The sequence below is a fragment of the Manis pentadactyla genome, chromosome 16, assembly GCF_030020395.1.
Source record: "Manis pentadactyla isolate mManPen7 chromosome 16, mManPen7.hap1, whole genome shotgun sequence".
Lineage (NCBI taxonomy): Eukaryota > Metazoa > Chordata > Mammalia > Pholidota > Manidae > Manis > Manis pentadactyla.
The window spans coordinates 15,254,808-16,408,240 of NC_080034.1; the positions used below are offsets into that span (position 1 = coordinate 15,254,808).

The following is a 1,153,433-nucleotide window of genomic DNA, read 5'->3' on the forward strand; positions in this document are numbered from 1 at the left end:
AATTTTTATACATTGTTGAATTCTATTTGCTGGTATTTTGTTGAGGATTTTTGCATCTATGTTTGTGAGAAATATTGGTCTGTAGTTTTGTTTTCCTAAAATGTCTTAGTCTTGTTTTTATGTTTGAGTAATGCTCTGCTGATAGAATGAATTAGAAAGTGTTTAATCTGGTTCTTTCTTTGGAAAGACATTGTACAGAACTGATATAATTTCTTCTGTAAATGTTTGGTGAAACTTACCAATAAACCCACCTGATCCTAGTATTTTCTGTTTTGGAAGGTTTTTGATTATTACTTAAGATTCTATTTCTTTAGCAGATACAGGTCTATTCAGAATGTCTGTTTCTTCTTGTGTGAGTTTTGGCACATTATGTCTTACAAGGAATCCGTCCATTTCATCTAGGATATCAAATTTGTGGACATAGAGTTGTTGATAATTGTTTATTATCATTTTAATGTCCATGGAATCTATAGTGATGTCCCTTCTTTCGCTTCTGATTTATGTAATTTGTGTCTTCTCTCTTTTTTTCTTCATAATTAGCATGGCTACAGGCTTAATGAATTTTTTGATCTTTTCAAAGAACCAGCTTTTGGTTTCATTGATTTTTTTTTTTCTATTTCTTGTCTTCAAATTCATTGGTTTCTGCTCTAATTCTTATTATTTCTTTTATTATGCTTACATTGGATTTAATGTGCCCTTCCTTTTCTAGTTTCCTAAATTGACACTTAAGTTACTGATTTTAGATCCTTCTTCGTTTCTAATAGGTATGCTCAATGCTAAAAATTTTTCTCTAAGCACTGTTTTTACTTTGTTCCCAAAATTTTGAGGTTGTCTGACTCTCTCTCCTCTCTTCCTTGTCTCTTTCTACAACCACCTTCTTAGAGACTAATTTCCGTTATTCTACACCCAAAATGTTTAAGTAAAATTCTATAGTTATTCCAAGAGTTTCTTTGCTAACTTGAATTTTTTGAAGGTAATAGTATTATTTCTTTAGTAGTGTCGTTCTTTAATCTCCACACAAGTAACACAATGTTAGATATCATCAGAGGCCAAATGTACATTAAATTCTTAAACCACAGAATATTTGCAATAAAAGGGACATTATCTTGGAAAATACTTTGCTTTATAACTACTGTAAAATATTCAGATTATACTTGTACAATGCCATGTTCAAATCATACAATGGCTGAGTACAAATGAGAAAACAGATAATTCTAACTCATGATTCAGAATACTGTACACTGTACCAAGCTGCTTCTCTTGATAAATGCACAGTTCTTTTTAACTCTCATGCTTTTAAGAGGTAAAAAGGTAAAAGGAATGCAGATTGGAGAGTCCCTAAGTAAGATCATACCCTCCGAAACACTTGCTACCATGTGGCATCCACTGTCTGTTCCTAACATTTTGCCCATGACTTTTCCATCCTAGGAAACAATGTCAAAGTTGGTTTTTTCCTCTCCAGTGAACAACCTCAGAATTTTATTTAGAGTGTTATAAGGAAAATAAGGGACTGCTCTGGGTCTCTCAAAAGCTATAATAGTTCAGTTAACATACAAACACCATATTTAAGAGGTTTAAAAATTTTTTACTACATGTATTATTTGTATCTTCTGTAATAGGCCTAAGAAAAAGGAAAGAAGATACAAATTCACTCCTTGGAGATTATGGCAACCAGTAGATAAGCTTGTTATGTGAAGCACATCTTACAAAATAAAGGTCTTTACAAGTTTTACAAGTACCTAAAAAATCTGGACAAATAAGATATACCCCAACTTTACATGGATTTCAGAGTCTTAAATTATCAGATAAGCATATATTACTATTTATATCTTTTCTCACTGCTGTTCATATCTTTTCACATTTGATAAATTATAATTATAGACAAAAGAAAATTTCAAGTATCTACATTTAAAAATTGGGTGTTAGAATATTTCCTTATATTTCTATGAATTATCTTCCTTTAAATATAATTATGATGAAGAATTCAGTGCATGCCAACGATTATGACAAGAATTATCAAAAGCTTGGAATATGGGTAAAAACTTGCTTATTGCAGTGCTCTTTTCTTAAAAAAATCTATTAAGTGTTGCCTTGATTTATCTGTGCCATAAATCTTGGAGAAGGTACTTTTGTATATATATTTTTCATAAGTAGTATACACAGACATGTCGGAAATTTGGCAGAATATCGCTTAATACCTCAGCTCAGATACATAACCCTTTTTCCAAAGTTACGGACTAGGAACTGGCTATTCTTAAACTCTGACAGCAGTTTCACTGCTTTGTGTGCTGAGGCTTTTGATGCAGTCAACACAGAATCTTGTACTGCCATTATTCTTGGAAGTGTTGATCCCCTCCATACAAGGCAAAACTGTTACAAACTATTGTGCTGATAACATATTTCTACATTTGGTTCCTTGAGAAATTCTACTGAAGTTCTTCCTGGGAGATTCTGGGAGGCAGAAGCTTGACTATGCTGAAAATTCCATGGGCAAAGGTAGCATTTTTACCCTTACATAAAATATTTCCCAATTCTGCCAAATGACCTATAAAAATGTATATGGGAAGATATTGCTTGGTTTCTACTTAATCACCGGCTATGGGGCTGGATTCCTTGGACTCACGCTACTGTCCTGGGTCATAAAGGCCACGATGTGTTTTGTGGTTGGGAACCGAAGGCCAAACGCTTTATGTACAGTTGTAGAATAATAGCAAACCCTTAAGGAGAGTTTTTTTGCTGATGCTGAAGATAGGAATTTTTGGAAAACAAAATAAACACTGAGAAAGAAACTAGTTAATTCATTTTATTGCCGATGGCCTGACATTTAAGATTATGACAAGATGTTGGTGTGTTTACCACAATGTAATTGCATATCATGGATTCTCTTTTGATTCTTGATTTTTCACAGAAAGCAAAAACAACATTACAGAATTTAATAACCAATTATTGTACCTACCAGGATATCCCAGAGGAATCATGGGTAATCTTGCCCTTATAACAGCTAGTCTATGTTACTTCTATGTATTAGAGGAAAAGGTAGATACTATAAATAGGAATTCATTATTCTATGTTCTAATATAATGATTACATTATTGTATATGATGTAATTACATTATTAAAATTACTATATGCTTAGTTCATCACAAAACAACATTTAGTATGAAGTATATTTCTGTATTGATGTTTCAGGAGCCTAGGATAAACAGTGGTGGTTTATTTCTGGTGTTTTGCAACTAATTACTACTGTGGATTTTTACCAAGGTGTGGTAGAAAATCACCACTTGTAACCTGTGAGAAGTATTTTTCAGGATATAGGAAAAAAATATACTTTGGTTAAAATTTTGAGAATCCTATATATAGGTACTGAAAACTATTTTAAAATAAAAGCCATTCAGAGAGTTCATAGGTGCATTTTTTAAATGTTTTATTGAGGTCAAATATACATAAGATGTATAAATCTTAAGTGTACAACTCAACGAAGTTTTAAATATACACTATATTACATCTAAAGTATACTTAATAAAACACTAAAACTTTAGCCCCATGTTATATAACAAAAGAATCTAGCTTTTCTTTGATAAGCAAGAAAAATGGGTGTGGCTAAGCAAATGTATTGCTTTCAGGGATGGCTGGAGGCCAGCTGTGATGGTCAGGTTTATGTGTCAACTTGACTAGGCAACAATGCCAGTTATCACTAAACACTTGTCTACATGTTGCTGTGCAGTTATTTGTAGATATGACTGGCATTTACAATCAGTGGATTTTTTAAAATTAAAGTATCATTGATATACTCTCTGATGAAGGTTTCACATGGACAACATTGTGGTTTCTAGATTCGCCCATATTATCAAGTCCCCACCTCCATCCCATTTCAGTCACTGTCTATCTGTGGAGTAAGATGCTATAGAGTCACTACTTGTCTTCTCTGTGCTGTACTGCCATCCCTGTGACCTACTTATATTGTGATTGCTAATTATGGTGCCCCTTAATCCCCTTCTCCCTCCCTCCCCATACACCCTTCTCAACCCCTTCCCTTTGGTAACCACTAATCCCTTCTTGGAATCTGTGAGTCTGCTGCTATTTTGTTCCTTCAGTTTTGCTTTGCTGTTATACTCCACAAATGAGTGAACTCATTTGGTACTTGTCTTTCTCCACCTGGCTTATTTCATTGAGCATAATACCCTCCAGCTCCACCCATGTTGTTGCAAATGGTAGGATGTGTTTTCCTTTAATGGCTAAGTAATATTCCATTGTGTGTATGTACCACTTCTTTATCCATTCAACTACTGATGGACACTTGGGTTACTTCCACATCTTGGCTACTGTAAATAGTGCTGCAATAAACACAGGGGAGCGTCTCTCTTTTGAATCAGTGATCATATTCTTTGGGTAAATTCCTAGCAATGGAACTCCTGGGTCAAATGGTATTTCTATTTTTAGTATTTTGAGCAACTTCCATATTGTGTTTTTCAATGGTTGAACTAATTTACATTCCTACCAACAGTGTAGGAGGGTTTTCCTTTCTTCGCATACTCACCAACATTTGTTGCTCCTTGTCTTTTCAATGTTGGCCATCCTAACTGGTGTGAGGTGATATCTCATTGTGGTTTTAATTTGCATTTCCCTGACAATTAGCAATGTGGAGCATGTTTTCATATACCTGTTGGCCATTCGAATTTCTTCTTTGGAGAAGTGTCTGTTCAGATCCTCTGCCCATTTTTTAATTGGGTTGTTTGCGTTTTGGGTGTTGAGGTATGTGGGTTCTTCATATATTTTGGATGTTAATCCCTTGTCACATATGTCATTTATAAATATATTCTCCCATACTGTAGGATGTCTTTTGTTCTGCTGATAGTGTCATTTTTTGTACAGAAGCTTTTTAGTTTGATGTAGACCCATTTGTTCATTTTTGCTTTTGTTTCCCTTGCCTGTGGAGATATGCTCATAAAGAAGTTGTTCATGTTTATATTCAAGAGATTTTTGCCTATGTTTTCTTCTAAGAGTTTTATGGTTTCATGACTTACATTCAGGTCTGATCCATTTCAAGTTTACTTTTGTTTATGGAGTTAGACAGTAATGTGGGCAAATCTGGAAACCACAATGTTGTTCATGTGAAACCTTCATAAGAGAGCATATCAATCCAGTTTCATTCTCTTACATGTAGCTGTCCAGTTTTGCCAATATCAGCTGTTGAAGAGGCTGTCATTTCCCCATTGTATGTCCATGGCTCCTTTATTGTATATTAATTGCATATGTGCTTGGGTTTATATCTGGACTCTGCATTTTGTTCCATTGGCTAAGGATCTGTTCTTGTGCCAGTACCAAATTGTCTTGATTACTGTGGCTTTGTAGTAGAGCTTGAATTCATAGAGCATAGTCCCCCCAGTTTTATTCTTCCTTCTCAGGATTGCTTTGGCTATTTGGGGTCTTTTGTAGTTACGTATGAATTTTAGAAGTATTTGTTCCAATTTGTTGAAGAATGCTGTTGGTATTTTGATAGGAATTATATTGAATCTGTAGATTGCTTTGGGCAGGATGACCATTTTGGCAATATTAATTCTTCCCATCCTAATTCGTCCCATTCAGGGGATAGATTTCCACATACTGGTGTTTTCTTTAATTTCTCTCATGAGTGTCTTGTAGTTTTCAGGATATAGGTTTTCACCTCCTTGGTTAGGTTTATTCCTAGGTATTTTATTCTTTTTGATTCAATTTTAAATGGAGTTATCTTCCTGATTTCTCTTTCTGCTAGTACATTGTTAGTATATAGGAATGCCACAGATTTCTGTATATTAATTTTGTATCCTGCAACTTTGCTGAATTCATTTCTAGTTCTTGTGGTTTTCGCGTGGATTCTTTAGGGCTTTTTATGTACAATATCATGTTATCTGCAGACAGGGACAGTTTAATTTCTTCCTTACCAATCTGGATGCCTTTTATTTCTTTGTGTTGTCTGATTGCTGTGGCTAGGACCTCCAGTACTATGTTGAATAAAAGTAGGGAGAGTGGGCATCCTTGTCTTGTTCCTGATCTTAGAGGAAAAGCTTTCAGCTTTTCACTGTTAAGTATAATGTTGGCTGTGGGTTTGTCATATGGCTTTTATTATGTTGAGGTATGTATCCTCTATACTCATTTTGTTGAGTTTTTATCATGAATGGATGTTGAATTTTGTCAAACGCTTTTTCAGTGTCTATTGAAAAGCTTATGTGATTTTTGTCATTCCTTTTGTTGATGTGGTGTATGATGTTGATTTATTTTATGGATATTGTACCATCCTTGCATCCCCAGGATAAATCCCGCTTGGTCATGATGGATGATATTTTTTATGTATTTTTGAATTCAGTTTGCTAATATTTTGTTGAGTATTTTTGCAACTATGTTCATCAGGAATATTGGTCTGTAATTTTCTTTTTTTGTTGTGTCTTTGCCTGGTTTTGGTATTAGAGTGATGCTGGCCTCATAGAATGAGTTTGGAAGTATTCCCTCCTCTTCTATTTTTTGAAAAACTTTAGGAGGATGGGTATTAGTTCTTTTTTAAATGTTTGATAAAATTCAGCTGTGAAACTATCTGGTAAGAGGTTTTATTCTTAGGTAGTTTTTGATTACCAATTAAATTTCATTGCTGGTAATTGGTCTGTTCAGATTATCTGATTCTTCCTGGGTCAGCCTTGGGAGGGTTATATTTTTCTAGAAAGTTGTCCATTTCTTCTAGCTTATCCTATTTGTTAACATATAATTTTTCATACCATTCTCTAATAATTCTTTGTATTTCTGTGGTGTCCATAGTGATTTTTCATTTTCATTTCTGATTATGTTTATGTGTGTACATTCTCTTTTTTTCTTGATAAATCTGGCTGGGGTTTTATCTATTTTGTTTACTTTCTTCAAGAATCAGCTCCTGGTTTCATTGGTTCTTTCTATTGTTTTATTCTTCTTAATTTTATTTATTTCTTCTCTGATCTTTATTATGTCCCTCCTTCTACTGACTATGGGCCTCATTTGTTCTTTTTCTAGTTTCATTAATTGTGAGTTTTGACTGTTCATTTGGAATTGTTCTTTTTTGAGGTAAGTCTGTATTGCTGTATACTTTCTTAGAAATGGTTTTGCTATATCCCACAAGTTTTGGGCTGTTGAGTTAGTGTTGTCATTTGTCTCCATATTTTGCTTGCTCTCTGTTTTTATTTGGTCCTTGACCCATTATGTAGGAGCATGTTGTTAAGCCTCCATGTGTTTGTGGGCTTTTTTGTTTTCTTTACCTAATTTATTTCTAATTTCATACCTTTGTGGTCTGAGAAGCTGATTGGCACAATTTCAATCTTTCTTAATTTACTGAGACTTTTTTTGTAGCCTAGTATGTAATCTCCTTAGGAAAACATTCTGTGTACACTTAAGAAGAATGTATATCTGGCTGCTTTTGGGTGGAGTATTCTGTAGATTTCTGTTAGGTCCATCTGTTCTAATACATTGTTCAGTGCCTCTGTCTCCTTATTTATTTCTGTCTGGTTGATCTTGATCTGTCTTTTTGTGTGAGTGGTGTGTTGAAGTCTCCTAAAATGAATGCACTGCATTCTATTTTCCCCTTTTCATCTGTTAGTGTTTGTTGCACATATTTTGGTGCTCTTATATTGGGTACATATTTACAATGGTTATATCCTCTTGTTGGACTGACCCCTTTATCATTATGGAATGTCCTTTGTCTCTTGTTACTTTCTCTGTTGAAGTCTATTTTGTCTGATGTAAGTACTCCTATTCCTGCTTTTCTCACCCTATTATTTGCATGAAATATCTTTTTCCACCCATTCACTTTTAGTTTGTGTATGTCTTGGGTTTGAAGAGAGTCTCCTATAGGCATCATATAGATGGTTCTTGTTTTTTATCCATTCTCCAACTCTATGTCTTTTGATTGTTGCATACTATCCATTTATGTTTAGGGTGATTATTGATAAATGTGTACTTATTGCTATTATGGGCTTTGGATTCGTAGTTACCAAAGGTTCAAGGTCAACTTTCTTGCTATCTGACAGTCTGTCTTAACTCATTTATTATTCTATTTCAAACATACTCTAAAGGTTCTTTTTTTCCCCCTCCTTCTTCTTCTTCCTCCTCCACTCATTATATATTAGGTGTCATATTCTGCTCTCTTTGTGTATCCCTTTACTAACTTTGTGAGTAGTTGATTTAATTTTTTGTTTGTTTAGTAATTAATTGGTCTACTTCCTTTACTATGGTCTTATTTTCTCTGGTGACATCTATATAGCCTTAGGAGCACTTCCATCTAGGGCAGTCCCATTAAAATACATTGTAAAGATGGTTTGTGGGGGGTAAATTCCCACATCTTTTGCTTACCTGGAAATTGTGCAATCTCTGCTTCAAATTTAAATGACTTGCTGGGTAGAATATTCTTGGCTGAAAGCCTTTCTGTTTCATTGCATTAAATATATCTTGTCACTTCCTTCTGGTCTGTAAATTTTCTGCTGAGAAGTCTGCTGATAGCCTGATGGGGTTACCTTTATAAGTGATCTTTTTTCTTTCTTTCTCTTGCTGCTTTCAATACTCTCTCCTGTCCTTGATCTTTGCCATTTTAATTATTTTATGTCTTTGTGTTGTCTTCCTAGGTTCCCTTGTGTTGGGAGATCTCTGCACTTGCATAACCTGAGAGACTTCTTTCCCCAAATTGGGGAAGTTTTCAGCAATTATTTCCTCAAAGATACTTTCTATCCCCTTTTTCTCTCTTCTTCTTCGGGTACCCCTATAACATGAATATTGTTCCATTTGGACTGGTCACACAGTTCTCATCATTCTTTCATTCTTAGAGATCCTTTTTTTTCTCTCTGTGCCTCAACCTCTTTGTTTTCCTTTTCTCTAATTTCTATTTCATTTACCATCTCTCCTACCTGATGTAATCTACTTTTAAATCCCTCCATTTTATGTTTCATTTCAGAAACTGTATTTTTCAAAGTTTCTATCTCTTTCTTCAAGTCCTCCCTGAGATCTTGAATATTTTTCTATATCTTCATGAGCATGTTTATGATTTTTATGTTGAAATCTTTATCAGGAAGATTGCTGATTTTAGTTTCACTAAGCCCTCTTTCTGGAATATTTTCTTGAACTTTTGTTTAGACCATACTCCTCTGTCTCTTTTTTTTTTGTTTTAGTGTTTCTCATGTGATAATACATTTGTGTAGGAGGCACCCTCTGGTGTCCTGAAGCTGTATTCTCTGGAGCTGCTGAGCACCTGTAGCAGTGGCAGGTCTTGCAGGTGAGCAAAACTGGCTCCTGCTGAGAGGAAAGAGCTCTTTCGTGCCTCCTGGCTGTAGTGCCTGCCTCCATTGCTAGGTCTGGTGGGCCACACATGCAGGGAGGAGCCTCTGTGTTATGCCCCTGTAGCTGTCATATGTGGGGCCACCCTCTGGCTGGACTGGCACCATGACAGGGGCTGCAGGTGAGTGGGACTGATGCCTGCAGTAAGGATGGAGTGACAGGGTTCCCACTGCAATGGGGGGCCTTGGGGTTGCACTGCCAGCCGGGGGAATGGAGCATCTGAAGTTCCTGAGAGTTCCCAGCCTGCTGGGATGAGAGTGCCAGGATGATTTGGTTCACCTGCTGTGCAGTCTTTGCCTCTTTAGCACCCTCTCGCTGCTGGGACATCTTTCAAACTGCCTGCCTATCTTTTGTCCTAGGGGTGCCTGTTGTGCATACCTGTTCTCCACAAGTGGCTGGAATCTCAGTTTCTTTGAGTATTCCACTTGTCTTTGCTTTCCAATCCTACTAATATCCAGAGCACCATGTAATGTGGGTTTGTGCTCCTGGAGTAGATCTCCAGGGCTGGGTGTTCAGCTGTCCTGGGCTTCTACTCCTTCCCTGCTCTGTTTCTCTTCCTCCCACATGTGAGTTGAGGTTGGGGGAGGGCTTGGGTCCCACTGGATCGCAGCTTTGCTACTTTACCTTTTTCTGTGAAGTCTTCACTTTTTCCCAGATGCAGGCAGTCTGTTCTGCAGTCTTCTGGTCGTCTTTTAGGATTAGTTATATTTTCTGTATTTTCATGTTCTATGTAGTTTGGAGAGGAGGTTTCTGCCTCACTTCTCATGCTTCCGTCTTTCTCCTCCTACAATCAGTGGATTTTAAATAAAGGAGATTAATTTTAATAACGAGAATGGGCCTCATTCAATCAGTTGTGAGGTCATCGAGAACTGAGGTTTCCTTGAGTAGTAATTCACCCTGTGAACTGCAGCCTGAGGTAATGAAATCAGGATTTTTGCAGGAGATGGGTTTATGCCAAATTATAAAAGGTGATGCCTCTGCTCCCCAGTAACTTCAATTTCAGATGTCCTTAATGCAGCAGTGGGCTGCTTTCTAACCCTGAGTTCTCCTGGTTCCCCCTACATTTCTGGTTACCCTCTATGTGCAGATTCACTGCATGCCCATTCTCTATTTGCACCTAAGTGGTGTGTTTGAAAAGATCAAATCTTAAGACACCTTCTCACTGTACTCTCCTCTTGGGCAATTTACCCATTATTGTGATAGCAACTGTAACCACATGCTGATTTCCAAACTTAGCTCATCAGCCCAATTCCTTTCTGAAACACGGATACACATAAATAAATCTCTATCTGATAGCTTGGCTTTAATGTCCCCAAGTTGCCTGGGAATTAACATGTACAAATCCCATCTCTCAATGGTTTCCACCAATGGCTGCCACCAACAGCTGAGGGTCCTTCATTGTCCAGGAGCTTTCAAAAATCAGAGCAAATGCATTTGTGCCAGTAAAAACGGCATGTTGAAGAATAATATTTAGAAGAGTTAGCAATCACCACCTTTAACACTTATTCCTCAGCATGTCTGGGTTGAAAACTAATCCTTTCACTCTGTATACCAGCTTAATTAGCTTCATTATAAAAAATGCGACACTTTTATTTTTGAGTCCTTGAACATGCTCCCAAAAGTGTAAATAATTTTATATTGTATATATACATATATATATAAAATTTATAGTTATATATACATATAAAATTTAATATAATGTGTATAGTTATACACGGTACAGGAAGTAACAGATCAGAATAATGAACACTTTCATACATTATTTTACTTAATTCTCGTGGCAGTTCTCGAAAGAGGTAGTATTGCCCTTATTTTGTAGATATGGCATGTGGGCACAGGAAAATAAAGTATTTTCTCCAAGATCATACAAGATATCAGTGAAGATTTAAATATAAATGTGTCTGACTCAAAAGTCCCTGAGTTTTCAACTTCATGAATACAAGAATTGATGTTCCCTTTGCTAATCTACAATTTAAGGGTTATATATTCAAGAATGTCTTAGAAAAATAGCAATTTTTGAAAAATTATATCTAATGTTCACATATATTCCTGGAGATTGTAACTTTATATATCTTCCCATATAACATAAAATGACACAGATGTGGATTTATTGTAGCAAAAATATTTGTATTCTAACATAGCAACTCTTTTACACTGTCCTTTAAACTCAGAGTAACATACGGTGTCCACACACTAGTGTGTGTTTAATATGTCACTTCCCTTTTGACTATTTCTTGTTATTCTGTGTTTTCAGATTCTGTAACCAATTTGTACTTTTACCCATCCTATTTTAAATAAGGTTCTAAATTAGCTCAGGTGAAAATGTTGTTAACTGACTATTAACTTGTTCTTCCACATCATGACTCAATAAAATATCCTGTGGAGAAGAAATGAGAACAATACTTTTTATTTTTTTCTTACACACAATTGAAACTCATTCAGTAAGATTCCTTAATAAAAAGGAGACATTTTCCTCTCACAGTTTTAAAATTACAAACACCTCAATTCTTATTATGCAATAAAACTGTCATTATTTCTCTCAATATAGTGCCATTTGCAAAGAGAAAATTTAAATACTTAGATTTTAAAAAGATAAGGTTTCCTTTTTCCCTCAGGCCATATGCTTTAGGTGTTTCCTGATACCTATTACATCTTCTTTACAGAATTAGATTGTTTATTACCAACCACTTGATTGACTATGCTTTGCGTTGCCAATTGTCCCCAGCTGCTTCTCTCAATCTCCGAGAGCTTTATGTAGCAGCCCTTGCACACCTGTGCACCAGCCACATGTGTCCCCTACCACAGCCCCTAACACCAAGTACCTGCTCTCATTTCTTTTTTCTTAGTGTTCTAGTCTGACATTGTATCTGATTCTTCCAAAAGGTGTTCAATAAGAAGAAAAGAAAACACAAGTAAATGGACCATATATATCAGAAATAAAAAAAAATAAAATAAAATAAAATAAAATAAAATAAAAAGACCCCAGGCATATGTATCAGAGGATGAAAACATAATATAGCTTTTTGTATGTGACAGTAGTTTAAACAGGACATCATTTGTCTTTTCTTTCTTTTTCTAGATGTTAAAATTTCAACAAGAAATAGTAAAATGTAGGATTATATACTTTGATGGTTGGATTTGATTGTTGTATTAGATCAAATCAGGACATGAAAAAAAAATTTTTGTATTGGTTTTCACTTAATAATATAAGAATAGCCAATATTGGGAAGACTGTATGCAATTTTCTCAACTAAAGTGAAATTATACATACCTAAAGTTTATTTGTACTGCTTTTATTCTGTTAACTCTGCCATTGAAGATATATTTTACCCATCATATATATATATTTTTTTATTTTGCTATCATTAATGTATAATTACATGAGCATTATGGTTACTAGACTCCCCCTATTATTAAGTCCCCACCACACACACAATTACATTCACTGTCCATCAGCATAGTAAGATGCTATAGAATCACTACTTGTCTTCTCTGTGTTATACTGCCTTCCCTGTGTCCCCCCACCCCCACATTATACGTGCTAATCGTGAGGCTCCTTCCCCCCCCTTGTCCCTCCCTTCCCACACATTCTCCACAATCCCTTTCCCTTTGGTAACTGTTAGTCCATTCTTGGGTTCTGTGAGCCTGCTGCTGTTTTGTTCCTTCAGTTTTTGCTTTGCTCTTATACTCCACAGATGAGTGCAATCATTTGATAGTTGTCTTTCTCCACCTGGCTTATTTCACTGAGCATAATACCCTCTAGCTCCATCCATGTTGTTGCAAATGGTAGGATTTGTTTTCTTCTTATGGCTGAATAGTATTCCATTATGTGTATGTACCACATCTTCTTTATCCACTCACCTACTGATAGACACTTAGACTGTTTCCATTTCTTGGCTATTGTAAATAGTGCTGAGATAAACCTAGGGGTGCATATGCCTTTTTCAAACTGGGCTGCTGCATTCTTAGGGTAAATTCCTAGGAGTGGAATATTCCTGAGTCAAATGGTATTTCTATTTTGAGTTTTTTGAGGAACCTCCAAAATGCTTTCCACATGGTTGAATTAGTTTACATTCCCACCAGCAGTGTAGGAGGGTTCCCCTTTCTCCACATCCTTGCCAACATTTGTTGTTGTTTGTATTTTGGATGTTGGCCATCCTAGGTGGTGTAAGGTGATATCTCATTGTGGTTTTAATTTGCATTTCTCTGATAATTAGGGATGTGGGGCATCTTTTCATGGGCCTGTTGGCCATCTGATTTTCTTCTTTGGAGAAGTGTCTGTTCAGATTCTCTGCCCATTTTTTAATTGACTTATTTGCTTTTTGTTTGTTGAGGTGCATGAGCTCTTTATATAATTTGGATGTCAACCCCTATCAGATATGTCATTTAAGAATATGTTCTCCCATACTGTAGGATGCCTTTTTGTTCTACTGATGGTGTTCTTTGCTGTACAGAAGCTTTTTAGTTTGATATAGTCCCATTTGTTCATTTTTGCTTTTGTTTCTCTTGCCCAGGGAGATATGTTCATGAAGAAGTTGCTCATGTTTATGTCCAAGAGATTTTTGCTTATGTTTTTTTCTAAGAGTTTTATGGTTTCATAAATTCAGGTCTTTGATCCATTTTGACTTTACTTTTGTGTATGGGGTTAGACAATAATCCAGTTTCATTCTCTTACATGTAGCTGTCCAGTTTTGCCAACACCAGCTGTTGAAGAGGCTGTCATTTCCCCATTGTATATCCATGGCTCCTTTATTATATATTAATTGACCATATATGCTTGGGTTTATATCTGGGCTCTCTATTATATTCCACTGGTCTATGGGTCTGTTTTTGTGCCAGAATCAAATTGTCTTAATTACTGTGGCTTTGTAGTAGAGCTTGAAGTCAGGGAGCATAATTCCCCCCACTTTATTCTTCCTTCTCGGGATTGCTTTGGCTACTCATGGTCTTTTGTGGTTCCATATGAATTTTAGAACTAATTGCTCTAGTTCATTGAAGAATGCTGTTGGTATTTTGATAGGGATTGCATTGAATCTGTAGATTGCTTTAGGCAGGATGGCCATTTTGACAATATTAATTCTTCCTATCCATAAGCATGGGATATATTTCTATTTATTGGTAACTTCTTTAATTTCTCTCATGAGTGTCTTGTAGTTTTCAGAGAATAGGTATTTCACTTCCTTGCTTAGGTTTATTCCTTGGTATTTTATTCTTTTTGATGTAACTGTGAATGGAATTGTTCTCTTGATTTCTCTTTCTTCTAGTTCATTGTTAGTGTATAGGAATGCAACAGATTTCTGTGTATTAACTTTGCTGAATTCAGATATTAGATCTAATAGTTTTGGAGTGGATTCCTTATGTTTTTTTTATATACAATACCATGTCATCTGCAAACAGGGACAGTTTGACTTCTTCTTTACCAATCCAGATGCCTTTTATTTCTTTGTGTTGTCTGATTGCCATGGCTAGGACCTCCAGAACTATGTTGAATAAAAGTGGGGAGAGTGGGCATCCTTGTCTTGTTCCCGATCTTAAAGGAAAAGCTTTCAGCTTCTTGCTGTTCAGTATGATGTTGGCTTTACCATATATGGTTTTACCATATATGGCCTTTATTATGTTGAGGTACTTGCCCTCTATACCCATTCTGTTGAAAGTTTTTATCATGATGGATGTTGAATTTTGTCCAATGCTTTTTCAGCATCTATGGAGATGATCATGTGATTTTTTGTTCTTCTTCTTGTTGATGTGGTGGATGATGTTGATGGATTTTGGAATGTTGTACCATCCTTGCATCCCTGGGATGAATCCCACTTGGTCATGATGGATTATGGTATTTTTAAATTTAGTTTGCTAATATTTTGTTGAGTATTTTTGCATCTATGTTCATCAGGGATATTGGTCTGTAATTTTCTTTTTTTGTGGTGTCTTTACCTGGATTTGGTATTAGAGTGATATTGGCCTTGTAGAATGAGTTTGGAACTATTCCCTCCTCTTCTACTTTTTGGAAAACTTAAGGAGGACGGGTATTAGGTTTTCATTAAATGTTTGATAAAATTCAGCAGTGAAACCATCTGGTCCAGGAGTTTTGTTCTTAGGTTATTTTTGGATTACCAATTAAATTTTCTTGCTGGTAATTGGTCTGTTCAGATTTTCTGTTTCTTTCTGGGTCAGCCTGCCTTGGGAAGGTTATATTTTTCTAGAAAGTTGTACATTTCTTCTAGGTTATCCAGTTTGTTAGGATATAATTTTTTCATAGTATTCTCTCTTAATTCATTGTATTTCTGTGGTGTCCATAGTGATTTTTCCTTTCTCATTTCTGATTCTGTTTATGTGTGTACATTCTCTTTTTTCCTTGATAAGTCTGGTGAGGGGTTTATCTATTTTGTTTATTTTCTCAAAGAACCAGCTCTTGCTTTCATTGATTCTTTCTATTGTTTTATTCTTCTCAATTTTATTTATTTCTGCTCTAATCTTTATTATGTCCCTCCTTCAACTGCCTTTGGGCCTCATTTGTTCTTCCTTTTCTACTTTCATTAATTGTGAGTTTAGGCTGCTCATTTGGGATTGATTGTTCTTCTTTCCTGAGGTAGGCCTGTACTGCAATACACTTCCCTCTTAGCAAGGCCTTCACTGCATCCCACAGATTTTGTGTTGTTGAATTATTGTTGTCATCTGTTTCCATATATTGCTTGATCTCTGTTTTTATTTGGTCATTGAACCATTGATTATTTAGGAGCATGTTATTAAGCGTCCACGTATGTGGGATTTTTTGTTTTCTTTGGGTAATTTATTTCTAGCTTCATACCTTTGTGATCTAAGAAGCTGGTTGGTACAATTTCAATCTTTTTGAATTTACTGAGGCTGTTTTTGTGGCCTAGTATATGATCTATTCTTGAAAATGTTCCATGTGCACTTGAGAATAACGTGTATCCTGTTGCTTTTGGATGAAGTGTTCTGTAGATGTCTGTTAGGTCCATTTGTTCTAATACGTTATTCAGTGCCTCTGTGTCTTTACTTATTTTCTGTCTGGTTGATCTGTCCTTGGAGTGAGTGGTGTGTTGAAGTCTCCTAAAATGAATGCATTTCATTCTATTTTCTCCTTTAATTCTGTTAGTATTTGTTTCACATATGTAGGTGATCCTGTGTTGGGTGCATAGATATTTATAATAGTTATATCCTCTTGTTGGACTGACTCCTTTATCGTTATGTAATGTCCTTCTTTGTTTCTTGTTACTTTCTTTGTTTTGAAGTCTATTTTGTCTGATATAAGTACTGCAACTCCTGCTTTTTTCTCTCTATTAGTTGCATGAAATATCTTTTTCCATCCCTTAACTTTCAGTCTGTGTATGTCTTTGGGTTTGCAGTGAGTCTCTTGCAGGCAGCATAAAGATGGGTCCTGTTTTTTATCCATTCAGTGACTCTATGTCTTTTGATTGGTGCATTCAGACCATTTACATTTAGGGGGATTATCGGTACGTATGTGCTTACTGCCATTACAGGCTTTAGATTCGTGGTTACCAAAGTTTCAAGCATAACCCTTACTATGTAGCAGTTTAAATTAATGTACTTTGTATACTTTTACAAACACATCTAAAGGTTCTTTTTTTTTCCTCCTTTTTCTTCTAATTCCATTCTTTATGTGTTAGGTATCATATTCTGTACTCTTTGCCTTTCCCTTGATTGACTTTGTGGTTAGTTGATTTGATTTCGCATCTGCTTAGTATTTAATTGTTCTACTTGGCTGTGGTTTTATTTCCCCTGGTGACATCTATTTAGCCTTAGGAATACTTTATCTATAGGAGTCCCTCCAAAATGCGCTGTAGAGGTGGTGTGTGATCAAAAGAAGAAAATTTCTACATAAATCGCATTGCTATTGAAAGATGTTCTACATGTTACATATTCTAGTGTCTCCTTCTATATTTAAATGCACTCATTCAATCAGGGTCACAGTACTTTTCTACAACAGTCTATTCAAACATTGTTAAAATGAACCTCTAGAAAATGGCATTTTCAGGATGCTACATCATTGGTCTCTAGTAAAAATAATTTTCTGTGCATGATGTCAAGAATGAAAAGTGTTGAAAATAAATATAATATGTAATTGTTAGAGTGTTCCACATGTAGAAGGCCTTCTAGTCTCCTCAATTCAGGAAGAATTGATTCCACTTGAAATATTCAGATCCCATATCTCTTTGGCATAGATAATTTGGAAGGTTTTACCATTTTAATAATTGAGTGTCTGTCAATTCAATTAGCCTTGTGGGATTCTGGATCAACCATTTAGACCACACTCCAATTGAATCTGCTAAAATCCTTTTGTGTGTGTTCAATTCTTAAAGCTCTCTGAATCTTGTCTCTGTACTGTGCTTTATAGCCTGAATAATATCAACTCTGCTTACTTCCTTCAGGGAAGATGTTTTAATGGCTGTGAAATGCTGCCTTGTTTTTAAACGCGTAATTATAGGTTTTGCATTTGCCTGAAGATTTTAATAATTTAAAAGATGCTTTTCTAGTAATCAAAATGAAATAATTTTTCCTGATAATTACCTCAGTCACTTTTAAAGAGTCAGTGATGAACATATTCATGCTGTGAGATGTAAAAATGTGATTAAATAGAATTTAGCATTGAATATATTTTTCTCTGCCATCTATAGAAATCACTACTTAAATTCAGTACTTGCGAGAAATCAGTATTTTCTTAATGGAATATAATTAATAGAATCTTTTTTCATTTGAGGAAACAAATTGTATTTGAGTTTTTTATTTTCATCATTTATGATTACAAAGTGAGGGTGCTCAAGCAGACATATGCAGAGGTGTGAGGTGTGGAGAATGGATTCCCTTCAAGGCCTGACTTAAGGGCTGCTTCGTAGACTGGACATCATCTTCAAAAAGGCAGAACTCTCTCAGTCTTAATCTGAAGATAGCTCAAGATGCAGAAAGTTTAATATCATGAGCAGACCATACTAAGGAATCCCTACAAAAGTTAATACATAGAATTCATTAAGTAGAACTAGATCTTAACTCCTAGACTTCAGCCTTGAGTTAAGACACAGAACTAATAGATTTCACTACCTTAAATAAGATGATAAAATCAAGGCTTGGAAAATAAGATGATAAAATCTCAACCTACAGATTGCTATATGGATATATCTAGGTAAGAAGTGGGAAGAATATAAGTAGGAAGTAAAAAGTATTTAGTCCTTTGGTTCTTTAAACTAAGCTAGTGAGAGTGTCTGGAGACAGGCCAGATAAAGAGAATACTAGGGTATTGGTGGTGGATATGAAATAACACAAAGTCTAAGATTAATTCCTTAAGCAACTGGGTCCAGAGTCTTGTTGGCAGTAAAAATATGCAGGATATCACTCCAGAGCTTAGTGGTCATGATTGAACAGCCAGATAGCAAATATTTAAATTTGGGTTATTTAATCGTGAGTTTGATTTGGAAATGGAGAAGGCCTGGGCATCATTGAATGCTGTTATAGGAATATGAAAAAGAAAATATTGGGAGATGAGGCAAGGGATGAAAGAGTCTTCCCTACATTGCTATAAAAAGTCTAAAGATGCACAGGTTAACCCTGTCAATCAAATTTAGGACTAATAGCCTCACAAGATTTTTTTCTTCATATAATGAGGTTTCTCAAATATCTCCTTTTTCTGGGAGTAATTCTAGCTCACCTACAGAACTGCATAAGTCTGCTTTATAGAATCAAACATTAATGAATACTGATTTCCTCTTCAAATAGACAGGTTTGTAGAATCTAAGACTTCAACATCAACTAGTTGGCATTAGTTAGAAAGAACTGAGCACAGAAATCAAAAGAAATTATTACAACATTGGAAAAGATAATCTAAATGTAAACTACTTTCAGAGAAGACATTAGCAATGCTTATAACTCTTGTAATTTAGATGTGTGGGCATTTTTATAGGTGAAGAAATTTAAGTCAACATATGATTTCTCCATATTCTTGTTTAATCAATATTCATTTAAAAATATTTATGTAGAGCTAATTATGTGTCCAGTACTATACTAGAAATTAATGTACAATGATAATAAAAAATAGTCATACATTGTGGTTAGGTTAGTAATATTGTACCAATGTTAATTTCATACTTCTGACAATGGAGTCTGTTTATTTAAGATATTATTCTTGAGGAAAGCTTCATGAAGGGCACAGGAGAACTCCATACCATTTTTGCAACTGCTTGAGAGACAAACCATTTCAAAATAAAAAATGAATACAGACAGAAAGACATGGTGGCTGTCCTCACAGATGTTACAATTTACAAAATGGGGTAGGAGTTAAGTAAGCAGTTACAACATTCTCAATTTTAACAGTGCTACAAAGCAGGACAGGCAACTCTAAGAGCCTTACAGAGATTTACCCTAGTTAGATAACCAGGGAACACTGCCTTATGGAAGTCAAGGCACTGACTGAGAATTAGCTCAGTGATGAGGTGGGGGAGAGCATAGCAGGCAGGTGGGATAACACATCCCAAAACTGCGGTGTGAGAGATCTGGGAGAGTGGGGGGGCTTAAAGAACTCCCAGTCACCCAGAGTACGTGGCAGAGTGGGGAAGGATACTAGATGTAGCTGGGGCACCAGATAACGCAGGACTTGAGGATATGATACAGAGTGGAATCATCATGCATTCTTTTGTATCTGCTTTCTTTCACCCCATATTGTGTTTATGATTCACCACATTATTGCATGTAGCAATAGTTTGCTCATTTTCATTATTGCAGTTCCATTGTGTGGACACATATTGATTTATCAGTTCCACTCATGATGGAAATTTATGCTGTTTCAATCCACTTACTTTTAAGCACGGTATGACCATCTTTGGCATTATATTAGTGTATATTATGTTGGGCATGTATTAGTAAATGTGGTATTATATGAGGTTCATTTGTGAACTTTTTTGTTTTTACAGTTTTAGCCACAAATGAATTTAATTATTAAGAACAGAACTTGATATAAATGAAATGAATTTTAACAACATAATTTTACAACAGTTACAATATTCTAAGAACACCAGAGAAAAATAGAAAATTAAGGAATTTCTTAATGATGAAAGAGTTTGAAATACAAGTAGAAACAAAATTTATAGACTGTAGATAGACATTTAATTATAAATGTTCAAATCAAACATTTCATTTTACACTTTGGTGATTCATGTTTAGGTATAGAATCTCTTAATTATATTTCTTGCATAAAATGGAGAATAAATCCTTTATATGGTTTACAAATAATGCAAGATTTCAAAATTTTTTCTAATAGCTCTCTCATTTTTTTTCTGGAAACTGCTGTGTTTGCCTATTTGCTCTACTGTCCATTCACTGCTCTTCCCCACCTCTGCTCTATTGAAATGTATTGTGGGGAAGGAAATATTTCAGATTGTGTCCTTTGAGAGCAGGTGTGAAGGAAAGATTGGGTACACAAGAGGTTTGTTGGGGGAACAGCTGTGAAGGGCAAATGGAAAGGAACCAGAGAAAGTTGGGAGAGTGTTCAGACCAAATCGTGCATCTGACCTCTGGGATAAAAAGAGAGCAGGAGAGAGACCTGATCAGGTAGAGACTCACAAGATGAGACAGCGTCTGCCAGGACGAGGTGGAGTCTTTGAGCCAAAGTTGCCCATTCAACAGGTTCCAGGTTTGCAGAAATGGGTCTGCTTTAGTCTCCTGTCATTGACAGGGAGCAGCGCACATGAAAGGTGGTACAGAGGGGTGGGGTGGGGTCTAGAAGGGCAGCAGCTGGGGCTCTCAGTCACTTACACTCCCACAGCAGGAGATCTGGATGCAGCATTTTCCTGGCTGCCATAGGCCATCCCTAGAACTACACTCATCTACTTCCACAAATGGGGTTGTCAAGAGCAGCTCCCTGGTGTTTCCGGTGGGCTTCTCTTCCTGAAGAGACTTAGGAGAAGGGATTGCTGGGATTGCTCTCATCACTGGAGTTGGTCTCAGAGGACATATGACACGCGTCCTCTCACTCCACTACCCACTCTCAATCCCATTAAGCCTTGCTATCACTGGCAGGTCTTGATGGCTTATCCAGTAATGTGATCCAAATGTCATTCCTACACAGTGAGACCTCGGTAATAACAAATTTTGCAGGCTGAGGTTTCTGCATGTATCAGTTTGCAGTAACAATGTGACAAAGGTTTATCAGGAGGCTCTCTAGTGCGTCACCTGTGATCTATACCTACTCCTCGCTGACCCCATTGTATAACAGAAGCCCTAGCTTCTTTGCTGATCAGGGTCCACCACCCCTTCCAAGACAGTGATTCTTCTTTCATCTGCTAATCCTTGGACACAAGAAATCCAAACAACCCTGGAGGCCCTCTTACCTCTCTGCACAATTCCATGCCGTCCAGCATCTTGGATGCCCCTCCAGTCTTATAAGTTGCTACAGTACTTGCAGGGCCCTTGTATCCAGCGGGGAGGTTAATCTGTTCCTGGGAGTTGGGGGAGGGGAAAGAACGTCATTTCCTGGATATAATGAGCCCAGCTGTGTGATCATCTCTCCTACTGTCATCCCCATCTACCTGTCCCCGAACTACTTACTGACACCCTTGCTGTGCTCAATGGCACGTTTCTGATGGTCTGAGTGAAGTTATGCCCTCTGCCTTCCAGTGGAGCATAAGCCATTGTGGTCTTACCTAATATGTTTACTCTAGCATGCCCTTCTCCTTGGCCCCCCTCACTCCTTCCTTTCCTGTCTTCTAGAACAACTCAGGTATTTCCACCTCAGCACTGGCTCTTGATTCCTCGGGGCTCCTAAAGGCCACCTATCAGCCAGTTTGCCCCCATCCTCTGGGGCAAATACCCTGGGATGTTTTCCCAGTTATTAAGTCCTATGTCCTGAGAACGTGCCAAGTGAATGAATTCTCAGATACCCAGTCTGAGGAACCAGCCCCCGGATCAAGGCTCCTCAGCACTCCCCGGTTCTTGTCAGTGCATGCTGGGTAGTTCTAGCAGCTGCTTAGGCATATCCTCTTTCCTTTCTTATTGGGCACAGCAACGCCTCAGCAAGGTTATGTAGGGATTTTACAGTAGTTAAATATCTTTCTGCAAGGGGAAACGGTAGGGGCCATTCCTAAATGGGGCCTGCTGTGAGCTTGCAGGAAGCAGGCCTCTGCAGTCTTCCAGCGTGAACGAAGTGCTAACTCTTGGCAGGAAAGGGTGAGCTAATTCTGCAAGCTCAGATCTGCAGAGCCAACATGTCGAGGGGCATCCGCATCAATGCCTTTGTCCTTTGTTTTACATTTTCAGGTTTTCCCAGGCTATTTTTTAAGTTACCAAAGACACATAAAGGAGATTTATTAGAGGACGCACCTATAAAGGAGAAAAAGGAGGGAGCAAGAGATTATGGGGAGTGCATTCAGATGTTAATGCACGTTGACCTCTTTGAAGCGCAAGAATGTAAAACCGAGGTGCAGTAGTAAGAAAGTTTGCCTTGGCCAGTGGGGAGGTTCTTGAACTACAGTCGTGTTTTTAAAAAGTCCCACATCTTGCAGGGATGGGCCTGTTTTAGTACCTCTGCTGGGCTAATTGGCTGGGTACAGCCGTCCAGAAATATGGTGTGAAAGTGAGTACAGATTCAGAAGGGAGGCAGGTGAGGCCATCAGTCGTACTTTCCCCCTCAGCAGATTCAGTTGCACTTTAAAAAGAACGCCACAGACACATTTCCAGCCTCCCTCTTCAACTGGCTGCCTAGTTAGCCCATGGAAATCACTGGTCGGATATCAGGAGGAGACAGGGAGACGCTCGGGAATTCCTCGGCCTCCCTGTTACTTTTGACTGATGACCGACAGTAAGCACAGCTCTTCTGTGGCTTCATCTCTGATGAGATGCCCCTCTGTCTACTGTCCCAGCAGTTTCTGGGCAGCCTCTGCTACGGTTTCAGACAGTGCCTGGGTCCTCTGGCTTCTGTGCTCTCAATTGGCTTCTCTCATTGTCCCTGTCACTCTTGGGCTGGTGGCAGTTTCCCACTACATCTCTGGATTCAGTCACTGCTCTCCCTTTGGCTTCATAGTTTTTCCATCATCTGAATAATCCATTTCTTTTATTCAATTTTTTTGATTTATAGTTTAAGTGGTTTCTATTTGCCTTCTTGGCCCCTAACCTATAAAATCAGGATAAATAATGTAAAAGCCCATATCACTTTTATAAAATAATGTCTTTTTTCTTTAGATCCAGCTTTTTAGAAAAGGTAAAGATTACAGTTTTCTTAATATACCTTCCTAAATTAATATATGAAAACTATTATCAATTTTAGGGATAGTCTATTCTCTACAGCTTATATTTCTAATAACATGTTCATATAAACCACAGCAAAAATTAGTTAAGAAAGAACAAGAAATTACATTCCATAAAACATGTTTAATTGTTAAAAGATATACAGTATTTATACTTAGAGACATAATTCTAATTCTAATACTGCTGATTCTGACATTTTAAAAAATGTATTAATTAGTTTAAAACTAAATCAATACACATATACTGCAAAATAGAAATGTGTATTAATTTGGATATTTTTCTTCTCTACTTATTGAGTTTTCAAACTGATAGGTAAAGGTAATAAAATGCTCAACGATGCATTTAAAATTGTTAATGCCTTTTTTAATGGACTGTCCAAATACAGATTTATCTACCAGATAGATTCATGTTCACCATTTAGACTGAACTATAATGAACACATTTATCTGTATCTTGATCTCTCCTGATACGTTTGACTAGACAAGTAACCTTTCTCAGTGTTGCTGATCAGTCTGCATTTCAAGCATTATCAGTTAGCAGGACTCGTACAGTCTAACATCATCTCTGATAAAGAGTTCTTTCAATGCACACCAAAGAAAGGGGGAAGAGCTGAAAAGGAAAGTAGAGGTCAGTGGAAATGGAGGTTTTCTTTATAAACCTACTATTTTATATGCAAGGCGGGGGTGAATTATATAAATTTTGGCTTTGCTGTTTAGCTTAACTCTGTGGGCTTGTCTCCTGGACATTGGTATCCCACTCAGGGACTACCTCACTAGACATTTTTGGCCATGCCTGAACTCAAGACATAACCAGTCTCCCAGTGGAATTTACAGAGTATGTGGCCCAATGGCACTCTAACTAGGAATTTTTCCACTCATATCTTTAATAAATTCTCTACTATAAGTAAACCAGTGCCCAAATGCTTTCTATATTTGGTGCACTGATTGGCTGTCATCTGATGCTGAAATAAGAGGATAAGCATGAAAATGAAGAAGTCTTTGAAGATCTCAGAGAATTTCTAGCTCTAATACTGTGATGTCTTCCTAATCTATGAGGCATTTTAGAACCTCTCGAATTTTTCTTAGATCAAAAAAAAATCTAACGGGAATACCACCTCCTTTTTATTAGGTTGAACCATGTGAAATTGCTAATATGTCACTATTTTTGACCTAAAAAAAAGCAATTTAATGAAGTTCAACAAAATAAGTCCCTAAGAACTGGAACAAGTTCACCTAAGAACATCTTTTGAGCATGGGAGACTTCACATACATGTGTAATTACCCACGCTACTTATAAAATAAAGACAGTCAGCAAATAACTGTAATCTGCCTGCATTCACCTGGACTCTGCAAAATGTCAAACACATTTCCCGAAGCATCAACTTTTTCTCTCTGTTTACATGGCAATTTTGCAAGGTTTCAAGGTCAATGTGCCTGTAGAAGAGTTAGAGCAAATGCACTTAGGTTTAGAGTCTTTCTTGACTACTTTTTGTGATGTGCCCAATTATGCAGAAAAAAATCTGGGTACTTGTTCCAGTTTTGTACCAACTCATCTTGTAAATTTTAACAAATCACTGCAGAACTATCCTTTGGTTCACCTAGAAGGAAAGGGCATTGACCTGATGATGTCTAAAGTATTTTTCATACTAAAAAGTGATCTATTACATGATTTTGTTCTTGGAAACTGGCTTAAATTGGTAAATTGCAACCTGATGCTGCTTCTTGAAACATCCTTCTGAACTAAATTCTCAATTTAATTAGGGCACAGTAGTGCTTAATTTTTTTTTATCTTTGTCCCACAATCACAGAACCCCTTAATCTGACTTCGTGTTGTTTCTATCATTCATGAAAGGTTTCTTTTGTAAATTTATAATCCTGCAATGTTTGTTAAAATCATTTTGCTAGTTTTTTATGTGTTAAATAACATGTTAAAAATTGCACAATGATTTTAACAAACATTGCAGTTATAAATTTAAGTTAAAGCTGGCTGTTCTTGGTATGTTTTCATATCCCTCTTATTTTCACAGTTCTCTAAGGGGCATGTTCCCACACACAGCCTACATAAACACCATTCATGTGCTCACACATGGCAGAAGACTGAAGATCTGACATTGCCCCCAGTGGGCACTGTCCCAGCACACCAGAACCACAAAGCTGCTTTAGCAGTCCTGCCATGGCTATGAATATACCTGGAAATACAGATTTGCCTATTCCTGCTGTTGTTGCAGAGGCACCCCTGTTGTTGCAGGAGAAAATCAATTTCCCCTCAAACTTTTTATACTAGACTAGGATGTCCCATTAGCAGAATGTAGCCAGGAGTCAGTTGTGAAGGAATCTGGAATGTGTAGTTTGCTGGCTGCCCGCCCCATGTTTCGGCAGAAAGTCTGGAAGGATGAGAATGAATCTGAGAGCCACAAAGAAGTACCTGATGGTTTACCTCTAAGCCTCATGAGCATCTCTTCTTGCCATGGTACCACTATTTATCTCCCATGTACAATGTACAAAACCAGTTTATGCTTTAACCTAATAAGGAAAGCATTCTTTGTACAAGTTAAGTTGCTCTCATAAATAGGGGAAATATAAGGACCCAGAATTCTCCATGTCCATCTCTGTGAGTTGTTAATTTATTTTTTAGTTTAACCTCTGTATTCAGCAAACTAAAGACTATATTTTCTTTTCTTCAAATGGTTACCTAGCCATACTTGAAATTAATAACTATATAGAGGGTAGGTGCAGAGAGTGAGAGAGATCAAAATGGACATAGACACAAAGATGAAGACCAGAGAGCATAAATACTTAAACACTAAGAGGTATTTACTAATCTGTGGCTTGAGACTCATGAAAACTTTTTCCCCCACACACCAGTTTGAGAATCTGCAACAATATAGAACAACAACAAAAAAAATACACATGAGCAGATACATGCAGTATTTCTCACACTCTTTGAGAAGGTTCACTGACCTTCTGAAGTCCATCAATCCACTATATATTTTCTACAGTGATCATTTATTTTCTAACAACAAAACTAAGTAAAATGCTCTTAAGAGGAAAAGGAAACGCAGCTTACCTGGTAATAGGGAAATCTATGTCTCTAGGAAATGAAAACAAGGTCTTTCTAAGATTAAAATGACTACATAATATCAAAACAAGATTATTAAAACAAATTAGTAGATGGTCACTCATTTTGAGCCATTTCAGAGGACATTAGATTCTGTTCATGAATGCTACATCATCTTTGTAACATTGTAAATTTAACTTACTAGGTAATATAAAATGAAACAAATTTTTCAGTCAAAATAATTTATAATAACTCAAAAATCATCCATAAGACATTGTATTTTATTTAGTTTAGGAAATGGGCTCATTTAAGAAACTCATTTGCGTTAAGAATTAGCAAATACAGAGAATTTCTGTTGTGGGAAGAATGAAAGATCATTTTCTTGTATATGATTACATTTCAGTGATTAATATCTGATATATGTAGAGATATAGTTTTTGTTTTCTTTGAAAATGGAGATCAAGTATTTTTGCCGGAGGAGTTTTCTATCCAATATTTTCACCTTTTTCAGATTCTGTGGGTGGCTTTACAGCTACGTGCATTCCCAGTCCTTCTTCAACTATGCACCTTCCATCATCAATCATCAAATAGGGATTGAATTTCTTCAAACTCATAAATATTGTATGTAATTCAATTGACTGGTGATATTGATGCTATTTAAGAATAGTCTATGTTACCAAATTAACAGAAGAAAGTAACTATCTGTAAGTAAGTACCCGAAGAAAAGATAATTGTATATTACTCATTTGATTTAATATGCAAACTTGAATAAGTTAATTGCATTTTTTCCTCAGTACTGTTTCCAAGTTATTTTTGGAGGTAGAAAGGAAGATGGACTCAATAAAACTAAAATTTAGTTTTTATATTAGTTATTATAAATTTATGTACATCTATAATAGTTGTAACTTTAGTCAAATACCCAAAATTCAAATAAGAAAAATACCTAATTCAGACAATGAAATTAATTTATTCTGAACCCAGTTTGATGATTTTATCATTATTAATATTCAGCCTTTTTCCATGTTGGGTTCTATATCATATTTTGTTCCCTAGTATTTTCTTTTCAGGTACCTGCTTTTAACCTGCAACTAATGTTTTCTCAGGTATCAGCACAGGAGTTGATTGTGTTGATAATAACTTAGTACTTTTCTGGGTATCAGTCAGGTACCATACATAATTCAAGAAACAAATCAACTCACAAAACAACAGTATTTGAGAGCCCCCTAATTTCCTATTTTATTTACTACTTTTATCCCTGAGAATTCAGGTTATCTCCTTTAAATTGAGAACTATTGGTTCTATATTTTGATATTAGATACAGAACCAAAAATGACCCACTCCTCACTAAATGCCCAACAAATATTTACCAGTGTAAAAATTTGTGAAATCTCTAGTCTGATCGGTAACCTGTTTGAACTCTCCATGCAGGAATAATTTTATCACTTATCTGCACACATATTTATCACCATCTTTCTTTTCTTTGAATTATCTTAGTTGTTCTACTGAAGCTTTAAATCTATCCCATAAATCAGATCTTACACCATTATTAGTATCTTACATAAATTTCTTTTTGATATGTTGGCCTTTTTTCTCCAACATAATTATAGGCAGGAATATTAGCTGTGTTTTTCAGCAACTTCCTGAAGCACTTAAACTGTATGTTCTTGTTAAATGAAACATAAGGGGATAAATTGAGTAAGTAAGCCAAATGCATAATGGATTGTAGATACTTATTCAACCCATATTTATTGAGAACCTACTCTATGTGAGATACTATGCTTTTGATGTAGGTTCAAACCAGAGTAAACAAAAACATTGACCTCATAGAGCTTACTCTATTGATGTAGACAGGAAATCACACCACAAGTTAAGATTTGAGGCAATCAGTACTGTGGTAGAGGGAAACTCTACCACAGAAAAAAGGGGAGATGGTGTGAAGGGCAGAGTTAGTGAGAACTTGACAGATGGCATGGGACTAAGAGTCTGGACTTCAGTTACCTTTATTTGTATAAAATAATCTCTAGTTCACTGGTAATAAGTCTCATTCATATACATTGTTTTACCAATGTGAAAGAATAATTTATTTGTTGTTAAAGCCATATCTATACTGAATGTAACAACACAGTTAAGGACAATTAGGGAGCTTTTAGATGTTAGTTTTCTTATGAAAAGAAAAACGAATAGCTACAATAGGAGTACATTCTTATGTCAAGAGCAGATTTATTTATCAATTTGTTTTTAATCCTCTCCACAGAGCAGTACAACCTGTAGGCTCATACCTTCCATTGTAAACGTGATTCATTCAAGCAATAACAGTGAGATCAACCTCAGGACCTCTTTATCATCCATGTTCATTTACTCCAAGTGCTAAACTTAAAATGTAATCCAATGTTGCCTTATTTAAAAAGTGCATGTCACATGGTCTTGTGAGTTAGCAAAATTGTGCCATTTCATTTCAATACTGGCTTAATGTAATTTCTTTACATAAAAACACTACAAAAAATTCTTATAGGTACAGAAAACGTATATGATTTCCCTAATATTTGGAAACAAGTTTGAAAATACTTCTGACCCTCCATTTTGTAGCTCTGCTGGCCAGGGCTTTAAAGTTCTAGAATAGATTCTATGACAGTTGTATTTGGGAGATATTGAATTTGAGCTTAAAGTTTGCTTTTCAGATTTTGTCACGACTTAGGAAGTACACTCTGATCCATACAACCTTGGCCTCATCAACCTATAACAAAATCAAATTTTGTGATTCCTTCACAAAAACAAGTTATTAAAGCAAGCACCTTATGCTAGCTGAATGGAAGGGAGTTATCCAAGATAGGTTCCCAGCTCTGAGGGTCACTCCCTCTGTCCTTCGGCGCCCTAGCAGCTGCATCTTACCTGGGAGGAGAGCTGACTTTGCATAGAGTGAATGCTGATCGCCCCAGCTGAGGACAGCTCCCTTCCGTATAGTGTCCCCTCGCTGCCCTTACTGCTCAGCAGGACAGGAGCTCAGGAGCTCACAGTGGGGGATGAGGTGCATGGCAATCAGCAGTCATCTCAACCTCCTCCTCGCTGCCCTTCTTAACTGCAAGAGACTGGAAAGCTAAAATCTACTTTTCACCCTCCCTTGTAGCCAGAGTTACGGATGCAGATTAGTGTCTGCCAATTAAATGCATTCCCGGGAGATTAGGCGGCTGGCACAAGGCTGCAGACAGCTGCCGTTGCTGCGGGCACAAGGGTGGTGGAGATGTGGTGCATCCCTGCTGCCGTGTTCCAGCCACCACCTTAGGGGTGCTCAGAGGTAGGTGTGCTGGGTCCCTGCTGCATCAATGAGTATCTGAGCCCCACAGAGGAAGGGGCAGCTTCCAGAGGCCATCCGCCCTCACTGTGCCAGAGGTGGCCACTCTTATGGTAGGCCAGCTAAGCAGTGGGTTTGGGGGTTTACTCCTGAACACTCAACCTATAGTTCTCAGGACAACTTCCTGCTTTAAATCCCTTTCTCCTTAAAAAAACTCGAATGGCAGCGGTTTTCTACAGCTGAACTATGACAGATAACCACCAAATATTTTGACTCTCACTCATGGCTGCCCAAACTTGGCTGCTTCAGAGACTTTCTGCCTCATTTCACTGCATTTGCAGCTGTTGCCATCGTTGATGAATGATGCGCTCATTTAAACAACCTCATCCTCAAACTGCTTTCATGTGGTGAGGACGAATTGACTGTCACTCCTGAAATAGTTCTGGGACACTTATAACCAGGAACCTGATAGCTCCAAAATACAGAGAGAGAAGGAAGTCTCCTACTTTACCCTCCCACTATTCCAAAAACCTCCCTCATTAATTGTTCTAGAAATCACACCTCCTCTAATAGTTGTCAGTGTCAGCATCGATGTCCTTCAATTGCACCCCAGTGCCCCACTCATTAGCTGTCCTATATCCTCAAGATAATCATGATAGAAACTGACATGTCTATACTTCCTAAATCAAAATTATCCTTTCTATTTTGTCTCTGTTTGGTTTATAATGCTTATACGTATCATATCAGAACAAGCTGTAACTATAATATTACACCTGTTGGCAAAATTCTAAGCCAGAAAAAACTTAGTCCTTACTAACACAATAGTGGGTATTTCTTATACACACACTTATTCTTATGTTTTCCAGGATTTAAAAAGCTACCTATTTTCTTAAAGACCTAAACACATTAGCTAATGCTAAAATCAATTTTTGTTTCTATGAACATTTTCACTTCATGCTTTTAATGAGTTTATTTCAGATAAAATAATGTACTCTCTTTGTGTATGGAATTGGGACTGTGATTTTGACTCCCCAAGGCCCACAAATCATTTAGTTTGCCTAAATTAATATGGTATGTACTACACTTGAGTGCCTAATATTTTAACTTTATAATGGAATTGTTTTGAAATTTTGTTTTTAATTATTTGGATATATTCTCTACTCAGACCACAATGCTTTCCTTCAAATATACCTAGTCTACCTATTTATTTATTGTGATAGATTAAAGGTACTACTTCTCCCACTGGCAGATGGACTCTAATTCCCTTTCCCTTGAAACAGGCTTACCCTAGGACTTGTTTAATAGTATGCAGCAGAAGTAATACCCAGGGCATCTGGGTAACATCGTAACCAGCTTTGCAGATATTCCACCCAGACTTTGGGAGTGCTTCTTTTTGTGTACTTCCTCTTGGAAGCCAGCTGCCATGAGGAAGTGCAGTGACACTATTTTTTTTTCCACTATTTTATTGTTAGTAGTTGTTAGTTTTATCAATGATTCTCCTGGGTTTCCAAAGTTCACTATGATAACATCTACAAAAGAGAGCTGCTGCTTCCTTTTCACCAAATATTTTGCCTCTCATTGACTTATCTTGTTTAATTTCTTTGACAAATATATATAGTACAGTGTTGAATAGTAGTAGAGACTCTAATCACCCTTGCCTTGTTCCTTGTTTTAGTGTTTATGCATTCTATAAGAACTAAGATATTGTCTATTTTCTCGAGTTTTTAAAATTTTTAAATCAGGAAGAGGTATTGAATTTTGTTAAAGAGATTTCAGCATCAGTGGAAATACATGATTTTTCTTTGATACATTTTCATGGTTTGTGATATTAAATTATTTCCTAATATTCAACCAAATTTTCTTCATTGAATAAATCCCACCTGACCACTTGTATTATCTTCTTAGTGTGCTGTTGGATTCAGATTTGTAATATTTTATCTAGTATTTTTGTATTAACATTTACAAATATGTTTCTATACTTATCAAGTTTAGTTATACATAATTCATAGAAAGAATTAAGGAGTATAATTTATTATAATTCTCTGGAACCATTTACAGAACATTAGGTCTATGTGTTCTTTAAAGGTTTAGTAGAATTGTCTTTTAAAAATATCTGGGTCAGTTGCTCTTTAGGAGGAAGTGAGGCATTTACCAAATTATTTTCTCTATTTTGTCTATGAAAACCAGTCTGTTCAGACTTTATATAATGAAATCAATTTTGATAATCTGTATTTCTGTAGAAAATTGTCTACTTCAATTTATTTTCAAATATATTCATGTAGAAGTAAACATGAGTAATCTCTTATGAGCATTTAAATTTCTTCTGTTTCATTGATTATCCTTTAATCTTCCATTCTCTTAGGTGATTTTCAAACTTTCTCAGTAATCCTTACTAAATTGTCATTTTAGTTTAATCTTTCACTTGACTTTGTAATTTAATTTTTTTGGACATAACTTTTCTCTTTTACATTTCTTGACTTCTAACATTTTTATTACTTTTTTGTGTGCATTTCTGTCTCTAGGTTTTAAATTTCTCATTCAACATGGTTTGTCCTACTGACCGATGCTTATTGAGACCTATTTATTCAGTTTGGAGTATTGCCCTACAGTTTCTTCTGCATTGCAGTTGTGTTTCAGAAAAATAATTTTCAGAAGTCGAGTTTTGTTGGCTTTCATTTCTTGATATTTTTTGTGATAACTCAGTAAGATTTGATGATGAATTTAATTGGGCATGAGGGAAGTTGGAAAGCATACTTCTGGCTTGAGCAAATATGTCATTGGTAGCAGCTTTGATTATAGGGAGAAAGACTATAGGAGAAGCATATTTAGGATTGAAGAATTCGGCTTTAATTTTGACATGTTTAATATGCATCCATTTGGAGATGCCAGTTTGACTATTAGGTTTCTCATTCTGAAATTCTGGGACAAAATCAAACTCAGAATTATCTTTTTATGCTATTTTGTCATTGGTCTTTGAGCTCTTGTGTTGTTAAGTTTTCTAAAAAATAAAATATTCTGGGGAAATTTTAATCTTTGATTTTTTTCCCCTAGATCAATACTTCACTTTTTGTTTAAAAGTCGTATTTCTTTACTGTACTTCCTCCTTACAGTAGTAGGTTTTTACGGTGGCTGCTATGCCTCTTTTTTTACATCTTATTCATGTTGATATTAAGCAGTTTGGTCTAATACAGAGAGTTCAGCTGAAATTACATGTACTTCTGGGTTCTTTGCTGGGGTGACTATTTTAGCTCTCCTGTGCCCAGATATTCTTGTCCTGGTAGGGAATTCAGCCAGTTACTGTGAGGAGATCTCGTGAATTCTGATGGTGCCCATCATTTACCAGCAGACCCTACAGACTCTGTTTTTGTCAATGAAAGTCAGATACTGGTTTTCATTTCTACGTGTAGCCATGCCCTCTATGGCAGTTATTTCTATTTTCATGCCACCATCTTTGGCCTCCTGCCTTTTCTAGTCCTCATTCCTGAATCAGTCAGAGATGATGCCTAATTACTTACAAATTTGAATATCTACCTGAGAATTTGTTTACAGGGTACAGCTTCTGAAGTGGGGTTAGGGGCGTTTAAGAAATAGTGTTACTCCAGAATTTACCTGTTCTTTTCCTGGCTGTCACCTTTTGAGGTGTATGGCATACAGTTAAAATCTTTTTCTTGTTTGTATTTTCTTATTTGATAGTAGAGAATTTTTGGTTTAAAATATTTTTAATTTTGCATACTATTAGGTATTTAGGAAGAGAGATTTTGTAATCTGCTATCACTCTATCACCTGTGCATAGAAGTCCCAATGGCTTCCATAATGTAGTAGCCACAAGTCACCTACAAGGGTCTAAAGGACCCAACAGTAAAGACATGGAAGCACTAGGTTAGGCCACTTTTCTTTTTCATTTTTTTAATAATAATTCTGAAATATACAGCAGAAGTCATAATTGAAGCAAGGAAAGAAGCACTCTGCATGTGCTCCACCCCAAGGGATTTACCCTTGCCCTCGGTGTGGCTTGAGCATCACTATATTTTAGAATTTCCTGGGTCCACATTCTAATATGTGGGGTTCCTAGTAGGCACGGACTGTGTATTCAGCCTGGGCTCACCTTCATTCAGGGAGAACTGTAGTTCTTTTCCCAGTGCCACCGTGGCTGCCCCTGTAATGCAAAGGCTTTGCGCTCCCCACAAGATGAGGCTCCTGTCAGCAGCCATGGGCTGCCTCAGCTGATGGGAGGAAGCCCACCCACACCTGAGGGGTGCACTGGAGGTGGGTGACTGGAAGAAAACCTCCCTCCTGCTCAGCCTGTTTGCACATTGTTCCTAGAATTATGTTTTACATTAATCCATTTATATTAGTGCCTCTTTAAATACATACATATCCAACTCTTTATTTTAAAAAAGTTAAGATAGAGGTGCCACCTAGTCTGTTTCTTTCATCTTACAGAAAAAACATTTTGAAGATCAGAGCAATCGGTGATTTGTGAAAAGTAACAAAGCTTAGCTGAGAATTCAGTGCCCTTTTTCTAACTCCCAGGATAGTGGCTTTCTGGGTTAAATATTTCTGAAAACATTAGGTTTCATTGTTTGCTTCCAAATGGTAGAAATAAAAGCATAGGCCACTTTTTTTATGGTCTCAAATGACGTGCAGAAAAATAGTAATGAACAACATTTTGCTGATTTGACAAGAAGATCCTAAGTAATAAGTAATACTATTCAACAGGTTTTTTCTTCCCCTAAAATACTAACTGACTGGCAGTACTAATGAGATCAGCAAGGATTAATAGCACCCCACCTTACCAATTTCTGCTGTCTCATTTTTTTCTTCTGGACTCCTGACTTTACTGAGACTCAGTCCTCATTTCTAGTCCACATTGTCTCATATTATTAAATTATTTACCCCGGCAAGTAGTGATACTATAGCTAATAGTTGGCCAGATGAATTCAACAAAGACTAAAGATATGATAAATAAAAAAAATCATAAAACAAGAATAAACCCAAGCTTAAAGAACTAATAGATGGCACAACTTAATTTTGTATTTTACAGGTATGCAAATTAGAAATATATTTTTATGTAAAACCAAAAGCTTTTGAAATAAATACCATAAAATAATGAGTTGATTTTTCAAAAGCCATTGTTGGGAAAAAGTTATGAAAGTCAGATTTCCAGTATAACATAACTTACTACCATAATGAATTATATCATCAAGTTTAAATTATATTCATAGGTTAATATCAACAAGCAGGAAAAGTTTGACATCAAACAATCAGTGTATGAGGCATTAATGAATGCTAATCTTCTCAAAGATAATCATATTAAAATTGTCATTGTACTTGTAAGTTAGTATTCTGTAAATAAATATGCCTCCTGAGCAAGGTTAGAATTCTTGTTTAAAACTGTTTACCATCATTTGAAAACAGTAACTCTGAAATGCAATTCTTCATTATTCTTAAGATGTTTTAAGCCTAGGTTTATTTAGGCTTATTCAGTCACTATTCCAACAGGCAGACAAAATAAGATAGCATACGTAAAGGACTAGCAAATAATATATAATAATGATAATACATACAATGTCAAAGTACCTGCCTTGGATATTAATTTTTAATGAAGATTATAGATGAATAGGTAGAAAAGAAGAATAAAATGATTAAAATTAGATTACAAAAGAGTACGGATTACAATAAAATTTCTTGTTGAGAGGTAGTATGGTCTAATCCAAGAAAGATTCAGTCTTCTCATTAGCTAACTCTATAATCTTAAGCAAGTCTTAATATTTCAGAAATATGTGTGATTTAACAAAGATACAGCTTTCAAAATAAGCCTAATGTGTATGGATTTGCAGGTTAAATAGAAGGACTTCCTTTCCCAACTTTTAATATGTCAAGTTGTCCCAGTATCTGTTATTTCAAAATGGTGTTTTGGGGGAAGAAGAACTTTCCTCTACACCTTCAAGTTTCTTCTAGTTGGTCTAAGAATCAAATTGATGCAAGACTGACAGGGGGATAAAACAAAGTTTAATTTCTTATGTACGGGGCATCCATAGAAAAGAGATTCCAAAGACAATCAGGATCACTGAGATATATATATCATGCTGAATTAAGGACAAGCAGTAGGGGCCCTAGGCTTCAAAGGAAAAGGAAAGCAATTCACAGCAATACGATGAGTAAATATTTGGCAAACAATGTTTGATGGGTCACGCAGAAACAGTGGGACATAGAGAGGGATTTGAACAGATTTAGCCTTATTCCTCCCTGTCTGCCACCCCTAGGTTATATGATAATGTGTTTATTTATAACGATACCTCCCTTCCTGCAGTAGGTCCTCTAAACTCTTTTTATGCCCTTGTGGGTAGTGGAGAGATCAAGTTTGTTCTGAGCATTTGGGGCCTTAATTGTTTGTAGCTCACAATAATCTGGCCCCTGTAACATTTCCTCCTTTGCATTAAATTTTACCTTATTCTTGGAAGCCCTCCTTGAAAAAAGATCTCTGAATAAACAAGGAATTCCGGGGCTGCATTCTACCAAAGAGAAGCGGGTAGTGATTCCTGGATGAAAATTTCCTCAAAGAGGATAGAATGAGAATACCATGCCTCCAAAGACAGAAAGGTCTAACAAAGGAAAAAAAAAGTGTTATAAAGAAGATGGAGGACATATAAGACATTTATCATAAATTTTCCCAGGACCCCCTTATTTGTCAGAGATCAATTTTACTTGAGGTAGAGAAAGTCTTTTTCACTATCATTTAGTTTTGGGGTTGTTCTAGATTTGAGTTAAGCAGAAGCCAGATTGCATTCTGAACATATTATTGGAATATGTAATATTCAGATATGTTAATGACATTAAAATGAAAGAATTGCATTTCATCTCAAGGAAAGACATATTTAAGAAGGAAATAAAGCATATAAACATGTGGACAGATGAAAATAGCAAAAATAGAAAGAGAAAAAATGTCCACACTTTAAGCGTTTTTACTCACCATTTAAAAATCTTCTGCTATTAGTTTTTCTGAGACAATTTCTCACCAGAACAGGATTTCAAAGAGATAAAAGGTCATCCCCCTTGACTATAACAGTGCCAGGCTTATTGAAACACATCTCTTTATTTTAAGTGAACTTGTCCTTATGCTTTTTTTAATCTTAAAAGTTTTATAACAGCATGTCAAAGTAATGTAGTAACCTCTAAAAAGAATCTGGATCCTGTGCTAGCCAAGTTGTTAAAACAAGAATCTCACCACCGACAACAGAAGAATTTGAAGTAGAGATGTGGAATGCAGCACTTCTAAAATTCTGAGAAGCACCATAAATGATACATTATTCCAAAAAGAGGACCTAATGAATCAATAAGTTTAGGTTGTAATATCTGCTCTATAAGGTCATGTACTGTGAGGTCTACATAAGTAAATATAGCTGAATGACTTAGTTTTAGGACTAGATCATGGAGGTAATAAATACTAATTATATGTATGCACTTTTATATTAGTAAACTTGACCTGGAGAATCTTTTATTACTAGTCTTGGCAATCAATAAAGATGTGGCCAAAACATTACTTTAAATGTTTATTTTTAATGAAGTTTGGTAGATTAAAAGTAAGAGAAAGAGGATAAATTAGTGGTCATTTCAACAAAAGTTCACCTTTCAGAGATAGTATGGCCCAATTGAAAGAAAACATGTATCAGCTCTGTCGTTATTTAGCTATGCAGTGTTAAGCAAAGCTTCGACTCATGTTAACCACAACATAAACACTCAAAATGATTTAGCACCTCTTGTGACCTCTCACCCTGATAACCTGTTTCAAGATTGTTCCTTACCAATCGTATATTTACTTCATATATTTATTTTATACATATACTAATTGTATTTTATACAGATAGAAGATGAAATTAAAAGTCCCTGACATCCAAGTCCTCCTCCTTGTAAATACTATCACTGTTGGGTTTGTGTGGGGATTTTTGTATTTTTTTAGAAATTTTCTGTAGATAAGCATGTGTAGGTATACACACACCGCACATAAACAGACGCACATAAATTCATCTAAACAAATAAGGTTATAATATACATACCATTTTATATCATTTGTTAACAGCTAATGATTTCTTAACAAGAAGAATTATAATAAAATGCATTCTACCACGGTCAATTCAGATTTATCTCCTTACTCTTTAATGGCAACGTGGCATGAAGGTGCTACAGCTCTCTTCGCCTTGTTATCACGTGACTGGTGCCCTTCTCTTCTGGCCACACCTCCCATGCCACCTCCTCAGAGTCCTTCCTTGACCACCCACCTCCCATAGGCCATCCTTCTCCTCTCTCATGCTCATTAATTTTGTTTTCTTCATAGTATTACAAACTGAATATGCATATGAATACAACATGAATGTGTATATTTATTACTCAATCAGTCCCATGCCCCCCAGGAGAATGTAAGCTTTTATCTTGTTCACTTTGGATTAGAATGTTTGAAACCAAACCTGGCTTATATGGACAATAATTATTTATTGTGTAAATGACTGATGTAGTCACTTTTTGGTAAGTAGTTATCTCAGGATTACAAGTAATAATGGAAGTAACATCTTTTTATTGTCTTTACAATTCAAATGTATGTGTGAAAAAATCCCCAGGAGTTGATTGGCTGGATTAAAGAAAATGTGCATATTAAAATATTGATGAGGGTTGCTTTCTGAAATTCACAGCACTATGTCCTCTCACCAATAGGAAGTGAGAGGAGTGATTTCTCAGTACCGTGAATAAAACTCATTATCAAACAACTTAATCTCTGCCTATCTGATAAATTAAAAATGATATCTCACAGTTTTTTATATTCACATTGCATTTGTAATAATAAATTACACCTCTTGCCACATTTTTATTATTTTTTAATGACTTACCTTTTGAGATATTAGTCCTTTTTTCTTAGTAATTTGCAAGAGCTGTTTGTGTATTAAGAAACTTTTCCCTTAGTTAACTAAGTGAATTGATTTTTCTATATTTTCTTTGGCATCTGAAAATTTTCCTGTACAGGTGGTTTAAAATTTATGGAGGCAAACTTATCAGTAGTTTCTCAGCTTATTCATTTTCTGTCTTTCATTTTAAATTATTTCATTAGGACCAAAACCAGATCCTGAAATTATTAGGAAAGAATGATACACATAGATTATGAACAAATCCATAATCATATCCAGGAATAAAAGTCACAAATGTGAAGCCGCAAATTAGAAGGAAAATGAGACAGGAGTATTAAGCCCTTGGCAGAATGACTCATACTAACATTTAAAACAGTCTTGATTTTTTTTTTTCTGAGTGGTTTAGAAATAAGAGAATGAAATTTAGTACTGTCTAGCTTTATTCATTTTTTCATAAATGAAATTATATACAAATGTCTGAAGAAACATTACTATTTCTTGGAGAGACACATAAGAGAAAAAATAGAACTTTAAAATCTGGAAGAAAAACCTTTTTTTTTAGAATTCATGTGGCTTAGAAATGGTACAGGTAATACACTCAGAAAGGGTTTAAGTAAGTAGCTTATTTATATCCCAAGTTAATCCACAAAGGATTTAGGATGACTTGTAAAAACACAGCCAACAAAATAGTAAAACATAAATAAAATATCAGGACTAGGGAAAATATAAATTAGGATAGAAGAAAAAGATCAAGGGGAAAAGAGAACACAGATAGGAAGACATAAGGTCCAAAATGATTGCTATAATTGAGACATAAATTTGGGTCCGATATCCCAAAAAGTCAAAGCAAAAAAAGGAAATGTTGTTATATAGTTTTCATTATCTGTGAGGAGAAAACTTCCAGGCTTTAGGAGAAACAAAGCTATTCCCAGACCCCATTTTAAAACGCATGTCTTATGTGGGTAAGCAGCATGTGATTCTTAGTTGCAACTTAAATTGGGAATTGGGAATACAAGTTGCGCGTCACACATGCCTTTGCCTCCAATACTAGCTTAAAAAGTTAGCCGTGATGCGACACGCTGCCTCCCACACTGTTCAGTCGGTCATTGACCTGTGTTCACAGCTAGCTTGCTGGGGACCTGGCCGAGCCCAGAGTCTATAGTCAGGGACATGGGGTCCCCGGAGAGGAGCAAAGCAAGAGAGAAACATAAGGGAGCTTGGAGTTTAAACAAACTGGAAGGAGGGAAGGTTTTGCTTGCAAGGTGGGAATTTGAACTGAATCTGGAGGAATTCATACAAATCTTCAAGGTTAAAGAAAAGGGTAAGGTCATTATCACTAGGAAAGATGATAAATAAAGGTAATTTCAGTACACTTTAAAAGCATACCAATTCAAATAGGTTTATGTTTTGATCCAATAGGTAGAATTAATCTTTTCCATAAACTTTATTATATTCAATAAACTGACAACGTTTCCTAAAGCAAATCTTGGATGAATTGAATTAGGAACATTAAATAGAAAACTGCAACATACAAAATTCTACTTGTATAAAAGTATCTTCATTTTGGTTGACCTTCCCCATGAATAGATTTAGCTGCTGATAATGAAAAGCTTGATGCTGGAGACACAGAAGCCCCCCATATAAACTTTTCCCCCATTCTCTGTCAGAGCACCTGTTTTCATCATTACGGTTCTGACTCTTACCTTTATTTACTTGTTGTTTATCAAGTTCTCCTACATAGTGCACACTCCTGAAGGCAGAACATTGCAGTGGTGCTCAGCATTGCTCAACTAATATATGTTGACTAAATAGATGGATTCAGAGAGCCATGATGTAAATTTTTTTTTATTAAGGTATCATTGATATACAATCTTATGCTCAGGTTTCACATGAGCAACATTGTGGTTACTACTTTCCCTCCTATTATCAAGTACCCCCCACAAACCCCATTACAGTCACTGTCCATCAGCATAGTAAGATGCTGTAGAATCACTACTTGTCTTCCCTGTGCTGTACTGCCTTCCCCGTGCCCCCCACTACATTATGTGTGCTCATCATAATGCCCCTTAATCTCTTTCTCCCTCCCTTCCCACCCACCCTACCCAACACCTTTCCCTTTGGTAACTGTTAGTCTGTTCTTGGGTTCTGTGAGTCTGCTGCTGTTTTGTTCCTTCAGTTTTTGCTTTGTTATACTCTACAGCATGATGTAAATTTAAGTAGATCATTGTAAGGAGGGAAAAGAGGCAAGGTTGGAACTCAGTACAGAAAGGGAAGATGCCATATTCCCTGGCAAGGACTTACCACTGAAATGTTATTTTGATGGGTGCTTCCCATATGTGCAATATCATAGATTTCAAACATGTGCATTTCTTTGTTGCCTATTTAGATTCTCTGATATTGCCCACAACTTAATGTGTTCTTTTTTTAAATTTCAGTAAACATGTTATTGAGAATAACAGATGTACAAAAATGTGCACAGATCCTATGCAAGCAACTTGAGGATTTCCCAAAAGAGGACTCACCCACAGAAACAGCCTGGATCAAGAAACAGAGCGTGACCAGCAGCCCAGCAACCCCACCATACACCTCCAGAATGTGGGTGTATTTTCAATTTTCCAGGGGCAGTTGAATTAGATCTCTCATTCTGTCTCTTACCTCCATCTGCAGGCACTGTGTGTTTAAGCTGCATGCATGTTGCTGTTCAGATGACCTGTTCAGCCACGGAGGCCCAGGACATAATTTTAGAAATTCAGATCCCTGAATTATATTTGTATGTTGGAGGAAGCTGTTAACCCTGAAACACTCTTTTTTTCTGGTTCCCACATCTCTGGGAACGAATAACAAGAAAGTGAAGATGAGTATGTCCCAGTTTGTTGAGAAAAACCGAATAAACACATAGCATGTTAACCCAGTATTTTCCAGAAGGGGAAAAACAAAAAGAAAAAGAAAAACAAACTTTGCTACTAGAGATAAGTTGAAAGCTACAAGATAGGTCACAACTTCGGGGCAAAACATGCTTAATCATTGGAATTTTTTAACAGTGTAAGGAAGTCTGTGAAGTAAGTTATAGTTCACAGTTTCTAAGCGGAGATCAGATGTCTCGTATTTACACAGGGATGTTTACACAGTTTCAGGTGTTGTGTGTTCATGAGTTTGGGGGTAGGGGTGAGTGACAAAAAAAATCTTTAAATCTATTTGTCAACAAATTGTGACGTAGGTCCAACAGAGCCAGATTAATATGTGGCAGCTCTCAGAGCCTAAATTAATTTGATTCAAAACCATATGTTGACTTTTGCACATTCGTTATCTCCATTTGCTGCTTACTGGTATGACGAGACATACCAGTGTCATGATAAAAAATTCACTAGCTTGGTGCATGTGCACGTCTTTGACTTAAAAGAGGAAAAACATGAACAAGGCCCTTGTTGCTATTTGTAGTTTTACTTTCAGTGCCTGGCATCCCATGTGTCCTTCTATGTAGGGGAGCAGGTCCCCCGTGGTGTACTGGGAACTTTGCACGTGTCCACACAGACCACGTAGGCAAGGATTGGCTGCAGTCCAGCCCAAGTCTTTGCAGAATACTCTGAGGTGTCTCTGGAGCAGGGAAAGGTGGGAAGTTTGGTGAGGCGTTGCCAAAAAGCCATTTCTCACCCCCTTCCCTATCTTGGGGAAACTGTCACAAGACTGTTTCTATTCCATCTCCCTAGTTCCAGGTGAGCACAAGACTTTCTACCTTCTCCCCCTTTAGGGTATAACCGCAGGCTTTAAGACCCCATGGCTCAGAGTCGAGAGGTGACTCTCCAGCGTCTGGGTGACCGACCACTCATGCATTGTTTTCTGGCCCTTCCAGTTCAGTCTCTTCCTGTGGAATGTGGATACAGGGAGCTGACCCTGTGCTCATCTTGCTGTTGCTGTCTGGGTAAGTAGTCAACTGTCTGAATTCATTTGGGCATCGTCTCCTTACTAGCCAGAGCCACTGGAGTGTGGCAAAGCAAACTAGCAGCAGAGATAGTGGCCCCTGTGGCCTGGTCGCCACCGTGTTGCTGCCCAGAGGCTGCTTCTCCCTTAGTATTCTGTGTTCAGTAACAGTTACCCTGGCTCCAACCCTTTCTTCCGCCTGCTTAGACTTGTTAACCAGGCTGTAGACCTTCTGAATGTCATGGAATTTAGACTGGGTGCTCCAACACACAGTATCTGTCTCTGATACACTCCCTTTCCACTTGGACGTGACAAGATGGCCCTCTGACCTCGAGCTACAGCTTGGAGGACAGGTAGGACAGTGTGTTGTGGAAAACTTGATCTTTCTCTGATATCTTTGTTACCGCCTGAGGTACTCACGCGTACATGCATGGAGCAGAATTTACCTCCGTATTCCAATCTCAGCTCTACCTTGAATTAAATAAACTCTGCTATTGAGTTTTGTGTACATATAATCCATTGATTCTCTAGTGTCTCTTTGGCATCACACTGAAATGCGCTGTACATTTCAAAGATCTGCCTCTTCTAACAGCATAGTAGTTCTTATGTCTTTACAATTTTTGCAGTACGGGAAAATTATAAATAAAATACAGAGTTTAAATTCTCTGAAAATATATCATACATGCAACTATTCGAGCTTTCAGATCCTGCATTTTGATAAGATCCAAAGACTAGCAAGTCTTCTTAATGAATATTTCATTTTTCTTTTTGAAATCCACTGAATGTAAAAAAAAGTATTAAAGATGACCATTTTGCTTCAATCACTACATTTGTAGTTCATAGCAAAAGAGAAAGGGCAGCATATCATGCCAGACAGGCTGTCCTGGCAGCATCTCAACAGGTGTGAAGAAGAAATATAACGAGAACCTAATACTGTGTTTAGAACTAACAAAATCACCATAGCAACTCTTCTCCAAGAATTTTGTTAAAAATATATATCTCTTACTGATTAAAAGTTATATATGTATATACCTATTTACTGTATATATATATATATATATAGATAGATATGTATATACACACATAATATATAAAGATCATACTTAATCATTATATCATTAAGTATTTTTAAATGGCTAATTAAATTAAACGATAGATGGTCAATCATTACACAATGTGTATATAAAATACATAATTATATAGAAAATTATTGGTGATAAAGCAAGACACTAAATAAAGTAGGACCCAAATACGTATTCATCCAATCATAGAGACACACAAATAGAGAGTAAAAGCTGTAAAGGAATTTATCTAGCTGTTACCAGTTGTTAATGTGCCATCATCGGGGGGAGTACTAAGAAGTGAATGCTTTTTAAATTTCTTTTATAATTTTTTCCCAACATGCATATATTATGCATCTTGGTGACAATACTTTTTTAAATGCACACACAATAAAATCATTCTTTTCCTCCTTTCCCTCCTCTTTACCTCCTGGACTCCTCCTCCTCTTCCTCCTTTTATTTCTTCTTTGATATTCTGAGTTTTAACCCATGCGTCGATTCTGGTAACCACCATCCCCAGAGAACACACAGCAATTCCAACACCCCGCAGAATTCCCTTTTTCCTACACCTTTGCACTCAGCCTCCCCTTCCTTAACTGCAGTCCTTGGAAACCACTAATCTGTTCTCTGCTCCTATAGTTTTATCTTTTCCAGAATGTCAAACAAATGGGTAAACACCATTTTTATTTCTTCTTAAATGTTTTCTTATTGTTTCAAACTAATAAGGAGGTTTCAGCAGAATTATTTGTCTGCAAAATGATCATTTTCAAAGAAGTGATTCCTGGATTCAGAATTGCTTATCCAATGGTCATGGCCTTTTAATTGTTTCATACATATTTCAAATTGCTTGCCAGGAATTTAGCATCAACCTTTTTCTCTACCACCCATGTACAAGGCTGCCCATGCTTTGTTACCATGGATTGAAAATATAATAGGCAAAAGTTACATTTTATTCAATTGATTGTCTTTTTCATTACCAGTGTGTTGTATTTTATTCAAAGCACATTGTTAGCCACACACTTTTTTTTCCTTTGGTTCATGTCTTTTGCTCACATTTTCTAGGATGTTAGTGATATTTTGAACTATTAACTTGTAGAAATTCTTTAAAAATTAGAGTATTAATCTTTTGCCTGTTTTATTTATTTCAAAATGTTTCCCAGTTTGTCTATTTTGATTATTATTTTTTAAAATTTATTGAAGCTTTATACGTTTCTTTGTTAAACCTGTTGCTCTCGTACTTTGTAACTACTCCCATTGATTTTATTTTAAGGAAGATCTCTCCTACCTCAACAATAGTTAAAAATTCATCTCTATTTTTACTTTGCAAAAAAATGTATCTGTTTTCTTTCATCAAAAGCTAAGTTATTAGATTTCTTTCCTTTTGGTTTAGTCAGTGTCCACTTGGTTGCATGTAGATCTATATTTGGAAGCAGGTTAAAGTATCTGATACCCAGTCCTCTACAATTCACCCTCTGTGCTAATCCAGTTCTTAGGACTGACGAGGAATACAATCCAGCAGTCTTTGTCTGCTACTGTTAATTGCCTTCCCTTTCTCCCCTCTCTTTTTATGACAAAAAAAATTCTTTTTTTCCAGACAAGCAATATGTATAGACCTGAATGATAAACCATAACTGACTCAAGGTAGTCATGACTATATTAATATATCAATTGATTTCCCAACTTTCCTTGTACGAGGGTAGCTGTTTGACCCAGTTAGGCTTGTCAGATGAAGTGCAGGATGTCCAATCAACTTTGAATCTTAGATAAACAGTGACTACTTCTTATGTCCCAAATATTGCGTTGGACATACTTATAGTAAACATTTGTTAAAATTTAACTGAAATTCAAATTTAAGTAGTGCTTTATATTTTTATTTGCAAATTCTGATGCAAGCCTACACCCAGTTCTGGCTGATGAAATCTAATGGAAAGTTTGTTGTAAGGATTTCTGGGAAAGGTATTGCTTTCCTAATAAAGGGGTCACATATGATTAGTTCTACCTTTTGCCCACTCTTGAATGCATATGCCATATAAGGAGGTGTTAGTAGCCATTTTGCCATGAGTGTTACCCCACAAGCATTGGGAATGAAAACTACCCGCTGAGAGGCAGATTGAAAAAGTATGTGAAGCTGGGGCTCTAGCATCAGAGGCACTGAAGACTGGCCCCTGAAATTTTTCCTTTATAAGAAAAACAACTCCTACTTAATGAAACCACTGTAATTTGGATTTTCTTATATTTTAAGCTGAATGCAGTCCTAATGGTTACATACTGCTTGGAGACTGTTTCTTCTTCTTTATATACCAGAAATTCTTTACTTATAGTCATACTAGAATATTCATTCATTCAGCAATTACATTTTGAGCACTGACTTCATGTTGGAGAAGCACTGATTTCCTATACCACTCTCCCGGCTCTCTGCCAATTATTTTCCAGTATATGGTGCAAAGTATAGAAAGTTGATGGAGTTACTAACATACAGGTTCTTCGAAACCATTATCCACATACCAGATGCAATATTTGGCTCAGGGATCAGAGAACAGAAAATTTATAGTGTATCCTCCTAGTTTTTTTCTGACAGTTAGCCTACTGTTTTGACATGAAGTAAAAAATATGTGGTCTCTGATAATTTACTCAATCCAGTATCTTTGGTCTTATAAGCAGTGAAAATTCTTCCTAGATTCTAGAAAAAGGACATCAGTCTTGGGTTTGGTAGTGTGGCTTTTGTAACTCATCATTTTGAGAGTCATCTCACAATTTTAATGGGAATTCAAGATAGACTATCCCAGGGCTTCTTGGTAATGCTATTGAAAACCTGACATTCCTATTCCTGGAAAACTTGACACAGTTGTCTTCTGGTCATGACTTGGTTGCTGATAAAGTTTCCATCCATGTCGCTGTGAAAGGTAATTCCCTCTAGCAATTGGCACATTTTTCTAGTGCATAGGTTTTGCATCCTGTTGTGAACTGAGGGAAGCTACATAGGAAATCACAGGCCAAGCACAGCCAATTAACTTCAGTCCCAACCTGATAATTTCCAAAAAGAAATCTAAGCCTTATTTGTTTAATATTTTTAAATGCTATATTTTAAAGATATTTTATGTTTATCTTAAAAACATACTGGAATGCCAACTACTCTATAAGACAGTAAACTCTTTAGTAACTGAGAACATTAACAGCAAATTAATACAGTGATATTTCTATTACCTGAAAAACTGGTTTCTGAGGAAATCTAATAATTATATGTCATAGATTTGGTGATTGCAAAGGTGTATTTAGCTTTTCAGTGCCTACTCATTAAAAAATGAGTAGTTTTCCAAGTGAGGTTACTCAAGCTTTATTCTGTTACAGTAGTATACATGATTTAAGAGCATAAGTTATATGTAGTTTACGTGCTGAAGACAGCCCTCAAAAAATGTCCGTGTCCTAATTCCTAGGACCTGTGAACGCTATCTTACATGGCAACAGAGGCTTGGCAGGTGTGGCTAATACAGAGACCGTAAGTGGGGATATCACCCTGGATTATCCAGGTAGGCCTATGTAATCACAGGTATCTCTGTAAGTGGGAGGCCAGGGCTCAGAGGGATGGAAGGTGATATACAGGATGTGAGATGCTACCCTTCTGGCTTTGAAGATGGAGAAGGGGCCCTGGGCCACAGAATGCAGCTCTAAAAGCTTTGAAAAGGGGGCCAACATGGTAACATAGGTTGTTCCAGACTTTGCTCTCCCTTGCAAGAAGAACAGCTACTCACTATTCAAGAACAGGGCACCAGTGAGAGGATCCCAGAAGACAGATGAGGCTGAAGCAGCCCCCTGTGCCTCAGAGACCAGACAGAATGCATTAGAAGAATGAGAGAAGCCGCTACACGCTGACAGCATTGTCTCTCCCCCAGGACAGAACCCCGTGGAAAGGTCTCCCCAGAACCTGCAGCTCCACACCTCACCTCGGAAAAGAGAATCCAGGGGGCACAACCAGCCTCCAGCACTGTCGGTCATTTTGTGAGGGCCATTACTATGATCTCACCCCAGAGGGTTGCAGGGGAATCATCAGGGCTCAGACAGTAGGTACCTGAATGTGCAGACGAAGGGGTAGGGACTTGACACAACCGGGGTTCAGACCTTGGCGGAAGAAGTTCACACCCCCAGCGCCCCAGTTGTAATTCCAACCTGCAGCTTTGGGGATGCGCAGAGCCACGTCAGCGGTGCGCACTGACCAGGGAACTCGGTGCGCTGCAGAACTGCTTGATTCGGATCCTCAACTGAGTTTGCCAGCCCTAGAGCCTGGTGTGCAACACGCGCAGGGAGGAGCTGACCACAGCCCCACCTGCCGTGGGGAGAGTCCCCCAGCCCCATCCGGCCGGAGGAGCTGCTGGGGATGGATGAAAGCCCGGGGAGTCCAGCGGGGCTCCAGCTGCGAGGCGGGCAGGCAAAGCCAGCACCAGGCAGAGCGGCGTCCCGGGCCGCAAGCAAGGGGATTAATCCAGATCCACTTGGTCCCACCCGACCAGAAAGCCTATGTGGGGAATTGAGGGTTGACTGGAGCGCCCTGCCCTCCCCCCGCCACCCAGGCGAGGGAGCTGAGACGCAGATGCATGCGCCCTAGCGTCCACCATCACGGCTTTCCCGAACAAAAGCGGAGGGAGTCCATGACCCAACAAGAAATACTGAAGCAGTCATTCGAGTGAAAGGAACAGAATGCGAATTAACATCACAGAAACATAAAAACGTTGCATAAAGTTCACTAGTCATGGTAAATATATTGTCAAAGTTAGAGTCTGTGATTTGGTAAGGGTGGTGCGTAACTCACAACTCTAGTTTAAAAGTTAAAAAATAAGCATAGTAAAAACAACCATAATGAAAAGAATCAATTATAAGTTATATAATTTTTAAAAAATTTAACTGTAAAAACAATAACATAAAATGTGAAAGGAAGGAGAAGTAAAAGTATAAAGTTCTGCAATTTTGTATAAGTTATCAGCTTATAATAGTGGGTTATAATTTTAATAAAATTTATGTAAGCCCCCTGGTAACCACGAGGGAAAAACTTCTGGCAATTACATGATGGTCTATACAATGCAATATTATTCAGCTATAAAAGGCAAGAGGAAATCCTACCATTTGGGACAACATGGATGGACCTTGAGGGCATTATGCTCAGTGAATAAGCCAGAGAAAGACAAATATTGTATGATCTCACTTATACGTGAAATCTTTAAAAACTCTAAAAATAAACAAACAGACTCATAGAAAAAGAGATCAGACACGTGGTTACCAGAAATTGAAGGGTGGGAGGAGGGGAAATTAGAGGAATGTGGTGAAAAGGCATAAATGTCCAGTTCTGAGATAAATAAGTACCAGGGCTGTAATGTGCAATGTGATGACTGCAGTTAACACGATGTGTTGTGTCATCTGCTGTGTGATGTATAGGAAACTTAGGAGTGTAGATACCAGGAGTTCTCATCACAAGAAGAAAATTTTGTTTTCCATTTTTTTTGTCTTTCTCTCCTTAATATTGTATTTATATGAGATGATGGATGATAGCTGTACCTACTACCATTTCAAAATACATGGAACACAAACTATCATGCTGTATGCCTTAAACATACAGTGATGTATGCCAGTTATTTCTCAATAAAACTGGAAAAAGTAAAAGCTTAAAAAGGCAAAGAAGCTTATTCTGCCCTAGAACCACTGCAGAAGGGGGCCACCAGAGTTTGGCCCAGTGAAACCCCTTTCAGACTTCTTACCTCCAAAACTGTTCGGTAACAACTTTGTGTTGTTTTAGCCACTAAATTTGAAGAGAATTTGTTAGTGATTAGTGAAAAATTGCTTCTCTTGTATTTGAATATTTCAAGCAAAAAATGTGTGCTGCGTGGTAGAAAGCTGTGTGATAGAAATAAATCACTATGGTGGGTATAGAAAAGACACAAGAATGGGAATTAGGTCCACATATTCATTTAACAAATCCTATAGTACTAAGGAGAAAGAAGTAATAGCAGTAAGCAAACATGACATTATGAGTAATAAAACTGTCTGATATAATGTTAGTAACATAAACTTTTTAAAGAACTTTTTGACCAATAAACATCTCACCACCATTTTTCAGCCTCACTCTCTCATTTCTCAGAGTGCTTAGATAACTAATACAATTTAGGTATTCAGGCAACAATTAGCCTTTCACCCTAGTACAGATTCTGAAGATACTTTTTTTATAAGTAATATATTCTCAGTCTCAAAATAAAGATGTTTAAAACCATTTAACTAAGGTATCTTGGATATGTTGAATACAACTCAATTCACACCTTGCTCATTATATATATGAATAGTTTGCACTAGCTGTTATTTCAAAGAGAAATACTACAACTGAAATTAGTGTTGTCAGTGTACTTTATTTACCAGAAGTTTTCAAATTGTTTGTTTTTTCTCACTGAGTTTACCTCTGGTACAGAATTGTGGAGGGTACATGCCTGCAATCTTTACAACAATCACTTCTAAAAAATTACCTTGGAAGTTTTCCTATGTATGTTTAAAAATAACCTTCAAATCATACCTTTTTGTCACATAGTTCTATACCAAATTCTAGAGCAATGGCAAGTTTTGACTGCAAAAGTACTCCAGGCCATCATCAGTGAGATGGAAGAGCCTTAAATGCAAACATATTTAGTCTTGACCATCTCGTAAGCTTTCTGTAGTTCATGGGGTGCAACATTTTATAATGCAGCTTTAGAATATTTCATGACATTAAATTTTTTACATTTTTTTTCATAAAGGATGTTATGTCTTTATTAATAGACTTGCTCCTGCATTTTATGAATATATGAAAAATGATGGCATTGTTTATATTATCATTTTACCTTATTAAAACTTAAATATTTGTCTGAGTTTATTTTGGGCCATAAAAAAGATTGAAAAATCCTACTTCACTGAAGAAAATGGGAATATGAGATAGTTTCCAGGTGTTTCTATTACAACTCATATTTCTGAAGAAAGCAAGATTCTTTCTGTTATGATAGTTTCATAAAGCTAACCCAAATAACAGATTGTGAAATCAAAGCAATATTAAAAATGTGCTTAAATGAGAGGTTTTGGATTTTTAAGGATATTATTACAGAGGCATAATTTGTTGATGGAATCAGAGTGGCCATTGAGCCATACCATCAGGACATAAACTTGATGAAGGAATTCAACTATTTAAAAATCTTATTTTGACTTCTTTTTAGATTGTATTTCACCTCTATATTTAACTTTTAGTAACTTTTTTGACTTTGAAAAGATAAAGGTGTTGCAAGACATAATGTATAAGACAAGAATAACAAAACTGAATCATTTTCCAGTGACTCAAACTCATAATTTAGAGGTAAAATGAATCATATAAACATACATGTGTGGCCTCAATTTTCTACTATCCCAAAGTAATTCACATCAGTTATGATTTCTGTTCAACACTCCTCTTTCCCCAGTCCCTGGTCACTGGCCCCTTCCACCCTGTGTGTAAGGTTAGACCACCAGTACTAATTTCAGTCTCTGTCCTTCCTTTAGGCATGGTGATTAGACACATGGCTGTGGGTTTGGCCAATAGGCCAATCTATCCCAGAGATTTCTGTGTTAGAACTGGTGGGGCAGATCTCTATCTTTCTGTTGTTGCAAAACTGTTTGCAGTGATAGTTGCCTCTTTTCCCCCCAGGTTCATTGAGATACAACTGACATGCAACACTGTGTAAGTTTAAGATAGACAATGTAATGATTTGATATATGTATGTATCTCAACATGATTACTATGGTAAAATTAATACATTATCCCCTCACATAATACTATTTACTTTTTTGTAATGAGAATTTTAGAATTTACTCTCTTAACAGCTTTCAAATATACCATTCAATATTGTTACGCCGAGTTACCATGCTGTTATGTTACATCCCCAGATTTCTTATAACTGAAAGTTTGTGTTCTTGGAGTCCACTTTTTTCCCCCATTGCCTTGCCCCTCCTCCTGGAAACCATCTATCTGATCTCCATTTCTATGAGTTTGGTTTTTTATATTTCACATATACTTGAAATCATACAGTATTTGTTTTTCTACGTCTGACTTATTTCACTTAGCGTAGTGCCCTCAGGGCCCGTCTACATTGTAGCAAATGAGGTATGATTTCCTCATTCTTTATAATGGAATAATATTTCATTGTATATGTGTACATATATTATATATAATATGATATGTATGTATGCATATTTATATATATACACATATAAAATAAAATATATAACCTCACATTTTCTTTACTGTTCATTCATCAATGGACACTTAGGTTTTTATTTCTTTTTCTTCAGATAGATGTCAGTTTATAGAAATGAAACTAACTTTCTATGTTGGTTTTGTATCTTGCAAATGTACTGAACTCATTGGTTAGTTCTAACAGTTTTTTGGCAGAAAGTTTAGTATTTTCTATATATAAGATCATGTCTTCTGCAAACAGAGACAATTTTACTTCTTCCTTTTCAATTCATATGCCTTTTATATATTTTTCTTGCCTGATTGCTCTGGCTAGAACTTCCAGTAGCATGTGAATAGGAGTGGTGAGAGTGGGCAATCTTGTCTCATCTTAGAGGACAAGTTTTCAGACTTTCATCACTGAGCTTTATTAGATGTGGGTTTGCCACTTTTGCCCTTTTTTATGTTGAGGTGCATTCCTTCTATATCTAATTTGTTGAGAGTATTTTTTACCATGAATGGATGCTGAATTTTTCTCAAATATTTTCTCTTCAGCTATTGAGATGATCAGATGGGTTTTATCTTTCAGTGTATTAATGTGATGTGTCACAATTATTGATTTGTGTATGTGGAATCGTCCTTGCATCCCAGTGATAAATCCCATTCATCATGGTATATGATCCTTTTAATGAACTGTTGAATTTGGTTTGCTAATATTTTTGCATCTATGTTCTCGGGGATATTGGCCTTTTCCTATTATTGCAGTTTCCTTTTCTTGCTTTGGTATCAGGGTAATGCTGCCTTCATAAAATGAGTTTGGTAGAGTTCCTTCCTCTTCTATTTTTTGCAAGAGTTCAAAAGGGATTGGCATTAATTCTTCTTTAAATGTTTGGTAGACTTCACCCATGAAGCCATCTGATTCTATGATTTTCTTTGTTTGAAGAGTTTTGATTAGTGATTCAATCTCCTTACTTGTCAGTGGTCTGTTCAAATTTTTTATCTCTTCTTGATTCAGCCTTGGTAATACCTCTAGGGTTTATCCATTTCTTCTCGGTTGTCCAATTCACTGGTGTACAGTTGTCCATAATAGTTTCTTAGGATGCTTTGTATTTCTTAGGATGCTTAGGTATTGTTGTCATGTCTTCTTTATCATTTATGATTTTAGTTAATTGGGTCTGTCCAATTTTGGTTAGTCTAACTAAAGATATATGCTCTGATTTCTCTTCCAGTTATATAGGTGCTTCTGACCATTATCCCTGTTCCATCAAGAAGCTGAAGCTTGAGAATGGGATGAAAATGCAGATTGGTGTAGAGAGGAGAGACTGAGAAAATCCTAATTACATTTGAGTCCCTGGGCCAAACTGCCTCTAACTGAATGTCTTAGGCCATCTTTGAAGAATGTCTGGTCCATTAGGAAAGACATGATAAAGAGGGAAACAATACTTAGATCAGGATCTACAAATAGATCCAATTTTTCATTGCCTTCATTTAAAAAAGGGTGAATGTTTTGCTGTGAATAAATGAAAAATATTAACCAGGAGCATTATTTGTAATCTGTATTGGAAAAGAGTAGGTGTGTGTGTGCTTGGGGTGGGTGGGGGTTGGCTATCTACACTGGAATGGAATATAGTAGGCATCAATTGATTTTATCTGCGTTATGTCCTTCTCTCCTTCCTTTGATAACTGACCCTTACAAGCTAACCTCAGGGTGAGTTAGCTGAAACAAGGACAGAATTCCTGCCTAAGCAGCAGTCTTGCTGTTACTCCAAGGCCAGCACCATCTTGATCTTCCTGTGCTTTAGATACAAAAAAATAATACAGTCTCCTTTAAAACTAACCATGTTTAAACTGAATTTCTGTCATTGGCAGCCAAAGTGTCTGACAGTTAAACCTCCCTACAGGAGTCTTGTTATTCACCCATTTTTACTTTTTTTAAAGCCTTTGCACATTAATCACCTTATAGTTTCAATATTTCTGAGACTTAAACCATCTCATTCCCTTAGCCTGAAATTCACTTTCTTCAAATATGTATCATTTACCTTAAAACAGCTAAACATCTTAAGATATAATTTTAATATCAAAATAGCATGTCTTAAAAAGTTCATTCTGATTCTTGTAGTTACAGACTAACCTCCCTGTTCTTAAAGTGGTGATTTCCTTCAAACTTGGACTTGCAGAATGTGTTCTTCATTATGCGTTTTAATACTTCCCATTCCCCAGAATCCATATCCTAGTTACTTTTACTTAATTCCCTCTCAAAAATGCTTCTCACAATTTTTATTAATACGAAATTGTGAATAAATAATTGTCAGTGATAGTGTCATTAGTAACAGTGATTTTTTATATTAAAAATGATCCAAATAATAAGCAATAGGTGGTTAAGTTCTAGAAATAGGAACTCAGGTATTAAGAAACAATGAAGGTGATTTCATGGGCTTTTTATCTCTCATGCCATGCTTGGATTTCTTAACCCACTTCTGTGAAATATACAAATAAAATTGTGTATCATTAGGTAACTTATAACAGCACAGTCTTTAGAATAGCTCAGAGATATCTGAAATATTTGTACATGTTAAAAAATCACAACTGAATCATTATGGCAACTATTTTATATTTTTATGGTTATCTTTCTAAAATGCAATCATTGTATGATGATGCTCAACCTTAAGTCTTTAAATGGGCTTCTGGCTCTGAGATGGAATAAAGACACCTCCTGTCTTGCTGTCTGACTCTAACATGTAACAAGAGGAATGAGAAGAAGTGGAAATCTATCTTACTGACAAGAAAAAAAAAATATATATATATATATATACAGTCAGTATATAGATATATCTATATACATACACACAGGCTTCCTATGATAGTAAAAATAATGCGGGAATGAGGTTGAATGCCTAAAAATCATGCCAGCAGGTGCAGATTTCAGCCAAAGATGTTGGAACACTGGCTTCTTAAATGGTGAGGTAGAGCGGCCAGGTCAGTGATCCCTTACTTGGAAAAGCAGATTTGTTTGAATGATGAGAACTAATGCAGAAATTGCCCTTGCTAGAATTTCATACTATTTCATACTAGAATATATTGCAAGGGGAGCTGAGGTGACTAAAGAAATCCACCATCTTCGCAACTGTGTGGCAAAATGGAAGAAAACCTGTGGGTGGGAAGTGTTTCTTAGCTAAAGAAATTAGTTTATAAGGGAGAAAAGATGTATTATGTATGTCCTTAAAATCAAATGTGTGTTCTAACTATATGAGGGTAACCTCTAGAAAAATCAAGTAATACATAATCAACAACGTACTATGGAGCAATGGAGATCACAGAGGTGGAAGAAGACATTTCAACATCACTTGCAGTGGGAAATCAACAGACATTGGTAAAGAAATAGAGTAGTTATACTAAATAAATCACAATTATAAAGGGCCACAATAACTTTAAAAAGCAAAAACTTAAAATTATCAGAACTAAGCATACACAGTGAAGGAAACACAGACCTTATTGAGAATGAAAATAAATAATATAATACGAATGCTAAAGAAATAACATAAATTAAGATGGCAAAACTAAACCAAGCAGTAATCCCATCTCCATAAATATAAATGAGATTTGCTTACCTATTGCAAGAAAAAAATATGCTTGCATTGAATAATGAAACAAAACCCAACTATATGTTATATACAGGAGCTATAAAATAAAATAGCTCAGAAGGGTTAAAAGTAAAAGAGCAAACAAAACATTAGAAATTGGAAGCTAAAGATCAGAAATTTCTCAGTATATTAACATCAGATAATACATGATTTTAGTAAAAAAATCTGAAACAAATACTTTATAAAATATTTGATCATACTGAAAATTTTATAATCATGACCTTTATATAAAATAATTGCTTCAAAAATCATTGAGCCAAAATTCATTAATATGGACCACTCTCAGCCTATAATAGATTGAATTAGGAAAAGACCTACATATTCTTATTGCTTATATTCACATAATTGATATAGTTCAACTGAACATAGAAGTTACATTTCCCAAATACCTATAAGCAGTTACAGTATTTGACAAAAATTTCTCAGTAAATTCAAAACAGTAAAAATATTAGAAACATTATGCTTTGTTTATAATGTAGTAAAACAACAAATTAATCATAAAAATTAGTAAAATAAGCAAGAGCAAATAATTCATGCTTATATTACTTCTCAACTTCTATCATCTTTATTTCACAGCTTGTTTTAATATTTAGTTCTTAGGATAAATTCTTACATAAAAAAGCAATGGATAGTCTAGTATTTCATTTTACAAGTTTATAATATGCTACCATGTGTTCTATAAGGGAAGCATAATTATATACATATCCTTGTATATGCATAACCATTTCTGAAATTATGTATCAAATTATGTATGTAATTTTTGGACAGTGAACTTGGTGAAATGCAGAAATAGTAGGATGAGACTTACCTTTCTCTTGAATTTTTTATCATTTGTCTGTAAAATCTATTACATATTTAATAAGTTCTAAATGGGTTTGCAAAACTGTTTTGCAGCATACAGATACTTGTTTTAAGTGCAAACAAACATGAGAGGCATACAGCAAAGTGTTGGCTGCTGTTATATCTGTCTAGTGGGATTTTGAATAAAAGTCAATTCTTACTTACATTTTATGATGTTTTATTTTTTAGCCTAGTGTATATATCACAGTTACCTTCCAAAAAGCCAACTATAAACATTTTCCATTTTGGAAAAAAGTAACAGGAGTGTACTGAGATGGTGTCCCATAGTCTCTGGGAAAAATTTTAAATAACAAGTGCAGCATTCAAGGCCCTTCACAATGCCATCCCATTTTGTATTCCCAGCATTAGTACCTGCCTTATCTGGTTTGTATACCCTATCTTTAGGCATAAATTCATGACTCCAAATTTTCATAATTCATTGATTTTTTTTGCTGCCATTTTTATGCTGCATAGAATAAATGCCTTTTCCTTAACTGATTATCAATCCCCTCATTTTTAAAAGTTCGTTTAAATTTTACCTTAGTGATATTTACAGGTAAAATTAATCACCACCTCCTCTGTTTTTATTTGTAATACTGTAATTAAATCCATGCATCTTATATGATCCTGTGTAATGTGTGTGTGTGTAAGGGGGGTGGGAACGTGCATGTGCTCACATGGGCTTTGCAAAAATAGTGAATGGTGCAGAGAAGAGGATGTAGTATAGGAGCCATCAAGTATTCAGAGAGACTCAAGAGTGTTAAAGGGAGGGAAGGAGAGAGAGGGAGGGAGTGAGAATGAAGAAAAAGATAATAAAATTATAAATGATCATTCCGTTGAGGTCTTGTCCTCAACATAATTAAAGAGCTTGAGATGAGGCTGGAAATACTCAAATTTCAACTCTCCCAACTTGTAAATAACTCTGTTAGCTGCAATAGGTGAGATAGGTGATAACCTGAACTTCTGACAGCCTATCATTGAGTTTGTGACTGTGATTTTGACTAGATTGAAATTATCCTGTGATAAGAAGGTGTGGAAATCCAGAGATTGCTTTTAACCAGATCTTATACTTGCTAATACACAGGGATTCAGTCCAAAAGTCCAACTAACCCGTTTTTCAGTAAGTCACAATTAATTCTGAATACTTTGATGAGAATTAGCCTAACAATTGGTTAAGAATGAGTCACATCATTAATTTCTTCATTTTGGCACCAATGTTATAAGCATTAAAAAAGATGTCTTAAATTATGGGCTGCTTCAGACTGAATTTAGAAGAATAAAAAACTTTATCCTGAATTCAGAAGAATAACCTACTTTTAGTCATTCATTTTAGTGCCAAGGTATAGTCATATGGCTTCCATAGTGTTCTAACTTTTAAAAACTATATTGCTTTTTTAATTATTAGTCAATAATAACTTTTTTGCTTGGAATTTCTAAGGGTCTTCTGTTTTGAGATATAGTTACATTAAAATGAATAGAGCTGTATTTCTAACAGAACTTTTTTTTTAAAAATACAAGTTTCAGAATGTTTACATTATTTTTGAATTCTGAATTAGTTTTTGGCAAAATCTAGAAATCTTATGACCCTGTGCAAAATGTCTAACTCCCAAGTCTCAATTAAAATAATAGTATTCACCTCATATGGTTCTTGTTAATTATTTCAAAGTAGATAGTGCAATAATGATTCCTGTGTTGAGCTTCTATTCTATTTAACTACTTTTTGGGAGGCAAAATGATTGTTTTTATTGAAGTATAGTTGACATAAAATCTTATAATAGTTTCAAGTGTACAACAACACAGTGGTTCACCAGTTACCCACATTATTAAATCCTCACCCCAACTAGTGCAGTTCCTATCTGTCAACAGAGGAAGATGTTACAGAATCATTAGTTATATTCTCCATGCTGTACTACCACCCCCATGACCAACTTATATTATGATTGAGAATTTTTGTGCCTCTTTATCTCAGTCCTCTTCTCCACACTTCCCAGGATCTATGAGTCTACTGCTATTTTGTTCATTTTGTTTTGTTTTGTTTTGTTTTTAGATTCCATAAAAAGTGAAATCATATGGTGTTTGTCTTTCTCCACCTGGCTTATTTCACTTAACATATCCTGTAGGTCCCTCCATGTTGTCACAAATGGCAGGATTTCTTTCTTTATGGTGGCTGAATAATATTCCATTGTGCATGTGTACCACCTGTTCTTTATCCATTCATCTACTGATGGATGCTTTGGCTGCTTCATATCTTGGCTATTGTAAACAGTGTGACAATAAACAGGGGTGCATATATCTTTTCAAATCAGGCATTTTGTTCTCTTTGTGTAAATTCCTATGAGTGGAGTTGCTGGTTCATATGGTATTTCTATTTTTAGTTTCCTGAGGAATCTCCATACTGCTTTCCACAGTGACTGCACCAATTTACATTACCATCAACAGTGTAAAAGCATTCTCTTTCTCTATATCCTCACCAACACTTGTTATTTCTTGTCGTTTGGATAGTTGTTATTCTGGCTTGTGTGAGGTGATATTTCTTTGGGGTTTTGATTTGCATTTCCCTGATGATTAGCAATGTGGAGCATCTTTTCATGTGCCTGTGGGCCATATGTATTTCTTATTTGGAAAAATGTCTGCTCAGGTCCTTTGCTTATTTTTTAATTGGGTTATTCTGTCTTTTTTTTTTTTTGGTGTTGAAGTGTATGAGTTCTTTATATATTTTAGATGCTAACCCCTTATCAGATATATCATGTACAAATGTATTATCCCATTCTGTAGGCTGCCTTTTTGTCCTGTTGATGGTGTCCTTTGCTGTAGAGAAATTTTTTAGTTTGATGTAGTCCCAATTGTTCATTTTTTATTTTGTTTCCATTGCCCAGAGGGATGTATCCAGAAAACTGTCCAGTTTTCCCAACATCAGTTGTTGAAGAGACTACCTTTTTCCATTGTATATTCATGGCCCCTTTTTCATATATTAATTGACCATATATGCATGGGTTTATATCTGTGCTCTTTATTCTGTTCCATTGATCTATGGGTCAGTTCTTGTGCCAGAACCATGCTGTTTTGATGACTGTAGCTTTGTAGTATAGATTGAAGTCAGGGAGCATGATGCCCTCAGCTTTGTCTTTCTCAGCATTTCTTTGGCTATTCAGAGTCCTTTGTGGGTCCATATGAAGTTTAGGATTATTTTCTCTACTTCATTAAAAAGTGCTATTATTTTAATAGGGATTGCATTGAATCTATAAGTTGCTGTGGGCATGATGGCCATTTTGACAATATTAATTCTTCTTATCCATGATCATGGGATGGATTACCAATTATTTGTGTCTTCTTTAATTTCTCTCATCAGTGTCTTATACTTGTCGGAGTATAGTTATTTCACCTTCTTGGTTGCATTTATTACTAGCTATTTTATTCATTTTGATGCAATTGTAAATGGAAATGTTTTCCTGGTTTCTCTTTCTGCTAGTTAATTGTTAGTATATAGGAAAGCAACAGATTTCTGTGTATTAATTTTATATCCTGTGACTGCTGAATCCAGTTATTAGTTCTAATAGTTTTTTGGTGGAGTCTTTAGGGTTATCTGTATATAGTATCATGTTCTCTGCAAATAGTGACAGTTTTACTTCTTACTTACCAACTTGTATACATTTTGTCTCTTTATCTTGTCTGATAGCCATGGCTAGGAACTGGGAGACAAATGGATTTACAATTCAATTATTTATTATTTAAATCCAGAAATAAAATCTTGTGGAAAATATTTACAGAATCAGGAGTCAGTGTCTCAAACGGTGACACATGCACAACTGAAAGCAAATTTGATTAATTAATGAGAGAGCCCTAGTTGTACTTTTGACAATGGTCTAGTGGCTTGTATGAGACTCTTCCTGTTATAGGTAGCAATAAAAACTCTGGGGAAGAAATCTGATAAAGTAATTATTGACAGCACTGGAAAGCAACCTAAATAAGACTGAACTGGAGGATTGATGGATGGTCCTTGAGAGAATTTCACTTTATTTGAATTTATGTGGCTTTTCTCTCCATACAATGTGGGGTGCCTTAGTAGCAACAGAAAGTCAGAGTCCAACTAACTTGAAAAGGTAAGAGCAGAGTTCAGGGGTACCAGAAGAATTAAAATATCAAAGGGATATTGGCAGTAGGAGTATCCACAAAGAAGATAGCCCCCAAACCTATGTACAAGCTTTGCTGCTTTCTTGGTTCTGCTATAAACTATGCATACATAGAGAAGCATCAGAGGTGCCCTGTAGAGAGCAGTAGATGGAAAGTCAAAGCACTGAGCAGAGATTGTAACTGTTCCCTCACTACAGATGAGACAGAGTTTAGAGTTAAGTTCTACCAAATTAACTACTTGATTGATCTAAACTCGATTCTTTAAATGGAATCCACCTGAGCTCAGAGTGTCTGTGATGCAATGTTCACAATGCCCAGTATATCAAAACAAAGCACTAATCATGTGAATAAGAAGACAAACATGACCATTAGGTCAGAGAAAAAGTGATCAGTAGTAACCAAACCTGAAATTACTGAAATGTTGAAGCTGAAATTAGGAAATACGACTTTCAAAGCTATGATTATAAAAACGTTCAGACTTAAAGGGAAATATTGTCATAAAAAAAAACCAAACAGATGGAGAATCTTAGTAGAGGAATATAAACCATTAAAGACCACAAATAGAAATTCTTAAACTAAAAAGTAAAATGTATGAAATGAAATGAGGTGTCCTTCGATGGCCTTAACAGCATAGTGGAAATGCAATGAAAACAAAAAGATGGTGAGCTTGGAGATAGAGCAATATAAATTATCCTACCTGACAAATAGACAGGGAAATGACAGATGCTTAAGCAGTGGGTAGAGCTTCAGTGACCCATCAGGCAATACCAAGTCATCAAACATACCTGCAATTATAGTTCCAAAACACAAGAAAGAGAAAGAGGAGAAGGAAGAGAAGGAGAGAAGGACAAGGGATGAAGAAAAGGATGTCAAATAACAAAATATAAACAATGGGCCAACTGGAGTATGTTATTTGAGAGATTTTCTTCTGTTCTTGTAATTTTTCCATAAGTTTGAAATTACATTAAAAGCAAAAATAAAGGTTTTTAATGCTGCTTTTATTTCCTTCTTTTCAACCAGCAGATGGTTAAACATTTGATTCACCTCTATAATAAGTCAACAACTTTGAGCTCTTTAATGACACTTTAGAACAAATTAAATTAGAGTATTTACAGTAATGCTTAAAAATTCAATTAAGGAGAAGTCTAACATGTATATAATGTATGATGGCAAAGCTAATTATTCACATTCATAATAATCTTAGGGAGAGACTAATCTTTCCATAACTTTATTTCCAAAGACAGGCTAATATTGAAAACAAAGACGAAGACTTAATGAAGTCTTAAAAATAGATTCTGAAAAATTAGCTGCATTTGTTAATTAATTTGTGATGCAGAAAGCTGTTCTGCTGAGTAACATTAAATAAGTACAGTGTGTCAATGGTCTAAAACCTTTATGTTCTCCAGAGTTAGGCCAATCTGATTCTGAGAGTTTGGCTAATTTTAAAGAGAATTGAGAGTCTGGGCTTGGGTCAGATTGCTCAAAGACATTGCAAAGCCGAAACTTTATTTTCTTGAATTTTACATTTTATACACAAACAATCATACCATCGCACACATACATGCACACACACATAACTGAAGAGCAACTGAATAGAGGTTAAAGTGTTCTGACACAGAAAAATGATTTTCTTGAAATTAGCATATTTACTCTGAAAGCACATTAAGGAAAGTGAAGACCTTTAAAAGTGTAAAAATAGTACTTTCCTCTAATTTAGACAGCCGTGTTCTCAAGAGAATGGTTTCATATCAATATATAAAATATGCTTAAAATGGAAGTAGTTTGTAAATTTAAGATAGAATAAAGCCATAGTAGTAATTTTGTACAGTATTAATGTTAAAAAATTTATTATTTTAAATTTATTTTTATGTAAATCTAAGCAACAGTCTAAAAAGAGTAACTACAAACAATGCAGAAAATAATTTATAATTTAATAAAATGAGGTTTATCTAGTTTTTCTACTTTTTAATGTGTTTTGAATTATACAAATTATGGCTAAATATGTGCTTGTTAAAAATGTCAAATAGTACAGAAAATATAGAACAGAATGTCTGCCTCCACTGTAGCCCTGCATCTATATTATTTCCTTCTCCAGATATAAACATTGTTAATATGTTGTTTGTATTTTTCCAGACCTTCAAAATATTATATACTTTTATTCATGAATATATATGTGTATATATTATATACTTCCCCTAATGAAAACTACTAAATATTATTGTGAAGCTTACCTTTTTACTTAATAATATACCAATGCCATCCTTATCATAATAATTCCATGTCTATTTGCTTTCCCTTAAACTATTGTTCAGTATCTTATTGTGCATATATAATACTTATGCTATCAGTCCCTACTGAGGGAAGTTTACGTTATATACAATTTTTTCTACTACAAACTTGGATTCACTCTATCTACTTGTTCATATACCATTGAGTACAGGTGAACTGCAGGGTCAGAGTCTTTCACAGATACTGAAAATCCGACTTCAATAAGATTGCCGATTTACAATTCTATCATTAGCATCAGAAGTACTGTTTGCCATTCACTTTGAAATACTGAATATTATAGAAATGTTCAGTATCCTAAAAGGCCAGAACAATAATATTTTGGGGCACTAATTTGCATTTTCCTTTGATGAGTACTTTCATTACCCATTTTTCTCTTTTCTAAATTTTTTTTTGTTTTTATTCTTAGGATATTTTTCTACAATGCTGTTAACTGTTCATATTGATTTTTTAAGAATTTTCCTTACTTAGAATTCATTTTTCCCAAACTATGGGTGGAATTCATGATAGTCAATGATAAATAAAACATAAAAGTTTAATATTTATTGATTCACAGACACTAATAATCATGATAATCTGGCAAATGTAGAGCAGGATTTACTTTCATATCCTTGAACCTAGACACTTGTCCAGGAACATGGTAGGCACTGGTCAGGGCCAATGGATGATCTGATCTCTGTAGCAGACAACAAACTTTCTCAATATGTATGATAATATTTGTGCTTCTTCATGTGCTTGTTTTTTCACTGGGAAGAGCACTGATAGATTTATTTATTTACTTACCAGATTATTGGCTTATTTAAAAGGATATAACTCAGCCAGATGGAAGAGACGCATAGGGCAAGGTATATGGAACATGGCATGGAGCTTCTATGACCTCTCTTACTTTCCAGTATTGCCACTGAGTGTTCACCAAACTGGAAGCTCTAGCTAGGTGGCATCAGACTCACAGAGGGGATCCAGAGCTCAGGAGCTCATCACTGTTTAGGGCCAAGCATGCACATATTCTCACAATTTATTGTAGCAAGTCATCTAACTTTGATTCTAAACAAGTAAAAAATGATACAAAATGAAAAATTACAGAAAAATATGACTCATGAACATAAATGCAAAAATCTTCAAATATTCATATATAGAACTCATCTATGTCTGAAAGAGATAATGTACTATGATAAAGTTCAATCAACCCAGGAATTCAATAATTTCATTATAGGAAATTAGCGAATGTCATCCTCATTCTAACAAGCAAATATGATTACTTAAATGTATTTAAAACCTTTGGAACTATTGGTGAAATAGCAAAAGCCAACTATCTCCATTTTTATTCAACCTGTAAAGTCTTAGCAATAAAACAAGGAGGAAAAAGAAAGATTAAAATCCAAAGCTGTAATTATTTGCAGATGTTTTGGTTATTTGCATATAAAACACAAACCTGTAAATAAACTAATAGAATTAAGAAGTCAGTAATTAATAGTTAAATTTACTGGAAATAAAAATGTACACAAAACTAGTTATGTTCTTATTTACCAGAATCAAACAGAAATGTAATATGATGTCATGTGTAATTGAGTATCTGAGAATAAGTGTAGATTCTACATAAGCATAATTACATTCCTGTGATACTTCAAGAATGTGAAAGAGACTGTCAAAGATATCATCAAGGAAAGTAGATATGATACCACTGATGTCAGTTATTTAAGTGCATATGATTATAGGTATATATGTATCTACATAAGACTGTGGTGATTCAGTAAGTTAATGGTTATCTCTGGCTTTTAAATTTCAAGTCATTTTTATTTTCCCATATTACTATGTATTCAATTTTCTCATAAATTTATTTTTGCTATTTATATGATTAAAATCTAGAAAATACAGAAAGTAGACATAATATCATTGTTAAAAGCAAAGCTCAAAAAGCCTACAAAGTACTATAAGAATATACTTAATCATCATGTTACAGTGATTTTTTTTTTAACTAACACAATTAATGTGGTTAAATGGTTGTGTATGATAAAGCACTGCAGTCCACATCATTCTGAAAATAAATTTCTTCCAAAAAAAATGAGCTAATGCTACACATCTTACTATAAAATTGATCTGGTTCAGAAATCACAGCAGAGAATGACATACATTAAGAGGAATATAGCAAAGTCCTTTGTAAGCTGAAAAACATGAGTTCACTGATGAGAGGAGAATGAGCATCAGAACTATCGTGGAAGAAGTGACATTTATGCTGGGACATTGACATAATCTGTGGAGTCATCTGTGAAGAATACATAATTGGTATTTTAGGATCCCACCGAAGAACAGTACAGAAAGAAGATAGCCAAGCATGGAAACCTAAGTAGTCTCAACGTAAAGAAGAGCTGAAGAGTTTTATATATAGTTAGAAAAATACTCCTATGGAAGGAAAACATGTTCATTTAACAGAGAGCGGTGTCAGTTGCAGACATAGCAAACTCTATGGGGCCAAGCCATACTCACTTCAGGATCTGCTGGAAAATTTCCAGTGCTATAGCCTTTCACCTAAGCCACTCTGCATGTGTTCATGACAGGCTGAAGTATTCAAGAATTAACACCTCTCCTGGTCCCCCCATTAGCCCTCAGTCAATAAGTGTTGGAAGACTGGTGTATAAATAACCCAGTTCTCTCACCCCATGGGTGAATACTTCCAGTGTATGTGTTCTGCACTACTTCCCAGTCTCCCCATGTTTCTGCGATCTTGTCACCACAGTGCTAGCTGGTTTAGTAATGGACACTGTTGCCTGCCGTCCCTTCCCCATCTCCGTTCCCTTTGCGCTGCCACCGTTTCCTTCCCTTGCGCTTGAATCCTCATCTCATGATTGACTTCTGGGTAAACCCAAACCAGAAGGGCAGAGAGTTTACAAATAAACTTTAGGAAAGGTGCAAAAGTTTACAATTCGCCAGTCATTACTGGCCCGAAGATAACTTTTTCAGATGTCAAATTTTAAGTCTAATGTTGACCTGAAAAAATAGTCAAGTGACTAAGTGGAGAGGAATAGGTAGGGAACACAAGAGGGGATTTTTGTGAAATATCTCTAAGAGAAAAGGGGAAAAAAACAATAGGAATCCTTACTTGCCATTTAATACTCTGTGGAATGTCATAGTCCTTGCTGACCTCCAGGGTCAGACCACCTGTCCCTCCTTTGTACTGTATGTAAATAAGAAAATGTATCCGGTTAGTGACTAAAGCAGACTTGTATTCAGATAGTAGTACCATAAGCCAGGGAAATGAGCGGGGTGAGGAGAGAGTGTGGACACGTAGTGCTGGAAGAAGTCATTCTCAAAGCCTCCACTTATGTTGGTATTAGATTTGGTGCGTCAGTATTAAAGTGTTATGTTAACGGAGACTTTTGTATCAGAAACTGTTTTCTAAGCAAGATGATTTTGGCAAGTCACACTTGAATCTGATTGAAATAGTAGCTATGGAAAACTTGAAGAGAAGCAGCTCATCTTTTAGACATAAACTATGTAGTACAGTAGCAGCCCTGTGGTAGGAAGGGGTTGCTACTCAAAATTTTAAAAGCTTATATTTTTTTAAAAAGACACAGCTATGTTTTAGACTCTTAGAGTAGCAAAGGGAACATTCATAGGAACTGGCTCATTGTATTCGTAAATAAATGAAGTAACTGGATTCTGTCTTATCTTCCTTTTTACTTTAATTATTTTAGAAAGTCACCTTTATAAATAATGCTATCTTATTTACAGACAAACTATTTTAAAAATCAGTTTAATAATTAAAATCCTTAAAGCTTTCTTAGCTTCTGGAAAAAAATGTTTGCTCTGATTCAGAAACCTCTGGTGTTTGGAGTGCAATATGCAGATGTTTGTCCCAAAAAAAGAATGTGTATTTAGGACCTAAAGCTGTTACTGAATAGTGAGACTAGTACTCAGAGTCACTTTCACTAAGTAATGGTCAGTACTTCTTTCTTAAGTCAATGATTTACAGACGTTGAGATGTACAATTTGCACTAAATTCTTAACAGACATGGCTGCATTATTAATTTAATTGTCATTATGGTGAAGTGTCAGGCTTATTTTGTTTTCAACTAAGCAAAAATTCTTAGCTTATTTTAATTTAAAGTTAATAATTGGGAATGGAATATTGCAATTGACTTTAGAATAGCTGGTAAATGACCATTTTTTCCTATGATTGGGTTTAGATCATGATGCCTTCAACTCCCTGTTACCGAAGCAGAGGCCAAGCTCCACTCCCTGCAGCTCCCCATCCTAATGGGTCTCCTGGTTCATATTCTAACTATGCTCTGTCAGTTTTGTGATACCCCTTAGGAAGTTTCCAACAGTCTGCCCTACCTCTGCAAGAGGGCGGATAGCAGTATTCATTAGGAGAGAATCAGACAAAATGGTAATCTGAGCCATTAAAATATATATATATATATATATATATATATATATATATATATATCCCTTCTTGGGAAATAATATAGTATGATATTGAAAACTACAGTGTCTTGAAGAGCAGCAAAGGTCTCTGTCTTACAGCTTCATACATGCTGCTTGAAAAGAAATTACCTGGAATAACATAATTCACAATCTGCATAATGCAACGCACTGAAGTCATGGCTGGCTCCTGACTCCTCTCCCGTATCGCTTCTGGAATTGTCGTTCTGGTGTCTGTATTACCTTTTCGACGACTGATATTTATCCTGGGCAGTCCACTGCTATGAAATCTGGTTGGCTTAACCTTATCCCATCGGCAGCAAATTGGACTGAATGTGTGGGAAATGAGGCCGCACTTAATAGGGGCCTTGGAGGTAAGGAGTCTGCTTTCAAGTATGGTGAAAATAATGTGAGAAGAAATAAGCAGTTTCAAGGTACACTTCAAGGAACTCTGTCCTCTGAAATCCACACGAGGGACTTGCACTCCTGAAAATTGCCTGTCTGGAACAGAGCAGTAGAGCCTCTTAACATTATCCTTTTGAGATAGGTAATTGCTGGTTATTGCCCTTGTTTAATCACCAGGATTCTCCAGGAGAAAATGAACATTCTACAATCACCCAGCAAGACTAAATGAGGCAGAATTTTTTACCTTCATGAAATGAATTTCTTCAAGTAAGTTTTCTCTAAATTCTGGAACTAGCCTAAGAGCAAAATAATATTTTCAATGGTTTCAAACATTACTTCAGAGATGACTAAGTGAGACTTACTTAGAATTGAGCAACATGGCTAAAAAAACAAATAGAAGGACACATTTAAAAGTGGTTTCAGTTCTGGCTCCTAGTTTGCTTTGATGTTGGGGCTGAATTTCAAATGCTTTTAAAGGAGGCTTTGGGGTGTGTCTTAAGGGTACAGGAAGGATGAAAATGAAAACAGCAAGAGAAAAGAAACAGATTCCAAAGAAAATGAAATATTCTTGTCACTCTTAAATGTCACTTGAGTTTGAAGATCCTCTTTGCTATCATTTAATGACATAGAAAAGAGTGTGCCTTATTAAAATATTACCAGCTTAAGCAGGAATCTTGAGAATCAACAAGAGATCACACTTAAACGCATAGCCTAGAGTACAGTGCATTTTATATACTAGGTGATGCCATCTCTTAGCAGTAACAGTCAATCCTAGATTGCTTTAGGAAGAACTATAAAGATGTAAATTACTGAGACCTGATTTGGTCTTATTGCCTTAGCTAAATTCTAGTACGTAAAATATATGGCTGCTGGAGCTAATTAATACTGGTTAATTTGCATATTCAAGAGTCTTCCCATAGTACTCCTTTTCTCTCTTAATATGTGATGACTCTTTCAAAGCTCATGAGGCCAGTTAAATAGTGAACTGGATTGAAATATGTGCCTCTTTTAAAAATGCTTCAAATTTTTCTTACGGACCATATCCCGGTTTGAATTCTATCATACATCCCTTGCTAGTTTTCTGCCCTAACAGACAGAAGACAAGGATTATTCAATATCAAATTACACAATTTAAATAGAAAGTAATATCTTAAATTAGCATAATAAAAAGTTTTAGAAGTCATTGTATACTCATAAAATGATTCAATCATGCATTTAAATACTGAAGAAGCAAGCTTAGTATTTATATTTACAAATAGGTCATACTAAAATATCTACCAGATTGATAACACAGCAGAAATAGGATTAAAATAGTTAGATAGTTGAAATAAAGAAAAGATGTTATATACTTGATATCAATATTAATTTGCCCATACTCTAACAATCTCTGATTTTGTGGTTATTTGGTTTTCCAAATAAATGAGATTTAAGAACAGTTAATGCTAAAAGAATGTAAGGCATATTACAAACTATGAAATGATAGTAGCAGCATATGCCATTATATATTACTCACATAATTCAAGGTATATGTAGACATATATATTCTCCATACAGATGGAGAACAACATGATGGCAACTAATGACAAATGCAAAATCTGATAACTCAGACTTAATCTTTCATAATAGTTATTTAACTTTTCTTCATAAAATCCATCAATAATAAGGTTCTTATTTTTTCTTTTGAAAACTTGAGAAATCATCTCAGAATTTGTTATTTTACAAAGTTAACATTAGCATTTACCAGAGGACATTGTACCCTTCCTACTAACACCACCAAAGTTTATGTGGACAATTTGAGGACAATAACATTGTCAAAGTGTATGGCCATACCGAGTGACTGCTTTGCAAGGAAGAATATGATACCCATAAGAGCATGTAGTCATACATGGCCTATAAATGGCTACATTAGAGATAGGTAGCTGAATTTACCTTGATACATAAGTCAAACTTCATTTTGATAAAGCAGTTGTGGTACATATACACAGTGGGATATTATTCAGCCATAAAACAAAAAGAAATCCTGTCATGTGCAGCAACATGGTAGGACCTAAAGGATATTATGTTAAATGAAACAAGCCAGGCAAAGAAAGACAAATACCATATGGTTTCACTTATATGTGGAATCTAAAACCAAAACAAAACAAAGTGAACAAAATAGAAGTAGACTCAAAGACACTGAAAAGTGTCTGGTGGTTACCATAGAAAAGGAGTTGTGATAAGTGGGTGGAGAGGGGAGGGGGAAAAAGGGGCACAAAAATTCTCAATCATAATATAAGTTGGTCAGAGGGACAGTAGTACAGCATACAGAGTATAGCCCATGATTCTGTATCATCTTACCATGTTGGCAGATAATAACTACACTGTTGGGGTCAGGATTTAATAATGTATCTGACTGTTGAATCACTGTGTTGTATACTTGAAACCAGCATAACATTGTATATCAACTATATTTTATTTAAAACAATTAATTAAAAAAGGAAACAAAATGTTAGGAGCTGCTACTTTTGAGCCTGCTCAGCCAAGCTCAGAGACAGCTATTCCCAAAAGCACTCACCCTGCCTGGAGACACGTGCACGGATAGGATATGAATCTTTCATGTCACAGTAATCTTGCACAGGCTCTTATTTTTTCTATTCCTTGACATTTTTGACATTTGCTCAATGGATAGTGAAAGTTCTCCAGTGTTCCAGTAATGCAGTATCATATCTTCTTTTTGCAGATTAAAAGGCTGAGGACCCTATCAATAAAATGAAAAGGCAAGCTACTGAATGGAAGAAAATATTTGCAAATCATATATCTGATTAAGGGTTAATATCCAAGATGGGTGAAGAACTAATAAAACTCAATAGCAAAAAAAACAAACAACCCAATTAAAAAATGGGCAGAGGATCTGAACAGACATTTTTTCAAAGAAGACATACAGCTAGCCAACAGGCTGTAGGGAAAATAGAAGTTACCCTGGCCAGGATCCTCACCTGATCCTAATTTACTCCTCCATTGTGTACGTGTGATGATGTGATAGTTAGCCTACTGTGCAGGGACATGCCTGAATACCCATTGGTGATAAGCCATTATTGCCTGTGTTGCTATAAAAAGAGCTCTGCCAGGTGTTAAGGACAGAGGGAAGCAGGAGAGGAGAGCAGAGGCTGGAGACAAGGGCAGACCCTGGAGCAAAGGCAACACCTGGGGCAGAGGCTGAGACAGAGCTGGGCAGGGTTCTAGTGTCTGACCTGCCACTGTGAAAATAAAGCTTGGTAAAATCCCCTTTTTACCCCCAAATGTTCTGTTGTCATTTTTTGGTCTTACAAAATCCAGACTGAACTTGCCCAGAGCTGAAACCCTCTTTGGCCTGGAGCTACAAGACCCATTGAAAGATGCTTAACATCACTTATCATCTAGGAAATGGAATTCAAAACCACAATGAGATACCACTTCATGCCAATCACAATAGCAAGTTTCAAAAAGACAAGAAATAACAAGTGCTGGTGAGGATGTGGAGAAAAGGGAATTCTTGTGAACTGTTGGTGGGGATATAAATATGTGCAGGCACTATGGAAAATAGTATGGAGATTCCTCAAAAAATTAAAGATAGAACTACCCATATGACCCAGCAATTCCACTTCTAAGTATTTACCTGAAGAAAAAGAAAATGTTAAGTTGTAAGGACAAATGTACCCCCATGTTCATTGCAGTGTTTTTACAATAGCCAAGATATATCCATCAATGGATAATTGCATAAAGAAAATGATATATATGTGTGTGCATGTATATATATTCCACTTCTATGGAATTTGATCCCTTAGATCCCTGAAAGGCAGCAATGAAAGTAAATCTCCTAAGTAGCCACTCACAGAGAATTTGATGGTTAAATAAAACATACCTTTGAGCACAAGCATCTAGGTCTTGCTTTGTAGTATGCGAGCTGATTAACTTAATCAATGGGCTCTGAAATATTTTACACCCCCAAGATAAATTTCCTTCCCCTCTTTCTTCATGTGTTCATTTTTCCATGTAGATGGCCTTAGTCTCCAAGACTATGCCCTTTCCTCCCACCTCATCCCTGAAAATCTGTCCAGGTCCATCCTTGTTCATTTTTTTCCAGTGCTAAAACAAAATCACTAGAAGCCAGATTAACAATAGTAAGACTCCCCTGCAGACGGTGGTGGTGGTGGTGGTGACAGGGGTTTGCACAAGAGAGGGAAGAAAGACTGTGGGCAGAGAATAGTCTAACCATGGGAGGAGGGAGAAAGAGGAGAAGCTAGAAATACTAGATTTTAGCAGCATGATGCAGAGGATATTTTTTAAAAAGCTGGGCATATCCAAATAAGGTTTGGAGTTTGGTTGATAGTAATGTTTTGGTGCTAGTTTCTTAGCTTTGATAACATTACCATAATTATGTAAGACATTAACATTAAGAGAGAGTGATGTCACTGAGATGGCAGAGTAAGAGACCCAGCCTCCAGCCTCCCACAGAGATCAGCAATCAGGCATCTATCCAAAAAGAAAAAAACAAAAACCTTGGCCTGATCTGTATGTAGCATTTGTCTGGGTAACCCCTCTTTCAAGTCCCTCATCCACTATTTTGAATGTCACATCCTTTGTGTTCTTTGGCATTGTGTTTACATTCTACCTTTTGCATATGTCTGTGTAGTGGGGGAACAGATAACCTCATTTACCCCAGATCACACTGAAATTAAATACGAAGAGTTTTCCCAAAATTAGTTTATTGATAAACATAAAATGATCCTATCTTTTTTGTTGTTGTTTTGGGTTTTTAGTTTTTTTAGACATCTCATATAAAATAATGTTAACATTATCTTAGTCTATGTCTTTAATATATCAGAAAAAATAAACTATATCAATTCTACAATTATAATATCACACTTAGTGTGCATGATTGGTGTATTTTAATAAGGAATAGGCATTTTGAGCAAAGTACCTACTACTAGCAATCCAATTTTGGGCATAAAGGACTGGATGGAATTGTCTATGACCTGCTGGTATGTGGCTGAGAGCCTATCTAAAGGATGGTTTGAAATTACATTTTGACATTTCATTATAGACACAGAAAAATCCTCATCATTTGTCTTATTCTTGTTCACTTATTTATTGATACATTTATTCATTCCTTCAATATATGTTTATTGAACATCCAATATGTGCTAGGCACTGTGTTAGTTGATGGTTATATGCTGGCTACATAAAATAGTAAAGGTTCTGGTTTTGTGACACTTATAGCCTTTAATTTTGCCATTCTGGTTACAAATGCACTGCCAACAATATATACCAGATGAAGAGAAAGTGAACATTTCTGCTCTAAAATACCATTTACAGGTATAAGATACAAAGACATACTAAGTTGTGTCAACACTTAATTGAAGCCAGAAATAAAATTTCCATTCGATTTCTCAAAACTTCCACTTAATCTTTATATGAATGGTTTGCCAATCAGACTCTTTATTAGAAAACATATATCTACCTTAAAGCAGAAAGAAACTTTCAGTTCTTAGTAGATATACTAGATCAGGGGAAGTGTAGCCATCTCCTACTTAAAAAGAAAGGAATAAAATAACTATTGTCAAACACTGAGTCAGTGTGCTACCCATTCACATATGCTATCCCATTTCACATAGCAGGCTTGCTATTTATATTCTTACACTTATTTTATAGGCAAGGTTCAAATATTCAGAAAAGATAATATTTTTTTCCAAAGGGCACATATCCAATAAATATCAGGCCAGTATTTTAATTCAGGACAATCCTCTTTCAATTACCTAGGCTGCTATATGATTAACAACTTGAAGGTTGAACATGTTTTCATGTGACCAAGGATGAAGAACCATAAAAAATTCCTCGCTGAAGTGTCTGTACAGTAGTAAACCAGGGCATCAAGGAATCAGGGTGAGAGGCTTCTTTGCTTTCAAGAAAACCATACTCCATAGTCAGCAAAAAATAAAAAGGGAACAAGAGTCGGTAAGAATGTCTCAGCCCTCAGTAGACAGGACAGTTGAGAAGAAATTCCACACTGAACAGAATGAATAACATCACTTAATGGAGATGTCAACAGGGAAGATCTAATAGATGAAGATATATGTTTATCTGATAGATTCTCAGGACAAGTCGTTGGGAGGATTATTTCAGGAAAATAATACTTTACTGAATGAATTAGTATCAAGATCTGGTCCTCATGCTTCCAGAATTTTTTTGTCAGAATTTAAATCCTCAAACCTGTCCACAAAGTTCCTTATTTCTGCTTTAGAGCACAGATAAACTAGCCCAAGATCAATTTACATCATTTTCTATGTTCCTGAAATGTTTTGTGAGAATCTTGAATGGCACCTCTTCCAAAAATAATAAATATCTTTTATTTGAACCTCTAGAATTGACTTGTGTATTTGTATATATCTTTCTTAAAATAATTTCAACATTAAACAATTTGTTTTTTAGCTGTCATAAAGGAAAGAGATTAGAAAGCTCTGTACATAATTAAAAATTTTTGAGTAATTCAGTAATTTTTAAGGGCCTGTTTTGCACCAGGCTCTGGCATGTACTAGGAGTTCAGAAATGCACAGACATGGTTCCTGCCTTCAGAGAGGAGCAAGCTAAGGGAAATAACACTTCACAACCAGTGTTTAAAAGAATACTTTACAGATGTGTGCCATCTTGCTATATAGTCCAAGACAATCCTTCCAAAACATATGCTGGCTAAATGAATCACATAAATAAATCAGGAAACCCCAAGGCCCTCCCTGTCTTTCTTGCTAGGTGGGATTTTTGGGATTTGTTGAGCATAAAGTTTAATTTAGCTTATATGGGTAGGTGAACATGAATTCAAAACGAAAGCTCCAAGAAAGCAGAGTGCTAACAGGTTGCATCGGCAGTTCTCATTCCTCCGGAGGAACCTGTTGCATAAGCAAAAATTTATTGTTCGGTAGAACACTAACATAATGAAAACTGAAATGACAATGAATCAAAAAACTATTGAACTTATGTGTAATGAATAAAAGGCATGCGACACTTCAGCATTGCATACTTAGAGCATAGGTATAGCTGAGAGATAACTGGAGATTATAGGATGGGAAAGCAGCTGCCTTTAGAATGGCAAAAGATACTGCTCTACATTTTTAGCTTTTTTATTTAAGCATTATGTTTCCATGGCAAGAAAGATAGGCATGTTAGTATTTCTTTACAGAAATAATTTTTCATGGCTTAAAAAAAACAAACTAATAAACCAGAAAGTCATTATCAAAAAAAGAAATTCTCTAGAAGATTGAAAATACGAATTTAAGTAAGAAAGGTGAAATTTCAGATTAAGTATTTATTCACTTAGATTAATCTTCCTTCCTAATATAATGTGCATATAACAATAAACAGCAACTGTTAGAGCTAATGCATAATTCTATAAATTCTTAAACTCCTTATTTGGTTAAAAATATGTATAGATGAACTAATTACCTCATCTGTGTCTTTATAATACTCATTAATCCTTAAAATGGAATTCTGGTATAATATTGTAAATATTAGCAATAACATTAGTTATTCGTCAACAGTAGTTAATCCAAATCTAAGGGGAAATTTCAGATAATGATTTGCAATATGAAAACAAGTGTCAGATCATATATATTTGCTTTCTGACTCCAGCTATATAGACACTATGCACTTGCAACTATATTTTTCATCATTATCTTTTTAATCCCTTTAAGGAGAACTTAATACATTTCAAGTCTTTAAGAAAGTCATGTTTACTAATTTAAAAATTTTCCCTGGTGGATCCATGAACATACATCTAGGGATTCCATCTAAAGCTTGTGGGTCACTCCTCAATGCAAAAACTATGGCGCCTGTGTTGTACCCTGCCTTGGTCATTAGACACACATTCTGAATATATCCACATTTCATTAAGTATTTTAATAAAACATGATTTTTAGTTGATGCAGAGACTTTCATTCATTTCTAAGGATATATCACAATTTATTTAACCAATATAAGATAATGGAACATTCCACATTTTTCTTTTTTTTTATGATAAATCTGCAGTAAATATTTTTGCAAGAATACTTTTGCATGTGAATCCGATTATTTTCTAAGGATCAATAATTAGAATTAAAGTTGTCAGGTTTGCATTTGTGTAATTTGGTATTCTAGAACTGATTTTTTTGTTTACTTTCCTTTCTTCATTGCATATTCCTTACTTTCAACCAGAATTAATTTCATCTGACATGTAACCACATTTCGACAACTGTTAAGAAAATGGTTATATTCCCCATCTTTTTAGAATACAAGTTTGTATTTCTGAAATTTTTTTTTACTCATCTTTCAATTGATTGCACTACATGGATACTACACACCCTAAACCCTTGTTTATGAAGACTGTCTCTCTTTTGGCATCATTACAAAGTAGTTAGGGAAGGATGAATTTGATTGCTTCCACACTAATATGTCTTTTATCTTCTGTTGTTTAATAAAACGAAAACTGAGATAAGGCAACATTTTCCTGTAATGAAAAGTTTTGTCTATGCTTATGCCATATGTTTTCTTTTAATTTATAATTGAATAATTTCACCAGGATTTACTTAGGAATTTATACTTTTCTGGACTATATAGTATTTGATTGATTTTGTAGAATTCTTTAAATGTATAAAATTAAGTCTTTAGCACAGAAAAATTGTTTCCTAGTTATCTGAAGTTTTTATTTCTATTTCATTTGTCCTCATCTCTTCCTTAAAAATACCTGTTAACAGTCTTAGATACTTTTTATCCCCTTCTTCATAACTATCAACTTTAACTATTTCCATCTATCATTTTCTTTCAATTCTTTGACCAATTTTATTTCCATATAAATATTTGATTTTTTACAGTGTCAATTTTGCCTTTATTAGTACAAAAGGGATTGTGTATTGTACAATTGTAAATTGTTGCTCCTTATAATTTTTCTTATCTCATTCAGCTGTCATCTTAAATGGCATTTTATCTCAGTAGATTTTATCATCCTTCAATTGCATTCTGTATAAAATTTGTGTTTTCTTGAATTTGGCAGAGATCACAAAGCTGATAATACTTAAGAAGCATTTCTTGTTTTATTCAATCTTATCCAAACTGCTTGTCTTCTATTCCAAATGTTATACTTTTTGTTGATATTTTCCCCCAGAGACCTCTCTTTCCTATTTCCCATGCCTCGATTGATGAAATGTCTATTCACCCTGAATCCTCCCTCAAGCCTCACCCCCGGCCTTGATACTGTAATTTCCTTGAATTCTAAGACTATCCCTCTGCATGTTTTTAGGATCCTCTTTTCATATCTTGAGAAATTTAGATGGTTAATGTAAAATAGCGTCATCAGTTCAAGAAATTCAATATTTTGAGATAAACAGGGCCTTAAGTCAGCAATTCTCTTAGTTTTCTTCCCATTATTAGCTAAACTATGGCTTTCAAATCCACTTGTTCTTTCTGTGTCCTGGAATAGAAGACTTGTGCTCTAGAAGGTGAAATGATTAACAGTACAATATGACTTCGTAAATACAACAAATGTTCAGATAACACCTTTGAGACCTGCTAGAGACTGGGGATTACAGCAGCCAGGACAGTCGACATGACATTAGCCCTCATGAAGATCATAAAACTTGGTGGACGAAAGTAGATATTAAACAAATCATAACCACAACACTGATAAATGATGTGAAGGGAAAGCATATGGTAACTTGTGATTGTATAGCAGAAAGAATTGGCCTAAGCTGAGTGATTTTTAAAGCTGAAGAAATAGTTAGGAGTAACTAGGCAAAGGCAATTTGAAAGAAACATCCAGAAAGAGGAAAGTATACATGTGAAGGCTCCAGAGGGATTTTTTTATAGGAATAGTGAGGTCAGAGTGCCTGCAGCATAGCAAGAAACAGAGACTAGCAGGAAATGAGGCTTAAAAGATATACAGGGAACAAACCATGCAGGAATCTGAGGGCACAAAAAAGGCCTGGCTAGTCATGCAAAGAGGTGAGGCACTACCTTGTAGGTACAACTGGGGAATCAATTTTGGTTTTTGTGAATAAACAGATTTATTCAGTAGAACCACGCAGACATACCTTTGGGTTCTAAAACTGCAATATTGATAATGGTGCTATCCTTTTAAACATTTTTTTTCCCCACATGGATTGGTTGATAAGTTTCTTTACCATTAAAAGAAAAAAGGTCAGCAAGATACAACCATTGTCATTCTGTAAGAAAAATATAGCCAAGTAAGTTAAGTGACTTACCTAAATTTTCATGAAGTAAGCTGACTTGTGCCAAGGAAAAAATTCTGAAATGTCTTTAATTACGTAAAATAAGGGCTAGAGAATGAGGGAACGAGACAAGGGAAGGTCATTAGTCAATGGCTGTGGGCCACGGCTAACCAGAAACTCCACATTCCCTGATTAAGTCACTTCAACAATCACCTAGAAGGTTTCCAGGACCACTGCATCCCCCTTGCTACTGACCAGTGTCTGACTGTCATCAACAACCAATACACCAGCCTTCTCTAGGGACTTACCCCCTATCCCCAGACTTCCCCAACTTCACATCAGCCCGCCTTCCTTATCTGCAGCCAGTGTGAATTTAGAGAACTTTCTTTCCTTGAGACCCTCATAATGGGCCCTGTTTCTTGAATCTGGCAGATGACAGTGGTTTCTGTTAAGTGGCCTTACTGCTGATGAAGCAGAAACTTCCTGTCCCAGGACTCAGTCCTTATATGGCTAGCATCTGCAATGTCTGAATAAAAACTTTTTATTTCAGAGATTGCTCGGTCTCTAGAGTTTTTTATTTGTCACATGATAGATGATTCTTAAATTAATTGTTTTCCATTAGATTACATTAAAGACTAACATGCAAAATCAAATCCAAAAGATCTCAATAATAAAATGTTTATAGATCTTTATTGCCTCTACCTTGTTTCTTATTTTATTGGTGATGCAATGTTCCTGTTCCTCATAGTTATTCTCTTACCAGTTCAGAAAGTGGTTTAACCACTCTGTGCCTATTTTCCTTATAAAATAAAGTGGGATAGTACTCAGCCCACAAAAGTGACATCAAGACTAGTTAGACGCTGTTTATTAAAAGCTCTGAAATTGGAAGCATTATATAGTAACTAAGAAAGACTTACTTTACACAGAGTTTGGGGAGCAATAACTAATCAATGATTACAAATTGCCCTGAAATTTGCAGCATAAGGCAAAATAGTAATTAAGTGTATTATACACAAGATAAATTCATCAACAGAGGATGTAATAGATGTAAATCTTTTAAATACAGTAATAAATGCCCAGGTGTGTTATTTATTTCCTATACCTAAAAAAAGTAAATATGGGAAAGGCATAGCTTACTACAGCCTTATGCTTTGAGTACTCAGAATGTATAATGAATGAGAGTGAGGAATTCTCCTTCAAAATGGTTTTGTGAATGACAAAGACTCTCTTTGACCAACCTTTAGACAGGCTCCTCTGAGCTTTTTTCTTGACTAGGCCTGGGCCCTGTCTTCAGCCTGCCTAGCCCAGTTGTAGCAAGAATTCTGCTTAGTCAGTTTAGCAAGAGTCCCCCACTCTGGATACCTGAACATTCTCCATCTCTGATCAAATTCCTCATCCCTCACCTGTGATATCTGACCCCTCAGGCCTGCTGTCAACAAGGACCTTGTGAAGTCTGTTTGTCAAGAATCCTCCTGCCTTTGCTGTCTCCGCCTGCCCATCTTCCTCTGCTCTTTGGTTATGAATCCCCAGCTCTCTTGGCTGTATTTGGAGGTGAGCCCAATCTCTCTCCCTTCCTGCAATAGTCTTGACACCAAGTCTTCCTTACTATTTCAATACAGAATAATTTTTTCCTAAAATAAGCAGTTGCCTTTTGGAAACTCTTTCACTCACTGCTTGTTTTCCACCCTCTCTCTTGAAAATGAAGAGTCCCTAATAATACAAGTCATAAGTTTTAAAATTATAATTTCCTCTGTTTTAAATAGCATGGTTTTTATTTACCCTGAAAATTAATTTAATTAGTTAAATACCTAATATAGATACCTTGAGATATATTATGAATGATTTGTGTGTACAATTCAATAATTTGTAGCACACAGAGCATGAACTACTGAATCTAACCAATGTCACATATATAAAAGTGCTGAAGCCAAATTGAGAAACTGCTTTTTAACGCATATCCTGACTAGTTTTCTATTACTAATCCTATATAGACAAGTTCTGTAAATGTCAAAAATAGTATTATTACTGAGCTGGAAAATAGTCACATTTATTTCAACCTTTTACTCACTTAACCATTTATTTATTTATTGACGACTATGTGGAAATATTTTAACATGTAGACACTAATGAAGGGAATTCTTAAGGTTAAAAATACTCCTTTTAAACTTAAAAAATAAAATTTAGTCCATGGATGGAAAACAGTTATTTAAAGTAAAATGGTATTAGATTTTCCCAGACTTCTATGAAGCTCTTTTTCAGCTTGAATCTTTTAAATATGTATTTCATTTATGAGGTAAAGACAACTGTATGCATATATTTCTGCTGAAGAACAGATAAGCATATCTAAACATTATTTCATTTACCCAACTGTCAACTTACATTTTATTACCAAGTTTTTATCAAATGGCAGGAGTGGCATTTTAACTCTCAGTTGATGAATTATTTAAAACATTTTTTTAAGAATTATAATCTTTGGGAATTTTAAAAGTCAATCATCAATAAGATGAAAGAAAATGATAAGATAATTGAAATCATCGTTTTGATAGATAAATATATGACCTGACAGATATGTGTCATTTTTCACCAGGAGTTTATTTTGTAGATAGACTCTAAATCTGAAGTCTTTCTATTTATTTTCATGTTCAGTATAAATTCTTTCTAATCGATTCTTTGCATAATTTCCAGTACTCCCCAAAATTGCTACTTCTCCTTCCCCATTCTTATAATGGTCACGTATATTGTCAAATAAAAAACTCTGGTAAACATTGAGGTGTCCCACAAATGTGGTTCCCTTAAATTCACTTTTTTTGTTACAAATTTGAGGACTTTACCTCAGCCAAACAAAATTATTCGTTACAGGCACAAAATCGATTACATTCTAGGAATATAATGTTATGAATCTACCTTGACTTGTAACTCGAATTAATAATGGCCTCAAATAACGTTGCAGACTAGCCCTCTGTGGTCTTTGACTTGAATGAGCTCCCTGGTCTGTATTTCCTCACCTCCTTAATCTTTTGCACCTTCGTATCCCCCAAGGATTGTCCTCCAGAACATGCAGCATTGTGACATGAGGACAACAAACAGAATATATATACTAATTTAAATTTAATTTTGTACATTGTAGGAATAATAGATACAATGTCCATGCTGGGTTATGAGTATAGCCTATCTTTTCAAAAATCTGTGTGTTATCATCCACTGTGATTTATTTTACTACAGTGTATTTGCATTTATAAAGAATGGCCACTAGAGTTCTGCAAGTGTCCACTGAAGTTTGTGTCCCTGTGCTGTGTGGCTGTTCTATTAGTGATAAAAACAATAAGGCTGATACACCTTTGGAACTTACGGACCACAGCCAGTACCGCAATTCTGAGAATCATTTAAACCATGCATAGTTTATCTGCTTGTACATGTTTGCTTATAACTTTCTCTACTCATGCGCTGTGCACTCAGAAGATACAGAAATAAGTGAAGTCAAGTCAGTGTGTCAGTTAATAAAAATTCGTTTCCATTTTGCCATCTTGCCATCAGGACTTTCATAACTTACTTTCTTTTAATATGTGGGCTTATTTGAGTATTTACACATATCCTTTACGTAACATTTCTTAATTTCTATGCATTAAGAATATAGGTCATACTAGAGATGAACTCTGATTATTTTTTCTTGCAAGATATGATTTTTAGTTCCTATATTCATTCATTATATCAATGAATGGATTTTTTTAAAAGTCCTTCTTGTTTGCATGTTTACTAGCTTGAATATTAATGTTCAACTTCCCACCTAATGCATTTTTTGTTCCTGGAAGTGAGTTCTTTGAGAATCAGGTATATATTGAACTTCATATCTATAATGCCTCCTATATATTAGTAAAAATAAATATGAATATTAATCATTGAAAAAAACAGAAGAATAAAATATATTTCTTAGCAAAATCAAGGAAAGCACTTGCCCTAGCATCTGTGTTTATTGTCTATATTGTTCACTGATATCTGATATTTACACTTGAATAACATTTTACATGAAATGCCTAGTAATATTTTTAATTATAATAAGAAATATATATTAGATCTTCATTCTGGCTTCTTAGGGAAAAGTTTCTTTTGGAGCACAAAGCTCCTAAAGCCCTTGGAATTGCATAGGTGATGGGAATGATAATGTGTCTTTTGTTATGCTAATGAGGCGGCTTTGGTATTGCCTTCAATAGAATAAGGATGGGGGCTGATGTCTAGAGGAACCAGCCAGGTGATTATAGAGGCTTGAACTCTGAGTCCTATCTCCCTCTTTCAGGGAGGGGAGAGGGACTGGCAGTTGCATCAATAGCCAGAGGTGAATGATTTCATCAATGAAGACTATGCAGTGAAGCATCAGTAAAATCTCAAAAGGGCAGGTTTCAGAGAACTTCTGGGCTGGTGAACTGGGTTGTAGATTAGGGAGAGTGGCCTGCGTGCAGAGGACCTAGAAGCTTTGCACCTGTCTCCTTGCCCTGATTTGTGCATCTCTTCTAGCTTGCTATTCCTGATATATCTTTTATAATAAACCAGTATTCTAGTGAGTAGACATGTCTCTTGAGTTCTGTGTGCTGCTCTAGCAAGTTAATCAAACCCAAAGAAGGGATCATGGGCGTCTCTGGTTTATAGCCGGTCACTCAGAAGCACAGGTAAAAACCTGGGCATCTGAAACTGGGGGTTGGGAGGCAGTCTGTTAGGATGTTATATCGGGGTAGACAGGGTCAGAATTGAGCTGAATTCTCAGACACCCTGTTGATGTCTGAGAACAACTGCGTGTTGTGTGAAGAGAGCCACCCCCTAATGTTGGAACGGATCCAAAACCACCACAAAGATATTTTATTCTCTTTGATAGGATTTGAAGTATAGGATAATGATATTTTAATTTTAAGAGTAAAGGAAATTAAGGAGCAGAATTTACTTCATATATTAAATTATTGATAAATACTATACCTGAATTCCTATCTCCCGACTGAGAACTATTCTGATGGTCTTCGTGCTTGTGGTATAGTCTTGAACTTGCTGAAATTTCTTTATTCAGTCAGTTCCTATCAGCAACATATGATATACTTTAATTGCAATATACCACTACACACTAATTAGAATCAGTTAGCTTCAAATCAATTAAACGTATTTTGAATAAGACCAGAAATTAGTATTTTCCTCAAAGACAAATGAATAAACAAGAAACCACAGTCCTTAAGATCCTACTTCTGTTTATTTGTCTCTGAGAGTAACAGCTTGCCCACTGTTGCCAGATGGGACTAGTTGGTGAGATAGGCATTCATCTCCTCCGTAAAACCCCCTGACTTCCCCCTGCTTGCACGTGTCCAGTCTGTAAACCTGTAATTCCAGTCTCGTTTTCCATAAGAATCCTTCATCAACAGTATCCCCTAATTCCTTTCTGCTGGCCTCTTTATTCATATGCCCTCTGATTCTGAAATACCCCTTTTCCAAGACTACTCAAATTTCAGCTCATTTGTGATATTCTCCATAAAACCCAAATTGGAAATAACTGTTTCTCACAGGGTTTTGTTTGGAGATTTAATTATATTATTATGGCATATATTTCTCCCTTGTTTTACCATTGGGCTTTTTTTTCCCCAAATGTATTTCCCTCAGACAATTAATTAGTGGAATTATTTATGTATCCATTCCATAAGTATTTGATGAATACCTACTGTGTGTGACCTCAGAAGTGTTCTAGGCGCTGAGAATAAAATAGTGAGCAAGACAAAATCCCTGCCTTCATTTATTGTACTAGAATGTAGTTTAAGCAGATCACAAATAGATACAAACATGAATATGTCATTGCAGAAGATACATGAGATGGGAAATGTAAGGGAAGCTAAAAGAAAATAAGAGTGATGAGAAGCTAAGTTAGTAGCTTCTACAGAGAAGACTCCCAGAGATCTGAGCACGCAGGTGAAAGAGGTAACCCATGACACCCAAGGAGGGAGCCATCCAGAGGAAATAGCTCCTGCAGGCCTAGGCGCACAGTGAACTCGGCAAGGTGAAGGACAGCAAGGGGCTAGCAGCAGGGCTTGATGGGAAAGTGGTATCTTAACATCAGGCCTTATCTTCTCTTGCTTTCCTTATCTCATATTGCATTTAAAACCAGAGTTTTACACAGGATAATGGTATATACTCAGTGGTCATGCAATATAGTGATTTAGGCATAAGCAAATCTGGGCTTTAATTGGATTTTATCTCTTTATATATTTGTTTAGTGACCTTGAGCAGATTGTATATCCTGAGGTTTTAGTGACTTCCATCAATGTTTTCACTGTCCAGTTGAAAACCTTCGATTAAGATAATTTATTAAGAAAGAAAGAGGCAAATTAAAAAGGTAAGTCCTCATAGAATAAAAATATATACATTTAGGATAATTAGTTGAGCAGAACTTTTCTACTAAGATAAACATTCCACAGCACATTAATACTCAAAAATCAAAGTTGTTGACTTATTTTAACTGGTGAAATTCCTTAGAGAACCTAGCATCTCTCTTAGCTGAAAATCAGCTCCAACAAAGACTTTCTTTGCTCCAAAGAACAAAGCTCTCCCCTTCCATCAAGAAAATACCAGCTGTGTTCATCTGGACTCAAATATTTTCCTTCCAACTTGGTCTGCATTATATTCTGAACTCCACTCTTTGCATTTTCGTTCTTAAGACAACTGAAAAGATTAATTCAAATGATATAAACTACCAGTCAACAAACATCATATTTTTCTGTTCAGTTTGCCTATGACCTAAAAATATTTTGAGACAACTAAACAGCTGTAGTCATACTCTTTTATTTTTAATGGGTGGTAAAAATCAGGATCCTTAGGGGAAATGGTTTTCCTAAAATCTGAAAGGTAAGACAATTGCTATCAATCTAGCCACATTTGGTCTATTGTTCTCTTTGACACAGAAGAATCTTCTGATAACATCTTATGTCCCACACATAACATGACCTCTCCCTACCTTCCTACATATATGAATGAAAAATATCGATCATCTTAAATATGAACTGAAGCAATGTGTTCATTTCTGATACAATCTCCAGAGCTAACTGTACACTTAGTACGCTTGAGAGACGGGGGATAGCTTTACCAGAATATAATAAAATGAATAAAATGATTTTGTCTTTTAATACATTTAATTACAGCATATGACCAGAAAAATTAATATTGCCTAATTAATTATGAGTTTGGGGATGAATTTCTAATTTCATTTCCTACTAACATCCTCTTTATTTCCCTCCCTTTGTATCTCATTACCCTGGAAAACATTTATTTATATCTCTGTGAATCCGATTGTCCTTTGGTACCCTTGTGTCCCTTTACCCCTTCTCATCTTTGAAAATTCCTAATGGCATTAATTTCAGAAAGAAAAAAACACATACTCTGTGAAGTCTTTCTTCACCTCTCCTCTCTCACATTAGAATGATTCAGATATCAGTACCTGCAATGTTCCTTATCATATTCTACTACTACAAAGAGTACTAGACATATTCTACTACTCTTTGTGCTGTGATATAGTTACTGGTTTACAGATTACAACCCTTCACTAGACTGCAAAACACTCGAAGCCAGAAACCATGTGTTATTAATTTGCGTAACCCTAGAACTGAACCCAGTGAGAGGCATAGAGTAGGTACAAAGTGTTTATTGGATTAGTTTCACCTTAAAAAAGCATAGTATTTCTTTTGGAACAAAAGAATTTCTCCTCTGTAAAAAGGATTAGTCCCAGCATCTCTATTCTGAAAGAGACAAAACTTACCTATCTACATGGTATTGGCTGATAATTCTGCCCTTCTTCATCTAGAATTTATCTCATCTTTTTACCTCTTTACCATCTGCTTGTAAATATACCTCCATCCACTGAGTCCTAGCACAAAGGCATTCTGCATCATGAAAGAATTTGCTGAGATGGCAGCAATCCTCTCCTGCTGGGAACTCCTGTACCACCTACGTACCTCTCAACTTTGGCAGATATCTTGTATTATAATTATTTGCATAGAGTAGATCACTCAAAATTTCTAATAGATTGTAAGTCTCTTGAAGTTAGAAACTGTGTCCTACCCTTTTCACATCATCCGTTGCATCCAGCGCGGACATACCCTGGCTTTATTGTGCCTCATTGATTGCGCTTTGCAGATACTGCATTTTTTTACAAATGGAAGGTTTATGATAACCCTGTGTCGAGCAAGTCTATCGGCCCCATTTTCCCAGCAGCACTTGCTCACTTTGAGTCTCTGCGTCATATTTTGGTAAGTCTCACGATATTTCAAGTTTCTTCATTATTATATTGCAGTAAAGTATTTTTTAATTAAGATATGGAAGGGGTACACAACAAGCCTTACCAAAATGTGCTGCTTTGTCACATGGACTGTTTTGAGCTGAAAAAGGCGATCAAGACTTGCGGACTCAAGAGAAGCTCTTTTTCCTCCTTTAACTACCTAGGAGAAACTAAATTGAGGGTCTTTCCCAGAAATGAGAGTTCATAAGGGAGATAAATTTTATCTGAGTGGCCCATCTGTGAGGCAGGGCAAATATCTAATTACCAACCCCCTGCTTTTCTTACTGCCCTGTGAATTGCCCTCCTCCCCTTTGAGGCTCAGGCTCTTGCCCCATTCCTTAGCTCAGGATGGCACATTTACCTTATTTTACCTTTCTGTCTTTGAACCTCTCAGTATGTGGAGTTCCTGTATGTACGAAATTAAATTTGATTTTTCTTCTGTTAATCTGTCTCAGGTCTGTTTGATTCTGAGACCGGTGAGAAGTACCTTGAAGGGTAGAGGAAAATTTTTCCTCCCCAACAGTATGTACAATTATTTTCTATTTTGGACATAATGTGATTGTATACCTAAGAGACTACGATATAGGGCGTAACTCTTATATGCACTGGGAAACCATTCATTGGACTCACCTTATTGTGATACCTGATAATTGTGGTGGTCTGGGACCGAACATGCAATATTTCTGAGGTGTGCCTATAAATGCTTTGCATATGGAAGATAATTAACAAACATATCTTGAATGAGTGAGTAAGTGTACTTACTCAAGGACATATTGTAAATAGATATTTACTGCTCTCTGTTTATACCTGTCTTATAAATTAGCGAGTATTTGTCATGGCCACCCCAAAGCTGTGGGAGATAGGTAAATTAGGATTAGGCAGGATATGGCAAAATATTCTCTGGAAGCGGCCTACTGCCTGATTTTGCATTGCCCATGAACCAAGAATGGTTTTTACATTTTTTAAAAAGGTTGAAGCATAATCAAAGGAGGAATATTTTATGTCACATGAAAACTACATGAAATTAAAACTTCAGTGTCCATAAATAAAGTTTTCTTGGATAACAGCCACACCCATTTGTTTAATATTTTGCCTATGGCTTTTTTCATGTTACGACAAATGAGTTTTTGCAACATGTTTGACCCATATAGTGAAAGCAACTTACCAACTGGCCCTCTACAGAAAGAGGTTCATACTCCTTGCATGAAAGACCAGCACTGATAAAGCAAAATTGAAAGTAACCATATTTGCACTCTTCATTCACAGCAGAGTTTTCTAGTTGTTTCTCTTACCTTTCAATAGCGCAATCCTGTATTTTACAGGATTAGAGTTTTTAAATTCCATGTACAGCAGTGACTTTTGTGTGTAGGTGTGTAGACTTTGCCTGCAAGGAGTTGAAATGTACATGTATATTAAAATACATTCAAACACACATATGTACAAAATCAATTCAGTGTAGGAACTGGTAGAATCATGGAGCAATTTTTATGCTCAAAACTACTGAGCTGGAATAGTGTACAAAACTAGCACAGATTTAATAATTTTGATTATCTGATAAAGATAAAGGTTAATATTTAAAATATTGAATCTTATTGGTTTCAATTAAAAGACTAAAAAGTACTAAATGCTAATGTGTTTATGCTCCCCCTGAATATCACACAGCATGTGATTAATTTTGAATGAGAACACGTCTAACTTAAGTTACATATGATCATTTTATTAAAGAAGTCACAAAGAATTTACTGTGCTTCCTAAAATCCAAAATACTCAATTTGTTTCAAATAACTCATTTTGATTTTTTCATTTCTTTGAGGACAGAGTCAGATAAAAAAAATTCTATTGGTATTTAACAGGAATCTTATAATGAGCTGAATGTGTCCTTTTAAAACAATATGAGGTTAAATAAATGCATTCATTTTAGCTACTTCTTTTCTTTTCCACCACAGGGGTATCTCCCAATAATTTCTTTGCTCAGCAGTCTAGCAGACTCTAAGCAGCTAAATTTATGAAATGAAAGAAAGCACTTAAGCCACAGAGTTGAGTGGGTAATCTTCCTCTTTTAGCAATTACATTGCTAATGCAGTCTCGACTTCCAGTGATGAACTGTTTAACTTTTGCCTAGTTAAAGATTGCATATGTCTTGGTTTGTGGCAGTGAGGGTCTACCACTACTCCATTTGTTGTGTGTATTGAATGAAAAGTTTCACCTACATACTCTCCTTAATTGAAATTTTCTGTTGCATTACAATAGGCATCGATTAATGGTAATTATTCCAAAGCTAGTGCACATGGTAATTATCAGTACCACCACTAAATACTTGGCAACATTCAGACCCTGAACATAATTTTAATTCTATGACACACTGTTAGCTTCCTTTTTGAATTTATGTACACTTCTGACATCCTCACAGTGGCTGTTATACTTGATGAAAACTTTTAGCTGTCAAAGGTCCCTTTGGTGTTCCTTGCCTCAGCTCATCCTGTGATAAAATGCCCTCACCAAGATTACTTTCCCTTTTATTATGTGAAAACATATGCATCCATTTCCTAAAAATTCCATGCCATTGTACGAATTCTGGCAGGAATTAGAATGATTTATAGGCTATACCTCCAATAGGTTAAAAAGCACACATACTCAAATAAAACATGAGTAATCAGAATAATTCTGTAATAATTGATTGGATAATGATGACATATGAAGAACTCCCTGACATTTCTGAGAATTCCCAGGAGCTACCATTAGAATTTTCTCCACATGACTGGTCATCCTTTGTGAAAGTGGTGCCCTTTATTAATTTAAAAAGTTTATTTTTTGAGGCACTGTGGTTTGGAATAAAGGAAAATGGGGCCCTAATCAGTCTTATTACCAATTGACTCACTTGGAAAAGCTCTCTCTACTCCTTTACCTTTGTTTGACTCTCTCATCTATTTAATGAAGTCAGAAAAAATATCTTTAAGATTTTATCTTATTCTCACTAGTCTCAACATTTGCAGTGATGGAATTTTGTATATTTTACAACTTAAAAAATACCTAAAATCAGAATCAGAAACTTAATGTCTTTCTTAAAACTATATTTATCCCATGTTACACTGATTAAATAGCATTATCAAAGAGATGTCTGGAATTATTACAGAAACCCATTCAAATTTTATTTTATCAGACTCATCTTAAGCATAACACATTGAACAAGCACATTCTTTTTACCAATAAATAAATAATGAAAACAAAAATTAACCAATCAAAAACAGCAGTCTCTGTAGGAAGAAAACTGAAGCAGAAGGAGAAAGAGAAGACATGGATAGCAACCGAAGAGATTGGTAAACATTTCTCTTCATATTCCCTCACAAATGTTTTAAGACTGTGGACAAAACAGACTGTTGCTTGACACAGAAGCATAAATTACCCAGCTGAGATAAGCAGGAGAACAGTCCAGCTGAGCTCATCCCAAATTAGGAACCTACAGAATGATGAGCTCAATAAATGGTTGGTGCTTCAAGCAAGTACATTTTGGGAGTGGTTTGTTGCACAGGAAAGGCACAACTGTGACACACTCAGGTCACTACCTATCCTCACTCCCAAGCAGAGCAGGGGCAATAAAGGACACAGGAATATTTAGCTCATTTACATGGACTTCAGGTAAATTGGGAGCAATACAATAGGTGTGCCTTAACCAATAAGTCTTAAAGTTTTTATGCTCACTTCAGGTCTGTTTGATTTTGTTTGTTTCTTTGTTTAGATCCCAATTGCATTTCTTCATCACCTAATTTACAGTTCTCTGAACAATATTTTTCCAAACAATATTCTCAACCCCAATTCTGCCTCCATCCCATTTCTTCCTCTAAGTGATTCTCAAGCCATTTTTTTTCATCATGTTATTAATCTCATGAGTACCAAAGCCTAATCAGCTGGACATTCTTGAGAAATATGTGTATAATTTGTGTTGAATATCATGACAGAGTTTTTTTTTTAACTTGCTTCACTTCAGTCTCTCATGCTGTAAAAAAATTAAATCATTCTTTAGTCTGCTATCAAAATATTATGTGTAGAATATCATTAGTAATCAGTGTGAAAAAGATTATTAAATATGTCTAAATCTTTAGTCAACTGATAAAATGCTAATGTTATGATGTAGTAAATTTCAAAATTGACTTAAGTTTTGTACTTTCCTACTTGGTTCCCTTGATTTATCTAGTCCTATAGTAAGAAATCTCTTCATTCTGCTTTTAAATCTATTTCAACACTTCCTAGAACTTCACTGTCCCATTCGATTATTCTTTTCATAAGTTAATTTCTTCAGATATATTTCTACTATTTGTCATGCTCCATGATTATATTCTAGGTGCTCTGATTGTTTTGAATTTTACAGAACTATAGGACTCAGTGGTACATTTAGGTTCATTACCCTATTCTATTTAATTTTCCATATGTTTGAAGTCCATTGTAAAAATATAGGCATTTTATTCACTTTTTACTCAGCCTTTCTTTGCTTACAAAGATGTTACTCTTCCCAGAAAATAATGTACAGTCACCACTCTGTCCCTCCTATATACCCTCAATGGCTTTCCTTGAGTTTTGTTTTCTTAACTTTCTGTACTGATTGCATATGTCAAGATGACAGGAAAGGAGGAAGGTTAAAAGAATGTATACTAATAGACTCTGACAAGTTCACAGATCAGAGGGGCTGGAAAAGGGTCATAAATAAACATCTGCACACATTTCTAGTTGGAACTGATACCGTGATTCAAGATTCCAAAGCTGATGGATCTTTTTTACCTTTTTCACTGTTAGTTTCTGCTCATAAATTGAACCCTGAGAACACCATGGTATGAAATCTGCAAGTAGAGACCCTTAAAATGTTTCCTTTGTATAACCCACTTCTGAGTAATTCTGTCTTTTACAGATCCCTTTAAACTGAGCCCAAGCCCCAATTTCATGGCTCATGAGAATATAAGGTTCTGCTCACACTTTTTTATCGATTCACACAAAGTTCTTGATTTTCCCCCTTTCTTTCTGTGTTTCTTCATCTACACGAAATTCTCTTGATTTACTAAATATCATTCCCTTTGGGACGTTAGCGCTTTTGTTAGCTTCCATGAAAATATGTTCTCAGTACACTGACTCTCTTAGTAATTTTCTGAAGGTTTTGAAATATGCAAGTCTAATTGCAAGGCAAAATAATCCTCCATCATATTACTGACCTGACACTCTCTCTTGCCCCACCTCTCATATCTTGTCCTCCCTCCAGAGATAAAAAAATTTTTTTCCTATTGGCAAATTATTTCTTCCCACATTCAGGCCCTGGGGACTTATCTTCTGTCTAAGAGGTCTTGCAAATAATTACTTAACCTGATTATTCTACCCTATTATATGTAGAAGAAACCTTCTTGGTCAGTTTGACCCAAAGCTACATCAAAATAAATTAGAACAAATTCTGCTGATGCAAAGTAGAAATGCAGAAACAAACTGGTCCTGACATGACCAATGTATGAATTTATCGCTAGTGGGATTGGAGAGAGCATTTAATTAATTCCTCATCATTATTATGAGGAACACAAGGGTTAAAGAAAAAATAGCCTTGCTTATGGCCACAGAATTGGTGACAAAGGCAGAGCCGGAATATACATCTCTGAAAGGTGGTCCTAAATGCATAGGTCTACTATGCTGCCTCTGATATCAAAGTCTATATCTTTCTCTCCTTGTGAAAATGCCAGAGTTTAAAAAGAAAAGCAAACTATTTTCTCACTCAAGTACAAAAATATAAACTTCCCTTGAAGTATGAATTGAATAGCTATTGAGAAACATGGTAAAGTCCAGTTTCAATGGCAGAGATTACAGCTCCTATTCTTTTCAGGCTAGATAGATAATTAGGTTGGTAAGGCCTTGGATAGTGAAATTTGACAGATGGCAGGAGGAAAGGTTTGAAAGATGTAATTGAAACTGCAGGTCTTTGGAGATGATGTGCAAAGATTTGTGTGTGTGTGACAGAGCAGAATGATTTCTTGATTCAAGGTTATTATCTATACATTAGGATTTATTCAAGATCATAAATGAAAGGAAAATTATGGTAAGGGTGACAGGCATTTTAACCATATTGTCACCGATTATACATGAGTATGTAATCAACAAGTTGAAAAGCCATGTTATTTTAAAACATAAATAACAATTAGAATGAAACAAATCACCTATTCTTCTATTTTTATTTCAAGGGGAACATAGGTATTTTTTGGCCAGCAAATATGTATAACATCCTTAACTCAGGTTTCTTAAATCGTGATACACATCAGAAGCACTTGGAGAGGTTTTTAAAGCACATATGGTTGGTTCCCACTCTAAATTCACTGCCTCAAAGTATCTGTAAGGTGAAGTCCAAGAATGTCTATTTGAGAATGTTCCCCAGGTGAACTTGATGCATGCATCCTTAAATGCAATGTTCATGATATACCTGGTTGCTCTACGGAATAGAGGAGAGATTTCAGGCACCATTCACTCTCTTGGTCGCTAGATGACTTTTGGTGTCTATACAGCCACCTCTCCGGGTGGTGAGTGATACAGGGTACATGACTACTCACAAAGTCAGAGGATTTCTGTGTTGAATTAATTTTTCCTTGTCTTAATATTCTGCAGTTCAGATAACCTGGTTACTCCTTTGTGTTCATTCAGAGTAATCTGATTACTCCAAAGAAGTTTAAATATAATTTATTGATTGGAGATGCTCAGAAAAATATTCACATAGTGAGGAAATTAATTGATCAAAAAAATGTAATATTAAATATTTAAATATTAAACAAAAGAAAACTTACAGAAACGAATTGAAAAGCAACAATGACTTAATTTCATAGTATTTCCTGTACTATTAGTACCTATCGAAATGTTGATTGCTGTATTTTAAATAGTAGAATGAGTAAATAAATTATAGTGCAATAAAGTATAATGGTCATTTGGGTCTCCCTAATCTAATTGGGAAAACCATGAAGAATGAGTTTTAAAAAATGGTTTTATTATGTAAAATTACAAAAACACAAAAAATAGAGTACCCATCCTTACTTCCATTACCCAGCTTCAACAATGATGAAGACTGCCATTCTTGCATTACCTGAAATTCTATTCACCCCTACCCTTCCACTGAATTTATTATTATATGTTAACATTGCACTTTTTTAGGTAAAAGGTAGATAATTGTACAAGTCTGGGGGTTCCCAAAACCACGCTCAGGCCCAATAATTTGCTAGAAGGAGTTCTAGATTTCAGAGTGATTATACTCAGAGTTATGGTTTATTACAGGGAAAATATATATTAAAAACCATCCAACGGAAGGGTCTGGGTGAATTCCAAATGCAAAACTTCCATTGTTCTCAGTATGGGACAATACAGAGTGCTGTCAGCTTGGGAGCCTTACCTGAGCTTCAGGGTCTAGAGATTTAATTTGGCTTTCATTATATAGTCAAGATTGACTGATTGATTGACTGTTCAAAGAGTTGTCCTCAAGTCTCCAGCCTCCACTCCCTACCCTAAAGGTCTGGCTACTATCATGTGTCTTGAGAGGCCAACCGTAGTTACCCTGTTGGCATAAACTATGAGTCTCCTTGTTTGCATAACTATCAGTTGTGGTCCAAGGGGCCCACTATGAAGAAGAAAACATTTGTTATCTGGAAAATCCCAAGGGTTTAAGGTGATCTCCCAGAAGCAAGAGACCAAATGTCAGACATCTCTGGGCAAGTCCGAATTTTTCACTATACAGACTGTAATATACCAACCCAAGCTTTCAATTTTGGAAAGTAATTACATACCTGTATAACCCACACAACTGTAACAATACATAAAGCTTACATTTCTCCAGGAAATTCCCTTGATTTCCTTCCCATTCAACCTCACCTCCATTTTGTCTTACAGAGTTTGTTTTTTTTCTGTTATATTAGCCTGTGGAACACATCAAAATGAAGTCAGGGTAATCTATTTCTAGGTAGGGAGGTCTGAGAGAAGTTGGGCAATTTCCTTTTGTAGAAGAAAAGCATAAAACTTGGTGATATCATCAAAACAACCATGTCTGGGAAATAAACAAGCCACAGGGCAATCAACAAACAGAAAGGAGTGTATTCATTTAAAACTGAGAAAGTATTAAGGAAGAGTGGCTGTGAGTTCCTGGCCTTCTGGCCTTCTATTCTGCTTTAACTCAGGATGCAAAACCCCAGCTTTATCAGTGTCTTAATATGTCAGAGTGGGGTTGAGGCCGTGTGTGGAAACCGGCAGCTTTATAACACTAGGTAGTTGATTTCATTCTGGGTAAGGGGTAAAATTTGCAATTTTCCTGACTAAACGTGGTAGATTCAAAACAGGCAGAGAAAAAAATCCTCCCGCCCTCACACAAAAATAATAGGAAAATCAGATTTATAGGCACAAGGTTTTAGTCTCCGTTTAGGCAAATGAAAGATCAGGGAGAAATTCAACAGAGTTCCTGCAATTTAAAGAGACATCATAGGGCTGACATAATAAACTCTCCACTAAATCCTGGCAGACTGCATACATGCAAAGAAGAGATCTGAAAGTGCCAGGACAGAAGTGAAAGCCACCTGAAACTTGGGAACTTGGAGCATTTTGATGCTGCACCACACAATGCTTTCTGGACCCCACACTCAGCAGGAGGTGGCAGAAAGTGGAAGTCTTACAGGCTCTGTATGTCTGATCTTAACCTCTTACCTTATATCCAAATCATTGGCTGATCAGTGAAGTAAATTGCACAGAGGAGATCCTCAGTGAATGTGTACAGAAATAAAGAGGATAAACACACATGAGCACAAACATAGATGGATGACTGTAGACTGTAAAGGAGGTAGTTCTGCGGTTAAGTCCAAGTAAGTTAATAAAAATAAAATCGCTTGGAAGAGTAGTATGAAATTCACTTCTAATTCATTGACAATGCATAGTTTTGAACCGAAAATTAGTAAACATAACAAATAAATAGGGAAGTAATTCAGGAAAATAAAAAGCATTCAATAAAAACTGACTCTGACTGGGCTCCAATGCTGATTTTAACTCACACAAACATGAAAGCAGCTATTATAAACATGTTCAAAGAATTAAACAAGATGCTAATAATAAGATAAAAATGAGAAATAGCCACAGAAAAATGGAAACTATAGTAAGAATGACTTGGAAGTCAGAAAGCTGAAAAGTACAATAACTTAAATGGAAAATTTATTAGCTGGCACCTATATAAAACAAGTAGTTTCACTTACGGCTCCAATGTCAGTGAGACACAGATGGATGGATGAAATATAAGCTTCTATTCTTTCTCTGAAGCAAATCTACCATTTCTCTGCCTGCGGCAGCATTCCCTGTGAGAAAACCCTGTTATACTTCCTTATGCTGACATTTGTAATCTCTGGACCATTTTCGTATGTCTTTGAAAAATAATGCAATAATAGCTCTAACTTATCTTGTAATTTATTTGGTAAGAATAATGAATTGATCTATACAAAACACTATTAGCATAGTGAAGCATATTCATGTTAAGTACTGTAATTAATACTTCTAATTTTGATGAGAATGTGTATAAAATAACTAGTAGAAATTTACAGCTCTATAGAAAAATCCTATAGACAAAACTCTCTAATAGCTCATAGTTCAGCAAAGAAAAAATGATTGCCATTTATAGCCATTATTTAACAGTATCTTTAGGTGGAGCCAAGATGGCAGCGTGAGTAGAGCAGTGGAAATCTCCTCCCAAAACCACATATATCTATGAAAATATAACAAAGACAACTCTTCCTAGAATAGAGACCAGAGGACACAGGAAAACATCCAGACCACATCCACACCTGCGAGAACCCAGTGTCTCATAAAGGGGGTAAGATACAAGCCCCAGTCCGGTGGGACCCAAGCATCCCTCCCCCAGCTCCCTGCGGGAGAAGAGCAGGCAGAGCGGGAGGGAGACGGAGCCCAGGGCTGCCGAACACCCAGCCCCAGCCATCCGGGCCAGAGCGCAGACACAGTGCGTGCCCAGGGGACCCTGGATACTAGGGAAACAGGGCAGCAAGAACAGTGAGCGGGTACTGGAGGCCTGGCACCGGAGGACATAAGAAAAGCGAGCGGCCATTTTTTTTTTTCTGTCTTGTTTTGGCGAGCGCTTTTTGGATGTCTTAAAGGGACAGGGACCCCAAAACTAGGGAAACAGGGCAGCAAGACTGGTGAGCAGATGCATGAGGCTGGTGCCAGAGAATAAAGAAAAATGAGCGGCCATTATTTATTTATTTATTTTTAAAATTTTTAAAATTTTATTTATTTATTTTTTTTGTGGTCGTTGTTTTGTTTTGGCGGGTGCTTTTTGGAAGTCTTAAAGGGGCAGGGCGGGACACTTAATCCAGAGGTAGGGAATCCGGGGATATCTGGGCACCCTAATCCCCTGGGCTGCAGGGAGCAGGGAGGCCCCTTAGAGATAAATAACCTCGCACAGGCTCCCCCTCCAACGCGACTAGACAACTTTGGAGCAGCATCCCGAGCCAGGCCACGCCCACAGCAACAGTAGAGATAAACTCCATAGCAGCCGGGCAGGAAGGAGAAACCCTATCTGCGCACAGCTGCCCAGCACAAGCCACTAGAGGTCGCTGTTCTCCCAGGAGAGGAGGGCCACAAACCAACAAGAAGGGAAGCTCTTCCAGCCGTCACTCGTCCCAGCGCTGCAAACTATTCCTATCACCATGAAAAGGCAAAGCTACAGGCCGACAAAGATCACAGAGACAACACCAGAGAAGGAGACAGACCTAACCAGTCTTCCTGAAAAAGAATTCAAAATAAGAATCATAAACATGCTGACAGAGATGCAGAGAAATATGCAAGAGAAACGGGATGAAGTGCGGAGGGAGATCACAGATGCCAGAAAGGAGATCGCAGAAATGAAACAAACTCTGGAAGGGTTTATAAGCAGAATGGATAGGATGCAAGAGGCCATTGATGGAATTGAAACCAGAGAAGAGGAACGCATAGAAGCTGACATAGAGAGAGATAAAAGGATCTACAGGAATGAAATAATGTTAAGACAACTGTGTGACCAATACAAAAGGAACAATATGCATATTATAGGGTTACCAGAAGAAGAAGAGAGAGGAAAAGTGATGGAAAGTATCTTGGAAGAAATAATTGCTGAAAACTTCCCCAAACTGGGGGACGAAATAATCGAACAGACCACGGAAATACACAGAACCCCCAACAGGAAGGATCCAAGGAGGATAACACCAAAACACATAATAATTAAAATGGCAAAATCAAGGACAAGGAAAGAGTTTTAAAGGCAGCTAGAGAGAAAAAGGTCACCTATAAAGGAAAACCCATCAGGCTAACATCAGACTTCTCGACAGAAACCCTACAGGCCAGAGAACGGCATGATATATTTAATTCAATGAAACACAAGGGCCTTGAACCAAGGATACTGTATCCAGCATGACTATCATTTAAATATGTTGGTTGGATTAAACAATTCCCAGAAAAACAAAAGCTGAGGGAATTTGCGTTCCCTAAAACCACCTCTACAGGACATCTTACAGGGACTGCACTAGATGGGAGGACTCCTAGAAAGAGCACAGAACAAAACACCCAACATATGAAGAATGGAGGAGGAGGAATAAGAAGGGAGAGAAGAAAAGAATCTCCAGACAGTGTATATAACAGCTCAATAAGCAAGCTAAGTTAGGCAGTAAGATACTAAAGAGGCTAACCTTGAACCTTTGGTAACCACAAATTTAAAGCCTGCAATGGCAATAAGTACTTATCTTTCAATAGTCACCCTAAATGTTAATGGGCTGAATGCACCAGTCAAAAGACACAGAGTAATAGAATGGATAAAAAAGCAAGACCCATCTATATGCTGCTTACAAGAAACTCACCTCAAACCCAAAGACATGTACAGACTAAAAGTCAAGGGATGGAAAAACATATTTCAGGCAAACAACAGCGAGAAGAAAGCAGGGGTTGCAGTACTAATATCAGACAAAGTAGGCTTCAAAACAAAGAAAGTAACAAGAGATAAAGAAGGACACTACATAATGATAAAGGGCTCAGTCAAACAAGAGGATATAACCATTCTAAACATATATGCACCCAACACAGGAGCACCAGCATATGTGAAACAAATACTAACAGAACTAAAGGGGGAAATACACTGCAATGCATTCATTCTAGGAGACTTCAACACACCACTCACCCCAAAGGATAGATCGACTGCGCAGAAAATAAGTAAGGACACGGAAGCACTGAACAACACAGTAGAGCAGATGGACTTAATAGACATCTATAGAACTCTACATCCAAAAGCAACAGGATACAAATTTTTCTCAAGTGCACATGGAACATTCTCCAGAATAGACCACATACCAGGCCACAAAAAGAGCCTCAGAAAATTCCAAAAGATTGAAATCCTACCAACCAACCTTTCAGACCACAAAGGCATAAAACTAGAAATAAACTGTACAAAGAAAGCAAAGAGGCTCACAAACACATGGAGGCTAAACAACACACTCCTAAATAATCAATGGATCAATGACCAAATCAAAATGGAGATCCAGCAATATATGGAAACAAATGACAACAACAACACTAAGCCCCAACTTCCGTGGGACACAGCAAAAGCAGTCTTAAGAGGAAAGTATATAGCAATCCAAGCATATTTAAAAAAGGAAGAGCAATCCCAAATGAATGGTCTAATGTCACAACTATCGAAATTGGAAAAAGAAGAACAAATGAGGCCTAAGGTCAGCAGAAGGAGGGACATAATAAAGATCAGAGAAGAAATAAATAAAATTGAGAAGAATAAAACAATAGCAAAAATCAATGAAACAAAGAGCTGGTTCTTCGAGAAAATAAACAAAATAGATAAGTCTCTAGCCAGACTTATTAAGAGGAAAAGAGAGTCAACGCAAATCAACAGTATCAGAAACGAGAAAGGAAAAATCATGACGGACCCCACAGAAATACAAAGAATTATTAGAGACTACTATGAAAACCTATATGCTAAAAAGCTGGGAAACCTAGGAAAAATGGACAACTTCCTAGAAAAATACAACCTTCCAAGACTGACTCAAAAAGAAACAGAAAATCTAAACAGACCAATTACCAGCAACGAAATTGAAGTGGTAATAAAAAAACTACCAAAGAAGAAAACCCCTGGGCCAGATGGATTTACCTCGGAATTTTATCAGACATACAGGGAAGACATAATACCCATTCTCCTTAAAGTTTTCCAAAAAATAGAAGAGGAGGGGATACTCCCAAACTCATTCTATGAAGCTGACATCACCCTAATACCAAAACCAGGCAAAGACCACACCAAAAAAGAAAACTACAGACCAATATCCCTGATGAACGTAGATGCAAAAATACTCAACAAAATATTAGCAAACCGAATTCAAAAATACATCAAAAGGATCATACACCACGACCAAGTGGGATTCATTCCAGGGATGCAAGGATGGTACAACATTCGAAAGTCCATCAACATCATCCACCACATCAACAAAAAGAAAGACAAAATCTCCATAGGTGATGATCATCTCCATAGATGCTGAAAAAGCATTTGACAAAGTTCAACAACCATTCATGATAAAAACTCTCAGCAAAATGGGAATAGAGGGCAAGTACCTCAACATAATAAAGGCCATCTATGGTAAACCCACAGCCAACATTATATTGAACAGCGAGAAGCTGAAAGCATTTCCTCTGAGATCGGGAACTAGACAGGGATGCCCACTCTCCCCACTGTTATTTAACATAGTACTGGAGGTCCTAGCCACACCAATCAGACAAAACAAAAAATACAAGGAATCCAGATTGGTAAAGAAGAAGTTAAACTGTCACTATTTGCAGATGACATGATACTGTACATAAAAATCACTAAAGACTCCACCCCAAAACTACTAGAACTGATATCGGAATACAGCAAAGTTGCAGGATACAAAATCAACACACAGAAATCTGTGGCTTTCCTATACACTAACAATGAACCAACAGAAAGAGAAATCAGGAAAACAACTCCATTCACAATTGCATCAGAAAAAATAAAATACCTAGGAATAAACGTAAGCAAAGAAGTGAAAGACTTATACTCTGAAAACTACTAGTCACTCTTAAGAGAAATTAAAGGGGACACTAACAGATGGAAACTCATCCCATGCTCGTGGCTAGGAAGAATTAATATAGTCAAAATGGCCATCCTGCCCAAAGCAATATACAGATTTGATGCAATCCCTATGAAACTACCAGCAACATTCTTCAATGAACTGGAACAAATAATTCAAAAATTCATATGGAAACTCCAAAGACCCCGGATAGCCAAAACAATCCTGAGAAAGAAGAATAAAGTAGGGGGAATCTCACTCCCCAACTTCAAGCTCTACTATAAAGCCATGGTAATCATGACAATTTGGTACTGGCACAAGAACAGGGCCACAGACCAATGGAACAGACTAGAGAATCCAGACATTAACCCAGACATATATGGCCAATTAATATTTGATAAAGGAGCCATGAACATACAATGGCAAAATGACAGTCTCTTCAACAGATGGTGCTGGCAAAACTGGACAGCTACATGTAGGAGAATGAAACTGGACCATTGTCTAACCCCATATACAAAAGTAAACTCAAAATGGATCAAAGACCTGAATGTAAGTCATGAAACCATTAAACTCTTGGAAGAAAAAATAGGCAAAAACCTCTTAGACATAAACATGAGTGACCTGTTCTCGAACATGTCTCCCCGGGCAAGGACAACAACAGCAAAAATGAACAAGTGGGACTATATTAAGCTGAAAAGCTTCTGTACAGCAAAAGACACCATCAATAGAACAAAAAAGGTACCCTACAGTATGGGAGAATATATTTGAAAATGACACATCCGATAAAGGCTTGACGTCCAGAATATACAAAGTGCTCACACGCCTCAACAAACAAAAATCAAATAATCCAGTTAAAAAATGGGCAGAGGAACTGAACAGACAGTTCTCCAAAAGAGAAATACAGATGGCGAACAGACACATGAAAAGATGCTCCACATTGCTAATTATCAGAGAAATGCAAATTAAAACTACAATGAGGTATCACCTCACACCAGTAAGGATGGCTACCATCCAAAAGACAAACAACAACAAATGTTGGCGAGGCTGTGGAGAAAGGGGAACCCTCCTACACTGCTGGTGGGAATGTAAGTTAGTTCAACCATTGTGGAAAGCAGTATGGAGGTACATCAAAATGCTCAAAACAGACTTACCATTTGACCCAGGAATTGCACTCCTAGGAATTTACCCCAAGAATGCAGCAATCAAGTATGAGAAAGATCAGTGCACCCCTATGTTTATCGCAGCACTATTTACAATAGCCAAGAATTGGAAGCAACCTAAATGTCCATTGATAGATGAATGGATAAAGAAGATGTGGTACATATACACAATGGAATACTACTCAGACATAAGAAAAGGGCAAATCCTACCATTTGCAGCAACATGGATGGAGCTGCAGGGTATTATGCTCAGTGAAACAAGCCAAGCTGAGAAAGAGAAATACCAAATGATTTCACTCATCTGTGGAGTATAAGAACAAAGGAAAAACTGAAGGAACAAAACAGCAGCAGAATCACAGAACTCAAGAATGGACTAACAGGTACCAAAGGGAAAGGGACTGCGGAGGATGGGTGGGTAGGGAGGGATGGGGGGGGGAAAGGAGGAGGGTATTAAGATTAGCATGCATGGGGGGGTGGGAGAAAGGGGAGGGCTGTACAACACAGAGAAGGCAAGTAGTGAGTCTACAACTTTTTGCTATGCTGATGGACAGTGACTCTAAAGGGGTTTATAGGGGGGACCTGGTATAGGGGAGAGCCTAGTAAACATAATTTTCTTCATGTAAGTGTAGATTAATGATACCAAAAAAAAAAAGGCAGTTCCTGTGTGGGAACCTCCAATGAGTTCTACACAAGGGTATAAAGGGCATATAAAAGTGTAGGCAAAGGGCCTGTTCGTGTTTATACAGAGGATCAAAGCCTAGTTTGGCTAACCCGAAAATGAACTAAGATACGATATGAAAAAGAATTTCCAACATCAGCACTCTCTGGAAGACTCATGCCAGAAGATGATCATCAAAACCCCCAACAAAGATCCACGCACTGCTACAGGTGTAGATGCACTCAGCCCACCAGTTCCTGGACTTGCCATGGGAATGATGAAGGAGATATCTAAGCTGGCCTGTGCATACAGTAAAACAACAAATTTGACTTGATCTATACTATTGGAACTCAACCAAGAATTAGGAGAAGTGTAAATTGTAGCGCTCCAAAATCTTAGAACTACAGACTATCTACTGTTAAAAGAACATATGGTATGTGAACAATCCCCAGGAATGGGTTGTTTTAATTTGTCTGATTTCTCTCAGACTGTTCAAGTTCAGTTGGACAATATCCACCATATCATAGATAAGTTTTCACTAATGCCTAAGGTGCCTAACTGGTTTTCTTGGTTTCACTGGAGATGGCTGGTAATTATAGGTCTGCTTTGGTTATGTAACTATACTCCTATTATGTTATTGTGAGTGCACAATTTAATTAGTAGTTTAAAACCTATACATGCTGAAGTTACTCTACAAGAAGATATGTCAAAGAAATAATCAATCTTCCCATGTTTTCTTCTGCCTGCTATTTCTATAGCTTTTCTTCTTCCTTCCTAATTACAACACTTAAATAGAATTCGTGCCTCATATCAAATATACTGAGTATCATAATTCTTCCAAGTGGTAAAGATACCTCAAGACAAATGCTGGGCATAGAAGCCACAGGGCATTAATATGCAAAGAAGTAAAAAGCTAATATTTTCAAACAATAAGGCTTCTCTCTCACTTACCAACTTTCATTTCACTGTATGGCTCCGGAAGATGACTGGTTAGCCAGAGATGGGTAAGATTCCTCAAGGGAAGAACAACCTAAGACAGGCACTGTCGCAGGGGGTCCATCAGGTGAGAAATTGGGGATCAACAGAGGTGAGGCTTAGAACCTCACCCCCCCTGTTCTGAGAGAAATCTGCATACGTGGATATTTTATTGCCGTTGTCAAGCTTGGATTAACACATAGTCTACAGGCACACACCTGATCATCTACATTTGCCCTCTTACAACACTAAACTATGTTTTCTACCTTTATCTTGTATCTACCTACCACTTCAGCATTTTATTAAAAATAATAATAAAGAGAAATGTGATATCCACATATAAATCAAGTATAAAAATCAAATGAGTATTCATAATTAAACTGACTGTTTATAGTTCATAATGCATGAGCAAAACCGAATGTTTCTGTGATGACTGCCCTTATACTGTTCACCATGTAATTTATTCACTATGTAAGAATTTGTTCTCCATGTAAGAACTTGTTCGTTATGGTTCAGAAGTTTGGAGACTGATGAAAATTAGGCTTGGGGTGGATTAATGATTGTGCATTGAGCATTGACTCCCCTATACAGAATTTTATTGTTGTTAACAACCATTTGATCAATAAATATGAGATATGCCCTCACAAAAAAAAAAAGTACACACTTCCAATTGTAAAATAAATAAGTAACCGGGATGTAATGTATAGCATAAGGAATATAGTCAAAATATTGTAACAACTTGGTATGGTGATAGCTGGTACCTAGAATTATCATGTATATAAATGTTGAATCACTGTGTTGTACACCTGAAACTAATGTAATATTGTGTGTCAACAACCATTCAATAAAAAATAATTATCTACAAAAAAACCAAAAAAACAACAAAGAAAAACAGTATCTTTTTAGTGTACAAAATTCAAGTGCTAGGATATTTTAATTTTCTGCTTTTCCTATTCCAAGGTTCCAGGTTCAAGGGTAGGTAGGATAATTTTTAGGCATGGACTAATTTCAAAAATATCACATTATTTGGTAAAAATCACCTTCCTGAATTTTCTAATGCCCCCAAATCTCCCCAAATCTTTCTAGTCATACATACCAAAGCACATATACAAAGGTATATACAAACAATGACTCCCATAGTGAGCTTTTGAAGATGTCTTTATTAATACAATGCTTTTGGTTCCATTCATTGTTTCTTACAGAACTCCTTTAGTTGAATAGTACTTACAAAATATCTTTTTCATAAAATGAGTTTTAAGGAAGAATAACAGATGCTATTTTAAAATGATAGCATTTCAATCTTAAATATTGGAAAGATGTGTTTCTTCTCCATAATGAGATTTGAATATAATGACAGGAAGATATAATTTTAAAAGGGATAAACTAATAACAAAAAGAATATGAGAAATATTATTGGGTGAGATTTCAATCAAATTTCTAGCAGAACAAAAGCTGAAGAAACAGTGTTGACCTGTAAGGCAGAAGGAAAGAAATCTCAGATAGAACAATATGCACAGCGTGATACATTTCAAGAAGGGACAACTTGTAGCAGTGGCTGCTAATTTTCCCCATTATCTATTCTGACTTCCTTCCTTTTTGTAATTAAAGAACACTGACATCCAGCCTCCCGTTCCTAACAGGGAATATGGCTCAGCTAGAGATTACATATTCTAATTGCCCTAGTAGCTGTATACAATTATGTGGCTAAATTCACGCCAGGGAAATGTGAGCAGAATTTGATATATGAAACTTCTGGATCAAAATCTTAAAAGGAAAGATGATTGTGTCCTTTTTCTTCTTTCCCTTTTTGATTGGCAGGACAAAGGCAACAAGCAAAGAGAGTTGCCTTGGCCATAGAGACAGATTCATTACACCAAACATGGTCAATCGGCTAGCTGGAGTCTACAGGTAATGTGGAATAGTCCCCCGTTTGCCCTGAATTACCCTCCCACTTCTGGTCTTTTATGTCACAAAGAAATTAACTTCTGTTTGATTTAAAGGATTGCATTTTGGAGTCTATTTGTTCAAGCAGTTTAACTTTTACCCTATCCAATAAGTATTATTTTTTAATTTTTAAATAGAGAAACTGTCCCCCCTTCCCTACCCCTACAACTCCCCCTTCCTCAATATCCTCATCTGCAGTCTGTTACCTGAAAGGAAAAATGACGTGATGCTCTCTTTGAAAATTAGAGCAACTCTTAGGGAAGAAATAAGACCGTTAAGTTTAGGTTTATCCAGGGCAAGATTAAGGACAAGTTGAGTGAGCGTGAAGGTGATCCAGTGAAGCAAGTAGTGGTTTGGAATCCTCTCTTTATTTAAAATACTGACAATTTCCACCATGGACTTATTTGCATTGATTTTGAGTTTTTAAAATATTGCATTAGAACTCTCTTGATGACTGAGTTTTTGTCACCATTCTAAACTGTGCAAAGGCCAGTGCCTCCCTCACCCCGCCGTAGCTCCAGCCAGAGTTTTAGCCACCCAGTGTTCCCTAGAGAACATTTAGATCTCTTCCATTGTTAGACACGGCTTACTGACAGCTGCCCTAAGCACATTCTGACAGTAGACAAGCTCTACACAAATGCACAAAGGTACTAATTTCCTCATTCTTTCGTTTTTAATTATTTGTCATTTGTATTTGAATTGAACAAAGATTTTCAAAACCAAATACTACTAAAAAGTTTGTGCCCAGTAATTTTGATAACAATGTTTATTTTTGATTTTAGTAGTATCTATTTATTTATTCAATAATTTATAGAACATTTAGCTCCCAGTACCCATTACCCTGTGTGCTCTACCCTACTTTCCAATACTTCCAATATAGTTATATTATGTCTGCCTTCAAATAGTATTTAATTTGCTTTTACTATGTGAATGTCTTTAATAGTACAACAGAATTGTGGGTCTTTTCTTTTTTCAGATAATTTTATTCTTTCCATATGTTTATCATTTACATAGTTTTCCTCCCCAATAAATGGTAGATGCAAACATATTTTTTGAGTCCTTGAATCTGCAAAATATCTTAATTCTACAGACATATTTGAATGATGTTCTGAATGGCTAGATTTCTGGACTGTAAATTTTCTTCCAGAAATTTGAAGGCATTGTCTCCTACTTTTTTACCCAGATATCTGTTGATAATGAAAATGCCATTCCTATTACTGTTTCTTTTCATATGACCCAAACTTTTTTCCTGTTGGAAGCTTTTAGGGGTCCCTATAATGCTGGTGCTATACAATTTCATGGTGATGTACCATTGATGTGGGTCATTTTTCATTATTACCCTGTGTATTTCATGGACGCACTTCCAGGTCTGAAAAAAATGTTCTTGAATAATTTCTTATTTTGGGGGGTTTTCCCCACCACATTCTTATTTGTATGTTCTATGACAAATATTATGATAGTAAACTTTTTATTTATCCTTTATTTTGTTTCTTTTAATTTTTACAATCGATATCTTTCTTTGGGGAGATTCCTTGGAATTAGTCTTCAAACTCTTCGATTGAGTATTTAATTTTTAATATCTCAAGAATAACTTTCAAGATTATATCCTCACTGTCTTATTGTTCTCATTTTAAAGTATGTTTTTTTTCTTAGAAAAGTAGTATTTTTTTGAGGATGTTCTTAGCAGTATCTTTGACATTTTCTTAGCTGTAGGCATTGGATTTATATTTTCTGAGTTTATTTTGTCTTAAAGTTTATTATTATTTCTTCTGTGTTAGAGGATTTTCTGAAATCCTCTGGTTATTCTTGACTCTCTGCTTTATCAGTTATATTTCAGCCCTGTATTTCATCTTTATGCTTCTCTATACTTGATGTCTCCAAGTACAGAATTCTTCTGGTTTGTTTTGCAAGAGAAAAAAACTTCCTGTAGGAACTGAAAATTTATTTAAAGCCATTTATCTAGATAAAACTAGATTTCTTATTGCTTATTCTTATGCATGAATAGACAAAAAAGAATTATTAAACACTGAATGGAAGTTAACAGTATATTCCATTGTGCCTGCTGCTTACTTTTAATATATTTATGCTTGTATATTTAAAGTGGGATTCATGTATACAGCACATTGTTGCATCTTGCTTATTAAATCTGACAACCCCTGTTTTTTTTAAAATTTTATTTTGGTATCATTAATCTACAATTACATGAAGGACATTATGTTTACTAGGCTCCCCCCTTCACCAAGTCCCCCCACATCCCCTTTCACAGACACTGTCCATCAGCGTAGTAAGATGCTATAGAATCACTACTTGTCTTCCCTGTGTTGCACAGCCCTCACCGTGCCCCCCACACACTATACATGTTAATCGTAATGCCCCCTTTCTTTTTCTCCCGCCCTTATCCCTCCCTTCCAACCCATCCTCCCCAGTCCCTTTCCCTTTGGTAACTATTAGTCCATTCTTGGGTTCTGTGCTTCTGCTACTGTTTTGTTCCTTCAGTTTTCTTTTGTTCTTATACTCCACAGATGAGTGAAATCATTTGGTACTTGTCTTTCTCTGCCTGACTTATTTCACTGAGCATAATACCCTCTAGCTCCATCCATGTTATTGTGAATGGTAGGATTTGTTTTTTTCTTATGGCTGAATAATATTCCATTGTGTATATGTACCACATCTTCTTTATCCATTTATCTACTGATGGACATTTAGGCTGCTTCCATATCTTGGCTATTGTAAACAGTGCAGCGATAAACATAGGGGGGCATCTGTCTTTTTCAAACTGGAGTGCTGCATTCTTGGGGTAAATTTCTAGAAGTAGAATTCCTGGGTCAAATGGTATTTCTATTTTGAGCATTTTGAGGAACCTCCATATTGCTTTCCACAATGGTTGAACTAATTTACATTCCCACCAGCAGTGTAGGAGGGTTCCCCTTTCTCCACAGCCTCGCCAACATTTGTTGTTGTTTGTCTTTTGGATGGCAGCCATCCTTACTGGTGTGAGATGATATCTCATTGTGGTTTTAATTTGCATTTCTCTGATGACAAGCGATGTGGAGCATCTTTTCATGGATCTGTGGCCATCTGAATTTCTTCTTTCGAGAACTGTCTATTCAGCTCCTCTGCCCATTTTTTAATTGGATTATTTGCTTTTTGTTTGTTGAGGTGGGTGAGCTCTTTATATATTTTGGATGTCAATCCTTTATCGGATGTGTCATTTACGAATATATTCTCCCATAGTGTAGGATACCTTTTTGTTCTATTGATGGTGTCCTTTGCTGTACAGAAGCTTTTCAGCTTGATATAGTCCCATTTGTTCATTTTTGCATTTGTTTCCCTTGCCTGGGGAGATATGTTCAAGAAGAGGTCACTCATGTTTATGTCTAAGAGATTTTTGCCTATGTTTTTTTCTAAGAGTTTTATGGTTTCATGACTTACATTCAAGTCTTTGATCCATTTCAAATTTACTTTTGTGTATGGGGTTAGACAGTGATTCAGTTTCATTCTCTTACATGTAGCTGTCCAGTTTTGCCAGCACCATCTGTTGAAGAGACTGTCATTTCCCCATTGTATGTCCATGGCCCCTTTATCGAATATTAGTTGACCATATATGTTTGGGTTATGTTTGGAGTCTCTGTTCTGTTCCATTGGTCTGTGGCTCTGTTCTTGTGCCAGTACCAAATTGTCTTGATTACTGTGGCTTTGTAGTAGAGCTTGAAGTTGGGGAATGAGATCCCCCCCACTTTATTCTTCCTTCTCAGGATTGCTTTAGCTATTCGGGGTCTTTGATGTTTCCATATGAATTTTTGAACTATTTGTTCCAGTTCATTGAAGAAAACTGTTGCTAGTTTGATAGGGATTGCATCGAATCTGTATATTGCTTTGGGCAGGATGGCCATTTTGACGATATTAATGCTTCCTAGACAGGAGCATGGGATGAGTTTCCATTTGTTAGTGACCTCTTTAATTTCTCTTAAGAGTGTCTTATAGTTTTCAGGGTATAGGTCTTTCACTTCCTTGGTTAGGTTTATTCCTAGGTATATTATTCTTTTTGATGCTATTGTGAATGGAACTGTCTTCCTGATTTCTCTTTCTATTAGTTTATTGTTAGTGTATAGGAAAGCTACAGATTTCTGTGTGTTAATTTTGTATCCTGCAACTTTGCTGAATTCTGATATTAGATCTAGTAGTTTCAGAGTGGAGTCTTTAGGGTTTTTTATGTACAATATCATGTCATCTGCAATAGTGACAATTTAACTTCTTCTTTACCAATCTGGATTCCTTGTATTTCTTTGTTTTGTCTGATTGCCGTGGCTAGGACCTCCAGTACTATGTTGAATAACAGTGGGGAGAGTGGGCATCCCTGTCTTGTTCCCAATCACAGAGGAAAAGCTTTCAGCTTCTCGCTGTTTGACAACTCCTGTTTTTAATTCCATGTTTTTAGAGTATTTATATTTAATGTAATTATCAAAATACTGTCTATTTTCCTTTTTATTTGTCCTGTTTCTTTCTTTCTACTTTTTTATTCTTTCCTTTTTAAATTAGCTGATTTTTTAAGACAAAGTTTTCTCAAATATTGGTTTACTGGTAATACTTTCCTGCAATTTTTAGTGGTTGATCTAGGGTTCACTACAGATGTCTATAACTTATTATAACCTAATTTTAAGAAAAATTTCATCACTTTATTATAGTGTAAGCTTTAGAATAAGACAGTTGCATTTCCTTTCTTCCATTTTTTTTTGGTTTATGTTGTCAAACATTTTATGCCTATATCTGTTGTAATCCCCATCATAAATTATTATTTTCATTTAAACAATTATCTTGTAATGCATTTAAAAATATTTTAAAAACTGAGGGTTTTGGTATTGCACACATGCTTACTATATCCTGTGGTTATTTTTTACTGTAGATTAAAATTTTCATTTGGAAGCATATTTCTTTTTTGCCTGGAGAAATTCCCTTAACATTTCTTTCAGTATAGCTCTTACGGAAATAACTTCTTATGGTTTTGGTTTTACCGAAAAGATTCTTAATTAAGCTTTCATTTTGAAAGATGATTTTGCTGAACGTACACTTCTGGATTGAAAAACCTCCTCACTATTATTTTAAGGATATCTATTTCCTTCAGTTTCTGGTGAGAAGTCCACTATCATAATTTTATTGTTGCTGTTTTCTCCTGCTAACTTCAAGATTTTCTTTGTCTTAAGTTTTCATCAGATTAATGATGATCTTCTTTGATATAATTTTTTTGTGTGGGGGGATATATCTTGCTTAGTTCTTTAAGTTTCTTGGAACTTTGGTTTGCTTTGTTTCAACAACTTCAGGAATTTTTGGCTTCATCTCTTCAAATATTTCTTCTGTTTATTCTCATCCACTTCTTCTGGAACTTTAGTTTCATATGTTAGACATTTTGATACAGTTCCAGTTTTGTTCTGTTCTGTTTTTCCCTCACTTATTAGCTCCTTTTTATTTCACTGTAGGTAATTTCCAAAATAACTAGAAATGTAAAACATATCAGAGATAAAGAATTACCTAGTATTTCCATGTGAATTTTTGTGTTAATTTGTTATCCACCTTTCCATTAGATATCTTAACAAATGAATCATACAGAATGCTACTTTCATGAAACTTATGCAAAAATATTTTGAAACTTACTTGAAGAAATACAGATATGTGATTAAAACATATCAAAAATATTTAAAGAGAACTTCATTTTAAATTTTAGGCTGATTACTGTAAATGCTACATGATTAAAAGTGTGTCCATCAATAATGATCTAGTCTAAACAATGAATATCATATAAAGTACTATATACTTGGTCTTCTGAACAAGTATATACAGATATATCAAAAAACAAGTGCCTAACTTCTCAGAGAGGAGCTGGAAGCGATTTCATGCAGCAGGAGCTAAAAGATTTAGTTTTGAAAAATGGTATATACATTTTCAGGGTAGAAAAAGCAAGATTATTAAAAAGCAAAAGGAACAATGTGGGTAAAAGAAAGGAATTTTAAAGTGTGGGATACATTTATCAGATAATGAAATTTTTAGTGGGTTAGGATATTATATGCCCAATTAATATATCTGAAACATTGAACTGCTCAAAGTTTATTGGGTAAATAAATGGATTAAGGAAAAAAGAGAAGGTGGTAACAAAGAAGAAAGAAAGGAAATGAGAAGGGAAACAAGGAAGGCCGGCTGGGCTATGCATCTTGAAGAGAGGAATGGAAGTAACAAACAAATACCATAATAGGTAAGCCTACCAGTGACAGGAAGGGAGTGGAGAGATGATAAGGCATTATTTTTTTAATGTGACATACTTGATGGTTAACAAAAAAATTAATAGGAAGTTTTTTTCAAGGTTACAGTAAGAATGTCATAAAAACTGTGATAAGTTTGAAGACTTGGGAAATAGCCTTAAAAGCCTTATTGATTCAAATCAGAGAACTCTCCCAAAATACTAGACTCATCAAGCAGTTGATTGGAAGAAAGTGGCATTTAGTATCTGGTTTCAATTTAATGGAAGCAAATGGAAATATGAATTAAAATTATTAGTCTCTTGATTCCTTCAGCTCTCTCAGAGTAAATGGGTGTGTCCACCCTCTGGAGTTCCTGAATTTTCTCTTTCTAATAAAGCTAAAGATATCTGTTATTTCAGTTACTTTCTAAGCTGGACCTGTCACAGTATGATGAGGATAAAGCTGAACAAAGAATATTTAATATATGCACTTGATAAAATTTCAGAACAAAATTCCTTCAACATTTTTATTTTTCACCAAGGATCAGAAATTATAACCAATTTGTAAACTCACACAAGCAATTAATAGCAGAATCTAGACCACAATCTAGAGCTCTTAACACCCATCTTCCTCCCTTCATCCTCTGAGTGAAAGGGATACGATTCACTTTCTAGTGAGGTGAAGCTTAATAGGACACAGCTCATGACGAGAAGCTGGGAGAAACTCTTCCAGCTGGAAGGGTATCATGAAGTGTATGAAGAAGAAAGCCATATACAACTGGCTACAGTGTGGGGTGGTAGTGGGGGTTGGGGGAAAGGGGTCATTGTGTACAGATAAATTGCATGCTCAATGCAAGGAAGTTGAGCAATTGAGACAAGACACCAGGTAGTCAAAAATTACACTTCCTATGTATAAGTAAAGAAGCCTCTCAGATATAAGCATGAGCACTCATAAACAAAGAAGGTTGATAAGCCCTTTTCCAGCTTCTGGAACGCAGAGATTTCAGACAGGGAGGGAATTACCTCAGGTGAGATAGAACCAGAAGACATAAAGCTTAACTGGGGACAGTGGTTTGTCATGAGCATGAAGGAACAAATCTCAGAGCAATAGGAATAAGGAACTTGGATCTGCCCCTAGGAAATACGCTAAATTCTGGAAGTACCAGGCTTCACTGTGAGCAGTAAGCAGGCATAGTTACTAAGGGAGTAAACCATTCCTACATGCTTGGAGTGCCAGTAGCAGAGACAGTAAGGAAGGGAGAGGAGTAGGGTAGAACTGCCCCAAGGGCAGGAGAAATAATGATACTGTAAAGCGTAGGCGTGTATTGGAAAGCAGTCTATGTTCTAAGTCACTAATCAGAGGGAGACGTAGCTTAGCGGTGAGTGGAAATACCATACTAATTGTTTCTAAATTAATGAGTCTTTGTTGTTGTATTTAGAGATTAGGGAATTTACACATGAAGAACATCTATACCAAATTTATTAAGTCACCAGTTTTTCCATGAGGTTTCAGTTTAATTACACATGTATGAAATTTTTGAAAGATAAGTAAATATCTCCACAGTTCAGAGATTTTCCGCTTTTTAAAATCTTTTTTGGTTTTACTCATAACAGGTCATTATGATGAATTAAAAGTTAATTTAACAATAAATAAATTTTTATTAAGAAGCAAATTTGGAGCATGTCCATGAAGGGGAGCAGAATATACCACACCAAAATATACCTCTGGTGTAAGGAATATCCTGAGCTGATTATTTTTAAGAAACTGCAGACACAAGAGCTCTGAAAACCAAGTAAAGATTACCCTTTTGTAAAAGATATTTTGCATTTATAAGAAAATCTCTATTTATAAGGTGTCTCCCTAGCTGTTACCAGAAGAGGAAGATGACAAAATAGATACTTTTATTAGTGGAGAAGGCAAAGGCTTAAGTCTGCAAAACAATCATACCTTTGTTATAATTCTGTAGTTTTCCCTAGTCACCTCCCATAACTGGCCTTTCTCCCCTCCCCACGCCGTCCAACATCATCCTTTTGTCTTTGGCTGAAAATGGTATTTATTTAAGGTGATGGCTTTGGCCAGTTTTTCTCTTGTTAATCCATCTTTTATTACAGGGGGTATATAGCCAATAACCTAGATGTTGAAAACAAAATCAAAAGAGTAAATATTAAAGATCTTGTTGGCTTGATTCAGTGATTCATGAAACGGGTAGCATTCAATCTAGCAGAAAGAAGCTCTGAGGCACCATACAAAAGGGAAGACTTACAGGCAGAAAGGAGCAAGAACAAGGAAGTTATTCTAGATAGAAAAGGGAGTTGGTTATTGCAAAGTTACTTTCCTTTAGGGGATGGCAGGGGTCTATCAGAAAGATGATCTAACTAGTACTGGTCAGGTGACTCTTGTTTGACTGGTTTAAGATTCCAACTTCTAGGAGAACCAAAACTGAGTTAAGTCTTGGTTTGGTAACAAGGGACTTAGCATAAGGGACTCTTTGGGGGGGGCTGTTTCCTTGTTTTTAACAAAGATCAAAAATGACCATTTAAACCACTTTGATTTATTTGAGCCATCTGTTTTTTTTTTCTTCTTTTTCTTTTTCTTCTGTGGAGGAATCTAAATTTTTATTTTGATCAATATTTTTCTGAATTAATTACTTAGCCCAAATGCTGTTTATTCTGCTTATATAAGATACAATCATATGTCATAGCAAATCAACATTATATATTCTGACATGTTCTGATTAATAATGGGCTCTGAGTATTTATAATGAGAAAGAGCTAAACAGAACTGCAGTTTACTATAAAAGCTTTATGGAAGCAACTACAGTATAGTTTTATCTTAACAAGATACTATCGGTAGGGGAATCTACTTATTCACCATTTTTCTAACCAATCCAATGATTGGAATTCTTCCATTGTATTAAGCCATAGTATATGACATGTTCCAAGAGATTTTGTGAAGGCAGGAAAAATCTGAAGAGCTAAGAGTGAATCATAAGTTAGTCCACTTTTGTCTCTGCAAAAAATTATAGACACATGGGTGCTTAAAATTCTCTTCCTTGCACCAGAACTTGTCCTATGCACTTCCACAATGGTCTGTCCATGATTTCTTTGCACTTCCCTGGACCTTTATTTATTCAAGACCTTTTAATTCACATGAGTCAACAATTTACTATATACTTTTTCATGAATAAGATATATGTATATATATATATATATATACGAATATATATTCATTCTAAAAATGAATTATGAATCATATCTTGCTATATTTTTACTTTGGAATAATCCCTAGTAACAGTGAGATTAATTTTCTTCTTAAGGGCTACAGGGTTGCAAAACTTTTTATGTATAGATTATTTCATATCTTATTTTAAGCAAACTTGAAGTTATGAAAGACCTGAACTTCAAATAAGTAATAGAGTTACTTAAATAGAAATTATGTTTATTTGAAGTTTTATTGGAAATTAATTAATCTGATCTTAAAACTTGACTATTCTTTTGTATTTTTAAGTTGACTTTGGCTAATGGTGATGATAAGGCAAAAAGTCTGGAATATTCTAAATGAAGCGACATAAAGTCCAGAGAATGAGGGAGAAAGACAAGGGAAGGTCATCAGCCAAAAGCCATGGGCCATGGCTAACCAGAAACTCCACATTTCCAGATTAAGTCATTTCAACAATCACCTAGAAGGTCCCCAGGACCACGGCAACCCCTTGCTCCTGACCAGTGCCTGCCCGTCATCAATATCCAATCCACCAGCCTTCTCTAGGGACTAACCTCCTATCCCCAGACTTCCCCACTTCACATCAGCCTACCTTCCTTACCTGAAGCCAGAGTGAATTTAGAAAACTTCTTTCTTTGAAACCCCTCATAAATGTGCCCTGTTTCTTGAGTCAGGTGGACAAGTCATTTCTGTTAACTGGTGTTGCTGCTGGTGAAGCAGAAATTTTCTGTTCCAGGACTCAGTCCTTATCTGGCTAGCATCTGGAATGGCTTAATAAACTGTTTTATTTCAGATATCTCTCTATTTCTAGTATTTTTGATTCATCAGGGATATCATCTAAAATTCTCTGACAAAGAAAAAAGGCATATGGTTAAACAAATATTTTTTGCCATCATTTACTTCTGGAGCTGTTTAATTTGAAAAGCAAGAGGACTGAATGATACATTTTTCCTTCATTTAATTTACTTTATATACTCTTGTAACCCATCCAGATATGCATGATCCAAAAATCATGATGTGTGTGTGTGCGTGTGAAGAAGTTAATCTGAAAAGAGTTTGCAAGAATCAGAATGAACACTTGGAAGAGATTTGGATGGTTTTAGGGACAAAAGTTTTTATCTTTTGCTTTGATTTGAATTTTTACAAATAAGAAAATATTACTGGATATAAACCACTGAGAAAATGATTTAAGAAGTATAGATTTTATATAATTTTATCTCCAAATTTAGCAGTTGAGAATTCACATGCAAAATATTGCTCTGCCTGTTTCACTTATGACCTACTTTTTTCCTACTTTTAAAGTAGCCTCCCCCCAATAATGTTTTGCATCTTAGAGTGGAATTTTTAAAACTCATGTATTTTCTTTCACCTTTTCCTCACCTTTACCCCATCCCATGCTTAATCCTTCACATCAATATTCTCTTCCAAAGTAGATATTTAGGAAAATAGTTTGCAATAATAATGTAAGATAATTGCTTAGCTTATGGATGTCCTTGTGGAAACATACCTTGCTTTTGCCAATACACAGTGTGAGAAAAATTATCCCCCTTGTTCTCACAATGCATTTCTCTGCTCTTAGCACTTTTTAACATTGTGTTAAAATAATTGATTTTCTCATCTGTTTTTCTCAACTAGTTTACAAGTTCATTGAAAGAAGTTATTGTTACTTATTCATCTTGGAAGAGTCAGCACAGAGCATTTTGTGTAGTATTGTTCTAAGAACTCAATCCATATTTGAAATAATGTATAAATGAAGGAATGAGTAAATAACATGTTTAAAGAGTTAAAATAATGGAAAGCTACATTTCTTCAGGAAATATGTAGGAAGAGAATTTTAAGCACCCATGTGTCTATAATTTTTTGCAGAGACAAAAGTGAACTAACTTATAATTCACTCTTAGCTCTTCAGATTTTTCCTGCCTTCACAAAATCTCTTGGAACATGTCACATATTACGGCTTAATACAATGGAAGAATTCCAATCATTGGATTGGTTAGAAAAATGGTGAATAAGTAGATTCCCCTACCAATAGTTCTTGTTAAGATAAATGCATTGCTATATTTTTTGTTCTTTCAGTTTTTTCAGGCTTCTTTTACATCATCATATATAATATAAGACCTGTTTAATCAATGACATGTTTTTAAGGTTCAAATCAATGGAGAAGCATAAGAAAATCAATTTGTCAATTTATATTTCATGACTCAGGCTGGAAAATGGTTCTCGTTTACAGCTATTTCTTTATGATGTTAACTAATTGCTACTATGAGAGAGCATGTAACAATTATTTTTGGTTTCTGTCTGTTGATTCCAATAAAATAGAAGTTGAGCACAGTGAAATTTCACCATTTGGTTGTCAAAACACAGCATAATGTTATTATATAAGCTAAGGTTAATTATGCATTATTTTGAATCAAACACTTAGAGTGGCTAGAATTTAGCTCACAGACATAGGAATGAATACGTTTGATATTAAAGCACTAAATCATCAGGTAAATTTCTAAAGCTTTGTTTGCTTGGGTACTTTTAGGGAGTACAGGAGAAATGAGAACAGATGTGAGATGTTCAAAATACAAACAACTTTTGAACTCACCTCATGTAGACATTTTCACATTCCTGTATGCATTAAGAAACCATAGTGGATGAATCATGTTAAAGTTATTCTTAACGATTCAGTCAATCTAAATCTTTGAGGGAATAACCAGCTTTGTCATTTACTGTTTTCACATTTACTGTACTAAAGAATAACACTTTGTAAAATGGTATATTTAATTTATCATTTTTATATACCTTCAATAATTTTTTCACAAGCTAAAGTCAATGATGTTGAGCAGGAAAATTTTTCCTCTACCCTTGAAAGTGTTGGAGCTGATTGGTTTATTTTCCTCCATTCTTGTCCCCACTGCAGCAAAGAATTGAAGGGCCGAGACACAGTAGTGAAGCAGAGTGAAAGTTTTATTTGAATGCACTCCTCGAGAGGAGCGGGTCTGAGTCAAGGTGGATAAAGGCAGGTTTGTTTGACTAAAGCAGAGGGAGGAAAAATGGGAGGAGGTGTGGGAAGCTCATTGAGCTGCTGTTCGGCATAGGACATAATCTCCTGCCAACTCCTGAAGCTAGTGTCACCTGGCGTCCAGTGTCCGCTTGGATCTGCACGGCATGGGAACTAAGTCCCCACCACCCCAGCATTTGGGGGAGCCGCAGAGCACTGGGTGGAGTGAGATGATGTTTTGAGAACTTCCCAAAGGCAAAGAAAAGAGATTACAGGCAGGCTGCTCAGGAGCATGATTGTCAGCTGCAGTCCTGTCCGGGTCACCAGGGAACCTGCAAGCCCCAGATCAGAGCTCTCAGCAGCCCCTCCACTTACCTGAAGTAGGACAGAGAGTATGTGGGCAACCTCAGAGAGGAGGCATGCTTAGAGGTTTGGGGTCTGGGGTTTTATAGGACTTTTTTTGTTTTTTTGGGTAAGGGTCAGCATAAGGTATGATGTATTCAAGAGATTCATAATTCCTTTAGAGTTTTAAGAATAGGGTTGCTGAGGTAACTAAGTTGGCTTGGGACATAATCACTCTTTGTCCACTTAGGTTTATTTACACTTCTGAGGTCTGTCTCCTGCCCTGGTTACAAAGTTACTCGATTAGAGGCTAGAAGAGGAAAAAACAGCATATAGGTTAAGTTAAAGAATAAACTGGGCCTATTAGCAGGCTAAAGTAAATCTTACAATGGCTTGATCTAATTGATACAATGAAGACATGGGCTGTGCTCAGATACTTTTCTTTATCTGGGGAATATCTAGACATTCCAAGTTACTCCTGGCCTTTGGAGCTTTAGCTGATTAACTCATTAACTCTGTCAGTCCTTTCTGGCTCTGGTTTTATCCGGTTAACTCTTTGAGACCCTTCTAGTGGACTTTACTAGACTTCTACCTCCACCCACTCATATCTATTTTTCTGTCTAATGAAAGGTTCTTCTGGCTGTTCTAAGAAGAAAATTGACATGAGACAGTTTATTAGGAGAAATACAAATTTAATTTTGTAGGTACAGGAACTCCACATACATAAGAAGTTCAAAGACAAAAATGTAAAAATAAGGTTCAGTATATATGCCATTCTGAGCTAAGGAATGCCTGGGGCATTAAAGGGGAGGAGGGCAACTAGCAGGACGATAAGAAGAGCAGATGTTTGGTAATTAGATATTTACTCTGCCATACAGGCGAGTCACTCAGATAAAATTTATCACTTGCAGTAACTCTTATTCTGGGAAAGACACTCCCCACCCTCCCCAGTTCAGATTCCTCCAGGAAGATAAGGAAGGAGAAAAATTTCCTCTTGAGCCCACTGGCTCTTGATTACCTTTAGCTCAAAATTGTCCATATGCCAAAGTGGCACATTTTGGGGATACCTGTTCTGAACCCCTTTAATCACATACTTAGTTTATGATCATGGGGTTGAAAAGATAGCTGAAAGTAGGGTTTCCAGATAAAATACAAGACACCCATTTAAATTTGATTTTCAGATGAACAATGAGTAATTTTTTTAGGATAAGTATATAATATTTGGGATATACTTAAAAGATTATTGGTCATTTATCTGAAATTCAAGTTTAAGTGGGAATCTTGTATTTTCAATTACTAAATCTGGTAACACTAGCTATAAGAGTTCTCAGGGTGGATTATAATAAAAATATTTTTTTCCAGATATTTTACTCCCTTTAGAGTGTTTACTATATTAAAACTATGAGCGTCAATCACCAGTATATTCTTAGTGCTGCGTAAGATTCCATATATGAGAAGCTGTTCATTGGCCTTCAGAGTATTTGGAAATTACTGAGTCTTATGATTAGGCAGGAGGTGAAGAGAAAGACATGAACTGACAGGGTTAGGTTGTGCAGATACGGCACAGTTTGTTTTCCTCTGAGGCAATAGTTTAATGGAATGTGCTGGAAAGATTTGCTGAAATGCTAAAGCTATTGGATTGAGTTTTACTTTACCCTAAAAGAGGTCTTGCTTTTGTCCTTGGCTTCTGGAAGATAATATCTAAACCCTCGGAATGCTGCACCTGATCAGAGGCTAGGAGGCCTTGGGCCTAACAGGTAACAAAATCACAGCAATATAACTTAGGGTGGCAGCTTTGAGCCACATCAAGAACGTGAAGTAGGGTGGCAGCTTTGAGTCATGGGGTGTCAGCTCAACCTTTAAGGGGCTAGAGACTGAGGCAAACCACTTGAATAGTCAGCCAGATTTAGGTGATGGAATCCCAATAAAAACTCCAGACATCACGACTGGGGTGAGCTTTCCTGGGTAGAAGTGCTCCACCTGTGTTTTCACACTTGCTTCCGAGAGGCATTGCAACTGCTTAGGACTCCGTGGGGGAAGGACATCTGGAAACTTTGGGTTTGGAACCCCCTGGGCTCTGTCCTCTGCCTTTCTTCCCTAGGGTGATTTTAATCTGCATCCTTTCTCTGTAATACACTGTAACTCTAAGTATGCCATCTTTCAGTGAGTCCTGTGACTCCTTCTAACAAATCATTAAAATAGAGGCTGGTTTGAGAACCCTCTCAAACCTTCGACTGAGAATGGTTTTGTGATTCTGCACCCTCAGACTTCATAGTTGGCTAATTCTCATACCCTTCAACCCTGTTTTACCAATAAAGTAATATCAATTAAATTGGTAAAAAAAAACAACAACTTACAAATGAAAAAGAGCAAAAAGGAGTGATCTAATTGTATAATAGCTATATATTGGTGCATGATAGTGTAGCTCAAAGTTTTGTGTCTTAAGACATTTTATTGTCAGTTTCGTGGGTTGATCAAACTCAGCTAGAAATCTCTGTGTCTCTCTGAAACAGGTTTAGGCTTACCAAGAGCATGGTGGGGTCAAGGTATTTAGACTTCTTACAATAATCAGACATCGCCCCCTGGACAATTGTTCTGAGACCTCAGGAAAGCAGCCAGACTTCTTATGACATAGCCTTGAGAGTCACACAGCATCAGTTCTTCTGCATTTTGGGTGTAAAAAGTTAGTTCATATTGCTAATTCTGGTTCAGAGGGAGGTGCCAATACAGGAATATAAATGCCAGAAATCATCATCTACTGGGTGACCATTTTTGAAACCATAACTAAATATTCAGTGTGGTATCAGGAAAATGACTATCTACCATAATTTACAAAATACCAAAATTATTTTAATACAGTTAAAATAAAGATGTTTTCACAAAACAAAAACTGAGAGTGTATGTAACAGATTCTCTAAAATAAATTTTAGTCAGTACATTGGCCAAAGGAAAATAAACCCAGATGGAAGTACTGTGATATAAGTTAGAAAGATGAGCAAGAAGATTGATGTTTGTTGCCAAATCAAATAAGCATTGGCTGAGTAAGACAATAATGTCTTATAGGTGAGATTCAAATAACCAAAAAACAAGATAGATATAAATACTGGAAAATATTGGTATGTAATTTGGTACAGGGTATTTAGAATAAAAATATTCTAAGGTGATTATACTTTTCTAGAGATGAGAGAGACATTAACTTGAGATATTGATATGTATGCTTATCTAGGGAATAATCGATCGAAGAGTCAGATTAACATGTCCAAATAAGCAGAGGAAGAGAAATAGAATTTGAAAATCTACTCAGTTGATCCCACACATGTCAAGGAAAGGAAGAGGCATCCAGTTAGGAAGCATAAGACAGAATAAGAGGATTGTATATAAGCCCAAGTGCACCAGCTAGAAGCAAAAATTTTCAGCCCAGCTATGTGCTGCTTAAAAAAGGTACTCATAAAGCATAAATATACTAAAATATTAATTAAAAGATTCAAAATTTAAAATCTTAAAAGGCAAATATAAACAATAAAAAAGTATATAACTGTAACAATCTCAAATATGATAGACTTTAAACAACAGTCATTACTAGGGACAAAGTGATCACCAAAATTTTTTTCAAAAATTTCAATTTAACAGAAAGTTATAACAATTCAAAACATGTATTGCTCATTAATGCAGCATCATATTATATAGAACAAGGAAAAATCTGATAGAATTATGAGGAGAAATAGCTAATTCACCAACATAGTGTGACACTTCAACATACATTCTTGGTAAGCTGCTGATTAAATGGAAAAAAAATTAGTAAGAATTTAGAAAAATTATACAACATAAAACAAGTTTGATCTAATGGACTTATGTAAAATTCCACTAAAAAAGTTAATAAAACAAGCCTTTTCAAGAATATACAAAACATTAAGAAAAGTGATTTTTAAAAATACAGATATGATTATTTCAAATTAAATTTAAAAAAGAATATTTAGCTAGAATTAGAATGTATAAGTATATACATTCTAGCATGTGTAGTACTATTATCTCATTTTTTATAACATTAAAAAATTAATGTCTCCCATTGATTGTCTCTGTAGCAAGAGAAGAAAAGTGTAACTTAAATTATATTCTGAGGATGTAAAGTTTACTAAGAATAAACCAAGTAGGAATTTGTAAAAATCTGGATAAATCAACAGCCATAGAAGACATTGAAAAAGTTATTAAGGAATCACCTCCTAAAATGGCTCTGGGACAGACATTTTTAAGCTTTAATTATTTTAAACTTTCTAGAAATAGAAAATTTACATGTTGTGATATGTGCGGTAAAACATAAAAAGTGGGAATGTTAGGCAACTTGGTGCTAAAACTGACAATGAGAGCATAAAAATGTAAGAGAAACATAGGTTAATGACAGAGAGCATAAAAATGTAAGAGAAACATAGGTTAATGACAACAAGTTTCAGGTCTCATTCCAATACTGATTCATTAGTAGTAGCTACTGACAGGTATTATGTAAATAATGAATCATTCGCCTCATTTGCTTTCACCAATTATGAACACATGTTCTACAGAGGAAGGCATTTTCCATTCCTTCTATAAATAACTATTTTGAAATAATGTAGATGTAAATTCCCACATAACATCATCAGAATTAATTTCAAGACTGTAATAGAAAATAATCAGCTTCTATGACTAAGAAGTGTTCATCCCAGGAATCAAAGAATCATATTATCTTGGGAAATCTATTAATCTAATTTATCACATCAGTAGATCCAAAAGGGAAAGCATATAAGTCTGTCAAATGATGGTATAAATTTAACAAATATTCCTGGTGAAGAATCTTAAAATAGAATTGGTGGGATCCTTCCTCAATATGATGAAAATTTTCTATCATAAACTAATAGCCAAAATCATATGTTATGGTGAAACTCTGCTGGTATTACCACTATCAGCATAACCTTTTATTTGTAAGTGTTTTGTTTCATTGTAGAAGTTCTATCCAGTGCAATAGAAAAGAAATGGAATAAAGTGGTTTAACTTTTGGGATTAAAGAAGGTACAAAATTATCATTCAATTAGAAGTTATAATGCAAAATAATTATTTTTGCAAGAGGAATTAAAACATGAAATAGCGAACAATAGCCCTAACTATGAATGCTTATAGACTTTTTCCAATTCGGATGTAGGAGGATATGAAAGACATTTGTGTCATGATAACAAGAAAATATGAGCAAGTAACTATACCATTTTACCTGGCTAGCAGAGAGTAGCAGACAAAAGAAAATTTGAGGAACTTAATTTCAGAGGAAAATAAGCCTTTCTGACATGAGTAACAGGGCCTATAACTTCCATATGCAGGGAGAGCCTAGGCGTTGGAATAGGTAAATTGAGGAATGGCCCTGCCATAGAGAATCTCTGCAGGGACAAAGAGAACTGAGCTGAGCCTGAGATGAGGCATGGGGAGGTAGAACAGAATAAAATCAGTAAGAACCCAAATGCCAAAGCAAATCAAATGGCCAGACAATTCTTCCTCTGCCCCACACACTCAGATTTTACCAAGAAAGTGCCCTGGAGGAAGGGTAGGTGGCAGGGACTAATTGCATAGTCCCACACATTCTCCTGGTGCTAGATGCCAAAGCGCAGACAGAACTGAAATGTATCTCAAGCTGCTGCCCCAGTAGTCCAGCTGATCAAGGAGTAAGACCAGTGCCACATACTGACAAGGTGGTAAAAGTCGGGGCTTGAGCACAGGGAAGCTCATTCCAAACTCAGCCCAGTCTGGACTGAGGAAGCAGCAGGATGACCAGCTGTCACCCCGACTACCTGACAGAGGACAGGGCTCGTGTTACTTGGGAAATAAAACTAACAAAAAATACCGTTCCAAAGTATTGCTGCATTGCAAACTACCTCATATGTTATGGCTTAAAACTACAACTTTTATTATATCTCACAATATGTTCATATGTTTTACATGGACTGGGCTCTTCAAAAGCATCTTGTAAACAGATAAATGTTTTTTATAAAACAGAATTTGCAAATAATTTTAGGTTCATGCACAACAATTCAGTGATGATTTTCCTTTTGTAAAATCTTTCAGAATTCCTAACTTCAATTTTAAAAATCCATTACCAGTGTAAATTAGGAATCTCAACTTGATGAAAAAAATTGTTTTATTTTCCTGCAAACTGCTACCACGGAGCTCTTTGTAACTGCCCTTTCTTGTGTTTGGCCTGTCCCTTAATGATATCTTAGCCCGAGTCTATAAAATTTTAGTTTCCTTTAGTTATGAAAAGAGTCTCCTTTCAGCAATTAAAACTTAGTCTTGTTCATTTAAATACTTAAATTTCACGTTTGATTCAAAGCCCACCAGAATTAATTACAAGTTAAAGGCATAGTGAATCTGAACACATCCCTGTGCTTTGCAGTGGGGGCAGGTCAGGACGGCTGTGAAAGGGCTCGGGCAGGCTCTGGAGGGAACATACCAGCTCTGGAGGGAACACACTAGCCCCAAACTAGAGCACCCGGAGTCTGGGAGAGCCTCTCACTAATCATCAGACTGTCACCGTGAGCATTGAAAACCAAGGTACTTTACAAATGTAACAAGTAAAAACAGAAATTTGAGGCAGATGCTATAAAGCTTAGGAAGGACCCAGCAGATAGGAACACACGGTGAGTTCCACCGACACAGAGCAAACTATTCCATCCCCTTGATGGGTTAGAACATGTCATCTGCCTATCGAGGAGATCTAATAAAGCTACCCAACCAACAAACAAGTTACAAATGTTCCTCTGTAAAGCCTTTTGGAATCATAAACTGTAAAAGAAAACTGAATTGCATTTTTTTACAAAATGTGTCAAAACACGCCTTCCCATTCCTGGGGCTGTTAGGCTGAGAGCTCCAGCCGCCGGGGCGGGAGAGGACAGCGTCCGCCCTTTCCTACCCTGGTCCTCCAGCTGTTCCGTCTTCTTACGGCCCAGGCATTTCTTCAGGTGTCTGTTCCTTCTAAACAGGACGAGGTGAGTAGCCCCACACCTCACCTGTCAGAATAGTGATAGTGCTGTGGGGACGTACTTGTCATCATTTCTCTGCTTAATACCGACAGGCTCTTTGATCTTCCTGTGTTTTGGGTGTCCTAATGCCATCTCCTGTGAGGCATCCGCTGGTTTGTCCAGGGACTGGATCCTGCTCCCACATTCTTGCCCGACGTGGGAGGGCCACTTGCCTTGCGACCTCCTGCTTCCCCCCACTCCAAGCCTTGCCACAGGCCGTCCACCTCAAGGTCTTGTGCAGTTGGAGTTCTCTCCCACGAGGTGACCCTTGCGGAGGTCCTGGCAAGAACGGCCCAGGGCTGCAGCCGTCCAAAGGGTCCCGTGGCTCACAGTGAGGCACTTAGCTTCGCCACATTAAATGGAGGGGACCTAGGCTCTAAATTCAGCTCTGCCTCCTGTCTTCTGCCCCCTCAGTGTCCTAGTAGCAGAAGAAACTGAGCTGTCCTAATGACTCAACAATTTCCTGATAAGAGGGCATCATTGATTGGAGCGCAGGAAAAGCATGTTTCAGGCACTTCCTAGTGCAGAAGTTTGAAGGAAAAAAGATGAGATGGTTGTTGCTACAGAATACACATTCTTATAAAAGACCACATTTTCTTACCCCTGGTCTACTTGTTACATCTCTTGATAGTTGACCCAAAGAATTAAAGCTTCCTTCTAATACCAGGGAGCATAACAATTTCATATGAAGATTCAGGTGTTCTTCTGACTCGAGTATTTAGCAACCTTTCTGTATCTCCACTTTAATCACCCATGTTTTGAGTTAGCCACCACCCTGTACCAAACAAAAATAGAAATTTCAATCAGTACCTCACAAGCACGTTTACAAGGGTAGCTATGTGTTGGAGATGTATGAAAAGAGAGATAGGTGATCTATAGGATGTTTGAACCTCTGCAATATATCTCTAAACATAAAGTGTATGCAAACCTGTATCTTAGAGCATTCTGTATTGTCAGGGATGATATGGGTACATTCTACCCAAAGAAATGGATGGCTAATATTCCTTTAAGGCCATTTTCTGTTGCATAGTTGACATTTCAGCATAAATAAAATATTCAAAGTAGCATGAAAGGTGCAAATTAGGATTGGTAATAGCTCTGGTATCAGATGTATTAATATCATTTTCTGAAGTTATTATCTCATACAAAATTCTCTTGAGAAAGACAAAGAATGAGCTATATAATTACACAAAATATAGGCATCTTACAATTGCTTCCTGTGATGGCTCTTAAAATGATTGCTCTCCGTGTGAATATTTTAGTAGTTGTAACTATCTAATTAGAAATACTTAGGTATAGTAAATTAAAAAGTTTATTCCATTTGCTGTAACTCCTGGATAAATCATGCCAGCAGTTAAGCCAAGGAAAAGTATTCAGAAGTTTAAATCAAACTGAAGGAAAACATACCATTTTCTGTTTTGCAGTACTTTCTCAACTTCTCCGATTGACATGACCACACCTATGCCTCCAAGGAACAGGGCTGGTTTTCTCACTGTCACAAAGCAGGAAAGTGGTTTTCTGGTAACAACACTAGCATTCCTGCTATCTCTTAACACCAAATTTGACACAAATGGAACACAATACCTTATAATTTTCCAAAAAGGGGCACCAGAGATGTGATACCATCTTAAATTACTGTCAACTCTATTCCCTGAACTGATGGATTTCTGTTGAGAGAGGCAAAGCTGGAGATGAAATTCCCTCATGATGCTGCATATGGGATCTTTGTCAACACTTGGAATTCTGGGAATTTTCAGTACCCTGATTATCACTATATACCACCCCCAACAAAAAAAGCAAAAACAAACAAAACATAAAGACGTTTGAGTATTAAGGAAGGTTTATATTTATTTTCTTAGAAAAGAAACTCTACAATCATAATATATATTATTATCAATCACACCTCTATGGTTACAAAGAATAGGTTGCTGAAACTCCATTGCAATGAGATTATTTGATTAATATGTTGAATTCTATATGGCAAATCCTATCTTTGTCTAGTATATCAATAACTGCAGAGCACATTGTGTCACACAATTCTGTCCACCACATAACCTCATAAGGCAAATGGTTTTCCCATTCTATAAAAAAAGGAATCAAGATACACAAATGTTATTACTTGATTTAAGCTCACATTGCTAGTACCTGTTGGGCATGGAACTTGAAATTAGGTCCACTTCAAGATTAATAGCTTTGTTTATATGTTACAGTTGTCTCTACAGCACGGAAGGGACAAAGGGTGAAGTGGTAAGAGGACATAACTTCTCAAGGTTTCAAGCAAATGCAGGTAGAGGACTTGGATGCTGGAAACATACAGGGCATTGGCTTTGAACATATGTTTTTGAAAACACTGAAATATCATGTTGATTTCATATGGAAGCACCTATAAGAATTACTTACCTTCAAAAACAAAGGCAGACAGGTAGGTGCTAGATACACTTTTATTATTAATTGTAGAGAGCAGGAACTGAGCCTGAAATACAATTTAAAGTCAGGTTTCAGACATGCACTCCTCTCTTTTAGGACAACTCTTTATTTCTGTTTTGACTTTGCTACTTATGGCCTAGAGTGTCTGAGCATAATCTCTCCCACCAAAAAAATCAAAAGAAAATACACTCTGCATGCAGAGACTTGAGGGTTCTTTTCCCCTTTAGTTTAATAAGTAATTCAAGTTATATATAGAACTCCAAAAACCAGGCTCTTAGAAGTAGCAAACAGTCTAAACTGGCAAATCGGAAAGGGACATTATCGTTTGATTTACTACCTCATTGGCACTCACAGCCCTGCACTGATTAATGAGGAGGCAAGAATAGGACTCCAGATGGCCAGACGGAGGAAGATGATCCTGGTCTTAAGTGCTGTTACCAAATATCAGACCAAGAGAGAATGGCTTCGGTGTTTTCAGTGGCCGTCTCCTATCTGACCAAGGTGAGTGAGTCCCAACTTTGTGATCTTGAGTCCCAAACCACCGCTGGATTTCCTCTCTCTCTTATTATACTGCAAGATCAGAATAGAAGACAGATTTTTTTTTAAAGTCAATAAAATATAAGCAATAGTGTCAGAGAGGAAATTGGCAAATACTCAGCCATTTTCTTTTGGCCCTGCAATTTTTTTTAAGGGCATCCTCCAATTACAGTATAAAGCCTTACTCTGACTATAAAGCCACATGGTCCTCCCGAAAACAATTCGCCAGGGGCTCCAGATACTGTAATCATCACCAAATGCTAAGGAAATTGTGTGGTAATGACACCCTGGGAGGTAGTCAATATTCTGACACTAAACAAATGCTCACATCCACTTAGCTTGGTTTTACTCAAGCCAATCACAAGCCCAGCAGGCAGAGACAAGGGCAAATGGTGAGAGGAAGTACATTTTCAGCAACAGATAACCAGGCAATGACAACAGTAGAGAGCAGCCGACTACACTAGACTGTAGATGAGAAACTCAATTCGATCTGAATTATATGGCCATTCATGAGGCATATTATGAGTCACCTTTGAAGTTCAATCTGCATTAGTCATTTCCATCATTGGCAGCCTCTCTGTGCACAGCTACACCATTGAGTAGACAAGGAGGAGGGTAAGGTTTATAAAATAGATGATGACAGTTCTTGAATTATTAAATTTGTGTTCCCATTGGTAAACAGCTATTCTGATGTGGTACCTTTGAAATTACAAATAGACTGTCATGATCATATTGCAACTTGAGGTCATGTTTAAGGCCTAGGCCTCTGTGTGAACACTGAATCGAAGGGAATGTAATAAGCAGTTAACACTTAATGGAAGGTTGGGACTAAGAGCCACATTATATACTATGATTATCGCATACACTGAATATGCTCATTTTTTGGTGAAACATTGCCTGACCCATGTGATAGCCACATTTTTAAAATAATGGTCCCCATTTTATTGATGCAATGTTTTCTTTGGATAATTATACGTTTAGTTCTCCTCACTGTAATTTGTGTGAAAATAGTTCTATCAAAGTATTCCAAACACTCTGGTAATAAGTGGTATGCAAATGAACAAAGTAAGAATCAAATAAATATTTTTAATTAACCTAGTAACAGGATGCGCCCACTGGTGGGTGTTCTGGAAATGTTCAATCAGTTTGATTGGCCAAAAATGTTCCTGTCAATTACTTGAAAAGTGAAACTGTAATGGATTTTAAAAATGTATACCATTTAGCCACCATGAAATCCATTATAAAGGAAATTATCATCGAATAATAAAGTTCCCTTGTGCCTATTTTCAAACAATCTCCAACACCTCCCCCTTTCAGAGGCTGCTAATGTTCTTACTTATATCACCAGACCTTAGTTTTCTTATTCTAGAACTTTATATAAATGCAATTACACAGCATATAATCATTTATGCCTGGCTTCTTTGGCTCAGCGTAATTTCTCATTATCGCCAGCAAAAGGTGGGAGGAGAGCTGACATACTCACTTCATGAAATTCTATAGAGTTACCAACTAGCCAGGTGACACCCTGGATTATGGTAGAATATCATTGCATTTGCTTTACATTTTGTAATTTTCTGACCTAAGGCAAAGCCAATCTATACAATGAATTGATCTTGAAATCAAGAGAAGTGTTTTTATCATTTAGCAGCTGAATGATGTTGGGCAATGATGTAAATCTGCTACAACTCAGTTTCCTTATGTATAAAATGGAGATAATAATATACAAGATACAGTGCTTTAGTAAAAAGTAAATAACAATGTATATCAAAATGCAGGATTTCTGGTTTCTGCTTACCATATAGAAAACAGATAATCTGCAAAAATCATAACTTTTCTTCAAACCATCAGAGATGTCAGATCATAGGGAAACTAACCAGTCTGTAATCTAAGGAAAGGCAGGCATTTTCAAGTAGAGGATGGGGTGTGAGCATTGCCTCATGTAGGGCAGACCACAGGAGGAAAATGAAGCTTTCATTCAAGTGGGAAAAATAATTCAGCTAAAACTGTTAATGAATGCTAAAGGCTCTGTATGGGCTAATGTAAGCATTTAGAAGCTCTGGGAATTGCAGACACATGGGAAGTTTGCACTAATTCAATGGCTCTTCTACATAGACCTTCCCTGAATGCTCATGAAAAAGTAAGAGCACAGTGATTGACCCAAGAAATCACCTTAAATTTGCAGATTTAGTGGAGAGTAGTGCTTACCACCTGGGGAAAGTCAGGAAACCCCACTTGGATCCTTATTTCCTACAAAATAAAAATCTTCATCTTTTGGGGAAAAGGCAGCAAACACTACTGACCCCAAAACACAAGTAAAGCCCCTTTGTGGCTGAAGAAGGGAAATAAGAAAAATCCCTCTATTCTTGAGAAAGAGACAAGAAATAGTCCTGAGTACAGATCATTAGAAATTTTCTGTATCAGGAGGATAAACAGTGTTATTTCCAAAGTCCCATCGTGAAGACATATGGACACAATGTGAAACTTAATGTCACTAAAGTCACACAGCTGATGGAGCAGAAGCAATTAATTAAGAATTCAGAGGTTACTAGGAACAATTACAAAGAGCCAATAGAAGATGTGAGAAGTAGTATTTTTATAATTTCGTGTGAAGTTATTTTGGGGTATCTAACTTAATTAACTTACTGCTATTTTTAAAGTCTTATTAATCATCTATAGTCAAGAGAACATTTCAACAGCCACTGAATCTTGGAATAAACAGAAGCCTTTTATTAATCAAAACACTGACATATTTAATACTTTGTTAGTTGATGTTTTGTGAGCAAACTACAGCTCATAGACAAAATCCAGTATATTGCTTGTTTTTGCAATGAGGTTTCACTGGACCACAGCCACACTCATTCATCTACATAGTGTTGGGGGTCTACTTTGCATTACAACAGTAAGAGTTGAATATTTGTGGTAGAGGTTATGTGATCCACAAAACCTGAAATAGAGGCCAACCCCTACCATCGAGGAATAATTCTATATGTAATTTCTCTATTGAAGAGCATATTTGGTGATATTTTATGATATATGGAATGATGATATAAGAGACAGTATTGTGTGATGGTTGAAAATCTAACTTCTAGAACCAGGTGTCCTAATTGTACTTCCTAGCTCTGTCCATATTAGCTATGTGAACTTCGGCAGATTACTTAGCCTCTGCATCTTTCAAGTTCCATCTCTATAGATGATGAATAGCGCCTAACTCTTAGAGATATTATGAGGATTTACTGAGTTAATATATATTAGCTAGTTAGGGCAGTGACTGTCACGTAATGTCCACTAACTGTTAGCTAATATTACCATCAACACCACCACTATCATCATCATTAGGCATGTGATATTGTCAAGAACATGTCAAATAAAATTGTTTAAATTAAAGGTCTATTCAGGTGTATTACAGAGATGATGATGGAGAGAAGCAGCATAAAATAAACATATTTTTCATTTTGCAAATAATTTAAAATTTACTGTATTTTCTTTTCATTTCATATGCATTTATCTTTTATTTCCTGTTAGCTTTATGGTCTTGCATTACTGGAAAGTTTTTTTTAGCTCACAAAATTTTGAGCAGTTCTATGCATGTAGTTGGTTATTCAATATTATTGCCTGACCAACAAACAAATGAATAAAGTAATTGTTACCATTTCTAGCACGTAACATTAGAAATGAAGCATCATTCATATTTAACAGAAAGTTAATTGGAATAACTAGCTGTTTTTGATTAAGCACTTTTCTCAGTTATTTAAATCCTTTGGAAACATTGGATTTGGCTGTGATATAAAGGGATTACTTCTATTGGGGACATGAATTAAGATACATTTGTTTGTGTTTAATTAGATGAGGATCTTTACCAATACTAATTTCACTGAATTCAAATTACAACCCTATTAAAAAGTGAAAGTTGAGTTCTCTTCTTGGAATGCCATTAAACAATGATCATCTCATTGCATCTCTGAAGGATATTTTCTTATCAGTGGAGTTCTTATTTCATTACTAATTAAATAAAACAAAGTAAATTCAATAAATTTCCAGAAAGTGCTTTAAAACACTTTGTTAAACATTTTCCTAAATGATAACAAATATCCATTTTATTTTCTTTCTGGTGAGATAAAATAGATGTCTTTACATCCTTCACTTGGTAATTCATGTTCAAAGTTCATGGAAGAGATACTTCTGTAACATATTCTGCAATAGTAGAAGATAGTAACTAGGTGATTCATATACTAATACAAAGACTGCTCATCAGATGAAAATATTCTCCCTCTGTGAAGATTCATCCTGGAATTGTCACCCGCATGGGAGCATCGTGTGCCTCTTCTCTATATTCCTGTTTGGATAATAAGAGTATATTCATATTGATTTACAACAGTCAACATCACAGAAACATATGTGCTCACTCTTTCATATAAAACAATTACTCTTTGAAATAATCTTTTGAGAAAACTGGAAGGCATGGAGGTTAATTTATCTTTGAGTGTAACATTCTGTGCTAATGAAAAAAGTAAGTGACCAATGCTTATAGTCTCAAAAATATTTTATGTTGTAAATCCAGAGACATCTTCAATGTTCTGGTACCATTTATGATGGAAAAAAAGATAGCGTATATTAAGCAGACTTTGCGAGTGTGTGGAAATGACTGCTATAAAGATAGAAAGGAGTATATTTTGACAGATGAGAATTCATTATTTGAAAGTACAAAGCAAATGTGTGCATATGAAAAAAAAACCTGACAAAGGTCTCTTCGAAAGTTCAAAACTATAAAAATGAAGTCTTCAATACATATGAATCAAATGAGCAGAAAATTAACAAACTAATTCGAAAATAAATTTGGGTTAGAGCCTATTAATTATGGACATTGAAATACTATGTATTTTTTATCTTATGATATGAAAATATTTCAGCAAAATGCTTTTAATAGAAAAATGATATTTTTTTTTGATCATTGCAATGCTTTATTAATTAGAATAAAGGACTGAAGGAGCAACCATTAGTAAAATTGTTAGTAGAATAAAAGTTAAAAATCTATCTCATTATCTTTCCAAACTTTAAGCTTCCTGATAATTTAGGATAATAAATATCCTTGTTGTATGTAGTGCATTTTACATATATACATATATACAGAACATATATGTGTGTATACTTAATGTTTCATTTAAATGTTTATTTTAAATTTTTAACAAAATTTAAAGATGCATATTCATTTATATGTGTATGTATGCATTACTCTGAGAATTGTGAGGCTCTGTATGATGTAAAGCATAATTTTGTTATTATTATATTAATTATCCATATGGGTATCAGGTCTAACTTCACCTATGCCTATGGACATTAGAATTGTCATACTTTTAGTATCTCCATTTCTACAATTCTCTGGAAACAGTCTCCATAGCTCCACTTCTTAACTAATTGCCGTAAAGTGGCCTTTACCTATCGCCATTGCTCTAATCCCTCAGCCTCTTCTAGACCTTGACTTCTGTCTCTAGAACCTGGATTTCCCCCATCAGCTTTTTTTCCTTTGATCTTGGGCTGTCAAACATGATCTCAAGATCATGAAATAATCTTTTCTGACTTAAGGAGAGCCTGCTATTTTCCTAACAATCTTTAAAATAAGGAGTCTACAACTTCTTATTCCATGTTCGCAATGTCTTGACGATCTTCTAAATAACAGAAATAATAATGGAAAGCAGTTCTTTCATGCCCACAATGTACCCGACATAGTTCTAAGGGCTTTACATATATTAAGTCATTTATCCTCACAGAAACTGAAAGGTGTTTGGATGGGAGGATTCTCAGGAAAAGGATTAGCTAGTACAAATGTGGGGGGGAAAGTAATTAAGGCTTTTAATGTGATTCCCTGACCCATTTTTACAATGAAATTCTTCTATAAAGTCAATTTCCTTCTCTCATTAACCCAATTCAGTACACGTTTTTAAGCATCTCATTCTTGACGATCCTGTAAAATGCAATATTTGACCCTACTTTCTTCTGACATTCTTTCCTTTCTTTGCTTCACTAATATTGCTTTGATTTAGTCTTTACCTTCACACTATTTAAGCTCTTATTTTGTCATTATTCTCCTCCTCTTGCACCCCAAATAAGGATATTCTAAAGTTTATGCTTTGATGCATGGATTGAGGCAGACATCTCTCATAAATGCGTCCCGTGCCCTCGGCCACCTCTGACTCATGTGTGTTTTGTAATATACAGTTCAGAGCCACCCTAGACTCATCGTGACTGTCAGTGTCCACTTAAAGTGCCTAATGTCTTTCAGCATTTTGCCTCAAAACATTCTAGCAACTGGACATTTAACTCAGGGAGCAGCCCAGAAATATAGCAAGAACTGACCTCCAGGAGCAATCCTCTACCAATGTGAACTGATGGCTAAATGCTCTGGCCTCTGGCTTTTAGGTGGACAGTTCTAGACGATAATTTTTATGCTTCCTTAAGTCCTGGTGGAACTGAGCCTTATCATTTACAGCAGCAGCTTTGATATGCATCTTTATATTGGCTTTTTTCCCTTCCCTCTCCCAACTTTTCCTCCTCTCTCTCTCTTGCTTCGTGGGGTCCTCTTCCAAATAAATGACCTGCATTAGTCTTTGTCTGTGGTTCTGCTTTCAGGAGAATGCAAACTAAGATAAGCAGATAAATGTTTTCTGACACCTGGCACTTAAGAGAATTGGGGGGGGGGGGCGCTATCTTCAAAGAAAACAATAAAAAATGTTAGTTTTACAAATTTTAAGAAAATACGTGAGCCTGTGAAGATACTCCTAGGGACCTCCTATGGCCCTGGAAGGAGCCCTTGCAAGTGATGGGCCCAGAAACTTAAGCAATACTGACTTCTTGGCATATGTGGGTACTCTTTGTCTACTACTTTTCTCTCTTGACACTCTCTTCCTTAGTAGTGTTAGCTATTATTTCTATGTGTATTTTATCCAATTCTTAGCTATAGATCTATATAAATAATGCCATGTTGGATACACCATTCTGGGTAATCTTGGGACTTAATGTAATGTGCCCAAATTGAGCACATTTTCTCTTAGCTTCTTTTGTCTGCAGTCTTAATATTTGGTCCCTCACTCCTTATATGCAATTATTTTTACAGTATTTTTAAATAACTCATGATTCCCATTTCCAGTCCCTTCCTTTCTAATCAAGAATAAGTTCCTGACATGTTTTGTCTTGATTTTTAAATATTCCTGAGCATAGAGTATATTCTAATTGAGGTCACCAGCTACAATGTCCAACCCTCTAATTCAGCCAACACATTGCTTACAAGTATGTTTCTTCTGTGTGATTCTGATCATAGTATGCATTTGCTTATGTATCTTTAGGTCTTCCCACTGCCTGAATTTAACTATCAATCTCCAATCCTTTCTATCTATCATCTAGCTATCTACTATGCAATGCTGAGCTGGCAGAGAAAGAAGGAAAACATTTCTGAGGCCAGAAACAACAGGGAGGGGTAGAAACAAGAAAAGGTTTTGCCCAAGATTGTATGATTGGTAAATAGAAGATGTAGGATTTAATTCAGTCACTCTGACATCAGACAAGTACTCTTCACCCTTATGCCAGTCTACTTTCGTAAACTCCAGTGAAAGGGAATTTATTTGGAAGTTATATCTGAAGAAATTATATGAACATAGGATACTGAGAAAAAGGGACAATTATATGAAAGAGATAATCAACAGTTTCACCATAAATTATGTATCTACATCTTTCTTTTTATTTTCACGGATTTATAACTGTTGGGTTTCCTAAATCTGTGAAGTGGCACCTTTCGTTAGTTCTGTACAGGAATTCAGTGGGTTTGGTGAAGTCAGTGGGGCCAAGGGTGACAGTGCTTGATTCCTGTGCATGGACTCACCATGAAGATAAGATGATTTGCTTTGCTACTTGAGAAAGAAGTAAAGGAGAATTACTACTATATTGCAACTGGCCTAACTTCTGGAAATTGCCCACACAAAATAACTAAAAATTTTCCATGGATCAAAGATGAGTAATGCAGGAAGATAACCTGAAATCAGTTTAAATCCTCAAAGAAGGTTGCCAGAGAAGGAATGGGAATCTAAGGAGCAGAGTGAAATTGTTAGAAAGAAGGATCCTGGGAAATTCATGTCCCATATTCCGTTAAGTGCAGTCAAATGTCACTGTTGGGAATTCCACGGATACTTTGGAAGTATGTATGAAAGAAAAAAAAATCATCTTTAAACACACAGGAGACCCTGAGAACACAAATCCATCTCAGAAATTTTTCAATCTGTGTAAGAACTTGCCTTCCCACTTAATTCAACTTCCCCGTCCTGATTGCACCTGCTTTGAAACCATCATCAGCAGGCTTAGAGAGAGAAACAGAGGTAGGATGACACCCTTCTATACCATATCAAGTGGCCAGATAGCAAAGGAGTATGGAGGGAAAGGAGAACATTTATCACTAAATCTAAATCAGAGTTTTGATTATTACTGAGACTATACATTTTCATAAGTGCTTCGAGATTGTGTTGGGTCTTAAATAACTATAGGTTTTTCCTAGTGCCTAGTATTGATTAGAAAAGTCATAGTATACAAATAAAGGGGTTCTACGAAATAAAACAAAGTTCCTTTTGCAAATCAATACTATGAGTTCTTATTCAACATACCAGTTACCTATAAGCAATTGATTCTCAATTTAATATATTTAACCTGGATATTAAAACAGACTCATTTATTCAACTGCCTAATCAACACATGCAAGATATGCACATCCTGTGGAAGATAAATTTCTTCCTCCATCTGGAAACAAGTCTTTTTTAAGTACGACTGGACTAATTTTGTCATGTGTTGACCTCTGGACTAATACCATTCTTCAGAAAATGTCAAGTACTGATTTGCTTAAAATTGGAATTCTGTACTTGGCAAAGGGGAAAATATTAACAAGATTGATTATGACTAATTAACAACAGTCCTGAAAGTGAAAAAGAAGCCAGCTTCCAGGGAGTCAGATTGGCTAGTTTGTGAAGAGATAAATATATAAATCAAAACAGCGTCATAACATCAGGAGGACAGTTAAGATGAATACGATGAACTATCAGCTCTCTTTTCCCCTGTGTTATGGGTCCATTAAAATTTCTACCCACTTCTCCTCCAACATCTATTTCTAATCTAAGTCCTTCTCACTCTAGCCACCATTCATATATTAGTGTAAGCCACCATCCAGTCTTGCCTTAACCACAATCCTTTGCCTTTTATCTCAAGCTGCTTTCCTCTATCTTGTTAAATTTACTTATTGTTTTTGCAGCTGTAGGGTCCATTCTTTATGGAAAATGTGTGGTGTTGTTACATAAACACTAGGGAGAACTACATTATGTAAATTATCTCTCTTACTCTTCATCTTTACTATGTTCTTTACCTGTAATTGTACTGGTTTTCCCACTCCATCCCTGACTTTTGGTCATATCCATACCTAAATACAATGGTGGCTGCTTTCTTTTTATTACCTGTGACTCAAGCCAGCCAGTAGCTGAATAATAGCAGGGGATTGTGTGGAGGGAAGGCATCTGGGAACAGTTCAGGATTGCTGTTTGGAGAGCTAAGTCTCTTGTGTTCACTATCCTTCAAAACATTCCCCCCCAGGTTGCTGCATTCAGTTGGTTAATATGATACATAATAATGCCTCTTAATTCATGGGGTCTTTATGTTATGGTAACTGTTTTTTTCCCTCCTTTCTTGCTATTCATTTCAGCAATCTCCTTTGGAAAAATGTGTCTCAGACTGAAAAATCTCATGGGTATTGTAGTCTTTTCAGTTCTGATTTCCCTGGCATTTATAATGTGCCACAATAGGCAACACCCATATTTCTTTTATGACCACCCACCTCTATATGTTAGGAAACCACTGGACACATCTTTTAGGAACCTAGTTTATACTTTTAAGGACAACTTAGTCTTCTTTGCCCCCTCATACCTAAAGAGGTACATGTAAGGTCTTCATGTCATTCTCTATTTCAGTTGAAAATCAGAGTCCTTGACAATTTTTTATATGATTTATGTATTGAAGTTATCTTTTAATGCTTCATTAAAAGAATATTTCCTTGACTGCATTTTGTTCCTGTTTTTTATAAGAGTCAATGGAAGTAAAGACAGTTAAAATATTCCCATGTTGTCCAGTTTAGACCTGCATTTAGAATTACTTACTAGTACCATTTACTAAGAATCATTTTTACAGTACTGATTTTTTTTAACTAATGTGATTATACCACAATCCTTAGGCTTTCACACAATGTATTGTGTTATAATAGGATTATACTATATCCCATTGGAAACAGCTGTGGACCTAACTGCTTTCAAAATCTCAATTCATAAAAATGCTCATCTTCAGTGTGATTTTCTGTCCTACCAGTAGCACAGTGAAGTGTCTCAAATAAAATACTATCTAGGGAGTTGTACTTAAAATTTGACTTCAAAATCCCATTTTTTTCTTTTTTAAAGGTCTCTCCTTAAAAATATATTTACTGGGCTAAAATATGACTTGAGATTTACAGCTAATTCATGCAGGGAAATGTGTAGTCCAGCTTTATAAATATTCAAGACAGTAATAATGGGAAGAAATATAGAGAATACCTTAGATCTTATTAGTGGTCAGTGGTTCTTTTTACATTATGCTGTAGATTAAATGCCTTATAGCAGACATGGAAAAGAAGAAAGCATTTTGCTTTGCAGAAATAAAAAATGAATCCTAGCGTTTCCATTTCTACATATTTATGCACTCCTTGTATTCTCAGGATTTATATTGAGAAAATAATAATCCATTTTTGACACACAGGATATATTTAAATGTTTTGAATATCCACGTTCCATCTGAAAAAACTATCACTCATAGCATTTTTTTGTCCATCCACAATTTCTAAATGTAGTCTCCCAAATAAAATTCTTTGCCATTAATTTAGATGGCATATATTAGGGCCTTGTTCTACTATGTTTTGTGATTGTTTTTGATATGAATATATTTTTCTCAGTTGGCATTCAAGAGGGATAATTACTCAATTAGCAAAATTACTTCATTATAAGGACGTCCTGCTACATGGATTCTAGAGGTTCAGAGACTCTAGTGTGACTCTTGTTTATTGTTGCTGACATCTATTAGGTTGTGGTAACTAAGAATACTGCATTCCTTTCCGTAAGAGAGAAGTATGCCTGTTTTATGTTTACAGGCTTCAGCCTGCACCTCGGCTTCCGCCCTTTACAAGAACCACCCTATCTCAGGTCACTAAAATGCCAGCTGGTTGGCTGGTTGCTATGGTTTCCCAGCAGCCATTGGCTATGCCCTGTTGCTGGAAATTACGTTTAGGCATGCCCTCATAGAAATTCATCTTTGTACCATGATTTGGGTTGTTCTCGGTTTTGCGTAGAGCAGTGCTCCATTTTTACACTGAGTTGATCTGACTGCAGCAGAATGTAATGTCTCAAAGATTTGGTTGGCTTAGGATTTATGGGGGCTTGTCTTGTTCATGGCAGACGCTAGACTGGTACCTCCCTGCTGCTCATGGAGGGTACAAATGGCATGAACCCTGAATAGGTTTTCATGCCCTCAAGAATCTGCAACGTACTGTTTACCTAAGATGAGTTTCAGTGGTGACACAGCTGTTCGTTTCATCTAAGGGTTGACCCTTTTGTTCGCTGTGACATGGTGGAAGAATGGCATCTGGGAAAATTTTGGCCTCACAGTCAAATTACAAATTGCCTGCTACCACCATTCTATGGGCTATTAGCTTGGGTAGGAGCATTTAGCTCTGTTGGCATCATATTTTGTCAGCTAGTGTTTCTGGGAACATGCTGGCTTTCTTTATTTTGTTCTCTATTTCCTGGATGGCATGCTGTTTAATGATATTTGGCCAAAATAGTAAAAGTCAATAATCAATTTTAATTTTTCTGTCTCCAATAAAGGTCTCATGCTCTGGTGCTATGATGTGATCTTCTCACTTCAATGGATTTCACACTCATTATCATTATTAACATTATTGAAAAATAATTACTAAACATTCATTAAAGTAAGATCCTTTGAAAGAGAAGAACAGAATCAAAAGGAAAGATGATAACCTAGATTTTTTTGGATTTTTTTTCCTACCCAAAGTTAATTTTTACTTGATACTTTCAGCAATAGTAAAAAATAGAAAAAAACAGCAAGAACACAGGGAAAATAAATTTAGGCTCAGCAATGGTGTGATTTGTCTAGATAGAACAATTAAATATTACGTGAAGTTACGAACTCATATACTTAGCACATAAACATTAATATTAACGTTTTAAAAATGATTTGATGACATCTCTCTTACTCTCAATGAATCTATCTACAATTCATGCTCAGCCACTCTCTAAGAGTGTCTTCAAATTAAATTTGCATGAGTAGTGTTTTAGATGTGAAGAGACAAAAGTACAGTCCCTATATTTAAGTTGGCCGTGTTTAGGGAGTATAACTTCACTTTTGATTAATAAAAAGCTTTAAAAGAATGATAGATTTTGACATAAGTAATTTGAGAGGCCAACCCATAAGCTAGACAATTCATTCTGTTAAAAAAAAAACACTTAAGAAAGAAGTTAGCAAATATTTACATATTACCTTAAAATTTAAGTTAAATTTAAATGCATTCTGTATCTTGGCATCACAAATGTGAGTTTCTATCTAGGTCCATTTGTTAATCAGGGCAAAGAGTTCTCCTGTAATGTTGAAAAAATTGATACTACTATGTTCAAAGATTACTGATTTGTAATCTCTAGATTTTAACCTCTAGAGGATGTTAGTTATAAGGAATAACATTTATTAGGATATTTGCTATGTATAACCATATTTACTCACTCATAGTTTTAAACTATGTTTCTATAAAGGGCTCATTTTCACCATGACCTTGGTGATAAATTAGCTCCATTTAGCTGTAACAAAACCAATCTGTAAAAAAAGACAGCACAGAATTTCTTTCTTGTAAGAACATAACTGAAGTTCTATTCCTCCTCCTAGAATATAATTACTAGTAAAGTTAAAAGATAAATAAAACAAAGACAGCCTTGAAAATGATACAGACATTCACTTTGTCTTCTCCTAGGATTTTGATAATATTTACTTGGGTAAGGGCAGTAAGAGAACCATCTCCTAGACTCAAAATCAGCCTTGATGTTATTACTGTCAATGAATTCCTGCCCATACGGCTGCTTTTACAATGTACAGCATTCTGTATTATTTTATATGCATTTCCCTGTGGTTGCTGTTTTGAGTCTATGTGGTATATCACACAAAATCTGGAGTCAGAAGTACTGGAGTACAGACACATTGTGCCGTTTGCTTCCTCTGTGGCCTCATATATGTCATTTCAGTTTTCTGATTCTCTGTTATCTGTAAATTGAAGAAACATTTTGTGAGAATCACATTGAGAGAAATTTTGACAAAAATTTTAAACCATAAAATAACAACACAAGTGTTAATTGTTAATTTAAGAGTTGTGGAGGCTTATCTCAGATTTCTGAAGATGGCATATATTCTAAACTTGTAACTGTTTAATGCAAGAACACAAGACCATATTTATTTTACTCTAGATATGAAGAATATTCTCTCAGTACAGAAACTAGAAATTGAGATGAATGAATATTACTATTTTCAGAGAAAAATACTTTCTTTTCCCTTCAAAAAATTGCCTTTGTCCATTTGCAAGCCATCTTCTGCTTTCACTTCTAGGCTATCAACATAACTCAATACTTTTGGAATATTTATTGTTTCAGCTTAAACACATTTCTCTTCATCAGAGTAATCCATACTCATTACAACAAATATAAATAAATGTGAAAAGCTGAAAAAACAACATATCATATTGGAAAGAGTATGGATTAGAGAGTCCAACAGATTTGGACTCATTTCCAGTACTTTTTCTTACTCGGAACTCTGGGAAAGCTGATCATATTACTTTGTGCTGCAATTTGCTAATTATATGATAAGAACAATATCTCTTTTTGCAAGATATTCTGTGTAAGAGATATGAGCTAATATATGTAAACTGTGTTCCAAGGTGCATGGCACATATGTGCTCAAGAAATGACAGTTTTTTCATTGCAAGACACCCATTCCCAGGGAGCTATTATTCTTATTTCTTTGTTTAGCATTTTAGAAGTGCTTTTGAGCTATAATAAAATCAGAAAATTTAACTTTTGGAGAAAAACTTAAAGTTTATCTATCCTCCAAACTTTGTTTTCATATTACATGCCTGCTTAGTCTTCTAATTTGCAATTTAATTTAACTTTTGCTTAAATAACAGTTTCCAAGCATTTTTACCTTCTAGATAAACTATTATTTCTTGATTTCATATTGAACATGTGAAGCCCAGAATTATACAAATTATACCATAAGTGGCTTGATTCATGAATATTGGAATGGAATTAATCTCTCTCTTTATCTGGACATTATGTTTCTACTAATAAAACTCCTTTTCAATTTCACTTTCATCCTCATAACCACATGAGGGTGACTTTTGGTTAAAAGTGAATTCCACTGAAGCACCCTGCCTGCTACCCCCCAAAGACCTGTCAGTCATCTCTCACCTGATGTCTATGTTTTTAAATTGCAGTGTAAATACAAAATATCATATTTATACTTAATAAGCTTTATCTGCCTTGTTTTCATTCGCTATTGTAGCCTGATTTCATATCCTTTTAATCTGATTTTATCATATATTTTAACAATCCTTTCTGCTTTGGAACATTGACAAATGCTTAATATATCTTTAGAAGTATTTGAATTTTAAAATGTTTAAATAGAATAAAGCCAATATATAATCCTATGACATCCCCCTAGAGCAATTTCTGCAGGTCAACATTAAATTAATAAATACTCATTTTTTGAGAGAGTTGTTCAAACAGCCATTAACCCACACTCTTATAGTATGATCTGGTGTCCATTTCTCTGCTTTATCCATAATGCAATGAAAATATTTTTTGAACATAAACTAAAATAAAAACATGCTATTATGAGCAGTCACTTCATCCATTGGTCTAAAGACCCAGTCAGGATGTATAGTAAGCCAATTTAATTTTTACATGATGTCTTTAGCAATATATATTACATTTGCATTCCTTAACAAATCATTTATATAATAATCTGTTGTGGAATTTTTATCTTGATTTCAAGCATATTGGTTTAATAGGATAAGTTCTAGGGTTCATTATTTTTCTACTGAAGAGTCCGTTTTAATTGCCCCAAGTAGCATATTGTTGTTTTTATTTCACAGAATAATAAACACCTACTATGTGCTGAGCCTAGGGATGATGCAATATTGAACTAGGTAGACTAATTTCCTTTCCTCATAAAATTTATATTACAAGGAGTTACACAATAAATGCATCACCTGTTACATAAATAAAGGACATCTAGAAGGAAGCAGAATGAGAAAAGAAAAGAAAAAAGTAGAGGACTGATAGAGAACAAAAGAGGCGGTTTTTTTCATAGATAAATGGGTTGACAATGATTAAAATAATACAGTAATATTTTAAATAAAAAAGGACCAGCTAAAGTGAAGAACCAGGAAAAGAATATTCTAGGGAGAGAGAATAATAAAAAGACCCTAGCCAGAAAATAGTTAGTCTTTTCTGGCATGGAATAGAGATCCAGGCAACCCAAGCGTGGTAAACAGGGAAAGAGCTGCCCAAGACAGAGTTGGACATAAAGGCAGGAGTCAGTCAAACCACCAAGGGGACTGAAGCCTTCTGACAAGGAGACTAGATTTTATCGTGCAGCTTGGAATGCCATTAGACTCTCCCTGGGCAATGATATGATCCTCATAGCATTTCAAGGCACCTGTTCTGGTTACTGTGAACAGAGAGGATTGGTAGAATGCAAAAGAGCAAAAGGAGAAGGGAGACTAGTTAGGAAGATTTCTAGTAATATAATGAAGACATAATTAAATATTTTAGTTCAATCTGTCCAAAAAAGTACATGCATCAGTTACAAAATAACTTAATCTTTAAAAATAATTTATAAATATGCTGAATGATCAATAGGCAGAAGGGTTGATTTGCCAAATTTACCAGTTTACTGGAAAACATTATTTATTCATTAAGCTTAGAGATATTTTGATTGAAATGAATGGTTTTAATAAACTTTGAAGAAGTCTGAGATATTTTAGTCAAGCAATTTAAGTTTTGTTATTTTTATATTTAGTTTATTTTTTATTTATATGAGCCATTTCACTCTGGCAAGCCAAAATCTAGTGTATTCCCAGTTGTTTTACTTATTCCCTGTTTTGGAAAAGAGAATTTTTCTGGTATTTTCAATGACAAGTCTTGAGTATATATTGAATACTGGGACTTTAAAATCTAAGAGTGTTTCTATCTTCCAATAAGTTTACAGTCACAAATTCATTAGTAAGCTCAAATTAATATTTGAGAATTTCTTAAGGACTGACATGTAAATCATTCTTAAAATAGACATTTAAATAAAATTCAACAAATTCACTGCAAAATAACTCAAGTAAGGCGTAATGGTATGAAAACTGTTATAAATTAATTCATCTTACAGACAATTAAAAACCTTCAAACTTTCTTGAAACCATCCAGGTACAACAGTATGCTAGAAATGGCACAAATATTTATTATAAATGTGTTTGAGTAAATTTTCACTTTTGATCATTGAATTTTTATGAACTGGCTCTCCCACAATTGGTTCTACACAAATTTGTTTCTTTAAAAAAAACACCCAAAGCTTGGGTACATTGATCATTTGGCTTGAACTGTGATAGTGGCAAGGTAAATAGAGGGGAGTGGATAGGATACTCTGGTTGGAAAGATGACAAGTTTTGATGCTGGGCTGGATTTGAAGGACAGGAAGAAAGGAGAGGTCAGTGGTGACTCCCACAGCTTGGGGCTTGAAGACAGGGTGAGTGCTAGCACTATCCACTAGCAGGGAGATTTGTGGTGCAACCATGTTTGCTGGCAAGCGGAAGGCATATGTCCAAATTGATCTTTTTTATCTACTTGGGATGCTAATATAATAACCATGTGAAGATGTCAAGTTGAGCAGGATAGACTAGCCTGGATCTAACAGGAGAGGACTAATATGGAGATAAAAATTTAAGGGTCTTCAGAGTAGGGAGGGCACTTAACACCAAGGATGGGAAATGAAGAAAGAGGCCCTAGGATTTAACCCTGAGTTTCTCCCACATTTAGATGGTGTGTAGGGGTAACATAACTGGAAAAGAGTTTGAAAGGAATATCCAGTGAGATGTGCTGCTGCTGAAAATAAGAAAATACAATTTTTCAAGAAGGGTACAGTTGTCAAGTGCATTCTATAAAAAAGCAGTTTTATCAGTGTCATCACATTTACTCCTCTGCTCTTTGTTTTACAAATTAATACATACATCAAGATCATACATACACACATACACCTATGCACACGTACATACACACAGCATCTATGAGTGTAAAAAATGTCTATCTTCTGCTTCATTTTAAACCATGAACTCTTTAAGGGCAGGCTCTGTCATTCATTTCTATATGCCCAGCCCAATATCTTTAAAATACAAACTGCTCAGAAATATTTGTTGAATTGCATCGTATCATGTCTGATTTCTAGAACTTCATCTCAGTCACCATCAAGATACAAACGGAACTACTGATGAAACATGTAAGTGCATCTTGCATATCCAAGCCAAAACCAAGAGTAGAGTTCAGTCCTTACCAGGCATTTTAATCTTCACAGCTGAAAGCCAGGGATAACTCTTTTGGTCAAACACACTTTGCTTTTTGTTTATTTGAGAAGTTCTTTCTTTGGCTTTTTATGAACATCTTTTAACATCACGCTGTTAAATCACAAAGGCTGAGCTCAGAGCAGAAAATTTGCGAAGAGCCACGTCTGCTTGTGAGCCCAGCTCCTGATCTGAAACTGCGCCCCACACCTGTGCGCCAAGATTGATTTTACTCATCTTTGCATATGACATCAAGATCAGCATGCATTTTGAACCATTACTTAAGATTTTGCTATGAAATGTTGGAAGTGGCTGTCTGTGAGAATAACTGGCTTTCTGAAAAGCTCCTCTGCTCATTTGCAAACAGGCAAAGGTCATGTGTAAGCTCCTCCACAACGCTGTAAGGTTGGCATTATGTCATTAGCTGAGTGAAAATCCTAAGAGATTTGTTTATTCCTGAGATTGAAATATTCACTGAAACAATGTAAATGGGAATGAGTTCCATTCTGTGAACTAGCAAAGTGAAATAATAGAAGAATGCAGCCTAGCGTACATGAGAATATTTTTTAAAAAATGAAATAGAGTGCAACTGAGCCTTCAAAATTGGCGAGCATAATCCAAAGGATAAATGTTTAAATTGGCCTTCAACATAAATCTACATATAGTAGATTTTCTAGCATTTCAACCTCATTTTTCAGGGTTAAGTCATCATAAAACCACAGAATATCAGCATTAAGGTGGATGCTCCCATCCTATACTCGAGGAACAATGGGAGAAATCTGCGTTCATACATCAGCTTACATTGTTTCTCCACCACACCGCGTGCTTCTCAAAGAAGAGATGAAAGCTTTTATCCCAAACTAGTTCAGTGCCTCGAATGTTCCCAATAAATAATAATATGACTGCTCGATGGTGCTCTGCTTTTAATTATGCTTGAAATCTAGGTAACAACAATAAAGCCTCCTTTTTTATGTGCTTTTGTCATGTATTATATGACAAATAATTGTGGCATATCAACCTAATATTAAAATTGGTCTCCTAACTACACCCTGGGAGAATTAAGAAATGTGTGTCAGGGGCATATTGTGGAGAATTCAACAATTAACATTTGAGATTGATCCACCATAAAGAGCACCCTTTCACATATAGTTATTTTTGAAAGATTTGAACTCTCAACGTTTATTCCTCATCTTTTCCTATGAATTTTGCAAAACAAAAGGAGAGATTCCTTCAAAGTGGACAAAATAGAAACCAACTTTTAGTTTATTATCTTTAAAGTATGAATCACCTATAATAACTGCCATTAGCACTAATGGAAATTTACATGTACTAAATCCTTTCGGTGCCTGGAGAATATACCACAGCTCTTTTAAACTGTCTACTGCTTTTACCCCTGGGTCTCTCAGAAGTGATGAGCCATTAGATACAGTGTTCCTGGAGAGGAACAGGAAGATAATTAGAGTATCTCCAATTTTCTGCCTTTGCATGCAACAGTCTTTTTTTTTTCCCCCACAGAGTACATGCACACATATCTTAATGTTGCCACAGAATTACACTTCAGTGCTGCTCGGGAAAAAATATACTGGATAAGATGAGAGTTCCTATGGTTATTATTTTGAGAAGCTATAAGAATTTTTTATAATTATAGTTGGTTATATAAATTACAGTTGGATTATAGAAGGTTATTTATATCTTTAAGTACATACTATCTGGTTAACTTTAAAATGACCATTTTAGAAAACTGAAAACTCTATACCCATTAAACAACAACTTCCAATTACTACCACCCCCCTAGCAGCCAACATTCTACTTTCACACTTTAAAAGAACTAGAACTGTGGGAAATTCATAAACTTCTTTAAGGTTAAGTTTACTCAAGTATAAATGGAGATTTGAAATAGAAACCATCGAACTCCTACTCTGAATAGATGTGTGGCACTGTGTTCATATTGCTTAAAAGTTAGACATATTTTTCAGTCCTTATATTAGTTTATTATGTTGCTGTCTGTTCAGGAATATTGATTTGGTTTAAATTTCCTAACATTTCAGAATGTGTATTTTCTCCTCAAGAGAGGATTTCAAATGTTCAAGAAATACAAAGATAATTTGCCAGTTTATGTATTCCAAGAGAATATAGCATCATATATTTTAATTTTATTGAAGTATCATTGATATACAATCTTATGATGGTTTCACATTCACATAGACAATACAGTGGTTTCAACATTCACCCATATTATCAAGACCTCACCTCTCCATTGCAGTCACTATCAATGTAGTAAGATTTTATAGAGTCCTTAATTGCATGCTGTATGCTGTACTGCCCAACACCTTCCTCTTTGGTAACGACTAGTCCCTTCTCAGTGTCTATGAGTCTACTGCTCTTTTGTTTGTTCTGCTTGGTTTTTATACTCCAAAAATGAATGAAATCATTTGGTATTGTCTTACTCCTGACTTATTTCACTGAGCATAATACCCTCTAGCTCCATCCATGTTGTTGCAAATGGTAGGATTTGTTTTCTTCTTATGGCTGAATAGTATTCCATTGTGTATATGTACCACATCTTCTTTATCCATTCATCTACTGATGGACTCTTTGGTTGCTCCCATTTCTTGGTTATTGTAAATAGTGCTGTGATAAACATAGGGGTGCATATGTCTTTTCGAATTAGGGATCTTGTTTTCTTCAGATAAGTTCCTAGGAGTGAAATGACTGGGTCAAATGGTATTTCTACTTTTAGATTTTTGAGGGACCCCATATTGCTTTTCACAGCAGTTAAACCAATTTACATTCCTACAACAGTGTAGGAGGGTTCCCTTTCTTCACATCCTCACCAGCATTTGTTGTTTCTTGTCCTTTGGAAAGTGGCCATCCTAACTGGTGGCAGGTGATATCTCGTAATGGTTTTGATTTTCATCTCCCTGATAATTAGCAATGTGGAGCACTTTTTCATGTGCCTGTTGGCCATCAGTATTTCTTCTTTGGAAGTGTGTCTGTATAGATCCTCTGTGCTTTTGTTAATTGGGTTATTTGTTTTTTGGGTGGTGAGACACATGAGTTCTTTATATATTTTGGCTATTAACCCCTTATTGAACAAGTCATTGGCAAATATATTCTCCCATACTGTAGGATGCCTTTTGGTCTGCTGATGGTGTCCTTTGCTGTACAGAAGCTTTTTAGTTTGATGTAGTCCCACTTCTTCATTTTTAATTTTGTTTCCCTTGCCCAAGGAGATGTGTTCAGGAAAAAGTTACTCATGTTTATATTCAAGAGATTTTTGCCTATGTTTCCTTCTAAGAGTTTTATGGTTTCATGACTTACATTCAGGTCTTTGATCCATTTTAAATGTACTTTTTTGTATGGAGTTGGACAGTAATCCAGTTTCATTCTCTTGAATGTAGCTATCCAGTTTTGCCAACACCAGTTGTTGAAGAGGCTGTCATTTTCCCATTGTATATTCCTGGCTCCTTTATCATATATTAATTGGCCATATATATGTGGGTTTATATTTGGGCTCTCTATTCTGTTCCATTGATCTATGGGTCTGTTCTTGTGCCAGCACCAAATTGTTTTCATTACTGTGGCTTTGTTATAGAGTTTGAAGTCAGAGAGCCTAATCTCCCTCACTTTGCTCTTCTTTCTCAGGATTTCTTTGACTATTCATGGTCTTTTGTGGTTCCATATGAGTTTTAGAACTATTTATTTTAATTTGTTGAAGAATGCTGTTGGTATTTTGATGGGAATTGCGTTGTATCTGTAGATTGCTTCAGGAAAGATGGCCATTTTAACAATATTAATTCTTCATATGTGAGTATGGAATGAATTTCCATTTATTGTTGTCTTCTTTAATTTCTTTCATGAGTGTCTTGTAGTTTTCAAAGTATAGGTCTTTTACCTCCTTGGTTAAGTTTATTCCTAGGTATCTTATTCTTTTTGATGCAATTGTAAATGGAGTTGTTTTCCTGATTTCTCTTTCTGCTAATTAATTGTTAGTATATAGGATGTAACAAATTTCTGTGTATTAATTTTGTACCTGCAAACTTGTTGAATTCAGTTATTAGTTCTTACAGGTTTTTGGTGGAGTCTTTAGGGTTTTCTATGTATAATATCATGTCATCTGTAAACAGTGAGAGTTTAACTTCTTCCTTACGAATTTAGATGGCTTTTATCTCTGTGTTGTCTGACTGCTGTGGCTAGGACTCCAGTACTATCCTGAATAAAAGTGGTGAGAGTGGGTATCCTTGTCTTCTTCCCAATCTTAGAGAAAAGCTTTCAGTTTTCCTAAAAACATCATATTTTTAATCAATAGTGTTATATATGGGAGTTGGATGATGAGAAGAAAATGGAAATGAGGATATTAGTTAAGGAGCTGTAACAATATTTCAAGTGAGCCTTAACAAGTCTTTAAAAAAGTGATATGGAGATATAGGAATATATCTGAAAATTAGAGGAGTAAATTCAACAGGGACTGTGGACAATTTTACTTGGGAAACAGGAAAGGAGAACTCACTTGGCATATTTGCTATTGTGTCTGATATTTTCTCACTTGGTGGTGCTTTTAAGACAGAGAAGAAAGAGTATTAACAGGTTTGGGAGGGATGGAAATGCACTTATTTGTACTCACTGAGTTTGAAGCACTGAAAAATACGTATGGGAAGAGAAGTACAAGACCTGAAACCTGAGGGAATTTAGGAGCCAGAAAACAGACAGATGTGGAAGGAAAAGCTATCAGTGTGCATGACAGACAGGAAAAATTAATACAAAAGGGGCAAAGACAAGCCAAGCAGAGATATGCCTAGGACAAAGTTAGGTGGTAACGAAGAAAAACTAGAAGCAAGAGTAACGACTGACAGAGAGGTCCAAGAAGCCTCAGGAGGACACATTGTCATGCACGACAAAAAATAAGAGTTTCAAGACATAAGAAAAAAAATACTATATATGAAATGAAATGAAGATTAACAAAAGATCTTTGAAAACAATAACCAAAACTTTATAAAGCAGTACAGTAGAGACAAAAGCCAGAATGCATGGAATTTAAAAGTGTCTCACTTATCATATACATTTCCACTTATAGCCACCTTTATTAGTATTTTGGGGACACTGAATAATCCATGCCTTAGAGAACATATTAGACACATTTCAAAATTAGGTTTCTTCAAGAAATTGAAATAATCTCTCAGCTTGCTAATATTTTGTTTGGCAATACATGGCCCTATGAATGTTCCACATGTGTATGATCTATTTGCCATGAGCAGCTAAAGTGTGGGTTAGCCACTCAGTTATTTTAGGTAAAACTGGTGTCCAAATTATTATGATTTAAGAAACTTTTCTGGGAATTTTTATATTTATTAAGGACCATAAGAATATTTAATAATGTGTGTCACATACACACAATTGCTACATACCTTCTGTATTTTGGACTCCTCTTTCTCCAAAACAACCAATTATAATAAAACTATGGAAAATAAGCTTGCCAAAATCTCAGATACTATCAGACATAGAGAGGAAGTGGTAGTACCTTGGGTATAAAGAAGAGGATGAGCTGTTTCTTTAAGGGTGAATAGCTGACCAAGTACTGGACTTGTAAGAACACATCGTGAGCAAGATTGTTCTGGGTCTTCATGCAGATTCAGTGCAACTGTGGGAATTTTAGGGAACAAATGTCACCTATTATATTATCAACACAGAGCAGCCTGGAACTCTCAGATCATCTGGGGTCCTTGCCACATTATCTGGGACTATAATGACCTGGAATGGACCATAATTCACGTTCTGTTTTAGGCCTGACCTGTGCTTATTTTGCGTCTTAAGAACAACTGATTACAGGGCTTTGGACCTTTCAGTTCTGAAGTAATGATTTACTAGTTTTTGAAAAATAAAGTAGCCTCAACTTCTTCACTAAAAACTTTCATTGAAAAAATCCTAAGATTAAAGATAAGTTTGTTAAAATTGTGCTTATATTTTAAGTAACAATATCCATGACTAATTAACTATAAAACAAAGATCTGTGGGCATTGTCTTAGTCTGTTAAGGCGGCCAGAACAAAATTATCACCTACTAGTAGTTAGCTTAAATAACAGACAATCCCGAGGATCTTGAATTCCAAACTGACGGTGCCAGTGGGGCTGTCTTCTGGTGACATGACTCTTCCTGGCTTCAGCTGCCTTCTCTCTCTGTCCTCATATGGCCTGTCCTCTGTGCATCTGGGGGTACAGAGATCTCTGGTGCCTCTCCCTTTTCTTGCAAATACACCAGCCCTATTGAGTTAGGGCCCCATTCTTTTGACCTTACTTAACCCTAACAACCTCGTTAAAGGCCCTGTCTCCAAACAGGCAGACCTCATTTTATTGTGCTTTGGAGATTCTGCAGTTTCTACAAAATGAAGTTTTGTGGCAACCCTGTGCCATACAAGTCTGTCGGCACCGTTTCTCCAACAGCATTTGCTTACTTTGTGTCTCCGTGTCAGATTTTGGTCATTCTCATACGATTTCAACCTTTTTCATTTTTATTGTATTTGTTGTGGTGATCTGTGATCAGTGACTATGACTTGCTGAAGGCTCAGAGGATGATTAGCATTTTTTAGCAAGAAAGTATTTTTTATGTCTGTATAGTTACATTCAGGGTTAGGGTTCCTACATGTGAATATTGGAAGACAGAGTTAAGTTCATAACAGATGGGATCCATCTGAGACAGAACTTCTTTCTGACAGGAATGGAAGGTTTCAAAGATAAGTAAGCTCTCTCCTAGATGACTTGTGAAGTAAAGCTCTGGATAAAAGACAGGCTAACTACCAATTAAAATATATTTATAAAAACATTCAATTGCCTTGGGCAGGCAGTCACCATACCCGAACTCATCTTTAGTCAAAACATACAAAATTACTGATTTGTATTGATCCTGATAATAGCAATGATATATTGTATACATTTAAATCATAATCATGTGTTAAATAGGGATAGTGGTAGTTAACTTTCAAGTATGATATTTGAGTCTCCAGCTAAACAATCAGTCAGATAAGAAAAGTCCACGAAGTGGAGTCATAATTCCCTTATATGAATAATGCATTCTCCCCTGATTAGGGATTAATGTTTACTGTATCCCCTTTAAAAGCATCATGGATAGGAAAATTCCTCTATATTTATGTATCAATGGAAATTAATGTGTGATTTTTAATAAGTATTTTAACATTTACTTTTTGATAATGCTATTTTATTTCCCAAACACCAGATAACTAAAGCCCTTAAAATTAACAAGCTAGAAAATATTTATTTTAAAAGGAATTCCATTTACACATGCACTTCTTTCAAATATGTTTAATGAAAATAAAATGACATTTAAATGCACTGGTAAAGTTTGCAATGAATCTTTTTGTAGAAAAGTCAGTATTTAAAGTGAAAATTCTACAGAGTATCTTGTTTTTAATTCCATTGACTCTAGCAGTTTTCTAATAGCAAAAATTATTTTAAAAATAATATTCAATACTATAAACATATGTTACACAGAGTCATAAAGAGAAACAACAAAATTATCCCTAAGCCCATCAACCAGGAAATCCATATTGATTTGCTAAAATGGAAGTAAAATCCATATAATTGGAAATTAACAAATAATAAATAAAAGCCCACCTATTCCAAACCTGCACCCATTTATTTGCTTTTCCAACCATAGCCACATTAAGGATTATTTGTGTTATCTTACATTTAAACATAGGAATATATTAATTTAAGTGATACAAAATTGCTGATTGTTGACCAGCAATTTTATGTGACTCAGACTAAATGTGTGATACTACATCTTGGTTATTTAATCTAATAATATATTTTAGAGATTTTCTATATTAGGAAATATAATACTGCATTTAGATTAAAAATTACTATACAGAGGTAATAAATTTAATTTGATGCTCCTGATGAAAATTTATTGTTTTCATACCATGACATTTATAGATGTATCTTTATATGTATATTTATAGTTAGACACTTACTGGTTAAACTGTTGTGTCAAAATGATGCACATTTAAAATTTTTATAGATAGACCTAAATTACCCCTCAAAATGTTTGTAGTAGTTTACAGTACCACAGACCTACAAAAATACTCCTCCCGTACCATACACCTTTGCCAGAACCAGGTATTGCTTATGATTGATAAAAATTGGTATGCTGTTTCTTTAATTGAGCATTCATATGTATTCATCTACCATTTGTGTTTCTGTCTCTTGCCTGTACATACACTTTGGTCCTTTCTATTTTCTTATTGGATTTGTGTATCGATTTTCATAACTCCTTGTAAACTCCTTGTAAGGCAATTGGTATGCTTTATTTATCATATAGCTTAAAATTGTTCTGATACTTGTTTTCCACCACTCTCACATCACAAATAAATTTATCCAATTTGCTTTGAGAGGTCCCGGGTTCATTTTTACATTCAAATCTTTGATCCATCTAGAATTTATTTTGATATAGTCCTAGGTTGACATTTAGTTTTATAGTTCTTTCCAAAAAGTCTGTTGTCCCTTCAGTTTTGGTTCATCAGAGGGAAGGGTTACCAAAGGGGAGGGGTGAGGGAGGGTGGGGGGCAAGGGAGAAGGGGAATGACAGGTATTATGATTAGTACACGTGGTTGGAAAGGATCATGGGGAAGACAGTGTAGCACAGAGAAGGCAAATAGTGACTCTGTGGCATCTTACTATGTACTGGTGGACACTTACTGCAATGGGGCATGGGGGTGGGGACACGATAACATGGGTGAATGTAGTAACCACATTGCTTTTTCATGTGAAACCTTCATAAGAGTGTGTATCAATAATACCTTAATTTTAAAAAGTGTGTTGTCACTATTGTGAATGGCCCATTATTCTTGTTAGTACGCACTCCCCCAAAGTCTCTCATGATTTTACATAGATTTTCTAATTTGATGATCCTAAGTGTTCCAAATAAAGTGGTGTCTCACAAATAATGGTAATTTTGGCAGATGAAACACCAACAGTACAGAAAAAGAGGATTGGGAGTAAAAAATAATAATAATTGTATTAATTTCCCTATAATCACTGAATTCTCTGGGAGACAAAACTTATAAAAGCATAGCTCTAAAGATGAACTTTTGGAGAATACCAAATGTCAGTTTACATTTGATACTGAAGAAGGTAAAAACAAAGAAGTTTCTTATAAGGCTGGAAGAGAACCATGGACGTCCGTCATCACCTAAGACAGAGAACTTAAGACAAAGAAAGACATTGAAACTGGTAAGAAAAGTAGTTTGGATTCAGTTACATGCACAAAATTAATGTTAGGGAAGATCAATGGTATAAGTAAAGGATGTCTGAGTTTGTACATTTTTCTTCTTAGAAGTTTGAGGAGAAAAGAAAAGAGATAAACAGTACAAATGCTCTTTGAGTCAAGCAATTGAAATTCTTCCCCCAATCAAGTTTTTTAAATACCAAATTATAAAGATTAAGGGCACTCATTTTGTTATCTGCTAGGTTTCTGCTGTTATATTTATAGGCTGAAAAATCTTAGATTTTGATAAAATTCCTTTTATCAGTAAATATTTTCAGGTATGTATGCCTGTCAGAACCTTTCAGGACATTTCTATATTCTTTGTGGGCACTAATGGGCTTTCCCTATTCCGTATGTATGCATACACACACACACACACACACACAACGTACGTATATATGTGTTTGTGTGTATTTATACATAAGCGAATAAACATCTATATAAATATGTTCCAAGAAGGTCTTCTGGAAAACGCATTTTCCAAGATAATGCAGCATTCGTCTTTTATCCAGAGGAAACTTCAACATTAGTGGTGGCTTTCAAGTAATCATGACAAAGAGTTAAATAAATGTTTCTCTCTTTTTTTGCCATCTTCTGTATTAGGTAGTATTTATTTTACTTTGATTGGCTTTAAACCTGATTTTATTGCTCTATTTCCTGAATATTTCAAAGTAATTTTCAGAGTCTAACTGAACAAACATATCTTATTAGTCTTTCCCTGAGCTGTAATAATTTAAACCATCTTATTTATCCTTAAATAAAAAGGGAAATTCAATCTAAAAGAAAACAGCAAGACAAAGGGCCACTGTAGTTTAAGAATCATTTCTCCCAAAATTTGACTGGCATTAATTTGATAAAGAAAAGCAGACAATGAGGAGCTTCGTAGCATTATCCCTTACATTTGATAAAACTTGCCATAAATATTAGCGGTTTCCTGAATTACACTTGCTGTTGCTTTTCAGTCTCCATGGGATATAAATTCTCCATTTTGGGAGCCTGCTTGGTCTGGTTACAGTTTGTGAATCATGAGAAAACAGGGAACATTGACATATCCAGCATATGAACCCTCTGCTTCTCTGCTAATTTCATATTAGAAAACAAAATATACTACATGCATTCTTGAGTATGTCTTTATATCAATTTTTTGAATGCAAAATAGCTCTACTTTTGGTCTTTTTTAATTTTCATGATATTGGAGTTTTCAAATGTAATAGGACGCTCACCCCCTCTCTCCTGAGGTTGCTGCTCCCACGAGGACAGGCAGCCATGTTACAGACCTACTAGGGTGAGCCTGAACTTTCCGAGTTCCCGAGAACATTCACTTGAGAAACTGTATTTCTCAAAATAATGCAGCATTCATCTTTTCTCCAAAGTAAACTTAAATATTCATGGTGGCTTTCAGAGAATGATGACAAAGCGAGTGGGCCTTATTTTTCAGGGGACTACTTCAGCTTAAAAGAGTTCTGCTTATTTTTTAAGAGATGCTGAAAACACATTGCTCTGTTAATAATCTTCATACACCTACTAGGAACTTAATATGCAAGGTCAGGTTTTCATTGATAAGGGATTTCCCACTTTTCATTTTTTCAAAAGTAATTATTTATTTCCATATATGTAATGTTAATATTATAACAGTCGTGTTCTCTACTGTAGAGGCAGTTCAGCGTTGGGCTTTTTCATATGTGCCTTTGATTTTGATCTGAAAGAGCTCCTTGCAGCAGAAGCTTAATAATTTAAAGGCACAACCTTGACAAAAATCAAGAAGAAAAATTAAATTAGGAGAGAAGATGAAAGGGTAAAAATAAATAAATGCAGAGTTACACACTTTTCTTAAGTAATCAGCTCTCAGGTGTTCTCGGTTGAAGAAATTATGGCAGGAGTATTAGGGGAACGGAAGATGACATTCCTGCAACTTATAAACTGCATGTAAAGCAGCGACAGCTGACGGCAGAAGTGGGCCGTAGATGCCGATGTGTGGATGTGGGAAGTACTGATAATGAGGACTAGCAAGAGGGGGAAATACTACCTTTCAGGAGTGCTGAACTGTTCAAATTCTTCCTGACAACTTCTATTCATCAATATCCAAACTAAAATCCCATGCTCTTACCTACAGTGGCCGAACGGGAAATATTGGCAGTAAGGACTCAAGCCAAGGAAATCATCCAAATCATGGAGTGAGGTCTGGAAGGCTGTGCCAAGGTAGCTTTTGGGATTCTAGAGAAGAATCTCTCAACTCAAATATCTGGCAATCAGGTTAACCCAGCCTTGAGAATGAGGCTCAAAATAAATACTTGGATTTTCCAGACTACAAAGTTGGTTTGTTTTTAAAATAATGGATAGAATAGGAAAAAATAGATAAAGTGGAAATAGAAAAAGAAATAAGATTTAGGATATACTCAGAAAAAAAATCCCCTGTAATCGATTATTCAGTCATATGATTCCCATATTTCTTTTTTTTTTGTTTTTTTGTTTTTGTTTTTTATTTTTTCATTTTTTTATTTTTTATTTTTATATTTCTATTTTTTTTGTAGATAATTATTTTTTATTGAAGGGTAGTTGACACACAGTATTACATTACATTAGTTTCAGGTGTACAACATAGTGATTCAACATTTATATACATGACAATTCTAGGTACCAGCTATCACCATACCAAGCTGTTACAATATCTTGACTATATTCATTACATCCCGGTTACTTATTATTTTACCATTGGAAGTGTGTACTTTTTTTTTTTGTGAGGGCATCTCTCATATTTATTGATCAAAAGGTTGTTAACAACAATAAAATTCTGTATAGGGGAGTCAATGCTCAATGCACAATCATTAATCCACCCCAAGCCTAATTTTCATCAGTCTCCAATTTTCTGAGGCATAACAAACAAGTTCTTACATGGAGAACAAATTCTTACATAGTGAATAAGTTACATAGTGAACAGTACAAGGGCAGCCATCACAGAAACCTTCGGTTTTGCTCATGCGTTATGAACTATAAGCAGTCAGTTCAAATATGAATACTCATTTGATTTTTATACTTGATTTATATGTGGATACCGCATTTCTCTCTTTATTATTATTATTTTTAACAAAATGCTAAAGTGGTAAGTAGATACAAGATAAAGGTAGAAAACATAGTTTAGTGTTGTAAGAGACCAAATGTAGATGATCAGGAGTGTGCCTGTAGACTATGTGTTAATCCAAGCTAGACAAGGGCAATAAAACATCCACGTATGCAGAAGATTTCTCTCAGAACGGGGGGGTGAGGTTCTAAGCCTCACCTCTGTTGATCCCCAATTTCTCACCTGATGACCCACCTGCGACTGTGCCTGTCTTAGGTTGTTCCTCCCTTGAGGAATCTTACCCATCTCTGACTAACCAGTCATCTTCCGGGGCCATACAGGGAAATGTAAAGTTGGTAAGTGAGAGAGAAGCCTTATTGTTTGAAAAGGTTAGCTTTTTATTTCTTTGCATATTTATGCCCTGTAGCTTCTATGCCCATTATTTGTCTTGAGGTATCTTTACGACTTGGAAGAATTATGATACTCGGTAAATTTGATATGAGGCACGAATTCTATTTAAGGGTTGTAATTAGAAAGGAAGAAGAAAAGCTATAGAAGTAGCAGGCAGAAGAAAACATGGGAAGATTGATTATTTCTTTGACATATCTTCTTGTAGAGTAACTTCAGCATGTATAGGTTTTAAGCAACTACTTAAGTTGTGTACACACATTAACATAATAGGAGTACAGTTACATAACCAAAGCATACCTGTAATTACCAGCCATCTCCAGTGAAACCGAGGAAACCAGTTAGGCACCTTAGGCATTTGTGAAAACTTATCTATGATATGGTGGATATTGTCCAACTGAACATGAACAGTCTGAAAGAAATCAGACAAATTAAAACAACCCATTCATGGGGACTGTTCACATCTCTTATGTTCTTTTAACAGTAAATAGTCTGTAGTTGTAAGATTTTGGAGCGCTACAATTTGCACTTCTCCTAATTCTTTATTGAGTTCCAACAGTATAGATCCAGTCAAATTTGTTGTTTTACTGTATGCACAGGCCAGCTTAGATATCTCCTTCCTCATTCCCATGGCAAGTCCAGGAGCTGGTGGGATGAGTGCATCTACAGCTGTAGCAGTGCGTGGATCTTTGTTGGGGTTTGTTGATGATCATCTTCTGTCATGAGTCTTCCAGAGAGTGCTGATGTTGGAAGTTCTCTTTCATATCGTATCTTAGTTCATTTTTGGGGTAGCCCAATTAGGCTTTGATCCTCTGTATAAACACAAACATACCCTTTACCTACACTTTGGTATGCCCTTTATACTCTTGTGTAGAACTCATTGGAGGTTACCACACAGGAACTACCCTTTTTTTTTTTTTTTTTTTTGGTATCACTAATCTACACTTACATAACGAATACTATGTTTACTAGGCTCTCCCCTATACCAGGTCCCCCCTATAAACCCCTTTACAGTCACTGTCAGCATAGCAAAATGTTGTAGAATCACTACTTGCCTTCTCTGTGTTGTACAGCCCTCCCTTTTCTCCTACCCCCCCATGCATGCTAATCTTAATACCCCCCTACTTCTCATCCCCCCCTTATCCCTCCCTACCCACCCATCCTCCCCAGTCCCTTTCCCTTTGGTACCTGTTAGTCCATTCTTGAGTTCTGTGATTCTGCTGCTGTTTTGTTCCTTCAGTTTTTCCTTTGTTCTTATATTCCACAGATAAGTGAAATCATTTGGTATTTCTCTTTCTCCGCTTGGCTTGTTTCACTGAGCATAATACCTTCCAGCTCAATCCATGTTGCTGCAAATGGTTGAATTTGCCCTTTTCTTATGACTGAGTAGTATTCCATTGTGTATATGTACCACCTCTTCTTTATCCACTCATCTATCGATCGACATTTAGGTTGCTTCCAATTCTTGGCTATTGTAAATAGTGCTGCAATAAACATAGGGGTGCACTGATCTTTCTCATACTTGATTGCTGCATTCTTAGGGTAAATTCCTAGGAATGCAATTACTGGGTCAAATGGTAGGTCAGTTTTGAGCATTTTGATGTACACCATACTGCTTTCCACAATGGTTGAACTAACTTACATTCCCATCAGCAGTGTAGGAGGGTTCCCCTTTCTCCACAGCCTTGCCAGCACTTGTTGTTCTCTGTCTTTTGGATGGCAGCCATCCTTACTGGTGTGAGGTGATACCTCATTGTAGTTTTAATTTGCATTTCTCTGATAATTAGTGATGTGGAGCATTTTTCATGCGTCTGTTGGCCATCTGTATTTCTTTTTTGGAGAACTGTCTGTTCAGTTCCTCTGCCCATTTTTTAATTGGGTTATTTGTTTTTTGTTTGTTGAGGCGTGTGAGCTCTTTATATATTCTGGACGTCAAACCTTTATCGGATGTGTCATTTTCAAATATATTCTCCCATACTGTAGGGTTCCTTTTTGTTCTATTGATGGTGTCTTTGCTGTACAGAAGCTTTTCAGCTTAATATAGTCCCACTTGTTCATTTTTGCTGTTGTTTTCCTTGCCCGGGGAGATATGTTCAAGAAGAGGTCACTCATGTTTATGTCTAAGAGGTTTTTGCCTATGTTTCCTTCCAAGAGTTTAATGGTTTCATGACTTACATTCAGGTCTTTAATCCATTTTGAGTTTACTTTGTATATGGGGTTAGACTATCATCCAGTTTCATTCTCCTACATGTAGCTGTCCAGTTTTGCCAGCACCACCTGTTGAAGAGACTGTCATTTCGCCATTGTATGTCCATGGCTCCTTTATCAAATATTAATTGACCATATATGTCTGGGTTAATGTCTGGATTCTCTAGACTGTTCCATTGGTCTGTGGCTCTGTTCTTGTGCCAGTACCAAATGGTCTTGATTACTATGATTTTATAGTAGAGCTTGAAGTTGGGGAGTGAGATCCCCCCTACTTTATTCTTCTTTCTCAGATTGCTTTGGCTATTCGGGGTCTTTGGTGGTTCCATATGAATTTTTGAATTATTTGTTCCAGTTCATTGAAGAATGTTGCTGGTAGTTTCATAGGGATTGCATCAAATCTCTTTATTGCTTTGGGCAGGATGGACATTTTGACTATATTAATTCTTCCTAGCTACGAGCATGGGATGAGTTTCCATCTGTTAGTGTCCCCTTTAATTTCTCTTAAGAGTGACTTGTAGTTTTCAGAGTATTAGTCTTTCACTTCCTCGGTTAGGTTTATTCCTAGGTATGTTATTTTTTTTTATGCAATTGTGAATGGAGTTGTTTTCCTGATTTCTCTTTCTGTTGGTTCATTGTTAGTGTATAGGAAAGCCAGAGATTTCTGTATTTTGTATCCTGCAACTTTGCTGTATTCCGATATCAGTTCTAGTAGTTTTGGGGTGGAGTCTTTAGGGTTTTTTTAAGTACAGTATCATGTCATCTGCAAATAGTGACAGTTTAACTTCTTCTTTACCAATCTGGATTCCTTGTATTTTTTTGTTTTGTCTGATTGCCATGACTAGGACCTCCAGTACTATGTTAAAGAACAGTGGAGACTGTGGGCATACCTGTCTAGTTCCCGATCTCAGAGGAAATGCTTTCAGCTTCTCACTGTTCAATATAATGTTGACTGTGGGTTTATCATAGACGGCCTTTATTTTGTTGAGGTACTTGCACTCTATTCCCATTTTGCTGAGAGTTTTTATCATGAATGGATGTTGAACTTTGTCAAATGCTTTTTCAGCATCTATGGAGATGATCATGTGGTTTTTGTCTTTCTTTTTGTTGATGTGGTGGATGATGTTGATGGACTTTCGAATGTTGTAACATCCTTGCATCCCTGGGATGAATCCCACTTGGTCATGGTGTATGATCCTTTTGATGTATTTTTGAATTCGGTTTGCTAATATTTTGTTGAGTATTTTTGCATCTATGTTCATCAGGGATATTGGTCTGTAGTTTTCTTTTTGGTGGGGTCTTTGCCTGGTTTTGGTATTAGGGTGATGTTAGCTTCATAGAATGAGTTTGGGAGTAGCCCTTCCTCCTCTATTTTTTGGAAAACTCTTAGGAGAATGGGTATTATGTCTTCCCTGTATGTCTGACAAAATTCCGAGGTAAATCCATCTGGCCCGGGGGTTTTGTTCTTTGGTAGTTTTTTGATTACCACTTCAATTTCATTGCTGATAATTGGTCTGTTTAGATTTTCTGTTTCTTTCTGGGTCAATCGTGGAAGGTTATATTTTTCTAGGAAGTTGTCCATGTCTCCTAGGTTTCCCAGCTTGTTAGCATATAGGTTTTCATAGTATTCTCTAATAATTCTTTGTATTTCTGTGGGGTCCGTCATGATTTTTCCTTTCTCGTGTCTGATACTGTTGGTTTGTGTTGACTCTCTTTTCTTCTTAATAAGTCTGGCTAGAGGATTATCTATTTTGTTTATTTTCTCGAAGAACCAGCTCTTGGTTTCATTGATTTTTGCTATTGTTTTATTCTTCTCAATTTTATTTATTTCTTCTCTGATCTTTATTATGTCCCTCCTTCTGCTGACCTTTGGCCTCATTTGTTCTTCTTTTTCCAATTTCCATAATTGTGACATTAGACCATTCATTTGGGATTGTTCTTCCTTTTTTAAATATGCTTGGATTGCTATATACTTTCCTCTTAAGACTGCTTTTGCTGTGTCCCACAGAAGTTGGGGCTTAGTGTTGTTGTTGTCATTTGTTTCCATATATTGCTGGATCTCCATTTTGATTTGGTCATTGATCCATTGATTATTTAGGAGCATGTTGTTAAGCCTCCATGTGTTTGTGAGCCTCTTTGCTTTCTTTGTACAGTTAATTTGTAGTTTTATGCCTTTGTGGTCTGAAAGGTTGGTTGGTAGGATTTCAATCTTTTGGAATTTTCTGAGGCTCTTTTTGTGACCTAGTATGTGGTCTGGAGAATGTTCCATGTGCACTTGAGAAGAATGTATATTCTGTTGCTTTTGGATGTAGAGTTCTATAGATGTCTATTAGGTCCATCTGCTCTACTGTGTTGTTCAGTGCTTCCGTGTCCTTACTTATTTTCTGCGCAGTCGATCTACCCTTTGGGGTGAGTGGTGTGTTGAAGTCTCCTAGAATGAAGGCATTGCAGTGTATTTCCCCCTTTAGTTCTTTTAGTATTTGTTTCACATATGCTTATGCTCCTGTGTTGGGTGCATATATGTTTAGAATGGTTATATCCTCTTGTTGGACTGAGCCCTTTATCATTATGTACTGTCCTTCTTTATCTCTTGTTACTTTCTTTGTTTTGAAGTCTATTTTGTCTGATATTAGTACTGCAACCCCTGCTTTCTTCTCGCTGTTGTTTGCTTGAAATATGTTTTTCCATCCCTTGACTTGTAGTCTGTATATGTCTTTGGGTTTGAGGTGAGTTTCTTGTAAGCAGCATATAGATGGGTCTTGCTTTGTTATCCATTCTGTTACTCTGTGTCTTTTGATTGGTGCATTCAGCCCATTAACATTTAGGGTGACTATTGAAAGATATGTCCTTATTGCCATTGCAGGCTTTAAATTTGTGGTTACCAAAGGTTCAAGGTTAGCCTCTTTAGTATCTTACTGCCTAACTTAGCTTGCTTATTGAGCTGTTATATACACTGTCTGGAGATTCTTTTCTTCTCTCCCTTCTTATTCCTCCTCCTCGATTCTTCATATGTTGGGTGTTTTGTGCTGTGCTCTTTCTAGGAGTGCTTCCATCTAGAGCAGTACCTGTAAGATGTCCTGTAGAGGTGGTTTGTGGGAAGCAAATTCCCTCATCTTTTGTTTGTCTGGGAATTGTTTAATCCCACCGTCATATTTGAATGATAGTCGTGCTGGATACAGTATCCTTGGTTCAAGGCCCTTCTGTTTCATTGTATTAAATATATCATGCCATTCTCTTCTGGCCGGTAGGGTTTCTGTCGAGAAGTCTGATGTTAGCCTGATGGGTTTTCCTTTATAGGTGACCTTTTTCTCTCTAGCTGCCTTTAACACTCTTTCCTTGTCCTTGATCTTTGCCATTTTAATTATTATGTGTCTTGGTGTTGCCCTTCTTGGATCCTTTCTGTTGGGGGTTCTGTGTATTTCCGTGGTCTGTTCGATTATTTCCTCCCCCAGTTTGGGGAAGTTTTCAGCAATTATTTCTTCTAAGATACTTTCCATCTCTTTTCCTCTCTCTTCTTCTTCTGGAACCCCTATCATATGGATATTGTTCCTTTTGGATTGGTCACAGAGTTCTCTTAACATTGTTTCATTCCTGGAGATCCGTTTGTCTCTCTCTATGTCAGCTTCTATGCGTTCCTGTTCTCTGATTTCAATTCCATCAATGGCCTCTTGCATCCTATCCATTCTGCTTATAAACCCTTCCAGAGTTTGTTTCATTTCTGCAATCTCCTTTCTGGCATCTGTGATCTCACTCTGGACTTCATCCCATTTCTCTTGCGTATTTCTCTGCATCTCTGTCAGCATGTTTATGATTCTTATTTTGAATTCTTTGTCAGGAAGACTGGTTAGGTCTGTCTCCTTCTCTGGTGTTGTCTCTGTGATCTTTGTCTGCCTGTAGCTTTGCCTTTTCATGGTGATAGGGATAGTTTGCAGAGCTGGGACGAGTGACGGCTGGAAGGACTTCCCTTCTTGTTGGTTTGTGGCCCTCCTCTCCTGGGAGAACAGCGGCCTCTAGTGGCTTGTGCTGCGCAGCTGCGCGCAGACAGGGTTTCTGCTTCCTGCCCGGCTGCTATGGAGTTAATCTCCGCTGTTGCTGTGGGCGTGGCCTGGCTCGGGCAGCTACTCCAATATGGTGGAGTCGCGTTGGAGGGGGAGCGGCCGGGAGGCTTTTTATCTCCGTAAGGGGCCTCCCTGCTCCCTGCAGCCCAGGGGTTAGGGTGCCCAGAGATTCCCGGATTCCCTACCTCTGGATTAAGTGTCCCGCCCTGCCCCTTTAAGACTTCCAGAAAGCACCCGCCCAAACAAAACAATGACCACAAAAAAAAAAAAAAAATTAAATTAAAAAAAAAAAAATTTTGATTTAAAAAAAAAAAAAAAAAGGTAGCCGCTCGTTTTTTTTTATTCTCCGGCGCCAGCCTCAGGCATCTGCTCACTGGTCTTGCTGCCCTGTTTCCCTAGTATTGGGGGCCCTATCCCTTTAAGACTTCCAAAAAACGCTCGCCAAAACAAAACAGCAAAAAAAAAAATTGGTCGTTCGCTTTTCTTATGTCCTCCGGCGCCAGGCCACCAGTGCCCGCTCACTGTTCTTGCTGCCCTGTTTTCCTAGTATCCAGGGCCCTGCACTCTGGCCCCTATGACTGGGGCTGGGTGTTCGGCAGTCCTGGGCTCCGTCTCCCTCCCGCTCTGCCTGCTCTTCTCCCGCCGGGAGCTGGGGGGAGGGGCGCTCGGCTCCCGCGGGGCCGGGGCTTGTATCTTACCCCCTTCGCGAGGCGCTGGGTTCTCTCAGGTGCGGATGTGGTCTGGATATTGTCCTGTGTCCTCTGGTCTTTATTCTAGGAAGGGTTGTCTTATATTTTCATAGATATATGTAGTTTTGGGAGGAGATTTCCACTGCTCTGCTCACGCCACCATCTTCCACCCCTCTCCCCATATTTCTTATATTTAGCAACAAATGAGGCTAAAATCATCATTTCTTGATATATTTTATATTATTAACAATATTCCTTTTGCTAGTTTGTCTTTCTAAAAATCTAGCAACTAGAGTAAGTTACATCTCTGTGATACTTTCAACTTTTTGAGTTAGCAATCTAAATTTTGTATTCAAGTTCATACTGGTAACCCTTTCTTTCAATAATGTATACAAGCTAACATATTCATATTTTCCAGAAATCAGTTCTTATCCTGGAAATATGAAGAGATTAAAAATTGATTCATGACATCATGACATAAGTCTTACACACTGAAAAGAGGATAAAAGAACTAGGACAGGATGAAACTGTATCCTTCTATTAACATTTTTTAAGCATGGATTTTATGCAAGGTAGTTTGCTAGGTTCTATAAAATATAAAAAACATGGCTCTCCTTAAAGAATATTGCCAATGACCTAGATCTGATTCCAATCAATTCTTACCTGGATTTCTGCAATAATTATACAGCTGTTCTTTCTTCATCCAGATCTTTCTCCTTTAAAGCCACCTGAATTCTCATGTCACACCCTGCTCAAAATATTTCTGTGTCTCTTTTGCTCTAACATGCTTACCATGGAGCCTAAGATTTTCCAGCATGTGATTCCAGTCTGGCTCTCTAGCTTTACCCTTACCAATATCCTTCCAAAGTGTACTACACACACACACCACCAAAATACTCATTCTACAAGAATTTTGTGACTTTGTAGCTATTCTCTTGACCTGCTATATCTCCCCTCTGGATTTTTACTTTTAAATGGTATACTGCAGGCCGCAGGCATGACAGGCAATGAGCAGGTGAAGAACCAATGGAAAAGTGTTCAAAAACCCCTGTGTTAGCTAACAGGCTTCTGAATGTATCACTGTGGCCCATAGAGAAGGCTGGAGAAGGTAGCAGGGAGATGCTGTATCATCTACTGCAGCCTTAAAACACAGTTTGTGTCTCTTTGGACTTTAAAATTGTTCCTATGCAGCTTATTTTATTTTTGTTTAATCAAATAAACAAGAGGATTGTTATTTATCAATTCTTTTTTCAGTATAAAGGTCTTTTACTGAGGAGTACTTCACATTTTTTTTAGGAATAAATATATTATAACAATGACTAAATGTCTTTCGCTCTAGGTTGGGCATTACATTAAGGCAGGACCACAATGTAGTTATCTTTGTCTTAATCATAAATATATACTAATTAGATTGAAGGTAATATAAATTGAATTGTTTTCAACACCAATTAGACGGAAAATGCTTCAGAAAGGCTTTTTTAAAAGAAGGAAACCTGAGGTTTGATACACAAATTAGTACAGAAAGCAATAACCCTTTGAGTAATAAATCACTTTGAAGTTTCATGTTTTGTTGGACACATTTTATAATTCTAATTATAAAGGGATTGAAAGAATAATTTCTGATATAATAAAACATTATCAAAGCAAATGTTGATTCTATAAAGAATGAAGGGGTTATATGATTCTAGTATTTTTGTTTGAATTTTACTGTTAGACCTAATGAGTGAGAAATGAGAAAGCACAGGAACACAGGTGTACACCAGACTTAAGAAATTATCAGAGTTAGAAAGACCTGTAGTTTATCTAATTAAATGTTCCAAATATATTTGATGGCAGGGACATTTGCCTGGAGGGCAGTGTTTTCCAGTAAATCAATATTTAAATATATCTGTTACTTTATTAATTTCTTATAAGTCATTCATCTATGTATTTTTGTATTTTTCAGATTCTCCTTGAACCTCTTTTCAACTTGTATCACAGCTCTAACAGATTCCACATACTGATTCAAATCCAAATAACATTTACCAAGTACCTATGATAAGCCAACCTCTATTCTGAGCAAAATATATAAAGACATAATAACAGCCTCTGTTTTAAAAAAGTTGGCTAAAGTATAAAAGAGCATCATGCTCAGTCAAATTAAGCCAGGCAGAGAAAGATAAATACCATATGATTTCACTTATTTGTGAAATATAAAAACAAAGCGAAACAGAATGAACAAAACAGCAGTAGACACAGAGACACAGAAGTGACTAGTGGTTACGAAGGGGGAGAAGTTGGGGTTCGTGGGTGAGGAGGGTAAGGGGGGCAAAGGGGCATAAAAATTCTGTCATAATATAAATTGGTCAGAGGAATGGTAGTACAGCACGGAGAATATAGCCAATGGTTCTGTAACATCTTCCTATGTTGGCAGGTAGCTGCATTAGGGGGACTAAGGATTTTATAACATAGGTAACTGTTGAACCACTGTGTTGTATACTTGAAAGCAATATAAGATTGCGTGTCAATGGTACTTCAATTAAAAAAATAAAATAAAGAGATGATGAAACAGTGATAATTTTACACAAAACGTGCTATAGGAGCCTTGAAGGGGAGCACTTACTGTAACTGTGCTGGTAGGGGTGGCAATGGCTTTGAGGCAGGACTCAACTGTAAGAAATCCTGAGGTAGAACCAGGCAGCTAGAGGAGAAGAGGGATGGAGGAGGAATTGGAAATGCCGAGCAGAGGAGAAGGAGTAATTAAACGCAGAAAGAAGCATGACTCAGTGGTGCTAGAATCCACTGACAGCTCAGGGCTGCTGAAATATAAGCCATTCCCAAACTGACATCAAAGGAATGACTCGTACTCCTTGTCTTAGAATTTGTAGAATAAAACTATGGTTGCTTTTTATTTTGATTTAGACATCTAAAAAAAAAATCTGACCTAAGAACAACAGTCATAATAAGTATAGTGATAATGACATATGTAATATTATTATATGATATATCTAATATGTATATATGTGAATATAGATGTATGCATTAATATATTGCATATAATTAATTATAATATATATATAGATATATAGATAACATTTGTTGAAGGCTTATGTGCCAGGCATTACACCAAGTATTTGCACACGTCATCCAACATTATCCTCAAAATCGTGTAGTGTTACTAACCCCATTTTATAGAATGAAGAAATAAAAATGAAGGTAAAATTACTTGTCCAAGTCCTTGTTGTTACCGATTATTGGAATCTAGGTAATTTTAGTGGTCTTTGCAGAACACTGTTTCTAAACAAGTTTCTGTATCTGAACTAGTTTTTCTGTATCATTTTGAGGTAGTAATTAACCTTTCACTAATTGCATTTTCAAGCAAAAAACTTTTTAAGTGATGAGTTTTCAGTTCTAAGGAATTGTTTGTCATTTGCTCTGTTCTTCAGAATGATGTGGAATTTTCAGTGGAAAAAATAGCAACCCCATTTGTCACTGATGTTCTTTAAGAATTGTTTTTGCTCCCCAAAGGTCTTTAACTCTCTGTCTCACTATTATCACTTTCTAAATAACCATTACCCATTCAGGATTAGATTACAGTTATTATATTTTAAAATCTGTTGTCTCTTCCTTCTTTGAACTGGCAGGCTTCTTCAAAAATAGATGCACTTTTTCTGCTTTTTGAAGGAGATGATGTACCTAGCACTAGGACAACACCAATACTGTGACTTCTTCACCTTGATTAAATTAACTTTCTATTCTGAAACTACTCCATATCATATCTCTCCCTTGAGCTCAGACAAAATTAGTATTAATTTGTTTTATCCTTACCTTGTTTGCTACCTTTAGAAAATTTGAAGTATATTTCTGACAAAGACAGAACTGTGTCAACAACTTAAGCAACCTCCCTTTGCTTTGTTACAATTAAATCCCATCCAGACACACCAGAGATTCCTTCATTATTTTTCTCAATCTTTCTCCATTAAATCATTTATTTTATTACATGTGAGGCTTTTACCCTGTGCTGTAAGTTTGTATTATTTCATAAGGTATCTTGCTTTTGACACTTGAAAGTAATTTATTTCTATTATGGATATATCTATGATTTTCTTCAGCTGTTTGACACAAATCATGGCATCATGCTTTAAAAATGAAATCCTAGCTGAGCAGATAATATCCAACTTTCCATTTGTCCCTAGCTCAAATCCTTAATATACTACATTGTTAACCTGAATTACCTTTCTCTTTTGACCAGGGGCTGACAAATGTTAGTGTGAAAAATAATCACTTGAAGAACTATTAAAATGAAAGTTATCTGATTCCAACCTAGGATGCTGGGGTGGGGTACAAGAACATCTGTAACAAACCACATTACGTAGTAGTCCTGGAGAGGGGTCTTCAGGCCGCCCTTAGAGTCACAGCCGAAGCCTGCTGTAAAACACTCATTTTCACAGAGCTAGACTCTTGCTAGGGAAGCTCCTTGACGCACGTTCCCTGGAAGCTCCCATAACTTATTTATGTTTAATTAGCCTTACTGAGGTAAAAGTCTACATACAGTAAAATGCATTCATTATAAGAATATAATTCAAGGGTTTTTAGTAAGTTTATTAAACTGTGTAACCATCATCACACTTCAACTTTGGGACATGTCCATTAGCTCAAAATACTTCCTTAATACTCTTTCACAGTTTACTTTCTTTTGCCATTTACTTCATGTCTCTATCATTTGCCTTTTCTGGGTATTTCATATAAATGGTATCATTCATGTGGCCTTTTTCATCTGGCTTTTTTCACTTAGGAGAGTGATTTGATTAAGGTCTATCCATGTCATAGTATGAATTAGTGATTCATTCCTTTCCATTAATCAATATTACTCCTTTGTGTGGATTTATCATATTTTAAAGACATCTCTTGACCAGTAGCCAGACATTTGAATTGTTGAAAGTGTTTGGCTATTATGAATAATGCTGTGATAATTTATGCATGAGTCTATATGACATTATGTTTTAATTTTTCTTGGGGACCTTTACAGAATCTGTTTTTAAAAGCAGCTGTCCAATGTTCAAATATTTTATTTCTATTATCAAAATGATATTAAAAATAATTTATTCTTCAAAGAGTTCATTTACATGTATTGCTTATGTCAAATTAACTATGTGAACCAAGTACCAGAAATCAATAGTTGTTTAATCCAAGCTTCATGCTTCCTTCTTTAAGTAGAAGAATTTTGATATTTGACTGGATACTTGTCACTGAAGCAAAAGACTTCCCAGATTCCATTGCAGTTAAAGGTGGCCACAGGATGACTTTCCAGCCAGAGTCCTAACTAGATACACAGTGTGGAATTTCCGGAAAGGCGACGGAGAGCAAGTTTACTTAAGCCTGCAGTGACCGCTATTTGTGGTTACACCTCTTATGTGTCTTTCAATCTTAGATGATGATATAATATCTGGGATTTCAGCAGTCATCTTGGGCTATAAAGTGACCTAGAAGTTAGAAGCCAGCTACTTAGATAGAACCAATAATAAATGCTGAGTCCTTTCCAAATTAGAGGGAAGAGCTCCCAAGAACACCGTCACTTCTGACATCAATTGCAAATTCAGGAATCTCCAAGACCACTCCTAGGTTCAATAATTTGCTAGAAAACTCACAGACCTCCTTGAAAGTTCTTGGTTATGGTATATTACTTCAGTTAAAGATTAGAATCAGCCAAGGGAAGAAGGAAGACAGAAGAGAGCAGAGGAGATTCCAACACAGAGCATCCAGCTTCCAGTTCCCGGGTTTTTCGTCCTCTTCTGATGGAGTTGCAGAGTTAACTTCCCAGCAGCGCTGTGTGACACTTAGCACTGACTACTGCCAACCAGGAAGCTTGCCCGAGCCTTGGTGTCCGGAGTCTTTATAGGCACTTGATCATGGAAAGCTTTTTGAGCCCTTCAGTGTTCAACTCCTCTGCAAGTCCACTGAGACCATGTGACCCAAAGCCCCATCGTAAATCACCCTGTACTACATAGTCTGGCTCAAGGTCCCCAGCCTAAATCATATTCTTGGTGTAGCGTGAAGCTCTCCAGCTAAATCCCATTTTCACCTATGATTGGCCCAAGGCCCCAACATCAACCAAGACATTTTTATCTGGCAGATATTCTACAGGCATATAAGTTACCTCCTAGAAGCCAAAGAGAAAGGCCACACTTCTTTTTGGGTAGGGTTAAATTCTTTAATACAGACTTTACTGTAGTCTCTGATGTCAACTTGAAGCCACAATAATGTACTTAGACTGCCTATCTCCAGCCTTTCTTAACATGACAGATTTTTATCTTATTTATGCCATTTTGTGGAACAGACATTTTTTTTTACTGTATTTAACCAAACATCATCCTAAACAACCAACACGATAATATGTAACATTGGGTAACACAGAGAATAGAGTATACTCTGTAACTTCTTCCTAACAATATATAAAATAAGAAATAAGAATGACTAGTATATAAAAAACTATGCTTCTCAGAAAATAGGCCACAGTTGTGAGTGCATGAAATTATATAATTATGGGGTAACTATCCAAATGGAAGGCTGTTATGTGAAGAAACAACCAAAGAATTGGATAATGACAACATTATAGAAGGGAAACATAAAATGCAGTCATATACACTGCAATAAATAAACACTGATATGATGTAGGTAATAATTTTGAAAGATTTATCCACGTGAGATGGAATCATCCTTTAACTAAGAGAGTACATTGAAATGGTCCTGTGGTGTGTGTGGATTTTAGAGGAGAACAGCCTCTATACTTCTTAAATTCCCAACTACAATGAAAGATAGTATAAAACTGTTCCCCAATTCTGTGATTAAGAGTTTCAATATCCAATGGATTATCATTTTAAACTAAGAACGAGCAAACTGATGTGTAATAAATATCTGGCTCAGAATATAATGTACAGGATGATAGCATTTACATGCCACATAAATTTAACAATAACATTTTGACAAAACAGCAATTTATATTTGTCAGTTATAAGAAATCTGCAAGCAGGCTCTCCAGAGCTGAGTAAATTGCTTACGTAAATAAGCAGGGATTCTGATTAGTCATTCTTCGGGTTCTACTTTCCTAGACATGTGTCTTTTGTTCCAGTGGTTTCGAGATGACTGATGTACCTCCGGGACTTGGTTTATGTCCCACACAGGATGAAAAGAGCAAAGAGCAAAGAGCAAAAGATACATGCTGGCTAAGACTTTCCTCTTTATTAGAGAAACTGTGTGTTCTTAGAAGCCCCTTCTCAGTAGACCCTGTTTACATCCTGCTGTGCATAGCAAGTCTCATATCCACTCTCAACTGCAAGGGATTCTAGAGATGTAAGCATTCTCATGATGCGTATTCCCCTAAACAAAACCAGCAGACAGAAGATATTAATTAGGAAACAAGTAAAGCCTGTCACAAGAAAGGACAGGGGGCAGATGTACAATCTGGTCTTTGTAAATTTAGAAGATAACCAATAGAAATTATTTTTCATCATGTCATTTTTTTCTATATATTCCCATACATTTTAATAATATCGTGAGTCAAATGTGAAATGAACTGAGCTAGGTAAATATTATTTAACCAAAATTTGTTATTTTTCTTACTGTCTTATAAAGATATAAAAAGAATGTTACAAAAACTATTTTTATTTTTCTTGTAGAACATGTTTTGTCAATGTATGTTGAAAATATCAGTGATGTAGACATAAAGACTCTTATTAAATTTGTTGGTTTCCTTACTTTATTTCAAATAACCTGCTTTTGCTACCAAGATATTTATTTCCAATACTTTGTAACCAAAATTTAGCACAAATATGTCAAAAATTTCAGGTTTGTTTATAGATAATTTTTGTGATATTTTGAATAATGTAACAGAATTTACATGAACATCCATAAAATTCCAATTAAGATCTTATTTTCCGGAATGACTTCAGATAAAATGAGAGGGAAAAAGCCATAACACGTTTGCATATTATTCTCCCTGATTTTAATGTCTTCAGGATTTTTCTCCTAAGAGTTGAGGAACCATGACTTAGCTAATGTCCAAATTGGTTTTTATATGCAAGCTTTTCTTTCCAGTATAAGGTAATATAACTTTCATGATTATTAAATTGTAGCATTTTTCTTATTTAATGAAGATATACTTTAACCAATGAAATTTTTTCAAAACATTGATGTCAAAAATGCTTCTCAAATCTTTTGCATGTTTCCTCATGACTTAGTAAATAGTGACTGTAAGTAAGTAGTTTCTCTTTTGAAAGCAAATTTTTATTTTCAGGCACTTTTAGACTCATAACCAAGTTGCAAAGACAGTAAAAATAGTTCCCAGATACCTCACATCCAGTATCACCCATTTTAAATGCCTTACATTTCTGTGGTACATTTGTGAGAGCCCAGAAACAATATTGGTACATTACTATTAAATCAATGCCAGACTTTTATTAGGAGTTCACCAGTATTTCCATAATGTCCTCTTTCTTTTTTAGGATTCAACTGAAGGCCCCACACTGCATTTAAGTGTTATGTCTCCAGACTCTCTTCGGGTCTATGACATTCTCTCAGGCTTAGCTTGTTTTTTAAGGCTTTGGCTGTTGTGTGGAGTCATCTGTGTGTCCTATACATTATCTCCCAATCTGGGTTTGTCTGTTGTTTTTCTTAGGCTTAGCCTGGAGTGATAGGGGGAAGAATAACAGAAGGCAAGTGCTTTTCTTGTCACATCACAATGAGGGTATGTGCTGTGCACATGGTATCACTAATGATGCAAAGCTTCATCACTTGATTAACAGAGTGATTGCTAGGTTTCCACATTGTAAAGCTACTAAAAACAATAGCTTTCCTTTCCCTACTCAACTCTTTTGAAAGTGAATCAGAATCAAAAAGGGAAGATGGCAGTGTGAGTAGAGCAGCGGAAATCTCCTCCCAAAACCACATATATCTATGAAAATATAACAAAGACAACTATTCCTAGAATAAAGACCAGAGGACACAGGACAATATCCAGACCACATCCGCACCTGAGAGAACCCAGCACCTTGCAAAGGGGGTAAGATACAAGCCCTGGCCCGGCGGGAGCCGAGCACCCATCCCCCCAACTCCCTGTGGGAGAAGAATAGGCAGAGTGGGAGGGAGATGGAGCCCAGGACTGCCGAACACCCAGCCCCAGCCATCCTGGCCAGAGTGCAGACACAGTGCGTGCACGGGGGGCCCTGGATACTAGGGAATCGGGGCAGCAAGAACAGTGAGCGGGCACCAGAGGCCGGGCGCCAGAGGACATAAGAAAAGCTAGCGACCAATTTTTTTTTTTTTGCTGTTTTGTTTTGGTGAGCGCTTTTTGGAAGTCTTAAAGGAATAGGGCCCCCAATACTAGGGAAACAGGGCAGCAAGAACAGTGAGCAGGCACCGGTGGCCTGGCGCCGGAGGACACCAGAAAAGCAAGTGACCATTTTTTTTTTTTTTTTTTTTTTGCTGTTTTGTTTTGGCAAGTGCTTTTTGGAAGTCTTAAAGGGATAGGGACCCCAATACTAGGGAAACAGAGCAGCAAGACCGGTGAGCAGATGCCGGAGGCTGGCGCCGGATAATAAAGAAAAACGAGCGGCCACCTTTTTTTTTTTTTTTTTGTGGTCGTTGTTTTGTTTAGGCGGGTGCTTTTTGGAAGTCTTAAAGGGGCAGGGCGGGACACTTAATCCAGAGGTAGGGAATACGGGGATCTCTGGGCACCCTAACCCCTGGGCTGCAGGGAGCAGGGAGGCCCCTTACGGAGATAAATAGCCTCCCAGCCACTCCCCCTCCAACGGGAATCCACCACATTGGAGCAGCTGCCTGAGCCAGGCCACGCCCACAGCAACAGCGGAGATTAACTCCATAGCAGCCGGGCAGGAAGCAGAAACCCTGTCTGCGTGCAGTTGCGCAGCACAAGCCACTAGAGGCCGCTGTTCTCCCAGGAGAGGAGGGCCACAAACCAACAAGAAGGGAAGTTCTTCCAGCCGTCACTCGTCCCAGCTCTGCAGACTATTCCTATCACCATGAAAAGGCAAAGCTACAGGCAGACAAAGATCACAGGGACAACACCAGAGAAGGAGACAGACCTAACCAGTCTTCCTGACAAAGAATTCAAAATAAGAATCATAAACATGCTGACAGAGATGCAGAGAAATACGCAAGAGAAATGGGATGAAGTCCGGAGGGAGATCACAGATGCCAGAAAGGAGATCACAGAAATGAAACAAACTCTGGAAGGGTTTATAAGCAGAATGGATAGGATGCAAGAGGCCATTGATGGAATTGAAACCAGAGAACAGGAACGCATAGAAGCTGACATAGAGAGAGAAAAAAGGATCTCCAGGAATGAAACAATATTAAGAGAACTGTGTGACCAATCCAAAAGGAACAATATCCGTATTATAGGGGTACCAGCAGAAGAAGAGAGAGGAAAAGAGATGGAAAGTATCTTAGAAGAAATAATTGCTGAAAACTTCCCCAAAATGGGGGAGGAAATAATCGAACAGACCACGGAAATACACAGAACCCCCAACAGAAAGGATCCAAGGAGGACAACACCAAGACACATAATAATTAAAATGGCAAAGATCAAGGACAAGGAAAGAGTTTTAAAGGCAGCTAGAGATAAAAAGGTCACCTATAAAGGAAAACCCATCAGGCTAACATCAGACTTCTCGACAGAAACCCTACCGGCCAGAAGAGAATGGCATGATATATTTAATACAATGAAACAGAAGGGCCTTGAACCAAGGATACTGTATCCAGCACGACTATCATTCAAATATGACGGTGGGATTAAACAATTCCCAGACAAACAAAAGATGAGGGAATTTGCTTCCCACAAACCACCTCTACAGGACATCTTACAGGGACTGCTCTAGATGGGAGCACTCCTAGAAAGAGCACAGCACAAAACACCCAACATATGAAGAATTGAGGAGGAGGAATAAGAGGGGAAAGAAGAAAAGAATCTCCACACAGTGTGTATATAACAGCTCAATAAGCGAGCTAAGTTAGGCAGTAAGATACTAAAGAGGCTAACCTTGAACCTTTGGTAACCACGAATTTAAAGCCTGCAATGGCAATAAGGACATATCTTTCAATAGTCACCCTAAATGTTAAAGGGGTGAATGCACCAATCAAAAGACACAGAGTAATAGAATGGATAACAAAGCAAGACCCATCTATATGCTGCTTACAAGAAACTCACCTCAAACCCAAAGACATATACAGACTACAAGTCAAGGGATGGAAAAACATATTTCAAGCAAACAACAGCGAGAAGAAAGCAGGGGTTGCAGTACTAATATCAGACAAAATAGACTTCAAAACAAAGAAAGTAACAAGAGATAAAGAAGGACAGTACATAATGATAAAGGGCTCAGTCCAAAAAGAGGATATAACCATTCTAAATATATACGCACCCAACACAAGAGCACCACCATATGTGAAACTAATACTAACAGAACTAAAGGGGGAAATACACTGCAATGCATTCATTCTAGGAGACTTCAACACACCACTCATCCCAAAGGATAGATCCACTGGGCAGAAAATAAGTAAGGACACCGAAGCACTGAACAACACAGTAGAGCAGATGGACCTATTAGACATCTATAGAACTCTACATCCAAAAGCAGCGGGATATACATTCTTCTCAAGTGCACATGGAACATTCTCCAGAATAGACCACATACTAGGCCACAAAAAGAGCCTCAGAAATTTCCAAAAGATTGAAATCCTACCAACCAACTTTTCAGACCACAAAGGCATAAAACTAGAAATTAACTGTACAAAGAAAGCAAAGTGGCTCACAAACACATGGAGGCTTAACAACACCCTCCTAAATAATCAATGGATCAATGATCAAATCTAAATGGAGATCCAGCAATATATGGAAACAAATGACAACAACAACACTAAGCCCCAACTTCTGTGGGACACAGCAAAAGCAGCCTTAAGAGGAAAGTATATAGCAATCCAAGCATATGTAAAAAAGGAAGAACAATCCCAAATGAATGGTCTAATGACACAATTATCGAAATTGGAAAAAGAAGAACAAATGAGGCCAAAGGTCAGCAAAAGGAGGGACATAATAAAGATCAGAGAAGAAATAAATAAAATTGAGAAAAATAAAACAAGAGCAAAAATCAATGAAACCAAGAGCTGGTTCTTTGGAAAATAAACAAAATAGATAAGCCTCTAGCCAGACTTATTAAGAGGAAAAGAGAGTCAACACAAATCAACAGTATCAGAAACGAAAAAGGAAAAATCACGACAGACCCCACAGAAATATAAAGAATTGTTAGAGAATACTATGAAAAAATATATGCTAACAATCTGGGAAACATAGGAGAAATGGACAACTTCCTAGAAAAATACAACCTTCCAAGACTGACCCAGAAAGAAACAGAAAATCTAAACAGATCAATTACCAGCAATGAAATTGAAGCGGTAATCAAAAAACTACCAAAGAACAAAACCCCCATGCCAGATTGATTTAACTCGGAATTTTATCAGACATACAGGGAACACATAACACCCATTCTCCTTAAAGTTTTCCAAAAAATAGAGGAGGGAGGGATACTCCCAAACTCATTCTATGAAGCTAACATCACCCTAATACAAAAACCAGGCAAAGACCCCACCAAAAAAGAAAACTACTGACCAATATCCCTGATGAACATAGATGCAAAAATACTCAACAAAATATTAGCAAACCGAATTCAAAAATACATCAAAAGGATCATACACCATGACCAAGTGGGATTCGTCCCAGGGATGCAAGGATGGTACAACATTCGAAAGTCCATCAACATCATCCACCACATCAACAAAAAGAAAGACAAAAACCACATGATCATCTCCATAGATGCTGAAAAAGCATTTGACAAAGTTCAACATCCATTCATGATAAAAACTCTCAGCAAAATGGGAATAGAGGGCAAGTACCTCAACATAATGAAGGCCATCTATGATAAACCCACAGCCAACATTATATTGAACAGCGAGAAGCTGTAAGCATTTCCTCTGAGATCGGGAACTAGACAGGGATGCCCACTCTCTCCACTGTTATTTAACATAGTACTGGAGGTCCTAGTCATGGCAATCAGACAAAACAAAAAAATACAAGGAATCCAGATTGGTAAAGAAGAAGTTAAACTGTCACTATTTGCAGATGACATGATACTGTACTTAAAAAACCCTAAAGACTCCACCCCAAAACTACTAGAACTGATATCGGAATACAGCAAAGTTGCAGGATACAAAATCAACACACAGAAATCTGTGGCTTTCCTATACACTAACAGTGAACCAACAGAAAGAGAAATCAGGAAAACAACTCCATTCACAATTGCATCAAAAAAAAAAAATACCTCGGAATAAACCTAACCAAGGAAGTGAAAGACTTATACTCTGAAAACTACAAGTCACTCTTAAGAGAAATTAAAGGGGACACTAACAGATGGAAACTCATCCCATGCTCGTGGCTAGGAAGAATTAATATCGTCAAAATGTCCATCCTGCCCAAAGCAATAAAGAGATTTGATGCAATCCCTATGAAACTACCAGCAACATTCTTCAATGAACTGGAACAAATAATTCAAAAATTCATATGGAAACACCAAAGACCCCGAATAGCCAAAGCAATCCTGAGAAAGAAGAATAAAGTAGGGGGGATCTCACTCCCCAACTTCAAGCTCTACTATAAAGCCATAGTAATCAAGACAATTTGGTACTGGCACAAGAACAGAGCCACAGACCAATGGAACAGACTAGAGAATCCAGACATTACCCAGACATATATGGTCAATTAATATTTGATAAAGGAGCCATGGACATACAATGGCGAAATGACAGTCTCTTCAACAGGTGGTGCTGGCAAAACTGGACAGCTACATGTAGGAGAATGAAACTGGACCATTGTCTAACCCCATATACAAAAGTAAACTCAAAATGGATCAAAGACCTGAATGTAAGTCATGAAACCTTTAACTCTTGGAAGAAAACATAGGCAAAAACCTCTTAGACATAAACATGAGTGACCTCTTCCTGAACATATCCCCCCGGGCAGGGAAAACAACAGCAAAAATGAACAAGTGGGACTATATTAAGCTGAAAAGCTTCTGTACAGCAAAAGACACCATCAATAGAACAAAAAGGATCCCTACAGTATGGGAGAATATATTTGAAAATGACACATCCGATAAAGGTTTGACGTCCAGAATATATAAAGAGCTCACACGCCTCAACAAACAAAATACAAATAACCGAATTAAAAAATGGGCAGAGGTACTGAACAGACAGTTCTCCAAAATAGAAATACAGATGGCCAACAGACACATGAAAAGATGCTCCACATCGCTAATTACCAGAGAAATGCAAATTAAAACTACAATGAGGTATCACCTCACACCAGTAAGGATGGCTGTCATCCAGAAGGCAAACAACAACAAATGTAGAGGCTGTGGAGAAAGGGGAAGCCTCCTACACTGCTTCTGGGAATGTAAGTTAATTCAACCATTGTGGAAAGCAGTATGGAGGTAAATCAAAATGCTCAAAACAGACTTACCATTTGAACCAGGAATTACACTCCTAGGAATTTACCCTAAGAATGCAGCAATCAAGCATGAGAAAGATCAGTGCACCCCTATGTTTATCACAGCACTATTTACAATAGCCAAGAATTGGAAGCAACCTAAATGTCCATCGATAGATGAATGGATAAAGAAGATGTGGTACATATACACAATGGAATACTACTCAGCCATAAGAAAAGGGCAAATCCTACCATTTGCAGCAACATGGATGGAGCTGGAGGATATTATCCTCAGTGAAACAAGCCAAGCTGAGAAAGAGAAATACCAAATGATTTCACTTATCTGTGGAATATAAGAACAAAGGAAAAACTGAAGGAATAAAACAGCAGCAGAATCACAGAACTCAAGAATGGACTAACAGGTACCAAAGGGAAAGGGACTGGGGAGGATGGGTGGGTAGGGAGGGATAAGTGGGGGGAGAAGTAGGGGGTATTAAGATTAGCATGCATTGGGGTGTGGGAGAAAAGGGAGGGCTGTACAACACAGAGAAGACAAGTAGTGATTCTACAACATTTTGCTATGCTGATGGACACTGACTGTAAAGGGGTTTATAGTTGGGACCTGGTATAGGGGAGAGCCTAGTAAACATAATATTCGTCATGTAAGTGTAGATTAGTGATACAAAAAAACAATAATAATAAAAGGGCAGTTCCTGTGTGGTAACCTCCAATGAGTTCTACACAAGGGTATAAAGGGCATATAAAAGTGTAGGCAAAGGGTATGTTTGTGTTTATACAGAGGATCAAAGCCTAATTGGGCTACCCCAAAAATGAACTAAGATACGATATGAAAAAGAACTTCCAACATCAGCACTCTCTGGAAGACTCATGCCAGAAGATGATCATCAAAAAAACCCCAACAAAGATCGACGCACTGCTACAGCTGTAGATGCACTCATCCCACCAGTTCCTGGACTTGCCATGGGAATGAAGAAGGAGATATCTAAGCTGGCCTGTGCATACAGTAAAACAACAAATTTGACTGGATCTATACTGTTGGAACTCAATCAAGAATTAGGAGAAGTGCAAAATTGTAGCGCTCCAAAATCTTAAAACTACAGACTATTTACTGTTAAAAGAACATAAGGTATGTGAACATTCCCCTGGAATGGGTTGTTTTAATTTGTCTGATTTCTCTCAGACTGTTCAAGTTCAGTTGGACAATATCCACCATATCATAGATAAGTTTTCACAAATGCCTAAGGTGCCTAACTGGTTTTCTTGGTTTCACTGGAGATGGCTGGTAATTATAGGTATGCTTTGGTTATGTAACTGTACTCCTATTATGTTTATGTGTGTGTGCAATTTAATTAATAGTTTAAAACCTATACATGCTGAAGTTACTCTACAAGAAGGTATGTCAAAGAAATAATTAATCTTCCCATGTTTTTTCTGCCTGCTACTTCTGTAGCTTTTCTTCTTCCTTTCTAATTATAGCCCTTAAATAGAATTAAGCCTCATATCGAATTTACCGAGTATCATAATTCTTCCAAGTGGTAAAGAGACCTCAAGACAAATGCTGGGCATAGAAGCCACAGGGCATAAATATGCAAAGAAGTAAAAAGCTAACCTTTTCAAACAATAAGGCTTCTCTCTCACTTACCAACTTTACATTTCCCTGTATGGCCCCGGAAGATGACTGGTTAGCCAGAGACGGGTAAGATTCCTCAAGGGAGGAACAACCTAAGACAGGCACAGTCGCAGGGGGGCCATCAGGTGAGAAATTGGGGATCAACAGAGGTGAGGCTTAGAACCTCACCCCCCCTGTTCTGAGAGAAATCTTCTGCATACGTGGATGTTTTATTGCCCGTGTCTAGCTCGGATTAACACATAGTCTACAGGCACACACCTGATCATCTACATTTGCTCTCTTACAACACTAAACTATGTTTTCTACCTTTATCTTGTATCTCCCTACCACTTCAGCATTTTATTAAAAATAATAATAATAAAGAGAGAAATGTGGTATCCACATATAAATCAAGTATAAAAATCAAATGAGTATTCATATTTGAACTGACTGTTTATAGTTCATAATGCATGAACAAAACCGAAGGTTTCTGTGATGACTGCCCTTGTACTGTTCACCATGTAACTTATTCACTATGTAAGAATTTGTTCTCCCTGTAAGAACTTGTTTGTTATGCCTCAGAAGATTGGAGACTGATGAAAATTAGGCTTGGGGTGGATTAATGATTGTGCATTGAGCATTGACTCCCCTATACAGAATTTTATTGTTAACAACCATTTGATCAATAAATATGAGAGATGCCCTCAGAAAAAAAATAAAATAGTACACACTTCCAATTGTAAAATAAATAAGTAACCGGGATGTAATATATAGCATAAGGAATATAGTCAAAATATTGTAACAACTTGGTATGGTGATAGCTGGTACCTAGAATTATCATGTATATAAATGTTGAATCACTATGTTGTACACCTGAAACTAATGTAATGTAATACTGTGTGTCAACTACCCTTCAATAAAAAATAATTATCTACAAAAAAAAAAAAAAAAAAAAAGTGAATCATTAAGTCCAGCCCACCCCTCCTGGTTATGGTGGAGGGGGCGGTATTTATACATATGACTTGGAATTCTTCTGTAAGAAGGATTCATATTTCCTTCCCCATTAATTATTAAATATAAATATTTTCTCAGAATATTTTTCTGCACATTCTGTATTATGATAACGTTAACAATATGTTAACTTTACAATACTGCATGAGGTATTAGAGTTCTCCAGGAAAACAGAAACAATAGGATATATATATGCACACATACATACACAAATCCACATGCATATACACATACACATACCCTCATAAATACACATACATGCATTTATTTATGTATACACACATATACATACATATACACATACAGATATATATATATATAAAATAAGAGAGCTTTACTTCAAGGAATTTGACCATATGATTATGGGGCTGGAAAGTCTGAAATAGGACAGAACAGCAGGCTGGTAGTTTTTGGACAGGAGTTGATGCTACAGTCTTGAGGCAGAATTTCATCTTTGGGAAATCTTAGTTGTTGCTTTTAAAGTCTTTCAACTGATTGGATGAGGCCCACCCACATTCTTGAGGTAACGTCCTTTACTTGAGGTCATCTGACTACAGATGTTAACCACATTTAAGGAAAACCTCCGTGGTGACACTTAGATCATTGTGTGTAACTGGGGACTATGTCAAGATGATACATAAATCCAACCATCACACGCGGACTATGGTTAAATTTGTGCTCCCTCGGAGGAAGGTACTGCTGCAAGTTTTGGGTTTCTTCCTCCAATAAGCTTAAATGAAATTAATTTTCTATCATTTCCTTTTTTAAACAAACAAATAAACCAGTTTAACAAAATGTAGAGCTATCTGACCACCTAGGCAAAGGGGCTTTGATTATTTTCTGAGAAAGGAAAAGAAGTAAAAAGAAAAATTAGTATATCGAAGTCAGAAACAACTGTTCTCTCTTAACCTAGCTTCCCCCAAAGCAGAGCTTGAGACAGCGGCTTGGGCAGCTTAGGTTATTGGGGCGTGTAATCTTAGGATGCAAGAGTGAGGGACAGGTGAGTAAAGAGGAAAGACGTAAAATTATAAGCATGTGTCTCTGAGGTGGCTTATGCTCTGAGTGATGGGTACTCAATCCCACAAGACTTTCTGAGGAATCTTATACAATGCAGCTCAGAATGGACATCGTTGCCTGCTGGTCTAGGGTAGCCACCCTGGCCAGCGTCCCTGTGAGTGTCGAGTGGGTTTCTGAGAGACTGAGGCAGGGAGTGAGAAGCCCAGTGCAAGCTCAGGGGAGAGGACCCATTAGACTGGGTCTGTAGGAAGCAAACAAGCCTCAGGGGTCTGGCAGCTGTGGAGCAATGGCTACCGGGAGATGTTGGGTGGACAGGTCATGAAGGGGCAGACAGAGGAGTCCAGACATGCTCCTAGGTTGTGAGGTCATGTTCAATAAAGTCAGCCTCACTGTCTATCTACTTGGCAATCAGTAGAAAGCCTGCATCATGAAAAAGATTATCTTTAATATCTCACAAGCAAACACCACAATTCATTCTAGTTTTGGTAGACTTTTAGGGCCAGAATAGACACTGAATGCTGGGAGAGATGTGTTTTTCAACTGTTAAAAAACTGAAGTCAGTTTCTCCAAGACATGAGTTCATTATTTCAGCCTAGAGTATGGCCTCCCTGTTGAGGCTCCTGACTCCAGGGTCTCTCTCTTCCAATTCCTACTGCATTCTTCTGGCAGACCCATCTGTTCATTCCATTGCTTTTGAACAAATTGATACATCCAGTGTAGTGCTTTTGGGAGCATTAGAGCTAATTTTGAGCATTAACACTGCTTTCAGTATTTGGATAATTCCCAGAACTTATTTGTCAACTTCTAGTGTTCCTTTCTTTGAGACATAAACTATTAATTTTATTTCCCTGATACCCTTATTGATAATCGATTCAGTTACAGTACCTCAATAAAGGAAGTTTCAAAACGATTTGCTTTAAAAATTAACTCCTCTTTCTTGGCTTGACATTTTGTCTGTGAGCCATTGGTCATGAATGCATTCTGCCTACTTTTCTTCTTTTTAATTCAAGACATTTAGAATTTCACCAAACATTTTCTTTGAATTTCAATGACTATTTTCTCTGACAAATAATACAATAGTGAAAGGATTGTACACATATAGTTGCCAGGAGATAGTAGTTAGAATAAAAAGCCTTGAGTCAGTTTTAAACATTACTGAAAAAGTATAAACTGAAACATATACCTTTCTTATTTGTCCATCTCTTGTCAAGTGGAAAACTTTTTCCTCACTCTATTTTTGTGTTTGTTGACCTCCTGAAGATCTTACCAAAATAAGTCTTCAAATGTTTCCAAGAATTGTCAGCATTTCAGGTAACTGTCAGATTAGTAATGACAGCACAATCCATTGTGTGCCTACCATGTACCAAATACTGTGCTAAATACTTCACATACAGTAGTTCCCTCAGTCCTTACAAAGACCCAATCAACAGATGAGGGCACTGTGGCTTGTACAGTGACCTAGCTTGTCTCAGGCCACAGAGTCAGTAATAAGAGTAAGATAGAGATTCACCTGTCTCCATAATCAACGTGATAGACCGGATTTCAGAGATGCTCCAGAAGCTTGTACTATCCTACCATTATTTTTTCATTCCAGCCTGATACACATTACTTCCTCCCTTACTAGTACTTTGTGCATTTCTCACATCAGAGCTTCTAAGCTTTACAACTTTGACAAGTAACCTTCCTGTAACCTTCACAATCTCACTGTCTCCCTTAACTTAAAGACACACACTGTCTTTCTTTTTACCACCATGGAAAATGTATCTTACCTCCCTAAGTATTAACCCACTGTTAAATACTGTTACCACTATCACCCTGCCACTTCTTTATTGCTTCTGTCTTCTCTAATACACTTTATTTTGAATCCTTCTCTTTCTCCCCTGTAAGCTTAATTGCTTTATTTTCTATTCCTTCTCTTCACATAGAGAAATGTTTAAGTGCCTTCTATTCTTTTCTTAATACTATATTTGAACCTGATGGCATTCCTTTAAAAACTTTTCTTTTTAGAATTGAGTTAATAGTGAGAAGGAGACTAACCTTTATTTCATTTTTCTATTGAATTATAATGGACATACAATATTTATTAGTTGCAGGGGTATAGCATAGTGATTCAGCATTTTTATACATTACAAAATGATCACTACAATAGGTCTAGAATCATCTGTCCCCATGTTATTATATTATTCATTATATTTCTTTGCTATATATTATATCCAGTGATGTATTTTATAATTGAAAGTTTATGCCTCTTAAGACCCCTCGCCTATTTTCCCCATCCCCCATATACCACCTTTCCTCTCACACCAGTTTGTTCTCTGTATCTCTGAGTCTATTTCTGTTTTGTTTTGCTTGTTCACTTGCCTCGTTTTTTAGATTCTACAGATAAGTGAAAGCAGATGTTATTTGTCTTTTCCTGTTTGACTTACTTCACTTGGCGTAACACCCTCTAGGTTCATCCATGTTGTTCAAAGTGTCAAGATTTCATTCTTTTTTATGGCTGAGTAATATTTCATTATGTATATGTGCCAAATCTTCTTTATCCATTCACCAATCAGTGGTTACCTAGGTTGCTTCCATATCTTGGCTATTATAAATAATGCTGCAATGAAGATAAGGGTACCCATATCTTTTAGGTGCTCAGAAGTGAAGGAAATAACCATTTGTTGAAAGCCATTAGTGCAAGACCCAATACTTAAAGTGCTCCATGTGATTTAACTCTCTGAACAATCCTATCCCATAAATATTATAGGTCCAATTTCATACCTGAGGAAACTGAGGCTCAAATGTATTGTTACTCAAAATGGCTACACAGATATATGTCGGGCTTCTTACCTTTGGGACAGAGCTGGAAAATGGAAGAACACAGGCTGAGGGGCACTGTACTTCCCATATTTCCACAGTAATTCCAAAATGTCCAAGAATTCTAAATTTGAACATGGACTTCCAGGATGTTATGAAAGTAGGAGGATAGGACACATTTATTTAACAATGTACATTTAATTTATAATACATATGTAGACACAGGGTATGTAGCCTCCTCTGTCCTCTTGTTCCAGACCCTTCAGTGTTGGGCTGGGCCCAGTGTGTGTGTGAGAGAGCAGGGGTTGCAGTGGAGACAAGGGTGGGGAGAGGTTGGGCAACTGAAATCATATTTACAAACACAGTATGTGAAGACCAGAGGTTAAAGTATTAGGCAGAGAGTCTGGGAGGAATTCCTCCACTCTACGGAGAATGCTTCTCCAAGTTCCTCTCTAAGAACAGACTTGCACCTGAAGCCAAAGATCAGAGACGTCGCAAGGCTGTGTCTAGCTGGGGGTCAGGGTACCTGTGAGGCTGTATGGAGCTGGGGATCTGGGTCCCTGTGAGGCTGTATGTAGCTGGGGGTCAGGGTCCCTGTGAGGCTGTATGTAGCTGGGGGTCAGGGTACCTGTGAGGCTGTATATAGCTGGGCATCAGGGTACCTGTGAGGCTGTATGTAGCTGAGGGTCAGGGTACCTGTGAGGTTGTATGTAGCTGGGGGCCAGGGTACCTGTGAGGCTGTATATAGCTGGGCATCAGGGTACCTGTGAGGCTGTATGTAGCTGAGGGTCAGGGTACCTGTGAGGTTGTATGTAGCTGGGGGCCAGGGTACCTGTGAGGCTGTATGTAGCTGGGGGCCAAGGTACCTGTGAGGCTGTGTGTAGCAGGGTGTCAGGGTACCTGTGAGGCTGTATGTAGCTGGGGGTCAGCATAGCAGGTGACACTGTGCCTCCTCCCACCCTGATGGCGACCCCACACTGTCATCTCAGTCCTCTTTCTTCTGGAACAGTTCTCAGCAGAGCAAGACATTGGTCGACTTCCTTTGGGTTTTTATAAGGAAATGGGGATTCCTGTGGGAAAAAGAAATGAACCCCACCCCATCCCAGACAACGTTTGAAGAGAGAATGGTCTCTGGTTGAGAACATAACAGAATGCTTTGTAAGCGCTCATTTCCATTCTATGGGTGTTGGGATGAGCCTTGTGCAGTAAGGGTTTTCACTGACTATTTCCACAGGCCAGGGGTATACTGAAGGCATCTAGGGGTGGTAAGGGAAGAGCAGGAACCCCGTTCTCCACTGTAAAGGAAGTTCAAAGCTACTGTGAATCAGTAGCCTTATCGATTTTGGGTTGTTAGGATATTTCTAATTTTTCAAATATGTTTAGACCAAGGGTCACAGAACAGCAATTCACAGACTGAATTCAGCTTGGTGACATTTTGCTTTCTGTGCACTATGCATTTGTACTTGATGTATTTAGATAAGCATGTATTCTCCAGTTCTCCATGTCCTAAAATTCTATGTATTATCTGTTTTATTCTATAGTTATATTACCTAGTTAACCCTGGAAGCATTTGAATTTGTAGCCCTTGGAAATATTTGTCTCTGGACTGAATTGTACCCTTCCAAATTCATACCGGCCCTCACCCCAATGTGATTGTGTTTGGAAATAGGGCTTTTAGGGGGTAATTAAGATTGAATGAGGTCATAAAGGTGGGGTCCTAATCTGATAGGATTAGTAGCCATTTAAGAAGAGAGAGACAGCTCTCTTTCTCCACAAGAGCACAGTGAGGAAAGGCCCTGTTTGGGCCCAGCAGGAAGGCAGCCTCTCCAAGCCAGGAGAAGAGTCGCCACCAGAACCCAACCGTCCTGGTACTTTGAGCCTCATATTTCCAGCCCCCAAGCTGTGAGAAAATACCCTTCTGTTTAAGCCCCCCAAACGATGATATTTGTTATGGAAGCTCAAACTGACTAATACACATACTAAAAACAAAGAGGGATGAATTGCACGGTGAGCTCACTCCTGCAATGGTAAACTTTCCTCCCACAGTGATCAGAAAAAGGACGTGTTGGAGAGTGCATGTTGAGAACAGGAAACAGAAAATATGGGTGGATCTAACTGTGGGTGCTCTTCTCCTGTGCTTTGGGGAAATAGGATTTAGGGCAGTGTTTGAAATCTCTCCACCCCCTTTTTATAATGAAATTACCTATAGTAACCTCATCTCTTAGGTAAACTCTGACTCTAATGTTGGTCGCTAATACAGAGAATAAACAGAACATATCCTATAGGCTTTTGTTCAGAGAGAGAAGTGGACTACCAGGAAAGAAAAGGAGAGAGAGACAGACAGATAGACAGATGGTGGGCAGAGAGACCCTGGCTCAGCTGGGGGTGGGAGGCAGAGCCTGCGTCGTTGAGGAGCAGCTACACCGCAGATGAAAAGCGTAAGGGAGCCCTTCTCTTTCCCAAGTTAAAAGGGAGAAAGTTCATCTCAATAGAATCCAAAGGGTTTGGAGAGACTGAAAATTAGGTAAAGTAATATAACATGAACTAACTAGACTCAGACAGAATTATCTTGCAATTTTAACTCCTCAGCTCCTAATTCTCAAACAGAGATGATGTAAAGGCATACCTGGAGTTGCATGTGCTTCTGTCATCTATTTGTGGACTGATACCTGGTCACACCAAGAAGACTGGAAGGGATCTGAAGGCAAACCATCGCAGTCATTCTGCAGTGGCTGGCCCTGGGGACTGCGTGTGGTGATGGCGATGATGGGGTTGGGGGTGGGGGGCTTGTTTAAAGGGCCATGTCTCACCTCCCTACCACAACACTGAAGATTCCAGCATACATCTTAGATGTAAAGGATGGCTCAGCATATAGATTAACTGCATTCTCAAGTTCCTATTATCGATACATACAATGCATAGTATTAGGAGTAGAAATAAATGGAAACTTTAGTTAGTAAAAGATCTGCATTAATTTGGGGGATGTATCTACTGACACTATGGATGATGTAATGTTAAATCAACATTAACTACAAAGCAGTGATGAGGTTTCCATGAAAAAATAAATAATACTAATGCTTTGCATTTGTATTATACTTGATAAGACTATCACAACAATCACATAGCTAAGACCCTTTAGTTTTCACAATAACCCTGTATTCTAAGCAAAAATAGTTATTACACTATTTTAGTATTTTTGTACATCAAAGTTTACTAGGCAAATAAGCAAGAACTTATTGAGTACACACCTGCTCTCCATCATATACCACAGCTGTTCCCTGTAGTATTTGGACCAGGAATGGAGGGAGATGTGCACTGGGCTAGCCAGAGCCCCCTACCTTCACTCCAACTGGCATTTTCTGTTTTTATAGTTTAAAATTCTGTTAAGGCAATAATCTAAGGAAGAGTGCCCTAGGTCAGCTCTCGGAGGTGCCAAATAAATAATCAGAATCTTCTCAGCAATGGAATTCCCTAATGCCTTGTCTAACTGTTTAAAGTCCACAGATACAGTCATCTTTAAGCCATGAGAACAGTTTGAAAGCCAAAATCCAGCATTGATATTAGGCTTTCTGTAACTTAACCAAGACTTACTGAGATTATGGAACTGTCAATGATATATTGAAGTTTAGGGACAGCTTCATGAGGCAGTGTTCATGTAATTAATTAATGTGTATGTGTTTTTTTTTAACCTTTGTTGCTCTTTCACAGTTGGATATAAATAGGTGAAAATTTCAGCACTCAGTTGTAAGCTTCATTAATAATTAGCTTATCAATAAGTAGATGACAAACTATAGGTGCTATAGTAATTTCTAAATCTGTTCTTGATATAAGTACACTAAATTTATTACATTTTCATAATTTGCCTCTTTTTTCTTTGCCTTCAGATCTGATTACAACAAACAATATGAATTTACTATTTTCACTTGGTCATTAGATACTATAAATTAAAATTTTATTTAGCATTTTATTTTAGGGTTGGCTAGTATTTATTATTGACACCACGAATTCCTAGGGACATTTAGGCCATGTACCTATTGTCAATTCCTTAAAAACGGAATGTTTATCTTTGATATATTTCTAGGCTCAGCACCGAGTGCATACCTGGCATGTGGGAAGTGTTGAGTAAGCGTTTAGTCAATCACACTGAAGACAGTGAATCATCACATTTAAGGTGTTAGAGGTATCACTTTAGATTATAAATATTACAATATTCCAATTAGAAACAAATCCAGAAACAAAATCAGAGAGTAAGTAATTACTAATGGTTAGTAACATGAAGCTATTGATATATATCTGCAAATCCTTTCCTTTCCTTTAAATTTGAAATTTCAAATCCTATGGAAAAGCTAGGTTTCATTCAACTTTTATTATGTATTGTGTTCCTCAGTGGATGGTGTGTTTCTTAACACTGAGAACTGAGACAGATCTGTGGATGCAGATCAGGTTTTTCAGAGCTCAAATCCGACAGCAAAATGTATGAAAGTGATCCACTGATCACTCTATAAAATAAATTCACATATGAATTGCACATTAAGTTACAAATCAAAGAAGCCAGGGAATGATATTTGCTTTGTTTCCCCCAGGCCTGGCTTATAATAGGTATTCGATAAATATTTGCAGAATATTAAAATTATAAGTATTAACACATAATTTTGCAGTTCACATTATCTCCTATAGCAGTATCAAACATAAATCCTAAATTATAACATTTATTGAGCCATCATCCTGTGTAGAAAATCGAACTGCACACTTGGAGACAAAAGAAATATTTTACAACGATGCCATAATAAAGCACATGAAATTACTTAAAAGTCTTACAGAATGTAAATAGATTATTTTTGTTTTACCCACTTGCAACAGAAGTGGCTAGGAAAAAAATTTTTAGAGACCCAAATTAATAATTTTTGGATTCCAGGGCTCTATCTGTGCTTATACCCAGTCGCATGCTGTGTGATTTACACTGTTACTTCTGAGGCATTCTTCAGTCAGGATCCAGAAGCCCTTCTCTCTTGTTCTTTTTATTCCTTTTTTCCTTCCTCTCAAATCTCAGGACAAGCAGATGGTATGCAGAAGGAAAAGCTGAATTGAGGGCAACGGGTTTCACTTTTTTAAAGTGAACTGAGCAAAATGGTGATTTAGGTCTCCCCTTTTGTGTTTCCTTCTGTGGTTGAAGCTAGACAGCAGCTTCAGACTCTCTAAACCTGTAAGGAGTCGCTGCCTAGGGGCTGCCACCTACGTCATGCATAGCAACGCAACAGCTGGCCCCATGCTACTCTTTGACCAAATACCTCACTTTAGGGCTAGGAAGAAAATGAATCGCACAGGGACTGAGGAATATAAAAACAAAGTTATAATTGTTGGTGTCCCAACATCTCCATATCACACAAATGCTGACTGCAATTGCACAGAACAAAAGTAACAAATTTATTAAATATAAGGAAAATTCTTAACCATGACTGTTTACTATCTCAAGCAAATACCCACTGGACTTGTCAATATCTCTGTTTTTGGTCAATTTGATTTAAAAATGGCTAAGTCAATCTCTTAGAAATACAAAGCCTCTGAATATTCATAGTTTTCTTGTGTCTTCTTTTTTTAATTTTAAGCTTTCCACCCTCCTGTTAGTGCTTTTGCTTCTCACCCAAGTTGCTAAGATAATTTGCAGCTGGTCTCCATGTTGCCAATTTCTCAAAGTGTCCCAAATATAGTTTACAGAATAGCTTTCTGGAGCATACAATTTAAGAAACTATGTACGCCTGTTCCAGAGGCTGCTTCCCAGGTGGTAGACAAGTTAGGCAGAGGCGGGACAAGATGCACACTTACGGAGCTGGAAGTCCTGAGTAAACACCTCTGGGAACAGAAAAGAACAACCTTTAGACCTGGACAGCTAAAATGCAAAAATACATCATTTTAAAGTGTGGAAGTGATCTGGGAGTTAATTCCTAGAAAGAAGAGTAAGAAATAGGAAACAGGAAAAAAAATGGGGTAATTCCACTGGGCCCAGGGGATCTATTTAGATGAATGATTACAAGTCATAGAATTCCCTAGGAAAATATTCAGTGTAAGATCAGAGCTTTGGATATATCACGGTGACAGTTGTGTGAATAGTTTTCCAGTCTAACTCAGGACTTGGTCTGAGTGTCAGGGTGAGGGGAAGCACATTGTGAGAGTCAGTTCACTGACAGAACATCCACAAGCACAAGGAGAAAAGGTGTCCTCAGTTACCTCCTTTGCTTTGTGCAAACACGATCCCACAGATTCACGAAGCTGGGCTTTCTCGACATTAAGAAAAAAATGAGCTATGCGTGAATAAACTGAAGCAGAAATGGCCGACAATGGTGGCATCGCTAAGAAGATCAAAAGGGTTAACTTAATGAAACCTAATGTGAGAAGCACAGTGCAGAAGGGAGCCTTGGGGGACGGCTGAGGGGTGTGGTGTTTCCTTCATTCCTGAAATGATCATTTATTCTGCCAGGAATTTTCTTCCATCTCCAGATTTCAGTCTGCCTATGCAATTCTAGGATTTATATTTCTCTCCCTCATCTGTAAAATGCATTTTCAACTGCATAATAACTGCTCTACCTGTATGACCTACATGTAACCTTGAAATCAGCATGAGCAAACCCAAATTTATTAATTCGGCTCCAAAAGCAGCAACTCCTGGTGATTTGCGTGTTCTGATTAATGGCACCACACCATCTCTGACTTACCCAGAATGAAACCTCTGAGGCATCTTTGACTCTTTCCTACATCCACCTAATAAGTGGAAAATATCTCAGTTACCTCCAAAACGTCTTTCATATTCTGCTTTCTGTTTTCACTTCTGCAACCACCTTTTAGTGAATACTCAATAACAATAGCTGTGACTATTTAGTGAGGGCTCACTTACTAGGTGTCAACAGTGCCCTATGGGACATTCATGACTTACCTTATGCAATCCTCAACGGATCTAAAAAGGAGTTATTACTGTAGTTTCTGTTTTCCAGATAAGGAAAATTATCCTCAAAGACATTTAATTATTTGCTTAAAGCCACCAAACTATTAAACAACGGGGTGGAGCACTGGCACAACAACTGAGCTCTGTAGCCCAAAATGTTAAACATGGTTATCTGCTTTCCATGACGCATGTTACTTTTTAAAAGAACAATTTAAGTAGACTCCTGCCTGTATCCTGTCTCCTAACAGCTGCTTGCAACCCTAATTTATCCTAAACATTGTTGCCAGAAAAATTTTGTGATAATGTGAAATTCCAATTATGTCAGCCCTGTATAAAACCTTCAGTGGCTGCCCATTGCCAACTCAATTAGATAAAATTCAACCTGTTTGTAATTCTAGAACTTTGTTTTAGCCATAATCTAGAGTTTTCACCTTATTACCTTCTATTTTTCCTGCATAACAATTCCTAAGCAATTTCTATAATTTTTCTGATATCATAGCTCAGTGCCTTGTAGTTACTTCTACCTTGATCGCCACCGTATTGATTTCCTACTCAATCTTTAAAGATATTTTGAAATAAAGTCTTAATGATTAATATATTCCTGAGAAAAGCTTTGTAGGAGGGCATTGTGTCTCTTGGGCCCTTAGGACCCATTATGTCTCTATGGGTCTCTAGTATTTGGTCTGTATATCACTAAAACCCTTAGCTATGTGCATGGTGATCACCTGTGCGTAGGTACTATTCCATTTATCAGAGAGTAAATTCCCCTAACATTGGAACTTGACCTCACTAGTAATTCCCATTTTTATTTTACACATTGATTAATTACTTAGCTAATTAATTGTATATTGAATTAAACTGAGCTGACCAAAGGGTAAAGGAAAGGTGTTTGGTGTGGGAAATAACTGAGCAGAGATGAAGAGAAGCAGTAACAAGGGAAATGGTCGCATTTGCAGGAGGAGGGAGTCATAAGTGGCACATGATCTCCAAGGCAGGAAGGGGCAGAGCGGGGACAGAGCCCTGTCCGGTCAGAGTCTTGGGCAATGTCAATTGTAGGCTGCAGGAAAAGTGGAATTAATGGAGGACACTACCAGGATGATTTGTGACAGTACAAAAGTAATTAGGAAAGTGATGTGTTGAGGAAAAAACAGAAATAGGGGAGACTCACACTGGATGGCCTCAATTTTATAAATAAATTGCCAACAAAGCCATCTTCTGGAGTTGAAGAAGAAAGAGTAAGTTGACTGAAAAAGAAGGGAACAATTTCACTGTATCTCCTATGGAAAAGGAGATAAGAATCCAAGAAAAGTGAAGTGAATGAAAATATTGATTGGCGGCAATGAGACCCAGCTGAAGGAAGATACCATATTCTAGTAAATCTAGTAATCGTGATTCCTTTACTTTTATGCACAATGATTAGATGTTTGGACAATTAAGAAGCTTTGTTATTAAATAACACTATAAAATTGCATAGAAACAGATAATGTTGAATATAGATTTTTAATAAATAGCGTGTTGTGTATGTGTGTACACACACAGTTAATTTGGCACTCTGTATTTGTTAATTCTATAAAATAATGTATTTTATATAAGTAAGATGTATAGATATGTGAATTAAATATATAATATAATTAAATTATGTATTATAAGCATAACATACATGTATATATATTAATTAAATGCCAAATTACAGATGAGAGGAGAAAGTAACTAACAAAATGACACTTCTAATAATGCATTATATTAATATTCAAATGCAGCTGCATGTAATAAAAATAAGTATATTTGACTAGGAAGATAATGATTCAAATTACTCAAAATGTTATAATTTTTCCAGAATAAAAAGCTATCTTCTTACTTAATGATGGCAGCTTCCAGCTGAATATGGATCCCTTGTTCATTTTCTATCGTCTAAAGTCTTCCCCGCTTTCAATTTAATGTATGATATTTATATGTGTTTTACTTTGGAAAAAACTATTTTTCTATGTTATATGGTTACATCTTTTTTCCTAAAGAATACTCATCCATACATATAACAAACACTGATTCGAAGGTGCCATTAAGCACTTCTCTTCATCATCAGATAAACAAGATCTTTATACTATAACATTTATAAAAGCCACTTATATTTGAAATGTGCTCCAGGCTGTCTCTCAGTCCCTGCTCTCCTCTTTCTCATACTCTCACCAGATAAAGTACTGACTTGCCCCGTCCTATTTTTTTTTGCAATAATATATTTTATTCAACACAATATATCCTATTATAATTTCAAGATGTAATCAATATAAACATTTTTTCTGTTTTAACATTTAAAACAATTTTTTTATGTTGGTATCATTAATATACAATCACATGAGCAACATTGTGGTTACTAGATGCCCCCCATTATCAAGTCCCCACCACATACCCCATTACAGTCACTGTCCATCAGTGTAGTAAGTTGCTATAGAATCACTACTTGTCTTCTCTGTGCTATACTGTCTTCCTCGTGACTCCCCTACATTATGTTTGCTGATCGTAATGCCCCTTATTCCCCTGCCCAATCCTATTTTTAAGTAGACAAATTAAGAGGTGTTCTAGTTTTGTAGCTCAGGATATCAAACTAAAATCAACAGTATGTTCATCCTACTCTGACTTTGGGTCCAAATTCTATTAACTAAGCAGCTGTCCAATTGCTTGTGACCAATTCATTGCCTTCTATTAATATTTCAACCCTGCACGTAACCTATAACAGCTGCTGAACTAAGCCCTCTGGAAACAATGATCTATGCTATCCCCTGCCCTGAGGAGCAAATAGGAGAGGCTATCTTTCAGATTTTTTTCAGGGCTCAATACCTGCCTTCATGTTACAAACTTTCTTGCTCCATATACTCATCAAATCTTAACAGATCTTGAGTTCCCAATTGAGGTTCCGCAATCCTGCCGTCACATAGCCCCTCTGCTGGTCTACCTCAGTGTGCTTCTGCAGTGTGCTTTGATAGCCCTCAATGGAATCCTCCTCCTAGATAGTCATCCTTGACCATCAAGTGATGTCAGTGTCTTGCCCTCTGTGTTCCCATGGGGTCGAAAGCTCAGCAGTTGTCCAGTAATATCCAATAATTCTAGCAATTTTTTTTTGGACCATCTTTCTAGATCTGATTAGCTGGCATATCCTTTTCAATCTTTTCACTTTTAGCTTATTTATTTCTTTGAATGTAAACTGTTCTACTTATAGAGAGCAGTTGAATTTTTCTTTAAGTTTTTATTCAATCTGACATTCTGTGCTTTTTAATCAGAATGCTTAATCTATTTATCTTTAATGTTATCAGTGGTGTGTTTGGATTTCCATCTGCTCTTTTATTTTATGTTTATTAATTCTCATGATTTTTGTTCCTCTGATTCTCCTTTTTTACCTTCTTTTCTACAAAGTAGCTTTTGTTAGTGGAACATTTTCATTCCTTTCAGTCTTTTTAGTTATATTTTTGAGTTACTGTTCTTAGTAGTTACTCTAGGACTTACAATATACATCTTAACTTATCAGAATGTTCATCAGAATTATTTTTAGTTATAGTAAGACATAGGAAACTTACTCCTACGTAACTCAATTTCTTCCTCCTAACTTAATTAACTTCCTATCTATCTACAATTCTCTACAATCTCTACCATCTTTACATCTGCTAGCGATAAAAATTTTAAACTTTTTTCTTTGCTTGTTTCGTTCTGAAAATATCTGAATTTTACCTTCATTTATTTCATTTTACCTTCCTTCAATTTTGCTAAATAATATAATACTGGATTGAAATTCTTTTTCTTCCATCACTTTAAAGATGTTAAAGGTGACTTTTGGCATCCATTATTTCTTTGGTTGCTTATTCAACATAACAAGCATTCTTCCTCTAACTGTTTCAAGAGTGTGCTCTCATCTTTGATTTTCAGCAATGTGAACATAATATACCCACGTGTGTGCGGGCAAGTGCCTTTTAACCTGATCAGGTTTGTGAAATGTCTTGAATCTGTGTGTTGATATCTTTCTCCCTTCAGATTTGATGCTCTTGTCATTATTTATTCAAGTATGGCTTCCATCCAATTCTTTTCCACTTTTCCCTTTGGGATTCCAATTACCTATATCCTAGATCCTATGAGTATGCCCAACATTTTCTCTTATGAGTATATCCCATGTGTCTTTTTTACTTTGTCTTTTTTTTTTCCATGCATTTTTTTCTCTGTGCTTCATTTTGGTGTTTTTCTATAGTTCCTATCTTCATGTTTATTAATTCTGACTTCTGCTACATCAAGGTTGTAGTGTATCTCACCCTATGATTTTTTAAATTTCTGACATTGTATTTTTGGTGCTAGAATTTCTATTTTATTTTTATTACTCAGCTCTGTTGAACTTTTTCCATCTCATATGTTTTGTCCATATTTTCCTCAATTGTTCTTTTATTTCCACTATTTATAACATATAAATTACTTTGAAAATGCCACTTGCTAAATCCAATATCTGGATTATCTTCAGGTCTATTTTGTCTCTTCATAATTGGACATATTTTTTCTGCTTCTTCAAATACCTAAGTGATTTTTATTTTTATGCTGGATAATTTGGGAAATACCTTAAAGAGTTTTGGGGTTATTTTAATATCCACTCAATAGTATTAAGTTTTCTTCATGGATGTAGTTACATTACCTTCAGATCATACCAATTCAGACAAATGGTTGATTTCAAGCTTTATTAAAGAGGGAGAGTTTGGATTTGCACACACTCCTAGAAGGTGAGCCTTACTCTTACGGGATAGTCCTCATTTGCGTGGTACGTCACTTCTTCAGTATCAGCTGAAAGCCTAGGGTATTTATCAAGGTCTGCCAATTCCAGAAGGGCCTAAACTCCAGTCTGTAGCTCTGCACCATTACGCGGACTCAGAATCTCTTCCTTGTTTCCTGGTCTTTGGTAGCTGTTCTTTTACTAGAGATCCACCTGCATATTCACAGCTTAGATGCCAGCCAAGAACAAAAGGGAGGAGGACATATTACAGAGATTTTTAAGGCTAGCTTTCAGAGGCTCCTGATACCTGCCCTCAAATCTCTTGGCATCGCTGAACACAATCTCCATCTTTTCCACCCAGAGAACATTGCTGATTTCTCAGGTTCTTTTTCCCTTAGCTACAGTTTGTAAGAAATCCTCACAAGGAAATCTAGGAGGTATGCACCATTAAACTTGTGTTATCCTTTACTATCAGGATGAGAACCTTTCAATGGCCACTAGATAACTCTAAAACAGTGTTATACATAGGTACAATATGTAGCTTGAATTTAGCATTGAATTTAGTTTCAATACTATCTAACATGTCACAGCTATAAATGGAAGTGGTTCTCATTTTTTTCTGGTGTTGGTTTTACTCACTTCTTATATTCCCCACAAGGATCTTGCCCCTATCAGGTAATGAGGTACTCCCTCTTCCAAAATACTAACTTTCTGAATCACTTTCTATTGCCTGTTGCCAGAACCACTGACGTTATATGTTACCTACATTTTTTCCCCCAGTAAATGCACAAATCTTGTCTTGATATTCACTTTCTCTACTGTTTGGTTCTTCTCACATTATCATTCCCCATCCTACTTAGGTGTCTAAAAATCAGATCCTATTTTCCCTGAATTCCCAAAATATATTATTGATTATTTTCTATGACTTCTGCCTTACAGTGAAAACTTCTCGATATTGTAGAACTTAACTTGCTAGAAAGGATGAACTTGCCTTACATGGAATTGAGCTAATAGCAAAATGCATAACCAGTGTTTCCATGGCATAAGTTGAATGCAACATATATTTTAACTTAATTGGTAAGAGCCATTTAAGTGAAATAAAGGAAATAGAGGTCAGCTTGCTGGGGAATGAGGAATTAGTGGAAAATAAAAAGAATTCAATATAGATAACTCTTTGTAGATGTTGGTCTGTGAAACATAGGAAAGAGATAAGTCAATAGCTAAAGGACTCAGGCCCTCAAATGATTCCTTTATGATTTTTCCATTCCTTAATTCAATTACTATTTATTGAGTGCCTAGTGCGCATCAGGCACTGAGACATTATGATGAAAAAGAAATGGACATGAGGACTTGTCCTCATGGAATTTATTTTGAGTGGGAAGAGAAAATAAACAAATAAGTAAGTGGAACAACAGATGCTCATAAATGCCATGGAGAAAAATAAAGCAGGAAATGGAAATGGCAAGTAGGGAGGGGTTGTGCAGTTTTCAATAGAGCAATCCAATCAGGGGAGCCCTACTGATGAAGTGACTTTAGCCAAGACCTAAAGTAAAGGAGGGCATGAGTCATATTGAGACCTGTTTACTGCTGAACAAATATTTGAAGGTGTTTAAATGCTGATAAGAAAGAGTCAGTGCCTAGAGAAAAATGAAAGATCCAGGAAAAGTCAGGTAATTGAGAGTGAGGTCCTCAACAAGGTGTCAAGTGATGCATAGTGCAAATCGGGTTAAACCACTGGCCTTAGAGAAGGAGGGGACAATTAAGCATTTATATTTGATTTCATAATATTAGTAACACTTGTAGGCTGCTTCCTATATTCTAAACACTGTCTAGGCTTTTCAACACATTAATTCAGTTACTCACAAAATTGCCCTAAAGTAGGAGTTATTATTCACATTTTATGGTTGAGGAAACTGAGATCCCAAAATGAGCTTGTCCAAGATCACAAGCTAGCAAGTGGTAAAATTAGGTGAAAACCTAGACATTCCAGAAATGATTAAGCTTTTGAGGAAATCTAATATAAAGATGACAGTAATGTTGTGAGGGGTAAAATTTTAGTGAAGAAGGAACTACAGTGGGAAGAGATAATGAAAGGCTAGGCCTTATAAGTGCACATCAAATTATCTGTTCCCCTCTAACACGGCAAACAACTTCTACAGCTGTAGACTGATGGAGAGAAATGAAGGGTGCGTTGAACACTATTTCTGTGTATTTACTTGAGATACAAAAAAAGCCTCAAATATATTCTATGCAACCAAGATTTTTAAATGTTAAGATACTATATAAAGAATACTATATTTCACTGTGTGTATAAAATAAAATGTGGATAAGAACCTGAATTAATCAATGGTTCACTAAGCAATAAAGTGAATTAAGTATTGATTCTGAATACTTTAAGAATGAGAGACTAATTCACATCTGAATTTGGCACAAGGTACACCCTACATAAAAAATATTCTTTTATTAAGAGAAATAATATAAAGATCAGTAGAAGGAATTCTTAGCTTAATGAGTGCTAAAGTGGCATCAATTGGTTGAGACAGGAAGTTAGTTCAGCACTGTGGAGAAAAGATTACCTAATAAAATAACAGTTGAAGGATTAGAAGCTGTCAGGAGAAACTTATGAAAACCAACCAGCTTTACATTTGTATTTTATTATGACTTTGTCTTACTTAAGAGTGGTGACAGTGGTAGAAATCAGAAATGGATCATCTTGAAATCCACATCAAAAAGCTTGAAATTAGAAAATATAAAGGTGTGAAATGGAATAATCAGATCTGAATTAGAAAGAAATTCCATTATCTCTAAAGAAGGGACTAAAACTGGGAGGCCAGGAAAGTATTTGAGAGGTTATAATAAAGGGCAAGGAAACATGGTGACAAAATGGATTAAAACAGTGACCACTGGGGAGTAAGCGAAAACTCTGTAACATGTGAAAAGTTGAATCTACAGAATCGGTGCCCAGTTGGAACAAGGATGTGAGGGACCTTGGTTTATATATACTACTATATAGGTGGAGGAATGCCTAAAAGTATCTTGTGCCAGGTAGCTTCTGTTTCCTTTGCAGATCCACTTTGCTCTGTGCTCTAAGAAGCTGACCTCTGCAAACTGTTCCATGCTCTTTGGCTTCTGGCTTACATTTAGCCTGTAGACAGAAGAAAAGAGGGATGGAAGAGAGTGAGGTCAGTATGTGTCCCTGATCACGCCCATCAGAGCCACCTCAGGTCATGCATCCTCTCAAGGAAGCCTTCTCACCTGGATACTCTACCTTCAGGGTTAAAGAAAACACTTTTTGTCCTAGGCTCAAAGGGACTAGAATTAGTAACAGCACTGCTGCTATCAGCCTAGGATTGCTATACTATTTTTTGTGGCCTCCCTACATACCACCAAATCTCTGCAAATAACCCCTTTGAATATAAACATTAAAAACATTTTTATAATTCATTTGCCATCCACTTCTGTTGGGACCCTGATGGAAATAGGAGTGTTCATTTTTTTTATTTTATAATTTTAATGGTAGAATTCTACATTCTACCAAGATGGAGAAACAAGAACTACATTTATCCTCCAATTGAAAAAATAGAAATAGTGGACACCAGATAATAATGGAAAGTGATTCCTGAGAGGTAGGAAACAACAAAGGTGAGCATTATGATTACTCCATCACTTTGATGGCTGTGAGGGGGCTTCTACACTGAAGTACAGGGAGAGCACCCAGCTGGAGGTGGAGGGGACAGTGCAGAGAGGTCAGGAAACTACAGCTCAAAAGACAGGGTACGAAAGAGGAGAGAGCTGCACACACAGGGTCTCCTTTAAATATTCAACACAAAACTGGTTAGTTCATAGGTGTGAGAAAACTACATGGGACCTGGGGAAAGAACCATCTGGAAGTATTAAAGGAAACAGTGCTCACTATTTAGGAGGGCCAGGAATAGTGCCTGCTTCACTCAGCCAAACCAAAAAACAACAACAACAACAACAAAAAAAACCTCATGATTTGAAGAATATTGAGTAGACCTCTCAGGGAATCCCACCCCAGTAATGGAGAATGAGTAGTCTTAGACTTAGTAATGTTCAACAACAGCCCCGGGAACATTAGCAGAGATAGACATTATAGTTAGAAATAAGAGATGTCTCAATAAATTTAATAGGACTTACATGATACTATGTTCCCTATCACAACGTAAGTAAATTAGAAATCAACATAAGAAAAATATCCCAGTGTCTTCAAATATTTGGAATATAAATACAATTTATGAGTAGAAGAATTTTGAAGTAAATTACAAATGATTGGGAGAAAATTAAAATGACAATTCAACAAACACAATTCACAAAAATAATATTCAGTAGGATATAGTTAAGGTATAGCTTAGTAAGATTTATGGCTTTTTCTGTCTATATTAGAAAAAATAAAGCTTTTAAATCAATAAAATGAACAAAAACTTTGAACATACACTTCAGAAATGAAGGTGCACACATAGCTGGTAAACATGAAAATGTTCAACCTCATTTTTCATCAAGAAATGTAAATTTAAGTACGTAAGATACACTGCTCTTTTATTAAATGGCTAAGATTGAAAAGAATGACAATATCAAGGGCTGATAAGGATTATATATACCTGGCAGGAATGTAATTTATAAAATTCTTTGCCATTTTACTACAGAATTAAATATTTACTTACCACGTTACTGAGAAATTCCACTCTTAGGAATATATCTTGTAGAAATGAAACTATATGTCCACACAAAGACTTGTACATGGATCTCATACCAGCTTTATACACAACAATAAAATATTGGAAATATTCCAAGCACCCAGCAACAGGTGAATGGGTAACAAATTTGTGGTATAATGAAATAAGAGCAAAATAAGGAATGAACTGCATATACCTCCAGCATATGAATGAACCTAAAAAATTCTATGTTGATCAGGAGAAACTAAATATATAAATTATATAATGTATAATTCAGTGTATATAAAATTTTAGAAAAGACAACAAATTCATTAAACTATGCATTCAAAATGAGTGGATTTTCTTATATGTAAATTTTATTTCAGTAACATTGATTTAAAACAACAAAAATATTAAAATTACATATTTGAAATGCTGAGGGGAAAAAAATCCCTGCCACTGTTGAGTACCATATTCACTGAAGTATCTTTTACAAATAAAGTTAAGTAATAAACACACACAACCAATTTGCATTATGAAATACTGAGACAGTTTTTTCAACTAGAAATAATATTGGTCTATCCAAAAATATTGAAATATGTGATTGATTATGTCAATCGATCAGGAAGATATAGATATAATAATCCTAAATTTATATTCTTGCAGTAAATTTAATAAGATATGATTCAAAACATTATTATAAAGGAAAAAATTGAACTAGAAATATAAATGTAGTTATCTACAATATTAGTGAAATTTTAACATAACTCTCAAGAGCTGAAATGATAAGAAAAATGTTAAGAATACAAATGATTGAAACAAATTTGACATAATATAATATTTATAATATATTATTTGCATAATTAGCATAACACTGAAGCCAACAATGGGAATTCACAAACTTTGTAAGTATACATGGAATCTTACCAAAAAATGTAAGTTAAGTGATAAGGAAAACAGAAATAAATGTCACAGGACTGGATTAACTCAGACTGTGTTTCAATTTTTGGTTTTTGATTTTTCCAGTTTTGTTGAGATATATAATATAACATTCGTGTGCTCACCCATTATTATTTTATTTTTCCCTTGGTGACACTGCATTTTTATTCTCCCCTATTGTTAGGTAAGACCATGTGGCTGAGTTCTGTGGGTCAAAGGAATGTGGGCAAAGGTGAAGTGCCCGATTCCTAAAGCCTCTCTCAAAACCCTCCACTCTTCTATCTATACTCACAGTGCCCTGTGTGCAGGGGAATTGGGTGAATGAATGGGTTGGAATAAAAAAAAATGACTGCACTATTATGCCAATAATGTTATATAAGTCATTAGTTTAAGCTTTATATTTTCTCTTGATATAAGTAAGTATACTTATCTTCCTGCTGTCTTTTAAGCTTGTAGTAATCAGTATTGTATTTTAATGCTTATTCCAGATTACATTTATATTTATTTTTTTCAACGATTTATTGTGTTGAATTGTTATTAGTCCTTTTCCTAATAAATATAATAACTACTACTAATAGCTAACAAATATTGAACTCTTACAATTTTCCAGATACTGTCGTAATCGTTTAACAATATATTAATTAACCTAATTTTTCACAACACTTATCTAAGATACATAATATTAGCCCTGCATTGTAGATTAGAAAAGTGAGGCATGTTAAATTTCATTAACTTGACAGAGTTAAACATCCAGTAACTAGCTGAGCTAGTCCTCAAGCCCTCCCTTAAACACAGGCTTATATTCTCCTATTAAATTACCTTTGCATTCCAATAATGCACTTGGTGATCAGAAACTATTTTAATATGCTTAGTGTATTTGCTTATATTTTTATATTTTATATTGTATATTATAAACCTATGATTTTTACATTTCTTCTAAAATTGGAATTGGGATGTTAAAAATAAAGTTTTGGGTCACTTACCTTAACTTCTCAAATGATAGCAATGCCTTATTTCTTTGCTGAAATACATGCTATGGGGAATGAATAAAGCTGCTCTCAGAAAGTTGGGCTGAACTCGCCTTCAGGACACTCAGACTGGCAATTTCAGGAGGCAATTCTTTCAATCCTTTTCATTCTCTTCCCTAATTATCATCTATTCAGATTGTGAAATTTTCTTGTGCCACGTTTGGTAAAATACATTTTCCCATAGAATTATTCTGATCCTATATTCTTATAACTAGAAAAAGTAGAATTTGCTGATATTCTAGAAGCTTTCTCTGTGAAATGAGAAAAAAAATACTTTTTTTTATCTGACCTGTAATTTGACCTTTACTTATTTGAAACAGTATCCAGTGTGAAAGTAGAATTTTCTGTGTTAAGAAAGCTTTCATCTGCCTTCATAGGGTAAAAATAGTTTATATACTTAAGCTTCCCAGAATAATTGTTCTTCATGTTCTATATTAACACATAAGGACATATTACTGTTTTTTCACTCTATTAAATTTTTAACTTTAAAACTGTATGTTACATGTAAAACAATATTTAATTTTAAACTTAAAAATACTTTTTATTGAGTTTTAAAAATGCATTTCTATATTGCAAGTTGGCATATTTTCCTTGGTATGAGAAAGAAAATATATCCAAATGTCAATTAGAAAATTTTCTTTTTAAAATTTCTAATTTTAAACTTAGAACTTAAGTGTCTGTCAAACTTAAATATCCATCATACTTAAAAGGAATGCTTATGTATATTAATTTCACTTTTATAGATGTCTCTCAAAGTTTGTTTCTTTTTCCAATGCATTAAAATATACTAAAAAATAGTTATGAACTCTAATTCTGATTACTTGAAAAAATACTGTAATTTGTTTTGATCAAAATAATCAATTCCAAAAATTGTACTTATTTTAAGAAAAAGTACCTCACCAGACATCAGACCTCCCCCCACACCTCCCCGATCTTAGATTTCCAGTCTCTTGAACTGTGAGTAGTAAATGTTGGCTGCTTAAAAACAGAAGTATTAATAAAATAAATTAATGGAAGAAAACCCAGAAACATGGAGAAAAGTTTTTATTAAGAAAAACATATTATGAGGGCTACACTTTTTTAAAGCAAAATTACCATCAAACAGTGATATAACTTCAAGTTAATCAAAGAAAAAATGTCTGTCTGGAAGTTTGGGGTCAAGACTGCATAAACCAGGGGTTAAATTTGGGAGAAGGTCAGGGTTACTAACCCTTGCTCAAGCTGGAAATGTAGCAACTCCCAGGTGACAAGCCATTAGCCTGCCTGCCTCAGGTATTTATTTCTTCAGCTCCTGACAGGGACCAAGCCAGGAACTTGTCCCTCAGGCAATAGGACACAGCAAGGTAGGCTACAGATGGAGAAAGTGTCTGTCCATCATTGAAAGTAGATAGCTTCCTGAGTCAAAAGAGAGGATAGAGTAGGATTAGGGAGGCCTGATGTAGCCCCAACGAAGTTAGGAAGCATCCCTGAGAAGAAAAAATACAGAAGGGGAGGGGGTTGTGTTACTCAAATTGTTCAGTCGTCAGCTGAAAAGTCTTCATTTAGATTTAAGAAGGATTGGATGATCGATATACAGTGTTCAAATATGCAAACTGAGTGCAAATTGAAGACCACTTAGGCTGACAAATAATTTATTTGTAGACGAAATTATTGTTTATTCTTCTCACACAACCATTAGCAGTGAACCATATACCAAGGAAGTTCATGAGCAGAGAAGCTTGTTTTTGTCGATTTAGAACTAGAGCCCACACATAATGACAGCCTGCACTTGAAACCAGTTATTTGTGTATGTGTCTGTGTGTTACTTTCACAGGGTATGGGACCTCCTTGAGGTAAGAAGCTGTAAATATCTCTTTTGTATCCACTTACCACTTAGTGCTTTCATATAATGAGCTCCCAATGATTGTAAGCACAACATAGTTTATGTTTTTATATAATCTCTTTACATTTGAATCCAATAACTAGGATGAGCAATACGCATGGTTTTGTACTATATAGATAGTGAACTAACTGAACTCCAGGATATCGAGCAATTGATTTACTAAAGAAAAGCAGGGCTTTTAAAAAAGAAGGAATCTGGGGGAAAGAACTCTTTATATCACTAAATTATTATTTTTTCTATAAGAAAGTATTCTAGCCTTCTCCCCAGTGGATGTATTGTAATTTCTCCTTGCTAGAATTGGCAATGTCCTTTTATTTACTCCTCTTCCTTCTCATTTAAATACCATGCACTAGACTATCATTCCTGATTTTACTACTTTTTACTGCCTGTGGGCTTTTTTTCAACTCATTTAAAAGGCATTATGGTTTGATAATGGGCTGTCTGAAGATGGAGCTAAATTATAATTTTTTTAAACTTCAATTTAATCAATGCCAGAGGCTACCCAGAGATACCGGACTTCTCATGAAGAGTTCTGCTCTAGTTGGACTCTCTCTGTATTCTTTATTGGAAGTTTTACAGAGCATATATACATGAATATGTGTGGATAAATATGTAAATATATTTGCAAAAGTAATTTTCATCATTTAACTAATTAGCATTAAGATAGTATCTTGGAATTTGTTTGGCTTTATTTATAGGATGAACAGACAAGAAAGAAGTGATTTTTAGCAGTAGGAACACAGGCCTCAGGGTTTGACAGATCTAGCTTGGAATTCTTGTTCTGCTTTTTTCTAACTGTGTAACCTTGTTGACATTACTTAACTTCTCTGAGTTACCCATCTGGAAAATGATGATGACAAATCCTGAGAGTAAGGACTGAATTAGATAACACTGTGAATCACTAGACTTCAAAAACATTAGTATTCCCCCTAGAGAAAAATGACAGAAGTTACTGGTCTAAGAATAGGTCCTGTTCAGGTTTTTTTCTCCCTCTCTAGAATACATAATGATCAAAAGAAAATGACATGTTTGTCCAGCAACTTAATCTGTTTATGAGTAACATAAAGAAAAAAAGACAACTTGGGTTTCAGTGAGAATTTCTAAACTGGCTATAGATCTTCTGGTAAAATTATAATTAACTCTGACTTTTATAGTGAATTTGCCAAATACATTCATTTCAGAAGATATATACGCATTGCTTGATGGATTTGACATAGATTTAAAACAAATATGATAGAAGAACTTAGCATTTCTGAAGTATATCCAAATGGAGTCTTTCTTTTCCCTCAAATCAGTGCCTCCTCTGCTTGTCCCCATTCAATAATGATGACACCATTGTAGAGAAAATGAAAGTTCCTGTGGCCAGGATTCTCTCCTGGCCCTGGGCGGCTTGCTCACTGAACACGTGTGGGCAATATTTACTAGTGACTCTATATAAAGAGCTCTGCCCCATGCTCTGGGCTGCACGGCTGCAGAAGAGCAGAGGCTGGAGTGGTGGCAGCGCTGAGGACAGAGGCTGAGAGGCTGCAGGGACAGAGAGGCCCAGAGGCAGAGACAGGCTTGCTGCAGGCAGACTTGCTCTCAGGGGAATGGGATTCTAGCTCTTAACCTGCCACCGTGGGAGTAAAGTTGGGTATGAACATTTTCACCCCAAGAACGTTCCATTGTCATTTTTTGGTTTCATGAAATCAAGAGTGAACTTGCCTGGGGCTGAAACCCTCAGGCAAGACAACCATCTACTAAATGGTTGCTCAAGCCACTTAACTTGGATTAATTTTTGACATTTCTATTTCCCTCACCCTCCTACATCCAATCTATTGTTATGTCCTTGATTCTCTACCCCCAAAACGTATCTTGAATATATCCTTTTCTCCCTAACCCACTGCCATTATATACAAGCTGCTGTCATTTTATAGCTGAACTGTTGCATCAGTCTCCTGTATCAGTCATTGGCTGCAATAACAGGAACACCTAAAGCCACCACTGCTTTAAAAGGTTACTCATTTCTTTCCTAAAATAAAAGAAATGTAGAGTTAAGTAATCCAGAGCTGGCAAGATGGTTCTAGGAAGCTGTTAGAGAACCATATTCCTTCTGCTCATCACGTAGGTATGATTCTCAAGCTCATGGTCTGTGATAACTAACTGCAAGAGCTCCAGCCATCACAGGCTGCAGTATGGAGGAAAAAGGGCGGAAGGGTGTGCTACTTCTCCCTAAAGGGGCTGCCTAAAAGTACACAATTTGTGTAACTTTGGCCAGGAATTAATGCCATGGCTCACCAGTTACAAGGGGCCCTGGAAAATACCTTTAATAAGTCAATGTGACAGCTATTAGTTGCCCTTCTGTTTTTTTCTGGTTCTTGACTACCTCTCTGCATAATGTTGCAGTATGCTCCCATTATGCCTCCAGTTACCTAAGTATATACTAAACTACCTCCCACTCCATAGTCTTAGCACACTGTTTATTCTCTGCTTAGAGGGATCTAATCCTTTCTCCTAAATAATCCTTATCTTTCAAGTTTTATCTTAATATCTCTTCTCTGGATAGATCTTCCAGTCAAAATTACCTTCACCCATCAACCCTCTGTTCCTCTCTTTCAGAAGACTCAAAGAAAGACTCCTTCATAGCACTAATTACCACTGACACTTATTTATCTGTTCGTTCTCCTTATTTGATTTCAATCTGTCTACCTTATATACTAGCCTAAAAGTTCTATGAGGGTGGGAACCATATTTCGGTTTTCTCAGCGTACAATGCCTGGTATGTAGTAGATGCTCAATAAATATTAGAAAAAAGAAGGAAAGGAGGGATAAAGGAGAGAAGATTTGGAAAGCCCAGTGATGCTAAACTAATATCTTTAGTGTTCAGCTGTCATCTTCCTATTAGGCATGTTTCCATTTTCCTTGTCTCAGTTATAGTTCAGAAAAAATACATTCAATTCAACAAATATTAATTGAGGAATTTTGTCTTAAATGTGGAAACAATCAGATTGATCTTAAAATGCTCTCTTCTGAAATAGTGTTTGGAAGTCCACATCCACTGGTTTCAGTTCTCAAAATGAGTATGGAATAGAGTGAATCCAGAAGTTTTCAATCAGGTTTAGACATTGCCTCCCAAGAAAATACTCTGAATAGCTTCTGAAATCCTGCTTATGGATAAAGATTAACAGACCTCTCTACAAGACCAGGCACAAAAATGCAGAGATTAAATTCATGGATGCCTTCTAAAGTGCCCTGTCTGTTGCTGTAATTGTTTGTAAGGAAGCAACAATACATTAAAAGGCCTTTTGCCTATACAGTAATGAGTATGACAGTGTTCTGCTGAATATACAATCACTTATTTTCCCTAGAAATCAATCCAATTGGATTGTGTCCCTGAATACCTTATGAAAGTTTGTCAATCCTAAACATCTCTTTAAAACTTGCTTTGTGTCCAGTTGCCAATAGTAATATCTTGTTTTGCCTTTCCCTGAATGACACTTTTACATTCAGTAATGAATGTAAAAAAGTAATTGAAACCAATGTTCATCTCGAATAACATCAGACTATTCTCAGTGCTCTTAGCTATGCCACTCTGTGCTTTGATTAGTTTTATTTAAAGACTTTTCTGTCATATGATGTACCATTTGGATTTTTCTCTATTTCTATTTTTTAATCATTGATCTGGTTTCACTTGTTCTCTTGGTTAGCTTTGTAGACAATTTAAATTTCCCCTCATTTTACTTTGTACAAGCCATCTTTGAGACTTAGTCCATTCTTCAAACCTTATGCCAAAGAATACTTCATAAACATTGGTGAAATAGTACACTGCCAATATACTTAGTGGAACTCTATTTTATTTTTAATGAAAGGATGTATTAGTATTCATGGGAGAATATTATATATTTTGAGTTCAGTCACATTTCCATTTGGCTGCTTTGTAGGAATGATTTTTCTTTTTATAAAGGATTTATCAGAGAATTTTAAGGAAGCAAAAAGCTTTTGAAAGCCATTGCCTTGACACCAGCAAGTGAGTACATTTTTTATGTAATGGCCATCATCATATATGAAAATTATTTTTACCTAAATAGAAGGTTATTCTTCAGTGACTCTAATCACAAGAATGCATACTTAGTAATTCATTTGCCTAAAAATATTGATGTGTATTAGGCAGGATAATACCTCCCAATAAATGTCTACATCCTAATCCCAGGGCCCTGTGAATATGTGAGGGTTGCATTGTGTTAGTGCCCTATGGAAGCTGTACCAATATACCACAAACTTAGATAAAAACAATACAATTTTATTATTTTATAGTTCTGTAGGTCAGAGGTGTAAAGTGGGTGCGCAGGGCTGCAATACTTCTGAAGGCTCTAGGGAAAAACCTGTTTCCTGTCTTTTTTAGCTTCTAGAGGCCACATTCATCTTCCTTCATCTTCAAAGGCAGCAGAATCACAGCTTCAGTCTCTCTTCTACCTTCCTCTTCATTCATTTCCTCCCTCTTTCCTTACTCTTTCTTGCTCTCTTTCTGTTTCTATGTCTGTCTGTCTGTCTGTCTCTCTGTATATGTGTGTGTAATTGTCTCTCACTGTCCTGCCTTAATTTTATAAGGACTCTTATTGGTCCTTTACCTGAGTAATCTAGGATAATCTTCCCTTTGCAAGGTCTACACTTAATCACTTCTGCAAGGTCTCTTTTGCCATGTAAGGTAATATGTTCACATGTTTTGGGGATGAGGATGTGGACATTTTGTAAGGGAGTTACTCAGCCTACCACAGTTGCAGATGGAATTAAGGTTGCTAATCAGCTGGCTTTAACACAAGGAGGTTGTTCTGGATTATATAAATCAGCCCAATGAAATTATAAGAGCCCTTGAAAGTAGATGGGGTCATAGAAGAACAGGTCAGTGTCATGCAATGTGATAAGGGCAGAGTATGTTGTTGCTCTTGTTAAGATGAAGAAGGGGGTCCATGAGACAAGGAATGCATGCATTCTCTGGAAGCTGGAAAAGGTAGATCTCCCATAAAGCAGTACAAAAATATCCCTGACCACGCATTGAGTTTAACTTAGAGCCATGTGCAACTTCTAACCTATAGAGCTGTAATATAACTTTTTACTGTATTAAACCACTGAAGGTGTGGTCGTCTATAACAGCAACAAGAGAAAACTAAAATAGATGTACATTTTTTTAAAACAGAAAACTGGTAAATGATCTCAAAACATTTTTCATGTACTTCATGATACATTTCAAATAATAAATCGGCTCATGGCAGGTATAAACTTACATGAGATCATAGTGAAAATATGTTAGTACTTTACTTATTCTTTGGACCACTTGGATAGCTCTGGTATCTGAAAAGAATTTTCCTGAGTTGATGGTTTTGTGTTATAATTATTGTCCTGTTTTAAATAACACAGGTAGAATACAGCAACTACTGTGAGATTCAATGTGTTTGATATTTTTCAGATATATTTAACTAGAAGTTCATAATCTTTGAATAGCTATCAACAATTACAGGCAATCAGAAAATTTCTACTTTTGTAATTCAATTAAATAGTTATTTTCTGAAATAGTTAAATTCAGTTCAAGCACTAGTCTGTAAGCCATGAAAGTACATATATTGACTTTACCTGCTATATTTTGTTACATGCTATATTTTGAATATTCTCCTTATAGTGTTTGGTTTATGTAGTATTTAGCTAATACTAGCACTTAACAAAAATTCCTGACATAGGTGGCATGTTTTATCTTGAAGACAGGTTATTCATGAAGAGATGGCTTTTAAAGTAGCATTGATTACAGGTAATATAAGAGCTGTTCACGTTTCCTACAAGTTTAGGAATTGTGTGTAACTGTAACATCATCTGGTTCTCAGGTGCACAGACTCTTGGGCCCAACTACCTGTGTTTGAATATTAATTCTGCTCTGTGTTAACTTTGAGACTCGGGGCAACTTAAATTTCTCATGCCTCAGTTTTTCTCATTGCAAAAAGGGGAGGCTGGCAATAGTACCCGCTTTAAAAAGAATTAAATGGATTCTGGTAGCCAGCCTCAAAGATGTCCCTGTAAGATCGATTCCTGACTCCTGGTATTGACACCCTTGTATAGTCTCAGACATCAGCTGCCATCCTGCAGACAGCTCTGAGGAGCTCTCAGTCATGACAGACGGAGGCCTCTGGTGAAGAGCGATGTTGATGAGTCCTGTATCTTGGTCAGGCCTTCAGGTGAGCATAGCATTAGCCTAAACCACTACTGCAACCTCATGAAAGATTGTAACCCAGCACCACCCAGCTAAGTTGATCCCAGATTCCTGAGCCTCAGAAATTGTATATTGTAGTAGGTATTTACTCTCTTTTTTGGGGGGGGGTTTCACATATTTTTACTTATTTATTTTATATTATTATTATTTTTTGAAAAACATTATGTTTACTAGGCTCTTCCCTATCCCAAGTCCCCCACACAAACCCCATTACAGTCACTGTCCATCAGCATAGTAAGATGTTGTAGAATCACTACTTGACTTCTCTGTGTTGCAAAGCCCTCCCCTTTCCCCCAACCCCCACATTATACATGCTAATCATAATACCCCCTTTCTTTTTCCCCAAATTTATCCCTCCCTACCCTCCCATTCTCCCCAGTCTCTTTCCCTTTGGTAACTATTAGTCCATTCTTGGGTTCTGTGATTCTGCTGCTGTTTTGTTCCTTCAGTTTTTCTTTTGTTCTTATATTCCACAGATGAGTGAAATCATTTGGTATTTGTCTTTCTCCACTTGTCTTATTTCACTGAGCATAATACCCTCTAGCTCCATCCATGTAGTTGCAAATAGTAGGATTTATTTTCTTCTTATGGCTGAATAATATTCCTTTGTGTATATGTACCAAATCTTCTTTATCCATTCATCTACTGATGGACACTTAGGTTGCTTCCATTTCTTGGCTATTGTAAATAGTGCAGCGATAAACATAGGGGTGCATTTGTCATTTTCAAACTGGAGTGCCGGATCCTTAAGGTAAATTCTTAGGAGCGGAATACCTGGGTCAAATGGTAAGTCTCTTTTGAGCATTTTGAGGAACCTCCATATTGCTTTCCACAATAGTTGAACTAATTTACATTCCCACCAGCAGTGTAGGAGGGTTACCCTTTCTCCACAACCTCGCCAACATTTGTTGTTGTTTGTCTTTTGGATGGTGGCCATCCTTACTGGTGAGAGGTGATATCTCATTGTGGTTTTAATTTGCATTTCTCTGATAACTAGCAATGTGGAGCATCTTTTCGTGTGTCTGTTGGCCATCTGAATTTCTTCTTTGGAGAACTGTGTGTTCAGCTCCTCTGCCCATTTTTTAATTGGATTATTTGCGTTTTGTTTGTTGAGCGTGAGCTCTATATATATTTTGGATGTCAAGCCTTTATTGGATCTGTCATTTATGAATATATTCTCCCATACTGTAGGGTACCTTTTTGTTCTATTGATGGTGTCCTTTGCTGTGCAGAAGCTTTTCAGCTTGATATAGTCCCACTTGTTCATTTTTGCTTTTGTTTTCCTTGCCCGGGGAGATATATTCATGAAGAAGTCACTAATGTTCACATCCAAGAGATTTTTGCCTATGTTTTTTTTCTAAGAGTTTTATGGTTTCATGACTTACATTCAGGTCTTTGATCCATTTTGAATTTACTTTTGTGTATGGGGTTAGACAGTGATCCAGTTTCATTCTATTACATTTAGCTGTCCAGTTCTGCCAGCACCATCTGTTGAAGAGACTGTCATTTCACCATTGTATGTCCATGGCTCCTTTATCGAATATTAATTGACCATATATGTTTGGGTTAATGTCTGCAGTCTCTAATCTGTTCCACTGGTCTGTGGCTCTGTTCTTGTGAAAGTACCAAATTGCCTTGATTACTATGGCTTTGTAGTAGAGCTTGAAGTTGGGGAGTGAGATCCCTGCCACTTTATTCTTCTTTCTCAGGATTGCTTTGGCTGTTCAGGGTCTTTGGTGTTTCCATATGAATTTTTGAACTATTTGTTCCAGTTTGTTGAAGAATGTTGTTGGTAATTTGATAAGGATTGCATCAAATCTGTATATTGCTTTGGACAAGATGGCCATTTTGACAATATTAATTCTTCCTAGCCAAGAGCATGGGATGAGTTTCCATTTGTTAGTGTCCTCTTTAATTTCTCTTAAGAGTGTCTTATAGTTTCCAGGGTATAGGTCTTTCACTTCTGTGGTTAGGTTTATTCCTAGGTATTTTATTCTTTTTGATGCCATTGGGAATGGAATTGTTTTCCTGATTTCTCTTTCTATTGGTTCATTGTTAGTATATAGGAAAGCCACAGATTTCTGTGTGTTGATTTTGTATCCTGCAACTTTGCTGTATTCCGATATCTGTTTTAGTAGTTTTGGAGTGGAGTCTTTAGAGTTTTTATGTACAATATCATGTCATCTGCAAATAGTGACAGTTTAACTTCTTCTTTACCAATCTGGATTCCTTGTATTTCTTTGTTTTGTCTAATTGCCATGGCTAGGACCTCCAGTACTATGTTAAATAACAGTGGGGAGAGTGGACATCCCTGTCTTGTTCCCAATCGCAGAGGAAAAGCTTTCAGCTTCTCGCTGTTCAGTATGATGTTGGCTGTGGGTTTATCATATATGGCCTTTATTATGTTGAGGTACTTGCCCTCTATACCCATTTTGTTGAGAGTTTTTATCATGAATGGATGTTGAATTTTATCGAATGCTTTTTGAGCATCTATGGAGATGATCATGTGGTTTTTGTCTTTCTTTTTGTTGATGTGGTGGTTGATGTTGATGGATTTTCGAATGTTGTACCATCCTTGCATCCCTGGGATGAATCCCACTTGGTCATGATGTATGATCCTTTTGATATACTGTTGAATTCGGTTTGCTAATATTTTATTGAGTATCTTTGCATCTACATTCTTCAGGGATATTGGTCTGTAATTTTCTTTTTTGGTGGGTTCTTTGCCTGGTTTTGGTAATAGGGTGATGTTGGCTTCATAGAATGAGTTTGGGAGTATTCCCTCCTCTTCTATTTTTTGAAAACTTTAAGGAGAATGGGTATTATGTCTTCTCTGTGTGTCAGATAAAATTCCAAGGTACATCCGTCCGGCCCGCGGGTTTCGTTCTTGGGTAGTTTTTTGATTACTGTGTCAATTTCTTTGCCCGTAATCAGTTTGTATAACTTTTGTGTTTCTTCCTTGGTCAGTCTTGGAAGGTTGCATTTTTCTAGGAAGTTGTCCATTTCTTCTAGGTTTTCCAGCTTCTTAGCATATAGATTTTCATAGTAGTCTCTAATAATTCTTTGTGTTTCTGTTGGGTCCATCATGATGTTTCCTTTCTCATTTCTGATTCTGTTGTTGTGTGTAGATCCTCTTTTTCTCTTAATAAGGCTGGCTAGAGTCTTGTCTATTTTATTTATTTTCTCAAAGAACCAGCTCTTGATTTCATTGATTTTTTCTATTGTTTTATTCTCAATTTTGTGTATTTCTTCTCTGATCTTTATTATCTCCCTCCTTCTGCTGACTTTAGGCCTCGTTTGTTCTTCTTTATCCAATTTTGATAACTGTGATGTTAGACTATTCATTTGAGTTTGTTCTTCCTTCTTTAAATATGCCTGGATTGCTATATACTTTCCTCTTAAGACTGCTTTCGCTGCGTCCCACAGAAGTTGAGTCTTTGTGTTGTTGTTGTCATTTATTTCCATATATTGCTGGATCTCCATTTTAATGTGGTCGTTGATCCATTGAGTATTTAGGAGCGTGTTGTTAAGCCTCCATGTGTTTGTGAGCCTTTTTGCTTTCTTGGTACAATTTATTCCTAGTTTTATACCTTTGTGGTCTGAAAAGTTGATTGGTAGGATTTCAATCTTTTGGAATTTACTGAGGCTCTTTTTGTGGCTTAGTATGTGGTCTATTCTGGAGAATGTTGCATGTGCACTTGAGAAAAATGTGTATCCTGTTGCTTTTGGATGTAGAGTTCTGTAGATGTCTATTAGGTCCATCTGTTCTAGTGTGTTGTTCAGTGCCTCTGTGTCCTTACTTATTTTCTGTCTGGTGAATCTGTCCTTTTGAGTGAATGGTGTGTTGAAGTCTCCTAAAATGAATGCATTGCAGTCTATTTCCTCCTTTAGTTCTGTTAGTATTTGTTTCACATATGCTGGTGCTCCTGTGTTGGGTGCATATATATTTATAATGGTTATATCCTCTTGTTGGACTTTGCCCTTTATCCTTATGTAATGTCCTCCTTTATCTCTTGTTACTTTCTTTGTTTTGAAGTCTATTTTGTCTGATACTAGTACTGCAACTCCTACTTTTTTCTCCCTATTGTTTGCATGAAATATCTTTTTCCATCCCTTGACTTTTAGTCTGTGCATGTCTTTGGGTTTGTGGTGAGTCTCTTGTAAGCAGCATATAGATGGGTCTTGCTTTTTTATCCATTCTATTACTCTGTGTCTTCTGATTGGTGCATTCAGTCCATTTACATTTAGGGTGATTATCGATAGGTATGTACTTATTGCCATTGCAGGCTTTAGATTCGTGGCTACCAAAGGTTCCAGGTTACTTTCCTAACTCTCTAAGAGTCTAACTTAACTCACTTAGTATGCTGTTACAAACACAATCTAAAGGTTCTTTTCTATTTCTCCTCCTTTTTCTTCGTCCTTCATTCTTTATATATTAGGTATCAGATTCTATACTTTTTCTCTATCCCTTGATTGGCTTTGGGGATAGTCAATTTAATTTTGCATTTGCCTCGCAATCAGCTGCTCCACCCTCCATACCATGATTTTTCTACCTCTGGTGACAGCTATACACCCCTAGGAACACTTCCATCTAGAGCAGTCCCTCCAAAATAGACTGCAGAGATGGTTTGTGGGAGGTAAACTCTCTCAGCTTTTGCTTATCTGGAACTTGTTTAATCCCCCCTTCAAATTTAAATGATAATCTTGCCGGATAAAGTAATCTTGGTTCCAGGCCCTTCTGCTTCATGGCATTAAGTACATCATGCCTCTCCCTTCTGGCCTGTAAGGTTTCTGCTGAGAAGTCTGTTGTTAGTCTGATGGGCTTTCCTTTGTATGTGATCTTATTTCTGCCTCTGGCTGCTTTTAACAGTCTGTCCTTATCCTTGATCTTTCCCATTTTAATTACTATGTGTCTTGGTGTTGTCTTCCTTGGGTCCCTTGTGTAGGGGGATCTGTGGATCTCCATGGCCTGAAAGACTATCTCCTTCCCCAGACTGTGGAAGTTTTCAGCAACTAACTCCTCAAAGATACTTCCTATCCTTTTTTCTCTCTCTTCTTCTTCTGATATCCCTATAATGCAAATATTGTTCCGCTTGGATTGGTCACACAGTTCTCTCAATATTCTTTCATTTTTAGAGATCTTTTTTTCTCTCTGTGCCTCAGCTTCTTTGTATTCCTCTTCTCTAGTTTCTACTTCATTTATTGTCTCCTGCACTGTATCCAACCTGCTTTTAATACCCTCTATCATGTTCTTTAACGATTGGATCTCTGACTTGAATTCATTCCTGATTTCTTGGATGTCTTTCTGTACCTCCATTAGGATGTTGATGATTTTTATTTTGAACTCTCTTTCAGGAAGAGTCACAAGGTCCACATCACTTAAATCTTTCTTGGGAGTTGTATTAACAATTTTACTCTGCACAAGGTTACTTTGGTGTTTCATGTTTGTATCTGGCGCCCTCTAGTGTCCAGAAGGTCTATCCTGGAGCTTCTGAGCCCCTGAAGCAATGGCGGGGGTCGCAGGGGAGCGGTACTTGTGCTTGGGGGAGGAAAGAGCTGTTCCCTGCCTCCTGGCTGCTGTGCATGTCTCCACTGCCTGAGCCAGTGGGCCGGGCTCACAGGTATAAGTTTTTGTCCCAGAGCAGCCAGATATGGATCCCTGCTTTTCACAAGCAGCCGGAATCCCAGTCTCCCCAGGAACTCTGCCTGTATTAACTTTCCAACCCAGTAGTCATGCGAGTCTCATGAAAGCACCATGAAGTGTAGGTTTGTGCTCCCAGCACAGATTTCGGGAGCTAGGTATTCAGCAGTCCCAGGCCTTCCACTACCTCCCTGCTCCATTTGTCTTCCTCCTGCCGGTGAGCTGGGGTGGGGGATGGGCTCAGGTCCCGCAGAGCCACAGCTCTGGTACGTTACCCCGTTCACTGAGGTCTGCTCTTTTCTCCAGGTGTGTGAAGTCTGACGCGTCCTCTTTCCTGTTGCTCTCTCAGGATTAGTTGCGCCGATTAAATTTTCTAATTGTATCCAGTTTTAGGAGGGAGCCTCTGTCTCTCCTCTCACGCTGCCTTCTTTAATCCTGACTCAGGTAATTATTCTTATAAGCTGCTAAATTCAGTGGTAATTTGTTGTACAATAGATAACTAATACAAAAATTTGTATGTCTGGCATATAGCAAGAATTATATAAATGGCTGATACATATATATATGTATTATATGTGCCTTCTTTCATCTACCCATACCTAAGGGAATTCCTAAAGTCAGAAAATAGATGAACCTGCTTAATCTGTATGGTGAGTCTCCATGTTCACACAGACTCATTAGTGTCTGGTATTTCCTTAGGGCTCTGCCCATGTCTGCTACTTAGAAGTGTTAGGATCACACTTCTAGTCCCTGACCTCTGCCTGCAGAATTAGATTACGATTGTTTAAGTTGAGCCCGCTGGAAAGCAGACAGATGAGGCGGACAGAAAGTTGCACTGAGAAACTGAAAATTAATAAGTAAAAAGGACAAAGTGTTTTTGTGTGTGTGCATGTGAATGTGGTGAGTGAGTGCATTAAGGATTCAACATTTTGTAAAGATTGCTTTACTTGACACTCAGAGCAAAATAATTGGAAAATCTATTAATTGAATAGGAAAAGAAGCTTAGGTCCAAACAAAACTAATAGTGTCTAATAGTGGTGAAATCCCTTTCAAATATTCTTGGTCGTTGATTTGCTGAATAAGTAACTTTTGTTTAGCTAGGTTTCTAAGGAACTAATATTTAGAAAATATTTTATTTTTCATTTAAATAATGCTGCTCTTAAAGTCTTAAGTTCGCTAGTACAGGATAAACATGACATTACTTTCATTCCTTTAAAATTTGCAACTCCCTGGTTAGATTGAGCAGCATATGCTTCTATCTTGCTTGTTTCTCTATTATACTTTTTAAGAAATGCATGAAATTTTACAAGCCCTCTCATGTAATTAGTAAGCATAACTTGATATTACATGTGGATGAAGGTAAGTTCTTTATTCCCCATGTGTGGGCTTGCAAATGTTTCCTCCCATTCTATAAGTTGTCTATTTTTTTTCTTTTTTGATAATTTCCTTTGACACAGGAGTTTTTAGTTTGGATGAAATCTAATTCATCCATTCTTCTCTTTTGTTGTCATAACTAAGAATCCATTGTCAATCCAAGGTTATGAAGAGTTACTACTATGTTTCCTTCTAAGAGTTTTATGGCTTTAGATCTTACACTGTTGATCCATTTGGAGATGATTTTTGTATACAATGTAAGACAGGCATCCAACTTCATTCTTTTGCATTTAGATATTCAGTGGTCCCAGCACCACTTGTTGAAAACACTCTTCTTTTCACTTTAAATAGTCTTGATGCTATTTTTTGAAAATCAATTGGCGATAGGTATATGTTTTTTTTTTCTGGACTCTCAATTTTATTCCACTATCTATATGTCTATGCTTATTGCAGTACCATACTTTTTTGATTACTGTAGCTTTGTAGTGAGCTTTGAAAGTAACAGTTTGAGTCTTCCAATTCTTTTCTTCTATTTCAATATTGTTTTAGATATTGGGGGTCCTTTGAAATTCTTGGCCTTCCCTTCTCACATCTGTGAGGGTTCAGAATTGCAGTGTTTCAAGCACAATAGTAGGTTGTCAACAAATATCAGTCACTTTCTCTCTGTCTCTTTCTGCTGCCTTTTAATTATACATTTATATTTATATCAGCTTAAATCCAATATGCTACTTTGAAACCTTTCCAATCAGAAGATACTTTTTTCCTGTGTGTGTGTGTGTGTCACATGATACACACACACACAGGAAAAAAGTATATGTATATATGCCAGCTTTGAGTGGTGAAGTGGTGAATTTTTATGCACTGTGGCATATCAGCATACAGCATACATTTTGGCTCTGAAAACATAACATATGGGGAATTTCTCACTGCACTGCTACTACTCTGGATCACCAGATCTGGTCACCAGAGCCAAGTCCCCATTCCCTTTCTCCTTTCTTGCAACCCTTAAATATACCATGGAAGTTATAAAAGAAACTGGAACTGACTTCACTTATCTAATTAGTGAAACTAAAATAAATAGAAATATTAAAACAGCACCTTCTGATAGGCTCTTCAGGAGATGAAAATGAGGCAGTCAATATATCAGTCCTGTATTACACTCTGTCCTGGGCACCAAGGCATTAGAAAGCTTAGTAAATATTAACACCTTAAGATTCTACCATCATGACATGAATGACTGGACTGCTATAGTTTTATCAATTCAGGGTTCTTAATATGAGTGGGTTCTACTGAGTTATTGGAGTAAGTAGTCAGGCTAGTAAGATATCCTTAAAGTTGATGAGAACTCTGAAATAGAAACTATGTTTTATTTAATAATACAGTTTGGGTACTTTTTATTAGTCTGCAAAGATAAGCCTGATTAAATGCCCTTTAGCTTGGCCTTTCTTATAAGAGTTTGTGAAAGTATTGAATATACAGTTTGTGCATTAACTACAGGACATTTTCTCTACTGCCTGCATTTTTCATCCTTTAAAACCACATTTGGCTAGTTCAAAATTTTCCACAATATCCCATTGTTGGAATAATAGTGCAGTAAATGGAATACGATTAAAAAAAACTTTCAGGGCTAAAACTCATATTTAAAATGAGATAATATTTATCTAAGATATAAAAATCAATTCAGTGGTGATTTTAGTTATTAATGCCATTAGAAGAAGAGTTAAAGCTTACCAGTTGTTATAATTTATTCATATATAGGCACATGATACTCTCCATTCAACAATCATCCATAGAAGGCTCTGTTTGCATCTATGTTTATAAAATGTTTTGCATTAATAAGATTACTCTGAGAATATCCACTAAATAATTGTGGTACCTATAAAATATTTATGTGTGAAATAAATGGAGAACACACAGTGACATGGAGTCATCTATTGAAAACACATGGGTTTGATGTTGGATACTTGGAGAGTTTACCTTTATTCAGCTATATGCTGTTTGGAAATAGACAATATTTTGTGAGTCAATTCCAAGCACATCAATTATTAAATGTCAGTGTAGCTTATATGTTTTTATTTTATTTTATAATGCCTGTTATGTGCTAAATATACAAACTATCCTAAAGGTTGGGTTATGATTCCTTTTCTTTTTATTTTTGAAAGCTACATAAATACATTTATTTTTCTGCTAGAGTGCCTTTTAAGCATTTGTTGAGAGTTTACCTGAGAAAATAAAATTATAAATCTTTTTTGTTAGTAACTAGGAAAAGTAATATTTAGCTAGCTTCCCATATTTATAATGACAGATATTCAGAGACATTGTAGAATACAGTCAGCCCTTAGATAGCTCTCCAAGATATCTTCTTAGTGCACCTTTAATCATGGAAAAGAGGACTGCGAATGGATAATGTAATTGCTGTTGCTGGACATAACAAGAGTTACTACATCTTTATGATTCATGAAACTGGGTTTGTGCATGTCCCTATCAATACCATATGCTTTTCATATCTTAGTATGCTACAGAGCAAAATGTGATTGCAATTACTGAGCAATAATTTTTCTAATTTATATTCATTTCAAAATGTTTACAATTTATTAGCTGTGGCTGGCATCTTATCTACCCTCCCCTGCTAGGAGGCCCTGGCCAACACTCCAAACACTGGCAGCATGTTTTTCCTTCCTGCCTCTCTCGCAACCCAGGTGCTGAATGCAAGGCCCTTCTACTACTTACTAAACATCCTGCCCTCACTCAACTAAAATAGCAAACACTCTCTGTATATATCCTCAATTCTAAACTGTAAACTTCTTCTTTGAAAGTCAGATAGGGGCCAGAAGAGATCTATCATTTGAGAAGCACATCCAGAGTGATGACAATTCCCTATGAGCTCCCTAAACTTGGAATGGAATACAAATTATTTTCCATCCACCAAATCTTAGTAGTTTGTCCCCATCCATCCCCTCTCCTTATTTGTCTCATCTCTCCCAGATCACTGCAGTCACATGAACTCGGGTCATTTCCAAGAACAGACCAAGCTCTTTCTGGTGGCTTTTGCAGGGGAAAATTCACCTGGCCGGAGTGCTTTTCTCTGTTCATTTTACACATATGTTCCTTCTTTCCCATTAGATTTTGCTTTAAATGTAAACTGCTTAGCAAGACTGTGTGGCAAAAAAAAAAAAAAAATGGCCCTTCCCTTATATTCTCTTTCTTCACGCCTTGCTTCATTCCCTTTTGGCCTTTATTGCAGCCAGCAATTACCAGTTCTCTCATGTATTTGGCTTGTCTCTCCCCGTTAGAAAATGTCTTTGTGATGATAGGGAATGAATGCCTGTTATCTCGTTCACCAGTGTTTCTCCAGTTTCTAGCACGGTCCCTAGGTTCTTTTCAATATTGAATAAACATTTATTGAATGCATACAAGCATAAATGAATTAAATATTTAATGTACAAAAAGATAGGCTAACAGTACAGTCTGGAGCTAAATGGTACTAAATAGACTTGAGTTTTAATCGCAGCTTTAGTGTAAACTAGCTATGAGCTTAAAAATTTGTTTTCGTGTGGTGAGAACTTTGTGTGTGTGTGTGATGAGAACTTTTGAGATTTATTCTATTAGTAACTTTTAAGTATATGATACATATAGTTAATGATAAGTCACCATGTAGTACATTACATCCCCAGAACTCATGTTTTCATAACTGGAAGTTTGTAAATTTTGACCACCTTCACACATTTTGCCCATATCCCTATTATGGGATATTTTTATAGGCCATGAGTGATAACATTACAGGGAGCAGACCATTTTAAAGTCTTAGATTTTTACATAGGAAAACTCTTGATTAAAAAAAGTCCTGAAGAAATGTGATTTTTCCCCTCTACTGTCAAATAACAAAATTATCAATGAGCGGTTGTCTCACAGCTTACTTCAGGAACTTTGAATGGTTCTACCACATTTGTCAGCTGCATATGCCCTCACCATTGGTACCACCATAGCGTAGACTCCGCTTGTGGGTGGGATGAACATGGCTAGTGCCACATGAGGTCAGATTTGTTCCTTCTGGGTCACTGGACTCCTCGGCCTCTGTCTTGGTTTCTGCACCTATGCCACAGAGAATGCAATACTTGCACCACCTTTTTCAGAGTGCTTATGTGAGGACAAATTGAGAAAATGGATGTGAAGGCACATGAAAATTTAAAAACATATAAGCAAAAGATAATCTCCCCATTTTGTCATGAAAAATAAAGATTTGAATACAGTCAGAGAACTTGGAAAAGTTTCAGCATGCTCTATTTGTAGGAAAGTTAGCGTTGCTTTGCTTCTTCCACACCGAAAATAGCAAAGGAGAGGTGAATTGGAAAATGGTTTTTTATGAAAAGATACGGTGGAAAGATTGTTTTGTAACATCTGAAGCATGCAAGCTGCATTTTCAGGCCCATTGGTGAGAGAAGGACGGGTACTGCCTTTCTGGCATTGCTGATACCAGGAGGGTTTAACTCTCCTTAAGTAGAGGCGGGAGAGATGCAAGTGGTTGAGCGACAGTACCGGTGAAAGAGACCCACATCTGCAATAAGGGGAAAGAGGGAAATTGGAGCTGCTGCGGTTCCCTATTTTCTAGTCTCTTCCTTTTTCACGTGTCTTCCCAATTCCTTCACAAACGTGGTCAATTGATTATGTTGATTTCCAGTTTCAAAATTCAGCTCCCTTCCTGAACCTTTCCCATAGATAGGGATTGGGGGAGGATGGATGGATGGGAGGGAAACCACTAAGTCAATACCGCAATGCTTGTACACTGGAAGCGTGTTGCTGTACAACATCGCCCAGAAGCTGCTTTATTTGTTTATCAATGAACATCCTACTGCGCCCCCGAGATGTAGGTCAGCCGCGGATCACAGGCAGTCTTCGCGGCGTACCCAGACCGGGAGCCCTGCTGATTTCTGCACCCTGGAGTGCGTCTGAGCTGCAAGAGCGAGAGGAGAGACACCTGTGCCTGAGGGACGCAGGTGAAGTCTCATCAACCTTCCTGAGACTTTTCCCCGGGGCTTTCCCATCCCTCAACCGCTTACGCCTCATCCTCATCTCTCCTGAAGTCTGGGACCCGAGCTTCTCTGTTTAACCGGTGCTTTAACCGCTCTCTCCCCTCAGCTGTCTCCGCACCTCAGCTGAAGACACAGTGCTCCGCACAACTGGGCATGCCTAATACGCTGGGAAGGCTCGGGCTGCAAGAAGCAAGCATTTGCACCTTCTGCGCTCCTCTCCCCGCGGCAGCTGCCTCCTGCCAGTCAGGCGACCCGACGTGCGGCGAGGCCCAATGAGGGCCCGCGGCCTTCCCGGAGGCCCCGCCTCCCGTGGCACCCTCACCAATGAGGGGATGGCGGAGGTGGGACGCACGCCGGTCCCGCCTCCCCAGTTAAGGCCGCTGGTGGGAGCTGGGGCCCCGCGCGAGCGAGGGACGACGGAAAGGACCGGCCACCTGGGTGCGGGGCCGCGCAGCCCGACGGCGGGAGTCGCAGACGCGCGTCGCATGGGCCAGTGAGGACGTGCGGAGGCCCCCTCGCCGCGGCGGAGGCGGAGCCGCGCGGGAGCCCGGCGCTGCCCGGCGAGCCTGCGTCCGAGCGAGCGGCACCTTGCGCTTCGCCCGGGGCCGGTGCGAAGTCCGCGCTATGGAAGAGGAGAAATACTTGCCTGAGCTGATGGCCGAGAAAGATAGCCTGGATCCATCCTTTGTGCACGCGTCGCGCCTTTTGGCGGAAGGTAGGACTTGCCCCCACGGACGGGCACACGCCGCCCGCCGCCCGTGTCCCCCGCGGCTCGGCCAGGGGAGTGAAGTTAGGCGGGGACGCCGGTCTCCCTTGCAGAGGAGCTGGGAGGACAGAGCCCGTCCCTGGGGCCGGCAGCAGGGGTCCCCCTCTACGTCTGAATTTGGGGAAGACCAAAGCTATGAGATCTAATGGCAGTGGTGATGTGACCTGTGAGGACCATTGGCAGAGAAACCGTAAAGTGTAACGCGGTCTGCAGGGATATTTTCACTTCGCGGAGGGAAGAGAAATCAATTTGGAAGTGAATGGTGATCAATGTAGTGTTCTAAGAGCTTAACTACAAATCAGCATTTTTTTTTTTTCGTCTGCATTTGGGAAGTGATTTTGATACCCTTTTGTTTCATTACAGTCTTTCCAATGCAAAGTGTAAGAATTAACCTAGATAAAACTATGCTTGTTCGTCTCTGTTTGTAAATGTGGCAGAGGCTGAAGTGCTTATCAATTTATTTGAAGTGTGATGATTGGGTACTCCGTGCGGGAACACTCCACAATTGATCAACTGTTTTACCAACTGTGCATTTTCTTTTGTGTACCTGAAATGTTAAAGGAGATTTCATTCCCAGAGGAACGTGTATGTCTAGGTTTTTGCGTTGCTTGGAAAGGTTGTTTAGAAACACACACACACACACACACACACACACACACCACAAACTTCTGTGTGAGAGAAACATTAACTAAATTTCTCCATTTGTCTTGAAATAATGCCGTGTAACATGCCTTTTTAAAAACAACTTCAGATTTTTTTTTTAATGAATGCTTCATTAGTAATGAATTGCTTCATCATCAAATTGACTACCGTGCAGTTTTGCAGCTGAGGTGGTTATGGACTGACTTGGAGCAAAACTAAAAGTGATAACTTCTCTTTTATAGCCCTTCAGCATCAAAAGAAATATTTTCTTTTTTTGAGACATAGTTGCACATGGAAGGAAAAAAATGTAATCTTTCATGTATGATTCAAATGGACCACTAAGTTTAAATATTTTATTGACCGGTTATTATCTGCAACCACAATAAAGTGTAAGGTGTTTTTCTGTTTTTGTATACTGAGGAATTAAGAAAAGATTTATTGTCAAAATACTGAATGTGTCAAACAACAACTGTTTTGCAAGGAAAAGTTGGTTCTGTAGATTTAGGAAGGTACAGTGCAATTATGCTTACTACTTTCTTGGTTCCTGAATAAAAAAACAAGTTAAAGTTGAAAAGTAAAGTCAATTAAAAAAATTAAACTCTCCCCCACTTTATTAAAAAAATAAAAGTAACTTCCTAACAATAACTTCATAACAGTATTGAAAATCAATGAGTTAATACATGCTTAAGCTTGCTCAAAATGATTAAAAATGCAATTAAGCCTTCTCAAATAATTTACTTAAATATTATTTTCCAGATAGGTCTTCATTTAACTGATACTGTCTTTAAAATGAAAACAAAGTTACAAATTGATCATATTCTCTGACTTGCTAATTGGACTACTTAGGACAGCAGTCTCAATGATTAATTCATCAATCATTAATGAAAGTTAGTATACTTTTGAAAACTGCCAAACTAAAGAAACTCTTAATAGAGTGGGTAAGTATTTATGTGAAGCAAAAAACAGTCAGACAAGGCTGTGCACCTGGTTCCCCAACATTTTACCTTTCCTAGGAACGTGGTTTCTTGATACTTAGGAACATGTTCTGATATACCTTGTAATTTAGTTTTTTCCCAGTAGGGGGAAGCATGCCCTACTTTTGTAAAGAAATGGAAGGAAAAAGCCCCTAAAAAGAGAGAAAAGCATCTCAGTAAGAAACAAAGAGATCTCCAAATTTCAGGGAAATCATAATGGGGAAAAGAGAATGGAAGAGGTGGTAATAATCTTGGAGTATACAAAGGGATATGCAAAAAAAGATGCATGAGGCTTAAATTCCCAGATTGTACCTGAGGCTCCTTACATGTGCTTATTTGAAGAGTATAAGGCGAGTATACTTTGGAATCTCTAATAAATCTTCTTGTGCATTTTACATTATATATCTTTCATAATCTTTTCAAAGGCCATTTGCCAAGATTTCCAGGCTTTGTTTCAGATCTCTATAGGAGAGTGTGTTGAGATGATTTTATTTCTCATACCTGGATGTTGGACTGATTGAAGTCAGTGGCTATAAATAAACCTGACATAGATATTCGTTTGGAAAGAAGGTGCACAGTGAAGTACATTTCAGTCAGTAATGTGCAGACAGTCTCAAGACTGAGTGAGTAATAAAAATGATCCAGAGGATTCAGTTCTTCAGAATGATTTTCCGGAAGCTAATATATATAAGGGCAGTGATGTAAACCAATGAACTTTCACGATGATTTATGTTGCTTTCTTGATTGGTGATAGATGCAAATCAGTGCTCAATTGTGACTGTTTCACTTAGAATTGAGGGCCATGGGTTTAGAGTACTAGTTTGTTGGCTATTTTGTTCTTTTTGTTATAGTTTGTTTTATTTCACTTGTTTTTGCTGTATTTTCAGTAGTGAAAGCTAATGGAGGAGCCCAAACATTTTATATATTTGATTGTAACTTAGAAGAGATCTTGAATAATATAGTTTGAAGAATGTTTATATGTTTGACTGATTAAAATAATATTTTTCCTGTGATTATGATATTGTTTAATTACCCATTTGTTAGGGAAGGTGATCCTGATATGATAAAACAGCAGACTCAGCACGATCCTCAAAGTCCCACTCGGCCTCTGTGTTGCTTGCCAGATGAAATTAGATGAGGTTATTTATATCTGTATTACTCTGGGAAGTGCATATATCTGTGAATCCAGATACCTGGAGTATAGCTCCACTTTTCACTAAACTGAATCTTGGTAAACTTACCTTCCCTGAGCCCCGTTTCCTTGTCCCTCAAAATTAAGGAGTTTGACCAGATGATCTGTATGTTTTTTTGTAGTCCCAGATGTCATTAGAAATACAGAATCCTTTGGTTGGCAAGATTTCCTCAACTGAATTCTTCACAAATATTGGTAGATTCATCATTGCTTTGGTTGGCCCATATATGATGAAGTCAAATAGTGCCAAATATTCCAATACTTCAAATGGTTTCTTAAAAGCTCTAGGTGCTGTTTTCGAATTTTGGTGAAAAGCTTGGCCATCCATCTAGGATTGGCCTTCGTGTTTGCACATACAGATTACTTTTAAAACCATGAGAGAAACAGGGTTTTGTATTGATCACAAATGCTGACTTGTAGTGATTTAACTGCATGAAGGTTCTCAGTAAGGGTCATTTTAAAATTTAGAATCACTTGAAAGTTTAGATTGTGTTCTTTAAAATAATTTTCTATAAAGCATGCTGAATTCTTAAGGATAGGTGTTGGTATACTCTAAAACCAGCTTCTGAGAAAAAATAGAACTTACGTGACTTTTTCTTTTATTAATATAATCTCTTTTTTACTCCCAATAAATTTGGGATAATCTTGTGTTTCTTAAATAAAAAACAAAAATTGGCAAAAGAACTAAATTATGTATCTTTGATCTGCTATTAGAACACAGTTATGACTTAATAGAAAAATTATGCTTTTGCAATTAATACACATGGGACAGAATGTTGACATTTCTGCTTCCTGTAACATATAGAATGTTATTTTTAAAAATACAAATGGAAGTTATACAAATGTAAAATTTTGCTTTTAAAATTTTCCTTAACACTTTAATGGCATTGTGAACTTGACCTCAACTTGGAGCTTGATTTTTCTAAGGAAAGTAGCACTGCCTTACTTTTTGAATCACTGCTGAGTGAAATTTGAATTCATAAATCAAATTATGAAATAAATTATCTTATGAAAAACTGTTTCAACAAGGGTTTTTAAAATACCATATTCCCTAGTCAGTGGTCACTTGTCAGTGTTTTACTTGAACTTCATTTGTCCTTGTCCTATTTCAAGGGTAATTCCAAACCTTGTTAAGCCTCCTCATTAACCCATGTGTCCTTCACTCGTGGCAGCTGATCTCATCCTCTTCTTTAGTGGGAACAATGGATATAATTCTGACATTCTTTAACTTTTTACCACCTAAAAACTCCCATACTCCTCCTTACTGTCTTGCATTCCAAAAGATGAAATGCTTCCTTTTGTTCAAGTCTGACTTGTTCATCCATATCCTTGACCTTAATGCTCATCCTGTCGTTACATGCTTTTATCTACAATGTCTTCCCGCTGGTCCACTCTTGTTTCGTGGCAGTCTATAAACGTGGTCCAGTGAATACTTGTTTCACTGTCAAAAGTAATAAAAGTAATCTCTCTCGACACTTATCTTCCCTTGTTTCCTTCAAGTTTGTGATTCTGTTGGTCATCCTGGCTGCCTCACTTTCTCAGTTTACCTCTTCAGAACTTCTCAGTATGGCTTCTTCCTCATCATGGTCCTAAAACCAGCAACCCTAGAGCTCAAATCATCTCATAATTGCCAAGTCCAGTAAAATTTTTCTGACCTCTCATCAGGTCTCTTGGCTGCACTTGATCTTTTTCCAATTTCTTGGTTTCTCCATTGGCTTCCAAGCACTACAAGCTATTGGTTTTACTCTTCTTTGTATCTTAGCCTCACCATCCTACAACCCTCTGCCCCCCCACCCCAACACACACTCTGCAGTCAGATTGACTCATTTAAAAATCAGAGGCAGACCATGTCACTCTTCAAACACTGTTCTCCTAGAGCAGGATCCTCTGACACCCTGGTGACAGAGGGAGGGGGTACCCCCTTGATCTTCCGGTTGGAGGTGAAAGTACAAGATTCCCGCTAGGCATCCATTGACACCACTCTTGCCAGGAGGGTGAAGAGCACCTTTTTACTCCTGCCTCCATGGCCTCCATGGCCTCCAGTGGCATGAGGAACCATAGGCAGGCCTCACTCCTGTCGGAGCATGGTGTAAGTTCCCGCAGGGGAGACCACGGACACCGCCCTGGCTTGGAGGGAGAAGGGCACCTACTCATTGCCACCACTATTCATGACGTATACACATTACTATGAAGTAATAGTAACTTATATATCGCTATTCATGAGGGTGGAAGTCCAGCATCTCCACGTGGCCTCCACTGCCACCGGGAAGGCTTCCTGCTGTGGGTGGAAATGAACTATTTCCCCTTCAGTCTTCTCTGTTTCCCCCCAGAGGGGAAAAGGATTCCTCCTTAGGGATGGATGAGATTGGAAGTCTAGCCTCCCTGTTTAGCCTTTCTTGGCGGAGGTGAGCATGAGACGCTGGTTTTATTTTGTTGTGTTTACTGTGTCGTTTGACCAGAGGAGGATGTTTGCTGTCTAGAAGTTTGCTGTCTTACTAGGTTCCCCTCTTTCTAGTCCTTTGGCTTTTCTGAAGGCTGTTTTGGGTCTGCTTGTGTTGATGTTTTTGGATTGCCAGCTTTTCCAGTACCCATTTTGGCACATGTGAGGCGCAAGGGAAACTAGGGCGATCACTGCCGTGTTGCTCCTGCATCTCGCGGTGCCCGGCCCGCCTGCCTTCTTCTTTTCACCTTCCATGAAGTCTTCCGTATTTCTTACACCTATACCAGTCCCCGTGCATTTATGTTTTAATGTATTTCCTTATCAAATTTTCTTGTGAATGAATGTTAGACCTTGTACATTCATATTTCATTAACTCATTTTATTAAAATGAGCATGACCAGGATAAATCCAACTGGATAAGGGGCAGCATATTTTTCTTTTTATTTATTGTAGAGAGACTTGGTGACACAGTACCTGAGAGTGGGAACACAATGAGGACTGATTATTGTCCTTAGTGTCTAAGTATACAATCTAGATTGAAGCTGTTTGTTCCCATAGCTATAGAAGGGAAGGAAGTTTTAGAGGAGGTTTTTAGAAATCCTTAGAAATAGCTTTATAGTATCACCAGTTTTTATTAAGTACTTATTTATTTGGATGCCTTATTTGATCTCCTTTTTTGGTCTGAATATATATTATAAGAAATGTATATTAATTGCCATTATGTTCTGACAATGGCTTGTTTTTTAAAGTTATAAGCAATTTAATATCTAACATACCCATTGATTGAAATATGATTTCTTTTCTCACAAAAAAATGGTGAATTTCCATTAAATATAAGCATGATATAGAAATAGATTTTTCAAAAAGAATGCTGGTTAATAGCAGACCTCCCAAATGAATGTTGGTGAATACCCTTGTTATATGACTGGTTCATTTCCTTAAGTGGCGAGCTCTGAAATGATTGAATGTTTTATTTGTTAAAAACTTGAGAAGTCATAGCCCAGCATCCTGCTGCTCAGTCATTATTAACTATTTTGGGAAACAAGTCATCTGTAGCATATCCTCCATTGCTTACATTTGTGTCGTGGACACTACTTCCAGAAAAACTTGCAGTAGAAAGAGATAATAAACACCTGAGTGACAAATTTTTAGGCCATGTGCTATAGCTAAAGCTGATAGTTTAGCTGCAGTTTGGGGGATGAATCTCACTGGGCTAGCACTCTCCTACATTTGACTCTATCATCATGCATGCCCTTGAATGTGTGTTGCTAACACCTCTCTGCAGTATGTGTTACGATATATGGAGAAGAGTCAGATGTTTAATTTATTAGGTTTTAAATATCTGTGAGGGATTCACCATATACATAAGGTACATAAAGAGCAGTGCAAAGGAAGATCTGCTGGGTTTTACAGGTGATGACATAGGGATTCAGAGGAGGTCATGCCTCCTGTGAGTCATGGTAACCATAGATTCAGCAGCAGCAGCAGCATTGTTATTGCTGTCAGCACTTATTGGAAGGTTACTCTTTGTCAGGCACTGTACTAGATGCTTTGCATGCATTATCACACTTAATCTACATGCATTCATCTTATGAGATAGCTATTAGCATTATCTTTGTTTTGGTACTCCCAAAAAGATTAGCAGTAGAGAGAATAAACTCCCAAGAACACCTGAGTGACAATCTTTTAGGACATCTATTATAGAAAAAAATACAGTTTAGCTACAGTTTAATGAAAAAAGGTGAAGAATTAGAGAAATTAATTTATCTCAGGTCATACAGTAAATAAATTGCAAAGCTGAAGCCCAGACTTTCTCGCCCAGAGGCCGTGTGTAACTATTAAATCACCATGATGCCTCCTGTGGAGGGGACAGGATTTCAGTCAGGCTTTGAAGGAAAGTCAAATATTAATACGCGAAGTATGTGTACAAGTTCATGATTGTTGCCATGAACTTCTGAAGTACGTTCCTCAACAAGTATTGGATGAATTATTCCAAATAAGTATAGTATACAAAAGGCAAGTAAATTTATAAATGGGAAATTTATGTAAGTCCAGAATTAGGTTGAGGATGATTAAAACAGCCTACATTTTCTCAGTGTCTTGTATTGACTATTGTTTCTGAGGGAGTTTGGTGATGAGGTCTGGCAGGGACAGGAGAACATTCCATGCCTTTGCTTTTTTTAATCCAAAAGGGATTGGAGGACTATGTTTGGCTTGCTGAGGCAATTTCTTTCTATGTTTTTTAGAGAACTGCTTACATTTCCTGAATTCTTCTAGGGAGGAAGAAACATTACAGGTCCTCTGTTGTATCTTAAGCAGGGTTAGTCTTATTTAAAATTTGGAAGTGAGCAGATTTCACATGTGGTCAGAAACAGATAACGTGGCTCGATTTAAATGTTATCTGTAGGTTCTAAGGTTTTAGGATGTAATAACTTTGAAACAGATTGGTTAGTAGTATTACACTGTTATCAATTGATTCCCATTTCCTTTAAAAAAGATTAGATTTTACTCTTCTCACAGAAAACAGAATGAATGTGTTTTCTCTAGAGCGTGGTTATTTTTAGCAGATTCATAGAATTGTATGTCAGAAAATGACGCACTTTGACTACAACTCAGGAGAGGGAACTTCCGTGACAGAAGCTCAGTTATGAGGCTGGAGGAGAAGAAATTTTTTAATTTTGAGGTGAAGGGATGACTAAAGTAGTGGCTGCTTTTGCTGAGCATACACTCTGGCTCAGGTCCTTATGTTATATCCACAGAGGCAGGTAATATCGTCCCTATGTTATGAGAAAAGATAGAGACAGACTGGAGGGTAGCAAAATTAATTTGGATTTTGTAAGCAATGAACCAGAAATTAAGTAAATGTCCAATTATACTGTGAAAGAGTGTCAGAAAGAAACCATTAAACCTTGAAACATTAAACACTATTGAAGAATATTGCTTAAGGAAATACTAAGATCTTTCTTTGAAAAACTTTGAGAAACATTAAATACCTGTTATGGTAGAATTTATTGTTTCTTTTAAAATACTTTTCTCCAGGAAACTTAAGGAATTTGATTTTTTGGAAATTTTCTTTACATGCAGCAATAACACTCATGTATAAGAGAAGACTATAAAATGCAAGCAGATGAATGAATACCTAATAGAATATACTTTTTATTAGACATTTAGGTAGGTAACTGTTATAAATGAGGAAATGTAAGTGGGTGTTAAATTGAATTAAGGATCATCCATGTCTTCTTAGTCTAAGTTTTTCTTTTTGGAGGCAAAAACTGGAAGCTGCCTTTTCATCCATCCAAGATCTGGTGGAAGAAGTGGTCTTTAAGGAATTGTGTGAAGGTGAAATAACGGTTGGTGGCTGAGGCAGATGGCATTTTATCATATGATATTGTTTTGGAATGGACTTTAGGATGGTTAGATGACTTATTTTTTTTAAATTTTTTATTAAGGTATGATTGATATACACTCTTATGAAGGTTTCACATGAAAAAACAATGTGGTTACTACATTTACCCATATTATGGAGTCCCCACCCATACCCCAATGCAGTCACTGTCCATCATTGCAGCAAGATGCCACAGATCCACTATGTGCCTTCTCTGTGCTACACTGTTCTCCCTGTGATTCCCCCACACCATGTGTACTAAACATAATACCCCTCAATCCCCTTCTCCCTTCCTCCCCACCCGCCCTCCCACACCCCTCCCCTTTGGTAACCACTAGTTCATTCTTGGAGTCTCTGAATCTGCTGCCATTTTGTCCTTCAGTTTTCCTTCATTGTTATACTCCACACATGAGGGAAATCATTTGGCATTTGTCTTTCTCCACCTGGCTTGTTCCACTGAGCATAATGTCCTCCAGCTCCATCCATGTTGTTGCAAATGGTAGGATTTGTTTTTTTCTTATGGCTGAATAGTATTCCATTGTATATGTGTACCACATCTTCTTTATCCAGTCATCTACTGATGGACACTTAGGTTGCTTCCATATCTTGGCTATTGTAAAAACTGCTGTGATACACATAGGGGATATGTCGTTTTGAATCTGACAAGTTGTATTCTTTGGGTAAATTCCAAGGAGTGGGATTCTGGGGTCAAATGGTATTTCTATTTTTAGTTTTTTGAGGAACCTCCATATTGCTTCCCACAATGGTTGAACTAGCTTACATTCCTACCAGCAGTGTAGGAGGGTTCCCCTTTCTCCACATCCTTGCCAGCATTTGTTGTTCTTAGTCTTTTCGATGCTGACCATCCTTACTGGTGTGAGGTGGTATCTCATTGTGGTTTTAATTTGCATTTCCCTGATGATTAGTGATGTGGAGCATCTTTTCATGTGTCTGTTGGTCATCTGAATTTCTTTTTTGGAGAACTGTCTCTTCATATCCTCTGCCCATTTGTTAATCGGGTTATTTGCTTTTTGGGTGTTTAGGTGTGTCAGTTCTTTATATATTTTGGATGTTAACCCCTTGTTGGATATGTCATTTACAAATATATTCTCCCATACTGTAGGATGCCTTTTTGTTTTGCTGATGTCCTTTGCCATACAAAACCTTTTTAGTTTGATGTAGTCCCATGAGTTCATTTTTGCTTTTGTTTCCCTTTCTTGAGGAGATAGATTCAGAAAGAAGTTGCTCATGCTTATATTCAGGAGATGTTTGCCTATGTTGTCTTCTAAGAGTTTTGTGGTTTCATGACTTAAATTCAAGTCTTTAATCTATTTTGAGTTTACTTTTGTGAATGGGGTTAAACAATAATCCAGTTTCATTCTCTTGCATATAGCTGTCCAGTTTTGCCAACACCAGCTGTTGAAAAGGCTGTTATTTCCCCATTGTATGTCCATGGCTCCTTTATCATATATTAATTGACTAGATGGCTTATTGCCTTAAATTAGAATTCTGAAATTAGTGAAAGATTGGAAATGATATCATATCCATATTAGGAAAATTTGGTGGAATAAAGCATTGTGGTAATTAAAAGCTATTAATGGCATTAGATGAAATGGTTAATATTAGGAATGAGTTACAATTAAACCAAAGTGTCTCTTTAAATAAAATGAGTAGAGTATATGTGTGTGTGTGTGTGTACATATTAAGTATATACTAGCCATGGGTACTCAATGAGAAACAGTACAGACTTGGTGCAGGTGGTTATCTGTGCTCAGTATTACTATCTGAGACCTATGTTTAGGTTGAGGGAGGGGACAAGAGTTAGAGGCAATTAAATGAGCAATTTCCATAGGATCTGCTAAATGCAATGGTAAGGAAAACTTGATAATTTAGGAGTCCCAAGCAGGGCACTTAAAGAAGTGTACAGAGATAATGGAAGGCTTCCATAGGAATCCCCTTGTAAGTTGATATCTAACAAACAAGTAGGATATGGACAGGATTCAGTGAAGAAAGGGTCGCATTCAGGGAGAATTATACACGAATACAGCAAGCAGCATCTCCAAAGCCTGCAAAGACAGAGAACACTAATTTGAATAGGTAGAAATTAAGTTTGATATTGTGATTTAGAATAATAAATATATATTTGTTCTTCTTCCCTATTTCTGACACAGAGCTCCTGAAACCTTTGGAGTTTCCTGAAGGATGAAAGTAGTAAAGGTTTTAATTAGGGGACTTTTGTATGGTGGGGGCCAGGAGACACACCCTTCTAATCACTACGTCCAGGAAGGGGAAAGGGGCTTGAGGCTGAATCAGTAGCCAATGGCCAATGATTGAATCAATCATGAGTATGTAATGAAGCCTCCATGAAAACCTATAAGGACTGGGTTCGAAGAGCTCCTGGGTTCGTGAACACATGGAGATTTGGGGAGAGTGGTGAGCTCAGAGGATGGAAGCTCTGTGCTTTTCCCTCGCCTTGTCCTGCACATCTCTTTTGTCTGGCTGTTCCTGGGTTATATCCTTGGCAATATGCCTAATAAGTAGATGTATATAATAAACTAATAAGTAAGATGTTTCTGGGAGTTCTGAGTGCCACTCTAGCAAATTAATCGAACCTCAGGAGGCAGTGGGAACCTCTGGTTTATAACCAGTTGGTTAGAAGTACAAGTAACAACCTGGGCTGGCAACTGGCATCTGAAGTTGGAGGAGCACAGTTTTGGAGGATCAAACCTCTTAATCTGTAAAATCTGATATGATTCTGGTTAGTGTTAGAATTGAGCTGAAATCTCAGACACCCTGCTGGTGTTCTTTGGGGAGACCGCACCCCTCCACCCCACAACATTGGATTTGGGTCCAGGAACCCAAAAGATTAAGTATGCTTGGAAAACGCAGTAAAAGAGAAAGCATCAAGAAAAGTGGGTCTAAGGAGAATGGTACAGGCTCATCACACATATCTTGTAAGCAATGCTACAATATACAGACTTTATACTAAAATTAACGGTAAAGCATTTAAAGGTTTTAAAAGCCAGCATGTGTGATATCAGAATTTCATTGAAAGCGTAATGTGGCTGCTCTATTAAAGAATGGGTTCAACAGAAGTAAGACATTAGACTAGAGCAGCCATCCAGGAGAAGTTGTGGTGACCTGAATTCAACTAAGGAGTGAAGAAGTGGACACAGCTAAAGTACATTTAACAAGTAAAATATAAAGAATCAGCTTGGATAGAGGCGATGAAAAATAAAGGTTGGTCAAGGCTGCTGTCTAGGTGGTTCCTTGGTAATTGGCTTAAGGGTGGTACCAGTTTTTGAGATAGGAATTAAAACGAGGTTAATACTGAGTTCAGTTGGAGTTGCATTGGAAGATGTGTGTGGTGTTAAAGTAAAAATGCAGGTGGAAAGTTGTGTCTGAAGAAAGATATGTGCTGCATCTAATGGTTTAGGTTTCATTAGCATGTACGTAGTGGTTGACCTCCAGAGTAGAAGAGTTTACACAGGAAGAGTGTATGGAGTGCAACAGGAAAGGGGTCTTAGGATAAAACCCCGAGGAACATCAGCATTTAATGAAAGACAGAAGAAAAGTAATCCACAAAGCTGACCAAGAGGAGCTTCCTAGAATGTAGGTAGGAAAAGTCAAGTAAGTTCAGTGTCAGGTAAATAGAGTATTTGAAAAATGAAATATTCAGTTAATGTTTTCAAGTGCTGCAGACAGGCCAAGACAGACAATTAAAATTTCAAATGGATTTGGCAACAAAGAACAAATTGAGGGAGGAGTTGGAGAAAATCCCAACTTTCTGCAGTTTGAGGAGGTAGTAGTGAGACTATGAAGAGAAGGAGGTTGTAAAACTCCTCCAAGAACTTGGAGTTCATAGAGGAGAGAACTAATTGATTGAAGTGTATGAAATGATTATATTATAAAAGCAATTACTTTCTTGAACCATAGGGAATGATATTTAATCACTTTGACCTACAAAAACAGCAGTCTTTTTGGCTTTACCTATGGAAGGGGACAGTAGAATGAAAAAGACATTTAAATGTAGTTGGTTAACAGCATAGATGCTGGAAATGGACTCTCTAGGTTTCAATTTTGTTCCTATTATTAAAGATCTGTATTATTTTGGGTGAGTTACTTTACCCTCTATGTTCCTCTTTTCCTCCTGTGTAAAATGAGGACACTGTTAGTTCTAAATTAACAAGATGAAGACAGCTGCATATTGTTTCTTTTGCTCACTTCAAATCACAGTGCAGTTCCTAGACTGCTATCATCTCTGCTCTCCATTCCCTCTGCCTCCACCATGGTAACTTAGTGGAACATGGAACAATCTTATACAAAAGTACATCTTATATCATAAAATTGTAACATTATCCCTGACTCCTAAGACTGTCTTTGAACTTCTGAGTCTTTCTTACCCCAATTCCACCTTTTATGCATCTATTTCTTTGCCAGGCCTTACTGACTTGATGGCGCATGTGGCTTTGTTGATCATGCCATCTTCTTGATGCATTTCCCCTGAAATCTGTGATTCTGCAGTTAGTATGGAAATTTAGTGCCTCCATGCTGATCCTCTTTGAAGCTATGATCCACAGTGAGCATGAGATGAGTGCCAGAAACTGCTGTACTCTTAGATCCTTACAACTGTAGTATAGCCATTTCTCTATACTGAATGACATTATAGTGTGAAAAGATATATGTATTATCTTTTATAGGTTTGTTTCAGGACTGGAGAAAATATGTACTATGTTGAACCTGAAAGCAGACGTGTACTTGTGCAAAATTTTAATTATATATTTTAAGATTAAACAATATTTCATGAAACATTCATTATTGTGTGTGTGTGGTATGGTATTTCTTACTCTGGAATGTGGTAAAAAACGTTCAAGAGCTACTGTTACAGTAGAAAGAACATGATAGGTGAAGTCAAACGCCAGTGTTTGAATTCCCGATCTGCTCCTTGGTTGCTTTGGGACTATGGGCAAATTTCTAAGTCCTCTTGAGCCTCTGTTTCCTCATCAATGAAATACATTTTTGGCAAGTATACCAGAGGTCAACCAATCATCTCGTGAATCCTATGCAAGTGTATGTGTGGTATTTATCCAATGGCAGAAATTAATAAAGATTCTTTTCTTCACTCCACTTTATCTGGTTTCTTACTTTAAAAAATTGAGGCAAATTTTAAGAAAAATGCAGTGCAGTTTTTAGGTCATACAAATTTATGAGTTTTGATAATTGCATAATGTTGTGTAAGCAGCACTCTTGGCAAGACAGAGAATGTTTCTGTTGGCCCAGAGACTCCTGATAAACCCTTCGCGTTAATCTGCATTTCCTTTGGCAACCACTATTCTGATTTCTAGCATCAGATTACTTCGACTGTTCTTCAACTTTATGTAAATGGAATAGTGGAGTACACACTCTGCCTTCTTAAGTTCAGTGTGTTTAGAAAGTTATCACGTTGTTGCATTTATCAATAGTTTTTTTTTTTTTCTTGCTGAGTTGCCGTGTTCCATTGTATAAATATGCCACTATTGGCTTAGCCAATCTCCTGAGGATGGACATTTGGGCTATTTTCAGTGTTAGTTTATTATGAATACTTGGCTATGATCATTCATTTACAATTTTCAGACATATTTTTCTCTTTCCTTGGAGTGGAACTCCTGGGTCTTGGAAAGTATATATGGGTAACCTTATATTATATGGGATTGCCAAATAGTTTTCTGAAGTCGTTGTACTATTTATTTTTTTCTCCTCCCAGTGATGCATGAAAATTCTGGTTGTTGCACTTCTTTGCCAACATTAGAAGTTCTGCCTTTTTAATAACAGTCTTCTCGTGGTTTCGAGTGGTAACTTACTTTGGTTTTAATTTGCATTTCCTTGATGATTAATGACACTGAGTGTGTTTTCATGTGCTTTTTGACCATTTGTACATACTTTCTTATTTGAAATACTTGGTTACAAAGTTGACAAATTTTTAATTGGATTGTTGGTTTTTTATTGTTCTAGCAGTTATTTGTATGATCTGAACTTGCATCCTTTGTTAAGTGTATGTATTGCAAATATTTTCTCCCAATATGTGGCCTAACTTTTAATTTTCTGAAGTGTCCTTTGAAGAACAGAGCTATTAATTTTTTCTGAATCTAATTTATCATTTGTCAGTTTTTTCTTTATACTTCGTGTTGTTTATGTCCTATTTGTGATATCTTTGCCTACCTCAAGGTCACCAAGTCCGTCTCAATATTTTCTTCTAGGAGCTCTATGATTTTAGCTTTTAGTACAGGCTTATGACCCATCTAGAAGTAATTTTTGTGTATGGTGTTAAGATAGGGTCACAGTTTTTTTCTTTTCTCTTTTTTTTGGGATTTGAATATGCAGTTGTTCCAGCATCATTTGCCGAAATGGTTTTCCTTTGCTGACTGTTATGTTTAAAGTGTTCAAGGGTACAGGCTATACATGATGAACGTATTGAGTTCAAACAGGTAAAATATAGGAATGGGAAGATTCGTGTTTAGGTGTATGTGAACTGTCTTAAAATGTTGACCCTCCATGGGCCTGTTCCCACACAAAATGAAACAATGACTGCATCAGAATTATCAAGCATGACGTGTTTATACTGTGCTTTAAAATTACCTAGGTCTGTATTAAATTTTTGCTCTTTTCTCAGATGTTAGAACGTAATCTTTGGAGAAAAAATGGGTATGCTATTCTTCTTGTAACCAAGGGACTAGCCATCCTAGAGGACCTGGTGTTTACTGAATCTGACAAGTAAAACATTCCATCAATAAAGAAGTAAGGTATTTGCTGCTAATGAGTAACAACGAAAGCTAGAAAAACCTGGGCAATTGCACTGTACTGAATAGCAAAGTAGGTTCTAGTATCACAAAATAGTAGGGAATAGTACACACATTAAATATTTCATTAAATAAGACCATATCATTTTAGATAGTCCTTTATATGATTTTCCTGTTTCTTCAAGAAAAAATATACAGAAACCAATATACTGTACCACATTAACAACCCTCTCCTGGGTAAAATAGATATGCCTGCAGATGAACAAAGACCTGCCTCTGCGCCCACAGTGATAGCTTACTTATGTCTACGATCTTCAGTGGCATGTTCACTGCCAGCATTGCTATCACCCGGAAAGGTGACATAAAGTTTTTGGAACTGCCCAAGGGCGTAAGAGACTGGTGAGTTTACACAGGGACCAAAGCGCCGTCACTTAGTAAGCATGTAGGTACTCATCATGTCAACACTAATAACCAGAAAGAAGATTTAACAATGATCCAGACTGACAGCATACATCAGTGCTGGCATCAGACAAGGAAATTCTTGGAGGAGTGTGTTTATACGAGCAGGAAGGCTACTCCCTGAAGGAAAAGTACTGTGTTGTGGGGTTTAGAAAGAGGGATGTGGTAGAGGATGTCTGTCTGCATTTGGACAGGAAGAAAAATGGCTTTCGATGCCGAGTGATACAGTGTTATGAAGTTCTGAAATGTGTTCCTGTGGGGGGGTATTTAGAACCTCCTATAGAAAGTTATGAGAAAAGAACAATAAACATTCTGTTTTCCTCAAAAGATATTTATTGATACTTTCTTGGAAATGGAAGTTTTGATTAAATAACCTATGATTATCCATTTTATCTTGTGTCTTTCTTTTTCCTTTTTCTTTTTACAAGCAAAGAGTAGTTTAGTAAAGCGAAGTATGCATTCAGGGAGGGAGAGTGGGCATGCTCCAGAGATGAGAGCCATTTTATCTCCAATTTTAAAAACTTCATACTATTGGTCAATAATTCTTTATGTTATTATGAAGGAAAACTGTTTTTGAAATTTATATGAACATGAACTGTTAGAATGTGTGCCTTATATTAGACAGTAGACCATAGAGATATATAAATCCCTGGAAGAAAATATCTTTTTACGTATGTTTCAAGCTTTTTAGTCACTTTGAGATTCACATTGGGTGAACAGGAGAGAATAAAGTTCTCCATTCATCCAATATTTACCATTAGTAGCTCATTTTGACCACTCCCTATTAGAAATGCAAACATAATTTTAACTTCTTTCCTTAGATGCAACTCACTTTCTAGTCCCTAATAACTGCTGTTGTATAATGGATGTTTTAGAGGATTCTCTTAAGTTTGTTCTGGCCCCTATTCTCTTGGGTCACCAATTCCTTTCTTGGAGCACTGCATTACCAACTCTTGTTCACCTGGCTATTGCCAGATGAACCAGAGCAGCCACCTGACTCTCTCTAGTGAGAAATTGGCATTAAAACTGAGAAGAAGCCAACCAGGTTGGGCTGGTTAATAAAAAATGTAAACTCTGGGGGGGCGGAGCCAAGATGGCGGCATGAGTAGGACAGTGGGAATCTCCTCCGAAAAACATATATATTTTTGAAAATACAACAAAGACAACTCTTCCTAAAAGAGAGACCAGAAGACACAAGACAACAGGCAGACTACATCCGCACCTGAGAGAACCCAGCGCCTCACGAAGGGGTGAGATACAAGCCCCGGCCCGGCAGGAGCCGAGCGCCCCTCCCCCCAGCTCCCGGCGGGAGAAGAGCAGGCAGAGCGGGAGGGAGACGGAGCCCAGGACTGCCGAGCACCCAGCCCCCGCCCTCCGGGCCAGAGCGCAGACACAGTGCATGCGTGGGGTCCTGGATTGTAGGGAAACAGGGCAGCAGGACCGGTGAGCGGGTCCCGAAGCCGGCGCCCCTGTGACAAAGAAAAGCGAGTGCTTTTTGAAAGTCTTAAAGGGACAAGGACCCCATAGCTGGATGGAAGCTTTCTGGGTCACAGTCCAGCAGCTGGAAATTCCAGGGAAACCCAGGTGCACTAACCCCCTGGACAACAGCTCTGAGACCCCTCACGGAGGTAAACAGCCAAACAGCCCCCCATCCATTACCCCTCCGGGGCCCCGCCATAGCAGAGCAGCAGCCTGAGGCTGGTCACGCCCACAGCAAGGGAGCTTCCTCCATACCAGCTGGGCAAGATACAGAGACCCAGTCTACACGCAACTGCCCAACACAAGCCACCAGGGGTCGCAGTTATCCCAGTAAAGAGACCAGGAGCAAGTGGAAAGCCTTGGCCCTCCCAGCTGACAGTCAATAGCACCTGTCAACATGAAAAGGCAAAAAAATATGATCCAGACAAGACTAACCCACACAGCTTCGGCATCTGCTACATCTACCCCTGAGAAGGAACCTGGGGAGATAGATTTAACCAGTCTTCCTCAAAAGAATTGAAAACAAAAGTCATAACCATGCTGATGGACTTGTAGAGAAATATGCAAGAACTAAGGAAGGAGAATACAGAAATAAAACAAGCTCTGGAAGGACTTCAAAACAGAATGGATGAGATGCAAGAGACCATTAATGGACTAGAAAACAGAGAACAGGAACGCAGAGAAGCTGATGCAGAGAGAGATAAAAGGATCTCCAGGAATGAAAGAATTCTAAGAGAGCTGAGTGACCAATAGAAACAGAACAATATCCGCATTATAGGGGTACGAGAAGAAGAAGAGAGAGAAAAAGGGATAGAAAGTGTCTTTGAAGAGATAATTACTGAAAACTTCCCCAAACTAAGGGAGGATATGGCCTCTCAGACCACAGAGGTACACAGAACTCCCATGACAAGGGATCCAAGGAGGGCAACACCAAGACACATAATAATTAAAATGGCAAATATCAAAGCCAAGGACAAAGTATTAAAGGCAGCCAGAGAGAAAAAAAAGGTCACCTACAAAGGAAAACCCATCAGGCTATCATCAGACTTCTCAACAGAAACCCTACAGGCCAGAAGAGAATGGCATGATATACTTAATGCAATGAAACAGAAGGGCCTCGAACCAAGACTACTGTATCCAGCACAATTATCATTTAAATATGAAGGAGGGATTAAACAATTTCCAGATAAGCAAAAGTTCAGGGAATTTGCCTCCCACAAACCACCTCTACAGGGCATCTTACAGGGACTGCTCTAGATGGTAGTACTCCTAAAAAGAGCACAGAACAAAACACAAAACATATGAAGAAGGGAGGAGGAGGAATAAAAAGGGAGAGAAATAAAGAATCATCAGACCATGTTTATAATAGCTCAACAAGTGAGTTAAGTTAGACAGTAAGATAGTAAAGAAGCTAACACTGAAACTTTGGTAACCACAAACTTAAAGCCTGAAATGGCAATAAGTACATACCTATTGATAATCACCCTAAATGTAAATGGACTGAATGCACCAATCAAAAGACACAGAGTAATAGAAAAGATAAAAAAGCAAGATCCATCCATATGCTGCTTATAAGAGACTCATCTCAAACCCAAAGACATGCACAGACTTAAAGTCAAGGGATGGAAAAAGATATTTCATGCAAACAACAGAGACAAGAAAGCAGGTGTTGCAATACTAGTATCAGACAAAACAGACTTCAAAATAAAGAAAGTAACAAAAGATAAAGAAGGACATTACATAATGATAAAGGGCTCAGTCCAACAAGAGGATATAACCATTATAAATATATATGCACCCAATACAGGAGCACTAACATATGTGAAACAAATACTAACAGAACTAAAGGAGGAAAGAGAATGCAATGCATTCTTTCTGGGAGACTTCAACACACCACTCACTCCAAAGGACAGATCCACCAGACAGAAAATAAGTAAGGACACAGAGGCACTGAACAACACACTAGAACAGATGGACCTAATAGACATCTGCAGAACTCTACATACAAAAGCAACAGGATACACATTCTTCTCAAGTGCACATGGAACATTCTCCAGAATAGACCACATACTAGGACACAAAAAGAGCCTCAGTAAATTCCAAAAGATTGAAATCCTACCAACCAACTTTTCAGACCACAAAGGCATAAAACTAGAAATAAACTGTACAAAGAAAGCAAAAAGGCTCACAAACTCATGGAGGCTTAACAACATGCTCCTAAATAATCAATGGTCAATGACCAAATCAAAATGGAGGTCCAGCAATGCATGGAAAGAAATGACAACAACAACACAAAGCCACAACTTCTGTGGGACACAGCAAAAGCAGTCTTAAGAGGAAAGTATATAGCAATCCAGGCATATTTAAAGAAGGAAGAACAATCTCAAATGAATGGTCTAATGTCACAATTATCGAAATTGGAAAAAGAAGAACAGATGAGGCCTAAGGTCAGCAGAAGGAGGGACATAACAAAGATCAGAGAAGAAATAAATAAAATTGAGAAGAATAAAACAGTAGCAAAAATCAATGAAACCAAGTGCTGGTTCTTCGAGAAAATAAACAAAATAGATAAGCCTCTAGCCAGACTTATTAAGAGGAAAAGAGAGTCAACACAAATCAACAGAATCAGAAACGAGAAAGGAAAAATCACGTTGGACCCCACAGAAATACAAAGAATTATTAGAGAGTACTGTGAAAACCTATATGCTAACAAGCTGGGAAACCTAGGAGAAATGGACAACTTCCTAGAAAAATACAACCTTCCAAGACTGACCCAGAAAGAAACAGAAAATCTAAACAGACCAATTATCAACAACGAAATTGAAGTGGTAATCAAAAAACTACCAAAGAACAAAACCCCCGGGCCAGATGGATTTACCTTGGAATTTTATCAGACATACAGGGAAGACATAATACCCATTCTCCTTAAAGTTTTCCAAAAAGTAGAAGAGGAGGGGATACACCCAAACTTATTCTATGAAGCTAACATCACCCTAATACCAAAACCAGGCAAAGACCCCACCAAAAAAGAAAACTACAGACCAATATCCCTGATGAATGTAGATGCAAAAATACTCAACAAAATATTAGCAAACCGAATTCAAAAATATATCAAAAGGATCGTACACCATGACCAAGTGGGATTCATCCCAGGGATGCAAGGATGGTACAACATTCGAAAATCCATCAACATCATCCACCACATCAACAAAAAGAAAGACAAAAACCACATGATCATCTCCATAGATGCTGAAAAAGTATTTGACAAAGTTCAACATCCATTCATGATAAAAACTCTCAACAAAATGGGTATAGAGGGCAAGTACCTCAACATAATAAAGACCGTATATGATAAACCCACAGCCAACATCATATTGAACAGCAAGAAGCTGAAAGCTTTTCCTCTGCGATCGGGAACAAGACAGGGATGCCCACTCTTCCCACTGTTATTCAACGTAGTACTGGAGGTCCTAGCCATGGCAATTAGACAAAACAAAGAAATACAAGGAATCCAGATTGTTAAAGAAGAAGTTAAAGTGTCACTATTTGCAGATGACATGTTATTGTACATAAAAAACTCTAAAGACTCCACTCTGAAACTACTAGAGCTAATATTGGAATTCAGCAAAGTTGCAGAATACAAAATTAATACACAGAAATCTGTGGCTTTCCTATACACTATCAATAAACTAATAGAGAAATCAGGAAGACAATTCCATTCACAATAGCATCAAAAAGAATAAAATACCTAGGAATAAACCTAACCAAGGAAGCAAAAGACCTATACCCTGAAAACAATAAGAAACTCTTAAGAGAAATTAAAGAAGTCACTAACAAATGGAAGCTCATCCCATGCTCGTGGCTAGGAAGAATTAATATCGTCAAAATGGCCATCCTGCCCAAAGCAATATACAGAGTCGATGCAATCCCTATCAAATTACCAACAGCTTTCTTCAATGAACTGGAACAAATAGTTCAAAAATTTATATGGAAACATCAAAGACCCCGAATAGCTAAAGCTGTCCTGAGAAGGAAGAATAAAGTGGGGGGGATCTCACTCCCCAACTTCAAGCTCTACTACAAAGCCACAGTAATCAAGACAATTTGCTACTGGCACAAGAACAGAGCCACAGACCAATGGAACAGAATAGAGACTCCAAACATTAACCCAAACATATATGGTCAACTAATATTCGATAAAGGGGCCATGGACATACAATGGGGAAATGACAGTCTCTTCAACAGATGGTGCTGGCAAAACTGGACAGCTACATGTAAAAGAATGAAACTGGATCACTGTTTAACCCCATACACAAAAGTAAACTCAAAATGGATCAAAGACTTGAATGTAAGTCATGAAACCATAAAACTCTTAGAAAAAAACATAGGCAAAAATATCTTAGACATAAACATGAGTGACCTCTTCTTGAACATATCTCCCCTGGCAAGGGAAACAAATGCAAAAATGAACAAATGGGACTATATCAAGCTGAAAAGCTTCTGTACAGCAAAGTCACCATCAATAGAACAAAAAGGTATCCTACAGTATGTGAGAATATATTCGAAAATGACAGATCCGATGAAGGGTTGACATCCAAAGTATATAAAGAGCTCACGCACCTCAACAAACAAAAAGCAAATAATCCAATTAAAAAATGGGCAGATAAGGTGAACAGACAGTTTTCCAAAGAAGGAATTCAGATGGCCAACAGGCACATGAAAAGATGCTCCACATCGCTTGTCATCAGAGAAATGCAAATTAAAACCACAATGAGATATCATCTCACACCAGTAAGGATGGCTACTATCCAACAGACAAACAACAACAAATGTTGGCGAGGTTGTGGAGAAAGGGGAACCCTCCTACTCTGCTGGGGGGAATGTAATTTAGTTCAACCATTGTGGAAAGCAGTATGGAGGTTCCTCAAAATGCTCAAAATAGAAATACCATTTGACCCAGGAATTCCACTCCTAGGAATTTACCCTAAGAATGCAGCACTCCAGTTTGAAAAAGACAGATGCACCCCTATGTTTATTGCAGCACTATTTACAACAGCCAAGAAATGGAAGCAACCTAAGTGTCCATCAGTAGATGAATGGATAAAGAAGATGTGGTACATATACACAATGGAATATTACTCAGCCATAAGAAGAAAACAGTTCCTACCATTTGCACCAACATGAATGGAGCTAGAGGGTATTATGTGCAGTGAAATAAGCCAGGTGGAGAAAGACAAGTACCAAATGATCTCACTCATCTGTGGAGTATAAGAACAAAGAAAAACTGAAGGAGCAAAACAGCAGCAGAATCACAGAACCCAAGAATGGACTAACAGTTACCAAAGGGAAAGGGACTGGGGAGGATCGGTGGGAAGGGAGGGATAAGGTGGGAGGGGAAGAAAGGGGGCCTTACGATTAGCATGTATAGTGTGGGGGGGGCACGGGGAGGGCTGTGCAACACAGAGAAGACAAGTAGTGATTCTATAGCGTCTTACTATTTTGATGGACAGTGACTGTGAACGGGGATGTGGGGGGACTTGGTGAAGGGGGGAGCCTAGTAAACATAATGTCCTTCATGTAATTGTAGATTAATGATACCAAAATTTTAAAAAATGTAGACTCTGGAGTGTAGGTCTAATCTTTAGACAGAGCAAAACATATGCACAGAGTGAGGCCAATTATGAGAGAACATTTCCTGAATTTCCTTCCTAAGGCAGTCTTTCAGGGGACCCAGCTGACTTTAGTTCCTTGAGACACCCCAGCGTTTTCAAAGATATGCGCCTGTCTGATAATTACTTAAGATGACTCCAATTGATTTATGCAGTTTGCAACCACAATATCGTTCACTAAGAGAAAACGTTAGATACGGTCCTAGAAAAATAGCAATCTCTTGTAGTGTTTCAATTTCGGTTCTTCTAAAAGCAGACCCAAGATGAGGATTTGAATGTAGAAATTTATTTGCACTAGCGATAATTGCTAGCACTGAAATGAACTAAAAATGCCTAAGCAACTGTATTAGTCTCTAAAGAGTTGGCATTTTTCTTTGTTTGAATGCTTGTAAGTATAACTATAATTATGTATGCATTAGAAATACTCATAGTATGCACTGTTATTTAAAATGTCTCCCTTTCAAAGTCTATTACTCCTCGGAGATAGAAGTAAGAAGGACAAAGAACGCAGCTCTTTGGCTGCCCTCTTCTGTGTCGGCATCCTCATTGCTTGTGGTGTGTTCAGATAAGCATGTATTTCAGGTTTGCCCTCTATTCATTCTGGATGAAGTTAAGTCCAGACTTACTTAGCAAGAGGCACATAATGTCTGGACAGTTTTCTAGAAGTAGACCCTGAAACAAATATTGGAGCCCAAGTAATTTATTTTGGAGGTGATCTCAATAAATGGGGAAGTTAGACATGAAGGAAAGGCAGCCAACAAAGTGGATTTTGGTTTTCTTTTTTCAAATGAATTACTAGCATAGGCAACTGATGCTGAAGCACCTTGAGTAGTTTTGGGAGCCAGTGTAAAGCATGTTCAGGCTGAGGGATGAGGGAGCTGGAGTATTTACACCAAATTCTATTTCCTATTGTTTGATAGTAGCAATTAGCGAGCATTATTTCCTCCACTCGTCATGCTTATTATTTGGGGGCAAAAAAGCTTGCTCTGACGGCTGGTGACAACCCTTAGGCGGCTGGGATTTGGGCCAGTGTGCCCTGAAGTGGAAAGGATGGGGAGAGAGAGGCAAGCACGGACCGCGTGATGCATAGGACACTGTGCTGTAGGATTGCTCCAATGCCTTGTTTGGCTGCCCAGGACAGACAGAACATGCAATAGTCCCTTGTGAGTTAGAAGAGAGTCAACTAGATAGGGATGGGGGTGTTTAGTTTACCCCACCCCTCCTGCCCCCTCAAACAACACGTGGGTAACAAGAACTTGTTTCAGAGTACCTCCCTGAAATGTTTCTATATGATTGAACTTCAGAATAATACTGCTCTTTATTGAACTGAGGCAAAATATTGTAGCTGCCTGATAACAGCCTGCCACATTACAAATCACCACTTGCAAGGTTACAGAAGGTGCCTTAGAAAAAGCTAAATGAATTACTTCAAATAGTGTGTTTGTATTCAGAAGGGAAATAGCTGGTAGTTTGGGAGTGACAGTCTTCGTTTGGTTTCAGAAGGCCTGTTGCCATGCGCTGCCTTTCCCTTGGCTGCTAGAAGCTGAAAGCCTGTGGCGAAGGGGTGAATAGAAGATATTCCTAAAGAGAAAAAAAAAATAAGAAAAGAATTTTTGTGAAACAGTCACAAGGTCTCTTGTTTTACTGTTGTGATATTTATAGACTTTCTGGTTGGTTAAAGTGAATTTAATTGAAAATACAACATTCAGCTAATTCATTTTCTTAATCCTTCCTCAGTTAACTGTGTTTTTAAAACTATACCCCATACTTTTAAATCCTTTTTTATGTGCTAACTTTGGAAATGTTTATTTAATTTAACTACTAATGATATGTCTCAAAAAAATACACACACATGTACATGCATACATGGCATATAGGAGAGGTAATACATGGTCACACACATGTACACACACAGGCTTACACACACGTGCACATTTTTTACAGTAATCCCATCATTTTTGCTTATCAAGATGGAAGCTAACTGGAAAAATTGAATTGGAGTTGAGAGGAATAGCCACTTGTTCAACAAGGGTGGCAGGAAGGAGACAGTTTTTTCAGTGGTATGGTTTATCTATTGCTTATCATTTGATGACATCCTATGGGCAAAATCAAAGAAGTTCATTTTCTGTCTAGATAATGTTTTAATATATATTACACCACAGATGCTTTCAGGGATCCCTGTTGTCTTTCTTAGTTTACTGCACAATGTTTTAAGTAAAACTTTGAGCTTGAAAGCTTACTAAAAAGGATCCTTCTCTTTATTGATACTGCCAAAGTACACATTTTATGTTATTCCTCTGGCTCTATTGTATTTTAGAATTTATTTTCATATTGTATAGTTGGAATGCTGGTCTGATGAGCCACAGTGTAGGAGTAGGGACCTGAAATACTTCCTATTTAATTGTTAGAAGTGAGATATCTAACATTTATGGGATTTCTGGGAAGACAGCACAACCTTGAATGACTATCTTTGAGCACCTTTTCAACTAGTAGAATCTATTATTCTAATACAGAATAAGAAAAAGGTAGATTCAGTAAATGGGATGATAAAGGAAATAATGAGCTAAAAAGTTAGATTTCAAAAAGAAAAGGGTTGAGGAAAAGGCAAGATGACTGATCAGTGAAGTTGGAATTATGTGGTTATAAAGATGTTCAGAGTTTTGTGGTACTGAGTGTGGTTCAGAAAAATATGTATATTTGCAGTGATTTGAGAGCTGAGCTGCAGTAATATTTTAAAATGGTAAAATGTGAAAAAAAAACTTGGTATTAATGAGTGTCATTGGAATTAAGATATCATCACTCTGCTAAACAAAAATAATGTGTCGTTTTCATTGCATTTGACCTTAATCATGTGCAAATAATATTTGGGTGAGACAACAGGCAGCGCATCTTAGTTTTAAAATAATTTCAGAAAATGTAGTTGATAATTTGTGTAATGGGAAAAAATGAGTTGATATTGCAGTAGCTTGCTAGATTCTAAAAAAATCTAGAAGAGGTGCTGGATGTTTAAGCATGAAAAATATTCCACATCTTGTGCCGAATTTTACTTTTATGAGAAATAATTTGTAAAATTACTCTAGAAAGAAAATGGGACTTTTTTTCCTATGGAAATTTCATAGCACTTGATGTGATTTTCAAAATTAGGTTGAACAAAATATACTACAAGTTGTGTAGAATATGAAAATATAAAATTATAAGTTACTAATGAGCTCTTTCTTTGAATGTTCTTAGCAAAACATTGTATGGCAGTGTGTGAACGCCAGGTTTATATCATATAATTTTTGTTTATACTCGTCTTCACACTTGATCTCATGCTTTTTTAGTTGGCAGCAAGTTTTAAATGTAGGTATGATGGTCTGTCAGTGTGACTTAGGGAAAGCTGATGAAGGCACCAGTGTTACGTATATTTGATTTTAGACAAAATGTTTTCTTTCTAGAGAAAATTTTAGAATGTTTTTCTATGTATTTGTAGTTTATTTTTCTACTAAGGTTAGTTCATTTTAACAGGGATGTGCATATGCTTATAGGTACTTTTGTATATTAAACATATTCTAAAATTCAACTTAGCAGATGTTCAGAGTATGACTATGATTCAAGCACTGTGTGAGATGTTAATAAACAAAGTGATAAAAGCAATGCTCACTAAAAATAATCTCTTAAACCCCCATGAATTCAGAATTTCAGAATTTCACTTAGTGCATTAGGTTAGATTCCAGTTTAAGTTTCATGAATTTTGATAGATCTGTGTCAAAGCCTGTATTTCAAATTCTTCAGATACTTTTTCAGTTTTTAACTGTATATCTACTTTTATTACTTAACTATGTAGATGAACATAAAATGCTTGATTTTGCTGAGTGATAGAAATGACTAACAGTGACATAACCTCAAATGGTATGGCCGACAGATGTGTTATAATGTAAGTTCACTTGAAATGAATTGCACCTGGTATATACAAAATTGGAATTCTTTTTATAATGTGGTCAGTGAGGATTATAATGTGATTGATTACTGGAAATGCATAGTAGGCCCTTGAGACTTCATTTCTGGAGTCTTGTACTAAAAGAGTACTCTATTTCCAGAGGTATTCAGATATTTGCATCTGAATACTGGGGTATGCCTCCTGCCACCTCTTGATAGAATAAACAAAAAAAAACTGTAGAGAGGTTGAAATGTGAAACAGTTGAGACTGGAGAAGTTATAAGGAAAAAGTCATGGAGAAATCTATGCTTTAATGATTTATTCTTTTGGTAAAAAGGAGCAATTATAAGTAAAATAATAGCTTAAATCTACTCAACCACTGCTACTTAAATAAACAACTTTAGCCCATTCATTTGGAATCTCTTCTATTTTTTGTATTAAAAACAAGAAATTGTGGATTAATAAAATGAGCATATCTGTTTAGTAGCCTAGAATTAGATATATTGCAAGTAACTAGATTTCAGGAGGAGAGAATTCTGGTTGTGAGAAAAGAAAATAAAGTCCTTAAAATAGAATATGGAAAACAGAGGCTACTCTAACTCTGTTGTGAATTGTTACTAAATTACTTTCTTCTCATAAAAACAGTATTTCTTAATTTTGCCTGGTACTTAAACATTTATTTAGCTATTTTGCTTGCCCATCCTAATTAAAGTAAAGGGGATAAAGCAGTAGAAATGGAAATGCCCAGACTGGAGTTTCCCATAATCAGTTTTGGTTAAATCCTCCACAGAAAGATTGAAACTGTTCGTCAAGTGATTTTCCCGTAGAATGTAGCTTCAAAACTTGATATGTTTATCCACAGTGTCATAAAAGAGGTCGTTAAGCATTTCAGGTAAAAAGGCTAGACTGATTTCTTTGGACCGGAGAAGAGAAGCAAAGATCAAGGACTGCTGGAGAAGTGTGTGGAATTTTTATTTTCTTCGAAGCACTGAGGAGTGGCCCACAATTGGTGTGGTTTAGGAAGGGTCAGAAGGCAGCTGCCACTGTGTTCCATTCGATGGAAATACATACAACTTAGCTCACACTTCTCCGATAATCAGGTTTCGGTAATGGGATCAAGGGTTGTATTTGATGAGAAAACCATTTTTACCTTGTATGTAGAAATACAATGTATATAAATCTGAGTTTTTATAAGATTAAGGTTCATGTCATTTCTTGAGCCTCAAACAGAGCTTTATATGATACATAGCAGTGTTTGCATCTTCCTGTTAGGCAGCCAAGGTCCATGAGGCTGGGGAGTGGCCAAGCTGGGCTTGAACCCCAGACCTTAATTACAGTGAAGCCTAGGGATTCCGTGTACAGCATAACAAGGCCTTTCTGACAGTGAGAGCAGGTAACAAAGTACACCCTGAATAATGCTGACTGCTTACAACTGCTTCGAGAATTAAACTTTATATGTAACATAATCCTGAAATAAATATTGGAATATATACACTGGAAGTTTTTTCTAAAGTCTGGAATTAGCCATTATTATTTGAATTATATTTTTAGTCATTCTCAAATTCTCTACAATCATCACTTATTTCCTTGAGAATCAGAAAACTATTCCTTAAAGAAAACTGTGCCCTGCTGTAAATTGGTAATCCAGGGTCTGTTGAAACCCATTTGCCCATTTGCCTTCGTCTGTTAGAGCGCAAAACTGGTTTCTCTCCTGGCTGTGCCCTGGGACCCTAAAGAAGGATGCACTTCCCCATTCCTCATCTTCTCCTATGTGAAGTGAAGGCATCTGCACCTGGTCATGTGAGATACATTCTGTACTAGCACTGGACACTCCAGAATGCAATCTTACCAGAGAAGTCACCCTAATGGGAACTTGGGCAGAGTGGAGCCACCTGCTAAGGGGCACGGGGTAGGTACACTACTCGATACAGTCAACTAGTTAGACCTGCTTCAGGTCTGAGGCCAAGCCAGTCTCCCCAGGGTTTTACAAGGTAAAACGTGTCTTGTAATTAGGTAAAAACTAGGGAATAGATGTGAGTTTATGCTTCCAAGTAAAAAACAAGGTGCTTCCTCCAGGGCTTTCGTGTTTTAGAAAAGCCCCCCAAAACTAACAACAACAACAACAACAACAACAAAAAGCATTTGAGTGAGAGGTTTGAAACTCTCAAGGTAGTTCAGGGCAAGAGAGAAATAAGTGGCTGAAGGTAGCTGTTCAACTCATTAGCATAAAAAGATGTGAACCTGCTCTTATTTAGTGGAGAAAGGCAGCCAAGGATTGAAGACTATAAACTGCCTAAAGATTTTCTGACACTAAGTATTCGAAGTGAGTTTTCAGAATAAGTATGAGTTATTAAGGGACAAATCAGATTTAGTAATACATGATTCAAATGTCTATTGTAGCAGGGTTAATTGCTTCATGTTTGTATAAAATTAATCTGCTTTCATATTTATTTCAAATATTCTCATCTTTGATAGTTTTAATAAATCCAAACAGATAATACACCACTTGTAGAACAGAAAAGGCAATTAGTGTGTGAAGCATCAGTTATGTGCTCGTCAATGCTCTAGTGCTTTACATTTCCTTGAACCCATCTAATAACCCAGTGACGGGGTTGATAAGTGACATAGCAATACTAACCATAATTGGGGTTTTATTGCTTACTGTGTGTCCAGAAGAATGCTAAGCTGGAGGGGTTAAGATTGGGATTGGGGATCCAGATAGACTGCTAGTGTTCAAATCCCAGTACTCACATTGTGTTACTTTGGAAAAAGTTTTAGCATTCTGCACATTTCATTTTCTCTTCTGCAAAATGGAAATGATATTTGACCTAAACTTTATGGTAGTTTTGAGAATAGATCCGTATGAATAGCTGATAAAGTGCATGGCATGTAGGAAGTGCTTAGTGCAATAGCTGCAGCCGCCTCTTCTCCCCCACTACCTTATAATTATTCATCTGCACTGCCACCTCAGGCGGAAGGTACTATGTCAGCCCCATTTGAGGTCACAGAGAATTAGAGAACATACATAACTAGCCCAAAGTCAGAGCTTATATGAACCCCAGGTTTTCTGTCCCCATATTTCATATTATTTCTCCTCCCATGTATTCTGAATGAACAGAAATGACTGTACTGGTCCCCTTCCCCTGACTTCTGGATTATCATTGTTGCCCATCTGGCAGTTTTGGGGGGAAAAAATAAATTCTTCAAAAGTAGATGCAGGCAAGAAACTGGGCCAAACAGTACTAGGTGACTAGGTTCCCTGAGATGACCCAGCCTGGAGTCAGGTACCTGGACTCCGGTACCCTGTAGGGCTGCTTAAAAGTCTAAAATTCTTCCTTAGCCCTGAGATGAAGGTTTTTGCTTCGGGTTGGTCTTTTAAATTTGTGTCAGTGCAGTATTTTACTAAAGAGTTAGTTTACCAACTTGTCATCTCATTTTTAAGTGCACAGGATGGTTTTACTTGGGATAGCAGAGAAGGATACCCTGTGTTCTCAGGGGGAGCACTATGATATAGGAATAAATTCCAAGAAGGGCTTCATAAAGATTCACAGGCAAACAATGACTATTTCTATAGGATTTTTTTAAAGCATGAGAAATAAGAATAAATGTGATACTGCATAGTTGTTAAGAGGGTTTAAAAGAGAGCAAGCTTGGCTGGAACAGCCAGGGCTTAACTCCTTACTCTGCAACTACTACTGGATGCATAGGCTGGTGAACCTGTGTTTCTTTGTGTCTTGTCTGTAAAATGGACATAACAACAATGTCTACTTCATGATATTGCAACAGGCTGATATTAATTAGAGCTTAAAATAATGTTGGTACTCATTTAAAATCAATTTAATTGATACGAAATATCATTGAATATCATTTAATTCAATGGGGGCAGTTGCATTTATTGTCCTCTTACATATCATATGGATCTCTGAATCAAACCAAAACTGCAGACTAGTATTATTAGCATGTTAATCGATTACAGAGAACTCTCTGGGCTACCCTGGGAAAATAGCTGACATTCATTGTGTCTGCGAAAGTGTGTGCTCTAGATTTCCAATTACAGAGGTATGAGAGAACTTTTGGAAGATGATCCATTTGTCAATTGAGAAATGCCTTTTTATTTTTCTCTATTTCTAAAGTGCCACCATGTACAGTGATTATGTTTGCATGGCCCTGAGTGGAGTTTACCTTTGCTTGAATCTCAGGATTAGGTCATGACTCACTACTCAGATATCAGAACTCGTGGGGACAATAATAACGATACATTTTCATCACTAACATATTTTTTATTCATTTTGTTATCATTAATCTACAATTACATGAAGAACATTGTTTACTAGGCTCCCCCCTTCAACAAGTCCCCCCCACAAACCCCATTACAGTCACTGTCCATCAGTGTAGTAAGATGCTGTAGAATCACTACTTGTCTTCTCTGTGTTGCACAGCCCTCCCTGTGCCCCCCCAAACATTATACATGCTCATCGTAAGGCCCCCTTTCTTTTTCCCCGCCTTTATCCCTCCCTTCCCACCCATCTTCCCCAGTCCCTTTCCCTTTGGTAACTGTTAGTCCATTCTTGGGTTCTGTGATTCTGCTGCTGTTTTGTTCTTTCGGTTTTTCTTTGTTCTTATACTCCACATATGAGTGAAATCATTTGGTACTTGTCTTTCTCCACCTGGCTTATTTCACTGCACATAATACCCTCTAGCTCCATCCATGTTGTTGCAAATGGTAGGATTTGTTTTCTTCTTACGGCTGAATAATATTCCATTGTGTATATGTACCACATCTTCTTTATCCATTCATGTACTGATGGACACTTAGGTTGCTTCCATTTCTTGGCTATTGTAAATAGTGCTGCAATAAACATAGGGGTGCATCTGTCTTTTTCAAACTGGGCTGCTGCATTCTTAGGGTAAATTCCTAGGAGTGGAATTCCTGGGTCAAATGGTATTTCTATTTTGAGCTTTTTGAGGAACCTCCATACTGCTTTCCACAATGGTTGAACTAAATTACATTCCCATCAGCAGTGTAGGAGGGTTCCCCTTTCTCCACAACCTCGCAAACATTTGTTGTTGTTTGTCTTGTGGATGGTGGCAATCCTTACTGGTGTGAGGTGATATCTCATTGTGGTTTTAATTTGCATTTCTTTGATGTCTATTGAGTGAGCATCTTTTCATGTGTCTATTGGCCATCTGAATTTCTTCTTTGGAGATCTGTCTGTTCAGTTCCTCTGCCCATTTTTTAATTGGATTATTTGCTTTTTGTTTGTTGAGGTGCATGAACTCTTTAAATATTTTGGATGTCAACCCTTTATCGGATCTGTCATTTATGAATATATTCTACCATACTGTAGGGTACCTTTTTGTTCTACTGATGGTGTCCTTCGCTGTACAGAAGCTTTTCAGCTTGATATAGTCCCACTTGTTCATTTTTGCTTTTGTTTCCCTTGCCCAGGGAGACATGTTCATGAAGAAGTCACTAATGTTTATGTTCAAGAGATTTTTGCCTGTTTTTTTCTAAGAATTTTATGGTTTCATAACTTACATTCAGGTCTTTGATCCATTTCGAATTTACTTTTGTGTATGGGGTTAGACAGTGATCCAGTTTCATTCTTTTACATGTAGCTGTCCAGTTTTGCAGTTCCAGCTATTGAAGAGACTGTCATTTCTCCATTGTATGTCCAAGACTCATTTATCATATATTAATTGACCATATATGTCTGGGTTAATATCTGGGGTCTCTATTCTTTTCCACTGGTCTGTGGCTCTGTTCTTGTTCCAGTACCAAACTGTCTTGATTACTATGGCTTTGTAGTGGAGCTTGAAGTGGGGGAGCGAGATTCCCCCTAACTTTATTCTTCCTTCTCAGGATTGCTTTGGCTATTCGGGGTCTTTAGTGTTTCCATATGAATTTTTGAACTATTTGTTCTAGTTCGTTGAAGAATGCTGTTGGTAATTTGATAGGGATTACATCAAATCTGTATATTGCTTTGGGCAGGATGGCCATTTTGACTATATTAGTTCTTCCTAGCCAAGAGCATGGGATGAGTTTCCATTTGTTAGTGTCCTCTTTAATTTCTCTTAAGAATGTCTTATAGTTTTCAGGGTATAGGTCTTTCACTCATCACCAACATTTTTTAGGCCTTACAATGTGCCATGCATTATCAGTTTAACAATAACCTTATGTTAGTATTTTTATCCTTTTATATCCCTCCATAATCCATTCCTTCAGCTGCACTCAGAGGTTTCAGAGCATATTGTTTACCTTCTCCAAACCCTAACCACCCATTGCAGTTAGAATGAAATGCAGCGTCTAAACCGTGGCCTACTCTGGTGCCCTTGTCTGGCCTTGTCTATCTTTCTGATCCAATTTCACACTACTTTCGTTCCACTTGCTCATTTTGTTCTGGCTTTCTTGTTGGCTCTTTCTTGTGTTAGGGCCTTTGTATTAAACTGTTTACTTTTCTGGGAAACCATCACCCCCAGAACTTTGAGTGGCTCATTCCCTCTCATCGTTCTTATCTCAGCTCTGAGCGGCCTTCCGTGGCCAGTTCATCAAGTGGTCATTGTCATCCCATTGTCATCTTTTCTTTTATTGAAAACATTTGTCACTGACTTAAATAACTTATGTACATCCTTATTGGCTGTGTCTCCTTTTGGACACTGTGAGGTCCCTGACCGCAGAATCCTTCATACCTTTGGTTCACTGTACCTAGAAAAGCACTTAGAATATGTTAAGCATTCAAATGATTGTTGAATGAACAATTGACCGCAGTTGAGAAAGGTTAAAGTGTGTCTGTCATGTTGGAGCTGGTGAAGTGGCAGAACTCAGTATATCTGACTGTAAGCTTCCTGCTCTCTCAGGTAGTTGGGCATGTAAAATGCATTAGGAGCAACCTGAAACTATAAAAGCTATATAACAGCTTTTTAACACTTGTTTTATTTTGTCAACCTTTTGTAAGGAAGAAATACCATGTTTTACTTCCTGTTACACCTTTTTACTTCCCATGCATCTGAGTTTTTGTTAACAGTGATGTTCTAGGTCAGTCATTTCAGTCTCTATTAAAAGTTGGAATTCTTGCCTATGCTATTCTGCACATCTGCTGACTAATGAGAGAATTCCCCAAATGCAAGAACTCTGGCTTCTGGTCCCCAAGTCTATGTGTGTGCAGGAACAAAAATCCCCACAGTTATACCAGAAATAGCGAAGTTTTATTATTTCAGAAAAATAATGCTAATTTTAGTAGTTTGTATGCCCAATGTCCCAGTCATTTAAAATCATTTAAAGATAGGTGGAAGAGCATTTGGGTGTCAGGGTCCCTTGAAAATATAGATTGCAGGGACACAAACTATTACGTATAATACACATTATACATATTCTGCACAAATTATTACAATAACCAATTATTGTAAAATACTTTTATTTATAAGAATTACTACAAATATATTACAGGATAACAGGATTATTTTTCTTCTTTCTCCTCTTCCTGTCCCTTCTTTTTCTGTGTGTCAACTTTATTTATTCATATAATAGATCTTTTTTTTTTAGAAAAGGACCCTGAATGCCAAACAGCTTTCAGATTGCATATCTTGCATTTTTATTTGGGAAAGAGAATGAAATGCAGAGAGAGGTAAAGGGAGAGAGGGGAGTGACAGGGAGAGAGAAGGGGGTTGCCTTAATGGTTTTTCTAATTCTCTAAACAAAAAAGTCCCAGAGAGGGGTCTTACTGACCCAGCTTCAGCTCAACCAGCTCTTTCCTGGGGATGGTCAAGAGGAGAAACAAGATAAATATCCCATGGATGTCTGTAATTTTGTGTCAGTGTGAGTAAATTAGTTATAATTCACACGTAAACACACACAAGGCAAGAAACCTCCCTTGATTAAAATGTGAAGATAACCTTGAAACCTGATAGCATTAGTGTGTGCCAAACACAATCCTAGAAATGGTGTCAGGAAAATAAAAGAAGATATTCATTGGCCTCAAAATTCTCGTAATGAAATTCGGGATACATAAAACAATTACAAAGCCAGAATGATTTTCTTAATAGAATATAATGTCATATATGATCTTATGTTAATGTGTGTGTGTATATATGTAGTATATATGTATATACAAACATTATACATATTATACACATTATGTATGTTACACACAAATTATTAAAAGAAAATAAAGCAAATAGCAAGAAGGCTCTTTTTGAACTGGATTTTAAAGAAATCGAGTATTTTAACTAGAGAGAAGAGGAAGGATATTCTTGCTATTTGTTTTATTTTCTTTTAAGTCATCAAAAGGACTGCCAAACAAGGTTTAAAGTCACTTTAACTTTCTTTATGAAACTTTGGGACAAATTAAAAATCAAATCATAATTAAATATTGAATTGATTCATCGAGAGACTGATAGACATTATGAGGAATGCAGAGATTTATGGTCCTTTGTCTCAAGGAGTTTATAGTCAATTTGATTGAAAAAGACAGAACTGGTAAAAAAGAAAAGCCAATTTCTACAATGAAATGTAAATAAGCTATTCAAAGGAATGAGAAGGCATATACTAGAAGTTGATATTTATTGCTTAATGAATGAAAACACTTGAGTCTGAAATAGGAAAAGTTTTATTCAAAGAGATGAGTTAAAATTATTATTAATGGATGCATAGAAAAGAACAGTGATGTTATTCTGGCTGGGTGAAAGCACAGAGACCCTGAGAGTACGAAGTATTGCTGCAAACTCACTGACCGTGAAATGTTCCTCCTAGAGTAAATCTAGCACTTATAATATTGAGTGGTATCATCAAGCAATGAATATTATCTTTATTGTTTGACAAAGCCTATTAAAAATATAAAAACCTGAGGGAAAGAACACATTTCTACGAAATTTATTACCCCTTTCCTCTTATAAATTCAGTCAATAAATACTATTATGTGAGGTGCTCTGCGAAGAATGTCCTCCTTGGTAATAGGTAAGCTATTCATTCATGTTCACAAATGTCCCCCTTTGATGTATTATAAATGACAATGGGATTGGATTTTAAATTACTTTGAGCATTTTAGTATTCTGTAGGATTCTTACTAATCTCAAAACTTTAAATATTGTTTATTCCCTTATCTTTAAAACTACATTTTACTGCTTTATTTCTTAACAGTTGTGAAATTGACGTAAAAAAGGTGCCACGCATGGGTTCAGGAATCATCGTCTGTTTTTTGTTATGAAAATGATTTCCATAATGTATGATAACATCAAATGTAAAGAGTTAGGTGTCTGTGTGGATAAGAGTTTAGTACCTTGGGTTACTGAGTAGGCTTCCTCTAACCCATTGGTAAGGATAATTGTACTACTTCATGGTCTTCTTCATTTATTAAGATGAAGCTTCCTTGGCTATTTTTACCAACATAATATTCTATTTATTTAATGAAACATAGAATTGTAAGAGTAGAAACTTTGTCCTCAGACTCTCTAGGTTTTAATCTTGTTTCTGTCCATTATAAGCTATATGATTTGAGGTGAGGTTTGCTTTAGTTTCCTTATTTGTAAAAACAGGGTATATATCTCAAGAATAGGTGTTAAGAATTCAATGAGCAAAGCGTTATAAAGTAACTCACATGCCACCTGGTAAATGCTTCTTTTGTTAAATTGAAAAAAAAATGCACAAATCTACCAAAAGTACCAGTCCACCTGACATGGCATTCTTTTTTTTTTTTTGTAGATAATTATTTTTTATTGAAGGGTAGTTGACACACAGTATTACATTACTTTCAGGTGTACAACACAGTGATTCAACATTTATATACATGATAATTCTAGCTACTAGCTATCACCATACAAAGTTGTTACAATATTTTGACTATATTCCTTATGCTATACATTACATCCCGGTTACTTATTTATTTTACAATTGGAAGTGTGTACTTTTTTTTTTTTTTGTGAGGGCATCTCTCATATTTATTGATCAAATGGTTGTTAACAACAATAAAATTCTGTATAGGGGAGTCAATGCTCAATGCACAATCATTAATCCACCCCAAGCCTAATTTTCATCAGTCTCCAATCTTCTGAAGCATAACGAACAAGTTTTTACATGGAGAACAAATTCTTACATAGTGAATAAGTTACATGGTGAACAGTACAAGGGCAGTCATCACAGAAACTTTCGGTTTTGCTCATGCATTATGAACTATAAACAGTCAGTTCAAATACGAATATTCGTTTGATTTTTATACTTGATTTATATGTGGATACCACATTTCTCTCTTTATTATTATTTTTAATAAAATGCTGAAGTGGTAGGTAGATACAAGATAAAGGTAGAAAACATAGTTTAGTGTTGTAAGAGAGCAAATGTAGATGATCAGGTGTGTGCCTGTAGACTATGTGTTAATCCAAGCTAGACAAGGGCAATAAAACATCCACGGATGCAGAAGATTTCTCTCAGAACAGAGGGGGTGCGGTTCTAAGCCTCACCTCTGTTGATCCCCAATTTCTCACCTGATGACCCCCCTGCGACTGTGCCTGTCTTAGGTTGTTCCTCCCTTGAGGAATCTTACCCGTCTCTGGCTAACCAGTCATCTTCCGGGGCCATACAGGGAAATGTTAAGTTGGTAAGTGAGAGAGAAGCCTTATTGTTTGAAAAGGTTAGCTTTTTACTTCTTTGCATATTTATGCCCTGTGGCTTCTATGCCCAGCATTTGTCTTGAGGTATCTTTACCACTGGGAAGAATTATGATACTCGGTAAATTCGATATGAGGCACGAATTCTATTTAAGGGTTGCAATTAGGAAGGAAGAAGAAAAGCTATAGAAGTAGCAGGCGGAAGAAAACATGGGAAGATTAATTATTTCTTTGACATATCTTCTTGTAGAGTAACTTCAGCATGTATAGGTTTTAAACTACTAATTAAATTACACACACACATTAACATAATAGGAGTACAGTTACATAACCAAAGCAGACCTATAATTACCAGTCATCTCCAGTGAAACCAAGAAAACCAGTTAGGCACCTTAGGCATTTGCGAAAACTTATCTATGATATGGTGGATATTGTCCAACTGAACTTGAACAGTCTGAGAGAAATCAGACAAATTAAAACAGCCCATTCCTGGGGAAAGTTCACATCCCATATGTTCTTTTAACAGTAGATAGTCTATAGTTGTAAGATTTTGGAGCGCTGCAATTTGCACTTCTCCTAATTCTTGATTGAGTTCCAACAGTATAGATCCAGTCAAATTTGTTGTTTTATTGTATGCACAGGCCAGCTTAGATATCTCCTTCATCATTCCCATGGCAAGTCCAGGAACTGGTGGGATGAGTGCATCTACAGCTGTAGCAGTGCGTGGATCTTTGTTGGGGTTCTTTGATGATCATCTTCTGACATGAGTCTTCCAGAGAGTGCTGATGTTGGAAGTTTTTTTCATATCGTATCTTAGTTCATTTTCGGGGTAGCCAAATTAGGCTTTGATCTTCTGTATAAACACAAACAGACCCTTTGCCTACACTTTTATATGCCTTTCATACCATTGTGTATAACTCATTGGAGGTCACCACACAGGAACTACTTTTTTTGTTTGTTTGTTATCATTAATCTACACTTACATGATGAATATTATGTTTACTAGGCTCTCCCCTATACCAGGTTCCCCCTATAAACCCCTTTATAGTCACTGTCGATCAGCATAGCAAAATGTTGTAGAATCACTACTTGTCTTCTCTGTGTTGTACAGCCCTCCCCTTCTCCCACCCCCCCATGCTTGCTAATCTTAATACCCCCCATCTTCTTCCCTCCCATTATCCCTCCCTACACACCCATCCTCCCCAGTCCCTTTCCCTTTGGTACCTGTTAGTCCATTCTTGAGTTCTGTGATTCTGCTGCTGTTTTGTTCCTTCAGTTTTTCCTTTGTTCTTATATTCCACAGATAAGTGAAATCATTTGGTATATCTCTTTCTCTGCTTGGCTTATTTCACTGAACATAATACCCTCCAGCTCCATCCATGTTGCTGCAAATGGTAGGATTTGCCCTTTTCTTTTGTTTGAGTAGTATTCCATTGTGTATATGTACCACATCTTCTTTATCCATTCATCTATTGATGGACATTTAGGTTGCTTCCAATTCTTGGCTACTGTAAATAGTGCTGCGATAAACATAGGGGTGCATGTGTCTTTCTCAAACTTGATTGGTGCGTTCTTAGGGTAAATTCCTACGAGTGGAATTCCTGGGTCAAGTGGTAAGTCTTTTTTGGGAATTTTGATGTACCTCCATACTGCTTTCTACAATTGTTGAACTAATTTACATTCCCACCAGCAGTGTAGGAGGGTTCCCCTTTCTCCACAGCCTCGCCAATATTTGTTGTTGTTTGTCTTTTGGATGGCAGCCATCCTTACTGTTGTGAGGTGATACCTCATTGTAGTTTTAATTTGCATTTCTCTGATAATTAGCGATGTGGAGCATCTATTCCTGTGTCTGTTGGCCATCTGTATTTCTTTTTTGGAGAACTGTCTGTTCAGTTCCCCTGCCATATTTTAATTGGGTTATTTGTTTTTTGTTTGTTGAGGCGTGTGAGCTCTTTATATATTCTGGACGTCAAGCCTTTATCGGATGTGTCATTTTCAAATATACTCTACCATACTGTAGGGTTCCTTTTTGTTCTATTGATGGTGTCTTTTGCTGTACAGAAGCTTTTCAGCTTAATATAGTCCCACTTGTTCATTTTTGCTGTTGTTTTCCTTGCCCGGGGAGATATGTTCAAGAAGAGGCCACTCATGTTTATGTCTAAGAGGTTTTTGCCTATGTTTTCTTCCATGAGTTTAATGGTTTCATGACTTACATTCAGGTCTTTGATCCATTTTGAGTTTACTTTTGTATATGGGGTTAGACAATGGTCCAGTTTCATTCTCCTACATATAGCGGTCCAGTTTTGCCAGCACCATCTGTTGAAGAGACTGTCATTTCGCCATTGTATGTCCATGGCTCCGTTATCAAATATTAATTGACCATATATGTCTGGGTTAATGTCTGGATTCTCTAGTCTGTTCCATTGGTCTGTGGCTCTGTTCTTCTGCCAGTACCAAATTGTCTTGATTACTATGGCTTTATAGTAGACCTTGAAGTTGGGGAGTGAGATCCCCCCTACTTTATTCTTCTTTCTCAGATTGCTTTGGCTATTCGGGGTCTTTGGTGGTTCCATATGAATTTTTGAATTATTTGTTCCAGTTCATTGAAGAATGTTGCTGGTAGTTTCATAGGGATTGCATCAAATCTGTATATTGCTTTGGGCAGGATGGCCATTTTGACGATATTAATTCTTCCTAACCATGAGCATAGGAGTGACTTGTAGTTTTCAGAGTATAAGTCTTTCACTTCTTTGGTTAGGTTTATTCCTAGGTTTTTTTTTTTTTGGATTCAATTGTGAATGGAGTTGTTTTCCTGATTTCTCTTTCTGTTGGTTCATTGTTAGTGTATACGAAAGCCACAGATTTTTGTGTGTTGATTTTGTATCCTGCAAATTTGCTGTATTCCGATATCAGTTCTAGTAGTTTTGGGGTGGAGTCTTTAGGGTTTTTTAAGTACAGTATCATGTCATCTGCAAATAGTGACAGTTTAACTTCTTCTTTACAAGTCTTGATTGCTTGTATTGATTTGTTTTCTGTGATTGCCATGGCTAGGACCTCCAGTACTATGTTAAATAACAGTGGAGAGAGTGGGCATCCCTGTCTAGTTCCCGATCTCAGAGGAAAAGCTTTCAGCTTCTCGCTTTTCAATATAATGTTGGCTGTGGGTTTATCATAAATGGCCTTTATATTGTTGAGGCCTTTATTATTATTATGAGATATTCCCATTTTGCTGAGAGTTTATAATGAATGGATGTTGAACTTTGTCAAATGCTTTTTCAGCATCTTTGGAGATGATCACGTGGTTTTTGTCTTTCTTTTTGTTGGTGTGGTGGATGATGTTAACGGACTTTCGAATGTTGTACCATTCTTGCATCCCTGGGATCAATCCCACTTGGTCATGGTGCACGATCCTTTTGATGTATTTTTGAATTCAGTTTGCTAAAATTTTGTTGAGTGTGTTTGCATCTACGTTCATCAGGTATATTGGTCTGTAGTTTTCTTTATTGGTGGGGTCTTTGCCTAGTTTTGGTATTAGGGTGATGTTAGCTTCATAGAATGAATTTGGGAGTATCCTCTCCTCTTCTATTATTTGGAAATCTTTAAGGAGAATGGGTATTATGTCTTCCCTGTATGTCTGATAAAATTCCGAGGTGCATCCATCTGTCCCGGGGGTTTTGTTCTTTGGTAGTTTTTTGATTTCCTCTTCAATTTCGTTGCTGGTAATTGGTCTGGTTCGATTTTCTGTTTCTTTCTGGGTCAGTCTTGGAAGGTTGTATTTTTCTAGGAAGTTGTCCATTTCTCCTAGGTTTCCCAGCTTGTTAGCATATAGGTTTTCATAGTATTCTCTAATAATTCTTTGTATTTCTGTGAGGTCCATCGGGATTTTTCCTTTCTCATTTCTGATACTGTTGATTTGTGTTGACTCTCTTTTCCTCTTAATAAGTCTGGCTAGAGGCTTATCTATTTTGTTTATTTTCTCGAAGAACCAGTTTTTGGTTTCATTAATTTTTGCTATTGTTTTATTCTTCTCAATTTTATTTATTTCTTCTCTGATCTTTATTATGTCCGTCCTTCTGCTGACCTTAGGTCTCATTTGTTCTTCTTTTACCAGTTTCGATAATTGTGAACTTAGACTATTCATTTGGTATTGTTGTTCCTTTTTTAAATATGCCTGGATTGCTATATGCTTTCCTCTTAAGACTGCTTTTGCTGTGTCCCACAGTAGTTGTGGCTTTGTGTTGTTGTTGTCGTTTGTTTCCATATATTGCTGGATCTCCATTTTGATTTGGTCATTGATCCATTGATTATTTATGAGTGTGTTGTTAAGCCTCCATGAGTTTGTGAGCCTTTTTGCTTTCTTTGTACAGTTTATTTCTAATTTTATGCCTTTGTGGTCTGAAAAGTTGGTTGGTAGGATTTCAATCTTTTGGAATTCACTGAGGCTCTTTTTGTGGTCTATTCTGGAGAATGTTCCATGTGCACTTGAGAAGAATGTGTATCCTGTTGCTTTTGGATGTAGAGTTCTGTAGATGTCTATTAGGTCCATCTGTTCTAGTGTGTCGTTCAGTGCCTCTGTGTCCTTACTTATTTTCTGTCTGGTGGATCTGTCCTTTGGAGGGGGTGGTGTGTTGAAGTCTCCTAGAATGAATGCATTGCATTCTGTTTCCTCCTTTAGTTCTGTTAGTATTTGTTTCAGATATGTTGGTGCTCCTGTATTGGGTGCATACATATTTATAATGGTTATATCCTCTTGTTAGACTGAGCCCTTTATCATTATGTAATATCCTCCTTTGTCTTTTGTTACTTTCTTTATTTTGAAGTCTGTTTTGTCTGATACCAGAATTACAACACCTGCTTTCTTCTCTCTGTTGTTTGCATGAAATATGTTTTTCCATCCCTTGACTTTAAGTCTGTGCATGTCTTTGGGTTTGAGGTGAGTCTCTTGTAGGCATCATATGGATGAATCATGCTTTTTTATCCATTCTATTACTCTGTGTCTTTTGATTGTTGCACCCCGTCCATTTACATTTAGGGTGATCATTAAAAGGTATGTACTTATTTCCATTTCAGGCTTTAAGTTTGTGGTTACCAAAGGTTCAGGGTTAGTTTGTTTACTCTCTTACTGTCTAACTTAACTCGCTTGTTGAGCTATTATACACACGGTCTGATGATTCTTTACTTCTCTCCCTTCTTATTCCTCCTCCTCCCTTCTTCATATGTTGGGTGTTTTTTTCTGTGCTCTTTTTAGGAGTGCTCCCATCTAGAGCAGTCCCTGTAGGATGCCCTGTAGAGGTGATTTGTGGGAGGCGAATTCCCTCAACTTTTGCTTGTCTGGGAATTGTTTAATCCCTCCTTTATATTTAAATGATATTCGTGCTGAATACAGTAGTCTTGTTTCAAGGCCCTTCTGTTTCATTACATTAAATATATCATGCCATTCTGTTCTGGCCTGTAGGGTTTCTGTTGAGAAGTCTGATGATAGCCTGATGGGTTTTCCTTTGTAGGTGACCTTTTTTTTCTCTCTGGCTGCCTTTAATACTTTGTCCTTGGCTTTGATCTTTGCCATTTTAATTATTATGTGTCTTGGTGTTGCCCTCCATGGATCTCTAGTCATGGGAGTTTTGTGTATCTCTGTGGTCTGACAGGCCATATCCTCCCCTAGTTTGGGGAAGTTTTCAGTAATTATCTCTTCAAAGACACTTTCTATCCCTTTTTCTCTCTCTTCTTCTTCTGGTAACCCTATAATGCGGATATTGTTCCGTTTCGATTGGTCACTCAGCTCTCTTAGAATTCTTTCATTCCTGGAGGTCCTTTTATCTGTCTCTGCATCAGCTGCTCTGCATTCCTTTTCTGTTTTCTAGTGAATTAATGGTCTCTTGCATCTCATCCATTCTGTTTTGAAGTCCTTCCAGAGCTTGTTTTATTTCTGAATTCTCCTTCCTTAGTTCTTGCATATTTCTCTGCAAGTCCATCAGCATGGTTATGACTTTTGTTTTGAATTCTTTTTCAGGAAGGCTGGCTAAGTCTATCTCCCCAGGTTTCTTCTCAGGGGAAGATGTAGCAGATGCCGAAGCTGTCTGGGTTAGTCTTGTCTGGATCATATTTTTTTGCCTTTTCATGTTGACAGGTGCTATTGACTGTCAGCTGGGAGGGCCAAACTTTTCACTTGCTCCTGGCCTTTCTTTACTGGGACAACTGCGACCCCTAGTGGCTTGTTTTGGGTAATTGTATGTAGGCTGGGTCTTTGTGTCTTGCCCGGCTGGTATGGAGGAATCTCCCTTTCTGTGGGCGTGGTCTGTCTTAGGCTGCTTCTCTGCTTTCGCAGCGCCCAGAGGGGTAATGGATGGGGGGTGCTGTTTGGCTGTTTATCTCCATGAGGGGTCTCAGAGCTGTTGACCAGGGGGTTAGTGGGCTTGGTTTTCCATGTAATTTCCAGCCACTGGGCTGTGACCTGTGTTGTTTCTGTCCAGCTGTTACGTCCCTGTCCCTTTAAGACTTTCAGAAAGCACTCGCTTTTCTTTGTCACAGGGGCATCAGCTTCGGATCCCACTCAGAGGTCTTGCTGCCCTGTTTCCCTAGTTTCCAGCCCTCCACGCATGCACTGTGTCTACGCTCTGGTGCAGGTGGCTGTGGTTGGGTGTTTAGCAGTCCTGGGCTCGCTCTCCCTCCCGCTCCGACTCCTTTTCTCCCGCCGGGAGCTGGGGGGAGGGGCGCTCGGGTCCCACCGGGCCGGGGCTTGTATCTTACCCCTTTCACCAGGCGCTGGGCTCTCGCACGTGTGGATGTAGTCTGGCTGTTGTCCTGTATCTTCTGGTCTCTCTTTTAGGATTAGTTGTATTTGTTGTATTTTCAAAAATGTATATGTTTTTGGGAGGAGATTCCCACTGTCCTACTCACTCCGCCATGTTCGCTCTGCCCCCCTCTTTTTAACATTTTATTGTAAAATAATTTAAAATTCACAGAGATGTTGTAAAAATGAAAATAGTGCAGAGAATACCAGGTATATCCTTTATCCAAATTCAAATGTTTTTAACATGCATCATGTCTCATTGTCCCTAAGCAGTATACTGGGTATTATCTAAGATTTGGGATATTCTATTCCATAGTTATACTTCAGTTGTCTGCCTTAATAATTTAACTTGGATGCAATACATTTATGTAACCTACCTTTCTTATAGCACTTGTATCAGATAACACAAAAATGTCCTTTATAGCATTTCTTTCTCCAATGCAGGATCAAACTTGGGATCCTGTACTGCATTGAAGAGTTACGTATCTTTAGCCTCTATTATCTAGAACATTTCCATAATCTGTCTTTGCTTTTGACTGACATTTTGAAGAATACAGTACCACTGTCTTCCCCATACACTGTTTTTTAAATGGAACCTTCCTATTTATGATAGGATTAATATTTTTTCTCTCTTGCATCCAGTAAAGCAGTCTGTGTGGGTAACTTCAGGGTCCCTCTAGATTTAGTATAAATGAATAATTCATTTCTAATAAACTCTTTACTATGATGATTAAAAAAATGATCATTTTCCAATTCTAGCACTTACCCCACGTTTATTAGCCAGGCTTCATTCTCCTGAGAGCCAGACTCTTCTTTCCCTCCTGCCTTCCCTCCCTCACTTCCTATGTTCCTTCCCTGTACATGGGCTCTACTTTTTTGTAATAAAAGTCTATATTTCCTATAGAATTTCTCATTGGAAGTTACCTATTTAAATAGAATTAAAGAGACTTGTCTAATTGCATGTAGATAAATCAAGGCTAGTTGTATTCTGAAATTTATATATTATATGATTTGCAGAGAAATGTCATCAACAGAGGATATTATGTACCTGTGCAAACAAGTCTAAACATGCCTTATAATTACAGTATTTCATCAACAATGGCTGACCTAGAGAAAGTACTTTGTCCTCTTTTAAAACTAAAAACCTTTATTCATCTGACAGGAGAGTCAGTGTTCATTTTACATTACCTGGGGGTGATTTCTGAAGTTTTTTCGGAGAGTAGACCATTGCCCCTGCAACTATTTTCATTTATTATCTCAAGCAATAACAAAAGCATTTAATTTAATTCTGGTCATCTGTACAAGAACAGAGCACCACAGTTAATGAAAGATAAAGAGACAACATGTGGATAAAATTGGTGCCTCAGTGGATCTTCTGAACATCTGAGGAAGCTGCCTCTTTAAATGTGTTCTTTAATTAAATAAATCTGTCATATTAGTTATCTGAAGCAAGGCTTTTTTATGGAAATGTGCAGCATGGAGTTAATCATCATTAAAGAGTAGAAGAACATTTCCTTTTCATAAATATGAAAGCCACTTCTCTTAATTATTCCACATTGAAAATAAACCCTTTAGAGAAAAATAAAACCTACATATGCAATGTATTGTTTTGCACATGGATAGCAAGATGGCGTTTATAGTTTGGGTTAAATGTTCACATGCATCCCATGAACTATAGGGTAGGTGAAGTGAAAATTAAACATTTTGGGGGGTTTTATTTTATTTTAATGTATACTTCTTACATTAGTAATTGTAGGAGTAATTAGTAATTGTTATCTATTTTTATTCTATATTTATTTTTATTTTCCCAGTATTGCATGTTTCCTTTTGAAAAAATAGAGTGGCTATTAACTATATAATTATCTAAAAATGATTTTGGTCCATTAATATGTGTGATTTATCACAAATATCTTGCAGTGTTCAATACATCTCCATATAAATAGATGTTTAAAAAGAAGTTTCCCATTAAGGTATGCCCTCAGTACTTTTTAAAATGTACATTACAAAATTTTCAGGGAGGCATACAGGTGGGAGACATTCCTTAGTGATATATGAATTTTCTGTAATTTTGATCGTTGGGAGCACAGATAAATATATAATGACAGATAGAGATATAAATAATCATAGCAGTTAAGTGATAGTGGAGAACACTTACACTGAGAAATTATACACGTTTAGCTTATCAATTACTTTAGAAAATTTTATGGGAATGGCTGAATGGATGTTTAAAGTATCTTTTAAAACAGATTTTTCAGCACTCAGTTACAAAAGATTGATGAGACTCATTATTTTTTTCTACAAACATTTGTGCTAAATTTACATGACCCAAATGTAAAAGATTATTTATTCAAAGAGACTACGTTTAAGAATGATAGCATTTTAGGTAGTTTTAGTCTGTCTTTCTCTGTCCCAGGTCCTGAAATGTAAGCATCCTCATTCTCCCGAATTGAGAGACTTTACTCATCTAAATTAGCATGACTTAGTTCTCTGATGGTGGTTTGCCCCTGTTTGCAGTTGAGTTGATACAGTATGCTTATTTTGTAATTATTTTGTAACATGCTTTTACCTTTGGGGATTTTCTTCCAAGGAAAATCAAGCAATTCAGTTGAGCTCTCTGCACCAGTCATGAAGCTGGAGACATATTGCCATTATAAAGATGAGGCTAGGTCAGACATCTTGCTGGATCCAAGTTTTAGAAAAAATTCCCTTTGTTGTATTAATAATTTCATCTAATTCTATTAATTTCCCATGCTCTTGTATTAGTAACTACCTTTCTTTTTTCTGTAGTCACGGAGATAATGGAAGTTAACATAGATACAACCACATTTTATGGTAATTTGATTAAATTTATCTTCTGACTATAAAGTGGAGCTAATGGCTCTAAGGTAGGCAATAACAGAATTGTTAATTTGTGCATAACTTCTTTCCTGGTTAGCAATTCTATCTGAAAATAATTTAGAGACTGAGATTTGAAATTGTGTATTTGTTTCAGGCTGGTATTCCATTAAATATAAATATGAAGGGTGACTCATTTTATAACAGTTTAGGAAAACTTCATCCCCACTGAAACTTTACTGCCATTTGAAAAATGGAGCTATTCTCTATAGCATCCATCGAATAGAAAATTAATACCAACTTACTGTCTCTTTATTAACAAGAGGAATGATGCTATTTATTGACTATATTTATTTAGTAGTATTAGCTGCAGTTTTTTAAATTCTAATTTTGTACCAGTTATTGTGCAAAGTGCTTATATATTTGTCTCTCTTCATTAGTGGTGATTATCCTGTAAAGCAGGAAATTGCTATTTGCTTTCTTTTACAAATGACGGGTCTGGGGCTTAGAAAACCTAAAGTAAAGAGGTAGTGAATGAACAGCAAGCTCTAGAATCCAGGTTTGCCACACCCCAAAAAGGCTACACTATAACAAATTTTTTTATGCATAATATAATATTCGTAAAATATTTAGCACAGTTGATTTCTCTAAGTAAGATATTTGATACAATTTTAGTGTAATTCTGCAAAATCTCTTTTTTGTATAAAGCTAGAAATATCTTGTTTGTGTTAAATGACTTCACTGTAAACATACATTCTTTTTTGGTGTAATCTATAATATCCATGGAAGTAGAGCCTAACCTTCCAAATACAATTGTAGCCATAGTGGATCGATTTAAAAATACACCAGAAATGCTCACCACAATCCTACTGTTTACCAGAGTCAGACCTGAAAGGGTTGCTATTTCCTTAAGCATTTTAGAGGAAATCTCTCCCCCTTCTCTCCCAGGAGACAGTTTGTGTGTATGAATGTGTTTGGAAATTGATCAGGTAGCCTTCATCTTTATGAGGAATTGTTGATAAAATTATTTCAGCTAAATCTTGGTGCCTAGGATTCAGTGGTCTACATATTTCCTCAGAAAAACTTAAAGTAATGCACTGCAAGTACATAGTCAGCATTGCCACTTTTCATGACTTGCCTGATAAATTCAGTTTCATTAAAAAAAAGCTTTATGTTTAATTAGTGTATTTGATTGAAACTGAAATCAGTTGAGGGAGGAATGACAGTATAATATTTTGCTTTACCAAGTGAGGGAAAATATTAAAGAAATCAGAAACCCCCAAGATATGCATAGATATATTTCCCTGAAAGCTTCATTAAAGATACATGGGGTTCATTTTTCTTTTCCTACTTTGTCAGCATTTGAAAATGGCTCTATATCTTTCTTTTGAAAGCTGACTTTGATTAAATGCCCTATGTACTATGCACTGAAAAGTTTCTTCCTTTATTTGGTAAAGCAGGATATTTAAAGTTGTATGCTGTAGATTGCAAGAACAAGAACAGAATTCCTGTTACATATCCTTCTGGCCCAGCTGATAAAAAAAAATCTGGAAACCACACTTGCAAAATGAACTATAAGCAGTAGAAAAGAGAAGGGAGTGGAGGTTTTTCTTATAAAGATACCTCAGGTTTGTTTTAGCTGAGAAAATATGTTTTCTAAGTTGCAAAATTATGTAACTCCATCTCAGTTATGTAACTTGCCGAATAATTAAGTAAGATCTTTTCCATATCATGGAACTCCTCAGCCTGGCTATGATTCTTTGTTCTGGTTCTCTGGCTGTTTTAGCCTCTCTTGTCCTTTTTTGGAGATAGTTCACTGTAACAGGATCTCCTCATTTTAATATATATTCCTCCATTTTGATGATTTTCTTTCACAGATCAAACGAGGTAAGTGTTAGGTTATGGGGGTTATTATAACACTGGTTTGTGTATATCAGTAAATTAATTACATTAAGATTTGTAGATTCTCCAGTTAGAGCATATTTCTAGAAATTCTCAAGATAGGTATTGGCACATGATGTCTCTCTATTTGGTATTTATAATATTGACAGACTTTTGAAAATGTAAATAGACATGGTCTGAGTTGATTCTTGCCAATAGCTCTTTCAACAATCACATATATTTAGGCCAGAACACTGCTTTCAACTGAAAATGCTTAAGTAGAAACAAATAAAATCATATGTCATTACTTGATGTTGAGTTTTCTAAAGATTTTAGCCACAGTTTTGTATTTAGAGAAACTACATTTAAAACAATATTCAATAAAGTCTCTTTTAGAGTAGTGAAACTAAAATTTTCCTTGTTTAACCTGCAGACAGTTACAACATTCAGTTAGAAAATTTTTAAGATCTCTGGGCTGCAGAGATGACAATTATGAGATTAAAATTCTAGAAATTCTAAAATTCTTCTGCTAGAAGCCAGAAAATATGTTTAAAAGTAACAGAGAATAGCAAAAACAGAGAATGCAGCATGCCTCCTGGTATGCACTCACATGATGAAGAACATTCCTGAATTGCCCTTTCCACCTTGTGTTCAGACATCTGGTCATCAGTCTTGAAAACTCCTTCCAGCTGCTTGGATATGTTGGCTGTGTTTTTAGTTCTCTAGTAGATGAGGATCTTGGGAATAAGCTGTAGAACTCATAAAATGCCGTAATTCCCATCTCCTCCAGAGCAGAACGTCACCTGTCCTTCCCTGGTTTGAGTTGAGCATCGGGCTTGCCTGGTCTGTTGCTCAGATGACCGAGCCCCTGCTGCCGTGGGGTGCAGATATTTATCTGGTTGTCTCTGCCCGTTATGCCCCTAGATAGTCACAGGCTGCTCCAGATGCACGTGCTGAAACACAGGAAAGCAAATGCAAACTGAGGTGTCTAACAGAGGTTATGCTCTTCAGACAGGAGATTTGGCTGCAAGGAGGCTTAGTCCAGAGAGCTGTACCCGAGAGCTTTAGAAACAGGTTAAATCTATTGTTTAATCTATTTGTATTTATGAGTGTGCAGTAAGATACTGGACTGATAGAAGGGCAACTTAATTCACCCACCGGCAAAGATAAAGTTGTTGGATATCAGGAAAAATGCATTTTCTTCTTTATACCTGAGCTATGCTTCCCCTGCGGTCCAGCCCATTGTCTTTACTTTATTCTCAAAATAGTTTTTTTTTTTAAATTCCCGCTTACCAAGGCCTCTGTGTTTCCTTTGTTACCCCATAATGCTGACACTTGTTACACTTCCCTTATTTCTTCCTCTACCCTCTTTGTTGTTTATGGCAGACTGACACCAGGAGGAGACGTTGTAGGCCATGAATTTCAACTTCCTTTGACATTCTTTTTAAAAACTATAGTTGCCTAACAATGGAAGGAGCCATTTAACAACAGGCAACCCCATCCAGCTTTCCTTGAACTTATTCCCTTGGTGACACATGAAGACTTCCCTAACAGAAAAATTTGGAAATATTTCGACTAGTATTTATACTCGCTGGCAAAACCCACCGCAAGAAACTGATAAAACAAACTGAGCAAAAAGAGAGTAATTTCACGTGTAAATTTAGATGGAAAAACCCTAAATAAACTATTAGCAAACTCAGCCATCTTTTTAAAAGAAGCAGATGACAGGAACAAGTAATGTTTTGTTTCTGTTTTGTTCCAGGAAGGGCAGCATGATTCAATAATTGGAAACATGATTCATATAATTTATCACACCAATTGATTAAAAGGGAAAAAGGAGGCATTGTAGCTCTTGAAAACTACAAAAAAAGCATTCAAAAATCTCTAATTCATCTTAGTACCCTGTGAGCAAGATGTTTCCTTTATCTGTTAAAGATTCACGTCTACCATTTAGTCTGTTGTGTCAAGCTCCTGGCTTCATACTTTACATACCCCCTAACCTATCCTCTCAAATGTTTGGTGAGGTCAGCAATGACATCCTTACTTATAACTAAGTCCCAAAGGATTATGAACAGAGAAGTGGGGTTAGAACCCACAGAGTCGGACTCCAAAGTGCATACTTTACCTTTAGCCCATTTTTACACTTCTGTTCTTTGTAGTTGAATTGTTTCCTATCCTATTAGAGTGCATCTTCTTTTAGTTTTATTTTTCAAGGAGTTATTATGTCTTGTTTCCAAGTCTATTGAACATTATGCTCTTTCTTTACACTTAAAAGTAAAGATTAGATATAAGCAAACCACCCTGGAAGGGTGTACATCTCAGCATAATCACTTCCCACATCTGCACTTGGTTACAGGCCTGACTAACACTGTGATGGTTTTCATTTTAGATTTCTATGTTGAGGTCACTGCATCTTAGTGTATCTACTATATTATAGGAGTAATATTTACATTATAAATTTGAAATTGACCCCCAGGCACATATAGCTTCATCATGTCAATCTTTATCACAAGTTTCTCTGACTGCTGTAGAAGCACATAGAAACTGCATGTTTCTGGCTTTATAAAATAGTAAATTTTCGTAACAAGTATCCTATTAAGGTGTGTGTGTGTGTGTGTTGATTAGTTCTGCCACAACAACTTGTACCTTGCCCATCATGTGTTGTATTTAGGCCACTATGTCACTACCCATCAATTTCAGACCCAAGGCTAAACTGATGCAAAGCTCACAGGATGGGAAGGCATTTCTGAAAAAATAATCTGAGCACATACACTGTTTCTTCCCTACCTTTTGTCATTCTGTGAGATTTATGGTTGTGGGACCTGACAAAGTATGTAAGAGCAAAGAGGCGTGTCCTGCAGTCGTAACATGCAGGCCAGCTTTGGATTGGATTTTAAATTGTACTGATGCCATAAGGGCAGATGTCTTGAAAGAAACAAGAAAAGCATTGGTTCTCAGAGGGCGCACAGTGTTCAGTTCTCTATTTGTGAAGATGTAATTTATAAAACAGATGTATTTTTCTTTTTTCTTCAGTGTTACTGAAGTTGACTCTGTTTTGGAATAAAATTTAGTCAGTTGGCTCCTAGAAAAAAGCTCTGTTTAATAAAACCTCTTCTTTGCTGTATTGTCAAAGGGTCTCTTATTTAAATTCAGAAAATAGCTTTCCTCCAAAGTGTTGGTCCTCAACCAGGTGCTATTTTCCCAGGGGACATTGGCAATCCTGGAGACTTTTTGCTTGTCGCAGAAGGGGGAAGCTACTGGCATCTAGTGGGGAGAGGCCGAGGATGCTGGTAATAAATCTCCTGCACAGCCAGCCACCATAACAAAGGGTTGCATGCTCCGAAATGTTAGTCATTGAGAAGCCTTTGCTCAAAAACGTATATCTTTAATTTTGCTTTTAGTAAGTGGAAAGAAAAGGGTTATCAAGTAAAATGAATATCTTATTTTAAGATTTTGTTAGGACATTTTTTTATGCAGCCATGGCTAAAATTTTTAGCAAGTTAACAGCTCATGCAGCTGAAGAATGGTTGATGTTTGAATGAACTTTGTTAGTTAACCTTGTCTCATTCTGTCTGTCTCATAATGGTCTTTCTCTTGAATTACCTGTTCCTGCCACAATATCTGTATGTAAAAAACCCCAAAATATGTTTTTGTTGGTTGAAGTAAAAAGGAAAAGCGCATAAACTCATTGAAGAAGGACTACAGAGTAGAAGTTTTCAGGTGTCCTATCAAAAATGTAACTTTGGGACAGACTAAATTCCCCAAGGTGGAAATGCTGCGAGCTGACATTTGGGAGATCCTTCTTGAAACTTCCCAGAATATAGCCCTGATCCTACAGAATAGAAGACCAGCAAAGCAAGCATTCTTTTCAGAGCCAGATCATATATACACCCATTCGTCCTTCTGCTATACTTAGCTCACAAATTTGAGATCCTGTATAATCATGAGATATACCTTCTTTGTTAACCTTTTTTTGAGCAATAACTGTGTGCCAGGCACCATAACAAGGGTTTTATTATCCCCATTTGCAAATAAAAATTAGGCATATGGTACTTCAGTAATTAATCTAAGTTACACTCACAGTTAATGGTGGAAGTGAGGTTTAAACCATCTGTTTCTACAACTTGTGTTCTTAACCATGGTGGCCTCCTGCCTCTCTGGTTTGTTGCAGATTCTCACCTTCAATGCTTTTATTAAGGATAACTGAGCACTGTTAGAAAAAAGATTACAAAAGTATGTGGACTAGTACAGGTGTAAATATATTTTCCAGCCCTTGCTGGTTTACTTAATAATCAATTTATTCTGTTTTTCCTCTTATTTTCAGGTACACTGGTTAGTGCTTTTAGCACTTCCCTAAAGTTTATTTGGAACTTCTTACTTGAAGTATATGACCTTTTATCTTTTGTCATAGAAAAAAAAAGACACTGTTTTGGGTTTTCTATTAATTCTGGATGAGCACCTCCTTCTGCATCCTTATGTGACGTCTAGTCTTATCACCACCTTTAGATTTTCCTCATAAGGTTGTTATGAAGATACTGAGAAGGTGATAACATTTATGCTTTAGGGCCCCTCTTTTATATGCTCCCTCCAAAGGCACTTGAAATACCTCTAGACACGCATTCCCATAGTTTTATGAATTTATAAGTTTGCCAAAATAAGATGATTTTACTTTATTACTTCAACAATTTTTATTTTGAAATACTTCAAACCTGCAGAAAGGACACAAGAAAAACACCTGTATAGGGAGAAAAAGGTGCTGATCTAAGTAACTTTGGAAATGAGTGCCGTTTATGAAATCAAAGGCAAAGGAACTGAATATAAGCACTGTGTTCTTCTGGTGAAGTCGTGTCTTACGGAGATAAGGGTTGATAATTCTGAAACCACTTGTACGTGTACAGTGGACCTGCACAGTGAGGTATATGGAGGCTGGTAGAGACTATGCTTCTCATCGTTGGAGTGAGAGGCTGTAGACAAGCAAGGTTAGAAGGCTTGAATGATCCCTGTGGTAATGGATTCAGGGTGAAATATGAACTCATGTTCAGCATAATTTATATTATATTATACTATATTATTATATTTTTATATATTTATAGATACAGTATATTGTGTATACATGATTAATGTACACATGTCTATTTCCTACAAGCAGTAACACCCCAGAAGCAATAAGCTTACCCAGCATCCAGATCTTGCTTTTGAATAAACTTCTATGATTATGAAAGAAACCAGGGTCCTTGGACAAATCACTGATTGCAGAACAGGGGCAGGATATCTACAAGGTAAGCCTGTGCATCTTGTAGTGCTAGAAAGTTAAGGAAGTTCTTTAAAAATATAAAAGAAAGTCCACACTGACAGGAATATGTCAGAAGGACATAGAAGCCCACTGAGAACTCACCATGACAAAACTGGAGCAATTTGAGTAAAAAAAATAAGTAAATAAAGCAGTAGTGGATTATAACCCAAATTATAAAATAAATATCCATGGGTCCACACTAATATAAATAATTCATAAATAAACGGAGAACATGCACAAATGACCTGTACAAGAGAAATCCAAATAATTTATATAGATATTTACCATCAAGGAGGAAGGAGATGAAGCATAACTGCTCTCTTATTGAGTGTGGGCTGGGCACAGTAACTTCCTTCCAGGGGCTATGGGAAGGGAGGCGAAGGGTAACTACACTGAAGAAACATGATAGGTGCTACCCCAGCTAGGGAATCATGACGCTTGTGATGTCATGTCGACAGTACGTATGCGTATTACAATGTGATGAGAGGGGCATTTTAACTCTGGTATTCCTCCTAAAAGCCCGAGACCCCAGTCTAATCATGAAAAAAGCATCAGTCAAATGCCAGTTGAGGGAGACAAAATACCCAGGCAGTCCTCCTGAAAACTGTCAAGGTTATCAGCAACAGAGAAAATCAGAGAAAATATCATAGCCAATAGAAGCCTAAGGAGATTGACAGGCTTAATGTAATGTGCCATCCTGGGTGGGATCCAGAAACAGAATGAGGACATTAGGCAAAAGGAGGGAAACCAGAATAAAGCATGGCTTTTAGTTAATAATAATGTGTCTGTTTTGGTTTATTAATTGTGATAAATGTACCATACTAATAAATGTAAGATGTTTATGATGGAGAATCTGGGTGTGAAATATATGGCAACTGCCCATGCTATTTCCACAACTTTTCTGCACTAAATCTATTCTAAAATAAAACACTTAGAATGTCTAAAAAAGTACAGCTGTCATCTGGATTGATGGCTTGCCATATAGGTGCTGTAAATGTGTGTGTTAGTGTGTATCGGTATACATGTTTTTGTGAACTACTTCAGAGTAAGTTACTGACCTCAAGACGCTTCACGCCTGCACTGAACACTTCAGCCTGTACCCCTGAGAACAAGGACATTCCACATAACAGGACCGCTGCCACACCTGAGAAATTATACATTGACTCAATAATATTTAATTTGTATAGTCTATTTAAAAAAAATCAGGATCGAATCAAAGTTCATATGTTGCATTTAGTTGAAATGTCTCTTTAGTCCCCTTATTCTGAGTTCCCTTACCTTCTTTGTTTTTCATACCATTGAATTTCTTTTACAGTCAGCCCACTTATCTTATTGTATGTTTAATTACTGATTAATTCAGGTTAAATATTTTGGACAAAATACTACATAGGAGGTGTAAATTTCCCATGGCAGCACAATAGAAGGCACTTGATTTCAGTTTGCCTCTTTACTGCTTCTGCAAAGTGTGTTCAGTTGATTTAAGGTGTTGCAGACATGACCAATTAAATTAATAACTTTTCCTATGAATTAATAAGTTATATATGGAGCTATAGTATATGTATGTATATATATTACACACACACATACTATTCCTAGGGATCTTTCGCTGAATGGTATTAACATTCATTGATGATCTTTGCCTAAATTATTTATTACTTTGGGTTTTTTTTATGGTGACTTTATAATTGTCTTTTTTTCCCTACATTTAGTAACTTGCATTCTTCTGTAACTAAGAATTTTTCCGTTCCTCCTAAACTATATACTTGAGTATTGCTATGATTTCCTGAATAACTTATTTCAATATTTTATACTCTATCACTTTCATTGTTCTTTTTCTATTCAAGTTTTCCCACATTTGGCCAGTAGGAGCCAAATGTACAAGAAGACGTTCGAGACTCACTTTGTACTTTTTTCCACTAGAACTCTGCAATCAAACATTCCTCTAAAAATTTTAGAATTTTCTCTGATTTATTTTAGAAATGAAATCCAGGGTGGTGGGTTTATTGTAACTGAGGTGGTTTTTCTCCTGGACTTCTTTTGGGATGCATGGCTATGAAACACACATATATACATACACTGGTGTATGTACACAAATAAGCATTTAAATAATCAGCAGATCGTTTTCATACTTCTAATTCAAATCCAATGATTCAGAGTTCTTCCCCATCTCTCCCCATTTCATATATACACCTGCTTCTCCTAAAGTGAAAATTCTGGTTCCCAAAACATCAGTGTATGTAGTCATTTGCTCTAAACTCAAGTATTTATAACTAGTTGCAGAATTTCTAGATGTCACTATCTACTAATTTAAAAAGGTCAAATAATTAAGTTTGATTGCTTGGCGGTTTTTTTTATTCCTAAACTATATCCAATGCAGATGTATGATCAGAGCACTGCATCAAAAGTAACTTCAGTTATTTTTGCATGTGTTGTTATGTTTATGTTATTAATTTGACATACAGTGAGGCACATTTTCTCTTTGTGTACAGTTTTAGGTTTTCATTTTTAGTTTATTTTGAGCCATGTAAAACATCTATTCCTGTAGTTCTTTGTGTTTTCAAATATCATCTAAATTGAATCAAAGAGCATACTGCTTTTGGGTTCTGGTTTCTTTCATTTAAGAAAATGTATTCATGTTTCATCCATGTTTTGCATAAATTAGTAGTTTGTTCCTTTTTATTGCCAAGTTGTATTCCATAATATGGATGTACCACCACTTGTTTATTCATTTACCTAGGTTGTTTCTGATTTTTGGCAATTATGAGTAAATCATACAAGGTATTTTCTTTAGATGTTATGTGAACAAAAGTTTTCATTTCATTTGGGTAAGTACCATGTAGTGTGATGACTATGCTGTATAGTGTGTTTTTAACTTTATAGGAAAATTCCAAACTCTATCCAGACAAGGGTTTTTTTGTAATTTAATCACCTTATTCATTTTCTTCCTTGAATAAATATCCTACAACTATGGCATTTAATGCAATGCTTTTCTTTTTATAAAATGAGACTGTATTTTCTGAAAAAAATATGTAAGAACTAAAAATATGGCAGAATAAATGACTTTTTTGGGAATCTTTTGAAAATAACTGTACTGACACATTAAGTTGGAACTTACAACCAAAAAAGTCCTGGTTCTCTTTTCTCTAAGGGCAAATCTATGACCTTTTTAAAAGTGAGAAATGCCAGGAAAAAAAAAAGATAAAACAAAATGAGAGAGAGATAGAAAGAGATGCCATTCTGACAATAGGAAATTCTACCATTTCTACATGAAATTGTTGCATTAGGTGCCACGTTAGAGAGTGGTGTGAGAACAGGGTTGCATGGAAACAGTTTGGTTTAGATGTGTGCTTTCCTGGGAAACACCAAAAAGCGTGTTTTGGGAAGACTTCCTGACCGTGTTAATCTCATACACAAATAGTTTCAGCCTGAATATATTTTAATATGCTGCACTCCGTTTTCTCATTTTTGTCTTATGTCTAAGGACAGACTTAGTTTTGGGATCATTGCATAAAACACAGTGGCAGTTCATCATTTAAATGTTCCTGCAGTGGGTAGGATAGGGGACAGCAATAGTCAGGGCAACACAAATTTAACAGTAAAATGGGATTTAATCCAGAGGAAACTGATAGATGAGAACTGCGTCAGTCTGTTTGCACAACTAAGGACTCTTAATGAATGAGTATCTAGTGGTATTGAGTGAGACCCTGGTATACAAAGATGCACATTTTCCATTCATAGGCAAAGCTGAACTAGTATGCCAAGTAACATATCACAGACTCTGTATGTGTGTAAATTAATGTATAGCAAATGAAACTTATATTTAAGAAATTTAGGTAATTTTTAAATGATATTTTTGTCTTATATATTGATATTTGTATCTAACTCATTTTATTGTGAGTCTGTTATTCTCTCAGGTTTAACTATTAATGGTTAATGTGCATAAAACCCATAATTATTAATGTTTTAGCAACCATTTTATGAGGGGTATACAGTATTTCCTAGATTTTGAGAGTAAATTTAGTGCTTTGGATGTGTTTTTTTCACTTTAATCAGAAAAAAATTTGATTAAGTTTTGAATGTATTGCTTTGCAAATTTGACCCTCTGATATAATATTGTCTTGAAACTATGTTAGAACAATAAATACTTTAGGGTCATGTAAGTTCTATTTAATACATTCAGTGGTTGACTGCACCAATAAGTTAATAGGATGGTAAAGTAGATGAATTTAACTGTATTTTCTTTTTAGTGAAGGAAGCATTTTTTTCCCATATGTAGTACAGCTTGCTTCTCATATCAGATTATATTTTATTTCAAAATATAAGCATTAACATATATAAACTCTATATATGTATGTATCCCTGGGAAATTTTATAGGGCTGGAATTTACATGTATTACAAAAATCACAAATATTTTAAGACCTCATAAACATTTGTGAGTACTGACTAGTGATTTTCCTTTTAGTATCTGTATGATGAACAATGGCTATTTGTTCATATATATTTTGGGAGTCAGCTTTGATTGAAGTTAAGATATGATTGTAACTCTCTTTTGTGTCTAAAATGTGTCATTCTAAAAAATATATCATTCTCTTTCAAAAGGATATATTATTGGAAATGCATGATGTTAAAGCTCTCTTTATTTATTTTCTGACAAGATCATTAGGTCATTTAATCATGCTCTTAACTTCTAATGATGAAACTGAGGGTCAGTTTTAATGATTTGTCCAAGGCCATGCAGTTGGGTATTGGTGGGACAAAGATAGAGCTCCATTCTCTTGACATCCATGCCTACTCATTACAATAGATTAGGCTGTGATTTAATTCTCTGTGATATTTTACAGACACAGACCCTCAAATATTTGCCAGCCTAAAGTCTCAGGAAGTGATTACAGTAAAGACTATCAATATTCTCTCTCTTCCTCCTTCCTTTCTCTTCCTTTCTTTCTTATTTTTCTCCTATCCATTGTTCCTTCCTTCCTTAGTTTTCTTGAGTATGAAGACACATTTGTTTCAGGAAAAAAAAAGGTGTTAAGCAACATACATAGTAGACTGGTATTGTAAAATTTAAGCCAGAATTTATATACATTCTTTGCCCTTGTTTCTCATTGTTTCCTACCATATTTGTAGGTCAGGTCCTTAGAAACTTAAAAGTTTCCATATTTTTACCATAGTAAACATTCTTATTTATGTTTCTGGTCTTGATGAAGTTCTGATTAGATCTCTTTGTTCTGACCAAGACACTCCACCAGCCCTCTTCTTGGTTTTAAAGCAGTGATGGAATGTTAAACTCACCAGATAAGGTGAAAAAAAATACCATATTTTTTCCCTTTCATCATCCTGTGCATATTATGAGTGAAATACTTGTGTGATCTTCTCCTTTATTATTGAGGTACAGAGAGTGCTATTGCAATAAGCAATTCATAAAGAACTCTGATGCATGTATTATGGGGTATTTTTATGGCATATCAAAAATAATCTGTAATCAATAACTCTTTTGAAAAATGAAGAAGAGTTAGTGGCCTGTGCCAGGACAGTAAATAGTTTTGACGATTACTTGCATTAAGCCAACTGTATAAACAGAGACTAAGGAAAGGCCTTAATAATCATCTAATATTAGCATAAAAAATGGTAGTCTAGGTACGTAATGTGACTTACCTAAGATAATGTTAGTTTAAAAAATGTTAGGAGAATCAAAATGTTTGATCTGACATTTCTGTAGGTTCCTTAATTATTTTCAAAGTAATTAACCTGGTTTTTGTGTTCTATAAATCTCAGGGACACCATGGAAGATTTGTGATACCTTGTTTGTTTTGGGAAAGTAGATGGTGGTGAGGGAGAGAAATAAAATACTTCACCAGTCTTGCCATTTACTCGGTTAAGTTTTAAATGGGTTCAGAATGTTTTTCTATTTTAATCTTTTAAATGAGTGTCACTGAAAACATTGTACTATTCCATCACATTCTCAGGGGAAATTTTGCATTTCTATTGCCTTCCTTGCGAAGTCATTGGGAATATATTCAGTGAGAAAACACAAGATAAGTGCACATTATATCTGATCCCAGAGGAAATAAATATAATTCTGGGGCCAGAAGATAAAATTAAAAAACAAACAAAATTCTCTGTAATAATTATCCTCAGAAAGATTTGAGAAGACAACGTGGCTTCCAGTTTCAAGACAGCTAAAATAGAGGCAGAATGTAGGCTGATAAATGGGTAGGTTAGTGGTACCAGTTGGAAAGTGGCAGGTTGTGGTACCAGTTGACTGAACTTGTAAGATCCAAACAATGTAAGAATATCAGGAAGCAATGGAGAGAGAAATATAAAACAGAAGGTGGGAGGTGTGAGTTGGAAGGCAGAAAAAGAGCAACATTTTGTAAACAATTTACCACCCAATGTATCGAGTTTGTGGTCTTCAAACTGTGAACTTAGAATAGAAACATATCATGTGAGCATTAGTTCAATGTTTTGTTATTTTGAGTTGGATAAAAAAAAAATGAAAATAAATGGAAACATCTTCAGTTTTTAACATAATAAGCATTCTGTAATTTCATAGAGCAATTTGTGTTAAATCTTTTATTAGGTGTTCATCATTACCAATCAAACTACTTAAAAATGAAGCATTCTAATATTTAGAAAATAATTATTTTTTTTTAGTTGAAATTCTTATTTGAGTTTTGGTGCAGAAGGAGAACCACAGGGGCTTTAACCTGACTCAGAAGCTCAGCTTCAATCTTTGTCAAATCTGTTTTAGCCATTAGAGATGGTAATGGATAATGATTTTGTGGTAGTGTTAGAAACTCTACTAGATGATTTATTTTCAAGCACTCCTGTGTACTGGTCACTTCTCACTGCCCAAGACAGGGAATGAGACAGTCAGCATCAGAGAAGCTTTTAGGATTTAATGGCATTAATGCCTATCCTTGCTATTGAATTTGTTTCCACTACTGCATGGCTATTGAGTTAGACTTTTCAAACTAACACTTCTAACTTTAACACAATATTTCTAAAATGGCATTTCAATTTTTTAAGTCTCAGATTGAGATATGAGGAACATTGGATATAATTCAATGATTTTTTTCAGTGTTCTCCATACCTGGCATATGAAAAGTGCTCAGTAAATATTTGTTGACTAAATTAATATATTATTTGATTCGTTTGTATTGAACTTTACACATGCAAGTTACTTAATCTTCACAGAAAATGGGTTGAAGTTAGTAATAAACCTACATTTCACATAGACAGAGGGCATATGGGAGATTAGATGACTTGCCCATGGTTACCCAACTGGCAGACTGGGGCTCCTTTTCCTCCAAACCATAGGTGCTAGCTTAAGAATGGTGGCCTGGAGTTCTAGTATTAATGTTGTTTTTTTATCAGTCAAACTATTTTGAGCCAGGCATTTAACTGTATTTTGTGCATTATTTCGTATTCATAAAATCGCAAATTTGGAATCCATACATAATTTCTAAAGAAAACTTATCTGCCTCCAAACTTACATGATTATAATAACAGATAAATCCATCTTTAATCATTCTACAATGTTTAGCTGTATGTAGAGTGAGTCAAGATAAAATCCCATTTAGTTCATTGATACATATTCTAAATCCATGGTGAGTTCCTCATATACAAGACACCTATCTCCAACTTACTTTTTAAACTGGTGGTCTTTGCATAACAAAATGTACCAACAGTAGAGAACAACCTTCTCCAATCGGGCAGTTTGCTTTTTGTCGTGGTGGTCACTTGGTATAACCCTGGACCTCTTGTGCATTCCATGGCTGGAGGTGGACTGATGTATCTGGTTCATGAATCTGTGAGTGCTCCGTTCTGCCCCACCTGGTTCAGCCTGGGAGGCAAGAGCATCCCCCGAGCACGCATCCAGATCTATTTCCCCAGGGGCAGACCATTGTAATGCTCTCTGTGGGTTAACCAACACATTTAGCTCACAGATTCAAACTACATTCTCCAACCTGGCCCCTATCAGTAATAAAGGTGATATTTTTACCTTCATTTATAGTCTTTTTGTTAGTTCTCATCTTGATCATAACTGAGAGTGGAATAAAGGTGCTATTTTTTGAGAATTTCATAGAGATCCTGATAGCACTTGATTTCCCGATGATTGTAGGCAATTATCAACCTGAAACCTAGTTTTCTGGCCCTATCTCATTTTTATTACTAGGTTTTTGAAAACTGTGCTATTCGTAAACCATTTATTAAATTTCTTTCAGGGTTAAAAGCTCAACAGCAGACTATATTGGTTGGATATGAAAAATTGAATCCAGTTTGTGTAACATTAGTACCTTTTGGAGAAAACTCTACTGAATTTCCATTTCATACTTTCAAGAGTCTGGAAACATTGAGACAGTAACGGGATGGAAGGACTGAGGAAGAGACTGCTGGCTGTAGATATTGCCTACTTATCCATCATGCCACTTTCTGTCCAACAGAAGCCAGATTTTGCTCTGGTATCTGAGCCGCCTTCACAAGCTTTGTGCTTCTGAGGAAGGTACCCTCACTAGCCACAAGGGTGGATTCCATTTAATCTCAATCAACCATATGGCTTTTTCCTAGCAACTCTGTGCAACCTGATATATAGTTAGTCCAGTAAAGCTGAAAGAAAGGACTGTGGTCATGGTTCCAAGAAGGGTTTCTTTATCTTCCTGTAAGACGTGACAAGGAGCCAGGACTATCACGTGTTTCTCTTTGGCTGGGTGGCAGGGCAGAGAGAATCACAATCTCTGCAACCAGTTCTAGTTTGTTGGTGGACTCGTTCCCTGGTGGCTTGCTTTAATTCTGGGCTTCTTAATATGTCAAATGATCAATTTCCTTATTAGAACCCGTTTGAGTTTGTTTTCTGTTACTGGCAGTTAAAATCAATCTAACATATTCTTGTATGACATTTTGAGAGAAAAAGTTTGAGAATAGAAAACAATGAACAAAAGAAGATAGGACTCTATTTACTTGGCTCAGTCTATGGAGGTGTGTTTAAATAAAGTATTAAAGCATAGTATAGTCATGTGGTTTCAGGTGTGTGCATGTTACAAATAAGTGTGTGCCAGTTTCACAGGTGTGTGTGTGTGTGTTGGTTTCAAGTGTGTGCTGTTTCTGTGAGAAAATGATGGGTACCTTTTTCTGTTTTGGATGTAACTTTGTTAGTGGCAGCTGAAATTAATCCAATGGATCCTTATAAGACATTTTGAGAGAAAAAGTTTCAGAAGAGAACCCAGTGAACAGAAGAAGATAGGAATCTATTCACCTGGCTCAGTAATCCCATAATTGGGTAATAGCCTGGTCAAAAGAATATAATCATTCCATTCTGCACATAATGGGCTTGGGTTAGATGAGAATCATTCTTAATTACATGCAGGGAGGACAGTTAGACTTATTTTTCAACAGCTGTTTATAAAGTGACAATATTTAGCAGACACTGTTTTGAACACTGCAAGTAGAGGTCTCAGCCAGTCACAGTTCTTTTCTTCATGAAGCTAAAAGTCTAGATATGCACAAATTATCTGATATTATAATGTTACAGTATCAGTGCTGTTCATGTCAGTTTGAAATTTGTTTAAGTAAAAAGCAAAATGTTCTCTCCCTTCAAAGAATATTCATTTGTCCCAATAATTTTTTTCCTAACTAAAAATGATGGTGTAACCCAGCTCTATAGCATAGCTGCCCTCATAGAATACAGCAAATGAACACATTAGAAAAGCAAATGATTTAAAAACATAAATCTAAGAAACCCTATGTCAGTTCATTACTATGAAATATGATAAATTAATGTTTATAAGAACTATTTAATTGGGCTTTGTAAGAATTCATCAGGAGGCAATCAAGACAGATTGGTGTCATGAGCAATCCATCATAACTAGGTAGACCATTTATTCTAACATCATAATAAGCACTGCAAGTAAACGCTTCCGGAGGAAGCATCTTCTTCAGAAAGCAAAAGCAAAAGGGAAAATGAAAGTTTTGAAGATACTCCTTGGAAATGAAAATGTACTGCAAACAATATTTTATAATTTTTGCCAATTATTTTTCAGCTGCACCTAGATTTGCATGATTTATTAGGCTTGATGCAAAGTACTTTTGGTGATTTTATTTTCCTTACTGTGGAATATTCTTGGTGTGTTTGATATTGCTGAGGAAGTTTTGTGCTTACATTGGGACCTTTCAAACAGTGATTGGACTATGAGGAATGACCGTGAGGCTTGGGCTGTTCTATGTCCCAAAGCATTTGCTTTGACACAACCTTGTCAGTTACAGTCACCACACAGTTACATGAGCTGCTGGTCACATGGTGAATTAAACCGATTCCGGCTGTTAACATGTACCTCTGTTAAACTGCTGAGAGTAACAGTATTGTCTGATTTAGTCAAGCTGAAGCATCATAGCTTAGATTTTTAATTGATCCATGAATTCTAAATTGATCTTTCCTCCCCCTTACTTTCCAGAAGTTTTGGATGGTAGTGAATTGGGTAGGTATATAATATTTAACATTAATTAAAATATAAGGATTGGGGGGGCGGAGCCAAGATGGCGATGTGAGTAGAGCAGCGGAAATCTCCTCCCAAAACCACATATATTTTTGAAAATACAACAAGGAAAACTCTTCCTAAAAGAGAGACCAGAAGACACAGGACAACAGCCAGACCACATCCACACCTGCGAGAACCCAGCGCCTCGTGAAGGGGGTAAGATACAAGCCTCGGCCCAGGGGGCCTCGAGCGCCCCTCCCCCCAGCTCCTGGCGGGAGGAGAGGAGTCGGAGGGAGAGGGAGCCCAGGACTGCTGAACACCCAGGCCCAGCCATCCGGACCAAAGCGCAGACACAGTGCATGCGTTAGGTGCTGGAAACTAGGGAAACAGGATAGTAAGACCTGTGAGCAGGTCCCTGCAGACGTTGCACCCGGGACAAAGAAAAGGGAGTGCTTTCTGGAAGTCTTAAAGGGACAGGGACCCAAAACCAGATGGAAGCATCCTGGGACACTTAGTCCAGCAGCAGGGAATCTGGGGATCTCTGGGCACTCTAACCCCCTAGGCAGCAGGGAGCACAGAGGCCCTTCACGGAGATAAAAAGCCTCCCGGCCGTTCCCCCTCCAACACGGCTCGACCATATCGGAGTAGCGGCCCGAGGCAGGACACACCCACAGCAAGAGTGGAGATAAACTCCATTTTTTTAGAATCAGAAGCCCTGTCTGCGCAGAGCTGCCCAGCACAAGCCACTAGAGGTCACTGTTCTCCCAGGAGAGGAGGGCCACAAACCAACAAGAAGGGAAGTTCTTCCAGCCGTCACTCGTCCCAGCTCTGCAAACTATCTCTATCACCATGAAAAGGCAAAATTACAGGCAAACCAAGATCACAGAGATAACACCAGAGAAGGAAACAGACCTAACCAGTCTTCCTGAAAAAGAATTCCAGATAAAAATCATAAACATGCTGACGGAGATGCAGAGAAATATGTAAGAGCTAAGGGATGAAGTCCGGAGGGAGACTACAGATGCCAGGAAGGAGATTACAGAAGTGAAACAAACTCTGGAAGGATTTATAAGCAGAATGGATAAGATGCAAGAGGCCATTGATGGAATTGAAACCAGAGAACAGGAATGCATAGAAGCTGACACAGAGAGAGATAAAAGGATCTCCAGGAATGAAACAATATTAAGAGAACTGTGTGACCAATCCAAAAGGAACAATATCCATATTATAGGGGCACCAGAAGAAGAGAGAGGAAAAGGGATAGAAAGTGTCTTTGAAAAAATAATTGCTGAAAACTTCCCCAAACTGGTAGAGGAAATAATCGAACAGACCACAGAAATACACAGAAATCCCAACAGAAAGGATCCAAGGAGGACAACACCAAGACACATAATAATTAAAATGGCAAAGACCAAGGACAAGGAAAGAGTTTTAAAGGCAGCTAGAGAGTAAAAGGTCACCTATAAAGGAAAACCCATCAGGCTATCATCAGACTTCTCAACAGAAACCTTACAGGCCAGAGAGAATGGCATGATATATTTAATGCAATGAAACAGAAGGGCCTTGAACCGAGGATACTGTATCCAGCACGATTATCATTCAAATATGAAGGAGGGGTTAAAAAATTCCCAGACAAGCAAAAGTTAAGGGAATTTGCTTCCCACAAACCACCTCTACAGGGTATTTTAGAGGGACTGTTCTAGACGGGAGCACTCCTAAGACTAAACAGATGTCACCAGAGAAAATAAAATCACAGCAAAGAAAGCAGACCAACCAAATACTAACTAAAGGCAAAAAATAAAATCAACTACCCACTAAAAGTAGTTAAAGGAAACATGAAAGAGCACAGAATAAAACAACCAAAATATAAAGAATTGAGGAGGAGGAATAAGAAGGGAGAGAAGAAAAGAATCTCCAGACAGTGTATATAACAGCTCAGTGAGTGAGCTAAGTTAGGCATTAAGTTACTAAAGAAGCTAACCTTGAACCTGTGGTAACCACGAATCTAAAGCCTGCAGTGGCAATAAGTACATATCTTTCAATAGTCACCCTAAATGTAAATGGACAGAAATGCACCAATCAAAAGACACAGAGTAACATAATGGATAAAAAAGCAAGACCCATCTTTATGCTGCTTACAAGAAACTAACTTCAAACCCAAAGACATGCACACACTAAAAGTCAAGGGATAGAAAAACATATTTCAGGCAAACAACACAGAGAAGAAAGCAGGGGTTGCAGTACTAGTATCAGACAAAATAGACTTCAAAACAAAGAAAGTAACGAGGTAAAGAAGGACATTACATAATGATAAAGGGCTCAGTCCAACAAGAGGATATAACCATTCTAAATATATATGCACCCAACACAGGAGCACCAGCATATGTGAAACAAATACTAACAGAACTAAATGAGGAAATAGACTGCAATGCATTCATTCTAGGAGACTTCAACACATCACTCACCCCAAAGGATAGATCCACTGGGCAGAAAATAAGTAACGACACAGAGGCCTGAACAACACACTAGAACAGATGGACCTAATAGATATCTACAGAACTCTACATCCAAAAGCAACAGGATACACATTCTTCTCAAGTGCACATGGAACATTCTCTCGAACAGACCACATACTAGGCCACAAAAAGAGCCTCAGTAAATTCCAAAAGATTGAAATCCTACCAACCAACTTTTCAGACCACAAAGGCATAAAACTAGAAATAAACTGTACAAAGAAAGCAAAAAGGGTCACAAACACATGGAAGCTTAACAACACACTCATAAATAATCAATGGATCAACGAACAAATTAAAATAGAGATCAAGGAATATATGGAGACAAATGAAAACAACAACACAAAGCCCCAACTTCTGTGCGATACAGCGAAAGCAGTCTTAAGAGGAAAGTATATAGTGATCCAGGCACACATAAAGAAGGAAGAACAATCCCAAATGAATAGTCTAACATCACAATTATCAAAACTGGAAAGAGAAGAACAAATGAGGCCTGAAGTCAGCAGAAGGAGGGACATAATAAAGATTAGAGAAGAAATCAACAAAATTGAGAAGAATAAAACAATAGAAAAAATCAATGAAACCAAGAGCTGGTTCTTTGAGAAATTAAAGAAAATAGATAAGCCTCTAGCCAAACTTATTAAGAGAAAAAGAGAATCAACACACATCAACAGAATCAGAAATGAGAATGGAAAAATCACAACAGACTCGACAGAAATACAAAGAATTATTAAAGACTATTATGAAAACCTATATGCTAACAAGCTGGAAAACCTAGAAGAAATGGACAACTTCCTAGAAAAATACAACCTTCCAAGACTGACCAAGAAAGAAACAGAAAAGTTAAACAAACCAATTACGAGCAAAGAAAATGAAACAGTAATCACAAAACTACCCAATAACAAAAACCCCAGGCCAGACAGATTTACCTCGGAATTTTATCTGACATACAGAGAAGACATAATACCTATTCTCCTTAAAGTTTTCCAAAAAACAGAAGAGGAGGGAATACTCCCAATCTCATTCTATGAAGCCAGCATCACCCTAATACCAAAACCAGGCAAAGACCCCACCGAAAAAGAAAATTACAGACCAATATCCCTGATGAATGTAGATGAAAAAATACTCAATAAAATATTAGCAAACCGAATTCAAAAATATATCAAAAGGATCATACACCATGACCAAGTGGGACTCATCCGAGGGATGCAAGGATGGTACAACGTTCGAAAATCCATCAACGTCACCCACCACATCAACAAAAAGGACAAAAACCACATGATCATCTCCATAGATGCTGAAAAAGCTTATGACAAAATTCAACATCCATTCATGATAAAACCTCTCAGCAAAATGGGAATAGAGGGCAAGTACCTCAACATAATAAAGGCCATCTATGATAAACCCACACCCAACATCATACTGAATGGTGAGAAGCTGAAAGCTTTTCCTCTGAGATCGGGAACAAGACAGGGATGCCCACTCTTCCCACTGTTATTTAACATAGTACTGGAGGTCCTAGCCATGGCAATTAGACAAAACAAAGAAATACAAGGAATCCAGATTGGTGAAGAAGAAGTTAAACTGTCACTATTTGCAGATGACATGATATTGTACATAAAAAACCCTAAAGACTCCACTCCAAAACTACTAGAACTGATATCGGAATACAGCAAAGTTGCAGGATACAAAATTAACACACAGAAATCTGTGGCTTTCCTATACACTAACAATGATCCAATAGAAAGAGAAATCAGGGAAACAACTCCATTCACAATTGCATCAAAAAGAATAAAATACCTAGGAATAAACCTAACCAAAGAAGTGAAAGACCTATACCCTGAAAACTACAAGACACTCTTAAGAGAAATTAAAGGGGACACTAACAAATGGAAACTCATCCCCTGCTCTTGGCTAGGAAGAATTAATATCGTCAAAACGGCTATCCTCCCCAAAGCAATATACAGATTTGATGCAATCCCTATCAAATTACCAACAACATTCTTCAATGAACTGGAACAAATAGTTCAAAAATTCATATGGAAACACCAAAGACCCCGAATAGCCAAAGCAATCCTGAGAAGGAAGAATAAAGTGGGGGGGATCTCACTCCTCAACTTAAATCTCTACTATAAAGCTGTAATAATCAAGACAATTTGGTACTGGCACAAGAACAGAGCCACAGACCAATGGAACAGATTAGAGACTCCAGACATTAACCCAAACATAGATGATCAATTAATATTTGATAAAGGAGCCATGGACATACAATGGCAAAATGACAGTCTCTTCAACAGATGGTGCTGGCAAAACTGGACAGCTACATGTAGTAGAATGAAACTGGACCACTGTCTAACCCCGTACACAAAGGTAAATTCGAAATGGATCAAAGACCTGAATGTAAGTCATGAAACCATAAAACTCTTAGAAAAAAACATAGGCAAAAATCTCTTAGACATAAACAGGAGTGACCTCTTCTTGAACATATCTCCCCGGAGAAGGAAAACAGCAGCAAAAATGAACAAGTGGGACTATATCAAGCTGAAAAGCTTCTGTACAGCAAAAGAGACCATCAGGAGAACAAAACGGTACCCTACACTATGGGCGAATATATTTGTAAATGACAGATCCAATAAAGGTTTGATGTCTAAAATATATAAAGAGCTCACCCACCTCAACAAACAAAAAACAAACAGACCAATTAAAAAATGGTCAGAGGAACTGAACAGACAGTTCTCCAAAAAAGAAATTCAGATGACCAACAGACACATGAATAGATGCTCCACATCGCTAATTATCAGAGAAATGCAAATTAAAACCACAATGAGGTACCACCTCACACCAGTAAGGATGGCTGCCATCCAAAAGACAAACAACAACAAATGTTGGCAAGATGGCAGAGAAAGGGGAACCCTCCTACACTGCTGGTGGGAATGTAAATTAGTTTAACCATTGTGGAAAGCAGTATGGAGGTTCCTCAAAATGCTCAAAGTAGACTTACCATTTGACCCAGGTATTCCACTTCTAGGAATTCACCCTAAGAATGCAGCACTCCAGTTTGAAAAAGACAGATGTACCCCTATGTTTATTGCAGCACTATTTAGAATAGCTGAGAAATGGAATCAACCTAACTGTCCATCAGTAGATGAGTGGATAAAGAAGATGTGATACATATACACAATGTAATATTATTCAGCCATAAGAAGAAAACAAATCCTACCATTTGCAACAACATGGATGGAGCTAGAGGGTATTATGCTCAGTGAAATAAGCCAAGTGGAGAAAGACAAATATCAAATGATTTCACTCATCTGTGGAGTATAAGAACAAAGGAAAAACTGAAGGAACAAAACAGCAGTGGAATCACAGACCCCATGAATGGACTGCCAGGTACCAAAGGGAAAGGGACTGGGGAGGATGGGTGGGTTGGGAGGGATAAGGGGGGAAGAAGAAAAGGGTTATTATGATTAGCATGCATAATGTGGGGAGTGGGAGAAAGGGGAGGGCTGTGCAACACAGAGAAGACATGTAGTGATTCTACAACATTTTGCTATGCTGATGGACAGTGACTATAATGGGGTTTGTGGGTAGACTTGGTATAGGGGAGAGCCTAGTAAACATAATATTCTTCATGTAATTGTAGATTAATGATAACAAAAAAAAAAAAGAAAAGGGAAATTACTCCCTGATAGGATAAAACTAACTGCAAATCAACCATTAATGCATGCTTTACGTATCCTTAAATTTAATCTTTTAAAGGGTGTCAGATGATCAACTATGGAAGTACATTTTTCTGATTATATTCCTTTCCATTAAAAAAAAAAGCAGTTCCTGTGCGATGATCTCCAATAGGTTCTTCACAATGGTATAAAGGGTATATCCAAGTGTGGGCAAAGGGTTTGTTTGTGTTTATACAGAGGATCAAAGCCTAATTTGGCTACCCAGAAAATGAATTAAGATACGGTATGAAGAAGAACTTCCAACATCAACATCCTCTGGAAGAGTCATTCCAGAAGATGATCATCAAAAAACTTCAACAAAGATCCTGGCACTGCTCCAGTTTTTGCTGCAGTCATCCCACCGGTTCCTGGACTTGCCATTGGAATGAAGAAGGAGATATCTAAGCTGGCCTGTGCATACAGTAAAACAACAAATTTGACTGGATCTATACTGTCGGAACTCAACCAAGAATTAGGAGAAGTGCAAGTTGCAGTGCTCCAAAATCGTGCGACTATGGACTATCTACTGTTAAAAGAACACATGGGATGTGAACAGTTCCCAGGAATGTGTTGTTTTAATTTATCTAATGTTTCTCAAACTATTCAAATTCAGTTAGACAATATCCATCATATCAGTGATAAGTTTTCAGAAATACCTAGGGTACCTAACTGGTTTTCTTGGTTTCACTGAATATGGCTGGTAATTGTAGGTCTGCTTTTGTTATGTAGCTGTATTCCTATTATGTTAATGTATGTGCGCAATTTAATTAGTAGTTTAAAACCTATACATGCTTATGTTACTCTACAAAAAGATATGTCAAAGAAATAATCTTCCCATGTTTTCTTCCATCTGCTATTTCTATAGCTTTTCTTCTTCCTTCCTAATTATAACCCTTTAGAAGAATTAGTGCCTCATATCAAAAATTGCCAAATATCACAATTCTTCCAAGTGGTAAAGATACCTCAAGACAAATGCTGGGCATAGAAGCCACAGGGCATAAGTCTGCAATGAAGTAAAAAGCTAACCTTTTCAAACAATATTGCTTATCTCGCATTTACCAACTTTACATTTCCCTGTATGGCCCCGGAAGATGACTGGTTAGCCAGAGACGGGTAAGATTCCTCAAGGCAGGAACAACCTAAGACAGGCACAGTAGCAGGGGGGCCATCAGGAGAGAAATTGGGGACCAACAGAGGGGAGGCTTAGAACCTCACCCCCCCTGTTTGGAGAGAAATCTTCTGCATCCATGGATGTTTTGTTGCCCTTGTCTAGCTTGGATTAATACTTAGTCTATAGGCACAGACCTGATCATCTACATTTGCCCTCTTACAGCACTAAATTATGTTTTCTACCTTTATCTTGCATCTACCTACCACTTCAGCATTTTATTAAAGAAAATAATAATAATAATATGGGGGAAATGTGGGACTCACATATAAATCAAGTATAAAAATCAAACGAATAATCATATCTGACTTGATTGTTTATAGTTCATGATGCGTGATCAAAACCGAAAGTTTCTGTGATATGACTGCCCTTGCGCTGTTCACCATGTAAGAACTTATTCACTATGTAAGACCTTGTTCACCATGTAAGAACTTGTTTGTTATGCTTCAGAAGATTGGAGACTGTTGAGATATAGGTTTGGGGTTGATTAATGTCTGTGCATTGAGTCCCCTATACAGAATTTTATTGTTGTTAACAACCATTTGGTCAATAAATATGAGAGATGCCCTCTCAAAAAAAAAAATAGGGATTAGGAGTTTCTTTTTAGTGCTAGGAACTGTTCTACCCACTCTCCACATATTAAATCCTCTTCACTTGCTCTAAAGTTGCAGTGCCAGGATTTGATCACTAGCAGTCTGGCTCTAAATTCTTAGTGATTCTAGCCACCGTGGTGTGATACTGCTATAGTCTGTTCAAAACACTCCTTTGTAAGAGGAAAGATAATTGCCCTCTTATAAACTGGAAATCCTAGCAGAATCTTGTAGTTTTAGGCTTTTAACAATTCACTTACATTTTTATTTTAACAACTTTCTATTAATTTAGAGACTGCGAGCATCTTAATTGAGAGAGAACACTACAGAAATTTCATTCTTGGGCATCTTCTGTCTGTCATTTTATTTGTCATTTAATTTTCTGCTACGTTTCTTCAAAATCAACCAAAAGATATTTCGTGCCATTTCGTGGAATATTTTTGCTTTGATAACTTATAAAAGACTTATAAGGAATTAAAATGGGAGTTGAAATAAATATAATAGATAAAGCAAATGAGCCTCTTTAAGGTCTACATATTGCATATTGAAGGACATACTGTGTTCAGATTTTCAGCAAGAAATTCATTTGTTCTCCACCGACATGCCAATTTCAGAATCTTGGTCTCTAGACATGAAAAAAGGGCATCTCCAGGTTTCATGATGTTTATGTTTATAATGCCAATATGTAAATATGAAATAATTTGAATATTTAAATGTCTATTTAAATGAATACACCAAATTGATACAGTAACTGTATTTCTTCCACTTGTCAGATATATAATTAAAATATTCTTTCATGGAAGTGTGAATAGTTCACTAAAGTCACATTGAGTCTATAGATGATGAGAATAAGTATATCCTAATCTTTTTACCTTACATTTTAATTTAAATTTTGTTTTTTATTATAAGGATGGTCTCTGTCCAATCTAGAAAACATGGAAAAACACTACAACAGTACTGTCACACAAAGGTCTGGGTGGTCAGAGAACCCCACTGGAGGATCAGTTAGACCACGATTTCCCAGTGTGGCATTACTGACATTTTGGGCCAGGTAGTTCATTCTTGGGAGGGACTACCCTGCATACGGCAGGACGTTTAGCAGCTTGCCTGGCTTTTATCCTCCAGATTCTGTTAACGTCTCATAATGTTATTAAGAAAAAAAATATCTGGACAGTGTCAAATGTCCCCTGGGGCTAAAATTACCCTCAAGTGAGAATTCCTAATTTAGCCAGTATAATAGGGAATATGCCAGTTCAGGGTGATGGGCAAGCCACCAAGAAATATGTTTTTTTTTAATACTGATACATCAGATATGGGTATCTTTGAGCATGCAACTTTTCTTTACGTTGATATTTGGATAGTGAGTCACTTCATCATTCCATTCACGGCAGTGTAACTCAGACAGTCACAAAATGACATATAAAAGATTTTTGCTTAGCTAATTTTGAGAGAGTAACAGCAGAAACCCAAGCCATACTTCTATTCTTAAACACTGCACTCTTGGCCAGTTCATATAAAATATCAGAGATGGATTGGACTGACACCTGTTTAAATATTGCATAGGCATAAACTCTGAAGTTAGCATGTAAGGAGAAAATGATTTACGTCAAAATAATTACTGAAATCCATAGGACAGTGCCAGGTTGAAAAATGATAATTCGGTCTCTCAGTAGGTCCTATATAATTCCAACAATTTTAATAAAATTTAGCCATTTCTTCATCAGAATACCAGCTTAAAAAGTGTTTATAGTGAGTCATATTCACATGCATACCTACGTCTTTCTCATACACACACACATGCATATATACCGTATCTCATGCAGATTTGCAAAATACTAATGCGATGAGAAACACATCAAATTCATTTCTGCTACCTCCACACAATTTCAAATTTTTCATTTTTTATTATTCAGTTAAAACATTCTAATTTCTGTTGCGATATCTTTGGTCAATAGTTTATGGTATATATTTCCTAATTTCCAAATGTGCAGGGATTGCCAGTTATTTTTTGTTTTTAACTGAATTATGTTATGGTAACAGATACAAACTGAATCTTTATTTGTTAAGATTGATAAAAATTAGTTTTCAGCTCAGTAAAAAGTCAATTTTATAAATTTATGAACTCTCAGTGTGTGCTTGAATACCCTATTCTATTAACATCAGTAAAAATTAGTGTTCTATATGGCCATAAATTTAAGTTTCTAATTATTTTGCCTAAAGCACTGATTCCTCCTTCTTTCTGATTGATCTGACAGTTGTTGACACGTGTAAGTCTAACTCCAACTGTGTTGGTGGATTGTTCTGCTTTCTCTTATATGAAGCCCTCTCAGTTTTTGCTTTGTATATGTTGAAGCCATGCAATTAAATGTTTATTAATTTAGAAGTGTTGTTTCTCCCTAATTAATTAAAACCTTTCATCACAGTGAAGTGACCTTTTAATCTAGTTTGTGTGTGCCTCTTTGATATTAATATGGCCATTCCTGCTTTCTTTTCTTTTAGTGTATGTGTCATATCTCGTTGCATGTACATCCACTTTATTCCCACTGTTTCCTTAATTTATACATTTTTTAATAAATAACAAATCATTAGATATTTCTTTCTAATCCAACAATCTTTTTCTTTAAATTGGAGCTTTAATTTCATATCCATTCAAAATAATCATCTATATGTTATGTCTATATATATATATATTTATATGCATCTGTATAATAACCAATAAAACCTTGTTATCATTTTATAAACATGATAAGTCATTTAGGTTCGCTGTAGAGCTACTATTTCTATTGCTCAGCTGTGTCTTTTTATGGTTGTGTTTTCATCGGACATCATTTTTCTTCTGGAGAGCCACTTTTTTACTATTTCAGTTGCTTGAGTTTGTTGGTAGAATATTCTCTCAGGTTGGTTTTGATGGATTTTCTTTATTTCACCCTCATTTGGAAATATTTATTTGGTATAGAATTCGAGGTTGCTGGTTAATTTCTTTTATATATTTGAAGACATCATTCAGCTGTGTTCTGGTTTGCACTGCTGTGATTGAGAACTTTTCTGTTAGTCTATCGAATGCTCCTCTCCAATAAATTTCTTCTTTCCTATAACTACTTATGACATATTCTCTTTATCTTTAGTTTTTGCTATTCCATGTTATCAAAATCAGACATGTGAGTTTGTTTTTATTTATCTTTCTTGTGATTGATTGGAATATTGAACATGTGCAGTGTTATCTTTCATCAGTTTTGGGAACCTCTTAGTATTTCTTCATTTTTTGCATTAACTCCATTTTCTCTGTTCTCTCCTTCTGGCATGCCAATTAAATTTATATCAGACACTTCTCTCTGCTTACTGTATCTTTTATACTCGTATACATTTCTTTTTTTCTTTATGTTTCTTTCTATATCTCTAAGTTCATTAGTTCTTAATTTAGTTATGTTTTCAAAGAGTGCTTTTTGAAGCTTTAAATATTACCAATTCCTTTCTGAATTTTTTAGTTTCACATCTTATCCTCAAATATTGGATGTCAGTCTATTGTTTTATTTCTTTACTTCTTAGGAGTTTGTGCCTGTTTTCTGTCGTTTTGTTCTGTTTATACTATGTTCTTTATCTGTGTACATGGTTTTCTGTGTTACTGGACATTGTTCTTAAAAAAATTCCTCAAGGAAAATATTATTTTTCTAGGATGATAATATCTTATTTCAAGGAGGATATAGGATATTCTTTTGCTTTGCCAGGTACCCAGCATACTAGAGATTCAAAAATCACATCAATCGTATTTCAGGACCTGAGGTCTTTCTGGACTTTTCTGATGACTCGCAGCCTGGCTGCCGCCCACTGAGGGCTGCTTTCTTTTGGTATATCCTTACTCCGTTTTCCCTTTACCAGTCCTTGCCTCTACATTTCGTCCCTGTAGCCCGAGAGACAGTCAGCCTGCTATATGGTCCCTTTGCTGTTTCTTCTGTGTGGCAGGTGTCCCAAGGGCAAAGCTAACCCAAATGCTAGACTTACATCTCCAGATGACACTTTTCTCTTGGGTCCCAGCCCAGTAAACTCTTCTTTCTTTCTTGTTAGTCCTTTGTTGTTTTTAACATTTTGTAAGAATTCAATGCAGTAGAAGGATTGGTTCAAATTATCCAGTCTGCCATTTTGAAAACAGAATCCTTCCCCAATCAATAATTAATTTTAAAACTTCATTTACTTAAACTTTCAGGATACTACATTTTGATGCTTTATGGTTCTATGTTCCTGTATTTTTCCTTTGGCTTTTTAAAAATAAGTCCTCATGATTATGAAAAGCAAATTGTGTTTCCATGTTACATTTTTAAGAAAATACAATCTATTTTTTTAAGACCTAGGCTGTTTTAATCAAGACAACAATTGGTTGGTCTTCTAGAAAATATGGTCTAAGTATCAATTTACTTATGAGCCTATCTCCAAATACTCTAGTTAATTTTTCTTCCTTCACTCCCTTGGTACTTTGCTAGTTCTTATCACATTACATTGTATTGTCAAGTGTATGCCTGGAAACATCCTCAGTAATAAGATGGAATATCATTAATATTTGTATCCACATTGTCCACCACAGAATCTGAAATTTAGTAAGCCTGCATTAAATGATAACTTTAACTGTTAAGTCAGAAATGTTAATGAGAAAAATCAATGACATTGAATATATTTGAACATATATCCTTTGCATACAAAACCCACACACTTCTTCTAAGCTTTTTTTCCTGCTCTTTTGGTTGTAGGATTGATTGATCAGAAAGAATTGTGATTTTAGTGTGTGATTTAGGTTTGTGAGAGACTCAATTTCCTTTTGAAAAAGGCAGAGGGACATTTCTCCTTCTGCATTATTAAAGCACATGTATTATTCTCTTTGAATTGATTCAATGTTCAGAATAAATAATAATGTAGTAGAGATGTTGAGGATAACAAGAACATAGTCTCAAATTTTGTGCTTTGACACCTTATTTTTTAATCAGATCATCTCTTTTTGAGAAGATAGAAAGACCTTCAGGCCAAACAATTTCTGTAGTCTGGTAGTCCACCTCATCTTGATACTAACCTCTACAACCACTGTTACCATTTTGGGTCCCTGATATCAATAATAGTACCTTGCTCTCCAGTGATTGAAAATTTTGTCCAAGTTCCAACATCAGGCTCTTTAGTCCAGCCAAGAACTAGGCATTCAGGCACTCAGTCTACTCGAGTCTACCCTGTTCTGCTTGAAACTTGCTCTTCTCCCCTGGGAGATAAATTATAAGTGCTGAATAAGAAAAAAGAGAGAGGAAAGAAAAAGAAATATGTTTGAGTTATTTGAAGAAGATGGATCAAATCTGTGTTAAGTGACTTTTTTGCTTTGCTTCCCAAGACCACCACCATTGCAATGAATCATTATAATGAATCCTGTGGAAGTTCAGTTTCCCAGAGACCTTTGGAATACACATATTGTAAATGATGAGGGTGTCTTATTTGGTGCCTTTAGTCCCCCAGCCTTTAAATGGTCTATTGCTTGTGCTCTTGTGGCATATAAGCATTGATGTGTATTTTGTAAGAGTTTTTAGATTCCAAGTTTAAAACAAACAGATTAGATATGCTCTACTGAGATTTTAAAGGTCCACAGAACAAATCATTGTTACTAGTTTTATTTAGAAGTATCACTCAACCTGATTCTTGATCATATTATTCAACCCTTTGTTGACTGATTCCAAATTGTCATTGAATATTATATGTAGCAATGTAAACATTTTTATGTACAGTGATTCTACTACCTGAAAGTCAGCTTTATTGTTTGTTTTTGTTATATAAATGTAAAATTCAAAGGAGTTTTAAGTCAGAATTTTTATAACTCATGTGCAACTTACATAGCTGATGACTAATGATTAGAATGTTGAGTCCAGCCACCATATGATGTGTATGAAAATATTTATTACACTAAAAATGTTAAAAAATTTTAGCAATTATACAAGGTGAAATTTTTCATTTTTTAGTATTATTTCCAACTGAGAATCAAACATCCTAGAGAGATAGTTTATGGCGTATAAGCCATCATAGAATCTTAAATTCACCTTCAAATGCGTGACTTTGCACCATGAACATCCTGAGTGGTTTACATTGATTTAGACGTTATCTGTGATTTAAAGATCTCAATTTAGTGGAGATGAAACCCAAACTGTAAAAACATGAAGCATTTACTCTAGTGAGTTGGGAAAGTTATGCTGAAATTTGTAAACTCACAATAGCTTGAATAAACTAAGAAAGCTTTATTTTCTAATTTAAATATCCTGTGTATTATTTTCTAAAAGGATATTTCCTTTTTACTCCCTTTGGGGATGGCTTCTTCCCCGTACCTATGATTTTATTTCATGTGGGAGATTCTTCAATGACTTAACACACCAGATGGCTCTTGAGTGTGTGGTCACTTCCTGTGGGAGGAGTAGTGACTCAGATGGTCAAGGAAGGCACTGAGCAGCCATAACACAGCACCTATCTTCTTTCTACAGAAAGTTCCTACCCCTTAGGAAGTGTGTGTTTTCCTCTGCTTCTCTGTGACTTGAAATCTAATGGGCAACACTTCCTTCCCAAATAAGGGGACAGCGTAGCACAGCTAGTCACTAGGTGGGGGGATAAGGTATGTTGAATTCTAGGGTTCAGGAGGTAGACAAGTCACTGGCATATGTAAATAAGTTATATTTTTGTAAATCTACTTTATCAGTAAAAACATGATATTTTTGTCTTCCTACTGCTTCACTTTAATTTTTGAACTGGTTCTGAATTTCACGGGTTAAAAAGGATGGTATCAATTGCAATCCCCTTAGCTTTCCAGGAGAACAATAACACAGTCAGTTAAATTTTTGAGATTCTTTGTATTTTTTTTTTATTAATTTTTTTTTGTTATCATTAATCTACAATTACATGAATAACATTATGTTTACTAGGCTCTCCCTTACCCCAAGTCCACCCCCCATACCCCATTACAGTCCCTGTCCATCAGCGTAGTAAGATGTTGTAGAATCACTACTTTTCTTCTCTGTGTTGCAAAGCCCTCCCCTTTCCCCCACCCCCAACATTATACATGCTAATCATTATACCCCCTCTCTTCTTCCCCGCCCTTATCCCTCCCTACCCTCCCATTCTCCCCAGTCTCTTTCCCTTTGGTAACTGTTAGTTCATTCTTGGGTTCTGTGATTCTGCTGCTGTTTTGTTCCTTCAGTTTTTCTTTTGTTCTTATACTCCACAGATGAGTGAAATCATTTCGTACTTGTCTTTCTCCACTTGGCTTATTTCACTGAGCATAATACCCTCTAGCTCCATCCATGTTGTTGCAAATGGTAGGATTTGTTTTCTTCTTATGGCTGAATAATATTCCATTGTGTATACGTACCACATCTTCTTTATCCATTCATCTACTACTGGACACTTAGGTTGTTTCCATTTCTTGGCTATTGTAAATAGTGCTGCAATAAACATAGGGGTGCATCTGTCTTTTTCAAACTGGAGTGCTGCATCCTTAGGGTAAATTCCTAGAAGTGGAATTCCTGGGTCAAATGGTAAGTCTATTTTGAGCATTTTGAGGAACCTCCATATTGCTTTCCACAATGGTTGAACTAATTTACATTTCCACCAGCAGTGTAGGAGGGTTCCCCTTTCTCCACAACCTCGCCAATACTTGTTGTTGTTTGTCTTGTGGATGGTGGCCATCCTTACTGCTGTGAGGTGATATCTCATTGTGGTTTTAATTTGCATTTCTCTGATAACTAGCGATGTGGAGCATCTTTTCATGTGCCTATTGGCCATCTGAATTCCTTCTTTGGAAAACTGTTCACCTTACCTGCCCATTTTTTAATTGGATTATTTGCTTTTTGTTTGTTGAGTGCGTGAGCTCTTTATATATTTTGGATGTCAAGCCTTTATCGGATCTGTCATTTATGAAAATATTCTCCCATACTGTAGGGTACCTTTATGTTCTATTGATGGTGTCCTTTGCTGTACAGAAGCTTTTCAGCTTGATATAGTCCCACTTGTTCATTTTTGCTTTTGTTTTCCTTGCCCGGGGAGATATATTCATGAAGAAGTCACTAATGTTCACATCCAAGAGATTTTTGCCTATGTTTTTTTCTAAGAGTTTTATGGTTTCATGACTTACATTCAGGTCTTTGATCCATTTTGAATTTACTTTTGTGTATGAGGTTAGACAGTGGTCCACTTTCATTCTCCTACATGTAGCTGTCCAGTTTTGCCAGAACCATCTGTTGAAGAGACTGTCATTTTGCCATTGTATGTCCATGGCTCCTTTATCAAATATTAATTGATCATCTATGTTTGGGTTAATGTCTGGAGTCTCTAATCTGTTCCATTGGTCTTTGGCTCTGTTCTTGTGCCACTACCAAATTGTCTTGATTACTACAGCTTTATAGTAGAGATTGAAGTTGGAGAGTGAGATCCCCCCCCAGTTTATTCTTCCTTCTCAGGATTGCTTTGGCTATTTGGGGTCTTTGGTGTTTCCATATGAATTTTTGAACTATTTGTTCCAGTTCATTGAAGAATGTTGTTGGTAATTTGATAGGGATTGCATCAAATCTGTATATTGCTTTGGGAAGGATGGCCGTTTTGACGATATTAATTCTTCCTAGCCAAGAGCATGGGATGAGTTTCCATTTGTTAGTGTCCCCTTTAATTTCTCTTAAGAGTGTCTTGTAGTTTTCAGGGTATAGGTCTTTCACTTCTTTGGTTAGGTTTATTCCTAGGTATTTTATTCTTTTTGATGCCATTGGGAATGGAATTGTTTTCCTGATTTCTCTTTCTATTGGTTCATTGTTAGTGTATAGGAAAGCCACAGATTTCTGTGTGTTAATTTTGTATCCTGCAACTTTGCTGTATTCCGATATCAGTTCTAGTAGTTTTGGAGTGGAGTCTTTAGGGTTTTTTATGTACAATATCATGTCATCTGCAAATAGTGACAGTTTAACTTCTTCTTCACCAATCTGGATTCCTTGTATTTCTTTGTTTTGTCTAATTGCCATGGCTAGGACCTCCAGTACTATGTTAAATAACAGTGGGGAGAGTGGGCATCCCTGTCTTGTTCCCGATTTCAGAGGAAAAGCTTTCAGCTTCTCGCTGTTCAGTATGATGTTGGCTGTGGGTTTATCGTATATGGCCTTTATTATGTTGAGGTACTTGCCCTCTATACCCATTTTGCTGGGAGTTTTTATCATGAATGGATGTTGAATTTCTTCAAATGCTTTTTCAGCATGTATGGAGATGATCATGTGGTTTTTGTCTTTCTTTTTGTTTATGTGGTAGATGGTGTTGATGGATTTTTGAATGTTGTACCATCCTTGCATCCCAGGGATGTATCCCACTTGGTCGTGGTGTATGATCCTTTCGATATATTTTTGAATTCAGTTTGCTATTATTTTATTGAGTATTTTTGCATCTACGTTCATCTGGGATATTGGTGTGTAATTTTCTTTTTTGGTGGGGTCTTTGCCTGGTTTTGGTATTAGGGTGATGTTGGCTTCATAGAATGAGTTTGGGAGTATTCCTTCCTCTTCTATTTTTTGAAAAACTTTAACGAGAATGGGTATTATATCTTCTCGGTATGTCTGATAAAATTCCGAGGTAAATCCATCTGGCCCAGGGGTTTTTTTCTTGGGTAGTTTTTTGATTACTGTTTCAATTTCTTTGCTGGTAATTGGTTTTTTTAGATTTTGTGTTTCTTCCTTGGTCAGTCTTGGAAGTTTGTATTTTTCTAGGAAGTTTTCCATTTCTTCTACGTTGTCCAGCTTCTTAGCATATAGGTTTTCTTAGTAGTCTCTAATAATTCTTTGTATTTCTGTTGGGTCCGTCGTGATGTTTCCTTTCTCATTTCTGATTCTGTTGATGTGTGTTGATTCTCTTTTTCTCTTAATAAGTTTGGCTAGAGGCTTATCTATTTTGTTTATTTTCTCAAAGAACCAGCTCTTGATTTCATTGATGTTTTTCTATTGTTTTATTCTTCTCAATTTTGTTTATTTCTTCTCTGATCTTTATTATGTCCCTCCTTCTGCTGACTTTAGGCCTCATTTGTTCTTCTTTTTCCAGTTTTGATAGTTGTGACATTAGACTATTCATTTGGGTTTGTTCTTCCTTCTTTAAATATGCCTGGATTGCTATATACTTTCCTCTTAAGACTGCTTTCGCTGCATCCCACAGAGGTTGGGGCTTTGTGTTGTTGTTGTCATTTATTTCCATTTATTGCTGGATCTCCATTTCAATTTGTTTGTTGATCCATTGACTATTTAGAAGCATGTTGTTAAGCCTCCATGTGTTTGTGAGCCTTTTTGCTTTCTTTGTACAGTTTATTTCTAGTTGTATGCCTTTGTGGTCTGAAAAGTTGGTTGGTAGGATTCCAATCTTTTGGAATTTACTGAGGCTCTTTTTGTGACCTAGTATGTGGTCTACTCTGGAGAATGTTCCATGTGTACTTGAGAAGCATATTGTTAAGCCTCCATGTATTTGTGAGCCTTTTTGCTTTCTTTGTACAGTTTATTTCTAGTTGTATGCCTTTGTGGTCTGAAAAGTTGGTTGGTAGGATGTCAGTCTTTTGGAATTTACTGAGGCTCTTTTTGTGGCCTAGTATGTGGTCTATTCTGGAGAATGTTCCATGTGCACTTGAGAAGAATGTGTATCCTGTTGCTTTTGGATGTAGAGTTCTGTAGATGTTTATTAGGTCCATCTACTCTAGTGTGTTGTTCAGTGCCTCTGTGTCCTTACTTGTTTTCTGTCTGGTGGATCTGTCCTTTTGAGTGAATGGTGTGTTGAAGTCTCCTAAAATGAATGCATTGCAGTCAATTTCCTCATTTAGTTCTGTTAGTATTTTTTTCACATATGCTTGTGCTCCTGTGTTGGGTGCATAGATATTTATAATGGTTATATCCTCTTGTTGGACTGAGCCCTTTATCATTATGTAATGTCCTTCTTTATCTCTTGTTACTTTATTTGTTTTGAAGTCTATTTTGTCTGATACTAGTACTGCAACTCCTGCTTTTTTCTCCCTATTGTTTCAATGTAATATATTTTTCCATCCCTTGACTTTTAGTCTGTGCATGTCTTTGGGTTTGAGGTGAGTCTCTTGCAAGCAGCGTATAGATGAGTCTTGTTTTTTGATCCATTCAGTGACTCTATGACTTTTGACTGGTACATTCAGTCCATTTACATTTACGGTGATTATTGATAGGTGTGTACCTATTGCCATTTCAGGCTTTAGATTCGTGGTTACCAAAGGTTTACTTTCCTTACTACCTAAGAGTCTAACTTAACTCACTTAGTATGCTGTTACAAACACAATCTAAAGGTTCTTTTCTATTTCTCCGCCTTTTTCTTCCTTCTTCATTCTTTATATATTAGGTATCAAATTCAATACTTTTTCTCTATCCCTTGATTGGCTTTGGGGATAGTCAATTTAATTTTGCATTTGCCTTGCAATCAGCTGCTCCACCCTCCATACCATGATTTTACTACCTCTGTTGACAACTATCCACCCCTAGGAACACTTCCATCTATAGCAGTCCCTCCACAATAGACTGCAGAGATGGTTTGTGGGAGGTAAACTCTCTCAGCTTTTGCTTATCTGGAAATTGTTTAATCCCTTCTTCAAATTTAAATGATAATCTGACTGGATAAAGTAATCTTGGTTCCAGGCCCTTCTGCTTCATGGCATTAAATACATCAGTGCCTCTCCCTTCTGGCCTGTAAGGTTTCTGCTGAGAAGTCTGATGTTAGTCTGATGGGCTTTCCTTTGTATGTGATCTTATTTCTGCCTCTGGCTGCTTTTAACAGTCTGTCCTTATCCTTGATCTTTCCCATTTTAATTACTATGTGTCTTGGTGTTGTCTTCCTTGGGTCCCTTGTATAGGGGGATCTGTGGATCTCCATGGCCTGATAGACTGTGTTCTTCCCCAGATTGGGGAAGTTTTCAGCAACTACCTCCTCAAAGACACTTTCTATCCCTTTCTCTCTCTCTTCTTCTTCTGGTATCCCTATAATGCAAATCTTGTTCTGTTTGGATTGGTCACACAGTTCTCTCAATATTCTTTCATTTTTAGAGATCCTTTTTTTCTCTCTGTGCCTCACCTTCTTTGTATTCCTCTTCTCTAGTTTCTATTTCATTTATTGTCACCTCCACCATATCCAACCTGCTTTTAATACTCTCCATCATGTTCTTCAATGATTGGATCTCTGACCTGAATTCATTCCTGAGTTCTTGGATGTCTTTCCGTACCTCCATTAGGATGTTGATGATTTTTATTTTGAACTCCCTTTCAGGAAGAGTCACGAGGTCCACATCATTTAAATCTTTCTCGGGAGTTTATTAACAATTTTACTCTGGACAAGGTTCCTTTGGCATTTCCTGTTTGTATATGGCGCCCTCTAGTGTCCAGAAGCTCTATTCTGGAGCTGCTGAGCCCCTGAAGCAATGTCGGGGGTCGCAGGGGAGCGGTACTGGGGGTAGGAAAGGGCTGTTCCCCGCCTCCTGGCTCCTGTGCTTGTCTCCACTGCCTGAGCCAGTGGGCCGGGCACACAGGTATAAGTTTTTGTCCCAGAGCAGCCAGATATGGATCCCTGCTTTCCACAAGCGGGTGGAATCCCAGTCTCCCCAGGAACTCTGCCTGGATTAACTTCCATCCCCGTAGTCATGCGAGTCTCATGAAAGCACCATGACATGTAGGTTTGTGCTCCCAGCGCAGATCTCCGGAGCTAGGTATTCATCAGTCCCAGGCCTTCCACTCCCTCCCTGCTCCGTTTATCTTCCTCCCGCCGGTGAGCTGGGGTGGGGGAGGGGCTCGGGTCCTGCAGAGCCACAGCTCCGGTACGTTACCCCGTTCCCTGAGGTCTGCTCTTTTCTCCAGGTGTGTGAAGTCTGTGGTGTCCTCTTTCCTGTTGCTCTCTCAGGATTAGTTGCGCCAATTAAACTTTTTAATTGTATCCAGTTTTAGGAGTAAGCCTCTGTCTCTCCTCTCACGCTGCCCTCTTTAATCTCCCTTGATTCTTTGTATTTTTAAAATTCATTTTCTTACACTTTTATCTTGATTTATGTGTACTTTCCTGAAGTTATCCGAAAAAATAAACATTGTTAGTGACAAATGAAGAGAAAAGTATTTTGGGTGTTGTTGATGAATGTGATGAAATCTAGTGGAGTTTGGAAGAAGTGGAACTGAGTGGAAATAAGGGGAAATTGATTATTGTGACCTGTTAGGAATGGTAGGAAATTATATGTGAGAAGTACCTATTATCCAGCTCAATTTTGCTATTGTGGGTAAAATCTCTATGTGACAGAGACTTGCTAGTTGCTGCTCAGCCAATTTCCTCTTTCTGGGCACTCAGAAAAAAGGAAAAGAAAACTACCTTTCTAAGTCTCCTTTTCATATAAGCTGCAGTCATGTCTAAGGTTTATTTTTTGTTATCTGAGGGACAATTGGTTTAGTAAGATCTTATTCAGCTATTAGCACAAGTCAACTTTTAAATGGGTTTATAGTTCCTGTGAATTACTATTTCTGGGAAGTTTATTCTCCAAAATTTCATATTGCTATAGCTTTCTAGGGTGACTAAATCCCATTATTTAGTGCTAAAATAAGCCCATAATGTATTAAAATTTCATACCTGCATTTATATAATCACAAATGATCTGTTCTAATATGATATATAATTCTTTTCTGCATATGGTGATATAGTATAAAATGCATATAGTGGAGTTCAAAAACAAAGGATGTCAACAGTCACAGCAATAATATATTTTGCACAGGGAAGTTTTTTCACAGATGTGTTTTCTGCAACATAAATGAAATCTAAAGTAAACAAGTGAAGTATCAAAAGGCATAAAAGAGGATTTGAGCATACAGTTAGAAAGACCTGCAAGGTTAGAAGACAAGGCTGTCCAATCTGCCATGGACAAATATCTTGCAATTTGATAGTTATTTTCTAAATATATTTTATATTTAATTAAATGCCAGTGTTTTATCATCATGTATGTCTCTTTTTCTACTTGAGAAAACAAAAACACATATATTAGAATAAGAAGTTTAAAATATTCATTTCCTATTAGAACAAGGATAATTATTTCCCAGACTTATTTCATCTCTGAAATCTTATGACTGTACTCTGGCTTTTCTTCCCCCTGTGACTCTACTAAATCCATTCTATCAAGGGTCTGTTCTTCCTCTGATATTTTATTTATATAGTATTTCTTTTAAAATAATTTGTTTCAGGATAATCATTTGACATATAGAATATATTAGCTGTTTTTAGTACAGACTCGCTGATATTTACAAAAATTCAGATGTTTAATACATTACTTGTTTGTTTTTCATAGATATCCCAATATAAGAGATAAATTGAAGCAGATATTTTAGAACTGTGTGTTTGCACACATGTGTGTTTAGAGAACGAGAAAGACTTTAGGTTGGGTTTGAAATAGGTATAGCTTTATTTATCTATACTTGAGTATTTATTATGGATGGAACTTTGTCGTGCATTAAAATATTATTAAGATAAGGAAAAGTAGATGATAAAACTGTGCTTTGGTTAATGGCATCATATAAACCTATGAACATTTGGCACTCAAAGTGGTTTTCAAATGTCCTGAAATTTTCTTGCCATTTAAAAAAACTGAAACATTTGTAAAAGCTTTGATTAATTATGGTTTGTGATAAAAAGAAAATGAAAACATTGTATCACAGAAATCTGACCCGTAATACAATTTGGTAAATTAATAAAACTACAATTGAAAAAAAAAAAAAGGAAAAGGCAGGAGCCAAGATGGCGGCATGAGTAGAGCAGCGGAAATCTCCTCCCAAAACCACATATATTTTTGAAAATACAACAAAGGCAACTCTTCCTAAAAATATTATTAAGAAAATAATTCACTGGTGGTCTACACCTAGTCTTCCTCCTCTCTCTATATATATTTTTAATTTTTTATTAAGGTATGATTGATACACACTCTTATGAAGGTTCCCCATGAAAAAACAATGCGGTTACTACATTTACACATATTATCAAGTCCCCACCCATACCCCAATGCAGTCACTGTCCATCAGTGCAGTAAGATGCCACAGATTCACTGTTTGCCTTCTCAGTGCTACACTGTTTTCCCCGTGACCCCCCACACCGTGTGTACTAAACATAATGCCCCTCAATCCCCTTCTCCCTCCTTCCCCAACCACCCTTCCACACCCCTCCCCTTTGGTAACCATAACCACTAGTCCCTTCTAGGAGTCTGTGAGTCTGCTGCTATTTTGTTCCTTCAGTTATGCTTTATTGTTATACTCCACAAATGAGGGAAATCATTTGGTGCTTGTCTTTCTCCACCTGGCTTATTTCACTGAGCATAATATCCTCCAGCTCCATCTATGTTGTTGCAAATGGTAGGATTTATTTTTTTCTTATGGCTGAGTAATATTCCATTGTGTATATGTACCACATCTTCTTTATCCATTCATCTACTGATGGACATTTAGGTTGCTTCCATATCTTGGCTATAGTAAATAGTGCTGCAATAAACATAGGGGTGCATATGTCTTTTTGAATCTGAGAAGTTGTATTCTTTGGGTAAATTCCAAGGAGTGGGATTTGCGAGTCAAATGTTATTTCTACTTTTTGTTTTCTGAGGAACCTCCATATTGCTTTCCACAATGGTTGAACTAGCTTACATTCCCACCAGCAGTGGAGGAGGGTTCCCCTTTCTCCGCATCCTTGCCAGCATTTGTTGTTCTTAGTCTTTTCAATGTTGGCCATTCTTACTGGTGAGAGGTGATATCTTATTGTGGTTTTACTTTGCATTTCTCTCATGATTAGTGATGTGGAACATCTTTTCGTGTGTTGGTTGGCCATCTGAACTTCTTCTTTGGAGAATTGTTTCTTCAGATCCTCTCCCCATTTTTGAATCATGTTATTTGCTTTTTGGGTGTTGAGGCATGTGAGTTCTTTATGTATTTTGGATGTTAACCCCTTGTCAGATGTGTCATATACAAATATATTCTCCCATACTGTAGGATGCCTTTTTGTTCTGTTGATGGTGTCCTTTGCCATTCAGAAACTTTTTAGTTTGATGTAGTCCCATGGGTTAATTTTTGCTTTTGTTTCCCTTGCTCAAGGAGATGCTTTCAGTAAGAAGTTGCTCATGCTTATATTCAAAATATTTTTGCCTATGTTGTCTTCTGAGAGTGTCATGGTTTCATGACTTACATTCAAGTATTTGATCCATTTCAAGTTTACTTTTGTGTATGGGGTTAAACAATAATCTAGTTTCATTCTCTTGCATGTAGCTGTCCAGTTTTGCCAACATCAGTTGTTCAAGTGGCTGTCATTTCCCCATTGCCATTTTGACTATATTAATTCTTTCTATCCATGTCCATGACTCCTGTATCATATATTAGTTGACCATATATATGGTTGGGTTTATATCAGGGCTCTCTAGTCTGTTCCATTGGTCTATGGGTCTGTTCTTGTGCCAGTACCAAATTGTCTTGATTACTGTGGCTTTGTAGTAGAGCTTGAAGCTGGGGAGCATAATGCCCCCAGCTTTATTCTTCCTTCTCAGGATTACTTTTTCTATTTGGGGTCTTTTGTGGTTCTATATGAATTTTAGAATGAATTTACTCTAGTTCATTGAAGAATGCTGTTAGCATTTTGAGAGGAATTGCATTGAATCTGTAGATTGCTTTAGGCAGGATGGCCATTTTGACTATGTTAGTTCTTTCTATCCATGAGTATTGGGTGTGTTACCATTTATTGTTATTTTCTTTAATTTCTCTCGTGCGTGTCTTGTAGTTTTCAGAGTATAGGTCTTTCACTTCCTTGGTTAGGTTTCCCTCCTGTATCTTATTTTGGGGAATAGCTCTTTGAGAGTTTCTTAACCTCATCTTTATAATCATTTAAATAAAATCAGTGACTATGTTATTACTGTTTATTGAATCAGAGTGTTAATTTCACCATTGATGTTCAGGTTTCTCTGATAAAGTAATTTGTCCTAGGAATAACTTAATTGGAAACAAATAAAGAATTATAACATTTCTAGGAAAAGATAATCTATTTTTTGAACTCTAAGAGTAGTAAAATAATACTATTTTTTAAATTTTTCCATAGTGACTAGCATGGGTTAATTGTTTATCAGGAATTTATTCTCTACCCAGAGAATTCTTTACAGCATCACCTCTACTTTCTATTGTTCTACCCAATAAAACTAGGTGACCTGAGATTCTTTGACAATTTTTCTTAAGAGATAAATAATAGCCAAACCATTTTCAATACTTCCTGCTTACAAGACATGAGCTTTACATAGCACTTGGTGTAGTATTCTAAATATCTAATGGTAGTGTAGTAGTGAACATGGATGTGTGCACACACATCTATATACATATGGGGTGTGGAAGATCTTATATGATACTTAGAGGAATACTCTATAAATCACAAAAAATGAAGCTCAGCCACTCTCATAGAATAATATGATCTGCCTCTATCTTAGTCTGTCTTTAGTTCTTGTCTTCAAATCTCCTTTCCTTTCATGTTTTTCCCTTGCCAGAAGGAAGAGTGGTGGGGGTGAGAGATGTTGAAAAGCACTTTTTGCTCTTCCTACTACCATTCTTTTCTAAGAAATCATTTACTACTTCCTCCTTTCAAAAATACAGTATATTTTTAAATAATCTCTGCATGGAATGCTCCTCAAAATGTAGAGTGACATTATATTTAGCCATATGATAATCAATGAGGGTGACTGATGTCAAAGACAGCTTACCTTTATATAATAATGTTCAGGTAACAAAAGAATTTTGTGAATTCCTTTTAAGTTTCCTTGTTTTTTTATTTACATCTTTTATTTGCTGCAAAGCTTCCTTGGAGTCTAAAGTCTACTTTCACAAGAATTTTCACTTTGCCTTCAGGCAGCTTGTGACATAAATTGTTAGAGTTTTTATGCATTCACCATTAGGGCTAAATAGGTAGCAGATTTTGTAATATAAGGATACTGGCTCCCAGTTACTGAGCTCAGCTGATAGAGCAAGCAGTCTTGCTAATCACTGAAACCAAATTGATTTTGTGGATAAAATAGACATTTACTCTTACCATAATATAAGTTGGTCACAGGGATGGTAGTGCAGCATGGAGAATATAGCCAGTGATTCTGCAACATCTTTCTATACTGACAGGTAGTAACTGCGCTAGTGGGAGTGAGGATTTAATAATGTGGGTAACTGTTGAACCAGTGTGTTATATACTTGAAACCAATATAATATTATATATCAACTGCCCTTCAATAAAAAAAAATACCTTCTTCTACTCTACCTCTCACAGTTTTCAGGAGACTCAAAAAAAGTAGACATTTATAACACATTGCAGGACATCTCTCGATAGAAATTATACAATTTGAAATAATTAATTTTGATATTATAAAGTGCTTGTTTATATATGTACCTATATGATACTCTTATTTTTGTGTTATTTATGGATGACAGAGTCTTTTAAACATTTTATTCACTGACGTGTACCCAGCATACTGAACAGTGTCTGTCGCATAATAAACAGTGTTTGTTGGATATGCAAAACCATGTCTGCAGTGTGGATGCACAGATAAAAGACTGATAACAGCAACTGTGGGATTATTTGATCTTTTCTAGTCTGCTGTTAGCTTACTTGTATGTTACTCTTTTTCTGCCAATAACATTATTATTACATCTATAATATAAATTCTTTATGTATGTGTCATTAGGTAGGTAGATAGATAAATATGGGTAGGTGGAAGTTTTTAGATTTGATTTGTTAAATTGTGCATATTGCTTATGCCCTGGCTTAGGTGTTTGGACATAGGGAAAATAGAGCAATAGTAGTGTGTTTACATATGAAGGAAGAAAGTCAGTCAGTGGAGAAAAATCCCATCCATCCGTCCGTCCGTCCATCCATCCATCCATCCATCTATCCATCCGTCCATCCATCTCTCTCTGTGTATCTGTGTGCCTATCCATGTAACTATCAACCATCTCTTTCTCTGTATCTATGTACGGATTATAACTCTTCTTATCTCATACTTGAATAAGCATGTAAATATTTTGTATCCTGAAAATATTTTTAAAAGAAGCTGGAAAGATTGAGTGATATCTTTGATTTAAAAGGGTAAAGAAAAGAGATCAGGGGAATCGCCATGTAATTTTGAGGTATGACAGATTACAAAGTTAAATTACTAGTCAGTGTTGTTGTAGGAGTCTGAAGAACAGAGTTTTGGAAAATTTAACAGTAAAATTCCTGCTCACTCATTATAAAACCTGGGAAATGGTTTAACAGTATTATAAAATACTATTTACAACTATAATGGATTGTTTGCAGCAGTTCAAAATGTGTATTTGGAATAAGCAAAAGCTCTATATTTAGTGTTGATTTCCTTTTAAGTGAAGTTATTTTCACAGACTGTTTAGAAAACTATCTTAAAAAAGAAATATTTATTACATATACATTTAAATAACTGTATAGGATTTTGACCCTAATGGTTTAAAGATGACTTTTTGGATAGCCATAAGAAAAAATTTCTGAAACCAAGGAGATAAATTATACACGCTTGAAACACTTATATTTTTAATTTTATGAAAGTGCATAACTCTAAAATGTATAAGCATTGAGATTACTGAACATTAGCTATCTTTTATAAAAAATAGTCTCCTCTCCTTATAGCTGAAGGCATTATGCACAAATGACTTTATAATAGTGATCAATGTTTTTAAGGTCGTAGAACAGAATATTTTATTCTTTGAATCCAGTTGTTCAAAGAAAAAGTGAAGGCTTGATTCATAAATTAATCTTGTTTTGTTAGAAGCATGTATTTTCCCATGTGTATAATTGTCTCATCATTTATACTAGCTAGATGTCACTTATGTGATATCTTAAAAGTATCTTGCACATTTTAATATGAACTACAGACTTGTGTTCTAAGCATCTTGACAAATTCACAACCCTTTCTTACAACTTTCAAAATGTCTTTCAAATGTCTGCCACATTTTAATTATACCTTTTCTGTTCTATTTTTGTATAAGCTTCTTTCATCTGTTTATAAAAGCATTAGAATTCTTATCCCTACTCTAAAATCTGTAAGTATAAATTCATGGGCTTTGGCTTTCCTAGACACACTAGAGTACTTCCCTGTGTATTAGTCTGAAAGACTGGGCTCAAGGAAGCTCATTTTTAATGCTTAATGTGATAAATACTTGAATTGGCAAATACATGTTTTATTAGAAGAGTAAACTCCTTCAGGACCTATTATTAGAAGCAGCGTTCTTAGACTAATATTCAGTAACAGTTTCTGTAAATGATTGGTGACGTTTTGTTCATGATAAGTTAGAATTTATTCTGATTTGACTGTACCACAATTTTTTCTCAGTAAAATGCACGTTTTTAGAAATACTGTTTGATTTATATTCATAGTTGAATTTTCAAGTTTTCACATGACGTTATGGTATATATCTTCATTGCATTTGCATCAGGTTGTAATGGAATCTTAGGTAGAACATAAGATGTTAAATTTACTTATATATCTAAGGGACCTTGAAATTACCAATACATGAAAAATTCATTTATCAAAATCTAAAAGTCCATTTTTTGAGAGAAATTTTCATGTTCTGAATCCTTGTTCTGAATTTTTTCCTCAAGATTAAAAGCTTAAGTAGTTGCTTTAATTATTGTACAATTCTTTTTGCCATTGTGTTTTTTTATCTTGTTTGGTAAAATGTAAGAGGACAAAAATATATAAAGAGCTCACATGCCTCAACACACAAAAAACAAATAACCCAATTAAAAAATGGGCAGAGGAACTGAACAGACAGTTCTCCAAAAAAGAAATACAGATGGCCAACAGACACATGAAAAGATGCTCCACATCGCTAATTATCAGAGAAATGAAATTAAAACTACAATGAGGTATCACCTCACACCAGTAAGGATGGCTGCCATCCAAAAGACAAACAACAACAAATGTTGGCGAGGCTGTGGAGAAAGGGGAACCCTCCTACACTGCTGGTGGGAATGTAAATTAGTTCAACAATTGTGTAAAGCAGTATGGAGGTTCCTCAAAATGCTCAAAATAGACTTACCATTTGACCCAGGAATTCCACTCCTAGGAATTTACCCTAAGAACGCAGCAATCAAGTTTGAGAAAGACAGATGCACCCCTATGTTTATCGCAGCACTATTTACAGTAGCCAAGAATTGGAAGCAACCTAAATGTCCATTGATAGATGAATGGATAAAGAAGATGTGGTACATATACACAATGGAATACTACTCAGCCATAAGAAGAGGGCAAATCCTACCATTTGCAGCAACATGGATGGAGCTGGAGGGTATTATGCTCAGTGAAATAAGCCAAGCGGAGAAAGAGAAATACCAAATGATTTCACTCATCTGTGGAGTATAAGAGCAAAGGAAAAACTGAAGGAACAAAACAGTAGCAGAATCACAGAACCCAAGAATGGACTAGCAGGTACCAAAGGGAAAGGGACTGGGGAGGATGGGTGGGTAGGGAGGGATAAGGGGGGGGAGAAGAAGGGGGGTATTAAGATTAACATGCATGGGGGGGTGGGAGAAAGGGGAGGGCTGTACATCACAGAGAAGACAAGTAGTGATTCTACAACATTTTGCTATGCTGATGGACAGTGACTGTAAAGGGGTTTATAGGGGGGACCTGGTATAGGGGAGAGCCTAGTAAACATAATATTCTTAATGTAAGTGTAGATTAATGATAAAAAAAAAAGAAAAGAAAAAAGAAAGAAAGAAAAAATGGGGATTACTCCCTGATAGGATAAAACTAACTGTAAATCAATGATTAATGCATGCTTTAAATATCCTTAATTTTGATCACTTAAAGGGTGTCAGATGATCGGCTATGGAGGTACTTTTTTCTGATAATATTCCTTTCTCTTAAAAAAAAAAAGCAGTTCCTGTGTGGTGACCTCCAATGAGTTCTACACAAGGGTATAAAGGGCATATCAAAGTGTGGGCAAAGGGTCTGTTTGTGTTTATACAGAGGATCAAAGCCTAATTTGGCTACCCAGAAAATGAACTAAGATACGATATGAAGAAGAACTTCCAACATCAGCACTCTCTGAAAGAGTCATACCAGAAGATGATCATCAAAAAACCTCAACAAAGATCCAGGCACTGCTACAGCTGTAGCAGCATTCATCCCACTGGTTCCTGGACTTGCCATGGGAATGAGGAAGGAGATATCTAAGCTGGCCTGTGCATACAGTAAAACAACAAATTTGACTGGATCTATACTGTCGGAACTCAACCAAGAATTAGGAGAAGTGCAAGTTGTAGCGCTCCAAAATCTAACAACTACAGACTATTTACTGTTAAAAGAACATATGGGATGTGAACTGCTCCCAGGAATGGGCTGTTTAAATTTGTCTGATTTCTCTCAGACTGTTCAAGTACAGTTGGACAATATCCATCATATCATAGATAAATTTTCACAAATGCCTAGGGTGCCTAACTGGTTTTCTTGGTTTCACTGGAGATGGCTGGTAATTATAGATCTGCTTTGGTTATGTAACTGTATTCCTATTATGTTAATGTGTGCATGCAATTTAATTAGTAGTTTAAAACCTATACGTGCTGAAGTTACTCTACAAGAAGATATGTCAAAGAAGTAATCAATCTTCCCATGTTTTCTTCTGTCTGCTACTTCTATAGCTTTTCTTCTTCCTTCCTAATTACAACCCTTAAATAGAATTCATGCCTCATATCGAATTTACCGAGTATCATAATTCCTCCAAGTGGTAAAGATACCTCAAGACAAATGCTGGGCATAGAAGCCACAGGGCATAAATATGCAAAGAAGTAAAAAGCTAACCTTTTCAAACAATATGGCTTCTCTCTCATTTACCAACTTTATATCTCCCTGTATGGCCCCAGAAGATGACTGGTTAGCCAGAGACGGGTAAGATTCCTCAAGGGAGGAACAACCTAAGACAGGCACAGTCGCAGGGGGGCCATCAGGTGAGAAATTGGGGATCAACAGAGGTGAGGCTTAGAGCCTCACCCTCCCGTTTTGAGAGAAATCTTCTGCATCCGTGGATGTTTTATTGCCCTTGTCTAGCTTGGTTTAACACATAGTCTACAGGCACACACCTGATCATCTACATTTGCTCTCTTACAACACTAAACTAAGTTTTCTACCTTTATCTTACATCTACCTACCACTTCAGCATTTTATTAAAAAAAAAAATAATAATGATAAAGGGAGAAATGTGGGATCCACATATAAATCAAGTATAAAAATCAAACGAATATTCATATTTGACCTGATTGTTTATAGTTCATAATGCGTGATCATAACCGAAAGTTTCTGTGATGGCTGCCCCTGTAATGTTCACCATGTAACTTATTCACTATGTAAGAATTTGTTCTTCAAGTAAGAACTTGTTCGTTATGCTTCAGAAGATTGGAGACTCATGAGAATTAGGCTTGGGGTGGATTAATGATTGTGCATTGAGCATTGACTCCCCTATACAGAATTTTATTGTTGTTAACAACCATTTGATCAATAAATATGAGAGATGCCCTCTCAAAAAAAAAAAATGTAAGAGGACAAAGTAGCTTATAGAATTATGGACGTGGTACCATCTTTATTAGACCTGGGCCAGATGGGCCCTTGCTCTGAGCTTTATGCTTTATGGAAACCCCTTATGATTCTCCTCTGGCTGTGCCTTCCCTGTGGACCAAGTAGTCTCATTACGACCAAATTGTTGTGCCCTTGTAGATTCAATGCCCCCAGCCCTATTCTCTAGAACATATTCTGAGCACCTGAAACCCCTGAATTCCTGCCCAGTTGGCCCCAGACCCACTTGTGGGGTCTACTTAAATATATTCCTCAGGTCCATCTTCCTGAGAGCAGACCTCAGTGATAGTGTATGAAAATCTAGCCTAAAGGTTTCCAAGAAACGGATTTGTGCAGGGGAGGTGGATGACTGAGGCTTGTTGATGTGGACTGGATGTCTGTCTTTCCAAGCATAGACCATATAACAGTTGTGCGACCTCAGGCCTAAAGAATCCCAAGATGGCTCTGTGAAAGGATGGAGTTTGTGCTGTGGTAAGAACCTCCACACTAAGTGGGCATGGCCTCTTGCAGGGCTACACAGAGCTGAGAGTGAATCTGGCTCTTCTTGTACCATTCTGTTCTGGCAAGAACTTGGAGGAGTTCTAGACATCTAAGTTCCATCAGGCCATTTACCCAATTGGAAGTATACTGATGAGGAAGTGATGAGTGCCAGTACCAATATTAAAGTCTATTTGTCATAGTAGAGAAATAGGACTTATTTAGTAGTTTGTTAACTTCGTTTATAACTTTTTAAATTTAGGGTCTTACGGTATAGGGGCTTTTATATGCACTTCTCCACCAGGCCCTAAAAGTGATATAGGAGTTGTTCTAGACAGAGGATCCAAATTTTATTTTCTAAGAGCAATATTTACTTTTTATGAAAGTCCTGAGTTTTTGTGATTGTTGTTTTTATTTATAGCATTACAGATCTTAAGGGAACTTTGAGGTCATTTGGTCCCCTGACCTGCTTAGAACGGGAAATCACTTAGGGATTGTGTTTTTTAATAGATTTCTACAAAATCACTTTGTAGAATCTATGACAGATTCTTATTCTGTCTCTTTTTTTAGTATTTCTAGACACTAAATTTCTAGATACTAAATACATCTGGTATTTCTAGATGGTTTAGTAACTTACAAAGCAGTGCTTGCAATTATTTCACTAATTTAACTTAAAAAAATAATTTCTAATGTTCAGTCCTGTTTTTTTTTTCCCTTCCTTGGTTCGTATCTAAATGGCTCAGTGTCCCTTCTGTCCAGCCTCGGCCAGGAGCCAGTGCTGGGCCATCTTGTCTGCTCTGAGACTTCATTCTGGGGATGAGAATTCACTGAATTTTCTTAGTTGGACTGTGCATATATTATGTATTTTTATACACACCATTCATTTTTACATTCATTCAATGAAGATTTATTGAGTGTCTAATGCCCAAGGGCTTTTTTTATTCCTGAGCTCAGAAAAGATTCTGAGAGTGCTGTCATTATTTCTCAGTACTAATTTTAATTTTATTAGTATGAACAAATTAAGCTGTGCTTTATAATAAATGTGTTTATTTTTCTAGGAGATAACTTTTGTTTGATGACTAAGAAATTTCTCATTCAGACATTGCTTCTTATGTTTATTTTATTAAAAACTCAGCTGATTTGGAAGAATAACATGATGATACTGTCTCTTCTAAAGAATTTTGGTGGGAAACAAGGTAGATAAATGTCAAAATGTAATTGATATAGAAAGTCATGAGGCATCCACACAAAAATACTAGAATAAAAAAGTACAGCAGGGTTGCAGAGTACAAGAATGTACAAAAATAAATTATATTTCTTTATCAGAGATGGATTGAAAATGAAAATTAAGAAAAAATTTCATTTAAAATATTATCAAAAAAAGTAAATTATTTAAAATGAGTTTAAGAAAAGAAGTGTGGGGATTGTATGCTGAAAATTATAAAGCATTGCTAAGAGACATTAAAGAAGACCTACATAAATGGAAATGCATCGCATGGTCATGATTTGAAAGGCTAAGTATTATTAAGAAGACAAAATTCCCTTATGGATCTAAAAATTCAGTATAATCCCCATCGAAATTATAGCTGCTTTTTTGCATAAACTGGCAAACTAATTTAAAAATTCATATGGAAATCCAAGGGTCCGACATAACCAAAACAACCATAAAAAGATAAACAAGTTTGTATTACTCATATATCCTGATTTCAAAACTTACTACAAAGCTACAATAATCAAGACAGTGTAGTATTGACGTAAGGATAGATGTAGATCAGTGGAATAAATCTGAAAATGCAGAAATACACCTTCTCATTATAGTCAACTGACTTTTTTGACATGGGTGCCAAGAACATTCAGTGTGAAGCAAATAGTCTTTTCTTAACAAATGATGGTGGGAGGACAGTTGGATGTCCACATGCAACAAAATAAAGTAAGGACCCCACACCTTATACCATACACAAAAATGAATTCAGTATGGATCAATAAACTTTAAGAGCTGAAATTATAAAATTCTTATGGGAGTAAATCTTTGTGACCATGGGTTCTTCAATATGACACCAAAATTAGATGCCGGAAAGTAAAGATAAATTGGACTACATCAAAATTAAAACTTTTGTGGTACAAATCATACCATCAAGATATCTGTGAAAAGAAAATACACATAATAGGAGGAGATATTTGCAAACTAATTGTCTGATAAGCATCTTGTATCCCAAAGTATAAAGAACTCTTACAACTCAACAAAAAAAGCGATTCAGTCAAAAATGTGCAATGGATTTGAGTAGCCATTCCTCCACAGAATATAGGCAAATTATCAGCAATCACATTAAAAAATGTTCAACATAATTAGTTGTTAGAAATGAAAATCAAATCCATGAGAGTCAACTTTACGTACATTACAGAGGCTAACATAAAGATAGACAATAATAAGTGTTGAAGAAGATTTGGATAAATTGGAACCCTCATACATTGCTGGTGGGATTTTAAAGTGATACAGTAACAATGGAAAGCAGTTTGACAGTTCCTCAAAATGCTAAACATGTAGTTACTATATGACTGAGTGAGTCTACTCCTGGGAATCTATCCAGGAGAACTGAAATCATATATCCACAGAAAAATTTGTGCATAGATGCTCAAAACAGTGTTATCTATTTTAGCAAAAAAGTAGAAACAATCTGGATGCCTACTGACTGATGAATGGGTAAACAAAATGAGGTATATCCATGCAATGGGATATATTTGGCCATAAAAAGAAACGGACTACTGATCATGCTATAACATGAATGAACCTCAAAAACATTAGGGTAAGTGAAAGAAGCTTGGTACAACAGGCTATGTATTGTAAAAGTCCATGTGTGTGAGAAGTTGAGAATAGCAAATACAGGATGATAGAAAGTAGTTTAGTGGTTGCCGTAAACTTTGGTGAGGGGAGCATAAGAGCGTAAGGAGTGACTGCTAAAGGGCATGGCATTTTTTTTTTTTTGGTGAATAAGATATTTTAAAATTAGATAGTGGGGATGGTAGCACAATTCTGTTAATATATTTAAAAAACACCACTGAACTGTAAATTTTAAAAGGATGAATTTTGTGGTGTGTGAATTATATCTCAATGAAGCTGTTTGTATACATACAAACACAAATCCTCTCAAAAAATGTTAATTCAAGGAATCCCAAATAACTTTTTATCTGTAAAGTACTGTTTTGATACAGGAATATCTCTTTTGCCTCAGCTGAGATTCAGGAATAAAGATACAAAGTTTCAGCTATTTAAGTAGTCAAGTTAAATCTGTGAACTGACAGAAATGTTACCAGGATAGAATGTCTTAGGTTCTTTTTCATCTCTTTTATCTCTTAGCTTTAGTGCTAATGGGTTTCCAGTTTAGGACCATAGTGTGAGCATGGGTGTTTCTTGTATCAACTAATAGTCTAGGTAATTTAGTTATTATCACCATTACTCCCAAGACAACTGTGTCAAGTACTGATATCGTTACCTCCATTTGATAGATGAGGAAAGTAAGGCATGGAGTGGTTAATTAACCCCTGAAGCCACCCTCTTAATCATTATAATAATTATAATAATATAGAATCCAAGTTATAGCAGATTTGAGAAGATAGGTATATTTTAGCCACCCAAGTTCAGTATGGGAATAATAATGAAACATGGACTTGATGTCCTAGGAAGCTGTCAAAATAGTAATATATGGCAGTGAGAAGTTAGAAACTTTTCAACTCTTGTTTATTTCTTCATATCTTTAAAAAAGGAAAGTGTCTCTCTGACAATGTGACCAGGAGAGTGCAAAACAAGTGATATGGTGGAAAGAAAATAGCAAACAGTTACCCTTTAGTGGGTTCTCCTGAGTGCCTGGTACAGTGTGTTTTTGTTGAGAGAAAGAGAGATTGCAAGATCCAAATTTGCACGCCTACAATTGGTTATCCGTTTCCACTGCATGTTCCTGAGTGAGGGATGGAAAGAGTGTTTTCTGGGACTTTGGCACAAAACACTTTCTAGTTTATCTTACGATAACTTGTGCCATTTTTGGATCTAGGAATCTTTGTGCCCCAATACTAATTTGAGATTAAAGACAGACTGAGTGCAAATCAGACATTAGCCCCTTCCCCTCCCGGCCAGAGACTGAATCCATTCCTCAAGGATTTGCTGCTTCAGTGATGAGGAAGGATATAGGAAGATGGACTCAGAAAATAAAACATTTTGCACTACATCTAAAGAAGAGCAACCAAACATGAGCCTTTAGTGTGCATAGCAAGAGGCTTGTTCATAAGGCAAGGCCTGTTCATAAGATGATCATATTAGCTGCATGGTGTTAACTAAAAAGAGGAATGGGAAGAACAAATGGGAGTAGAGCATCATCTTTAAGGACTATAGAAACAACTTCTAATGTGGCCCCTGATTGCTTGACCTTGATTCATTAAAGGAGCTCCCCTCTTTAGAGCTGGGGAAAGATAACTGGAGTAAAAGGAAAAGGTTCACAGAAATCAGCACAAACACCAACCCCATCATTTATATCCTTCCTGTCTTATTTTTGATACAACCCAACAAAATAGGATATATATGCGTACACACACACACACATATATATATATATACATACACACACAGGGAATCTCTTAATTCCTTCTAGTACAAGTGCCATAATTGATCATTATTTGCATATATTATATTCAGCAAGAACATTGATGCTAAGGATGATGGACTTCCAATTTATATTAATGTCATTCATAAATACTACAAATATGTTTACTAAACTCAATTTGCTCTCAGTAGTTTGGCTTATTGAAATACACAAATAAATTAGGAATAGAATGGACAACAATAAAATAAGGATTATTTCACTGTGATATTTGCGATTATTGGTCACGAGATAATTAGCCATTGAAGACAGTGTTACTTCTTCTCCCTCCCAATGACTTACACACAGTAAGACACTCTCCATAGCACTGCTGAGAGAATGAAACTATTGGATGAAGAAATTGTACCCTGGAGCATGATGAATGTGAAGCAGGTCATACTCAGTTCTATTTAAACACCTCCTGCTATTGACATATTAGGAATTTTTAATGCCAATGAATAAAAGTGCACTTTTATTCAATTCAGAAAAATTGATTTTTAAACACAAAGAATACTTAATATAATTAGACTTTTGAACATCTTGAAAATAAATTAATATAAATTCGAGCACATCTAGGTGTGGTATTTCTGTAAAATTTGTCTAAGTGGTGAATAAATGCCGATTTAGATACTTATCACAGTACAAGTAGTCTCAGAAAAGGGTCTTCTAATTTAAACCAAACGAGTAAAGCTTGAGCCGCTGATTTTAAATGTTATTTTCTTGTATTAGGATAGTATATCTTAAGATACCTTTGTCAAAAATAAGGTCATTTTTTTCCCAAAAACGTAGTGCTTATGTTCTATTCATACCCTGGAAATATATATACTTAAATATGATTATGAGAAACATAAGTAATCACTGTAGACTACTTCTGCTTAACATTAGTAATTTATTTTTAAAAATCAAATACATTGAATACAAATGCTATCTGAGAGCATATTTTACATGAAAAACTTATAATGCATTATATATGAACTCAAAAGCTTCAACCAATTTCTTAAAATATAATCAAAATTACAGCTGAGCAGCAACATATAAGTAACAAGAGATCTTATTCGGTTGTAAAGTGCTTAAAATATCACTTAATGATCCCTGAACAATAAGAATGTAAAAAAAGTTGCTTTGAATGCTTATCCCTTCTTTTAAATATCACTCTTTAGGCTTTTCAAAGCATGAGCATGAGATTAAAATGCCTCCAGATTATAAAATGTTGTGCTGTGTTCATTTACACAAAACACAATGTTGTGTTTTGTGTAAATAAACACAAGTTTTTCCATATAAATAACAGTCTAAAACCATTGTATTGAAAGCCCCATCTATTCTATGAAGGTTTGGTATTAAAAACGAAGAAACATTCTTCTAGAAAAAAGTTACTCGGACAGAGAGTATGACAAGTACCCCGAGTTTATACCTGGTTGTCCATTGTAAGGGGTGCTGGGAGTAAAACAAAAGTACGTGTGATGTGGTCCCAGCCCTCGAGGAAGTCACAGCTTACTGGTAGGAAACTTTGTAAATAGCACATTACAAAGTGATAAAAGTGCTATATTTCAAGATGTACAAAGTGCTAAGGGAAACCTCAGGTGGGTAATCACTGAAAATGAGTATCCAGACTGGGACTGCATTAAAGAAGGAGTTGTCTTCACTGGTTAGAGGGGGAAGGAAAGGTCATGAGCAAAAGCCTAAGTACTTAGAGCACACACTCAGTGCAGGGTACGAGCGAGGTTAGAATGCAGTGTTCGCTTCACGATGGCAAGGGACAAACCTAAAATGTGGCAAGGGGCAAGAAAGGAATGGTTGGTCAATTTTTAGTGACAGGAAAGAAATTAGGACTTTAACCTTCAGACACTGAGATGCAGATATGGGTCAGAGTAGTGGCATTCATTCAACAAAGAAAATCTGAATGCTCAGTAGAGACGGAATAAATGCAATATGTATGTCACATTCCAGTAGAAAAGGGAAATGTGTAATGCTCAAATCTCTGTTTTAAAGACAGCTTGGATGGGAAAGGTAAGTTATTCCTGGGGTCTTTAAGGAAGCTAGTTGAAAGGCTCCTGCCAGGTAAAATGGATGGCAGGGGGAATTGGAGTGGTGAGGAGAACCTGGCGTGGAGAAGCTGGGTTTGAGAGGGGCTCCAGAGATGGAGTCAGTAGGACCTGATGCCTACTGCATGTGAAGTGTTCTTGTTTTTCTTGGGTGACTAGGAAGATCATGGTGGAAGGGAATACAGAGAAAGGCTTTAGAGTGGAAGTGAACTCAGTTTGAGGGATGCTGAATTTCCTATGTTTTGGAAGTTTTAGAGTGGAAATGGAGAGTAAGAAGTTGAAGAAGACATTTAAAAGTCAGGAGGATAGTTTGGGCTTGATATCTGAGAAGATGAAGGATGGCAGATAAGGATTGTAGGCGTAGGTGAGATCATCTGGAAGTGTGCTTAGCTCCAATCACCTTGAAGAAAGTGGTTTAATTCCAAGGATAGAAAGGGGAAAATGTTATCAGGTTGAAGGGGCTGCAGTACAAGTGGGTATCAAGGAGTTTAGAATAGGGTTCAGGAAGGCAATGAACCAAAGTTGCTGTAGAAGGAAACTTCATATTCTCTGTATCCACACACTCTCCATCTGTTCTCTCATCAATCTACTCCAGCGAGTGTCCTAAATCATCCTTAGAAATATCACTAGCATCCTTTTTCTTGGCAAGCACAGTGGTGAAACTTTTAATTAACAAAACTTCTTGCTGTGATGAGTCCGTTGATTTTTTCCCCCTTCTTAAGGCATTTTCTGAACTTGAATTTTGTGATCTACCCTTGCAGCCCTTTGCTGGTTGCCCCTTACTTCATTTGTTGAATTGTCCTCTTCCTTTCCTAATTCACTGGGCTCAGCCCTTAGTAATCTTTCTTTCTGCATCCCAATCAACAGCTATGAGTTTGAGCATCACCCATATGCTGATGACTAAGAATTTATATGTGAATTCCCAACATTTTTTCTGGGCTCCAGAATTATATAACTAACCCCCTTGCATACATCTCCACTTAGATAGCATCTGAATATAACAGTTACAACTCATAATTTTCCCTGCCAGACCTGCTCTTCTCCTAATCATTTTCATGTCTGTAAGTGTTGGTACTTTTCATTTACTTAGGCAAAAAGCTGAGAGCCATTGTTGATTCCTCTCTTTTTCTTAGACTTACATTCCAATCTGTAGCAAACTCATACCTTCAAAACGATCCAACCAAGTTTTAGCCCTTCACCTCTTAGACCGTTCTCTTCATCATACCCCACCTGATCTAGCGTAACTGCCTCACACACTGGTCTCCCTGCCTCACCTCTGGCCCTCGTATGTAGGATTGCCAGAATCATCTCTCAAGAGCACAAATTGGATTAAAACTACAGCAAAACTCTTCAAAATCCTTGTATTGAACTTAGAACAAAATAGAAATTCTATGTCATTAGTTGTCTATTGCTGCATAATAAACAAATGACTTCAAAACATAACAGCTTATAATGACAAACATTTATTATTTTCATGGTTTCTACAGGTAAGGTATTTGGGAGAAGCTAAGGTGGGTGAATGGCTCAGGGTTTCTGGAGAAGTTGTAGTCGTCTGTATGTTTCACTGGGGAAAGAGCATCTCCATCCGAGGTGGCTCCCTTAGATTCAGAATATGGGACTCTGTATAGGGCTAGTTGCTGATCTAAGGGAGAGAGAGAGAGAGCAAGGAGGAAAAAAAATCACAGTTTCATATGACCTGATCTCGGAAGTCATACGCCATCTCTTCTGCCTTATTTTAATCATTTTTGGTACATCCCCATGCAGACTACAAGGGCTTCACGATATTCCCCTTCTACATCTTCTGCCTCATCTAACCATTTTCTCCCTTATTTACACCACTCTACCACACCATCCTGACAGTTTCTCAGAGAAGCCAAATTCTTTTTAGTCTCAGATGCTTTGCGCTTGCTGTTCCATCTGCCTGGAAAACTCTATTCCTAGATGTTCACAAGTTTACGCTCTTAATTAACTCAGGTCTCTGATCAAGCCTTACCTTCTCAAAGAGGCCTTTCTTAAATTATTCCTATAAAAAAATCACACCCTTCTCACCATCTTCTGTGCCATTATCATGTTTGTTTTTCTTCAAAAACATTTATGCCCACACAGATTATATCATTATTTACTTATTTATTTTTTAAGAGAGCAGTAGCTGTCATCATTCTTGATGGCAGGTGTTGAATAAATAGTGACAGATATGATAGTATATCAGAAAGTCTATGGTCTTTTTAAGATTAAAACAAATTATTAAGTTTTATTTTACTTCACTTAAAAAGGTTGAGGTGCCTACAGTAAAATGCACATGTCTTAGTGTACCGCTTGATGACATTGGACATGTGAATACTCTCATGTAACCATCATCCAGATCAAGATACCAGACATTCTCACTCATTTTTTCCCCTGTCAACTATTTTACCCATCCTCCAGCTCCCTCCCTTATGGCAGCCCCCAATCTGCTCTCTGTGTTCTTGAGTCTATTTCAGTTTTGTTTGCTTTGTTTTTTTACAATCCACATGTAAGTAAAATCATATGGTATTTTTTCTTCTCAGTCTGACTTAATTCACTTAGCATAATACTCTCTAGGTCCAATCTTAGAAGATTTTATGCATTTCTATGACTAGTATTTCATTGTATGTACCACATGTTCTTCATCCATCTTTTGATGGACATTTAGGTTGCTTACAAGGAAATCTGTGATATTAAGAATAAACTAGGAAGCCCTTTGTAACATTTGATTCCTGTTTTAGGGTGGATTGGTAGATGGATGGGAGGGAACAGAAGGAAGCCCAGGATACTTACATGGCTTGGCCAAGGCCACAGAGTCTGCTAGGACTGAAAGGTAGTACTGACAATACATAATACTAATAACAGGAATTAAGTGATAGGAGTTCACAAAGGAAAAAAAATCTCTGCAGGTTACTCTGTGTAAGTCCATGAGGGAAAGGAACTGTGAGCTGAGCTTTACAGTGGTTGGAATTTGGTTAAGCAGCCAGGACAGGGGAGCAGGGTGGGTGTCAAGATAATTTCACAGTTCTAGTAGGTTCAGGTTATTAAAAGGAATTAGTAGCGATTAAAATACTTAACTGTCTTATGGTTAGTCTTGTGGAAAACAAATACTTGGATTATTTTTAAATCAAATTTACTGGTTTCTATTTCAGTTATCAAAATAATTACTAGTTCAGGTATATAATATTTTTTGCAAAATTTTACTACTGATTTGCCATCAGATTTATCAATCTGCAATAGTTATTCTACATTTGTAGAAAGGATACTATTATTTCACGTTAAAGAACAACTTCCCATTCCTTAAGTGCTTTTGGCATTAGAGCAGTATCCAGTGGATGCTGACCTTGAGCCTAAGAGATCCATTATTCACAACATCTGTTTTGCTAGCATCATTGTCCATACGTAAGGTCACCCACTTATAATTTAAGTACTGTTTTATAAGAAAATACCCCTTTCATTTTTCTTTGGTAGAAAACACAGGTTTAGGGCATAATTTCCTCTTTTGCTTAGTTAGTTACTAGGCTGAGTTACAGAGGTGAAAATGAGTAAAATAAACCTGCTCAGAGGTGACAATATAGAGGGAGACATGAAATGTAATATCAAACAGTCTGGTAATTATTTCCAGAGAGGTGTACACAAAATACTAATTCCCATAATGTCATTATTTGATAGATTAATTTTCTTTAAAAAGAAAAAGGAACTGAGGCTAATTAACTTAAGATTATGTAGCAAGTGACAAAGCTGCTTTTAGAACCCAGATTTAACCCCAAAAACCACAACACTCAGGAAAATTGTACATTAGTAGAGACTGTTGGCTTAATAATTATTAGTGCAAAAAATACTACAAATTTTAAAATAAATTGGTATTTATCACTTACTTCTGAGATGAGTTAAAATAATAAAAGCACATACAAAATAAGGATAAAAATAGTGCAAGATAAAACAAACAGAGCATTGTAAAGAAGGTGAAAAGATAAAGAATTATACCAGAAAACTGTATTCAAGACAAGTTAGAGCTATTTAGAGACACACTTAGCTCCCAGCTTTCTGGAAGATTAAAGCTAAGGCAACACATAAATGTTAATTACTCCCTTCCCAGAATATATTTTCTATAAGGACACATTTCCAAATGGTATTTTAAAACAAAGATTGACTCCTTTCTTATCTTTTTTGTTTATATTATTCAATATAAAGCTATACTGAGGACTTCTCGAATTTTTAAATCCTTTTTCCCCTATTTTTTCTTCCTTGTATTTATATATTACTTCTCTGCTTTCCTGTTTGTTTATTTGAACAGTTGCATAATTGTTACTGACACCACTGGGTTATGATGCTAAAAAAACAAACCAAAAAAACCAAAAACCTGTATGTCAAAGGACCATGAATGTTTCTTCATGCATTCTTTGAGACTGAAATTTGAAATTGTGTATCTTTCTGATCAATGTCTATGAGGTAAAATTTGTCCCATATGATTTCTTTGTATCATTTTAGTAATGTTTGGTTTATGTTTCTCAACAAATAGTTCTTAATGGTATATTTGCCCATTCATTCTGGACTTAGAATTTGAAATGCTGGAATCCTACTGTATTGTAGTATACTGAGCTCTGAAATTTCACATGGGAGATTCTAAAAGGAGTAAGAAAATTATTTTGCTATTTGAACTCTTCCGTTCTGTTAACACACTAATTATTAAATGTTTAGTTCTGTATTCAAATACAAAGAGAAGGTTTTTTTTTGTTTTTTTTTTTTACTCAGAAACTATAAAGGTATAAGTTGAAGGTCGAACAAGTAGGGTAAACTTTGTTCAGTTAGATTATGTAAGTGTCTTGTTCATGATCCATTTATAATGAGTTCTAATCACCAGACAGTTGAGCAGCATGTGTATAATAAAGTCCCTTCTGAAAGTCTCCATAAAGAAAATGATTTTTTACAACCTCTTAGTTTTGGTTCTAGATGGGCATAAATTTCAAAACAACTCCATACTGGCATCATTCTTTGTTGTTATATTTAAAGCCCATTTACATTTTATTGATAACTTGTTTTCTTCCCAGAATAATTGTATGTTCTTTGCTTAAATATATTTTATAAGATACTTTGCATAGAGATGTTCTTCTTTATTATATTACATTGAAAATTATTTTCAAAGTCTACTTGGTAATTAAGTATATCTTGTTTCTTTAAAATTTCCCTTTTACTAGAGTTTATGTTGTGCATATTTTAAGTTTGCCCTTCCTTTTTTCAAAGTTTAGAACTATAATTACCTGGAAGAGTATGTATTTCACTCTCCATAAGGAAATTTAGGCATAATGAGCTCCATGTACTTTGCTTGACTAAGAGTATATATATATATATATTATATAGTGTATAGTTCTAAGAAGATTGGTTATATGATTTCTGGTTAAATAAATCAGTGTACATAGAGGTGATATACTAACTAAAAATGACTAAAATACAAAAAATTAAACAAGCAACAATTAATTGCAAAACTAAAAACTTGATAACTTGATCAGATGAATATTGCAAACACACACACACACACACACACATGTGATTAACCTTTTGCTAGAACCATTAATCTAGGGGCTGTTTTTCTATTCTTGATCCTTTTCACTTCTGATACATAGTTAGCATAGCATGTCTTACCTTCAGTATTGATCCTGAGTCTGGTTACTGGTAACTCTTCAACCTCACCTATATAAGCTAAATTTCCCTCATTCCCTGGCTTTTACTCTTTCCCTTCTATATCTAATCCTCCACACATGAGTAGACTATAATTCATTAGTATTTATTGAATTAATGAAATAAAGTTACTGCTCCAACTGAGTAGCATGATAGGAAAATTGACATACATCATAAAGTCCCTGGATCATGCAAAGTATGGTCTCTTTGAAATGACTGGGAAGTAGTAACTAATTTTAGAAAGATTACTTAAAATATGTAAATGCCCAATTTAAAATTTGATTTTAAGAGAATTCATTTATATTTAAAAACTGGTTTTCCCATGGAACCAGATAGTTATAATTTCTGTTTATATATGTGTAATTATATGCCATTTATAATTTAAAAATATGAGCCTCCATAATGTGCCAGTTGCAAAAATAAATAAAAACAATATAAAATAACTTCTGTAAAGCATTAATGTATAGACACAGACTAACACATTAACATTATAGCTATGAATGATTCTAAAGTCATAAACTAAGTGTATTCGGATGTCAGAAATATACTAAGTAGCAATATGTAGGTTGCCAGTGTTAAATTCTAAACATACCTAGTTTAGGAAGTATAAATTATTACTATAGAAAAAATCATATGTGTTAAGAAAGTAACTTGAATATGAAGGTATAAACTCAGATATTCAAATAGAATCCATTTCACTGAAATGAGTTTAATTTTTAAACTTTTGACACTAAATTAACTTGAGATTATAGAATATACTAAACTACAAATATTGGGAAGATGTTAAAAATCCTAAAAAAATTATTATCAAAGTGAAGGGAGCCATTCTTGATATATAAGAATTACGTAGTACGATTCTTAAGCCCAGCCAGTTGCATTTTCCATTTCCCTAACACAATGCTTCCTTTACTTCAGGGTCAGTTTCTGACTCCCTCCTCAGTGAAATTTGACTCCAGTTCAAAGGCTACTTGGTCCTTTTGAGTTTAATATAATAAGAAGAATAGTAATGAAAACAATGATGTTTTTCACTTTTCTAAACACCTTGCTTAAGTTAACTTATTAAATCCTCAGAATATATCAAGAGTTCTTTCCTAATTTCCAAGTGTGAAACTGAGGTGGACATGTACAACTCGTATTCTACAGCCTGACTTGTAACCACTGTCTGGAACTAATAATTTTATAGCAATTATTTCTAGGCTGTTGAATCTTGTAGTGTTCTTTGCACCTCACAGTCTCAAAATCAGTCTGTCTGCCTCTCATCCCTTTGTCTTCCACTCTTCTTCCCTCTGCCTCTCTCCCTCAGATCAGAACCTTGAACTAATCATACACCTCAGTTCATGGCATGTCGTATAGTTATTTTATGAAACAGTTGTTGAGTTATAACTTTTTAAAGTTTCTTCAGTTTTACTGCTTTAGTTTTCCTTTTTAAGGAACCCCAGTTACATATATGTTGGTCCTTCTTTGCCTTTCTTCTACATCTGTCATTCTGAACTTTTTAACTTTCTGATTTTATAATAGTTCTTAACCTTTTCTCTATTTCTACTTGTTTTTTTGTCCATTACTATTGTTTGACTTGTAGATAAATAATTTATAAAATAAATTCCATCTTATTTATGAGCCCTCCAGCTCTCTTTACATGTTCTTCTAATTTGCTTCTTATATAAGCCTTTTCTGTTTCTGATATATATACTCTTCTTACACTGCTTTTATAGTTTCCTTACTTTCTTTTCTTTCATTTTTAACACATTTTTTTCTTATTTTTAACACCGTATCATGCTATATATTTAATACTGTATTTTTTCTGCTTTGTTTTATTCTCCCATTTCATTTTCTGAGACTATATGATTTAGTTCATTTCCTTTTTTGTTTTCTATAGTATACTTGTAGGTCATTCAACACAATCTGCTTCTTGTGTTAATGTTTAAAATGATGAAGTTTTGCCTGTGCTATTGGAGATTTCCATCAGACTAGACAGTTTAGCTATGGTAGTGTGCTTGCTTATGCACCATTAGGATTTTTCTTGAGGCAGTTTTCCCACCTCAGGAAGGGACTTTGTCCTTAAAGAAAGAAATTTTTTATTTTTTCCCCTTTGTTTCTGAGATCCTGGAGTGTTTGTGCTACTTTAGTAGCTAGCCCTCTTTCCTCATACATTATATGGTCTCTGTTGTCTACTTCAAAATTACTGGTAAGTTGGAGCATGTGTAGTCTTGTTCCAGTTTTACATGTGTGTTTTGCTTTTTTTTTTGCTTTCACATCTTGTTCTGGAATTCTTAAGAATTCTACTTTAAAGATCATTTCTCCTTTTGAAGATAAGTACTTGCTTAGCACTTCTGTCTTCTAAGACTCTTAGAACCATCAGAATTTTCCTTTTTCCATGATCTCCCCATAACTGCTTCCCCTCCCAGGACCCAGCAGAGTTCCTGCTATTGTCAGTGTTTTGAGGAACCTACTTTTATTATAGGGTTCTTGTAGAGCACCTAGATTGTGGGGATATTTTCCCAGTTCAATTTTTTTCTTTTATTATTCTAAGCCCTCTATCTTGTTTCTATAAGAGAATTAGGTGATCAGAAAATAAGCCTTTGAAGGGATATGGAAGTCATAGAAACACTTCTGCTCTGTTTCTGGGAATGTGCCTGGCGTATTTTGTAGAACAAAATAGCAGGTTTAGTCAAATTAAACATGCATAATTCATGAGCCCAAATCCCACTCTTGTATACACATTCCAAAGAAATTCTCATACATCTCACATATGCAGTGCTGGTAAAAAACATCTCATTGATTTATATCTAACTTTCAACCCAACAACAGAGAATATATGCCCTTTTCATGTAATATTCAAGAGGCCTGACCAAAAAATGATCTCTGATAAAGGTGCCAAGAACACAATGGGGAAAGGACAGTTTCTTCGACAAATAGTGTTGGAAAAACTGGATATCCACACATGAAAGAATGAAGTTGTTCCTTTGTCTTACACAATACATAATACACAAAGCTTAACTCAAGTGGATTAAAGACCTAAATTTAAGATCTGAAACTATGAAGCTTCTCAAAGAAAATGTAGGGGAAAATCATCAGGACATTGGATTTGTCAGTGATCTCTTGGATAGCAACTAAAGCTAAAATAAGTGAGACAACAGTAAGCTTTAAAACCTGTGTGCATCAAAGGAAACAGTCACCACAGTGAAAAGGCAACCTACGGAGTGGGAGAAGATATTTGCTAATAATAAATCTAATAAGGTTAATAATCCAGCATAGATAATGAACTGCTATAACTCATCAACAAAACACATAACCCAATTAAAAATGGGCACAGGACTTGAATAGTTCTCCAAAGAAGATACAGAAGTGGTCAACAAGTATATGAAAGATGCTCAAGATCACTAATCATAAGAGAAATTCAGATGAAAACCACAGTGAGATATCTCCTTTAACCCATAGGATGGCCACTACCAAAAGAACAGAAAATATCAAGTATTGGCAAAATGCAAAGAGACTGGAACTCTTGTGCACTATTTTTGAGAATATAAAATGGTACAGTCATTGTGGAAAACAATGTGGAGGTTCCTCAAAAAATTGGAAAAGGAATTACCCTATGACCCAGCAGGTACATGGGTATATATCCAAAATAACTCAAAGCAGGATCTTGAAGAGATGTTTACACACTCACGTTCACTGGAACAGGAACATTATTCACAATAACCAAGTCATATGTCCATTGTTGGAAGAAGGGAAAAAGAAAATATGGTATACAAACAATGGAATGTTACACAGACTTTGAAAAGGAGGAAGTCCTGCCATCTGCCAGAACATATATGAAGCTCAAGGGCTTTTATGCTAAGTGAAACAAACCATCGTAACAACACCTACTGTGTTATTTCACTCATATGGGGTATCTAAAAGTGGCTAAAACCATAGAAACATTAAGTAAAAAGTGGTTGCCAAGGTCTGGAGGAGAGGGCAGGGGAAATGAGTGTTTAATGCATCTTGAGTATCAGTTTTGCAAGATGAAAAGTTCTAGATATCTGTTGCACAACAGTGTGAATACACATCATTGCTGAACTATACACCTAAATAGGATTAAGATGGTAAGTAATGTTATGTGTTTTCTATGACAATGTAAAAAAATTACCTTACTCAGTAGCTTCCATCCAATCAAAGCCAGTGGGTGAAGTGTTATAAGATGAATACAGGCATGACCAAAGGTTAACTCTGTTGTAATCACCACATAATCCTGCTAATATGGTGATAACCACCAAAAATAAGTCAGTGAGTGCTAAAATAGACTAATGAATGAATATATGCATTAACAGATAGTGAAAGGAGAAAAAAAATACTAAAGCCTATGTAGTTAACATTTTTTCAACAGAAAATAAGCCTGTTCTGTATACTGAATATGTTTTCCCAATCGTATGGCAGCCAAACTTACTTTAAAGAGACTATGTAGACACATAGAAAGAATGACTTAACACCTCTACACAAAACTGTTCAGGTATTGCTGGATGGTAATGGGTGCCTTCTAATTTTTATGGATAATTATGTTGTCTAAGCATCTCATAATGAGCATGCATTAATTATGAGATATAAAAAAAATAAACTAAACATTAAAAAAAAGAGAGGTGCTGTATACATTGCTTTCCCAGGCTTTAAAACCAGGGAAGTTTGTCATACACCTTTCTGTGACTATGCAGTTGACATATGCAATTACTGAGCTATGAGTCATGTAAATATGTCAGGGAACACCAGATAACTCCCTGGAAGTATCAGAAGGGCAGAAAAAAAAAATTCCAAATTTTAAAAAGAAAGGGCACAAAAAGCATTGGAAATGGTATTTCATTCAGCTGCATTTCTTGATGGAATTTTTTTGGACTTAATCATTAATCATATTTCAAATGTCTAAAAATGCCTAGAGTAGTAGTTTTGTAGAGAGAAAATAATGTTAGACAAATTCAGTTTATTTTTATGACAGAGTGACCAGGGAGAAACCCTACGTTTAATAGATCGGAAATTGAGACCAGTATGTCCCCCATTACAATGGCCTCAGCGTGCTAGAAAGTATGATATTAGGTAAGTACATGTACCCAAAGGGCAGTGATCAAAAGTTCATTGTCAGTATCAGAGGATATAAAAAATATTCTTTCTTTGCAGTTTTAGAATTCTATGTAATAATTATATAAGGGATTGAAAGGCCTGAATAGAGAGTACTTCTTGGTTGAAAAGATAGTCAGGTAAAGTGACTTGTTAATACTTTGGAGTAGAAAAGTAAAAATCTAGTGCCGTCATACCAAGTAGAAATTACAGACATATTTCATGTACCTTCTTTTCTTATAGCTAAGCTTGGGATAATTGTCTTTAGGGAAATCATAGCATATGAGAAGTGATTGTAAATGACTTTGTACAAACTATGCAGTGTAGCATTATCTGAGTAAGTAATGTAATCTTACTTCAAGATGACTTTTTAAAAATTCAACTCAGGACAAATATATAATATGCTAAAAGATAACTACCCAGAATGTTACAGGGATTTTATATAAGCCAAGTGAAATCATTTTGGGAAAGATGCTAATTAAAAATAAAATAAAGAACAAAGCTGTTAGATGCAAGATAGTATCCTCTTAACCTCCACAGTAGTCAGATCTTTAAAAAAATAATTGTTCCAAAGTACAATATAAATTAATATGAATTAAGAATTTCTGTCCTTAATAACTATAATCACGTTTTCTATACTTCAAAATAACAGAAAAGAATGTTCTTGTTCTAGCTCTAGAGAAACAAAAAAAAACCTGTCACATTCACATTCTTAATTTGTTAGTGCTTTGAAATAGTACAATTGGCCAAGAACAAGGAGGTAAGAAATATTTACAGGTGCTTTTATGGTAATAATAATTGTCCAAGAGGCATACAAGAAATTTATAAAAATGAACTTTCCAAGATTTCTACAAAGTCGTTGATTTTACATAGTGAATTCCATGAAGCGACTCCTCCTACATACATTTTTCTCACTGTTACTCCAAGTCAGCACTATTTCTCAGCTAGATGATAGTTTGGTTTCCTTGTTTGCTTGCTCTCTGTTAGGATTGGTTTTGCATACTACCTATGTTGTTATCTCTACAAATAAAAAGCAAATATTGCTGCCTGCCTTCCCCACTAAAACCACTCCTTGACTTCCCATGACATTCACAGTAAATGCAGAAAATGTCTTGTGTCCCACAAGGTCTTAGATGGTCAGTCCTATAACCCACCCATCAAAGCTCTTCTCAACATTCGCTCTTCTTCACCCATACAAGGCTTCTTTGTTTCTTGGTATTTCAAGAGGATGTCCATCTGCTTCTCCATCACACTGTAAAACCAGGCTTCTCAGTCCTCTTAGGCTTACTCTTTCTCATCATGCAGGGCTCTGCTCAGATTTCACCCTGTGTCTGAAGTAGTGGGCCCACTCCTTGACTTTACTCTTCTTTATATTCATTATAACTTTACTGTATATATTCTTTACCTCCACACATAAGTGTATTTATGCACACACATTCATTTTTGTAATTGTTCATTTTTTTCCATCACAACATACATTCCATAAATGCAGAGACATTTTCTTGTTTTCTCTTCCATCTTTTGTACTCATAGGAGAGATTCAAAAATATTTGTGAACTAAATTTAATTTAAAAAGGAAGAATATGGATGAATAGTATACATTTACTCAAAAATATTCATTTTGGGAACATTTTTATAGGGCAAAATTAGGAACTCCTCTTAAACATCTGCACAGATAATTTTGTTGATAAATATAAAAGATAGCATTTATAGATATGTATAACTTTCCTATGACCCCCTTTTTGATTGCTTAGAATGTAAAATAACCTACTGTTCATCTTTATTACCCTATTTTGGGTAATGAATATTAACATTTTCAATTATTATTTTTTCTTAGGAATCATTCCAAGTACAAATAAAACATAGAGCCTTAAAATACATTTTGTTGTATTCATTGCTCCTAGGAAAGTTATATTTGCTTAGATATTTTAAATAGTTACAGGGCAATGTTTCCCTTTATTTTGTTTGAAAATGTTGAAAACTAATTAAATGCATCATTTGTTTCACAGAAGACATTACATTGTCAAATCTCAACTTTTTAGTTTTAGTTGACCAAGGCCATCTTACATATGGAGAAGCATTCGCACAGCTCTCAACAAGGTGCCATTTCAATCCATTTATCAAGATTCTTCAAAATCTTACTTAGGACGGGGTGTACTAAGAACAATCAGCATATTTATAAGGGCTTCTCATTTTATTTACTGATTTTTTCCTGTGAATTTTTTTTTCAGAGATTGAAAAATTTCAAGGTTCTGATGGGAAAAAGGAAGATGAAGAGAAGAAATACCTTGATGTTATCAGCAACAAAAACATAAAGCTCTCAGAAAGGGTATTGATCCCTGTCAAACAGTATCCAAAGGTACGACAATATACGCTTTGTTCTTATAGATTTAAGAAAAAAATGTTACAAATGAGGTGATATTTTATTCATTGCCTTTCATGCAATCAATATTTAAAGCTTCATTATATTAGTAAATAAAAATATACTGACACAGAGAAAGGAAAACTCTGAAGGTACAATGATGAGAGTAATTCTCAGTTTAAGGCCGTATAGCATTTTTATTCTGTGAATGTGGGAAACATAAGTAGGTACTGTAATCATTTATTTAACATGTAAATTATTCAATAGTTTGTCCAAATATGCATACTCACTTGCTTATATTTTGGTTCATGTTAAAATGTACATTCTTATTATAAAAGAGAGTAGAATTTTTCATGATAATTAATATATAGCATTAGCCAATCAGCAGGGAATTACTGTATCCAGGAAAGCAATATAGTCTCCATTAGACCCTTGGATTATAACATCTAGTTTCTCTTTCTTGAATTACAAAATAATTACAAAAATAATTGTGATACTGTTCTCTTGAAAGTATTTTTTCACTAGACATTTTGTTATCATATGAGATGTGTATCATCAGAATCATGATGATAAAATATAACACTCAATGGCATGGTTTCACCAGTATAAGGTGAAAAGAGTTTCTTTCTATCTTTTTTTTTTATCTCAAATAAATTGAGCTCAAAGTGGAAACTCAAAGATTCAAGCTGGTAATTTAATTTCTGAAGAGTGAGTCTGAAACAAAGACCATGTAATTATCTTAAGAATAAAGATTAAAGAAATAAATGCTGCAGTTTACCAATTGTCTTCTAATATGATAAATTTTAGTAAATATAATTAAGTAGACTGCTGTGTTTATAATTATTTTAAATAAGGATAAACTGTTACAGCCCACCAAACCATAAAATTTAACTTTCAAAAGATGAGGCTTTGGGCATTCAAGTTTTTGGTTTTTTGTGTTATTTTTCAGCTAGGTTTATTCTATTGTAAGAAAGGTGCATTTGCTAGATATATACTTTTAATTTAAATTTTATTAGATTTGCTTTATAATCATGTTTAATGAATATTAAGTTGAACACTCATAGAAATGTACATGAAAATTTTTACATGGTGATGAAATATGGTAGAAATAATGAGGTGGTTTAAAAATGTGGCTTTTAAAAAAGAACTTAATTAATTAACCCATTATCATCTAGAGTACAAGGTTCTTCCTCTAGCTCCTGTATTTAAATATTCTATAACTTGACACTTATTTCTCAGAATAACACTTGTCTATTCTCCAGATATGGGAAAGCCAGTGACAGACTCAGTATCTGCTTCCCAATAAAGGGCAGCTCTTTGTCTCTGACCAAATGAGGGTGGAAAGGGTGAAAGGCCTTTAAGTCCTGATGGCTCTTCAAGTGACAGTATGAGTGATTTATGCTGAATATTATTATATTTGATTCATAATAGTGAATCTTAAAACAAGAACATTTCATGGCATCTAATTTTTTTTTTGTTTTGTTTTTTTGTTGTTGAGAGGGCATCTCTCATATTTATTGATCAAATGGTTGTTAACAACAATAAAATTCTGTATAGGGGACTCAATGCACAATCATTAATCAACCCCAAGCCTAATTCTCAACAGTCTCCAATCTTCTGAAGCATAACAAACAAGTTCTTACATGGTGAACAAATTCTTATATAGTGAATAAGTTCTTACATGGTGAACAGTACAAGGGCAGTCATCACAGAAACTTACGGTTTTGATCACGCATCATGAACTATAAACAATTAGGTCAAATATGAATATTCGTTTGATTTTTATACTTGATTTATATGTGAATCCCACATTTCTCCCTTATTATTATTATTATTATTATTTTTTTTTTAAATAAAATGCTGAAGTGGCAGGTAGGTGCAAGATAAAGGTAGAAAACATAGTTTAGTGCTGTAAGGGAGCAAATGTAGATGATCAGGTGCGTGCCTGTAGACTAAGTATTAATCCAAGCTAGACAAGGGCAACAAACATCCACGGATGCAGAAAATTTCTCTCAAAACAGGGGGGGTGAGGTTCTAAGCCTCACCTCTGTTGATCCCCAATTTCTCACCTGATGGCCCCCCTGCGACTGTGCCTGTCTTAGGTTGTTCCTCCCTTGAGGAATCTTACCCGTCTCTGGCTAACCAGTCATCTTCCGGGGCCATGCAGGGAAATGTAAAGTTGGTAAGTGAGAGAGAAGCAATATTGTTTGAAAAGGTTAGCTTTTTACTTCTTTGCATATTAATGCCCTGTGGCTTCTATGCCCAGTATTTGTCTTAAGGTATCCTTACCACTTGGAAGAATTATGATACTTGGTAATTTCGATATGAGCACGAATTCTACTTAAGGGTTGTAATTAGGAAGGAAGAAGAAAAGCTATAGAAGTAGCAGACGGAAGAAAACATGGGAAGATTGATTATTTCTTTGACATATCTTCTTGTAGAGTAACATAAGCATGTATAGGTTTTAAACTACTAAATAAATTGCATGCACACATTAACATAATAGGAATACAGCTGCATAACCAAAGCAGACCTACAATTACCAGCCATCTCCAGTGAAACCAAGAAAACCAGTTAGGCACCCTAGGCATTTGTGAAAACTTATCAATGATATGATGGATATTGTCTAACTGAATTTGGATAGTTTGAAAAAAATCAGACATATTAAAACAACGCATTCTTGGGAACTGTTCACATCCCATATGTTCTTTTAACATTAGATAGTCTGTAGTTGTAAGATTTTGGAGTGCTGCAACTTGCACTTCTCCTAATTCTTGGTTGAGTTCTGACAGTATAGATCCAGTCAAATTTGTTGTTTTACTGTATGCACAGGCCAGCTTAGATATCTCCTTCTTCATTCCAATGGCAAGTCCAGGAACCGGTGGGATGAATGCAGCTACAACTGCAACAGCGCCAGGATCTTTGTTGAAGTTTTTTGATGATCATCTTCTGGAATGACTCTTCCAGAGAATGTTGATGATGGAAGTTCTTCTTCATATCGTATCTTAATTCGTTTTCTGTGTAGCCAAATTAGGCTTTGATCCTCTGTATAAACACAAACAAACCCTTTGCCCACATTTTGATATGCCCTTTATACCACTGTGAAGAACTTTTTGGAGATCACCACACAGGAACTGCTTTTTTTTTTTTTCTTCAGAGAAAGGAATATTATCAGAAAAATGTATTTCCATGGCTGATCATCTGACACCTTTTAAATGATCAAAATTAAGGTTATTTAAAGCATGCATTAATCGTTGATTTACAGTTTTATCCTATCAGGGAGTAATACCCCTCTTCTTTCTTTCTTTTTTTTTTTGTTATCATTAATCTATAATTACATTAGGTTTACTAGGCTCTCCCCTATACCAGGTCCCCCCCACAAACCCCTTTACAGTCACTATCCATCAGCATAGCAAAATGTTGTAGAATCACTACTTGCCTTCTCTGTGTTGTACAGCCCTCCCCTTTCTCCCACCCCCCCATTATGCATGACAATTATAATACCCCCTTTCTTCTTCCCCCCCCTTATCCCTCCCTACCCACCCATCCTCCCCATTCCCTTTCCCTTTGGTACCTGTTAGTCCATTCTTGGGTTCTGTGATTCTGCTGCTGTTTTCTTCCTTTAGTTTTTCCTTTGTTCTTACACTCCACAGATGAGTGAAATCATTTGGTATTTCTCTTTCTCCGCTTGGCTTATTTCACTGAGCATAATACCCTCTAGCTCCATTCATGTTGGTGCAAATGGTAGGATTTGTTTTCTTCTTATGGCTGAGTAATATTCCATTGTGTATATGTACCACATCTTCTTTATCCATTCATCTACTGATTGGCACTTAGGTTGCTTCCAATTCTTGGCTATTGTAAATAGTGCTGCGATAAACATAGGGGTGCATCTGACTTTTTCAAACTTGAGTGCTGCATTCTTAGGGTAAATTCCTAGGAGTTGAATTCCTGGGTCAAATGGTAAGTCTATTTTGAGCAATTTGAGGAACCTCCATACTGCTTTCCACAATGGTTGAACTAATTTACATTCCCACCAGCAGTGTAGGAGGGTTCCCCTTTCTCCACAGCCTCGCCAACATTTGTTGTTGTTTGTCTTTTGGATGGCAGCCATCCTTACTGGTGTGAGGTGATACCTCATTGTAGTTTTAATTTGCATTTCTCTGATAATTAGCGATGTGGAGCATCTTTTCATGTGTCTGTTGGCCATCTGTATTACTTTTTGGAGAACTGTCTGTTCAGTTCCTCTGCCCATTTTTTAATTGGATTATTTATTTTTTGTTTGTTGAGGTGGGTGAACTCTTTATATATTTTGGATGTCAAGCCTTTATTGGATCTGTCATTTACAAATATAGTCTCCCACAGTGTAGGGTACCTTTTTGTTCTATTGATGGTGTCTTTTGCTGTACAGAAGCTTTTCAGCTTAATATAGTCCCACTTGTTCATTTTTGCTGTTGTTTTCCTTGCCCGGGAAGATATGTTCAAGAAGAGGTCACTCATGTTTATGTCTAAAGGTTTTTGCCTATGTTTTCTTCCATGAGTTTAATGGTTTCATGACTTACATTCAGGTCTTTGATCCATTTTGAGTTTACTTTTGTATATGGGGTTAGACAATGGTCCAGTTTCATTCTCCTACATATAGCGGTCCAGTTTTGCCAGCACCATCTGTTGAAGAGACTGTCATTTCGCCATTGTATGTCCATGGCTCCTTTATCAAATATTAATTGACCATATATATTTGGGTTAATGTCTGGAGTCTCTAATCTGTTCCACTGGTCTGTGTCTCTATTCTTGTGTCATGGCATCTAATTTTTGTGTGAGGTTTAATTTCATAATTTATAGGAAGATGTTCAAATGACAAAACTGCCTGTTTATATTGAAATAAACCATGTCTCACTAGAAAATTATTGTACCTCTTGGAATTTTTAGAACCATAGAATGCTTAAAGTGGGACTAATCTTGAAAATCACAGAATATATAAAACATTATTTTACAGATGAGGTAACTGAGAAGTTAGGTATTCTTCAAAGATATATCTTTGTTATATATGGAGATACTTAGGGAAGAACCTATTATTTTAGGTTCTTCATTTTTGTGAGCCATTACATTTTTAACTTAACTGATAATGCTCACACATTTGTATTGCTTTTTCATGTAAAATGTGGATGAATGTGAAAAATGATAGTTCCTAATTATTATTAGTTTCATGAAACTTTACCAAATAAGAAGTTATGCCTTAGGGAATTCATTTTTAAAGCTGTGAATAGAATGCCAAAGCACTTTTTTTTAAAGGGATATACATTTTATGCATTCAATTGTCACACGTGAGAGAACTCTTGGGGCCTTTTACAGAAAAAGAATACTGAGAAATGCAGCAGAATCATCTGTCTAGTTGATGTACATTTGTTTTTGTTTGGTTTTATACAATAATAGTAACATTAAAATCAGCCATTTGAAATGTATTTTATTCCAAAAGTGGTGATTCTCTCCTGCTGAGTGATTACACCCCGCTTCTCACACACAAATCAGCGGGATTGAGTCAAGATTATGATCCCTAAACTTGAGCCGTATTTGATGTACATTTGTGAGCTGTAAAATACGTTGGTGTGGTGTGATACAGTGAGCTGCTGAACAGAGCACAACAGTATTTATGGATTTAAAGTTTAATCTTTTATAATAAGTGATTTATCCCTCTGGGGGTACATTGGAGAAGACCTGCGTTTCACAGCCCCTCTTGGAGCCATCTCCCCCCTTGATGCCCGCTGCCTGTGTGAACTGGTGACTGGCGTGGAGATGCCACAGTCCCTCTCCCACAAAGAGCAATAAATAACTATGGGAATTCTTGAGGAAATGACTTTATCCAGACTTTTCCACATGACCTTTTTGGATGGATTTTGTTTCAATCAGTCTCCAGTTTCAAGTTAATTTGCTGGCTTTATTGAGTAATATGAAGAATGAAAGAAATTTAAGATTTCAAATTATATAAAACATAAGAATTATCCAACTCAAGTGCTTTATGTTTAATTACTTAAGTTGGGGGAAATACGCCATATTAAAGTTATCTTAATGAGTAGTTTTTCTTACTGTTTTTAATATTTTTTTTGTAGGAAGATTGATAAAGAAATAAGCTTTGTTTGCATTGTTTCCATTTGCAAATATTTTAGAATCGGAGCAATTATTTCTTGATCGTTAAGTTTCCAAGGAGGTAACGTGGCAATGTGTGCCTCCGTAATACTAAGATCCAAGAGAGATTCATACACAAAACTCACCATCTTTTAACATTAACCCTTTCTCTCTAAATCTACACATCCTCTATTTCATAATCCAACGCACATTTTTTTTTCACATTTTAACTTCTCCAACTGGTATGCCTATTATAATCAGAATCATTTTACTGTTGCTGTCAGGCAGGTAGTGGTCATAAACTCATTGTTTTTGTCTGTAAATTTTGCACGTTATAGCTTCCTCCATGGGGTTGTTTGTAGTTTAAAAAATACATGTATTGAGTTTAGTTGCTGTTTGAAATGTCTTCAGAGATTGCATTATGGTTTACTGTTGACATGCAATGCTATTACACATACAAAAAGGGAAAGAACCATAGGTTGGCCTATAAATTTCATATTAATTAAGATGATATTTATCCTTGGAAGAATGAGATAAATGCTGTAGTTTCTTGGCTCTCAACAAACAAGTGCCTTAAAGGACATAAGAAACGTAGTTAAGTGGCTGAAACTGTATTATGTTTTGTTACTGTTACATATGCCAGAGAAATGCCTCTCATAAGCTATAAGAATGAGACAGCGTTAGATGGGAAGGTGCCCCCTCCATGTGCAGAATCTGCTTGTTGCTCCTGTACGTTTGCCACCTGGGCAATTTAGCCTCTCGACGCCTTTTAAAAATGTCTTTTTGATGTTGCCTTCAGAATTCTCTGAAATATATCAGACCTTTTCTTCAGTTAAATTTGCCCCGAGGCCCACTTTCTATTTCTTGACATGAGTTACTGCCAACTTTTTAAAGTGATAGATCACCAGGAATGTAAATCAGCCTCAAATTTGGCCTCTTTTAAGATCAAACACACTGCTTTTCCTTGTGATGTTTTTTCAGTCAATTCCTTATGTAGATTAATGCAGAAAATTAAAGTTCCAAAATATGTTAGGAATCACTACACTTGCTTTTTAGTGAATAGCAGTATTTCACCTATTCTGCTCAGTCCCAGAGAGAGAGGGGCTGCCACCCATGCCCGGTTGGAAGCAGTCCCTGCAACCTGGCATTTCTTCCCAGAGCTTGTTTCCTTTTTCATACTTAGAAAGATGAAAATACAAATCTGTAAATGTTATTTTTTTTAACTTTATAAGTAATAAGAGATCATTTAAGAATAGTTAATGGAGACTTAGAATTACTAACTTGGAAACTATGACCACATTTCAAAGACAATATCACCACTTACAATCTGGGAAACACCTCTGTGTTTTTTTAAGCAATGTGGCTTTCTGAAGCTCCTCTGTAGCTTACATCTTAAACCCAGCTTATCTTGACCAGGCAGAGACCATTCCAGAGCATTGCTTTTATTTTTCTAAAGGAAATGAAAGAGAGGATTTGATGGGCTTTGTGATTTCTGTTTCATTTGTATCGATTTCCTAGTCTCACACCTGTGAATCTAAATTTCAGTTGAGAAAATAATATGGCACTTAGATTCCTATTTCCTATGAGAAAGAAAAAAAAAACCCCACGATTCTTGTAGACTGCATTCTCTCCAGTCGAATGTCACCAAATGAGCCCTGATTTCTAGCAAAATTTAGAAATTTGCAGTGATATTGTCTAGAACTTGTCTTTTCCAGTGACTCTTTCTTTTAACTAATGCCCATCCCGTGATTTAGGTATTAGTTTTCCATCTGGCACTTAAAATGTTTTTTTTGTCTGTGTCTCACACTGACCTATGTTTTCCTAATTATTAGTTCTGTGTATGTACTACTTTCCAAATACCCTCACAAAATATGTCCCCATGCTTCCTGAAATAATCTCTTTTCCTGTGTCTAGACCTCTTAGAGGATCTTCAATTTGTTTTAACCTGTTTCCATTCTGCTGGTTACTTCACATTTCTACAGCTGGAAAACTGAAAATGAATTCAAAACGATCGTTAAAGTGCAAGTGCCTTTTGAAATGTACTCAAACTTGACCCTTACTCAAGGGTCCCTCGAGGTCCAAAAGATCTTCCACCTCACATCACTCCCTGTAATCTTGCCATTCTTTATTTGCTTGTTTGCTCATTAGTTTGTGTAATTCAGTGAACCTTCAGAAAGTTTCTCTCCACCCAGTAGAGCACAGATGTTATTTCTTTTGTAGTTGCAGAAGTGGCTTTTCATCTAGATAGATCTTTAAGAAACTAGAGAAGAAAGATAGATTTCTTTCTTCATACTAAAATGAAGAGGCACTACATTACCAATTGAATGGATTCCTGTATTATTATTACTGACTTTGAAGGATTTACTGACATTTGGAAGCAAGTAAATCTGATATAATTTCAAGCACTGTATATTTTGAGATAAGCAGAAAGCAAACTTATATGGAAAGCATACAGGAAATAATGTATCCTTTACCTGCTCCAGAAACATCTAGATAAGGGATTAGTGTAACTTGTACTAAGTTAGGGCCTAATGACAGCCAATTTTTTGAAAGAAATCTAGGTCCATGTAGAAAAATTCTGAATGAATTTTATTTGCTCTCTCAAATTTAAGTAATTATGAAAAGATATTTCTGTAAAATTTAGATTTATACCATTTTATAAGTAATTTCTTTAAAAATATATGGATTTCACAAGGATATTACAAAAATAAAAACACTCCAACAGTTAAATTATGAATATCAATGCAAAAACTTAAAAATACTACCAAATGTGTGTACTAGTACTTGTAACACTATTATGCACAATAGCCAAAATGTAGAAACAACCCAAACATTCTCAATAGGTGAAGGATAAACAAAATCTGGCATATATGTACATTGTAATATCATTTAGCCTTAGAGGGCAATGAAATTTGGGTACATGTGACAACATGGATGAACATTGAAAACATCATGCTAAGCAAAATAAACCATACATAAAAGGACAAACATTGTATGATTCCACTTACATGAGGTACTTAGAACAGGCGAATTCGTAGACACAGAAAGTGGCGTAGGGGTTACCAGGGGCTGTGGAGAGGGATAAATGGAGAGTTATTGTTTAATGGATATAGAGTTTCTCTCTGGGATAATGAAAAAGTTCTTGAAAGGGATGTGGTAATGGTTGCACATCATCATGAATGTCCTTAATGCCTTCCAATTTACACTTAAAAATAGTAAATATTATGTTATATATTTATTTAATCAGAATAATCATGTTACCAAAATATTACCAAATGTATTTCAATAGCACATTATAGGCAAAATATAATTTATTTCAGGGACACAGGATTGGTTGAGTACTTAAAAATATTTTTAAAAATTTACTATATTTTAGGATTGAATTCGGCATTTGATAAAATCAAATTTCTAGTCCTCATGAAAGAAGCGTAGACATATATTATAGGTGTATATTTATAGTAAGTGTGAACAAATCATTTATTCAATAAATGTGGGAGAGAGATAAACTAGTGAGGTATTTGGGGCCAAAAGAGAAGAAAGACTAAATCCTTAACTCATCTTTTACATTAACATAAATCTCAATGAGTCTAAGATTAGAAAAAAAAAAAAAAAAAACAGAGCCGGGAGTAGAATCAATCATGGCAAATTTACTTCATAGTATTTAATAGAGAGAAAAGCATTTTTAAGGCAGACAGGAAATAACTGAAGCCAAAAGTAAATGATTAAAGTATCTTTTAATGTAAAACTAAGATGCATATACCAGTGAAAACCATGATGATTATCAAAAGTCACAATCAAAATGCCAAACTATAATGACTATTTGAGAAATATTTGAAACACATGACAGAAAGTTCATTTTTTTAATATGTAATGGATCCAGTTTTTCTAACTGAATAAGAAGCCAGTGATATCGACAGCTATCATGCATGTAATATGTATAGGAAACAGGAAAACCCTGAACTTATTAGAAAAGTCAACTTAAGGTGAATTTGAAATGCTTCTGTTCTCTGTAAGACGGACCAAAAAATTGATTATAACCAGTGGTGTTAGGATGTGGGTGAAAAAATACATTACCTGTTGTTGAGTGCATGGAGATTCAACCATTTTGGGAAATAATTATGCAAAATCAGTGAAAATCACAAAGGCATAGACTTTTGGAAGCAGTAGGCTATCTTGAAATTTATTGCACACATATGTACTGTTAAGTGAAAAGTAAAAGATTATAAATAATTTATGCCTCAAGTGTAAAAGGGATATATTTACATTTACGTATCTGTGTACGTTGACAGTAAGTAAAATCTAGTAGGCCTTTTTTATTGCAGGCTCTTTTGTGCTCTTTGAATTAGTTACTATTAACATTCCATTTTCATAATAATAAAGATATTTTTAAAATAGTTTGAACTAATTGAAAACATTCAAAATTGAAAAAATTAATCCTGTTTAGGATTTTTTTTCCCTAGAATACAGGAACAAATAATAAAACTGAGGATTATAGATGTTTAAACATATCAGGTTGTGTGCTCTAATCTTCTACTCTATTTAGGAATCATTTCTCTAATATCTGTGATACTCATCAGCCTGAGTATGAATACCTCTAGTGATTAAAAAAAAAATTTCACTGCATTTATAAACAGCTAAACGGCTGGATCTAATAATGAGTAGGCAGTGCTGTTAAATTGTTTTTTTTCTCTTTGAAATAAGATCTTTATCCCTTAAAGCTGCTGCCTATGGTCCTTGTTTCGCCTGAACTCTTGCTTAGTCTAACTTGAACTCTCATCGATACATTGTCTTTATTTGGCTTCTGGATACCACAGTTAATTTTTGTCTCCTGTTACAAAACTGGTTCCCTTTCTCAGCCTCTTCTGCTGACTCATACAACAGAGCCTCTTCATACAACTTCTCAGGGTTGGAGTTTGCAGGGATTGTCCACAGTGTGCTTCTCTGTGTGCATGCACATTCCCTCAGTCATCTCATCCATGGCATGGGTTTATGTGCCATATAAGCTGGTGACCCATCTAAGGCCTCTCTCCAAGATTTAGACAGGGGTTTGCCCACTTGACATAACCCTATGGATGTCTAGGTATCTCAGATTGAGCAACATTCTCCTCATCCCACAAGTGCTTCACTCGTTGTGGCCACCTCAGTTGTTGCCAATACCATCCTTTTATTTGGTCAGGTCAGAAACTGTGGACTCCTCCTTGACCTTCTGTCACACAGCCTATCCACCCTGCCTGGCAAACCTGATAGTCTTATCTTCAGAATACATCGAGAATCAGCCACCTCCACTGCTATGACCCTGGCCTAAGTCATCATCTTCTCTTACCTGGGCTCTTGTGATAGCCTCTTACCTGATCCCCTGGCCACATGCGTCTTCATCTGTCCCTGCCCAAGTACTCATGGTCTCTTTGTTTCTAGTTTTTCTTTCTTACATCATACATATCATCTTCTAATATACTTGGAAATTAACTTACATGTTATTTTTATGTCTCCACACTGGAACATAAACTACAAAATTCCAAGTTGTCTTGTCTTTCTTGATTAGTCATGTATCCCAGTCATCTGGGATGCCGAGCACGTTGTTAGCTGGTTAATAAATATTTTCTGAGTGGATATAGAATAATGAACAACATGGGTTTGAACTGGGTAGGTCCACTTATGCACATATTTTTTTCAATAAACATATTGGAAAACGTTTTGGAGATGTGTGACAATATGAAAAAAAACATTTTCTTTTCTCTAGCTCAATGTAAGAATACAGTGTATAATACACATAGCACAAAATATGTGTCTATCAACAATGCTCTCAGTAAAGCTTCTGGTCAACAGTTAAGTAGTTAAGTTTTTGAGGAGTTAAAAGTCACTGGTGGATTTTGGACTCTGTTGGGGGTTGGTGCTCCTAACCTTTGCACTGTTGAAGGTCAACTGTTCACTAAACTCCCCTGACATACTCTTGTTGGAGGAAATACAGTTGCTGAGGAACAGATACAGAACAAGGATCTCCATGTTCTTGCCTCGTGCCTCTTCCAGGGGACCTATAACAATTGCAGTCGTGAAATCACAGGTCCTCTGCAAGAACCCCAGTGTCACTGTCTTCACTGAAGCCCCAGGGCTACTCTAATCTTGGCAGAGTGAGCCCAAGTGCAAGAAGAAAGCAAGTACAGTGAAAATTTTACTCAATTCTTATGCCTGGATAATTGGTTACTTTGCTTAACCAAATTTTCTAATTAAAATGAAGTTAAAAGGTTAACTCAGAAATTACTTTCAACTCATTTCTGAATATCATGTTATGGTTTTATTATTTAATTTCCATTTTTAGTAAGTGCAATATATTGAACATTAGTTGACCTTTTATAAAAGAGTCTATGAGGCCTCCATATCATCATTCTGAATATTAATTCCTGCTAATTCATTCAGTTATTCAGGAGGTATTTATTGGAGCTATATGGCAGTTACAGGGTATTTGACTCATAAATGTGAAAATTAAAAAGGTGTTTTCACTGGCCTCAGGAAGTCCTGTAATAAATTTCAGCAGTTGTCCTGACATGGCTTCTTATGAAGACGGATCTAGAAGCTTTGGGATTGTGCTAGTTTGCATAAAAGCCTGAAGTCACATTGGAAATTTAACAATTTCCCTTAAACTTTAGAGGCTAAAGCATGAAAAAGAGGCAAGGATAAAGAAAAAATAGACTGTTATTTGAAAAACAGATCTGAGAAGAGGAAGAGGGTATTATTTGGGATGTAGGGTTGAGAGGAGTAGAGGGGTAAGTTCAGAGTAGCTCACTGTCAAGTCTTCTCAGCAGAAAAACGTTAATTTGTGTGGATGTTTTCATAACCTGGTAATTTTTAGGTCTGGCCTCTTCTCCTAGAGAGTTTCTTTGTTTCTAGAAAAACGTCTATAAGAATAGATTAAGCTGTAGAGTTCCTTGAGATGCTAAAGAGAGCTGTGAAGAGATGGTAAATGTAAAGAGAAAATAATAGAATTTTGAACCAGGCAGAGCTGCGTGTGAGTCGTAGCTCTCCTTTCATTCACTGTGGCAGGGGAAAGCTCTGTGAACACCTCTATCCTCAGGGTTTTCAGCTGCTGCACAGTGTGATGACATGCCGTGAGGTTTCTTCAGGCATCATGAGAATATATGTACATGTTTGGCATGATATCAGCACATGGTGTAAGCTTGCTCAAGGGTAATCATGAAGTAAATATAAGTTTCTTCTTTTTTTCCCACTTAATAACATTCTTTTTGGTGGGGAGGCACCTACTCTGTTTCAGGTTCTCTGTATGTGTGATAAAACAGAAAGTTGGAATTATTTCCCTAAGAGTTTTGGAATACCATTCCTGAAAGGGAGAACAATTAAGACATTAATATAAATTGGGATAAAATGAATTAAAGATGATAATGATTATATTGGTGGTAATAACATTTGTTTTATTGACTGTTTACTATGCATCAAGCAGTTTTTTCTGCAATTTATGCTATTACCTGGTTTAATATACTTAATATCTCTCTGGAATATGTACTATAAAGAGAGGGAAATTTAGGCACATATTAAATTGCTCAAAGACACATGGACATATAATAAAGAATCATGACTGAAGAAAAAGAAAAAGCTTAGGCATGAATGTCATCTTCAATATCTCCGATGTTTATTTACAGAGTAAATTTCATCCTTATTTATTAAAGTACAGTTTTAAAACATTGTTCATGTATTCCCCACCTCCTTATTCTAATGTTTGGAATTTGAGACTGAAATTTGTGAATTGTCATAAGATGAAAAAGGAATATCCTGCATATAATATTAAATTATGAAATCATTAAGTTTATATAAACCATGTTGTTATTATTATAATTTTACATATTAGATATTTGACTCATAGTTACATTACCACTTTGTATTAAGACATATGAGTACATACCCCAGTGTGTTTACTTCCTATGCTCGCATCTGAGGATACATCTCCTAGAGGTAGAAACTGATACTGATGATAGTTTACTTTTAATTATGTATACTGACTAAATAAGAGTAAATGTTCTGTGTTTCAGTTAGTTGGATATTAGCTGGATAATTGCAGAACTACTAGCAGTAGTAACTTTGCTTCATTTATATGATAGGCTATGTAATATGAAATGAGAGATCATTATCCATGTTGGGCTTGGCTTTACTCATTTTTATTTTCTTATTTTAGAGTAAGATAGTCTATTTGACTTAATTTCATGGTGTCATTAAAAGCTGCAAAGTTAACTTTTTAGAAGAGTAACTTTCATGGCCAGTAAAGTCTAATAACATATAGTTTTGATTTTTTGACTTCAATAGAATTTAACAAAATGCTTCAAAGAATATTTCCCTTTCTGTCCTCTATCCTATATTACAATTCAAATAGAATACTAATGCCAGGGCAAAAATGGGATTCACATTTTAAGGTAAAGTTTTAATGAGGAAAGCTTAATTTCTGAAGTGGCCAATCCCCATGTGCATTTTTCACCAAATTAAAACCCTCAAAGTTATAACAGCTTTCATCTGTTGGGGCCTAATTTCAATGTCTTGAAGTATTTTTGATTTTATAGATGCATAACAATCATGCAGTTAACTTTATTACCGACAATGATCATGTATCTCCTTAGTCTATCTTGCTGCAAGTCAATCTAAGCCCACCAAACTAGTCAAAGAAATGTTGTAATGTAAGATTCAGTGTAATCTTCAAACATTTTCTCTAAAATTGACTATTAAAATGTAACTTCTTGTTTGATAACAACTATATAGTACAAGATACATGGAGAAGCACACATTTGGTGGAACTTGGAAACATTTTTACATGTTTTATCATTTTTATATTTGCATCACAGATGGTTTGAAATTATTAAAAGCTTCTTTACACACAATGATTATGTACCTAAACTATCAGATATAATTGTATCAATGCCATTCTAAGAATGTTTTATTTTTTAGTATGTATAGAATTGTTTCTGGCTATGTCCTGGGAAATGTATGGGGAAAATGCACTAAATTAACATACCAACTTCCGCTGCCAAAAAATGTATTGTCTAAATAGACGGAGAAATTGCTGCAACCATATTTCACACATGTGAGAAAAAGAGTGAGCTCATATATACTCTGAAGTTATGATGGGATTTTTTCCCCACCCACTGCTGATCTTTTTCCCACTCCAATCTTTACAAAAATGGAAAGATTATGCAGACACAATCTCTTTCCCCCTTATTTCCATCCTTTCTTGCAAGTGACTTATATGAACTTCTGTATTTTTATAAGTTGTGGAAGATAGATCTGGGAATAGCTTATTCCGTGTATTCCAAAAACAACCATAGGAGGAAAGTTGTCCTAGATTATATGAATGGTATTCATGCATTAAAGAAAAATAATAGTTTAGCAATGAAGTTTAATGAAATGATACATGTGTGTTTTGCTACTCTCGAAAGTGTTGGAAACAAGGCCGAACCTAGTGGCCTTCAAGTCTGTGTATAAGGCAGAAGATGTATGCCTATGGTGCTGGCCCAAGGGCTTGGTACTGCTCTTGACCAATCCCTGGTTATTTCATCTCCTGCCATGATCTTCAGAACCACGTATGTGTTCATCTGCACCTTCAGCTGATATCTTTTCTTGATTTCCAGATCTGTGTATTCAGCAGCTCAGTTGACATCTTCATCTGAATGTCCCTGAGGCCACACAAATTCAGCAAGATCAAAACCCTTTCATTAGACTCTGCTCTTACTCTTTGCTCCTGTTTCAGTGACTGGCACGTAATCCTCCTCGTTGTAAGCCAGAAATGTGGGCATCACCTTTGACTTTTGACTTTAGTCACCAAATCTTGTGCATTCTGACCTCCTAAACCCAGCTCAGATCCATCAGTATTTCTCCAGCACACTGCCACTCCCTTCTGCCAGGCTCTCACCATTCTCGACATGTATTTCAACAATAGCCTTCTAATGTGTTTTGCAAAATTCTGTCTTTCTCCTGCTGATCTATTCTTCACAAAGGATCTTGAGTATATGCAAATGCTAGATCTGGGAAAGGCAGGCATAAGGATGGAAAGCATATGATGATGGAAGTCCTTAATGCCTGCTTATTGTGAAATAAAATCTGGTTAGTAATAAAGAAAAAAACATGAGGATAGAGTTACAGTTTTTGAGCCCATGCATATTTCCTTCAATATTCCTCCATTACCTAATCTCCATGATACTTCTTGTATTATTTGAATAGTTCCACTCTCACCTGAATCCTGCCATCAGTTGCTTGCACCTTTCGGTGTATTTGTGGTATGACTGATCCTCAAAACACAAAGTTTTGTGGCTGTGTAACCAAATTCTAAATAAAATATAGGCAGGTGGTCTTGTGCTTTTAAAACAGTGATCCACTCCAGTTGACATTCTTCTCTTCATTAGCATTTGTGATTTTCTTACAATTTTATCTTTCTTTGACATCTTTATCTGTGAAACCTTAATTCATATTCTGGTTTTCTCCTCCACTTCTTAAAATAGATAGGAGAAATTGAGGGGATTCTAAGAAATGACTCCTTCCACAAAGAGAAAACCAGCAGAGATTGAGAGAGCTTGCAAGTCAGAACCCTGCTTTTTTCAATGCATAACCTAAAAACTAGGGCTTATATTTTTTTCTATTTTTTAATTAGAATTTGAATTATTCTAGAAGTATTCTGGCTAGATGTCCTACAAAATCATTTGGGTGAAATAGTTTTAGGGCTTTTCATTCCTTTTTTCTTTCATCCTCATCTAGGTTGGAAAGTAATGCAACAGACAGAATAAGGCAGAAGAAAATAGGAATGGAAGAGAGGAAGTGTCAAGAGTGAACACAGACAGAGTATCTGGGTGATGATGTGTCCCTAGAGGCCAGGCCTCTGCTTTCCCCGGTCTCTATGCCTGCCTTTCCCAGATCTGACATTTGCACATGCCAAAGGCTACCATCTGTAGTGCCCTGCCTGACTTACCCGACTTTTTCTTGTCCAGGAAGTTCTGTGGCCATTATACTACCTGGTCCTAAAAGATCTGCAAGTGAAACAAAGAAACCAAAAACCAGGATTCTCATACCCCGGACTCCTTAAGAAAGGTCTGTCTTATGACTTCAGGATAGGCAGGTCAGCGAAGGTGTTGATAAAGTAGAATGCCTATGAAAAATGTTTGAGATTTTTGCCTTTAAAGTCATATTAGTAAGGCTTTAGGGAAAAAGTCTGGGCGGAGGACTTCCAGTGGTTGCAAAAGAATCTCCCTTTGTCTATAATCATGGTTCAAGAGAATTGAATATAATTTTTTCCAGGCATTTAAAAAAAGCCAAAAGCCAAAGAGTATTCTTTACAGGTTTAGGGAAACAGGAAAAATGTGGGGCCGAGGAAGGAGCGGTGGGACTGACCGAGGCTGCTGTGAGGTCACCACTACCCTGCCCAGCACGTCATGATGAAACCACGGCCTCAGGAGAAAGCTCTGATTGTCTCCTATTACTGTCTTCCTGTGTTTTAAAATATCAACAAATATAAATACTGCAATGAAAATTTATATCATTTTTCTTTAAATGAGTACTCTTTTAACAATGGGAACCACTGTGCTTAATTATTTTTCTGTGCTTTTTTTTCACGCTATTTAGGCTAAGACCTCTTCCGTTTTCAAGGACCACACATTATGCTTTTTATCACAACACCAATCATAGCACAATGCAAAAAGAAAGTGCTCTTTTGGTATTTGAGATGAAAGATGCGTGGACTCAAAACCTGTGACTCTATCCTCATGTTTTTTTCCTTATTACTAACCAGATTTTATTTCACAATAAGCAGGCATGAAGGACTTCCATCATTTTCTCAGCATCAGAATTGTACAAGCAAACTTGGATTTTTAATTTATGCAGCATGTTCTGTTTAAAATACTAAACAGGTTATTCCCTCATGTTCAATTCATTCATTGTTTATGATAATGAATTTGAATCTTGGAAGAAAGTGAAGCTAATCCTTGAGACATAACCTTAAAATTGCCAGGTTTAGTGTTTATCCCATTGAGCAAGCTATAAACTCTGAAATAATGTTTTAGAATCCAGGGTTCCCCTTCCCGGTCCTTTATTCACATACATAATCACCAGTGAGGCTCACGTGGGCCCAAAACCCCGGTACTGACAAGTGGGTCCAGGCCTCCGTATCTTTACTCTGTGTTCATGGAATCTAAATGTGCAGTTTAAAGAGCTTGTAACAGGCGGAAGATATTAACTTGTTTATTTCAGATGTGAGTTAGGTTCCCCGAGGTTGCTTGTCATGCACAAGTTGCTTCTCAGTCATTCCTGAGGAGTAATGCGTGTGTGGGGATGGCAGCCACAGAGCAGCTCGTGCGGATGTATGCTCACCGCCTCCACGGAGCAAGCAGGTGGCAAAGGGATAAGTGAACTGCAGAGAGGAGTTAGTCAGGTCAAGATTTAAATATGGATGTTCTATCACATCTCTAATTACATTTTACAGTCTTCTATGACATTTCTACATCTTCACCTTTTTAAATAACTGGATTGAGGAGTCCTATCTCACATTAAAAAGAGTTCTTTTTGTCTCAATTATATGTTTTCTTGAGAGCCAGTGGATTAAGTAAATAAACTAAGATAGTCAACTTCATTTATCTTAATATGCATAATAATTAACTCAGTAAATCTTTATTGAATGCCAAACGCTATGCTATTGCTTTACTTGTATTATCTTAGTTTATGCTCACATAAACCCCTGTAGTATTATTTTTGTTCCCATTTAACAGATGAGGACACTAAGACATAGAAGAAATGTATATTGCTTATTCACACAGCTATCAAGATAGGGATGTAAGTCTCAGACCCAGGCAATTGGCTCCAGGCCACCTACTTATATTAACTACTTATATTAAATACTATTGTACATATTTTTTCTTCTTTGCATTTTTTTACCCATATGATTAATATTTGCTGCATAAACTGTATCTTTTTTTCAGGTACTGCCTTTTGGCTTCATGTATTACATGCCATGTTTATTCAAAATTATACACCAGTGTTGATTGTTAGAATAATCTCCTGACATTTTTTATTTATGCTGCAGTTCTTGAAGGAATGAGTCTGTGTGTGTGTGTGCATGTGTGAATGATCCATCTTTCTTCTTGCACTAATAGAGACTAATTCACACTTACCGGAAGTTTGATTATTGTGTTGTCACTTCCTTCAGTGTTTGTTTAGTTAACTTGTGCCTCCAAGATCACTGTCCATTTTAGATTACACAGGATTGGAGAAGACTACATAGCATTTTTCTTTTCTGTAATCCTAGAAATATTTTTCTTTTTACTTAAGATAAATTTTCAAGAAAGCACTGTTCACTTAAGAGGAAAATCTCAAATCTAGAAGCAACCCTATTATTTTCAAAAAATTTTCAAAAAGCAGCATTTCAGGAAGAGTCCCAGAGAGAAAAAGATGCATTCTGGAACTGTGATGTGAAACATGGGAACAGATGGGTTTTATGTGACAGTACGTGAATCTAATTTGTTTTTTTGTGCCAGAAGAAGGAAGGAAGAGTAATAACTATTAACTTTATAATATGGGGCAAGTTCTGACGTAGTAAATTCTTATGTCTGATTTAAAGATGAGGAAACGAAGGCTAAGGGAAATTAATTCAATATTTTGCAATTACATCAATAGTATGTGGCTAAGCCAAAATTCGAGGGTCTGTGTCCAGAGTCCATATATGCTCCCCAACTCCACCCTGCGGTCTTGTAAGAAAAGACTCAGGTAAAATCCTTGGGGGATATGAAAGTTAAACAGTGAAGCTGAAAGTGAGATTGTCCTGGGAGGATTGAGATCAAATTAAGATCAAGCGTGAAATATAACACAGGGTTATCTTTGGTTTTTAAACATGATAGCGATCTGTCAGTTGCTTACAAAACTGTAAATTAAAATCATTAACATGGGAATTTGATGTGTCCTTTATACATCGTCACTGGACCGGAGAATATAAAGTCTTTAATGACATAGCCCTAGGCCCGAAAGGACTAACAAACTTCTTGTGGGAAAAACAACTTACACATTGAAGCAAAATATTCAAATAAGTGAACAGAGAGAACTGGCATTTTCAACTTGGGTGCTTTGAAAGTTGTCAATTTGGAAGAAATGTTTTACTAAATAATTCAAATTTCAATCTTTAGTGAAACAGCATTTGTAAAGAAAGGACAACAGTATGGTTTGGTGTTTCAACCCTGAAATGGGGCCGATCTGAATTCAAACAGTCACTCTACCACTTACTAGTTGTGTGGATGCAGGCAGTGTACTGTCCTTCCCCTGTGGGTTTTCTGTGGCCATTTCTAGAACAGGGATACAAATAGTACTAGCTTCCCAGGTTTTTCTTGTCTTTTATTTCTTTTTTAAAAATTTAAATGAGGTAATATTTTTTTGACCCTAGTAAGCAAACGCTGTGTGTGCTATTCTAAAGATTTTTTTTTTTTTTAATGATCTCTTAAGCATTACCCCTGTATCAACTGCGACAAACCACATGGTGGCAGCAAAAATATTATCAGGGCCGTAAGGAAACATTTACTCCCCCGAGTGTACGGAATGGAATGTGGCAATAAATGAAACAGCCCAAGTGGTTGGATGCAGTATTTCCTCTTGGCTAGGTGACTTTCTAAGATACCCACTCCCATGCTGATCTGTTTTTACCATGGGTTTACAGTGAAGAGAGGAAGATAAGTATGAATTCAGGATGCACTGCATGCCAGCCACAAAACTAAATGCTTCCCATCTGTTATTTAATCCTTTTAGCAATTTATGAGGTAGACACTATAACTTCACTTGACATGTTAGAAAGAAAAATTGAATTCAGTTGGGTTAGATAGATTGCTTAACATCTACTGCTAGTACATATTAGATGTAAGAGGCTAGAACACAGCTTTGTCTAACTACAGTTTTCTCAGATGAAGACGCTAGTAAGAGATATCCTTCTATCGCCATGTTTCTCATATGCCTCTAACTAGGATTATTAAATTTTTTTTTTTTTACCGTGGCTTACTAAGTTCTTACATGCCACACCATAATATACTTGGTTTAAAAGAACTTACATCTGTTGACTTCTTAGAAAGCGCCTATTTGTATTGTATCAGTTAATCATCACATATATTTTCCATAGCTTAATTTATTTTATAAATATTTGTTGAGCAAATTGCTTTTGTCATGCACTGTGCTAGGCAGTAGAACTACAAACATGAGTAATACTTGTTTTTTAAATGCTCACTTTTCCTTGAAGAGCTTTTAGCTTGAGAAATAGACAGGTAGCAGACTGTATCAGTACAGTGTGAAGGACCCCAAGGGGTGAACTGCAGGGTGGTTTGGAAGCATGTATGCCAGCCCCTGCCCAAGACTCCAGGATCAAGAAAGGTTCATCCAAGGATCTGAAAAAGATTTAAGGCATTTAGGAATTAAGTTATAAAGGGGGAAGAACGGTAAAAGGATAGTGATGAAGGGTTAAGATTCTTCTGGGGGCTACAAGTGAATACCAAGAAGCCTTTCTATTGCTGTGTTGTTAAGGCAACATTGAGTACAAATGAGAAAATTCTGGGTGTTTACTTTTTACTTTTTTTCCTTCTTGTTTTAGTTCTTATGGTGAACCTTGTGCTTACATATATCATCATGCTTATCACACTGCACTGTAAATCTCTCTTACTGTATAGTATCTTGTCTCTAAGACTTGTGAGCTTCTTTAGGCTGGGGACTGCCTTTTATTTCTTTGCTCTTAGTGCTGAGCAGAGTGCCAAGCTCATAAAAAGCAGTCAACAAGTGCCTTGGTGTATTAGTTTATGCCCATATTATGGGTCTTGCTATTTATACTGGTAAATAATAAGAACTAGAGGTTTACTCTATGGGCAGAGAACAGACTCTTTAAAAAGGAGATACCAGGACTTTGGTATTATTTGTATATTGGCTATAATCAATTAAAATACATAACCAAAGATAATGCACTTACAAACAACTTTTTATTAATTTCTAAAGTCAATTCATGAAGTCAATCTTTTTGGTAAATGTTACCATAAAAATGTATCTTAACCTGTTTGCCATGAATAGTGCTTATAATTTCAGTTTGCTTTATTCAGGACATTTCACGTTTTTGCTGTATCCTGTGGAGCATGTTTGTCATTGTTTCTTTGCCATTATTTCCAAAATGGGTAGCACTTGTAAGAGCTCTGTGTTACTCTTTCATATGCAGACATTTAATGATGAAATGAATTACTTAGTCATTGGCTATTTGGTCTCCTCAGACACCAAATAGAGGAAAAAGCAAAAATCCTTGGTGTAAAGAAAAAATGTGTTATCAGCATTCTCTCTCACATACATACATAAGAAGAATGTAATGGTTTAATCATTATATTTATCATCACCTCCAGCCACTGCACTTTCCATATTCCAGGGAACCCTCTTGAATATATTAAGGATTGAGGAATTTTTTCTTTTTTTGTTGTTATACATCCCTCTTCCAACATACATTAAAAAAAAACAAAATTCAACTGAATAAATGTGAAGACATATTGGCTTTATTTAGTAATTCAGGCAGCATCCCATCCAACAAGTAGAGTGATGCTCCTGGGAGTTGTGCAAATTGAAAGATTTTTATGGGAAGGGGGTGGGGCAAGATGTTATTAGCAAAAGAAAAGAAGGGATTGGTTCAGGCAAGGTCTTTTCCCCTTATTGGGGAAAAGCAGGTGGGGTTTATCATGCAGATGACCTCCTTTTTTGGGAACTGGACAAGGTTCATGTGACAGATTACCTCATTGATGCTGAACAGAAAATAACTAATAGACTGCGAAAAGGTCACATTCCTGGAATAGGACGAAACTGCAATTAAGTGTTGGTTTGTGGTCAGTGGGGTGGGGCGTATGACTCCATTTCAGGCTTGTTGTTTCTTTCATAAACACATATTATTGCTGTAAAAGACCTTTGAATAGCAGCAGCTTCTTTTGTGGTGTCCTGGAAGAGTCACAGCTGCGACCTAACTCAATTTTTAAAAAAAGAGGAAACCCTGATGGAACCGAACAAAGTGAAAACAAGGTCCAATGCCCAGTGACTTATGGGAAGTAGGTGGTTTTCTCTCTCTCTCTTTTTGAAAGATATATTGATAATTCAATTTATAAAATAAGAGAATACTAGCTTACTAAACATACTGCTGTTCTTTGTCAGGTTTACGGAAACTCTTCTGCTTAGCAGAGCATTTCTGGGAAGAGGTAGGAAAAAAACTTGCTTACCTCAGGTGGGCATCTCCGAAGTCTTTGAATCTCTAAGAAGGATCACCCTTGGTAAATGGAGGCAGCACAGCTCAAACTTCTACACTCAAGGGACTACACAACTCTATAAGCCAGAATGGCTAACAGACACCCAAAATGTAATTTCTGAAAAGGAACCAATTTGAGGGCTCCATAAGTGTGTGTATGGTCATATAAATTACCTTTTGTAGCTATCACATGGTAAGCATTTTTAGTAGTAAGAGATCTAAATAACTGAGTGTAAATGTAACTGCTTGGGGTGTGGACTTGGGCATAAAAATGTAGCCTCTTACAATGGGAGTGGCTCATCCCCAGATTTATTAGGTCGAGGTTGGTGTACCTTTACCAGTGGAGGAGTCTATGTTATATCATTATATACAAAAAAGATTTTTTGTATCTGCACGTGAGTGCGTCTGCTGATATTTCAAAAAGTTATCATTGTCTTAAGTGTGTAGACTTGCCATTTTTCTTACTGCTTGAATTGGGGTTGGTGTAGAGGGGATCAATCTTGCTTCTTGCTCCTGGGGTACAGTGCTGCAATGAGTGCTTTGGTTAATTAGAGTGATCAATCTGTAACTACTCAAGACAGGTCAAAGTATGATTTAGGAGACAGCTTTACTTTGGTCACTTTATACATGTGACACGTAAGTGGAGTTCTTCTGCATGAGCTTCTTTTATTTTTCTTTTAAGGAAAATAACTTACTACTCTGTGGACAAGAGACCTGAGCAGTAAAATCAAAGCATGGTAGTAGAGAATATGTTTTATAGGAATGGGAATCAAGTTGGTGGAAACTCAGGTAAAGGTCATACTTCCCAGTTGAAAAGTAGGTAAGGGAATTTTTAAACCTTTTAGTTGTCTTTTAAAATCCATCTATAACCTAGTTACTTAAAAGCAAGGCTTAGTGAAGTAGGGACAGGTGAGAAAAGAGAGCAACCAGGGATTTCCTAAATCTTTTCATTGTTTGTTTAGGTGATTTGGGACACTGGTCATCCCAGATACAACCTTAGACAACATGGGAGATTGGGGGGAGATTCTGGAAACATGGAGGTAGTCAAAGCAGTTTAAAAATTTTAGAGGACTTTTTTTTGTTTCTGGGAGGCATTAAAAATTTTAGAGGACTCTTTTTTTTGTTTCTGGGAGGTAGTCAAAACAGTTTAAAAATTTTAGAGGGCTTTTTTTTGTTTCTAGGAGGTAATAATCAATGGTAGTCTGAGAGTAGTAGGCAAGCAGTTTTACTTCATAGGTAAAATAAAGATATGAGAGGCTGGAGAGGGAAAGGTAAGTTGGGAAGGGAAAAGAGAGATAACACTAAAGCATAGGTGCTACAATAAGAGTTTCATTACTCAAAGGAAGCATTATTTGTTTCTATGGGCTGAATTGTGTTCACCGCACATTTATATGTTGAAGCCCTAATCCTCATTTCCCCAGATATGAGTATACTTGGAGGCAAGGCCTCTAGGTAATTAAGTTAGAGCCATGCTATTCCAGTAGTCCTTAATCCAATCTGACAGATATCCTTACAAAAGAGGAAATTTGAATACATAAAGAGTCACCAGGGATGCAAGTACATAGAAGATAGCTGATTCAAGGACAGAGTGAGAAGTGGCCATCTGCATGCCAAGGAGAGAGTTATCCAGAAGAAACCCTGACCACCCCTTGATTTTGGACTTCTAGCCTTCAAGACGGTAAAAAAGTGAATTTCTATTGTTTAAGCCATCCAGTTTGTGGTATTTTGTTATGGAAGTCCTAGAAAACTACTACATATCTCTTGTCCACAAAGCAGTTGCATTTGAAAGGAATCAAATACTAATTAGAGTGGAGTGATGATGTAAAAGAGGAGGAGGATGGTTATGGTTGCACAAGTCTATAGAAATGTACTAGAAATTATTGAATGATACATAAAATAATGGGTGAATTTCATAGTATGTAAATACACCTCAACAAAACTGTTTGAAAAAAAGTATAATTAAGAGATCTCTTTCAGAGGATAGAACCAGAGAGATTACTTCCTAACTCATTTTATGAGGCCAGCAGCATCCTAACACCACAACCAGACAAACATTACAAGAAAACTACAGACCAATATCTCTCATGGACTTAGATGTAAAATCCTCAACAAATTATTTGTATTTTAAATCCATAGAAGTATGAAAACAATTATACACTATGACCAAGTGGGATTTATTTTAGGCATGCAAGACTGGTTCAGCATTTGAAAATCAATTAATGTAATCCATTACATCAATAGACTAAAAATAGAAAATTATGTGATTATTACCAATAGAAGTAGAAAGAGCATTTAACAGAGTCCTGTAACATTCATGATAAAAATTCTCAGTAAACTGGCATAGAGGGGGACTTTCCCAAGTTGATAAAGACTATCTACAAAAAACTTGCAGTTGACATTGTACTTAATGTTGAGAAACTTGAAGATTTTGCATGATGATTAGGTGTAAGGCAAGGATGTCCCCTTTCACCACTCTTTTTAACAGCGTACTGAAGTATTTGCTAATGCAAAAAGGCATGAAGAGGAAACAGAAGGTATACACATTGGGAAGGAAATCTTAAAACTGTCTTTATTCACAGATGACATGCTTGTCTATATAAAAATGCAAAGGAATTGACAAACAACTCCTGGAACTAATAAGCAGTTATAGGAAGATTGTAGGATTCAAGGATAATATACAAAAATTAATTGCTTTCCTATCTGCCAACAATGAACAAGTAGAATTTGAAATCAAAACCAAAATACCATTTACATTGCCACCCCTCAATGAAATACTTAATGTATAAGTCTAACAAAACATATTCAAGATCTGTGATAAAAACTATAAAACTCTGATGAACAAAATCGAAGATTAAGTAACTTGAGAGATATTTGATGTTTGTGGATAGGAATACTCAGTATTTTAAAATGTCAGTTCTTACCAACTTGATCTATAGGTTCCATGCAATCTCAGTGAAAATCCATGCAAGTTATTTTATGGATATTGACGAACTTTTTCTGCAGTGTATATGGAGAGTCAGAAGACTCGGAATAGCCAACACAATATTGAAGAAGATCAAAGTTGGAGGAACAATCATGCCTTACTTCAAGACTTACAAAAAACCATAGTAATCAAGACAGTGTGGTATTGACAAAAGAATATACAAATAGATAGTGGAAGAGAATAGAGAACGCAGAAGTAGACCCCATGACAAGAGCAAAGGCAATACAATGGAGCAAAGGTATTTTATTCAACAAATGATGTTAATACAATTGGACATCCTCATTTAAAAAAAAAATCTACATTCAGACCTTACACCCTTTATAAAAGTTAACTCAAAATGGATTATAGATCTAAATATAAAACTCAGAACTGTAAAACTCTTAGAAGACAACAAGAGAAAGTATAAATGACCTTAGATATGTTTTAAAAGATGCCAAAGGCATGAACCATAAAAAAAATAATTGATAGCTAGAGGTTATTCAAATGAAAATCTTTTGCTCTGTGAAAGAGAATATCAAGAGAATTATAAGACAAGCCACAGACTGGGAGAAAATATTATAATAGACACATTTGATGTAGAACTCTTTTCCAAAATTTAAAAGGACACCTAAAGCTCAACAATGAGAAAACAAACAACCCAATGAAAACATGGACTTAGACCTTAATAGATACCTCACCAGTGAAGATATACAGATGGCAAATAAACATATGAAAAGATGCTCCCTATCATATGTCATCATGGAAAGGCAAATTAAAACTACAGTGATATACCACTACACGCCTACTAGAATGGCCAAAATCAGGAACACTGACAATACTCAATGCCGGAAAGGATGTGGAGCAACAGAGCTCTTATATCTTGCTAATGGGAATGCAAAAATGGTCCAGCCACTTTGGAAGATAGTTTGGCAGTTTCTTACAAAATTTAAATATATCTTACCATGTGATCTAGCAAATGTGCTCCTTGATATTTACCCAAAGAAGTTGAAAACTTATGCCCACATGAAATCTGCACACAGGTGTTTGTAGCAGCTTTAATCATAATTACCAAAACTTGGAAGTAGCCAAGATGTTCTTTATCAGGTGAGTAGGTAAACTGTACTACATCTAGACAATGGCATATTATTCACCACTAAAAAGAAAATGAACTGTCAAGATCTGAAAAGACATGAAGGAAGCTTAAATGCACATTAGTAAGTGAAAAAAGCCCATCTGGAAAGGCTTCATACTGTGTGACTCCAAATTTAGGACATCCTGGAAAAGGCAAGACTGTGGAGACAGTAAAAAAGATCAAGGGTTGGATAGGGAGGGATGAATGCGCAGAGCACAGAGGATTTTTTGGGCAGTGAAAACAGTCTGCATGATACTGTGATGATGGGAACAAGTCATCATACATTTGTCCAAACCCATAGAATGTCCACCAAATGTGAACTATGGAGTTTGGGTGATTATGATCAATCAGTGTAGGTTCATCCTTGTACATAAGTGTACCATTCTGGTGAGTGATGGTGGTGATGGGGGAGGCTATGCATGTGTGGGGCAGTGGGGATATGGGAAATCTCTCAATATTCCTCCCAATTTTGCTGTCAAACTGGAACTGCTCTAAAAATATTGTCTTTATTAGAAAAAAAAGGAACAGGGGCTAATTTGTATCTAGCAATATTTTAAATATCTATGCTCTCTTTTAGGTGATTATCTTAGAAATGTGTTCATATATATGAAAACTGACATTACTGACCCTGTTTATAGTGACAAAATATTGAAAACATCCTAAATGTGCATCAGTAGGTGTGTGGCAGAAACACTCAAGTGTGCTCACCAATATTATTTTGTTTTTCTCTTGGTCACACTACATTTATTATTCTCCCTATTATTAGGTGGAACCAGGTGACTGACTTCTGTGGCAGTGAAAATACTCTGTATGATATTGTAATGAATTGATATATATTATTATACATTTGTCCAGATCCATAGAACATACAGCACCAATGGTGACCCGTAAGGTGACTATGGATTTTTGGTGATCATGGTGTATCAGTGTAGGTGTATCCTTGGTGAAAAATGTATCATTCTGATGTGATGTTGATAATGGGGAGAGTGTGTGTGTGTGTGAAGGGAGGGAGTTTATGGGAATTCTCTGTGCCTTCCTCTCAGTTCTATTATAAACCTAATACTGCTCTAAAAATAGTTAAAAGAAAAAAAAAATCCCATAGTGCTCATGGCATACATTGATGTCAAACTAGAAAATGGAGAAATAGGCATAGTATGTGTGGAAATTTATGATGTGAAAGTATGGCATGTCAAGTCATTTTTAAGAAAGATTTTATTCAATAAATGATACAATTGCAGTAAAATTAGTTATTTTGTCCCATACCTTATCCCAATATAACTTAGTATATTGAAAATTTAAATATAAAAAATTGGATAAAATAGGCCTGGATTGAAAGTTCTAGTAGAGTGAGGCCTTTCAAAGAATTCTCTGAAGGTCGCGTCTCAAAATAAAAAAAGGAATGAGAATTTCTGCATTAAAATAATCATAATGAACAAAATGGAAATAAAAATATTTTAAATATATATCAGTAACTATTACAAATCTGTAATAAAAAAAATGAAATCTGAAGTTGAAAACAAAGAAATATAAATGGATGTAAACTAGATTATGCTGCAGGACTAAACAGCTACTTAACAGTCTAACAGCACAGTAAAAGGTTCTTTGTATCACTACTGCATGTCTCATATTGGGAGGCCAGGGTGATCAAGAACCCACACTGACAGGGGTTCCGTGTGACCCACAGTCCCTCCGTCACCCGGCAGCAGGAAGGCAGTGTGGTGAATCACATGCGGACTCTCAAAGCTTCTGCCCAGGACTGACCTATTTCTTGTGGGAGAGTTCACTGACCCAAGTACAGCACAAAGGTAAGCCTGACTCCCAGGGACTCGGTGGGCCCAGTCTTACCCGGTACTGGAAAGAGGACTAGACTATTTGTTTCTAAACAGCTATAAGGACGACTACAGGAGTCATACAGGCAGTTGAAAAACATGCAAGTAACTGAAAGTAGATCAAACAAGTGTTCAACCTCATTAATACTGAAACAATGTCAATATTAATATTATAATAAATATATTATCCATTGTAATAATACTCAGTGTAATTGAATACCCCTATTTGACGTCCCTGGAATTCCAACTTTTCTGTCTGTGCTCTCCGACATATCATATTACTTGATTATCATGGCCAAGTATACAATTTATATAGACTATGGGCACAAGAAAAATTGATTCCATTGTTTGCTTCTCATCTCTTCTTATATATCTCAGTCATCTCAAACAACATATGTATAACACTACTACACAAATATTCTTCCTCCATAATTTATTCTTATTTCTAAGTACAGCCCATCTGTCCTTCCAGGTGTTTGGTCCATATATTTGTATTTTATTTTTGACTCTCTCTTCTTTTAATCCTCACAGTGATTTTACTTCCTCAGTATAGTTGAATTTGCCCATTTCCCTCCACCTATTCTGAGATCTTATTTGTACTAGTCTAGTTTGTATTAATGCAATAGCTGGTCTCCCAGCTTCCAGTCTTGTCCCCTATTCTCATCCAATTTTCAAACAGCAGTTAGGTGATCTTTCAGAGGAATACATCCAATCATGAAAGCTGCTTAAAGCAATTTGGTGGCTTCCTAATGCACTAAGGAAATATCCTTAATGTTTGACTAGGTCAAATACATGGTCTCCCTCCCGAACTTTATGAACATGCTACTGGTTCCTTTACACACTGTTATTCTTGATGCGCTACACATTTTATCCTACACAGTCTCATCTCAGAGCCTTTACATACCCTGCACCTTCTTACTGAAATATTCTTTTCACTGTTCTTCTCCTATCTAATAACTGCTTATCCTTGAGATACTAGGTTAAATGTTATTTTTGTAAGGGAGCTTTTCTTAAATCCTCCAAAATAGATTAGGCCGTACCTGTCATTCAAAAAAAATTAGAGTAAATTTTGATGGCTAAAATGATACTGAGATCCAAATAGTTGAGTAAATTAGTAGAGAGCACATAGCTATTTCACATGAATTCGAGTCCCCTGGAACACAGAAATTACATATCCAGGTATGAAGGGAGCTTGCAAATAAGATTATTGAGCCATTATCAATATTTGTTGAAGAAAAGAAACATGAGTATTAGGCGGAGTTCTGAGGCATTCAGTGTGGGCAAATTGCCTACTAATTTATATAAAACATTAAAGGATTGAGTTTACAAACTACTCACTGGTTGACTTGCTATCAATCCTGAATGCTATCTTAAAAGAGTTTATTTTAAAAAATATCTATTTTGCTAACATCTAAAACAGGGAAATACATGTGTGGTTGCAGCTATCTAGCTTAGGTCTCCAAATGTCAATCATGTCAAACTAGCATTTTAGGCAAAAAAATATGGTAGACTTAATATTCTTGTCTTTATTAAGGCATTTTGCTAATTCCTTCATGATATGATAGAGGATTGCAGGACATAGGTAAAGTAACTAAGATTGGTGCCTGATTGAAATAATGTGCTAGTTTTAGTTGTCAAGTTTGAAAGGCATGTTATACCGTGTGGCAGAATTTGTTCACTACTTTTATCATGGGCTTGGATGAGACACTAAAAGTAGGCTCATCACACTTTGTTGTTTCAAACTGCAAAGGATCGCTGTTGTGTTGAATAAATGATTAAGATATATATTTTTTGCATCTTAAAAAAGGTTAGATTTCAAAAGGGATAAATAATAAGAACATGCATTTTTCCTAACATATATGTCATAAGTACTGTGTATATAAAGACATAATGTAGGACAGCTTTAAGAGCAGCATGCTATTTAGAATAAGTGAGTCAGTAATCCTATTCTGCATTACTCAGACTCTTAGAATATTACATTCTGTTCTAATCTGGTCATTCTAAAATAAAGAAAAAATATCCTGAGATTTATCAAAAGAGAATTACTGTTGTATGATCAAGAGTTCCTCAAAACCACCTCCTATGAAGAAGAGTGTGCAAAACTGGAATTTACATTGGAAAACAGAAGACTCGGGGGGTGGGGGTGGGATTTGCAATCTTCAAACATTGAGGTTGATATCTGCCGTGGAATAAATAGATTCTGTAAAGTCCATGTGGTATACCTAAGGCTGATGGGTGTTAAATAGAGAAACATTTTAGCCCAATGCAAATAATGTCAATGATGTTGACTCTTTTTAAACTATTAAATATATGCATTAAAACAATTTCATCAATGTTAAAATAGCTTGTTATAAAAAGAGCAGGTCATATGAATTTATGAGCACAATGCAATAAAAAAAGTCTTGAGTAGTCTTTCAGAAAAGGAAAGATTTTGTGGAAGGTGTGGAGATGAATTAGGAATTGCACTCATTAACTTCATCATAATAACTTGTACTACAGTGGTGTCACATAAATTTTATCAGAAGAATGCGACATCAAGTGTATGCAGAAACTTTGCTAAAGTTTTTGATGCATTTTCCCATAGCGTTTAAACCAGAATAAATTAATGATGTGATAATTAGCTTTATTTAATGCAACCCTGTTTTTTGAGCTTAAGATTTTTATAGATGCTAAAACAAGTGATTATAAAAAATAGTTTATACCATAATACTTGTGTATGGTACCCTTGTAGCTTAGATCTTGATGAAGTAAAATCAGTTATTTGTTCTCCATCTCTCCCTGTGTGTATATAACATATGTGTGTATAAATATACATCAGATATATATATTTATGTATAATATACAAATATATATAAAATGTATGATGTTTTCCTAGACACATTTCACCACCTGCTTTGTGTGCTATGTAGGTAATTACAGGATTTCAATGTGCAGTTCTTTCAAGTTGTATAAACATATACCTGATAGAAGCTTTAGCCTTCATCTAATCCTTCCTAAACTCGTGGATATATTTATCCTGACTTAGAGTAGTCCCGTTTCTTCAAATGTTCATGTTGTTTATTCCATTGTGGCATTGTAGCTGTTTACTTAAAGTTACAGTGCTACTGACGTTTACTTAAGAATAATTACACTGATTACATTTTTAGATGAAAAAACCCATATTTATGTATAAACGAACACAATAGTTAGATACTTAGAAGAGCTAATCATATCTATGGATGCTCGTATTAAAGAGTTAATTTTACAAAGCATTTCTTTGGAATGGCGGTATATCATGAGACTTGCGTTCTTTAAAATAATCCGAGTTCTTGTAGTGCCTATGTAGTTTCTGGGTATAGGGTTAATTTATTGGAACCTAAGTCAAATCATAATTTCAGGTCAGTAGAAACAGATATGTTCAGATACATATTTTTTGGGATGTTTTAAAATACAAATGGAATTGATTATGCAATTTGTGACTAAATGCTGAGGTCTGCAATGTGAAATTTATATTTCAAGCATGTGAATAAAGTAGTAGCTTGTCAAAAGCACCTATAGTTGACACTGATTGTACTCTGTCCAGTATGTGCCAATGTTCTCCTACTTGAAGGACCTTCAAACTGCTATTTGAGAGCTTTTTCTCAGTCTAAACACAGGTCCTGTCAGATGTGCCAAGGAATTAATGACTTTGGTAGCAGCCCTTGACCAATGACAGATGGCAATTGGGGATAATTACCTAGTTTCTTCACTAATTGGCTAGATAACCATGAGCAATAGTCTACATTGTCTCAGAGGCACCCAGTGGGATTGAAAGCCACAGCTGCTCACAGAAATAACCTAGTGATCCATAGCTTTTTCTTGGCTGTCTTATTTTCTTTTTCTCACTTCTTCACTTCCCAAGTAAAACACTCACACTAAAGCCTTTATCTCAGAGTCTGCATTAGGGTGATCCAACCTAAGGCAACTGCTTACTGACCCTCCCAGATGTTCTCATTGAAATCCGTGGTAATCTGCCCAGAGAAGTAAGCTGCAAAATTGTACACTCAGGGACTATTAATCAGCAATCTTTCAGTCCACAAGACAAAGTTCTACCCATCAGAACACAAATAGAAATCTAAAACAAAACCTTTGGGTAGGAAGAAGGCAGTAGGTTTCATCCTATCCCAATTTCGTATCCGCTTTGCATAAACCTCGACCGTTGACAACCAGAAACTTAGCTACAGTTAACCCACTGCTATTTTACAGTATATTAATGGATTTCCCCCACTTGCCTGTCCTCATCAGTATCTTCCTCCTGTAATCCCCACAAGTAAATATAATCAGGAAAAGAGTGTAGAAGTTCCACAGAAACAGTACAGATGCAAAGAGCCCTAGGACTGGTGATTGTCCTTTTTCTTCCTCCATTTTTAGTGAGTTAAGATGTCAGCTATTTAAAATACTCAATGATATTTCCCACTCCATTTATTGTTTAGGAATAAAGCATTAAGAAAGACAAAACTTTTAGCTCAGGGAAATCACACTAGAAAACATGCCTTAGATATAAAAAAATTTAACTTAAAGCCCTGCAGATCAGCTTTCCTGCTAACTTAAGTTCTAGGGGTAGAATAATTTTAGTATCCATGCAAATGATAGGTACCAAAGGAAATCCGCCTTCCATGCATGTAAGCGTGTCCCAGAGTAATGCATGGGATAAAGTAGGTGCTCAGCAAACAATCATATAAATAAGTAAATAAAAACTTATAGATTGCATAGAAAAATATCTAGACTAGCTATGATTATCATGAACCCACGATACATGCCTTTAAAAAACTAAAAATGGAGCATTATATTCATCATGTATAGAAAAATGATATTTTAAAAAAGAGATTTGCTACAGTACAGGAGAAAAATGAGAAGCATCTGCTACACCAAACTTGAACTTCAGTTCTATTAGCTGAGAAAATTGAGGCCATCAGAATTTTAAATCTTTTTTTTTTTTTAATTCTCAGCTCATCCTCCAATCTCCTTTAAGTCCTTGTCTTATTAATATTGTTTGTCAATATCACCTTTTCTTTGTACTTTTCCTCTTAGTCAATATAGATATCTAAACCTTTCCCATTCTGAAAAGGATGTATATATCTAGCTGCTGTCTAATATCTTTCCCTTCTTTCTCATTTTAGCTTTACAAAATAATCCTATTCCGTGTTTATTTCTACACTGCCATTAATCTCCAAGTTCACCCCATTCAGGCTTTCATGCTCATTTCTTCATTATTCAAGACTGGTCCACACTCTTGAGTATGTTTATTATCCCTTGATCCTGTGAGTTAATTTCAGTAGCACTAACAATTGGAAAACACTCCATGTATTTCTAAATGTCCCCTGATGTAATGGTGTCTTCCTGATTGTAAATCATTGTTCCTTCAAAACTGTTTTTTTATTTAAGGGCCTTAGTGGCATTCTAGTTGTAAACACCAACAGAAGTTCTTTCTATGCTGGACTTTCATTACACATTGTACATAATTAAGCTCATTGTCTTTTTTAAAACGTTTTATTTCCTTCAATTCTAAAGTAGTGCATTTCCCAGTTTCTCCTTTTCTTCTCTGGTTTCCCTTTTTACCATTTTTCCCCTCTGTCTGCCCCGTACCTATCAGTGTTTCTCAGGATTTCATTTTTAATCCACTGCATGTGACACTCTGTCTTAGTGGTCCTTAATGCTTTTGATTTTAATTTGTGCATCTCATTGACAATCTACTGATGGCTAAGGACTTTTTGTACCAAGGAGGATGAATGAGTGGTTATGTGTATCACACAAGTACAAGGAATTACATGTACATTTCAGAGGGTTTATGAATTTTCTGAAGCCCACTAACGGGTAATTAAGAACTCCTGATCAACTACACTCTAATTGTCCACTGATAACCCAGAAATTTATATCATTTCTCTGCATCTATGTAACAGAAGTCTCCCAGCTATCTCAGCCCCTAGTCTTGCCTCCAGAAATGCATCTTCCAGTCAGCTGCCAGAATTATTTATCTAAAATGAAAATCCATCTGTAAAATGTAAGGTCCTTCGTGTCACATTGATGTTTCCCATGCTTTGTACGCTACCCGTCTCTCCTTCCACATCTCTTGTCATCTGCTTCATATAAATACTTTTCATGGTGTGCTTGCTGTGAGCCAGAAAGTGTATTAATTTTTTCACCTTGTTTATCTCAAATAATTGTATAATTTTTAAAGGGTTGCTAAGGTATTTGGAATTCTTCATGGAAGCAACAGAAAGCTAGGGGCTTAAGAAAAATATGGAAGAAAAGTAATATTAAAGGAAATGATTTCCTGTAAAATTTGTATCTTTGTAACTGTAGAGTAAGATCAATAGACCATGGAGCTTGGTGGTTTTTGTTTGTTTGTTTGTTTATATCCAGACATTTTAGGTACTCTAAATGAATATTTGCAAGTAAGATGGGCAGGGTGAAAAGATAACAGTCGAAAAGGTGAAATGTCATACGGCAAAGTCAAAAGGCGGAACTGGCATTAGGGGGCAGTAGCAGGGCATGAATTATCTGCAGAGAAGCTGGGTTAATTACTACCAAAGCAGACCTACTTGATTGTCATTTGAGTGATTTGTTTGACTTACGCCATCTAGTGATTTAAAAGTCACTGACCTCATTGTTCTCATCAGCATCAAACAGCTTGGTGAAGTGTATGTTGTGCTGATGAAAATGCTGTATAATGAGAAATATGTAGATTGAATCAACATGTAGGAGATGGGGCAATAAATTTTAGGCTCAATGTATTTGTATGTTTCCAGATTTGTCATTATATATAAATAATGAAAAACTTTTAAACTCAAATTAACAAATTCATTTTAGAAAGTAATATATATTTCCTCTCTTGCCCTCCCACTGGCATCTAATGAAACATTTATTTCTCTGAAAATTTTTGTCAATGGCTCTTTGAAAAGTAATAAAATCTTAAACTAAACGTTTAAAAATACTATTGTTTTCCATTTAGAAAAAAAGTCAAGCAATTTGTTTTCATTTTAGGCTAAAAAGAGCAGCATTGTATTTGCTAAGGGAAAAGTGCACAGCAAACAATTACTTATGATTTGCCAGGCGACATTTTATGTACTGTCTTGAAGTAATTTAAAATCTCTATTTTACACTCTTCCTATAAAAACATGCTGGCAGTTTGATAAGATAAAACATTAAATACGCAGATTTGTTTGTATTTAACCTTCTATTTTGTTGTTATGGCAACACATACAGTTTTTGGTGATACATCTCTGTTTTCCTTAAATTTTCCTAGAGGGAGTCACCTATAAAAGTCATATCTGCAAAGTATAATGTGTTCATAAAATTCTAGTTCATAGTCAATTTCACATTGAACCATTTCCAGGTTTAATCAACCTCCTAGATGGTCTTGACAAGCTTCAGTTATTTGTTATTCCTTTTGTTTGGCAACAGGCTGCCATTTTAGGATTAGATGAAAATGCAATATGAGCAACTCATTGTAGAGTCACTTTTTTTTATTAGCTTTTGAATTGGTCACAATAATAAGAGATAACATCTTTGGTTAAGTTTTGCATAAGTAGAAATGTAGAGGCCCAACTTGCTTTACAAATAACAAGAATTTCACATAAATCACAGTGGATAGTATGATTTTCTCCTGAAATATGAATCCTTTAAAATGCCAAATAACTCTTATCAATATTGGTTTTATTGCAGAAGTGGCACTGCATCTTCAAGTTATCTGATTAGTCAAAAGAGCAAATGTATTCCAAGACATTGCTGTTGAAAAACGGATGCAATTACAGAATAATTGAAGCTTGTCAAGATCACCTAGATGGCTGAAGAGGAGTAAATGATAACCTTTATGCATACAGTATTTGGAAACAAGAAGACAGAAGGTTACTGAGTGGCTTTGCATGCTGTTGCTTTGACTCATAGTCTTACTCAGAGTGTAGTAATCAATCATGGTTGTGCTTCTAGACAAGAGGAGTCAGCCCACAAGTCTACCATTAACACCTGTCAACTATGAGCCTAGGAAACGAGGGAACAGGGAATGGGAAAGTGAACCCTGCAGCAGAACAAGCATGCAGAGCACCAAACGGAAAGACAGCCCGTGGGAACTTTTTGATGTGATTTGAAGATCTGATATAATTAAATCTCACTGATTAATAATTAAACCACTTAGAGGAAACTTTATTTATATAACTTTGGGAACATCAAGATATGAACTCAAACATCTTAAATAATTTATTAAACCTTAGAATTTCTAAAATGGCAGCCTATGAAGTATGTTCAGTCCTCATAGTGTTTAATAATTAATGGACAGCATTTAAAACCCATGTATTTCACATAGAAAATCTGTTTAAAAATTATTTTATGACAAAATTGGAAGAGAGGGTGATACTGGACTTTTAGCCTAAGGTGATTACTAAGTTAGTGAGAATAGTGGTTCTTTCCTTTAGATAGGATAGGATGTGCCCCTCCAGTTTACCCAAGTCTCCATCACCCCCTATTGTTCACAATAAGGCCAAATATCAAATCTTGTGGTGCTTTTGTTTTTTAATGCCTGGCATTTAATTTTATTATTGTGACCTGAATTGCCTTTGAAAAACTTGAGTTTACAATTCTGCTCTAAATAAAACTGATAATTGAAATTATATACGTAACATGACATCCCTGATAGATGGTCTACTTTAGATGCCAGAACTCGTACGAGCTGAAACAGTCGGGGAATCTAAGAATTACATTGATCTAAGAGCTGGAAGTCAGTTATCCAGGGACTCAGACCAACAGGAGGGAGCGGGGAGGAGCACATTTCAAACAGGGAGACCAGGCCAGCTTTGCAACTGCTGTTAGTGAGCTTGTACATGTCACCAAAGAGCTACGAGCTTTGCCTCAGTGAACAGACTATAAGACTGTATGTCTAAATTGTAGTGTTTTGAAGTGCTTGGCAAGCATTTGCCAGGTAGAAGCCAGAAATCTCACATGACTGGCTGTTTACTGTGGTAGAGAGGTCAAGTTCACCATTTACTGGGATTTTAACATTAGGAATGGTCTTTATAATTCGTTTTCTAATGTTTTTTATTTTTCATAAGGGGAAAGAAAAAAATCAAAGCCTTAACGTCATGAGACATAATTTCAAGAAACCAAATCGGTCATCTGAGCAAAAGCATACACAATTCCTTATGCAATGATCATACAAAATTAAGATAATTTTGAATAAATTATAATGGATAGAAACGTTTTTATAAAGTAATGGAAGGTTGCTGAATCTTCAGAGTAATAATGAGTTCATCATATTTAAAGGAACTCCTGACTGGGAATCATTCAGTGAAACTGCCTTTTATTAACTATATGATTTGAACAAAACCCTTCACCTACCCTACTTCTATTTTTCATGTGTAAAGTGTTGTTATTAGATCCTTTAGTCCAAGAGTTGACAAATTATGGCCTATGGGCCAAAACATGACCAATTTGGAAAAGTTTTATTAGAATATAACTACACTCATTTGGTTATGTATTGTCTACAACTGATTTGTGTTATGACATAGTTGAGTAATTTCTAGGGACTCTATAGTCTGAAAAGCCCAAGGTATTTGCCATCTGGCTCTTTAGAGAAACAAAACATTGGCCCAGGCTTAGATACTTAACTAATTGTCATGAATAAATCAGACCAAAGCAGGCCATGTTACTCTGGTTCAAAACTATCTGCATCTCATATTAAGCATAATTTCTGGTCTTGTTGATGAAATTTATGGTAATTCTCTAAAATCCATTACAAGGGAAGATAATAAGAGACCTGGTTCTATTTAAACACATTACACTTGATGGCATAATGAAAATAGTACTACTGTGTTGTATGCTTTTACTAGGCATCTTTCTGGAAACAGAAACCTAATGGTCAGTTGGTTAACATGGTGACAGATTCGTCATTTTAATTAATTAATTTTTCATTGAGGTGCATACAATACAATGCACAAATCTTAATGTACAGCTTGATGAATTTTGACATGCACATATACTCATGTAACCTTCACCCAGATCGTGATATCAAACATTCTAATTTTTCCCCCTTCACCTGTTTCACCCATGCTCCCACCATCTCTCCTATGGCAATCACCAGTCTGTTTTCTGTGTTCATGAGTGTATTTCTGTTTTGCTTGTTTGTTCATTTGTTTTGTTTTTTAGATTCCACATATAAATGAAATCACATGGCATTTGTCTTCTTCTGTCTGACATTTAACTTAGTATTGATACCCTCTCGGTCTATCCATGTTGTAAATGACAAGGAGAAACCTGCATTTTAATAATAAGTGCAATTTTTTCTGGAAATAATAATGTTAATACAGTAAAAGTAATCCCATTACCTTTATAAATGGCCATATAATTAACAAGTTTTCTGTTAGCTAATATCTTCATAATAATCATAATGCAGAATATACCATTCTTATCCTCTTTCTACAGATGAAGAAACTGATGAATGGAGAATTTAAGTAACTTAATTAAGATTATCTATTTCCGTTCATTAACTCAAGTATCTGACTGTCATCAGCCCATGTCTTTGAAAACCCCAGTACTCAGCTGACGTTTAGGCCATTTTTAGTGGACTGCAGCAGACTACCTATAGGTCTCCAGTTTCACTGCCTCTCAATTTCCTCACTGCCACATGTCTCTAGGTACTTTTTAAAGGGGATGATTCTCCATGATTATGGCTCTAGTAGTTCTGATGCTCTAATGCACCTCCTCATGCCAAGGGCTGTGAAAGGAGTAATACCACATGATCTTGTTTCTTTGTTAATTCACAGAGTTCTCTCTCTTCTAGGCATTTTGGAATTAAAAGAAATGACCAGAAGCAATGAAGCTAGTGTCTTTATATCTAGATTTAATAGTTATGTCCAGATATGTGTCCAGTTTTAAAATACACACATGTTCCTTCTGCTGATCACATACAAAAAACTGCTAATTTTTCTGTTTGGAAATATCATATTAAAAATCTACAATATTGATTTCAGGTGATAATAACAATTTAGGTCTATATTCCTGATTTCTAGAGTAGTGTTTTCTCAAAACTCTAGAATACTCTTCTCCAGGAGAACTTTCTGTGATGATGGGAAAATTCTGTCTGCATTAATATGTTGGTCACTTGCCACATGTGGCTATTGAGCCATTGAAATATGGTTAGTGTGACTGAGGAAGTGAATATTTAATTAGTTTCCATTAATTTAAGTTTAAATAGTCACATGTGACTAGTCACCATCATAATGGATAGCACAGTTATAGAAATCGCATTGAACATCATCCTTTGGACACTGTCTCTTTGGTTGACATATTTAAAGAATATTTTAAATCTAATCCTTTTTCAATTTGGAACTGGTTAAGATATTTAAATCATTGAGAAGATTTAGATCTTCTTCATTAATGCCTCTCTTTCTACTATTATATTGAACCCAGGGTATCAAAAATATGATTGTTTTATGTATTCTGTACCTAATGACTTATTCTTTTTTGTTCTTGTGTTATGTTTTTTGTGACTGTCTTTTTTCCACTTTGGAACTTTCTGTGGCTGTGATGGATGCTGTCAGAGTACTCCAATATTTGAGCATTTCTCCATGAGATCATGAGAGTTACCTTTAAGAATGCAGTCCAATGTGTCTTCCAAAAATTCTTAATCAAGTATATAACTTTGGGGGTTTTAATAAAGTTGTAAACATAGGAAATTTAAAACCATTATTTCACACTGTTTTAATCCACAAAATGTAGAAACATGGTTGTTATTTTATCCATCTACAGCAAAATAGAGTAATTTAACAAGACTTGGAATAAACACTTTGAATATGTTACACATTTTTCAGTTGTATCTGATATCCAACTTCATGAATAGAAAAGGTCCTGTGTATCAAGCAGTGATAGTCACACACATCATACTTGTCATGTGTATAAGGAAGTAAGTTATTTCCTAAAACTCTCTTATGTTACTGCATAGTGGTTATAGCATAGAAAGTAATTATAGTCATATTAGGTATATAAACAGAATGACTACTTTGAATTTATGTTTAATTTTATATTAATCTGTTGGCTGAGGTGTAGTTTTAAACTGTTGTTGTTCTTAATGTGTCCTTACGGTTATTTTCATCTGAAGGACGTTATTAATTCTGTCATGCTTTTGAATATCTACATTAACTATATATTTGCAAAGATATAAATCTTAAATGCACAAAACTGAATAAAAAAAGTAATGTAGCTCATTCACTGAACAGCTTTGAAAGGCAGTTATTATTTTAAGAGAACGTGATACTTCCACGTTCTCCATGAAAGAAATTTGGAGTCTTGGCTCCTAAAAACTTCTCTCCTATGTTTCCACTAAAATACTTGTTAAAACACATTCCTTCAAAAGAAAATCTTACAGAGTGAATATCTGGACTCACGGTCCATCTATGTCCAGAATCACAGAGATCTTTATATCGATTTCAAGTCCAAAGGAGGTACACTGATAAAACTCAATAATAGAAATCATTGCAGCAGCCCTGTGAGGTAGCTACTGATAATATTGCCACTTGACAGCTGGGGCAATGGCAGCACAGAGGGACTTGCCCAAGGCCCTCCAGGGAGTAGGTGGGAGAGTCATGACTTGAACCTAGTCTGGCTCGTAAGTACATGCTGTTAACCACAGCTTTATATAAATACTTAACTGCCCCTTCCCTGGAAGAAACTGTAGACTAATAGGAGAGTGTAGGTGTGTGAGCATTTAAATGCAGGACACTTGCTAGTTATAGGTTAGACTCATGTAGGTTGATATAAAAGAGTGAAAAAAATGTTGCTAATTTTATAAAAGGGGGAAGGATGTAAGATAAACTGTTTTTAAATGTAGTGATTAGCTGTTTTCAGTGACTTTTCAGCACAACCCAAAGATGTCTGGCAAATCCTAGGCATGTAATAATTGCATGACTGAATAAATGAGTCAATCAATCAGTCGATCAACAGGTCATGAGTGAATGAGAGACTTTACAGGAATGATAACCAGAGTGTTCAAGGGATCTTGAAATGTTATAAGGAAACTACAAATGGTAGGCTTGAAAGATAAAGCCTTCTTACTTGTAAAAATCTTTCAGGTAATTGAAGACAGGGTAGATTTGCTTGTATGATTATAGAGGGCAAACGTAACACAAATTAGTAGAAGTTAAAGTGCAGCAAATTCTGACAAAATATGAAGGAATTATCTAAAAGTTCTTTCTACTTCTGTCTTAGTTTATGAAATGTGAGAAACCTTAATATAAAAAAAAAAAACTTCAATTCTTTCCAAATTACATGTATTTTAGACTATCAATTTGTAACCTATTACTATATTAGTGAAGTTTTAGGGTAAGGATTTTTTATTTGACCAATTCAGAGATAAAATTGGCTAGTTTTAAGTACTTCATTTTTCTTTCAAATGCTTAAATATGTGTAACACGGGGAGTTTAATAATGTTGGAGAACACAGTTACTTTGTAAAACAGTTTGGTAATTTCCTACTACTAAACTAAACTTTTATCATACAATCCAGCAGTCACATTCCTTTGTACTTACCTAAAGGGGTTGAAAACTTATGTCCACCCCAAAACCTGCACATAGATGTTTATAGCAGCTTTAGTCATAATTGCCAAAATTTAGAAACAACCAAAATACCCTTCAGTAGGGGACTGGATTGGTAAACTGCAGTACATCTAGACATTGTTGAATATTATTCAGTGTTAAAAAGAAATGAGTTACTCAACCATGAAAAAACATGGAAGAAACTTAAATACATATTACTGAGTGAAAGAAGCTAATCTGAAATCTTCATGATTCAACTATATGATTCTGGAAAGAGCAGAAGTATGGAGACAGTGAAAAGATCAATGGTTGTCAGGGGTTGTGGAGGAGAGGGAAGGACGGAGCACAGAGAATTTTTTAGGGCAGTGAAAATACTCTGTATGATGCTATCATGATGGATACATGTCATTATATATTTATCCAAACCCCTAGAATTCACAAGATCCCAAAAAACCAAAATCATCTTGAAAAGAACAAAACTGAAGAACACACTCCCTGATTTCAAACTGTATTACAAAGCTATGGTAATCACAATAATACAGTATTGGCATAAAAACAGGCACATACTTTGAGGGAACAGAGTCCAGAAAAAACATGAATATATGATTAATTAATTTATGACAAGGAAGCAAAGAATTTGTAATGGGGAAATGATAGTCTCTTTAATAGATGGTGTTGGGAATACTGGATAGTCAAATGTGAAAGAATGAAACTGGACCCCTGCCTCACAACATACACAAAAATCAGCTCAAGAATAGAGACTTGAACCTGTGTGGAATATTAAAAAGCAAGTCAAAGTCATAGAAACAGAGAGTAGAAAAGTGGTTGCCAGGGACTGGTGGGTGGGGAAAATAGGGTGAGTTTGGTAAAGGGTACATACTTTCAGTTCTGAGATGAGTAAGTCTGAGGATCTAATTTAAAACATAGTGACTGTAGTTGATAACACTCTATTATATAATTGAAATTTGTTAAGAGAGTAGAACTGAAATGTTCTTACCCTCAAAAAGAGATTAAATAAAATAAAAGCAAATAATGTTGAAGGTTTGTTTTTTGTTTTCAACTCATGCTCCCAAGGGAGGTTCAATATGTAAATCGAAGTAACATTGGTAGTGCATAGAATTATGAATATTTCTTTTTTAAAACACTTCTAGCATACACCTAGTCATCATGCATATCTTTTGATTCTATTTCTGTGTCTTAGGTTTTGAATCTTTAATTATATCAAGATAAAGGAAGTCCCTCCTTACCATGCCCCTACTCTAATAAGTCCCCACAATGACACTTCTCTAGAGTTAAACAGGCCCTAATTGCATTGTAGGCTTTAAATATAAAGCCTTCACACCTGTAAAAATCTTTCAGATACTTGAAGACAAGGTAGATTTGTCTTGTATGGCTCCAGAGGACAAAAGTAGGACAAATTAGTAGAAATTACAACACAGCAAATAGAAGATGAGGGAATCTGTTTAGCTCCATTAAGAATAGAAAACTTTGAGATGTGGGACAAGAAAAGTCTTTCATAGAAGATATATTCCTCTAAGCAAGGAGGCAGAATATGCCAGAGGTCTGTAAATAGTGATTGGTTCTCTAAGGTACTTTACAAGGTTGCCAGATTCTTTTCCAGATACCGTAGTTTATGTGGACATCACTTTTATGAGACTCAAATATTAGTGCTAAAATTACCTACAGTGGACAATATTATTTTGAATTACTGAACATCTACATGTAATACTGAATTGCATGCTCTGATAAAGAGAAAAAGATAAAAGTTCAATCCCTGTTTTTAGAGTTGTTAGCTTTCAAACAAGGGAACACTCCTGCAGTATGGTGGCTGCAGAGGCGAACAGGAGGCTGTGGTGAGGAGGAGGTTTCATGAATGATTTCATAATAGAACTGATTCTTAAACTGAGCAGGTTTCTCTAGAATTAAGAAGAGGACATTCCAGGAAAAAAAAGGAAAGATGTGAACACAGCACAAAAGAGGTTTGTGTAGTAAGAAACTCCAAGTGTTTTTGTGGTTCACAGCAGAGTTGAAAGTGGTGTTAGTTGAGAGAAACACTTGGGAGAGTGGTGTGTGGCCCCCAAGTCACATAAGAGCCATAAGTCCATCTCCAGAAAGCTTGGACTTAATCTTACAGGTGATGCAGAGTCATGGGCAACCCCTGTCTTTTAGAAGTTGCAGATTGCTCAAGATTCATTCTCAGGATTGAGGTTCCAAGTAAACATTTACTGTATAACTTTGAGGTGAACAGGGTCACCCAGGTAGGAGCAGTAGGCTGTGCCCAGATCCCTGGGGTTACCAATATTTAGACTGTCCAGCTCTACCAACAGTCAAGTAAGATGAGAACAGAAACATGCCCATCAAATATAGCAATTTGGAAATCACTTGTAACCTTTGCCAAGGCAGCTTAAAGACACACACTGAAAAGGGCACGTACAGGGAGAAAATAATTAATGAATCAGTGTGGTACTGTTTTATCTACCCCTCATCTTAGCAAAGCTCAATAGGACACTTGTTTTGCAAAGAACATATGTTGTTTGTTTGGATTTTAATTGACAAATGCAAATCTGTCAAGAAAACACAACAAATAACAAAAGGAACAGTGCTCATACGTTCAAAGGATCAAGACTACCTGATGTTTTCAGGTAGCACCATAGAATTTGCATACCTAACCACAGGCATCTAAAATGCATCATATTGCAAGTTGCTACCTGTGATAAAATTCAAATGTTTTCTTTTGTGACTCCTTAAAAAGTTAAATATAATTTTGAGCAAATATAATTTACTGAGTGGTGTGCAATATTAAAAAAATTATGACTGATAATTCTAAGATATTGGGGGTCTGGCTATACTGTTTAAAAATAAGAAGGCAGAATTTAAGGGTGTGGGATAAATTTGTAGCATGTGTTAGAAAAGTTAAAAAATACATGATTAGAGCTTATCCTCAAGTAGTTTGATGATGCTGATGAAGCTGACCTTGTTTAAAATGCACACCGTTCACCAGTGGTGGACACTGATGTTGTAAGAGCACAAAAAGTAAGGACAGATTGACTGTATCAATTAGAGCATGGAAATAGCATCACAAAATGAGAAATTTGCTTAACAGAAAGAAAAAAGTTTCTCTGGAGTTTTGGAAGTTGGTGTTCCTTTACCAATTGCTTGCATAAATAAAGCCAATACTTACATAAATAGATATTTTCCCCCTGATTGATTCTCCCATTATTTTATTTTTAGGGAAAGACCATTTCACAGTAAGTTTAACTAAGTTCAGCAAGTTGCTTAAGATTTTGGTGTTTGACTTTCAAGTTACCTGTGCCATTTGGCTTTAGACCTTGGAAAAGTTGCTTGCCCTCTCTAAGCTTGGATAAAGCTTTATCTGTAAAACTGAGAAAATGTTATCACCAGCCTCCAGCTCCATTCTGATTCTGATATGAGGAATAGAAAGCCTGGGATAGCTGGACCATTAGTGTGTAAGGAGCTCAGCAGACTCTAAACATGTTATCTTTAGACTCTTCTCTATGGCCTCCTTTGTGGATACCCTTAGTATAAGAATTTAGTGTGTTTTATAGTCAAACTCATTATTTCATGGAATAATATGGACTTTTGAAATAAATCAGACAGCAATCAGAACCTTTTTAAAAGTGGAGAACCTACATCTTTTGGTGGATATTTTAATAGAAGGGAGAAACTGGTAATCTAGAATCATTTTAGTTCGTTCACCTGATTCCTTGTTTGTAAAATGGGGATAAGAAGACTGTTAATGAGTTAATATAGATAAGATACTAAGAATGATGCTTATTATATGATAATGTTAAATGTAAACTGCTATTGTCACTATTGATAATACCAAGATTTACAACTTCTGTCACGCAGATCATAATATAGTTAGGTTATGAATAGTATTTATAGAGTTATAGTCTTTTGATATCCTTTATATATTTTATTCTATTTTATACACCTTGTGATTATTATTATTGTCATCTAATTTCTCAAACAAGGAATTAATAAACTCAGAAAGGTTTAATGAACTTCTCCCTATCTCAAAACTATTACAGTATAGAAGTAGGTCCCTAAAATATGCTATTTTTCCTTTAGTTAGCTCAGAATTGAAGAAAAAAGCCCTACTCAATTGTATTATTTATTTCCTCTTATGCAAATTAAATGTTTTGTGCAAGTACCATTTGATTTGGTCACTGACGCATTTTATGGGCCCTCAATAATTCACCAGAATGGGAGTAATCTTTTAAAAATTTCTTTGCATTTGTTTTTTCCAGCTTTATTGAGATAAAATGCTAAATAACATCGTGTAAGTTTAAGATGTACAACATTTTCATTTGATACACTAATATATTGAGAAATGGTTATCACAGTAGTGTTAGATGACATTTCCATCACCTCACATAATTATTTACCATTTCTTTTTTGTAGTGAGTACGTTTAACATCTATACTTGGAGCAACTTTCAAGTATACAATATTGTATTGTTAATTATTTTCACCATGCTGTGTATTAAATTCCCCTACCTTATTTGTCTTATAACTGGAAGATTGTGCCCTTTGACCAATGTCACCCCATTTCACCACTACCCACCCCCATCAACTACCGTCTACCCTTTGTTTTTATTATTTCAGGTTGTGATGTCATGCAGTACTTGTCTTTCTCTGTTTGGCTAATCTCACAGAATGCCCTTGGGGTCCATTTGTACTGTCACAAATAGCAGGATTTCCTTCTTTCTCAGAGCTGAATAATATTCAATTTTATACACACACACACACACACACACACACACACATATATCGCACCTTCTTTATCCATTCATTTGTAGATGTTCACCCAGTTTATTTCTCAATCTAGGTATTGCAAATAATGCTGCAGTGAAAATGGGAGTGCAGATATCTCTTCAATATCCTGGTTTCATTTCCTTTGAATATATACACAGAGCAGAAATGCTGGACCTTATGTTAGTTCTAATTTTAATTTTTTGAGGAAACTCCATCATACTGTTTTCCACAGTGGCTGCACCAATTTACTTTCCCACCAGCAAGGACATTAGTTGCCTTTTCTCCATATTCTTGCCAGCACTGTTATCTTTTGTTGTTGTCTTTTTAATGATAGCCTTTCTAACAGGTTTGATATGGTATCTTACTGTGGTTTTGATTTGCATTTTCTGAAGATTAGTGCTGAAGAGCATCCTTTCATTTAGCTGTTGGCCATTTGTATGTATTCTTTGGAAAAATGTCTTTTGGATCCTTTGTCCATTTTTTAAATTGGATTTTTTTTAAACAGTTTTTTGCTGTTGGGTTGTGTGAGTTTTATAGATTTTAGATATTAGTGGATATTAATCCTTTAACAGATATATGATTTGCAAGTATTTTCTCCCATTCTGTTTTATTATTTTTTTTATTATTTCTTTTGCTGTGCAGAAGCCTTTTGGTCTGATATAGTCCCACTTGTTTATTTTTGTTGCCCTGACTTTAGTGTCAGATCCAAAAAGCCATTGCCAAGGTGGATGAAGTTGTTTACTCCTTCTTTTCTTCTAGGGATTTAATGGTTTTAGGTCTTATGTTTAAGCCTTTAATCCTGAGTTATTTTTTCTGAGTGGTGTTATACAAGGGTCCATTTTCACTCTTTTGTATGTGGTTACTCAGTCTTCCCGGCACCATTTATTGAAAAGACTATCCTTACCCCATTGAGTATTTCTGACAACCTTGTCAAATATTAGTTAAGCATGTATGAGAAAGTTTATTTCTGGGCTTTTGATTCTATTCCAGTGGTCTCTCTGTGTATTTTATTCCAGTACCATACTCCTTTCATTATTATAGCTTCATAGTATAGTTTGAAATCAGAAATTGTGATGCCTCCAGCTTTGCTCTTCTTTTTCAGGATTGCTTTGGCTATTTGGGGTCTTTTGTGATTTTGTACAAATCTTAAAATTGTTTTCCTGTTTCTTTGAAAAATGCCTTGGGATTTTGGTAGGGATTGCATGGAATCTGTAGATTGCTGTAAATCGTATGGGCATTTTAAGAATAATAAATCTTTCATTCCATGAACACAGGACATCTTTCCACTTATTTGTACCTTCATCAATTTTTTTCATCAAAGTCTTGTAGTTTTTGGTGTAAAGATCTTTGACCTCCTTGATTAAATTTATTCCTCAGTAGTATATTGTTTGTGAGCTACTATAAACTGATTGTTTATTTCTTTATTTCAGATATGTCATTGATATATAAAAATGCAGTTGATCTGTATATTAATTTTGTGTTCTGCAACTTTACTGAATTTGTGGATTAGTTCTAACAGTTTCTTGGTGGAATCTTTCAGATTTTTTATATACTAGATCATATCATTTGCAAGCAAAGACTATTTTAAATCTTCCTTGCTAATTTTGATGCCTTTTATCTCATTTTCTTGCCTAATTGCTCTGGCTAGGACTCCAGTACTATGTTGAATAGGAATAGCAAGAGTGAGAGCTGTCTTGTTCCTGATCTTAGAGGAAAATCATTCAGCTTTTCACTGTTGAATTTCATGTTAGCTGTAGACTTGTCCTATTTGGCCTTTATTATGATGAGGTGTGTTCCCTTTACACCCATTTTGTTGAGCATTTTTATCTTGAATGGATGTTGAATTTTGTCATGCTTTTAGTGCATCTATTGAAATGATCATATGACTTTTTATCCTTAGTTAATGTACTGTATCACATTGATTGCTTTTCATATGTTGAACCACCCTTGAATACCATGGATAAGTCCTTCTTGATCATGGTGTAGGATCCTTTTAATATAGTGACGAAATTGGTTTGAAAATATTTTTGAGAATTTTTGAGTCTATATTCACCAGGGGAATTGGACTATAACTTTCTTTTCCTATAATGTTCTTATCTGGCTGGATATAATGGTAATGTTGGCCTCATGAAATGAGTTTGGAAGTATCCCTTACTCTTCAAATTTTTGGAAGAGTTTGAGAAGAATTGGTATGAATTCTTTTTTAAATGTGTGGTAGAATTCACCAGAGAAATCATCTTGTTATGAATTTCTTTTGTCAGGAACTTTTAATTCCTCATTCAGTCTCCTTACTAGGAATTGGTCTTTCAGAGTTTCTGTTCTTTTGTGATTCAGTCTTGGTAGTTTGTGTGTTTCTAGGAATTTACCCATTTGCTCTAGGTTTACTCATTTTGGTGGTATATCTTGTTCATAGTAATCTCATAATCCTTTGTTTTACTGGAGTATCATAGTCATGTCTCCTCTCTCATACCTATTCTTATTTATTTCAGTATTCTTCCTTTTTTTCCCCTTAGTCTAGCTAAATGTTTATCAATTTTGTTTATCTTTTCAAAAAACTAGCTCTTAGTTTTGTTAATCTTTTCTATTGTTTTTCTGGTGTCTATTTCTACTCTGACCTTTGCTATTTCCTTTCTTTTGTTAAATTTTGGGGTGTTTTTTGTTATCCTTCTTTTTCTAGTATCTTGAGATATAAAGTTAGGGTTTTCTTTTGGATCTTTCATTTTTCTTCACGTAGGTATTTATTGCTATATGCTTCCCTCATATAACTGTTTTTGCTATATCCCAGAGCTTTTGATATGTCGTGTTCACATTGTCACTTGTTTTGAGATTTTTTTTAAATTTCCCTTTTGATTTTTTGTGTTAGGCATTGGTGTTGATGTTCTTAATATCCACATATTTTGAATTTTCTAATATTCTGTTACTGATTTCTTGTTCATTGCATTGTGGTCAGAAAGGATACCTGGTATGATTTCAGTTTTCTTAACTAGGCTAAGACTTATTTTGCCTTATTAAATGATCTATCCTTTAGAATGTTCCACGTGGCTTGGCTGGACTTAAGAAGAATGTGTCTTCTGCTGGTGTGGATAGAATGTTCTGTATAAGTCTGTTAGGTCTACTTGGTCTGAAGTATGGTCAGGTCTGCTGTATCTTTATCTGGGTGATCTATTCATTGCTCACAGTGGGATATTGAAGTCCCCTGCTGTTATTGTATTCTTGTCTGTTTATCCCTTCAGCTCCATTAGTATTTGGTTAGCATATTTAGGTACTTCAATGTTGGGTACATATATGTTTATGATTGTTACAGCTTCTTGATGACTGACCCTATTTTCATTACATAATGACCTTCTTTGTCTCTTTGTTACTGTTTTTGGATTAAAGTTTATTTTGTCTGATACAAGTTTAGCTTCCTTTGCTCTGTTTTGGTTTCTACTTGCAGGGACTATCTTTTTCCATTCTTTCGCTTTGATCTGATGATGTTCATTAAAATTGAAATGAGTCTCTTGCAGATAGCACATAGTTGTGTCTTGTGTTTTTATCCATCCAGTTATTTACTAGAGAATTCAGTCTATTTACATAATTATTGATATGTAAGGACTTGCTAATGCCACCTTGTTTTCTGGCTTTTTTTGTGGCTGCCTTGTTCCTTCCTTCCTCTCTTGCTGCCTTTCTTTGTGAATTGATGATTTACCACATTAGTATGCTTGAATTAGCTTCTATTTATTGTTTGTGTGCCTACTGTGGAGTTTTGCTTTGTGGTTGCCATGAGGCTTATACAAAACATGCATATATAACAGTCTATTTCTTGCTCACAACAACTTAACAGATTGCATACAAAAAATCTACTCTTTTACTTTCCCCTTTATGTTTTTAATGTCACAATTTACTTTTTTGATATTGTGGTCATTAACAAATTATTATAGCTATAGGTATTTTAAATACTCTTTTCCTTGAACCACTATACTAGATTTAAGTGGTTAGCACCACCATATTACAGTATAGAGTATTCTGAACTGAAGTACTCATTTACGTTTTATCAGTGTGATGTCTAATTTTCTATGTTTTCTTGTTGCTAATTAGTTTTTTTTTCATTTCAGCTTGAAGAACTCCTTTCAGCATTTCTTGTAATGCACATCTAGTGATGATGAACCTTCTCAGCTTTTCTTTGTCTGGGAAAGTCTTTATCTCCCCATTTCTGAAGGATAACTTTGCCAGATGGAATATTCTTGATTGACAGCTTTTTCCTTCAGCACTTTGACATTCTCCTGGTTTGTAAGGTTTCTGTTGAGAAATCCACTGATAGCCTTATGTGGACTCCTTTGTAAGTTTTCTTTTCTCTTGCTCTTTTAAGATTCTTTGTGTTTGACTTTTGACAGTTTTAATGTTACTTAATGAGGATCTCTTTAAGTTGATTTCATTTGGTGACCTATGATCTTCATGAGCTTTAATATCTAAATCTCTCCCCAGATTTGGGAAGTTCTTAACCATTATTTCTTTAAATAATCTAACCCTGCACCTCCACCCGCTGAGGTCTTTTCTCCCTCTGGAACTCTGACAATTCGCAGATTGTTGGTATACTGTAGTTCACATAGGCTTTCTTCACAATTTCTCATTCTTATTCCTTTATTCTCCTCTGATGGGATAATTCCAAAGTTCGTATCATCAAAGTCAGACTCATTTTTCTGCTTGATGCATTGTGACGTTGATATTCTCTATTGCATATTTCATTTCATTCATTGTATTCCTCAACTCCAGAATTTGTTTCATTCTTTTTTTACAATTTCTCTCTCTCTGCTAAACTTATTGTTTTGTTCCCATAATGTTTTCCTGATTTCATTGAATTCAAAGATATCTCTTTGCTTTGTTGTAGCTCACTGAGTTCCCTTAAACAATTATCTTGAATTTGTTATCAGGTAAATTGCAGATCTGCATGTCTTTTGGATTGGTTACTGGAGGACTTTTGTGGTCCTTTGGTTTTGTCATGTTTTCTTGATTTTTTTTTCATGTTTCTAGAAGTTTTACATTTGGTGTAGCAGTCACCTCCTCTAATCTTTTTCTATTCTTGGGAGAGAAATATCTTCCATCAGTCCTGCTGTGGATTGAAGGCTTCCTTAGCCTTCCATGAATACACTGGTACCACTTTTATTGGTCCCTTTTCTGGTAGAATTATTTAATTTGTATGCCTTTTGATCCTGCAAAATACCAGGCCAGGTGCTGACAGCCTCTGTTTTATTTTCCAACATGTGTTGCTAAAGGTCAAGTTTCTGGTCTTTCCCTTGCCTTCAGATTCAGGCTGGCTTTCTGCATGTGTTTACTAGCTATCTGCCAAAGCCCTCTCTCTGCCACTATTGGTAGTGGGTACACAGAGCCAGCCACGGGATGGTCATGTGTGTGGGTAAGGCATGAGAGGGCTAATGGGAGTATCCCTAGTAGCCTGTGGGCAGGCTCTTAATGGAATCTGTGGTGCAGTTGGTAGGCCTCAGGTCTCTTTAGTGCCCTCTGTCTGCCACTCTCCTAACCTTTTCCCACCCCCAATTATACAGCTCATGATTCTTGCCCCTTTGGATGGGGCAAGAGAGAAATGCCTTTTTTAGCAGCATCCTACACAGCTGGAGAATCTGGGTGCTGCACTCACATGCTCACATTTCCTCCTGTGGGAGAAATCATGACGTAAGAAGTTCTCTCTTGGTCCTGAATTCTGCCACCTTGGCAGAGTGATGCAGATAAAGGCACACTGTTCCTCCTACCCTCTCCAATGCAGCAAAATTATATAGTTTTGCTTAAATGGTATACTGGAACTTTTTGCTTAAAGACCTGGGCTTGCACAAATGGCCTCACATTTGTAGGTGATTGTCTAAGACAGTGTTTTCCAGAGGATCCGTGGCTGAGAGGGGCAGAGCCAGTTCATGGGCCATGGCAAAATCCACAGCTAGAACTGAGGTCCGTGTCCATACACAGGTGGCTAAGACTCCTCCTGGGTCTCGTGACATGGCCCTGGGTCACACAGCTCCCTCAGAGGCTCTTCTGTCCATGATGGATACCAACTTGTTGTTGTTAAGGGTGAATACAATGAGGGATGTCTTATACAACCAAGATGCTGCACAGAGCGGGAACCTTGCCATCCTACCAGCTCTTGAGAGTCATTACCAACTGTGTAAATTATAATCATATTAGAGTTCAGGGTTTACAGATTCCTTGTTTTGTGAATGTATCTTGCCAAATCTCTGATCCTTCTTGCTAAATTGTCAGGTAGCTTTCCTCAATTGATAAATGCCAAATACTAAGGTATTCTATAGACTTTTTAAAGTCTCTAAAGAGAGAGTCAAGTGTTCACAGTATTGTTCAGTTATGAGAACAGAAACTGTGCAGTTTTTAAAAAAGAGAATTTGGAGAAATATGAAAGGATGATAAAGTTTGCTATCTTCCATAAAAAGGACTTACCATGATTTTCTCTTAAAGAGTTTACAGCAAATCAAAGCAACATTTTAATTTTTTTTCTATATTTAGTATTAAGCCTAGATGTATGTTCCTAAAATTATTTTTCTAAATTAACATCTTGTGGTTCAGTTTCTCTCAGGGATTCATTTTATTTATATATATACACCACATTAAATATTATATTCTCATGTGTGAGCAGCAATTCAAATCTGACTGTAACACCGTTTGCCCTTTTTCTTAATTTTAGACCTTGGTTGCCCTTCATTTTATAGAAGTCAGTGTATTCCATGAAACATTTGTTCAAAGAGAGCCTGAATACTGTGACATAATGTGTACTTAAAGAATATCAATTTCTAATTAGAGGATTCTTCCAAGCTTTAGTATGTAATAGACTAGTCTTTGTGCCAGTGGGCACAATTCCCTTGGATTAAATCCCAAGTAGATATTTGAAGTAATCCATCCACCAGACAGCTTCATTTGCTTTAACCAAATAACCTCAGAACATTTTGAGTGCCATGCTTAGAAATAAATGTAACTTAAAAATAAACTATAGCTAACTGTATGGAAATGTAGGTGGGTGGGCGGATAGATAGATGGATGGGCATAGAGATAGCCATCACAACTTTGGCTTAGTTTAGTTTTTCTGTGAAGTATTTCTACACATATAATAATTCCAGGAATGATCTCTGGCTAAAGATAATTTTGATGCACTAGCTGCTCTGCCACTCTAAAAAATGTTTGTATTGCACCATTTTGCTAAAGGCATGGAATCTGCCGAACTTTTTGGTGGACAGTCATTTTTGTTTGTCACTACAATGTAGTCTATATTTGTTACATAAAAGTACATAGGAAACTTATAAAGTAATTTAGCAGCTTTATTAGGTGTTAAGATAACTCTTTTCAGTTTTGGAGAGGATCATTGTATAAGATATGGGCTTGATTTAATTACCTTTTTCTATTCTATTTTGCTCTCTTCCTCATGGGAACTCAGCGAACAGATTTGCTGGTGTATAAATCCCAGTGGAGATGCACTATTTATTCAGTGTTGCCTGAATCTTTTGTACTTAAAGGATTTCTTCTGGTTCTGTTGCTCCACTGTGATATTTTAATATTCTTAGGGTAGAGATATAGATGACACAAGCCACAAGGATACTCAAACATTAATAATTTGCCCCATCAAAGTAACTCTAATATGTCTCTCCCATTAACTGGGGAAATCAGATTTGGGTATTGTAGAATTTTTGTTTCCAACTTTATGAAGAAATATGGGAAGTGTTAAAGCTAAATTTAGGAGTTTTGGCTCAGTTTAACTACTGACTTTCACATTTATAATAATGATATAATATGTGAGGTGAGATTTAACATGAATAATAGGTATTTCCTAAGTAATATTTCTTTTTTTCTATTGAGCCACCTTGCCTTTATTACTTCCCAGGTTTAAACTATATTCTTAATTATTCACATGGCAACTGCAAAATGATTTCTCATAAATCATTGCTTCTAAAAGTATGGTTCCTGGTCCAACAGCATCAGCTTCACCTGGCAACTTATTAAAAATGCAAATACCTTGTGTCCCCTTCAGGCCTCCTGAATCAGAAACTCTGGGGTGAACATTCAGAAGTCTGTTTTTTAGCAAACTCTCCAGTCATAGAAAAACAGAAAATATCACTGCTGGACTGTCTCTGTGCACAACTTCATTAAATCATACTGGAAAAAGGTTAAAATACATTGATTGGATACATTTAGTACAAATGATCAAGTGTTATTTTGCGCTTGTGTTCTCTCTGCCTTTGTGCTTGGTTGTTATTTTGTTGTTTCAATTATTATGTCCAGTGGTTACTGATTATTTTGGAGAAATTCGCATCAAAACAGTATGTATATGTATTAAAAATTTTATATTGTTTAATTATGTAATTTCTAAAAAGAAAAATTAAATAGAAACATATATAATATGTTTACCACTCAGTTATAAATATTTAAATATTGCATTGGGTTTTTGGGAATCATTCTAATTATATTCAAAGTTCATGGATTTATTTTTTGATAAGGCTAAAGTATCCTGCGTTTAAAATCTTATTAAGCAATTGCTGTTAGAATACCATGTTTTACTATTATTCTATAAAAGTAGTTGGAAAAATAAGCATAGGCAAAAAAATTTGATTTAGTCACTCTAATTAAAGAATGTGGCTGAGTATCTGAAACGGTGACATAACCAGTGCATTTGCTTCATTTCAAGTCTTATTGACTCAGGGAAAAGCTTATATTAATATTAATTATATTATTATTAATTATATTATATATTATTTTTTTATTTATATATTTATATATTTATAATATATATTATAGATATATAATTAATTATATATAATTAATTATATTAATTAATAATATATTAATTAATACTAATATATTAATAATAATACTAATATTAATATTAGTAAACTTTGTGGTGGAGTTGTAATGCCTACGTACACTTTTTGAGGAATGTAAGATCGTGTAATATTAATATGATTGTTTCTTTGGCTTTTTGAAGCTATGTGGAGTGAAGAATGACGCCAAAACCAAAGAAAAGTCAGGTGGTGCTTGCATTGAATTTTAGGTCCTTAATGATGAACTTGCATGTGTCAAAATGAATATCCCCTCAGTTTATATGTTCAAAATGGAATTCTTGATCTTCCACCCACTCCTACATTTCCTTTACTTTTTGTTTTCCCGTTTGCTCAGACCGAAACCACTTCGGTTGCTCTTTCTGTTACACTCCATATTGATCATCCTGCCAAGTCCACCCTCAACACCTATCAAGAATCTGACCACTTCGCCATGGCTGCTGTCCTTGCCAGAGCCTCCACCATCTCTTGCCAGGATTATTCTGGTGGCTTCCTAACTCATCTGTTTTCTTCACTCCGTGCACACCTATCCCTATTCACAGCAAAGCAGTCAGTGTAATCTTTTAAAGTGGAGTGTGTCTTTCCTGTGCTCAAAACTTGTGGAAGTTCCCATTTAATTTCATAAAAGCCCAAGACTTCGCAATTGCGTAGAAAGCACTATGTAATTAGTTAGATGCTCATTCTCGCCCTTTGAGTCCATTGCCTCAAAAATGGGCTTGTTGGCATTTTGCAGCATGAGACTGGTCATTGCAACGAGGTAGGATGAGACCTTCAGACAGGATTATCTTAGGTATTCATTTGATGATTTTGATTGTGGAAATCTAGGTTTTCGTACCTCGTATGTTTTATTTTCCCTATATTGTAAATAAGTATCAATTATCTGATCAGCTACCGAACATTTTAAGTGCAAGGCCACATTATGAATGAGCTCTGTTTCTCTTCTTGCTGTAAAAATGATTTTAAAATTCCTGCTTTTTCAGGCCCTAGAGATAGATTTTCTGCCCGAGAATTTATTAGAGGACTGCTCTGAGTGGTAAGTTTCCATCCTCATCAATTTGTTAGTCGTCATAAATATACATAGCTGTGACAATAGCCTCCATCTCTTTCTTTAGTCTACAATTTTTATTTATTCCTACTACATGACAGGCACTTAGCTAGAGCCTGGGTGAGCAAAATAAGCAATATCATGCCCCCAGATATTTTATATTCTCATAGGCAGTAATGACAGTAGTCAAGCAGTTACAGAGATATTTAATTATAGTGGTTTTGATGGATTTAATCACAGGGACCTAGTGTTATCTAGAAAGTCAGGTGTAACTTCCATGAGGAAGTGAAGATGTGCACTGAGGTCTGAAATATGAAAAGGATGTAACTTTGCAAAGCCTAGGAAGGGGAGGTAGACCGACAGATGCAACAGCAGAGGTTCTGAAACAAGACGGATAGGAACTGCATAAAGGTTAGTGTGGCTGGAGAGCAAAGAGCATTGAAGGGTGTGGTGGGAGGTTAGAGATAGATGATGGAGATTACAGGCCGCACAGATGAAGGATTGAAGTCTTCGTTTTAATCACATGGTTGAAGATTTTTAGCAGTGGAGTGACATGTTATTTATTATTTAAAAAGTAGTTACACTGAAAGCCGTGTGTGTTACAGATTTAGAAAGGGAGGGAATGAGTGTGATGAAACTGGCTAGGAGGCCAATTCAGTGTGCCAGCCTAGAGGTGGCAGTTCTTGGCTTTGGATGTTGGCAGTGGAGATGGGTAACAATGAAAGGAGCTTAGAAGTGTTTAAGAGATAAAATCAGGAGGATTGAATATTACTGCAGAATGGAGAGGTGTATCAACAAGGACCTGTAGGTTTGGAGTTTCACAACTGCATTGCGTGTAGAGTATAGGACCTTTTTCTACAATAGGAAATGTTGGAAAAGAATCATTTCCAGCCGATTGAGTTCTGATTTAGATACAATGATTTTAGACATGTTTGAACATTTCAAAGTTGAAAGTTGGAGATAGTCATTGGCAAATGGAAATTCACACATGGAGTTCAGAATAGGTGCCTCTACTAAATATGAAAATGTGGACTCATCAGCATACAGATAGTAATGAAAGTCATTGGCACAAATGAAATGACTACTACTGAGTGAAGAAAGAGAATGTCTGTACTGTAATATATTCTGTTTTAAATATGGAAACTCTCTAAATAGCCCTTTACCAAAATTAGAGGCTTCTTGTATTGATTTACATTCCATTTTGAGTGTGAACTTCTTCTTTCTGATGTTTGTAAATCTGGCCTTTCAAGATAATATCCTATATGAGAAATAGGCATGCACTGAGCACATTTATTCTGTTATTATTGATTAGTATAATATGATAACCCTAAGGAGAAATCTTTGAAGAAAAGTGTATTCAATGACTTTTCCTAGACTTTTAAGGTATGAGCAGTAATTAGTATCTGACTAGATGTGTAAAGTTGATATAGGCACCTGCTTTTCTAACATCTTAAATAATTCTCTTTAACTGTCATGGTCTGGGTGAACATTTTTTGTTGTAGTTGTTGAGGGGATGTAGGGGAAAGAGGAAGAGCGGTATAGATAAAGTTGTAATTTTCAGAGGGACAAAACCAAGGTGTGTTTTAGCATATTTTCTTTTGAATTTGAACCTTAACAACTTGACTTGACTCTACTTTGATAAGCTTAACAAGTACCCTCTCTACTTTGGTAAGCTGAAGAAGTACCCTTTCCACCCTATTACCCACATTTAATATTGGATGCAACACATAATGCCTTTTCTTGTATTCATATTACATCTTTGTTATTTTGTTGATATAAATTTGGTAGAGGCCTTAATAGGCAGTTGTATAAGTGGCCCAGCTCTCTACTGGTTGACAAGTCATATACATACAGTTGTTCCATTTATGTCTCCTTTTCATCCATAGGGATAGCTGGGATGGGTGCCTTGGAGAATTCCAGAGTTCTGTGACCTAAATTAAAGACTCTCAGTCATTCTGTGTAGATAGGGATTTATAATCTTTGTAATATGCATGGGTAATTCCTTTCTCTATCCACTTTTATACAGAGTTAGCTGGTCATCTCTTCAGACTTATCAGAGGATTCATTTTTATTTTAAATAAGAGAAACGTCAGTCCTATTCTCAGCTATTAGCCCTGTTTAAAGAATGTGGATCTGACCTTAATAGCAAACTAAACTATTGAATTCCAGGTAATTGTCAGATAATTAAACCTCAAACTTACTGATGTTTAATACTACAAAAGCTTAGTTGGGGAAAATTACATTTAGAGAGAATTTCCTAAAGCTATTGATTCATATAGAAACTGAATTTTTGACCTTGGATTTGGTGAAGCCATTTGAAACTTCTATTTTGTATAATATTCTTTATCTTGACTTTGTCTTAAGGCCAAAATCTTTATTTAAGTTCAGGGCAGTTTCTCTACCTCATCATTTTTATCCTATTTTATTATACATATTCTTGAAAGTTGCTTCCTGCTATTTTTAATAGTTTGTGCCTAATGAACAAAATAAAAGATGGAACATCTTAATTTGTTAGTTGTCTGCAATTGAATGGGATATACAAATATTTTAACATCAGTTATACAAAGATAAATGTTATAAATGGCTTATTGATTTCTAAATATTAAATAAACTAGTATTATAAAACTCTTCAAGTCTTACCATCATCTCTTTAAAAATTAACCTGATTATTCATAGGGTTTTATAGAAACTAACTCTGAAGAATAGAGGAAAGACAGTGAACATTATTTTTCCTTACCTAGCATTCATATGCCTTACAAAACTGTTAATTGATCCTTAAAAAAGAGTTCCTTTTTCAGCAATGGAAATCAAATGATTATGTTACCCTTTCATTGTTCAATGCGTTTTTCAGTTTTGCCTATAAATTAGAGTCAGAGAAGGATGATTATGATAGAGGTAATTCATAGATTCATATCCATTCCAGAGAAAGAAGGTTTAAGGAAAACATGTAATACTTAACTGAAACATTATAAAATATTATATTCCCTCAAATATAAATATGAAATATTATATTCCCTTGAACGTGTTAGGTAAAGTTTTTTAACTAATTCATTTTATTTTTTAGAGCAGTTTTAAGTTTGCAGCAAGGTCGAGTAGAAAGTACAGAGTCTCTGTATACCCCCAATCAGGTAGGCCATTTTGATTAACACAAATTATCTATTTTTCCCGTAGAGAGGCCAGAGGGGCAATAAAATAAAAGAACAAGCATTAGTTCTTATCATTCCAGTTTCATAAGAAACTTTTTTAGAATCTAGCAATGTTGCTCTGTGTGATGTTCAGCTCAGTTGTGCCAGTACTTTCTGGAGTCAATGGGAGCTGAGAGAAAACATTTGAAGCTGATCACCTGTTTGGAGATGTTTATGTCCTTAAAGTTATTACCTATTTCCAGGTTGTGTTCATCAAATCATTCTCAAGAATGTGATTATGTAGGGCTCTCTGTGGTTGTCGCAGTGTGGTAAATGCCATTTGCAGGAAGTGTGCAGTGGGGTCAAACCAGGGGCAAACCCCAAATCCACTCAGTCTGATTCCTGGGGAATGAGAATGCTGGGAACTGTAAAGGGCTATTTATAGGGTGCACAAATAAACAAACAAACAAACAAAAAGCCTGGAGAACACATGAAGGAAGACTTTAGGAAATGTGTGATTAGACCTCACTAGAGAGTAGCAACAGTGGCCCTAGCAGGCAAGTAGGGTAGCTTTATATGTCTTTGCATTGTGCCCTCTAAAACCCAGCTCTGTGTATCCACATAGAGGCTCCTTGATCTAGTGAAGTTTCATTAATCTAGAACCTGGATAATTGAAGGGCCCCCCACCCATAAGATGACGAACTTCCTGCTTCTCTTCCGGGTCCTCAGTTCCCACCGGCGCCACCTGAACCCCAATCACCCCTCGACCCCCTAATCCCAGCACCTAGCCAATAGCCACCAGCCCCGTAGAAGTGACACCACAATCACCCCATGCCCCTTCCTATATAACCCAGCACCTTTCCCCAATAAAGCGGATTTCTCCGGTGAATTGCTGCTGTGTGTCGCTCCTTTCCTTTCATTGGTGCCAAAACCCAGGAGACGGGACACCCCAACTGGGCCCTGTCTTCCCCCGACACCAGCAGCACCTTGCCCTCGTCCTCTTTTTCTGGCGCTGGCTCCTCACACTCACCACTCCTCTCTGGCCTTTGGGTAAGTTTTCCCCCGGAGCGGGCCGCTCTTCCCCGAGCTATCACAGCACCATTGACCGTGATCATCCGGCAAGGCCCTGACGCTCGGGGACGAGGAGGGAACTCTCCCCGCCTTAGGCCTTCACGGCTGCGGCGGACCCTCAGGCCCCCCTCCCACAGCCATAAACGAGGTGACTCCTTTGCGGATGAGAACGCTCCCTTCCCCCCACCCCTCCTTCTGTTCCTTCCGCCGAAAATTCCTAGTACTAGGTACTCGTGACTCCGGCACTCTGCCTTCTTAGAGAAGTCTGGGTGACGACCCACACTTCCTAAGAAACCGACTCGTATACGAGTTTCCGCAGACCCCCAAGGATCACCGGGGACGCCCTTTGTCTCCTTGCGGTCTGCTCCCAGTCCGAGGGTCTCCGTTCGTCCTCCCCTGTTTGTCTCCTTCTCTGTCCTTTAGCCACGGGAGCCTCCTCATCCCTCCCTGGAAGCTCACCTCTTGAATGCCTGCTCAAGCATCTAGCCACCCTCTCCCTGACGCCTGATATAAAACCAAAACTTCTCCATAAATACTGCTCCCAAGATTGGCCGACATGCCCTCTAGACAATCACAACCAATGGCCCGCAGGGGGAGCTCTTGATCCTAACATCACTCGCGATCTCTTTAACTACTGCCAGCGCCTGAAAAAATGGAAGGAGGTTCCCTATATCGAAGCCTTCCGCCTCCCTCGCCGCCGACGCCTCCTCCTCCCCCCGCCTACCCCCAGGTTCTCCTAGCCTGCAAGCCGTCTCCCCCGCAGAAGCCTCCCATCCACTCCCTTCCCCCTCCTCTCCTACAGCCCCTCCCCCTTCCTCCACCACCATCTCCTCCCCCACCTCACCCCCCTGCAGTTCAAGCCTGAGCCTTTCAGCCCCCCTCTAAGTCCCAGGAGCCACCTCCGTCTTTGCCCCCACCACCTGTTTCTCCCCCACAGACTGAGCCAGAACCCTTCAGTCCCCCTCAGACTCGGTCCCGAGGGCCTCCCAAAATTATCGCCCCCCTCTGGGAGGTAGCAGGATCCAAAGGCATCGTGCGCGTTCACATCCCTTTCTCCTTAGGAGATTTAGCCCAACTTGAGAAACGCCTAGGTTCCTTTTCCACTGATCCCACGACATATATCAGGGAGTTTCAATGGACCCTCAAGTCATACAGCCTCACACATCATGACATTTTCATGCTCCTGGCCAATACCCTCCTTCCTGAAGAGCATAGACGAGTTTGGGACTTTGCCCAAACGCACGCCACCGAAACCCACAGGACTGACCCCACCTATCCCCCTGGCCCCACCGCTGTCCCCGAACAAGACCCACACTGGGGTTATAACACCGCCGTGGGTCTCCGCTCTCGAGATATTTTCGCCTCCTGCTTAATAGCAGGTCTGAAAAAGGCAGCTCGTAAAGTAGTCAGTTTTCAAAAGCTCTAAGACATAATTCAAAGGAGTGAGGAAGCTCCCTCCGAGTTCTTAGACAGACTCACTCAAGCCCTATTACAGTTACCAGCCTGGACCCAGAAACGCCTGACGGGAGACATGTCCTTATGACATACTTCCTAGCTCAAAGCTACCCCAACATTAAAGCTAAACTCAAAAAGTTAGAACATGGCCCCGCTACCCCACAGACTGAGATCCTAACAGTGGCCTTTAAAGTCTTCCATAACCAGGAGGAGGAGAAAGAACGCCGTAAACAAAAGGCTGATCAGGCCAATTTCCAAATGTTGGCCCAGCTGATAAAACCACAACCTGGGTGCCCTTCTACATACAAGCCCCCCCAGGAGCTTGTTTCAAGTGCGGACAAGAAGGACATTGGTCAAGGGCGTGCCCCTCCCCCAGATCTCCTACCACCCCATGCCCCAGATGCCACAAAAAGGGCCACTGGGGGTCTGATTGCCCAGCCACCCGAAGGGGAGGCTGGACGAACAACCCCCATCCTAAGCCCTCCGTAGTGGGGCTGGCAGAAGAAGATTGACGGGGCCCGGGGGCTTCTCGCCCGACCATTTCCATCACCAAACAGGAGCCCAGGGTTACTTTAATAGTAGACGGTTGCCCCATCTCCTTCCTCCTAGATACAGGAGCCACCTTCCCAGTCTTGCGGGAATACCGGGGCCCTACCACGCCTGCCATTATTCCTATAGTCAGGGTAGGAGGTAAACAGATTTTCCCATTAATCCCCCCCTCTTATGCACAATCCAGGACAATCCCATACCTTTCTCCCACTCCTTCCTGGTTATGCCCCAGTGTCCCATCCCCTTACTAGGATGGGACATCCTTTCTCTCCTCCATGTTTCCATAACTATATCCACTCCCACAACGCCCAGTACTCCCTAATGGCCCTCATAGCCGACGACACCCCTCTACCCAATGAAAGCTCCAGTTCCGCCCTCATACACCCTGTAAATCCCAAAGTTTGGGACATTACAAGCCCCTCCGTGGCTCTATGTCCTCCTGCCTCTATCAAATTACATGACCCCCCTCAGTATATCTGTCAGGCCCAATACCCCCTAACCACTTCAGCCCTCATAGGCCTTCAACCCATCATTCAAGATCTTTTAAACAAAAATTACCTCAGGCCCACTCACTCCCCGTTTAATATCCCCATATTAGCTGTTAAAAATACCAATGGATCTTTCCGCCTTGTCCAAGACCTTCACCTCGTCAACATGGCCGTCGTCCCTATCCATCCCTTAGTCCCAAATCCATACACCCTTTTATCGTGGATCCCTGCCTCGGCCTCCCACTTCTCAGTCCTAGATCTCAAGGACGCATTTTTTTTTTCTATCCCTCAGGACCCCTCCTCCCAAAATTTTTTACAGAAAACGGCTCCTCTCTGACCTGCCCATTCCCAAAACCAAGACAGAAATCCTTTCCTTTTTAGGCCTGGCTGGGTATTTTAGAGCATGGATCCCTAACTTCTCCCTGTTGGCAAGACCCCTATACGACCTCAGCAAGGGCCCCCCTGAAGAACCATTATCCTCCTCACCCCAACACTCCTTCATTAAGCTCCGTCAAGCCCTTGTGGAAGCCCCAGCTCTCCATCTTCCTGATTTTTCAAAGCCCTTCTCATTATACATTCATGAGAGGTCCAGTCAAGCTCTAGGAGTCCTAGGCCAACATTATGGCCCATCCTTTGCCCCAGTAGCTTATCTTTCCAAGCAATTAGACCCCACAGTTTGGGAATGGGCCCCCTGCCTATGGGCATTAGCCGCTGGACAGCTCTTGCAGAAGGAAGCTCATAAACTGACATTCGGGGCGCCCCTTACCATTCTGTCCCCACATCACCTAAAGGATCTCTTAACCTACAAAAGTTTACAGACTCTCCCTCCCTCCAGACTCCTGACCTTACTGTCCTCTTTCCTCCAAAATCCCATTCACCCCCTTTGCCATCCATACCCGAATCATGACTTTTTCCTCCTTTACTGCTCCCTCATTCTCTCTCGCTTTTTTTCCTCATTCCTATTGTCTTCCCCGCCACCCCAGCCTCCTTTGTATGGTGATTCAAAGTCATACAGACTTACACACAGCATCAAAAATTACTGCCCTCATTGCCACATCAGACTGCCCTCTGAAAGGCTGCTCTGAGCCTTTATACCTCCACTTTCCTCCCTCCACTGAAGTGTTCACTAGCAGCCCCCTTTTCACTCCCTACCTCTGCTTCCTCTATGACCAAAAACAAGCCTATTGCAGGCGATGGCCAGACACCTACGGGGGATATCCCTACTGGTCTTGCGCCATTCACTACATGGGTGACTCTCGGTACCCACAGTATTACTCCTCCAACCGTTTCATAAAATATCCCAACAGCTCATTCTCCTTATCAATCCCAGATCCCTGGGACTCTCGATGGGCCGCCGGAGTCACAGCCTCTGTTTACTACAGGGGGTCCTCGACCCCCCACGGTACCCTTCATATCTCTCGGGAGTATGTTCCCTCTCATTCCCAGATCTCTCAAGTTGCATCAGATATCAGACATTCTGAAAAAGTCATTATTCAAACATTTGACGGCGCCTCTTCATCTTCCTATCCCCGCCCCTCTTCCAATTTATCCTGCTCTTGGTTACAGCTCATCCAAGACACCGCCATCTTTCTCAACCACACCCTCAACACCGCCAATTGTTTCTTGTGCGCATCACTACAGCGCCCACTGCTGGCCGCCGTGCCCCTTAATATTTCCAACTACTCCTTCCATGCAGAAGGACAACCCCTCCGCCCCCTGGCAGACATACCCCTATGGGAACCAGAATACGCAAACAATCTCACCATCCACCACTGTGTAGGCCCAACTCCACCCCCCTCCAGAGCACTTCACTGCCTCTCTATCTACACCCCTATCTCCGGCTCTAAGACTTTTACGCAACCGGGACACTTCTTATGGTGTAATGGCAGTCTTTTCAACTCACTGCCTCCCAACTCCAGCACACCCTGCATTCTCGTCACCCTAATCCCACAGCTTACACTTTACAGCATGGCAGAATTCCTTGAGCTCCAACCTCCCTTGCCCTTGCGCACAAGAAGGGCTGCTTTCCTTCCCATTGTAGTCGGTATTTCCCTAGCCACCTCAGCCATTGGGGCAGGATTTTCAGGGGGAGTCTTGGGTCACTCTCTGTGGGCAATTAAAGATCTCAACGCCAAACTTGAGGGAGCCCTGACATCCACTGCCGATTCCCTGGGCTCTCTGCAAAGACAGGTCACTTTGCTAGCTAAGGTCACCCTTCGAAACCGGTGGGCCTTAGCTCTGCTTACAGCTGAGAAGGGCGGCACCTGCGTCTTCCTTCGGGAGGAGTGCTGCTATTACATCAACGAATCCGGCATTGTAGAAACTGACATTACCAAACTCACCGACCTTGCCTCCAGCCTCCACTCTGCTTCCAATTCCAACCCATTCTCTTCAATACTAACAAACCCCTTCCTCACCTGGCTGTGGCCCATTGCAGGCCCCATAATAATCATTCTCCTCACCTGTCTCTTCTTGCCTTGTATAATAAATTTTATCAAATCCCAAGTCAGTAAAATCTCTAATCAAACTTTCAACCAGCTTTTACTCAGGAACTACCAGCTTTTAGCCACAGACGATCCCTCACCCTCACGTGACCTCCTCACCACACGCTGAGATGGGCCCCTCTCTCCGCTGGAAACTGTTCCTGGAAACAATGGCCGCAGACGCCTGGCTTCTGGCACCCGTATCCTCTTGGCACCATTGGAATCAACAAGTCCTCGACCTATGGTTACAGAGAACCTTCACTGATTTCCAACCTGAAGAAGTCCACATCTACTCGTCCTTACTGTGGGGAGTCCTATCAACCCTTTCCTCCCGGTCCTCAAGCCCTCACTCCCTTCTCCGCCCCCGTTCAGCAGGAAGCAGTCAGAGAGAAAGCAACGTCCACAACCGCATAGAGGAGAAAGGGGGGAATGAAGGGCCCCCACCCATAAGATGGCAAAATTCCTGCTTCTCTTCTGGGTCCTCAGTTCCCGCCAGCGTCACCTGAAGCCCAATCACCCCTCGCCCCCCTAATCCCAGCACCTAGCCAATAGTCACCAGCCCCGTAGAAGTGACACCACAATCACCCATGCCCCTTCCTATATAACCCAGCACCTTTCCCTAATAAAGCGGAATTCTCCGGTGAATTGCTGCTGTGTGTCGCTCCTTTCCTTTCAATAATAATAATAATAATTTATAGTTAATCTGTAATAAGCATTGCTAAACATTGTTCTTCATGTTGTGTGTATCTCATAACAAACCATGGTGTTATTATCCATCTTGCTTGACAGCTGTAGCAATGGCAGCATAGGGAAGTTAAATAATTTCTTCAAGGACCCAAGAAGCAGAGCAAGACTGGGCCTAAGTCATCTGGCTCCAGCATTTATAATTTCCTGCCCCTGATGTGTAAATCTTGGTACTATTTCTGGTGAAAAATTAGTTATCTATTATTCATTAGTAATTCTGACAACTCACCTGAAACCATGAATTGCAATTTACGGACTACCGAGAAATTGTAGAAAGATGTAGTTCACTGAAAAAAAAAAAAGAAAAATGTCAACAACTTCCATGACTGGAATGAGTGGCTTATTTAAGTACATTAGGTAGATTACTTTCTATCAAACACCTAAGGAACTATAGTTTCAAATTGCTATTACATTTTTTCTTAATAAGTAGCAGCAAGGTCATTAAGTAAAAATTGTTATTTCATGCTACAGGTATTAGAAGAGTATAATTCTTTAATTTGTGATACAACATAAGTAAAAAATGTGGAGTACTGTGGTATGTTTATATTATTAGCTGGTATGTGTATGACCCCATGACTCCAGAGGCCGATTCTAGCTCTGAGGTTTTATGAACCGACTCATTAGGTCTCCACCTGATGGTATAACTTCAATGTGTTGTTCAGTGAGATCAGGCCTATCACAGTGTCTGTGCCTTTGGAAGGGTGTTGTGCACTCCAGTGACCCGAGTAGGCACCCAGACGGCGGTGCAGAGATGTTCCCCATGGCAGAGCTGCGGCTGGGCTGCAATGTGGGACGTGACATGCTCTGCCATCCCCAATTACTGTGTCACCCTTAGGTCGTGGGAGTGATATTATGCCTGTGGTAACTTTATTTCCCATAGGAGGATCTGCCATTCTAATCCTAATGAGTGGTATTTAAAGAGCCCACTGGTCAGTATTCTTTGTGATGCTTGCCAACATCAGACGCCTAAATATGCCTTCATAATACAGTGATGTTTCCCGCTTTGTTTGCGTGAGTTTCAAATAAAATTGAAGTCAGTAACATAGAACCCTGAGTCTCTGGAGAAAACTTCCTATTAAATACAGGGTAACTTTTGTAGTGCATTTTATTTTAGTGGCTTCTATTTCTTTTAAAATCAGACTCAGATAATAAAAACAGTACTTCTGTTCTCTCTGGCACATAAACATATGCAGGTCTTTTTTTGGAGCATCATGCATGACTAGTACTCAGAAAATGTTAAACAATTTCTCTCCCATTGTCTCTGGGGGTTACCGGCAGATGCAGCATTGCACTGTCACCAGCAGACACAATATATGCACCAAAAGGGGATTAGCTTTGCCATTAAATTATCTGACAATATAATGCACTTACAGTGTCAAGCAAAGAGGTGTTGACTAATATATATTAGTTTATCATGTTTATTACTCTTTCACTTTCTTGAGATAAACAAATAATACTTATCTTTAGAACCAACCACTCTTTGGCCTTAAACCAGCAACTATGAAAAGTGTAGGATCTCATTGACAATTCCTAACCTTCGAAAGGGATTAATTTCTTGAGTAGAGTCAAGGAGCTCTTTCCTTAAATAGCTTTTATTGATACCCACTCCAGTCCCAAATTATTTTTAAAAGAACTTTCTGTTTCACTTTTGTATTTGCTGTTGTCTTTGTTCTCCTGCCATTTCTTCACCTCTTACACCATGTGCACCAGCCCTAGGCATCCCAGACATTTACTGAAGCCATTTCTACCTAGAGAAGTTTTGTGCCACAGTCCAAAGCCCAGCATCCTTGTGGGAGGCATTTCCACCCGTGCGGATGCCCCTGTCCACATGAAGTCTTTACAGTTCCTTGGCCGTCGCTATTTACCCCACCTCAGAATTTACATCTATGGCCGCAGGATGGCTGTTGCCTAAACCTAGAATTTTTCTAACTTTTACATACCACATTACATAAACACAATCACATAAAGAGTGAAATAAAACATGGATTTCAGAAAATTACATAAAAGAAATATATAGTTTGATTAATTATTGTAAGACTGAAACCTTGTATTTACCACTCAGCTGGACATAGAATTTTTGCTGGACTCTCTCTGTGTATCCCATTCCAATCAAAACCACTTGCCTCCCACCAAAATTAACCAGCATTCTGACTTTTATAGTAATTTGTATTTTACGCGGATCATTTTCTTGCAGTTCTGTATAATTTTCTCAGTCAAATGTGAGTTCTTCAACATTAACACCTTGCCCGTTTTTTGTTTCCTTCCCAGCCCTGTCTTTTTCTTACAGTTTAGTTATTGTGGAGGACTGTTGTAGAGTTTCTTACAGGCTAATTTTGTTGCTTGCTTGCATCTAGTATAATCTAACATGTTCCTCTGACCCCTTCATTTTTGCACATTGGCAGCTACACCCATAAACTTTGCAGACTCAGGACTGAGCCTTAGGCGGGGCTGTACCTACTGTGTGGTGGTATGGCTCCCTGTTGTATGATATCAGCATTGTTTATTTCCAGTGCCTGAATCTATTAATTCACTGGGGGATGCAAATTGGTAGTTTATGAAATCTTTCATTGCTCTGTATTTATTCACTGGAATCTTATTTACTTAACTACTATTTGGCAGGATATGTACTTGCTTCTTTCACTTGACTCCCTATCATTCATCAAAGTTGGCAAATTCATTTATTTTAAAGAATCTTGGTGAGTTTGTGGATTAAAATATATTTGAAAGGTTTTAATGCATTACAGTTTTAACCTTTGTTAAAGCTCAAATTATTCCATTTTATGCCATTTGGAATTGTGTTCAGTTTTTAAGATGATTCCTGAGTTCTTTTCAATCATCTTTGATAACTTCCTCTTTATCTGCTATGGCAAGAATTCCATAGTATTACTGATTTTTCCACCCCCAATATGCTAGTCCAATAAGCTCTGAAGATGGTGTACAAGGCCACCACCTTGGTGTACCATATGTTGGTCATTTTTTCAGGGACTTTTCAGACACACTGAACATGGAACAGAACACAGAGTACTAAGGATAAACAGTCTCACACATTCCCACTGATACATTCAATTAAAACCAGCACTGTGGGATTTTTTTCTTAACTTGTTCTACATTACATCTGTACAACATCCACACCACAAACCCTGATTCTCCAGGAGTATCCCTCATGGTAGACAGATTTTAACATGACCTACAATGATGGCACCTTCTGTTATTTAAATTCTTACAGACTCTGTTTCTTGACTGCGAGACTTGCTTCTAGAATATGGCAAAGGTGATGGGTGTCACATGTGCTGGTTATGCTGTGTAACATAAGGTGCCATCTTGTTGGCAGATTTACTTTCGAGACTCTCTTACTCGCTTCATTAAATAAGTGGCCATGTTGAGGAAACCCTGTGGCAGGGAACTTCTGATGGCCTCTGTCAGCAAGAAAACCTGGAGCTGCCAACTTTAAAGCTGCAAAGAACTGAATGCTGCTGACAATATGGGACTGTATGAAAGAATCCTTCCTAGTAAAGCCTCCCAAGTGAGAACCAGCTATGGCCAGTCTTCTAATAGCAGTTATCTGAGACCCTAAACAGAAGATCCAGGTAAGACATGCCTGGACTTCTGATCCATAGACCCTGGGACATGTGCACTGCTTTAAGCCGCTATGCTTTTGTAGTAATTTGTTACACAGCAATAGAAAATGAATATATCTCCATACTTCCTTTGCTCTATCCCACATTACACATGCAGTAGTCTTAGAATAACAATTTTAATACTCCTCACCAGTATGACTGTTGCGAACAGTGAAAATAAATAAAAAGAAATCATAGGCTCTCCCTTATCCACCTTTTAATAGTTGTACGGTACCTACATTGTCAGACTGCAGCCATTATACAGTATACGTCCTAGCTTTTAACTCTGAGGGAAGTGTAACTCTTATGTTTTACATGTGACTATGTTTTTTAATACTCACTACCAGTTCTTATTTCAATGACCCATTGCTTATTTTGATTATCCCAAACTGCTTCTCCGTGGGATTCTTCAGGACTTGCATACATGTTGAGTTCCTAAATGTTGGTAAAGTTCAATTATGGCCTTTTTATGCTTGAAAATTTCACTGGATATGAAATCCTTGCTTGTCTCCTATTTTATTTTTCTAAGCATCTTCAATATGTTAACTATATTTTTTGCTGGTATAAAGTTTTGCTGTTGAAAGTCTGGTGATAATTTTATTTTTTTTCCCTTTTAAGTCATTCTTGAGTAGATATCTAAAGGATATTTTTTCCTTTTAACGTAAAGTTCTGTAATTTTATTAGATGTATTTTTCATATTGATTATTTGGGGTCAGTCTCCCCAGGTGCATGGTAAGCACTTTCACGGTGTAATAGCTTCAGTTGTTTTCTTTTTAATTTCAGGAAAGTTTGTTGTAATTAAAATTTTTAATATTTATTCCTTTATATTGCTTTGCTTTGCTTCTTCAGGAAACATTATCTTTCCATTTGGTTCTTCTTTGCATATTTTCAATATTTATCAATTTCTATTAAATTTTATTTCATCTCATTTTTCAATTATTTCTGGCCTATTTTAAATATTTCATTTTCACCTTTGGTTTTTCTTTAGGCATTATCTATTGTACTAATTTGACTTTTTGTTCTTTCTAGATTAGTTTCAATTTACAAGATGATATTTTTTCTTTTGTTCCTAATTCTTTCTTTAGTTTTAAAAATCTTACCTTTGAATTTTTCTAATTCTGATTTATCTTCACCTCTAATATAACTTTATTAATGTATTTTAGGTTATTTGAAATAGTAAAGTGCATTTTTGCTATGTTTTGTGGCCATATATTTCTGACCAACTTTTAAAATTTGTAGGAGTCTTATGTAGATCTGTATTCTCCTTTTGAGTTATAATAACTGCAGGAGATTTGACTTTGATCCTTTTCTGTTACTCATTTATATATGAATTCATATTTTTCTGAACTTTTAGAAAGAAGTATGGTTCATGCGTGTTTTCTCAGTTCACAAATTTTCCTACTCTGTTTTTCTATTGAGTGAAACAATTTATGACATATTGTTTTTGTGATTTCCTGGTTTTATACCTTCTCTCACTTTTTTTTAAACTTTTCTTCCTTCACTTGTATTGTCACTTTGCTGTTCTCATTTCGATTCCAGTTTTGGCAACCCTTCCTTGGTGTGATAATCTATCTGCCTTGGGAGGAATCCCTGTCTGGTCATCTTTGAGAGGCTCTAAGAGCTACAGTGCTTCTCAGAACTTAACACTGGATGCTTTCTACCCACTCACTACTGGATTGGGGAAAATCCAGTATTTGTTTTTCAACTGTCAATCTTAAGTTGGCCTGCCCTGTATCCCAGTGAATACCACTGGACTATTTGGGGTTCTCCTGTTCTCAGGTTTGTCGGACGCCCACTTCTCTCCTCTTCATCCCAAAGAGATGCAACAGATGCAACAGATGCTGGCACCAGGCAAGTCACTACCATTTGTTTTGTGGTTCTTCGAGAAATCTGGTCACCTAGTTTCATGATATATGTTTCCTAGGGTAGTTTTGTGTTTGCTGTCTCATTTCACAGTTTGGATTTATCAGTGACCCAAGGAGATTTGTACACTGTGCCACTACCATGCCTCCACCTTCCAAAATTCTCTTCTCGCTTATACCTAAAACCCAAATTTCTCGGTTTTCTCCTACTTGTACTCTATAACTTCAGATCTCCCACTGATTTTCTCCACTAAACATTTTTTTCAGCTACACCAAATTTTCAAGCCTCTCCTTGCCTTTTGATTTTAGTGTCTCTAAGTCTTTTCCTATGAAGTCAGATTCCTGGGATTAATCAATCACTTTGAAATACTCAATGGTGCTGTCATTTCCCTAGTCTCTCGTCCTTTTTCTGAACACTTGCTGGGAACTCCCCTTTTGCATTTTAACTTTCACACTTCTTTACCCTTATACATATATTTATTCATATATATCTGAAGCATCACTAATGCTAAATGGAATTGATCAGCACAACTAGAGCCATAATTCCCAAACTTTTAAAAACATCAAGGGTTGAGTTTTTAATGTGCACTAGCAATTATTTTATTTATCTCTACTTAGCACACTTTCAAATTATCCATAGCAAATTCAAATCAACTCCAGGCTTCAAAAGCTCTTTAGCCACTCCTCTCAATGGTTAGTCGGTCATATCATGTCTTTTACTAGTTCACAAGAAAAGACTCCATCAGATACTCTTCCTTATTTCTAACCCTAACTTTGTTCAAGTTAATTATCTTTTCCTTCCCGTTCCACCCTTTCAGTGCATCCCTTGCATGCATTTTCAATATGTAATAACATTCCATGATCATGCAACCTTCCAGATAACCCTAACGCTACTTCCTAGCCCGGCCCTATTTTCCTGTTTGTTTTTCATCACTTACCAGGAGGCCATGACCTCTCATTCTCCTGAAGACGCGTTCCTCAGTAATCTCCCCTGGTTAGTTCTGTGAACTTGGCTCCTTCACAGTGCTTTGTATTTAATACATGATTTTATTTCACTTGTCACTTTAAATTCCCTATTTCCATAGGTTCAGTAATTTTAATTGTGAATTAAAACTGGGATTTTCTGTAGCATAGTTTTCTATGACCTTTTCCCTTTTTCAGAAACTCTCTTTGCTTCCTTAGCACTATGCTTCCCTGCTCCTTTTCAGTTCCCTTTGATGCTGATTCTCTTCCCGTTTGACCCTCCACCTCCCATACTTAGGTGAGTCTCAGCCTTCTTTCCTATGTTTATAGTCTCATTCTATGTAGTCTTCCTGGCTCATCTATTGAATTTTTGCTTTTTTTTCTGCATCTACATCCTTCATTGTCTTAATTCAGAATTTCATCTTATCTAGCTAATACAATTTTACCTAGCAAGCCTCAGGACTTTTTATGTCTCAAATAAATGATTCTTTCTAAAGCACCTCAACATCCTTAATGTGTCAGACATAATAGATCCTTCATCTTGGAATGAGTATGTTGAGGGGTATTTCTTTAGAGTCCTGAAGAGTAGAGTAACATCTGAATTTTAATTTCTAGAAACTTAATACATATGCAGACAATTTTATGATCCTGTTTTATTGGTGGATGGTTGGGTTTCACCTGTATGTATTTGACTGTTTTGTTGTAGTGATTTTTATAGGCACCAGTGTTGATTAAATATAATATAAGAATTCACTGGATCACATATCTTTTTTGAAGGAAAGGTAAATAGTTGTAATTTAATTTGTCATGAAAATCATGTTTCTGTAGTGGATAAAATAAATTTAATGAACTATTTAATGGGAGTGCTTTTCTCAGCTGAAGCGTACTTTGAGGAATGTGAGAAATCATGATTATAAATCCACATAATACTTCATTCAGACTATTTACAGAAAACACACTTTTTATCTTTAATGATGCAATATGAATAATGTCATGTGTTTCTATCTTTAATCTTTGTTATTAGTTCACAATAATTGTGTTGATTCCAGAAAAATCTTCAAGGGAGTACTACATCTTTTACTTCTTGTCATTTTAATCATGACTTGGAGGTAACACTCGAACAGCATTCATATTTCTAGAATTGGAAACTGAGTTCAGATCTGCAGTTCTCCAGCTCTCTATTGTTCCTCTGGGGAAATGCCGATTTCCACAGGGTTCCCTCCCTGGGTACACACTGCAAAGTGTCATGGCTTTTTCTCTTCACTATCTCCATCCTGGGAGCTATACTTTATTCCACCTGGAAACAGGGAGAGTGTCTGTCACCAGTGGTAGAGCTTTAGCAGCATAGCTCTCCATGATCATTGGATAGTGCTTTATCTCCAAAAATCTCTTTAGCTTTTTTTTTTCTTCCTTGAGATCCAGACCCATTAAAGGGCTACTAGGTATCTGTTTTATTTTTTATTTTTGCTTAGTGTTCTTTTTTAATTTTGGTATCATTAATATACAATCACATAAGCAACATGGTTACTAGATTCCCCGCATTATCAAGTCCCCCCCACATACCCCATTATAGTCACTGTCCCTCACCATAATAAGATGTTATAGAGTCACTACTTGTCTTCTCTGTGCTATATTGCCTTCCCTATGCCCCCCCCACCATGTCATGTCTGCTAATCGTAATGCCCCTTAGTCCCCCTATCCCTCCCTTCCTACCCATCCTCCCAAGTCCCTTTCCCTTTGGTAACTGTTAGTCCACTCTTGGGTTCTGTGATTCTGCTGCTGTTTTGTTCCTTCAGTTTTTGCTTTGTTCTTATGCTCCACAGATGAGTGAGATCATTTGGTACTTGTCTTTTTCTGCCTGGCTCATTTCACTGAGCATAACACCCTCTAGCTCCATCCATGTTGTTGCAAATGGTAGGATTTGTTTTCTTCTTATGGCTGAATAATATTCCATTCTGTATATGTACCACATCTTCTTTATCCATTCATCTACTGATGGACACTTAGACTGCTTCCATTTCGTGGCTATTCTAAATAGTGCTGTGATAAACACGGGTGCATATGTCTTTTTGAAACTGGGATCCTGCATTCTTAGGGTAAATTCCTAGGAGTTGTCTTTAGCTTTTGCATGTGGTCACCTGTTTCTCAAAAAGTAAAAGCCAGGCCATGAAGGTGAGCAGGGGAAAACATTAAATCACCTCCTTCTTTTTCTTCCTCTTTTTCACAAATCACTCCCCACACCTTCTTCAGCCAAACATTATGCAAATAGGTCGCAAAGGTAGAGAGGAAGCCTTTGTAATACCCATTGTCCAATATCTCTTTAGATTTGTACCTGATATGACTGTATGGCCACACAGATATCTAACTGAAGGAGTGCAAGAAAAGCATAAAAATGTTTCTTTTATATCTCTCACTAACATATGAAAATTAGGAATGTGTTCCATTTACCATGAAAAGTGGTTCATGATTACATTTAGTAGTTCTTCATCTTTTGTGATGTTATCTATTTTGGTCTTCCTAATTGTTTCCATTGGGACTAGTAAAATGTGGCCAAGAAGTGATATGATGTAGTACTTTTGTGATAGACAGCCTATCATAAGACTATAAAATACAAGCCTCTATATAATAATTAGTTTACCAATTAATCTACATTTTTCAAGATTCTTTTGATTACAAGTGACAGAAATTCCACCTGGGCTCACTTAATAATAGGGAGATTTTATAGGAGGATTCTGGGGGTATCTCCCACATTTGAGGGAAGGATTGAATATTCAAATTTTTGGACGGGTAGTATTCAAGCTTGGCCTTAGGAATAACATGTAGGCAGGACTCAAACATCTGAGAGCTCATTATTCATTTCCTACCTCTGTTTTTCTCTAACTTTTAGTTGCATTCTCTCCCATCTACTTCCTACATGCAGTAGGAAACATGACTACTCTTAGCTCTAAGTTTCATATTTAGAGATCATACCAGAGAATAGGCTTTCTTGTCCAAGTTCAGTTTAAAAAATCTCAGGAAGAGCCATGACTGGCATGGACTGGGTCATGTGTCTACCACTGTATAATTCAAATGTGCAAAGATTGATATGGTAATGAAAGAATATGAAATAGTTCTCCAAAAAGGTGGTCCAACATAGAATAAAGAGGTAGAAGTGTATTCACTAGACATTCTTAATAGTTATCCATTTCCTTCCATTTTTTCCAACCCAGACCAGGACAAAACACACTTCTTATAAATAAGCAATGTCTCAGCAGTGTTTGTTTAATGTTCAGTAAGTTGGGTAGTTAACACACACAGATACACAAACATAGGCTGTGTATCAACTCTCTCAATAAACTAAGGGTCTCAGGGTGGGAGAGGTTTTCCTTATTTGAAGATTGATTTTAATAAGCTTTAGTGATTTGTTTAATAATTTTTCTTAGAGTGGAAATCTGACTGAGCAAGAGTGCAGCTCTAGTCCTAGAATTCCATTAACTTCCTCCTCTTAAGAGATGAACCCAATTTTGACTCAGTTGCCTCCCAAAGTACCTGTTTTAGTGAAAGTTTATCAATTCCCATTGGTTGTACAATGATTTTTTTCATTATAAATTATCAGGTGAATATCCTTTAGTATTTATGATTTATTACAATATTGAAATTTAATTTCTTGAGTTATTTCCAATGATGTCAATAGCAGTTTCTATTATTCTTGACATTTTGCTTATATTAGATACTTAAATTTGCTTCTCCATAGATAGAAGGGAAGAAAAGTAAGTAAATTTAAATAAATACATGTATATGAAAATTTTTTATTTTCTCTTAAAATGTGTATGAAAATTTATAAACATCTAGATCTTAGCAATAAGAACACTGATAGTAGCTACAAATAAGGAGAAATAAATTTAAAAAGTAAGACCCAAAGGAACAATTTATAGTTTTACATTACTAGTAATGAAGATAGTTATATGAAGATATATTTTAACTTGAAACAAGTGTTGAACTGTTTTCTCTTTTTGACAGCATATGTCTTTCAAACATTTGAAATTTTCTGTTCAGATACAACTTCAACATACAAGAAAAATATTCTTTCTTATTGTATAATGTTAGGAAAACATTTTAATCCTCTCATTCTTCAAGGATGAAACCTTACTTTTCTCTAGAAACTTTCTCAAACCTCTCCAAGTAGATATAATCTCATTTAAGTTCTTCTTTAGTCCCAGAGAACTCTTTTTTTATATTCTTTTTTTGACTTTTGTACGGTATTCCTTGGCACACGTCTGGATAAATGTGACATGGCCATCTATTAAGTGGAACCCTTCTTTAACCTTAAGTGAAAAAAATACATCAACTTTACGTTTGTTCTTCATCACTGTATAGGTCAGATTCTCCAAAGGAAACAGTACTCTCAAAGACAGTGATTGACAAGAGTTTATTAAAGGGGATATTTACAAAGCACAGTCAGTGTTCAGGAAAACTAACAAGGAATGGTGAGATGTTCAGGGATTGTCACCGTGAGGAACCTTTGTACTCCTAAACCTACAGGGCCAAGGAGGGAGAGAGACTTTAAGCTATAGAAAAAGGCTGCCAGACAGGAGCTGTGTCCTATTATTATAGGACATACATATAGAGGAACATACATAGTCACTGCCAAGCTAATGACCAACAAGGAGGGAGCCAAGAAAATAAGCCCTCCGATTTCTGTGCTGTACTCACCCATTACTGGAATTGTCTCTTTTTGGCCAAGCCCAACTAACAGCCAAAGGGAAGGAGCATGGAGATTCCAGGTTCCACGGACTTACTTACACAGAGAAGGCAGGGCCACAGAGCAGGATAGAGAATAGTCAGGGCATCAGAATGGGCAAATGGAGAATATGCAGAACAGTAGTTAATATACATCTCAGTTCAGTTGTCACAAAATATAACCACAAACATCAGGTACCTGCTCAAGTTTTATTATGTACTTGATTGAGGAAAACAATATATTGGTGCTACATTATAGGTGTTTTGGCTCATTTATACATCTGTAAAATCCATATGTTATTGCTAAATTAATCCCCATTGCTACAGGCCATATTTTCTTGAGTCCTTGTGTCTAAGACAATAATTGTCCTTGAAATGTTCTTTGACATTATTCTATCAAAGCTTAGGTATATCACTTAATAACTCCATGTTTGCACTCTTGTCTGTGAAAAAGTACTCCCTCATAGGTTTGGCTTAAGAATTAAAGAAGTTAATGAATATAGGACATTTAACATGGTCACGGCATCTCACAAACATTCAATAAGTATTACTTGTTGTGTTTTTGGCCTACCTTGAGAAGTGCTACAATAAGCTGCCTATGAATCATGTCTTTGGATGTATTACTGCATGTAGTTGAAAATCTATTTATAGTGCCATAAAATTATATTTTTATGTATTTCACAAACACATTTTAAATTTGTATTTATTTATAAATATATATTTTTTATATCAGGAATATTATGAATTTTATACCCCATCATTCATTTAGCTTTGGCCCAAGAAAGCTCATAGTTAAATGTGTTTGTGTCTCAGAAACCTCTTTGTATCCCTATGCTTATATGTCTACAGGCACTAATTTTTGGTATTTTGTACACTATCTTATTGTATGACTTCTGTTTGTCAAAGTTTCCTTTGTAAAATGAAGGGTTATAAACATATAAATGAATACATCTTCCTGAGACTTGAGTGGTTATATACAAACTTGGGAAGATGATGTCTTATCTTCACCCATCTTAGACATTAGGAGTACAATTAACACTTTTTGAAATGAGTTAGATATCATTCTGTTAATGACAGTAATTCTGTATTTTCTAAGTTCCATTGGATGAAGTAAATGGACATGTATACTTGAAGCAGGCTGGATTAAAGTTTCACTCCTGCTTTGTCAGTGAAATTCCTTTTCTTTTTTTGTTTGAAATTGAACAACTGAATCCAGTACCATTTAGAAAATGTTCAAGTGTTGTAACTGTTTTTCTAAAACTAAGCATGAAGCATTGCATTTTTCTTAGAATTTTCTGCAGTGACAAATATAAAACACAATTTAAATGGTCTGATATGTAATTCTAGACTGTACAGTAGGGCTAGATATATAGTGGCTGCCTACAAGATTTCTAACTTATATTCTAGTGATTATTAATTTCAGTAAAGCCATCCTTTTGTAATGGTCATACTTTACAAGAATGGTTAATGTGTTAATCTGTAAATTCTAGTATATCAAATCCATAGAAAAATCACTTTTCTTTTAAAATAAGAGAGAAAGAAACAGAGCATACTAAATGAAACATAGTGAAATATATAGCCTTACAAAGAGATACCCAAAACCTACTTTATGCACAGTGGACAGACAATTATGGATCACGCTGAATTATTGTTTTTACTTAGTCCATGATTTAAAGCAATTGTTTTCAGATATCCTGCCCAGAATTTTGCTAGTAGACTTTGCCACATGGATTATCATCACTCCTGCAGGGCAGTTGGGAATGCAATTTGCCTATGGAGAAGTAAGATATTATAATAAATATTTTGAGAAGAAATCGGTTAAAAATACAACTGGTTTCTCTTCTGTGAGCAAGTCTGCCAACAATGACATACAAAATGTTCCCTTTTAGTAGCAAATGTGAAAAATATTGATTGTCTCTAAAGTATGTCATTTGCCATTTTGCATCAAAGCACTTTAAAGCCTTTTAACACCACGGAAGTAGAAACTGAAGTACATTAAATGTACTTTCTGTGGTATAATTTTCTTCATAATATTAGATCTTAGGTATAAAATAATTATTGCATTTCATGCACACTTGCATGAATTTAGTGAATTTTTCTTTCGATTCCTATCATGACTTCTGTGGTTTAAATTATCACAAAGAAGTTGTCCTTTTCATGCTGCCTCTGAAAAAGAGTAAATTATAAAATCAGGAGCTTTGCCTTTAAAAGTCAAAAGTAGCAGTTTCATCTTTGTTTTGGGGAAAATTGTTAAAAATTCTCAGCTACCTAGAAATGAAATCATATTTAACTAATCAAAACTATTTACATGTTTAATAACATAAAAATGGTTGAAATCACCGATAAAGCTGTGCACCCCTGATAACATGTTAAGAACATTGATAAAATAAAAGAAACTACACACATACATGCACAGAATAACATTATTTCATATTATTGTTCATTACTTGTATATTACTTTATGATACTGATCAAAGGATCTAAAGCACAGTCAAAACTTTCTAAATTTCTCTATCACTTGGAATTCACATTGAGGTTGTTTTATTTATTCATAAAATATACCAGGGCATTATGTGGTCAGAGTGAATCACAAAACTGCTGAAGACTGTTTTAGGTGATTCTCAAACAAGGTGTCATGCAAATATTCTGAGCAGCATTTATTAAGTCACTTTGTTAAAAGCAACAAAAAAACCACCTTTATAATTATATAACATTAGCCTTTCAAATGTATGGTAAGGTGTGTTTTCCCATATGTTGCAAATGCAATTAGAAAGATATATGTTGTATCTCTTCCTTTTTTAAATCCAGGAAGCACTATGCCTGTTGCTCTTGTGCATTTCTGATGTATTCCATGCGTGCCCCAATCTCATATTGCCTTGTGACATACTGTCTGTCTTCCCAGATTATCCCTTATTTATCAGTGCATTCCTTCCTTTAAGTTAATTAGTAGAGGACCTACTCTGTGTGGAGCTGCTGATGTCAAGGGGATCAATTAGGACAGTGAATCAAGCTGAAGGTAACAATCAGGTCTTTATTGACTTGCTGTGACAATACAGTCAACAGGCAGAAAGTGGCATCCATCATTTTTCTCTGTGGAATAACCAGCAGATAAAGGTTAAATGGATGCCACACAGATGGGGAATTGTCTTCCTGCCAGAGAGCCCCAGTGAAAGACTCCTGCCTACTTGTGGATATAGGAACCTGGGAGAAGGAAAAGAAGAGTGATTGAGAGTGGAAATGACTGAATCAGACCTGGAAAAATTGCCTCATTCAAGACCCCAGAGAAGGAGCACGCTATGGAGGTTCCTGGGATAGCAATGCGGATACGCAGATACACACGTGAGCACGACTGGTCTGGTAGGCCTGAGTCCTTGGCTGCGGCTCCTTCCGATGAACTGCAGAGCTCTAGCTGTGCACCCGGTTTGGTGTGGGACGAGCACTTTCTTCACAGGACACCTGCCAGGCAAAACCTTGTATTGCCTGTTGTCAGGTCTGAATGATCATACACAGGACTCTGGTCTGGAGCTGGAATTCTTGCTATGTGATGTACACAACTAAGAGTAAAAGAACGTAATATAGTCATTGTTCTTTGGAAAATCACATTTTGTCAAATACAACACTTGTTTTACTTTCCAAACCCAAAAGCAGATTCTTTAATTATACACTCTGTAACTGATGATAGATATTCTGCAAGATCTTGAAGTGAACCTTCATTTGCCTTCACCACACGTACTCTCAGTCTGAACTCACCTGCAGTGGTCTGAAACTATACACCCTGCAGGATATCAATCCCCAAAATATACTCAGGGGTAGGAGATATATATACAGTATACCCTTTTGGGGGTGGACACCATATTCCCAAAGGGATTTGGGCTTTTTTCACTCTGATAGCCTTACCTCCATATCCATCTATGATAGTGGGAGTCCCGGGTACTTGCTCAAAGTTATGGTGAATCAGTGAACATTCGGCCCCTGTGTCCACCAGAGCAAGGACATGTTGTATGTTCACTGGGGACCAATGGATAGCTATTTCAACATGTGGCCTCTGGTCACCCCCTGGTCCCTCAGGGCAGATACCTTGACCTTTCCCTCAGTCAAACTATGTTCCCCAATCACCTTCCTGTGTGGGCTCAAGTGAGGTTGTCTTGCTCTCCAGCAGGAAATCTGGCAAACACACAGGCCAGACTCGTGGCTCTGTCTCTGACCTCTGCCTCTTTGGTCTTAATGGCTGAAACTGCTGCTCTGGTTTCAGCTGTTGGCATAGCTCTAGTAAGATCCTATTTGACTTCCCATCTGATTTCCTTCCATCTGCTCCTGCCCATATTAAATCAACCCACATCTGGGTCCTTGTAACCTTCATGGGGCCCTTTAAATTCTTCTTATAACAGATCTTATTTCTTTCCAGGTTCTCATTGCTTCAGCCTCTCCTAAGTCTGCTACTGTATGTGTCATCTCGCTTATGGGCTGCCCTAAATGAGGGGAAAGAATGGCCACTAGAGTCCCAAAGAGGGATGCGGGAGCCATTTGAAGCACAATATTTCTCATCCCAGTAGTGAAAATCTCTTCATCTGGGCCATAATTCTCTGGACTGTAGATGGCATTTCTTATGCCTAGCTCTCGTAACACCTGTTGGAGCTCAGCATACGTCTTCCATCTAACAGGAGAGGATGGTAGATTACCTGGACTGGGCCACACAGCACAAAGTGCAGCCATAAGCCAATCAAGGAGGGAGTGACTCCCTGGGGTCTGATGTGCATTTTGTAATTGCTGCCTCAATAGGTGACATGAATGAGACCGTATTGGATACCTGCATATGCAGTGGGCTGCATTTCAGAAGAGTAACTCTTAAGCTAAAGGGTCCAAAATGTGAGGATAAAGAGAACAGAGTATGATATTTTTAAACTTTGCCATAACCATATGGGTGAGGTACTATTAAACTTGCTATTCTAAGATAATTGGATGTGTAATTTGGGATTAAACAAATGAATACATATAGGATGAATTAATTTTCTATTGCTGTGTAACAAATTGCCACAAACAGTAGCTTAAAACAACATATTTGTTATCTATAGTTTCTGTGAGTCAGAAGTCCTGGCATGGCTTAAATGAATACTAGCTTTTTATTGTTAGCGTTTGGTCAGATTGTGTTTAAGCCTTTTGTACCAGTGAGGATTCAGCCTCCTGTTAATGGGTCTGTGTGTGATTTGGGTAATTCTTTATAATCTGCCTGTTGTTCTGCTCTGATTGCTCCAGAAAGGTGCAGCCCAAGGCATGTTCATAGCCTTCCCAACCTGCAAACTTGATTCTAGTCCACAATCACAGAGTGGGGTGTTACTACAGGAAACGTGGATCCTATATCTAGTTTGAGATGGTTTGGAAGTTCTAATCAGAGAGAAAGAGGCCTTAAGTACAAAGTGATCTGCAGGCCTGCCTGTGAAGAGGGGTTATTATTTTGGAACAGAGTGGACAAGTTCATGTTGATGAACATGAGGACCTTGGTGGAAAGCAATGAGGAGGCTGATAGCTGTGTGACTAAAAACAAAAAGACATACCAATCAGAAATTTAATAGAAGGAAAAGGGGGAGAGAACCAAGAAGAACCCTTCTGGGATCACAGTAAATCCCTATATTTAAAAGGAAGAAAGATCTCAAATCAATGTACTAAACTTCTACCTTGAGAAACTAGGGAGAAAAAAAAAACCTAAAATGAAAACAAGTGAAAGGAAGAAAATCATAAAAATTAGAGCAGAAATAAAGGAAATATGGAGTAAAAGAAAAAAATGACAGAGAAAAACACCAAGTTCACAGTTGTTTTTTTATATAAATTGGCAAAATTGGCAAACATTTACATAGACGGGCCATAAAGAGAGTCAAACTACTGAAATTAGGAAAGAAAATGGAGACATCACTACCAACCCCAGAGTATTAAAAAAAAAAATCATGAAGGAATGTTGTAAACAACTATATGCCAACAAACTAAATAACTTACTTAGGTGAAATGACAAATTCCTAGAAAGATGCAAATTATCAATAAGGGCTCAAGAAGAAATAGAAAATCTGAGTAAAACTATGACAAGTACAGATTAAAATGAGTAATTAAAAAAACTCACAGAGAATATCCCAGATTCAGATTCTTTACTGTTGAATTTTACCAAACATTCAAAAAAAGAATTAATTCCAACTTTCCTAAACTATTCCAAAGATTAGAAGGAGAGGGGATACTTTGCAACTCATTTTACACAGCAAGTGTTATCCTGATGCCAAAGCAGACAAAGCAAAAGAAAACTACAGTTCAGTATCCAGTATGAATGTAGATGCAGAAAATTCACAATGAAGCACTACAAAACAAGTCTGGCAGTGCTATATAAAGGATTGAACACCATGAAAAAGCAGGACTTATCCTAGGAATGCAAGTTGGTTAACATCTGTAGATCAGCTAAGGTAACATGTCTTAGCAATGAAATAGGGGATAAAACCCACATGATCATCTCAATAGATGAAGAAGAAGCATTTGACAAAATCCAACACTTGTTCATGATAAAAACAAACAAAACAAGAACACTCAACACACTAGGATTATAAAGGAACCTCCTCAGTCTGAGAGAAGGCATCTGTGAAAAACCAACAGTTAACATCATACTCTATGCAGTGCAATATTATTCAACAACAAAGAGAAAGTACTAAAACATAGATGAACCTCAAGCACATGCCAAGAGAAGGAAGTCAGTCACTGAAGACCATGTGTTGTGTGACTCCATTTATATGAAATGTGCAGATGAGGCTAGTCTATAGAGACATAGTTGTATAGCTGGATGAAAAACAACCTGCTAGTCTGCTTATAGCACACAATCTTTTAACTAATGTTGATCATATTGATGGTGTTTTAATGAGCTGATCAAAAAAATTAACTTTTTCTTTACTCTATTACTGAATTCATATCTAAGGGAATTAAGGCATATCCCTTTAGAATGGATTTTTTGTAACTTTTTTAGAATTTAAATTGCACACAATAAGATAGTAAACAATACATAGTTGATTTTTTTTTTCCTCGATAATTATTTTTTATTGAAGGGTAGTTGACACACAGTATTACATTACATTAGTTTCAGGTCTACAACACAGTGATTCAAAATTTATATACATGATAATTCTAGGTACCAGCTATCACCATACCAAGTTGTTACAATATTTTGACTATATTCCTTATGCTATACATTACATTACATCCCGGTTACTTATTTATTTTACAATTGGAAGTGTGTTTTATATATATATATATATATATATATATATATATATATATATATAAATTTTTTTTTCTTGTGAGGGCATCTCTCATATTTATTGATCAAATAGTTGTTAGCCACAATAAATTTCTGTATAGGGGGGTCAATACTCAATGCACAATCATTAATCCACCCCAAGCCTAATTTTCGTCAGTCTCCAATCTTCTGATGCATAACGAACAAATTCTTACATGGAGTACAAATTCTTACATAGTGAATAAGTTACATGGTGAACAGTGCAAGGGCAGTCATCACAGAAGCTTTCGGTTTTGTTCATGCATTATGAACTATACAAAGTCAGTTCAAATATGAATATTCATTTGATTTTTAAACTTGATTTATATGTGGATACCACATTTCTCTCTTTATTATTATTATTTTTAATAAAATGCTGAAGTGGTAGGTAGATACGAGATAAAGGTAGAAAACAGAGTTTAGTGTTGTAAGAGAGGAAATGTAGATGATCAGGTGTGTGCCTGTAGACTATGTGTTAATCCGCGCTAGACGAGGGCAATAAACATCCATGTATGCAGAAGATTTCTCTCAGAACATGAGGGGGAAGATTCTAAGCCTCACCTCTGCTGCTCCCCATTTTCTCACCAGATGGCCCCCTGCAACTGTGCCTGTCTTAGGTTGTTCCTCCCTTGAGGAATCTTACCCGTCTCTGGCTAACCAGTCATCTTCCAGGGCCATACAAGGAAATGTTAAGTTGGTAAGTGAGAGAGAAGCCTTATTGTTTGAAAAGGTTAGCTTTTTACTTCTTTGCATATTTATGCCCTCTGGCTTCTATGCCCAGCATTTGTCTTGAGGTGTCTTTACCACTTGGAAGAATAATGATACTCGGTAAATTCGACATGTGGCATGAGTTCTATTTAAAGGTTGTGATTAGGTAGGAAGAAGAAAAGCTATAGAAGCAGCAGGCAGAAGAAAACCTGGGAAGATTGATTATTTCTTTGACATATCTTCTTGTAGAGTAACTTCAGCATTGATAGGTTTTAAACTACTAATTAAATTGTGCACACACATTAACATAATAGGAATATAGTTACCTAACCAAAGCATACCTGTAATTACCAGCCATCTCCAGTGAAACCAAGAAAACCAGTTAGACACCTTAGGCATTTGTGAAAACTTATCTATGATATGGTGGATATTGTCTGACTGAACTTAAACAGTCTGAGAGAGTTCAGATAAACTAGAACAGCCCATTCCTGGGGACTGTTCATATCCCATATGCTCTTTTAACGATAAATAGTCTGTGGTTGTAAGATATTGGAGTGCTACAATTTGCACTTCTCCTAATTCTTGGTTGAGTTCCAACAGTATAGATCCAGTCTAATTTTTGTTTTACTGTATGCACAGGCCGGCTTAGATATCTCCTTCATCATTCCCATGGCAAGTCCAGGAACTGGTGGGATGAGTGCATCTACACCTGTGACAGTGCGTGGATCTTTGTTGAAGTTTTTTTTTTTTTTGCTGATTATCTTCTGTCATGAGTCTTCCCAAGAGTGCTGATGTTGGAAGTTCTTTTTCATATCGTATCTTAGTTCATTTTCGGGGTAGCCAAATTAGGCTTTGATCCTCTGTATAAACACAAACAGACCCTTTGCCTACACTTTTATATGCCCTTTATATCATTGTGTAGAACTCATTAGAGGTCACCACATAGGAACTGCTTTTTTTTTTTTTTTAATCATTAATCTACACTTACATGACGAATACTTTGTTTACTAGGCTCTCCCCTATACCAGGTCCCCCCTATATACTCCTTTACAGTCACTGTCCATCAGCGTAGCAAACTGTTGTAGAATCACTACTTGTCTTCTCTGTGTTGTACAGCCCTCCCCTTTCTCCCACCCCGCTATGGATGCTAATCTTAATACCCCTCTTTTTCTGCCCCCCCTTATCCCTCCCTACCCACCCATCCTCCCCAGTCCCCTTCCCCTTGGTACCTGTTAGTCCAATCTTGAGTTCTGTGATTCTGTTGCTGTTTTGTCCCTTCAGTTTTTCCTTTGTTCTTATATTCCACAGATGAGTGAAATCATTTGGTATTTCTCTTTCTCTGCTTGGCTTGTTTCACTGAGCATAATACCCTCCAGCTCCATCCATGTTGCTGCAAATGGTAGGATTTGCCCTTTTCTTATGGCTGAGTAGTATTCTACTGTGTATATGTACCACATCTTCTTTATCCATTCATCTATCGATGGACATTTAGGTTGCTTCCAATTCTTGGCTATTGTAAATAGTGCTGCGATAAACATAGGGGTACATTTGTCTTTCTCATACTTGATTGCTGCATTCTTAGGGTAAATTCCTAGGAGTGCAATTCCTGGGTCAAATGGTATGTCTGTTTTGAGCATTTTGATGTACCTCCATACTGCTTTCCACAATGGTTGAACAAGTTTACATTCCCACCAGCAGTGTAGGAGGGTTCCCCTTTCTCCACAGCCTCGCCAACATTTGTTGTTGTTTGTCTTTTGGATGGCAGCCATCCTTACTGGTGTGAGGTGATACCTCATTGTAGTTTTAATTTGCATTTCTCTGATAATTAGCGATGTGGAGCATCTTTTCATGTGTCTGTTGGCCATCTGTATTTCTTTTTTGGAGAACCGTCTGTTCAGTTCCTTTGCCCATTTTTTAATTGGGTTATTTGTTTTTTGTTTGTTGAAGCGTGTGAGCTCTTTATATATTCTGGACGTCAAGCCTTTATCGGATGTGTCATTTTCAAATATATTCTCCCATACTGTAGGGATCCTTCTTGTTCTATTGATGGTGTCTTTTGCTGTACAGAAGCTTTTCAGCTTAATATAGTCCCACTTACTCATTTTTGCTGTTGTTTTCCTTGCCCGGGGAGATATGTTCAAGAAGAGGTCACTCATGTTTATGTCTAAGAGGTTTTTGCCTATGTTTTCTTCCAAGAGTTTAATGGTTTCGTGACTTACATTCAGGTCTTTGATCCATTTTGAGTTTACTTTTGTATGTGGGGTTAGACAATGGTCCAGTTTCATTCTCCTACATGTAGCTGTCCAGTTTTGCCAGCACCATCTGTTGAAGAGACTGTCATTTCGCCATTGTATGTCCATGGCTCCTTTATCAAATATTAATTGACCATATATGTCTGGGTTAATGTCTGGATTCTCTAGTCTGTTCCATTGGTCTGTGGCTCTATTCTTGTGCCAGTACCAAATTGTCTTGGTTAATATGGCTTTATAATAGAGCTTGAAGTTGGGGAGTGAGATCCCCCCTACTTTATTCTTCTTTCTCAGGATTGCTTTGGCTATTCGGGGTCTTTGGTGGTTCCATATGAATTTTTGAATTATTTGTTCCAGTTCATTGAAGAATGTTGCTGGTAGTTTCATAGGGATTGCATCAAATCTGTATATTGCTTTGGGCAGTATGGCCATTTTGACGATATTAATTCTTCCTAGCCATGAGCATGGGATGCGTTTCCATCTGTTAGTGTCCCCTTTAATTTCTCTTAAGAGTGACTTGTAGTTTTCAGAGTATAAGTCTTTCACTTCTTTGGTCAGGTTTATTCCTAGGTATTTTATTTTTTTTTATGCGATTGTGAATGGAGTTGTTTTCCTGATTTCTCTTTCTGTTGGTTCATTGTTGGTATATAGGAAAGCCACAGATTTCTGTGTGTTGATTTTGTATCCTGCAACTTTGCTGTATTCCAATATCAGTTCTAGTAGTTCTGGGGTGGAGTCTTTAGGGTTTTTTATGTAAAGTATCATGTCATCTACAAATAGTGACAGTTTGACTTCTTCTTTGCCAATCTGGATTCCTTGTATTTTTTTGTTTTGTCTGATTGCCGTGGCTAGGACCTCCAGTACTATGTTAAATAACAGTGGGGAGAGTGGGCATCCCTGTCTAGTTCCCGATCTCAGCGGAAATGCTTTCAGCTTCTCACTATTCAATGTAATGTTGGCTGTGGGTTTTTCATAGATGGCCTTTATTATGTTGAGGTACTTGCCCTCTATTCCCATTTTGCTTAGAGTTTTTATCATGAATGGATGTTGAACTTTGTCAAATGCTTTTTCAGCATCTGTGGAGATGATCGTGTTGTTTTTGTCTTTCTTTTTGTTTATGTGGTGGATGATGTTGATGGACTTTCGAATGTTGTGCCATCCTTGCATCCCTGGGATGAATCCCACTTGGTCATGGTGTACGATCCTTTTGATGTATTTTTGAATTCGGTTTGCTAAAATTTTGTTGAGTATTTTTGCGTCTACCTTCATCAGTGATATTGGTCTGTAGTTTTCTTTTTTAGTGGTGTCTTTGCCTCGTTTTGGTATTAGGGTGATGTTAGCTTAATAGAATGAGTTTGGGAGTATCCCCTCCTGTTCTATTTTTTGGAAAACTTTAAGGAGAATGGGTATTTTGTCTTCCCTGTATGTCTGATAAAATTCCGAGGTAAATCAATCTGGCGCGGGGGTTTTGTTCTTTGGTAGTTTTTTGATTACCGCTTCAATTTCATTGCTGGTAATTGGTCTGTTTAGATTTTCTGTTTCTTTCTGGGTCAGTCTTGGAAGGTTGTATTTTTCTAGGAAGTTGTCCATTTCTCCTAGGTTTCCCAGCTTGTTAGCATATAGGTTTTCATAGTATTCTCTAATAATTCTTTGTATTTCTGTGCGGTCCGTCGTGATTTTTCCTTTCTCGTTTCTGATACTGTTGATTTGTGTTGACTCTCTTTTCCTCTTAATAAGTCTGGCTAGAGGCTTATCTATTTTGTTTATTTTCTCGAAGAACCAGCTCTTGGTTTCATTGATTTTTGCTATTGTTTTATTCTTCTCAATTTTATTTATTTCTTCTCTGATCTTTATTATGTCCCTCCTTCTGCTGACCTTAGACCTCATTTGTTCTTCTTTTTCCAATTTCGATAATTGTGACATTAGACCGTTCATTTGGGCTTGTTCTTCCTTTTTTAAATATGCTTGGATTGCTATATACTTTCCTCTTAAGACTGCTTTTGCTGTGTCCCACAGAAGTTGGGGCTTAGTGTTGTTGTTGTCATTTGTTTCCATATATTGCTGGATCTCCATTTTGATTTGGTCATTGATCCATTGATTATTTAGGAGCGTGTTGTTTAGCCTCCATGTGTTTGTGAGCCTTTTTGCTTTCTTTGAACAGTTTATTTCTAGTTTAATGCCTTTGTGGTCTGAAAAGTTGGTTGGTAGGATTTCAATCTTTTGGAATTTACTGAGGCTCTTTTTGTGGCCTAGTATGTGGTCTATTCTGGAGAATGTTCCATGTGTACTTGAGAAGAATATGTATCCTGTTGCTTTTGGATGTAGAGTTCTGTAGATGTCTATTAGGTCCATCTGTTCTAGTGTGTTGTTCAATCCCTCTGTGTCCTTACTTATTTTCTGTCTGGTGGATCTGTCCTTTGGAGTGAGTGGTGTGTTGAAGTCTCCTAGAATGAATGCATTGCATTCTATTTCCTCCTTTAATTCTGTTAATATTTGTTTCACATATGTTGGTGCTCCTGTATTGGGTGCATATATATTTATAATGGTTATATCCTCTTGATGGACTGAGCCCTTTTTCATTATGTAATGTCCTTCTTTGTCTTTTGTTACTTTCTTTATTTTGAAGTCTGTTTTGTCTGATACCAGAATTACAACACCTGCTTTCTTCTCTCTGTTGTTTGCTTGAAATATCTTTTTCCATCCCTTGACTTTAAGTCTGTGCGTGTCTTTGGGTTTGAGGTGAGTCTCTTGTAAGCAGCATATGGATGGATCTTGCTTTTTTATCCATTCTATTACTCTGTGTCTTTTGATTGTTGCATTCAGTCCATTTACATTTAGGGTGATTATTGAAAGGTATGAATTTATTGCCATTGCAGGCTTTAAGTTTGTGGTTACCAAAGGTTTAGGGTTAGCTTCTTTACTATCTTACTGTCTAACTTAACTCGCTTGTTGAGCTATTATAAACACGGTCTGATGATTCTTTATTTCTCTCCCTTCTTATTCCTCCTCCTCCCTTCTTCATATGTTGGGTGTTTTGTTCTGTGCTCTTTTTAGGAGTCCTCCCATCTAGAGCAGTCCCTGTAGGATGCCCTGTAGAGGTGGTTTGTGGGAGGCAAATTCCCTCAACTTTTGCTTGTCTGGGAATTGTTTAATCCCTCCTTCATATTTAAATGATAATTGTGCTGGATACAGTAGTCTTGGTTCGAGGCCCTTCTGTTTCATTGCATTAAGTATATCATGCCATTCTCTTCTGGCCTGTGGGGTTTCTGTTGAGAAGTCTGATGATAGCCTGATGGGTTTTCCCTTGTAGGTAACCTTTTTTTTCTCTCTGGCTGCCTGTAATACTTTGTCTTTGTCTTTGATCTTTGCCATTTTAATTATTATGTGTCTTGGTGTTGCCCTCCTTGGATCCCTTGTCATGGGAGTTCTGTGTACCTCTGTGGTCTGAGAGGCCATTTCTTCCCCTAGTTTGGGGAAGTTTTCGGCAATTATTTCTTCAAAGACATTTTCTATCCCTTTTTCTCTCTCTACTTCTTCTGATATACCTATAATTCTTATATTGTTCCTTTTAGATTGGTCACTCAGCTCTCTTAGAATTCTTTCATTCCTGGAGATCCTTTTATCTCTCTCTGCATCAGCTTCTCTGCATTCCTGTTCTCTGTTTTCTAGTCCATTAATGGTCTCTTGCATCTCGTCCATTCTGTTTTGAAGTCCTTCCAGAGCTTGTTTTATTTCTGTATTCTCCTTTCTTAGTTCTTGCATATTTCTCTGCAAGTCCATCAGCATGGTTATGACTTTTGTTTTGAATTCTTTTTCAGGAAGACTGGCTAAATCTATCTCCCCAGGTTCCTTCTCAGGGGAAGATGTAGCAGATGCCGAAGCTGTCTGGGTTAGTCTTGTCTGGATCATATTTTTTTGCCTTTTCATGTTGACAGGTGCTATTGACTGTCAGCTGGGAGGGCCAAACTTTTCACTTGCTACTGGCCTTTCTTTACTGGGACAACTGCGTCCCCTAGTGGCTTGTGTTGGGTAATTGCGTGTAGACTGGGTCTTTGTGTCTTGCCTGGCCGGAAGGGAGAAATTTCCCTTTCTGTGGGCGGAGTTTGTCTCAGGCTGCTTCTCTGCTTTCGCAGCACCCGGAGGGTTAATGGATGCGGGTGCTGCTTGACTGTTTGCCTCCGTGAGGGGTCTCAGAGCTGTTGCCCAGGGGTTTAGTGCGCCCGGTTTTCCCTGTAATTTCCAGCTGCTGGAGTATGACCTGTGTTATTTCCATCAAGCTGTTAAGTCCCTGTCCCTTTAAGACTTTCAAAAAGCCCCCGCTTTTCTTTGTCACAGGGGCATCAGCTTCGGCACCCGCTCAGAGGTCTTGTTGCCCTGTTCCCCCAGTATCCAGGGCCCCCCGACCATGCACTGTGTCTGCACTCTGGCCCGGATGGCTGGGGCTGGGTGTTCGGCAGTCCTGGGCTCCGTCTCCCTCCCGCTCTGCCTATTGTTCTCCCGCCGGGAGCTGGGGGGAGGGGCGCTCGGGTCCCGCCGGGCCGGGGCTTGTATCTTACCCCTTTCACCAGGCGCTGGTTTCTCGCTGGTGTAGCTGCAGTCTGGCCACTGTCCTGCGTCTTCTGGTCTCTCTTTTAGGGCTAGTTGTGTTTGTTGTATGTTCAAAAGTATATATGTTTTTGGGAGGAGATTTCCACTGTCCTACTCACGCCACCATGTTGGCTCCGCCTCCCTTACATAGTTGATTTTTAAACAACCCGAACTTTAAAAAAACTAGATGCCATCCAGGAAACAAATGCAATTGACTATTTAAATATGTTTAAGTTGGAAATAAATGTATATTTGAAATGTAAGCTCCATAAGGGCCAAGGAATTTTGTTTTATGTGCTTCTATATCCTTAGTGTATAGAGCAGAGCCTCACCTAGTGGTTTGTCACTGAGCTCTTTTTGAATAATCATGTCTTTATCAAACATACGCTCATGATTTCATGACATTGAACAGAGAAGGAAAAGTCATGTAAAAACCTGATATCTCATTTGGACAGACACATGCTATTTACAAGAGACTTAATGGACATTTAAATGAAATATTTACCTTAGAAATCCATATTCTATATGATGGCACCATTGTGGTTTAAACATTTAATTTTTTTTCAATATAAGTATACAGTGGACACTAAGGTGTTATATTCATGATTATTTGAAAGGCCAAAGAAATATCTGTTAAGTATTAAAAATGCAAAGATGTAGATAAAAAAAAGAATTATATACCTGTGTGTCGCTGTACTACACATTTAATCATCTTTTTCTACAAATGTGTCTGGTTCATTGTATGGTCTCCAGAACATTTTTACTCAGACAAGGTACGTGCTGAGCACATCAGGTATTGGGTTTGAACTGTGGTCATCATTAAGATAAGAGCTGTTTGTTAACGTTGATAGTTTTCACTTAATAATGGTGTTTTAAATCAATCTTTTCAAATAAAAATAACTTTAGCTTGGAGAAGGTGCCATTGAAGTTGTATAAATAAGGCAAGAATGTGGCTCAGAAGATATTTAAGGATGCTCTACACAGGATGAAATACATTTAAAACATGACCAAAAGCTCTTTAGTTGTCTATGAAAAAAGAATATGATTTACACACACACACACACACACACACACACACACGTGCTAAATCATGTAAAGAATTATAGCAGGACGAATGGGGCATAAATTGTGTATGCACAGTATTAAAACTCCTGTCCAATCATTTTTATCAGCATATTTGCAAGTTTCTTTGCTATTTCTATAAAGTACAGGTCATTCTATAAAATACAGTGTGATTTTTAACATCAGCCATGTTACAGTATTTTGAAACGTTAGAGACAAATATTAAGCACAAGTTATACCTAATCAACACATTTTAAAGGACCCACATTTTTATACTTTGTATAAATGGATTCTTCTTCTCCAACTCTCTGTGCTTGCTTCAAATTCAAGTATTTCCCTCTGAAAAAGGGAATTTCAAATGGGATTTTTGGATGTTAGAGCAAGCAAGAGTAATTGCTGTTCACATTTTTGGTAAAATTTTCTATTTAAACTCTTTCAGTTCACTTATGTGTTGACTTTTCTGTTTTATTTTGAAATGTTATGCAAATTCTGATATTAAATAAATGGTAACGATAGGTACTTTGGCACAGAATCAAAATTCTTCGAAACTGCCAACTCCAGTGAATAATTTGTCTTTCTCACACCCTCGGCTCCCTCCCTCGGTAGCCTCTGCTAGAACCCTTGCATCCTAATTCCTCTACCCCTTTGCTCACTCCTTCCATTCGTCACAGTGCGGTTAGTTAGATGCTTTTAAAGGAAAAGTTAATCATGCCACAGTCACACCCCAGCCACCCCTGCCCATTGCCCATTCAGACCCTCCAGTTCCTTTACAGTGCTTTTTACACTGAGACACAAAGTCCAAAAACTTCAGCAGAGTCAGTAAACACCTGAATATTCTTTCTGTGTCTCCCCACCAGCGCTATTTCTCACAAATCCAAAGAATTTCTTTCAGTTTATTCAACTGGGGTTGCCTATATATACGTCATTCCCTCTGCCCAGAGAGCCTCCATCAGAGCTGCTCCCTGCACCTGCCCCAGCTGCCCGTACACCGCATCCCAGATTCCACGCTGCTCTTCCAAAAAAGGTTTTCTCAGAAATGTGGTTATACACTCCTGTGGAGTCCTCAACTTCTCTAGCACGATATGTGGCACATAATTGTCACTTGGTACATATTTGTGCATTAAGTGATTTATTTTTTAAAAAATCTCCTTTTTTCTGTTTTTCTCATTCCTGTTCCCCCAGAAACTGGGCTTTTGTCCTGCTTCCTTATTCTGTCTTCTAAGTGTCAAGATTTCCTCACGTGTTTTCGGGCTTCCCTTTCTCATCCTTCTCTCTGAGCAATTTCAGACGTCAAGCAGCACTCACTCCTCTGTAGAAAATTGCTAGCTAGACCTGCATCTTCATCTTATTTCTCTCAGTGTCTATCCACACGTAGCCCCTCGATTTCTGCACTTGGAGGGTACTTCACATCAAATGTGCCCCAAATTTCTCTCTAAAACTTTTGCCCCTGTCTTCACACTGTTACAAGAGAAACAATGTATTTTCAATCCTCTGGGTACAGAATATGTTGAGATTACTCATTCACTCTATGCCCCTTGTAGCCCCCCAGTTCAGTAAACTGCCAAGTCTTGTCGAGGGGCCACCCCAGCCTCCCTCTCATTTTGCATCCTCTTCTATTTCCTATTTTCTGTGGCCGCCCTTCTGCTTTATGCCCCATTATCATTTATCAGGATGATGCTCAACAACTTTGGATGAGCTTCTCCCTTTTTAATGTCTCCCCACCCCACTGCGTCTTTTCCAATCTCTCTTTGGAGCTCTTTTATGTCCCTGGTTTTTCCAGGTCTCCTCGTTCATTGTTCAGCAGAGAAGGTCCAACTTCCTCCCTTTCCCATGTGGAAACCATTTCTTCTCCTGTTGAATTTTCATCATGCTTAATGTGTATGTGTGTTACAACATTTGTCGGTGTCTTTTTAAAAATTTAACAGCCTATTCCCTTTTTTAACATTTAACACTCCCTTTTTCCATGCAGGAGTGTAAGTTTCCTGAAAGACATATTTATGTCTCATTCACTTTGTATCCCCCACATATTTCACAAGTTCTAGATGCTAAACCAATGTATTTAGTGAGTAACTGAATTGATTCAATCCTTGATTTTATATCAATATATTTTTTAAAATAAAATTTAGTGTATGATAGCAAATTGATAGTATCTTTAATGGTTAGTAAAGCATTCTTGTTTTTCTTACCTATTTTCTTGACTATCATCATTGTCTGTTTTGTTAAATTGAAAGTAGTTTTCTTAGACGGAGTGCTTTATAAATTCCAAATGGTGTTATTTAATTCTATAAACAAAACTTGATATATTTGGAATTGACTAAAATTCTATTCCCTTGCTCACTGCTGAGATGAGTACCTAAAGTGCTCTTTTCTTGCCAGTTTATACAGGAAGATTTTTTGATTCACAATGTGGTCTCTGTGCAGTCTTCCCAAAATTGCTTTCCTTTGTTTTAATAGCAATAAGCACAAGGGTAGAATACTAAAGGGTGATTTGATGTTGAATTCCTAAAACGAAGAACAGCGGCTCCTATACTGATTAAGAAGGGGATTCATCCCCAAATCAGAAAAAAGCTGGAGATGAAAATAGTGTTCAAATATTAGCAAACGTGAGGACAAGAGGAACTCGAAGGTCAGGAACTGAGGGAGTTCAAGTATGTCCAGGGGTGTCCCGGGAAAGAGGAGGAATGAGGTGAGGCAGCGGAGGGGCCTGCAGGTCAGAATCTTCACAAGTGGCCCTAATGACCAACACTGTCTTTTCATCACAAAGCAGGTGAACCTTAGTGCCCCCCAAAACAGAAATTAGACTAGGTAAATTGTGTCTCCTATTTGAGAAGGAACAGAGTTGCTGGAATAGTTTATCAATGTGATCAGAGAAATGCCGCATGTAAAAAAATGGGTGATTTCACACAAGTATTGATGAAATATTATTAATCAGAGAAATATATTATGTGGAAAGGGTAAAATGGGAAACTATAAGTAAGACATTTTGGGTTACCTGTGCTTAGATGATGAATTTGTAAATTTTGAAGTATATAAGCCCAACATTATTGAAGTTGATTTTTACCTAATTTTAAACTTGTTCTTGGGTTTACTATGTTAAATATGTCTTCAAATATTTTTCTTAAAATGTCCCTAGTTTTATGGGAAGCACTTGCTTTGCCACAAATTATGTTTTATTACTTTACAAATCCATTGAAATGCATTCCTTTTGGTTCATTTTGCTTGACACAATTTAAATATTTGCTTTTAGAAAAATAATTAAAAATTTGATTATAATCGCTTAAAAAACATTTTGCATATAAAAATTATAAAACAATTGTTCAGTGACTTAAGCATAAATGAATTCGACACACACAAATTTAATTTTCTTCAAACCTGGAGATAAAATACTTTCAGATTATTTGAATATATTTGACATACTGAAAACACAGCTGTTCACTCTACCAAGCCTAAGAATCTTAGAGCTTCCCAAGTTACTAAATTATGGCTAAATAATGAAGACACTGCTGTATATTGGAGTTATTTTCTGTGTTTAAAGGGATTTCTTTGAAAAGTTTAGAAACTGATTAATTCTCTGAACTGATAATTCATCTGTCATGATTATATCAATCTGCTTTGTTTGAAGGGGGACTGAATGTAGGATGAAACCAGAGGGGAAACATGTCTTATTAGGCCAACTCTTATACTGGCTGTTTTCAGAGTTTATCTTAAAATAAGTTTCCAAAAACTAAGCACAGCGTCAAAAATACGTTACCAGCTTCATAATTACATCTGATGTTTTAAAATTTCAAACAGAAATGATAATCAGTTTTTTTGTGAAAAATAAAAATCCTCTTGAGGAGCAAGAAAGAAAGGCTGGAAGCATTCTCTGTGGGTGTGTGAATGCAAGTGCCCTCCTTTGCAGGGGAGACAGGCATGTAAGGGGGCTTGTAAACATTTCTTCTGCCCACCACGTACACACTTGCTGTGAGATCATCCACTAGAGGACTTAGCACAGTGCCTGCCCCATGGGGAGCCTTCGGAAAATATGAATTTTAGCAAGTAATAGTAGCATCTAATTCTAAAAAATAATTCTCTATCATAAATATGAAAATATTAACAATATAAAAATGATAAAAGAGTAATGGTTACCAAAGTCAAACTTCACTGTGTGTCAGGCATTATGACAATATACTGAAACAATAATAATCATGTAGCATAACATAGCAGTCTACATTTATTGAGCACTTACTGTGCATATGTTATTGTCTTTATCATCCCCATTTTATAGATAAGAAGAGTGAAGCTTAGTGTTAGTTAAGTTAGGTAATACAGCCAGATTTATACAGCTAGCAACTTTACAGACCCATGCAATCTGACTTCAACACCATGCTCCTAAGAATTATGGCCTAATTATTCACTGATGTGGGAGCATTTTAGTCAACCAAATAATTGGAATAAAAAAAAAGTCCTTGGGAGCATTCCACAGTGTTGGCTCCAAAAACTCCAGATATTTGGGAAGAGAGAAAAACACTTAAGTCAACTTAAACTATGATAAATAAGCACTTGTTAGCAAAAGCAGACGGTAGATGGTGCATGTTTAAATTTCAGAAGCATTGAAAGGAGGACTGCTTGCCTAAAATTATGTTGTGTAGTACATGTTAATCATAAAAGATACTTTCCATCAGCTTGTAAAATTAAATCTCTGATCATATAATATCTTCATTCTGTTGAATGCTTGTGTTCTATTTCAGAGGGTAGAGTTAGTAAAAAAATTCAGAGGGATATTTCTCTTAGCACTTTAAGACAGTTTGTTTTCAGATTGGTCATGGATTATAAATAAAGTTACTGTTGAAATAGAAGTGTTGGGGAAATGTGTCAAATTAATCATGACAGAGAACAGAAACTTCTGAGGGTAGGGACCGTGTATATATTTTGTCAGTAAACTGTCCTCAGCCAGGAATGTGTGAAATGCTCTCTCTTCCCTTCAGTCATAAACCTTCCTAGTGGAGATATCACTTTGAGTGCCTTGATACTTTTGTATTCGATATTTTATTACTACTTGGAAAAAGGGCAAGAAAGTTCTGAGACAGAGTACTAAAGAAAAAGTCAGCCAATTTTATTCCACTGGAATTGTTCTATCTGATTTCTTTTAAAAGTTGTATGATATTTAATGCAGTCAAATAATATGTGTAATTTTCATATGCAGTATAAACAATATTAAAAAATGAACACTTATGAACACCTAAGTTAAACTAAAGTCTAAAATATTGCCTATTTGTCAACTCCTATATGTTTCCCTTTGATAATATTTGCTGATATCCATTAAGGTCACGAAGTTTCCCTTGAAATTTTGTATTAATTATTATACCCGTTATTTGAGGATTAGATTGACTATTTATGTATGTATTCATAAGGAAAATATTTTTAAATTTTGTTTCTTGAGTTTTATAAAAACAGTGTCATTTGTTTAGAGCTTGAATTTTTCACTCAAAATATTATTTTTAGGATTTGTTAACAAGATTTCATATGATGGGTAATTTATGTTCACTGCTGCTATTGGTTGGCAATCTTGGGAGTTACCCAGGTGAAATTTGAAAGTGGGCCTTGTATATGAAGGGCAAGGAGAGACCAAAGAACTAGGCAGACTGCCCCAGATTGGTAGGTAAAAAGCAAGGGAACTGATGTATAAGACTTGTCTTGGGCAGCTGCAATGAGTCTACCTTCATACCTGTCCTCCAGAATTTTAAGAGTTGACAAAGAGGATTTAATGGCGTCCAGTCACCTATTCTGCTCAGGTGGTCTCAACAACACATTACTTAAGGATGAATCCTTGAATTGGCTACTACTATGGGAACAGTGGGAAGAATGGAAATTCTAAAGATGGTGAAGGGAGTAAGGAGTCTCTGATTCCCCAGGTCCAGTTTGTAGATCAACCAGCATTTTGATGACTTGCAACATTTGCATAGATTGGAATGGCATATTTCCTAAAAGTCTACTGAGATTCCTTTGTACAACTGCCTGGGACTAGACATATCATTATGATATTATTTTTAAAAATATATTATGAGTTCTCAACCTTCTGATTTTTTTTCCCACTCTTAATTGAAGTACTATTTACATACAGTAAAATGCACAGCTCTTAGGGTGCAGCTTGCAGTTTAAAAAAATATATACCTATACTTTCAACAAAATAAAGAACAGTCTGTCACCCCAGATGTTTCCTTCATGCCATTTTCTAGCCAGTCCAACCTCAGCCTTCTAGTCTCAACAGGAAACCAGACTTATGAATTATAATGTCATATATTATTTTTGCTTCTAGAATTTTGTATTAATGGAATTTGACATGATACACTTTTTTGTATCTGGCTTCTTCCAGCATTATGTGATATGCATCCATCCATTGTGTCAATCAGTGACTAATTCCTATTATGTGTAAACTTGGTTATCTTTTCTCCTACAATGGGTGTTGGTTTATTTCTAGTTTAATCATAGTTGTGAATAACATCTCACACACATTCATGTGGAAGTCATTTTGTGAATGTGTGCTTTTATTTCTCTTGGTTAAATACTTATGGATAGAATTACTGGATCATAGAAGATCTCTATGATTAACTTCATAAATAACTGCCAATTTTCTTTCTAAAGTAGTTGTATTATTTTAAATTGCCAACAGTGATTGCTCCAGTAGTTCACATTCTCAACATTTGAGCTGTTTTTTCCCTTTAGCAATTCTGATGTGTGTGTGTTTAATTATTTACTTGATGGAGATTTTTATAGATTCTAAATTCTAGTCATTTTTCAGATGTATGTATGGGGAGTATTTTCTCTCAGTCTGTGGCTTAATGAAAAAGTCTATTCAATTTCTTAATGGTTTTTTTGATCAACAAAAGTTTTAGTGAATGATCTTTGTTTCCCAGTTAAGTAACATTTCTCAGCTTAAGATTGCAAAGACATTCTTCTGTGCTTTCTTCCTAGAATGTTTATAATTTTAGCTTTTATGTTTAAATCTTTTACAGATCTCAAAATAAGGTTTACCTAACTGTGAAGTAGGACATAAAAAGTTTTCTGTGTTTATTTTGTTTTTGCTTTTTTTGTGGGGGAGGGTATATGAATATCCTGTCATTCCAGGGCCGTTTGTTAGACTTTTTCAAGTCTGATGTCTTTGGCACTTCTGTTGAAAACCAGTTGACCTTCTAACTGTGTTCTTTCTGAACTTTATACTGTTGCATTTACCTACTTGCCTATAGGTACAACAATCCATATGCTCTAGTAGAACATTGAATAGCTGTAAGAGTAGACATGCTTGACTTCATCCTGGACTTGGGAAAGCGTTCAGTCTTTCACTATTGAGTGTAGTCTGTTTCTTACTGTAGGACCATGGATTTTTTTTTTAAACTTGGAAAACTCTGCTTTAGAAAGCAATTACTTAATTTCATTTATCTTTATCCTTCATGTGCACAGTATGAAGTATAAATACAGTTTTTGGTGCATTTTCAACCTTTTACAATTTTTAAATTAATCAGTGTATGGTTATCTGAGTCATTTGGTTTGGTAATGTTCCTTTTTCTAGCTGACAGCATATTCTGATAACTTCTCTTAGTTTACCTGTTTTTAACCATGTTTCAGAATGAATAAACAAATTGAAAGGTCCACCCCTGATATTTTTCCAGATTTAGACAAACTGTTTTCTATATATGTTCTATCTGTAGTGTTTAAATTCTTGTCTATGTAATCACATCTTTTATTTGCTGCAAGAACAACGCTTTAACATAGAAAACTCTTTAATATTGAAGAAAAATTGAATCTCTTTATTCCTAATCATGAAATTTGGAATAGAATGTTATGGATACAGACAATGCTTAATAAACATTAATATTAGATTTCATTTTAAAAATCAATTTAAAATATTACGTTTTGCAATTTTGAAGGTGCATAGTTAAGTTTGTTTTTAATTTAATAATCTGATTGGAGATAAAGAGCCTCTAGAAAGTTTGTAAACCATTGTTCTTTTCCCTATTTGTGTATTTGATTATATATTACATGATATGTTCAACACATTATTGATTTTGACATTCCTTTGGAATGAGGCATCCTTTTTCAAATGGATCTTTGATAAGAAGTCTGAAATGGTTTTGTGTGTGTGTGTGTGTGTGTGTGTGTGTGTGTGTATGTGTATGTGTGTGTGAGAATGGCATAATTCTCTATTCCAGGTAAAGTTTGAAAAACCCACTCCCATCAGTTATTCTCGGTACACATTATTACTTTTCTCTCCTTTAAAACAAACATTCTATTGATTTTGTTTCTAGTTCAATTTTGTGGGGAAATTGCTCGGACCAAGAGGAAACTCCTTGAAGAGGCTACAGGAAGAAACAGGTGCTAAAATGTCCATCCTGGGCAAAGGATCAATGAGAGATAAAGCAAAGGTACTGGACTTTGAATTTGATACTTAAACATACAGGAGGTTACCTGTAACAGCTATGGCCAAATTTTACAAGCACATCTGAATTGTTCTCCATTATTTCCTATGATTTTTACCTTCTGGAACCATTCTGTTCCACTTTCTGATGTCTCATCCATTTTCATAAAAATCCATTTTTGGTCTTTTTTTCCCCAAGAACATTGATTTCTCTATTTTTGTTCTCATTAGTCCTTTATGTAGGTTGCTGTCAAATCTTACTGCTTTTTCTGTGTTCTCTGTAGGATGTTTCTATATGTCTATGTTCATTTTCTTCAATTCCCTGGCTGGATTCCTTTTCTTTCTTCAACTATATCACCTACTCACATCATTGTATTGCTCTCATTTTATCTCTATGCTATGTTTCACTCTGATCCTCCTACCTGACACAATTTAAAATACTTATTTGCAAATCTAAGACAATTCCATTTATGTTTGGAAATGTTTCAGTGATATTAAACAACTCACCTGACCCCCAAAAGAAAAGTAAAGAAATATTTGAATTTTGATGTCTGAGATGATTCATTTCACAACTGAACTACACAATTTTCCCATCTTGTAAAATGATAGCAATTTTCTGTGTTTTAGAATTCAGCATTTTGGGAAAATAACAACCATTCATTGAAGTTTATTCATGAAGGATCTTTTAAAATTCATTGAGAAAAGGTGAATGTGTTTTGATAGTATCATTTGGTCAGGTCGTACTCTTTTTATTTTATAGGTTACCATGGAAAATAAAATATTCAAATACTTATTTCTGACTATGGGAATTACTTTTAGGAGTTCTGTCTTTCAACTATTAACTTAAAATCTTAAATGAAGACATTTATAGTGAGAAATGTTACTGAACAGGTGAATATATCATACGTAACATTTTATCTTGATTGTAGTAAGGCTGTGTATGGTGTTTGAGCAAAACACTTTATATGCATACTTTTTTGGAATGGATCAATAGTCAATTCTGTGAATTGCAGAAGGGGTGCTTCTTACTAGTCTTCTATTTTGAATAACTTTAGGTTACTATCTACTGTGTGCTCTCTTTCTAATCCTCCTGGCTCCTGTTTCTCTGAGTACATTAGAGGAAATAACAGGTTTTAAGAGGTATAACACCACTATCTAGTCAAGAGATTAGCTTTTGCCCTCTACTACAAACCCATTGAGATTTTCTATATGTATTAGGGGAAACTGACACATGTAACCTATGTCTGTACTTTCATGTGTTTTTAAAATATTTGTTTTGTTACGTTCTCCAGAAATCTCATAGTCTTACATTATAAACTTCATATTGTATACTTTTGTACTCTTAATACATTTTTTTAATATTTAACTCAGGCATCATCTTCTAGCAGGATTTTCCTGAACTTCTGTGATTAAAAATTCAGTCTTACCACTTAACATATTAACGTATTTCATTGAAATTTTCTGTTCCTCTCATTAACCTGTACACTTCCACAGGCCAGAGGAATGTCCTAGTCAGCTTTGCACACCCAGTACCTCCATGTAGTTTATCCATATGTTTCAAAGCAAATGGGTGTGTATTTTTCATTCCCATATATTTTGACGTTTTTTTTTCCTGTTCATAAAGTTTTAAATTGGATTTGCTTTTCCCTGTGAGCATGGTAGGTGCCAGCCTAAGTATTTGAAAATCTAGTAGGAAACAAATTTGCTTCTGTTAAGTTTCCATTAGGTTTAATTTACTGATAGAACCTGTTACTTAAAATCCTGTTCCTCACCGATTACTTTTGGGGTGATCTATCATTTTTGTCTGTGCTTTGAGTTCTTTCATTGCTCCTTTACGAAATGAAAGAAATGGAAACATTTAATAACAGTAATAATGTATTGTACTCTAAAATACATTTTATAGAATTTAGAAAAGATTTTAATGGCCAACAGTGCTAGACACATAGCTGAAATAAAACCACAGACATGGGAATAAAAAATTTTACCTTAGTAAACACTTGTTTAAAATAAACATAAATCCTTGGTAAATTATTGATTATTATGCCATTATTTTGCCTCTCCTCAATATGACCTGAACAGGAAGATTTTATGTGATTTTAATCTTTTTGCTAGTAAGTAAAACTCATCTGATTCTTCAATGGACGTATATAGTGTGTATGTACTTATACAACCACACAAGCATATATTCATGGATAAATGCAGAGGTACTTATTAGACATACTATGTGTCGTGCACAGTTCTTGTTCACAGGAATAAATGTGACAAATTTTTTCCCTCCTGGAGTTCACATTCCAGTGGGATAGACAGAATAAATAAGGGAATAAATACATTTAATACCATCAGGTATTGATAATTGTGATGGATTAAAATAAAACAGAGGACAGGGAAAGGGGTTAATGGTGGTGGAAGCAATAGTTGGGTGTGATAATCTAGTAGAACACTGGATAATGAGAAAGAACCAGCCAGAGAAAAATCAGAAATGGGAGCGAATTTCAAGAATAATGACCCGGAGGGAGAATCCATATCTTTATCTAAAACTGTAACTCTCATGACAACTATAGCCATATCTGTTTCTGTCTGTATTTATTCCCATACAGCCACTCTCTGATTTCTTTGCTCACCTTTATAGCAAAGCTTGCTGAAAATGGTATTTGCAGTCAGTCGCTCTCATCCTTTCGTTGTTATTCTCTCCCTCAGCTCCTGTGACTGGGGCTCTTCCTCCAGACCTTGAAGCCCAGGACTTAGTCTTCAGACTTTTCTTTCTTGCATGACCTCATATCATCTACATGCTTCAGAACCCAAAATGTGTATGTCCATCCCCAGTCTCTCCCTAAGGTTCTGGATTTATATTTAACTACCTTATCAACATGTCCTTGTGGATATCTAATAGTCACTGAAATGGATTATGTCTAAATGCATGCATACAAATATATGTATGCCTTTGTTCTCTGTGTGTATATATGTGTATATGTGCATATATGAATTATATGTGTATTATATATATAAAATATATTTACACATGTATTTACCTATATAAATACCTACATGTTATTTACATAGTTGCCTATATATAGCAAATACATGTAAATACATATGCAGAGTGTCAGGGGGATAAACCAAAGGACTGAAAGAGTAACAGAGAAAGATTGGCAGATTGAGAGACATACCTTTGCCAACTTTTAGGGCCTCGGTGAGTGCATTATGGCCATGACACCTTAAGATTTGGGATACGTCCTCTTTTTGTCCTGTGTTTGTTAAAAAGCAAATCAGATCAAAACAGGAAATGAAAAGAGCCCATACTCAACTGCATTGTGCTTGGGAACTCAAGCCTACAGAGGTTAGATGTGTTTATTTAAAGTTTCTATCAGCAGACATTGAAGAGATCGACACACAGCCACAAGTCTGTTTTTCACATTCTGTGCAATAAAAATCGAAATAAAAATACTGAAGCATTACAAGGCGCTCTTTGGACACCTGCAGGCAAAGTATGGTTCAGCAGCCTCTTCTGCAGTCCTAGAGTCAGGCTCCTGCCTCTTCATACAAACTCGTTTAATAGCCTCACTTGCAATTACTGGCTTACCTCGCCTTTCTAGGACATAATGCACATTGTCGTCCTGTGCTGAGTACACCATTATGGTGCTACACACAATGCATGTCTTAAACTGGATAATATTTGGATCATTGTGTAAGTCAGGGCAAAATAACTGTGCAAAAATATCTCTTATACATTTTCTATGTGCTCAACTGGAGATGAACTATTATGCTGTGTAGGGAATAAGTATTAGACATCACTCAAGCCCTCACAAAATTTTTAATTAAACATCCTGATGCGTTTAACACTTTCTTTAAAAAAGTATCAATCATTCAATTAGTCGGTGGAGAGGATGGCATACTCAGTGTTATTTTTATAAGTGTAAGATTTCTTAATCTTTAGACAAATATGAAGTTTTAGACTTGTTTTTAGATATTATAACATTAACTGCATGATACAGAAAACAGTTCTAGTGGTTAGGGTAGTGAGAGGAGTCTAACAAGGTTAATGTTTTTATTTGTGTTAGTTTGTTTTTGATGGATTTGGGAGAAACATTCCTTTCCATGTAGTTATACTAAACCAATAGCTCTATAAGCAAAGAAAGAAAATCAAACCCAAATGGCAGCAAAATACAGTAACATCCAAGACAATAACTGTAGCCAAGTCCTACCTCATTATTTCATTCCCATATTGGTCAGATCACAGAATACATGGACTCATATTCTGCCAGAAACATTCCAGGAATGATTGAACAGAAGCAAACTTTAAAGTTGTGATGATAAAAGGTATTCCTAGAGACATCCAGGAAGTAAAATATGTTTGCAGTATTTCAAAATACCTCAGAAAATTAACTGGCAGTTCAGAGATGTCTTTACAGTCTAAGTCCTTCATATGCCATATGGCCAGCCGGTTCTAAATAACCATGCAGCTGCCAGCTTCCCTAGCAGTTGCTTCTGAGCAATCTTCAGGGGTAACTTACTGTAGCTTGGATCGAGTGTTGCTATTTTTAGTGAGGCTGATACCAGAGATTGTTGAGGGAGAACAGAGGAAGCAATGGTTTTACTCGCTTATCTTTGAAAAGAAGAACAAATGTATTAGCCCCAAGAAAAAAAGGTTTGAGAGGTTAGAGAAAAATCACACCCAGATAAGAGTGAGGGAACAGCAGGAAAGCATGAAGTCATATCTCTTGCATAATTACCCTTTGTTCTCCAGTGGAAATCAAAATTGGCCGTGTAGCAAATAAATTGTGTTGCAGTGAAAGTTGAAGAGACCAGTGTATCATGATATTCATGAGAAATCAGTTTCACATGAGCATCTTCAACCCTTTTCTAGATAAATAGTTTGTCAGCCACTATAGTGTGCTTTGACATCAGAATTAAAAAAAAAAAGCCATAAATCAATCCAGACTCTTCATAAGCATTTCCATTAATAAGCTTGGTTGAAATTATGGAATGTTGTGGTCTTAAAACAAGCTGTTAAAGGTAAAGTGCTGCTTGTGGAGCTTTATTTCACAGTGTGTTATCGTTCCCAAGGCAAGCCTTTGCCTCTTTGATGTGCTAATACCATGTGTAGCTTCTCTGTTATAATATATCTTCAGTATTCAGGGATGGCTGCTTTCATAAAGCCTTTCTGATTTTATGGCATGATTGATTTTCATCAACAATAAAATCAACTAAAAACCTTCAAAGCGATACTGCTTCCTGGTAGGCAGTGTGGGTATGAACCATCCTCTCATTCGGCTCCTGAGCGATGCGTCACATCAAACAGCACGCTTAGTCTCTCAAATCCTGAAGGGCCAGGCCATGCTCACTGCTTGTCTGTCTGGCTGGGGCTGCTTACATAGACTCCTGTTTCAACTTTTTAACATCCCCAACAACAAAGCAATTTGTAATCCCACAGAATCAAGAGCCCAGATGCTCTGATTATAATTTTAGCTATGCCCCTTATACATTGTAAAGTAGATAGATAGCAATAGTTTTTTTCTCAACTTCTTTTCTGCACAAAAGAACACCTATCCTGTCTTGATGTCCAGAGACAGAGGAATGAGCATATACTTGGCTTAATTGTCACTTGGGTTTGTGAAGGACAAGGAGTGTGTCATAAATTACAGAGAGTTGGGATTTTAGTTTAGATTTGTTCATGGCATTCTTCTGTTTTTCTGACCTGAATTCTGAGAAAGTAGAGGAGCAGTGCAAAAGGTACCCCCCTGAAAAGAGCAGCTTGTGGGGCAAGGGGCATTGCATCACAAATACGTATTTTGTGAGGACACAATGAAACCTGTGGTTAATGGTGAACCCCTGTAAGGTGATTTCGACCTGTGATACATTTGGACTCCAAGCGGTCAAACAATTAAAATAGTCTTGAGTTGAAGAGTATCATCAGTGTATCATGATATTCATGAGAAATCAGTTTCACATGAGCATCTTCAACCCTTTTATGGATAAATAGTTTGTCAGCCGCTATAGTGTGCTTTGACATCAGAATGAAAAAAAAAAGCCACAAATCAATCCGGACTCTTCATCAGCTTCAGTGACAGAGCATGGGCTGGCAACGTTTTATGTATTGTAAATCAAAGTTATATATTACTTTAAATCATTCACTTCCTCTAGTCTGATTTTACTCAGAGCTAGACACATTTAATTTTTGGAATTAAGACCTGCTGCAGGAAAGCTTGCAAGAACCTCATGTCTTAGCCATAAGCCAAGGAATATAGAGAGCAATTTTTTTTCATGTTACTGGTATAGTCACTTTTCCCCATGGTCTCTCTGTCACATGTTATTTGGACTATACCCTTGTTTCCCATGAGGAGTGACATGAGGGAATCAGAATCAAGACCTCTCATACCATGTTGCAGGAGATTTTTATTTATTAAGCTATTAAAAAATAGAATGATGAACACATAGAAAGGGACCGGGTATGTCTTGGGTACTTTAAATTCCACATCTGTGGCAGTTGACATTTCTTTCCGAGTGAGATGCGTGGGGCCTACTCCTCCGCCCCTGGAATCTGGGTAGTTCTAGTGACTTGCCTGTGGCCAAGGGCAGAGCAGGCGGGCCCCATCGTTTCTGAGGGGAGCTTAGAAGACGAAAGGCGCCTTCTGCCTCTCCGTAAGAACACTCTCTTGGAGTTCTCTGCTGCTCTGAAAGGATTCTGACACCCCTAAGGCTGTCCCTAGTGAAGAAGCCAAAGTGATATGGAGAGGCCATGTGCAGGTACCAGTGGGAAGTCCCGTTCAACCCAGGCTTCGAGTCGTCCAGTCCAGGAACTGCACATGCAAGTGAAGAACCCTCCAGACATTATCGGTCTCTGGCCGTTTGAATGAGCACAGGTTGCATGAATCCCCTTCTCTGTGGCCCCAGACCCTGGGAACGGGACGGGCTATCCACATTGTACTCCAGCTAAATCCTGCCTCACAGACTCCATGCACATGATAATAATAATAATATGGTTGTTTCTTTTGGCAGCTAAATTTGGCATGGTTAGTCTGTAACCTGTTCCTACTACTTTGTTTATAACATTAAAAGATGCTAATCATTGTTAGCAATTTTCCAAATCACAGATTTGTTCTCTTACATTTGTACTGCCCTGTCATGCCAATTACTACAGACTTTGATAATTTCTGGGGTTTTGTGTGGGTTTGTGTGTTTGGTATTTCGATTCTGGGGTTTTTTGTTTTGTTTTGTTTACTTGCAACTTGCTTTGAAACACATGTCAAAGTTTTATTTCAAAGTTATCAGTAAGGAAAAAAAACAAAAAACAAAAAACAAAGTTACCAGTAAGGGAAAAATAAAAGTCTTCCAAGAAAGTCAATCCAAAGATTTCTTCTTGGTAGAGGTATTTTTATGAGAGACCAGACACCAAACATAGAAAATTCTACTTAAAAAGTATTAGGCTACTCATAAATCTGGTTAAGGTCTTTGTGCCTTTGAATGTCTAGCTTAATGTCACAAGATTCTAGGTTAATTGGGTAGGTAATTCTAATTTCTCTGTAAGGCTTCTTAATTTTATTAAAACCTGACAAAGCAAGTGCTCTGGCATTTTATTAGAGATGCTAAATGGACCCAGAAGGGGAAGGAAATTGCACCTTACAGAAACTACTGCCCCTGATCAAGATTGGGATGGTTCTCTTTCTTAGTTCCTCTTTGGTCACACTGGATCACTGAAGGTTTGTCTTAGCCAAAAAGAGGATCATATGACATTTTGGTGCTGATAACATTAGCTGAATGTGTTGCTTCATTAGTCATTTCTTACATGTCTTATAAATGGTGAAATTTAAACATGAGATAAGTTATGTAATACATACACCGTCAAGATCACCTCCAGTAGATGTACCCATTGACATTATTTCTTTCTTTACTAGTTTCCTATATTAGGGTAGAATTATCAGCAGCACTTAAGATGATTGATTTTAGTGATATACAAATATATTAGTATATTTTATGTTACTCAGTGCTACACATATATTGTATATTTAGTGGTCTATCTCACTATATATTTTAAATATTAATATTTGCCTCATTTTTTAAATTGAATTCTATCTTTGCCTTGGCCACACATTCCAAATGGATATAGACACATATGAATAACCAAAGTGAAGTAATAGATCCATAGGAATAGACCAAATAAATATATTGGGTCTATATAATAATATGTGGGCAATCAAATGATTACATCAAATGATATAGGGGTCCAGTAGACCTATTTAAATATATCACAGCTTTAACAGGAAAATTGGATATTAGAAAAAAAATTCCTGAATAGCTTAATTTTGCCCACTGTAAGAAATAAGACATTTGTAATTTTGTGGGTAATTTTAATGTCAAATCAAGTAGGAATAGTTATTTAGAAGTCAAATAATAATGATATTTACTCTCCTATAAAAACCTTCAATGAAAGGGTGATTGTGTTTTTTAGAAAGGTGCTGTTAGATGTTTGTTCTAAATCATTGAAACTTGACCCCAATATAAGCCAGTTCTTGGAGAAAATGTTGGACATCTTGTTCTAGCACAGCTTGGGGAATTTGGAGATACAGTTAAGAGGCTAATGGACCCAGAGTGGGAACGCTGGAGAGAAAAATCCTGCACTTAACTCAAGTGTACTATCAGCACCAATTTAAATTCTGAATCTCATTAGCTGCAGAGATGTTTATTTGACTTAGTATTCCATTTTCTCCTTACTAGTTTTTTAACTTCGCAAGTCATTCATTGCAAAGTTGCATAGCAATCTAGTTTTATCAGCCACAAATAACCTGAATCATTCCTTAGCTGAGTAGAGTTGTCATAAACACTTGAAAATTGAGCTCTTGACAACCCTTGATACAAAGTAGAAAGCCGTTTCCTGGCTCTAGTTAATGATGCTCAACTGAGCCCAGAGAAAGACAGAGAAGTCAACTGCTGTTTGGTGTAACAGGTAACATGGCTGAGTTCACTTTTGCTTTCTGTGTGTATTGGTTCACCAAGAGTAAAATAAAAAATTTTTTAAAAAGGTAGAAAATGAAATGCCCAGGATAAAAATGAAATTTTACATATTTTGCTATGAACACAATCAGTTGCACCACTTGACTTTTTGTAGCCAGTACAAAGTTTTATACACTTCTGGGGACACCATTCACAAGGCATTCTCTGTGAGCTGTGCCTCCCGTTGTCCCATGCTGCCTGTCACCAGCACCTGAGCTAGTTCCGGGAGTAAGCACCAAAAGTCAGAACAAGAAACACCTCCATGTCCTTTGTTCTCAATATCTAAACATCATAAATCACCTAGACTCCTTATAAATATATTTATTTCTAAAATGTTATCTGCAAAGATATTTATTATATATGAGCATTTGTTTTAATTTTGATATTGCTAACACTTAACTTTTTTTTTGCTTTTTGAAGTGAGGTTTTTGAGATGGGTTGTGAACTGGTACCCAGTATTCTTTCATGTGGTTTACCCCAGATAAAGCGCTAGCCTATGTGTGTGTGATTGCTAACATCTGCAATCCTGGCATCACTGTGGTGTTAAAAAAACAAGCTAACAAGATGTGGCCCTTGATTTATGGAATTTGAAATGTCTCCAAAAGCTTTTGTGTTCATATTTCTGCATTTATCGTGCCCTGTATTGCTCCTGCCTCTTTGTCAATAGAAGGCTTCTTGTTTTTTTCTTCATTTTGAATGTTTTGAATTTTTTTAAATTTCTATCATTTGGCACTTTTACAGAATGTTTTTTCCAGCTTTTCTTAATTTTCTTCCTCTTCCCTATCTACGTTAAAAAAAAATGTAAAGCTAAAATAATTTGAAATCGGAATAGTAGTTTCTGTGCTTGAATCCTGAATGACTCTTAGTTCGATCTTGAATATTACTAGAATGTGAGAGATGTTTATTTCCTCAGTAGCATTACTGGTATCATATTTACTTAAATCAAACTCATCTAAGTCAGCAGTCACCCCTACCAACCCAGGAGCATAAGCAATAAAGAATAAGATAGTAAGCCATCAGCTGAATAGAAATATCCTACCATGTGCTGAGTTAGTATTTTCAGGTTTCCAATACCATATATTTTAGACTAGAAAGTTTTATCCACACTTTATTTAGTTATGACAATAATCTAAATCAAAGCATGTGGAAACTTTTGTTATGATTATCATTTGTCTAACTTTGTTTTGTTGGCAATGCCTTAGCTTTAACATAATAATCTGGGACATAATATTTAGACTTGAGAACCCTTAATATTATGTGGGTGGTTGTGGGATGGTGTTCACTTCCTTTGAACTGATGGAAGGAATAAACTATGTGCTTTCATACCATACATATACATATGCAGGGAGTACATTGTCTTATACAATTTTAAAGTTGACAGAGAAAGTAAAAATATTAGTTTATTTCATTCATTTTTATAGCTAAAATATATTATTGTCCGAGAGACAGTAATTTGCTGGAGATTACTGGGAAATTGCTAAGAAATATTTAATTATTAGATATAAACAAGAAAATGTAAACATAAGGACCAGTTTCATGGAAGTAGTGACTTAAACCAGCAGATTAATTTCAAGGAGCCATAACATTGGAAGAAATAGGTTTTACTAATTTTTTTCATGATGCTTTTTAAACTGTAAATACCCGAGATTAATAAGTAGAAAATGGACCCAAAGGACTTGAAATAACTTAAAATTGCCTATAGGATACAGAAGATTGAGTTACCCTGGCTCTTCATCATGATCTGGCCTCTATAAAATTTTCATCTGGTTTTAATATAGTTTATTTACAAAAAGGTTGCGATCCATCTTCTGTCCCGTTTATCACAGACAGTGTGTGCACGGAGGGAAAAAGGGAAGGAACAGCAGCCTGTCCTTTAGAGTGTGACAGATGTCTGCACTTAGTCAGTCAGCAGCTCTAGCCCCATCTCAGGGAAAGACGAGGAGCAGCAGGGGCCCTTCTGGGAAATCTTCCTGTCTTTAGAGCCCAGAGTTGCCTTTTCTGGAGGAAAGAGTTTATCTCCCTTCTTCATCCCTAAGTAGTTTTATAGGCTACAGAACTGATCACTGTAGACTTAACTGTGCAAGTAATAGAGATTTTCTTCCACGTTGATAAAAATCACTTTAAAAATTATAAGCCAACTAACCATGGGTTTTATTAGAACTACCGGGGATAGATCATTATATATTTTTTGGCTTACTTTTATTAAATAGGTATAATTTACGTATACAAAAGTATATGTAACTCTTTTACTTGTACAAACATATATATTCATGTTTGTACCATCACAATCAAGATAAAGAATATTTCTGTCACATCAAGAATTTCTTCTGCATCCTGCTCTGCGTGCTCCCTGGTGACAACTGATTTGCCTTCTGTTGCTACCTTTTAGCCTCCTTCTACAATTTCATAAATTGATTTATACAGTATGTAGACTTCCTCCTGTATTCTTTCACTTAACTTGCTTTTGAGGATTATCCATCTCGAATGTGTCAGTAGTCTGTTCTCTGACATCACTGAGAAGTTATTCATTGTACGGCTATACTACAATTAGTTTATCTGTTCTTCTTTCGTTGGTAATTTAGATTGTTTTTAGTTTAGACTATTATGAATGAGGCTGCTATGAAGATTCATATGTCATTCTTTGGATATATGACTTCACAAAAGAGGATTTGGGAATTATTCATCAAAAGTCAAAACACAAGGACATTTATATCATTTTCTCTAATGTAACATTTATCACAGGACTGTATATTTTTTAGAAAGTTAGAAGTACTATGCATTGGTTATATATTTATTCTTTGTTTTTTGGTATGGTTTACTTGACATTAGTAACATCATTAGCTTTATGAAAGTTCTTTTATTAGTCATTCATTTTTCATTCTGCAAATAATCATTTCTAAATTAAGGTTTGGAAGACTGTTTTTCCAGCAGTGCCCTAAATTAGGATACCAGAGTTCAGCAGCAAACTGGAGATTCTGATTCCCGAGGCAGAGAGATTATATTTGTTAGATAAATGAAGCCATCTGCATCAATTTAAATAGTTCTACCAAATTGATTCATGAAGTGTCTAATATTTCCATGTAATTAGCAGTGGCATTTTCAAAACTCTATAACTGAGAGGAAAATTTAACCTTCTCTGAAGAATTGCTCACTCTAGGGTTGTTACTTTAGACAATTATATTGTTCTAAGGGAATTCTCACCAAAGAATTATGTCAGACTTGGAACAGATGCTGCAAGATCCCTGTTTTATTGCTGGTGCAGCAGAGTGGTGATATTAAAAGCCTTCGTCTCCTCCCTCGCATCTGATGTTAAAGCAGATTTCCCATTTCTCAGCTCTGACAGTTCATTGGTGAATCTCCTGTGGCTGTTCCAAAAATTTTTTGCCTTCCCTTTTCTTTTCTCCTTTACTATAAAATTAAACTCTGGTCATTAAGTTCAGTGTCTGTCTTTTTTGGAAGAAGTCTAAGACGTCTTTTTCTCTAAGGGAAGGTGAGGGCTTATTTCAAAAGATAATATCTGCTTTTTTCTCACTCAAAAAGTTTTCTTTCTTAGTAAAATATATCTACATACTCACATTAACTTAAAATACCTGAAAATGCAAAATCTCTGTATAATAGTAATAGACTTTTATCTATGTATTTGTAATCCATGACTTCCATATCTCCCAAAATTGCTTTACTAGGAGAAATCCTGGAGATTGATTTACTATGAAAATTCACAAGCCTGTTAATATGCCATACTCTCTTCTATTTTATCTTTGCTGTTTAGATTTCTGATCTTTTTCTCCTTTGTGCTGTAGTAGGGGTACTGAATGCAGATGGACCACTCAGCTATTCTATGTAGTGGAGGATAGACATTCTTTGATAATTAATCTAGAGAATGTTTGGAGTTACAAATTAACTTCTAAATCTAGATATGTTCCCTCATAATGTTACTAATTCACAATTTTTTTTGGCATTGTAGTATACGATAGACATAGTTTATTCAGTTAGAAAATATTTGATACATTCCGTGAAAGAGTTTCCTAAGAAGGATATTAAATAAATTGGGCATATCTTAAAAGTTATTTCGAGGTTTTCTTCAGTGCTTTATACAATACCCATGTTAAAACAAAAATATCCTCTCCCCAAATATCAAGTTGGTCATATTAATTTGACAAATAAGTTTTATTTCTACACCTAAAATTTTATTGCACCTGTTACTAAAATCTGGTTATGAGTTTTTTATATTTTAAACATTATTAAAGTATGTGCTATAAAAATTGTGTTTAGATAATTAGTATATAAACTCTCTAAAATGTAAGGGCCTATTACCCACACTTGGTGGAATGATACTATATGATACTGCAATTTGTGAACATAGCTGACGTTTTTTAGGATTGCCTACATCATTGGTTTAAGGATATAATTTGCCAGATCCATCTGCACATGAAAATGCTACCATTTTTATTGTTTGTTCACATAATACAACAAGTCTAGTTGCAGGTCAGAGAAAGTAACTTCAAGACATAAGAAAAATAAAAAATTATCACTTCCTAATCTGTTATTTTGAAGACATGCTGTTGATAACCTAAAGCAAAAGGTTTTGTGAGTTATCTCACATGTTGATGAGCAAATTTTCACATTCTGCCAAACCGATTAGTTGAGAGTTGAACTTTAATCTATTTAGGCAAGTTATTTGCCAACATCTTTAAGAAAACAAGTTACCAATGAGCAATACTAGTTTGATATTCCACATGCATACCAGGATACTGACACATTCTGGTATTTTAAAAAAGGGATGCTAAAAATATAGTACTGGAAAATTTGACCAAAGGTATATGGTGCATGTAAGCATATATGAAAATTAGTGGCTTTATAGTAAACATGGATTTTCAATTGCATAACTAATGATATACTAACCAGAAGAGCACAGGGTTCACACAAAATAAGTAGTTCATTTTCAGGTTAACCAAACAATCAATACAGAGTCAAATCTGTCCAAATAGATACAGATGACATTTTAAGATATTGGGTTCTCAGATATTTTCATTGAAATATTCTGTCCAAAAGGAATTAATAGCAGCCTTAAATCTTTTCCAGGTTTGGCCATGCTCAGCTCAGTATTGAGGTTTGCAGTTTTGTACTGTTTATTTAAAAATGTACATTGCATTTATGTCCATATTTCTCTGATTATTTAATTTTTAGATAGGTACTTACTGAATACAATTGGCATAAAAAATGCAGTCTTCATTGTTCCTATGGTTTTATGGACTTTATAATGTTCTTCAACACACTCTCCCTACACAGACCACCTACACAGATCCAGCTTTGATCCCTCCCCCATATTGGAAGAGAAAAAATAAGTATTCCGTGGGCAACTTATTTTCAAAGCGAATAGTTATTTCTTAAACTCCAGGGCACTAGACCTTTCTGTGGTACCTAGTAGTCTAGATTACTCACTATTTATTTTCATTTAAAAAGTATATTTAGTACTTCTAATATGGAAAGACTTTTCGTATGTGCTGGTCAAACAGCAGTTCATTTTAAAAGGAGACAAAAGTCCATACCCACACAGAGTTGAAATTATCCTTGAGGTATATGGGTATTAAAGGAGCTAAGTAATATATGTAAAGAGAAAATAAAACAGTATTAAAATATAGCAAAAACAAAATATCCACCTACCAGAAACTAAAGTGACAGTTAACCTTCCCACACCCCAAAATACAAGTGGGTTGAGATAAACACCAATAAAAACTGTAAGATCCTTGTGCTATCAGCATTTGTGAGGGAAAAGTGGAAAAAGGCAGTGCGGTGTCTGGTGGCACAAGAACAGGAAAATCCCCAAATGACAACATTTTGTCAGGTAAATCTCAGAATAGAAGCTGAAGTGAGATTTTTTTTTTTTAACCTCAATTCATTGGTAAAGTCATTGGGTCTACTTCAAGATCTGATGATTCTGGAAAAGTCTGGATCCTGTGAACACTCAAAATTCTAAGACAGAGCCACATAATGAGAGAGGCTTCTGGGAATAGTCCCCAAACTGAACAAGGGAGAAAAACCATGGGCAAAAATAAATGGAATATTTAATCAGAAAGCAAGAGACTGTATTTTTTATCCTTTGGCAAAAAAAAACAGAAGAGGTGGTAGTGCTTAGTCCACGTACTAAAGAGTAAAAGAAAATCTCATTTCACTTAAAAAGGGGCATAAAAGGATTTGGTCTAAATTTTAAAGGAAATTATTTTAAGGACAAGATAATGAAACCACAAAAGGTAAATGAAAACAGAAAGATGAGCACAAAACAAATAAAACATCATCTCATATTTAATGACAAGCTAAAAAATGAAACAAGTATTAAAATAAACTTGAAAAGAGTTAATTGGGGAAAAGTGATTTTAAAGAGAGGTGAAAGGACTTTTTAAATTATTATTAAGGTATTATTGATATACACTCTTATGAAGGTTTCACATGAAAAAACAATGTGGTTACTACATTCACACATATTATCAAGGCCCCCCCCCATATCCCACTGCAGTCACTGCCCATCAGTGAAGATGCCACAGAGTCACTATTTGCCTTCCCTGTGCTACACTGTCTTTCCCGTGACCCCTCACACCATGTGTACTAAACCCCTCAATCCCCATCTCCCTCCCTCAATCCCCTTCTCCCTCCCTCCCTCCCCACCTGCCCTCCCATACCCCTCCCCTTTGGTAACTGCTAGTCCCTTCTTGGAGTCTGTGAGTCTGCTGCTGTTTTGTTCCTTCAGTTTTGCTTCGTTGTTATACTCCACAAATGAGGGAAATCATTTGGCACTTGTCTTTCTCCACCTGGCTTATTTCACTGAGCATAATATCCTCCAGCTCCATCCGTGTTGTTACAAATGGTAGGATTTTTTTTTTCTTATGACTGAATAGTATTCCATTGTGTATATGTACCACCTCTTCTTTATCCATCTACTGATGGACACTTACGTTGCTTCCATATCTTGACTATTGCAAATAGTGCTGCGATAAACATAGGGGTGCATATATCTTTTTGAATCTGAGAACATGTATTCTTTGAGTAAATTCCTAGGAGTGGGATTCCCAGGTCAAATGATATTTTATTTTTAGGTTTTTGAGGAACCTCCATACTGCTTTCCACAATGATTGAACTAGCTTACATTCCCACCAGCAGTGTAGGAGGGTTCCTCTTTCTCCGCATCCTCACTAGCATTTGTTGTTCTTAGTCGTTTCAATGCTGGCCATACTTACTGGTGTGAGGTGATATCTCATTGTGCTTTTTATTTGTATTTCTCTGGTATTTAGTGATATGGAGCATCTTTTCATGTGTCTGTTGGCCATCTGAATTTCTTTTTTGGATAATCATCTCTTCATATCCTCTGCCCATTTTTTAATCAGGTTGTTTGCTTTTTTGGGTGTTGAGACGTGTGAGTCTTTATATATTTCAGATGTTAACCCCTTGTTGGATATGTCATTTACAAATATGTTCTCCCATACTGTAGGATGCCTTTTTGTTCTGTTGATGGTGTCCTTTGCTGTACAGAAGCTTTTTTGTTTGATATAGTCCCATGTGTTCATTTTTTCTTTTGTTTCCCTTTTTGCTCAGGGAGATGCGTTCAGGAAGAAGTTGCTCATGTTTATATTCAGGAGATTGCCTATGTTGCCTTCTAAGAGGTTTATGGTTCCATGACTTAAATTCAGGTCTTTGATCCATTTCGAGTTTACTTTTGTGTATATGGTTAAACAATGATCCAGTTTCATTCTCTTGCACGTAGCTGTCCAGTTTTGCCACCACCAGCTTTTGAAGAGGCTGTCATTTCCCCATTGTATGTCCATAGTTCCTTTATCACATACTAATTAATCATATATGTGTGGGTTTATATCTGGGCTCTCTAGTCTGTTCCATTGGCCTGTTGTTCTGTTCTTGTGCCAGGACCAAATTGTCTTGATTACTGTGGCTTTGTAGTAGAGCTTGAAGTTAGGGAGCATAATCCCCCCAGCTTTATTCTTCCTTCTCAGGATTGCTTTGACTATTTGGGGTCTTTTGTGGTTCTGTATGAATTTTAGAATGATTTTCTCTAGTTCCCTAAAGAATGATATTGGTATTTTGTTAGGAATTGCATTGAATCTGTAGATTGCTTTAGGCAGGATGACCATTTTAACAATAATTCTTCCTGTCCATGAGCATGGAACGTGTTTCCATTTATTGGTATCTTTAATTTCTCTCATGAATTTCTTGTAGTTTCCAGAGTATAGATCTTTTACTTCCTTGGTTAAGTTTATTCCTAGGTATTTTATTTTTTTTGATGCAATTGTGAATGGAATTGTTTTCCTGATTTCTCTTTCTGCTATCATTGTTTGTGTATAGGAATGCAACAGATTTCTGTTTATTAATTTTGTATCCTGCAACTTTGCTGAATTCAGATATTAGATCTAGTAGTTTTAGAGTGGATCTTTAAGGTTTTTTATATATAATATCATGTCATCTGCAAACAGTGACAGTTTAACATTTTCCTTAACCATCTGGATGCCCTTTATTTCTTTGTGTTGTCTGATTGCCGTGGCAAGGCCCTCCAGAACTATTGTGAATAAAAGTAGAGAGAGTGGGCATCCTTGTCTTGTTCCTGATCTTAAAGGAAAGGCTTTTAGCTTCTTGCTGTTGAGTATGATGTTGGCTGTGGGTTTGTCATATATGGCCTTTTTTATGTTGTGATACTTCCCCTCTATATCAATTTTGTTGAGAGTTTTTATCATGAATAGATGTTGAATTTTGTCAAATGCTTTTTCAGCAACTTTGGGGATGATCATTTTTGTCCTTCTTTTTGTTGATGCAGTGGATGATGTTGATGGATATTCTAATATTGTACCATCCTTGTATCCCTGGAATAAATCCTACTTGATCATGATGGATGATCTTTTTGATATATTTTTGAATTCAATTTGCTAACATTTTGTTGAATATTTTTGCATCTATGTTCATCAGGGGTATTGGTTTGTAGTTTTCTTTTTTTGTGGTGTTTTTGCCTGGTTTTGGTATGAGAGTGATACTGGCGTCATAGAATGAGTTTGGGGGTATTCCCTCCTCTTCTTCTTTTTGGAAAACTTTAGGGAGGATTGGTATTATGTCTTCACTAAATGTTTGATAAAATTCAGTGGTGAAGCCATCTGGTCCAGGAGTTTTGTTTCTTAGGTAGTTTTTTGATTACCAATTAAATTTCATTGCTGATAATTGATCTATTCATATTTTCTGTTTCTTTCTGGGTCAGCCTTGGAAGGTTGTATTTTTCTAGAAAGTTGCCCATTTCTTCTAGGTTATCCAATTTGTTAGCATATAATTTTTCATAGTATTCTCTAATAATTTTTTGTATTCCTGTGGTGTCCATAGTGATTTATCCTTTCTCATTTCTGATTCTGTTTATGTGTGTAGACTTTCTTTTTATCTTGATAAGTCTGGCTTGGGGTTTATCTATTTTGTGTATTTTCTTGAAGAACCAGCTCTTGCTTTCATCAATTCTTTCTATTGTTTTCTTCTTCATGATTTTATTTATTTCTGCTCTAGTTTTTATTATGTCCCTCCTCCTACTGACTTTCTGCCTTATTTGTTCTTCTTTTTCTAGTTTTGTTAATTGTGAGTTTAGACTGTTCATATTGGATTGTTCTCCTTTCCTGAGGTAGGCCAGTATTGCAGTATAGTTCCCTCTTAGCATGGCCTTTGCTGCATCCCACAGCTTTTGCGTTGTTGAATTACTGTTGTCATTTGTCTCCATATATTTCTTGATCTCTGTATTTATTTGGTCATTGATCCATTGGTTATTTAGGAGCATGTTGTGAAGCCTCTATGTGTTTGTGGGATTTTTCATTTTCTTTGCAAAATTTATTTCTAGTTTCATACCTTTGTGGTCTGAGAATCTGGTTGGTACAATTTCAATCTTTTTGAATGTACTGAGGCTCTTTTTGTGGCCTGGTATATGATCTATTCTTGAAAATGTTCCATGTGCACTTAAGAAGGTTGTCTATTCTGCTGCTTTTGGGTGTAGAGCTCTGTAGATGTCTGTTAGGTCCATCTGTTCTAATGTGTTGTTCAGTGCCTCTGTGTCCTTACTTATTTTCTGTCTGGTTGGTCTAGTTTTGGAGTGAGTGGAGTTTTGAAATCTCCTAGAATGAATGCATTGCATTTTATTTCCCCTTTTAATTCTGTTAGTATTTGTTTCACATATGTAGGTGCTCCTGTGTTGGGTTCATGGATATTTATAATGGATATATGTTCTTATTGGATTGACCCCTTTATCATTAAGTAATGTCTTTCTGTGTCTCTGTAACTTTGTTTTGAAGTCTATTTGGTCTGATACAAGTACTGCAACTCCTGCTTTTTTCTCCCTATTAGTTGCATGAAATATCTTTTTCCATCCCTTTACTTTTAGTCTGTGTATGTCTTTGGGTTTGAAGTGAGTCTCTTGTAGGCAGCATGTAGTTGGGTCTTGTTTTTTTATCCATTCAGTGACTCTATGTCTTTTGATGGTTGCATTAAATATATCATGCCACTCCCTTCTGGGCTGTATGGTTTCTGCTGAGAAGTCTGATGATAGCCTGATGGGTTTTCCTTTGTATATGACATTATTTCTCTCTCTGCCTGCTTTTAATAGTCTGTTCTTATCCTTGATCTTTGCCATTTTAATTATTATAGGTCTTGGTGTTGTCTTCCTTGGGTCCCTTGTGTTGGGAGATCTGTGCACCTCCATGGCCTGAGAGATTATTTCTTTCCCCAGATTGGGGAAGTTTTCAGCAATTACCTCCTAGAAGATACTCTCTATCACTTTTTCTCTCTCTTCATCTGGTAGTACCCCTATAATACAAATATTGTTCCATTTGGATTGGTCACTCCATTGTCTCAGTATTCTTTCATTCTTACAGATCCTTTTTTCTCTGTGTGCCTCAGCTTCTTTGAATTCCTCTTTTCCAATTTCCATTTCATTTATCATCTCCATTATATCTAATCTGCTTTTAAAACCTTCCATTGTATCTTTCATTTCTGATACCATGTTCTGTAATGATTGGCTCTCTGACCTGAATTCATTCCTGAGTTGTTGAATATTTTTCTGTACCTCCATGAGCATGTTTATGATTTTTATTTTGAAACCTCTTTCAGGAGAATTGATGAGATCGGTTTCATTTGACTCTTTTTCTGGTATATGTAGGATTCTGCTTTGAACCAGATTCCTTTGACATTTCATATCTGTATGTGGCACCTTCTAGTGCCCAGAAGCTCTACTCTCTGGAGCTGCTCAGCCCCTGGAGCAATGTTGGGGGTCACAGGGGAGTGGTGTTGGTGCTGTGGCTTTCCGGCTGCTATGCCTGTCTCCACTGCAGAACCAGTGGGCCAAGCACACAGGTATAAGCTTCTACATTTTGCATTTGTAGCTACTGTAGGTGGGGATTCCCTCTGACTAGCCTGACGCCAAGGCAGTGTTATCTGGTTTACGAGCCACATGCAGGCTCACTGGAAGGAAGGTGCAGCAGGCTGCATGTCACTGTGGGAGTCCTTGGAACTGTGTAGCCAGCCAGGGGGCTGGGGTGCCTGAAGATCATGAAAGTTCCCAACGTGTTGGGCAGAGTGCACTTGGACAATTTTGTCTACCTGTCCTTTCTCCTGATCAGCAAGCTCTGTGTAATCCTTGCCCATTTAGCAGCCTTCTCACTGTTAGGAAGTCTCTTAGACTGCCCAATTTTCTTTTGTCCCAGAGCAGCCGGTTATAGATCCCTGTTTTCCACAAGTGTCTGGAATCTCAGTCTCTCCAGGTTTTCTGCCTGCCTTAGCTTTCCTACCACCGTAATCCCCAGAGCACAATGCAATGTTGGTTCATGCTCCCAGAGCAGATCTCCAGGGCTAGGTGTTCAGCAGTCCCAGGCCTCCACTCCCTCCCTCCTCCATTTCTCTTCCTTCCACCAGTGAGGTGGGATGGGGGAAGGGCTTGGATCCTGCCAGATCACGGCTTTGGTACGTTACCCTGTCCCATGAGGTCTGTTCTTTTCTCCAGGTGTATGCAGTCTGGTGCAGCCTTCTTTCCTGTTGCTCTTTGAGGATTAACCATATAAATTACATTTTCATATTATATTGCAGTTTTAGGAGAAGGCCTCTGTCCCACCTCTCACGCTGCCATCTTTAATCTAAAGATGTGGCATCTTACTATACTTATGGACAGTGACTGCAATGGGGTATGTGGGGGGACTCAATAATATGGGTGAATGCAGTAACCATATTGTTTTTCATGTGAAACCTTCATAAGAATGTATATCAATAATACCTTAATATATATTTAAAAAATTATATTAATAATGAAATCCTTCTCCCAGATGGAAAAGCACCAATATCTTTAAAGGTAGTTCATGGAGTATTAAAGTTTAGGAAGGAAGAGGAAACTTCTAAGCAATTGATAATATTAAATTTGAAAAAACAGTGATTGAGGGAAACATGCAGTATTGAAATATGATGTCTGAGACAATAAAATTAGAATCATCATTAGCATAGTATTTTACAAAAATTGTATGTCATGTCAGATTGCCTCTTAGAGAAAGAAACTGGGATGAACACTCATGAAAATTAAATTTCAATTTCACTAAGCACATGAATTTGACAATATTGGCAAATTTTAAAGAAATTAGAGGTGATTTTCTTGTGATTTCTAGATATGCAAGTGATTAATCTTCAATAGTTGATCTCTGTAAGATAAATTTGTATTTTATTCTTTACTTGCTATTTTGTGACTTTTTTACATGTAGACAAATGAGATTTTTCTTAATTATTTGTACTGTGTATGTATCCCAGGTTTCTATTTGTGTGTTTTGGTACTCACGAGGACCATGATAAATACTTTTAATATACTTTAATGGGGTACTGTTACAAGGAATTTTGCATTGCCACAAAAGAGACAGCATTTACATTAAACTATATTATAAGACTACAATTAAACTGAACGATGAAAAAATAAAAGCTCAGAGCAGCAGTTCTTTATAGAGCCCAGAAAAAATGAGATTCCTTCATAAACAATTCTAAAAGATGATGAACAGAATTTAGATAACTAAAGAAAGTCATTTTGTTTGTAATATCACTATTAAAGATTAATGATCTCTCTTTTTAAAAGATTGGTAAGTCTATAAATTATTTTATCTTGATAAATTGCAGTAGTAATGTATTTTTCCTTCACCTTGTATCAACAGTGAATTATTTTAATTTTAAAGTTATTACTTTAAGAAGGTTTAGATATGGCAAAACTGCCATAATTTATTGTTTCCTTAAAAAATTATTTAGAGGAATTTTCATAGTCTGCGCTTCAGCTACCTTGAATGTGTTTGGAAATAGAAAGGAAAATGATGTTACAAAAAACTAAAATGCATATTTTCCAAGTAAATGTTTAACTGGTGTTAATAAATTGTTAATAATATTCATGGTGTTCTGCCGTTGACTCTATATTAAGATCTAGTTCCTTTGTGCTTTACAATCATGGACCATTACACATTTATTACAGTAATTCAGTATAGGGTTACAGACCTTGAGAATTATACAAGATGATGGATGGAATGGAAAGTAAATATTGTAAATTATGTTTTTAAGTTTTATGAGAATATTAATATTTACCAAAAAAATGTTAATTGAAATTATATACATATATTATTTATCTATGTATTTTTTTACATAAGGAGTGTCTGTTCAGCCAAGTATTTTGGCAGAGCTATATGAATTCCATATAAATATTCAATAAATTTCATTCAATAAATTTTCAAAAATAATGGTCTAGTGCTTCAAAGATGCATACTAAAAAAGTAATGGTGTAGTTTTAAAGAACAAAGGAATATAGAGTGAAAAAACCTTGTTTTTTTAGCAATATTTACATTTTACAGAGTTATTCTTTGCATACTTGAGTAATTTCTAAGTAATTTAAGACTTTCTTATTTATATATGCCAAGAATAATGATTATATCAAATATTCTCAAATTTATTATGATTACAGTCCTACTCCAATTTCATTCACATTGTAAATATATTGCTGACTGAAGATTTAGTTTACACAATGGTGCAAATGTTGTGGAAACCACAAATTTATTTCCTTTGATGATTTTTGTTTTTCCTTTTTGAGGTAAATGTTTAATGTAATTTCGCTTTAATAACACATCAGACCTTTACTTATTTAGTCATTTCCAAAGGAATTAGTCACCAAATTGATAATTCTTGACTAAAAATATTATTTCCAAAGGAAGTATACTTCTGGGTCACATTTTTGCAATTAACAGGAAAGAAAAATATCCATAATGTCAATTAAGTATGAAACATGAAGACTGGAAAATCAAAATTGTCTTTATGATCAATTAAGATTCTATGTAAAACATCTGTATCCCAAACCCACATTACCTGAAGACCATTTAACTCTGGAACTGCCTGAAATGTTCTTACTATCAGGCCTTGTTGTTTTGTACCAACTCCACAAAGATATATATATAAGCATATGCCCAGATTGTTTCTTGAGGTGGACAGAACTTGCTTGGTAAATCAATAGTGTTTGACAACCTAACACACATTTCAATATACTCAGTTTTTATGAATCCTTACATATGGAATAGTAAATAATTTAAAAAATAAGTTATCCTAATCTTACTTGGACCTCCTGGCTTAATGATGAAATGCAAAATACCCTTTGAAGGTGTTACATTTTTTTTCTTTTCCAGTTTTCAAGGAAAGCATCCTCCAGTATTTCTAAGGCCATACAGGCCTGCCCTTTAGAATACAAACTTAAATGTTTAATATCTTCTTGGAACTTATTTTTGATGATAGCTTCATGTTACTTCATTTCAAAAGCTTGTGCTAGCTTTCTGAGAGCTGGCCATATATTTTTTTAACTACCAAATGACATCCTGAGATGACAGGAAAACAAGAGAAACCAAAGAACTTGAATTCTGCAATAAAGCAAATATTATCTGATAAAGAAATTCTTATACCATGCACAAAGCATAGGAAGATTACATGGATGAAGTGACTATCCACAAATTTCTTGGAGTTTATTGAAGTTTGATTATTGCTTATGGTGAATTAGAAAGTAGAAGTTGAGATAGTAACCCACCAAAGAAGATAATAAATTTAGTTAAGATGAAATAGACAATAGCAAAACAAAAATTCTAATGAAAAATTACAACTTAAAGAAACATATAAGTAAAAATTCTGTCTTTTTTTGATATAGCACACAATTCACCTAAAATTAATTCACCTATTAAGATAACCAATATAATATATTAACTTATGGTTGCCTGGAAATTGAAATGCAGGTATATAAATATACTCTCCAGAGTTACTATTTTGATACAGACAGATTGGTTAACTCAAACTGGACTATAACTTTGGCAAACCTGAGGATTCTGTAGAATATGATAGATTTCTACAGTGGTTGGTTAATTGAACATTTTTACTTCATGAAGAGAAATTTCTTTTCCAACTCTAATGGGTAATCTGTTTCCAAGGTGAAACCCTAATAATTGTTTTAGAGGTTTTCTAATACCTTTTCGAGCACATGAACAAATTTTGTTTTTTGTCATAGACTATATATACCTTTTCCAAATATCATTTGTTTCCTTCAATGGCTCACCATCCTTCAGAAGAGGATCTAGCTCTTATTTCCCTTTTATCTATTTAAAAAGGTTTTTTTCCTTCCATAGACTAATTTTGCTTCAGTTCTATCAATAGGACTAAATTGACTCTTGAAGGTAATGTATGATGTGCTATGTCAATCCATTTTAGAATTTCACTTGCTTATATCTACATTTTAACCTTTAAAATGAAAGTGTAGTATATCAATGCATTTAGGGTGACATCATTTTTGTGACATTAAAAACTGTGAATGTGCCTTTGGTTGGCAAATCTATTGGTCATGACTCATTAACCTGTCACAGACATGCTATTTCTATAGACTGAGAACCTCACACCTTCTCTATTTTTAGTGCAAATCATAAATTCTTCAGTTCTCCAGTTTATGTTATTAGTCATAAGATACTATTATTTATAACTAAATTATGAGTTACACAAGGTACACTTCATATTCATGTGTTGACAAGGTACATTATTATTTTTAAATTAGAGTATTTTAAAGTTTTGGTAATACTGGGGTAAATTGTATATTTTTATAGTATTGTTTTCTTTAATGCTTACATTTCTTATAATTTTGAGAAAAAACACATTAGATTTTTTTTACAAATTAATTGGCTTTAGAATTCAGTGGAAAAATATATGATGTAGTTTTTCTTTTATGAAAAGGAAGTTTCCAGAAATGAAAGGTTACCCTTTCATATCCACATGACTTATTTTTAAATCTAAATTTGGCAATGCTATCAAAATTTCTTTGATTTTCCTGGGCAAATTGAAAGTGACAGATTTCATCTCAAGAATATGATTAAAAGTGGCCAAAAGACAACATAAGTGAATGGTTATCTTGATGAATATAAGCAGTGCTCTGAATCAGACACTAAATAAGCAATGGCCCAAGAGCTTCCATAGCTTCAGCAAGTAGATAAAGTAAATTCTATTAAGTCCACTGGACATAGCCTCTGGCAGTTAAAACAACCTGTAAGTATTTTAAAAAAAGGATTTATGGGAAGACAAAGATATATGTGACCACTTAAGCTTTTATATACACTATAATATATACACTACTGAGACCATGACTAAAAAATAGACTAAATATATAGACATAGAGATAGATATGCCTCTTCAGTAAAGTCTTTTCAGGCCATTGATCAGAAGCAATGAAAAAAGGTTTTCCAAGGCAAAATATAATCATATGACCCTTACTATACCACTGTATCAGTTTTATGTATTTGTCTTTTAGTAATTTTTACCTGATTGTATATACTTAATTAGTGCATATAACAACTTTAATGGAATGAGGGGAAAAAGTTAAACAAAATTTACAAATGGTTTTACTGAGATCATATATGAAAAGATTTAGCTAACAAACAGCATTATAGATAGTAAGATATATTGGTGTGACATGCTCAAGTCATGGAGTGGTATAATATAATTTGAGACTAGACTCTAGTAAGTTAAAGATGTATACTGTATACCCTAAAACAACTAAAAATATGTCAAAATAGAGTTAGAGCCAATAAGCCAAACAAAGAAATAAGATAGAATCAAAAACAAATATTCCAATAATCCAACTGTAGGAAGAAAAAGAGGTAAGAGGAAACAAATGATAGATGGGACAAATAGAAAATGATTGATCTAGATCTAGCCATATGAATATGCACACTAAATATAAAGGTTCTACACCAAAGTTAAAAGGCAGAGATTGTCAAATTAGGTGAAAACACTAAGTCCCAACTGTATGATGCTAATAAGAAACACACTTTAAATAAAAATCACAAATAGTTAAAAGTAAAAAAAATATGGAGAAAGATATGCTAACATTAAGTAAAAGGAAGCCAGAGTGGCTATATTCATATTAGGTAGCTTAGATTTCAGATAAAAGAATATTAACAATGATGAAGATGGTCACTGTTTAATAATAAAGGGTTCAATTCAACAAGAGGACATAATCTAAAGTTTATGCACATAATAACAGATTGAAAATACATAAGGCAAAAACTTCTAGAAGTATAGTGAGAAATAGACAAATCCACACACAGTTACAGTTGAGAAATACCCTCTTTCAGTAATTCATATAATATGCATAGTCAATAAGAATATAGAAGAGGTGACAATGTTATCAACCAAATTGACCTAACTAACACTTATAGATTCATTCTCTCTGAACCAGCAGCAGAATGTACATTTTTCTTTCAAATGCACATAGGACATTTGCCAATAAAAAATATGCCACATTCTGGGCTATAAAACAATTTTCAATAAATGTATAAAGATTCAAATGTTAAAAGGATATTCTTTGATCAGAATCACGTAGGAATTAAGTTAGAAATCAATAATGAAAATTCTTTGGAAAAAGCTCAAAATACTTGACAAAGAACATACCTCTAAATAGCCTATCTTAAAAAGAAAAGGGATTTTAGAAAATATAAAGAGTGAAAATGAATACACAACATATCAGAATGCAAGGGATGCCACTAAATCAATAGACAGAAATTTATAGTGTTAAGCATTTATATTAGAAAAGAAGAAATGTCAACTCAGTGACCTCAGCTTCCACCTTAAAAACTAGAAAAATAAGAGCAAATGAAACAAGATAAAGAAAGGTGTTAATAAAGATCAGAGAAAACATCAGTGAAATACCAAACTAAGAAACAATAGAGGATAAAAGAAAAAAGAATAAGCTCTGAGGAAAAAAACAACAGAATTTATAAACTTCTAGCCAGACTGTTCAAGAAAAAAAGAAAAGAAACAAATGATTAATATCAAGAATGAGAGGTGACATTACTGTGGATCCATGACTGTTAAAAAGCCAACAAGAAAATAGTATGAACAACTTGATGTCAGTAATTTCTATGACTTCAGTGAAATAGAAAAATTCCTTAACAGATACAAGCTACTAAAGTTCACTCAACTTTAGTCTTTAGCCCTTTATCAACTAAAAAATTTGACTTTGTACTGAAAAGCCTTCCCTATAAATTCTGTCAAAATGGCTTCACTGATGAATTTTATCAAATAAGGAAAATATAATACCATTTCTACACAAAATCTACCCGAATATTGAAGATGAGAGAATATTTCCCAGTTCATTGTATGAGGCCAGCATTACCCTGATACCAAAACCAGAAAAAGACATCAACAAGAAACATACTGAAAGATTAAAAAAAGGCATAATCTCAATTGATTCATAAAAAAAAGCATTTGACAAAATCCAACACCACTTCTACTAGAGGCAAATTTTTTCAACCGAAAGGACATCTATGAAAAAAATGGAGTTAACATTGTACTTAATCCTGAAAGACTGAATACTTCCTCTCAATTAGGAATAAGATAGGATGTCTGATCCCACTATGTATATTCAACATTGTACAGAAGGTTCTAGCCAATGTAATAGGGCAAGACTATTGAATTAAAGGCATCCAAATGGGAAAGGAAGAAGTAACACTGTCTTTATTCACAGACAATATGATTCACTATAGAAAAATCTACTGGAATGTTAAAAAAAAAACTAAAATTAATAAAAAAGTTAGCAAGATTGCATGATACAAAATTAATATACAAAAGTCATATTCTATATTCTTGCAAAAAAAATCCAGATATGTAAATTAGGAAACCATACTATTTATTATAACAGCACAGATAAGAAATACTTATGACTAAATCTGAATAAAAAACTGAAAGAACTGTATATTGAAAATTATATTGCTGAGAGAAGTTAAGAAATACAGAATGTCCTTGGATAGAAAGGCTCAATTTTGTTAAGATGCCAGCATACCCAAATTAATCTATAGATGAAGTACAATTCCAATCAAAGTCCCGGAATTCTTTCATTGAAGAAAATGATAAGCTGATTATGAAATTTATGTGGAAATGCAAAGGACCTAGAAAAGGCAAAGCATATAAGAGAATAAAGTTGGAATGTCAACATTATTTGATTTCAAGGTATATAAATTATACTGATAATGACAATGGGTTTTGGTAGCAAGATTAGAGAAATACATCATATTTACTATGCAATGCCAAGGGGACTTAACCCTGAATTTTAGACCTAACAGATACAAAAACTTAGCTAAACTCTGGATCACTGATAGCATTCTGTTGGCACACACTCCGGAACTAAACAGTCTCACTTCTTATTCCAGATCCCTCACTGACTGACTTTATCGATGGGGGCAGGTCACCAAAGATCTCATGTATCAGTTTCTCCATCTGTAAAATGGGACTAATACTAGAAGTAAACTCACAGAGTTAATTGAAAATATAAAATGAGTTAATATATACAAAGCATTTGGAAAAGTACTTGGTGCATGATAATCTTCATGTGTTCATTTGTTGCTTTATTACTATTTCTGTTATAATTACTATTAGTTTATATTCAAGAAGGAAGCCAATCTCTCCAAAGATGCCAAGAGACTGATGGACACAAGATTAAGTATACAGAAGAATCAATTATTAATTTGAGATTACTTAAAAATTTCCTCAAAGTATTTTCATTTGTTATTCACTAATTTACATAATAAATGGTACAGATTAAAAGGAGTGTGTTAAAATTCATTTAAATTGTTTTACTCTAATGATCTAATTTTGATTAGTTTATGATCTATGATTATTTTAATAATAGTTTGCTAGGCTACTGAGTTATAACAATTTGAACTTGTGTATATTATTTTTCTAATGTCAACTGTATATATTTTCTTTCTTAACAATGAAAATAAATTTTATCTCTGACACTAATAAACTTTAAAGATGAAGACACAATAAACTAATTTATGTTAAATAGACAGTAATAAATAACCCATTTTAATATAAATCACAGTTATGTCATTGAAGATGTTGATCCACCATGGCATTTATTTTCAGTTGTAACTATGATGGTTCTAGTCAAACAGCACTATACTTTGAAATAGATTCACTTTTAGAATAAAATCATACCTTTTCATAACTTACAGTAGGGAAAAATGTTTTAGTATCACACTTAGAAGAACCAAATTGATATATTAAAAATAGCTATGATTTTCCCCTCTATAATTATATAACTCAAATCACATTATTGTTGTGAGCATGCTTACATTTGGGAAGTGTTTCCTATTTTGCCACTTACTTACTTGAAGAAAGGAAAAGGTTATAATGTGAATTCATACCCCAAGTTACTGTTCTAAATTAACTTTAGAGCAGTTAAAAATTCAAGATCTCTGAACACTGAATTATATAAAGCAAATTTCAGTATTGATTTCTATGAGTTTTCCTTTTGGTAAAATGAAAAAGATAATCCCATTTGATAGTGGTTTTCAATTTGTGCCACTCACGTTGATAGACATAGATATCACCTTATCAGAATATAATATTTTTGTATGACATTTTCTTTCATATGATGTTTCCTTTCAGAATTTTTTAAGAGGTTGTTCAGAGACAAAAAATGGGTGTTTTATTTGTTTACATTTTGAGAATTGATGGAAAAGATTTAAAATTTTTCATATTCACTTTTCAACTACATTTTGTATCTTAGTTAAAATTTTATCATACATGTTTCTTTTGCTATTCCTCTTACAGAACTGTATCATGTTTTGGTGGCAAGTCTGCCCATTCTACTTTGCAGTTTGATTAACTCCTGTCTGAAGCAGTTTCACCTTCCTGTAAGGATGCCAGGGCACTACTGGAAATCACCATGTTATGCGACTTTAGGAACAACTTCATCTGGCTGTGGTCCATCAACTGGAAGATTAGAGAGAGGGAGCATAGTCTATATTGTTGACTTTGCTTTTGTGTGTTTGGTTCATTAATTGTACCTTATGAAATGGAAACTAGTGGTAGAAAGTGAAAAGAGATTAGAGCATGAAAATTATTTGATAGAAAAAAAACAAATTGGTTACATCAACACATAATTGTTTTTGCTTTATTATTTTGTTATGATTTGTTATTTCTTACATATTCTTTGAGTAGTAAAATTTGAGTAGGAGAAACAAAGCCTTAATACATTGTTGGGGTAAGAGACTCTGCCTTAGAAGTAGTAGCATTATACCAAGGCTGACATTTAATGAGTACACAATTATGCCCACTGTTTATAGCCAGCATCTCTTTGGATTACTCTGTGTCCAGGATCATTTGCTCAGTACACATCACAGAGTGCTCATTGCCCATGTTTTACTGGCTCCTAATTACTTCAAATGTCATTCTTAATCAGACATTCCCTGTTAGATAATATATATATGTATATATATGGGCCGTACTTGTCAGTATTTGTGTTTTCATTCTGTGTCTGGCTGCTTGGATTAATGCTTGATCTAAAACATATTTGAAAGTCTAAACTTGGTTGAGGGTGTTCAGAGGAGAGGCTAAGGTATCAAAGCATAAATGGCACCATACAGCTTTGCTGATGCTGAGTGAAATTATTGAAATCATCAGAGCAAGAAGGACAATCCTGACAGTTCAGCCTTTGCGATTCCAGGGGGAATGCTAACTGGACTGAAACTAAAAGAAACTCAGAAATAATATTAAATCCATTGAATTGCCTGCCCTGTGGGTAACAGTTCTGGCTGTCCTCCATAGGACTGGGAAATAAAGACTTTCCTTGTGTTTTCAAACATTTAAAATCTAGAAGGAATTGCTATTTTGCCATCCATGTGGTCTCCTCTGGGTCTCTCCCCCAAGTACCTGACCATGAATCTGGAGGTGGAGTAGGCAGGTGGAGACACAAAGCTTTTCAGTTTTCTCTGGTGTTGTGGAAATACATCCAAGGAGGATCACAGGACCTTCACATAAGAGGATGATTATGAGCTAGACTGATAGTGATAAGCTGCCAAGAAGGTGGACTATGTAGTATTAAGGTGGAGTAGAGGAGTGTGAAGATACTGCAGCAGACATAATCCATGCACTAATGTCCCCCTTTTTGCTCTTATATCTTGTAAAGCTATGTGGACTAGGAGGTGAGTTTCCAAACTGAGTCCTAAATCTTTCAAACTATGTGACATTACACAATTTTTTTTATATTGCTAAGGCTGTGTCTTTATCTGTAAAAGTCAAAATGCAAAAATAGGAAATTCTTCTAACTCTATAATGTCATATGCACTCTGTGGGTGTATTAATCTATAATTATAGCATCTTTAAATATTGAACTAGTAGTATAATAGCTAATTATGTAAGTTGGAAAAATGCAAAAAAGAAAAGAAACACGTATGACCCTTTCTGTGGTAGCATCATGCATGTCCAACCCTAAACTCATTTCATGGTTATGATTTGTCATCATAAATGTTTTCTAGTCTTCCTTGAATACATTCTAGGTATGTTTTGCCAAGAAAGAAAACCTCATTAAGAAAACCAAGGTCAGGCAACTGAAGGAGAATAGATTTGCAGAAATATCTTTGTATATTATTAAGAATATTCCTAAATGAAATCAGATTCTTGTTTCCTTGCAGAATGTGATTTATATAAGTCATTAAATATATGACAGTTTTCTGACTAGCTATCAAAAATGATTATATTCAAATGAAAATATTTCATGTATTGTATGACTAGGCAAAAAAAATCTAACATTTTTCAGTTCAGGAAATTAATACTTTTAGAGTACAAATCAAGTGTTGAATATTAGTTAAGAATGAGAGATTATTCAGTTAATCTTTGTTATGCAGTAAAATTATTTAGATTTCATGTTGCTTAAATTATACTTTTAGATCTTTCATTATCATATGAATTAAATTATCATTTTTTTTTCCTGTTAGACTCTATCTAGCCAATAATGTTGTAAAATGTGCAGAAGGAATCAGATACAATTTGTTATGTCTAGATCCAGGTAACATAATTGTCATTTAGTTAATCACAAAACAATTTGGAGCTTACATTTTGACAAATACAGGATTCCCTTGATAAAACTAAAATCTTGACTGAAAGGTTGAATACAAAAAGCCAAGCCAGAAAGAAAACCCCTTTCTATCCCTAGGAGGACAGAATGCAAGATCTCCCAGTACCTTTATCCTCTATTTATGAGAAACAATAAGAAAGAAAAGCAAGTATAATTGATTCTTATCGAACATATTTTAAACTAATATACTGAAGACTGAAAAAATATACAGAACCCACTGAGAGCTGACATGCCACCTAAGAATTATATGGAGAAATAGGTAATATGTATTAAGATATGTTTACAACTAGTATACACAACATGCATTGAATACCATGTTTTAATAATATTTTCTTAGAAATACTAATCATGAGCATCATTCCTGTCTCATTCCAACAACCTACTTAATTTTTCATATCTTTTAATCAAGTCTGCAGTGAGATTCAGGCATACATACAGTTTTGTGATCTGGGAAATGATGAAGCCGCCAAATTAAGAGTGAGAAATACTTCTCTTCATGGTTGCTGGCATCTCCCTGGTCTGCTCCTGGTTCAGAAACCTTGCTCTGCCACCTGCTGCATCAGTGAACTTTGGCAAAGTCTTTAGTATTTTTTGTGTTCTTAAAAATGAGGTATTAACAGACCAGTGTTATAGTGCATGAATGGTGCCCCAGTGTTAGGGGGCGCACTGCTAACAGATGGTCCCAACTTCCCTAAATCGTTATAAGGTGTAGACAAGATGAAATTTATGAAGTTACATAGAACAGTGTTTGTCTGAGTGTCTATTCATGATGAAAGTTGTATTGTTATCATTGGTGTTATGATCCTAAGAAATGTGGGCACTGGAGGCATCAGGCCCAGCACACATGGCACCTGCTATCAGGGACAGGGTAGAAAAGACTTCAGGGGGCTATTTGGGTGGCAACTTTGAGCAGAAAGAATGGACTTGTTAGAAATGTGGTCTGTCCCTTGAGACTCTCAGGTATCTCGTAGGTGTTAAGTGTAGGCAAACCAGAGATTTTGCCATCTTGCTGTGAATGTTAAGATTTTTGTAGAACACAGGCTGGAGAAATAATGGCAGACAGCATACACTGGCTCACTCTACCCCCACGTCCATTCCCTTTGGGCTGGAGGCTGAAGAGGCTAACCTGCCTTTTAAAGGTGCCCTTGGAGCCCAGTTTCTCCAGTCACACACATAGGAGCCCTGAGCAGAGGCAGCTGTAGGTGTACGGGTCAGATATTCTGGCGAGAGTGACGGTGACAGACCTGATATTGGGGACTGGGTGTGGAACAGCTTCTGGCAACCTTTTGTGGGTGTGATGAGGGCCAACTGGTGGACAGCAATGGCTGTGTCACCAGAATAGCCCTGCACTGTGGTTGGGTGTCATTCCTAGCTGGTTCCCCACCGTTTAGAGAACCACTGATACACCTAACTGCTGATGTATCCCTTTGTTAGTAAGCCACCTGGAACTCTGATAATTTGTCATCTATCTATCTATCATCTATCTATCTATCTATCTATCTATCTATCTATCTATCTATCTATCTGTCTGTCTATCTATCTATCTATCTATCTATCTATCTATCTATCTATCATCTATCTATCCTGTATAGATAAGGATATGGTTGATTTGACCATTTAAAATTAAGATATGTGTGATAAAAGTCAATTAATGTTAACACCTGAATCTGTTAGTGTTGCAATTAGCTTCAATTCATTTCAATTGCATTTAGTATTACTATTTCCTATACACGGCAATAGTTTTTAAATCAATACGAAACTATCATCCTTCCCCAAACTGATTGTGATACTGAGAAAAGTAATTTAAATCACTGAATGTTTGGATCAGGTGTTTGTTTCTCCTTTAAATAGTTCTGTTATGAAGTGAATTATCCAGATTCTTTAAATAGCTGTTTTGACTTGATAACTAACAAATACATCTTTAAATGAAAAAACTCATTTATAAGATACCATTTTCTTTGGTCCCCAATTTTATTTCTCTTATTACTTCACTAATATGCTTGCATCCTCTCCCCCCATTCTAAACCCCATTCCTATTCCATCATTACTCTATTTTTCCTTGGTTCTGTCCACATCTGTGCAAACCTCTGTTCTCTGTTTTATTCCATTAATAGTCATCAAATATTTCATTTTTACCTTTTAGTCAATTCCTTATAAAAGTATTAAATAAACTTGTTATTAAATTATTATAAATGTTATAGTTTGTAGAAATGTTTATTACATTAATCTTTAAAGCTATTCATGAAATAATGTAACACTAATAGTAGTAAAATTTATTACATGCTTATTATGTATCAGGCACTATGCTAATAAGTGTGTGTGTATAATCTAGTTGAATCCTCACAATCTTATGTGAAAGGTTCCTATTCTACACATTTGAAAACTGAGCCCTAGAAAGGTTAAGAAATTTAACCAAGGCTACCTACTAGTAAATAGTAAAACAAGTATATAAACCTAGGCAGTATGCTTTAGGACTTTTATCCTATACTGTCTCATTTTTATAAAAATAATAGTATAATACTTGATAAATTGGCTTAGCTATGGTTTTAAATTATTCTAAATGCATAATTTTGGGACAATAATAATGATTGCAATTTTGATAAAATTCGACTCTTCTATGATTTTTAAATTGTAATAAAGAGGTTTAAGTATAGAGGTTATAATATAAAATTCTGTTTCCATTTGCAGTCTGGTCAAACTGTATTACTAAATTATAATTAAATGCATTTAGGGCCTAAACATTGGAAATAATTTAACAAGATTACCAATTATAATTTTTCAAACAGACTCAAAATTATGAACACTCTTTCTGTAAATTCTGTTCACTCTTATGACTCAGTAGATACCATATTTCCTGCTTGGCTTGTAGCTTATAGCTTTCCCTACTCTCTGTCTAGAGATATGAATAAAATACTTATAATCTCCCACCCAAGGAAAGGGCCTTAGAAATTGTACTAATCAGATTTGCTCCTTAGGTTTGTATTTGAATTCCAAAGAAATTTCATTTCTGCAACCAGACTGTTTTCTAAAATGAAGCTATTAAACTTCTAGCAGCATAATTCATGATGGGATCCTCCCGCTTAGGGTCATCTCCGTTCCCAGTCTTTCTTCCAACATCATTCATTTCTTCAGCCAGTATATATTGAGGACTTACCATATTTCACTAATATTCTAGACTCTAGACACTGGAGGTATCACCCAAACAAGACAAACATCTTCCCTACTTTCACCAAACTTAAATTCTGTTTAATGGTAGTGGGAGCAAAAGAACACAGATAAGCAAGCAATAGACAATCATGTTGTGATGACTGTTGTGGAGGTAACTGAAATAGGATGGGATGGGAATGGTTGGTCAGCTGTTCTAGTTAGTATAGTCAAGAAAGACCACTCTGAGGTTGTAGCATTGAAGCTGACATAATAAGCTAAGAAGAGGGACTCAGCCACATGAAGGTCAGGAGAAGAGCATTGCAGGCAGAGGGAACAACTAATGCGAAGACCAAAAGTAAGGCACTTACTTGTTGTTTAGACATTGATACTTTCCTTAAATGCAGTGGATAAAGGAGGGAAGGGTCACAAGGTGAGGTCAAGGACATTTGCAAGGATTGAAATCAAACAGGATGTTTAAGCCAGAAAGAAGAGTGGATTTTACTCTTAAGGAAAATGAGAAAAGGTTGAAAGGAATCTGATTTATATTTAAAAACACTAGTGAAAATTTTTGTGGGTAAACAAGAGTGAAAAAGGATTATTAGGAAACTGCTACCATGGTAAGCAATAGATGGTGGTGAGTTGGAATAGAAGACTTGGAGAGAGAGAAGGGCATGGCTTCTGAATGTGTTTTAAGAACAGAACCTGAAGGGCTTACTGATACACCTGATGTAGATAGTAAGGCAGAGCGAATAATAAAGACAGCTCCTGGGTTCTTGGGGTAGATAATGTGAACGAACAGTTGTGATCTGGTAGGGCTAGACTGGTAAAGTTTAGTTTGGGTGACCTGCAGGCATCCACATGGATGTGTCAGGAAAGGAGTTGTTATATGAGCTTAAAGATCTGGGGAGATGTCAGTTCCTCAGTTCAAGTCAAGAAACATTTATTAGATGACATTTTCTATGTGCTTATTTTATGGGAGTACCTCCTGCCGCTTTCTTCCTTTTTGTTTATGTAAATATTGCCCTAAATCTGTGTCTAGGTCATTTGAAATCTGTACAACTCTTAGAAACCGTTTTAACAACTTTATTCACTGATCTTATTTTCTCATAGTACATTTAGGAAAGTTTATAATGAAGGAATGCAAATAATACACTAAAACAAATAGTGATAATGATATAGAGTAAACATTTATTGAACACTTAGTTTGTGTCAGGCATTGCTACAAGTGCTTTTTGAGAGATCTGTAAACCAATTTAATGATCCCAACAGGTCTAAAAAGAAACTTAACCTTGAAGATAAAGGAGAAAATGTGCTAGCCAAGATTATTAATGGTATCACTGCCATTGAACCCAGCATAAAACTTAAGTTTTCTGTAATACATTTAGCATAGTTTTTGTGGTCAAAAAAGAGAAAACATACTAGTTCTTTAAGGGAGAAAAATATTTTCAGAGTACTATATAATGAAAGGACATCCCCACATGGAATGTTACTTAGGGAGTATTATTTTGCATTGCTCATTGATTTTAACATGCATATTTTTCACATTTCCACATCTCTGAAATTGATATAACAATTATAATTACAAAAAGACAACAAGCAGTCATGATACAACTGTAATTTCCCATGGTCTTCAAAATTTGCAAAATGTATGTTTGGAAGAAAGCCCCAGGGACAACAGTGAAGCATTCTAGTAAGAAATGCTGATTCATCAAATATTCTTGATAGCATGGAGGTCATATTGTGACCTGTGGTGGAACATAATGCAGTGATGGTTTCCAGTTGTTCACCCTTCTCTGTATTCATTCCCTTTACAATGTAATTTCACAGTGCCCACCCATGATGGGTGTGTAGGCCTCCCCACACCTTGGCACTGGACCCTTATTTTGACTAATGGAGAATTAGCATACTTGACATAAACAAGGCTTGAAAAGGAGCTGTTCTCTTGCATATATTCCATCAACATGAGAACATTCCTAGGTTAGCTTGTTGGAAAGTGAAACACACGTGGAGATGAGACATGTGGCCACAGCCAACCTCCACCAGTCAATAGCTGGCAAGCTAGCCAGCCCTCAGGCAACTAAGTAAAACTAACCAATACCAGCAAAGTCATGTAGCCAACACCCAGCTGACTTTCAGATGCAAGGGCAATAAATGTTATTGTTTTACACCATTGAGTTTTGGCAGTTTGTTACTTAGCAAAAGGCAACTGATACTTATAGAAAAAGAAGAGATATCAATGATTCTGAGTTGAAAGTAATTCCAAAAGTTCATGCTTTGAATGTGAGAAAGTTTAAAGAATGCCCGAACTAACTTACTTTGCTTATATTTCAATATTTTGCATTTGTGCAAGAGAGATAACAAAATTTTTTAAATCTACAAATAAGACTAAAAGCCATGTCAATAATATAAAAATTCTTAAAAAGGAGAAAGCAGTATTTTGAAGTCAAATAAAAGCATTTGTGTTCTTTTTCAATGGTGTATTAAATATAGTTGGGTTTTACTATTATAGTACCCTTATATTACACAAAAATATATGATCATATCATTTCCTTGGTCATTTCTTTCCCTGGAAAGCAAGGGCCACCTCATGTATATCATTGGATTAATCAGACTGGATTGATTGGCCTTGTGATTCGTACATAATTAAGTCAATAAATATTGCCCAGTCTGTGTCTATAGGACAAAAACATTAATTTTTTATTAATTAGCATGTGTTCCTCACTATTACTATTTCTTTTCACATGACTGAATGGAATTCAGTGTTAAAGTAGAAAAGCTATTAATTATTTTATCTGCTTTTAATATAGCAGGATGTATGAGGAATAGGAAGATTTTGAGGGTTGGCTGGGATTAATTATTTCAAGATATTGTTTATTGGATATTCAGTTTTAATGCAAGTAGAAATAAATTTACTTCACATCCAAAAACGAATTAGTTCAAAATGTGATCTATCATAAATTGTCATTGGTTGAACTTCACTAGCCTAATTAATTACTTTTCGTTTTCATTTTCACATGCATTGTGTTATTGCTTTGCAATGTTGACTCTGAGTATAGCGTTCATGTTTGTAAATGGTGTCACTTGATTTCTCATGACAGGTTTTGTCAGCATTACAGGAAGAATTATAGACTCCATTTCTACCCAACTCATTCCGCATTCTAGGAGCTCTTTGAGTTCAGCATTTGTGATTCTAAACAGATGGCAGAGTGCTTTTAAGATCAGTTCTAATAATTTCCAGCCTGGTTGTACATTTTTAGGGGGAAATGTAAGTTATCAAAATGCTACTATCCTTATATTCCTGTTTATTGTTGAATAATGAGCTCTAGATAAGAAAACACAATGTGAAGACCTGTGTTAGTAAAGCACTTTAAAGTTAGAATCTGTAATGAGACGAACATGTTTTTGGAATACTAGAGGTGAAATATTTAGACCTCAATTTTCTTTGCTTATAGGTTTCTCTTCATTTTTTTTTTTTAAAGTGATTTTCACAAAAGCAGATATTTGGATATGCACTGTCTAATTAACAGTTTAAGAAAAAGTTACCACTCTTTCCAAACCATTATCATTCCTAATGTCTCCATTAAGCCTTGCCCAGCATTCTACCTACTTTGGTTTTTAAATTGTATAAATTGTTGTTTACTTACATACATTGTCACATAGTAGTTTCCTTGTTACAATTTTATTTTGCCACTCAACTGTTGCATATAATATTTTAAGTAAAGCTATGAGTTTCTAGATGACAAAGTTTATATTTTAAATGTGTGCGTTCTATAGCAATTCACCCAAAGCAAGAAGCTGTATTTAATGTGTGAAAGTGTATTTAATATGTGTAAGAATAGAGAGATGTTAACTCCCTTTTTTAGGGTTGGCCTCATGGGGGAGGTGGTTGTTAAATGTTAACTCTGCTGTTTTATTATGGAGGTTTATCATCTCTGTTTCCCAGGTTGATAATAATTATGATGACATCAACAGTTGTAATCAAGTAACTGTATAGGCCATATCCTTTACTATTTTACAAGAAGGCTTTGAGGTGGGAATCCCCTGTTGTACAGTGGAGGAATTTCAGGATTTGGAAATATTAAACAACTGGTCAGATGCTAAGTTGTAACTACCAGATGAGAGACCTGGGACTTAAAATCCGACATGTTTACCTGCAGAGCTTGTTCTCAATCCACTATCATGCTGGCATTGAGCCTTCTATGCTAATAAAACAAGTTTGGGAAATCAGAAGGGCAGTCCATTACTTTCCAATGGGAAATTTAAATTTACAAGTGAAGATTGTCTTACAAACTATTATACTTTAGAAACTTTATGCTTTTGTTTGTATTCCTCATTAATGTTGTTTATTAGCATTGCATTTATGTAGTATGTCCATCCTCTCAATATGAAGGGATATGAGTCTTCAGCAAAATGCTCCGTAAAATGTAGATTCAATATTATCTATTTCACTGAAGGAGGTTCACATTGGATGACTCCATTCCCTAAATCAGATGCTATACACTATTTAGAAATGGAATTCCTATCTGCACTGATTATAGTTAAAATTTATAGATTTGTGATAAAAAATGATATTACTATTTAATGGTAATATATTCTTATGTTGTTTGGGTTTCTTGTAAATATTACAAAACTGGATTTTTTAAAAAAGCCTGACAATTCCTTTGTGCAATTTGGGATTTTATAGTATTTGTGTTCATAGTAAATAGCTCAGTTTACTATTGAGCACTACTGTAAAATTTATACACATTTCCTTTACTCTTCACAAAATTTCAATGAGATTGTTATATCCTCATTTTCAATAAGCAAATTAATTTAAAATTTATAAGGTAAGTTGTTCAAAGTCGTATGGTTAGGAAAAGACAAAAGCCTTTTGTTTGATCATTTGAGGCTTAATAAAATTCCTCTTAAGTGGCAAAACCTGAAGCATTTAATACTTTTTATTTTACCTTACTGAGGCAGGTTATATGCAGCTAAAATCTATATTTTATTTGCTTTAGGTGACCCTGGATACAAGCAATAATTGGTCCTAAATGAGAACTTTTGTGATGATAGAAATATTGTGTGATATTTCAGTCAGAATGTGTTACTTTTTCAACATTTTTCATTTGAAGAGCTCCATGCCTATAAATTTCTGCAATTGGCAATTTTTAATATACAAAATTAGGAATTCCTTTCTGCCTGGTACTTTCTTTACTTTTGCAGATTCTCTTCACTGGATTTTGTCATTGTACAGTGCAGTTAACACAACATGTATATTGTAGTTTGTTTGTTTCTCCAAGCGTCAGATATGCCTTTAAACGTATCACACAGGTAAGACAGAAAATGACAGTTTTTTGTTTTTTTAACGTATGATACTGAAGGTCTGACTTAGAAAAAAGCTTTGTCCCTGACTAGGCATCTGCTTTTCAGCCATTAAATTTGCTTGCAGTGAATTTTAATTGATATTCCTCAGAGAGTGGGAGATGTGGTGGGAGCTTGCTCCTTCTTAACATAGTTATATATTTTAGTGGTTTTCTTCAGAAATTTAATTACACTCTAAGTTTCACTTTCTATTTTTGAGTGGTAATAATTAATTCAGCAAATTAAAATTGCATGAGAATATAAGCATAAATAAAAATGTGATCTGTGGCATCAATTTTCATACATCTGCTGAGTCGGCTGTGAAGTAAATTCATGTATTTTTAAAAACAGGTAAAGCATATCATGACCAAAAAAGAATCAAACGTGATAAAAAATGAAATAGACTTTCTCTGGAATTTTTAATAGTGGTGGCATAGTAAAGTGGTCGTGAGGACTGTCCTGCAGGAGTGATTATAAAATCTGGACAAAATATTAGAGAAGAGAGAATCCAAAGGTTGTGCTAGAAGGTGTCTAAAAACAAGGAGAAGCTGAAAGAGAATTAATTTTCAGGAAACTGCAACTGGAAGGGGACAGGATCCTTAGTTTGTCGCATTCTGATTGAGTCTTCCCAGGTCCCATGCTACGGTGAAGGAAATGGCAACAGAGAACTAGCCTGTCTTATCAGTGAAGCAACATCTATTTTGTCTTTTGTATATATAGAGAGACAAGTTTTATTTTGGTTACCATTACTGTCATAACTTCCTCCGTTTTTTTCCTTTTAATGTGATTATATCCGTATGTTGTTTGGGTTTCTTGTTAATATCACAAAACTGGGTTTTTTTTTAAAAGTCTGACAACTCTGTGCAATTCGGGATTTTATAGTATTTGTGTTCATTGATGTATTTAGTCCTTCCTACAGTTATTTTTATTTATCTTGGACTGTTCGGCTTCATTATACTTCTTGACTTTTTTATCTTCTTTTTAATTCCAATTAGGAATTTGAAAAATTATTTTCCTAAAATATGTTTGTGAAGTATATACTCTGTGTCAAAATGGGTTACCTTTGAAATATTTACTGTATCCACTTAAAGGATAATCAATATTTTAATTAATATTAAACATTAATCAATATTTTAATTCCACTCATAAGCAGATAGAAGGGATAAAGGACACTTCAGTATTGCCTGCTGAAGCTATACCTTGTGGGTTCCAGTATTTTAGGTTTGTGTGTGTGTGTGTGTGTGTGTGTGTGTGTGTGTGTGTTCAAAACCATCTTTTATGCATTACATTAATGTTATTATTTTTATAAGAGCCTGTGTTTGATTAGATTTCCCAATATGCTTTCATATTTATTTGCTTATTCTTTGAATCTCTAGCCTTCATTTGGAGATCACCTCCTCCTTTTTGAAGTGTATTTTTTAAGCAATTTATTTGGATAAAATATTGGTGGAAACTTAGTGTTCATTAACCTGAAAATGTTTACTATGCTCTCCTTCATGCAAGACAATTTTATCTTCAGTTGTTTTTCCCTTAGAATTTCAAGATTGTTCTTGCATTTCCTTCTGGCTTCCACTGTTGTTTTAAGAAGTCTGTGCCAGTCTAACTGTAGTTTGTGCACAAATAATCTTCCATTCTGCTCTGGCTACTTTTCAGATCCATTTTTTTTTTCAATCTCTCCTACAGTTTCACTACTGTATTCCTAGGTGGCTTTCTTGTATTTATCGTAAGTGATTCATCTTGATTCCTGAGTAATTTCTTAGAGATTTTCAACCTTTAGAATGTGTCTTCTGTCTCATTCTATTTTCTCCTTTGGACATGAAAGTTGGGTACACATTAGACTTTCTCCTTCTGTTCTTCATTTCTCTTAATCCTGCTTTCACATTTTTCATCTCCTTGAATATCTGTGTTACAATTTGGATAATTTCTTCAGTGTCTACTTATCTCAATCTGTGTCTCATCTTTTTATTAAGATATAATTGCTATATGGCATTATGTTAATTTCAGGTGTATAACATATTGATTTGGTATTTGGATATTTGTATTTATTGTGAAATGATAATGACAATAAATCTAGTTAATATCATCACCATACATACAGAATTCTTTTCTTGTGATGAGAACTAAGAGCTACTCTTTATGCAACTTTCAAATATGCAATACAGTATTTCTAACCAGAGCCACCCTGCTGTACATTACCTCCCAATGACTTATTTCTTATGTAACTGGAAGTATGGTTCCCTTCACCCGTTTTGCACAATCCCCATTCCCACCTCTGTCAGACCAGTCTCTCTGTGTATATATTCCCTGTATATGAGCTTGTCTGTGGGGAGGCAGGAAGGGGGGTTAGAATCTTCATGTAAAGGATTATACAATGTCTGCCTAACTTGGTTCACTGAGCATAATGTCTCCATGGCTCATCCATGTCGTTGCACTTGGCAAGATTTCATTCTTTTCTGTGGCTAAATAATATCCCATGGTATGATATACCACATTTTCTTTATCCATTCATACATTGATGGACACTTAGATTGCTTGCATATCTTGGCTACTGTTAGTAATCCTGCAAAGAGCATGGGGTACATATATCTTTTCAAATTAGTGTTTTCATTTTCTTCAGATAACACCCAAAAGTGAAATTACTGGATCATACAGTAATTTTTAATATTTTGTAATTTAATCTATTTTTAATATTTTGATTGTACCAACTTACCTTCCCTCCAACAGTGCACAAACTTTCTCTTTTCTCCATATGCTCTTTAACACATTATTTCTTGTCTTTTTGAAAAAAGCCGCAGGTATGAGATGATAGCTCATTATAGTATTGATTTGCATTTTCCTAATGATCAATGTTGAGGACCTTATCATGTGCCTGTTGGCCATCTATATGTCTCTTTTGGAAAAATATCTATTCATATCCTCTGACTGTTTTTTAATAAGATAGTTTGTCTTTAGATATTGAGTTCTACAAGTTCCTTATATATTTTGATATTAACTCCTTATCAGATATTTGACTTACAAATCTTTTTTCCCATTCAATAGGTTGCCTTTTCCTTTTGTTGATGGTTTCTTTCACTGTGCAGAAGCTTTTAAGAGTGATGTAATTCCACTTGTTTATTTTTGCTTTTGTTTCCTTTGTGTTTGGAGTCCAACCCAAAAAATCATCACTAAGATCAATGTCAAGGAGCTTACTACCCAAATTTCCTTCTAGGAATTTAATGTTTCAGGTCTTACATTCAAGTCTTTAATCCATTTTGAGTTAATTTTATGTATGGTATAAGAAATAATCAAGTTTATTTCTTTTGCATATGGCTGTAGTTTTCCCAACACCATTTATTGAAGACACTGTCCTTTTCCCATTGTATATACCTGGATCCTTTTTCATATATTAATTGATCTTATATACATGGGTTTATTTCTGTACTTTATTCTGTTTCAGTGATCAATGTGTTTGCTTTACTCCAGTACCATACTATTTTGATTCTATAGTTTTACAATACAGTTTGAAGTCAGAAAGCATGATACTTCCTGCTTTGTTCTTCTTTCTCAAGATTGCTTTGGCTATTCAGGGTTTCTCGCGGCTCCATACACGTATGAGGATTTTCTGTCCTATTTCGGTGAGAACTACTATTGGAATTTTGATTAGGGATTACATTGAACCTGTGGATTACTATGGCTAGAATGGATATTTTAACAATATTAATTCTTTCAGTCCATGAATAAGAATATCTTTCCAACTATTTGTGTCCTTTTCAATCTCTTTCATCAGTACATTATACTTTTCATGTACAGATCTGTTCTTATATTTATTTCTAGGTGTTTTACTCTTTTTGATAAAATTGTAAATGGGATAGTTCCATTAATTTCTTTTTCTGGTAGTTTGTTATTAGAGTACAGAAACATGACATATTCTGTATAATGATTTTGTATTCTGTAACTTTACTGAATTCTTTTCTTAGTTCTAAGAGTTTTTTAGTGTATAATTTTGGAGTCTGGAGTTTTCAATATATACAATGTCATGTCATCTGCAAATAGGCACAGTTTTATCTCTTCCTTTCAAATTTGGATACCTTTTATATATATTTCTTGCTTAATTGCTCTGGGATGTCTAATACTATGTTGAATAAAAGTGGCAAGAATGTGCATCCTTGTCTTCATTCTGATCTTAGAGGAAAAGCTTTCAGCTTCCCACCATTGAGGATGATGTGAATTGTGGATTTGTCATATATAACCTTTATTACATTGAGGTATGTTCCCTCTAAGCCTACTTTGTTGAGCATTTTATAAATGAATGTCGAATTTTGTGAAGAACTTTTTCTACATGTATTGAGGTAATTGTTTGATATTTGTCCTTCAATTGATCCATTTGTGTATGTTGAATCTTCTTTGCATCCCTTGAATAAATCCCACTTGATCATGGTGTATGACCTGTTTAATGTATTGTTAAATTCACTGTGCTAATCTTTTGTTGATGATTTTTACATCTGTGTTTATCAGGTATACTGGCCTATAATTTTCTTTTTTGTAGTGTCCTTGTCTGATTTTGGTATTAGGGTAATGCTGACCTCATAAAATGAGCTTGGAAGTTTTCCCTATTCTTCTATTTTTTAGGAGAGTTTGAGAAGTATTTGTATTAATTCTTATTTGAATATTTTGTAGAATTCACCAGAGAAGCTCTCTGGTCCTACATTTTTGTATGTTGGGAGATTTTGATTACAGATCCAGTCTCTTTACTGGTAATCAGTCTTTTAAGATGTATTTCTTTATGATTCAGTCTTGGAAGACTATATGCTTCCAGGAATTTATCCATTTATTGTAGGTTGTACAGTTTGTTGGCAAATAATTGTTAATAATAGTTTCTTATGATCCTTTGTATTTATGTGTTATCAGTTGCAATGTCTTCTCTTTCATTTCTGGTTTTATTTGAGTCCCCTTTCTATTTTTCTTGGTGAGTGTAGCTAAAGGTTTGACAATTTTATATTTTCAAAAACCAGCTCTCAGTTTCATTGATCTTTTCTATTGTCTTTTTAGTTTTTATTTTATTTATATATGCTCTGATCTTTGTTATTCCTTTTTCTGATGATTTTAGACTTTGTTCTTTTTCTAGCTCTTAAAGTATAAAGTTAAGTTGTCTACTTGAGATTTTTCTTGTTCCTTGAGGTAGACGTTTATTGCTATGAACTTCCCTTTAAAACTGCTTTTACTGCATTCCACAAGTTTTGGCATATTATATTTCCATTTGCATTTGTCTCGAGGTATTTTTGTATTTCTCTTTTAATTTCTTGGTTGTCCCATTGGTTGCTCAGTAGCATGTTGATTTATCTCCACCTTCTGGGAATTTTCCAGTATTCTTCCTGTAATTGATTTTTAGCTTCATACCATTGTTGTCAGAAAAGATTCTTGGTATGATTTCAGTCATCTTAAGTGTAAATTAAGACTTATTCTATGGCCCGACATATGATCTACCCTGAGAACTACCCATATGTGCTTGAGAAGAATGTCAGTTCCATTGCTTTCAATTAGAATGTTCTGTATGTATCTGTTAAGTCCTTTTGGTCTAACATGTTAGTTAAGGACAATTTTATCCTACTGATTTTCTGTCTGGATGATCCATCCATTGATGTTAATTGAGGATTAAAATCCCCTAGTATTATTATATTGCTGTCAGTTTCTCCCTTTAGGTGCTAATATTTGATTTATACATTTAGGTGGTCCTATGTTAGCTACATGAATATTTACAAATGTTATATTTTCTTGTTGGATAGACCCTTTATCATTATGTAATGCTCTTCTTTAACCCTTATTGCAGTTTTTATCTTATTGTAATTTTGAATGATGTAAGTAGAGTTACCCCAACTCACTTTTCCTTTCCATTTGCATAGGGTGTCTTTTTCAAATCCCTTCACTTTCAGTCTTTGTACATCCTTAGGTCTGAAGTGAGTCTTTTCTAGGCAGCAAACAGATGGGTCTTGTTTTCTTTTTTAATCCATTCAGCCACTCTGTGTCTTTGACTGGAGAATTTAGTACATTTATATTTAAAGTAAATTATTGATACACATATGTGCACACACACACACACACACATACACACAGCTATTTTAATTGTTTTCTGACTATCTTGTAGTTCCTCTTTTTCTTCTCTTTTTCTCTTCATTGCAGTTTGATGCTTTTCTTAAGTGGTATGCTTAGATTCCTTTCTCATTATTTTTTGTTTCTTCTGTTGGTTTTTGCTTTGTAGTTGCCATGAGGCTCTCATATAACTATACTTAAAACCATCTATTTGACATTAATAACAACTTAACTTTGAACACAGTCTTAAGCTTTACATTTCTACTTTTCCCCCATGTTATGGTTTTAATGTCACATTTTACACCTTTTTTCATGTGTATTCCTTGACTAAGTATTGTAGTTACTGTTATTTTTACTACTTTTGTCTTTTTACCTTCATACAAGCTTTATAAATGATTAATCCACTACTTTTGCTATATATTTCCTTTGCTGGTGAGATTTTCATGTTTTCTTGTTACTGATTACCCCCCTTTCTTTTCAGTTTAAAGAAGTCCCTCTAACATTTCTTGTAAGGCTTATTTAGTGGTGATGAATTCCTTTAGCTTTTGCTTGTTGGGAAAACTATCTTCTTCAATTCTGAAATATAATTTTGCTGGGTAGAGTATACTTGGTTGGAAGTTTTTTTCTCTCAGCACTTGGAATATTTTGTGCCACTCCATTCTGGCCTGAAAATTTTCTGCAGAGGATTCTGCTGACAGTCTTATGGGGGTCCCCTTTTATGTAACAAGTTATTTTTCTCTTGCTGCTTTTAAAATTCTCTCTTCTTTAACTTTTGATGTTTTAATTATAATGTGTCTTGGTGTGGGTCTCTTTGGGTTTATCTTCTTTGGAGACTTCTGGGCTTTCTGGAGCTAGATATCTGTTTCCTTTCTCAGGTTAGGGAAGTTTTTAGCCATTGTTTCTTGAAATAAATTTTCTGTCTCTTTCTCTCATCTCCTTTTAGCACTTCTTTAGTTCAAATATTTGTTCGGTTGATATAGTCCCATAAATCCATTAAGGTATGTTCATCTTTCTGTCATTATTTTTTTAACTTTTGCTGCTATGATTGGGTTACTTTGCTCTGTCTTTGAGTTCACAGATCCTTTCTTCTGTTTCTTCTAGTTTGCTGTTACAGTTAAGTTATTGTAATCTTTATCTCTGTGATTTCTGTGGAAGTTCTCACTGTGTTCATTGATTATTTTCCCAAATCTGGTGAGCATCTTTATGACCATTACATTGAAATCTTTATCAGGTAAATTACTATCTCAATTTCTTTAAAGCCTTTTTCTCTTGAGGCTTATCTTATTATTTTCTTTGGAACTATTCCTTTATTTCTTCATTTTCTTAACTCTGTTTTGGTTTCTATGCATTAGATGAAATAGCCACCTCTCCCAATATTGAATGGTTGGCTTTATGTAGGATATGAAACTTGTCCAATGCTACCCTAGATCCTGGTTGTCTCTCAAACCTTTGTTGTTGTGTGAACAGCCTATTTTATTCTTAATAGCATGCAGCTTTTATGGGTGTGCCAAGACCAGTCAGCACCTCAGAGTGGAGGATCTCAGTCATCATTTAGGCTGATTGGAAGCCAAACGCTCAGGCAAAAACAAATATATATAGTCCGGTATAAATAAGCATGTAAATCCCACTAGCCAGCCAAGCTTTGTAATCTTAAGGCTTCCCTTGAGTGGCAGTTGCAAAAATTGGGGCCCATGCAAGTGTACGAGCATCAATTTTGGAGATACCGATGAGCTGTAGTGAGGTAGAAGGACAGAGGAAAGCTGGTATCCTCCAAACCATGTTCCCTAAGAGCACCTTCATAGCTTCTAGACATGTTCCAAATTTGAAGCCAGCCCCAAGGTTGGAGCTCCAGGACAAATAAGTAGACCTCTTCTACAGTAAGACTGTGGTGTGTTTCAGTCTGCTGTCTGTGCAGTGCCCTCAGAGTGGTAACTGCCTTGAACTGTATCTCTAATTTTTATAGTCCCATGGGAGCTAGGAAGGCAATGCCCCCAAGCCACTTATGCAAGGTGATCAAGGTCTATTTATTGAGTGTCCAATGCACTGTACATAAAAACTGAGGTGCCAAGCATGTATAAGACCTCCCATCCAGGGGACACTGAAATGCAGGAGAGGGAGAGTGTGAAGATAGTGCCTGCTCTCTGAGATCTCAGGAAAGGGTTATAGTCAGCCATTAGATGTGTGTTTAATTAGAAGCCTGCCACTTAGGCTGTATCTATCCTGATAAAGTAGCAGGCCTCCTTATTTTTCAACTCCTTGCATGCCTGTGTTGCATTTCGGTTAATTCAGTATGTAGTTATCAAGCTGTGACTCATCTTAGATTGGTCCATCAATTGAGTTTTAAATTTCACCAATTTTATTTTTTTGTTTCTATTTTGTGGTCTTTAACTCTGCTTTACCATTTTCATTGCTTATTTTTAATTCTCTATCTATGGTTTTCCTTTTCATATTTTACTTTTAGAACATTATAAAATATAGTTATTTTATATTCTTTATTGATAATTTCAAGATATAAAAGCTTTGGTTTATGTGTTTTTTTTCAAATTCACTTGCAACAGCTTATTTTTTAATATTATTAATATTTAATTTAATTGTTGGTCCCTGAAGATTTTCCTTCCTTTCTAGTAAGCCCATAAAATTACTGGGTATTATATCTGTTGCAATTTCTATGAGGACAATTTCTATTTTAGGGAGAGAGTTCTTTAAAATATCTCATCCTTCATACTGCCAAAGCATATTGGGATAATTCATTCTCATGTTTTTCAAAAAATAAGTAAATTTTAGTGTTTACTTTTTATAAAACTAGAGAGTATTGTAGTGGTAGGAATGGTATTACAAATGACAAGATAAATCTTAACAATAATGCCCATGCACAGAACCTATATTTTCATATATACCTGATTCTTTCCCTTGAAATAGCTCTTTTGCAAATGTTACTTTATTGATTAGGACTTAGAGTGGGTTGAAAACCAATTTGTTATATTTACAGATATGCCCTACTGATTAACGCCCATTAATGTCAAATTTATGCACCCAAACATTAAAAAATTATAATCAGATTTACAAATCTCTTAAGTGAATTTTGTTAATGAATGGGAATCTTTGCCTAAATTAAAGAAAAAGACCAAAACAATTCTCAACCATGGACGTGAAAGATTTTATACTTGAGGTATTTTGGTTTAGCTAATTAAGAATCGTATTTTAACTGGAAAACAGCTTTTGTTCTCTTTTTCTACTATATACAATCTATGTAAGTAAAAATTTTATTAACTTAGTTGGACGTAGCTCTATTTTGTCTTGAGTTCATAATTATTCTATTTTGGTAATGTTGATTTAACTAAAAAATGTAACAATATATTTTTTTAGGAAGAAATAGCAATATATTCTGCTAATAACATGTTGCAAAAACAACTAGAGTATTGCAAGTTGGAGAGCTTCAGCAGCACTAATTCAATACCACTTACTGAGTGTTAAGTGCTTTTCTTATTATTGACTTTAAATCATTATTCTCCATGACACCTTACTGCTATAGTTACATGAACATTTTTAATATGACTCTTTTTTTTTATGGAGAAGTTGGGTCAGAGGGAAATAAGGCTACTACCATAAATGTCATATTATACATAATCAATACTAATAAATATAAATATTAGCTCAGTTATATAAGAGTTATCTTAAAATTATTTTATGAAATCTCACATATTAACTTAATATATAGGATATACAAATAACCAACAAAATTAAATATTATAAGAAATTTTACATGTGCTGTATTCTCTTTGTTCTATATTTGTGATTAAAGTATATAGGAAAAACACAACTTAAATGAGACTTTTATAATAGCCATTTCTAGTCCCTTCTTTGTAATTTTTATTGAATCAGTGATATTTTAAAATAACTAATGATTTTATATTGCTTATTTTTATCTTATAATTTAAGTTTTCAGATAATTTATCTTAAAACTAAGTGATAGATTTCATATTTAATAGGTTAAAACAGATGTTTATATAAAAACAAATGTTTTTATAATTATTACAAATACAGTGATTATTACAGATAGGAATGGTAGAAAAGAGAGATATTTATGATATTTAGTTAATAAATTTGAAGATAACATTTTTATCACAAAAATTCCCCAATGCTAGCTGAGTAATAATATTCAGGGGAAAAAAATTAGCTCTTATTTTATCAATTATTTCTAGAAATAGCAGTGTACCAAGAAAAGTACTTGCGTCCAATATATTTATTGGCTGGCTTTCACACATGATCCATCTTTAATAATAGAAAATTTTGGAGAATCATGGAAAAAAATATGAAACACTTTCATGAATTAAAAAAAAAAAATCCCTACGGTGACTATGCTTCATAATGCCCATAAAGAAAAGTTAGTAACAAAACTGAACGGTTTCAATAGACTTCACTTTCTGATTACTCAAGGATAGCACTCTATTTGGTAAACACCTTATTGAGATCAGGAACATTACACCTTCTGTGCTTCATCTAAAGTGAATTCAGTGCCATAATGTGCTAAAATTTAATTTTCTCTCTGATCTGCTTTGCAAGTCTGCTTGCTTCTTTCAAATAATTCCTCAAATAACCTTCGCTCAGTAAAAGCTGTGCCAGATAATCCACCTCTCTACAATTTAAGGATGAAATAGATGTGTCAGTAGTAAGCACAAAGAAAATTGGAACAAAAATCCAATAACTTTTTTACCTCTGAGATTTATTCATTCCATTGTCATTTTAGTTCAGCTTCTGTATATGTCATTGTGTTTGCACAGATATTATTCCCTTGGTATTCAACAGATGTAAAAAACCATGCGAGCAGAGTCTATGACTGACTTGCATTAACACTCAGAAGTGAATGCACCCATCAACTGTCAAAGGTTTAATCTAATTAAGACTGGTCCCGCTGCAATCACTGATGCTTGCTTTGTTGTTTAAGTCTTGGTTTTCTAATTTTTTTTCCCACTCACCCTGGGCAATTTCAAGTTCACATTTTTATACTAGTCTCTCAAAATTACCCATCATTTTGAAAAGTATTTCATTTTTCCTAATATATTCGGTATTTCTAACAATAGTGTCACAATAACAGGAGCCCACATACGTAAAAACCAAGTTATTTAAAGGCCTTCAATTCATATCCTCAACTAAAGAAGTAGATTTCCTTAGCTTTCCTCCATTCATAAATAGTAGTGTGTTACCTACTTAGATGAAACCCTGGGTATATTTGACTGTATTTAAACTTTAAACTTGAGATTACTGACCCATTAACTCCACTAATTAGGCTGAAACCTAATTTGCATGTTCTTTAAGGACTTTGCCCTTGAGTTGCTCATCTAGTTTTACATTTCACTAATCATTTAAATTGTCCTTCTCAAGTAAGGTGACCAAAATACAGTTAGGTACTCTAACAATGTTCTGAATGATGCAAAAAAGAAAGCTTGCTTCTTCAAGAATAATAATCATTCTTCATATGTAAATGTTACTTTCCCAGCCAATATTGCTTTCATGATTTCTGATTTTTTTTAAGAAATATTTCTTTGTATGTCAATTGAACATGGTTCTGCTGGATAGTAGATGGACGTAACAGTACCAGTTTTTCATAATAGCTAGACTTATTTTTATCATTGCTACTGAAGGACCATGCTTTCATAGTTTTGAATCATTTGAAAAGTATAAAACCTATACTTGACCATTTACAAGGATGCTAATTAAATCTCACAAATCTGTATGATGATTGATTTGATAATTTCATATCCCTTTCTATCATTCATGGTCAATACCAAGTCTTTAAAATTAGTCCTTCAATTTAATTTGAGAGTCCACTGTTGCTCATTCTCTTATCTGGTTAGATGCAGTTCAAAACTAAATAAATACATAATATAGTTATATCTACATATATGATAAAGCTATACTTAGGTGAACACATAGTGAATGGAATGAAATGGAGGTAAATTTTGGGGTGGGAAGGGTCAAGAGGAGAAGGGGGTCAATTTCAAATTTCAAATGTTCCTAAACTTTTATTTCTTTTAGAACCAACGTGGTCTATTTAATATTTGCATGAAATTTGGAAAAGATAAACAGAAGACACACAAACAAATATATTTTAAAATAAGCCAAAAAGGAAGACCAAAACAATCTTTTCTAGAACTTGTATAAATGTAAGATGGTTTAATAAAGAAATTAGTTTTCCATTCTGGGAAAGAAACCCCATCAAATTTGGCATGTTTGGCCCATTTGGTTTTGTTCATAAGACAGAGAAAAATTTCAGTACTATGTAAAACAAAAATATAAATCCTGTGACAAAAAGAAATATTTTTGCTAAACAGAATTAGATGCCACCCGGAAACTTTTGACTAGATCTTTCAGGAGAGTAAGAAATAGCAACAATATATTATGGGTAAAATTTGTCAGTGAAGATAATTAAAAAATGGTGGATCAAAATACTTATTCACTGAATAATCCAATTGCTTTTCACTCTTTAAAATTGCCCTAATTACACTGCTTTTTTATTTCACTCATGGCCTTTCAGAATGTCTTGAAGTTCTCAATGATTCTCCTTCATTCAGATTTTGAATTAAACCAAGTAATTTTAATTTAAGCAAATTTTTTGTTTCTAGCCCCACAACATGCACAAAAATTAAGCTGGTGTTAATTTACACCTATAATTCAGTTATAAAATTAATTTTGATTACAGTGTCTCCAGTCTGAGTTACTTTGTCAAACATTAGTAAACAAAACATAATTGGTTAAAGTTGATTTTAGGCTCCAACTTCTGCGTCCAAAAAAGCTTCTTTCTTAGGCCTTTTTTGATGAAGCACCTAATGCTTTCTGAATGTGCTATCGGCGTTTGTCTCAGTCATAACTGTGCATGCTTGTTGGAGGGTGCTATTCATCTTTGGAACATGGCAACTGAATGTCACTGGCACTTAGAAAAAGAACATATAACCTGGACTGGGAGTTATTTTGGAGAAGGCCTAGAGAGAACATTCTTCCAAGTCAGTCATATATGTTACCTCTCACTATGCCCTAAAGAGCTTTGTTGAGGATTAGAAGGATTCATAGCTGATGGAACCCTCAGAGTGCTAACTCAATGGATTGGTATTAAATTTGGAAGAAGGTGCTAAATTGAGGCCAGATCATTTTATCAGTAGACTTAGGTGAGAATATCAGTACTTTTTTTTTATTAAAGTGTCATTGATGCACAATCTTACATTGCTTTCAAGTATACAACACAGTGGTTCAACAATTACCCATATTATTAAATCTTCACCCTCATTAGGGCAGTTACTATCTGTCAACATAGAAAGATGTTACAGAATCACTGGCTATATTCTCCTTGCAGTATTATCCCCATGAACAACTTACATTATGATTGAGAATTTTCTCTGCATGGCTTATTTTGCTTAACATAATATCCTGTAGGTCTATCCATGTTGTTGCAAATGGCAGGATTTCTTTCTTTTTTTATGGCTGAATAATATTCTATTGTATGTATGTAATATCCATTCATCTACTGATGGTCACTTTGGTTGTTTCCATATCTTAGCTGTTGTAAATAATAGGACTGTAAATATAGGGTTTCATATCTTTTCAAGTCTGGAATTTTGTTTTCTTTGGATAAATTGCTAGAAATGGAATTACTGGCTCCTTTAGTTTTTTAAGGAACCTCCATACTGCTTTCCATAGTGGCTGTACCAATTGACATTCCCACAAACAGTGTAGGAGGGTTGCCATTTCTCCACATCTTCACCAGCATTTATTTCCTACCTTTTAGGTAGTGGTCATTTTAACAGGTGTGAGGTGATATCTCATTGTGGGTTTTATTTGTGTTTCTCTGATTGATTAGCGATGTGGAACATCTTTTCATGTTCCTGTTGGCCATCTGTATTTCTTCTTTGGAAACATGTCCATTCATGTCCTTTACCCATTTGGTAATTAGGTTATTTGTTTTATTGGTTTGAGGTGTATAAGCTCTTTATATATTTTGTAAAAACATATACTCTTATTGGGTAAACCATTTACGAATATATTCTCCCATACTTAGGTTGTCTTTTTGTTCCGCTGATGGTGTCCTTTGCTGTACAGAACGTTTTTAGTTTGATATAGTCTCAATTGTTCATTTTTTAATTTTGTTTCCCTTGCCCAAGGAGATATGTCCAGGAAAAATTTGCTGATGCTTATGTTCAAGAGACTTTTGCCTATGTTTTCTTCTAAGCATTTTATGGTTTCATGTCTTACATTTAGGTCTTTATTCCATTTTGAGTTTACTGTTGTATATGGAGTTAGACAGTAACCCAGTTGCATTCTCATGTATGTAGCTGTCCAATTTTCTCAACACAAGATATTGAATAGACTGTCTTTTCCCTGTTATATATTCATGGCTCCTTTATCATATATTAATTGATGATATATGCATGAGTTTATGTCTGGGCTCTTTACTCTATTCCATTGATGTATGGGTCTTTTCTTATTCCACTACCATACTGTTTTGATTACTGTACCTTTGTAGTATAGCTTGAAGTCAGGGAGTGTAATATCCCCAGCTTGTTCTTCTTTCTCAGGACTGCTTTGGCAATAATGTCAGTATTATGTTCACCAAATTTGCAAGAGAACTTGAAGAGAAATATTTGGCACAAACAGGTGTATATAAACGAATAATGGACTGCACTTGATTGATTCTTTCTATATAAAATGAAGCTAAGGTGGCTCATTAGTCCAGTAGGTAGCATGTCAGTCTCATAAAATGTTAACAGCTGATTTCAAAAATGTTACTTATGAGCATTCAGCAATACATGTGAGATAAAGTTCTAGAAGCATTTGTTGAATAAAAGTTAAAGAGGACTCAAGGGTGAGGCAGACTATCTCAGCTGGTATATTTGTACTTTTTCACCCAGAACCAATAGGATGATAATTGTTTTCTCTCTATTTTGATAATATAATACTAAAAATAAAAATTGTACACAGTTTTAAAAGCTACACTTTAAAAGGAATGTTAGCAAACTAATCAGAATGAGAGTTCAGTATTTTCACATATCCCTCTCTAGAATTCAAGTGCAAAAACTTTGTCTAACTCAAAATACAAATGATGGAAATGTTTTGGCTTAAAACTGTATGTGTATATACTTATTTATTTAATAATTAAAAGACTGTCATAATGATATACTGAAGTCTGTGTGATTCAAGAGAGTAAAAGTCACAGTAGGTAGAAAATTAAAGTTCTAGATTTCAACATAGTTTAGAAAATTTTATAAGAAATAGGGGTGTCCTGAATGGGAATAAGTTGCTTTTTTAGAGGAAAAGTATTTCAATTTTGCTGTCTACTAAACCATTCCTTGATACAATATAAATCAAAATATCAAGTAAACACCTCATTTTCTAATAAGAAGCTCTAAGAAAAATTAAAAAGTTTTTTAAGCAAACTTGGTTATGAAGACATTTAGAAATATAGATATGAGAGCCAAATATCTACTTATAAGGTACAACTAAATTAGTTTACAGAGATCAAACTTAAGTAGTGTTTTTCCTCTCGTTTCCCTTAGTCTTGATATCAGCATCTTCATTAACCAATATTTGGATCATATAAAAACTTTCCTTACCATATCATCTTCATTCTTATGTAAGTTATTTGTGATACAGCACTTTTTGAATCTCTGTATGACACTCCAATAGGAAATTTCATCCCAAATAACAGATACCCTCTCATAAAGCATTAAAACATTCTTAACATTTGCCGTATAAGCAGATTAGACATGATATTACTACTTTTACAAGTGATCTTTTTTTTTTTTTTAGATAATTATTTTTTATTGAAGGTTAGTTGACCCACAGTACCACATTACATTAGTTTCAGGTGTACAACACAGTGATTCAACACTTATATACATGATAATTCTAGGTACCAGCTATCACCATACCAAGTTGTTACAATATTTTGACTATATTCCTTATGCTATACATTACATCCCGGTTACTTATTTATTTTACAATTGCAAGTGTGTACTATTTTTTTTTGTTTTGTTTTATTTTTAGTTTTTGTGAGGGCATCTCTCATATTTATTGATCAAATGGTTGTTAACAACAATAAAATTCTGTATAGGGGAGTCAATGCTCAATGCACAATCATTAATCCACCCCAAGCCTAATTTTCGTCAGTCTCCAATCTTCTGAAGCATAACGAACAAGTTCTTACATGGAGAACAAATTCTTACATAGTGAATAAGTTACATAGTGGACAGTACAAGGGCAGTCATCACAGAAACTTTTGGTTTTGCTCATGCATTATGAACTATAAACAGTCAGTTCAAATATGAATATTCATTTGATTTTTATACTTGATTTATATGTGGATACCACATTTCTCTCTTTATTATTATTATTTTTAATAAAATGCTGAAGTGGTAGGTAGATACAAGATAAAGGTAGAAAACATAGTTTAGTGTTGTAAGAGAGCAAATGTAGATGATCAGGTGTGTGCCTGTAGACTATGTGTTAATCCAAGCTAGACAAGGGCAATAAAACATCCACGTATGTAGAAGATTTCTCTCAGAACGGGGGGGGTGAGGTTCTAAGCCTCACCTCTGTTGATCCCCAGTTTCTCACCTGATGGCCCCCCTGCGACTGTGCCTGTCTTAGGTTGTTCCTCCCTTGAGGAATCTTACCCGTCTCTGGCTAACCAGTCATCTTCCGGGGCCATACAGGGAAATGAGAAGTTGGTAAGTGAGAGAGAAGCCTTATTGTTTGAAAAGGTTAGCTTTTTACTTCTTTGCATATTTATGCCCTGTGGCTTCTATGCCCAGCATTTGTCTTGAGGTATCTTTACCATTTGGAAGAATTATGATACTCGGTAAATTTGATATGAGGCACGAATTCTATTTAAGGGTTGTAATTAGGAAGGAAGAAGAAAAGCTATAGAAGCAGCTTGCGGCAGAAAACATGGGAAGATTGATTATTTCCTTGACATATCTTCTTGTAGAGTAACTTCAGCATGGATAGGTTTTAAGCTACTACTTAAATTGCGCACACACATTAACATAATAGGAGTATAGTTACATAACCAAAGCATACCTGTAATTACCAGCCATCTCCAGTGAAACCAAGAAAACCAGTTAGGCACCTTAGGCATTTGTGAAAACTTATCTATGATATGGTGGATATTGTCCAACTGAACTTGAACAGTCTGAGAGAAATCAGACAAATTAAAACAACCCATTCCTGGGGACTGTTCACATCCCATATGTTCTTTTAACAGTAAATAGTCTGTAGTTGTAAGATTTTGGAGCACTACAATTTGCACTTCTCCTAATTCTTGGTTGAGTTCCAACAGTATAGATCCAGTCAAATTTGTTGTTTTACTGTATGCACAGGCCAGCTTAGATATCTCCTTCTTCATTCCCATGGCAAGTCCAGGAACCAGTGGGATGAGTGCATCTACAGCTGTAGCAGTGCGTGGATCTTTGTTGGGGTTTTTTGATGATCATCTTCTGGCATGATTCTTCCAGAGACTGCTGATGTTGGAAGTTCATTTTCATATCATATCTTAGTTCATTTTCGGGGTAGCCCAATTAGGCTTTGATCCTCTGTATAAACACAAACAGACCCTTTGCCTACACTTTTATATGTCCTTTATACCCTTGTGTAGAACTCATTGGAGGTCACCACACAGGAACTGCCTTTTTTTTTTTTTGGTATCATTAATCTACACTTATATGACGAATATTATGTTTACTACGCTCTCCCCTATACCAGGTCCCCCCTATAAACCCCTTTACAGCCACTGTCCATCAGCATAGCAAAATGTTGTAGAATCACTACTTGCCTTCTCTGTGTTGTACAGCCCTCCCCTTTCTCCCACCCCCCCATGCATGCTAATCTTAATACCCCCCTTCTTCTTCTCCCTGCTCTTATCCCTCCCTACCCACCCATCCTCCCCAGTCCCTTTCCTTTTGGTACCTGTTAGTCCATTCTTGAGTTCTCTGATTCTGCTGTTGTTTTGTTCCTTCAGTTTTTCCTTTGTTCTTATATTCCACAGATGAGTGAAATCATTTGGTATTTCTCTTTCTCTGCTTGGCTTGTTTCACTGAGCATAATACCCTCCAGCTCCATCCATGTTGCTGCAAATGGTTGGATTTGCCCTTTTCTTATGGCTGAGTAGTATTCCATTGTGTATATGTACCACATCTTCTTTATCCATTCATCTATCGATGGACATTTAGGTTGCTTCCAATTCTTGGCTATTGTAAATAGTGCTGCGATAAACATAGGGGTGCATTGGTCTTTCTCAAACTTGATTGCTGCATTCTTAGGGTAAATTCCTAGAAGTACAAGTGATCTTTAAAAGACTGTTTACATCTCCAATTGTGAGGTCATATCCCAAGAAATAATTATATTTATGCTCAATTTCTTTTTTAATCAATATTATTAGGTGACCAGTAAGTATCTCAAGCTAACATGCATTGATGGAAGTCTTTTAGACTAATTTATCTTCCATAAACAGTAATTTTTTTTGAAAATGAAGCAGTTGACAAAGCCATATGTAATATAGAATTTGAAAGACATCATTTTAAAGCATCTCTCAACAGAGAGATAATTGGTGGTGAGAGGGTGAGTGGGATAAGTAGTAACTCAGTGTAAAACTGGACAGATGAAACAGTTTATGAACTGCCTGATGAGATTGTTTTCCTCCAATACATGGTACTAATGAACATTACCCTTCTCACATACCTCAAATATCCCTCCCTTGATTACAGAAGTGAAGTCCAGGTCCCCAGTGGTGTGACCGCAGCCTCAGATCTCAGAATCACCCTAGCACTTCCCTCTTTGATCACACTGTGCTCCTGGCACCCTCCTTGCAGCTTTAGTGGGGCTTTTGCTCTTCTTACCCCAGTGCATGGGTTCCTTCCTCCATGACCGTCTAATTCATTGACCCGGCAGTTCTGAAAATGAAAGGAGGGGAGCTGCTGTTAATGACTGGGTGCAGACAGTTGTGTATACCATGGCTCTCCAAGGCCACAGGTATAAATGTGATTGCATTCACAATATTGCTCCTTCTTCACCCACCACTTCCTCATTTTCAAATCCCCAGCCATCTTTCAAAGCCCAGCTGAACCAATACCTCTTGTGCAGTACTTGGTAGGTCATCAAAGTAGACATTAAATGGGTTGAAAAGTAAATAAAATATAGTCACTTCTAATAAAATACTCTTTCCCTAATGTTTTAAAATATTAATTACCAATTTTATTACTTGAAAACCAAACAATTATTACTATTCTAATCCTCTCCATTAATTGCACTTTTTGCACTATATCTGGCTACTTTCACAACATTCAGGAGCAAAGCGGCCCCATCTGCAAGGAGACAATGTATGCACATCGGCTTCAGAAACATCTCTCCTGTTTTTAAACTCTTTACCCTGGTCTGCAAAGCTCTATAATTGCCTGCATACATCTTCCCCTTTCAGACCACATTCCTATTTTTTCCTCTATGCTAAAGCCACACAGGTTTTCTTTCTGTTCCCCAAACATGTCAAATTTTCCTGCCTGAAGTCATATTCTCTTATTTCTCACTTTGCCTGTGATACCACTGTGGCCCACCCACTCTCCCTCCTGCTCTGTGCAGTCAAGCACCTTCTTGTTACTCAGCACTAAGCCCAGAGGAGGGCCAGACCACCCTCTCCAAAGGAGAGGACCTCTTCTGGATTCTCCCACCCCTCTCCTTTGTTTCTTTATTGCACTTGTGATGTGAAATATATATACATATATATAAATGTCTGCACCCACTTTTTATTGGTCTCCTTCCTCTAGAATGTAAGGTCAGTGGGCAGACTGGCCTTGGTTACTGCTGTGTCCCCATTGGACTGTTGCTCCCACAGCAGAGGGGCCCAGGAAACATTGCTGAGTAAATACATATGCCCAGGAATAAACTCCCATAACTTTCCTTCTGAACTCTGTCACTTATCAGAATTTATTATTTGTAGATGGCTTATCCCACATAAACAATGAGCTCTCTAAGGTCAGGATCTGCTCATAAAACTCACAGCACAGAGTCTTTGCATGAAGATGCATTTTAAATATTTATTACCTAAGTAAATTAACATATATATTAGTAACTATTTAGAACAGTTTTTCCAGTAATAACTTTTCAGAAAAATCTAGTTTGTATCAAAAGGGGAATAATAAATGATTCTGAAATAAATGATTAGATTTCCTTTTAACCAGAGTTGACCTCTGGAATAAAAGTAATCTACTGTCAACCCCGCTGGCCCTGAGAGACTTTGCCTCTCCCAGTGTCTGCTCTGGTCCCAAATGGACTCTCTAAGACGGGTGGCTATACCCCTGTCCATGTAGAATTCCTTTAACCTTTGAGAGCAGGGAACTTGTAATTTACTTGGTACCTTTCCTTTGCTCACTAAGGAGAGGTTCTTTGCACTAAAAGCCACTGTAATCCTGCCAGCTAGTTTCTCTAATAGCTGACAGTAAGTAAACAGCAAAATACCCTGGAGGTCAGAATCTAGCCTCAGGCTGATTGCACTTATTTTTGTGATATGGAATAAGATAAGGTTATCAACTGTGGTCTTGGCTGTTATCAATGAGCCAAATGTTTGAGGCAATGCATTTTCTAAACTTTTGTGTGGCTTACTGGAAAAAACATCATTTGTTTCCCTAAAAATTGTGTTGTGGGGCAGCTGTGTCTGGGAGGTCTCTCCCTGCGCAGCAGGTTAAACCTCAACCTGGATGGGGGTCAGTTCTTGACGCTGAATGAGAGAATTCTCGAGCAGGCCAGTGGAGTGTAGGTAAAGAAGGGATTCATTACAGTGAGAGTGGAAATGAATGGCAGTGGTCTTGCAAGCAGCTGAGAGCAGGAAAATGCAGAGGTGCAGAGGGGATGTTTGCTAAACATTTTCTTGGTATAGGGCAGATCCCGTTGCCATCTCTTAAAGCCAAGGTCACTTGGCGTCCCATGTCCACGTGGATCTGCACTGCATGGAGACTGCCTCCTACCACCCTGGGATTTGGGGAGCTGCAGAGCATGGGATCAAGTGAGATTATGTTCTGAAAATTTCCCAAAGAAAGGAGATTTCCAGGCAGGCTTCTGCAGCTGCAGTTCCGTCCGGGTCACTCAGGCAACAGGAACTCACAGGCACAAATCTGAGCTCTTAGCAGCCCCTCCCTGCTTATCAGGGATAAAATAGAGACTTGCAGATAAAATGAAATAGCAAAAAGACAAACCACAGTAGGTTGAGCAGTGAGAAAACTTTACTGAAAGGTACACACTTAAAGAGAAAAAAGTGCGGGAGTCCTCAGAGAGGAGGTGTGCTAAAAGACTTGGGTTGCTGTCTTTTAAGCATTTTTCAAAGGGCCAGGAGGTATAGACTTGTAAAGTGGTTTCAATATGCTTATCACTGGTGAGAGACCTTAAGTCTCTTCTATTAGTCCCTAAGTAATTCTGCAAAATTAACTTAACAGAAGAAATTGGTCAGTTCCTGTACAAAATAGCAGCTTCCTTCTGGGAACATACCAATTCAGACCTCCGCTTGTGCTGCCCCCGAAGTGGGTTGAGTTATTGTCTGTTTGCTTAAGAATAAATTAGGAATCTTACTTCCTAACTTCCTGGTTTTTAAAGTGGAATCTTAGCTTTAAGATGGAATCCTTCCTGTTCTTACTATACTGTTTATAACTCAGCATTTTTAATCATAGGCAGAAAAACTTAACTATGATGCTTGTCCCCGGTCTCTGCCCTACATCAGTTGGAATGTGGGTGATATTAACCTATTTTGAGGTTTAAATAGATCAAAGTGAGAAAATCCATAGCACACTCTGGGTAGTCAATATATGTTCATTTTTTTCACAGTAATTAATTTAAACATTAATTAACAATGTTACCTCAGGGGCAAGAGAGCTGAATATATATTCTCAGATCAAAAGCCACATGCAAAGACCTGTACTCTGAAAACTACAACACTCATGAGAGAAATTAAAGAAAATACCAATAAATGGAAACACATCCCATGCTCATGGATAGGAAGAATTAATATTGTCAAAATGGCCATCCTGCCTAAAACAATCTATAGATTCAATGCAATCCCTATAAAAATACCAACAGCATTCTTCAATGAACTAGAGAAAATAGTTCTAAAATTCATATGAAACCACAAAAGACCCCGAATAGCCAAAGCAATCCTGAGAAGGAAGAATAAAGTCGGGGGGATCTCGCTCCCCAACTTCAAGCTCTACTACAGAGCCACAGTAATCAAGACAATTTGGTCCTGGCACAAGAACAGAACAGTAGGCCAATGGAACAGACTAAAGAGCCCAGATATAAACCCACACATATATGGTCAATTAGCATGCGATAAAGGAGCTATGGTCATACAGTGGGGAAATGACAGCCTCTTCAACAACTGGTGTTGGCAAAACCGGACAGTTACATGCAAGAGAATGAAACTGGATTATTGTTTAACCCCATACAGAAAAGTAAACTTGAAATAGATCAAAGACCTGAATTTAAGTCATGAAACCATAAAACTCTTAGAAGACAACATAGGCAAAAATCTACTGAATATAAGCATGAGCAACTTCTTCCTGAATGCATCTCCTTGAGCAAGGGAAACAAAAGCAAAAATGAACTCATGGGACTACATCAAACTAAAAAGCTTCTGTACAGCAAAGGACATCATCAACAGAACAAAAAGACATCCTACAGTATGGGAGAATATATTTGTAAACGACATATCCGACAAGGGGTTAACATCCAAAACGTATAAAGAACTCATATGACTCCACACCCAAAAAGCTAATAACCCGATTAAAAAATGGATGTAGGATATGAGGAGACAATTCTTCAAATAAGAAATTCAGATGGCCAACAGACACATGAAAAGATGCTCCACATCACTAATCATCAGGGAAATGCAAAGTAAAACCACAATGAAATATCACCTTACGCCAGTAAGGATGGCCAGCATTGAAAAGACTAAGAACAAAAAATGCTGGTGAGGATGTGGAGAAAGGGGAATCCTCCTATACTGCTGGTGGGAATGTAAGCCAGTTTTACCATTGTGGATAGCAATGTGGAGGTTCCTCAAAAAACTAAAAATAAAAATACTATTTGACCCAGAATTCCCACTCCTTGGAATTTATCCAAAGAATACAAGTTCTCAGATTCAAAAATACATATGCACCCCTATGTTTATCGCTGCACTATTTACAATAGCCAAGAAATGGAAGCAACCTAAGTGTCCATCAGTAGATGAATGGATAAAGGAGAGGTGATACATATACACAATGAAATACTATTCAGCGATAAGAAAGAAACAAATCCTACCATTTGCAACAACATGGATGGAGCTAGAGGGTATTATGCTCAGTGAAATAAGCCAAGCTGAGAAAGACAAGTACCAAATGATTTCCCACATATGTGGAGTATAACAATGAAGCAAAACTGAAGGAACAAAACAGCAGCAGATTCAGAGACTCCAAGAAGGAACTAGTGGTTACCAAAGGGGAGGGGTGGGGGAGCGTGGGTTGGGAGGGAGGGAGATGGGGATTGAGAGGCATTAGATTTAGTACACACGGTGTGAGGGGTCATGGGGAAGACAGTGTAGCACAAAGAAGGGAAATAGTGAATCTGTGGCATCTTACTACACTGATGGACAGTGACTGCATGTCCATCAGTGGAGGAGGAGTGGAGGGCAATCATAACCCTCTTGTCCTTGACCTGTGTTCTCCGGATGTTTTCATCACTGCTGACTGCCATAGCCATAGACATGCTTGCTGCTGTGCTAGCAGTGGCAGAGAGCGGGCTCTGTTGAGGAGTTTGGATTAAAACTTTTAGACTCTATTAATGTTTTTATATTCATCCTCTAACTATCAGTGCTATAGGACAAATACTAGATCTGATTCCACTTTCCCATCTATGTATGCAGTACCTAAATTGTTCATTGTCCTGGGGTAAAGATAGAGGGAGTCTATACCCCACGTAAGCATTGGTAAGTGGTGAATAAAGGTTTTCAAATCTTTCATCTTTCATTTTCAGATGCCATGAAAATAACACCTGTCAAGGTTAATGAGGGAAAAGTTCCTCTCCTGGGAAAGATATTTTCTGGGTGATGTGAGCAAGATGTGCATCAACAAATAGTGCCACAAGGAGCCCAAGTCCAGGTCCTTAGCTCATCCATGCTTACTCCTCCTTATACGTTCTCCAAAAAAGTGAATTCACAGACTTTAAGAAAAGGTTTTATAAAAGGGCTTTCCATGCTCAAGAGAAGTATTGTCATATTAACTCTAGTATCGTCCAAGTTCAGATTCCTGGTAAACTGTGGCTCTTGAAATTTAGTTGCAGAGCCTGGGAAACAGGAACTAATATGATCTGGAACCCTTTTTGTCAAAAGCTAAAAGTGGTAACAATAATATTCTGCTCAGGGTGTTTATTGACCTTGAGTCTGTGCTGTAAATTTGGATGCCCTTTCACATGGATACCAAATATATTCTAGTCAGTGGTCAGCCACTTTACAGGTCCCAACAGTGTTTGGTTTTCAGTCTGCTTGCTTTATGAACAGCAAAATGCATTTGTTCAAAGTCAAGCCATCCATATCATATCTTGAAGGGCCAGACTGATCTGTCTGCCCCCATTGCATTTCCAGGGGGCAGCGTCCCTACAGCTCTATGGGAAATTCTTTACTTGTTTTTGCAGCCTTTGTGTTGTTTTTGTTTTCTCCTCCCTGGCAGTGGTCACTCCACTTCAGCACCTGGGTCAGCGCTGTTTGGGTATCCTGTTGCTGTTTCCTGTTCAAACAAGTCTGGTTGCACAAGACATCCTCCCCCAAATTGATATCTCACCTCTAAATTTGCTTTCAAAACCAGGCATTTCACCTGTTGTTCCCTGCCAACTGGGATTCACTAGTATTTGCTTTTCCATTACTGCGTGGCAGTGAATGCTTGCCTTTCAGTATCATGAGGCTCAGAAGCAATTCCGGCAATATCTATTAGTTAAAGAAGACCGTACCCAGCTCACTATTTGTCTTCACTTTTTAATTGGTTCATAGGTTTCTTTCCAGCGCACCTTTCTTCCTAGGCCGTATTCCAAATTCAAAAGGTGCCTGTCTCAGGCTTCATTAAGGCTTTCCATCCTTGAGGTTGCCTCTTCTTCAAAGGGAAAGCAGGATACAGGTACCCTGAGAATCAGCATGATAAGTAAAGAGATTTATAAAATACTTTGCACCTTTACTCATGTTCTTGCCAAACAGTTTTTGTTTTGCTTATTGCTTTAGTTGCCATATACTCAAACAATTTAGGCCCCCATGAATTCTAGACTACCGAGCCTTCTATACTATTAAACAGACTTACTTCCAGGTCATCCAATCATTATATTTCTTGGAAGAACGTAGTAAATGCCCTAATATTTTATAGTGGAATTGTTAACATAATGAATTATCACCTTATTATTTCATCAGCATCCATGCCCTGGGAACTCTGCCATCATACAATTCTTAGTGCTTGGGAGGGGTTATTGAGTGCTATTTATCATTTCTGGAATAGTAAATAAAGTTAGGCATGTAAAGCACTCATACCGCAGGTCCTGGTAAGTACTTACTGATAAATTAGTTATCCTTATTTCTAAATTCAAAATTTTGTGGATTAGAAGTCCATTGCCAATTATACTTTTTCCCTTTGTAGATAGTTCCAGAGGCTTATAAGAGTTAGTTCTTTCTTTGCCTGTTTGCTTTCATTTTACTTAAAGTCCAGAGATTTTCCTGAGGTACACCTCAGTCCAGGTCTTTTCTCTTCAGTCCAAGATGGAATTCGGTGAGTCCTTATAATCTGCAAACTCTGAAAACTTTTCTTCAATTGTTTTTGTTTATTTTTGTTCTCTCTTGTATGTTTTCTCCTGTAGAATTCCTATTGTTTTATATTAGCATTCCTGGACCTATCCTCCATGTCTCTGACATTTGCTTCATGGCGTTTTTTTTTTAGCTATTCATATACTTTAATTTGCATTTAATCTTTCTGGACAGAAACTCTGATTTCAATCATTCTCTCCTTAATTCAATCTACTGAATTGTTTCAGTTTTAGTTCCCCTAGAAAAAGACAGTGTGGCAAGATTTAGTTATGTGAAGTTTATTTGGAAGGACATCTCTGGAAACCATAGTAAAGGAGTGAGGAAGTAAAAAAAAAGCAAATGAAGGAAACCCATGTAATGTGCATTCTCAAACAAGTTAGACCTGTGAGCAACCAAAGCTCATCCTGTTGGGGTACTCTGAGAAAGGAGACCGTGCAAGTTACCCCAGCTAACAATTGAGCAATCTGGGGTATTTATCAGGCAACCCTTCCCAAACCCTAGTTGAGAGCTGCTACTAGAAAGGGTTAATTCATTGTCATTTTCTCCCTGCTACATGCATAAGTAGGGCTGTCTCTCATGGGCAAACCGAACCCTCTGACAAAAAGATCAATAAATGCTGGTTACATGAAGAGTAAAGCAAGGGGATATGAGGAGAATATCAGTGGATATTTCTTTAGAGTATAGATATTTGTTTAGAATAGAATAGTAATCAATAGACTACTGTTTGTTTCAGTGGGTGTTGGGGAAATATAATAAAAAATAAAATCTTCTTCCAGCCCAGAACTCTTTCCACAAGAGTAACAGAGAAAGAAGATACATTTATTATTGAATAATCATTAAGCCAAAAGGTTGTGGACATCACGCACATCCACTAAGACATTAAAAAGATAAAGAAATCTCACTTTTACATAGCCATGCAGATACAATCCATTACACATTTGTTCTCAACATGAATAGTAACTACTCCTTAGATAAAAGGTCTTTACAGCACCATTTGTCACACCGAGTTCATCCTAACTTTACCTGTTATTGGGGTGACCGTGTGTGTTAGCAAATTGACTCCATCAAAGGGCAAAATGAACTTCTCCTCTCTTTATGATGGGGGGTAGTTTTTCAACTTGGAGCAAGGCACCCACCAAAGTTACACTCTTACTCTCCCACTGAAACTGGGAGACAGGAATGTTGTCTATCCTGATGCTTAAGCATTTCAGAGATGGCTCCCATGTCCTTGAGAAAGACATTTCTAGGTCATAGGGCTGACAAAAGACCTATCTAGTCTTCAAAAGGATTTATATTCAATTTAAAGAGAATAGAACTTATAAATCACAAATTTTCTAAAGTTAAGAGGTCTGAGATAAAGGAGGAAGATAAATCTCTTCCTATTTTTAACAGGGAGAATTAAGCCTCTTATTTTTAATTTGTATTTGTTCTTACCTTGGAAATCATGTCTTTTAAAATCATAATATTTTTGTGCCTGCATTTTATCTCCTCGCCTGCTTCCTAAAATGTGTTTATTCAAGTGTGCATCTTTCTCTTCCTGCAATTCAATTGGCACGTATTCAGATGGTCTGCCTGATTTTCCTGTCCATGGCTGCTAGTTCTGTATCTTGTCAGCTTACATATGGCTGTTGAAATCAAATAGTGATGAAGGCTTTCCATAGTGAGCAGAAGACGGAGGGATTCCCAGCGCTGTCGGCCTCTGCTGCCTGGTTTCCCTGATGTCTCCTGGCCTCAGAGGCAAGGTATGCTCAGTGTCCTTCTTGGTCTCTTCTCAGCTTTGGAGAGGGAGAGCCAGCGTGCCCACATGTCCTTCCCCCACTGTCCGCAGATCTCTGAATGACAAGTTCTTCCCAGGGTCCCCTCCCCTCTTTCTTTGTCCCACCCTTGGGCTCCAACACTGTCCTCTGAGTGCTCTCACATTCCCACAACAGTAACAGCTGCTGAACCTAAACAAAGCCCATTTACGTCCAGTTGGTTGTGGAAAAGAAAAGGCTAGAGACGTATGTTTAGATAACTGATTCCCAGATTGTTTTATTCTTACAAAATAACTGTTTGTGGGTATCTTAATTACTAAGCAAATGACTTTTAAATAAACTGTAGATACGTAAGTCTTCCATATGTTAATTCAGAAGGATGGCCTGTGGGTCTTCCTATAAGCTCCATTTGGTCAAGATTGATTGTCTTCTTTTTCTTGAATACTGAAATAGTCTTCTATTATATGGAGACACTCATTTCACTGTTTTGGACAATACTACTTTATAGCTTGAGAAGTTAGACAATTCTTGATGTAACCTGGAGTATATGATTTGATTGTCCCGAATTGAGGTTCATACCCTTAGTAAACCCTCAACCTCCAAACTCAGGCATAAGGAATCTTCTGTTTGACCCCATCTACTTACCTGTTTTTAAAATCCTGACCACTTTAAAAAATATCATCCTTGATTCCTCTGATGCTTCTGGTACTTTGCCCTCATGCCTCTAGATAGTGTTAGATTGGTGTGCAGTTGTGAAAAGATTCCTCTCCTCTAGTTGTTTTGAGTGTGGATGGCTACAACCTGGGAGAGTTCTTGACATATTCGACTCAAGTGAGCCGGGATTTGTAAGTGAAGGTGACAAGAAGCAGAGGTGCTCTTTAGGATCCAGTCATTACTTCTCTATCATTTTATGAAATCCATTTGCACAAAAACCTTTTGTGAGGATACATTTTGGACAACTAATTTGTACAGCCAGAAAAGAATTTTCACATATGTGTACTTAAAAATGCTTTTAAATTGGTGATTCAGGCAAATCCCATTCAGGCCAGGGGATAAATAATGAATGTGTGTTTATTTGAATTCCTTGATGGAGAAAGCTGTGCAGACAATATATTTATTTCTGAAGAGGATTAATGTTAAAAGAAAGTTCCCTGGGGCCTTAAGAGAAAAAGCCAGCAAAAAGCACTCTAGTAAATTATAAGTCTGAGGATAAAATATGACAGTAATTGTTAAAGTGAAATCAAAGTATAAAACTTGCATGCACTCAGGTGTTTTCAACATTTTTCTTCTTATTATTTAATTTATTCCTGTCACTGAAAGATCTTCTCCTGGGAGGACAATTGGGATCTTTGACTACATTAACTCTTTCAGTTCACATATAATTTTGTATATTGTTTTCAACCCTAGATATTTAGCATAATAATATTTAGCAATAGTTGTATTTGATTAGTGCTTATGATGTAACTGCTGTTATTGCTATCATTATTTTACAGGTCAGGAATTTAGTAGCTCAAAATAGTGACGTCGCTTACCCAGTTGTATACATTTTTAAGAGCTGGGGTTTTAACCCTGACCATTGTGAAGAGAGCATGAGCTGTTAACTGCATGATATGTGGCTTTTCAATGTTATATGTGTCCATGTGACATAGATTTTAAATTTATAATTTATTTGAAAGTTAAAATTCAAGAAAGTGCACATTGGTGATGTTAATTTAATATTTCCTTATCTTTCCAAAACAAGTGAAGTTTTTGGCTTAGAGTAATTTCTAAATATAGTTCTCTAAAAATGTTATACCTTTAAATTAATAATAACTAAACTAACATTGAATTAATGCACTCTTGGTAACATCAAAGCAACACTTACTTTGAAATTTTTGTAATTATAGACTTTCAAGTGAATTTTATGTTTATAATAAACATCCATTAACATAAGAGTGTGTCTTTGAAATAGAGCAGACCAAATTCAAATGTCTTACTTACTGAATAAATGCAATCAAGTTACTTAGCTCCTCTGAAAGAAAACCTTCAACTTTTCCTAAACATTTATTGCCAGGCAGTACTTGCAATTTATATACATTACCTCATTTCATCTTTACATTAGAGATCTAAAGCTTTTTTGTAGATCAAGAAACTAAATATCAAAAAAATTGGTACCTTTTTTTCTATACTATCAATGATAAATATCAGAACTATGAATTCAAATCTGTATCTTCCTGATGAAAATCCTTTTTTACTTACACTGCACCCTGCTTTCAGTGCCAGGTAAGTGTGGCATTACACTTACATAGAGATTACATAATCTCTATGAAGATTAAATGACTAATGTATGTAAAATATGCAGAAGCAACCTCATTGTAGATGCTTAGTGATTAACATGAATAGTTGGCATTTTGAATTTTGAATTTTCTTAGGAATATATCTTATTTATAATACTAAAGTTCTAAGTAGTGGGACGGGGATGCCAACATGAAGGAGAGTCGACACGGAGAATCAGGAAATTCTAAAGCTATTAGAACTCTTAGACATCATTGCATCTAATGTTGCCTATTGTTTGTAGTTTAGTGAACTTGTGGAGCAATATCCTCTTACCTGGAATTTTTATACTTAAGCTGGTCTAAGTAGAGCTCAGGTGGGTGAATGGGATGAGGGAGAATCCTCATTTTGCTCCAAAATGGCCTATGAGCCACCTTTCTGAAACCTTCACGGATCCACATAGCACCGTTTGAAAATTACCTCTGAGGTAATCTCATCTCCTTTTGCAAATGAAGACACACTGAGGGCCACAGGAGCAAAATACTTGCTAAAGCTTACAATTAGTAGTGGAGCTAATACATGTGGCATCTTGTAAGTCCTGGTTCAACGACTTCCTTGGACCTGTGGCTACAGAAAAGTTTTAATCATTGGGATTTCTCTATGAACTCTAAAAGTTGCTATGACTGATACCTGGATGCAAAGATTAAGCACTGTATTTATACAGCTATTGATTCTCCTAATAAGAACTAGCCTAATTGAATTGAATTAGCCTAATAAGAACTAATTCCACTGCCAGTCCCATTTTCCAGTAAGGTAAAGCCATAGGGGGGACTAGATAGGAGAGGCTGTTTCAAAAAGTCACTTATTCTAAATATTAAAAGGTTTGCACTGAAGTACTCCTTTGGGTTACAAGCTTTCCTTGTCTTTTTTTTTTTTCCTTACACAGATGGTGCTTACACTCACAGAACAAATATTGATGTGGTGCAAATTGCAATTGCATAATTATTTGATTACAAAATAAATTATCACTGAATATGCATACATATGATCTATATATTGTTATTCATTTATTAGGAGACTTACCAAATATACTGATAATTTGGAGGCATTTTTCCTAAGCTCAAAAGAAAATCACATTAGTAAGTATAGCTCATTCCATTCCAAGTTCTCAGGACAATAAGTGGTTGATTGAACATTTAGAGAAAACCTTAGTATAAGCCACAGAATGAAGATATGGTTTGATGGTAGAAGAAAAATCAGCATGATTTTCACCCATAAGTAATTCATTCAACAAGAATTTATTGAGATTCTTCCATATGTCCTATAAGATATACCTGTATATGCAAAATAATTTGATGGGAAAATGATGCTGCAATTGACCTAGGAACAAAATATTGTGAAAAAGTACTACAAAAGCTATTTAGGGAACAGTAAAATTTAACCTACATGTTATTGGTCTAGAAGTTTTTTTATAACTAAAAAAAGTTGAACAGGGAATAAAAATATAATAAAATACAGTAATAATAACAGATACCACAGATATACAGAAGTTTGGGAACAAATACCACTGACTCCTGGTTTATAAAATTTAGGTGGTGGAAGCTTGACTAGTCATCTTATCTTGGATACTACCTTAAATATTTTATGGAGGAATAAATATTTGGTAAATCTGATGAGAATAAAGGCTACTTCTTTAGTTAGATGCTTAAGACAATACATATATGCCATCCCATATTATGTGTACGTGTAGATGAATATGTCAGTGTTGAAAAAATGATGAGAAGGGGTGGGGAATGAGCCAGATAAGGTGAAGAGGATAAAGAGATCCAAACTTCCAGTTATAAAATAAGTAAGTCATGGGGGTGAAAAGTTCAGCATAGGGAATACAGTCAATAATATTGTAATAAGTTTGTATGTTGGTAGATGGTAACTATAGTTACCATGGTAAGCATTTCATGATATATATAATTGTTGAATCACTGTGTTACAAACCTGAAACTAATTTAATATTATAGGTCAATTTCAATAAAAACATTTTTAAAAAATGATGACTAGGACATTATTTATGTCCTAATTTAATATTATAGGTCAATTTCAATAAAAACATTTTTTAAAAATGATGACTAGGACATTAATTTAATATTATAGGTCAATTTCAATAAAAACATTAAAAAAAATGATGACTAGGACATTAACTCAGTTACTCAGGTGTTCTCTCTACCAGTGGTGTTGGTGATGGGATGCCTTTCAGAAGGCTCTGGAAAAACATACCAAACTATGGTGTAGCATAAAGGAGGAATACATGGTCTCCACCATATTATGCATGATTTATAATCATTCCAACTAGCAAATGATGATCACCACTATGACTTCTAAGGAAAGTAGGGACAATTAACTGGTGTCCCCTTTATTTCATTGAGCTCCATAATGAGTTGGGCATGTAAACTTGGGAAATAGCACTCAAGTACTAAGTTACTCTGTTTAATAGAGGTGAAAATAATTTGAAATTCCCTAGGAAATTCCAGGTGGGAGGAAGTATAATACAAAAATCAGAGACGGAACAGAAAAATAATAAAATTTTGTAGTGAAGCAGAGAAGGGCTCGGGACGAGAGAATGAGGATGTTTTGAGTCGTCTGTGATAAGATTATCAGCATGAGCACTTTGCTTTGTGCTCTGTGATATTTTAAAAGAAGTCTGTGTCACTCATAAATGACTTTGAAAGTGAATCCTTTAGGGTGTTATAAGAAATTCTGAATTTTATAATAAGATTGGCCTCTGAGAAATCCAGAGACCAAATGGCTGGATTCAGGGGCAGAGCACAAGGAGACCTCTGATCCTGTGTGCTATTTTGAGACATTTGTCTTGAATCACCTGAACTAAGATGAAATGCCCAGCTGTGAGCTGACTTGAGTACCTACCGCAGGGTGGAATCATGGTCCCAAATATGCTGTCCCACAGTTGGATAAATTGCACAGGGAAATAGAGACTAACCCTTCATGAGGCGCAATTGTTTTAGGAATACAACACAAATATCCATGAGAAAGTATGCAAGCTAATCTGAGCACAACCTTAAAAACTTCATATAAATTCCTTGGTTGGCACTGATGGTTGCAAACAGAGTTGGGGATAAACAGTGTGATGTGAGATCACTAGCATTTTTAGATAAGCTTTTCATATGGTAGGAAATGAGTGAAACCCTGAAAATAGTAGTTTTCACCCAGCACAGATGGGCACACAGCTCCTAAGGAATCAGAACCTTTTGGGAGAAGGGAAAGAAAATTCCTGGCAGATGTGCTTAGTGTGTAAGGGCCTGTAATCTGCTGTCGGGTGCCCTGGAGAGCACAGAGCTACATGAGACTGGGTACCAGGAAATTGCTGGGAGACCCCTGGGTTTAATCTTCCATAAACTAGAGATGTCCATGGGGAAATCTGGATGTATAAAAATGTACTTCCTCCCAAGCACCTGTATCAGTGACATACCTGTAGTGATTAGGAGCTTGACCTTTGGTCTGAAATTAGCTGGATTCCAATCCAAGTCTGTAATTTTTAGTCTGTGTAGCTCTGGAGGAGTTTCTCTCATTGTTTCATTGTTCCCTCATCAGTAAAGTGAGAGAAATAACATTATCTAGCATAAAGTATAGGTATGCAGATAAAATTAGATGATACATGGAAAGAAGTTTACATACCTGTGACTTAAGAAGCAATACAAAATCAGGACCTCTATTCCATTACTATTATTAATGTAAAAAAAAAGACTTGAATAAAATACACTGAAATGTTTAACAGTATACCTTGAAAAAATATTTGTATTTTTTGGTGTTTTCATGTTGTCTTCAATAAACATGCTACTTTAAATTAAGGGGAAAATTTCCTAATTGTCAAATTATCTCCAGGTCAGAAACATTCTTTTATAGAAGATAAAATACATATGATGATGCCTGAGAGAAAGTTTTCATAAAAATCCTTGTAATGTTCAAATATGTGAACACCATTCAAATTAGACACAGCTTAGAGTTCTGCTATTCTCTATAAAAAAAACTGACATGTTTACTTATGCTTTACCTTAGGGTGTAATACATGGGGAGTAGAAAGTTTGGGGATATGTAAAACTAGATTTGATATTCTCTAACGATGTTGCTTAGAATCTCTTTTGTTTTGAAACTAATAATTTCACTTAAAATAATTAGCTCGTGATTCCTTTGTAGAGATAGCTGAATACTATGCATTGTTTTTTGAAGGTCAGTGGTTAAAGTATATACCCTCAGTGGAATAAATATGCCTTTTTCATAGAAAACTAAATATCAAGTGAGAGTGCACTCTTCTAAACAGAATTTTGAATCATGTCAAGCAGATTCACCTCATGTGTCCATCTTACATTCTTGTGATTTACTCCCTGTACCCTTTTCTGTGCCGTTTTTGGATGGATATTCAGTCTTCTGTAGTCTTGGAGGACTGTAGTAGGAACTATTCATTTCAATTTACACCCAACATTTTTCTAGCATTTCCAGTTTTCTGAATCTTTTTCTTTACTCTTCTTGCTATTATGTCCCCTGTTCTTCCCAGTGTAACCTACCAGTGTAGTATGGTCTTTGTAATAAATATGCAGAAAGATTAATTGAACAGAAGCATGAAAATACTGCTTTCCATTCATAATAAACATATCAGATAATGCATTTATTGCAAAGACAAACAATTTTTCCCAAAATTTATTTGAAACTCTTGTATAAGAAATCCCTCAAGATATTGTATTCAATCACTGTTAACACATAAGGGATCCCTTACATGTATTTGCACTCACTGAATACAATACAGGAGAGCTGTGAAGTCCCCATGTATTCAAATGAAACCTGGTGCTTTATGTTTCAATCCAACTTGTGGGGATATCGCATTGTTTTCAAAAGTACAATTTAGACATTCTGGAAGACTATTCACCCCAAGTAGATTTCATAATGGAATGCCATTTTTACTAGCCCTGAATGAGGATGAATGCAAAGACAGTTCACTGTCACCCGGTGTCCTTTCTCACTGTTTCGGTCATAATTGCAGCCCTCCCATTTTAGGCGTCTCATGGCTGCTCAGTCCAAGACGAGACGCACAGTCTCTGTTTGCATCCAAGGCTGCCATGTGAGCGACTGCACTCCTGCCAGAGAGATGTGAGCAGAGATGTAGGAAACCTTTCACAGATGTCCTTGAAAATAAGATTTTTGTCGTCTGTGTTTTCTTTTCCTTTCTGTGGAGTGGAATTCAGAAGTGATGACAGACAGTCTCCTTCCTCAACACATGTGAGAACAACCTCCTGGGGGCAACTTGTGCTGAGAACAGGGACCAGGATCCCAGGATGACTGTGCGGGAAGAACCCCCTGCTCTGGGAGCCACCTACAGCTTGGACTTTCCCTTGAGAGAGAAATAGCTCTTCTACATGTGCCAGTCCCATTTATTTTGGTCTCTGTTGCAACAGCCATCAAAATACTACTTGAGGATATAGGAAACAATATTTTTTTATAATAATCAATTTGTATAGCATTTTTTAGTGTACAAAACATTCTTCAGTTTCTCAAAACTCACAAAATTCTGTTAGAGGAGCACTATTACCTTAATGTCACAAATGAAGAAGCTAAAGCTTAGGAAAGGTGGCTTTGTCAAAAGTCACCCCAATGAATGAGTCCAAATATAAACAGTTCTCACGATACAAATCTAGTTTTAACAACAGCTGTAATAGCTACCATAGACGCTGCTGTGTTAACGTCTCTTCTCTGTGAGTCTATCAGCACTGCCACTTTACTGAGTCCTGGCTCGAATCCTGACTTAACCTTTGACCTCTAGTGTGTTGCTTTCTCTCTAAGGACCTCAGTTTCCTCATCTGCTTATATAAAGGGTGGGCAGACACGTGTTTTTTAAATAGCAAATTGCGTTTACTTATGAACATCATCAGTCTGTTGGCTCAACTGCAGAGATACCCAATCAGGCTTATTTTATTTACATAAATAATCTTTAAAATACATGTTAAATTCTTACTGGAATGCCACAACTCATAGTTATGCAGGTCTTACACAATTTGGCTAGCAAGTAGTCCTTAGTAATGAGCTGAAAATCAGTTTGGGATGTATTGAGAAGGGGACAGTATCCGGAAACCTATGATTGAACTACCCCAGCACTTAGGCACAAACAACGCTGACCCCAGGGTTACAAGCAGCTTGCCTCCCAGCAGAACTCAGAGGGAATACATGTTTACTGCACTCTATGGGTGCATGTAAGTTCTGTATCTCTTCCCCAAACTAAGCATTAGACACTAAGAAAAACCCTTTTCAGTGTAAATTCCTAGTTAGAGATAAAAAGTATGCTTAGAGAGGTGGACAGTAAATTCCCTGACTGGAAGGTGCTGCTATTAGAAAGATTGGAGTGGGTGAGAGATGTCTAGGAAAGCAGAAATCTATAGCAAATTTGTTTTTGTTTACCCCACTTAGGTCTATTCATGTTACTTTTCCAATTTAATTCCCATGTTGAACTAAAAATTACTTTTTTATTTTTATCCTTTGAAGTTTAGTGAGACATCTCCTAATTCATTGCAGAGGGGCTCAGGAAAGAAAAAAACATAATTGATATTATTTATGTTAATTGTTTAACCAAATTTTCCTTCCTTGAAATACTAAAAGAATGCAAATCTGGCTGCAGAAAGATCTGGGCTGGAGTCCCAGCTTTGCTGAAACCACGTTAAGTCTTTTAAACTTAGTTTCTTAATCTGAAGTATGTGAATAATGTGCAAGGTTATGCGAGATTAGAGATGATGTGTGTGTAAAATACCTAGCACACATTAGCAGAATATATGGATCATACGCTGATTTGCTGTGCACCTGGGCTAAATTAATCAGGCCTCAGTAATGGCTTGGGTACAGGACTGTGCAACAAGGGATCTAACAGAAGTGTGTTGGTGATTAAGCTGAGGATATATGTAGCTCGTGCAGAATCAAAACCAGCATAATGCTTACCCACCATTCCTTAACTTACTCCTATTGGCCCAAATGAGGCAGCAGTGGTAGAGAAGGTGTGGTTATGAAGCTTGATCACGGTCTGGACCAGTGGGAACAAAAGCTGGGAGATCCGCCGTGGTTTTGCATGCATTAGTGGTGAACTGCTGACCCTTTCACCACTTCTCAAGAAGTAGCTAAAAAGTCTTTGTTTTTTTAAAGAACAATGATAATCTTTAGTTCATTGTCTGCAAAATATTTTGTCAGACACCAATACAATCCTTTTCTTTGGTGTACACTGAGGAGTTAATGGCATTCTGTAAACTTTTTTCAGGGGGTTTTAGCATTTTCATTTAGCTGATGAGAATCTGTTATAGATGATAATTATGCCAGGTTTAAAAAAAATTATTCAAACACTCAACAATGATTTTAAATCTTTAAATATCTTATACCAGATTTTTATTCCTCAAAGAGCTTCTGCTTAAAGAAAATTTGCTTAGATTATGCCCTTTTATGATAGTCTCAGTAAATGTTAAATCAATGCAAAATGAGTGGATTTGTATTTCTAAATATAACCTCTTTCACAGGAAGAAGAACTAAGGAAGAGCGGGGAAGCCAAATATGCCCACTTGAGTGATGAGCTTCACGTATTAATTGAAGTGTTTGCTCCGCCTGGGGAAGCTTATTCACGCATGAGTCATGCACTGGAAGAGATTAAAAAATTCCTGGTTCCCGTAAGTGTTTTTCATTTCTTAAAAGGATGTTTTTCTTCAGTTTCTATAAAAAAAAATGTGCCTTTGATCTTCACTGACTTTTTAGAAGCAAACGTATATTGCAGACTAATTATTTGTAGAGTTGATATGAAAGTAAAATAAAATAGAATATAGAATTAGCATGGGGTCTGGCATGTTGCCACATAATGATCATTTGACAGCACTATTTGTCTTTAGTACGTTACATGCCTTGTTACCAGTTCATACCCATGAAGAATAAGACAATTAACACATAAACACAAATACATAATTGAAGTTGTATATTTTCTCTTTTGTGTTTTAATCACTTTGTAGTTGACATGTATTATCTACAATATTTAATTAATAGAGAAAGCATTTGTAGTTAGAGTGGGAGGGGAGAGAGATTAGATATGAAATATTTATAAGAAAATAATGGTATTATTTGAAACTATCAAATGTATTTTTATGTGATGGTTTGCCTGGTACTGGCTCATTGCAGAACGTAATGTAAAATAATCAATATTAATAGAGCCAGACATTTGTCAACGTTAGGCAAAAATTGGAAAAATAAACTCACTGCACTATATGAGAGCAAAACTAGAATGTTCATTTAGTAAGGTGGCAAATTCAGATTGCATATTGAATAGAATTCTCTGCTGATTTTCTAAGAACCAGAGAAAAGTTAAATGAATGAAGCTTTTATAAAGGTTGACAATTTAGCACTCTAGGAAGAGGTCATTCATATAGAAATCTCGGCATCAGGTTTTGAGCTGGGAATAAGATTTTTGGAAGAGAATGCTGAGTAAAGTTTTCTGGAGTGCCTACACAGAAGTCTTGGACAGAGAGAGAGAGAGAGAGAGAGAGAGAGAGAGAACTAAGATTAATCAATGCAATGGAGAAACACCGTAGATTTCCAAACTAAGTAATAAACTCAGAGGAAATGGTGGGTAAAACTCATTGATTGGCAGTAATTTTGAGAATGGGGGAAAAAAACAATTTCAGAATGTTAAAGCATAAAAATTTAACCACATAACCTATTTATATGCCAGTTTAAAAATTCTATCAGGACAAGGTTATGGAATAACCTGTGATTATTCCCTAACTTTATATGCACACAGAATTTCTGCACAATTTATTACCTGGTGCTTATCTGAACCCCTCCTTAAGTAGAGCTCACATTTCTTAACAATGAAGATGCTATGTTCTCTCTTCCTTGTGTGTGTGAACTAAATCCTGGTGCTATTGGGTAAACAGTTTTACTATGTTTAACTCAGATCAGACCTTTGGTGACACAGAGGTATTGCAAAAGGCTAGGACTACCTGTAGTACTCATTTCATGACAAAAGACAAGTCTTCTAAATTCTCAGAGCTTCAGCTTACTCAACTTTAATAAGAAGATAATTATAATTGACTGACCTCTATCACAGTTATTGTGAATAGTAAATGGGGTAATAAATGTGAAAGGGCATAGAAAGTTATAAAGCACTATATAAATGTAATAATTTTGTATTGATTTTATTGTTATGGTAGATGGAATCTTAGAATGACTTTATGAGATGAAATATGTAAGATGAAATACTATTTCATTGCTATCTGTATATTGGGCCTAGGCTGTAGGCTAGGTTAAACTTGTTTTATTATAAATGCCAGTAATCCATATCTCATTTACTCACTTCTTAGACCTAATGATACTTGTAATCACTTCATTTATATCTTCTCCACTGAAATGTGCACTCTCAGAGGGCAGGGCTGGCTGTGTCTCTCTTGTGTTCCAATGTTCAGACTGGCACAGTAAGTGTTTGAAAGTCTGACGGGTGGAATGGCTAATAGCACCAGCAATTATGCAGAAGGATAGAACAGCCATCTTGGTCAGTTTGGGGACTAGATCAAGGTGCTCTGTATGTCCAGATCCAGATGAACCAAAGATCTTACCTTGGCCGTGTGACCCGTTGCTGCCTCTTGCTGTGCTCCAGACACGCTGGCTGTTCATCCCACACTCCAGGCTCACTGTTCCTTCTGGGCCTTTGAAGATTCCTCTCTAAAATATCCACACAGCTATCTTCCTGTCATTCAGGTCTTGGCTCAGTGTTAGCACTGCAGGAAGCTTCCCTGGCCACACAGTCCATAGTAGCCTCCTTACCTTCGTGTAATACTATTGTACTGTGTTCCCAGTATCACTGGCCACCCATTCTAACATGGCGATTCATTGTTCCACCATGCCCTAGACCTCGTCACTTATTTTATTTTCCTCATAGCTGTTATCACCTTCTGATGTACTCTGTTTCTTAACTTAACTTGTTTATTGTTAGCTTCCCTGCTAAAATATAAATGTCATGAGACAGGGATTACTGTCTAGTTTCACTGTTTTAAATCCCCCATTTTAAACTATGCCTGTCACATAAGCACTTAATGAATATTTTTTTGTGAGTGAATACATGATTGAGTGAATGCACTTTTAAAAAAGAAATAACTTTTCTGGTACCTCTCAATGTCATATTAGCAAATTTTAGAATCAATCAAAGTTCTTCTGTTTAATAGAATTTCCCCATTTGCCTTGCTTGTCTCAGCCTCAAGCAAAGGGTAGCATTTGGCTACTTCCTCCATCACCAGAACCCCAAGAGGGATGTATGAACTGCTACGTCTTTTTTTAGTATATGAAATCACTTGGTGACCCAGGTTTCTTTTGACATTTGATATTTAAGTCCACAGAAATGCTAAACATATTGAGACATTAACATTAACTAACATTATAGGTGAAGAATTCTAGCCAGTAAGGCACAACATAGAAGGCTGATGTACAATAGAACTGGAATTCCACAGCCTTCTAATTTCTTACAGAATATAGAGTCTCTGCCCATGGCTAGAACTTCTTCCTACCCTTCTTTTAAGTTTTTCAATATTTACACAATTTGCTGTACGTTCACGGATGATAATCATCGATGACTGACAACTTTAGAACATAATTCCTCAAGAAATGTATAAGTGCTGTAAGATGTTGGAAACAACACAGTTTCAGGTCTTTAAGTAAATTGTTAAAAACAAAAGAGTTATTATTGCCCTTGGGAACTTGCTGCTCTCCATTCAGTCACTATCACCTTATCAAAATGAGTGGTGGGTCAGTAAAACATCAATAAATCGAACCTTCCTAATTTTAAATCTCTGATGCTTTGAGCAGGTGTTGTATTAAAATTTTCACTCTTTTGCTAATTTGTCTTAAGTACAAATTAGGAGTGTTAAATAAATAACTTGACAAATAATGACAAAGGGATATAACATCTTAATATATGTCTCAGTGTTGATGACCTTCTCTTCCCTTTATAAGCTCTAAAGGGGTAAATAAATATTGTCATTATCATTTTTTATAATATGCCTTTCTTTTTTATTTTAGGCATTAGGGTTGCCACATATGGTCATGCAGGTTGTCCTTACACAATGCGAGGGGGCGGGTGACATTCACATTATAGTTTGTGATGACACCTCCTGGTATCCCTGAATACAACTTCCTTTTCCCCAACCCCGTCAGCAGATTACCATAAAGTAATAATACTGTATTGTATTTCCTTAATTGGCAGACTCTCACCTTCAATTAAATTGAACTAGTAAGTATTTTTAATGCTTAATAATGAACTCAAGATTGAAACATAATACATTGTCTCATAATTAGAATTTATGAAGGTTCAGTTCAAATCCTGCTCACTGAATCCTCATCCTTTACTAAAAGAGATGAAAGAAGAGACTTCCACACACACAGAAATTAGATTTAGGTCCCAAATAACAAATACTTTACTTTGTTATCACCCCAAGAATTCGTTAAGACATCAAAATACTCATTTCTCGCAAGCCCCATCATGGCCTCACAAGCCTTCCCAGCACGGAGTCCTCCAGAGCACTGTAATATGATTGGAGTTGACAGACTTGAAAAGTATTTGTTTTGTTCAGGTGAAGTCCCTAATGATCATCACGAGAAGTTTGTATCACTTCACGATAAGATATAATATGTATCTCAAATCTTAACAAATAACTCTCTCCTATAGAAAATAAGCCAATCCAGAGGGCCATTCACAACTCCCTGCATTTAGTTCCTCCTGAATGTCAGGAAAGAAGACATACTGATGAAGCATTTTTATGCCTTCTATAATAACACCTAAAACGGTGTGAATAAACACATACACACACACCACCACACACACAGATATAAAATTTTACATGCGTATAAAAGTTATATATATGTATACTAACACATGTATATGTGCTAACATATACACATTAACAAAAGATACACATACATAAAACCTTTATATGTTTCATATATGTATATACTAACAAATATACTAATATATGTGTATATATACACACACAATGGACACACACATACAAATACATATAATCTTTTACACTGATAAAAAGTTTTACATCTGTATGTGTGTGTATCCTTTGTTAGTCTGACCAGTGTCACATATAAGACTTTACATCAATTCAACACAGGAAAAAAATACATCATTCCAGGTTGTTTATTTCTTTCCTGCATTACATTGGATGTATGTCTTGGTGACAGCTGAAATTCTTGAAATGGGGCAGTTAGGGCATATTATATCATTTTGAGTTTGAGATATTGGAAACCTATGTAGGAAACCTACTAAAATTGTGGCTGTGAAGAGAAAGCAAAACCCTTTTCCTCTTTAAGGTAAGCAAATACAGGACATTCTTGCTTTCTACTTCAAAGACTGTAATCCTAGCCCTGAAATTGGAAAATGACAGTGCTAACAGCAATCATATGGGAAAGTAAGTAGATACAAGGAAAACAGAAAAGAAAAATAGTACATTTTCAGTCTAGGAGATGGAAGAAGAACTAGACTTTCATGCACTGAAAAAAAATATTTTATAAAGTTTTGGAAGATGATGAACATAAGAATGTGTCCCTGAAGTTCATGCTGTAATTTGGTTAAAAAATGAAAATTTGGTCAGTTTTTTATGCATATAAATATGTAGGGAACCAGTGTATTGAATAAAACCCACCAGCCAGCAAAACCAACATTGATAAATGACAAGATTGACAAGGTGGGGACTGCCAGGTAATGGCTGGCCGATGGCAGTTCACATGCATAGCAATGGCATTTTACAGGCGAGAGAATGATCAATAACAGACTAAAAAACAAAGTTCAAGGCAGAGAGGGAAACAGAATCCCTACTGGATTTCAGTCCTTCATTGTTGTGGTTATTATTAGAATGTTGTCAAGAGTTGCCTTGGATTGCTATCTTCAAAACCAATTAATTCCCTTTTCTTTCCCATAATTAACCATATTCTAATAGTGTGGCAGCTAATAGCAGTAAGGATAAAACCACATGTATTGTATGTCATTATTACTTGCTCAGAAATGTTTCCTGTATTGCTATATCACTGTGATCAGATTCTGCTTGTATTTGGAGAAATTTATGATCACCTGATATTGAGTATTTCTTCTTAACTGATAAGTTGTAACAGATAATACCAGAATATGACTTAGTAAAAAATTAAAATTGTTACTACCTCTTAGAACTGAACTGATAATACAATTATTATTATATAAGCAATTATAATTTTTCTTACTATCATTATTACTGACACCCAGGGCCACTTTAGCATTGTTAATTGGCTGACATAACCTGGAAAACAGCTAAGAAAGAAGCAGTGGATGACTATTTGAGAGTGATTTTTCTACAAACCCTAATGCAAATGTCTTTTTATTCCTCACCATTACAGATAATCAAATGTTCACCTCATGAATTTAGTATTAGGATGTAATCATCTGCTTTCTATCTTAAGAAACAATTTATCACTAATTATTTCTGGTTTCATTTGATGCCAGGGTTCTGAATTCTCCAAGGCCACTCTTTTTATGAGCTTTTATTGCTTTTTAGATGCCCAACATCATTTTCCCATTTCTATCAATACCTTGATTTCATCCTGATGAGTTACTTCTTCCCCATTAACTGATGTTATAATCAAAAGAACTGCTTTTGCGATTCCATATGTAGTCTTTAACATGAAGGCTTAGCAGCATCCCTAAAAAAGTTATCTGTGTTGTTAAAAATCTTAGTAGTTCCATAGGATACAGGTTTTATCTCTAAGCAAGAATCTCACTTCTTAATTTTATCAGATTCTAGTATAAAGAAAGTCTTAGAGGATTAAATAGAAATTTTATATTATATTTAAACATTCACTGGATGCTAACCCTGCACTTGTATATAGGCACAGAATAAGCATATGCCAGCACTGACCTGCAAATACTTTTGTTGATGAAAACAACTCAGAATGGCTCATGATTATGGAAGAACTTTGTGCAAAAAAGGAATCAATGGAAAAAAAATGGCTCAATAATCAGAATTGGTTAAATAAAGTATATAATTTTAACTGAGTGAATAATGTAAATAAGTAAAATAAATGGTGATAAATTCAAAAATTGCAAAAAAGGAATCAATGGAAAAAAAATGGCTCAATAATCAGAATTGGTTAAAAAAAGTATATAATTTTAACTGAGTAAATAATGTAAATAAGTAAAATAAATGGTGATAATTTATGCAAGGTGAAAGATCTGTTTAAATTCAACTCAACAAGTATTTCTGGGCATCAAATATATACTAGGAATGATTCTAGGAATTTTTGTTACATCAGTCACTGCCTTTATAAAATTTAAGAAACAGAAAACTGTTTTCAAGATTTAAAAGATAAATATTATGGAGAAATAATTTGCAAGATAATTGGAAATGGGAGAACATATTAGATAATAAGGACTCTATGGACAATAGTGTTGACAGGCCAGGCAACACTTATCAAACAGAAAGTGTCATTTCTAGAATCAAGAAAAATCAGCATTGTAGGAGGGGTTCAAGATGGCACAGGAAGATCCTGAGCTCATCTCCTCCCCAAAACACAAATTTACAACTATGTATAGAATAATGTTCTCTGGAAAAAGCCTGCAAATTGTACAGGTGGAACCTCTGCAACAAAGGATAAAAGGGCACCATTGAAATGGGTGGGGAGGCAGAGACACAGTCTCATGGGGGAAAACTCCACCCCAAGCATGGTGATCCACAATCAGGAGGGAGCTCAAAAATGAAGAACTTTTCCCTGAGAGGTGAGAGGTCTGTGCTCCACAGCAGGCATCCCAATCCCTAGATCATGCATGGGAGAGACAAGCTTCACAACACCTGGCTTTGAAAACCTATGGATAGTACGTCCAGGAAACCATAGAAATGACGCAAAGAGAATCCACTCTTAAGGTGTTCACCCACTGACTAATCCTGAGACCCAGTGCAACAATACCACTTGGAAACGTGCCTGGACAGTGTGAAGGAGACCCAGCTACTAATATTGGAGCATCTGTCAGTGAGGCAAGAATTTGTTGGGACTTTCTCTAGGGACATTGGCAGGCACCATTTTTGCAGTGTCATCCTAAATTTTTAATGCCAGCATGGCTGGTACCATTTGGAACTCTTCTTCTAACCCATGAGCACAGTAGGGTGTGCCTCACTGAGGGTGCCACCCACCCCACACCATAGCCACAGCCTTACCACAGTAGGTGGGCTCACACAGGAGATGCCCCTTAAGGGACTAGCTCTGGTGGCTGGGGGGATATCATTTCTGAGTCCCATGGGACATCTCCTACACAGGTCACTCTGTCAGGACTCAGAGAGGTAGATGATTTGCCATAGGAAAAACAGAGTTAGGCAAGACGAGGACCAGAGGAATCTGTTCCAAACAAAAGAATAAGACAAAACTTCAGAAAAGGAAAGTAATGAAATAGAACTGAGCAATCTACCTGATTAAATAATTCAAAATAATGGTCATAAATATGCTCAACAAGCTCAGGAGAAAAATGGATGAGCACAGAGAGAACTACAGCAAAGAGAAAATATAAGAAACTACCAAACAGAAGTTATAGAGCTGAAGAATACAATAATAAACTGAAAAATACTCTATAGGGGTACATTAGCAGACTGGTTGAAGCAGAAGAATGGATCAGTGAGATGGAAGACAAAACAATAGAGCTCACCTGGACAGAGAAACAAAAACAAAAAAGAATTTTAGAAAAGTAAGATACCTTAAGGGACCTTAGGGAAAACATCAAGTTGAAGGACATTCACATTTTAGAGGTCCCAGAAGAAGAGAGAGAAAGAAGACCAGAAAACTTATTTGAAGAAATACTGGCTGAAAACTTCCATAATATGAGGAAGTAAATGGACATCCAAGTCTGGGAAGGCCAGAGAGTACCAAAAGATGAACTCAAAGAGATCTTCACCGAGACACATTATAATTAAAATGGTAAAATTTAAATATAAAGAAAGAATCTTGAAAACAGCAAGACCATAACAACTTCTTATCAACAGAGGTCCTGGAAGGCTATCAGCAGATTTTTTAGCAAACACTTTGCAGGTCAGAAGGGGATGGCATAACATATACAAAGTGCTGAAAGGGAAAAAAATTAAAACCAAGAATTTTCTACCCTGTAAGGTTATAATTCATATTTGGAGAGAGATTAATAGTTTTCCAGATAAGCAAAAACTAAAGGCATTATTCACTAGAAAATTGGCCTTATAAGAAATATTATGGGGACTTGTTGAAGCTGAAAAAAATGGCACTAATTAATAACAAGAAAATATGTGAAAGTAAAATCCTCACTGGAAAAGGTAAATATATAATAAAGATAGTGGATCAATCATAAAGCAAGTATGAAGGTTAAGAGAAAAAATTAGTAAGATTAACTAAAATCACTATAATTAGTGAAGGATACATAAAATTTTTGAAAATGTAAAATGTGAGATCAAAATATAAAACATGGACGAGGGGTAAAAATGCAAAGCTTTGGAATGTGTTCAAATTTAAGTTCCCATCAACTTAAAACTGACTCTTATATGTTGTATGTGAACCTCATGGTAACTACAAAGCAAAATCTTGAAATATATGAATGCAAAAAAAAGAGAAAGGAATTTAAGCATAACACTAAAGAAAGCCTTCAAAGTACAGTGGAAGAGAGAAATAGAGGAAGAAAGGCACAGAAAGAACTACAAAAAAAAAAAAAAACCGCCAGAAAACAAATAACAAAATGCAGTAAATACACCTATCAGTGATCACTTAAAATGTAAACTGACTAAATTATCGAATCAAAAGACATAGAGTGCCTGGATGAATTTTTTTTTTAATTATGGACCATCTATATGCTGCCTGCAAGAGACTCCACTCAGAAGAAAGGATACACACAGACTGAAAGAAAAGGGAAGGAGAAAGACATTCCGAAACAATGGAAATGAAAAGAAAGCTGATGAAGCATTTGCATATCAAACAAAATAAACTTTGTACTAAAAGACAAAAAAGGGCATTACATAATGATAAAAGAGTCAGTGCAGCATGAAGATACAATGTTTACAAATATATACATGCAATACAGGAGCACCAGTATATATTAAGAAAATATTAACAGTCATCGAGGGAGAAATTAACAGCAATACAATAATACTAGCAGATTTTAACACCACAGTTACATCAGTAGATAGATCATCCAGACAGAAAAATCAGTCATAGTGGAACATCAGCCTTAAGTAACACATTAGACCAGATGGGCTTAACAAATATACCCAGAACATTCCAGTCCAAAGCAGAAGAATACACATTCTTCACAAATGCACATGGAATATTCTCTGGAATAGTTTACATGTTAGGTCACAGAACAAGTCTCAATAAATTCAAGAAATTATGAATGATACCAAGCATCTTTTTTGACCACTATGGTATGAAACCACAAATTAATTACAGGAACCAAACTGGAAAATCCACAAAAATGTGGAGATTAAGCAACACGCTATTGAGCAACCAATGGAAAAGAAAAAAGAAAATCAAAGGAAAAAAATAAATGAAAACAGAAATATGACATACCCAAATCTATGGGATGTAGCAAAAGTGGTTCTAAAGGGAAGTTCACACCATACTGGCTTACCTTATGAAACAAGAAAAATCCCAAATTAACAGTCTAACTTTACACCTAAAGGCACTAGAAAAAGAACAAAAGAAGTTCAAAAATAGTACAGGAAAGAAATAATAATGATTTCAGCAGATATACATGAAATAGAGACTAAAAAGACAATAGAAAAGATCAATGAAACTAAGAGCTGATTCTTTGAAAAAAGACAAATAATATTGACAAACCTTTATCTAGACTAAGCAAGCAAAAAGGGCTCAAAGAAATAAAATCAGAAATGAGAGAGAAGTTCTAACTGGCACAACAGAAATATAAAAGGTCATAAGAAACTGCTATAAACAATTATATGATAACAGAATTACAAAATTTTGTCTGTATTTTTATAGACAACCTAAAAAAATCGAGAAAATGTATGAAAGTAAAAGTCTCACTGGAAAAGGTAAATATATAATAATGATAGTGGATCAATCACTTATAAATCCAGTATGAAGGTTAAAAGAAAAAATCAGTTAACTAAACTTATAATAATTAGTGAGGGATGTATAAAATTTTTAAAAATATAAAATGTGATATTAAAATATAAAACATAGAGGAGTAAAAATATGAAGATTTGTAATGTATTCAAATTTAAGTTTCCATTTACTTAAAACTGACTCTTAAATACATGGGATTATGTGAACCTCGCAGTAACTATAAAGCAAAATCTTATAATAAATTGTTTTGTTGTTGGGAAAAACAAACAAAAGTGCAGGAGCAGATGTTTTCACTGGTGAATTTTACTAAGCATTCAAAGAAGATTTAATACCTATCCTTCTCAAACTTTTCCAAAAATTTGAAGAGGAGGGAATGCTTCCAGATTTGTTTTATGAGGCTAGTATTGCCCTGATGCCATTATCAGGAAGGGATACTACAAAAAAGAAAATTACAGGCCAATGTACTTGATGAATTTATATGCAAAAATCCTCAGGAAAATATTAGCAAACTAAATTCAACAATACATTAAAAGGATCATATACCATGATCAAGTAAAATTTATTCCAGGGATGCAAGGATAGTTCAACATTCTCAAATCAATCAATAATAGGATATTAATCACATTAATAAAATGAAAAATAAAAATCATGTTATCAATAGATGCAGAGAATGCATTTGACAAAATTCAAAATCCGTTTATAATAAAAACTATCAGCAAAGTGGGAAATGGAACATACCTCAACATAATAAAAGCTATAAAAGACAAACCCCAAGCTAAAAGACAAATTCACAGCTAACCCACAGACAAACCAACAGTGAAAAACTGAAGACTTTTCTTTAAGTTTAGAAAAAAGACAAGGCTGCCCACTCTCACCACTTTTATTCAACATGGTATTTGAAGTCCTTGAGAGCAAAAAATCGAAAAAAGAATTAAAAATTATCCCAATTAGAAAAGTAAAACTGTCAGTATTTATAGATGATACAAAATATAGAAAACCCCCAAGGTCTCCACCAAAAAACTGTTAGAATTAATAAACAAATTCAATAAAGTTGAGGATGTTACAAAATTAATATACAGAAATCTGTGCCATTTCTGTAAGCTAATAATGAACTATCAGAAAGAGAAATTAAGAAAGCAATCCCATTTACAATTACATCAAAAGAATAAAATACCTAGAAATAATTTAACCAAGGAGGTGAAAGACCTGTACACTGAAAACTCTAAGACGCTTATGAAAGAAATTGAAGAAGACAAATAAATGGAAAGATACTCTGTGCTCATGGTGGATTGGAAGAATTATTATTGTTAAAATGGCCATAGTACCCAAACCAGTTTACAGATTCCTGGCAATCCCTCTCAAAATCCCAACTGTATTTTTCACAGAACTAGAAGAAAATACTGTAAAATTTTTATGGGACCATAAAAGACCCCAGAACAGCCAAAGCAGTCTTGAGAATGGAGATCAAAGCTGGAAGTATCATGCACCCTGATATCAAACTATACTACAAAGCTATAGTAATGAATCATGGTATTGGCATAAAAATAAGCACACAGATCAGTGGAGCAGAACTGAGCTCTCAGAAATTAACTGTCAGATACATGGACAATTAATTTATGATGGGGAGCCAAGAACATACATTAGAGAAAGAATAGTTTCTTCAATAAATGGTGTTAGGAAAAATAGCCACATGCAAAAGAATAAAACTGGACCTCTATCTTACACCATACACAAAAAAATTAATTCAAAATGGATTAAAGACTCGAATGTAAGACACAAAACCATAAAATTACCAAAAGAAAACAGGCAATAAGCTTCTTGACATCTATTTTAGCAATGTGTTTGTGGTTCTGACTCCAGAGGCTAAGGAAAAAAAAAGCAAAAATAAACAAGTGGGGCATCAAACTAAAAAGCTTCTGTACCATGAACGAAACCATTATCAAAATGAAAAGTTAATCTACTGAATGGGAGAAGATATTTCCAAATGGTATATCTGATAAAGGATTAATATCCCAAATGAATAAAGAACTCATACAACTTAACAATTAAAATATCTGATTAAAAAATGGGCAGAGGATCTGAATACATATTTTTCTAAAGAAGAAATATACGTAGACAACATGCATAAGAAAAGATGTGCAAAATAACAAATTATTAGAGAAATGCAAACAAAAACTATAGTGAGATATTACCTCACACCTGTTAGAATAGCTGTTGTCAAAAAGAAGAAAAATAACAAGTGTTGATGAGGATGTGGATAAAAGGGAACCTCATACACTGTTGGTGGGAATGTAAATTGGTTCAGCCACTGTGGAACACAGTATGGAGTTTCCTCAGAAAAATTAAAAATAGATCTGTCATATAATCCAGCTATTCCACTTCTGCATATTTTTTTGGAGCATGCAAAACACTAGTTGGAAAAGATAACATGCACTCCTCTGTACGTCGCAGCATTATTTACAATGGTTAAGATATGAAACAATGTGTCAGTTGACAGATGAAATAATAAAAGACAATGCTTTTTATATATAAATGTTTTATTTATATATCTATAAAATGGAATATTAAGCCATAAGGCAGAATGAAATGTTGCCATTTGCAACAGCATGGATGGATCGTGAGGGTATTACCTAAGTGAAATAAATCAGATAGAGAAGACAAATACTATTTGATTTTGTTCATATGTGAATCTAAAAACAAAAACATAGTATTAACAAAACAACGGAAAGATAAACTCAGAGATACAGAAAACAGATTGATGGTTACCAGAGGGGGAGAAACTAGGATGAAATAGGTGAAAGGAGTCGACTGTATGGTGATGGATGATGACTAGACTTTTGTTGGTGATCACTTTGTAATATATACAGATGTTGAATTTTAGTGTATACCTGAAACTTATGTGATGTTATATGCCAATTTTACCTCAATGAAGAGAAAATAGAAAAATCAATTTCTGACAAAGATCATTACCATCCAGACAAAGGTATGTTATTCAGTGAAACAGAGAAAATAAGAGAGAGGTGGGATGGTGTAGTTAGCTTCTCAAAGGTGTTGACCCACAGTCAACCAGTCTATTTCATTTTGAAAAATTTTAATAAATTACAACAAGAAAAACTTAGAAAAACATATTTTGAAACTGATTAGTTCTGCAAAAGTATGTATTCCTGAAATGTGTCTTCAACTTCTAGCTGAATAAAACTTTAAAAATTCTTACTTTTAAAACAGCTTATTTTGCAGCTACATAAAATACAATGCGAGCTTATTTTGAATTGCCCTCCTTGATTGGCTGGTCTCATTTTACTCCTCTGAAGCTTCTGTCAACAAGCTATAATGGCAAATATATTCTTCCAGACACTGTTCAAACTAGATACATAGGCTACTTGGAAGATACCTTTTTCTTCCAAAAAATTTATCTTTTATCTCATCTCTAGTCATTTTTTGTCCCTTTCTGTCTACTCCACCCAACTTCTCTACATAGTGTATGTAAGGATGTATATCCAAGAGTCCCTTAAAGTAAAAGTAGAAATGGCTCCCTGGATGGTCTGTGCTCAATATGATACCAACAGGAATTGGTTTCATTTCTCTGTAACCGCTGTCATTCTCCCTTTCTTATTCATTACCAACAGCTTGAGCAAATCACATCATTTCCACTTACTCTCCGATAACAAGAGCCTTAGTTTACACAAGTCAGGTTTTAAGCCCAGTTTATTTCAATTTGTCATTTCAATTTCAAATCCACTTTGAAGCTCCACTCTCCCTGACTTTACAGATTGGGGAGTAGCAACGGGGAAGGAGGCACGGCCCACTCACTCTCTGCCCTCCGCTTTCTCCCCCTCCAGATTCTCGTAAGCCCAGAGCTTTGTGAGTGGTCTTGGCAGGTTAGGTGGCGGGTGCTAGGACATCAGAGAAAAGACGGGCTATAAAACTGGTCCTGTAATCATCTCTGGTTAGTTTGGTTGGTCTGAGTCTGTCTCGCGTGTTTTCTTCTGATGGGATATATGGGTGATAGACTCGGGGAGCTGTTGCCCCTTTTTTCTGCCTTTCTGCTGAGTGACCTCTGGGAGGAGCCCAGGGTTGTCAGTCTCTTGATGCTATTCTGTTGTCCTCTTGCCTCCAGCGTTGCAGGTAAGATTTGTCCTGGGTGCCCAACTTTTTCTTTCTCTTGGAGAGCTTGTAAGATTATTTGACCTTGTTCTTAGAGTTCAAGAGTTTTACCAGGCTAAGCTCAGGTTTGGCTCTTTACTTATCTGCCCAGCCTGGAAATCGTGAACTCTGTCAATTGGCAGTATTTGGTCTTCCTTTCAGAAAAATTCTCTCCATGTTATTATATATTTCCTTTCCTCTATATTTTTCTCCTTTTGTAGCTCTTGTTACTTATGGTAAGTCTTCTGGATCTTTTTCCAAATGCCTTTTTCTTGTAATTTCCATTGCCTTATCATTTTGCCCATGCATTCCAGAGATAATCTTCTACAAGGTTTTTCCAGCCACAAAGTCAGGATTTAGCAGTGACAATGCTCTCTGCCATTCCCTTGAATTGTTTGAATGTACACCCCGTAGGTAGTGTACTTACTGTTTTATTTCATTAGAAAGTACTATAGCTGTATTGTCTTAGGTATATTTTCTGTTTTTCTGTCCAGATTCATTTCTATTCTTTCTGGCAACTTTATTTCACAGGGCAAGTTTTTTGACTGCCTCTTTCTCTCCTCTCTGGATGCTCTTCCCTTTTCTTTTTCTTTCTATCTTGATTTAGGGCTATTTTTCAGGTACCTTTAATGACACTAATCCTGTGAAGTATGAGAAATATCTTCCCTACATGGACCAGTAATGTAGAATGAGGCAGGCCGCCAAAATGTGGTGAGGATCTGAAATAGGCCTTGCTGTTTTCCCATGTCCTTTTACCTTCCTCGGCGTGAGGGCCCACCCATTCTGGTCCATCTTAGCCTCTTGCTGGCCTGGGAGTACAGCCATACACTCCTGGATCTGTGACAGCTTTGCCTTTGGATGAACCTCAGATCTTTGCGAGTCAAACTCTTTCCCAAATATCCTTGCTACTTTACCATTCTGGAGTTTTCCAGCACTGAGATTCATGTACCCCTCAACCCACAGGCATGAAAGGCCATACCCATCAGTTACCTTACAGGGACCTTGAGAGAACTCAAGGCCTGACATGCACATAAGCTTCTGAGGATCCCAGACTTTATTTTACCCAAAATATGCTGATTTCTTAGAGTCGGTAAAGAAAGAGAAAAGAAGAAAGGAATTGCATTTAGGTTTCTGTTTTCCCAGAATTACTACGGTTTCCAAAGTTAGTTTGATAAGTTCTCTTTATATTTACCATGTGGAAGAAAGCATCCAAAGTAACTTTATAAGCACCAGAGGCTCTAAGTGTGAGTGCTTTATGTCATCTAGCACTTTTAAGATGGGAATTTTGTTTTGTGATAAATCAGAAATTACGTATTTAAAACAAAATAATGAAATATTCCACAGGAGGAAAAGTGAATGTGTGTGTCCATACAGACTAGATAAATATACTGTTGTTTCCATATGTTTTATACAGTTGCTATCAAGTTAGTATGCACAAATACTAATGAAAGGCCTTTCCCTAGTGGTGGAAATATTGTGATAAATCTATTTGGAACTTCAGAGCTTTCACTTAAGTAATAAATATGTTAATAAAAATTCCAATTTGTTTTATTAATAGCCAAATCTGAGGATAATTCTCATTTTAGTGTGTTTTTCAATAGAAAATCTGAAATGCTAACAGCATATTTCTACTCTCCTTGTATGCCTTTGACCTGTAGGGTTGTTTTTTAGGAAAGGTACATTGATATGTATTTAGAATCGATGATCTGCTACACATTCTGGTCAGTAGCTTATAGACATTACCTTTTTTATTCTCACAGCAAGTCTGAGAAGGATACATAATGCTTATTCTATAGATGAGCAGATTGAGGCTGAACAAGATCATGTAGCTACTTAGTAGCATAAGTACCTTTAGAAACACATGTAAGCAAGGATGGAGAATCAGTGGAATTCTTTTAAAAGGGAAAGAAGTACCTCCTTCAGGTGGAAGGTGGATAACTACTATCCTTAAACCCATGAATAAGCAGGCTACAGCTAGGACAAGGTTGATTTCAACTAAATGCAAAGTACAGACATCAACTTATCCCAAACAGATTTTTAAATGCAAAACCGACCTCCTGGATAATAAATGAATAAAAGACCACAGTAAAATAAATACTTTTTAAAGAAGCACACTGAATTAGCAAGATAAACAATTTAGCTAATCAGTGCTCAAGTTTGTGATACAAGAGTAGGTACCCCAACCAAAATATGGCAAAACACAAATCAAACCTGTAGGAATGATAATATCAGCCTTAGCTTCTATGAGCACAGATAGTCTTTTTTCTAAAAATTCTTTTAGATACTCTGGTACCTGGAATTAAAACCTGTCCATTCCATCTCAGAAAACATTTTCTTTGTTAAAGCTTTTATCCCCACACCCATCTAAGTACATTCATATAATTGTAGAGCTGGAAGATGGGAAGAAAATACTTGAAAATACTTAACTTTTTTGTCAATTCCCTTTAGAAGTCTCAGGGTCATGGAGTTTCAAAGAGGGTAGTTGGAAAACCACTGGTGGAATCCAACTGTCATGTTAGCAGCGAGAACACTAAAGGCCAGAATGGTTACCTGACCTGTCCTAGGTCAGACAACAAAGAAAGAAGGACAGGTCAGATGCCTCCTCATCAGGAAAATATCAAAATATGAAGGCTGAACTGCTCTAGATTTCTCACACTCTACTGAGGAGGACTAAGCAAGTCATGCAGATGGCAGTAGTTGGGTGATTAGCATTATGTTCCTGTGTGCGGTGAGCCCCCTATATGCCTATTTCTTGTCACACAGACAGCTCTGGACTTCCCATCAGTAATCGTTTGCTAAATAAAAGTATTATTTTTAGTGGTAAAGTAGGTGCAGTTTTTCCTGCTCATTCTTATATACTGATTAATTCAATAATATCTTCATGAGTTTGTTCCACTTGGAGACCTCCTCCTCGTTCACTTCCTTATTCTTATGGCACTAATGCATTGAGCCCTTGGTGAACACACTTTGCCATTGCTTGAAACATAGGTAAGGACTCTGCAACAGGACTTCCATGGTAGGAGTAGAAGCATTAAAGTAACATGTCAAAATTATATGCTGCCAGATACTCAAAGGAGTACACTGTCATCTCTACCAGCACACTGAGGCTGTGTGGTCATTCTCTCAGTTAGTGGCAATGGTCAATGCAACATATTAAAATAGATTTAGAAAGTAGACTGCAGAAGGACCAAGGGGCTGACACAATAATGAATGTGTATCACTGGTCATTCTGGTAATAAAAACAAAGCACTATTTGCAGTTACCATTCTGGAACTTCAGAGGTCCTCTTACCTGGGTAATGCATTTATACACTTAACCAGTTTTCTACACACTTTGGCGTGGGTTCTGTTTTAGTTAGATGCTTTTGGTTACTATGAAAAATGAGTCAGATGACATCATAAAAACATGCGGAGGGAAGGGACATTTTATGTGTTTTATAAATGAATAAGTAAATACTTATTTAGAGAGATGAATATAAATATATATCATACACACATTATATATAGAGAGACAGAGAGGAAGAGAGAGAGAGGGGTACAAGGATGGAGGGAGAGAGGCTGGACACAGATTCTTGTGGAAAAACAGGAATACAGGCCTCATAAACAACTGCATCTCGGGTGTCCCAGGCCCAGCAGGGAGTCGGAAAAGCCTCTTGGACATTAAAGTGGTCCACCTCTTGCTGTGTGCCTCTTCACGTCCCCACGCCCTCCCAGCCCTGCTGCCTTTACCTACCACCCCCTCCTCTGCTCTGCTTCACGGCTTCTCCTGGCTCGTGTTTTGTGGCTCCTCCAAACTTTGGTCTGCTAGCGTCACCCCCGCGCGCTCTCCCTCCGGCCCTTAGGTCTCTCCCTGCGGCTCCAGCCCCCACTGCCGCCCTCTGGTCTCATACGTGCCTTTGTATGTGTCTGTAATTACAGACTCAAGGCACATGGCTTGGAAAACTGGCTTAAATAGCAAAGCACTTTCAAATCCATGTAAATCTTGTCTGCCTCAAATTTCACTGATCTGCTCTCATAAGGTATTTCTTCACCTTTTTTCTTCCTTCATTTCTTCTTTTTTAAAAATATTTCAGTGGAGGCATTCATCTGTTTGTATCTTATAAATATACAGGGAAGAAATACTCCTCTAATGATTCAAACATTATCATTGTAAATTCTTATATATTTTTATATTTTTATGGCTGTAACTGGACAGAATAATTTTTAAATTTCAAAAGAGATAGCACAAGCCTATTTTCCTTAAAATGCACTCCAATTAAAGATATATAATTTTGATCTATCTTTGTTCATAACACTATTCCCATCCATTTAATAAATATATTGAGAATTGCTTAAAAAATGGCCCAAAAGTATTCTTACTGTTGTTAAATTAGCTTGATTTTTTGGAAATTATAAACACATAGATAGATAGATAGATAGATAGATAGATAGATAGATAGATAGATAGATAGATAGATAGATATGCTATTTAGGGAGATATTTTACATAAACACAAGATAGGGAGAGGCAAAAAAAATGAAATGTCTGAACCCTTCTTCCTTCAGGTGGTTATTATCAGAGCACTCACCTTATTCCTTCGCTCTCATGGATGCTTGGGTCTCTCAAAATTCACCTTCCAAAGAGACGAAGGCAAGGTTAGAATGGTTGTAAAGTACTCACGCAGCTAGGGACAATATTAAGAATTTAGGGTAGAAAAAGATAAATATGTGAGGTGGTAGATGGAATTAATTCATGGTGGGGGAACCCTTTCACAATGCATACATATATCAAACTATCACATTGTACATTTTAAATATATTATGGTTTATTTGATAAATATGCCTCATAAAGCTGGATAAAATAAACTTTGTTATTTATAAAACAAAAAAAATATTGCACCATCACATCATATGACATCACAGGACTTGGACTTCTTAAGATATTGTCATTTTTATTTCCTGCTTCCAGGTAGATCACTGATCACTTTAAGATCACTTTAGAATCAGATGAAAACTCCAGATACTCTGAACAGGAAAATACACAGGAACATTAATATCTTACACAGAAATCCAGGGGATTCACGTTCATCTAAGATTAAGGGCCTTATAGTGGAAGCATCAAACTCTTAGTATGGGAGAAGGAACTATAAAAATGCATGACTAAAACTTCATTAAAATGATACATTTATTCTATATTGGAAAATTAAATAACCTCTGTTGAAAGCACCGGTCATTTTGCCTCAAACTACCTGAAGATAATTATAATAGAAAAATAGAGGTTTTTTTACAGTTATCTTCTTAAATGAATGAATATTTTATCTTACAAGGAAGTAATTTCACCACCAAACTGTAATTCATTACCTTTCAGCATAATTCTTACTTCCAAATTTCATCGTAAGCAGGATACCAATGCTATATCGATTATAGTACATTTAGAATGTATTTCTCCAGAGATTTCTTTTCCCTCAAAATCAATCATAAGACTGTCTGATTGAGCAGGAAGATTCTGTATATACTGAATAAATGAGAAGCTTTACTATCTATTGCCAACTGACTCTAAACTTCTTATTTTAGTAATAAAATCAGGAAATGTAGCTCATTATAAAAAAATGTGCACAAGGGTGAAGAAACTAGACTATGGACTGTCTCTTACATTTTAGATTAATTTATTGCAGTCATTCAAACTTCAGCTTCTAGTTGAAGTGATTCTCTAAACATTATCTGTCAGAATATCAGTACCCCTATTGCTCTGTCCGCCTCTGAGACAATGCCTTAACATCCTCTAAATTATAACTATCATGTATTTTTGATTCTTTGGGAATCACAGTGATTTATCACATGATAATGGATGAAATGCTTCCCCGTATTGGTGACCAGAGTGATCAGATTTCCTACTACCCCACATGCCAGCCAGTGTGGGAAATACCAATCCTTCCTCACTTTGTTTTCCCACCTGCATGCACTGAACATGGGGTCCTAGGGGAGAAAAAGTAACTGCAGGAAGGAGTTTGACCTCAAAACGAAACCTCTCTAAATCCCACTTGACTTTCATTATCTGAATGTAAATAATCAAAGATAGGGAAAGAGCAGCAAGCCTCCTGTCCTCTTCCCAGACCTGTGCTGGGACATCCCTGCAGCCCTCTGGAATCCCAGCCTCCTTGGGCAGATGCTTCAAGAGCCCTGAAACTGGCCACAGGCACATGGCAAGCAAACCCTCAGGCCTCCCAGAAGGGCATGGAAATCCCTCTGAGCTCCTGTCCCTTGATTTCCACATTTTCCCTTAATTTTTTCTATCTCAACTGTAGGAAGCCTACATCAAACTCTTCATTTCCAAACAGCAATAAAACTTCACTTATCCTCCTCATCCAAGTTCTAGGATTAACAAATTCTCCATTACATATACTGATATTCATGAATTACATACACAATGCAATAGAAACATTAAAATAAATATTTTGAGGCATCCAGATGTTTGCCCAAGTATAGAACAAAACAAACATATATGACTAAAGATTTTTTTTATCCTTTTGACAGACTATTTTTGTCTAAACACCTGTGTGGAAATCTGCTTAAATGGTTTTCTTTTGAAGCACATTTCCACCACTGCTGTTTGGCTCATTCATCTGTTATTTATGTTACAACTCGAATTTCACTTTTTTCCAAGTGAAAGCTTTCATTTCACTTGAAAGCTAGAACAAGACAATGATTGCTTAATTTATTCTCTCAGATTACTCAATGTCTGTAAATCGCATTAGCTAATTAAATTCCTCATAAGTTACTTTTTAAAAAATTCAAAAATTTAACCATAACAAGTAATAATAGCCTGTTAATTTCAAGTTGGAAAGAGAACATTTCTTTCAGAAATAGTCAATCTGCTTTCAGGAATTAAAACTTGATCAGCATGTTCATTCTGATCTAATAGGCTGGAGAAAAGTATGGATTCACAATGGAAGGGCTCTTTGCACATGTATCTATTCTCTTCTCTCCTTGACCCTCAACTCCCTGGAGTCAGAAATCAGAGTTGGATTATATTTTACAATCCCTGTGCTGTCTGCCACTACTGCATAGCACTGTCAGCCTCAATCAGTATTGACTGATGGGAGTAGCCTCTTACAATGTGAAAATGTTCAAATGTTTATCTGAAGTTTCGCCTTTGTCAGAAATTCTTCTATAACATTTGTATATGCGATATGCGTGGTTTTCTAAGGAGCAACTTCATCCCTCTGCAGCACCAACTTTAATACAATGAACCCTTAGTGATAGACCTTTAGCTTCACTCTTAATTTTTTTCTATAAGTGAATCCATGTGGCAATGAGCTGCCGTATTCGGTATTTTGTATTGCAGTATATTCACAGGGAAAAAAGTATATTTATAGATCTATAGTCTATCTTTGGATATCATTACATTTCATAAAATCAACTGAGAAACAGAATAAATATTGGCCATCCATAGGACACAGAATGAGATTCATAAAAGCTGGCTTTATTCATGGGAAAACCCATCTAGTCAGGTATAAAGAAAGAAAGAAAATTTCCACAGGCTTATTTTTTAACCTATTTCTAAGAAATTATTCTAATTTATGGATCACAGGTGTGCTTATCAAGGAGAAGCCTATCACTTGGATTTATCAGGGCCCAGGTACAGGCTTTCACATCCACATGCAGAGGATGAGGGGGAACCTGCAAGACTTTACAGGCTCTGTGCCCCAATCACTCTGCACGAGGGAACATTCTGAATTTAGATCAGGTTCAGAACATCATTTCCCAAAATATTCTGTCAAACATTCCATTCTATAGAACAGTGGTCTGTGGAAAAAGAAAAAAATTTTTAGAGGGTTCCTGTGCTCAAGTAAGTTTAGAAAATGCTTCCTTCAGTATTTCCTTCTTAGAGATTGTAACACGAATTTCCATTTTAAAGGCTCTGAGGGGGCCTAGTAAAGAATCAGAGCTAGCTCTTTAACTCAGGATTTGCAGTATTTATTTAGCCAAGAATACCTTTGTTTAGGAAATTATCTCATTCTCAACATAATTTAGAACACGTTATAGCAAGACCTTAGCTTACTGAAAGTGAGTTCCTAAAACAACTTCCCTTATCCTGAAATTTCCGTATTCTCAGGTGTTCTCTTAGATTCTTAAAATGCCATTGTTCATTTTTTCATAATGTAATACATAACACTAAATGCCATAATTTATAATTACCTTGACCATGGCTTCATCTCATCTGAACAGTCTTAGGTAACTAAATTGACATGGAATATTCTCTGTTTTTCCATATATTTAACTGTACCAGTGCCCCCCTTTAAGCATGTTTACTACCATGTTTTTATTTCTTTATGAAATAGTAACCACTCAAGTGGTGTTAGATAATTAACAAATATGCTGTTACCTTTGTGGGAAATAAGAACAGAATGATTAACAATCATGCTTAGCACTGAGAGTCATTCCTCTTTAATCATACCTGCCTCCAAAGAACAGACTTCTTCACACATTCGATATCACCTTTAAAATGTCAATGAGTTTCATAAGTTGAAAATCTGGCCTTCCAGAGTCAATATTCTACACAGAGAGCAAGTGGGATGTAGGTTGTACATCTGATTTGTACATCAAGTTGGCATATTATTTTATTGTCATGGTGTAAGAGTTATGTGTCCTAAGTAACTGGCATTACTAGCTAATTTTTGTCACAAAGCAAATATGAAAATTGATAATGAAAATTATCATTTTGGGCATATGTCCTCCAACTGTATTTATCGTAATTAATTTATTGGTCATCATCTAACTATTAAAAGAGCCCCCTACATTCTAAACCTGTTTAAGGTTGGAAAATTTAATGGATCTTCCACAATGTAGTAGGTGTACTTTTATATTAAATAAAAGGTAAAATGCACATGAAAATATGAATAAATGGACACCTTTGAAAAACCTTGACACCTCCCACAAAAAATCTGACCTCCTAAAGTCTGCAGTCTGTGGGTTTGGGATCCACTGCAACTGTGCATAGAACTGGGGTCAGATATGTTATTTTATCTATGTTAGAACAACAGTTGCCTGAGAGTAGTCTCGGATATGCCCACAGTTACTGCCTCCTCACAGAGTGATTGAGCTGTGAGGTCATGTTTCTACCAAGATAGGCATCCTAGGGAGAAGCTTTGTTTATTTTTACTGCCATTTATCTTCCCTACCAGTTCTTCTGTAAATCAATGATAACCAAAACTAGCCCTGTGTCAGTCAGTCCAAGTTTTTTTGAACCTTAACTGTAAACTTTCAAAGCTTATGGTTATACCTTTGATTGGCAACACAATAGACCTGCCCTTCAGATCTTGCCAGAGATTATGAGCTCAAATGCTTAGCGACCCAATTGCTATCATAGCTTAGTTGTGAGGCATAATGTTTACTGAAGATGGTCTATAAGATATGCTTGGCTTTGGGTCATAAATAAATTCATGAATTACATTTCCTAAAGTATTTCCATGGATCAGAGTTCTTAGTAGGTTCTCTGCAAAGAAGAACACGCATGCACGCACATGTAATATGTATACATTTGTGTATGATCACATTTTCTTCCAAAGTAATATTTTATTAGATAGAATCTGTAAAATGTGCTATTGCATTTACTGTATTTATCTATGGACTTCACATAGTCTATTTTAAGCACAGTAGCCAGAATGATCCATTTTAAACTCTAAGCCAGAAAACATTAATCCTGTGCTTGAAGCCCCACAATGGCTCTCTGCTTCAAACTGGATAAAAGGTAAAAACATTTGTAATTGTCTTCAAGACCCTACATGAGTTGCCAAACCCACAGTTTCTCTTTGACCTCATGTTCTGTGACTGCCCATCACTCATTCTGTTCCAGCTACTCAAACCTCCTCACACTACCTTGAGCCAGCCAGGCTTGATCCCATTTTAGGGCTTTTAGACAAGTTTTTCTCCATATGAAACCCACTTCCCTTGTTTCAAATTTGTAGATTTCTTTACCTCTTGCAAGTCTTTATTCAGATGTCATTTTTTCCAGTGAATCCTTCCCCAAATCCTCCTTGAAGTTTGACCTTGCCTCACCTGCCAGCACTCCCGGTTTCCCTTACCCTGCTGTATTGTCTTGCCTTTCATATATCACTGGTCACCTTCTAAACCACCATATAATTTGCTTAATTTCAGGTCTATTGTTTACTGTGTGTCTCCTTCTACTAGAATGTAGGATCCAGTGACCTCTGTGTTATTGTTATTGACACTCATTGTAAACCCTCAGCGAACAATTGTCAGATGTATCAGTGAATGCAAGTTTATTGTTGGGCTACTGTCAGAGTATAAATGTAATGGCCACCTTCTTGGGAACTGGGAGAATTTCTCTCAGTTTCTCTTTATCCATGATGATGCCCACTCCCAAGCTGTAGATGGACTTGAGTCCAAGAAAGAGATAAAGGAAGGGGAAAAAACAGCAACCTCATCACCAGTTCAGTGTTATTTCAAATTCTAGTCATCTTCCCCATCTACATATTTTTTACCCACAGTCCTCCAAAAACTGCTTCCTGCATTCAATGGGAGAAACGGTGTGCTTTGATGACTCCATCCTACCCTGAACTGGAATCTCTCAATGTGTTCCTTCTACTCTTTACCTCATTAAGATACAGCCTTTGGGCTTAAAATTTAATCTCAAAATAAATTTGTGTAGAGGGAAGAAAATTGGCCAACTTTGTAGAGTAAATTTGTTAAAATGCTTAGAATAGTTTATCTGTAATTGTTTTTTCTTTTTTCAATGGAGACATGCTGCTTCTTGTTGAACTGTGCAGATCTACCTTTCTGATTTAATTTAGAAAACCCATCAGTGAAAGCTGGTCATGTTTTTATTGATCTGTGGTCCATTGTGTCTATTGCTCCTGAATTATCCCACTTCATTTGACCACACTATTGTGGAACACATCAAACCACACATAATTGTGATTACTAACAGTCAGTTAGTTGAGCCTAAAAACTCCCTGATTAATGTAGTTTTTCCCTGTGTTGCTTCACAAATATATATTAGGAAAGCATTTTAATATTCTTACTTGTAATTCTTCCAAAAACCAGTAAGAGGTGATCATGCTTATCATCCTTTTAATATTCTTTAAACATCTATGATGTAACATTTTTATAATAGTAAGCCACAACCAGTTTCCAAAGGTTCTACTTTTCCTTTTGTATTATATTATTCCAGGACATAAAAATCATCATGGTGCTTCAGTTTGATTTTTTTTCCAGGGAACATCAGCTCATAACTATCAAGTTTTTTTTAGAAACTGTGTGTTTAAATTAAGTGTTTACTTTTTAAAAAAATAGATTCAGTGGAAGTTTATCCACATTATTTTGACTCTGAATTTGACTTACATTAGACAGTTAAACTACTTTCAAAATTATAAATATCATCTCCAGGAATGGTGTCCAATATTATAGGTCCAATGTATATATAAACATATTCCTCCTCTGTAAATTAGTATTCGAAGCATGAAATAACAATTAACAAATTGCTTGAATCCACTACTATTAATATTAGTGTGAATATGTGCATCACTGACCTAAAACTTTGTGTGGATTTTAATGTAAAATATATTAAAATGTTGATTGAATCTAGATTGCACTTGAGTGATTCAAAAAGAAAATACAGTTTTATTGTTCCAGAAATTTAATGACTTGATACAAAGAAATGGATTAAATTATCCTTGCAAATAAATGAAAGATATGATGCTAAGTTCCAAACTTCATCTTACCCTGATATAGAATTTACTTGGTATCTACTGATTACTCTGGACTATGGCAAAAATTCTGGGGTGAAGGATTTTGCCATAGTCCAGAGTAATCAGTAGATACCAACTCCACAAATCCTTTCAGGAACTGGGGAGTTCTTGCTAGCTGTCTCAAATCAAAAGAAGGATACAAGTCTGAAGAGATCAGGGGCAGAGGAACAGAAAGATATCCACGGTCGATACAGATAAGGGTTACCTGTGGCCAGGAAAGATTACTTTGTGACTAAGTGAAAGAGCATAGGTGCTTTAAACCCAGGCAGGGAAGCCGATTGCAGAGTACAGTGGATCAGCTCCAGTAAAAAATAAATGAATACAGTGTCTAAAAGTAGGATACCTTCTGTGCCCAGAGGATCATCACCGGGAACCAAGCAGCCAAGCCAGAAACCTAGAGTGCAGAAAAACATCTGGCAACAAGGGTCAAGAAATTAAGTACTGATTCTAGTCTCTACATATCACTGACCAATCTTGATAGAGTTTTCTAAGACAAGAGACCCTTATATTTGTCTTTTTAAAATGAAATCAGAATCAAGTCTTGAGTTGACTGAAAAGGAAAAAGCATATACTTGGCTGGAATCTAGGAGCACAGAGGCAGGGAGTCAAGGAATTCCTGACAGGGGCACTTAAGCATGTTTAATATTTTATTGTAGACCTCAGATTTGGTTTTTTACTAATGTGGCTGCCATCAAATGCAGGCTTCACTTTTGAGGTGAATCTAATGCTATATTGCATTTTATCTAACCTGTAACCATCTTCACATTTTTGCATGCTCTTGGCAGAGTCTACTTTCTGTTGCAATTTATATTTTATTCTTAGTCCTATTATATAATTAAGAATAGTAGAAGTATCAAGAAACTAGAATGTTTAATGGCATGCAACCTTTAATTGACTTTCCTATTAACTTTTCCATTTTCCCTGCAGAAATTGTTTCTATCGATATTTTAATTTCATGTGAGTCAAATGACAGGAAGTAAAGAGATTTCAGCAGATGGTTGCCACAAACTATATGCTACATTTTGGAATTGGTCTACAAAACTCTGCAGCTTGGCAGTGTGTGGTGGATCATTTTACTGCCTGTTAATGCCAAAAGAAATCTGGCTGAAATGTGTGTGTTTTTCCATTTAATTTATTCTCTGACTTTATTAAGAGCTACCAAACTTGATTTACTTGTGTCTGATGTATCCATAAAATTTAAATTCAGGAGTTTCACAAGGCAGTGTTTCCTATTTGCATTAACTGAAATTTCATGGCATCTAAGATTAAATCTTTAAAGAAACTACTTATAGCTTTAAATATTCTTTTCCACAGGCAATCCTTAAAGGCAGCTAGTTGAAAAGACTGGAGAGTGAGTTGGCAACTAAGAGTATACTTTTATATTTTAACCCAAATCAATTATTTCCATTCTTAAAGAACTCATCCAATAACTCCTTGTGATGGAGGAGGTAGTGTTTGCTAAGTGCGAAGGTGGAAATGCTCGGTTAGAAGACTGGGGGTATGCAAAACACATGTAAATGCCATGGACAACAGAGATTAGGCAAAACCTAAAATGACTGAAGAACTAGATGCTGTTGGAGTGGCATCATTTGAGATTATAGGAGTAACATTGACGTTGGAGGGCCTCTTGCTGCAGGTTGTCTGTCCCTCCAGCTGTCCATAGCAGCCTGAATGAAGGTACTAAGAAGCAGAGATTTGGACTGACGCAGAGTTGGGTTTGTGTCAGGCTGGTTTGATATAGGGACAAGAGCCAAGAAAACTGAAGGTACTGTCAGGGGCATGGTTTGAGTTATAGACCGTGGGGGTCAAAGCTCAACAGAGTGGGGAGTGAAGAGGACAGAAGGGCTATAATGAAGAGAATAAATCAGGTAGAAAAGGGTTCTTCTACATTAAAGAAAATAAATCTGTAAAAGAAAGTACACCTGAGGTAGATTAGGAACAAAGATGTAAACAAGGATGGTGGTACTTAAATGGGATATTTTAGATGCAAAGCAGTTCTAGGTAATGCTAACTCAAGAGTATGACCATTAGCATGGGTCACTGAAGTGGAACTAGAAGTAAATACCGCTATGATGAGAGCTAGGAAAATGGGTGAGATCTTCGTATGGCTGTTTGACATATTTTCTATTAATGAGTGGTTTGTTATAATAAACCAAACTTTAAAGTCACAAATGAATGAGGTGACATCTAAACAGCTTACAGACATCATCATATAAAGGCCAAATGGCCTTCTCTTTAAGAATGTAGGCATTTTTTTTTACACACGAAACAGGAATTTAATCTTTCAAAGCAACATTGACGAGGATGGAGGAAACCTGCTCTTCTCTGTGACCTTGACAGATGCAAGATGTACAGAAATGGTCCACCTGATTGCAGAGAAGAGAATGCCACACTCCAGATAAGATGTGAACTGTGTCCACCAAGAGATTGAGAAGATAGGGTGTTTTGTTCTATCATAACCTTTGCTATATCATATGAGTACAGAGAACAGAGTGAAATGGTTCAGGTGTGAATAGAAAGGTCAAAGGCTGGCTTAGGGAATAGAACCTTAAGAACATTATGAATGAGAGTGGGGGACCTTACAGCAATAAGGGTGATGAAGAGAAGAAATAACACAGACCGAGTGCTTGCTTTTGGTAAGGTGCTGTTCTACCTGACTTAACTCAGACCTCGGAACAATGTGGTAACGTATTATTAACTTTAAAATGTGGTCGAGCTGAGGCACAGAGAGTTTTAGAGACTTTGGACACACCATTAATATGTGAAGAAGCAAATGTGTTTTTTGCAATCGAGGATATAGGGATATGTGGAGAATAGTGAATTTCCCTGATTCCATGTCTTTCTTTATTATTTATTTATTTTTTAATACTAGCCTTACTAACCCCTGGTGGGCTTTTCTCTGTGGTGTGTAAGGAGGGCAGAAGGCAGTCGGTAGAGTTCTGTGCTCTGTGCCGTGAGTGCTCACCGTGGCTCCGATAGCGGCTGCAGCAGTGACAAGCCTAGAGAAGCAACGTAAGACATCCTGGTCAGAGGCATCTGAGATGACTAAGTAAGGAGGCTGCCCCATGACCCATGCAGTCAAGGAGGTAGAAGAGACAAGCTGTTTAGATTCCAGTGTTGTCATTGAATCATACACTGTTTAGTAGTTTATATCCTATGTTGTCCCCTAAATGTACTAGTTCATGTTACATAGTAAACATCACTAACACAGATTCATGAGAAACAATTACATATAAGGGGAAACATTGCATATACTGGTGTGCTCTGCTTTGAACATAAACTCCAGAGCCAGGCTACCTGCACTCAAATCCTTGCTCCTGGGCTTCCTGGCTAGGACTGTGGGCAAAGTTAGCTGTTCTGTGCCCCAGCTTCATCATCTGTAAGGCAAGGACAGTGATGGGCTGACCTCATAGGGTCTTTACGAGCATTTAGGTAGGTGGTGGGCACTTAAAAATACTCAATAAATATTAGTGATTATTACTTACAATATTATCTATCCACACATACACACATACACACTAACACTAACCACATACACACAAACACTAACCACATACCTATGGGCCAAGTTCTCACAAATAAAATCTAAGCACCGAAGACGATCCCAGAGCTTGCCAGGTGCTTCTGGAAACAATGACATACCCCTGAAGCATGTTTCTCAGTGCTATGCCTGGTGGCACTCTGAGATGCCTGTGGAGCCTCCCTCTGCCAGAATATTTCTCTGTCCCTATCTGACAGACCTTGATTTTGTGGCAACTTTGTCCTGATGTCTGGTTATTCACTGTGGTGTTTCCATCGCCATCTGTTTCCTTTCCCAGCCCATTTTTTTTTCCCAGTCGAGAAATTTGTCACAGCTCTCCTTTAAGCTGGCTGCTCACAGCTTTCTTTCCTCCACGCTGGCTGCAACGTTAGCTGTAATGTTACACTTGGATTTTATTTGCTTGTGGCCCATGCCCTTCCCCTCACTCTTTCTGAGTCAGCCTCTACATTTTTCCTGTCTCAAGCTGCACTTTGTACCTTCTAAGAAAGGCAGACAGGCCATGGCACTCTCTCTCTCTCTCTCTCTCTCCCCTGTAGTATCAGCAAATGGATTTGATTTCTAGAGCATCTATGGGTCATATGCTTTTTGTTCTCCTACGGAGGAATGAATTTCATGGACATGGAGCGCTGCGGTTCTTCCAGTTGTGCGGCTAAGAGCGGTAGTTACCGTTGCGGCAGCCTGCTCTTTCAGTTGACAGGCGGGCATCCTTGTCTGCAGATGTGAAAGCTGCTTTGTCAAAATGCTAGTAATATTAAGTGAAATGCTGCCCTTTCTGTCAAAGCTGAGCTGGCATAACAAGGGTTTTCCTCAGACAGTCTTAAGTGTTGTAATGATGCTCCTAAATCTCCATTTTCCTTTTTCAGTGTAGATGCTTCTACGTCAGCCTATATGGGAGCATGTGTGGGGGAGGGACGGAAGCAGTTGCAAAAATACCACCATTCCAATCTTTGGTTTTCTGATGCTTATCAATGTGTATACCAACGACTTAGTCTAATGTTTAAAGCCCATAGCATTGTTTGAAAAACCACACTTCATTTGTCAGAGTTACAGTTTATGGAATCTAAATAGTATCACTTCAGTTATGATTTTCTCATCTTTAAAACAGAAATGAGAATAACGTCCCTACCTTCCGCTGAGCCATGGTGAATCTGTAGTTACCTAATCTATATGAAAATATTTTGAAAATCCTAGATAAATATAAGTTTTCATGTTTAATGAAACTTTTAGGAATTCTATATATGAGCAGGTTCTTTATTTAACTTGAAGCCAGTGTCATTATTATAGTCACTTTTTTTACACATGTCACCAAGAAGTAACTTATAAAGCCTCTATTTCGATCTAGACATGATCGCTGTATTATGGCAACACAGCTCCTCTGGAACTGTGAACTCCAAACACACTTGTGAACAGAGAAGACAGCAGGATATCCACCCAGGTGTTGGGAGCTGAAATGTGCCAAAATGGTTAACAGGGCAACTAAACTGTTTGAAGTATTCATTTTGTTTAGTTTTATTCATGACAGTTGCACGTCATGGTGACTGTTTGGAAGCATGTGTAATGCATTTGATGTATGAGACTGCGGTAATCATTACGCAATCTTCATAGTTCTGTTTCAAGTATTTATTAATATCCAGGTGGAAAACTTGTACATGGTTTGAGAATACTGTGTGTAGAGTAAGGAAGATAGATGTGAGTCATGGGATAATCTATGAGCTCATAAAAGACCGGTTTAAATGGTAATTACTAATTCTGAATTTGTGTTCCATACCCTCAGTGCATAGACTTAAAAGTCCAAACTGAGAAAATAAAAATATCATTATGGCAAAGTGACAGAAAAAATAGGAGGTGGAAGATCCAGGATTGTTCTGTCATTGCGGTCAGCAGAGTATGGACTGCAAAGCCTTTGTCCGGAGTCAGGTCACTCTTAGGGTGCTTCTGACTTGGGTATCTCCAAGTTTGCCTTTTCAATCTTAAGTTTTTCTGAAAATCTCTCTTAACTTCAACACTTCAAAAGTAATTAGTTTAAGTCATCACTCAAAAGCACTAAATGGAACAAAGTGCTCTCCTGGGCAGCCTTATATTGGTTGTTAATAAAAATGAACTAGGAAGTGTTGAAGGAATCATGAGTTTTGCCTCAGTCATGATCATCAAAAACATGCAGTATAATTGATGGCAGTTACGTCATTGTTCTCCAGTGCAGTGTGTTGGGTATAATTACAGAATTCTGGTAAACAGAATTGGTCTTAAGGAGTGGTTTTCTTTGATTGCACAGATAATGTTTTACTTCACTTTAGCAAGGCTATTCGAACTGCAAAAACTATAATTATAGAAGCTCTCTAATGTGTTTTCTGAACTTCTCTGACAGTATAAAAAAAAACATTCCTCAACAAGAGAATGAGGGATTATTTATGCAGACATTGATGTGGTAAACACCTTTTATTCGCTTCAGGTTAAATTGTGCATTTTAAACGTGGCTATAAAAAGCTTTGTCAAGGTCACTTTACGGCCCCTAACCCAAGACTGGTGCATCCTATGAAAGTGTTTATAATTTACACTGTGTACTGATTTTCTAATCCTGCCTTTGAATGTCTTGAAGTACCTCCCTGCCAGGCTAATACATTTAAAGGAACTGGCTGAGTGAGCAATCAAGACGTATTAGCGTGGCAGGACATTGGGCAAGTGCCCTGTATTCTTGGTCATTATGTTGGAAGGCAAGTTTTCAAGCCTCTTAAGAAATGCTTGTGACAAAAATGCGTAGCAGCAATCCTTGACTATTTCAATACAATAACAGTACAGAAAAGGAGCTGATTTTTAAAAACTAAAATGTGCTATTTTGTATGTTGATTAAACATTATTGATAGATTGGTAATGTCAACCTGCAAATAGCCACAGTGAGAGACAAACAAGCATTTATTTGGGATGAAAGACTGGCAGTGTTGGGGGGTGCAGGTTCAGGTAGATTCCCAAATAGTGTTCCCACTTACAGGGTGAAAGCACAGGGATTTTTATGAGGAAAGAAAGTGGAAGGGGAGGGGGTGGGCAATTATGTGGGTTAAGAAAAAAGTTCTCTCTGGGCATTTTAACATACCAAGCTATTCTGAGTTATGCCTTGATGGACTGCTGATACTGGTTTCAGAAAGCCCACAGCCATCAGAGTTGTGATCAGCAAGTCCAATTTCCCACTAACTTCTCAAGCAATTGCTTAAAACAATTGTTGTTTTGCACAGTGCAATGATTTTGCCCAGGTTCAAATAGGGCAATGGGAAGGCCTTTCTCTGCAATGGCCACTCAACCGCCATTTAAAAATGGCTCCAGACACGTCAGTTTTTCACGATAACTATGAATTATTCAGTCACCCCCTCTCCCTCCCAGTATTTTTGAAAGCCTCCCTTAGTCACTCTGAAGCCCTCTTCTCCAAAGGGATTTACCCTGTTAGCGCATGGAGCCGTTTGCCAATTTCAAGTCTGCCCCTTTAGAGCAGCAAAGACACTTTGCCTAAGTTATTGTCTTAGTATGAAAAATCTGCTCCCAATAATAGGTTTATTGATAACAAACAAAGTTTCTCTCTTACTCATTCTTGCCCACTTTTGAATGATGTTTACTTACTGTTTTATACTTAAACATAAAAGAAACATAGAAGAAACCAAAGAGCAGAAATAGTATGAATTTGCAGCCAATCTCCATTCCATCTTAGCCTCATGCTTCCCTGGGTCAAAAATTCCAGACATGCATAGCTTACCTGGCATTTGTATATATGCCTGTGATAATTGTCACTTCAGTCTCCCCAAATGGGTGCCTGGTAAAATATTCCCTTATCATGAAAATAATAACAGTGACATTTCATCATCATAAAAATTTCCTGAATTGAGTATGTAGCATATTTAAATTTATTAGGTACCCATAAACAAAGAACTACAACCACACACACACACAAAGGCAGTGGAATTTAGATTCCTTGCCTTTTCTGAATGGAAGTTTGACATTAAGCCTTACTGCAAGGAAAATCAACTTAAAGGAAAAGAAAATTCCACTTAAAATCCTCAAGGGATATCTTGTCTTACACATTCTAAGTCTTGTAAAGACAAATAATCCTACTCCCGGGAGGACAATAGACCAAAACTAGGATTGTGTAAATAAATAAAGACAAAAGAATTTCACAGACAGTATACACTTTTCTACCACTCATGTGAAGTATATTAACACGGAATCCAGAATCATGTCAACATCGCTGATTGATGGCGGTTGGGGTGGGGGGTGTGGGAGCAGGGAACAGACAGTAGCTCTATCGAAAAGAAAAAAAAAGTCTAAGTTTAAAAGAGTGTTGGAACATCTGGAATGTTAACTTTTAGTGAGCATTCAACTCTCTACTCTCTTAATTCAGGAAATTCATTTCCTAGCATCTGTTTCAGAAGGAAGTTGGTGATATCAGTAGTGATTACTCTACGATCATTTACACCCGCATAATATACTGAATTTTCAACCTCAGCACTTACAGCTAAGTAGCAAGCCATTCAACTCTTGGAGCTCTGCTGTATCCAAGGGGAGAGAATTGAGATGCAACAGAAGAGAATTTTCACACAGTCTTTTCCGACAGTACCTCAGCTGTCATGCACAAAGCCTGCCAAAGACACCTGTTCTCTCAGATTCAGGAATTCTCAGTCACACGCCCACCACCGTCCTGTTGATGCTGTCATAGGCTTTTTTTTTTTTTTGAAAGAAGTAATAACATGAGCAACAACCACTATTTGATTTCTTCCAGAACTTTTCTTCTGTACAGAACACCCCATTTTAGGTTTGAATATTCTGCTAACTTAAGAAATACATTTCATTTCTTTGCAATTAGACTAGCGATCGGTGGTATTACCTGTATCTACTTCAGGTTTAAAATGTGAGGTAAAAGAATGGGAGATAAAACAGTTTATAGGTGTTTTTACCTCTGGGAAAATATCCTTAAACATGGAAAACATTTATGCCTGAGAATATATATGAATGAATTGTTGGGCTTATGGGCTATTATTTTAAAAGTTGATCTAAACAATTTTATATAAGTGCACAAAATCTATCTACCTTGCCTGTAAACATAAATCTATAAATAAAATTACAATCTTAGGGTCATTGGAAATGGTACCATTTGAGTTATGTAATATACACAGAACTGCATAATTGTGAAATACGACCTATAGCTTCCTGACAGATCTCAACCTTTCTATTTGAAAAAATGTCTTTTACTAGGGGAAGATCATCTGTGTGTCCACCTTAATACGACATGAATTATATAGTGATAAGAGCACAGGAATGTTAATCTCTATGACTTGTTAGGAATATAGGGGACTAATACACCTCCCTTACTCCTCCTCCGGAGTTCAAAACAGATGGAGAATCAAGACACAAGTCAAAGAACTGCCATCTTTGTTTAAGATAAATTGAGTGGCTTAAAATCTTCATTCAAAAGGGCTTGATAATACTCCTAATTAAACAGAAATACCCCCTATTCAGTGGGGCAGAGGGACAATCACATGCTTCCCCCAAGTAAGTCTTCTCTTTGGTTATTTATGGTGTAGGGAGACAAGAATCCTCCTGGAGCAAGGGTGGCTTTTGGAAAAGGTAGGGAAGAAAGGGCTGAGTCAGATAATGTAGTTCCATCTCACAGATCAGCTTAGCCATTGTGTCTCCCGTGGGTGCATGAAAAGACCAGGAGTTTTCTTGCTGAAAGCTTTCCACGTGAAACCCAAAAGGTGGGGCATGAGGACTTTGCTGTACCATTCTTCTTACCACCACCACCACCAAACTAATGCCTGCACCAATGATTTATTATGGCTTATAATATTTGTTGTATGAACACATATATACAAAAATAATGGCCATGCCTTATTTCTAACTTAATCCTCATGAGACTTCATGGCAAAAATTAGAATATTTTCCAAAAAAAAGAAATTGGATGACAGAGTTTTAGGAAACTTGTTCAGAGATAAATGGAGGGTTGGATATGCCAGACTTATCCCTTCTTTTCTGCAATTACCAGGAAGACATTTCTGTAACTTAAAGAAATAGCAACCAAATGGCAAAAGTCTAAGTATATTTTTAACATTGACTAAGATTTTCTTCAGCTAAAAGAGAGAACTCTGGATTTTAAATCACCCTGTCAATGCAATCATAATTGATTATAAAAATGTGATGCTATAAAACACATGGATGAAATAATGAATAATTATTAAGAGTAAGTTAGACTCAGAGACCATTTAGTTACATATATCATTTATTTGTACAAATGCCCTGATATTTGTCTTAATATTATGTAATTTGCATTTTTTAAAGTCATTTGCCTTCTCAGAATCGTTTCTTCCCAAGTATCTTTTCAGTGTAAGATTTAACTAAAGTGCCAGCCTTCATAAGCTTTTGTTTCTTAAATATTGTTCTTAGGTGAGATATAAGAAAATTATTTTCTCCTTATGTACTGTTAAGATATCCATACTTACCCATCTACATCTACCCTAGACCTCATTTTTTCATGGTTTTTCATGTGTGTGTAAAGGGCTTTGCTCCTAAGCATGCAAGGATGCACCTAGCTAGCTGCCATATGCCAGTTGTTCTCAAAAATTTTAACTGAGAGCTACTATAAGATATGCATTTCATATTGATTCATTATATTCATATGTACAAATGTGAAAAGTTTCATAATACATGTCCTTACTACTTGTGCTATACACTGAAAATTCACATTTTTTCCCCCTCTCATTCTTTATTTAAATGCTTGTCAGGACCCACAAGATTGAATTTTGCTTCACTATTGAAGTGTGACCCACACCGTCCCACAGCACAATTTTTAATCCCTTTGTCTGGACTCTAGGCTACAGAGTCAGATGCTACATTTTCCTGTAGCCTATCCGCTCCTGTTTTGTTCCCTTTTGCCAAAAAAAACTCATCTATTCCCTCACAATACCTCTACCTCATACTACAGAGCTCAATTCAACAAATACTCAGTGAGCTTTTCACTTTTATTGGGACGGTGCCAGGAACTGGATTTATCAGGTGTCAATGTCTGTGCCCTGGAATTGAGTAATGAATTGTACAGTGTTGTTAATAGTGAAATTGGATCTCCTTGTGTAGCCTATTCCAAATTATTATTTCAGGGCTGTTGTGCTCTGTTGAGATTTTGCCTGCCAATCTACATTAACTGACACATGAGTACTTATCTTGATTTTGCAAATGTTTCATCATAGTGGTAGAAAATGGACAATTGTCAGCTGTCTAACATCAATGGGTAACTTGTAATAGACAAGACTGACATATAGTTTTAGCTAGAAGCTTTGGTCAAATCTTCCTTCTTGATTCCTAATGCCTTTAATTTGGCTTAATATATATTTTTAGAGGGAAAACAAGAATACAATTTTAAAAGAATGGGTATCTCTTGACCACTTTATCTACATGCCCACCCCAGATGGATTTGCTTTTCGTTTTTTCTCTGTTCTAATACCAGGAAGGCTTGTACCTACCTTCCTTCTAGCCCTCTGCCTTAGGTGGGGTACCTAAATTTGGTGACAGGAAGGATGCAGAAGATGGGAAGAGAGAGTGAGAGGCCTGGATATTTCACCAATCTGTCCTTGCTTCAGAGCTGTGCATTTAGCAGTAGCTACATCTCCCCAGGACTACACATCCCCTGGGGCATCCCTCCCCGAGGGTCGCAGCACTCCTGCAGCTCTCTGCCTGCCTTGTTCCCTCAGTTCCAGTGACGGTCTTGTCTGCCATGTTGCCACATTCAGGAAGGCTTATCCTCTCCAGCCCACGTGTCTCTGAATTGCCCTTTTATTAAAATCTGTCCATACGAACCATTTGGGTGAATTTTGTATATTTGCTAGGATTTGACTGACATGGTTTTATTTTTCTCTCTTACTTAAAAATAGATTTAAATAATTTTAGGACAGGCATGACTTTGGTAGAGTCTTCTGCACTATTTGAAAGCAATTGAGAAATAACACGTCCTATGCGAAGGTCTGGTGTCAAACATGATGGCAGGCAGCATGGATTATCTGAGACTTTAACTCATTTTGCTTTTAAGAGGCTGTTTCTTCTCATTACCATTTTATCTTAAAACATTAAAGGAGGAGGAGGAAGATGTAATTCTTACAGGTAGATTTGGTGTATTTTCAAATGTGATATTTTTCCATTATGATATTGCCAAAAGAATCTAACCTGAGCGATTAGTATAGTGGACAGCAGAGTGGGTCACAGTAATAATTAGATGTACAGAAGTGATATACAAACAGGTTTGTAATGTCTTGTTTTAAATATAGAAGAAAGCACTGATTCTGTGATCTGTATGAAGATTCAGAATTGTATCTGATATCTATACGTGGTCCTTTTATCTAATACCTTTTATAAAAGTACTAGAGTTCATTTCCTAGTACCTTTACAAAAGGATTAGCTGTATCATCTCTCCTCTCTCCCATTTATTTTCTTTCTTGCTGTCTTGCTCTTGTGTGTGTGTGTATGTGTGTGTGTGTACATGTCCACACACAGACATAACACACTAATGTGATTTATAAAGGCAGATTTACCAGTTCTTTATTCATTTGGATTGTGGCATACTGTTTACAATTTTAGTCCTTTTTGCTAAGTGGAAAGTCATTTTTGCATGAACAACTGGTTATTCTTATGGATCATAAATGGATTTTATGTATTGATGTACCTATTTTAGGAATCCTATCTTATATTGTTTTTTCTTGCTTCATGCTCAATAATATCAATTTGTTTTATTTACACCTAACACATTTATATTTATTTTGAAAGGTGTTTATTTGGCTTGATTTTATATAATAGAAAGAAAAATTAAAATCAAGGAAAGAGATTTAGACTTAAATCCATGGAAGTTCGGTTTCCAGGGAACAGAAACACATTTCAAAGAAAATGCTTCTAAATGAACAAAATTTTACATGCAGACATTTCTGTGTACACTTGGATATGAAATTCAGTCAAAAATAAAGATGTGGTTCAAAATATGTCTCTTGTATCTTGCTACAAAACATCAATAAAGCTTGTAGGAATGAAGGACCTGATAGGGAAGGGGAATTGGTAATACATTCTCCCTTCTGGTGATTCTCGGCACATTTTTTAACACAGTAAATATTTGAACATAATTATTGCCTTGTGAAAGTATTAAATTTAAAAAAAATTTAACAAAAGACCTTCCAAATAAAGCAATCCTGTTTTATTTTCATGAAATCTATTCACTTTAAAAATGGTTTTAAAGTATTGAGATGTTTAGTGACAGCTCTTTTATATTTAATAAAATATTACAATTTAAAATAAACTTCAGGAACACAAGCCTTCTTGTACACATTTCTTATGATCTATATTGTCTCATATAGGTTGTCTAATATAGGTAATACATCATTTTTGGGACATTCATTTATCAATACACTATTATCAAAGGCCTTTCTATTATATTCTTACATTTCTAATATCAAATCTTATTGCTCCATTCGACCTCATTTATCTGATATTTATCTTTACCTTTGATGAGTAATAGAGTTAATATCATTTATTTAAAGGTAAATTTAAATATTGAATAGAGATTTTTGCTAATCATATGGCTATGAATTATTAGTTTTGCTTTTTGACTTAATATCATCCTGAATAGTATCACTTATGATTAGAATATTGATTCTGAGAAAATTTCAAGGGAAAAAGGAGTGGACTTTATTCTGGATTGAATGTCAGGGGAACAAAATATTCTGCTATCACTTTTTTCCTAGAAACGTACTAGAAAACTTCTGCATTGACAGAAAAATCTGCAATTTTTTCAGCTACAAAGGCTTCCAAAGCTTTTGTCTTCCTTCCAGTATCTAAAGAGCCAGTATGTCCTTTGGCTTCTTCCCAAAGTTTTATAATCAGCTTTGAGAAATTCCACCCATCACATTTGTTCTTCAAGGAAAGGATATTCTTAGAGTCTCAAATCCAGCTTCATTTAAAAGTATAAAGAAACAAAATAAGATGTGAGGAACATCATTTATAGTCATAACTACTCTGTCTTCCTCTAAGTACCTTAATTTCTAAACGTGAGTGGCATTAGTTAGACCACTATAAATCTGTGCATTTTTTGCCAACTTCATTCATTCATTCATTCATTCATTCATTCATGTTAAAAATATTTATTAAGATTCTACTCTGTGCCAGCCATTGGTGTTGAGAAATAGAAGAGCACAAAACTTATAAAGATTCCAGAGTTGGCAGTACTTGTGTTTAAGCAGTTGTGGGGGGATGGACAAGAAAGAGATAGGAAATAAAAATAATTTAGAATTTAACATATGACTAAGAAATTTTAATTTTGATAAAAATTAGAGCATGTGCCACTCATAGAACTAAGTTTAATACTTCAAATTTATTGAACATGTGAGCATATAAATAATGGCCAGATTAACCCTACTGAGTTTCATAATCTCTATTAGCATTTTGAGCCAGCTAATTCTTTGGTGTGAGGGCCACCCTGTGCTTTGGGAGCTATTTAGCAAAATCCTGTACCTCTACCCATTAGATGCCAGTAGTGCACGCTTCCCCACCTCAGTGTGATCATCGGAAATGTCTTCAGACAATGATACATGCCCTCGGGGGAGCAGAAGAGCCCTCAGGTGAAAACCACAGGTAAACATGAGTAAAAGAGCTTTTTTCAGAAGTTGTGTCCAGAAAAAATGTTGCCTCTTTTGAGGGGCACACTTCCTACATTATCTTTCTTTGTGCACTGCCAGCTAGAAATCATGGTGCCATTAGATCAACAATTTTCTTTATAAAATTTCCCCATATGTTTCTAGTTCATTCGTTTGCATCTTTTCAAAAGACACTAAATGCAGAAAGTAGTGTGTGTAAATACAGTAAGCTGCCTCTATCAGTTTCCTCTAGCTTTTCTACTTCCATTACCAATCTTCTAGTCTGATTTATCCTTTTACAATTGAGTTATTGCAATGACTTCCTGCCTCTGGTCTCCCAAGCCATGATGTACGCTAACCTTTTCAGAGCAATGACTTCACAACATCACATTCTTTTTTTTTTTTTTTTTTTTTATTTATTTATTTATTTTTTTTTAATGAAGGGTAGTTGACAACAGCATTGCATTACATTAGTTTCAGGTGTACAACACAGCGACTCAACCTTTATATACATGATATTTCTAGGTACCAGGTATCACCATACCAAGTTGTTACAATATCTTGACTATATTCCTTATGCTATACATTACATCCCGGTTACTTATTTATTTTACAATTGGAAGTGTGTTTATATATATATATATATATATATATATTGTGAGGGCATCTCTCATATTTATTGATCAAATAGTTGTTAACCACAACAAATCTCTGTATAGGGGGGTCAATACTCAATGCACAATCATTAATCCACCCCAAGCCCAATTTTCGTCAGTCTCCAATCTTCTGATGCATAACGAACAAGTTCTTACATGGAGAACAAATTCTTACATAGTGAATAAGTTACATGGTGAACAGTACAAGGGCAGTCATCACAGAAGCTTTCGGTTTTGTTAATGCCTTATGAACTATACACAGTCAGTTCAAATATGAATATTCATTTGATTTTTAAACCTGATTTATATGTGGATACCACATTTCTCTATTATTATTATTTTTAATAAAATGCTGAAGTGGTAGGTAGATACGAGATAAAGGTAGAAAACAGAGTTTAGTGTTGTAAGAGAGCAAATGTAGATGATCAGGTGTGTGCCTGTAGATATGTGTTAATCCGCGCTAGACGAGGGCAATAAACATCCATGTATGCAGAAGATTTCTCTCATAACAGGGGGGGTGAGGTTCTAAGCCTCACCTCTGCTGCTCCCCAATTTCTCACCTGATGGCCCCCCTGCGACTGTGCCTGTCTTAGGTTGTTCCTCCCTTGAGGAATCTTACCCGTCTCTGGCTAACCAGTCATCTTCCGGGGCCATACAGGGAAATGTTAAGTTGGTAAGTGAGAGAGAAGCCTTATCGTTTGAAAAGGTTAGCTTTTTACTTCTTTGCATATTTATGCCCTGTGGCTTCTATGCCCAGCATTTGTCTTGAGGTGTCTTTACCACTTGGAAGAATTATGATACTCGGTAAATTCGACATGTGGCACGAGTTCTATTTAAAGGTTGTGATTAGGTAGGAAGAAGAAAAGCTACAGAAGTAGCAGGCAGAAGAAAACCTGGGAAGATTGATTATTTCTTTGACATATCTTCTTGTAGAGTAACTTCAGCATGGATAGGTTTTAAACGACTAATTAAATTGTGCACACACATTAACATAATAGGAATATAGTTACCTAACCAAAGCATACCTGTAATTACCAGCCATCTCCAGTGAAACCAAGAAAACCAGTTAGGCACCTTAGGCATTTGTGAAAACTTATCTATGATATGGTGGATATTGTCCGACTGAACTTAAACAGTCTGAGAGAATTCAGATAAACTAGAACACCCCATTCCTGGGGACTGTTCATATCCCATATGTTCTTTTAACGATAAATAGTCTGTGGTTGTAAGATTTTGGAGTGCTACAATTTGCACTTCTCCTAATTCTTGGTTGAGTTCCAACAGTATAGATCCAGTCCAATTTTTGTTTTACTGCATGCACAGGCCAGCTTAGATATCTCCTTCATTCCCATGGCAAGTCCAGGAACTGGTGGGATGAGTGCATTTACAGCAGTAGCAGTGCGTGGATCTTTGTTGGGGTTTTTTGATGATCATCTTCTGGCATGAGTCTTCCAGAGAGTGCTGATGTTGGAAGTTCTTTTTCATATCGTATCTTAGTTCATTTTCGGGGTAGCCAAATTAGGCTTTGATCCTCTGTATAAATACAAACAGACCCTTTGCCTACACTTTTATATGTCCTTTATATCATTGTGTAGAACTCATTAGAGGTCACCACATAGGAACTGCATTTTTTTTTTTAATCATTAATCTATACTTACATGACGAATACTTTGTTTACGAGGCTCTCCCCTATACCAGGTCCCCCCTATATACTCCTTTACAGTCACTGTCCATCAGCGTAGCAACCTGTTGTAGAATCACTACTTGTCTTCTCTGTGTTGTACAGCCCTCCCCTTTCTCCCACCCCGCTATGGATGCTAATCTTAATACCCCCCTACTTCTCCCCCCCTTATCCCTCCCTACCCACCCATCCTCCCCAGTCCCTTTCCCTTTGGTACCTGTTAGTCCGTTCTTGAGTTCTGTGATTCTGCTGCTGTTTTGTTCCTTCAGTTTTTCCTTTGTTCTTATATTCCACAGATGAGTGAAATCATTTGGTATTTCTCTTTCTCTGCTTGGCTTGTTTCACTGAGCAAAATACCCTCCAGCTCCATCCATGTTGCTGCAAATGGTTGGATTTGCCCTTCTCTTATGGCTGAGTAGTATTCCATTGTGTATATGTACCACATCTTCTTTATCCATTCATCTATCGATGGACATTTAGGTTGCTTCCAATTCTTGGCTATTGTAAGTAGTGCTGCGATAAACATAGGGGTGCACTGATCTTTCTCATACTTGATTGCTGCATTCTTAGGGTAAATTCCTAGGAGTGCAATTCCTGGGTCAAATGGTAAGTCTGTTTTGAGCATTTTGATGTACCTCCATACTGCTTTCCACAATGGTTGAACAAGTTTACATTCCCACCAGCAGTGTAGGAGGGTTCCCCTTTCTCCACAGCCTCGCCAACATTTGTTGTTGTTTGTCTTTTGGATGGCAGCCATCCTTACTGGTGTGAGGTGATACCTCATTGTAGTTTTAATTTGCATTTCTCTGATAATTAGCGATGTGGAGCATCTTTTCATGTGTCTGTTGGCCATCTGTATTTCTTTTTTGGAGAACCGTCTGTTCAGTTCCTTTGCCCATTTTTTAATTGGGTTATTTGTTTTTTGTTTGTTGAGGCGTGTGAGCTCTTTATATATTCTGGACGTCAAGCCTTTATCAGATGTGTCATTTTCAAAGATATTCTCCCATACTGTAGGGTTCCTTTTTGTTTTATTGATGGTGTCTTTTGCTGTACAGAAGCTTTTCAGCTTAATATAGTCCCACTTGTTCATTTTTGCTGTTGTTTTCCTTGCCCGGGGAGATATGTTCAAGAAGAGGTCACTCATGTTTATGTCTAAGAGGTTTTCGCCTATGTTTTCTTCCAAGAGTTTAATGGTTTCATGACTTACATTCAGGTCTTTGATCCATTTTGAGTTTACTTTTGTATATGGGGTTAGACGATGGTCCAGTTTCATTCTCCTACATGTAGCTGTCCAGTTTTGCCAGCACCACCTGTTGAAGAGACTGTCATTTCGCCATTGTATGTCCATGGCTCCTTTATCAAATATTAATTGACCATATATGTCTGAGTTAATGTCTGGATTGTCTAGTCTGTTCCATTGGTCTGTGGCTCTGTTCTTGTGCCAGTACCAAATTGTCTTGATTACTATGGCTTTATAATAGAGCTTGAAGTTGGGGAGTGAGATCCCCCCTACTTTATTCTTCTTTCTCAGGATTGCTTTGGCTATTCGGGGTCTTTGGTGTTTCCATATGAATTTTTGAATTATTTGTTCCAGTTCATTGAAGAATGTTGCTGGTAGTTTCATAGGGATTGCATCAAATCTGTATATTGCTTTGGGCAGGATGGCCATTTTGACGATATTAATTCTTCCTAGCCATGAGCATGGGATGCGTTTCCATCTGTTAGTGTCCCCTTCAATTTCTTTTAAGAGTGACTTGTAGTTTTCAGAATATAAGTCTTTCACTTCTTTGGTTAGGTTTATTCCTAGGTATTTTATTTTTTTTGATGCAATTGTGAATGGAGTTGTTTTCCTGATTTCTCTTTCTGTTGGTTCATTGTTGGTATATAGGAAAGCCACAGATTTCTGTGTGTTGATTTTGTATCCTGCAACTTTGCTGTATTCCGATATCAGTTCTAGTAGTTCTGCGGTGGAGTCTTTAGGGTTTTTTATGTACAGTATCATGTCATCTGCAAATAGTGACAGTTTGACTTCTTCTTTGCCAATCTGGATTCCTTGTATTTTTTTGTTTTGTCTGATTGCCGTGGCTAGGACCTCTAGTACAATGTTAAATAACAGTGGGGAGAGTGGGCATCCCTGTCTAGTTCCCGATCTCAGCGGAAATGCTTTCAGCTTCTCGCTATTCAATATAATGTTGGCTGTGGGTTTTTCATAGATGGCCTTTATTATGTTGAGGTACTTGCCCTCGATTCCCATTTTGCTGAGAGTTTTTATCATGAATGGATGTTGAACTTTGTCAAATGCTTTTTCAGCATCTATGGAGATGATCATGTGGTTTTTGTCTTTCTTTTTGTTGATGTGGTGGATGATATTGATGGACTTTCGAATGTTGTGCCATCCTTGCATCCCTGGGATGAATCCCACTTGGTCATGGTGTACAATGGTTTTGATGTATTTTTGAATTCCGTTTGCTAAAATTTTGTTGAGTATTTTTGCGTCTACGTTCATCAGGGATATTGGTCTGTAGTTTTCTTTTTTGGTGGTGTCTTTGCCTGGTTTTGGTATTAGGGTGATGTTAGCTTCATAGAATGAGTTTGGGAGTATTCCCTCCTCCTCTATTTCTTGGAAAACTTTAAGGAGAATGGGTATTATGTCTTCCCTGTATGTCTGATAAAATTCCGAGGTAAATCCATCTGGCCCGGGGGTTTTGTACTTTGGTAGTTTTTTGATTACCGCTTCAATTTCGTTGCTGGTAATTGGTCTGTTTAGATTTTCTGTTTCTTTTTGGGTCAGTCTTGGAAGGTTGTATTTTTCTAGGAAGTTGTCCATTTCTCCTAGGTTTCCCAGCTTGTTAGCATATAGGTTTTCATAGTAGTCTCTAATAATTCTTTGTATTTCTGCGGGATCTGTTGTGATTTTTCCTTTCTCATTTCTGATACTGTTGATTTGTGTTGACTCTCTTTTCCTCTTAATAAGTCTGGCTAGAGGCTTATCTATTTTGTTTATTTTCTCGAAGAACCAGCTCTTGGTTTCATTGATTTTTGCTATTGTTTTATTCTTCTCAATTTTATTTATTTCTTCTCTGATCTTTATTATGTCCCTCCTTCTGCTGACCTTAGGCCTCATTTGTTCTTCTTTTTCCAATTTTGATAGTTGTGACATTAGACCGTTCATTTGGGATTGCTCTTCCTTTTTTAAATATGCTTGGAGTGCTATATACTTTCCTCTTAAGACTGCTTTTGCTGCATCCCACAGAAGTTGGGGCTTAGTGTTGTTGTTCTCATTTTTTTCTATATATTGCTGGATCTCCATTTTGATTTGGTCATTGATCCATTGATTATTTAGGAGCGTGTTGTTTAGCCTCCATGTGTTTGCGAGCCTTTTTGCTTTCTTTGAACAGTTTATTTCTAGTTTAATGCCTTTGTGGTCTGAAAAGTTGGTTGGTAGGATTTCAATCTTTTGGAATTTACTGAGGCTCTGTTTGTGTCCTAGTATGTGGTCTATTCTGGAGAATGTTCCATGTGCACTTGAGAAGAACGTGTATCCTGTTGCTTTTGGATGTAGAGTTCTGTAGATGTCTATTAGGTCCATCTGTTCTAGTGTGTTGTTCAGTGCCTCTTTGTCCTTACTTATTTTCTGTCTGGTGGATCTGTCCTTTGGAGTGAGTGGTGTGTTGAAGTCTCCTAGAATGAATGCATTGCATTCTATCTCCTCCTTTAGTTCTGTTAATATTTGTTTCAGGTATGTTGGTGCTCCTGTATTGGGTGCATATATATTTATAATGGTTATATCCTCTTGATGGACTGAGCCCTTTATCATTATGTAATGTCCTTCTTTGTCTTTTGTTACTTTCTTTATTTTGAAGTCTGTTTTGTCTGATACCAGAATTGCAACACCTGCTTTCTTCTCTCTGTTGTTTGCTTGAAATATCTTTTCCATCCCTTGACTTTAAGTCTGTGCGCGTCTTTGGGTTTGAGGTGAGTCTCTTGTAAGCAGCATATGGATGGATCTTGCTTTTTTATCCATTCTATTACTCTGTGTCTTTTGATTGTTGCATTCAGTCCATTTACATTTAGGGTGATTATTGAAAGGTATGAATTTATTGCCATTGCAGGCTTTAAGTTTGTGGTTACCAAAGGTTTAGGGTCAGCTTCTTTACTGTCTTACTGTCTAACTTAACTCGCTTGTTGAGCTATTATAAACACAATCTGATGATTCTTTATTTCTCTCCCTTCTTATTCCTCCTCCTCCCTTCTTCATATGTTGGGTGTTTTGTTGTGTGCTCTTTTTAGGAGTGCTCCCATCTAGAGCAGTCCCTGTAGGATGCCCTGTAGAGGTGGTTTGTGGGAGGCAAATTCCCTCAACTTTTGCTTGTCTGGGAATTGTTTAATCCCTCCTTCATATTTAAATGATATTCGTGCTGGATACAGTAGTCTTGGTTCGAGGCCCTTCTGTTTCATTGCATTAAGTATATCATGCCATTCTCTTCTGGCCTGTAGGGTTTCTGTTGAGAAGTCTGATGATAGCCTGATGGGTTTTCCTTTGTAGGTAACCTTTTTTTTCTCTCTGGCTGCTTGTAATACTTTGTCCTTGTCTTTGATCTTTGCCATTTTAATTATTATGTGTCTTGGTGTTGCCCTCCTTGGATCCCTTGTCATGGGAGTTCTGTGTACCTCTGTGGTCTGAGAGGCCATTTCTTCCCCTAGTTTGGGGAAATTTTCAGCAATTATTTCTTCAAAGACATTTTCTATCCCCTTTTCTCTCTCTACTTCTTCTGGAATGCCTATGATTCTTATATTATTTCTTTTAGATTGATCACTCAGCTCTCTTAAAATTCTTTCATTCCTGGAGATCCTTTTATCTCTCTCTGCATCAGCTTCTCTGCGTTCCTGTTCTCTGTTTTCTAGTCCATTAATGGTCTCTTGCATCTCGTCCATTCTGTTTTGAAGTCCTTCCAGAGCTTGTTTTATTTCTGAATTCTCCTTCCTTAGTTCTTGCATATTTCTCTGTAAGTCCATCAGCATGGTTATTACTTTTGTTTTGAATTCTTTTTCAGGTAGACTGGCTAAATCTATCTCCCCAGGTTCCTTCTCAGGGGAAGATGTAGCAGATGCCGAAGCTGTCTGGGTTAGTCTTGTCTGGATCATATTTTTTTGCCTTTTCATGTTGACAGGTGCTATTGACTGTCAGCTGGGAGGGCCAAAATTTTCACTTGCTACTGGCCTTTCTTTACTGGGGCAACTGCGACCCCTAGTGGCTTGTGTTGGGTAATTGCGTGTAGAGTGGGTCTTTGTGTCTTGCCTGGCCTGAAGGGAGAAATTTCCCTTTCTGTGGGCGGAATTTGTCTCAGGCTGCTTCTCTGCTTTCGCAGCGCCCGGTGGGGTGATGGATGGGGGGGCTGCTTGACTGTTTGCCTCCGTGAGGGGTCTCAGAGCTGTTGCCCAGGGGGTTAGTGCACCCGGTTTTCCCTGTAATTTCCAGCTGCTGTACTGTGACCTGGGTTGTTTCCGTCAAGCTGTTAAGTCCCTGTCCCTTTAAGACTTTCAAAAAGCCCCCGCTTTTCTTTGTCACAGGGGCATCAGCTTCAGCACCCGCTCTGAGGTCTTACCCCCTGTTCTCCCAGTATCCAGGGCCCCCTGGGCATGTACTGTGTCTGCACTCTGGCCCGGATGGCGGGGGCTGGGTGTTCGGCAGTCCTGGGCTCCGTCTCCCTCCAGCTCTGCCTATTGTTCTCCTGCCGGGAGCTGGGGGGAGGGGCGCTCGGGTCCCGCAGGCCGGGGCTTGTATCTTACCCCTTTCACCAGTCGCTGGGTTCTCGCTGGTGTAGCTGCAGTCTGGCCACTGTCCTGCGTCTTCTGGTCTCTCTTTTAGGGCTAGTTGTGTTTGTTGTATTTTCAAAAGTATATATGTTTTTGGGAGGAGATTCCCACTGTCCTACTCACGCCGCCATGTTGGCTCCGCCCCTTCAACATCACATTCTTACTTAAAATATGCTGAACAAAGAAAGTTCAAACTCTTAAAAATAAAATACTTCAGAATCTGTTCTAGGTCTTTGCTCACTAATAAAGTTGGTCTGTTCAAGGTGAAGCAGTAATAATCATTATCCTCACATCCATAGCATATCTTGTTTCTTTTGACTGAAACACTTCTCCTAACTCTATGGCTTTCTTAAATCTCTGTGTTTTTGAAACCATTGTTTGCTTATAGCAGTTTTAGGTACACAACAAAATTGAGAAGATACGGAGCTTTCACATATACCCTCTGCCCACCCACATGCTTGGCCTCCCCCACCATCACCATCACTCACCAGAGAGATACATCCGTTACCAAGGATGAACCTATTTTGATGTATTATAATCACCCAAAGTCCATAGTTTGCCTTTAGGTTGATTCTTGGTGGTGTACATTCTATAGGTTTGCACAAATGTATGATGGCTACATCCATCATTTTAATATCATCCAGAGTATTTTACTGTCCTGTGTGCTCTGCATATTAATTCTTCTCCCATACACCCCTGACAACCACTCATCTTCTTGTTGTCTCCACAGTTTTGCCTTTTCCAGAATGTCCTACAGTGGGAATTATACAGCATGTAGTCTTTTCACTTTATAACATGCATTTAAGTTTCCTCCATGTTTTTCATGGACACTTCATACCTCATTTCCTTTTAGTGATAAATAATATTATTTTGTTTGAGTGTACCACAGTTTATTTATCCATTCACTTACTGAAGGACATCTTACTTGCTCCAAGTTTTGGTGATTATGAATAAAGCAGCTATAAATATCTGTGTGCAGGTTTTCATGTAATGGTTTTAAATTCCTTTGGATAAATATCAAGGAGTACAATTGTTGGGTTGGACAGTAAGAGTCTGTTTGGTTTTGTAAGAAACTGCCAATTTTCTTCCAAAGTGACTGTACCGTTTAGCATGTTCACCAGCAATACATGAGAGTTCCTGTTGTTCCATGTCATTGCCAGAATTTTAATGATGTCAGTGTTCCAGATTTTTCCATGCTAGTCGGGGTGAAGTAGTATCTCATTGTTTTAATTTGTATTTTCCTGATGAACTACGATGTGGATCATCTTTTCATATGCTTATTTGTCATCAGTACATCTTTGGTGAGGTTTCTGTTGAGATATTTGACTGTTAAGCTCTGGCAGAGTGTCTGTTAAGATCTTGTTGAGTGTTGATTTCTTTATATATTTTGGATAAGAGTCCTCTATCACCTTTGTCTTTTGCAAATGTTTTCTTCCAGTTTTTAACATGTCTTCTATTATCTTTACTTGGTCTTTTGCAAAACAAAAGTTTTTAATTTTAATGAAATCCAGCTTATCAAGTATCTGTTTCATGGTTCATGTCCGGTGTTGTATCTGAAAAGGCATCACTGTGCCCAAGGTCGCCGAGGTTTCCTCCAGTGTTATCTTCTAGGAGTTTCATTGTTTTGCATTTCACATGTACATCTCTCATCCATTTTGAGTTTATTTTTATGTAGGATGTAAGGTCTTTGTCTTTTTCTGGATATGGATGTTCAATTCTTCCAACACCATTTGTTGAAGAGCCTGTCTTTGCTCCGTTTCTTTGCCTTTACTCCTTTGTCAAAGATCAGTTGACAGTATGTGTGTAGCTCTGTTTCTGGGGTCTGCATGCTGTTTCACTGATCTGTCTGCCTATTCTTTTGCCCAGCCACACAGTCTTGACTCCTGTAGCTTTACACATAAATCTTGAAGTCAGGTAACATCTGTGCTCCAGCTTTGTTCTCCACTTTCAAAATTGTGCTGACTATTCTGAAATAGGTCTTTTCTCTCTCCATATAAACTTTAAAATCATTTTTTCAACATTCACAGAATAACTTACTGGGATTTTGATTGAGATCATAATGGAATCTATAATGGCATCGATACATCAAGTTGGAAAGAATTAACACCTTGACAATATTGAGTCTTCCTGTCCATGGCATGCGATATCTCTACATTTACTTATTTATTCATTGATTTCTTTCATCAGAACTTTATAACTTCACCCATACAACTCTTGTTCATATTTTGTTACATTTATACATAAATGTTTCATTTTTGTGGGTGCTAAGATAAATAATACTGTGTTTTTAATTTCAAATTCCATGGGTTCATTGCTAGCATATAGGATAGCATTTGACTTTAGTACATTAATCATGCATCCTGGAACATTGCTATACTTGGTTATTATTTCCAGAAGATTTTTATAAATTGTTTTGGATTTTTTACACAAATGATCATTTGTCTTTGAACAAAGACAGTTTTATTTCTCCTTCCTACTTTGTGTACCTTTTATTTCCTTTTCCTGCCTTAATGCACTAACTAGGACTTTAAATGGAATATTGAAGAGGAGTGGTAAGAGGGGACATCTTTGCCTTGTTCCCATCTGAGTGGGAAATGTTTGAGTTTCTCACCATTATGTATGATATTAGCTGTAGGTTTTTTGTATTTTTTGCCAGTTTCAGGAAATTCCACTCTATTCCAAGTTTCCTAGGATTTTTTTCTTTCAATTCATGAATGAGTATTGGATTTTGTGAAATGTTTTTTCTACATCTATTGATATGATCATTTGGTTTTATTTTTCAGTCAGTTTATGTAATGGATTACATTGATTTTCAAATGATGAAAAAACATTGCATACCTGGTAAAAATCCACATTGATTATAGTGTGTAATTCTTTTTATATCTTGTTGGAGTCAATTTCTTAATATTTTGTTGAGGATTACTGTATCTGTGATCATGAGAAATATTGATCAGCAGCTTTCCTGTCTTGCAATGTCTTTGTCTGGTTTAAACACTTGGCTTCATAGAATGAATTGAGAAATATTCCCCTTTCTATCCTCTAAAAAAGATTAGATAGAGAATTGGGTACAAAGCTGTCTCTATACAACCTTAAGAGATGTTTAATTCTGTTTAGAAGTCAGAATAAAGACAATAGGCCTCTTGTATCTAAAAGTTACTAAAGCCAAGCTTCTTTTAGAAATACAGTTACAGGACAAAGGAAGTGGAAAACCTCAGCCTTTTGGCCCAAGGCTGTGAGTACAGAATCAAATGGAAAGCCTGTGTTTTCTAGCCTTAACAAATAAATGTGTGATCTAAATTCTAGCCTTATACAAATACAACAGAAATTCCCAAAGAAGAAGAAAAATGTACCCAAGTTAAAGGAACATAAGCCACATCAGACCCCAGAATAAATCAACAATAAAATATTGCAAAACACAAATATGTCCAGTGACATCATGTAGCAGTCAGAAATAATAACAGCCAAGGACCCACTGATAGGAGAGGAATCTGAAATATACTTTAAAATAAGAATTTTTAAATGGTCAAATAAATAAAAGAAGAAATATGGTTCCCAAGGCAATAAAAAACACGATTTAGAAAAGAGAATGCTTTGCAGAACCCCCAAAATTGGAAATCTAAACAACAAACAAAGTAAATTAAAATTCCAAAAAAGAAAACTTAATAGGATAGGTAAAAATTCAATTCAAACTGAGTTCAAATTGAGAATCAGGAAAAAGGGAAAACTTCACTGTTTGAAAACATATTTTCTGAGAATTCTTTAAAACTGAAAGTTAAGTCAAAAAATAATTTAAACTCCTGGAAGGGATAAATTAGACACACCTTTGTCATTCTATAGAATATCAAATGAAAATGAAATCTTTTTAAGTTTTTAGGAAAAAAATCACAAAGAAATAAAATTAGAATGAAAATTTTCATAACCAATGCTATATAAAGAACATAAAGGAATAACGTTTTCAAAGTGCTGACAGAAAATAATTATTTTCAACTTCCAGGTCAATTCCTGGCTAACTTGTTATTCAATGCTTTAGAGAACAATAACGATATTTTTCAGACCTGTAAACAGCAAGCTTACCAGCTACAGACCTTAACTGAAAGAACCAGAAAAGATATACATCAGCCCATCAGAAAATTAATGTAAAAGAAAATAAGGGGATGAAAGACACAAAGATGAACCCCAAATTGAGAGCACATGATTGTCAAATCTAAATAATTATTGACTTGAAAAAAATAATAGTGAGAGTACATTGGGGGATGGCTAAAATAACATAAACTAAAATAAAATCTTAACAGGGGTTGCAGTTCCAAATAAAAGTATCTCAGCCTATGGCTAAAGATGTTAATGAATGTTATACCTTGCTGGAACATTTGAAGTTATTTGCATTTTTAAAATACATAGTAGAACATATAGTTTCCAAACTTATGGGGCTGAGTTTTGGGGATGGGAGAGGAGAGAGAAGAAAGAAAATGTGATCAATCTGTTAGCAAAAAAAAAAAAAAATGGGGAGTGGGAAGCAAATAATAAAAGGTCAAAGGTAAAATGTATGTACAAACTATAATTATATGTGTCAATATAGATATTTAAAAACAGTATTGACTGGAAGCAAGTTGCTAAAAGAGTAGCAGAATATACAGAACCTCTTGTTTGTGAGTGCATACACAGAAGGTAGAATAGAGATAGAAGAAAAAATTTAAAACATGAATTGGAAGAATGCACACCTCAAAGACTTAAAATGGAACTGGGAAATTGGAATTTTCACTTTAACATTATTCTTGTATAGCCTATACAGGAATTAATAATGACAGGATTGTTATTCTCTAAAGTTCTCTGTAGTTAAATATTCAGAATGTTAGCTTTCTGAAATTCTCTGTAGTTAAATTTTGTTGAAATTTAAATTTTATTTTGATTCTAAAAATAGAGATGGGGGCGAGGAACCAATGTATTCTAGTTCCATCCTTGCCCTAGTAAATGGTTGTTTACCTTACTGGTCCTGAAATTTCATTAATTTTAAGATGAGTAAGTTGCACTAAATCGTCTCACAAGGCTCATTAAATCTTAATACATTGTGCAGAATATGAATAATATTGAGGATATAGCAGCATTGAGCCAAACAATTTCACTCAGGGGAATTTCCTTCCCTTTTGCAGAGTATGTGCATAATTTCTATTATAATACTGGAAAACCTCAGATAATACACTCCGTGACTATAATTTTATGGGTAATGAAATATTAAAGACTCATGCTTACTCTGACAATTTCCACCACAGAGGAGCAGAGGAATGCCCTCTGAGGAGATCCCTGGTTGGAGGTATTATCTCCCTTCCTTGGGTCGCGTCTGCACTTGCTCGCACCTCTTCTCTTTGCTGATCTTCACTGAGTCACCTTTTCAATACCTGAACACTTCTCAGCCATTGTCTCCCTCCTACGTTCTCCTTTTGCTAGTTGAGGACAGAATTGATAAGAGTTAAGACTTGTAATGGCAACTGGAGAGAGAAGGATACATAAACTTGATAAACATCTCTTGTTCGAAATCCTTGGCTTTTGCTGAATTCCAGGAGTGGTGACTTCAGGGAACATTTACAGTCTCATGCCCTTTTTAGAGGTCTGTTCATCAACCGCAGTCCCCCGGCCTACCCAAATTCTTTTAGTGAAAAAATAAGTCTTAGGAAACAAGAGGAGACAAACGATAGGCCCAGGAGATTACCGAATCTTAGACGTATTTCTCCATCTTCTGAATCTTTGCCCTGGTACATCGGAGAGAGCTGCTGCATTCCAAGTTTCTATCACCCAACCTGGAGTCTGAGTGCATTCTTTTTTCCATAAAAGTGTAATACAGTCTTTGAAAGCTTGAAATTATATTTCTTTTAGTTTCTAAGATAATAAACCTTGGCATTCTTAATCAGCTTTCTGTTGTTAATTAAGAAAAACTGACCTTTGAAAGTCAAGACTAAATTTCAATAGGTAGATCCATGCTACACAGGATTACACAATTTATATAGAAAAGAGAGCCTGCATTTTTAATTAGGTGGGACTTGTTGGGTGTGTGTCTGTGTGTCCTGGAGAAGGGAGAATGACCTGTGTATACTCTACAGTGGTGTGTAGCAATGTGATATCTCACTTTTTCTGTAAGATTCAAGAATTGAATAGTTTGCAATGCTTTCTCAAAAGCATGGAATTATAATATTTAGAAATTATTGTAAAAAGTGAGGATATAAAACTGCTTAAAATAATCTCTTTGATTTTATCTGAATCTCCATATATATCCATAAAATTTCAAATAAAAATATCTAAGTCCAATATTCAGTTTTTTTGTTTCATTTGATAGTAGTATTCTTTTAGCCTTTATAAAACTTCTGACCTTTATAAAAACTTGAAGTTTCAGCAGATGACTCTCAGAGGTTTATGGATCTGTGATCATCTACTCTCAATCAACTTCATTTACCCTTATTATGTGATAATGCACAAAAAATTAAGTGATATTTTCTTATAGTTATTTTCAGTGAAGATTCATGTGGATGGTATTTCAGGCACAACTTTTTATATTTTTATTGAAATATCTTTTTTCCATTATAAAGATGTATAGAAATACCTTATTGTTTTTGTGTAATATGATTGAATTCTTCAGTTATTCATATTATTATATAAAATTGAGGAGAGTAAATTTAAAATATGTAAAAGTTGCTTGTTTGAAACAAAAATTGTCAGCAGATTATTTCTATTCACTTGAGTCTATATTAATTTTGAATTATCTTTAAGTGCAGAATATATTAGTAGGTTTGACATTGAAATGAAATAAAATTCTACTGAAGTTTGGTAATTTGTTTCCTTGAGACAGCTCTTGAATTAACTTGCTTGAGTTAACTCCCCCTTTACTTGTTTCCATTATAGTTATCCTTTATATATATATAAATCACAGTAAATTTTAGTTACTAGTTATTTTTCTTTAGGGGACTTGTGGAGTCTTGGATCACCTGCAGTTCAGTCAGAAAGTCCATTGACACATGGTGTAAGTTTTTCGAGCATTTCCTATAGGAATTGTCATTTATAAGAATTTGGCCATTTCTCAACACTTGTATTTTCATTGCCTTTGCAAGTAGAAATGGCAAGCTATAGGAAGTTAGATTTGGGGAGCAGAAGGTTATGAAATCAAACAGTCTTGATATTTTATTCAACGAATGAGAAGACCAAGAAAAACCAGAGAGATTACGTGTTTAATGCGAAAAGTTAATGCAAACAGCATCTTCATCCAAACATTTTGAAGCTGGTATATTATCTATTATTTACTAAACATAGATTAACTTTCCTCTGTTTAAGCATTTGTTAAAGGACAGTTACATCCTTTTCAGCTTGTTACTTTTTTGTGTGTCATAGAATTTAGATTCACAGTGTAGATTTGTTGTATTTCATGATATTGTTCAGGAACTTAATACATGAGTCCTGCTAAATTAATCCATTCTGTGTAGGCAATTTTATCTCTCCCAGTGACACATTCCAGGTTGCTAAAATTTTCCCTGTATCTCTGGATTTTTTTCTCCTACTTAGTAAGTTGCATGTGAATGATTGAGGAGGTCTTAATAACCCAAGGTATCCAGATGGTAGAATATGGCCTTTAGGCAGACTCGTATTATAGTGCTATTAAGATGACTAAGTGATGCAAATTAGGTACTGTAATAAAATGTTCCCTAAGCCAAATTCATGCAGGTAGAAGAACTGATGTTAGTTTTTGATTCTGGCCTACACCCACACATGTTAAAGACAGCTGTGAAGAATCAATTCTAAAAAATTTGCTTTTAAGATGTAACTATCAGTAAAATTAGAATCTTCTTCCAAAGTTGTTTTTCTAATAATTACTTGAAAAGCCTTTACAATGATCTGATTCAGATAGAACATGACATCAACTGGCACATTTCTTTAACACGTAAGATTTTTAAAACTTAGTTTTAACACCTTTAAGACTAACAAACACAACAGAATATTGCAAAATGATGTATAAGGCTTCCAAGCAATAACAGATATTAAATGGCACTGGCACTTAGGATTTGTATCATGTTCAAAAGATTGATTGAGTGAGGATGGCCAAAATACTAGTATTCTGGATTATTTTAAAGCTAAATGCCTTCTAGAAATAAACAAACAAAAAGAATAATGTTGGCCAGTAACTTTGGATTGAGTGTTTAAGTAAAACTATTACAACTACAAATGCAGTAGAATGTTACCATTCACTAAAGTATAATGCGATAATAGATGGAAAAAATACTCAAGCACAGAGCTGACATGTGTTATTCTAATAAAATGAGAAACCCCTCAGTTCTGATATCTAATCCCCCATGACTATCTTTCATGGCTTCCCACATTACCACTTGCTTCCACTCTATTTTTCTGGGGACTTTGACAACCACACAGGAGTTAAAACTGCAGGATATTCAACTTTCCAAAGACTGGTATTGTAAACCATTGCCTAATTGGGATCCTCTTTCTTTCAGCCACTGCTAAAGGAAATGAATTTGTTTATTGCAGACTTATAATTTTTTGTGTAATAGTTAAAATTTGAAATTTTGTAATAAGTAGTACTATTTACTTTCATATTTCACTACCTACCAGAGAACTACCCATAGTCTTTAAAAAAATGATAACAACAGAAGAGAAAATCTGGCAGAAAATAAATGTTATGACCCATCAAACGATCCTAGTTTTATAATATTTCCAAAACATATCAAATCTATTTTCCAGCTATAAATATTATATAGATCGTAAGCTAGACTTTCCTTAAAAATATTAAGTAGGAAAACCAAGCATGATAAAACATAAGGAAATATATATGCCCCATATGAATAATTGTTCTTCCTATGATCCAAAAATATAATGACCTGTATGTAGTCCTCTTTTAAACCTTTGCCCTAATAATACCCCACTAAAATGCACATTTGTTATGTTTATATAATCTTAAAATATACTGGGAAATATATTATATGTAGAGTCAGATTAAATAAAATAGATGAAGTAATCATATGGATATTTGATAATCATAAATAGCAATACAAATAATTTAGAACCTTGAACACTCATGCTTCAATAGACTGGGAATTTTACAAATAGCAGACTCATGTTTCCTCTTCACTAACCTGTTTCCACACAGCAATTTTATAATTTTATCATGAAAACAGTGTTTTTCTCCTCTGGAGACTGGAGAGTTTATAAATAAGGAGGAGGAGAAAGGAATGATTTCCTCTAGAATTCACTCAGCTTTGCTTAGCACTTTACACTAAATACGTTCCAGGGACTATAATTACTAAGACTGTATAAATTTGAATGTAAAAGTCAAAAAGAATTGCCATATTATATGCTGAATTTGAATAGACAATCAAAATGTGAATTGATAACACACTGTTTTCTGTAGGAAACTTTCCTTTTTCTTTGGGAGTTTTTAGCATTTTCTACAACAAGGTAAACACAAGAACACGGTTTTCTCACCATCAAGGAGTGAGCAGAACCTTGTAGGTATTTCCCTTGACAACTGAAAGCATGCCAAGTGCAGGGTGTGTCCAGGACAGGGCAGAACTCAGGGAGGGAAGGTCAACAGTGTCTGTGAAATAAATTCCAATAATTATCTGCTCTCAGAGCCTATTTTATTTGTAGATATGGAGCTATCACATGCTACACTTTTAAAAGCTGATTGAAAAACTCAACTGTAAGATTTAAGATACATTTCTCATCCCTGTTTGCCATTTCTGTGCAACAGATGGACATCATACAGTATTATGCATTACCACATATCTCCATCTATTTATTGTGAGTTGTTTTCAAAGTGATAGATTATGAATATGGTCAGAGGACTCCCTTGGGCCACCAAATTGTTAGGATGTTCAAGGGACGGACTGGGGAGTTTGCAACCCACTCTTTACCTGAGGCACCTAAGGGAATTTTACTTGTGAGATGGGAGAATGTAATTCTATTTATTTAAAAAGATTGAAAAGCCCTAAGATAGTTGACTTGGAGACTTGAAATCCAGTGCTTTGAAACTGATGGAGATTTTTAAAATATATTTTTCCACTTTTATGTTTTTATTTCAGATGGGAAGGTAAATCTGTTCCTAGTTACCCCATTTTCATTTGAACCAAAAGTCCTTACAAACAGATTCTTAATAATTACAAATAACCAATAAAAATGAATGAATAGTCCTCCTTAAGAAAGGAGGCAATCCAAATAGCTTGTTAAAAGGTAATTTGTCATGAGATCAATTTTTTACTCATATAGATGGCAAATAAGAAAAGATGAGGACTTATTAGTAAAGTTGTTAGTAAAGTTGTGGGAAATAATTAATATCCTGTTGATAGGGGTGTAAATAATACAAACCATTTTGGAAAGTCTGGCAGTATGAATTAAAAACAAAACAAAAACACATCATTGACATAACAATTCTTTTTCAGAAAAATCTAACCTCAAAACAAAAAGGAACCATGTACTAGAATAACAATCATAGTATTGTTGTGGCAAAGCAGTGGAAAACTCTTCAGCACCTATAAATAGAATAGTCAGGTGTATTAGTAAAGTACATGTACTCTATGGAAAACTAATTAGCTACTAAAACTAGTGAGTCCTGTTTCACTGACCTCAAGGAATGGCCATGTTATATTGTTGTGCAGTTAAAAGAGAAACTTGCCATGCAACCTGAATAATGTAACAATTTTTTTTAAGAAATTGAAAAAAGAAAAGAACAACAGAAAAATAAAAGGATAAGCACTATCCTGTTGTTTTTTTTTAACTCTCAGTAGGGTATGTTGAAGAGATGTTGTGGAAAGATTATTAACTTTAAAAAAAATTATTTATCTTTGTACCACATTACTTGCTCTACTAAGAAAATATTCCTTCCAAAATTAAAAAGAAATAATAACAACTTAAAATGTCCCAGGAATGTTGCCAACCAGTGTCCAATATAACTTGCTAAAATATGCACATACATATTGAAGGAAAATCAATAAAGAAGGCCACTTTAATGTGTATGCAATGAAAGTCAGAAGTGAATAGAATATTCTCTTCATGTAGAATCGCATGAGAAATTACTTAGTAGATGAATGATAAAAGAACACTGGCTGATAACTACAATTTAACATTTATTATAAAAATGAAACACTGAAATAACAGGAACTTTTACCACTACTTTAACATATCCTGTAGCTTTTACCTGTGTTGCTCATTGTCCAAGGATATTACCATGTAATTTAAAATGAGAGTACTGATTTGAACTTACAATTGAGTATTTTGTTCTCCTTGTTTGTACATCTTTCCTAAATGAATTGAATTTAAAATTTTTGTCTTGAGTCTTTTCTTTTGAACTTTTCTTTGTACTTTTTTATTAAAGTATGTCTGATTTTGAAATGGGTCATGCACCCGGCATCCATCTCCCCTAGCCCCCAAAGAACTATTTTGACTTATGTTGACATTTTACTAATTTTTGCTATTATGGAGTGATTTCCATGTGTTTCCTTTTTCATCATAAATGTTTCACTTTACTTTCTTTCCAGTTGCATTTCTATACCACCTTCTTTTAGAATTCAGTATTTTTTGGTCTTTCTTAGACCTTCATCCCATACTAATGATATTAGGATCACTAAGTCTAAATATGCTCTGGCTATAGACTTTTTTGAGGATTGGATTTTTTTCGAAGGTACACAGTCAAGAAGAGTTTCAGATTTGACTGTTTGTTAAATGTACTGTACAGAAGCAACCCTAAACTGATTTATGGCTATGATTCTCCTTGAATGCATCTAATCAGGGTTTGCTTATAGTACATTCTCAAGAAGGTCCTAACCTTTCAAGGTTAAATAGCCCAAAATAAATTTTTTCATATTTCCTAATTTACTGTAGTCCTAAGATTCCCTACCACTTTAGAAAAATATGAGATAAAATATATTCACATGCATTTAACACTTGAGGATTCCCCACATGGCTAGAGTTCCTCTAAGAAATAAAATGAAGTAGGTATAACAGGCTTACCTGATTTCAAATAAGTTGGTATATCAGAATAGGGGCTCCTGTAATCTGCATGGGGAAAATAATAGCTAACACTTATCATGTGCCCGGTGTGTGAGAGACACTATCTTAAGCAATTTACATATGTTTATTTATTTAATCCACCCACCATACTATTTTGTTTATTACTATTACTAATCCCATTTTACAGATAAGAAAACTTAGGCCCTGAAAGGCTCAGTGTTTACATTAAGCCACATAGATAATAAATGTCAGTGCTTGAATCTGCCCCAAGCAGTGGGATCACACAGTCACATTCATAATTTGCTACATAACATTGTCATTCCAGAGTCCAATACAGATAATTTTATTTTTGCTCAGTTTTAAAACAATTCTACTGAAAATTGGCATGGCATCTAAAAAATTATGATATGAAATTAACTTAATTGTCCCACTGTATAGCAATGTTACAATGATGTTTTTATCTCCTTTATGCTCTTGGGGTCTTGTATCATTATTTTTTTAAGTAGAAACTGATTTTTGTCCTAACTCAAAATACATAAAAATAGATTTTCTTATAACATCTTAAAATTGTAGGAGGGGAGAAAAAGGTACTGAAGTGATATTTTGGCCCTTTGTCCCAGTGACAGGGCTCCATGTGGAGAATACCAGATTTACAGCTCCCACAGAGAGAAGTCTTTTCTTGTTTCTTAAGTAGGGCAGGAATGGTGGTTTGGTGGTTATTCTTTTTTGATTTTAAGTCACAGTGAACATGGCCAGAAATAATTCAAAATCAGGACAAAAGACTTCCTTTTAGATGGGAGGCCCTAAATGAAAGATCATGTCATAGTCTTGTTTCAACGAATACAACTTATGCAAAAACTAGCCAGTACCTATGAGCTCAAGAAGTAAAAACAGGTCTTTTAAGCTAGCTGGTTTACATGAATAATTTTGACATAACACTTTCATCTGATCACACTGTAAAATTAGATCTTACCAAACTTTGTGCAGTCCATTTTCAACATACCAACAAATGACTATGTTGTCATTTATTGCCCATTTTGTTATAATGTGAACTGCTCAACCCCATTTGTCTGTAACCCTCCCATGACTCCTTTAGATAGCTTCTATATTTTTAAAATATGTTTACACAATCACCTGTTTCCTAGAAACCCCAGACTGCTGTGTTTTCCTTTTCTGTTTACCTGATCCTTGCCCTCAGTTTACATTCTCTATATAACTTTACACAGTCATGTACATATACGTGTGTACTATACAGACACACAAGCATGTAAATGTACATTTGTGAGAATAATCTGTGGTTATCTAGAGGCTCGCAATATAGTTTAAGTTGTCTTAAAATCTCCAGAAATGGAGTCAGTTTTTATTTAATTCCATTGAGAGGTAATAAAATAGGTCACAGAGAAGAAAGGTGATTTTTGTAATGTCGCACAGGCAGAATCCAAACTAGAGCTCAGAATTCCTATCTGCAGGCCTAGAAAGCAGCCTGTCCAATGTATACCTTTATTTATATCATTTGCTTACCTCGAATCAACCCATTGGTCAAACAGCCAATGCACACACATTTCTCACACTGTCAAACAAAGACAGCGTGGTGCCCTTTGATTTCTTTCTCTGTTTTCAAAAAGAACTCCAATGATTCAGAAGGATGGCCCCCATACAATGCATTGTAATGTGCGTAGAGTAAAGGACTTGGAGCTGTGACTTAGAAATCTGCTCTTTTAATTTCAGCATGCTTATTAATTCCCTGAGTAGGTCTAGGCTGGCATGAACAAGAGAAAATGAAGAAGGAATAATTTAACTGGGATAAAAATGAGAAATGTAAGGCATTTAAAATGTTTTGTACCACTAAATCCCTGCTTATGTCTTGCCTCACATTCATCATTTAACCTCTGAGTCTGTAAGTGGGAGCAATAATCCGCCTCAGTATCATCATTCACCAAGGTGCCGTAAAGATGAATCTGGTCTGTTCGTGATGCACGTAGGGCTCTGTGGAGAAGGACACTGTATGGAGAAGACTTCAGTAGCCTCCAGCCTCTGGGGATGAGCAAAGAAATACTTGTCTAGCACCATGACTTTTTATGCTTGTGTAAGTTGTTTCAACTTGATGAAAATTGTCTTTATTTCATAGTAGCATGATATAAAATTTATACCCTGGCTGATTTTTTTCAACTTTATTTTTTTACAGCAGTTTTAGGTTCACAACAAAAATGAGCACGAATTATAGAGAGTTCCCATACATCCTCACTCCCAATATGCATAGTTTCCTGCATTATCAACACCCCCTATTGGAGGGGTACTTTTGTTACAATTGATGAACCACATTGACATATCATTGTCACCTATCGCCTGCAGTTTGCATTAGGGCTCCCTCTTGATGTTGTACATGCTGTGGGTTTTGATAAATGTATAAAGAACCGCATTGCTATAAGTTGAATGCTTGTCTTCCCCAGATTTCATATGTTGAAATCCTAATCTTCCAGGTGATGGTTTTAGCGGGGGGAAGGCCTTTGAGAGGTGATTAGATCATGAGGGTGGAGCTTTCGTGAATGGGATACAGCCCTCATAAAGGAGGGCCTGAGAGATCTGTCACTCCTGCCTTGTGAGCACACAGGTCATCTGTGAACTAAGAAGCAGGCCCTCACCAGACCCTGATCTGCCAGCTCCTTGATCTTGGACTTCCCAGCATCCCAATCTGTGAGAAATCAATTTTTGTTCTTCATAAGCCACCCAGTGTAAGGTGTTCTGTTACAGAAGCCTCAACAGACTTAAATATGTAGTACAGTATTACACAGAATAGCTCCACTGCCTTAAAAATCCTCTTTACTCCACTGACCTAACTCTGTTCGTTCCTCCCTCCTGGCAACTGCTGATCCTTTTTCAGTCTCTGTAGTTTTGCCTTTTCCAGAATATCACATAGTTAGAATCATAGAGTACATAGCCTTTCTGATTAGCTTCTTTCACTTTGTAGTATGTATTTGTTTCTTCCATGTCTTTTCATGCTTTGATAGCTCATTTCTTTTTAGAGCGGAGTGATATCCCCTTGTCTGCTTATACCACAGTTTGTTTATCCATTCACCTCCTGGAGGACTTTTTGGCTGTTTCTAAGTTTTGATAATTATGAATAGAACTGCTATAAACATCCATTTGCAAGTTTTTATACTGACCTGAGTTTTCATGTCCTTTGGGTAAATACGAAAGAATATGATTGCTGAGTTACATGGTAGAAGTATATTTAGTGTTGTAAGAAATTTCCAAAGTGGCTCTACCATTTTGCATTCCCACCAGCAATAAATGAGAGTTCCTGTTGTCTCACATTCTCATCAGCATTTAGTGTTATTGGTGTTCCGAATTTTTACTATTTTAACAGGTGTGTAGACATATCTCCTTGCTGCTTTACTTTGCAATTGCCTAATGGCATATGATACTGAGCATCTTTTTGTATGCTTATTTGTAAACTATATATATATATATATTTGGTGAAGTATGTGTTCATATCTTTTATCCATTTTTTCAATCAAGTTTTTCATTTTCTTATTTTTGAGTTTTAAGAGTCCATTGTATATTTTAGATAGCAGTCCTTCATCACATGTGCCTTTCGCAAATATTTTTTTGCAGTCTGGCTTGTCTCCTCAGTACGTTGAAATCCTGATTGATTCTTTAACTTATCCTAAATAATTCTTCAGAATGTTTATTAGCTTTCCATTCAGTATTTGCATTTGATTCTGAACATAAACATTTCTTTGCAATGCTTAGTTAAGTGGGACTTGATAATTCTTCCAATATTGATTTGCATATGTAAATATACAACAATTATATTCTATATAGGGATTAAACAGATGTTGAGAGATCCAGAAAGTTTGGGTAGGGTCACAAACTCTAGTTGTGTTGCAAGTAATTTAGAGGAATAGCAAGAGAAATTTGCTGATAGTTGAACTCCCTGCCTTCATATGCATACCTTCACCTGTATAAACACACCAGTAACTTAGAATATAGGCCTATAAACCAACAAGAGTTTACAAATAACTGTTACCTTTTCAAAACAAGGGTATATGAATATCACTCAGATTGAGTTCTAAGCCTCAAAATGGCTGATTTATAACTATCAGGCCAATTAAATTTAGAATTAAGTGTGTTTTAGGACCTATGGAAACCCAGCCTCCTGGAAGAATGTTTTGTTTGTTCTAAAAGCAAGATCTGGGTATGTATTTCTAATCTATAAATTGCCTGGAGGGTAATAGAGGAAAGAGAACCATAGATCTGCTCTGTACTTACTGATGCTTTATAAGCAACATCCGTGATAGGGCAGAAGGCAGCCAATTAATGGCTTTTGTGGTTTGCTAAATGCTTGAGTAAAGTTGAGGTATTTAATAACCACAAAAGCCCTTTGCTGCCACTGGAGTCCTAAGATTCCAACTGCAGTTCATATTCTACACCAGCATTAAAGCTGGTACAACAAACCAAAGCGTAAATCTCTTTCTAAAACATTCTTTTTTTCCTCAAGAGGTTTTGTTCATACTGTTTTTTTAAATCTGTTTATTTTTTATTTTTTGTGTCAGTGACTTTGCAGTGAAGAAGTGAGTATAATAACATGCTTGCAAAACAAAGAGTCCTTTGACTTTGAGTTTTATGAAGAAATTATTATATAGACAAGCATACAGCTACATTCCCATTTGCACATCATGTGTATTTCATTTGTATTTGTATATGTATTTTGATTCTATGGTAGGAAACTAAAAATTCAGTAGCCAGCCCTCCTTTTGATACCCAGAGCAGCCTTCTTCATAAGAAAGGCTTGTGGAAGCACCTGGGGATTATTTAATTGGATTATTATGACCACCTTTCCATTTTCCTACTATGGAAATAAGGCCAGAAATGACCTGTTTAAAGAGAAAAAACTGTTTGGCTTTGTTTTTTAAGCCAAGCTAATTCTGCCTTCATTGTCTCGTATCTGGGCTGCTACAAAAGTCTACAGTAACTGGGTTTCTGTGAACTAGGTGACATCCTTCCAACTTCAATCTTTCATCCATATTCCTGAGTGAGTGATCCTTTTAAACCCTGTCCATTGTGATGCCATTTTGTAAGGACTCATTGTGTAGAAAACACAAGGCTCCAGCCTCTCAACCTGCATTCTGTCTACACATCCATGTACTATCCACCTCAGACATGATGCTTTAGAAAACCGGATTATTGAACCTTCACTAACCCTATCAATTTGTTCATGACTTCATGCCTTTATACATGGAAATCTGCCTGGACTGTTCTCTTTTTAATCTCTAGCCAACTAACAAATTTTCCCCTATCTTTTTGATTTCTAGATCATGTAAAGTTATTTATTTTCCCTTTTATAATTAACAGACTTTCTCTTCTGTCTTAAAAAAAATTTAAGCAGGTTTCTTAAAGATGTGTGGGCCTACCCATAGCTGTCCATGCTACCCACATAGGAAAGAATCATGTTACACCTTTGTAAATCCCAATGTAAAAAGGTACCTTGTCTATAAATACTATTTGCTTTCTTTTTTTAAGAATAGAGAGAGAGAAGAGGGAAACTGACACTCATTATCTTTCCCATGTCAGTGATGATACCACAGTTGACTCAGTTGCATAAATCAAAACTCTAGGAGTCACCTCTGAGTCCACTTTGTTGTATCTAGTCTATCAGCAATCTCTGCCAATTCTACCTTCACATATGTCCACAAATATCCAACAACTCTTCCTATCCACCCTCTCAATAGTAGTAGCAACAGCTTGTGCATTTACTGCTTGATAGTGTCTTAACCCCCTCCCAGTTTCCACTCTAGTTCCAGTTTAGCCCATTTTCCTAATAGCATCCTGAATATTCCCTTTAAGATATAAAACTGGTTGTGTCACTGTGTAGTTAAATATTATCTAGGCCATGTATTCTATAGCCCTACCTCATTTTGTTGCATATTGCTTCATTGCACTTCACAGATATTGAAGTATGGGGCAACCCCGTATTGAGCACGTCCGTCAGCACCATCTTCCAACCGCATTTGCGTACTTCATGTCTGTGTGTCACATTGTGGTAATTCTCTAATATTTCAGTTTTTCATTATTATTATGTTTGTTATGGTGATCTGTGGTCGGTGATTAAGGCTGGCTGAATGCTCAGCTGATCACTTTCATATTGTAGCAATAACATATTTTTAAGGCTTTTTTTAGACCTAATGCTATTTCACACTTAACAGACTACAGTATAGTGTAAACATAAATTTATATGTACTGGGAAACCAAAATATTCACTGAACTCACTTTAGTGCCATAGGTCTGTAAGCATAGCTGTGGTCTCTGAGGTAGGCCTGGGATAAAGCCAAGAAGAGCCAGAATGATCTAGCCCCTGCCTACTTCTCTGACCTCATATCACTCACTCTCTTGCTCACTAAATTCTTGATGTATATGTGCTGGAATGTCCTATTGCTTAAGGAGGCTGTGCTCCTTCCTGGATCATAGCCTTTGCCTTTCCAGCTACATGGAAGACCTGTGACCCAGAGCCTCATGTGATGGGCTGCTTTTCGTTCAGGTCTCAGTTCATGTATCACCTTTTCAGAGAGGACTTTTCTAAGTAGTCTGTCAGCCATGTGGCTCTGCTCCCGGCATGTTACTGCCTGAAAGGAGCTTGCTTGTTCCTTTGCTTGCTTTGATTGGGCCTACTTCCCCACTTCAGAATATAAGCTCAATGAGGGCTATTTTGTTTGCTGTATTCTCAGCACTTAGAACAGATATATAAACAAATAAGCAGATTTGCTATATTTGTTACCTACAGTGTTAATATACTTAGTGATAATATATTCCTTCACTGAGGAAAGCAATAAAAAAAGTGGCACAGGCTCCCTTCCTGGCCTTGCTATGTCAGGGTCAACAGAAACCCTTTTTTCTCTTCCCCCAGCTCTGAGTGGTAGGAGCCTGTGCCAGAACCCTAGATCTTTACCACAAAATAAGAATCCCACCTCGGGCAAAGGAGAGAGCATTGTGGATAATATCCAGATGTGGCTTGATGCTGCCTTTCATAGGAAAGAAAGGGAAACAAAGCTCCCTTAACTCATCTCCACCTCTTCAGAGCCTATAATTTCTCTCATGGAAATGAAAGTGAATCAAAGTATAGCCTTCATCACAGAGCATAGATCTAATGTTGATGAATGCTGGAGCATGTTCTTCATAGAACAATTAAATGGTTATTTTATCCAAAGCAGAATTTACAGAATGCATTTTTTAAAAAGTGGGGTGGTGGTTGGGGAAAGTCAGTGACCTGAATGCTAATTCTTGCCACCACTTCTCCCATGTCTTTGATGAAAGGACTTAGCAGACACAAGCTTCTGGTAGGGAAGCTGAATGGTCTGGCCATGCCTGGCATTGGCTGTGGTTCCAAGAAGGCAGGCATTACCTTTACTTTGAGATGCAGGGTTAGAGAGGGAAGGAGCTTTAGAAAGTACCATCAATCCCATGGTCACTGAGAGGCTCTGGGGGCTCCCTGCCATGAGCCCCTTCTGTCACATGCAGAGTAGGATTGATTCTGACTACCTGCTCTGTATTCTCACCGTGTGGAGGAAAGAAAGGGGAGCTTCCTGATTCACTAGAGCTCTTGAGGAGAACTATGGAGGTGGCCTGTGGGATTAGGGAATTCTAGGGAAGCCTGAGAGAGATGTCCCAGCCCCCTTCAGAGGAAGCCCAGCATGCCAGCTGCTCCACATGGGCCCGTGAGAGCAAAGAGTCCAGGTCTTTCTTGCCTAAGGAGTTGCCCCTGACAAAGAAGGTCCAACTCAAATCCCCTGTGACAAATAGGCTCCAACTCAAAATCCACCCCACCGAGAGGCAAGTACAATTTATAACCCCCGAAGGGCCTTGGTAAACTGAGGAAGAGAAATCCAGTTAAACAGTCCGACAGATGGTTGCTACTGAGGCAGAACCAAGGGAAGGAAGGAAAGGAGTACACCCAAGTCTCCCATCTCTGAATCAGTGTTCTTTTCACTTTGCAATTCAGATTTATTTCACGAGCCTACTTGGCACATTTCACATCACATTTTGACACATCATTTCTATTTTTTTTCAAATACTTATTTGACTGTATTACACTCATACACCGCAAGTCCATTTCTTCAGTTCCTGACCACAGAGCCACAGTTTTTCATCAACTGTCCCTCCCTATCCTTTCCTGCGCATCAGTAGCTGGGCCTCTTCACTTACTGGTCTTCACTCTCCCTGGACCCTCCCATTCCTGCTGGGCTTTGCCCATCTCCTGTGCTAGATTCACCTTTCCCACCTGGCAGGATGATTCTGCTCTCCTCTAATGCACTGTTTGAAAAAGTGACACTCTCATTATTTTCAAGGACCACTCTATTCTAATAAAATTAACTATTCAGGAAGAATACTTGCAAAGATTTTCTTTTCTAAGATTAATTTTGGAGGGAACTAGAAGCTGCCAGCCCGATAAAAGGATAACTTTTTTTAAAAGGCATGCACAGCCTATTTTATGCTCTTTTTCAGAGAGCTTCAAAAAAGTTACCATGACTGAGGAGGTTGTTGTTTTATTTATTAAAAGGTGCATTGGGAAGGAATCATCACAGCATTTCATCTGGGAGAAAACAAATAACTTCTAGGAGAGATTTTCTCATGAGCCAACTAGGTAGCTCTCCTCAGTTAGTACATTTTTTTCTAAAATAGAAATCTAGAGTTTGACTTTTTTTTAATTAAACAAAATAAAAAAGTAACAGCCACTAAAACCATTCATATGATATTGGGGACAAATTATTTTTTAAACCCACAGAGGGAATTGAACTTGAATTGTGCACACACTGATTTAGAGCATATTAAGAAGCCTCTGTTCTTGCCGACGTATTGAAATGTTGCTTACATTTCATGAACAAGTATAGGATCTAAGCATCTACATTCACTCAAGTCCCACTTGTTTGGGGGCTTTCTTGTGCTGTGTTCCCACCATCTGCATCAGTGCCTGGCACTTATTTGCTGCTTAAAAATACATAGAATAAATAAAAGGGCAATTTATTTTAGCAAAATTCCTTTAGACATTTTTAAAAATCTGGGTGGTTAGATACATTAGTATCTTGAATACATAAATTTTCCACATCCGGGACAAGGCCTGGGATCGCAAACTTACTGATAGAAAATCATGCACGTGGGCCATATCCTATCAGTGCTTCTCATGAGCAGCGTTTGCACCCTCCTCTAAACATGACCCTGTCAGGATGATTTCTTTGTTAAGAAGAATCTGAGCCCATTGGCTCAATATACCAATAACGATCAGAAATTCTGTGTTAACAAAGAGTTCATTTTTTCATATTTGTAAATTAAGGTAGATATACCAAAGTATTAACCATTTCAACTTAAAAATGCAGATAAAACTCCTCTACCACGTGCACAGTAGGTTGCCAAGAAAATTTGCCGAAGACAAGCCATTTTGACTCTACCTACACAAGTGGAAGTTGGCATTTTTAGAATAACAGCCCAAATATCTTTATTTGTTACTATCTAAATATTTACCTACCATCTTAAATCTAACCTGAGATAAGCTGATTATCTTATATTTGGCTCTACCAATGCCAAAACTGTCAGACGACATCAGGGGAGGATGAAATGCAGACTGTCACCTGCCTGGGCCAAGACAAAGAGACCTGGGATTTCCTCAGCTCCTACAAACAATTAGGTTAGGGCACTTTCACTTATCTTATAAGCTTGGGTGAATAAAGTTATGACACCAAATACATGAATCCTTTTGGTGCTCATTCAAAAGGTTTCAGCTCCTAGATCTTACATATCAGTGGCTAATATTTACTAAAGCAAAATAAAACAAGATAGAAAATAAGCCTTTCTGATATTCTTGCAGAGCATCTACATAGAATCTGTAGTTATCTCATTCTTTGATAATTTTTATACAGTGTGTAATATGACTTTAATACTGGGAAAGAAATAAAACATCCTTGAGTAACAGAAATTACCATCACTAGCAGTTCAAGATACAAAGTCCACAACATGTTTACTTTGTGATATTTGATGTCCTTTGATGACTAACTTTATATAAGCCTTTATCTAGATCTGATGTAGAGTCCTGTACCAAATATTCTTAAAAAAATCTTAATTGACTGTTTTTTGACCACATTTTGTTAATGAGTTTTTCTGGTCCCAAGTCTGGGTTGATTAAAACTTACCCTGTATTGGATAAGAGATGTTATCTAAGAGCTAAGATGTATTACTAAGTAATATCCAGCACAGTTCTGGTTGCTTCATGAAATAGCTTCCTACCTGTTCCAACTCAGCTACAGATTTGATATTGGCACAGGACCCACACTTTTTTTTCATTACTCTGGTGAAAGTGCCCTAACCTAATTGTTTGTAGGAGCTGAGGAAATCCCAGGTCTCTTTGTCTTGGCCCAGGCAGGTTACAGTCTGCATTTCATCCTCCCCTGATGTCGTCTGACAGTTTTGGCATTGGTAGAGCCAAATATATGTTCACATGTTACTAGTGGTTATAATCACAGTTTTAAATGTGCAGCACCAGGGCCCGTCAGAGTCTTGGAGGAGGGAATTTGGCAGGAAAATGGTCCCTCACTGCACCCCCAGGTAGCCCATCTACACCTGTCATTACCTGGCATCTATACACAAGTGAAATAATCTCCCCAATTTGTATTTGGGCAAAATGCCATCATAACAGATGGACATGAGTGTATGTAACTGGGAAATTATGCATATACATTAAATAGGTGGACTATGAGCATGAGTCCTTTCTAGGAACATCCAAACATCTGTCTGCTCTGAGCTTTTGTGTGTACTGTTTATACCATGTGCCATCTCAGTGGGAGGGCCTTGTTGGAGGTGCAAAAAGGAGCACTCCTGAATTTCATGGAAATTGTTTCAAAGGGTGAATTTGCCTCACCCTGAGCAAAAGGAGTATAACCAATAGTATGAACACCTTTGTCATTATTTCAAGGTAACAGACTTTAAAAACTGGTTTTGGTAGCAAAACAAAATTTTGGATATTAAAGGAAAAATAATAAAATTTGAATCAACTCTATAAATGTCTTTATATGATATGCATGTGTTATCTAAGCCTTGGTTGAATGATTTAAAGGTTCTCTATTACTTACTTGAATCCCTTCTATCTGAATCCAAAGCTACAGCTTTGGTCAAACCAATCAGCAATGTTAACATAACTTTATAACTTATCTTGCAAGGCAGAAAGTATTTTTAGTTTGTGCATATTTTATTACCTGTATGTATACCCCCAAAGGAGTAAAGCATTCTTTATTACTTGCAGTGTGGATTCCCAGTAATTGGAATCTGATCTAAAATAATACTAAGGTTTATCCATAAGTATTACCTCTATATTTTTTTTTTTACAAGAACATTGTCTTCATAGTTTGGGTAAGCCTTATGCTTAAAATTTTGGAATATTCCAGTTATGCATACAAACTCAATACATATATCAAGTCATCTTTTATTATTTATTTATTTTAAATGATTGGAAATTAAGTTTTCCATCTTTGTTAATCCTGAATTATCATGACTTTACCTTTCCTTGTCCTTTATGAATTATTCACATGCTGAGGTGATTATTCATCTCTCTATTTCTCTAAGGCCTTTTGATAGTTAAAGAAGTGAAATAATACTAAAATAATATGATAGTATAAACCATTATTATTACTACTTATGAACTTATATTTTTACTTTTCAATAAATATCTGTGTCAGCAAATTGAGTATAAAATATACAAGTGCTAAAAAATAACAATCAATCACTCATATGTACATTGTATGACTCCAGAATCTTAAAACTCAATATTACTCAAGTAAACTAACATGTGATATGTTGATATATTTCTGATAAGGTAACATTTGCAAGGTAAATTTGGAATATTTTGTTTACTTGTATCTTTAAGATTTAATATAACTGAAGCATCAACAATACATGCAACAATTAAATGTTCACTAGGGAATACTAGTTTCAGCTAGACTTACATACTAGCTATGAAAGATTAACTCAAAGTTAAATCTGTGATTAATAAAGGACTGGAAATAAGCACTATAATATAAAATTACAGATTTGGGGTCTCAGAAAATTATATTTATATTATAAAAATAGTGCACAGGATATATTCACTTTGGAGAATATTTAGAGTTTCAACTATCTTCACATTTGGGCATTTAAAAAACTGTCTTCTGTATTTATTTGAAGCATGTAGATACTTCATAACCTCAAGTACATTAATATATATATTTTGGTTGTCTAATTAGACAAACTTGAGTCTATTAAAGACCTAGTCACTTAACACTTAATGACCCAAATATTGCAATTGATAAGTCAACTGATTATCTTCCTTGATGTAAATTTGCATTAGAAGTATGATTAGAAAGTTTCCGTCATTACATTAGTTTGCTGTTAGGCAATCTTTGTGCTTCTGTTGTCACACATACATGCAGTTGACATTCAGATTTACTCCCTCAACCCAGATCTGAATTTCCAAGATAATCCTTTATGTTTCTGGCTTATTAAACTTAAGCTAATCAAACCACATATAAATTCTCCAAGTACAAACATTTTTCCTTCCTTCCTTCCTTTCTCTGGTTAACGGTGTCATTATACTTCTAGCCACCTCTGCACCTAAAAGCTTCTTTTGTTCCTACTTTTCTCAGTCATACTATATGCTTCCAACTAGAGCATTCCTAGATATCTTGTGGTTGCTCAACCTTCTTTACCTTTTACCCCACCATAAACATACCAACATTAGCTTTTTCATTGTTGCCATGATTCATCTGTGTCCCCCAAGTTCTTCTACTCACTGGCCCAAAATATAGCTTATGATTGTCCATTTCATGATTCTTTCATATTTTCTGATTAAGTGAAGGATTAAAAAATATTGGGCAACATACAGTTTATTTTCTTAAAAAATATTACTACCCTTTTTTGGTCATGAGTAATCAGTTTCATGTTTAACCTGTGCATAACTATTTTTAAGTAAGAGAATGGCAAGTACTATAATTTGATCAGAGTATAATGTCTGTTGAAGAGAAGAGGCTCCATCAGCATTAATAATAATAATGGCTTTACCAAAGCTCCCAGCTTTGTAATCTTAGGAACTTGATTTTGTCAACACTTCTTAAGTGTTGAAGAAAATGCAAAACTGTCATAATACATGTAAGGATTAGGGAAGTTACTCTTGTGATAGAAAAATAAAAACAAAGAGGGTGTCAAGGAAGCCTAGAGAGTCCGCACCTTACAGTGTCTGCCCTAAAGAAGTGCAAGGTCCTAGCCTGCTCTGGGGCAGTGACATTACAGGAATCCTTGAGGCTCAGACAGAGGAGTCCTGTGATTTTTCCCAGGAATGGGCCTGTTTTAGCATCTCCACCACATTTGCTCATTGGCTAGAAGCCAGGCTGAGGTCACATGGCCTAGGGAGCAACAGGTCTCAGAACACAGCAGCTGGGATTCCTATCTGATGACACCTGTAGTTAGAGGTCTGCATTGTCTTGGCCACCACAGTGCTGAAAGATGATCATATTTCTTAAAACAGAGTGTATCTAGCTAAGCTCGTAACAGTCTTGATTAAACATCGGTAATAGCTGTTTTGCTTACACTAAGAATTAACTTAGACTGCAGTGTCAGATACTCGGTTATAAGCTAAACAGATTTTCTCCATGTTGGCAGATTTCTATCTAGGAGCTGAATTCCAATTTGCAGTCATATTGGTGAGCATAGACTCAGAATAGAGACATAAGTAGGCAGTTCAAACTTTAATTACACCAGGGTGGGACATCGTTCTATTTGCCTCCATACCAGGGCTACACCTGCCCCAAGAAACATGCAAATCACTTCTGAGCCTAAGCACCCTCCGTCTGGACAGGACAGGAGCAAAGCTGCTGAAATACGCCTCTCAGAGTCTGGTCTCTCAGGTTCCAGGCTGAGTGGTCCCCTCTGTGTTTATTAGCTATTGAACAAAGCAAACCAACAGAAGGTTGGCTTAAAGCACCAATTTGTCATCTATAACTACCAGTTCTGGGGCCAGGTAAGTGATTGTTCTGCTCACCATTAGCCTGACTGGTATTTATGGCATAGGATGGCTTCACTCACATAGCTGGGGACTCAGATAGGATGGCAGGGAAGGAAAGTATGGCCTCTCTCCACATGGCCATTCACCCTCCAGAAAGCCAGCCCGGGCTTCTTTACCTGGTCACATAAGGATTCCCAATGACAAGAAAGAGAAGGCCCTGATACGTAAGCACTTTTCAAGTCTTTCCTTCTGTCATGTTTTTTATTGTCCTGTTGACTAAGGCAGATCACAGGGTCAACCCCAGAGTCAGTGTGACAGAATCTATCAGCAGGTATGGAAGAAGGGAGGCCTGATCTAATCGGGAATGATTCTCACACCCTCTGATTAATATGTTTCTCCTCCTCACCCTCCTACTCTTCTTTAGGATAATACAACAAATGAGACTATTTACAAATCATTGCATTTTCTGATTCAGGCATAACAATATTTATGCTGTAAAGTAAACTTTTACATATATTGAATTCATCTGCAATTTGTTAGTTTTTAATTTTCAGTGTTGCTAACAATGAAAATATGTCTCTTTTTATAACTCATGTGGACCCTGAGAGTCTGTGGGTTTTCCTCAGACAAGAAGCTGTGAAGATTCCCTTTCAAATTAAGGTTATACTTGGGAAAATTATGAAAATACTTTTTTCATTTTGATTCAGCCGGTCAGTTCACACAGAAGTAGCAATTCATAACATTCCCTGATCCTAGTAAAATAAGAGACATGTTTATTCTTTAGGGTGGTTATTGCTGGAATGTGAAAATTAAGAGGTAGAAATTGAGTAATATATGACTTGTTAGAAACAGTTATTTTCTACCATAAAGCTCTTCTGTCAGCCAACTGTGTTGAGCCCGTTATCACTATAATCAGGTGCTTAAGAGGATAAACATGAAAAAATATGTTGAAAATGAAGTAAATGCTTTGGAGTGACCAGCACTTTTGCTTATAATCCAGGCAGATTTTGGAGTATGAGGCAAAGCTGTGCATTAGAAATCCTGTTAGGCTGAATGCATCCTGCCATTTTCTAGAGAGGAGGTATGGGTGAGGGTACACAGATTTCATTTACCATCACGCTAACACATGTATGCAGAGCTAAAGTAGAATCACTGGGTGAGATTACATATTTGTTTTGGGCCCACAATCAGGTCTCAATCATCATTTTTGTTAGCCTGCTCTTTACAGGTATTTCTAGTCACAACCCCCAGACCTCCTCTGGCACTAAAAAATCCACTAGTTAAACATATGCTTGCTTAACATATGTTTACTGAAAAAAAAATCAATCAGGTTGGCCATTTGGCAAAAAAAAAGCAATTACTCAATTTCATACTGTTCAGGCAGGTGTGCGTGTGTGTGAGTAAAAGGAGAAACAGGCAGAACTGATGCTTGTGTTTGAAGACAGCATTCATCTTCAGAGCCTCAGACCCACTCTTTGGCCCTATTGAAAAGACTGGTACATTCCCACGCTGATGAAGGAGAGAGGTAGTGCCTTTGATTTGACTGAGTCTCTCGTTATTACTGTGAAATTTGCCTTCTGCTACAGTTATCCCTTCCCATCAGCCCAGTACCAGAACATACAGAAAATTCCTTATTTTTAAACATTGCCCATCAAGTGGTTGGGCTGGTTTACACAGCTTCCCAGTTGTCTGAACTGTGCTATATTATTCGCACTTCTTCGTGATTTTAACACAGACCTCTTTCGGGCCTCGAGATTGCTCCCTGTTGGATTATGCATCCGGCTCTACTGGAGAGCCATGCCGTCACTCATAAAGTGTGCATATTCATCCCAGGGAAGTTGTAATCCTCGTGTGAACAGTCATAACCTGGCACATTCCAAGATGTTCTTCTATTGCTCCTTCCTTTTCTGGCTAACACGTCGAGTAATATCCAAGAAAATCTCATCTGATTGCCTGCTGAGTACTTTCTTGATAAAAGAAGCAACTTCAATTTCTCTCCATAAAAATAGGAATTTAAAGTATGTACACTTGTACCATCATTTTAGATTTTCATCTGCGAGGCTGAATGAAGCATTTCCTTTCTTACTGTGTACGCTCGGCTCTAAGGCCCCATGCCCCATTTTAACTGATCAGGCCGTGTTTTTCCTTCCAGGACTACAATGATGAAATTCGTCAGGAACAGCTACGTGAATTATCTTACTTAAATGGCTCAGACGACTCTGGTCGCAGCAGAGGCATTAGAGGCAGAGGAATCAGAATAGCAACCACAACTCCTGCAAGGTACATCCGTCCTTACCTTAAATAAATGCACAGCAAACGAGGATGGCCAACCTTCACTCACCTGCTCTGTGTCACGATCATGCTGCCCATAAATAACTTCAACATCAGTAACGACCACCACCCCAAAACAATAACAATGAACATTTACATAGCACCTGAGAATTTTCATAAATTAATCAAATCCTTTGTAGTAAGGTTGAGTATTATTTACAGGTGAGAAACTGAGGTACAAAAAGGTGTGAGGAATTTGCTGCAGGCTGCACAGGCAGTCTGACTCTAAAATTCAAAGTTTGATCTCTTAAGAACTATCCAAAGAAAGTAAATAGAGCAGACCTGAGACTTCCTACTTTCCGGTTCTGTCTCCCTTCTGAGAGCATATAGATGATACAGTCCTTTGCCTTGAAACAGGATGGCCTTGCATGAAGTGAAAGTTATAAATTTTGCCTGTGCCTTAAGTGGCCCTTTAATTGCTAAGTCTTGCCAGGTAGGTTGAAGAGAGAGGCGATGATAGATGATTGCTAGATAGAAAGATGGATAGATAGATATCATTCACTTTGCAAAGAAATGGGAATCTTTCTGCATCAGAATTTTTTGTAAGCTTCTCAATTTCTCAGGCTTTCAGTAGAAGGCATTGGTTTGCAAAGAGATGAAGCAGTACATACTCACAGCCCTCACACACAGACTGTGTAATTCAGTTACTCTCTTCACCCTAGTTTAGTTGGCCTTCAAATCTGTAAGGAACATAGATCTAGAATATTATTTCATACATTGCGTAGAAATCCTCTCAAGATTCCAAGATACTTTGCTGATTCAATTTATTTACTAAAATATGCCCCAAATATTTCAACTACCACTGTCAAGAACACTGTTTTAACATTTAAATCATAAACATCTCAATCAGTTTCACACTTATCAGAAAAAAGTTAAGAATGATAAATTTCCAAGTAAAATACCAAGGTAATTACTATCTAAATATAAGAAGGACAATTCTGGAAATTACATCTGACTAAAGGAAAAAACTTCTGAAAATATTCTAGAGCTTATTCTTACATTTTTATTTATACAAAATTTTAAAAATGGAACTCTCTAAAACTAACTAGGAACATTTGCTTATTGCTAAAAATCATTGCGACATAACATTTTTTATGGACACACTTTTTTATGGAATTAGTCTTTTATAAAACCTTGCATATTTCTAACCACATCATGATGGGTTTTGAAGTGACATCATTGCAGGTAATCTTAAATTAATTAAGTCATATGGTTTACTAATTGTCACTTTTTTGGTTCAAATAAAATTATCAGTTTTGACCGTTTTATATGGTATACCCCAAGTATATCTTCAGAATATCTACAGAGGGAAAGTGTTTTCTATTCTATATTCCTTGGAATTGGGTCCACTTTAAAAAAAATAATGCACTAAACTGCTTTTGAGATTTAAAAACCACCATAATAACAGATTTTATTTTGTTATAGTGGTTCTTTAATTTGCCATGCTTGAGTGGACTATATAGGATTTCACTTTCAATAAAAATTTTATTCTGGAACATTAATCTCTTTAATGATTCAGTAAAGAATAGCATATTATGGGGTAAATTTTTTTCCTTTTTTTCAAATTAAGATATCATTGATACACACTCTTATGAAGGTGTCACATGAAAAACAATGTGGTTACTACATTCACCCATATTATCGAGGCCCCCCCATACCTCACTGTAGTCACTGTCCATCAGCATAGTAAGATGCCACAGAGTCACCACTTGTCTTCTCTATGCTACATTATGGAGTAAATTTTTAAATGTTTTGGAAGAAAAAACTTGATTGAAAGCTTTTGCTTTTTAATATCCCATACAGGTCTGACACTGCTGTGTAAAAAGAAAAAGAAAAGAATGTTGAAAATTAAACCTCACTTCCAGTGCTATATTGGTATCATTAATGTATTGACAGTAATGAAAGTAAATGGAACAGAACTCTTGGTTTTCAATTTCAAACCACATGATGGAATGTATCTACAACTTAAAAGGAATAAGGAAAGAGCCACACAAAACAGAAAATCATATTGTTCAGAAAGCTCTTGAAAATATGAGTTAATAGATGCTAATGTATTGACATTTATGAATTATGATTTTATTCAGTTATTCAGTTATACTTATATTCTAAAGAAATTATGCCTGGCATATTTTTAAACTTCTATAGTAATTTGTTGAAAATTTCTTTAGTTAAAGGAATTTACATTTCAATAAACATATTTATGAAAAACTATCTAACCTTCCAATAATAATGAATACCAGAGAGCAAAGCATTACATGTATATATTATAATAATTTATTTTACATAATTGAAGAATTTAAAACACTTGGCATCTCTAACACACATCACCACTACATGTTGTGTGAGGGCAAACAGAATAAAACATCAGGGGCAGGTTTTGAAAGCTTTTGTTTACTGCAGTGAGAAATTATACATAAAACTAATGGAGTTTATTAAAGAGGTGTATAATCATATTGCTTCTAGAAGGGCTACTTCGTCATTGCTGTGGGTGATAGAGAAGCATTAGAGTAATGAGAGATGGTGAGACAGATGCTGATTTATGGCAGGAAAGCCACTGAGAAAAAAAACAAGTCCATTATCCAAGATAGGCATGAACACCACTTGGAATGCAGAGTTATAGGATTAGATTAGAGATTAGAATTTATAGGATTGGTGCCAATTAGATGTTGGAGGAAAAGAGTGGCCCAAGACAAGGATAACTCTCCAATATCTAGCCTGGTTAGAGACTAATGATATCATAACTAAGATTATGAGAGGGACCAAGTTAAATGAAGAATAAAATTATTGCTATTATTCCTCATAGGTCTGTGGATTGTTGGTGTGACCTTGGGCAGGGGACTTGTACTTTGACTTGGTACTCAACCTTTTAGCTTAGAAATGGTTACATGACAGGCTTGTCAGTATTTAAAAAATTAGATGATGCATATAAGGCAGGAGTTCCCAAACTGATTTGCTCCTGGGAATCACTGAGGGCTTCTTGCCTGTGTAAAGATTATGATTTAATTGGCCTGGGGTATGGTCTGGAACTTGGAATTTTTCAAAGGCCTCCAGGTAACTCTAATATGCAAAACATTAAAGCACGCCGGACATAGGCACATAATCTAGGCTTTGGCATGTGTTAGGAATGAAACAGGGAACATAGCCACCACTAGTTAGAGACTGCACGGGTGCCCTCTGATGGGACAGAAATAGGGCTGAGGACAGAGAACGGAGGTACCCATGTCCCAAAGTGGGCCCAAGAATAGCAGCCAGTGCAGGAGGCTGAAGAGTAAGAAATAGGAAGGAGGGAACAGGGCGAAAAGCAGAGCCGTACAAGTCCAAAACAGGCGTTTTCCAGATAGTAACCCACAGTGATAGATATATCAGGTGCAGTGGAACACGGACTGTAAATGCATCCAGCGGAGCTGGAAACCCATAGGCTGGTGATCTCAGTCAAGAGTATTGTCAACCAAGTGGGGAAGCAATCACTAGATTGCATTCATTCCGTTCAGGAATGAGCAAGAGGTGAAGAATTAAGGATGGAAAACATTTAAAGAGTCAGAAAAATAAAGGAAAAAATACAGAGCCATGGACAGTATGCTAAAATAGCTGATGGGAATCTTGGGTTGAATTGGAGAAGAGAGACATAGGGCTAATATTCCAGGGAAGAGACGTGGTGTAGAGGAGGTAATGAGGCGAGTTCGTGAGACAGGTTGGCTGGGACTGGGTTCGGGAGACACTTGATGAAGGAAGGAAATGAGAAATGAGATTTTATGTGAGCACCATATAATTTTAAAGCAGGAAGAATTGTTACAGATTCATACATCTGATTTTACCCATTAGAAAAAAAAAAATGCCACCTCAGGCTCAAGGAGCTATACTGCTGTAAGTATAGCCAGAACTTGCAAATATAGTTTAAAGGAGGGGGACATAATTTACTACCACCACATGGACACTTGGGATAGTGCTAAAATGCTAAACTGAACCAGCAGGTAGGACAACAGTTGTAAATCAGAAGTGTTCCAGACAAACCTGGATGTACGCTCGCTGTGCTTACAAGGAAACAGGGAAATGCTTGGAGGCACATGAAAATAAAATTGGTTTTTATATTCCTTTTTTTTTTTATAGATGTGTTCTTATATTATCATGATAATATAGAATATTGTATTCTCAGCTGTGTTGTGTTTGAAGCGGGCACTGGGACTTCTGGTTCTTTCATATCTCACCTCCCCCCCAGTCTAAGGGAGCTTTCTCTATACATTAGACTCATAATACGTTCTCTGATAAATTCTCTATTCATCAGTTCTATAATCTATTTAAAACTTCTAAAAGCTTTACCAGCACTCTTTCTGTTCATTTGTAAAAGTGCATTTTCTGCAAGCAAGAAAGAACCAGCTGACTGCTATTCCTAGCAGAAGGCATGACCTACCTCCCCCATCTGTGCAGAAAGCCAAACTCTGCGATTGTTGACATCCAGAAGATCATCATTTTTCCCAAAGCTTTAGTGTTCCTGCTGAAAGCACGGCTTTCTGGAGGCCAGTCTTTCAGACATAATAAAAAGTGAAATAACCACATTTTTGCCCAGACTTCAAACAAACACTCAACCTTTCCAGAGGCCTTGGAATACTGTGAAAGTTGGCAGCAACCATTTGATCTTAGGCTTTTAGTACAGGTTACTTTTGTGTCAAGCACTGCAGTGCAGAAGATTCAGTCAATGCTTTCTATTGCACAGTCCTAATGTATTTCACTAGCATCAGAGATACCGTGGGAAAACAAATTACAATCAGGGACTCTACCAGTTCAGGAGGTAACGTGCATGATGATAAATCAGTGACAATGAGCTGGGTTTCAGGTAACCTCAAGCTTAATCTACTATAAAAAGCAGAATGATATCACCATGTTTAGAGTACATTTTATTAAAGTGTCAAAGTGCAAACAAATTTTTTTGGTTGTTGCTTTGTAAATGACAGCATTGCACATTGCTGTTGATAACCTCCAGCACGGAGGAGACGCTGACATTTAGCAGCTCAGTTTATAGATGGTCCAGATAATCACACAGGTTCCCTGACTGTCTGAAAGTAGAGCATTCCCATGAAACCTTTTATGAGCCAAAATGGTGTGCAGCAAAGAAGCAATTACCATTAATTTATAAGGAAAAAAATTGAGTGTTCCCAGACCCCAAAAATGACCTCTCTTAGGCTTTTCTGATACTGTAGGACACATCTTGCTAGGGGTTGTTCAAAAATCACTCGAGATAAAGCACAGTTGCTCACGGACACAGTTCAGAGCTCTGGCGGCCGGATGCTGAGCGTGGTTCCCAGGAAGCAGCTTGGTGGAGCCGGCGCGATGCAAAGCAAACAGTGAAACCATTTTGGCTTCTTTTCGCAAAAGCAAAATCCTCTTCCGATTTCTTTAAGCGGGCGCAAGCAGGCTCTTGCAGAGGCCTTTCATAAAAACAAAGTGGCCTGATGCAACTTCTACAAATCAGGGGATACCTGTATATAGGCAATACTCTGATGGGGGTCTTCTCGGCCATTTTGGATAAAATGGGAGTGGATTGGTTTCTGTTTGTTTGGGTTTGGCTTTTTCATTTTAGAAAATATCAAAGTATTCTCACCTGGTTTTAATGATAACTAAGTCATAACCAGTATTTACAAAATTTATTCTCTGGAGGTCAAACTACTTCACATCCTAAAGAATCTGAATTAAAACATCAACACTCATGCTCACACTCATGCATGAAGAGATAAACATAGTTTTCTCCCCATCAGACACAGGCTGTAAGCTGAGAGCTGTATCTATTTTATAGACCCCTTCTCCCATCCCCTGTTTCTCACCTGTACCCCACCTGCTTCTCCTAGGGGCCGCGGGGGAGCCATCCCTCCTCCTCCACCACCGGGACGAGGGGTTCTCACCCCTCGAGGGACCACTGTGACTCGCGGAGCCCTTCCAGTGCCCCCTGTCGCAAGAGGTGTGCCCACCCCTCGAGCCCGGGGGGCACCAGCAGTTCCGGGATACAGGGCACCTCCCCCTCCATCCCATGAAGCTTACGAAGAATATGTAAGTACCCTCGAGAAATCAGTTGTTAGGAAGCGTTAAATTGATTGGGTAACAAGCTGAACCTCAGAGACATTGATATACCATGAATATAGCAGATGATGTTTGTAGCGGAAAACGAATGTCGTCTGCAACAGAATTTCAGCAGCGCATTTAAATGACAGTGTTTCGAGAAAAGCTTTCATTTTACATTTGCCGTGGTGGTTGTTAGTACCAGTTAAATAGCTTCCATTTTTCTAAGAATCAAACCATTCTGAGATTTTCTTATCTTCAGAAGACTTGATCAGTTTTAAAAAGGAAATAATTATGAGCATGAAGTGAATCATATTATATATTCAGGAGAATTTCCTGGGACATGATAAAGATGGCATGAAACTCAGAAATATTTGACAAATACAATGTGATTCTGTTAGAAACTTTGGTAATAATGGAAGAATATGAGGCTGGTCTTTCAGTTAAATATCCTTACTCTCTCTCAGTATGAAAGACATGGGATTGGTAGAAATAATTTAAAAAATAGAGAGAGAGAGAATGAACAGAAGAACTGCGGTGTCTATAAGCAGCCCCTCCTTTTCCATCCACTGTAGCACTTGATACAGCCTTTGACCTTTCATTGAGGTTGAAATATCACCAGTATTCCACTGGTGACATTCTAGTTCCTGTATGCATTCTCCGCTAGATTGTGAAAATTGAAAGGGACAGTGTCCCGCTCACTTGTGTAACCATAGTTAAGCCTGCTGTAAATGTTAGGTTTAATTGATGCAAGCCAGGCCATCATTCTGTGAAACAGATTCATTTTGCCGTTAACCTCTTCAGTATGCTCACCCCCTGATCTGCCTGTTTGTTTCATTCAACTGCCCACAGACAAGCTGTCCCCTTAAAAGTCCTTTGTGAATGATTACTTGTTGACAATCTTCAAGGACAGTTACTGTCACAAGCTGGGCACTCAAAACATATAAATGTTTTATGGACTGGTTAATAACCAAGTAAAGCCTAATCCTACAATAAAGTGGACATCACTGATAGGTGTTGCTAAGAATATATTAATGCTTAGATTTTGTTGGCTTTCAGGAATAATGCCACTGCTTAACTATGAAACATTGACTAATATCTGCAAGGATGAAAAAAATTAAGTTCAGAGATCCGTTTCTACAGGAAAAGGGAAAAATATATTCCTCTAAAGTATTTCTTATAACACATCAAATATCAATGTTTAAGATCTTAGACAATCTGAATATTGCAGAATCAGAAGTAGAAAACATATTCTGCTCTATAAACATGCCCACAGGTCAGGAAACAAAGAACCTAGTCCTGGGTCTGCCATCTCATCCCTGAGACATACTATGTATAAAATAAGGACCTGTTAAATGAATGAATTCAAAATTCACAAGGGTGATGTAATCTTTTTTTTTTTAATCTCTGAGGAACCTTCTAGCTCTACCATCTTTACATACATTGTCACAGTGGTGTTTCTGCTTTCCAAATAGATGCTTAAACAGATCTTTACTTCAAAAATTGAAAGGGAGAGAAAAGCTGCCAGGTAATAGTGGTCAACAGTGTTATTAATTAGGGAATTTACAGGACATATAGGACACCTTGAAAGAGAATAAGATTGGCAAAACATCACGATCTTTCACGTAGCTACAAAAACATGTGTTCCAATTTATAGTGAATAAATCCCTGGAGTACAAGGCAAACTAGAGTGAGCTGGAAACATATAAAGAGTTTACAGAAACATGGGCAGAAAGATTATATTCTGAATGAGGAAATCAAGGAGGGTGGTTCTCAGAGTAAGTAGAAGAAATCTTAAAGCCATGTAGTCTGAATGTTTTACTTAGGTTTTAAAGTATCCAGTAGCTTTATTCATGTACTGATCCTCTGTCTTCTTTCAAACACTGTTCTGAAGATCCTAGAGACAGAACTGTGAACAGAACTGGCCAAATATCTGTTTTCAAAAAGCTTACTTAACATTTTAGTGGGAGGAGACAGAAAGGAAACATATATAAATAAATGAATCCAGCAATGCCAGGGAGAGAGAAGTGCTGTGGAGAGGGGCAGCAGCAGGGCACAACCCCAAAAGGGGCTGTTAGGGAAGGTGTCTGAAGGGGAGTTGAGCACATGCCTGAATGAAGCGAGGGTCCAGGCCACGGGCTATCTCTATAGAGAATCCTGGTGAAGGACGCTGCAAGCACACATGCCCCGAAATGGAACCTGCTTGTGCTATTTGGGGTTGAGCAAGGAGGACACTAAAGCGGGAGCAGAATGTGTCGGGGGAGGTAGGAGAGAAAGTCAAGGGATGGACAGGCCAGTTCCTGCTGCTATTGGGAAGACTGGGACAGGAACGTGATGTTGTCAGGATTATGTTTTAAAAGGTTTGCTCTGCCTGCATTGTGGAAAACAGAATATGAGGTGGGGGTGGGCACAAGAGCAGAGACCCGGAGACTGCTGATTAACTCATTGTAGTATTTCCCCCGTTGAGGAGGGTTTGGAGGGGATGCAAAGAGATTCGATTCCGAATGCACTGTGAAAATCATTTGTTAGGATTGGATGATGAAATAGATGTAGGATGGATGAAAAAGGAAAGGAGTAAAAGATCTTTTTTGTGAAGTTTTTGTGAAGTCAAGGTTAAATTGAAACTTGGAATGAACAGGGGTTAAACTGAGGTGTCATTCATTGAAATGAGAACTGGAGGGTAATGGAAAGTTCAGTGGGAGATCCTATTAAAGATGTTTGGCCTTCAGGAAAATCTGTTGTGTTGCTGGGTGAACAGGACCTGACTTTTGAAACAGCAGAGTCCTGAGGTTGGAATTCTAGCGGTATATTTATAAACACTCTGAGGCTTGGATTTTCCTTTCTGTTTAATGGGGTTAATATTTCAGCCTCACGTGACTGCACTGAATAAGTATGAATAAACTCAATGTAAAATAAGTGTGCAGAAGTACCTAGAACATTACAGTTATTCAATAAAAAGTACCTAGTGTAAGAGCTCATCTTGCATAATATTCCTTAATTTCTGCTGGGGATAAGCTATGGACCCCATTACCTACTTTTAGTGAATTAGTTAGGTATCCTTGATTGCAAATAGCAGAAGCTATTTTCTCTTCTTTTATAAATAAATAAATGAGTAAACAAAGAAACAAACCCGGGGACCTTATATGAACATCGGGCCGTGAAGTCCATAATAGGAATGCCATTAGCCTGAAGAAAGATCTGGACTGAGAAACTAGAAAACTATCAAGAATCTCTCCCCATATCTCATTTATGTTCTTTTTAAATGTATTTCCATTTCATTTTAACCTACAGACTGGATTTTTTTGGCTTCTCAGATCAACCCGGCTCCGCCCATGGTGACCTGTGTCCACTCTAGGGCTGCCACGTTTATGTATCCGGGTCTTGTCACCGGCACACGTGAACTGGCTGGCTGTCTCTCAGTCCTCATCTAGATCCCAGGTGGGAGCATTAGACTCACCCAGGCTTGTCGGTGTCTAACACTGGTCAGTCAGCCATGGATGGCTGTAAGGCAGGGTTTTCTGGAAATTAGGTCTGGGATCTGCTACTCATCAGCCGTCAGTGGTGAGGAAACAGGAAGAGTGAAGTTTATACAAAATGAATATGGTTACTGGGGACCCAACCCACAAAGAATAGGGGGAGACACTAGTTTCCAGAGGAGAAGCTATTATAAAGTTGGGAGATATCTCAAAATATATTTATGATAACTCACAGTTGATAACAGGAAAAAGTAGATACTTAAAAAAAAAAACTTTTATGCCGTATTTTTTTAAAACCTGTCATATGTGGTATTTCAGTTCTTTTTCTTATAAACGATCCAGTGAATACATACAAAGTTTAATACGTGGCTAATGAGCTGCTGACAGTAATCTTTGAAGTTTCACTACCAAACACAGATTAACACTCGAGCCGCTACTCTGCTCTAATTTTTAAACTATTGATTCCTGTGAAAGTGGTAAGAAAAACAAAAGTTTTAAGTGTCTCAGTAACAAATAATAGCATCATGCTGAGTTAGGGTGAAAATGTCAAAGGAGTTCTTAACTTTCAGATAAAATTCCTTAGAAAAGGTTTCCTTTATTATAAATGACAGTGTGAGCCACTCACTCTTCAGACTTTTCTTTCTCCCCTGCTAAGTCTCAGCAGTAAGTCTCTGACCATTAGACTGTATATAGGCAATCAAATCCACTCCTCGCAGCTCCCCTGACAAGAAGCAGCTTACTGTAAATGAGATTGCTGTTTAAAGCCATCATTAGTGTTAGCTGAGTCTAAAAAAAAAACGTGAATTTTAGTTTAATTGTTACAATCCTAATCCAAACTTCAACCATTAGGAAGCTCCTTTCCACTGACCTTCTGCTAAGAGGAGTATATTTACATTTTACAGATCCATCATCATGATCGATGTGGATTTGAGGAATTGAAAAGCAGACTTCAAAAAAACTCCCACACAACAAAAATGAAACTGATCAGCTTTGTCAGTGGATAATATGTTAGACTAAGTTCTTAGTTTAAGTAAAATGTACATTTTTAAATATCTACTAGGTAGGTTCCAGTCACCGTATATTAATTCACTTAATCTCATGGTAACACTACCAACCAGTTGATGAACTATTTGAGTAGATGAGGAAACTGAAGCTTGGAATTGAGGCTTGCACCCGGCTTTCTGTCCCTGAAGGCTCTGTATCTTTGTCATCATAAAATATCCTACATAGAATTCGTCTCCCAGAAAACTCACACACATATATACAGATTAGTTGGACTAAATACCTCCCATCCGGGCAACTAGTGGGGGTTTAAATCACCTCCGCAATAATTAGGACATCTCTCGACCCTTCACGAACACTTACAACTACGGAGAACTCAATACTTTCAGAAACTAGGTGCTGGAAATATAAAAGCTGTGGTTGAAGAGGCTGCCTCTACTCTCCAACAACCGCCTTCTCCTGGGAGCAAAAAAGAGTTAGTCTAACAATTAACACAGAATATGTAATTTCTGTAAACGGCTCTTATCTTACTCTACAGTCTATTAGAAGTGATGTTTGCACTTACCCTCTCCCACTGAAAAGATTCAAACTTTCTAAAGGCAGAAAGTGTTTCATACATTGATTTTATCTTTGCAGTCGTAAGTGAAGTGCTTGGTGGTAGCAATTGAATTGAACCTACTTGGACATTGTTGGAAAGATGTTGTACATATGCATATTCACATGCCTATACATATTTAATATAAATACTAAATGAGTGAAAGTACAACATAACATATATTAAGTGTCAAAAGGAGACTATATCTGATGAAGTAAAAAGAATAATCACTGTGGCTGTGGGCATTTTAGAAAACCCCTAAGAGGATAAAGAAAACAAAAGCAGATCCAGAATAAGTATAACTTTGGGAAGTAGACCTAAGAGGTAAGAAGCTCCATGTAAAAAGGGACAGGAAGGAGGAGGCAAGAAGAGGGACTTTTCAAAGAAAATCTAAAGAATCCAGGAGAATAATTTGGGGTAACAGAGTTCATTTAAGATAGCAGTGGTAATATATGGGGTTACAAATGACCATAAAGACTGAGGTTATAGCATCACTGATTGTAGTAAGTTTTCAAAGATAAAGTAAAGTTGGGGGGAATTTCATATTCTCAATTTCATAATTCTCCATTGTTAGGGTAGATTGGGGAACAAAATAAAAGAGAGATGATTTAGGAATCAAGGATCGTGAGTGACTGAGATGCGGCCTTGGCTGTGAGCATAGGAATGGGGTTGAAAGTATCAAGGTCAGAGAAAACACTGAAGATAGAAACAGGAGGGTCTGATGATAAACAGAGGTGGGAGGACTAAGGGAATCAAAGCAGTAGAAGTGCACTCAGAGGTCGGGCTGAATGAGGTGGAAGTCGGGGAGGCTGGAGTTGGGGAGGGGTAGGCAGTGAAGATTGGAAGTTGAGGAAGCTCCTCTCCAAGGCTCTGGGATAAATGTGCTCACAGGATCCTGTCTCTGTTGCAAAAGTAAGGTGTTTTACCTGCTGCCAGTTGAGCTCACTTCCCCACCTGTCACACTTCCCCTCAGGTCAGGTGGTAGTGTTAGCGTGGGCAAGGCTGTGAGACCCTGCTAAGGGGAGTTTGTGTTGGAGACTGATTTCGTTCGGGTTTTGTGGAATACTTCCATTTGTATAATTTAGGTACGTATTGCTAACATTCTGTTGTAGAAATGATTTCAGGAATGCTCTTTCCATTTCATCTGATGTCATGACACAAGTATTCATGGACGGAGGTCTGACTGCTATTTGATTGTGGACTGGGGCTCTAGTGCTAGAAGTAGGTGGTTAGTGGTGAAGAAACAAGATTTGAATTATGTCGGGCCAGAAATACTCTGTTGAAAAATCTTCCATAACATTCAGCTCAGCTGTGAAAGGAACTATAATGTAACCAGCCATGAGTTGTAAAACTGAAAGAAAATTTTCAAATCTACTACTAATAACAAATTTTTTCTATAAACCATGCTAGAGGGGAAAAATATACTTCCTTTCCTCTCTATAGAATATTATAAAATCATTGTTATATTAAAGGTAATAAAAATTATGACTTCAAAAAATAAGAAAAAATAGTATAAGGGTATATCAAGTAGTTATTAAAAATACTATATTGTTTTCTGGATTTGGGGATGTTTGTAGTATTTTCAACTTTAAAATATTTTATACTGGTAGTTATTGCTGTTCTCACTCAAAATTAATATTCACTTTCATGCCTAAATTATATTCATAATTTTGTAACCTTTTTTTAAATGATAAAATGCAAAGTTATATAATCTTGAGGACCCATGAACTCTGGACCCACCCCTGTAGAGGAGAACATGGCAACATTTATAGGAAAGAATATACCCTACCAGAGGGACAGGGTGGGGTATTGTTCAAAGAAAAAAACTGACTGCGTAACCTTAGTTTCTTTCCAGTACTGAGAGTCTGTTGCTATGCTGGGCTATAATACAGCTGCTAGTGTTGAAAAATATGCTATTCCTTGTGGAGATGCTTTTATAAAGGTTGTGTGGGAGAATTTAACGGGCAGATAAAGGCACACAGCTTTTGGAGGTGTCCACCAGAGCATCACACCTTATAAGAACATACTGAGAACATAAATATTTGCTTAAATAAACACTCTCTTATAGCTTACATGTTGGCGTAGCAGAAAAACAAAAAACAAATAAAAACCCTCTTGTATACACAAAATTGTTTCTTGTTTCCAAAAACATTGGCCAATTTATTTTTAAATTACTTCATATTTTTCCATCAGTTAACACCCAGATATCAATAAGGTGTACAGGGCAGGGGGAGTGGAGCACAAAAAAGCAAGAACAGATGTCAGGGCAATGCTATGTGAGAAATTTTGGCCATGTATAATCACCCTTGTTAATCTAATTTATAAAATTCATTTCGACAAAATTTTGAGAAGCTTTTCTTTCCGTGATTCTTAACTAAGCCTATCAGCATTCCAGACCATCCTATCATCGAATTCAGACGCTGAGGCATCTTACCAGTAACAATGAAAGAACTAGAAAATTCACTGGTAAATCAATAGTCCTTAAAATTTCCATAAGTGAGTTCAGGCTGCCAGCCTTCAATTTCATGTGTATGGAACACTTTTTTGACAGGAGAGGGAAATAAGTATTAAATGATAATTGAAATCAATTCTTGTGCCATTTTTGTGGAAGGAAAGATTATGAGCCTGATCTATAATACATTTTGTGGGAAGCTACGTATGGTAGTTTTCTGTGTAATAGCCAAGAGCCTTTGCCCAACAAAGAGAGATTTTTATTAGAGTTTCTAGATTGGATATTTGTATTCCATTAAACATTCTTGTTTGAGTTTCATGCTCTAGTCTCCTCTTAGTAGAGGCTAATTTAACAGGATGTATTGTAAGATTTTGTCTTTTGAAATGCAACTAATATTTAAAATAACCAAAACTTGTGAGGTTAGTGAAATATTTTTTGAAACTATAGGATGGGCATACTACCTCTGTGGCTCAGTTCTCCATAGGAAGTTAGTGGTTTTTAAGCATTATTAAAGAACCAATTTATTTCCCAATTAGCATAAGATGCTGCCTTTTAAAATTGCCTGCATTTTTCTTCTGAAGTCAAAGGCTGAATAAATTATCCTTCTTCTCGCATTATGTCTTAGATTTTCAAGTCATTTTAGAACAGATGCAGGTTATTCTTTTGGCCACAACACTTAGGATTGTATCCAAACCTGTACCTTATAATTACCAGGATGACTAAATGTCTTTTGTAACACTTACAAGGATGAAAATAGGTGTCCTCTCTGTACCTTTCTGAGATGACTGTGAGCTGGTGGAAAATATTATATCATAAAGTATTTTAAAGTTTCCTGTAGGCTCTGCTGTTGTGATCTTTGCAGTGTCTGCTTCAAGGAGGGAACAGTAACAAACATGTCAAAACCCACCCCTTCAGGCTCAGGAAGTTCTGCCATTATTTTGTTTTTAACATTATTAGTATATTTTACATTATATTATTTTCCATCTTTGGTTCATACGTGTAGCCTAATGATTAATGATGAAAGTGAGTTGAGCCTTTATTTCTGTAGTATGTTCTTTAAAGGCTCTGCTGGATACAAATTAATAGTTTGAATAACATTTTTTTCTTCTCAGTTGATTATGATTTTGATGATCGTATCCCACTGAAAAATTAAGACCCTGTATAGGGCAATAAATCATTCTAAAAAGTTCTAAAGTCATGTTTCTTTTTTTGCTGGTTGAAAAGCATTACTCTGTGTGTTTTGCCAACACTACCCTTATCATTTTCTGGCAAAGAAAACTTAATTAAATACAACTTGCCTTCCTAGATTTCCAGTGGCTTTTACAAAAAGATAAATAGGATGGTTAAATAGGGTTGAGTCCTTGTCCATCTTTTGGCCCTCTTCTGTGATGGATTCCCCATTAGGGGCAAATAGTGGCTGCTAAATCTTTCCATTAGAACATTGTGATTATTTTCTGTGATATGAGCAAAAGGCTTTATTTATTGGAAGAGCTACAAGTTGCTCTTTGCAGTAACTTTTAATGATCTCAATATTTGAACTAAGAAATTTTTCTTTGCTTCTGAGGATGGGAAACCATACTTGCCTTCTATATGAAACCTTATTACATATGAGTTTGGCAACGGAGGGACATTGGAAGGACCTCATTTAACCCTTCTGCTGGTATTTCTTAACAAAAGAGAGAGTATACGAATAAAGGGCTTTTTATTTTTCCATATTTCTTCATGTGCTCATAGTCATTCTTCTGTAGAACCTCTGACTTGTAAATGTCCATGTAAAGTCATTTCTTCTCAGTTTCACACTGTCATGGATACTAAAAGGGCTGGATAGCAGCAGATACAACTGCTATTGATGTTGGATAGAAGTTTAGGATGAGAGGAGGAGCAATTTTTTCTTCCAGGTGATCTTTTTCTTCTTCTTTTCAACCTCTATGAATAAGCCCAAAAATCTCCCCTTTTTTTCTCTAGTCTTGATATAAGAAAACTTTTAAAACAACAAACTCACATGATATGAATCATGGAGATTATATGCTGTGGAAGAAGAGATATTTTGCCTTTAATATTCTTGCTATTCTTCCTCTGCACAGTAGTGCTGGACGTAACTACTTGAAAATAAAAGCCAGTGTCCTTTGCTGTCATTTCAGCCCATGTCATGATTTCTGGCAGTTATTAATATTGTCTATTTTTATTAAATAACACTGCTGGGATTTATGCCTTTGCAGAATAATAAATAACCAACCAGAATAGTAAATTGTACCCACCACTGATATATATATAGCTAATCTGCCCAAGTAGAGAGCATCATTTGCTGTCCATGTTGATTGGTCAAACCTCAGGTCTGACTGGTTGGGCCTGAGTCATGCCGCCTGTTAAGTGCTGTACTACTTCCACACTGGTGAAATTTGAGTAAAAGTACAGTGTAACCATTTTTCACAAATAGACAAATTAAGTCAACTAAGCTTAGAGATTAGGAGGATTCCTTAGCCAAGCCATTGGGGCAGTTATCCAAGCCAAGTGGTTGTATTGCACCAATACATCTTTCGGTCAGACCTTAGAGCTAATGGCACTGAGACTTCAGAATTCCCTGTGCTCTGCCTGTCATCATGCAGAAATTCATCATAGTGTCTTTCCTGAACTCCCCAATGTGTTCCCCATCTTTAGAGAGAGTTGAACGTAATCTAATGTGCCTCACCTACCTCACTCCATCATTTATGCATTTTCTCTTGAATGCAAAACATCACCATGCCGTTTTGGATGCTATAAAGGGTCTTATCCATTCCTCCACCTTATTTTAATGTTGAAGAAATTAAGGTTCAGAGCATAGATGATTGGACTGAAGTCACACACCTGGTAACGCCAGTCAGCGGCTTCCTGACTTTCCCTGTAATACTTATTCTAATGGATATCACCAGGTCAGGGAAGAAAAATCACAGATGCGCTTATTCATGTGTCTTCCAAGTAACTAGACTATATGCTCCTGCCACCTGTGTTGAGCTGGGTTTCAAGCTCTTCCAAAATTTTCAGGCAGCAGGCCAAGAGGATGACATATGAAAATGTTTGAGTCCTCACGCCGAGCAGATTTATGGGGAACAAATTTCTCTTGTTATCATGTCTTCCTTCATCAGAAACCTGAAGATCTTCTAGAAGTTATATACACACACACCCTCTTTTATTTTTTTAATTATTGACACTCCCAAAGAAATGAATATTTGCCACAAGCAACATATACAAAATATAATAAAAAGGGGGACCCTAGTTTTGCCTTATTTATCAGAATAGTCACTTCTTGAACACAGGATTATGCAAATCATGTAAGAATATTCTTTTCCCGTGTTCTCTCCTACTTCTTTCTAAGACTGCATCCAGCAGTAAAGACTTACGGTTGTGAAGACAGGAGTGTAATTTACTGCAATGTAACAAACCTACCATGGAGGTAAGAAAAGTTTCTGGGAGATCTCTCTGGGGATTTAGTAGGTTAAAAAAGTATATACTCATTAAACAAGAACTGATTCCTTCTGTGTTTGAAACCGGGTTTTTAGCAAACGTCTACTTTGTTTAACATTCAAAATCCAAGTTCAGGCATTTTAAGCAATAAACTATAGAGTGGAATTATCCGCATACAACTCTAAATATAATCAAACAAAAGCTATTTCACTTCATATCTAGATTTCATTTAAGATTTCTTTTATGTAAGAAAATACACTCTTCAAATGTAAACAACAGTTTTCGTATGTAATTCAGGCAGCAAGTATCCTCCCAAATAATATCTCCCAATTCCTCTTCTTCCCAAAAAACAATCTCCACTAAAATTTCTTCCCAAGCTGACATTTTTATCCAGCTATCCTCCCCTTTTGCTCTATTCTAAGCTCCTTATAGGGCTATCATAACACTTCAGCTTTCATCTTCAAAAATATCTTAAACCTTGACTCTTCCTATTGACCTATTTGTTCAAGAATCTCCAATTATTTGTGGTCCTTTCCATTCAAACAGTATCTCTCTTATACCCATGCATCTAAACCATTCAGCAACATTTCCCGTTAGATTCCTCTTGATTTGTCTGTTCATTCAGTTGAACCTCAATAACCTAAAAGTCATCTTTTGAGTCTTTCTTTGCTTTGTTGCAAATGCTAAGTTCAGATTAGTTTTCCTAAAATGGTAAATTAATCGTGTTAGTAAGTAAGCTCATAAGACTAAAGTACCTACCTTCATCCCATTATACTGTGTATGTAAAATTAAGAAGTTGGGATTTTAAAATAGCTGCTAAATGCGTTAATATACAAATTTAGGGATTTTAGAATTCTTACTATGTTAAAATGTATTGTACTAAATGATCGATTCAGCGTAACATTTACTGAATGCCCATTCTATATTATGTTAATTTCCACAGGAAGAGGCAATGAGAGATAAAAAAGCTGGTTACCTTTAACAGGTGTTTATTGTATGTTAGGGCTTTTACACACATCATCTCACAGCAATAATAAAAGGTAAGAAGAAGTGTAACCCTTGTTTTTCCATTAAGGAACTTTGGGATCAAAGAACTAATGACTCTATTGGGCACCTGTCTGATAGCAGAGCCAGACAGGTCTGACTTCTAAGCTAACACCTTGTTGGATATAACAATGTAAAAGGAAAAGCTACTCTCTTTAAAAGGGCAACAGGTAACATACCTGGACAAAACACAAAGCTCACAGGTTCAAGGCCGAGTATAATTTGTGAGGATGGATTCAAGACTTCATTGTTAGATAAATGCTGATGTTTTCCTGACCTACTTCACAAACGGGGTGTGAAGCAGTTATAATACCTGCTGGAAATATCATTAAACATATCTGTAATATTTTTTTATTTGTTTTACTTCCATGTGGAAAGGTCAAAGAAATGAATAGTTACAGTACTATTTTATATAATGCAAATATAAAAATTTAGGGAAAAGCAACCAATAGTCTTCAGCTCCATAGTAGTCAGAAAAAACTGGGGCAGGTACTCAAGTTGTTTTGAAGTGTAGAATATTAAAAGTGGAAAAAAATAAAAAATCCAGCATTTGTAATAATAATACTGATAATAGAACCAGCTAATACAATTAAGTACTTATTATGAGCCAGACATTATTCAAAGTTCTTACCTTCACCATTTAATATTTGCAACAACCTTACTGTGTTGATATTATTCCCATTACACAGTTGAAGGAACTGAAGTTTAAAGAGGCTGAGTAGTATGCCAAAGTTACCTAGCCAGTAAACCACAGAGGTAGTATTTAAGGGCAGTGCCATAGGCTCTAAGCTATAACAATATGGTATTTAACACATGGCAGGCACTTGCCTAAGCACTTTGCACACAGACCCGAATTACACTTTTGGCTCCTCCATTAGTTAAGTACTATTACTTCCTTAGGAAAGCCTATGTGCAGAGAGAGAGAGAGAGATTCAGTAGCTGAGCCGAGATCCAGTGACAAGCAGCAGAACTGGATCCCCAACCAAGCAGACTCGCTCCTACCCACCACACTCTGCCATCTCTGGGGAAGCTAGCAAACATATCTTTGGACAGGTAGTTGCAAATGATGCCAATAAAAAAGAAATGAGTGAAAGATTTCAAGGGATCACCTGGTAAATCGAGGGGGTCTCTAGTGAATAAATAAGAACAAGGACTGTGGTGGGTGGGGAGAAGGCTTGAAAGGTGGATTGGGGCAAAATAACAAAATGAGTTGTGGAAAAAATACCTGCAATAGAATTTAATCATTAATTGTATTGTTAGTGGGGACAGACTGAATGTTTCCAGGACATCTAAGAATTAATGTACCTGTACACATCATCAGGGACTGAGGCAAAGGAAGGAAACATTTGACACCAATGAAAGCCTATGTAATAATCTCAGCAGGAGTGGGATAGAGAGGAGAGGACATGCTGGTGGACAGTGACTGTGACGGGGTATGTGGTGGGGACTTGATAATGGAGGGAATCTAGTAACCACAATGTTGCTCATGTGACTGTATATTAATGATACCATAATAAAAAAAGGAAAGAAAAGAGAGGACAATAGGAAACATTATGGAAGACACAGTAAATTAAACTAAATTTCAACTACTTTTAGAATTCCAGTTGTGCAAAATATTTTAAGTAATCAAAAAATAGAATGTTATTCATTATTATTTCTTATTTTTCGGATTGAAAATAATTTATTCTAGAAGATATTTTATTTAAATTAATTTATGTATGTGGCAATGATTTTTTTCCAGCTTTGCTTTCCAACATATAACATGTCTAAGTATAGAGTATATAATGTGATGATTAGATATGTGTGTATATTGCAAAAGAACTACCACATGGTTAAGTTACATTCCCATGACCTCACATAATTATGTTTGTTTGTGTATATGGTGTAGTGATAATATTTAAGATCTACTCTCTTAGCACTTTCAAGTATGTAATACACTATTGCCAGATATCATCACCACACTGTATCGGGTCCCCAGGTCTTTTTCTGTTACAGGTGGAGACCGTGCTCTTTGACCAATATCTCCCCTTCTCAATATCATTTTTTAACAACACTTCTTTTTATTGTAAATCTTGTTTTCCAGTTTACATTGTGATAAAAGCTTTAGTTAGGAAACATTTTGGACAGTTGTTTATGAAGACTGAAATCTTTAATAAGATTAAAAAAGATTTAAAAGAGAAAACTATTACTGATTTTTTTTGCTATAAGTAAAATAATATATCATATAATGAGTACAGGTTTCCTTTCAGCCAAATGCTTGAACCACTTTCTAAAGAGAAGTTTTAAACATAATATCACTATAACACAGTGGTTTTCACACTATTATTTTTTTTTAGAGGCACCCATCTGTCAAAGGCAATTTTAGCCTTTGGTCTAGTTGCATAATAGTGAGAAACAAGATTTTTGTCATGGTTTCTTTAGTACCTTTATCTTAACTATCTGTTAGAAGTCATTTCTCTGTTTTCAGGACCTCTGCAGCCCCTCAGGGGAACAGCGTAGGTCTGGGCGAGCTGTAACCTCCTGAGGGAAGTGACAGGGACAAAATCAAAGGAGGGAAGCATAAGGCCCAAATACAGTGCAGCTAATGCAGAAGGAAGAAAATCCAGGACTTTATAATTACTAGGAAGAGTCTCTTCCTCTTCCCTGTAGCCTCCCCTGAATTTCCTATTTGCACTCCTAGGAAAGCACCGAAAAGATACCCTTGAGGAACTGTGGAATTGTCATCATCCCAACCCTTCTGGCTTTCTGCCCTTCTTCCTGTTCCTTCAGGGCCTTCAGCCAGACTACCACCAGAACATCTAGAGAGGACCTGAGACTGCTGGTCTCATGCAGGGCTCAGCTGACTTTTCCTGTAGAGGGCCTGAAAGGAAACATTTTTAGCTTTACGTGAAATGCAGCCTCTCAAAACTCCTGCTCTTTGCTGTTGTAGCGGAAAAGCAGCCATACAGAGCACACAAATGAATGAGAGTGACTATGTTCCAATAATACTTTATTTACAAAAACAGGTGACAGGGCTATGTTTGGCCCATGGACCATACTTGGCCAATCAGTGGCCTAGTATGTAACATCCATCGTATTTTGTATTTATCTTATAACAGATATCAGATTTACACTTACAATTTATATATTTATGCAAAGGCGGCAAAAAGAAGACCCTGAAATGTTAGCTTATGTGAATAACCTATGGCTGCTCCTTTTCTTGTAGAGGCTGAGGGCCAAAGAAGAGGAGTAACACGTTACGTAAAACCATATTGAATTAATGCCATCAGTTCTCAAAGATGGCTGGTTGCACCAAATTCTTTTCATTTCAAGCCCTTCACAGCCTTTTAGTTTAATGATGTGTGTGTGGTGCAGTACATACACTAACAACTTGCTTACAGAAACAGCAGACTACTATTAGAGAAAACAGATCTCACTGTCAGCAGACTTCTGAAGGTTGGGTGACGAAGGCACTGTGTAGAAGAGCGTTTTGCTAAATGATAAATGAGCCAGCATCCTCTTAATGTTTAGAAGAATGTAGGTACAGTAATAGCAATATTCTACACAGCTACCTACTTCTGATGATAAATTCTCCTGTGTCACCTCCCTGGTAGTGCTATGTCCCTGCCATTTGTAATAATCCAGTATTGTAAGCTGCTGTCAGATAAATATTCACACAAGTGTACTACTTGTGTTCTTTTGAAAGAACCTGTTAGCCACCATGCTTCAGACAGACTCAGATTTAATGCATCCTTTAAAAAATGTATTTGGCAGTAAAAATGTTGTGGAAATTGATCTTGTTATAAAATTGAGCACCTTGGATTTGACATTAAGGCCACTTAGAGACTTCAGCAATCAGTAAGGCAGAGAGGGAACAACTGAATTTCAAGGTAATGGTTTGGAGGCCATAAAGTGAGAAATTGGAGCAGGTTACAAAGCCTAATCTTTCAAGTTGGTCATTTATGTTTCAACTACTCCAGCTCTAGGATACCACACGTACACAAACAAATAAATAAATAATGTCTTCCTCTCTGGCATTGGTTTTAAATCTCAGGAGAACAGCCTGAGTCTTTTAAGACTGCCTCCACTTCCCAGAAGATCATCTTGAAAAATCAGAATGATGCAGCAAATGACAAGAAAAGAATATACTAATCTAGTAAGTAAATATAATTAGGTGATTATAGCTAAATTTAAATCTGGAAAGTCATAACCAAATGTGCTGGTTAGACTTCAGAAATGAAGTAATATAAACTTAACTATATGGGCATGGAGGTTAAAAGAATTATCACATTGACAAGAGAGGATGAAAAGTCATATTTGTGCTTGACACCTGTTAGCAGCTTGATTTTCAGGATATATGTTATAGTCATGACATAATTCAGTAGAAGGATAGATGTAATCCTTCATGGAAATGTGGAAAATTCCTTGTTCAAGGCTCCTTCTAGACTGTGAAGGACAGGCGGTTATAGAAATATAATTGCAACCCATTTCTCAGAGTTAAGCCTGAATCAGTCCTGACAGTGTAGATGGTACAATTTCTGAAGAGCTTCACCCGTAGGCAAGAATGAGGTCTGAGTGAAACAGATTGAAAAGACTTCACTTACTGGCACCTGTAGCATGCATATATTATATGGCATTTTTGTTTACCTTGGAACTGGGTTTTCATAGGCAAGCTTGACTTCCTGCTTCATTTTCCCTCACATCCTGATTTTATGAACACCAGCTTCAGCCTGATCTGTTTCCTATCCCAGGACATTATGTGCATTTTCACTGCTTCTTACTTTTACTTTGTATTCTTTCTTTCTTTCAAATACACATTCACACACATTTACATATGATGGGATCTACTCAACTTTTCAGGTCCCCAGCTTGGAATTCACAACACCATTCCTTAACTAACATCTGACAAAAGCTATGCTTGGTTTAGCATACCTTTAATGTAGTTAATTACATACTTGCCTGTCTCTTCTGCTAGATTGTGAGCCCCACCGAGGACAGTCCAAGGTTTATTCTCATTTATTTCTAACATTATTTTGCTAATAATAAGTGATCAATAAAAGATCAGTGAAGTGAATGACTTTTATCAACCTAGCCACACAGTTGAAAAGAGATGTAGAACCCCTGTCCTGGGATAGGATATAAGAAATCCCAGGAGGCTTTTGAATTGTGGCATCAGGAGTTCTGACTAGACTTCTGTCCTTACTGATGGTGGTGGGGGTGGCTGTACCATATACGGTTAGGCTAACTAACGTCCACCTGGTTTCCTCACTTATTCAGATCTCTTTACCCTCATCGCTGAGATCTTTCAGTCACATATAGATGAGGGGCTCACCTTGTCACCTGTGTTGAGCTGTGTATTCTTGGAAGACACAGCTTTCTGTATCAGGCTCAACACTCTAGTGGAGATACAAAGAATAAAGAGGCATCTAAGTGAATATTGTCTAGGTACTGACCAAGTAAATAAAGTGTTTGCATTATAGTAATTCTGGTGTTGGAGAAGGGGGAATAAAATATACACATTTAGGTAGGAGAGAGCTAAATAACATCAATTAATTCCTGATCTAAATTAGAGACTACTTTTGTACTTGCTCTGCTAGCCACTCTGTTTAATCAGTATGAATTCTTATACAATATTGACCAAAGTTCTAAATGAAGCACTTCATGAGAAAAAGGTGTCCATTATTGAATTTCTTAGATAAATGATTTCTCAGCATTTATTTTTGGTGAAGACATTAATTTTTTTATTATTGTTATTTTTAATTGATATGTTCTTATTTATTTTCATGTCTCATATATATTTACTGCAAACTGGACATTTTAAATAACATAATATAATATCTGGAATTCAGATTGGCAATCTGGAATATAGTCTGTAAATCAGATTCTCTTCTCTCCTCAGGGTTCGTCATTGCTGTTGCTGTTTGTTATTGCTTGGCCAGTGAATTTTCTGAACAAATTCTGTGAAGTCTGTATTCCATGTTGTATATAAGCACTGAAATCTCTGCTCTGTTAGCTTAGTGGTCAGCTAACAATAGGAGTGAGATTTCCTTGGAACCTACAGGTCTCCCTGTCTTTGCAGAGGACCTCATTGTGTATGTTGGGGCACACTTTCAACACTCAGCCAGGCAGTTAAAAAGTGTTCCGTTGACTTCACTTCCTACTTGTGCAGATTGTCAAGGTCAATCAAACTGAGCTCTTAAAGTCTTTGCTGATCATGTGCACGGCCCTAGACATAAGCATAGACCCACATATGCTTGTGGTCTTCTAGGTTCTCAGGAATATGTCCATCTTTCTGCAGCCCCCCATGGACATTTATTCCCATATTTTCCTCTTTAAGCTTTTTCATTAGTCTGTTATTTGCCCCGGTGATTATCCAATGACTTAAGCAGCTGTGAAGTTAAACAATTATCTCCAGTGGTTTTTGACAAATGTCCTGGGGAAAAAGTTTTTTTACACTGGATGAACCCTGAGTTAGTCAAATAAAGCCATGAAAACGGGGTCTCCCAGGGAACACCAGATAGGTCAATAGTGACAATTCTTTGTGAATGAGGATTTGAAGGAGCTCAAACTCCATTCTGCCCTCCTGCTGACTGCCAGGCTTCTGGTTTTCACTGTGATTGTGGAATATTGATCTTCAAGGCTACTAGGGAGAGTTCTGGAAGCCAGGAAGTCCAAGTTCAAGGTGCCAGCAGATTGGTCGTCTGGAGCGGGCCCGTTTCTTGGCTTGTAGATGGCCGCTTTCTCACTGTGTCCTCACAGGGCAGAGAGAAAAGGGTGAAGATATTTATTACTGAAGTTATATTCCTGCATCTGTTCAATGAATGTTAGTTACTATTTCTTATCTGACCATAGTGCTGCAAATGAACTAATTTTATATATTTAATATAAAAACAATATTATATAATCAAAGGCAATTTTTAAAATTAAAAATGCAATAATCCCATCGTCCTAACAGTGATGGGATTCCTATTTTTCCTTCTTGGTGTGAAAATGTTCATGTATATGAGCATTTATATCATTAATATGTACAACTTAAAGAATGATAATCGTAAAATGAACACACATAAAACACACAGATTAAAAACTGAATCGTTACCAGTCTGAAGCCTCTCATGCCTCCTTTTCCAATCTTATCTCCCATTCAGATATAATATCCTGAACTGAATGGAAATCAGCCCCTGGCCTATTTTTTTTTTTTTTTGCCAGTTCTATATGTATCTGAAAACTATGTATTGTTTAGTTTTGTTTCTTTTCAAACTTTATAAAAAGAGACTCAGACTATGCATATTCTTAATTTTAAGGTTTATTCCAGTTGATTCAGGTAGCTGCAGCTTGTTCAGTTCCAACAACAGATAAACCAGAATTCTAGAAATTCATTTTGTTGTGCCTAAACATTTGGATGGTTTCTCTTTTTTTGCTTTTATGAACAACACTGCCAGGAACATTCCTGTGCTTTCTTCCTGGTCCTGGGCCATAGAGAATTAGAATGTTCAACTTTTTGAGATAAATTGTTCTTCTAAGCAGACACATGAAATTACCTAGCATATTATTATAGTCTTTATTACTAAACATTCTTGCCAACTAATCAAACATGAAATCAAATTTTATTGTGGTTTTAATTTGCATTTTTATGACTACTAATGAGATTTGTTATATTTTCATATATTTATTGGCTTTTGCTATTTTCTCTTTGGGGAAATGCATGTATGACTTTTGCCTGTTGGGTTGTCTTTTGCCTTTATTTGTAATGGTTTGTTATATGTTCTAAATACAACTTTTATCATTTATAACATTTATAACTTTTTCACTCTCTTTTGTGATGTTTGGTGAGTATACATTATTCTTTGAATATGGTAGAATTATCCTTTTTCCTTTTACAGAATGTGATTTCTGTGTTTTATATATAAGAAGCCCTTTTTTATATAAGAAGCCCTTTCTTATATAAAATCCTTCTATTCTGTGGTAATAAAAATCTTTCCATACATTTTCTTTTAAAAAGATATTGTTTTTCCTTCTACATGAGTTGATCAGGAATGGATTTTATATATGGTATGTAAAGATATTTAATTTCATTTATTCCCCCCTCACGGATTGCCAGTTAAATTGATGCAATATGTTAAGTAGTCTGTTCTTTGCCTACAAGTGTGCATAATAGTTCTTTTATATATCAGGCTGTGTATATGTGCTAATCCATTCCCCAGCTTTCTGGTCTCTGTTTTCCTTTCTGCAAACCTATATAACACCAACTTAATTTTCATAGCTCTTTAATTGAGTTCTGGTATCTAGTCTTGCAGGACCTCTTGCTTTCTTTTCCTCCTCAGACCATCTCAGATTCTTTGGGTCCCGTTTTCCTTCATATAAAGAACTGGTATATTATTTGGGAAGTAATTAACAACTTTACGGGACTGAATGCACCACCCTTGTACATGGTCTATCTCTCCATTTATTTAGCTCTCCCTTAATTACCTTCAAAAAGGTTCATGTTTTTCTGTGTCTTTCACATTTACTGTCTTTACTATGAGGTACCTAAGTGTGGATTTTTTATTTATTCTGCTTTGGATTTTTAAGGTTTACTAAATTTGTAGGCAAGCATTTATCAATTATAGAAGGTTTTCTAATTTCCAAAATCTCCTTTTCTCATTCCATCTGTCATGTCCCTCTCCAACATTGATTCTAATACATTAAACTTTCTTATTCTGTTCTCTGTGTCTCTTAAATGCTATTCCTTATTCCTCTCATTTGAGGGATGTAATTTCTCAGATCTTTCTCCCAGTATACTTTAGTTAATCTGATATTTAGTTTATTTATATCTGATCTTAAAAAAAGTCCTATATGACAATTCAATCAAATTCTATTGCCTCCTGCTGCTTCTTATCAATTTCTACCATCAATTTATATAAATGTATTTGAACACACATACATCCTTTCTGTAATTCTGATGTATGCAGTCTTTCTGAATATCATCCTACCCTTTGATGTGTATGTTGATTCATATGGTGGCTTACTCTCTCCTGTGTTTAGTGAAGTGAGAGCTTAGAATCCTTGGAATTACACTGAGGCCTATGTTTAAAGTCCAAAGGCATACACATTATACCCCCCAGGCTTGTGGGAGCATGCCAACAGGACTACTTAACCAGACTTTTGGCTTGAGGGACTTTGGGCCAGTTGATATTATGAATAAAGGCCAAATCCCGTGTGAATCGGAGTCATTTCTTTACACTTTCACACATAGATAGTGATACCCTTTCAGGAAAACACTTCCATTTCTTTACTCTTTTAGTTTAATTGTTTTCCTACTTACCCACTATTGCGTCACCTTAAAAAAGTTTCCAACATTGTGTAGGATTTTTTTTAACCTAATTTTTACCTTTGTTAAAGGCACTATATTTCCCCTCCCAGGCACATATGCAGCCTATTAAAAGTCAAGCATTAAGCAGCATGAGTAAGAGATATTCCACGAAAAAACTCTGGCCACTGAGATTTTTAAATTTTCTGGACTCACTTTCTAATCATTAGAGGCTCCTGAAGAATTCCTTGATTTTTATATTAGCTCATATATGTATATATAATTAAAAATATATTTTTTTAAATATATGTTGTCCCTCATTTTTAGGTCTAATATATAAAAAGGCTTTCAGTGAATTTCAAATGCATACTATTTGTGGGAATAGCTTTTGTTTTTTTTTCTCTGTATTTTTCAGTCTTTATCCACTTCCAGACATAATTTTACATGTATAAATTATAACATATATGCAACTATATAATTTAAATATTGATCAGATAGATAATACTGCTTATATAGGTTCCTAGAGAATGTGGCCAATATACAACTCTTACATAGAAACTAGCTATTATACATAACATTATAAAGTTAATAATTTTGAGAAGATACATTTGAATATGAAAACTTATTCCCAGATTTGTACAAGTACTGATTTCCTTAGTTACAGACAAAAAAGTAATGGTGGCAAGTTTTTGTTTTTTCTTTTTGTAGACTTCAGAGAAAGGAAAGCAAAATTTTGAACTTCAAGAAATTCATATGGCCAGCATTTTGCAAAATTGATTCAGTAAGATAGGAAGCTATTGTGTCTTTTCCAGCTTCTTTGAGAAATAATTTATATACATCACTGTTTAAGGCATACTGCATGATGGTTTGATTTACATATATTGTGAAATGATTACCACTATAGTTTGGCTAACATCCATGATCCCATATGGATACAGTAAAAGACAATATAGAAGAAAAGAAAAAAGATTTCTCTTTGTGATGAGAATTCCTAGGATTAACTCTCTTAACAGCTATCCTGTGTATCACATAGCAGAGTGAACTATAGTCATCACGTTGTAGGTTACTAATGTACTACTTATTTATCTTGTAACTGAAAGTTTGTGCCTTTTGACAACTTTCCTTCTGCTCCCCCTCTCTGATCTAGTAGCCACACATCTGATCTCTTTTTCTGTGAACTTGTTTATTTGTTTATTTATTTATTTATTTAAATTCCACCTATGAGTCAGATCATACAGTATTTTTCTTCTGTCTGAATTATTGTACGTACCATTATGTCCTCAAGGTCCATCCATGTTGTCCCAAATGGTAGGATTTCCTCATGGCTGAATAATATTCCATTGTGTATGTATATATATATATATATATATATATATACCATAACTTCTTTAACCATTTATCCTTTGATGGACACTTAGCTTGTTTCCATGTCTTCTTGTCTATTGTAAATAATGCTGCTATGAAAATAGGGATGCAGATATCTTTTCAAGTTAGTGTTTTCATATCTTTTGGATACATTCTCAGAAGTGGAATTATAGGCTCATATGGTAGTTTATTTTTAATTTTTGAGGGACCTCCGTACTACTTTCCATATGGCTGTCCTAGTTTACAATCCGACCAACAGTGTACAAAAGTTCCCTTTCCTCCACATCCACACCAGCATTTGTTATCTGTCTTCTTTTATTTGAAGTATAGTTAATATATAATCTTATACTGGGTTCAAGTGTGAAAACACGGTAAGTCAACAGTTAATGACATTTTTAAATCCTCACCCCAATTATTGTACTTACTGTCATCACAGAAAGATGTTACAGAATCATTGGCTCTATTCTCTGTGCCCTGCTATCATCCCCATGACCAATTTACATTGTGACTGAGAATTTTGTGCCCCTTTATTCCCCTCATCCTCTGAGTCTACTCACCCCAGCCCTTCCCCATTGGTAACCACCAGTCACTTCTCAGTGTTGGTAAATCTACTACTATTTTGTTCATTTTGTTTTTGTTTTTATATAACACAAATAAGTGAAATCATATGGTTTTTGTCTTTCTCTGCTGGCCTATTTCATTTAGCATAATAAATACCCTCTGGCTCCATCCATGTTGTTGCAAATGGGAGGAGCTGTTTTCTTTTTATGGCTGAATAATATTCCATTGTGTATATGTACCACATCTTCTTTATCCATTCATCTATTGATGGACACTTAAGTTGTTTCCATATCTTGGCTATTGTAAATAATGTGACAGTAAACATAGGAGTGCATTTGTCTTTTCAAATCAGGGATTTTGTTTTCCTCAGGCAAATTTCTAGAAGTAGAATTACTGGGTCATATGGTATTTCTATTTTTAGTTTTTTGAGCTAACTCCATATTGCTTTTCACAGTGGCTTTATCAATTGACATTCCCACCAAGAGTGTAGGAGGGTCCCCTTTTCTTCACATCCTTACCAGCCCTTGTTATTTCTTGTCTTTTGAATAGTGGCCATTCTAACTGGTGTGAGGCAATATCTCATTGTGGTTTTGCTATGCATTTTCCTTGATGATTAGTAATGTGGAGCATCTTTTCATATACCTGTTGACCATCTGTATTTCTTCATTGGAAAATGTCTGTTCAAGTCCTCTGCCCATTTTTTAATTGGTGGGTTTTAGTTGTCTACCTTTTATTGGGTGAATCATTTATGAATAAATTCTCCCATACTATAGGCTATTTTTTTTGTTCTGTTGATGGTGTCCTTTGCTGTACAGAAGCTTTTTAGTTTGATGTAGTCCCACTTGCTCATTTTTTATTATGATTTCCTTTCATGGAGAAATTTTTCCAGAAAAAAAATTGCTCATGCTTATGTTCAAGAGATTTTCTCCTGTTTTCTTCTAAGTTTTATGATTTCATGTCCTACTTACATTTAGGTCTTTAATCCATTTTGAGTTTACTTTTGTGTGTGAAGTTAGACAATAATCCAGTTTCATTCTCTTGCATGTAGCTCTTCAGTGTTCCCAGCACCAGATATTGAAGAGACTGTCTTTCCCCATTGTATATTCATGGCTCCTTTATCGTATATTAATTTTCTGTATATGTGTGGGTTTATATCTGGGCTCTCTGTTCTGTTCCATTGATTTATGGGTCCATTGTTGTGGCAGTACCATACTGTTTTGATTACTGTACCTTTGTAGTAGAGCTTGTAGTCAGCTTTGTTCTTCTTTCTCAGGATTGCTTTGGCTATTTGTGTCTTTTGTGGTTCCATATGAATTTCCGGATTATTTGCTCTAGTTCATTGAAAAATGTCATTGGTATTTGATACAGATTGCATTGAATCTGTAAATTGCTTTGGGTAGGATGGCCATTTTGACAATATTAATTGTTCCCATCCATGCGCATGGGATACATTTCCATTTATTTGTGTCTTCTTCAATTTCTCTCATGAGTATCTTGTAGCTTCCAGAGTACAGGCCTTTACCTCCTTGGTTAGGTTTATTCCTAGGTATTTTATTCTTTTTGATACAATTGTAAATGGAATTATTTTCCTGATTTCTCCTTCTAGTTCATTATTAATATGTAGGAATACAACAGATTTCTGTGTATTAATTTTGTGTATGGCAACTTTGCTGAGTACAGTTATTAGTTTTAATAGTCTTTTGGTGGAGTCTTTAGAGTTTTCTATGTGTAGTATCATATCATCTGCAAATATAGACAATTTTGCTTCTTCCTTACTAATTTGGATTCCTTTTATCCCTTTATCTTTTCTTATTGCCTGGCTAAGACTTCTCATGCTCTATTGAATAAAAGTGGTGAGAGTGGACATTCTTGTCTTGTTTCTGATCTTAGAAGAAAAGCGTTCAGTGTTTCACCAACGAGTATGATGTTAGATGTGGGTTTGTCATATATGGCCTTTATTATGTTGAGGTATGTTCCCTGTAAAACCATTTTTTTGAGAGTTTTTATTGTGAATAGATGTTGAATTTTTTTTAATGCCTTTTCAGCATCTATTTATGTCATGGTTTTTATCCTTCTTGTTCAGGAGGTATATTTTCTCATCTTTTTTATGTTAGCCATTCTAAAAGGCATGAAGTGATATTTTACTGTGGTTTTAATTTGCAGTTCCCTAATGATCAGTGATGTTGAACATCTTTTCATGTGCCTGTTGGCCTTTTGTATGTCTTATTTGGAAATATGTCTCTTCAAGTCCTTTGCCCATTTTTAAATTGGGTTATTAGATTTTTGCTTTTGAGTTGTATGAGTTTTTTATATTTTTTGGATTATACCTCTTTATCAGATGTATGGTTTTGCAAACATTTTTTCCCAGAAAATTAATTGTTTATAAGTGAGATGGCCTTGATACCAGATACTGCAATAAATTAAGCAGTATAAGTGTATGCCTTTCCATAACATTTTAAGTGCTTATATTTTTATAAGATTCAAAAATAAATAGCTAAAAATTCAGTTATAAAATAGGTTTTGAAAGTAGCCTACAGAAAGATCTTAATATTGAAAAATAATTAATAATCTATAATATGCCAGATATTGCTCAGTTGATAAAAATAAAAAATGAAATAATAAATTTCAATATTGAGTGATATTATGAATAAATTTAGACTTTTTGGATCATAAAGAAACAAAAATGTTGTATTACACTATATTGTGTTTTGTTTATTTTTTTAATTGCATGAAAGGTCCATGGAAATAAAATACTGTCTTTTGGATACAAATGGCTATTAAACAGAATGCAAAATATGGAGTTAGGAATAAGTGCTTTCGAAGTGCTCATTTGGTTGTGACAAAAAGAAAAATCAATGAAATAAGTTTGGTGGGTTTTTTTTGACAGTGTGGCTATTTAAATACATGTAATAATGCCAAATATGAATCCAGTTTAAAGTCTTCACAGTGAGTTCATATTACTTTACCTGTAAGTATTTGTTGATTCTGGAATTTTTCAGGTATTATACAATTATAACATAACATGATATGATATGGTATGATATAATATGACATAACAATATAGATGTAAATAATTCATTTAACAAGTTGAGTAGATTCACCATTCACATAGGATTGTACCATTTCCTCTTAGTGAAAAATCCACATTATATTGTACTCTGTCTTTTAATGCAGGAGGTTATTATATACCATGAATTTCAAAGTATTACAGAGAGCAGGAATTGCCACAAATGATTTATAATCTCATTGGCAATACCCTGCTTGAGGTTTATGAGATCATGTTGTTTGATCAATTCCAAAAGCTACAAGCGGAAGTTCTGTGAATATAAGTTGCTGGGATGCACACTAAGCACAATATCAGTATGTTACTTAATTGACTTTTTCCTAAGATGTTGTGGCAATTTTCAAAATATGTAATAATTAATTATACTTTCCATTATCTATGGAAAGATTTATTATAGATTTTATCAGAATCCAGAGAAGAATGTTTTAAAGAGACATGGAGAGAAAATAAGGCTATAATACATGTCTCTTCCTTATCATGAGTGCTAGTTGATCATTTGTGACAATTTTAAAGCTATTGTTATAGTTAAGTTGATGACTTATACAAAAAGGAATGTCATAAAAAAGTCACAGAAATTTTAGAGAAAGGTTTAATTCTTGTAACCTATATAGTAAAAGATATATTTTGAAATTCTCTTTAGCCAATTTATATAGTCATTTCATTATGTAAGCTGACAGAATAAGTCTGCTATTGTATTCAAAACATCTAGCATACATTTTTCCCTTTATTTCTGAAATACATAATTTACAAAATTACTGGAACCCATGATTCTAAAAACAAAACAGAACAAAATGGTTAGGGAATGGACTCTCAGGATGGCCAGTTGCTCAATGAAAGTCTATTTAGCACTATTATCATCATTGATATTACTATATTAGATTATTAGATGTGTCCTAAAGTAAGATTGGAGACATGCTTATCAGCACAATATTTGAAAAAGTCCAGGGGCTTTCCTCTTATAATAGTTCTTGAATTCTGGACAGAAAACCTATTTCTTCCAAAATTTCTGCCAACACTCTTTCTTCCGAAGACATCTGCCATCACTGTGGGTAGAAATACAGAAGGATTGGCAACATTACCGCATTGTGCTGCTGGCCGCACTCTACCTCCAGCGATCCCAGGAGTGTGCCTTGACCTCCTTAGGTACTTGCCAGTCTTGAAACTCACTGCTATGAAGTCTCCCAGAAAATACACCTGTCTACCTAGGGAAAAGCATGAGAAAAAAATATGATGGTTCTAGAAAACAGCATACTAGCTCAATAACTTGGGAAGAAACCTTCTAAATCTATCTTCTTCTGAAAACCTAAGAGGACCAAAGAAACTCTCCAAAATAAATTTCTGAAATAAGAAACACTACACAATTATCTTTCAAAATAAAGCAACCGCAATGTGAGCTGTTTGTTATACTCCCCAAAATTCTTCTGTGTTCAGGTAATTTTAAGCCATGAAATATTTAAACAGATTCATGAAGATTTGGGGAACTTCATACTCAGTCAACTGCCCTGAGTAGAAATAAGTGACTATCACAAATAAGTTGAAAAAGTAAAGGAGGTTTTGTTTCTGCTATTAGCAGAGTAATAAAATAGCCAGCAGTTTTCACACAAATCAGGGTTATTTGTCCTCCATACTTGTAGTGAAGATTAGACACTGAAGTGTGAAGACACATAATAGGTGTCCCAGAGTTGATACTGAATGAAATACTAGGGGCATGGAAGAGAAAGCGCAGACAAGTTAAGATACTAAATGGAAAATGAAAACAGTGAAAATTTAACATCCAAAATCAAAGAGATGGGAAAAAAGTAAATGTGGTAAAAACTCACCATCTATAAGAGAAAGGGAAAAATGGTGAGATTAGCAGGTGTTGGACAGAATCACAGATGTAACTCCAATTGAAACAAGAACGCTAATAACTCTCTTAGTTTTTGTTCTGACAAAATCAGAGCCTGAAACAAGTATTTAGGCACAGATAGCTTATTTAAAAGGTTTAGGTTATCCAAGAACAAAAATTTAAGGAGTAGGCTGAGTGAAGGAAAAAAGCCAATAAAAGGTGTGTCACTACTGCAGGAAACAGGAGCTCGTGCCCACTGGGGACCCTCTAAAGAGCCACATGGAAGACCCCTCAGAGTTGTCTCATCAGAGGAAAGAGAAGTTGGAACATTTATCTGCTGTCCCCCAGAGCACTGAATGCCCTTGAGTCTCTGGATTCTGCCTGTGTGGACTGAGTGGTGTTTCCCAGGCTGCAGAATAAAACCATAAGAATAAAAACAACCCAAGCATATACTTCTGGCTCTGAACAAATATTTAAATTTCAAAAGGAAAGAAGAAAAGAAGGTAGGAATAATATGAATAAAATTCTAAAATAATTAAGAAATTCAAATCAAGATGATACAAGCCAAGGAAGATGTGAATAAAGAGGCAAGAGAAAACTTTATAGAGTACATAGTAAAATTGCTGTGTAGGGAACAAAATTCCAAACCTTGAACTTGGCAACTACATTTAAAATTTGAAGAGTTCTTGAGACTGTAATGGTGAGTCTTCTCTCCAACCACTCTTGTCTGCATCCTTCACAGGAATGGATATTTAACTGTGACCAAACAATCCTAACTAGAGACTAGATTATAGCAATTCTCTGGACTTCCTTTCAGCCAGGTGGAGACATATCACTAGGCTCCCACAAATGTAGAGTGTTCTCTAGGAGTTTATAAAAACCTTAAAAGACAGAATAAAAGATAGTTTTTCTTTTATTCTCCATTCCTTCAGCCAGCTGTCAGAAAAACAGCTGCAACCCCCGTGGACCTTGAGGTCAAAGTTGTGCAGGGGAGAAAAGCTGTAATAGAAGGAGCTGACATTTAGAAAACCACATCCACCCTAAACCATTTACCTTGATCTTTAGGCAAAAGAGCAATGAAATTCTACCTTGTTTAAACTACCACTATGTGGGGTTTTATGTTTCCCACCCCTGAATCTAATCATACTGGATACAGAGACAAAATTTAGCAAATACAAAACATTGCCACTCTTGCTGCCGATGTGTATCGATCAGCATTTGAGATAGGTGTGTGTGAGATGTGTGTATATACACACACAGGTACGTACACATCATTCATACATATGATATATAAAAATATATAGTTGATATATACATTTGATGTAATTTATATGTGTACATTTATACATCTGAGTATAAAATGATATACATTTTTGATGTATATCAACTTGCCTAATAACCTTTGCTTTTCCTTTTCAATATATTTTTACATTCAGTAAGTTCCAAAATGTCGGCATGATGAAACAAGGAAGGAGACAAGGATTTTATTAATGTTTTAGTTCATTTCCTTCTAGTCTTTTCTAACACCTAGGCTTTGGTTACATAAATGTAATTATGTTTATATAACTTTAAAATTATTTTTATATAGTATTATATAGTCTGAGTACATGCATTTTTAATGGCCATAAGTTGTTGGTAAATACATTTAATGGTTATAAAGTGTGAAGTTGGTAAGCAAGGATAGCTCTGTGAGGCAGCGAACTCGGAGTAGACTGGCTAGATAGCCTGTAGAGCTGCAGCTTAAGCTAGGACTCACTGGAACAGCCTAAGGCCCAAAGAGCAGGGCTACTAAAGCAGAACCCACAGAGAATGGCTGAATCCAAGACCAAGGAAAGTACAGATATCAAGTACCACTTCCTTAAAGGCCAGTGTCAGAGCAATCTGTGATCACCGCCAAGAGGTCACACCTCAAGGGCAAGATCCTGACAAACCAATATCCCCAAATATGTGTGTAAATATATGTGGCATGTGTGTGTGTGTGTGTGTGTGTGTACAAGGATGGGAACAGGACCTTGGGTTCCCTAGGTTGTTCTTGCTTAAATGATTGGGTATGGCAAGGAGAGTTAAGATTACAGTGATCCTTAATAAACCGTGGTTGTGTTTGTAGGTGGCTTTTAATTTTTCATTATAAATAATACTTCAATCAAGAAAAGCAAACATAACCCCATACATATACACATACACAGACACACAGGCTCAATTTTTTAGATTTCTTCCATAAATCATTGAAGAGAAGTAGAAATTGCTGGGCCAAAGTCTATTTTATGATTTTGCTAAATCTCTTTATAAAATTCTTATTAATCACTTCCCATACAGTTTCTGATAAATATGGCTTCCCCCAGTAATGTATTTGACCTTTTGTTTTAATCACACTGGGTATTACCAGAAATAATTAAAAGAAAAAAAAGATATTTATTTGATAGGTGATAAAAATAGTGTTATTCTGATTTACATTTCTTTGATTAATACAGAAAGTGGACACTTCCTACAATTATTAATTGCAGTTCTTCAGTAAATTGTACGTGAATATCCTTTGTGTATTTGTCACACACACTGCATTCTAACTCACTGATATAGCAATACATAAGGAATAAAACTTAGCCACTATTTCTTTTAAGATATATGTATTAGTTTGCTAAGATTGCCCTAACAAAATGCCACAGTCTGGGTGACTTAAACAACAGAAATGTGTTTTCTCACAAGACTGAGGCATGTGAGGCTTAGTGTCTTCTGAGGCCTCTCTCCTTGGCTTGCTGATCACCTTCTCATTGTTCCCTGGCTTGGTCACCCCTCAGTCTGGGTGTTGTCTGTATTCTGATCTTTTATTATAAGAGCACCAGCCGTATTGGATTAGGGTCATACACATGACATCATGTGATCTTAAGTACCTCTTCCAAGGTCCTGTCTCCAAGTACAATCACATTCTGAGATACTAGGCCAGGTGAGGACTTCAAAATAGGAATTCAAAACTGTTATTCAGCCCATAACAATATCCAAATGCCAAAAAACAGGATTTGCATTGCTTTGAAGCAAGTAGGGTATATTTTTGCTCATTTTTCCAGAAGAGGTTTTTAGGCAAGAAAATGAAATAATTCTATTTTTGAGGGGGTAGCTAATCCCAACAACATTGTAGAGGGCAGGCTGTTTTACAGGAAAAGTGGAACTGAGTGACCAAGCAGAAGGCTGCTGGAACAGCCTAGGAGAAACCCCGATGCTCAGTCAGGTTGTGCCCAGGGTACTGGGTAAGAGGACCATGCTCGAGGCATTTTCTCTCTTAGACAAGTTGTTGACAACTTCCAGCATGAACAGGCCTGGAGGGCATAACAAAATCCCAATCTGAAATCAGACTAGTACTGAAATTACAATTCAATTTTAATAGCAAAGACTCTGCATGTTTTAAATAAATTTTGTGTCAAATGACCCTCATGAATGACTTCGAACTTCTCAGAGAACAGATGCCTAAAATCCTTTTTAGAAGTGTGAATGGTATAAATTATAAATAAATTGTCTCATGTGGCCTCCTTGGATGCTAAATCAACATCACATTGACTAGATAAAGCTGGGAATATTAACAGAAGTCTTCAAGCTGGGATAAACTAATTTTTCATGAGTAATTTTCTCCTTGCTAATTACTCATAATAAATGTAAATGTATTTCCCAGTGGTACAATAAAAATGACTATTTTTCCCCGAATACTAGGTATCTATATTTAGTTAAGATATAATAAGAGTGACTTAGGGCTGGTCAAAAATCAGATGCCAAAAAGTTTGTTAAAGTAATAGCTGAGCTGCATTAGAAGTCCACCCTGTGGTTACCAGATTTTGGATGAAGTATTTACATTGGTTTTCTCATTTGTCCCCCAAGGGGGGCTATTAAAACACAGGTCTGTATCTCCATTCCACCTGATAGGAGACTGAGGTTCTCCATGTTTACCTGAAGACGGAGGCTTAATGAACATCAAGACTTTGATAGAACCCAGGTCCCTGGGTGACAAAGCCTGACCCCCACTGCTCTGAGGAGCTTTGCTTTTAGAAAGCATTCATACCTAAAAATTCTGTTGCTTTTCAAAGTTCAGACAAACTAACCTGAGATGTTAGTAAGCTAATTTATATTAAGATGGTCCATGGATATTGGTGCTTCCATCCTAGTCAGTGAGCCATGGATCCTTTCCCAAGGGCAGCTGTCCAGCGTGCTAGTCCCTGTTTTCCCCATAAGGTTAAGATTAGTTCTAATAAACTTTTAAGGACAAGGTAGCTCTTAAGAGATCTTTATCCACTGTGAAATTCTAAATGCTTGATCACGGTCTAGATTCACATGAATAGCATTTTATGAACCTCACTGAAAGCTCATCTGTGTCTTTGGCAAACAAACAAACAAAAAAAACTATACCTCATTTCCATGAGAGACATTTCCTTTCAGGTCCACTGAAACTCAAAGTCAATTCTAAGAGTGGTTATATTTTATTAAACTTAGCAAATTAGTGGTTAAAATAAGCCCATAAGTGATAATACAAAAAAAGGATGCTAAATTCTCTTTCAGAGATCATTAAGGAAATTTTTTTAGTTTGAATAAAATTTGTGTACTTCTTAGTTTATTTTTTTAAATAGAGGGCAATGTTTCAACATAGCATGACTCTTATTAACATGTAAGCAACATCTACATGAGGTTTAAAAACAGAAATAGTTCTTTTAATAAGGAAAAGTATTACTGTTAAAGTTTAATTTTCTAAGAGGTAAAAGCAATACTCTCAGACAAATGTTGCAGGAATATCTGTCAACAATTCTATTTAACTCATGAATTAATGAGGGAAGCAGTGATATCGTAATCAGTTCAAGAGCATTTAAGAAGTTATTTATAGGCAATTTAACAAAGAAATGTTAAGATAGCATACAAACTGGTTAATTAGACACAAACTGGTTAGTATCTAGCAGACCATCAATCGTTATGGTTATCTGTTCCACCAGAAGGAAATTATGGAGAAATAATTTGGGAGATTTCATCTGTACTGGAGAAAAGCTACGAGTTAACAAGCAAAGTCTGGGACCTTTAATGAGGAGTAAGCAGTGAGGTGAACCAAATTCATCCCTAGATAATTCTTGGGAAGTTGCTGCTCCTGTGTGCTACTTAAAGACTGTGTTGCTGATATTTTTGCTTTCCTTCAAAGTTTTGAATGATTTTTATGGCAGCAAAATGTTTAAATTCATATTGTAGATACATATATGTAACTCTTCAAAATTATACATTGTGAATCTGCTTTTCAACTCGGCACAGGTTGAAATATAATAAATTTATGCTGTCTTCTAATAGTTTACTGTATAAAAAAGAAATGCACAGGTATTTGATGTATTATAAACACAATAAGAGAAACATGGGTGAGTCATGGTAGGATTCTGAGGTGGGAAGGGATTTCAGGTTTCAGTGGTCAAGGAAGTTCCTTAAGAGATGACATGAGCTAAAGTGCACTGAAGAACAGATAAAATATATGGAACTCCTGGAATCCAGTAAAAAGAAAATATTCTGCCATCTCAATTTATAGGGTTTTGAGCATTTCCTTCTATCTTCATTTCTGGATAGGGAGTTTTATAATGTTAGTGTTGTACATGCAATATTGTGACCTGCTTGTTCGCTTGCATATATGTTAAGCATTTTTTCTATAGGTATGTTAAACTTTAGGAGTTTGGATGTAGAAGGAAATAGAGGCAGGATAGTCAATTTCATAAATGCTGTTTCATAAAATGTGGGCTACAGACCACCTGCATTAGGAATAGGATGCTTGTTAGAAAGGTAGGCTCCTAACCACTTCCACATGACCATCTTGCTTTGTCTTGTATGTGCTGCCCCTGACGTGTAATGATACTCATGCAATTGCTCACTAAAGAGAATGTTAGGAGCTCGGGTGGTAACAGATGATTGGCTGGGGGTTCGAGATTACCAAACGTGTACCAGCCGGTAAACCAACAAGAAGAAGAATGCAAAAGGATCTGACAATACCAATTATTTTTCAGTTTAACAACAATGAAATCAGTTTATAACATTAAGCAGAAGCAATCATTTTTAAAGGCTTCATCAAAAATTGTAAAATACAGTTAATTACCTTCATTGCTCTGAAATAACATACCTATATATGTTAACAACTTACAAATTGTTGAGTAAATAAAATTAAAAGCAAAATCTCCCAATCCAGAAATCCTCTCCACAAACATAGTAGAGAAAGAAAACACTTTTATGAGCGAATACGTATTAAACCAGAATGCGATGCACATCACGGGCAATCTGTTAAGAGAGAACAAAGACGAAAAGAAATCTCACCCTTGTATACAGCCAAGCAGATACAAACTGTTCCACATATGCTCTCAAGGTAAACAATAACAAGTCTTCAAGTCCAAGGACTTGACAGCACCATTTGTCACACATAGTTCATCCTAATTTTATTTGGTTACTGGAATGACCATCTGTGTAGTTAATTGGCTTTATCCAGAGGGGAGAAAAAAATACTTCTCATATCTTTATGACAGGAGGTAGTTTGCAACGTAGGGGGAAGTACCCACCACAGTTAAGTCCTACTGTCCCACAGAAACTAGGAGAGATGGGTGCTATCTCCTAGATGTTCACATCTCCCAGGGATAACTCCAAGGTTCTTTAGCGTAACCTCTCTGGCTCATGAAGCTGAAAACATGCCTGTCTAGTCTTCAAAGGATTTATGTACACTTCAAAGAAAGTGCAGCTGGCCCTTGAACAATGGGGTTTAGAGGCACCAACCCACTGCAGTTGAAAACCCGGGTCTAACTTTTAACTCCTCCAAAACTTAACTACTTACAGCTTACAGTTGACCAGAAGTCTTACTGATAACATAAACAACAGATACGTTGTGTGTTGCATGTATTATATTCTGTATGCTTACAATAAAGTAAGCAAGGGAAGAGAAAATGTTTTTCCAATTGTCACATATCTCTCCCACATTTTCCAATGTATCTACTGAGAAAAAATTGTGTTAAGTGGACCTGTGCAGTTCAAACCCCTATTCTTCAAGAGTCAACTGTACTTACAATCACATGTTTTCTAAAGTAAATGTGAGAAAAAGGAGGGGAGGGAAATTTCTTCCCTTATTTTTGACAGGGAGAATTTAGCCTCTTATTTTTCAGTTGTGTTTGCCATTACACTGTAGAAGGTAATATTGGGAGAAACAATGTGTAACCTTATAAAACAAATGGAAAAATTAGAACCACTTTGTTCATCCAGGTAACTTTGTGTACCTTGTATTAAATGACCATAATACATTTTATGTAAAGTGAAATTTTTAGTCAGTAAATATTTGAAACTAAGGTACATTTCTCAGAAAAAACTATGATAGTCATCATTTATTTTCTCTCTGTCTCTACCTCACAGAAAACCGTCATATGTGAATTGCTATAACCATCATTTTACTGGAACAAAATAACATTTTTTTCTATTTTTAAAAAGCATTGAAAGAAATGTTATTTAAATATAATTTTTAAAATGTTTTAAAGCAACAAATTACTCAATAATGATATTATCAGGTAATTTTTTTTTTTGCAAGAGCTTTATCATGTTTTTAGAACCATCCGATTCTGTGTTTTTTATTTCTGGAGTTCTTACCTTATGCAACTAACTATTTAAAGCCTACAAAAGAATGTCTTCTAGTTTTGAAAATTGAATTATATATCTCTATACAGGACTTCTTGGTGGATAGAGAAAATCATTTTTGCAAATGACTCATTATTAGTATTTTTAACTCTAGTTTTTCAAATGGAAATATACTCACATAGAGAAATACTTTAAATAGAGAAAATCTCAGCTCAGGCCAGACTTTTCTGACCTCATTGCCAACAGGTAGACACTAAGCATATACTGTGTAACCACTCAAGAAGATAGTAACACATGTATGGAACATGTCTATATGACAGAAATTGTAGCCACTTTTGGGTAAAGGAGGGTAGCCACTGTGGTTTAGATTTTCTATTATATTACTTGAGAAATTCACTTGTAAATTGACATATAAATTATTCTCCACGCAGAATGTTATTTGATCAGTAGTCTAAGCTGGTCTGCCTTTTCCTAAGAATGGTAGTTACAGTAACATTAAGGAAATGAAGGATGTATGATGTCTATGAAACACTGTTGTTCCTTTGAAAGAATGATGGATAGAGAGGCTTTCTCAGATTTAGTCTCCCCATATCCACATTGCAGTTAGTTAGAACTACTCTAAAACTCCATTGGCATCAACTCTGATCCCAAAGGTGAATCATAATTAGGAAGTGATGGCCCTGCCATCACAGACGATTGACAAAGTAGAAAAAATGCTTATCATACATGCTTGCCTTCAAAAGCCACAGCTTTGAGATGCTTTTTTATTTCTGTGGGCTCATATGTCCATCATACTTCTTTTAAATAGATTCCATAAAAATCAAAATTCCCAATGAAAATATATACGATTTTAAAAACTTAATAAATAAAATCCTGTGGTCTAATTTGTCCATTGTTAAGTAAAATTTTTCTTTTTCTAAGTTTGTAATATTTATGTAAACCAGTCTGTAGTGCAAAAAAATATAAAGCAGGAATGATTTCCAAAGTGGGGATATTAAGCTCTGTTGATTAACTTAATTCAGCCCCATTGATTAACTTAATTCAGCTAATATTGACTGGACAGAGACCACATGCAAGGTAAAATAAAATGCAGGAAATAACAAGTGAATAAGAGACAAAGAAGGTAACTATTCAAATAACTCAAATAGCAGAACATAAATAAAATGAAAAAGTAGTTTCAGATGGAGAGAGAACTGAGACTTCAAGAAGGATATATAAAAGCTGTTACTTCCTTCATTTAACTATAAATTAATTTTTGTGTATTTACTTACTTATGTATTATTTATTGCTTGAGTTTCTACTTTGTGCCAAAGTAGTGTCTTGAGATAGAACTCTATTTCCACTAGACTTCTAGAAACAGAATCACAAAGTAGCAACAGCGAGATCCTCTTCCTTCAGCCTCCTACCCAAAGGCAATAGCCTAAATCAAAAAACAACTCAGATTTTCAACCAGTGTGAATATCAAAAATGGCTCTCATCTAAATCAGAAAAGATTGCCACATTAAACACATTAATGAAATCCAAACAAAATCCCTATTGAAGATTTAGGGATTTGTTCAATAAAAAGAGAGGTGAAAAATGCAAAATGTGATAGATCAAATAATAATGAAAATATTCTGAAAACTAAATTCTGGACTTTTTAATAAAAATATAGACTAGTGGTTATGATAACTGAAATACTTCTTAAAAGGAATTAATGCAAATAAGCTCTCTATGAGTTTAGTGGAAAAACAATGGCCAAACAATATCTAATGTGAGGATGTTAATAATGTGAACTTTTTAAAGACGTAATTCACATGTCATTTGTCCTTTTAAAGAGTAAATTCAGTGGTTTTTAGGGTATTCACAGTTGTGCAACCAACATCACAATCTAATTCCAGAATATTTTTATCCCTTTCAAAGGAAACTGTCCACGGCCAGTCACTCACGGCCCTTTCTGCTCCCCACCAGCCCCTGGCCAACACAGATCTACTTTCTGAACCAGGATTTGCTTGTTCCTGAAATTGGGATCATGTCATCTGTAGCCTTTTGTATCTGACTTCTTTCACTTCACACAATGTCTTTAAGGTTCATCCATGTTGTAGCAGGTGTCAGTACTTGTACTGCATTCCTTTTTATGGCTGAACAATATTCTACTCTATGGACATACTACATTTTGAGTATCCATTCCTCAGTTGATGGAAAGGTGGGTTGTTTCCACTTTTTGGCTGTTATGAATAATGCTGCTGTGAACATTTGCATACAAGGTTTTACAAGGATATATGTTTTCAGTTCTCTTGAGTATATGCCTAGGAGTGGAATTGTGAGGTCATATTATAACTGAGTTTAACTCTTTGAGGAGCTGCCAGGCTGTTTTCCAAAGCAGCTGCACCATTTTATGTTCCCCCCAGCAGCACGTAAGGGTTCCAGATACACCGCCTCCCTGTCAGCACTTGTTATTATCTGCCTGACATGTACATTTTATTAGCAAATATAGGCACATACTTAACACTGTTCCTCACTGTGGCCTTTTCAGCTCTTTAGACGTACCAGGTCAATATCAGGAAGTGTTAGATTCTTTCCCATCTTCACTGTGAAAATTGGGTCACACATTTGAAGGTGACATACACTGTCATTATTCAAAACAAGTTTTGAATGTGAATGTTTTTGTCTCATTGAATAATGAAAACATGTCCCACACAGCTAGGATGCCAGGCCCTGTCAGCCTACACAGCAGTAACCAGTTTTGCTCTTCAGTGTATGTGTCACTAGAATACTGCATAAGTAAGAGCTGTTAGATTCCCAGGCTGAATTGGTGTTCTGACCTTGTTTTCTCATAGGCGGCAGCATGAGGAACCTTCGCGGCTTTCAGATGGGGTAGCTAGGTAAACACTGCTTCCGGTTAAGATCCAGCAGGAAAGCAACATGGCAGCAATTTCAGATGTTGTAGAAGCCAAGAGCACATAGGGTGAGGTGCATTTTCTTTACACAGCTAAGAATATAAAGGACAGACATTCTTCATCTGCCAGTGCACTAAGGAAAGAACCCAAATGGTTTTAGCATTGTTTAAAGCTCATAAACTGCAATCATAAATCAGCAAATTAGCTAATGGTTGCCTCTGGGTAGTGATACATGATGAAAAACAAATGAGGAAAGGTATTCAAGCATTGCGCTTGGTAGCTACTGAAAAAATTAAAGTTCCATCTTCATAAGAAACACTGTTTAAGGAATATTATAAAGGGTGGTGCCCCGGTAGCAGAACAATTACTGCTTCAAATGAATGTGTTTTATAATAAATGCTCCCACATCAACTGTGCTGTTCAGTGCTAACTGTTGTAAATGGTTCACACTTCCGAGAAAGAGGCAAGTGTGGGCTCATTCGGGAAGATACAGCCAGTCCTGTCTCAGCCGAGTGTATGGAAAGCACGAGCGTTTAATCCGTGGTACCAAGACCAGGACCACATCATCAGTGAGGACCTAATAAATGTTTACGAATGAGGTTGTTTATGAAATCAGAGAGTAACATTAATCTTTGTAAAGCCAAATTAATCTTCGGGATCTTGTTTACTGTCTGTATCTACTTTGCTGCTTTATTTTAAGCAGAATGATGACATTCTTAAAGGTTCCATTTTTTGATGTTGGAAAGGTATTCAGGAGGTAGTTTGTAAATATTTTCCCCAGGAAAGAAGCACCCTTATGGGAGAGCAGGTAAATTTAAAGACATGGAGCCGGTGGAGCCTGGCCTCAAAAGGGCTAACAATCTAGGAACCATATAAAACAATGCTTAGTACATTTATGTTATTACCTATTTGCAGAGTGTTTAAATAGCAGGTGGGGAAAGGGACCTGGGAAAGAATGCTCTAACTGAGACCAGTTGAGTTCAGTTAGCTGCTTGCTTTATTTTAAAAATATAGAAGCTACCATTTCTTTTGATCAGTACTAGCAGAGCTCAACTGCCCTGAGATTTTAGCACCTTAACTTGTTTTAAGGGCCACTATAAGGCTATAAATTCAGATGTATTTTGATAAAAATATTAACTCTCACATTTAATTCCCTATCATAATAGACACACATGAAACAGATGGCCCCCAGCAGCCACGGAGTCCTGTTGCTTAGGCAGCATATCTTCATTTCAGTTTATAAAGGTCATTTTCTATGTGATTAGGGAGTGAAAGATGGCAGCTCAGAGTTAGGGAGCCATTCTGTCCTCCCACAGAGCAACTTGAGAGCTGCATTTCTTCTTGGTTCCAACTTAGGAGCTTAATGAGCTCGGTCGGGATGCCAACGTTGAGGTCTCACTCTGGGATGAAGCTGGAGCAGAAGCCACCACGTATGCCAGCATTACCAGGTGCCACCACACATGCCACTTTGGACGAGAAGGTATCTTCTCCCTCTGGCTCAGTGGTCACCCACACTTGTTTCTGTCGCTAGCTGCCCAGGACTTCTAAGAGAAAGCCAGCTTAGCATAAGCAAGTTAGAATCAGCTAGCTTTATTTATTGTCACATGTTAGCATCCTATTCTTGCTGCAGAGGACTGTGAGCTTCAAACTGTCCCCTCCTTTTTCTTTTTTGGTTTTTGCTTCTTTGGGGTAAACCCCTGTCCAAAGAATTGAAAGTACCTTTAACTGTCTTTTGTTGTATCAATTATTAAGAAAAATTGCTGTTATTTAACAGTACTAGATTATGTGTGACAGCTGAATCTTGGAATATGTGAGCTGCGATGTTGAGAGCAAACAAAATCATTTATATATTCTATTTTTGCAATGCCAAAATCATTATTTCTGATGTTTTTAAAAAGCCCCTTGCTACTAGTTTGACATACGCAAATATATATTAAATATATGCGATTTTAATATCATTTTCAATGTAAAACCCTTTTTTGTTCAAGTCTCTACCCATTCAAATTGAAAATGATATTGTAAAATCATTTGAGAGTTCTTTGAAAATGGCCCTTTCATTTTACCCACATGAGTTTTTGTTCGTATTTGTTTTCTTGCCCTAGTAATAATTGAGGACAAATACAATTATATAAAGATTATAAAATAAAACTGGATAAATTATTTCACTGAAAATATTTTTGCTTAAAATTATTTGCACACACAATATGTGTATATTTTCATTCTAAAATAAATATTCCATCCAGTGGGAGAAGAAACAAAATGAGCAAAGTGTTAGTCATGAACTTCTACATTTCTTTTCTCCTCCTTCTTTATCCTGCATCCTTCCTTCCTTCCTTCAATGTCCATATGATATGCTCACTCCTCCTATTAGGAAATATTTTTTGCTTCTTCCTAATGTAAATCTATCCAAGGACCTGTGTTCTTGATCTTTCACTGACTTTCAATAACTTATTAACATCAGTTTCTCCTACATTCTTTCCCTTTTTACCTCTTTGCTAGCTTTCTTATTCTACAAATCATTTCAATTTTACTGTCATAGTAAAACCAAAGACATGAAGTTAAAAAAAACTTAGAAAGCTTATTAACTTGTCCAATTTCACAGAGAAAATAAATAGCCAAGCTGTAAAACCTAGCCAGCAGTGGACCCTGTCCTTCTGACTGTTAAACATTTTTGCCTCCTTGGATATTAGCCTTGGGTTTCACCCATCCATCCACCTGTCTATCTCTTCAGTCATTTATTCACTCACAAATGTTTATTATTTACTGGTTTGCTACTAGCCGTGCCCACACTATGGTACATGGTATTCAATACAAAGCAACTAGAAACATTTACGAAGTAGGGTGAGGCAATAGAGAAATTACATGGATAATCACAGCAATAAATACATTAACTACAAATTATAATCCAATTGCTATGTAAGAGGAAGGTATTGCCATGAGATAATATGATGACTATTTTAGATTGGAGGCTCAAGAAGCTTTTATTCTGAGGAGAGAACTTTAAGATGAGATTCGGAGGATATGAAAAATCAGCCAGTTATAGCAAAGGGAACACTATTCCAGCAAAGGCATCTGCAGAATCCCTCATGTGGGCCAAGGGTCGGCCTATTAAAAGGAATCTGGAGTTAAGGGAGCTTTGCAAGCCTGGAGGAGAGAGATGAGAAATGACCTGGGAGGTAGGCAGGACTAGTCAGCAACTTTCACTCATGCTGAGTTTCTGGGTTTTGTTTTTACCTTATGCAATAAGAAATCTTCGAACTCCTAAGCAAGAGAATGTATGAACACATTTGGGTTTTTAAAACATTACCGTCATGGCAGCATAGAAAATGAACTCGAAGTAAGCAACTGAAAAAATAGATCCTGTTATGAATTGATTATATTAGTCCGAGTGAAAGGTGACAGTGGCTTGGGTTGCTGTGGTGATAATGGGGATGAAGAAAAGTAAATGGATTCAAGTATATTGTTATTTATAAGCAATCACTGGAGTCCGGGCAAATCATAAATCATTCTGGCTTTAGTGTGTCCTTTATATCTTTACTCAATTCTACCCTATATACTTGTTGAAAAAAGAAAAATAAGTTAAAGAGCTTTGATGTCTTAGAAGAGACAATAAGGTGCTTTTATTATTCTGTAGTAATTATTTTTTAAGAAAACTGCATATAGAAGAAATATTTCCAAGGTACATGGAGTAATATTAAGAATTATAAAGCATGCCTTTTGCTTATGAGATGTCCTTTCCTTCATTTTTTTTTTGTATCTTTGACTTAGGCATTAGTCAAATATTACTGTAATTTAAGTACTTTTTTAGTTTGAACATTTCAGAAATTAAGATTTACATAATGTTTGACAGCATATGCTTTTTAAAACAACATTGGGTGTGCATCCCCAATTTTTAACTTCACAACACTTTAGCCTATATATGGGGGAAGTATTCCATTTCAACACTGAACCGAGCCCGCCTAATCCCTGTGGAAAAAGTCACACATAGGTAGAAAGAATTTGATCAAACTGATGTTTCCTTTGTGCCTTTTCTAAATTTTCTCCTTCCCTTTTCTTAGTTTGCTATGTTTAAATTCTTACTGACTCATACCTGTATACCAGAAGAGGATTATTATCTAGGATTAATGGGAGTTCTTAGTTATATGTTTTCCCTCCTTGGTCACCTGAAGGGACAACTGCTTTGTACTCCCACTGGTGTCCAGGTTCTTCACCTCCATTTCTGGTTTGGATATTAGGCAAGTGGAAGAGGTTTGCTGAGTTGTTGAATGAGGTTGTTCCCGGAAATTGGTCAGAATGGGTGTGCATGTTCCTATACATCAAGCGGTGGTCTTCCATAAGCTGTTAATTGGTTGTCTTTTCTGGAAAAACAAAAAACAAAAAACAGTGGTAACTAGTCATTAACTCAGTTTACATATGGTTCCTAGTGCTGGTGAAAAATGGCAGGTGATTTTGGACCCTTGTAATCATCGAGTCAAGAGACATCCCAGCCGGTGCCACCCTCCTCATTTGTTCTCACCAATCATATAATCAAAACATTGAAGGAAAGGGGGAAACAGGGCAGAGATATTCACTTAAAGTATATATGTCTGAATGTTTCTATCTCACATCAAAGCTGGGGGCCTTTTTGCTTCATAGTCATGAATCCATTGCCTTGAGATCTGGTTTTACTGTCACTCTTCTCTCCCAAAACAGTAGCTTGCTGTTTGTGCCTAAGGAAGGGATGGTCTCCAGAGTAAAAAATTTGGTGGCAACAGATACAGAAAAGCATCAATATGCTGTGTGAAAATCATATCCCACATGCTCCTTATAATGTCAGTAGCTACTAAAACATGGAACAGTAATGTACACTTCGAATAGTTATGTGACACTCAAATACTAATGCTGTCTTTAGTTAGTGATAGAATAAAATATCTTCTGATTTATGAATTGTATTTTCCTATTGCTTTTTTATTGGAATAGAGTTGATAGACAATATTGGTTTCAGATGAATAGCATAATGACTCAATGATTATATATATTACTAGATGCTTATGACTCTAAGTATAGTAACCCCCTGTTAGCATCCCAAGGTAGTATATTATTATCGATATATTTTATATATTGTATGTTCATTCCTATGACAAACTTATTTTACAGTTTGCAGTTTGTATCTCTTTATCCCCTGCACCTATTTCACCCATCCCCATGCTCCCATCCCCATAGTGACCAACAGTCTATTGTCAATGTTTATGGGTCTATTTTTTGTTTGTTTGTTTTGTTTTTTAGATTCCACATATATGTGAAATCATATGGTATTTGTCTTTCTCTGCTTGGGTTATTTCACTCAGCGTGATGCCCTCTAGGTCCATCCATGCTATGCAAATGGCAAGATTTCCTTTTTTAAGGCCGAATAATAGTCCATTGTGTATATGTGCCAAATCTTATTTATCCATTCATCTATCAGTGGGTACTTGGGTTGCTTCCATATCTTTGCCGTTGTACATAATGCTGCAGTGAACATAGGTGTGCATATATCTTTTAGAATTAGTGATTTTGTTTTCTTCAGGTAAATTCTCAGAAGTGGAATTACTGAGTCATATGGTATTCCTATTTTTAGTTTTTTGAGAAACCTCCGTATTGTTTTCCCCAGTGACTGGACCAGTTGACCTTCCCACCAGCAGTGTAGGAGGGTTCCCTTTTTTCCACATCTTTGTCAATATTTGTTACTTCCTATGTTTTGGATGTAGCCTTTCTGACTGGTGGGAAGTGATACCTCATTGTGGTTTTGATTTGCATGTCCCTGTTGGTTAGTGATGTAGAGCATCATTTCATGTGTCTGTTGGCATCTGTATTTCTTCTTTGGAAAAATGTATATTCAGGTCTCTGCCCATTTCTTTGAATTGGGTTATTTGTTGTTCGGTGTTGAGATGTATGTGTTCTTTATATACTTTGGATATTATCCCCTTATCAGATATATCATTTGCAAATACATTCTTCCATACAATAGGTTACCTTTTTGTTTTGTTGAGGATTTCCTTTGCTTTGTAGAAGCTTTTTAGTTTGATGTAGCTCCACTTGTTTACTTTTGCTTTTGTTTCCCTTGTCTGAGGAGCTGTGCCCAGAAATTTCTCATGCCGATGCTCATGAGATTCTTACCTATGTTTTCTTCACAGAGTTTTATGGTTTCATGTCTCAAATTTAGGCCTTTGATCCACTTAGAGTTTACTTTTGTGTATGATGTAAGACGGTGATCAAGTTTCATTCCCTTACCTGTAGCTGTCCGGTTTTCCCAACACCATTTATTGAAGAGACTGTTTTTTCCCATTGCATATTCTTGGACTCCTTGATGTCATATACTAATTGACCATATATGTGTGGGTTTATTTTGGGGCTCTTTATTCTGTTCCATTAATCTATGGATCTGTTCTTGTGCCTCCTACTGCTTTCTAAAAGTTACAGTTTATATTAGCATATCCAAAGATCTATGCAAGTTTAAAAAATAGGAAACTTGCCTTATGTGCAGTCTGTGCACAAGGGAAATCTGGGAATGTATATGGAATGCATGATCAAAGGTTGCTGCATTTAGGGTTAAACCTAGAATGGTACTCTACATATAGCTTCTTTAGAACATCTTACTATACATTTAATACCTTTTTTAGACACCATATATACCTGGTCTAGATTGACTGTGTCATGAAATATTGAATTCTGCTAATACTGCCCAATAGATAAGTTCTTAAACTTCAAAAAATTTATTTTCTAATATACAGATGCTTAAAGAAAAAATTACATTCTATCTGCATAATATGATAGAAGAATTTTAAGCCTCTTGTCAACACAAAATAATTGGAGTATAAATACTTTGGTCTCCTAAAAGTAATATTGTGATTATGGCTTACTTAACCTTCATTGTTGTTTTATCTATTGTAAGTATGTGTGTATATGTACACATTCCATCTCGAATTTCTATCTAATAGAAATTCTATTGGTAACGCTATAAATAGCCACAGCATCATTACCTTTAGCCAATTAACACTTCATCCTCACTAAATAATTGAAGAGAGGTCAATTGATGTCTCAATTGACGTCAATTGATGTCAATTGATGTCAATTGATGTCAGGCACTGATGTCTGAATACAAATCAGATCCATCTGTGGCAGATAACACAAGGCAGTCACAGGATTTTCCACACTGCAAGCACATTCTCTTATTTATTGGAAGCATTAAAAGTGTGACCCACCTAATTTTATCTGAGCAGATAGATAATAAAACATGAAAATTTTCATAAAGTTAAAAAAGAAGGCAGGCTGCCTGATCTTCCTGTCATTTTGTCAGCTTTTCAACTTCATCTATTGATGCATATATTTTTCATATGAAATTCGCCTTATGTGAAATCTGTATATGAGAGAAATCTGGGAAAGTATCTGGAATAAATGAGTTAAGCTTCCTCTCTTGACTTCCAAAACAGCCATACGGAGAGAAGAGGGTTTCAGAGGAGTCTGAATTCCCTCTTCACGGCAAATGAAATGGTGACATAGAAGACACGGTACGAGTTGTTATGGGGACACACATAAATCCCCAAACAGTCTGATTCCATGCAGTAGATGGTGCAAAGGAAACCTAGACTGAGAATTAGAAGACGTTAACCCCGCAGCTGTACTGCTCCTGAGGCAGGTGCCCTTGGGCGGGGGGCTTAATCCTCCATGAAACTCAGGATTATCTCTTTAAAAACTAAGGAGCGGAGTTTGTCACAGACGGTTTATTAAGTTGTTCACAATCTGTGTTTGTCATCCAGGAAAAATCCTCCAAATTTTAAAATGATAAAAAAACACAACAAATTCTCAGTATGTGCTGAAAGGCTGAGGAAATAAACAACAGTCACGAGATTTGCAAAATTCATTCATTCATTCATTCATAAGGCTGCAGCATATTCTTAATTTTCTTAGTACCTTAGCTGTTTCTGTTGGAGTTTGTCTTAGAAGAGATTACATATATATATATATAATGTGCAAGTCCTCTCAAGGGTTTGGGCAAACATATATGTCAAAATAATAAGTCCCTGTCTTTCCACTGTACCCTGTACTGTTTAAATCTATTTCATGTTCTTCATCTCAGTAGATCCTGGCCATGGCTCTCTGAGATGGCTGGAGCTAATGGCAATATCTCTCTGCCATCACAGAAAGAGAGAAATGCAACACCATGATTAACAAGCTGTGTCCAAGGTTCACACATCACAACTGATTAGTAAAAGACCCCTGACACTTACACAACTCCTCTTATACCTCACTGCTATTATAGTTAAAACATGTTCACAAGAAACAATTAATATAAAATTCTACGTATGCATGAAAAAAGAGTGTTTTTAAGGCATCATCTCCATCTGCATTAGTCAAATGTCAGAAGTAGATTTTGGCTGCATCTCTGCACACTTAAAAGTTCCAAAATTCAAATGATGAACCTCAAGCTTTTCTCACTTTACTGATCAAATTGGCAAATTTAAAAACATGATGGGAGTAAAATTTGTGATAGTGGAAGCATCATTCTGGCAGAAAGAATTCCACTTTAGTAAAGACCAGATAAGTGCACTTTGCTTCCCTTGCCTTTGCTCAGTGTGGGTGCTTAATGTTTAGAAGAAATAAAGGAAAATAGAAGGAGAGTGAGTGAGAGACAGAGGAAGGAAGAACTGAATTAAATAATTTGTAATTTTTCTGTCAACAAATCATATATTGTATTTATTAAAATTCTTCAACACCAAGTTTCAATAAACCCTGTGCTAAGTAGATATGACTCCAATTTATAAGTACACATAAAAAGAATTGCACATATTCAATTGAATTATCTTTTGCAAAAAGGATTAAGATTTAATCAAGTTCATTTATTTTCAGCAGGCCCTTCCTTTTGAGAAGAATTGAATGGTAAACACTACAAACAATCAAGAGGAGGCAGCTGAGTTTGTGTCTTATGATTCTCATCTGCTAAGGATGTTGGCAGAGTGACATCTTTGCATTTGCTTAAATAACAGACTTAAAAAATGCAAATACAATTGATGTCCTTAAACCAAAAGGAATTAACTTTTGAGAATATTCTTTACTGCAATTATGATACAGAAAATTAAAACAGAATCAGGACTACCAAAGGTGAAAAAACTCATCCTGCCTGCTGTTAATTAGTTGTATGATGCTGTGTGATTACATTTATGTGTTTTACTTCATTATGTAGTTTCATATGCTGGCTAAACACATTTTTGTTCTTAAATAACAATATTGAAAAAACTTGGGTTCAAAAAACGAGAATACATTTGGTCATCCAAAACAGTTCTCTTTATTAGATCAGCTCTACCCAAGCATTTCTTTTTTTCAAAACTATTAATGTTAGCAATGTATACAGGAATAATATGAATGATTAAATAAAAGCAAAACAGAAATGCTCTTGAGGTTCATGGAATTATAGGTGAAGGCTTTTTTGCAAGGAAAATGAAAGTAAAATGATTTTTCATTTAGAAAATATATCAAGAGATACAGATTAATCATGAGTATTTATCAGATGCTTGTCCATTTCTACGTTGTGTCCATGTGTAGTATGTAAACTTTAGTTGCTGTTTAGAAACACTTGTAACAGTCATTTGAAAAAGATTCAAAGGAAGGATAGAGAAAAAGAGGAAAGTGGAAAAGAGAGAAAAACAGAGAGGAAGGGAGGGATATTTCTTTTTTATAATCTTAAAGAGAGATATCAAGTTGCTCAAGGATATTATGTTCTATGAATAGGTTTTCTGAAAAAGTCCAGAAATATATTTTACTGGAGAGAAACTGAACACAAGTTCAGTGTAACCATACTATTTTTCACACCAAAATGTCTGGAGCTGCCCTTGCCCTTGGAAGAGCTTTTCAAGTCATTAAAACCTGTCTCATCCAACTACCTTGAATGATGAATGATGGATAACTATACGCTGGGGTTTCATTTAATTTGTATCTGGAAGGAATGTCATAGCTCACCACAAAATATCTTCCAAATAAACACCTTGTTGATTGATGTGATGTATCATAAGACAGAAGGTTTTTTGAATTGGGAATATATGATGGAAGCTGAACATATGGTATTATATAGGAAAAGAAACTCTTCCAGAATGTGTGCATGAAATAGCATTTTCAAAGCTATTTCAAAAAATATTACATTTTGGAGATGTTAGCAATTGCCTGACCTAGAATTTAATCAACAGCAAGAGCTTTGAAAAGACTCCAGGACAAAGAATGTAGGTAATGTGAAAAATGTCACTCAGGCCAGAAAGCATTGCTAACAAATTGTTGTGACTCTGTGCTATGAGAATCATTCATAACAATGTCAATAATAGCTCCACAAACTGTAATTTCTCAGATACCGAGGTATTTCATGTAAACAGCCTGTCCATGTTGTCCTTTAAGCATCTGGTAAGTCCATTGAAATATTAAGAGAAGAGATGGTGCTTTATAGGACAGTGGTAACGAAAGGAAGTTGTCACATTGCAGCTTGTTTGCGTAAATGAGAATGAGCAAAAATTGAATGTCTAGTCTAGATATTTGTAACTTATCAAGATATCGACACAATTTAATTTCAATTTACTAATTTTCAATCGCTATTAATTTCAGTTTACTATTTTAGAGATAAAAACATGGAACCTAAATCTGATTTTCAAAAGTATTTAGGAATTATATTCTTTACTATAAACTTAAAACCAAAACAGTTGTGATTCAGTCATATGAACCCATTTGGACACAAAAGGTGTTGAGCTCTCTTCCCACAGGTCTTTTAGGCCCTAAATATGCAAAGGGTAGGCAGACTGGGGCCCAGTCACCCATCTTTCTCCATTCGGACCATTCTTAACGAGTTTGTTGATCATCAGCTGCTCTAGTTCTTTCAAAGAGCTGGCTGTCGAACATGACATTTCAGTTTTAAATACGCTTTTACAAACATTTTCTCCTGTACTTCCCCTAGCAATCCTTTGAGGGAAGTATTTTAATCATCTGGTTTGAGGAAAACAAAACCAGGGCTTCCCCAAGGCAGAAATAGAAGCTGAATTCAGATTTCCTGATGTTAAATTGCCGCCTTTATTCACTTTATCATGTTATTAATACTTTTGAAGCTATTTGAGGGTTTGAGACACAGAGAAGGAAGACAAGAGAAAGGAGGCTTTAAATAAGAAGGTATGCAGGCAACGCTCCAAATCATGACTTAAGTGGCCTCATTTCTAAAGCCAGCCCTGAGTGAAGTAGTTATTCATTATAATACTTAGAAATAATTTAGAATGTTCAATACACTTTATTAGCATACAAATATATTCACTTCATTTATTTTCCCTCATTATTAGGGTATGTTTACAGTTTATGATCCCTCATTATTAGGGCATGTTTGCAGTTTATTATGGTTAATATTGCACTAGGAAATTGTTTTGGAAAATTATATAATTAAATTAATTCCTAAGTTATCCTATATTGGCACCATTGAATAACTGATTTCATTTGTGTTTGCTAATAAGGAATTTTTTGTTAATATAATTATATTGTCACTGTACAATTTAAGAAGGCATTTGAGAAATTATGGAGAAATCTACTGGCCATATCATGTACATGTAATGTGTGCTGAACATGTTAATCACATTCATAAAAATACAGGAAGCTACCAACTTTTAAATGAGTGATATTACAAAATTTCTTGTATTATTAATCAGTTGCTTGGAATTCTATTTTTCTGTGGAAAATGGTATTATAAATATTTACTAGGATATCAGGATGCCCTTCCAAATTCCTTTCAAGTCACAAGATAAATGAAGTAAACACAGAAATAATAATAATATTTGGTAGAAACCTGTAAACTATGGGTATATTATAAACCCTAGTGTATACACAAACACACACATTTTTTCTTTGTTGCCTTCATGAATTGTGCAATTGGTGATACATTAAGTGTAAATATATATGTAAATGTTACTTTTTTATTATTTTGGTTTTTTTAGTCTATAATGTATTAAGATATTAATAACAAACAAGTCATTTGATAATCTTCCAAAATTAAAACAGCACAAAGATACAGCTGGATGTTCTTTATAGCTAAGAATTCCTTTGGTATAAAAACTACTGAATGTGTGATACAAAGGCTTAAAAAGCCTTAATGCTAATAATAGATTTAACAAATTATAAAAAAGGGAAATCACTGAGCCTCTGACCTGTCCCAGTGTTCAGTGCATTTTTAAGTATGTTAAGAAGAAAAAAATGATATGATCCAACTACAGTTTTTCCCAAATTCTTAAATGTATATTTTTCATGATCTTACATCTCTGAAAAAGTGGTACATCTTAGAGCTTAGAATTTAGGGGCATTTTTTCCCCCTTCCTTAATGATATACAAAATAATAGCCAATCTTATAACCATCTTAGATTTGATGAGATAAAATGTTATCAGATGTCCAAATGATCCACTTCTCTAATATTATCTTTATTTTAGTATCATAACTATTAAGCCTTGAGAGTGTATTGTTACCGAGAAGCAAGCATATATTTGAACTTCTCCTCTCCCGTGTGGCTGGGAGGTGGCTGGCAAGCTGTAACTGGGACTAGGCCATGACATTAGACCTGCAAATGAGAAGCCAGGGAGCATGTGCCAAGTTAAAGCTGACAGACTAATGAGAAGAGGCTGGGCTGCCAGCCTCTTTGTCAATGAGAAGAGAAAGGAAAGGGAATTAAAAGCTTCAAAAAATAAACTCTGTACAGGATGCAGAAATGCAGAATCCAAGAATAAATGGAAATTTCAACACTCATCTTTCTCCGTCACTTAGGGAAAATTGCAGGTAGCCTCCCCCAAATTTTCTATTGCTCATGATAATTCCTTCCAATTTCTGTTCAGAGTCAGCAACTTGGGAAGGACAAATTTGGAGATGACTTGGGTAGGTGTTAGAGGAGATCTCTAGCAGCTCCTGAATGTATGGGTCTCAGTGTGTCATTCCTCTACTTCACTCTTTTCTTGCCCTGAACAGGAAAAGGCACAAAACTAACCACTCAAAACCTGACTAGGCTGAGGTGAGTCCGCACTCCTCCAGCCTAAGAACTGCTCCACCCATACAGTACACCCTTCAGCTTCCTGCATTATCTACTTCAAGAATTTAATTAGAGGGGACAAAGAGCGTGTTGCAGCATTTTTCAACATGGCAAGTATTTCATATTCCTTTCCCTTGAAGCTTCACAAGATGTTATCTGTATGCAGCTAAGACATCCATTGTTTTCATTTTTTTTCCAGAATAGATTCAGAGTAGTAGACAACTTGAGTAGGAATTGTAAGACATTCCATTATACTCATTCTGGAATATTAATGAGTGGGCATAGAAAAGAAAAAGATGAAAAAGGAGATTTTACAACTTGGCTCCTAATTTTTCCATGCTGCTTCCCAATCGGGCTCATGCAGGCGGCACAGCTGTTGTTCTCTCACTCTGGCTGAACTCTCTGTGAGGCCCCAGACTAGGCGTCCAAGCTTTACCCTGAGCATTTGTATTGCACTAGAAATTGACTATCATGTAGGACTCAAGTTTTAAATTGATGCTTGGCTTTTGACTCTTATGAAAATGGTTTGGTACATGAGTTTATGGGGACCATTTTCTACTTTTGGCCTTACCTGTAATGTACTGTGTTTCCCTGTTTCCCAGAGTCCTTAATAGACCTGTTGGTACATAGTTTTCATAAATATGATTAGTATATTTTGTTTTATTAGATCCTTTTTATTTGTAAGCTTCTTAGGTTTATCTTTCTCTGATTCAGTTTAGTTTTCTAAGTAAAGTCAGTAAGAAAGAGAACTACTTACAATCCTCAGGCACGCTACACACACACACACACACACACACACACACAGTGTTACACTAGCAGCTATTACCAAATTAATGTGAATAGAGAGTAGGGCTATAGACCTCTCTGGAATCAAAAACTATATAAACTTTCCACAATCATTTTACTTTCACTTAGTTGTGTCCACAATATATTAGTAATCCTAACCCATTACATATTAATGAATATGAATGCTTTCAACACCTAACCCTAAGGTTCATTTATTTATTTGGCCCACATTTGTGGAGCATCACCTATGTGCCAAGTATACAGTGATTACAAATATAGATAAATGCACATAAGGAAAAATGAAAGATAGCAAAAATATACAAAGAAAAATAAAGGTCTACATCTGACATCAAAATTTGGCAAGGAGAATTAATATGATAAGTGCTGTAACAGAGGCACATCAAAGGGCAGGCAAGGGGCAGAGCAGAATGCAGAGATAAACGAAATTGTGGAAATGATTACTTCCCAGCCACCTGGGAAATATGGACAAGATATGTGGAATAAATAACCTTTGAGCTAAGACTTGGAGAATGAATAATACTTGTAGCAACTTAATCATCAGTTATGATGAGCTCTGGATGTCTTACTGAATGCTAGGAAATGAAAGAAAATTGAAATCAATTAACTATACAAAGAGTAATTAAAGAAAAGTTATAACCCACTCCCACCTCTACATGCACACCCAGCCTGGAACCCTCTTTGCTAAACTGGATCAAACATTCAGGTCTTAATCCTGAAGTCACCTCCTCAGAGAAACCGTTGACATGCAAATCTTTATTTGGTCATCTTTTTATACTCTTTATACACCTTTGCTTTAGAGCCTTTATCAAAATTTGTGGTTAGATGTTGTCTATGTGTTTATTTGTGCATTGCCTTGACATTAGATGCAGGATCAGATTGCCAAATCATACCCATTGACGGAAGATTGTACCCAGTATGAATGCCCACACAATCCAGAGGTTCTGGCAAAGGACAGAGAGTTCTGGAGCTTCAAAAACTCGACTCATGTCCTTCCTTCCCGTATCAGACATGTCTCAGAATAATCAGTGATGTCTCTAGGTGAGTGTTCAGGGCTAACTTTCAGAACAGGGAACATTTAAATTATACAATATCGCTATTTTATATCAGCTGTGAACTGAATTGCATTCCCCCAAAATCCCTGTGTTGAAGCCTAAGCCCCAGTATGGTGGTGTTCAGAGATGAGGCCTCCAGAGGCAATTAGGTTTAGATGAAGCTGTGAGTGTGGGTCCCGCATGATGGTTTTAGTGCCCTTATAAGTTGAGATACCAGAGAGCTTCCTCTCTCCCTTTCTCTGCTCTGTGAAGACACCGTGAGATGGTTCCATATTCAATACAGAAGAAGAGCTCTTACTAGGATTCAACCATGCTCCAACCCTGATTGTAGACTTCCAGCCCCCAGTACTGGGAAGAAAATTAATTTCTGCTGTCTAAGCCACCCAGTTAATGGTATGTTGCTATGGTAGCCTGAGCAGGTAAATACAGCATCCCAGAGAGTTCCAAGTTACGTGCACTCCCCAAAGATCCTGGTTGTATTAACTGTTGGGATCTTTTACTAGAGACATCCTGCCCAGCACTTTCAATAGAGAAGATCCCTTCCCCCAAGTAAGTGTCACGCATCTGCCTACTTGGAGACCCAGTAGACAAAGGAAATAAACTGGGTTTTCTATCTTCCTCTCTTTCCCAGGAAGCAGCACAAGGGAGTGAGGGGATCTCTGGCAGGATGCTTTAGCACTTTCCTCCCAACTGTGAACTCAATGAGGACAGGGACTTGGCCCATTTTGTTCACCAGTGTTTGTCCAGCACTTTGCACATTGCCTAGCACATAACTATTGAAAGGATCAGTAAATATTAATGGTGCTTGTTCACTGCTGTGTAAAACTGTATTTGTTTGTTTTAAATATGCTTCTGTGAACCCCAAGAAGTATACTCTATTTCTAGTACTTGGTGATTCAGTTCATCATGGAACTGGCTGTCCTATGTTTCCTAATGAAGTGAACAGTTGGTTTAATTTTATGTAATCTAAACTATCTCCTTGCTGAAATTATGTTCTTACAGATTTAGGGTAATTGAAGAAAAGAACAGAGGCTTCAATGCCTTCTAGCTAGCAGTTATTTTTCTATATAGTTTTACAGTGGGCTCACTTTGAATACTACATTGGGCTCTTCCACACACTAGAAAAATTATGAAAATATTCGGTTTTCAAAATACTTGCCAAATTTTATGTTAAGGGTTTGTAAGGAAGTAGAAATAATCTCTCCAGAGAATCATTAATTTTATGCAAATAAGCATTTTCATGGCAGATGGGAACAATGAATTGTCCTATTATCTTGAAAATTCAGCATGAGTGTCATGAGAGACCAAAAGATCAAATTTATAACTAATTGATAAAGAGTACCTGTATGGGTCATTGCAGCAATGACCAGGTGGCACGCTCACCGATGCAATTCAAGAGAGCTCAGCGAAAGGACAGTGTGCCTAGGTGAAAGGATGCTGAAGCACCCCGGGGCAAGTGACAGCAGGAAGCCGTTAAAACTCCATCCTGAAGGCACTGTTACGGATCTGTGCAGGCAGCCATGGCATGGGGAAAGGGCTCTCCCCAGGAGCCACTGTCAAACGTTGGTCCAGCAGAGGAGAACAGATGTGGTTTGGGGGATAAAATGCCTCCCCTTCTCCTCCTGTTCTCCACTTTCCTGCCAGTGCCTCCCCTTGGCTCAACCCAAGAGAAAGCCAGGTGTGCATGACAGCCCATAGAGGTCAGCCTCCCGAGGGCACAGGGCAGAATGGATGTGGCCAAAGAATAGATGTGGGAAGGCAAACAGAAAATAACCATCAGAAAACTCTTAAAAATGCCACAATTCTTTATATGAAGAGCAGGACCAGTGTGTGAAAACAAGTTAGGAAAAAAGCAGCACGTTTGGAAAACTCTTCTTTCGTTGTTTGCAACCCAGAAGTTGTCTTGCCTATTCTGTCAGGTTAAGAATGTCCTATCTCCTGTTTCTGGAAGGGAAAGGAATCTTTCAAATGTTGACATCACTGTTTCTTAAAAATGTTATTTCATAATCAGTTTTATCATGCTTAGTACATGACAGATGCTGCTCTAAAATTTTTTACAAATACTGACACAATTTAATTCTCATCCATTGCCATGAGGTGGACTCTATTCTCATCATCCTCATTAAGTGTTGAGGACACCAAGATCAAAAACAGACAGCTGGTTTGCCTCGGTGTACATGGGCAGTAGGTGGTGGAGCCGCCGTGGGAACTCAGCCTCTTGAGCTGCAGTGTTCGTACTCTTAGCATCTGCAGCACACCACTTCCTTTATGGGAGATTTGTTGCATGATCAAATGCCCAATACAAATAAACTTTCAGTGGTGACTTGTCAACAGATCAGAGATGATAATATTTTGCCCATGAGTTTTTACAACCCTCTTTACTATATTAGCATATTTGTAAGACCCTTAGAGAAGATTCGTTTTCTGTTCACCGTCCAACCTACTAAAAAAACTATTCAAGGTAATTTTAATTTCGGTATCAGTACAGACGATTGGGGTACTATTTGTCAGAGCCAGAGATTTGAAAGCATATTAGAGGAGTAAGTGTGATTAGATGCAGAATTATGACAGCTGTTAATGTGACCCAATCCAGCATGTATAGCATCAGTCCCAAAGACTCAAAATGTATTTCCCAATATGTAAACATTATTTAAGTTGGTAATTCATTTGCTTTCCTAAGAAAGAAAATATATACATAGTCAGATGAGAATTCTTTGACAAATATAATTTTTCAAGACCTCAATGACATTTTATAAAAATGCCCCTTTAACATAAATGAATTCTATTTCCAGAACCTAAATTTATCCTTTTCCACATGCTTTTGGCTAATGAAATAATTTATCCCTTGATTTCAACTAAAATAAAATGAATACTAAAGTGAATACTTAATTAAATTTTTAATAAAAAGATGAGTCTCTATGAAACTTTTCTAGATAAAAACTGAGATTATAGATTTAAAATACACAGCACAATTAATCTGCCCAGTTTAATATTGGCAAAGTGGATAGTAAGCCATTTGAATGACATGACTATGATTAATGCATTACTCTCATTAGAAAAATATGTAGTGAGTTTTATTTTTAGAAGTTTAGGTTTCCAGTAAAGGTCTGGCAGTCACTTGTAGACAATGTAACTCAATTTGGACCACATCATAGTATCACCTAAAACAAACAAATGATTTGATGCCATATTATTAAAACTTAAAACAAATCTTCTTCCTATTTATATGTGTTGTGTGTATTTTCAAGGTACCTTATTTCCTGATGTATTTGAAAGTGAAAGTTGCAAAGTGCAGGTTTTCCAACGCACAGATTCTAGTATAAAATAGAGTCCTGTGCTTTCAACAGATTTTTTTAATTGAAGTATCATTGATATACAATCCTATATTAGTTTTAAATATACAACAGAATGGTTCAATAGTTACCCACATTGTTAAATTCTCACCCCAACTTGCATAGTTACTGTCTGTCTACACAGAAAAATGTTACAGAATCATTGGCTATATTCTCCAAGCTGTACTACTATCCCTGAGACCAACTTATATTATGATTGAGAATTTTTGTGCCCCTTTGTCCCCCTCTCCCATGGTAACAGCTAGTCACTACTCAGTGTCTGTGAGTCTATTGCTATTTTGTTCATTTGGATTTGTTTTTAGATTCCACAGAGAAGTGAAATCATATGGAATTTATCTTTCTCCACTTGGCTTATTTCACTTAGAATACCTTCTGAGTCCATCCATGTTGCAAATGGCAGGGCGTATTTCTCTTTTAGGGCTGAATAATATCCCACTGTGTATATATACTACCTCTTCTTTACCCATTCAGCTATTGATGAACACTTAGGTTGCTTTCTTGTCTTGGCTATTGCAAAAAGTGTGGTGATAAACACAGAGGTGCATGTATCTTTTCCAATCAGAGATTTTGTTTTCTTTGGTTAAATTTCTGGAAGTGGAATTACTGGGTCACATAGTATTTCTATTGTTAGGTTTTGAGGAACCTCCATACTGCTCTCCACAGTGGCTACACCAATTTACATTCCCACCAACCGTGTAGGAGGGTTCCCTTTTCTCCACATCCTCACCAACACTTGTTGTTTCTTGTCTTTTGCATAGTAGCCAGTCTAACTGTTGTGAGGTGTTACCTCACTGTGGTTTGATTGGCATTTCCCTGATGATTAGTGATGTGAAGCATCCTTTTGTGTACCTGTTGGCCATCTATATTTCTTTGGAAAAATGTCTGTTCTCTACCCATTTTTTTAATTAGCTTACTTGGGGTTTTTTTGGTGTTGAGTTGTATGAGTACTTATATATATTTTTCAATGTTAACCCCTTATCTAATAAATCACTCATGAATATTTTTATCCCATACTGGAGACTACTTTTTTGTTTTGTTGATGGTATCCTTTGCTGTACAGAAGATTTTTAGTTTAATGTAGTCCTACTTGTTCATTTTTTATTTTGTTTTCCTTGCCCAGGGAGATGTGTCCAGAAAGAAAAAACTGCTCATGCTATGTTCAAGAGATTTTTGCCTGTGTCTTCTTCTAAGAGTTTTATGTTTATATGTGTTACATCTATGTCTTTGATCCATTTTGAGTTTACTTTTGTGTGTGGAGTTAGACAGTAATCCAGTTTCATTCTCTTTCATGAGGCTGTCCAGTTTTCCCAACACCAGTTATTGAAGAGGCTGTCTGTTTCTCATTGTATATTCATGGGTCCTTTATCATATATTAATTGATCATACATGCATGGGTTTATATCTGGGCTCTCTTTTCTGTTCCATTGATCTATGAGTCTGTTCTTGTGCCAGTACCATACTGCTTTGATTACTGTAGCTTTGAAGTATAGCTGCTTTCAGTTGACTGACTACACAGCATGAATAAAAATAGGAGCACAAGCTTTACTCAACTCAGTGAGTTGTTGACCACTAACTCAGGTGCTTGATGATCTTAAAATACTCTTCAAACTTTTAAAGTCATGCATCTCTTGTATTATTAAAATAAAGAGAAAAAAATCTTGTCTTCTGGGAAAACTGTGAAGATAAAACTAAACACTTTTTCATATCACCAAATTCATAAAGGATTGATAATAAACATTTCTGCACTATTTAAATTGGATTACAGATCTGATATTTTGGAGCATGGTATTTCAGGCACTGTTTCTTTATTAAGAGACATACATACATGTTTTCCCCAGCTCTTTGTCTTTCAGTTTTAATTTTGTAATTTCCAGATTTTGTAGTAGCCACACATTTTTGAGAACTATGAATCTGAGCAACCTGTACTTCCAACATAGTCGTACAAACCACATATAAATACTCAGGAGGCAAACTGCACTTACAACGAAGTGAATATTCATAGATACTTCTGATAGGAAAAGAAATAATGGAAAACCATTTTAATGCACTTACCAGTGATGAGTAAAATCATTAATAGAGTTGCTAGTTTTGCTTATAATGTGCATCAAATTCTAAGAGAAAGAGCCCATGTTTAGGATAACATTCTGGAAAAGATAACCTGTTTCTCAGTTTTTTCACTTGGGGCGTTGTGCTGTTATCTGTAACCATCACACAATTTCTACCCAATCTCTACATCCAGAAATGAGGATTTTCTGAAAAATAGCAATGCTTCTGTACAAAAGATGAAACCCACATACTTTAGCATAACAATGTATCTAAAATATTTTTAGCTTAAAATAAAAAATTATGTACAACGCTTTAAAAAATCCCAATATAAACTCCTAATTTCTCCTCCCTAAAAAGCTGGTCCTTGTGAGAGCTAAAAGATGGCAGCAATGTGGTCTGTGTCTCACCAGTCCTACCTTCTTGACTGTGGCAGACATGGCTAACCCATCCTTATAGCCCCTTGCTTCTGAGTCATCAGAGGCTTAGAATCTACCTTAACTCAGTAAACCCAGAGAACAACACCTATCAGTTAGAATGAACACAATATTCATTATTCAGGACATATATGTTATTCTAAGCATCATGTCAGGCACTGAAGAGACAATAGTAAAAAATAAATAAATAGGACTGGTGCCTCTTCTTGTAGAACTGATCAACTGGTGGAATAAGGAGTCACAAAAACAGCTCATTTTAGTAAACTGTTTCAACAATTGCAGTGAAAATAATACAGGCTCTCATGGGCACAGAGAAAGGAGATTTATATCTTTTTGTAAAGGGATGAGAAATAAAGAATATTATAGGTGAAGAGTAAATGCCATGTCACAATTTGGAGAATAAATATAGAATCTGAGAGAGGGAGAGATCTCTGTAAGACCACATTGCTGGTACACTCATGTAACTGAACAGAAAAGTATGAAGTGTGGAGTGGAAATAGATTAGCCTTTAGAGCAGTTAATCTAGGGCCATTTAAATAAGAAAGTTTTAGGGTATTTTAAGAAGTTAGACATTTATCCTAAGAAGAATGGAAAACCATTAAAGGGTTTTAGATATTTTAAAAAAAGACTTACGACTTTCATTATGGAGAATTAGGGAAGGAGAAGATAGGAGAGGGAAACCGCATTAGAAAGCGGAAGTACCGATCAAAGTGAGAGAGAATGTTGATCTCACATAAGGCCAGTGGTACTGGGGATGAAAAGACATGCAGAGATTCAGGAGACAACAGAGGATAAATTTCATAGGACTCAGTAGGCGACTGGATGTGGGAAAGGAGAAGGACAGAGGGTCCAAGGATGATGCATAGTTTTCTAATTTGAGAAGCTTGGTAAATGTTGGTGTCATTCACTGGCATAGGCTACACAGGACGAAGAACAAAAATGGGGAAGTAAGATGACTTCAGTTTTAGATAGACTCATTTGGAGGAGACTAGAGGACAGCCAAGAAAAGGCAGTTAACTGGCAGTGGGAGGTGTAGGTCTAAAGTTCATCGGAAGAAGCTGGTTTCGGACCATATAATTGGGATTTATCTATAGAGATGGTTATACTAAAGTCACTTACATTAATGAGGTAGTATTGGGTTTGAGAATATTTTAAGAAACGAGAAAACAGGGAAGAGCTTCAAATAATAAAAACATTCAAGGGAAATCTTGAAAACTCTTTGGATACTTATACATTGGGCCAGCTGCATCTACTGACTTATTAAATGGAGAAACTTTTAGCTGGGTGAGCATCCTAGCAGGGCCAAGCCTTAGACTACTCTAGTCCCCTAAAAAACCCAGACTTGGTTGAAGTGAATTCTTTCTCTGTCAGGAATCCCCTTCCTTGGTGTTGCATAGTGTGTTTCTAGTATTATATAAAGATAAAGAGACTGTTCGGATAGAAAAAAATTTTTTTAAAAGACTAAGAGATATGATACCTGACAATAACAGAAGCAGTCTATAGGACATCTAAAACCTAGCTAAAAGGAATTTGTTTTTTCCATGGCTTTTAAGTGGGAAAAAAATAATCTTTCCAGTAGTAAAATGAGCTCCTGCCTCCCATCACTATAGCAACTTATACAGAGACAGTAAGAGCACAATCAAGGAGAGGTGGAAAGACTAAGTTTGCCGATATAACCTTCACCTTCATTTCAGAGATAGCTGATCTTAGAACTATCATCTTACCTTCTGTATGCTGCAAGCATTTTGGGTCATGAATCCCTGTCTATTAGCATTTGAAAGTTTCTAGTGGGTCTGGTGAGTCCCCACTTATATGCTTGCATCCACTAATGAGACAATACAATTACCAATTAAAGAAAGCAGTTATTCTCAAATTTTACCAAAAATAAGAATCATTTGGAGAATTATTAAGACTGCAGCTTTCCAAGCTCTAAATCTAGACTGCCTGATTTAAGAAGTCTTGTTAGGGCCTATGTTTTTATATTGTTTAAATAGCACGCCAGTAGATTCTGACAGGTCAACATTCTGAAAACCTCTGAAATAGGGAAAATTGAAAGGCAAATATTTCACAGCAGACGTGATTGAAATGACTGAGGGATGGACTTGTTTAATTGATAAGGAAATAGGTCTCTACTGGTACTTAATCTTAGGAACCTAGGGGTAAAGAAATGATCATCTTAACAGGTTTAAATCAAGATTTCATGAGCTTAAGTAGTCAGTCTATAGAGATATCCCAATTCTGAGTAAAATTCTCCTTATATAATAATTAGGAATCTATTGAGTTCCATCATGGTTGTTATTACAGACTTGAGAGAAAGGAATGGCAGAATTTTGTAGCTGTCCACATAGTACTTTGCTTCTTCCAGGTATCTGGTGTTTACTGCCATTTCATTTATCCCCAAAAAGCTTTTATGAAAAACCACAGCTCTAGTAAATAGTTTTATTAAATGTGTCATACATGCATAGAGGAAGCCGTAAGAAATGAGATACTTTCTGCATAAACGGGTTGTAAAACTTTGAGATACACAGATTTCCATCAAATGGTTACTGATAGCAAATGTGACTACCAGAGAGTTCCTAAGGGCAAAAATTATTCCAGACAGGAAGGATGGGCTGGTTTGAGCCTCCAAATAGTTTGTCTATCATCAAGCCTACATTGATTTTTCAGAATTAAGCTCTCCCCAAAATCCAGATTGATTCATCTAACTTCCTGCTTAGAATAGTTAGAGTTTCCGTTCTATGACCTCTGGCCCTGTCAAACCTTTCCTTTTTCTTTATCCAGTATTCTTCCTCTTTCCTGTAGTACCTGGAGCACAAAACATGGAGAATCATTCTACATTTCCCAGTTTTTTCAATTCCTACATCAAATCCATCACAAAGTTATGTTAGTCACACTTACAAAACATATCCCAAACCTCCCCATTTACAGTGTGGCCCGATCTGAGCCATCAGAATCTCTTGCCTGGAATTTCATGAGTCTTTTAATGGCTTTTCACTCCTAACATCCTCCAATAATCCATTATTTTCCAGCAGCAGGAATCCCTTTCTCAAATGTAAATCAGATATCACTCAACTGCTTATAACTCTTCAAAATGTCTTCCCATTGCAATTGGATGAAGCAAACAAAAAATGCAGTGTCCTTCCACAAGAAACCAAGGAAGGCCTCTTGTTATCTTTCCTAGCACACCTTCGTTAATTCTCTTTCTTGCTCAGCCAATTAGGTGTATGTGTATTGAGAGCGAGTCTCTGGAGACATATTATCTAGGCTTGCATGTAGCTTTACCACTTTCTAGCCTGGACAATTTAATGAACCTTCCTGTGCTTCACCTGAAAATAAATGATTAAATGGAATGTGGTTCAGAGGGCATTTGGAGATGTATATTGAAAAGCTCATGTTTGTTCGTTCTTCAGGACTTCGGCACCTACTATTGCCTTTACCAGCACTGCTCCTTCCTAGAGCCTGGCTTGGCCATCTCCTTCTTATCAGCTGGTCTCAGTTGGAGGTCAGCTACTCAGAAATATCTTCCCACATATTCCTATTCCTGCTATTCCCGAGTATCTCCTAACTTCAGCAGTTGGCATGTCCATTTCTTTATTTCACTGTATTTCTTCACTTAAGTTCTAAGAGAGTGAAGAATTGCTTTCTCTGTTATTGATAACAGTATCTATAAGCAGGAAACAAATATGCCGTAAAGTCCTATTTGGAATAAAGGAGGGGGTTTGTGGATAGCTTTATCTCAGGAAAAACAGTGCTCACCGTTTACTAATCAATAAGACAAGCAGCAGAATGTTGTGTGCAATTCCTCCAGAGCCTCCTAAGTCTAGAAGGAGAGTAAAACTGGGTTTTTAGATCCACAAAGTGAACAAAAAACACAGTGTTGCTATTATTTATAGATATCTCTGTATCCAGCATAATAAATGGGCAGAGAAGGGACCCATCAAACCCAGAATTTGGATCTCTCTCAGGAAGGAGGGTGGGGTTAAAATAGGAACAAAGTGAGCTCTAGAATTTTATTTTCCAAAGTTACAGCATATTAAATAATATTTGGCAGAAATTAATATGAATTTTTTTTCATTTAAATTTTCCATTAAAATTGGATGGAAGAAAACTCTTTCTTCACCTCTTTATTACCTTATGACCTCTTTTGGCCTCATCAGTCACATTCATTTCCCTAAGATGATTTGTCTGAATGAAATCATTATTTTATATGATACAAATGAAGTACTGCCTGCCTTACAAAAGGGCTAAAGATTTCTCAAATATTAAGATACAATAGCTAAAATAAGCATCTTTAAAAGAAAAAGATATTGGGGGAAAATTAAGAGAGAAGAGAGCAATTTAAAGGAACTAGTTAATTCAATTACGCACTAAATTTACTATTGAGGATATTATAGATTTTCCAAAAATTTTTGGGCATCCGTAAAGAATTCATACTAACATATGTGAGTATGTGCATTTCTTTGATTGATTAATCAGACTACTGGCACATCATCCTAAGACAACAATTGCTAAAAGAAACAAGAATAAAAAAAACATTGTTAGAGGGAGACAAGACTGGGTGGTATAATCTTTTATGCTTTTTTTGTTCACTTTGTGGATCTAAAAACCCAGTTTTACTCTCCTTCTAGACTTAGGAGGCTCTGGAGGAATTGCTCACACTAACCAAACCCACAAGAAGTGCATGCTTATAGTAAAAATGTCACTTCTGCGGTTTACGAAAAGAGGCACCCATTTCCAGTGACCTTCATGTTACTACCATTGTCCGGTGTCAAAACTGGTGAACATGGCACAACAGCAAAGGAAGGTATATAATCTCGAAGTGTATGTGGTCTATAGACTTGATAAAACCGTATGAATTCACTCCAGCTGAAACCAAACGCACCCATCCAGAGAGCGGTGCCCTCCATCCCCTGGATGCTGACCCCTCCGTCTCTCAGGAGCAGTACACAGCTCAATTCCCAGCATCTTACTACAGGGGCTTCCACTTTTCTGTCCTTCCCCTTGTCATCTCATGCTGTATAAGTACTCCCAATAACCCCTTAGGTGTCCCTAGTACCCTTCTTTCTTTCATCCTTTGTTGGCTCCCTGACCCTTCTGTTGCCTTCTGTCCCTTTCTTTTACTTCATCATGCTTCCCTTGCCTAATATTCTGATTTTAATAACAGAAAGGTATTTTTTTTTAAACCAGGCAGCAAAGTGTCCTTTCTGGATTGGAAATGATATGAAGAACTAATAGAGCTGCATCTTACTTATCACAGAAGATCTTATCTTGGCAAGACAAATATGAAATAGCAAATAAATTCTTATTGTAAATTATGTGGCATTTGTAGGAATTTCCCCTGTGATTCAAGTCTCTGGATTTTGAGATGGGCCATAGGGGTTGTGTATTAAAAAAGAAATCGATGCCTTTAACATGTGAAAGTTGTCAATCAAAATATAGAACTCCACATAGACAGCCTTGGGCATATCAGCACCCCAATTATGGAAAGTCGGGCTCGTCACCAGTGTTTTAACACTTGATTTATTTCCTGTCCAATTTGTTCAATAGAGCCAGAGTTAATTGGCTTTCCAAATGAGTGTTAAAAATATAAAGATCCAGCTTCATTAAGTGGAGGCTATTCTCATTATGCACCAGTGACTTGTAAGTCTATGTAAAGGTTAGTAGGGTGAGGTTTCAGGGCACTGTGTACAAAACCATAGCTTTGACTAAGTACTAATACAGCTAATAACTAATAAATATGGAAAGCCAGAGTTGCTGGTAAAAAGAGAGATTTTATGAATTGAACTTTTTCCCAAACTGAATTCATATACTAAACAGACTGTCTAAAAACATAGTATTTTCTTTTTCAAATCAAATGCATTTTATTTTTCTTCCAGAAGTATTTAGATATTTCCTATAGCAAAAAAAAAAAAAAAAAAAAGAATAAAAAGTTTTTTAAAAAGCCTATATATGTACCATGGATATTTAGCATACTGTGAGCTTTTTAATATAGTGCTTAGCATTTCTATAATTGCCATTCTTTTCAGTAGAGCAGTGCATTTACTGTGATATTTTGATACTGTACTTAACAAATGGAAAAGTAAACAAAGAAAGCTAATGTGTACTGGAATAGTTTTGGACTTCTCCACAGGCACAAGAAAATAAAAAACCAGTGATTTTCAGCTTACTTTCCAAAAAAAGTGATTTTTTTTAATGCAACTCGAACACCGTCAACCAGTAATGCTGGTTTTCAGTCCGGTTAAATGTACTTCACAAGAAATATCATCATCCTCTTGCAGTAGAGTCATCAGTTCGGGGGAGCATTTGCATTCTTTGTAGAGAAACAAGATAACTCAGGTTGTGTTTGGGCAATATTTTTCAGAAAAGCTGCATATTTCCCACAGGAATAAGTGCTGACTTCATACCCCTGTGCCTCAACTTTTGGCAACCATTTGCATGTTCATTGTTTCTGGAGACCATGGCAGAAATATCACTGGTAAATTGTCTTCAGTAGAAACACTGAAATTGAAATCTTCTCTCTGCTAGCTCTATCAATTGTAGAAGCTACATGGTTTAACTTAGGACAGCTTCCATAGATTGAAGAGAATATTTTGCACATAAAAATATTAAGATTAAGAAATTTAATGTAGGAGGATTCTATATGTCACCTCATGTGAATATGGTGAGTGAATTTTGTTTTTTACATAATGTCATGGCATTCCACATTTTAGTAGATTTATTCTCTGAGAGTAAACAAGTCTTTCTTTGGCAAATTTGACTGTTAAAATTAATATCACTGTTATATTCGTTTCCTAAGACTGTGGTTACACAGTATTACAAACTGGTCAGCTTAAAATGATAGAAACTTATTTCCCCATAATTCTGGAAGCTGGAAGTCTGAAATCGAGGGTCAGCAGTGCTGTGCTCCCTCTGAGAAGTTAGGGAGAATCCTTCCTTGTTCCTCCCTGGCTTCTGGTGTTAGCTCTCAATCCTCGGCATCCCTCGGCTTGCCGATGCATCTCTTCAATCTCTTCCTCTCTGGAGACTAGATTTTCCCTGTGTTTCTGTCTTTACATGGCATTTTCTTCTCGTATGAGGACACAGACCATATTGGATTGGGGCCAGCCCTAATGACTTCATCTTCCCTTGATTGCTTCTGCAAAAAACCTGATTCTGCAATAAAGGCACATTTACTGGTTCCAAGGGGTTAGAATTTCAACATACCTAAGAAGAAACAATTCAATCCAGCACAGCTCTTAATGTGGAAGTGCTTTCTAAATCAGAAACATTACATGTATTTATTTAACTCAAATTCATTTGTTGTCTTGGCAAGTGATGAGAAGTTCTGAGAGATGTATCGTTCTTTCATCTTGGATTTATCAGGGGGTGAGGGTGAGGTTGGGTTCACTAAGGAAGTTTCAGTATTTATGAGACATCTGTTTAGTTGAAGAACGTGGTTCAGAAATCTTTCCCATAGTGAAGTCTGTCTTGCTAATTGATTCTTTTTTACTATTAACAAATATTCTAGTAGAACATGTTTAAAAATACCTCCAGCAGGGTTTTTGAATGCACTGGTTATTATCAACATAGGGTTTTATGGGGGAAATTCATGGACAAGTTATACAAAGCCAAGAAGTCATGTAACCTGGCCAAGGAGAGCGAAGTCCCCCAAAATGAAAGTAAACTTGTCTTTCTAGTAGAGTCCAAAGAGTCTGGGCTCATTTACTTGATTGAGCGAGAACAAAAAATTTTTTACCGTCAATTCAGGGATAGAAGTGTTCATGGAGAGCAAATCCATACTAGCCTTCTCATAATATCCAAGGTCACGGACTTGAAAACTCTGGATGTTACTTTCTCTAATATCTGTGGCCATTGGGCCTAAAGATAATACCAATCAGCCTCTTACAAATGCAAAGTCCAGGCCACTGTAAATGTATGAATAGATCGGCAAAACCCATAACCTTTGCTAAAACCTCAAGTTAAAGTATACACATAGGTGCTTATGGGCACGTAATGGTGTTCGGAGGGATAGAACATTTTTATCTTCACCATGTGATTTATGCTCACTCCCCATCGCAGTCTTTTGAATCCAAACAAACTGTTGTAATTCCAGATTTTAGTTATGGCTACACCTTCTGAGCATCACACATGCAGTCTTCAAGAGTGTTTATTTTCTTTAGCCTATGGACTGGCTTGTAGTCATTTATTTTAATTTCAATCATGGTAGATTATTACATTATATTACTAGAGAAGGCAGCATCAGCTCAAAGTCACGGTTTTTGCTGAATAACTAAACAACTGTTTTACCTTAAAGAATCCATTGGATTTATTTTTGCCCCTGCAAAGAATCAGAAATTCTTATTTGAATGGAACTTGAAGGTCAGCTAGTATAAATTTTCAGTCAGGTCTCCATAAAGGAACAAATAAATTCAGTACTTTCTTTCTTTAATCCTGATGGAGTTCAACCAGACTAAACCCAGGACTGAATCCTTTGTTACTGATGTGGGGGTATGAGTGAGATAGGATAGTCCAGAAGATTCTGCACAGCACTGGGAAGTGAAGAAAAACAGTAAGCAGTAATGAAGGGATAGTGCCAGGTATGTGGATAGTACCACCTCTGTGAACTGGGCGGTCACCGAGAAGGAAAGAAATCTTTCTTTTGCTATAATTAGCTACTGTCTAGTTCATTCCAGAGCATGAGTTAATTTCATTCAACCTGTATGGGACTTGACTACATTGATATTGATAAAGTAAAAGCAGTTCTGTTAGTAGCAGATAATGAGCAGGGAAGTGAGCATTCAAATACCCCTTTGCAAGATTATACTGTGCTTTGCAAAACAGATAAATTGTACCACATCATGATATGCAAGACAGACTATCTAACATCAAACTCTTTTAGTATCAGCTCATTCAGACTTATCAGCTCCGAAAACTACAGCAAACAATAACTCCTCACCGATTCATTTGGTTCCAGCTATTCCTTAGTTTACAAATTCTGGACCAATCCCTCCCAGCTCAGTGGTCTGCCTAGTTATGGGGTCCTCCCTGCAACAAGCTAATAAACCCAATTTTGTTTGACTATAGTTGGGTTCCTGGTGGTCAGTGGGCTTTAATAACATCTGTAAGAATAATTATAAGCGCAGTATTGTCACTTAGGGTTAGTCTCCTATCTGAGTAGTAAGTACCTGACTCATTGACTCAACTAACCCTTAATTTCTCATGTTGGATCATCTTGCTTTTTCTCCTCTATGTCATTCTTAAAATACTGTAACGCTTTTCTGTTTAAAGTCCTGCATTTGGTTTCAGATTTTATTTTCTTGCAGTTTTATTTTTCCCTTGTTTCCTTTTCCATTAAATTTGATTTTCAGTGGAATTCACCCAAACACATTTACATGCACACATGATATTTGATGGTGGATTCCAAATTTTTTATGGGGGACATAAACCCTATTGCTTGCAAACTATGTTAGATTTTGAGGGGTTCTCCAAATCAAACAATGGATGCCTTCAAATAACTTGAAATACGGTGATCATAAAGTGTATGTGAAAAGATATAATATATGTATAAAAAAGTGAAAATATGCTAAGGTCATGGATGAGTATATTAGAAAAATATGTAAATGCTCATATCTCTACTCTCAAGTCATAGTTTCCTAATAATATTCTTTTTATTTTTGTTTCCTTATAAGGAGATTTCATCACATTACAGGTGTATTTATTCTGTTTTTCCAAAGTGGCAATTCATTTTATATTTTATTTTTATTGATAATGTTATTGACATGAAATACATTATGGATCTTTGTGACGTTAACAGTTTCCGTAATAAAAAATATTCAAATACATTAGCCACTAAATTATAAACTAGCTAATTGATGGGCATTAATATTTATATTATTATAATACATTTATACTAATTCTGCCACTTACTTTGAGTAAGTTACTTAGTATTAATGGGCTTTAGTTTCCCCACAGGTTGTCAGAAAGATTAAATCAGATGACTTATGTAAAACTCTTCATGACGGGTCTGGTATTTAGTAAGCTTTGTCTTTATAGTGAGATTTATAACACGTTTTTTTATCACGAACCATGCACCAAGCAATGTATCAAGCACTAGGAAGGCAAAGAAGTTTAGGACACTTTTTATTAATGAACAGTTCATGGCTTAATAATCCAGAGGACACAGAATCACATGGGTTATTTTAGAAAGTGCGGGAAGGCTGGCTTGTCTTTATAGTTGGAAAGATATAAGAGATCAAATGCTTTCTTTGCAGGATCCTTTAAGTAGGATTTGAATTACAGCCTACATTTCTGTATTTCAATCACTGTAATTATAACTAAAGAGAGTAAGATATTTTAGGACTTGAAATGAGGTAAGAGATTGATTAGAGGAACATGAAAAAAAATATTCAGACTGCCACTTCACATATTTTTAGTTTGTTTGTTTGTTTTAGTTACATTCAAAATTTTTTCTCTGAGTATATATATGGGTTAAAGCAATGCATGCATTCCTCCAGGAGGAAGAAAGGAAGCAAAAAGAAAATTAAATGGAATCTAATTAAATTTGTCATGAAAATGTGTTTCAAGCAAGGCAAGGGCAATTAGTTGTTGTGGTTATAAAGAAAGGTAAACTCTCTAGCTGTAGCATGAGGCCCAGCAGTACAAGTAGGAGGAAAAGTTGATTCATACAAAATCACAAAGATGCAAAGATTTGTTCTATCCTCTGAGACAGGAAGAGAGGGACTTTATTGCCTTTTGAGAATAATACTTAGAAGGGCTAACAACTTCTTTTACATCCCTGTGTAAAAGACATAGAGGCATTTTAATCCAGGAACTAAAAGGCAATTCATTCAATGGTATTGAAACTGGAGTGAGAAAACAACCCAAGTTGTACATGGAGAAACTTCAGATTTGATCATGGGCTGAATATAAATCTCAAAGGAGTGAAAGTTGGGGTTTTGTGACATTTAGGTATCTGAACTGATAGAACTATAAAAGGCAATGAGAAAAATGTTAAATGGATTCCCCCCCTGTACTCCCAAAGCACCTTCGTTTGTTGCACGTCAGATCATAATACATCATTTTACTACTCTTTCTGGCTTATAAGAGGTAGCTTATTGTATTCCTGGACAATTTCTAAATGTTTTAGAAGGATTTGGTTTCTAAGTCAGTATTTTTTGCCACGTTTTGATATGCTTTCTAAGTTTGTAATAAATAGTACCTGTTTAATAATCTATCCAAAAATCTTTTATGTATGTGAATGTTCATATTGTTTTAACATGCGTTTTCTTGAGCTCCTATGACATGTGCTGTAGATTTTTCTCCTATAATTTATTACAAAATTATCTTTACCTTACAGATCTTTCTTTACAATGATAAACTAAAAATATGCAAAGACTGATGCATGAGGATTTCCCCAATGATTCACACAGCTAAAATCCTAGTTATCGTATAAAAATTGCTGCAATATATATTTATTCATAGCCTTGAAGTGATTGAAAAGAAGAGGCTATCAGAGTAGGGTCTTGATGAGAATGTGTCAAAGATGCTCCATCACACTTGTCAGATGATTTTTCGAGGCTGACATTCTCTGGGCATGAAAGTTTAACCTGACATTGGTTTGCAAAGCTTAATAAAAAATTTTGCAAACCACATTAATTTACATATCAATAAAACACTGGCTTTAGGTTTCTTTATTGATTTGATATCAGCTCAGAAGAAAACAGAAGTTTGAAGGTCAATGTTTTCTTAAGATATTTTGCAGGAACCTATTCTATTAGCTGGCTCAGACATTAGAACAGCTAAGCATTTCAGGCTTATGCTTAGTAACACGCTTTTGCATGAAAAGTTGCCTAAGTTTCTAGCTATCCAAATGTCAAAGCATATACTTGGGCAGTAAACTAATTGTTAGCAAACCTCATTAAGAATTCTGGATGCAATAATAGCTTTTCTTCAATTGCCACTGCCTTTAATGAGAAGCAGAACAACAGAAGCCACATTACTGGTCTGACAATTTGTCCTATTGATTTATTATGCCTGTTCTGCCACCAGCTACATGAAGGGACTACAAAACATTAGTTGATATTAGTACCTTTTGTTCTGCAAATATAGTGAAAGGGAACTGGTGCTTAAATATGACACCATTGCTTGGTAATTTACCTTTTCTCCAGTGGAGTCCACTATCTACAATTTAGGTAAGAAATTTGTATTCAGGAACTCATTATTACAAATTAGTTTCATTTCATTCCTGAAAATGGAGAAAGAGATGGTACATTTAACTAGTTGCTTTAAAGGCATTTTTATGCTAAGTTTAATTAAATTTTATTTAATTTTCTACTTTTTTCTTCCCTTCATCTTTTTAGAGGAGAGGAATTTGTGGGTTGTTTCAATCTATATAGATATCACCAAAAGAGGAAAAAAAAGAAAAATATAATTTAATTTAGAAAAACAGCTAAAAATGTCTGAAATAACAATCTGGATATTTTTTCACATTCCTGTAATCTCTTACCTCATTTCAAAGTCTAAAATGCCCCATTTTTCCTTTAGTTACAGTTCCTCTGACTGTAGCAATGACTCCTTTGGTGCCATTTTACAGAGCTACATTTAGTAGAAAATAGATCATGCCACTGAGAGAAATCACATTTGCCCTTTGGTCAATACTTCAGAAAACTAATGCTGAAGCTCAATTTCATTGTAATTACACTGACTTCTAGTAAAAAAAAAACTTGTTTAATGAAACTAGAGCCAGAATTCTCGATTTATAGCCTGTCATCATGTAAAATCTCAGTTTTATATTTTGTTTTAGGGCCCATTCAACTACTCCAAGTTTGTATTAATGGATTAATTTCCATTTCTGTATCTCTCCAGTAATTCTACCCTTAAATATTTTAGATGAATCCGTTTTATAGATTTAAAGTACTAATGGTAGTTGAGTTCATGCTCTGACATTTTATTTGATGCATATACTTAAAATCTTGAAGTAAATAAATTTGCCAGTGGGAATATTCCTTCTCAAATAAGACGCCCACCAAGAGATGAGATGATGCCTACTGGGTAAGCATTCAAGCAGTTGCTTTATTTGAGGGACTGAATGGGAATTTAATTTGTTCTTCAGATTTCCCTTTAGCATGACAGTTGATTTAATATTGTTATCCAGTAGGGGTCTTTTGGCTCAATTATTTATAGTGATGTGTGGTACCTTATTCACAGAGTAGAAATATATTTCACTAAGAGGGGATATTTTGCAGGAATGTAGAGTACTTTAATCCTGAAAAAATGATTTGACATGGAAAGTAAGTGAATTATGTTAATTTAGAAAGTTGGAACTGCTAGACTCTAGTTACTATAGTTTATGTAGACATTAACACTTCCTTTGAAGTAACAGAAGACTAAGCAAAACTGGTAAACTGGATTGAACCGACTTTTGAGGTTCAAACAATAGTAACATAGTAAGAACATTTCTATTTGGGAAATAGTACATACGTCAAAATATAAATTTTAAAATAAGTCAGATATAGGAACTGTACATCCATTTGAAACTGAATCCATTGATCTTCTATAGAAAAGGCATTCCTATTATCTATTACTATATAACAAATCACCCCCAAATGTTGTGGCTTAAAACAATAACAGCTTTTTATTATATCTCAGGGGTTTTGGGGTCAGGAATTTGGGAATGGCTTGGCTAGGCAGTCTCTCATGTGACTGAAGTCTGGTGGGGACTGGAGCTGGAGTGGGGGGGATGCTGCAGACCCTGCGACCTTCCTCAGCGTCTCTCCATCTTCACGTAGACTCAGGGCCTCTCCATGTTGTCTCTCTTCTTACGAATTAATTAGGTCTTGCTCACATCCTGGTGGCCCCAGGAATGTCAGACTGCTTGCCTGGCAGCTCAGGGCCCCAAAGGAGAGTAGACCAACAGAGGATCGGGTGAATTATGACCTGACCTTGAGAGTTACACAGTGTAATTTCTAACAGTCCTAAAACCCTGTTCCAATTTAAGAAAACAGAGTCTAGAGCTCACACCCGGAGGGGAAGTGTGTCAATATTACATTGTAAGAAAAACAGCTGGATATGAAATATCATTGCTGACATCTTTGGGAAATAAATTCTGCTGTAACCTCAGAGGTCAGAGCCTAGTCTCTGAAGCCTGAGCTCTTGGGGTTGTATCCCAGGGCTACGACTAACTGTGTGTGTGACCACGCGCACAGATTGTTGAACCACTCTGTGTCGAAGTTCTTACCACTGAAACAGGGATAATATCTATGCCTGATCTACAGATTATAAAGATTATGTGGTATGATATGTGTAGAAGTGCCTTGAGCAGTGTCTGGCATATACTAAGTATGATTAAGTGTCTTGCATTATAAGTATTCAATTGCATTTGTCCAAGTAAGCTTGAAAGTATACAAACATATATGAGTCGGTGGGATTCTTGATAACAGATTGTGTGTCTAAATTATCACTTTAGCTCCAGGGTCAAAGGGCTTTTAATATTTTTTTTCTTGCAAGGATACCCCTGGGCATTCAGTCCCTCTGTGGAAGGGGTACTGTGAGCAGCCTTGATTCTTAGGCTTCTGAATAAACATTGTAACCATAGGCAACTGGGCTGCCTGTGAAAGAGTTGTGTCTGTATCTACAAACAAAGGACAAACTGTTCTGTTCCCAATTCCCAGGTGCATAATTAAATTCATTATAAGGAGGAGGAGGAGAAAGGAGGCAGCATGATTCAGAAAATACATTTTGAATCTGTAAAATCAAAGTCACGATTTAAGCTAAGTCAGTGTCAAAAAAGCTCAGGTCAAGAAACCTCTCTCATTTCCCTTCTTTTATCCTGATAAATTTTTGAGATAATTAACTTAAATCTTTTTACATTTACTCTTTATCATGATGTGGAGAGCCATAGCTTTCTTTTTGCATTCTCTCTCTCTGATACACACACACACACACACACACATACACACACACTTTATCCATCTGATACTAATCCTTCATCCCAAGATGGATAGGTTGGAGACAGGCTGGTAGTTCTCCTTAAGCTTCTCTTGTATGACCTATCCAGGCCTTAGCTGAGGAGATAGGTCTTCCAATGAACAGATGAGGAAAAGATGGCTATAAAGTGCACCTGGAGACATGTATAATAAATAAAGTACTGAAGAAAGGACACTTACTTTGATGTTGCTGGAGAACTCCCTACCTCACCTCAAATAAAATTTGGAGCATTTTCTAAATACTGCCTTTTGCTCTTATGGACATAAGGATCATTTCAGACTCCTTTTTCTGTGTTTGGAACAAGACGTAGGATGTAAATATTACAATTTCTGTGCACAGGTTAGTAGGTAAGAGTTCATAGTCAAAACATCAAAAGTAAAAGCATAATACAAAAACATCTTCACAGTACTTAAGTTCTGTGTTTTGCATTATCAACCATAGTGATATATGGTAAATAGAAAAATTCTTAAGTTTAACTTTCCTTATCTAAAATGTGTTTAATGATGTCACCAGTTTATTGGTTAGGAGAATTTTATCAGTTTTCAATTTTTGCATGACATATTTACTAGCTCCAAACAATAACGTTCTATCTCCCAGTTCTGTAGGTCAGAAGTCTTGATGGGCTCAACCAGGTTTTCTGCTCAGGGTCCCACAAGTCTGAAACCATGTGATCAGCCAGGCTCTGACCTCATCTGAAGCTCGGGGTCCTGCTTCAAGCTCATGTGGAAGAATTAAGTTTCTCATCTTAGTGGACTCTGGGGCCCTTGATCCCTTGCTGGTTGTTAGCCAGGGGTCACTCAGAGCCTGAAGACCATCCACTTCCTTGCCAGGTGGCCTCTTCAAAGCCCACAATAACATGTGGAATTCTTCTTCTGCTTTGAATCTCTTGAACTTCCTCTGCCTCTTGACCTCTGGCTATAATCAGATTTAAAGGACTTGTATAATTAATTCAGACCCACCTTAGTAATGCCTCTCTCTTAAGCTTAACTGATTTTGAGACCTTAATTACATTAGCAGAATTTCTTCATAGTAGTACCAGGTTAGTGGTACCAGTGACTGGATATTGAGCAGAGTTTTCTGTAACCAACATCCAGGAATCTTAGGGGCCATGTTCAAATTCTACCTCCTATGAAGATCAAATAGGATCATGGATATAAAGCTATAAAGCCATTTTAGCACACCTCAGGAACATACGAACGTTCAGGTGTATTTGTTACCATATCACTTCTGGTGTCATAATTATCATCATAAACAGAAGAAGAGGAGCAGTGACACTTTAAAGTTTTGGCTAAAATGCAGCCAAATTGAATAAAACCAAAGAGCCATGCATTGCTGTTCTTTCTTTATCAGACATAATGTCTGTGAATTATCAATTTAAGTACAGAAATGTGTCAGCAGGTATAGTTTCATTGGGCATTGCCTTAAATAATGCTTCATCATCAGTGTTCAGTACATGTGCCATCACCTCCTCTAGAAAGCTGACCCTGATGCTATTTCCTCATTTCTTACATCCAAGCTTAATTAGGGAACTCTTGAACTCTTTTATGGCAGTCTGCTCTCCAAAGAGTATTTGGATTTCTTACGGATAAAAAATAATGCATATCATTCCCAAGAAATTTCCTGACACAAAAATGATGCTCTGAAACTATTTATTAAATAAAAAATAGTTGATGGAAACTTGAGAAAACCTTTGCTTTCATATAACACATGATACCTAAAACTAAAGCAAGGGAAAAAAAACCCTGTTGATTCAGTGTAATATACAAAATATGTAAAGGAATTAGACTTGTGGCAGAAGTGGGAATAGCTGTTGTTATTGCTCCTGTCATCATCCTCACACAGCTGCACCCTGCAGACAGGTAGCGGACATGAAAGAAATCCAGCATGTCCCCATGCGCCCAGGATGTCCCCACAGACAGAGCACAGAACGTGGGAGCTGATGACGCTGAGATATACACAAAAGCGATCTGCATCAGGAGGACGGCCACAGGCACAGGTGTTTAGAAGCAGGAGTGCTGTCGGGGTGGGGCTGGCAAGAACATGATGCGGCCCCCAATCCTAAAGAGAGAGATTATTGACAGAAAACTGAAAGAGGAACTCGGGGAAGGGCAAACAAATTGAAGAATTGATTTCCATTCCAGGCTGGGGAATGGAAATGCTTAGGCCAGAAACAAGGGTGGATACATGCAGGCTGTGTCCTCTACCTACACACAGGATGCGCCCCATATCTGAAGAGAAGTAGATCCAGCCGTTAAGCTGAGAAAGATCCGGATCAGGAGGGCCCTGCAGACAGCACATCAGAATAAGACTGTGTGTGTGCGTTAAAGGAGGCAAGTGTGGTTAGTCCCGCCTGCACTGCTGCCCAGCTCCTCTGCAGGGCAGAGCCAAGGCGACCGGGGGTGTGGTGATTCTGGGGTGCGTGGCATCTGCTTTGCTCCTGGGGTGATGAAGTGGGGAGCCAGGAAGTAGCTATTGTGATCCCTCCATTGAAGCATCTTGTAACAGGGACGGAAACTGCCTTTAGAGCTTATTTTTAGGCAGGACCACCTGACTTTCTATTCTAAGAATACAATATGTAGCAGCGTGCAGTCCATTGGTATAGGATTTGAATGACAAAAACATGACATGAACTTCTTAATCATTCCCTTTGTAAAAGTGTTGCCAAGATGAATCAGAGACCAAGAACTCTGATTTTTACTCAAAGGATAGAGAATTTGGAGACACTGTGATAAGTTCAAGCAGCATCATTACAATTCTGAATTTGAGCTTAGGATGTAAAAAAAAAATGCCTTTTGCAGTCTTTCTTTTAGGTATTGTAGAAGAAATCTTGTTAATAGAGATACGTGTGTGCATGTATACGCTAGCATACACATAATTTAGATACTCATGTTTTGGTTAATACACATAAGCTATGACTTTGTAATGCTCACATCAATAATCAGTAGTCATAAGTAGCATTTTAAAGGCACTGTTGAGTGCCTTCAAAGAAATTTTGAAATAATATAGAACAAACAAAAGGTTCCAAATGGAAATTATGAATTTCAAGAACAAATAAGAAATACTATCCATAAGTTATAAAATATTGAAAGTAGAAGGAGGTGGATATAGAAAGACAAAGTAAGGATTACACCTGAAACCCTTCTTTACTGCCCATCTAGCTTTTTTTCTTCTGAACATTATATTAGTACAAACTATACTGAAGGAGTGTAACAATACGGAGAAATTCAGAGTCATAGTAGTGTTGATAAGGGTTTTGGTTTTATATGTCAAGAGATTTATTTGAGAAACTGTAATTGGAAGAGAAATAACTGAAAAGTAATCTACCAGAAGAGGTTTCCTGATTATGTGCTTTAAAAAAACTTTGATTTCATATTAGAAATTCTAAGTTTACTTTGTTTCAGAAAGGTATCATAATGATGGTAGTATATCTTGATTATTTTTTGAAGATATACATTATTCACAAAATCATGAACTAAGCAAAGGAAAAAGACTTAGCTTAGACAGAAGAATACATATTTTTTTAGATTACAGCAGTAGGAATCTACAGTGAAAAGCCCTCAAGATATTCAAAATGATGAAAAGAGAGGAAAAAAGGACACTTATATAGCTTATGTCTGTGCCTGCCTATGTCCCTGACTGCCTGTTTAATGCTTTTAAAAAAAAGTATAATGTCTTAGAACAGATATCTTGGGGACAAAAACTGCATTAAAAACTTGTAATTCATGATGGATGCAGCAAAGCCTAATAAAAGAATGCCAACCCTTAATAGAAAATGTTTCAAGTCCAGACTAATTTTTCACTTGTTCCTTTAACTCCATTTTTGATTGCTGTCAAATATTCCACAAAATATTGAGGTAAGGTGTTAGCTTTCATCATCAGTTCTTTAATTTTCTATTCATTTTCAGTGAAATGTAATTTAACATTATAATCATATAGCTGTTTACTTAAAGAATGAAATATATTGAACAACTTTTTGTCTTACGTATTTTAGTATGTCTGTATACTATAGATATGCAGTAGCATAAAAACGTATAGGGTTCTTTGTTTAAGAGAAAACTACAGAATAATAACTGGAAAACATACAAAGTACAGTTTGAAATTCTTTCTTTTAAATATTAAATAAGCTAAAATGCCTCATTACCTAAGACATTAACATGATAATAAAGAAAAGATAATTATTTGCTTTTATGACGACTGTGGTGGCCAAGGAGAATAACCATAAAATTTACAATTTGGAACTCATTCTAATATCATAAAAATTCTATAGTTTTTTTAGATTAATAGACAGTACAAAATGCATTTGTACTGAAAAACATTTGCTTTGTACTTACAAACTAACTACAGTATTCTTTAACCAAACTATGCATAACTAATTACTCTTTTCTAATGATGTGACATGGCTATAAACAAATTTCATTGGTACAAAATTTGGGCTTGTATCCTCTCTGCCGCCTTGGCATTAAGAGGACAGATTAGGTAGCTTCTTGCTCAACATTAAGATGAAATAATTCACATTATAGAGGTTCCTTGTTTCTGCACTTGTCACTCATACACAGAGTGAGCTGTGCACGTAGGCTGGTAACAGTGTGATATGGACGCATCAAAATGGCCCACAGGAGAGAGAAATCAGTATCACAGCAGCAGAAGACATCCCTCGTTTTTATCTCCCCCTTTTTTTAACAACAAAATAGATATCCACCGACAAATCAAAGGAGCCTTTGGGTGTATGGAGGGATGTAGCACCATATGCCGAGGTACCTGGGAGGAGGCTCACCACCTACGCATCCAGTAACAGGCAGACAGACCTCAGAACAAGCAGCGGAGCCAGGGAGACAGTGAACATGCCCAGATCCCCCTCCCTGGTTGGGAAAACAGTCCAGAGAGTGCTGACCTGGGCAGGTGCCCACACCTGAGAAAGACTTTGCAGAGGCCCAGCCTTCCCTCAGGGAGAGTCCGGCAGCCATTGAAGGAGAAAAAATACAAGTTTAGTCACGGGGGTGCAGCAGGAAGAGAAACTTTCCAAGTGCCACCCTTCCCCCCAAGGAAACACTGCATGTGGCTGCTCTACCCAACAACATCGACCTCTCTTGCGGGGAAAGGGAGAGCGTTGAGTGATCGCCTAGCTAGTCCAGTCATGAGGGACACAGCTGGAGAAACCCAGTTCTCTCCATCAGCACCCAGAGTACTAAGGTGGGACCTCTGTGCCGGCGTGGGGGGGGTGGGGGGGCGGGGAAGATCCTAACGAGGCAGATAAGGGACTTGGTTCCTGCTGTCTGTGCTCAGCAGGAAGTCCACTCACTGGCTCTGGGCGCACCACACCCAGGCCCCTCCGCCCTGTGGGTAATGCCTCAGGGCTAAACCCATACTTCCCCCTATTCTGCAGCTGCCTTCTAGTGTGTGCTGCAGCAGGAGAGCTCCAGTAGACAGTGCTCAGAAAACAGGCCAAAGTCTGTGGACAAGGAAGAAAACACCGATTTGAGTTATAGTACCACCTTCTGAAAATAAGAGAGATTTCCAGGAGGCAGTCTGGTGACTTATGAGAACCAGGTAAGACACAAAAGTTTGAGTCATCCCGCATGAGGAAGCAGGTACAGTGGGGCTGGTGTACTGATACAAAGATAGAGAAAACCAAAGCAATGAAAACACTGTTGGGCAGAATACCCCCCTGGAAGGCAACTCCAAAGGCAGGCAGAAACAGAGGGAGAAGGAAACAATAGAGGTACAAAACAATAAGATGGCATGAGGCCGTCCTCACAAAGCAGTAATAACTCTAAATGTACATGGATTGAATTCACCAATCAAAAGACAGAGTGGCCAGTGGATTAAAAGCAGGACCCATCTATATGCTGCCTGTAAAAGATTCACTTCAGCTTTAAAGACACACTTGAGCATAAAGAGAATGGGTGGAAAATGATAGTCCATGCACATAGAAACCAAAGAGAAAGTAGGGATAACTGTATTTGTATCAGGCAAAATGGACCTTAAACCAAAAATGTTAACAAGAGCAAAACAAGTCTTTATATAGCGATAAAGGCGTCGATCCATAAAGAAGATATTAAAGTCATAAATATGTATAGCTCTGAGTATATGCAGTTCCCATGAGTTATTATCTGTGAATGTTTGGAAGCGACTTAATCTTGTGGGTTGATACACCTTCACGTGTTTTTTGTGTTGAGTTTCTGCTGGACTGCAAGCCATTTCCGTTCATTTTCTTTCCCCAGCATTTCTTAGTAGCGAGCCCTTCAATACTTTGAGAACATCTTTTCTAATGTGTACGTAAGAGGACTTATATGTACATAATTAGGTAGTACAGAAAATATGCGAACACGAACATTAAATATTTTTTCTTAATTCTAGCAGAACTTGTCAGATTCACCAGAATTCTCTGATTAGTCTTCAAGGACATGTATTTTTTTTAATCACGTATGTGTGTTTACAGCAACTGCCCAAAACTTGTAAAGAACTACTTTGCTTGGTACTTTATAAGGAAACTTTAGCTATATTTGAAATTACCAGTGGTTTTCATAATTTGCAAAGCTTCCACCATTCTGATTTCATGGTTTTCATATCATTTGATGAAGTTTCAAATATTTTCTAAGGTAAAAAACACTTTTTCCAACACATGTTTGATGTATTAGTTCACACTCATCCAGTCAAGTAGAAAGCTTTTACATTTAACTGATCCATTTTAAATTTGATACCCTATAAAAGTTGTCCACCACTAAAATGTACAGTTGCTCCAACAGCTTAGAATACAGATACTTAACATGCCATCAAATACATCATTTTCCTTTCTGGAGAAAAGAACTTATTTTATAATTAGGAAGTTATCATTAATGTCCAGGGCTTTGGAGCCAGTCCGGGTTCCGTTTGCTGGGCTCTGCCACTTCCTCTGTGATCCCAGGCATACTGCTGGATCACTAAGCCAGGTCTCCCCCCCAGTGAAACGGGTAATAATGGTACCTCCCAGGGTTATTGAGGTCATCAAACAACATACTATATAAAATTTTTGACACAGTGCTCAGCACACAGTGAGGGCTCAGTACATTGAGCTATTAATGTAGCATATAAATATTTCAGTATTTTCAGTACTGCCAAAACCCTCTAGGCCTTGATTATTCTTGTTTTGTAAGTTTGTCATACTGGTTTATATATTTAACACATTTTTAACCAAAGACATACCAAATGTGTGTTACTATCTTGGTAGAATGCCCAGTGTGAGTTATGAAGCGATACTGAATCATCATCGCTGAGGCGGATTGCCATTGCCCATCTCCATGTGAGCTGTTCTTACTATAATAGATGGCAGTAACCCCCTCACAATGCAAAGGTTATATTGCAGTTGTTGAGGATTATCGTATCTTTATGAGTTAACATTGGGAAAAAAACAGTGTGAGTGCATTAGGAACACAAATATGGTATGCATTATAACCATTAAAAAATTGATAGATTGTGGCATCTGTTGCAATTTGCAAAGCAGGTTGGCATTTCTGAACCAAGTTTAAAATTAGGAAATATTTTTAACATACTGAAAGATATGTCAAAAATATAACATACCTCCATGGATTCACCAACTAATATTAATGTTTTGCAGTATTTAATATAACTGATGTGTTTTAAAGAAATAAAGTGTTATAGTTTGTTAACACTCCCTTTCCATGTCTCTTTATCCTGACCTCCCCTCTTAGAGGAAGTTTATGTAAGTCGGTGAGTTCCTGTTTACATTCTTACACTTGTACTGCATTTATATGCGTCCATAAATATAGTATTCCTTAGTAATTTATGCATGACATATCTTACTTTTAAAAACCCTAAAATACATTGACATATATTACAACATATACAGTGTCATATGCAATGATATATATTATCCTATATTTACTTCTTCAATTTTTTACATTTCACTTTTTAGATCTAGAATCTTTTTATGAAATCTATTCATAAATATGGTATTGTAGATTCCATATTTTACATTTTTCCTTATTAAGCTTCTGTCCCAACACATTTATTAAGCAGACTATTGTTTCACCAATGTTTATAATGTCTACACTGTCATATACTAAGTTCACATATATGCATGCATCTGTTTCTTGGCTTTCTTTCCTTTTGTTTTTATCCCTATATAAAATTCAAAGATATCAATCACCAAAGCTTCATAGTAAGTCTTGAAATTAAGTGGAGAAAACCCTACACTACTCTTCATAATCTTCAAAATTTCTTGATTTTTATTGGCTGTTGACACTTCCATATCAATTTCCACATGTACACACACATACACACAGACCTTTTAGAATTTTGATTGAAATTGCATCATATTTATAGGTTAATTTGGAAGGGCTGTCATCTTTATAATATTGAGTCTTCTTATTCAAGAATATGATATATTTCTCCTTTCAGAATATTCTATACTGAAGTCATACTTAGTCCTAGCTAATTTATAGATCTAGGGAGAGTATTTTAAAAATTCTATTACATTTTGTAATTAGTTGTCATTCTTACTTTTCTTCAGCAACAATGGAAGTAAGGTGACAGGAATGATGCTCTCAAAGTACCCAAAGTAAAAAATTGTGCATCTAGAACTATATGCCCAGCATATGACATATGAAGTTTCAAACTCAGTATTTTAAACATGAGAGTCAAATTATCAAAGGAAAGCTAATCAATAGATCCACCAGCAGATATCATTAAAGAAATTTTGAAATAATATAGAACAAACAAAAGATTCCAAATGGAAATTATGAATTTCAAGAATGAATAAAAAATACTAGAATATGTTTAAAAAGTAGACAAAGCATATTAACTCTGTAATGCAAAATAATATGTCTCACATGATTAAAAATAATATAAAGTTTAAATATAAGTGTAAATTTGTAATATATATGTAATATAATATATATACATATATATATATGTGTGTAGCAAATCCATCAGAACAGGAGACCAGTGGATGGAATTGAAGTACTCTAATGTCCTATTTTTGAAAAGGGTCATCCAGACTAATTAACTTTAAACTTTGGTAAGTTAAGTATGCTAACTATGAAAAATGAATGTTTTTAAGAAGTTAGAGAGGCAAATAAAGAATAGAAGAGGTTCAATTTCCAAACCAGTATAGTGTGAAACATGAAATGAGGGACAAAAATCTCTAATAGTTTGTAGAAGAGAAAAAAAAATGAAACATGAAGGACACATCAAGAAACAAGGCAGAATAGTAGGAATTAATCCAAATATAACTGCTATAATTACAAATAGATTAAATTAAATACAGATATTATAATGTAAAAGAATGGAAACATATATCAGATCATTGTTAAAGAAGAAAACATTTAGTTATGTTAATATCTGAATAGAATGACAGTAAGGCAAAAAGAAAAAAAACTACAGACAGAAGATAACTTCATAATGCTGAAAGTTTCATTCAGTACATCTGGATGTTGTAATGATTTTAAATTTTTTGCACTGCACTCAGCAACTCAGATTACATTCTTTTCAGGCAGATGAAGTGATTTAGGGAAATTTGTCATAAAAAGACTAAAGTAAACCCATCCTATTTCAAAGAACTCTGAGCATACAGAGAATTTTCTCTGACATCAGTGTATTTAACCTACCAAACAATAAGAAACATAATTTAAATAGCCAGTACTTTAAGGAAAAAATCATGATGAATACTAGAAAATATTTATAATTCAATGATAATGAAAATGCTACAGATTAAAACTTGGGATTGTAATTAAAGCAGTATTTAGAAATAAATTAAGAGCCTTAAAAACATATTAGTAAAGGACATAGGCTAAAATTTAATGGACCAAGCTGACTTTTAAGAAACAAAGAGAAGGAAAAACAAAATGTTATGTGTACCCCCCAAAAAAGTAGAAGAATAATAACAAATTTATGAAATAGAAACATTCCAGAGACAGACCCAAAAGGAAGAAAAAACTAAAGGTTGATTTTTTTTTTAAGTAATTAATTTGCAAGCCTCTAACTTAAATAATCAAGAAAAAGAAAATTTCCCAAATACCAAAACTCACAAAGGAGGCCAAACTATGGATTATCAAATAGAAGAAGTATATTTTCATACCAGTAGATGTGAAATTTTAGCTTAAACTGACAAATTCCCAGAGAAATATAACATGAGAAATGGTTCAAGAACTAAAAGTGAAAATGGCCCTAAACCATTAAACAGATATTGTAAATCATTACCAGTATTTTCTACTCAGAAGATTTCCTACTCTAATGGCTTTACTGGTGCATTATATAAATGTATATTCAAGGAACAGATGCTAATGTTTACAGAAACGATCCCAGAACCTAGAAATCTCTAAACTATTCAAGAATTCCTTTTTTGAAACTGCATAACTTGAATGGGAGATTACTGAACACCGTCACGGTGAACAACAGATGCAAAAAGCCCTAAATGAAATACTAGTAAACTTATCCAGCCATGATACTGGTAATTTAACAAAAGAAAAAACACCATGGACAAATGAGGGTTGTTGCAAGAACATAAGGTAATTTCAAATTCAGTAAGTGAACTGAACAGATTAGAGAAAATTCAAATGATTTACTCAGAGTTATTTTGAGGACCAGGTGAAATAATGCAGGTGAAGAATTTTTGTTTAAGTGGAACTGTCGTTAAAGGATTATTCTTGCTGGTTCAGGCTGCGGTTGGCTGCCTCTGCTTTTATTTTTTAAAAACTCGCCAAGTAAGATATATAATGAGAGCTTCCATTAATTTCTTCAGCATTTGCTGCCTTCCATTGCACTCCCTTACACATCCTTCAAGTCTAATGGGTTAGAAATCTTGGGGAAACCAAAGGGCAAATGCTTCAAAATAAGAAGAGGAAAGACAGCAGAGCATCTAATGAGGAAATCCTGGTACTATTTTACTTTTACGAGGATTTGTATTTTATTTCTAATAAAAACATCTTTTGACAAGCACCCTTCATGTGGAAATTGCATCACTCGTTTTGGTCAGTACAATGTGTATAGTCTTGTTCTGGACATAAAACGCCATTGATTTTACAAGGGGTTATATGCATGAATCCATTCAGCAGGACCCAAACCAGCATGGATAATCAGTAATTATTTATACTCCCTCTTTCTAAAATATCAATTACCAAGAATTTCAGCTGACTTTACAATAATAATCTCATAAAAAGTTTACAATTCCTGATTAACAGTGGGATTTCCCCTTTTGTCTCATGAAAGTAGATGATTATGAAAGTATTTTGTTGGCTACCTTTTGTTTTATCAGTCTCCTCTCTTTGGATTTTGAAAATCAATATGTTCCCATTGCCTGCTTTTTTACCTATGCTTTTGTTTCAACTGAACAGTGTTCTTGAGATATGCAGCAATTTTCTTTTCCTATTCCTTCCTTATTCCCTATGACTGTTCTACTATCTAATGTCTCCCTTGGAGTTTTGTCAAGACAGTGTGATTTCCAAAGAAAAGGATTAATTTAGCAGTTAGGCAGATCATTTCTTTTGCTGCTTATGAACTGTAGGACTTTGAGCACATGAGGAAAATAAGTTTGTTTCCTTGAAAAAGTAAGCATAAATGGTGCCTTTCTTGGATACATGTGACATATATGTTCTTAGGTCGGTTCTCACCAGTTACCACTCTGAATGTGATCATGCACCCATTAAAGGTACTGCATTTGCTAACTAAAGTCTGACACTCTCACCCTAAAGAAATATCTTGGAAATTATTCTCTAGGTCACAAGACATTGAGGAGTAAAGAAATTATAGCAAACCAGTGCCATTCCCATAAAAGCAGTCCAACAGCCTGGCCTATGTGCACCAAATTAGAATGTTAGAAACATAATTTACATGGTCTGTAATTTATTTGATTCTTCTGAGTTTTCTTTTGGCCTATCTCCACATAAAGTTTCTCAAAGCATTTGCTAATATGCTACCTGCCTGTACAGATAGTTCCTTTCAAAATACTAACACTACATTTTCCCTCTGTGCATGTTTGCATGCTTAGCAATTTCACTTCTTAAATGTTCCCCTATTCTTTCATATTTATTAAAAAATTTGTTATATAAATCTGACTTTTTCTTCCCTGCCAGTTGCTCCAGCAACTTTAATTTTTCGCTGCACCTGTGCTGTATTCCTACCTCCCTCAATCTTAAATCCTCAAGGTTTGCCTTTTCAGTTTATCTTTGTAAATGGCTAATACCTGTGCATATTCTGCATACAAGGATTTTCAACAAAAATTAATGACTAAACATGTAACTTTTCAAGATGAGTTACTACTACTATCTTGTTAATACTTATTGAAGACTACTAGATGCCCAGCACTGTTCTGTTTATATAAATTATAAGATAACCACTCTTATCATAACCATTTTGCAGATGAGAAGTCTGAGGTATACAGAGGTTAAGAACTTGCCTCAGAGATTGGAACCCAAGATTTTGAGTTGAGAAACCCCAACTCTTAACTGCAGTTTACTGCATCGATAATTTACCTTTATCACTTTAGATGTATCTTGGACTTAATATGTAAAAATGAAATTTAAGGGAAAAGTTTGTGTGCATTTTTCCAAACATTATGATATATGATTTCTGTAAACGTAAATCTATGAACCTATCACTTCTTAGAAATGGTGTATTTTATAGAAACTCTGGTCAATTTGATTTTTGTAAAGCATCTAATTGAACACTACTCTGCTGGAATCACTATGTTAGCTTAAGGAAAAAAAAGACTTGGAAATTTTAAGTTTAAATTAAATTAGCCTATATGAATTTAGTCTACAACAGAGTTTCACTTAATTAGATATGTGCTGTCTGTCTTTGAGAACAAGGGAATATTACATTTGCATAAAATATGCAAAACTCTTTTATGAAAGCCAAATAGAAATATGTGTGAGATACTACATAAATATCTCACAATTAGATGTCAAATGTATACCAACAAAGTGTTCTCACACTGGTATTTTGCATGATAAAATAAAATAACATTTGAGATACAGCCGGAAAAAAACCCATCCTCCCACTCTCATTAAGATGCAATGGTGTTAAGTACATGATTTGTTTGAACTGACAATAAGCCTAGAAATAATAACCACTCAAATCTCATCTAACAGCTTTAAGTAATAAGAGTTTTCAGTAATTTGTGTTCCTCAGTATTTCTTTCTTTAGCTGTAGATGACATAGACTACAGTCAAAAACAACCAATAATTCACAGCAAGCAAGTGGCTGAGTTTCTCTTTCCTAACAATATCTAATAGATGATTTTTTATTTTTAATAACTTATAAGATCACCTGTATCTATAAAAAGAAGCTACTCAAATTTTTGGCCAACCCTGATTTGGAACACACATAGAAAAAAATTATTTCCAAAAAATGTACTCATGTAATTTCACTAAAATATAGTATTTAGATAGTAGATTAGAGTGTCTCTAACAATGGTATGTTATGACACATTGTGCACTCTAATGTGTCATTCAGAACTACATATAAAAGAACTTTTTTGAAGCACAGAGTTTTAGAGAGACTTACTTTGTAGCTTTCCTGAGCTGAGCTGAGATTATGGTAAACCCTTATTGCTTAAAATCCAGTCTACTTTTAAAAACTAACACTTTTACAGTAAAAGTAACATTGCAGTATCATTTCCAAGGAAGAAAAAAATAACTTTTCCCAAATGAATCTGATTGGAAGAAAGCTGGAAATATGCAATTACTCAAATTGGCATTGGGCTGGAATATAGATTAAGACCTTGACCTCAGTGAGGAATACCAGAACTCTTTGACTGATAATACAAACTAACACAACTTAATAAGAGGAAGGATAAAGTGCTTAATATTATATCTTTGATCTTATTTTTCAAATAAGAAGCATAAAGCTGAGTAATCACTGTCTACAGAAAGTAAGTCCATGGTTTCCATCTGCAGTGAAAAATCACAAGAGTTAAAATGTGTAAATTATTCACTGTCTGTAATAGCACCTGTCATACAATATTCTCAAAAATTACAAGAATATTGAAACTGTGATCATGGTAAAGTCATAAATAATTTCACTCATAATTTCATACTAAATAGAAATGAACAGTTTTTGGCAATAAATTTTATTTCTAGAAATTTGTCCAAAGGAGATAATGAGAGAAGAGGTTGAAGATTTATATGCACAGATGTTAATTACAGCATTATTTATAATAGCTGAATGTTAAAAACAAACTAAATGTCTAATAAAAGGGACCTGGTAAAATAAATCATCATACATTCCTAACTACATCATAGTTCTATGCATCAAAATAGTATACTTTCAGGAATATTTAAGAATAAGGAGAATAGCATCTTTGATATAATCATATATGTATCTATGATATGTAATATATATTATATATTTACTTATATATAATACTGCTAATTAAAAATGCATTTTGATTTATATAAAGGAAAACGTGGGTAAATAAATGGGTTTGACCTTTTTTATTGGGATCATTTTTGGATTATGGAATTAAGGAAAACCAAACCCTATTCCTGTGCTAAATAATTCTGTGACTGAGAGAAAGAGACAAAGACTATGTTTATATATGTGGTCTCTTGGTTTGATTTTACCCAAAAACCTGATCAGCAGGAAAACAGATGTAATTTGTGGTTGTATTTGCCTGAATAAGTTCAACTAAGTAAAAATGGAGGAAAAAAAGAAACAGGTTCACTACATCGAACAATGGAGGCTCATTCCATACTATCACTATTTTTATATAATTACAAAATATATACTTTTTGACCTTTTTACTGTGGAAGCTGAGATAGGTAACTTTTTTTTTTAATGTTCTAAAGTAATTTCAATATAGGCAATGTTTGTAAATTTACCCAAAAAAGTAAGAAGCTAAAAACAAAGGCATCCAAGTCCATCAGGAAATGGCTTCATGTTTCCCTGAAGAATTTCCTCATGGTGTAAGCTTTTATAAAAACATTTAATGAGAAGAAAGAGCTTAATATGGATGTGTCAGACATGGGAATTAGGATTTGAGTCATTTGCTGCATTTTTTAAAATATCAAAAAGAATATTTCATATGTTTACTTTCTTTTTTAATGCCACATTCTGTCTCAAAGAATTGGGAGTTGGTTACACAAACATGAATACCGCCAAAGAGCAAAATTAATGTTGAGGAAAACTAATAAAATAAAAATACAGTTAAGAAATAAATGCTAGAGTTTAATTAATCCATAGAAAGGCAAACCACCTACCTAGTCCTACCCGGCTTCTAGAGCTGGGTGTCTTGCAGCTTAAAGCATTGAGAGAAGCAGGGTCTATCTCAAGGGCAGGCAGTATCCAAAAATATAAAAGTAAGAAACTAAATAATCCTAGTTCTTTCTCTTTGGGTTGGAATATATAATTATCAAAAAAAATCATCACTATACAGATCGCAAAGAATGTTATTTTTATAGTTTTGTCTTTCCAATTTTTGTATATATACACATATACATACATTTTATTTTTCTAAAAAGGAATCCTATTGTACTTTCGCCCTAGTATATTTGTGGGATAGAATTCAATACATAGTTACTAGACTAAGCACAATATTACATTTTGATAAATGTGTCCAATTTACTCTTCAAAATGGTTATACAAATTTGTACTCCTATAATCAAAGAACAGGAATGTTACTTTTCCTACATTGTGAATATTAAAAGCATTTTTTGTTGAAGTGAGAGAACAACAACAGAAAAGGCTCATTTTATAAAATTTGCCTTTCTTTGAATAATACGTTCTGAAGAGCATGTCTTACACTCTTCTTCCATTTTTTTGAATTTTCTCTGATTGCCTATTTATGCATATATTTTTTAAAAATAAATTTCATACTACCTTAAAATCTTAATATTGGTAATGATTAAAAAATGAAACACTAACATTCCTGTGTGGGTCCATATGCATGTGTAGTGTTCTGTTAATAAAATTTTTATTAGGTTGAACCTTGTGAAATTGCCATTTTCATAGGTAAAAAAGTCAATAGATATTGTCCACTTCATATGGTTCAACTTAATATTTTTACCAGAAGTTATTGAAGACTGTTAAACTGAAACAATTCATATTTATGCATTTAATTCTATTAAAATTCACACTTGAAGAATGTTGAAGAACTTGAAGAATGTTCTATAAACCATGTTAATTTTTAGATTAAATCAATTTGTAAAACAAAATTGTTATGCAATAAAAGGAATCGTATTGTGGGAAAAACACACACTCATATTTTGAGCTATTTCTCACAAATATTATACTCTTGGTGTGGATATTTTTTAATTTGCTACTTCAAAATAATTGAAAAGAAATAATCCTCATAAAATTACTGAATGACAAAGTGCATTTCTTGACAGAATCATTAAATGAAATAAATATTTTTAAAAGTTATTATTTGAATACTATAATAATTAAAGTAAGAAATACTTTTCAGATTCTTAATGAGAAGCTATATCCCAGAACATGAAGCTAAGATCACTAAAACACTAAAAATCTTCAGGGATATGTCTGTATTTTCAAATGAAATTATTTATATTCTAATAAATTTCTGAAACCTAGAATGTGTCCTAAGTTTAACTAAATGCAATTATTCAGGCCAGTACTCAAATCCTGATTAAATAAAGTTCTATTTCATGGATAAAAATGTGCTGAGGCTACATCACTTATTTAAATGAGTTTAAACTGGGGAAAGGAAATACCCATTTGGAAAGAGTCTGACACTAACCAAGGAAGGTTTAGTAGGAAAGGAGCGGCGGATCGGTGGTGAGCCAGAGCCTTGGGAAATATGGTTAATAAGTATTACTTGGGAAATAAGTAAGTGGAACCAAATGGCTAAGGATCTGAAATCAAAGCAGAAGGATTTGTCCTTCAGTCCATAGGCAATCTGTTCTTTCTGACATATTGTCCTTTAATTGACTGAACAAAGAAATCAAAAACATAATCTAATGCCACTTGCCATTCGTGGTGGAGGATGACCCTTAGGACTGACAGTGGAGTGAACGGAAGAAGACATGGGACAGTAACCGTGGCAGAGCGGCTGTGTGTCCCGGCCCCGGGGAGTCGCCTGCGCGGGGCCTGCCTTTAGAAAACTGCCCTTTGTGCTCTGATGTGGCACCTCTCTTTGTAGAATCTGCACTTTCTCTTTATTTTAATGCCCATTTTACTTATAATACTGTCCTCGGTAAGTCACGTTTACTATGGCTTCTGTTTGGAGAGATATATATAGTACGTGACTTCGCTGTTGGATTAATCACTGTGTGGTCTTGGGTAAATTATCATCACCTCTCCACATTTCTTCAGCTGTAATTTGAGGGAAGAAGTATTTGTCTCATCAGGTTATGATGGGGGGATTACACCTGAGGGGTAGGATGGGAAAGCCCTTCTCACAGTCCTGAGCATAATAGGCAAGTCAACCCAAGTGCCTTAGTGCCGGATACTGTTAGTCCATGCCATTAACTAAATCCTCAAAATTCTAGCCTTTAAAGCTGCTATTAATATAGCTTAGTACTTGTTCATTGTCTCAAAGATATACTCTTGGAAATAATTTTTAAAAGAATATGGTGGCTGATAGAAGATTTAAATCTTGCCATCTTCCTTTTGACAGCTGCGTGATTTATTTCATACCCTTTATATAAGACTGCTGAATCCTGGAAAGATACCAAACACATGTTGTTGTGCTCTTTCCCAAAATAAAGAGGGTATTTCCTTTGAGGTTTCTATCACCAGAGAACACAGGCATCCTAGGTAATTTTTCCCCCCTCTGCACATGGATCTCTCTGGATGCTTTCATTGTGTCACTTTATAATTCCACTCTGTTTTTTCCCAAATGAGTAAGTAACAGTTAGAGGGATATTTTTAAATTTTTCCCATGGTTTCTTGGCATTCTATGCTTCAGTGTTTATTTACAAATGAGAAACAAAATAACTTCATTTTTCTTTTTCTGTATTGGCAACAGCTTCTAGCAACTGCTGCTGTTTGTCAGTGGGTTAACAGCATAGCATGGCAAAATGCACTTTTGTCCTCCTTTACTCAGGTCCTCTTCTAAAAATAAAACTGGACATTTAGATTTTATCAAGCACAGCGTAATTTTTAAATCATAATATTAGGTGACTGCCGCTTAACATCAGCATAAAATGTAATAGATCAAAGTGTAATAACAATGGTTGTGTGCAGCATACCCTATGAAAATACATCTCTGTTAAGTAAAAATCACCAAATACAACTGAGGAAAGGCTAAAATTCAGAGAGGGTCAACAATATTCTTTCACTTTCAGGGGAAAATGATACAGATACACTTTGAATCATAAAGGAAGTTTTGTCCCTTCTAAATTCTGTTAGTTGAATGAAATTTTAAAACCAGCGGATTCGCCATTTTAAGTTCTCTGTACTCTTTGACACCTGAGAAATAACTTTTGTAATTTAAACAATTACCTCTAACAGCTCTCTTTTACTAATCTATCTTTAACCTAGTTTTTGTGAAATTTAATTTAATGTAGGTTTAAGTTTTTGAAAAATTTTTAGAAAAAGCAAATCAAGGCAGAGCTGAAATACGATGTAGAAATATGAACCGAAAAGATAATCCTTATCCACCCAGTTGGGCATAGAAATTAAAATATCCACTTGTTTTGGAAGGATAATCATAAAATGATGTAAGGTTTCCATGTAAGTCTAAAAAGTGGTGAGTGGGGACCCCACATATATTTTTTAAATTGTGATACGGTATTGTTACTGATTTGATTTCAGTACTGTATGACTCTTATGTGCTTTCACTGTGTAAAAAAAGAGTCCCTTAAATTTTTTTTTTATTTTAGAAACTTGTCCTATTTTCAACTCTTGAAAGAACTGTTGTTCTCATATTTGAACCAGGTCAGAAATACATGTTTCCTGCTATGCAGCACAACCTTCTAGGAAATCTTGGCCTCCCATTATACATGTCTCTTCCATCTTTGTCCAGACCGTGCTCCAAATACCCCTGATGAGATCTGGAGGACCTACATAGACTGCCCCCCACGGGGCAGTGCTCAGAGATGCAAGAGTGTTAGGAATCAAAACGTTAATGCCTGAATATTTGTTTATTCATATAATTGTTTACCCAACAGATATTTTTGTCAAGCTGTCTATGCCAGGGGTGGAAGGGTACACGAGTGAACAAAACTAGCACCGCTGCCACAGTGCCACTCCACTCCGTGCCCACTCCCCACTTCCAGGGGCCCTTTGATTTCTCTGCTCAGCTGCGGGGCTTTGTTTTGCTCTTGACTGAGGTCACCGGTGAGGAGCACTAGGGGAGGTGACATATATGCTGGATATCAGAAAGATCTCAGATAGCAGAGAGAACTTGAGCTCCTCGTGAAAGAGTAGACAGGATAGACCCCAAAGGCGGAATATGACGTGAGGAGGTGAGATATGAAAAGCCAAGGAAGAGAAGGTGCAAGAATTGCCTGCCTCCACCCTCATCCCCACTTTGGGCTGGAGCGTTTGAGAAATTGAGAAGCAGGAAGAAAAGTCAGGTGGGCTTACTCTGTAAGCCTTTAAGCAGAGAGGCAGGTGCAAAGAGCGGGGGCGCCCTTATGCTCTGTTCGAGCCCTTTGCTCCCTGTTGGTGAGACTTTTCAGTGCTGTTCAGGGCTATTGGCATAGGGCTCCGGCTTCCTCCTCTGTGACACCAGCTGAGACTGAGCTGCTGTGGTATGTTTGAGATACATGAGTCCATAGATGGTTCTTCCCAGGACAAAAAAACTGGGGGAAGAAAAAGTGACCAGTTTCTCCACAGCTAAACCTGAGAAATGGTTATGGGGAAGTTGTGCAGGATTTCATTTTTCTGGGGCATTTCCCCAAATTGCCCAATTTCTTTCATTCTTATGGATTATGTCCTTGATTTATGTTAGGCTGGACCCTCACTATTTGAAACAGAATCAGTGAAAATTATCCCTTTGCCGGTTAAATCGTTTTGTGTTGGCATCTACAAATTACTCATTTGCAATGAAAAATACTGAGAGTTTTCATTCCTGTGTTTCTCCCCTTACTTAGACCATGATATTTTTTGATAGTACATTTATGTTATTTGATATTATAACTGAACTTATATTTTTGTTAATAATAACAGATAGTACAGAGAAGGTTTTTGAGAATTAAGGGATGAAACTAAAGGAAAAATAAGGTTTTATGTAATTTTGTGATTCCAACACATCTGTGTTTATGTGTACAGATTAACTCAAATCTTCCCCACCATAAAGACACAATGTATATATTAGCATCATCATTTTCCAAAATGGAGAGATGTTAAAGCCAAAATTCAAATAATGGTTCAACTGGTTTCAAATATCATAGTTTTCTAATTCATCACACTGGTCTCCCAAACCTGCATATGTAATGACAACTCCACTTAATTCATATTTATTTATTTCATAGAATTTCCATCAGAAGACTTAACAAAATGCTAGGTGATCTTTATTTGACATTTATGATGTCAGTCTCCAGATAAATATTACCAAATACCTTAATATACTAATTTGCAATTCTGTTTTATAAATATTCAGGGACATATTAGTAGGTGTGCACACAATGTTGCAGATTAAAATGAACCATTAAAATTTCATAAACTAATAATACCAGCATATTATTATTCTAATAGATGATACAAATACTGTATGCTACTGGCTCAAAATCAAACAGGTGTTTATAAGAATTGCTAAGCAGACATGTACTTGTTTTCTAAAATATGTAATAGTCAAAAGTGTCAGTTAAATTCAAACCCAACCACCTTGATTAATTCCAAAAGAGGCCAGCCTCTGTGACTGACATCTTTCTCTAATCTGCATCATTAGCATTTTACAGTCATTACTTCTCTTCACTGACCATACATTTTTCAAGCTGAAAAATAGTTTATCTGGAAAGTCTTACATAAAAGACAATAGAAATACCTGTTCCTAATAGCGTATGAAATTGCTCCACTACAAATACAATTAGGGAAAATATTTTGAGAGCAAAGCTGCTGCAAATTTCACTTCACTATCTTTCAATCCCAACTATTTGCCTGAATCTCACAACTAAAGTATATTTAATAAATATCATGTACATTTAAAACAACAATAAACTTTGCTACTCAATTATTGAAGAAATTTTCAAAACTATTCAAGCATGTCTTTATGGCATTTCCCAAAATGTCATATATCAGGTCCGTTTGTATTGTATCTGTCAACATATTTAGGTTTTATACTTAATGTGAAGGTACTCTGCCAAATTACTTGTTCTCTATACATTTCTGTGACTGTTTATTTCCATTTCAAATAAGTTAAAACCAGGAGTGTCATGAAATATTCCTAAAATCTATGCTTTTCGATTTTGTTGGTAATGACTTTTCTTTGAAAAACTGTCCTCTCCAGAGCACCACTGGTTTACTGGAGTCAAAAGCAGTTTGGGGCCTTGTTCTTTGTTATTTCCACCTTTGTTTGCAAACCTTCTCTAAGGGAACAAAACAAATGCTTTTCAAAAACCAATTACAAATTTACTGAATTTCTCTCACCTATAATAACTTAAGAATGTTTAGCTTTGTATAATTGAATTTCCCAATTAAAAATAATTCATCATGCATTTTAAATAACTCATCTTTTTTTTTTGATGAAGTTCAACATAGAGACTTTTTTTTTTAATTTAAGTGAATGTTACTATCTCAAGTTATTTCCAAATAAGTCAAGTATAAGCGAGCTGAATTCTTCCTCCACTAAATCAAGTTTGCCATTTAGTGCCTGTCCAAAGCCTCAGATCTTTAAAAAAGTTGGGTCAGGCTTAAAAGACAGCATGTTCCAGGTAAAGACAAAGTGAATTAAAGCTGAAACACCAATCCTTTGCACACATTCTGGTCCCTTTCAGCTGCTAGTATTCATTTAATTTTTGTTGATGAGCCAAATGCTGCCATGGTGATGGCCATCGATTGTATTAGGTGGTCTGCTCACCGTAACTTGAGGGCAAAATATGCTCCCTAGGAAAGCGAAAGAGCTCTTAGTGTTCCAAACAGGTTTGTGTTCTACAGATGCCAAGGAATAAGTTACCTATTGGGAGCCAGTGTCTTAGTGAACTTGACTTCATCTGTACTTGGAGAGCTGGCTAGCTCTCAGGGTACACCTAAAATCTAGCAGACTAAACACAATTCTTACACCCCTCCAGAAACCTAAAGAAAAGAGAATAAGAACAATAAATCAATTTTAATAATGTTTTCATAATATTTTAAATTATGCAATGCAAGAAGGTAGGGAATTATTATTAAAACTTTCTTTGTGATGCATTTAGAAGAATATTGTATGAGAGAAATGGACATTGCATTTTAACTCTTGTGTTTTTAAGGAACCAGTAAAGGACAGAGTCACACAAAATGATGGATCAGCAATACGGGAGTGTAATGCTTTGGGGTAGCAGTGTTAGAGCCTCGGGTTGGTATTCATCATAGTTATCAACAGTGCTAATATTCATATAAAGTAGAAACCTACTGGAGAAAATGTTGTGTTTTCTCTTTTGAACAAAGAAATAGTGACTATGCTCTTATGCTTTCTCCTCTGAATTCACTGAAAGAATTGGAGTCCTTTGAATATCTAACTAACTCTATATAAATCATTGTTTCCTTAATTCTTTAAATAGTTGCTAAGGAAACACTATTACACACAAACTGAGCTTTTATTTTAGCCATATCACAATCATTTATTTAGAGCCAATATGATTATATCCATTTTATAGATAGATATAAACCACCTACCACAATTTGATTAGATAATATGCTTAAAGTCATACAATAAGACTGAGTTTCATGTTGGACTTTAGTTACGTAAAAGATATTAACCCTCATGGGCCATATTTGATACATTTATAAAATGGGATAGGCACTTAGGGAGGCCATTTCCCCTGCTTCTAAGTCATGGAAAGTACCATGTATAACATTTAACAAATCCCTACTTGCAGCTTTATTTACTTGTTCAAAGTCAGCAAACATTTATCAGATGCTTAATAAATACAGGCACTGTGCTGATGAGGGGGGCAGATATTAAGATGGAAACCCACAAGGCATCTCCCTGCCAAAGACTCATGATCTGGTGGAACAGAGAGAGACAAGACTTCACTTACAAGCAGAATGTAAGTTCAGATAACAAATGCTTCTGGCCAAATGGAGTAAACATGAACTGGATTTACTCTTTCACCTAAAAAAACAAAAAATACACAAAATATATGAAATAGCAGTTATATGACCTTGGACCTCAGGCACTGAGGGACAGTGACCTCTGAGAGATGGTGAAGAAATGAGACTAGCTGTGCAATTACCTCAGCTTACCGAGCTTCCAGGCTGTGATACAGTGAGGAGGGACCCAGGGGGGCTCAGCAAAATCCCTGAATTGCGGAAACAGAGCTGAGAGTCCAGGGAGGCTAAGGCACCTAGACATTGTAAGAGGACTGAACAGGAGAGAGAGATGCACGTAGAGCGAATTCTAGAATCTGCAGGATAGTGATAACCACATGTGTGTGAATAAACATTTGAGTTTGGAGAAAAGATTACCACCTGAAAGGATCAGCAGTAACAATGTCCAGCATTTACACAGGACTAGGAAGAGGGCCTGTTCCCAGTTTTCTCACTGGCAAAACATCATTTAAATCATTGTTTATTAAAACATTTATTATTTTTAAAACATCTTTTTGTGATGCATTTAGAAGAGTACTGTATGAGAGAAATTGAGTAGAATATATACAATGGTCTTATTTAGTAGTGGGAATGATGAGCCCCAAGATGAGCACTGCTTTGATCACACCTAAAAAATATTAGAAGCAAGGCTGGGCCGAGAAATTGGTTTCCATATACTTAAGCTGCATCCCAGATGCAAAGCTTTAGAATACTTATATGAAAATAAAATTTTCCAATACTGAAAAAAGGTAAAATTCACAATGTATGGTGTCCAGTCAGAAATACTAGGCATGCAAAGAAGTAGGCAAGGTGACACCCAATAGAGGATCGATCAAAATTTACCCAAAACTGACACAGATGTTAGAATTAGTAAACTAGGATACTAACACAGTTCTTATCACTATATTCTAGTTGTTCAAAATGTAAGAGACATGGAAGATATTTTTAAAAAGACAAAAATTGAGCTTCTAAAAACAATAAATACAGTATGTAAGATGAAAAAATCTGGATGATTGATAACAGATAAAGCATTAAACAAAAGATAACTGAACTTGGAGACTAGTGAACAATACAGTCTATCCAGAGTGAAGCACAGAGAGAAAATTAAAATAGAGCACAGAGAGCTGTGGGGTGATTTCAAGCAGCCAAGTATAAAGTAGTGGGTGAAAATAGGGAGCTACAGAAAAATATTTGGAAAAGATTTTACTTGGAATTTCTCAATTTTCATGAAAACTGTTTAAGCCGACACATCTAGAAAACACAATACACCCTAAGCACAAGAATCGTGGAGAAAACTATTATACGATGCATCACGATCAAACTGATCAAACCAGCAATAAAGAGAAAATCCAAAACATGGTCAGAGAAAAAGGAGACATTATGTACAGGGGTACAAAGATAAGAGTAATGACAGATTTCTTATAAGAAATGGTGCATGCAAAAAGATAATGGAGCAGTTTTTAATGTACTAAAAGAAAAGGAAAACAAATCTGTCAGCTTGGAATCCTAAACCTAGAAAGAAAAAGAAAACTTTCAAAAATGGAGATGAAATAAACACTTCTTTGGACATACAGAAGCTGAAATAATTTATCAACAACAGACTTGAACTACAAAAAATATTTCAGGTAGTTCATTAGGCAGAAGTAAAATTATCATACTAGATGAAAATTGGGGTCTACTCAAAAGAATGAAGAGCATTGGAAATAGTAACTACATGAGTAAGTATCTAAGATTGTTTTCTTTAATATTCATTTCTAAAAAAATAATTGACTAATTAAAAGATATATAAAAGTAATTGTACAACAATAATATAACAGTACAAGAGAGAAATGGATATAAGATTCCTAAACAGTAAGTGAAGTGGTATAATATCACATGAAGACAGACTGTGACAACCCAAAGAATATAATAGAAATTACATCACCATAATAACAAAACAAAGAGATACAAATTATAAGGTAACAAAGGAGATAAAATTGAATGGCAAAAAAATAATTGACTTAATCTAAGAGAAGTTAGAAAAAAGGAAAAAGGGGAACAGGATAAATGGGGCAAAATGAAAACAGATAGCAAATGACAGTTTTAAACCTAACCAGATCAATAATCACATGAAATTTAAGTGTTTCTAAATGTCCCAATTAAAAGGTAGAGAGAGCCACACTAAATAATCTAAAAAGATCCAACAGTATGCAGTAATCATACTTTAAATATAAAGATAAAAATGTTAAATATAAGATGTAAAAATATATGCCATTCTAACACTAATAAAAAATGGTTGATAGGGAGTATGTGAAAAAATTGGAACCTTCATATATTTTTATGGGAATGTAAATTGGAGCATTCATTCTAGAAAACAGTTTGATATTTCCGTAGAATGCTAACCATAGAGTTATCATATGATCTGGCATTTCCTTATTCCTTGGAATATACAAGAGAAATGAAAACATATGTCCACACAAAATATTATTCATAATAACCAAGAAGTAGAAACAACCCAAATACTCATCATCTGATGAATGATGGACAAAATGTAGAATATCCATATGATGCAATATTATTTGGCAATACAAAGTAATGAAGGACTGATGCATGCTATAGCATGGATGATACTCAGAAACATCATGCTAAATGCAAGAAGCCAATTACAAAAGATGTATAGTCCTACCAATATAAAATATCTAAAATAAGAAATTTTATAGAGACAGAAATTAGATTAATTTTTGCCTAGACTAAGTAAGGGATTTGCAGGGGTGGGATAAATCGATAGTGACTATTAATAAGCACAGGGGTTTGGGGCTGAATGATGAAAATCTAAAAATTAGGTTATGATGACAGTTGCATGACTCATACACAGTTAAGTTTGTACTTTAAACATGTGAACTTTATATTTGTAAATAATATCTCGAAAAACCGGGAGTGGCTATGTTAATATTAAAGTGATTTTCAGAGCACCATACTAATAGGGATAAAGAAGATAATATCATTATGATTAAGTGGCCAATTAGCAGTAACATACATCACAAAACATAACAATTATAAATTTTTAATCCCCCCAAAATAGCACTTTGAATACTTTAAGCAAAGCTGATAGAATTGCAATGACAAGTGGATAAGTCAGCAATTATAGGGAGAATTTCAATACTTCTTTCAATAACTGATAGGACAGGTAAACAGAAAATCAACAAGGATATAGAAGACTGAAACACTGTCAACTCAGCCTAACTGATATTCGGAAAACACTCCACCCAACAGCAGCCGAATACATTCATTCTTCTCAAGTGCACATGGAGCCGACTAATGGAAAAACAGATATACCCAACAGACTGCTACTCAGCATTAAAAAAGAATGAAATCTGATGAAAGCCAAAACATGGATGAATCTCAAAATAATTTTGCTAAGTGAAAGAAGGTAAATGAAAAAGAATACACACTGTAGGATTCCATGTATATAAGATTCTAGAAAATGCAAACTAACCTATCATAACAGAAAACAGAGCAGTGGGTTACCTGGGGACAAAGGCTGATAAGTTCATCACTTAACTGTGGTGGTGGTTTCTCTGCTGCATACCTATTACACGCCAAATTACGGGCTTGAAAAATGGCTGTTTACCATGTTTTAATTACAGTTGAAGGAAGCAGTTAAAAATTCAAACAGCAAGATCTAGGAGAGACAGGGAGGACAGATAATTATTTGATAACCATTATTTTTTTAGGGTCTCATATTTCAGTAAAACGGATTGCTGCTTATTTCTTGATCAGCATTTCCAGATATGACTTACTGGTTAATCAATGGTGTCCAGAGCCAATTATACGTCAACTTTGACATAAAAGGTAATAATGTACTTGATACATAGTAAGCACTCTATGAATATTTAATGAATGAAAACTAGCACCTAATTCAATTAGTATATCCACAAATCTGTTTTACCTGTCAAAACTATGTGTCTGTTTAGAAAATGGGTCATTTCATAGAATTTCCCTGCAAAAAAGCCACTGTAATATGCTAGTCAATATTGATGCCCATATGTTAAGGACTATAATTATATTAATATGTCACCCTTACCAGTACCCTTCCTGAGAGCAATACATTCATCAGAAGATGCTGCTTAAGTAATTCGAAAGTGAAAGGCAAGCCCAATGTCCCAATCATATGACGCTGGGGGTCTCTACCTCCCCACATTGGCCCCGTACATCTTTGTTGGGTCCGCCTCCCATTCAGCTAATTATTAAAGTAAATTTTTAAAGAGAATCTACTGATTTTTATGCACATACTCAAGTAAACAGCCTCAGGTGCTGCCCGGGTTCTCTTGGAAGTTAAATTTTCTTACAGCTGCTGGGTTTTGGGGGTGGAAGCGGTGGTTAGACTCGTTTTGGTGGCTCCTTAGTTTCATGAGGAACTTTCATCCATAAGACTCCAAAGCAGTGGTTCCCAAACCTGGCTTTTTGTTACTATAATCTGGGGAGTTTTAAGAATTTCCCAACGCTTAGTCCCCAGTGTAGACCAATTAAATCAGAACCTTGGGATGGGGTCAGGGCAAAATATCACAATTTAAAAAAGATGCTTTATAACCAGCCTCTATTGGTGCTCTGTTTTCACACATCCTCTAACATAAAAGCAGTATCTTACGCATAGGGTAACAAACCCATACATGTCAAACTATTCAGACAAGAGAGTGCCTGAAAGTAACCTTTGCAAAATTCCATGAAATATTAACTTGTTACATGTAAAACAGATAAGCATATCATTTGAGGGCAGATATTATTATTGTAGTAGATTCTATTGTACATTTGATATTGATATCAAAATAGTAATGAAAATGTCTAGAGGAAGAACTTGACATTGAAAATGTTCCATCTGTTAACTCTTGAGGTGAAACACAATGCTGTCTTTTCCATTTTAGCAGAGTAATACACTGGCCTTCAAAGTTACAGTTTAAAAAACATTCCCTTAAACTCACACTTATTTGTGACTGATTTCTCTATACATTCCAAACTTTTTCTTGCTTCTGTTGTCTCTTGGCTTCTATACCCATCCACAGTCCATAATAGCTTCCACATTCAATACAGCAGTTTCTTCCAATAACCAATGTCAAGATTTGTACAAACCATGAGCAGAGTCTTGTGTAAGAAACTGCATCAAGTTAAGGCTGATGCAATGAGGCATTAAGATATAGTCCATACTTGCAGGATAGTTACTTCTATGAGTTCATAAAATCCTACACTTTTGTGGCTCTAAATGTAGTCCAGGTTTATATCCCTCAGTTCCCAAACTTATATCTCAATTTAGAAAGTAGCAGAAGTTACAGGAAGTAATAATAGGCTCACCTGCTCACTTACTGGACATTAAATCTACTGCACACAAAGGGCTGCGCCCTGGTGAGTTCTCGAAGCTGTCATGTTCTCTCGTCCCATGCATGAATAATGAAACAGGCCATCGATGTATTTTCTGTGGCCCCCACCAGAAGCCCCAGATCAGGTGTTTTGTTTTAATGCAGACAGCTTCTAGCTTCTCAGCTTGCTGAGAATTCCAGTTAAATTGCTGCCTTTTTAGTCCTCCATATCTGTGATTTTACCTCTGGCTACTGTAACAAATGCCCACAAATTTGGTAGTTTAACACAATAGTACTTTATTCTCTCCCAGTTCTAGAGGTAGAAGTCCAAAATAAAGGTGCTGGCAGGGCTGTATTCCCTCTAGAACTTCTGGAGAGGGTCTTCCCTTGCTTTTTCCAGCTTCTGGTGGCTGCCAGCCTTCCTAGGCTTGTGACTGCATCACTACAGTCCGCCCTCGTGGCCACACTGTCTTCTCCTGTGTGTGTGTAAATCCCCCTTTGCCTCGCCATATTAAGGACAGTAGTGGTGGTGTTTAGAACCCACACAGATTATAGTGGATAATTCCCTCAGCGCAAGATCCATAATTACACCTGCAAAATCTTTTTCCCAATAAAGTTGCATTTATAGATTCCTAGGATGAAGACAGAGATGTATCGTTGGGAGTCATTTATCAGTCTTCTGCACTGTTTTACAATACACATTCATTGCAGGGGTGGGTAACAGATTTGAAGCATTTTCTGCATGTCTGCCATATCCCCACCCTCCTTCCAGCTCCTTACTTTCTTCTCTCTCCATAAAGCTTTGGGAAGAAGATAAAAATCCCAATACTACACAAATATAAGCAAAAGATCCTCAATTTGCTCAGCATAACTGTTTATGGCTAACTGTCTTAGTGGGGCTGACCATGAGTTACAGTCTTTTTTTTTTCTGCTTAAAAAAAGATGTTTATATCCATTCTACTAGGCAGTTATGTTTACTTGTCCAAAATATCATGCTCTCCCTTCTGACAAGTGCTGATTATATCATTTGGGAGTTGCCAAATCATTTAAGTCATAATCTCTTAGCCCCCAGCAATGATGAATGGTACAAAGAGAAGCATGTGATCCATGCCAGTCAGAGTTCTTCTTCAGGAGCTTGAACACTAGAGCTGAGGGAGGGACATTTTCTCTGTTTGGCTGGCCACTGAATACTGTGACTACAGAGCAGCTGGTGGCTATGTCCCCTGCCAAGTGGAGGTATCCAAAAGACAAAGGGAGGTGAGAAATTGGAAAAGCAGAACAGAGAAGAAAAGAGAGGGGGAGAGAGTAAGGAAGAACAATGGGTGGTGTGTTGACTGCATTTCTAGAGCTGTCTTCCCTTCCTTTCTGTGAACTACCAATTCCAACATAGTTCTGGCCAGTTTTCTGACACCTACGTGTCATGAATAGAATACCTGTGAATAAAACACCCAGTGAAAGAGGTTAGGCTCCAGCAAATTCTACAAGTCTTCTTTTAAATTTCTGTTACTATATTTTAATTCAGAATACATTTTCTCCTTCAAACAGTGCTATGAGCCTGGCCCTCCAGAAAGCCTACCCTGACTACTTTATTAAAACATACATACTCGCTGCCCCTGCTCCAAAGACTTGGGTCTATTTTCTTCCATATTATATATGTCTCCATATAGCATAATATATACTCAGTTGAATCATTTTGTTTATTCCCTGTCTCCACTTTAAACTACCAACTAGAACATCATCTCAGTACATGGAGAGGTTTCTGCCTTATTTATTCCTGTATTACAGTCACTGGACCGGCGCCTGCCACCTTGCAGGTGCTCCAAATATATTTGTCCAGTGAAATAATTAGGTTTTCAGCTTGCTAAGGTTTGTAATCAAAATGATAATATTAGAGAAAGCTAATGGAAAGAATGTTTAAAACTAATGCAGTTAACATATTGTGTTGCCTAATATTTTAGTTATAATTGTTTTGGATATTTAGGCTTATGGAAAAGCAGATAAGCATTTAGAATCTGAACAAGCTAGGTCAAATCTGGACTGCCATTGATTTATCTGTGAAGTCTTAAGCAGGTTTCTGAAACCCTATGAACCTTCTTCTTTTCACCTATAACATGGGAAAAGCAATCCTTGCAAGCAACCTAAGTGCTATTAATGCGCTGAGTGGGAGTCTCTAATCTCTGAGTACTCTGGCCTCTCTACTCTCTGACTAGACATGTCCCAAACTCCATCCCTAGACTCTTGATGTCTTGGGGCCTTTCCACCCTCTCCTGTGATGTCTGGTGTTTACTTCCTATTATGGCCTGAATTGTATCCCCATCCCCCCAGATTCTCATGTTGAAGCCCTAATGCCCAGTAGCTTAGAATCTGACTGTATCTGAAGACAGAGGCATGCAAAAGGTAATTAATTTAAAAGGGGATTAATAGGTTGTGCCTTAATCCAGTATAACTGCCATCCTTATAAGAAGAGGGAACTAGGACCCAGAGAGACATGAGGCAAGTATACAAGAGTACGTACACACAGGGCAAAGACCACGCGAGGAGGACGCAATGAGAAGGTAGCCGTACAAGCCAAGGACAGAAACTTCAGTAAAAACCAAACCTGCTGAGCTTGGACATCTAGCCTCCAGAACTGTAAGAAAATTACTTTCTATTGTTTAAACCACCTAGTCTGTGGTATTTTGTTATGGCAGCTTTAGCAAACTAGTACTCTTCCACAAGGTCCTTCTGCCACCGGGTTCCTCTGTCAGAGTTTGCCAATTTGGTTAATCCCTTGAATTGAATTAGCAGCTCCTGCAGCTTTTCCAAGGGGCATTCAGCACTTACTCAGCATTCAGGTATTATATTTATTGACCAAAATTTGATGTAGTCCATCATGAACAGCCTTGTGTCATTTAGCTGATGGCCCTTCCCTCTCTTCTCTGAGCATCTTTCCCTTCTCTGTGTCACAATATAATGTTCTGAGCTCCTGCCATTGGACAGACCCTGCTGTGAATGACACCCTGATAAGTTTATTCCATACCAAATTCGTACTGCTTCTGCCATAAATAGACCTTACTGACAGATGGGTTATCCCCAGCTCCCTGGAGCTCAGGTGACTGAAAGTGCACACCCAATATCCCTTATGTAGGGATCAATGTGTAGAAGCTATTTATAATTGCAACACTTAGAAAACAGAATATAAGTTTTGAAAACATACGTATTGGAAAATGCAGGGTTATCCAAGAACTCCAGAAGTTGAGCCATGGGTCCTTTAGGTAGCTAGGATTTTACTTTATAAGTAATACAATAGTATATTCAGTTGTAAAATGGGGATGATAAAGTAGCAGCCTCCTAACAAGAAGTAGAATAATCTGTCTAAAGTTATAGCACCCAGAATATGTCACTCCAAATTACTTTACTATACTACTATGATATATTGTAATATAAAATTTTATATTTGTATATTCTTGGCTGTGGTAATAATAGCAATGATATAATTACTATCATTGTTTACTTTGTTCTTCATACAGACAGATCATAACACCATTTATATGCAAGGCTACTCAAGGTAAAATCAGAACTGGAAAGAACTATAACATTTGTCAAATTTGACTATCCCTGTGATGATTTACTGCTTCCTAATAAAGAACTAGGGTTCTTTTCTTTCTTTTTTCCTCTTTTGGTCACAAATGAGGAGAGGCAGTTATTGTTTTATTTTACTCCCTGCTAAACAAGGAATCTATGAGAAAGAGAAACGAAAAGGAGACATAGACTCGGGAAATGTACTGGTCCGGGCACACTTGCTGTCCCGAGAAGCGGGGTAGAGATGGTGAGCAGAGCACCAAAGGCGGATCAGGGAGTCGGACGGGGGTAACTACCTACCTGCCTGCGTGTGAGAGTCAAGAGCCAAGAATGTATAGCAAGTATAGCAAGAAAAGTGGACGTTCAGAAAGACGAAGCCCACTATGTGCTGCGTGGCTAAAAGCAGCTTTAAGAGGTTGAACAGAAATCCACCCAGAAAGGGCCTGAACCCCGTTCACCGGCTTACTTTTCCCCCTGTTCTCTTTAAGATCAATTCTTACATAAGCCTCACCACCATCAATCTGCTGCTTTCAGTTCTGTTAACATTTGCCATCGAAACAGAAGTTAACCCTTAATTTCTAGGCCTCAGATTTGAGCGTTTCACAGATGTTAAAATGACCTTTCATCTCTTCGGATGCTCTTTTCACTTCCTGTGTTCTTCTTCCTATATTTAAGATCCTCTTTGGGCCAAGAATGTCATTTTGTTGTTGTTCTTTAAAATAATGAATAATATCACACATGAAGTGTTTCTAGTGTCTTCTACCCTCTTCCACACAGTAATCTTACATATGCTTAAAATAACTTATTATCAATTTGGTGTTGAAAGCCTCAAGCATAAAACCCAAAGGTCATTCTACAAGTTTCTAAAGAAATAAGGAATATAATAGAACTGACAACATAAAATTCTGCTTTAAAATAGCAGTCTTTAAATCATCAAAGATTCAGACATATGGGTCTATTTTTTTCCCTCTTTTGTGGAGTCTTTAAAATGATTATAAGAAAGGCTAAGCACAGAGTCAGAAAACGTTTTGCATTTTCCCCAAGTTCATTGCTCTTTGCTGTTCTTTGGATGTTTACATAGTGAAATGTTCTCAGAACCATTAAAGATAAATATGTCATTAATGGTTTTTTCATTTCATTTTTGAATACTCCCAAAGAAGTTAAGTCTATAGAAAATGCCCTCTAAGTTCCCAGTCCATCTCATCCACTGAAAAGTAAAATCACTCAAAATCCCAAAATAGTCAAAGGTAATTCTGCAATGAGACAGGAGAAATTGAAGAGGGAGTGGATGGCAGATTCAAAAGACATTTTTTTTTGTTTTTATTGCTTTCAAATTGTTATCATTTATAAAATCTAAGTCCTTTGTCTTTTATCCCTTTATGGTTAAGTTTGAACTGAAAGTGAAAACAAATTAATAAGTTTCTGGGCAGCTCAATAGTTCATATATATTTATTCACTATGGCTTCAGGGTCCAATGTGGTAGCAAGTAGCCACATATGGCTACTTAAATTTAAAATTAAATTAATTAAAATTTAAATAACATTTAAAATTCAGTTCCTCACTCACAGTAGCCACCTTTATGTGCTCAGCAGTTACAGCTGACTAGTGACGACCACAGGGGGCAGCACAGAGCATGGAATGTTTCCATCATCACGGAAAGATCTGCTGAACAGTACAGCACCAGTATTTATGAAGTCTCCAAGTATGACATACAGGAGGAATTCTCACATTGTAAGCCAACACAATGTTACATTTGGAAAGAAATTAATCATCACAGAGAAAAATGAAGAGTTAATAGAGTAATGTAGCAATTTTTTTTTGATCCTTGGATAGAAATTTGAGTCTCTCTATGACGAACTGACATTTTTAGCCAAATAGCTGCATCTGGTAGTTACCATCGAACATGTGAAAATGTTTAATGAAACAGAATGTGCTACACCATTATCTGAAACATTTTTAGACTGAAGCTTCACATATAACTAGTCTGGTTGCAGTGAAGATGAAGGGCCCCTGGCTGCTCAGCCCGCCTCCAAGACAGCCCGGGGTCACCAGCCCCAAGGAGATTCTGAGCCCTCTTTAAGCAAAACAAAACAGAAACAGAAATAAATAAATGAACTCCTGACCAGAGGAGTGCAAAGTAGTTGAAAATGTAGAATATTAGTGATCAGAATTAAACCTAATTCAGCAAAGGCCCCTCCCTATTCCAACTGTCAAAATAAATACTTTATTATTAATAATTTCATTAAGTTGAATATTTACGTTTTCTCCATGAAAATAAGCACTGCTGAAACAGAAAACATACCAGAAAAATAAAACTGTGAATGGTGTCACGACTAAGAACAGGATCACGTTTTAGAAAACACCTCATGTCTTTCACTTCCAAGTATCATAAGGTTAAAGATGAATAGAAGGTCATTGTCATACCTTAATATAGTTCTAATCATAGGAATAGCAAAGGTATTAGAACTGCCTTTCAGGATAATAATTTCTGTTTTTATGGTACCATGTAATGGGGAAAAAATCACCATAAAAACAAAGATTACTTACCTGGTTTGTATGAAACTATTTCATTTTGATATGCATTTGCATGATGAATAACTTAGTAGAAAGAGATAGTTGTATAAAAAGTACCAAAATTGCTTTATTTATCAATGTAAAGTTAAATTCTTAAATTGCTTTGTAGTTGAAAAAAATACTACTAAAGATCAGAACTCAATTGTTTTGGGGGAAGAAATATTTAAAATACTAAATTTTAATTTTAAATTATTTTTAAAAATTACATAGATACATCATGCCATCATAATCTGTGTTACCAGCTATAAAATCCTTGTTTAAATGACCGAAACTGCTCAGTGAAATAATCCAGGCAAGAAAGACAAACACTGTATGATTTCACTTATTTGTGGAATATAAAAACAAAGCAAAACAAAATGAACAGAACATCAGTAGACTCATAGACACTGAGAAGTAACTAGTGGTTACCATAGGGGAGGGGTTTTAGATTCTGGTTTTTTTATTGGTTTATTTTTTTAATCTGCTGCCATACAGGTTAAACCAGATCATTTGAATCAGATCAGCTACCATATTTTTAGCAGCTTTTTAGGCGTTGGTTTCTTATAGCCTAAAATAGCAAAATAAAAGAGAGAACAGCAGCCTCAAGGCACTATATAGATTATTAGAGGTAAAAACGAACTTTAAAAACAAAAAAGAACACTCTCTCCTTCTGTGACCAACCCACTGGATTTCTATGATCCAAAATATATTAAGATATAACAATACTCTTCTATTCATCATTAGCTTATTGGTACTTCTGAGTGAAAATGAGTTGATTTCTCAAACTTGATCCTTTCTTGATCATAACAGCATTTACCACCTTTATCTGTTTGTTTTTCCATTGAGTGAGTTAGAAGGTTTTAGAGACCTATACCTCGGCTCTATTCTGGAGCAGTAATGATGCCTACAAGGTGAATAGCGCTATTAAAATCCTTTCTATTTTATAAGAAACTCATCTATACAAGCATCAAACAGGGAATGTATGATAAAAATATAGGGAGATATTCACATAAAAATAAAACTTTTAAGAACAGAAACTTGAGAAAGTACAAAAAAATCCATGATTAAGCAGATATAATAAGCATGGATCATTTATATCCTGAGGGAATATTGACTATTAAAACATTGGCATTTCATGTTTAGTTTTTATTTTAATAGTATTTCATGATTTTTTTTATTTGGATTAACATTAAATGCTTTTGTAGTAACAGGAGTTCATATATGCAGTGGACATGCTATATACATTTCATGGTTTAACTAAGTTAGAAAAGGAATGTGTTTATAAGAATGAACCACACTTCATAAAGAAAGCTAAATGTCAAGTTCCTATCTGACCTGTTAATTACATTCAATAACATTAAAGGGCAGCATTTGCAAATTGCTTCTGTACCTAGTATTTTATTGTTTAGTGCCGAATTTATGATCTTGACCCTCACAATTAAATTACTTAATTTTGGAACATTTTATGTTTCTTGATTGTATGCTTGACTTTATTTTCTTTTTCTCTCAATTGTATTAGAAAATTCCACATTATTTCCTTTTAATATCCACTGACCTTTAACAGAAAATAAAACCCAAAATGAGAATAATGACCAAATGCGAAATCTGTCACCAATGCCTATTAAATTTAAAAGTCTTCTAAGAAAGTGTGGGTATATAATAGAGTCAGGATGACATTTCATATCATTTAAATTGCCAAATGATTTCTTCTGGAAGCCACACTAACTTACTAGCATCACAAGACATTTTTGCTTCTCTTCCGTTGATAAAAAGCATGTCAGTTTTATAGTTTCTAATATTAGTATTAGGTTGAACTATAGGAAATTGCCAACATTTGACCATTTTTGACCTGCAAAAATGGCAATTTCATATGATGCAACTTAACTTCTTAAATACGTAGATTCATTATAACCACCATTAGCCAAACTGTTGGTAACATAATATAATATTTTGGAAACATATATATTTTCCAAAGTATGTGGTGAGAGATATTCAAAACTATTTTGTATGGCTATTCCCTTTTCTGAGTTACAAGAAATCTTCAAAAGCTCTATAAACGAGTGCTGATTAGAAAAAACTCTATATCTAGAGGAAATCTAATATGTATATTGTCTATGTTCCCATTTTTGTCAAAACTTTTGATTTGGTGTCTGTGTGGCAGTAATGTACACATGATACAGTATAGCCAGAGATGCTCACAGATCAATGTTAAGAAAATACATTGGATGGGGATTTTACAACAGGCCTTTCAAGAACTAACATTTTTTTATAAACTCAAGACTGATTTCCCTTTTAGACTGGGGTCATCTTGTAGAAATCATGATGATACAGTGGACCCTTGAAAAACTATGGTTTGAATTTTGCAGGTCCACTTACATGCAGATTTTTTTCAATAAAATATTGGAAAAAATTTTGGAGATCTGCAATAATTCAAAAAAATTTTCTTTCTTTAGCTTACTTGATTGTAAGAATACAGTGTATGTAATACACATAACACACAGTGTGTATTAATGAACTGTGTTATCAGTGGGCTTCTGGTCAATAGGAGGCTATTAGTAGCTAAGTTTTGGGGAGTACAGTGGATTTTTGACTTGCAGGGGTTGGTACCCCTGTCCCCTGCATTGTTCAAAGGCTAGCAATTTATTATAGCTAATGCTTGTACCTTTATTTCCTAGTGCAATAAAGACCAATTAAAGGGGGAAAGAGGGGCTTATAACACTGTGCTATGTTGAGCATGGTGTCCCTAAGCTTCTCTCCTCAGTAAACACTGAACAATGGCTGTTCATCTGACATCTCTCTGTTAATGACTTCCAGATCTTTAGCCTAGACTGGATAAGCCTCAAGTCCCTTTATCTGATTGCCTAAAACCATCTCTGCATGGCATCAGGTTATCTTCTATTCTTTCTTCCAGGAGAACTCTTAATCCTCTTTGGAAGAAAATGCCATTAGCCAAAACCTTCACAGGTTTCCCTAAACAATATTGAGAGTACAGTGAAAACCTTCAAGGCATGTTATAAACAGTATCAGCCCCACAAAAACCAAGAGGGAAAAGTAAAGACACCAATGATTCAGATGTTGGAGTTGTCATCCTGTGTTTTACAGTGGTGGCTATGATAATATGTTCAAGAAAGTAGAGGGAAAAATAAAGCCTAGTCCCAAAAAATTAAATTTTTTTTTAAGAATCAAAGGGAAGTTACAGAAAGCAGATCTATATTTTGTCATTCCATTGCGAGAAACCTTTCCCTGGCTTCCTTACCTACAGGACTATAGATGAACTCCTTACCATGTCATAAGAAGCACTTCAGACCTGACTCCTATCTACTTCTTTAGCCCAACTGCCCCCATTTCTTCTGCATTTTGCGCGTTAGTTAAATCCAACCACTTGCAGTTCACCAAACACAGTGCCTTCTTTCATGTTGCCCTGCATTCATGTTTGATGTTCTTGGATATTGGAATGGTCTCTTGCTACCCATTTGCCCACCTAGAAATATGTACTTATCCACAAATAACCATCTCGAATAAGACCTTTCCTGAAAAATTCACCCGCATACCCTAAGAAAGATTTAGGCATTCCTTCCAATATGCTCCCATAGCACCTATTACTCTGTTGAAACACTTTCCACTCTGGTTTTTCAGTATTTTATACATTTGTTGGCCCTCTAGTAGGCCAAGAGCTGAATTGCTCTGGTTCGTGAGATCCTTTGTAAGATTTTTAGGAGTTCTTTGAATTGGTTTTTAAACGCAACCATTATTAAAAATTAAATTATATAAACTTAAAATTCAATAAATTATATTAAAGACAAAGATAGTTGATATTTAAAACTCATTATTATATAATTAATTATTTTATTACAATCTGTTCTAGGTTATTATGTCCTTTGTATCTCTATGGTGGAAATAATTATAATAGTGTGCTACTGTTTATCTCTCCACAAATCTGTTTTTAAGGATGTCATACTGGTAGCTTGTCAGCCATGGTAAGAATATTTACACCACAGATACTGGCAAATGCTAAAAACCAGGATCTGATCTTTGTGACATTGATTATGTAAAATTAAATAAACTAGGGAGAAAGTATTAATAATGCAGATTTAACTTAAACATGCATTGTTTATAGCCTTTACAACGTGACTAGAACACAAAATTAAACATATATTCTAGTATGTGAAAATCATTGTCCAGTTCAGAACAGAGTTGCTCACATCACTGTCAAAGGAGTAAAGTTCCAACATACATATCTAAGATGCCCCTTTCATTTTATTTGCCAACATGAATGAAAGTTTCAAATGACATTCATATCAGAATTATACGTATTCATTAATACAGGGTTATCTTTTTTGCTGAATTAAATGGTAATCAAGTATTTATCTGTGCTGTAATTTGTTGTGATATTCTAACAATAGTTTTTTAAAAAACTGATAATGGATTTTGCAAAAGATATGAAGTACACTGAAGTTGTATGTGTATAAAATTTAAAATCAACGATATATTTTATCTGTAAATTGTATGCTATGAATTTTATTTTTATTATCAATTAAATATAAGATTTATCAGCAGTACACTCATAAATACTGAGAAGTGACTAGTAGTTACCCTGGTGGGGGGGGGGTGTTGGAATAATTCAGGGTGAAGGAGATAAACAGGCACAGAAATTCTCAATCATAATATAAATTGGCCACAAGGATAGTAATACAGCATGAAAATTATAGTCAATGATTTTGTAACATCCTACTATGTTTACAGATAGTAACCATACTAGTGGGGGTGAGGATTTAATGGTAGGGGTAACTGCTGGACCACTGTGTTGTAGATTTGAAGCCAATATAAAATTATATATCAAAGATACTTCAATTAAAAAAAAAAAGAAAGTGTAAGAGCCAGAATTCAAACCTAAATTATCTGACAGTGTTAACCACTATGCCTTATTGCCTCATATACAGTATCACAGCATCAAGTAAAATATATATAATTTCCATGTTTCTGTATATATTTGTAGAAAAAGGACAAGAAGAAAACACACTAAAGTGTTAATGACTACTACTTCTGGGTAATGGGTTTGTGAGTGATTTTACACTATTTTTCGTACTTTTCTCCATTTGAAAAATTTTCTAAAATGAGTGTATGTTATGCAGATCATCAGAGATAATTTTTTCAAGGAACTAGAGCTACTCTTGGGACACTGCGCCTAGATTCTAGTGTCAAGAAAGCAAAATAAAAAAAAAACATTGATCTTGAAAATATATACATATATATATATATATGTAAGATTTTAAGTATAAATTAAATTTACATATTTTGAAAATGTATATATATTTTATTTTTATTTGTAAATTGTATGCTTTCTATCAGTAAAACTTATAAGGAAATTACATGTATGCACACACACACACTATACAAACATGCACATGATTTCTTGGAGAGGCTTTTGTTAAACATTTATCAGAATACCACAGGCTGGGAACCTCTCAAAGACAAGAATTATGTCTTATTCTTATATCTCTAATGCCTGGATAATAGGTCTTTTCGGTGGTTGACATAAAGTCCGATGAATTACTGTTATTTTAAGCTTATGTATAGAGCCAATATCATTTAGATTTGAAAACCCAAAATTGGTGCAGAAATCATTGTTCAAGAAAAGAATATTTAAATCAAAATGACCTCCTTAAGTGGAAAAATTAATAGGCTTATTAAGGCAGGCTCTGCCAGTTTCAGCTATGGGAAATTCCAGCTGTGCTGTTAACTCGTGTTCCACCGACAGGAGATGAAGCCTTAGGCTGAGAATAGAATGCTTAAACTTCACCTGTGAACCTTCTGTTTACAGATAAATAGTTGTTAATGTGTGTGTTTTGTTGGGGAGTGAGGGGTGGTGTAGGTTTGTAACCAAAGTTGAATCTTTTATAGAAGGGTGGGAAGATGAAATTATAAAATTATTCCATTAAGTAAAATAATAATAATAATAATAGTTATCACATAGGACAAAAAGATAAAATTAATGCACCAATCTAGAAGATCTGATATCTCACTAGTAAGAGTTCTAGAAAGAAAGAAGCACAGTGACATTTCCCAGGAACGGAAGATACAAACTTCCAGATTGAAAGAGCTCATGGAGCACCTAAGCAGAGTGAATGAAAAGAAACACAGATATAGGCACAGCATTGTGAAATTTCAAAACGCCAGAGATAAAATTTGCAAAAGCATCCACAAAGGGGGGAAAAAAAAGTGAAAACAAAACTAGGTCACATACAAGTAGCAGGAATTTTCAGCACCAACATGTAGTGGTAGAAAACACTGAATCAAACCTTAAAAATTCTCATTGAAAATCATTTTACAAGCTAAACTTCTGTACTCAGTAAATCAATCCAGTGTGGGACTAGAATTTTAAAGTTTGCAGTCAGGTACATGTTCAACAGAGTATCACAGATGCAGTATTCTTTCAAAAAATACTGAATCAGAATATAACTATGAGAATAATCAGACAAATTCAAAATGTGGGACAGTTTATAAGACAACTGATCTAGAGTACTCCAAAAGGCAGTGTGACTGTAAGCAATAAAAGGCTGGAGGACTATATTCTGCAAAAAAATTAAGCAGATATTATGACCAAATGCAATTCACAAACCCTGCTTGGGTTTGACTTTTTAAAAGGTACTGTAAAAGATATGCTTTTGACAGTTGCAGACATTTTACTATGAACTTCACAGTAAATGATAATAAGGAATTATTGTGAGGTTTTTATTGTTGCTGATGTAATAGTATTGAATTTGTGTAGAATATCCTTATATTCAGGAGATGCAAGCTGAAGTCTTTAGGGAAGAAATATCAGCTTTCTGGAATGGGCTTGCAAATGGTTTAGAAAAAAATGTACATAGAAAGTGAGATATAAATGGGACAAAAATGTCAACAATTGGCATACCTAGATAAGCAGATGAGTGTTCATTGTACTATTATTTTAACTTTTCTGTATAATTAAATCTTTTTACCCAAAAAACAGAAACAAAAAGGAGGAAGTATAAAACTAAAAAGAGAGAGAAAAAGAGAGGGGGAAAGAATGTAATTATTCTCTCCAATATACTTCTTAGTAGAGGTTATTGAAAGAGAGGTTTCAGGGAGAAAAGAGAGCCAGCATGAAAGGAAACTTGGTGAAGTGAACTCAACACAAACAGTGGTGTGGGGGAGGCTTCAGAAAACATCTCTGCCTTTAGCCCCACCAGTCTCGACCCGTCAGGCTGGGCAGTGATCTGGTCTGGCAGGAGGTGGTTTCTGTGTAACACAAGGAAATAATTGATTATATGAACTTTTTGAATATTTAGAAATATTATTGCTAGTTTACTATAACTACTGTGACAAGTGAAGATAAGTAATTCTAAATATGTAGTAAACCAAGAAACTAAGAAGAAGAATGAGCAATTACTAAATTTAGGAGAATAAAAACAGAATTGTATTAACCTATTTGGATCATTAGTGAGTAATAATTATTTATCATTACTTAATAATGTAGATATTGACTAACAAAAATTATGATGAGATTATGGGACTATATTAGGAAGACAAGTTTAGAGAAAGATACAGAGAAGAGTCTAAACAGAACTAAATCCTTAACAACCTGAATGGCTAGTAAGTAGAAAATGATCAAAATTCATAAATCAAGCAGCATTAATTTAACTATATTACTTCATAACAAAAACTTTAACACTAAAATAACAGGTGAAAAGGCTAAAAGAGAACTAGAAGTAGGACAAGATAAGGAACTGCTGCTTTTTGGACATGAGCCCTTTTTTATTTTCTATGGAATTAAAAATTTTTTAATATTCTCAAGCTAATTTCAGGGTATAAAAATATTATGTGCAGATTATTTTTTTTTAAGTACTGTTAGAATACTGAAAAGATCAAGTGGAGAAAGTACGCCATACCACAGAGCAAAAAATATGGTGACATGGAAATCATGAATGGGAAAGAAAAAGAAATTTAAGTCAGACTGAAAACCACACATAGAAGTAACAGTGTTATACAGAGAGTAAACCCAGTGGCATATAGCTGCTAGCTTGCTTTACGATTCTGTAATGACATCTCTGCATGAGCTTTGTTAGCATTAATTTAGTCAGGTAATGAAACTTTGCACAGAACATTATTTTATTGATAAGATTTAAAAACCATAGAATACTCTACAAAATAAAAGGTTTTCATTTCACTTCTTTCTCCCTCCTTCCCTCTACCCTTCTTTCCTGACTTCCTTTCTTCTTTATTCTCCCTTCTCTTACTTCTTTTCTTTTCTTTTCTCTTTTTGCAATGACCACATCTTTTTTATTTTACTGGAAGTTGACCATATTCTAAGGATCCTGAATGTTATGGTTTCTATATTTATTATGATTATTATTAGGGAAAGAAAAAAGAAATCTCCCACTGAGGTTATAGCAAATACGTCAGCACCACCATTAGGTTTTCACAGTTGTTTTTATCTACCCATAATATTTTCCCAAACTAAAATATTTTTAATTTCTTAAACTGTCTTCATTAGTGTCATTCAAAATTCTCAACAAACCCTAGAGTAGTATTGCTACTCCAATGATACACTGAATTTAATCATTAAAAGGTAATATGTGATCCATGAAATATTATTCAAAGTTATGTGGAAATCGTTAATCTAGTAAAAGCTGATGCAGTGTAACTAACCAAACATAAAAACTAAAGTATATAAAATCTCACTAAGCAAAACCAGAGCAATGTTAATCAAACTGATTGCTAATAGGCCTTTCTACCACTTTCTGCTTCAGGGGTATGATGATAGCTACGGGGGTGAATATGAGGAGCAGACCTATGAGACTTACGATGACAACTATACCACCCAGACGCAAAGGTAAGGCGTTTGCTGTCTGAAGCGCCCATGTCGGGATTCCTTCTAATCCTGCTATTTTGTTTCTTGTATCTGTTATCAGTTATAGTATGTGAGAGTTTCTCACAGTGATTTTTTTCCTTTGTCTTTTTCAATTATTGAGTTGCTTACTAGGCTGTGAGAGGTAAAATAATAAATAGCCTTATGATCGCTGATGATGAAAGAGGGTATTATCTTAAGACTAGATGCTTATCATACCCCATAAACTAATTAAACAGACTTGTATTTAACAAAATACTGTTATTTTTAGAGATTATTTTAGTGAATTCATAATTACCACAACAGTGAAAGCAAGACTCTCGTACAATGGAGCTTTTCCTTTTAAAATGTAATTTTCATTGGTGAAACAAAAGGTAAGGTGATGTTATTAATGCTCTGAAGAGAAGAAAATTCATAACATGTTATGGAATCAAAAATTCCTATCTTGATGGATCTCTAAATGACTGTTGATTATATCTCTTTAAATTGACTCAAAATTTCAGATATCAATGAATTTTTTACTTTCTTAAAATCATGTTTTTTGTGGTATTTTATATATATATATATATATATATATATAGTAAAATTTTCACATTTACGTTATAGTTGTATGAGTTTGGATAATACAAACTATCATGTAATCACCACCAAAATTAAGATATAGAGCATTTTAGTCAGTTCAAAATGTTTCCTTTTGTACTTTATAGGTAACAATTCCCCTTCCCAGGCCCTGGAAAACACAGTTTTTTGTCATTACAGTTTTGCCTTTTCTAGAATGTCATATAAGTAGAAGCAATATAATATTTAGCCTTTTCAGTCTGGTTTCATTACTGGATGTAATGCACTTGATATTTATTTATTCATGTTAATGTGCACCCATGTTTAATTCCTTCTTATTACTGTGTTATGTTTCATTGTAAGGATGTACGATAGTTTCTTTGTCCACACTGAAGGTTTTTTGGGTTTCTACTTATTTTGCAGTTAAGAATAAAATGGTATAGAACAAATGCATTCTTAGAAAAATCAATCACCTAAATTTTTTTCTGTAAAATGTTATAATATACAGCATTGACCATTTATTGATCAAGTTTATTGATAGCCAAAAAGATTTGGATGTTTTGTTAAGTAATAAGTGGAGGAGAGGAGGTGACAAAGAGGAAAAACAACTTTAAGATTGTTATGCAGTAGAACAAATCTACATGTACTGCATAACCATGCATTTTTCATGGCCCAAAGGACAGCACAGTGAAAGGGGTAAAAGGAAATTCTCTTTAGAGATAATAATATAAACAATTAGGAAAAAGATGAGTGAACTGATACCTTTAAGCTAATCATAACTTAAGATATCATAATGGAGATGGCCACCTTCAACTCGGAGTAACAGGTCAATTTGCAGTAGGTTAGGTAGAAAGTCATCATGAGTCAAAAGAGTTTCTGCTTCAGATAATATCTTAATTGTCCCAATTACACATTGGAACACAGCACTGTTCTTTGGGATGGGGGAAAGTTTCATATCACAAACATACTGAACAGAATACTGAATGCAAATTGCTACATATTTAAAACATCTGCTAATATTTTCATTCAAATTTCTAGTTCATCACTGTATAATAGTATCAATAAACTAGTGATAATAAAGCTCTGTGAGTTGTTTCAGAAACTACTAGGTAGAAAACATAATTACCACCCATTGCATATGCAACAAGAATAGAGTAAAATAATAATGTTTTGATGCTGTTCTGTAGAGCTATATTCAGCTTGTAGAGATCTGGGGATAATTTTCTGAAACATAGGAGCCTGCTGCTTCTTTCTTTTGTGAGATTCAAATGGACTTAAGTGACCCTAAAGATAAGGAAGAACAAATCAGGGATTAGGATAATTTATTTTTGAATATTCGAAAAGTGAATGCCAGAGTAATTGAACATAACTTATAAGTGAATATATTTTTTAGAAGTTATAAAATAATTTTGGAAAAACATTCTCTTGTTTTAACAAAGCATAATGTATATGTAAACAAATATTTTCTATTTATTTCTGCTACCTTCTCCTCCACATTCCATTTTCTGTGGCTAAAATTCTTTCCATTCTCCTTGGCCCAGCTCAGAAGCCAACTCTCCCAAAAAATCTTTCCTTAATCCTTTATTTGGGAATAATCTGCTTCTGCCCTGAATTCTAATAGCTCCACACCTATACTTCTCTATGGCACTTTTTCCCTCTGCCTTTCACTGGGATCATGGGTGTACCCACATCCCTTATCACTCTTGCCCAGAATCCTGGTCTGTACACCCTCATGTCCCTCACACTATCTATCATTGAGTTTTTCATAGGGTATATGCTGAATAAATGATTGTTGAATACATGAATATCAGGTCTAATATGAACCTACACTATGAAGATACAAAATAAGAGCCTCATCTCTCAAGGAGAGCACAATATTCAGAATTAAAAGTACCATATTTACAGAGAAAATCCTAATATATTTCTGTCTTAGTGCTAAACCAGAAGGATAAGAAAGCAGGACATGAAATTAGTTACACTGATACTGATATTCTTTATTACAATGATTAAAAAATACTTATTTTAGCCAAAACATATCCTCAATTCTAGTATAGTGTCTGGAACACTAGAGGTTCTGAAATAAAGATTTGTTGAATAAATGAACAAAAAAGTAAATGACTACATTAATGAATGAGTAAAATTAACACTTATTTCAGAAAACTCCATGAGGGAGAATTTTAAAATATAATAACAATTTGTATTAGAAATGGATAAACACTGAGATGTATTTCATGATGTATTAAATTCCTCACTTCAGATTATTTCTATTGATCCAACAATGCCCATGCAAGGTAAGATTAATAGTTCAGCTAAATAAGCACATATTAAATGATTATGTGTGCCAGAAAGTAAACTCTCCATACAGTGACAGTACTTAATCTTTAGTTTTTAAATATGTTTTAGTATTTGCTCCCAATAATTTCTTTGCAGTCATTTTCAACATGTGTATATATTTAAACAAATATATTATAAGTGAAATAATTATGTAATAATCAAGGATTAGGAATTAGAAGAGAGAGAAAGTTCATTTGCTACAAGAATCAGTCTGGAACTGTTTGTTTTGCAAACAGGTGGATTTTTAACTGGATTTTTAAAAGTATGACTTGAGTTTATGGAGGGAAATAGAGAAAATTTATTAAGTGAAATAAAGTAAAACATATGGGCAATATACCTGCTCCATCATTTACAAACAATATGGATATTATGTTGGCATTGTCTTGGTCAAAATCAGAAGAAATGCTGATTTAGATTTTTGAAAATAAAACAGCAGATTATGTGTGACTTGGCAGAACTGAAATAAAAATAAATTTTTAGAGAAAATGGTCTTTAATTGACTAGTCAGAATATGTGATTACAGAATTTGTGGAGATTATAAAGTAGAATCTGGCAGGTGCCTGAGTAGAATAATTGTATCATCGTCAATAGAGAGTCTGAGGGAAGTTCATGAGGTGACAGCCCTACAAAGGTTCACCTGGAGTTCAGAAGCTATAACAACTTTAATTAATCCCCAGTTGTCTTGTAAGGTGTCATTAGTTCTCCAAAACTTCAAATGGATCAGAAGAGGGACTTCACTAAAGATACCTTTGGAGGCAGCTCATCTAAGTGACATATTAAGGGGCTGGTGAAGATAACAACCATATGAGGGGCCTCTGACAGTCTTTTTCTCTTGCTCTGTGTCTATGAGGATAAAGAGCAAAGAAATGGATTGTTGAGTCTATTATACAAGCTTCAAGTTGCAGAACTAGTATTGTAGTTTCCAGGGAACTCAATTCCTTAAAATCTTTGGCTCAAGACAAGTTACATCCTGTAATTAACACCTTTAACTGGAAACAAATATCAAATTCTGTTCATGTTCTGAAACCCAATTTTTTATGCACTTCTCAAAGTCATTAAAATTTTCAGAGATCAATGCTCTGAAATCATGTAAATTTACAAGGTTTTACCAACCAATTAATTTTTCCCAATGCCCAAATTGAAGCAAGAATGTATACCAAACCAAAGCATATATATATTGAGAAAAAAAGTAACTTTTGGGTACTTAGATACACATTTCTATTCCAATTTTGATTTTTTTATTATAACAGCAATTTAATTTGGATGTGAAATGTTCAGCATTTATAAATTTCCTGTGTTATTTGGTGTTGTAGGCAAAATATCATAACAGAAGCCTTTACTTTCCTTGAAACATGAATCAGGTGAGAAACTCAATACAGCCTAGTAAAAGAATCCTCTTTTTCTATAGATTAATGAAAGAACTGCTAGGGGAGCAAAGATACATCACCCTCTGATATATAAGACAGTAGTTTCCAAAGTTTCCTAGAATGAAGACACTTTTTGAATTTCTTAACTGTCAGAGTCTACATAGTAGAGAGGAAAAATGAGACTTCAATTAGGATGATCTGAGGACTGTTTAATAAAGGAACTATTTTTAGTGGCAGAGTGTAGGGAAAACCACAAAGGAAAATGCCTTCCCCTGGGGCTAGCACACCCTTGTCAAGGTGTTCATGACCAAAACCAGGAACGAAAGGAGGACAGAGAAAGCTGTTGCAGAGGCAGCTTTTACTTCAGCCTAGCAGCCGTGGCCATCCCACAAAGAGGAAGTTCAGGAAGTCAGTACCCTGATCACTCTCCCCCTCCTTCCAATCTCCTGCCTTTGCTTCCATTCCCTGAACCCCTTATGAGTCAGAGGACCAGCAGCCAAGTAGATGCCGTGGCCATGAGGTCAGTCCCAGAGTGCACAGCACGCTGGAGGGAAGGATGTAAGTGGGAGGGCGAATGGAAGAGATCCAACACAACACCCAAAAACGGTGTCACACCCCCAACAACCTAGTAAGTGTACATATCAGTGTCAGTTGCTTGAAGGTACAATGACATGAAATTGCTAAGGAAACAGTGATGATTTTAATGACTTTGTATTTTATCAGTGAGAAAGCATCTGAATACTGAAACAAAGGCAGACTACAGAGTGATCATACAAATAGACATGTGGTGGACAGATGGGTTCTTGAATCCTACCTTGCACAACTCCTCAGCCCCACCAGTGCCTCAGAGCCCTCACAATGGAACCTCTGCTCAGTTGTTCACAGGCTGCTTGGAACGGATGGTTCATCATAACCTACTCATTTTGTGCGAGCTGCCAGGTCAATTGTTTAGGTCATTTTATCTCATTTAATCCTTGGAACACGTGAGGCAGAGAAAAAGGAAGTCTAAAAATGTAAAGTGACTTTCTCAAGTTCATTCAAGTAGTTAATGTTGGATTCAAAATCACGTCTGCTAACTTCAGAGGCCTTAGTCATGAAGACTAATGAATATCGTCCAGAAATCTAAACTGATTCATTGATTTAACAGACGTCTGTTATATACCTGAACAGGCTGGAGAGAATATGCATTTAATGTAATAAGAAGTATATGTAGTGAGTTATTTACATGCTCTTCAAAAAGGTTCTGACCAAAGGATACTTCTAAGCAAGAAAAAAAGAAATTATTTACCTATTAACTATTGCTTTTGAGCTATAAATTTAATGTGAGCCCTTGCATTTGATACTATGAGCATACAAAAATCTACAGCATAAGGCACTGCAGTTCCCCAGTAACTTAATAATAATTACAATATTAAGTATACAATGGCTTGTCCTATTCATTTAAGTGGTACTATATGCTATAAAGCGACTCACTCGCATTTAGTAATTCAATTCTCTTCTGTTCCAAACTATAGTCAGTGATGTGATTGAATTTATAGGTTATTGGATTTGAGATATTTTCCCATAGTTATTCTACAAATTAGTTGTACTTTCATTCCATCTACAGACCTCTGCATGCATGAACCTTGGATTTGTTATTGTTAGAATTTACCTCAACCAGATGAGAATCCAGGATTTTTTTGTTCTCATCTGCTATATATAAAAAAATTGTATATATTTGAGGCATGAAGGATAATTGCTGTTAGTTTTAGGAAAAAATCAATGTGCTTACTCAAATTATTCATTGTCTATTTCTTGTATTTGTTGATTCTTTTATTACTTTAAGGTTCAGTTCAGTACTTGCCAAAGTCATTAGTTTGTATTTTAAAATACATAGTCAAGACAGGGATTAAAGTTGGTGGTGTGAGAGGAGAGACAGAGGCTTCCTCCCAAAACTGGGTACAATTAGAAAATTCAATTGGCACAGCTAATCCTGAGAGAGCAACAGGAAAGAGGACGCATCAGACTGCACACACCTGGAGGATAGAGCAGACGTCACGGAACAGGGCACCAGTACCGCTCCCCTACGACCCCTGACATTGCTTCAAGGGCTGAGCAGCTCCAGAATAGAGCTTCTGGACACTAGAGAGCACCAGATACAAACATGAAACCCCAAAGGAACCTTGTAAAGAGTAAAATTTTTAATACAACTCCTGAGAAAAATTTAAATGATATGGACCTCGTGACTCTTCATGAAAGGGAGTTCAAAATAAAAATCATCAACATCCTAATGGAGGTACGGAAAGACATCCAAGAACTCAGGAATGAATTCAGGTCGGAGATCCAATCGTTGAAGAACACGATGGAGGGTATTAAAAGCAGGCTGGATACGGTGGAGGAGATGATAAATGAAATAGAAACTAGAGAATAGGAATACAAAGAAGCTGAGGCACAGAGAGAAAAAAGGATCTCTAAAAATGAAATAATATTGAGAGAACTGTGTGACCAAACCAAGCGGAACAATATTCGCATTATAGGGAAGAGAGAGAGAAAGGGATAGAAAGTGTCTTTGAGGAGGTAGTTGCTGAAAACTTCCCCAATCTGGGGAAGGAGATAGTCTCTCAGGCCATGGAGACCCACAGATCCCCCTACACAAGGGACCCAAGGAAGACAACACCAAGACACATAGTAATTAAAATGGCAAAGATCAAGGATAAGGACAGACTGTTAAAAGCAGCCAGAGGCAGAAATAAGATAGCATACAAAGGAAAGCCCATCAGACTAACATCAGACTTCTCAGCAGAAACCTTACAGGCCAGAAGGGAGTGGCATGATGTACTTAATGCCATGAAGCAGAAGGGCCTGGAACCAAGATTACTTTATCCAGCAAGATTATCATTTAAATTTGGAGGAGGGATTAAACAATATCCAGATAAGCAAAAGCTGAGAGAGTTTACCTCCCACAAACCATCTCTGCAGTCTATTTTGGAGGGGCCGCTATACATGGAAGTGTTCCTAGGGTTGGATAGCTGTCACCAGAGGTAGTAAAACCACGGTAGGGAGGGTGGAGCAGCTGATTGCAAGGCAAATGCAAAATTAAATTGACTATCGCCAAAGTCAATCAAGGGATAGACAAAAAGTACAGAATTTGATATCTAATATATAAAAAATGAAGGAGGAAGAAAAGGGAGGAGAAATAGAAAAGAACCTTTAGATTATGTTTGTAACAGCATACTAAGTGAGTTAACTTAGACTCTTAGACAGTAAGGAAAGTAACCTGGAACCTTTGGTAACCACGAATCTAAAGCCTGAAATGGCAATAAGTACATACCTATCTATAATCGCTGTAAATGTAAATGGACTGAATGCACCAATCAAAAGGCATACAGTCACTGAATGAATAAAAAAATGAGACCCATCTATGTGCTGTTTACAAAAGGCTCACCTCAAACCCAAAGACATGCACAGACTGAAAGTCAAGGGATGGAAAAAGATATTTCATGCAAACAATAGGGAGAAAAAAGCAGGTGTTGCAGTACTAGCGTAAGACAATATAGACTTCAAAATAAATAAAGTAACAAGAGATAAAGAAGGACATTACATAATGATAAAGGGCTCAGTCCAACAAGAGGGTATAACCATTATAAATACATATGCACCCAACACAGGAGCATCCGCATATGTGAAACAAATACTAACGGAACTAAAGGAGGAAACAGAATGCAATGCATTCATTTTAGGAGACTTCAACACACCATTCACTCCAAAGGACAGATCCACCAGACAGAAAATAAGTAAGGACACAAAGGCACTGAACAACACACTAGAACAGATGGACCGAATAGACATCTATAGAACTCTATACCCAAAAGCAACAGGATATGCATTCTTCTCAGGTGCACATGGAACATTCTCCAGAATAGACCACATACTAGGCCACAAAAAGAGCTTCAGTAATTTCCAAAAGATTGAAATTCTACCAACCAACTTTTCAGACCACAAAGGTATAAAACTAGAAATAAATTCTACAAAGAAAGCAAAAAGGCTCACAAACACATGGACGCTTAACAACACGCTTCTAAATAATCAATGGATCAATGACCAAATTAAAATGGAGATCCAGCAATATATGGAAATAAATGACAACAACAACACAAAGCCCCAACTTCTGTGGGATGCAGCGAAAGCAGTCTTAAGTGGAAAGTATATAGCAATCCAGGCATATTTAAAGAAGGAAAGACAAACCCAAATGAATAGTCTAATGTAACAATTATCAAAATTGGAAAAAGAAGAACAAATGACATAAAGTCAGCAGAAGGAGGGACATAATAAAGATCTGAGAAGAAATAAACAAAATTGAGAAGAATAAAACAATAGAAAAAATCAATGAAACCAAGAGCTGGTTCTTTGATAAAATAAACAAAATAGATAAGCCTCTAGCCAGACTTATTATGAGAAAAAGAGAATCAACACACATCAACAGGATCAGAAATGAGAAAGGAAACATCATGACGGACCCAACAGAAATACAAAGAATTATTAGAGAGTACTATGAAAACCTATATGCTAAGAAGCTGAAAAACCTAGAAGAAATGAACAACTTCCTAGAAAAATACCACCTTCCAAGACTGACCAAGGAAGAAACACAAAATCTAAACAAACCAATTACCAGCAAAGAAATTGAAGTGCTAATCAAAAAACTACCCAAGAAAAACAACCCCGGACCAGACGGATTTACCTCGGAATTTTATCAGACATACAGGGAAGACATAATACCCATTCTCCTTAAAGTTTTCCAAGAAATAGAAGAGGAGGGGATACTCCCAAACTCATTCTATGAAGCCAACATCACCCTAATACCAAAACCAGGCAAAGACCCCACCAAAAAAGAAAATTACAGACCAGTATCCCTGATGAACGTAGATGCAAAAATACTCAATAAAATATTAGCAAACCAAATTCAAAAATATATCAAAAGGATCATACACCACGACCAAGTGGGATTCATCACAGGGATGCAAGGATGGTACAACATTCGAAAATCCATCAACATCATCCACCACATCAACAAAAAGAAAGACAAAAACCACATGATCATCTCCATAGATGCTGAAAAAGCATTTGATGAAATTCAACATCCATTCATGATAAAAACTCTCAGCAAAATGGGTATAGAGGGTAAGTACCTCAACATAATAAAGGCTATATATGATAAACCCACAGCCAACATCATACTGAACAGCAAGAAGCTGAAAGATCGGGAACAAGACAGGGATGCCCACTCTCCCCACTGTTATTTAACATAGTACTGGAGGTCCTAGCCAGGGCAATCAGACAAAACAAAAAAATACAAGGAATCCAGATTGGCAAAGAAGAAGTCAAACTGTCACTATTTGCAGATGACATGATACTGTACATAAAAAGCCCTAAAGACTCCACCCCAAAACTACTAGAACTGATTTCGGAATACAGCAAAGTTGCAGGATACAAAATTAACACACAGAAATCTGTGGCTTTCCTATACACAAACAATGAACCAATAGAAAGAGAAATCAGGGAAAAAATTCCATTCACAATTGTATCAAAAAGAATAAAATACCTAGGAATAAACCTAACCAAAGAAGTGAAAGACCTATACCCTGAAAACTATAAGACACTCTTAAGATAAATTAAAGAGGACACTAACAAATGGAACTCATCCCATGCTCTTGGCTAGGAAGAATTAATATAGTCAAAATGGCCATCCTGCCCAAAGCAATATACAGATTTGATGCAATCCCTATCAAATTACCAACAACATTCTACAACCAACTAGAACAAATAGTTCAAAAATTCATATGGAAACACCAAAGACCCCAAGTAGCCAAAGCAATCCTGAGAAAGAAGAATAAAGTGATGGGGATCTCACTCCCCAACTTCAAGCTCTATTATAAAGCCATAGTAATCAAGACAATTTGGTAGTGGCACAAGAACAGAGCCACAGACCAGTGGAACAGATTAGAGACTCCAGACATTAACCCAAATGTATTTGGTCAATTAATATTTGATAAAGGATCCATGGACATACAATGGGGAAATGACAGTCTCTTTAACAGATGGTGCTGGAAAACTGGACAGCTACATGTAAGAGAATGAAACTGGATCACTGTCTAACCCCATACACAAAAGTAAATTCAAAATGGATCAAAGACCTGAATGTAAGTCATGTAACCATAAAACTCTTAGGAAAAAATATAGGCAAAAATCTCTTGGACATAAATATTAGCGACTTCTTCATGAACATATCTCCCCAGACAAGGAAAACAAAAGCAAAAATGAATAAGTGGGACTATATCAAGCTGAAAAGCTTCTGTACAGCAAAGAACACCATCAATAGAACAAAAAGGTACCGTACAGTATGGGAGAGTATATTCATAAATGACAGATCCAATAAAGAGTTGACCTCCAAAATATATAAAGAGTTCATGCACCTCAACAAACAAAAAGCAAATAATCCAATTAAAAAATGGGCAAAGAAGCTGAATAGACAGTTCTCCAAAGAAGAAATTCAGATGGCCAACAGAGACATGAAAAAATGCTCCACATCGCTAGTTATCAGAGAAATGCAAATTAAAACCACAATGAGATACCACCTCACAGCAGTAAGGATGGCTACCATCCAAAAGACAAACAACAACAAATGTTGGTGAGGTTGTGGAGAAAGGGGAACCCTCCTACACTGCTGGTGGGAATGTAAATTAGTTCAACCATTGTGGAAAGCAGTATGGAGGTTCCTCAAAATGCTGAAAATAGACTTACCATTTGACCCAGGAATTCCACTTCTAGGATTTACCCTAAGGATCCGGCACTCCAGTTTGAAAAAGACAGATGCACCCCTATGTTTATCACAGCACTATTTACAATAGCCAAGAAATGGAAGCAATCTAAGTGTACATCAGTAGATGAATGGATAAAGAAGAGGTGGTACATATACACAATGGAATATTATTCAGCCATAAGAAGAAAACAAATCCTACCATTTGCAACAACATGGATGGAGCTAGAGGGTATTATGCTCAGTGAAATAAGCCAAGCGGAGAAAGACAAGTACCAAATGATTTCACTCATCTGTGGAGTATAAGAACATTGGAAAAACTGAAGGAACAAAACAGCAGCAGAATCACAGAACCCAAGAATGGACTAACGGTTACCAAAGGGAAAGAGACTGAGGAGAATGGGTGGGTAGGGAGGGATAAAGGCAGGGAAGAAAAAAGGGGGTATTATGATTAGCATGTATAATGTGGGGGGTGGTGGAAAGGGGAGGGCTGTGCAATACAGAGAAGACAAGTAGTGATTCTACAGCATCTTACTATGCTGATGGACAGTGACTGTAATGGGGTTTGTAGGGGGGACTTGGGGTAGGTGAGAGCCTAGTAAACATAATGCTCTTCATGTAATTGTAGATTAATGATAACAAAATAAATATATATATATATATATATAGTCAAGTACTTTGTATAAGTCTATAGTAAGAATAGTTAGAGAAACAATTTCCTTAGTCATTTGAATGATGAGTCTCCCAAGGGAACTTAAAGAGGTGCTCCAGGCAGTAACCTAAACCTGTTTGATCATTCATGGAGATCAGGACGTATCAGCATGTCAGCTCATGCTCATGCAACTCAGTTTGGAAACCAGAGACACCCTCAACAGGAAAATACTAGGCAAACCATATGCAGTCAGAGCTTCAAAAATGGGAAGCATTAGATCATCTTAAACTCTTGGAGAACCTGATGTGTTGCAAAAAGCCCAGATTAAGGCCAGTTAAAGGACCTAAAGTGGAATTCTGGCCCTAAAAGATAGATAAATTATGTTAGGTTCACCAAAAGACAGAAACATATTTAACAGATAAATTAATCGACAGACTTAAACAGTCAAGAATGTTCATGAATGTGTATAATTTGTCAAGGTATAACAATAAGGGGTGGTGGAGACTGTGGCAAACTGCAAAGTATGTACTCTATCTAAAGCAACTATGTTCTATTCAACTTTATTGTGGCCATATAGTTACGTAGAATTAGAGAATAGATGCTTTTATCCCCCAAGAAGATCTGGAAATCTACCTTTTTTCATTACTATTGCTGCATAACGAGTCATCCCAAAAGCAAGTTGTATAAAATAACCATCTTTGTGATGCTCTACTGTGCTTGAGGATTTTGTGCATCAGGAATCTTAACAAGGCTTATAAAGGGGCTTGTTTCTGCAGTCCTTTGGGGCCTCAGCTGGGACCCCTAGGGGGCTGGATTCATTTGGAGATTTTTCTTTCATATACTAGCAGTGGACGCTGGATGTCAGCTGATGCCTTAATCAGGGCTGTGGTTCGGAATGCTCACCCAGTACTCCAGGCCACTCCGTGTGGCTTCCACACAACATGTCGGCTCAGAGCACCAGATAGGAGTATCCCGAAGAAGGAAACAGAAGTTGCACTGCCTGTCATGACTTAGCCTCATTCTATTAGTTATAAGTGAGTCATAAATCCAGCTGAGTTCAGGAGAAGGGGTGTTAGACCTCACCACTCACTGGGGGACTGGCACTGTTCAAGGACAGAAAGTTTTGTTGTGGCCATTTTTGGGAAATACAATTTGCCATATCAGTTTTTCAGTGCAATATCCTGATTTTTAGGTGCCGGCAATTAAGTTTTTTAAATTAAACACTTCAGAGTTTAAACCAAACCTTTCTACCCATAGCCAAAATCGCTGTTTTCTAAATTCTGCTCTACACGAAATAATCAAGATAGGGAAGTCAGTATCCAGAAAATGTTCTCAGGGGTATGGTAATAATCAAGTCCTTCAGAAAAGCTATTTCAGGGCACTGTATGGTCTGTGAAGGATAATTCAGGGTAGACTATTTGGAGACAACTAGGGTAGAAGACAGGCATGCAAATAAACACATTGTATGTGATGAGTACTATGCTAGGAGGACGTGCAAGAGGATTTGAGAGAACATAGGAGGCCATCAAGTGGAGGTTAAAAGAAAGTACTAGAAGGCTTCTCAAAAAAACTGATGGCAAGCCTCAGTTTGACTGGGTAAATATTGAATTTAGCCAGGCAAGGGTATCATCTTGAGCAAAGACATAAGCATATGATTCATGACTGAAGAACTACATAACCGTCAGGCGGATGAGACTGTGAAATACTTGGGGGTGGCAGGACGTTTAGTTGCCATGATGAGAAGGGAACAGGAAAGCCTAGATCTAGCACTCAGAAACCGGAAGGCTGAGGTTGGTGACACATCTAGAAGTTGGTAAAGTCAGATTCATCTTTGGAGAAAATCATGATCATTATTTTTCTGCATCAGGCTGATCCGGTCATGTGAGCTCCATAAGCTCTCCGCGAGTTGCTGTTCCGTCCGTTACTGAACAATCTTTCAGTCCTTTCTCTGGTGTCTTAGTCAATTTCCACTTAAAAATCCCTCCGGGTCTCGTTTTTTTGCACTTGCACACTGGAAATGAGAGGAAGGGAGATATTTGTCTTGTAAAGCCTAAGGTCAAGATAGAAAATATGGATCTTTATTATCTTTAAACTGTAAAGTGGGAAAACCAAAAACAAGACACTTTAGATCCTGGGCAAACCTCAGAAAAGGAAATAAGATTTATCTCAGATGCCTGTGGTATAATAATATTATCTAAAATATAGATATTATTAATTTGCCATGATTAGATTTTCCTTTATAATAACCTCAACATCTTATTTTACTGTTTCATTAAGTTATTAGTTATGAAGGGCTTGCTGTTTTCTAGGTGTTAGAAATAGAATAATGAAAAATACTGTGCAGTCAAATACAGGCTCACAATTCTATAGTTGCAATACCATGGCCCAGGTGTTTCATACTGTTTATATATTTAAAAGGCAATGCAATACATATATTATGTATTGCATATCATTCCAGTGGCATCTCGTCCAAAAATATATATTAATATTATTGTATTCAAATATATGAGTAACTAAGCAGGATGTAAATGCTATAAATAGCCTATCACTTGAGGTCAGAATTCTGTTGCCTAATGACTTCAGACATGCAATTTAAGAAGAAATGTTTGGTTTCAGAGTTTTTGGCCTTGGAATGCAAGTATAAGCACTTGTGGGCTTACATTCCATAATATTCAGCAATATTGAACTGTAGAGGTGTGTGAGAGACGCAGGAGGGGTCTGAAGGGCGAGGCAGGAAACACTAACCATCGCTGAAGGAAATGCATTTCTAATAATAATAACCACCACAATACAGAACAGTCACTGTGTGCAGACACCTAAAGTAGGCACTTTATAAACATGAGTAGTTTTATCCTCATATTGCAAATAAAGAAACTTGGATTAGAATGTTTACATTGCCCGGGACTGTACAGTTTAAAAGGTAAAAGTTCCAAGCTATGAACTGATTTCTATCCAATTCTAAGGACTGGGCCTTTTTGTACTAATACCATGTCGCTTCCCAAACACCTTAGTCCATTTTTTAATACCTCAGCTTATTAGGAAACTCTTAAATGGAAGTAACATCTCCATTTATATGCACTGATCACCAACTGGCTTTGTGAAGCTACACATAATGAATCTGGCTTTGTCCATGTATTAGTCTTTCTATATCAAGATAATGTCCCTCTATCGATGTGCAATCCAGAGGGTGACAGAGAACATTCGTGACTACAGTTCTTCACCCACCCCACTGTGTTCATGCCATTTGCTGTGTGATTTTTCAGACCCTCTCAAAAAAGGGGCAGGGTATATTTTCCTGACTCCTGATTATTACATATCTTCCTTTCAACTAATTAGACGTCACTTCTAAGCCCCTGCACATCAAGAGGACTGTGTGCTTCCCACGGGCCCTCTTGCTGTTCCCATGAGAAGAGCTTCCCCCGGTTGCTGTTGCACCCTTAGTCTGGGCCCCAGCGTGAACCCATGGGAAGCCCAACCTCAGGGAAGCCCAGCACAGCTGGGCCATAGCCTGGAACAGAGCCTCAGCGAGCCCTGCCGGGATCAGCAAACCTCCAGCCAAACCACAACACATGACGCTTATCATTGTATGACGCTAATATTTTGGGCTTGTTTGTCAAGCAGTATTATTGTACCAGTAACAGGCCAGTATCCAAGGTAAATCAACACAGAAACATGGTTTTCCTTAACTGCTCTTAGTATATTGTGACTTCTATTTCACCAGATACCCTCCTTGTTCTCCTATAAAACCATTCCAGTTGTCCGAGTGTCCGTCTTAACGTGCAGCACAATGACCTTGAGGTACATCATATCAGATGAGAGTTGACTGGTGCAAAGGATGGTGTTATTAGATCCTGTGTTTCTTGCTTTAAAGCCCTTCAACATCATCTGACCATTTTTGGGTTGTGACTATGACACATTATTGGGTTTTATTGAATTTGTTTTCAACTGAAAACTTAGGTTTTTTTCTAAGTAAATTGCTGTCAACCTAGTTCTAACACCAGCCTACAAATTTACCATTGATTTTTTTTTTGCACCCAAACACAGAAATGCACATTTATCTCTGTGACATTTCACCTTGTTTAGGCCTTCTGTTGTTGATTTCGAGATACTTTTTTTGAATACTAATTCTTAAAACAGCATATCAGTTACACTTCTTAGCACACTTTATTTTTCTTTATTAAATACTTGGCAAAACAATTTTGGGGGGGAAATAGTATCAAGGACAAAATGCAGTAGCAGTCTTTAAATTGACATTGACCACTAATTAAAATCCCATGAGAACGGTTGTAAACATAGCCACAAATCTACATGGCTGTAACTGTCAGGCAGCTTACAAATTATTCACAAAGAAATTATGCATTGTTTTAAAGTAGTCATTCATTTATTCAACAACCATTCATTAAATATCCCTGTTCTGGGTCTGTGTATTCAAAACAAATAAGGCACAACTCCAGACATTGATTTATTTACAATTAGTGTACTTTTTTTTTTTTACCAAGTATGACCCTGACTTCTGCATCAAAGACACCTGCAAATAAAATGGCAGATTTCTGGACCCCTGCTGAGGTCATCTGATTCAGAATCTCAAGAATGGGGCTTAGGAATCCACATATTTCACCCAGTATCCTTGTGATGCTTATTCATACTGGATATTAAGAACATTGTGCTAGAGGAAAGGAGAGAAATTTTGAAAAAGAATTCTAGACAGTGAGAGCTGCTCAACATGAAGATGTGGGTGAGGTCTTACAGAAGGCAAGTAGGAGAGACAACCACCTTGCCTGGGACATCAGATAAAGCTTTAGTAAGAGGCTGACCTTGGAGCTGGGTCTCAGGAGGAGGATGAATACCTTCAGAGGTGAGGAAGGAGAGGAAATTCCATCTTGATGGATAATCCCCACTTGGCGTGGAGTCCAGAAAGGATTTGTGACTTTGGAAGACACTCCACCATGTGAGGCTGGAGGATAAGGTCATAAGGGAATGACAGGCATGAGGCTGCGTGGATGATTAGAACACAGATAGAAAAGGGACGTGTGTGTTGTTGTAAGGAATTACCTCTCACAGTCTGAGGATTAGAGAACAGGGAGACCTGAAAATACCCGGTTACAGCAAAGCATGTCACAGTGGTGGTGCACAGACTCAGGGCCTCACCCGACTTGTGATGCTCTGAGAGTATCTGGATGTGTGGCCTTGTTTCCTCACGTAAAGAAAAACCTTGTCCAAATGGAATCACTGTTACCAACTCATATATTCTTTCCCCATACTTTGTTTTATTTACTTAAATTTGCAAAGTCTGGGGCATGCAAATGACCCTTGAGTAAGTAACAAGTGGCTCTGGAACGCTACAGTCAGGTGTGACTGCATTTGTATCTCTAATGGGGAAGAATATAAATCACCATTAACACACAACCATAGCGCAGCTTGCACAGGTGAGTTCAGTCTCAGAGTCAACTAGATTAAAGTAATTGAAATAATTAGAAATTATGCTGTTTACAGCACTGAAATCTTACTGATATTCATGAATTATGATTTAGCCAAAGAAATCTGTGTATACAGTTAGAATTATGTCCGTTTCAAACTAGGGTTCAATAGCTTCTGTGTATTTGTACCAAAAGCATGCAACAGTTCATTTAATAATGTCATGTACCACTGAGCCTAATTAATCAGTCAGTTGGAAGTCTTATAGAAAATAATTGCTATGTTCTAATGATAATTCCACACAACAAAACAGAAGATTAATGTTTTTGTTATAAAACTGCTCACCCCTCATTTATGTAATACAGGGTGAAAGTAAGCAAAAAAATACAAGCTAAATTGGAAAAAAAATGACTAAAGAATGATTAAAATGGTCTCTATGAAAAGAGACCCTTTGCAGAAATGTATGCTCAGGGTAGGACCAGAAAACAAAAGCATATCTAAATGTATTTTCTTTCATTTGGAGCATAGGGTTGCTCTCTCAAAACATCCATTTTCTATAAAGGGTATCATTGCAGAGCTGATCATAATTCTACACTAGATGCCTTATATAGATCATCTATCTTGATCCTTAATCTCTGAGCAGAACAAATATGTTACTTTCCTCATGAATAATCAGCCTATATTTCATCCTGTGAACATTAAATACCAGCTGCTGAAACTTAAGCAGGCATGTATGGTTATTTCATGTTTCAGAAAATTTTTAAGAATGTGAACTCTCCATCAGCATTGCAACCTTTATGAATATAAAAAAGAGCAGCTTTATGTCCACGCCTTCATTGACTGGACCATCACCCACTATTCATATTTATTGGGTGCCTGCTATGTACTAGGCACGTCTGGGTTGTCTTGGGTCAGCTGGTTAACATTTGAGGTAGAGATCATTACTGCCATATTAAAGGTGAAGAAGTTGGAGTTCAGAGAGATTAAATGATTTCTCCAAGATGGCACATACTCAATAAAAATGGAAAATAGCAACTCTGAGTTTTAAGTTAAAATACCTGTTCATCTGCATTCTGTGTTTCATTTTTAGAAGAAACACTGATTTTCCTCCACATGGATCAAAGAATGGGGACCTCTGCTGTTCTCCAACTTGAGACTGTGGAGTTTTCTTACTCATAATGAGTTACCTTTGAGTGGGAAATTTACATCTTTGACTTTCTCAAAACTGCCAGGAAAAACAACTGCAGAGGATGGTTCCATTATCCATCTATCCATCTACCTTTTTGTAGTGTATTTAGTATGTTAGTTAATTTTGGAAGACACAAATTTGTGTTACTGTACTTAGACCCAATGGCTGCTCTAATGTATGGCTGCTGTATAACTCAGCCTTCTGTCCCAGCACTACTGATTGAACACAGTGAATAAAGGAATAAATAACATAATAATAAAATTTCAAAAACATTTGAAAACTATGCAATCTTGATGGAATTTCAAGAATAACTTAGAAATATAATATCAAAAGCATTGATCTTTTCCCTTGTCAAAAATCTGTGAAAACCACTGATATTGGGGAATAGAAAGGGGTATTTACATTTTAGTTGAAGCAGTTACATTCAAAAAGGAACACATTTCATTAACTATTTTTGAGCACACACACACACACACAAAATGATTGACATATTTCAATTTTTGAATAATAATAGATTATTAAAATAAAAGATTTTTAAAATTATTTTGATTATTTCTATACTAGAAATGTATAAAATTAAAGTTATGGAGAAGAGTTTAAGGGTTTGATTTAAGGGTTTACTTTAATACCAAGTTTTTATTTACTAACAATATGAATGCCAAGTTAGTGAACTCTCAGCAAAGCAAATGATCAGAAAGGTTAACTTGTATGTTTTAATTCTACAGTTGGCCTCAAAATAAAGGTCAATCTCTAGATGGAATAATTCTTGAATGGAAAGTGAAATGTAAAATATGTCCACATAGGGGTAGTTAAATAATTTAAGCTATACACTTTTAATCTTTAAATCTTATTAATTCCAATGGTATTGTACCTATTGTTATAATTAAAAATATGAGAGTAAGAATTTTAAACTATATGTATATGGATTCACTCATAATTAGCAGTTATATATGTTTTATTTCCCATGCTTTCTCTTTATGACTGGGTGTATCATAATTGTGTTTTATATCCATCTGTTTTAATAATTCAGAGTATTTCATTTCTAAACTCCTGAAATTAATTGGTAGCAGCCTGATTAATATTATGAGTTTTTACTTCTGTCTTCTTATAGTGTTAATCATAGCAGCTGATTCAAAAACCACCACTCACTGTACAATGTAGTTATCAAAATTCATGTACATTTGGTTGCTTTTCAAAGTGTACCTGTTTTGCACTCATTCATCTACACACTAGATTTACAGCTTTGTTAAACAGCACTTTCATGGAACGTTATCAAATTTAACAGAAGGATTTGATCGTCGTATAAATGGATATAGAATATAGAAATAAAGGAAGTTCCAGTTTACAATGTAAGGGTGGGAGCTGAGCTAAAATTTATGTTTACATGACAAGTATTTCTGGAAGCACAGTATAAATACACAACATGGCAAGGTCTCAGTGTTAAAGCTAGAACAAATTTTAAGCGTACCCAGCTACTTCAGTGCTGAAAGTAGCTGGGTAATTGCAGATCCTTCATACTGATACATTAATCAAGAAACCTTTGTTTCTTCTTCTAAAATACTTCTATCTTTGACTTTTCTTCAATTAAGGAAGTAATTAATGAAGCATTAGTTGAAATTCACTCTCATCTACGTCCTACACACAATCTTCAGCTTAGTCAAGTGTTAGAGGAAGGTTGAAATGCAGGAGAACATGGCATAATCAAATGCACCTGGAACTATGAATGTGGGCGCTTTACTCTTAGGAGGGCCACAAAAAGCTGTGCTGTATTAGTAAAGCATGGATCTCTGGTAATGTTTATATCCTATCAGGTAAGCAGTTGAAAAATTAAGCAAAGCGTTGATTTTTAACATACTGAATTCTCTATTTTTTTCCCCACTTTACACCAGTCTAAACTGTTTAGTTATATGAACCTGCAGAACGGTTCTCATCTGTATCACTGCCAGCAGCTCTGGTTGTCCAAAAAATTTCCTTCTCATGTTTGGTTAGTCTCACTGACTTCTGAACAAGTCTGTTCCACCATCACTGTGGTCTCTCCTACCACATGAACACGAGCACCAACTGACAGATAGTGAAGCACTGTTAGAAATGTGTGACTATGTCACAGGTATGTTCACGAAGAACTTGCTTGGAAAAGTAACTTGGTTATGATGAAGGTATTACTTAGTTTCCTAGAAACCAAATTTCATCTTAATTCTTTTTTCCTGTTGTGTTCATTTCCATTTAATGAGTTGTCTCAGTAAACTGCTAACATAGTCTATTTAGGGTAAAATGCTCCTCTACCCACCAAAAAAGAACTGAAAATTTCCATCTCTGAATTTTTCTAGTTTTGCAATTGACCACTAATAAATTTCTGATATTTTCCTGCCTTCTTTACTCCACATATTTGTTAATTTTTCCAAATATTCATGATCTTGTGTCAAAAATGCCAAAATGTTATGTGGAATTTTAGTGATAATTTGATATTATTTAATGAGTCAGTTCAGCTAACATGTTATATTCTGATTTGATATATGATGCCAGTCCTAGGAAAATTATATCTGCTATAACCACCAGAGTAATTAAATTCCAAATCAACAGTAATTGTCATAATTTTAATTAACACTTCCATAATTGTGACAGTGTGTTTAGAAACCTTGATAGATATATTTTTTAAAATATAAGATAGGATAATATTGAATTCAAAATTAAACATTCAGGTTACATTTATACTGAAATCATTTGTCCACTTTCACTCATATTTCAAAATAATTAAACAACATGATACATGAAACAAATGTAATAAATAGGGGCTCTCTGAAATAATGATGAAAAGCATATAGCAATACCATAGTTGACTTTCTGTAGCCAAGTAATACATGTTTTTAAAGTTGAAAAATAATATAAAAATGTAAAAATCACACATGCATTAGTCAGTTACATTATTTTTAAGCTTTTAATCTGAATTTCATTCATGTCAGAAAATAGATGAGTTTTTCTCTTTCACTATTCCCATGCTGTCAGTATAAGTGGATATCTCTTTTGAAGCATACAAAAAAGCATTATAATGATATTTGTAGCAAAATGTTCTAAGATTATTCATGTTCAAATACAGTCATCCTTTCTTTGAACTCTTATTCAATCATTTATTCATTCAGTGAATATTTACTGAATGCCTATTAATCTTCAAGGGATTGCTTTAGTTTCCATCTATATTCTTTTGAGTACAGGCTGAAGTTGCATAACAATATCCACAACTCAGTGGCCCAAACAAGAGAAAAACTTATCTCCCCCACAGACAACAGATGAGATAAAGTAGGTGGGCTCTACTCCATGACACCATCAGAGTTCCAGGCTAATGGGATGCCATCTGTGATAGTCAGTTTGGGTTGCTATAGCATCTGCAAGCCAAAAGGGAGCTCTTACCAGAACCTAACCATGCCTGCACCTTGATCTGGGACTTCCAGCCTCCAGAATCCTAGGAAATAAGTTTCTGTCTTGTTGTATCCTCACAAGGCAGAAAGAGAAAAAGAGAGCTCTCTGGGGTCCCTTTAAGGGCACTAATCCCATTCGTGAAGGTTCCACTCTCACGGTCTAATTATCTCCTGTAGCTCCAGGGGAAGGGTGTTTCCAGCCTGGGACGAGTCCCCCTATGAAACCAGTGAAACCGAAACAAGTCAAGGGAAAGGGTAGATTGGGAGAAACCATTTTTTATTGCTCACAGCGTGCTTGAATTCACTAGCTAAGCCTGGCCCCATCTGTCTCCTCTGACCACCGCATATGCTCTCTCCTTTCTCCCTGGTCCCTGCTAGCCAAGCCCACATGGGGCTCTGCGTCTCTGCCACTTGGTGCACCCTCTATTTCCTGCCTGCCCCTTCTTGGAGGAACTCCATTGGTGGATCCTTGGTGACTGGCAGACACCAGACCAATTATGTACCAGGAACAAAGGGGAGGAGAGAATAGCCTTTTTCCTCACCACCCCTTGACCCAGATCATAGAGAAGCTCTACAGTGGTAAACACCTATTGATATGTAAATGAACTAAGGCTAGGTGGAAGATTCTGGAAATTCTGCAATTTACCCCACACCTCCCAATACCATCACAATTGAGAGTAAAGATCTCAACATATGAATTTTGGGAGACACGAAGTTTCAGTCCATTGCACCATCATTAACATGAGTCTTCCAAATCGACTCCAGTCATTGATATTTCCAGCCAGTTACATACAGATTGAAAAGAAGTAGAGGACAGGGAATTTTATTTTATGCAAATCATGAAGAATTTGTACTTATCACTTTGTACATAGCCATACTCAAATGTAAGGGAGACTAGGAAATGTAGTCTTCAGATGGTCAGTCTCTCTTATGGAAGAAGAAGTGAATAGATTTTGGAAAGGAACAGCTATAAGTCTTCCATGGCCTCCCCGTCTAGTCATCCAAATATAAGTGAATACCCTTCTTCTCATTAAAGCAAAAACAAAACAAATAAACAAATAAAAAAGATGCCTACTTCATGCCTGACAGAGAAAATCCAAGTTCAATTCCAATTACTGAAACCAGCTCAAAATCCAGAATCACTGGGAAATATGCAGATGTCTACATTAGGTCTTAATATGGTTCTTTGAAGTCTGGCAACGTATAAAATAGTAGAGTATCATTCCTGCTCTCAAGCTTCCTCCCCATACAAAATGCCCAATATAAAGTGGTGGGGAACGAACAGAATAACTACAATAGAAACTTTCATGGGAAACACTGAAGGTTCCATAACACCAACTACAAAATTCTGCCAAGCAGAGATTAAAAGACACTGAGGCAAACAGCACTGAGGTGAGTTTTTTGGTTAGTGCATCTGGCAACCTTGGTTATCTTATCTAGAAGATTATTCCTTATCCTAATGGATAAATGGCCTTACCCATGGCCATATGTGAATTGTGAAAGTAGAGCATGCCCTCAATTGGGACACGACAGTTTTTGCAGCGTGCTTCCTGTGCATGCATGCTTAGGGAACTGAGGATTGTTCCAGGGGTCATTTACAGTAGAAAAGTCTAATGGGAAGACGTGAAGGCATCTTTGCACAACACTCACCATCTCTTGCTCTTGGGGCACAGAAACAGTTGACTTCTCCAATCCTGGCAAACCCCAAACTTCTGAACCCTCTCTTATTTTAAATTATAGAACACACACACAAAATTAGGCAGAGATAATTTCCCTAAGCAAGATTCTATTCACTTTTGTTTCTTCTGGAAAAATGGCCCATTCTTACCGGAGCTCAGTATCTTCTGTAAACTTCTAAAAGCAGCAAGGATTGTCCAGCTTTTACCCATAGTGCCAAAGTGTACATGGTGGCCACCTTTTCACTGGCAGTGGCACAGCAAGGGTCAGCAGCTTTCCACCCTACAGCGTTTTTGTCTTCCTTGCACTCTCCATGCTTCCACTAAGCTAATGTCCTATATTTGGGGATTTTAATGGCAGTTCCATACTTCTACATACTGACTTCACTATTCAACTAAATTATTGTAACAGAGATACTCAAAATTCAGGAGCTCTAACAAGATTTTAAAAATTACATTTTTCTCCTAACAATCCCTGAGGTAGGCAATGGTGTAGAATGAGTCTGCTCCAGTGTGATCATTCAGAGACGGAAGTCCCTCCCAGTTCACAGCTCATGACTTTCAAGACACTGCTGTTATTTACATGGTAGAGTCCAGATCATCACTTTGAGTGCATTCTACCAGCTGAGGAGATGACAGTGCACAAGTTCCAAGATTAGGAACTTGTTGTTAAATTGGAAATGACCTCAAGGTTGCCACCCTCACTTCTGTGCACATCCCATGTTTCCTGACTTGGACACAGGGGCACATCTGTCTGCAAGGGTGGCTATGGAGCATATCTACTTGCTGCACAGCTATTGGTCCATGTGAGATATTTTCCTATAGAAGAAATGAGAATAAGTGATGAGAACAATAAGCAAAGGTATGAATCTCAGAGTCCGTTAAGATTATTATGTTATGTTTCCTTTAGTTTGAATTATCCATTACTTTCCAGATATATGTTCTGCTGTCCCCTTTTTAGAGTTCTGAGAGCTAAAATTTCCTGATGTGTGTATCATTTATGACAGTAACTGCAGCTTCTTTGTCAGGGTCCCTCTCACGACTGTTCATTTTCCTTCATCATCAATTAAATTCCTTTCTTCATCAATTAAAATTTTAAATGAAACCAGTGAGAAACATATTAATGCCACTAGATAGTGTTTGGTGCTCCTGGTCTTCACACAGCACACAAATCAAGCTTACTCACACAAAAAATATGGACTGTGTCAAAGGCAGGGGGGATGCTGAAAGTGCCCTCATGTTTCTCTCCATCCTTATAAATGGGAATGCTGCTTGTTAAATCGTATTCTCGTGAGCGTCACTGCTTGATCATCCGGGGAGTCAATATAACAACTCTCAGGAATTTGCTGCACATATGTGAGGATTCTCAGTTGGGTTCCATCATTTCTATTAAGTTGAGTATAGGAAACAAGAGATAAACATCTAGCCACCAGCCAGTGGCTTCAGACTGGCTTTAGTCATTCAGAAGGATGAGAAAAAAAGCCTATTACTGTACATTTTTTTCCCAGATAGTTTGTATGTAAATACCCTGGGCAATGAAGGCTGGGCTAGATAACCTTGTTTTTGTTTTCTTTTTTACCCAGCTACTTTACACTAAAATTGAATTTGTGCCTTATTAATTGCTTCCCAGAAAGATAAATATAACCAAACTTCTCTCTGTCTCTCTTTTCATTTCTAATATATAGACTCCTTTTCCTTTAGGCTTCTCTTCCTGTCAGTGAACTCTCAAGTATTTAATAAAATGAAGCCTATAGGATCATCTTGAGGAATAATGACAACTACCTAATTTTAAGCCTTTTATCTTTCTTTCCAACCTAACCCTCTGACATCTATTGCCCCTTCAGCCCTTATACAATTTGGTATTGATATTAAGCTATTTTCTTGCCACACCTTTACATACTAAAAAAAAGGTGCAATCTTATATAAATTTATAAATTAAGATCCTGGCAGGACTTTAAATAAGGAGGTTTCTTTGAGGGAAAAATATAGTTTATCATCAATATTTATAAATCCTTAAGATAAAAATATGCATTCATCATTTAAGTACTAAGCTAAGTAAAAATAATTTCTACTTTTTGTATAGTATCTTTAAAAATTATGACTTGATTACACTAGGCTACTCATGTAAATGGTGTTTAATCTGAGTATGAGCAATTCACTGTTTTATTCCATAAATACTTACTGAGCAGCGATCATGCACCAAACATTGTTCTAGGTAAATCAGCCTGGACAATGAAAGCAAATGAGACCAAGCCCTGTACCAGGGAGCTTTTACATTCTAAAAGTGGGAGACAGCCAAGAAGTTAATAAATAAGTGTACATTCCAGAGGTTACATAATATGCACAGTGGTGATTTATAAATGCCAAGATGGGCAAAGCAGGGTTAGATTGAGTGTGTGCTAGTTTACATAGATCAGTGAGAGAAACCTCTCATCAGAAAATTTGAGTGAGTTCTGAAAGAATGAAAAAAGGGACAGTTAAATATTTAGGAAAAGCATGTTCCAGGTAGTAGGGATAGCAAACATATAGGTTTGGAGACAGTAATCATAGTGTTTTGTCATAGTTAGGGGGCCAACGCCCCCCTCCTAAGTATAGTAAGCAAAGGGGAAAGTAGTAGCAGGTAAGGACTAAGAAATACTGAGGGGTCAAATTGTGGAGACAAAATAAGAGGTTTTAGATTTTTTCCTTAATGATATGTGAAGTTATTGATGGATTTTGAACAGAGAACTAATATGATCTAACTTCATTGAGAATTACTTTGACTGCTATGTGGAAAATAGAAACAGAGACCAGTTAGAAAGACATCATCTGTGTTTGTGTGAGAGACCGTGACAACTTTAGCCATAGTCATACCTATGGAGATGTTTAGAACATTCAACTTCTGGGTAGATTTTCAAGTATAAGTGAAAGAATTTGCTATTGGATTGAATATTAGATAAGAGAGACAGGAGAGGACTCCATTGTTTTTGGCATGAGTAATAGTAATTAAGGTGTTACCATTTATAAAGATAGGACGAATTTAAAAGAAACAGGACTGAGTTGGAAAGAAAATCAAATTTTTATATGTGAACATGTTAAGTTTGACGTCCAAACAGAAATATACAATAAGCAACTGGATATATGAGACAGGGAGGAGGTAAGGCTGGACGTAAAATTTGGAAGTCATCAGATTAGAGATGGTATGAAGGCTGCAGAATCGGATGAGATTGCCTAGGGAGTCAGTGGGAGTAGAAAAGAGCAAGTCTCATCCCTGACCTCAGTGGCCGCGATAATAAGGAAGTACCAGTAAAGAATGAGGAAATGAAGTAAGCTAAGAGGACATCTGAGAAGGAAGTCAAGTGTTTGAAGGAGCTGGAAATGATTAGCTTTGTTAAATGGTGCAAACCTAAAATGAGGACCAAGTCTTAACTATTGGATTTGAAAATGTCGAGATATTGACAGTGAAGACAACAGCCTAATGGGAATGTCTTTAAAATCATAGGGAAAGAGAGGTGGTAAAGAAGTAAATAAAGAATCTGCCTCTTTTCAATAAACTTTGCTGTAAAGGGGTTCAGAAAGGGATGGTCGCTAGAAGGAGGCATGAGAATAGTGAAGGCTTTTTGAGGATAGAGACATATAAGATGCTTGGGTGCTAATGGGAACGGTGCCTTAGAGAAGGAAACTTGCTGCAGGACAAAGTGATGACATTTTTAATGGGAAAAGACTAAGTAAGTTGAGTGACAAAGGGTATTTCTCAATTATTGAAATGTAGAAGCATTTAGTAAAATACTAAGTGAAAAGAAGTAGCTTATATATTTGAGAAGTGCATGGACATGCTGTGGAAGGGCTACAGGGAAGTATAAATTTAAGTTCAGTGTTCAGAAGTGAAGATGAAATTGGTGCATTTCTCTTAAGGTAACAGCATTAAAGCCATACATGATTGACCAGATTGTCATCTTGTATAAGACTGTTTTTTTGGAAATAGACCTGTTATAACTCTCTTCTTTATAGATTTTGAAGTATAATACTTGCATTTTAGGGGAAATGTGATTTATAAAATTGGAAGATAAAGAAGTACTGAGCCAGCATGAGAAATCATAGCATTCCTTGTCAATAACCTGTATTTTTCTTTCTGAGTATTTCTTTAGGTTTGTGTTTTATGCCTAGAGGGTCTTGTATATTACCTTGCACACATTTTGCTTTCAAATTCCATGAGTTTCTGGGTTGATTCTTCCTGATTGCAGTAACATTGATTGCTGTCTAAATCTGTTGCAGTGTGTCTGAATACTATGACTGTGGTCATGGAGTAAGTGAGGATGCCTATGACAGCTACGGTAAGACCTTTTCTTTACTAAAACTGTGAAATCAGAGCATCCATCAGACGCTGACAACTCAGAAATTACTTCTCTCTTTCTCCCCCCAGTTTTTACAGAAGTCCAGACTAAATTGATTTATGTAATTCCAGAGTGAGAATTGACATACAGAGCCAGTGCCAGAAAATTGTACAGATCAATTCTGATCAAAATTTCAAAATCAATTAATCACAATCATAGATCATTTTCAACAGCAACTGTGAACATTCTGGATAGTGTTTCATATGTTTTACTGTGTCCATTGTCTAGGTCATTGATTGGATGATAATGCCGTGTCTGCCTTGCTGTCACAAAAATCATCAGAGTTAAATTATTTTAAAACTATTAAGGGCAGAAAGTGCAGCTTTCAAGGTATTTTTTTTATAGTGTAACTAGTTCTTTAAACTGCCAAATAATGTTTGGCTCATAAGAATTAATAGTCAGTAAGCATGCCAGTCTATAAGATGAATTAATTTCAAAACTACATAGTTTAATTAAAATACCACTTAAAATTAATTATAATTCAGTTCATTAAGATTTATTGCATGTCTGTGATATATAATAGATAGTTTCTGGTTCCTTAAAACACCTATGCACATCACCAGTTGACCACTTTGAGAAATAACACCCAGTTAAATGTTTCCAGTCCCAGATTTTTATTTAAATAATACCAAGGCCACTCTGTTCCTCTTCATGGGGAGATGGTGAATGCTGCCTGTATGTGCGGCTCCACATGGTGAAGGCATGTGCTCCGTCTGGATGAGGAAGGGGAGGTCCAGGTGTCACTAGGAGAGGAGGAATCGCACTCCCTTGGAACCAGAGCCACCAAATCGACTCACTTCTCTGGGTAGAATATCATGAGGCTGAGCTCAGAGGTGGAAACAGAAGTATAAATCACCACCACAATGGCTGCCATTCATAAGATGATTACTTACATATATTTTCTCATTTATTTCTTTGTGATAAAGAGAAATATTAAGAGTTTTTAATCTCCTTTTTATAATGAGGGGACTGAACAACAGAGGTTACATCAAGGTGAGAGTACCAGATGTGAGGCAAAACTGCTGATAGACTCATCAGTGTTTGGGGTGCTGTGAATTGCTACCGCACATGGAGTACCTATTACGACTCTGTACTGAGCCATTGAGAATGACGACTAGAGATTACGGAAATAACCCTCATTAAGCATTCTATGGATATCTGTATAATCTAATCCCCGTTAGACTCATGCAGTATACGGGAAAAAAAGGATCTGGGACTTGAAACCTGAGTTTGTTTTGATGGAAGGATATTTCACTTAGTGAGATTTCTCTACATCCTGCCAGATGCTGTCCCACTAATCTAAGGGGAGGAAGGTCTCCAACAGTATTTTATAGGAAAAAGATAATTAATCCCAAATAATCATTAGGCTCACCTTCCTCCTCTGGATTCTTCAGCACCAGATTGACCTAACCTTCTGCTGCTGTGAGAGATAGGGATATTCTCCAAAACAACCTAAAACTATTTTCAGAAGTTATTTCACAGAAAAAAATAGGTAATGGACAAATTTACAGAGGTCTGGCTCAACTGGTGAGCTGCCATGGAAAATGCAGCTTTCATTTTGTACTCTATATTTTTCTCTCATTGGAAGGAGGGAGTCAAAGGCATTATATGATGTTTGACGTGAACAATAGTATCCACAGCTGTAGCCTTCTCCAAAGCCACATCACGTGGGTGGGTAGCCAGGCTGAGCCGAGAGATTGCCTAGTATCCCAGAGCATCCGCAGTGAACACCATGGCATTCTCTACATTCAACATGGCAAGAAATATATGTCCATGTTCCAAGCACATTCTTAATCACATAGGAATCAAGCCACACGCCTTGTGTGGTTCATTACTGAGGATGATAGATAATAAGACACAACATGGTCTCTTCTTTAATTCACTCAACTTTGTACACAGAGGTATTGCTGGGCCCTGGGAATATGACAGTATACACAATAGACATTGTGTTTCCCTGGTTCCTGTTGTCTACTGCTGAGAGATACTACAAATAAACAATTGTACTGGATCATAAACCATGCAATACAAATAGAAGGTCAGAGAACATTGCTCATGTAACAAATATTTATTTAATGTCTAACGTGTTCTCAGTTCTGGAGATACTACAGTGAACAACCTCTTGAACAACCTCTTGAAGCTTACATTCTAATGACAGGATATACTATTATTTATAAATCACTCTTTTTAAAATGGAATTTTCATCTGCAAAATACAGTCATGTATTTTATACTTGGCACATCAATTTGAGTAAAATCACATCTATGAGCCTTCCTTTACAGAATTACATGCCCTGAAATCAGTGACAGGGATGACTTTGATGATACCAACTGTGTAGTTATAAGAGATAAGATTTCTGTTTCTCAATTATTCGCATTTAAAATGTTAATACCATGTAAAGCAACAGCGTAAAGGGCATGAATGTAAACAATTGCTTCTCAGAACTTCTAGTGGAGGTACAGGAGCCAGGATCAGAAGACATGCTCACCTCTGTAACCTATGGATTCTTTCACTGCTTTTTGTCATTTGGTTCTGCTTCAGCATAGTCCAGAGACAACACCCTTTGCTTTAGAAGCCACACCTGCCCATAAGCACTAGATTTCATTCTGGTTCAAACTACAATTTACCAACAAGCAATTCCCTGCACAGAAAGCAGTTACCCTCTTTTTAATAGATATTTGTAACAAGGTAATGAGGAAAATGCAGAAAGTGATTTGAGTGGACAGAGTAAGAAAGATCTCAGGCAGGAATTTTTATTTAATATGTTTTCTTTAGCTATTTTGTTAACTCCTATTTCAGCCAGATTGGCCATATTCTTCATACTGAAAGATTAGATACACACATGCCTAGAAATAGACTGCTCCTCAGGGCCATGACCTTTTCTTTGGATGGTAGGATCTGTTGTCATTTTCTGACATTATTAAGCAAGCATTAGTTCCAGAATACACTTCCCATTCAAGGTGTTTTTACTCTTTGAAAATGTTGACATGTCAACTCTTTATGCATTCTGATTTGGGAAGCGCATCGTGATTTTCATGCCAGAAAGATAATTATTCAGGACAGACTTTATTTACTTATTTTGTTGGGGTCAGGAGATGATATTCCAGGAGCTAAGGCAAAGAAATCTAGCCAACGCATTGCGACCTTTCTCCATGATGCAGATCCCATAGAAAATGATACATGTGCACAGTGGAGTTGAAGAAGGCTGCTCACAAGCCAGGATTCCAGCAGCTCCCATCCCACTGTCCCATAATCCCCTCAGCTCACTGTGACCCATCAGTGGTACACATTAGGTGACAGAATAGGGCTCAAGGAACTCTGAACAAAAGCACCTATGTTTTAAATAATGCACATGTCACATTAATTTTATATTTTTATATTTTTTATTTTTTATTTATTCATTTGTAGATTTTTAATTTATTTATTTTAAAATTATTTACGATTAAACAGGTGTTTAGAAATCTAAGCAGATGCCTAGGTCTGATTAATTTTAAAAATGTTATTTTTTTCTTACTCTAAAAATAATACACATTTTTAAATAAAGTTTAGGTTAAAAAAAAGAAGGAAATTTAAATCACCCTGAACTACACTAATGTAGTTCTTCATTCTTTACTTTTTGTTATATATTGTAGCTATTTTGTAATCCATCATGATATACATTTTATTAAAGAAAACACACATAGACTGTTTTATAAAAATTATTTTAAGATTTTCCTATCATAAAAAAGGGGTTTTTTTTATCTCTTAATCATTAGGATTATACCTTGGCAAAATTTATTTTCACAAGTGCTTTCAGACTTAACCATTATTACATTCAGCTAAAAGTGGGACAGTCCTTTGGTATAACCAGGAAATAAAGAAAATACTTGCAAGTCAATCCATATGGTTACGGAATTTAGATCTTGAGACTTCTCATGATCCCATATCTTAATATAGAAAATGGAGGAACGACCAGGTCAAATGATGAGAAGCAGTGAGAGCCCGGCATCATGACTTTGAAGCCTAATTACATTAATATGCAGCATATGCCTCAGGTTTTGGCATTAGGTTATTATGCAGAGTGAGGTTCAAGTACAGGATTCTTGCTAATACGTTGCTCATCCCACCATATCCAAATGGGCAGATGATAAAATTTAAATACACATGTGGAACAGGGATCTGAGGACACACATGTAAAATAGAGACTGATGTGCTTTCATTAATTTTTCTTACCTCACATATTAGAATCCATTTATAGCTTATCTTGGATGAACTGTGGCACAGTCTTTTAAATCAATAATATTTATTCCAAAATGTAAATCTTGTATCTCCAAGTACTCATTCGCTTCCATTCTGAGTTAGTAATTCCTTCCTGTTACATAGTGGTTGTACCATGGGTACCAATACTAAACCCTAGCCCAATGCCTGTCTTGTTATAAAATGAACAGCCCCAATTCCAGTTGCCTGGCAACAGTCAGTTGTTAGCAGCCTCTCAAGTCAGTTGCCCCAGACTCCCTTCTCTCCTGCTCACATGGGTGGAAAGAACTTGGGGCAAGCAAAGGTCAGGAGAGGAAAAAGAAATGCTCTCCAAAATAATTGAGTCCTGCATGCAAGACTCCCAGATAGAATCTCATTCAGGATTCCTTGAAAAATGATTTGAAATAAACCACAAGAAGTAAAAATCCAATTATTCAGTGTGACACTCACTTAGAATCTTCATACATTGTGTTTTGTGTACCACCAGACTGAAATTTTACTTGTCCCTTTTAGCCCATAATTCATGTTGAGTAGCAAATATGTTGACTTCAGAGAAAATCATGTATCGTTTTGGGTTTCATTGCAATTAAATTATTCAAGACATCTGCATACAATTTAATATTAAATATTAAACTATTTGTCTTGTAGCAATGTAAATATAAAATTTTAAATATTAAATCTTTAAATAAATATTAATGCTAAAATACAATGTTTATTTTATTTTTACATTATTTAATACTTAATGCATTAATATTTATTAAATATTTCATTGATGTTAAATAATTATTAAATTAATATTTAAATATTAAATTTCTGATAGCTTGGTTTTATTTTTAGTACATGAATACTTCACTTACAGGAATTCCAAATCAGTTTCTGCATTTTAAGAATATTTCCTAATTCATCAGAGTCACTATAATTGTTTTGGATAAGTCTGAATAGCTTATAATTCAATAAGGGTGCATTTTAAATTCAGTGCATAGAACAGCTTCACTAAGCAGTGCTTCACATAAGAAAAACCCTCGAAATTCTCTCTGAGAGTGACAGCTAAGAATGGACAGCAATATTCTCTTCTCAGAGAAAAGAACTGTTTATTAAAATTACTTAATGTACGAACTGAAGAGCTAATTATGCATCTATTCTTTAGTGGCATTTTAGATGACAGCTGTGGGGAAGCAAGGAGGATAATATTAATACACTGTCTTGAAATGAATGAAAGCAAAAAGAATTTTTGTGCCATATTCTCAGGCGTTTGATTGCCTCACTTCAAGACGATTGCAGAACACAAATGTATTCATTCTGTGTTGAGGAACTGGAATGATTATTATCCTAGTGTGAAAATAGGACCTGCTCTGATTAATCTGTGAAAACAGCAAAGGAAAATGAAGCTAACTGGCAATCATGTCAGCCATGTGATTTAAGAACAAAGGCTGTCCATTTTTAATAGTAAATAGAAATATAAATTTAAGGAAATTGACTTTACAAGTGAAGATGAGTTTTCTTATTATGGGTAAGGATTTTGTCAGTCATTTTAAAAACTAATGTATACAAACAATTTATTTCTCCTAGGATTTATTAGTATTGGAGCTGTTATGATAGGCAATTGAGAAAAATATAACTGTGATTCATTCAATTTAACTTTAAGTATGGATTTTTAAACTTTATTTTCAACTGGAAGGACAATAGAATTGTGCTTCTAAAGTATTTTAAAATTCAGTTGTAAAATCACTTTAAGCAGCAGCTAATTTTCTATGCAATGAGTAGATATCTAATATAACTAGTCTTGACGATAAATGTGGATTATGTTAGCAAGAAATAATAAAGAAGTACGCCACTAGTTCATTGCTTGCATTGCTAATTTTAAATTAGATGTATTTACAGTTTTCATTTTGTTTTGAATTATGCACTTCTGAATTCAACAGTTTTAGGCAACACTGGAACCTACTTTTCAGTACTTTAGATCAGAGATTCTTAACCTCAGTTACACATTTTAGAATCACCTGGTGAATTCTGAAAAACTACCCGTGTCCAGTAACCACCCCAGATCAGCTCTACTGTAATCATTAGATAAGACCTGGACATCAGTTTAAAAGCTTCCTAGGTGGTCGGTCCTCCTGAAAGCTAAGATTGAGAATAAATTTCACTTAAGATACATACATGAGAAAATGATGAAGAGTAGCCTATGATGTTATTGTAAATACTCAAAACTGTGCCTGGAATTTGCAATTTTGAAAGTCACACACAAGGTATATACAGGCCACTTTTAGAACAGCAGGGATTTTATAAGCAAATATGTCATACAATCAGACATTTAAAGTTCACTTTATAAAGAGTGTAAGTTTAAATAATGGAAAATAAAACTTCATCTCCTTTTGAACAACTGTGTGTTGAACAGTTAAATCAAAAATTTGACTTTGTCTAAAATGTACCCAACAGGTAGAGTCCACAAAAAATTATAGACCATATGTATCTAACAACTCTCTTACTGAGACAATAAAACAAGCCCTAGGAATGTTCTTTTATTACTTTGTTTTTTTGTCAAGTTAATGGTGCAATCATTTTCACTGGGGTGGAGGGAGAGTTGAGCAATTTATTGTCAGAATCTTGAGGTGAACAGATCTTGTCAAAAAAGCATATTTAATATGATACAGATTTATATTCAGAATGTGCAAAAACGGAACTGTTTTTAAAACACAAAGTGCCAAATGCAAAATATAAAGCTCAGAAAACATTTTCTTGCCCACATGAAAATACAGCAGCTAAAAAATATATATATGTGTGTGTGTGTGTGTGTGTGTGTGTGTGTGTGTGTGTGTATATATATATATATACATATATATATATCCAAGAGACATGCCACCTTAGGGGGTCTTTACAGAATTTCTAGAGTTTGAGAAGAATTTTATGTTTATCAAAAGAGGGCATGGATTAAAAATAAAAGACTAAGATACATTGTTCTGAGATGAATGTGCTATACCCATTTATCAAAGTGTCATAATTTATTGAACGACTCAGTTGGAACTGATATATATGGATTGCTGAAAAACTATGCCAGCTGAAAATATAATTATTGATGACTTATAATCGATATCTTTTCGTATTGAACAAATTACTTAATCATATTTGTACCTTGTCAAACCTTTAGCTCAGCTGGTAACAAGATGTGCCAGGAAAAACAAACGCAGAAACAGAGCTACAGTAGTGAGGACAGTCTCTCAGAGCCGGCAGTTGTCCTGGAAGGTCCCAGGAGAAGTCCCGTATTCAGGAGAATGCAGCAGGCAGGCAATAGCCTGATACCCCAGGAAGCTTTTGGAATTTGGAGGCTCCAGCAGGGATAGCAGGGATAGGTCCAGTCATGGGCAAAGGGCTAAGATTCAGGCTGCTGAGAAAACCGGGGACAGCAAACCAGCGACTAGGGTGGGTGCCAAGTTAATCCAGACTTCACAAGTTAAGGGCACAATTCTTCACAAAACTACCCTCACTTTATCCCCAGACTCCCCTCACTTCTGAGCACCTGGCAACAAATTGGAGGTTTCCATTACCCCCTCAGGTTTGATAATTGGCCAGAATGACTCACAGAACTAAGGAAAGTGCTTTATTTACAAGTACTGTTTTTACAGCAAAGAAAAAGAAAAACCAGGCAAAGGGAGACACAGGGCAAGGTCTGGGAACATCCCAAAGATAAAGCTTTCAGAATCTTCAGGGCTGCATTATCCTCCTGGCACAATGATGTGTAACAACGCACAAGGTACTGCCAGCCAGAACAGCTCGTGCACACCTCAGTGTCCAGAGTTGGTGTTACAGTTTCATTGAGAAGGCATTACTGCTTGAATCATCTCCATCTCCAGCCTCCTCTCCTCTCCAGGTTGGGCTGACATCACCTGGGCAAAACCTAAACCCTCTGATCTCATAGTTGGTCATTCTGGCATGACCACCCTCATCCTGAGTCATCTCGTCAGCATAAACTAGCAGGTGTGGTCGGAGGAACCCATCATGAGTTACGCTCCAGTTACTCCAGTAAATTGCAGAGTTTAGAGGGTACCTCACCGTATCCAAGGGCAAAAGCTAGCCAAAATCTCTGTCACACAGGCAATGAGATGAGCACCAGCGTGGGAAGGCAGGCAGAGGCATGCTGAGGCTAGGCTTAGAGATGGAATTGGTCAAAAGGCCAGGCCAATGCTTGCTGAGCTTACAGCCTGATTTTCTGTAACTCCTGTAACTTGATGTTCGTCGGGGGATACACTCGGGGTTCATTTCTTTGGTCAGTGACAGATGGGGGGGGAGTAAGACAGTCAATTAACTACAAATTCAGTCTCTTTGTGTATGAAACCATAACACCAAGACTACCTTCTTGACTGAACTAAAGACAATATTGGAATTATTTGAGAATTATTAAATATTATTTATATCATTCTTATTCTTTCCTCTACTGTTTCTCATAAACTCCTTATGCACATTTTAAATATATGGCTGAATTCCACAGGCTTTTGATTGATTCAGGATTTTATTTGACAATAGTGGAGTTTTTTAAACTGGAGTCAGAAAACATTTTTACATTATGTCCAATTATCACTTCACCATTATTGTTCTGTACCTACCATTTTGCAAATCCTTTCTGTAACTAGATTCTTTATCTCCTTTTTTACTTAGATAAGCCCTTAACTTTAAAGAGAGAAGACAGATGCACCCTTATTTTTAAAAAACTGAGAGTCTTTTTATTCAACAGCTGCAAGATATTATGCAACAGAGTCAAAAATAAGTTTAAATTTTAACTCATAGGTAATGTCAGTCATCAATGGATGATAATTACAAATGAAATAGTACACACAGCATTAAGTTATTATTAAATACAATAATGTATAAAATGTGTAGGATAGGAGCTAATCAGAATGGACAATTTAAAAACCACCACCACCACCACCAAGGGGTGTTATACTCATCAAAGAATATTTGAATTCCAGGGATTCTTCCTAACATTCCAAGTCACGGTGGTCTTGCCCAGGGACATAGAAGCCTGTAAAATCACTCACTGCAAAAGCCACACGACTTGAAATGCTATTCTTGGTGGAGCCTCTACTTTGTTGCTTTTTTTTTTTATCCTCCTGAAGCTCACAATTAGAAACAGCAGATATTCAAATAAGCTGAGCCACAGAAGATAAAACTGTGAAATGATGCTAGAATTTAGAAATTAGGTATATACACCAAGTAATTTGGGAGTACTAAACAAAAGAATGTATAAAAATGAAGAAAGGTTAAGAAAAATGGCCCTAGGATTTCCATACCATATGGAAAAATAAACTGGAAGAGGATTTAATTCCCAGGTTATAAAACCCAGCCATGGCCACAGACCCACATCCCACTGAGCCAAATTAATGTTAATGGAGAAATTGCAAGCACCAGCTAGTTGGGCTCCAGATGTATTTCAGAATTTCACCCTCAAAAATGTCTATAATTAACCCATCACAGATTACTCATATATTTATCAAATGTCTTCCCTAATTTACCCATTCATATTTTCTATATGTACCACACATTGAACAGTCATATTTGTTGTTTATGTCAAGTTTGGACTTCAGAGTTGTTATCTGTTTCATGCGCCAGGTAAACAGTTGGAAGCACTGACTTTCAAAAGCCACATACGGACTTGAACTATAAGCACTGCTTCGAAGACTGAAATGAATCCCACTGCTTTTGAGGAACATTTTGGCATTTAGAACAAGTTCCCAAGTAGGCAAAAGAACGCCTTCAAAAATCCCAAAACCCAGGCCATCTCTGGTTTGTGGGATCACTACCAGAAATCATTATTGTCATTCTTAAGATGAGTCAAAAAAAAAGCAACCAAAAAAAGATACTCTGTAAACATTTACTAATTGTTAAGGAAAATGTAAGCTGTTTTCTTAATGTATTAAGCAAAGTGAAATCATTCATTTGCCAAAATTTAACAGGTATCTAAAGTTTGGGACTTCTGCACTTGAAACCTTAAATTGGTCTGTTCTACTGATTCCTTCCCTTGTCTATTTTCATGCAAAAATAAGACTACTTTCCTTTTGAGAGAAGGATTGTAAAACCTTAACCTTACCAACAACAGTCCCTGTGTTTCAAGACCCAAGACATTTTTTCAATGACTACAGCAGAGTACTTGTTCTAGATAATCACCAAAGTCATCAACTCCAGTTGACTAAAATGAAGTCAGGGGTCAGATCATGTTAGGGCTTGCACGGAATTCCTTGCTAAGGAATTTGGACTTGATCTTGAGTGTGCTGCAAGAGTAGTTGAATAAGCTTAATCAATTGTACTTGGAAAGTTCCTCTGACTAGAAGGTGCAGGAGAATAGGGAGTGTATACACACACACACACACAAATAGGGATGTGTGTATATACACATACACATACGTATAATAATATATTATACTATTCCAAGGGTTACTTTTTTCTAACAAGGAACATCTAATTAAAAATTGGACACACTGATAAAAACTGCAAATGCTTCCCAGCAGCTGAGTGGATTTCCTGAGAGCCCAACTGATGGTGAACTGAAAGGTAACTTTTCTTGGAACATCATTCACTGTGTTCACCTGTGAGAACTGATGCTGGCCGTCCGTATTTCTCCTTCAGTACTATTCCATTTTTACCTCTGCAGCTTAAAACAATAAACTCTGCACTTACAAATAGTGGCAGTACAAATTGTGTGGGTGAAATGGTTGAGCCACTAGGTTCCAACATTCCATTAAGACTGTAAAATGCTCAGAGCAGAGCAGATAACCCCGCCTCCCGTTTGGATGAGTGAACACCTAGATCTGCCCCCTTAACAAACTCAGTTCAAGCAGCCAGCTTTCCGCTTAACAAAATTCAAGCTACCATCTCACTCATGTTTGAAATTGTTTGTTTGTTATTAGAACCACCAATTATTATACAATCCAAGGGGATTAAAAGAAATTAAGTCTTATTTTCTAGGCAAGAAAAGGAAAGGAAAAAGGGAGTGGAAGTCAGTAGCTTCTTTCAGATGAAAGGGGTGGTGGAAAGATGATGAGATAATTATAAATAAAAATTCTGGGTCTCCCCAGCAACTGTACTTTCTGAGCTATAGTTTTCCCATCCTTAAAAGGAAGACAACATTTGCACCGACCTGCCCAGAAAATCCTGAGTATTTGCTAACAATATACATAAAATGCCTGACCCTGTGCTTGGCCCTTTGAGGATGTGATGGTAGTGAGTAGCTCCATTTTTTAAAATAGGATAGATATTTAAAAATTAAATGAAGAAAATGGACATTATTATTATTGTAGTGAGTTACAACAAAACATCTAACCTGACACATACTCTTTGGGAATAAATTCCTATGAAACAACATGTAAGTATATACTTGAACGATTCTTTTAAATAGAATGATATTCCTCAGAGAGATCAACAATTTGATACCTACAAACAGAGTAGGTCAGAACCAGGGTGAATTTTAACCAGCCTTGCTGTAATGTTCTTACGTGATTGGAAAACTAGACACTAGAGGCTTGTAATAATAGAGATTAATTTAGATTTCTTACTTTAGTTGTGGTTTTCGCATATTGGTTTACAGTGTACCATAAAGAAACAGCAGGACCAGTCCTTTCATGTTGTGAGTGAAAAAATTTTTTTGAGATTCTTTCTCACTTCTCAGAAATATAAATAGCTAGCTATGGAGGTCTAGGAAAGTGTGAGCTTAGAGCTGTGCACTCAATAATCCCATGACATCCTATATCCTTTCTAACTGATCGCTAACATTAATGTACTCTGAAGGTGGAATTTAAACCTACTTCCAGAAAGAAAAACATTAAAAGTTTCCTTTCCAGGCACTTAAATAATGCTTACTTCCCTAAATTAGCACCTTGTTCCTATGTTTCATTTTCGCCCCAAGGACCTCAATGTTTATAGTATCTTTGGAACTATAGTTTTGCAAATTAGGAATCATCAAGACCATTCTTTCCCAGTCTGCACCCCAAAGTAGCTGGTCCCACGGGCTGGAGTGAGAGCATGAGAAATGCACACCACTTCATGAGGCTGATGCTGCATATTTGAGATATAGGAGCTCTTCAAGTCACTAGAGTAGCATTTAATGCAGCAGAAGAGTTACCTGGGTCATTTACACCCCTTCATCAGAGTAAAATGTTCCTCAACGATACTTACTAGCATGTAATGGAGATTCACTCTGTGGAATTCTGTAAAAGCTGACTCAACTTGGTAAAAAAAATCTGAGAGATAAAAACAGAGGTGGAGTAATTTTTAAAAGAAATATTGATTCATTGCAAATATCCACAGTACTGTGACCTAATTGCTAACTATATGTTTCTGAATAAGAGAACTGTTTTACATATTCTGCATAACTCATTTTAAAATTCCTTTTTTACTTACTAACATATGAACATGTAGCTTACAAATATTTATGGTGTCCTTACTATGGGTCTGTCTGCCACCATTGGTCTCTCCTCTCATAGATTTTAGAATCCAGTTTTAGAAATAAGGCCAACTGATATAAAATAATTAATACAGAAGAGTTTTTAAAGACAGGGAGTTCTCTTAAATAGGTAAAACAGCCCCTGAATTTTTAGTTAAGCTGTACATTTCTTCAGAAAATTACTTCTTTGAGATAATTAAATGTTAGAGATCAATCCAGGTTCACTTGAATGACAGAAGTTGGTAGCTCCATCCTTTATGCTTCTCCCTGGACTTTCTTCAAATATCAATTGTAATTGTGTGATAATCTGTGAAAGTTCATTTTAGTTTTCCTTTGTGTTAGTTTGGGCCCCTTAAGTCACCTTAAACTATCCCTATATTCAGGGCTTAGTACAATGACTGGCACATAGGAGACCTTCAGTAAAGAAAAGAAAAAAGAAAAAATTGTATTCAGTGCTTTATTGGGCCCCTCCCTCCTTATTTCATATACTATATGGTGCCTTAAAATCTGTACTGGGGATCCTAGAAACACTGGGAATTTGATCAAGTCACCCAAGCTCTGTTTCTCTTACCCTCATTTGCTATATCCAGATCCCAAATTCTGTAAACCATTCCAGTAACTTTGACATGGCAGACAGCTATTTTCCACCTTCTCCGAGGATGAATTTACCATCTATTTGCTTGTTCACACACAGTCTAACTAGTGCTTCTCATGTGACAATGCTCCTGATCTTGAGAGCCTCTATCATTTTCCAAAAGCACACACACAGAAAAAGGATTCTAAATTTCATTGTCTGCCATGATTTGTTTAAATGACATTCTGGACCACATCATGGGAATACAACAATTGTCCAGGACTCCAAAATTTGTTTGAAGCTGTAAATTATTTTAAATTTACCTTGTCTGCAGAATAATCAAAACCCAAGAAGACAGATAAATCCTAACTCCATTCCTGGACATTTATGCATTTCAGCAGAGTAGTAGGGTGAGGGCCTCCGGAAGAAAGCAAAGCAAGATCATTACAGCCAGAAGAATGTAAGAAGGTGCAAAGCAGTCCCTATCGAAACTCTATGTTAAGCATTACACAAAGTCAGAGTCACACTAATTCTCTAGGGTAAAGATACTTAAGTAGAAATACAAAGATTCTTCAGTGAAATCAGTTAAAGTTCAAAAGGCCAGGAGCAGGCTGGAATGTTTGTTCCTCAGATAAGGAAAAGTATCTCAGCATAGCCCATGCCTTCACTGTGTCAATTAAGTCATGGCATTGTAAAATTTATCTTAGCCTGCTAAAAGGCCCAGCTTATTTTTAACTTTACCTATATGCTGTTTTTCCTTCTCTAACCCTAATCAAGTAATCTGCAACCTGGGCAAAAGATTAATTTGGTAAGCAAGTGCAGCTATAAACAGCCCAAGAAGTTAAGAAGTAAGATTCTTAAACACACTCTTTAGTAAAAAGACAACAGCCCAACACATCTTGGGGGCAGGGCAGGCAGTCTTAGTTGATATGCTCCCAGAGGAAAGCTGCTATCCTGAGAGGGAATCAGAGCAGCAAATTTCTTCTGTTACTCATCAAAAAATGAGCATTCTGGGACCACTCAACAAGTCTGCACCCCTAGCCCTTTACCCCCATTCTTGAAAATTCTGAACTGCCTCTAAATCCCCCAGACAACACACCACCAAGGGCTCTCTTGTCCCTTCCTCTCACTTTATCTCTTTGTAAAAGCCTCTCCCTGGCTCTCCTACCTTGAGTGTTTGCTAAGTTCATTCTTCTACTCTGTGAACAAGAACCCTGGTATCAATGAAACTGTTATAATGATTTGTCTCTTCCTATATTTGGGTCTTTCCATGTGCAAGATTCCATGATAGACTCACATATGAATCTCTTTGGATTCCTAAGAACCATGTCTATCTGTGATACTTACAGTGAAGAAATCCAAGAACCCCTGATAAGCAATGAAAGGCTTGGCTGACCGTATAAGGCTCAGTGACACACTGTATATGACAAAGGAAAGTATTCATTGAGTCACTGCTCTCCAGTCTAGATTCCAAAAACCATAACTTCACTGAAAGAAACGGACTTGTATTATCATGTGGTGACTGTAAACACTTATATATATATTAACATTCTGATAATAGGAAATATATAGACCAAGGAAATCTGGCACAAATAGAAATATACTTTTCCTGATCGCACTTCACTGTTACTGAAAACATGAAATAAGTGAAATAAATCCTTGATTTCTTCTGGTAATGGTAAGGAATGTTTAAAAAATCTGAAATTCACTTTTCACCTGGGTGGGAAGTTATTTTGGCTACCTCTCTGGTTACAGATATTGTAAACCAACAGTACTTCACATTTTCCTAGCCTTCAGTAAGGAGGAAAGAACATCTTAATTCTCATGCACACAGAGAATTAAAGAAGAGCACATTTTTGGGCAATGAAACAAGTTCTTACACTTTTTTGAAATGGGGTTCCACTATGGTTGTTTCACTGAATTCAGTAGTAAAATACTTTGGGTACTTAGCTAATTAACCCTTTTGAGTAAGAAGCCTATCTTTTAAACAAATATATAAGGTTTTTAGAGCTTTTAAAATTAATTACAGAGCTTTTAAAATTAACATCAAATTTCTTCAACTCGCTTGTTACTGTTTTTAAGGTTGTCATTGGGAACTGTTTCTGCCACAATTCCTACAAGTGTTCATTCATTCATCTTTTCATTAATGCAGTCCTTCATTGTATTGGAGCCCTAGCAGGCACTGCATTTTTTGTTTTAGTTTGTCTTTTTTTAGGCACTGGAAATTTAGCACTGAACAGTAACACTCCCCATTTGAATGTGAGGCAATAGTCAGGAAATGAAAGGTTTAGCCCATTAAATAACTTCTCTAGAGCTTCAGCAAAGGTCAAGTAAGGCCAAGTCAATGAGCGCTTATTAAACAATCATGTGGTCAGTAGCAAGTACCTGAGACTGTGCCAGTTCAAAACTTCTGACAAGTCTGGGGGTAGAAGTGGCAGATTCTGCTGTCACTCTGCTCGTGGTTGTTCAACAGTTTTGCAGAATCTTCCAGGAACAGTCAGCATCTGAGAAAGGATCCGGTACATCCATTCCCTGGGACAACTTGAAACCTATGTTATCTCAGCTTATAAAGCCCAAGGATCAGACTGTAATCCACGGGTCTCTAACACTCTAGAACAAATGAAGTAAAATGTGGTACATCCTTCTATTAAAAACAATAATAAAACGGGATAGGTTTTCCAGCTGTTATGTCCTATACCACCAGCTATTAAAAGCAGCTATCAATGTCAACATGTCCCTTTCTAGTAATCTCTTTTCCAAGTCCATACTTCCTCCCACCACAGCCCCGTGTGTGAAATCTGCTCCCTAGTGAATTCTGATTGAAGACCCAGAACCCTTAGTTTCGGGAGTCACATGAGAAGCCACCATAAACCCATATTAAGACCCTGGCCCTTTGAAGGAGGGCCGCATTGCCCTTCTGGGTGCATAGACTTTACAAAGGCTATTTTCCACAGTATTCAAAGGCTCCGTGGCTTGGGTGTTGCTTTTTGGCTAGGTTCCAAAACACCGAGTTTCCTAGAAATCTGATTAATTGGGAAATGAGTTTTCCTAATATACTAATATCTTTTTACTCTCCAAATTGTTCATTTGAAAAAACTGATATGAGACTTTTTCTTTATTGATTTTACTGCTTAAATTTACTCCATATCCTGCTTGTCTCTCACGAACTTTGTCCAGGACAGTTTAGCACAATGGATCTCAACCCGAGACCATGTAAGGAACATCTAGGGAAGCATCAGAAAATACCAAATCCTAGGTCCCACCTGTAGTTTTCTAATCATTTGATTTGGGAGACAGAGAACAGCCAATTTTCGTTTTTGCTTTGTTTTAAGACTCCCATGTGGTTCTCAAATCAATCACGGGCTAAGAACCACTGGTTTCCTATATCCAATTTCTGCATAAAGGAGTAAATGAGGAGTGGTTTACACTGGTTCTCCTGTTTCTATTTTGTGACACAAAACATTTACAGAAATATGGAGTTACCCAAGGACTTTGACTTTCTCTTCTTTGAACAATGTCCTGAAAGTTTAATTCCAAGTGGCTGTGTTTCAGAATATGTACTTTTTGGAGATGATGTTCCTGTGGTAAGGCTTTTTTAGCCATCAGTGTTGAGATGTTTTTATTCGATTTATCTCAGTCAACTCTGCAGCTTACATGACTGTTTTTGAAAACTGCGAAGCCACGTGCATGTTACCGTCTCTCTCTTGTTCCCAGCGCCAGAAGAATGGGTCACGACCCGCTCCAGCCTCAAGGCGCCACCGCCAAGGGCAGCCAGAGGAGCATACAGGGAGCACCCCTATGGTAGATATTGAAGGTCCTCCTCACCCGTGACCTCACCTCAAAGACAGTCAATAGCCAGTGGTCTCCACATAAACAGCAAAAAAACAAGTAATAGTCCTTTTTTTTTTCTATTCTAGGGATAACTGCTCATGATTACTCCCATATATCTCTTGTATATCCCCCCATACTGTTGGCGTGACCTTGACACTAGTATAATTTTACAACACGGACTAAAAAAGACATTGGCAAGCACTGTCTATAAACGATTCAGTAGGATGATATTCTCTCGGTTGTTTTCACTGTTGTGTGTAATCTTTTTTTCTTCTTTCTTTTTTTTCCAAGTAAGAGCATGAATCTGTTAAAAGATTTTGAGTCTCGATCAACTAGCAAAAACTTTGTTTAGGGTTGATAAAAGACTGTAATATGATTTTTGAACTAGCTGATAATAAAGTTGTAGATAAGATGTTTTAACCTGTCTTTTAATATCTGTTAGTTAGACAAAGATGTTCGATATTAAGTTTGTAAATTTAATTTTAAATGCTGTTTTAATGGAGTTGAAAACAAGCAGCTACTGTATGTATGTAGCTAACTGAATTTGTTCAGTGTTTTAACCTGTATTTGTTAAAAAAGAAAAAAACACACACATAAAGTTCCATGTGTAAGCTTCTCTAAATAGGAAACCACAATTTGTCAAATATGTTTGCCATAATTTGTCAATAAAGCTGAAAACTTTTGTAAAAACTAAATTTGGAATTACTTGTTTTCTAGCTTTAAATGCCTGCTTTATTTCTTCTTCAAGAGACGCCTAAAATGTTTTCTATTTAAAAATTACAAAAATGATCCCAAGCCTGTTTTAAGATATTTGTGTAATACTTAAAAAATGTATCAATAACTTATGGTTGTTAAATAATTTAAAAGTTAACAAACTAAACTGTTACATGAATCATGGTTAGTAAACACTAATGTATAACATGTTAATGGAACAAAGTGGATTTAGAATAATAAATGGATTTTAAACTATCCTCTAAGCTTTATCTTGCTAAACACAAATTCTGATTGACTTGTTTGCATAGCATGTCTCTCGTGAGAAAGAGTAATGGAGTATAAAGAGGTAAGATTACCACTTACCACTGTCTAAATGCCTAGTTCTTCAACCTTTGAGTTTCCCCGCACATTAAATATCCCATCCAACATGTAAGCATTGCGTAGATTCACTTTATTGTTTTCACTCAAAGGAGTGCGTGGACTTCATTTGCGTAGTTTATAACAATTTGTTTTGACAAACAAATCATCAGTGTCACTGGCCAGTTGTTGCTATTCAACCTCAAAAACTTTATTTGTAATTTTCAGTGCTAAATATCACCGCCCTTGAAGGCAGTTTAGAGGGCTGATATTTCTTTTGAGACTATCAGACTTGATGGCTGATGATTATTAAGGAAATATGTCGCAGGACTCAAAGGATGACTAAACGTTAAACAGGTAACACTAACAGTAACTCTGTAATTTTGCCTATGCAACAGGAATGTTAAATATTCTCAGTTATTAAGTTCCTGATAGTTAAAAAAGTAAACCTACAAAAACATAACAAATAGGTCTATAGGATATTAAAACTAATTAACATTAACTAGAGGCACCAAAATTATTTGACAATATATAACCCTCAAGGTAATAAACAGATCTAAAATTAACAATAATAGTAATGCAACTCTTGCTAACATCAAACGTAATCTAAATTTTGGTGGAAAAAGAAAGTGAAAGACTCGATGCTAGGGATGAATCCCAAAACTGTGAATCTTTTAAATACAATTTTTTTGTTTATGGTGGCTTTTTGTCGATGTGATTGGTTTACTTTTTTGCTGCTAACCAGCTTAGGCATATTGCTGTTCAGTTTTTGCAGCGGGAGTTGCATGCTAATAGTTTTATGAAGTGTGTGTCTGTCATCAGTTAAAACTGTAAATATTTTGCCTTTCACAAAATGCTGATGAGTTATATTTAATTTTCTTTCTTTGTTATTCTTTCTCACTATTTCAGGTACCCACAAGCAAAGAAAACATAATTGAATAGCAGATGTGATGGGCTAAGGATAGAGAGGTAAGCTTATTTTTTATCTTCTCTGAAATAAATAGATATTTTTTACCAACATGAAGCCATGACAGTGAGCTACAACACCAAATGCCACGTGTTGAAATACTGAAAAGGTTTAGACTGTTGTCAAGAAACTGAGTTATTTTTATCTTCTTTGAAATAAAGGTATCTAATTTGGTATTTTCCTGGCAAGGGTTTCTGAGCTTATGCAGAAGCTTGTCAAATTAAATGTGAATTAGCAGTTAATTGTCAGCCTTTTTCTTTGCTAGGAACTACTACATATTGCCTCTCCTTAATTGTGCAAAAAGAATATTAACACTTTTACTCTGCATATATAAGAGAGGAAATCGTAATTGTTGGCTGAGGTGGAGGGGATGGAAAAGGGAACCTCATACCCAACCCCTCGCCTACTCCCTTGTCAATGAGATAACACTTATTAACATTAATGCTTATTTAGTCCAGTAAAATAACTGAGATTACCGTATGGCCCCCACCGGATTTATCAATAAACTTCTTGTTTCTCGTCTTCCTATTTGATGCAGCAAATATCTACTCAGTACAAAGCACTATTGGAATTTGAAACTTGATTTCTGTGCCCAAGGAGTTGAAAACTTTAACCAATAAGTCTCAGGCTGAGATTGAATGCAAAGGCAATTTTTAGATCCACAGACTGACCTGCTGCTCAGAGACGTGAAACGGTCTTGCCGCAGCATCTGAAACAGGGGTAAAACCCAGGTTTTCTTCTTCTGGGTCTGGTCTTTTTTTACTACACATGTATCTGTAACACAGGGTAACCTCACACAAGTGCCAGAGTCTGAAGCCTGGAGACAACTGGTGACTGGAGGGAGGGCAGAGCCCAGGGGACCCGTGGAGACAGAGAGGTAGGCTGCTCACGGAGGAGGAAGGGAGCGCCCCCCCACTCCGCTCAAAAGGAACAGGCTGGGTCAGTCTCAGAGTCCAGAAAGTGTTTGAGAGGAAAGCAGCAGGTCAGCAGGCCCTGAGGGCCAGGTTCATGAAGGCGCAGAGCCCAAGCAGCGCCTGGGAATAGGGGAGCAACTCAGGTCACAGCTGTCCCTGAGCGCTACATTAAATTGTTTGGATGTTATGGGGAAAATAAAAGGAAGACACTGTAGGTCTGAAATAACAGATCAGAGCTGTTTTAAAGGAAACTATCCCAAGAAAGCAGGGCAAACCTCACAGTTAGTCAGTTTTATAATTACCAAGGGCCTCTTCATCCGAGGCTTTTCTAAAATTCAAACTGTTAAAATAACTATTTAATACTAAATGTGCTTCAGCTAATCGAGTCCCTTTGTTAAGCCGCGAAATTGAATTAAAAGTTACAGAGAATGCAGTTATGAGATTTTACTTATCAGTAGTAGTCTACATCTGATTTGCCTCATAAAAAATATTGTTTTTATGAAACAAGTACTAAAACAATGTCTAATCCAGATATTCTGTGTATTATTCTCCTTGGATCCTTTGCAGACATACGCTTGGTGTTGTAAAGCAATGAAAGAGGAGCCAGCCACAGTTTATTACTATTTTGATATATTAATCAATATGCTTTTGTGTCCATTGTAATTATTTCATTCTTGCTGTTGTTATTTTATAAACCTGTGGCTTTCTCACTGGTCAGACGGGATCACCGACTACATTAACTGGAGCAGGGCTCCCACCACAGAAACACCAGGACTGAATGACAGACCATTCTTGACTGCTGAAATTAAATGTAAGCATTCTTAAAGCCCAAACACACGGATGGGTGAGAAAGGGAATTTTGAGTTTCAAAAACCTGCATTTCGAGTAAGCTTTAAGTGGAACATAAAGTTTATGTGTTAATAGAAGACGTAAAAGACTCCCACCCAAATAAATAAATAAACAAAAGATTCCCATCCACCTGCCTCCATATGTCTATGAGATGATAGATCCAGGCTGAGAAGAAAGCGCAAGCAGCAGCAATATCTAAGCTAATATTATGAGATATTAGCGTGGCCTTGAGAACAGTCCTGTGCACAACGTCATTTATCCAGTAAAAGCCTCAATGGGTTGGGAGCACAGAGGGCACCTTTGTCCAAAGTGGAACCTGGGGAGGCAGCGGGTTCTCCGAGTTCCCCGACATTGGTGTGTTCCAGGTGCCATCCGGCAGGAGAGCGTTCCTACAGAATGATTCTCCAGGTCGGCATGAGGGGAGCCGCTGTGGCAGGGAGAGCCGCACGCACAGCTGCCTGTCCAGGAGGGCAGGGGGTCTGCAGTAGTGTGAGCATGCACCGACACTGACCAGGACACCATGTGCCAGTGGACACTTATGTGGAAAGGTGAGCCGATCAGCTGCCCCCCACCCTCAGCACATCCAGGATGTAAATTCAACCCAGGAAAAAGAGGGAAAAAATAAAGCCCTGAGTTGGCAGAAGAACTCCTGACTAAAGTTAATCTGAACTGGCCGAGATTATTTTTCTCCACTTGGCAGTCTGAGGACTTGAGAGTGAAATTAAGTGGAGGTATAGAAAACTGTAATTATATCTACATTGCAGTCATTTAATGCATGCTTTTCCTGACTTCCAGTAATTAGATGCAAATACAGCAGGTTTCTCTGGCGACAGGGAATGAGAATTTCCCTGAATTAGTGGATAGAATAGCGGATAGAATTCTGATAGAATGAAAACTGTTCAGAGTGGCCCTGACAAACATCTGCCCATCAGAAGGTGCCTTCTCCTCTTACCAGTGTCAGAGAGCGATACTGGGTCCCACCTCCCTCCCTTCACCACATCCTGTGTCGCTTTCACTAATTTCAAAGTACTGGTTCCCAGATATGGCAGAAGAGGTACCTTGCCAGTTCTACAGCCACTGTCTGTGCAAACATTCTCATGTCTGACATTCACCTTGTGCAAAGCATAATTTGCATGGCAAATTAAGGTTTTTAAATTACAGTGCATTCCGTCTAAGTGTAGTTTGAAGTTATCCATGTGCATGTTCCATATGTTTGTTCAGATACTGCTGTTAACTCTTGGTATACTGACGGCCTTTTGACAACTGGGAACTCACTGACACACCAAAACTAGTTAACTTGGGCACTAAAAAAAGTATTTTAAATAGGAATAATAATATTAATAAGTAAGAAAGTCTTTATGCCTGCTAATATTTATACAACAAAAAGTTTTTCAATACTAAGTATGATTAAATCAGAATTAATTTCATGCCATTTTAGAGACCAAATAGTGCTTTTAGGTCTTATTTATAATACTTAGATAATTTTCATTTTCAATATGTTAATGGAACTAAGGCCATTTAGCTTAATAACAATTAAAGCACTAATAGTTTTAAAATAAATGCGCCACAGAATGACATACTTAAAGTTTCATTAACTCTTTTGAAGCCAATAGTTTTTAAGCTATATTATTAAAATTTTATGTTGTACCTGTAGTTCTTCACTGAAAAATACATAGTCTGGTATTTTGAAAACTTCAAACGCCACTTAAACATATAACACTTTACATAACATTCCCTTTCATTCTATGTCTATGTTTCTTGATTAATGTAGTGTAGGAGCTTGTAATTTGTTTTTTCTTAGGACATAGAGAACAGGGATCAGGAAACGAGTTGGCTGAATATCAAATATCAGTTTCAGTATCAAATGAGTTTCAGTGTTTACTGGAAACTCCATCTGTTTGCCACTCTTAAAATTTCCATGCACAGGTTTAATTTTTTACTGCAAAACATTATGTAGCTCATGATTGAAAATATCCAATTGTATAATAATTTGCAAGCTAAATTGGTTACATGATTTATATTCAGTGTGTGGGTATAGTATTAATAGCAATAATAATAATAATGTGTTTTCTGAGCATACCTGCTAGGCAAGGAACTAAAATTTTCACATAAAATCTTACACGAAAGATCTATAATCCTTACAACAAGCTTGGAAAGGATGTACAATTAACCCCATTAGACAGATGAGGAAGTAGAAGTCTGGAGGTTTAACTAATGTCACACTGCTAACATATAGCAAAGCCAGTATTTAAAGTTTGATAACCCACACATTTCCCAGAATGCTATAGTGATTCTCAACTTTGAATGAATTTGATTAAAGGGGAATCTAAAACCTCAAGTAGTTTTAGCATAATTTCTATTCTGTAGCCATATGAGGAATATTAACTTAAAAAAATAAGATACTGTGTTTTAACGTGAAGGGCATCTTTACTTTGAACTTCCTCAAATGTGTTCATTCTTTCAGAAGTTCTGATTCCATAACAGAAACATGTAGATGAAGGTATCCCACATTTGTTTTAAATCATGACTAGTCCTTTGTAGCCAAAATGAACTCACTTATAATATAAATTCTTTTGACGTTAAAAAAACACATGATTAAATAAGCATGAAAGCAATTTCAGGCTTTTATTCTTCAATCTATAGATCAAAACTTTGCTTTAAAGTACAAGAGTCAATTTTAAACCAGAAATATCTTTGAATAAGCCATGCAGTCATGTGTTAACACAAAGGGAAGGTACCACTCAGTGTTACATATTTTAAAACAAAGTATTTCTAGTTGCCAATATAATGTATAGCATTTGTCTGGACATTCTAGTTTCCTATTTAAAATACCCAACTTAAGAATAAGATATCTGTTCTTTTTGACTGACAAGCACCAGTCTTCCATACCCATTTATAGAGATTAATTTCCTAGTCTCATTACATAGCATTTATTAATTGGTATTGGAAAGATTATTTAAGTGGGGGAAAGGTCACTCTACTTGACAGGCTGTTTTATATCCCAGTCTCATGCACTTTATTGTGAGAGGAGCTGAGGAAACAGGAGAAGTTGTCTGATCCATACACTACTGGATGCCTTAGTGATGGCCAGTTTATCTGCCTTTACCAAAAAAATGTACAGAAGGAGCCATCTTAAAAATTGTTAATGAATTACTAAACACTAATTTTGTTCGAGCTTCTGTCCCTACCAGGATTCATTCTTCACAGTGGGATACAGTGGATGATCTATTTCCAAGGGAAGCTTGGAGACTCTTAGATCCTCTTCTAGAACCTCTTTGGAAGCAAACGTCACTACTAGACACAGGTTTGCAATCACCTTGATGCTTCCCGAAATGACTTGTATCCGTAGGAAGATGTTTCCTCCCTTCTGTCTCATTTTCTGTCTGTCCAAACCCAAGTATATCATATTTCCTATATTCTAACCTCATAGCCTGTCTTTTTAGGAGGACATTTCTCAGCTTCTCTGATTCCACCTTGTCCTTCCCTTCCAATGTCTTCTGTCACTTTCCCAACTGCACATGGGACATGAGAAGACAAAAGAAAGGCAATTGATGACTCTAGGGGGAAGGGAGTATGTCCAATGTGCTCAACAGAACCAGTTTTTATTGTCTTTAAACAGGGAAGATTTTACATGTTGCATAAAGGTAATCTTTCCAATGGAATTAGTGTTGAATTTTTAAACTGTTTTTCCTTCAATCTTCCTGTTGGAGGTTTAAGAATATAAAATTACGAGCAGCAGATAATCATTTAGAACTAATATTAGGTATGTTGTTGTATGCTTTCTGTAAGGCAGCAAGTTTTAAAATAAGTAATACCACATTCTATCAGAGAAACTTCTCTGAAATTTCTTTATTATTGATAATCTCAAAGTACAACCTGGTCTAACTTCTTAAAGTTCTTTTTTTCATTCCTAGTAAGCAAGTCATTCAGGTATAAATAATGGTTGTCTTAGAATATGGCAGAATTGCCAATAAATTGGTATTTCTTTTCTTTTTTTTGGAGGTGTTCCTTTTTTTATTTAATACTCTCTTTTTTTTAGATAAGTAATCAGTACTCAGGGTTAAAAAATAAGAATATACAATGTAAATATGTACTGTAAAAATTGAAAGTCTATAGTCCTAATTTTAATTTTCAGAAGTGAGCTGAATTTTGTGAAAAAGTGAGTTAATACCCATTTCCATAAAGTTGGCTTGTGTGTGGGGGAGAGTATTAAAGTTGTATTAGTACACTATGAAACTTTAACCCACAGACATGCTTTAGAGTATAAGCAAAGTTACTTTAACTTTTCAAGCTTCAGTTTTCTTATAAGTAAAAGGGGGTAATACTATAGATATAGCACCTACTCATAGCTTTGTGAGGTACGTAAAGTAAAATCATACAGGTATGTGTAAATGCTCCCTAAATTTAGTTAATATTCCCCCAAAAATATTTTTCCTTGACTAAAAATTTTACCTTTAAGATATCTTCATGGTGCGTATAAAATGTGTACATGAAAGCTACATTAATCCATACATATATTTATATTATCCAAATCAATTTGCAGCTTAGACATTTAAAACATATTCCTTACTAAAATATTTAGCTAATGTAGGCTTTAGAATACAATTGTAAAAATGTTCATCATTATATTCATAAGCAAACATATTAGATATCTTCATAACAAGCATTATAAGATATCTTTATACATAAGAATCTTATAATAATGTTGCACATATATTGCTCACACTACAGTAGGGTAAAAATGAAAGTGAGACTAGTGATAATTTGGCGCAATTGTCTCTAATAATAATAAAAATAATGTGAAGAAAAAGGTATTTTCATTGAATGAAATGCATTTTACATGTTAAGTGCTGTATTTATTTTTGGAATTACATCATTTTTTTCAACATTCCTATAAATTCTAGGATGTGTTATTTTCTAAATAAGAAAACTGAATCTGAGAGAGAAGTCAGCACCCACGGTCACACTGCTGGGCAGTGGGGTAGACTCAGAACCCAGGTGACACAGGCAGGGACTTCACCCCTAACCCCTGCACCCTATTGCCACCTCTGACTCTGAGGACATTTTGGAGTAGACTAGATTTGAGAGGAAACCAAGTATGGTATTTCAAGCTAGTAAATTCATTCTTCAAGCTAGTTCAAAAGGAGTTAGAAGAAATTTCTCTTACTATGAGTATGGCCAAGACTAGTATTAACTTTAAAGTCTATGATAAGTTTCTAAACACCTGTCTCTGTATACAGGTAGACCAAAATATTCAGAATATCTTCTTTCCCTGGATTATCTAAGTCAGTCTTGCATAATAACCCTCAAGTCTGTATATGTTGTGCCTGACTATATTTATTTGCCCATCTTTCTACTGATTTAGTGGAAGCAAGGTAAATCTGAGTATAGAATTTAGTCTTCACAGAGGTTGAGAGATCCTAAATAACAAAATAACATAAAACTCTAATGAAAATTGAAAATAAACTGGAAAAATATATTTCTAGAATAATAGTAATGGTTACTTATTTGTTTCTAATGTCATGCTCTATTGTATTGATTTGTTCTGATGTGTATGATCGCAAAAACGAAATGGAGTTTTCCTTTACTATCTCTTATCCTATATAGATGATAAACACCAGAATGAAGTTGAACATAAGAATAAGAAAAAACATAGATTTAGAAAAATAAAGGAATGTAGCTGACGGCTGAGAAGGATCCCTTAGAAGTGCGAAGATAAAACAGTTAACAACATGAAAAAGCAGAAAGACCACTCCCTATATCCTTCAAGGAATGCAATGTCTGAGATCCAAAATTTCCCATAAATCACTATCATGTGCAACTTATCACATAAGACAGTTACTGTAGAAATTAAAAACACGGTTTCCCATTAAATATAGAACGTTCCACATTGAATATATCTGAAACTTCTGTTACTTCTCTCAGGATAATTATTTATAGACCACTACGCTTTCCCTCCACCTGAACCAGATTTTTCTTATCATTTCAGAAAATTTCTGTGTCCAAGGTTGGAAAAGGAACAAAAATTTGCACCCATCTCTCACAGTGTATGTTAATTCAAATTTGTGCTTTTAGAAAATTACAAATTACTGCATATCCCAAAGCTTCAGATTGTTTAGATATTAAAAAATAGGAGTACTAAATCTGTGATTTCTGAGGGTGTTCCCAAGTAGTATGTATCACCCTGCTTTATAATTGTATTGATGTTTGAGAGATAATGTCCTCCAATCATATTTAAGAATCCTGTATTTTGGTATTCTATATACTGTGAGTAAAAAACAGACCCTCTTAGGAGTATTAACTCTGTAAAGGCTCTCAACAGGAATTTATTGTTTATGTGTTGCATTTAGATTATTCAGATGATGTCTAAGAGGTAATTATTAATAAGAAAACTGGGTGATGGCTCAGAAGAAGACTGTTAGTTAATTCTCTCAGGATTTAAGTCCAAGATGTTTGTTTATATTAAGCAATATACATAGTTTCCATCACTAATTCTACCAGTTCATTATGTCACTCAAGGAAAGACTTTAACCTGCAAATGAGACTACAAAAGAAAAGAAAGCCTGTGGCTAAATGAAATAGGTTCAAAGGAATGTGGCCTTATGACAACTTGGAGCTAAGAAAATATTCAGTGGATGCCAAATATTTCGCTGAGCTAAATTCACTGCTAATTGTCACATAAGGAAAATTATCATTAAGCAACACCATGTTGGTTTAAAGATATTCAAATATATTTTGGGAAAGAACAACCAGGCTTTTACCTTTCTGTAGCAAGAACTGGAGCCCTCTTGGAAAAGGCATAGAGATTTTTATTTTAACTAGTATTTTGGTCCAGACTGCTGGGAGACATTTTTCAAAATAACTTAATGAACAAATATGTCAATTTGCCTCCATCTTTTTCTAATCTTACATTTCTTAGGTACTATTTGTGATTATGTAAATTATATATAAAATGCCAATATTGCATATGACATTGTATGTTCTCATATATGGATTACCTGTTTATGCCTTGACACTTTAATGAACTTTTACCGTAATATTGTTTTTAATTATCACAACAGGTCCATGAAGAAACCAGGGCAAATTTTCTTAACCTCATTTTAAAGGGTTTAAAAATTTCACAGGGTTAAAAGGTTTGTCCAAAAACCACTTGAATTCTAAATGGTGGGATTTGGGCTGGGCCATTAACCTCTCCAAAACAACTACCCACTTTGTTTTTGTAAGTGGTAGGAAAAATAATCCATGCTATATAAGAGAGAACACTGTTTCTCTGCAGCAATTATTAAACATCTCTTAATAAAACACATTCCTACAGTATGGAACATATAAACCTATAAACATTTACCTCTCTCAATTTATTCATAACCTTAATAATTTAGAGGCCTCCTATATTGAATACTCTTTAAAAAAAACATATTGGTGTTAGATGCAGATAAATTACTCAAAATTGAGAGCCTAATGCTTACAAAAGTATACACTGAATTTTTAATATCTCAAGTAATAATTATTCTGATTTTAGCTGGAAGAGAATGGAATTGAAATTAATTTCAAGTGTAAAACACTAAGAAATGAATGAAAGCACTCTAATTTGATTTATGCCAATTGCAATCTATTTTTTCAGTATCTATAATTGTAAGAACATCAGAAGAAAAAACTGAGTTATCATCCAACCACTACGAAAAAAATAGCATAACTTTGGCCATCATTTGTCTATACTTAGACTAGTCCATCTTTAAAAAAAAAAAGGACTTTCTAACTATTGGATAATTAAGAGTTTTAGATGTCTGTGAATTTCAAAATGTAATTTTGGCGCGGTTTGCAAAAGTCAAGAAAAGTGACTGCAATACCCAAATTTTAATCCAAGCACCCTGTTTTAGAGGAAAAGGTCCCAGAAGATTTGAGTCTAAATTAAACAGATCAGCAGTTGATCCTGATTTAATTTACTAATCAATTTCATTTAGCCATGGAGAGATTTAGGCTTCCTCCTTAAGAGCCTGGAAGGATTCTGCTATTTGATCCTATTTATCTTTGTTCACCTTTATTGTTTAAGTGCATTGTAAGGACCTAGAAAAACCTATTTGTCACAAACCCGCTGTTGAAGAAATGCATGGCTAATCAATGCAGATTTCACTGTTTTACAATTAATCTGCTGTATTACACTGTAGCTCCTTTCCCAATATAAAAGCAGCATACTTGAGAGAGTCTTAGGCTTACTGTTTCAAGGTCAAACCTCATTCCTGAATCTGACACCAGTGCCTGAATTTTGGCTCCTGTGGTCAGATAAGCTGAACTGTGCTCTCCACGTCAGGTTGACTGCTGAGATCAGAGAATGCACTTTTTTATTAAGCTTATGTGACTAATTAAAATATTAGGGCTCACTAAATAAATAAGATACAGCACCTTAAATTGCGAGTAGTAAAACATTTAAATACCTATATTTGGTGATGAGATGATCCTGGCTGCCTCCCCCGCCCCCCGATGTAGGGGAAGGAAGGGTCTAGAAATGCAGTATAAATAAGAGATGAGTTTAATGATGTCTGTGATATCCAGAAAAAAATGCAGTAAGATTTCAACATGCTACAAAATGTTTCTAGAGCATGTACTTACATATAAAAGTAAATTATTTGGTAACAATATTTGATAAACATCAAATTGGGCATTATTCTACCTCTTCTGAGGTTGGATTTGTTTTTAGCAACATTAAAATATATTATAAGTACTTATTTCATTTGTTTTCTAACTAGACTTCATTATTACTGCAGAAGTGCATCTTATTGTTAACATTAAATGATTGTAAGTACATTCATCAATTTTATAGACATTAAATCTATATGTAGGAGTCTTACATACAAATGACACGTACCCCAGTTCCCAAATAATTTCTATGTATAATATTTATATCTCAATAGGACTATAGACATCAAAATATAATAATTAACTTATCTGATTATTAGTTCCTAAATAGAGCAGTTGTTCCACTTATCTTTAATTGCCTTCAATGTACAAATAGACAGGAAAACAATTTGAGAACAAAAATTTCAGAACAAGGGACAGTCTATTAATTTGTTGATGACTACGTATTATGATGGAATTTAAAATTCAAACTCAAATTATTGGTGTACAAAATAAACTGAATGATCTTTATAACTTAAAAAAAATAAAACAAAACAGGTTTTGCTTATATTTTATAGAATATTGATTTCACAATATCTTTAATGCTGGGTGTACTTATTCCTTCAAAAGATATTCACATCTTACCAGAACTTAAATGATTGAATAAAATTCTTATTTCAGACTTCAGTGGAATTTCTGTAAATTTTCTGTTTTCCATATTGTATGGCCTTCCCAGACCTCCAATTTTATTGATTTAGACAGTTTTGAAAGTTTATTTTTCCCATTTCAAATCAGTGAAGTTTAGAAATAAATATTATCTATCAAACTGAAAGTCAGTCCAAAATTAGCCAACAGTCCATCAACTCTTGCTTGTATTTGTATATGTGGAGCATGTAAGCATTACTTCTAAGTGATGTAATTCCTCTCACATTTCAAATACACCCTTATAATGGACTTAGAAAAATGTATGCCACAAAACACATGTCATCCAATAGTTCTGACTGCACTTAACACCAATGATTTATGTCTTATATTAGCATAATAACACCCTAAGCTTTTTCCCAATATTCTATTTCCTATTTTCCTCTAATATTTGACATATGAAAATCAGCTATAAAAATAACTGGGGAAACATACTATATGAGTTTTTAACTAGAAGCAGAATTGAGGATTTGTTACTTCAGTCCTAATCAATTAGTCTACCAAATACCCCCTAATGCCTTCAAATTTTTATGTCATGTGTTACTTGCTTAATAGCTTCAAAAATAAACTGGACATGAATTAGAAAATCAATTAGCACCATGATATGTAGGATTAGAAAAAGTATATCCAGTTAAGTTGCAGTGAATTCGGTTTTAATATGAAGGAATGATACGTTCAAAAATTATAATAAAAGGAAGTCAATTTCTTTGCAAAAATGTTTCTGAATGTGTTGTAACACTCTGCAGCCACCATTATTTATTACAAGTGACAAAACTGTGAGGCTAAACTAATCAAATTCAAATCAATTCAACTACATACCTTTCGGTGAAACAGCGTTTAAGAAACACAAAATGAACTTAAAAATGAAAGGCTGCATTGCCTTAAAATTAAAAGCAAGGATCTTTAAACTTTAACCAAGCAGGTGGTAAGTTTGTCCTTTCTCAGTTGTGAACTTAGTGGGAAATTGTCAAGGACATTTGATGTCTCTTAAGCTTTTTATCTCATTTGTCCCTGTTTGTGAACTTCACGTTGATATGATAAACCTCTGGACAGAAAGAAGAGGACAACAACAGTTCTACTGAAATACGTACATCAGCATTTGCAAATACCAGGTATGGTGTTAAAAGCTACTTAATTTCCAAAAGGAAATGTCCAGTATCTCCCATTTCATCAGTTCTTATTATTTTTTCTTTCTTTCTTTTTCCTGAGACTAATAGTGCTCAACTAATCTGGGACAATAAAGAAACCAATCATTAATTATCCTAGTGTTGGAGACATCAGGGCTTTTACATTAGAATGAAAATTTGTGAGTGAATATAATCCTGCCATATCCAAATAACTACAAAAGTCAGAAAAGATTTTTTTCTCATAAATTCAGATGAAATTCAGATGAAATGGCAGAAATTCAGTGAAAATATATTTTCAGTAATTTTACAGAACTTCTACCAAAGCAATAGTGTTGAATGAATACACCCAGTCAACTGGTGCTTTCTTACATAAGGGAAGTAGAAACATCAGTAGATATGTAGTTATGAGTTAAGAAAACAATTGAAATACAAAACTGAGCCTCTCACCTTTTGACGTGGTCTGACCTGGGCGTTTCTATTCTAATCCTATGTTGATCTTCAGATTGAAGGCAGTAAACTCAAGGTACCTAGATCACTTCCGTCCAAACTTTGATTTTTCTGTCAGTCTTAACAGGAGAGTAGATTTAGAATATCCCCTATCTCTATGCATCCCCTATACCTGATAGTTTGAGCTACTAAAAGAACCCTGATAATTTTTTATAATAGTTGAGATTCCATTAAACTTAGTTCTCAAATAGCTTCTTAGAGTTTATTCATCAAATAATTCAGGGTGTAAAAGTAGCCCATAAACATTAATTGAACAGCCATTAAGCAGTATGACTGTTTGTTTTTGGTTGATAGAGGACATAAAGCTTCATACCCTGTGGTGGAAAACAATTAGGTCTTATGATGAACATGCCATTAAATATACTACTACCAGACTTAGACCAGTTTCCCTTTACCAAACAGCAGTCAGCTGTAGTCACACTACAGCTCAAGTTATACTACTGCTCGAGTTTTACTTCTGCTCGAGTTATAGCAAGTCATATTTTTACTGCCGTGGCTTAGCTGCTTATAAATATTGTAGTGTGTCTCATGCCTTATGCTAATGGCAGTGACTAATGGTTGTCATTATCTTCATTCAATCTCATAAAAAACTTCCTCAGGAGAGACTGTTCATAGCTAGAATGCTGCTTAAAGTTAAACTGTTTTCCTGAAACACAGAATGTAAAAGACACTTAAGTACAAGGTTGGATGGATAATTTATTTTGTTTTGAGTGTATTTGACAACTGCTACTATTGTTAAATTTGTCATGAACTGAATTGATATCCCATATGGGAATGCCTTATAGATGCCTATATATGTGGTTGCATAATGCTTTAAATTTGTTCTGCTCATCTGGGACTATAGGTGAAGAAGTATGATAGAAAAACCAAAAGCTGGAATAAATCTGACACTGACTGTTTGGAGGTTCAATGTTTTTAACAATGGAGGTGAGTCCCTTGTCTATTTGTGACTTCTTTTATGCACTCTGCTTACAAGACAGGTCCAGAACACTTCCTTACAGGCCCAAAAAGGATGCCTGCCCAGATGCAGCAGCTCTTTGTATCTGATAGAACCTCGCTGGGATGTCAAATTAATGTCAAGTGAGAAACTTGTTTTTTACCTTTTTCCAAGTTGTCTACAAATTATTTATTTACTTTCTACTTTATTCATTAGACCTTGATCAAAAACTTGTTCTTTCCCTAATAAAACTAGAGTATTTTTATTTTATTTTATATATTTATTTTTTTGTTATATGAATTCTTTTTTTTTCTTTTTTTTCTTTTGGTATAATTAATATACAATTACATGAGCAACATTACGATTACTAGATTACCCCCATTATCAAGTCCTCCCCACATACCCCATTACAGTCACTGTCCATCAGCGTAGTAAGATGCTATAGAGTCACTACTTGTGTTCTCTGTCCTATACTGTCTTCCCCGTGCCCCCACCCCCATGTTATGTGTGCTAATCTTAATGCCCCTTATTCCCCTTATCCCTCCCTTCCCACCCATCCTCCCCCGTCCCTTTCCCTTTGGTAACAAGTGAGAAACTTTTTAAGGTTTATTCTCCATGGCACCAGCACTGCAGTGAGGTGTTGAATCTCATGTGCACATGATGTTCTTCTGCCTTATATCATCAGAACTTGAGGTTATGGATTTCTGTATTACAAAGTAAACAAGAAAACATCAATTAATAAGGAACTATATTTTATTGAGAGAATGTGATAAACACTTACACTATTTCTGATAATGAGGGGGCATACAGGCCATGTTCCTGAGGAGAGGAAATGTCACCCAGCACACATGGTAGGTCCTTGCAAGCCTTTATCTAAGGAGCCATTGTAGTCGTCTTTCTCAATATCACTTTTTTGTACTACAGGGGAAGTTCAGTCTTACCAATGAGGGGGCTGATATGTAGTGTGCTTCCAGTAGATGTTTGTAGGATGAAGTGGGGTGGAATGGAGCAGAGTGGAACAGAATGATTACTGGTTCCCTCCTAAAATTCTGATTCATTCTAAAGCAAAAGGAGAAATAAATGTATGACTGGATAAATGGTCAGTGACATGCATGATTCAAAAGAGAGGTTTCAGTTTGTGTCTTTATACACACATATTAAAAATTAATTATTTAGAGATTGCATATTACAGTGTACATGTCTATTTAATGAGACAGGAATTTATATTAGAGATTTCAGAAAGTTTCTCTTGAAAGTGCTTTGAATAAAAATTTTTTAGAAATAAAAGTGCATTTCCCAGGACCTGGTCAGAGAGATTTGGGGGAAGACTTTGGCTAAGCTATAAGTACTATAGAAACATCATGCCTCCTTCTGTTTTGTCTCAGAGGAGTTTGGAAGAAAGCAACCCCATTCTTTGTGGCCCATCTTGAATCAGACCCATTCATAGAATCTTTCCAAAGAGCTCCATGTAAATTCTCTTGTACAGTGTAACACTCCCTTGATAATTTGCTTTCAGTTAGAAACTATATTATAGATATGATGACCATGCACCCTGGTCTAGGCTGCTTGTCCCAGTGTATTTATTAATAGCACCACCTTTCACTCTCAGACCTTCCCCAGTAGGGATGACGAATTATGGCAACTTAACCTATAAATAATAATGAAATTTTAATAATAGTAAAATAACCTTTATGGGAATATTGCTATTTGCCAGAGGCTTTGAAATGGTTTCCTGTATAATGCATTCTTCACAATAACCCAATGAGGGAGATATTTCATTGCCCCAACATCACAGTTGAGGAAACAAATTAAATAGTATGGCCTCTTCTCATAGTGGACAAGCCTGAAACCAGGCAAGGGTCTGACCCCAAATTCTTGGGGGCACAGGGCCTTCCCTAACCACTCCTGTTTATGTAGCTGTCACACATTAAGCACTTATTAAAGGCATGCACTTTACAACACATGCCAGAGGGTAACAAACTATCTTCTGATTTGCTGGTCAATATGATTAACTGCACTTAACTTAATACGTTCAAAGATTATCAATAGTTCTAATTTGTTATTCTTCCTTGCTGTTAAGACTTCATAAGGACGGTGCATTTTAAGAGGCAGGAAAAGAACAGTGAATTGAAGTAAAAGTCAGCTGGGTTGTGGTTCTGGATATTGCTTTTACTATATTAGTGATAATAACAATGATTTGGTAAGTGACTAGTTTTTGCCAGGAGTTTTCCCTGTGTTCTCTCGCTGACCCTTAAAACAGTTCTGTGAGGCAGAACCTTTGACCCCATTACATGTGTATGAATTGAATCAGCTATTAGCCTTTTATTGGTTCAGAGGTTAAAATGAAGATTGGGGGATTAAATTATTGCAGCAGACCTCCCCAACTCTGACATACTATGACTAGATTAGAAGTCCCTCCAAATAACTGATGATTAGGATATAACCATGAAATCTGGATGCTGAGGATAATTCTTAGGGGGCACAGAGCCTTCCCTAATCACTCCTATTTAGATTAATTATCATACATTGAGTGCTTACTAAGGGCATGTGCTTTACAGGCTTTTATCTTTTCTTTTGTTTTTCTCCTCACCAAAGGCCAAACAAGAAAAGAATTTGGATTTGATCAGTATAAGTTTAACTCCACTCTGCTAGAATTCGCATCCCTCTCTGAAGCTCTTTAGGAATTGCCTTATTTAGGAACCTTTCTGAAAAGCAGTATTAAGTAAAGAATCAATAAGATTTGTTCATAATCAGATTTTTTCCACCATTTAAAGCGTAAGAATAGAAAAAGAGATTTGACAGTATTATATAGAGGTTGCTGAAAGGAAATTGCTTGTCATTTTTTCAAACAAGAAGTGTAGAAATTCTTTCCAGTGCTCAGTTAAGTTCTATGTGCTGTAGAGAGCAAAGTAAATATAAGTCTGTGGCTATACAGTTCACTCAGGAATATAAGAACATAAATGCACAGGTACAGATTATGTGCTGTTAAGATGCCAAATCGTATAGCATAACTTGACCAGTGGTTCTTCACTAGGAGTGTGTTACGTGTGCTGTGGTTTAAAAATACAGATGCCAGTACCATACTTGCATTGACCAAATAAATTTCTGAGGTTGAGCCTGGAATTGTGTATTTTTTAAACTCCACAGGTGATTCAGAAGTGCACCATGAATAACAACCACTGGATTAAAATATATGTGGAACATAATGATATGTTAATTATGCAGAGTAAAAAAGAATTGGTTGATTTGGGCTGGGATTTTTAAAGATGGCTTCATAGAAGAGATGTGATTTGAATGAAGGTCAGATACCGACAGAAGGTAGGTAAAACAGAACTTTTTTGCTTTTTAGCTCAAAATAAAATCTTACCTTTAAAGTTTTTTTTCCTGCATTCCAGATTCCTGTTGGATTGATCTGCAATTAATAATAAAACTGCTGACAATAAATACCTGGAAATGTTCAGATACCTTCTACTGTATCTATGGTATGTCTCCATGAAACTCAAGTCTTATTTGAAAGCTTGTGTATTATGATAGATTAACATTAGTTACCTGCAACAAAGAATTTTGATCACAATTAGTAAATGCAATTTAGACTGCAAACTGCCAAGGATAGGATCTGTATTTTATTAAAATTTGGATTCTTAGATCTTTAGCATAGGAATTGGCATCTAGAATATGCATAACACGTACTTGTTTGTTGAATGAATGAGACATTTGGACTTACTTGGTTTATTTATTGTGGGGCAGATTTCAGTGGTCTCCCTTTGAAGGGTCAAGTATTTTATCTATGATGGTTTGGGTTTATTTGTTTCTTGGCCCAGAAGCAATGAGTTGGCAAAGACTTTCAAGAGTTGGTAGCTTATAAGAGCACATTTTTAGGGTTTTTTTTTCTTTCCCAACAAATAAAACTGAAGGGAAAGAAAACATGGAAAAGGCAAAGGAGTCACAAGCCTTGTAACGGGTGGGAGGTTCTCCTTCCAGGGGTGCCCGGGTGGGAGGTTCTCCCTCCAGGGGTGTGTCCAGAGCAGCAGGCTCAACCCCTCTTCTCAGACCAGCCTCCCCACAGGGAGGAAAACGAAGTCTCCAAAGCTGGAGGTGGGAAGGAGCAGGCCTTCCCAAGCTTCCCCAACCTCCTTCCACTGACCCGGTTTTTTACAGAACAGGGCTATTTGGCCCGTGTTTTGATTTGGATGGTTAACAGAGTTTTAAAAGACATGACTGCCAAGAAGTCTTGCTACATCTCCCCAGTACCAATCAAGGCAAGCTTCCTCAGCATTTTGTTGTAGTGGAAAAAAATGTCAGCAGATAAATTCCTCTAGTGGAATTTTATAGTGCTGTGTAAACAGTTTCATAAGGGGAAATAATCGGAAGAAAAAAGAATACAGAGAATACACAGAAAACAAAACAGATGTGCAAAGTGTATGGGGGGATGACCACAGAAATCTTCAGATGTATTATTCTGTGTTTGGGAGAATAAAAGAGAAAGTGGAAGGTACCGTATAGTGTTTGTGAACATTATTTATAGACCATTTTTAGTGTGAGACAGCTGTGATAACAAAGACAGACATTTATTTTGGCATTAGAGAAGGGGAAGGTAGGACCCAGAAGAGGTTGCTGGGGCAGAAGCAACAGTTAGAGTAATGGAAGCCTGTGAGCTCAGCCTTGGGGCAGCTCTAGGGAAGGCCCAGTGGTCTGTCACCACTGTTTCCGGTTCAGTTAACATGGCTCTTGGCAAGAGGGACTACACAATGACTACTTAGAAGACTACTGAATGAACTCTTGAGGTGACTACATTCTTTAACAGACACATGGAATTCCTACTTGGACCCAAACCCAAGACCTCCAAATTGCTAACTGGAATCTTAGTATTGGCTGGGAAATAACCTAAGGGACTCTGGTTGGGAAGTGTCTGGTACCTGGCTCAAGGCATATCTACCGGCCATCGTATGAGCTGCTGCCCTTCTGTGACCTCCCCTCTCTTTCCCCTGATGCGTGACCACCTCAGCCAGGTGAGCCTGGCTACCGTCAGCAAAAAACACACCAAAATGAACAGGGGTACTCTATTCTTCATAAACAGTGATTGAGCATGAACATATCTAAGATAGTTTAATTCACACTGAGTTTCATATGCAGCTGAAAACAAAACTAATTTGGGTTTTTGGAATATTTCAAGAGTGGGTCATCGCATCCACAGCATACGTATCATCTTGAATGCAAGAGTGATGTGCTGGCCCCACAAGCTCACAAGATCCATACGCATGCATCTCTTCTCAACAAAGCATTCATGGCTTTCGTTTTGTGGCTTGAAGTGGACTCCAGTGGGGACTATTTATACCACGGAAATTGACAGATGCTACATCTTAGTCCAGTCCCTTCAGGTTGCTATATTAAAAAGAAAAAAAAATACAGACTGGGTGGCTTGTTAACAAAAGAAGTGTATGTCAGGCTACAAGTCTGAGATAAGGGGCCAGAATGATTGGGGAGGGCCCTCTCCCCCGCCGCAGACCTCCCCGTGTCCTCACACGGTGGAAGGGTGAGGGAGCTCTGTGGAATCTATTATAAGGACAGTGATCCCATTCATGAGGTCTCCGCCTTCGGGACCCGGTCACCTCCCAAAGTCCCCACCTACTAACACCATCACCTGGGCCCAGGGCTTCCAGTGTGTGAATTTAGGGGGAACACACACACATTCAGACCAGAGCGTGGTACAAACAAGGGCTTCTTTTGTTCTTTTGCAGAGAGCTGGTGAGCCAGTTTACCAGTGCACCAAGTTACATGCACCTTAGAAGAGACCCAATGAAAATGTAAGTCTCTGTAATTAAGATCATTGCTTCCTGGGTAAATATTAAAGAAGACACTGCTTAAGAGAGATGGTATTTTATTAGACTGATTAGGCTCAAATCTCTTAGTGGCTGTCAGTTAACCTTCCTCTCTCCCTTAGTCTCCCTGTCCTTAAAATAGAGTATAATAATACTTACGTCACTATATTATTCTGATGATTAAATGAGTTCCTTCATGTGATACGCTTGAAAAACCTGGCAAAGGGAAGGTGCTCAATTAAGTATTTTCTATTACTAGCAACAGGAGATGAGACTATATGGGTTTTTTCTTTTTTTTTACAGTCTTCTCCTAAAAGACTGCCTGATTTCAGTGTTATTTTACTTGTTGAGTTTTTACGTCTTCTAGAAGCCCATACTCAACTTCCACAAGTTCTGTGAAGATCCATTAAATGAAAGCACATCAAATCACTTTGAAATGCATAACGCACTATGTAAATGAAAGGTGGAATAATTATGTTAAAGGCATCATCTTGAATTTTGTTTATACTGCATCTTTGAAATGAGCATCAGATTTTTCTCTAGGCAGTTACTGCTCCTACAGAAACAAACACAGATGGTGCCCAAACCTCCTACTGAATAGTTTTAGGCAATGGCATTTATCAAAATACTGCAGGTCACTAAATGTACAAAGACTCAAAACACACCCCACATCTCAGGGTCAGGCCAGCATAGAAATTTAGGCAAATAAGCCTTTGTTTGATAATGCAAGGATTTCCTGATTTGTAGAATGCACAGGCACAACAAACAGAAAATCTGACATGTAGGCTAAATTTTACAAAATAGGATATTAAAATGTATTTTCTTTTAGAGAAAAACAATAGGTTTGTCCATTCTGATGAGCGTTTCCAGCCAAATTAAAACTGATTCTGGGGGCGTGCATGCAGATGTTCCCGTTTTACGCTGACCTGGCCACACAAAGCAGAGAAAGAAGGGAAACATTTAAAGTGAATTTTCTTACACTCAAACCTTGTAAGAATCCTGTCTTTGGAATGCAGGCCTCCGTTTTCAGCAAGATATCCTGTGACTGTAACCTGTGCCGGTTCTGTAATCTAACTCTCTGAAGCCAGGCTTTGCCCTTGGGTCCATTCGTTGCCCTACTCTGGCTCCATAGGGAGAGGAAATCCTGACCCCTGAGGCTTCCCCTCCCCAAAGCTGCATCAGTTGCCTTACAGCTGGCTTCCCCCCCTCCCCCGTGGAGGTTTGGGAGGAGCACTGGCAGAAGACGTGAGATGAGGTCAAAGAAGGAGCCGGGCATGCATTTCTCCCAACTTGCAGTTTGCCTCCTGCGCCGTGCCAGGCAGCAGCTCCGCCTCTTCCGTGCTCCACCTCCGAACCCCGAGGGCTGCCACGGTTCCGGGGCTCCCCTGGTTCCCCAAGGCTCCCGGGCTATAGCAGCTCCTCTCTGTCCTCGGGGCCCTCCAGTCTGGGGTTGGGTATAGTTTGCTCCTGTTGCTAAATCTGGGATGCCTAGCTTCTCTTTCCTCGCCCGTGCTCTGCTGTGATCAATGCCCTGCATTGGAGTCCTCCCTTTAGGTATTCCAGGTGAATTCTGGATTGACCTTAAATGACCCAAGATCCAACACAGGCCACCTGCACAACTGGATTCGTAGGTAAGTAACGCTGTTGGAAGGGCCATTCCTCTGTCCTCATCATGCGCTCTCAGAGGTCCTTCCGGAGCCCAAACTCCTGCAACTGCGGTTCCCTTCGCAGCTGTTCCATCTAGTTAAATGATGATTCTTCACGGAGCCTGCTCTGTGCCGTGTCCCTGAGATGAAGGCAGAAAAAAAAAGCATTTTTCTTTGTTTCTACTGACGCTAGTGTCACAAGACTCTCAGCCTTTACACTTGGTTGTTAGCCAAGCGTGACCCCTTCTGCAGGCCACACCCCTCAAATCCTTACAAGTGGTGGTCTGTCCAATGTGAATACTCTTCCTAGAAGTCAATGGACGACAGCAGATGATCTGTTCCCTAGATGATTCCCACATATGTGAATGACACGATTGGAATAGGGATCTGTGAGCTGTTACCATTCTAAAATTCTATCCCTGTTTTCTTTCCAAGGTAGGAAATTTGGGCCACAAAACAACTCCATATTTTAAAACCGGGTTACGGCATTTCACTTAGTGCTATAAATACACTCTTAAACCAAAAATATAAAACTAGGGTTGTACATCCCATGCAATTGTTAAACTTACTTTGGACTTCGAACATGGAAACACACATTGATGCTGAGTTTCAAACAATAATATTTTATAAATGCTTATCACATGTTTCCTGCTCTCTAACCCACTGCAGTTAGTTACCCATGGTGCTCGCCCTTCCTGAAATGATCCTCTTTTTCCTTCTGTTTTTTTTTTTTTGTTAGGTTATGAATCAATCAAATAACCTTCTCTCCAGGAGCGTTCTCTGAACTTCTCTACTCTTTATCTAGATGCCACCACTTGTCCCCTGTCCATGCCCCCGTACCGCACAGTTGAAATAGGTCTCTCTCTGTCTCACGTTATCCTTGAAGCTCCAAAAGGAAAGAACTAGGTTTCATCTTTGCAGTCCTGGAGCTCCGTAACTACCTTGGCACAGAGGAATCGTTCAAAATACATTTGTTGAACTGTTTCTAAAAACACTCTGAAAGTGCCAAGGCCTCTCTTGATGAACAAAAAATGATATTAGAATTATGGAATGTAGGGTTTGTTTTGGTTTTGTTTTTCTTTTTGTACTGGGGATATTTTACTAACACACATGTAACATACACTGGTTAATTCACAAAATGTCTAGTCTTTGTGCCCCTCACATAGAAGTACTTGTATTTTGTTGAACAACATTGATAAATAGGAAAACAGCCACACAAGAGGAGCAGTGAGACTTCAACGGGTTGAGCACAAAGCTCCTTAAATCTTCATTTTGTGTTTGTTCTCCTTCATTAGAAGTTGCATCCTCTTTCTGGGTTGGTCTTCCTAAATAGAAGCCCTTATTTGTAATGTCCATGCAAATAGATTCCCACTGCCTCCACCAACAATTAAGTAAATGCCCGTGTCTTTCTCACTTCCTTCGAAAAGGATGCACTCACCCATGCTGTTTATTCCATGTACCGTGGCTCTCTTTGCACATTTCAGTCCATTGCCTCCAGTGTCATTTCTCACGCATCTGTTTATTCTACCCAATTAGACACAAGAGTTTTGCAGTGAGAGGTCCTTTTTCTTTTATATCTCCTCACAGCATGTTCACTACAGAGTTTTGTGAGCTAAATGTCCTCCGGATTTCACCAATGTCTGTGTTAGGATTGTTAGTGTCAGCAAATGAACATATCGGTGTACTCACTCTGGTTGGACCCGGGGATATTTGGTCGCACACACAGGACACGCTCTGTGGGGCTCCATTCTTCTGGACCAGAGAGTCCGCGGGGCATTAGGGGCATGAAGGGGGGACTCAGTGTGGCCCTTCTGGTAGTTCCCACCACTGACAATTACTGATTGTCCATTTCTTTCATAACACTGGGGTATTTTCTAACTATGAACATATCCTGGAAAGTATATGTAAAATAAGCACATAAAATAAATAAGGAAGTCCAATTTATGCAAATATGTAAAATATGCTGTAGATATAAAGTATATGCTTGTAGATGTATAAATAATATATACAAAAATCACTCATATGTGTAAGCCGACATGTATGTGTGTCTTATGTTTCCATTTTCTATTTTCCTCCACAGATTTTCTTCTCCACAGTGGGCTTTGCCACTTAACCCCCAAGCCTCGCACAGAGCCTGGCCAACAGGAGGTATGCAGAAAAATCAGTGGAATCAGTGTGAGTGATTGAAGCTAGGAGAGCTAAGAATTATTTCTAATCTTCATCCCATCAAACCTTAAGTTTTCCTGACCAAAGAGTGAAGAGAGGAGAAACAGAGAAAGGAAGGAGTCAGTGCTCTTCTCTGCACTCCAGACTTTCATAATTAATAATGCCTCCTTCCCAGTCTGTTCTTACCCTGAGCGGCCAGGAAGACACGAAGGGCTCTGCTCACCACGCTTGGTGCGACGTGCTCATCAAAACTATAAACGCTTTAGTAACAGGTTAATGATTTCCAAATAGTGTGGCGGAAAACTAACTGGGCATTCCTACATTTAGTGTGGCAACCTTCTCTTTTTTCTCCATGAACACAATCCTGATATCTTTAGAATACATCCTCTGTGTACAATTCTGTGTACATTCCCTTCTCCTCAATAAAAATTCTGATCACTGAAAAGAAAGGCTAGAACTTAATTAGAGGAGTAGACAGTGGTGTGTGAGGGCTGACAGCAGGCTGCCTGGTTCCAGTCCCAACTCCACGGTCTTCTGTCATATCACCTTGCTTTGCTTCCATTTCCTCCAGTGGAGATGGTAATACCTGAGTTAGTACCTGACTCACAGGGCTTCTTAGTGGAGTCAATGAGTTAAAACACATAAAGCCCTTTGACTAATGCCTGGTGTATAATAAATGTTCACTTTATCATATTCTTATTCTTTGTATTTCTATTTTTGCCACCATCTCCAAATCAAGGCAGGTTTACTTCTAATACAGAATGTAAAATTCCGTTAAGACTGAGCAAAGGAAAAAGCAGTGAATGCACACTTAGTGTGAAAGCAGTACTTAGTGTGAAAGGGGAAGCATCAGAAATGGAAAAGGCATGGTAGAAAGTCAGAATTCTAAGATTTTGTTATGCCCTCTTGCTAAAGAGTTTTTCATTAATTCTTACTTCTGACAGAAGGTTTTCTTTCCTATACCTTTTAAATACCTAATGATGAAGACTGCTCCTTTTTTATCTTCCTTGGCCTAAAAAAATTGGTGAATTGCTGTTTACAATCTACTTTTTAATAATCTCCAGCCTTGCTAGGGAAAACAAGTGACTTAACTCAGGGATTTTCAAGACTGTTCATTGTAAACAGCAATTCGCCAATTTTTTTAGGCCAAGGAAGATACATATTCCCCACAGTTATGTAATTCCTTTGCCTCATCAAGAAAGGTATAAATTTTCTGTATGGTTTAACTGCATAACATAATATGATAACACTGTTAGCCTTAAAAAAAAGAGAAAAAACCTTCCTCACCTGCACATTTGCCTGCCTATTTGCTCTGTATGAGTGTATATGTTTCATTAGCAAGTCTTTATTTAGTTTCTATTATGTGCTAGGCACTACATGAGAGGCTAGGTAAAAAAAACAAACACCACAAACCAAAAGAGAGGTGAACAAGACAAAGTCTGTTTTCATGAAGCCTGCAGTCTACAGAGGGTTTGAAACAATAAACAAAACGCATAATATCACAATCATGAATTGAGATAGCTGTCATGCCAGAAATAAATACAAAGTTTGGGACAGAGTAAGGAAGGTGGTTGGTGGGGAGGGGGGTGGCTACGTTAGGCCAGGTATAGAAGGCCTCTGAGGAAGTGACATTTAAGCAACACCTGAGGGGGGAAAAAGGAAACAGCCTCTCCCGCTGCTGGGATAGGAGCACCTTCCATGCAGAACAAACAGCAGCTCAGAGGTCGTGGCATGGAAAAGAGTATGTGCCAGGCAGGCACTGGGTCCGTAACTGGACCCTGGTGAGCAGGGAGGGAGGGGAGTGGTGGGAGAGGAGCTTGGAGGAGCAGGTGTTGGTCACGTCACACAGGGTTTTCTGACTTAGATATTCTCCATCTGGAGTCAGACACTTGCAAGGTAGCTAAACAAGGGGCTGCCACATCATGATCTCTGTTTCAGGAGACAACCCTGGTTGCTCTATGGAGACCTTGTGGAAAGGAAATGTGAGTCAAATAAGAAGACAACCTAGCAGAGTATGAGCGATCGAAGTGAGATCTGCAGCTTTGCACACTGGCAGTGGCAGCACAGAGACTCGGATGTGAGAGATGCTTAGGAGGCAGAGATGACAAAATGTGGTGATGGCTTGGACTGGAAAGGGAGGAACCACGTATGACTCTGAGATCTGTGCCTCAAACACTGCATGCTGGTTCCATTTACTGAGAAAGTTGGACTGGCGAGGCACCAGGCGTTCTGTCTTAATCGGGTTACTTTCATGATGTTTATATGACCCCCCCATGGAGATGTTAAATAAGCATTTGATGTAAAGCTGTTACATAAATGAGCCAAAGATGGCCTCTGTGTATTGGCCCCTAGGTCATTTATTTCTTCACTACAGGCTGAGACCCATGACCTCAAAAGCCCACCAGGGATAAAATCAAATTTTTATACCTCCATTTATTTTTAAAATAGACCAAACAAGCAGATTTTTTTAGCCATTTAGAGCAGGCCTGTGTTGCATAGTCCTGCAAAAGTTTCACCCCACATCTGTTAGCAGTAAGGCCTGAACCGTAGACCCCCAGCCAGTGCTGCCCCTCTGAACTCTCTGACCCAGAGACCACCTGCCGTGCTGCTGAGCGCTGCCTCCACACGGAAGTCCCCTCTGGTGCCTCTCTCCCAGGGGTCCCTTGCCCCTGCCCTTCCGGGCAGCAGCCTGGCCTTGCGGGACTGTCCCTGTGAACTTGTCAAAGCAACTCCCAGAAAGGTGTGTGTGCGCTACTGCCACCTTGTGGTCGGATCTTTTTCCTTAATCGGCAGAAAAATCCTTGGAACCCCCTGCAGAGACCTGCCCTCAGATGTCTAGCTGGAAATGACTAGCGTAGGGCTGGCATTAAGGCCAGCAGAACCAAAGACACCACTTCAGGAGGAAGGTGTAGCCATAAGACAGGAGGACCTGGGAATAAATCTGAGCTCTAGGAAGGAGGAGAAACATGTCAATATGACCAACTGGTTGATGCCCACTCATATGTTATTCTACCACTCGGGCCAGACACTGGCTCCTCGAGGACAGACCCTGTCCCCTCCCCTGCGGAGCCCAGCTGTGTTAGAATGACTGCTCTCTTACCTGTCCTTGTGGTGTTTCTATATTATTGCAATACCACATATTATTGGAAGTATCTGGTTATTATGGGTCTGTCTCCACATGCGTCCATCTGCGAATTCCAGGAACCTGCCACCGCACCTGACATGACATGAAGTGCTATGTGAAGATTTTCTGAGTGGCTGACAGAACCATGAATGAATGGCACGATCTAACTGTCAGCAGGAGCACAGAAAAGGGGAGTGCTGGTAAGGTGCTGACAGAGGACTCCGAGTGGCTGGGGAACATCAGGAAAGCTTTTGTTTTCATGATGATAGTATTACCATCCATTTCTCTTTCTCCATCTGAAGTTAGATTCTCCTCTTACCCTAGATAAAAACACTAAGATATTGGACTCTAATGTTTTGTGCCATGGGTACTATATGTACAGATAATGGAATAATGTGAACATATTTCAAGTAATTGGGAAGTTCCACAGAAACGCAACATGGCATAATACCAAAGGTCATTTTAAAGTATATCTTACAATATTATATTAATTTGGTTTTGCTTCTTTACTGTACAAGAAACTTAAACTTTTTTAAAAATGGCATTTTAAGTCAAGTTGTGTAAGATGTGAATCTGAATCACCTCTGAGGCAATTTTCTCTTCTTAATTAGAATCCCTTTTTGTGATTTCAGTATTGTTATCTTTTGATACACATTTCAGGGAGCAAGGCCGGCCTAAGAATATTAGGGATGTGTTAGATGATTGATTCCATATTTTTTTTAACTTAAATACATATTCATGATTCACAATTTGGTCTTTGAAAACAAGAAAATAACTAATATTAGAGTAGCCTATAACCTCTACATCAAAACATTTAATGACCAAGAATAAGTATTCATAAGTACTTCCTTGCAAAAAATAATAGAGAAATGCATAAAAGAACTTGGAGGCTAATTAAGTAATATAAACATATATCCACAAAAGGTCTATAGATATATGGTGGTAAAAATATCCTCTGCTTCCTTAACTATGAAACAAAATCAGCTGTTTCATTATTCATGAAAGCTTTACAATGTAAAAGATAAATAACCGGCAACTTTTCAGATATTGATCATGAGAAGCATCCTGATTTCAAAATTTCAAAATTTAATGCGTCTTGCAACTGATTTTTAAAAACCCAGTGTGTTGCTGATAACTGAACTGAATTCATTTCTATGGAAGAGAAGAATCGTTAACAAATTTTTAGGATTCTGCATTTATGTTATGTAATTATCTATGATTATATATAACTGCAGATAATTACATATTAACTTACATAAACACATGTCTTATTCACTTACTGATACCTGTGTGTGAAAATACTGACTGAGGTTGGTCCCTCCTTTGGTATGAAACAAGTAAAATTATAGACCTATGTATGAAAATTCCACACACCAATTTATTATTGTTACTGTGAGTAAGTATGTTTTCATAATGTTTTACCATTTACAGAATGCTTTCAAAATCATTTCTCAGTGATGTTATCCTTAGATCCATAACAGGAGAGATTATAAAGACAATAGATGTTGCACATTTAAATACATACTGGATGTATTCATTTCTACTTGTTCTTTCCTGATGAAAGTTAGATACAAAAGAGTCCAGGTACCCAGTAAATCTTTCTGGTTATATAAGTGAAGTGTATTTTTCTGAAAGGTGAAGGTGGTGTATGGTTGCCAAAGAACCTCAGGGAATTTTCTGAACATATACACAAGCCAAAATACGAAGGCTATCTTCTTCACAACTTTATGAGTTCATGAGACCATAATAACCTTCTAACGAATGGACAGATCAATAATATGTATTGAGGCATATCTCTATAGTTCCCAAGTGCTATACATTTGCCTACCAAAAATAATGCCTATATAATTTTCTTTGTTTTCTTATGTAATAAATTATCCTTTAGAAGTGAGAAAGAGTTCATGTATTTCTTTAAACCCAGAGAAAGCAACACAGAAGAAAAAAGGGAGCTGTTTTTTCAGGGATAGACACATACTATGCATATTAAGGCCCCGCCTCCTTCTCTAGGTCTGGACAGGCCCAAAACACAAGTAAGGCATTTGCTGCTCTAGAAAATTTAGTGTTCATTGTAGGAAAAAATACCTCCGTTTATATGCTTATTTACATAACATTCCTGTGCCTGGAAACCACCCAAAGGAAAGATCGCCACTGTGTGAAAATGTGAATGTTTCCTGGCTGGCCGACAGGAATTGTTCAAGATCATGTCATTCCTGGGTGACCGAACACGGTTCTAAGCACTGCATGGCCTGACTCCTTTAATCCTCTCAACAACCTTATGAAGAGGTTTGATGCCATCTCTGTTTTACAGACAAGACTGAGACTGGGGCTAGAGAGATCAAATAACTTTCCATGATCATACACCTTGCAATTGTTAAACTGAGTAAAAACACAGGAAACCATTGGAGGCACAAACGCGTGTGTGTTTATTGGAAAGAAGGTGAGGGATGCTACCACCACCACAGCCCACTTCCGTGGAAATTGGGGTGGGGGTATCAAAAGTTACATAAAGAAAAGAAGGGTGATCCATTATCAGATGAACTGGAAACATAGTTAACCATTTTTCTGACAAAGGTATCTAAACCTTAATCTATTGTTCTCCCTCGGTCTCCAGGAAGGCATGTAGTTTCCCAACACATCTGACCACCGATCTCCCTTCTGCCGCCTTGCACGTACATTAGCATATTATGGGGACAGCATTCCAGAAAACGCTTTGGAAAAATACTAACCTGGCATATCCTAATGTTATTCATCACCTACGCCAAAGTGCAACAGACCACTCAAAGCATCACTATTTTCCTTCATGAAAATGTTCCTGTTGTCCTCATCTCCAGAAGAAACGTCTTTTACCACATTTTGAAATTTCTGATAGGCAGCAGTAGTTAGTTGACATGTATAGGCTGTAACTAGGGAATTTAAAGACATACATACATGTACATGTATGTGTTTATGTATACATACCAGAACACACACACACACATACACACATGCACATACACACACACCAGAATTTACCCATTCAAATGAGCTCTCTGTTAAGCGGCCACCATGGGAAGCCAGGCACCACCCAGATAATGTGTTTAAATTCCTATTTGAAGTTGGTTTTAAAGAACTTCATTTTCAGCATCCTCCTGAGGGTCTCGTCTTTTCAGGATTGAGGAGTTTCTGGAAGGAACCAAAACTATTTGGAGCAAATTGAAATTGAGAATATCAAGTAATGAAGTTGATTTTCTTGTGAGACTTAGAAATTGGTTCTGAGAACAATTACAAAAGTGAATTAGAATACATATGTTAGACTATATGGCATTTTTAAATAAGCACATTGATGACATGCCTACCTTGGGGAAGTAAATGCAATATGTTAATCTTAAATGAGAGGATGTATATTAAATGCCTTCAAGCAAATTAAATATGTGAAATTCTTGGGTATAAAACAATAGGTAACAGAGGAAATAATGAAAATTAAAAAGTGAGTGTCCCGACTCACAGGTAAAAACAACAAATAAAAAACTTCACTGCGAATAATAAAAAAGAAGCTTCTATTATTCAAGTAGGGGAAGGAAAGTGTCTTCTGCTTGAGTCTGTGTCTTTGTTGGTCTCTTGAGGTATTCTCTTAGTTATATTTGTTAAACTCTAAGTCTTTCCAGACACGCTTAATAGAAAAGTGACCAGGTTTGACTTCAAGCAAACCTGGATTTCAATCATACAAACGTGTACAGACAAGTGACCTAATCTCTCCAAGTCTCAGTTTCCTCATCTAGGAAGTTACTGAATTGAGAGGATTAAATGCAACAATACAAAGAAAGCACTTAACCTAATGCCTGGCACAGCCCTCATACTGATGATCATTTACTTGATAACTAGAATTTAAACATCATAATGTTTTACATTTGTGAAAGTAGTGCTCTACTTTGATCTCTGTCTTTGCATAGAACTTTTATTATTACTTCTTCCAGCCCTTTAAGAAATGTTTAGTAACATCCTTAGCAGAGACCATTGTGACAGAAACTGGGGACACAAAGATGAAAGAGATATGATGTATTCTCAAAAGCTTACGGTTGATTGGAGAGGTGAAGCTCACATCATATTGAGAGGAAAATATCCTCAGGAAAATACATTTCCTCATGAAGAGCTGTTGAACCTTAGACAGGAAGAGGCTGATGCTGATAGGGATCAGGAAAGACTTTAGGCAAAGAAGAACTGGAGGGGTCTCAAGTGGAAATGAATGGAATAGAGATGCCTTAAATAACAGGAAAGTAAACAACCGAGGAATGGAGACCCACAAGTACAGGATATTTTCAAGCAAGTGTAATTGGTTCTGTTGGTCTATATTTTCAAGTCTTTAAAAGAGTCACACTTAGAATGCAGACTTCAAACAGATTTGTGAGGCCTGAAATGCTGAGTGAACAAAAAATGGACTTCATTAGATAGGAAATGGTGAGCCATTGAAAGCTTTTGACATGAGAGTTCTGTGGTTAAGTGTGGTAAGTGCCATATTCTTCAAAACCAAACCTGGTAGCACCTGAGAGTGTGTGAGGGAGAGGAGAAGTTGGGAGCAGAAAGACCGGCAGGAAAGCCTTTGCAGTAACCCACAGGAAGGTGGAGGTGCACCTCCACACGGAAGGAGGGGCATAAGGGTGGTTGAAAGCTGGGAGGGTCAAGGACTTCTTTGGAAGTTATGTTTCTTTATCAAGGACAAGAACATAACTTAAATTTTATGATTTGGGAAAGTGGTTTTGGGTAAGATTATGGAAACAACCAAGGTTAGAGGCTTGAACCATCACCCAGAGAGTCATAAAGAGGAGCAACAAAGAAGGAAAGGAAGGAATGAATGTGAGAGAGAGACTTGCCAACAGCTATGTCTAGCATAAATCACAAGTATGTGTTTTCTGTCTTTGCCATCTTTCTTTAGCATTTGCTGCTTGGTCATGTCTACAGTCTCTGTATCAACTTACCTGATCCTGGAATATCTCTTCAAAGGAAAGTTTTCTTCACATTGTTTTCTTCCATGGCATTGAAGATGAGTGGATTCAGGTCAGCTAGCAAAGAAAAAAAAAATTCTTTGCTTTTTAAAAAGCTGTTGGTCATTCTCATGATAAAAGAGTCAGTAATTTAGGGTCAGTGGCTGGCTATTGTATTGACACTAACCTCCCTCAAGCCAGACAGTTATGAATAATAAAAATGGGTCCTTAGGGAAGGGTAAAAAGCCAGACTCACTGAGCACCACTAGTCTTCTGTGACATGCAAGAGACCAGGACATTGTACAACTAATGTAATGTTTTCACATGTTGAATTGGTTCTTAAGTGTTGGGTTAAACACTGTAAAATGGAAATGTATTCAAGTTACTAGTGTCTCTTATACTTAATGCTTAAATGACTGAAAGATTACTCTCCTACTGTAAGGATGACTGAAAGGTTTTTCTCCTATAGCACTTTATGTATATTTGAACTTATATGGAAATGTTTGAACTTACACTGAAGAGGTACAGTATAATGAAAACTGTCCTTCTTCAGTAATAATCAATATTTTGCCAAATGTTGCCAACTTTTTAATTACCTCACTTTTTTTATTATTGGAATTTTGGGGGAGGGATTTTTAAATCAAATATCAAACGTCATTTGTAAATTATTCAGTACGTATTTCTACCTGGTGAGAATTATATTTGACATAATGAGCATGCTTTTGTCATACCAGAGATCCTGTATATCATCTAGTACGCATTCCATATATGATTTTCTCCAATTGTGTCAAAGATGCTCCTTTAGAGTTAGTTGGTTCAACTCAGTACCCAAAGGAGGTCCACACATTGTTTTTTGTTATTTTGTCTGTAACAGTCCTCCCTTCACATTTTCTTGACATCTGTTTATTGGATAAATAAATTTCACTCCATATTTTATAACCAGGTTACCTACTATTTTCTACCTATAAAGCAAAATGATATTTCAGTCAACATGTATTCAGCTACTGCATAATGAACAATTACTATGTATAGGACAGTGTACTGGTGCTGAATGTGATTCAAAGATCTCTGTAAATTATGGTCCCTACAACAAGGACTTTATAATCTGAAGGAAAACTTAAAAAAATAATGCATAAATACAGTGACATGTCAGAAGTTAATTACATCAGATAAGATGCTGTAGTTTAAAGGCAGAGGCATGGTTTAGAAGATGAAGGGAGTGTGTTCAGAGAAGTTGGCATGTGACACAGCTGGTTTAGAGTGAAGAACAATTCAAGAGGCAGTTGGGTTTTAAAAGGAGTAAAAGAGAAGATTTTGATTGAAAAAAGAAAAAAGATAAACCTTAGAGGTGAAGGAAGTAAAAGATACAATCAAGGAATTATAAATTAAACAACTCAGCTGAGGCAGAATATTTGGGAGAGAGATACAGATAAGTGGAGGGAAGATTTGGGATGTTGTTGAATTATAGGCTAAATAGCTTGAATTTGTCCTCCAGAGCGGGGAGCCATGAGCTCCATTCATTTTCTAAATACTGGAGACTGTTGGACATGATGTAAACACAGATATTCCACTAGTAAGCAAAATGCATCAGCTCATTGCATTAAAAAAAACCTTTAAAAATGGTTTATGTATTCCAATAGCAATCATTTTCAAATATTTATAGCAAGTTGGCAAGATAATTTAATGTTTTATCTTGCCCAACAGTTATATGCCCTACTTAAAGGAACACAAACAAATTGAAACTGATTTCACTAACATGCACTACCAGCAACTTCCTAAGACAGGGATTAATTGTGGCAGAGTCTAAAACAATAATAGCAACTCAACAAGTCTACCATAGGAGAACGAGAAGACAATTCTCTTAAAGATAACTATGCTAGCCCCGCAAACCTCAGACTCCCCACATTTCATCCTACTGTGAAAATACATAGAAGTTTGTAATTTTTTTTGCCTACCAATAACAAATATATATTGATCCATAAATTCTCTTTATCAGCATAATGGTAACTTAATTGATTCTCATCGTTAGAAGACCCCCACATGATAGCTGAATTACCAAAGCCTTCAAAGGAAAATGATACACATTGACTTAATATAGCATGATTGGTAAGGATTTTCTTCTTGCATGCTTTCTCTTTAACAAAGAGTGATCCAGGTATTACGTATTGTACAAATGTTTATATTTTTGAGTGCCCACAGATAATGGAGTTTGTGTTAGATGTTTGAGGGAATAAAATTGTATGTAATATATGGCCCTGGTATTCCAGAGACTTATATTCTAGAGGCTTATGTTCTAGTGTGAATTATTAAATATTACATATAGAGGTACAGCATTGAAATAGAGGCATCAAATTGGGTTAAGCCAGGGTTTTTCAATACCAGCACTTGGTTCAGTTCATTCTTAGTGTTGTGGACCCATCCTACATATTATATAGAATGTTTAGCAGCATCCCTGACCTCTACCTCCTAAATTCCAAAGGAACCTTCTCAGTTGTGACAGCCAAAAATATTTACAGATATTAACAAGTGTCCCCTGCAGACTACGTGAAATATCACTCAAAGTTTTGAACCACTATATTAGATGGAAAGTCCTATGTGCATTTTGCTAATGAAGATAACTTCTGATTGGGGAAATAAGGAAAGTCAGTAGAAGGGAGGGTAGCTGATATGAGTCAGCCAAGAGGAGGAGAGCATTTCAGGAGCAGAAGGTCATAAGAAAGTGGCAAACCTGGAGATGGAAAACCAAGTGGGTAAGTATAAAATACTTTCACGAGTCACATAGCGTTTGGCGTTCAGGAGGCAGTTAGTAGAGAAAAACTAATACAGTAAAAAGCCATCAAATTAGGGAGGTCTGTGAATATAAAGACAATGTTTTTTATTTTGTAGGGATGTCATTTGAACATAGAAGTAAAATGAATAAATCATCTTGGAAATGTTAATATGGCAGTTCTGGGTAGAATGATTTGGGCGAAAGAGAGTCCATTTTGGGTCTGGGGCTCAGTTAAGGACATAATGTGGTGTAAGTTGGAGAAGGCATCTGAGGGAGACATATTTCCCATCATGGGATGGAAAGGAACTAGCGAGGAAGCAAACTCCATAACTTGCTTCTGTATTTGATCTTGAAAACTGTTGTTGAAAATTTTTTCTCATAATGGAGTTGACACTTCATGATACAGCTGACTGGCAGATGTGCCCAGGTTCTCTGGGACTCCACGAAGTAGAAGGTTCATGAAAGTTCTGATGCTGCAGAGTTGTGAAGATAAATATGATAGTATTCTCGAAAATAACCCTCCAGTGGCATAGAAACAGTGAATCCAGGCATTTAAATAATTTTGTTGAAGAAAAGTAATCAGTTTAAATTATTCCAAGGCCTGGCACAGAAAAAGCATTCATTACTTGTTTGCTGAATGAAAATCTCTAAAATTAGTATTTATCCACAGTAGGGTTCTTATCATACAAGCAGGCTTCTGATAGTCTCATCTCTCTCATGCCTTTTGAGAGTTTTGATCTAAGGTTATTTTCATGTGCTCATTTGCAACATGAAATATTAGGACAAGACATAATTGAATGTCATGTGATATGCAACTATAATACTGGAACCTCTGAAGACCCCACCTAAGGTTAAAATATGTACTTAGTAAATTGATTCTTGACTAGTAAGTACACTGCTCATTTTCTCTGAAAAGATGACCTGTCTCTAACAGTAACCTGTCATGGACAGAGAGTATAGTATTAAAAATAGGGAGAAAAGGCATAAACGCGAAGCCACACCACCCCTGCCAGGAAAGTTAGTGCTCGTAATCTCTGGCCATGAAGCTGGCTGCCTGGGAGGACTTGGACTGGCACCTGATAACCCAGAAAGAGCTGAGAGAACAGATGGCACTATCAACCTTTTCTCTATCCAATAATGTTTTTACATCATGGGAACAGGAAGACACATTGAAAATATTAACCTGTGGTGTGATTTGGAAGAAGATCCTCAGGTAATCTGGATAAACTCTAGACCAGTTGAACAGAAAAGCATAAATCCAGTAGTTCTCAAACTTGGGCATGCATCACAATGGACTGGAGGGCTTGTTAAACACACCACCAGAACTGGCACAAGAACAGACCCATAGACCAATGGAACAGACTAGAGAGCCCTGATATAAACCCAACCATATATGGTCAATTACTATATGATAAAGGAGCCATGGACATACAATGGGGAAATGACAGCCTCTTCAACAGCTGGTGTTGGCAAAACTGGACAGCTACATGCAAGAGAATGAAACTGGACCATTGTCTAACCCCATACACAAAAGTAAACTTGAAATGGATTAAAGACTTGAATGTAAGTCATGAAACCATAAAACTCTTAGAAGACAACATAGGCAAACATCTCCTGAATATAAGCATGAGCAACTTCTTCCTGAACCCATCTCCTCGAGAAAGGGAAACAAAAGAAAAACTGAACTCATGGGACTACATCAAACTAAAAAGTTTTTGTACGGCAAAGGACATCATCAACAAAACAAAAAGGCATCCTACAGTAAGGGAGGATATATTTGTAAATGACATATCCGACAAGGGGTTAACATCCAAAATATATAAAGAACTCACACACCTCAGCACCCAAAAAGCAAATAACCCAATTAACAAATGGGCAGAGGATATGAAGAGACGGTTCTTCAAAGAAGAAATCCAGATGGCCAACAGACACATGAAAAGATGCTCCACATCACTAATCATCAGGGAAATGCAAATTAAAACCACAGTGAGATATCACCTCACACCAGTAAGGATGGCCAGCATCGAAAAGACTAAGAACAACAAATGCTGGCAAGAATGTGGAGCAAGGGGAACCCTCCTACACTGCTGATGGGAATGTAAGCTAGTTCAACCATTGTGGAAAGCAGTATGGAGGTTCCTCAAAAAACTCAAAATAGAAATACCATTTGACTCCGGAATTCCACTCCTTGGAATACACCCAAAGAATATAACTTCTCAGATTCAAAAAGACAGATGCACCCCTATGTTCATCGCAGCACTTTCTACAATAGCTAAGATATGGAAGTAACCTAAGTGTCCATCAGTAGATGAATGGATAAAGAAGATGTGGTGCATATATATATAATGGAATATTATTCAGCCATAAGAAAGAAACAAATCCTACCATTTACAACAAAATGGATGGAGCTGGAGGACATTAAGCTCAGTGAAATAAGCCAGGTAGAGAAAGACAAATGCCAAATGATTTCCCTCATTTGTGGAGTATAACAATGAGGCAAAACTGAAGGAACAAAATGGTATCAGACTCAAGAGACTCCAAGAATGAACTAGTGGTTACCAAAGGGGAGGGGTGTGGGAGGGCAGGTGGGGAGGGAGGAGAAGGGGACTGAGGGGTATTATGTTTAGGACACATGGTGTGGGGGATCACGGGAAGACAGTGTATCACAGAGAAGGGACATAGTGGATCTCTGGCAACTTGCTGCACTGATGGACAGTGACTGCACTGGGGTATGCGTGGGCACTTGATAATATGGGTAAATGTAGTAACCACATTGTTTTTTCATGTGAAACCTTCATAAGAGTGTATATCGATCATACCTTAATAAAAAATTTTTTTTAAAAATAGGGAGGAAAGGAAGCAGTTCCCAGTACATCACCACCACCTCTTCATCCCCATATTTTCTTCCATTCTCACCTAGTGCACCTCTGACTTAGATCTAACAAAGACAAATGTTCTGAAATACAGAGACCTGCTATTCTTTTTTTTGCCAATGGGCTCATATATTTATTTTAGAAATTCTTAAATTTTAAAGATTATGACATCAAAAAATAAAAATGCACATTTTGAAAAATATAGACCCAGTGAAGTCATAAGAGATGAACTGGATAGGAAGAAATGAGAGCTTCAGGAAGTTGATGGAAAAAATTTAATCTCAGGCACAAGAATTTTGATTTTGTTAAATAAGCAAACTCAAGTTTCATAAGCAGGGAATTAAATATTGGTGGAAATTCAAGAGAGGGTTTATTTTTTCCCCTGGCAGCTAGATATATAATAGATAATAATTGGAGGAAACTTGAATAAGTGAGGCGAGTTAAGAGGCTGATGCAATAATCCAGATGTTGTTCATTTATCAAAAGCAATTTATAAGTAGCCACAGTATTAGTGGCACTTTATTAGATACAAATTAATGCTTACTTGAACTAGGGCAGTGAATACAGAAATGGAAATGATCCTACTGAATATTAATAAAATGATTAAACCAGCTCAGTGCCCATTTTTTCTTGAGGCCTTTATTCCTCCATTTACCAGATTTTACATACTTGAAACGGATCTACAGTCTGGGGATGCTTTCCTAAAATAAATTGCATTAAGAATCATGGACAGAATTTTGCTAATAGTTACCTATCAACTGCTTGTCAGTCTGCACCATGACATCTTTTTCTGAGTTGGGCAGCACCAAGTTGTAAAGATGAGAAGGAGAAAGACGGCAGGGAGCTCTAAAACCCCCACCAGGCTTTCTCAAAGGCTCTGTTTCTGTCAGTCACCAGAGAATTGAAATCCATCCCCATCCTACAAGAATGCTTTTAGTGAGTTGTGAGTGTGTTCATTAAAATAAATGAATGAACCAAATGGCCACCATTATTGATCATTTCTGCCCTTGTGCCTTTGGCCTGGCAGTGGTTTCAAGGGCCTCAAAAGCTATTTCCAATTTTATGTCTTAATTTGATCTGCAGCATCGTGCATGCGACTCACTTTAGTCACATCCGATCTGTTCCATCAGGCCATTGGGAGTGATTGTTAATGAATAAAGGAACTGGATTTGAAAGCCTTTTTTAATCCTTCTGTATAATTTAAAGTTTATATTGGACTAGATAAAAAGATTGTTAGTAAACTCAGTTTTAGTCCCACTTCTGACTTTGGCTTAAAGCATGGATCTAAAAAAAATCTGAAAGACCCAAGAAATCTAAAAATGTGGTTGAGAAGTGAAATCTCTCAGTCATTCCCGTATCTTATCAACATAATGTCTGCCACTTGGAATTTTTATTTTAAACTAATATTACTAACAAACTGCTTTTTTCATGTTATAAAAATGTTATGTGATATAAATGAGTTTTATGAGGTTACTTTTTGAAAGGATAAGATATTTAAACATAATCAGTAATGATTTTCACCTATTTTAAACACCTAATTAATATAAAAATATCTCAATCTGTATGTTAATATAAAATTTGTTTTTATAAAGAATTGTCCACGGGCTCCATTTTTTGCTTCCTCATTCTTACATTCAGCAAATGATTTTAAATAAATCTCTTATGTGTTAAATGCAGTACAAGGGACTGGGCACATGAGGGTGTCTAAGACTGAGCTCCCAATTTTCAAGGAGTTGACAGCCTAGTAGAAGTGAGACAATTAAACTGTAACATGCAGAAAAACATTAAAAAGTTCTACCGTGGAGATGAGCCCTTAGGACAATATGTAAGTTAGAATAGGAGTTTTATATTGTAATGTTGTTTACTCTTTTTCTAGTATATTTAACATCGTGAACAAAATCTCAAGAAGTTTTATACGAAAATGGCAATGTGAACAAGTGGCTTGTATAGACTATTCAACATCCTCACAGCATCTAAAGGGCTTGAATGGATCTACAGTAACTACTAGTTTCCTTGATATAAATTCATCAAATATTTTCCATATGCTGACATTCCTAGGAAATCCTTTAAAACACCCCCATGTTTTATTTTGGGTGCATCTTTCTGAGTTACAATTCTTAGCTTTTTTCCTCCCTCTTCTCCCAGTTTTCCCCTAAATAAGTAAGTCTAGAAGCAGTTCTTTTCCTGGCTGGTAAATATGATTTATCTGCTTTTGGAAGGAAAAAAAAGAAACACTGAAAAACCTGTGGTGCATTTTCTGCTTCAGTAAATGGGTCACACTTTGTCAAATTCTGAATATATTAAGCTTTTGTGAAGTTCTGTTTTTCTCAAATACTAGGTTGCTGCACTGGATATCAAAGGGTAATTTATTTTGTTCTAAGATAGGGTTTTACTTGGTTCTTTTTTTGTTTTTTTACCTCAAATCATGAATACTTCAAAAAAGATAAGTCAGAGACAAATTAGAATATTTAAAGAAGGAAAATATTAGTTTTCATTTATATTTGTGAAATTGCCTGCTGCCCTTCATACATGGAGATGCTTGTTGAGAACTCAGATCTGTAAGATATCTGCTGTGTTAATTTTCTTATGGCAGTGATAAATTTGAGGTGATCTTCCCTTAGAAAAATGGCCCTGTCAGAAAGTAGCTTCTATCAACAGGGAGGTCAAAATTTGCCATCCTTACAGGAACTGAGCCTAGAGACAGGCTACATATAAACGAGGGTAGAAAATATATATAATCAAGGATACGCCACTCACAATCTCTTGCCTAAATGGTTTTCCTTTGGTCTGAACATTAACTTTTTGGTTCTAAACTATTTTTCAAAATTGTTTATGCTGTAACCTTGTTAGGGTGCACTAATGTCATTCCATTAAACTTGCCAACTAAAATGCTGAAGTGTGATATGTAAGTAGTCTAATTCAAGAAATATTTTTGTTCTAGTACAACAGCTAGTATAACATATGGAATATCGTGAGTGCTCATTAAGTATTTTCTTTTTCCAGTTCTCTGTGAGATTTATCAGATAAATTATTTTGAGTTGGCTTAATTTTCACACTAGGACTATCCTAGGTGTCATGTAATACTTTTTTTTTCCTAAAGATCATTTGGTATTAAAATACTACTTACCAATTGCTAGATATTTTTTAATTTAACTCAGAAATTCTTGACCATACTCACTTATTTCATGCCAGTGTTTTCACAATAGTTATTCCTATTTTCTTTTAGAACCTTTTCATAATGCTGGAGAACCAACAGCAGAACTGAGAAAGGAATGAATGGCATGTCAGTGACACTAATACCCACATCTGGGAACCCACTTTCACCTTTTCTCTGTGTATCTGCTTCCATGTCTCTTTCAAATCTCAGAGTTTCAGAGTCTTTGAACCAGTTATCATTTGGGTACCTTTGTCAATTGATGGCTTTCTTCTCTCACCTAGTTTCAAACAAATGATCATTCCTAAGAAAAAAAAACCTCTGAGACAAATTCAGAATGCAGACTCACATCTGACAATTTGTGCTTTCCCCAAACCATCATCCTAGATTCAGGTCTCCTTTGCCTCATATTTAAGTTGTTGACAAAACAAATTATTAGCTTACCTCTCTGCCTCCTGTTGCCTTTCACTGGATGCCCTGCCAACAGGAAGCCTTAGAAGCATGTCTGCCAAATTCCTGCTCCCCACCGGAAACTTAAATGATCTCCCATTTCTATCAAATCAAGATCCCCCAGCTTGACATCCAAGGCCCAATACTAACTCATCTTTCAATAATACTGATATATTTACTTGTAACAATTCAACAGAGAGCCCTGTGTACAAAGGCCCAAGCACATATCAAATATATTTGATATTTCAACTTGGCTCAGCCCAACTTTTTAGAAAATATTTTCTGACCCCTCCCCCTTGTCCCTAATGTGGGTTAGGTACACCTTCCTTCCCAGAGTACCTCCAGAAAATCCATCAGAGAATGAAGCGTACTCTATTGTCATTTTTTACTTATTTGTCTGTACCCTCCCACTAGGATGCAAAGTTCTTATAGGCAGAAACATGTCTTATTCATCTTCATAGCTCTAATATCTACCAAAGTGTTCCCATGAGAACATTCTCAAAAATGACAGTTGAATGAATGACTTTTCCTGAAACAGACATTGTGTTTCTGATGTCAAAAACTTACTGATGTATGTTTCACTGATATAAAATGTTGTCTTTCCCTCTTTCTCTTTCTTTATCTTTCTCCCACCTCCTAAACTTAGAGCAAATTTAACTCCTTTGGAAATAGATGTTCAACAAAGAAAAAGATGTATGACTTGGGGCTCCCAACACGAAATTTAAAATAATTTGTTTTTAAAATAATATTGCCTCTCACTATGGAGTCCAAAGAGTCACAGAATCAAAAAATCAAACGGGCAGTATATGCAGAATCCTGACATAAGCTTCATCACTCAACTCAGAAGCATGCATCAAACTCCAAGAAGTCGTTCTTTGGGACAGTTTATATCCCCCAATAACAGAACCCCTCTTGGTGACATTATGAAATCTGTTCCCTGCTCACCACTCTCACCACTATCTCCTATCCCCTCTCTTCTCTGGCCCAATGTCCAAGGACCTGTAAAACAGAAAACCCGCTCCATTGGTACCTATTCTACACTTCCTCATTTCAGGCATCATTTCAGAATTTGCTTTGCTCTGTAAGCAAACACCACGCTGTTGCCATAATACAACACTTTAGTGCATGCAAAACATTTCCCAAGAAGTTTTTCTCAATCATGTACCTCTGGTTTGGTTCCAGGTACTTTTCTCCAAAGACAATCCGATTCACCATGGAGGACATGGGAAGGTCCCGTAGTCAGAGCTGGGCTCCTTCACCAGAAAGCAGTCATGCAACTGCTTTTGTTTCACCTTTCATTCCTGGAATCAACTTTGGTCCAAGAATGATCTTCAGTTACCAGACCATATTGTACATCTATAAAATTTGAAAATAAACAGGTGTTTAAAGTATGTGTATGTCTGTCTTTATTTCTACCAGTCTGATTTCTGATCAGTTCAATATAATGCTTAACAACTTATTCAAGAGGCAGGAATAAGAAAGTAAAATAACTGAACTTTTTAATCACCATCTCATTTTATTATATATATATATATATATGCACACACCATTATATCAGCACCTAGCTTTGCCATCCCTTTGGGTTGACAGAAATTAATTTTAAAATTTCCTACTGAGTGTTTTCGAATGTGTATTGACCCACAAACCTGTAAGTGGTTGAAAGTACTATTTGAGAGAAACCGTTAACTCTGGTGTAAGAATATGGAACCACTACGAGATTATATTTGACAAAGCAGGATCTGTAAAAATGTATTTTCATTGACAGTAAGTAAAAATAATGTGGAATCTTACAAGGGAAATTTGAAATTTGTATATAATACTTTTCAGAGAAGTAAGTTTTCACTATACCCTTTATCTATATTTCCAAACACATTCATCTTTATTCACAGATTAGATGTGCTGTACTTTGAAATTCAGCTTTGAAACAACCTAGTTTTTCAGTACTATTTATCGATCAGTCTCAGACATATAAACCTCTTTAAAATAAATGTGGACCTAATACCCCAGAACCCATTTGTTTCTAAAAAGTTTAGCAAACCCCTGCAGTCACTTCTAGGATTTGATTTTTTTTTTTAAGGTTGTATTTTCTCACAAAAAGGCCATTTTTTTCCAAGGCATGCTTTTATTAAATGAATGCTGAATTGCGAATTCTTCTTGATTAGTGAAAATAGAGTCTTGTTCTTCTTTGCCACAAAATAAGAAACTTAAAAAATGCCAGCATTTAGTCTTCAATTATATATAGGCGCACAGATAGTGTAATAAAATATGCCAAATTAAGGATTGCAAAGTAGCCTAAAAACATTGCTTAAATAATATTTGGGGCATGTTTCCTTCCCTGTTTGGAAACAGAGCCACCCTGTTAGGCTTGTAAGTGTATTTTTTGCTTGGTTCCATGGTGGAAAATGTAGGCCTCTCTTGACTTTGGGGAAGCAGGTAAGAAAAGTTTGGATTAGAACAAATAAATGAAAGATCACACATGCCCTATTGAATGACAGCAAATGAGTATCAGTTTCTCTATAATTCCAGCTATAAGCAGAACAGTCCAGGCAATATTACCTCTAAAATTTCAAAGATACTTAATTATTGGGTTGCTTAGTACTGCTTCTGAATTAGTAGCTAATGTATTTTCCCCATTTTCATTATTTTTAGAGATCAGACTTGACTGCTTGTATTGATCATACAGAATAAAAGGAAATCTATAAAAAGGCTGAAAGTTTACACATCTTTTATGTATGTGAGTCCTTGAGATTGAAAAAAAAATCCGTATTTGCCTGATTTCAAAAGACCACAGTATATTTTTCAAAAGAACCTGGGATAATCAAAAAATAAGTAAAAATCCCGGGTAGTCTAGATGAAGACCCAAATGAGAACCACATACAATGCATACAGTGTGCAAACAGTATGTGCTGAGAGAATTCAGTGGTGACAGCAATCCCTGAGGAACGGAGAAGTCTAAGAAGGCTCCTCGAGTCTGAGCTTGACAAAAGGGAAATGGTGCATTTCAGACATGCTGTTGGCTCATGGAATGAAAATGGACAGATATTGTTTGGGAGCAAAGTAGTACGTAAAGTAATTGGTTTGGGACAAAGGATTCATTTATGGAAGTATGAGAAGATAGAGTTGAAGAGATGTGTACGAACCACCTCGTGGGGTTCCTTCGAGCTATGGAGTTGGGACAGCAGGAGACATTTATTCACCAAATCAGTGAGGGCCTGCTATCTGAGAGGTGTTGCAGACATGTCTGAGAAAGGCATCTGAGCTTCAGGGGAGGTTAAGGAAGTAAATTAGATGGAACGATACAGAGAGCCTGCAATGAGGATAGACCTGTTTGAGTGGTTTTGAAACAGACCAGGCAAAAAGGGACACGCCTGTGACAGTGGGACAAGGGCTCAAAGAGCGCTTGTGGGAGATGTTCTGAAGGATGAAGAAATTGGACTGAATGGATGATAATGTGGGAAGAGAAAGAGAAAGTCAGCAGCTAATCTAGATGGCTATTGGATTGGAGGGCTTATACTTTAGAATTTGAAGAGTGCACAACGCAGTTCTGGTGCTCACAGTCCAACTTAGGTCAGACATCACAGCTTAAGGGCCTGGTGCCCCACAGCACTGCCCTCGCTTCAGATTCCAGCCACAAACTCTAGGGTTTCCAGGCCACCCACGCTAGGGACCAACGAGCTACAAATGTGAAAGTTCCTACTATCTTTGATTTGATAATTCACTGGAATGACTCACAGAATTCAGGAAAGTGCTGAAGTTTTAGTATAAAGGATAAAAATCAGAACCAGCCAAATGAGGAAATATATAGGGAAATATCTGGGTGCCAAACATGAATCTTCTATGTCCTCAAGATGTGTCATCCTCTCAGCATATAGATCTGTCACCCCAGCCAGGAAGCTGAGCTGAGTATCACTGTACAGAATTTTTACTGGTGTGTCATTACATAGGCATGACTGATCGAATCATTGGCTGTGAAACTGAGCTTGAACTCCAGCTCCCTTCCCTTCTGCAGAGGTCAGACCAATATCACAGGACTCCGATTCCCAAACCTCTATTCACATGACTGGACTTTCTGACTTGGCCAGCCCCCATCCTGACTCACCCTGGTAGTATGAACAGCCTAGAGGCACCCCATGAGTCATCTCGTTAGCATAAATTCAGGTGTGGCCCACGAAGCCCACCATAAGTAATAAATATATTCTTATCACTTGGGAATCCAAAGATTTAGTGGATACTTCCCGAGGACCAGAGACAAAGGCCAGCCAAATTCTTTACTGCTCAACAGAATGAACTTGAATTAATTCTAGGATCTTTTAGGTAGACTCTCCAGCAGACAGTTGACATTCTAACGCAAGCTGGAAGGAGAGAAAAGAATTCAAAAGACATGACTTTGGCCCCAAAGTGAAAGGCGACATCATATAGCTCAGGGTTCACAGCTACCCAGCAAGGGGTGCAGTTGAGGGCCAAGTCCTTGACCAGAAGATATGCATGGAAGAGCCACCCAACCACATACAGAATATTTTTCTCAAGAAATCAACACTTAGCATGATGCTAATAGTAGCTTGAATAGAAACAATTTTTTTGCATCTTCTCTCTTAACCAGATGTCTAAAATTCATATCTTTTGTAGGTATACAAAAATCCTTAAAGAAAATGTGATCTAAAAAATACATAAAATCAAACTTGACATGGCAGTGACTTAAATATCTCATTGTTAGACAAATGTAAACGGGATGAGGTCAGCATTATTAATTCTCCCTTTATTTTGTACAAACTTAGCTGTAATTACTCTATTTTGAGGTGTTCTCATTTCGATTCATTGTCACAAATTCCTGCAGTTGGCAGCTAAGAAGTCGAAGACCCTCCATTCCGCCTGCAACAATACCTGCATGTATTTGCCTTTGAGGATGATTTTATCCAAATGAAAAATACCACCTTTTTTTTATTTGTTAAGAGTGGACCAACTGAAAACTATGCAAAATATTTTTTTACTTAGACAATTATTTTTCAGCTTTTGAATGATCAGAGGTGAATTCTAGAAAGACTATGCCTTACTTTAAAATATGATATCCATAAACAGAAAACAGATATGTTGTAATATATACTATATTTGAATTTTGCCTCTATATGTTTCTATAATAGATTATGGACATATGGCAAATAGAATAGATGAATATTGCTGTTGTTCCAAATTAATAAATACAGTACAATTCTTTGTTTACATAATTAGACTTACTTGCATTCAAAATATTCATAGTTCCAACTGTCAGAAAACGGCTTAAAAATAAACAATTTCTATGACATATTTAAAACACATGCTGACTGATAAGGACTTAAAAATATTTTTTTGAGTGCTTAATTTGAATCAAGATGATTTGAACTTCCATCGGCAGTTTTATTCCTGTGAGAAGTAGATGCTAGATGCCAAGACAGAATTAGATGTGTAAACGCTTTGCTGGGAGAAAGGCCTGCAAAGAATAAAGGGAAGGGGAACAGGAAGAGCCTTGAGATTCTGGTGCAGGCCTAACACCTGTGCAGGAGAGAAGGACGGAGGAAAGGATGAGTATGGGAGGGCTACCGTGCCAAAGCAAAGTTTTCCCAGAAGCAGAGTTCTGCATCTGGCCAGGACTGCCTGGGTCCAGTACCTCTGCTGTGCTCAGTAACAGGCTGGGGGCGGTCCAGGGAAAGCATGGGCTTCACATGAGCACTGCAGTTGATCCGGCAGTGTAGCAGCTAGAGGCTGTTTGCCAACTATTCTTCCTGCAACAGGTTTTCTAGAAGGACTGTGTGAGTGGTGCACTTCCACGGCCACCACAGTCCACCCCTTGTATGGCTCATAAAGTCTCTCTTCCACAGTTTTGAGGAAGTAGCCCCACATTCCTGTGGATCTCACTTCCTGGGAGAAATTTTAAAGGTGGGACATTAGCAGGAAAATTCTAGCCCTGTCTCTGCAGTTAGTCTTTGAGTGATAACTGTAGATCCTGCTGGTGTATGTAACCCCAAACTCATTCCTGATGCATCTGAGCCCCACCATGCCTTTCTCAAAGTAGGATTGCCGCATATGTCCACTCACTATGAAAATTGAACAAGGGAATATCAGAACATGAAATCAAAGTAGATTATCTGGTTCCACACATATTCCTCCCTCCGTCCCCACGTGTGCACACACGCACACACACACATACACACACCGCCATAACAAAGCACCCTTACCTCACCCGGGAAAATCAGACTTACTCCCTCCTGCCAAGATGATGATTCCTCTCCTTATCTGCTGTTTGCTGGATACAAACTGTCTGAACTTCCCAGGTGGCAGCTGTGCCCTTTAGTTGAACGGGATCTCTGTTCTGGTCATTAGGAGTAATGTTAGATGTTAAGTGGCACCACTCCATTTTCAACCCTTTGGTTCTTTGGCCCATACGAGCTTCCTATGCAGACCTATGGCTTAATATGTATATTATGTCCCGAAGTACAGCAGTTCATCTTCAAACAGTATTGCCATCAGGCTGGCATTCCATTAGAAGGGCACTCCAGCATTTTGTGACACCAGCCATTTCTGAAAAGTGTGGCATGTGATTCAATTAGTGGGACCTGTGGTCATGGGTTCATTCTGGCTCCACGTTTATTGTGGTACGGCGTTATGACAGATTCGCTGCCTGTGGGTGGGACTTTCAGTAAACCTCCAGATAGTGGTGCTAACTGAAGCTCTGTGGGAAGGGAAGTCAAGCCCAAATTGTACCCATACTGGTAATAGGTATCTATCACTGTGACAGTGGACTCCGGGCCCTTTTCAGAATGGAGAAACCCCAGTGTAATTGAATTGTTCACAAGTGTTCACGTGGTGTCTGTTGCTAGAAGGGTGAGCCTCCAGAGGCGACAGAAGCTGGGCCGCCTTGGTAAGTGGAAGTCCACGCTGTAGGGCCCGTGCGTAGCTTTCATCTGTGCCACCGTGACTACTCCGTTCATGTGTCTATTATGCCAGTTGTTGGGTGTTTGATGACAAAGGTTGAGCTAAGGTATTAGCCAAATCATTTCATCTACTTAATTATTCAGAACCTTTGCAGTGGAAGATGGTTTCTTGTTAGCATTGATCTATGACACAAAAATCTTCAAACTTTGTCCTTTACCATGTCTTTCCAGGTCTATTCTACTCCAGACCACCCATGTCTTCACTACTCTAAACTCTTTCTTTCCCTGTCCTAGGCCCCTGGCCTCTGACCAGTAATTCATAAATGCTTTCATCTCAGGCTACACTTCCTTCCCCACAAAGTAGATAACCATGGTATCTACTTGCTGCTCATCCCATTAGGATATATTTCCCTCTCCACTGAATTTCTTCACAGAATATCAATTTTTGGCTTCTGTCTACATATCCAATTGACCTATCCACAAGCCAAACTCAGACTTTTATTCCTCCTTCAGCTTGTCGTATGGAGCCCCCATCAGGCCCGAGGTGAAAGCTGGTGGGGGGACACTAGCACGGCTGTGGCCGGTGCCACAGTGGTTTGGGCTACCTGCGTATGCATCACACTCATGCTCTCCGGTCTTGCTCAGGGTCATCCAGGATATACTATGTCCATCTTACGATGGAATGCTGGTGGACCTGTTCAACGTTATGACTCGGTGGGTCCAACAGAGCCCAGTAGTGAGTGTAGCTCAGAATAATGGATAGTTCTGAGTGCACGGTCACTTGTTACCCATGGACAGAAGTTCTGCCTCTACCAGGGCTCAGTGACAAAGCATGAGCAGGTCCTCAGAAGGCATGTACTCCTTTGCTTCAGATGGCAGCATCTTGCTCCAGAACCCCAAGGACCAGTGTTGTAATTTTCCCACTAGGGTTTATAGACTCCACTGTATCACTACCCACCACTGACATCTCCTACACCATAAGATCTGCCACAAATATTGGGAAAAACTTTACAGGCTCTACTTGTCACTTTGCTGCAGCACCACCCTTCCTGTCTGACCCCCCATCTCTTTAGTCGGTGGGTTTCCTATTAGCAGATTTGTTCAGGCCCCAGAACTGAGCAAGAGATCACGACTTTTTATGGGGGTGACTGCGTCAGACCCATGCTTACTCAGATTTACCACCTTCTGTGTATATGTGTTAAACTGCTCCCTTACTGGCTGCCCATCTATTTTGTCCATAGAGATGCCATCTCCCAACTCCCTGCAAGTCCAGTCCCCGTGGATGTCCCTCCATGCTTCAATCATGATCTGTGACTGTGATCCCCTCGCTTCAGGCAATTAAGCACCTCCCAATGGGCTCCATTACTTCAGGTCCCACTGTTCCCTTTACTGTTCCTGAACCCCATCCTCTGAGTACTTCTCCCACCGTCTCCAGCCTGCAGAGAAGAGCCATCACTGAAGTTCTTAGTGACACTGAGGCCCTTACCATGGGCATATTCTCTTTTTTTTTTTGCAAGAATTTTTTTTAGAACAGTTTTAGGTTCACAAGAATACTGAGAGGAAGGTTCAGAGATTTCCCATATACTCTCTGCCCCCACAATGCATATCCCCTCCAATTACCAACATCACTCACCAGAATGATACATTGGCTACCAAGGATGACCCTGTATTGACACATCATAATTACCTACCATGGACACATTCTTGATGATCTTAATGAACGGTGTGTCCTCTAGGCTCTTCCATGGAATGTAACCCTCTGGTCTTCTGGCCTCACGTAATATTTCCATTCTAGCATGCTCACTTCTTTGAGCTTTTTTACTCTTTTCTCCACTATCTACTAGGGAAACCTGGGCAAATCCACTGTGGCACTGGCCCTCATGTTCTCCAGGCTTCTGAGATCCACTCTATCTAACACTGACTTTGCTGCACCCCTTAGGGCTCTTGTGATAGTGTGAAATCCTGTTTCAAGGAAAGATACCCAAGGCAATGAATTCTGGCATATTCAGACTTACATTCTGGCCTACTTGATCAAGCAACCTCAAAATTGATCTTAGGGGCATTCCCTTGGATCCAGTTGGCATGTGCTAACTAACTTTTACAGCTCATTTGGATATAATCTCTTTCTTCCATTATCAGGCTCAGCTCATCTCCAACCAGGTCATACCGAGATTTAACCCTAGTCATTGGCCTAGTGGCCAGGAGAGCAGCAGCTCTTGAAAGGGCACCTGTTGCCTTGCAGTGGGGAGAGACCTTTCCAGTGTCCTTACTGATGGGGGACATGCTGTGCCTTAAGAGAAAGGGGCAGTTTGTCATGAAGGAAGAGCCAAGCATCACAACTCCATGGCTACCACATTTCATTTCATCATTAGGAGGTAAATATTATTGTTTCCACTTAGCAATGGTGAAATTCAGCTCAGCGATATTGACTAACTTTACAGAACCACACATTTTTTACACAGCAGCGCTGCAATGTTAATTCAAGACAGTCTGCTTCCAGAAGCCGTGTTGTTTCTCCAGTAAGAAACCACAGCTGTTAATGATGTAACCCTGGGTCAGCACAGGAACTTTGGGGAGAAGAGACACTGTGTTAAATGTATAAAATAAAAATAAGAAAAATATCAAAAGAATCCTTATATAAATTATTAATGAAATAAACCATTTGAATCTATTTGTTTAAAGAGCCATGGTAGAATAAATGAGAAATTTAAAAAATAATTACAAAAATAGGTGAGAAGGAATGAGTGAAAAGGGTAGGAATAGAAGCAAACTTCTCAAGGTACAAATTTTCACAGTTTTGACTTTTGAAACATATAATTATATTGTGTATTTTTAAGACAGAAAATAATTCAGGCAAATAAAAACAGCACGTACAGTTTGGTGGAGACATAGCCAGAGGCAGTGGAATGGTTATGGCATACAGTTTTCTAAGTGATTCATAATTCTTCTATTTTTTTATCCTTATAACAAAACTTGCATAAGAGATTCCATAGTGAAGATACTGGAGGTCTGAATGTAAAATGACTGATTAAAATTTCAATCCCAATTTTTTAAAATCACAAATTGACAAAATTTAGCTCCCTCAGCACTATAAATGAAAAAAATGACTGAGTTCCTTAAGGACAGAGGAAATGTCTTGTTCAATGTGCTGCTATATCTTCTTGAGTGGCTAGGTGTACCCCCAAAGGCTTATCCACATTAAGACTAGAAATTGTTTAACAGAAAAATGTCATCAAAGTTAGGCTATTTTCAAAATTCTTCAAAATAAATCTTTCCTAAAAATTGGCCTTGTTATGCATGTGCCTTAAAGAATGCTCCATGTATAATGGTAGACTGAATTCTAGAACTTCTAGGTAACTAGAGGACTGGCATGTCAGAGAAAGCCATTCCCCAGGGGCACGGTGCCAGGTGCAGCTGGATTCAAAACACTGTCTCACAAATGGCGAATCATTAGTTTGATTAATTCAGGAACATCTATAGGAAATACTTACCTTCAAAAATGTTATAATTATTAATAGTACATTATTACTTATTACTGTGATGTTCTACTCAGCTTCAAATTCTTCCCAATTTCAAAAACTCATCTGTATCCAAGTGGAGAAAAATTTGATATTAAACTTTATGAAAATCATGGAAACAGTAAGGAATCAATGGCAAATTGATTTAAAACAGTGCTAAATTTCCTTAGAAAAGAAGACAATCTGGTGGGGTGGGGAAAGTTAGGATTTATTGCTTATTTTTTAAACTTTAATCTTACCTGGTATTCTTGAAAATCTAAGGTTAAGCAACATGATGAAATTCTCTGTTTCTAGGGAATATGTGAAAATTAATGATTACCTAGTGTCTAGACATAGGAAAATACTTCATACCAATTCAATTTTATTTGTGCTTTTATAAGTTATTAGCATTCATTTGGATACAGTTTTTTGTTAAATTACTTTACTTAATGAGGTGTGCTATGAACATGATATTGCTGACATTAGATACTCAAAATAGATAAAAAATCGGAGTCTTCTTCAGTTAATAAGCTTTCAGAACAAAATCAATTAACATTCTTCATTTGTATTTTTAATATTTAATTCTAATCACATACGCTGGCTGCCTAACATCAAAGTAAACATGGTGTGTAAGATATTGCAATGTTATAAAGCATTGCTGCAAAAAATATTTAGAGGTAATTACTTTAATAGTAGGTAGTATTTTACAAAGGAGATCATCAAAATAAGATGATGGCTGAGATAATGAAATAGATAATCTGGATCTAAGCATAGCTGTCCTCCAGAATCAATACCCAGAATATAAGCAGACAGTCCATTGATCATTGAAAAGATGGAAATGAGTCAATTTTTCATGCATCATCTTTAAGTTCCAGGTGCAGCGAGACTACAGCTTAACATGTGGCATGGGACTAGTTTTCCTGTTCCTAAGTTTAAGACAAACCCAACAATTAGTTATATCTAAATAGATAAATTATATTTTTAAATCCCAATAATCCAGTTATTTCTGATGAAAATATTTAATTGCTTCGCATCTGCATCAGCATCCTCATTCCCCTTGTTGGAAATCAGTGTCAACTGGCACTACGTGTGGTTGTGATCTCTTTCCTATTTTCTGCGTAATATACTTTTCCCTGAGACTGAAAACAGTCATCATGACATGGAAGGTTTCAGCAGGTTTAGATCTAGCCTAACAAAAGAGAGATTTTCTTGAATGTTTTGAAAGTTCTTCTACTTAAGTTGGTAAGTCAGGGTAGAAAGCTCCACTGGAGAAGGCAGAGATCCGGTCTATTCTACGCCTGCATTCATTGGCTAAGCAGAATCTGCAAGACACTTGACTTCTGTGAGGCTCAATCTTTTCATTAATAAGCCTTTCAGTATGGTTGTTAGGATCAAGCAAAAGGAAATAAGATAACAGGTGACACTCCACATGTTTAATATATGTAAGTGTATTATTCATATTTGCCTTAGCAAATGCCAAAGATCCATTCTAGTAAATCAGTCAAACTAATTAAATGGCCTGATCAACTACAAATATTACAAAAATAGTTTAGACTATGAATGGTTTAGAATGAAGTAGCCTTTTGTACATATTCTCTCATTTCATAACTAAAGTGTTGTTATGATGTTCTTACTACAGAATCATCACATTCCATTTTTCTAGCTAACTACCAATAATCCTTCCCTAAGCCCACACACATGGCCATTGGGAGTTCAAGATGAAGTACTACAATAGTAGTATAATATCGTGTGTCCTAATGTTCCAGAAAGGCATGCAAATGGGGGAGCTTTCATGTATTTTAAAGCAAATAGTAAGTGTGTTCACATTTTTTAAGTCATAAATCTTTTGCACCTCAAACTCTCACCCTCATCCTGTCCATTTATACTCAAATGTTTCTGCTACTAGTTCAGGGGATACATTTGTCTATGGTCAACTCCTTTCAGGAAAGAAACATCATTTTGAGACAACCATAATCTATCCAACTCAGGATTCTGTCTCTTAACAGAAATAAAAAGTGACATTTGGAGAAAAAAATGACAGTTATTTTTTTTATACTGTTCCTGGAACAACCCTACATGTCCTTTTCATAGACTTTTATGGATTGGTCAACTTTGAACTTATCCAACTGACATTATAAACTCTTATAAAGATGGAAAAACCAAGCTAAACAGATATGGACTGTTTCTCTGATTTCTTTCTTTGGTAGGTAATGTGTATAGAATATTATCAATCAATAACATCTAGGGATTCAGTGACAGCCAAAGAAAAAGAAGAGGATATCTGACTGTAGGGATGGAAACACAGTGTGGAGAAGTAACATGGTTGCTCATTTCTTCATTTGTTTTTGCTTCCGATTTTTAATGTTTTTAAATTTTGAATGCTATATGCAGTATCTCAAATAATATGAGCAAAGAAGGTGGTTCAACAGAATCTTTGCTAGATACAGTTCACCAAATAATAATATATACTAAATGCCTACTATGAGCCATGTATTGTTATCTCCAGTAGCTTATTAAATCTTGATATTAAGTATATGGAATATTATTGTCATTGCTGTTATTCCCATTTTGATAATGAAAACACTGTGGTTCCTCCAACATAACATGTTGTATGTCACAGGGCTTGTATGTCACAGGGCTAAGGTCCAAACCCAGGTCACACTGCCTCTGGAGCTTCAACCCTATCCACCAATGCAGAAGCCAGAGTTCATGATTTATTTAAAAGGAAACAACACAAAATTTTCCACTGTACTATTTGAGGACAGTAAAGGAATTTGATGCTCATAATGATACATCTCTTAGAAGGAAAGTGTTAATGGACTGAGTGGACCCCACCTCACCATTCCTCTTGCCTGGATGCAGCCCAGTGGACCCCACCTCACTATTCCTCTTGCCTGGATGCAGCCCAGAATATCATTAAAATAATTTCAGTCCTACCCTGAAAGACCGAACAGGAAGGTATCGAAAAGATGAAACTACTACGATTCCACAGATTAAACCATTATATTTAATCAGAGGAAAAAAGATAAAATTCCTGTATCTTGCAGTGAACTGAGATCATCACACCAGGAAATCTTTGGAAGCATTATTATCCTTAGCAAGGAAGGTGAGAAAAATAGCAGATTGTAGATCTATTCTGATAATCATGGCAGGCGAATTAACAGCTGAGTCAGCCTGATTATTATGTGAGCACCAGAATCAATAGATATGCTTGTCTGCTTCCCACCTACCATCCCCACAACTATAGGAGATTGTAGGAAAGAGGCCTAAACAAACACGGTCTAAACAAACACAGAGAACTGGCTTCGAGTCCTGACTTCACTCTCCACGTGGGATTGTGGGCAAGTCATCATTTGGGAGCCTCAGTCTCTGTGTTTAAAATGGAGTTCATGGCACTGCTGAAGAAGTGAATGAAATCATGTATCTTAAAGTGTCAACACCATTTCTAAGTTAAAATCCTCCATATGTGAATCAAAATAAATTGAAATATAAATTGCCTTTACTATTTTTGGTCAAGGTGATGAATGAGCCATGAGGGAGGCCAGTTCATCTAGGAAAGGAGGAGATGACCCAAAACATCATGTGGTGAACTGCTTGAGTAGGAGAAGCCCAAATATTACTATTTGTTTGTTTGTAAGTTCAAGGGAAGAGGGGAAGAGTTGTTTATTCCATGGGTCTCTCTCTGGGCTGCCGAACATCCTCTAGTGCAACTGTTTGGTCTGCCTTGCAATAGCTCCCCTCTAATTCTCTGAGACACAAATGTGCATTATCTGCTACAGTTAATATTGACTAGAGTCAAAGGACAGCATTATTTAGAATTACATACACACAAAAAATAAACACTGAGGCTTTCCCAGTAAAAGCAAGATTACAGTGACTGTACAAAAGTAATAGTGAGAAGTGGATGTAAGAAAAACACAGAGAAAGCTGGAAAGTGAGAAATGCTTTAGCCCGACAGGCATGAGGCCTGATCCTTCATCTAAACCCTGTAATAGCTGGTGGTGAGCTTGCACAACTAAGGTAATCCCTCTGGGCCACAGTGGGAAAAGGAATGAAGCCCACTCTCCAGGTCAAGTCCCAGGGTCTCAAACTCCCTGTGATTCTATTAAATTCTGACTGTAACAAGCTGTTGTAAAATTTAATGTTACCGAACATAGACATTCAGTCACTTAAATATATCCAGGAAACATTTACTGAGCAACTGTTAAGTGCCAGACACCATTTCAGGGAGGGGTCACAGCAGGAAATAAGTCAAGGTTCCTGTCCTCATGAAAATTCTAGAGGAAGAAACCATAAAAACAAACAATAAACAAATAGATAAAATGCTACATCTTAGATTGCTTTAGACGGCTTCACCTATGGGGAGGGGATAATGTGGTGGTGGTAACTATAATATTAGGTCTAGAAAAGTGGAAAGAATGGGAAATTCTGAGCACTGGAGGGTGATGGGAACATGTTACTCTTTTACTGGAGGTGCTCTACGGGACCACACATGCATTTTCCTGCTCTGCAATATGCGGTGATGCTGGCGGCTTTTCTCCTCACTCTGAGAGCCCCATATCTAGTGAGCTGAGGGATATGAATGCGTTTCCAGGACATGTATGGCTCACACTAGTGGCAGAATCATCTCTCAGGCTCATGCTCACCTCTTACCCTCTCTCCCACCCACCCCTGTTTTGTTCACCTATCCATTCAATCATCTGTGAAATCAAATGACTCACTGAGCCCCTATATGTATCAGATACCTTCTAGGTTGTTTTGCAATGTCCTCAAGGTGTTCATGAAACAGTTGTAGAAACAGAGATAACTAACTACTGGAGGTACTAAGAGCCAAAATAAATCTCTAAGAAACCACTAGGTAAACACAGCAGGGAGCCCTCTTTTCCTTTCTCCATAATTGGAATCCTCCTTACATCTTGGCTGAGGTGCGGGTTACAGGGATATGAATCATTTTCCCTGATTATCATAGTTAAACATGTTTTAGAAAAAAAAAAAGAATGTGTCCTCATCTGACACACTCCTACATTCAAGACCATTTTGAAACATTTTAGGATGTTTCCTGAACCCACCTGGAAATTTACCAATGTGACAGAGAAAGAAAAAAGAAAAAAGGACATTTCAGGGACATGACATTGTCCTCACCTCAAGTAGCTGAGAAGGTACTAACTACTGGGGAGTCAGGCACACCTGGGTCTGCCCACTGGGCTGACTCACTATCGGTCAGCGATGTGGGGCAAGGTCCTAAACCTTCTTGGTCTCAGTTTTCTTGTCTATAAATTAATAGGACTTAAAAAGGATGTGTATACAGTGCTTGGCACAGTGTCAGAAAGTCAGTGCTCAATAAATAACACATACTCATTACTACTTATTGAGCAACTCTTTGCCAGGCATTATGTAAGCATGTGGAGGCATCATCTTGTTTACCTGCCCCCAGCCATGCCGGAAGTAAATGTGATTAGGCTGTTGAGAAAACTGAGGCTTACAGAGTTTCAACAGCTTAGTACCACAAACACAGCAATACTGAGCTGGTTAGGAAATGACGTTAAATCCCACATGCATTCTGTTCCCTCCCAAAAAAACCCCATTCCCTATCAAAAAGTCACTGCTTAGCCTTTACAGTCATCTTTCAACTCCACTCTTATAATAAGACCTGTGGTCAAAGCTAAAATATGAGAAATAATATAGAATTTGGAGAATCTAGGAAAAGTGTCCTCATTAGCCTAATAAAGAGAGCAACCGAGAGAGTTTGAATAGACAGTGAGCATATATTATGTGCTTTCCCTCCAGAAAATTTTGGAAAACAAAACACATAGAAAATCTTCAAGATGTTTTTTAAGATTTTTTTTCCCCCAGTCCTTTATTTTTCATATGACCCTGACAGGACAGATGTTACCTATGTTCATGTTTCTAATTTATATACACACATACACATAGGGACACATTTGGTATGATCTGATTCTACAAGCTCTCTCCAATATGGTTGATGTGGTAAATTGTTCCTGAATAAAGAATGGTACAAAAAAATGCTTTCAAAAATAGAATAAAAGGAGTGTATATAGGACTCCCTGGCTGAATAAATTCTACCATGTATGTGAACTCCTTACACATGAAACTGCTACTTCTAATAAGACTAGGAGTCACCACAAATTAAAAGAAAAGTAACAACAGAGCGAAAATTTCGAAGTTTCATTCTAGATGCTCCCCAGGCGTTATTAGCTATCCCATCCCTTTGCTCTCAAATCCTTGTTCTTATCTCTGTGAAGGTATTTTCTTCAGCCTTTTCTTCACAAATGGTTCCAACTGTGTTTCCTTCCAAAGATTATGATTTTTTTTTTTTAGATAATTATTTTTTATTGAAGGGTAGTTGACCCACAGTACCACATTACATTAGTTTCAGGTGAACAACACAGTGATTCAACATTTATATACACGATAATTCTAGGTACCAGCTATCACCATACCAAGTTGTTACAATATTTTGACTATATTCCTTATGCTATACATTACATCCCGGTTACTTATTTATTTTACAATTGGAAGTGTGTACTTTTGTTGTTGTTGTTGTTGTTGTGAGGGCATCTCTCATATTTATTGATCAAATGGTTGTTAACAACAATAAAATTCTGTATAGGGGAGTCAATGGTCAATGCACAATCATTAATCCACCCCAAGCCTAATTTTCGTCAGTCTCCAATCTTCTGAAGCATAATGAACAAGTTCTTACATGGAGAACAAATTCTTACATAGTGAATAAGTTACATGGTGAACAGTACAAGGGCAGTCATCACAGAAACTTTTGGTTTTGCTCATGCATTATGAACTATGAACAGTCAGTTCAAATATGAATACTCATTTGATTTTTATACTTGATTTATATGTGGATACCACATTTCTCTCTTTATTATTATTATTTTTAATAAAATGCTGAAGTGGTAGGTAGATACAAGATAAAGGGAGAAAACATAGTTTAGTGTTGTAAGAGAGCACATGTAGATGATCAGGTGTGTGCCTGTAGACTATGTGTTAATCCAAGCTAGACCAGGGCAATAAAACATCCACGTATGCAGAAGATTTCTCTCAGAACAGGGGGGGTGAGGTTCTAAGCCTCACCTCTGTTGATCCCCAATTTCTCACCTGATGGCCCCCCTGCGACTGTGCCTGTCTTAGGTTGTTCCTCCCTTGAGGAATCTTACCCGTCTCTGGCTAACCAGTCATCTTCCGGGGCCATACAGGGAAATGTAAAGTTGGTAAGTGAGAGAAAAGCCACATTGTTTGAAAAGGTTAGCTTTTTACTTCTTTGCGTATTTATGCCCTGTGGCTTCTATGCCCAGCATTTGTCTTGAGGTATCTTTACCACTTGGAAGAATTATGATACTCGGTAAATTTGATATGAGGCACGAATTCTATTTAAGGGCTGTAATTAGGAAGGAAGAAGAAAAGCTATAGAAGTAGCAGGCGGAAGAAAACCTGGGGAGATTGATTATTTCTTTGACATATCTTCTTGTAGAGTAACTTCAGCATGGATAGGTTTTAAACTACTAATTAACTTGCGCACACACATTAACATAACAGGAGTACAGTTACATAACCAAAGCATACCTGTAATTACCAGCCATCTCCAGTGAAACCAAGAAAACCAGTTAGGCACCTTAGGCATTTGTGAAAACTTATCTATGATATGGTGGATATTGTCCAACTGAGCTTGAACAGTCTGAGAGAAATCAGAAAAATTAAAACAACCCATTCCTGGGGACTGTTCACATCCCATATGTTCTTTTAACAGTAAATAGTCTGTAGTTGTAAGATTTTGGAGTGCTACAATTTGCACTTCTCCTAAGTCTTGGTTGAGTTCCAACAGTATAGATCCACTCAAATTTGTTGTTTTACTGTATGCACAGGCCAGCTTAGATATCTCCTTCCTCATTCCCATGGCAAGTCCAGGAACTGGTGGGATGAGTGCATCTACAGCTGTAGCAGTGCGTGGATCTTTGTTGGGGTATTTTGATGATCATCTTCTGGCATGAGTCTTCCAAAGAGTGCTGATGTTAGAAGTTCTTTTTCATATCATATCTTAGTTCATTTTCGGGGTACCCAATTAGGCTTTGATCCTCTGTATAAACACAAACAGACCGTTTGCCTGTACTTTTATATGCCCTTTATACTCTTGTGTAGAACTCATTGGAGGTTACCACACAGGAACTGCCTTTTTTTTTTTTTTTGGTATCAATAATCTACACTTACATGAAAATATTATGTTTACTAGGCTCTCCCCTATACCAGGTCCCCCCTATAAACCCCTTTACAGTCACGGTCCATCAGCATAGCAAATGTTGTAGAATCACTACTTGCCTTCTCTGTGATGTACAGCCCTCCCCTTTCTCCTACCCCCCATGCATGCTAATCTTAATACCCCCCTTCTTCTCCCCGCTCTTATCCCTCCCTACCCACCCATCCTCCCCAGTCCCTTTCCCTTTGGTACCTGTTAGTCCATTCTTGAGTTCTGTGATTCTGCTGCTGTTTTGTTCCTTCAGTTTTTCCTTTGTTCTTATATTCCACAGATGAGTGAAATCATTTGGTATTTCTCTTTCTCTGCTTGGCTTGTTTCACTGAGCATAATACCCTCCAGCTCCATCCATGTTGCTGCAAATGGTAGGATATGCCCTTTTCTTATGGCTGAGTAGTATTCCATTGTGTATATGTACCACAACTTCTTTATCCATTCATCTATCGATGGACATTTAGGTTGCTTCCAATTCTTGGCTATTGTAAATAGTGCTGCAATAAACATAGGGGTGCATTGGTCTTTCTCAAACTTGATTGCTGCATTCTTAGGGTAAATTCCTGGGAGTTCAATTCCTGGGTCAAATGGTAAGTCTGTTTTGAGCATTTTGATTTACCTCCATACTGCTTTCCACAATGGTTGAACTAACTTACATTCCCACCAGCAGTGTAGGAGGGTTCCCCTTTCTCCAAAGCCTTGCCAACATTTGTTGTTGTTTGTCTTTTGGATGGCAGCCATCCTTACTGGTGTGAGGTGATACCTCATTGTAGTTTCAATTTGCATTTCTCTGATAATTAGCAATGAGGAGCATCTTTTCATGTGTCTGTTGTCCATCTGTATTTCTTTTTTGGAGAACCGTCTGTTCAGTTCCTGTGCCCATTTTTTAATTGGGTTATTTGTTTTTTGTTTGTTGAGGCGTGTGAGCTCTTTATATATTCTGGACGTCAAGCCATTATCGGATGTGTCATTTTCAAATATATTCTCCCATACTGTAGGGTTCCTTTTTGTTCTATTGATGGTGTCTTTTGCTGTACAGAAGCTTTTCAGCTTAATATAGTCAAACTTGTTCATTTTTGCTGTTGTTTTCCTTGCCCGGGGAGATATGTTCAAGAAGAGGTCACTCATGTCTATGTCTAAGAGGTTTTTGCCTATGTTTTCTTCGAAGAGTTTAATGGTTTCATGACTTACATTCAGGTCTTTGATCCATTTTGAGTTTACTTTTGTATATGGGGTTAGACAGTGGTCTAGTTTCATTCTCCTACATGTAGCTGTCCAGTTTTGCCAGCACCATCTGCTGAAGAGACTGTCATTTCGCCATTGTATGTCCATGGCTCCTTTATCAAATATTAATTGACCATATATGTCTGGGTTAATGTCTGGATTCTCTAGTCTGTTCCATTGGTCTGTGGCTCTGTTCTTCTGCTAGTACCAAATTGTCTTGATTACTATGGCTTTATAGTAGAGCTTGAAGTTGGGGAGTGAGATCCCCCCTACTTTATTCTTCTTTCTCAGGATTGCTTTGGCTATTCGGAGTCTTTGGTGCTTCTATATGAATTTTTGAATTATTTGCTGCAGTTCATTGAAGAATTTTGCTCTTAGTTTCACAGGGATTGCATCAAATCTGTATATTGCTTTGGGCAGGATGGCCATTTTGACGATATAAATTCTTCCTAGCCACGAGCATGGGATGAGTTACCATCTGTTAAGTGTCCCCTTTAATTTCTCGTAAGAGTGACTTGTACTTTTCAGAGTATAAATCTTTCACTTCTTTGGTTAAGTTTATTTCTAGGTATTTTATTCTTTTTGATGCAATTGTGAATGGAGTTGTTTTCCTGATTTCTTTCTGTTGGTTCATTGTTAGTGTATACGAAAGCCACAGATTTCTGTGTTAATTTTGTATCCTGCAAGTTTGCTGTATTCCGATATTAGTTCTAGTAGTTTTGGGGTGGAGTCTTTAGGGTTTTTTATGTACAGTATCATGTCATCTGCAAATAGTGACAGTTTAACTTCTTCTTTACCAATCTGGATTCCTTGTATTTCTTTGTTTTGTCTGATTGCCGTGGCTAGGACCTCCAGTACTATGTTAAATAACAGTGGGGAGAGTGGGCATCCCTGTCTAGTTCCCGATCTCAGAGGAAATGCTTTCAGCTTCTCACTGTTCAATATAATGTTGGCTGTGGGTTTATCATAGATGGCCTTTATTATTTTGAGGTACTTGCCCTCTATTCCCATTTTGCTGAGAGTTTTTATCATGAATGGATGTTGAACTTTGTCAAATGCTTTTTCAGCATCTATGGAGATGGTCATGTGGTTTTTGTCTTTCTTTTTGATGTGGTGGATGATGTTGATGGACTTTCGAATGTTGTACCATCCTTGCATCCCTGGGATGAATCTCACTTGGTCATGGTGTATGATCCTTTTGATGTATTTTTGAATTCGTTTTGCTAATATTTTGTTGAGTATTTTTGCATCTACGTTCATCAGGGATATTGGTCTGTAGTTTTCTTTTTGGTGGGGTCTTTGCCTGGTTTTGGTATTAGGGTGATGTTAGCTTCATAGAATGAGTTTGGGAGTATCCCCTCCTCCTCTATTTTTTGGAAAACTTTAAGGAGAATGGCAATTATGTCTTCCCTGTATGTCAGATAAAATTCCGAGTTAAATCCATCTGGCCCGGGGGTTTTGTTCTTTGGTAGTTTTTTGATTACCGCTTCAATTTCGTTGCTGGTAATTGGTCTGTTTAGATTTTCTGTTTCTTTCTGGGTCAGTCTTGGAAGGTTGTATTTTTCTAGGAAGTTGTCCATTTCTCCTAGGTTTCCCAGCTTGTTAGTATATAGGTTTTCATAGTACTCTCTAATAATTCTTTGTATTTCTGTGGGGTCCGTCGTGATTTTTCCTTTCTCGTTTCTGATACTGTTGATTTGTGTTGACTCTCTTTTCCTCTTAATAAGTCTGGCTAGAGGCTTATCTATTTTGTTTATTTTCTCGAAGAACCAGCTCTTGGTTTCATTGATTTTTGCTATTGTTTTATTCTTCTCAATTTTATTTATTTCTTCTCTGATCTTTATTATGTCCCTCCTTCTGCTGACCTTAGGCCTCATTTGTTCTTCTTTTTCCAATTTTGATAATTGTGACATTAGACCACTCATTTGGGATTGTTCTTCCTTTTTAAAATATGCTTGGATTGCTATATACTTTCCTCTTAAGACTGCTTTTGCTGTGTCCCAGAGAAGTTGGGGTTTAGTGTTGTTGTTGTCATTTGTTTCCATATATTGCTGGATCTCCATTTTGATTTAGTCATTGATCCATTGATTATTTAGGAGCGTGTTGTTAAGCCTCCATGTGTTTGTGAGCCTCTTTGCTTTCTTTGTACAGTTTATTTCTAGTTTTATGCCTTTGTGGTCTGAAAAGTTGGTTGGTAGGATTTCAATCTTTTGGAATTTCCTGAGGCTCTTTTTGTGGCCTAGTATGTGGTCTATTCTGGAGAATGTTCCATGTGCACTTGAGAAGAATGTATATTCTGTTGCTTTTGGATGTAGAGTTCTATAGATGTCTATTAGGTCCATTTACTCTACTCTGTTGTTCAGTGCTTCCGTGTCCTTACTTATTTTCTGCCCGGTGGATCTATCCTTTGGGGTGAGTGGTGTGTTGAAGTCTCCTAGAATGAATGCATTGCAGTCTATTTCCCCCTTTAGTTCTGTTAGTATTTGTTTCACATATGCTGGTGCTCCTCTGTTGGGTGCATATATATTTAGAATGGTTATATCCTCTTGTTGGACTGAGCCCTTTATCATTATGTAGTGTCCTTCTCTATCTCTTGTTACTTTCTTTGTTTTGAAGTCTATTTTGTCTGATATTAGTTCTGCAACCCCTGCTTTCTTCTCGCTATTGTTTGCCTGAAATATGTTTTTCCACCCCTTGACTTTTAGTCTGTACATATCTTTGGGTTTGAGGGAGTTTCTTGTAAGCAGCATATGGATGGATCTTGCTTTTTTATCCATTCTATTACTCTGTGTCTTTTGATTGGTGCATTCAGTCCATTAACATTTAGGGTGACTATTGAAAGATATGTACTTATTGCCATTGCAGGCTTTAAATTCGTGGTTACCAAAGGTTCAAGGTTAGCCTCTTTAGTATCTTACTGCCTAACTTAGCTCGCTTATTGAGCTGTTATATACACTGTCTTTTCTTCTCCCCCTTGTTATTCCTCCTCCTTGATTCTTCATATGTTGGGTGTTTTGTGCTGTGCTCTTTCTAGGAGTGCTCCCATCTAGAGCAGTCCCTGTAAGATGTCCTTTAGAGGTGGTTTGTGGGAAGCATATTCCCTCAGCTTTTGTTTGTCTGGGAATTGTTTAATCCCACCATCATATTTGAATGATAGTCGTGCTGGATACAGTATCCTTGGTTCAAGGCCCTTCTGTTTCATTGTATTAAATATATCATGCCATTCTCTTCTGGCCTGTAGGGTTTCTGTCGAGAAGTCTGATGTTAGCCTGGTGGGTTTTCCTTTATAGGTGACCTTTTACTCTCTAGCTGCCTTTAAAACTCTTCCCTTGTCCTTGATCTTTGCCATTTTAATTATTATGTGTCTTGTATGTTGTCCTCCTTGGATCCTTTCTCTTGGGGGTTCTGTGTATTTCCGTGGTCTGTTCGATTATTTCCTCCCCCAGATTGGGGAAGTTTTCAGCAATTATTTCTTCCAAGATACTTTCCATCCCTTTTCCTCTCTCTTCTTCTTCTGGGACCCCTATAATATGGATATTGTTCCTTTTGGATTGGTCACACAGTTCTCTTAATATTGTTTCATTCCTGGAGATCCTTTTATCTCTCTCTATGTCAGCTTCTATGTTTTCCTGTTCTCTGGTTTCAATTCCATCAATGGCCTCTTGCATCCTATCCATTCTGCTTATAAACCCTTCCAGAGTTTGTTTCATTTCTGTGATCTCCTTTCTGGCATCTGTGATCTCCCTCCGGACTTCATCCCATTTCTCTTGCATATTTCTCTGCATCTCTGTCAGCATGTTTATGATTCTTATTTTGAATTCTTTTTCAGGAAGACTGGTTAGGTCTGTCTCCTTCTCTGGTGTTGTCTCTGTGATCTTTGTCTGCCTGTAGCTTTGCCTTTTCATGGTGATAGGAATAGTTTGCAGAGCTGGGACGAGTGACGGCTGGAAGGACTTCCTTTCTTGTTGGTTTGTGGCCCTCCTCTCCTGGGAGAACAGCGACCTCTAGTGGCTTGTGCTGGGCAGCTGCGCGCAGACAGGGCTTCTGCTTCCTGCCTTGCTGCTATGGAGTTAATCTCCGCTGTTGCTGTGGGCGTGGCCTGGCTCGGGCTGCTTCTCCAAAATGGTGGAGTCGCGTTGGAGCAGGAGCTGCTGGGAGGCTATTTATCTCCGTAAGGGGCCTCCCTGCTCCCTGCAGCCCAGGGGTTAGGGTGCCCAGAGATCCCGGATTCCCTACCTCTGGATTAAGTTTCCCACCCTGCCCCTTTAAGACTTCGAAAAAGCACCTGCCAAAACAAAACAACGACCACACACACAAAAAAATTTTTAATTAAAAAAATAAAAAAATAAAAATAAAAATAAAAAATGGCCGCTCATTTTTTCTTTATTCTCCGGCGCCAGCCTCAGGCATCTGCTCACCAGTCTTGCTGCCCTGTTTCCTTAGTATTGTTGTCCCTATCCCTTTAAGACTTCCAAAAAGCGCTCACCAAAACAAAACAGAAAAGGAAAAAAAAAAAAAAATGGCCGCCTGCTTTTCTTATGTCCTCCGGCTCCAGGCCTCCGGTGCCCGCTCACTGTTCTTGCTGCCCTGTTTTCCTAGTATCGAGGGCCCTGCACTCTGGCCCGGATGGCGGGGGCTGGGTGTTCGGCAGCCCTGGGCTCCGTCTCCCTCCCGCTCTGCCTGCTCTTCTCCCGCCGGGAGCTGGGGGGAGGGGCGCTCGGCTCCCGCGGGGCCGGGGCTTGTATCTTACCCCCTTCGCGAGGCGCTGGGTTCTCTCAGGTGCGGATGTGGTCTGGATATTGTCCTGTGTCCTCTGGTCTTTATTCTAGGAAGAGTTGTCTTTGTTATATTTTCAAAGATATATGTGGTTTTGGGAGGAGATTTCCGCTGCTCTACTGACGCCGCCATCTTGGCTCCCTATGATTTTTTTTTTCAAAAGGTGAGTGCATGCCTCTCTTCCCTGGAGTTCTATACCAAGACATAGAGGAGTTCTGGTGAATATTACGCTCTCAAAATTAAGTTGGTAAATGGATGGATGGAAGAATGAGTGAACATTAGAGAAAATTCAAGATACACAATAACATATGCCCTGTTCCCAATTACCTGATTTTTATATAGGATTTACATGTGCTTGTTTATTTTGATTGGCACTCAGTTTATTTTGTTTGAAAACGGAATCATAGTAACCCATTTATATGTTATTTAAAAATTACTGTTCCTAGGGAAACACAAATTGCAGGTATCATGGATACACCAAATATAGAACCAGCCAGTTTCTAGTCTCACAATCAAAGGGATAAGTAAGGGGTCTTCTTCAGTGTTGGGGCCCTATTGTTTAGTACTCCCAGAGTGATCCTTAGAATGTTAATAGGAATTATTAAGGGGTAAGGATAGATTCTGCTATCATGGTGGCTTCCAAATATGTCCACGAATTCTTGGATACTCTTTTCCTCAAAAGATAGAAACAAACTCCTCTCCCCATGAGTATGGGTTGTACTTGGTGACTTGTTTTTTGTAATGTACAACTTCCCAAAAAAGGTCATAAACGGCATTAGCACGGGAAAAAGAGGGAGGGGCATCGTGTTCCCTCCTTGCTGTCTCTCTGGGATGATTCACTCTGGGAGAAGCCAGCAGCCGGGTCATGAGGTCATTCGAGCAGCGCTCTGGAGAGGTTTGCCCTGTTGGGAATGGAGGCATCCAGCCAGCAAGTGGCTGAGCCCTCTTGGAGGCTGACTCTTCGGGGCCGGTGAGGTCTTGGGGTGACTGCAGCCTCAGCCCACATCTTGACTGCAAACTCTGACCCAGAAACTACCCAGCTAAGTCACCCTCAAATTCCTGCCTCAGAGAAACGTGTTGATTTAAGCTGCTGAGTTTGGGGATTGTTTGTTACAGAGCAACAGAAAACTAATGAAATTGTTAAATATATCGAATAAAACCTTTTTTAAGCCACCCTAGATATGTATTCTTTCTTTCCTAGAAGTTTAATGTGTGAACTACAAATAGGAAAATGTACATTTATTGTCTTTCAAAATTTCTGTTTAACATTTTTGAACTGGAATGTCCTGGAAGATTGGTCTTCCTCAGAACATATTCTAGGAAAAACAAAAGCATATTTGTTCTATTCTCAATGTTAAAACTGACTACTTAGAGATTTGCAAGCTTTCTTCTGGCTTTTAATTGTTATTCATGTGTCACCTGCCTAGAAGAGCCGAAACTAATTCAACAAATAATTCATTAATCCTCTTCTAGTTTTCACCAACCAAGTTTCAAAACCTACCTAAAACCAGCGACTACATGGCTTTAGGGAATATTGGAAGAACGTACAAACTTTACAAATGATAATTATGAAGCCAATAGTCTGTGTAATGAAAATGTTTTAAAAACTTGAAATCAAATATAATTGTGACAACATGAAAATGATATGCATTAGAAACAATCATGGAAGGTATTCACAAACATTATTAATAGCTACATAAAAGTAGTATGTAGAGCGAATATACATATTCTTTCTGTTTTGCTTTTAAAAATGCCTTTAATGTTTCTATAAGAATTTTACGCTTTAAGAATAATTTTAGTTTTAGAAGAAAAATACATTTCTCAATAAGCTCTGAGACAATTCTGGCATCACCTGTCAGAGGATACCACTAATAATATGTATGCATATGTGTGTGTATTATATAATGTATATACTATGTATGTACATAATATATATGTAATATGTGCATGTATACACATGGGTACACACACACATATATGGAAGGGGAGTAAGGGTGAAGAGGGGGTTGGTTGCTTGAGGTGCATAAGCTGTAGCTCAGCAATGATACCATCCTGACAGATGTCCCAGCTGACACCAGTGTTGACTGCATTGGGCCTGGGTCAGTGAGGACATTTCACTACCACCTCAAGAATGTTCTGATCACGTTTTCTATATTTTGTTTTCCTATGGTTTTACTCTTCAATAATCTATTCTCATTTTCACTTTATCTTTCAGGAATTTTCTTATAGTTCTGGTTTTCTAAGGACACTCTGTATAACTTTTCTATAGTTACGGGTTTGTTCACTGAATAAATAAATCTTTTTTTTCATTGGCTTTTAAAAGAGAAGGTGAGTGGGCACATGTCTTCAATCTTTCATTTTGGTGTAAATCCCTACTTCTGATAGTTTTTGCAGGAAAAATTGACCTTCACTATTTCAATGATGAGGGACTTCAACTCATTATCTCCCCAGAATTATGTAAGTCCCTGAAACAGGGTATGAGGAAAAGTGACCCAATTAACTTCCTTTTCTCTGATTCCATTCTCATCCTGCAGCACTTTGAATGTGGTCTCACTTCCCATACAGGTCTTCTTAGAAGGGAAGAAGGCATAAATGATGCACTTTGAGTGTTCTAAACTCTACGGTGGTAGTTTCTTATTGTAATTATGAATTAGACATTCTGATTTGAAACATCATCCTCTGGCTTTTGTTTAATGAGCCTCCAACCTTACAGACAGAGCATTCCATGACTTGTAAGCAGAGTCAAGTTTCCAAAATTTCAGGGTTTAAGGTCAAACCTTGGAAGTGTAGTAATCAAATGCTCTGGACTTTGGTGCCAACATACGTAAGTTTGAATTCAGGTTCAACCACTTAATAGCCATAATATCTTGTTATCTTAGCTGCCTCATTTAAGAAAGTAACTTGGCATATATACACAGCATTTTATAAGTGTTGACAAAAAACATCAGAAAGGAAATTCACATAAGGCCTTATTATCCAAAGTAAACCCACAGGCTATTACTTGTTTTAAAGAAGAGTTTCTACTATGCAAAACAAAGTTAAACAGGTGCATTTAGTTTATGGCTTCTCAGGTCCCTCAGTGTGTTATGTGCAAAGTGTTTTAGTCTTTAACAGTGGGATGTGATACAGAGATAAGTTTATTTGACTCCAAAATTCTTTTAATTCAGAGTAGCTCAAGAATTTATTTCCTCAGACAATACTTTGGGAAAAGGTGCACCAATGGGAGAAGAGTCTGATGGTCTCTTGGGAGACAATAAGCTCAGCCTGTGTCCAGTAGACAAAACCCAGACATTGCCATGGGTCTGATAATGATGAGTTCTCAGTAGTCAGAGCTTTCTGCAGTACATGCTTCATGCCAAAAAATGCTGCGTCACAGTGCTCTATATTTGGTCTATTTTTTTCCACCATTACAACATATTTTTTAAGATTCCAGTCCCCCAAGCTTATGATCAGAATAACTAACCCAGGAATATTAAAACTGGATTATGAAAAATATTATTAGGTTAAACTGCTGGGTTTCCTCAGTGAATATTTGTTTCTATTGTGGTTATTATTCTGTTATTCTCAGCAGATGCTTCTTGGACACACAACACTTTGCCCACATACAGAAGAAGGCACAGCCAATGAGAGGTTTTTCTGCTACCACAGTGGGACTATTTCTGAGCAGCTGAACACTTAGGAATTTAAAAGGACATCGTTAAGGTGGCCTGGATGACATGGGACCAGAGCACCTTGCATTTCCAGGGCTGGGAGGTCTGGCTTCCTTAACTCTTTCCTACTCACCTTATAGTTTGTTGTCAAATTATATCCAAATGATTAAAAAGGGCACTTCTGCATAAATTTGAGTGATATGTCTAGTTGAGGGGGCTTTTCAGGTTGCACTAGCCTAAGAAACTTGTTAACTAAGAAAATTAAAAGTTACTATGGATTATAAAATTAAGAAAAAATCTTACTAGAACTTAGCTGCTAGAATACATATTCATTCTCAGCTAGAGAAGAATATTCAGGTGTTGTCCCAAGATAGGCAAGTTGTCTCCCAGGAGGTGTCCCCGGTGACTCTCTTCTTTGAGAAACTAGAAAGTCATGTCTAAAATTATCTGATGCCTCTAACTACAACCATGAAATTAACCAGGTATCTGTAAAATCTCAGTATCTATTTTTTTTTAAATACTGCATTTAGGCATAATTGTGGAGATTTCCAATTTAAATCACAGCGATCCATAAATGATCACTCTTACATCCTCTGGAGGTGGATGTAAGCCATCATAGGGGTTGTTAAAGAAGTTTTAGGTTTTCCTAAATTTGTGCAAACTCAGAAAAAGGGAAAGTGAAGAGAAAGAGAGAGAAGGGAATACAAAACAAATAGCAGCAGCTGCCCTGAATGCCCTCTGTAATTTCTTGTTGCTTTTAGAGTTATTGACACAATTACTTATATTTCCATACAGCTTTATAATTTACAAAGCATGCACAAATAGTTGTCATGTGAATTATAATTGCATGATGCATTGAAAACCCTAATAAATGGACACTTGGCTAAATGGCAATGCAAATAAAAGCTTCCCAACTAATGTTTTATCAGCTTGCTTGATGGCAGTAGAGAGCACCCTTCTCTTTTTCACCATGGTGTCTGGCTCAGAATATGCTCTTGATAAATATCTGTAAATTAAGTTAACTAGAAGTTGATGACAGTGGATGAAAGCAGTCCATTGTCTGAAATATAATTTCTTAAATATTGACTTGAATGCAAGAATGAGAAAGATGTCTACAATTAATTTTCTAAGCACCTGTAACTAGACAGTGACACCAATTTCTAGAAAGAAGAGAATGGTCATTGAAAATGACACGTGTGCATGGGACAGTGGCAGGGCAGCTGAAGAGAGATATAGTCGGAGAAAAGGACAGGGACAGTTTAGTACTAAGATATGTACTGTAATCAATGACATTTTGAGAGTTAACCAGCCCATTGTTCTCACACAGTAAAAGAACCATAATCTGTTAAATAAAATTCATCATCCACTTGGCCTCACCTGTAGCTAACTAAGTATTAGTAACCGTATTAAACTGACCCCACACTGGGAAAGATAGGGGCATGCATGACAACCTTAGGGACATTTCTTAATATCTAAAAGTAAAAACAAAACAAAACTAAGTTTTCCATAAGCAAACAAAAATAAGGATAAAATGCAGGATCGAGCTAGACTGATGCAAGGTGATGATTAAGACTGGATATCGCCACTGGTCTGGGGACATATTCTGATAGTTGGCTTTGCCACAAAAATCCATTTGTAGAGCAAGAGATAAAAATGCTGTCTTTCCATCGTCTCCCGAGCACCAGCTGACTCTCCAGCAGCCAGCTGTGGCCGACTCCTGAGGAGTCGGGCTGTTGGGAGAAGTACGAGCAGCATGGAGTGGGGAGAGGCAGGAGGGGAGTGCTGTCAGCTTCCCTGACACTTTGGGAGCAGTAAGTGCTAAGCAGAAAGAATACAAACGGCAAGGAGGAAGTGAAATGAGCAGATGTGCACCTAGATTAGTCAGGAGGTTATCTTTATGTACACAGAAGCTTGAACAGGTTTTCTTATTAGCTGGGTCTCAAGAAGTGCAGAATCCCTACTTGTGCTCTATTAACACCAAAAAAGGAATTTATTGACCAAACTCAAATCCTCCCAGACTAGAACCCCAAGCAGGAAAAAGGCTCCTCTTTCTAAATGTCATAGATTGATATCCAGAAAACTCCTGATTCCTCTTTTGAACTACGTCCAGCCTGTACTAGTCACTCCACCAAGAATGATGAATTCTTTGATTAGCCAAGCGAGCACAGATGGATTGAACATTGTCATGAGAGACATCAAGACCACACAGAGTCAGAGAGTTCTCCTAACGGGGGTGTGAGCCAGTCCCAGAAGTTGGCAACCACTCCCAAGGGCAATGGGTCTGCTTCATAAAGAAGGGGAATGGGAAACTGCACTGATCAGGAAGAGAAATCACTACCACAGGGACAATGGACTGATCCTGGGATAAATACACGTGTGGAGACACATGCTCCTTGAAGCCTTTCAACAAACAAAGCATTTCCCCAATTAATAACAGCAGGATGCTTTTATTATAAGTAACAAATATCCAAACCAAACTAGCTTAGAAAATAAAGGAAGTTAAAAACTCCAAAGGTTTTGGTGTCTTCTGGAAAGACTAGACTTGAAAGTTTAGACAACGTGGCCGTGACCTAGATTCTGGTTCTTCATTGTTCAGCTCTTTCTCCGTGTTGGATGTGATATGAGCAAGCTTCACATGTCCCCAAACGGCTACAGATGGAGCTCAGGGTGTCATGCCTTCTCAGATATAAATCTTTCTCTAATTTCTACATAAGAGACCTGGGGTGGAGTCTGAATCATTTGGGATTTTTTTCTCCCCCATATCCAAAGAACCACTGAAATCAGGAAAATGCAACCATGGTAATCATTTTAAGCTTGAGCCCCCAGCATCATCCCTCAAGCATGGACTATGTGGGGGAGGAAAGAATCTCCAAGCAAATGTCAGAGTGCCACTCCCAAGGGAAGAAGGAATAGATGTCGGTGGGCAAAAGTAACAAATGTCCCCCACAAAAATCTGAACATAATTTCTTTGAAGATTCAAGAACACTTCAAGGCTTTATAATACTTCTGAGTCCTCATGATGATTATTAATTATTACAAGGTATGGTTGCGTATATGAGGTCTGCAAAAGATCTTGCAAACCATATTTTCTAAGAGAATAGGAAAGAGATTCAGAAAGATGACATGACTTTTCTACAGCTACAGTTAGCATCTACTAGAATTATAATTTTTGTCAAAGTTTTCTTGTATTTCCTTCCCAAAATCATAAAGACAGCACCATGGAATCATTACTGCTTGAATTTTGTGACAGTATAAAACGCTTTCATTATTGGATGAAGACTTATAAATGATGGAGTACCATTTTTCTCTATTTTATGTTTTCTTAGAAGCCTTCCTTAAAAAAATCAGTTTTGTCTGGTGGTTTCTCTAGTTTTGATGGACCACTTTTTATCACCCTTATGCACTGAGTGAAAAAGATGGTCCCAGGAACAAATTTGCAATGACTTTTAAGTAAAAATGATTTGTTATGTGTACAATAACATTGCATTAGAGTTGCTTTGCTGCAGCTCTTTTGTTTGCTCCACAAACTCACATCAATTATAATTTCTACATTATATTGTTTATTTGCTGATTATAAGAGTACAAGAATAATTTCCAAGAAAATTTATAATTTTGGTATAAATTTACACAGCAACAGAGGAAAAATCCTAAGCATAAATGTAAACATGAAGAGAGCATTTTCAGCAGAATTATAAAGTTGGCTTAAAAGGTTTCATAAAAAGAAACCACAGCTGAGAGAAAATTTTATATTGTGATCTCTGGTACCAGTACGTATTCCCAATACTCTCTTTTGAATTTTCTTCACACGGAGTCATGAAACAAGCCTGGAGGAGGTTTCTTTACTTGAGAAAAACAAACAGGAAGCACATATTCACACTGATCACATATTCCTATTCTAATGATCACAAATGTCTTTTGTGAGACAGTGTGTTTGTTAAACCACCCACTCTTCCAAATATTCCTGAAATTATAGATGCAAAAATCCTTAACAAAATGACAACAGGTCAAATCCATCAATACACAAGATAGACTTCATACTAAATGGGATCTACCACACAAGTGTAAGATTAGCTTAACATACATGAAACAGTCAATATAGTTCATCACATTAGCAGATTGCAACAGAAAAGTCATACAATTATCGTATTGAAATGAATTATTTTGATAAACACCTATTTATATTAAAACTCTTGGCAAACTAGGAGTAGCAGAAAACTAAACTTAGAGGTTATCCATGAAAAACTTAGAGCTAATATGATACTTAATAGTGAAAGACTGAATGTTGATTCCCTAAAACCAGTAACAATACAAGGATATCTGCTCTCATCATGTCTATTCAACATTATACTGGAGTATTAGCTAGTGTAATAGAATATGAAAAGATAATAACAGACATGAAGATTGGAAAAGATGCAATAAAATTATCTTATTTGTCATGCAAATGGCATGAATGTGTTATTTAGAAAGTCCCAAGAAATGTAAGAGAAAAGTACTAAAACTCATAAGCAAATTTAGAAATGTCACAGAATACAGAATAAATTTACAAAATCAATTGTACTTATATATACTAGCAATGAAAACTTTGTAGACAAAATTAAAAAATATTATCTGCAATAGCATTTAAAACATTAAATACTTACATATGAATTTAACAAATGATATGTAAGACATCTACACTGAACACTATAAAACATCTCTGAATTAAAGAGGACTTAAGTAAATGAGAAATGCACTATATTTATAGACTGGAAGACTCAATATTATTAAGATATTAACTCATCCTAAGTTGATCCATATATTCAGTATAACTTAAAAATACTAACAGGATTCTTTCCAGAAATTTAAAGGCTTAAATTTATTTTGAAAGGAGAAAGAACTAGAACAGGTACAATTACAAAAAAGAACACAAAATTAAAGGACCTAAACTACCTGAATTCAGACTTACTATAAACATATAGTAATCAAATAAATGTGGCCTTGGGATAGATAAAATATGGCCAATGAAACAAAACAGAGTAAGAAATAGAATTACACATATCTGATCAAATGATTTCAATGATATCAAAATAATTCAATGAGGGAAATGAAGATCTCTTAAATAAATAATACTGAAATTAGATATCCATTAAAAAATTTAATTTTATTCATAACATTCATATTTTTAATTCATAATATGAATAAACTAGCCACAAACTAGAAACAGCCCAAATATCATCAAAGTTAGAGTGGATAAATGAACTCAATTATTGTCATTCAATGGAATACTACTCAGCAATAAAAAAGAAATTATTAACTTATACACACAACAACCTAAATTATCTCAAATATATTTTACTGACTGAAAGAAACCAGACCAAAAATACATATTATTTGGCCTCATGAAATTCCAGAATAGATAAAACTAACCAATGGTGATAGAAATCAGATCAGTAATTACTTCTCAGAGATAGGGGTTGACTGAAAAAAATGCATGAAGGAATTTTGTGAGATGATGTAAAATAACTGATTCCATGCAACCTATTCTCATATGAGAAAAAGAAAGTGTGTAAATGTGGCTAAATATTAACAAAGAGTGAGTCCTATGAAGGGCATAGGAAGTTCAAATTAGTATTCTCACAACTCTTCTGTGGCTTGAAATTTAAGGAAAAAAATTTTTTAAGAAAGTAATTAATTTTATTCAATCCTCATTCCACAAAGGATATGAAAAGACTTCTAGCAAGAACATATGCAAAATTATAACTGTGCAGCAAACATGCAGTAAATTATAAATTAAAATGTAAAATGGGGTATAAACAGGACCAAGAAAAGATTATTACAAATATACACCCATATGTACATATGAACTTTACATTTATCTTTGCACTTCCAAAAAGATGACATAATTACTGAGTCACATAATTATCATAAGAAATAAGAAATGTATCTTTGTTCAGTTGTGAATGTTATGCTAGACTTATTAAGTTGTAAAAAGAAGCTGTTTTCCCTCCTTTCCTGAATTCTGGAGCATTTTATATGATTTAGGAATTTTGTTCTTTAATGTTGACTGCCTATTAGACCCACCTCTTCTGTGAATCATTTTATTAGTGATACAATGAGCACTATTTTAGTTAATTGCTTAATGGTCTATTTGAGCATAATACTGTATTCTGAGTGAATTTAGGTCACTTATATTTTCCCAGAAATATGTATTTTATTTTTAATATCTGCTGTATCTCTTTGTGTATCATTGTTTTCTTCTTTCTTTTTCTGCACTGGCCTTCTAGATATTTTTTATTTATTGTTTTCTAAAACAACAAAAACAAAAAATAAGCAAAAATCTCTGGATTGTTCTACCTTATTATCTGGTCCATGAAAAATCATGATTTTATGCTTTCATGCTTCCTATTTCCCTCCATATACTGTTCTTATGTTTAGTTTTCTTGATCTAACTTTTAAAGCTTCATGCCTGGCTCATTTATTTTCACTCTTTATTTTCACTTTTTCCCTTTTAATATAAAAGCTTGTTAGGTAATGAATTTGCTACTGATTCAATAAATGTTTCATTTGGTTTTTACTTATATAAGTTCTAGCATTGACTATCTTATTTAAAAAATCAATATTCTTTTTTTCTTAAATGTCTGGGTTTGGGGACATTTTCCCCTGTACCTTTGTTATTCATGTATAGATTTAGAATTAGAGAATGTGATTGCTACAATTTCTAATCTTCCTTTTATCTTGCATTTTTAAATGATGTTTTGGGTGATATTCCAAAGGACATTTGAAAATAATGTTTTTTTTTTAATTTTTGGATGTGAAACTTTCCACATGTCTCTTTAATCAGCCTTGTCATTATGCAGATTCTTCATTTCAATATATTTTAGTTTAGTTGAACTGTCATAAAAAGAGAGTATTACATTCAGATTTTCCAGGTCAATTACATGTCTGTTATGCTTGTTTTTATATATTTTTATCATGTTTTGTTTCATCCATTAAGTTTATAGATTTTATGTCTTTCTACTCATCCTGAATGCTTCTGGCATTTAATTCAAATTTGACATAAATTTTGCCATTTTGGTTATCATTCATCTATTTGGCTATATGTTATATATAATTAAAGTTGCTGGTGTCAGAAACAGAGATTAAACAAGATAAATCAAAAAAGAAACATTTGTTCAGTTATCTTGAAGTCTCTCAAAGAAGGACTGAACCACCAAGCCACAAAAGCGGGAGAAACTAAACATCCCTTTTTGATGGCATAGAACAAGAACAGATGCAGAGAGAAGACTATGGCGTTATCACTCGGAAAATCCATGCTCAAGAGCTTGAGTGAGGTGGAGACCTGGTAATGGGAATGAGTGGAAAATGGGGGTCATGAGGTCAGTCTTTGAGACTCAGGCTGAGACTTGTTACAGGCTTGTGGCAGCCTTCACAAGGAAAGGCTGCTTGCTTCCCCAGCGTCTCTGCACTTGACCCACACAAGTTCGCTAACAGTCTTGGTCTGGTATTCGCAGTTTGTCTAGGAGGAAGGACGGGTGTTTCCAAACACTGAGTCCAAATGGTTTACCCTTCATTAACGAGGCTGGTTGCGCTGAGGGCAGAGTTCCATGAGCTGGGCACAGAAGTAAGAGCCTCAGGACGAGATTCTGAAGAAGGTAAGGCAAAGGGCTGAGGTCCCCAGCCATGGAAGAAATAGTTCTCCCTCTACGGCCCGTCCAGAGCTTGTGCTCGCCCCTTCCTAGTCTCATTCCCAACCTCATCTTACTCTACGTTTACATTCAGCACAGGTGGCCCAGCCCAGTCCCCCTGAGGCAGGGATTGACTAAAACTAATACTTTCTGACATGATGTCACACTCTGTGCTTGTTTAACTAGGGATAAATTTGTTATCGACTTTCCTCCTAGGCTGAGGGGAAATTATCAGTAATATGTAAATTCCACGAAAAGTACAAAGTGTTCAATACTAATGGAAAGTACTAGCTAAATGCTGAAGAGAAAAGAAAAAAATCCTCTTCTCTTTGCCCTCAATAAACCAGAACCTCCTTTATTTAATTGGTAAGGATAGTTTCATTGTCCAAGCCTCTGACTATAATAGCTTTACTGCCCACAAACCTGTAAAAAGATAATTTTATCACATTTAAAATATCTTATCACTACAACTATGACACAGATGCAGTGAAGCAGCCACACTTCTTATTTGATGAATCCAATTTGGTTTTTATAAGGCAAATTTTTACTGGCAGATAAAAGCACTCTCAGATGAACCGTAGCATGCAAGGGCAGTGGTATCTGGAATGCTTCATCTGATTGAAAGCTTTGCTGCTCTGGTGATACAACTAGCTGACCTAATAAACCAGACACTTCCGAAACTCATTCTATAAAAGTCAGGGCTTTTACAGCCACACTGCCTGTTCAATTCCAAATGCAATCATGACGTGCAATTATCACTACAATCGCTGACACACATATTTTTGACTACTGTCTATTTTTCAGAGAGATCACTCTGAATTCTTAGGTGAAAATGAGCAACTAATACCTCAGGCATTTGACAAAACATTGATGCAATATGGGATTAATTAACTCTAAATGCTTTTTTCCCTTGTGACCTGCACCTCTGCCTACCTCCACCATCTTCCTATGTTTAATTCCATCTGAGGATGCTTTACATTCAGCCTTTTTGTTCCAGGAGCCCAATGTCATCTTGCCTCCTGACTTGAGGCTAATGGCTCACAGATCAAAAATACATATTTGTCCCATAAAATAATAAGTGAAGTTTTATTAATGAAGACAGACTTTCCTCCATAAGTAGTTCTCAAATGTTTGCCTATTATGTTTGATGACATTAATTTTGCTATCAAGTTTACTTTGGCAAAATAATATTGAATTGAAAATTATGGGAGAAATATTCTCAATCCTTGACTGGAATTTTTACAACTCCCATTTTGTCATGTTGAGATTGTGTAAACAAAAAGAAAGATTTTAGCTGGCCTAGAAGTAATACTCTCAAGTGTTAATAGATATTTTACTATTTCTATAGTCTATTCTTAATTATATGACACATACATATTGTGTAAAAAGCATTTAAGTTACTAGCATAATTCTGATTTTAGTATTACTAATGTATATGGTATAGTCCGGTTAAAAGGTCATACTTTTGGAAAATAAGTTTTCTGGAAAAAAATGCTCCTATTAGTCACATACAGTCTTTCAAAGTCCTATAAAGAGTTTTGTTTTTGGTTTTGTTTTTCCTCATAATCAAAAGTCTGAAGTCAGGCAGGGGATTATGGTTTGCTGGTGTTGGATCAAGGACCCGACAACAGCATCGCTGATTTCTCTGACATTCTCTAGGCCTTTCCCTCGTGGTCACAAGATGGCTGTTGTGGGTCAATGTTTATTCCTCCAGCTGAGGGTGAGAACTCAGGTACTTAGTTCATACGACCGTTACAGTGCAGGCAGGCAAGAATGGCGGACTGGCTGGAGTACCTGGTGCTTACCCAACCTGAATTGCCTACCCTAGTAATAGGTCAAATCACTACTTTAAACAAAAACTAGTTAGAAGAAGCAATGGAAGAAAAAGGCCATATTTACAAAAGTAATGTGACCATAAACTAGGAATAAACTTAGGGAAAAGTATGCAAATCTAAATAAAGAACATTTAAAACACTACCAAAAAACATAAAGCAACAACTGATCAAATTAAAAAGGCTTACTATGATTTAGCTAGAATGACTCAGTATCTTATAGCTACCAATTCTTTCAAAGATGATCTATGAATCTAACATGATCCTAACTAGATATTCTTCTTTTTGTAATTGACAAGCTGTTTCTAAATTCTACATAGAAAAACAAATAAGCAAAATTAAAGAGTTTCTGAAAAGCTAAGAACAAAGTAGAATTAATTCTAGCCAATATTACTATATTTTAGTTATTTAAATTAAATCCATGTGGAACTGGCTCATGAATAGACAGCAATTGAACTATAAGGGAGTCAAAAATGCATGCTGAAATTTAAGATATTACAAATATTATTCAGTAAATGATGTTAAGGCAATTAGAGAGTTATAACTGTTTGTGTGGGATGGATGACAGTAAGAACACTGGCTCTTTAGCTCATATTTTACTCCAAAATAAATTGTAGACCAGAAAAACACAAAAATACTAGGAAAAAATTTGATGACTTTAAAAATTCTGAGTGTTGAAGGTCATCCTAAGTGGAACACAAATACCAGATGCCATAAAAAAAGAAAGACGGTCAAATTTGAGTCCATGGGACTCCATGGGAGTAGCAACAGGGAACAAATTCATCCTCACACCTGGAAAACTAGACACAACATATGAGATGACAGGTGAGCATCCTGGGTGCTAGAATCTGGCAACACAATGATGCCCAAGGGATAGGAGACAAGCCAGGCACACCAGAGGTTCTTCAAAGGTGAAGTTAGTGTTTTTAACTGACTGAAAATTAGAATATAGCCCATCATATTTTGTATGAGGCTGCTAAGTACTTAGAGGGATTATAAAGGAACATGAGGGAACTTCTAGGGTGATGAATATGCTCACTATCTTGACTGAAGTGATGGGTGTCACAGGTGTATTCATATATTAAAATTCATCAAATTGTACAGTTTAAAGATGTGCAGTTTTTTTATGGCAATCATACCTCAATAGAGCCATGATAAAAACACATTTTTTAATTATATAATTTTTTTAAATGGCCTTAGAATAATTTACCATAAACAAATTTAGAGAAACTCCAAGTTTTTTAAAAAATATACATAACTCATATCATAATCATGGTCTAAGCTCCTTAATATATAAAGAGCTACCATAAATTAATAAGAAAACACAATCAATAGAAAAGAAAAAAATATACAAATAGATGGTGCAAAGAACAGTAAATAAATATGGATGTGTTAAACTCATGAAAATATAATCAACCTCCCTCACAAGAGAAAAATACAAATTAAGAATGCAAGGCATTACCAATCAGAAAGTTGGATAGTCCTTGTGTTGATGAGGGTATGGAAACAGGAGGGGTTATATACTACTGTTTATTATGGAAGTGTCATTGATACAACTCTTTGGAGAACAATTTGCCTACAATTAACAAATTTTAATTTTGCCATGGGAACTATATATATATATATATATATAAAACATATATGTATATATTTATATGTTATATATGTATATATTATATAAACCTTATATACTCACATATGCCTAGAATATGGCTGTGATAATATGTTATATATATAAAATATAATGTATAAGTTATATGTGTATTTGTATATATGAATATATGTGTAAACTACACATGTGTAATTATATAATATATAAATTATTATATTATATATGTATATGTTACATAAACCTTATATGCCTAGAATATCGCTGTGATGATAATCTATAGAGTGCTAAGAGACAGAACTGTACACTATTGAAAACTTGAATGTTTTGCAATTTGTGTGTATTACTTATTCAAAAAGTATGTTAAAGAATTGTTTTTTGAATCTTCTGGGTTTTTTAAAGTAAATTTAAACTACGTGGGAGCAATTTATTAGTTTACATAGCAAATGATATTTTATTCTGTACATCACCAAATTGTTTAACATACAAAGTATTAATAAAAGTTACAATGATAAAAATAAAAACAATGGGCCTGGTATAGAATGCAAGTTTAGCAGTTAGCCTCATCTCATATTCATGCTGGAAAAAGGAAAGTCATTTTATGTCACAAAGAAAAGTAATTATCTTTTATTAAAAGGAATGTAACCACAAGTATCCACAAATATGACTGAAAATACAGAAAATAATTTGTGCTTCAGAAACAGACAGAGAGAGAGGAATTTGTATAAAAGTGTGCCTTAAGCTTCTAAGCAAAGATATTGAGTGACATAGAAAACCATACTAAAAATTTCATCAGTACCAAGTGAGTTCTTTCATTTTGGTGACTTAACTACCAACTATAGTAACAGAAATAAAGTGGAGAAATTTTTGTTCTATGGCCAGGTTAGTAAGAATGAGAGAAGGGAACTTTTGTATTATTTATAAATCCAGGGTCATGTTTTTTCTTAAGTATATTAAGCTAATATTAGATTCTGAAACCTTTTTACTTTAATTTATTTTTATTTATTTTTATTTTTTTATTTTTTAGTTTTTTGAAGAACATTATGTTTACTAGGCTCTCCCCTACCCCAAGTCACCCCCACAAATCCCATTACAGTAACTGCCCATCACCATAGCAAGATGTTGTAGAATCACTACTTGTCTTCTCTGTGTTGCACAGCCCTCCCCGTGCCCCCCACACATTATACATGCTAATCTTAATACCCCCTTTCTTCTTCCCCCCCTTTATGCCTCCCTACCCTCCCTTTCTCCCCAGTCCCTTTCGCTTTGGTAACTGTTAGTCCATTCTTGGGTTCTGTGATTCTGCTGCTGTTTTGTTCCTTCAGTTTTCCTTTTGTTCTTATATTCCACAGATGAGTGAAATCATTTGGTACTTGTCTTTCTCCACTTGGCTTATTTCACTGAGCATAATACCCTCTAGCTCCATCCATGCTGTTGCAAATGGTAGGATTTGTTTTCTTCTTAAGGCTGAATAATATTCCATTGTGTATATGTACCACATCTTCTTTATCCATTCATCTACTGATGGACACTTAGGTTGCTTCCATTTCTTGGCTATTGTAAATAGTGCTGTGATAAACATAGGGGTGCATCTGTCTTTTTCAAACTGGAGTGATGCATCCTTAGGGTAAATTCCTAGAAGTGGAATTCCTGGGTCAAATGGTAAGTCTATTTTGAGCATTTTGAGGAACCTCCATATTGCTTTCCACAATGGTTGAACTAATTTACATTCCCATCAGCAGTGTAGGAGAGTTCCCCTTTCTCCACAACCTTGCCAACATTTGTTGTTGTTTGTCTTTTGGATGCTGGCCATCCTTACTGGTGTGAGGTGATATCTCATTGTGGTTTTAATTTGCATTTCTCTGATGACAAGCGATGTGGAGCATCTTTTCATGTGTCTGTTGGCCATCTGTATTTCTTCTTTGGAGAACTGTCTGTTCAGCTCCTCTGCCCATTTTTTAATTGGATTATTTGCTTTTTGTTTGCTGAGGAGCATGAGCTCTTTATATATTTTGGATGTAAAGCCTTTATCGGATCTGTCATTTACAAATATATTCTCCCATACTGTAGGGTACCTTTTTGTTCTATTGATGGTGTCCTTTGCTGTACAGAAGCTTTTCAGCTTGATATACTCCCACTTGTTCATTTTTGCTTTTGTTTTCCTTGCCCAGGGAGATATATTCATGAAGAAGTCGCTAATGTTCACATCCAAGAGATATTTGCCTATGTTTTTTTCTAAGAGTTTTATGGTTTCATGACTTACATTCAGGTCTTTGATCCATTTTGAATTTACTTTTGTGAATGGGGTTAGACAGTGATCCAGTTCCATTCTCTTACATGTAGCTGTCCAGTTCTGCCAGCACCAACTGTTGAAGAGGCTGTCATTTCCCCAATATATGTCCATGGCTCCTTTATCGAATATTAATTGACTATATATGTTTGGGTTAATGTCTGGAGCCTCTAATCTGTTCCAGTGGTCTGTGGCTCTGTTCTTGTGCCAGTACCAAATTGTCTTGATTACTATGGCTTTGTAGTAGAGCTTGAAGTTGGGGAGTGAGATCCCCACCACTTTATTCTTCTTTCTCAGGATTGCTTTGGCTATTTGGGGCCTTTGGTGTTTCCATATGAATTTTTGAACTATTTGCTCCAGTTCGTTGAAGAATGTTGTTGGTAATTTGATAGGGATTGCATCAAATCTGTATATTGCTTTGGGCAGGATGGCCATTTTGACGATATTAATTCTTCCTAGCCAAGAGCATGGGATGAGGATCCATTTGTTAGTGTCCTCTTTAACTTCTCTTAAGAGTGTCTTAGAGTTTTCAGGATATAGGTCTTTCACTTCTTTGGTTAGGTTTATTCCTAGGTATTTTATTCTTTTTGATGCAATTGGGAATGGAATTGTTTTCCTGATTTCTCTTTCCATTGGCTCATTGTTTGTGTATAGGAGAGCCACAGATTTCTGTGTGTTAATTTTGTATCCTGCAACTTTGCTGTATTCCGATATCAGTTCTAGTAGTTTTGGAGTGGAGTCTTTAGGGTTTTTTATGTACAATATCATGTCATCTGCAAATAGTGACAGTTTAACTTCTTCTTTACCAATCTGGATTCCTTGTATTTCTTTGATTTGTCTAATTGCCATGGGTAGGACCTCCAGTACTATGTTAAATAATAGTGGGGAGAGTGGGCATCCCTGTATTGTTCCCAATCTCAGAGGAAAAGCTTTCAGCTTCTCGCTGTTAAATATAATGTTGGCTGTGGGTTTATCATAGATGGCCTTTATTATGTTGAGGTACTTGCCCTCTATACCCATTTTGCTGAGAGTTTTTATCATGAATAGATGTTGAATTTTGTTGAATGCTTTTTCAGCATCTGTGGAGATGATCATGTGGTTTTTGTCTTTCTTTTTGTTGATGTGGTGGATGATGTTGATGGATTTTCAAATGTTGTACCATCCTTGCATCCCCAGGATGAATCCCACTTGGTCGTGGGGTATGATCCTTTTGATATATTTTTGAATTCGGTTTCCTAATATTTTATTGAGTATTTTTGCATCTACATTCCTCAGGGATATTGGTCTGCAATTTTCTTTTTTGGTGGGGTCTTTTCCTGGTTTTGGTATTAGGGTGATGTTGGCTTCATAGAATGAGTTTGGAAATATTCCCTCCTCTTCTATTTTTTGGAAAACTTTAAGGAGAATGGGTATTATATCTTCTCTTTATGTCCGATAAAATTCCGAGGTAAATCCATCTGGTCCAGGGGTTTTTTTCTTGGATAGTTTTTTGATTACCACTACAATTTCTTTGCTGGTAATTGGTTTGTTTAGATTTTGTGTTTCTTCCTTGGTCAGTCTTGGAAGGTTGTATTTTTCTAGGAAGTTGTCCATTTCTTCTAGGTTTTCCAGCTTCTTAGCATATAGGTTTTCACAGTACTCTCTAATAATTCTTTGTATTTCTGTTGGGTCTGTCATGTGGTTTCCTTTCTCATTTCTGATTCTGTTGATTCTCTTTTTCTCTTAATAAGACTCGCTAGAGGCTTATCTATTTTGTTTATTTTGTCAAAGAACCAGCTCTTGGTTTCATTGATTTTTTCTATTGTTTTATTCTTCTCAATTTTGTTTATTTCTTCTCTGATCTTTATTATGTCCCTCCTTCTGCTGACTTTAGGCCTCATCTGTTCTTCTTTTTCCAATTTTGATAACTGTGATGTTAGACTATTCATTTGGGTTTGTTCTTCCTTCTTTAAATATGCCTGGATTGCTATATACTTTCCTCTTAAGACTGCTTTTGCTGCATCCCACAGAAGTTTGGGCTTTGTGTTGTTGTTGTCATTTATTTCCATGTATTGCTGGATCTCCATTTTAATGTGGTCACTGATACATTGAGTATTTAGGAGCGTGTTGTTAAGCCTCCATGTGTTTGTGAGCCTTTTTGCTTTCTTTGTACAATTTATTTCTAGTTTTATACCTTTGTGATCTAAAAAGTTGGTTGGTAGAATTTCAATCTTTTGGAATTTCCTGAGGCTCTTTTTGTGGCCTAGTATGTGGTCTATTCTGGAGAATGTTCCATGTGCACTTGAGAAGAATATATATCCTGTTGCTTTTGGGTGTAGAGTTCTATAGATGTCTATTAGGTCCATCTGTTCTAGTGTGTTGTTCAGTGCCTCTGAGTCCTTACTTATTTTCTGTCTGGTGGATCTGTCCTTTGGAGTGAGTGGTGTGTTGAAGTCTCCTAAAATGAATGCATTGCAGTCTATTTCCTACTTTTATTCTGTTAGTATTTATTTCACATATGCTGGTGCTCCTGTGTTGGGTGCATATATATTTATAATGGTTATATCCTCTTGTTGGACTGAGCCCTTTATCATTATGTAATGTCCTCCTTTATCTCTTGTTACATTCTTTGATGTAAAGTCTATTTTGTCTGATACTAGTACTGCAACACCTGCTTTTTTCTCCCTATTGTTTGCATGAAATATCTTTTTCCATCCCTTGACTTTTAGTCTGTGCATGTCTTTGGGTTTGAGATGAGTCTCTTGTAAGCAGCATATAGATGGGTCTTGTTTTTTTATCCATTCAGTGACTCTATGTCTTTTGATTGGTGCATTCAGTCCATTTACATTTAGGGTGATTATCAATAGGTATGTACTTATTGCCATTTCAGGCTTTAGATTTGTGGTTACCAAAGGTTCCAGGTTACTCTCCTTAGTATCTAAGAGTCTAAGTTAACTCACTTAGTATGCTGTTACAAACACAATCTAAGGGTTCTTTTCTATTTCTCCTCCTTTTTCTTCCTCTTTCATTCTTTATATATTAGGTATCAAATTCTGTATTTTTTGTCTATCCCTTGATTGACTTTGGGGATAGTCAATTTAATTTTGCATTTGCCTCACAATCAGCTGCTCCACCCTCCCGACCATGATTTTACTACCTTTGGTGACAACTACCCACCCCTAGGAACACTTCCATGTATAGCAGTCCCTCCAAAATAGACTGCAGAGATCGTCTGTGGGAGGTAAACTCTCTCAGCTTTTGCTTATCTGGAAATTGGTTAATCCCTCCTTCAAATTTAAATGATAATCTCACCGGATAAAGTAATCTTGGTTCCAGGCCCTTCTGCTTCATGGCATTAAGTACATCATGCCTCTCCCTTCTGGCCTGTAAGGTTTCTGCTGATAAATCTGATGTTAGTCTGATGGGCTTTCCTTTGTATGTGATCTTGTTTCTGCCTCTGGCTGCTTTTAACAGTCTGTCCTTATCCTTGATCTTTCCCATGTTAATTACTATGTCTTGGCGTTGTCTTCCTTGGGTCCCTTGTGTAGGGGGATCTGTGGATCTCCATGGCCTGAGAGACTATCTCCTTCCCCAGATTGGGGAAGTTCTCAGCAACTACCTCCTCAAAGACACTTTCTATCCCTTTCTCTCTCTCTTCCCTATAATGCGAATATTGTTCCGCTTGGTTTGGTCACACAGTTCTCTCAATATTATTTCATTTTTAGAGATCCTTTTTTCTCTCTGTGCCTCAGCTTCTTTGTATTCATCTTCTCTAGTTTCTATTTCATTTATTGTCTCCTCCACCGTATTCAACCTGCTTTTAATGCTCTCCATCGTGTTCTTTAACGATTGGATCTCTGACCTGAATTCATTCCTGAGTTCTTGGATGTCTTTCCATACCTCCATTAGGATGTTCATGATTTTTATTTTGAACTTCCTTTCAGGAAGAGTCACGAGGTCCATATCATTTAAATCTTTCTCGGGAGTTGTATTAACAATTTTACTCTGGACGAGGTTCCTTTGGCGTTTCATGTTTGTATACGGCGCCCTCTAGTGTCCAGAAGCTCTATTCTGGAGCTGCTGAGCCCCTGAAGCAATGTCAGGGGTCGCAGGGGAGCAGTACTTGGGGTAGGAAAGAGCTGTTACCTGCCTCCTGGCTCCTGTGCGTGTCTCCACTGTCTGAGCCAGTGGGACGGGCACACAGGTATAAGTTTTTGTCCCAGAGCAGCCAGATATGGATCCCTGCTTTCCACAAGCAGCCAGAATCCCAGTCTCCCCAGGAACTCTGCCTGTATTAACTTTCCAACCCGGTAGTCATGCGAGTCTCATGAAGCACCGTGAAATGTAGGTTTGTTCTCCCAGAGCAGATCTCCAGAGGTAGGTATTCAGCAGTCCCAGGCCTTCCACTCCCTCCCTGCTCCATTTGTCTTCCTCCTGCCGGTGAGCTGGGGTGGGGGAGGGGCTCGGGTCCCGCAGAGCCACAGCTCAGGTACGTTACCCCATTCGCTGAGGTCTGCTCTTTTCTCCCAGTGTGTGCAGTCTGACGCCACCCTCTTTCCTGTTGCTCTCTCAGGATTAGTTGCACCAATTAAATTTTCTAATTGTATCCAGTTTTAGGAGGAAGCCTCTGTCTCTCCTCTCATGCCACCATCTTTTTTTCGTGCATTTCTTATTATCTACTTTAATTTTTTAAGTTTAATTTGGTCTTGCCACCAAATATATTACCCTTCTACTGGAAGTCAGGAGTAGTCCAGATTCTGTGTGATTGCATATATCTCCTAAAATGTCTTCCCCACTTTGATTCACCTATTTGAATCCTACCACTTGAAAGGATCTGTTGTGTGCCAGGCAGCAGGCTAGGAACAGGAGGATTTTAGCAAAGTTCCGATGAGATGATTCTTGTACACTGTTGCCTGTGCCCTGTCACCCCCTCTTTTGCTGGCCTGACAACCACTGAAGCCATCTAGACTTGAAGGACTGCCACTCTCTAGAAGATGAGACTCAATGAGCCACCAACAAACAGAATTGGAAGTGAGAGAGCAAAACTCAGGGGCCCAGAAGTAAATAAGATCCCATGCTTGCCTCCCATGCTATCAGGGGTGCAGGGTGGACCACCTTGTTTATGGAGTTCATGGAGAATTACAAACAGCTTTTATCCATTTCTCCCTTCTCCACTCCCCCTATCCAGAGTACTGATTTTATGATGAAACTGAAGAACTGGGGAACTGGAATTGGGTACTAGCTTCACACCTGAGCTGTTAAGAGAGCCCAGTGAAGGAACACTCGAGAAGTGGCTCCTTAACACTTGCTTTGGATTGCATTAAGAGAGAGAGAAAGTGGTGAGTTGGTAAGGACAAGGATTTTTTTCTAACTGCCTAGTCCCGTTCCCTAAGTAATCCAAGCCGAATTCTGAGTGGGGGTCCCAGTTGTGGAATTAGAGTGTGCACTTGGCCTAAACAACCCTTTTATTATTTCTTTTAGAACATGGCTGGGCCAAGGTTACATATATTTAAATGCCAGCCCTGTCTTTCTGTTACCAATCCCTTTTCCCCCAGGCTTCAGATTGTGGTTTCCTTCCTCCATATGTATTTATCTAAAAGTTAGTTGTACAATTTAAAAGTTTCATGTGGAGCACAGTGAGCTCTCCAAAGGAGAGGTGTTATATCAATTCAAAAATGAGTAAATATTTGATGATCCACATGTAGTTTGTCAGCAGTGCTCCTATCAGCAGGAATGAAATAAACAAGCTCGGGAACCAATTGACCCAAAGGAATGGCTACCAGTCACATTATAAATATGTAGGACTCAAGTCAGCAATAATTACATCATCTTCTATCATATCCTTAGTTTTCTGCCTTCCCCAATTCTTTTTGTTTAAGCAGCTCCTTTGAGCAAGAGAAATGCACGCTTTGATTGTCAGTGTGCACACTCTAAATTCTGTTTCCGGTGTAATCGCTGTACAGCAATTCACACCAGGGGAAAGATCATCCATCTCCTCTTCTTTCTGATGGAAGAAGGGTTTTATTATGCTCCATGTTGCCACTGAAAGTCAAGACTACAATTTATATGCTTTGTGCCTCCAAATCTCGTGGCCTTCTCTCTCCCTATTGGCACATTAAATTCTGCAGGATGGAAAAAAAATGTAAGTTATAGCTGAATTTCTATTAGCACAAAGAATTTTCCTCTACTTCCGGGTTTTGAGGTTATATAAATGGAACGATAAGTGTAGCCACTGTGTAAAATGATATAGATGTTCACATACAGAAAAGTGTATGGCAATACTTTTTTATTCACCTGTGCCAAAACTGGGTTACAATAACAGGAGAAAGGTTGCAGGAGATGCTATTTGATTAACTACAAAGTTTTGAAGGGAGGAGCAACTCCACCCACTCTATGATTAATGTGGATTCTCAGAAGGGCTGTGCCACGAGCATTTGGGGTACCGTGTGGGAGCATGAGAGGTTCACTATGATGTGATTACAGTCCAGAGACTAGATGAGAATAAGTCAGTAAAAGTCCAGAAATACACCAATACTCTATTTTGGAGCCAACCATGAATCAGAAACTAGTCTGGCAGGTGGAAACTATGATGATACAAAAGAATTAGGTAAAGTGAGATTTCAAAACTTCAGATAGATAATCAATGACCAGAATACTTCCAAGACTCCAAAGACAAGACAAAGAAGGCAGTAAACCAAGTATGAAGACCTTTAAGATTGAGGTGACACTTGACATTGCCAAAGGAGTTTTTATGCCCTGCATGCAAAAGTTGAAACAAATTCCCAGGCATGGGTTAAAATTAGGGATCCAGGTAAGAATCTGTGGGTAGAATCATTAAAATAAAACAAAACAAAATAAGCAAACTAAGGAAAAGAAGCCTTCACATTTATTGAGTGCTTATGTGCCAGCCACAGTTCAAACCGCTTTATTTATACTATGTCTATTGAACAAGCTTAAATATATCGGATATAATCAGAGTGCAACTTTATTTTTTATTCTCTCTCTCCAAAAAATTGTACTGGATTTCTGCCTCTCCTCCAGAAGAAAACCTGGGTAGACATTATGAGTTTTCTGTCACTGACAATATAAAGCCCTGCTATCTTTTTACATTACAAACACATTCTCAGGTTAGTAAATTTAAAAAATTCCCCTCTTCCATGTAATAATCAAATTTCCCAACTTGATAGAAGAGAAAGGTAAGCTCTTATAGGAACAAATTTTACATAATCTTCTCTTGCTTTCTGGGCCTACTGGGTTCCCACTCCTGTCCCTTCTGTCACAGGACACCAGTGGTTACTCCCAAAGCTTCCTGGTCTCCCGGAAAATGGACTTTTTTTAAAGATCACTTCCTCCCTCCTTATAACTTATAAATCCTATAGGCCTTGTTCAGCTTTTCCCATGTTGAGGCCTGATGGACACAGCTCATCTCTTTGGACACAGCTAGTCCACAGGAAGCATGCATGCATTTATTTCTAGAACAAGTGTCAGAAATGTGGAAGTGCAGGGCAAAGCCAGGGAGTTCAGTGTGACTTCACTCTGCCGCCAGGTTCACCAGATTTCTAGGGTAGGAATAGGATGCCATATTGTATCCTCCAGGTTAGAGGACAAATATTTAGCTCTCCGAATTTTATGAGTAAAACCTCTCCCCTGACCACAGGGAACTGTAGAAATGTCCACACTCATACTTCGGCATAGTGGTGAAGGGCAGATAAAGGACAGCAGCTGCTCTACTGAAGGAAATTCTGCTCACAAATATCCTAATCTCCAATAATCTGACTCATATATTTATGATATGTCATCATCTAATCTAATTTGAAATTCTACAGAATGCTTTGCCTTACAAAGTTACTTGAGCATCTCTTTTCTCTCTTGGTGGCTAAAATGAGATTCCCAATGTGATATCCTGCCCCCCAGATATTATTTCCTTTAGTCTTCAGACAAACCTTGTCCTGTGGGTACTTTTATTTCCATTCTGAGAGATCAGGAAGCCGAGGTTAAGTAACTTGCCCAAGTTATGAAGTTAGTAAATTGTATGGCTAAATTCAAACTCGGGCAGTTTGTCTCTAAAACTCGTGTTCTTAAACACCATCCTGTCTCCCAAGTGTCTCACTGAAAGATAAAGTTGGTACAAGAAAGTATCAGAGTCCCCTCTGATGTCATTTTTGAAAAAACAAAACTTTCCTACATCATCCTTCGTATTGACCCAAGGCACTGACCATTTTAAGAAGGAATTAGTTGAGATCTGGAGCACAGGACCATGCCTAGTTTTGTCAGCTAATAGATGACAGAAGGGAATTCTGGCCAAACTTAGGTGTCATTACGCTAGCATTTCTACCTCCTCCATAGCCTTGACATTTTTTTTACATTCTGCAACTGTTGATTCATTTTTTCCTGTTTTTCTCAGCTTGTGTAAGTAAAAACCTTTACCTGGCTTTTGACCACAGCATTTCTGTTTGTATTCCTCCTGTTTAAAACATGACTCAGAGGCAACAAGCAACCTAGAACTGGCCCTGTAAAGAACCAATGGAAAATCAAATGCAATCAGCTTACTTTTGCCCACCCCAGACAAGTAGAATGGATTAATAATCATCCAGACTTGGCTGATTAAGAATTATTACATTTCTGATTATGAAGATCAGTAGAGCTAGAAACTATTCTAAAATGGAAAATCATGTTCTTTCAGAATATGTATGTGAATTTGAATGAGCAAGTCAAATAAAATGAATTGGAGTCAGAGATATGGTGCATATCTTTGGAATATGCTTTACTGGAATATTGCTTTGCATTAAATCTTTTTTAGAACCTCAATCACATTTTTATATAGCTGACCCTTGAAAAATGCAGGGATTAGGGGCACTGAGGCTCCCTTCCACGTTGAAAAGCCACATGTAACTTGTGACCCCCTCAAAATTTAAGTACTAATAGTCTATTGCATATAAAATGGGTAAATGAACTTCAGGTGCAAAGAGAGTAGAAAAACAGAGGAGAAATGGGAGGGTTGTAGGGTACAATAGAAAAAAACGAGCAAGCAGAAACTGAATTAGCTGCTTTACTGGTCCCTGCCGGGGCCGACCCCTGACTGCAGGTGAGTCAAGCAGGGACTGGAAGGGGCACAATTGGCAGTAGCAAAGGTTTCCCACCTCCTTTCTCTGAGTTGCACAACCTGGGCCTCAGCTCCGCTGTCCTTCCCAGATTCCAGTGTTTCTCTCTAGTCCAGATTGTGGCCGTTTAGCTCCGCTGATGAGAGCATGGTGCTAATAACCTCAAGTTCATCGGTTTGATCCTGTACATTTTTTCTTTTCCATTTCTATCAACCACATCACCCATGGAATCTGCTGCCTTATATCCAATTATAGACACTATATAGTTACTGAAAAAAACCCATGTAATAAGTGGACCCACAAAGTTCAAACCCATGCTATTCAAGGGTCAACTGTACTTTAAAAAATGTTTTAGTCTTTTGTATTAATACTAACAAAGAAAATGTCAAATATTATATATAACATTTAGGGAAATAGGCCTATTTCCATAATATTAGGTTTCACATATTATAGTTACCAAAATGAAATATTATTTTGCACATTCTATTCCAAATCATTTCTAATATAATAACCAAAATTAGTATAGGACATTTAAAAATTACACAGGGAATGGTGATTTTATTTATATCCCACAAAACAAGTATCTCATCATAAGTTCCATTTTATTTTACATTGTTGTAATAAATGTATTTTATCACACTCCAATTGAATATTGCTATATATCATCATACTCTATTGCTAGACCTGTGATTAATAAGATAATTCATTCTGCTCTGAATTTCCATTATCATATCAGGTTAAAAAAAGTTAATGTACTAGTTAGTATATGTTACTGCGATTTTATAGACTACAAAGAAGAAAAAAGAGCAGGAGAAAGAACATGTTTAATGTGTGAGATCGAGAGAGGAGAGAAGGAGACAGGGAGTGAAAGAAAGAAAAAAAATGTCTTAGCTATATTTCACATTTTTCTCTGGGATTAAATCAGCCTTAACATCCTCCTCAACTTGACTGAACTTTAGACAGGCTTCTGCCTGATTGTAGGCCCCTGACTTCCCTTTTCTAAGGGTATCTACTTTAGAAAACTTGCAATTCTAATTTCTTTATCCTTTTGAGATATAAATCTTCTACGATGTAGAAATATCTTTCTCAAGGACCTGGAAGTCAGCCCTTCGAAATATAATCATGAAAGAGTTGGTAAGTCTCCTCTCTTCCAGTCTCCATGGGAGGGTAGGAGTCTAATGGGAGACTCAGTAAGCTGAAATTAGCAAACACACATGACTTAATCACATTCATCAGGCCTCCCCCCATTTAAAAATCCTAGTATTGAAAAATTCTCCCTTCTTTGGTTTTAAAGGAATTGAGTCCATTATCTCTTCTCTATTGCAATAGTCTTAAATAAAGTCTTCCTTGCCTGTTTAACTGATCCATTCAACTCCTCTTTTACATTTGCCATCACTCTAACTTTGTTTTACACATCTTTAATGCAGACTCTAACAAGTGAGTGTCAGGACTCATTAAATCCCCCAACCCCCACCCCCTAGCTGTAGCTCCTTAGACCCCTGAATGATTTACCTAAAATGCAGTTTGACTGGCTCAAAGAATCAGGACATTTTTTTGACTGTATGATATCCCTCAGAGGCAAGCCTGACCCAAAAAGGGAAAACAACGTGGGTAACTGAGAGCCATAAGAAGGTATAAATTTTTATACATACACTGTATAAAACATTTTATACAATAGTCGCCTAAGCTTGCTGGGCTTATCTCCATCTCCACAGCCTCCTTTTCCCCTAATAAACAGAACAAAAGAGACAGGTCTAGACATTTCTTTATTTTGACTTGAATTTTTCTTCTCTCCGTTATTCCAGGATTGCAATACTACCTTAATTTTCAGGAATCGGTGTCAGTTTTATGCTTTGGAAGAAACCATATCACTCGTATTTTTCATAAAGGAAGGAGGTACTCATTAGAGAGATATAAAATGCTGTAGACAAGCAATTATTTGGGACAACAGAAGGAACAAAAGGAAAGCCATTATGCAAATGTAAGCCATTTAAAGTCAGTCTCGCCCAGAACAGATAATGTAAATCACTAGTTTGTATACCAAGATAGGTTGGAAAATTATTTCTGGATTTTTTTCTCAATTCATTCTAATTCTGTTTAAACATTGCACTCTTTGAAGGACAGGGACCATATCTTCTACTTTATAGTTTTCAGAACACTTGGCAAAGGCATATGGTAGGTACTTAATACAGTGCCCATTAAATTGAATTTAAATGAATTCTGTTTATTAAAGCTAGACAGGTGGAGGGGCTAATGAGCGCTTTTTACTATTTTGACAAAAATTTGTTTTGTACTTGGTTGAAGTATTTAACACAGACTACTTGTTCTTCTACAAAGTGATGATTTTGTAGCAGTCGTCACAGAGGTAGAAACAAATCCCTTTACTCACCCTGACTTTAATAAATACCACATGGGAAATAAGATGGACTACTCACTCTAACAGACCAGCCAAGGGCATAATCAGACTTCCATTCCTCTACAAACACGTGTTCCAAAACTTAAACAGGCAGTAGTGGAGAAGCAAGCCCTTCATTTATGTGCAAATGATCTTCAAAATGCTGTTTCACATGCTGCAATGAGATCCTTCGGTTTAAGTTAACTATTCCAGTCCTTTGTAGGCTCTAACAGACACTCATAATGTATTTTCTATGACTAGTCTCAGGAATAATAGCTTTAGAATCTAATTTTAAAGGAATTTTTCAGGACATATTTTGTCTGAAAAGTACAACTGCAAGTCTGTTTAGAAGGAAGCTTTTTGGGGAGCAAAATAGGGCTGTGGCTTAGATGACTCTTGATGCCTGTAAATCCATATTCTATTGACTGTGACTCTTATTTAGAATGCCTGCACTTTTCTTCCATTTGTTAATAAGTTAAATTGATCTTATCAGTGCTAATATTAATAGACTAAAGGTCAGCAATATTGGTTAAAATTCAACCCAATATTAGCAATTAACACTTACCCCTTAAAACTAAAATCTTAGAACTTCAGAAGTTATTCTTTTTCTACCAAAAATTGCAGAAGTTTATAAATACCTTCTAACTAAGAAATGTAAAGAAGATGGGATTTCACAGATGCATTTTCAAAACACATTCTCATTGAAAATAGAACCTCCTAAGGTCTCTATATTTGAACAACTTGTCTAGTAGGTATGAGGAGTCAATATGGCAAGAGCAATGAAATGCAATTGAGAAAGTAGTGACTTTTAAAACTGCATTTGTAGCAACTTCAGATAGAACCTAAGAACACTAAATAGTTATTATTGACAAGAAAGTGACCAGTCTGACATCAACTGGTGTTAAGAGAAAGATTTCTGGGGAACCAGTGTTGGGAAGATGTAATTAAAAGCAAAATCTTCTCCCAATCCTGAAACCCTTCCCACAAAGGTAGGAGAAAAAGAAAACACTCCTATTAGTGAAAAAGCATTAAACCAGAATGTGATGTGCATCAAGGACAATCTGCTGAGAGAGCAAAGGCAGATAGAAATCTTACCCTTTGATAGAGCCAAGCAGATACAACCTATTACACACGTTTTCAAAATAGACAGTAACTAATCCTCAGGTAAGAGGGCTTGACAGCACCATTTGTCATGCGTAGTTCATCCTAACTTTACCTGGTAGTTGGGGTGGCCACCTGTGTTAATTGGCTTTATCCAGAGGAAAACCACACTTCTAATATTTTCATGACAGGAGGTAGCTTTGCAACTTAGGGCAAGTGTATACCAAAGTTAGACCTTTATCCTCCCACAGAACCTGAGAGACATGTGGGTGCTATCTCCCTAGATATTTACTGTTCAAAGAGATGTTTCTTAGGTCCTTGAAAATTGACATTTCTAGGTCATAAATCTGACAGAAGGCCTATCTTTTCTAAAGGACTTACTTACATTTTAAAGAGAGGAGATGGTACTTACAAAGCTTTTCTAAAATACAAGTTCTAAAAAAAAAAGGAGGGGAGGGAAATCTCTTTCCTTACTTTCAACAGCCAGAATTAAGCCTCTTATTTTGAATTTGTAGTTACCGGACACCAGAAACAGATCCATGAACCAGCCACCAGTTACAAATCAGCCTGTGAAGAGATCCCTGAAGGGTCACAGTACAAGCATTGCTTCGGTCACCCTTGGCTGCTTGATCCACTAAACACTGAAGGAGTTAGGATTGCATTCCTTCCCTGTTTCTGCCTCTCAATCGAAGGTAGTCTCTGGTCTTGCTTGAAGTCAGGATAAACCTGACACATCTTCCCAAACTGTGGTTTTATCTAGAAGATCTGAAGAAAACTTTTTAAAATCTGAGTTCTTTTCTCCCTATGTGCAAGACACATCAACTGAATACACCATGTTAGATAATGTTACAGAAATTTCATGTTTGTATGACATTAACAATTTCAAAATTTCTTTATAATTGGTTAAAACACAGTCAATTTGGACATTTTGTTTAGTTTATAAGGATTGTATCTGTGAAGATGTTATGTAAAGTCTTTAGCTATTAAATAATTGGGGTGCTGTATTGGCAAGAAGTGAGTTTTTGCTGGTGCAATGGTATTTAAGGGACCACAGTGGGTAGGGGGCCGTAAGGCAACACTCAGATGCACACTACAAAGCCACACCTCTAGTAGGCAAAATAGTAGACTGGAGCATGAATCAACACCTTCATTTTCACCAAATCAACTGGCAACTTCAGCAGTGCGTAAATAACCACCTTAACTCAGAGCCCCACAGAACTGTAATATCATAAGTGGACATTGTGCTGCTTTTGATTGTAAAATCCTTTATTAACCACTTATCATTTTTGTTAGTCACTTACCTTTTTTTTTTTAGTCACCATTTTTAAGTGAAAAGTATTTTGCTTCAAGGCTAATGTAGTAATAAACAAAACCAAAAGACAAGCAGTTTCTTATTTAAAATGCTTATTCCTGGGATTAAGCAAGATGGCAGCATGAGAAGTGAGGCAGAAACATCCTCCCAAAATGACATATAACATGAAAATACAGCAAATACAACAAATCCTGAAAGAGCAACTGGAAAGAAGACTGCAACAGATGGCCTACATCTGGGGGAAAAAGGAAGACCTTGGTGAGGGCTTGGGTAAAAGGGTAAAGTAGCAAAGCTGCAATCAAGCAGGATCCAAGACCTTCTGCCACTCCAGCTCACCAGCAGGAGGAAGAGAAACAGAGAAGGGAGGGAGTAGAAGCCCAGGACTACTAAATACCCACCCCTGAAGATCTCCTCCAGGAGTATGACACCACATTACATGGTGCTTTGGAGATTATAGGGGTTAGAAAGCAAAGAAAGGTGGAATACTCATAGAGACTGAAATTTCAGCTGCTTGTGGAGAACAGATACACAGAACCAGCCACTTTGAAAGACTTCTTTGAAAGACACTTTGAAAGACTTCCCAACAGTGAGAGCGCTGCTAAAGGGGCAAGGATTACACAGAGCTTGCTGCTCAGAAGAAAAGACAGGTGGACAAAATCATGCCAACACACTCATCACAGCACGTTGGGAACTTCCAGAAGTTTCATGTGCTCCATCCCCCTGGCTGGCAATGCAGAGGCAAGACCCACCCACCACTATAGGCAGCCTGTTGCTCCTTCCTCCTGGCCAGAATAAGTTTGCAAGCCTGCTGCCCCTGCCATTGCACCAGGACAGCCAGAGGGAGGCCCCGCCTACAGCAGCTACAGGAGCATAGCATAGAAGCTCATCCCTGGCACTTAACACACTGGCACTGGCAGTGGAGGCAGGCACTGCAGTCAGAAAGCAGGAAAGAGCTCTTTCCTCCTAGCTGGCACAAGCACCGTGAACCTGTGATCCCCACCATCGCACCAGGAGCTGGACAACTCCAGAGAGTAGAGCTTCTGACACTAGAGGGTGCCATTGACACAAAGTTATTATTCCATAGTAATCATTAGGAATATGAAATGGCAAAAGAACCTGGTACAAACCAAAATCCCTCAAACATCAGAAAGAAGACTAAGTGAAACTGAAATCACCAATCTTCCTGATGAATATTTCAAAATAAAAATCATAAACATGCTCATGGAGGTATAAAAAAATAGACAAGACCTCAGGGAGGACTTCAAGAAAGAGAGAGAAACTTTGAAAAACACAGTATCTGAAATAAAACCTACAATGGAAGAATTTAAAAGAAGATTAGATGAGGTAGAGAAGATGGTAAATGAAATAGAAATTAGAGAATAGCAATAAAAAGAAGCTGAGGCACAGAGAGGAAAAATGATCTCTAGGAATTAAAGAATATTGAAAGAACTGTGTGACCAATTCAAATGGAATGATATTCGCATTATACGAGTACCAGAAGAAGAAGAGAGAAAGAAAGAGATAGAAAGTCTCTTTGAGGAAATAACTGCGGAAAACCCCCAATCTGGGGAAGGAAATAGTCTCTCAGGCCATGGAGGTGCACAGATCTCCCAACACAAGGGACCTAAGGAAGACAACACTAAGACATATAATAATTAAAAAGGCAAAGATCAAGGACAAGGCTGGAGTATTAAAAGCAGCCGGAGAGAGAATAAAAGAACACCTACAAAGGAAAACCCATCAGGCTATCATCAGACCTCTCAGAAGAAACTTTACAGGCCAGAAGGGATTGGCATGTTATATTTAATGAAATGAAACAGAAGGGCCTCCAACCAAGAATACTCTACTCAGAAAGATTATCATTTAAATGTGAAGGAAGGATTAAGCAATTTCCAGATAAGCAAAAGTTGAGGGGATTTACCTCCCACAAACCACCTCTACAGTGTATTTTGAAGAGACTGCTATAGCTGGAAGTACTCCTAAGGCTAAATAGCTGTCACTAGAGAAAATAAAACCACAGTAAAGGAAATGGAATAATTAATAACTAAATAAGCAAAATTAAATCAACTACCCACAAAATCAGTCAAGGGATACACAAAGAGTACAGAATATAACACCTAACATATAAAGAGTGAAAGAGGAATAAAAAAAGGGGAGGAAAAAGGAGAAAAAAAAGAACCTTTAGATTGTGTTTGTAAAAGCATAATAAGTGAGTTAACTTAGACCATTAGATAGTAAAGAAGCTTTCTTGAACCTTTGGTAACCACAGGTTCTGAAGCCTGGAATAGCAGTAAATACATATCTATTGATAATCACTGTAAATGTAAATGGACTGAATGCACCAATGAAAAGACATAGAGTAACAGAATGGATTAAAAAACAAGACCCATTTAATAGGCTGCCTATAAGAGACCCACTTCAAATGCAAAATACATACACAGACTAAAAGTGAAGGCATGGAAAAAGGTATTTCATGAAAATAATAGGGAAAAAAAACAACAGGAGTTGCAGTAATTGTATCAGACAAAACAGACTTCAAAACAAAGAAAGTAACAAGAGACAAAAAGGACATTGCCTAATGATAAAAGGATCAGTACAACAAGCAGTATAACAGTTATAAATATCTATGAACTCAATATAGGAACACCTAAATATGTGAAAAAAAATACTAACAGAATTAAATGGGGAAATAGAATGCAATGCATCATTTTAGTAGACTTCAACACACCACTCACTCCAAAGGACAGATCAACCAGACAGAAAATAAGGAAGGAGACAGAGGCACTGAACCACACATTAAAACAGATGGACCTAACAGATATCTACAGAGCACTCCACCCAAAAGCAGCAGGATACACATTTTTATCAAGTGCACATGGAACATTTTCCAGAATAGATCACATACTAGGACACAAAACAAGCCTCAGTAAATTCAGAAGGATTTAAATGGTACTAACCAGCTTCTCAGACCACAAAGGTATGAAACCAGAAATAAACTGTGCAAAGAAAATGAAAAAGCCCAAAACACAAGGAGGCTTAACAACATGATCCTAAATAATCAATGGGTCAATGACAAAATTAAAACAGAAATCAAGCAATATAAGGAGACAAATGAAAACAACAACCCAAAACCTCAAAATTGGTGGGATGCTGCAAAGGTGGTTCTAAGAGGAAAGTACATGGGATTACAGACTTAACTCAAGAAAGGAGAACAATTCCATATCAACAGTCTAAACTCACAATTAATGAAACTACAAAAAGAAAAATAAATGAGGCCCAAAGTCAGCAGAAGGAGGGACATAATAAAGATCAGAGAAGAAATAAATAAAATTCAAAAGAATAAAATGATAGAAAAAAATCAATGAAAACAGGCACTGTTTCTTCAAGAAAATTAACAAAATAGATAAGGCCTTAGCCAGACTTATCAAGAAAAAAAGAGTCTACACACATAAACAGAATCAGAATTGAGAAAGGAAAAAATCACTATGGACACCACAGAAATACAAACAATTTTTAGAGAATACTCTGAAAAATTATATGCTAAAAAATTGGATATTCTAGAAGAAATGGACAACTTTCTAATACAACCTTCCAAGATTAACAAAGGAAGAAAGAAAAATCTGAACATACCAGTTACCAACAATGAAATTGAATCAGTTATCAAAAAACTACCCAAGAACAAAACTCCTAGACCAGATGGCTTCACAGCTGTATTTTATCAGACATTTAGAGAAGACCTAATACTCATCCTCCTTAAGGTTTTCCAAAAAGCAGAAGAGGAGAGAATACTTCCAAAATCATTCTATGAAGCCAGCATCACTCTAATCCAAAACCAGGCAAAGACATCACAAAAAAAGAAAATTACAGACCAATATCCTTGATGAACATACATGCAAAAATACTCAACAAAATATTAGCAAATTGAATTCAAAAAACATCAAAGAGATCATATATCATGATCGAGCAAGATTTATTCCAGGAATACAAGGGTGGTTCAATATCCAAAAATCCATCAACATCATCCTCTACATCAACAAAAAGAAGGACAAAAATCACATGATCATCTCCAGAGATGCTGAAAAAGCACTTAACAATTCAGCATCCATTCCTAATAAACACTCTCAACAAAATGGGTATAGAGGGCAAGTACCTCAACATAATAAAGCACATAAAAGACAAACTCACAGACAACATCATACTTAACAGTGAAAGCTGAAAGGTTTTCCTCTAAGATCGGGAACAAGACAAGGATGCCCACTCTCCCCACTTTTATTCAACATAGTACTGGAGGTCCTAGCCACAGCAATCAGACAACACAAAGAAATAGAAGCATCCAGATTGGCAAGGAAGAAGTTAAACTGTCACTGTTTGTAGATGACATGATATTATACATAAAAAACCCTGAAGAATCCCCTCTGAAACTACTAGATCTAATATCAGAATTCAGCAAAGTTGCAGGACACAAGATTAATACACTGAAATCTGTTGCATTCCTATACACTAACAATGAACTAGCAGAAAGAGAAATAAGGAAAACAATTCCATTCACAATTGCATCAGAAAGAATAAAATACCTAGGAATAAATCTAATGAAAGAAGTGAAATACCTACACCCTGAAAACTACAAGACACTCTTGAGAGAAATTAAAGAAGACACCAATAAATGGAAACACATCCCATGCTCATAAGTAGGAATAATTAATATTGTCAAAATGGCCATCCTGCCTAAGTAATCTACAGATTCAATGCAATCCCTATCAAAATACCAACAACATTCTTCAATGAACTTGAACAAATAGTTCTAAAATTCATATGGAACCACAAAAGACCCTGAATAGCCAAAGCAATCCTGAGAAGGAAGAATAAAGCCAGGGGGATTATGCTCCCCAAATTCAAGCTCTACTAAAAAGTCACAGTAATCAAGACAATTTGGTACTGGCACAAGAATAGACCCATAGATGATTGGAATAGAATACAGAGCCCAGATATAAAGCCACACACAATTATGTGGCCAATTAATATATGTTAAAGAAGCCATGGATATAGAATGGAGAAATCAACCTCTTCAATAACTGGAGTAGGCAAAACTGGATAGTTACGTGTAAGAGAATGAAACTGGATTATTGTCTAACTCATACACAAAAGTAAATTTGAAATGGATAAAAGACCTGAATATAAGTCATGAAACCATAAAGCTCATAGAAGAAAACGTAGGCAAAACTCTCTTGAATATAAACAGGGGCAGTTTTTTCCTGAACGCATCTCAGGCAAGGGAAACAAAAGCAAAAATTAACAAATGGGACTACACCAAACTAAAAAGCAACTGTATAGCAAAGGACACCATCAGCAGAACAAAAAGACATCCCACAGTATGGGAGAATATATTCATAAACAACATATCTGATAAGGGGTTAACATCTAAAATATACAAAGAATTCACATGCCTCAACACCAAAAAAACAAATAACCTGATTGAAAAATTGGCAGAGGATCTGAAAACACATTTCTCCAAAGAAGAAATTCAGATGGCCAATAGGCACTCCAAAGAAGAAGATGCTCCACAGCACTAATTATCAGGGAAATGTGAATTAAATGCTGGTGAGGATGCAGAGAAAGGGGAACCCTCCTATACTGTTCGTGGGAATGTAAATTAGTTCAACCACTGTGGAAAGCAATATGGAGGTTCCTCAAAAAACTAAAAATAGAAATATCATTTGACTGGGGAATTCCACTCCTAGGAATTTACCTGAAGAAAACAAGATCACAGATTCAAAAAGACATATGCACTCATATGTTTATCGCAGCACTATTTACAATAGCAAGATATGAAAGCAACCTAAGTGTCCATCAGTAGATAAATAGATAATAATGAGGTACACATACACAATGGTATATTATTCAGCCATAAGAAGAAAACAAATCCTACCATTTGCAACAATGTGGATGGAGTTAGAGGATATTATGTTCAGTGAAATAAGCCAGGTGGAGAAAGACAAATACCAAATGATTTCACTCATTTGTGGAGTATAATAAAAAGCAAAACTGAAGAAACAAAACAGCAGCAGACTCATAAACTCCAAGAAGAGACTACAGGTTACCAAAGGGAAGCGGTTTGGGAGGGTGTGTGGGGAGGGAGGGCGAAGGGGATTAAGGGACATTATGATTAGCACACATAGTATAGGTGGATGGGGAAGGCAGTATAGCACAGAGAAGACAAGTAGTGACTCCATAGCATCTTACTATGCTGATGGACAGTGACAGCAATGTGGTGTTGGGGGGGAGACTTGTTAATATGGGTGAATGTAATAACCACAATGTTGCTCATGTGAAACCTTTGACATTGTATGTCCATGATATCTTAATAAAAATAAATAAATAAATAAGCAAATAAATAAATAATATGCACATTCCTCTCCCAACTGTGTTTATTTGGGGAAGGTTGTAGGATGGAATTTTGATACACTCTTTTTTTTTTCTTGATTCTCTGGGTATGGTTGAATGATTGACACTCCAGAGATTTCCTAGACACTCCACCAGATAAGAAGAAGTTAGTTTCTTGTGGAAATTTGAGATGAAAGCTGCACAATGGCTGGTTCACTGTTTTTAGTGCTTTTGTGGGACTATACGTCAGATAAGAAGTGATAGTCAGGACCTAGACCATCATTCCCAGATGCTTTATCCTTTCTTAGGATGAGTTTCATCTTCTCAGTTTTCTTGAAGGAGGCTCCCAAACCTCACTCTTGGTATTCTGGATGCGCTGCTTCAGCACATGTTTTGACAAAGTATTTCAGGTAGCAGGCAGGTGGGAAAGAGGAGATTGTAGTATGTACTATTTTTAATTAATGCCCTTCTCTCTCATTCCTAGTATAAATTTCTTACTAATTTTCACACACCTACATCAATTCATAGTAAAAAAATATATATTTCCAGCATATTGTAAATGTTGTGTTAGAAAGAAGTATGTGATAAATTGAAAACCTTCTGTTATGGATGTTTGTGTCCTCCCCAAATTCATATGCTGAAACCCTAATCATCAGTGTGGCTGTATTTGGAGATGGGGCTTCTAAGAAAGTGATAAAGGTTAAATAAGGTCATAAGTGTCGGGTCCTGATCTGATAGGATTATTGGCCTTATAGGAAAGACTCCCATTATATTACTGATAACTGTTTATATTACAGTATATATTTATACCAGTTGTATTACCCCACCAATTATATTACTATAATTGACCTTATCATAAAGACAGCTTGCTGTCCCTCAACACATACTCACCAAAGAAGGCCATGTGAGCCCACAGAGAAGGTGGCAGCCATCTGTGGCCCAAGCAGGGAAATTTGCCACATAAACCAACCAGGCTGGCATCCTAGCCTTGGACATCCAGCCTCCAGAACTGTGAGAATACACATTTCTGTTGTTTAAGTCATCCAATCTGTGGTATTTTGTTACAGCCCAAGCTGACTAATATACTCTCTATAATGTTCGTACTTTGAACAAACATACAATGGTATATGGCATTGGACTGAAAGGTTAAATCTGTTATATCTCCAAGTTAACCTGAGGAAGTTGATGATGAAAAGTCTTCTGATGGAAGTTCTCTGGTAAAATTTTAAACATATTAATATTACAATATCAATTATATTTTGAATTTTATCTAATGAGTGGAACATACATATTTCATATGTCAAATATGTTATGAAATACATTTATGAATAGAATGCAAAACTGACATGAAATTTTAAAAAGCTTTTTAAATAGGTTATTGTACTAGCCTAGTTTGTATCTATGTCTTCAAGGCTCACCTGAGATTATGTATTCATATTTTACTTGGAGAACAGGTTCGAGCAAATTGCCATATGTATTTACCCTTACATTCTTCTTCATTTGATGTATGTAGATTTAACTTTAAATTAGTTATTTATAATACTTCATGTGATTTGTTTCATAGTGTAATCTCCTGACCTTTGTTCAATCTTTTTGCTGTCTTCATACAGGTAAAAAACAAACATTTCAGTAATCCTTAAAGATATGTAATTAAACATGACGGACCTAGCTGACAGATTTAACCACCATTCTAGCATGCAGGATAAGTAGACTACTTAAGGAAAGAAGGTGCTGTCAGCAGGGTGACCAGTCAAGCACGTTTACTCTTGGCTTTGCAGTGACTCTCACTCCCTGGTTTGCACCTCTTGCAGAGTTTTTAAAAACACTGGCACATGGAAACAAAATTAGATTAAATTAGAGTCTCTGGGGAAAGGATCCAATCCTAGGCTTTCTTAAAGCTTCCTGGATAATTCTCACATGCAGCCAGGATGAGATCACTTGCCTCAGAGGGACTTGTTTAAACTCTTATAAATGTGTTAATTTTGTAAGTATTCTTCTTCCCTCAGAAAATGTCAACTTTCTCCATCAAACTCCTGAACTATATGATAGTAAATTATGTTAGCCTTTATAGCCAAGGGGTTAAGGATGATTCACAGAATTCAGAGGAAAACATTTGAACACTTTACTAATTCAGTAACATAAAAGTGAATTTCCAACCCAGAAAAAAACATATGTACCAATTCTCACTGATCATTCCACAGAGAAAAGGATTTATACATCAATATTTTCAAGCAGACAAAAATCTAATAGGAACTAAGGTGATGGATCTGAGGCTTCAAAATAAAACAGAAATTCTATGTTTTAAAGAAAATGTTACTAGGAAAAATACACAGAGACCTTCCAGCATGTAAAAAGAGACTTAACTTCAATTAAGTAGGAAAAAATAAAATTAAGGACAAACTAAGAAACAAGGTAGACAGACTATTTTGGCTAACCTGAAACACAACAGATTTTATGAATGGTGTATTTCTATAGAAACCATTTGCCAATACTAGGCAGCAAGCTAAGATCACTAGGGCTCAAATTACCTTAAACCATTGCTCACAACCCTTATGTCCATAGGAATCACCCAGGGATCTCATTAAAATGCAGATTTTGATGAAGTCTGGGGGGAAGCCTGAAATTCTGCATTTCTAACAAGCTCCCAGGAAATATGAAAGTTGCAGTCTAAGAACTACACTTTGAGTAGCAAGGCAAGCTAGCCATCTTTAAAGTTCTCACAGATAGAGTAATCCAGATAACAGTAAAATTTAAAATTCAAAGTGCATTAGGTGAATTTGGCTTTTACAGAGCACAGAACATTTGATACCTTTTACAGCTTTGTGCAATGCCGGGATGGTCTGCACACCCCACCAAGGAATGCCTTGCTCTGTCCAGTAAACCAACTCCCCTAAACATTACTTACATTTTCCACTCTGTGAGCTTTGCAAACTGCCTGTGAATTTTGTGGTGAATGTATGTATCTGCCTCCCACACCATTAATCTGTATATTCCAAGTTTTCAGTTAGAAGTTATCCTTGGAAAAGATAAAATACCATATATTAAATGATAAGCACTTTGGTGGGAGGTCCTGAAATAAATTCATAATATCATATTGTAGAAGATTTTGAGTCTTTAGTAGCATAAAATTAAGAGAAAAGTGTTATCTTTGATATTTCAGTAATTTTACTGTATGCATACTACTACACAGGGTATATCTATTAATGTGCAAAACAATTATAAACTCATGAATTATCTGTAAATAATATATGTAGGCATATACACGTAGATGATTAAATGTTTATACATTAATGCAGCACCTACATGTATGAATGATTGTGTGTGTGTTTGTGTTGCCTGCTGGAATTTCCAAGCATTTTTAGTCAGAAACAGCGAGTTAGCTAGGCTTAACTTCGTATGTTTCTTACTTTTTTTCTAAATAATATTTTATATGCTCATGATTATTTGAAATTTCTTAAGTCCTTATACACTCTGTATTCTCATTTTATTTCCTCAACAACCTTGTGTGTAGGGGGATGTGTCAGTTTTCATTCCCTCTTCCTCTTTATCAGGAACTCTAATCTTATTTAAGCTAGCACTATGACAGTTTGAAAAATTTTCCCAGCCTCCTTTGCAGCTAGAAGTGGCCATATCATGTGCATATGATCTATGCCATTAAGGTGTGAGTAGAAGTCAGCTGGGGATTCTGGAAAAGTCTGGAATGCTGATGTAAGCTTGTTTCTTTTTTTTGTCTTTTTCTTCTTCTTCCTGCCTGATATATGGTTGTTTTAACTAAAGGTACAGCAATTATGTTGCAAGCATGAGAGAAAACCCAGAAATACAGAGATCTTTCCCTCAACATTCTTGGCTTATCCTTTGAGGCCTTATGTGATTAAAACATTACACCCTCTTTTTTTTTTTTTTTTTTACACGTTGCCAAACATATTTCCCAAAGGACATAGAAGGTATTATGAATTCACTTACGTTGATAAGGAAGTTGAGGCCAGTTTCTTTTACAGCTATATAACTAGTACAGGTACACCTCAAATGGGAGACATTTAAAAATCAGCCCAGTATACTTGGAAGGTACATGTGATAAATACACGGCATAGAGAATTTGTTAACCTTCACTTGGATCTGTTCATGAAATAAAACTAATTTCCACAACTTTCCTGCTCTCTTTTCTTTTGCTTTTTTTAAAAAGGCAGAATTAGACCAGAGATTCCTGACATGCCTAGTTGATGAAGAATAGTTAGTTTGTCATGGCGGGCCCTCACTGTCCAATCAGTATTTCAGACCACTTTTCTCTTACACCATTTGGCTTTCTTTAAACTTACCATAAACTTTCATGCCATTGAGAGTTTTGTTATGCAGGTCTTTCTTATGTTTCAAAACCCTATTATTCATTATCATGACTTAGTTTGAGCATCACTGCCTTGGGGAAATCTTTACAGTCTCCCTCAGTTTTTACACCTCTGTTATAGGAACTATCTCCATATGTTTCCTATATGTCAGTTGTGGAGGTATTGACCTTTGGCTTCTTAGATGTCTGATTACTTTAGAATGATTTCATAATGCCAATGCTAAGACACACCTAGCACACCTAAGATGTTTAATAAACATTCATTATGTTTTCATGGAGAAAAGGAATTCCAGAATTAAAAATAATATTGCTTTCACAGTCTTATATTTTGCTAATCAGTGTTTCTAAAGTGTAGGTCATGAAATCAGTTTAGTAGGTCATGAATGGCACTTTACAAAATGAAACAGAATAGAAAATAGAATAGACTACAAATATCAGAGTATATCACAAAGTAATGAACATATTCATTCATGTATCCATTCAGCAAATATTTGTTGAGACCCTACTCTGTTCTCTGCACTGAGTTATGTGAGCATGAATATACTGGGTCATATAAAATGTATTTTATTTGTGGTTTCAGTCACAATTATTTCAAATATCTGAGATCCCTTCCTGTCAAGCCACTTCTTATGGCATATCCCCTGCAACCCTTAGTAGAATTATATTCCTCATCCCACAGACGTTGGGTTAGACCACATGATTTGATTGGTCAATTAACTATGAAGGGAAGGGATGTGTGATCTTCCAAGCAGATTTAAAAGCTATCTTACCCTTTTACCTCTGTTCTTTTTCGTTTCATAAGTTTGATAATATACTGATAGAATGTGACCTATCATCCTGAGTCTTGGAGTGAAAATGGCAGAGAGCAGAACTGTAGTCAATCCCCAATGAACATATAATAGCAACAAAAAACAATGCTTGTTTTTCCTAACAAAGACAGAGCCTTGAGAGTCCTTTGTTACCATAACCTAACTTGAACTATTATTTGTTGGACATATATTGAGCAAGAATTCCTTGGTTTAAGGGAAAACTGTATAAGTGTAATTTCATGAAGAAAAAAGCAGGAATATTATTTCCAGGACATGGCATAAATAGTCCCCAGCAAAGAAAACTCAGTTATAAGGAAAACGGTATATATAAATGTGTATGTGAGGGTGTGACAAGCAGTCACAAGCATATATTGTTATCACCAGTGTTAATTATGGAAATGTGCAAATAAACAAGGTGAGAAAAAAAAAAGTCCTAAAATTGGCAACTGTTTGTATATTAAAATTCAAAATAAAGATATTTGTATGAACACCTTGCCATCTTTGACTACTTACCTTTGAGCACAAGTTCCAGGTATACCTTAGGAATTTGGAGTTCCGTCCCAGACCACTGCACAGTGAAGCAACTGTGAAAACAGAGAAAGTCAAATGAATTTTTTGGTTATCTAGTACATATAAGAGTCAATTTGTAACAAAATGCAATTTGGGAAGCATAATAAAGCAAAGCACAATAAAACAAGGTATGCCTGTATCATGCATATCATTAGAAATATGTCAGACTAACTTTGTTGTTTTATTTGATTACCAAAATAAACTCTGAATGTGTACAATCAGCTTTCATAATTTCTGGCTTACGCTGCCTGTTCTTATGGTTACAATATAAGAAAAAAGGAATCATACAGAATAAATTGTCAGACCTGAAGATGTCCTCTCAATATACAAAGGCCTGTATTTCTTCTCTTTTGAAACTAGCAGTATTTGTCTGCTTCAAAGGTGTACTGAGCCAACTTTTTCAACCTGACAAGTCTCCAAATTGGCATGATATAAGAATTCAGTTAATGAAATTTAAAGCAGCCTTGTTTTCATCCTTTTTTTAAACACAACTATGTATTAGAAATCTGGCAGAGGCTTCTGTCAAATTGAACTATTGAACTCCAGGCAGTAAAAGTCCCCCCATCCACACCCCCAAGCAAGAGATTTAAATCATTTTCAAAGTTAATTTCCTGCTCCCAGATGGAGAACAAATCTAATCAGGTTTACTTCATTCTTCGGATGAACAGGAAAATGTCACTTGCATACTCAAAAAGGAAAAAGAAAATCTCAGGGAAGGCAGTCTCTAATCCACATCACAGCAAACAAAGAAGGTGATTCTGGAAATGAAAGTATGGGGTCATCTTGAATCTGAAGCAGATCTGAACTTAATCTAGACAAATCTCCAAGCTTACTTCCAATTTAGTTCTGTTCAGAGATTGTGGCTCTTTACACATGAAATACACACACATGACTTTAAAATGGTTCACTTTAAAGGAGAAAAAATAGTTTCTAGTCTGAGGAAGTGATCTCAGGAAACCGCCTGAGCTTCATCTGTGAAATGAGGTTAGAACCTTTGAAAGCCTTGTGGATGTAGGGAACTATTGCTCTTTATCAGCTCTAGCTTAAAAATAAGATAGGATGAGTTAACATTTGAATCACAGAATAATTGGACTGTAGAAAAAGTAAAATCAGTATTCTTGTTCTTAATCTAAGAGCTGCTGGATTCTGTTTAAAGATTTGTTGTCATCTAACTGTTAGAAAAGACGCACATCTGATATCAGGCAGACATTGAGTACCTATGTCTGTCAGTTTTGGGTTCTTTCTTGGTAACAAAACATCCTCAGCCAAGAAGCAAGTATATCATTAGATCTTCACAAGTCCAGTTAACACTAGGCTTCCCTCATTCCCCTACCACATGTGGCTTTGCTTGGCTTCCAGTGAAAAGCAAAGTGATAGGTTGAAATCTAAAACGGCAGACATTTTCTTAAGTGATCTATTTAACTACCTCTGTTTGAAGGACAGATTACTCCTGACATTAACAATGCAAAGAAATCTTTTCTGAACAAACTGCAATGGACTTGATTATATTCATCTTTTCTTATGAATAGAAAGCAGGAAAACAGTTATGCTTCAAACTGATGGTAAAGAAAAGACCTTTGGACTTTATAAAGGAGGATTTCAGTCACCCTTTGCTTTAAATGTCAGTTCAAGTTGTGGGATTCCAATTTATTGTTTAAAGGAAGTCTGTTTGTCTTAATCCAAAACATGTCCAGACAATTAGAAGTAAATTGTCTGTGTCAGATGAGCAGAATATTCAAAATCAATAACATATAAATGGATGGATTAAAAAGAGGGCAAAGGATTCTATTCCCTCTTTGGAGACACAGATTCTGCTCAGTCCTAACAAGGTAGGTTTTAGGCAGGACCATGAGCCAGGCAGTGCCAGAAGCACTTGTGCTGGAGCAAGAACACCAAAGCAGAAAGAGGGGGACATAAGCGAGCGTTCTGGAGAACCACATCCTGGGCCAGGCAGGGGATGAAGCCCTTTTCCCTGTAAAGCCTCATTTTGTCCTTATTGCAATCTCCATCAGACAAAATTCTGGAAGAGTGGCTCGGGGGTCATCCAATAATGAACCGTGAATGTAGCCCAGTTCCATGCTAAAAAGAAGTCCTACTTTGTATATGGTACTGTAACTTTTATAGGAAGACTAAAATAGAACATTGGTTTTTCCAGAAGCAGTCGAAAGCACAAACATGGATCAAACATACTGAAAAGTTTAATCATGAAAACTATGTGCCCAGACATATGCATGTTTGTTAGCACTATAAATTAATTAGCAGACTTGACTTCCCGTGCTTGGAGTTCTAACTCTGTATTTGCCTTAGATTATGATAACTCTTCTAATTTTTTGGCTGCCAAGTAAGCTATTAATAGCCATCTACTTCATACAAACTATTTATGGCAGTAGATACAATCAAAGTCTGATAAAAGCTCTTTCACCTTTTACACTTTTTTTACTGACCATAAGGGTACAAGATTTTGAAGGTATAAAGATGCAAAAATATTGACACTAGTTCTTTATTAGTTATTAGAGTGGAGGCCCTTACAACATCAGGGTGGTCTCACTATGTGTAATATTTAACAATTTTACTATGTGGAGTTCTAGGTTAACATTTGGCGTCATCTACAGCCATGGAATCAAAACTTATTTAAATGGATATCATTTCAACTAAAGAAACTCTCAAGATACCTGAAATTCGGCACAGGCATTGCCACAAGTAGAATCCAGACATTAACTATAACTAATAGTAAGAAATAAGGAAACTATTTTTCAAGCAGACCCTTAACATCCCAATGGCACATTCCAAACCCTTTGCAAATGCTCTGGCCCTACTGGCACTTGGGCAGGATACGTCTTTGTTGTGTGTTGGGAGATCCTATGTCTTGCACAGTCCTGCACAGTACACAGCATCTGCTTCTGGCATTATCCTGGGGCCTCCAAACACAGAGGCCAGTAGCCCACCCCCCAGTGTGACTAGAAACCCCTGCAGACAGTGCCAAGTTGCCCTCGCTTGACAATCACCACTCTGTATGTTTGAATATCAGTCTTTAAAATCATGAATGATTTTCATGGATCTAGCAACGAGTAGACAATAGGCAGTCCATTTTGAAATTTCTAAAAGGTTGTGTTCAGCCACTTTTTAAGGAAATCACATTCATCCAGAAGATAGACTAGATATGACTCAACTTTTCCCTTTGAAATCATTTTTAAGATTCTAATTCCCACGCACTCTATGCTATTCAATTATACTCAGAGAGCAAACTTATTTATCTGAGAAATCATGAATGGCAAATTACTGGATGTATCCAAGGTATTAAAGATGATGCCAGCCTGTGTTCCTTAGAGGTCACAGATATATCCAAACCGTGCCTCACTGCTTGACAGAGTCAGTAGGCACACAGACCCTTTCTGTTTCCACTTGCCATGGTGGGAGTGTTGGCTTTTATCCTCATGCCTTGTCGAAAGATGGTTGTTGCATCAGGTCCACAGAGAAGGAAGCAGGAAAGAGGCCAGGCTCTGTGGGGTTATTCCGGACACATCTGCCCACTTTTACAAGGTAATTAAATGCCTTCTCAGGAACCTCATCAGAAAACTTCTGCTTAGACCTTACGGGCCTAACTTGGGTCCTCTGGCTGCCCTTGCTGCCCAGGGATACTGGGAAATTAAGAAGGACTGAGAAACAGGACTGTCATTACTGCCTAAGACTAATCATGGCCCAATACCTGGGGTGCACACATTACCACTTTGATTCCAATCCAATTTCTATTAGGAAGAAGGAGAAAATTTGTAGCTCTTAGCTTCACATGATAACAATAACAACCAAGAATAATAATGGCAGTATTAGAAGGTATGTACTGAGTGTTTATTGTGTGACAGTCATTCCTCTAACAGAAGTTTAAATTAGGTTCTATTATGACCTTCATTTTATGAATGAGGACGGCAGAGCCCTTTGTGGAGGAACTTGCCCATGGTTTCAAAACAGGCCTACTGATAATTCTATGACTCTCTGCTGAGCAAAGGGTGCTTTAATGAACAACTAGCTTTGGTGCTTTATTACTAATGGATTTCTCCCTTGTTACTTATCTGTAAATAAACTGCTAAATAACATTTACATAAGTGGGGATATTCTCTGCTTTTTTAATTAATAAAAATAGGTGATATGTGCCAGAAAAAGAGATGAGAAGAATATATCTAAGAAGCCAACAAATAATGCCTAGTTACAATATAAAGGCACATACATATTTTACTATTATTATTTGGAAATAATTTTGGAGTTTTTTATTCAATGGACTAAAGCAGGAAGAACTATATTAGTTCTCCTTAAACATTAGCATCTTAGGCTGGTGTACCCAGCTGGAAAACTGCTAAATTATACTTCATGCATATAATTAGTTGGTGATCGAATATGAAACAAGTAATAGCCACCATGTGTGTCACTGCAGTAATCCAAAATGTTATGAAGAAAATTCATCTGAATCTTAGGGGAAAAAAAAAAACATAAATGCAAGAGAAAGAAATAAATAATTCTTGCAGCAAAGAACACTGGACTGGAGTAAAAGATCTTTGTGAAATGAAAATATCTTGCCAAAATGAAAAGGCCTAGCTCAGGATTCAATTCTATTCTGATAGCAGAGCTATTAATAGAAAATCAATTTTGCCAATCGGAAATGTAAGATGATTAATTTAAAAGAGTTAAGTGCAACATCCTTGCCATAGATGAGGGAATTGGGAGGATGGGTGACTTAGCGAGGGAATGAAAACATTAGGGAGAATGTTTGATATGCTGACCGGGCAATGGCTACATGAGAGTATATACACATGTCAAAATTCATCAAGCTGTACACTAAGATCTGTGCATTTTATTGTATGTTCCTCAATATAAAAATAATAACAATAAAACGAATGCACCATCTTATACTTAGAAAGAAAAAAATCAAACAAAGCAACACACAAAATCTTGAATACGTGGGATTAGAATGGGCGGCTGGACTGAGACCAGCAGGAAAGCCAGTCATACGGAAGTCAGGAACGTTCACTTGCAGCTCTTATCAGCCAACAGAGTGAAGAGGTATGAAAAAAGCTGGTGACACTGCGTATTTCGTGGGACCCAGTGCTAAATGAAAACGGGAGACCCCTTATGCAAAAAGCAGGAAACAGTGACATAAGAGGGATTTAAAATTTTTTTTCCTTCCTTCTCCATCATGACTTGTCATAGTGTCTTGTTGCCTTTTAAATCTTTTGATTTGTTCTTAAATGACATTCTAAGTAAAGAAAAATTAGAAATTTTCATTATGGGTGTGAATTTTACTGTTCAACTTTAATTATGCGGTGCTGGCTTTAGTTGCAAATATCAGACTGTTGAATTCATATGCAGAGTCACCAAAATGACACAACTTGTGGTTCAGTTTCTACCTGTGTATGTATTTTGTTCTTATCATATAACACAAACACTACACAGAACGAACTCAACTGTTTTAATTTCAATTCTCGATATGCACATATTCTAATAACACTTTCTCCCTGAGGCTTCCTGGAGTGTAAGAAGGACTGAAAGGAAAAGGATCTACGGGTTGCTCTTTGATTCACTTTTCTTCAATGTCATTTTTATCATAGGTAGTTGGCTAATATAGGAAAGGATATGGCTTTGTTTTGTGGTTATTGGTGTTTCTTAGCCTGCCATTTGCCTCTGGTTCAAACAGTAAGTGTGGCTGCCAAGGACTTCCTGTGCCCCCACTTACTAAGTTGTCGATGGAACACATTTACCTTGCACTCACCTTGAGTTCCTCTGAACTTCTGTGCATCCTCAAACCACAAGAATTCTGTGTTAATGGGCATCACAAACACCCTGTAATGGGGTAGCAATGGATGGTGGATGCACATTTTGCCAGAAATGTATCTCCTCTACTGATGCACATGCTCCCTTGTCCCGTCAGACTCACAAAACACATATACAAAGATACGGTTTTTAAGAATTTCAAGACATTCTCACCAGAGCAATAAATCAAATGTGGGACTAAGCCAGTCCAATAGCATAGGTCACATGTCCCTAAAGCCAGCTTTGATGACATTTTAGTTTGTGTGTGTGTCTGTGTGTGTTGGTGTTTAACTTGAGGTGTATACAATAAAATGCATAAATCTTAATGTAAGGCTTGGTGAACTTTGGCATGTGTATACATTCATGTAATCTTCACCCAGATAAAGATATCAAACATCTTCACTGAATTTTCCCTCTTCGCCTATTTAACATCCCCACAATCCATCCCCTATGACACCCACCAGTGTTCTCTGTGCCTATGAGTCTGTTTCTGTTTTGTTTGTTCATTCATTTGTTTTGCTTTTTAGAGTCCACATGTAAGTGAAATCATGTATTTTTCTTTCTCTCTCTGACATATTTCACTTAGCATAATACACTCTAGGTCAATCCATGTTGTTGCAAATAACAAGATTTCATTCTTTTTATGGCTGAGTAATATTCCATTGCATACATGTACCATATCTTCTTGATCCATTCATCTATCAATGGACACTTAGATTGCTTCCATATCTTGGCTATTGTAAAAACTGCTGCAGTAAACATTGGAGAACATGCATCTCTTTGAATTAGTGATTTAGTTTTCTTTAGGTAAATTTCCATAAGTGGAATTACTGGGTTATATGGTATTTTTATCTTTAATGTTTTTGAGGAACCTCCACAAGTAATGAACTAGCAAAAAGTGAAATTGAGATAAAAATCCAATTCTAAAATTGCATCAAAAAGAAAAAGATACCTAGAAATAAATCTAACCAAGGAGGTGAAAGACCTATACTCTAAAAATTGTGAGACACTCATGCAAGAAATTGAAGATGACACAAAAAATGGAAAGATATTGCATACTCATGGATGAGAAACCTTAATATTGTTGAAATGGGTGTACTACTCAACACAGTCACAGATTCATTGCAATCCCTATCAAAATACCAATGGCATTCTTCACAAAACTAGAGCAAATAATCCTAAAATTTGTATGGAACCACAAAGATTCCAAATAACCAAAGCAATCTTGAAAAAGAAGAACAAAGCTAGGGTTATCATGACTTCAAATTACACTACACAGCTACAGTAATCAAAACAGTAGGGTATTGACACAATAACAGATAGATAGATCAATAGAACATAATAGGAAGCCCAGAAATTGACCTATAAGGTAATTTATCTATGACAAAAGATCCAAGAATATACAATGTAGAAAAAGACAGCCTCTTCAATAAACAGTGTTGGGAAAACTGGACACCTATATGCAAAACAATGAAACTGAATCTCTCTCTCTTGTACCATACACAAAAATAAACTCAAAATGAATTAAAAACCTAAATATAAAACCTGGAACCTTAAAAGTCTTACAAGAAAACATAGGCAGTAAACTCTGAAACATCAGCATTGATCATTTGTTTCCAGGTATGTCTCCCCAGGCAAGGTAAACAAAAGCAAAAATAAACAAGTGGGAATATATCAAACTAAAAAATTTCTTCACAGGCAAGGAAACCTTCAACAAAACAAAAAGGCAACCTACTAAATGGGAGACTATATTTGCAAATGACATATCTGATAAGGGGCCAATATCCAAAATATGAACAACTCACACAACTCCACACCAAAAAAACAGACAATCTGAATTTTTTTTAAATGAACTTTTTATATAATGTTCATCTCAAGTAACAAAATAAATGACTTAAGCCTCTTTGGATTATAATAATTTTATTTGAAAGGTTTTAATACCTTTTGAATGTTAACAGTCTAGGTTCTTTACTGGAAGCCTTAGCTTGAAGCCATTTTTTTCCCTTAAAGTGACTTTGCAAAGCTCTGCTCTACTACATGCAGAGTAATTTAAGTGAGAAGAATTATTATTTTCTGAAAATGTTGAGTAGGAGTCAGGTAGTGGGGTTCAGAGTTGTATCTTATATTCTTCTAATTTTAAGGCTTTCTATTTCTTTAATTCTACTTTTCAATATCATGTCTATCACTGTGTGTTTAAAAGTATCATTCACCATGATAATCTTCTGAAATGTATATGGTATCAGTGTCCAAAGCTCATGAAAGAGCCGAAATTGTAACTCAAAATCCTTTATTTTCCTTTTTGTCTGTTGCCACTGGTAACATGCTTTATAAGTCTACAACTATTCCAATAATGATAAAGAAATTCTGAATCATTTATGAAGAGTAGCAGTTTTCATATGAACAGAATCATTTATGAAGAGTGCCTTTGGGTAGAATACATATATTCTAAATCAAGTGATTGGTTTCTATAGCATTATTTAAAATTTAAAATTATTAGTAATTTAAAAATTATCTTCCCATTTTCTGTTCCAATTGCAGCCACATTAATCAATAGAATACCTATATAGAAAATTTTTCTTCCGTTGTCACCACTTCCTCCCTGGGGAGGCACTAATTAGAGAGAAAAGCTAAAATTTTTAAGGATCATTACCCACAGTGTTTCAGTGAATATAAAAGGTTTTCCCTTCTTCTGAAAGTGGCAATGAGATGGAAGTCACAAGGGAGAAAAATGGCTCCATGGCTTTTATTCAGGGATGGTTGTGAATCTTTTACCTTACAAATAAAACACTAAAATTTAAAAAAAGTAACTTAGTGATATTGGAATATTGAATATGTGTCATTCAGAACTCTACAAGCAGTATACAAATGTAAAAAAAAGATTAAAAAGTTACCTGTTTTCAGTATTAATATCTAATCATATCTAGAGTCATTCTTCATTTAACTAATGACAAATGTTAGAAATAGCACATGAAAATTTGTAATGTAATTAGCACACGAAAATGGATTTGTCATTCCCATGGACACTTATATCCAATGGGAGGACATGACATAGGCCACATAAAGAGAAGATCCAGGGTTTGAAAAGAATAGGAACCACTGTCAGCATAAATTAATTCCAAATCTTTTTAATCTTTGGGCCACCCTTGCTTGAAATAGGAATTCATCTTCCCTTCCCACCATGCCGATTAGAGACAAAATCCTTGAGACTAGACAGCTAAGGTGAAACTAAAAGCCAACTACCAGTCATGGTCCTCCAGTGAAACAGAACCAATAGTAGACTACGTGATTTATTTTAAAGAATTAGCTCACGGAATTGTGGGAGCTGGCAAGTTCAAAATCTGTCGGACGGACCAGCAGGGTGGAAACAGGCAAGAACTTATGTTGCCATCTTGAGCCTGAAATTTGTAGGGCAGGTTGGCAGGCTGGAAACATAGGCAGGATTTCTATGTTAGTCTTGGGGCATATAATTCCTACTTTTTCAAGCAAACTCATTTTTTGCTCTTAAGGATGTCAACTGGTTGGATGAGGCTCAATAATTACATTATTGAATGGTAATCTCATTCAAAGTCAACTGAGTATAGATGTTAACCACATCTACAAAATATTTTCTCAGCACAACACCTAGATTCATATTTGAATTACTACCAAGTTGACACATAAAATTAACCATCATACCAACTTAAGAGAAAGAAGCTTATGGTTTATGAAAATGATGCACTAGACCTGGTGTTGGGGCAGCATAACTTCAAGAATGAAGACAAAACTAGGGAGTCTTATTACCCCCAGTTCTTTCACAGATTTAACATGGTATTTCAGTGAAACAAAAATGGAAACAATTAAATTGAAAAATAGCACATCACCTAGAATTTAGTAAATGCAGAAAGTATATGGATCAGTAGTTGGCCATTTTATCATTTTTTAAATAATTTTTTTATTGAGGTATAATTCACATACATCATTATATTAGTTTTAGGTATACAACATAATGACTCAGTATTTGTACGTATTGCTGAATGATCACAATGTCTAGTAAACATCCATCTCCATACATAGTCACAGACTTTTTTCCTGTGATGAGAAATATTAAGATTTATTCTTAGCAACCTTATATGTAATATAGTATTGTTAACTGTAGTCACCATGGTGTACATTACATCTGCAGGACCTATTTATTTTATAATGGGAAGTTTGCACCTTTTGACCACCTTCAGGTATTTTGCCTACTCCCCATCCCCACCTCTGGCAACCACCAGTGTTTTTCTGTATCTACAAAATTGGTTTTGTTGTTGTTTAGATTCCACATATAAGTGAAATCATGTGGTATCTGCCTTTCTCTGTCTGACTAACTTCACTTAGCATAATGCCCTCAATGTCTATCCATATTGGTGAGAAAGATGTCATTCTTTTTTATAGTTCAATAATATTCCATTGTATATATGTAACACATTTTCTTTATCCATTCATCCATTGGTAGTCACTCAAGTTGTTTCCATATCTTGGCTATTGTAAATAATATAGTAATGATCATGGCATGCATATATCTTTTTGAGTTACTGCTTTCATTTTCTTCAAACAAATACACAGAAATTGAGTTGCTGGATGATATGGTAATGCTATTTTTTATTTTTTGAGGAACCTCTAATATTGTTTTCCATCATGGCTGCACCAATTTACATTCCCACCAATGGTGCACATTCTTACCAGCTTGCTATTTCTCCACATCCTCACCAATACTCATTACTTCTTGTCTTTTGAATAACAGCCATTCTAGCAGGTGTGAGGTAATATCTCCTTGTGGTTTTGAGTTGCATTTTCCTGGTGATTAGTGATATTAAGCAATTTTTCATGTACCTGTTGGTCATATTTGTGCTTTTGATGGAAAAATGTCTATTCACATCCTCTTTCCATCTTTTAATTGGATTGTTTGATTTTCTTGTACTGAGTTATATGCGTTCTTTATATATTTTGGATATTAACCCCTTATCAGATATATGATTTGCAAATATTTTCTCCCATTCAGCAGGTTACCTTTTCATTTTGTTGGTGGTTTCCTTCACTATGCAGACACTTTTTCAGTTTACATAGCCCCACTTGTTCACTTTTGCTTTTTTCCTTAGCTTTTGGTGTCAAATCCAAAAAATCACCACCAAGACTGAGGTCAAGGAGCTTACCACCTATCTTTTCTTCAAGGAATTTTATAATTCCAGGTCTTACATGCAACTCTTCAATCCAGTTTGAGCTAATTTTTGTGTACAGTGTAAGAAAGTGGTCCAGTCTCACTCTTTGGCATATTGCTGTCCAGTTTTTCCAACCATCTATCGCAGAGACTGTCCATTCCCCAGTGTATATTCTTGGCTCCTTTATTGTAAACTAACTGAACAGACATACATGGGTTAATTTCTGGGCTCTCTACTTGGTGCCATTGGTCTATGTGTCAGTTTTTATAGCAGTTGGCCATTTTAAGTCTGGGTCAGCCTTTGGGATATCTAGGAAGTAATAATATGCAGTTGGATATTTAACTCCAGAGTTTGTGCCAAGATGTTACTTTAGTCAGACCAGCTTCCTCCAAGATTTGGACCACGTAATATGGAATATAGAAAGTATAATTTTGTTATAATCAGGGAATAATGGAGCTAACATACATAGGAAAGTAGAGATGACATTATGTCAGCTGGGGTTCTAGAACAGAGCATACAAGAAAAGAACAGGACTGGGGAGCTGCTGGGAACATTATCATCCTCACCCTTCTATCTGCCTGCCTCTTGTATTCATTAGCCCAACGACTGGGGCCCTGCTCCTTTAAATCTCTGTCTCTCTGTCCCTTCTGCCACTACAAGAAAAATTCTTCTCAAACAAAAAGGTCCCCATGTCGTTCTTCAGTGTAAAATCCAATGACTAACCATAATTCTCTTCCAAATTTCATAACGTGTGAAGCTTATGGCTGTCAGAGCCCTGTTTCCTTATATGACTTAATTTTCAGGCATTTCTCTCACCTTTTGCATTCTATTTTAATATGTATTGAATACACTTCAATTTCTGCAAATATGCCTTTTCTTTTTGCCTCTGGACCTTTGATGATTCTCATGTTTCTTTCTGGCTATTCCAATGCCTCCCTAAAGCTAAACTGCGTAAGGACTTAAACCATCTCTTCTCTCTGTGACTATGGTGTCTCGCATAGCACAAGGTACATACAGGCACATACTAGCTGCCCTCCCTTTCAGATGCCAGATTCTTTAAGCAGCATCGGAAGTCACTTGTATTTCACGTTTATGCTTCTCACCATGTCGTTGGCAAAGTACTTTATACTTGGTTTCCTCAATAAATTCTTGCTGAATTCAGTGGAAGGAGTGATAGAACCGTAAACCCCTATAATCATTTAAAATAGAGAAATTATATTCCAACTGTTACAAAATGGGTATAAATGAGCCATATGTGTTGATTATATATGGAGACTGAATAAGCTATAAAGCGCACATATGGAAGAACACGACTCTACTGTATTACCCAATGTGTGTCATGTAAAACTAATATGCTAGCAATAAATGTTAATTAAACATTCAATTAACAATTTGCTTGTCCTTTGGAAACTCAGAATGATTTGAAAGGGAATATTTTGGTCTCTTAAAAGCACTTTCCTGGTAAATTTAAATAGATACTTTTTTCTCTCCATTAATTTCTTTAAAGTATACAGAGGCCAGCAAAATTAGTCTATTAACCTCAAAGTTTGGCTCTTTCAGTTCAAAAAGACACTTTGCATAGTATTTAGAGGAGCCCACATATGACCTATACTGCTTTCTTTCCAAAGGGTTTGTGTCCTTCCACTCTCCATCTGGTTAAACACACACACATGTGCACATATGATGCAGATCAGTTATTCCAGTGCATTTGTTTTGGGGGAGTTTCAGGTCCACTTCCCTAGTGATTTTATGTCTGGGGATCCTAGAGCTGTCCAGGTCACCCATAAGGTCCTCAGCGTGCCGCAGAGATCTCATTTAGAGCAAGTCTGCAGACTCTATGCGGTCAGGAATGACCTATCTCATACGCTGTCCTCTCTAATGCCTTGTATGAATTAGGATACATAGTACGTGCTTAATAAACATTTGCTTACTGGAAAAAGGAGTATGGATTTATGGAGGTGATGACATATGTATTTCCCAGTATTATGAGTAACTCTCAAAGATACTTTGAAGAATAAAGATTATGCCACTTAGTCACAAGCAAAACAAAACAAAACCTGTGTTTGCACTAACCCTGCAGTACTTCGGGATGACGTAAACCAGATCCAAACAGCATTCACCATATGGCAACAGAATCCCGTTACCCACATGGTACCTGACCTTAGCTGGAGAAAAATGGATAGGAAAGAAAATCTATACAGTGACATGCACTTTCTTGCATCAATTCTAAGATATGTATTTTTCCATAATTCAACATCTCTAAAATAAGAGCTCATTTTCAAATCAATGACATTCATTGAAATCAAAAGGATCGGAAGGAATGGAAATTTGTTCCCTATTAGCTGAGTACATCAAGGAAGGAAACCTCAGAAGAAACTGCTCAAAGTCATTACATAGGCAGATAATTTTACAAGTTTTTGGAGGGACAGAGCCCCTCTGACAACAAGCAACAAAAATTCTGAGAATGGCAAGCAGCCTCAAGCACTTCGACGTGTGAGTTTTCATCAAGTAGAATGTTTGCCCTGAGCAAGCTGAGGAGCCCTGCGGTTTGCCTGGGCACCAGGGGTTTTTCTCAGTAACTTTGCTTTAAACCAGGGAAAGTGAAAATTTTCCAGCTGAAAAGAATTAGGTTGGGGAAAGTGTTACAACAACAGGGGACTCAGGATACTTCAGGAAAGTATGGTTTTCAACATCTTACCGCCATCCTCAAACAGGTGGCCATGATGACAGATGCCACAGGCTGCACGTGAGCAGATCTGGTCATCGTTGTTCATATTGTCATTTTCGTTGAGTTATGTTCGTACTACAGATGTCACGTGTAATTTACCAGTTAAAATATCTTTAAGAATTACATTATGATCCCGCGCCAAAGTGAAATGTTGTGTGTTCAGGAAGATACAGAAACGATGCATCAGGACATATATCTAATAGTCTAGAGGCAAATTTCCATCCTAAAAGGAAGGAACGCTATTATTTATTTTCTTGGACAGCAAAAGCAAGGCGATTTTTTGGTGCTAAAGAAGAAAGGCCCTATAAGAAGATAAAGATTACCTGTTACAAAGATTATTTATGTGTTCTCTGCTTTGCTTCTATCAACCAACAACGTGCCATGCAAGAAAGCGCCAGTAACAAATTTAGCAGAACAGATGTGAGTAGCTTGTGAGAAAATCCCAGAGTCTAGAGTGGAGCACTTTTCAAAGAAATGCTGCGTCACTCTGCTCTTGAGGGTTCAGAGGAGCATATTTTGTGACAAAACACAGACCAAAACAGAGATCAACAAATCAATCAAAGGGATGTGGAGAAGTTGAACTCTAAATCTGAAATGCTTTAGAAATTTGTGAAGCAATTCATTTTTCTCTAATTTTAACATACCCATAAATATCATGAATGCTAAAAAACCTACAAGAAAAATATCTTTAAAAATCTTTGTAAGCATTAGGTCACATTTCTAAGAGAGAAAGTATTATGTCACAGTTTAAGGGGAAGCATGTGTTTTTCTTTGGGAGTCATAGTGGTATCTTACATTAATAAACTTACATTCTATTTTATTTCCATGCTGGCTGGATGCTGAACTATTTGGAAATCTTGGGGTTAAGGTGAGAGAGGTAAGTGTTCATCAGAAATACAAAGTGTAACCTTGGCTGTAAGAAGAAAGACTAACTTGAAAAGACCAAAAGATATTGAAAAGAAGTGTCTCATGTGGCCTAAAAATAAAATGACTCTCATTAATATAGTTAAATAAACAGGACAAACTGATCCCTGAAGCGCTTCCATTTTTGGAGTTCAGCCCTGGATGCCATTTGCCCTTGTCTGAAAAACAGCCTATTTTAGAGTTCATTCTCTTCTGTGGGGCTTTGCGGGAAGACAGGAGACAAAGAGAGAGGCAAGCACATACCTGGGCAGCTGGATGACCTGACCAGCCCTCATGCCCCTTAGAGCAGTCGCTGCGGCCATGTTATGGCCTCTCCCATTTGAATGGCAATGTCGCTGTTCTGTCCTCACACTCAGCCCGGGATAGTGCTGGATTTAGGGGGGAGTGGACGTCATCTGGTGCTGGTGATGTGTACCATTCTGGCGGACCATTCATTTTAAAGTGGCAGAATATGTCCGTTGCAGTGATTTTAGACCCTAGCCAATACCTACAAGAGCATTTCACGGGGCTACCAAATTAAAGTAGGCCTGCTTTCACGACTCCCCATTCTTCATTTCCTTTTGGGTCGCCACGCCCTCTGGGAATCAGTTGAGCTCTGGGTGATTCAGGCAATGAGGCTTGCATTTCTTCCCCTGGGAAACTAATATACAGTCTAATAGACTGCTAGGAAATTGTTTTTGATATTCAGCCTGCGTTTTCTTTTCCCTAATTGCATCCCATTACCACATTCTAAACAATTTTTCTTTGTCCTTTATACCCTACAGATTCTTGTCTAGGACCATTTCAATTTAGCCAAGCTTTACAAATGGAATTGTTTTGTTCTTTGTTTCTACTGAAAGTCAAACTCTCCTGTTTCTAGTTTACTTGCCTGATATTCTGCAAACTCCCCAGCTGCTGACTGTTACTATGAAAGCTGAAAGACCTCTATTTACTCAGGATGGTCTGACCAGACAAGCACAGGAAACAGTATTGCCTCCCTATTTTGAATGCAAAAACTCAGTTAATATTATGTTGGCTGCATATTACTATTCCAATTTATTTCTAACCAGAAAGCCCTCTGTCTACATCTTTTCCATCTACATATACATTTTTTAAATTCACATTATTCAAATTATCTGCCCCTAATATATGTTTTGATTTCTTTTATGCAGTTTTTGCCTTGCATGATATTGTTTTGTGTCCCTGCATGTGTTTTAATAGACTACAGTCTACCAATAAATATCAAATAAGTAACAACTTAGCCCAATTTTATAGTATAAACAGCCTATAAACACTAAAACCGCACTCTAAAATAAACATCACTAATCTCAAAGTTTCTTATATCAAAATTTTATGTAACCCTTTTTGATGTCTATAATCATTTTCACATCTATTACTTTAGTTAACTCAGATCTTAACACTATGATTGATTTCCATGATTTCTTTGAGGCCCAAGAGTTACTAAGTAGCAATGTGGACATTCACACACACACACACACACACACACATGTGCACACACACACACACACACACACACACTCCTGGAAGCAAATAAAGTGCTCTTTTCACAACATCTCACTTTTTAATAATGCATTAAATATTATTTATGGGAGACTTAACTTGAATTTTGGGCACCATAAATAATGGGATACCTTAAAATATTTCTAGATTTTAGTCACCCTCTAAAATTAAAAGGGAAAAAAAAAACTAATGAAAAAGACTCATCCACTGCAGGAAAAAAATGCCCCAAGGGAAGGTTTGTTATCTGTTGTTAATAGAACTATGGTTTCTACAGAATCTCATTAAGAAGAGAGGAGACACCTTTGAAAAATCTGCCACCTACTAAATAGTATTGCAAGGTGTCGGAGATAAATGTGTTTTGGTTACTGAAGGATGATAGTCTGACTTAAGTCTAGGAAAATTGCCATATAAAGAGTATTTTTGTCTCTGAATATGTAACTTTGCTTATAGTATTGGCTGCGGCATTCACAGTGCAAGGCTTCCCACCACACTTTTCCCAGTCTTTCTGATTACCTTTCTTGCATAGCAGTGGGAAAGAAGACTAGAAGGAAAATCCTGTGGGCCACATCCCCTAGAATGCTCTAAGAGCCTTAAAGCAGCATCTTACAACCAGATGAAGTATTGGGGTCCTTGACAGGAGAGCTTTCATTCATTTGACTTTCCTTGGAGGACTGTAAATAGGCTTGTAGCCTCATAAGGGAATATTTGTTTTAAAAAAACATTTTTATTTTCTCCCTCTTTCTGCATCTGCACATGCTGTTATAATACATCTTGTTGGTGAGCAACTTTGCTTCATTCCTGTTTGGAGCACTATAAAGATTTTGGGAAAAAAATTAAAATTATTCCATTACAATTTTTATAATTTTTTGACATTTCAAATTAAATGGATATACATGGCAAATTTTGACCTTGGGTAAGAGAATTGATGAGTAAAATATTAAATGATGGCACTAAACTTGCACAAACTCAACTGTATGGGTCAAAGAGAAGAGAGAATGAGAAAGAGAAACAAAATTGTGTTGCTGACTTTTCTGCTCATCACAGTGATCAGAATATGGAGGCCTGGATATGCCTTTCTTCTTCTCTCAGAGAAAGCTAACGCCTCTCAGAGCAAGGGCATCTCTGTGCCAAACGTTACACAAATGTTTGTACCTCTTGGTCCTACCTGTCCCATCAGATGGGGCTCCATTTATAGCAAAATTCCTCAAAAGAGTGGCCTTTCCACACAATTTCAATCATTTTCCTCAAATTCTACCTTCTAATATTTTGCTTTGAATTTATTTAAGGCTTACTTACAGAATAGATGGAAGAATAGTACAAAGAGTTTCTGTATACCCTTCATTCAGATTCCTATCACTGTATCATTTTGTGCTACTGTTTCTCTCTTACTCTCATATATACATATTATGTTCTGCAGAACTATTTGAAATGTCCCTTTAACAGCTAAATATTTCAGTGAATATTTCCTAAAAATAATCTCTTACATAACTACAGTCCAATGATCAAAATCAGAAAATCAATACTGATAGAATGCTATTATCATACAATTGACTGATCCTATTTCTCTTTTGCCACTTGCTTCAAAAGTATCGCTTAGAGCAAATGCTAATGCTAATAATTCTTGTCAAGAATGGAATCCACTGAGGTTTTTTCTTTGTAATTTCAATTTCCAATTGTTTGTTGCTAGTAATAGAAAAATAATAGATCTTGTATCCTGAAACCATTCTAAACTCACTTACTTGTTCTAATTTTTTTGTATATTCTATGATACTTTTTATATAGATGATCATTTTATGTTTGAATAAAACAGTGCTCCTTATTGCTTTCCTGAGGGATGCTTTTTCTTTTTCTTGCCTTATTGCACTGATTAGAACCTTTAGTACAGTGTTGAATGAAACTGTTGAGAATGTACATCCTTGTCTTGTTCTAGTTCTTAGGGGAAAAGTGAGTAGTCTTTCATCATTAAGTATGATGTTAGCTGTAACTTTAAATTGGACATCCTTTTCAGGATGTGGAAATTCCCTTCTGTAGTGGGTTGAATGGAGGACCCCTAAAAGATATGCTCATGTTCAAATACTTGGAAACTGTGAGTGTTATCCTATTTGGAGTAAAGGTCTTTGCAGATATGCCAGTTAAGGATCTTGAGATAAAAGTATTATGGATTACTCAGGTGGGCCCTAAATCTAATTACAAGTGCTTTAAAGAGATTGAAAAGAAGACACAGACACACAGAAGAGAAGGCAAAGTAAAGATGGAGGCAGAGATCAGACAGGTGAAGCAAGAAAACCAAGGAATGCTAATAGCCACTAGCAGCCAGAAGAGGAAGAGAAAGGTTCTCCCCTAGAGCCTTCAAGGGGGTGCAGCCCTCACTGACACCTTGCTTTTAGACTTCTGACCTCCAGAAGTATGAGGTAGTATATTTTTGTTGTTTTAGGCCATCCACATACTCACATGTGCACATGTGCACACCATTTTTTGTTTGTTTTTGAGAGGGATTTTCAGGGTGAGAGCTTTGGGGTGGGGAATGCTGTGTGTGTGTGTGTGTGTGTGTGTGTGTGTGTGTGTGTCTGTGGATCAGGATCCAAACTACATCTTCTCAGTGTGGTTGTATATCTTATAAATAATGTGGTCATATAATCTATAAGCCTACTTCAAATATTTCTGAAAGTAAAAAAAGAGTATGAATAATAAATACACTAGGATAACAGGGAAAAAAATGACTGTCCCAGCCAACTACAATATATGCTCATAATGCTCTTGAGTCATTTTGAAGCAACTCAGAGTTGCTTTTAATCAAGAAGATGACCATCATCATCTTTTTTTTTTAATGTCATTGGAGAAATTGGATTTTTCCTATTGAATATTCCCATTCTGGATTTCATTGATTGCTTCCTGTGGATGTCATTTAACTTGTTCCTTTACCTGCTATGCTTCCAATAGACCGAAAATATGATCTAAAGATTAGATTCACATTTTGTGTGTGTGTGTATTTGTTTGTGTGATAAGAACACTTCATAAGTGTGCTCTGTTCCTCATATTGCATCATATAGGGAAGTACATGGTGTCTAAGCATCTTACAATGAGTGAAAATAAAGTTGATCAATGGTGACAGATAGATCTCTTTATTGAAAAGTTCCCCATCAACTTTTACCTAATAGCTTTACCATCCATTAATGAACACTGTCTGAATCATTTCATTAGAGATCACAAATCTGTTATTTTTCTAATTCTATTACTCCTTTTGTACACCTTAGCTGGAAAGCTTATACATTGAAGAAGGACTTACCTACTAAGTCTACTTAGTTACCCTGAAATAAAAGTTTCACTATAAAGACAGGGTAACTGCCCCTTCCTTCTTTCTTTCCTTCCTTCTTTTTTTTATTAATTATCAACTTTCAGGTTAGTAAGTGGGTGTTTTGGTCACTTCCAATGAGGTACAGACAGTCCCCAACTTACAATGGTTTGACTTATGATTTTATAACTTTTCCATGGTGTGAAAACAATACATTCAGTAGAAACTGTGCTTTGAATTTTGAATTTTGATCTTGTCCTGGGCTAGTGATATGCAGTATGATACTCTTTTGCAACACTGGGCAAGAGCAGTGAGTCACAGCTCCCAGTCAGCCATGTGGTCCCAAAGGTGAACAACCCAGACACTTACAAACATTGTGTACCCATACAACCATTCTTTAATGACATTATTTCACTTTCAGTACAGTATTCAATCAATTACATGAGATACTCAACACTATTTTAAAATAGGCTTTATGTTACATGACTGCCCAACTACAGGCTAACATAAGTGTTCTGATCACATTTAAGGTAGGCTAGACTAAGCTATGATGTTCCTTAGATTAGGTGTGCTAAGTGCATTTTTTTAGTTATGACATTTTCAGCTTTGGATGGGTTTATCAGGACATAACTTCATTTTAAGTTAAGGAAGTTCTGTGCAATGATATTTTGACTCTCTGCTTTTTCTTGGTATGTTTTAATATATTAATTGGGTTTTTTAATATATTCAATGTATTTTAAATAGCTTGTGGACATTACTCATTATGATGTATCTCTATCCTTCCTTTTTATTTTTAATATTTATTAATCATTTGCTTATGTTTGTCTCTTATTAAAGCAATAAAATTAAGTATCACTTTGTTGGTCAACCTAAAATTCTGTTTTTAATAAGTGAGTTTGCCAATTTGAATTTATTGATATGAAAAACATATGTGTGTGTGTATAGACTACCTTTTATACTTCAATTTTCATTGAAAATATTTTATGTTATTTGCTGTTCTTACTATTGTTCATTAAATTCACATTTTTCTATTCTACACCGTATTTCCTACACTACTCTTTTCTGTGTGTGCAACTGTATGTTTTGTATTTATTCTCTTTTAATGGCCGTTACTAAGATGTCATTCTTTTCATTTTTCTGTTTCATTACTAATTCCTTTCTGCTCTCTTTTCAGATTCTATTATACTCTAGCTCTTACTTCAAAGCTTTTATATTACTGATTTATGCTTTTTCTGGAAAGCTTTGATCATTTTCTTAATTTTCTAGAGTAAGAGTATGGTTTTCTAAAATCTTAGAGTACAGGTTTTATCTTCTTAGGGACTATATTTATCTGGTGTGCTCTCATCTGTTGAAACATTAATTAAATATGTTATGTCTTATAATTTACATGGGATTTGATTGTATATATATTTTTTTCTGTGTTTTAATGAAGGTTTTTTGTGGGGTTTTTTTTTGACTCTTAGGAGAATATTCCTACATAGGGGCCAGAGAAAAGCCAGAGTGGTTCCACAAATTCATGGCTCAAGAGCTCCTTTCTCTGTTGTTACTGTGATGTATTCAGAAAAATAGCTCCTTTTTCTTTTCCCTGTTTGTTTGGAGGCTAAGAGTGATTCAGAAAGTGCTCCCAACTCTGTCTCTGAGTGGTCCAGAGCTTTACAGCCTTCCACATCAGTGTCCTTATGTTCAAAAATTATGTTTTGTGGTTATGGTATATCCTCAAGTGTTTATCTTCTGGTCCCTTCTCGAGGATCCAATGTGCTCAATTCAGATTCTGTTCTCAATAGCCTTTTCTTTAGTTTCTTCTCTATGCTTCTAAAAGGGAGCATTTGTTGACTACTTTAGAGATTCTTCAGGGTTTAGGCTGCTTCACTACTGTGTGAGAAAGAAAGTGCCTGGTGATTTCTTATAGTTTTTCCCATTTGTGCAGTTTAGATTCTGTAAAATGTTTTGATTCATTGGTTCTTTATCTGCCCAGCTTCCTGTGTTGAGTGTTAACTGAAGCACCGTGTTCTGGGGTTTGTGGGAACTCAGGTCATCTGGGAGTAGGAATCTTAGAATGTTACAAAACTAGTTAGCTTGACTGGTTTTATAATATTTTTCTAAAAAATGTAACTACTGTCATATTTGTCAGCAAAGAATGCTTTTTAAATTTAAAAGTTTATGCTTTTAAATTGAAATGATGTGGCTGACCCACAAAAGGACTTAATGATGAAGTCAGGAAAACTTATATTCTAAATTGAAAATTAATAAAAATAAATTCATAATATTTAAAATTAGTTGTTTAATTCAATCAAAGTATAATTTGTTTGTTAACACCTATATTTAAGAGTTAATGAAAAAATAAAATTTCCATAAGCCAGAGTCCAAACTTTCAAGTTGCTTATATTTTAGGAGAGGGTGGAAATAATAATATACATAAAGAGATATGTTATTAAAGATAATTTTTAATTACATTTCAATTAATTAGCAATATCCTATGTAGGAGAGAATTAATCTGACAAAAAGAAGAAGAAATAAGTAGGATTTCATTATAACCTTGAAAATGAGCAGAATGCCTGAATTTGTGGTTTTGCGTATGTGGGAGGCGAGAGTAGGAATCTTAAAATGTGCAAAGGCAAAAAGAAGAAAATATAAGATGCCTGGAATTCTTGAGCACTAGCTATATGTAGATATCTCAGAGAGTGCCCTTTTAAAAGTGTATTCCAGGTAGCTCAGACCAAGATAACTTTCAAAAAATGGTACCCTCTTCACTTACATTATGTGAGAATGGGGGTTTGTCTAAGGCCCATTTGATTGGACAACCCTCAGTTAGAGGCGGTGTCAATATATTATTAGGTATTGAGAAAACTGTTAAAAATGTACTAATAGAGATTTGTTTTAGAGATGACAAAAGTAAACCACTGTGAATTTCAGAGCTGTCATCAATCACTCTTTCTCTATATCTGTTTTGACGAGTAAACAGACCAATTAAGTATAGTTATCCTCAACTTTAAATACCACTTATTTATTAAATAAATATTTACTGAACACTTATCATTTCTAAGCCACGTCCTGTGTGGCTGATATTTTTCCTGCAAACTTTCCTTCCTTTCCAGTTCTTATAACAGTGGGTCTTAACCTTAGCCACACATTAGAACTGGGGATCTTTAAAACAAAAGCTGATGCTTAGGACCCCTCTCTACCAGTTAAGTCAGAACTCTTAGGGGTGGTGGTCCAGGTTTGAGTATTTATAGTTTCCCAAGACGATACTAATGGGAAGCCAGGGTTGAGAGCTACAGTCTTAAAGGACAGACACAGAAGGAAAGGGGAGAATTTTACTCTAGGTAAATTATTAATTTTCAGGAGCTATTATCAGTATTGGTATTTGTGCTGTTTTTCTTCAAATGCATTTCTTCAGCTAACAGTGGTGCAGTTTCTGAAGTAGCCAGTTTGGTATAGGAATGCAGTCTTCAGTCATAGAACAGGATCAAGATCATTGGTTCCACCCTAGGCCTCCTTAGCCAACAAATCTGACTGATAACAAAGCTGGATAAAGCCCAGCTTTAAATCACAGTGCTAATGAGACCATTGGCACAGTCTTAAGACAGGGCTAGTGACTTCATTCTATCCCATGGCCACAGAATGTTCCCCAACGTTCAAAATATTTCTTCTTGGCTGTAATGAATCCTGGGTAAAAAGCAGGGACAGACAACTGGAAATCTATCGTCATTGGTGAAAGCATGTTCAGTTATGAGTCAAGAACATGACGTTCATCTCTGAGAAACAATGCAAACTGAAAAGATGCTAATCAGATAAGGTGTATGCACTCTGAGAAAGAATCAGTACAAATAGTCTCTAAGTCAGCCCAGGCAGTTAGGAAATACAATCCCTCAGCAGTTTCCTACACACAGCATCGTGCACCAATCAGCAGCATTAACTTCACAACGGAGTTGCTTAGAAATGTAGAACTTCAGATCCCAATGCAGACTGACTGGGCCAGACTCTGATTTTAGCAGGACCCCCTGGGGAATTGTCTGCACATTAAAGTTTGAGAAACAACGGGCTAGACCCATAATTCGCAGCATTGTCTCTTACATCAATAATAATATCTCTAAGACCATTATATTGTTTTAGTAAGATAAAATAAATATATTCCTGGAACAATACAGTCAACTTTTTTCACTTGCTAAGAGTATGATAACATCCACAAAAAATAAATAAAACTAAAAATGGATTACCATTTTTTAATTCATTATCCTCTTTCTGTGAACCCTGTTATCTCTTACACTACAGATGTGTGTTCAGTTGTTATTTATGCACCAGCCTTCCATTGGATCTATCAAGAACTTTTTAAAACCTCAAATCTGTTTTCTCCTAATACTGCAAAACTTTAGAAAACAATTGTCAGATGCCTTAGTTTAATCTTACTACTTAATTCCTTTAAGTATCTACATAGACTGCAGAGCCATTCCACTGACAACTATGTTTTACTTAATATATAGTTATCTAGTGAGCCATCAGGTGTGATTCCCCCTTTATTGGAGAGGCCCCAATTACTTCCTTTTTCATTCATTCATACTGGTTTTCTTATTAAAAATTATATTAGGAAAGCAAAATTGTATCTCAAATATTTCCTAATTCGAATGGAATATATATGGTACTTTCAGTAACTATTTTCTAGCATATTTGTGTAAAAAATAATATCCTACAGAGTGATATCAACAGCTTTTTCTTAGACAGTAAAGATGAGATTTCTGAAAGCTGATTGACTCTCATTTCTCATCAGATCAGGTGATGATGCAGAGAGCAAAGCTCTGTTGTTAAGCTCTTGTATGCGTTAGTTCACGCTCTTCCATTAGCGAGCTCTCAGAACATTATAATGTCTTCTCTCACATGTCTTCTAAACAGGCGTGTTTAGCTCTCCCCGCAACAGTATCTGTCAAAGCTATCATTCAACCCAGACCTCTGTCTAGAACTCACCCCTATTTTGTCACTTTAATATTTCTATATATTTACATCACAATCAGTTATATTCTCTCTTCTTCCCCCCAATTTGTTTGCTTTGTTTTGGGGTAACTATTTTTGCACCACAGAGACTTATCATCCAGTAATCAGCTGGATGAAAAGATGAGAAAGGGCATTTTAGAAAAGGGTGTGGCAGTGACCTTCTTATTCTAAACTCCTTTGGTGAATTCGCAGTTGTCACTCACCCTTTCAGCAGCATTTAATGCATATTACAATTTCCCTCTTCCTGAAATACCTTCTTCTCTTTCATGAAGCCCCGTCTTGGGACTCTCCTTTCCTCACTTGTTGCTCCTCCTGGTACCATGACTAATTTCTCCCCACCCCCCTTACCCTGACGTTTTGAGGGGCCCTGACTTAGTGCTCTGAGCTCCTCCCTTCTCTGTCAGCATATCTCAGGAGAGCTCATCTAGCTTCATGCCCAATGCCTTCTCCACGCAGAAGACCCCTGATATACTCTCAGCCCTCACTGCTCCCGTCTCTAAGCTCTTGCAGCAAATTTTCAATTCAAACTCTCCAGTTTTAGGACTGATAGCTTTCTCAAAACTAACATATCCAAAACCAGACTTTTCTTGCCCCTCCACACGCACATACCTGCTCTCTCTCCTCCCAATGTTCCTTATCTCAGCACGTATAAACTCCACGCTTACACAAATCTCGGAGATATCCTCTTGAACATAACCCACATCCAATCCATTAACAAATCCTGTCACATCTGCTTTTGAAATTGATAAGGAATGCTCATCACTTCTCCCACTTAACAGCTACCACTTCTACTCAAGGTGACACTATTTCCCACCAGGTTCATTGCTGGAGCTTTCTAAATGTTCTGCCCTGCTTCTAGCTTGACTTCCTAAGTATTTCGCCTAACAAACCAGAGATGTCCTTTTCCAGCACAAGTCAGTCTTGTCACTTCTCTTTCCTGCCTCACACAGAGTAGATGTAAAGTCCTTACGATAATCTAAACATCCTTCTCCAGTAAAGTCCCTACTTTCTTTGCAACTTCACAGCATATCAGTGCCTGCTGCTCGCATTACCAGTCAGCCTCTTGCTGTGCCCAAGACATGCCAGGCAGGCTTCAGTCTCAGCACTTGCGTGCCATTCTCTCTGCCTGAGTGCTCTTGCTCACTGCCTTACTTTATTTAGATCTACGTTAAAATACCATGTTTTCAGAGAGAGCTAGTTTGACCAACTCCTTTCTTACCACCAATCTCTCTGCACCCTCTTACCCTGATTTGTTTTTCTTCTTAGCCCTTATGATGACTGATAGTTTTTGTCTGTAGTTGCTTATTGTCCATTTTCCCACCGGAATGCAAAGACAGAGGCTTCCTGTCATATTCACTACTATATCCTGGTGTCTAGAATCTTAGAATTATAGACATTCAATAAATGCAGTGTGAAGGAAAACCTGAACAGATAAATGTAGAAAGTGCATGCAGAGGCCCTTTCTGAGAGGCCCACATAGTCTTTGAGGTATGGGAATAGCCTGCAAAGCTGCCTCTGACCAGCGGGCTTCTGTAAATATGGTTGTGGTCATTGAGCTTCTTTGAAAATATAATTCAGTAATGTTGGAAGTACACTGCTATAGTTTGTAAACAGTGACATCTGAATGCAGGCTAAAACAACTTTAGAGACCACTGATTATAAAAACATCTATTAAGTTTCTTCTTTGCTTGAGGCACTATTATTACAGTCAGGGAACATGGTATCATCTGACAACAATTTTGGAAGGGCCACGTGCTGAGGGCTACCTAGGATAATGTAGAGTCTATATATGGCATCACTCTATATTTCTGTGCCTTGCCTAGCTAAATCCTAGTCTGATTCACTCCCACAAGCAATGAGATAAGGAACCTAAGTGTGGTAAAGAGGTCAAAGCTGGAGGCAAGGCTGGAGTCTTCTAAAAAGAGCTGCTATTTCCAGCCTGAGAGTGAAATCCCTACAACAATTTTAGAGCAAAAGGCAGTCCTCTGAGGCTGGGTAACACATGTACCACTACCATTTGCTTAACGACACAATAGACACTCTGCCACTGCATTTTTATATATCTCTGCTCTGTCCCACTATACTGCAGACTCTGGGAGGGCAGGTGTCAAGCACGGTAACTATATAATCCAGCACTCAATATATTCTTGTAGCTTGATTGAATTAGGGACTAGACAAAATAACAGAATATATTAGTAGAGCCATAAACAACATCTTGAGATGATAATCACCGTAAGACATAAAACTTCCTCCCATTATTTAGAATCTCTCATGATCATCTCTCCCCCATGGAAGTGAAAATCTTTATAGATTTGAAAAGCCAAAGAAGACTGAACTAGAATGTTTTTTTTAATCCAAGTATTAAAATAAGCCAAAAATATGCATCTGTCAAAATGACAGGTTGGATATGGACTTCAAATAATACCGTGTTCTCATTTTTCTCCAAACACCATCCTCCCACTTCAGACTTCCCATGAACCAAAGTCTAGGCTGCAAAGTAGCTCATTCATATTTTAATTTAGCCAAAGAGAATGTGAACTTAATCTAAAACTTCCCATATAGTTGTGTGATGAATTTATAACAGCAGCTCCATAATTTATAGGGTGGTGGGACATATTTTCAAAACAACCTGGTATGACTAATGAAACAGCATGTCACAGTTCAGCAGCTGAATAGGTAACATAGCTACAGGGCTTGATTTTTAAATCACTGAACTCATCATGAGTAGATAGGAGAGCCTGCATCCCTCTGTGATAAAAATAAAGAAGGATCACATGACACGAACTCCAATAACATTAATGGTGAATAGCATGTACCAAATATGCATTAAGTTTGAAAATAGATACAAGGAACTATTTCTGCATTTTCATATATGGCAAATATTACCAGGGACAGATTCAATTTAAACAAAATAATGATGATAATAATAATGGCTATCATTAATTGAGTACTTCCTAGGTGCCAGGTTCTATTTAGAGCATTAACAAATATCTACTCTAGTACTCAAAAACTAACAGCAAGGTATTACTAGCTCCTAGCTCCATTCTAGACTGAAGAAACTTCCTCTTTTCATCCGACTGACCTCCTAGTTGACTAGTTCCTCTTGCATTCACCCATACTCGTGTTTATCTTTGGTCTCACTCTTATAATTAGATCCATGACTTTTTTTCAAGCCTTACAAACATTTTCTAATTTCTGCCTCTGGTTCTTAATTTATCTCCTCTCCCTGGCAACTTTTATTGATTCCCAAGTCCTTTCAGGATAGTAAGTGTGTTATACTTGAGGACCCACCATTAACTTCATCTTGCAACAGAGAATTCTTAAGCTAACCCCAGTTGGAAGGATGATAATTTTTTAATCTAAAATGAGGAGACGCATAAATTAAGAAGACTTACCCAGCTAAGACACATATCAGGACACATGAAATACAACAAATGCTCTCTGCTCCCAAAGCCAGCCCTCATCATCAGTCCAGAATCTACATAAACAAATACCCAGATCTATCAAGCAAACACTCTGAAAAGCCCTGAAGAGATAAATCTTAGAATTAATTTGTGGTCCCAGTTAGATCACAGGAAAGATAACTTAATGAATAAGCATAAGATGTCATTAGGTAAATCAAATAATTTAACCCACCTTGATAGGGGCCTTATAATCTTTCCTACCAACAGTAACATTCTAATGTTTGAAGCTCCCTAACATGGTGTTAGCCAGCATCTGAGGATGCTAGTGAGAGAACTTGCAAACAAGGTTGCTTAAGCATGTCTTGTAGAACCTTATGCTCTAACTGGGCAGAAAGGAATCACTACTTAATCAATGATAGAATAAGTGTTTCTTGCAAAATATCTCCTCTTGCTTACACATGGAAAATGTCTGTTCATTTGAGAGAAAATCTAAAAAAAGCTCCATTTCCTAGAGTGTTCACCTTTGACCAGAAGGAGCATATATATTGTTTAAAGAACAACAAATAGTAAAATAATTTTTTATTAACAATAATTCTCATTAAATTTCTTTGCCCAAGCCCTGCAAATCACAGCCAAGTCAACAGAACCCAAGTTCAGAAAGCAGACTATGTATCTAGAAAAGAAATGTTAAAGACGCATAAATCATAAGATGTTCATAGCAGAAAAAGGATCCAAGTAGGGGTATTGAGTTAAAAACTAGATTTAGCAGATGTCTGTTTTCTATAACCAATTAACACTTTTATGAGCCAGTGGAGAGGTTAAAAGACTCATAGTAGTAGGTTGTCTGTAATAAATTCAGCTTTAAATGATAAACGGGGAAAATGAAAAGGAAAATTGAATAGTTTGCCTTTCAAATTTTATGGCCATGATTAAAAAATGTTTTCTTGTAATGAGACTAAAATAAAAAGTGCTAGATTTACAGGATGCAAAGGTTCTACTAAAGGAAATAACAATAGTAAAATACCAGGTATCAGGCACTATGCATGACTCTTTCCATTCATCATCTCCTAACAATGAGCACATAGGCTGAGGCAGCATTTCTGTGTTCACTCAGACATGAGACAACAAAGATTTGCTGAGGTTAAGTAATTTGCTTTCAGTCACAGATCTGGCCAAACTTTAGGCCCATAAAATCTGATTCCTGAGACTTGACTCATAAATACATAGATATTCTACCTCAAAGTAGATCAAGAAGCAGTTTGATAACAATATACAAATATTTTTGAAAGGATACTTACAATTTCTTCACCTGAAGTGGATGCACCAATTATCTGGGGCTATAACATATTTGGATACTGGTTTAAGTGCATAGCATTTTTTGTGAACAACATAAATAAGAGTCAATACCAATTAAATACTTATTATGTGCATAGTAGTCATCTAAGGGCTTTGTATGGATGAGTCATTTGGACCTCACACAGCTCTCTAAGGTGGGCGTGATTGTCATTCTCTTTCTATAGATGAGAAAGGAAATTGAGCCTCAGTTGCACTGGATCTACTTCAAGGGCTCCGTAGCTGCATTTGGCCAGTGGCTACCAATGGACAGCACAGCTCGGGATCCCTTAGAGTTCAGCCTTTCTCCTCTAGAAACCAAAATACAAGCTGTTATCAAGATAATCAGCCTCAAACTCCATTTTTATAGCATAGTTCCTCTACTCAATCATCTCCACTAGCCTTCTAATCAAATTAGTATATAAATTCTGGAAATGATGTATAAAACAAACATAAGAAGACTCTGATAGTTGGCCAGAAAAACACAGACAAGCTAGGAAGCTCAGGACCTGTGGAACAACAGAGTAGTGATTCTCTGGGTTTTCCTCTTAGCTTATATGTCCCAGACTTGAAAATGAAGAAGTTAGCAACCCAGGAACACCCATGAGTTAAGAAGAAGAAGAAGGAAAAAAAAGTAAAAAAACCAACAAAAACAAAAACCTATTCTTTCTAGTCAAAGAACTAGGAAAGGGGCAACCCAACAAGACCGTATATTTTTAGACAATAATTGCTCTAATCAATCCAAAAATCACAAAAAACACTGTAGGTCCACCCCCACCTGTGCCAGTAAAGTTTGAGTGGTGACCTGTGACTTTAACTCTTACTAGACGCTAATGAAGCACCCCAAACCTTCCAGGCTGGTGTCAGAGAGACCCAGAGAACTGGAAACTTCCTTCTCATGAGACAGTAACAAGGCATGGAGACTATATGAGGAGCCTTCTACCCTCATATGATGGTAATAAGATGCAGATCTGTTTTCCCACTGGGGTGATATCAGAAGTAGTCTAATGGAGAATCAGGACTTTCCACATCACCCAGTACTAATAAGGCCACCCTTCATCCTCTATCCCACTTTCCCCAATGTAGTGACAGCAGTTGCCATTTGGGAAGTAGTAACAAGACAATCCTAAATCTCCAAGTCAAGCTGGAATCAGTGGAGACTAGTGGGACGCCAGGAGTTCCCTCTCCCCTCAGCAATAATGAGGAACCCCCACCACACATGCACAAAGAGGACAAGTGGGAGACATGGCAATGTTTTATTCTCATCTGGGAATAACAAAGGCAGCATACACCCTCTTCCCCTCAGAACAAGGTTAGAGGAAACCAGCTAAAGCAGGAGGTTTAAATAAGAACTAGCATCTCATAATAAAAAAAGAAATGCCCAGTCAAAACAAAAATCTGTCATACCAAAAATCAGGAATATTTCAAGTTGAATGGAAAAATACAATCATAGATGCCAATACAAGATGATCGAGATGTAAGAATTTTTTGGTAAAGAAAAGCATTCATCATAAAAATGCTTCAATAAGCAATTATGAACATGCTTGGAATAAAAAAAATTGAAACTCTTAGCTAAGAAATAGAAAGTCTCTGCAAATAAATGACCTAACAAAGAACCAAATAGACATTTCAGAACTTAAAAACATATAACTGAAATTTAAAAACAAACAAACAAAACCTCAATGGATGGGCTCAGGAGAAGAATGAAGGGGGAAGAGGAAAGAATCAGTAAATTTGAAGTTAGAGAAATTAGCCAATCTGAAAAATGAAGAGAAAGTAAGTTGAAAAGAAAAAGAATAGATCATCAGGGACCTGTGTTATCAAATTCCCAGAAGGGCAGGAGGAAGACAGCAGGGCCGAAAATTTATTGAATAAAACATAGCTGAAAACCTTTCAAATTTGGCAAAAGACATACACCTAGAGATTCAAGAAGCTGAGCAAATGTCAAACAGGAAAAACTCCAAGAAATTCACACCAAAATAAAACATAGTCAATCTTCTGAAAACTAAAGACAAACATTTGGAAGCAGAGAGGGAGAACCTTTTCTATAGTGAAAACACTTTGAACGACAAGGGATTTCTCATCAGAAACCATGGAGGTCAGGAAAAGTGGAACATTTTTTAAGGCTGGGCGGGAATGAATTGTGAACCTTAAATCCTTAAATCCTTTATCCAGCCAGCATACCCTTTAGGAATGAGGGGAAATGAAGACACATTGAGATGAAGGAAAATTGAATGGGTTTGTCATCAACTGACTTGCTCTAAAAGAATGGCTACAGAAAGCTTTTTAAGCAGAAGGAAACAATTAAAAAAAGGAATCTTGGGGTACCAGGAAGGAAAAAGAATAGAGTGAGCAAAAAATACGGGTAGCTTAAGTAGACTTTCTTTCTCCTCTTGAGAATTATCCATTTTTGCTCTTAATTACATTCAAGAGTTAGAGTAAATATTGTTAACACTGTGAGATGCGATTCCTAACGCATGAGGTGGAAATGTTTAAGGCAATTATAAATGGAGAAGGATAATAAGATGTACATGAGGTTTCTACCCCTCACTTGAATTGGTAAAGTGACAACACTAGGTCAAGATAGAGGTCATCAGAAACAACAGACATCTGAAATGTCACAGCCAAGAGAAGTCCAAAGAGATATGGCAAATAACTGCAATGTGATAACTTGGATAGCATTCTGGCATAGAAGAAAGTCATTAGGTAAAAACTAAAGATATGTTTATGAACTATTGACTTCAGTTAATAATTATGTGCCAACACTGATTCACTAATTTCAACAAATGCAGCATACTAAATTAAAATGTTAATAATAGGAGAAACTGTATGTGGGGGCATATATGGTAATTCCATGTATTATCTGCTCAAAATTTTATATAAATCTAAAACTATTCCAAAAAATAAGTCCATTAATTTAGAAAAAAATTAGTGACAACACCCAGGGCTGGAGAGGTTGTGGAGAAACTGGATCACTCATACATTGCGATGTGAATGTAATATGGGAGAGCCACTCTGTAAAACAGTTTGGCAGTTTCTTAAAAAATGAAAGAGGCAACCGTAATACAATCCAACAGTTGCACTCTTAGGCATTTATCCCAGACAGATAAAAACCCATGTTCACACAAACACCTGTATGCTAAGACTCATATGAGCTTTATTCCTAATGGCTAAAAACTGGTAACCAAATGTCCTTCAGTGGGTGAACTGTTAAACCAGCTGTGACATATGGAATGCTACTCAGCAATAAAAAAGATCTGACAAATCTCCAGAAAATTATGCTGAATGATAAAATACAACCCCAAAAGCTGAAGATTATAATTCCATTTATGTAATGTTCTTGCAATGAAAATTATAGAAATAGAGAACAGATTTCATGGTTGCCAGGGGTTCAGGTAGAGGTGAGGGTGGGAGAGAAATGTCACTGGTTATTAAAAGACACCAGGAGGGATTCTCATAGTGATGAAAACGTCCTGAATCTTGAGTGTGTCACTGCCCAAATCCTGGTTGTGGTGTTGCGCAATAGTCCTGGAAGATGTCACCATTAGGGGGAATGGGTCAGGGTACACAGGATCTCTGCACGGTTCTTTACAACTATATGTGAACCTACAATTATCTCAAAATAAAAAGTATCATCTAAAAAAATATATATGGAAGGGGTTCCTATCTTTCCATCACCCCTTAAACTTATATGAACATGAGCATTTTAGAAAAGTTTTTCAGAAAATATATTTTATAGTGTATGAAGAGAGTGATAATTCATACTACTTTTAAAAATAATTCATTAAACAGGCTATACTAAGATTATTAACTGCTTCACAGCTGAGAATCAAACTCACAGCAAGCCATAAACACCATTCCTCACCACACACACTGGGGTGGTGCCCCTTGACTCCTGATTTTCCAAGTGATCAACCCTCAAAACACACATAAAGGTTAAAATTGAAAGAGATTTAAAAGGCCATCTAGATAAAATTTCTCATATAAGAGATAAGGATCCATAGGCCAAGAGTGTTTAAGTGGGGTGGCCAAGGTCCCATGACTGATTTGAGGCACAGCTCTGCCTGGGACCCCAGGGTCTTGGTTCCGAGACAACTGCTCTCGCACTCTGTTTGGAAATTTTTATGTTTCTAATAAATGGTCCATATTTGAACCACAAAAATAACTGTGTTTTATGAAGGTGGCTTGCTTGTGGGTCTACGTAATTGTGGAAATCTGTAAGAATTTGCTCATTAATAATTGAAGGGAAAGGGACTGTGTACGGGAAGAGCATAAAATTATAAGAAAGACAAAGTTGGGTTAATGGTGACATTCAAGTATAAATTGAACAGCGTGGAACCTGGAAATGGACATTCAGAATTCTAAGATTGATTTTCAGTGGCCTTAAAATATAGGATGGAGCCAGGTAAGTACAAGTAACAATGCTAAAGGGCACATTATTTTATTGATCTTCAAAACTGATTCCAAATTTTCTATACACCATTAAATTACGGGTATTTAAGTGTAACTCGGATATAACTTGGCTCTTTCTGCCACTGCTGGAGCCAGTTATGTACATTGCTACATTTAAAAAATCCAACTCTAAAAGCATTTCTTTGCAGAAATCTTAGAGAAACCAAAGCCACAAAAATCTTTGAGAAACAAAGGAACACCTGACACTTCACATTTTCTACTTGTCTCTGATACTTGAGGTGTCTCAGCCCTTCAGAACTGCCATATTTCTCTGTGATATTCAATGTCTGCTTCCTGTCTCTATTTCTGTTACCCTATTTCTGCCTCTTTTTTGCTTGCTTTCTTTCACTGTCCCTGTTTTTATCTCTCTGCCCTGCTTGTCCTCTCTCCCTCCTGCCCTCTCTCCCATACCTTCTTTCCTCCTCCTTTTCCTTCTCTCTCTCTCTCTCTCTCTCTCTCTCTCTGTGTGTGTCTCTCTCCACCATCTCTTACCTTCCCAAAGCCCACCTCCTCTTCCTTTGCATAATTTTCTGCTCTTACCTCTCTTCTACCACAGTGCATACTTCCAGACTTCTGGAAAACACAATTTTCCACCTTGTAACATAAGAAAACTGCAAAATCAAATCAATAATTAATTGATTTGAGTAAAAGCACAACTATAGGATAATAGAAGTGTAAATTGGCTTTGCTTTCTGGCTCACTGCATGTCTTTCGATTAGAAACCAGATAATGACGTACTGCGCAGAAGCACCAGATAGCAGGCACACATTTTGGTCTTACAGGCATAGTAATGGCTACTGAGTCACAACCTCAGCACCCGAGGTAGAAAATGCCTTTGTTTCTTGCTTTTAATATTTTTTCTTACTATAAACAGTATAGTTTAGGACCTCCACATTTAAAATAGTAGTATATTAAGAAACTTGTCCCCCCTCCCAACATACAATTACATCAGAACTTCAGGATTATGGGGATTCCCAACGACAGGACTCGAACACCATGAGTGATTTGATTCATGGTGATTTGGGGTTTGGAACATAGCAAATGAAACATTTCCTTTAAAATAAATGGCTACCAGAATAGGGTGAAATATTCTGTAAATTCAATAGAGAGAGCAAATTGAGTGGAGTGTGATGGCTGAAGGGAGCTTTACCTATGGACAGGAAAGGGTCCAGTAGATCCCACCACCTCTGTCTGTGCATATTCCAGGCAATCCCCTCTAAATCCAGTTTTTCTCCTCAGTGGAAACTCGCTAGGGAGGACTGGCTGTCTCCTCACTCTGCTGATCATCAGGAGAAGAATGAGGGCACTACGGCGGTAGGGGGGAAGGTCAGGGTAGCTGGAACTTAAGAGAAAGGATATGAGCTGTAGTCAGCTATCTCTTTTCATTCATTTATTTAAAGTTTGAAATTAACCAAAAAGTTATAAAGCCACACCAGAGCTCTGCCTTGGCGGGTGGTGCAACAGGAAACCTAAGATCATGTTCTTGAGGATCCCCTCTTCCCACTCAGTCCCACTCCCATCAGTCTCCCTCCAGCGTCTTCCGCTTCACCTTCTCACTCTGCGCTGCAGGAACACACTTGTCACCTTAGTTACTCTGTTTTTCCCTCAGAAACTTTTCCCTATCCCATTGTTATATATGCATGGAGATTCCGAATTCTTGGCAACTCATAATTTGCTTAACAGAAGTTTAGAAGATACAGAGTTGATAGTAGGATTAATCAGCATTATTTGCAACATTTTGAAAATGTTGTTACCCTTTAAACTTCATCTTCAACAACAGAATAACTTACATTGGTGTTTCTCAGTTTTAGCACTATTGATAATTCTTTGTGGTGGGGACAGTCCTGTGCATTGTAGGAATTTTAGCAGAATCTCTGGCCTGTACCCACTAGATGCCAATAGTCTCCCCCTTGTTATGACAAACCAAATTTCCTCCCACACTGAAAAATGTCCCTGGTAGGCACAAATCACCACTCGTGGAGAACCACTGGTTTAAAAAATGATGAGGATGAGAACGACAATAGCCTTATCATGTGCTAGAGACTTCAATTCTAAGTCTTTTAAGCGCACATTATCCAAGTCACCCCTCCAACATGGTTTTTAACTTTCTGAGAGATGTGTAGACTTATGCTGTTTAGAAATCCAAGAGCTGAACTTCAACTTCGACTTTAATGCATTCAGATGAACTCAGAAGTCTTTCATTTTCATTGTCATTATATAAACTATTTAAAAGGTCATAATTGTTTATATAGTTTTCCTTTAAAGGAGATAATAACAATATTTTTGTATATATGTCTGTGTATGTCACTATACATGTATTTTTTCTATTGTCTTTTTATCAAAAAAACTATCCATTGAAAAAGTTGAAAATAAACTTGGGGAAATATTTCCTCTTTATAGATGTTAAAGTTTGGATAAGTGATAGGAGTATCTGAATTTATCATTCATCCAATACTCTAAAAATATTATAGATCAGTAGAAAAGAATCACATCTAACAGACTTTCTCAAAATATAAAGCAGCTGTACAATGATGATAAATACAGATGCACTTTGGGTTTTTAATAATGAAGATGATTGGGGTTTTTAATAATGAAGATGATTGGGGTTGCTGGTTTTTCAATAATGATGCATTTCTTTTAACCATGTATTGATTCTAAATATTCTGGTCTATAGGGAAATTTCTCATCAAAAGGTAAAATGGATAATCACCAAATGATGGTACTATTTTTTTCTCAGCTTACAGAAGTGTTTGAACAAACTAGCCATAACGTTTAATATTATATCTGATATGTATTTAAAGGGAAGTGTTCTGAAACAGTAACAATGTTTTAGTCTAGAAAGTGCCTAAAACCTGGCACTTCAATTATTTCATCAAAATGCCTTGAAGAATGTTGGGATTAATTCATTCAAGTAACATTTCCTTATATTGAGTTTGGAGCGTTTTTTGGCTTTGTATTGCATTTTTTATATTTTTAATTGAAATACAGTTGATATACAATATAATGTTGGTTTCAAGGGTATAACGTAGTGATTTGACAATTACATGCATTACTAAATTCACCATGATACATACAGTTACCATCTGTCAACATAAAAAGATATCACAATATTATTGACTATATTCCCTATGCTGTACTGTCATCCCCGTGACTAATAATTGGATGTTTGTGCCTCTTTATTCCCTTCACGTATTTCACAGAGTCCCGTAGCCCCCCTCTTCTATGGCAACCACTGTCTGTCCTCTGTGTTTATGAGTTTATTTCTGTTTTGTTTGTTCATTTGTGGCTTTTATTTCCTTTTATAGATTCCACATATAAATGAGATCATATGATATTTGTCTTTCTCTGATTTATTTCACTTAGCAAAATACCCTCTAGGTCCATCCATGTTGTTGCAAATGGCAAGAGTTCATTCTTAGTCCACTGCATCTATGTACCATATTGTCTTTATCCATTCATCTATCAATGGACAATCAGATTGCTTCCCTATCTTTGCTATCGTAAATAATGCAACATTAAACATAGGAATGCATATATCTTTTCAACTAGTGATTTTTTTTCTTCAGGTAAATTTCCAAAACTGGAATTACTGGGTCATCAGCTATTTCTATTTTTAGGTTTTTGATAAGCCATTGTAATTGGCTGCACCAATTTACAATCCCACCAACAGTGTACAAGGGTTCCTTTTTCTCCACATCCTCACCTCACTTGCTGTTTCACGTCTTGTTGATATTAGCCATTCTGACTGGTATGAGGTGATATTTCACTGTGGTTTTGCTTTTCATGTCCCTAACTAGTAATGTTGAGCATCTTTCCATGTGTCTGTTGACTATCTGCATGTCTTCTTTAGAGAAATGTCTATTCAGGGCCTCACCCATTTTTTAATTGGATTTTGTTGCTTTTGTTATTGAGTCATATGAGTTCTTTATATATTTTTGAAATTAGCCTCTTATCAAATACATCATTTATAAATATCCTCTCCCTTTTAGTAGGTTGCCTTTTAGTTTTATTGATGGTTTTCTTTACTGTGAAGAAGTTTTGAGTTTGATGTAGTCTCACTTGTTTATTTTTGCTTTTGTTTCCCTTGCCTGGGAAGATATCTCCAGAAAAAAAATTTTAATGCTTACGTTCAAGAGTTTACTACCTATGTTTTCTATTAAGAGTTTTATGGTTTCAGGTATTATATTTAGATCTATATCCATGTTTAATTTATATCTATGTATGGTGTGAGACAGTGAAACAGTTTCATTCTTTGCAGGTACCTGCCCCAGTTTTTCCAACACAATTTATTGAAGAGATTGTCTTTTCCCCATGTATATTCTTAGCTCCTTTTGTCACAGATTAATTGGCCATATTTGTGTGGACTTATTTCTGGGCTCTATTTCTCATTCTGTTGCATTATCTTATGTGTTTATTTTTGTGCCAATACCATGCTGTTTTATTTCTGTAGCTTTGTAGTATAAGTTGAAATCAGAGCACATGATACCTCCAGCTTTGTTCTTGTTTCTCAAGATTGCCTTGGCTGTTTGGGGCATTTTATGGTTCTATAGAAATTTTAGGATCATTTGATCTAGTTCTGTGAAAAACGTCATTGGCATTTTGATAGGGATTACATTAGATCTGTAGATTGTTTTTGGTAGTATTGACATCTTAATATTAGGACTTCCAATCCACAAATATGGGATGTCATTCCATTTATATCTTCTTTAATTTCCTTCTGTTTATTCTCTCAAAGGTATCAGGCCTGTATTACAGTCTAATGGTTTCCCCTCCCTACTCCTCCTCTCTCTCTGTCCTTTACCTGTATTGCACTCAATAAATCTCTTGCACTAGAATCTTGTCTCAGAGTTTTCTTCTCAGAGTATTTGAACTGAAATTGTACCTCACTCAGAAGTAGGAAAAAATTGTAAATTTTCTTGGACCAATATAATTTTCCTCATAAGTCCTTGACCTTCTCTTCCTACCTTACCAGGGGTGGGGACTTAAACTTTTAAGTCTCTTTTATTTTGAATATTCACTCTCCTTTAAGTGTAAGTCCCCAATGGGGCTCATTAAAATAATATCTTATGGAACATTCAGTCTTTCTAGGTAAGAAAGAATTCCATACCATCTCTCTTCTCCCAAATGATACTGCCTGCATGTGTGAGGACTCCACTGTCCTCATGGAGATAATGATAATGGTGACACTAGAATGCACAGAAGTAAATAGAGTAGTAGTATTAGTAGTTAACATTTATTCAAAGCTTTTTATGAGCTAGGAAATGTTATGACTGATTTTATCCTTATAAAGTCCCCAAGAGATACATCCCCCATGAATGAGGCTGTTCAGTATCCTTTTACAAATTAGAAAAGGTGGACTTTTTTGCAAATACTTTATTTCCACATGTAAAGAAAGTGTTGCTTTATGTTGATTTCCTTAAAATAAGACATTTTACTGCCATCTGCTGGGAAATTTTTGTTGAAATAAGTATGCAAACTATGTTTGTCATAATGTGAATGAAGTCTTGGTAGATGAGGCACCCTCATGCAGTAGACAACCTGTATAACTGTACATGGCAATCTTGAGCTGAAGACTACTGTCTCCTAACAAAGCGTTTGCTTTCTCCTACTACTGTGGCTGCAGTGGTGGTAGAGTGCTGGGGAATGTGATTCATAAGTACAAGAAATGAAAAACACATAATTATAGTTGTTTCAAAATATTATGCCAATTATGTATGCTTAATTAACTTATTGCTTATGACTCTGAGTATGGCTAAATAAAGCAGCTTCATATTTACTAGCTATTCTGCACACTAGAAAAGGTTTCGCTTAAATGAGCACTTGCATTACAGCACATTTAAATAAAGTTAGATTAGTTCCCAAACTGAAAATATGATGAGTTCTATTTTCTCAGAATTAATAAAGAGTAGAATGAGGTAGCCAACTTACTGTTAGTTAACAAATATTACCATATGCACTGTATAAGAATCACCAGTTTAAAAAGAAATTTAACACAAGAAGTATATTAGACATAACTCATTGCTTATGCTTCAGAAGGTACTTCAATATCTTGTATTGCCTAAAGTCATGTTTATATGCATAAATTATAATTATAACTCAAGTACTATGTTTCAGTTTTATGGCTATTACAGACTGTATTGCAAAAATTCATAGGTTGAAGCCCTAATCCCTAGTGTGACTGTGAGGTAGAATTTTTAGGGGTAATTAAAATTAAAAGTGGTTGTAAGGGTGGGGTCCTAATCCAACAGGATTGGCTGCCTTGTAAGAAGAGAAAGAGAGAGATCTGTGAGTGCACAAAGAAGGGATTTTGTGAGCACACAGTGCGAAGGTCACCATCTGCTACCCAACGAGAAATCCCTCACCAGACACCAGCCCTGCTGACACTTGTTCTTGGACTTCAAGTCTCCAGAACTGGAGAAAATTAACTTCCATTGCTTAAGCTAGCCAGGTGATGGTACTTTGTTACGGCAGCCCAAGCAGACAAATGCAATGGCTAGTTAGATTCTCAATCAGTGAGATTTTTACTATTCACTGCATCTAGCAAAAAAATTCAAAAATTTCTATTTTTATTGGGATAGGTAGTTAGATACTTGAGGTGGGTAAAGCTCAAATTTAAAAGAATTTTCAGTTTCAACAAATGTTTTAGCATTACGTTCCAGGCAAATATGTGGTATAAATGGAAATATCAAAAATGCCTCTTTTTGTCAACTAATTTTTCTAAGACTCTATGTATCAAATCTATCTTATATCACAACTCAAATTTGTAGAAAATATATTTCTATAGGGCAAATCTGGCCTTTCCCCAAAGCCCTGATCTGCTGACTAATAGAAACAAATAAACAATAAATAACAAACCAATTAAACTTAATAGATTTAAAGCTTAATTATTTGGTCTAATATATGTTAGTCTTTTTGATAATTACCCCTCTCTGTTCCTATTCTTCTTCTTAAGATGTTATTCAAGTATGTGATGGAAGTGGAGTGTGGCACGCATGTCTTCATGGTGTGAGGTAGAAGATGGTCTGCAGCTTTGTAGGGTTCCTGAGTGTACGCTGGCTGACATGTCCAGGTCACCGAGGCAATGTCCACTGACTGCCAAGGGAGTGGATGCCCTGTTGGTCTCCTACCCTGAGATTTTCAGCTGACTACTCATGGTTGTTCTCTCGACTCAGACAAGGCTCCTGGTGGTGTTCCCTGTCGAACCTGACCTCACCTGGATTTCTGTCATCTGCTTTGACTCACACTCACATTCCGCTCAAGGCATCCTTCTGTGCCACCCTACAGGGTTACTCTGCAGTAACACACTTCCCTCCTCTGTCAAGTTTCCTGGCTAGATGCTTCGTTACTTCTGGGTCCATTCAAAGTCATACAGAAGCTAAGGGCAGCTCAGGAAAGCTCGACTTCAGAGCTTCCATATTTCCAACCTTTCTGGTATGCTAATTCTATGTGATGTAGCTGTGTTCCAAATTGCTGGCTGCAAAATGGACTAGTCAGAGTCCCAAACAGGAAGCAGGAAGGCAAGAATTGTTTTCCTCTGAAGAACAAAGCTCAGAGAAGCAAATATATATATATATATATATATAAATCGGCTCATTTTGCATTTCTAATTCTCTTTCTCCTTGTGCTTACAATTCCCTCAGAGTCAGAAAGAGAAGAGATTTCCTCCTTTTCCTGATCTATATCTATTTTATTGAAAACTAAAAGACGTCACTTGCCAAGCCCATCCTTGATAAACTGAATAGGAGTTAAAGACATTTAGACAATCCTTCCTCAAATGAAAAGTTTGGTATAAAACCTATTGTTTTATTGAGAACTCATATTTTTTAATGTCAGAAACTGAATATAACTTAATTTTAATCTTTGAATTCTCTCTGTAATTTACTCTAATGTCTCCCTAAACCAGGAATGCCTCATAGAATCTAGAATGAAGATCATGTATTTAGAAAGCAAAAGAAGTAAACAATTTTCCCCCAAAAAATGTTGTGTAGGTTTCTTCAAGTACGACAGCCAAGAAAAAATAGCTTAGTCATGTGTATGCAAGTAAATGAACATGCATGTGTGTTTTGATATTTATCAAGAGGGAGACCCAAGCATTAAATTTATTTTGAAAAGTCCCATAGCTAATTATGATGTATAGTTAGGGTGGAGAGTCTTAGCTGTATGTGTATGTAAAGAAATATAATATTGGTGGTTAAAAGGTAATATATTGTGTCTTCTGAAAAGCAGTTCATCTTTAAGGGCCTTCCAAGTTCATATTTAGGATGTATTTTCACCAATTAACACAGTATTAATTTCATTCACATGAATAAATGGTGACTACACCAAATGCCTCTAATTGAATATTATCCAGATCCAGCACCAGATTTCATAATAGACAGCCTTAGCCCACGTGGCAGAAGAAAGAATCGCCTAGAAGTTTCCACCATTCCCAAACTTCATGAAGATTTCAAAGGCATATAATTCAAAGCAGAATCTAAATATCTAGTAAAAACTCTCACTATATGATTAGTCTGGATTAAAAGTCTGCGCTTCTCCTGTTTCCTCATCATCCTGCATTCATACCCTCATTAGTAATCCCAGGCACTTCACTGTTATTGACAAAACACACTTAAAATTATACTCAAAATATTTTGTTGCATGAATTAAGTTTTTGCACTGCACATATTCATGCATGGAGACCACACAAAATGATGGAGAAATGAACACTATGTAGGAGTACTCCGGGACTGAGACGCTGGGCAAATCCCACGGTAAGTCTGCACGACGTACGCAAGCTGCAGCACAAGCACTGCTCCCATTTACTTAGCCATCCCTTCCCCAGAAAAAGCTCTAAACCAAAATCTAAAGTATATGGGAACGGTGGGAACTCACCGTAATTCAAGAGCTTGGTTCTTCTATACCATAAGAAACCTAATGCATTTTCCCTGAATGACCTTTATGCTTCCACATCGCTTTAACTCTTTCTCAAAAGTGAAAAGGCAACATCAGGATGGAAAAGAAGAGGCTAAGAAGCATGTAATTCTGCTCACATGGGATTTTTACAGGCCTCACTGGAATTAATTACTGAAAACTTGCACATGTAGTAATTTTATGCATTTCACCACCATCTGCAGATGCATTATTTTCATTCAAAACTAGTATAATTTGGTAAAATTGAAATTGTTGGGAATCTGAAGAAAGCTAAAATCTTTGCATCTTTGTTTATACTGAACAATTACATGAGGAAGTTACCTTTTATAGAATACTGTTCAAAAAATTAAAAATACTCACTGATTATCTTTAAGGTATATGTTGAGAAAAAGTATAAACCACAAATTCAAAATGTTAACCTTAGCCTCAGAGGTTATTTAATCTAACTTAGGTTTCTTGTCCATAATGATGCATTCCTGCTGTGGTAAGTCTTCAAAATTCTGTAGATTCATAAAGCTTTACACAGCTTGCAAAGTTTGTACTACTCCCATCCACATTAAAAACCCCCAGCCGCTGCTCACATAATCAGGTCCATAGAAAACAAGCATCCTCTAGGTGTACACACAGTTTGCTCCCCAGAGGCTAATAAAAACCTAATCAAAAGAGAGTATGAAGTGGAGTGTATCGCCCTTTCCTCTAGCTCCCTGCCCGGTCCTTATTAGTTTTTCTTTCTCACCCTTTTGTGGGCCTGTCCTCATTTATTTGAGGCTTTAGGCATAGGGATCAGTACTTCAGCTTTTCATGACTGGTTTAAATATATAGGTGAATGCTGCTAGAGAGACCACTATGCTAAGATCTGAACTTATCAGACTGTGGACTGGTAGATTCCTTGATTTAACAAACCCTGAGACTATCAGAATTAATTTAAGATCAAGGACACTGCATCGTATTACAAGCCCCTCTACAAGGATTCTGAGTCATCAGAGAGCCAGGGGACGTCTTTTAGACGGGACATAAAATACCTGTGCTGCATTCATGCTCTTAAGATTGCCCATGGCAGAGAAGTCGAGGTGCGGCAGGACAATGTGCTCACTCCCATTCCTGGTGTAAGAAGCACATGTGCAAATGTATCTGAAGAATGGAGTACACATTCCAACCCTCAATCGCAGAAGGTGTTTTCATTATATTAAATTAGCAATATTCATTGCTTTAACAGGAATCAACAATTGCAGGCAGAGATACACATTTTGAAAGTTTCAAAATATGTACCCTGAGAACTCATCTTTAAAAGTACAAATGGGTGATTTGTTTTTTCATTATTTCAAATGTGTCTTTTTTCTTTTACATGTGTATTCTCATCTGGCATGATATACCCGCTTTCATACCATATGGAATGAACTGCTAGAGAAGCAACAATATATGGCTCTTACCTCCCCCCCTCTCTTTTATTTAAACAGTGCCTTAAGACTCACCACAGAAGTTACATAAGCCATTTCTTCATGGCAAGGAGAGAGAGTTGTGACACAAAATTAAATTATTGGTTTTGGAAATAAAATTTTTGTAAAAGACTATTTATAACTTCCTCACTATTTATATGGCTAATGCCTCTGTGAGACCTTTCCAATCATTTTAATTAAATAAATCTCACTCTGAAAGCACAAAGGTGATAGCAGAACAAATTCTGGGGCTCTGTCTATAATTTAGTCCCACAGGCCAAGTAATTCATAGCTATTTTAATGCCATTCTTAGTAAAAGAAAGTCACGCTGTTTCAGACATTTATTTTACTGACATTTATGGTCGGAAATTTCACCTAGAAACCTTAGGAATGTGAAAACATGATAAGTCATCCATTTCTCTTTTTGGTACAGATAATTAGATCTTTATCTTATTCTTTCACACATCCACACTGAAATGGAGTCTTTGTACTTTCTAAACAAAGTGGTAAGATTGAAAGAAACAAAATCAAGAGGCTCGAGAGACCAATTCACAACGGGAGCTGATGTAATCGTCCAGCACTAAATGCTGCTACTGAACTAACTTGACACAATTTAACACTGATTTTGACGTCAGGGGACTAAAGCTCATGAAATATTTTATCCTTTAAGAAGAAATTTACACTTTGCTGAGAAACAGTTTGATTTTTTTTAATCAATGCCTTATTGATTCATCTTTTTGTAAATTGTAAACTATGGCTGTAGATATTGATTACAGATTTCCATTACTATGTTTTGACTTACGGTCTTTTTTCTTTTCAACAACTGAAGATAAACTAGCAGGCCACATTTTGAAATAAAAATGTTTCATATATGGAAAAATGCAATTTAAAAAATACTCATGTACATGAGGAGAATATTTATCTCCCTTTTCTGTCTTTAAAATGTATCATTAGGGTTTTATAAGTGTAAAAATAGACTTCCCATTAAATGCAGCATATCATCCCTCTTTCTTATCTCCAGAGTTCCATGAAAATGAAAGTAAAGGACTAAGACAGATATAAACCCTCAAGGATGAGAGAACAGGAGAGGCAGCAGGAAATGTCAAGAAAATCTTGGAAGTTGGAAAATGGAGAGATAACTGCGACAGGAGAGTGAAGGTCATTGCAAACCACAGGCTGAAGGAAAAGCCCACGAGTGAGCCATGCCCCTGACTCACCTGCCGGCTCAGAACCCCGAGAAGGCAGAGCTGGGGGTGATGCCAATGCCACGGAAGGAAAGTGAGACGGGGTGGCAAGGGGCAGGAATGACCTCGAACTTCCCAGCCCTCTCCTTGACCTCCCTGAGGAAATGGCTTCTTCTCTCCCACACTGTGCAAAGGACACCAGAGGATCCTCCTTCTGGATGAACTGAGGAATACAGGCAACAGACTCAGAGAAAAATCAGGGCTGAAAACCTGAGGCTCAGCAGGTGACTGTATGCCTGAGAACCCTACCACTTCCCGACCCTGATGTGGGCCTTCCCTTAAAACAGCAGAATGGAGGACCATTTTCTATAAGAATTGAAAAATCCCAGAAAGAAACATAGATAATGGGATTTGAAAATAATTAAAGGTCAAAATCTGGCAATTCGACAACATTGCCCCCAGGAAGTCTCCAGCACCGTGTGCTTTCCAGGCACACACTACAACCAGCTTCTTAGAGACCCACTCACAGACATCCAAGAATATCAAACATTTGAGGAAAGCTCCTAGATGAAGGACATGCACCAAAATGAACAAAAAAAGGGGGTGGGGGAGTAATATAGGACTACTGAAACAGTAGAGTGAATAAATCAGGAGAAATTAGTCAAAAATTAAAAGTAACTTCCCAAAACATAAAACACTACATATATGCAGCATAAATGGGATGATATCCAAAATGAATCATTTTATAAGCACAGAAGAAATATGGTTAATATTCGATAGAAGGATTAAAAGACAAAGGGTTGCCCACTGAGTGTTCACACGAGTATTAAAAGACTGACCTCGGGGAATATACTGCAATTTCAGAGCACCAGGGATAAAGGAAACTCCGATAGGAAATTATATTTAGCCCAAATTTATGCAGATAAACTGTTAATCAAGTGTGAGGGCAAAATAAAAATGTTTTTAGACATGAAATGCCTCTCATGCACCCTTTCAGTGAGCCACATCAAATCTAAAATGTAAAACCAATGAAGAGAAATAATAGAATCTAGGAACCTAGGGGTTCAAAAAAGAAAGGTGAAGGGAATTCTCAGGACCATGTAAAGAAAAGCCAAGGTGTAAAACAGGCCTAGATTAGCCGAGGTGTAGATTAGCTAGTTTGGTAGATGACATTTGAGAAAGAGAGGGCTAGAAACACCCTACCTTCTCCCTTCCTTCTGGCCTCCTGCCTTCTTTAAGTATCTCCCATTGTCCAAATACAGCTGGAAGCCAGTGACAGAAGCACTAGGGAAACACCGTCTACAGGGATCGGCTCCCCCCATTAGAACAGAGGAAGAAAGCAGAAGAAACTGATCTAAAAGCAAATAGATCAAATCTTGGATCAGACATTAAATGAAAGATGCTTTATAAAGATTTGGATTTGAATGGTATCTTCCTTGTGAAGAATGGAGTATCCATATATTTTTCCTGAAGCTCTTAAAAATGTCAAAGTAGTAAAAATAATTTTAAAAACATCATTCTCCTATTTAATGTGATATAAAGCACAAATCAGAACTCTGGCATAAATCTTAGAGCTTATGTCTAGGGAGAAAATTTTCTATCAATTATCTTCTATGCACAAAGAATGAAATTTTTCTATCTTGTAGTTTGGATACAAATAAACATGTGTAACTCTTAAATATGTATCTATCTTGATTGGGTCACTCATTTGCGTATCCAGCAGATCTTTATGAGAACTTCAAGTGGGGAGAAACAACACGCACGTAACCTGAGAGGTAGAAGGAAATGGAAATGGCTCTGGGAAAACATGGGCAGCAGTATAGAGTAACGGTCAGGAGTTTGGATCTGAAATCAGGTGTGTGTGGGTTAGAAGTGTAGCCCACTCCTTATTCACTGTGATGCTGAAACAGTTTCTGAACCCTGGCAGCCTTCCATTTAAAATGAGGTGATCATATTTGCCTCACGGGGCTGTTATTAGCACTAAGCTGGAGAATTTATGTCTCACATTTAGTGGAGCAGTTAATTTAGTCACCCTTTAGGTGTATTTCTTAAGTAGACTATTTTTATTCAGTAATCTTTACTGCTCAGTTGTATTAAACATATTAAAATAATAGAGAGTGGACCCTCAATAAATGTCAGCTATTATTATTACTATTTCAAAAACAAGTAAAAATTTTAAAGGGAACAGGACTTATACTCAATTTCAATGTACCCAGAAAGTAGTAAGTAGGAAGACCAGGAAAGTCTGCACAGGGGACAGAATTTGGGCTAAACTTTGGAAGAGAGGCAGGATTTAGCTATATATACATAGAGAGAAAGAGGTACAGAGGGAAGCATGTGAGCAAAGACGTAAATGTGGACGTGTGGACACGTTGGGTATCAGAGGCAGATGTCAAGTGGGTACATTTGGAACAGAACAGCTAGTGGTGATGAGGAGCTGTTGGAGTCAAATATGAAAAGTACTGTAATTTTAGAACCAAAAAGTCATCAAGGACGGGCTATAAAGTCTGGGCTTTTAGAAAGCAAACAGGTGCTGGTATCTAAAACTGGGCCGTAACAGCATCAGTTGAAAGTATGAATTGTAATGGGAAAAAGAAAGTTAATGCCAGGGGAAATAACGAGGAGTTGAGTTAATAAATTCTGTTCATACGCCCGGAGTCCTGTTCTTCTTCAGTAGAAGTAGTAGTACCATGGACCACACTTGGAATTTAAGAGGAGTGGTACCCACAGATGAGCAGACATTATCCAGCTGACGTGTTGTTTCCTGATAGTCCATATTACAACTTCAGACCCCTACTTTTCTCTCAGAGAAATAATTTGGCCATTTTGTTTCTAACATTATTGTTATTATGCTTTTAAATTTAATCCAGATCTCACTTTACAGAGCATCAGCCTACTCACAGGTCAATTCTAAAGCAGAATAGGGTTATCACAAGTTTGCTTAAAAGCTGATGGAATTCCAAAAAACTAACATGCTCAGAATGTACAAGGGTGGCGAACTTTCTGACTATGACTCACAGGGATTCTCCTAAGTCTTTAAGAGCACCGGAAGCCTCAACCTGGCTTTTCCGGTGTTTACTTGATAAATGGGATATATGTATAGATAGACTAGAACAAAGAGGTTCAAAAAGAATAAGTAAGGATTTTTTTTCATAAGATGCAGTAAAAATATCCTTCTTTCTATAATTAAAGGATCTAGATGGGACTTATCTTTACATATGGTTAAGACAGCCACGGCACCGCAGGAGAATCAACGGAAGTTGACTTATGTTTTACAGGAAGTATAAATCAAGTCCTTTGGCCCCAAACACTGCAATATTCACATATATCTGACATAGCATTCAACATATTGATGTTTACTTTTTATTTGTCTGCCTCTTTTTACTAAATTTTGATCTCTGAAAACCACACATATCAAACTATATCATATTCTTTGTCTTCTTTTGCTTTGTTTTCTGATCGAGTGCCTAATGAATACCTACCAAACAATGGGTATTAGTGTTTGATGAATAAATGAATGGAATATTAGGTTTGGTTTAATTCCTTTATATTTCCTATACTTGTTTGTTTCATTGACTTTTCACTGTAGATTTTAATTATCTTTTCTAGATGTGTCTTTATTAAAAACTGACTCAAAATATTTTTGGAAGAAAATGAGGTAGGAATGATACATTACACATTAATGCTGATTCCCAAGTTTCACATACAGAAGGGCTGAAAAACCTGGAAATGTTTCTACGTAATGAGGCCAATTTTACAACATGTCTATCAGTGATAAGAATGATAGGAATGAGACTTTACCAAAAGAGAGAATTCAGTTCAACTGGATGAGAGAAGTTGGTACAATTGGGGCTTTTGTTTGTTTGTTTTTAGCCTGACCCTGTTTTTATGGATTTTGATGCTGCCTACAGAACTGGGGAAGAAAATCTATAGCTGAAAAACAGACATTCCTTGATAGCAATGAGATGACTCTGCCAAGAGAGTCATAATATTTTGCCCTGGGTTGTCATATTTTCTAAGGGATCCATTTACTAAAAATCAGGAGATAATAATTACTATAATGATATTATGCTGAATGAGATATTAGAGAAATTAAAAGGAAATTCTACAAAAAAAAAAACTAACAGGTAAAAACATACCATTAAGATACAGGTAGAAATATATATGAAGCAGAATGCTGTGTTACTTCTGGAAAAAAACCCGAAAACCTGAGAAAAAAACGTAAGGACCTGGAGGTCATTTGGTTAGTGAAATAGTAAAATCGGATGCAAAGGAGACGTACAAAGGGGGAAGGTAAGAGGAGGGTGATTGTGAGACGGGAGCGAGGCCTTTGGACACGTTACGGAGGAAGTCGATCACTGCGACCAAGACAGATTCAGATGGAACCCAGGGAGAAATATGAGGACCCAGAAAAGGAGACCTTGGAAAGAAGTATATTTGTGTGATTAATAGAGAAAGGTTAGGATCCGTGAGAGAAAGGGCTGTGGGTAATTAACACATACCATTTAGGAAGGTCACTTTTTTTTTTTCCACCAGATGACTGGGAAATCTTAGCCTTCGTTAGATTTGACAAAATGACAATTTTCAAGCATATCACAAAGGAGAAACTAAAATAAGATAAATTTAAAGCCTCATTTTGGAAATAATTAGACAAATCTGTATGTTCAAATGTGAAAGGTATGGTATGTGCTGTCTTTCAACTCAAACCTAATCAGTAGTTTATATAAAATATAGTTTATTAATGTCAAGATAAAAAAAATATTAACTAGACTGTAAATACCTCAAACAGAATGAGTACTTCTATTTTGTTTTTATATTTCTCATATCCCGGAAACCTTTGAAAATCCTGCCGTTGTAGGCAAGGATGATGCCAGGGGCCATTTGCCATGTGACCATGTATCCTTTTCCTGTGCAGTAATAGGCTGTGCAACCTCTTGCTAAAATTCCTACAGTGTGATAACCACAAAGCCTTCAATGCTTAATTCCAAAAAGCATTTATTCCATGTTTCAACAAAAGAAATAAGTGAAAGTATGACACATCCGACAAAAGCTGTATACCTTTCTCTGTGTCCTGAAAGCTTCTCGCGGCTCCTACACTGTCGTATGCCTGTTAGGGAGGGGAAGCCACTCCTAAAGGAAAAGAGAAACATGGGATTCGTTTGTGAACATTTTCATCATCTGGGCGGTAGAGTCGGCTCATCTTGCCCTTTGGAAGCCATGACCACGTCATTTCTAAAACTTTGACCTCTTTAACCACTCTCCTTTAAAACAGCAGAGTGAAGAAGCAGCATGGTGTCCACCAGAATTACTTTTACATAGGAGACCAACCTCATCAGTAGAAGCAGTAGATGGCTGAAACACCAGCGAGGGCAATACAGTCTATGATTTATTCAGCATTATTCTGAGTAAAAAATAAAACAGCGTTGTTGAACAATCTTTTAGGTCCTTACTATTCTGAAGTATTAAAAATGCAGAAGCTCAGGCCTGTCCCAGACCTACTACAGTAACGTTTTTATTGTAACAAGATCTCCAGGTGATCACTATGCACATTAAATTCTGAGAAACCCTGTTTTGTCTTCTTTGAATTCTGAATAATTGCTTAGAAAAGTGAACAAAATCACTTACTTGGGTAGGGAAAAGAGAAGCAATTCTCTCTTAATCTCTGTACAGTATTTCCCCATCCACAGCAACACAGTGCCTAGGTCCACACAGCAGATGCTCACTAAACACAATTCAATGCACCAGACCTTGAGTTACCACGTACCATGGTTCCTGACCCACCCAGGGTTACTCAGGCTACTTACAAAGAAAGGACGGCTTCTTAAAGCATTTCTGTGGCTTATAAAATATTCATCTACCGTGTCTCCCCACCCTTGGATTATACATGGGTATTCACAGAAATCCTTTATGATACTGTCAGGGGACAGTAAAAACACCCATTTGTTTAAGCTGTCTTATATCTAGATTTCACTGGATGTAGTTATGTTTTAGGAGATATGATTTGGGCTGCAGTACATCTGATTTTGTAAAACAGCATTTTAATGAGGTTTTATTATTTGTGGAAAGTATAGAGGAAGCCATATGTAAAAAGGGGGCGAGAAAGCATGATTAAGTAAATAACTGAAAACACCAGTTGAATAAAAAAGGAAGTTAAAAAATATTGTGATACTTACCAGCATATTTAGACATGCAAATTATAGAAAGTTCATGTATATTGAACAAATCTGGTTGGCATTAACTTGCTACTAGTGTTCATAAAGCAGGCATTTTGATTAACAACAAACATAGTTATAATGTACTAAATCTAACTATTTAGATTCTTTTCCCAATACAAAGTTAATGAAAGATTTTATTTTATGGCATATTATTATACAAAAACTACACTTTCTTCCTTAAGAGTGAGATGGTTACATTTAACCATTGTATGAAATAATTTCTCTCATATTCTGGCTTTTTTAGAAGCAGGCAATATTAGTATCTTCTTAGTGTCATCATTTCTAATATGACACTGTCAGTCTAAGTGATGATGCACATCAAATACTAGAAATAAATAAAAGCAAATAATCATGCAAAAGTCAGCAGCATTAAACATGTAAATGCCAGAAAACTAGAAGCTTCTAATATACATTAATGGGAAAGGTGATTGCAACCTAACAGATTAATTGCTAACCCACTGCATTGACTCATTGAGCATGCCCACAGAATTGGAACTTATGGGATGTCAGTTATTTCATAAGAGGATTTATGCTAACATTTTAGAATAAGTTTCAGTATGGATTGTGTCCAAGAAAAGAGACTGGTATTTCAGTAGGCAGAAGACTCCATCTCAAGAAAGAACTTCCAGCCCCAGAATTTCCCATTTCTACCCCCTTGAATCTCCTTTCCTGAAAAATCTATGGTAATATAGTTTACTCTGAGCTTTTCAGAAGTAAGTAATAATCTTATTGAAAAGTTAAGAAGCCAGAGAATTCTTTAGAGAATTACTTTGTCCTCCAGGGAATTCCCGAAGTATACACATATCTTTTGGGCACTCAATATACATATGTGAAAAGTTACTATTATTGACTTGTTCTTAATAAGATTGAACACCATTCAATAACAACTTAGAATTTAGCAAGGACAACTTAATTTTCTTAGTGAGGTAGTGAGATGTTATTGATTTTTTAGTTTTGTTTTCCTTGAAAAGATACATTGCTGAAAATATTCTTTATACGGAAGCAATGTTAAACTGAAAACATAATAGAAGCACTCCCAGAAACTTATAAACAAGTAATTATACAGGGTTTTGAATACTACATGTGATTAAGGGTTAATTAATATTTATATTGAATCCTGCAAAGCAGTGATTAAATAATTGAAAAAAAATGACAATTCAGATGCATTAGGTATTTCCATACACACATAATTCTTAAAGACTGTTGTAAGATAAGGGAAATGAGATGGTGCTACCAGTTTGCCACTTTAAAAGTCATCACAAGGGGACAAAATTTAACATTTAAAAAAACTATTGTCATTAAGTTACTGACAGGAATAAACACAAGGGGAGTAGAATAGAGTAAAATAAGATTCAGAACCAACAGTGTATGAGAATTGAGTATATCATAAAGATAGCATTTCAAATTAATGGGAACCAGATTATTTAGTAAATCATGTTATCTATCCATGTATAAAGGAAAAGTACACTATAAAAATGTATTACTGGCAGATTAAAGATATAATGTATAAAGTATAAATAATTACAATTAAATAAAGATTGAGTAGTTTCAAAAATTAAACCTGAGGTGGGAACAGTTTTCTCAGCTAGGCATGAAGCCCAAAAGTGATGAAATATTTTGACAAATCTCCACAAATTTTACTTTCTATAATTTAAAGCTAACTTGTGGTAATAAATAAATAAATAAAACAAAAATATCATTTAAATCAATGCACTAAGAGAAAATATTTGCAATACATGTAACAAGCATTTAATATCTCAAAGATATTAAGAACTCCCATTTATAAAGAAGAAAAGAAAACACTGCAACAGAATAAAACGAATCATGGATAAGAACAGATTCACAGAGGAAAGCATAGTAATGGCCAGTAGATTTTCAAATAGTTGTTCACACTGATGGTTACATGAGTGCATACACATATCAAAATTCATCAGGCTGTACACTAAGATTTGTATGTACCTCAAAAAATAAAGAGAGAAAAGAATAAAAGTTGTTCACCCTTACATCTAATTAAGGAAATGAAAGTTGAGACTCCATATAAATTTCATTTTAAACCTATTCTATTAATAAAGTTTCAAATGGTACACTATTGCTAAAAGTCTAAATTGGAACAATCTCTTCTGGATGATAACTTAACAATATCTATTAGTATTTTTTAAATGTGATGTTCAGTAAATACACATTTAAGATTTAGCCTACAAAGTAGAAAGAGCAATACACAAGGATGTATGTATAAGGATATTCAATGCATTATTGTTCTCAATTTTTAAAAATTGGAAAAATATATACAGTTATAAGAGGATAGTTGAATAAATAGGTTACATTCACATGATCATAATATCATAGAGCCACCAGAAAGAATGAGCTACTGATTCATAAAAAGAAATCCATGATTGAATTTATGGTAGTTGGAAACAGTAGGTTCATACATAAAAATAAATGTGCTTTTATAATGAATGAATAAATTAACTGTTTAATTATTATCTTAATATGTACGTATCTGTATTAGAAGTAAAAACTCTCTCATTTATTGGTAGTTCCTTCTAAAAGAGAGGATTGGAAGGAAAGAATGAGGGAGGAGGATTCAGATTATCTTTAAGTGGTAAAATTATGGGGAGATTGTCACTGTTTTGCCAAATTTCACATTATGGAAACTGACAAATTTTTAAGTGTCTAGCAACGAAATTTATTTTTCTTTGAAAACAATATATTACATCAAACAAATTTATACCTTCTCAGTATGAAGAGAACTGTCTACTTTTAAAGAAAGTTCACTGATTTGTCTTGAAAAGAAACAGTAAATGGAAAGATCCTTTAAAATGGGATCTTTTTAAAAATGTTCTTTCCAGAAAAAGCATGTAAAAGCTAAAAAGCTTCTTTGATTCTTCTTCTGCTTGGGCTTTTGGGAACTAACCTCTTAAAAGTTCACACCAGCATATGCCACCTAGTGATATATTAATAAAGGTATTGATGCAATGGAAAGACTGAAAACAAACACAAAAATAATTTTTCTTGAATACAGTAGACTCCCATAAAATAAACAACTATTCCATTTTATGAGTAACAATTTAAGGCCCTATACCTCTAAGAATAATACAATTATCCAATATAGAAGGACTGATTTACATTCTTAATTTTTTCTTTTTAATTCTCTAGACTACCTGTGTGTTAGGATATGGATACATTTCTTGAATACGGTTGAATGGTGAGCAGCATCCTCAGCTGTTCCTAGTTTGCCTTATTACAGTGGTTCTCAAGCATCAGCATGCCTCAGTGTCACCTGGAAGGCATGTTGAAACAGGCTGCTGGACCACATCCCCAGGGTTTCTTACTCAGTAGGTGACAGTTTGCATATTCACAAATTCCAAGGAGATGCTATTGCTACTGCTCCAAGGATCACATGTGAGAACCACTGTCTCACTGTGCTACAGAAACTGGAAAGCAAAAACTATGTTTTCCAGATTCCCTTGCAGCTAAGGATCCGAAGGTGACTCTGGTTTTCTCAATTAGATGCCATTGCCTTTGATTCTGAGAATGAACAAAAGGCAGAAGCAAATTCCATGTCTTTTGGCTGCTTTCTGCAGGCAAACAAGTATACAGAGAACTGAGATTTTCTACAGCAACATTCCTGTGTCCAGCTTCTAACAGAAGTGGCGTCTGGGGACTGAGAGCCCTTTGTGGTGGCAGTGGCAGTGGCAATAGCCACAGACGTGGCCCGACTTCAGCTTCCTATTCCCTGGAATGCAGCTTCAGCCCGGAGAGTCCTACAGTGGCCTCCCACGTCCTGGACTTCTGACTTGGCTGTGGTGGCAGCTCTCCTGGTAAGTCAATGCCATGTGTTTTGGGGGTCACACTTAAAGAACCTGTGTAATCCCTGCTTCTTCCAGCCCTTCTGACAAGTTCATAAGCACTTAATTATCTTTCCCCTTAAAATTCCTAGAGTGGTTTCTATGTCTTGTGGTGAATCCCGAATCACCAGAACATACATGTAAAGGTGTTAAGAAAAGTTTCAAAGTTAGGAAATTTCATCTGTGACCCAATCCTGTATAACCATGAGCAAATTTCATAGTTAGTTTCTATAAATTGACATGTTTCAGACTAAAAACACTTTGCCGTACTACCTAACAGGAAGGCCAACATATTTGAAATAATAAAAGAAATTTCTCCAAATCCTAAATAGACTCCAGTTTGGAAGCTCACTACTTATGGAATACATGTCCTCAAATGATAAAATATTAGAGCTGGAAAATACCTTTCAGGTTACCCACTCTGATTGTCCTCCTGCTACTCCTGCCATTGAATAACAGAAGAGCATGCTAAAACTCAGAAGACTTAAATGACAGCCTACACTTGAGTCCAGGGCTTCAAATCTAATTCCTAACAATTAATAATAGGTGAACTGGGTTACCTGGTTTACTGCCAGAAATAGTTATTACCTTATATACCAAAACATATACATAATGTCTTTATGTTGATATGTTTTCCAGACCTTAGGACATTCTGGTATATAGCATAAGCCAAAGTGTGTTGTATCAGGTGACAGGACTAGACTGCATGGAAAACCATAATTATCGGAACTGACAGCTTATGGTATTTCTATGTATAAGCTCAAATGATTCTTTTTATTTCCCCGAATAATTATTTCCACAATCCTATGGACAGTAGTTACACCAGACTGAAATTCAATTTATATACTGTATATACTTAGTAACTGAGGCCCCAAATGAATTTGACTCACACCAAAAAGTTTGTTGAGCTTCTTGGAAGAAAGGTATCCTATAAGACAGTTATGGCTCCAGGAGGAAGAGTGTTCCCAGCTTGCAGAGAGTCCCCTATGAAACCAATGAAACTGAGATAAGTCCAGGTAAAGGGTAGATTGGGAGAAAGGCTTGGTTGGGAGAAAGGCTTTTATTCCTAACAGTCACTAGCCAGGCTTAGCACTGCCTGTCTCCTCCAGCCGAGGCTCACACTCTGCCACCACGGCATGCTCTCTACTTCCTGCCTAACCCTTCCGGGAGGAATTCCATGAGCAAGTCCTTGATGGGGAGGAGAGAAGGGCTGTTTTCTCTCCACCCCTCGCCCCAGATCAATGGGAGGCTCTGCAGTAGTAAACACCTATTGATACGCAAATGGACTGCGACCAGGTGGGAGATTCTGAAAATTCTGCCATTTACCCTGCAGTGGTCACAGTGATGCAAATTTATTTTTACACTGTCTTTCATATATTGAGGGAAAAAATAGGTATCCTAAATCTTTGGAATCCACCTAGAAAAAATTTCTGAAATACTAAATTGAGTTCATTGAATCAGTGTAGTTAGTGTCTGTAAGATACCCGTGGGCTCAGAAATTATGTGCTCAGGAGAGAAAGCATACTTCAAGAAATCAGGGTTTTGTTCTCCAGGAAACAGTAAAGGTGGTAATCAAAATGAAATAAAGGCACCCAATGAAGTTTCCCATAGGTAAAACTGCTTCCTAAGTGGATGTTTGATTGCTTTCAGCTTCTCCTTTTATGTTCATCCTTCTACCACAAAGCCCATTCTCTATGGCATTTCATAAGGTTTCTAATGATTTATTTTAAGAGGCAGGAGTCTAGAGGGGAGATACAGAGAAATAGTGCATTTTTTTCTAATGTAGGAGTATTGGACAGAACAAATTTTTAAATTATTGTCCCGTTACTTTTATTTGGACCAAAAAAATGCATTTTCCCCACAGTATCTCTGGTTATCTTAAATCTGTGCGCTTATCTTTAAACTTGAGTGTTATTAGTATGTGGATTATTATAGGCAGACTGAAAAGATGGCACTTTATTTTGAAATATTCTTATTTCACTTTCACCTTTTTCATTGCCCCAGAGGCCCTCCTGCAGGGTCACTCTGAGGGACGTTGTTATCATTGGCCTTTACTCAAAATCAACCTCCCTCTCTTTGGCTTTATTAACACTCGACTACTCATTGCGGCTGATTTTACCTACATGTTAGAAGAAAGGTCATTTAGTAAACAATTCATACTAAGGTCTGAATAACTAATACCTCCCCTACATTTCCACTTTAAAATAAGTCACTTACCAACCAGATGCGTTTCTAAATTGTGAAATTTTAATCTGAAGGGAAAGACTGAAATTTTATTCCAAATGTAAGTTTCTCTCTAATCTGATAAGGGGAAAAATTTACCCAACCATAATCACCACAGTGTATATAACTGTACTTCTTAAAAACTATTTTTTGTTCAAAATGTATAAACAATAAATTAAGTCAACTTCAAATGATGACAACTGACAGCCAATTTAACAGTATTAACAGCCCTTATGGTTGTTTACCAGCCATGTAAGGCAAGGATTAAACATCATTTTAACAAACATTAATTTTCAATGATTACCCCAAATAATTTCTTGCATTGCCTACCATTGGAAAAGAAATAGTAAAATATAAGGCTAGTTATCATCTTTAAATAAAAAAACCAAAGCTGAGCCCCACTTGCCTCCATCTAGTCTGGGGGGCTAATGAACACTAACACACCCTCCTTTCCTGATTTCTGTGGAGTAGGTTATGTGACCTTAGAGAAATGTAGGCCTTTAATCTGACAAAGTTCTTGTATATGAGGGAGATAGCTTGAGGTTTTATTCTGTAGGGCTTTTTCTTTCTCAAAATCTGAACTCATTTCTTTTTGGAGGTCAGAGTATTCACTAAGGAATCCTTAGATAATATTCTTCGGGATTGTAGTGATGCTGGTAACCTAAGTCTAACAGCATAACACAGGGTATTAAATACATTATATATGTAACCTGGACATACCTGAAGTACTGGATATCCTAGCCATTGAATACTTTAACATTCAAATGAAATGTGTATGAAACCGACAGGAGGATTTATACACTGGCTTCTGATCCTGCTACCCAGCCTCTCTCTCTGTCCAAAACAGGCAACCGCTGCTTTTCTCTGGGTCTTCCCAATCCTGAAAAGCACCTTTATGTAGCCATTCCCCAAGTAACTGTGCCCCTGTTCAGACTGTCACTGCAGTCTGAGAAGTTTCCAAGAGAGGATGGGCCAGGGAGAGCAGACCAATAACTTACACAACCAACAGTTTATTAGGGATAATCAGACTCTCATGTTTCTAAGTCATCCTCAGCCATGCGCGCTTGCGATCACCTAGCACAACCTTCTGGCCTCCTTTGCTGGGTGCTGGTCTCCTTCCTCCTTCCTTTCAGTGGCGCTTCCCCCTCCCATTCCGCACTCTCAGCCTGTTGTCAGGAAATTCAAGAAGTCTCATTTCACTATGAAGAGCATTTTAATGTTTGCTTCTCTCTGCCTTCAGCCTTCCCAGCTATGTCTAAGGACCATTTTTCACAAGCCAAGTGTGTCATCAATGCACTTTGCAAACAAAAAATGTCAACTTGAGAAAAATTATTCCATTTCTTTAAGTTACAGAAGCAATTATCTATATTTTCTCTTCAATATGTACACATAAATATATTTACAAATACATTGATAGATATGTATGTTTAAACTGTAATAATTGAATTTGGCTTAGGTTTAATATAGGAAGTTATTGTGCACAAGCCAAATAATATTTAATTAAACTTGTTTATAAATGTACACATCCACAGGTTTGGCCGCTTCTTTGCTATGGTAGCTGCACCTTGTATTAGAAGAAAAATGATTAAGGATCTGTTATCAGTGGTGTACCCATAAATATATATGCTACTCATAGAAAATAATGTTTACTATGCTGTGAGATAAATTCTACATGTCAACCTGAAAGAAAACGCAATAAATAATTTTGAACTTTAGCTTTTGATTAAATGTCAGGACTAACCCAGTGAGTTGTATTTGAGGTAGTGGTCAAGGAAAAATTCTAGAAATACTTTCAGTGTATGTTCTTTCCCACATAATTGAGCAACACCCATTGCTTCGGTGTCTGTAATAAATGGAAAAAAAGAAAAATATATAAAATTATTGAGGGCAAATATGAAAGTATATATTTTACCAGAAGAAGTTTTACGCCATGGAACTTAAGGCCCAAAATTAGAGTGGAGATACTTAGAATCTTAATTATCCCTTCCCTCATTGATGATTACTTATCAATGCAAATAGCAAAGAAAAAATTATTTTAATTAATGTGCATATTAAAGGGAGGAAAAACTCTGCTATCATGACTGATGTTCTCTATAAGAATAATTGCCTCATTAACCTTACAGTATCAAGTCCACCTCATTATGAAGGTCAAACAAATGGATTTATATATTTCTGAGGAGCAGATAATTTTATATAAAGTACTGAAAATGATACCAATTCATATGTGCAGACACAAAATTAAAGGACAGACCTAAAAATTAAATAAAATAGAGTCATAAAATATAACACATACAATTGCAATCTTTCACCTTATTTGTGCAAAGATAGCATGATGTCTCAGGGTAGGTTTTCAAGTAGACTCTTTAATCAACCAACATAAACAATATGAATTCTAGGAATGAAATATGATCCAAGCAGAAAGTGTTTTCTCTACACAAGACTTTAAAAGTATGAGGGCACAAGTCCTAAAGAGGAGTTTAGAACATAACATGAGATATAAGCATGGCTCTGCTTATACAAAAATTAAGCAGTGTGCTATTTTTAGGACATCAAGAAGGGTCAAAATTCCTGACCTATGTTAAATGAGCATATCAATATTGTTTCCCAAAATTTTTAGAATTATCTTTCCTTTTCATGTCAACTCTCTGTGCAACAAATTGAACATGAATGAGAAATTTTTCACTGTAACTGTACTCCCACATTCATAGAAATTGCTAAAAGATAAGGAACCACTGATATAGTTTTAAAAGTCTGGGATGCTGATTAAACCTGGATTTTTAAAGGCCTGTAAAATAACCAAGTCAAATACTAACATTTATCATAATTCAAAATTCTGTGACAGCTTTAGTCATTATAATAAAACAAGATAAACATGCATCTCTGCTTACATCAAGGTATTCTTAAGTCTGAATGAAAAAGTATTTTCCCACAGTTGGATTATTTTTGTTATACTTAAATAAGTTTTTAGTTTTAGAGTATTTTTTCACAGAAAAGTTGCAAGGATAGTAGAGTTCTCAGATGCCCTTTACTCGGTTTTTCATATTATTAACATCTTTTATTGGTATGGTACATTTGTCACAACTAATGAGCCAAAACTGATATATTATTATTAACTCAAGTCTACCCCTTTATTCAATCTCATTACTTTCTACCTAATGACCATTTTCTATTCCCGGAACCCACTCAGGATACCACGTTACATTTAGTTGTCATGTCTCCTTAGTCTTCTCTCAGCCATGACAGTTTCTCAGACTTTCATTGCTTAAAACCTTGGTAGTTTGGCAAAGTACTGATTATACAGTTTGTGGAATGCCCCTCAGTTTAGGTTTGTATGATGCTTCCTCATGGTGAGAGTGGGGTACGGGTTTAGAGGAAAGTAAAGTGCCATTTTCAACCCATCCAGGGTACAGGTAACCAACATAACCATTGATGTTGACCTAGATTATGTAGCTATGGTAAGGTCTGTCATTTTTCTCCACTGACAAGCCTGTAGTGAATTTTTAATAAACATCAGTATGTCAAGACTAGAATTTCCTTCTCTTGGACACAGGACACACACTCAGCTGTCTAATAGGGATTAGGACTGTTTCTGCCTGGAGGCAGAGTTAAGAGAAGTCTCAAATTCTCTTCCAATGCTAGAGCTCACAACTCCTATTCTCCCTGTATTTTCTCTTCCTAATAGAAGCTGAGTAACTTCAATCTCGATGTTACAAAGAAATTGATGGATGATCCTAAACGCATGTCTTAAGGCCAACACTAATTGAGATCCCATACTGATAACGTTTGGATCAGATTGAATTGACTTTACTTTTTAAACTTGGAATGATTTCTGGATTTCAACAGCATTTTTACATTGAAAGGGTTATGACACAGATAAAATGTGTAACTTACAAATGGTAGATAGTCTGCAAACTCCAAACACATCAGTAAGAGAAAAATAAAGCAGTGGGCAAGAAGTAAAGTTGCAGGGAAGAATTGTGGCAACCTGGAGTAGTGAGTTATGTATGTGTGGGGTATGGAAAGAGTTGTCAGAAACTTACTTGCAAATACATCAAAGTCATGGTCTCACAAACATTAAAGTTCTCCAGACTTAGTAAGTGAACTGAAGATTGCTTTTAACTTACATTATTGCACTAGTTTAGAAGTTCCTTGGATTCAGAGACTTAGAGTTTAATAAGGACAAGGAAAGACCAAATAAATGCATGATTATAAGAAGAGCTATTACACTCATCTGACAAGAGGAATAGGTCCAGATTGGTTCTATGCAGGTGCTAAAGCATTAATACATTTCAGAAAGAAAGATAAACTAGATTAAAGGGCAGTATAACAAATCTTTTGAAAGTTTTGTTTCTCCAAAACCCTCAGATGCCATATACTTGCTAGGTGATGCTTTACACACACACACACACACACACAATTAGAATTTGTACTCTTTATTAATACACTCCATTGTGGTTTATCGGTGGAATTTGTAGGAGTGTATGTGGTGTGTGTATGTACTTCATTTAGAAAACAGGTGCCAGTACCTCTTAACAGTAATTGAGGGAAAATAAAACAGTTAGCAGCACACATGAGAAAGAATAGCCTGATTGCTCCAACAACATGAAGCTAAAGTGAGTCAGAGATGACCCTAACTGAGATGAGCTTATAGCTCTCTGACATTTCCCAGTCAAGTCAATAGAATAGGAAATAAGAATAAAAGGTTAGAAAAATAAGAAAACTCTGTTTCCTTGGCCAGTTATTGGTTATTACAGGGTAATCATACAAAAACCAATGAAAACCAAAGCTAAATGTAATACCACATAACCTGGTCAGCATAGATCAGAGGTTAAGATCATGACCATCTAATGTGGGGGTTTAGACCCCAGTTCTGCCACTTCCTCAGGTTTATGTCCCATGTGTTCCTCATTTCATTGTCTGTAAAATAAGGATTATAATAGAACTTATACCACGATCATAAGGTAGCTGTAAGAATTAAATGATTTAATATCTGTGGTATATATAAGAGGAACTCTGACATGTAGTAACAACCACGTAAGTGTTAATTGTAATTATTATTATTATTATTTCTTACAGCAACTAAGAGTAATACCCTATAGCAGCTCCATGTAAGCACTCTGAAATTTAGTAAACATACATTTGAATTCTTATCAACTATAAGCAAACCTAGGCAAGTCATTTATCCTGAGTCTATTTTCTCAATTTTAAAATGCACCCTCTCAGGAATAAATAAAACCATGTAAATGTAATCCTTAAGACTCTAGCTTACTCATTAAAAACAACCAGTTACAGTGTTTGTTGTGATTATTAACATGTCAATAGCACTGGCCAAATAAAAAGTAGTGGTATATCAAGTGAAAAGAGGTTATCTTACTGGAAAGTGACAGATCTTAGCCCTAGCTATAAAAGAAAGTGGAGAGGAGAGAGCACAGTGCACTCCTTCTTTTAAAGGCACAGAAAATGTTGCTTATTGGTGTCTCTAAACAATATTTTATGACTTGTTCTTTACTTCAGAAGAGAGGCACTAGATTGTCTAGCAGTTTTACTTTCCCAGTTTTGGGTGATGGGGCCTGCATGCAAAAGAAAAAATTAAATCATAGGAAATTACTGGTACACTTCATGCTCTAAATATATTTATGTGCAATAGTTAAAATCACTAGATTTATCTCAATCCCAAAGTTGCTTCTCAGTAGTATATCTTGTCTTTACAACTGTAGATTAAGCTATTTGTAGAAAGATGTGACTACATCATAAAAACTATTATGTTCTCATTCCTATTAAATCAGTATATATCTCATTGATGGATACATGGTAAGGCCTTATTAGATGAAAATATCAGAAAGTTTTAGGTGGATTGCAAAGCTTGATTATAGAAGGACGCATAGATATGGGTAGGAGGAACAGCAGGAAAGCAACTACATAAAGGTATTAAACAGGATTTTTAAGTGAAAAAGAGTAAGCTTTTAGACAAGAAGGAAAAACAAGGACCAGATATACTCTCATATGTGAGACAACCAAAAAAGGAAAAAACATATGAAGCAATGATTTACAAGCAACTCAAGATAGTGGGCCCTGATGGATGGGAAACAAATAAGGAGACTCCTACAATTACCCAACCTTGCCAGAATTTCCAGGTTATGGCATGGAAGGGGGAACACAAGTAGAACCAAATGGACCCCCTGATGTGAAGAGATGGAGCTGAAAGACTAAGAAGGCCAAAGAAGCTCTGTCCAAAGTGTTCTCAAGAAAGAGTTCCAGAAAGACATCTGCATTGAGAGAATTCTAGAGATCTTCAGAGTGTTTGATTACTGATTATCACATGCATGTAAAAAAACTAAGGCTAGGGAAAGAAACATGCAATATATCTAGAGGTAACAATGCCTAATGTTCACATACAGCCTGGAATAATATTTGTTTCTAATAGTTAAATGAGATAAACAACATAATTCAAGGAACACCACACAGAATACACAGAAGGAGCTAGACTCAGTAGTGGGAATAACTAGCCCCAGACTGAGTACTTCTCCAGAGCCATCTAACAAATCATAAAAGCAGAGACAAAATGATCAAATAAGTTCCAAATAACTTCATTCTAGGACAAAGTCCAAGAATATTTAGTGGAATACAAATACTCTCAAATCTCAACAAAATAAAATTCATAAGTCTGGAATTCTACCCAAAATTACCAGGAGTTCAATGAAGTAAGAAAATATAATCCATGTTGAGGGAAAAAGTCAGCCTTAAAACTGAACCACAATTGAAACACGCTAGAATTAATATTCAAGGACATTAATAAAACATTCCATATTTGTAAGTAGAGACATGGGAGACATGAAAAAGTCCAAAATCAAACTAATAAAGTTGAAAACTACAATGTGGAAAGTGAAAAACACACTAGATGGGATTAATAGCAGAATAGATATTGCAGAAGAAAAGATTAACAAAGTTGAAGAGATAGTAATAAAAGTTATCCAAAATGAACACAAAGAGAAAAACAGAATAAAAAAAGTGAAATGAGTATGATAGGCTATAGTATTATTCAAATAGCCTAATATACAGCAGTAACAGGAGGGCCTAAAGGATGGAAGTGTTGAAAAAAATAGAAGCCAGCATTTTCCTATATTCGGTGAAAATTATACACAGATCTATGAAGCTTAACAAACCCCAAGCATAAGAAATATGAAAAAAACTATACCAACACATATCTAATGCAAACTGCTCAAAACCAATGATAAAGATAAAATCTTAAAAGCAACAAGAGAAAAAAAACCACATTCTCTATAAAGGATCGAACATAAAGATAACAGCAGACTTCTTTTTAAAACAATGCAAGTAAAAAGATACTGGAGCAACACCTTTAAAGTAAAAAAGAAAAAAAAATCTGTCAACCTAGAATTATATATCCAGTGAAAATACCTTTTCACAAATGAAAGCAAAATACTTTTATACCTTTTCAAGCATATAAAAGCTGAATGAATTCATTAACAGCAGACTGGCAATAAAACAAATCTTAAAGGAACTCCTATGTATAACAACATTATTGTAATTGGAAATGTGATCTATATACAGAGATGAAGGTCACTGGCAATACTGATCATAAATATATGTATACATTTTTTCTTATTAATCAAAATATATATATAATTTTTCCTTATTAATTAAATCTCCTTAAAAGATGGCTATTTAAAATAATAATAATGTATTTTAGAAGTTAAAGTACAAGTAAAAGTAGAATGTATAGCAACAATAGTACAAAGGCTAGGAAGAGAAAACCTTGTAAAATTCTTATTCTATTAGGAAAGTGGCATAATTTCACACAAAGATTAACTGTGCTAAAAGATGTGCAGTATAAATACTGAAGAAACCACGAAAAGAGTCATAGCTAATAAAATAAAAAAGAGATAATAAGTGATTTCATAAAAAAGTCAGAAAAAGAGGGAAAAGGGGAAAGAACAGAAGGAACAAAGAAAGGGCAATAACATGACAACAGATTTAAATATAACCATTATAGTAACCCAATTTATATATATAAATAGTCGTCTACATAGCCCAATTAAAAGGCAGATTGCCATACAGGACAAAAAAGCAAGGACAAACTCTATACTATATACATGAATCACTTTATGTATTAAGATACAAATAGGTCAAAACTAAAATGATGGAAAATATATATCATGCTAATAGCAATCAAAAGATAGCTTACAAATAAAATCAGCAAAAACAGCAGAGTGAGTAATGAATTTCAAAAGTCCATTAAAGCAACAAAAGAGTTGACAAAACTGTTAAAATCCACTTGTCTAGATTTCTGGAAATTAACCAAAAGCCTTCATCAACCAAGGGAATGATTAATCATGAAAAACTAGCTAAATTTTCAAGAAGAGTTATAAGCTTTATGGTTCCTTCTACCACTGCCTAACTTGGTAATGGTGCTGAAGAAAACCGCTCATATTCCCAGTGCAAATACCCGTATTAGAGGGAGCAGACTGGACCTCATTCACAAAGAATTATGGTTGTTTGTTTTGACCTATCAGGTGGCTCCCTGAAGGACCAGCTGAAATATCTTGGCTTTACCCTCACCTAACTTGGAACTCTCTTAGTTCTGAGTTGTCTACACAAGGGCGTCTGTCAAAAACACCTACGTGCAAGTGTATTCGTCTAAGCCACTGCTGTTTGGGGCAATGGAAAAGAGTTGAGGCAAATGGCAGACTAAACAAAAGCTCGGGAGGGAAGTCTGGGGAGTAAGATACTCAGGGGAATAAGGGCTTTGAAAGCTCTGATATGCTCTTGGGAATCTAGAAACCCATGCATATATCCAAGATTGTGTGCATGCTCAGGAAAGACCTGAGAAGGCCCTAAGGCCTCACCTCAGACTAACTTTTAGAGTCTCCACAAGCAAGAAATGAACACTCAGGAGAGTTGGAAGCTGTTTAGATGCGTGTGGAAGTCACGCTCCAAAACAGATACACCGAGCCCATCTGCCACGTAGTCCATCTGCAAAGAGGGTGGAGTTTTTTGTTGCAGAAGTTCAAGAAAACCTTCGTCCAGTGACTAGATGATCATTAAACTAGTGGAAGAGATTTCAGTGGCTATATGTGACAAAGAATACAGACTTTACAAATTGGTTGAGAAAAGTCACTAGACATAACACGACTACAAGCAACAAAACAAACCCTGGGGAAACGGATATCTGTTTTCCTGAGTTAGATGAAATACCTAACCAAAAGAGCTAAAAATATAAAACTCTGAAGAAATCATAAGTGTAAATCTTCATAACCTTGGGTTAGGCAATAATTCCTTAACATGACAACAGAAGCACAATCAACAAAAGTAAATATAAATTGGACTTCATGAAAATTAGAACTTTTCTGTATCAAAGGGCAATATCAACAAAAAAGACAACCCATTGAATATGAGAAAATATTTGCAAATCACATGTGTGATAAGTGTTTAGAATTCACAACATATAAACAGCATTCACTAACAAACCACAAAACGATAAACGACCTGATTAAAAAATGGGCAAAGGACTTGAGTAGACATTTCTCCAGTGAAGATACACAAATGGCCAAAAAACACATGAAAGGGTGCTCAATATCATTAGCCATTAGGGAAATCAAAAACACAAAGAGCTACCACCTCACACCCCCTAGGATGAACATGATGTTTTTTAGTGGAAAATAACAAGTGTTGGTAAAGATGTAGAGAAACTGGAACCCTTATACATTACCAGGGGGAATGAAAATGGTGTCGTTTCTATAGAAATCAGTTTGGCAGTTCCTAAAAAAGTTAAACATAGAATTACCATATGAGCCAGCAATTCAACTCCTAGATGTCTACCCAAGAGCATTGAAAACATGTGCATATAAAAACTGGTGTGTTGAATTTTCCTATGTTGACAGAAAGTAACTATACTAATGGGGGTGAAGATTTAATAATATGGGTAACTGCTGAACCACTGTGCTATATACTTGAAACTAATATATCAGTGATACTTCAATTAAAAAAAACACTAAAAAAAATACTTGTGCATTGATATCCACAGCAGCATTATTCATAGTACCACATTCTTGTTTACTCATTAGCTAAAGAGAAAGAAAAACTGAGGAGGTCTTACAGGAACACAAATCCGGAGGCTGTCAGCTAGAGACACGGCTCCTACCTAGGCAACAGTGTCTTCTTGAATGGGGATCTGAGAGGTGCATCTCTCTTTCTGCCACAGTTGAATCTTTATGTGTCTTTCTTTCTTTTTTTAAATGCCACTGACTTATTGAAGTACTGGATCAAAGTTCCTATAGACTATCCTATATTCTGGTTTTGTCTGCTTCCTCTCCTTGTGGTGTTTTTAACTTTTTTTTTCTTATTCCTCATATTTCTTAAGAACTAGAAATCACCTAAGAAAGCTTGGTTGGACCAAAGTTCAACACTATTGGCAAAAAGACTCCTAGGTGCTGCTTAAAACTCAAATTGTATCCAAATGTTAGGAAACAAATCCTTGTAAATTTATCTATCAACTTTTTATTTGATGCAGTGATGGGGATTATAGCATTAGGAACTGCACAATCATGATTTTATATTTCTAACATTTCATCTACATTTACTAGCATAGATTCTTCTGTAAATAACTCTCTTATCAGTATGAGCTACTTTGGTTACCTTACAATGAAAATAAAGGGAAAACAAAATAAGTGCTTAATTGTTTCCCTTCAAATTGCCAATTTACATAATAAGGGGTTGTGTCTTAATTACTTCCTGTGACTGATGAGCAACTGGGCTTTATTTTGTGTTTTCATTTATACTGTTTTTGGTTTTCTCCTTTTTGTGTAACATGAACTCACAGGTTTTGTTTTGACCAATATTTGAGAATAGAATTCATTGAATAAGAAGACATCATTTAGGTACAAAATTCAAATCATCCATTTGTTCTAAGTTACTCTCTGTTGATATTTTGATGAAAGTAATGAAGTCTTTTGCCCCTCAGAATTATTACATACACAGAAAAACATTTAATCCTTACCCTCATATTAACATTAAGAACTACTGTTCTAAATAATCTTTATTATTTTTAAAACAGTACATTCTCTTGGCCATGGTGTAATATATGTTGAATTATAATGCTCCCCACTCCTCCAGTGAAGAACTGCCCCCATTTTTCTGTGTGTTTTTTTTAACTTTTCATTTTGAAATGAATGGAGGTTCACAAAACATTGAAAAAAAAAAAGACAGAATTTCTGAATACCTGTTCTGACTTTCTTGAAACAAAGACTTGTAGCTATTTTGGACAATGTGTCAACCTTGAGGAGTGACATCACTAATTAAGGATAGTTGAGTAAAAGACTGAAGAAACCTATAGAGCTGGCAAACCAGCTGTCTTGTGAAGCCACTATTTTAGGGCTTTCTGTTATATGCAGGCGAATTGCTCCTTAACTATCAGCTAAGCCTCATATCCCATCCCCAATACAGTCATTCCCACAACAGTCTGCAGTACATTGTTTTCCAGCATATTTGTCCTTTCCATGTTGGACTTTTCTATAATATTGCTGGGAAGGAATCATGTTTTGAAATATGGCTTCTGGATATTCATAGTAAGCAGCCACTGAAACTTTCATACACATTTATGCAGTTTACACTTTCTAAACCCAGTGCATAGGTAATGGTAGTAACTTTACCTTGATTGTATGTAATTACCAACCCAAGGCTTCTTTGAACCAGAATACCTATCTTTTGCCTTGAAATCAGATGTGTTTTGACTATTCAGTAGCTCTCTACTTAATCAAAATGCATCATGAGCTGTCTGTATAATAATAGTAATCATTTCATCATTACTACAAGGTCTTAAAGTAGACAGGATGGAAATAATTGCAATTTAATAACTATTACTAAGAAATATCAAAATTATTTTCTCATGGTGTCAAGGATGGCAGGTTATATGACCAGGATTGTAAGATAGGGTTTCAGGCCTCTGTTCCATAAGTCTACATTTTAATACACATTAGCATAAGCATCTACATATAATAAAGACCCATATGGGATATTTTTAAAAAACTTTGCATTTTAACACATGATGATTTCCAAGTCCTTTAAATCACATTATTTCAGTATTTAATATATTATTTATTTATTTGTGCTATATCATTTTTAATTAAAAATAGGAGTGAAGTTTTTAATATATATTAGGCATCATCTCTATAATAGCAAAGAAATCATGTACTTCAACTTAATCAGTATTAAAACTCTCTATTTCCCTCATCACCATATGTATTCCTTTTTATATGCAATCATTGAATTCGCATTCTAGTCAATTCAGAGAATAAGACCAAGTTAATATGAATATACTGTTTGAAAACCAAAGGTAACCCGCCTGCCAAATAGCTTGGCTCAAACAGAAAATGAAAATGGAATCCTAAGAGAAGGGTTGGAAGTTATTATCTGTCACGGGGTGGTAAGCAGGCTGGGGGTGGGGCAGGAGGGAAGAAGTATATAGGAAGTCTGCAGATCAGCCTGTGGGATGGAGGAGAACTACTGCAACACATTTTTGAAAACCGGACACACAGAAATAGAGTACCAGTGAGTAAGTGAAAATAAAAGCAGTGGACTTCAGAGAAAGCAAACAAAAACTTGAAAAACAAAGCTATAACTACTCTAAAACAACAACAAAAATCAACCAAACAAAAAACAATGCTTTCCTTGCCAAGGGCCATAGTTTTCCCAACTAAAGGATCCTCAGAAGCCACCTCTTCTGTGTATGTGTGTGTGGAGGGGATGGGGGGGAGAGTGCTACCTTATGTCTAAGAGGTAACAAAAGAGTTTTCAGAAATTATCTTAAAAACAGTTTTTTTTCAGCATTTCAGCCATGTGATAAGCTAAACGCTTGTTTACAAGACCAGACCTGTGTTAATGCTACACTTCTTCTTGCCCCTTCTTTGGAAGGATGTAGGTAGAAATTTCAGACCATCCAGATAAAATGTCCAGTACTTATTCTAAGCTTGATTAAAGAAAGGATAGTCAGTATACAACCTTATACCTTAGAGCCACGTGAATGGTAGCATGCCAAGAAGGGGAGTGAAGTAAATGGGAGTCACATAACAGGGATTCAGTCCTACTTCTGGCATTCAATAATTGTATAAAATCGAACACTTCCCCGCGTCTTCTCTCATTTTTAAGATGAAGGACAAGGAAACACTTCTTCAGGGCTTACAAAGTATCAAGTACCTTAATTACACAATCATATTAGGTATCTCAAACAATACATGTTTTTGATGTCCCACATCCCTTTTCCTTTCTCTGATTTCTTCCACAGCTTTCTTTCGTGGACAGTTTTATTTGCATTAAGAGGTTTTTCATGACTCTACTATTCTGCATCCACAGATTCAAGAGCCAGCTGCAAGCTTCTGCAAGAACACCCCTGATGTGGGGGTGTTAACATCCTTGGGAACAACTCTCAATCAGCGGGGGACAAATGCCCCAGCCTCCAATTCTTTACAGCTACATTTCTGGGAGATACCCTAAACTCTTCTAAAAATCCCTGGTGTAATCAAAACCCTGCAACCTAGAATAGCAAACTCAATAATAAACTACTGCGCTGCTGGCTTTCCCTCCTTCCAAGTCCCACTGTCCCTACTTTTTTACTCCTGCCTCCTGGGATCATGTCCCAAATAAGCTACCTACACCCAAGCTCTTGACTCAGGCTCTACCTTCGAAAGAAGTCACACTAAAGACAGTATATGAAGAATTATACTTTATCAGAGGAAACTGACACTCAGTCATACGTCCCACAGCCAGTAAATGATGGAGACATAATGGCAGTTAGTTTGCCATGATAACAAATCTTATGCTCTGATGCCATGCACTCCACATGATCTGAGTTTCTTTTCAGTTCTAATAATCTCTGAACCTATATCTATTCATATCCATTATTTTTTCTCTGTTGCATTATGATTTCAATACCATCAGACATTTCATGAGCAGCTACTACCACAACAGGTCTCAATAGTAAGACAAAAAACAAAAAAACACACACCTATATTCTTAATATACCCACTATTTAAAAGAGTAGACAGAGAAACACTAAAAGCAACAAAAGCAAAAATGAACAAGTGGGACTGAATCAAACTAAAAAGTCTCTGCACAGCAAAGGACACCATCAATAAAAGGAAAAGACAACCTACTGAATGGAAGAAAATATTTGCAAATCACATATGTGATAAGGGGTTAATATCCAAATATGTAAAGAACTCATACAACTCAATAACAAACACGTGCAAAAAAACAAGCAGTCCTATTAAAATAATGGACAGAAGATCTGAACAGACATTTTTCCAAAGAAGACATACAGAGGGCCAACAAACACATGAAAAGAAGCTCAACGTTACTAATCATCAGGGACATGCAAATCAAAACCACAATGAGATACCACTTCACACCTCTTAGAATGGCTATTATCAAAAAACAAGAAATAACAAATGTTGGAAAGGATGTGGAGAAAAGGGTACCTTGTGCATTGCTGGTGGGAATGTAAATTGGTGCAGCCGCAATGGAAAACAGTGTGGAGGTTCCTCAAAAAATTAAGAACAGAACTACCATGTGATCCAGCCATTCCACTTCTGGGTATTTATCCAAAGAAAATGAAAACACTAACTTGAAAAGATACATGCACATCTATGTTCATTGCAGCATTTTTTACAACAGATAAAATATGGACACAGACTAAATTTCCACATGGAAGAATATATATAGATACACACACACACCATGGAATACTATTCAACCGTAAGGAATGAAATCTTGCCATTTGACACAAATGGATGAACACTGATTGCTATGCTAAAAGAAATAAGTCAGAGAGAGAAAGACAAATACCGTATGATCTCACTCATATGAGGAATTTAAAACAAAAACAAAAAAAATGAAGCCCAAAGAAACAGAACAGATTGGTGATTGTCAGAGGTGGGAGTGGAGGTGGGGAAAATAGGTGAAGGAAGTCAAAAGCGACAGACTTCCAGTTATAAAATTAGTAAGTTTTGTGGTTGTAATGTAGAGCAGTGGCTATAGTTCATACAGTACTGCATATCCTCAAGTTGCCAAGAGAGTAAGTCTTAAACATTATTATCACAAGAAAAAAAATATTTTGTCACCGTGTAGATGACAGATGTTAAGTAGACTTGTTGTGGTGATTATTTCACAATGTATACCAATATCAAATCATTATGTTGTCCTCCTGAAACGAATACAATGTATGTCAATTATACCTCAATTTTTTTAAAAAAGAAAAAAAACCCAAGACAGAAATGTACAATTATATTTGAATATTCAATAGCAATGTCGAGGGCCTATTTTGAAAATATTTTTTGCACTAGCTGGCTGGGACAGACCCACCATTCTCAGAGTTCTCAGCATCAACAGAAGGGTAACAGATCCCTTTAAGCTGAAAGTAGATATTTTAACCTTTTCCCCTGATGTCGACAGCCAAAAATTATATTGGATATGAAACCCTCCTAGATTTACACCCTGTCTTTAAACACTGACCTTGCCCCAACTATTATTTGTGCCTTTCTTTTCTATCTCTGCTCCTTACTGAGAGAGGGAAGGACATAAGGGAAGTATCACCAATGCCATTTTATTTCAGGAAACATGGTGTTTGTGAAATATCATTTGAAACACTCAAATCTCAATCAAGTCTAATTTATGACTGCCATCATCAGCCTGATGGTGTTGTTGGAAAGCCCATGTATCATTTTCTGAAACAGTGAAAATAAAAATACCCATCATCAGCACCACTTCTGATTCACGTTAAATATGTGACCACTCAGAGACCAGATCCCATTTATTTCAATGTTGTTTCTCTGATGTAAAATACTATATTGGGTTTGTTTACATGTGTGTATACTAATATTTATGAGTTATTTTCAAGTGAAGTTATTGGGAAAATAATAAGCTTCATGACCTTAATATTTATTACCATAAGCCAAGAAGGATGGTCTTACATGTATTGATCTTAGCACATGTAGGCATAACTTATCTATATCTAAATTGCCTACTTATTGCATTCCTAAGTATGTTTTTCAAATGGATATATATTATTTTACACACTCATTTTGCTTCATATTTCTGCCTTGTTACAGTCATGTCTGACTTTCAAACATTATCAACTATTGATCATCATCTGGTTGTTAACATAATTCTTGGTAATTTTATGTTTCTTTGTCAAACTATCGTCCCCTTCTCAATGGAGGTTGTTAAAGTCTACACCACCATTATTTTCCTGGATAAAATTTCAAAGTCCCTCTGTTTATGGCCCTCTTTTGGCTACGAGTGTTTCTGGCTTCCTTGAAGTGGCAATAGCTCGAGGAATGTGGCTTGCAGACAAGGAAAAGGTGTTCCTGAGCGAGCCAAATGATACCTCTGGCAGGTTATTTTGTTGAGAACTTTTATTTATTGAATCATTAGCTGAGAAAATAACATTCTCTTACAGAGTGAGTTCTCCTTTCTGTTTTTTGCATGTCTCTAACATGGAATTAAAGTGGCAAGTGGAACTAAAGCATAGAGGCATCCCTCATTTTCTCAGGCTTCACTTTATCTCATTATTTTTATATTTGTCATGGTGATCTGTGATCAGCGAGCGATTAGAGTTCTCTGAAAGTTCTGATGATGATTTCCATTTTGAGCACTAAAACATTTTTAAGTTCAGGTTATGTACATTTTTGTTTTAGACGTAATGCTGTTGTACATTTAGGCTACAGCACCATGTAAACATAATTTTTATGTGCAATGGGAAACCAAAAAATCCAGTTGACTGGCTTTATTGCAATATTGGCTTTATTGTGATGGTCTAGAACTGAACCCACATTATCTTGGATACTTTATCTTGTCTGTATAAAAGACAACAATAATATGATATTCCCCATATTTTATGTATTTATACCCATCCAACTTCCAAAAATATTTCATGAACTCACAATAGAAGCAGAAGGTGCAGAGGGTATTTAAAATAAGAATGGAAGGTGGACCAAAAATCATATAGATATGGAAATATTTTCATGTACCAGGAATGAGAATTGGTATATGTCAAATCTTTATCTTAAACATCTAGAGAAGCTCGAAAACTCTAATTAGATTCTGAAACACGTATCCTAAAGTCAAATCACTACCACACATAACTGGCACAGCTGACTGGTTAGCAATGGATCAGAATATAACTGCAGTCAGAAACTAATCTACTGCAGAGAAACCTGGCACTATTTGAGATCTGTGGGTTGAGAAAGGAAAACAGGCAATATTATGAAAGTAGAAACAGCCAAGGGGAATGAACCTGGGGAGCAAACTGCAAGGAGCCCCTCCTACCCAGAAAGGTATATATTCCCTTTCCTCTCACATGCGCAGTGCTTGATGTTTTTCTTAATGCTGCAGTAGGCGGTGGGGTTCCACAACAGAGGTTCATTGAGGTTAATGTGCACCACCTTGACATGCAAATAATTAAGGAGACCTAAATAATTATCAGTCGTTCAATCTGCCTCATGTGTTCAAAATAGAATTTCATGTTTTCTAATAGAGACATGAATCTGAAAGGCGTGAGAGGTAGCAGTAAAGTAAGAAAACTGCTGTGAAGTAATTTCAGAACACACCTCAGTTTCCTTGACTCCCTGACTCAACCCAGCGTATTACGTCAGAGCATTCCAGAATAGCCCTGGCCGTGTTATTGGTTGTCTTTAAACAAAAACCAAAATAAGTGAATGAATACACATACATTCATATATATAATAAATCACTAGTTTCTGGTATGAATTTGGATCTTCTGTAATCTGGCCTCATAAGCCAATATTCTGGTTATTTATCTCCCGTCAGCCTCCATCATACACACTGTACCAGTGATTTCAGATCATGCTACTACAGTTTACACAGGCACACTTGGCAATATAGCAGGTTCAGTTCCAGACCGCCACAATAAACTGAATATCGCAATAAAGCAAGTCAAGTGAATTGTTTAGTTTCCCAGTTGCATGTAACAGTTCTATTTTCACTACGCTGTAGTTTATTATATATGCATTACCATTATGCCTACAAACAATGCATATCTCAATGCAAATATACTTGAATGCTAAAAAATGCTCACCATCATCTGAGCTTCCAGCAAGTCATAACCTTTTCGCCAGCGTCTTGCCTTGACGTTGATGGCTGCTGACTGATCAGGGTGGTGGAAGCTGAAGGGCAGGGGGTGCGTGCTGTGGCAATTTCTTAAAATAAGACCACAGTGCAGTTTGCTGTATCAATTGATTCTTCATGTTCATGAACGATTTCTCCGTATCATGGGATGCTGTTTGATAGCATTTCATCCTCAGGAGGCCTTCTTTCAGAATTGGAGTCAATTCTCTCAACCACTATTTCATCAGGCAAATGGGTGTAATATTCTAATCTCTTGTCATTTCAGTATCTTCACAGAATCTTTACCGGGAATAGATTCCATTTCAAGAAACTTATCTCTCTAGAAATAAATTCTGTCTCAAGATCTCAGCTAGATCTTCCGGACACCTTGCCTGCAGCTCCTGTATCAACATTTGCTGCTTCACCTGCACTTTTTGTTAATGGAGATGGTTTCTTTCCTTAAACCTCATGAACCAACCTCTGCTCGCTTCAGACTTTTCTTTTAGAGCTTCTTCACCTTTCTGAGCCTTCATGGAACTGAAGAGAATTAGGGCCTTGGTCTGGATTAGGCTTTGGCTTAAGGGAACGTTGTGGCTCGTTTGACCTTCTATCCAGACCACTCAAACTTTCTCTGTATCAGCATTAAGGCTGCTTTGCTTTCTTATCATTTGTATATTCACTGGAGTAGCACTTTTCGTTTCCTTCAAGAACTTTCCTTTGCATTCACAACTTAGCTAAGTGTTTGGCACAAGAGGCAGAGAACTTCCAGCCTGTCTCAGCTTTCTATACACCTTCCTCATTAAGCTTAATCATTTCTAGCTTTGGATTTTAAATGAGAGACATGCAACTTCTTCCTTTCACAGAATCCTTAGAGGCCACCATGGGTTTATTAATTTGCCTAATTTCAATATTGTGTCTCTGGGAAAGGAAGGCCTAAGGAGAAGGGGAGAGACGGTAATGACCAGCCAGTGGAGCAGTCAGAACGCACAACATTAATCGATTAAATTTGCTACTTTTTTAATGGTCTTAGTTCATGGTGCCCCAAAACAATTACAATAGAAACATCAAAGATCACTAATCATAAATCACCACAGGAAATATAATAATAATCAAAAATTCTGAAATACTGCAATTACCAATATATGACACACAGACATGAAGTGAGTAAATACTGTTGGGAAAATGGCAACAAGGGACTTGCTCTAATGACAGTAGCCACAAATCTTTAATTTGTAAAAAAAAATGTAGTATCTGTGAAGTGTGATAAAACAAAGCACAATAAAATGAAGTATGCCTGTATCGTTCCTGATTTTTCTTTGGCTCTTTGGTTTGTTTTGTTACAAATGCTGCTATGTGAGTTTTGTTGGGGAAAATATCCTGTAAGTAGAATGGTTGAGTAAAAGGCTGTGAGCATTTTTAAAATTTGAATAATGCTGTTAATTAACCAAAAAAAATGTCACATCAGTTTGTATGTTCACCAACCCTTTATGAGAATAACACTAAAGCTCTTTTAATAAGAACTTCATTTTTCCGTGAATTGCTTATTCTTATGTTTTGCTGATTTTCTCCTATAATGTCTATGTTCTTACTAATATATATGAACTCTTGGAACACCACAGAACATAGTCCTTTGATTATAATATAGTCATGGCAATTTCATAAGAACTTGGGAGGAAAATATCCCAGAATTTGGGACCAACATGAAAAAGAGTGTAAGGAGAAGTCTTCAGGCAGGTGTCTGGGATTCCAGGGTCTGATAAACAACACCGGACATTTAGACTATGGATGTGGATGGGCACAGCAAGAGGAGGAAGTGACAATAGCAAAATCTCTATGAAGGATTGCATAGAAGTAATTCATATTGTATCGATTCACCAGACAAAATTTACATCAGACAAATCTGACCTTGAGAAACAAACCCAGAGATTACAGTGTTGCTTAACTTTAAATACTCTACTCTGTCCGTCTTTGAACATATTTAGTTTGTTTATGTAAACTAATTCAAGAGGAGGCAGAATAGGCCTCTACATATGGTACCATTGGTGGAGGCAAAATATTACATTTCTATATGGGATAATTCCTCAGAGAGAGCAGAATTCACTGGATTAAAACATTTGCTTTAACAAAACATTTTTAAGACTAGGTCTGTTCCATAACTAATGCCTTATCTATATGCATTAGTTAATTCCTTTCTCCAAACTGCTTTTTCTTGTGTTTGGATGGACCAGGACTACTGCTAATGAATTGAACAATAGGAGACCTTATTTAATGCAATATATGGACTCTTTAATATGGTTGGCAATAGGCCAAACAGCCATTATAATTACAGACATATGAGGTGTACAAGCAATGATACACTAATTGCCTACGCAAATTCATGTAAACTACTATAGAATGATCTGATTAAGCGTGCACACAAGCAGGACTAAGTGAAGACATACTCTGTCCAGCTCTTCAAAAGCCTTACCTAGTGGTTTCAGTTCACAAAATAAAACTAAATTCTTTTTATAGCAAGAAAAACAATATGATGCAAATTATTCATCACATGCTCTCTGTGTATATTATGGCACATAGGGCCAGCTATATTAATTCATATCTGAATGCATTTTTCAAAAATTTAATTCTATTTATGGCAAAGATGATCCATGATTTTTATTACCATTTTGAACCTTAAATTATGAGAAATTTCTAACATAGCAAAATGATAGGTTGAAATTAATCATTTCTTCAGATATGAGTAATAAACAGTAATGGGAGATAACTTACTAAGATAATCCCTGTTAAAACTCTACTTCGTCTTAGGTCTTAGTTAACTTGCACTAAGAACTAGAACTAGAACATTCTTATAACGAGCTCAACTTAGCCCATATTGTGATGTCAATTATTTCTTATGACATTCAAGGTGTCCATCAAGATATGTTTAACCACTTAGTCACAGGGAGATAGTTTCTAAATAAAATGAAGTAAAAACTCCTTGGTCTGTCTACCTGGCAGATTTCTTCATTCTCATCTTTTCATTTGGTCTCTAGCACATTCTGTTCCCTTTGCTTGAGGTACTCTTCCTCCTCTTCCTAGATTAACTTTCCTTATCCTTCAGATACCAAATGAAACATCACCTCCTCCAGAAAATCCTCCCTGACCCCACCAGGACTGAATTAAACGTCCACTCCATGTGCTTTCTTACCTCTACCATAGCACTTAATGCACGGCATATGTTTGCTTCTTTGTCTCTCTCACTAGTCTATGAGTTCCTTGAGGACACAATCTCTGCTAACCACATAGCAGGTCCTCAATAAATAACTATTGGAAGCATAAATAAATATCATGAAGATAAAAAATTAACTAGACCTGTGCTGTTCACCACCACAAAGACAAAAATTTCCTGATATACTGAAACAGAAAATAAATCTTTCAGTAGGAAATATTTTAAAGTAACTATCAAGGATGACAAATTTATGAGTAATTAAAGGAAGATAATTCAGTCATACATATTTTAAGGGAGGGATCAAGCAGATGGATTACGTTCCTATCCCCACTCTAGAGAAGAAAACCTTTGGCTCCAGATATTTAAGGGTCTTTTCTGTCAAACGATTTATGTGATGGAATAATTCTACCAGCCTGAAACTTTCAGTGGTATTAACCGAAGGAAAGACAAATGTCTTGGTTCTGTCATAGTGAAAAGATCAAGATTGCTGGGAAAACTAATACAAATGTTCCAGACTTCCTCTCCTCATGCAATTTCTTTAAGATGCCATTGAGTGAGAGCGCTCACAAGGGGACAGCGAGGGGGAGAACAAGAGCGAAACACCTTGGGTGATTAGGTCAGTGATGCTGACTGACTACTATTCATGATGTTAAGTTAACCTGTTGTTCTACTCTAGACATGAACTGAATATTCCTTCAACTAGTTTTGGCATTTTAAGGCAATTGAAACATCACATATAAAGCTCTGCTTGGTTAGCCCATGATCACAACTAGAAATTGAAGGTGCTAGCTCATCTAACCAATGCAATTTATATGTGAAAAATTGGACTCTTTTCCTACATCATAAAACTTTGAATTCATAGCACAGAAAAAAGCAGATGAATACCCTACTCTTCCCCACTTTTAATAGTGTGTATTTTTGGTTTACCTGGACTTATATAAAGGAATTTTTTAGAACAATTATATCATCACTCTTAGAGGTCTTCCTTCCATTCTCCCATCAATTTGTGCATATGACTCTCCTTTATGCCCATGGGAATATTTCTGTTTATTTACTTCTTAAACAATGATGGATGAAGCAACAAAGACCAGCCCATGTAATCATCAGGATATGAATGACTTTCAGCTCTTATTACTACAAACCAAGCGTGATTCAATGAAATTCACTCTGAAAGGCCAGCAGTTCTTAGTTTTGGAAACACGGAATTCCTCAAGTCTCAGTTTCACAACTCCTCAGAAATGGCCTCCATTTTAAACAATACTTTACTACTAAAAAGGTTGTGCTCACTTGGTGGCAAAACAAAAAGCAATAAAAACAAAAAGTTTTCAGAGCATATAGTTGGAGAAATCATATAACTTATTTTTTCAGATTGTCTATCTATAGAAACTTCAGACAAAAGTTTCCACTGCAATATTTCAGTAATTTCAACACTGTAGAAATCTATGCATGAATGAACAAAAATAAAACAGCATTTTCTTCTAATGGCATTAATTTAATTGTTTTGAGCTAAAAATAGTTTAGGATGTGACTCATAGATTCAGGTTATTTGCAATCCTGAATATAGATAACAGTAAAGTCCAGAAAGATCATTGCTTCCAAGTCCTACAGTTCTTTTAAGATTTCTCAAAAGTCTAAAGTCACCCACTTAAGAAGGTTATTCTTTACATATTCACAATGTGTAGTAAATTCCCAACATAAGTTCAGTGTGTGCAAAGTCCCATTTCAGGAATAAGATATTTGCACAGATAGGCAAATAACAGAAATAATGTCCTTTAATTATTCAATTTTACAATTGAAATGGTCTTTTGCAAAGTGGTAGAAGGAAGGAAAAAAGAACAAACACTGATTTAGCACCAATTGTTTCTAAGCACCACATTAAGCATTTAACATGGTTATTTCATTTTCCTCTTAGAACAACTCTTTAAATTAAACATTAATAGTCCATTTTTAAGATATTGAAACTGATATAATTTAATTAGTAAGTCCAGTCTCCCACAGGTGATATTCAAACTCAGGTCTGACTGGCTCTTATTGAAGCCCATAAATGCTCTCTTTACTATACATGCTGCCTCCTAAATGTCTGGTAAGTAATATTGCTCATGCCATTCTTTCAAAATGATCCTTCAGAATGAGGAAAGTATCACTTCATTAATTTAAAGAGTGATGCCATATGTTCTAATGAAAATGCACATTGAAAACCATTATGGGTATACTTATTCTTTGTTGAAAGTAAGTGAAATCCAACCAAGTCCTGGAGGAGAGTAGTAGCTTCCTTCATTGTGTTTACAGAACGCTCATAACTCTTATTTTAAAGAACCTCTAATTTCTGTTCGTCTTCATTAATGTTGTTCTGAATGCATGTACTAGATTCTCTAGATCAGAGACAGATTTCTACTCACTCACAGCAAACAGTACTGGTACAATTCTTATCCCTGAGGTGATGCTTTGAAAGTCAGAGCAAACATCTCATACAAACAAACAGAGTCTGTGCTGTAGGTAAGAAATAGATGCAAAATAAAGAAAAGCTGACCACCATACTAGGGACCACCAAAAAGATTTCTAAGGCCTAAGTGTTTAAAGCTTCAACTCTGGGAATTTCACAATGGCCACCCTTGAAAACTTCAACTTTCTAACTCTGTAATAGTGTCTGTTAATTAAAATCAGGCTAAAAGCTAAACAAAGTGTGTGTCACTACATCTGTCCACCTTTGCTGTCCAGATTCCTGCTCAAGGATGTAAAATAAGATAAGCAGGAATGTTTGCCCTCCCCTGAATACTCTTTGATGCCATATGTATATGGACCCCAACCTTTTTTTAACATCACATTTTTTATATAAATGGAATGTACCCTTTGAAATTCTGCCTTTCTTGCCTGTCTCCTCAAGGACATAAAAATCCTTTTATGACTTGCATTTCTTGAAACATTTCTCCGATCCATGGGAGTTAATGTTTCTGGGTTTATAAATCCTTAGCCATGCTGGAATTATACTCCATCCTTATTTCAAGGTGACTTTAATGAATTTTTCATTGACATAGTTAAAAAACTTTCCTCTAAGTTATATGGATATGCTGCCCCCTCCCCTTGTGAGAAACTCTTGGAAATGGAACAAGAGGAGGAATCCTAGATTCTAACTCTAACCTTTGGTATGTAAATATATCCCTTCACTAGCCAGATAAGCCCAGAATCCCCAGCTTTACAATACAGAGATGTCTCCAAGGTCCCAGGCCTCGTCTTTCCTTGAAATAGAAACACAAACCTCTGGGAGTTAAGTCAGTCTCTCTGGAATTTCCACTACCTTTACAGTTGTAAATTTCCTTCCATAGCTTAGTCTTGCACAGGTCTCAAGTTTTAGCAAAATTTGTTTAGAATGCTCCCAACTGTATGAGAACACATAATACTTTCTCTACACAAAATTTTCTGTATTACAAATTTCACATTTGTTAATGAATTTCTTTTCCTCTATGTAATGAGAACTTCAAAAGGATAAAAAAAGGGCCTTAGCTCTGTGCCCCCAGAGCCTAGAACAGTACTTGGTATATAGTAATATGCTTCATAAACAGGGTAATCTTATTCCCCAGCTTACTCTTTCTAAGAAAGAAAACGGACAAACAAACAAAACCCCAGAAACAGCCTCATAAATACAGAGAACAAACTGGTAGTTGGCAAAGAGGAGATGGGTGGGAAGTTAGGTGAAATAGGTGAAGGGGACAAAGAGATACAAACTCCCGGTTATAAATAAGTCATGGGGATGAAATGTACAGCCTGGGGAATATAGCCAATAATTTGTAATAACTAGGTATGGTGACAGAGGGTAACTAAACTTATCAGGATGAACATTTTGTAATGTATGTATGTCAAATCACTATGTCAAATACCTGACACTATTATAATATTATGTCAACTACAATTTGAAAAAAAGAGAGAACTCTGGAGAGAGAAAGAGATGTATCTCCCCAATTCCATTTGTTTACGTTCTGGGGTAGTAAATTATAACTTTCTTCTCCTCTTACATAGAGGATTCGTTTACCTTGTCCACAAAAATCTTTCTCCTAAGGGAAAGATAGTCAGACCTACCAGCTACCCTATGTAAGTTCCAAGTTTCCTATTTCAGGATTTCTCTCCTATGATGCAAATCTGGCTCTCACCTCACGGCCTGCATGGATTTGGGACATAAGACTAGTATAAGGTGTTCTGTGAGCAAAAGTGCTATCCTTTGATGCAGAGGGCTCATGTCTGCAGCATGCTAAGACATTAGCCTCCAAGTAAGGTGACAGGCCAGACCCTTCCAAGTTTCACACTTAATGTGTTATTAAGCATTTAATCTAAAATGTTATAAAGCACTCTAAAGGAAAAGGCCTTGTCCCTGACCACTAAGAATTTATAGTCTAGTGAGGGAAACAGACCTACACTAACAAACAGGGAGGGAAATATGGTGTGTGCTATGGTTAAAACTGGACTGTGGAAAAAAATGCAGAGAAAAAAGAGATCAGTTGCTATTCAGAGGACTTAGTCAGGGCTTCCTGGAGATGGGATATGGAGGTTGGACAGCCAAGGATGGTTAAGAGAGGTTCAGTGTTTTGCACAAAGCCACAAAGAGGTAGTCTGAGTTAGTACTTCTATTTGTTCTCTCAGTGAATTATTATTTATATCAACTAAATTTCACTGTTAATTAATAAAGAAGGTGAGAATGTACAAGTGAGTCAAGTAAATCTTGTTTCAGGCATAGTTTGCAGTCCATGCTATTTGATGGTGCACTCATATCTTAACTCAAATATTTTAATTTTAATAACTGTGTAAACTGTTAGCCCTCATAACTCATCATTTTGTATATAGAGTTCTACATGTTACATTTATGGGCTGTTTAAATACATTTTGATAAATATATATCATTGATTTGTATACAATGGAACAATTGCACAACACTTGGGAAATAATTTGCATTTTAAACATAAGTTTAAAAGATAGGCATATCTCAAATAGTTAAATCCCCCAAAACTTCTATATTTCAAAAAAAAAAATCTTAAAGTGCAAGAAAATTGAGCCATGGTTTCAGATATGAAAGGCTAATTAAAATTTTCATTACATTGAGATTATTATATATTAACTGGACAAGGAAACTGTTTCATACATAATGAGAGAGAAATGGATAATAAATTCAGATGAGCAAGTGTAGCATGGAACAACCAGAATAAAATCATTGAAATAATAAAAATCTGATGTGCATGAAAAAAATTAATGCCTGTCTTGGCTAAGATATTTATTACATTTTATTTTCCAGCTACAGAAAAACTATTGCTGAACAACTCTCAATTTAAATCCAATTATTGTGAAATACCACTATATAGATACTATGTAAAGTTTTATGAGTAAATTAAATTTTTTGTAAGGGTCACATTGAATCACTGATATTTCAAATACAAATTACACAAATGTGATGGTTAATTTTATGTGTCAACATTACTAGGCGAAGGGATGCCCAGATATCTGGTTAAACATTATTTCCATGTCTGTCTGTGAGGGGTGTTTCTGGAAGAAATTAGCATTTGAATTAACGGTCTGAGTAGATAGCCAGATGGCCCTCCCCACTGTGGATGGGCACCATCCAATCTGAGCAGAATAGAATCTTGGATCCTAGGTCTAAAAAATCCAATATATATTACTCTGGTATGTTATCTTATAAAATGGTGGAGCTTTACAGCATTATCTATAATACTTTTTAGCTATCAAGTATTTCATTTTTCAGAATTCCAGTTATCTTTTCCATTGAAATAAAACGTCTGTCATGAGTAGAGTGTACTCTTAGGTACATAATTATACTCTCCATGTCAACTTTTCATGGCAAAATCAGATAAGCAATCTTTGTGACATGGATAGCTACTTACATTCATGTTTTATCAGGGTGATTCAATATTATCTGGGTGACGATACTAGCTACACTTTGTCAGTGACCTAAGGGTGAGAGAAAACAAAAAGAATGAAAAGCAATATCCTTTGAAACACTGATAAATCTTAGTAATATCAATGGCAAGAAGACGGTCAAATAAAATGTGGGACAGACCAGTCTCCATGGTTTCTTCTCCTAAAGCAGAGAAATTACTTATCTGAGAACAAGAGGCAATTGTCAGGGAACATCAGAAAAATATTAACATTTTACAAACCCAGAAAGGGAGTAAAAAGGAATCAAATGGCTGAAAGAAAGGAAAGAAGGAAGAAAGGGAGAAAGGGATGGAAAGAGAAAGGACAAAGGAAGGAAGGAGGGAAGGATGGAGGGCCTCCTGGTTCTTCCATTACATTAAGGAAAACCCTGTTTGCACATTTTAAACCTGATCAGGACAGGTCCATTTAGTTTCAGGTTGACGTTTATCATCTTATACATTCAGTCCAAGGTCTTTCCTGATCTGAATGCTGCTAGAATACGTGGAATTTCCCATGGCTTCCGCTCCAACTACCCCTAGCCATGGTCCTCACCTGTGCAAGTCACACAAAGTAAGCTAAACCTGTTTCTTCCACATCTCTTTGACAAGCAGGAACAGCAGTGATGAATAATTTTTAAGTAAGTAAATTATAACAAAAAATATAAATTAAAAAATTATAACAAAATGAAATAATAAATAAAGCGAAATAATTTGGGGGATACATTTTTCCTTCTCAGTCTACATTATTACTGGGAACTAATCAACGCTTATGTTAAATGATGTAGCATAAACCTATCTTACAATGCTCTATTGTCCACTTTATCCCTGTTTAAAGAATGACTTCCTTGAACACATCTGCATATACTGGTGATTCCTTCATTTAAAATATATTCAATCATCTACCAAATATTTAGCATACCAAGGCACCTTGCCCAATAAAAAGATGTATATCACATTAAATCACATTAAATATGGTTTTTTAAATCTCTAAGAATGTTATTAAAATAAGGAAGAAATAATCAGATAGAGTCTAGTAACTGCGTTGAGGCAGGAATACTTCGTATGAAAGAATCTTTTCATGCTTAGGCTAAGTCACCATTCAAGTTAGGCAATGGTTGGATAACATATATTTTCTAAGTGCTTTCTTGTGCATTATTGAGACAGGGACCATGGGATTAGGCAGAATAGGGTGAGGGCCTCTGGAGAAAAAGCAGAGCAAGATAATTACCATCAGAACAAGTAGCAATGTGCAAAGAAGTCCCTATTGAAACTCTGTGATAAGCATTACGCAAAGTCAGAGTCACACTAATTCTCTAAAGTAGAGATACCAGACTGGGAAAATACACATCTTCAGTGAGATCAGTTAAAACTCAAAAGCCCAGCAGCAACTTAGCCTGGAATGTTTGAGTGTTCTGCAGATAAAGAAAAGTGTCTCAGCATAAACCGTGACTTCACTATAAAATTTACCTTAGCCTGCTAAAAGGCCCAGCATATTTTAACCGTACCTGTGTGCTATATTTCCTTCTCTGATCCTAACCAAGTAAACTGCAACCTAGGAAAAAGACTAATTTAGTAAGCAAGCCCAATTTTAAACAGCCCAAGGAGTTAAGAAGTAAGATTCTTAACTTACTTCAGCAAACAGGCAACAACCCAGTCCACCTTGGGAGCAGGGTAGGCGGTCTTAATTGGTCTGCTCCCAGAGGGAAACTGCTATCTTGAAAGAATCAGAGCTGAAAATCTCCTCTGTTACTCATCAAGAACGAGCATTCTGGGACCACTCAACAAGTCTGCACCCATAGCCCTTTACCCTCATTCCTGAAAATCCTCAACTGCACATAAAACCCCTAGACAATGAGCCAACCACGGACTCTCTTGTCCCCTCCTGGTGTGAGCCAGGAGCTCTGTCCTCTCACTTCATCTCTAACTAAAAGCCTGTACCTTGCTCTCCTACCTTGAGTGTTTGTGAAGCTCATTCTTCGGCTTCGTGAACAAGAACCCCGGCATCATTATCTAATTTAACCGCAAGAAACAGTACTTAGGGAAGGTTTTATTGCTGCTGTTCATACACAAGGAAAATGAGAAAATGAGACAGGCCTTGTGAATTGTTTACCATCATGCAGAAAACCTGGGGCAGAAGTGAGACGAGAAGCCAGGCCCTCTTGACTATATGCCCATTGCCTTTCCCACTACCCAACACTATTTTGTTTTTGATCTGTGCAGAATCTTCATTCAGCCTGGTCGCATTGAAACAATGTAACAAAATAACAAAATAAAGGTTAAATTTTTCCTTATGACTACAGTGCTTAAAAGAGAAGTCTTAGACATTCAAATACCCAGTTAACATTAAGGTAATGAACTGGACTTTCATTAATTCTTCCTTCCTTTAGTGAAAATATTAAGCAGTCATTCTCATCCACAGATTGAAAATGGATAATTCATCACCTAATAATTAAAGAATATAATTTCTACTGTATTCAGGATAATGGACATATTAAGTAATTGTGATGGTGATGATAAGGTGTTTTGACCAAAGTCAAATAAAGCAAGAACCTGAGTATATTTATGGTATAAATTATCAATTAAAAATTAAGTGTAAGTTGATAGTCATTATTATATCTTATAATTGAGTATAAATACTTAAAGTTTATCAGGGTCATATAAGTCAGAAAACACACATTTATTTCTTTCTACTTTTTTATTCTGATTCCTCCACCAAATATTACTCTAAGATCATTAGATACTGATAGAATGCAGTGAACAACGAAAAACCTTACTTAGCAAGTTCATTTTTCTCAATGCCATGCTGACATAAGGTAATATTAACATTTTTCAATTAACAGAGGATGCCGATTTTTTAAGTTTGCTATAGAGAATTTTACTGCCTGTAAAACTGAAACAAACGAAAACTGTATAGAGAAAAGTCTGCCTCAGCGAACAATGACAGCAACAGTGAGAAAGGAAAGCAAGCAAAACTCCTAACTTCCTATTACCTCGTCTATTATCTTTCAAAATTCCAAGGCCTGACTGCCTTACACCTTCTGCAAGATGTGCCGCTGTGAAAACCTGCGGGATCCCAGCGCTGCTACCTGTCAGGGCTTGGATTTAAGTCAGCTGCAGGTTCTTCCCTTGAGCATTAGCACAAGAGTGACTTGACTTATGTATTTTCAATGGATGCAAATGTCAACCTTATCACCGAGGAAGACATATGGTACCCAATTCTAAACGCGAGTTCTGTATCATAATGAGTTCAAATCTCCCGCTGCGATCAGCACTTGGTTCAGGGAAAGGCTGAGGTCCGCAGGCCGAGAGGGTTGCTTCAGCGCTGCACGCAGCCCCTGGACCTGCCTGGAAATGTCCGTTTTCAGGACATGTTTTTGCAAGTTACTTTAACAAAAGTGTGAAACAAAAATAAAGAGCAGAGACAGGGGAGGAAAATCATTACAACTGTTCTTTGGCAAAAAAAATCATATAATGCAGGGTCATCTGGTTAATATAAAATTGCTGCCTTCTTTTTTCCACACATTTCTTTGAAATATGCAGGGGGGAAAATTCCTGTATGTAAATTGTAATGAACATAATCACCACTGGATTTCAGCTGTGGTGCTTGGATAGCTACTGGGGTTGTTCGGTTCCACAGGGGTGCTAAAGGAGCCTGAGGCTTTCTTCCTACACAGACCACCTATGAGCAAACGTGGTTGAAATTCCCACTTCTGCCCTGAAGTCCATCTAAACTGTTTTGTTCCAAAATCACAATCCCCATTGTATTAGTTTGCCCAGGCCGCCGTAAGAAAATACCACAGGCTGGTGGCTAAAACAACAGGAATTTATTTTCTCAGGTCCGGAGGCTGGAAGTCCAAAACCAAGGCATGGGCAGGTTTGGTTTTCCCGATGCCTCTGCTCTTGGCTTGCAGATGACCACGTTCCTCGCTGGGCGCCCACGTGGCCTCTCCTCTGGGCGTGCACCTGTCCGGTGTCTGTGGGCCTGAACTTCCTCTTATAAGGACACCAGTCTGCCTGGGTTAGGGCCCACTCCACAGATCTCATTTGAACTTAATCACCTCTTTACAGACCCTTTGTCCAAATAAAGTCAAATTCTGAGATACTAGGGGTTAGGACATCAACATACGCATTTTGAGAGGATACAATTCAGCCCGTGAACACACAGCATGTGTCATTACAAACTGGCCGACTCACAAGTAGCAGTCACGCTCCATCTGCAGGTTTGCAAATCATGTTTCTGTTTTCATTTCAAGTACTGAGAAACTCAGACAGAGATCTAGTCGGGGGCGCCTGAACCAGTTTGCTGGTACAATTATGTCTCCTTACTTTCTATGTCTACCTTTTTATCTAGGATTTTTAAAATTAAGGTATCATTGATACACACTCTTATGAAGTTTTCACCTGAAAAACAATGTGGTTACTACATTCACCCATATTATCGAGTCCCCCCTCCATACTCCATTGCAGTCACTGCCATCAGTGTCAGTGTAGTAATATGCCACAGAGTCACTACTTGCCTTCTCTGTGCTACACTGTCTTCCCCATGATTCCCCACACCATGTGTACAAACATAATACCCCTCAATCCCCTTCTCCCTCCCTCCCCACCCACCCTTCCCCACCCCTCCCCTTTGGTAACTGTCAGTCCCTTCTTGGGTTCTGTGAGTCTGCTGCTGTTTTGTTCCTTCAGTTTTGCTTTGTTGTTGTACTCCACAAATGAGTGAAATCAATTGGTATTTGTCTTTCTCTGCCTGACATTTCATTGAGCATAATACCCTGTGCTCCATCCATGTTGTTGCAAATGGTAAGATTTCTTTCTTTCTTATGGCTGAATAGTATTCCATTGTGTATATGTACCACATCTTCTTTATCTAGGATTTTTATTACAATATACCTATTGCATAATGTCCCTAGTTAGCAGATACTGAGGCATGGCAGAGCTACTCTGTGTTTACAATCTAGCTTTACCCATTGTGTACTGAGTGATCCTGGCAGGTCTCTATGCTTCAGTTTCATCATCTGTAATATCGGTATAATAAAAGTGTCTAATTTGCAGAGTTGTTGTCCCTGTTGAATGAGTTCATACATATAAAGCTCGTCATACCAGACACATTATAGGCTTATGTAAGCAATTGTTATATGTAAGCTAATTTTAGGCAACATACTTGTATAATACGATTTTTTAAGTGTATGAATAATGGACAAGCAATATATTTTAAGAATACCATCTGAAACAGATTATAAATGCAGAATTTGTATTCACCAATTTTTAAATCTTATAGTTTATGAAATGTTATCCTCATGCTACAGCTCCATTTCCTTAGAATTTCCTGTTTCATCACTTCACTTAGGATAAATGTGCATTCTTTCACTTATTCCTAGAAGCTCCCTTGTTGTTCTGCTTTATCTTCCCAACTCCTTCTCCAAGGCCACTACAGAACCTGCCCTCTAACTCAACAAATGTCATGTTATCTATGTTTCATGTATGGAAACGCAAGCTTGAGAAACATGCTACCGTTACTCTCTCATCTCCAGCAGGTTCCATTCCTCCTGCCTGATGTCCTACACTTGGCTGTTAGTATCTAAGGTGATTTGTATGCTTCAGGATCTGTTTTTCAGTTCACTTTGGGCTACTCAGGTCTGTGTCTATGGAGAAGATCTCCAGGCTTTGGCAGAATTTTCTTCTTTCATCATTGCTGACTCCAGCCATTCTTTTCTGTTCCTAGGGTTGTGCTTCCTTCATAAAGCAACCAGCCCAGACTTCAGACTACAATTTTCAGAACGAGACAGAGATTGTAATAGAATCCCCTGTACTGTTGATTACAGCCCCTTCCAATTTGTAACCTGCCTCCTATTTTGCTGAGAACAGAAAATCAGAAAAGTCCCTCCTTGCCCTCCCATCATCAAAACCGCCAGGCTGCATCTGTGCCCAGGTCTTCTGCTCCTCTTCTGATACAATAAGCTCTCACTGTTCCCTCTACAAGCCCTCCCCTGGTGTACCGGATCCCCCAGTGCCACCTACTCAAGGGCTTTGATCCTCCAGTGATACCCCCCCCATGTCATCGTTCCTTCCCTCTCCACTGGATCATTTTTATCAACAAAGCATAAAACCAAAATCCTTCTCTTTTCCCCAAATCATTGTCCAGTCAATGCCTTATTTCCCTGCTACTCTTTGTAGCCAAATTACTTTTAAGGATTTGTCTGTAATCACTTTCTCACCTCCCATTTTCTCTGGAATCCATTCTGTCAAGAATTCAGCCTCACCAAAACCCTGAAACTGATCCTCTGACAGACAACAGTGACCTCTCAGTTGTCATTTCCAAAGATGAGTTCCCAGTCTTCTTTCTTGACCTCTCAGTAACACTGAACACGACTGACCACTGCCTGCTCTTGGAACTTTCTTTACTTGGCCTGTGCAGCATGAACACCTTAAAACTATCACCGGCTTTACGGTAAGGTAATAAGTTCTTTGCATGAGACATATAAACACAAAGTCTGGATTTTTTTACCGTTTGACTTCAGCCAAATTACTAAACCTCTGTGAGCCTCAATTTTCACATTTCTATAAAATGGGATAATGACACCTCTCCTCGGATGTAGTAATTATTCAAGACAGTGTTATGACATCTCAGCTTAATTTCTGGTGCGTGATAGGTACCCAATAAATGAAAATATTATCATCCACACTACTATTGCTTTGTTTGCCTCCTACTTCCACACTTCTGCTTATGCCTTTGCATCTGTGCAGTAAGCTTTCTCTCTCCAACTTCTGTAACCTGCGGAAATCCTACCTTTATGTTGATACCCACCTCCAATCTACTGTCTTCCATGAAGCCTTCCCCACATGCTTCTGAAGAAGAATGACCCTCCTAAGAACCCTTAGTCACTTATTTTATCTATGATTCCTACAGCATCTGCATTATATTTCTGCTATTCATAAACATGTTTTATTTCTCTTACTAGTTTTAGTTTCCAATGAGCAGGAACAGTTTCGTAGAAGAAATCAGCTAAAAAAATCTTGGTAGGTTTCATAATTCATTATGTCTCAGGTTTGGAAAAAAATGGAAACATCTGGCTAATATAGCAATATTACATAACCAAGGGACTATGAAAAAAAATTGAGCTTAAAAACAAACTATACAACAGTCAGTGTTTCTAGCAAAATCAAATACTTGAAACATCCATGTATGTCTGTAAAGGTCTTTGTGTCTCTTCTCTGCACTCTCCCCATGTAACTGACTCTCACTTATCCAAGTTAAAGGAGTGGAGCCGGTGGCCCATGGACGTGAGGGCACATGGGAAGGTGGACCAGGTTGCTCCTTGGAATGTGCCTGCCCTCCATGCAGCAGTCCTGTCCCTCTTTATGGTCAGAGTGGACTTTGTGAATTTTCAAACATTCTCTCTAATGGTAGTACCATAAATACTTTTTATCTACAGTAAAGATCTGTGGACTCTTGGGTATCTTTGGCCTTGACAATTAAAACACTGTTTCCTTTTCATCTTTGCTTGGCCAGTGCCTTCTGTTCACAGTCCTGTTACCTAAATGAGGAGTGGTATTAGTGTGATCCTTCTTCTTTCTCTTCAAGTTGTGTTTGTGTTTGATTCTCTGTAAAGTTCATAACAAAGAACTTTCACAGTCATTAGAAAGTTATCATAAACAGTTCTTTCTTTTTAAGGAAGCAGTTATGTCTATATATGAGCTGATGTTATGCAATATGCACAATACATTACTAAGTAAAAAAAAAAAAAGCAATAGGCCAAAGAACCAATAATAGGTGCTCCCATATGTGTACAAAAGGGATATGTGTGTAGTACATGAATATGTGTGTGTGTGTCTGTGTGTGTGTGTATATGTGTATATATATATATATATATATATATATTTAGATCTCTACTTTCTTCACTATGCATAGATTATCTTTTAAAGAATACAGGAGAAATTGATAGTGACTGCCTCTCAATATGGTTTGAAAGTCTAAGAATGAAACTTATTTTCACCATATGTTCTTTATTCGGATGAGCTGTCAACAATGTACAGGCATTACGTTTCAGCCAACAAAAATCTTGTTAAAAATAAAAAGATGTATAACATCACTTTAGTTGAGACTTTGGGCAGATCTAAACCAAATGGCGAGCAGGAATGGGCATGAGGCGGCGGCGCCTGGGGCCCACGAAGAGCACCGGGAGACTCCCCAGCTGTAGACCAGCTGCCAGAGCCTAACCTCGGTCAGCCTGCAGAGTCTGGGCTCCAGACAAGTTCAACAGTTGCCTCTCAAAGTCTTTCCCACTTCTATAACCTACTTTTATTTTCTGCCAAGAATATTCTTTCTTCACATTTCCATAGGTTTGATAATAGAGTAGATTGTTTGCAATCTGCACGATAGATTGTTTCCAAAGATGGCCACCAACACTTCTTCCGGTACCTGTACACAAATACTAGTTCCCCTCCCTTTAAGAAAGGCCTCTCTTCTGACCAATATAATGTAGCAGGAGTGAGGCTTTGCCAGGTCTAGGCCTAAGCCTTTCCAGGCCTGGCAGCTTCCACTTTCATCACCTCTGAATCCAGCAACTATATAAGAAAAGTGAGATTGCCCTGCTAGAGAAAGCGGTCACGAGGTGAGGGGAGGGTGTGGAGGATGAGACGCTATGAAGGGTGAGAGGAAAGGCCAGCCACCTCCAACCACCCCAGCTAGGGTGGCAGCCGTGGGGATGAAGATGCCCTGGGGTCCCCTAGTCCCAGTCAAGAGACCCTGGCCGATGTCAGCTGAAGCACAAACAAGCCATCCCCACAGATCCCTGCTCCAAATGCAGGCCAAGGGTTGTGATCTGTAAGCCCTTAAGTTTTAGGCATGATGCTCTCAAATGGAAATGATGCAAACTCTCCTCCCCTGTAGAATCCGGCAGCATTTCCTCACTTTTCTTGTGGCACATCACTTTCTACACTGTGTAGAATAAAATATCTCTCAGACGAAACTCCACAGAACATCCTTGAGAGGAATTTACTCTTATTTGTCTTTGTAGTTCCCAGCCAGGACAAAGGTTTATGCATGACTGATTTATGACTGATTGTGTTCATGCCGATCACACACATGAACTCTATACAATACAGTTAAATAGGGACAATTTCCTATTTACAGTTAAATAGGGACTGCCGCATCAACCAGCTCAGCCCGGGACGGTGCTGAGCTGTTCCTAGTATCCGTATTTGTTGCCTAACAGCTTATCAAGATACAATCAACCGTCAGAATACATTTATTTTTGGTTTACCTTCCTACGGGTGCATTTTAAAGTAAGATCACTGTTCTGAGGTCCATTTTCCACCTTTTCACAGAAAAATGGATACTTTTTTCTCTCAACATATGCAACATGATGGCAGCAGCTCACGTTGGCCCCAGGAAGAGTCTCAGTACATGCCACAGCATGGCATTGGCCTTGTGGCATGGAGTAAATAAAATGCAGGCTATTCAGGGGCAAGGAAGCAAGAAAAATATGGGGGAAGCATGGGCAAAAGATGAAATACTGCAGAAAATTCCAGGGAGGATTGCCCGACGCCAGTCTGATGAGTCCAAGCAGAAGAGCAAGAACCCAGCAGGCGGGAACGCGGTCCGAGGGGAGCTCAGGGCCAGGGAGAGGGTGTCCTTCAAGGCTGTGCCCTCTGTCAGGGGAAAGGCGTGGGAAGCAGGAGATAAGCCCTGGCGACAAGCTAGCAGGATCCTCGTAAGTGAAGGCAGGTCAAAGCCGGCCACCTGGTCACAGACCTGGATTTTCCCCAAATGACAAGGTCTTTAGGTGAAGACACACTTGACAGGCTGCTATCTTCTTTGGGAAAGGAGTAAGAGGTCAAAAATTCAGCAAGCTAGCTTTAGAAGAAAACCTCCAAAATAGAAAGTGTTTGTATCAAACTCCACATCCCTCAGCCCTTCTGGCACGGAGGAACAGAATACTATTTTTTAGTATTTCAATTTGTGATGATAGTAACTATCACTTGTTGTTGATGATTAAATCGAACTAATAGGCAGATAATATCTTATTTCTTAGACAAGGAAACTGAGGTTATAAGAAAGGGAGTCACTTGCCTGGGATTTGAACACAAAACCCAGGCGCATCCCGCTGCTCTGCAGGACCAGGCTCCACGGTACCGGGGTGAGGAAACCTCAGAAAGCAGGAGAAGAGGGACTGTCACTGGCAGTTTTGTTAAGCCTGGGGCCGGGACTGGCACCTCCATCAATATCAAATATTTGCTGCAGGAGTAGGTGAGATGTACCATGGCTAAAATGATGGGCTTTACATTTAAGAGAGAAGAGATAAAACTGTAACACTGTGAACCTGAAAATCAGCTTCATCAAGAGAAACATGACTGCCGAAAAACACACACATGCAAATAAACCACTTCTTACATTTGCTTACAGACAAGTTCTGGATATATAACTAGAAATGTGTGACCGATGTCTTTGCAGAGACTGAATGTGCACCACCCTCCTCCCTGCACCCCCCCCCACAAATTCATTTGTTGAAGCTCTAACTCCCAGGGTAGCTGTATTTGGAGGCAGGGAATCTGAGGAAGCAATTCAACTTAAATGAAGTCGTAAGAATGGGCTACTGATCTGATAGGATTAATGCACTTTTAAGAAGACACACCAGAGAGCTCCCTCTCTCCTTCTTTGCATGCTAAAGAAGAAGTTATATGAGCAAGAAGACACAGCAAGATGGCAACTGCCTATGAGCCAAGAGAAGAGACCTCAGCATGGAACTTACCTTGCCAGCACCTTGATCTTGGACTTCCCAGGCTTCAGAACCCTGAGAAATAAATTTCTGTTGCTTATACCACCCAGTCTACGGTGCACTGTTACAGCAGCCAGAGCTGATTCATGCGTTCCTCATGTCCCAGAGCAGAGAGAAATTTCAAGAACTTGCTTAATTAACGCAAAGGCGCCTTGTATACATCAAACTGTTAATTTTAAAGTTCCCAACTTGGAACTGGTATGCAGTAATGTGGACAAGTCTTTTTAAAATATGGATGCTCTTTCTCCCATTGACACAGTATGGTGTTATGGGCCTTCAAAAAGAACTCATCTTCATTCGTTGTTTGTACTCCTTCAGAAACCCCCTCAACATTAACTTCTCAAATGTTTAAGAGCTTGGACTTAGGAGGAAGAACTAGGGTTCTAATCATTGCTCTTTCACTGGTAGCACTGAGCAAGTTCCTTGACTCTGCTAAGATTTCATTTCTTTGTGTTTAAAAAGATACTGAACTCACATGTTTGCAATGTTGCCATTCCTTCTTCTACTACTACTCTTACTACTGTCTCTGTTGCTCCAACAAGAATAACTATATAATGTACTACATACCAAGTGTTTACTATGTGCTCGGCAATACATTAACTGCTTCATTTACACTCTGACTTATCTGAATACTAACTTTTCAAAGAGGTAGTTATGTTTAGCCCTCCATTTAGAAGCTAAGTAATTGAAATAATGCAACTAGTAAGTTCTAAGGAACTAGGACAAAAATTCAGGTTTGCAGAACTTTCAAGAATTGTACTCTTAACCAGCAAGCAATACCTCCTATGATAACGGAATAGTTAAGTGTTTGGCACAAGCCTGGAAGAGGCTATTTTTCCCAGACAGTGGAGTTGTTTCTACCTTTTCTGGCAGGCATTTCCTCTTCTGTGCTCTCAAAGTACATATCTTTATCTATACAGAGCTTTATTGAAGCACTGTTTTTTTCTTCAGAGTGTAGATAAAGATATATTCTTGTTAAAGTGTATGCCTGCTTTTCCATCAGAGTATGGGCTGCTAGAGAGCAAGCATCCTTATGCAAGCCTGTTTTGCACCCCCATTCTCAGTGCTTTGCTCCTCTTTCCAGACAGAACTGTCATCTTTCTCTTCTAAGACCTTACTTTGCTTTAAGCATATTGGTCACTTTGATGCCAGTCTTTACACAAAGGTAAGAACTTTATCATATTCATATTCACATTTTAAATACCTGTAGGAACATGATATCAATAAGTGAATGAGTTCCTAAGTGAAGAAATGAATGTTATTTAGATTTCCTCACAGTGTCCTTTTGCTTATATTTATTTGATAACAAGTTATTTTTAAAGCCTTAATCTGAAATCCATACCCCATGGATTAAAATATAACCTGGAATAAGATCAATCAGTATATTATTTACATAACTGTAGCAACTTTCATTTTAGATCATCATATGTAAGTAGCAAAGCCCAGGGGGTATAACAAAACAACTTTCATTTTTCATTTTTTTTTGTGCTTTTAATTTGCACAGCGATGCTGTGGGAAACAAGCTCTTATTTCCCTTTGGCCCTTGAGTAAACTAATGCTTAGAGAGAGAGAAAGCGATTTGCTCAACGTCCCAGGGCTGGCAAGTGATGCAGTTTGCTCTCCGGTCCAACTCTCTATTATGACGTCTGGGTTTCTGCATAAACTAGAGTTATTTCTCTTGATATATTAGATCTAAGACAAGTTCTGAAAATCACCACCAAAACAAACTTGATTTAAACTGAAAATCTAAATAACAAAGGAAACAAAGAAGTGTTTTTATTTTTCATTTAAATTGTCCAGGTAAGATACTCAGATTTAGATATTCAGTTGTGCAAATAAGGCAGCTTTTTTTCTTCCATCTGTGCATGTGTCTGGGAAATGGATGCTTCGTGCCTCTACTGGTTAACTCTGGTAAAAAGAGATACTTTATCGGTCATACGGGCTGTCTAGGAATATGTCCAGGGGCAAGTCAACAGGTCTACATACCTAAGTTACTCTCTTAACTATATGGTGGTTACTTAATAATGGGGAAAAACATTGAAAACTAGTCTCCAGTTGTTTAAAAAAAAAAAAAACGCAACTCTGAATGTACCCAAAATACTGACTTAATTTTCCATTCATGTTACTTCTAAAACAGCAGTATAGTTAAACTTGAACTATAGGAAAATAAACCATTCCCCAAAGCCATAATTTTTATTGAGTGGTCTGGAACTATTCACCATCTAAAACTATTCGAAAGTAAAATCATTCTGAAATTTGTCACCTGAAAAGAAATTATTTCTTAATTTCTGGAGATTAGCTAATGCAGCTGTTCTGACAATGTCATTTGAATATTTGAAAATGTATTATGGAGAACAGTAACCACCCCCCATAAATTGTTTCCAAACAAATTAGTCCAAAAGCCATTAATGCACCAGCTGCTGCAATTAACCAATATTTCTAACTTGTTGATTTGGCATTGGAATAAGGGAGAAAGACAGAGAAGCTGAGAATACTCGTGGAGAATACCGTAGAGATAAAGCTCAATTTCAAAATCCAGGGTAACAGAAAAAAGAACCAATTTACACCACTCTGTAAGTAAACACAGACCATGCACACCTCCAAGATGACTGTGTGTTTACATTTGTTATTCAGAATGGCTGAGACCTGAAAACACACACGGGGTCTGTGCACAGCACATCACAACGGGTTTGCCTTGTTAATCAGTGCAGGTGACTGGAATGTTCCATGATGTTTCAAACCATAAATCTGCTGCATGGAAACACTTTCTTGCCCCTCTCTCTCTCACAGGCTCTCCCAGTCTGTATCTCCCTGTAAAAGGATCTGTTTTGCACCTCTGGACGGCTAAGCCCCTGTAAGCATGTACTGCATTTTGTTGTCGGGTATTGCATTTCTCCCGTTTGAACTCATGTTCTGCTAAGAATTGCAGCTAAACCTACAGGTGTAGAGATTAAAGGTAGGTCTGCTGCGGCTTCTGGACATTAAACGGCCAGCATTGTAACATGACTCAAGTAAATTGCATGGTGCTGGGTCTCTTTTTTTTTATTTTCCTTCGTTTTAGAAAACCCTTCGTTATCATTCTTGCTGTGATTGCTCCCCTCCACCCCCACCTCCACCCCGGGCATGTTGGATACTCATCAGAAGTGATAAACACCACATCCCCTGAGAATTAAGTGTTCTGATCCGTAGTGCAGGGATGGGTGGGAAGCACATATAAGAGGGGAGACGCGAAGGAACACGGAGATGACAGGCAAAGAAGGGAAATTTGAATGGACCAACTGAACACTTTAGGAAAGGTCACATATATTTCCTGACAGATAGAGATTGTTGGCAGAAACAGTTCTGCCCTGAATCCCAAAATCTTATCATAAGCATGATCTGAATTCGATGCATTTTCTCCACATTAAAGGAAATTTCCTGTGGAGATTGAGCCTTTGCTGAAGAGGAAAAAAAACAATGCTAAAAATGCAGCTGTTTCAGTCGGATATGATTTATCACTTAGCTTCAAGAAAAGGAAGCCCGAGTGAGAAAAAAAAATGTAAAGAAGCCTTATTTTGACACAATTTTTGGGACCTTGAGGCTGAACCACCGAATCAGTGAGGTTGCTCCCTAATGAGGTCCCTGATGTCACTGAACTTGAACTTGTGTCTCTTCTCAGAAATCTTCACATTCTGTTTCTCAGACAAAATAGAGTGCAGGATATGTCGCTCTGTGGACTTTTCAGCTGAACAAAAAAAACTGTTTCTGGGGGTCCAGTAGATATTCTAAAATTGCGAAGGCAAAATATATTCTCCTACTGTAGAAGTTCCCGGAGTTTAAACTCTTTCCAATTGGCACCCAATTGGCAGGAAACCAATTTGCAGTCATGGAATCAAAGCTGCTTATAGAAATCAATTTTTTCCTAATATTTTAAAAATTTTCTCTTCTTTGTGTGCTCTGGATTTTCCCTAGTCCTGGTTAGTTTCTCCATTTTTCATACTATTCAAGGAGCTCAGGGAATTCTAGCTGCAACTGTTTATACACCAGCTGCTCCAGTTACTTTGTGTCCATTTCCACACAGGCAAGAGGGAGATTAAGCTCCGTTCAAGCCGGCCTCCTCCTGGGCGCACCTACCCTGTGAATCCTTCTTGCTGACCCTACATGGCTCGGGAATGCCCAGAGGTCTCAGAACTGGTTGTTCCTTTATCCAGCCATGTAGGTCTGATACCCTTAGAACAAAATTGCATAGGCCTGCGTGGAATCTCCAGGCTGTGAGTGCAAACATGATTTCAGAACCAGCTATTGCCTCAGTTTCCCTTAGGAGAGTAGTTTCTTGGAGACCAATAAAAAACAACTTGAAGAGAGAAAGATGAAGGCAAACGAATGTAGTATTTTATTAGCATCTCCCCATGTATATATACTTAGCCAAAATGGATTCCAACCTAGTAAAGAACAGTGGCCTACACGGTCAGGTCTTATCAGCCCTGAGAAATGATCTACCTTTTTCTCAAAAGCCTGCAGCTTCCAAGGTCCTGCATATTCCTCACGGCCTCATTTCCAGTTTCCCAAATGTATTTAAGGCTATTGCAGTAGGTAAGAACCACTGTGTTCTGCAAATGCTGATGACTACCTTGACCTACGGAAAGCCGGTCACCCGTCCTGGAACCCCTCCCTCCTTTGCCAACCGTCACAAACATTGGCCCAAGGCTCTCTGTTGGTAGCAGTTGGTACCTACAGCGGTAGGACTGGAAAAAGTACAAGAGTGGCAGTGCCAGGAACGTATCTGCCACAGATTCTAAAACTCTTCAAAAGAAGTGACTTTCCTGCTGGGCTTCTATTTTTTAGGTTAATTAAATATACATTCTAATGAATGGAGGCCTAGAAAGAAGTTTCCTTAAACTGTGGTCCCACGGTCATAAAGACTATTATGTGGGTATGCTGGTGAGTCACACGTTCTAGCTATTATGGAAAGAGCACTCTATTAAAGTCAGGCTATTTTCTCCATTCATCTTTTTAAAAAATAGTACAATATATTAGTCTCTACAAGGATTCATTTTTAAGCCTAACAGAAGCTGTTGCGATATCACTTACAGTACCATTTAAGCGCTCGCTGCTGAATGTGTAGCCTTTGAAAACATACTGAATTATGGCTCTGTCAAAGATGCGCGTCCCAGCCAAAGGGCAGAAGGGGGAGGGAGCCCGGGGAAAAGCAGCAAAGTACCCCATTTATATTCATTTGTTTGTCTCTACTTAAGTTGATCTTAATGTCAGAGTTTGCTTACACTTTTTAAACTATGTAGCATATTTCAAAGAGACAGGCTCAACTTTCGAGTCAAACAACAGCTAATGGCATCAGGGATGTCTGCAACCACAGAGGAAATACACAGAAAGAAGACAAAACACAAGTTAAACGTTGGCATAAGCAGCCAGATGGAAATGAGATTTCAAATGGTCCCCTTACTACCTGAGACTCACTCAGCACTGTGTATTTTTAGGACACTTTCTAGTCACTAAAATCACACAGCACTACTATTATATCTATTACACATGCTCATCAGTTAATAAGAAACTGAAATATTAAATAATTTGCTGGAGGCTACTTTGCAAGACAATACAAAGATATGAATAGCCCTATTCAGAGGAGAACTAAGACATTCTGTTCATTTTTAGGAACTTGGAATTCATGAACTACCCATGATTTTACAACTGGGGTTTAGGGAGCCTAAAAATAGTTTGGTTTTGAACTAAAGCTGAATGAGACAGAAGCATGACCTTCCTTATTTACCAGTATGTCATGAGCACCTAGCCTAACATCAGGTCACTGAATGAAATAAAAAATGAATCAGTCAATTAGTCAATCAATAATATACGGATATTTTGACATATAGAAATGTGCTGACCATATTCAGCTAGAGCTTTAAGTAAGAATCTAGGAAAGTAGGAGAATGTGTTCTCCAGTTCGGTTTTCCCTGCCCACTGAATCTTGCTTTTTGTTATTTGTGTTGAAAAGAGAGGGAGGAGAATACTTCTGAAGTGACAGCATATATGGGAGAAAGGATAAGGTGCATATGGATTAAAAGCCACAAGACTTCATAAGCAGGCTTTACTGTGTAACCTCTGGAAAAGGGGTAACCCTTCCAAGTTTCAGGCCCTGGGAGACAGAAATACCCAGGGTAAAGCAAGAATACTCAGCAGAGTGAAGGAGAATTGGGGAGAGCGGTCTTGAGACAGTCAAGTTCCTTCAAGCCATTACTGTGGTTGAAGTTTGGGTCTTTCTGTAAACTTAGAGAATGGTGAATTCATTTCAGAGTCGACCGAATGGCCTTTCTTATCTGCTCTCCCAGTTATGGGCAAAGGAGAGAGAAGCAGAAGAGCCTGGTTCTCGGTGGTAAAGGACGAGAGACAGAAGCTGGAAAGGGGGTGAAGATGAAAATGGAGGAGCACAAGAAGGAGAAAACAGTGGCACCAAGGAGAAGGAAAGAACTAGAAATAGAAATGAGTGAAGCTTATTTCAAAAACTAGAAAAAGCTAAATTTCCAATAGAAAAGGGTTGCATATATTTTCATATAAATTTTATATATTCTCACCATGGCATATTATGCAACTATTAGAAAAATAGTTGCCACAGTTGCCTGGAGGGATTTCTATGAGTTATCGAAAGACATTTCGATTGGATTCTTAATATCTGTGGGTTATAGGATCCTTAGAGAATCTGAAGGAAGCAATAAATACTTTTTATTATACCTAAAATAAAAAAAAAGTAGGTACAGAAAAATGTACCTAAAACTATCCGGCATGTTATTTCAGTTTCAAGCACCACGCTAAAGTCACCCTTGCAGGGAAACAGGACTTCTGCGTCAGCTGTACACTAAGACCCCTCCATCTTGAACAGCTATGATCCTATTGAATATACTGCCAAACCTGGTGGCATTTCTGAAATGTCTTGAAGTCACACATATTACAAGGTGTTATTCCTTTTAAAATGACAACACAAAATTATTTTTTCTGTCTTAGTTGACTTGTCAAAGCAAAGTCTGGAGATTTTATAAATATACTCTAAGCTATAGAAATAAGGAGTCAAATATGTTCAAATTCCTAAATCATCATGGAATGGTGATTGACAGTGGAGAGACTTGGGTCAGATGGCATGAGTTAGAATCCCAGTGTACCCACGATATGACCTTCGATAACTTACTACTCTGTGCCTTATTCTCCTCATCTGGAAAATGGAAATAATAATAGAACCTATTTCAAGAACTAAATGAGTTGTGATTACTCAATGTGCTCATATACATCAAACACTTAGAACAATATGTGATATATTCTGAATTCTCAGTACGTTAGATTAAGCATCATCATTATCCTTGTTTTGCTATGTTAGGAATAAACTCCTGAGCCCCATACAGGGAAGGATGCCATGTGAGGATCCCTGCTTCACCTCTCAGCCAACATCTGATAGCTCAGCACGCTGACTTCAAAGTGCTCCAAAGGTCCAGCCAGAAATTCCTGCAGTCCCTGCCTAAATTAGGAGTTTGAGTACCACACTCACTACCCCTAGTCTTTAAGCTACTGTGAAGCCTGACTTGGAGCAAGCTGAGGCGGCAGTAATCACGTCCTTGTCCATGCTGCCCTACAGCATCACCCACGAGTCTAATTAGTGTCAGTTTAGCCACCCTATATATCACTTTAAAAACACAGAGTAAATGAACTTGGTACATTTCTAAGTGTGCACAGTAATTACTGCTCCACTACCTACTTTACATTAGAGCAGTTTTAGTTACTTACTGGGATTTAGGACAGCCCAGAATTCATTTCACAGTTGGAGGGATAACATAATGTCTAACACTCAGAAGGTGTAAGACACTGTGAATATTGTCTTCACTCTAATAGCCCCAACCCCTGGAACTGGAGCACATGATCAAAGCATTAAGTCATTTTCTGAAATCCTGCTGCTACTAGCTGACTCCACAAACATGCACTTCGCTTTATTCTCCCTGGGCTTGCCACTCTGTGGTTGTAAATAGACACCAATTGAAGCTACATTAACTCTTTCGGCTACATGCCCCACTCCTGCCACTGAATAGAAGGTATAAAAGCTGCAATTTACTAAATAGAGTTGGATTATTCTCAACATTATTCTTGCAAAATGATGGTAAGCCTTAAAGGATTTCAAAAATTGTAACTACAAAGAGGAGTATGAAAAAATTATGACACTTAGAATGTCTGTTAACTGTAAGAGCAGATCCTGATTCTATGCAAGCTGTGTAGCAAAACATATATGTTTGTACTGTAAAAATAACCATGTGAAAGAATTTATGGATAGAAGACTCAAATGGCTCCAGTTGGTAATCAATTTGCTCAACTTTTCTCCAAACCAAACTTGCCAGTTTCTATTCTATTACTCTTAAATATGAATGAAGTATTAACCCTAGCATTCAATTCCAAGTGACACAGATAGGCAGTTGTGAAAATTAGAAAAGAGTCAAACACTCAACAAATACATATAAGCTACATAATGAATTGGTGAGACAAAAGCAGAGATCAAAAAATGTTCTTATGATTGTTATTATACCTTCTTGAATGTTACCACTTGAACCTTTGGAAATAATTACATCCCATATTCCTAATTTCTAGCTACATAATTTGGCCAATTTTGTGGTGTTTGAAAGACCTTCATTTATTAGCATCTTTGAAATTTCATTAGATGCTTTTATAGTCTCTCCCAAGTCATTAATAAAGGCATTCTAGGAGGCCAGTCATCTGATCTCACAATAACCACTTCCTCCAGCCTCAATAGAGGGTTATTTATCGACAATCTTTGTGGTCTTTCGATCCTCTTTCAAAGGAGTTTTTAATCCCTAGTAACTTTTGAACACAATGAAACCTAGAAAAATTTCAAATGGAGTAGTTTATCTCAGTTTAAAATAGACTTTTAAATTGCCAAATTTTGTGGTTGCATTGATCTTTCCCATCTGTCCTCAAGATAGCTCTATAAAAAAAGATTGAGTATTCCGTTACTATCAAACCAAAAAGTATCTAATGACAACAGAAGAGAATATTAGACTATAGCCAGTTAGTCTGAGCAGGTTTTATATTTCATTGGTTTCCCAAGGTCAAGTCATTCAAACTGCTCACAAATATTGGGGCTTTCTTTCAGACTTAAGTTTCGCTAAAATAGTATCATATTTTAATTATCTCTGTGGTAGGCATAGTTTTTAAGATGAAAGAATACATGAGTGAAAAAGTAATATTGCCTGCACAAAATGGCATGGCTGAAATACTTCCCTTTCCTAGTATGTGGCACACCGTAGTCACTCATTGAGTTTCTTAAGCAAAGTGGATCTTTTTAATGTGGTTATTTAGGCTATAGCATGTTAACACTACCCTGTACTTACATATTATGTTAATTAATTTGGGACATTATTATGAGTTAGACAGAGTATATAGTTGGAACAGTCTCCAGAAGATGACCCTCACACTAGCCACAAGTCTGGGAGTCCCAGGCCCACCCTCAATTCAGACCAGTTCACTGTAAATGTGGGGGTTCTTGTGATCACCTTCACATTTGATGATTCACTAGAACAACTCCCAGAACTCAGGAAAGCACTATACTTAATGATTACAGTTTTATTACAGTAAAAGGATACAAATTAGAATCAGCCAAAGGGCAAAATATGGGAGAGGTCCGAACACAAAGTTCTGGGTTATCATCTCCAGTGGAGTCCTGGATGGTGTTCCCTGTCCTGGATGTTGTGTGGGGTAATACACAGTATTGCCAAGCAGGCAAGATCACCTGAGCCTTTGGAGTCTGGCATTTTTATTCCAACTGATCACATACTGCCCACATAGCTGACCTCTAGTCACCAGCCCTTCCTTCCTGCAGATTCAGACTCTATAGTCACCAGTTCCTACTGAGGTTAGAACTGATTTGGCATGTTCCAAAGACCTCCATCTGAAATCACATTGTTAGACAGGCAGGTGGCAAAGCCCTCAGGCAAACAAAGACACTTAATCAGACAGGACATTCCAGGGGCCTAGAAAGTACCTCCCAGCAGCCAAGGGAGAAAGTCAGATCTCTACTTGGGTAAAGTTCATTATATACACATCTTTATTTCCTAATGGGATGTTGGGTATTGGATAGGAAAAAGGATTCTAGAATAAGGACTTGCAAATAATATTCCCTCAATATTCAAGAATTGCATGCATAAGGTAGCATATCCCATTTTAGCCAAAGTTCATGTCAAAAAGTATAAAGGACAATAAGTAGCAAAATCTATAATAATTTGTGTAAAAAAAATCATTGATTAAGAAAAAAAACATTGATTAAAAAAAATCATTGATTAAAAAAAAAACATTGATTAAAATGAAAGGTGTTAAGGGAAATTGATCCTGAGAAGAAAAAAATTAAATGGTGAGTAAAAAAAAGATTCCCATAAACCAAAATTAATTTTACCTAGCAGCTATTAGTGGATTTATGCATGTCACACACTTTGCAAGTTATTTCTAATACTTAATAATATGAGAAACAGAATTTCAGGGCACTAAGTAGGAAAAAGAAGATTGGCCCATATGAGAAGAAAGCTTGTGACTTAGGTTTTCCAACCAAATGATTTTTATAGAATCACAAATATGTGAATAACAAAAAAAAAGAATTCAAGTTCATTTGGAAATTAATATATTCCTCAAGTGAAAAGATGACTTGACATTTAGATAGCCCTAAAAGATGTAATGCAACCTCAACTCAGACACTACTTTTAAAATACATAAAGCAATAATTTTTTTTTTATTAACTAAGAACTGAATGACCTTCAGACCTAAATTTGAACCACATAACTTTCTCGAGACCTTGACAATATGCAATATGTAATTGTACAAATTTCTGAATAAAACAAAAGCAAAATTCTTAGATTAGACAAAAAGTAAGTGAATATTAAATAAACTATCTAAAACAGAATTAAACCTTTGGAACAAACTTCATATGAAAGAATATTAAACATTTAATTTTTAGCATTATTTCTTTAACAAAAATTTTATAAAAACACATCTCAGATTCTCTTAAAAAAATAAGAACAATAAATGAAATAAATGTTGAACTGATATTTTTAATATATTGAGGAATCTAAGCAACACTAACATATCTTTCATTAAAAGTGCAAGGGCTCAAATAACTTATGCACTTTAAAGAATTTTCTCAAACTTAATCCAAGAAAGTTTTGACAGTTAGAAAATATTTCATAGTCTAGGTAAAGTCAACCTAAAAATGTCAGCAATGAAATTTAACAAATATATTTCTTGGCTTAAAGATGTTTTCACATGATAAATGCTCCCTCTGTTCTTATTTACAGTAAAAGGATACTTAGAAACTGGTATCATTTTATGAGCTTTACTCTTATGTGGCATGAACCATAAAGTTCTTCTACAGCTTGAAAGAAAATCTGATTCTGCTTAAGCCAAACATCCTGCCACTCCCCACCTCATCCTCCCAAAGGTACTCAAAAGAGTTTTAAAAGCTCAAGAATGATTAATAAATTTTAAGATATACCATGTTCCTGGAAACAAAGACTCAGTATTATGAATCACTCAAATTCTCCATAAGCTAACCTATAAACTAAATGCAATTCCATTAAAAATTCCATTTGACTTTTTAAAATAAACTTAATGAATTTTGCAATTCTTTTTATAGAGGAATCAGGAAATTTTTTAAAAATTAGAATTATGGTGAAAGGGGATAAGCCATATTGACAGCAAATCATTTTATAGTGAATACAAATTCACTTTAGAATAAAAATCTCAATAAGGACAATTCTTTAGGAAAAGAATCTATGTCCTGTATTTGAAATTTTTCTCCACAAATTAATTAGTAGGAAAGAATGAACTCTACAAAACTGGTTATAAAGATGGCAATTTATTTTTCTTAAAAAAACAAGTTTTACTCACCTTCTGGATTGCATAGAAGTCTAGAACTTCTGTATAGAAGAAGCTATTTCTTATGTACTGGAAATGTTCCCTCATTTATGTTGAGATATATAAGTATTTAAAATTATCTTTCCATACTCAACTTAAACTTTCCTCCACTAGAAAATTCTGATAATCCCCTCATACTGTACAGAATCATCCACTCTCTCCTTTTGTACCCCAGTGAATACCATATATAATTACATTACCTATTGCTGTTGTTTTTGGTGCAGGGAAGTTTATATTATAATTGACAGTGAGACTGTAAATTGTATCTGTCCTTTTAGAAACCAATTGGCAGCATCTATTAGAATTTTAAATTTTGATGCAATTATATCACTTCAATCTGTAAATCTGGCAGACCTCATATATACTGTATATACTCAAGCAGGTTAAACATTGTTCTAGTGGCAAAAACTAGAAATAAGCTAAATTTCCAGTAGAATGAGAGTTGAATATATTTTCATATGAATTTTATGTATTCCCACCATGGCATTTTATGCAATTATTAGAATAATAGTTGCCATAGTTTCCTGGAGGGATTTCCATGAGGATAGGATGACTGAAAAAAAGGAGGAAGCAGAAAAATGAATGTAATATAATCTTATTTTTGCAAATCAAAGACAAAAATATATCAGTGTTCACTACATGTACATATTCTATGAATATCTAAACATAGAGAAAATTACTGAACACTACACAACCGGCTGTGAACACGTTACTAGAGACAGAGGCTGTGGAGAGGGGGAAAGGCAAATAAGCAAAAATGAAGACTGCACTTAAAATAAACCTTAGTCTGTTGATGTAATGAACTTCACTGACAAATTTTCCATAGTCAAATCGTCACTGAGTTCCTGTGATGTTCTATAAATAATATCCTATGATTGCTCTATAGTGCCAAATCCAGTTTGCTGGTGTTTTGTTTGTTGTACATCTTTTTCATAAAGTGAGATTGCTTTATAAAAGAGCTGTCCAATAAAAATATGTGAGCCACATACACAAACTTTTTTAGTAGCCAGATAAAGGACTAAACAAGTGAAGTTAATTTTAATAACATAGTTAACCCTCCAACCTGAAATGTTATATAAATGTAATAATATACCAACATGTAATCAATAAAAACATTAATGAGATATTTCATTCTCTGTGTTGTCTTCTAAATCTGTATGTATTTATACTACAGCATGTCTCAATTCAGATGTTAATATTTCCACAAACATTTATCTATATTTAGATTTCACAAAATTTATAGTTGAAAAGGTAGATTCATATAACCAAGTCATTCCAAGTATACTTACTCCTCCAATAATTGAACCAAGTGTCAGTTTTTAAATTTTTAATTAATCAAAATTAAAGAAAATTAAAAATTCAGTTCCTTAGTAGCACTAGGCACACTTCAAGTGTTCCATAGACATACATATTGAATTGAGCAGCAGAAGTCTATATACTTATTTTCCTTTATTGTCTCATTCTACTGGTTTATCAAAGTTTTCTAGTCTCACAAAACTATGTGATTTTATGTCTTTTCCTGTCATTGAAACAATTTGAACAAGATTGTTACTACCTATACCTTGAAAAGTATCACAATGTTCCTGAAGATAGTCAGGACCAGTGTCTTCTGCTTGGAGGTTAGGAGGTGAGGGTGAAATAACTTATTAAATATCAATCCCACTTTAACAAGGGTAATTGTTTCAGGAATTTTTCATCTCTTCTTGAATCAACTGTGGTCATTGACAAGTGTGGATTTGTTCACAAATTCTGTGTATAACCATTAATGTGCTATTAAATACCCAGGTTCTTACTTAGTGTTGTGTTTTTTCCCTAGCCCTCTATGATGCTATATTATCAACTTTTCACTGCATTTCCAATACAGTATGTGTGTGTGTGATTAGCTGTTGTATTTGGTACATATAGATTTATAACTATTCTATCTTCCTTTTTCTAATTTCTCCTTCTTTTTTAAATTTGTATTTGCTTGAAACACCTATATTCTCAGTAGGATTTGAACATGGATCTACTATGTTAAGCTTTTAAAAAATATTACTTTTTTCAAACATATTACCAGTGTGTAAAAAATAACTTACAGTCACTTCTGTTCTGTGTAACAAGTGGCATATTTTTTATTTTCTCATTTTACTATGTGATCATTGGTGTATTTCATTTTTTATATCTTTTCATTTTCCTTATTTTTGGATGGTTTAATCAAGATTATTTTTCCCCTTGTTATCTTGGAGGTTTTTCTGCCCTTTTCTTTAGCTGTTATCTTTCCTTTTCCAAAGTTTGTGTGTGTGTGTGTGTGTGTGTGTATACTATTACTAAGAGGTATTATTTTTGTCTTATTTCTAATTCAGATACTAATCCTAATGCTCTACTGCTCTAACCTTTAGTAGTCTAAACTTCAGCATTTCAGCACTTAATGTAATCTTTTATTTTGGCATTCTAAAAAAACTCTGAACATATTTGGATACCTGTATTTCTAGTTATAGCTTAAAACACTATTATCTTTTATTTTAAATTATTTCACTATCAATAAAATTTTATGGTTTCACATCACTCATTTACTAATAAAAAACATGTTGATCCTTTGCCTCATGTTAGTAAGTCTTAAATTGCTGAAATAAATTATACTTTTTCATGGCATATTATTATTTAAACATACTTCAGAAATTGATCTTCAAACAGAAACACGTCTTCTTCAAAATACATAGCTAAAAGTGAACACAGTATACTTTATAAGCTTAATGACTTTATCATTACCAAAATGAAAGAAAAAAGCTCAAAATAAATGAACCAAATAGGAAACTTATAAAATTAAGAAATATAAATCAAATCAAAGTTGAAACTAATGATTTACTAGTAAAAGACAGCAGAAAAGTCAAATAAACCATTAAGTTAGTTTTCAGACAAAACCGACTTAAATAAATTAATGAATAAATGGATTAAATACATTGTGCCAAGTCATATAAAAGAAAACTGAAGTTGAGAAAAAATAAACAGCATTAGTGGTGAGAGACATAACAAATAAATAATATTTAATGAATGATAAAACAACATTATATCAATTTCTTTGACACTAACCTACCATTTTCCATGTTTTACTAGAAAAATGTTTGGTTTTTGTGGCAGAGCAATGCTATGTATTCACCAAAACACATTTATTTTCTCCTGGACAAATAGCTGGATTATATTTCCAACCTCCCTGGAGTTAGTTTGGTTTTGTCACAGAAAGTTGGCCAATGAAAAATAGATGGAAATAAAGTCACATCACTCCCAGGTTTGCTCCTAAAATCTCCCACACAATTTCCCAAGCTCTCTGTCTTCCAGTGCCTGCCTGACGGATGAAGAAGAATCAGGTGAGGGCCGCCCCCCCATCACCCCAAGGCTTTTAAAGAAAGATGAAGAGGCTACTGGATGGGAGAAGCCTAGAGCCATAATGAGTGAAACAGAGCCCCTCCACTTATCTGTATTAGGCTGTGAAATAAAGACGTAAGCTTTTTGTTGTTAAGTAACTGGGATTTTGAGGTTGTTTTTTTATAGCTTTAGCTTACCTTCACAAACCATACACTTTATTGTGCAACAAATCATAGAAAACGGAATCAAGAAACAATGTTCAAAGCTTTACAATGAATAAATACAGCATGTATATTGTATAAATAATGCAAAATTCATACTTTTAGCAAACACACAGTATTTTTGAGAAATAATTGAGAATGTGAATCATTCAGATTCACAGATTAACAAAGACATTAGAAAACTGATTCTTTCTACTAATTATCTCTGAGTGGAAAAAAAATGTTATTCCTCATTTTTTTTAAGTAAAGGGATGAGGTAAAGAAAGGAGGAAGAAATGAAGACTTGAATCAGCATTTTATAAAATAACTTTGCAGCCAACATGAATTACAGCAATTTTATTCTTAGATCAAATGAGCAGCTGTCTGGAAGATTTCTATCGCCATATTACCACACTGTCTGGTAGACTCCTACCACCCTGCCTGTCCTGAGTACTCTTTCTCTTTCTGCTATATTGGAATAAGAGTTTTTTCCACTCCCGATAAAGATTGTATATCCTCTGCTACCCTTTTCTAAATTACAGCAATTCTTATCCATTTCCCCATCTAAATCTGTCCATTTCCCTCCTGCAAGTACATCAACTGCAGTCTTGTTCAAGGTACCATTTCTCCCCTGAACTGCCTCAGTGGCCCTTACTGAGTCTGTCTGGAGCCACTAAAGTCCCTTCCAGCTTATTATTTTATGTTTCAGGCAAAATGGTCTTTTTAAGCAGGCTATCTGGTTATCAGATCATGGTACCCTGACATTCTCATATGCCTTCCCCAACCCTTCCCAAGCTACCTATTGCCCTTCAGATGACAAAATTCTAAATAGTTCATCAGACTTCACATGGACAGGTTTGATTTGTTTGGTTTTTAAGTTTTTCCCCTTGCCTATAATGTGCTCCTCTTCCCTTTTCACCCAAAGGTTAAGTTTGTTAAATATTAACCTAATTATCACTTTCTCAAGGAAGCCTTTCCTGATCTCTGGGACTAGCCCCAGTTCCCCACAGTGAGTCTATGCATAGTGTGGGCTTTTACTTCACTGCAGAGGTCACAGTTGTCTATTTACATGTGCTTGGAGATTATTTAATCTGTATCTGAAGCCTGTTGGCTGTAAACTTTATGAGGAAATAGACTTTTTTTTGGGGGGGGTCATATTTTTGTGATTGGTGCCTAGTACTTGGTGGTTAAACAATAATAGTGGTTGAATGAATGAGTGAACCCTAAATCTTGATTTCAAAATCATCCAGAGATTACCCATGATCCTGGATGTAGGCTGTGGTAACAAAAGACTGCTGGTGACAGAAAGGAAAGCAGAAAGAGGACCATCTTGATCAAAGCAGAGTTCAGCTTGGGTCTCCAAATGAGGATTGCAAATCTCACCATCCCATCACCCAGCACCATCAAAGAGGATCGGTTCTCTCAGCTTTGATCTAACTCCCAATTACCCTTCCTATTTAAAAGCCCGAATTTATGTAAAGTCTTTTTAAATGTATATGAATAGTTCTACACAGAGAACAACCACCTACATCAGATTGTCTTTTCTTACAAGTTTTAAGTGAATAAAACATAATTTCAGGTTTTGCTTTATACTATTTTCTTCTCAAAGTTCCACAAGATACATAAGGAACTTTGTTTTCATGAGGAAACAAAAGTTAGATGCTTTACATAAGCTGTACAAAGCCATTCAGATAATGGGAAGTGAATCTCTTAAGTCCAAAGACTGAACTTTTCACTGAATTGCTGTTACTCAACCTCTGGAGTTCCCCTAAAACTGTAGGAGAACCATCTGCTTGCCTAGCAGATGCAATGGTAGAGGAAAAGCTAAGAGAATGTTCTGTACTATGGTTAAGGAAAAGAGTGAATACAATTCTTCACTGGAGAAACAGGTAATGGTATAAAACTCAGGGAAGATTTATATAACCAGAGGCTGCCTAGAACCTAATTCCCACCTTTCATTTCTCTGCCTTCTCCCACCTTCTTAGAGACCCATAGTAACTTGCATCCTGGCAGGTGTAGAATGGGAAAAACTGTGTTCCTATTATTTCAAGGGTGATTTCCAAACATTTTCCTTTTGAAATATCATTATTCATAGTGACTAAGGTCTTACACAATTTGGAAAGATCATCAGGTATGGAATATTGACCTTTAAAGATTTCATTGTCTTGTCCCAAAAGTTAACTATCATCTAAAATATTTCATCTGTTGAAAATACTTGAAAAAGTCAACATTTTAAGCAATTGACTTAATTAAAAAAATATTTTAAAGCACAATCCACTAGGAACTTCAATAGGTGTTGAATGTCTGAAAGTATTTGAAATTCAGGGCCAGAGTCCTTAGATAAGGCATCAGCTCTCCAACTTGTTTAGAACACATTTTCTTTTTTTCTTATTAGCAATAAACTCAGAAATTACTGTTACTTTGTGAATTCAAGAAAAATATCTATATATCTGAACCTATAATGTATTCTCTTATCAATTTAATTTTTTTTAATGTATAGGGTTAACATAACATCCAGCATAAGGCAAATGTAAATACTCATGTGAAAGAATTGTTGCTCTTAAGAATTTTTGTTCCAAAATCAATTATGTTAGAATATGTATATTAGCTTGATGTACTTTAAAATCAGTAGCTTATGATTATGTTCAAAACAGAAATATATTAGATCAAATTTTTTATTACATTAGATATTTTCTCAGTGATTATTTTCTCTCCCTATCACCAATGATATTTTAACACCTAAGGATTCTATTCACGTAATCTTGTCAGTGGGATATCTAAAACTTTTCCCAAGAGATTTAAAATATTTATGTATCTTAGTTTATGTGTGCTTCCTCTTTTTAAGAGAAAGTTGTACACAAAGATGCTGTGCACAATTCAGATTTTTATGTTAACCATGTTTTTATGTGTTATGTATTTTCGCTACTACTCTTATGTCACTTCTTAATTTTCCTCCATAGATTATAATATCTATGTGATTGTGAGTTGGGGAGAGATGGATTAAAAAGTCATGTCTATGTATTTCTTTGTCTCTTCAGTATGTGGCAAAATGTGTTTGCATAGTACCAACTCACATTTTGCTAACTAAATTAATAAATCAAATATAACCGTTGTATTTTCATCCTGTATTTTTGATTAAAATTCTGAGTTAGATGACGTCAGAAGAATCCCTTATTCAGTAAGATCTCTCTGATCACTTAGCACCTTTTCACAATGTTTTTCCCAGTGTTCCAATGAACACCTTACATTTCTTAGATCATAATATCATTAGTAACAATGGTATCGCTTCTTTGAGAACTTTATTTGGAAAATTTTTTCAATAATTAAATTATCCTAACTTCTGTCACCTTCAAAATTATCTAATTTTCTGAAACTGATAATAGTAACCCAAATGCCATAAAGTAGAAAGATTTGAATATTAATGTATCTTAAAGACCTAAAGATAAAAACAACCCACACTTACTTAATTTTGACTTCCAGCGTTCCCTACAAGACAGTTAAATCATAAAGGATAAAACCTGTTTTTACAAAGCCACCCACCCTTGATTTCTAAAGTCTCTTAAGACAAGTTTAAGAGCCAAGACAAACCAATTGCTTTGTTTCTGGCCAACTGAGCAGCAATAACCAGAGGATGGTCATTAATCATCAACAAATTACAAAGAAATCACCATTCGAAGTAAAAGGTAAAATCAATTACAGTGACAATTAAAGTTCTCAAATATCAAGCTCGAAGCCCCGGTGGTTAACAGAGAGCCTAATACTACCTTCAGGGGAATTCAAGCACAGAATTTTCCATAATGCTGAAATACAAAACCAGATTTAATGAAAGGATGTAGGGCAATAATTTACAGGGTAAGGTGGGGGAAAAAGCCTCCGATGGCATTAAAGTTGACGGTGATTTGACCCCCTGTTTTGTCAATCAGTCACTTTTCCCATAGAAAGTAGTGGCAAGCACCACTGAGGACAGTGCTTTCGCTGCCAGCACATCTTTGTGAAGAAAATTCCGGGCATTCTGTCCTGATGTTGGCATCCAGCACCAAGACTCAAACAAAATAATAGTTTGCACAGGGTTACAGGAGGGAAGGACAATCTTACCACTTTATGCTGCCAACTGTATCTTTGAAATATTTGCTGACCTTCAGATGAAATCACCCAAGTCCAGAGAGTTATAGGGTTTGACAGACCTGAATGTTTTCTGAGCTATATTATCTTGTTATTCACATTTCTCCTGCAGTCAACCAACATGAATATTTCTTCTAAGATTCTGAAATAAGGTAAAACTTCCCCCAAAAAGGTCAGTTGAAAAGAAGAGGCACTTGTATCTGAGGCCCTAGTTGTTTAGGAGCAGGTTAGTCATATTCAGTTTAACACAGCCAAAAGATGCTGCCATGTTTCTCCCATTTAATCCCTATGCAAACCTTTTCTGGAAAGAAAGAAATGTTCAATAGCATTTTGGAAGATTTTCATACTAGACACAGATTTGGTAAGAAAAAATCAAAATCACTGTGTTTTAATTCCAGTCTTATTTGTTGAGTGATCCATTCAACTTGTCTTCTTGTACATTATTTATCTCCAACATGGAAAAAAAAATCATTTCTGTATATTATGCAGGGAAGTTGGATAGATACTTGATTCTGGAAATGCTCTTAAGATAATGGAAAAATACTATACAAATCAAATATATAGTACATGTAAACTTACTTAACTATATTAGTAATATAGTAATACCAAGTTTCCAAATTATCAATAGCCATTAGTTACACATGACTCAAAAAATCTTTTTCACTCTCTTGACAGGGCGGTGGCTGTCATCATTTTAATCTACTTTACATGGTGGAGGCTCATTCCATGGATAAAGTTCCCTTTAAAGGAAAACCTATTTATATATTTGGTTTACTGAGAACTTAGTAATGACCCTGATATTCTCAGTTTCCACTGCATCACTGACTCAACAGTTTTGCCAGTACCCAAAAATCTCAACACTCCCTCAGCTGTGTTCACTCAATGCAGCAGTGGTTCTACTGAATGATGAATCTCTCCCATCTTGCCAGTTTCCATCCTTTTTTTTTTGTCCTAGGAGGTAACTAACATTATAATAATGCTATCATGGATGAGAAACCTGAGGCTCAGAGAGGCCAAGGTCTTGCACAAGGCCATTCACCTTGTGTCACAGGAATATACGGAACTCAAGTCTAACTCTAAAACTCGTTTTCTTCCTTCTACATGAACATTTCTCATAGTGAGAATGAAAAACAATCACCTTTAGGTTTCTACTAGGAAACATTAACTTTGTTGGTTAATAATAACTCTCAAGATCTGTACACACTTAGAAAGGCCAATCTGATACCGATCTGAAACTTGTTTTATTCAGTCTGCAAATACACTGGACATAAAATTACCTCCCTACACAGCCTTCCAAATAGGCGGTTTACAAAAAGAAGGGGATATAAACATACCTTCCAGTCATCTAATAGCTACTGATTAGTTACTAAGTATCAGGCAGTGTTTTAGGCACAGGGGATAGAGCAGTGAAAAAAAACAGAAAACCTCTGCCCTCTGTGAGGCTTACATTATAACAGCAAAAGTCAATAAGTAATAAACAAAAAATAAGTGAGTTAGACGTGTGTTGGAAGATGGTAGATGCTGTAGAATAAGGAAAAGTAGATCAAGGCAAAGAGGCTTGGGAGGGAGAGGGGAGGTAGCAGAGAAAGGGCCCGAGGCGGCATTCTTAGGTCGGAGGCAGGAAGGCGGCAGGTAGTAGAGGTGGCATCAGAGAAGCAACAGGGAGAGCAGAGCGCACCAGGCCTCACAGATGTGGGCTTTTACTCTTAGGTAAGCGGCAAGCCGTTGTAGGACTAGGAGCAGAAAAGAGACATAATCTGATTTACATTTCTAACGACTCTTCTTGCATTTGTGTTGAGAATGGATGGAGGGGAAGCAAAGGCAATACAGAGAGAAAGTACATGAAAATAGGTCAAAGACTGTTGACAGTAGTCCAGGAGACAGGGTGACGGTGGCTTACACCAGACGGTAGTAGTAGAGATGGCAAAGGGTCCTTGGATTTTGAGGTCATGTCAATGGAATTTCCTGATGGATTGGATATGGAAAGCAAGAAAAACACACAAAGAATGACTCCAGGGTTTGACCTGATCAGTAGGAAGGATAGAGTGCCATTAATGAGATGGGTAAGGATGCATGCAGACCAATCCTGGAGGGTAGATGAGGACCCCAATTTTAAATTTAACTTCCAAGAGGAGGAATTAAATTGACTTGTATATACAATTCAAGAGTTCTGAAGCAAGATCTGGGCTGGAGATAGAAATCTGTGAGCTACCAGCATATACATGGTATTTAAAAACCATGACCCTGAGTGAAATCATGAAGGGAGTGAGGACTCATAGAAAATGAGAAACTCCTTTGTCATTCTATTTACAGGAAAAATCTTACCTCCTTTTGATAGCGAAAAACCAAGACAGTGTTTTGTTTTATGGAATAAGATGAAAGTTTAGTAATTGGGGCTTTATATATGATTATTTCTAATTTTCCTTTCCTAATTCATTTCTAAATTTCAGTTACTCTTGTTCAATGACATATCACCTCCTAATTCCTCATAGACACTGTAAGTCAACACCAGTGAACTAGTGTATTAGTAGTACTCTTACAGTGAAAATACAAAAAAGGTCATTTCCAAAATTTGGATCTCTATTTTATGGATGCTATTAATATCCAATGGAAGTATTTCTAGGCATTTAGTTTCTCTGCCTATAAGAAAAATCCCATAATAAGAAATTGAAACACAATAAAATTGAACTTTAAGGAATATCCTTTTACTTTCTAGTAAGGGAGAAAAACTAATGGTGATTTAAACATCTTAATATAAAAAAAGACCAGAGCCTTTAAACATGCAAATTGAAAGTGAAATGTTGAGTAAATGCTAATACCTCACTTTTTTCCCTGACAAGCACTTTCTCCCATATTCATTTTTAATGTCAGAGAATTCGCAGGACTAAAATCTTTCCTCTAAACCTCTAGAGCTTGCCTGAGAAAGTAATTATGTAGGTATCTGTCAAAAACTGAACTAATAGTCTTAGGAATTTAAGTTCATATATACAATCTAGTTACATAGATTTCACCATCCCTCTGCTGTACCCTTCCCGGGGTCAAACAGTCTAGCCAATTCTGGACCTTTATTCCTTTAAAGACCTGACAGAGTTGGGGCAAATTATAAAACCCCTTAAAAGTAAATGCACAATGAATAGGCATGTAAGTGCATAGCTAGTAGGTATATAAGCTGATACAAGGTTTGTGGAGAGAAAACTGGCAGTGAAGTCTTGGAGCTAGTGGCTTCTGGTCCCTGCAGCACTCTGTTTACTCCGACCCAGCTCCTATCCCACTGTCCGGGGCTGATTCTGACTATGCCTAGGGATGAATGAGAAGATGAATGGGACAGAATGGATGTAGGTGGAGGCCAGTTTGTCTTTCCATCAAGCCATGATTTTTCCAACTCCAGCTACCGATTTTTTCTAATTCTAACACATAGATTTTTCTTTTTCTAAGTAATGGTATATATCAGTCAGGCCCCTGAAGGAAAAAGATGGCATATTCAAACAAGATAATTTGAGGGGAGTTTAATAAAGGAATATTTAGAAACCACATGGGCTTTGGGTTTCGTTGGAGTAATTAATACCCTAGCCTCACTTTCTTCCCACCTTTTTATTTCTCGCCAGTGCCTCCCTTTACTGAAACCAAACTGAAGCCAGGAGAAGGGAGCCCCTGGTGCAAAGCAAATAGGTTAGCTGCCCGGAAAAGATTGGCTATATAATTTTCAGAGTCCAGTGCAAAATGCAGGGCCCCGTTTTTTGAAAAACATGTTAAGAATTTCAAGACAGTGACAGCAGAGCATTAAACTGAGTGTAGGGCCCTTCTGAGCATGGGCTCCTGTGCAACTGCATAAGTCACATGCTCATGAAGCCAGGCTGTCCCCAGGACCCACAGAAAAATGCATGAAGATATCGAGGAACCTGAAGGGTAAATGAAAATACCCAGTGCACCTTAGTTGGGTTACTTAAATATCTGAAACCACAGTTTACTTGTCTGTAATGTAGGGATGACAGTAGGATTTCACATTGTTATTCTGAGAAGTAAATGAGATGGTGCATGCGATTTGCTCAGGCCAGTGGCTGACAAAGAAAAAGTAGTCCAAAAATATCAGTTACTACTATTAACATTAACATTACTAATTTAATATCAATATGCAGAACAATAAATCCATATATAGTTGCACTTGGGTAAGTTATGCCATTTCCACTGTTTCAGAAAAATTCTTGTTCGAAATTTTTTTTCTGGTAACTTACTGCATTTACAAAATTTTGAAGAATCTCTGAATGTACAACTGGTAAATATACATGCTAAAAATGAATGTTTTCTAGTACTATGGCCATCTTCTAAAACTGAGGGTATAGCAGTGTAGTATACAAAGATCATAACCTCTTTTTTATAGTAATTGGTGACTGAAATTGGATAAACTTCCCTTCTTTCTCCTCTTACCAAATTCTCTTTTTGTGACGTCTACAAAAACATCTCCTTTCTAAACTATACTTTTTCTCATCTCTCCATCCTAACTGATCTCCTCCCTTGGCGATCCTCAAGGTCTCAGTTTTGCACTGTGCATTTTCCAGAGGTATTAAGTCTGGCCGTGCATGTTCCTAGATGTGTACCGCAAAGAAAAGGAATTCTGGAGCCACATAGGCCTCAGTTAGAATTCTGCTTTTGCTGATTACCAGTTGTTTAGATATAGACTGAAGTTCATGTTCTCCATCCATAACACAGGAATTCTTGAGAATCAAATTCTTTATATTGAGCACAAAGCCTGAGACATATGAGATACTGAATACACATTCTTCTTCCGTCCTTCGTTTTAGTCTTTCCAATTTTATTTTAAACTTCTAGAGGGCGCAGTAATTTGCCTTGCGTATCTTTATGCCATTTAACTTAGCTTTTCAAGAAATGCTGTCTTTAATAGTAACATATAAAAAATGTAAATAGCATCATTTTTCATCTTTATTAAATGAGTAAAATGAGACATGATAAAGTAATGTTGAACAGGTAATAAGGAACTATGGTTACAGTTTTATTTCTGCCACTGACTGTATGTCGCATGGCAACTCTAGTTGTAGTTTTCATTCCTATGAATTGTATGTAGTGACATAAAAATAAATTTCTGAATTTACTTTTACCTACAAAGTAGGAGATCCTATTCAGTTACTTTCCCCAGTAAAAATAAGTGACAATCAATGAGAAAGCATAGTAATTTTATTTTCTGATGCAGGTATCACAAAAAAGAATGAACTATGTCACAGCAAACCCTGGTTTACCAAATTAATTCTGGCTTAACTCAAGCTACTGTAAAACTGTAATTATTCAGAATCATTAAGAAACTACTCTGCATAGAAAATGCTCAAAAGAACAAAGTGTTTGCCCCATTTAGGGCCTTTTAGGCAAAAGTTATAATATTTTCTAAAAATGCATTTATTACTGCATAATATTTAACCTTTTCTAGATGATTCAGGGTGTGACGGCAAGCTTTGATGATTGTTCATGCTGTGAGTACATGTGCTCTTGGGGTATAAAAGATCATGAGGTCCTTCTGTCCTGTATGAAAGAGCCCAGTTAGTTTTTAGAGTGTGTTTGTGTGTGTGTGTGTGTGTGTGTGTGTGTGTGTGTGTGTGTTCTGGAGGACAGAGATCTCCTGTCTTACTGCTATGTTGCCTCCTCTTTCTGTCTATCTGTCTGCTTCTGGCAAATAACTCACAACTTGTAAGACTCTCCCAATAGCAAAGTATCCAGGCTTTAGTACTATTTTTCATTTGTTTTGGCTGTTTTTAAATTATTTTCTTTCTTATTCTCAGGCCATATGCTGCACATTTAAAAATCTTGATATCGTATACCAACTGAAACTGAATTAGTTTTAATTACTTTAATGATGTATCCCAAAGACTGTGTTTACTTTAAAAAAATTAAAACAAAGCAAGGGAACATTTCAAGTTAAAATAAGAAATTCCTGCTACAACACCAATATAGTCTTAACGTATGGTTTCTCTCTCCAACTTAGATCTCTGAATAATAAATGCATGGTCTTCAAATGACTGAGCAAAAAGAATTGATGATTACATGCAAGAGAATGAAACTGGATTATTGTCTAACCCCATACACAAAAATAAACTCAAAATGGATCAAAGATCTGAATGTAAGTCATGAAACCATAAAACTCTTAGAAGAAAACAGAGGCAAAAATCTCTTGAATATAAACATGACCAACTTTTTCCTGAATGCATCTCCTTGGGCAAGGGAAACAAAATAAAAAATGAACACATGGGACTACATCAAGCTAAAAAGCTTCTTGTACAGCAAAGGACACCATCAGCAGAACGAATAGGCATCCCACAGATGAGAGAATATATTTGTAAATGACATATCCAACAAGGTGTTAACATCCAAAATATATAAAGAATTCACATGCCTCAACACCCAAAAAGCAAATAACCCTATTAAATAATGGGTGGAGGATATGAACAGACACTTTTCCAAAGAAGAAATTAGATGGTGAAGAGGCACATGAAAAGATGCTCCACATCACTAATTATCAGGGAAATGCAAATTAAAACCACAATGAGATATCACCACATACCAGTTAGGATGGCCAACATAGAAAAGGCAAACAACAAATGCTGGTGAGGATGTGGAGAAAGGGGGACCCTCCTACACTGCTGGTGGGAATGTAAGCTAGTTCAACCATTGTGGAAAGCAGTATGGAGGGTCCTTAAAAAACTTAAAATAGGCGGAGCCAAGATGGCGGTGTGAGTAGAGCAATGGAAATCTCCTCCAAAAACCACATATATCTATGAAAATATAACAAAGACAACTCTTCCTAGAATAAAGACCAGAGGACACAGGACAACATCCAGACCACATCCACACCTGCGAGAACCCAGTGCCTCTTGAAGGGGCAGCCCGAGCCAGGCCACGCCCACAGCAACAGCGGAGATTAACTCCATAGCAGCCGGGCAGGAAGCAGAAACCCTGTCTGCGCGCAGCTGCGCAGCACAAGCCACTAGAGGCCGCTGTTCTCCCAGGAGAGGAGGGCCACAAACCAACAAGAAGGGAAGTTCTTCCAGCCGTCACTCGTCCCAGTTCTGCAGACTATTCCTATCACCATGAAAAGGCAAAGCTACAGGCAGACAAAGATCACAGAGACAACACCAGAGAAGGAGACAGACCTAACCAGTCTCCCTGAAAAAGAATTCAAAATAAGAATCATAAACATGCTGACAGAGATGCAGAGAAATACGCAAGAGAAACGGGATGAAGTCCGGAAGGAGATCACAGATGCCAGAAAGGAGATCGCAGAAATGAAACAAACTCTGGAAGGGTTTATAAGCAGAATGGATAGGATGCAAGAGGCCATTGATGGAATTGAAACCAGAGAACAGGAACGCATAGAAGCTGACATAGAGAGAGACAAAAGGATCTCCAGGAATGAAACAATATTAAGAGAACTGTGTGACCAATCCAAAAGGAACAATATCCGTATTATAGGGGTCCCAGAAGAAGAAGAGAGAGGAAAAGAGATGGAAAGTATCTTGGAAGAAATAATTGCTGAAAACTTTCCCAAACTGGGGGAGGAAATAATCGAACAGACCACAGAAATACACAGAACCCCCAACAGAAAGGATCCAAGGAGAACAATACCAAGACACATAATAATTAAAATGGCAAAGATCAAGGACAAGGAAAGAGTGTTAAAGGCAGCTAGAGAGAAAAAGGTCACCAATAAAGGAAAACCCATCAGGCTAACATCAGACTTCTCGACAGAAACACTACAGGCCAGAAGAGAATGGCATGATATATTTTATACAATGAAACAGAAGGGCCTTGAACCAAGGATACTGTGTCCAGCACGACTATCATTCAAATATGATGGTGGGATTAAAAAATTCCCAGACAAGCAAAAGCTGAGGGAATTTGCTTCCCACAAACCACCTCTACAGGGCATCTTACAGGGACTGCTCTAGATGGGAGCACTCCTAGAAAGAGCACAGCACAAAACACCCAACATATGAAGAATCGAGGAGGAGGAATAAGAAGGTAGAGAAGAAAAGAATCTCCAGACAGTATATATAACAGCTCAATAAGTGAGCTAAGTTAGGCAGTAAGATACTAAAGAGGCTAACCTTGAACCTTTGGTAACCACAAATTTAAAGCCTGCAATGGCAATAAGTACATATCTTTCAATAGTCACCCTAAATATTAATGGACTTAATGCACCAATCAAACGACACAGAGTAATAGAATGGATAAAAAAGCAAGACCCATCTATATGCTGCTTACAAGAAACTCACCTCAAACCCAAGACATGTACAGACTAAAAGTCAAGGGATGGAAAAACATATTTCAGGCAAACAACAGCGAGAAGAAAGCAGGGGTTGCAGTACTAATATCAGACAAAATAGACTTCAAAACAAAGAAAGTAACAAGAGATAAAGAAGGACACTACATAATGATAAAGGGCTCAGTCCAACAAGAGGATATAACCATTCTAAATACATATGCACCCAACACAGGAGCCCCAGCATATGTGAAACAAATACTATCAGAACTAAAGGGGGAAATAGACTGCAATGCATTCGTTCTAGGAGACTTCAACACACCACTCACCCCAAAGGATAGATCCACTGGGCAGAAAATAAGTAAGGACACGGAAGCACTGAACAACACAGTAGAGCAGATGGACCTAATAGACATCTATAGAACTCTACATCCAAAAGCAACAGGATATACATTCTTCTCAAGTGCACATGGAACATTCTCCAGAATAGACCACATACTAGCCCACAAAAAGAGCCTCAGCGAAATCCAAAATACTGAAATTCTACCAACCAACTTTTCAGACCACAAAGGTATAAAACTAGAAATAAATTCTACATAGAAAACAAAAAGGCTCACAAACACATGGAGGCTTAACAACATGCTCCTAAATAATCAATGGATCAACGAACAAATTAAAATAGAGATCAAGGAATATATAGAAACAAATGACAACAATAACACAAAGCCCCAACTTCTGTGGGACGCACCAAAAGCAGTCTTAAGAGGAAAGTATATAGCGATCCTGGCACACTTGAAGAAGCAACAACAATCCCAAATGAATAGTCTAACATCACAATTATCGAAATTGGAAAAAGAAGAACAAATGAGGCCTAAAGTCAGCAGAAGGGGGGACATAATAAAGATCAGAGAAGAAATAAACAAACTTGAGAATAATAAAACAATAGCAAAAATCAATGAAACCAAGAGCTGGTTCTTTGAGAAAATAAACAAAATAGATAAGCCTCTAACCAAACTTATTATGAGAAAAAGAGAATTAACACAAATCAACAGAATCAGAAATGGGAACGGAAAAATCACGACAGACTCCACAGAAATACAAAGAATTATTAAAGACTACTATGAAAACCTATATGCCAACAAGCTGGAAAACCTAGAAGAAAAGGACAACTTCCTAGAAAAATACAACCTTCCAAGAATGACCAAGGAAGAAACACAAAAGTTAAACAAACCAATAACGAGCAAAGAAATTGAAATGGTAATCAATAAACTACCCAAGAACAAAACACCCGGGACGGACGGATTTACCTCGGAATTTTATCAGACACACAGAGAAGACATAATACCCATTCTCCTTAAAGTTTTCCAAAAAATAGAGGAGGAGGGAATACTCCCAAACTCATTCTATGAAGCCAACATCACCCTAATACCAAAACCAGGCAAAGACCCCGCCAAAAAAGAAAATTACAGACCAATATCCCTGATGAATGTAGACGCAAAAATACTTAATAAAATATTAGCAAACCGAATTCAAAAATACATCAAAAGGATCATACACCATGACCAAGTGGGATTCATCCCAGAGATGCAACGATGGTACAACATTCGAAAATCCATCAATATCATCCACCACATCAACAAAAAGAAAGACAAAAACCACATGATCATCTCCATAGATGCTGAAAAAGCATTTGACAAAATTCAACATCCATTCATGATAAAAATCCTCAGCAAAATAGGAATAGAGGGCAAGTACCTCAACATAATAAAGGCCATATATCATAAACCCACAGCCAACATCATATTTAACAGCGAGAAGCTGAAAGCATTTCCTCTGAGATCGGGAACTAGACAGGGATGCCCACTCTCCCCACTGTTATTTAACATAGTACTGGAGGTCCTAGCCATGGCAATCAGACAAAACAAAGAAATACATGTGATCCAGATTGGTAAAGAAGAAGTTAAACTGTCACTATTTGCAGATGACATGATATTGTACATAAAAAACCCTAAAGACTACACCCCAAAACTACTAGAACTGATATCAGAATACAGCGAAGTTACAGGATACAAAATTAACACACAGAAATCTGTAGCTTTCCAATACACTAACAATGAACCAATAAAAAGAGAAATCAGAAAAACAATTCCATTCACAATTGTATCAAAAAGAATAAAATACCTAGGAATAAAACTAACCAAAGAAGTGAAAGACCTATACCCTGAAAACTACAAGTCACTCTTAAGAGAAATTAAAGGGGACACTAACAAATGGAAACTCATCCCATGCTCATGGCTAGGAAGAATTAATATCGTCAAAATGGCCATCCTGCCCAAAGCAATACACAGATTTGATGCAATCCCTATCAAATTACCAGCAACATTCTTCAATGAACTGGAACAAATAATTCAAAAATTCATATGGAAATACCAAAGACCCCAAATAGCCAAAGCAATCCTGAGAAAGAAGAATAAAGTAGGGGGGATCTCACTCCCCAATTTCAAGCTCTACTATAAAGCCATAGTCATCAAGACAATTTGGTACTGGCACAAGAACAGAGCCACAGACCAGTGGAACACAATAGAGAATCCAGACATTAACCCAAACATATATGGTCAATTAATATTTGATAAAGGGGCCATGGACATACAATGGCGAAATGACTGTCACTTCAACAGATGGTGCTGGCAAAACTGGACAGCTACATGTAGGAGAATGAAACTGGACCACTGTCTAATCCCATATATAAAAGTAAATTCAAAATGAATCAAAGACCTGAATGTAAACCATGAAACCATTAAACTCGTGGAAATAAACATAGGCAAAAACCTCTTAGACATAAACATGAGCGACCTCCTCTTGAACATATCTCCCTGGGCAAGGAAACCAATAGAAAAAATGAACAAGTGGGACTATATTAAGCTGAAAAGCTTCTGTACAGCAAAGGACACCATCAATAGAACAAAAAGGAACCCTACAGTATGGGAGAATATATTTGTAAATGACAGATCCGATAAAGGCTTGACGCCCAAAATATATAGAGAGCTCACATGCCTCAACAAACAAAAATCAAATAATCCAATTAAGAAATGGGCAGAGGAACTGAACAAACAGTTCTCCAAAAAAGAAATACAGATGGCCAACAGACACATGAAAAGATGCTCCACATCACTAATTATCAGAGAAATGCAAAGTAAAACAACAATGAGGTATCACCTCACACCAGTAAGGACGGCTGCCATCCAAAAGACAAACAACAACAAATGTTGGCGAGGCTGTGGAGAAAGAGAACCTTCCTACACTGCTGGTGGGAATGTAAATTAGTTCAACCACTGTGGAAAGCAGTATGGAGGTACATCAAAATGCTCAAAACAGACATACCATTTGACCCAGGAATTGCACTCCTAGGAATTTACCCTAAGAATGCAGCAATCAAGTATGGGAAAGACCAATGATCAGGTGTGTGCCTGTAGACTATGTGTTAATCCAAGCACAGACCCCTATGTTTATTCCAGCACTATTTACAACAGCCAAGAATTGGAAGCAACCTAAATGTTCATAAGTAAATGAATGGATAAGGAAGATGTGGTACATATACACAAGAATACTACTCAGCCATAAGAAGAGGGCAAATCCTACCTTTTGCAGCAACATGGATGGAGCTGGAGGGTATTATGCTCAGTGAAATAAGCCAAGCAGAGAAAGAGAAATACCAAATGATTTCACTCATCTGTGGAGTATAAGAACAAAGGAAAAACTGAAGGAACAAAACAGCAGCGGAATCACAGAACCCAAGAATGGACTAACAGCAGTTCCTGTGTGGTGACCTCCAATGAGTTCTATACAATGGTATAAAGGGCATATCAAAGAGTGGGCAAAGGGTCTGTTTGTGTTTATACAGAGGATCAGAGCCTAATTTGGCTACCCAGAAAATGAACTAAGATACGATATGAAGAAGAACTTCCAACATCAGCACTCTCTGGAAGAGTCATACCAGAAGATGATCATCAAAAAACCTCAACAAAGATCCAGGCGATGCAGCAGTTGTAGCTGCATTCATCCCACCGTCTTCTGGACTTCCCATTGGAATGAAGAAGGAGATATCTAAGCTGGCCTGTGCATACAGAAAACAACAAATTTGACTGGATCTACACTGTTCATACTCAACCAAGAATTAGGAGAAGTGCAAGTTGTAGCGCTCCAAAATCTTACAACTACAGACTATCTACTATTAATAGAATATATGGGATATGAACAGTTCCCAGGAATGGGCTGTTTTAATTTGTCTGATTTCTCTCAGACTGTTCAAGTACAGTTGGACAATATCCATCATATCATAGACAAATTTTCACAAATGCCTAGGGTGCCTAACTGGTTTTCTTGGCTTCACTGGAGATGGCTGGTAATTATAGATCTGCTTTGTTTATGTAACTGTATTCCTATTATGTTAATGTGTGTGTACAATTTAATTAGTAGTTTAAAACCTATACATGCTGAAGTTACTCTACAAGAAGATATGTCAAAGAAATAATCAATGTTCCCATGTCTTCTTCCGCCTGCTACTTCTATAGCTTTTCTTCTTCCTTCCTAATTATAACCCTTAAATAGAATTCGTGCCTCATATCGAACATACCGAGTATCATAATTCCTCCAAGTGGCAAAGACACCTCAAGACAAATGCTGGGCATAGAAGCCACAGGGCATAAATATGCAAAGAAGTAAAAAGCTAACCTTTTCAAACAATAAGGCTTCTCTCTCACTTACCAACTTAACATTTCCCTGTATGGCCCCGGAAGATGACTGGTTAGCCAGAGACGGGTAAGATTCCTCAAGGGAGGAACAACCTAAGACAGGCACAGTCGCAGGGGGGCCATCAGGTGAGAAATTGGGGATCAACAGAGGTGAGGCTTAGAACCTCACCCCCCCTGTTTTGAGAGAAATCTTCTGCATCCGTGGATGTTTTGTTGCCCTTGTCTAGCTTGGATTAACACATAGTCTACAGGCACACACCTGATCATCTACATTTGCTCTCTTACAACACTAAGTTTTCTACCTTTATCTTACATCTACCTACCACTTCAGCATTTTATTAAAGAAAATAATAATAATAATAATAAAGGGAGAAATGTGGGATCCACATATAAATCAAGTATAAAAGTCAAATGAATATTCATATTTGACCTGATTGTTTATAGTTCATAATGCGTGATCAAAACCGAAAGTTTCTGTGATGACTGCCCTTGTACTGTTCACTATGTAAGAACTTATTCACTATGTAAGAATTTGTTCACCATGTAAGAACTTGTTTGTTAACCTTCAGAAGATTGGAGACTGACAAGAATTAGGCTTGGGGTGGATTAATGATTGTGCATTGAGCATTGACTCCCCTATACAGAATTTTATTGTTGTTAACAAACATTTGATCAATAAATATGAGAGATGTCCTCCCAAAAAAAAAAGAAAGAAAGAAAAAAAAGAAAAACAGCCTGCAAGCATGCTATCAAATGCAAAGAGTACAAATATCAAATTAAGAGTGTCAACATCCAGGCTTAACCGTATCCAGAACAAAGTACAGATTAAAGGAAATCACAGATTTGGAAAATATCTGCAACAAGGATGGCAAGTGAGTTCATGATATCATTTACAAGGAGCTATTGAAAGCTGGAAAGAACAAGGCAAGTAATTCCATAAAACATGGGCAAAATATATGAATAGTCAATTTAGAGAAGAGCAAATTCAAAGGGCCGACAGACATATGGAAAGATGTTCACACTCACTAGTAGTCAGAAAAATGAGAAGTAACGTAACACTGACATAGCACATTAAGTTCACAGACTGGCAACAATTTAAAGTATGGCAACATCTATTCTCTTATATGTGCTAGTTGAAATATAAATCATTATGGCCTGCTGATGAAATAATCTGGTAGTAGCTATAAAATTTTAAATATGCATGCCCTTCTACTGAGCAATCCCTCTTCACCAGAAAGATAATGTGGATATAAGGGACCAATACATAACGATATACCTGCAAGGATATTTATCTCCATGTTGTCCTCAGCGGCAAGTTTTTTTTTAACAAATTGATGCCCATCAATAGGGAATGACAGAATAAATTTAGGGTACATATACAACTATACCATGAAACATTATGCAGACATCAAAAAGAGAGAGAGAGAGGATAAGAACTATAACAGTGGACTTGGAGAGACTTCCACAGCATATTAAAGAGTAAGAAAAGTGATATATAGACCCTTATGTATATGACTCCATTTTTCAAAAATAATAACCTAGAAACCTGCATATGTATGTATGTTTGTATATAATTATATGAGCATGGAGATATAGTCATATATAGAAATATTTATATTTATATAAAAATATAAAGAATATATAAGTATGTACATACATATTTATAGTGTTTATATATGTAAAGAGAGATTCATGGAAGAATGATTACTAAAATGGTAATGGTGATATTGCATATACATTTCTTTCTTCTTCCTCATAGTATTTGAATTTTATTTTACAATGAGCATGTGATGGTCAAAATGTTCTGAAAAAAATAATATTGTGCTGTAATTTTCTATTTGTCCCTCCAGATTCATTCTCCACTCTCTAGCCTTCTCCATCCTGCTCTGAGTTCTTCCAGCTTTCTCCAAAACACAACAGGTTGATAACAATTTTATTTTTTGTAACTGTAAAACTGTTAATAGTAACTCCACAACTGTATTTCAGACATGTATGACCATAAGAAATTCCCTAGATATGAAGTAAAACCATAGATCCTGGATTTCCACCTAAGGTAATGCTCAGTGCGTTTGTAGACATTAACCTGTGTGTGTCTGTGTTGCTCCCCAATGAGTGACCTTTGCTCAGAGAATGAGAGCCCTTGGATTTGCATTTATATTGCCAATTTCATAAAGCCTCAATCTTATTGGTGTTTTTTTAATAAGAATTGGAATAAAAACACAATTCATCAGAAAAAAAAAAAAACTTAAAATAGAAATACCCTTGGACCTAGGAATTCCACTCCTAGGAATTTACCCTAAGAATGCAGGATCCCAGTTTCAAAAAGACATATGCACCCCTATGTTTATTGCAACACTATTTACAATAGCCAAGAAATGGAAGCAACCTAAGTGTCCATCAGTAGATGAATGGATAAATAAGACTTGGTACATATACACAATGGAATATTATTCAGTCATAAAAAGAAAACAAATCCTACCATTTGCAACAACATGGATGGAGGTAGAGGGTATTGTGCTCAGTGAAATAAGCCAGGCGGAGAAAGACAAGTACCAAATGATTTCACTCATTTGTGGAGCATAAGAACAAAGCAAAAACTGAAGGAACAAAACAGCAGCAGACTCACAGAACCCAAGAATGGACTAATAGTTGTCAAAGGGAGAGGGTCTGGAGGGGGTGGGTGGGAAGGGAGGGAGAAGGGGAATAAGGGGCATTATGATTAGCACACATAATGTAGGGGAGGAGCACAGGGAAGGAAGTATAGCACAGAGAAGACAAGTAGTGACTTTATAGCATCTTACTACACTGATGGACAGTGACTGTAATGGGGTATGTGGTAGGGACTTGATAATGGGTGGAATCTAGTAACCACAATGTTGCTCATTTAATTGTATATTAATGATACCAAAATTTTAAAAATTGCCAATAAAACAGCTCAAAAACTGGAAAAAAAAAGAATTGGTGATTACAAAGCATAAAGATAAATATACTCAGGTATTGAATTATTTATCACTTCACTTTTACTATCTTCCATGCAGTAACTAAGCTTACTTTAGGATTCCTCGGTGAAACAGGGACTTGCTACCTCATTCTTGGGAGCTCTTTGGAAGAGAAAACAGTATGCTCTCGTGTACTATCTGATTTTTAAAATCGTGCGTTACGAGAATTTTACATTGCAAAAGTTCTTTTTCCTTTTCCTTTTTCCTGGCAGTCTTACAGTAGCCCTAATATATTACACCTGATTCTTTTCACTGTTGTGAGTCAAGATCACTCCGTAAAGAATCTGCATTGCTGGCATACAAAAAGTTGAAGGTGATTGCCATCACCTTGAATAATTCTACACATTTCTCTCTCTTCAGAAAAAAAATAATGAAGTCACAGTGACCTTATTTTTCACTACTCTACTAAAGATTAATACTGTACTTTGAAATTCTTGAGTAAACCCATTTTCTAAGGTGAGTTTGCCTTGTTAAAACAAATAAGAAAATAAAAACCCTCCCACTCCTGGCGAGGTCCGGATGGATAAACATAATAAAGGAGCCCTCAGCCTCAGCAGCAGAGCATGGGCACCTCCAAGGGGAGGCGGAGAGGCAGATGGCTAGACTGGCTTCATGTCTCAGAATCATGTGCTGCCATAGTTAAACGGGGCGGTGTTCCCTAAGAGGCCACTTTTGTTTTTAGGCACTTGGAATTTTTCTCAAACCTCTCAGCAATTTCCATAGCTGTTTTTATCTTATCTTCCTCATTTCTGATTGCATTTTACCTAAGCTTGACTGTTTCGTGCTCACCCAAAATCTTGTACATCAGTCCTTCTGCAGACCTCAGAGCTTGCGATTGCCATCAGTCAGTGTCCCACGCCAACTCCATGCTGCGCAGGGAGCATGTATTTTCACAATATGTAAAATACAGCACAGTCCAGGCTGTTTTCATCCATTTCCAGAACTGCTATGCTGACCCAGGCCCTTACGTTGTTTTTCCCTGAAACCTTTCCAGTTGCTCTCCCTCTCTCCAACCTAGATTAGCCTCTACTATCAGGTACATAGTTATTCTCTTCCCTAAGCATTAGCGTCACTGTATGACTTACCTACTCAAAAAATGTGTACCCACAGAACCCAAGAATGGACTAACAGTTACCAAAGGGAAAGGGACTGGGGAGGATGGGTAGGAAGGGAGGGATAAGAGGGGGGGAAAAGAAAGGGGGCATTACGATTAGCATGTATAATGTGGTGGGGGGCACGGGGAGGGCTGTGCAACACAGAGAAGACAAGTAGTGACTCTACAGCATCTTACTACGCTGATGGACAGTGACTGTGATGGGGTGTGGGGGGGGGACTTGGTGAAGGGGGGAGCCTAGTAAACATAATGTTTCTCATGTAATTGTAGATTAATTATATCAAAAAAAAGAAAATGTGAACCCAATTCAGAAAAGTTCAATAAATAAATGCTATGTCCCAGGCACTATGTCAAGCATACAAATTAATTACAATAAAACTTTGAAGTATATTAAGTAAGAGCTGTTTGTTCAAACCACTAGTGCAGCATAGCAGTAGAGACCCAGCCAAATTCGGAGAGAGAAAGACATGTCAGGGAGGGGCTCTTAGACCAGGTAACACCTGCATTTTAAGGGTGGTAGTAGTTTGGGCCAAAACTGCCAAGATCTGACCCTGCCTACTTTCCAGTCTCTGCTCCGAGGTGACCTTTCCGCGCATCCTATGTTCAGACAGTATCAAGCTGTTAACACTTCTTTGTACACATCTGCTCTCTCATACCTCCAATTCCTTGTGGAAGGGCTCTTTTCTCTACTTTTAACTTCCTTTCCGGTCCTCCCTCTTTTATTTCTCCTCAAGCCTACTTTTCCCCTAAGGTTATATTGATATGTAATCACCAGGATGATACGCCTGATATAAAAGCATATCAAGCTGGGATAAAAACTCAAAACGGATCAAAAACGGAAACATAAGAGCTAAAACTATAAGACTCTTAGAAGAAAACAAAAGGGAAGCTTCAGAATATTAAATTTGTCAATAATCTCTTGGATATGAAACCAGAAACACAGTTTCACTTAGCAAGATGAAAAGAGTTCTGGAAAAAAGATGATGGCGATGGCTGTACAATAACACGAAAATACTTAATATCACTAAACTGTACACTTAGGAATGATTATGATAGAAAACTCTATGCTGTGTGTGTTTACCACAATTAGAAAAATATTTAAAGTCAGTCCTATTGAACAAAACATCTTTTGGTTCTGCTTAAATCAGCAGCTCTCAAACTTTTTAGCCTGAGAACCCCTTTATACTCCTAAACATTAATGAGGATCCCAAAGAACTTTTGTTTATATGGATTATGTCCATCATTGCTTATTTTGTGGGACATTAAAACTGAAAAAAATTAAAATATTTATTAACTCATTTAAAAAATAATAAACCTATTATTTTCGAGCATAACACATTTTATGAAAATTAGGTATATTTTCCAATATATAAGCAAGTTAGTGGCATTGCTTTACGTTTTAAGAGATCTCTTCAATATCTGGCTAAATAGAAGACAGATGCACCTTCATATCTGCTTTTACATTCAATTTGTTGGAATATGTTATTTTGGTTGAAGTATATGAAGAAATTCTAGCCTCATATAATGATACAGTTGGAAAGGAGAACTAGAAAGTCTTTTGAAATAAGCTTGGATATTGTTCTTTGATACTACACTCAAGTAAGTAGTAGTTTCTTAGCTGGAACATGAAATCTGAAACAATACCAATTAACTTTTTATGTTGTTATAGTAAGTCTATTGGTCAATTTTGGGCTTTGGGTAGCTCTTTTACCCATACATTGTAATATCATGCACTTTTCAGTCAGAAAATATTGGTTCACTGATGTATCACCGAGCTCTTTTAAATGTTGACATAGTTTATTACTCAATATTAAAAAAATACTTAAAAAATTCGTTATTATAAAATATTTTTAAAAATCATTAATACCACCAATGATTGCATCAAAAAGTCTTTAAGTATTTGGAAATTTGATACAGATTTTTAAAAATTCTAATTTTTACTTGGAAGCTCATTTTATCATTAGCAACAAATACTGTCAGGGGTGTTTCCCTGAACTGACAGGTTCACTTTGTTTAAATTTGAGAAAATGTCTGCCAAATCCCCAAGTCCAAATAACCGTAGTTTGTCTGCCATTCTTTCATGTAGAAAATGGTGTTCTATGAAACAGTGGCTGGTTCGGCTGGCAACTCGATCACCTGAGTCATTTTCCTCTAAACAACCACCACACTTAGAACTTAGGTATGTGGCAGAAGTGTTTTATTCCTGTTTCCCATTCTGCCACACAGAATATTAAAAAGATGTATACTAACAGGTCAGGATTTAGCAAATGTAGTAATTTCTACTGCTTCACTAAGGGCATTCTTTAATGAAGAATATTTTTAATATGAAAACATTTTTTAATGTCCTAAAGAATGCAGTAACTATTTGCACTCTTGGGTGCCACTTGCCTTGATTTGTACTAAGGTGGCAGTAGTTTTTGCTTTTGCACCATCAGTATAAATGTCAATAAAGTGGAAAAGACAAATAAATACTAATATTTTTTAAAAGTGCTTTTGACCTCACAGACTTTCTGAAAGGGTCTTAGAAACCTCCAGAGGTATGCTGACCATACTTTGAAAACCACTGGCTTAGACAATCCAGGAACTTTTAGAACTTCTTAATATCAAACTGAATTCACAATTCAAAATCGTTGACCTTCCAAAATAGAAGACAAAATGAAATCATTCAGGTCCCTTCTTTTCCATGAGAAGAAATGGAAAGTCATGAGAGAGGAAACAGCAGTCTCATCACCAGCTAATATTAGAACCGGGACTGCATGACTGAGTGTATCGAGTGATATTTTTACTCTTGTAGCTTAGGACAACTGTCCGACATCACAAAGAAAACCATTCAAGAATGTAGTTCTTTCTAAAGCCATTTGGTGATGTGGGATTATAAAGCTAACAGATTTACTTTGTATTTCCATTTACTGGTGAGGCCAACTATGGCTGTGAAGTGCAATTTCTAAATCATTGTCTGTCATCCACATATAAAGAGATAAAAGGATAAGCAACATGAAAACCTTTAAATTGATCATTACCAAGGAGAACAATGGGCAGACCACTCAGAACGGTCAAAGAAGACATCTCTGAGGAGATGATACCTGATTTGAGCCTAAATGACTAGTCAGTGTCAGGCACAGCACGATCACGGCAAGAATGTCTGACAGACGGAAGGGCAAGTCCCAAGGACAGGAAGCAGGATTGAGTTCAGACTACCTGAAAAACTGAAGGCTGAGCAATGTTGTTGGACACAGATGATAAAGGAGATTAGAGAGGGGTACTCAGGGCCCAGTTCATGAGCCATGGGAAAAAGTTTAAACTTTATTCTAAGTGCAACAGCATGCTATCACAGTATTGTAAGCAAGACAATGAAATGATGTATTTAAAATAGGATCTAAAAGGCAAAGATATCACTCTAAATATGATCTACCTTTTTCCAGAAGAGTAAAAACCTGGATCTGGTAAGCATGAAGATATAGGGTTAGAATATATTAGGCAATATGACCACCCTCTTTAATGTGTGTGGTAGGTTGAATAATGTCCCCCCAAGATGTCTGTATTCTAATCTCTGGCACCTGTGAATATGTTTTGTTATAGCAAAAGAGACTTCACAGATATAATTAAGTCTAAAGACCTTAAAAGAGATTATCCTAGATGAACTACGTAAACTACAGCTCTATAAAGTAGGTCTTACTAGTTTTAAGGATGAGGAAACTGAAGCTTAAAGACATTGAGAAACTTGCCTAAATTTATACAGCATAAGCGGTGCTGTAGGAATTTGGCTTCAGAATTTGTGCTCCTAGTAATTGTTATAAGCAAGGGTTAAAGATCTAGAAATAATTAACTGCCCTATTTTTTAAAATGAAAAAAAAAATAGAAGTAGGAGGCTGAAATTACAATAACTGAAAGTAAAAACTCAATGGTCAGTTAAACTGCAGATAAGACACAGCTGAAGAGAGAATGAGTCCTGTAAAATAGCTAAAATCATGAATCAGGTTGAATTAGAGAAAGATAAGGAAATGGAATGCAAGTTTAAGAGACATGGAAGAATAGATAATAAGATTTCATTGTCTAGTAGCAGTCTCGGAAGGAGAGAATAAAGAAAGTGAAAGAAAAACACTATTCAAAGAGGTAACAGCTGGGATTTGTCAGGACAAATAAAAGAAGTTAATCAACAGATTCTGGAAGCACCAAAAATCTCAAACTTTTGTTTGTATTAGTACAAATAAAGAGACAATGAGAATGACAAAAGGTTGACTGTTAAGCTAGAGGAAGGACAAAGGACGATGGGTTTATTATAGTTTTCTCTTTTATTTTGTATATGCTTGAATATTCCCATAATGAAATAAAAACCATTTGGAAACATTACATTGTTTGACTAATTAACAAAAAATCTCCTGAAAGCACCAAGAGAAATAGAGTGATAAAGTGGACAATGATCAGACTGAGGGCTAATTTCTCAACAGCAAGATCAAAAGTCAAACATGTGATACAATGATACATTCAAATTATTGAGACAAACTAATGTTCATCCAAAAGAGGGTTTGTCAATCTCATGATACTACAGAGACAAAAATTAGAGGTTAGGGCTCATCAAGAAGTAGCTCTGGTTTATGTAGCCTTCAAATGTAACCCCTAATGGGCTACTACACCTTAGAAAACCAGAATTAGAAACTTTACAAAGATTAAAACTCAGCATTGACTCAAACCCTCTAATATCTGTTTGGAGTCAATTGCTTTGCCCTTACGCTAATTGCCAAAATAAAAGTCAATTTTTCCTGTGGTAAGACAAGACCATCCACAGCCTCTCTAGTTTTCATACAAAATACACATCATTCAGTTAAAAATTACCAGGCATAGGCAGAGAAAAACAAGTACCAAACGATTTCCTTCATTTGTGGAGTGTAACAATGAAACAAAACTGAAGGAACAAAACAGCAGCAGACTCACAGACTCCAAGAAGGAACTAGTGGTGACCAAAGGGGAGGGGTGTGGCAGGGTGGGTGGGGAGGGAGGGAGAAGGGGATTGAGGGGTATTACGATTGGTACACATGGTGAGGGCTGGTCACAGGGGAGACAGTGTAGCACAAAGAAGACAAGTAGTGACTCTGGCATCTTACTACACTGTTAGTCAGTGACTGCAGTGGGGTATGGGGTGGGGTGGACTCGATAATACGGGTGAACATAGTAACCACATTGTTTTTCATGTGAAACCTTCATAAGAGTGAATATCAATAATACCTTAATTAAAAAATTGTGGAAAAAAGAGAGACACATGCAGTAGAAAATGCCATGTGAAGAAGGTTAGAGTGATGCATGTGTAAGTCAGGAGCACCAAGGATTGCTGGCACCCCGAAGTTAGAAGAGAGGTATGGAAAAAATCCTCCCTAGAGCCCATAAAAGGAACAAACCCTGCTGACGCCTCAATTTTGGACACTTTTGGCTTCCAGAACTGTAACAGAATAAATTTCTATTACTTGAAAAAAAAAAAATTACCAAGCGTGCCAGGAGACAAAATCAAAGTTACCAAACATGGGCTTTATTATAAACATGATCAAGTCATGAAATATGATTTCTTTAAAAGTACAAAATGAAAATATTTACCAAGGAACTGAAATCATAAGAAAAAAAATACTGCAATTCCTAGAACTGAAAAATATTATCAAAATTAAGACCTCAGTAGGCATATTCATATACAAAACATCCAACATATAGTGTAGTGAAAAGGAAAAGTTGAAGACCACTTATAAAGTGATACCTTAAAATTTTTAGGAGTTATTTACCCTACAGAGGGGACCCAGGGAGAAGCTAAAAGGAAGGAATAAAGCTTAGTTACTTTTAAACCTTTAAACCCTTTTCTACAGCTTGAATTTTTCACACATGAACCAGTATCTATTATATATCTAGAAGTGTCTATAAAATAAATTTATTAAAATTGAATAAATACATAAAATTAACACATGTTTATTACAGAAGAATTTTAAAACTACATAGCTGGAGGGGAAAATATACCTTCCCTCGTAATGACAACTCTCGGAGACAGTAACAGTTAACACTGTTTTCTTCCAGCGTTTTGCCATGCAGGCTTTTATTAGTTACGATCCTACAGTACGAGAGGAAGAACACCAGGCTGGGTCCTCTGAATTCCTGTGCCTCTGGTGCACACACCCTTTATAATTCCCTTCTCTTGAGTCTGGGAAGGGCCCTTACGAACCGGGTAGTTGCTCTCTTGGTTAGGTCGTGTTTGTAAAACTCCATCTGAGCAGACAGCAGAGGGATTCTCCCACCAGCTTTGAAAAAAGTAAACACCGGATTATGAGATGACCACAGGTTAAAGCCTGAGGGCGCCCTCTAGCTGCTGAGAGCGAGTCATGGCCAACAGCCTACAGAACAACGAACTTAACGCTAGAACTGCAAGGAACTGAATTCAGCCCCTAACCAGAGGTTGGAAGAAACCCTGAACCTTAGTCAACACCTTGATCTAGTCTGGTGAGAAAAGAGACCTCAGAAATCTATGCCCAGACTCCAGTGGAAACTCTGAGATACTGAATTTATGTTGTTTCTAGCTGCTATATTTGTGGTAATGTGTTACCCAGCAATGGAAAATTTATATATATAAAAGTATCATGAATTGATTATGTAATAAGTACATGAGAAATGTAGAAAATTTGCAAATATAGAAAGTATAATGAACACTGAGAAGGCAATTGGACCCAGATAATCACACTTGATATTTTGTTTAGTTTACTAGAGTTTTATTTAATCTATAAATATTTTACTATGTATCTTTAAAAGATGTCATCTTAAAAAAAAAAACCTCAATACAATTATCCCACTGTGATGTTAGTGCTATACATCAGCTTGGCTAGGCTATACTCCCCAGTTATTCAATCAAACACTAATCTAGGTTTGGCTGTGAAGGTATTCAGTAGATGTGGTTAACATCTAAAAGCTGTTAAACAATCAAGTAAAGATTATCTTTGATAATCTGGGTGGGTCTCATCCAAATAGTTGAAAGGCTTTAAGGGTTTCTCAGAAAAAGAACCTCTGTCTCAGACTGAAACAGAAATTTCTGCCCTAGTTTTCAGCCCGCCCTACAAATTTCAGACTTGCCAGACCCCACAATTGTGTAAGCTAATTCCTTGAAATAAATTGTGTGTGTGTGTGTGTGTGTGTGTGTTTGTGTGTGCGTGTGTGGTAGGACCTCACTATTCAAAATATGAATTTTTTTTTAATTTGCTTACTTGCTAATATATATTTATAATCTCAAAGTCAATACACATGGCCCTCCCGTGGTCATTCCTGGATATGTGCAGAATGATAAAAAAATTGAATCACCAGACGCATAGGTTCCCAGTTGAGCTCGAACAAGGAAATGTTCTGCCGTGTTGTTTTAGTTTCCATCCTCCAAACAAATATCCTCCTCACAATCTACTTAGCGTCATTTTTTATTTGTGCATGTTTGTGTATGTGGTTGGTAATTTTGCTGTTTAAAATGGCCTCTAAGCATAGAGCCAAAATGCTCTCTAGTGTTCTAAGCACAAAGAGGCTGTGATGCACTTACAGAGAAAACGTGTGTTAGATAAGCTTTGTTCAGGCTTGAGTTATAGTGCTGTTGACGGTGACTTCAGTGTTAATGAATCAACAATATATATTAAATAAAATGCCCTTAGCAGAAACACACACAAAACAAGAATTGATTTGTTGACCACAGTGTTGTGACTAGGGGCCAGTAGGAACTACCCTGAATTTCCCCTTAGAGAAATCGAGTATGGTTCATTATTCTCTAATTCAGTGTCCACACAGACCCTATGGAACATAACTACAGTGAATAACGAGAATCAATTGTGTGTGTGTGTGTGTGTGTGTGCGTGTGCAAGTGCACACAGGTGTGTATAAAATCCTACTGATTCTGCTTGTCTAGAGAACCCTAACACACTCAGCATGCATTTCCTGGGAGATCCTGGCTGTATGCTAAAAAACACTGCCAAGAATAAGGTGCTGGAACAAAGAAGAGTATCCTGTATTCCTCTAGAATAAGAGCTGACAAACTGTAGCCACTATTTGCTTTTATACATAAAGTTTTATTAGAACACAGACACACCCATTAATTTATGTACTGTCTGAGGCTGCTTGTGTGCTACAATGGCAGAGCTGAGTAATTATAAAAGTGAACCTATTTACTATATGGCCCTTTATGGAAAAAATTTGCTGATTCCAGCACTAGAATATTAGAGCACATAAAAATGCAGATAAATGTATGTTCTGAACTTGATAACAAAAATATCTGTTGTTAGGTGGTTTATTAATCTTTCAATTAAAAAATGGCTCAGTTAATTTGGGGTTATTTTTATTCTTTTCAAAGATACATAAACTTATTACTAATTTTCTTTGGTAATGGAAATGGCCATTATATTGCTTTATGTAGTTCAAATTTTACAGAAAGAGAAAAACAGTATAAAAAGGCTCCTGAAAATTTCCCAGGGGGGTTAATTGCTTATCCATAGTTAAGTGTAGTACCACCATTTTCAATGGCCAACAATGAAGATACAAGATTTTAACTGAACTGTGCATTGAAAGCTATGTCTCAAGAAACACCCTTTCTGGTACTGAGAAAGTAATAGAAACAAATGTGTTAACAGCTGAAAGAGGTATGCAATGCACAATTTTCACTTCAAGTTTGCAGAAGCTAAAAATCTTGTAATCCAAATGCATTCCAGAATTTGCTTCTCCAATTAGGGCTAACTGCTGCAATTTTAGGAGGCCTTCAGAATCTTAGTCACTTCAAACAATTAAAGTTTACTTCTCATTATTATAAAGCTTGATGCAATGTAGGCAGCCCTCCTCCATCTTTAGCTCTGCCATCTGGAACATGGAGCCTTGTGATCATAACAGAAGAGAAGAAAATGATGGAGGGAACACACTGGCTCTTACACTTATCTTCCCAGAAGTGACACATCACTGCCACTCACAATCCATTGACGAAGACTAACCGCGAGGCAGGAAGGGACCTGAACCAAGTTGCTCATGGACTCCTCACTGCACACTAACTGTCTGCCACAGGAACCAAAGCAAGTAAGGGGTGAGCCACAGGTCCCTTCGACAGTATTCTTCATCATTTTGAGTCATTCCCTTGTTCAGCTTCACTGTACCTAAAGCAAAATTATGCAATATGGATCAAAGGTAATTCACTGTATGGGCCTTTACATAGCTGAGATTGATTTTCTCAATTAATTCAACAAACATTTTTAAGTGTTTATTTTAGGCCATTCATTGTTTTATGTGCTAAGTAAAACAAACGAATAGATTTCTACACTGAAGACATATTCTTGCAGGAGAGACAAAAAAAAAAGAATAGAGTAAGTAAAGATTCAATATGTTTAAAGTGACAACTATAGAAAAATAAAAAGCAGAGCAGTATAGTCAGAGTATTGGGATTGCAGGCTAAGCATTGTTTAGTTACCAGTCCTGCTACAATAAGTTACCACAAACTTAGTGACTTAAAACGACACAAATGTATTATCTTAGAGTTTGTAGATCAGAAGTCCAAATGGTTCTCACTGGTCCAAAATCAAGGTTTGAGAAGGTCTCTGTTCCTTCTAAAGGCTCTCAGGGGACAATCTGTTTCCTCTGTCACCTTCTAGAAACTGCCTGCAGTCTTTGACTCATGGCTGCATCACTCATACTTCTGTCTGTGTCACCGGTTGACTTTACACAAAGGAATAGTGAACTTTCTCTTATCTTCATAATAGGAAGTAATTTTAAAACTTGGAACAAGATGTTTCCTGAAGAAGGTAGGCTCCTACCCTCCTGCACAGACCGGAAGTTAGAGGTGCTATCTTCCTTGACAGCACGAAAGAGAATCGAAGACACGGCTCCCAGGTCCTAGAGAAAGACACTCCTAAGTTACAAAACTGGCAAGAAGCTTTTAAAAGATTTACATCTCAAAGGGGCAGAAAAAGGATTTATAGTAACGGGTTTTCTAAAGTAGGTGGTCTAAGAAATGAGAGGTGGGGAATTTTATTGTTCCTAAAACAAAGAAGAATCCTGTCTAAAGTTTAATCTAAAGTTTTTACTGAAATAAGGCTATTTCAGTAAAATAAGCAAAATAATGGTAGTTTGAGCCAGACTGGTAGCCGTGGAGGTGGTGAAGAGGACATTGATTCTAGATATATTTTCAAGGTAGAGCCAAAGGATTTGCTGAGGGATTGGACGCGTGGTTCCGGAGGAAAAGGGGAGTCAAGGATAATGCCGAGAACATTCTACACACATCCTCCCATGAGAACAACCATGCCGCTTGGGGCTGTGTGCCTGGGTAAGGTGTCATCCTCTCTGAAAGGAGGCTCATAATCATAAGGAGGAAATAAAATAATGCTTGCAAAGTGCTGAACAGTGTCTGTAACATAATTAGTTAATAATATCTTTGGTAAATTCTGTAGAAGTTATTCCATTATCTTTTGACAGTGTCACAGAGGAAATATCTGATGCTTGTACCTTTTCAGGTAATCTGCTGGAGGTTGGTAGGAACATTTCTGGAATCTCAAAAAATATTCAGTAGGTAAGATGAGGTTTTTTTCAGTATGTTTCTATTTTATTTACTTCCTCCTGAACCATGAGATATGTTCCTCTTTGCTTTCTCAATTGTATGGTTAGTACAGGAAAAATGTATGTAATTTTATATTTATTTATTATATTTATTTTTTGGATATATGAATCATCTCCAGTAACATCTCTTCATCCAATTTACCCTCTCTTACTTTATTTTGTGTTTGTCTTATTTCCTTCCTTTGGGAAATCCTCAATTTTATCCTTCGGATCAGTGCTTGATTTAATTTTCCATTGTCACTCTTCTCTTTTATTACTTCACTGCTACAGCACTTTAAATTTTTGGAAATCATTCCTTACTTTTCAGTCTAAATTTTTCTCTAATCCTATTATCTTGTTTTCTCAGCACATTTCTCTGTTTCATAGAAAACATGGTTCTTATATCATTTAGAAAATGGCAAAGAGTTCTCTCCAAGGTTGCTTGAATTCTGAAATAAATCCATAGCTGAGATTCACTTTTCTCTTGCATCTTCAAGACGATGTTCCGTTTCCCAAGTGTTGTAGTCCTCTTCAGAGACTACTTGTTGACTGTTTTTTGTTTATTCCTTCTTACAGAGGGAAAGAGTTCTCTTCACTTTGTGTTTTCCAACCCTATAATCCAGGGATAATTTGCATTCACGTCGAGTGCTACTCAGACCTCTTCAAATCTAAAGTCAAAGAACAGGATACTGTTCTCATCTATTAGGCCAAATCCCAGGGACTGGCAAACTTTCTTTCAGTGTAACAATGTTGTATAGTGACGGATTCCCTCCTAATCCCAGTGTCCTACTCTCCAAAATGCTAACACACATCCTGGGAGCCATAATGGGCCAGCACCTGTCCTGCTGATCCTGCAGCACTTTGCTTATAAGAACTTACAAACTGAGATGCAGTGTTCCATACCCAGATGTCTCATTTACTTTATCCCCAGGGTTTTTTGTTTTTGTTTTTAGGATTTTAGTTTCTGAATACATGTATTAGGAGTATTGGTGGAGATGCAACATTTCGTTGTATGTCATTCAAGAGAGATTATGGGACACTGAGAAAGGCTGATCAGGATCTGACGGCCATTTTTGGAACCAGTATTCTTAGGCCTAATGTTTGCCTTGGGGAAGGCTATTTGGAGCCACGTGGAGTTGTTTCCGCTCTTATTTGCTGCTTCTTTCCGGTCATCTCCTCTCTCACCCACCTGGACCACAGTCCATGCCAGATGTTTTAGCCTCTGTGTGGGAGGCTCCTGATGTTTTTTAGCAACACTGTTTCTTTCACAAGTGTTGCCAGAATTCAGTTTGAAACAATTTACGTCTCTGTTCATCCTCTAGCACTTATCCTGAATTGCAGGCTTTTGAGCAAAAAAAGTAAAACGATAAAATGTGTGTTTCAAAAGATTAGTCTGGTGGTATGCATGGTCGAAAGGAATTGGTGAAGTCTGTAGTGATTTAGGCACTAATGGGGATGGAAAGGGGAAGACAAATATAAAAGATATTTCAAAAGATCAATTTTCATAATAAAAGTAAATGAAGATAAAACATGAATAAATGATACGGTCAGGTAAATCTTTTAAATAATAAAATAGAAAGACTAAGAAAAGTAAAATACATAAAAATGAAAATGCAGTACCAAAAAAAAAAAACCAAAATGGAGTCAGTGACGAAAAAAGCACCAATCATCTAAAGATACATTGAAGTAAAAGAGCATTTCAGGTAAGAATAAATGGCATTCTTGTCACTGAAAACTAACTGAGGGAGCAATTCTGCTAGAGAATATGAAGAAGAAAAGCAGGATTGAATCAGCAGAGAACAGATAACATAGTCACGTGGAGAGAAACCCATGAAATATGATCAAAAGTATTGGTTTTTACCTCACATTCAACCTGACCCATTTTTTAACCTCAGCCAAGTCATTTAATCTCTCTGAGTTTCAGTTTTTCCTTCTCTGTAAAGTGAGGTTAAGATACTAAATTGTAATTTGGGGCCAGTGACTCTAGAAGACAGGGTCGAAAAAACTCAGCAAGGGTGAATCTAATGCTGTAACGGGAAAGAGATGACAGACGCAGGAAAGGAAAACCCCACTGATTCCCTCAATAAATTAAACCCTCGTCTTCCAGGGCTGACTGGAATGAGAGACTGTCCCCCTAGAAAAGCACAGCTGCTCCACAAATCCCTGACTCGTGTTCCCGGGCGCTGGGATGGTAGAGGATTTACCAGGGGATGAGACTCTCCCAGGTAAGAGTCAGAGGTATTGGGCCAGCTATTCATTCCCACGTGGATATTCCCTCCCCAATGCTAATCGCAGATTCTCAGCATGCAGTTACACGAAGGGACTCTGCGGTTTTCCCTATACTTCTGCTCCTTCCCTTTGAGCCGTCACCGTCTTGAGGAAATCTATCATTTGAATGCTACAGAATGGTGGCCTATGACACAGCTAAGACTGAGGAGCCATTTTCCCTGACTTCCAGGAGTTCAGACCCTAAGAGAGGAGATGATAAGTTTGCTCTAGTTAAGAACAAGAAATTATACATCGGGGCTTTGAATAAAATATTTAAGCAGGTATTAAAGTGTGGCTAATAGTTGAATTACAAAACTACCACTTATTGCATCTACCATTTGTTTCAAAATGTTTGTTTTTGCCATCCTGACCTATCCTGTAGTTCATTTTCCAATCATAGCCTCATAATCTACTACCAATGATGCTAAACGTATGACTCTACTTGCACAGTACATGTCCACCCACAGTACACATTCTGAGAACAATGTTTTCATATAATCCAATAAACCTCCTTCTCAGGGATATTTACTATAATACCAAGTTACAATGTTGAAAATTCTTCAATGACAATAATTACATGTTACTTTCTTGAGTGCACTGAATCTCCCTTACCATAATACCCTTCAGCAGGAATTATAAAAAAGAAATTTCAAGGAAAGGAATCATATTTTCTTTAGGCTCATGATAATAATTTTATAAATATGATTACTTAAACTGAGAATATCCAATTGCATTACTCATGTTATTTAGCAAAAAGTTGAGGAAAAGAAATGATGGAATTGATAAGGTATCAACTGATACAACAGAATTATTAGGTAGTAAAGTCACTGATATTTTAGTTCAAAATAAAATATGCAAGATCCTCCCAGTACATCCCTAAGTATAAGTGAAACACTTCAGAAGGTGAATCATTTGATTAATTATTGCACAAACATTAAATATAAAATTACTAACATAACTTATTGATGCAGTTACCATATGTCTTCAAATAACATATATGTAAGAGTAATTTTTTAAATTGGAAAAATATAAAATATCCATTAACTATCTAGAGAAACAAGGGCATTCTTATTTTAGAAGCAATAGAAAGTCATGAAAAAATGAAAATTTATGACATTTAAACAATCTAACAAAATAAGCAAAATTGAACTTAGAAAGCAAGCAAAAATCAGGAAAATTATTTCCACAATACATTTATAGTATTTACAATATAAACAGGCACAATTTTTATATTAGTAGTTCCTAACCTTCATTTTCATGAACTGCATTGAGAGTTGACTGAAAGCTAGTATTTCCCAACTAAAACCAAACAGAACAAAGCAAAATACTCATATTAAAAAATAGTATATAATATCATGATAATACTATAAGGGTTCTGAAACTGCTAAAATCCCATGATCTGCATTCACAAGAACCTAGTCTCTGCAGCACATAACCATATATGTTTTTAAAGTATATATTTTCAACATAAGACCTCAAATACATGACCCAAGGCCATGAATACAGGAGGTGTTTCAATATGGGAGGTGTAGGGAAATTCTGAACTCACCTCCTCCTACAGACACAACAGAACAGCTGGAAATGCAGCAATTTGGTCTGAAAAAGACCTGAGAACTCACTGAACAGCTTCTCCATAACGAGGGTAACAGGGCCACCCTGAGATGGGCAGGCAGGGCAGAGGGGCACTCTTGCCAAACACACATCTCCAGCACGGCAGCCCGCAACGGGGAGGGGTCTCACTAAGCAGAAGCTTCTCCCCGAGGAGTGAGGAGCCTGGGCTCCACATAAGGTGCATGGACCCCTGAGACCTGCGCCAGAGACAAGAGCCTGCAAAACAACTGGCTCTGAAAACCTGTGGGGCTTGCATCCAGGCCAACCATGAGCTGTAAGGACCGGAGATTCCGACGTGGAAGGGCTCACAGTTGGATTGATCTTCCTAGAGATCCAGCACAAAAGCAGCAGTTTGAAAAGCTCTTAGAATATGTGAGATTAGTTTGCTCATCTTAAAGCTTTGGCTGGAGAAGCAGGAGACTGTCAGAACTCTCTTCAGGGACGGAGGCTCCGGCAGGCACCATTTCTTTGCACCCTCCCCTCCCTTGCCCGCTCTAGAGCGGACGGACTTCATTGTCACACTGGCCCTCTCGTCTGCCAGTGCTTGGGAGGACTACCCATCCGCAGCCGCACGCACAGCACTGCCGAAGCCAGCAACTGAGTGCGCCACCCCCACGCTGCTCCCGTGTTTCAGCCATGCCGGGCATTCTGCTGGAACACTGGCCCTGGTGTCGAGGAGGGACTGTGTTTCTAGACCCACCATGTCGTAAACTATCAGAGAGAATGGGAAAGTTACCATCCCAGGGCACTGCACAAAGAGCAGACCAAAGCTCACCCCATGCTTCCATGAAAGAGGTCTGTCTGTCCTGGAGCTTCAGCCTGAGGGCCAGGCTCCAGGCTTACCACACATCTAGGACTGCGTAGATGTACTCAGGGAATTTAAGTTGGAGAATGTGAATTCTGCACTCTCCCATGGCCTCACTACAGCTCACCAGTACCTAACAGAAAGGAGTTCATAAACTCATCTAGGGCACAGATTTATGCAACTGTTGCCAAGGGCACACCTCCAGATTGCCTGGGTTGGATGGCCAGCAGGGTTTATGGTTGTGGTCCCACATGATTGTATGTATTTCCATACCTTAGCAGGTGCAGCAGGAAGGTTTAGCTTCCATCAGCCTGAAACTCGGTGCTGACTAAGATCCCGCCCTCTGGAATGCTCACAGGTCTTGGCACACCCTCAACAACTGGGTCCCTTCAAGAACAACACAGGTTGCTTAGACATCACAAAGGTTTAAGAGAAAATCAAGAGCTAAGACAAGATTAAACAACAAGATTTCTCTCCTATATAAGGTCACTCCTTCATGACTGAGAGAGATAGTGTTTTGTATGATACATAGAAACAAACACAGAGAGTCAAGCAAAATGAGGAAACAGAGAAATATGTTCCAAATTAAATAATAAGAGATAAGATAAATATATAATAAATGAGATAATGTGAAATAAATAATAATAAATAAAACATCAGAGAACATCTTCAGCAAACAGAGGTAAGTAAATGACCTGACAGTTCAAAGTAATGATCACAGATGATCACCACAGGAGAAGAATGGGTGAACACAGTGAGAAGTCCAAAGAGATGGAAGAAAGTGCCAAACAGAAGTTACAGAGCTGAAGAACACTACAGTAAGTGAACTAAAAAATAAACCAGAAGGGTTTAACAGCAGACAAGCAAAGAATCAGTAAGCTAGAAATCAGGGTAGTGGAACTCACCAAAACAGAGCAACTAAAAGGAAAAAATAATTTTAAAAAGTGAAGATAGTTTAAGGGACCTGTGAGACATATCAAACAGAATAACACTCACATTATAGGGATTTCAGAAGGAGAAGAGAGAGAGAAAGGGACAGCAAACTTATTTAAAAAAATAGTGGTTAAGAACTTCCCTGACCTGGGGAAGGAAATAGACATCCAAATACAGAAAGACTAGAAAATTCCAAAAAAAATGAATCCAAAGAAACTCACACCGACACATTATAATTAAAATGTCAAAAATTAAAGAACCTTGAGAGCAGCAAGAGAGAAAAAACTTGGTGCACACAAGAGAACACACATAAAACTATCAGCAGATCTCTAAGGAGAAACTTTACAGGCTAAAAGACAGTGGCATGATGAAACAGTGCCCCTCTTACCCATGGTTTTGCTTTCCACAGTGTTGTCGAGGGTCAGTTGTAGCCTAACACTATGGCACAGTGCCTGTCATTCATCTCGCTTCACCTGATCATGTGGGAATTTTGTCATCTCACATTATCACAAGAAGAAGAAATTGAATAAGTACATGTATTATATAATGAAAACACAATTTTATTTGTGTTTTGCTCTCCCCTGCAAACTTCACTCGGTGGAGGAAATGCCCCTCTATGGAATGAAAAGACAGCTGGTTCTGTGACATTTTTACCATTAGGTTGTATGCAAAGAGTCATTTAAAACACAGTACACAGTCTCAATTCAGAAATTCCAAGTGCTACATCCAAGATACTGAGCAACATCTTAATTCAAAACTAAGACTTCCTCTCCTCAAATATAAGGCAATGTTATGTTCCTCATGCTGTAGAAAAGGCTATTTCTTCTTCCTTCTCGTTCCTTTTCTTCTGGACCTCCTCTTCTGTTCACCAGCCACCCATCCAGGGAGGTAAAGAAGTAAAGATATGGCACAAGTGATTTAACTCTCACAAACCAGACTACTGTTTACATCTGCCTCTTCCTTTTCTAGGCATTTTCATCAACCTTCTGTCCAGACTTCCCATTACATGGGCCATGCTTTCAGCTGGCCTCACCTCTAGTCTAGTCTTTGGAACAAACACAATCTCACTTTTGAGCTCTTCTTCCCATATGAGGTGGGAATTAAAACATAGTAAGCCAGTTTTCTCTCCTACATAATCTATGTTTGACCTACTGTAAACAAACATTCTCACATCCTGTGACCCACCAAATGAAGAGAGTACAGTTTCCTCTCAAGTGTAGAACACATTTACTTTGATATTGCGGAGTCCAGAAGTTATGAAACCAGTTTGCACATTTTTTTTTGTAAATTCTGCTCTTTGATTTGGCACATCTTTCAGTATGCAGAATCTATAATATTTTGGTACCTTAGTAGAAACTGCAAATTTTTCACTTTGTCTTTTTTAAATTGAGGAGCAACCTACATACAGGAAAAATGTGTAATCATTATGTGTAAAGCTCAATGCATTTTTACCTATTTGTACACTCATATAAACATCATGTGCATCATGATACAAAACATTCCCATCATTCCAGAAAGTTTTCTCATGCCCTTTCCCTGTGTATACTGTGCCCCAATTGTAACCACTATTCTGATTTCTATTCCCATAGGTTAGTCTTGCCTATTCTTAGTTTCATATAAATGTAAACATATGTATATATTTGTTTGTATCCAGATTCTTTTGCTCAGCAAAATGTATTAAAGACTTATTTATGTTTTTGCATGTATCAGTATTATGTTCCTTTTGTTGCTGATTACGATTCTAGAGTACTGAATACTCTGCAATTTATCAATCCATTCTCATACTGATAAACATTTGATTGTTTACAGTTTACAATTTTGCCCTTTAAAATGTTTAGTACTTTTGCTGAAAATCAAATGATATTACATGTGTCTCTTTCTGGACTCTGTTTCAATGAATTATTTTTCTATCCTTTGCCAAAAACACTTTTGCCTTAATTACTTAAACTTTGTAGTAAACCTTCAAATGTGTTAGTGTATGTATTCTAATTTTCTTCAGGATTGTCTTATTGTTCAAGGCCCTTTGCTTTTCTATATCAATTTAGGGGTCATCTTGTCAGTTTCTACAAGAAAGACTTCTGAGTTTTTATTGTGACAGCACTGAATATATAAATCAATTTGGAGTGAATTAATACCCATAAAGGTATCAAGGCTGTAATCTCTGAATATGGTATATCTTTCCTTTTGTTTAGATCCTTAATTTCTCTCAGAAATGGTTTATAGTTTCCAGTGTCTCCACTTCGTAGTAGCTTCCTAAATGTCTTCCATAGGTGGTTTTAAAATACATCCACAGATTCTTTGGTAATCCTCACTTCAAGAGGTCAGAATTAATTCCCCTCCCCTTGAGCGTGGTCTGGAGTTGCTTCTCATGGATCGAGTATGAGAGAAGGAGTGCGTAACTTCTGCAACTAGGAAACAAAATGCACCTTGCAGCTCTCTTCTTGGATCTTTTGGGTCACTTGCTCTGGGGAAAGCCAGCTTACATGTCTTGAAGACATCCAAGGAGCCCTACGAAGGGGTGCCATGACACAAAACCAAGGCCCACTGCCAGCTGCAGCAAGGAATCGATGCCCCCTGCCAACAGCCATGTGAAAGAGCCATCTCGGAAATGGATCCTACAGCCACAGCCAAGCCTTCAAATGCCCATGGCTCTGACCTAGCTTGACTGCAACCTTATGAAAGACCCTGAGCCAGAACCACACAGCAAACCACTTCTGAATTCCTGACCCAAAGAAACTCGAAAATGATAAAAGTCTGTGCTTTCGGCTGCTAACATGTTATACATTAACTTGTTACACAATTGATAACAAACATACCGTGTATAAAAACGAAATTTTGTGAGGGGGAGGGTTTGAAATATTTAAATATTCACAGGCATTAGTTATCTGGTTAGTGGTGTGACAATAAAGGAAAACCTCACTGACACAGCGACAAGGGGCCAGCAGGGGCACTCTCGTGTCCTACCACTCCTCCTCAATTGTAGACCTGGCCAGGAGAGTCAGATACCTTGCAAGTTCATACTGTTTCAGCTACGTTAATGCTCAGCCAGAGGAAGGAAGGTTTCCACCTTGTGCGTCCCTCAAAAGCCCAGCCAATGAGAAACTGTCACAACTCAGCCAATGAGAAGCCATGATACATGGACTCCCCAGTTCACTCCAATAGATTTTTTGCTTAGAACAGACCTCCCAACCCAGCCTTTTCCTCTGTAAAATAATTGTCCTCTCTGTACTTCAGACATGCTTATGGTTTTACTGTAGTTTGCTAGTCCTAAACTGTAATTCTCTGCTATTCCCAAATAAACCATTTTTGCAGGTAAAATAGCTAACTGCTTTATTTTTAAGGCTAACAGTGGGAAGATGAACCATTTAAATGTTTTATGTTTATATGTACTAAAAGTATATAATAAATAAAATGGAAAAATATACCATGACACATAGTCCTAAGCATTCTATTACTACTAATCAAGGAAGTTATTTTTCAAGCAAGAAAATTATAAACTATTATTGGTCTTTATATCACAGTATTTCTATTAGTGTTGATATTATTAGGTCAAATTTGCAACAAAAACAAACTGAATAGTTGCATGTTTTAAATGTTAATAGGCCCTTAGTGAACAATCATACATCTCAGATGTTATTGCAATTTTTATATTATGTAGGTTTTTCTTGACTTAGGGAGCAAGAAATTTTGTCTTTACAGTTGTCCTAAAATACATGGTAGGCATGTATATATACATGTAGGCAAAATATAATACAAATACATTCTATCTGATATGTGAAGGCAACATAGGGTGTAAAAAATAACATGTAGTCATTTGCCTTGTGGATCTACATAGTACGTGGGGTATGTTTGTCTAAAATTGACTTTTTATATCTAATTCTGTATATGTGTGTGTGTGTGTGTGTGTGTGTGTGTGTATAATTTTTCACTATTATTTCAAATCCATCTAAGCTTTGTAACACAGTAGGTATTGGAGGAAACTGGAAGAAAATACTGAGTGACTTAGATCAAATTGTCCCAGATTTAGTAGGCAATCTGGAAATAGGATGACTATATAATTTATCATTCATTCCAAGACACTTTTGAGAGTGAAAGAGAATGATAGTAATAAATCAGCTAAAACAAAAGGCCTGAACTGGACTCTGCTGGGAAAACCAGGATATTTTTACCATTTTTCAATCTGAAATAATATTTACCCAGTAAGTAAGAAAATTTTATTTTTATTACCTCTCCTCTTAAAACTCCTGGTAACTCATATCTTAAGACCATTTCTACAAATCTGTTAATAGAATTTGGTCCATCATATTTAGATTTGCCAATTGTAGTACACTTTTAATGAGACTGATCTTTTTAGTGTGGTTATGAACAAGATAACTGTCATCAAAATTAAGTACAGCCCATCTTTGAAAATGAAACTTCTACAATTTTTTCAGCATTTTTAAAAGCTAATATCCATGCCAGTGAAAGTAATACTGAAGACTGGTATAGCATTTGAAAGTCTAATTATAGTTGTTAAATGCCATGAAATCTGAGTGAGGAATATGAGTAATCTTGTGAATGCAGATGCTGTAAATGTGATAGAACTCAAGTGAAAAGTTAGAAAAATGAATGGTACATCAGCAGAAAGCCAAATACAAAGACAGATGTGATTATCACTAATACACACACCACACACACACACACACACACACACACACACACACATAAACAGACATCACTGAGTTTCCTGTGGAAAGTACTATTTAAAATGCCACCTGGTATAGATAAGATACCATGGGTAAAATTGCAATATTTCCAGAATCTCTTGCCTGGCATTAGTGCATCTCCATATCAAATAGTGTCTCCAAGGGGTGGAGAGAAGTAGTCATCTCCATATCAATAGGTGATTACAAGGGTGAGCAAGGGCATATCTGGACCAGAAAGGAGAAGTTGGGTGGAGTCCCTTTTTGCAGCCGGGTCTTGAGAGACATGGGTAAGTAGAAGTGGATGACTGCTTATAGGCAATAAACAGGCTTCTCCCACTTTACTTTTCCCTTTGACTGATTTAGGCTTCAAAGGTAATTTGCCCCAGGCTGGGAATGTATTTTCACTCTGAAGTAACAAGTACAATTTCATTTCATTATCTGAGACACTTTTTAGTCTAACATTTTTTTGAACTGTTTAAATTAACCTAATTGTCTACTATTTAGGGTGAGTTTCATCCAATTTAGTTCTTTTATGAAAATTCATTGTTTCTTTTTTATACTTAGCAACTTAAAACATTTTGAAACTATTTAAAAACTATCCTTGAAGAGCTGTGATAGCTTCCAATTATTGGTTGCATTGAGATGCTTCATAGGTACCATTTAGGACTATTTTAGGTTACTGCCAGTTCCCAGTGGGGCAGTGGAATTTGAAAATGAAGATTAAATCTGGAAATATCATGGCAGAAGTACTCTTCTTTTCAGGAAAGCAGCTCAAATCTCCATCAATGGGAAACTGACAATGGTCAAAAAGGTGATTATTGTGGGCAGGTTCGGTTGTGTTCAAGGATTTTATTTTTCTTATTTCATCCAGAATCAGGCTAAATCAATCTCAGAAATAATCTACTTCCTATTTCCTTCAAATATAAAATTCATTATGAAGTGACATTTCAGTCCTCCAACTGGATTACTGAAGCTGTTAAAGATGGCTCACCCTTTCTGATGGAAATTGGATAGGAAGCAGAGCCAGTGCTTCCCAAAGAATTTTCCGCAGGATACTGGTTGCTTAAAATGCTTTATGAAAAAATGAGTGTCACATTTGGGAAATAATTGCATATCCCAACTTTCTCTAAGAGATTTACATGGTAAGTGCCTCTAAAACTGTGCATCAAGGAAGCCTGTTTCACTTTCCTTAGTCCTGTGTTTGCCAAATTTATTTGACCAAACAGTGCCTATTCTAGGTTTTGTGGGGGCCTAAAAATTTACTACTTGGGAGCCCTCTTTATGAAAAAAACAAAAAACAAAATAAATATAAAGTTAGGAACATAGTACTTATTAATTAATAAATCACTTTAAAGTTCTTAGAGATTTGTGTCTCTTTTCTTCCGAGTTCTCTGTGGGCAACATACCATGAATGCTTCCTTAGAAATATTCCTGGTGGTAACTTTTTTCTTCTCCCAACTAGAACACAATAGCTACAACTCAACAGCTCCCAGTATTGCTGCAGGTGTGTACAAATGAGGGACCCTGAGGCTTAAGCTTCATGACCTTAATAGTAAACTGAACTCTGTAACAAGGTAATTAAATTAAGCTTCTGGACCAATTACAAAATTTGTTGGGTGGAGAAAGGTTGCTTCTCACACAAATAATACCCTTAGATACTAGTAGTATGTCCCTGACAAATAAAAAAACTCTAGAGACCAAGAGATCTCTGAAATAAAAGGGTTTATTGAGCCATTACAGAAGAGCCAGAATAAGGACTGAGTCCTGGGACAGGAAGTTTCTGCATCACCAGCAGCAAGGCCAGTTAACAGAAACAACTTGCCTGCCAGACTCAAGACACGGCACATTTACAAGGGGTCTCAAGGAAAGAAAGTTCTCTAAATTCACATTGGCTGCATATAAGGAAGGTGAATTGACGCTGAAGTGGGGGAAAGTCTAGGGATATGTGGTGAGTCAATCGAGAAGGCTCGTGGGTTGGTTGTTGATGATGGTCAGACACTGGTCTTGAGCAAAGGGGACTCAGCGGTCCTGGGGACCTTCTAGATGATTACTGGAAGGACTTCATCCAGGAACATGGAGTTTCTGGTTATCTATGGCCCTCGGCTATTGACGGATAACTTTCCCTTGTCTCTCTCCCCTGTAGGGACCAGGGGAAGGCTGCCCAAGACGTGCCATTGTGACAAGCAGATTATTGAGGGATGAAAACCATCAAGGCCCAAAAGACTCAGAAAGAAACTTTGACTTTCCACCCGCCAACTACATTAAAAATAATTTTAGATAGAGGACATGCTCCCAGAAGACAACTATCACCTTAGATGGCTATATTATAAGGTAAACTAGGTGTGGTAGACAGGGAGGGATGTGGCTAAGGCTGTTTAAAATTCCTCTTTGTGCCCCCTCGTTGTTTCTGTGTGGCCCAGCAAACATTTATTTATCAAACATTTACTCTTTTCATATTCCTGTGAATTACTTCCCTTTTCCTTTGAAGTGTCAGACCCCTACCCCCTTTTCCTTGGTGCAGGATGACATATATGCCTCAGTCTCCCTGTTTTGGGAATCCACATCTGTCTCTGGAAACTCTATGAACATAATTAAACTTGGGTTTTTTCCTCCAATTAATCTTCCTCATGTCAATCTGATTTCCAGACCAGCAAGAAGAACCTCAAAGGGTTGAGGAAATTTCTTCCTCCCCAACACCCTCATCTCTAGGCCTTAATGTCACTTAATTTAGGACATTTCACAATTTTTGCCTTGTCATCCCAGAATTCAACTCATTTGTAACACTATCTACCCAGAGGTAGCATCAGATTCTACAGGTTAAGGATTCAGTCCTACAAGACTGCCCCACCTCGCACTGCCCCACCCGACTTCCAGTGCCAGGGGCAAGCTCAGGCTGTTAACTGTGCCTCTGATCAACTGGCTAATAAATCAGAGGTTCTATGATGATCTCCTTAGATTTGATTAATTTGTTAAAGTGGCTTGCAAAATTCAGAAAAACTGTCTACTCACTAGATTAGCAGTTTATTATAAAATAGCTCAGGAACAGCCAGATGGGAAAATGTACATGGCAAGGCAAGAAGAAAGAGCACAGAGCTTCCATGTATTTTACAGGCATGGTAACTCTCCCCAGTCTTTCATTCACCAATCCAGAAGCTCTCTGAGCCCTCTCCTTTCGGAAGGGTTCATTACATTGACTGACTGATTAAATAATGGGCCATTGGCAACATCCTGCCCCTCTCCCCTCCATGGAGATTGAGGGTAGGGATGGAATTGAAAGGGACCACCCCCTGATCACAGGACTCCTGCCCCTGGCAACCAGTCCTTATTCTTAGGTTACCTAAGGGCTTATCAAGAATCATCTCACTAATGTAAGATACCTTTCTTGCTCTTAGCAAAGGAAATTCCAAGGATTATAAAAAGGAGCTAGATGCCAGGAATAGGTCAAAGACCAAGTATTATAAATCACAATATCACAGTAACCCTTTTAATCTGGATGAAATAAAGTTTCGGGGGAGCATGCTCTAGAAAATGCCAAAATATAGAGTTTGATCTGGTTCCATGCCTTACAGAATTGAAGCCAAATCTTTACAGTATATCCGATGGCTATCATGCTATCAAGAAAATTAATTTGGGGAAGGGAGATAGGGAGTGCCAAAGAGGGGACAGCAATTGAACAAAGAGAAGGCCTTACTGAGAAAGCGAATTTGCAGAGAGGTCTGAGGAACATGAGGAAGCCCCGCAAGATGAGTTCAGAAAGAAAAATGTTCTGCTCAGCTGAGTTTTGCTATAACGGGGGAACAGATAAATGGGACAGTATGTGGAGCAGCATGAACGCTTTTCATTTAGATGGGAGGAACTGAGGTAAGCAGGAAGATGGGACAAGCATCATGATTAATTTTTCCCGCCTATGATGAAAAATACCAAAATATAAATAGTATAGTAAGAACAGGAGGGACTCCACCTTAAGTCTAAGATTCCATTTTTAAAACCAAGGAGTTAGGAGGTAAGATTCCTAACCTATTTTATGGTAATTAGTCAACAACTAACCTTATCCTAAGTTAGGGCAAGGAGTCCTACATGGTATGTTTCCACTGCCTGAGGGTAACCACTATCTTGGACAAGAACAGTATCAATAAATTCCTTGTGTTAAGTTTATCTTACAAAATATCTGGAGGAATGACTATGGATGTTGATATAATGTCTCTCACTAGGATAGACATCATGAGACCAGATGTCAAGCCTACGCCTCCTGGCCCTTTACCCCATTCTTTGAAATCCTTAAGACCCAATCCTAATCCTTTAAGTGTGCCTCTTCTCTGGGGTGGCCTGCATTCCCCTATCTTTGAGTGTGTACTTTGCCTTAAAAAAAGCCCTCCCACAGCTCAATTTATTGCATTTTGTCTCTGCACTCTTCCAGTGGTGTCTTTATTACTTCACTATTTCATTCATTTCCTAGACTTAGACACTAGTCTTCTCTCTCTGTTCTACTCCAGACAAGTAGGGAAGGGCTACTGAGATGTCTGATTTGGGCTTGCAAGTTCCTGTTGCCTGGGTGACCTGGACAGGACTGCAGCCTATGATTGTGCTCTTTAGTAGCCTGTCCAAAATCTTTCTTTGTGTAGGGAAAATGAAACTTTCTGACAAGGATTCCTGCCTGGCTTCAATAGCACCCATTGTATATATAATAAGAGCCTGTTTGCACATTTATGGGATATTTACCATCAAGAGAACTGATGGTCAGGCACTGGAGTAACAGCCTAGGAGATGGGGGAGAGGAAACACCCATTCTCTCCTCCCCTCAGGTCCCGGTACATAATTGGTCAGCCATCTGACAGGTACCAGAAACCCACCTGCAGAGTTCCACCCGGTGCTGGGCAGGGGGAAGTAGGAGCACAGCTGGGAGGGCGGGGAGGGCCATGCTCCTGAGAACTCAGCCCGAGCATGGGGGCAGGGGGCTTAGAGCATGGCTGGGGAGAGAGGGGCCTAAAGAGAGGCTGAGACCTGCTGCCATGAGAAAAGCCCCTTTAAATCTCCACCTTCTTGCCCTTGCCTTTATTACTGAATTCACAGTGAACTTGCCCTGGGCAGGGAACCCCTCCTTCCCAGAGCAATACTTTGCCTTTGAGACGTTCTCAGAACATAATCTCAGTCCACATAGTGCTCCGTGGCTCCCCCAAATCCTGGGGTAGCAGGGGATTTAGCTCCCACACTGTGCAGATTCAAGTAGACACTGGACACCAGGTGACCCTGGCTTCAGGAGTTGGCAAGGGGTCTGCCCCATGCCGAGCAGGAGTTCAATGAGCTTCGCTTTCCTCTCTCTGCTCTTCCTTGCTCTCTACTGCCTGCATGGCTGCTGCCGTTCACTGCTGCTCTCCCTTTAATGACCTCCTTCCTTACCTACACTCATCTGACCCATTCGTGACAGAGTCAAGAAGCCTCCCCGTCCAGATTGAGGTTTTACCTAGTGTGCTGGGAGAGACCTCCCCAGACACAGCTGCCCAACAACAAAATTACAACTTGTTTCCACACTGATGGGACTGTTCTGGTGGTGAAGGGGCAACATGTGATGCAGTGGATAGGGGGAAACTTGGAAGGCACTGCCACTGCTTCAAAAGCGTTTGAAGGCCTAGAAATCACATATTCTTTTTAATTTAGGATTAAACTTTAATTATTTTTTTCTGTTCTTTTTTATTTAAAAGAATGTGTTTCTCTATCACAAAAATTAGATAAACACACCACCCACAGCAGTGAAGTCTGTACGGTTACATAGATGGTGGAGAGCTCACCAGGTAGTCCCCAAGTCCCAAAGGTCCTAAAGGAGGAAGAGAAAGGAAAATAAACAATACTCAAAAAAAATTCCAAAACCCAAAATGACTTTGGGGAGAGACATCACATGACAGTTTCTGTCCTCTTATTATCAGCGGCAGATTATTTCAGCCGGATCAAGTACAATTACATTTCCTGGCAAACAGAAACTGAGAGAATTCATTGCCAATATTAAATGTGCTTCTAAAGACTTCACTATAAGTGTGTCCTTACAGTACAGAAAAAATTGATTGCCAGTTAATGTCCTATTGCACTCTGTAGAGCAACGTATTCTTCTTTATGCTTTAAAAGTATTCTAAAAGAAATTCTTCAGGCAGAAGGAACCTGATCCCAGACAAGAACATAGAGTAGCTTGAAGAACTGAAAAGTAAAATAAAAGGTACATATGTAGGTAAATCTAAATGAATACCAAAATAATTATAGTTTTTATTTATACATATGTATATTAAAAGCAATTTAACATTATATAAATATCAATACTGTACTTATATAATATGAAGGTATAAAATAACTACAGTCTCCTTGATTTTAGTACACAAAAAGAAATAAAACATATGTCAGAAATAAAAAAAAATGGGAGATGGTAAATGAAGTTCAAGTGTTCTAAGGGGCTAGCACTCTCTGGAAAGCAGCAGAGAGCGAGTGGGGCTTTACCAAAATGAGGATTAACACAAGCAAGAGAAAACGATGGGATGCAGGAAACAGGATTAAATAGAGAAGGGAATTGGAAGGACACAGGAAGATGCTGAAGGTATACTGCCGGATGAGATCTACACATCTTCAATGGTGAACAACTAACCCCACACTGCCGAACAGCCAGGACAATGTGGTGCACACACAAAGTGCTCCATCTCAGATACTGGCCCTGAGAGGATTATAAGCATTTAGAGTTATGGAGGCAAATACCAAAAGGATTAGCTAAATGATTTCAAGGAGAAAAGAGTATAGCAGGACAAAGGACTATTATTTCAGTAACAAGCCATACATACATGTGTGCACATATATATATCATGCATACCCAGTGAACGTGCAAGACTTAGGAAGACTAGGCATCACCACTGAGGGATATAAAAGAAGGCTTGATAAAATACAGAGCTTTATATTCTTGTTGAATGAGAAAAAGCAATAGGAAAAATTATTTATCCTTAAATTTTTTGCAATTTTTAATCAAAACTCTTAAGTCATTAAAAAATTTTGAATAAATTATTTTCAATTGTATCTATAAGGATAATAATGAAATAACAGACACAAACAATTTGAAAACTAGGGGCAGTATAGGATATTTTCCCAACAGATATGGACATGGAAAATAAAGTACTAGGAATTAAAACACTATTGTACTAGTGCATACAGATCAAAAAATATAAAAAGATGCTAGGAAAACACATACATGTAGTAAAATTCAGCAATGCTCAACTAGTGAAACAATAATAAGCAGTGCTGGGAGAACTAACTATCCATTAGGAAAAAAATTGGTTGGAAAACATTGTATCATCTCACATCAAATTGAATATCAAATGAATTAAATAATTACATGTGAAAAAGAAAAGCAATACTATAATATTATCTAGGTATGTAATTTTATAACCCTGAGGTAAGGAGGATTTGCTAAGAATGATCCTAAATTCAAACACTTTAAGTAAAAATGCTTACAGAGTTGGCTACTTCAGAATTTTAAGAAGCATGAACAAGATTAAAATTCAAACAAAATGATATTTGTACATTTTGTAACAAATACTTTAGATCAATGTCCAATATTTCTTATATTCAACATATAAATCAACAAACTAATAAAGGAAATATTCCCATGTGTGCAAAGAGTAAGAAAAGGCTGAAATAAAAATAGCAGTAAAAATAAAATTATGCACAACTTTACTAGTAAGCAATGCTAATTTAAGTAATGGTGAAATCAGATGAAGAATATCAAAAAGTTTAATATTGGTGGATGTTGATAATGATGCATGGAAATAGGAAATATCATACATTATTGTTGAAAGTATAAATCAATAAACATTTCTGGAGAAAAATCTGTATATAATTCAAATTTTCACTTACAGACAACTTTAGGTGTAGAATTACATTTTTAGGAAATTGTTATAAGGAAGTAAAAGGTAAACTCCATAAATATATACAAACTAGGATATTTTTGTACCACTTTTTACTATAGTGAAAAATTAGAAACTACCCTAAAATCTAGCAATAAATGTATAGTATGATAAATTTTATACCACAGAGCAGTTATAAATGATAATATAAATCATTTATTTATTACCACAGAGAGATGTCTACAATATATTATTAAGGAAAAATTCAGGTTAAAATTTATAAATATATGCTGGTGTGTGAAGACATGTGAATGCCATTATTTCTCTCAGTAATAAACTGACACATTTATTTCTTCTATCAACTATAGACAATAAGACAATACCTCTTCGCTGCCTATCTTATTATAAAGGTATATACTGCCTTTCCTTCACATTTCCCCACTTTCCAACTCCTCACCTCTGTTACCTGTACTTTACTTTTATTAACATTGACAGAATTTATGTTCTGTTTTGTAACTACAATCCATTATCTTACATTTTGTCTTCACTGAAAAACAATAATGCTTGTATTATTATGTAGTTTGTAATTACAGGCTCTGCTGTGAACAATAATTCAAATCATAAACTGCAAACACTATAGTATTGTTTTTCCTGGAGTATCTAGTGTCTTCTTAAATTGCCTCTTTTTTTTCCTTGGAACATTATTATATGCTTAGTCTCTTTGGAGATAGTCCCTTACATCAATGCTTGTAGAAACTCCTCTCTTCCTTCCCCACACAGAATTCTCTGCTGGCATCTTTGGCCCTTGTACTCCACCCTGGATAGCTGCCCTCCACACTTGCCAAAACGTGCTCTTCCTGGAACTTCAGTCCCTGCTCTTCTGGATTACATCGCCTTTTTCTGGTTGTCATTATCTTTTCTTTACTTGCTCGTTTTTTGGAATATGTCTTCTATTAACTTCCTAAGAAAAGGTGCTTAGCAAATAAAGTTTAAGGACCTTTGAATGTGTGTTCTTATTCAGCTCTCAGATTTTATTTTTTCTTTGTGTATATTTTTTTCATTCCTTCATAATTTTGAAAGCATATTTATTGAGAAAATAAATATACAAATGGACAATGACCAGACCAAGACCAATATAAAAACAGAACCCTGACAACAACCTACAGCAACCAGCCTATTATCTATACTAGTTAGCCCAGGAAGTCAGCCTATCTACAATTCCTTCACTTGTAGGAAATCAAATCACCAGATCCAACAAACAATCCAGGAAGATCAGACAATAAACTCTGGCCCCAAATGGCCAGAACTTAATTAATAACTTAAAACTTCTCTAGTTTTTGTTCCCAATTTAAATTTGGTACCAACCAAGGAAAGCCAAATATGCACCCCTAACCAATCACAATGGATGCCTGGCTTCTAGTCAACCTATGTACAGCTTCCCCATGCTGACAGCCTCCAATCAAAGCACACACCCGAAGCCTTCCCTTTATTCTACTATATTCCCTTTATTCTACTATATTCCCACTTCTCTGTCTGAGTTTCTGCCAAAATCAAGTGATAGTGGCTGACTTCTTTGCTATAGAAAGCTCTGAATAAACAGCCTTATCTTACTCTCCTCCAGGTCTTTATTTCTGCATTACACACAGGCTTCTAGAAAACAAGACTGCTAAGAAGCCTGGTCACTGTGACTTAAAAGAAATAAATAATAGCTTCATTATAATATAATTCACAAATATTATACAATTCATCCACTTCAAGTATAGAATTCAGTGGCTTTTAGTACAGTCATAGGGTTGTGCAACCATCTTAGAATAGTAGAATATTTTAATCTCCCTAAAAGAAACCTATACCTTTTAAACAGTCACTCCCCTTTTATCCCCAACCCCCACATCCCTAGGCAACCACTAACCTATTTTCTATCTCTATATAGATTTGCCTGTTCTGTTATATCATCTACAGGGGAATCTTAAATATGTGTTTTTTTGTGACTGACTTCCTTCATTTAGCATATTTCCAAGGTTCGTCCATGTTGTGACATCTATCAGCACTTTTGTTTTGCTACGGCCAGATAGTATTCCACTGCATGGATACACTACATTCCATGGATTATACAAAGTTTCCACTTTGGGGCTATTATGAATAATACCATTATGAACATCTTTGCACAATTTTTAGTGCAGATATTTCTTTTCATTTCTCTTGGCTATATACATAGGAATGTAATTACTTGGTCATATATATGGTAACTCCATGTTTAACCTTTTGAGAAACTATGAGACAGCTTTCTAGAGTAGTATACCATTCTACATTCCCGCCAGCAATATATGAGGGTTTTAATTCATCCACATTCTCACCAACATTTGTTATTATGTCTTTCTGATCACAGACCTCCTAGTGGGTATTAAGGGGTAGCCCCATGTGGTTTGAGTTTGGATTTCCCTGCTAGCTAATAATATTGAGCATCTTTTCAGTTGCTTAATGTCATTTGTTTTTCTTTTGGGAAGAACTGTTTGTTTAAATCCTTTGTCCATTTTTTGATTGGGTTATTTGTCTTTTTATTGTTGAGCTGTAAGGTGCGCTGTTTTTAACTTTGTATTTTCCTTTCTGAAAACTTCAGCATTTTGTCTTTATCTCTGATAGTCTGAATTTTCACAATAACACGTCTAGGCAAGTATCTTTTGCTCCACTCTGCCAGACACATGGTAAGGCCTTCCAACATGAAGACTCATACTTCAGCTCAGGGTTGCCTCTTTTCATTATTTCTTTGATGACTTATTGCCTTGTTTTCTCTTGCAGCAACTTCCATTATTTGGGTAGCAAACCTATGGTTGATCTTCTCTCTTTGATTTTAATTATCATATTTTACTTATTATTTGTTTTTGTTCTATTTCTAGGAGATTTGCTTAATTTTTTTTTCTCTACTCTTCTACTGATTTTTTCATTGGTTACATTTTTATGCATTCCTTTGTTTTACAGCATATTGTTCTTGCTTAATAAATATATCTCTCAGAAGATACTAAGTACAGAGGGAATTTTAAAGTCATTTTCTGTTTCCTGGATTAACTATTCCCTCTCTGGCCACTGTTGCTAATTATCAATCTTGCTCATTCTCTTTGTCATTCCTCAAATTGATAGCTGGTTTGAATTTAAAATTAAGACAGTAGAAAATCTAGCTGAGGCCTTTGTATTGATGGACAAGAATTTACTAACCTGCAGGTTTCATCTTATGTTGAGCCAGTAATAAATCAGCCATTAAGAATGGATGAAATGAAGTCTTTACTCTCGGATGCCAGTTCCCATATAAACCATCCTAGCTTTATCAAACAGTCCTTTTCATTCCTGTAGATAACAAGTCTCCTCTTTTTTTTATTGTGGTAAATACATATAACATAAAATTTACCATTTTAGCAATTTTTAATTGTAAAGATCAGTGGCATTAAGTACATTCATACTGTTGTCAGCCATCACCACCACCCCTCTCTAGAACTTTTCATCATCCCACACGGAAACTCTGTACCCGTTAAACACTAACCTGCCACTCCCCATCTCCGTAGCCCCTGTTAACAACTGTTCTACTTTCTGTGTCCATTTTTATTTACTTTTTACTTTTTGTTTGGAGGCATTTTTTGGATTTGAATTTTGTGTTTGAAAGAAAAAGATGTGTGGGAAATGAACATTACCCACCTGCAGGCTTTCTATTACCCTATACCCCTAAAAACTTTGTTTTTAAGGTTGCACTCACTTCTGACTACTCTAATTTGGATATTCCAAGCTGCATGTAACCCCAAGGGTTTGTAAGGGAAGGCTGTTCTGATTTGGTCCCCTCTTTGGGCATTTTCTAAGCTGCGGATTCCTCCATCATTTTGAACCAGTCTCTATCTCTTCATCCACTTTTACCTCCCATTAGATTTTATAAAATATTTCACACATCATTGACCCTCCCTTCCTCCACTTCCTTTTTTTACAGTTTTATTCCTTTTTCAATAACTTTTGGAACATGGTAGTAGATATCAGCATATGTTCAGACTACCATATTAAAGCACAAGCCTATGCTAAAATGTTTAACCTCTTAAATGTTACCAGGTATATTTAACCAGAATGGTAACAGATTTATAACTGAAACTGGTATCAAAATACAAAGAAGTATTTTTTAAAAATTTCAGAGCGGTAAGAAAATTCAGCATGTGGAACATATTTTAATGCAATTTTTTATAAACAAATTTAAGCCCAAACAACTGAACCTAGGTCTTCATAGCACAGATATAGGTTGATTTAAAATAAGCTCTCTGTGTGACTCGCATATTTAAATCCTTCAGTAACTCTTTACTATTGAAGTCTCAGCAAAGTAGCATCCTGTCATCAAGTGGACATTTGCTATGGATTCAAGAACAATAGTGAAAAAATGGATGTCCCTTGTTCATGATGATTATTGTATGTAGCACAAGTGAGATCTTATAGCCTAGTGATTGGAATATAGTCTATGAAGTCCAGGAGACCTATTTTAAGTTCAGCTTTGGGCATTTATTAACTTGGGAATTTTCTCAACATCTCGTTTTTTTTCATCTGTAAATGGGTTTAAAATAATAACTATTCATAGGATATCTGTGAAGAACAGATGAAGTAAGTAGGTGTTACCTACACAATAGGTGTTAAGTAAATATTCGCCATTGCTATCCAAAGTTGGAGTCCAGTATCACTCTATGTTAAGTTAGCACACTGGGTCTACCAGCAGCCCCTAACCTTGGACATGTCGCTCAAGATCTCTGTGCCTTGTTCCTTCATCTCTAAAATCAAGATGATGCTGAGCCTAGATTAAAGGGTAATTTCTGGATTGAATGCAATAGAAACATAGGGTTTAAAACAATGCTTTTATTATCATCACCTGCATCATTATTACATGCTTGTTGGGTCACTCTAAAGCAGACCACATCATTGAACCTAATGCCTGCAGAGTTGCTGGGAAAAGCCGGATCCAAACATTATTTCATTACTGTACCACCTCACTACTCAGTCTCTTCCCTGGCTCTTTCTTCCTCCATCCCACCTCAAAATATTTGAAAAATCCCTTTTACCTTTACATTTTGAACCAATACTGAATTTAGGATATTCCATACTTGAATCATCGCTAATGACATAATCCAGTTGTCCTTTAAAAACAACTGAAATCTATAAAACACTGTTTCAATTTTAACTTCTATGCTTTTCCATTTTACTGAATTGAAGCACGCCATTCCTGAACTGCTGCCATATTAATTTTTTTCCTTCAGGAACAAGTAAAAGTGTTAAACTTCACTGCAATTGCCTTTAAGAGCTTTCTAACATTTTATCTTAACAACTTAATCTAAAAAAAAAATCTTTATTTCCACTGTAGGGTTTTCTTACAAGTGCAAACACAGTTCAGTTTAATGGAAATTGAGTTATCTAGGGTAAGTTGCACTGGCTTCCAGCCAAAATGGACAAACTCAAATTTTACCCTAAGTCAGGATTTTTTTTCAACCTGCTTGCTTGGAAAGTCTATTTTGATTACAGTACTGTCTATCATATAAGATGATATTCTTACTTTTGTTTTCTAAGTATGTGCCTTTGTACCTGCAATTTCCTTTTCCTGGGCTGCCTACCCACACGTCTATCTTACAGCCCCCCGTTCATTGTCCCGAACCAGCTCATTCACGTCTGGTGTTTCTCTTCAAATTACTGAGTCCCATTTAGTCACACACTCTTCTCGGCTCCCTCAGAACTTCCTTTCCACCTCTTATGGCCCTTGCCACTAGATACAGAAATTGTTAAAGATCAATCCCACCCACTGGCCTGAGCCTAACAAATGGAAGCCAGTGTGGGGTTCCCCACTATATCGCCAATATTTTATGATCACTAAATGTCTATCGGAAGAGGACTTAATAAATAGTTCCACTGGAGAGCATCAGCTACTTTCTTTTGCTCAGCATCTCCTCTTTTGCGAGAACCTTGCTCAGACTCATACGTTCCCATGAGTGATACAAACTTTGGTTCTAAAGATGGATGGGTGGCCCAGTACCACACAATCAGAGAACTCCAAGTACTCTACCCCACTGGCCACTGTAATTAAATCAGTGTTATACATGCGACTCAGTCTGGGCCAAAGAAGGCGGGCCTGGGACTTCTTCAGGGAGAACTTAGAGAGACGTGCTTTCTTCTCTCTTGGACCACTAAATATAAGAACAATGTAAGCCTGGAGCTTAATGATGGCCATCTTTGCCAACACATAGGGATCACTTACCAGGATGAAATTAATCCAGAAAAAAATAAGAGCTAAGTGATGGCTCAAGACAAACCTCTCCTGACATAATGTGAGCCTCAGCTCTAAATATACCTGGAGTTCATACCTCTCCTTTCCTGTTAACATGAGGTTTTATGTTTTCTTAAGCTACATTGTCATTTCTGTCATTGTAATAAAAAATTCCTGAAAAACACAGTTACTTTTTCAAACAAGGGCATGAATTTTTAAAGCCATGGCCTGAAACAACACTGTTATTGACCACACAAGTATCCAACTTATATCTTTGAGTTTAGTAGCATGCTGTTGTAAATAGTAAGTTAATTCATCACCAACCATTTTTACAAGAACAAATACAATACAAAAAAAGTTTTCCCTCTTTTTGAAATCCTCTGACACAGTTCTCCTATTAGATTAAAAAGAATTTGCTCATATGCAGCAGCAAAGATATTGTGATTTTTCTTATTGTTAACTTGATTAGTGAAAGCAAGCAAATGAAAAATAAAACTACATCAATTAAAGTATTTTTAGAAGATAACTATTTATTCCTGTCAAGGTTTTTGCCCCAGGTATTGCACAAGAAGACATGGAATTTTGGATATTTGATAACATCAACATAAACCATGCTTACATGCTGAAACCTATCATAAAGATCTACTGCACACATCCTTGAACTTTAATATGCATAGGAATCATCTGAAAGTATTTGTTAAAAATTAGGATTCAAAGGGTACCATTCCAAAGATTTTGATTCATTATACCAGGAAAGGGCCAGGAATCTAAACTTCAAACAGGTACCTTAGATTAGTCTGAATTAAATGGTGCCTTGCTTTCTGAGGTAGTGGGAATCATAAAAGATGATAACCTCAGAGCTGACTCCTTCTTTACAAGGTGAGAAATGAAACTACCTTTCACATAAGGAAATATTAAGAAGAGAGTATGTTAGAATTTAGTGCATTGTTTTCTCGTATTCCATAAGACAAAAGACACTGAAGACCTCGTTTGACCAGAAAAATACAAAGTCCCAATTCTATTCCTTTTTTATTCAGGAACTAGTTTTTTTCTTTATTTCTTACTAAATGGGACATGAGAAATTGCTTAGAAATAATATGGATTCCTGAACCTTGTATCTAAGGCATAAAATTTGGTACATTCTTAGAACCATAAAATGTTAGATTTCAAAGGAACCTTCCAGGTCATTTAACCCAACCATTATCAGATGTCGGACTCTTTTCTGCACTGTTTCCTAAAAATGGTCATTCAATCTCTGCTTGAACACCTCCAATGACCCAGAACTCATTACTTCATAAGAAAGCATTTTTTTTCTCTTACAGTAAAAAAGTTTGTATTTGTTTGTTGGTTGATTGGTGATTGACTGCTTTTTCTCTTCCACTAGGCTAAAATCTATGTCCCAATATAGGATTTTCACTAGTCTAAGGTCTGCTTGCTATGTTGACACACAAAAAATATATAGCTATCCTATAGGAAGGGTTTATAATTTGAAAAGTTATCAGGAGACCCCCTAAATCCTTTCCTTTACAGGTTAAACAACCAGTTTCTTCAGCTATTTCTTCTCTGTCTCCGTTCCTAGAGACTTTCCCTACCTGATAACCCTTCTTTCCTACTTGTTCAGTTTTTCCACCGAGTTAGAGAATTTAAGGAATAAGGTAAAGAGGTTATTCTAATTTTCCGTAACTAGTTTACACGGTTAGTTAAAGCTCCTTTTAACATCCCATTATACCTGTTAACACATCATGCTCTCAGCAGAGAATAAAGTTCCATTTAACTGAAAGCAGTAAACAAAAGGGAAAGTGGTAATCCTAGCTGCTCTTCCCCAACCCTTCAGGTTTATGCCTGAGTGAGGACGCCAGGGGCCAAGTGTTCTCTCATTTGAGGTGATGTGTGTGCTCATAGTGACTACCTTTGACCCAGAATTTGTCTCCTCTTGGGCCTCAGCTTCCGGGTGCTTGTTTAAAGGGTAGAAGCAAAGAGGTGGAGCTGGGTGTTGACACATTCAGTCTCCCAAAGTCTGGGCCCATTCCTCTCACACAGGTTGCACCCCTTCTATGTCACTGCTGCCTTGAGCGCACCCCACCTATTCCTCCTTACTGGAGGCTCACCTATACGATGATGCCGGAAGTGGATACCTACTTCCCACTGTACTGTCTACTTTCTCATTTGAGCAGGTCACTAATTTGTATTAGATCAATTTGTATCTTACCCAGGGAGATCATTTTGTTTAATAGCAGGAAGGGAGCCTTTTGGGGACCCATAGTTGCTGTCTGAAACCAGATTGTTATTTTTGTTTTCATTTTGTTTTATTTTAATACTTGACATGTGAAAACAAATTTGACAGTTTGTTTTCCTTTATTCCTCCCCCAAGGTATAGGAGTTATAAAGAAGCCCCAACTCCCTTATGTTAAAAATTCATGCCTTAGATTTGCTTTATAGGCTGCAAAAAACTTCCACAAGCCCTCAGAGTAAGCTTCCGGTTTGGCAAAGTTGATGGCATCTAGTACATAAGTGGAGAGTTGGGCTTTTACCAACAAAAATATTTACATGATGTAAAGTGAAAAGTGCTATAAGACAAATACAGGTAAAGTATTTGGGGAATATAGATAAAGAAGAAAATTTGTCAGGATTAATTAAGGAAATGCTTGAGATACAAAGGACAGGAAAGTCCTTCCAGGAAAAGGGGATCCTGTGAGAGGAAAATGGGGAAGAGAGCCCAGGATGTTGGCTTTATCCATGATTTAATACTGGAAATAAATAAAGTATTAATGCCAAAAAAAAATTAGTCAAGAAATAACCCACAGATCCTGTATATTATTTTTTGAAATGATTCACCAGCAAAGCTGTTAGAAGATATACTAAATTATTCCTATTATTTGTGATAAAATTAATAATTCATAATGCAAACTAACTACTCTTCTTTTAACTAAAGGGGCCTGTAAGAAAACACTACTACACTACTTTTAGAAGCTGTATAATGCTACCACTAATTTGCCCATACTAAAATACCCTGATTTTGACTAAGCAGATAAGATAAAGTATAATGCAGAAGAAATATAAAACTTCCAAGTACATATTATATGGCTCCTATAAAGTTTATAAGCACATGTTTATGCCTTAATTACTAATATTCTCAAATTGTATTGCACATGAAAAATTCTTAACACTACATGGATAATCATTACCACCACTTACTACATTGCTGACTAAGCATTCACTGTATGCCTGCACTTATATGTATGTGCACACAAAATACAGATCTATCATATTATTTGGCTAACAGGTAAAGCATGCAAGCATGCTAACATCTAGTGGGATAATTAGTGACAACTAGACATTGGCTGCTTAGGATGTACTGGTCTAAAAATAACATTTTAATTCTTCTTCCCACAGCTTCACTGAAAATGTCTTACATTATATTAGTTCCAATAATGAATAAAAATCACAAACTTGTTTTATGCTTGTGCCTTTTTATCTACTCTTTTCTTTATATTGGCCATAAAAATCTACCAACTTGAAAATCTAGGACTTATCTAAAATAAGGTTGTGTACCAAAAGTAATGGTAAGAGTTAGGATTTATTGAGTATTGAGTATGTGTTAGGCACTGTTCAATGTAGTTTATATTTTTACTCACTAGTCCTTTTAATAGTCCTTCAAGGTAGGCAACTTAATTATCCCATTTTTGGGAAACTGAGGTATGGAAAGTTCAGTTAATTTGCCCACAGTCATGTAGCCAATAAGTGATAAAGATTTTGGCTATATAATAGTAACTACTACACTATGTTGTCACCATATATATATATATATATGTACATATAAAGTAATAAAATACATTAATATTAGCATCTCTAATCACTGCTATATATCTGCCAGCAAATAGGGTCAAGAAGTGAAATTATATTTAAGAGAGGAAGTTTTAGAATAAATTATATTGTTAAAGGCCACCATTTTATTCTTCATTACGTAAGAATTGCTAAATAATTTCTTTTATCTTTTAATCACCAGCATCGAGCACAGAGCATGAGCATATAGTTGGCACAGTAAGTATATGTTGAATAAATGAAGTTAACAAAAATCAGAAAATGCCCTCTTAGATTTCTGTATCCAAACTAGAAACACACTAGTTTATGTTTTTGGTGGAAAGGGGCCATGTAACACACGCTGCAGAATCAGACTTAGATTTGAAATCTAGATATGAAGAACACTTGTTAGATTTATGCCCTGAGGCAGCTTACTTAAGACTCTTTAAACCATACCTGCTTTATCTTTAAAGTCACAATAATTACAACTGACACAATAGTGTTGGTTTGAGCATTAATTTTGGTAAAGTATTTAGGAGATTCTGGCATAATTGTTATATTATCATGGCCTGTGTAGATATGCATTGTATACTTCTGCCTGCCTCTCCAGCTGTAGAGTATTTCCTAAGTCTCTCCATGTCTAATTGCTCCAGCCAAACAAGCCAATGTTCATTTCCTTTCTTTCTGCTAGACTGGTATTTATAAACTTGAAATATGAGAAGAAACCAAGGCATATAAATAGTGGGGGAACAGAGTGATTCATTATAAAGAATGGAGGAGCAAATGCCAGGAGGCAGAACATTTTAAGCAATGTTATGGTGAAAAGGACTTAGGATTCTTTTCCCAATAAGAAAACATCTTGATAAACCAGCACAGGTTCTGGGGCAGGAGGGACTGTAAAAGTAGGCACAGTCCATATACAGAGGGACTGATGGAGTATGGGAACTTACCCATCTGAATAATCATCTTTGAGTGAAACAGAAGTTGTGATATTAGAACCATAAAGAAAAAAAAGAAATCCTAGCACACCACTTGGCTTTGCAATGAGGAATATTCCCATAGTCCACAATACAAATGTCAAATACCAATTTTCAACTTTGAGGACCAACCAATAACAAAATATGGAAATATTAATTGTCGTTACCGAAGAGCAAACATTTTCAAACTTGCCAATTTAACAGTAAAACTAGATTGACAGGAGCAGGAAGTAGAGAACAGAAAACAGAGGGAAAAGAACAGGTAGGGACACTAATTTTCTCAGCTCTCAAACTGAGGAGTCCTGAGACACTGACTTAATGTTATGGTAAAACATCATGGCCCCATGTTAATGGGATAAGAGACGGAGGTTAAGTATGGCTCATTATTATGTCTATTAGTAATTGCATAGGTAAACAGCTGAGGAACTAAAACAGCAGTATTAAGATAAAGTAGGGGGACAGGAAGGTGAACTAAATCTGATGTATTATTAAGGGAAGTTGACAGTAATGTCTACAGTTAAGAAACGAAAGAAAAGCATAAGTACAGACATAACTAAAGAGATACTGAGGGCTTGGTTCCAGACTACCTTCATAAAGTGCAAATCACAATAAGGCGAGTCTCACATGAATTTTTTTGGTTTCCCAATGCATATACAGTTAGGTTTACACTGTACTGTAGTCTAAAGTGTGCAACAGCAACATGTCTAAAAAAAAGCACATTCTTTCATTAAAAATAGTTTCTTGCTAAAAAATGCTAACCATCATCTGAGCTTTCAGGGAGTCATCATCACTGATCACAGATCACCATAACAAATACAATAATAATGAAAACACTTGAAATATTGCAAGAATTACCAAATGTGACACAGAGACACAAAGTAAACAAATGCTGCTGGTAAAATAGTGCTGATAGACTTGTTTGGCACAGGACTGCCACACAATTTAAGTTTATAAAAACAGAATTATCTGCAAAGCATGATAAAGTGAAGTGCAATAAAATGACGTACGTGTGTAAACTGTATGGGGAATGGAGGGAACCATGTGGCCTTTGCCCCTGGGAGCAGGCCTGGGTGGGAATGAGTGGGAACGAGTACATTGAGAGGCTGCTGTGCTCCATAACCAGCCCCTCTGTGCCATTTTATTTCCAATCATGTGCATGTATAATTTAGATAATATAAATATTTAGATACTATAAATAATGGAAATACTGAAATCTGCTGTGTGGAGCCAATGTTTCTTGGTACCAAAACTGAAATGACTTATACAATTGTTTATACTGTTGAAAATAGCAACAAATACACAAGGCAACTTTTTGGGTATTTCCAATTTATTTTGAAAAGCATTCTGCAAATGTGACTGTTCCTTCCCTGGGGGTTTAAATTTGAATAAAATATAAAATGAATAGTCATAGTTCAGATAAAGAGGTTATGTCTCAGGGGGTCCCATGTCTCATGAGTTGTTTTTTTTTTTTTTAAATAATCATTCAGCTTTGGCTTAACATCAGACTTTTTTCTCATGGGTTATCACTACAAAGGACTCACAGAATAGCGATGCTTATAAATGCACCTAAGGGGAGTTACCTGGTTACAACAAAGAAAGCTAACAGTTCCAAACAAGCAATGTACAGAAAGAATGCACAAAAGGAAGATTAGGGGACTCCAAAGGGGAATTCCTGTTAGGTGTCTGGCATGGGCAACAGCAAAGATGATTTCTGTTATCAAGTAGAATACAGAACCATACCTAAGATGGTTTGAGCATTAAAAATGAAGTCTTATTACTTTTTACCTCAGGTTTTTATTCTTTTTTTTGGCTATATCTATGGAAGCAAAGAGACTTAAGAAGCTTAAAATCTGCTTCACCTGAGTTACTTCACACAGATTTTCTTTGAAACACTGGACTTTTTTCCCAAATCTTCTTTTCATTTCTTTCCCTGTTAAAACCATTCTTTAGATAAAGCCATTAGATTTTATAAAACTCTGTATATACATACACAAATTAAGCACTAAAGCCAGTACCCAGTAACTGACACTAATTCACATGAAGTCACATGAATTTACATGAATTCTGCCTCAGCAATTTGAACAGCAGCATTGGAGGGTCTTAGTTTTCAGGATATTTGAATCAACTTTATTTTACATGGCGTATGCAGTTATGCAACTAACGTCAGAATCATGGTTGAATCTTGAAATCTATAAATGATCTTCCTCGTTAAACAAAATTGTCTCATTTTTATCAGATGACTTAACCATCCCTGTGGATCTGAATTTACTTCTGAGTCTTTCTCAACAGAAATATCATTAAAAATAAGGATCTAGCCATTCAGTAAGTATAATTAGCAGGTAAGGTTAAGGGAGCTGGAGAGACTACTTCCTTCTATCCAAACCAGAGATCAGTAACTGATAAAATGCAACCGAATATATGTGTCCTTAGTTTCTGCTCATAAAATCTACAAACTCCCAGGATGTTCAATAGTCTTTATGATTTTCTTAGATATCTTTTTCTTAGGGTAGAGCTTTCTTATTAACTGTGTGTTTATGAGAAAACCAAATGAATGAAATGATACACATAGTATCAATTGTTAGAAAAAAATCCTCCAAACTACACGTAAGAGAAATCAATGAGAACTGACACCTGTTATAATAAATAGAAAAATGGACTGGCAATTATTTTCAAACAATGGTGTCAGACTTTTTTTCTTATATAGGAATCACCACTTTAATATTTTATAGCTATCATTTTATTCAAAATTATATTCTCTTAAATTCTCTATATCAGCACAATATGGGATTCTTAATTTTCATCTAAAGCAATTTTTCATTACTGTATAGTATACTAACCAATTGGAAAATTATATCTTTTTCATTTTGAAGTTGTCTATTTTTTTAATTTAGTAATACAAGCATTCATACCTTAAAGTACATATCTTTGGCAAAGATATTTTTATTTCAACTCAGTTTGGCAAACATCCTGTAGCTACTACGAACTGGAGCTGTTTTAAGCATGGAACTTTCAAACACGAAGTAAAGAAATGCAAGAAAGTTGAGAAATATTTTTCTCATATATATTTAAGAGCAAAACATTTCAGGAGAACAATTTTGAGATTGTGTATTAAAAATTTTAGAACTCTGATCCAGCAATTCCATAAGTTTAGCTTAACAGAAGGGGCAATGCATGCACAAACTATTCATTATATGACATATTTGTAATTTCCCCCTTAAATGCAAATATCTATATTATCTACCTATCCATCTACCTAGCTACATGTTTATTTTGCTGCTCTCTTCACTTTGGAGCAATTTATGTAATATGGCTGTAAAAGAGAAATTTACTGAAAGAGTGGTTATAGAATTATTTAAAAGATTGCCTCAGAGAATTACTGGGGAGAAATTCTGAAAGCCTCTGTAAAGAAAAGAAAAAGGTCATAGAAGAAAAGAGGAAAATATCACTATCATTAGGAAATAGAAAAAAAAAATCCTCCCTCACATCCCCCACTGATAGATGAGCTCTAGAATTCACAGTATGTAAGTGGCTATGTCAGCACTGAAGCTTACAGGTCACAAAATCACACAAAAGACAACAGCTCCAGGGATTACAATATAAATATTAAGAACACATGCTTCAGTTTCCAGAAATTCCAAAAGAAAAGACTTTGCCACATATTCAGGGCTAATGATCAAGTTTTAAGGAAGTGGTTGGCATCTTGATATATCTACCAGAGAACATTTTCTTTTCATTTTAAGTGTAATACTATAAAACTTGTAAGAGCACCTATCCATTTATTTTAAATATTCTCAAGAGTGTTGGGTTAGGTAGGGAACAGTAATAGGAGGGTCAATAGAAGGATGAAAAGATCCGAATGACACAATTCAATAGGTCAATTATGCTTGTCAAAACCTGAAGAATTACAGACTAAAATAGGTGAATTTTGCAGTACATACACTAACCTCAATAAACTTGGCTTATAAGATAAAATAAATCAATCATTTAGGAGTAACCTGATTAAGAATCCATCAAATTCCTTAAAATTCTAGTTGTTCAATTAACTAGGGTTAAAGTTAAATTCAGAGTAAGTGTGGAGAAATATATTTTAAACCTAGATTTTGACATTCATATTTTCTAACCAAACTGTTCTGTTTTGGATTGTGGGGTATTATCCTTGTCTAACTAAAGCAAAGACAAGAGATCATGGAACACCAGAGACCAATATGAAGGACAACAGCTGTCCTGGATACACATGGCTCTTTTAGTTTTCTGTCTGGGTTCTCATGGAACCAGTTGTACTTCTTGTTCTTGAGTTCCATGAAATACTTATGAATGCTGGTATGAGTCACATTCCTCCAATACTTTAACCAGCTAAGGTGGGTTTTAGATGCATGAAGTAAAGTAACCCCAAATAAGGAGAGCTATTTAGGTTGTTTCCAATTTTTCACTAAACTAAATATATGTAAAAAAAGAAAAAAATATATATTTATGTATATATATTTAAAAAGATGATACGCGCACGGGAAAAAACAACTAGTGACAGCGTCTGATATGTTGATCCTGGTGGAGGTTATATGACTATATATACATGTCAAAATTCATCGAGCTATACACTAAGATCTGTGCATTTTATTCTGTGAACCTCAATAAAAATGTTATTAATTTAAAAATATTTAATTTAAAAAAAGAGAGACTGTGTATTTAAAAAGTCTATACCATTTAAGTTCTTCATATCTATTAATAAACTGATTATCAGGAAGGTTGCCAACAAAATTATAATATTATAGAATGCACCAGTGCTCATTCTACCACATCATCTCTAACACTGAGTATCAAGACTTAAAACTTGGCTCATGTAAGTTATAAAAAAATGGTACCTCATTGTAAGAGTTTGCATTTCTACAAAAGTAAAGCTAGATATTATCACACAATGATATTTTTACATATATTAGAATCTACTCTTTGCCTATTGTGAACCATAAATCTGTTGATTTTTGTGTACAGAATATTACTTTTATTGTAGTTTTATAACATGCTTTCCTATATAGTAAATGCTCACTACATTTGCAAAATTGTGGTGGCCAGTATCATGACTTTATTTTCCAAGTTGAACTTCAGATGAATCTTAAAATTACTCCGTGTAGCTTCAAAAAACAATAATGAGGTTCTAAGTCTGGGGGGAAACTATGCTTGTAGCCCAGGGTAAATAAACCTCTGAAGCCAAAATCAGTCAAAGGGAGAAATAAAGTGGGAGAAAACCGTTTATTACCTACAAGCAGTCGTCTACTTCTGCTCGTCCCTGTCTCTAACAACCCGGCTGCCAAGGTCCCATAAACCTCTCAGTTCCCAGTGTGCACTAGTTCCCCACCCACCTTGATATCACCTATTGATATGGAGATGGACTACTTCTCTCTACCCCTTGGACACACCTATTGATGTGGAGGTGCACTAAGGCCAGGGGAGAGATTCTGAAAATATTGAAATGTTTACCCACAGAGCTTTAGAATGTAATTACATTAAGCATACAAATTAAATTGGGAATTATTCAGTTGTATTCTGGAGCCACCTATTAAGAGTTTGGGAAAGCAATTGTTAAATAATTCAGGAATTTTTCTAGGTGGTTTTGAACTCTTGGTATCTAGAAATCAGACATGGTGGCAGTTTTTACACCATGGAAATCAGCAAATGCTCTTATCACGGCTGCCCCACTCTGACCTCACAGAAAGCTGATTTACAAGTACACTACTGGAACAGCTTATGATATTTAGTCATTTCGTGCAATATTACATATTGCGTATCTTATTTTAGGTATTTCGGCAAAGCTTTTTAGTTGGATTTATTTTGGTCCTAAACAATATTCTTAGGTAGTTTATAATTTATTAACTATTGGAAATGGGCTTTTCTCTTCTATTAAAGTTGCCAAACAACAAAAAAATGACCTTTTGCATTTTTTTTCCATCTGGATAATACATTGATTTTTCTTATTACTTCTAGTTGGTATTCTAATCATTCTCTTGGGTTTCCTAGATAGAACACTAAATCATATGCAAATTATGGTAATTAAATATTTTATTTTCCAAAAGACACACTTCTTTGTAGTATTATATTTATTAAATATTTGTAACCTGTTGTCAGTGATGTTTGATGTTACTATGGTAATTGTTTAGGGACACCACAAATTGTGCCCTTAAAGATAGCAAGCTTAATCGGTAAATGTTGTGTGTGTTCTTGAAACTGCTTTCAAGTGTGAGCACTTGAAACTGCTCCACTGACTAGACATTCCCCTTCCTCTCCTTAGGCCTCCCTTTATCCCAAGATACAACAATATTGAAATCAGGTGAATTAATAACCCTAAAATGGCCTCAGAGTGTTCAAGTGAAAGCAAGAGTCTATAGCTGTGGCAAACTTCACTGTGGCCCTACTTTAAGAAATTGCCACAGCCATCCCCAACTTTCAAGCGACCACCACCCTGATCAGTCAGCAGCCATCAACACCAAGGCAAGACCCTCACCCAACAAAAACATGACCTGCTAAAGCTCAGCTTAGCATTTCTTAGCAATAAAGTATTTTTTAAGGAAGGCATGTACATCATATTTTTAGACATAATGCTATTGCACATTTAACATATTAATGTAACTTTCATATGCACCAGAAAACCAAAAAAACTCATTTGACTCATTTTATTGTCGTATTTGCTTGATTGTGGTGGTCAGGAACCGAACCTGCAATATCTCCAAGGTAGGCCTATAATTGCTTTATTTCTCACTCAACTGCCTAGAATTTCTGGAAATGGGCAAAATAATATAGGTAGAGGGCATACTTCCCCTGCTCCTGCTTTTGGCTTGTCATTGTTTGCTATGATACTCACTTTTACGTTGAAATAGATCCTCTTCATCATATTTCTACTCCTAGTTTTATGTTGTAGTACTACTTGTGAGTAGTGGTGGATCCAGTGTTAGTGAGGATGATTTTTTTGTATTTTTCATAGTTGTTGTTTTCAATCAGAAATAGGTTCTGGGAATCTGTACACTGTTCTGGGGTCAAATTTCCTGGGTTCATGTTCTGGGTTTACTATTAGTTGCACAGACTTGGGTAATTTGTTTAAATGATCTGTACTTCAGTTTCTTTTTTCATAAAATTGGTAAAATGAGGATACTTATTTTTTGATAGGTTGGTGAGAATTCAATGACCTAATGGGTATATGGCACTTGAAACAGTGCCTGGCAGTTTAAGCACTCAGTGTAAGTTAGAAATTATTATAACTTAATAAAGTTAGTAATTATTATTAATGTCTTCAGGGAACCTTTTAAATTTTTCATATTTTTCCTTTAATGTATTGAAATTATGTGTTATTTTAGCACTGTCCTTGCATTCCTGGGACAAAACATATGAAGTTGCATCCATTTACTTTAAAAGCCAGTTGAAGTCATTTGCTGACCAACTTTTAAAGTTTTCTTTCCAAAATAAATAATTCTATAATGGGGGGAAGCTCTATGTCAAATACTGATATTAATGTTCTTTGGGTTTATTATAAAATGTATCTGGAAAATTTACAGATTTTTCTATATTCTGAAGCTACTTACATGGCATATATTTTCTTTTTCATTCTAATGTCATGTATTTGAGAGATTTTGTCCTTTTTCTTGATCAAACTTCTTAAAGTTGTACATACATTATAAGATTTATTTCAAGTAAAAATCCCTTGTAATTATCATTTTTACTCTTCTTTTTTTTTTCTACTTTATTAATGTCTATGTTTGTTTTTTATCACCCCCTTCTTTCATCTTTCCACTGGCTTGTTCCTCCACTTCTTATGTCTTTACCTGAATGCTCAGTTCATTTATTTTCATGCTTTCTTGTTTAGTAACAAAGCATGATTTATTGCATCTTTAAAATGCATATTGAATGACCTGAGTCATTTTTCATTTGTAATTTGGAAAATTAAATCCACCAGTGATAAATAGTATATCATGAAAAGTCCTGTCATTATCTTCCACCTAAGCACCTCTGATACGAATGTTCACTGTAAACTTTTAAAGATCCGGATATACCCAAAACTGAACGAAAACAACATGGACTCCAAGGGGCAAAGAAATAAACAAATTGTGGTGTGTCCATACTATGGAACATTATTCAAGAAGAATAAGCTGCTAATTCATGCAGCAACATAGATCAATGCTATATGCTATTGCTTAAATGCACACCGTGTAAGTAGATGAAGTTTCAGAAGGGTATATACTGTCTGATACCATTTATATGAAATTCTGACAAAGACAAAAGTACAGAGACAGAAACATATCGGTGGTTGTCAGGCACTTGAGGAGGTGGGAAGGTTAACCAGGTGAAGCACAGGAGACTGCTTAGGGCCCTGAAGCTTTTCTCTGCCATACTGCCATGGCGGGTACATGGCACTGCATTTATCAAGACTCCTAGAGCGTTACCGTACAAAGAGTAATGGGGACAAAACAATCTAGCTGTATTAGCACTTCATTAAATTGAAATTTCAATGCATGTATCTTTTAACTCAAACAATCATCATTCAAAATCTCTATGTTAATGACTTTTGTTTGCTTCATCTGTGGAAGGGAGTGAAAAAATGCAAAACGCAGAGTATTAGAATCCAGACTCCAGAACCAGACAGCTTGGATTTGAAACCCAGTTCTGCTCCTTCCTAGTTATCTAATCCTTGGCATGGTATTTAAAATCACTAACACTGTTACCTTCCCTATAAAATGAGAAAAGTTGTATCTGCCTCAGCACTGTTGAAGGAGTAAATATTAATGCATATGAAAGATAGTGTCATGCTCAATACACTACGTGTTCTTTTTCCACAATAACTGTGCTTTTTATTTCACCTTTTATACCTAATAGTTTGGATTTTTAGATGTACATATCTTTTTCTGTACACTTAAGGAAAGATCCATAACTTTATTGTGCATTATACTTTACATTAATATTATATTTTAAATCTCTTTTGTTTGAAACTAATGTCACATTTGCTTTATTTTTGTTTTCTTCATAAATCTTTACCCATCCTTATTTTTTTAATCCTAAAATTTTTCTACTGTTTCATTTTGAATTTTTCTCTTGGCATCATTTAGCCAATAGGTATCCAGAAACAGGAAATGGAGAGAATAAAAGCAAAGAAAGGAAAAGACTAGTAGAAGAAATACTAAAATAGTTAAAGAAATGCTGTATACAAGTCTTTAGACTGAAAACTCTCCAGAACAATGAACAAGAAAAGGACCACATCTAGAAGTGTCCTTGTACCATTTATAATCTCAATGACCAAGTCCTAATGGTTTCAAGGAGGAAAAAAATCTACTGCAAAGAAATAGGTATCATTTTAACATAATAAACATCATTAGTAAACTGGACTTCAGAAAACAATGGAGCAATAGTTCTCGAGTTCTGAGAGAAAATAAATTGGGTCCTAAAATTCAATCTGTAGGTATATCCATGACATTAAGTGAAAAATAAAAACATTTCAAGTATACAAGAACTCAGGGTTGACCTTCCACTCCAACCCCTGATGCCTACTCTTTCTTAGGAAGTTATCTGAAGACATTTAGAAGCAAAAGGAAGGACTAAACCAAAGAAAAGCTAACTGGAATTCAGGAAAGAGTGGGCTCACTCCTGGGAGAAGTGAGGAAAAGTTCTAGATGACCAAGAGCCAAGAGGAGCTGAGCAACCACACAGAGAGGAGCAAGAGACTAAAAGGCTCTGCAGTGTGTCTGCAGGAAGCAATGGAGAATCCTTACAATTGCTAGTACAATCAAAATGGTTAAAAAATAAAGGAACTAAGGTTATACTTACAAGCTACTGAGAGTAGATCTTAAAAAAACCATGTTAACTATGCGAGGTGACAGGTGTTTTAATTATCTTGCTCTTGGTATCGTTCTACAATGCACATGTATATCGAACCGTTACACTGTACACTTAAATGCATACAATTATATTCATCAATTGTTCCTCAACAAAATTTTAAAAAAATTAAAATTTAAAATGAAAATAAATAAAAGACTTTGAAAAGATGAAGGCTTCTTTCACTTCCATACTAGCCGTATTATTCTTCAAGAGTTAGGACATGTGTCACTTTAAGAAAGAAATGGTTCTATACTGAACAAAATTTACAGTGTAAATAATGTAGCCACTGTTTATGGGTCAGCTTTCAAGAATAAAACTATGAATAAAATATAGTCGACTTACTTTCTCCTTATCTCTTTCTGCATTCCTACTGGTTAAATAAACGGCTGCGTGGGTTTACCACCATGTGATCTCTTTTATTTCACTTTTACTGTCTCTGTCCTTTGGCTCTATTTTCTGGGAGAATTCTTCCAACTTGATTTTTCAGCTCTTCAACTGAATTGTTTCTACTCAATTATATTTTTTCAGTTTATTCTAAGAGAGGAGAGTTCATTACCAAACGAAAAGTGCAGCCAACAAGCTGGAAAGTCAAACTGGGGAGAGAAGGTAGAGGGAAGACTGGGACATTATTTATATTCTCACCTCCTGTAAAAGAGTGTGAAGACGTTGGCTACAAATATTGTAAGAGAAAAGAGAAGTATAAGCAAATGATTTAAAGTTAAGAAGTTAACAGTCTTTCATAGTATATAAACGGTCTAAAGCTGATTAATCAATAAATGGAGTTAGAGGCACATTATTAAGCTGTATGGAGGCAACCACCTAAGGACCTAAAAAGGGGAAGCAATAAGGTACCTTCTGAGCATAGATTGTCAGGTAAGGATGAAGATTGGGGGATTGTTGCATTTTGGTATTACTTAGGTTGAATTAAAAAATTCTGTACAATATTCATCACTACTTTAATTTGAAACAGAATCAAAATTTTAAAACTTTGCTTTATCATTTCACTTAATAATGTGCATTCAAGATTCCTCCATGTCTTCTCATGCCTCATTTTAGCACTAAGTAGATGCTGTCTGGATATTACACAGTGTATTTACCTACTCATCTACTGAAGGACATCTTGGTTGCTTCCAAGTTTAAGCAATTATAAATAAAGTTGCTATAAACATCTACATGCAGGTTTTTGTGTGGACATAAGTTTTCAACTCCTTTGGGTAAATACTAAGGAGTGCAATTTCTGAAAAGGCTAGATACTATATGATTCCAACTATACAACATTCTCAAAAAAGAATAACTGTGGAGAACAGTAAAAAAGATCAGCAGTGGCCAAGGTTGGTGGAGGGGAGGGATGAACAGGTAGAGCACAGAGGATTTTTAGGGCCGTAAAATACTCTGTGTGATACTACAGTGAGGGTTACATGTTCAAATTTATTGAATATACATTATTACATATACATTTGTTCAAATCCATACCAAATAAAACACCAAGAGTGAACCCTAATGCAAACTATGGACTTCGGGTGATTATGACGTGCCAGTGTAGGTTCATCAATTGTAACAAATGTACCATTCTAGTGGGGGATGCATGTGTCGGGGCAGAGAGTATGTGGAAGACCTTTGTACCTTAATCTTAATTTTGCTAGGAACCTAAAACTGCCCTAAAAAAAATAAAATTTAAAAAAACAACTCTGCCTCATAGTTGTAAAGATTAAATGAAATAATATGTGCAAAGTACCTCACTCTAATAACTGTTTAAATAATAAGAGCTACTATGTTCTTTATGTTGAATTTTAAGGAAAATAGAGATGAGTTAAGAAGATGGACATGTACACAAATAATTAAATGTGGCAACAGGGGGAGGAGGCATATAGAACATAGAGCAGAAGCACAAACTGCCCTGCCTGAAGCCTCACAGAAGAGGTTCCATTTCAAAGCAGTTCCCATGAGAGTCAGAACGAGACAGAAATTCAGTGAGTGGGCATGACAGGTGGGAAGGTGGGATAGAATGAAGAATATAGCAGTCATAGTGAAACCTTGACAGTAACTTAATACCAGCAAATAATGAGCCATTCCACATCTATTTCACAGTAATACTGAACCACTATGGTATGGTTAAAATGCATAATTCTGTATTTTCTGAGACTCAGCTACATTTACATGCATATCTTCAAAAATAAAAAGCTTTCTGGTATTACCAGAAGCCCAAACACTTTCTACAATCAGCCCCAAATCCGCTTTTCCTTTATTGTTCTATAATACCCATATATAAACAACCTAGGCTCTTACCCATTTCCCCCACAAAACATCTCATACTTTTCCCACAAATAGAATTTTTCTCTTGTCATTCTTCCACACATGATTTTCATAGACTATATCTTCTTCTCAATAAAGTCTACGTATCCTTCCATGTCTGTCTTTAATCTGTTTCTCATAACGTCTTCTCAGTCTAACTAAACTTTTAAGTTGCCTTCATTTTAACCACAAATTCAGTAAATAATAGACTTGATCATTTCAACATATCACTATTTGTTATTTTTCCCATTGTATTAACTTATTACTCAGTTAGTAATTGATAGATTGCATTTGTTTTCCACTGTTACTGTCACAAATTATCACCAACTTGGCAGCTTAAAACAACAAAAATTTATCTTATAGTCCTATCAGTCAGAAGTATTACACAGGTCTCATAAGATAAAAAAGGTATTATCTGGGCTGCATTCCTTTCTAGAGGCTATAGAGAAGAACCCATGTCCTTATTCATTTGATATTAGTTGACAGAATTCAGTTCCTTGTGGTTGTAGGACTGAGATCCTGTCTATCAACTGAGGTCTATAGCCAGCTTCTAGAGGCCACCCACACTCCTTGGTTCATGGTCCCCTTCCTCAACTTCAAGGCCCAGCCATCATGAGTTGAACCTTCTCATGCTTCAAACTCTCCGTCTATCTTACCTCTTGAAGCAGTCAGAAAAATTGCCTGCTTTTAAGTACTTATGTAATTAGAATTCCATAACCTTAGTCACATCTACAAAGTCCCTTTTGCAGTGTGAGGTAATATATTCACAAGTTTCAGGAATTAAGAGTTTGGATATCTCAGCAACATGGGAGGGTACTATTCTCTCTACAATGAGATGAGATTAAACTGTAGCCTCACATCATACAGTATTCCACACAGGGTGTTACACGTTGTATGTAAACTATACAATATTTATTAAACACTGTATATAAACTATGCTATAGGCAATACCATTCTATACAATAGACTCTGAGATCCAAGCAATTGTTAATACAGCAGGGCCATACACATTGTACATGTTCAGTTCACATTTCTGGATTATTTAGAATGTTATCATGAAAGAATTTTTCATCATCTTGTTTTGTTCAAATACTCCCCTTGTTTTCTTCATTGACTCTGGCAAAAAATATTACTATGTACTTGAGAGAAAATGTAAATAAATAGTCCTATAATTTTTAGAGCATTGTCAACCTGACGCTGTCACAACTGCTCTATCCCTCTATACTTTGTCATTTAAAATAACTCCTCTATTTTTCCTTCTTTGAGCAATATTTGCAGTCTCTTCTTCATTTTCTTTTTCTAATAAACTGTTATCCTTGTCTTTCATCCCTCCCTATGACCCTTTGCAACTTACCCTTTATGAGAGATTTCAATTCTTGGTAGAAAGCTCCTATGGATACCACGGAGTTAACAATAGAGTGCCATTTGCTGCATCAATTTGATCTGAACACAAGGATAATGTTCCCAGCTGTGGCATCTGGCTCCTTTGCAATTTCATCAGAGAATGCCAGCCGTTATTGTGGAGTTCTGGGCTCGTCGCAAGGATTAAGCTGTTGTGCAGCTGTTTCTGCCACCTCACTGCTGTAGAATACAAGGTGGCTTTCAATTTTTCCTCTAATTCCTGTTTTTCTCTCTATTCATATTTTGTTGAAATACCTAGGAGATTTGTATCCAGGTGAAGTCTGCATTCCAAAACACGCCTTCAGAGATGGAGAAAACATGTACCATATTCACTTTCAATCGCATTTCAATATGATCTCAATATCATTTTCCTTGGCAAATAAAAAAAGATTTTAGTGCTTTCGTTCAAGCATTTTTTTATGTTCAAGCATAGCTTTTTAATAGGAAGCAAACAAAATTAAAATGAGTACATTCCTCTGTGAAATAATTTTTTTAAATACACAAGTTACTTGTTTAAGTAACTTTTCTAATCTGTTGTTACTGTAGCACATAAAATAGAAAGTGTTTCTTAACAGAGTGTATTTGGTGAATGTTCTCTAGAATTCTTTTGCTAACTACTGCTATTAAATTTCTAACTAGCCATCAGTGTTGAAAGGATTGATCTAGTGTGTTCATTTTCAACTTAACTCTAATGTTCTCTAAACAACCTCATCCCTTCTGATAGTATAATGGCTCAGAATAAGACATACCATAGAATTATAGATTGTATAAAACTGTGATGGAACTCAGAAATTACTTGACGCTTCCATTTATTTTACAGATGACATAACTGAGAGCCAGTGAAGTTAAACAACATGCCTAAAGTCACACAAATCACTAGTGACAGCACCAAGCCCAGAACTCAGGCCTTAAGTCCCAGTCCAGTGTATTTTCTATAATCCATCACTGCTCACCCTCACCCAAGTCCCCAATCCCCGGCTCTTAGTTCTATTCTTGTGTCTGAAACTGACCTTTAACCTGTGACCCACTCCCGCTGTGTATCTACTACCTTCTAAAGGCATGTTCCTCACAGGCTTTGCTTTCCCTCTATTCTTTTATTTTTTTTCCCCCTCTATTCTGTTTCTGCCTCTTAGCCTTCAGCTCCCCCACCTGATTCTAAGATAATTCTTCAGATACAATGGCCTATTCAAACCTTCCATGGAGAGTGCTCTCCTGTTATTGGGGAGCTGAAACAACAATTAATAGATGCCCATCTACTAAATGATGAGAAAAAAAAGCACTTATGGGACTCAAAGTTCAGGAATTAAGATAAAACTTCCTATCTATGCATCTTGGGATACAGGCTCTTTTAAAACAAAAAAGGATGTTATATCTGTAGAATTTCTCATCCCACCCTGGGAAGGCTGCATCTGAGTAATTTCTCCCTTTTTCTGCATTCCCCCCTCAACCCCAGATGATTCAAGTCCAGCCTTTCCTCTGAACGCCAACTTGATTCTTCTCTTTGTAAGAGATTATTATTACCAATGACTATGCAATGGGTTTAACTGGTTCTACACCTCACTCTCCCGTTCAGAATACACCACCTCCCATTTCCATTTCTTCAGCCTTATTAATAGAAATCAGTTTGCATTTGATTTGTAAGGTGATTTTTTTCATTAGGTAGCAGGGAACAAAACAAAAATACTTCTCTGTAGGTTTAGGCATCACGAAAGAAACTAGGTCTGAGTCCATCAAAGTGTGGCCCAGCCCCGCAAACGGGATGTACACTCTGACAAATTTATTATGTCAAGAAACTTCAGAGCAAAGGCATTCACACTCTTCAGCTCCCTGAGGCGCTGAGTTATAAGGGAAGGACTGTGCACTTCTGAACAAGAGAAGAATGATATTTCTTGACACGGTTGTAAACAAAGTAGTTAATAACTGAAAGGTAACCTGAGATTCCTACTGAAAATAACAGAGTGATATTTTTGCTAATGGAGAAAATAATTTGTCTCTAAATATGGAAAAGATGACAGCAAATATTGATATAACCAGAATTCTCAATAAGAAATAAGCACAATACAAAACAAGAAATAAGAAGGAAAATAATGCATTTTAGTAAACAAGATTATGTTAATGGGCAAGAAGAGTTAATATATATTAAGGTTTAAGCAGATGGCATTGAAGGAAAGTTAACTAAAGCTTATATCATCTTCACTTGCTAAGAGTTTGTGATCGACAACCACAGTGTCAAAAGCATAAACTTAAAGTCAATGTAACTTAGGCAGAGAGATTTTTTTAAATAATAGTTTTATTTGTCTTACTATTTGAAAATATTTTCAAGTAATACTAGAGTGTTGTTGAATTCTCTCAGGAACAGAGTGAAGGAAAAGAGAGGACAGTTGAGAATAAGAATCTATGTACTGATAAGATTGACAGAACGTCAGCATATTGTGTTGCAACTTTCTCAGAGTTAAGGCCTGACAGAATAAAGCATTTCATCCAGAGATGCAGGCCTGGAGACCAGTTCAAACTTCTCTTCTTCCTGAATACGCATCATTATCCTAGAACTGGAGCTAATCTGAAGCCAGCAGTAGAGACATGTGTCCCTCTAGGCATAAACCTGAAGAGGCCTGAGAGCCCAAACTGGCTGGCAGACTCTTATGCTCCCAAACAGCTTCCAAGCATGGACTCCTTCTGGGTCAGATCTGTTCTCTGTGATTTATACCAGAATCAGTCTGATTTTTTGGAGGCCAATGATACAATGATTTTTTTTTTACCCTAAACAGGGTTTCTCTGTAGATTAAGTTTCTGCAAAGGGACGTATTTCATGTATTTTTTAGTATCAGAAAAGAATAATTACAATGAAACTCTGTAGCCTAAATATAAATAAACATACAGTTCAACTGATTATTATTACATCAAACTTCACTAGGGACTTAAAAATGGGAGTGGACCTCTCTTTCTAACCAATACATTTGGATCTATTGGGCAGTCCCTTGGTATGAGGTCAGGTGACTGGGTCCTCACTTGCCAGCATGCAGGCTGCATTTCAGAAAAATCTTCTTTCATAGGAAAACAAATGAGAAAATTATATAGGAAAAGCTGACCTAGAAATTTGTAAATAAATGCAAGGAACTGAAAATAAAGTGGAAATAAATGGAAACCTCTCTGTCTCAAAGGGCAGAATTTGAACCAAGATAAGTCAGTATTCAGATATTTCCTCCCTATGTAAAGTGTTAAATAAAAACCACTTCTGTTTTGTTGCTTATTGTTGGAAACTGACCTTTTAAAATAAATGTAAAAGCCACCCTTATGTTTGTTATTTTCTTTCTAGCAAGCTCAATCTATTTTTTTTTTTTGCCATTGTTAACATTGTGGTGTATTCCCTTCTAAATCATTATATCCATGCTTAGAATTTGACTTTGTATACATAGATTCAATTGTATCTGGTTTTGGTAACAGTTTTCTTAACCTAACTTGGGAATATAAGCAATTCCTCTCACATCATGACTTCATCTTCAGCATGCCATATTTCCCTAACAATTTCTCTGTACTTGGGAATAAGCTATATGAAGTACCTGTGAGAGCTGCCATCACTACCATCATCAAAATTATCACCATTATTATGACTACTGCTGCTAATTTTTTAACTCAGAAAGACTTTCCACTTCTAGAAGTCAATATTCATTTTCTTCAGTTTTTCTTTTACAATTAAATCCTCAGCCCAACTAAAAATGTATTTTAATGTGGGTACAGTAAGAGATAAAGACCTAAGAAAACCTTTTTGTTGTTGTTTCAAAAGTGCTAACCAATTATTCCCAAATCACTGAATAAACCTTCTTACTGATATACAATGCCTCTCTTATCAAGATAAAAATCACATCAATCTATTTTTTTAAACAAACAGCGTTTAGGATATTTAAAGTGTACATTATGGTGATTTGACATACATTGTGAAAGGATTCTTATCATCTCCTTAATTAACAATCTACCTCCTAACATGTCTAATTTTTTGTTGTTGCAGAAAACAAACATTTAAGTTCTATTCTCTTTGCAAATTTCAATTACATAACACAATGTTATAAACTAGAGCAACCATGTTTTTTTACATTAAATTCTCAGTTTACTCATTTTATAGCTGAAAATTTATACCCTTTCACCAACTTCTCCCTATTTCCATTACATAGCAGCCCTTGGCAACCACTTTGATACTCTGTTTCTATGAGTTTGACTTCTTTTTAGATTCCACATAAAAGTGATGCCATGCACTTGTCTTTTTCTGTGTGATTTTTTTCACTTAGCATAATGCCCTCAAGTTCCATCCATGTTGTTGAAAATGGCAGGATTTCCTTCTTTCTCATGGTGAATAATATTGCACTGTGTGTGTATACACACACACACACACACACATATATATATATATATATATATGTAACACAATTTCATCTACTCATCCATTGATACACATTAGGCTGTTTCCATATCTTGGATATTGTGACTAATGCCACAATGAACATATGAATGCACAATGTTTCCTCTGGCTATAAACCCAGAAGTAGAACTGCTGGATCATCACCTTATTTTAGCCTTATTTTTAATTTTTTGAGGAACTTCCACACTATTTTCCATAGCAGATGCACCAATTACACTACCACTGATAGTACACCAGGGTTCCCTTCTCTCTCCATCTTCACCAACACTTGTTATCTCTTTTCTTCTTGATTATAGCCATTCTAACAGGTGTGAGGTGATATCTCATTAAGGTTCTGATTTGCATTTCCTTGATGATACTGATTTTGAGTACCTTTCATCTACCAGTTGGCCACTCTTCTTTGAAAAGAGACCTATTCAGATTGTCTGTTTTTTTAATTGGATTTTTTAAAGGTGTATGAGTTCTTTATATATTTTGGATATTAACCTCTTATCAGATATATGATTTGCAAATATTTTTTCCCATTCAGTAGTTTGCCATTTCATCTTTTTTAATGGTTGCCTTTGCTGCACAGAAGCTTTTTTTGTTTGATGTAGTCCCACTTGTTTATTTTTGTTTTCATTACCTTGGCTTTTGGTGTCAAATCCAAAAAAAACCATTACTAAAACTGATGCCAAGAAGTTTACTGCCTATATTTTCTTCTAGGAGTTTTGGGCTTCAGATTTTAGGTGAAATTCTTTAATTCACTTGAAGTTGATTTTTTGTGTATGGTGTAAGATGGTGGTCCAGTTTCATTCTTTTCCATACAGCTATACAGGTTTTCCAGCACCCTTTATTGAAGAGACTATTTTCTCCTCATTGTATAATCTTGGCTCTTTGTCATAAATTAATTGACCACATGTGCTTAGATTTATTTCTGGGTACTCTGTTCTGTACCAATGATCTATGTGTATGTTTTTATGTCAATAATATGCTGTTTTGATTACTACTGCTTTGTAACATAGTTTAAAATCAGGAAGCATGATGCCTCCAGCTTTGTTCTTCTTCTCAAGATTGCTTTGGCTATTAAAGATCTGTTTGTTCCATTTATGTGCAAAATGCTACTGGAATTTTGAAAGGGGTTGCATTGAGTATGCATATTACTTTGCATAGTATGGACATTTAAACAAAATTAATTTTTCCAATCATGATCACAAAACATCTTTTCATTTATTTGAGTCTTCTTCAGTTTCTTTCATCAATGTCTTATAGTTTCAGTGTATAGGTCTTTCATCTCCTTGGTTACATTTATGACTAGATATTTTATTCTTTTTGATGAAATTATACATGAGATTGTTTTCTTAATTTCTCTTTGATAGTTCATTATCAGTTTATACAAACAGCTGATTTTGGTATATTGATTTTGTATCCTGCAACTTTACTAAATTCACTTAGTTCTAACAGTTTTTTTGGTGAAGTCTTTAGGATTTTCTATATATCACATATCATCTGCAAATACAGTTTTACTTCTTCTCTTCCTCTTTGGAATGCCTTTTATTTCTTTTTCTTGCCTAAATGCTCTGGCTAGGGCTTCCAGTACTATGCTGAAAAAAGTAGTAAGAGTGGGCATCCTTGTCTTGTAAACCCAGTCCTTAAACTGAACATCCATTCCATTTCATTTCATCTGATATTTAGGCCTACTCCCTGTATATGAAATACTCTCAGAATATGAAATGCAGATAAGATTTGAGTAATGATAGCCTAGACAGCAACTAATAACAGATCCTCTGAGTATTACAAACAAATGCCTATCATATTAAAATAGAAATGTACCATAACTTCTAGTAGATCTTAGGAAGTTAAGCACATTCCTTAGTGTTTTTCACAAATCACAAGACTGCAAAAATACTTTCTTGAAATATGAACTGTGTAAAATGAACTGTTCTGGTCTGAGAGTCAAAGCCATTTGCTTAGGTTGAGCAAAACTATCACATGAGCCAAGATACAATTTGTCCAACCATTTTCAGAAGCACATTTAAATACCCTAATGTCCCTATGGATTTTTTTCCCCTCCAGTGAATTAGATCCGCGTTAATGGAAGCCATTAAATCTACTTTAGTTGAATCTCTTAAGTGAGTTTCTTCAAGTTGTTTCTTTTTCAGATGCCTTTTGAGATTTTTTATTTGTTCCATCAGAGTCACTTTGAATTAAAACCTTTGCTGCCCTGTGAAATGTGCAATAAAACCAAAATACATAACAATATTTAGAGGTTAAGTGGATATGATCTGTGGGCTGACCATGTACAGCATTGTATGAAAATGCAGGCTGATGCAATGTCTAATCTGCTGTGACGTTCATGTTTTAAGTGGTGCTCAAGGAGATGGAAGGATTGGCTCTACATACATCCCAACGTGCACTGACTGGTCTTCTGTCTGTTAACTTGCTAATGAACCATGATTGAGTAAAGTAATGAAGAGTTTACAGAGAGCCCCAGGAAACCAATTTTCAATTTTGCAACCAGCAGGCTTTAAGTTCATTGCAGCCTTGGCTAATTTCGTCTGGAAGCAGACTTGGATACTAAATATCATCCTCGCCTTGTGACTCAGACTTTTCTAATCCCCACATACTTGCCCACTAATGAATGTGTCCTCATAAGATTCATTTTACTTCTCTCCTTAGTTGTTATAAATAGACTGAGCAGCTAAAAATTATTACAATGAAAAATGAAATTTTAACCACCTTGAAAATTAGAAACATCAGAGAGACCTGATCTTATGTCTGACCTATGTAAGGCAGGAAACTACATGTAAGGGTGCTGTCTAATAATTATGATAAAATTTATTAAAAATTTTACAATAATTACATAGTATTTATTTCTACCATTTAAAGATTATTTTAATGTCATTGTGTACCAGTTCATTCATTATAATTTTATACTTATAGTAAACTGCAATCTATTGTTTTTAAAATATCTATATATATTCAACAAAACTTCTGAAAAATAAGCACAAAACTTTGAACAAATTGGAGCTGCTGACTGTCAAAAATGTATAGTTGATAGTAATACCCTTCACATGGTAACACACATACATGTTCCTGGCTATCAGTACAGACACAGTGGGATATACTTGTGTGGTACTGACTAGTCAGTCTATTTAAGAAACATTTGGTTACATATAAATATTTGCTAAATGTGAACACATCCCTCTCTAACTCAAGGAAATTATCTTTTTTTTTTCCTTTGCTTATTACAGAAGCATCAAAGTACAATTTATTTCTACATACACTCCTCAAATTGACTGTGCTCTCATTTAAAGTAGAGTGGGAGAAAACCCTTTTAGACCTGACTTAAATGACTCAAAGAAGGAAGAGTTAAGGAAGATAAAGGAAAAACAGAGCACATTAATGTGAGGGTGGTAAAGATGTAAGTCAGTATTCATCGATAATCACCAGGTAAGGTGAATGAAGCAGGTTTCCTTCAGAGAAAGCTAAAAATCTTTTAACTGGAAGGCATAGTAAAGAATAGGAATAATTTCTCCTTTTATTCTCACTGCCATTAACTCCTACCTTTAAAAGTATCTGTAAATGATCACTGATCATCAAGAGTCCCTTCTGGTTAAATATATCAAAGAAACTGGAGTCTGTCAATAGCTTTTCAAGATGTGAGCTACGCTACTCAATTAGGGAAAAAAAGAAAAGAACGAGGCTCATTTTTTTTTCTTTTCATTTTAGAGGTGTAGAAAGTAAAATGCATCATCCAGATGAAAATGACTCTCGCCACTCTGACTATAACATTGTTATCCCTGAGCTCCTTCTCCACTTGTTCCAGCTGAGCGAAGACTGCAGGCTCCTTGGGGATAAAAATCTAAATGCTTCAGTGGCACTGAAAGATCCACATGCCCATCAGCATTAGTGAGGCTGGACATTTATTTTGTGTTTTCCTTGTTTGGGTACGGGTGCCTATTTTAAATTATAATACCCAAGAAGGCAAAGTATACAAACCTCAAAGCCTATGTATTTTCAATAACCTTTCACAAATTTTCAATTCTTTTTTGCTTTCACAGTTCCATGCATGTCCAGGGTTCAGTCTAATAAATGCTGACACTCTTGGCTCAGTTTAATTAACAATGAGCAAGCTTTGTGAAGACACAGAGGGAGCACTGAAGCAGGGCCATGTAGTGCTCCAACCGAGCTACTGTCAATCAAGGATCTGGGTCCAGCCTTCAAAGCAACCCCAGGTAAGATATTCTGGCAAGGCCCCTGCTGGCATGACATTTACATTGAAAGTGCTTTTCATTTGCTCCACAATAACTGCCTACACATTTTATAATAATTTCAGTATTTTAAATTTGGGAACCTCTCTAGAGTTTGCAAATGCTTTTCGTACATCACCTCACAGAACCTTAAGGCAAGCATGTCTGTCTGTTTTTGACATAAGAGGAAACTGAGGCTCAAGAAAGAAAATGGATTTAATCAAAACCATGAAGCTGGAAAGACTCAAAGCCTGGATTTGAATGCAGATTTTCCAGCTCCAAGATCTTTTTGTGCAAGAGCAGCCTAGAAGTTCAATCACAGGTACCTACGACTGTGGCTATTATACATAAAAGTGGTAGCCATAGGGGCATGCTGTATCCCTGGCAGCTCTAGCTGTTGTTCTATCACCTTGCACAGGATGTTAGTGGCACAAAGGTTATAATAAATGTTTACTGAATGAGCTGCAGTATATGAATACAGCAAACTGCCTTGGTGTTTGATAATACCCTTTCTCTTATCAAGTAACATGACACTCCAAATAGATGTCAATAAAACCATGACTGTTGTAAACTGTTCTTAAACTCGCCCAGCTCTAATTATAAATGCGGCATGGATGACTTCGTTTCTCACATGGAAGGCAGACGGGTTGCTAACAATTAATATTTCTTATTACAAAACATCATATCAGCCACAATTAAGTGAGAGAATGATGTCAGAATGAAAAACCACCCCAAAAGTGAGCAATATATTCAAAAGTGATGATGTTAATTCAATACTATTTCCTGATAAGGACAAGTTCAATCCCCAATCAAAACATCATAGCTTTTCCCAACATTTAGCGCCATGAACCTGTATCTTCATCTCACTCCACAACACATGGATAAGTAAGGAAAGGAGTGATACAGCTCAGTAATATAAATGGTGAGGGAATTATTACATTTTAACTAGCAACAACACATGCACACTGTATGGTTGGTGATATTTTAGGTATTTATTGCATTAAGATAAGTAGTGTTGGATTTAAAACATGTGGTATTCATAAACAAGCACTGAACAAGCATATTCCCTATGCCTGAGAGGAAGGAAGAATGAAGATACAAACAGGCTATATTCACCTGAACACACGCATCCTTATGTGATTTCTAAGTCAAAGCATGGATGTGTAGGTGGCACTAGAGGGAGTGAAAGAAATATGCAGTGGGTGAAGACATGGATGGTGGCCTCTCCTCTGTCCTGCAGCATTGATGCAGCAGCTCGGTGTTTGGCTGAAGTAGTGGCATCTTAAGTTAGAGCCCTCATCCACACATCCACGGAATTCACATGCTTAAGGCAAGCCACTAAAGTCTTTTACTTCCACTCAACTACAGCACCAAAAACACAAGCTCTTGCATGAGGTTGAATGATGATTCAGTCATGGAGAAAGAACAGAATCGTGGCTTCTTTCTTAGCTCTGATTGAAGAATTACTCCAAAATACTAAGTATGCTAATATAGGGCTGTGAAAATCATTTCAGTCAGACCCTGAGACATTCACACATAAAATATTTTTAACCCATTGGTGAAATTAACATGAATCACTACTAAAATGCATACTTGGCAAGCTAAAGGTCAAGGAGATGAGGGGTAAAGTGCATTTCTAGGTAAACACCACATATTACAAGATAATGACATTTGTAAAAGAAGGTCGACATAACCCTTTGGCCCACTGAAACTGAACAAAGACACAAATATTCATGATTTTAGGTTTTCAGTTTCTTTCACACCGTGGGCTATTTTTACATAATTTCTAAAGCACATGTTTGGTTCACAAATCCTCTGCTGCTAATTGAAAATATATTTTGAAGGAAATGCCTCAGTGAAACACTTTATTCATTTCCAGTAACAGAATCGATGACATTTGCAGAAACAGCTCTCCCTTATCTACATTATATTACTTGGTAAATTTAGCAGAAAGAAGGGGATGGAAAAATATGAAAACACAAAATGTGAAAATAATGAAACTTTAATGTGGCACAAAAACTGTGACAGATGTAAAGCCACAAAGAGTCATTCAGTTCTTCCCAGTCCATCTCTTTTTATCTCTCTCATCCCTGCACTATCAATTATTCCTAATGCTGTTCCTTTTTCCTGTTAGACTCATGGAGCAATAACTTACGCCACTTGCTTGTTAACTCGCCATCTAAACCAATCTCCGGCACTACTAGTATGACCCTCAAATCATGTGCTATGGAATTTCTCTAAGTGAAGAAAAGTATAGTAATTCTATCAGAGATGTTTTTAGTCATTACAGCTACTATAGTGTTTATTCTTACATTCATCAAAAAGAGAACTAATGTTATATTTTGCTACAGTCAGGTAACTGACTCATCATAAATTTGTCCATTGTTTCTCAGACTCACAACATACTGCAATAAGAGCTATATTGGTTCTTTTAGCATGGATCAATGCATATGAAAAGAGCCTATGCTTTGCTCATTTGTCATTGTCAACTATACCCACCTAAATACATTAAAATAAAATTATACTGGAATCACCTGATACTATCAGCTTTATTTAAAGTAAGAAGAACCACTAAGTCTTTAGGACCCAATTTTAAATTGTGATAGCTGACAGAGGTGCTCATTCACCCACAGCAATACTTAAAGCCATTAGCTTAAATTGCATATAAAGAAAAAAAAATGCCTTACATTAAAGCCTCTGTTCTTTGGAAGACTCTCAGTGCCACTATCCTGCTTTCTCTTTTCACAAATATGACTCATAGTCTTACAGAACCACAAGAAAAGTTTAGGCAGGGGCAGTAAAGATGGGTGGTTGGTAGTTATGTGCCACTAAATAATGATAATATCCAATTTTACTCTCTAGTGGGCCTGGGACCTGGGAAGAGGCAGAGACCAGTAGAGGATGAGTACCTAGAAGGAGCAAGGGGTGAATAAGGAATATCAGATGCTTCCTTTATTCATATCCTTTCTTTGGACATAATAATAACTGAAAAATAAACTTCCTGGAAGAGTTAAAAGCTTTGCAACTCTTCAAATTTTAGGATCACCACAGGACGTGGAATAGCTAAGTAGTTGAGAACATATGGGGCCTTGGATTTGATCCCAGTTCTGGAATACATCTACTGTGACTTTAGGAAAATTACTTAAATTCTCTCACAATATGTACAGTGGAGTCACACCTCACATGAAGGAGTAAGATTCTAAAATCAGAGGAAAAAATTCTTGATTGTAAAAATTACCCTTGGAAATCCTAGTGTAGCTTTCTGTTTCATGTTTTATAAGTTATTCCCATAAATTATTCAAGGATATTGACTAAGTCTTCTGGCCTATGAAATAATCATGCTTCACTTTTTTGTCAATGATCAGGAATTCTTAAAATTACTTACACACGTTTCTCATACCTTTTGACACTATTGCAGATGCTTTCAAGCAGTGTATAAATTCAGACTTGCACAACTTCACAGGGAAGAATTCTACCACCATGGTCACAATTTTTTTTCCCTACAGAAGGGCACAGATTTGAATTTCTTCCTTAGTAAAACTTCTTTGGTTGCACATAGCTAATAGAAACTCACAAAAATTACTTAAACAAAGGGGAATTGGTTATAAGCATACAGGAGTACCTTACAGAGCTCCTGGACAGAGGGCTCTCATGACAGTCTGGAACCAGTGACTGGACAGTATTAGAAAACAAAATTCCTCTCTCTGACTTTTTGGGACTTCATGAACTTGCGTTTGCTTCTCTCTGGATAATCTGTCCATTTGTTTGTTCTCTCTGAAAACTAGATCCCCTTCTTTCTGAGGAGATTGTAGACCAGCATTTCCACAAAATGAAAAACTCAGCCAGGGAAGTCTGCAGTTGACTATGGCTCAAAATCTCCAGTAATAGGAAAGAGAATCTTATTAACTGAGCCTTGCTTCAAAGTGGCAGGGATCAAGAAATGGAAAAATGGCTTCAAATGTTCAGTTGCATTAAGGAAAAAGAATTTTTAAAGAAAAGGATTGTGGGTTAGGCAGGGTCCACCAAATATCCCAAAAATGTTTTTTTTTTTCCAAAATAAAATCAACAGCAGATATTTGTATATGGAGTAAGTAGGAATTCTTAGAAGAAAATTTATCTATGATTAACTAGCAAAGACAAGGTAAACCAGATGATCACAAGGGAAACATTGTGAGGTACTTAGAAATTAAGGGATAAAGATTTAGCTTTGTAATTCCTTTAAAAACAATCACCCAAGGGCAATTCTTATACCTATATCCAAGTATCAGAACATCTGAGAAAAAAAATACATTTTAAATTATCTAAATGGCTGCTCGAGAAACTTCTCTGAGGTGCTGTTCAAATATAGCCTAATTTTGTTTATGCTTATATAACCTGGTATAATTTTTGCTAATGACAGTATTGGTTTTAAAACCCAAAGCAGTCAATCAGAAATAACAGCCTGCTTTTGAAACAAAATATGAATCTTTAAAAATCCCATATGTATAATAATAAGTTACCTACTGTGCCTGCAGAAAAATATTTCATTTTGATAAATAGTCACAACAATGTAAGACTGCATTCTTTTGGGGTTTATGACAACAGTTTTTTACCTTGTGAATGGGCTGCTGAATGTCTAGAAATTACATTTTCATATAAATTGAATTTTTCAAAAAAAAATCACATGATTTATCCTGTTTAAGCAAATCAAGAAAACACTAGAACATTCTATTCAGTGTATGCATTAGGTTCATTCCCTCTAGTCACTAACATTTGCAGAACTTACTTAAACAGTTACTATTTTGCCAATAACAAATATCTGAATATAAGAAAAACTGATAAAATATGCCATTAACACTTATCCATCCATGGCTGTGAAAAGTAGGGAGAATACTGTAAATGTTTTGATAGGACAAGTAATGTTTCATTGAAGTTTATAACAATGCTTTAGTGGTGAATTTCAAAATTATGTTTACTACTAAAATTGTTTATCTTTGAGTATTTGTGTTGGTTTCATAGAACATTCACTATATTTGCATAATACTCTATGGAAACATTTCATTCCTTTGTTTCTGTCTGTGATGAGAACTGAATAAAAATCATAAATGATCTGTAAGACCTCCTAATAGAAGTAGTTGCTATAATTTAAATAGTTTATTATGTGCCATTCATAACAAGCTCTTTATATTTCATCCTCCTAAAAATTGTATGAAGTAAATACTTTATTATCCCAATTTTAGAGATGAGAAAAATGAGGCTTATTTGGAGAAGCACCATGACTAAGGTCTCATAGCTAATAACTGTAGCACCAGGTGACCCACATGTGTGACAATCTAATGCTTATGTACTGACCTATTACATTATAATTTAATGGATCCTACAAATGGGTTTTATTAGGTGAATGATTATCCTTGGGTTAATTGGGCTCTAGAAATAATGTTTTGGGTATTATTTGCCAGGTGACAACCTTTCTTAACAAGATTAGAATTTTACTTGTAAAGCAGAATTTGTCTGAGGTAAAGTGGTTCTTTGATCAATGAGAATCTGTTATCAGATTATCTTTTCCCTTAAGGTTGTGCTTCAATCTTTGCTTCCAAAACCTAGAATCCACCTAAGTGGGGAGGGGGGTGCAATAATAGTCCTCTCAGTAGAAGCCAATCAAGGCAGATCCTTGCTGCCTTAACTCTGCCCTTCATTGAGCAGGACACACTCCCCGGACTCCTGACCGAGGCATCCAAATCTAATTCAGCCCAACTCACAAAGCCAAGTGACAACATTTCCAACATTTCAAACCCTCAACTTTATTCTAACTCTGATTATTTCATATAATATGGGGATAAATTTAAGAGAATTTTGAGCAGAAATATTTACTTCATATTTTTGTGGCTATTAATTCAGTTCCTGGGTGGACATCAAGCACTTGCAGTTTAGAATATCTGTTTGTAATTCCTTGATTTCTTTTTCTAAAGCCCAATGTATCTTCATTTTAATAGAAAACTTGAATATTAATGAAGCAGATAGAATGACCTCTTCTTAAGCGCAGACAAAATATTCACACCATATTGTCAACTGACCTAGTTACCATCTTCTTATCCTTCAAAGACTAATTTCCTGCCAATTTGGATTAAATTTCTATTGCATAATTACCAAGAATCTCAGGAATCTCTATACCCTCTGCAATCTTAATCAGACCTCTAATTCTGCTTAATAACTTTCTGGTCCACAAGGACTGAAATAAGGATGTCTGCCCTACATCCTGAGAACTTTGAACTTCTTTCCCTGATGTACCAGTGAGTGATTTGTTATATCAGAACACTTTGATCTCTGTATTTTCATTATCCCATAGAACTTCTGAGTTTTGCAAATCAAGAACGGGCATTTGTGACAGACAGATACTAATGATACAGCATAGCTGTTTGAGTTTTTCTCCTCTACCAAGCCATAACTAGATTTATTAATTCATGAATCCTTTACTGTTTCTTAAACAAATATACATTGATCAAAGCACAATGTTGAAAGCCAGAAAAGGATAAAATCAGTGAATGTGGAAAGATAGAATGAGCCATTTTTCCTCTTTATTTTACAATCATCTTCTAACTAGACTTTCCATATCCATTCTTGCTTTCCTACAGGTTTGCAGGAAATGTTTCCTACAGTATTTGTGAGCCAGTCTTTTCTGCAATACAGGACACAAAAATCATTATGTTTCTTTTATTCTACACCTAGCGTGCCAATAACCACTGCAGCCTGAACAATTCATTTTCATAATTCAGCTAAAGGAAAGTAAGACTTTTCAAGCTATTGACCATAGTGTTTGGATTTCCCCACATTATTATTTTTTACTGTGCCATAATTGTGGTTTTGAGTCAAAAGGAAGCATTATCATATCACAAGTCACCTGGGGCAGGGTGGTTAGATGGTGGAAAGCAATCACTGTCTAGGAATATCTGCAGACAGATAAGAAGCCAGTCCTAGGTTGTGGTCAGCATCAAAGCAACGGAGAGAGCAATTCAGGACTATAAGCACTAAACCATAACACAAAGCCTCAGAACTGAGGAATATGTAATGGAGAAGAGATGTAATTAAAAACAGCTGGGGCCAGGGAGGGAGCTTTGATTTTACATAAGAACCCAATGATCACCACTGTGCGTCATATTCCGGGTATGGTTAGCTGAACAGGGGAGCCTGGGAGCAATAATAAGAGCTAAGGGGTCAGTTTCATATTCTCAAAGTCTTGTACAATGAGGAAAGATAAGTCCTTAATAAGGAGGGTAAAACATCGTGCCTTGTCTTTCATAGCTCCTGGAACATGCAGCTGTATGTCAGTTCTAAGTAATGGGGAGAAAATCCATTGTAAACTTCTCATCTCAAGAATACGTGCGGACCAGAAAATACTGATACAGCAATCTGAGATTTTTAGAAAATGCCTCAGATTTTAGAAATCACCCATAGGTGTGGATAAGCAATGATAAGAAACACCTAATCTAAATCTTACACAAATTCTAATGCAGAAAAATGCACACGTGTGACTGTGAATCCACACAAAGTTTGCAAATTTCACTTGTAACATTATGGTTCACAAACCCAATTGTCCCCAAATCTGCCACTTCAGATTGTCCGTATTCTTACTGAAGAATGTTGTCAATTCCTGAAAAGCAAGCACTGTTACTATTAGTAAGTTAGATCATGCTAGAGACCAAGGAATTCCACAGCCACCACAAACTTAAAAAGGCAAGCTACCCTCTCCCCTGGAGCCTCATGAGGAAGTACAGCCTTGAATTGGTCCTATGAAACTGATTTTAGACTTCTGGCTTCCAGAACTAATAGGGAATAAATTTCTGTTGTTTTTAAACCATAAATCTGTGCTACTTTGTAATAGCAGCCACAGAAAGTTAGAGTTGTGCCATGATTTCCATGAGGTAAGAAATAACCAGTTGCATGGGGGCCACCCCTTTGTCATCTAGAAAGGACAGTGTCCTCTCTTATGGCCAGTAAGTCAGTATTCTTACAAACCTAAGTCAGGACACCCAAGAACTCTTTGTGCATTTGTTCATATTTTTGTACTAAGTTCATTAGAAAACAATCACAATTATTTGAGAGCTCAAACTATCGGAACATCCCTTCAAGAAAGTATTTAAACCCTAGAAAGCAGTTAAAACTCTCATTTAAATTATCTAATAATTTACTGTAATACCTCATGCACATCACAGCCCCTGAGAAACATGGCTGCAAAGGCTATAAAATGATTTAATGATTTTAAGTCTTTCCACAAACTTGTCACAAACAGATATTCCAAAGAAATAAACCAATTAAAGATAAGACCCCTGCCCTCAGTTCAATGCAACAGAATTGGGTGCAATGGACCTGTGAGGCACTAGTCCTTGTACTGAGGTAAACGACAGCTGAGGTGAGACACAGCGAAAGGCCGGGGCCCTCTTCGCAGACTAACGCTGCTGGAACCGCATTGTATGTATCTTGATGACGTACCGATGATGACTTGAGACAACCTTATCCTATCCTCAGGATGGAAGAGATGATCCTTAGAGTCTTGAACATCACAATCACTGGGACTAGATCCATCACAGGAAATAAAACCTATACTGAGAGGCATCTCCCCTCAACCTGGAGGTGGAGGAAAGGGAATCAGCAAATTGTTATCACTGCATTTGCTGATTTTTACCAGAATAACAGGCCTAATCTTATTTAAAATGCCTGCATAAATCTTGCTCAATTTGATTTCAATGTAATGGGTCCTAAGAAAGACCCATTACACTGGTAAGCTGGTCCAGAAACAATCTGTAACATAAAAATATCTCACCACAAAACCACAGAAGGTGTCTTGGTTGTCTTTGACTGAGTCCGGAATCACACCCCTCTCTTCACTATTTTTACTTTGACATAGTATCGCTCAAAGCGATGCTTACCACGAAGCATTTTTTCTGAATTTCTACCATAGCTAACATACTCCTCAGGCAGTGGCTCTTAAGGTAATTCATGTAGCCAATACCCACTTTTCACTATTAATGGTAAGTTGAAAGAAAGACTTGGAAAGGCAGAGCAATGTATGTCTCAGAGAACAGAGACCCTAACACCCCATACAGTTCTTCCTAATACACAATTACTTAAGATAAAACACAGTGCAATTGCCAGGAAAATCACTTCTTGGTCTCATCTGTTTTCCCTTTGAACAGTTGGATCTAGTTATTCTGAGAGATGACTCTTACCAATAGTTTCATTTTTTTCTTATACTAATGTAATAGCTTGACCATGGCACCAGTGGAAATTATAACCTGAGTTACTTACAAGCTATCAGCAGGAAAAAAACTAACCCTTTAAAGAAGCTGAAAACTCTTCTTCAAAGTTTATTAGCATTGGGGCAAGGACTTTTTACCAATTGCCTGTTCATCCAAATATCCCACTTAAAAAAGGCAATAATAAAACCATTCTTAAATGTGAGAAATGTTTCCAAGGAGAAACATCATAGCTGACTGTTAATCTTTCTTATCATAAAACACATGAGTATTTATTTTCAGGCTTATTACTAGCTCTGTGTGTTATAGTCAACATTTGTGTTTAGTGACCTAAAAAGGAAGTTATTTTAAGTTGAATTGTGATAGATGTTAACAGTTGTGGAATTGCAAGACTATGTTTGGGTGTTTCAGAAGGACAGTTTCAGCTCATACACCCGTGTCCAGAGAAGGTCCTCTTATACGAAGAAAAGTAATTTTTGGCTGAGTGAACTGTTTCAAGTAAGATGCACATGGTGTGGAGAGGAAGGAAGGAATGCCCCCACCCCACCAGCCAAGGAAGAACGCCATCTAGTGCCCAAAGAGGTGACAGATATCAGTTCATCTAGTGTCTTAGCATGTGTAAACACGGCAAACATTACAAAGGTGGTGACACTTATTGTTGCCATGTATTCAGTGTTTCAAATATATTAGGGTCCCCGGGATCCAAAGCAACAAAGAGAGGCACACCCTTGAATATAATCTACTAATAACAGAAGTCTGGAGCAGTTGACGACCAGAGAATGAGGGAAGGTGAATTTTCCTACTGACTGAGGAGTTCTAGCTGTGGAAAATTCAAGGAAAACTGAAACTCCTTAAATAGAGCTGGTATTAGAGGCAAATAACAACAAAATAAAACCAGAAAATGAACTAAGGTGATGATTAAGAATTAAACTGCCTGGGAGGAGGTTCAGCTAAGGGAAAACCTATTTTCAGCAGTTTTATCTCTGTGTCAAAAATTACTTGCAGTAAGAGGTGGCTGTACAGTGCTCTGGAAAGGTCTTGGGAATATGCAAGAATGGAAGAATCAGGACAAATATTTTGGCTCAGAGGCTTAGGGACTGAGTAACGGTGAAGCGGTTCCCATAAACGAAGAGGTGTATAAAAAGTTCTCACGGTCTGCTGCTAAGATGATCTGTACTCCCCCACCACACACACACACACACACACACACACATACACACACACACACACACACACTCCCCACACATACATTTTTGCAGCAGAATAAGAAGCCTGAACACAGGTTCAACTGCCAACAAAAGGGAAGAAAAATATGAGATATTTTTATACTGGAAAATTGCCTATTAAGTTCTCCTTTGTTTATTGTCTTTTACTTTTCACCACCACACTATAGGATCATTATAATCCTTGCTTATAAAGCAAAACCATAAAAGGGGCTCAAGATCACCTAGGCAATAAGTCACCACTAGAATTTGAGCTAGGTCTGGGCTACCTCATCTGACTCCTCAGAAAAGGACACGTGCAGCATTTAAACTTGTATGTCTTGCAATATTACTGCCACGCTGAGATTACATAGTTAATGGTAAAAGGATTTCACAAAAGTTGCAAATTCTCTGTTTTAGACTAGCTGAATTCTGGCATAGGATTTCTCTGTCTTTAAATTGCTAGTAAGGTTTCAATTTGAAATACCAACATCCTTTTATCGACTCTGAGGTTGATGGTTAAAGGCGTTGTATTGGTGAGGATGTTTTTTACTTTCAAGTGATGAGCTACTCGGTCGAGCTTAAGCCTAAACTGAATATTTGCAGAGTGAAAAGACGAGGAGTGGATCCAATTCACATAGTGGACCAAGGACTCAAATGCCATCCAAATGCTCTCTTTTTGTCTATAAATTTCTTCTCTGTTTCTCTCAGGACCAGTGGTCACCAGAGGTGACAGTGACTGGAGGGATCTCCAAGCTAACATCTTACTGATGTTGAACAAGAGAAATCTACAAATAAAAATAAGAGTTCTTTCTCACATTTGTAAAATTCACAGGCAATATTGATCCCATTTTGACTACCTTGTGGATACCACAGTCTCCTGTGGACCAGGAAGAGGCATTCTGACTGGCCGAGCCGTTCAGCGGCAGCCGGGAGTGGAGCCCAGTTCTTCAACAAGGAGGACAACATATTCATGACCACCTGGGCAGTTATCATGACAAGCAACACCAATCAAGTTGGGTCCACTACAAACACACTGAATGAGAGCTTTATTTCAGAACTACACGCCAGACATGCTAATGAGGATTCAGAGACAAGGTCTCAGTAAACACATTGGGATGTATTTGGAAGAACAGAAAGTGCCAATTAACTTTAGTAACTCAAAGTCGTCCAAGAGTGTTTGGAAGATGTCTTTTGTAAAGGTGATTTCACTAAAAATAAAAGATGAGTGACTCGTGAAAGTGTTTGGGACAATTTGTACTTGAAAGTCGAATGAAAAGACGCACTGAACAACTGTAAATGCAGCCCGTGCTTTTGTCACAGTTTTCACATCTTTTAAATGAAAGAGCATAGGATTAGCAGTTGATAAAGCAGCTGAAACACAAAACATGCCTGTAAAATGCTGTCAGACTAAGATGCCACTGGTAGTAAATTCTCTGAAAGGGCAGGTAATTCACTGGAGCCAAAGAATTCAGAAAATAGCTACCATACATTGAATTGTGAAAGGATAGAAAAGTCCATAGTAAATGGCCATTGAAAATATGTGGAATAATACCTAAGGAGATGTTAAACAACCATATTTTGAAGTTAAATGAAATCATAAAGGAAATGGTTAAATAAAACTTGAATGTAGATAATACCTATCATTATTCCATAAACTGTGGTAAATGCTTCATATGTTTTCCCATTTAATCCCCACAATCAGCCTATATGGTCGATCCTATTATTATTTCCCATTTTAGAGGAAATTAAGTACAATGGGGCTGGCTTGTTACACTGTGAGTAAATGGCACAGCCAGGACTTGAAACCAGACTGACTCTCATCTCTAAACTTTTGAGACTATCCTATAGAAAAGCATAATTAAGGAAAAATGTATGGATATAGTAAAGTGAGCAAAAACTGCATTTCTCCTCTCTTTCTGTCTCCGTGCCCACTCCTCATCCTGGACTATTAAGAGAATAAAACCTCACTGAATCTGATACTTTAAGTGATTTCCTTTAGCCTGAACTAGCACACACTGGGGGACTAAGCGGTCAGTCTAATAAGGAAGTTAGGCGACATATTTTCTTCTTCCCTGAGGTAACTCCCAACACCAGGTGAGAACCACAGTTGCAGGAGCATCTCTCTAAAACAAGGTAGATTCTCTGTTATCAGCTCTGTTCTGGATAGCTCGGTAGCCCTGGCTTCCTCCCAGAGCAGTTCTCCCTCTCTGCCCAAGACGTATTCCTCAAAGGGGCCAGAATCTTCAAGCTTCCTTTACCTTCTCTCCAACAAAACTTGCTTTCATAAAGTATAAGCCAATTGATACTAACACATAATGAAATAATAGGCTTAAATCTTGATTAAAAAATAATCTGAAGTCAAACAAATGACTCCAAAGTAACAGAATATTAAAGGAAAAAAACTTGAATCAAAGAAATGATTCCAAAGTAACAGAATGATCACATTAATGAGCTGGCAGGAGAAGGATTTGGGGGCTGGTGGGGAGGGAAAAAATTAGAGTAGGGCAGAAAGGAAACCAGAGACCTTTATAATACTCCTAAAATCCATCTTCACAGTTGCTGTGACTACATGTGGTTTGTGGAAATGGTACAGCTACATAAAAGGACTCAGGCAAAGAATTAGGACTGAAATAACGTTTGCAGAGATTTCCAAACAGCATATAAAAAACCAAGGACTGATATATTTTCATACAAGCCTATTGGTCATATATATTTCAAAAGAATAGTCTTGCACTTAATTAAGTGTTCAAGCATATTTGTTGAGTGGAGGAATTAAGAAAAATGAACTCTTAGAGAAAAAATACTGCTGAGGGCATTGCTAAAACAGCAAGGAATGAAGGGTGATAACTGGTGTCCACAACTTCCTGACCTTCCTGGCACAGTCAGAGTTGCAGCAAATAAAAACGGACCCCTCCATAGGGTGCAGTGCCTTCCCAGTAAGGCCTCCTCGAGGTGAAATTCACTGAAGCTCAGATAGATGTGGAGCCATTTGGCTTTGTGTGCATTTATAAAGAGAATTAATGGTTCTGGAATTACTTTCTGTAGGTGGGGGTGCTCATTATTACGGGCTCTTCACTAGTGAGATGTATATACACATACATATAGCTCATTAGTAGAATCTAAGAATTTACTGGACCAGGAAAAAAAGAAAAGGAAGTAGAATGAAGCTTGCATATGTCCCTACCCAGAACCATAAATGATGCACTAATCCTGAGAACTGCCAATAAAAAGCCATTAGACAAAACCGAAAGCTTCTGTGATGGCTGCCCTTGCACTGTTCACCATGTAACTTATTCACTATGTAAGAATTTGTTCTCCCTGTAAGAATTTGTTCGTTATGCATCAGAAGATTGGACACTGACGAAAATTAGGCTTGGGGTGGATTAATGATTGTGCATTGAGTATTGACCCCCCTATACAGAAATTTATTGTGGTTAACAACTATTTGATCAATAAATATGAGAGATGCCCTCACACACACACACACACACAAATATATATATATATATATATATATATATATATATATATATATATATATATATTTAAACACACTTCCAATTGTAAAATAAATAAGTAACCGGGATGTAATGTATAGCATAAGGAATATAGTCAAAATATTGTAACAACTTGGTATGGTGATACCTGGTACCTAGAATTATCATGTATATAAATGTTGAATCACTGTGTTGTACACCTGAAACTAATGTAATGCAATACTGTTGTCAACTACCCTTCAATAAAAAAAAAAAAAGGAAAAAAAGAAGAAAAAAAAAAAGCCATTAGAACTCCACAGCAAGGCCAATGTGCTTTGATAGAGGAGTGATAAAAATGCAAATCTGTAGTTGACTATCAAAACAGAGGTGGAGAAAAGTCAAATCTCTTAGACAAGCTCTATTCCCACATGTAAGAGAAGCAAAGGGCAAAGAAGCAGATATCTCAGAAGTCTGAGACATGTCAGCAATCCCAACATTAAAATTGGAATGGAGTTTATGATTTTATGTGATTCTGAAGAACTGCAGAGTTGTGAGAGAATTTATAAAAATGCTAATACAACTGAATTTAGAAGCCTATATGAATTTCAGAGGAAAAATACATTTGGATACTGATTTCCCACACAAATCCCTCATGATTCACTTGTGATTGCTTTGAACTTTTCTCCAACTAGGACTTTCTGATATTTTTCAGACTTCAGATCTTTGAAGTATACCTTTGATTCTCCTAAGCTGAAGCAGGGTGAGATGTTTTGAGATCTTTAAACTTTCAGCAGAAGTCCCAATCTACTTCAGAAGTTTGGAAAGGAAATTGCATTACTATAATAAAAGAGTTGTAAAAATAACTAATGGGTTTCAGATACTAATATCCTATATCATTTATCCAGGTAATTGCTAACTGACCAGAAATCAAAGCCAGTCCACCAAAGAGCTTTAAAACTTAAGTGGAACAAAGGATTTGCAGAAAAGCACTGTAGTAAGAGTTAGGGGATCAGGGCTCAAATTTCAGCTCTTCAAATAACCAGCTCTGTGACTTGTACAGATTTGTATAGGTGACTCAGCTCTCTAGACAGCACCTTTCCCCATTAAAAAGGGGCTCAACTGAGCAGCTGAGTCATAGCCCTCAACAGGTCAAGCCTGCCCTCAAAGGTATCTGGGAAACTTGTGGAGATGGTTCAGTTGCCATGGTGACGGTCAGATGCTACCAGCACTTGGACAAGCAGGGATACCAGAAACCCTGCAATGCTCAGGACAGTTCTACACCATGAAGAGTGTTTCCACACCCTACAAGACTTTCAAATGTTTCACCAGACATTATCTATGTGCAAAAACTGTTTTTTTGTTTACATTATGTTTATATTTATTTGATCCTAGAGCCTGTTTTAGATAATACTAATAACACATACATACGTGTGTGTGTGTGTGTGTGTGTGTGTGTGTGTGTGTGTATGTGTGTATGTGTGTGTGTTGGGAATGGTTCTCTGATAAACTTCCACCTCTTTTCTTCTGTTTTCTTGATCACATTATTTTATTTCAAAATCTGTGTCTAACAGCTGTGCTATCACTTGTGAGTCTATTTCCACTGTCTATTTTTCTTCTGGTCCCATTTGTCAGTATGCCTGATATGACATAAGGCTGAAAGTTTGTAGAGACTCTGAATGATGCTATTTTCCTCCAGAGATGATTTATTTGGCTAGGATTTAAATTAGGTATCAAATTAATTCAAAGCTGGGTTTCAGTTTTTATAAGATCCAGTATTATTTCTGTTATTTCTAGAAAATAGCCCTTCAAGGTCCCAGCTGAGAGGCTGAGCCCCCCTCTTTGGCAGGCCCTGAGCTCTAATTCCTGTCCCCCAGGCACCACTCCCAAAGTCCTGCTGAATTTCTCAGCATACTGGCAGCCGGTTTCTGCTCAGCTTTTTAGCCTCTCACTATTCACTGCTTGTGAGCTAGCCAATATCTTGAGGGGGAAAAATGTGTTCCCTTATCCCTGGGATTTTGGCTCCTTCAATCCTGGCTGCTGTGATGACTCTGAGATGCTTTTGAACGTTTTTTTCATCCTCATCCAGCTTTTATGAGGAAGTTTTCAACTGCCACAGTTTAGTCAGTCATAGCTGAAGTGAAGGCCTGGCACAGTTTTAAAATTCACCAAAGTTTCTACAAATACAATTGTTGTGTAAGTTGAGGATTATTATACTTTGTTTTATTCAGAAATTTATTAAAGTAGAAAATCACATTACTAATGATATCAGTGGAACTTGAGTCACCAATACTACATATTTTTACATGAGTCTACATTTACTACAATTGCATTCTTGATTCTCTGTGTGTAATTATACTTAGCTAGTGTTTATTTCAAAATGTTAAATAGAAAGAAAATGTTTCTTCCCTTAAACCCAAAGTTATTCATTATAAATAGGTGTGAGTATCTAAGCACACTGTTTTATATTCTAGTATAGTTGTTCCTGAGTTCTACGGGTTGAAAAGGAGGTAATGGTATCTTAAACCCTCTCTCCCCATCCTCTGCACCCCCAGCTCCCATGCTTGTTCAGCTACAGAAACTCATAGGTTCTTGTAATGTTATTTAACCTGAATACAAAAGCGAAGTCTCTTGGGCCCTTGTCCTGCATTGTCTAGAGTTAAGAACCTCACCTGAAAGAGCAGGCCAACCCGAACTGCTTTGGATGACAGACATTGGAGGGAGAGTTGCAGTGGCGCATTCTGCATGCCCGAGGTTAGGATGCAAGGAGAAAGGTGCTGAGTTCTCTTTTGGTTCGGAGGAATGCATCTGGGCTGAGACATTCGAACAGTACTTGGCTCAGGAAAACTTCTTACCAGAGCAAGAATGTACAGCGCATGCCCCTTAGGAGCAGGAACTAAGGAGATGAATGTCCATTCAAGCCAGAAAGTATGTCCCCACTTCAGAGAAGAGTAAAGGGCTAGAGGTCTGGGAAAGGTTTGGGGAGGGTGGGTGGAAGAATTCTGTGAAGCTCACCAAAGCATCCTTTGAGAAGAACCAGCATTTGAACATCTTCCACAGTGAGGGCCTCAAGGTCAGCCTCTCATGACAACAATCGATTGAGGTCCTGCCCTTTTCCTCTGGTTCTCCCTCCCCGCCTGGTCCCCAGGGAGCCACAAGCCACCGTTAACAAGTGGGGAAGAAGCAGGACAAAAATCAGTGACACAGCAGGCCCTGCCTTGCCCCCAGACCCCCCGCTGCAGGCCATGGGCCCTGGCTTAGGTCTGAGCTGGGGTTGGGGTTTACCACGGTGAACACAGGCGAGAAGCTTTGAACTGCACATGGAATGAATTCTTTTTCTTAATTTGGATTACACAGGACTACTACTTTTTACTACTTCAAAAGAGATATTCTGTATTTCAAAGTGACTAAAAAGCTACGAAATTTGCCAGATATCTCATTTATAGCCTTGAAAGGAATTCCCAACCATGTGGATCTGAAGACGGTGATGGGGAAAATAAAGTTATTTCCCCAATATTGAGTTGAGCCCCAGCATACCAGGTATAATTTGTCTGGCTATTTTGAAAAATGACAAATGTTAGCAAAGTCAGAATTCTTCATGTCATTCAATATATTAGATAAGGTCAATGAACTTGGTGGTTGAAAGGATCTTGACCATACAAATAAATTTTTTAGAATTTTTTAAACAGGATAAACAATGTTCTAAGAACTAAGGTTTAAGCAATTGTTTAAATATTTATTCTCTCCCTATAAATTTTTAAAAATATCCAATGCTTATGAGTGTTCAGAAATCACAAGAGTGGTAAAATAGCATTAAAATTATAACTACAGGGGAATCATTCTTATAACACAAAGAAGCAATCATAGGCTGAATGTTGAATTATTCCAACCTCCAAAGAAATTGGAATTGTCAGTGACAATCCTTTCATGATAAGCCATAAAAGTTTCCTATACATAGAGAGTCACAGATGCATAAACATCAAATCATGTGATAAAGTGACCTCAAAACACCAGTCTTGCTGTGAACACATTAAAGAAATTCTTATTGTCTCTCTCAAGTAGGATGCAAGATAAGCACCCAAATTATTTTGTTTGTATATGGGGTAATGAAACTTTTAAATTCAAATATCCAGTGAAATGCCAAGTTGAAATATAACTTTCATACCAAGTCAAGAATTTGAATGCATGTATCTATCTGTTTTAACAGAAAGATGACTCAAACTGACATCCCCTGTCATAACATTCTTTGAAAATATAGTAAAATGCCATTAGAAAGTGTCTTGCTATCTCACAGATTCAGTTATTCTCCAGATTTCATCACATCCCCTGTGTATTCAAGGATACAGAGTGCATCAACTCACCATAAACATGTCAGCTAACATCATTAGTCCTGGAGTATGGCATCAATGGCGAAGAGCGTGTCTCTGCAGGAGATCGGATGCAGCTGAAAATAAAACAGTGACAGATTGGAATGAAAAAAATAAAGATATTAGAAAAGGAGGAGAACCACTAACAATAATCAAGTAGCCTAAAATTAAAATAAATGTAAATATATAAGCTCCACACTTCTTACCAAATAGCAATAGCCAAAAACTTTGGGAATATCTGAGCATTAAAACTGTGGTAAAAACAGATTCTATTAGCCACTCAAAATCTTATTACACAATCTTTTTATTTGAAAAAAATTATTAATTAATATGCTAACATTATGGAATTTAAAAATAATAGAAATGTGAAGCTGGGGAAACTGAAACCATAATTATATTCAAAGAGTTTTTTATGTTTATTTCAAATATACTACAGTTTTTCTTTATATGATGACATGGAATGATTTAGAATAATAAGCTTTATAAACTGGAAGAAAATATAAAAACAAGATGGAGATTATCCTTTAATCTTATTATTTTGCAAATAAAGAACTTGAAGCCAAAAGTGAGATTCCCTGGATCACACAGTTAATGGCAGTTATCCATTAATTTAATTGACTTATTCATCACATATTTGAGTGCCTACTAAGTTTAAGGCAATACCATAAAAACTGTGACAAATACCAAGATGATAAAGACCCAGCCCAGCCTTATAAGACTTAGGGACAAGGAGCAGAAATAAGCCATCTCCCCGCATAACTAGGATAACACTTGTTACCAAGTAGGGCCAACTAGAATGTATAGAGTATCTTAAAGGAGAGTAAACTATGGAAAAATCAGAAACAAGCAAAAACTTCAGAAAAGACAAATGTGTGATTGGGTGGTGGAGGTTGGGAAGGCTAGGAGAGAAAAAAAGCATGAGCAGTGGGTACCCCAGGAGATTAATTTGGCTTAGTTTGGTTGGATCAACAAGGTACATGAGAAAGCTGGGAAATTAGACTGAGATCATATCATGAAAAGTCCATAGGACCCTGCAAAGAAGGGCTGACTATTTTGTTCAAAAGTGAGGATCCAGGAAAGGTTGTCGGCCAAGGGAGAAACATAATCATGTGGAAGGTGCTGGGTCTAGCAGCAGAATATCAGGTGGTTTGGACAGTCAAGATCTGGAACAGAAGGTTGTTGCAAAAGCCCAAGTGAAATAATGCACGGTAAGGGTCCTTTGGCTGCACGTGCCTGCGGCTGAATTCAGTAAGAGAGCGGGGGGAGCAGTCTCAGTTGGTGTCAGTGATTGGAAAAGGGTCTGTGGGAGGAAAAAGTGGGTCTGTGAGAGAAGAGGAGGACTTCAGTCTGGACCACACCAATGGCAGGCTCCCCACCTGAACTCAGGTGTTAGGTCTCTAAAGCCCAGGTCTCTTTCCCCTTTCCCACTGTCTTTCCTAAGAGTTAATTAGGAAATCATTCATTCCCTAATAGTTAACCACAACTAATTTGTTCTCAGCTATGGATTAGAAACTAGATCTTGCATATCTTTCACGGTCTTTATTAAATTAATTTTTATATTTTTAGTGAACAACAGTAATTTCATTTTATAACAATGGTAGTTTTAGTATTACTTTATATAATAACAAACATTTACATAGTGCTTATAATGTCCCATGTATTGTTCTGGGTACTTTAATTTTCATGGCAATTAATATCCCCCATTTTACAGACCAACAAACTGAGGCCTGGGGAGATTAAATAATCTACCTAAGGACATACAGTAAGTACCTGGGAGAGTTGGGTTCATACGGAAGGCAGGCTGGATTCAGAATCCATGCCTTCAGCCACTGTACATACTGGCTTTCAGAACCACCCCCAGATGCTGCTCCCAGCTCTGCCCTCCTTCCTTCTCTAATGGCCTGAGGAGGTTGTGATATTGCTCTCTTCTCAAGCTAAGAAGCAGAAAGTTAATTAGGCTTTTTCCTCCTCTTTCTCTCTACAGGAAGCCTGCAGAGTCTATCTCTTCAAATGCTACATTTCAAATTACACACGGGAAAGAGGTAGAGTAATGAAGGGTTAAGGGAATATAAGTAAAGGCTGTTTCCAAAAATCCTCTTCCCTTCAAGTGATTAATGCACCTTAAATATTTTTTATTCTTGTTTGGCTTAACATAGTTCATTTCTAATGATTCATTTCCTCTTACCCCCATTTATGTAAGACAATAATATTTGGGGTTTCTATGCTCTACAACATACTCTCTTTTAATTTCATTTTCCTCTCTCCTGCCAATATTCAAAAGATCTTTACTTAAAAGTAGTAGCATCAAGTGCCTTTAATTAATTCCACACCAACTTTGGAGTGAATGTCATATATTTAAATTTCATTATGTTCCCTTGTGGTTTGCACAGTAAAGGTGGGGCTACTAAAAACAGTAAGCTCATTGACAAAGATACATTATTTAAAATCTATTGAAAACCATACTGACGTGATTGACTATGGGTTATTTGATTTTACATACTGCATATGTCAGAGAGCTTCTTAAATCATCTCTGGAGCTGGCTATAATTCCACAGTGGGGAAGAGCCTCATCTTCCAGGACAGGAGTAATTGCTTCTCTACCTTCCAAATTTCCATGCTACAACAGGAGATTAAATTGAATTTTTGAAACAAGTAGCCCATAACAGACTTATCAGTAGTTGAGCCCTATTTCTAGTTTTTTTTTTTTTTCCTATTCAGCACAAGCTCATAGTTCTTATGCTGGTATGGTGATACATGATTAATAGTGTGAGCGTTCTGCCAATCAGTGTTTCTAATCTTCCTTTTCTCCTGAAAAGGTTTCCTTAGCTATCTTGCTCTGTTTTTCTTAGGTACCAAAATTTTAGAAGTCACGATAGTAGATTACACTTGTAAGTGCTGTAAAATACTAAAACCCGTCCACAATATAATTATAAATACTCACGGGGAGGAGAGGTAAGTGAGAGAATATCATCCTGAGCCCAGTGCCTCTTGCACTGACTGCAGACCTTCTGCAAAGTAGACCCACAAAGCATAGTAATTAACAGTTGAAAGCACTTTACATTCACTAATTATTTAATCCAATCACCTCCCTATGGAGAATATTTAATGATTTGCTGACCTTAAGATAAGAAGATTGCCCCACTGAGCCCCACACACCTCCCCAGTGCAGGCCAGGAGCTGTTTTGCTAGTAGCAAGAAAGAAGCTGATCCTCTCTCACCTGAGCCCTTTATGACCAACACAGCATCAGTTGATGAGAGGGCGGACGCAGATGCAGGCCTCGGCTAGAGATAAGGCCAGGACAATGGACAGCATTAGGAAGGAAGACAATGCTGCTGGTTTCATTAGCTCTGTACACTAATCAGCTTAGCTACCACACCAAGAGATGAGTGTGGATGCTTTTCTGCAATGAGTAAAGCTATAAAATTAGCATTATACATTTGAAAAAATCTGGTTAACAGTCATGTGCCTGTTAATCTCACCTTCTCAAACTTTTCTGGCATGGACTGAATGTGAGAAATTTTAACTGGCATCAATAGACATGGAGAAAACCCTTCCCTTGGCAGGTGACTAAAGGTCACAGACATTGATTAAATGGGTAGGTACATGCAGAACAACAAAGAAGAAGGAAAGAAAGTCTACAAACAGAAAAGGGGACCTGAAAAACTCACAGAAGAGCAGAGACAAAACTGCAAGTGTGCAAGAGATATAATGATATGTTCACTTGGAAAGGAAAATAAGCAAATTATTTTAAGCTAGATGGTATAAAAACTAACTTACCTGGAAAACTTCTATACAGGTAGGATGTCCCTATCACCAAAACTTGTGCAAGAGACACTATTAATAGTTAGGACAAGAAATATCACTGAATCTATTAGCCTAGGTAATTAGAATGAATTATCATCCTACATACAGCTATGAGAAATGGGTAAGCACAAAATACTCATATTTAGAAACAATACCTGTGGTTGATTTTACGTGTCACCTTGACTGGGCCACAGGGTGCCCAGATACTTGGCCAAACATTATTCTGAGTATCTCTGTGAGGGTGGTTTTAGATGAATTTAACATTTAAATCAGTTGACTGAGGAAAGCAGAGTGCCTTCCCTAATGCAGGTGGGCCTCATTCAGTGAGTGGAAGGACTGAACAAACAAAAAAGCTGACCCTCCCATAGATAAAAGGGAACTCCTGCTGCCTGGCTGCCCTGAGCAAAGACATCACTCTTTTCCAGTCTTTGGTCTCAAACTGAGACATCAGCTCTTCCAGGTCTCAGGACCGCTGGTCTTTGGACTGGAACTTTCACCATTGGCTCTCCATAGTGACATGAGCCAATTCCTTATAATCAAGTCTCTTTAAAAAAGAAATTATATATATATAAAGAGATGTATTTATGTCTCCTCTGTTGTTTCTCCAGAGAACGCTGTCTTGCCAATGGGTTTCAGCCCCGGGCAAGTTCACTATGGATTCAATGTGACCAAAGAAATTGACAGCAAAACGTTCTTGGGGTGAAAGGGTTATACCCAACTTTATTTTCAGGCAGCAGGTCAGTCACTAGAATCCCGTTCACTCACAGCGAGTTTGCATGCAGCAAACCGGTCTCTGCCTCTGGGCCGCTCTGTCCACACAGCCGTCCTCTGGGCCTCTGTCCTCGGCGCTGCCACCACTCCAGCCTCTGCTCTGCTCTCCTGCAGCCTTGCAGCTCTGCTACGGTGTCACACGCAGAGTACTGGGCGGAGCTCTTTATGTAGAGTCAAATTGCCCACAGGTGTGCAGTGAGCTAGCCAACCAGAGCCAGGTGAGAATCCTAGCCACAGGAACTCTCATTTTATCCACAACCCTAATACATTACTTATAACTTACTCATAAATGAGTAATCATAAGAGAAACAAATCATGTCTCAAGTAATTTTTATAAGGTTAGCCCTCCTACAGGGGACTTTTACCTTCTTCCTGGGTAGAAAAAGCCGTCACTAAAGGTTACTGTGACTTAGTCAAGATTAATAAGCCTGAGACTTAGGAAAATATGGGTATAGGGAAAAAGAGAGAAAGGTGGATTCCCAATTTATTATATTCCTATGTATCATATTTCCTATGTGGATACTGAAGTGTTTAATGTCATCCACAAGAAAAAACAACGGATTCAAAAGCATCTCTTGTGCCCTGCTCCTGTCATTGCTGCACGCTCAGAACTTCTCAAGTCTCAGGAGGCAGGTAAGAGGGGAGACTGAATCAAAGGGACAGTATTAGGGCCTGGGTCACCCCAGGAGAAAGGAAACCGAGAGAATGAGAAAAAATGCAGACTGTGGAGGAGCCAAAATCCTAATATTGAAGACTTGCTGCAAATTTAAAGGGAAGCCAACGCTGAGGTGAAGCCAGCATGGATCACCAGCCATGCAGGGAAGCTTCTAAGGAGGCATGAGCCAGATGAACGCCTCCAATGTGAGATGGATTCAGTGGGTACAGAGCATGGGTTTGTGGAAGACTAAGAATGCATCTTCACCTTCCTGTACCAGAAATTTCCTGCAACCTACCTGCCAGAGTTTGGGAGATAACAGTGCTCAGTGCTCAAGAGCCAGGGAATTAATTGGACCTGGGTGCAAATTCTGATTCTGCAACTCCTTCACTGTGTGATCTTGAATTAAGTGGTTTAATCTCCCTCAACCTCAATTTCCCAATATGCAAAATGGGTATGATGCTATTAGGTATTATTTCTATTAAAGAAAGCATTGCCTGCTCTCCTTTAAAAGGCCATTATCCCCGATATGGATGAGGAGGAATGGATGTCACTTTGAGTCATTAACTCCTTAGGGTTGCTTTATTTAACTTTCTATTAATTCCAGTAGGAGAGAATAGGGAAAATGAGAGAACTGGTGTGTTTGGGTTTGTGGGAAGAAGGGTGGATTTAACAGGAGGAAAAGATACAGAAAACTCTCAGGAGGATACCAATTTCATACACTACTAACTTAAACAATTTTCCTTTAATCCAGTCCTATTTGCCAAAACACCCAGTGGGCAACAAATATTGACTAACTGACTTGGGTGCAAGCTTTTTCTGAACAAAGAATCCTTGGTAAAATTAAGGACAATAGTTCTGACCAAGGGACAAATAAATGAATGGTGAAATCCTGACCCTTGGTCTTCATGCCTGGGTCTCATTCACAGAGTCCTACAACCGAGATTACCCACCACTTTTATGCACTTGAAGGGCATAGACCCATGTTTTCCGTCTGCAGAACTAGAATTCTGTATTGCTTCAGAACATCCTCCTTCCTAAGGAGCATTTGAATATTGATTATCATTATTGTATTTTATCATGTGCCCGCAAGGACAACAACCTTTAAAATCAATTTGCACTCCTCATTTCTTAATAAAGATTTTTATTTACAGTAATACTCTTCAGATTTCTGGCACACTCACCCCTTTATTGAAAGGCCAATCTTAATCTATTATTGTATGACCATAAGCGGTTTCATTTCCCTGAAGTGGAATGCTGCTTGCTTTGAATGTGGGGGTTGAACATGTAAGGTACTTAGAAAGTTTAATTTAAAAGCCTTAGATAAATAGTTTCTGGAATGAGCTATTTGTATCCTGAACTGTCCTTAAAGATGACCTGTCATAAGTTCATCCAATATTTCATTTTATGTCATAAGTTCCATTAAATTTTTATAAGAAACCGATAAACACTGCTAATGTCACTTCCCTTTCAAAAGCATACCTAAACCATAAACAAAGTTTCCTTCTTGGAAAGTCTTACTCAAAAGTATATTTTCTATCGGTGTCCATCACAAAAATCAGGCCTGTCAATGAACCTAAATGCAAAAGTAACAGTAGAATTAGCCTACCAAGACCTTGGTCCATTCTATTTAATATTCAAGTCACTGATAATGAACCAACTAGTAGGTAATTCAGGAAAGCCTGAATTTTACATATTAAGGTTATATTTTAATGTGAAACTATAAGAAATAAACTATTGGTTAAAACATTATTACAGAATCATCTGCTATGCTAATTATCATTAAAGACTGTAAGGAAAATAATCCAAAGAAGTATTTTATCTGTCCTCATGTAACTCAGGCATAAATTTCTTTAAAAACCTAGGAAAAATGTAGTGCATTCTTTATCGCTATCTGTGGTCTAGATGTTAAAGTCTATCAAATCTGGTCATCCAATCAGGTTCCAAGAAAGCTGACAGCTGCATGGCTTAAACAAATGAATGACCTGTCTAGCCAAAGTTAGATTTATGGACTCAAGGAAAGGGCTCACTGTTCATGGCATGGGAAAATCACTCAGGCTTGGAAAGACCATGATTTCCTGGGAAATCTATGTCCATAAGCATGGGGAAAGCACTGCTTGGCTCATAGTCATAGATGCTCCTAAGTACACAAGAAACCTAATCTGAGCTCTTCCTGGTAGCTGCATATTTAAGTGATTTCAGTAAAATTAAAAGTATCTTTATTGCCTAAAATATGAATGAGATGGAAATTATTTCATTTTCTTTGATCAATTTTGATTATATATATGTGTGTGTGTATACATATATATATATATATATATTTTTTTTTTAATTTCTGACCTGGAAGTTATTATGAGAATAAGGGAAAGGGGAAATTGGATAATGAAAAAACAGATGAACTAAATGGGAAAATATGAAAAGGAAGGACAAGATCAAAGAAAACAATTTGTTAGAACACTGGTAGAACAGGTAAGCACTACCATGGACAGTGGGAAACATCCGGGATGTTATCTCAGGAGATTTGATTCCACTCCCAACTTGGGTACAGTGGTTAAACGACAATGAGTTCTATTGTTATTAGTCACAAAAGGTGGGGTTTGAATGAAATCAATTTCCAAAATTATCTCTAATTCTAATCACTATGATTCTAAGAGTGAAAAATATATCTGTATATATGTAAGTGTATGTATGTGTTTATATTTACATGTATGTTATATATATTATTAAAATAGTTTAAAACATTATTATGGTTGAATCCCTCTTACTTGGAAGCTCCAGAAACATAGAGGACAAATCATATAGCCTCCCACCCAAAACAGGACTTGTACAATTTCAATAACCACTGACTTTTATCAATACCAATACCTATTTGAACAAAAAAGGGACCCTGAAAAGGATCTAAATATCACATAGAACTTAATGTCTTGAGTTCTGTTTGTAGCAATGCCACCATTTTGGATTTATAGCATGCCTTTTCAAAGCACTTTCATTTACTTTCTCATTTTTCTTTCCAATATTCCTGTGATAATTTTAGAAGATAAGATTTAAAAATTGTTCTTATTTTATAAATGGGAAAGTAAGGCACAGTGTAAGAGATTTATACAATCATAAACAACTAGTGCAAGATAAAAGCTACACTTGGCTTCCAATTTATAGTGTGGTGCTCTGTTTTACAAATGGTAATAAAATCTTAATATTTCTCTATGGATTATCATGCTATTAACCATATACAGTTCTTAGAGCATTAGTTGAAATGTTTGTTTGAAGTGTCTTGAACAAGATCACACAACTATTAAGTGGATAGGATCTAAGACGCTATCTTCTCATTTTAAGACTACCAGTTATTCCAGAAAGTATTTTATCTCCATGGTTGAATTAGGCCAATATATTAATGTTTCTTTTTTGTATTATTAAATGCATCTTTCCCAAATGAGTCAGACTATTTTACGCAGAGACGGAGCATGGCACAGTAGTTAAAAACGTTGGCTCTGAAACTGGATGGCATCATTTACTAGTCATTGGTCCTTGCTTTAATAATTTAACTTATTTGTACCTAAATTTTAGCACCTACCTCATGGTGTTGTTAATACAAATAAATTGATCATATTAGTTTCTGGCACATATGAAGTCATCGATAAATTAGTCACATCAAACCAGTTATCCGTGAATAAACCCTAGAAGGCAGCAACGGTGTATGCCACATACACCCACAGCTTGTTTTCACCTAACCATTTCGGGTGCTATGACAGAGGGGAGAGAGCTAATCGCTCTCAAAAAGCAGTTCACGTCTTCCTTTTTTGCTGTTTAATGAAATCGTGAATAGCTCAGTTTTTAGAGAAGATTCCCTAAACTCCCTGAAGATAAACTATTATTCATGGTAACTAGCAAAACGTAGACAATTTAGAGGTACACTGTATCCTCATTTCTCCTGAGTCACAGCAGGAGCTTCCGTAACTCACAGGAAAGATATAGGTGAATCGTTAATTAGGGTAAACGACTGGTATTCTGCGAGGTGTTATGGACCATCAAGATTCAGAACTGACATCAAATACTAAAAGCCTAAGCCCTCTGTGTAAGTGGCTCAGTTTCTCTCAACCACAGGAGACACAGGAATATTTAAGAAGTGTTATGTTAACGATGTTAAGGATAGCAAGGTTAATGCAATCCAATGCTGGATAGACTGAGTGGTGTTCCTGTTGTCTATGTGCACAGTTAGAGCTCTACCTTTGTTATTGGGATATATTGTTAGAAATCTGAAATTGCAGTTCATAACTACAACTCTCTACACAGTTGCCCCTGTTAATTTAATCATGCCATTTTTTATTTCATAGGTTTTCCTTAAACACATGATTATCAGGTTGTAGCAGAATAGTCTGCACAGGATTAATGTCACAGAAAGGTGATAGATACTTAGAAAGCATGAAAAAAGCAGATAGGCAAATGCTAAAAATGGCCAGAGTATTCCTACTAGAATTGGATTTGTTGTTGTAGAAGAGAGAAAGAGAGGAAGGAAGGAAAGAATGAACCAATGAATGAGTAACAAACCAGAGAGATAAGGACAGAAGGAGGGAGGGAGTGAGGAAGGGGAAAGAAAATTATCAGACCCCATATTTTTATTTTATTATTAAATATATATTAATAATTAGCTATTAGTTATATCTACTAATTTTAAATATAGACAGTAGAACAGTGATTTAAATAAATTATAGTAAACCCAATGGATGGAATATTAACATTAATATAATGGTTTTTGAGTGTACTCAATGCATATTTGAAGTATAGTTCATGTAATAGAAAACTACTCATGATAACATTAAGTGCAAAAGCAAAATATATAAATCTATGTTTATAGAAGATATGTCACATATAGTATAAAATTGTATTTAAATTATATACACATAGGAAAGGTAAGAAAGACATATGCCAAAATGCTGATCATTCCTATGTGATGATATCATAGATGATGTTTATTTGCTACTTATAATTTTCTAAATTAATATGTCTTATTTTTATAACCAAAACATGTTTTAAATCATTAGCACTTTTTTAAATGCATGGAAGAAAAGTGATCTAAATGATTAGATTATGAATGTGATGATTAGATCCTTTTCCTCCACAAGTAATATTTTTTATTGAAAGAAATATTTTTCAATTCTACTTTCCTTGAAAAAGTATCAGATTTTTAAATTAACAACTAACTTTTCACATAAGTTATTCTTATTAACTCTGTTCAGTACTTATACAATAAGCCATGTTACTCCAGATCATCAGAAAACATGGAAAGAAAAATTACATCAGTGACCTTGTTTGCTATCAAGAGGGCAAAACCTAAGTAAATTAAACATTTATATTCCTACCACAACATTTTTACGAAAGTTTTCAAGGTTTTTAGAACTTGATCAAATGGCTTTACTCTCATCTCTCTAAATTCAAAATTGTCAGCACTGAAGAGAAGACGTGTGTGTGTTACTAGTAAAATTACATTTAGGCATAAAATTTTTCAAATTTTTAAAATAAAGTATATTCAAAACAGTGCATGCCTTTGTACATTCTTAAAAGTATTTTAATGCAAAAAAATAATATTTCTTTGATGTAATACCATGGCTTCCTAAAAAAATCAAAAATACGATTTGAGATGTATTAAGGGTAGTAACTGGAAGGCTGTAAGATTGGGGAATCTTGATTTATGAATGTAAAAGGGTGAACAAAAGAGAAAACATGGAAGGAAAAATTACAAAAAGAATAAATGTCTTATATGTGCAACAGCTGCCTTTTTTTCCATCCTCTTGACATGACCACGTAGGTGATTTTCAACCAGGTTCTTTCTCTATGTTCTCCTGCATGAATTTTATACATATATAGGTACACACACACATATATGAGGCATTAATTTAACTCTTACATGAATCATATACATATGTTATATATGTGTATATATATATATGAGTTTATTATGTATATAGAAGTTAATGGGGGAAGAACATAGAGAAAGAAAATCACCTACGTGGTCATATGCCAAGAGGTTGAAAAAGAAAGGTGGCCATTGCACTAAAGTGTCAACATCTGAGAAACAGAAACACATTTGAACACTAGCACTTCATTCCTACATTGACTCTGTGGAGCTAAAGTAAATTATGGCGTGGTGTCTGTGCATTGTCTTTTTGGGGGACAGTGGGGGACAAAGGATAAGAGAATGTCAAGAATTCTATATTCTAGTCCGTATCTGAGAAAAGCAAGCAAAGGCATTTAATCACAGAGAATGTCTTTGGGAACTCCTCTGGCCTTGCCTGTTATTTTTAACTTGGGCTGTTCCTTTTTTCTCTTCATTAAGGGGTTTAATTTTTCAATTTGTAGCACTATTGGTATAAAGCATGCCTCATTAGCTTGTGAGAGGTAGCTAGTCTTCATTAATTCAGTTCTCACATCACTTGCTTTGCACACAGTCATAATTAGCTTCCAAATAACTTAGGTAACTTCAGTAGATTTATGCCTATCATTTTACTCCATATTTGCTTCTTTGCTCCCTTTTTTGATATTCTATAGAAGATAAAATTTAAAAGGACAAAGCTTTGGGTAGTGATTTGATGTTAAAATTTTTGGCATTCAGTTGTCTTATATGACTGATGCACAAAAATGATGGTGTTTTAGTTATTTTCTTACCTTGGAAACTGAAATAAAGGCAAATGATTTTAAAAAGAAACCTATGTTGAAAAATATTTTAAACACCAAGTTCAGACAAGCAAGATATCCAAGCTTCATACCATTTTGGGACCCTGTATTTATTGCTTCAATCTATATAGAACATATTAATGTTATATTTTGGAAATACTGTTTTCATATGGAACTTAGACTACATCGACAAAATCAAGGCCACCTGTTGATACTGATGTTGTGTAAACTGAAAGCAAAAAACAATCACAGTGGTTTTCAGCTCCTTCCATGCAGAGATAGAATCTATTTCTCTTTATCCTGAATCTGGGCTTAGCCATGTGACTTCTTTGGCCAAAGAACTTTAGCAAACATGAGAAAAACATGAAGAAAGTTCCTACACTGGAGCATGCCCTTTCCAGTTGCTTTCAGAACTCTGTGAAGATGTCTAAGCTAGAGGGCAGAGGTACGTGACCCACTGACTGGTCACCCAAGCCTGCTGCCATGCTTGTGAGCAAAGCCATCTGGAGTCAGCCAGATCCCAACCTACCTGCCAGTTGACTGCAGCCATAGGAAGGAACTCAGGTGTGACCATCAGGAGAACTGCCCAACTGAGCCTATCCTAAACTTTCGACCCACAGAACTGTGAGTGAATAAGCTAAGTATGTCTTTTTAAACGCTAGGTTTAAAAGTTTGGGATTATCTGTGATGCAGCAAAGTCTACTGATAAGGTGATATTTTTAGAAGTATCAAAATAAACCTCAAAGCCTCTCCCTAATAATAACCATAGTTTTATAATGAATCAATGAATATATTGGTTAAAATTGCCATGGTAGCTGCCCTGTGATACAATTTGAATAAGCCAACCACAAAGCAACTAAATTATACTCATTAGATACCCATGGAATAGTCAATATAATAAATATATTAATAAATAGAGAGTAAGTAAACAACCAAATATGGCCACTATACTAGAGAGGTTTACTTCAGAAAAAGTTTCGCTACTGCATAAAAAGACTATCAAGAAATCTTACCTAACTCCATCAGAAAGAAACAAGAGTAAGCAATATGTTTGACATCATAAACTCCATATAATAAAGTTTCTTCTCTTTACCCATAGGTGAGTCTCTGAGGTCTTCATTTAGAATAAATTAATGCATAACTCTAATAAATTGGGCCATCTTGTTTCCAAGAAAAAAATCATATTAAGACATCAAGTTAGAAAGAAAATTGCTTACAGACAGGCACACTGACACCAAAGAACTTTGATAAACAAAGGAATTGATAGAAAACATATAAATAACATATCTAGTAACTCAAGGAGCTACAGGGTATTATGCTCAGTGAAGTAAACAAGGCAGAGAAAGATAAGTACCAAATGATTTCACTCATCCATGGAGAATAAAAACAAAGCAAAACCTGAAGGAACAAAACAGCAGCAGACTCACAGAACCCAAGAATGGACTAACAGTTGACAAAGGGAAAGGGACTGGGGAGGGTGGGTGGGAAGGGAGGGAGAAGGGGAATAAGTGGCATTATGATTAGCACACATAACATGTGGGGGGCCCAGAGAAGGCAGTATAGCACAGAGAAAATAAGTAGTGACTCTATAGCATCTTACTACACTGATGGACAGTGACTGTAATGGGATATGTGGTGGGGACTTGATAATGGGGGGAATCTAATAACCACAGTGTTGCTTATGTGATTGTATATTAATGATAGCAAGATAAATAATAATAATTAATTAATTAATTGATAACATATCCAATAACTCAATAAGCAAGACATCTGAGATAATGGAAAAGCCCTATCTATCCTCCTAAATGGTTCCCAGTGCATCATATACACATTGCACTAGTTCATGTTCCCTGGGATAACTTCAGTCTTCAAAAAACTGTTAAACTGTTTTGAGTAATGCTGTGTAAAGGTCCTCACCAATTAAAAAATAAATAAACAATCCAATAGAGAAACAGCAAAAACTTCAATAGACGTTTCTCCATAGAAGATATAAAAATGGTCAATAAGTACAGTAAGAGACAATCAATATAAATAGAAAAATACAAACTTAAACCATAATAAGATATCACTTCAACCCAGTAGAATGTCTATTATCCAAAGAACAGACAATAACAAGTGTTGACAAGAATATGGAGAAAATGAAACTCTTTTATATGGCTGGCGGGAATGTGAAATGGTGCAACCATTGTGGAAGACAGAATGACAGTTCCTCAACAAATTAATCATAGAATGATTTACAATTCCACTTCGAGCATATACACAAAAGAACTGAAAGAAGGGACTCAAACAAATATTCAAACACCAGTGTTAATAGCTGCATTATTCACAATAGCCAAAACGTGAAAACAACCTAGTTGCCCATCAACAGATAAATGGAAAAACAAAATGGAGTCCATACATACAATGTAATATTATTCGGTCTTAAAAAGCAATGACATTCTGATACTTGCCACAAAAAGACAGACCTTGAAAATTTTATGCTAAAAGAAATACACCAGACCCAAAAGTACAAAGACTATATGATTCCATTTATATGAAGTACATAGAATAGTAAAATTCATAGAGAAAGAAAGTAGAATAGTGGTCCCCAGGGCTGAGGGAGGGAGGAGTAGGGAGTTACTGTTCAATGGGCGTAGAGTTTCATTTTGGGATGATGAAAACTTCTAGAGATGGATAGTGTAAGAATGTGAATGCACTTAATACCACAGAATTGTACATTCAAAAATGGTCAGAGGTAAATTTTATATTATATATATTTTGCCACAATATAAAAAAAGTCAAGGGTCAGTTAGTTGTATATATAAAAATCACTGGTAAAAAGTACCAGAGATAATTATTTGGCAAGTTTTCATATAACTTGGATTGGAAGCTTCAAGGCAAAGAAATACCTGACTGATCCCTGAAGGGTGGGTGGGGAAGGAGAAGCACCCCAGATGAGGGGAACAGTGTGCAAAGAGACAGAGAGGCAGGAACAAACAGCCACAACAAAAACCCTTCTTCCTGGAGTGAGAAGATACACAAAAAGGGCTATTGGTGGGTGGGGAAAAGGTTCTTGTTATAAAGAGCTGTCAAGGCTAGGAAAGAAATCAGGAAATGATATCAATAACCAACCTACTGAAATTTTCTTTTGTTGATGAAGGGAATGATGTGATTGTCAAGGAAAATAATCCTAGCAATAAAATGCACATCTAATGGAAGGGGGGAAATCTGTCAGAGACACCTGCTAGGTGTTGCTCAGTGATCCTTGCATGAGGTGATTAGGACCCAAGCTAGACATGTGGTGTTTGGAAGGTAAGAGAAATGAGAACTAAAGAAAACATTTCAGAAGAACATAAAAGAGTTGGAGATCTACTGGAGTTAAAAATAAAAATATTTAATCCCACATCATATGCAGTGGCAAGCCTAAGTATGGAATTAAGATTCAAAGACAATATAATTTTAATCCTGGAACATTGAGTAGAAAAAAGAGCACAGACCAGAATTTAAAGCCAAGACTGCTGTTTACAAGAAGCAATGCAAGAAGGAAGGAGAATTCCCGATAGCCAGATGCTGGGAAACACCATATCTCACTTCCCTGACACATCAGTAGTAGGGCTTGTTTTATCCACTCTTTACAGATGAAAAAACTGAGACTAAAAGAAAACAAATGACTCGTTCAATATCTTTCAGTCAATAAGTGGAAAAGCATACTCTTATTTTAGTAGTGAAAGAATGCAAATGAAATAAATATCTCTGCATGCTCGCTTCGGCAGCACATATACTAAAATTGGAACAATACCAAGAAGATTAGCATGGCCCCTAAAAAAAGAAAAAAAAAAAGAAGGAAATATCTCTTCAAAATATATTTTGACAAGATGGACATTTTTCTCAGCTATATGGCTCCAAATCACTGTGAAACAGCAGCAGCATAAACCCTAAACAAATAAAATATATTAATATTGAATCACAACATCCCATACTTACACCAATAGTATTCTCTAATCTGTAGTTTTTTTGAAGTACTAAAGTCAAATAACTTAGTATAGGGTATGTTGAAAATAAGCCTTTGTTAGCTAACATATCTCCAATTTTCTGCATAGTATACTAAAATGAAATGTGCTTTAATTTAATGCTGTGCTAGCACTAAATAAATAAAAATAGAATTACAATCCTAATTTTACTATCAAATAAGTTATCTGATAATTTAATATGTAATTCTTAAATTCTGAAACTGAGTGTAATCTTTCTCAAGAAATACAGATGATTTATAGGTTGTGTTTTAATAATGTAGACTAATTGCTTCTGAATTACATGTTCCCCCTCATTCCTTATCTAATTATTAAACTCATTAATGTTCACAGAGATAATTCAGAAGTATTATGATGAACCCAGACTGTGGAAACAAAACTATATTAGTGAATATCAGATGTTGATGGGGGTTTTTTTGTAATTAAAAGCACCCTTTTTTAAAAAGGATAATCACAATGATTTTTAAACTCCATAGATAAAGATACTGTGGATGTCTTCAGATGTGGAGAGAAAAGAAGCTGTAGTAACAATACACATCCAAAATTCACTCAGTCACTGACCCTACTGATTCATGCAGGAAAGACTCCAGTCCCCAAACGGGTCCCCAGCTCAAGTATTTCTGGGAGTCCCTCAAAGGGAAAGAATAAATCTACTATGTTATCTGTTCCCATCTTTTCCTTCTGGAAGTTGCCTTCCTATATGAAAACCGCTAGTCACTGCCATTGCCACATGGGCCCTGTAAAACGTCTGTGCCCACGTCAAGGTACCACCTCGTGTTCCCAGCGTAGTCCATCTCTGGAGTCAGAGCTTTGCCATCACTGTCTGAGGCTGGAAAGAAGTCCCTCCCGCATGCTCGGTACAATGCTCTCAGTGTCTTTGGAGCAGCCTAGCTGCTTTCACAAGAATCATGCAAAATATCATGGCATTTCTCATGAAAGTAGCTGCTTCAGCTTTTTCCTCTACTTTGCTCTATCGGGGCTCAAAAAATCTGTACGGGCTGTAGCTATTCTGCTCCCTTTTGTCCATATTTCTCCCACTTCACCCCCACTGTTCCTGCAATTATATATATATATATTCATTTTTCTGCTTTAGCCTTAAAGAAAACCTCAGGCATATCAATGTATGCTAACAGATGTACTTATGGGTCACTAGCACACTGGCTTAGCAAACAGTAAGACTCTTATTTTCAATTTGAGCTCAGCTAGGATCCACTTGAAATTGGTCATGGATGGAAAGTATTTTTTTATCATTTAAATGTAACAAAACAAATATTCAAACCATAAATAGAAGCACGGTTTTGTAACATGCTAGTACATGCCAGCATCAAGGGATTAAATATTAGCCAGAAATACTTTCTCTTTGTATGCATTCTTTTCAACTAAAAGAAAATGAACCACTGTCTGAAATCACCTGAAGGAGGACCACTGGCTATTTCAAAAGCATAGTCTGGAAGTGATTAGCTGACATACTTTAATAAGCCTTTTTTATTCTTTGAATTTGGAGTTCCCTCCCTGCTTGGTTAGTTGGTCTCATATAAATCCTCTTTGCTTTGGATTTACTTTCTGAGCATATGCTTGTTACTTTGTGTAAGAATCCCAAAGCTTTTGGATGTGCTTTGGGGATAAAATACAAAAAAAGTCATTATTTCTTTTAAATCCTTTTTTAAAAGACCAAGGTAATTTGTTTGAAATAGAAAGAGGTCTTTTACTATGAGGAAAATTATGAAATTATTAAAATGAGTTGCAGTATAAATATGCATACAGGCATGTATAGAAACAACCAAATAAAAGCTTAAAATATAAACTCAAAAATTTTTGTAGCCATATAGATTTCCATACACACACATATTCAAATTCAACAGGGGTAAGAGGTTTTCTCAAGGGTATGTTTTACAACAATAGAGTTTACATACAATTTCAAAATTAAAGATAGTCACAGTTTTTTCTCATTTGGATTAATGGACTCAGTATCAAAAGTTAAAATATGAGCATTTTTCACTAATTGGGTCCATTCAAATATCTAAACATATATTGCCACAAGGATTTAATAACCTATCCTCTAAATTAAAACAGTTATAAAAAGAGAGTAGAAAGTAAATATTGTTCTAGGAGAAAAAAAGAGAGGCTCTCTTTAAAGAAAAAAATAATAAGATTCAAGATGTGTAAGAAAAGCAGACTGTTGGCCTGTTTATTTGAGATGAGTTTCAAAGAACAGGGAAAAAATGATATGACTTGTCAGAACCAAAATTCTAGAACCGAAAGGAAATGGGGCTTACAGTCATATGCTCATCAAAACTGACCAAAATGCTGTATCTAAAAGTAAAATGACAGCATTTCAATGGAACTGTTTACTAGGGAATTTGTTATCAACACTAGAAGTCAATACACTGTTTAAGACATCATGATAAACATCAGAGAAGATAAAGTGTGGTTACGGAAATACTAAAAATTAAAGAAATTTTAAATGCATTTAAAAAATGAATTCTCCTGAAAATTCTAAACCAAAAGAAAATATTGAGAGAAAGTGACAGAGATGCCCCACTGTCCTCTCTCAGGAGAGAGACAGTACATCGTGGGGCTGCACCAGAGCAGAGCTGACAATAGGCAGAGGTCCCTTTACCACCGGTAACTTCGAGAATAGGGCATAAATAATTATTCCCACTCCACATGAAAAAACTAATTAATGTATGGTCAACAAAACAAAAATTAATTGAAAGCATGCCAGTCTTTACTGAGTCTGCTGAGAAAAGGCCAAAGAATAACATACTTTCCTAATGTTCATCAAAACATCTTTAGTGACCCTCTCAGCGTCACTACCCCCATCCATGCTCTCCCAATGGACAACACTGGCTTCCTGAAACTTCCCTTTTCCCCTCTGAGCTTCCACTCCTCCAACATCCCCAAAAACTTTCAAAAGGTGCTCTTAGCACCTCAATCCTCCCCACTTCATGCCTTCCACCCTTACGCCATGAGACACTATCTCTTCTCCCAGACATGACCACAAAGATTTCCACTGGAACCCACAGGGAAAACCATCAGAGAAAGCCAGATTTCTTCCCTCCACCATACTACCACTCCTTGCTGCACATGGAGAGACGCCTAGGAAATAGAGTTGTTCTCTTCCCTTAACAGCCTTCATTGTGAGAAAGTCACATGAAGAATTCATACAGATTATTTTTCTCGTCTCAGAATCAGACCTCTGTACTGAATTATAACAGAAGTGCTCAAAAGAGACCCCCAACATTTGGTTGTGGGGAACCCTTCTCTCCTCTGTTTCTATATATGCTTGATGATGTCTGAAATCAGGGGACTGAGGCTGGGAAATGTCTTTCTTTTGAGAATGAAAATTAACATGCATGTGCTTGGTTTAGTGAAGCTAATTCCAAGTCAGGCAGGCAACCGGATTCTATGACAAGTGCTAGAACCGGACCTACTTCTATAGGATAGGATGTAGAAGAAGGTGTGTCACAAGAAAGCCTAATGTGTTACCTACCTAAAAGAAAGCAGTCTCTGTATTATACATATAAAGTGGAAAGGAATTCAGAAAATGGATTATTGGAGAATAGAAAACAGGATTCATGACACTGACCAGGAAAAAACACGTTACCTGGAATCTCTCCAGAGAAAAAGAATCTATATCAAGATGTTCCTGTTATATTCAGCTGGAGCTGCACACAACTTTATTTGAATGATTTATGAAGATTTGTTGCTATTTGTAAACATAGACTTTGCTATATAGAACTTTGCTTTAACAGAATTTAATCAAAATATCACCATATTTATACACACAAACACATACACACAGTTGTTAATCAAGTCTTAATCTCTGTAAGCCTGAAACTTGGGGATGAGGGTGAGAGGTGATGTACAGACCCAGATGAAGCTAAAACAGCAAACTGGGATTGAGACACAACTGCTGTCACATAACCCACTAAAAAATTTCATAGCAACTGAATGAACATACATGTGCCCTTCTGAATTGTTCAGTGAGAAGACAGATGATATTCTGATATTCTTTAAAACTTAAAAGAAGCAGTATACTTTTTTCTTGAATGAAAAGCTCAACTGTTAACTGGTCATGTAAAAAGTACAGTTTTCATATATACAATATTCCAATAAAACTTAAATGATGCTTCTAAATATAATGATTTCACCTCCATGAGGCTCATCTAAGTATTTCTTCTAGTTCAGGGGTTGTCAACATGGAAATTTTGCCCCACAAGGGGGACATGGAACCATGCCTAGATACATTTTTTGTTTGTCAAGCTTGGAGAATGTTACTAGCATATAGTAGGAAGAAGCCAGTGATGTTGCTAAACATTCTGAGAAGGTAGGGGAAAACCTGAGAAAGGTGAAAGAAAGAGAATAATATTTCATTAAACGTTTATTTAATGCAAGGCACTGTGCTGAGGAAAAAATGAATGAAAAAAATAGTAGGATGTTATCTCCTTCCTGAGTAACCCACCCAGGCAAGCCAAGGGACAGTCCAAGAATGCCATGAGCAGGTTTTCTCAGAGAGAGAGAGGACTGGAGGCAGAGGTGGCTGAGAGGCTTTAGCACATTCCATACCCCTCCTCTTCACCCCACCTGAACTTCTGCCTTTTTATAGGGACTGTCACACTAAGCCACTCACAGAGGGGCCTAGTCCATATTCCTCAGGAACCAAGAAGGTTAGCTTGGTTAAAAGGCTGAGAATCATTGATATATTCAGAAAAGAACAAAATAAGGACTAACCAACCAACCACCTTTTTTTTTTTAAAGATGCTGTTGAAGTAAAGGAGTATTTCTCAGAGCACTACAAATTTGTACTTTAAGTAAAAATAGATTTAGAGTCTTATGACTGGGGTGTTTTATACAATATTGCTAAAAATAAAGTGGTTCTCAAATATGTCAGTATCAGAATGACCTAGGGAACTTGGTAAAAGCACAAAGGCCTAGGTCTTGTCCTACTCGTCAAAGAAAAAATGTACTGGACACTTGTTAAAAACACCAAGACAATTTTATGTGGGCTACTGCAGTAGGGGAAAAAGATTTCATTCAGTACAGGAATAAGCTCAACTCTGCTTCGGTAGGAGGGAAGATGGGAGGGTTTTTAAGTGCTAAGATGAGCTCGTGGAAAAGTACTGAAGGATGTTAGGGGTAAATTGATCAGTGTAATTACAGCATCTGTGTTTGCTGTCTATTATTGAAGGTAGGCTCCTACTCTCCCACAGAGACTGGGAGACAAGGGTACTGTCTTCCTTTATTACATTTCAAGAGGATGGCTCTCAGGTTCTTGAGAAAGACATTAATGGGCTGTAAAAATGGCAAGAGGCTGGGAGAAGTTGTATATCTCAGAGAGGCAGAGAAAGAATTTACAATTGCAAGTTTGCTAAAGTAAATGCTGTAAGAAAAGGAAAAGCAGTGGCCAATAGTCAAGAAGCCTGTCTAAAGTTTAGTCACATGGAGGGGAAATGTTAAGTCCATCTTGGTCAAACCTCCATGAGCTTCATTAGTTCCCCGGGTAATAATCTAGTGGTTACTCAAGTTTGGAAACCACTGCTTTGAAATATTTAGAAGAACTCTCCATTTTTTCTTATTTTTAAAAAGTAATAAATATTTTTGAAATCTTTAGAAAAACGGCCCAAACTAAATTAGATGGATGTTGGCAAAATAGCATAATCATATCCATTTGACTTTCATTTGTGCTGTAGTAATGAATTCTCCCCTTATTCTCTGATAGCAAAATAAATGTAAATTTATGTGAGATTAAAACTAAAAAACAACTCAAATGTAGGGTTTCCATATAAAATGCAGCGCACATGGAACATACTTGTTTTCTGAAATTCAAATTGGATTGGGGGCCATGTCTTTTCATTCAACAAATCTGCCCACCCTGAGATGGAGATCATGTTTATTTTCCCCCTAACAACATTCAGGAAGTTCCTAATTAAAAACTTAAAACTATTGCCTCCATATTTTCATGGAGAAGAAGGTTTTTAAATGAGTCAAGAGAGCTAGGAGTCTTCAGCCTGCAAGTACAATAACCTCTTAGGAACTACCATTTTCTGAACATCCATTCTTCACAATTCAGCTGGTTTAACAATGATGTGCCTGGGGTTCGGTGTCTCTCTCAACCATTGTTTGCGAGGCAAACCTCTGCAGCCTGGGGAGCCTTGATTTGTAGAAGCCACTTATTATCTTTTAAATGTGAGGATCTCAGCAGGTCGAAATATAAATGTTTTTTTAGCCAGGTTCAAAGAACATGAACAAACTACAAAGGACATAGTCAAATGCCATCCAAATTGCAAAGCCATAGGTTCCAGACCCACCAGATTTTAGTTCTGTGAATATTTTATCAACCATTTGAACAACTGAGAGTGGCTGACCTGCTTGGCATACTTATCAAAGTGATCTGTTGTTATCCTGTAATGACAAAAGTGGGTCTGCATGACAATTTAACAGCAAAAGCCATTTCTTTCAATTTTATCCTTTAAAAAACTGCCAGGTAATTAACTTCACAGCAGTTTTGTTGGCAAAGTAATACTACAGATAAAATGAACCATTCATTAATAATTGACCATAAAAACTGTAGTTAAATACTGTTGAGCTAATATAATCACTAACAGAAGAAGAGAGAACAGAATAACTGTGAGAGGTCAAAATGAAAAAAGCAGTCACTGGGGTGTTCCAGCTCCAAAGGGCTAACATATGAAAGAAAACAGGAGAGAGCAGCAACAAGAGGAAAAGCATTATTTACAATACCTGTATTTTCATAGACTTGTAGATAAACAATTGATAATAATGTTCGAGGTCCAACATGAATTGCCTTTTAAAATACACTCAGAAGTCTTTCATTTGGGTGAAGACTCGAATAAGAGGATGCACACATGATAAATAACCAAAAACCTATCACAGCACATGATGAAATACCCAATTAAGCCACTGATTACTATTCATCAAAGCAAGCAGTTTATTTCCACTTTGAGGCCTCTGTCTTGTCCGTTTTACTGTTCTTTAACTAAATGCTACTGACAATGACTACTTTACTGCTAGTGTGATTGCAGGGATTTTTTCACCATAAATTACCTTCTAAATAACTTTGGCAAAAAAATACTTTGAGTTAAAAGGAATCCTTAGACAAATAAAACCTTTCATCTATAAAATATCTATAATTCCTTTTATGCAGGAAACAAAACAATTTCCTCTTCTTCAAATGGATGTATATCTCAGCTTCAGTATCTAGGTTATCCATACAATTGAGCAAAAGCAGAGAATGGACAAACTAGCCTTACTCTAATGATAATGGCTTAGCTTTTACACTTGTATGTTGTTAAAATTATGCATGTTTATATTGCTTTGATCTAAGATTGCTATATAACATCAAGTCTTTACTACTGATAACTAAGGATTTTTTGAGGCTAAATAATTAAACTTCTATTTTTGTAATGGGGAGACCCAGATACTAAACTTGATACTAAATTGCTATGGGCAAAGCTCAGAAACAGGAAATAAATTTTTCCATGTTAACCTGTTCTAAGCAGCAGACCACATTATAGTCCATGGAATTATTTTTAATAAATTCTCAAAGCGAAAAAAGCATGATGTTGCAGAAAAAGGATATAGGACAACGATAGAGTCATAAACAAAAATCTCCACTGCAAAAGACTTTTGTTGCACCTATGGTGACATTCGAACATCAACAGTCTGTTTTGAACTGGTCCATAATTTCTGATGCAATTCAGAAATAATTGCTAATGTGCTTCTTAACTTGCAGTTTTCAGAGCCATAAACCTTAAAATTCACTCTGGAAATATTGATGCTCTTTATTTTAAAACTTGAGAAAGGAAATACCTGGTGTCTTTTCTAAATGTTCTTGTTCAAAGACAAACCACTCTCTGGATCTGTAAGAGAGAGAGAGGATTTGGTCCATCACACAAAGACCCAAAGGGGTGGGGGAGGAGGAGAAAAAGGCAGATAAAGATGAGTATTTGGTGCCACCCATCAATACACAAGAAACTATATTTTTCTGACTCAATATTTTAATTGCCTTCTATTAAAAAATGATAAGAATAATATGTAATTGGCTTCAGTCAAATATAGCCCAGTTATTTGGCTTTAGAGTGAGAAAAATCACCTCATTTTTAAAGCCAAAATGTAATATATTTATGAAGAATGATTTCAGATAGGTAGCTTAATGCACAAATTCTGGAAAATATTTGATTACAGATAGTCTATAAGGTTGCTTTTAAAGAACTCTAACAATATACATCTTGGCACATTCTTTTTTTCCTATTTAACAAGTTTGAAGTCTTTTTTACAAATCTGGGAATCCCTATGTTAGATTTACAAGTCCTTTTAACAAATATTGGCTATGATAATGCTATTACATGCAAAACCTGGAAAAATCATGCCAATCACATTTGAAATAAATTTCTAATATAAATACAGAAGTAAAATATTTTATAAATGACTTGACTATCCCTTTCCAGTGGAATCAGCTGTAATTTACTCAAATGGACCGAGTAGCACACTGTTACACCTGTTAAAAAGAAAGACACAGGTTCAACCTGATGTTGCTCTGCCAGGCCCGCTCACCAAACCAGAGTTTAATACCTCACCGAACTGCAGTCTCGGCCTCCCTAAGAAATGTAGCCAGTCAGGAATTTTCTGGTCAGCATCAATACAATGGTCTGCTACGTGAGCCCTCTCCATCCACAATGAGGTAATCCACCTCATGAGACCTTTTTGTACCCAAATGAAGGTGACCTCATCCCAAATAATCCTTTTCTCTGTTTATGACAATCCTGGTCCTGCGTCTTAGCATACAAATATGTATAGCATGACCTCTTAGGACACGAACTAGATGTATCCATGCCACACTGCTTGAGGTACTGCTAAATGTAACCTCTGTTCTGCACATATCCCCTGCTATACAGAAAAGGCATTTAAGTTGTCTCCAAACAAAGGGGCTTTGGAGCAGTTTACCCAGACTCTCCTGGGTTATTATCCTCGGTAAAACTATGAATAAACTATCTTTCTTAAACACAACAGCAGTGATTTCAGTGAACATCATTGGCTTCAACCACCAGGACAAACCAGTTACCTCTAGGGATTCAAGGCTCCTTCTACTCTGGGCTTCCTCAATCTCTAGGTTAGCTGATGGCTGAAAGTACTAGGCAATTGCCTTCTTCCTGTCCTCATGCTACAGCTGCACACAGGAATATGAGAAGCATGCATTAAAGTTATCTTGTATTATAACAACCCTTAATCTGAGCACCCTACACACACACACACACACACACACACACACACACACACACACACACAACACACACAGGTGCGCAGGTGTGCACACAGATCCATATGTTCTGTCCCTGTAGAAGACTTAGGCATATTTCCTGCCTCCTTAGCTATCAGCCTTTCACATTAGAATAAAAAATTGGGGGTTTTATGACTTAATATCTTTAGCTAGGTATAGACCCCCAAAAGGCCAGGGTCTCCCTAATGAGTCTGGCCCTGTCTCACTATCCCATATCAGCTCAGATCCACCTCAAAATAGGATTCCTGAAAGGTTTGTTTGTAGCTAGATAATTACATGTAGAAAGGTTCACAGACATGTTCATTGTCTTGTGTAGATCTGAAGAGAAAGGTCTCCAACTTTCTTTATGCTATTATTTTAAGAGTATAAGAATCTTTGCAAATACTTACTTTAACTCATAAACGATTCTCTGGAAAGATGTTTTATCTCTAAATACCGCTCTACTTTGGGTCACTTATCCACATTGTTTCATCAAGGCTTAATGGCTTAATAATGCCACTATTTAACAAAGATTACTCAAATTATTCTGTTCTTAATATTAGTTAATAAGTTCCTTAACTCCAGTTACATATTATTTTAGGTTTCAGATGAATCCTTTATATTGTCTTATGCCTAGAATATCTATCACATATTAGTGATTCTAAAACCTAGCTTTTGCTATAAACATATGAATGTATATGCTAACTCAAATATTGCCCCTTTTTATCTTTTTAGATAATTGTAACCTGGATAATAGGTTATGCATTGATTTCTAAAAACTTAGCTTACAAAAGATGATAAATTTCTTTAAAGTTTTCATGTGATTAAAATAATTAATAAAAACATATTTTCAATTCCAGTGAATTAAAGTTTGAGATGTATTGTTCTACCTCAAATCATTGAAATAAATAGGTTTTGAGTTGTTTTGGGTTAAATTGGCCAAGATTCCACATTAGTATATTTTTTCCCAACATAATATGCTGTCCATCAGGCTAAAATTACTTTTTAAAGTTCCATACAAAGTTATAAAATAGAGAAAGAACAAATGAGTGCTTTCACTGCCTTAGGATATTTTTCACATTGCCAGAGAAATAGACAATTGACTTTTGTGGCTGAGTCAGGATAAAAGGATACAAATAAAAAAGAATAATTCCTATTTCCTCACCTGTCCAGAGTTCTATATAATTTAGCTGCAATGGCCTATTGGTAAAACATGCTACCTCTGTTAAGGCTTAAAGAAAATTAGTTTTATTTGATTTTTATGGCCTAAAAAAAAGTGGCCTGGCACACATATTAATATTTTAACCAGAATTATACGCTATGTGTTTACAAACAAATTATATATTCACTGTGAGACATGCTAGATTTACTTTTATATCTCCAACATTTACAATGTTTATGATGTATCAGGTACTCAATGAACGTAAACTGAATTGACATTTTAAAAAAGTTAGGAAGGAGGAGGAAGGAAAAGAATGAGAGGAGGGAAAGATACCTATATGGGTGGATTATATGCACCAAAGTAGTCAAAATATGCATGCAGCAATATATTTTCTATGTACAAGAGCTGAAACATATTCCAGAAACTTCTGAAAAGGCAAAAAATAATTTTTTTTCAAACATTCACATGGAAGGCATGTTTTAGGAAATAAACACAGCCTCATCATACTCAAGAAGGAAGGTATAACGAGAGGAGGACAGAGCCCAGGGTGCTGATTATCTCAGGTGCCCTTCCTTGCTGATTCACTGAGGTACCATGGAAATACCTTTGGAAGAAGCCTGTTCAGGGCACAGTTACTGCTCCGACACTCAGTTATGGAGCAGAGAGAAAAAAATAAAATATAGAAAGTAAGATGATAAAAAGTAATTTTTAGGTAAAATATGTATTTTTGTTCATGTCTCATTAATTTCTACAAATCCTTAATATCTGGACAACAGCAGGTTACATGGAATTCCACTATAAACGTTCACTGCCAAAAATAGTACCTGTCAGTGTCTGTAAGGTTATTAGGTTCTGACACCATGCCAAATAAATTTTAGGTGACAAAAATCCCACAATATAGCCCTAGTAAAAAGGAGAGGAAACATGTCAAGGTGTAAAATTGATCTACTTTTTGCTATTGTCAGGAAAAAATATATAATTTTTTCTGATTAAGAAGTGATCCATGATTCCTAACATAAAATAGATAAGACTTATATTACCAATAAACAACAGAAATGTCCAACACTAGGACTGTGGGTTTCTGGGAAGGTGGGAGTCGCTGTTTTCCTGTCCTGCTGAAGTCAGTGCAACCATTGATCACAACCCGCAGAGGGGCAGCCGCTGCCTTCCTCCCTCCCGCACCCCCATAGCCTGTAACCATACCAGCAGCCAGAGACTGAACAGCATGCTGCCACCACGTGGAACACAACTGCCAGAGGAAAAGATGACTATGGAATCAAAGAGCAAGAAGCAGACATAAGAAGATTGAAATTCAGTATGACAAAATACTTTCTAAAGATAAACGATTTGCAAGTTAAAAATTCAGTAAATTAAGAAAAGAATGGACTTTTTTGTGGCTGTTTTTAATCTCTTGGGACAAATAATTCAGGTCCTAAAAGGACAAACATCTAAAAACAAGTATCTTCAGGGAAACAGTAAGGAATTCAAGTGCATATCAGAAAGGATAGGTCGTACAGAAAGGGTAAAATGGGATGTGATGAGGACACAGATAATAGACAAAATTTCTCTGAGCTGAAGGAAAACTTGAGTCCCTAATTAAAAGGGGCCACCAAATTGCTGAAATGTTTGACACACACTTAAGCACATCTGGTACAATGACCAATTTTTATTAAATGATTCAAATTTTCAAAAATGAAGGAAAAATGTCTTACAATCTCCTAGGCAGAGGGTATGTGACTCCTTACAATACAAAGTAAACCATACCCAAAGTATAACAGATACTTCAAGATAGGGGACGGTGAAAAGCAAAGGAAACACCAGGAAAGGGGCAGGGGGACCCTTATATAACCAGATAGTTTTCAAGTGAAAGACAAATAATAGTAAGTCACTAAATGTACTGAGTAATATCACTAAAACTTCAGAATTAGGTCTCATCTGTACAATTATACCCCTTTGTATACATGCTGGGTTTACACCAGCCTCATGGACTTACGCTACTGGTCTAATCTGAGCCTTCACCCAGGGCTGGGATCTGTACAGTCTGAACCACTGTCCTTTAGAGAATCTGAAGGCACTGATTCCATGCCAGGTTAAGTTAAGATGGATGGTCAGTGAAAGAAAGACAAACCTCAGCTTCTATCTACTTTTTGAGATTGAGATTAAGTACAGCTCTTCCTTGATTGGACTTGAGATCTCACTGTTACATACATTGCATAATAATTGACCATTTAGGACATATGTTGCCCCCGGATATATCTCTCCTTTTTAAAAACAAGGGAAAAAGGGGGAGCAATTAAAATATTTGGTAACGTAACAAAAAGATGTGCATGTTACAAGAAACAGAAATATATATCTTCTTCATGTCTTCAATTTTTTAATGTAAATGACTACAAAAAGAGGACACCAAAGATAAAGTGATTTAAAAAAGCATAATCACAAAGCATATATTTATAAAATATAAACTGGTAAAAAAGATAAATGCATAAACATAAAGTCAAAAAACAAAACAAAAAGCTAAGCTGAAAAGCTATCTTGTTGACAGGTAGAAGAGCTGGATGCAATAAAGATTTTAAAGACACACAACCACAGTCATTGAATTTAAACTGAAGGTCTTAAAAGCACTGAAGATCAGCATCAATACTGCAGAAATCTCATTGGAAAAAAACTTTAGAATTTTACCTATAATGCAGAAAGAATAATTAAGAGACAAAACTCATAAGATAAAATAGTAAATTTGTAGAAAAGTGTCTATTACATATAATTGGAGCTACTAAAGAGGGGAAAAGAATAAACAGAAGCAAAATAGTACAAAAAGTTGTAGTACAAGAAAAGTTACCTGAACTTAGAAAGCACATGTGAATCTACATATTAAAACTAATTTATCATAATGAAAGCAAAAACAATGAATACAGGCCAACATCGGGACATATCTTGGTAAATTTTTCAATTTTAAGAATTATGATTCATATGTACCCAATGAGGAAGAGAGAACAGATTTCACATTAAAAGAAAAAAGAAAGGAAAATCAAGCCATCTGCATTAAAGAGCAAGACACATGAAGCAATACTTACAGAATTTTGAGTGAAAAAAGTTAAACCCAAGAGGTCTGTACTTAACTCTGCAGGCATTCATATATGAAGTCAAAAACATGCATTCTTCAGTCACACTGTAGACTCAGAAAATATTCTACCACGCATACCACATCAATTTCAATATATTAAAAAGTAAAACATACAACACTGAAAATCTAAAGATACCAGAATAAAATGTTAGTTGCCATTATTTTGATCTCATGATAAGGAAGACTTTTTAAGCATAAACATAAAGGCAGAAAACATAAAAACATAAAAAAAGAGGATGATAGATTTTACTTGCAAAAATTAACTCATACACTTCAAAATTAAAAGCCAAAAAAGGCAAATAAACTGAAAAAATTAAGATATTATATATATGTCTTCATGTATAAGACAGCTAGAGGTCTCACCCAGTAGTGTGAAGAATAACCCAGTAAGAAAAATGGGTAAATATATGACTAAGGAAGTGATTAAAAGAAAATTTTAAATGAATTACACATGAAAAAATGAAATGATCAACCCTGCTTTTATGCAAAAAAAAATATGAATTAAGACTAATGGCAATTATATTTTATTGACAATGTTGACTAGGGTACTGGGGAATGACATATAGTACCATGCAATATAACTTGGCACAACTTTCCTGGAGAGCTTTTCGGCAACATATACTATTATCTTTAAAATATGTGCACAACTTAACAGAGCAATTGCAATTTCAGAAATCAAGTGTTGCTTATAGTTGTCCAAAGTGTGATTGCCAGAGAAGACCAACAGTACTTGGTTGTTTAAACAGATCACCATGCATCCAGCAAATGGAATACCACACATCCCCTAAAAATATAGTAGGAGAATATTTAAACCCATGAGATATTGAATAAATATTTATTAAGTTAATGAATAAATGGTAAATCGATTCAGTGAAAAACAGTAGAATACAGATCATTGGTAATTTCATTTTAATTGCCAATATATATGTAGAATATGAATTGAAAAAGATCTATGCCAAAATATTTATCATGACTATCTTTGAGTAATGGACTTACTGGTGATTTCTATGGTCTTCACTATGCTTTCATGACATTTCCAGAATTATTACAGTAAGTATCCATGAACTAACTGATGTAACAGAAAAAAATTTTACATGAAAAGATTTTATGTAAACTACTGGGCACAGAGTAAGAAATTGATAAATTTTCGCTATTTTAAAGCAATAAATAAAATATAAAAATGAAGTAATCATTTCTGTCTTTAATGAAAAGCAGTTCATCAAATCTAAAAACAAAGACAGCTAATAAAACAATAACTATTTACTGAGCACCTACTTGCTATATTAAACCTTGTAATATTATTTTAGAGTCCTTTCGCTATTGCATAGAATTATTAAACTACATGGGAATTGTTAGTGCCCAGTATTGAAAACCACCATTCCAGAGTTCTTCAAGAACTTGGATGCCAGATCATTTATTGAGATACTTATAGGACATACTATAGTACCCTGGTTCTAACACATAAGGGTGACTAATTGATATTATTTTAAAAGAACTGATATGCATAACAAAATTATCACAGTCATATGATACCACAGGAATTGATTTTTGCATAAATTATCACCTTAAACCAAAAGAGATGAAGCCTTTATTATAAGAAATTGTAAAAGCTATCAACCAGAGATTAGGAGAGGACAGAGTAAGAACTTCCTTGCTTTCCATGAAGAGCTGAACACCCTCCAAATTTATGCTTTCTGTATATTATGACCATTGCTTCGCTATCTTGAAACTACTTACTTTCTAAGGGTGAGCCTGCAATTCAATTATTCATGTGTGTTCTGCGGGTTGTAATCCAACTTCCTAGGCAGAACTGGCATAAAAATAATTCGTTTTACAGAGCAAGGAAGATCTAGTACTAAAATTATACAGTGGCAATAAGAGCAATTAGAGGGCTGACAAAAGCCAAGCATACATCAGACATGATATATAACATGAAATCAGCCCCACTTTGACAGATTTATCTAAATTTCACAGACAAGACAAATGAAAAGGAAGAGTAAGGAAAAATTGCAAGAAGAAACTGAATATCCATCAAGGAAAAATATCTGGAAATAGGTACATGTGGTTAAAATAAACAGATAATGGTCTTGCAGTACCACAAAAACATATCTTACCATCCTTGTTTGTGAGCTCATACCATTACATCAAAATTGATATGATCTGCTTTCTCATCCAAGGCTGATGTCTGCCCACACTGTACTGTTAGCCTGGAGGCACTGCAGGAACTCAGGGAATGTCAGAAAGGATAAATGTGTCTGTCAAGAAAAAAAGAAAAATCCCACTTTCCTCCCCATCTCCTGAGCTTGAAATTTAAAGTAAGTAGTCTTCATTCATCTGCATGGTGACCTCATTACGGTATGTATCCTATTATCCTATAACGTGTATGTTTCAAGATACACTCTTAGACCAGCATATAACCTCTGACCTGAGCCAATGACAGACAAACACAAAATGTTTAACATAACAGCCAAATGTCAATTTGTGTGGGCAAATCATATAAAACCTGATGATATTTACAATCATTTATCTACTAAAATTATGAATTGTGATTTTTTATGAAAACATGTACTTTTATTTACAATAAGAAATGTGATTTTATTAAGTAAAAGTTGTTACTATCTATAACCCTATGTCATTAAATCCTTAGATAAAAACCTAATAGATCCCTTATTTGAGCTACATTTGTCCAAATCAGATACCCATGGATAGCACAATAAATGTAATATTTGTAGGGCTTTTTACAATTAAAAATGAAATCGATCATCAAATGTCATGAACATTTGGATTTCAATAATACAACATATAAAAAATAAAATAAGTATACATGTGATTAAAAACAGAAAAGAAATATGCACCCAATTTTAATTGTTAATATGTAAGAATAATGCAATTATAGTCAGTCTGTTCTTTTCCCAACTTAAGTTGCTGTCATCTTACTGTTTTTTGACTAGCAATAACAATGATAATAATAGTAATAATGGAGGGGTGGGAAAAAGATGGTGGCATGAGAACTGAGGCAGAAACCTTCACCCAAAACCACATAAAACACAGAAACAGAGTAAATACAACTAATCCTGAAAAAGTGACCCTGAGACTGCAGAACAGACTGCCTACATCTAGAGAAAAGAGAAGACCTCACAGAAAAGGGTAAAAGAGGACACAAGCCCTCCCCCTACCACAGCACACAGGTAGGAGGAAGAAAAATGGAGTGAGGAGGGAGTGGAAGCCCAAGACTGCTGAACACCCAACTGTGGAGATCTGCTTCAGAAGCATGAACCCACATTACATGATGCTCTGGAGATTATTGGGGTTGGAAAGCAAAGATGAGTGGAATACTGGGAAAGACTGGGATTCCAGCTGCTTGTGGAGAATAAGTATGCAAAATTGGTCCCCTGGGACAAAAGAAATGCAGACAGTTTGAGACACTTCCCAGCAGCAAAAGGTGTGCTAAAGGGGCAAAGATTTTACAGAGCTGGCTGCTCAGCAAAAAGAGCAGGTGGACAAAATCAGCCCAGCACAGTCAGCCCAGCAGGTTGGGAACTCTCAGGAGCTTCAGCTGCTCCATCCCCCAGGCTTGTAACACACCTCAAAACCTTCCTATGTAGGTACGCAGCCTGCCGCTCCTTCCTCCCTGCAGATAACAGTCCCACACAACTGCTGCCCCTGCCATTGCACCAGGCCAGCCAGAGGGTGGCCCACCTACTGCAGCTACAGGGGCATAACACAGAGGCTCCTCCCTGCCCGCTTGGCCTACTGACCCTGGCAGTGGAGGCAAGCACTAGAGCAGGGAAAGCAGGAAAGAAGCTCTTTTCTCCTGTCAGGTGCCAGTTCTGCTAGCCTGCAACCCCCGCCATTGCTATAGGTGCTAAGGAGCTCCAGAGAGTAGAGCTTCTGGGCACTAGAGGGCACCACCTACACAAAGTTATTATTCCATAGGAATCACTAGAAAAATAAAATGGCAAAAAAGTGCTTAACAAACAAAAATTCAGATGCCAGAAGGAAGGCTAAGTGAAACTGAAATCACAAATCTTCTTGATAAAGGCTTCAAAATAAAAATCATAAACATGCTAACAGAGCTACAGAAAAATATTCAAGATCTCAGGGAGGACTTTAAGAAAGAGAATAATTGAAAAATACAGTATCTGAAATGAAATACAATGGAGGGTTAAAAAGTAGATTAGATGAGGTAGAGGAGAAGGTAAATGAAATAGAAATTAGAGAACAGGAAAACAAAGAAGCTGAGGCAGAGAGAGAAAAACGGTCTCTAGGAATGAAAGAATAATAAGAGAACAGTGCAACCAACCCAAACGGAACAACATTCACATTATAGGGGTACCAAAAGGAGAAGAGAGGAAAAAAGGGAAAGAAAGTCTCTTTGAGGAAATAACTGTGGAAAACTTTCCCAATCTGGGGAAGGAAATAGTCTCTCAGGCCATGGAATTGCACAGATCTCCCAACAGAAGGAACCCCAGGAAGACAACACCAAGACATATAATAATAAAAATGGCAAAGATCAAAGACAAGGAGAGAGTATTGAAAGCAGCCAGAGAAAGAAAAAAGATCACTTATAAAGGAAAGCTCATCAGGCTATTGGCAGACTTCTCAGCAGAAACTTTACAGGCCAGAAAGGAGTGGCATGATATATTTAATGCAATGAAACAGAAGAGCCTCCTACTAAGAATACTCTTATTGTAAGATTATCATTAAAATTTGAAGCATACATTAAATAATTTCCAGACAAGCAAAAGTTGAGGGAATTTACCTCCCACAAAACGTCTGTAGTGTATTTTAAAGGGACTGATCTAGATAGAAGTGTTCCTAAGGCTAAATAGATTTCACCAAAGAAAATAAAACCACAGTAAAGGAAGTAGACCAATTAATTACTAAGCAAATGAAAAATTAAATCAACTATTCACAAAGTTAGTCAAAGGATACACAAAGAATACAGAATATGACACCTAACCTATAAAGAGTAGAGAAGGAAGAAGGAGAGGGGGAAAAAAAAGAATCTTTAGATTGTGTTTGAAATAGCATAATAAGTGAGTTAAGTTAGATATTACATAGTAAGAAGCTGCCCTTGAAACTTTAGTAACCACAAATCTAAAGTCCGCAATGGCAATTAGTACATATATATCAATAATCATATTACATGTAAATGGACTGAATGCACAATTAAAAGATATAGAGTTACAAAATGGATTAAAAAAAACAAGACACATCTATATGCTGTCTACAAGAGACTCACTTTGAAACCAAAGAAATACACAGAATAAAAGTGAAGAGATGGAAAAAGATATTTCATACAACTAATATGGAGAAAAAAGCAGGAGTAGGAGTACTTGTATCAGACTTAATAGACTTCAAAACAAAGAAAGTAACAAGAGACAAAGAAGGACATTATGTAATGATATAGGGGTCGGTCCAACAAGAGGATATAACCATTATAAGTATTAATGCATCCAACATAGGAGCACCTACATGTGTGAAATAAATACAAAGAATTAAAGGGGGAAATAGAATTCAATGCATTCATCCTAGGTAATTCAAGACATCACTCACCCCAAAGGACAGATCAACCAGACAGAAAATAAGTAAGGATACAGAGGCACTGAAGCACACATTAGATCAGATGGATCTAACAGTCATCTACAGAACACTCCAACCAAAAGCAACAGGATACACATTCTTCTCAACTGCACATGGAAAATTTTCAAGAATAGATCATATATTGGGCCACAAAAAGAGACTCAGTACATTCAAAAAGACTGAAATTGTGCCAGTCAGCTTCTCAGACCACAAAGGCATGAAACCAGAAATAAATGTGCAAAGAAAACAAAAAATCCCACAAACACATGGAGGCTTAACAACATGGTCCTAAATAATCAATGGATCAATGACCAAATAAAAATAGAGATCAAGCAATACATAGAGACAAATGGAAACAAAAACTCAACATGCCAAAACATGTAGGATATAGCAAAGGCAGTTCTAAGAGTAAAGTATATAGCAATACAGGCTTACCTCAAAAAAGAAGAACAATCCCAAATGAACAGTCTAAACTCACAATTAATTAAACTAGAAAAAGAAGAACAAAGGAGGCCCAAAGTCAGTAGAAGGAGGGACATAATAAAGATCAGAGAACAAATAAATAAAATTGAGAAGAATAAAACAATACAAAGAATCAATGAAACCAGGAGCTGGTTTTTCAAGAAAATAAACAAAATAGATAAACTCCTAGCCAGACTTACCAAGAAAAAAAGAGTCTACACACATACACAGAATCAGAAATGAGAATGGAAAAAATCACTATAGACAACACAGAAATAAAAAGAATTATTAGAGAATACTATGACTATGAAAAATTATATACTAACAAATTTGATAACCTGGAAGAAATGGAAAACTTTCTAGAAAAATACAACCTACCAAGACTGACCCAGGAAGAAACCAAAAATATCAACAGACCAAATACAGCAATGAAATTGAATTGGTAATCAAAAAACTCCCTAAGAACAAAAGTCCTAGACCAGATAGCTTCACCGCTGAATTTTATCAGACACTTAGAGACCTAATACCAATTTCCTCAAGGTTTTCCAAAAAGTAGAAGAGGAGGGAATACTTTCAAACTCATTCTATGAGGCCAGCATCACTCTAATACCAAAACCAGCAAAGACACCACAAAAAAAGAAAATTACAGACCAATATCCCTGATGAACATAGATACAAAAATACTCAACAAAATATTAGGAAACCAAATTAAAAAATGCATCAAAAAGATCATCCATCACAATCAAGTTGAATTTATTCCAGGGATGCAAGAATTGTTCAATATACAAAAATCCATCGTCATCCACTAAATCAACAAAAAGGACAAAAATCACATGATCATCTCAATAGATGCTGAAAAAGCACTTGACAAAATTCAACATCCATTCCTAATAAACACTCTCAACAAAATGGGTATAGAGGGCAAGTACCTCAACATAATAAAGCACATAAAAGACAAACCCACAGCCAACATCACACTTTACAGCAAAAAGCTGAAAGCTTTTCCTCTAAGATCGGGAACAAAACAATGATGCCCACTCTCCCCACTTTTATTCTACATAGTACTGGAGGTCCTCGCCATGGCAATAAGACAACACAAAGAAATAAAAGGCATCCAGATTGGTAAGGAAGAAGTTAAACTGTCCCTGTTTGCAGATGACATGATATTGCACATAGAAAACCCTAAAGAATCCACTAACAAAACTACCAGAACTAATAACTGAATTCAGCAAAGTTGCAGGATACCAAATTAATACACAAAAATCTATTGAATTCCTATTTACTAATGATGAACTAGCAGAAAGAGAAATCAGGAAAAGAATTCCATTTATAATTGTATCAAAAAGAATAAAATACCTAGGAATAAACCTAGTCGAGGAGGTGAAAGACCTATACCCTGAAAACTACACTCATGAGAGAATCAAAGAAGACACCAATAAATGGAAATACATTCCATGCTCATGGTTAGGTAGAATTAATATTGTCAAAATGGCCATCCTGCCTAAAGCAATCTACAGATTCAATACAATTCCTATTAAAATACCAACAGCATTCTTCAATGAAGTAGAACAAGTAGTTCTAAAATTCAATGGGAACCACAAAAGACACCAAATAGCCAAAGCAATCCTGAGAAGGAAGAACAACACTGGGGGGATTATGCTCCCCAACTTTGAGCTCTACTGCAAAGCCATGGTAATCAAAACAATTCGGTACTGGCACAAGAAAAGACCCACAGATCAATGGAACAGAATAGAGAGCACAGATATAAACCTACACATACATGGCCAATTAATATATGATAAAGGAGCTATGGATGTACAATGTGGAAATGACAGCCTCTTCAACAACTGGTGTTGGCAAAACTGTACAGCTACATGTAAGAGAATGAACTGGATTATTGTCTTCACTCCATACACAAAAGTATACATGAACTGGATAAAAGATCTGAATGTAAGTCACGAAACGATAAAACTCATAGAAGAAAACACAGGCAAAAATCTCTTGAATATAAACATGAGCAATTTTTTCCTGAGCATATCTTCTTGGGCAAGGGAAACAAAAGTAAAAATGAACAAGTGGGACTACATCAAGCCAAAAAATTTTCAGTACAGCAAAGGACACCATCAGTAGAACAAAAAGGCATCCAACAGTATAGGAGAATATATTTGTAAACAACTTATCCGATAAGGGGTTAACATCTAAAATACATCGAACTCACACATCTCAATACCCAAAAACCAAATAACCTGATTAAAAAATGAGCAGAGGATCTGAACAGACACTTACATCAAGAAATCTGAATGGTCAAGAGGCACATAAAAAGATGCTCCACATCACTAGTCATCAGGGAAATGCAAATTAAAACCACAATGAGATATCACCTCACACCAGTTAGGATGACCAACATCCAATAGACAAGAAACAACAAATGATCATAAGGATGTGGAGAAAGGGAAACCTTCCTACATCATTGGTGGGAAATAATTAGTTCAACCATTGTGGAAAGCAATATGGAGTTTCCTCAAAAAACTAAAAGAAAAATACAATTTGACCCAGGAATTCCACTCCTAGGAATTTACCTGAAGAAAACAAGATCCCGTATTCAAAAAGACATATGCACCCCTATGTTTATCACAGCACTATTTATAAAAGCCAAGTATGGAAGCAACCTAAGTGTCTATTATTATTAAAAATAATAATAATAATTCAAGTAATTTTTGAACAATGTAAGGAGAGAGAAAATAGGAATAGGCTTCCGTAATCCAGTTAAAAACAGACTCAAAATCCATCCATCTCAAAACAAGGAAGTTAAAATTTGATGCAGTGCAGTCTGAGACTACATTAGGGAATGCAACAATAGAGGAAATAGAAATAAGTAGTGTAATATGGAAAGGTGAATCCTCATTTTAATCACTTCAGAAGTCCCAGCCAATGCAGCAAAGCTGGAAACTTCACTTTTGAAAAGACAAAAAAATCATTATTTTTAAATATTTTGGTGTTCCATCTGGATAATGTAAGAGAATTAAGTGACTGATTACTGGAACTCATGAAATAAATTATTTAATACAAATACCCAAATTCAATAACTTCCATATATTCTTGTAATAACAATTAGAAAACAATATAGAAAAAGGTCCACTAACAGAATGAGACATAAAAGTAACAAGAAATCACAAAAATGAACAAGTGGAACTATATCAAACTAAAAACTTCTGTACAGCAAAGGACACCATCAGTAGAACAAAAAGACCTCCCACAGTATGGGAGAATATATTCATAAGTGACATATCCAATAAGGGGCTGACATCCAAATTATATAAAGAGCTCATGCACCTCAATAAACAAAAAGCAAATAAGCCATTTAAAAAATGGGCAGAGAAGCTGAACAGACACTTTTTCGAATAACAAATTCAGATGGCCACATGAAAAGATGCTCCACATCTCTAATCACCAGAGAAATGCAAATTAAAACCACAATGAGATATCACTTCACACCAATTAGGATGGCCAACATCCAAAAGACAAACAACAACAAATGTTAGTGAGGATGTGGAGAAAGGGGAAACCTCCTACACTGCTAGTGGGAATGTAAAATAGTTCAACCATTGTGGAAAGCAGTATGGAGGTTCCTCAAAAAACTCAAAATAGAAATACCATTTGACCCAGAAATTCCACTCCTAGGAATTTACCCTAAGAATGTAGCAGCCCAGTTTGAAAAATACATACACACCCCTATGTTTATCGCAGCACTATTAACAATAGCCAAGAAATGGAAACAACCTAAGTGTCCGTCAGTAGATGAATGGATAAAGAAGATGTGGTACATATACACAATGGAATATTATTCAGCCATAAGAAGAAAACAAATCCTACCATTTGCAACATCATGGATGGAGCTAGAGGGTGTTATGCTCAGTGAAATAAGCCAGGTGGAGAAAGACAAGTATCAAATGATCTCACTCATCTGTGAAGTATAAGAACAAAGAAAAACTGAAGGAACAAAACAGCAGCAGACTCACAGAACCCAAGAATGGACTAACAGTTACCAAAGGGAAAGGAACTGGGGAGGATGGATGGGAAGGGAGGGATAAGGGGGAAAAGGGGGCATTACGATTAGCATGTATAATGTAGCAGGGGTGGGGACACAGGGAAGGCAGTATAGCACAGAGAAGACAAGTATTAACTCTATAGCATCTTACTATGCTGATGGACAGTGACTGTAATGGGGTATGTGGTGGGGACTTGATAATAGGGGGAGTCTAGTAACCACAATGTTGTTCATGTAATTATAAATTAATGAGAGCAAAATATTAAAAAATTAAAAATTAAAAAAAAAACTAACAAGAAATCCCCTGGACCTATACCAAGAAAACTACAAAACTTTATTTGAAAGGATAGATAAGACTTGAACAAATGGACAGAGAAAACCATGTTCTTAAATGAAAAAGTGAATATTAACAAATACTTCAAATCTCCCCTAAATTATTGTATAAACTTAGAACCTAAAATGATTTTGAGGCTTAGCTGAAAGATTAAATGACCCAGAGAAAAATAGGCAAGAACAATTGGAATGCAAAATAATCCAGAAAAGTGTTAACTATGGGATATTAAAATATAATGATCAAATTCTGATAAATTAAGAGCAAATTAATGAACCTGCCTACCATGCTCTCAATTTCTTGTCACTTGAAGTATTTAACTAAGGTGTACTAGGAAGGATATAATAAAGAGCATCTCCTTAGTGTACCATAAGCTGTTGTATATCATGTCTAAGTTTCCTTCAACTCTAAAATTCTGTGCCTCTATGAATTAACAATGATGATGGATCAGATATCTTTGACATATTATTTTGTAGTGAGACCTTCGTAATTTGCCTCAAGTTGAAAAAGGTAGACCACTGCTGAGCCTCCCTGACAGTAACTAATGTGCCCCAACACAGCATAAAATGCAGCCTTCCCATCCCGAGAGGGTGCCCCACCTGCTCGTAACAGCTGGAGATCTAGAGCACCAGTCTACCTCCTCCAAGGTGCCCACTCTCTATTACAGTCCGGGGATCCCTTATTGCTCATAAATATTTGGGGAGGGTAGAAGTCAGGCCTCCCAAATTCAATCCAGTTCCTTCTTGACTGAATGTTCTAAATGTTTGGAAGAAACCTAGTAAATTCGGTCTGAAGCACAGAATCCAGGAAACGTCTTCAGCTCACTTGTCAGGTATGGGTGCTGAGATGTTGGCCACCCTCACAGTGGTGAATCTTTGAGGACAGCTGCCCAAGTTTCTGTTATAGTTCATTCAAATCTGTCATCTGAAAGGTATGAGCCAGCAGCGACAGGGAGCGCAGTCACAGACAAAGGCTCCACGGAGGTGACATCCTAACACACGGTAAAGCAGTTCTTGAAGGGTGGGCCCAGCAGGCAATGGCACAGGCTGTCCCGTACTCGGAGCCACTATGGATGCTGAGACAACTCTGTCCAGCAGGATCTGAGGTGAAGGCACGTACCCGGTGTCACGCTCAGAAATGGAACCCACCCTCTCACCCTACAAGACGGAAGCATGCAGCGTTGGCCCTGCCAGTGTTAGCCTCTCAGTTCATCTCCTGGAGGTGCGAGCCAGCTCCCAGACCCCTGGTCCCACACACCGCGCGGTATCTTCCACCTCAGAGTTCCAAAGCCTCACTTCCCCTAACTGCCTAGGCGAGCCACACTTCACTCCAGTTTCAGAAAGTCCTTTCTTCCAGAACAGCCAGGGCTGCTTCTCCCTCTAAGTGATTGTAAGGTGTCCTCCACCTATTGTCTTAAGGGAGACAATACTCCAAGAATCCACCCGGTTTTCAAGTTCCCAATTTTATCATGGTACAGAGGGAACTTTTGTCACTGAAGAAAATAAAACTAATACAAATTTAATCCCTAGGAGGATTTCCACTCTCATCTCCTACTAAATCCCATACCATACCAGAAGAACTTGTCAGAATTTCAAGTTCCTGGACCCCAATCCAGATCTACTGAATCAAACACTTTGGGGATGGAGTCCAGGAACAGACATCTTTTAATGAGTTCCCCCAAGGAACACTTAGGTATTAAAGTTTGAGAATCATTACTGTAAGCTTTAATTGCTATTACCCTTGTCTCTTTCTCATTTCATCAGCACAAAACAATACTACATCATTTCAATTACACTTTCTATTTATGTGGCTTCAACAAGACCACCTTATCCAACTTGAAAGAAGGGGAAGGAATAGAAAGACACAAAGCATAAGTGATGGCAGTGCTGGTAGAGAGAGCTGTCATAAAGGGGAACAGCAAGTTATGGAGCTTGCAACCAAAAAGGAAAGTCAGCACCAAGAAGAAAGGAAGGAACATGTATCCATAAACTGTAGAGGCGAAGTAGCCTCTTTACATCAATCCCTTCACCTCTGCAAGCACAGAGAAAAGCTCTGCATGTCCTGCTCCCACTTCCATGCACACCCTCTTCATTAATTCATCCACTTAGTAGGTTATGCCAGCTACTCATTTCATATTCTGCGTAACAAAACACACAAGGTCATTATCACTATGGAACTCACTTATCTAGATAAGCATTAAACAAGCAAACACGCACAATTCAAAATGTGCAATAACTTCTAAAAGGAAAACAGTGGATATGAAAAAAGAGAATATGAAAAAAAAGAGAATTAATGGGAAAATGCAAGAGAAGGCCTCCTTAACAAAGTGACCTTTAGAAAGAGTTGTTAGATTACAGTGAAACCAAGAAGTGGGTGTGGAGGCAGGGGCTCAGGGTGTTGAGGGAGAGTGATGCCTGCAGAAATTAAAGCAAGTGCAAAGGCCCTGAGATGGAAATGAGCTTAGTGCTTTAGCATCTGTGAGATGGACAGGGTAGTAGAGAAAACGAGCAAGGTGAAGGATGAAGAGAAATAATGCTGAGTAAATACCTGGAGATCAAATCATGCATTGTCAGGCTATTGAGTTTTATTTTATGTACCACTAAAAGCCATTAAAAGATTTTAAGCCAGGGCAGTTCATCTTTTCCTTTTTTAAAGATCACTCCAGTTGCTATGTAAAAAATGGATGGAGGTAGCCAAGAAAGGAAATAAGATGTGCATTCTAGGCAAAAGATGATGGTGGTTTTTAAAAGGGTGTTTTCTTATGTGTAAAGCTGGGAAGGAGGATGATGCCAATTACTAAATGGAAATACAGCAAAATTGAGGGATGAAACTCGGGAGTTCAGTCTTGAACACATTATATGTGAGATGCTTGAAAAAAATATGAAAAATGTAGGCAGTGTAATATAAGCATCAGGAGCATGAAACTGCGGACTGAGCTGGAATGTGAATTTGAGTCTTTTTCCTAAAAGTGAAAGCCATGGAAATTAATGATATTACCAAAGGAGAGAGTGTACAGCTAAAGAAAAATAAATAAAGCACACTAAGATGGAGTACTGTGGACAAATAACCACTCCTATGTAACCAGTCCCAAAGAAGTTACATCAGTGAGCAATGCCAAGTGCAGTAAACCAAATGAGAAAATTGAGAGCCCTGCTGTGGGACAAACTATAAACCCTTCAGTTGCATGTCCCATACTATTAGCAGATACATTTACATTCTACATGCACCATAACCCAATGATGTAGTTCAAGAAGAATTTATCAGGTACTGACTGATCATCATGTATGACATACACTAGGTCATCTGCACCCTTTAGGAGAAGTCACTGGGTTTTAGAGAATAATGGCTAAGCACAGAGTGCAAATTTCAGAGCGGTGACCTTGGAGCCGGGCAGCAGCACTCCAGCTCTGAGAAACAAAGGCAGCAGGATGTCAGACTCCAAATGTCTCTGTTGGGCATGTAGAAGACTGACTCCTCCCATCTCCCACTTTGAACTAAATAAGATCCCAGGATGGCTTGGCAGTTCTGGGGAGGGGAAACCTCTAGAAGAAGATGCTGGATTTAGGCTGATAGAGCAGAAGGGTACTCTAATGAGATATTATCAGAGATGTACCCAGAGCTGATAGAGCAAATCATAGGAGTTAAATTTTTGTAACTAGTATATTAAATAGGATTCTACAGTAGAGTACAACTTAAAAAGTCTTTTCTTCTCCTTACTATTGTCCCTCAGTCTGTTCTATTATATCTCCCGGCCCTGTTGGTGGGTTACAGTGGAGGCAAGCTCCTATTTTACAAACAGCGGGACAGAGTGTTTCCTGGTGCCCGGGGCTGACATGCAGGAGGTACACAGAGAGGCCTCCTAACTGGACCCTGTGCTTTGAGAACTGCCTGCCAGGATAAGGCCACAGCATCAGGCAGAAGCTGCATGGCGTGTATGGAAACAGGAAGTCGGGGTCTTGCCTTCGAGGCTAACAAATCTCTTCAAATAAATAAATCCTTTCTCTGATCAGTCTAGCCTGCACATCTTTTTTTATATGTGTCCTTTATGTCCCAATACAGCTTTGGTCACTTTTTAGTTAATCACTCCATTTAGAATGTTTGGGATCTTGTCACCTATCATTTTCAACATTGAACACCCACCACGACTCCTAGACACCAAGATCCTAACCCTAAACAAGTCTTTTGTCACAGATAATAGCTCCATTTTCCAAAGGAGAAAACTTAGGCTTGTATATACAGTGTACATATTTGTATATACAATGTATACAAAGTGTATGTTTTATCTTATGTGCATGATTTCTGAGATTTAAGTGCCTTTCCCAAGGTACAGAGAAGCAGAGTGGGATTTGCTCCAAGTCATCTTAAATCCTTAAATTGTTTGAATTGCACTTCAATCATCCATGTTTAGGAAATCAAGCCAGTTATGATTTAGAACGTACCCACTATATGAATCAGTTAATTTTCATATAATATATCAAAGCAGTTAAATTTTTGCACCCAGGGCATGGATTAGAACCATGTTTTAAAACTACAGATGCCAAAACTCCGATCCTGGAACTCTGATTCAAAAGACCGAGACAGTTTGTTAATCTACATCTACGTTGATTTTTAATGTGAAAACTCCCAAGTTAAATTTTCACCTTGTATTTACTATGTTATTTGAAATTGTTTTAGAGTCTACCAGGGCTGTTAAGAAACCTGCAAACCTAGAAATAGAGGCAGATAAAGGATATTTGTGTAAGGCCAAATGGAGAAGGAAATTATATTGCTGAAATGTACGTCACTCAGGAGCACAAGGAATAAGGAGGGATCTCCTCTCTGCAAAAGCAAAGGAACACCCAGAATTCTTATTTAAATGATACTTATTAATATCCTCTAGTGTTGCCTCTCCTATCTTTTCACTAAAGTACTTATAAAGACATAGGAAAATATGAAATAACCACCTAAAAATTAAGATTGACAAATAACTTAAAGCAAACATCTGGAAAGAACCACCACAAAACACAGGAGAGATTCATTCAGTTTGCCCTCAAATGGAAGTCCGAGTAAATTTTTTTCTCAACTTAATTTCCAAGTATCAGTTTGAGATGTGGAATTAGTCATGAATCAAAGAGACAGAGACTGAAAAAGACAATACAACATCTTGTCTATTGAAAATATAGTCTGGGTAGATAGTATTTCTTTCAAAAGCTAACTAAGTAGAAAAGGGCCAACATGATATCCATAAAATACTATTTCTTAATAAACATGTTTAAGGCCACAAATTCTTTTCTGAATACTGCTTTAACTACATTACACAAGCTTTGATACATATTTTTATTACTGTTCCACTCAAAAAGGTTTGTAACTCAGGAGTTATTTAGGAATACACATGTTTTTTGGTTTCCAAACACATGCATTGTTCATGCCATTTTCTTTTTATTGTTAATTTCTAATCAGATTGTTTTAAGATAACAGAAAATGCTCCACATGATGTCTATTTTTTTATTTCTTGAGACTACTTATAAGCCAATATGTAGTGAATGTATACTTGAAAACAATGTGTTATCACATGATTTTTGTGATTCATCATAGATCAACATTACTGACCTACAGCCAGTTCAGAGATAACATAAAGCAGAAAAATTATGGACTCTCTCATGACTAACAAGGACAGGGAAGTTAGACCATGTACCAGACAAAGCTGGTCTTCCAGACAGTAATTGAGGCTGTTTTGGTGACTATAGGCTGCATAAGAAGACCAATGTTTATGCCCCCAATAAACAATAGATACTCCCAAAGATGCTCCCAATAACTGAAATCCTCTCCTGCAACGCAATTAGATGGAATTTTAAAGGTAAACGCTTCATATATTACCTTTTCTAATAGGTGTTAATATTTTATATCTGGAAAAAAAACACATTTTTAAATTATTTCAAGTTCTGCTTTACAGAAGCAAATATTTGCCAGACTTCTGGATGAACAATTGGAATGATGAGCTGTCCACATATACAATAACAATATTAGACAACTGATGATATCTGCCTTCCTGACAGCCTGAAGAAATAGCTCAAATTTTGACATATTTGTAGTGACTTCCATTTCTCACCAGGGAAAGAGTGTTTTTGCACTCATCATTGCCAGCTGGCAGCACCATCCTGGACAGATTCACTTGGAAATTAGACACAGACTAAGGTTGTCACCTGGTAGGAGATTATTATGGGTTGAATTGTATCCTCTCAAAATTCATATGCTCAAATCATAACCCCCAGTACCTCAGAATATGACCTTATTAGGAACAGGGTTATTGCAGACATAATAAGTTAAGTTATAATGAGGTCATATTGGAGTAGGGTGGGTCCCCATTCCAATAAAACTCACAATACAAAAATAGATAAAAATGGCCTTCAACATATTTTCTGAAGTCAGTTGTGTTCCTAGATTTGGCACTCTATAAGAGCTATGCTAGGAACACATATTTGGTCCTGCTTTTTCTGAAAGTAAATGATTGAATATATTTAAGAAAAATCCATGTAATTTTGTCTCAGAAGAAAGCATATCTTTATAAATAGTTTTTTATAGGAGTTGAGTTTTCACTTTAAATGGTCATTGTCAAACAACATTGAAAATTATTGCCATATTTGAACTCTTCAGAGACCTAGCATATAAGCTTAATGTTTCTGTATATCAATGAGTTATGAGTAAGAATAAGCTACTGAAAATTCTGAATCCAAAAAGGAATTATTTTGTAGAATATATAAATGAAAATTTTGCTACAGCAAAGACAAATTCAAATCTATCTGTTATATATTTGTATGACAAAATAATCAGATTATCTATATATATTTGACATAATAAAATTGTTCAGTCACTGATCAAAATTCAGTAATCAAGCATCTTTTCCAACCACAATGACACAAAACCAGAAATCAACTTCAAGAAGAAAACCGGAAGAAAAAAAATTCACAACTGCATGGAGGCTAAACAATATACTACTAAAACACAAAAGGGTGAATGAAGAAATCAAATTGCAAATCAAAATTACCTAGAGACAAATGAAAATGGAAACAAAACTTTTCAAAATCTAGGGGATACAGTAAAGACAGTTCTAAAAGTGAAGTTTATAGCAATCCAAGCCTATTTCAAGAAGCAAGAAAAATCCCTAATAAACAATGTAACTTTTCATCTGAAGGAACTAGAAAAAGAAAAAACAAAGCCCAAAGCTAGTAGAAAGGAAATAATAAAGATCAAGGTGGAAAAAATTAAAACAGACAAAAATAAATGAAACTAAATGCTGTTTTTTTGAAAAGACAGATTAGCCTCTAACAGACTCAACAAGAAAAGAAGAGGACTCAAATAAATGAAATAAAAACAGAAAATTACAGTCCACTATCCCTGATGATTACAGATGCAAAAATCCTCAACAAAATCTTAGCAAACAGAACTCAACAACACATTAAAAGGATCATTCACCACAATCGAGTGGGATTTATTCCAGAGATGCAAGGATGGTTGGTTCAATATCCACAAATCAATCAACATGGCAAAAAGAAGAATAAAAACCATGTGATCATCTCAATAGATGCATTTGACAAAATTCAGCCTTCATTCGCAATAAAAACTCTCAACAAAGTGGCTACAGAGATTACATACCTCAACATAATAAAAGCTGTATATGACAAAACCACAACTAACATCATACTTGATGGTGAAAGCCTTTAGCTTTCAAGACCAAGAAAAGGATGCCTGCTTTCTCCACTTTTATTCAACATAGTCCCAGAAGTCAAAGCCACAGCAATCAAACAAGAAAAAGATATAAAAGGCATCCAAATTGGTAAGGAAGAAGTAAAATCGTCACCATTTGCAGATGACATGATACTATATAGCAGACCCTAAATACTCCACCAAAAAGCTATTAGAACAAATGAATTCACTAAAATCACAGGATACTAAAATTAATATATAGAAATTGGTTTTGTTTCTATACATTAATAACAAGTTATCAGAGAAATTAAGAAAATAGTATCATTCATAATTGTATCAAAAATAATAAAATACTTAGGAATAAATTTAACCAAGGAAGTAAAAGGCATGTACTCTGAAAACTTAAAACACATTGATGAGAGAAATTGAAGATGACACAATTGATAGATATACTGTACTTGTTGATTAGAAGAATTAATATTGTAAAATGTCCTTACTGCCCAAGGCAATTTACAGATTCAATCAATCCCCATCAAAATACTAATGACATTTTACAGAGAACTAGAACAAAGAATCCTAAAATTTATATAGAACCATAAAAGACCTGGAAGAGTCAAAACAATCTTGAGAAAGAATAAAGCTGGAAATCATGCTCCCTGATTTCAAAGTATATAGTAATCAAAACAGTATGGTATAGGTATAACACCACAAAAATGATCAATGGAATGAACAGAGAGCCCAGAAAAAACCATGCATATATGGTCAATTAATCTACAACAAAGGAGTCAAGAACATGCAATGGTGAAAAGGCAGTTTCTTCAATAAATGGTATTGGGAAAACTGGACAGCTACATGGAAAAGAATGAAACTGGACCACCAGCTTACAACATATACAAAAATAAATTCAAATGGATTAAAGATCTGAATGTAAGACCTGAAGCCATACAACTTCTAGAATGAAATATAGGCAATAAGCTCTTTGTCATTTTGGATCAGTCTCCTTGGGCAAAGGCAACAAAAGCTAAAATAGACAAATGGAATTACATCAAACTATAAAGCTTTTGCACAGCAGAGGAAACCATCAACAAAATGAAAAGGCAACCTACTGAATGGGAGAAGATAAATCAAATAAGGGACCGGTATCCAAAATATGTAAAGAACTCATACAACTCAATAACAACAATAACAACAAAAACCAATCCCATTAAAAAATGTGACAGAAGACTTGAATAGACATTTTTCCAAATATATACAGATGGCTGACAAGCATGTGAAAAGATGTTCAACAACACTAATCATCAGGAAAATGCAAATCAAAACCAAAATAAGATATCATCTCAGACCTGTTAGATTGGTTAACAAAAGACAAAAAATAATAATAACAAGTGTTGGCAAGGGTGTGAGAAAAGGAAACCCTCATACACTGTTACTGTATCCACTATGGAAAAGAGGATGGAGGTTCCTCAAAAAATTAAAAATCAAAGTCCCAATCAGGAATTCCATTTCTGGGTATTTATCTGAAAAATCAAAAACACCAATTTGAAGACTATATGCACTCCTATGTTTATTGCAGCATTATTTACAAAAGCCAAGACATGGTAGCAATCAAAGTGTCCATCAATAGATGAATGGATAAAGAGATATGGTATATGTACAAAGAATATTATTTAGCCATAAAAAAGAAATACTGCTATTTATGACAACATGGATGGACCTAGGGGGTATTATGATAAGTGAAATAAATCAGACAAAGAAAGTCAAATGCCATATGATTTCACTTAAACATAAAATCTAAAAAATAAAACAAACAGAATAGACTCAGATAAAGGAAATGAACTGTTGGTAACCAGAGGTGGAAGGGTTTGGAGGGCAAAACAGATAATAGGGATTAAGAGGTATGAACCTCCAGTTGTAAAATAAATAAGTCATGGATATATGATGTATAGCATAGGGAGTATAGTGTATACTACTTGAATAACCTCATGTGGGGATAGATGGTAACTAAAATTATTGTAGGAATGATTTAAAAATATGTAAAAATAACAAACCACTATAATATACACTGAAATAAATGTATATGTATGTAAATTATACATTAATAAAATAATACCATGCAAAGATTTAAGAGAGGCAATAAGTACATATCTTTCAATAGTCACGCTAAATGTTAATGGGCTGAATGCACCAATCAAAAGACATAGAGTAATAGAAAGGATAAAAAAGCAAGATCCATCTATATGCTGCTTACAAGAAACTCACCTCAAACCCAAAGACATGTACAGACTAAAAGTCAACGGATGGAAAAACATATTTCAAGCAAACAACAGCGGGAAGAAAGCAGGCATTGCAGTACTAATATCAGACAAAATAGACTTCAAAACAAAGAAAGTAACAAGAGATAAAGAAGGACACTACATAATGATAAAGGGCGCAGTCCAACAAGAGGATATAACCATTCTAAATATATATGCACCCAACACAGGAGCACCAGCATATGTGAAACAAATACTAAGAGAACTAAAGGGGGAAATAGACTGCAATGCATTCATTCTAGGAGACTTCAACACACCACTCACCCCAAAGGATAGATCCACCAGACAGAAAATAAGTAAGGACACGGAAGCACTAAACAACACAGTAGAGCAGATGGACCTAATAGACATCTATAGAACTCTACATCCAAAAGCAGCGGGATATACATTCTTCGCAAGTGCACATGGAACATTCTCCAGAATAGACCACATACTAGGCCACAAAAAGAGCCTCAGAAAATTCCAAAAGATTGAAATCCTACCAACCAACTTTTCAGACCACAAAGGCATAAAACTAGAAATAAACTGTACAAATAAAGCAAAGAGGCTCACAAACACATGGAGGCTTAACAACACGGTCCTAAATAATCAATGGATTAATGACCAAATCAAAATGGAGATCCAGCAATATATGGAAACAAATGACAACAACAACACTAAGCCCCAACTTCTGTGGGACGCAGCAGAAGCAGTCTTAAGAGGAAAGTATATAGCAATCCAAGCATATTTTAAAAAGGAAGAACAATCCGAAATGAATGATCTAATGTCACAATTATCGAAATTGGAAAAAGAAGAACAAATGAGGCCTAAGGTCAGCAGAAGGAGGGACATAATAAAGATCAGAGAAGAAATAAATAAAATTGAGAAGAATAAAACAATAGCAAAAATCAATGAAACCAAGAGCTGGTTCTTTGAGAAAATAAACAAAATAGATAAGCCTCTAGCCAGACTTATTAAGAAGAAAAGAGAGTCAACACAAATCAACAGTATCAGAAACGAGAAAGGAAAAATCACGACGGACCCCACAGAAATACAAAGAATTATTAGAGAATACTATGAAAACCTATATGCTAACAAGCTGGGAAACCTAGGAGAAATGGACAACTTCCTAGAAAAATACAACCTTCCACGACTGACCCAGAAAGAAACAGAAAATCTAAACAGACCAATTACCAGCAACGAAATTGAAGCGGTAATCAAAAAACTACCAAAGAACAAAACCCCCGGGACAGATGGATTTACCTCGGAATTTTATCAGACATACAGGGAAGACATAATACCCATTCTCCTTAGAGTTTTCCAAAAAATAGAGGAGGAGGGGATACTCCCAAACTCATTCTATGAAGCTAACATCACCCTAATACCAAAACCAGGCAAAGACCCCACCAAAAAAGAAAACTACAGACCAATATCCCTGATGAACGTAGATGCAAAAATACTCAACAAAATATTAGCAAACCGAATTCAAAAATACATCAAAAGGATCATACACCATGACGAAGTGGGATTCATCCCAGGGATGCAAGGATGGTACAACATTCGAAAGTCCATCAACATCATCCACCACATCAACAAAAGGAAAGAGAAAACCCACATGATCATCTCCATAGATGCTGAAAAAGCATTTGACAAAGTTCAACATCCATTCATGATAAAAACTCTCAGCAAAATGGGAATAGAGGGCAAGTACCTCAACATAATGAAGGCCATCTATGATAAACCCACAGCCAACATTATATTGAACAGCGAGAAGCTGAAAGCATTTCCTCTGAGATCGGGAACTAGACAGGGATGCCCACTCTCTCCACTGTTATTTAACATTGTACTGGAGGTCCTAGCCACGGCAATCAGACAAAACAAAGAAATACAAGGAATCCAGATTGGTAAAGAAGAAGTTAAACTGCCACTATTTGCAGATGACATGATACTGTACATAAAAAACCCTAAAGACTCCACCCCAAAACTACTAGAACTGATATCGGAATACAGCAAAGTTGCAGGATACAAAATCAACACACAGAAATCTGTGGCTTTCCTATACACTAACAATGAACCAACAGAAAGAGAAATCAGGAAAACAACTCCATTCACAATTGCATTAAAAAGAATAAAATACCTAGGAATAAACCTAACCAAGGAAGTGAAAGACATATACTCTGAAAACTACAAGTCACTCTTAAGAGAAATTAAAGGGGAGACTAACAATTGGAAACTCATCCCATGCTCGTGGCTAGGAAGAATTAATATCGTCAAAATGGCCATCCTGCCCAAAGCAATATACAGATTTGATGCAATCCCTATGAAACTACCAGCAACATTCTTCAATGAACTGGAACAAATAATTCAAAAATTCATATGGAAACACCAAAGATCCTGAATAGCCAAAGCAATCCTGAGAAAGAAGAATAAAGTGGGGGGTGGATCTCACTCCCCAACTTCAAGCTCTACTATAAAGCCATAGTAATCAAGACAATCTGGTACTGGCACAAGAGCAGAGCCACAGACCAATGGAACAGACTAGAGAATCCAGACATTAACCCAGACATATACGGTCAATTAATATTTGATAAAGGAGCCATGGACATACAATGGCAAAATGACAGTCTCTTCAACAGATGGTGCTGGCAAAACTGGACAGCTACATGTAGGAGAATGAAACTGGACCATTGTGTAACCCCATATACAAAAGTAAACTCAAAATGGATCAAAGACCTGAATGTAAGTCATGAAACTATTAAACTGTTGGAAGAACACATAGGCAAAAACCTCTTAGACATAAACATGAGTGACCTCTTCTTGAACATATCTCCCCGGGCAAGGAAAACAACAGCAAAAATGAATAAGTGGGACTATATTAAGCTGAAAAGCTTCTGTACAGCAAAAGACACCATCAATAGAACAAAAAGGAACCTTACAGTGTGGGAGAATATATTTGAAAATGACACATCCGATAAAGGCTTGACGTCCGGAATATATAAAGAGCTCACATGCCTCAACAAACAAAAAACAAATAACCCAATTAAAAAATGGGCAGAGGAACTGAACAGACAGTTCTCCAAAAAAGAAATACAGATGGCCAACAGACACATGAAAAGATGCTCCACATCGCTAATTATCAGAGAAATGCAAATTAAAACTACAATGAGGTATCACCTCACACCAGTAAGGATGGCTGCCATCCAAAAGACAGAGAACAACAAATGTTGGCGAGGTTGTGGAGAAAGGGGAACCCTCCTACACTGCTGGTGGGAATGTAAGTTAGTTCAACCATTGTGGAAAGCAGTATGGAGGTACATCAAAATGCTCAAAACAGACCTACCATTTGACCCAGGAATTCCACTCCTAGGAATTTACCCTAAGAACGCAGCAATCAAGTATGAGAAAGATCAGTGCACCCCTATGTTTATCGCAGCACTATTTACAATAGCCAAGAATTGGAAGCAACCTAAATGTCCATCGATAGATGAATGGATAACGAAGATGTGGTACATATACACAATGGAATACTACTCAGCCATAAGAAAAGGGCAAATCCAACCATTTGCAGCAACATGGATGGAGCTGGGGAGTATTATGCTCAGTGAAACAAGCCAAGCGGAGAAAGAGAAATACCAAATGATTTCACTCATCTGTGGAATATAAGAACAAAGGAAAAACTGAAGGAACAAAACAGCAGTAGAATCACAGAACTCAAGAATTGACTAACAGGTACCAAAGGGAAAGGGACTGGGGATGATGGGTGGGTAGGGAGGGATAAGGGGGGGGAGGAAGAAGGGGGGTATTAAGATTAGCATCCATAGGGGGTGGGAGAAAGGGGAGGGCTGTACAACACAGAGAAGACAAGTAGTGATTCTACAACATTTAGCTACGCTGATGGACAGTGACTGTAAACGGGTTTATAGGGGGGACCTGGTATAGGGGAGAGCCTAGTAAACATAATATTCTTCATGTAAGTGTAGATTAAAGATACCAAAAAAAAAAAAAAGCAGTTCCTGTGTGGTGACCTCCAATGAGTTCTACACAATGGTATAAAGGGCATATCAAAGTGTGGGCAAACGGTCTGTTTGTGTTTATACAGAGGATCAAAGCATAATTGGGCTACCCCGAAAATGAACTAAGATACGATATGAAAAAGAACTTTCAACATCAGCACTCTCGGGAAGTCTCATGCCAGAAGATGATCATCAAAAATCCCCAACAAAGATCCACGCACTGCTACAGCTGTAGATGCACTCATCCCACCAGTTCCTGGACTTGCCATGGTAATGAGGAAGGAGATATCTAAGCTGGCCTGTGCATTCAGTAAAACAACAAATTTGACTGGATCTATACTGTTGGAACTCAACCAAGAATTTGGAGAAGTGCAAATTGTAGCGCTCCAAACTCTTACAACTACAGACTATTTACTGTTAAAAGAACATATGGCATGTGAACAGTCCCCAGGAATGGGTTGTTTTAATTTGTCTGATTTCTCTCAGACTGTTCAAGTTCAGTTGGACAATATCCACCATATCATAGATAAGTTTTCACAAATGCCTAAGGTGCCTAACTGGTTTTCTTGGTTTCACTGGAGATGGCTGGTAATTACAGGTATGCTTTGGTTATGTAGCTGTACTCCTATTATGTTAATGTGTGTGCGCAATTTAAGTAGTAGCTTAAAACCTATACATACTGAAGTTACTCTACAAGAAGATATGTCAAAGAAATAATCAATCTTCCCAGGTTTTCTGCTGCCTGCTACTTCTATAGCTTTTCTTCTTCCTTCCTAATTACAACCCTTAAATAGAATTCGTGCCTCCTATCAAATCTACCGAGTATCATAATTCTTCCAAGTGGTAAAGATACCTCAAGACAAATGCTGGGCATAGAAGCCGCAGGGCATAAATATGCAAAGAAATAAAAAGCTAACCATTTCAAACAGTAAGGCTTCTCTCTCACTTACCAACTTTACATTTCCCTGTATGGCCCCGGAAGATGACTGGTTAGCCAGAGACGGGTAAGATTCCTCAAGGGAGGAACAACCTAAGACAGGCACAGTCGCAGGGGGGTCATCAGGTGAGAAATTGGGGATCAACAGAGGTGAGGCTTAGAACCTAACCCTCCGTTCTGAGAGAAATCTTCTGCATACGTGGATGTTTTATTGCCCTTGTCTAGCTTGGATTAACACATAGTCTACAGGCACACACTTGATCATCTACATTTGCTCTCTTACAACACTAAACTATGTTTTCTACCTTTATCTTGTATCTACCTACCACTTCAGCATTTTATTAAAAATAATAATAATAAAGAGAGAAATGTGGTATCCACATATAAATCAAGTATAAAAATCAAATGAGTATTCATATTTGAACTGACTGTTTATAGTTCATAATGCATGAGCAAAACCGAAGGTTTCTGTGATGACTGCCCTTGTACTGTTCACCATCTAAGAACTTATTCACTATGTAAGAATTTGTTCTCCATGTAAGAACTTGTTTGTTATGCCTCAGAAGATTGGAGACTGACGAAAATTAGGCTTGGGGTGGATTAATGATTGTGCATTGAGCATTGACTCCCCTATACAGAATTTTATTGTTGTTAACAACCATTTGATCAATAAATATGAGAGATGCCCTCACAAAAAAAAAAAAAAAAGTATACACTTCCAATGGTAAAATAATAAGTAACCGGGATGTAATGAATATAGTCAAGATATTGTAACAGCTTGGTATGGTGATAGCTGGTACCTAGAATTGTCATGTATATAAATGTTGAATCACTATGTTGTACACCTGAAACTAATGTAATGTAATACTGTGTGTCAACTACCCTTCAATAAAAAAATCATTATCTAAAAAAAAATAAAAATAAAAAAGATTTAAGAGAAATTAAAGAGATCAAATTTATTTTTCACATTAAAAAAGACGGGAACAAAACACTGCTTTCTTGATGTCCAAGCAGATCTGTATCACGGTTTTATTGCCACTTACATTAAGACTGAAGTTATTAAAAACTAATTGCAGGAATATTTCAGTTAAGATATTCTTCTAATATTTTAATGTCCCTTTGAAGCTTATCAAACATTGCATATCCATGTTACTGCTTATTTTAATAATAAGCTTAGGATGTTAATTTCATCCACACCTGTCATGTGCTATTTAAAATTTGCCAGGACTCAGCTCTAAACCTTTGTTTACCTTTCTTCCTGGAATTTTGTGTCTCTCTGGAAAATCCCTACTCACCTCCTTCAGGATTTAATAAAATATCACCTGTATTTGAACTCCCCATGTCTACTTCTTATCTAAGAGTCCCAAATTATAGAATGAATAAAATAAATTGTAAATTATAGAGAGAATGGAATATTACACAGCCATTTAAATAAATAACTAGCTCTCTGTGAATATATATACGTATAATATGAGTAAATTTCATAAACCAATGTTACAAGTAAAGCAAAGCAAACTTATGTCTATGCAGTTTTAAATACCCAAACAACAGTATTTATTTCATTCAGGTACACATGCATATGTAGACAGTAGAAAATATCCATGAGAATAGTACATACCAACTTCAGAAGAGAAAATGGATGAAGCTTTAGCTATGGCTGTAAATTTTTTATTAAGGTGATGAAGAAGGAGAAAGAGAAAGAGAGAGGGAGACAGAGGAGGGAGGGAAGAAGAATGAGGAAGCAAATAGGGGCAAATTATTAATATATGTTTAAGCTCATGTTGTATACATAAGTGTCTATCATATTGTTTTCCCTACATTATGATTTAAACATTCCTCTTCAAAGTTTTAATTTTAATGTAAAAATAACTTTAATTTCTCTGTTAAATTGTAAGAGAAAAAAATCTTTATTGGCTTGATTCCTATACTGTAGTAATAGTTAATAATTGCTACTAATGCTACCCAACATCTATGGACAATAACATCATACAAATTATAACATACACTATCTATTTCTTATGTGTTTGGTTATTACAAAAATCTCTGTGTGGTAGGAGCCTGGGATATCCTGAGATATCCGTGGCTACATGATAAAAATCCCTGGTAACAATAGATAGGTAGATAAGGTAGATAGGTAAGTGGATGGATGAATGAACGTATGGGTACATAGAGAAAGAATACAACTCAAATGCCTAGAAATCATTTTCACCTGAGAAACAGAGGCTGAAATCATTTATTGAATGGGTCATTTTATAAAGGCTGGATACTATAAGTCATAGTATCCAGAAACACTATTATTTCTTTTCAGTGTTATCTGTCAGTTACTCATCTATTCTTTCATTCATTCAAGTAGATGCCTAACACCCACTATTAGCTTAGATTACTGATTAATTCTAAACATAATCAGTTTCCAAATGCAAAAGTTCATTCTGTTCAAGTCATTGACAGAAGGTCTATTCTACCCAGTAAAATACTTTGGGGAAAAATATTTCTCTATTGTTTTACTGAAGTTTGTTTATTCACCTCAGGTGGTGGTATACTAAACGCGATGGCTATTTTTCCTAAATGTTTTTATATGCTCTATTAACAAGATCTCTGAATGACAATAAATAATTTATTTCAAAGTAAACTTAAATGGTCAGACTAAGCATTTATTCAAAAATATTCATTAAGCAACTACCATATGCTAGTCAGTATTAAAAACTGAAGTAAAAAAAAATTGAGGCCAGTTCTTGCACTAGAGAACTTCAGTGTCACTTCGACCAAGTCTAAATTAATGGAATTCCCTTTTTTTTCTTCAAACTAGAAGTCAGTAATAAGATCAAATGAATTTAATTCTTCATCAAATAGTGATGCCAACACAAACACCTTTTCCCTAGAAAAGTTTCTGCACCACAGTAGTTCACAACCTTGGCTGTACATTGTTACCACTTTGGAGCATTAAAATATATGTAAATGCCCGGATCCCACCCTCAGAGATTCTGATTTAACTGTTCTTGGATACAATTTGGTCACTGGGGTAAGAAGAAGCTCCCATATGTTTCTTTGTGTAGCCAAGGTTGTGCACCACTCCCAGGAGTCAATGGTTTAGGGGGCTTTTATTCCTGCCCAAGCACATAGACTTTCATGACCATGGGGCTAAAAACAAAGAATGTTAGAGAAAAATGAACGAAGGAGGGTGTTCACTAGGCATAAAATGTTTAGCTGTGTTTCATTCACACTTTCTTTTTCAAACAAACACTAAAACAAGAGCTGTTTTTTATTTTCACTCTTCACTCAAATATAATACTAATTCCAGCATGTACAAGCAGTCAACGCATTTGTCCTCCATTATCTCATTCCATCAAGCCAACAGTCTAGAAACCTCAAACTCTCCCTTATCTAGAAAGAAATGATTATTTCTTCTCTCCTCAAGAAAGCTAGGCAGTTAGTTATAAAAACTGCTTTCTTCCTTTAGTATTTTCATGTGCCAAAATAGGAAGCAGTAATATGGTGCATGTTTCAAACTCCTTCTAACTAGAGGGGGCGAAACCATGAAATTGGCCTAAAATGGGCTTAAGTGGCTTGGAGAATTCACCCAATAGGTCACAGTGTTTTGATTTCCACTTTCCTCTACAAGATGAATATTAGGTATGATAGTAAGTATGTCAAGGTCATGTTTACCTAAATCTAATGAAGCAAAGCATAAATCTCAAATTGTTAACCATCTGCAGGGAATAAGTGGATCTTTTTCTTTTTCCTTTTTTCCAGAAGCCAAGTAAGTGGAAAATGTGTGTACTGTTAAAAGAAACTGGGATGTTACTATATTAGATAAGGGAGCAGTCATTAAATAATGTCATTAAAGTGATCGGAAATTATGTGGTCCCCTAAATTGCTTTATTTCCCTCAGCAGAATATTAATTTCAGGTGAGTAATTTAAATTGCATTAACAGCAGACTCCTTAAGATGACACTTCATTTAGTCTTGAAAGTTGCTGCTGTTTAAGATATCCCCCCAGCCTGCCATTTCGCACTGGTGCTAACTTGTGCCAGATTGTTACTGTTTTTTCAAAATATCATGGGTGTGTCAAACACTTTATTACAAACCTGCTGCTTAATGGAAATATGCAATGTAAGTAAACCAGAGAGGCAATTCTGTAAATTGCCCTGTTTTAGATGGAAAATGTTTCAATTAGATATATGAAATCAACTGACAGTTTTATGAACCAAATCACTTTGGAAATATCCTTCATATACACTGGATATCATCATATTTTCAGAGACCATATGGTATAGAGTAGATCCACAAGATCTTCAAGGACAGACACACTCAGCATGAATTTAGATTCCAGTGCCTGTGTCTCCTTCACTAACAAAGGTCCAGGTAATACAACTTTCAAATTGCTAATTTAGTGGAAAGGAAGTATCAAAAAATTTATTTAAGAAATTATTTATCATTGTTACTTTCCTTATAAAAACAAGATAAATGCACATTCCTTTACCACCTCTTCCTCTACATTACTCCTCTATGGACCACCAATCCAGTAACTGAAAAAGAGACAGACCATTAGGGCCTAGACCAAATGGGTACGAAGGGCTACAGGGGTAAGGAGGTATTTTTGCAATCATTGCCTTGTTAAGACTCTTAATCATCAATTTGTAACATGAATAATCATGTGCATGAGAATAGGTTTCATGGATGACTGAATGAGATTACTAAATAGTTCACAAAACTTCAACCTGGTAATAAATATATTATACAATGTGAGTCTACCTTTGATCCCCTAAACCCTCATCAAATAAAGTAAGGGTATGTTCTAAATTGTATGTGACAAGGTCATTGGTTCAATCCCCATCTTTATCAAATAACTCTTCTGTACTATGCCTTCTTTTCTATTATTATAGAAGGTTTACAAACACTTCCGAGATATGTTACAATACAGGGCCTTTGCTTTCTCAACCATAAATCCTGATTTTCTTTCCTTTTCTCCTATAACATTCCTGTTCTAATCTACAACACCTCTCCTATAATTTGTGCATGCACTACTGTATTTTGCTTTCTGGTGGCTGCTTTCCTTGCCACCAGTGTTTTTTGTTCTTCTTCTTCTAAGTTATTCCCATGCTGTTCAACTCAGGTGCCGTACTTCGTTGTCCCTTGTTAACTATCTGCCAAATCAAGCTCACATATTCTAAGGTCATCTTCCCAGCAAGGGAATTTCAGGTCATGGGTCCACCCAGCCAAACCCTGATTTGACTGAGCGCATCTCTGTAATTCTCATTCTCTGTAAAATAGACAGATTATCTCTCCAGAAACCCTAGGTTTTAGAAAGAAGAACAAGCCAGCCTTTCTAGAACATCACTAGCAAGAGTAACATTTCCAAACTGACTTTACAATCTATCCTGTTTACTCCCCTGAAAATTATCCCTGCTACTGCTGGGAAACCACCCAGCCACATGAGGTAGCAAAGCTGCCTGCCACCCAAAGGGCTCTAAGCGTAGGTGCACATTTCTGACACACTCCAAGGGACAAATCTGAAAACCTTTAAATAAATGATGACAAAGAAGGATCTAAGTTATATATCAGGAGACTAATATCCAAGCAAAGAACATATATTTGGGATATTGCTTAAAGTATGGATAATCCAAAGTTGTTCTCTGTTTAAAATATAAGAAAAAGTAACCTGGAAAGAAGAAAACACATTCTTTCGATGATGAAGCAGATCAGAATATGCCCCAAAATATATCACTATGACATAATGATTATTTTGAGCTTAATGCAATTAAGAAAGAGCAGACACAGCAGGAACTCTCTGCCCTCCCCCTTCCTGCCTATAAACAGGACATAGATTTCACTTTATGAAAATTGTCCCCCCTTCCCTTTCCCTTATAAGAAGGACGAGATGACTCCTATTCTGGTGATAGCATTGACCTGAGTCTGCATAACACACATTACTAAAACAACCCTCATCTTCCATTAGTTTACCCCAGGTATCTACCTTTCTGCAGTTTACTACCCCTAGAATCCCCAATCCCTTTTCCTTTGTCTTGTCAATTCTCAATTTTTCACCCTGTATGAAAATAGTATAAAATCCCCTGGCATAATCACTTCTTTGGGGCTTTCACTTCTTTTTTTGAAGCTCCCATATGCATACAAAGCAACCTTTTTCTCCCATTCATTTACCTTTTGTCAGCTTAATTCACAGAAACCCTGTACTGACCTTGAGAGGTTATTAGGGAAATTTCTTTCCTGTCCTACATTGATATTAACGGCAATTACGATCGTATGACTTACCCTTCAGCAAAAACTAGCAAAATGTTCAAAAAAAACTGGTATGTTTCTTTTATAGAAATGAAATAATTCAAGGAAATAGAAGGAAATCATTAACAGTTTTAAGACTGTCTTAGCTATGCCATCTTTACTGTTATTTCCTTCCATTTGTATGTCAATTTTAGGATGTTTCTTTTTTAAAAGATTGTAAAAATGAGGGCTACTCTAAATGAAATGGGCTTTAGCCACAATCTCTGAAAACTATCATCTGAATCATCAGTTGCTGCCATGTTGACACGTTGGGGAGTAAAAAGCAGCAGGACTCCGATGACTGACGCTGCGCTCACATGGGCTGAGCTACTGACAGAAACACCACTTAGTCTCTGAGGAACTA

General features: G+C 36.5%; 2 protein-coding genes, 2 long non-coding RNA genes and 1 pseudogene across 6 annotated transcripts; 4 read left to right on the forward strand and 1 right to left on the reverse strand.

The window, feature by feature from the left end:
• The first annotated feature begins 225,114 nt into the window (after positions 1-225,114).
• KHDRBS2 (KH RNA binding domain containing, signal transduction associated 2) lies at positions 225,115-772,027 on the forward strand. 2 transcript variants are annotated; one of them, XR_005030941.2, is made up of 11 exons: positions 225,115-225,431; positions 342,055-342,182; positions 444,942-445,058; positions 523,451-523,597; positions 600,410-600,537; positions 606,429-606,627; positions 724,252-724,334; positions 752,001-752,059; positions 769,069-769,242; positions 771,166-771,225; positions 771,762-772,027. XR_005030941.2 is itself a non-coding variant. In XM_036916275.2 (9 exons), the coding sequence occupies exons 1-9, from the start codon at positions 225,341-225,343 to the stop codon at positions 769,164-769,166; spliced, it is 1,050 nt and encodes a 349-aa protein (XP_036772170.1). In that variant the 5' UTR covers positions 225,115-225,340; the 3' UTR covers positions 769,167-770,268. The 2 variants fall into 2 exon arrangements, 1 of the variants encoding a protein (XP_036772170.1); XM_036916275.2 differs by lacking the exons at positions 771,166-771,225; positions 771,762-772,027 and having other exon boundaries at positions 769,069-770,268.
• Positions 772,028-788,025: 15,998 nt separating this feature from the next.
• LOC118927734 (uncharacterized) lies at positions 788,026-790,906 on the forward strand. The gene is made up of 3 exons (XR_005030944.1): positions 788,026-788,190; positions 788,268-788,354; positions 790,611-790,906. It is a non-coding gene; the product is annotated as an uncharacterized LOC118927734 (long non-coding RNA).
• On the reverse strand, positions 789,935-792,228 carry LOC118927735 (uncharacterized). Of its 2 annotated transcripts, XM_057494038.1 has the most exons (3): positions 791,671-792,228; positions 790,851-790,907; positions 789,935-790,254 (listed from the first exon to the last, which is right to left on the reverse strand). In XM_057494038.1, the coding sequence occupies exons 1-2, from the start codon at positions 792,226-792,228 to the stop codon at positions 790,872-790,874; spliced, it is 594 nt and encodes a 197-aa protein (XP_057350021.1). In that variant the 3' UTR covers positions 789,935-790,254; positions 790,851-790,871. The 2 variants fall into 2 exon arrangements, with proteins under 2 accessions (XP_057350021.1, XP_057350020.1); XM_057494037.1 differs by lacking the exon at positions 790,851-790,907.
• LOC118927733 (uncharacterized) lies at positions 792,183-813,206 on the forward strand. The gene is made up of 4 exons (XR_008994372.1): positions 792,183-792,322; positions 794,418-794,485; positions 797,705-797,827; positions 813,015-813,206. It is a non-coding gene; the product is annotated as an uncharacterized LOC118927733 (long non-coding RNA).
• Positions 813,207-1,107,608: 294,402 nt separating this feature from the next.
• Positions 1,107,609-1,107,707, forward strand: LOC118927804 (U6 spliceosomal RNA; annotated as a pseudogene).
• The last annotated feature ends 45,726 nt before the right edge of the window (positions 1,107,708-1,153,433 follow it).

Excerpts from the sequence above, each read along its gene's own strand:
- KHDRBS2 (XM_036916275.2), top strand. The coding sequence starts at position 225,341 with ATGGAAGAGGAGAAATACTTGCCTGAGCTGATGGCCGAGAAAGATAGC. Across the intron at positions 523,598-600,409 it reads TTAAAAAATTCCTGGTTCCC|GACTACAATGATGAAATTCG; the intron begins GTAAGTGTTTTT and ends TTTTCCTTCCAG. Across the intron at positions 606,628-724,251 it reads ATGAAGCTTACGAAGAATAT|GGGTATGATGATAGCTACGG; the intron begins GTAAGTACCCTC and ends TTTCTGCTTCAG.
- LOC118927735 (XM_057494037.1), bottom strand. The coding sequence starts at position 792,228 with ATGCAGGGCATTGATCACAGCAGAGCACGGGCGAGGAAAGAGAAGCTA. Across the intron at positions 790,255-791,670 it reads GATTCTTACAAGGTTTGAGT|CAACCTGAAGGGACTGGACT; the intron begins GTAAGAAAATTC and ends TTTTTAATATAG.